Genomic DNA, 1153433 nt, shown 5'->3' on the forward strand with positions numbered 1-1153433 from the left:
CTATGTGGGTGCAGGAGCCCAAACACTTGGGCCATCATCCTCTGCTTTTCTCAGGTGCATTAGCAGGGAGCCAGATCAGATGGGGCAGCCAGGACTTGAACCAGCACCCATATGGGATGCTGGTATTGAAGGCAGGGGACTTACCTGATATGCAATGTGATTTTAGTGCACACACTTTTCTTTGGCTTTCAAGGTACTGGCTTTATTTTTGTCTGAAGGTTTCCATATATCCAATCCAACCCTTAGTACATGGTAAAACTTGATCTGACTTAAGCATGTGTTTAAACATGCCTGGAGAATGGTGAGAGTGACACAGGCATCACTGCCTCGTGATTTATTACTCTCTTAGTGTCGCTCCCCCTCTTCGTGGAGGAACGACACAGGACCCTGCGCTGTTCTTTTGTCTGCTCAGCCCTTCCTGGGTTAGCTGCTGGTTCTTCCCGGGTTGGCTACCGACCCTTCCACCTCCGTGGAAGGGCGGTTCCCCTTGCCACTTTCCCCACTTCCGCGGGGGAGCGGCACACCGCCGGCCGGCTCTCTCGGGGGCTGCTCAGGTGTTCCTTCAGATAGATGTTCCTGGTGCATGCTGTCTCTCTCCTCCTTTATAGTCCTCTTCCACCAATCCCAACTCTGCTACCCACACGCCAAGTACGCTGTTCTCCTCCAATCAGGAGCAGGTCCTACAGTTTATTGGTTGAACTGGAGGCAGCTGTGTAGAAGCTGTTTCCTCCTCTCCCAGCGCCATATTGTGGGAGAGCAGATGCATAGAATAAGTCTTAATTCCAGTAACAGTCTAGTCTGAGTTGCTCCCCACATCTTAGGGTTCCATCAGCAGGAACTTTTAAATATTTTATTTATTTACTTCACAGGTAGAGTTACAGAGAGAGGAAGAGAAAGAGAGAAAGTTCTTCCATATGCTGGTTCATTCCCCAGATGGCCACAACAGCTAGAGCTGCGCCGATCAGAAGCCAGGAGCCAGGAGCCTCCTCTGGGTCTCCTACTCGGGTGCAGGGGCCCAAGGACTTGGGCCATCCTCTACTGCTTTCCCGGGCCATAGCAGACAGCTGGATCAGAAAAGGAGAAGCTGGTACTTGAACCAGCACCCGTATGGGATTCTGGCGCCACAGGTGGAGGCTTAGCCCGCTACACCACAGAGCCGGCCCTGCCAAATATTTTTAAAGTTGTGTCCTGTTATCCTTTTTCTACATTTAAATGATCAGATACATAGCTAAGTACTTTTCATGTGCAACTTTCTGCAGGTGACACGGCGGCAGTAAGAAGCTACTAGCTTACCATCTAGTTCAGCTGTGTACTGGCCACAAGTATCAAAACTGAGATTTCTTATACAAAATATATTATATACTAGAGTTTAACAATTATGTTTATCAGGCTAAGATAGATGAATAGCAAGCTGGCAAGAACTCCAAGTCAGTAGCTTAACAGAAGGAAAAGTTTATTTCTCACTCACGAGGAGTTGGCTGTGCGCGAGGTCGATTCCCCAGGGCAGCTGTCTGAGGTGCACTGGCTCAGCATTCCCTTGGCTTTGACCACAAGGCACCTCCACATGGACATGCTGTTTCCCCCACCACCACTGGAGGGAAGGAGCAGGCTAGAGAGCAAGAGCCGGCCACCTACTGGCAACTGGACACTTGTACTCAGAAATGTGACTCCACTCACTTCTGCTCCCGTTTCATGGTCAAAACAAGTCATGTGACCGTGGGTAACTTCAAAGGGGCTGGGAAGAGCTGTCTTTCCACTACAGAGAGGCTCAGACATTGGCAAACAGTAATCTCAGACATTGGCAAACAGTAATCCTGCTCATCAACTGTGCAGTAAGGCAAACGCCACAGAAACACTACAAAGAGGGGCTAAGGGCATAGCAGGGCAGAAAGCAACCACACTTAGCGCGTCACAGAATAAAAGACAATTCTCCTGTGTTTCTCTTGGTAAGTGACACTTGCTCACTGCTGCTTCCAGTTTATTGGACTACCAGGAACTGGCTTGCTAGGGCCCCAAACGCAATCCTAGCTCTCAAGCTAGGAGATATGGGGGAGTTTTTTCCATCTCTTCTTTTTATATGGCACCTGGGGGGAAACGGTGTCTGTGTTAGAGTTTCTGGTAAGGTTCTAGAAGGAAGGCCTCAGTTTACCTTCCAATCACTTCTCACTGCTTCTTAAAAACATGTGCATGTTTTGCACAAAGGTCTTGAGAGTGGTTAAACCAAGAGACTTAATCAGTTAATAACGTCTATATCCCAGAGCTGAGATGCTAATTAGCAACAGAGCTATTGGAGTTGCTCCCAGAAACCCTGCACAGGAATAATGGCAGCTGATCATATTGATCTTACATGAATAGGAGGAAAACTGGCCTCAGCATTTGCAAAGTGAGAACACCACTGAACTAAGCAGCAGTGAGAACCCTGGGGTTTTTATTCAGCCTCTAGACTGGGAGAGTCAAAAACCTGTTTTCCTGTTTACTTTGTAGTTGTTTCTTCCTCAATTATTTAGTGAGTACAAAAGAGAGTCTAATTTACACAAATGTTATACTTCTGTACTTTTCTGGTTCATAATTAGAATACTCAGATTATCAAAATATTTTTTGAGTTCTTTGGAAGTATACATGTTCACATGTAAAAAGGCTTTGAACTAAGGGCATAGAACAAATATAATTTCTCCATATTTGCAGAAGTTGGCTGCATTAAGAACCAGGAAGATTCGTGTTGTCAATGCTATATTTTAAGTGAAAACAGGAATTTAGAATATTTCATAATACTGTGACTTAATACACGAGTATTTTTCGAGGTTATTAGAAGAGAGGATTCAGAAACGAATATTCAAGCTTTGGAAGGCATCGAAGCCAAGCAAATACCGTTAAAAAAAAAAAATCCAGAGCGAGCGGCCCTCTCTCCAGGGGGCGGTAGAGACTCCCAGAAGGGCGCCGAGAGAGGCCGCGCCGGTCCTGGCTGTGCCCGCGCCGGGCTCGGGGCTGCTCCCGCGCGGGAGCCGGAGGAAGAGGCGGAGAGGCGACTCCCCGCAGCTGGGCTTTTGCAGGCGGAGACGGAGGCGGGGTAGCAGCCCGATTCAAGCGGCAGCCTGCGAGGAAGGAAGCAGGGCGCGAGGGAGGGACGGGAGCCGTGGGAGGAGGAGCAGCAGCGAGCTGGGCTGCCGCGGCGGCGGGAGGCGGGAGGCGGAGCGGCCGCCGCGGGGCCACGTTTTGTTTTCGTTGTTTTCCAGCGGAATAGTTTTCGCAGGCCCTTCCCGACGACTGACGGCGCCGCAGCCCGGCGGCTCCGACCTTCCAGGTGACAGCCGGTCACCCTGGTAGGAGTCAGCTCCGCCCCGAGTCACCCTCTCCCGCCCACAGCCCCATTCCCCGCCCAGCCTCCCGGTGCCTGCCAGAGGCGAGCGGGGCGGCCGCAGCGGAGCTGCAGCGCCCGAGCGCGAAGCGGCGAGGGCGTTCGGCGTGGTCCGGTGGCCCAGCAGACCCCGGCGGGGCGAGGGGAAGCCCGGTCCGAGGCGCAGGCCCACGGGAGGACGATGCCCATGTAGCCCGTCCTCTCCGTCTTGTTCCGCCTCCCCGCGCTCGCCTGGTTGCCCACGGCCGGAGCTTCGGAGCCACGCACGGGGAAGTGCCGCATGGGGCAGGGCCGCTGAAGCGCGGACTAAGGGGTCGCACCGGGCCGAGGCGGGCTCAGGGCCCCGGAGAGGCTGAGGGGCTCAGGTTCGGCGGCGGCGGCAGCGCCTGGGTTGTGGGAGAGTTGGGGGCGCGCTGCGCCCGGCCGGCTTCCCCGGTGCCCTCGTGAGTTATGGAGACGCCCAGCTGCATTCAGGATGAGCCTTTCCCGCACCCCCTGGAGCCCGAGGCGGGCGCGCCAACGCAGCCGGGCCCCGGGAAGCCGGGAGACAAGCAGTTCCGGCTGTGGTACGTGGGAGGGTCGTGCCTGGACCGCAGGACCACGCTGCCCATGCTGCCCTGGCTCATGGCCGAGATCCGCCGGCGCAGCCAGAAGCCCGAGGCGGGCGGCTGCTGCGGGGCGCCCGCCGCGCGCGAAGTGCTCCTGGTGCTTGGCGCGCCCTTCCTGCGCTGCGTCCCCGCACCGGGCGCCGGGGCGGCTGGGGGTGCGGGCCCCAGCACCGTACAGCCCAACCCCGCGGTGTTCATCTTCGAGCACAGGGCGCAGCACATCGCGCGCTTCATCCACAACAGCCACGACCTCACCTACTTTGCCTACCTGATCAAGGCGCAGCCCGACGACCCCGAGTCGCAGATGGCTTGCCACGTTTTCCGAGCCACAGACCCCAACCAGGCAAGACCGGGGCTCCGAGGCGCGGGGGCGGACCGGACCCTGGGGGTTGGGGGAGCTGGGCGGTAGGGGCTGGGTCCCCACTTTGAGGACCGCCTGTGGTTTGGCTGCTGGCACGCGCGCTTCACGTGGCACGCTGGATCGCCCGGTCTCCCCCTTGCCGGGACCTGGGAGTGGGTCAGAATTGGTACGGGGCTGGGCGAGTGGCCCGAGCAGACGGCCTGTGCAGGCACAGGGGAGAGTGGGAGGAGAAGAGCGGTCCCGGGACGGAGGAGGAGCTGGCGCGCCTGGGGAGGACGCGGAGAGAAGCGCGCGTGCCAGCAGGACCGCGGTGTCTGGGCTGGGACTGGAGGTGCCAGTGTGTGCGTGTGTGCACATGTGTGTAAGAGGGCACGCGGAAGCGGGAAGGGTGCTGGCCACGGGCTCTCCAGCCCTGCACCTTGACGCGTTTGGCCGGTCGCTCATCGTCCCAGCAGCACCTGCAGGTTTTGTGTCCGAGGCTTAGGGAAAGTTACCAGACAGGATCAGATTTGACGCAAAGTACAATTTGGCACCAGTAGCAAGAAGACTTTCTTTGCAGTTTTTTACGCACTTCTTGGAGACAGAATCCATACTTACTTGGGTGATTTAAAAATCAGTATAGGTTTCTAGTATCATTTTAAAAGTGGACTTAAAAAATTTTTTTTTTCTAATAGCCTTCCCCCAGGGGTTTCTTAGTCAAAGTGTTCTGTTACCAAGCAGTAAACATTGACTTCCTTCAAAACAGGTACAATTCTTATCTAACAGCAGGAGGAATCGAACCAGAACTTGACCACAGTGATTATGGCCTTGCATCACAGGAGATTTCTTGTTTAATGTGTAAAGGGTGTTTTTATTTTTTTAATTTCCAACGTGTCCAAAGCTTTCAAGATACGTTTTAAAACGTGGTTGTTTAACACTTGCAAAGTACTTTGGGTTCTTTGGAAAAATAGTGTTGTCTAAATATAAATAAATAAAGTCTCAGATTGCACCATGTGGCGGTTCTTTTGGTAGCTGGGAAATTAATAGTCACAGCAGAAAAACATCCTATAAATAAGACTTTATTTTTTTAACATTACTTCCTAATTCTAGTGTCTGCCATCAAAAGACTGGTTTTTCTGCTAGTTTTCCATGAAAGGCTTGCCGCTGAGCTGAAGGAAACAAAAGTTCATTGTCTTAGATTTTTACTTTATAAAATAGCTTCATACCTCAATAGTCAGAAATCCCAATGTAAAGAGAACACTTCCACGTTTATTAGTTGTCACTTACTACAAATTATTTCAAAATCATAATTGTAATTACATGCATTTCATTAAAGCTTATTTGTCCAAAACTTACTTTTGACTTTCTCATATGTTAAAATTGGAAAGTTCCTGAAAGTTATCTCTGCCTTTGTTATTAAAAATTTCTGGCTTTTGGCTGTGAGGGAGCACTAATTGCGTTTTCCCTGGACTCTGAGGAATACTTCAGGACTCTTGGTGGTTTGTGTTAAAGTTATTTCTTCAGGTCTGACACCTGCCATGACTGCATCTCGTTGATTGTCATGGTGCCTTGAGTTCTCAACAGGGGCTGTTGAGATCCTTCTGGACTCGGTGGTAGGCCATCAGTTAAATGCATCCTTGTATTTACCTCTGTTATTTATGTATGTGTTCGGGGCGGAATGTGCTGCTACTTTACAGATATGTTTAGGCTCATTTTCCCCTTTCAGCCTGCTGGGAGCAGTGGAGGCCATATGGCTTTCTGATTCAGAAAGAAAAAAAAAAAAAGAAAACAATCCCAGCTTTCTTGTTTATTGCTGTTTTCCAACTGAAATCCTTGTCCTAAAGGTATGACTTGTATTTGCTATGAAATGAGAGAATCACAGGCAGAAGATGACTGATTTGAAGGGCAAGCTCGGGTCTCTCCAGGGGTTGCCTCCAGCACAAGTCAGGGATTGCCAGGTCGAATGCCCAGGAAGAGGGCTGAGTGAGACCCAGAAAGACTGCATGGTAGGCATTCTTGCTGAGTGCTGCTTGGCCTCTGTGGAGAGCTGCATGAATGCAATGCACATTCAGTGTTGCTGGGGCTTCTGGTTTTCTCAAAGTGGGTATCTGAATTTTTATGTATGACTCTTCATTTTAAAGCGTTGACAAATGTTTTAAATTTCTAAGAATCCTTTCTGGGCTGAAAAATGCACATTGGAGGGTTGGCTTCTGTGGTCCATAGGCTGCCAGTTTCCGTCTTTGGCCCAAGCATTTGTAGAGTGGATCAGTCCATTCATTGACGCGGTGTGCTGCTTCTACCCTCTCCTGCTGCACAAGGAGTTCCTCCCATGTGGGTCTCATAGCAGGTAGAGTTGGAACCATCAGTTTTGACGAATTTAGAAATCAAACTGCCCAAAGTGATGACTCTGCAGCAGCCGGACCTGTTAAGGGGGTGAACTGGGCACCATGCTGTCAGCCAAGAGGGTACTTCTTTTATTTATTTATTTATTTATTTATTTATTTATTTTTTGACAGGTAGAGTGGACAGTGAGAGAGAGAGACAGAGAGAAAGGTCTTCCTTTGCCGTTGGTTCACCCTCCAATGGCCGCCGCGGCCGGCATGCTGCGGCCGGTGCACCACGCTGATCCGATGGCAGGAGCCAGGAGCCAGGTGCTTTTCCTGGTCTCCCATGGGGTGCAGGGCCCAAGCACCTGGGCCATCCTCCACTGCACTCCCTGGCCACAGCAGAGAGCTGGCCTGGAAGAGGGGCAACTGGGACAGAATCCGGCGCCCCAACCGGGACTAGAACCCGGTGTGCCGGTGCTGCTAGGTGGAGGATTAGCCTAGTGAGCCGCGGCGCCGGCCGAGGGTACTTCTTACAGAGTAGGCTCTGGGTAGTTCTGGGTACCCTGGCAATCAGCAGGAAGAAGACCTGCTGTTTGCTTTGTCCTGAGTTCAGTTCCACATTTGAAGTGGAGAATTACTTTGTGGGACTTGAGATCATTGTGAAGAAAGCCGCTAAGTGTTTCCCAGGGTCACTGAACAAAGTATGGAAGGGCACCTGGAGGAGCTGGCCTGGCAAACTTCCCCAAATGAGCTTGCCTCTGTTTTGTCTCTCATGCCTGCCCCTTTCCTGCAGTAGGCCTATCTGTAGGATGACAATGTAATTACTTAACCTGGAACAGGTGTAACAGGTTATAAACCTGGACCATTCAAGGCAGACCAGGCCATGGGCTCCCCAGAACTGAATGGCTGAGTTGGAGGCCCGTGGCTTCTCATATAAAGTGATGCTATTGATGCAGGCTGTCTACTCACTTATCTTTTTTAAGAGGAGGTCTGTATGTGACCTCAAGAGCTGGGAGGACTGTGAGGCTAGCTGTGAGGGTCTCTTATGGGGAGTTGCCATGGTGATGGGCCCTGTGGCCTGTACCTCCTACGTGAGTCAAAGTCAACTTGAGGTGGTTTGTGAGGAGGAGCACTAGGCCAGAGTGACCTCCAGCACAACCAGTTTTCCCAGGTACACAGAGAGGTGGCGGTGGGGTCAAGTGTATGCGAACACAGGTGCATGCCCTTTAGTCAGGCCTGTGTGGTCTTTCACAGAAGGAATGTCACGCTGACGGCATTTGAACCAACTTAGTTAGGCCTAAACCTAAAGTCCTACTGGCATAAATTGGGTTGTAGACTTAAAATTGGTTGGGAAACCAAGAATATGAGAGATTCTCTTAAGAGCTGAGGTAGGTCACTCATATTCTGCAAATACTTGTCTTTATCTGGTCTCAGAAAGAGGCTGTATAACATTATTATTGCAATTTGTCTATTGAAATGAGTTGTTTTATGTTTATTGTACCATAATAAAAACAAATAAGGCAGTTATTGTTTCTAAGTATTAGAGATTAATGGTGTTAACATTTGCATGCTACTTTAACTGCATGATTGTATTTTGCATTTACAGAATGAACAGTCATTTAAAAGGCAAACATGATATAATTTTCTTTGGTTGTGTTTATTATATACTATTTCTTAAAGCTTGTAAGAATAAAGAAGGCTTGCAAGAATGACTTCTAAGAGACTTTACAAAGTGTTCTTAAAATTAAAAGAAAAATAAATTTAGCACAAATTCCTTCTAGCTTTTAGTTCTGTGCCTGCAATTTATTTTTCCTCTTAAAATATCTAGTGTTGTCTGAGCTTTATTAAGATAACCTGTTTTCAACTTAATTTTTGTTAATATATTTTAACAAGGCCATTTCTCAGTTCTTATTCCTAGTTGATGGTCAGTGGCTTTGGGGATATACTTGTCTGAAATTTGTCAGTCTCTCTGCTTTCATAGTTTGTCCTATGGACAGGTAGATCCGCCTCTTTTCTCATATGCTGTCGTTGTTTTTGGTTCTCTCCTTTCCCCGTAGTCTCAGGTGGAGGTTAATCTTCCTTAGTTCTACCAATTTTGTCAGCCGTGGTGCAGGGCAGGGTAAAAAGGTGTGCGGACAGCCTCCCAGCTGAGCACCTTGTGGGGGAAGCTTGATGCTGGATTGAGGCTGTTGAGGATCAGGGCTTGAGTACCACTGAATCACAGGTTCTCCAACTTGAGTGTTGTCCGTGCACTCACCTGGAGGAGGGGTTGCTGGGCCCTTCCCTCAATTTCTGATTCTGTGTGCTGGTGCTGCTCAGACTACTGCCCTGGGGTTATGGCTGCAGAACCACTACTCGAGATGATTGTGTTCATTTGCTTGATTTTGTGAACATTTCTGTTTTCCTGGTTATTTTTGCAGATGTTGTCAGATTTGAAAATTCAAAGTGAATGTGAGGAGTAAAAATATTTAACTACAGGAGATTTCTAAGACAATTTTTAGCTTAGTGCTTTCCCTGTGTAGCATTTATTTTGTCAGGTATTTTAAGCCCATGCATATGTTGAGGAAAACGTTGTCGTTCAGTCAAAAGTTTTAAGTTCTGCAGATGGAATAAATGGGAAATACAGCCTAATATCTGATTATGATGGCTTTTGTAAAACTTGAAGCCTTATTTATTTGCATTCAAATTTTCATTCTGCATACCCTATTCAAAATCTCTTGGTGTGGAATATGATAATTAATTGCTTGTGGAAAAATTCATAATTTTCATGAATTTTCTAGATTATCTGTTACATAATTTGCCTAGTATGCAGAAGATATGAGAAGTCAGGAAAATATTAATATGCCTGATACACTGGCTACCAAGAAAATCAGGTTATTTGGCAAATAAGATGGTGAGTGGCCAGCCTGAATCATTGTTTCAAATGATTCTATTTACCTAAAAAAAAAAAAAAAAAAAAACCAAACACCTCAAGGGCTGGACAGTTCACTTGGGCTGTATTGGTATATCTGAACCAAGCCAATCTATAATTTTGTACTTGCATGTACCTCTTGTAAAATGAGGCACAGATCAATTATGATTTAATTTAATAATATGTTCATAATTATTCGACCAAGAGAAAGATGTTTCTTCAAATGTGGCCTACATAAAGTATTAATACAAATAGGGTAACTCATCGAGGCATATCAAGTAAGGAGGTCATTGGCATGTCACTCTAAGGTTGTTATGTGGTGTCTGTATTACGTACATGTTGTCTATCTTTGTAGATATTTAATGCATTTCCCTAAAAGTGAACACTTACTGGGCTCTTGCTGGGTGATGGTACAGCTTGGGCTGCTTTTCTTAGGTCATTGCATTTGAGCTTCCTGGTAACCATGTAAAGAATGTATTCATACCTCCCTCATTTTACAGATGAGAAAACTGACACATAGAAAAGTTCGCTTATTTCTCCAAGATCACAAGATTTATAATGGTAGAAGCAGATTCCAGTCTGCGCAGATTCTAAAGCCTGGTCTCTTATTGTTATGTGAGAATGAGGTTCTTTTCTTCTTCTTCTTCTTTTTTTTTTTAGCTTTATTTATTTGAGAGGCAGAGTTACAGAGAGAGACAGAGAGGTTGGTCTTCCATCTGCTGGTTTACTCCTCTGGTGACCGCAATGGTCAGAGCTGAGCTGATTTGAAGCCAGGAGCCTTCTCTGGGTCTCCCACGTGGGTGTGGAGGCCCAAGGACTAGGGCCATTTTCTACTGCTTTCGCAGGCCATAAGCAGAGAGCTGGATTGGAAGTGGAGCAGCTGAGACATGAACCAGTGCCCATATGGGATGCTGGCACTGCAGGCAGAGGATTAGCTTGCTATGCCACAGCGCTGGCCCCAAGAATGAAGTTCTTGAAATTTATTTTTTCATTGTCAGTGTTGTAAGCTCCTATGTGATCACTTTTTACTGCTCATTTTAAAAACCTTCACAGTTAGGGGTGGGCATTTGGCACAGCAGTTAAGGTGCCACTTGGGATGCCGGTATCATTTCTGAGTTGCTGGGTTCAAGTCAGCTACTGATTTCATCTTCCCACTGATGTGCACTCTGGGAGGCAGCAAGTGATGGCTCAAATCCTTGGGTCCCTTTCGCCCAGAGAGGGTGACCCAGATGGAGTTCTGGGCTTCTGGCTTCTAGCTGGTCCAGTGCCTACTGTTGTTAGCATCTGGGTAGTAACCAGCAAATGGAAGTTTTCTCTGTCTCTCTGTCTGCCTTTCAAATAAAATGAAAAAAAAAATTTAAAAATTTTCATAGTCAAACATGCTTATTACATTTGCAAAATAATTATTAATCCTGAATTTGCTTAGATGTAGTTATGCCACCACATATATAGTTGTGATGAAAAGTAAAAATGTAAATGAATGTGTGATTTATTATGCTGATAAATCTCAACTCTGATGTAATTTTTATTTAGTGTCTTTTTAGAATGGCAGGGGAATAAATGATGAGTCTATTTGTAACTTTTATAACTTCAGCTTAGAATAAAAAATCAGTAGGATATGACTTAAGAACAGGTGCAACCATGTATTTGAATATATTATGCTGAGTTATAAAATACAGAAAAATTAAAAAGCATTATCAAGAATAAAGGATGCATAATTAAATAATATAAAGTATAACATTATAAAATATAAAAATAATGAACATTAGCTTCATTATAAACACATAATAAAACACAAAACATTGAAGTTGTGCTTTCTTTTTTCCATCTGTTAGTTCACTCCCCGAATGCCTGTTGGCAACAGGAGAGAGTTGAAACAGGGAGCCCAGGAACCCAATTACTTGAGCCATCACCACGGCTGCCTAGAGTTCACATTAGCAGGAAGCTAAAGTCAGGAGATGGAGTGAGCATTTGTAGCAAGGTACTCCGTTGTGGGACACAGTATGCTTACTAGGGTAAATGCCTGCTCCCTTGCCATCTTACTTTGGGTTAAAGGGAGCAGAGCAGCAGTGACTCTAATACTTAAATAGGTTAGATGAAGCCCAGTGTGATGGGCTGCTGTGTGCTTTTACAGGAGTTCACAAAGAGGAAAGTGGTTCAGAAACAATCAGAGGAGTGGACGGCGCCGCAGCTCACTAGGCTAATCCTCCACCCGTGGCGCCGGCACACTGGGTTCCATTCCGGTTGGGTCACTGGTTCTGTCCCAGTTGCTCCTCTTCCTGTCCAGCTCTCTGCTGTGGTCCGGGAAGGTAGTGGAGGATGGCCCAGGTCCTAGGGCCCTGCACCCGCATGGGAGACCAGGAGAAGCACCTGGCTCCTGCCTTCAGATCAGTGCGGTACGTCCGTCGGCAGCAGCAGTCATTGGAGGGTGAGCCAACGGCAAAAGAAGACCTTTCTCTCTCTCTCTCTCACTGTCCACTCTGCCTGTCAAAAAAAAAAAAAAAAAAAAAAAAAAGAACAAAAACATTCAGAGGTCCATAGTAGCATCAGTGTGTTGAACCTGTGGAGCTGCTACATAGTTTTTCAAATAACATCTTTCATCACTCTGAATTTAGGTTATTGATAAAAACGTTACTGCTTTTATACTTTCATTTGTAATTATTTTGTGAATTGGTTTTGGTGTGAAAGTTCTTTAAAAGCTAGTTACTAGCATATGAAAATTCTATCTAGATTTTTGTGGACATATTTAAATAAAATAGTAAAATAATTAATATCTAATTTACCTTTAAAGAGGTTCTAAATAACACATGTGGGAAGCTCTGAGTTTAAACTTTCAAGTATTTAGGATGTCTTTGATAGCTATGATAATATGTCAGAAAGGCCAAAAGATAGGATTGAAATCATGGATGGGTTGATTTCAGATAATCTTGGCATAGGTTTGTGCAGCCCCACCAAAGGGAAATGGGGTTTGTTACAGTTCTTTGAGTTACTGATCTCTTCCGGGTTTCGTTTGCTGCAAGTTGTTGGCTTTGGAAAGAGGATTTCCAACTAATAGAATCTTCCTGGCTGAAGCAGAAGCCTAAATTTACTACTCTAGTGATTTTATTTTATTTTATGGATACCTTAACCAGCTGCATAGTCTTCACTTTTAACTTTTGTGTAGTTTCAGATGAGTTTCTAAAATTCTCAAAGTTGGAACTGTGGAGCCTTTGTGTTGTTGATATTAAACACCATGTGAGTAGTAGTTGAATATCCATGTAAGACTCTAGGTCAAAAACAGTGTGCCTCTTGTGGAGTAAATCCAGTCATCTTTTGTTCCTCATAATTGTATCTTTAATTTTTTTTCGATTTTTTAATTTTTTTGACAGGCAGAGTGGACAGTGATAGAAAGACAGAGAGAAAGGTCTTCTTTTTCTGTTGGTTCACCCTGCAATGGCCGCTGCAGCCAGTGTGCTGCGGCTGGCACACCGCGCTGATCCGAAGGCAGGAGCCAGGTGCTTCTCCTGGTCTCCCATGTGGGTGCAGGGCCCAAGCACCTGGGCCATCCTCCACTGCACTCCCGGGCCACAGCAGAGAGCTGGACTGGAAGAGGAGCAACCGGGACAGAATCCGGCGCCCCGACCGGGACGAGAACCCAGTGTGCTGGCGCCACAGGCAGAGGATTAGCCTAGTGAGCCGCAGCGCCGACCTATAATTGTATCTTGACACGCTTTTTTTTTTTTTTTTAACTTTTATTTAACAAATATAAATTTCCAAAGTACAGCTTATGGATTACAGTGGCTCCCCCCCCCATAACTTCCCTCCCACCCGCAACCCTCCCGTCTCCCACTCCCTCTCCTATTCCATTCACATCAAGATTCAATTATCTTTATATACAGAAGATCAGTTTAGTATATATTAAGTAAAGATTTCAACAGTTTGCACCCACACGGAAACACAAAGTGTAAAGTACTGTTTGAGTATAGTTACAACATTAATTCACATAGTACAACACATTAAGGACAGAGATCCTTCATGGGGAGTAAGTGCACAGTGACTCCTGTTGTTGACTTAACAAATTGACACTCTTGTTTATGGTATCAGTAATCACCCTGGGCTCTTGTCATGAGTTGCTAAGGCTATGGAAGCCTTTTGAGTTTGCTGGCTCCGATCTTATTTAGACAAGGTCATAGTCAAAGTGGAAGTTCTCTCCTCCCTTCAGAGAAAGGCACCTCCTTCTTTGATGGCCCATTTTTTCCACTGGGATCTCACTTGCAGAGATCTTTCATTTAGGGTGGGTGGGTTTTTTTTTTTTTTTTTTCCCCACCAGAGTGGCTTTTTTTCCCGCCAGGAGTCACTGTGCACTTACTCCCTGTGAAGGATCTCTGTCCTTAATGTGTTGTACTATGTGAATTAATGCTGTAACTATACTCAAACAGAGATCTTTCATTTAGGGTGGGTGGGTTTTTTTTTTTTCCCCCCCGCCAGAGTGGCTTTAGGCTTTCCATGCCTAAAATACTCTCATGGGCTCTTCAGCCAGATCCGAATGCCTTAAGGGCTGATTCTGAGGCCAGATTGACATGCATTTTTTAACAATGGGTTATATAATCTGGATGAATACATTTATGTTTTAGAGCTTTTATAAACCAGTAAGCAGATGGGTTTCAGGCTCTAGATGGCTCCTGCTTTTTCAACCTACTTCTTCCCTTGGTTTAAGTTATTTAATCCCCTTGACTGGGCAGACTGAAACCTTTTATTGTTAATTAAGTTAGGGGTCAGCGCTGTGGCATAGCGGGTAAAGGTGCCACCTGCAGTGCCAGCATCCCATATGGATGCTGGTTCGAGTCCTGGCTGCTTCACTTACAATCCAGCTCTCTGCTATGGTCTGGGAAAGCAGTAGAAGTCCTTGGGCCCCTGCACCTGCATGGGAGACCCAGAAGGAGCTCTTGGCTCCTGGCTTTGGATCAGCTCAGCTCTGGCCATTGTAGCCATTTGGGGAGTGAACCAGCAGATGGAAGAGTCTCTCCCTCTCTCCGTCTCTCCCTCTCTCCCTCTCTCCCTCTCCCTCTCTCTCTCTCTGCCTTTGCCTCTGCCTCTGCCTCTCAATAACTCTGTGCCATTCAAATAAACAATCTTTTTAAAAAAGATTTATTTGTTTATTTTAAAGTCAAAGTTACACAGAAAGAAGGGGACATAGGAGAGAGAATCTTCCATCCGCTGGTTCACTCCCCAGTTGAATGCAATGGTTGGAGCTGCACCCATCTGACGCCAGGAGTCAGGAGCTTCTTCCAAGTCTCTCATTCGGGTGCAGGGGCCCAAGCACTTGGGCCATCTTCTGCTTTCCCAGGCCATAACAGAGAGCTGGATTCGAAGAGGAGCAGCCAAGACTAGAACAGGTGCCTGTATGGGATGCACTGCAGGTGGCAGCTTTAGCTACTACACCATAGTGCCAGCCCCAATAAATAAATCTTAAAAAAAAAAAAAAAAAACTTAATTGAGTTAAACTGATGAACTCCCTGCTTGGTTCTCCTGCTGTTTCTTGCCCCTAACTTTCCAGTAATGTTTCTGAAGTACCTCATTACCCTGTGTTGGACCTTCTTTTGAAGAGCACACAATGCCTGTTGCCTAACTCTGTAAATATTGTGCACTTCCCACCTGATTGGATTTCTTTCTAGAGATTGGCTTTCTTGAGAGAAGAACTAGTGACTTCCTTGATCCTGGCTGTTAGTTCCTCCCAAAGCTTTTAACCACTTGTGTACAGATTTTTGTTTCAAATAGAAATTTTTTAGAATGAAGAATCTCAACCTCTCTTTCCCTCTCTCCCTCTCTCCCTCCCTCCCTCTCTCCTTCCCTCTCTCCCTCCCTCTCTCCCTCCCTCTCTCCCTCCCTCTCTCCCTCTCTCTCCCTCTCTCCCTCTCTCCCTCTCTCTCCCTCTCTAAGACATTTTAGTTTTTTGAGTTACGGAGAGAGGTCTAGACAGAGAGAGAGGGGGAGAGGTCTTCCATCTGTTGGTTCACTCCCAAAATAACCACAATGGCTGGAGCTGCGCCGATCCGAAGCTGGGAGCCAGGAACTTCTTCCAGGTCTCTCACATGGGTGCAGGGGCCCAAGGGCTTGGGCCATCTTCTACTGCTTTCCTAGTGCCTTAGCAGGAACTAGATGGGAAGTGGAGCAGCCGGATCTTGAACCGGTGCCCATATGGGATGTAGGTGCCACAGGCGGAGGATTAACCTACTGTGCCATGGCACGGCTCCAAAAAGTGATCTTAATTCTTCAAGTATTTTTACCTAAGATCACTTTAAAAAAAAAATAGGGATTGTTAATCTCTTTGCTTCACTTTCCATTGCTACCCAGCATTTGATTTTCTTTTTTTAAGATTTATTTTATTTATTTGAAAGACAGAGTTACATAGAGTGGTAGAACCAGAGAGAGAGAGAGAGAGAGAGAGGTCTTCCATCCCCTGGTTCACTCCCCCAATGGCTGCAAAGGCCAGAGCTGAGCTGATCCGAAGCCAGGAGTCAGGAGCTTCTTCCAGGTCTCCCATGCAGGTGCAGGGGCTGAAGCTTCTACTGCTTTCCCAGGCCGTAGCGGAGAGCTGGAAGGGAAATGGAGCATCTGGGACTCGAACCAGCACCCATGTGGGAGGCTGGCACTGCAGGCTGGGGCTTTAACCTACTGTGCCACAATGCCGGCCTCTTGGTTTTTATCTTTAAGAACTATACCTAAAACTCCTGGGAGTCAGGAAAATAATACCACTAATAGATATGTGTTAATAATAATAACTAATCACTGATGTTTACTTTCTAGGCCAGAGATTCTTAAATTTTAGCATGTACTACCTGGAGTGTTTGTTACAGTACTGATTGTTGGACCCCCCCACACTGTCATAGCTTATGGCTTTGTAAGCGCAAGTAAGGTCCAGACTTTGCAGTTCTAACAAGTTCTTCTGTGATGTCGCTGCTGCTGGTCTGAGGACCAAACCGGGACAAACACTGCTGTACACTATGGATTGGCAAACTCTTGCCTTTGTTTTTGTCAATACAATTTGAACATAATCCAATTGTTTACATATTGTCTGTGGTTTCAAGCTACATTGGTGGTGTTGAGTATTTGTGACAGAGTTTCCAAAACCGTGAAGTCTAACATCTTTATTTACTAAAAAACCTTGCTGACCTTTTTAGTAAGACAGTCTTACTAAAAGTAGGTATGTTAACCGCATTCTGCAGATGAGAACCCGAGGGCTCAGCTTTCCCAAGGACCCACAATATAAGTGGCAAAGTTGAGGTTCCAAATCCCATGTGCTCTCTAAAACCCACTTTGTACATTTCTCAGATGATTCCCAGACTTACCACTTTAGCCCAGCCCTCCGCTCTGACTCCAGCTTTTTTCACTATCAGAATTCTTATTTGATACCGGCCCTTGAGTATGTATTTGCTGGTGTTGGTAACTCAGGAATTACATTTGAATCTCCAGTCCTCGAGGCAAGTCATGTTGATTTTGCCTTTAAGTTTAGCATGTCCTCATTTATCCATCACCACTCCACAACGTGGCTCTAACTGCTGACGCCTTTTGCTGGCACTGTTACATACCCCCATAGGATCCTCCCTACTCTAAGGGTGCCCTTTCATCGGTCTCTTCTTTCATGGACCAGTGGGAATGGTCTTTGTAAAAACCGAACCAAAATACGTTCCCTTTGCACTCAGAAGAATATGCAAATTCTTCATCCGGTGCTGCTGTGTGGCTCCTCCCCATGTGTCTCTCCAGTCTCATTGTGGTCTACTATTTACTCTCCTCCATGCTCTAGATTTTGGTCGTACAAGTCTTCCCCATCCTACAAAAGGTACAACTCTTAAATCACTTCAGATCTTTTGAATAAGTGGCTCCTAGCTTTGCTAACTTGATTTTTCCTCTGAGCTTCAGGTCTCTTTTTAAATTGCAAATATCACTTCCTCAGATGGACCTCCATAATTCTCTATCTGAAGTAAATAAGTATCCCAATTTAAAAAAAAAGATTTATTTATTTATTTGAGAAGTAGAGACAGACAGAGGGGGAGAGACAGAGAGAGACAGAGAGAGACACACAGAGAGAGAGAGAGAGAGAGAGAGAGGTTTTCCATCCATTGGCTCACTTCCCAGATGGCTGCAACAGCTGGAGCTGGGCTGATCCGAAGCCAGGAACCTCTTCTGGTTTCCCATGAGGGTGCAGGGCCCAAGTACTTGGGCCATCTTCTACTGCTTTCCCAGGCCATAGGAGAGAGCTAGATCAGAAGAGGAGCAGTCAGGATACGAATTGGTGCCCAAACGGGATGCCAGCGCCGTAGGCAGAGGCTTAGCACACTATGCTGCAGCGCTGCCCCCCTCCCAAATTTTTTTACTTACACCTCAGCTCTTTGTTTTCCTTTTGACACTTCAACATTTAAAATTAATTTTTAAAATACTTTTTGGGAATACTGTCAATCACCTCTGGAATGTAAACTCCATTCTGCGAGAGCTCTTGTATCTTCATGGTTCTATACTCAGGACCTGCTTCCATGGTAAGGGTTTACTGAAATTAAGGTAAGAGTTGGTCATTGCCCTCTAGGAACTGAAGTTCATGGGTGGAGATTATAGCTACTAGAAGGAAGAAAGGGGCACTTCAAAAAGTGCGGAAAACAGAATTCAAACATGTTTTTATTTTGGTGCAAATATGGAAATTCATGTATGGATTTTTTCATAATGTATGTTTTCACATGCATTTAAGACTGTTTTGTACTCAAAACCTTATCTTTTAATTCCACTTCCACACACTTTTTGAAGTATCTCTATTTTGTGGACTGATGAGAGAAGGACACAAAATCAGGACACAAAATGTTTTGTAAAGCTGCTGGCACAAGAGTGGGCATCTCCTTGGCCTTTGTGAGGTGAGCGCTGAGGGACTGGAAGATGATCAACCAGAGTGTTTCTGTGAATATATCCTCGCCATAATGGAATTATCTCCACTTTCCATTCACTTCAGTTATTTATGCTTCTCAGTGGAAACGTGACCTCATTTGCAAGACCCTTTAGTGTCATAGCACTTGAGAATGACCTCTGTGTTTTTCATCCCAAATCAAAAACACATTCATTTTCTTAGGCTTTGATTTTTTTTAAAGGTTGATTTATTTACTTATTTAAAAGGCACAGTGAAAGAAGGAAAGAGATACAGAGAAGGAGACCCTCCATCTGCTGGTTCACTCTGCAAATGGCTACAACAGCCAGGGCTGGGCCAGGCTGAAGCCAAGAACAGGATATCTATTTTGATCTCCTGCCTGGGTGGCAGGAGCTCAGGTACTTGGGCCATCATCCCATGCTTCCCAGGTGCATTAGCAAGGCGCTAGATCCAACAGCAAGGTGTTGACCTGGAGCTCTGATGTGGGACGCTGGGATCTCCTGCCATGGTTTAACTGTTGTGCCTCAGTGCACACTACAGGCCTTTATTTTTAAGACCTGTCTAACAAAGGGTTAGGTCAGGCAAGGCAGGCCCAACAGGTGTCACAAATCCTTTTAAAATCAGAAACATAAATGAATCAATGGAGATCTACCTGGATGAGGCCCAAGTTGGGGGAAATACCCGAAAAACTGACTGTTGTCTGGCAAACTATAGTAAGATGCAGAGTTTGTATTCCAGATTTCTTTCTTTGCCAGGACAGCATGCCCTTGTGACGGAATAGTCATTGCTCTTGTGTTTATTTTATACTTGTAATAAGTGCGTTTGATAGGTCAATTATAGTTTTCTGTGGTCTCTGGGGCATGAACCAAGCTACAAATAAGGGAATATTCACCGTCTGTAGTATTCTCAGGGACAGGGCTTCCTCTTAAAAAGATCCACACAACGAAAGAAGACTTTATTTTTCTAGGAAAACTAAAAAGTGCCATAGTCTGTTTCTTTATGAATACGGGCACCCTGCCAACAACTCCTTACCCCTGCCAGGACAGCATCTTCTCCTGTGTCCTATTCTGTCTACCTTTGAGCACTACCATCTACACCTTTCTTCAAAGTCGGGTCCTTGACACAGAGTGGGAGGCTTTCCTGTAGTAGTGGGTTCCGCACTGCATTCCCTTGGACTCCAGTGCTGAGGCACTACGTGTCGTTCCTTCTCTGTTTTGTCAGTGACTTTATCATGATAGAAATGATGTGAATACTTGCTTTCCATTAGGAAACTTGACCTGAATACAGAGAAATTGCTGATGGTGCACTGTTCAAAACAGCAAATATGGCTGCTTATTAAGGTGGAGAGCAAATATGTGAATAGAGAGTTTCATAACATGTTTGCCTTGAAGGTGGTTTTCTTTTGCTCCTGAACTGGTGGATAAGCTTACGAGTCACTCTGTAGAGGGACAAGCTGTTGTGTACACATTGAATGTGACAGTTAATATTTGTTAGCATTGGGGTTGAGACCTAATACATTACCTGTTTATTTAGGAACCAGTCAGATTAATAGTGTGTGTGTGTGTGTGTGTGTGTGTACGTGACTGCACTAGTTAATAGTTTATCTGGAAAGCAGAATTCATTCTAGACATTGAAAGTGGGTACACCTTCTAATTTTTTCCTTTGGCTCCTTACATTTTTTGTTTTATTTATTTTTGAAGCCATATGACCACCATAAAAGAGAATTATAAAGAAATGCTTTATCTATACTTAGATCTCCATAGTTCGAGTATAGACTTTAAGCTGGTGTTCATTAAAACATTATTGTTTTAAAAATATGCTTGTTAAATTTCTTTAGTACCCGATACTACACAGGGCTGTTTCCTGTGTGTGTTTTCAGGTGTTTGTTTTTGCTGTCAATGAACAGAATATTCATTTGTCAAGCAAAGACTGGATAATTTGTGGAGAAATCTCAGCCTTAGCTCATACCATTCTGTGCTTTGAGTATATTCACTCTGTTTTAAAAACAAATCACTGGGGACCGGCCCTGAGGAGCAGTGGATTAATGCTCTGGCCTGAAGCCCCTGCATCCCATATGGGTGCCAGTTCAAGACCTACTTGCTCCACTTCCTGTCCAGCTCTCTGCTATGGCCTAGGAAAACAGTAGAAGATGGCCCAAGTCCTTGGACCCCTGCACCCAAGTGGGAGACCTGGAAGAAGCTCCTGGCTCCTGGCTTCGGATCAGCCCAGCTCTGTCTGTTGTGGCCATTTGGGGAGTGAACCATTGAATGGAAGACCTCTCTCTCTCTCTCTCTGCCTCTCCTCCCTCTGTGTAACTCTTGCTTTCAAATAAATAAATCTTAAAAAAAAAGATTAAAAAAAAAACAAATGACTGATGGCTGCCTGAGATTTTTTTGGTTGTTTGCAAAGGAGAAAAGACTGCTTACTGTTGACTATGCAGGTGTGACCGTGTGGAGCAGAGATAACAGACTTACAGCTCAGAGAAGCCAATGGGACCCAGGAAACTGAAGCTGTGGAGCCTGCTCTTCCATACTTAGTTCTGTATCACGAACAATCAGTCCGCTGACCTGGCCCGTGATTTTCTAGTTGTTCTGTTTTTCTTCACTTATTCATTCTTTCACTCACCCCCTCAACCCATCTGTTCATTTGTTCACTTATAGGAAGACATAAAAGGCTTTGTATGTGCCTGGTACTGTGTTGGTTGTTGTATGAAGTTGAGACTAACACAAACACGTTGCCAGCTTTATATAGCATAATAATTATGTTGAGGAGTGAGATGATACTAAGGAAGAAACTGTGGTATAATAACCCAGTCCCTGGGCTCTGGGGTTTGACTGCTGGGACTCCACACCTGCCATTTCTGGCACTGGTCAAGTTCCTGTACCTCTTTGTACCTTAATGTTCTCATCTGTAATATCAGGCTGGTATAACATGGTGACTTCATAGGGTTTGTGTGAGGATTAAGTGGGATTCATTCTAATAATACACTTAGACAATGCCATATAGTAAGTACTCTGTAGATGTTACCTGCGTATCCACAAATATTAAGTATGAAATTAGGGTAGGGGCTATGTGGGGAAAAAATGGTGGTATGAGGGAACTAACTGTAGATTGGGTTGTGTAGTAGACATTTTTACCTTAGGGGAATATGTTCCAGAACTTCTAGCTAATTCCCAAAACCATGTATGGTACTAAATGCTGTTCAAATATAGCGCATTTTTAAAAATCTATTCTCATACACACCTAGAAAATTTAATTCCTTTCTTATTAAAATCTTAATTAAATATTTATCTTTCATACATTGTTGGCCATAAACATTGTATTTGGCGGTGCAATGGCAAAACTAATACAAGTTTGTTTTTTCTCCTTCACGATTTCACTAGTAGATTTATTCTTATCACAGATCTTAGCAGCCTTAGCTCATGAATTTTTTCTTCCCTATTAAGCTGAGAGTTTTCACTTTTTCAGTTAAAGAGAACACTTTGTGGCTTCTCTTTGGTATATTTGCTACCTTTGCATCCACTACTTCTGCACTTTGGGGTCATTATTAAGTAATATAAGGGATAATTGAACAAAGGCTTTGTGGTACCAGGACAGTCTAATGTCCCAGATAGCTACTATCTTACTAAGGGGTAGGTGGCATATCTATCGTGGATACACTGGACAAAGATTTCACCATGGTACTTTGTACAACACAGAATTAAGACTTATGAATTATTTATTTCTGGATTTTTCTAATATTTTTGGCATGTGATTGACCTGGGGTAACTGAAACCATGGAAAATGAAACCAGAGATAAGGGGAGACTACTGTACAATGATTTGTCCAGGAATCCAGACCCAAACCAGTTTGTGAGTTTGTGTCTAAGACCCACTAGTTCTTGGGAATGCATCTCTATTTGTGCTAATGGAAGTTGAAGTATATTTACTGGGGCCCCTGAGCAAGTTGAGATATATAGATTCAAAGCTTGGATCTGTTACTTCACTTCCAGACTGATGAAAAAGTTAATAATACACTGAGGATGATCTACTTGCGAAAATTGGATAAATTATACCTAAATTCCAGTGGATGCAAACCTGATTACCTCTTGCCTGCATACTTGCCCCCTTTACATGAATTGATAAGGCTTTCTGTTACTTGTAGCCAAAACCAAGAGGTAGAGCCATGGCCTCTTGTGGTGAAGATAATTAAGGATGACTTTCAGATTTGCTGAATTTTTTTTTTAACTAATGAGTAGATTTGGTTCCATTTACAGGCATGAGAAAGGTTGTTGAGGAAATGCAGGAGAAACAGACTTTAGGGGCAAAATCAAGAATTCTCATTTCTAACGTAAGAGAACTGGATGTTGGCAAATATTTGCAAAATTTGTCTTCTTACCTAAGATACCTAATAGATATGATATCTTTCCATCATGTGATTTCTGGAGAACCATTTTCACCAACACTAGGGTTGATGAAATTAAAATATTGAAGGGGATGGGAAGAGTATTATTCCAGTATTTTCTAACTGGGTCATACGTGAGAACCTCATGGACCCTCTGTAGAGAAGTAGAACTAGAATCTCCAGGTGGGCCCTGGGCCCTGGGAATTAAAAAGTAGGTAGTTGGGGTTGAGTCAGCTTAAACTTATATGTAGCCTGGACTTAGGGGACCGCTACGTTGTGGGATTGCAGGACTCTTCCTGCACAGGATTTTGAATTGCAACTTTGAGAAATACTTTCAGTTATGCCCAGGAAATAGCAAGAGCTATGGGATTTGCCACTGCACAGTCTTATTAAAGCTCTATGGGTGACATCATTTCTTGACAGCACTCTGGTCCAATTGCTGTGATTGCTTCTTTTTTTTTTTTTTAAGATTTATTTATTTTAATTGAAAGACAATTACAGAGGGAGAGAGAGAAAGAGAAATTTTTATCTTCCATTTGGTTGTTCACTCCTCAAATGGCTGTAATGGCTGGAGCTGGGCCAGGCCAAAGCCAGGAACCTGGAACTTCATCCGGGTCTGCCATGTGGGTGCAAGGGCACAAGCACTTGTCCATCTTCTGCTGCTTTCCCAGGCACATTAGCAGGGAGCTGGATTGGAAGTGGAGCAGTCAGGACTCAAACCGGTGTCCATATGGATCGCTGGCATTGCAGGAGGTGGCTTAACATGCTGTACCACAGCAGTCAGCCCCAGTGATGTTTTTTTTTTTTTTTTCTATAGCAATAGTCAAATCAATGTCTGTGGCTGTAGATATATTGGCATTATTAGGAGTGTATTAACAGTTTACAAATGTTTGGGTGTTTGATTGATGGTTATTAGAACATATGTGACTCAAACATCAGTTAAAATGTCACTTGACATATCAGTAGCTGGGAAGTTCCATAAGGAATCAGGTAGTGGATCAGCCTGTGATCAGAAGTTTGAATTCCGTAGTCAGTGTGTGACATTATCACCCGTGCTTTGCTGAAGCTGCATCATATCCACCGATGACATCAGTTGTCAGCTTGTGAGAAGGGATCTTGGACATTGGAAGCATAATTAGGAGCAGCACTCTAAGCAGTGGAGAGGTCAGACGGTGTCTGATGGGGATGAGCCAAGAGAATTCTGGCTCCAAGGCTGAGACGAAGCCTGCAAAGAATGAGATGATCTGCAGGAAGAAATTACTCTAATTAATATAATGAAGGGTCTATGTGTGGTCAGTCATTTGGGGCTGCGTTGGCAGCCAGCCAGCTTGCCTAAGGTGGTAGTTGCTCTCTCAGCTTTGGAAAAATGATGCTCCAGGCAGTTGGGTGTGTGTGTTTGTGGATATTTAGCTCTGCTTTGCTGTGTTTCCTTTTTCTTTTTGTCTCCAGTCTGATAGGTTTATGAGGGGTTGGGTGAGAAAACGTAATCCTGGAAAGAGGCAACATACTAACTTGTACCTTGTGAGAGAGAGAGTTTACATTTCTAGAATGAAAGCAAGAAGTGACTATAATAGTCTACTCTTTGCTTATCTATTTTTGATATATAATTTGTATAGTTATCATAGATGTCACATTAAGCAACATGGGACACATTTGCATCTGTTCTTTGCTTATTTGCTATAGAAAATTGAACTGGCTCTTTTATTTAAAAATTTTTTGATTTGGGGTGTGTATTTGGTGTAGCAGTTGGGACCCCTGCATCCCATATTGGAGTGACTGGGTTTGATATCCAGCTATGGCCTCTGAATCTGGCTTCCTGTTGGTGTGGCTCTTGGGAGACAGCATCGATGGCTCCAGTGGTTGGGTTTCTATGGCATATGTTGAAGACCTGATTGAGTTTCTAGCTCTTGACTTTAGCCTTGGCCCAGTCTCTGTCATTGTGGGCATTTAGAGAGTGAACCAGCAGATGGGAGCTCCCCTTGTCTGTTTTTTTTACTCTCATTGCTCTTCTGCTTCTCTAATAAATTTTTTAAAACCTTAGTTGATCTTGAAATAACAATAATTATGGTAGTGTCAGTGTAAGATTTTTAGAGGGTGATTTTTGGTTAAATATTAGAGCCATGAGTGTTTTAATTATCCTTGTCACCGTCATTGTCATCAGCTCCATCGTGGCTGTTAGCAAATATTGAGTGAGGCTAATTAAGTGTAAGCTTAGTGAGTTAGTCACTAGGACTAAGAGGTTCAAATGATTTCTACAGAAACAGGTGAACACTGGGAGCAGCAGAAGCTCATGCTAATTATGAGGGAAGCAGTTGAGAGATTGCACGTTTGTTGGGGAACTTCATATTCCCTGACGTGAGATCTTCAGTCGGCTTCAAGCAATGTGGAACTTTCAGGATCCGGGTAAAAGAGTTTAGGAAAAAGATAAATAAACAACAGTTAAGCTTTCTTTTTTTTTTTTTTTTTTTTTTTTGGACAGGCAGAGTGGACAGTGAGAGAGAGAGAGACAGAGAGAAAGGTCTTCCTTTGCCGTTGGTTCACCCTCCAATGGCCGCCGCGGCTGGCGCACCGCGCTGATCCGAAGGCAGGAGCCAGGTGCTTCTCCTGGTCTCCCATGGGGCGCAGGGCCCAAGCACTTGGGCCATCCTCCACTACCTTCCCGGGCCACAGCAGAGAGCTGGCCTGGAAGAGGGGCAACCGGGACAGAATCCGGCGCCCCGACTGGGACTAGAACCTGGTGTACCGGCGCCGCAAGGCGGAGGATTAGCCTAGTGAGCTGCGACGCCGGCCAACAGTTAAGCTTTCTACATGTACTCATCCTTTATTGAAATGTCCTCTTAATCTGATATTTTTTATTTCTTTTTTAAAGATCTTATTTTATTTATTTGAAAGAGTTACAGAGAGAGGACAGAGAGAGAGAGAGGTCTTCCATCCACTGGTTCACTCCCCAGATGGCCACAATGGCTGGAGCTGTGCTGATCTGAAGCCAGGAGCCAGGAGCTTCTTTCGGGTCTCCCATTCGGGTGCAGGGGCCCAAGGATCTGGGCCATCTTCCACTGCTTTCCCAGGCCATAGCAGAGAGCTGGATCGGAAGCGGAGCAGCTAGGACAAGAACTGGCGCCCACATGGGATGCCAGCATTTCAGACCAGGGCTTTAACCCGCTGAGCCACAGTGCCAACTCCAATCTGAGATTTTTTTTAAAAGTCAGTATAGCTGGGGCTGGAACTGTGGCTTAGTGGGTAAGGCCTCTACCTGCAGTACCAGCATCCCATATGGGTGCCAGTTCAAGACCTGGCTGCTCCACTTCCAATCCAGCTCTCTGCTGTGGCCTGGGAAGACAGTGCAGAATGGCTCAAGTCCTTGGGCTCCTACACCCATGTGGGAGACCTGGAAGAAGCTCCTGGCTCTTGGCTTCAGATCAGCTCAGCTCCATTGCAGACATCTGGGGAGTGAACCAGTGGATGGAATACCTCACACTCTCTGCCGCTTTGCCTTTCAAATAAATAATTTTTTTTTTAAAAAAGGTCAGTATAGCTAACTGTAATAGGTCATGAGCTCAATGATTAGGGAATTTTAACACTAGCATTTTTTCGGTCCTTAAATTTCTACAAAGAATATGCATTTATGGGTTTAATCGTGTTAAAAGTTTCTTTAAATGGCTTCATGGTGATTTTCAAGTTGTTCAGAAATGTAATAATTTTACTTCGAAAGAGCATTTTGGTAGAGCTAGACTGTTTATATCATTTAGTAAGTTTCTGAAGCTGTTGTGTTAAATTATTAGCTTCATTTTATATGGGAATGTGAGGCAGGGAGCATATGATCATTTAAATTCAGATAGTCCTTCGCTGGGAGTCCTTTCTAGAATGAGATGAGAAACAAAGAAACATAGATGGTCTTTAATTCTTTCTTCTTTGAAGATATACTTGAATTTTTTCATGCCATTATGTATTGTAAGTTCTAAGAGGTTTTTAAAAAACTGGCCAAGCTGAGTTTTGGGCTCTTGGGTTTTTTGCTGATGATGCTCAATGGCCCCAAACATACAGAGAGCAATTAGATGCACTTTTTTTGTAAGCCAGTGGCTGAAGTGATCATTAATATATTGAAGAAGAAGATGAAAATCATGTTGGCTATTCATGGAAACTCATTATAAATGAGTGTAGTTTAATCTCAGATAATGCTAGTGTCCACTCTATTAAGATTCTTTAGTCATTGATGGAGTAAATTTGTCATGGCCGTTTATTTTAAGCTTGTCTCTCTCCTTTCCTCTGCTCCTTCCATTGCTCAAAGAATGGCCAGTGCTTGGCAGTTCTTCTCCTTCTGTCTCCCTCCACCTCCACCCTCACCTCCACCTCCGCTCTCTCATCTCTCCCATCTCTCTCAACTTCTCTTCATTCTTGTTGTGTACCTGACCTGTCACGTGTATATCTGCACATGCTAGGCATTTTGTTGAGGTTTCCTTCCTGTTAGATTTTCATCACTACAACTAAAAGACCCGAGAGGAGCTTCATAGGAGGAAGAAGCTTCTTTTGGCTCACGGCATTGGAGGTTCATCGACCAGGATCAGGTGACCCCATTAGCCTGGTGTCTGATGAAAGTGGAAGGGTGTGCATCGCATGGTAAGTCAGGAGGCAGAGAGGGGCAGGTGAGCACTACGTAGCTGAAAGAACCAATGCTTTCTGGAGAACTGACTTCTCAGGGCAAGGGCCTGATGATCTAAAGACCTCCTACTGGGTCTGCCTCCTAGGTGCCATAGTTAGATCACGTCTTTACCCTTAAAGATTAATGTGAGACTTTGGGCTTTAGTGTCAGCATGTGTTTAGGGAGCTAAATGTTGTTCAGTTCCTGACATCCACCATCTTGATCTCCTGATCTTATCAAACTCCTCTCAAAAGTCACTTTCTGGGGCCCACGTTTTGGCTCAGCAGTATAAACCGCCACTTGCAACACCAGCATCCCATATGGTACTGGTTTGAGGTTTGAGTCCTGGCTGCTCTGCTTCTTATCCATTTCCCTGCTAATGGCCTTGAAAAGCAGTGGAAGGGCATCTGCCACCCATGTGGGAGACTTGGATGAAGCTCCTGCTCCTGAGTCAGGCCTGGTCTGGCACTTGCCATTGTGGCCATTGAGGGAGTGAATCAGTGGATGGAAGAGCTCTCTCTCTCTCTCTCACTCTCTTTTTCTCTCTCTCTGTCTCTCCCTCTCTGTAACTCTACCTTTCAAATAGACAAATCTTAAAACTGTTTGTTATATTCTTTGTTAAATGATTTTAATTATATATATATATTTAAGTTATTTATTTGAGGAAGAAATCTCATCTGCTGGTTCACTTCTCCAATGCCTGCCAACCTCAGCCAGGCATGGGGCTGAAGCCAGGAGCCAGAAACTCAATCCATGACTTCCATGTGGCTGGCAGGAACCCAGAAACTTGAGCCATCACCCACTGCCTCCCAGCATCTATCTTGCCAGGAAGCTGGCAAGTGGTAGCTGAGACTTAAACCCAGGTACTCTGATGAGATGTGGGAGTCCAAACCAAAAATGCCATGTCCCCCGACTCCTTGTTGTTTTTGATTTTTTCATTTCTGATTAGGCCTGCCCTGTGTATCCGAGAGTAAAAAGTGTAACATTTGACCTGAGCATTAAGGGGTTTATGTTGTATTTGGAAGAGAAATAGCACACAGGGAACAATGTTGACTAAGTAAAGACAGTGAATGGCCCTGCCACTATTATAAGAGAGAGAACATGAAGAAAGCACAGAGAACTGGGTGAAAGATGTCATCTTTATACAACATTGAAGTGGAATAGAAAGTATTGCATGCATTTTGGAAGAGGAAAAACAAGTGCCAGAGAACACAGGATAATTGAAAGAATTAGCAAATTACTTAATCTGTCTTCTCCCATCTATAGAGATGTTAGTACCCATCTCACAGAATTATGAAAAAGAAATGAAATAATTCTTGTAAAGCATTTAGCCCAGTGCCAGCAACAAAGGCAGTGCTCACATGATAGCAATTTATTGTTATTATGGTGGTTATTAAATTGCTGTGGCCAGGCATAAAACACATAAACCTTTATAAGGAAACCATAGAGAACAAGGCCAGAAAGTGAATCAGAAACACAGGGAAGATGAAGGTAAGGTAATAGGTGAGGAGTTGCAGTGGCCACCAGGAAAGGGGCATGAGCAGATACCAGATCATTGCAGGGGGAAGGGAAGGGCAAGGCAGTTTGAAGAGCAGTTGAGAAGGGAACACAAAGAACTAGTGAAGAGAAGATGACCTTGAAGCTAAGGCATTGCTTGCCCTAGGCTGCTAAAACAAATGATCAGCTTCCTGCTGGGACTGGAGCCAGATCACAGAGTGTGACCAACCAGGGCCTGCAGGTACAAGCAGGTGCACCAAATGTGTGAACTGGGAATTAGGTTAACTTGTGGAAATGGGGAATTGCAGTACAGTGCATATCGTGGCAGAGAGAGGAGAGAGAGTAGTGGAGGAGGGAAATAGGAGACTGTTGAGGCAAAAGCATGGCTGACAGCATAGTGCAAACAAGATCCTGGTGTAAATTTACCTCAGGCCTTCTCTAAGGTCCTAGGAGTGACATGAAATCCAAACAAGTGTCAGTTTCCCAGGCCACTTGGAGAGCAGCTTGTCTTTCTTACAGGATTAGATCACACCTATGTCCAGTATTGCAGTGGTAGTTGACTTTATTTAAACATGGGATGAAAAAAGCTTTAAAGTGCAGTTTTTCAGGATTTTTGTCATGCAGTGCGGTTGAGAGGTTTTCCATACAACACTGTACTACCTAAAGTGTGTGTGTGTGTGTGTTAAATAGCGCAGCCCTGGAGTACTGCCTTCAGAATTGCTCATTTATTAACATCATCAGGACAACAGAGATTTTGAGGTCTCACCCCAGACCTATTGAAACAGGATCTTTAGGACAAATACCTAGGAATTCATGTTTGTAACCACACTGGATACTTCTTATGATCAGGCAACATGGAATAAATACTGCTGTGTCAAAGAAGACTTTGAAGTCCTTGGTAAAGGTCAAGGATTTTTAAACCACTTTTTAAGATTTATTTATTTGAAAGGCAGAGTAACAGGTGAGGAGGGGGAGGGAGAGAGAAAGAGAGAGAACTGCTGGTTCAGTCCCCAGGTGGCCACAATGGCTGGAGTTGGGCTGATCTGACGCCAGGAGCCAGGAGCTTCTTCTAGGTCTCCCACATGGGTGCAGGGGCCCAAGGACTTAGACCATCTTCTACTGCTTTTGCAGGCCATAGCAGAAAGCTGGATCAGAAGTGGAGTAACCAGGACTCGAACTGGTGCCCACTCGAATAGGATGCTGGCACTGCAGGCAGCTGCTTTACCCGCTATGCCACAGCGCCAGCTCCTGTAGTCCTTAATTTCTAAGTCTTGGCTTGATTATACTCTGGTTCTTACTGTGAGAACTGATAAAGTTGACCATGTTCTCCTATTTGGATCAGCAGTCTAATCCAGGAGTTTTCAACCACAGGTGATTTTATCCGGCAAGGGACTTTGTCAATATCTGGAGACCCTTGTGGTTGTTACACTGGGGCTCTACTGAGTAAAGAGGCTGGGGGCGATGACAGTTGTTCTGCAGTGCACAGGGAAGCCTCCCATAGAGAAAGAGTTTTCTGGACTCAAACAGTAATAAAGCAGAAATTAAGAAACCCTGGTTAACCTCTAAGATGTCTCTTAATTAACTGATTAATTAACTCACAAGCTCTTACACTGGGTATAGTATATAGCATACGTGATCACCGTCCATGTTAAGTCGTGGAGCTGTTCCTGCGCTCAGGGTGTTTTCTTGTGCCCTTATCCAGTGGTTCCCACCCTCGGAAGTCGTGGTGATTTCTGTCCCTGTAGACGACTTTTGTCTTTTATGTAAATAGCATCATACATTAAGCACTTATTTGTGTCTGGCTTCTTTTGCCCAGTATTATGCCTGTGGAGATATATTCATGTTGTTGCGTATAGCAGAAGCTTGTACTTTTTTATTCCTGTGTTACATATACCTCAATTTGTTAACCCTTCTTACTGTGGATTGGCTGTGTAGGTTGTTCCCAGATGACTGATGATGTGCTAAACAGCTTTCCGTACCATGTGTTGGCCGTTTGGATATTCTCTTTAATGTGCCTGTTCAAGTCATTTGTCCGTTAAAAATAATTGGTATCTTTTTCTTATTGATTTGCAGGAATTCTTTATATATTCAAGATTTAAGCTTTTCACGTATATATAATAAATATATTCTAGTCTGTTGTTTGCCTTTTCACTCTTTTTTGTCTTTTGAGAAACTGAAGTTCCTAATTTTAATGAAATCCAACTTCCCAGTCTTTGTTATTGTCAGGCTTTTGTATTTTCTATAGGAAATTACTGTTTATCCCAAATATCTGAGATCTTTTACTGTTCAAGCCTACACGTTAGGCTGGCCCCTTTGTAGTAAGCCAGATTTACAATAACTTTTTTTTTCCTTCCTCTTTTGGTAAAATGCACAAGGTTAAATTAAGTACTCTTTGAAAAGAGAAAAGATATGAGTTGACATTTTATATACAGACATATATAATTTAGATAATTTATATAGGTATATATGTGTGTATGTTAGGAGACAAATCCTTTTCCTTGACAAGTTGGGGTATGTGGTTGGTTGGTTAAAGCAGGATATCAGAAGGAATGTGTTTCTTAAATATTTTAAGTCATTCATTTCCTACTCTTCTGAGGTGTAATCAGAATATGAAGAAATCTGTGAACTGATCTGAATGCAGTCATCCTAAATGTTTAGGGTTTTTCTCATTTTATTTTATGGATGTTTTGTCTATACTTCAATTGATAGTGTTTTGTTTTACTGACTCACCTTAGTCCTAAAGGTGTACTTTTTCATCTAGAACTCATATTTTATTAGTTACATTATATTTAATTACATGACTGTAATTATGGGATCTCTACACTGAGTACAGACAGGACTGAGAATGAACAGAGTAGACTTTGAAGCAATATGCAGTTCAGGGCACAGATATGCAGCCGGGTTTAGAAAGGGCCCCCAGCTGTCAGTGACCTGTTTGTGCACATTTTACAAAGGCGGTGGAGATCAGGGGTTGAATCATCCACTCACTTGTGGGAAGAAGATTAAAAAAGCCTCTTCTAGGGCACGCATCTGACCTAGCAGTTAAGGCACCTGTGCTTCACATCGGAGTGCTTGGGTTCGATACTTGGCCCTGGCTCCTGGCTCCAGCTTCCTAACAAAGCAGACCCTGGGAGGTGGTGTTGATCACTCAAGTGATTGATCGCTCAAGTGCCATCCATGTGGGAGATTTAGATTGAGTTCCTGGCTCCTGGCTTCTGTCTGTGCTGTTGCAAGCATTTGGGGAGTGACCAGCAGGCAGATGGGAGCTCACTCTCTATCTCTCAAATAAATAAACAGTTTTAAAAATGTTCCAGTAAAGCCTAACATTTTCAGTTCCCGTTAAACCATGTACTTTCAAAGATAGGCTGGGAGTGAAGGAAAACCAGATAGGAATATTTTGATCTTTTTGATCAGTTCCACAGAGGCAGTCTCTACCTCTGCTACCTGGAGACAAGGCATCAGAAGTAGATGAAATACTAACTGTGTAATTAACTAGGGAAAAATTGTGTATTCATGACTGCATTTTTCCTAGACAGTGCTTAATTTTCAAATTTCAAAATTCAAATAATAATTTGGGATTAGAGAAATGATGTTTGTAAAACGTTATACTTATTTTTCCATGGCAGTTATGTAAAGTATTTGACAGTTCATATTTTAAGAGGAAAATTTTAAAAACAATCAGATCAGGTCCTTTGAAAGCCTGGGAAAAAGGACTGTGGACTTGCAGCTTCTTGTTAGATCTTGCTTGTTTGTGTCTAGTCGTCCTTGTACTGACATGCCGGAATCCACCCCATAAATTCTGTTGGAAAGCAGTCTGCCAATTTGATGCTGCTCATGGCTTAATAAAGTCTAGCAGTTCCTATATGTTTCTGTGGAAACTGAATAAATATAGCAAGGTAAATTTGTATTTAATTTTGGGTGCAGTAGTACCCTTTACTTAAAAGTTGGAAGTGATTTTTGCATGCAGTTTGAATTCCATGTGAGCCACATTGCTACATACTATAGGAGAAGTTTTATAAGAATTTAAAATGGGACATCTATAACATTTGTGTCAAATCTTTTTACTAAAGTCTGGAATGTTGTGATGTAAGTGATGTGAGTCAGTATTTTAAATTGCATTTCAGAATGGTAAGCTACTACTTTTTTAAAGTTGTAATAAAGATTTATTATCAGGTGAATTGCTAGAAAAATTATAGTGTACATAATACAATTTTTATTTCATTTTTGCTTTATTAATGGCAGTACCAAGTACTCAGATCCACACATAATTTTTCTTATTTTAATATTATTAAAGAGGAATCATTTTAAAACAGAAAATGTTTTCTCTCCCTTACAGAATTATACATATTATTATTATTATAAGCAATAGTTTTAAGGAAATTGAATAATGATTTAAATATATCTGAGTGGAACTTAAGTATTTGGCAATATTGGAGGAGAAAATCAGCATTGGTTAAACACTTGGATTTAATGTATTACAAAATTTTTTTTAACTGGGGCCAGCACTGTGGTATAGCTGGTAAAGCCACCACTTGCAGTGCCAGCATCCTATATGCACACTGGTTGAGTCCTGGCTGCTCCACTTCTGATCCAACTCTCTGCTATCGCACCTGGGAAAGTAGCAGAGGATGGCCCAAGTCCTTGGACCCCTTCACCCACGTGTGAGACCCGGAGAGCTCTTGCCTCCTTTCTTTGGCCTGGCCTACCCTGGCCTTTGTGGCCATCTGGGGAGTGAACCGGTGGATGGGAAGACTTCTCTCTCTCTCTGCCTCTTTCTCTCTTTAATTCTACCTTTCAGATAAATTAAAAAACAGACAGAAAACAAGAGAGAGCAAGCTGTTATCTACTGGTTCACTTCCCAAAGGCCTGCAACTTTTGGGTCTGGTGTTGGCTGAAGCCAGGATCTGGGGACTCAACCCAGGTCTCCCATGTTGGTGACAGTAACCTAACTACTTAAACCATCACCTGCTGCCTCTCCAAGTCTGTATACAGGAACTGGAGTCAGAGAATCTGGGCTCAGAACCCAGGTGCTCCAGAATTGGATCTGGGTGTCTTAACCATTAGGCCCAAAGCCTGCCTTTGGGTTCACATTTTAACTGTATAATTTAATGATTGTATTGAAAATAAAGGCTGTGGTAAATGAAATGTAATGTTAGAAATTCCTGGAAATGGCCGGCGCTGCGGCTTACTAGGCTAATCTTCCGCCTGTGGTGCCAGCACGCTGGGTTCTAGTCCCGGTTGGGTGCCGGATTCTGTCCTGGTTGCTCCTCTTCCAGTCCAGCTCTCTGCTGTGGCCTGGGAGGGCAGTGGAGAATGGCCCAAGTGCTTGGGCCCTGCACCCACATGGGAGACCAGGAGGAAACACCTGGCTCCTGGCTTCGGATCAATGAAGCACACCGGCCATAGTGGCCATTTGGGGAGTGAACCAATGGAAGGAAGACCTTTCTCTCTGTCTCTCTCTCACTGTCTAACTCTGCTTGTCCAAAAAAAAAAAAAAAAAAAAAAAAAGAAATTCCTGGAAATCTAGCCATATATATGAGGGAAACCTTCAAAAAGTTCATGTAACAATGTATAGTATGATAAACTATGAATGGATTTCAGATTTTTTTGAAACAAAAATAAACATCTTTCAATTCCCATGAAATTTTTGATGTTCCTTTGTATGTTAAATGTAATCTATAAAAGAAAGTTTAGCTAAGAAACTGTTCATACAATCATTTTGACATAAGGCACTTTTTTTAAAGATTTATTTATTTATTTGACAGAATGACGAATGATGGGGGTGGGGTGGGTGATCAGTCTTCTCTCTGTTGATTTACTCCCCAGATGGCTGAAGGAGCTGGAGGCTAGGCCAGGTGCCAGGAGCCAAAGCACTCCATCCAGTTCCTCTACGTGGGTGACAGGGGCCCAAGCACTTGGGCCTTCTTCTTCTGCTTTCCCAAGCGCATTAGCAAGGAGCTTGATTGGAAGTGAAGAAGCTGGAATTCAAACCCTGGCACTTGGATAGGGAACACTGGCGTTGCGTGCAGTGATTTAATCTGCTGTATCACAGTACTGGTCCAAATATATGGCCATTTCTTGTCAAGCAAACCAAATAATGAGTATATTTTAAAATATTGTACTTGAATGAGTTTTATATTTTTGGATGACAGCTATAAATTGTTTCTTAAATACATGAAGTAGTTTTAAGTAAGTAAATCTCTTTTGGACTGAATTTTTACTAGGTTTGAATTTTTTTCATCACTTTACTCTTGACTGCTTTTATTACATGAGTTCCTTGAGGCTTGATTATATTTAGATAAGCTTTTTTTTGTCTCTCCTCCATGGAAGATAAAGATACAATATTGAAGTTTAATGACCCCAAATAGTCTTAGTCATTTATGAAAGCTCCCTGTGTATGTCTTTATAAAACTATAAGGGTGTCTTTCTAAAAACTGTCGCATGGGTTGACAAAGCTGAATTAAAACACCAATTAAAATTAGGCAGTGGAGTGAGTGCTTGGCATGGGGTTAAGGTGTCACTTGGGACACCCACATCCCGGATCAGAGTCCCTAGTTCTGCTTCCATTCCAGCGTCCTGTAATGGGCATCCTGGGAGGCAGCAGGGGACCAGCACCTGTTTGAGAGGTTCATGTCGGGCTCCTGGCTCCTGGCTTTGGCCTGGCTGTGGGTGTTTGTGCAGTAAACCAGCAGGTTGGAGTGGAATGGAGGAGGAAAGTAATGATGGATCACAGGAGATAGGAGCATTTTCGTGGTGGCTTTCTTGCAGTGTTAAATGAACACCTCTTTTTATCTTCATAAAGTGTCCATTTCTACTTTCTGTGTGGCCCATGGGTGTGCTACAAAGACCTGTGGAGGAACCCAGGGGAAGAGAGTGAGTTTCAAGGCCTGGGACACATCGCTCGATGTCTTTAACCAGAGCAGCTGGTTTTATGTGATTTATAGACTAGGATTCTGTGAAAGGTATCCTTTGACAAAAAGAATTCTCTGAGTCCAAATACCAGATTGGCCTAACAGAATGTCCTTTAAAAAAGACAATTGTGAGGGTTACTTTTACAAAAAAGAGAGACTTACTTATTTGATAGGCCATCTTATGCTGTACATTATGCACATCTTATGCACATTAGCAGGGAGCTGGATTGGAAGTAGAGAAGTAGCTGGGACTCAAACCATGCACTCCCATAGGGGTTGTGGGTGTCCCAAGTGGTGACTTAACCCACTGTATCACAGCATCTACCCTTAAGGATTTTTAGCATAAGCTGAGCAGTAGAAAATTTTACTAGAAGATAGAGGAGTGATTGCAAGGGAGAGGCCACATGAGTGGCAAGGGAGAGCTTAGTTTTCCTCCATACCACAGTGAAAAGGTGAAGACTCAGAAGATGTTTGGCTGCTGAACATATGTATTTGCTGTGATTCTGCTGCACTTTTTTTTTTTTAAAGTTGGGGTACATCTCATATAATATAAAATTAGCCATTATAAGTAACTATGCAATTCGGTAGCATTTAGCACATTCATGATGCTTGCAGCCATCCATTCTGCCTGGTTCCAAAACATTTTTATCACTATATTGCACTTCCAAATTTGTTTAATGAACTGGTTCATACTGTGCCTCTTTCTAAAGAGGTCTTGGGAGTGGCTTCTGATAACAGTAATCAATAAAATAGATGGAAGGCGAGAACCAAAGAAAGGAGAAGGAAGCTAATACCAAATCCACAAGTGGTAGCAGAGTTTTGATTCAACATCAAGTTTGACTCTTGAGCCTCCCAAGTAACAGAACGGAACCCGCGTCTGATAAGTTATCTGAGAGCAGAGCAGAATACAAGCTCCTCAAAGGAAATTGGTTTTCTTGACACTCAACTCTAATTTGTCACAGAGACTGGATGTAACATTAAGACACTGTGGATTCACAGTGTATGTGGAAGCATTTTTTAAAATGGCTCTTGCTGTAATGACCTTCAATAAAAGCAAAGGGCATGATACCCTGTGAGAAAATGATAGGAATTGTAGAGATAGCAGAACCATGAATATTTGACCTCTACTTGCTTGATCTCAAGTTAGTCCAAATAATTTTTTTTAACTCTAAACAGAAAGAACACGAGACTAAAAGGACATCTTTTTTTTTTTTTTAAAGATTTTTATTTATTTATTTGAGAGGTAGAGTTACAGACGGTGAGAGGGAAAGACAGAGAGAAAGGTCTTCTTTCCGTTGGTTCACTCCCCAAATGGCCTCAAAAGCCGGAGCTGTGCCAATCCAAAGCCAGGAGCCAGGAGCTTCTTCCTGGTCTCCCATGTGGGCCACTTGGGCCATCTTCTACTGCTTTCCCAGGCCACAGCAGAGAGCTGGATTGGAAGAGGAGCAGCCAAGGCTAGAACTGGCGCCCATATGGGATGCCAGCACCGCAGGCGGCAGATTAACCTACCGCACCATGGCGCCAGCCCCTACAAGGAAGTCTTAAGAAGGCCTCCATCAGGAGTCACGGCCAAGGCAGCAGCACCACCAGATCCTGTGGGCCTGGGAGCCAGGTTGAGCCAGGGATGCCTTTTGCAGTTAGCAGTGAAATATTACAGATCGGAGGCTAATCTACAATGAGGCACAGTTGTTACTAAGTATAAGCCTTAAGGGCACAAAGATAAACAACTGTTGCACTTGGTTACCAAAGTTACAAGTTATATCTTTTAGTCCATTGGACTTGGTAGGTGACAACTGTTGAAATAACTGGTGGAGACTTATAGACAAAAATTGCTTACTAGATTTTGTAAATCTATTACCAGTGATAGAAGTGTGGAAGAATTAAGGTAGATTTTATTGATTCTGTACACATGCTTTCAAGTTGCTTTTCATGAAGGTTTTGCTAATTTACAGTGCAACTAGCAGTTTATGAATATTCCTGTTTCACTGCATACATATAAGCATTGGTATAATAATTGCCACCTTTTTTCTACTGTAATGAAAAAACAAGTTGTTACTGTTACTTTTTTTAATAGATGAGGGTACTGAGAAAGAATGGTATGGTTGGTGGCATCAGATTATGCAAACTGATGGATCTGGTCTCTGTATGCTGGTGTTTAACAAAACTCCTGCTGATGGAGGCTTCTTAAGATTTCCTTGCAGCCTCATGTTCCACCTGTGTAGAGTGAAAAAATTTTCAAGTGCAAGGTGGAAAGCAGTACTATGGACACTATTCAGTTTGTGTAGGTTCACCCAATTGTTAACCTTTTGGGATATTTGCATTGTTGAGTTTATTAAATGCCAAAAAATTCAAAAGTCGTGGATGTCATATTTAAGCATGTATTTTAAAAAAAAAACAAGTATGTTTTCATTTATACCACAACCAGTGTATCTTTATTACAGTCGAGAAATTTTACATTGATAAAATAAAGTTATATGTAGTCAATATGCAGATTTTTTCCAGTTGTCCTAGAAATGTCCTTAGAAGTTGTTTTTCTTTTTTACCCCAATCTAGGATGCAAGCAAGGAACATGCTTTGCATTTTGCTGTCATGCTTCTTTAGTCTCCTTTAATCTAGAAAAGGCCCTGCCGCCTTTTATCTTATTGGGTTGATAGGTTTGAAGAGCACTGACTGGTTTTGTTAAATAGTGCCTCACTGGCTGATTTTTGTCCAATTTATGGTCTGTTAGCTTCACGTTAAACATTATGGCAAGATTGTTCCATGTGTGAGGTTGTATTCGTTACATTTCATCACCTAAGGGGCATGCATGTCCTTTGATCTGTTATTGGTGATGTTGTGTTTGGAAAGTAAATTAAGGTGACACTTCAGATTTTTCCATCAAAACGTAACTTTTCTCCTTTGTAACTGATAAAGAAGTTGTGGGATGATACTTTGAGAGTTTGTGAATACCCAGTACAGGGACTGCTTTAATCTTTGTTTTATTCCTTCTGTCTTGGGCCAGGCATTGAGAAAATGCATAATAAATGTTTATTAAATGCACTTTTGAAATGATGGAGTTGGGACAAAAGTCTCTTTCAAGTTGAATGCAGTGTTTCTTTGAACTTCTGTGAAAATTTATTTCTCATGTTTTAAAAAAAGCATTTTATGCTTCATAGTGAACATATTAATTAAAATAGGTATCTTATTTATGGTGCTTGGCTGAATATATGAGGTGCTAAAATCTAAACCATAAGGCATGTGGAATTAATGGGCTTTTTGCCAAGGAAATAAAGCATTTTGGTAATGAGAAAGTAAATTAATAGTAATGGAGAGGCTATTTCCTTCAGTGCATTTGAAACACTTCCTCAGGTCATGTTCAGTAGATCATAAACTTTAGCAAGCTCCCATTTAAAAATGAATTGAAGTCAGCCTTTGAAACTATAGCAGATTATGTGATGTTTTATACAAGTTGCTCTGGTTACTGACTCCTAAAATGTGAAAATGGCGCTTATAGCACAGTTTGTGAAATTCAGATACACATGAAAGGATTATGTACTATATTCATTCACACATTTGAACTGCATACCCTTAAGTGTATGATTATAATTATAGCATTTACATTTATATTATAGGGTTTGGACACATAATAACAGGTGCCTATGTGAGTATATGTATCATAAATAATTTATAGTTTTTTAAATTTTTATTTATTTTATTATTATTTTTTTATTCTTGACAGGCAGAGTGGACAGTGAGAGAGAGAAAGACAGAGAGAAAGGTCTTCCTTTACCGTTGGTTCACCCTCCAGTGGCTGCTGCGGCCAGCGCGCTGCAGCTGGTGCACCGTGCTGATCGAAGCCAGGAGCCAGGTGCTTCTCCTGGTCTCCCATGTGGGTGCAGGGCCCAAGCACTTGGGCCATCTTCCGCTGCACTCCCAGGCCACAGCAGAGAGCTGGACTGGAAGAGGAGCAACCGGGAGAGAATCCAGTGCCCCTACCGGGACTAGAACCAGGTGTGCCGGTGCTGCTAGGCAGAGGATTAGCCTATTGAGCCACAGTGCTGGCCAAATAATTTATAGTTTTAACATTACATAGTCCTTTAAGAGCACATGGCCAGTGGTACAGTGGTAAATTAACATTTTTCTGATATATTTTGTTTATACATTTAATGTTGCTATAGTTGGGAGTTATTGTAGGGAACAAGATACATCTCTCTCTCTCTCTCTCTCTCTTTTTTTTTTTTTTTGATCAGAAGAGATGTACTCAGGAAATTACAAAATTGTGATAAGAACTGGAAGAGTAGGAAAATCAGCACCCATTATAGTTGTTTGCATTTGTTTCAACCCTGAGATTGTGATCATGAGTTGGGGAAAATTCTATGTGGGAAGGAAAGTGAGGAGCATTTCTGTAGTCTAAGAGGAAAGGGCCACAGATGGCAGGGCAGGTAGTTTGAAAAGCAAGGGTTGATGCTACCCAGGCAGAGACTTAGCCCGGGATTGTACTAGGCACATGTGTTGGTTTTCCACATGTATGTTTATGTCCATGTCCATGTCCCTGTATGTATATCCTGGAGAAAGTTATTTAAGGTCTTTGTCCTCATGGAACTGATTGGAGATGTAAAGATTACATGTAAGAAGCAATGTCAGACTATGGACAATACAGATATTTTAAATCCGGTAAGAACTTCAGAAATAGTCTATCCCAGGGGTGGGTGTTTGGTATAGTGGTTAAGACACCATATGGGGCACTTGCTTCACATATCAGAGTGCCTAGTTTGAGTCCTGCCTCCTCCACTTCTGATCCATCTTCCTGCCAATGTACACCCCAGGAGGCAGCAGATAATGACTGTAGTACTTGGGTCCCTGCCACCCATATGGGAGGAAGTGATTAAGTTCTAGGTCCACCATTGACTGTTGTGGGCATCTGGGGTGTAACACAGTGGATGGGAAATCTGTCCCTCTATCTCTGTCTTTCTATGTCTCTCTGCTTTTCAAATATGTGAAATAAACAAATGAATAATTTAAAAAATAGACATAGTTTACTGCTATCCCTTCTCTTCTAAGACACAATAACCACAAGAGTGTGATGATTTTCTCAAAGTCATGTAGCAGAGTCCTGGGCTGAGGACAGTGTATTTGAGTTTAGAAAAATCTCACCAAGCCTGACCTAATGGCCCCAAGAAAGGAGCATTTATTTTGACAGCAATTAGGATCAATGTGTTGTAGTGAGTTTCTGCAAAAAATATTTACAGTAACCTGATTTGATTAACAAAATTTTATTTCTGATTTAAAACTATGGCATGTCTTGAGGCATAGAGGTTGCACAAGTACAAAGTAGGTACCCTCTGGGGGTCTGGGTTATCCTAAAATATGGGTGTGAGACTGTACTTACTTCATTCATTCTAAAGTACACATTTTCTTCTTACTGTAAACTGTCTAGACAGGCTGAATGTGTGTACTACATAGGACTTCCTTGACTTGGGGAAGGACAGTAATTATAGAAAAGAGAAGTAATTTCTGAAGCAATTGTAATTTGAAATTACCTGGAGTAACTTTAAAAGCAAAGATTTCTAGGCTGTGACGTAGGCCTATGGAATTCATCAAACCAGATTATGAATGTGATGAATAGTCAAGGATTTTACAGCAATATTTCATAACTTTTTCTGTTTACATTTTTTAAGGGAGTAATGAGTGGTGAATTCCATTTAGGCTTGAAACATTTTCTGTCATCCATCAATGTTTGTTGCATGATAGTAAATTATGAATTTATCAATTCAAAACTTTTCATACCCTTTATATCAATTACTGATAGCCAATAAGACAGAAAGAATATCACCACTGCTAAGTGTTACTCTGGGTAAGACTGATGATTTTAGCACTTCTAGGACCTTACATTTCTGGGTGATTACCACAGTTTATAAAGCGTCTTACATATATTATCTCTTAGATCCTGTCAGTGGTTTCTGAGAAAAATATAGCAAGAGTTATTATTATCCCTCTGGTACAAATGAGAAAATAATATACTTAAAGTTCATAGGTAATTTATACTTGCATTTCTACATCCAGTCCACAGATCCTGTAGACAAGGAAGTGTTTTTTTTTTATTTTAATTTTTTTTATTTTGACAGGTAGAGTTATAGACAGTGAGAGAGACAGAGAGAAAGCTCTTCCTTCCGTTGGTTCACCCCCCCCCCCCCCAAATAGCTGCCACAGCCGGCGCTGTGCTGGCTCTAAGCCAGGAGCCAGGTGCTTCTTCCCAGTCTACCATGTGGGTGCAGGAGCCCAAGAACTTGGGCCATCCTCCACTGCCCTCCCGGGCCACAGCAGAGATCTGAACTGGAAGAGGAGCAACCAGGACTAGAACGCGGCGCCCATATGGGATGCCGGTGTGCAGGTGGAGGATTAGCGAAGTGAGGCACAGCACCAGCCCCGGAAGTGTTTTTTCAGTTGTTGATTATTCACTTAAAAACTTGAGCATTTTTGAGAATAGTTCCATGCATTTTTCTATGATTTATGGTTAACAGAGATGTATAACATATACACCCATAGATAAGTTCAAATTCTGTAAAGCTGAAAAACAGAAATGGCAGTTACCTATGTGACAATCATACCTCTGCTGTCTGCATGATGTTAGAAAACTAGCTTCAGTGTAGTACGAGAGAAAACCAGAGGCTTTGGGGCTCACCCAGTCCTACAGTCAACATTAGCTCTGAAGGGTTAATGAAGTCTCTGTGACCTTGAGCAGTGACTTTTTGAAGTGTTGTATGAAAAGTAGAAATGATCGTATTTAGCCAGAGATTTTGTGAGTATTGAATGAAATTATGTGAATAAAATGCTTAGCAAATGGACTGGTCCACAGTAAACAATAAGTAAATGATGGCACTAATAGAATGTTCTTTCAATAGTGAAATAAAAAGTAGAGAAATTAAAACCAGTAATTCATGATTAACATTATAAATTAATATAGAAATGAAATGCCAGCAGAAATGCTGAAATACAGGATTATGAACAGCCATCTAGACAACAGAAATAAATGATCAACCCCAAAGCCAGAGCTATTGTATTTTATTTCTCTTTGAATTGGCTTGTGAGTCTTAAGGTAGTTTACAGAAAAATTTGGGAGTTTATCATCATTATTTTAAATCCAAGATTCCACATTTCATCAGCGTGTTCAATAAAATAAAGAAATGAAGCATGAACAAAAACTGATTTCTAACTTATCACATGAAGGTATTAATTGTTTTGATCTGCTTTTTCTCTTCTCTTGTGCTTTATTATTCCTTTATTTAAATTGATGACCACAGGTTTTTTTTTTTCTTTTACTAAAAGGTGTTGTTTGATTTGTCAGCCTTTTCTCACAACAAAGTGTGTTTTCTTGGGCTTTTCCAGTATCAGTGGTTACCTTACCTTTGCCCTGTGACCCTAGCTAGCAGCTGCTACTTTTTTCAGGTGTTGGTTTTTTCTGCTCTTTGCTTATTCAATACTTTAAGAAAATTGTGAAAGTTAACCTGTTGTCCTGTCTCCATATTCTTCTAATTCCCACTACTTGGGTGTCAAAGTTCTTGGTTATCCAAAGCACTTGGCAAGGTCGGTGGAAGAATATCAAACCTTTCCCCTCCATTTTTCCTGGTCTCTTCTGTTGCTTAGAGCTATGCTTCTGGTTAGGAATGCTGTCTCAGTGGCACATACCAGAGTTCTTGGGGAGGGGGTGTATATTGCCCTTAGGGGGAAGGAAAGCAACATTGGGTGTTGAAACTCTCTCTCGTGACTTCAGTTGACGTTCCTCCTTTTCCTCTCGTGGAGAATGACTGGTGTAGAGAAAGGAGCAGGTGGCTTGATTTCCCTACTGCTGCTTCAGTTACAACTTTGGCTTTAGAAAAGTGTCTGGGAGACAGCGTTTGGTAAGTGTTTTATTCTCTAATGGGGAAACCTAGCTCCCTGGTATTCTGCACTCATTCTAATGAGAATCTGTTTCACAATTTACCTGATCTTTCCTGTACTTGGCAGTGTGCTTTGATTTCTATATAATGACATCATTAGTGTAATTTTGACTACTTTTAGGTGACTATAACCAAAATAATGAAACACTTTACAAATTCCCATGGAAAGTTCATGTGTGAAGTACAGTATTTACCCACAGATTATTTGAAATGAACATTGTTTGGTTAGAAACCAGCTGTCTGGCAAATCTAGTCACTTCTGTGGCTCTGGTTCTTAGTTTTAGAATCTGTTTGTTAACTCTAGAGACTCTGTGACCAATCTGGCATTTTAATTGTTGATGGCTACCCTCAACAGGGAAAAACAGTTGTTTGTCAGTGACATACCCTAGCCACTGTCTGCATGCACTTTTCCATCTGTTTGGGTCTGACTAGGAGCCTGTAAGCTGAAAGAACTCATTATTCCCTGAGCCCTGAGGAGTCATGATAACTTCAGAGAGTAAACGTACCCCTGGTCCCTGGAGCAGGTTACCACAGTGGGGCTTTCATGGCTAAGTGGAATACTAATTTTAGCCTAGGAGCCAGAGCCTGGAGAGTTTTCAGCGCTGACAGGATAGGGAGCTTAGACTGTCTTCTGGTTTATTCTCTGTCACACTTCACATCTTGTCTTCATTTTGTTCCCCTTCCCTAATCAGTCACTCTTAAATTTAAAAATTAGTTTGAGATTGTGTCATTCCAGACCAAATTTCCGTGATTTTAGACTTGTCTTCTGTTTTGGCATATTCTTATCATTACTCTACTTTATTAATTATTAGGAGTTTAATAATATTTGTAATCATAACAACTGTGATGAATGTTTAATGAGCACTGATTATTTGATTCTCTACGGAATACTAAAAAAATTTTAGTTCTAAAATGATTCTGTGGGTATGATGTTAAATGTAAATTAGCATTTACCAACATCTAAATACCACTTCTTCTCTGAGTTCAAACATTTTTGTGTTGAGGTAACCTTCCATAACAGAGGAAGGAAAAAATATTTGCCATTGCAGCATTCATTATGATGTTTGTAAATTCCCCAGATATTTTCTGAAACCACTATTTGAGTAGCACTGACATAAGTATTATATCTAATTGTTGTTAATTAATTACATTTAGCCAAGTTCTCTTGAACGAGTTGACCGAACATAAACATTGAGTGTGATAGCACCAGGCTTTTAGGTACAAAGAAGTGCCAGAGAATTAAATTTGTCTTCTTACAGATGAAACAGATGTGTGCACGTCCAGTCCAGCTGTGATATAGAGTGGATTGTGGCGGCTCCTGTAATTCAAGAGGGAGAAGGGAGCAGAGAATGGGATGATTGATTTTTCCTGGTGGGATTAGGGAAGAGTTGTCATCCTGTTTCTGGATTTAACTGATCCTGAAAAATGCAAAGCTTGCAGTTTTAAATTGCTTCACATTGTTAGGACTACATATTTTTTTTCCTAACAAAGTAGTTGTTGTTGTAGTCTGTGTATGTGATGCATAAGATATTCCTAGGATACGGAAAATAGGAAATCATCTTTTTAACCTTTTATTGAAATATTCAAATAATAAATAAATAAATCTTTTAAAAAATAAATATAAAAAATAGTGCTTTTTAGAAACCTGTCAGAGGGGAAGCTTTTTGAGTCCTTTTAGGGGAGGAGCAAGAATGCAGAACAATTAGAAAGCATTTTTGAAAAGTATGCACCTAACTATTTTCCATTTTGATTTGTGATTCCTTATGGTGTGAATTTGGTGCTTATTGTAGAAAATATGATTTCTTTTTTTAAAAAAGATTTATTTATTTGAAAGGCAGGAATACAAATAGCAAGAAGGAGAGAGCGAGAGAGAGAGAGAGAGAAAGAGAAGAGAGAGAGAGAGAATGAATCTTCCATCTGCTGGTTCACTCCCCAAATGGCTGCAACAGCTGGGGCTGGGCCAGGCCAAAACCAGAAGCCAGAAGCTTCTTCCGGGTCTCTCACATGGGTGCAGGGGCCCAAGGACTTGGGTCATTTTCTAGTGCTTTCCCAGATGCATTAGCAGGGAGCCGGATTGGAAGTTGGGCAGCCAGAACTCAAACCAGCTCCCATATGGAATGCCGGTACTGCAGGTGGAGGCTTTCCCACTACGCCACAGCACCGGTCCCTGAAATCACCTAGCACTTGGCCTAGCACTCTTGGTGGGAGGTAAGTGATCACCGAATGCTTGTGAATGAACAGTGAAATATGGTGGAATAAGCCTAAGATGCCACAGTGGCCCATCCTTCTGTTCTCTGTTGCTTTCAAGCCCTTCTTCATGACCATCACATCCCAGGCAGAGGTTTTCTTTTAAAATTTAATTGTATCAGTCACTGCAGTTCTTAATGCCCCTTCTATGGTTTCCCATGGCTTGAGGGGGAAAGTCCAATTTTATGTATGGCTAATTGCTCCCTTCATGATATACCTGGTTTGGTTTAGCTTCAGGTCTCTCTGCACACCTCCTCCCTTTGGACTAGTTGGCCATTTCATTTGTGCAAGCTCTATCCCCAGTTGAAACACCTTTCTCTCTTTTTTTCTCCTCAATTTTAGCCCCTATCACAATATTCTAACTGTTTACTTGTGTATCTCTTCAGAATTACCTAAAAGTAGGGATTTCTGCCTTAATGTATTTAAACTATTCATCTTTTAATTATCAGTGTCTGCCACATAGTGGATCAAAAATATGCTTATCTAATGATTGTATACTGTCCTCAGAGTCCTGCATAATTAGTAAGCTCATTAAGTAAGTCTGATAGCAAAAGATACTGTTTCGAGTCAGATGTTAATTTTAGTATTTGGTGTATTTTTCCCAAGTAGTTTTGGATATTGTACACATACCACTTGATTTTCATCCTGATCAGTTTTTGCTTGTGACTAATAAAATTAACTTAGTTTCCTGTTAATGTAATAACTACTGCAAACTTTGTGTTTTAACCTAACACAGATTTATTACTCTACAGTTCTGCAGGTCAGATATCCATCCGTAGGTCTTAGAGGGCTGAAGGCTAAGTGTTGGCAGGGCTGATATCCTTCTGAACGCTCCAGGGAGAATATGTACCTTGCTTTTGCCAGTCTGCAGGCTGCATGCTTTCCTTGGCTTGTGGCCACCTTTTGGCAGTTGCATCCCTCTGACGTCTGTCTGGTTCCCAGGTCCTATCTCCTTGACTTAAATGATCACCAAATGCGTGTGATGTTTGAGGCTTCTTTGTAAGGACCTTGTGGTAATGCTCGGCTCAGAGTTAATCCAGGATAATCTCCCACCTCAAGATCTTTAATGGGCTCTGTCGTTTGCCATGGAACTTGTCAAAAAGGAAGATGGGCACATTTGAGGAAGCGTTGTTTGGCCTAGCATATTGACTGAACTCTCTTGAAAACTTGTTTTCTTCAACAATGAGTAAATAAAAAATAGTCGTTGAAAGATATGTGCACTGAAGGATATGCAAACCCAAATAACTTATTTATTTATACAAAGATTTGGACATAGTAGTTTAAAATTTTTGATACATACTCTCCGTATTGGGCAATCTTGTTGTTTTGTATTATTAATGTATTTGAGTGAGTAGTCTGATTTGCAATGGAGAACACAACTTTAAAAGAGTCATCATATTAGATTTGTTAGGTTATAAGTAGCATATTGAGGCTAATGACAAAGTGTTAAATTTGAACTGTGAAAAGTAAAATTATGAATGTAATCGTAGTGGTTGGCCTTATATGAAATAAAATCAACACAAACACCATAGGAATACAAATTTATATATAAAATGTAACAAAGATGTTTACGTGTGGCAAATTTTACTTAAAATCTGTCAAGAAACTAGACTTACCAATTGGATGAAAAACAAGTCCTTCTTTTTAGACTTTTCCTCTGGCATCGATAAGTAATTCTTTGAGATATTCTTGATGAACTTTTTTTTAATTAATTAGTTTATTTATTTGAAAGGCACAGTTACAGAGAAGCAGAGAGAGAGAGAGAGAGAGAGAGGTCTTACATCCACTGGTTCACTCCCCAGATGGCTGCAATGGCCAGAGCTGCGCCGATCTGTAGCCAGGAACCTAGAAGTTCTTTCAGGTCTCCCCAGCGAGTGCAAGAACCCAAGGACTTGGACCATCTTGTACTGCTTTCCCAGGCCATAGCAGAGAGCCGGATCGGAAGTGGAGCAGCTGGGACTTGCTGATCGTGTTTCCTAAAAGGACCACACTGCTTTGGAGACAGATTGGATTTGCCTCTTTTGGTGCATCTGGGGCAGAGCTCTTCTCTTTTCTCATTCTTTAGCATTTGCAAACCATCAGGCATATGTTGAGATGGCATTTCAGGAGCTGCTAATATTCAAAGGTATAGTTGATGCAGTGTTTCTGGAGAAAACTGAGCATAAGCATTGCTCAAATGAATGATTAGCAGTGTGTGTGTGTGTGTGTGTGTGTGTGTGAGAGAGAGAGAGAGAGAGAGAGAGTTTAGAGCATGGTGAGGTTAATAGAGATGCTTATTTCCATAGTTCTTTAGCAGTTTTAAGTTTCCAGGAAAATCTACCAAATTGAATATACGCATAAAGAAGGCTGTGCTTCAAGGGGAAAACTTGACTATAATGACTCAAAAAGTGGAAGTTGTCTCTTGAAAGAGCAGTTCACCATTGTTTACTTACTGGGTAGAGCAGAGTATGCCACTGGAAAATTGGAGAGTGATGAGAGGATTTGCAGATTTTGCTTTTGCTGTTTGTTTAGCTTTTGGACTGTCTTCTAGGCTAAGGACATTTTCCTCAATTGTAGTGATTACAGATAAGATTTTTCTGCAGGTTCTCAGAAGGGGCTTAAAAAAAAAACAGATTTTTTTTAGTATTACCGAGTACAACTCCGTTCTGAAGGCAGCCCCGTGCTGATGAACAGAAGGCGATAATGCATCTTCTTTTTTTTTTTTTTTTAATTAATTTATTTTTTTGACAGGCAGAGTAGACAGTGAGAGAGAGAGACAGAGAGAAAGGTCTTCCTTTTACCGTTGGTTCACCCTCCAGTGGCTGCTGTGGCAGGCGCACCACACTGATCAGAAGCCAGGAGCCAGGTACTTCTCCTGGTCTCCCATGCGGGTGCAGGGGCCCAAGGACTTGGGCCGTCCTCCACTGCCTTCCTGGGCCACAGCAGAGAGCTGGACTGGAAGAGGGGCAACCAGGACAGAATCCGGCACCCTGACCGGGATTAGAACCTGGTGTGCCAGTGCCGCAGGTGGAGGATTAGCCTAGTGAGCCATGGCGCCAGCCGATAATGCATCTTCAAAGATGCTCACAGTGACTAGCAGGGCCTTGTCACTGGGAAGGCGGTCACTTCACAGCCAGCTCAGTGTTTTGGAGGCATTAACTGTCACTGCTGAGTTGCTGATCTGACAGTCAGCTATCCACTGGAGAACTGACAAAGTGTCTCAGATCTACAAGGTTGTGGATGGGTGTTTAGCAGCGGGGCTAGAAATAACCCTGCATTTAAAGCACTGTTTATGATGAGACTATCACTTTCAAGGAATGAACTCAAAGGGAAGACTATTCCTACTGGACTCAGGCACTCTTTATATTGTGAACTGTAGAGGAGATTAAAAAATGACTTTAAAATAAGCATATAGACACATTGAAGGAATTATACAAAAACTTCTTACTCCCTTGGCTCAAATTTCACATTTGTTAATAATTTTTGCCAGATTTGTCTTACAATTCTCTTGTGATATATTTCTGCACATGTAATTTCGACATAAATGTTTGGAGCTATTTGAAAATCAGTTGCAGACATAAGGCCCCACTATTTCCTTAATGCTTACTCGGTTTTCTCCTAAAAGCAAGGGCACTGATAGATAGCATATTATAAAAATGAGGAAGTAAAAATCCACATATGCATTCAAGTTTTAACAATAATCTTACTAATACTCTTTTTAGGCCCAACATCCACTTCCAACTGATTTGTTATATCTTCGTCTCCCTCAGTCTGGAAATTTCTTAGTCTTTTATTACCTTGACATATTTGAAGAGTACCAGTTATTTTTGAATAGGCATTTTTAGAATGCCCCCAGACTCCTGATTTAATTTGTTACTACTTGTTTAATCAGTGAGAAACTTGTCTCCTGCTACCCTTGACATATTTACTTATTTGCTCAGTCTCCCTGGATATAATAAATTTGATTGAGTCAGCTGTGTCCTTGGCTCCCAATCACACATGATGCCTTCTTGGCTCCAAGCAGACTGGCCAAAGCTTCAGCGTCAGCCTCGGTAAGCATACCAGTCGTGCCAACCAAGTAGAGTTATCCTGGCAACTTCTCATAGATGTTCAAATGCAAAAGGAGTAGGATACTATAGGTGTTCTCTGTGGCATGTTCAAACTAGTTGCCTTGGAATATTTAATTTCACATTTTAAAACCAGAGAAACAACACGAGGTCATTGTGATAAAGATTACTTAAAACAACATGTCCTTATGATAAAGATGGTTGCTTGCCTTAACATTGTAATACGTGCCAAAAAAGTTGATTAAGTTTAAATTAACAACCTGTTACAGGCCAGCGCCGCGGCTCAATAGGCTAATCCTCTGCCTTGTGGCGCTGGCACCCCGGGGTTCTAGTCCCGGTCGGGGCGCTGGATTCTGTCCCGGTTGCCCCCCTTCCAGGCCAGCTCTCTGCTGTGGCCCAGGAGTGCAGTGGAGGATGGCCCAAGTCCTTGGGCCCTGCACCCGCATGGGAGACCAGGAGACCAGGAGAAGCACCTGGCTCCTGGCTTCGGATCAGTGCGGTGCACCGGCTGTGGCGGCCATTGGAGGGTGAACCAATGGCAAAGGAAGACCTTTCTCTCTGTCTCTCTCTCTCACTGTCCACTCTGCCTGTCAAAAAATAAATAAATAAATAAATATAACTTTTTTTTCCTCCTTTCTTTCTCTTAATGTTGTAAATACAATTAAAGCAAGGAAAACAAACATTTTAGATCTATGAAATTCTCAATATAATTTTGTTTTGCAGGTTTTAAAATATGCAATTAATATGTTTTATTAGGTTGTGTCTGTGTTAGTAAAACACTTAATAATCTCACATAGGAAATATTTTTCATTATTTGACGCTTTTCAAATTACAATTCAGTCTCTTCCTTTGGAGTATATAAATATAATTTGGTATATGTTATATGTAGCATAATGAATGAATCACAAATGATAGGAAATGTGTGCCTCTGCTACGGGCAGTTTATTTCATGAGTTAAAGAACATTTATTACCTTTATTTTTTTAACTCATAAACCTCATAAAGCATCTTGTATTTTAATTCCTTAATAAGAGAAAGTAGACATTTAAAAAAAATGTTATGGGGGCCAATGCTGTGCCGGTGCTTCGAGCTTCTCTGCCATGGCCTTGGGAGAGCAGTGCAGGGTGGCCCAGCTGCTGGGGCCCCTGCACCCGTTTGGGGGACTCGGAGGAAGCTCCTGGCTCCTGGCCACGGATTGGCCCAGCTTCAGCCTTTGCAGCCATTTGGGGAGTGAGCTGTTGGATGGAAGACCTCTCTCTCTCTCTCTCTCTCTGCCTCTCTCTAATTCTGCCTTTCAAATAAATAAATAAATCTTTTACAAAAATGTTATGACATTTGGTCTGTTTCTTGATGCTTTGGATGGATATTAAGGGCAGGAATGGGGACAGACTATGAAAAGAATATGAAAGTAAAATCCCCAGTTTGGCACATACCCAGAAAACATTGCTTAGTTGGTAGTGGGGTTCAGTTTTGGATAAGTGGACAGGAGTGGCATCCTGTGTTCCCCACAGTGTGTGAGAGAATGACAGGAATGGCAGTGACACCTAAGGCAGAGACAATGCATGGTTGTTGGTATATGGGGCACCATGGCATGATGGGCGAATGGCTCATGTGTGGTAGGTGCCCAGTATTTGCTGAATGGCATGGAGCAACAGTGGAGGGGAGGCAGTGCATGTAAGAGAAGATGACTTGTGTGCTTTATTATTTTTTTACAGTTCTGTGTTCTCATTGTCATGAGATCCAAAGAACATCAGCGCCATATAAGAAGGCGTGGTTTCTAGGGTTGACCTCACTTCTTGCCGGTTGGGTGTGCTTGGCAGGTTGTTTAAAAATTCAATCTCAGTTTACTCATCACCTAATGAAGATGAGAATACCTACCTTAAGGAAGGTTACGAGGATATAGAGAGTGTATTAAATACTCTAAAATATTCCCTCTTCTGCTTCTTTGCCTACAGATAGTTCTTCTGCTAACTTGGAGAGTTGCTTTCTCTGTGCCATTTCATTTTCTATCTAACAGTGGCTATCAGTTCCCACACCTCCCCAGCAGAGTGCAGGTCACTGTGTCCTCTCTCAAATCCTTAATGCCACTCCCTACGCCACCCCGGGTGTTTCATTTCTCTGTGTGGTTGTTGACTTTCCTGCTGATTGGTAGACATTATTGCTTTGTCTTCTCAGAGCCACAGTCTGCTTTAAGAAGCTGCTGTCTCAGAACGTGCAGTTTTAATGTAGAACTGTCAGTCTCAGCTGGCCCCTGGGGCCGTAGGTCTTCCTCTGGGCAGTTATTCCATTTACTCCTGTGCCAGAAATGGGCCAGTTCAGAGAGAGCACTGCCCTGATTATTTCACATGTGAGCTCATCCTCTTGGGTCACAGGGCTTAGAAGGGTGCTGTTCTCAGATTTATGTGAAAGGGAGAGTTACAGAAAGAGAGGGAGACCTTCCATCTACTGGTTCACTCCCCAAAGGGCTGCAATGGCCCTGGCTATGCCAGGCTGAGGCCAGGAGCCCAGATCTTCTGGGTCTCCTACATGGCTGGCAGAGGCCCAGGCACACGGGCCATCCTCTGCTGCTTTCCCAGGAACATTAGCAGGGAGCTAAATTGGAAGCTGAGCAGCCAGGACTTGAACCGGTGCCCCTGTGGGATACTGGTGCGGCAAGCCCGGGCTTTAACCCACTGTGCCACAGTGCCAGCCTCTCAATGGCTTTCAAGCAAACTCTGACTTGACTTTTTTATACACAAGGGAAAGAGGAGCTCTTGATTAGCTTACGCTAGTTGGAGGTGGGTGTCTGTTGCTTTTCACCTTTGTGTCTTTTGCCGGGAATCCTTGTTTCCATTCCAGTCAGCGATTTTCTGAGTTTCGGTCATGAGTTTCACGCAGCCCTCAAGACTCAGCTGAATCAAATTCAGTTCCTCTTAGAAGTCCATTGTTAGGGTAGACTGAGACTCTCAGCACTGTTTTCTTACTAGAGAACACATTAAATTTTTTTTTTAGGTGTACATGTCCATGTCCCCTGCTATATTCTATTCCTACAAAACAAACTGGCACATTGCAGATCTCAATAAATATTTGCTTGATTTACCAAATAACAGGGCAACAATGTGCCTCCTTCTGAACTACATGGAAATAGTTCCTTAAAGGAAGATCTTTGTTGACAAGAATACAACATAGAATTCCTTTTATTTACTTATTTATCATTAAGGTTTTTGCCTAACTCTGATAAATGGAATAATGAAGATTTTTAAGAAAATTTAGGAGATGAAAGAAAATATACAAACAAGTTTGCTATCTTTACCACCCATATACTTGAAGAGTTGAGACACCTGTTTCCTCAGAGGTCTTAAGTACTAATATGGCACAGAAACAAAGCCAAAACTCAGATTGCTCATAGTAATAATTTGTATATATTATTGCTAACTTCTCCATATCAACTAGCACATTACACTAGCAATTTCTAGTTAATCTTATTTACTTGCATGTTTAAAGGAATTTAGTAAAGCTGTGGAAAAGCCAATTGCCAGCATGGGTTCCCTTTTATTCTCTCTGGGACACCTCCAGCTCCAGCTCGCCCTGAGTGTTCGTTTGCCAGGCACCCTTCCAGAACTGAGTTGGAGTCCAGCTCCTTTTAAGCTCCAAAGCTTTGGTTTCCATTGCCTTTGACTAAGACTCAGCGAGGATGTTCTCAGGTGCAGTGGCAGGATTGTGAATGGGCTGAGCTGGGAAGGTGAGCGTGAGGACACACACTCAGGGCTGGAGCTGCATGGGACCTGTTACAGGCAGCAAGGAGGGTGAGGTGCTGTGCCAGAGGAGCCCTAATGACACACGGAAGAACCTTAAGGAAGCAACTGTTCGTATCTACACAAGTCAACTGGGAAATAAAAGAACGGCGATTTAAAACAGAAACAGCCATCTGCGCGCCTAATAAACATTTGGTAAGCTGCAGTTTCTCCATGTGTCCTCTGAGGAGCCTGGGGCATGGAGCTGATATAAAGCAAAAACAGGAGAAGCCCTTGCCATGTCCTCTTTCCTGTTGATGCTAGCTTCTTCTTCTGCTCTGTGATTTCAAGTCGTGACCTTTTGGCCATGTTCTCGGAAAGAGATAGGAATGTTAAGAGAGAAAAGAGATTTTTGGAGTGTGTGGGGGTGCGGTGGGGCAAGGGAGCGATATGGGATCTCTTGAAAGTGGTTGATTTGATTTAGAATTCACCGAGGTATCCGGTGTTTAATATTTTCAAGAAATGAGAGAAAGACAAGCTCCCTTTTCAGAGTAGAAAGTTGTTCACCTTTAAAGCTGTGCTTAACCTTTCTAATTCTCTGTGGACTGATTCTAGTTTTTCTCCTTTTCAGATGGGTATTTTTTGGAATATGTTATTATGTGAATTATAAAATTTATCCATTCTATTCAAGTGCTGCACGACTATATTCTGAAAGCCCCATGGGTTCTCAGACTGTGACTTATCAAAGTTCCTCTTTACATTTCAATGTTACAAGGTTTCTCTCTTTCTCTTTCTCTCTTTCTCTCTTTCTCTCTTTCTCTCTCTCTTTCCCTTCCTCCCTCCCTCCCTCCTTCCCTCCTTCCTTCCTTCCTTCCTTCCTTCCTTCCTTCCTTCCTTCCTTTTTCCTTTTTTGTCAATGAGTAATTTCAGATTGTTTTCAACTCTCTCTCTTCTTTTATGCTTCTAAAATTTCTTCCAGTGTGCTCCAGGCATTTTCTTCATCTTTCCTTTTTTTAAAATCAAAATATCCATTCCACATAAACAAATATGAAAAGCATTTTGGGATCATTTAAATTAATATCTTTTATTGTTTTACTGCGTGTTTTTTTAGAAGAAAAGTCATATGAACTTTTTTATCAGACAGAAATATCAATGAGCATGAAACTTTGAATGAAAAGCACCAGCCACCATTGTCAAGCCCCAGAACCTTATATGTTGCAAAGTTAGGCAAGGAAATCCAGAAAGCTATGGGTCAACCCTGGATCGTGCTGCTCTCATAAACACACCTCAGAAATTCACTTTATATTTGAAGTTCATTTCCATACTGGGACGTCAGGTTTATTGAACTGCACTGGAGTCTCCCTTGTTGTTAAAGGAATATAAGATTTAATTTCAGTGATGGAGATTGTGAAGAGGGGAGAGTTGGCCTTGCCTTCTTTACACGGTTGATTTCCCTATAGACTTACTCTGTAGATAAGGGTCAGACATCTATAGACACTTAACTTTCTTCTCTGTGTTACCTTAAAGGGGAAATTGCCAAGCCTGAGAAAGTCACGAATATGAATTATTAATGATAAAGAATTTGAAACATCCAATGTAAAAATGTAGAAAATTGTTATTTTTGATCATGATACTGTACTTCATGAGTCCTTCTGGGTAATAAGGTATTGTTGAATCTCTTTATTCTATATTTGCAGGATTTTCTTTAGAGATAGGCATGTGGTAACAATTTAGTACTTAACCAGTCATTATTAAAATTGGAGTATTTCTGTTTGACAGTCTCTCTTAATCTCTTCTCTTTCTAGAAGAAAATTAAAGTAGCAGCCAATATTTTTATATATGATTATTTATGTGCTTTCCTATAAATCATGTCATTTGAGTCTCATGACAACATGGTTAGTAGGCAGATGTCTTGATCTCAATTTTATAGAAGTGAAAATAGGATTTTGTGTGGTAGGTATCATGCTGTAAATGATACTAGCAACTTGAGTGACAAAATTGGGATTAAAACACAGGATGTTTGTTTTGATTGTTGTTTCCATTAAATGATGTTTCCACTACAGTGAGGACTATTGATTTCATAGAAGAAAAAGGAACTTTAAGGTAAATTATAACAGAAGTTTTCTTTAAATAATTGACATTCAGGGTAGATATTTGGCACAATGGTTAAGATTCTAATGTGTCCCACATTAGAGTATCTGGATTCAATGCCTGACTTTGGCTGCTGACCCCACCTTCCTGCTACTGCAGACTCTGGGAGGCAGCAAACGATGCCTCAAATCCTTGGATTCCTGTCATCCACCTGGGGCACTCAGATTGAGTTCCTGGATCCCAGCTTTGGCCCTCACCTAATCCTAGCTTTTGCAGGCATCTAGAGAGGGAATCAGTGGATGAGAGCTCTGTCTCTTCTCTCTCTCTGCCTCTCATGTAAATAAATAAAAATTTAAGAAAAAATGTCTTAAAGAAATAACAATGATTAACCAACATCCGTAAACATTGATAACCTGATTGAGTAAAAGGTGATATGATCAATTTTTACTTTGATGTTTAAGTGGGCAGTGTTGGTGGCATCATCACTCCTCTATCCCAAAGCATGGGATTTGTAGTGAGACTGTGTGCAGTTTCCTAGGTAGCACCTCCCTACTCAGTCTGGCTCTGTCCGAGCATTGCCTAATGAAAGCAGAGATGATGCAAGCCATGGGCAAGGCGGCAGAGTTCTGGTCTGGCATCTGAAACTATCCAAAGGCTTTAGGGTCGCATCGATCTTCCTTAAAAGAGCTTTTCTTGAATTTTCTTCCTTGACCTCTTGGCTTGCTTATTTGCTTTTTCATTTATTATATTCCCCCTTTCTCTCTCTCTTTTTTTAAATGTTATATTAATGCATAACTAGGTTTTCAGGGTAACAGCAAATGCATGCTCATCTCTACAACAGAATTCTCATATAATGTGACATTAATAAAAAGGACAGAATCAATGTAGTTCCTGGATACAATTTTGAGAATATAATGGTATTTCCCATCGTCCCTCCTTCTCTCCTTCCCTCCTCCTTCCATCCTTTCTTTCCTTTTTAAAAATTTTTGAGATAATATTTTAAATTTACATTATAGTCAATGGCTTAATACTCCACTAAATAAGGAGTTCAGTGTATAAGGAGCAAAAAGAACATAGTTCAGCAGGAATATAGGCAAGGGCTATAAATAGTAATCAAGTCAAAATATATTTATTTCACTGACATTCAGTAAATTTCAAAATTAACCCTTTTACAAAACGTTGTTTGGAAATCAAATTCCCTTCACTTTTTCTCTTAGGTTTGCTTGTAAAAGAATTTTCTTTGTTTCTTAGTTTGACGTGACAATCTTCTCTTCAGGTCAGCATTCTCAGATGCCATAGAGTCTCCCTCGAGGATATGCCAGAAATTTTGCTTTTAGATTGCTGAAAATATACTTAGCTTATTAGTAATTAAAATATATAGGAGCATAGCCCAGCACTGTGGCATAGAAGGGTGAACATCCGCTAGTAGTGCTGGCATCCCATATGGGTGCTGGTTCGAGTCCTGGCTGTTTCACTTCTGATCCAGCTCTCTGCTGATGCAACTGGGAAAGCAGTGGAAGATGGCCCAAGGACCCAGTGGAAGATGCACACATGTGGGAGACCGGGAAGAAGCTCCTGGCTCCCAGGCCTGGCCCAGTCCTGACTGTTTCACCTATTTGGGGAGTGAACCAGCAGAAGGAAGATTCTCTCTCTCTCTCTTTCTTTCAAATCAATAAATAAATCTTTAAAAAAATTTTTACAGGTGCAAGCATTTCTCCTAGTGTAATCCTGTATCCTGTATCAGAGATCCTGGGTTTGAGTCCCAACTCCCACTTCTGGTCTGGCTCAGGCCAGACCATTGTGGTCATTTGGAGTGTAAACCAATGAATGGGATATGTCTGTGTCTGAATGAATGAAGTGAAATTATCATGTACATGGTTAACAGTTCCATCTAGAAAGGTCACATAATACCTTAGTTTTGAGAATTGATATTTTTATCACCAGATAAGTTAAACAAAAATCCTACTTTAGAATGTATATAAAAATCTGATTGATACACATTCTCTCCAGTTTGCTTTATTGTTGTGGTGCTATAACTTCTTTTTTTAAAAGTAATTTATTTTTTGAAAGGCAGAGTTACAGGGAGGCAGAGTAGAGGCAGAGAGAGAGAGAGAGAGAGAGGGAGAGAGAGAGGGAGGTCTTCCATCCACTGGTTCACTTCCCAGATGGCTACAAAGGCCAGAGCTGCACTGATCCGAAGCCAGGAGCCAGGAGCCAGGAGCCAGGAGCCGGGAGCCTCCTCTGGGTCTCCAACGTGAGTGCAGGGGCCCAAGGACTTGGACCACCCTCCACTGCCTTCCCAGGCCACAGCAGAGAGCTGGATTGGAAATGGAGCAGCCGGGACTCAAACCGGTGCCCATATGGGCTGCCGGCACTGCAGGCGGCATCTTTACCTGCTATGTCACAAAGCCGGCCCCTATAACTTCTTATATATTCTTCTTGATAAACTTTTTATTAAAATGAAAAATCAGATTGGAAATTGATCATTGGACAATAAACAGAATTTTCTGTTTTGTGTACAATGTTTGTAGAGATTGTCCTAAAATCTTGAGTAGGGTAAAGTGGAACCAGTTATGGTATTTACTTATTTTGTTTATTCATTTGAAATGCAGAGATAGACACACACATATGGAGTGGGGGAGAGGAGAGGGAGAGAGAGGGAGAGAGGGAGAGGGAAGAGGGAGAGAGATCCCATCTGCCGGTTCCTCAAATGCCCACAGCAGCCAGGGCTGGGCCAGGCTGAAACCAGGAACTAGGAACTCAGTCACAGTCTCAGGCTCCTGTGTGCGTGGCAGTGAGCCAGGTACTTGAGTCATCACCTGCTGCCTCCCAGGGTGTGCACCTGCAGGAAGCTGGAATTGGAAGTGGAGCTGGGACTCAAACTCAGGCACTCCAATATGTGATGTGGGCTTTGCAAATGATGTCTTAACTGCTGCACCAAACAGCTGCCCCAGGAACTGATTCTTTATTGGTTATAAGGTAGAAAGAAAAAAAAGACTGGAAACTGATAGCAAAGAGCAAGAGGGAGCCTGTCACTGGAGAGCCTGGCCACAGAGGAGGAAGGGTCATTTTAGCAGTCTGGAATGTAGACATCCTGGTTATGAAAACATTTTTTATCCAGACTCAGGAACTGAATGGATCTGGATAGTCAGAGGTCTTTGTATTTCAGTTTGTGTGACTGTATGGTAGATGTTTCTCATCCATGACCATGAAATTGGCCTGACTTCTACTGTGAGTGAATTTTGGGTTCATGTTTACATTGTTTTTCTCTTTATTTATGAACATATTTATGTGAACAGGCCTGATGCACATACATAGTCATCAATGCTTAATTTGAGCTTGTTTCTACTGTAATACTTCTTGATACTCACAAACCATGAATAGTATCAGTTGTAGAATTCATTCTTTGCTGCACGTGCAGTTTTATGATATAAGACATAATTTGATGGTTTTAATTTCTCACTGAGACTTAAAAATGACTGCACAGAATTGGGATTTCACTACTTGTGACTCTGTAATGGTGATGGGAGTATGTAGTATGAAAAACTTGGCAGTGGGGGTTTCCACAGTTAATTCACTCCTGTGTCCACAGGATGCATGGTATTTATCCAGCGGGCAGGGGCCATCATTACTGTTCTAACAGTTGGCCCTGTTCCACCAAAGACCAAAGCTGTAATGGGTGGAATACGAGAGCACAGGAAATGGGTGGTCAAGGGGTTGCAGCAAGGAGTTGCATTCCCCTGTGTTCCACTGCAAGCCTCTGTTCGAAAAGGCAAAGACTCTGGCAGTGTTGGCTTATGTAAAGAGCAATTCCATTTCAAAATGAACAAGATGAGCTAATCCAGGGAACTGTGTTGCCAAAATCCATTTAGAAGATCGTTTCTCATTTGTCTGTTCTATTTTCATTTCTGTTGTCTTCAGTCCTCTGGTTCTATACACAGAGTGACTTATTTTCTAAAAGAGTATTGATTTCATTCAGAAGAGCTAAAGGAAATTATTACACATCAATTTCTGACTTGTTTGTTTCTCTAGAAAAATCTAGTATCGATTCCTCTCAGTAAACATCATACTGATTTTCTTTTTATATATGTATGGTCTTTAAAAGCAAAGGTGAAAAAATCTTCATAAAATATGAAAATTTCCTAGATGTATCTCCAGTTTTCTCTCCTTGAAAGTCTTATTTGGTAGTTCCTTAGCATGGAATGGTGGAAGAACAGATAGATGTTTAAGGTCTGTCTTGTTTGAAGAAGGGGGTTATACTGACATTCAGGCTTTTCTTCCTTCACCCTTTGTCCTTCCCCTGTCCCCCCAATCCTCCCAAGATGTAATAATCAGATAAACCCCACAGGACTGAAGTGCTCCAATAGTGATGGCTGCCTATTACATCCCCTGTAAGTTTTAATACAAGTCAAAGAGACCAGCTATTAAATGCTTGCTCTGTGGCATGATTTTTAAGACTCATACGCTCACATTCTATTCCTATTCTAGCCCTGACTCTTGTTAATCAGTTGTTAGAGGAGTCTTTCCCAAAGTACATGAGCAGTCAACAAATAGTTTACAAAATGAGCTGATGGGGAACGTAATGGAACATTTTCTTTTTGCCCTCCTAGGCAGCGTAGAACCAAAGAAGACAGAAAGGTAGCCTTTAAAGACTTACCACTTAGACAGTGGATAAAGCACTGTTGTAAATGCCGAGGGAGAGGCAGGAGGCGTGAGACCGGTGGTTTCTGTCCTTCCAAGGTCTTATAGGTCTAGGGAAAGAGAGCTATGCTTATGAATGATTTGTCTGTGAAAGAAAGAGGGAAGGGAAGTGCTTATGAGATCTAAACACAGAAAGTACTAGCCATGAGCTGTCAGTTGTAATTAATGTTACTGATATGAGGGTACTCCAGAGAGTTCATGGAAAATGGAATTGAAAGATGAGTTCATTTTGGTGTGAGACATTTTGAAATCCATAAATACATAGGCTCTTCAAAAAGTTCATGGAAATGTTCATATTATGACGAAAGTGCATGCATTTTAAAAACATTTGTACCACAATAAACTCATCTTTCAATTCAATTTTTTTCATGAACCTTATGGAGGACTCATGTAGATTTTTAAAAAAATTAGTGTTTTGAAATATTCACTCTCCCTACTTTAGCTTGAAGATCTTTGGTTTGAGGATGTTTTCTCCTTCATTTAGTTTCAGACATCATTCGCCTTTAGTGGTTATAACAGACATTGGATTGTACAAGAGTGCTTCCAAAGCTGTGTAGATGTTTGCTCCATCAGGTGGGTGGTTTGAGCCAGGGGCTGAGAAGTTCTGAAGGTTTCATGCCGGTGCTCCTAGGAAAGAAATTCAAATATGAGGTGAATATAAACAAGTATTATTTGACTTATATGTACTTGTTCTAATAGTACATATAATCCCAGGCTTAGTTATAGCCAGCCATAACAAAGGTTTAACCTTCCATTTATTAGCTGAATACATTTTTTTCCCAGTGGAAATCTAATAATTTCACTCACTGTTACTTTTAATAAATTCTAGGAACTTGACTTGTGACTTAGGCATCATCAAAAATAATTTTCCTCAGCATCCTCACCAACAGTAGTCTTTCATCTTTTTAAATAGCAGATATCCTAACAGATGTGAGGTGATAACTCATTGTGGTTTGGGTTTTGGTTTGCATTTCCTGAATGATTGGTGATGTTAAGCATCTTTTCATATACTTGTTGGTTATTTATGTGTCTTCTTTGAAGGAATGTCCATTCAAGTCCTTTGTCCATTTTTAAAAAGTTTTTAAATTAACAAGTACAAATTTTACTTACTTATGGTATTTTATATATGTATTTCTTGTGGCATGTCTAAATGAAGCTATTGACATAAGCATTACCTCACCTACCATTTTATTTATTTATTTTTGTGACAGGCAGAGTGGACAGTGAGAGAGAGAGAGACAGAGAGAAAGGTCTTCCTTTGCCGTTGGTTCACCCTCCAATGGCCGCCGCGGCCAGTGTGCTGCAGCCGGTGCACCGCGCTGATCTGAAGCCAGGAGCCAGGTGCTTCTCCTGGTCTCCCATGGGGTGCAGGGCCCAAGCACTTGGGTCATCCTCCACTGCACTCCCTGGCCACAGCAGAGAGCTGGCCTGGAAGAGGGGCAACCGGGACAGAATCCGGTGCCCCGACCGGGACTAGAACCCCGTGTGCCGGCGCCGCAAGGCGGAGGATTAGCCTAGTGAGCCGCGGCACCAGCCCTCACCTACCTTTTTAAAAAATAATTCTTTTATTTATTTGAAAGTCAGAGAGAGAGAGAGAGAGAGAGAGAAATAGAGAGAGAGAAATATCTTCCAGCCGTTGGTTCACTCCCAAATGGCTGCAACAGACAGGACTAGGGCAGGCTGAAGCCAGGAGCCAGGAGCCAGAAGCTTCTTCTGGGTCTCCCTCATGGGTACAGGGGCACAAGGACTTTGGCCATCTTCTACTGCTTTCCCAGGCACATTAGCAGGGAGCTTGAGCAGCCAGGACTCAAACTGGTGCCTGAATGGGATGCCAGTGCTGCAGTTGCCTGCTTACCCCATCACACTGCAGAGCTGGCCCCACATGGCATGTTTTTGTGGTAAGAACACTTAAAGTCTATGCTTTTAGCAATTGTCAAGTTACACTTTTTTGTTGTTAACTATAGTCACCTTAATGTACAATAGATCTCTTGGATCACTCCCATTTAACTGAAATTTTGTGTCTTTTTTCTAGCAACTCCCAAGTGCTACCTCCTTGGATGCTGGTGTTGCAGGTGGTGGCCCACACCACTGCACCACAATGCTGGCAGCTAAATTCCAGATTGAAGTGCGATCATGTGGCATTTGTATTTCTTTGTGTAGCTTATTTCACTTAACAGAGTCTTCCAAGTTCGTCTCTGTTGTCACAAATGACAAGATTTCCTTCCTTTTTTAAGCTGAAAAGATTGCATTGTATAAATAAGCCACACATTTTCTTTATACAGCCACTGGTGAACACTTCAGTTGATTCCATATCTTAGCTCTTGTGAATAAAGCTGCAGTGCAGATAGGAGTGTGGCTGTCTCTGTGATATGTTGATTTCATGTGTTTTAGGTACATACTCAATAATGAGATGGCTGGATCATATGGTAGTTTTAGGAATATTTTCAATGTTTTGAGGAACATCCACAATGTTTTCCATAATGGTTGTGCTAGTCGGCAATCCCACCAACAGTATGCAAATGTTCCCTGTTCTCCACATCCTCCCCAACACTTTATGTCTATGTTCTTTTTGATAGTAGCCATTTTTACAGGCATGAGACGACCCCTCATTGTGGTTTTAATTTGCATTTCTAAAATGATTAGCAGTATTGAACATTTTTATATATCTGTTGAGCATTTGTATGTCTTCTTTTGAAAAATGTTTATTCAAATCCTTTGCCTAATTTTAAAGCAGGTTGCTTGTTTTTGTTCTATTGAGTTTTTCCTTATATTTTTCAGATATAATCACTTACCTGACATTTGGTTTGTAAATATTTTCTCTTTAAGGTTGTCTCCTCACTCTGTTGGTTTTCTTTTCATGGGCTGAAGCTTTTTAGTTTCATATAATCTACTTGTCTGTTTTTGCTGGTTATTGTCTGTGGCTTTGGTCATATTGAAAAAAAATCATTGTCCAGACCAATGCCATGGATCGTTCCCCTGTTTCTTCTACTAGTCTGTAGTTTTAGGCCTTATGTTTAAATATTTGTTCCATTTTGAGTTGATTTTTTTTATAGGATGTGAGATGAATACCTGATTTTATTCTTCTGCATGTGTATTTCTAGTTTTCCTAGCACCATTTATTGATGAGATTGTTTTTTCGCTATTATGTGTTCTTGGCACCTTAGTTGAAAATCAACTGATCATGAAATTGTGGAATTATTTATGAACTCTCTTCTGTGCCATTGGTCTTTGTGTCTGTTTTTATGCTAGTACCATGCTGTTTTGCTTACTATAATTTTGTAGTAGATTTTGAAATCAGTGTGATGCCTTCAGTTTTGTTCTTTTTGGTTGCTTTTGGCTGTGCAGGCTCTTTTGTGCTTTCATATGAATTTTGATAATTTTTTTGATTTATATAAAAATGTCATTCAAATTTTAATATTGACTACTTTGAACCTATATATCACTTTGGGCTGTAGGTACACTTTAGCAATAGTAGTTATCAAAAATAAGTTTTTAAAGAAAGAAATTATTAAAGAGTTCATTTTTAAAAGGTTTAAAATTCATTAAATCTATTTTCTTAGAGAAGCCTCATCATTTTTTTTTTCAAATTTTGGAAAAATGAATGTAATATAAAATTTACCATGTTAATAATGTTTAAGTGTTCAGTAAAGTATGTTCACCTGGTTATGCGATCTCCAGAATTCTTTTCATCTTACAAAATTGAAATTGTGTGCTTACTTAATAACAACTCCCTATCCTCCCACCACCTCCTCCCCAATTTTTAAAAAATGTGTATTTATTTACTTGAAAGAGTTATGAAAAGAGAGAAGGAGAGACAGGGAGGTAGAGATCTTCAGTCCTCTGAGTCACTTCTGAGATGGCCACAGCCAGGACTGAGCCAGGTCAAATCCAGGAGCCAGGAGCTTTTTCTGGATCTCCCACATGGGTGCAGGGCCCCAAGCCCTTGGGCCATTGCTTTCCCAGGCACATTAGGAGGGAGCTGTATTGGAAGTGGAGTCGCCGGGACTCCAACCGGTGTCCATTTGGGATGCCGGCTATGCAGGCCAGGACACTAACCCGCTGAGCCACAGTGCTGGCCCCATATCCCTAATTTTTTAAAATTACTTTTTATTGTCACAGAAAAAAAAACCCTGTAGTATAAAAAAGTACAGCAAAGCCTGGAAAAGGAACTATACTAGGAACACCACCAAATGGAGACTGCACAGAAAAGTAGCTGTGGAAGTTGGTCCATCACGGAGGCTTTTGTTGTCAGCCCAGAGAAGCCTTCCTTCTCCTGGCTTCAATACTCAGAGGCAGTGGAGGCATTAAGAGATCTGGTATTGATTGACAGCCTCACCTGCTTTGGTTTGCTGTTTAATCTCCTTCAGTGTACTTTGTTATTTAATCTCTTTTTCCCCTTACTGTTTTACTGCCCCTTTCAGCCTCATTTTTAAGGGAAGACACTCTCTTCTTCTTTTAAAATAGATTTTAACTTCTTTAGTGAGGTGTTGGCCCTATCGGTTGTCTGAAACAGTGATTCCTGTATATTTACTGTTAAAAAAACTGGTACCAAAAAAAAAAAAAAAAGATAAATGTTATTCTGTTTTCGGTGGGAAATGAGTTATGTAGCAATTTGAGATATTTCCTGAGAACCTATCAATTTTAAACAGAGAAGAAACATTTAAACATATATATCTATAACTATATAAATGAAAAATTAATATAGATATATTACAGTAAGTCTGCAGCAGCTTTCTGTTTTCAGAGGGCCAATGGCAGCTCTCCATTTAGACCTTGTTTCTGATAACCTTGGGCTGGTGTTTACGGTTTCCAGTGTAGTGTGTGATTGCTTTCTGGAATTTTTCCCCCAAGATGAACTCTGTATGATGTTATAATGTGTTTTCACTGTCATCCAGTAGTGAATGCAGCTCTAAAAACTGGCCTCTTTACTCTAAGTTTAGTTTGAATAAAGCTATAAGTTAAACTAAAGGAGAACTGGTGTATAGATGGTGCCTACACATACAAACTAATGGAAAACTAAGGCAGAAATTCATTTGAAAAATCCAAAAGGGACTGAAAGCCTGCTTGAGTTCTTTGTTTTGCTTGTATGAACAAATGGTCACATTAAAGATAAGCCTAAATATCCGGTGACATGTAGAAGTGTTTTGAGGAGTTTTTTCCCCCTAAACTCTCACTTTGATTTGAAAAACCATCACAGTGATGTTACCTTTAACATAAATATCCAGAGAAGTTCCTTTTCAAAGTCATCCTGGCACAGTTAAGAAAAGTAATTCAGTCAACATAGAAAAAGTATAGTAGTTTTGAAGAATTTCAATTTAAATATTGTAAAGTATTGCATTAAAAATTAAAGAACAAAGAGGGATGATGGGAGGGAGGAAGGAAGTGAAGTATCATTATGTTCTTTTTTTTTTCTTAAAGATTTTATTTATTTATCTGAGAGAGAGAGAGAGAAGGTCTTCCATCCACTGATTCACTCTACAAATGCCCACAATGGCTGGAGCTGAGCAGATCCAAAGCCAGGAGCCAGGAGCCTCTTCCAGGTCTCCCACGCGGGTGCAGGGGCTCAAGGACTGGGGGACCATCTTCCGCTGCTTTCCCAGGCCATAGCAGAGAGCTGGATTGAAGAGGAGCAGGTGGGACTTGAACCAGCGCCCATATGGGATGCCAGTGCAATTATATGCTTAGAATTGTATCCATGATCTACACTGAATCTGTTTTCTTTGTATTAATATCACATTAATATGAGAATTGAGAAAATTATTTAATTTATATGAAAGACCAGGAAAGAGGGAGAGAGGCAGGAGGAAGGGGGAGGGGGGAGAGAGAGAGAGAGAGAGAGAGAGAGAGAGAGAGAGAGAGAGAGAAATATATATCTCATCTCAATCCAGTCTCCCAGTGTGTGGCAGGGACCCAAGTACTTGAGCCATTCCCTGCTGCCTCTCAGGGTGAGTGTCATCAGGAAGCTGGAATCAGGAAGGAAGTTGAGAATTGAACCTGGGCACTCCCATAGGGGATGTGGGGGTGCCATCTTCACCACTACACCAAGTGCCTGCCACAGAATGGAGTGTTCAAAAGGGTTTTCTTCAATAATGAAATATTTATAGTGAACATTCTCACTAATTTAAAATGAACTTCCATTTTTTCTATGATTTACACACTAATTACCTGTCCATTTGAATAGTTAATGGATTTTTGCCTGACACACAGCTAATGTGCTTTTCAGAGTTTTCTGTGATGGAGATGGAGGCAGTGGCATCTGTGCTGTGTTACAGCCTTTCCCATCACTTCTAAGGGTTATGAGGATGAAAGGGCTCTCTGATTTCATCCTCCAGCTGTCGCTGAGCCCTGGCTTCCTAAGCTTAAGCCTGGATTATTTTGATTTGTTTTTTCATTGCCAGTTTCTTAACACCATGCTTTTCAGTAAGCTTACAAGGAAACTGTGAAATTGGAAGACAGATGGATCCACGTTTGCTCCGTGTTTTACAGTGGGCATCAGCATATTAGCCTTTCAGAATGAGTCTGTGTGTTAGTAGCAGTGGCATTAAAGACACTATTTAGTACCATAAACACACATTGGAGTGAGCAATCTTTGTATGCTATGTGTGCAGCATGGAAAGTGTCTTTGTAGATCATTTGATGAAATGAACAAAGAATACAAGTGATGGATTCATCCAAATGTGGTACTTAAGTCTCAGTAATTAGCTTTAAGGCAAATACTTTTTATAGCTGTAGAATGTGGTTGTCTTCTGCTAAGAATGGTGTCACTTTTAAAGTACTTCCTTGTTTGTGATATTAAAGGAAATGAGGTACTTTTTTCAAAGCCTCAAATTGATTTACTGAAAATATAATTTATACGAGAAGTTCTCTTTGACTAGTCTGTAATCTGCTGATTCATATCATGGTTTTCTTCCAATGCTGTGTACACAGCCAATGGAGTACCATCAGTTCTCCTTTGAAGTATAATTGTTCTTAGAAAAAATAATTATTCTGGAGTTCTTGTTATAGAACATCTTGTAACAGGAAGGTGTGTATAAATATACTCCAAAGAAAAACTTCATGAGGTTTTCCAATCCAGAAAGGAATTCCTGAGGACTCTCACACAGGCCACTAGAGGTTGCAGAGATGATGTGCCTCACCTCCTGTCTTCAGAGACTTTTGCAACCTCAGTTTGGGATGAAATCATGCAGATAGCAAGACAGCAAATGGGATTAGAGAGACAAAAGCCAAGTTCAGTGATGTGGCTGAGGATGGAAAGAGTGCTTTGGCCCAAAGTATCAGAAAAGGCTTTGTGAAGAAGGTGGTGTGTTAGTTTTAATTTTTAAATTATTTGTTATTTTATTTTTATTATTTGAAAAGCAGAGAGACAGAGATAGATAACACACACACATGCATACACACACAAATCTCATCTAACTGATTCACTCCCCAAATGCCTGCAACAGCCAGGGTGCCAAAGCCAGAAGCTAGGAACTAATCTGGGTCTCCCGTGTGGGTGGTGACTCAACTACTAGAACCATCGCCTGCTTCCTCCTGAGGTGCACCTTAGCACAGGACTCAGAAGTGGGAAGGGGATTCGAAGCCAGGTGCTCTGATATATTAAAGGGATACGGGCATCCCAAGTGGCATCTTAACCATGCACCAGGTGCTAACCTGGTTTGTTAGTTGTATTGTCGTTGTCCTGAGACATCTGTACCATGGTGAGATTTGCAGAAGCATCTCAGATCCCTCTGCCGTGGTCTATTGCTCCCCAGTTTATCACTTCTCTGAAAGGAACTTGGAAGCAAATGTGGCCATGGGGATGTCAGTAGGCCTTTGCTGTGCATGTGTGAGTGGGGTTCCCCACTGGTAAGGAATCCCAGGGTGGTGTTTTTGTTTGTTGACTGGATGTTCAAGATCAGGCCCTGGATAGGCAGGTAGGTCTCCTGAACTCTAGGAACTGTTCCATGTTCATTCAAGATCTGTTTCCTAAAGGCCCCTTTGAGCTCTAACATATGCTGCATTTCTTCTCTAGAACTTGTTCATCCTTTCGTTGAGCTGTTTCCTGCTTGACTGTTTGCTCGGACTGTTTGTTCTCTCCTGTCCCCGTGGCATCTGCCTACTCGCTAATATTAAGCATAACTCCTTACAGTGCTGTTGGGAAGAAGTCTCCAGGATCTCAGGAGGCATAATTACATGGGGTTACTTGGAAATCTCTTATTTCTGATTATGTTCCAGGACGTTTCAGTTAATATCTAATTGTACATAGTAGAAGTATCTGCATCATTCAGGTTGCTCTAAGCGCCTTCCTTTTTGATTTGCCAAATCCCCACTTGGGGCCCATGTACTTCAGAATTATGGAAGCCAAGGTACTCATTTAGATTCTGTTGCTTAACCTCCATTGCTGCACTCTGCAAAGACATTCAGATCTTGTCAGCTCTAACAATTGGTGCTGACTCTGGACTGAAGAGTCACAAGCCAAACACTAGACTGTTTTTTTCACTTCTCCCCCTCTCTGAATTGCTCAGGCCATGTGGTTAGGGGGCTGGCTACAGATAGGGAGAAGTGATGGCTGCTAATTCTTCCCAGGGGCCACGTCTCTCTCAGCTACGAGAGCTTCTTCATTACTGTTGGCTGCCGAGCCTGGTGCCCATCCATGCTCCTTTGAGAAGCTCACTACATCTCACTTCCTAGTGTGCCGTGGAGGGACTTCTCAGATCTAACTCTGCTTCTCTGACTGATTCCCCCTCTGCCACAATGTGTCACCTGTCCTTCTTCAAGTGCTTTCTTCCATCTCCTCTTTCCTTTTTTTTTTTTAAATTTTTTATTTGACAGGTAGAGTTATAGACAGAGAGAGACAGAGAGAAAGGTCTTTCTTCCACTGGTTCACTCCCCAGATGGCCGCTACTGCTGGCATTGCACCAATCCGAAGCCAAGAGCCAGGTGCCTCTTCCTGGTCTCCCATGCAGGTGCAGGGCCCAAGCACTTGGGCCATCCTTCATTGCTCTCCCGGGCCACAGCAGAGAGCTGGACAGGAAGAGGAGCAACCGGGTCTAGAACCAGGCGCCTATATGGGAGGCTGGCGCCGCAGGCAGAGGATTAACCAAGTGAGCCATGGCACTGGCCCCCGTCTCCTTTTTCTTTATGTTCTTGCAATATTCTTCCCTTTTCTGTCCTGTGAATTGCGGCTCCTTTTCAAAATCTAGCTCATATGCTATTTCCTGCAGGAGGCCTAGCAATCTCCACTAGTAGCTTAGTGTTCTTTCAGTGCTTACATATTTGACATTCTACTTTGGTTATTTGGGTAGTTCTTATCACCCCTGAGGAGAGACACTGTATCATAGGATCTATTTTTATGGTCCCGTAGCATGGGGCCTGGTATCATGCACTTGGACAGTAAGCAATCAGTAAAGATTTTTAGATTTAGTGAAATTTGTGGGTCCCAAATGCACCCCTGTGTACAAACTGATGATGGCTTGGAGATCACAGTTAACATAAGATACCCACTCTGGCATCACTTTTCTGAAGCCTGTAAGTACCCAGGTACCACCATGTGGTTCTCAGTCATTTCCTATTGTAATTAAAGAAATACTTCCAGAAGAATTCTTATTTAATATTTATCTTTAAAAAGTCACTGATTTACTTTTATTTATTTGAAAGACTGATACATGCACACATAGGATGGAGAGGGATAGAGAGATCCCCTATGCTGGTTCACCCCCTAAATGGCTGCATCATCTAGGGGTAGGCCAGGCTAAAGCCAGGAGCCTGGAACTCATCCCAGGTCTCCCACGTGGGTGACAAGGACCCAGGTACTTGAGCCATCACCTGCTGCCTACCAGGGTGCACCTTAGCAAGAAGCTGGATTAGAATCCGATCTCGGACTCAAATGCAGAGGCTCTGACATGGGGATGCTGGCTTTCTAAGCAGTGTCTTAACTACTGTGCCAAATGCCTGACCCTAGTATTATTTTTGACAGTTGAAGAGTGTTGTTTTTGTTTGTTGACTGAATGTCCAAGATCAGGCCCTGAATAGGCAGGTATGTCTCCTTACGTTCTTCCCACTTCTAGGAACTGTTCTAAGAACTGACACTGTTTTCCATATTGAGGTATGCCTAATTAGAGTATAGATATTTTCCTTTTTAATAGGTCTGTATGTTTTTTTTTTTTTTTTGACAGGCAGAGTGGACAGTGAGAGAGAGAGACAGAGAGAAAGGTCTTCCTTTGCTGTTGGTTCACCCTCCAATGGCCACCACGGCCGGTGCGCTGCGGCCGGCGCACCGCGCTGATCCGATGGCAGGAGCCAGGTACTTCTCCTGGTCTCCCATGGGGTGCAGAGCCCAAGTACTCGGGCCATCCTCCACTGCACTGGAGTGCCTGGCCACAGCAGAGAGCTGGCCTGGAAGAGGGGCAACCGGGACAGAATCCAGCGCCCTGACCGGGACTAGAACCCGGTGTCCCTGCGCCGCAAGGCGGAGGATTAGCCTAGTGAGCCACGGCGCCGGCCTAGGTCTGTATGTTTTTTAAAGCTGCAAATAGATTGACTACCTAGACTAAAAAGTCGGTGAAGTCTGCAATCTTAATTAGGAACATACATGTTAGGAAGCAATGCCAGGGATCGGGTGAGAATATTGCATAACACTTCAACAGCATGAAATGGGAAGAGAGCAGAACTATAAAGAGCCAAGTGATTGCTTAAGAACACCTCTTAGATTGCAACAGACCTTGACCAGCAAAATAAGCTTGAGCAAAATATTCTTAAGTAGTTAGCTGAGGGAATTGTAAAACTTAGTTGCATATAGTAAAGGGCTCAATAAAGTCTTGCTCAGGTTTGAATTACTGTACTACAAAAAATATCTTGAATTATATAATCTCCATTTGTCCATTTGTATATGTATATCCTGCATGTGTATGTGAAAAAGAGAGAGAGGGGGAGAGTAATTACAGGAAACGAATCCTTAGACCAGTTACTCCCGATGCTCTTGGAGTTATGACACCCCGTGACCTTGCATGTGGGGCTTGGTCAGTTGCATAGTGGCTGCCCTGTCCTGTCTTAGTCTGTGATCCACTTTTAGCAACACCAGAACTGCTGCTGGGATGGAAACAGGATATATGTGTGTTTGTGGGTTTGTTTGGTTGTTGTATTTTCTGGAGGACGATGTGAGCAGGAGTCAGGGAGTGAGTGAAGAAAATCGTCCACACATGTCACTTGCAGTTTTTAGAACAGCTTTGAGTTCAAAACTGGTAAAAAGACCAAGTGTTGAAGTGTTTAGCAGAGCTGGCCTCCTGAGACAAATTCTTAGTGACTGTATTCATGTTGCCTGTAGTTTTCATTTCATTTTAGCATCGATTGAAATGCAATTATTAAATATTAAGATAGGTTTTTAAAATGAATTTTTTAAAAGATTTATTTTATTTATTTGAAAGACAGTTACAGAGAGAGAGAGAGACAGAGAGGTCTTCCATCTGCTGGTTCACTCCCCAGATGATCACAACGGCTGGAGCTGCACAGATCCGAAGCCAGGAGCCAGGAGCTTCTTCCAGGTCTCCCACATGTGTGCAGGGGCCCAAGGACTTGGGCCATCTTCTGCTGCTTTCCCAGACCATAGCAGAGAGCTGGATTGGGAGAGGAGCAGCCAGGATTAGGTACTAGAACCGGCACCCATATGGGATGCTGGTGCTTCAGGCCAGGGCTTTAAAACTGATGTGCCACAGCACCGGCCCATAAAATGAATTTTAAAAAACATTTATTTGAAAAGCTTAAGGGACCATTTCTTGGATTAATTAACAGGAAAATTGGCATAATAGCTCCATTTATGCCTTCTGTTGTCCAGGATCTTTCCTTGGCTAGAAAACCTGTGCTCCCCTGATTCATGTGTCAGATTCCTAATTCTTTAGGGCCCAGTGCACTAATGCCACATGCTCTGTGTGACCGTCCCAGATCTATCCCTTTCTTGCATGAGAGGTAATTGTACTTCCATCTGGATCCCCATTCAGACAGATAATTCATACTTAATATTATTATTATTATTATCATTATTATTATTATTATTTTAATCTACTGGCTTCCCAATGGTGGAAGGGTACATACTGTGGCATACTCATATGCTTTACTTCTGGGGCTTAGTCCTGATGGTGGCAAAAATCCAGCACTCCAACATTGATTGGATTAAAAACTTTTTGAAATTAAATTAGCTTCATTTCAAATGAATCCCATGAGGTGATTTTCGGGCCAATCCTTGCCAGTTCTATCATTTTATGATTGCTGTAGAAATGTCTACCATTCAGGTCTTCAACAGTTATGATGATGTAGGGAATCTGTTATATTCTACACACTGTGATTTGTACTCACTTCCTGTTAATGTTAACCTTAGCCCTGTGGTGGTATTGGTATTATTACTACATAGAAAGATGCGGAAGAAATTGTGTGACTTACTCAAGGTCCTGTAACTCATCGCTGGCAAGATTTGAGCTAACTCTATCTGATTTCTAATTCTAAGTGAACCTGTCAGTAGAGTTGGAACTAAGAGATGACAAGCAAGCAGCCATTGGGGATATTTGTTTATAACAGTTTCTAACACATAAATCATAGGAGTAAGAAAAAAAATACTAGCAGTTAAAATGAAAGGGTACATCAGAAAGTTCATGGAAAATTTTTACTCTGAAGAAAGCTAAGCTTAGATGTCAAATTATTTTTTGCACCCAAATGAACTTTTAATTCCATTTTTGCACTAACTTTCTGAAGCTTGCTCATTGGATTCCGTGTATTAATTACTGCCTCTCTGAGAAAAAAACGCACAGAACAAAACATAATGGAACCCCAGGAAGAGATCATATGTTTCCATACGTATGCCCCCCACTCAGGTCTCCATCTACCCCTGTTCTCCACGGGTGACAACCTTTGATTAAATCTATCCCATCCCCTAAGCTAGAAGAAGCATTCTTTTCTGAAACCATACCATTCTTTTCTTCTTATGGCTCTTCCTTTCTTTCTAGTGTGATTTTTCCCAACATATTGAGAAATTGAGATTCGATTTGAGCCACAGCCCTGTGTGCCACATGCTCTCAAAATACAAAGGGAGAAGGCCGGTGCCGCAGCTCAATAGGCTAATCCTCCACGTTGCAGCGCCAGCACACCAGGTTCTAGTCCTGGTCAGGGCGCTGGATTCTGTCCCGGTTGCCCCTCTTCCAGGCCAGCTCTCTGCTGTGGCCCGGGAGTGCAGTGGAGGATGGCCCAGGTGCTTGGGTCCTGCACCCGCATAGGGGACCAGGAGAAGCACCTGGCTCCTGCCTTCGGATCAGCGCGGTGCGCCGGCCGTGGAGGTCATTGGAGGGTGAACCAACGGCAAAGGAAGACCTTTCTCTCTGTCTCTCTCTCTCACTGTCCACTCTGCCTGTCAAACAACAACAACAACAACAACAACAACAACAAAGGGAGATTGGCCCTTCTAAAGGGTCTTATCCAAGCTAGGTGGTGCAGAATCCAGGTTTGGGGAGGTTAGCGTAACATTCACCTTTGGCCTGAATATGAGGCTGCTGAGGTTGGGAGGAGATTTGGAAGTTAGGGGGAGAGAATGTCTCTATGGCAAGTGGCTAGTGTGCTGCAAGCCCCAGAGTCTGACATGTGGGCTCTGGGGTTTGGGGGATGGAGGACACAGTGTATAAGTTATCTCAGTGGCTGAGAACAGAGAACAAGTAAGCAGGAAGTGACGTCTTTCTCCCTGACGATGGGCAAGAGATGCTGGGTGGAGTTATAGTGATCTTTCAGAACAACTGTATCCATGCTTGTCAAGAATGGGGCCGAGGACCCACCTGTAAGTGGAGCAGATAGCTTTGAGCTTCTGTACAGAAAATGCTTGTAGGTATTTTCCGGGAAGTTCTGACTTTCCCTCTGGATGAGAAATGTTGCTTTGTGACTTCTGTATGTTATCCTTTCAGTGTCCCAGTGTCAAGTCGTCTCCTGGACTTCATAAATTCCTTGACGATAGCATCTTGGAAGATATAGGAAGGTAGTGTCAGGGCATTGTCATCTTTGTCAGTTGTACCAGTTTGTTAATACACAAGTGTTGAAAAATGGTTTATGAATTTAAGCCAAATATAATCTTTCATTAAAGAACTAGGCTTTTTTTGGGAAAACTTTTAATTTCAAAGTGGTGATTTTAGATTTGCAGAAAAGCAACAAAGAAAATACAGAGTTCCTGCCTACTGCATGCCTGGTTCTTGTTAACCTTATACTTTAGTATGTCACGTTTTTCACCACCAGTGGATCAGTGATTACTCTTTACTCACACCAATTCTTCTTGTAGTATAACATAATAAATGAAAAAAAAAAAAAGCCCAGTATTTATTTCGAAGAGTGGCTATCTTCATGTCCAGGTCAAGATTATGTGCTATATGTTTAACTTTTTTATGAGTTTGCTTTCTATGAGTAATGTACTTCCTAATTTTAGGTATAAATCAGATATATTGCACAGTTCCTAGTGAGTCATGTCACTAAATCCTTTGACCCTTGAGTTTCATAAAACAGTAGTACTTTTCTTTAAAATGGCTAAGGAGGAATTTAATATTTATGGTGGCTGTCATCTTTAGTCTGATTTGCAGTACTTTCGGATGTTGCCAGAAATAGCATGAATTAACTATTAAAATTATTTTTGGTTTAAGTGGTTTTGCACAAAATGTTAGCAGATGATCAAGTTAAACTTGATTTCAAGAAAATTTCCTTTAAATGTAGCCCAGCATTTATATTCTTTACTCAAAGAAAATTGTGTGGCATCATCAAAGAATAATTACAGTGGAAAAGTCAGTTAGTGTAAGAAAACTCTTAGAAAAGCTAAAAGGCCCCAAATAAATTGAAGCAACTAAATCAGTTTTGTGTTAGTATGACATATACTTTATGATTGTTTGCTGGGGCCATGTTTGGTGGTCTATTATTTAATATTTATGTGTTTTCAAAGTACAGTTTAAATTATGAAAGTACAAAATGCTGAGATTAGAAGCACTCTCAAATGGGATGCCTTTGTGAAAATAGCTCAGTGAACTTGTTTTTGCATACAATTGATCATATAGAAATTCCATCAATCCAGTGTTTTTCTGGTGTTACTCATTCTTAGCAGTACTGCAATCATTGGGTGCTGGTCATTGGCTACAATTAGATGTATTTCGTTATTCCAGATTCAACATATCTAAAACTAGTTCATATTTTAAAGTCTTGAGTATTTTTCCTGACATCTCAAGTTTTAGTAATAATTCAGGGACCTCCTCAAGCCTCATATTTTAGCTTTGATTTTCCTTCTTTCCAATGTTAAATTCAAATTATTTACTGTGAGTGTTCCTTATATGCCAAACTGCCTAATACCTGAATTATTGACCTAGCATCCTAACTAGTCTACTTTCTTCTGTTTTCTCTTCCCCCAACATGTACATGTGCATACACACTCTGTATCCACAAAGACTACACACATATGCCAACATTTCCCCATACCCTCCCTCCATATCACACACACTTCTTTAATTGATCTAACCCATAGTTGGATTAATCACATGGGTGACAGGTACCCAACTACCTGGACCTGCACCTGCTGCCTCCCGAGGTGCACAAGAGCAGGAAGCTGAAATCGAGAGCAAAGGTGGGACCAGAATTTAGGCACTTGGATTTGAGATGCAGAATCCCAAGAGGTATCATAACCACTGCACCAGTTGACTACCCCTACAGATGTGATTTACGTTCCCTAAGCCAATAGCATCTATGCTCTTGACATTATTTCTCGTGAAAACCAAAGTATTTAGGTTCCATATTTACATGTAAAATACAGAACCTCTCCTGTTAGGAAGGAATTCCTTTTACCCAATGAACAATAACGGAGATTTTGGTTGTTCAGTGTTTTCGAGGCATCCCTGTTTGCTTCTCTGACCGCCCCCCCCCCGCTTCCTTTGTGCTCTGATAGCACCTTGAACCTCTGATTGTGACATTCACCACACCATACTCTAATGGTCTGTTTTTCTTGTCTGTATTCCCTACTGCACTATAAGCTGTTTAGTGTCAGGAGACTATTCCTGTCTTGTTCATCATTCTGCACCTATCACAGGAGCTCTCAGATTGTAGGTCACAGAATAAACACTTGGCGAGGGAATATGCTTGGTAAATATGTCTCTTCCTCAGTAATTGTGATGTTGCTCATATTTGGATTATGACAGCCAGGTCCTCTGGAGCAGCAGGCTGGAAATCGGAGTTATTCATAAGTTGGGAATTAATCCTGAGACACTTTCCTTATGTGTAAACTAAATTTCCCAAGTTGATATGTTTTCTGTTAATGATTTAAGAAGATAGTGACTTTATTCCTTTTCGGGGGGCTTTTTTTTGGGATTTGCTGAATCCATTTAGAGATAATTTTGTCATTTGACTTTATTTAGGGGTGACAGTAGAAGGGTATTTCTGGCTACTTGTGCATTCCAAAACCATAAGCAGATCACTTACCTAACCTGTACATTATTTTAAAAACATGCTGTTAAATGGGTTGGAAAAAAACTACGCCATTATTCAGGTGTGTGTTTTGTTTTAAGGGAAGCAAAAATCAGGGTGAATTGAGACAGTGGAGCTCAGACTTCTTTAGCCTGCATGAAATTTCAGAACCTCTTATTATAACTAATAAGCTTCTCTTCTCCTACACCTGCTACTATGTCTCTACCGTCTTCATGCCTCCTCCCAACCTATGTCTGGATTATCTGTTCACAGTAGGAATAGACTGCCATTTCACCAAGTGAATCTTGGTAAGGTGACTGAGTTAGTCTTAGCCTTATGAGAATACATGGTTATTATTGCAAATGGAGACAGTGCTCTTTTAGCAGAAGAGTCTTAAAAGTCAGTGCCCTGTAGTTGCTTGACTGAAAATGTAGGGGCTCTCACTGTACCTTCAAACAAGTTCAGGGCTGACGTTTGAAACCCTCAGCACATGGTCCCTACCACTGAAGAACTGGGGGAAAAGTTCTTTGCCCCAAGTGTTTGTGTGGGGTGGACACACCGATAATATTAATTGGGTTTTACATAAGACATCCTGTCTCGGACTTCCGTTTCGTTAATTACACTGATAAAGTCGAAAAGAGTGCTGTTACATGTTTCATTTTACTCTAATTATCTGCATTAGAATTTGAATTATTGCCATATCTCCCATGTGCTTCCCTGTTAGACCCAGTAAAGCGCTACAGCAGTCGTGGAGAAGAGCATTTGAACCATTGGTCGCAAAATATGTGGCACAGGGTTAGGATACTGTTGGCTCCTTTATCTCTGTGTCCTGATAAGGTCTCTGCCACTTGAATTTGTGGGCTGCGTAAGTGTCTGGCGTTCGAAATAGCCTGAAATATTTTATACCCTAGGCTTAAAATCTAGGTTATAATTCCCCCCCGCAGTATTTCTAAAGTAGTTATTTCATTTTTAATTTCCATGGGTCATCTCTGAATAAAAGACAGACAATTAATTTTTTTGGTAACCAAAAATAGTGCTGCACAGTGTGCTGTGACCCACCTTTCTTAAACCAGTATAGCTTGTGTGGAGTTTATTTATGGTTTTGACCTCTGGTCTTCATTGGCTTCCAGTTTATCTGGGGCATAACTCATTAGGATGATGGGTTGTGACATTGCAGGGGCAGCTAAGAAGGAGACAGAAGAAGCAGCACTGTCCTAACCTTTGCATAATCCTGAGGGGTGGCCCTCCCTGTTCTCCAGGTGCCTGTGGTGAATGTGGTGCAGGCACATCATAGTGGAGAGCAGACCAAAAGCACAGGAACTTTTAGTCTGGAAAGGGGAAATGGAAAATATATAGGAAAACTTTTAAGTAGGGCTTGATGAAAGTAAATAAAATATTACAAACTGTAGTTTCCATTTATTGAGTGATAATATGAGCATACATTGTGCTTATATATATTTTATTTAAACCCAACAATGTTCTAGAGTGCTGTTTTGCCCTTGGATGAAGTAGGAAGCTGAGTTATAAGGTGGCAAGTCAGAATCAGATAAAGCAACCTGATGAACAATTTAAAAAATTTTGGAGCTGGAAAAGTCCTTTAATGTTTGAGTCAAGTGGGTCAGAACATTTAAAAGAAATGTTGCATTCAAAGTATTTCCTCCAAAGTGCCATAGCAGGCATTCTGGACTAACACCAGTATTTTAACATCCTAAGATTAGATTGAACTATTACAGCTACCCAGAAAATGGTTTGCTAAGTTTATTAGTCGAAATGACATAAGTGTCTAAAGAGAAGCTGCAATTGCAGAGAATATCCATGGCCTCAAATGTCTTTTTGGCAGCAGAATATTAATTCATTAAGGATATTTATGTTTTTGTCCCATAAAATTATATTGAGTATTTTATAAGGGAAGTCTCACCAAGGATCAGTGTGACTCAGACTGTAGAATGAACTAAAATGATTAGCAAAACTTCAAGCCAACCCAGTTATTTATTAGCCACAGTATTTTGAAGGAAAAATAAAACCTTAATGAGTCATCATGAATAAATCTACACTGGAAAGGAAATAAATGCTTGACTCAAAATGGAACACTGAATAGGAAGAACAAAATAATCACGCTGTGCATTTGCCTAGGTGGTTAACACACTCACTGGGAGGCTTGCAACCCTCGTGGGAGTCCTTGGGTGCACAGTCCCAACTCCACTCCCAATTCCAACTTCCTGCTAACGCTAGCTGTGGGAGGGAGCACATAACGGCTCAGGTAGTTGGGCCTCTACTGTGCACATGGGAGACCTTGATTGGATTCATGGCTCCCAGTTTCAGCCTAGCCCAGTCTAGGCTATTGTGGGCATTTTGGGAGTAAACCAGCAGGTGGAATGATGGAAGATCTGCCTAGTTCTTGTTTCTCTCTCCCTTCCTCCTTCCCTCTCTCTTCCCTCCCTCCTTCCCTCCTTCCCTCTTTCCTTCTCCCCCTCCCTCCCTCCTTTTCCTTCTCCCCCTCTCCACCTCACCTCCTTCTCCCCCTCCTTCCTCCCCTCCCTCTCCCTCTCCCCCCTCCCACCCCATTTGCCTCTCAAAATAAATAAGTAATTAAAAATTGCCAACTCAACCATTATTTCCCCAATATTAAACTGAAGCACTTGACTAGAGAATGCTGTGTTTAAAATGAGTAAAAATTTTAAAGTAGAACAAAAGTTAACAAAGTGAGCAAAGAGGGAAAATCTGGCCATAAAGTCAGTCATCACTTATATGAACACTATTGAGTTTCTAGAACATACATTTCTAGCCTTAAAGATGCACATGATTTTATGAAATGAAATTTTATATATTCAGAGTATAACTCTTTTTAAAAGGTTGCTAATTCACTTGGAAGTTAGAATGAGAATCTCTCTGTTGGTTCACACATCCAAATGCCCACAAACAGCTGTGGCTCAATCAGGCTGAAGCCTGGAACCAGGAACTCCGTCCAGGTCACCTGCCATCTAGTACCTAGGCCATCATCTGCTGCCTTCAAGTTTAATTAGCAGGAAACTGGATCGGAAGCTGAAATAAGACTGAGTTCTAGGAATTCTGAAATGGGATGTAGGTGTCCCAAGTGGTGGCTAAATCAGTTGCCCCATAATGCCTACCCCTTTTTCTTTTCTTCTTCTTCTCCTCCTCTTTCCCTTCCTCTCCCCTCCTTCTCCTCCTCCTTCTCCCCACTCCCTGCATCCTTTTCCTCTTTTTTTTTTTAAATCATGTTTTTTTTTTTTTTTTTTTTTTTTTTTTTTTTTTTTTCATAGGCAGGGAGCTAGGGATAGACAGAGGGCTCCCAGCTACTGTTCACTCCTCAAATGCCTGTGACTGCCTGGGCTATGCCAAGGGTAAAGCCAGGAGATGGGAACCCAATCCAGAGCTCCCAAGTAGGTAGCAGGCACCCAGTTACCTGAGCCATCACCACTGCCTCCTAGGGTCTACATTAACAGGAACGTGGAGTCAGGAGCCACACTCAGGTTTTCAAATTTGGGATGCAAGGAATCTTAATAGGTTTTTTTTTTTAACCACTGGGCCAAACACCTGCCCCCCCCCCCAAGTGTAATTTTCAATAGAAATTTTCTTCAAGGCAGGATCAGTAACTATTAGCATTTTCTGAAAAACTGGATATATTTGCAAGTATTACACACATACACACACACACATACATACACATCTGTGTTTGAAAAATTACAAAATGTGAAATTATTAAAACCTGAAGTTTCCATTTAGCACTTAATCATTTTCAGTAGTCTTATCAGCCTGTACTTTATTCTTGTACATATTTTATTATACATCTATATTGGAAAGGGATAAGTCTGTCTTCATAGAAGACATAAACTTGTATGTACTATAAATCTAGAGCAATTAATAGAAAAATGGTTTCAATTAAAAAATGAGTTTGTAAGTTTGTGAAAAACAAGAACAACATACAAAATTGTTTCTATACACTAGCAATCAAAAGTCAAAATGATATCAGGGAACATTTTATTTGTAATCAAAAAGAAAAAGATACTTAGAAACAAATTTAACAAAAGAAGTACCATGTTGGTAGACTGAAAGCTCAAATTGTCACTGAAAACATTAAAGAACATGTAAATAAATGGATAGATACCTCATATTCATGGATTAGATTGTTAAAATGGCCTCCTCAGGTTGATCTACAGATTCAGTATAATCCCTATCAGAATTCCAGCTGACTTTTTATGGAAATGGACAAATTAGTTCTCAGATTCATTTGGAATGGCAAGGGATCCAGAACACCCTAAAAAATCTTCCAGGCACCTGTTCAGTCCTCAGGTGCATCAGCTGGAGCTGGAGTGGGAGCCAGGAATGCAGAGCATGTCTCCTGCATGGGTGATGAAGCCAGTTACTTGAGTCATCACCACTTCCATCCTGGTTCTGCGTTTGCAGAAAACAAGAGTCGGGAGCCAGAGCTTGGAGTAAGCCCCGGTACTCCAGTTTACAATGTGTCAAATTACCAGGCCAAGTGCTTGCTCTCTCAAGTGATCTTAAGATGTAAACAAAGAGGACGCACATTTCCATTTCACAGTCTACTCTAAAGCTAGAGTGATCAAGACAGTGTGGCACTCACGTAAGAATAGACATATAGAATGGAATTGACAGCCTGGAAATACACTCTTATATTTGCCGTTAATTGATTTTGAACAAAGGTGCCAAGGCGATTCAATAGGGAAATAATTATCTTTTCAATTCATAGTGCTGAGACAACTGTTTATGCACATGCAAAACAGTAATTTCATACCCTATTTAATAGCATATACAAAAATTAAAGCATAGTCAATCATAGATCCAAATGTAAGGCCTTAAACTGTAAAACTTTTAGAAGAAAACAGGGATAAATCTTCATGAGCTTGATTAGTTAATACACTTCTGGATATGACCCAGAAACACACAGAGAAGAGAAAATTGGTAAGTTGGACTTCACCAAAATTAAAAGTTTATTTTAGTTTTCATCAGCATCATGATAGTGAAAAAATTCACAAATGAGAGAAAATATTTGCAAATCATTTGTCTCATAGGACTTGTAGACAAAGTAAAGAATTCTTACAACTTAATAATAGAGACAAATGCTCCAATTAAAGAATGAGAAAGTGGACATTTTCCTGAAGTTATGAAAATGGTCAATACATACATTAAAAGATTCTCAATATAATTTATGATTAGGAAAGAGTAAATCAAAGCCACTGTGAGATGCCATCTCACACCTACTAGAGGAGCTATTGTCACAAAGTCTGACTTTAATCAATGCTGGAGAGAAAGTAGAGAAACTGGAATCCTCCTACACTGTTCCTGGTAATTAAATTGGTGCAGAGTATTTCTGAATCAGCCCTACAGTTCCTCAAACATTTAAACATGGAGTTATCATGTGACTCAGCAGTTCCATTCCCGAGAGAAATGAAACACAGCTCCGTACAAAATCTTGCTCATGAGTGCCCACTGAGGCCGTCTTCATGACAGACAGCTAAAAAGTAGAAACAGCCCAAATGTGCAATAGGTGGTGAGTGGATAAACAAAATTTGGCATATCCATATGATGGAATATTATTTGGCAATAAGAGGGGGGAAGTACTGATACATAGGACTACATGGATGAACCTCAAGTGTTTAACAAAGAATCCAGTCACAAAAGACCACATAGTGTGTGGAATCAGTATATAAAATGTTCAGAATACTTAAATCTGTGCATAGAGAAATTAGGTCAATGGTTGCCTAGGGAAAGGCGCAAGGTCAAAGTATAGAATTGTGCCTGGTAATGGGTACCAGTGCTCATTTTTGGGTGATAAGGATATTTTTAAATCAGATGATGGTGATGCTTGTACAACTGAAAATAAACTAAAATCAGTGAACTGTATGCTTTAAAAAGGTGAATTTATGATAAGTAAATTATATATTCATAAAATTTAAAAAATAAGATAAGTTACTTCCTGAGATTTCCTTGTTTGTCCCACTTTTTGTCTTTTAGCTAGACCTCCTCTTCCCTTTTCGTCTACTTTGTCCTGCCCACGTTTGATGCCGTCCCCAGCAGTTTCCTCTCAGGGTGGGCTCCTGTCTTAGAAGTGACTCACCAAGCATTGGTTTCTAGAATTATCCTCTTAGACTTTGCCCTGGGCCCTTCTCTAGCACCTGTTGATGGGAGTAGACAAACCCTCCAGTTGTACCTGCTGGGCTCAAGCTGGCCAGGCGAGTACCTGTTGGTCACTTTGGAGTTCTCCTGTTTTCAGACCCATCAGACACCCTGTGCCCTGGCTTCACTTTGCTGCCTTCCTCACAGACCCCAAGGTTCTGCAAGACGTGTATGTGGTTTGTACCCCGCCCATTTGTATTTTTGGATTCATAGGATACGTTCGCACCTAATTTAGTTGTGAATGTTGTTTATGGGTTCTACTTTTGAGATCAGTTGTTCTGTTTTTATGTGGAGGCTTGGGAAGATCCAAAAAGTGTACTTGCATTGCTGCTGTATTCTTTGTAGGATTCAGAGGTATAATCTTTCAGACCATGTGAAGAAGAGATTTGCAAGGAATTGGTTTCACAAAAACAGAGAATATACTCCTGGAGGTTTCTGTGTCCTTGAGGCAAGAACTTGGAGCTTATTAATTAATGCGACACCTAGCATGGCCCTGGCGTTAGCGCCTGGATAAACACTTGTTAAGTAAATGGATGTGCAGGGAGGTGAAGGACTGCTTGAAATGGGTGGGCTAGGTTGTATAGCTAGCACCCACTTACCAGTGTTGACATTCAGGGGCCTGGGTTAATAGTTTCCCCTCTCTACACTTCTGAAGCTGTTCTACTGAGCTTTCTTCTTTACATTTCCCAGTTTATATAGAACTTTTTGAAATGCTGCCTGACTGTCCCAGGATTACGGGGATATTGGTGATCTAATTGTTCAGATTCTACTTGCAGCGGAGCAAGTGTGCCAGACTCTTAATTGGTCCTTAGTTGATGCGCCTGTGCTCCAAACGTCCATGGTTTTAGATTCCTTTTTTTCTACCCTAAATCTTGGTTGTGTATAAAAGATCATACTGAATGTATACTTGTACAGGACCTTCCAATTTGATATGGAGGGAAAGTGCCTGATTTTTCTTGGGTTCTGAGAGAGAGAGAGAGAAGAGATGTTGGGGGTGGGGGGTTAAGTGTGTGTCTGTGTGAGAGAGAGCAATGCAAGGTCGGGGGTTCATCCTCTGTTTCACTCCCTAAATGCCTCCACAGCTAGGGCTGGGTCAGGTGAGGCCAGGAGTCAGAGCTCCATCCATGTCTCACATGTGGGCGGCAGGAACCCGAGTGCTCGAGCCATCACCACTGTCTTCCAGGTTGTGCGTTAGTAGGAAGCTGGAATTGGAAGCAGAGGTGAGACTTGAACCCAGGCACTCCAGTATGGGATGCAGTTATTCCAAGCAGCATCTTAACTGGGCTAAATGCCTAAATACCCAACTTCTTCCCTCTCTCTTTCTCAAATAAATTACTTTTGCTTTTTCTGTTGTCATGCATCATAAAAATGAAAGTAAGCAGAGCTGTATATGTCACAGAGATGCATACATCAAAGGCCCCGTGCTCGAAACTTTCTAGATTGCCTTGAAAGAGCTCCTGTGAGTGCTCGACCCTCCCTGATCTTACCTGTACCATCGTGTAACGCTCACAGGTTAATTTCCTTAGAGCTCTGTGTTTCTCTGCATTACCTCTGAGAATATTTTGCTGAGGTAGAACGAAGGACGAAGGCATCAAATGGCTCTCTGCCCCACACAGCATATATATTTGTGTTTTAACTAGGTCTGCAGGGCTTCAACTCAAGGAAGATGAATTGGGTGGAAATTTGAATACCATCCGTTTAAAAAATCTAGGTATTGCTCAGTAACCTGGGCCTTAAGTAAAGGGTGTAAACAATAAAATGATGAGGAACACAGTGTCTATGTTCTCAGAGGCTGTGAAGATGTGTAGGGAGTGTTGCATTTCTGGGTTGGAGTCTCCCATGTGTTTCTTCCCAAATTCCCTTGGAGATATGTGTATCAAATCAGCTTGTTGTAAAAAGCAGAGGAACAGGAGGGCATGGAGCCCTCACAGTTGGATGCGTTCAGACACTGCAGCTGTTGGAAAGGCCTGAGTGAACTCATTCAATTATGGCTGAGAAACCTCTCTCTCTCATGTTAGTGCTTGTCACGAACATCCTTCTTAAAGTAATGGTAGCCAAGGGAGGAGGGATGTGCAAGGAATACAGACAGCTACATTTATTTCAGTTAAAAACAGGAACAAAAAATATCACACATCCATAGAAGATAAATGAAGAATTACAATCTTAGTGTTCTCTGCTTGAAGCTTATTGAAATGCCCTATTTTTTTTTTTTTAGTTTTTTTTTTTAATTTTGGGAACTGTACCTTATTTTGTACATAGTGGTTAATTTAACTTTTTATATATATGAGCTAAATGATATTTTGGCTTAAAACTTTATTGTTTTTTGGTAATAATAAAGGGTGATAATGGTGAAGTTTGTACACTTTTGATAAAACAACAATGAAACTTTCAATTTTTTTCTTCCGTTAGGAAATGATAGACTGATGCATAGCCTATGTATAAGTAATACGTTTTTGTAAAAACTGTGCTATACTATTTTTATTATTCTGAGGCTTTTTTTCCTCCACACCATTAGGATGAGGTTTAATGAGCTGAATTCACCCTTTTTGTGACAAGAAATATATTAAATACATGATGGCCCATAGTGTAAGCTATTGGGGTTGGAGGGATCAAATGCTAATCCCAATAGTTTGCCCTTTGCAAGGCCTCACCTAGATACATGTGCCAGCAGCTAGAAGTCGCTGAACAGCTGTCAAGTCAATTGCACGGTTGCTCCTCACGGCGGGGAGAAGCAGCAGCTGGTGGACAAGAGTGCCAGCCCCGTTTCTGTGCATGGGAGGAGGGACTGCCAGTGGGTGTATTTCCACTGTTCAGTTGCTACTCTGCAGGCTTTCCCTGTAGGCGTTTACTTTTGAAGTCACAAAAGTTGATTTTTTAATGAACTATTTTAAAAAGGGATTTAGATAAGTGTAGAGAAGTAAAGGTATCCATAATCCCTCGTTACCCAGATAGGATTGATTATTGTTCACGTTTTTGAGGTGGCTTTTTTAAATTTTCTATTCAAATGTTTTGTTAGAAGTGGCAGTTTACCTCTGGAGTCTTCTCCCTTAAAATCCACTGCCCCAGTCTCATATCTGGAGTGGAACATCAGACAACTCCCATTTAAGGGACATTCCATAAACTACCTAACAGGGACCCCTCAGGACCATCAAGGTCATCAAAACCAGGAACATCCGAGGAACTGTCACAGCCAAAGAGGAACTCAAAGAGACACAGTGACTAACTCTAATATCCTGGGACAGAAAAGAGGCATTTGGGGAAAAAACTAAAGCCTCTGAGGGAAGCACGGGCTGTGGTTAATCATAATGTATCATCAGTATGGGTTCATGAATTGTGACCATGGATGTTAGCCATAGGAAAAACTGGATAAGGCTTATAAGGAAACTTTTTGTATTATCGTCACATCTTTTCTGTAAATCCAAAACCATTTTAAAATACAATGCAATGGATCTTTTTAGATGTGTGTAATAATACTACGTATATAATTTTCTGTTTTGTTTTTCCTTACTGTGTCATCTTTCTGAAAAATTCAGTGACAGTCTGTTTTTCCTCAGAATGCTGTACTTTAATTCATAGGACTGTTTCTTTCCTGTAGGAGAGATTTGTAGTGCAGATATGTATGTACACATGAATGTATGTGTATTTCACATGTATATATGCAGTGTATACCTATAAATGTAAATTGTTGCCAATAATGAGTAATACTTTGTTCAGCCTATCTTTCATTTATTTATGATAACTTTAAGAGGATTCTTAAAAATAAAACTTTTAAAGGTATTTTTGAGAAATTATTAATTTATAGAAATATGTTTTTATGTTTATGATTCTTTTGTAGGGGAATAGATTCCTAAAAGTGAAATTACCAGGGCCGGCGCCGTGGCTCAATAGGCTAATCCTCCGCCTAGCGGCGCCGGCACACCAGGTTCTAGTCCCGGTCGGGGCGCCGGATTCTGTCCCGGTTGCCCTTCTTCCAGGCCAGCCCTCTGCTGTGGCCAGGGAGTGCAGTGGAGGATGGCCCAGGTGCTTGGGCCCTGCACCCCATGGGAGACCAGGAAAAGCACCTGGCTCCTGGCTCCTGCCATCGGATCAGCGCGGTGCGCCGGCCGCAGCGCGCTGGCCGCGGCGGCCATTGGAGGGTGAACCAACGGCAAAGGAAGACCTTTCTCTCTGTCTCTCTCTCTCACTGTCCACTCTGCCTGTCAAAAATAAAAAAATAAATAAATAAATAAATAAATAAATAAAGTGAAATTACCAGGTCCAGTTGTACAGATATGAAGATACTAAACATTTTGTCTAGTCATTTTTACCAGAAGCCCACTCTAGCTCATCATCGTATCAGCAATGTGGGGAGGTGTCTTGTTTCACTGAATGCTCTCCAGCAGTGTGTATTTGTGTCATCATCCTTTTCTAACCTAGTGTGTTCCTGACTTAATCTGTGTTTCTTTAATCCCTTTTGACTTTAAACATGTTTCCCTTATGTTTCTTTTCCTACTTTTCTTAAAATGGTCTGTTCACATCCTTTGTTTCACCAAGTCTATTTTTCTTGTCAATGTGTTTGAACTCTTTACAAACACTGTAATAATAGCTCAAAAAGAGATGGGAGATTGGGCTTCCTAAGCAACTTGCTTATGGTGATGCTGTAGAATACAGCCGAGAAGACAGGAAGCTAATGTAATGGAATTTTGTACTGTAAGATATAATATAAAATGTCAGTAGTAAATGATTTTCTCTGTATATGCACTAATTAAGTTGTAGCATAATGTGAACGTTGACAGTGCTGGAATTGTTTAAGAAAATCACTTACAAAAATAATGCGTTTTGTAACCATAAGATAGTATACAATGGCCGGCGCCGCGGCTCACTAGGCTAATCCTCCGCCTTGCGGCGCTGGCACACCGGGTTCTAGTCCCGGTCGGGGCACCAGATTCTGTCCCGGTTGCTCCTCTTCCAGGCCAACTCTCTGCTGTGGCCAGGGAGTGCAGTGGAGGATGGCCCAAGTGCTTGGGCCCTGCACCCCATGGGAGACCAGGAGAAGCACCTGGCTCCTGCCTTCAGATCAGCGCGGTGCGCCGGCCGCAGCACGCCAGCCGCGGCGGCCATTGGAGGGTGAACCAACGGCAAAGGAAGACCTTTCTCTCTGTCTCTCTCACTGTCCACTCTGCCTGTCAAAAAAAAAAAAAAAAAAAAAAGATAGTATACAAGAAAACCCGAAGCATTTAGAATGTAGTTTATTGAAACAATATGGATAGAGCCTCTAATGACAGATATTGTGTATAGTAATAATGAGAAATTAGTTGTTAGCAATGATTGTTTTACTGGCTAGGACATAAAAACCAGTAATTACCTTAACCTTCCCTCTCCTGTCTAAAACCCTGCCAGCTTTCCCCATTGAAACTAAAGGAATGATGTTGTGAAGCTGAGGACCCTGGAAGACATACAGTGAAAGAGGCACAGACCTGGGTCCGCTGGGCCCTGGTACTGGGCAGTGTCCAGGATTAGATCGTCCTCCGTGGGTGACAGGCAGCTCAGCCCCCCGTCTGGTTTATTTTGGAACACGGCCTTAGGGAAGAGCCCTGGGGCTGGGGCTGCCTGTTCTCTCCTCGTGACTGCGGATGCCAGACATACTGAGAAATGGGTCTGCGGGGCTCATTAGCCCGGGTCGGGGGCCTGGCGGGCCTCCCAGCTCCCTCTGAGTCTCATAGGGAATGGAAGAGGCCCTTCACCTCTGTGTGCTCCGTTTCCCCTTTTGTGCTTCGGCAGTGTATAGTTCTCTAAAGCAAGTGTCTTCTGCATTTCTTTGACCTTTACCTTCTGTATGGATTTACCTTTGGTTGTGTGCCAACCTGAAATAATTTATTAGAAATCTTTCTTCAGAGATCATGGTACATCATGTGTAAATGTGTGTGTGTGTGTGTGTGTGTGTTAAATAAAGGTGGAAGGCCACATAGAAAAGCATGCATCTTTTAAAGTCAAAGTGTGTGTACCAAATAAAATATATGGAGTGAGGCAGGCAAACGCCCTTCTAAATAGGAACTGTGATCAGAATATTCAGCTTTAAATATGAGCATTTCATCCTTTTCTTTGAAGCTGTTACTCAAGAATGAAAGCATGTATTATGCTACAGTTATAGAAGTTATAGAAGTGGTTAGATCTTGTATTCAGAAGGTGGTAAAATGTTCTGTGAGATATTCTTTTCAGTGCCTTGCAGTTTTTCAGTCAATGGTGAAAGGCAGGGAAGAATGAAGGTGAATTCCAGGGAATCTGGTGACAAAACCCTTGCAGTCTGCCACTAGCGCTAAGCCACTTTGATACCTGGTTGTGTTTTGACAATTAATATAGATTTTAGTTTATTCTATATCTTCTTCATTTTAATATAAAAATGGCAATGAAAGCACAGTAGACATTCTTGTTCAAAATGGATGTGTGGGAGTGGGTTACAGTAGAGCCACAAACAGGCCCTGGCCCATAGCAATTCAGAAATCCAGCCAATTCCTCATCTTCTGAGAGCAAAGGATTTACCCTGTAGGGCCTACTTCTCCCAGGAGTGGTTTCCTGCAGGTTTCGACTCCATCCTTGCTGTCTTCCTCTCTAATAAGAGACGACAGAAGACATTGCCCCAGCAGCTTTCCCAGCTCGTTCCTGCCCATGGAAGTTAGAGGCCCCTTTTCACTTTGGAACGTTCTAGCTGATCCAGCTCCTGAGAGTATTAAGGGCTCCCTGGATGTCGAATCAGTCTTCTCTACTTGGCTCAAGTCATAGCAAAGTATCTTTGACCTGGATTGGTTCTTTGCTGTAGCCTGGGTGTCAGTTGCTTAAGAGTCTATGAAGCCCCTTTCTGTAGCTAAGAAGGTCTGGGAGGTAGGTCCTCAGATCTTCGAGCGTTCAAAAAACAGTCTCATTTCTTTGCTATTTACCCAAAGGCCATTTTGACTGGCGAGCTCTATTTTGGTCTCTCCATGAGACTGTAGATTGTCTTTTGCTGAGAGAGATTGCATGTGAAAAGCACTGTTACTTTTGGACCCACCAAGGCCTGACCCTTTTGGATTTCCTTTAATTTTTGCTTGAAAACCAAACAGTTCCTTCTTAGCTTATCTTGTTTATCCCAGACTCAATCACAGGCAGTTAAAAGAAGCCAGTTAGACTTTCAACTTTCTGCCTGGAAATCTCCTTAACCTGATCCACAAGTTCATTTGATGTGTTTCTATTGTGCACATTGCTGCAAACAGCAGTTTCACTTGTTGTTTTGCCAGGTACAAAACAGCTTGTGCCCCCTGTTCTGCAGCCGCATTGCCCTTCCTGCTCCCACTAGCAGACTCCTTGAGGCCCGTCAGACCTACACACAGTACCTACTCCGCAAGCCCACGCCACATGTTTTATGTTTTGCCAACACTCAGTGTCTAGATTTTTGTCCATCCATTGCATAACAAACCACCCCCAAACTTTGTGGCTTAGCGTGACATTTAGTTGCTCACCTCCCTACAATTTGGGTTCTCACTGATGAGGACAGCTTATGTCTACACCACATGGCATCTGCTGGGCTGAAACACCAAGGTGGCATGTTTACCCTCTTGTCTAGAGCCTTGGCTGGATGACTGAAACCCCAGAGGGCTGCCCACTCACCTTGTCTCCCTCTACATGGCCTCTTCAGGTAGCTGGCTTAGGCTTCCTTGTGGCATGGTGGCCTTATGGTAGTTTGACTTCTGACTTTTTTCAGGAAGTAGCCTGACCTTCTCAGTGCCTGGGCTTGGAGCTCCCAGAATGTAATTTTAACTGGATCTATTGAACAAAGCAGCCACAGGGCCAGCCTCATTCATGGGAGAGCCAATAGCCTCACCATTTGCTAGGGGCACCATAGGAGCATGTAGCCATATCTAATCCCTTAGATCAGAATAGTTCCTGAGCTTTTCTGGCGTAGGTGACCTTGGCAGATTTTCATCCTGTTCATTTGAACTGGATTTTCTGGGAAAGATCATGGTCCACTTATAATCACATATCAAATAAACCAACTCCAAACAAACAAACAAACAAAAACATGAAAAAGAGACCGAGTTCTGCCAGAGTTGTAGACTGACTTACCCTACTTCTCCTGTTGTCTTCTCACAAAATAGTTTCACTCCTCTTTCCATGTCTTCTTCCTGTTATCTTGTTTCCTCTTCCATGATATGCATATATCTTTGAAATTTCTAGGTCAGTTCTACCACCTTTCCTTTGTGTCTTGTCTTCTACTTATATGTTCTAGTTTCTGATATCTGCCTTTTATTTTTTTATGTTGTTAAAATTGATGTAACTTCCATGATACGTCTTGAATCATTTCATGCTTTGTAGGTTGATTGTAAGATTGATCATTAGTAATAGGTTCTACACTATTGTTTCTGTAATGTTCACCAAGGATCCAGTGTGTTTTGATTACACTTCTTTTATTGTGCAAGTTTTGTTTTTTCCTGGCCTCTTTGTTCACCATTTATTTCTTGCCTTCTCTGCTTTAAGCAGATCCTTAAATTCTACTGACATCTGAGGCATTCTTACTAGTCTGTGAAATCCCTTTGCTTCTAGATTCTCCCCAGGGAGGGCCCTCTGCTGTCTTGTTTCAGAGGGACCTATGGCACTGTGTTCTCCAGGTTGGAGTTCTCCAGGTCCAGTTCTCCAGGTTGGAGTCCCATCCCAGAACGCATGGCTTCCTGTTTCTTTACTCTTTTGTTTTGCTCCAGCATATTTTTAAATAACTTCTCCAAGATGCTTTTCTGGGTAAATTTTTTGAATCCTTTCTCATCTAAAAGTGCCCAGAATTTTTTTTTAATTGTTGCAGGAAAAAAAAAAAAACCAAAAACCAAAAAACGAAGTGCTCAGAATGGAGTTTCCCAAGGATGCTGCACATACATGTAAGGGGCTGTGAATACTTGTGTTTACTCTTTTCTCAAAATCTGCTTTTTTCAAGTTGGTTTATTTTCATTTAATTTGAGTGGATTAGATGCAGAAACAGAGACAGATCTCCCATCTGATGATTCACTCACTCCCCAAATGCCTGCAACAGCCAGAGTGGGACCAGGCTGAAGCTGGGAACCTGGAACTGTCCAGGTCCCCCAGGTTGGTGGCAGGGACCCAAGAACTTGTGTTGTAGAGTTGCTTGTTTTGGGTTCTTTGCTCTGCTGCAAAAAAGGAATTGAAGGACAAGATGCAAAGTCAACAGAGAAGCAAGATTTTTTTACATGCAAAGAGAAAGTACACACTCAGGGCTGAAGTGGGCAAACTCAATAAAGGGCTACACTCAGGTTCAGGGCTGTGGCTTTATAGGATCTGGAGGCATAGTGAGTGGTGTCTGGGTGGGTACTGACTGAATATTTGGAGAGCTGGAGTTTAGGCATGGACTTAGGGCTTTTCCTTTTCCTTACCTTTTTTTTTGAAATCTCAAATTTCCTAACATCAGGTATATTATGTGATTATGAGTGCTGACCATGGTCATTTTATTTTAATGACATCATAATGAACTAAAGGCCATCACAAAGATGCAGCTTGCAGCCATACTGGATATTTTTAGCTGGCAGAGGTTGTGAGTGGTGAAACCAGGGAAGTTGTGGTTTTCCATTACATGGAAGTGGGACATTGTTTTAGTACACAAAGGAAGTGGTTTGGGCAGTGCATGGAAAGGCAGTGTGTGGGGGCAGTGTAGGGAAGGCAGGTTTGGGTGGTGCTCGGAAGGGGAGGTTTGGGCAACACGAGCAGGACTGCACCATGAGCAGGGCTGTAGCAGACGTGGCTGAGGTGTTGGCAAACCCTAGTTCTTCCTTGTGAACTACCACTTTGCCTATACCATTTCAAACATTGCCACTGCTTCCCAGGGTGTGCAGTAGCAGGAAGCTGGATTAGAAGCAGAGCCAGGACTTAAGGTAGGCACTTGGATATGGGATACTGGTGTCCCAAGTAGCATCTTAACAGTACACTGAATGTGCCCCCTGCCATCTGTTTTTTGATCTTACGTTTGTCTGCTTCATCACTGTTGTTTAAGTCTTTCTTTTTGGTGTCCATATGTTTGAATTTTAGAATCACAATCAGACATTAGTTGTTGGGGTCTTAAAAATGAATGGGGTAACTAATTACATTAGATGACACATTTATGAAATGCCCCCTAAATGTCTTTCTTAGGAAATCATTTTTGTGAAGCAAAAATAGATAAACCTCTTTTGGAGAAAACCACAAATTGTCTGGAGTATCTCCATTTAGTCTTTCCTTAAGAATCTATTTGCTTTTTTCCGTGGTGAGTTAAGGCTGGATTGCCTAAAACTGTAGTTTCAGGAAGGTTTGTCTGTAAGTGAACTTGAGCTTTATCTTTTTAGAATGAGTTCAAGAAGATCTGGAAAGGTTTTTGGCCTTGGGCATTTGTGCTCTTTCAGTCAGTTCACTTACCCTTTCTTTGAAACAGCCAGTGAGATGATAAAGGTTGAGATATAAACTCAATTAACAGCATTCATGATTGGAAGAAAAACATGCTCTATTGTTTTAGTATAATGAATGGAACCCTCTGCAGCTGTGTTTTTTTTTTTTTTTAACATTTGTGGGGGTGTGAGTTTGCAGCTTGTGGTTGTTAATGAAGGAAAGTGGGTTAAACATTCACTCTTTATATAAATTATAAGCAGGTAAAATAAGCCTGTGGAAAACATTGCTTGAAAGTAAGAACTGCATTCATAGCAAGTCATGAGACAAACACAGGCTCTGTGGGGATGTCCAGAGCCAGCTAATTGCAAAAACAACCTGGTCCTGTATATAAATAAGGAATCTTAAACAAGCCAAGCAGTTAAAATGCAAGGAACTCAAACAGAGCTGTGATACATACCAAGGTATTACTTGTTTTCACTCGTGGATTGTGAACTTCATAAACTATGGGTTGGCTATTTCTAGTAATTCAGAGAATAATACAAGGAGTCCTTTTTTTTTTTTTTTAACACTTACTCGAGAGCCAGAGTTAAAGTTACAGAGAGAGGAAGAGACAGAGAGAGGTCTTCCATCTGCTGGTTCACTCCCCAAATGGCCATAACTGTAGGAGCTAGAGCTGGGTTGATCTGAAGGCCAAATGACCACTACAGCCGGCGCACTGCACCAATCCGAAGCCAGGAGCCAGGTGCTTCCTCCTGGTCTCCCATGCGGGTGCAGGGCCCAAGCACTTGGGCCATCCTCCACTGCCTTCTCAGGCCACAGCAGAGAGCTGGACTGGAAGAGGAGTAACCGGGACAGAATCGGCACCCCAACCGGGACTAGAACCCGGGGTGCCGGTGCCGCAGGTGGAGGATTAGCTTAGTAAGCCGCGGCGCTGCCCATTTTAGGGTACTTCTAACAGTGTCCCCAAACTTCTGTTATAGGACTGCTCTAACCCATAAAGGAATGGTCATCTTTTTAGGAGGTATTTTCAAATTTCACAAATTCTTTTTTTTTTCCCCCACACACTTCATGCAAATACACTTCTGTATTTAGTGCCTACACTGTCAATGGCTGTTTTTATATTTTGTGCCATCTCTACTGGATGCATTTTTGCTCCCTCAACCCCTCCACACTCGCTACTCTGCCAAATTCTAACAAGAGTTTTCCACATTGTCGCTCAATAAATGTTTGCGAAGTGAAATTACTTAAGCGTAGCTACAGTTCTGTTCCTGCTGTTTCCCTCTTACTCAAAGTCTGTGCTACGTTACCTTATTGAAAGCACAGTGACCCTGCTCTCAGTGCTCAGAATCATTGCCAAGGACACAACTTACACTGAGAAGGACAATGAACAAGTGATGCACATAACAAAACAGCTCGCCATGTTCTTAATTTTTTTAAGATTGGCTGGCAAATCTGTCTTTTATTGTATTTGAAATATGAAATGTAATTTTTTGTGCCATTTAATAATAAGGTGCATATTCTAACAAATATTAGGATGTAGGTTATTCTCTTTGAATACTGTCTTTCGCTTCTCTGAATTTTTCTGAATTTTTAAAAACTGCGCAGCTGAAATACCTGTCAAATTGACTAATGACACAGCCAAGATCACCAGTGTTCTATGAATGTCAATGCTTTTGATGACCTCTTGTGTTTCATTTTTTTTTTTGAATTTTCAAGGGTTACTGAAATATCTAAAATTTGTGGCATCAAAATTATGGTTATGCCAAATCTGTGTTGATATACAAGGAAGTAAAATGGTAATGTGAATTTGGACTCAGAATAAGTGAGCCTGTCATGATAGGAAACTTGCATTTAAAATATCAGAGTTTGCATATCAGCCCTGTGTTTTCCAGTTCATAATCTTTACTTCTCTGAGGAATTGTGCTTATCCTATCTTCCTCATAAGGTAATTCTCAGAGTCAACTTAAAATTAGTTGAAAAGCACCTTTTAAGCTATTAAGTTGTATATGTAAGACTATAATTACCAAGTCATATTATATAACCCTTGTTTCAAAGCAACTTGGTAGGCATTTTCAGAAACCAAGCCATTGTGATAGATTGATTCATATTTTTCCTCTAGGAAAGTAAAAACAGTGTTATTCAAGAAAGACTTTTGTTTTTACCATTTTGAAAACTTGATTGAAGAATGTGGAACCTACAAATTTTCTAGGTGTGGGTAACCCCAAACTGTTAGGTTGTTGCGTTGGAAAGCCTACCCTTTGTAGATTTGGTCTGGGCATTACAAGCCAAGTGACTATTAGTGGGTAGGATATTAGATAGTGTATTTATTGTGGGAAAGAAAATCCATGCATCCAGACTTGGAAAATGTGTGGAGTAGCAACTGGCAGAAAAATCTGTCCTAAGCAATTTTTATTTTAGAAGTATTAGAAATTAAGAAACTATTAATTATCCCATTAAAAAGGTGATTAACTATAGTGTTTGGTTTTCTGTTACTATGATGAAATACTTAAGGCTGGGTAATATCATAAAAGGAAAGAAGTTTATTTATCTCACAGTTGTCAAAGTTCAAGGTCACTGTGCTGCCTCAGCTTAGCTCTGGTGAGGACCTCTTGGCAGTTGGCATCACAATGGCGAGAGAGTGCGTGGGACCCAGAGATTATGTCACGAGGCAGGCAGCATGAGAGAAGGGAGAGATTCCTTTATAACAACTTGTTCTGGAAAGAACTAACTCAAGATCCCATGAGAGCTACTTTAAACTCTTCTGAGAGCAGTGAACCCAATGACCTAGGCACTCCCCCTGGGGTTCCACCTCTTAAAGGGCCCACCACCTCTCACATCACCACACTGAGGACCATGCATCCCACACAGAAACCCTTGGGGACAAGCCACAAACAAATCTCCACAGTGGTTAAAGGTGACATTCCAGAAAAGGGGTCAAAAGTGAGTACATTACGGTTTTAGCAGTGTTTAGTAAATGAATGTTTCATGAAGACAGAATGTGGCAGCAAAAGGAAGGAAAAATAAAAGTGCAGCAGTAAGAGCAAACAGAGGCTGTGTGTGTGTGCATGTGTGTGTGTGTGTGTGTGTGTGTAAATTTAAGACTTTTTAGATTACAAAAGGGATAACACCCACAGGAACGAGATAAATGGAGGTCTTAATGTAGAGGGAACATTGTAGGTGTGGAGTTTCAGTCAAGGATGGATTCAGGGCTCAGAGAAGATCAAAGGATTTGCTCCAAAGAAGGGAATAAAATGTCTTCAGTGGTTAGAGGAAGACACAGAAGGTACAGGGATAGCGAGCTACTGAGGTGGAAAGCAGCCTGTGAGCGAATTTATGAGAGGTGGTTTGCCTAGTGAGAGTGAATCGAAAGAATTGTCTATTGCCTTGCAAGCAAGGTGACTAGAGAATTGCATGGACATACAGAAATGATCAGCCGAGGGGGTGGCTGCAGGATGAGTGTTGGTGATGAAGTGGAAATAAAGTGAGGAGGAGGATGTTTGAAATGTACTGCTTGGATTTTTAAGCATGAATATTTTGGGGGCATTTTGTGTGAATTTTAAAATATAATCTTTTGCTCATTTTCTTTTTTGGTTAGGTATTTGTTGGAAGTCTTTGGCTTCGTAGGGCTTATATTTTAGTGTGGGAAAGCAGCCATTGGAAACATAACATATAATATGCTAAGTGGTGGTAAATGCTTAGCTGAAAAATTTGCAGGAAATAGAGGGGGCAGGAGAGAGAGAAGGTGAGAGGATAGTAAAGAATGAAGATAGTGTGAGAGAGAGTTGGTTTTAGGGAGTGGGGCCAGCAGCGTTCTCACTGAGAAAAGTCAGTTGAGAACCGTCAGCAGGAGATGAGACAGAACTTTCCTGGAGCCGAGGTGGAAGCTGATGGCTTTGTCAGAGCAGCAGGAAGGAGGCCATTTCACAGGGGCAGAGTGAGTGAGGGGAGGGGTGGGAGATGAGGTCGGAGAGGTGCAAGGGAATCAGATAGTGTAGGGTCTTCCAAACCATGAGACTGGATAATGACCAAGGGGAGTGAGTGTGCACAGAAAAGAGAGAGGATCAGTCACTTAGCTGTAGGTCACTGAGTCCTGAGGGGTGGAAAGGCATCAGTCCTGTGTGGTGCTCTGGGAGCCACGTGAAGAAAATATTTCAAAAGGAGGGAGTGATCCTGTCTGTCAAATGCTCCCTGTGGGTCTAGTATGGTAGAGACTAAGGATTAGCTCTCGGCTTTAGCAGTGTGGCAGTCATTCCAGCTGCCTTGCAGGATGATGTGAGCATTGCCTGAGACAGTGAGCCTAGGTAACTTGTCAGAGGGCTTGACCGTGACTGCGAGAAGAAAATTGGTCTGCTGGTTACAGAGGGAAGTGGAGTCGGGATAATCATTTTAGCATGGGAGGGAAAAAGCAGCATACCTGTAAACTGACGGGGAAGATAAAGTGGAGAGGAAACAAGAATGTCGTCCATTGAAGACTGCTGAAGGGGGCAGTGAAGGAGCTTCCTGGGGTCAGAAATCAGCAGCCTCTCAGAGCAGTGGCCATGGTGCGTGCGGCTTAGTGAGCAAAAGCCCTGCCTCATCTCTTTCCACATCCTGATCACTCTGGACCTTGATAGGTACCTAACCTCCCGGGTAGTGGACCTTTTGACCAGTGAGACTTGACTGTCCCTACTGTCTCTATTTTGACCTATTCGTGTTAAGATTTTGAGTTGATCATCTGTCTTTGGGATTCCTTCCTGAGACTTCTCAGGACCAAACTTTTGATTTCCTGATAATCTCCTACAATAATTTGTGCTTTATCTTTTTTATTTTTGACAGGCAGAGTGGACAGTGAGAGAGAGAGACAGAGAGAAAGGTCTTCCTTTTCTGTTGGTTCACCCTCCAATGGCCGCCGCGGCCGGCGCATTGTGCTGATCCGAAGCCAGGAGCCAGGTGCTTTTCCTGGTCTCCCATGTGGGTGCAGGGCCCAAGTACTTGGGCCAACCTCCACTGCACTCCCTGGCCATAGCAGACAGCTGGTCTGGAAGAGGGGCAACCGGGACAGAATCTGGCGCCCCGACCGGGACTAGAACCCGGTGTACCGGCGCCGCAAGGCGGAGGATTAACCTATTGAGCCACGGCGCCGGCCTTGTGCTTATCTTGACAATTTTCAGGCCTTTTGATTCTGCCTACATGGTGTCCTGGTCCTTGTCCCTTCGGTCTGACTAGCACAATTGTTTTGGTGCCAAGAATTCATGCACAGTGGCAAACCACCATAATGTAATCAATAGATGTTTCTCTTGGGTCTGGAATTGTCATAATGCCTGTGTGTGAATTTATGATTTCCTAAGATTGGGTTGATTTAATTAGTCTAAATATGATATTTTAATTCTGTTTAGTCCATTTAACTGTTTCTTATAATCCATATTATTAAAACAAAACCAACTCTGGAAATATAATAACGAGATAAAACCAAACTTTCCTACAAAAGTTTTTACATACATTGCTTTCTTGAAGAAACAAAAAGGAACACAGAAAAAAAACCTTAATAGTAGCTTCTGAAATTAAAAAAAAAAAAAAAGCACGTAAGAGCAGGCAGGTGCTGTGGTGCAGCAAAGACCCTGCTTGGGATGCCCACATCCCGTATTGGAGTGTGTGTTTGAATCCTGGCTTCACTTCTGATCCAGCTTCCTGCTGATGTGCACCCTGGGAGGCAGCACAAGTACGTGGCTCCCTGCCACCCATGTGGGAGATCCAAACAGAGTTCCTGCCTTGTGCTTCAGCCTGGTCCAACCACAACCATTGCGGAAATTTGGAGGATTAAACCAGTGGATGGAAGATCTCTTTGTCTCTGCCTCCTCTCTCTCTGTCACTCTACCTTTCAAAAACATAAGTTTTTAAAAGCACACAGAAGGAGATGTGGTTGTGATTTAACTTTACTCTGAAACATAATTAGCATGATGGATGCTTTTGTGTTTTTTCCAAATGTCCTCTCAAGGTTGTTCACTTGGCTGCAGAGTAGCTCACTGACAGAAGCAGAATCAGTCTGTAGAGCGAGTACTCCAGGAAACAGTACATGGTTCTAGCTGTCACAGACATTCCATAGTCCTGGCCTGTTTTTTTGTTTAAGATACATTTCATTAATTTATTGAAAGATAGAGTGACAGAGAGAGATCGATCTTCTGTCCACTGGTTTACTCTCCGAATGACCACAATAGCCAGTTCTGGGCCAAGCCGGAACTCTATCCAGATATCCCACATGGGTAGCAGGGGTTCAAGCACTTGGGTCTTCTGCTGCTGCCTTCCCAGGTGCATCAACAGAAAGCAGGATTGGAAATGGAGAAGCTGGGACTTGAACTCCAACATGGGATACTGAAGTCACATGTGGCGGCTTAACCTGCTATGCCACAACATTGGCCTCCTGGCCTGTTTTTAGTATAACAGATTAAGGTGCCAGCATTGTGGCATAATGGGAAAAACACCCACATGGGCACCGGTTTGTGTCTCGACTGTTCCTTTTCCAATCCAGCTCCCTGCTAATGAACTAGGAAAAGCAGCAAAAGATGGTCCAAGTGTTTGTACACCTGCCACACAGATGAAGCTCCTGGCTCCTGGCTTTGGCCTGGCCCAGCCCTGACAGTTGTGGCCATTTGGGGATTGAACCAGTGGATGGAAGACTCTCTCTTTCTCTGTACCTCTTTCAAGTAAATAATTTTTTTAAAAAAATGACAGATTGAGAAGTGTCTAGAATAGTCTAATAATTTTAAAAATCACATGTCAAAATATTTGAACATACAATAGATGGTGAGTAACAATGGCTACCATTTAGTGGGCATTAATTATGTACCAAACCTATATACTTCTTCACTTAACCTAAAAAATCTTTACAGCAATAATTTGAAGTAGGTATTAGTAAACCATTTTATGCATAAAGAAGATAAGTTAATAAGTTTTTAGAAGGCCATATTATCAGTAAATTGGGGAGCTGCCATCTAATCCTGTTTGAACAATTTTGGAAGGCATTAATTCTGATTTTAACCTGTATGTCCTAAGTTTAGCATATACTGGAAAGAAATGGGAATGACTTAGATCAGTGTTACAATACTTTATTGCTGGGGCTATGGAGGAAAATACTAGAACCATAGTTGTCCAGTGTGATTTGCAGAACTCTGGGCTTTCCTGAGATACTTCTAGGGACTGAGCCAGTCAAAGCTGGTTTCATCATAATATGAGGATCTTATGTATATTTTTTACTGTGTTGACATTTGCACTGCGGTTGCACCAGCAATGGCAGGTGAAACCAAGGGCATCTTAATGTGAATGAGTGTAGTGACACCAAACTCTATTAGTGATCAGTGTCATCTTCATTTTCCACTGTTGCAGTTGAGGGGCAAAAAGCCAAATCTATTTAAGAATGCCCTTGAAGATTCTGTAGAAATTATTCTGTTATTTAATGTTATTAAAATGTTTTTAATAACATTTGACCCTTGAGAACACATCTTTTTCATATATTTGACAAAATAGGAACTGCATGCTCAAGTATAATGGTGTCTAGAAGAAAAACATTTGTATAATGCTATGCACTGTGTGGTGGGCAGAGTACTGGCCCCTAAATATGTCCATGCCTGCTTCCCACGAACCTGTCTGTATTTTACGTCACACATCAAATGTCACTTGTAGGTGTGGTTAAAGTTAAGGACCTTCAGATGGGGAGATTGGCCTGCATTATCCTGAAGGGCATGAGTCCTTAAGAGGAGAAGAAATGGCCGAGACAGATGCAGTGAGAAGGACTTGACCCACTGTGGCTGGCTTTGAACATGAATGAAAACTAGAAGCTGGGAGCAGCCCTCAGTGGACAACCAGAGATCTCAGTCCCACAGGTTGTAAGGACTTAGGGCCTCCCCTAGACTTGCCAGTCAGGACAGGTGTCTAACACCAGGATCCTAGTCGGGTGACGTTCTGGAGGACTTCTGGCCTGCAGAACTGTGAGGTAATAACTGAAGTTTGTGGGACTTTATTAGAGCAACACCAGAAAACTGATACAAGTTTCCCACTGAGTGAGCTGCTTTTTCATGGAATACCATTTTTACTTGAAAGAATGACTCATAACAAAATATGGTTAGTCTGTCTCTGGCGTTTGGCAGACATTTTCTTGAAAATGAACAAAGTGATTTTGCCATTTCAAAGTAAACAATGTAAAGGATTCAGCATTTTGGGAAAACTTAAATTTGTCACTATGGGCTTCATAGTAGGCCAATTCTTAAGACTGATAAGATTGGTGGTGATGCTCACAAGTATGTTATCATGCTACTATTTAGTAAAATATGTCAACATCTGTGCAACTCAATGACCCAGTGTTTCCAAAAGATCAATACATGAGTTAGAGAGTCATGCATTCAATTTTAACATTGAACTGAATGTTAAAATATCCACTTGAAATACAGATAAAGAAATGGTTGTTCACTGATGTAATTCCAGATTCCAGTTTGCCGTAAACGTTTAAGAAACCATCACGTGTTGGGTTTGGGATAGTATCAAAAGATAATATTCACTGTTATCTGAAAAAGTGTTTGAAAAACTCCCCTTTTCCACTTATCTCTGCTTGGGAGAGGTTGGGTTTGCTTCATATCACGGCAGATTGAATGCAGACACAGACAAGAGAATCAGCAGCCTTTCAGTGAGAGATTTACAGAAATGTAAAACACTAGCAGGCTTCTCGGAACATTTCTTATTTTGAAAAATGAACTTATCTTTATAAAAATATGTTATAAAATATGTTTTAAATGAATAGTCTGGTTTTAAATTTCTCACTTATGATTTTTTTTAAAGATTTTATTTATTTATTTGAGAGGCAGAGTTACAGTCAGAGAGAGAGAGACAGAGAGAAAGGTCTTCTATCTTCTGGTTCACTCCCCAAATGGCTACAATGGCAGGATCTGAGCCGATCTGAAGCCACAAGCCAGGAGCTTCTTCTGGTTCTCTCATGTGGGTGCTGGGGCCCAACCACTTGAGCCGTCTTCCACTGCTTTGCCAGGCCATAGCAGAGAGCTGGATTGGAAGAGGAGCAGCCAAGATAAGAACTGGTGCCCATGTGGGATGCTGGCATTGCAGGTGGATGCTTAGCCTACTATGCCACAGCGCCAGCCCTGATTTTTTTTTTCAAGATTTATTTATTTGCAAGTCAGTGAGAGAGAGAGAGAGAGAGGAAGAGTGAGAGAGAGAGATATTTTTCTTCCATCTGCTGTTTCACTCCCTAGATGGGTGCAGAGGCCTGGGCTGGGGAGATCAAAGCCAGGAGCCAGGGTCTTCATCCAGGTTTCCCATGTGAGTGCAGGGGCCCAAGTCCTTGGGCCATCTTCTGCTACTTTTCCAGGTACATTAGCAGAAAGCTGGATCAGAAGTAGAGCAGCTAGGACTCGAACAGCGTCCATAGGGGATGCTGGCACTGCAGACTGTGGCTTAACCCACTGTGCCACAGCACTGGCCCCAGCTTACGATTTCTAAAATGTTAAATATTGATAATGTATCCACCCATATTAAAACTCTTAGGAGTCTGAAAAATTTTATAGAGATAGAATTGCTGTTTTAGAAAGTACTGGGGCCAGAGTTATGGCACAGTGGGTTAAGCCACTGCTTGCAAAGCAGGCCTCCCCATTGGAATGCTCTTCAGCTGCTTTGCTTATGATCTAGCTCCCTGCCAGAAAGGAAAATGGGAAAATGGCTCACGTGCTTGGGCCTGGGAAAGCAGGGGAAAATGGCTTACATGCTTGCGCTCCTGCCACGAATGTGGCAGGCCAGGATGGAATCCAAGCTTCTGGTTTCCACCTGGCCCAGAATCGGATACTGTGGCCATCTGGGGAGTGAAGCAACAGGTGGAAGCACTTTCTCTCTCTCTCTCTCTCTCTCTCTCTCTCTCTCTCTCTCTCTGCTTTTCAAATCAATCAATCAGACAATCTTAAAATGATGAAGATTTAAATTCTTGACATGCAAAAATGCTTAGGCCATGTTTTCAACCACAGAGGTGGTCACAAAACTCTATTGGAGGCTGGCACCGCGGCTCACTAGGCTAATCCTCTGCCTGCGGTGCCAGCACGCCGGGTTCTAGTCCCGGTCGGGGTGCCGGATTCTGTCCCGGTTGCTCCTCTTCCAGTCCAGCTCTCTGCTGTGGCACGGGAAGGTAGTGGAGGATGGCCCAAGTGCTTGGGCCCTGCACCTGCATGGGAGACCAGGATGAAGCACCTGGCTCCTGGCTTCAGATTGGCGCAGCGCACCGGCGATAGCGGCCATCTGGGGGGTGAACCAACAGAAAAGGAAGACCTTTCTCTCTGTCTCTCTCTCTCACTGTTGCTGTGGATTCGTTTCTGAGAGGAGAAGCATGGTGGGGGCAAGAGGCGCAGTCACCACACAGACCCCAGGAGTCGGGTGAAAGCAGGCCTGAGGCAAGCAGCCTGCAGATTCATTTATTTCAGTTGCTACAGCTGCTTATATAGGCAAGGCAGCCAATCCAGTCAAGGGGCGGTCTATGCCCTAACCAATCACAGCCTGTTGCCAGGCAGTTTCCAAAGCCATCCAATCACAGCCTGTTTCTAGTCAGGCTCTGTTGCCAGGCAGTTTCTGAAACCATCCAATCACAGCCTGTTGTCAGGCTCTGTTGTCATGTGGTTTCCTGAAACCATCCAATCACGGCCTGTTGTCAGTCAGGCTCCATTGTCTTGTGGTTTCCGAAGCCATCCAATCACGGCCTGTTGCCAGGCAGTTTCTATTGTCAGCAGCCATCTTAGCATGACCTTCTCACCTTCTCATTCCATCACACATTTGTCAGCGGCCATCTTGGCATGACCTTCTCACCTTCTCATTCCATCACACATTTGTCAGCGGCCATCTTGGCATGACCTTCTCACCTTCTCATTCCACCACATTTCCCCCATTTCGTTTATTTTTGAGCAACGGGAGACATATTCTTGGCCATACCATTGTTGACTCTGTTTTCATATGGTCTCAGTATGCAACTGTGCCTGTCTTAGGTTTTCCGCCAGGGGATCTTACCAATCATTGACTAACCAGTGCTCAAAACAGGAGACCACAGGAGTGCTTGTTCAGATGGGGATAGCAATGAGGAACAGTGGTAATCAGAAATGGCATGACCACACACAAACAAGAGAGAGGAGAGGCAGAGAGAGGTCTTCCATCTGTTGGTTCACTCCCCATATGGCCGCAACGACCAGAGCAACTCCGATCCAAAGCCAGGAGCCAGGAGCTTCTTCTGGGTCCCCCACGTGGTTGCAGGGGCCCAAGGACTTGGGCCATCTTCTACTGCTATCCCAGGCCATTGCAGAGAGCTGGATCGGAAGTGGAGCAGCCAGGACTAGAAACGGCGCCTACATGGGATGTTGGCTATTCAGGCCAGGGCATTAACCTACTGTGTCGGCCCCTGACCCAGTAAATCTTGATACAGTTATGTAATAACACAGCACTTCACTATCAACTTTACTAATCTTTTGAATAAACCTCATACTGTGGCAATAAGCTGATAATGTTAATAAAATACTGTACATTGTCCCAGGTCCAAAAAGCAGAATATGGGGACTTTTGGTGGGCACACAGTTAATCATAAGCTTACACTCAATCAAAACCCAGAGTTTGATGTCCAGTTTCTGGTCTGATCACAGTCTTTGATCTGATCCTTCTCCCAAGATTAGAAAATGTCATATTTACTTTCTTGGTTGAGTAAATGTGATTTTGTGATAGGGATAAGTAAATATGCAGACTGTAAGACCACTTCTTATCAGTAACGTGAAGACAGTAATGAGTTCCCCTTAAAGGATGGTAGTGAGGAAGAAAGGAGACAATATGAAGCTTTCAGGCGGTACGTAGCACACGGCAAGCTCTTGGCGAATGATCACTGTTATTCTCTAGAGAGTGCGTGGGGGAGACAATTGCAAATATTATTTATCAAGAGCTGACTTGCCCAGACACTCACGTACAAACTGTTAGTGTGTTCTCATCAGCAGTCGTCATGCACAGACTGTTTCTCAGTTTCTCTTTTTAGAGCAGTCATCTGTTTTTCTGGGGACATTCTTAGTTTAATACAGTTTTCCTAAGTGAAAACACCCTGGGTCAGTTGAGAACTGTTTGTTTAGAATTATGATCTCAGAGGGTGAGCAGCACTTTCTCCTTGATTCTTTGTTTGCACACTCATGTGTTCATTCGTTTTGCAAATATATATTGAGTGTCAACCATGTGCTGGGCCTTGTGCTAGGGGAGAGACATGTGCCACTGGGTGACTACATACTGTGCAGTAGGCTCTCTGAGAGGCAAGCACATGTGTGTAAGTGATTCAGCGGGGTGTGTACTCTAGGGCCCTGGGCTTGGCACCAGTTGAAAAGGGCTTGGAGAAAAGCTTCCCTGGGGTGGGAGTCCTGAGCAGAAAGGCCTCCGAAGCTGATAGCAGTGGAGGCTTTGTTCTCTGCGGTTCTGAGGATGCCTTATCATCTGCTCTTATAGCTTAGGAGCAGTTTACATGGAAGATTCATTAGTGGTGTTTTTCTCTTCTTCATATTCTGTTGGCTAAGCTCAAAGACTGTGTATGTGTTTGTCCAGTATTAACAGATCATTTATAATTTTTAGAAATATTTAGGCATGGAAGTTTCTTAAAGATTTTCCTCTAATTCTTTGAACAAAACATCATTGGAGGCTTTAAAAGTTGAATAGTGCTTCTTGTTTCTCAGAGATTTTGAAAGAATAATCTTTTCCAAATCCTTTTTTTCTTGAATCAGCCCATAAGCTTGTAGATTCTTCATACAAAAACCATTTCTAATTATCCAGTTTGATCAGTTTGTGCTGTATACATATGTTGAAATATTACACTGTACTCTATCAAATATTCGTTTAAGAAACTTACCTAGTGCCTGTGAAGAAAGTTGTTCTCATTGAATTTATAAAGTTGAGGGCTCGTATTTTTTGCAGTAGCATCTTTTTCTAAAAAGCTCTTTCTTCATCTTTTCCTGTTCCCAAATTATAGTCAAAGTCTTGGGAAACTAGAGCATTGATTCAGTGCTGTGTGGGGCTGTCCAGGAGTGTGCAGCTCACCGGAGATAAGTTTAGAAACGGTTTGAGGGCTGGAGAACAGTAGATGAGAAAGAATAGTTTCAGGAAGCTGACAGACAGTGTGGTCAGGAAATCTCCAAATGAGCCAAGAAGGAGTGTATGCCCCTGCACCCACGTGAGAGACCCAGAAGAAGCTCCTAGCTCCTGGCTTCAGCCTGGCTCAGTCCTGGTCCTTGCAGCCATTTGGGGAGTGAACCAGCATATGGAAGACCTCTTTCTATGTGTTTCCCTCTCTCTCTCTAACTCTTCCTTTCAAATAAATAAATAAATCTTAAAAAAAAAAGAGTTCTATGTGAGTAATCTAGAATCTTGTAGAAGACACAACATGAGAAGGTAAATTATGTGTAAGTCAAACTGTATTAAGTATCATGCATGAAGACAGAACCAAAACGGTTCAGTAGTTCATTTATTCAGCAAATGTTTATTGAGTTTCTACTCTATTAGTAGGATGGAGGTGAGATCATTTCTGGTTAAAAATTAAGATTAGGCTTTTAATAAAGTTTATCTCACATAACTTGACCTTTATGAGTGTAGAGATATACCCTGTCCAATTGAAATGCAGTGTGATACACATACACAATTTAACACTTTCTAGGAGCCCTATCAAAAGAAGTAGAAAGACATGAATGAAATTAATTTTATTTGTTTTTTTCTTTTAAAGTTTTTTAATTAATATAAGGAGAATAGATTTCATGTATTTCTTGATATAAACTTAGAAGATAATCATACTTCTTCCCTCCCTTTCTGTTTCCTTCTTCCTTTCTTTTTATTTTTCCTTTAACTTTTGAAGTAACATAATTTCAGTTTGCTTTATAATAACGGGCTTAATGTACTGATAGCCATAATGTTCAACAAGTAAAAATGTAGAACTTTAATAATATATTTTATTTACTCAAGCCTGTCCAGAATTTTATAATTTCAGCATATAATCAGTATAAAATTACTGAGATATTTTACATTTGTTCTACTCCTTGAAATCTGTTATGCATTTTATATATCCAGCACAACTCAAATCAGAAACTAAACTTTTTTTAAGATTTATTTTATTTATTTGAAAGACAGAGTGACAGAGAGAGGGAGAGACAGAGAGAGAGAGAGAGAGAGGTCTTCCATCTGCTGGTTCACTTCTCAGATGGCTGCAACGGCCAGAGCTGAGCTAATACTAGGTAGGAAGAGGTGAGAAAGCCTTGGCCACAAAAATGCTGAAGAGATCCCCATCCTGAAAAGATTATCTTTGTTTTATAGATGATGGTATTGGGGCTAAGAGCATCAAAACATGTGCCTAAAGTCACATAGCTAGTAAGTGGCTGAGCTGTGACTGGAATCCAGGTCTGTCTTACTGTACAGTTCTTGCTCCGATTGTAACTGCACAAAGGTGTACTTGAGAGTTTTTTTTTTTTAAGTAGTAAAAGAAAGGGGAAAGGTTAAGGATCTCTTTAGAACAGAAAGTCTCTTCTGTTCATTTGGATGATGAAAACTCTTCCAGTGGCATAATACCAGAAAATTGGGAGTCTCCATTAGGGGCTGCTTTATCAGGACTCCTGTAGGAGCGGTGTAGGGAAACAGAAATATAGATAAGAACACATGAGCTTACTTGCTTTTTTCCTTCTTCATAAAGAATATAATTAAAGTATAGGAGCATAAAAGCTGAGAAGTTGGAGTAAAGAAAATGGAGAGTTGATTATTTACAAGTTCAGAGTCACAGCCCTTGAAAAAGTTTTGAACATTTAATCTTATCTAGCTCATTATCATTTTAGAGACAGATATCTAGAAATAAAAAGTGAAGGGGCTGGCGCTGTGGCACAGCAGGTTAAAGCCCTGACCTGAAGCACTGGCATCCCATGTGGGCGCCGGTTCTGGTCCTGGCTGCTACTCTTCCCATCCAGCTCTCTGCTATGGCCTGGGAAAACAATGGAAGATGGCCCAAGTCCTTGGGCCCCTGCACCCACTTGGGAGACCCAGAGGAAGCTCCTGGCTCCTGGCTCCTGGCTTCAGATCGGCACAGCTCTGGCTGTTGCAGCCATCTGGGGAGTGAATCAGTGGATGGAAGACCTCTCTCTCTCTCTCCCTCTCCCTCTCCCTCTCCCTCTCTCTGTAACTCTGTCTTTCAAGTAAATAAAATAAATCTTTAAAAAAAAAGAAATAAAAAGTGTCTACATTTTAATAGAGGAGTTAGATGGACAAAACTGATATACTTAAGCCTTAGATTTAATTGAATATCTTAATTACATCAAACACCTATGTGTGTTTGTTTGGTTGGATCAACTAAACTAGGAGTTTTGGGATTACCCAGGAGTGGAAAACAGTACTCTTTGAAGCTGATGAGTCATTTTCTGAAATGAGGCTATTAGTCTCCAAGGATTTCTAGACATAAATTATCCATCACACATCTTTGCTCAACATCTCAGTCAGTTCTGTGTTTATAATAAACATAAGTCAAATAGACTATATGAGATTCCATATTACATAAGAGGTTGTTGAATTTCTAAAGCATTCAGTTCAATCATCAACTATTTTATTGAGTATTAAACTCTTGTTAGGCATTGTGGCAAACATGGATGTTCAGTGGTGAATACAAAAGACATCATCCTGCTGTTATATTCCTTGTAGGTTTGGCAGACTTTGAATAGGTACACAACTGAATACACTCTTGTACATTTTGATAACATTTGGCAATGAAGATGTTTATTATATTGAACATACATTTAATATTAATGTTCTGCTCTTCAATATATCACAGTAATGATAATTTATTGCTTTGAAACCATAGATTTTATATTTTTCCAAGGAAAATTAAGGCAATAAATAGGTTCTAGCAATTGGAGGTATATTTTGCCCTGAATTATTATATGACTTTATGATACTCATATGTATTCATTGTAGCAATAGAAGTCCCCATTGAACTCTATTTGGCCTGGTTTAGTTCACATATATAGCATGTATAAAGACCAGGGGTCTTCAAAATGTTCATGGAAAATGTGTATTATGTGGCTGGCGCCATGGCTCACTAGGCTAATCCCTGCCTACGGCGCCGGCACCCCGGGTTCTAGTCCCTGTTGGGGCGCTGGTTCTGTCCTGATTGCTCCTCTTCCAATCCAGCTCTCTGCTGTGGCCTGGGAGGGCAGTGGAGGATGGCCCAAGTGCTTGGGCCCTGCACCTGCATGGGAGACCAGGAGGAAGCACCTGGCTCCTGGCTTCAGATCGACGCAGCACACTGGCCATAGCGGCCATTTTGGGGGGTGAACCAATGGAAGGAAGACCTTTCTCTCTGTCTCTCTCTCTCTCTCACTAACTCTGCCTGTACAAAAAAAAAAAATGTGTATTATGTAAAAACTTTGCATGGATTTCAAAATTTTGGGTGGCAAAATAAAAGCTTACTTTTAATTCCATTTTTCCATGAACTTTTTGAAGTGATTTCATATGTATGTATGTTGTGTGTATGTATGTATGGTATAAAATAGAGTATCAGTGGAGAAGCCAACTGAGTTAAGATATTGCTTAGGATGCCTGCATTCCAAATCAGAGCACCTGTGTTTGAGTCCTGTCTGTCTTCCTAGTTCAGCTTTCTGCTCATGCATCCCCTTGGAGGCAGTGGTGATGGCTCAAATAGTTGGGTCCCTATCACTCACTTGGGAGCTTTGAATTAAGTTCCAGGTTCCTGGCTTTGGTTTGGCCCAGACCCTGTTGTTGTAGAACTTTGGGGGAGTAAACAAGTAGATAGGAACTTTCTCTCCTTCTGTCTCTCTTCTCTGTCTCTATGCATTTTAAATAAATAAAATAGTGCATAAGAATTTTAAAAAATAGATTAGCATTAAAATGTCTTTGCAATTCAAATTTTTACAAGTTCTGACTGGTCTTAGTTGATCAGCAAAATCATACTTAGATAGGAGAGTCAGGGATTGTCTTTGTGCTCATTTGTGTTTTAGGACACAGTTGTAGATCTATGGGACAGTACAGTGTTATTTACATCATGTAATGTTGCAACTGAGCCATTTTCTAAAAGGATTTATTTTATTTATTTGAAAGACAGAGTGACTCAGAGAGGCAGAGGCAGAGAGAGAGAGAGAGAGAGAGAGAGAGATCTCCCAGCTGCTGGTTCACTCCCCAAATGACTGCAGTGGCCAGAGCTGAGCTGATCCGAAGCTAGGAGCTTCTTCCGGGTCTCCCATGTGGGTGCAGGGACCCAAGGACATGGGCCATCTTCTACTGCTTTCCCAGGCTATAGCAGAGAGCTGGATTGGAAGTAGAGCAGCTGGGACTTGAACTGGTGTCCATATGGGATGATGGCACTGCAGGCTGTACCACAGTGCCAGCCCCTAGCCATTTGTTCTTATTGGACCTTTTTGTTCCCATTGGCTTTGAGGGCCATTTTGAAACTTGGATAAAATTGAATTGCTGAGACATTTTCTTCTGGGAACAAACAGGTATTGATGAATGAATCAGGAGGTCATTTGTAAGTCAGATAGCTCTTTTCCATAGCTTTCGAGAACAAAGTCTACAAACGTAGACAGATGACCACAATTGATATTCTTGTAGGACTCCAGCACTTTTTAAACAGTGTACTTTTTGGAGACCTTTTTTTTCAAGATTTGTTTATTTTATTTGAAAGGCAGGAGTTACAGAGAAAGAGAGAGAGAGAGAGAGGCCGAGACAGAGATCTTCCATCCATTGCTTTACTCCCCAAATGGCCACAGTGGTGGGAGCGGGGCTGCTCCCAAGGCAGGGGCCAGGAACTTCTTCCAGGTCTCCCATGTAAGTGCAGGGGCCCAAGCACTTGGGCCACCCTCCACTGCTTCCCCAGGCCATAGCAGAGAGCTGGATTGGAAGTGGAACAGCCTGGACTCAAACCCATGCTCATCCTGGCACCATAGGTGGCTTTATGCTCTATTCACAGTGCTGGCCCCACTGTGAGGTGTGTTTGACACTTAGCTACTTCACTGCTTGGGGCTTACAGTTCTTCACTGTACTACACAATTTTTGGTATTTATTTAGCAGCTGTATAGGAACTAGAGGATCCTATTATTTTACACTGAAGGAATGATATTCACACTTTGAGTCAGACACAGAAAATTGTATGACATGTAATCTCTACTATTTTTGAAGACAGAAGCATATATCATAGATACTTCAGAATAGTTTATTTTTTAAAGATTTATTTATTTATTTTGAAAGTCAGAGTTACACAGAGAAGGAGAGGCAGAGAGAGAAAGAGAGAGAGGTCTTCCATCCACTGGTTCACTCCCCAATTCGCCACAATGGCTGGAGTTGTGCTCTTGCGAAGCCAGGAGCCAGGAGCTTCCTCCAGGTCTACCATGTGGGTTCAGGGGCCCAAGGACTTGGGCCATCTTCTACTGCTTTCCCAGATCATAGCAGAGAGCTAGATTGGAAGTGGAGTAGGTGGGACTCAAACTGGCGCCCATACGGATGCCATCACTGCAGGTGGCGGCTTTACTCACTACGCCACATTGCTGGCCCAGTTAGATAGTTTAGTTATAGACCTCAGCTGCTCAGTAAGTCCTTTGTGACGGGATAAATACTGGTTAAAAACATGATGCTGTGTAGCCGGTGTTGTGGTGCAGTGGGTTAGGCCACCATCTAGAACACCAGCATCCCAGATCAGAGTGCTGTTATGAGCCCTCACTGTTCAGCTCCCTGCTAATGCTCCTGGCAACATTGGAGACATGGATGGAGTTCCTGGCTCCTAGCTTTGGTCTGGTCCAGCCCCAGCTGTTGTGGTCATTTGGGGAATAAACCAGCAGATGGAAGATCACTTGCTTGCTCTCTCTCTCTCTCTCTCTCTGCCACTTTGCCTTTCAAATAAATAAATCGCTTAAAAAAAAAAAAAAACAACATAATGCTGTTTCCTGTATTTGACCTGTTGGAATGATTGGCATTCTGTATTTCCCAAGCTGAACATAATTAAGAAATATGTTAATTATAATTACTATTTTCAGTGCCTTCAGAATGCACCTGAATAATACATGGGTTGAAATAACTTTTAGATGGTTGTTCATGGGGTGTTGCCCTATTGCAGTCTCTATGGAAGCATGATAGCTTACTTAAAGATCGTTAGATGAACATGGTTCTACTTGGAAAAAATATTTACAAATTTCGGTAACAGCTATAGATGTAGCTTTACTGGTATTACTATGAGAGGTATCTTGTTTTCCTTGGGTAGCAAGAAACAGTCTCATGACTTTCTTTGAGGAAAAGTTTCGAAACACCCTAGTGTAGTCTTTATTAACAACATATTTCTGCAAGCTTCAACTTGAGTCCTTACTTTTTGGAATCATTACATGATTTAAGTACTACGACTTACATCTGTTTCCAGCTTTTCTTTGCTGAAGAGTTCTGATTGATAGCCTTTCTCTAAGATGTCGTCGATAATTATGACACCAGTAGAAGTTGTCCCTGAAGCCTGTCCTTCCTTTGTCAGTAATAGAATTTTAAAGTAGGTGCATGGCCATCTGGCATCGGGACTACATTTCTAAGCTTCTCTTGTTGCTGGAGTTTCTCTAGTTCAGGCCAGTGGGGTGTAAATAGATTTGTTGTGTGGCAGCTTCCTTAAGAAAGAGGCTCTCCAGTGTGTGTTGGGGGAGAGATAATACCTCTTATTCTCTTTTGCACTTATTCATTCCTTCTTCATGTTTTGGACCATTGCGTCAAGGGTCCCCAGGGTAGAGAAACACAAGAGAAACCACGTGAGTCTTCGATATTTAGCGGCATGGTGGAATACACAAACAACTGTCACCCCTAACTGAACTTTTAATGTGGCAGAGCAATAAGCTTCTGTTTTGTATAACCAGTTGCTGTTTTGGATTTCAGTTATAGCGAGTGCATCCCCTCTCAGTGGCCGGTTGAACAGGTTATAGATAATGTGAAGTACCCTCTTAATGCATATTCTCACAGAGATAGTTAGGATTCCTAGAGGCAAGGGTGAAAACCACCATCCAGATAAAACAGGCAGCCCCCAGAACTGGAGAACAAGAGCTCATTAGGTATACCTCCAAGGATGTCTATAACCAGGGACTCTAACCCTGCAGGATCCTTTCTCTCCATATCGTGGTTCTAATTCACTTTTCCTCTGAGTTTCATGACTGGCTTTGTCCAGGAAAAGTCTGTGGTTACCTGTGGTACCAGACAGACCCCAGGTGGAAAATGGCTGTATCTCATCTTCTCTTGGAAAGATATTTGGGAGCAACTCAGGTTAACCTGGTTTGGGTCCCATGCCCACCTCTGTGCCTGTTACTAGGTCAGCTTGGACTCTGTGCCACCCTCCCCCCCTCTTTTAAAAGATTTATTTATATCCTTGAAAAGTCACAGTTACAGAGAGAAAAGGAGAAAGAGAGAGAGAGAGACTTCCATCCACTTACTGACTCTCCAAATGGCTACAATGACCAGAGCTGGGCCAATCCCAAGCCAGGAGCCAAGAGCTTCTTCCAGGTCTCTCACATGGGTGCAGGGGCCCAAGGACTTGGGCCATCTTCTGCTGCTTTCCCAGGCACATTAGCAAAGAGCTGGATTGGAAGTGGAGTAGCTGGGACTCGAACTGGCTCCCACATGGGATGCCAGTGCTGTAGACAATGGCTTTACCCACTGCGCCACAGCACAGGCCCCAGAGTCTGGGCCAGTAGTTGTGCCTCCTTTGTGAGGGGTCAGAAAATTGGACTGGGGGAGTGTGCAAGGATTGGCAGAGTCCATTGTAACAGTTTGTTCTAGATAAACCTGGGTGCTATTTAGAAAAAAAAAAAAAAACAAACCAGTATCTATTTCAGCTGATAATTCACTCCTAAATTATTTACAGTTACAATCATCTTGGTCTTTCTTGAAAGCAGCCCCTGTGTAAAAACAGTAAGGGCTGCTACTTTTGCTTTGATGGGTTTCTGATTTCGAAGTTGTGAAATTTGGACAGACTACAGCTCAGATGGATCCTTTGGGAATGTTGATGAAGAGGAATTCTGGCCACATTATCACACTCCTGCAGGCCAGTTAATAGAAACCACTGAACGGATTTCCTTAATCTCTTTTAACTTTGCTCACGTTGATCTTGATGCTGAATCGTTACTCTGATCTTTTCAATATAGAATAACGCAGTGTTTGGATATTAGAGAATGAAGCTGTAACGTCCTGAAAAACATTTCAGAGCCATACATTCTACTTAAAATTCTAAAATAAGAACTTCTTTAGGGAATTGTTGGGGGCCTTTAGTGTACTGAGTTACCAAAGTTTATTGGAAGTTTTAACAAATTACAAAAGAGCAGTTAGTTGAAAGTAATGCTGTCATGGCATTGAGTTCTGTTGATTGAGTTTGGCGATTTCTGCCTACTGGGTGTGTGCACAAAGAGTGAATAGGACCTGGTATGACTGGGAAAGACTGGTCATGACACAAGGCACTCCTCTATATGGCTTTTAGGCAATGCTGATGTATTTCAGTGACTTCAAGGGCAGAGGTTTATTGGTTGTAGAAATTCGTATTCAAGTCATTTGTGAGCTGCATAGAAGGAAAATGATCTTTTTCTAGAACCCTGAAGTGTTGAGCTTTTCATTGTTTTCTGCAATCAAAGATGTGTTGCTGTGTCACCTAAATTGTTCAGTACTTCCCCTTGATGTCCTTTTGCTGGATCACACAAACGATGGGGACCAGAAGTGGGTTTCGATATTTAATGAAGAAAGGAGAATACTTTTTGACAGCCAATTAATTATCAGCTCAGAAAATCATCGTGGTTTCTAGGTGACACTCGGCATAATTCCAACCAAAAAGAAGGAATGAGGGGTAGCAAGGCAGTCTTGCTGCAAGATGTTACAGTATTAATTTTTCATTCCACATAGCAGTATCAGGAATGCTTCATTATGACTCATGTTGTTCCATTGAGTTTAATTCTACTGTGAGGGCTGGAGCCAGTGCAGAGTTCTACTGTGAATCGTTTCTATGTAGAGACCAGTGCTTTTCCTTTACCCATGAAAAGTACAAGTGCTGATCAGAGATTGGGCATTGGGTTGCCTGTTAGTGCCCTGCTGGCCTAATTTTGGAGAGGCAAATGTGTAATCCTTGAGTGGCATGCAGTTAGGAGTTTTTCTTCTTGGATGAGGGGAGACACTTGGCACCCTCGGTGCTTGATGATAATGTTTACAAGTAACTGAAGTCTAAATAAAAGTTCAGGAATGTCGTGTTATTTTCATTTGCAATGTGAAAAATCTGTTGTGGTGGTATAAACATCTGAAGTAATGTGGCAGGCCAGGACAGAAATAGGTTTCTGAGAAATGTGTGGCGTTTTTGTTTCCTGATAATATTACAGCTTTATCTCCTGATCTCAGGGAGAACTGGCCCTGTCCGGGTCCCTCTGGGCTTAGCCCTAACTGCTTTGCCTCTTTTCCCAAGGCCCGTTTCATTTCACAACTGAGCTTGGCTCAAAAGTTTCTCTTCTCATGAGTTCAGACATTTCATAAATAAAAACTACTTAGTAAGTGTCCTGTTTTTAGCATTTTGTTTAGCTGACTTTATACTTTCATTTTGTTTAGCTGACTTTATACTTTCATTATATTGTGATAAAGGAACAAAGCACATTTCTCTTATTACATTTAGTATTTCTTGTTTAAAAATATCTAGCACATTAAATGTCATCAAGTTTGACTTGGCTACAATGTAATTTTTCAGTCTAAATTTATTAACTCATTAGTCTTATTGCCAAACTTACCTACTAAGTTAAAATTCCAGTTAATTTACTATCTAATTGTCAATTTTTTTTAAACTTAAAATGGGAGTGATAGTAATAATGTTCTATGAACCTTGACATTTTTTCAGTGTTTTAAGAAATTTTTGAATTTTTGTTTTTGCTCAATGTGGGGAATCTCCCTCTAGTGTTTACTGGAGTAACTACAAGAATACGGAACTGTACTAAGTGAACATCAAATAATAAGACTTCTTTGAGGAACAGAAAGCATTCTGTGGAATAAAGAGTAGTATGATCTCACATTGAAAGTGATTTATGTTTGGTAGAAGAATGCGCTGCATTGGAAACTATGAGTCTTGTAGTTCTAGCAAAATTCAATAAATCACATTGGGGTGGGGCGGTAGAGGGGAGAGCGTTCTTTGGTGTCCCTGTTCTGTTTTTACAATTAGAAAGTGGAAGATTAACTTCTTGATTATTTGTTTACAAGAAGTTTTGCCTTCTTGCTTTGATGACTTTTTTGCTTATTTCACCTTTTTGTTAATGAGCGTATACATATCCATATACAAGAAAAGAAATAAAGAATTATTTTTCACAAGTGACATACTTTATAATAAAGGTGTGCCATCCTTATTTTGTGAATAAAATAGTTTTTTTTTAATTTTTGGCCTAACTACATGCACACTTTCCCTAAAATTTATTCCATACTTAAATATTGCTTGTGTAGGATAGCTCCCCCTCTCATCTTAGATAGAGGCAGTAGTTTGCTGACATAGTTTCATTTTAGGGTGCAAATCCTCTCTTCTGAATCTGTGAATTCCTGAGTTTCACCTACGCTACTTAGGATCTCTGGTTGAATCTTAGGTTCACATACAAATGCTTCCATCTGGGGGTCCCATTTTGGGGTCATGGAGGCACAGTAGGGTATCCTGAGGGTTCTAAAGATGATGTGACCTGACAGTTATCCAACAGTCAGCCTTGAACTAAGTTTAATGCTGAATATTCAACACTCTTAGGTCTTCTTCCCCATCCTTGTCTTCGCAAGCTTCCTGTTTTACGGAGGAAAATTCTACAAACTACAAACTCCTTCCAACACATCTGCCTGCACCTTGGGTTTGTATGTCACTCTCCCTTCTACATGAAGTTTCTCTAGTTCAGTTAAAGCTCTTCCCTTGGGCAGAACTCTAGATGGTGACCCCTCCCCCAAACACCTATTGCAGTCCATTTCTCCAGCAATTCTTCCCTCTTTGTTTGGATCATCACTTTCCCATTCACTACAGGATAATGTCTGTTGGAAACTATCATTTTAGACATCTTGACTGGTTTCATCAGCTCCTCCTGCCCAAATAGAGTTCGTGTTGTTTTGGATTTTATTCCTGAAGTTCTCCTTTGAACCTGCTCCAATAAGATTTTCAGTCTCAGCCCCAACAACAACATTTCGTCAAATGACTTCACATTGATTACTCCCCTCTTCTTGGAAGCATTTCTTACTTGGTTTCAGGATACTGTCTTCCCCTGGCTTCCCTCCTGCCTCTTGCTGAATTTTCCTTTTTCTACATCCATCCAAACTATAGGCATTAAGTGCCTCAGGGCTTGGACTCTGAAGATAATTACCTCCACCTGGCTCTCTCTGTCTCTGTCTCTGTATCTGTATTTGCTCTGTTGATGAACTCATCTCATCTCATGGTTTTCTATATGCTGATAACTTCCGATTTTTTTTTTTTTTTGACAGGCAGAGTGTACAGTGAGAGAGAGAGACAGAGAGAAAGGTCTTCCTATTCTGTTAGTTCACCCTCCAATGGCCGCCGCGGCTGGCGCGCTGCGGCCGGCGCACCGCGCTGATCCGATGGCAGGAGCCAGGAGCCAGGTGCTTTTCCTGGTCTCCCATGGGGTGCAGGGCCCAAGCACCTGGGCCATCCTCCACTGCACTCCCTGGCCACAGCAGAGGGCTGGCCTGGAAGAGGGGCAACTGGGACAGAATCTGGCGCCCCGACCGGGACTAGAACCCGGTGTGCCGGCGCCGCTAGGCGGAGGATTAGCCTAGTGAGCCGCGGCGCTGGCCTAACTTCCGATTTTCTATCTCAGCCTTCATCTCTCCCCACAGCTCCAGACACATATATTCAGCTGCCTGCTCACACCTCCCTTTGGATGTCGGTAAGCTTCTCACAATTAGTGTGTCCCAAGCTCCTGATCTGCAAGCCACCTTCCTGTCTCAGCCTCCTTTGCTGGCAGATCATTTTTCTAATTCCTCTGGCCCTACACCGTGAAGTCATCCTGACTTCTTCTCCCCGCCACCCGTCCTCAGTTCCATCGACAGATCCTGTTGTCTGTACATTAGAACCACATCCAGCAGCTGGCTCCAGCTTCCTTACCATCATTTCCATATGAGCCACAGGCGGGCTCACCTTGTTCGGTGCAGTTGTCCATTCTCCACAATGCAGCCAAAGGGACCCTTTGAAAATATGACTTAGAGCCTATCTCATGTCCACTCCCACCCTCCCAGTGGCTCCCTGTTTCCCAAGAATATAATCCAAAGGTCCTGCAAGGCCTGCTGTGTCTGACACCCAACTCCCATGTTCCTGCTGCTGGCCTGGCCCTGCATCTCCTGCTGTCTTGCATCCAACCCCAGTGTCTCCCCACAGTTCCCTGAACATGTCAGGCCAGTTTGTGCTTCAAGGCCACTGGGTCTGATGTTCTGTCTGCATGGAATGTCCTCCCTCAGATAGTTGCAGGGCTCATGTCCTTGTTGACTTCCGGTTTTTCTCAGATATTATCTCACAAGGGAATTTTTTCTCCCAAATGGCAACTTTCCCCCTACAAATGTCCCTCTTCTCTGAATTATTTTTATCCTTGGAACCTTTCACTGTCTAAAACTTTACCCTTATATTTTTCTCGTCTTGTTAATTATTTTTCTCTCTCCCACTTAAATTTCACAATGGCAGGGAGTTTTATTTAGCTATAACTTCTCTCTTCTTTCACCTCCTGACACAGCACAGCCAGGATTCTTTTTTCAGATGAATTAAACACTGTTAGGTTCTTTCACTGTCCCAGCACTGAGTCAGGCACATTTGCACATTTTATTCTACTTTCCTAGCCTACTTTTGAAATAAGCATTGTGATTTTCCATTTTGCAGATGAAAATACTGAGCTCAAGAGGGGTATGAGAACATCTTTGTAGACAATAGGAAGGATGGGAGTGAGGCTCTACACCGGCCCTCTAACTGCATGCTATGTATACTTCTAACATGCCAGGTGACAGGCTGCTGCCTTTGTTAAATAGTGATTTGTAGGGGGCAGACATTTGGCACAGTGGCTAAGGCACCACTTGGGTTGCCCACATCCCATATTGATATTCCTGGGTTGAGTCCCAGCTTCCTCTGCTTCCAAAACACAGCTTCCTACTGTTGTAGACCCTAGGAGGCAGCAGATAGATGGCTCAAGTACCTGAGTCTCTGCCACCCATGGGAAACACTCAGTTGGAGTTCCAGTCTCCTGGTTTTGGCCTGGCCCAACCCTGGCTCTTGCAAGCATTTGGGGAGTAAACCAATGGCTGGAGTATCTCTCTCTCTGTATGTCTCTGCCTCCCTCTGTCTCGTTGCCTTTCAAATAAAATCAAAGCAAAGCAAATCACAGCTTTGCTTCTGAGAGGGAGTTTGAAGGTGCCTGCTTTTGCCTGCTCCTTCACATTGACCTTCTTAGCACCCACTGCATCCGCTGTCTTTTTGCCTTTCCATTTCCCTCTAGCACTGCACTGAGCCACTTCTCCGGGGAGATTCCATTCTCTTAAATCCTGCAATTCTCCAGGTTTCTTTCTGTGATTCCTGTGGCTTTTATATCTGATCACTTTTGGAAGTTTGTTGTGGTCACAGAGTGAAAAGGCAAGTCCTGTCCCCTACAGATGTATTCTGGCAGCATGATCAGCTAGACGGAATGAGCAGGGAGATCCTCCCGAGAGTTTTAAGGAGTTTCTCTCTCTGGTGTTTGTGTTCATGCAGAGGCTGCCCGGGAAGCGACAGTTAGAGAAGAGCTGGACCAGAAATGGGTTTGGAGCAAAGGGCGGAGGAGATTTGAGAGCTAAAGCCTGGGCTGAGAGGAAACTGTCTTGGCTCAGAGCCCAAGGATCAAAAGCAAAGCTACTTGTCTGGTTCTGGTTTAAGTCACAGAGGTACTGTGCTCTGCTTTCTTTGGCCTCCGATAGTCTAGTCCCTTGTAATCTCATCCTTTTCCTCTTCGCTGGTTTAACTTTTGAAGTGAACAGTTTGTTTCCACGTCTGTAAAAGCAGATAGTAGGGACTGCTGATCACTTAGGAGAGTCCTGGGCCACCTTTAGCTTTATAGTGCTATAATTTTAAATTTTTGTTTCTTTGAGAGAAACACACACACATGGAGACAGGGGAAAGAGAATCAGCAATCTCTCATCTATTGCTTCATTCTCCAAAGACCTACAACAACCCAGGGCTGGACCAGGCCAAATCCAGGGGCTCAATCCAGTCTCCAACATAACCTGGGGACCTCTCATGGGAGCCCACACAGGGGCTGCAGTGCTGGCGTCCCATATGGGCACCGGTTAGAGTCCCGGCTCTTCCACTTCTGATCCAGCTCTCTGCTCATGTGCTTGGGAAAGCAGTGGAAGATGGCCCAAGTGCTTGGGCCCCTGCACCCACATGGGAGTCCCAGAGGAAGCTGCTGGCTCCTGGCTTCGGCCTGGCCCCACCCCTGGCTGTTGCCGTCAGTTAGGGAGTAAATCAGCAGATAGCAGTTCTCCCGCTCTCTGTAACCCTGACTTTTAAATAAATAAATCTTAAAGAAATAACAGTCATTTTTTAAAATGCCAACCTTTATCAAGGCAGGAGACTCTCAACATTTCCCCCATGTTTCCTGAATTGTATATGAGCTAATGTTAATCATTTCTTAAGCCAAGCAGGATTGTAACTAATGTTAATCATTTCTTAAGCAAAGCAGGATTATAAAGGGACTCTCACCTTCCCCAGAGGCAAAGTCACTTCCAAAGCAGATCCATTTCTTTTCCACGTTGTCCTGAATTCTTATTCCTTCTCATCAGGCAGTTTTTTCAGTTTCGTGTTTCTCTTCTACTTTTATTTTTTCACACTTATTTAAATTTTTCTATCTACTGAAACTATTATAACAAAGATTAATCAGAAGTCAGATATTTCATATTATTATAAAAGAATGGACCTCACTATTCTTTCTTGTTTAAATAGGAAGATTATTCTTGTGTTCATATTTGAATCCATTTTTAAATGTTTACTGAAGTTCTTCTGTGTATCATTGAACCCTATGAGGAAGACCAATGCGCTCTGGGTTAATCTTAATTAGTCAGTGTTAGACACTCATGATCATTCAAACAGCACAAGAAGGACAGTTCTCTGCGAAATGGCTGTGTTTCTTTTTAAAGAAAACTGCAACTTTGGCTCCTGAGTCCCGAGCAAGCTGTGCATTTCCTGGTTGCAGGCCGAGTCAGGAAATACTTAACTCTGGAAGTACTAACGGCTGCTTGTGGGAAGTTTTATAATTGGCTGCCTGCTGATAACGCGCGCTTGAACAAATGCAATGTGATTGCTGCTGGCTTACTTGGAGGGAAGGAGAAAACTTCTGGAGTGCCATGCAGGGTTAGCGCGGCGGACGGCATCCACGTGGCGTGGTGAGAGCTCTTCGTGGACGACTCGTGCTTTCCACTGGCTTTCTCATCGAAGGTACCTTTCCTTCGTGCTCTTCTATCCAGATTTTTCTCCTGTGTTTGCGTAAGCCTTCAAACAGCAGTGCATAGTAGTAGTAGAATGTGTTGTGCTTGGAAGTCAGGTATTTTTAAAATACCAACGATTTCTTGTAGTGTGTAAGTAATTATGATAATTAGTTAATGACAGACAACAGCACAACATCAAGGAATGCAGTGGCAGTTCTGTTGTGTATTGAGTGAGGGATCTAAATTGTTTTACTGAGGTCACTGAAGGTGTAATAACAAAACACCAGCTGTAGGTGGCACTGTGAATTTTCTGAACATCATGGGATGCTTGTGCAAAGTCCCATTTGTTTTATTGTTTATTGGGTTGATTATTGTGTGTTAAGGAAAATGAATAATTATGGACAACTTTACCAATTTACATTATTTCTGGTAAATGATAAAGATGATTGTCCCTCTCCTGAAATACATTATCTTGTACCTATGTTGACATTCAACTTAAAATAAACTCCCAGAATTTGGATCTAGATGGGACCTTATAGACTGTCCAAATGGTTCCCCTTCATCTTGATCTGTAGTAGACTGTATCCTGCTGCACAGATTGGACATCTCCTTCCAAAGGAACTGTGCAAACTATTGGCAGAGCTGAGAATAGAATGTAAACCTCCTAGTCTTTGGTTGGGTAGAATCTTTTTCCATGGTGTCCCTTTGTGTACAAGCATAAATGTTCCCCAGAGTAAAAACTGTGCCCTTGAATTGGCTGTCAGTCCCCAGCAGGTGCTGTGGGTGATTGGCAGATGCTGAGCTGTGGAACTATTTGTACCTAGAATATCAATAATGGGCACTACAGTATGTGGCATGAGATGCCCCCTTGCATTGGAGGTATTCTGGTGACACAGACACTTCCTAGTGTGGGTGAGCCCTGGGAAGAGTGAGGAACCATGGCTTTCCATTTTGGAGAGGGCGGGGTTGGAGAGTGCCAGGTCTCTTGAGTCATCAGCTGGAATTTACTAAAGCTGTCTCCCTCTGGAGCACTTTTATCAGAGTCACTGCTACTTATGTGCTTCTGTTTTCTGACCGCATTCACTCCATGTCTTCAGAGCAGAGGCTATCTTTCCACATGGAAGAGCTCTAGTAAGAAACAAAATTTCACTCAGAAGCTCCCCAGATAAGTGGTGTGGGCCAAAGAGACATTGAAAAGATTCAAGACATACAAAAAGGGTCCAAAATCATTTCATAATATTTGTAAATATACAGATAATGTATATCAGTTAACTCTGTGCCACAGGTGAATGCTAACATTTCAAAATCTTGTATGTGCAAGTATGAGATAGAAATTTTATTTCTCTTGCATTGCTTCTGACAGGTCCCCTACACAAGTGATTCAGTGAGAGGTTTTCATGATTCTCTGATAACTCATTTTCCCACTATAGATATTTTACCATCCTTATATTATCTGTCCCTTCCAGAGCGGGCTGAGTGTGCGGTTAGTGTCTGTGCAATGCCAAGCTATGTATCTTGTATCTTTCACGTAAGGTAAGCCAGAACAAAGCCAAATATTGTAGGTATGTAGCCCAGGTCATCTAAAGTAGTAGTTAGTCATAACATGAACAGAAGGGAACTAGAATGTGTTACATGGTGTAAAGTTAACACTTAAAATTATTGGGAGATTAAATTACCCACTTGGGTCAGAAATCAAGATAACAAGCTTTACTTACGTAAATTGGGTCCTTTACTGAATTACACTTAGGTGTTGAGCCTTTACCTGTGGTCACAGGGATTAGAGAAATTCAAACGCTGATCTGTTTTTCCTTAAGAGGTCTCAATATGACAGTGGATAAAAATGGGCAAACCAATAAAACAGAGGACTTGACACAACTAAAGTTGAACTGACTTTATTTGCAATCTCCCATGCAGAATAAAATTAGGGCTATACTGAAAGCATTTAAATATTTGTAAGAGGATAAGAAATTTACAGATTTTTTTTGTTCAAATCCTACAAAAATATTTCTGTTTCTGCACTCCCTAGAGATATTTTTGGAAATAAGGAGTTCTTGGATTAAAAATCAGATGAAAAGTATTTAGTGGAATACAGCAAGAGAGAAGAAAGAACAGTTTCCTAGGGCTTTGCACAACCCACTAGAATTGATTATTTTATTTTTGCAGGACTGAATGTGAGTCCACCCTCCATAGCTTTGGCCTCTGTCAGGTTGAGTAAATCACATATTAAGGCAAGAAGAAAATGACAGAAGGCTAAGGGTACTAGACACATATTGGCACAACTGACTTCATCCCTGAGACGTGTCATGTTCAGTGTGAGTCATTGTAACTATAGCATGTGGATTTAACTTTGCATAGGAAATACTCAGAATGGCACACTGGAATTCTTGTGACTTTTACAACTATGCGTGCTGTAGAAGTAGATCCCCCCAAATTACACAGAAGTGGAGAAATTCTCATTTAAAGATTTAAAGACATACATTGCTGAATAGGAAGTAGCCTCAAAGTACACAATTTTTATGAGCAATTTTCACTTACACTTGGAAACTTTCATGAGAAGAATGAAACCCAAAAAACAGTTAGGGTTGTAAACTTACGTGTGAGGCTGGACAAAGTGTAGTAATGTGGAACCATGACAAGACAAAGGAGTAAATAGGAAAATGTGACAGGAGAAAGGAGTTTGGGCTAGGGCCATTAATGTTCTAGTACCATTGGTTGAACTCTGTAATTAACACACAATTATTCTTAGGTGTTTAAATTTTAACTGAAAAGTGATCCCTGTTAGGAATTTGGAAAACATTATGCTGAGTGAAATAAGCCAATCCCAAAGGGACAAATACCATTTGTTCTCCCTGATCGGTGACAACTAACTGAGCACCAAAAAGGAAACCTGTTAAAGTGAAATGAACACTATGAGAAACGGTGACTTGATCAGCCCTTGCCCTGACTGTTGATGAACAACTTAATATGTTATCCCTCTTAGTATTTTTTTTGTTTGTTCTACTTAATACTTTTGGTTGAATACTATAATCAATACACAATTCTTCTTAAGTGCTGAAACTTAACTGAAAAGTGATCGCTGTTAAATATAAGAGTGGGAATAAGAGAGGGAAGAGATGTGCAATTCGGGACATGCTCAAGCTGACTTACCTCAAACAGTAGAGTTAGAAACATACCAGGGGATTCGAATTCAGTCCCATCGAGGTGGCATGTACCAATGCCATCTCACTAGTCCCAGTGATCAATTTCAGTTCACAATTGATCGTAATGATAGGACTAAGAACCAAAGGGATCATATAAACAAGACTAGTGTCTGCAAATACTAGCTGATAGAATCAAAAAGGGAGAGAACGATCCAACATGGGAAGTGAGATACACAGTAGACCCATAGAATGGCAGGTGTCCTTAACAGCACTCTGGCCTCAGAATCAGCCCTTAAGGCATGCGGATCCGGCTGCAAAGCCCATGAGAGTATTTCAGGCATGGAAAGCCAAGACACTCTGGGGAAAAAAAAAAAAAAAAAAAAAAAAAACTAAATGAAAGATCTCTGTGAGTGAGATCCCAGTGGAAAGAACGGGTCATCAAAGAAGGAGGTACCTTTCTCTAAAGGGAGGAAAGAACTTCCACTTTGACCATGGCCTTGTCTAAATATGATCAGAGTCGGTGAACCCAGGGGGCTTCCATAGCCTTGGCAGCTCATGACAAGAGCCTAGGGTGATTACTGAGGCCATAAACAAGAGTGTCAAGTTGTTAAGTCAACAACAGGAGTCACTGTGCACTTACTTCTCATGTAGGATCTCTGTCCTTAGTGTGCTGTACATTGAGATTTAATGCTATAACTAGTACTCAAACAGTATTTTTCACTTTATGTTTCTGTGTGGGAGCAAACTGTTGAAATCTTTACTTAATGTATACTAACCTGATCTTCTGTATATAAAGAGAATCGAAAATGAATCTTGATGTGAATGGAAGGGGAGAGGGAGTGGGAAAGGGGAGGGTTGCAGGTGGGAGGGATGTTATGGGGGGGAAGCCATTGTAATCCATAAGCTGTACTTTGGAAATTTATATTCATTAAATAAAAGTTAAAAAAAAAAATGACCAAGGGGATAGGTTAGTTCAGAGGTAGGTTTCCTTTCATCTTGACTCCCATGACTGGTGATACACATGGAGGATACCTTTCTCTTGGGAGTTTACTTTTCATTTAAGAAGAAAAAGAAAAATCAAAGTACTCTTCTGGAATCTGTTGTTTCTCAAGTATCTTTAGCTCCAAGCAATCAATATGTGGCCTATAAGGATACTGTAGTAAACTAGGTGATAGATGATGGAGAATAAATATTCTGTTGTATGAATGTATCTCATTTTGTTTATTCACTTGTTGATGAACATTTGGGTTGTGTCTACTTTGGGGGGATGATGACCTAAGCTCTTCTGTGTTTTACATTTGTGTACAAGACTTAGTATGGACATGTTTTTCCACTTTTTAAGGTAAATCTCTAGGTTTCTGAAATGGCTGGGATATGAGTAGGTCAGTGCGTAACTCCTAAGAAAATTCCGGTTTTCTAAAGGGGTTGTGTCACTTTGTACTTCTGCGTGTGGTGCATGAGTTCCCATGGCTCTGCATCCTTGCCACACTTGGTCTTTCTTGTTGTTAGTCATCCTTGTAGGCGTGGGCATATGGCGATTTCAGTTCACATTTTCCCTGATGGCTAAGGCTGATGGCCGTGTCTGGGTTTTCATCTCTTCACCAGAAAGTTAATATTATCCTCATTGTTGGGACTTTGGTTTCTTTGAGCTGAGGCTTATGAACATTTCATTTATTTATTTATTTAAGGATTTATTAATTTTGAAAAAACTACAGAGGTAATGGGGAGACAGAGAGATAGATCTTCCATTTGCTGTTTCACTCCCCAAATGGCCCTACTTCCCAGCACTGTGCTAGGCTGGAGCTAGGAACCAGGAGCTTCTTCTGGGTCCCAAACACTTGGGTCATCTCCCGCCGCTCTTCCAAGTCCATTAGCAGAGAAGTGGATCAGAAGTAGAGCAGCTGGGACATGAACCCGCACCCATATGGGATACTGGCTTCACAGGTGGTGGCTTTACCCACCAGGCCACAATGCTGGCCCTATGAACACTTTTTTTTTTTTTTTTTTGGACAGTCAGAGTTAGACAGTGAGAGAGAGACAGAGAGAAAGGTCTTCCTTCTGTTGATTCACCCCCCCAAGTGATCCAAAGCCAGGAGCCAGGTGCTTCTTCCTGGTCTCCCATGCGGGTGTAGGGCCCAAGCACTTGGGCCATCCTCCACTGCCTTCCTGGGTCACAGCAGAGAGCCAGACTGGAAGAGGAGCAACTGGGACAGAATCTGGCGCCCCAACCGAGACTAGAACCTGGGTGCCGGTGCCGCAGGTGGAGGGTTATCCAAGTGAGCCACGGCGCCGGCCCCTGTGAACACTTTTAAAAGCAATCAAAAGATAGAACTTATTAAAGTTGGCAGTTGTCTGTTCACTCTCATGGTTTTGTTTCACAGAATGGTCAAGTGTGATACTGCTATTTAACTTCCATTTCAATTAATTTTAGCTGACTTTCCATTTGACCTTGAAGTTTTGTTAGCTAGTATGCATTTGTATAGGGCCCATTTCTTTTTTATTCTATGAATTAGGATGAAAATTTATTCCATGTGACGATACCAGGTCTAGGTAAATGTAAATTATCTCAAAATGATTCCACTAAAATGAGAGTTTTGACCTTTTTTCCAGGTCCCGGATGTTATCAGCAGCATCAGGCAGTTATCCAAAGCTGCCATGAAGGAGGATGCCAAACCCAGCAAGGACACGGAGGACGCCTTTTACAACTCGCAGAAGTTCGAAGTCTTATACTGTGGGAAGGTGACCGTGAGCCACAAGAAGGCGCCCTCCAGTCTCATTGATGACTGCATCGAAAAGTTCAGCCTGCACGAACAGCAGCGCCTGAGGCTCCAGTCGGACCCCAGTGAGGACTTGGTGACCCCGGAGGCCGAAGTGCCAGGGGCCCCAAGAGACACCTTGCAGGAGGAGATCGAGGCCGAGGGCGACGCCGACACCCACCCCGGGCTCCCTGCCGCCCCCAGCCAGCCTGCACCACCCACCTCTAGGCTTTGCTTCCCTGAGAGAATTTTGGAAGATTCAACCTTCGACGAACAGCAAGAGTTCCGGTCTCGGTGTAGCAGCGTCACTGGAGTCCTGCAGAAGAAAGTTCACGAGAGCGGCCAGATAGCGCAGCCGCGCCGGAGACATGCGAGCGCGCCCAGCCACGTGCAACCCTCGGATTCCCAGAAGAACAGAACGATGCTGTTCCAGGTACTGGCGGCCGGGCCAACGGGGTCCAAGTCATAATCGGCTGGGCAGCCGCTGGGCCAGGACCACAGCACCTGTCATCCCGCTGTGCTGTGGTCAGATGGAGAGAGGGCAATGGAGAGTAGGAAAGGGGCGAGGGGCAGACAGGGGATGTGGATCTTAAGGAATAAGGGAGTGGGGCAGAAGGAGGAGAAAGAAGCAATTAAAGGGGCATGGCTGGAAAGTCAGCGATGCACGGATGCCTCTTGATCCCTGTTACAGCATTGGGCTTTGGTTAATTGTCTCAATAAACACTTTATTATTATTATTATTTAAATTTTATTTAAAATATATAAATTTCATGCGTTTCCTATATACAGATTTAGGAACATAATGATACTTCCTACCCTACCCTCGCTCCTGCCCACGCTCCCATCCTTTCTCTTCCCTCTCCTATTCCCTGTCTTAATTTTTACAAAGATCTATTTTCAGTTTACTTTATACTCTTGAGATTAACTGTACACTAAGTAAAGAGTTCAAAAAAATAATATGAAGAAAAATACACTGTTCCTCAACAGTACAGACAAGGGCTGTATACAATCATGAGTCTCGAAATGCCAATTTCACGCCAACACATTACATTTTATATACTCTGTTAGTTGCCATTGATTAGGGAAAACATATGGTGTCTGTCTTTTTGGAACTGGCTTATTTCACTGAGTTTAATGGTTTACAGTTGCATCGATTGTGTTGCAAAAGACAGGATTTCATCTTTTTTTAACTGCTGAATAGTATTCCAAAATGTATATACCATAATTTCTTTATCTTATCATCACTTGATGGACATCAAGGTTGATTCCATATCTTAGCTGTTGTGAATTGACCTGCAATGAATATGGGGGTATAGGTAACTCTTTCATCTGCTGATTTTCAAATTCAATAAGTACTTTAAAAAAACTCCAGAGAGCCAGACTTTTTGCAGATTGAATGATGCGTGATTTGGCAATGAAAAAAGCGAAGATTTTTTTTAGAAAGAGAAACAAAAGTCTAGAGATTCACAGGTATATTTTCAGATGAGGACACAGCAAGTCACTCTGTCACACAACAGGGAAGGTTAAAGAAATTCGATTGACCTGATAATTTACTGGAATGGCTGTTAAAATACTTTGATGCAGGGGCAGGCACTATGGTGTAGTGGGTACAGCCACCGCCTGCAGTGCCGGCATCCCATATGGGTTGCTGGTTCAAGTCCTGGCTGCTCCATTTCCAATCCAGCTCCCTGCTAATATGCCTGGGAAAGCAGCAGAGGATGGCCCAAGTCCTTGTGCCTGTGCACCCACATGGGAAACCTGGAAGAAGCTCTTGGCTTCGAATTGGCTCAGCTCCAGCCGTTGCAGCCATTTGGGGAGTAAACCAGCAGATGGAAGACCTCTCTCTCTCTCTGTCTCTGTCTCTGCCTCTGCCTTTCTGTAATTCTGCCTTTCAAATAAATAAATAAATCTTTAAAAAAATTTTGTGCAAGCTATGTTATTGTTGTAACAGATAATTTTTTAAAAAGATTTATTTATTTATTTGAAAGTCAGTTACACAGAGAGAGGAGAGGCAGAGAGAGAGGTCTTCCATCTGATGGTTCACTCCCCAATTGGCCACAAGGGCTGGAGCTACGCCCACCTGAAGCCAGGAGCCAGGAGCTTCTTCCAAGTCTCCCACTTGGGTGCAGGGGCCTGAGGACTTGGGCCATCCTCTGCTGCTTTCCCAGGCCACAGCAGAGAGCTGGATTGGAAGAGGAGGAGCCAGGTCTCGAACCAGCGCCCATATGGGATGCCAGCGCTTCAGGCCAGTGCATTAACCTGCTGTGCCACAGCACTGGCTCCTGAGAATTCTTAATTTTTAAAATAATTTTTCAGTATTGCATAACATACATAGAATGTCAAGTTCCACTGAAAAGAACTTTGTAACAATGCCCTGTAGAGGATATCCTCAGATTGCAATATTTGAGTTTTTTTGAAATAAAAAAAGAGTAGCTATTTACCCTTAAAGAAGACCTGAGCAGGAAATTCTGCAGCATACCTTGACAAACAGTCCCAGTGTGTAATGTTCATTTTATTAGAATTCATGTTTTGTTTTTGTTAGCTCTAGGCTTGTAATCAAAGTGTCTCTAGTCTTTTCTTTGGTGATAGATACATTAACTGAATTTTCCCCTCCTCTCTGGGCCATCAGATTTTTTTTTTTTTTTTTTTTTTTTTTTTTTTTTAGCCAATCTCAGTCCTTGCCATTAATTTTTTTGAATGATTTTCTTTTAAAGATTTATTTTATTTATTTGAAATACAGAGTTACAGAGAGAGGTAGAGACAGAGAAAGAGAGGTCTTGGATCTGATGGTTCACTCCCCAGCTGGCCTCAATGGCCTGAGCCACACCAATCTGAAGGCAGGAGCTTCTTCCGGGTCTTCCATGTGGGTGCAGGGGCCCAAGGACTTGGGCCATCTTCTATCACTTTCCCAGGCCATAGCAGAGACCTAGATCAGAAGAGGAGCAGCCGGGACTAGAACTGGCGCCCATACGGGATGCTGGCGCTTCAGGCCAGGGCTTTAACCCTCTGTGCCGCAGCGCCAGCCCCAAATGGTTGTTTATTTTTTTAAAAAAATCTCATTTATCAGCTCAATTAAATATACCATTTTATAGACCTTTTGGGAAAAAGTATGGATATAAATAATTAATATCTTTAGAAATCAAGAAGTAAGTAAAGGTTACATAGTTTTTGAAGACAATCATTTCTAATCTGAAAAGATTATTTTTTGCATCTTATCATTTAAGAACAATTTAGTTACCATTATTTTTTGATAAAGAGAAGAAATGTTATGAGGCGACTGAAGTTTGGGGATAAAGTATTGATTGAGTAGATGTTGGAGAGAGTATGAATAGGTGTATCTGAGATGTTGTATTTGAATCTAAATTATTAATTAACTATTTAGTCATAGGGTGCATGTTGGGTCCTTGTAAATTGAAATTAATTAAGATGCTTTTATTTTTAAGGTTGGACGATTTGAGATTAACCTTATCAGTCCAGACACTAAATCAGTTGTTCTAGAAAAGAATTTTAAAGATATCTCCTCTTGTTCTCAGGTATGTATCAGATATCATACTATCTGAAGGAATCAATTAAATCTTGTTCCATGACTAACCATGAAATAACTAGACTTAAACCACTCACATTTTCATGTGTTTTTTTTCTTTTTTTACTTTTTAAAAGAGAACTAGTTTTAATCCAGTGCTCATGTTTTTATGTCTATGCCAGTTAACAAAATCCTGTTGAAGTCTCTCAGTGTCTGTCATATGAGTTTGTTCTCGTTTCAGTCAGCTTTCTCTCCTTGATATTCACTTCATCAAGACTCCTCCATGGAGTGGATTTTTGTGTGTTGAGTTGTTTTGGAAATACCTTCAGAGTTAATGTTCTTAGACTCTTGGGCTGGGGGACTTGTGGGTGTTACTGATTCACATTTGCTATTAGTAGGGAGTTAAAGGAGAACTAGTGTTTTCAGTTAATAGTAATGCAAATTTTGAAAAATACTTTAATGTTTTTGGTCTTTTAATTTGAAATATATGTATTTAGATATTTCTAAAAATAGTTGGTATAGCCAGAGGTGTACGAGATTGTAATATTAGGCATGAACTTGTATCCTAAATATGCTAGTGATTTAGAACATCTATTCAAGGGTTAGAGCTACTAAACTTTTGATAAAAATAGAAAGAATTTTTGAGGTCAGGAGGATGGAGGCATACCTGGATTTCAGTGTGGGAAGGCTGAAAATGTGAAGATGCCACTGAGGAGGACCCTGGAACAGAGAGCCCAGTTTCTAGTCCAGTGACTTGGTGACCTGCTAGGAGCTGCATCATGCCAGCTCCCTACCTGTATTTTAATATTGGAAAATCCTAACTGCCTATTTGATTTTCTTCCGTTCTTGTTTTTGGATTTTTGAGGTTAGCTTTGCTATAGGTATGATATTCAGAAATTCTTCCCTTTGAAGATGACAAAAGAGATTTTGTACAGCTTGTTAATCATTTGTCTCCATGTCAGGTAGTAGCTTTCACTTCTAATATTTTGTTTTCATGTATTTTCTCTTAAACAGAGATGTAAAATTAGGTCGCATAGATAAAACCTTTTCTGCTCTAGTAACTTTAAGAGTGCCAGCATTTGAGTATAGGCGAAATATATGTATTGAGAATTTCCTAATTTCTATTTAAGGGATACAGAAATTTTGCACAAAATTATTCACTTTAATGGGAAAAGATTTAGTAAGCATTGTGTTAATTATCTGTTTTCTGGGGGTTCCTGCAACATCATAAGTCCCTGAGGGCAGGTGTCTTAGTCTTTGGGGGTGCTCTAAGTTAGAGCTTAACCTTTAGTTGCCCAATAAATGTTGAATGATCATTTCTCCAACTCTTGAAGAAAAGCTGCCATAGAAACCCAGGGTAGTTCCTGCTCCCACAGGGCACCGAGAGGCTTTCTCAAAAGCTGTGCCTTCCTCCTGCAGCCTCCTAGTGAGGAAACTAGTAATGCGCTTTGAATAGTCACAAGAGAAAAAGAAAAGAAAAAAGTAGAGAGAAAAAGAGCAGCCAAGCCAAATATGTAAAACTCAAAGTTCAAACGTGAATTGGTTTTTCCTTTCTATTTTTTTAAGGCAAGCTTTTATTCTCTATTCTGATTCAGAAAGAGAAACAAAAGCACGAGAGAAACTTCTGAAAAGGCCTTTCTTCTGTATGATGGCCTGGGAGCCATGTGCTGTTTTCTGAATGGCACTGTCCTTGTGACTTCTGTCCACAGAAATGAGCTGGTAGCATGTGGCTGGATTCAGAAACAGGCCTGCTTTTTAAACTCTGCACACCTACAAAGTTATTATCTTCAAAATCTGTAGGGCTGTTTTCCCAGCAAGCATGAGGAATACAGGAGTGGTTTGCTTTACTGGGAACTTTGCCTTGGCCTGAAGACTCTGAGCTAAAGAGGGCCTGTGAATTTTACCCGTTTAGTTCTAAGCTGGTAAAAGATGTTTCTTAATCCCTAAAGAGTTGTGCCAGGTCGAGCTTACTTTCACCTTGTGAATTGCAACTTTACTGCTCTCTTTTTTTCTTTTTGTGTAGTTGATTTCCTTTTTCTGTATCTGTCGGATAGATTGAGCTTGTTATCACAAGAATAATGGTTACCACTTATCAAACATTCCAGGAACTATTACAGGTATTTCTTAGGTTTAATCTCAAATGTTTCTGACCATGGATGTTGTTACCACTATTTTAGAATGAGAAATGGAGCCTCAGAGATAATACCAGCAAGATAGCTCATAATTAGTAAATCAGTTGGACCAAGATTTAAGCACAAATCCATGTGACTCCAAAGCCTATTTTCTTCTCACTTGGATTTAGGGAATTTCAGGGACTGTTGTAGAATTTTTGCCTACCTGGTTTTCAAATAATAAGATATTGCTATTAAAATAGTAAGGTGTCAACTCCTTATTGATATGTATGTATTCAAACTGATGAGACTAAATTTTCTATTAAATATTGCTGAATTTATCTAGCCTGAGAAGCACAATGAATTGTGAATGTGGACTGGCACCTGCACTAATTTCTTCAACATATATCAGTTTTTACCAATGTGACTCTTTGTCTAAAAATAGACAAATATTCTGGTGTTTTCATGCATTCTTTAAGGGATTGTATGCCATTTAATTCTGGTGTTGTCAGTTGTCATTTTTCTTCGATTCTTAGCCCTCACATAAAGAAGAATAGGGTTTATGATTAATCTTCTGACCAAGAAGACAATAAATTGAAAACTCCATTCCTTGCCAACAGGGAGTAGTGGTTTTATTTCAAGGTGCAGTGGATCTTGCCATCCCTGTTTTTCCTCCCATGGACCTGAGTCACAGAGTGTTCATCAGAAACAAAACAATCTTTGCTTTCATTTTACATATCATCAGGCCATTCTGTAAGTTTGCTGTGACATCACAGGATGGGTTCATGGAACTGAGAAAGCGTAGAACTAGTGTTGGTTTCTGTACTGTTGTTTAAAGGACACATTCCCATAAACCCGTATTGCACCTCTTCCTCCCGTCTAGGGTATAAAGCACGTCGATCACTTCGGCTTTATCTGCCGGGAGGCTGCAGAGCCGGGGCTGAGCCAGTATATCTGTTACGTGTTCCAGTGTGCCAGCGAGTCTCTGGTGAGTGAACTACTGCTGTCCAGGTGGCTCTAGGTGAGGCCTTTGCCCTTCCAAGCAGCATGAATGGTGGAAAAACACAGATTGTCATAGTCATGGTGAACCCTGGATGCTTTCCTGGTTTTAACAAGCCCGGTCATATTACCATGAATATTTTTAGAAGGGAAAAGAAGATTAATATGAGAAAAGCTGTTACTTTCCCAGTGCTCAAATGAGAAGAGAGGGAGACTGTTGACTTCCTAGTTTCTTAATTACTGTAACATCTCATAATCGAGAATGCTTATAGCAACACAGCAGAGAACCATTTTTGTTTCATTAGCCCCGTCTTCATTTTTAAAGGCTGTGTTCTCTGCGGTCTTCTTTGACCTTTCATTTTCTTACCTTGAAATTTAAGAGTCAATTTTACTCTCATGTACTATGGGAATTTTGGTGTGTGAGTGAAGATACTTAAGGCAGGCTTGGAAATACACCTGAGTGACAAAGAAATGTTGATTTTTTTTCCCCCTCCAAGTGTTTTCTTACTGTCCCACATGTGCTATCTCTCTTTTTAACCAGTTTAACATAATCTTCAGATATAGCCATCCCCGTTCTTCAAGGGTTTACAGAAAACCGTTTCTTAGGCACATAATCCTTGTAGCAGCATTTCTCCCACAAGAACAAATGCAACCTGCACAGAAGCAAATAAGCCAGGCAGCACTGTCCAGTTTCCTTCATGCGTGTTATAATCGTCTTGACTCATTCTTGCCCTCTACATTCCCAGTGTGGCCAGCGAGTTAGGACTCACTGAAGAAGTAACAGCACTGCTCCACCTTTTTCTCTAGGGATCATAATGATATTTTGATTCCGGAACATTCCATTTGAATGTTGTTCTAGATAATTAGCCACACCCGTGAAGTATCCACTTGTCGGTATTCAGTTGGCCCTTGCTAAGTAGGTTCAGTTTAGGACTTGAGATCAACCTTTGAGGGTAGTCATTATATAAATGACAGTGGAAGGCATGGGAATGTGTGAACACCCAAGGGGAAGAAAGAGGAGAGCCAAAGAGAACCAGTGATACCACCCTGGGAAGTCCCAGCCTACTAAGAGTTCGGTAGAAAAGAATCATGTGGTATACTCTGCACCCATACCCTACTCTCCACTCACCCCTACTGCTCACACCTCCACCATTCCCCCCTCATCCCTGCTCCCAAGACTGATCTTTCTACCATAGTCTCCATCCTGTACTCTCCTGCCTTCCCCAAACCTACCACATATCCTTGTAGTTTTTATTTTGGTAGCACCCTTTACTCAACTTTCCACTTCTGAAAGCCTAGCACATTTTCTTTTGCCTTTTGTATCTTGTTTACCAAATCCTATCGACTTTCAAAGGAAATATCTCTCTGTCCATCTCCCTTCCTTTTCTTTCTGGCTGACTCTGGGTGTTGGCCTTCTTCACTTGCATTCTTGTATTAATGGCCCAATTCCTCTCCCTACTGTTGCTTTCGTCTATGATCTGTGCATTTTCTCCTTGCTGCTAGAGTTTGATTTCTCACTGAATTTCCTCCCCAGCACCCAGTTACTGGGTGTCATCCTCCAGGGACACAGTCCAGATGGTGTAGCAGGAAGTTGAGCCTGCTCCATTCTTCTCCAGCCTTGTGTGTTGTGACTCCTCTGCCTTTTTTGTGACAGTGTCTTCACAAGTGCTTTTGCAGCTCATGAGCTGCTCTCTGGGTTAAACCACAGATACCTGTCAGGCGATTGGTGCGATGGTGCTTTTACTTTGATTTGCTACCAGACACCGCAATTGATGAGGGCCTGGGACACACATGGGGTCGAGGATGTAAGGGAGTGGCTGCAGCTCTCTGCAGGATCCTTGTGGCACAGAGGTGGCACTTTACTGGGTGGAGTGAGGAGTCTGTCATGTCAGGGGAGGCCAAAACCAAGCTCTCTGCCTTATTTGCTGTCAGGCTGGGAAGGGGCTCTGCCAGCCACAAGGTTTCCTGCTGTTACTCAGCTGGGACTCCGGGCAGTGCTGTAGTTACCTGTTTCTGGGTCCCCCTTCTTGTTGCTGCATTGGCAGTAAAGCAGGCCTGGCCTCCACCTCCCCTGAGTACCGCTCCCCTTCTTTCTAACTGTGGGTTTTATGGGACCGAGCTTACTTGTCTCATCCTGCTGGAGCCATTCCTGACTCCTGTCAGCACTGCTCTGACACCCCCACCCCGTGCTCAGTCTCCAGCAGCTCCTGCCAAGCCCCGCCTTCATTCATCTGTTTCCATAAGCAGCTAATCCAGGAGCTGTGGATTTCACAGCGGTGGGACTGTCTCCTAGTTTGTTGGTATGCTCAGGGTTGCTGGGTTAGTAAGTGCCTGATAGCTTTGTTTTGTGAATGATTAAATGATTGTGTTAGTCTTCACTTTAGGCAATCATTTTCTGAGGCCTAATTGGCCTCTGATCACTGGATAACTTGCAATGAAACAGAAACAATCTAAAACCTTATTTCCAATCTCTTTCAACGTGTTTTTTTTTTTTTGTTTGTTTGTTTTTTTGTTTTTTTTTTTTTAGCATTTTCATTTTGCCTGCACGCATGCAGAGTGGGTTTGGTGGAAAGCCTGGGGGCATGCTACATTACCTCCAGACGTGCCCTGTGACTAAGGCAACAGACTGGACTGGCTGTGAATGCCTGCCTATTCCTGGAAGCCCTGTTGGGGTTTGAGTTTTGGCAGCATTGTTCTTAAGAACAGGCCCATGCTAGGATCTTTCAAACCCTGTTTACTCTGCTGTTATCTCAAGCAAGCATCTTAAGTGAGTGGTGAGGCATCAGAACTGCATGCTGGAAGGAAGATTAAATGTAAATTTGCTGCCTAATAAAGGATGGCTCAAGCAGCTGATATAGGAACAAAAGAAAATAGTCAATTAAATACCCTTGGTGTGAGCAGTGTTCTAATTGATGTGGCTTGGCACTTGTGTAGGTATTGCAAAATCAAGCATACTGACTTGTCTTCCCTGTATACCAAGAACACAAGGTAGCATTTTCTCTTGCTTTTTTGTAACAATTACTATGAATTTATGAACAATATAATGTTCTTATGTGTTGTACTGCGGGTAAGTTACATCGGAAGTGTAAATGCTTTTTCTTTCTTTCTTTGTTAAAATAGTTATTGTAGGTAGATAGCTTAGTCTGTTTAACCAACTATTGAGATTAAAAAATGTATTTATTTTCACTTTATTTGAAAGAAAGACAAAGATCTCCTATCCTCTGATTCACTTTCTAAATTGCCTCAACTGCTGGGACTGGGTCAGATTGGAGCCAGGAGCCTGGCACTCAATCTGGGGCTCCCACATGGGTGGCAAGAGCCCAAACACTTTAGCCATCACCTGTTGCCTCCCAGGGTACACGTTAGTAGGAAGCTAGCTTGGAAACAAGCTAGCACTAGGACAAGAACCAGGTACTCTGATTTGGGATGCAGCTATCCCAAGTGGCATCTTGACCACTGTTTAAAATGCCTACTCTGAGATTTTTAGAAAATCTCACTTATGTAACAGTGCTTTTTTTTTTTTAAGACTTTATTTATTTATTTGAGAGGTCGAGTTACAGTAAGAGAGAGACAGAGAAAGGTCTTCCTTCCGTTGGTTCACTCTCCAGATAGCCACAACAGCTGGAGCTATGCCGATCCGAAGCCAGGAGCCAAGTGCTTTTTCTGGGTATCCCATGTGGGTGCAGGGGCCCAAGCACTTGGGCCATCCTCCACTGCTTTTCCAGACCACAGCAGAGAGTTGGATTGGAAGAGGAGCAGCTGGGACTAGAACCAGTGCCCATGTGGGATGCCGACACCACAGTCAGAGAATTAACCTAGTGTACCACGGCATTGGCCCCACAGTGCTTTCTTCAAAATTGGTTTAGATAATGTGAAAAGAAATGCAAGTTAATGCTATTCATACACAAAGAAAAAGTAATTTCCACAGATACACAGAAAATAGGGAAAGTATAACCAAAAGGAAAAAATAAAAGACCCAAGCTACTGAAAATTCAGAGTTTGTACGTGGTTAGTAGTTAATTAAATAAGCATGCTATTCATTAGAAACTTTAACATATTGATAGGAGAGTGAGGATTGGCCAGGGAAAGAGACCATTGTCTTGTTCATAGTTGTTCACGGCAGATTTATGCCATTCTTCGTTGGAGAGTTTGAGAATTTAAATTATTCAGATAGTATAATCTTTTGATATCCTTAGACATTCTGTGAGCCTTGTTCTAAAATACCAGGTTTGGCATATAAATGTTCATGAGCATTAACTTCAATATGAGTTGTCCCCTCCTGTCATAAATTGGACTTCTTTGTTCTATTTCATGCTTCCCTCTGGGAATTTAATGTTGCTGGATGGCAATGCCAAGAATATTTACTTTCTTTTTGTTTGCATATGATTGATTTGTCTTTGCACATTTTTTGCTTTTAATGTTTTGATGTGACTTATTTTTTTTGGTTGTTGTATGTAGACTCAAATATTTAAATGACTCATAGTGTGCTAATTTCAACTTTTCGTTGTAGTGATCCCAAGATAGAATTTACAGGCTGTTTAGAAAAAGTGTTGGATTAAAAAAAATTATTTTTTAATTTAGAAGTCAAATAAAGTTTTTACTTGTGGCAGGGAAAATTGATGCCCACATTTTAAGAATAGCATCCTGTTTTCATCTTGAAATAGAGAAGAAAATGCCCAAAATGCCCAATATTTCCACTGGAGGCCTTTTACAAGGCAGTATTATTAAATAGCAGTAATATATACGAAAGCTGTTTCAATTACTAAGCAGTTTACTAACCTCTTCAGTGTCTGACATAAATGAGAATCAAGAAAATAGAAATAAATGAATGTCTGCATACATAATTAAAATTACTTTTGAATACATAACAAGGTAAATGAAATAAAAATGCAACAGCATTACATGTATATTTGTTTAGTTTCTAAGAATTCGAAATCTTTATTTTTAATTATAGGTTAAAATGACATATGTTATAAATAATTCATTTCTTTTTATGGGATGATGTAAAATTACTCAAGTCTTTGTAAAGCTGATAGTATAATAAAACTTAAGGCCGGCGCTGCGGCTCACTAGGCTAATCCTCCGCCTTGCGGCGCCGGCACACCGGGTTCTAGTCCTGGTCGGGGCGCCGGATTCTGTCCCGGTTTCCCCTCTTCCAGGCCAGCTCTCTGCTGTGGCCAGGGAGTGCAGTGGAGGATGGCCCAAGTGCTTGGGCCCTGCACCCCATGAGAGACCAGGAGAAGTACCTGGCTCCTGCCATCGGATCAGCGCGGTGCGCTGGCCGCAGTACGCCAGCCGCATTGGAGGGTGAACCAACGGCAAAAGGAAGACCTTTCTCTCTGTCTCTCTATCTCTCACTGTCCACTCTGCCTGTCAAAACAAAACAAAACAAAGAAAAAAACTTAAGAATAATAGCTGCCTGTTAAGTGTTTGTTCTGACCTTTCAGTCCTAGTAGAAGAGCTAAAAACATTTCTTTCTATTCCAGGTTCCTCATAAACTCAAATGCAGAAGTATATTAAATCATTTCAGTAAAAATGTGCTCTTAAACCAGTCCATCGTTGAAGGCAAAAAAGAAAATAAAAAAATGACATCCCAAGCATGATAAATGGCTTTGAAAATCAAAGCTAGTTCAGATGAGGCCCCAAGTACCCAACAGCTCTGCAATGTAGGCTTTAAAATTTGATGTAAAAAAAAAAATTAATGTAAGTTCTCCAAAGTGTGGGAAAATCACACCTTACATTGATGGTTGTGCAGCAGGAAAGGAGATGCAAGCTGAGGTGGTTTTAACATTGCATGAAGATGTATTCTGTGTAGGTTTGATCTGGAAAGCTAAATTCACAGGTCTTGATTGAGTCAGTAGAAGTGCAAGAAAGAAACTAGCTGGCCGTTTGCAAGCTGCTGACTGAGTGGAGCGACCTTGTGGTTAATCTCCATGATGTCAGGACTTGGTGTCACAATCAAAAGTAGAATAATCAGCCACAAACTGGAGAGCTAAGACAAGCAACACTCATAGACTTTCCCCCTCATTGTTTAAACTGAGACGATAGTTTCCTCAGAAAGTCACGTGAGCGTGTTTTATTTTTATACTAAAAGTGATCTAGCAGAATAAAGTAATTAGGACACCTGTTAACAGGAGTGAATGTTGACATTGTTTTCTCGCTTCCCATATATGACAGACAAAGCTTCCAAAGGGGTATTTGTCTGAAAAAACCATCCATTTAATTAAATAAAGACCTGATCAACTCATCCAACTGTGATACTATAACCCTCAATGGGAATTAAAAATAGCATTCTAGTAACAGATCAGTATCATATTATACACATACACATTGAAATGGACTTACTTCGCCCAGCTCTCAATTATGTATGCATAACTCCAGGACTTAATATTTCCTCCCTGCCAGCTCTGTCTCATCACAACCCTATTAACTGTGAACTCGTCAGCACCAACCGCGGCCCCCATTGCTGCTGGGTTTTCTGTGTCGCCATGAACGCAGCCTTTTGTAGACCTGAGTCTTGTTCCTTCTTGTAGGTCGATGAGGTCATGCTGACTCTGAAGCAGGCTTTCAGTACCGCCGCTGCCCTGCAGAGTGCCAAGACGCAGATTCAGCTGTGCGAGGCCTGCCCCATGCACTCTTTGCACAAGCTCTGTGAAAGGATTGAAGGTACAGTGTATCCTGGCCTTGGCAAGAGAGGAGTTTGCACTGGCCTCGGGGACGTGAGGAAGTCCCTCCTATCATTGAATAGGGCTTTGTGTAGGTGAAACAGGAACTCGGAGTCGTTTCGCGTGTCCAGTCAAGTCTGACTGTCCTCCAGGTGCTTGGCATTCTCTCTCCCTCTCTCTTTTTCTTTTTGCCTTTCTTTTGTTCTCTGTCTCTTCCTTGTTTTTTTTTCTTCATGCAGCAAACTCATAGAAGAGACTTGTGTTTCCCACAGTTCTTAAGACTCCGCTGTGTGTTCTGTGGGAACTGACCAAATATTTGTTGAATGAATGAAGAGAAGCAAAACCACTAGAGAATGTTAACTATTTCATTCTTTTTTCCCCTCCCACTGGATGATGTATTCTTTTCTCTAAAAGTCTAGAACTATAATGAAACTCGCTTGGCTTCTGAGGGACGTTTGTGAACGACAGAGGTGATAAAGGAGATATCTTAAAGCAGATTTGTGCTCTGACTTGGAAGGAGCAGCACGAGCAGGGGCTTGGGGGGGCTAAACACTGACTTCCCTACTTCTCATTTTTTTCTTTTTCTTTTTTTTAATTTTATTTTTTAATTTTTAATTTTTGACAGGCAGAGTGGACAGTGAGAGATAGAGAGACAGAGAGAAAGGTCTTCCTTTTGTCGTTGGTTCACCCTCCAATGGCTGCCGCGGATGGCGCGCTGTGGCCGGCGCACTGAGGCCGGTGCATCGCGCTGATCCCAAGGCAGGAGCCAGGTGCTTCTCCTGGTCTCCCATGGGGTGCAGGGCCCAAGCACTTGGACCATCCTCCACTGCACTCCCTGGCCACAGCAGAGAGCTGGCCTGGAAGAGGGGCAACCGGGACAGAATCCGGCGCCCCGACCGGGACTAGAACCCGGTGTGCCGGCGCCGCAAGGTGGAGACTTAGCCTATTGAGCCACGGCGCCGGCCCTTCTTTTGCTTTTTTAATAAGATTTATTTATTATTTATTTCAACGGTGGAGATAGATTGATAGAGAAGGAGAGAGAGAGAGAGAGAGAGAGCGAGAGCGAGAGCGAGAGCGAGAGGGAGGGAGGGAAAAAGAGATGTAGATCTTCTATTTACTGGTTTACTCCCCATATGGCAGCAATGGCCAGGGCTGGGCCAGGCTGAAGCCAAGAGTATCTTCTGGGTCTCCCACATGGGTTCAGGGGCCCAAGCACCTGGGCCGTCATCCGCTCGCTGCTTTCCCAGGCACATTAGCAGTGAGCTGGACTGGAAATGGAGCAGCTGGGACTTGAACTGGCACCCATATGGGATGCTGGCACTGCAGATGGTGGCTTATCTTCAGATGCCCTGCACTGGCCTCTCACTATTTCTTACTAACAAAAATTTTGAAAACGACTGCACAAGATAAGAAACAGTCAAATAAACACTTGTTCAGTGTCTGCTCTGTGCTAGGCAAAGTGCTAGCAACTATGAGTGCAGAGGTGGCGAGACATGTTCTGTGCCTCTAGAAAGCTCACTGCCTAGAGTGAAAGATAGGCACAAGAGGAAATACGTGCAGTTCAGTAAGATAGATGAGCAGAGTGTGCACTCCAGAAGAGAGCAGACAATGGCTAGAGCCTAGGCAGTGTAACTGCACATTGTGATTTCTGCTTAGTGGGCATGTGGTAAAATCAATGACAGTCAGACGTATTTATTTAATGTTCAAACAACCAAGTGATCAAGGACCATGTTGATGTAATATTCAGTTTTTTTAAATATATAATTCTTAAAAACATATATTATTTTGTGCATGTAAAGCATTTTTAAAAATGGAGCGTTCTTTGGTATATGGTAAAGGGAGCATACTGAATCTTTGGTGGCAGGGACGTGTTAAATTACTGGAGAGAGGGTGTTGGATCAATTATTTATTCAAAAGGAGAATTTCTTCTACTTATACAAGTTAAAATACAAGACCCAGATGTGTTAAATTCCTCAGGATACGAAAGTAAAATATTATAACCACTAAAAGAAAGCAAGAGGAATATTCTTAGTCCTTGAAGAGGAAGGCTTTATGAAGACAGAGAATGTGAAAACTATTAAGATACTGACAGATTTAGCTCAGTGAAACCTTAGAGCAGTTATGTAACAATAACTGATTGCAAACTAGAAGATAAGTGGCAGATAAGGAGATAGCAGATTGGTACACAGAATTTGTAAGAAGTCTATAAGAAGAGATAAAACTACCCATTAGGAAATTGCACAAAGCATATTTTAAACAACCCACACACTTAACAGAAGAGGGAATTAAAAGGCCTAATAATGCCAATGAGAAGATGATGAACCTCACTGGATGTCAGAGAAATAAAAACAAAAATAATGAGAAACTTATTTGGTTAACTGCTGGAGAAATTGTAGGTATATTGGTACATTTATGTAGTACTGATGGAAGTATAAATTGAGAGAGCCATTTTGTGGCACAATTATTATAAACTCTTTAGTCTAAAATTACACAAACCCTAGGAATCAGAAATTGATGAGAAACTCTTATTAGGCGCAGGAGGTGATATTGTCAAGGTAGTATTATTTGTGAATAGTAGAAAACTGGAACCCTTAATATTCATCAGTAACATAATTGAAGTATCTGATTAGTGGAAGTGCACTGGAGCAGAACATGAATGGATCTTAAAATTGTTGAGTGAAAAATAATCTTCTCAATAACATAAATAACACATGCTGTGTTTGGATATGTAGAATAATACCATATGCAAGGGTATTTCAGAAAGTTTGTAGAAAATGGAATTAAAAGATAGGTTTTTTTGTGTGTGTGAAAAATATGAAATCCAGGGCCAGCATTGTAGTATAGCAGGTAAAGCTATAAAATGATGGCCAGTATCCCATATGGGCATGCTGGTTCGAGTCTTGGCTGCTCCATTTCTGATCCAGCTCCCTGCTAATGTGCCTGGGTAAGAAGCAGAAGATGGCCCAGGTCACTGGGCCCTTGTACCCATGTGGGAGACCCAGAAGAAGCACTTGGCTCCTGGCTTGGGGCCGGCCCAGTTCTGGCCATTTGGGGACTGAACCAATGGATGGAAGATCTCTCTCTCCTTTTCCCTCCCCCGCCTTTCCTTCTCTCTCTGTAGACTCTGCCTTTCAAATAAATAAATGAATGAATCTTAAAAAAATGATAAGAAGTCCTTGCATACTTTTGTCTTAAGATGCATTTTCTAGGAACTTCTTGAAGTACCCTTATATATGTGTGTGTGTATGTGTGTGTATTACTTTTGTGATGGTTGAAGTTTTTATGGTTTTAGCTATCCTTTTAAATAAAAAAGTACAAAATTACGAATCCAGAATTATTAGTGCTCTTCCCAAAGTCTTGAATATACTGAGTTAAGCTTCACAAACTCCAAGGCATGCATTTATCTGAAGGCAGCAAAAAGAAGGGTCCAAGTTTACTATGAGTCTATGAGACTGATACGGGGTTGTGTTTTTTCTAAGGTCCTGGATAACACACTCATTTCCTCCTGCTTCTGACAGCAGCCAGACGAAGCATAAAGCAGTGTGGCAGCCTCACAGTAAGAGTAAAAAGACTAAAAATAAAGAAAATACCTCTGGAGCCTCACCATGTATTGGGCTCATTGTGTTTAGCATCTATTATGTCATTTCTTCCATATTTTAGAAAAACCAAAGGCAGACACTATTTCGATACACGTTTTACACAATGAGTATGGAGACACTGAGACACCAGGATCCATAGTGAGTAATAACTGCTGTAGGCAAGTTGCTTGGATGGGCTTGGACTTGGACTTGTAAAATCTATTTCCAAAGCAACCTGATACCTTTTCTTGGTATCTTTTTCTTGAAGCCTCTTGCCATTGTGTTTCCAAGAGAGTTCTTTTCATTAAGGAAGTCAACAGTGCGAATTTCATGCTTAGGCTCAAAGTGTAAAGTTGACAGAAGGATCATCTTTAGATAAGTTAATGAGAAAAATTTAAAAGTACTTAGGGGGCCAGCACGGTGGCACAGTAGGTTAGTTCTCCAACTGTGACACTGGCATCCCTTATGGGTGCCAGTTCTAGTCCTGGCTGCTCCTTTTCTGATCCAGCTCTCTGCTACCATCTGAGAAAACAGTAGAAGATGGCCCGAGTGCTTGGGCCCCTGCACCCATGTTGGAGACCCGGAAGAAGCTCCTGGCTTCTGAGTTTGGATTGGCTCAGCTCTGGCCGTTTTGGCCATTTGGGAAATGAACCAGCGGGTGCAAGACCTTTCTGTCTCTCCCTCTCTCTGCCTGTAATCTCTCAAAATAAATAAAATCTTAGTCGGCGCTGCGGCTCAATAGGCTAATCCTCCACCTGCGGCGCCGGCACACCGGGTTCTAGTTCCGGTTGCCCCTCTTCCAGGCCAGCTCTCTGCTGTGGCCAGGGAGTGCAGTGGAGGATGGCCCAAGTCCTTGGGCCCTGCACCCACATGGGAGACCAGGATAACCACCTGGCTCCTGGCTTCGGATCAGCGCTGTACGCCAGCCGCAGTGCGCAGGCTGCGGCGGCCATTGGAGGGTGAACCAACAGCAAAGGAAGACCTTTCTCTCTGTCTCTCTCTCTCACTGTCTGCTCTGCCTGTCAAAAAATAAATAAATAAATAAATAAATAAAATAAAATCTTTTTAAAAAAAGTGGTTAGGTGGTAGTATTTCAGTTTACTTTTTTGGACTCACCATTTTACTGTCAATATATTCCAAGTGGTAACCCAACCATTGTGCTACATGGTTGCCTTTGAGTTTTTTTTTTTTTTTTTTTGAGTTCTATTTCTAATTAAAAATAAAATAAAAACAGAGAAGTTATCTGATCACCTGCACCCTGGTTGGGTCTCAGCTTTTAGTCTGGGTCCATCAGTGTGGGCCACAGTCAGTCAAGGAATGGTGTCTAAGGGGAACTCCATCTCCTACGAGCGAAACCTCAGGATGTGGAACTGAAAGTGAGGCTGGCTGTCATGGAGCTGGAGCAATCGTCCTTCTTTTGTTTCCCTGCGCTAACATACATGCTACCTGATATTTATGTGCATGCTTTTCAGTACCTGCAATTCACTAGGTGGTGACTGCGAATTAGGGGACAGGAGGAAGTAAAATCAGATTTCTAGTGAAGGGAGCAGTATCATTTGAAGAAATCAACGGCAATTGTTTCCAGTTAATTCCTCTACTTACCAGGGAGCTAAGGAAACTTCCTGGGCTGCGACTTCAGTGACATTTCTCTCCTTATCTTTGTTTTCATCTTTTGAGTTTTCATCCTTCTAGGCGTGTTAATCAGTCACTGGATTAACATCAGAATAAAAAAATGACATCAGAAAACGAAACAAAAAAAGCCGTCATACTCGTTTCATAATGTGAGATTACTTCCAAAAGTTCATGTAAAATGGAATTAAGTTTTTATTTTTTGTGCAAAAAATTTAAAATCTGCACAAATCCAGGCACTCCCATGTGGAATTCAGGTGCCTGAACTGCTAAGCCAAACCACTCCCTCCTTCCCCCTTTTCTTTTATTAATATCAGGTTGTGAGCTCATTAATCCCAGATCCTAGGACAATGCTAGTTCATGTGTGAGTTTCTGTAGTGGCTGAGTTTGTTAGTATGAGTATGTTAAGTGATATCTGGTTGTACTTGGTATCATTTAGATATTTTTTGTTAGTGATTCTAGCTCTAGGATCACCGATAAGGAGCTTTAAAGAGGTTTTTCACTGACTTTTATTCATTGTCTCTTTGAAAAGGTGTAAGTTGGGAACCTGCTGGGAGAGGGCTGATGTGTGATGCGTGATGTACATTTAGGTCTCTGCTGCCCACCTCTGTTTCATGCTGTGTTCCTTTTCACTTCCCTTAGGTCTCTACCCTCCAAGAGCCAAGCTGGTGATCCAGAGACACCTGTCATCCCTGTCGGACAATGAACAAGCCGACATCTTTGAACGAGTTCAGGTACCCTCATTGGGGTTTCTCATAAATAAGACAGAAGGAGTGAGAATGGAATCCTGTTTTGGGGGTTCCTTTTGCTTTCCACTGTCTGAAGTCACCATTGTGCATCCCCTGACCCTGTGTGGCAGAACTTGAGCACCCTGGCTCCTTTCATGTCTGAGCATGGGGAAAACTCTGGACTGTGATTGTGTTTGTGTGCTGGATCAAACCACAGGAATAAAATAGGAGGGGGGAAGTTGTGTTGCCAAATTGCACTCTTGGCTTGTCTGTTCAACAGAAAATGAAGCCAGTCAGTGACCAGGAAGAAAATGAACTTGTGATTTTACACCTGAGGCAGCTGTGTGAAGCCAAGCAAAAGACACACACGCACATTGGGGAAGGCCCATCGGTAAGGAGCTATTTTCTCCTTGACCTACTTCTCTTTGTTTACACATTTACTTAAAATATTGTAGAAGCTGAGAAAGAAGGTTTTTTTTTTCTTGTGCTCTCATCTTCTTTAGGGTGAAAGTCCTATCTATATATATGTGTTGTATTTTTTAGCATTGTGGGCATTTTGTAGGAATTATTAGTATGCATTGACACACTGAGATGAAATAATAATGATGGTATGAAAATGTAAAAGAACTTTTTTGTTGTTGTTAAAATGGCAGTAGTGTGCATGAGGTAGAATTCACATTCATTTGTTAGTGATAGTAATCTGTTATTTAAAATTCACATGAATATTTTATTTCTTCAAAAGATTAGCTCAAATGGTGAAAAGCCAGGAGCAGAGCAGCAGGAGTATCGTGTAAGTGTCTCCCCCAGCTGCAGACCAAAGAATGGCATTTCTGTGCATGTGGCTTAGAATTTAATCCTAGCTGCATGTAAGTAAAGCAAGGTCATCGGCAGCAATCTCCAAGGGGATCTTGCTTTATTAATAACACTAATTCAGTGTGAGTCCTTTTATCACTGTATTCAAAACAAGTCACCTGTTACTTGGTTAGTATGTGTACTTTCATTTAATCAAGATTTATTTTATTTATTTGAAAAGCAAAGTGGCACAGAGAGAGACACATACACACAGACAGAGAACAAGTGTGTGTGTGGGGGGAGTGGGGACAGGAGGGAGAGAGAGAGAGAGAGAGAAAGAGAGAGAGAGAGTTCTTCTACCTGCTAATTTACTCCTAATGTGGCCGCAATGACCAGGGCTAGTTCAGGCCAAAGGAAGGAGCCTGGAACTCCGTCCAGGTCTCTAACATGTTTGGCAGTGCCTTAACCCCTTGGCCCATCTTCTGATGCTTTCCAGGTGCATTAGCAGGGAGCTGGATTGGAAGAAGAATAGCTGGGACTTGAACCAGCACTCCAGCGTGGGATGCTGGCATTACAAGTGGGAGCGTAAGCCAGTGCTTGACAATGCCGGCCCCATATTCTTTCATTTACTCATTGAACTAGCAGTTCAATAGCCATGAGGCATGCTATATGATAAGTGACAAAAAAGTGATGAATCAATTCTGTTTATTCCAGAAAAGGACTTAATAAGTTGAAAAGGGCATGAAAACAGATAAATAATGCATAGAACAGATCTGGGGGACTGTTGCTGTGGTGTAGTAGGCCAATCCTCTGCCTGCGGTGCCAGTTCTAGTCCTGGCTGCCTCTCTCAGAAAGCAGTCCAAGATGGCCCAAGTGCTTGGGGCCCTGTATTTGTGTGGGACCTGGAGGAAGCTCCTGGTTCTTGGCCCATCTCTGGCTGTTGTGGCCATTTTGGGAGTGAACCACTGAGTGGAAGACCTTTCTCTCTGTCTGTAACTCTACCTCTCAAAAAAAAAAAAGAATATGTCTGTAAGTGGCTTTTTAAAAGCACAAAAATAGCTCTATTTTCCTTTGGAGAATAAGAGGAAGGAGCAATTTAAAATGTTAAGCAGGGATGTATAGGGGGCTGGGGCTTCCGGGGAGATGAAGTTTGCTGTGGAAAAGTTGGCAAAGTATGTTTTATTAGAGACATTGAACACAGTGGTGAATAGTGGTATGGTCAAACTTAACTTCATGCAGGTACTATAAGTAAAAACTGTTCTTTGGGCATGCTTGGGGGTTGATGGGAAAACGAAGCTGTAGCTGGAGGAACAGACAGAGTTGAGATGAAGGAAGCCTTTCAGTGGTGGCCTGACTTTATTATGGAAGGATTTCAAGTGAGAGAGGGAGAAGATCAGATCTGTACAATAAAGAGAATGCTGCTGTCCCTCTTGTGACAGATTTGTGGGGAATATGGTAGGCGAGGGGTTTGAGATTGTTAAAACTGAAGTCACATTCTCCGATTTGGACAGTTTTGTCCTAAAATGTGTGAGGTGTGGCCACAGGCCTTTATCAAGTGCAATAGTGGAGCCCAACAGCATCCCTTCCCTGCCATCTGGCTGTTAGGAGGAGAGGCCAGTGTATCATTAAATCAAGTGAAATGTGCTGTGGTTGTCATATGCACAAGACAGCATTAGTACTACTATGCAAAAAGAATGGGTGATTGTGTCTTGAAAAAGGTGTCTGACTCAGGAGAGGGGCTGAAGTAGAGCACTGGACATGTGCAGACGGGGCTGAGGCAAGGAGTTGAGGAGGCATCATCATTTGGACTTAGTAGTTGGGTGAGTCGGAACAGGAGGGGAGAGGGGAATACTGCAGACAACTTCAAGGTTTCAGAGTTAGGGGAAGTTGGATGAAACTGAGCTCGAAAATAGAGAAATAAGACTGCGGTGGGGGGTAGGGGATGGAATAAACAGTGAGTTCAGTTTGGAAATGTCTTGGAGATTCAGCGAGAACATGGATTTGGTGCCCTTGGAGGACTTTGAGTTGAAGAATGATCATGGAAACTCCAAGCTTTGGCTTGGGTTTCAGGTCAAAGGAGAATGTGCTGGGTGTGCACTTCTTTGTGGTAGAGGGTACTGAAGATCATCGAGGAGGAGATCTGGACAAGTTGCTTCTGTTTGCTGACAGATGCTCCATCCTCCTCCTTCCGCCTTCCTTTCTTCCTTCCATTTATCCCACCTGTATTTCCTGAGCTGCCACTATGTGTCTGCCATTGTGCTAAGTGCCAAAGTAATTTCTCAACTTTGTCCTGTCGTTCATCTGGAAGTCTTAGAATGATGAGTAATCCCGGAGCTCTGTGCGCCTCCTAAGCTGAGTCCAGCCCATTCTGAATCCGTTGTGTTCTGTTATTTCTCTTGCATTGGTAGCTTCTTAAATGATCTGACAGAGCCAGTGCCTCCTTCGTGGACCATACTGAAGCCTCTACTCTAGTTTGTTCTCTCAGTCTCTGACATCCTTGTCCTTTAGATGTTTTTGAATTCTTTCAGATAAATCTCCCTAAAACGCTGCTTTCCCAGTGATGTCCCTGTGCTTATAAATTTGGATCAGTCGGTGATTCTTCTCATTTACCTGGCATGCCAGACCATTCAAGGTTTTGCATTTTTTTTTTCAGCATTATGTCTTTGTGTGACTTTCCTCTTCTCCCCTCTGCTGTCGCCAAACATATCGTGCTGATTGTGTCCCTTAAGCAATCCGGTCTTTATGATTTTGCCAGCAACCATCCCTAGTTCCGGGAAAGCCTTCATCCATGTCTTCATGCCTTTCTGAATTTCGTATGTCCTTTCTTTCCTGACCATGGACACCTGCAACCAATTTCCATGCTTTCCTGTTTGATGCTTCTATGTACATTGTGTTGCTCCCTCCCCAAGAAAATTATAAGCTGTCTTCTAAGTCGAGAGGTTCTGGGCTCTATGGACCATGCCATATGTGAGTACATAATAGCTGTATACCTCAATGGGATAAAGCATGGAGAAAATCTAATATAGTGGATACATTTTAGATTCTCATACAGTTTAATTTTATTAGACATGGGGGCAGGGGTGGAAAGGGATGTACATATATATATATATATATAGAGAGAGAGAGAGAGAGAGAGAACGTGTCCCCATCTTCTGGTTCATTCCCGCAAATCCCTGCAGTGGCCAGGACTGGGCTAAACTGAAGCTGAAGTCTCCCATATGGATGGCAGGGACCCAGTTACTTTAGCCATCACAGGTACCTTCCAGGACCTGCATTAGCAGGAAGCTGGAGTCAGGGGTGGAAGCTTGGAATTGAACCAGGTGCTGCAAAGCGGGATGCGGCATCCTCACCACCAGGCCAAATGCCTGCCCCTCATCCCGATGAGAACTATCAGAGAAGATTTACTTATTGATCTGAAAGATAAGTGGCCCACTCACAAATGAAAATGAAATTGTAACAGAGACATTAGCAGAATCCAGGTTTTTTTTTTTTTGGAAGATGCTTTGTTCCTTGAAACTTATTAACTTGTTTTCCTTAGTAGTTTGGAAATGAAATATGTACCTTGGAGAAGGATGGCTATAGTCATTAATCAAAGTAACATCAGTAAAAATTGACACCTCAAGATTAATTTTTGTTAAACACAGCAGGAATGTATTAGTGGAAAGGAAAGACATGAAGGAAAGATCTTATTTCGGTCTTTTTTATTACTTACTATGTTAAAATTAGACCTTTTTCCTTATAATCTTTGTGTTCACAGTGTGGAACCTTAATTATTACTTCTTAATAAAACTACTGGAGGATTCTTGTATTTAGTAATGACCTGGTCTTAAACCTGTATTTAAAGCCTCATTTAACTTTGAGTATTTCCAAACTGAAATTCATGTTTTTCTTTCTCTAGACTATTTCAAATAGTACAATCCCGGAAAATGCGACAAGCAGTGGAAGATTCAAACTTGACATTTTGAAAAACAAAGCTAAGAGATCCCTAACTAGCTCCCTGGAAAATATCTTCTCAAGGGTAAGATCAAACTGAGGGTCCTTTAGGTATCCACATCTATGCGTTTCTATTTCATATCCTTTTCAACTGGCTCATGGAAGATTGCCTTAAAAACAACCTTACTGAGATAACTTTAACTAACACTAAAAATAAGCTCTTAAAGCAAGGTTCCTACTCAGATCTAGATTTATTCTGTGAACTCTGAGAACTGGATTTGAGCAGTAGATGTTTCGCAGGAGAGATACCTATGTATGGAGAAGGGGAAATTAGATATTGATGCCCAATCCTGTAGGTGTGGGGGTGTGGTGCAGTGCCCTGTGTGGGAGCCCTGTGTGGTGAGGAGTGGGACAGCAGATGAGAGCAACCTGGTTCCCAAGCCTTAGTGGTTGAGGAGGACATCCCTACATAGGAAAGGCCCAGTGCAAAGTGTGTGAGCCATGGGAGAGGTGTTCGTGGAGAAGGCGCTCAGTATAAAGGGGTAGAATGTGGGCAGGGTGAGGATGTCCACGTGTGGCACGGCTACCCCAGTGTCAGGTGTCACCAGCTGCGTGGGATAAGGGGTGTTCACACAGTGGCCTTTGTTACACACAGGGGACTAAACAAATAAGTCAGCACGCTAAGGAGAAGGGCATCTAGGGAGAAGGGAATCACAAATATAAAAGGACAAGAAATTAAAATGAACCTTATGTGGTTGGATCAACTGGGAGGTATCCATGAGAAATCATGCTTGTGAATGTGTGTGTGTGGCAGGGCGGGCAGAAGGAAGGAATGCAAATGTCTGCCTGTAGCCCCTGATTGTGTCCAGGTACTTCAGACACCAGATAATGAGACTGGCTGGATGACACCCAGCCCCCAGGGTTTGTTTTCTATAGATCTTTCTCCACTAGAAGGAACTAGGATCTGGGGAAAACTAATTCCAGGACTACAGGGAAAGGGTAAGATAAATTTGGGCAAAATATCTTTTTGTTCTAGATGGTAAAGAAGTGCTCAAACATGGTGATGTGTACAGAGATCCAAACCTTGAAAAGGCTCCACCTCATGTCATCTGACAGAAAGTGAGCATCAAAATAAATGATAGCAACAGATTTTATAAACTGTTGTGTAAACAGGGAAGCCATGAGTCTATCATGAAATAAGACGTAAATGAACACATTGAAACCAGGTCATGAACAGGATACAAAACTTATGAAGAATGAAGAGAAAAATGATAACTTAAATGTGGAGAAGGCTGGGAGCAAACACCTATTTAATCAGAGATTTAAATGAGCATCATCAGTAAAGGGGCTGTCTCACATCGTATGCCACCTGATATAAAGAACAAACACAGTGCCTGGGTTTAATGCTTGACTCTGGCTCTAGTAGACCCGAGCATCCTGCTATTGTAGACCCTAGGATGCAGCAGGTGATGGCTCAAGTATTTGGGTCCCTTCCACTTATGTGGGAGACCTTGATTGAGTTGCTGGTTCCTGGTTTCATCCTGGCTAGCCATAGCTGTTGTGAGCAGTTGAGGGGTGAACCAGTGGATGAGAGAGCTATCTGTATCTCCTTCTCTAACTCTTTAAACAGAATTTGAAAAGACGCTCTTGATGACTTTTTTTTAAAGATTTTATTTATTTGAGAGGTGGAGTTACAGACAGTGAGAGGGAGAGACAAAGAGAAGGGTCTTCCTTCCATTGGTTCACTCCCCAAAAGGCCACAATAGCCAGAGCTGTGCCAATCCGAAGCCAGGAGCCAGGTGCTGCTTCCCAGTCTCCCATGCAGGTGCAGGGACCCAAGCACTTGGGCCATCATCAACTGCTTTCCCAGGCCACAGCAGAGAGCTGGATCAGAAGAGGAGCAGCCGGGACTTGAACCAGCACCCATATGGGATGCTGGCACTGCAGGTGGCAGCTTTACCCACTATGCCACAGCGCCGGCTCCTGTAAATGCTTTTTAAGAGACAGATAGTAATATAAGTTCTTAGACTTTGAGATACTTTTAAGTAACCTTGTAACTCGTTGCAAATATGTTGTTTTCAAGAAGGTATTTAGTTCTATTTAACACAAATAGCATTATGAGAATGAGTTTAGCCACATTTAGAAATTTTCTATGTTTATTCAATAGAGCATTAAGGACAGTAACTTCTGACATCTGATTTTCTTATTTTTGCGTCTTTGCTAGAGCTCAATGTATTTTTACAGGTATTTCTCCTAATAGCTGAAATTCTTCTAATTTCAACAAAAGCCCTGCAAAAAGCATGGTCAGCTGGAAATGTCATTATTTTATCAGCAAAAAGCAAACTTGTGGGAAAGGACATCTAGATTTGTCAGAAGTGTGTTAGTGGAAGTTTTCATAAAATCTTCATGCCTGGGTAGACTTCCAAGATGGTTGAATAGACATGCCCAGTGTTCAGTCCTCCTCCCCAGAGAGGAGCCAGAACTTGTATGACAAGGTGAATGCCCAGGGAGGAGCACCAGAATGCAGCAGGGGAAACTGGTAGAACACAGAGACCTAGGATGGTATCTTAGAGGAACAAAGCCAACCAGCAGCTGAGTATCTTGGGTATTGGCTAAGCCTTCTGTAGACATTAACAAAATTAACAGTCTTAATTCTGTAATTTAACTCATGCTCTACGATGGCCATTTTTTTTCTTAAAATATGGTTCCACATTTTTTCTTAAAATATGGTTCCACATGAGCAGCAGTGGCGTCACCTGGGAATTTGTTAAAAATGCAAGTGGGCGGCCGGTGCCGCGGCTCACTAGGCTAATCTTCCGCCTTGCGGCGCCGGAACACCGGGTTCTAGTCCCGGTCAGGGCGCCGGATTCTGTCCCGGTTGCCCCTCTTCCAGGCCAGCTCTCTGCTGTGGCCAGGGAGTGCAGTGGAGGATGGCCCAAGTACTTGGGCCCTGCATCCCATGGGAGACCAGGATAAGTACCTGGCTCCTGCCATCGGATCAGTGAGGTGCGCCGGTCGCAGCACGCCAGCTGTGGCGGCCATTGGAGGGTGAACCAAAGGCAAAAGGAAGACCTTTCTCTCTGTCTCTCTCTCTCACTGTCCTCTCTGCCTGTCAAAAAAAAAAAAAAAAAAATGCAAGTGGGCCTCATCACTGACCTACTTAACTGGAAACTCTGGGGTAGGGTCCAATAATTTGGGTTTTAACAAGCCCAAGAGTTGATGCTGGTGTTGAAGCTTGAGAACTACCTCTCTGGATAAGTGTATTCGTCCCTCCCCTGAGCTCTTTATTTATATTCATTTTATTTGAAGGCAGATGGGGAGACATACCTCCTGTGCACTCATTCACTCCTCAAATGCATGCACCAGCCAGGGCTATCCCGGTCCAAAGCTAGGAGCCTGGTAACCCATCTGAGTGTCCCATGGGAGTGGCAGGGGCTTGAGTACTTGAGCCATCCATCACCTGCTGCCTCCCAGGGTGCACTTCAGCAGAAAGCTGGATTGGAAACTGAGGAGGCAGGACTCAAACCGGGCACTCTGCTATGGAATGTGACATGTCAGTCCCAAGTGACATATACAGCTGCACCAAATGCCTGCCCATAAGTGTAATTCTTAAAGCACTAACATCATTAGTAGGGCATCAGTGTGCACTTGCAGCAGCTACTCAAATTGAATACAGCATTCAGTAAAAATTTGAGTAGACAGGTCATTTAAGCAGGGGACCTGAATGTAAGACCTCACCCTAGCAGATCTCATATTTATGCTCTTGACAAATTATTCACCTTTTCTAATTCATTCTTTCCTCATTTCAGATACAGACATTTTAATACTTGTCTGTGAGGATTGAATACCAGAATGTTAGGAAAATATCACCTTTTAGATATGAGGTGATGTATTCTGTAGTAAGCTTGAAATCTGTCACTGCAAAATGGCAAAGGGTATTTAGTGTGTTACTCTTTTTATCTTCATTTAGTACCATGACATTCTGTACATTGTATGCATGGCTGACTTTAGAGCGTCTTATCCACGTGCATTGAATTGCTGTAATGACTTTCAGGGAGGGTGCAGCTAATCTGTTTTGGGCAAAGTAGATACAGTAGCTTTTGTGTCCCAAAGTGATGCCAAGTACCATAAATTTTGTGACCTAACAAGGTCTTGCTTATGCCGTGTGCAGTAGAATGGACTTGTTGGAAGGTTGGCAGTGACCCATGTTGCATTAAAGTTTATGTGGCAAAAGGGGTTCTATTTACTTCTAAAATTGACAGTTTATTCTTTTCCCATGAGTTGTGTAGTAGAAAATTTACACTCAAGTCAGAATTGAGCTGATAATTGCTGCCATTTTTAAATGTAAAAATATTGTTTAGCTAACTTTAGTTATTGATGAAATCAAATCCATATATTTTAATGTGTAGAAGTTCATCTCATTAATAATTGAAAAGCAAGGCTAAAGGAAAGGGGTTGGCATGTGAATTACCACTTATAAAATAGTAAAACACAAAGAGCTGTCTGTTCAAAAGTGAAAAGGAAAAAATCTGATATACTGGCCATTTTTCTGTTGTATTTTCTTAAGTTGAAAATTTGCAAAATAGGAATATTTAATAATAATATAAAGTTCAAATCATTTTACAAGTTGTCCTTCTTTCCTGTTGACTTCACAGCAATATCCATTGTCTTTGCCTGCAACAGGCATGAATTAATAGTGGTCCAGTTTACATTTCCTTAAGTCTCTTTGTGCACCCAAACCCACGTGTGGATAAAACACCACTCTGAGTGATACTACTGAGTGATACTACTTCCAGCAATGGCGGCGGGGGCTAGAGCCTAGGATGGTGTCAGGGTATAGATTGCGCCACAGATAAGACTGTGCCATTTTCCTAACATTCCCCTCTTTTATTTTTTATAAAGCAGGAGTTGTATGGGATTACATTAGCCCCAAAAGTCCAGGAGGGGTAGAGGGATGATGATCTGTCTTTAGAGCTACTTCCTGCTGACATGGGGCAATGAGGTACTCTTTGCTGGCATGGGGTGATGTCTCAAGCCACTGTTTCCTGGGTGGAGAGCCGAGTATATCCCTGTAGCAGCATTTGGTTGACCACTGGACTGATGAAGACCTTGGTTTGTTCCATTATCACCTGCTGTAAATACTTAGACACTGTAGTATAAAAGAAGGGTGAGAATAGCAACCAGTGATCCTAAGAGTGCCATTAACCAGGTAATGAGAGGATTTCACAGAGGAGAGGAAATTGGGGGTGGTCTCTGAACCCTTGTGAGAACTGTTTGAGGGATGTGGTTTAAAGCTGATCCCAACCAAGACCAGGAGAAAGGCCACTCAGCTTTTGCAGGTTGAGGAGTTTGTCTGTAGAGAAATTCTGAACAGTCATACAACATTAAGTGGGGTAGAGGACCATCAATACACATAGGTTGGGAGTAGAGCCATTCATGATAGAGTAGAGGCTATGATGACAAAGTAATGAAGCCCCAGATGGGCTAGATACAAAGGACAGAGTCATCATTAGAGGACCTAAGAAAGGTGCTGTCTCAGCCAAATAGAATCTGACAGAAGGGGCCTTATAACAATCTGGTGGGCTTTAAGGCCTTGTCAGTTATGAGGCACAGACCTATGTATGGCTTCACATGGGGTACATCCTAAGGGAGGTGTGAACCTCTTGGGGAAGGCACCCTGTTGACTCCCATTACCTAGCTGGCCTGGGAGGAGAGCTGGCCAGGTAAAGGCAGGTGGCAACTCTAACAGGAAGTTTACAGTTCTTCCTGCAATGTTGCAGACCCTACGTGGCCATCCCCTCCACAACGGTGGTCACTTTGGAAGTTGGGCCGAGTGAAGGGCTTTTCAGCTTGGAGCCAGTAAGATCTGTGGCTCTGACCTGAAGTCCTTCGACTCCACGGCAGTTCCATTTCCAGTGACCCAACTCTTGGCTGACAGAGCTGCCAGGGCTCTTCATAAGCTATCTTCTGCTGAAGCCATAGATTTTCACGTCGAAAACCAATGCAGTGGACTGGCCTATTGGGTCTCCTTGAGGGCAGATCGCTGTACAGAACAGCCGTTGATAGGCCTGCCACCCATCTTCACATTGCTTCTGCTGCCTAGCTTTCTTTTCCTCCTGGTTTTTGTTAAAGCAGACCAGAGGATGCAAGTCAAGGGGGTGCTCAAGTCCCATCTCTAATCTTTAGTGGCCTAAACTAGAAGTCTATAGTCACAGGCATGTTCTGTAGTGGTTTTTCTGAGGTAGACAATGCTCATGAGGAAAACTATGTTCTCACTTAAAACTGTCTCTTCCTTTGTTTGGTCTGAAAGGGAGGTCTTGCCTGTTTACTGTGCCCATGGCGAAGTAAATCTAGCTGTGAAATTATAATTTAAGTTTCATTTTGGCTATGCTATTACAGAAAATATTATCCATCCCTTTTATAAGAATAAAGATCAAATTTTGCATCTTGAAGACTCCTTCAGAATAGAAATAGTTTCCTACCTTGAAGAGAATAGAGAAAAGAAGTAAAAAGTTGGGCTTAGAATAGAGAAATGAGGGAGCAAGTCCCAGATCGCTTACTGACAATAGCAATATCAAATGAAAACTTAGCAAGCGATTGCAACCACTAGATAACAACTTAGGAAAACATTTATCAGAAGGTCCAATGCCTTCTATAAATTTAAGAATACATGTATTTGGAAACATCTCTTAAATATCTAACATGGTATAGCTTGTTTAACCAGCAAACTCAAGCACAAACATATAAAACGTTTTTAGTTTCATTCTACCAAAAAGTTTAAAACATCTGATACAGGGATTCAGGTCACATGAATCACAATGTATCTTTGATTAACTGTAGCAGTTTAAGTTGATGAGCAATCTTTTATCTATAAGCCAATTAAAACAGAGCTCTTAATAAATTTTCCCATGTAGTCATACAATATGTGTACACATATAAAATAACATACAAGATAGAACAATAAAGCAGTTTCAGTAATAGCTTTTTTTAAAATCTTTAACTCTTTTTTGTAAATTACCAGTAGATTCAAATTACTTTCTGCTCTTAGTAACCTCATTTAACCATACTTTCTCTCAGTTGGTACCTGTAATACATTATTGGTTTCATCTGTTTACAGAGCAATCCCAAAGCACTGAATACAATAGATGTGGCTGGAAAAAGTCCATTGGAACCTATACAAAACTGGGGATGACAAAAGACTTTAAATAGCCATGTTTAAAATTACAAACTCATTAACCAACAAAAGGCACTTGCTTACTTCAGTAGGATTTTACAGACCATTTAACCCTTTTAGGCCTCTGGGGCTTTCTCATTAAAATAACCATCATGTCTAGTAACACAAGATCATTATACTTTTTAACTCTCAGACATTTATATCAATAGCATTTTATATTATAGAAATTTAAAATTTAACACCACTTCACATCTTGGCAGTATTTCTAATATAGTCCAAATAGCCTGAATAGTTGGTGTCTCTACAAGATGAGAGACATATATATGTCCTTTGATTTTTTTCCTGTTGGGCCCAAACTGGAAAAACCAAAGTCCAAATTTGCTGGAAATTTCAGAGTCCAAATTCTTTGGAACTTTGATTTTTTATTTTTTTGAATGCCTGTCAAGGATGCCAAGAAGGCTTAAAGTATCTGGTTGAAATAAGATCCTTTAACATCATGACATAATATAGACCAAATTTGATCATTGTTACAAGGTGATTATTCAAATGTTTGAAAATAAGCACATATTTAAGTAACCCATAACTCTTAATAAAAAAAACTCAGCTGCTTTTAAACCATTAGAATTTAATAGAAACATCAAGAGAACATAATAGATTACTTTACTAATTGCTTTAACAGATCAGATTCTAAAATCTATGCCATAGGGAAATAGATTAATATCTTTTGTATCCAAGATTTATTTCTCTACCAAGCACACATTTCTATACTTATGATGTTTTCCATCTGCCAATGTCCTTAATTTACATTTTGAAATAACCTGTTAAAAATCTCCAGATTAAGACATTTTAAATAAGGTAACACATAAAATTTTCACCTGAGTTATTTTAAGCAGTGTTGAACTATTTTTATGGATAGTTTATGAAAACGTATTTGTTAAACAAACCCAAATAATTTTTCTATAGAATATAACATACTGAGAGTACCAAAGTTTATATTTAGGCACATTTATCTCATTTGCCTTATCCCAATTTAAATTAGCAATTACACCTAAATGACTTAGATGCTGATATTATATCTCTGTCTGAATTCAATTAAAATGCAGGGGCTGGGGCTGTGATGCAGTGGGTTAAAGCCCTGGCCTTAAGCGCCGGCATCCCATATGGGCACCGGTTCTAGTCCCAGCTGCTCCTCTTCTGATCCAGCTCTCTGCTATGGCCTGGGATAGCAGTAGAAGATGGCACAAGTTCTTGGGCCCCTGTACCCACGTGGGAGACCTGGAAGAAGCTCCTGGCTCCTGGCTTCGGATCAGCACAGCTCTGGCTGTTGCGGCCATCTGGGGAGTGAACCAGCAGATGGAAGACTTCTCTCTCTCTGTCTCTACCTCTCTGTAACTCTGTCTTTCAGTGGAATGGGAGTGGGAGCGGGAGATGGGAGGGTTGTGGATGGGAGGGAAGTTATTGGGGGGGAAAAGCCATTGTAATCCATAAACTGTACTTTGGAAATTTATATTTACTAAATAAAAGTTTATAAAAATAAATCTTTAAAAAATTTTAAAATTGCATTCATCTAAAACAAGTGCTAATTACTCATTGCTGTTTCATTACGTACTGATTACCCTGAAACCTGTTAAAATAAATTAGAAAATAAGTTCAGCAAGTTACAAAGCAATATTTTTTTTTTTTGGACAGGCAGAGTGGACAGTGAGAGAGACAGAGAGAAAGGTCTTCCTTTGCCGTTGGTTCAACCTCCAATGGCCGCCGCGGCCAGCGCATGCAGCTGGCGCACCGCGCTGATCCGATGGCAGGAGCCAGGTACTTGTCCTGGTCTCCCATGGGGTGTAGGGCCCAAGCACTTGGGCCATTCTCCACTGCACTCCCTGGCCACAGCAGAGAGTTAGCCTGGAAGAGGGGCAACTGGGACAGAATCCAGCGCCCCGACCGGGACTAGAACCCGGTGTGCCAGTGCCGCAAGGCAGAGGATTAGCCTAGTGAGCTGTATTTTTAAAGGTAGTGATCTTCCTAGATTCAAAGAGAGATTTCTTCAAACTCAGTATCTAGTTACAGTTGGTTTTTTTACACTAAGAACACCTTAGGCCCATGAAGTCATAGTCAGCAATCAGCCATGTGGGGCTGCTTCTGAAACAAAAGTTTAGGCAGCTGCCAGACAGTTCCCAAAAGTGACTATGGGCCAGAGTTCAATGTACCAAGGACAAGAAGTGGAGGTCAGAAGACCTGATTTTCCTGCCTGGCTTGCTCTTGATAAAACAGAAGAGCCATCAGAAGGGTGGGATACCTAATTTGTTTCAATAGACTGGGAGCTCAGAAGGATGGGATTACCACTCCCTTGCTATTATGGTAATACTGGAGCAAGAGAGGGAGGGGCAAAAGGCCAGTTGGAGGGCAAGGGCTGGAGAGTGAAAGCATGGAGACAGCCATTCCCAAACTTGCTGGAGAATCATTGATAAGACGTGGAGAGTAGACTTTGGGCCAGGCCCGGTTCTAAGATAAGTTGCAATTTCTGGGTGGGAGAGGGAGATATAGTGAGCCGAGATAGTGAAGAGTTGGGGCCGAAAACGTGGGAGGCAGAGGTTTCGGCTCAGGCCCTTGACCTCTAGTGGAAACTTTGGAGGCCAATAAGACCTGGGCTGGAGAGCAGGAAGTACACATGGAAGGTTTAGATTGAAGATAGAAAACCTTGAGCATATGGGGTCTCCTTCCATTTTCCCAAACGCTCACAGAAGTGATAAAGATCTTGAATGACATCAGGGTCAAACCACTCCGACTTTGGGCTGATCCTTCTGGGCCAAATGCGCCGCCATGGAGAAGCCACTTTAAAGATGAGGCATCAACGTGTGTGGGCTAGAGCCAATTTGAGAGGGACCGTATTACGTAGGAGGCTAATAACAGGAGAATTGGATGGATTGTGGTTAGAAAAAATTCCTATGGCAACTCGATAGGTCAGATCGGTGGGCAGCAAATGTTCTTGAAGTCCTGGCCATTTGACCAACAAGAGGATGTGGGAGCAGAAGGCGGGGTTGTCACCCAAACGCCCACTGGAGCCTGTAGAAGGGAGACAGGAGGTTAAGGCGTCACTCACACTCACTGTTGTCTGGACACAGTGTCCTAGAGACTAAAAGTCTTTAGGAGTTAGTGCCTAGTACTATGCCTTTTACGAGAGTAGAAAAACCTCCGACAAGCAGATGAAAGTAAACCACAACTCAAAGTAGAAATCATGGTGAGAATTTCCCATTCTGCATCTTAGCTCGGAATTTGGAAGGTCAGTGTGTAGATGGAGATCGTGGAGCATTTGGTGGCGTGGAAGGAGTTCCGGGGGGTGTGTTTTGCAACTGGCAGAAGTCCAGGGCCCCAGAGCAGCTCAGAGATCCCCGAAGGGAGAGAAAATTTACTAGGGGAGCCTGGATCCGAGTCACGGGTTTTGGCACCAATGTAAGGTCACCACAAAACACAGCAGACACCAGAGTAAGGGAAAGAGTTTATCGGACAAAACCCAGCAGGCCAGAAGGAAGGGGTGAAGAAGGAAAAGAGGGAGAAGGGGAGAGGGAGAGAAGACGAGAGAGAGAGAGAGAGAGAGAGAGAGAGAGAGGGAGAGAAGAGCTTATCATAGTGTTTGGCTCATGAGAAGCCTTCAGTAGTATTAAATGCAGGTATTGCTTTGTAAAATTTTATTTATTTATATTTATGTGAAAGGCAGAGAGAGAGAGAGAGAGAGAGAGAGAGGAAAGAATATGATGAATCTACCATTTGGTTCATTCCCGAAGACCTGCAACAACCAGAGCTGGGTCAGGCAGCCTGGAATTCAGTCTGAATCTCTCATATGAGTGACAGGGACCCCAGGGACTTGATCCTTTACCTGATTGCTCCTGGGGGATGCATTAGCAGGAAGCTGGAATAGGAAGCAGAGCTAGGACTCAAACCCAGGCACACTGATATGGGATGTAGTGAACCCAAGCAGCATCTTAACTGCTGTACCAAATGCCCATCCCACATTTTATTATTGATTTAGTTGTTGCATTGGGAGCCAATGCATATAGAAAACTATGCATAATACATATGTATAAGAATAAATATATTGCTTTTATGAAACAAGATAGGATGCCATAAATATAAAACAATCAACTGAGAACAGCGAAGAATTCTTAAAACATTGTGATACTATACATAAAAGGGAAAATGTCATGGAAGAGTAGAATACTGTAGTCAAAAATCATTCAGATAATACAGAAAGATTACCAAGAAATATAAAATAGAAAAACAAGATAAAAAATTAAAAGCCAAATTGTAGGGAACAGCATTGTGGCACAGTGAGTTAAGCCACTGCCTGCAATGCTGGTATCCCATATGAGAGCTGGTTTGAGGCCTAGCTGCTCCACTTCTCATCCAGCTTCCTGTCAGTGTGCTTGGGAAAACAGTGGAAAATGGCCCAAGTGCTCAGGCCCCTGCCACCCACTTGGAAGACCCAATGAAGTTCCAGGCTCCTGTTCATTGTGGCTATTTGAGGAGTAAACCAATGGATGGAAAACTCTCTCTCTCTCTCTGACTATAATTCTACCTTTAAATAAATAAATCTTAAAAAAAGAAGTGAAATGGTAGGAACTCCAGAAAAAAAATGCAAGAAATTTTCAGAAATAATTTTACAACACTCTTAAATCTAATGTGCATGGGTTTCCAAATTTATTGCACTCAGAAAATACCACTTTCAATAAAGCTGAATAAAACCAGATGCCAGGGTACACTGTTGCAAAATTTTAGAATGCCCAAGGGTAAACTTAGTTTTTGTTCCAAAGAGAAATAGCAGGTCATATACACAGGCTAAAGAATCATAATGGTATTAGACTTCAGAAATAAAGGACACTTAAGTGATGCTAATATATTTTGAAGAAAAGTTTCCAACCAGAATTTTATATTCAGCTGAGCTATTAATAAAATATAAGCATTGAATAATAACATTTATAGATATGTAAATTTCAAGAAATGACTTCCCACTGTCCCTTTTTCAGAAAGCACCTGGACAGTGTACACCACCAAAATGAGGAAGTACATTAAAAAAGAGGAAGACTCAGGATCAAGGAAGCAGAAATTCCAGCAGAAGAGAGGGTCACAGGAAACTTCTGGGTTGATGATGAGGGAAAATGTGAGAGAACTGCAAAATGTTCATGGAAAAATGGAATTATAGGTTCATTTGGTGCAGAAATTTTTAGAAATTCATGTATACTATTTTCATACTAGGTGTAATAACCAATGAAGTTTTTGAATAACCCTTATATTCAAAGATTTCCAAAAATTTTTGCACAAAAATAAAATACTTTTAATTCCACTTTTCTATAAACTTTTTCAAGTACCCCCCTATTAGGAGGATCTGTAAAAAGCAAGTCTAAATTGCAACAAGTCCATGTTAGAGCAAGACAACAGAAATGTCCACTGTGGAAAGCTCAAAGAACAAGATAAAAAAAATACTGTCATGTGATACTTGATCGTATTGTGATCTGCTGGAGTGTTTTGCAATATGTAGTTGCAGAAGTAGTCATTAACTTTGTGGAAAATGAAATCCACAAGATGTGAGATGTAATCAGGTACAATCATAGCAAGAATATGGAGCTCTGTTGCAAACAGTGTTTACAAAGTTAGAATAATCCAAGCACAAAATACTGATTTAACTGAAATTTATGACATAGAAGAGAGAAGTGTTGGTATGAATGTTGGGAGGGGAAAATGAACTAAGAAGAGTGAAGTCTCAGTTTCTGGGGCAGGGGTAAGGCCACCACCTGTGATGCTGGCATCCCATATGGGTGTCAGTTCAAGTCTCAGCTACTCCACTTCTGATACAGCTCCCAGCTAATGCACCTGAGAAAACATTGACAGATGACCCATGTGCTTGGGACCCCCCACTCACATGGCAGACTCAGATGAAGCTCCTGGTTCCTGACTTCAGCCTGGCCCAGACTGGGCCATTGTGGCCATTTGGAGAGTGAACCAGAGGATGAAAGATCTTTCTCTGTTTCTCCCTCTGCCTTTCCAAAAAAACAGTCTCAACTTACAGAGTAGGAATAGACAGTATCTAAAGTGCGCAGATACAGGGATTGTATCTCTCTCTCTCTCTTTTTTTTTTTTTTTTTTTTCTTGACAGGCAGAGTGGACAGTGAGAGAGAGAGAGACAGAGAGAAAGGTCTTCCTTTTTCCATTGATTCACCCCCAAGTGGCCGCTGCGGCCTGCGTGCTGCAGCCAGCGCACCGTGCTGATCCAAAGCCAGGAGCCAGGTGCTTCTCCTGGTCTCCCATGCGGGTGCAGGGCCCAAGGACCTGGGCCATCCTCCACAGCCTTCCCGGGCCACAGCAGAGAGCTGGACTGGAAGAGGAGTGACCAGGATAGAATCCGGCGCCCCAACCGACCGGGACTAGAACCCCGGGGTGCTGGCGCCACAGGTGGAGGATTAGCCTATTGAGCCACAGCGCCGGCCAAGGGATTGTATCTCAGAAGCATCAAGATAAATCATTTCCTGGTTTGCTTTTTGGGAGTAGGATTCAGAAAGTTGTTTATAAGTTGATTGCACAGTTTGACTTTTGAAGATTTGTACAAGTATTAAAAAAAACATAATCTTCTTTCCCCTAAAAATTAAACCCGTGAACATATGGGGACAAATATTAAAACTGAAGTACTGGTGCCGGCTTGGCTTAAGCTGCCGCCTGCAGTGCTGGCGTTCCATATGGGTCTTGGTTCGAGTCCCAGATGCTCCAGTTCATTAGCTCCCTGCTAATTTGCCTGGGAAAGCAGCAGAGGATGGCTGAAGTGCTTGGGAAGAAGCTCCTGGCTACTGGCTTTGGCTTGGCCCAGCCTTGGACATTTGGAGAGTGAATCAGCAGATGGAAGACACCCTGCCCCGCGTCTCTCCCTCTCTCTCTCTATAACTCTGCCTTTCAAATAAATTTTTAAAAAACTGAAGTACTATGAGAATATTGTACCTTTTAAAAATTTTTTCAGACACTGTCACATCAAACTAATTTGTATGTCCATGTGTTTTAGACTTATACAGAACTTCTCAGACTGCATTTTGTCTACGAAAACCTAGGTGATGTGGTTCCCAGCCTGCCTTTGTAACCTCTTTTCTTCAGCAGTTTGCCTCAGTTTCTTCGGATACCTTGTGAGAGCATTGGATGAGATGATGTCTTAGGTCCTTCTTTCTTAGATCATCTATAAACTGCCCACCTTTGAACTATGTGAGCAGATAATCAATAACAAATTCACCAATATTGATGCACACTGACAGACCTCTGGTGTGAAATTGATTTTTTGAAGATAAGTGTATGTGTTTGTTTATTTACTTGAAAGAATGACAGAGGGATTCTCTCTCTCTCTCTCTCTCTCTCTCTCTCTCTCTCACACACACACACACACACACACACACACAGACTCACCTGAGAGAAAGAGTGAGAGATTCCATTTAGTGGTTCACTCCCAAGTTGGCTGCAGGAGCTAGGGCTGGACCAGGCTGAAGCTGGAAGCCAGAAATTCTCAGTTGCCTGTGGGGAGCAAACCGGACTAGACTGAGTTACTGGAATTAGGACTTATTCTATGCATCTGCTCTCCCACAATATGGCGCTGGGAGAGAAGTAAACAGCTTCCGCACAGCTGCCTCCAGTTCAACTAATAAACTGTAGGACTTGCTCCTGATTGGAGGAGAGCAGCGTACTCGGCGTGTGGGCAGCCGAGTTGGGATTGGCGGAGGAGGACTATAAAGGAGGAGAGAGACGGCATGCACCAGGAACATCTATGGGGAACATCTATGGGGAACATCTAGCTGAAGGAACACCCGTGCAGCCCCCGAGAAAGCCGGCCGGCGGTGTGCCGCTCCCCTGCGGAAGTGGGGAATGTGGCCAGGGGGAACTGCCCTTCCACGGAGGTGGAAGGGATAGTAGCCAACCCGGGAAGAACCAGCAGCAAACCCGGGGAGGGCCGAGCAGACGAAAGAACAGCGCAGGGTCCTGTGTTGCTCCTCCACGAAGAGGGGGAGCAACAGTTGCCCACATCAGCTGCTTCCTAGGCACATTACTGGGGAGCTGGACCTGAAGCAAAGTGGCTGGAACTTGAACTGGTGTTCTGATAGAGGATGCAGTGTCCCAAGCAGTGGCTTAACCTGCTGTGTCACAGTGTCTGCCTTGGGATAATGTATTGAGGGAGTTTTGCATTATGGAATAATGAATGACCTCTGCCCTCCTATCCATACATTTTAGCATACAGTTCCCTTTTTGGTTCGTTTGTGTTTAACCTATGTTTATTTATAATCCTGTTACATGAATTATGCTGTTTGTACTTGAGGTGTGTATTAAACTCCTTTATAACTCTCTTGGTTTGTTTTGCTGTACCTTCCACATTGGTATATAACTGAATGAGACACAGATTTAATGAGGTTTTCACTGAACTAATAGATGAATAATATTCAACTTTGTAACCAAAAGTAACTGCAAAAAGCTTGGTCTGAATATCTAGTTATCTAACAACTGATTTAGAAATAGTGGTGATGAACTGAGGGTAGTTCATGTTCTGTGCCTGTTACGGCTGTTAATACTGCCAACAAATTTGAGTAACCACAAAAGGATCTACTTAATGCTAACACCAAGATGTAATCTTCAACTGCCTTTTATAGTTTTGAAGCCACATTTCAAACCATCTGAAAGATTTAATTTCATTCCCTTCACCCAGGGAGCTAACAGAATGAGAGGCCGGCTTGGGAGCGTGGACAGCTTTGAACGGTCCAACAGTCTTGCTTCAGAAAAGGTATCTAATCACAAGTCCTTTGTTTACTACTGATAGCAACTCAGCCAAAACCCACACTGTTAATGGTAATAGGAGTGCCTATATTATTTTATTATGAGTCCTTTGTGAATTTTTGAAAATTAAGTATTTGAAGCTTTATTCTTTTATTCTGGATATTTATTATTTATCATTTATTTTTTATTATTTATGTTGCTTTTCATTTGGCTAAGCTTTCTCACACTGGGATAGAACATATCCCATACAGCCTAACTGTCACATCAAGCTGATCTGTATCTCCGTGTGTTCTAGATTTATACAGAACTCCTCAGACTGCACTTTGTCTGTGAAAACCTAGGTGATGTGGTTCTCAGCCTGGAGGTGGCATGTGTTGGAGGCAGTATTTGGGCACCTGTTGATACAGAGCTGTATAAAAATGAGCCATGTAGTTACTGTACTTGTACGGTGATCTGTTTGTAGCTCTCTTCCCATGTGCCTTCTCCCCCCCTCCCCCCACTTTTTATCATTTTAACTGCAGCATTAGGCTCTTTATCTCCTGAACAGTTGTCAGTGGGTTTGGTTTCCTGTTTCCTGTATCCTGCAACATGTCACCTGAGCATGTGCCACCTTTGTTTTCTTTAAATGGAAAATAGTAATTTTTTTTTAAAACTAAGCTTTATAAGTTGATGGGATTGCAGATTTAGGCCTGCCCTGAGTCTGTTATCCCTAACCCATGTTTATCAAGACAAGCATGCTCCAGTGGTGCCCCTTTGGAGAGCATCAACAGCATACCTGTCTAAATTGGGAGATTTATGACGTCCACTCGTGCAAAATGAGATGCATTCCAGCATTGCTCGCTTTTCATTCCTTTCCTGTTTTTCATGTCTTTGAAAAGAAATGTACCTCGGGCAGTATGTAGCTGGAGAGACGCATCCACAAAGAGGGAGGATACTTAACCGGCTCTGTTTGCCCTTCCTGAAGGCCGGGCCTCTTGGGCTTTGTGCTGTTGTTGAGACACTACAGGAAGCAGGCGTCAGAGATGTCACGGAAGCTGGAGATACGGACCCCCTGACTCCACCCTCTTTTGGTCATGATGTCTTTTCATCTTTGAGTTAGCAGTGAGGAAATGCTGCAACCTTTGACCACAAAGTGCCAGGGCAGAGAACACCTTTTGTCATCACTCCTTTCACTTTCTGGCCTGTCTCTACGGATGCCGCCTTACAGTTGCTGATCAGAAGACAGGGGTTGTGGGGAGACGGCGTAGAAGCGGCAATGTGGTTTGCGATGACTGCAGCAGGAGACGAGGCGCCGGGTCCCTCGTGAGCTCTGGGCGTCGGCAGGTCTGTCATGACCCCTGTTAGGAGAGAAGACCCTCACGTGTGCTTGCCTTTCAGGACTGCTCCCCGGGGGACTCTCCTCCGGGGACCCCGCCAGCCTCGCCCTTGTCTTCGGGCTGGCACACCTTCCCAGAGGAGGACTCCGACTCCCCGCAGTTCCGGAGACGGGCGCACACGTTCAGCCACCCGCCGTCCAGTACCAAGAGAAAGCTGAACTTGCAGGAAGGGAGGGCGCCCGGCGTGCGCTCGCCCCTGCTGAGACAGGGCTCCAGTGAGCAATGCAGGTGAGTTCGACCCCTGTCCTGGATGTGAGGGCAGTAGCGCGTGACACACTATGTGGGTCACTCTGGAGTCAAAACACTAGGTGTTAGCAAAACCATTAAAAGAAAACAAAGTCTGCACATGCTGTTGGCCTATAATAAAATACCAGTGTTAAAAAAATTCCCATCACATATACGTGAAAGCGTTTTTGGCTCTGTTTTACTACATAATGCATTAAGGCTAAATATGAAAATTGTTACAAATGTTATCTAGGAGAAAGTGATATTGCTACAGAAAGCTAGAATCCCATAACTGACACGTAATGTTCATTAGAAATTATCTTGGATGATTCTGAAAAGTTATTGAACAGAACTATTTGACATTTGGTAAGAAACAGTAAAGGTCGTAAATTTGGAATTGGAAAATGTGTAGCACAGGTGAAAGTTCGTATCTCAGAACTGATTTTGTGACTCTTGTTTACCTGTGAGTTTGATACAGAAAATAGGACTGGAAAGGGATGCTCATTGGAAATAAGCAGAACTTGAAGTAAAACAAGAAGGCTAAATTTGATACAAAGTCTGTCAGGTTTGCCAGAATGTCTTTTAAGGATACGGTTTTATTCTCATTGTTATTTTTTGCGTGGCTTGAAACTTAAAAATAACACATTCATTATATAAAAATAAACAATGTAATCATTCTCATCAGATTTTTGTGTGGGAAGAAAATTAAGTTTTCATGTGTATATCAAGATTTTTTATAGGATCAGTTCATATGTGTTCAGGCAAGGCAACAGATCTTTTTTCCTAGGAAAACATACTTTGATGAATTTCAGTTCTTCTCTATGTTTTCCACGTTTTATAATGTATCTGTTCAGACACTTCCTATCAATATAGAGAGTTATCTGTGTCATTGTAAAACCTTTCTATTTGGAGAATCTTCTTTGAAAAAAAAAAAAGCCATGTGAGAGGTCAAGACGTTGGATTAAACCATAGTGGTACCGTTCCACAGGCTTCAGGCTAGAGCGTGGGCATTAATGGTTTCTAGCCAAAGGTATTATGATGGCTTCCAACAACCAGATGTGTTGTTGTTAAATATTTAGAAGGGTTTTTATCTTTAAAATAGTCAGTCTTTGAACTACTAATAATCACTTTTCCCTTCTGGAACTTGTTTCCTGTAATTATTTGTGCTTTCCTACTTTTTTTTCCCTTGAAGTGTCTTTTGCATGTAAAAACAAACACTTTTTGTCCTGAAGTTGTTTAGAATTTTTTAGAGACAAACACAGATGGTTAGAAATGCCACGTAGATGAGGGGTTTGAATCCTCAGAGTGAACCTTGGTCAAAGTCATCAAAACAGACAACTGCATGCTCTTTTTTCGTGTAAGATACAGCCTTGAGTGTTTAAGGGGAAGCTTAAATGAATAGGAAGAACCTGTTTATATGCTTTTTCATAGTGAATGAAGGTTTTACTGAAATATAAATTAAGACAAATTTGCTGTGTTTTCTGTATTCAGCATTCTTTCATCAGTTCGACGCATACAAAAGGAGAGTAATTCTTCCTCCAGTCTTCCAAGTCTCCATACTTCCTTCTCTGCCCCTTCCTTCACTGCCCCCTCTTTCCTGAAAAGCTTTTACCAGAATTCAGGTAGACTGTCCCCACAGTATGAACATGAAATCAGGTGAGATCAGTGTCCTCGGTTTGCAAAGCAAAATTTTCTGCAGTGATGTACTGATATGTTACTAAAAAGTAGCTGATTAACTTTGGAGTGACGTTTATGCATCCTTATGCTGTGCGTGTTCTAATCTATTTCTAATATGTTGGTTTCAGTTCCAATTAATTTTTTTAAGCAAACTTTTTAAAACAGTAGCTTCAAAGTTTTTTTGATGGTGGGATTGTCTTTCTCAAATACACTTTTTTGAATAATTTGTTTCTTTCTTTGCCTCAGATGCCAGAGTCTAAGCTTGGTATTGTTTAGAGCAAGGCTTGGTACTAATATAAGTTAAGTAAACTTTCTGTATCACACAATGTTTTTTCTTAGCCTCTCTAGACCTGTTATATGGAATCCAAAGGCCACTGATTGAAAGAACTATAAGAAAGTGATAAATACAATGTCTTTGCTTTTAAGTAATTTTTTTAACTTTTTTAGAAATATTACTAATATTAATATTTCCTAGGCATGTCTTTGATTTTTCAGTTACAGAAAGACCTTTCTGAATCTCAGTGCAAATCATATAATGAGTACAGGACTACACTGAGAGCAGCTGTCTGATGACATGGGAGATGGCTTGAAGCTGGTAGACATTATGTTTCCTTTTTATTGATTTTCCCCAGCATGGGGAAATCTTGTTGCTTGCTCTTTTAGCTACAGAAAGCTAGATATTGTAGTGCTTAGAGAATTAGTTCATTTTAAAATTTAAAATTATACATGAAACTATTTTGATCACTCAGATCTTAGGTGGCAGCCTCTGGGAGGTGGTGAACTAAGTCCTCAAAAGGGACTGCTGCCAGCTTAAAGTTAGTGAATTCTTTCCTGTTTTCCTGTCTAGATTGACTCATCCTTTATTAGCGCTGTGTAGTATTCCATTTAATTCTGCACAGTGTCTGTCTTGCTGATGAACAGTTGGTTTTTAGCTGTTTGATAATTGGTGATGTTATAGTCAAGGAGAGTACTATGGGCTATCAACCAGCCTATGTGCCTTAACAGCTTCTTGGATATCGTTTTGCCTCCTTGTTTTAGACTTAGAAAATTCTGAATGTTAGCATGTAACTAGGTGACCCTAATGAGCTAGTTACAGTAAATCGGTCCTTGGTGATCTTTGAGTATCTTTTGTCCACGTGTGCCATTATTTTTTTTTTACTCCAAGGAAGATAGTTGATAATGATTGTTATAATTTTGAATTTTAGCTTTCCTCTGACTTAAATATAGTTGTTGTGTTTAACCACTGAATTTGATTTTTCTAGTGGAGGAAGTAGATGATGAAGTTATTTCAAAGGGTTTTCACGAGCGACCTTATGGGAGAAATTTTAAAGACAGTCACAAAAAAGTAGAACTGAGGGAAACAAGAAGGTAGATGTATGAAAATGTCAGTTTGCCTTTTCTGCCTAATACTTCGTCCTAAAAAGAATGCAACACTTTCAATGCAACCTATTGTTTCTCATTGTTATGCTAGTTAACAGGAACATTGGAGGATCACAGTTTCCTTCCTGAAACAGAATCATGCCTCAAAGTGACAATTGGCAGTATCTATGGAGAAGGTCAAAGGTTAGCTGTGACTAGGATGTAGAGAACAAAAGCAGTGACTTTGTTTTTTCATGATTATTTATGTTGTTTAACATGATTTCACTTATTTCTTTTTTTAATTAGATTGTACCATCCATTTGCTTTTTTAAAATATTTTATTTATTTGAGACATAGAGTTAGAGACAGTGAGAAGGAGAGACAGAGAGAAAGGTCTTCCATCCATTGGTTCATTCCTCCAAATGATCGTATGGAGGTGGGTGGATCCGAAGCCAGGAGTCAGGAGCTTCTTCTGGGTCTCCCAAGTGGCTGCAGGGGCCCAAGAACTTGGGCCATCTTCTACTGCTTTCCCAGGCCACAGCAGAGAGCTGGATCAGAAGAGGAGCAGTCGGGACTTGAGCTAGTGCCCCTGTGGGATGCCAGTGCTGCAAGTGGAGGCTTAACCCACTCACCACAGTGCCGGCCCCTGATATCGTTTATTTCTAGGACTTGCTGCTTAGTTGTAGGTATTCTTCTTGCCAATAACTTACCATGTTCCTGGAACCTCATTAGAATTAGAAAGACAATGGAAGTCAGCAGGGAAAAGCACATTATTTTTCTGTTGGAAAGTTTCACCTTTTTGTAATTGTGTTATTTAAAGGACTATATTTAAACATGTTGAGAACTTTAAGTTTTGTAGGATTATTAAAAGCCATTCTGTTTTCTTCATTTTTTAAAAGATTCATTTGAGAAAGAGGGGGGGAGAGAGAGAGAGAAGGAAGGATGGAAAGAGAGGCGATGAGAGAGAACTCTTCCATTATCTGGTTCAGTCTCGAAATGGCTGCAGTGGCCAGGGCTGGACCTGGATAAAACCAGGGGACCGAACTACATCTGGGTGTCCCACGTGGATAGCAAGGGTCCAAGTACTGTTGGCATCAACTGCTGCTTTCCCGGGCACATTAGCAGGAAGATGGATAGGAAGGAGAGCAGCTGAGACTCAGATCTGTGCTCTGATGCAGCGTACTGGCATTGCAGGCCGTGGCTTAGCTTGCTTTGCCATGTCACTGTCCCTAGCCATTGTATAAGAGAGTATTTTTATACACTTGTCTATACTTTTTAGGTGTGACAGCATAGATTAGAATAAGTAGGCCAAAAGTATACTTAAAAAACAAACAAACAAACAAACACTTTTCATTGAAAAGTAGCCCAACCCTAAGCATACAGCTCAGTGAATGAACCCAGAGTGAATACCACCATGTCATCCCACACCAGTTAAAAAATGGAATGTTACCAGCAGCTCTGCAGTGCCTCTCCTGTTCCCACCCAGCCACTGGCCCCATGCTGACCTCAAACTGCATATCAGTTTTGCCTGGTTTTGTGCTTTATCGCTATGGAATGCTACAGCTTATATTCTTTTATATCTGACTTCTCTCACTGACATTAGCCAGTGAAGTTCATTTCTGTTTTTACATGTGCTTCATTGATTTTTATTGCTAGATTATATTCTACATACTAGTTCACAATTTATCCATTCCCTTGTGAGTGGATGTGTATTTTGGTCTAGGTTTTTGGCTTTGAAAAGGCTACTGTCTTGACTCTTATGTTCGTGTCTTTAGTTGCATTGCATATGCATTATTGATGATATGTACACAGAAGTAAAATTGTTGGACAAAGTACACTTTTAATAGGCTTATTTCAGCTAGCAAATCACTTAGACATAAATGCGCTAGCTGCAATCTTTGAGAGAATGTTTGCTGATTTTTTAATTATTATTTTAGAAGATGCAACAATATTAGAGAGTCGTCTTGTTAATGCTTTACCCAGATTAACCAGTTTTTAACATTTTGCTACATTGTCTTTATCATTCTTTGTCCATTTAGGTACAATTATATATAAACATATGTCTATCCTCACATACATTTTTTTATTCTAAGCCATTTATTAGAGGTTGCATGCATCATATCATTTTAATATTTTAGAGTGTATTTCCTAAGAACAAGAATGTTTAAGAACACAATATTAATCAGTGGTTTCTTAGCAGAAAGAACATCATACACAATTATCATGAGAGCTGGAACTATTCAGAAAAATGAGGGACGAGATTCATAATTTTATCAATTATAATTTTCTTGTCACTTGAGTACCTACTATCCTATCGATTCCATACAATGGATCTCTAAAATAAGCATTTCAAATAAGGACTAGGATGGGGGGATGGAGCCAAATAGTATTGTTACTTTTTACAAAGCATATTAATTTAAAATTTTGAATTCAGGTTAGATGTCCTTCTCTAGGGCCACTCTGCTGAATTATTGAAGGCAGGTTGGGTTGCTGTTTTTACACAGGCTAAGGGAAAGGAGCAAAGATCTTTTTAATATCATGGTTTGTTGGTTACTAGATTGATTTGCACAGCATTGAAAATGTTAAAAGAAAGAAAGAAGTATTTTTTTGTTTTACCTTACTTCAGATTAATTTTTCAAAATTTAGTGTTATGCAGTAGTTTAGTAGTTACATAATAACTTTGTGATGATGTATTTTTATAATATCTGTTCACCATGTATATCTTCCCTGTCAACAGGCATCTCTGTTACTCTTTATAATTGATACTTATGTTATAAGCTTATATCTCAAAAATTATCTGCATTGAAATGCGTTCATTGGTCAAAAGTAAATAATAGTAAAAAAGGTGCAATAGTCCTTTCTTCTATTCACTTATAAAATTTTCAGTAAAAAATAAGATTTTTGCTGATGAAAAATCTCATAGTACAATGTTGCTTCTATAATTTTCTGATAAAAATAACATAACTATTCATTGTGGCTCATTACTGAAATACCTGTAATTGATTTACTGATTGCCTAATAGCATTGCCTTTTCATTTCAATCCTGATTTGGAGCCTGTACCTCTCTCTGTGTGCTAATACCATTCCTTGTTTTCCTGTTGTACTAGACAGGACACTGCTTCCGAATCAAGGTGATTAGAAGTCTAAATTAATTTCTATGTAAAACACTCTTACATTGTTCCAACTTAATACCACCTTTAGTTTAAGACAGTATTGGTTGTTGCCGCAATGCATGCCATCATTATGGTGCTCTGAATTCTGTGTAGTAGGGAAAATGTGAGCCACCCACTGTAATCAAAGATCATGAAAAATCTTATAAAAATATTAGCTGCAAAGAGAAATCCTGTTTCTACTCTATTCCATGTTGAAATTTCCTTAGTGCTGTGGTCTGTCTTCCCACCAAAGTCGAATTTTCAGCTAATGGAAGTGAATTTGCTGTTGGTAGGTAAGTATGGACGTCTGAAGAGTTCCTTCTGAATCCCAAGCAGGTCTAGAAATGAGCAGCCTAAAAGAAATATCCTCATTCAGTTGAACCTGGCTTTCTCTTGATGGGGATTGTTAATCCGTGTCTGTTCGTCTTGATTCCTGGCCCCCTGATTACTCTGAGACACAGACAAAACCTGTGGATGTCTGGCTGGTGTGGACGCAGGAAAACACCTGCTTCCTTATTATGGAAGTCTCACCACATCTGCCATGACATCACTTCCGCATGAGTCGCGTGTCCTTAGTAGAAAACATCCAGGATCGCTGCTCAACAACCTGAGTGCAGAGGACAGCTCTCTGCCTTGTGCAGTGTCTGCACTTGGCTCACGCATGCCCATCTTCCTATTTGGGGCCACTTCTCTGAAGCTGGAGTAAAAAAATATTAAAGATTAGGCTAGGAAGTGTTCAAGAGAAAAAAGCTCCCAGAAAATTATTTTGATTGTATGGATAAGATGAAAAATAACTATTTTGAAACTTGTAATTGGCCTATACTTTTGTGTGGTCTAGTGCAAGACCATTTAAAAAATACATTTACTTATTTTAAAGAGCCAGATGGAAATGATAGCTTTCTTTGCCTGTTCCCTTCTAAGTTCCAGTACAGGCATAGAATTAGCTCTCTTTATTAATTTACAAATTATCTGGCCTGCAGTTTCCTTATACACATGGTTATATTGAACCCTTGAGAAGTTTCGTGTTTTGCTTGTATCATTTTTTTAATCTTAGGTTATAAGGATGAGAATCAACATATGACCTACCCAGAGATATGTTAAATTTCTTAGTTCAGAACTTATTTAAAAGCTGCAGTGTGTAGAGTTTAGGAAATAAAACCCTTTGTTCTTCTCATTTGTTTTTCCTATACCTTGTTCCACTGACTCATCTATCTGTTTTGACTCATAGCGCAGATGCTACACATTGATTTCCATTAGAATAGCTCCATCTTTGTTTTATTTAATTAGTAAAGATTTTCCATAGGACAGTGATGTGTATCAGTTGAAAGTCTGGTAGAGTATAAACTATTATTGAGCCTGATACAATTATGAGTTAAATAGTAATGTGGATCCTGAGGCTAAAACTGAAGTTTTATCATTATGTTGTTCCATGTTGCCTCTCTCTAGGCATTTACAAAGAGAAAGCTTTTCCACTTTGTGTTGAATAATTCAGTTGCTATCAAATTAATCAAGTTGTGCTATCTCTCTTGAGTTGTAATACGTTGTGATTTAGATACAGATTTAGCCACTGTGTATAGAAGGCTATTTGATGCTATGATGCTGGTGGTTTTAGTTGGATGCTAGGGAACTGGAGCAGGGAGGCAGTTTGCTACTCTGTAAAACACCTTCATAGAACTGATCCCAACGGAAGAATTTCCCATTATTCAAAGTGTATTTGTGTTGCCCTGGGAAGAAGGTGGTCATCAGAACACCTCCATTCCATCCAATAGCCAATGAATTAATTTTTATTAAAGCAGGCAAGTATGTGTTAACATTTTTTGTTAACACAAGAAATGTGATGTTAATTGTTGTATCTGCTTGTTCAAGGATATACTCAAATATTATCTTGAAGCCTTGGTGGGTTCATTCTATATCCATAGCCTTTGAGTGATACTGTATAAAGGAGTTGGAAGTAGCCTTCCCAGCCTATGTGGTGATACTTATTAGAGGGATTGTTTTCTCCCCTTCTATGAGGATATTTGAAAAGGTTAACAGAAAAATAGAATTAAAAGATGTTTGCTTTGGTGCACAAAATTTGAAATCCATGCATAGTTTTTTTGTAACATTGCATTTCCCATGAACTTTTTGAAGATCCCTCATAAAGTCCTCATTTATGCTCACAAGTTGTTTTCTTGACTAATTGGTGAATGCTAGGGGGAAGTACATATAGAATGTACCAATACGAAAATCACTGAAAGTGTACCAAGTTATACTTTCTTCCTAGTCACTCCTTTATGCATATATTTTAAGATAGATTTATCTGTTTATTTATTTGAAAGAGTTACAGAAAGAGAAAAAGAGACAGATGGAGAGACAGAGAGACAAAGGGAGAGAATCTTCCATCTGCTCGTTCACTTCCCAAATAGCTGTAATGCCTGAAGCTGGCTGGGATCAAAGTCAGGAGCTTGGAACTCCATCCAGGTGGTCCACTTATGAGACAGGAGCTCAGTTACTGGGGCCATATTCCCATGACTTTCCTGGCACAGTAGCAGGGAGCTGAAACAAGCAGAGTTTCCAGGACTCAAACATGTGCTCTGATATGGGATGCTGGCATCTCAGGTGGCAGCTTATGCCAGCATCTTAACCTGCTGGGCCACAATGTCAGCGCCCCCCCCCCAGTTATTCCATTTTTAAAAAGGAGACATATTTATTTATTTGAAAGGCAGAGTTACAGATAAGAGGAGAGAGCGAGAGAGAGCGAGAGAGAGCGAGAGAGAGAAATCTTCCATTCACTGGTTCACTCGCAAATGGCTGTGATTGTTGGAGGTGGGCCAGACCAAAGCCCAGGATCTTGGAACTCCATCTGTGTCTCCCATGTGAGTAGCAGGGGCCCAAGCACTTGGACCATCTTCCACTGCCTTTTCTCAGTACATCAACAGGGAGCGGGATTAGAAGTGGAACTGGAGGGACTTGAACTGGCACTCATATGGGATGCCAGTGTCACAGGTGTTGTCTTAACACAATATTGACCTATAATTATTCCTTTTTACTTGGCCAATTTCTGATAGAGAAAATGCAGGCATAGAATACTTTTCCTGAACATGTCTCTTGAGAAACAGTTTTATATTGCAAATGTTTATATTCCAAAATACCAAAAAAAAAAAAAAAGGGAAAAAAGGCTTTGTGGAAAAATAAGGGAGTGGTTATAATTTGTTTCACTATTTTAAATATGTCAAGGTATTAAAATATAAATATATGTATATGCTACTTTATTCATGTATTTTTAATTTGTTCCTTTTATCTAAAATAAGATTATACACATTTTGGAGTGCAATTATTTCAAAGCAGAAAGTAAGGTATTTACAGAAGTGCAATGCCTACTAGTACTCTGAAGTTACTTGTCTGCAGAAATAAAGGAAATGATTCCATTAAAAATGGAAAAAGGAGTGCATACCTGATCAAAGGATGGATGCTGATTAGAGACTGAGTTTTGCCCCAGACGTGCAGAGGCTCCTGGGAGTCCTGACAGCCTTGTTTTTTGTGGTCTTGTACAGTTCTGTATGTTGGCAGCATCAACTACTGTGTCTATGTGAGCGCCTGGATTCTGGACTGCTGGGGTTTGAATCCTGGGTCCCTCACTTGTTATCTGTGTCTCTGTGGACAATTTACTCTTTCTACTTGAGTTTTCTCCCTGAAAGTGGGAGTAGTAATCAGTTGCTATGAGGATGAAGTGAATTCATGCTTGTAACATGTTGGGAACAGTGCCCAGCATCAACTATGTGCTTTCTGTGTGCCTGAGCTTTACTGTTCTTAGAGTAAACACTCCATGTGGTTGTGCTTTTATTCACTCAGAAAGGAGACCTTCTAGTTGGGTGCATGCTAATTTAAGTAAAGGAGAAGTTAAAGTTAAAACTAACATGGAAGCAAAGTGAAGAACAACAAAGAGAAATTGTAACCCCCTCTCCGCCCTCCGGCCTGTTGTTTTCATGTCAGGAGAGAGGGCTGTTGATGCACACTGTTTCCTGTGGTTTGGTTCCATTGGCACCTTCAGAATGTCAGATTGCTGACTGCAAGCAAATCAAGTGAACTGCTGTTAAGATGCACAAGGCACTCACTGGCTACATGCTTCTCTGGATCCAGACTCAATAAGTGAAGCAGAGCAGCCTTCGCCTTATCTCAGCAACCAAAATGCCTCAGTAGGATGCAGGTTTTTAGTAGAAGATAAAGGGTCAATGGTCTGTTATCTATGCTCTTTCTTTCTTATCTTCTTATCTTGTATTTTGACATCCTTTGTGACACCTGCTGGCCATTAGATTCCAGATGTAGGAAGAAAATGTGTCTTTGGGCAGTTTATTGGGATTATAGGACTTAACAATTTAGATGGCATAAAATTTTCAAGTGTATATTAGTCGGCTGGTGGAAGGATACTTTATGTGCCCGTTTTATTAGATAGTAATCCCCAAAGCCTGTATTTTTGGGGTAATAATGAGACTGATGGGAGTACTACTCTGTTTTCTTTTTAATACTTTCTGAACATATGATATATTATTACCAGTGAATTGGATATTTTTAAAAAATATTTTATTTATTTGTGAGTCAGAGTTACAGATAAGAGAGAGGGAGAGACAGAGAGAAAGGTATTCCATCCATTGGTTCACTCCCCAAATGGCCACTATGGCTGGAGCTGGGCCCTTCTGAAGCCAGGAGCCAGGAACTTCTTCTGAGTCTCCAACATGGGTGCAGGGGGTATCTTCCACTGCTTTCCCAGGCCATAAGCAGAGAGCTAGATTCGAAGTGGAGCAGCCGGGACATGGACAGGCACCCATATGGGATGCTGGCACCATAGGCGGAGGCTCAGCTCATTACCTCAAAGCGCCAGCCCCCGAAGGTGATTTTTTTAAAAGATGTTTTTTGCAATATACCCCATACTCTGCTTCTCCTATTGCTAGTATCTTACAGTAGGTATATTTTTCATGATATATAAACTGTACCCAGCTTCCTCTACTATAACATGGTAATATAATATGTATTTGTCTCTGTTAATGAACCATACCCAGATTCCCTGTTTTTCAATTCAAACTCCCTTTATCTTTCCTACCCCTCCTTGCCTCTAGTAATCAACATTGTGTTTTTTTTTTTAAAGCATGAATGAATCATGCAGTATTCTTTTTCCTGTGTCTAACTTATTTCACATGGCATAGTCCAGTCCTTTAGTTTTTCTGCCACACTTACTGAAAAAGCCAAAGTAAACTAATATTTGTTAAACATTTACCTTGTGGGGCATTGAAATAACTGTTTTTCCTAAGTATAAGAGTACTTCAAAAAGTTCATGGAGGATGATATGGAATTTAGAGATAAGCTTGTTTTGTTGCAGAAATTTTATTTTATTTTATTTTATTTATTTATTTATTTTTTTGACAGGCAGAGTGGACAGTGAGAGAGAGAGAGAGACAGAGAGAGAGAAAGGTCTTCCTTTGCCGTTGGTTCACCCTGCAATGGCCGCCGCGGCCGGCACGCTGCGGCCGGCGCACCGCGCTGATCCGATGGCAGGAGCCAGGAGCCAGGTGCTTTTCCTGGTCTCCCATGGGGTGCAGGGCCCAAGCACCTGGGCCATCCTCCACTGCACTCCCTGGCCACAGCAGAGAGCTGGCCTGGAAGAGGGGCAACCGGGACAGAATCCGGCGCCCCAACCAGGACTAGAACCCGGTGTGCTGGCGCCGCTAGGCGGAGGATTAGCCTAGTGAGCCGCGGCGCCGGCCATTGTTGCAGAAATTTTAGAAATCATACATTATAAATCTTCAAAAAGTTCATGAAAATGTACATTATAAAGCAACTATGGGTGGTAGGTTTCAGGTTTTTTTTTGCACCAAAATAAACTTGTCTTTTATTTCCATTATCTGTGAACTTTTTGTAGTTGTCTCATAATTTATTTTGCTTTCAAAGCATAAATTATAGATACAGTGCTCTTATGTAGGAAAGGAACAGTGCTGATTACTTTTTGTTGTTAGTTAACAGTGTTGTCAATGTCAGTACCAACCAGTGCCGTTGACAGCTTCATCCTTACTGGGGGTAGTACCAGAACTTTCTGCCAGAGGGACTTAGGATCAGGACCCATAAGAAGTGGCTTTAAGAAGGTAGTTCCTGGGGCTGGCGCTATGGCGCAGTGGGTTAAAGCCCTGGCCTGAAGTGCCAGCATCCCATATGGGTGCCGGTTCTAGTTCCGGCTGCTCCTCTTCTGATCTAGCTCTCTGCTATGGACTGGGAAAGTGATAGAAGATGGCCCAAGTCCTTGGGCCCCTGCACCCACGTGCAAGACCTGGAGGAAGCTCCTGGCTCCTGGCTTCAGATTGGCGCAGCTCCAGCCACTGCGGCCATCTAGGGAGTGAACCAGCAGATGGAAGACCTCTCTGTCTACCTCTCTCTGTAACTCTGTATTTCAAATAAATAAAATAAATCTTTTTTTAAAAAAGAAGGCAGTTCCTTATTTATTCCTGGCATGCTAGGTTAGTCACCCTTTTTCTTATCCATTTTACTTAGCCATCTGAGATATTATTTCTTATGGTTTTATGAAGTATTGGTTTATTCTATGCATATTTCTTGAGTGCACACCCTTAGCCCAATACTATGCAAGAAGCTAGATATGTGCTCATGAACAGGACATTTTGCAAATAACTGCTACAAAAATGAAGATGTAGCTTATGCCAAGTGTATTTATCAAGATAGAACTTTTATGCTACATAGAACACTGGATTCACAGATTCTAAAAGGGAAGTGATTGAATGAATGCTTTCAAAAGTGGAAGTAAAGATGAACATATTTATTCAGTATTGCAGGTAATTTTGAATAGTGGACATGTAATATATTTTATGGGTTACACTTTTATCCATAATATATATGTATATATATTTATACATAATAAAGAGGGTTTGGCTCTATTGAGATGGACGAATCAGCTACTTTCTAAGGTAGTATAACAAATCGTTCCACTTGCTATCTGTGAGGCAGCACTCAGTATGTCCTTTTCTTTTTTTTTTTTGTAAAAACCAAAATTTTATTATGTATTTTTTCTTTTTACAGTAGATTAATATTAGAAAGCAACAATAAAAATATTAGAAATCAAAAATAATAAACTAAAAATTATACAAATACATGAACATTGAGCAACATACTCCTCAATAAAGAAACTTTGATATATATATATATATATATGTCTGTATACATATATACTCATGCACATATATATGATGCAATACTATTCTGCTTTGAAAAAGAATGAAATCCTGACATTTGCAGTAAAATGGATAGAAATGGAGATGATTGTGTTAACGTAAACTAGCTAGACATATGAAGACAAATACAGCATGCTTTTTTTTTTTTTTTTTTTTTTTAATCGTCCCTAGCCTGAGGGCGGGCCCTTAGGGTTGCGCCGGGTTGGGGGAGTGAGAGGCGGGGCTTGGCCTCAGGCCTGAAACTTGGCCTTCCCGAGTATGTCCTTTTCTTAATTTAGTAGATCAAATCCTTAAGTACTATTTCTAGGAAGATAGATTCCTCTAAGTTTGCATAATGGAGTAAATAAAGATATGGCAGACAGGTATGGAATTGGTGTCCTCACTGTTAATTGCCTCCACACTGTTAAGTTCCTCCAAGTGTTTGTGAGGCCTGTGGCTTTTCTAGCTGAGTTTCATTTCTGACCTAAGTGCTGAACTTCTTGATTCTATCAAAAGTCTGATACCTTCGCTTGTGGTCCATGGGTGGGTGTCATCACTTGTGTATCTTCATCATTCTCTTAGGAAGGTCCAGAGATGATGAGCTTAAAAAAGTAAAATATTCCCACCACTAACAACAACAGTCATTGTGCTGTAAACACGGTGTCCTTAACAGTAACTCTGGGGCAGGTGCTGTGGTGCACCTTGGGCTGCCCACATTTCATATCTGAGTGCCAGCTGCTGCGTGCACACAATCCAGCTTCCTGCTAATGAATCTGGGGAGGCAGTGGATGATGGCACAAGAGCTTGGGCTCCCATCTGGAAAACCTGAATGGAGTTCTCTTTCTGGTGCTCTGAAAATAACTTTTCTAAGGTAAGAGTCATAATGAGTTTATTTACTTTTGTTTCTTTATTTGAAAGACAGAGAGACAGAAACAGAGACAGAGAGATCTCCCACCTACAGGTGCACTTCCAGAATGCCTGCAATGGATGGTTCTGGACCGGGAACTAGCTGGGAGCCAAGAATTCAGTCTGGGACCCAAGTACTTGAGCTACTTGATGCTACCCCTCAGGGCTATGCATCAGCAGGAAGCTGGAATTGGAAGTGGAACCAGGATTTGAACCGAGGCAAGCAGAGATGAGATGCAGGCATCCCAAACAGTGTCTTTTTTTTTTTTTTTTTTGACAGGCAGAGTGGACAGTGAGAGAGAGAGAGACAGAGAGAAAGGTCTTCCTTTTGCCATTGGTTCACCCTCCAATGGCCGCCGCAGCTGGCGAGCTGCAGCCGGCGCATCGCGCTGATCCGAAGGCAGGAGCCAGGTGCTTCTCCTGGTCTCCCATGCGGGTGCAGGGACCAAGCACTTGGGCCATCCTCCACTGCACTCCTGGGCCACAGCAGAGAGCTGGCCTGGAAGAGGAGCAACTGGGACAGAATCCAGCGCTCTGACCGGGACTAGAACCCAGTGTGCCGGCGCCGCTAGGTGGAGGATTAGCCTATTGAGCTACGGCGCCGGCCCCAAACAGTGTCTTAACAGATGTGCCAAACACCAGCCCCTCATAGTGAGCCTAGCAATGCATTTCTTAGAGCAGACCCATATTCCACAGGTGAATTTCACAAAGCATTGGTGAAGAACAATATGACACTCCCAAGGCCCCAGAAGTTGGGGGTGTGGATTCTAGGGCCAGTTAATTCAATTAAGTTGGGGAGTTTCTGTCTGCTCTTTCCTATTGTAGAGTCACAATGCACGTCAGCCTATCAACAGTCTGTAAGAAGGTCTGCTATGAAGAAATCTCATTAATACTCTTTAACTTGGCCCACCCAATCTTCTTTGACTCCAGCTGTTTTTCTTACTGTACCATCTAGCAGTAATCTTGGAGGTGACCATTCTGCCTGTATTCAGGTTGTTGTCTACCACTGTCCAGCTATTGAAAGCTATCCATTCTGAGTCAGATCTTAACAATCTCAAAAACTAGTAGGTCTCCTAAGAGCTTAGAGAAAAGTTAGTAGCCTGCTGTGTAAGAACTTTGAGGGAAGTTTGTAGTGAGCCTTTTATGTTATTTAGGGTAAACTATTCATGTTATTTCTTTAGCAACACATGAGTTTATTCCTTCAGCAATCTTTGCTCCTCCCAATAAGGCCTTCTAGTGCTCCAATTAGAGCTCAGACTAGCTGATGGCTAAGGAATGAGTAGAAACAGGTGAGCTTCTCCTGTCTGGGCTGTGGCCTGGATTGCATTTTCCCAGGATGTGGTGGCCTGGGTGACCAGCGGAGGAGGCCGTATTGCTCTGTGTTGCCTGTGGCTTGTGCTTGCCCGCGCCGCAGCAGAACTTGAGAATGGCTTGTGCTACCATCTCATTGTGAAGTGCCCTGTTTTGCAGTCTTCCCTACCAGTTCTATGTTTATTGGCTTCCCGCAGTGATGGAGAGGGGAGAAAAAGGACCTCGTCCACCTGCAGCAACGAGTCCCTGAATGCTGGAGGAACCCCCGTGACGCCTCGCCGGATCTCCTGGCGGCAGCGCATTTTCCTCAGGGTTGCTTCGCCCGTGAACAGATCCCCTTCGGCAATGCAGCAGCAAGGTCAGTGAGGGCCTGCTCAGGATTACCGCGTGGGAGAGGCGTGCCCAGGGAAGCGAATGCAAATGCTTTATGCATAAGGAGATTGCAAGGACTGCGGTGGTGGGGAAATCACTGCTCTTGCTGTGAATGTTGCAGTGTGGCCAGGTGACATGAGGATGCTTTGACCGTTCAGCACCTGCTTGTTGAGTGACTGAATGGATGAGTTTCCCACACCTGTTTGGGAGCCTCCTCCACTAGGATAGTGCTAGAAACAAGTCATAGATCTTTTTATTGTTGGAAAAGCAGCAGTTATTTTGATGAGTCACATATAAGCAAAGTGACATAGAAATGAGATCCATATACTAGGCAGATAGCAACCCACTGAAAACCCCAGCAGCTGTCTTTGAATATTAGACCTGTTAGACATTCATGCAGAAACATACGAACACAAAGTAAATGAACAGTCAATACAAAGATAGAACAGTAAGGACAGCACGTATTATTCCATAGCTTTAAAGGTAGACAATCACACGTAGAAGAATTTTGAGGAGAAATAAGTCCAAGCTCTTGTGGGAGATACTACCATAGTCCTCTCTGAAAAGTGAGTATAAAGGAATTAAATGTGAATAATATTTGAGTAACACAATTGAAAAAAAGTTGATCTCAGGTTTTGTAGAACTTTGTAGAGAAATTAATATGTTTTTAGCACACAGATATTTTCATAATTGCCAGACAGTTAATGATTTGTGCCATATTCTCTGGTCATAGTGCAGAAGAAAGAAAGGAAAGGAGGGAAGGAGTTGAGCGGAGAAGAAAAGAAGGAATGAAGGAAGGAAAGAAACAAGGAAGGGGGAGGAGGGAGAAGGCAGAGCAAACATTTTCCATGTGCTTGGAAATAGAAAAAAACTGCTCCTAGAAACTAAAAGGAAAAATATATGATGATCAGAGCCCTGTCAAAATTGAGTGTCCTTTAGGGGGCAATTTATAGCCATGAAGGCATTCATAATGCATTCATAAGTGTTCTTTAGGGGGCAATTTATAGCCATGAATGCATTCATTTAAAACTAAGAAAGCCAGATATCAAGTGTACTAGGGATCAACGTAAGAAATTAATAAAGAAGCCGTAGAATAAAATAAAACATTAACAACAGAAAACATAGGGAAGCAGCTAGGAATAAGGGAGATCAATGCATTAAGGAAAAGTAGACAACAACTGGCATCACCAATGATAAATTTACCCTTGCCTAACATGGTCAGCATCAAGGGAAAACTAGTTACGTAAACTCATTGCTCGGAGAGGCATGTGTGAGAAGGTGGGAGAGCCAAAGTTCTAGAGCTGTTTGAAGTTTGGAGGTCAGAGAATTGCAAGAAAGTCAAAACATGGGGTATGCAGAGGATGGAGGTTGAGCCACGAGGCTGGAGAGATGACGTGAGGCCAGAGCTGGAAGGGATGCGTGTGCTGCGCCCGGCAGCCTGAGCTGTGTTCACGAGGATATCAGCTAGCACTGAAGTGTTTCGAGAGGTAGGGCCGTGTTTGTCCCTAGGATGCGCACTGGCCTGGCACAGAGGCTGAGCTCCAGGAGGTCAGGAAGAGGGTGTTGCGGGAGGAAATGGCAGAGAGCACCGGCTGCTTGGCCACGGAAGGCCCAGTGTTGCGCAGCGGCCACTCCAGGTGGATCCTGAGAGTAGATGTAGCCCAGAGCAGATGCCTACTGCCTACCCACTGAATCCTCTTGTTTTGTGTAATCAGATAACATAGATAAATTGCAGAAGTAGTGAACTCTGGGGAAAGGCCAGTTTGTTCTGTAGTCCTTGTCGTATAGGTCTTCTGTGTAGAAAGAAGAAGTGGTGAAATGACAGGCTTTTGTTTCACTACAGGAGGGAAATCTGGAAGGGGAATTCAGCCTAGTGACTTGACTTAAATCATTAGTTCCAGAAACTAAGTTACTGGGAAAGCGGCTGTGTGAAAACCTTTAAATGTGGAAGGGAAGACGAGAATGTCAGTTCTAGAGAAAACTTCTGTAGCCCGGATTACTATCAAGGAATGCCTCTCACTGTTTTCTTCTCTGCAGATGGACTGGACAGGAACGAGCTGCTGCCACTGTCTCCTCTCACTCCCACCATGGAGGAGGAACCGCTGGTGATTTTCCTGTCTGGTGAGGATGATCCAGAAAAGGCTGAAGAGAGAAAGAAGTCAAAAGAACTAAAGAGCTTGTGGAAAAAAGCTATACACCAACAAATCTTGTTGCTCCGAATGGAAAAAGAAAACCAGAAACTTGAAGGTTAGCTATTCAAGCAAGGCTGAACGATAGAAGGCTGGTAACGTGGTAATTTAAGGGTGTCGGTTACATCTGCTCCCCCTATACACACACACACACACACACACACACTCATTCTTGGACTGTATACACACTTCGACTGGAGAATCTACTGATCAAAATTGTTTATTTTCATTGTATGTGGTGATTATGACCTGGGAAAAGTCAGTTTCAGATATTTGCATTTTTGTGGAATAGAGTTGAAGCGTCAGAAGCCTTCACAGGGTATCTGGGTAAGCTAGAATGTGGATAATATAGCCTTAAATATGGAAAAAGCAAATTTTCTTTTTAAAAATATAATTTTCAACTTTCAGATGAATTATATTCATAGTAGAAGAAATATGCGTATTTCAACAACTTCTGTTTGTATTACATCTAAGCCAATGATTTGATTATAAATATTATCAAATCACAGTTCCTAATTTTGGTAATGCCTTATAAATTTTATCTTGAAAAATCATATTTGAATTATGAAATGTAAATATTTAGCACAGCTATTGTGTTATTTGTGATATTTTATAGCTAAATTTATGAATACTGAATGCTTTAGAATTGTTTTTCAGCTTTTCAAAGAATGATACAGCTTACCCCAGTACTGACAGAACTGCAGCAGAGATACCTAGAGTATCAAAATCCAAAGAAATGTATAAAAACCATAATCTTGGGCAAATCTCTTAGCCTAAAAGGGCTTTAATTTTCTTTCTATAAAATGAAAGATTTAGCTTAAGTAGGCCCTTTGACTTTTAAGATTATTGGCAAATGTGCGATATAGATTTTTCTCTTACTTGTTTTTACTGTGTTGTTTTCTAAACAATTTTTAACAAAGACATTCAGATTCTTGAATCTATCATCTACCTTCAGATATTGTTGCTATATTTATTATTCAATTCAGTTTTTAATTTTGATGGTATGTATTTAGTTTGCAAGGACACAGTTTTTTTTTTTTTTTAATTTTCTTAGCAGAATGAAAAATACATCAAATGTTAGAAACCCTAGGGAAATAAATCTTTTATTCTGTAAAATAAATAAAATATCTCAGTTAATTGTTACTGACATAGCTTTTTTTTAATTTAATTTTTTTAATTTGACAGGCAGAGTTAGTGAGAGAGAGAGAGAGAGAGACAGAGAGAAAGGTCTTCCTTTTCCGTTGGTTCATCCCCCAAATGGATGCTATGGCTGGCGCGCTGCACCGATACAAAGCTGGGAGCCAGGTGCTTCCTCCTCGTCTCCCGTGCGGGTGCAGGGCCCAAGCACTTGGGCCATCCTCCACTGCACTCCCGGGCCACAACAGAGAGCTGGATTGGAAGAGAAGCAACCAGGACAGAATCTGGCGCCCCAACCGGGACTAGAACCCGGAGTTCCAGTGCCGCAGGCAGAGGATTAGCCAAGTGAGCCATGGCACCGGCCCTAACATAGTTTTTATAAGTTCTGTTTGATAAATAGTATACTCACTTGAGATTTCAAAGATTTCAGCAGGAATTGAATTCATATTTTTTAGGCCATTGGGGACCTCTTGAATAGCTCATAAACAGAAAAAGAAATTAAAATGGCTATCATTCTTTGAAAATTTAAAGTATGAAATTATATTTTAATTGGAAGCATATACATATAAAACATTAAATATGAAAGCATACTTTTAGAATCATGAGCTATTTGGATTGGAAATGGCCTTAGAGATTATTTGGCTAGGTTCTTGTTTCTGTAGCTGAGTTGGTGACTAGCTTGGGGAGGCAAAAAATTTAACCTAAGATCAGTGACGTCACAGCAGAACAAGTCATACAGCTCAGGTTTATTCATATTAGTTCTTGGGTTTTTCCCGGTAAGCCACAGTGTTTCTCAGCTGTATGTTTTCACGTAAGGGAATGAATTTTTTAGTATGAAGACTACTTGTATATTCTGAGATCAGTTATACCACATAATTTTACATGATAAGAAAGGAAGTAACATTTAGAATATAATTCCAGAAACTCCGTCAGGTCTCTTCTTATTTCTGTACTTAAGTAACAAAGACAAAAACAGTGGTAGCCAAAGGATGACCATTTCTTGATAGTTCCTCCTTATTATCTAGTTCATCAGTTTGAAGGCACGCAGTAACTAGCCTTCTCATTTTATATCAGGGCCCACTGATGGTGCTTATAAAATTATATGTATGAGCAATGATTTAGAGAACATGGGAGAAAAAAATTTGAGAAAATATGCTTTGTTTGTTGTGAAGCGAGTCATTAGTAAAGTTCTATGTAAGATTGCATTTATTATTAATGTTAATGAACCCCACTCCTTTAAAAAGAATTCTTTGGGTACTGTAGGAAAGTGATGAAGCGAATCTTGAGGCACAAAGGTGAACTGTGTTAGAAAGCCATCTAGTGGTATCCAAGAGGAAGGTTTTTTTTTTTTTTTTTTGACAGGCAGAGTGGACAGTGAGAGAGAGAGAGGTCTTCCTTTGCCGTTGGTTCACCCTCCAATGGCCGCCGCGGCCAGCGCGCTGCGGCCGGCGCACCGCGCTGATCCGATGGCAGGAGCCAGGAGCCAGGTGCTTTTCCTGGTCTCCCATGGGGTGCAGGGCCCAAGCACCTGGGCCATCCTCCACTGCACTCCCGGGCCACAGCAGAGAGCTGGCCTGGAAGAGGGGCAATCGGGACAGAATCCGGCGCCCAAACCGGGACTAGAACCCGGTGTGCCGACGCCGCTAGGCGGAGGATTAGCCTAGTGAGCCGCGGCACCGGCCCCCAAGAGGAAGGTTTTTGCCGCATGATTTATCTTTTGATTATATCCAGAGTATTAAGTAGGAATTGTTACTGCCTTGCTTGAACAGCAGTCTAAGATATTTTAATTCTTCTGAAATGATTTCACAAACACTGAGTAAGCATAATATTCATTCCGCTGTTGCTTTTGTGCTGTCGAGGACTTCGGCTGTATGACAGAGATTTGTGTTGCAGAAGGTAAGGAGGTTGGGTGAGCACTGTGAGCTGTCCAGCCTGACCCTGATGAGAGAAGTGGGCTCCCCAGCTTCTTCTGCCTTTCGTTTTCACAGTCAGTTATTTAAGATAAAGGCACGTCATGATTGTGATTGCTTTCATAGGCACTTCTTTCAATGAGCACTGTGCCTATGTTTTAGACCATTAAATGAACATAATTCTATATGATGTCAACAATGGTATTAGTGTTAACTGCGATGGATTTTTGTTTTTAAGATGATTAAAAATAAACATGGAACATATAGTGTGTTAAGGGCAATGGATGACTGAAATAGTTATGAAATGGCTGAGGTTATTGTCAAACATACTACAAATTAAGGCCCTCACAAGGCAGTGTCATTGTCATCTTCTTTTTTTGTAGGATTTATTTATTTATTTGAAGTCAGAGTTACAGAGAGAGAGAGAGAGAGAGAGAGAGAGAGGAGAAACACACAGAGAGAGGGATCTTTCATCCACTGGTTCACTCCCCAAATGGCCGCAACGGCTGGGGCTGGGCCAGGCCAAAGCCAGGAGCCAGGAGCTTCTTCAGGTCTCCCACATGGGAGCAGGAGCCCAAGTACTTGGGCCGTCTTCTGCTGCCTTCCCCGGCACATTAGCAGGGAGCTGGAATCAGAAGCAGAGCAGCTGGCCCTTGAACCAGCACCCATATGGGATGCCAGCACTGCTGACGGCGCCACAGCGCTGGTCCTGGCATTGTCTTCTTATATATGTCATATATGGAATAGTAACATTTTGGGAATAGTAACATTTTAGCCTACTGGTTGGTTGAGGCGGCAACATCCCATGTTGGAATCTCATGTTGGAATGCCTCGATTTAAGTCCCAGCTCTGCTCCCAATTCTAGATTTCTGCCAGTGCACCCAAGGAGAGATTGCAAATGATAGCTCTAGTACTTGTGTCCCTGATACCCATGTGGGAGACCTGGTACAGTTTTACAAACACAACAACATTAAAAATACTGAGTTTAAAAGCACATTGGTCTTATGTGACTCTTCATTCTGTTCCTGTCTCTGTCTGTTGCTTAGCACGAAGAGATGAGCTTCAGTCCAGAAAAGTTAAACTGGACTATGAAGAAGTTGGTGTATATCAGAAGGACGTCTTAATAACCTGGGATAAGAAGCTGTTAAACTGCAGAGCAAAAATCAGGAGTGATATGGAAGACATTCATACTTCTCTTAAAGAAGGTATGTGGGATCATTTCAGTGATTCGTTTAGAAGAAAAGCTTCAGACTTGTTTTGTTTTGTTTTTGCAGCTCAGACGTAATTTTATCTGTGTGCTTTGCTTGTTAAGTGTGGAGACTTGATTGACCAGACACTGGTGCTAATGGAGATACCCTTGAGGAGACCAGAGGCACCTAGAGGTTCTCCAGACCCATTCCACCTGCTGATTTCAGCTCCCTGTGGGTGGTTACTAAGGAGGAAATGAAGCCATTGGTATCAGTCTGATCATTGCCATATACATACTTCAGACCTAGAAACTTGACTCACTTCCATGGTTTGGTCAGAAGTGTTTATTTAAATATATATTTACATATTTGTATTTATGTATGTATATATATATATATATATAACCACAAGTATGTTTTTATATACACAGATTTATATTATGACTAATGAGCCAATTAATCAAATTTTCTTCCATCCATTCATTCTTTCATCTATTTAGGAGAAATTAGTTTTATTTAGCCATTGTATTGTGTTTATTATTTTCTTGTTGCTCTGCTATATTAGATGCCTGGTGTTTTAACTTTAAAATTAAAATGAATGTTTAAGTACTTTAGGAGCAGTTTTGTGACTCAGATTAAATTTACTAAAACAAGAGTCTCCAGGGCTTACATAAACTGAGCATAAAATAAAAATTCCAAAATACTCAAATCTGATAAGTCATGTTTTAAAAGCTTATGATAACATGTGACACTATTGCATCATTATGTTTAGATTAAGCTTTGTTTTGTTAAGATGCCACTTTCACAGTCCTTTTCTTTTTCCGTGGAGACTTTGAAATCCTAAAGGTTTTCAGTGAATTTTGGAGACAAAAGTGTGGTGAACAGGTTGTATGTGAGCTGCAGATCAAACCATTCTTTGGGATGACTTCTGAAGACGTTTCAGGTTAAACCTCACAGCTGCATGCCCCAGGCCCCCATAGCCTGTCCTTCTTCCCTGTCTCTGATCTCATTTTCTGCTGATTCCTCCCTCATATTATATACTCCAGACATGCTGAGCTGCATTGGCTGTCAGTTTGTCCCAGCTGTTTCCAGTGTGTGGAGTGTTCAGCCCTCCCCACACACCTTCCTCCCCTCTATATCTTCTCCCTATTTCCCATCTGCATTTCTTCCACCCTCTTCTTCCAGTTCCTCCTTTCTCCTCTATTCTTCTGCCCAATCTGGGTGTCTTGTGTTGCTGTGCCTGCCGTGGCTGCTGCACACACTCCCTGCCTGGAGAGTGCTGTGCGCTCTCAGGTGCTCCAGCGCCACTTCCTCAGAGCTCCAGGCTCAGTCCTCAGCCGAAATAAATTCATTATGCTTGATTATTCTTTCTCACACTTATTGTGCTTGGCATAATTTGTAATTTTACAATTAAGTGTAATTTTAAAATTAAGTGTATATTTATTTAATATTTTTCTCACCCCCACCACTACACACATAGCACCTAAGACAGTATTTTGCCTAAGTTGTTTATTGAAAGAATGAATGAATGAATGAATGAGACTAATTTTCCTGGGATGAATTTATTCACCTCTCAGTGAGGACATACCCTGAGTGCTGTGCTTTCTACCCCGTGACCTACTGGATGTTCAAGAAATGTTTGTTTAAGTGAAGTGAGCAGTGGAATTAGCTGTTTGTAGATGTGTTATTGGGTAGATAATAAAATAGACCTCTCATGTCATCAGTGTTTCATTTAATGCACTAATAAAAGTTACCTTCTCTAAAAATGACATTTTTACATGCTGTCACTCATTTATTCAACGGATGGCTAATTAGCAGGCTGTACTCTTGGGTTTTGTCTGACAGACATGAAAGTGTGCTTACTGTGCTACAATAGCTCACTGTCTGTGTGGAGGAAAACAGACAAACCGGTAGAGCCAGCTGTAATATGAGGTGCAGTGGTACAGTAAGAATCAAACCGCATGTGAAATGGGAGTGATTACTCCTTATGACGTTAGGGACAACTACAACAGGAAAAGTCAAAGATGATGTTCACGTTCATCTATCCACGATGAAGAGAAATGCACTATACAATCAAGTGTGAGAGCTTGTAATTCTATAGAGGCAACAGTAGGAACAAGAAACTGGAGGAGCGAAACTAAGCACAAACTCCAAGTGTATGACGGGGAATGGGAGGTCATGGGGCTAAAGGTAGTTTGGAGCTATAATGTGGAGGGCCCCATGCATCGTTTTAGCAGGTCTCACCTTTTAGACAATAATGCTTTCAGCTTGTGCAAACTGGCATTGCCGTTCAAAGAGATTACTGGCAGTAACCTTTCCTTAACCAGCTGGAGCCAATTCCAGATCCAGTATCTCTGTATGAACTTGGGCAGATTGTTCAAGGCCTTTCTCCCTTAGCTTTGCCATCTGTATAGCGGGCATAACAGTAATTACCTACCTCATACAGTTGTTCTTTGAGCACATGTAGAAAGCTCCCCCCATAGCTAGGTGCCCTCCATGAGTGTTTTATTTGATGCTCATCCAGTGTTAGCTGATGTTATTCTTTTTTTTTTTTTTTTTTTTTTTTTTTTTTTTTTTTTTTTTTTTTGACAGGCAGAGTTAGACAGTGAGAGAGAGAGAGAGAAAGGTCTTCCTTTTTCCATTGGTTCACACCATAAGTGGCTGTGTTGTGGCTGGCGCGTTGCACTGATCCAAAGCCAGGAGCCAAGTGCTTTCTCCTGGTCTCCCATGCAGGTGCAGGGCCCAAGGACCTGGGCCATCCTCCACTGCCTTCCTGGGCCACAGCAGAAAGCTGGACTGGAAGAGGAGCAACCGGGTCAGAATCCGGTGCCCCAACCGGGACTAGAACCCAGGGTGCCGGTGCCGCAGGCAAAGGATTAGCCTATTGAGCTGCGGCACCGGCCAGCTGATGTTATTCTTAATAGCGCCATTATTTTTATTGATATTTATGGTTTTCTTTCACAAGATGTTAGGATCTTTAGGATCAAACTTGTGGAAATGTGGTTTGGTCAATACGTTGTGATCCCAGGGTGATGTGCTGTGCAGTCCTGCTGCCTGTGTTCAAGAATTCTGTCATCAGCTGCAATTGAACAACTTCATTTCAGAGTTCAAGGCCATGCTTCTTTGTCTCTTTGGTTATAGGTGTTCCCAAGAGTCGCCGAGGAGAGATTTGGCAATTCCTAGCTTTGCAATACCGTCTCAGACATAGATTGCCCAACAAACAGCAGCCTCCAGACACATCCTATAAGGAACTCTTAAAGCAGCTCACTGCTCAACAGCACGCAATTCTTGTGGATTTAGGTATGTTTGTCCTACTAATTGTCATTGAGCAAGGGAAGCTCTAGGTCTTCTGGTTGCGTTTTTGGGGATTGATAAAGAGGAGCTGCTGGCGTATGTAGAGCTGTGGGCCTGCCATCCTTGTTCTTTGCTGAGGGCAAAGCTGGCTTTGTGTCTGATAGGATACCATGAATACCTGCGTGTAAAATGATGCTTTCTTTTGCCCCCAAACTTTGCCTCGCGAAAGGAAGTCACCATATATTGAAATCTTTAGAAAGGTCATATTCTGGGTTGCTCTCAGTTACTATATTTTGAAAAACTGACTTTTGTTTGGGATAGACAGTCACATCTTAAGCAGTTTAAAAATTGGTTTAAAAAGAGACCCAGCAGTTTAGCAAAGGTGTACTAAGCATTCCTGGGCATAGTACTGGAATCAGGCCTTTAGTGTCATTTTCAACACAATGCGCTAAGTGGTTATGTTGTAGAAATCCTGAATATCTACCTGAAAAATCAGCTTCCGAATGTAAGAGTGACACTTTGATTTTATTTATTTTAACTTTTTAAAACTTTTCTGAATTTATTTCTTTTTGTAATTTTTTAAAATTTTGACTAATTTTTTTTATTTGAGAGAGAGACAGAGATAGTGACACAGAGAGATACAGACAGACAGAGCTCCCATCCACTGGTTCATTCCCCCTAATGCCTGCAAAGGCCAAGACTGGACCAAGTTGAAACTGGGAGCCAACCAGGTCTTCCACGTAAGTGGAAGGAACCCGAGTACTCAGACCAACACTGCTGCCTCCCAGGGTCTACAAGCCAGGGTCTGGAAGCTGGGGTCAAGAGTGGGATCTGTGTGTGGAACCCAGGCACTGCAGTATGGGACACAGGTACCTTAAGTGCTAGGCCAAATGCCCAGCTCTAGTGACAGCTTTGAAATGATGAATATCAACTAACTGTGGAAGGTGAAAATGGTATGATTTAAAAAGCTGTATTTCTAGTTATTTGAATTAATATTAAAATATATTATGATTTTAAAATAAAAATAGGTTGAAATATTCATCTGAAAAATGCAGTTCAATGGAGAAATTGAACAAGGTGGTCCCTAGGGCCTCCTGCAGAGGTTGGGTTCTGGGACCATAAATCAGTGATGAGAGTTAGGACTGAGGTGGTACAAACAGGGTTAGTCAAAATGTCCTGATAAGTAGGGTGAGAGCTCACATATAGCAGAGGCTGGGCAGATGAAATGGAGTTAGAACCATTTATAGTTTTCTTTAGCAAAAACTTTGAAGTGAGAAAGCAAAATGATAAATTTAAAAATTGCTTATTTGACTCTACTTGTGGCCATCTGTGTTTCTTCAGCATGTGCTGGTTTTCTGCTATCTTCCCCTTACTCTGCAGACTTAATTGTATCAGTTCCTGGGGAAAAAGTCACTTTTAAGTGTATGTGGTGGAAAGCATTTTAAAATCTGGCATTCTTGTAAGTTCCAACTGCCTTGAGTAATCACTTCACAAAGAAGCTAACATCCCCCTTCATTTTTCTGACACAAGGAAAGTCCCAAACCAGCACTTACAGCTTTGGGGGTTACAATGGTTTTTATTTTGGTTTTCAGTCTTTAATACCAGCTTTTTAGTGATCCAGGAGCCAGAAACTCAGTCTGGGTCTCCCACATGGGAGGCACTTCTGATTCTAGCTTCTTGCTAAGGGGCATCCTGGAAAGCAGCTGGTAAGGACTCAAGCACTTGGGTCCTTGCCACCCATGTGGGACATCCGGATGGGATACCAAGCTTCTGGGTTTGGCCTAGCCCCGCCTTGGCTGCTGCAGATAGAATCTCTCTGTGTTTCTTTGTCTCTGTTGCTCTGCCGGTTTTATTTTTTAAGATTTTATTTATTTATTTATTTGAAAGGCAGAGTTACAAAGAGAGATAGAAGGAGAGAGAGAGAGAGGTCTTCCATTCACTAGTTCACTTCCCATATGGCCCCAACAGCCGGGATGGAACCAGGAGCTTCTTCTGTGTCTCTCATGTGCATGCAGGTACCCAGGGACTGGCACCATCCCCCACTGCTTTCCCAGGTGCATTAACAAGGAGCAACTTAGGAAGCGGAGCAGCCAGGACTTGAACTGGTACCCATATGGGATGCCAGCACTGCAGGTAGTGGCTTAACCTGCTGTGCCACAGGGCTGATCCCTGCTCTGCCTTTAAAGTAGCTAGCTACATGAGTTTTTAAAAAGGTTCTTCCAGTGTCATAATAACAGCAGGAATGAATCTGTTTATGGGCTACTGAGATTTCTTTTTAAATAATTATGGAATTCTGGTTTTAGCTAGAAACTGCACTTTACATGAATTTAGAATTTGCCTTGAGTCATAGTCTCCTGCTGTCTCTCATGGACATGCCACTAGTTTGGGAGTTCTTGTATTTGGTTTGTTTGTTTTAGTTTTGGCTAGGAAGAAGTGCTGGCCAGCATGAAATGTTTAGTCCCATAGCATATGAGGGCACTTCAAAAAATTGTGGGGAAATTGACATTTTGAGATTCATTGATTGTTTATAGCCCTTGTCTCTGCTATTGAGGAATAGTGGTTTTTTTCCCCTCATACAATTTGTTGTACTCTTTACATATTGTAGAGTTAATCTTATGAGTATAAAGGAAACTGAAAATAGATTTTTGTAAAAATCAAGAGTGGGAATAGGAGAGAAAGGAAGAAGGGTGGAGGATGTAGGCGGGAGGGAGAGTAGGGTGGCAAGAATCACCAGGTTCCTAAATTTGATGTATAAAATGCATAAAGTTTGTATACCTAATATAAAATTTAAAAAAACCATGGTGAGATGGAATAAAAAGATAAATGTATTTAGGGGCAAAAGCATTTTGAAACTCATGAATAGTTTTTTCTTGGTAACACGTTTCATGTACTTTTTGAAGACCCTTCACCTTGGAGTGTGTGGAAATGGGTTCTGGCAGCTAGGGCTAGGGACCTGCAGGAGGGACAGTCAGTAGCCCTTGCTGGTTTGGGAAAGAATGTGTTCATTCATTGCTGCAGGTCACTGATCTCACTCTGGCCTCCAAAGCATCTAAAAATCATCTCAAAGGTGTTCTTCTTCTCCTCTGTAGGTAGGACGTTTCCTACTCACCCTTACTTTTCAGTACAGCTCGGGGCAGGGCAGCTGTCACTCTTCAACCTCCTGAAAGCCTATTCTTTGCTGGACAAGGAAGTGGGCTACTGCCAGGGGATCAGCTTCGTGGCTGGAGTCCTGCTTCTGCACATGAGTGAGGAGCAAGCCTTTGAAATGCTCAAGTTCCTCATGTACGACCTTGGCTTCCGCAAGCAGTACAGACCCGACATGATGTCGCTGCAGGTAAGGCAGAGGTTCTACCTGAGCAGCACCAAGGCTGTTCTAGAACTCCTCTAAATGACAGTTGAGAGAGAAGGGAATTTGGACCCTTTGTCTCGGAATGTGGGCACGTGGTTTTAGTTGACTGTTTTAGTATGGCTGAACATTTGTCTACTTAGGAGATTTTATGGAGTTGTTCACCAGGATGTGTCTTTATAGTGATTTGATGTCTACTTGATAACTGCTCGGAGATCTGTTTAACAAGTCAAATAATGACTATGGAATATTTTATTTTTTTTTACATGATTTCTAAACAGTGCACTTACATCTTTTATAGTGTATAGAAAGCACTGGTACCTTTGTATGTTTTTAGTGGTAAGAAAATCGGAAAGTTTAATGAAGAGAAACACACCTGCTCTACCTGGCGGGCATCTTAGGAAACAGCTGAGCAATCAATTTACATTCAGACTGGAGTTTGTGTGGATGTGGGTATGGGCCCCTTGCGGGAATATTGCTGGGTAGAGGGACTTCCTGGGCGTGGAATTCCTGAAATTCCTCCCAGAACTTCATCAGTGCTAGGCAGGGAAGGTTTCTCTGAGCTGTCCCAGGGAGAGGGCTGGAACTCAACAAACAAGGTTATTGAACAAGAACAAAACTTCTGATGTGCACATGCTGGTCTGCTCTCAAGGCTGGCTTCTACATTTTTTTCTCATTCAACTACACCAAAATTCCCATTTTCTTCATCCCATCTTACACACACAGTCTACTGTCTACCTTGCTAGCAAACATTACCCCCTCTAGAGAAGTAACCCATAATCTTCTGGTGATAGAATGAGTGTATCTTCTTTAAGCTGGCATGTGGCATAGAGCTGGTTATGGGTATTCTCTCTTGCTGTCTGTCCTTTGGTGAGAAAGCACTGGTCCCTTTGTAAGGAATCAAATAGCTCTGATATTTTCAGAATGAACAGTTCAGTAACTACCATTAGAATTTCAAAGAAGTGAAAGTATCTGAGTTGTATGTTTGATTTTAGCCCATAGAGAGAAAGATACAGCTATCACTTTAAAAAATGCAATGAATTGTTTTCATTTAAAAGTTCCTCATCAATCTGACTTTATAAAAATTCATGTAAACTGGATGTGTTACCTTAATGTGGTCTGCAATTACCTAGGAATATTTTCTGTTTGTAATTTTGAAAGTGCAGGTATTTAAAAATCCCTGATGGCAATATTCTTGTAGGCCACATTATTGGGAGCCTTATCCTTCAGAGTAGACTTTTGTGTACTATACAATGAGATATAACACTTGTTCACTTTCCAGAGCAGGAAGTTAGTGTTTCTTATTTGATCAGTAAGACTTTTAAAAATATCCACAAATGCCTATTGCAGCCTGCTTGGACTACTTGGTAGGATTTCTGATTTCTTTTTTCTTATAAGGTTTATTTTATTTATTTGAAGGTCAGACTTACACACAGAGAGAAGGAGAGTCAGAGAGAGAGAGAGAGAAAGAGAGAGAGAGGGAGGGAGAGAGGGAGAGGTATTCCATCTGCTGGTTCACTCCCCAATTGGCCGTAACGGCCGGAGCTGCACCGATCCGCAGCCAGGAGCCAAGAGCTTGCTCCAGGTCTCTAACATGGGTGCAGGGGCCCAAGGGCTTGGGTCATCTTCTACTGCTTTCCCAGGCCATAGCAGAGAGTTTGATTGGAAGTGGAGCAGCTGGGACTTGAACCCACAGCCATATGGGATGCTGGCACTGCAGGTGGCGGCTTTACCCTCTATTCCACAGCGCCAGCCCCAGGATTTCTGACTTCTTGCTTCATTGTTGGTGAACTTGGCCACTCCTGGCTCTTGACTTTGGTTATCTGATCTGTGAAATGAGGGGGTTCAGGTTTCTTTGACCTTTAAACATCTATCTCATAGTGTCCATTGTTTTCTGTATTCTGAAAGCATTCTCTGTTTTTCTCCAAAGTCTCTGTTTCCACTTTTCTGTCTTCTCTCTCTCACCCTTCTCTTCTCTGTTTGCATTTGTCAACCTCCGGTTCTGCCTCTTCCGTCTGAGTGTTTGCCATGTTACCTGGAAGGCACATGAGGAAATAATTGTTCCTAACAAGTAGGATTTTGTTATTAGAACTTTCTGTGAAGGAATTCTGAATTGCATTTTTATTTGCCCAAATACACATTGCCAACCCCTAGTTTAGAATGTGTGTGTGTCTGTAGGGGAAGAAATGTAAGGTCCTTTTATAAAACATCACTATATTGATTCTTTGTCACCATTACAATGTTAATATAGAAGGAACAGAATGCTTTTGATGACACATTTTTTTATTCTGCTCATTTGACTTCTTTAACTTTTATGCTTACCAAAATACAAATTCTTCAGTGATGCCTGTTATGTTATTTCCGAAGTGTGGAAGGCCCAAGAGAAATGCATGATTTTTTTTTCACGTGACTTATTGAGATAATAATCCCATAAAAAAACCTATATGTATGACTCCAGTTAAACTTCTTTTTATAGCTATGACTTCTGTGGCTTTTTAATTCTTTTCTTTTACAGTTTGTATGGAAGCTTAGGTTCCAAAGATATGGATTGCAGATGAGGATCAAAGAGTTGGCTGTATTTGTAATTTTATATACTTTATGATTTTTTTTCCCAAAGGATTTGCTTGATTTCAATTCTGGGCTTTGGAAGCAACTGTTGAACTCATGATATAATGAATTATTTTAATGTACTTTCATAGAACTAACTATTTAAGGGTGATATTTTACCTAGACTTCTAATGAAAGTGGTTACACTAGGTTTAAAAAAAATGCTATTCATTTGATAGCACAGCATTAAGCTGATAACACTGATCAGGTCACCAGCAGTCATCTGTTAACTGTTAAGCGTATTCATTTTAAATTAAAGCACAGTTCTCAAATCACTTTATTATTTATTACTGTTTCACCTTTGCTGTCACAGACATAAGAGTTTAAAAGTATTTGCATGAGGTTTTTATAATATAAAGTAATGCCAATAATCAACTCAGTAGCCAAACAGAATGATTTCTTTTAATTCGTGAAACATTCAGAATTGACTGCCTGCTTTACTTTATTCCCCTTCATCATAAATATACTGCTGAAGGGGGCCGGCGCTGTGGCACAGTAGACTGATCCTCCACCTGCAGCGCTGGCATTCTGTATAGGCGCCAGTCCTCGTCCCAGCTGCTAGTCTTCCGATCCAGCTCTCTGCTATGGCCTGGGAAAGAAGTAGATGATGGCCCAAGTCCTTGGGACCCTGCACCTGCAAGGGAGACCCGGAAGAAGCTCCTGGCTCCTGGTTTCAGATTGGCTCAGCTCCAGCTGTTGTGGCCATTTGGGGAGTGAAGCAGCAGATGAAAGTCCTTTCTCTCTCTCTCTCCTTCCCACTGTCTGTAACTCTACCTCTCAAATAAATAATAAATACAATTTTTAAAAAATATATACTGCTGGAATAAATTGGAAACCAGAAGTGACGTCTCTGGCTTCTGGCCCCATTGCATTCTTGGCCTCCATTCTCTTAGAGCAGTGCACTTTGTCTGTGGGTCAAAGCCAAAACTTGGCTGTAAACCAATGCTGGACCCAGTAGAAGGAGACAGGCTTTGCTTCTGCACCAGACATAGTAGATTCTTTGGTAAGGAGATACTCTCCAGCATTGATCTGAGATTAGAAGGGACCTTCTATGGAAGTTGTAAGTCAGGGCAGTTCTGATTAGATTTCAAAGCCATGCTTTCCTACAAGAGAAAAAAGACCATGTCCATGTATGCATGACACACCCATATACATGTGATAGAAGAACTCAGTCATCTTAGATGGTCTTTCAGTGACTTGCTCTATCACTTCAGTTAAGTGAACTTGAATGTTAATGTCAGCTTTAAAATAATAATCAATATTGATTTTGTTAACTGAATGTTGTGAAATGTTATTAAATGTGAGAGTAATACAACTCATTAGTGTATTTTATGCATACTCAGATAAATGGGTAATATCTTATTTTTCTTCTCCAAATTAACTTCAGATTCAAATGTACCAGCTGTCCAGGCTCCTTCATGACTATCACAGAGATCTCTACAATCATCTGGAAGAGAACGAGATCAGCCCCAGTCTCTATGCTGCACCCTGGTTCCTCACACTGTTTGCCTCTCAGTTTCCTTTAGGATTTGTAGCCAGAGTCTTTGGTAAGAGATGCCTATGATCAAATAGAACTGAGCTGTTTATTCCAAGGAATATACGTCTGGCCATAGGGTACCCCATTATTTTTTCATATGTTACATAGAAGAGCAAATTGCTAGTGGAATTTAATAAATATCCCTGGTGCTATTCCAGTAGTAATTAAGTAAAATAGAAATGAAATGCAGAGAGTAATTGGTCTTCTGTATTTGAACAAGCTGTAATGGAACATTGATTTTTATTTATGCCTAAAGATCATAGTATACTTTTTAAAGAGAATCTCAAATAAGAACATAATTTGGGCTTGCGCTGTGGCTCACTTGGCTAATCCTTCGCCTGCGGCGCCGGCACCCTGGGTTCTAGTCCCGGTTGGGGCACTGGATTCTGTCCCGGTTGCTCCTCTTCCAGTCCAGCTCTCTGCTGTGGTCCGGGAGTGCAGTGGAGGATGGCCCAGGTCCTTGGGCCCTGCACCTGCATGGGAGACCAGGAGGAAGCACCTGGCTCCTGGCTTCAGATCAGCACAGTGTGCCAGCTGCAATGCGCCAACCGTAGCAGCCACTTGCGGGGTGAACCAACGGAAAAAGGAAGACCTTTCTCTCTGTCTCTCTCTCTCTCTCTCACCTTCTAACTCTACCTGTCAAAAAAAAAAAAAACATAATTTGTTTAGTTTTCCAAATTTTTATATACATCTTTCCTACCTCTAGGTTTTAGTTGGTTGGTTTTTTTTCCTATTGTCTTCTTCAACCTGGATTCAAAACATAGACAAACATATTATCTGACTAGGGCAATGGAAGTACTAATGTCACTGTTACTTCTTATGGCATGCCTTAATTTAAGTGTTTGTTGTTAACAGGGTAGCTATAATTCCTGTTTTGTTGCTTGAATAACTCTTCCCTCATTCCACTACTATGATGTAGCCAATCTGTAAGACTGAGTGACTAGGGGAAGCATACTAACTATGGGCGATAGAATCCAGAGCAGGTTTTGGGACACTTGTCTTGTTCCAATCATAGTATTGGACACTGGGAATAAAAGGAGCATGTGACATGGTTTTTAGCTCCATCTGGGGGCCTGTTTATCTGTTCATAAGTTCTAGGTTAGGTTTGTCTGTTATTTTAAAAGCAAAAAAAAGTAATTTGTTCTAAGAATGTTGCTTATGGCCTCTGTAACCTCAGAAAGGGTTGCCACATTTTCTCTGTTCTGTGTATCTCTCTGGTAGCCCTGGTCAGCTGTGCTTTTGATAAACTGGAGCTTTCTGTCTAATTGTGAGTATTGGCCCAATTATAGGTCATTACCACTGTTTGAAAAATTGGAATATAATAGGAATACGATGAAAATAGCAGGGAGTGGTACAAATAGTAAGGAAAAATGCTGTTTGGAGAAACCAATTTTGAAGATGTGTATATTATGTGTTTACACTCCAGTTTACCATGCTTTCCTATTGAGAGCAAAATCCCACCCATTGATCCTCATAGGAATCTGCAGAGCCAAGCAATTCTATCATTAATTTTAGAGGAGCAATGATATTTGGCTTCAAAACTCTAGAAACAATCTCTAACTGCTTAGCAGTCAAAAAGATATTGTGGAAGAATTAATAAACAAAGTAAATGTATAAATAAAAACTTTTCATCTTACAGAGCATTTTAACAAATAAAACTGCTTATAAATATTTACAGAATAATCTGCCTGTGATTTAGATTCCATGTAGGAAAGAGGAAGTTTTCTGTAATAGACACTGCATTAGCAGGAATACAGTCTGTAGACAAAGTGCAGTGAAGGTAAAATCAAGATGCCCTGAATCACATGTTCACCAGATTTCCCTTGTTTGGTGAATACACACAATTGCCTTTCCCCAGTGACATTTTCCCTGCATTGTAGGTTCCTCTTACTGGGTCTTCTATAAGACCCATATGTATGTATGTATGTGTATATATATCCCAATGATGCCTCAGGGGCATTTCTCTGGCTTGCCCTTGGAAACTTGATATCAGAGTTTATGAGATGAATGTTCCTAGTACTGTGTTTTTCCCATGAGAATATAAACGATGCTGTCCACTCTGTAGTAGCTACTCAATGCTTTTGTGGGGAGCAACTGGGAGCAACTCAGACTAGACTAAGTTACTGGAATTAAGACTTATTCTATGCATCTGCTCTCCCACAATATGGCGCTGGGAGAGGAGGAAACAGCTTCTACACAGCTGCCTCCAGTTCAACCAATAAACTGTAGGACCTGCTCCTGATTGGAGGAGAGCAGTGTACTCGGCGTGTGGGTAGCAGAGTTGGGATTGGTGGAAGAGGACTATAAAGGAGGAGAGAGACTACATGCACCAGGAACATCTAAGAGGAACACCTGTGCAGCCCCCGAGAGAGCCGGCCGGCGGTGTGCCGCTCCCCCGTGGAAGTGGGGAAAGTGGCAGGGGGCCCGCCCCTCCACGGAGGTGGAGGGACGGTAGCCAACCCGGGAAGAACCAGCAGCAAACCCGGGGAGGGCCGAGCAGACAAAAGAACAGCGCAGGGTTTAGTGTCGTTCCTCCGCGAAGAGGGGGAGCGACAGCTTTTGTTTGAATATAGTAAATAACAGATGCTGTGTGGCTGATGTGGCAGTGCAGCAGATTAAGCCACCTCCTATGCCACCAGCATCCCATCTGAGTCCTGGCTGCTCCACTTCCTGTCCGACTTCCTGCTAATGAGCCCAGCAAAGTGGCAGAAGATAGCCCAAGTACTTGGACCCCTACCACCCACTTGGGAGACTCAGATGGAGTTCTAGGCTCTTGATTTAGGCCTGGTCTAGCCCTGGCCATTGAGACCATTTGGAGAATGAACTCTCTCTTTGTCTTTGTCTCTGTCTCTCTCTTCCTCTCTAATTCTGCCTTTCAAATAAATAAAAATACATTTTATAAAAGAATAATAAATACAGCTAGGAAGATGAAAATGCCTGATTCAGAAGAACTACCATGTTGGAAACAATTCTTTTTATCTCTTTTTTTTTTTTCAAGATTTATGTATTTATTTCTTTGAAAGTCAGAGTTCAGGGAGCTTGATTGGAAGTGGAGCAGCTGGAACTTGAACCAGCATCCATATGGGGTGCTGGGCATTACAGGTGGCACATTTACCCACTATACTACAGAGCTAGCCCCAGAAACAATTCTCTTACAATTTCCTCTATTTCAAGACAGCTCTGCTGTATATTATTGACTAAGAGAAACTTTAATACACAGATTTTGATACTTTTCAAAACTATTGCATGCTTCCATTTGTGAGAAAGCAGAGTTCAGGGTTTAGGTTTATATATATATATATATATATATTTATATATATTTGTTATTTGATTTTATGTATATTTGTTATTTGACTTATCTTTTAGAGTCTTTTTTTAAAGTGTCCTACTCTCATATACATTTAGTTGCATATTAACTGATTTAGTGACTTTTTTATTTATTATGGTAGTGAGAGTTTGAATGGTTCAAATTGGTTATGTTGATTTGTTTTGTGTTCCTGTTGGGAAGAAAAGCTAAATATTAGCAGAATAAGTGTCTTTGAAGTTTACCTGGACTCCATTAAATTCACCATGAAAGGTCATAAGTAATCTACAGATAAACAAATATATAAATTTTCCTTTGTTTCCCTGATTGTATCTGAGGTTCTTAATAGGTAAGAGGAAATTCAAATACCTGTTTTTGTTTCAGTCATAAAGGTTTTTTTAAAAAGCTGAGTGGATTTGATCAATTTTCCTTTTGCAAATATTCTGTGATCCTGCAATAATTAAAAAACAACAAGCTTTAGCACAAAGAACATGCATTTTATCATGAATCCATAATTTTGATCATGAACATTTTATTTTTTCTTTTAGATATAATTTTTCTTCAGGGGACTGAAGTTATATTTAAAGTTGCACTCAGTCTGCTAAGCAGCCAGGAGTCACTTATAATGGAATGTGAAAACTTTGAGAATATTGTTGAGTTCCTTAAAAACACTCTCCCTGATATGAATACCTCTGAGATGGAAAAAATTATTACCCAGGTATGGTCTCAATGCTAAGAGTAAAATTTTATATATAGTGGCTTCTATAATGCTTGTACATTGAAAGCTTTAGCATAAAATGTTATTAATGCTTGACAGGCATTTTTTTTGTACTTTGATCAGGTACATTTTACTTAGAAATGAGACTTGTTGTGAAATTTGTATACTCTGATGTTGTCGACTTGGTTGCGCACAGAAAATGTGGTTGAGTGCCACATGATGAGGCTTTCAGGAATCCTTCCCTAATGGAGTCAGGAAGACCTGAGGATACAATGAGGTCCACTTACTTTTGTGATATTGTTAATTCTGTTGTGAACTGTACAAGGAGGTCAGGAGGCCAGAGCACAGGCTTTGCAGTGAGAAAGTACTGAGTTTGCCTCTTCTTTTATTAATCATTTTGCGTGCACACATCACCTCATTTTCTCAGCTCCAAAATGGGGAAATGGTGAGCTGAGTCTCTGCAGGAAGCCGAGCTCTCTCGAATGTTTCCATTGCAGGAGCCATTTACAGAGAGGTGGACACTCAATATGGACGTCCAGATGTTTATGAACTGCTGGCTATCCCTGGTGCTGCTGGGGAAGTGAGAGATACAATAGGCTTACCAGGCGGGAGGAGAGCCAGAACTACAGATGAGCGGCCTCTGGCAGTTGTGTTCTTAGGGAGCTTAGCAGGGAAAGGAAAGGGAACAAATGACTCTCCTGCACCCTTCCGATCTGCTGGCGCCTCCTGTTGGCCAAACCCGGCAGAGCCAGGCAGAAAGGGAGTGTGGGGGGCATGCAGCTCAAAGGGGACTGCCTCCCAGGGTGCAGAAGGGTGGATGAGGGCAGAGAATAGATGTGGTTAGCAATGGAAAATAATCTGCACACCATCTAACCAGTCCCTGGCTCATCACAGGCACTAGGTGAGTAGTAGCTGTATTTGATGATGTTCAGAAGAAATGAACACACTTAAGACCTGATTTGTAGATACAACGGCCATGCTTTATGAGCATTGGTAAAGTTTCCCACTTTCCTGGAGGCTCTTGGAATAGCCAAAGGGAGACAGAACTGAGAGAAGAGAAAAGGAGTTTGAAGTCTTGTTTGGGTGCCTGCCACCTACTACTGCCACCACACTACTGTGTGATTGTGGGCAGGTTACAACCTTGTTGAGTCTCAACTTCCTCTCCTACAAAATGGAAATAACAGTATGATCCCGTTATATTTTCATATTATTTTTATGAGTTAGTAGAACCAGTTAGTTAAGGTATTTGTACACTCTAATTCATACTATCCTAGGAACTCTTACAGTCACATAAAAAATTCCTCCTATGACATAGAATTTAAATCACAAGCAGATTGTTCCAGTGCTCCATAAGCTAAAAAAAACAATTTTTTCTCAAATGTTTACTTGTTCATTTATGAATTCTTCAGAAATATGTTTTGATTGAGAAGTGGTGAGAGATCGTGCTTTTACAGATTTGAAAATACATACTAGCACTTCTCTAAAATTCATGAGTAGTTACAGGTTATTATCGGGATTATTGGGTAAAACTTATAGGCAGAGAGATTTGGATTTGGTATTAGAATCTCATAAGAATTAGAGTTGATTAACTATGAGAAAATTGTAATATTTAAGGAGGGCTTGGCCAGTGCCGCGGCTCAATAGGCTAATCCTCCACCTAGTGGTGCCGGCACACCGGGTTCTAGTCCCAGTCGGGGCGCCGGATTCTGTCCTGGTCACTCCTCTTCCAGGCCAGCTCTCTGTTGTGGCCCGGGAAGGCAGTGGAGGATGGCCCAAGTCCTTGGGCCTTGCTCCCGCATGGGAGACCAGGAGAGGCACCTGGCTCCTGGCTTCAGATCAGTGCGGTGCGCCAGCTGCAGCGGCCATTGGAGAGTGTGAACCAATGGCAAAGGAAGACCTTTTTCTCTGTCTCTCTCTCTTGCTGTCCACTCTGCCTGTCCAAAAAAAAAAAAAAAAAGGAGGGCTCAACAAGCTTTATTTCTGTCATTTGAAAAAATGTAATACAAAAAAATACAAAGGAGAACATAAAAGTAACTGCATATCTCAGCATCTAGAGATGATAATCTTTGAACCTTCCTATTGCATGTCTCTGTACATATATCCATATCTAGGCAGTTTTACATAGGTGAAATCATATTGCTTATGCTATTGTCAACCTGATTTTAATGAAAATATTTGCAGAGTGTTGGACATTTTTCCAGGCCAGTAAAGGTAGATCCATATCATCATTTTCAGTGTTGTGTAATAGCCCATTGTGTCCATACCACAGTTAAGGAAAGATTAAGGAAATTTCTTTAAAATTACCTATTTATTTATGTAATTTGAAAGGCAGAAAGAGAGAGACAGAGGAAGATATTTTTTCTGCTGTTTCATTCTCCCAAATGCTCACAATAGGCAAGGCTAGGCCAGGCTGAAGCCAGGAACCCAGCATTCAAAGCAGATCTGCATTGTGGGTAACAGAGTTCACCTGTTGCCTCTTGTGGTGTGCATTAGCATGAAGGGGGAGTCGAGAATGGAGCCAGGACTTAAACTCAGGCACCCCAACATGAGATGTAGGCAGTACAAGCAGTGTCTTAACAATTGTACCAAATGCCAGCTCTCCCCTTATTAAAATTCTGGTATTAGAATGTCACTCTAGTAGTTGAATGAGTTAGATTTTTTGTAATTTCTTTTTGTTCACATTAGCATAGGTGTCATTGCTCAGAGGGCAGCTGCAGCCTCACTTTTAACAAGTTTTTCCTAAGAAGGGTACCTGTCCTCCAGTTTCTAATTGAGCTGTCTTTCCATTTGCTGGTGACATGGGAGGGTGGTGGTAGCCCTACGTAAACCTTACTGCTCTGCCAATGCTTGAGTGTGCGATTTTGATGATTCTCAGTGGAGTAGAATATAGACATGACTGCCAAGACACCTACATGAAATAACAAGTGGATAAAAATGTTAATTAAAACCTTTCTGCACCAATGACAAATAAATTAGAAAGACTGCTAGTCTTTTTTTTTTTTTTTTTTAGCAAAGCCATGTGCAATTTTATTTACTAATCAGCAAAGATTATCTCTACCATAGACAGTAATAGCTCAATAGCTACATTTTGGGAGACGGTAACTAGATTGTGAGTGCCTTGGTTGCAATGTACCCTTGACACAAATTTATTCCAGTGACTTGGTTTCATTATGAGAATATTTCAGTTGTGAAGAAAGAATCTGTTCTAATGTATATTTAAGTTGTTCTTATATTGACACTTTTTCTTTTTATACGCTTTAATAAAGTTCCTCAATGATAGTAAGTCTTTGGAAGTAAATATGAAGTGCAGCATCATGCACAGAGGTACCAGAGGCTGGACTAACCCGGGGTGTTTCCATGGCAGGTGTTTGAGATGGACATTTCCAAGCAGTTACACGCCTATGAGGTGGAATACCACGTGCTGCAGGACGAGCTGCAGGAATCGTATGCCTGTGAGGACAGTGAGCCTCTGGAGAAGCTGGAGAGGGCCAACAGCCAGCTGAAGAGACAGAACATGGACCTCCTAGAAAAACTGCAGGTACGGGCAGGAGAGATTTGACCAAAGGGCAGCAGGGCCCCCTGCCTGCACAGAGCTGGACCAGCAATGATAGGGGTGTGTGTGTGGATGGCGGCATTGCTGATGAAGCCCTTGGGTGTCAGACCCTGTCCACATGCTCCAGTGGGTTTTGAGGAGAGAAAGTGAACACTCAGAAAATAGTTAAGTGATCATTCAAAGCAAAATCTGGTTAAAGACCTATTGGGTGTTGTACATATTTGGTTATGTTCAAGGGTAGAAGAATTGAATATGGGAAATTGGTGGTAAAGTTGGGGAGTAGGGTATGAGCTAGACTCTCTAGGGTAGGTAAAAGCAAACAATGAGGAGGTCTTTAAGTTGGGATGGGCAGAGGGAGACATCAGTAAGGAAGATGTACCTAGGAGCATAGCTAGCTTGGCACCAATTTGAGATTTATGTTGGAGCAAGGTAGGATAAATATGATCCAAGCAGGAATTAATTGTAGGTGACTTCTCATGTCATGCAGAAGAGCATGGCTTTAAATCCTGTTGACAGTGAAATCTTGCAAAGTTTTTGAGCCATGATTTTGAGTCATCAATCTGGAAACAGATTAGGGTGGGGACAGAAGGTAGGGAGGCCTACTAGAAGACATTTGCAAAAATCTAACTGAAAATGATGAGAATTGTCTAGCGTGAAACAAATGGAATGAGAAGGAGACATTTCTGGAAGAACTGAATGAAAATATAGTCTAGCCGGCGCTGTGGCTCAATAGGCTAATCCTCCGCCTAGCAGCGCCGGCATACCAGGTTCTAGTCCCGGTCAGGGTGCCGGATTCTGTCCCAGTTGCCCCTCTTCCAGGCCAGCTCTTTGCTGTGGCCCGGGAGTGCAGTGGAGGATGGCCCAAGTGCTTGGGCCCTGCACCCCATGGGAGACCAGGATAAGTACCTGGCTCCTGCCATCAGATCAGCGCGGTGCGCCGGCCGCGGCGGCCATTGGAGGGTGAACCAACGGCAAAGGAAGACCTTTCTCTCTGTCTCTCTCTCTCACTGTCCACTCTGCCTGTCAAAAGTAAAAAAACAAACAAACAAAAAACAAACAAACAAAACTATCTATCTATCTATCTATATAGTCTAGTCCCTACCATCAAGGGGCTTACAATTACTTGGGAATCAGAAGCAATGTATGTTTATTTATAAACACATACTAACAAATGCAATACAGTGTTTATTATAAAGTATGATTCTACATCTCCAACTTGTGTGATGTGCAGTGTATACTCATGCCTTGCTGGGCAAGGCTTAAAAGCAGTCAGGAGATGGGATGTGAGCAGGTGTCTGCTTTCTGCTACTATAAGGAAACACCTAAGCTAAGTAACTTATAAATAGAAGAGGTTTATTTAGCTCACAGTTCTGGAGGCTAAAAGTGCAGCTATTCTGGTGCCACCTCTTGTAACGTCCTCCTTGAGTGCACTACTCAGCAGATGGTGAGAGAGAGAGATAACATAGAGACAGCAGGAAGCCAGAGAGTCAGGGAAAGGGCAAGTCTTACTCTTTCATAACAACCCCCTTGCAAGAATTAACCAGGTTCACATGAGAACTACCTTAATCCCATCTGAGGGCAATGCCCTCAGTGACCAAAGGCCTCCCACCTGGCCCCACCACTTAAAGGTCCCACCACCTCTCACATCACCACACTGAGAACAAAACTTCCAGCACATGAACCCTTGTGAACACACTTAGACCATATCCAAACCATAGCAGCAAGTGAGCCTTAGAGAGAGAGGTGAATTCTGAGCTGGCCCTTAAGTGTTTCAGGGCTCCTTGGTTTCTTCTTACTCTGCCCCCACCCCCATTCTCCCAATACTGCACCTGCCTCCACATTAGGAAACCCTGAGACTCTGCTTCTAAGTATTCAGTATTTTTGCAACTCAAGGTGAGCGAGAAATGGATTAGAAATGAGGGGTATCTAAAGTAGATGCTTCGCAATCATAGGAACATCTGACTTCCTTCACTTTATCTTAATTAGCTATGGCTCATAGAAAATTCTATCCCTTTTTCTATTTGAATAATAACAATGATGGTTTATTTTTGATAAGAAAAATTAAGAATGGATATATTGTCCTTTGTTACTTGGTTATTTCACTGATGATTAATTGAGCATTTCCTGACAAATGCCCTATTAGCACTTTGACCTCAGAATCAGCCCTTAAGACATTTGGATCTGGCTGAAAAGCCCATGAGAGCATTTCAGGAGTGGAAAGCCAAGATACTGTGGTAAAAAATGACCAACATGAAGGATCTCTGTGAGATCCCAGTGGAAAGAAGGAGGGGCTGGTGCTGTGGCTCAATAGGCTAATCCTCCGCCTAGTGGCGCCAGCACACCGGGTTCTAGTCCCGGTCGGGGTGCTGGATTCTGTCCCAGTTGCCCCTCTTCCAGGCCAGCTCTCTGTTGTGGCCCGGGAGTGCAGTGGAGGATGGCCCAAGTACTTGGGCCCTGCACCCCATGGGAGACCAGGAGAAGCACCTGGCTCCTGCCTTCAGATCAGCGCGGTGCGCTGGCCGCAGTGCGCTGGCTGCGGCGGCCATTGGAGAGTGAACCAACGGCAAAGGAAGACCTTTCTCTCTCTCTCTCTGTCTCTCTCTCTCTCACTGTCCACTCTGCCTGTTCAAAAAAAAAAAAAAAAAAAAAAAAAAGAAGGAGGAGGTACTTTTCTCTGAAGGGAGGAGAGAACTTCCACTTCGCTTATGACCCTATTTAGATACTGACAGAGTTTGTGGACTGAAAAGGCTTCCACAGCCTGGGCAGCTCCTGACAAGAGCCTCGGGTGATCACTGATGCCATAAATAAAAGTATAAATTGTTAAATCAACAACAGGAGTCACTGTGCACTTTCTCCCCATGTAGGACCTCTATCATTAATGAGGTGTGCTATGAGAATTAATGGTAAAACTAGCCTTCAAGCAGTACTTTATACTTTGTGTGTCTGTGTGGGTGCAAACCGTCATCCTCAAATTACTTTGGCATCACTGACACTCATAAAAATTGATGGAATCCCAAATGTATGTTTAGAGAAATCTGCTTTTCCAGTCAGACAGCAAAAGCCCACTCTTAGTGCCTCTGTCTCCTACAGCCAGGCCAGACTTCATTCCGTGGGGTGTAGACCCAGTGTGGGTAAAGTGGGGAGCCCCACCACTGTGGAGAAGTGATGTGATATTGTCCTGTGTTTTTGCATTGAGAGGAGATGAATCATGTATGAATACTTACATCATGTATGAATCATGTATGAATACTTATATCTTTGAGAAACCTACAAAACTCTCCATTTTCATGGAGGTTTTACAAAGTATTTGCTTCACATCATGTTTTATTAAGCTTAATATGTGCAAGCAGTGGCTGCTATAATGAAGAACCAAATTCTTCAAATTTTTATTTTGGAAAATTAATAAAAAAAACTTTCTTTCTTTCTTTCTTTCTTTTCTTTCTTTTCTTTCTTCCTTCCTTTCTTCCTTCCTTTCTTTCCTTTTCTTTCCTTTCCCTTTCCCTTTCCCTTTCCCTTTCCCTTTCCCTTTCCCTTTCCCTTTCCCTTTCCCTTTCCCTTTCCCTTCCCTTCCCTTCCCTTCCCTTCCCTTCCCTTCCCTTCCCTTCCCTTCCCTTCCCTTCCCTTCCCTTCCCTTTCCTTCCTTCTTTCCTTCCTTCCTTCCTTCCTTCCTTCCTTCCTTCCTTCCTTCCTTCCTTATTTATTTAATTATTTATTTATTTTCCCAAACAGGTGGCTCATGCTAAAATCCAGGCCTTGGAATCCAACCTGGAAAATCTTTTGACCAGGGAGACCAAAATGAAGACTTTAATCCGGACTCTGGAACAAGAGAAAATGGCTTATCAAAAGACAGTGGAGCACATCCGGAGGCTCGTGCCAGCAGATGCTCTACCCAACTGTGAAGTGCTGCTGAAAGACCTCAACTGCAACCCCAACAACAAAGCCAAGACAGGAAATAAGCCATAATTGCAGACGCGCTGACTCGGCAGAAAGTGCTCCTTAACCTACCACACAGAGGAAGAGCCTGCATGATACCAGCCCGCCCTGGACACCTCCGCTGAGGGAACCACCTCCTGCTGGGGCAGGGCCGCGAGGCAGCAGGTGCATCTGGCTCTCCTCGGAGCTTGCCAACCCTAAGCCATCGAACATTTGTAAACTGGGGTTTCCTTTGTTGCTGACTGTATACATATACATACATACATATATATATATATATAGTGGACATGAAGAGTTCACGCTTTCAGATCAAATGAGTGGATGTATATTTAGAGCAGCTCTTTCATTTCTTTCCTTTTTTTTTAAGTCACAATTTCATGGAATCCACACCAAAGGGAAGTTAAAATGAAATCCCCCTCAGACTCATGATGAACTCTTTTTGTCTTTATAGTGAAACAAAGCTCGATCCTCTTTGTATATTGAAGTATACTTGAAAAAATGAATGTATTTTTTTCTCCAAAGAACAGCATGTTTCCTTTAATGGTGGAAAGGTGGAAACATTTATTTGACTTTCTGTGCATCTATCTTAAAATCTGCTGACATTGTCTTGTCGAGGAGGATGACTGTTTGCTGGTCGTGTTCCTGTGGGTTTTGGGGGAAGGTGGGGAGCCTTTCCACCCTGCCTGCTTTGTGCCAACTAACATGTCACATCTCTGTGTATTCAAAGTCCTGTTAGATCTTACTTTAGAACTATGTAGGAAGAAGGCGGGATGTTGTGATCGAGTCTACCCAGGGTAGGGTAAAGGAGATCGTTGCTAATTTTCTAGCAAATTAGATCAACATTGTTACTCAGACTAAAAATATCAGGCCTCAAAAATATAATTTAGTACTTAAATTGTCTGAATTAGCTTTCTACTTTTTTTTATTTAAATGACTCCTACAGCCATGAACTGACTTCCCTTTACCTGGTTTCCACAGTCACCCAGTGACAGGGATTTGCCATTCCCCACCAAATGGTGAGAGCTCTTCATTTGGTTTTCTCTTCCTTAAATACAGGATCAACAAAAGCAATTGCAGTTGATTTTCCAAAGCTGATGCATGGTGTGGAAATACCTTTTGTTGTTGTTGCAAAATTTGTAGACTCTCACAAACTCTTAATTATATTCCCATTTCATGTGACAATCTGTGAGAATGGAAGTGTTTAGGACCGAGCTGTTGAAATCAGTGGGAAGGGGAAAGGAAGATGGTACAGCCCAGTGTATGCTACCGTTCTGCATTTGGACTCCCAGTGTCCTCAGCCCATCTCTAAAGGCATTCATCCTTGGTGGGTATTTGGCAGCCGCATGATTTTTTTTTTTTTTTTTTTTTTTTGACGGGCAGAGTTAGACAGTGAGAGAGAGACAGAAAGGTATTCCTTTTCATTGGTCCACCCCCCAAATGGCCACTACAGCCGGCGTGCTGCACCGATCCAAAGCCAGGAGCCAGGTGCCTCCTCCTGGTCTCCCATGTGGGTGCAGGGCCCAAGCACTTGGGCCATCCTCCACTGCCTTCCCAGGCCACAGCAGAGAGCTGGACTGGAAGAGGAGCACCCGGGACAGAATCTGGCGCCCCAACCAGGACTAGAACCTGAGGTGCCGGTGCCACAGGCGGAGGATTAGCCTAGAGAGCCGCAGCGCCGGCCATAGCCGCATGATTTTCAAAGCACACGTGTGCTTCTCCTTCTCAGAGGTGGTTCTGTGATAGCGCCTCTGAAAGTTGATGCATCAGTTTTGTCTTCCCAAGCTGTGTCTATCCTCTCTCTGTGCTTTTTGCACTACTTTTTTTTTTTTGCAGAGGGGTTACCTGGGGATAATTTTCTTAAAAGGGAGCTCATTCTATAGAAGCTGAAATTTATGACAAGGTAATAGAGTAAAGCTGTCAAGGACTCTGAGAACCTTGATAGAGCAGATGAGAAACTCCATCTACACTGTTACCCAGTATGAATGCAAAGTTCCCTCATCACAGAGCAGCGTGCCCTTGAATCCAAGCCATGTCTTAAAAGATAAGAACGTCTTATCAGTAAAGGTAATGTAACTGTTAGTTTCTAGAAAATGCTAATCCGAGGTGTTCCATTCAGTTGGGAACCTCTGACTGATTTATTGCTTGGATTTCCTAAACCTTTCCATATTGTAGGAAGGGCTTTCCCTAGAAGGATTATTGTATTTTCTTCATGTCTGGTGATAATAATTGCCTTTGGGGTGTGATACACAGGTGGTAGGTAGTCAAGGAAGCTTCAGGTTAAGGGAAGGGACTTCTTTCTGTTCAGTTTAAATTGAACTTTATTCTGGATGTTTAGAGTCAACATAAGTAGTTACATTATGTTGTTCAGAGATTAAGGTAACTTGGATACAATATTTGTTTTGAAAATTAATTTCCTTTTTCATTTGTGATTTTGTAAGTGCTACACCAGTTGTGCTTCATGCATTGTTACATCTTCATGAGGTTAATGTCAAGTCTAGGTCATTTCCAATAAATTCATTGCTGCAGTATCCCTGGCTTACTGGTTTTACTTGTGGTACTTTTTGGGAGAGAGGAAGCTCTTGGTTAGAGCCCATAGCAAGATCTGTATGGGTTGGATTGCTACCACTTAAGACTCACACATTGATAATTCTTCCTCATAGGAACTGATAACAGTGAAGATAAGTGAAGAGGCACTTATGAAGGTATGTTGTTACCAATTTTCAACTTCTTTCCCAATGAAGCCTTTTGCTGTTGATACAGAGAAAAAAGAAAGGTAGAGCCAATATTGTGCTGTAGGGGGTAAACCCCTACTGCCTGCATTGCCAGCATCCCATATGGGCTCCATTTCAAGTCCTGGCTGCTCCACTTCCCATCCAGCTCCCTGCTAATGTGCCTGGGAGAGCAACGGAGGATGGCCCAAGTGCTTGGGCCCCTGCACCCATGTGGGATACCTGGGTGAAGTTTCTTGTTTAGACCTGGCCCAGCCTTGGCTGTTGAGACCATCTGGGGAGTGAACCAGTGGATAGAAGATCTGCCTCTCTCTGTCTCTGTAACTCTGCCTTTCAAATAAATAACATAAATCTTATAAAAAAAAAAGAAAGAAAAAGGCAAACACATTGGCAGATTTGCATCGTATGCATTTTTATTATCTAGACCCCTCCCCACTAGGTAAAAAGGGAAAGAAAGTGTATAAGGAAATATACAATTTCTCAATTGGACTAGATTCCAAATAGCTAAGAGTTAAGGAAACCTACTGATGGATATGATATGAACATGTTGATTTGAACCAAATATTTCATTTTCCATGTGTGGGTAAGATCTATAAATGTTAACACCTGGACACCACAATGACATATCCCTTAAAATATCTCACATAAGAGAAATGAAATAACCAATCTTTGCTCTCCATCTGTCAGATCACTTTAAGCAGAATGCCTTCTGGATCTGTAAGTTTTGACTGTGGTAAGACTGAATATATTTGCAAAGCTCAAGAAAGATTAGGTTAATCAGAACAGGACTGGTTCATCCCAGAAAGACAGAAGAAGAAAGCCAGTCAGGAGAGCCAGCTGGAGAGAACCTTAGCCAAGACTCCTTCCTGGCAAGGCTGTCCTCATTGTTAAATGAATACAAGCAGTTAGGGCCTGTAGAATCCAAGTGTTTTGTTTCCTCTGCCAAGTGAGAGTGATGTGTCATCTGTGTTGGACAGGTGCCCTAAACTTGTCGCTAATGTACCCCACTTGTTTGAAGTCTGCTCTCAAAGCAGCAGTCTATTTCCAACTCAACTTTTCTCTGTTGTCAAGAGAGGCCAGGATAGAAAGCTACAAATATTCTGATCCCTGTGACAGCTCTAGATAAAAGTAAAACAGGAATTACAATTTTTGGCATTGTGGTAAGCTATACCCAACATAAAATTCCTCATCTTAATCACTTATAAGTAGACAGTTCAATGACACTAGCTATAGTTGCATTGCTGTGTAACCCACCACCACTATCTAGCTACCAAATTCTTTCCATCTTGTAAAGCTGAAACTATACTCGTTAAGCATTAATCCTCTGTTACCTTCTCTGAGCCCCTGATAATCACCATTCTACTTTCTCTATGAGTCTAACTGCCCTAGGTACTTTACATTAAGTAGAAACTTAATTCTATTTGTTCTTTGTGACTGATTCGTTTTACCTAGTGCAGTATCTTCAAGGTTTATCCATGCTCTAGCATATGTCAGCATTTCCTTCCTTTTTAAGGCTGAATAATACCCCATTGTATACACATACACCACATTTAGTTCTTTCATTCCTTTGGAAATGGTCGCTTGGGTTGCTTCCATCTTTTGGATAGTGTAAATGCTGCTGCAATGAACCTGGACATGAATGTATGAATACATCAGTCTCAGCAGCTTGGTTTTTGTGAGTCCATCCATGAAGAATGAATCTGTGGTTTATGTACTGATGCTATCAAATTGCTGAGCCTGTAAAGGCCCCAAACTGGAACAAACTCGCCAGGAGCAAGTGACGGTTTTCTGGGTGATTTATTATTATATGAGGGGAGGGAACACTAGAATGTACAGATTTGATGTTGGGAAAATGGATTTTCTTGATAATAATGCTGCTTTTGCAAACTGCATATTTTTCCAAGAGCTACTCAAATGTTGCTAATATTCATGTTCTTTCGCAAAATAAAATTCTCAAATAGCCTGATGTTTTGCTTCTCAAATTGAAATCATTTGCAAGTTCATAAATATTATTCTCCAGAGAACATATTACTCAGAAACAATCATTTCAGTTAAAATACCTCTTATACTCTGTGTTTAGGGACATCTCAGAAATAAAACATCTCCAAATGAAATGAGAGCATTTCCCATGTTGACTTTGACCAACTTGGGCGTATTTCAATTTTCTTTTTTTTAACGGTTTTATCTAGCAAGCAATTACTTTGTCCAGTCTGTTCTCCACTTCAGCCTTTCTACAGTAAATTGGATGCTTTTAGAGAGAAATCGCCACCATTCATTGTTTAGTAAATCTGTTACAGCTTATGTAATTAGAGCATTCATTAACACTTTAATAGTATTTAGATTTAAAGTCCCAGGCCAAAGCAGGGAGGGATGTATCAGTGACCTGAGTGAGTTAATATGCTTGCTTTTCCTTCTATTTTTCCTGAAGCTAAACTCATTATCAACTGTGTTTGCCGTTGGATCAACTATCTTACCAACTCAAAAAAAAAATGCATTTCATATGCTGTTTCAATACAAGGATTACCAGACATAATACCAGTGTAAATCAGGAAAATTTACTTGTACAGTTGTACATTTCCATTCCTCTGCTCTTTCAGAGCCTGCAAGAAGTGGGCAGAGAGGTATTAAGAGTACAGCCCTCTACCTTGAAGGCACTGTCACAATCAAAACACCACTTCGTGGGAGACAGTGCTAATTCTCTGTTTGAAGGAATGTGTGAAGAGGTGACAGCCATGCACTGTTTGTTGTGCAGGTTAACTTTTGCTGTGACAAGCAAAGTCAGGATGAAGAAACTCATGATTTTGTAGGCTTTTTATTGAGCTGATTCATCACCAAAGAAGCTTATTTCTGTACATGGCAAGGTACATGGAAGAACTGGTTCCATCCATTGCATTTTTGGATTGACAACCACATGAATTGTTAGCAGCATCTGTGAAAGCCATTTTCCATGGCTCTGTAGCTCTTGTATTATCTCAGGGTTTCCCAAAATTTATTTCTGGAGAATGCATATAGCTCCTACAAGGAAACTGAATCTATGGCCAAGCAAATTTGAGAATCAATGGATTGAGCTAAATCAGAGTTCTTCCCAGAAGCTTTAGCTTAGTGCTAACTCCTCAGGAGGAAGATGCACTGAGAAAGCCCTGAGTAGCCTGGTATAAGGAGCTGAGGATTTATGGACTCTCCACGCAGTGGGGAATCTGGCTCTTTCCCTTGCTACCTGTTGATTTAGTCAAGTCATCAAGCTTTCTAGAAGTTGAGATTCTTTATCTGTGAAATGATGGACTTCAGGTAGACCCTCAAGGCTCTATTCAATTGTATGAATTCAGTGGTAGTTGATTTTCCAAAGCTCCAGGTGAATTCTGTAAAGCCCATGGAAAAAGAATTCTGGCTTTGCTTCCAGTCTTCACTATGATATTCCGTCTTCATTGAATAGCTTGCCTTTGTTTTTCTAAAAAACACCATGCTACCAATGAGCCAGTAAATCATTTTTATCAGCCATTTTTTCCCTCTAAGTTTTACAAGTGAAGTTGAAACTGTATGGTTAAGCTTGTGTGAAAACAAGGAAGTAAAGAATCCCTCCACCCACTCTTCACTTTTGGTGTTGGCTCACAGCGACCACATTTTATTTAGTCTTGCTTTTCTTCATAGGAATAGTGAAGGCAGAAGAATATTTCATTATTTCTTCTAATTTGAGAAAAATATTTCACCTTATATTTTATTTCTTTTGGAAAAATTGAGTCAAAAAATATAGAAGGCCTTTGAATTATCACGTATTTCTATAAATGCTTTCTACTGAAATGCTGCTGCTAGCAATCTATGCTTAATTTCCATCTTCTGTCACATGAGTGACAGTGATTAGCTTTCTAGCTAATAAAGAAAGGCCTTGCATCTGTCTTCTTCTCATCATTAAGAAAGGCAGGTTTTTATTTGTATAGAAAATAATAAACAGGGGCTGGCACCATGGTACAGCAGGTTAATCCCCTGCCGGTGGTGCCAGCATCCCATACAGGCACCAGTTCTAGTCCCGGCTGCTCCTCTTCCAATCCAGCTCTTTGCTGTGGCCTGGGAAAGCAGTGGAAGATGGCCCAAGTGCTTGGGCCCCTGCACCCACATGGGAGACTGGGAAGAAGCACCTGGCTCCTGGCTTTGGATCGGCGTAGCTCTGGCCATTGCAGCCATTTGGGGAGTGATTCAGCCTTGTGTCTCATGTGGGTGGCAGAGATCCAATTACATGAGCCATTACCTACTGATTCCTAGTAGCCAGGATTCCACCTTAGGCACTCTGAGATGGGATACAGGTATCCCAAGTGCTGTCGTGTCCACTGTGCCAACTGTCTATCCCAGCACACTTTTTTTTTTTTTTTTTTTTTTTTTTTACAGGCAGAGTGGACAGCAAGAGAGAGAGACAGAGAGAAAGGTCTTCCTGGGCCGGTGCCGTGGCTCAATAGGCTAATCCTCCACCTTGCGGCGCCGGCACACCGGGTTCTAGTCCCGGTCAGGGCGCCGGATTCTGTCCCGGTTGCCCCTCTTCCAGGCCAGCTCTCTGCTATGGCCAGGGAGTGCAGTGGAGGGTGGCCCAAGTGCTTGGGCCCTGCACCCCATGGGAGACCAGGAAAAGCACCTGGATCCTGGCTCCTGCCATCGGATCAGCGCGGTGCGCCGGCTGCAGCGGCGGCCATTGGAGGGTGAACCAACGGCAAAGGAAGACCTTTCTCTCTGTCTCTCTCTCTCACTGTCCACTCTGCCTGTCAAAAATAAAAAAAATAAAAAAATTAAAAAAAATGCTTTAAAAAAAAAAAAAAAAGAAAGGTCTTCCTTTGCTGTTGGTTCACCCTCCAATGGCCGCTGAGGCCAGCGCATTGTGCTGATCTGAAGCCAGGAGCCAGGTGCTTCTCCTGGTCTCCCATGGGGTGCAGGGCCCAAGCACTTGGGCCATCCTCCACTGCACTCCCTGGCCTGGAAGAGGGGCAACTGGGACAGAATCCGGCGCCCCGACCGGAACTAGAACCTGGTGTGCTGGCGCCGCAAGGCGGAAGATTAGCCTAGTGAGCTGCAGCGCCGGCCCCCAGCACACTTTTTAAGTGGCCATTAAAATGAACCAAAATTTACTAACGTTTTTCATATTTACAGTTTCTTTCTTTATTTGACAGATAGAGTTAGACAGTGAGAGAGAGAGAGACAGGGAGAAAGGTCTTCCTTCTGTTGGTTCACCCCCAAAATGGCTGCTACAGCCGGCACTGCGCCGATCCAAAGCCAGGAGCCAGGTGCTTCTTCCTGGTCTCCCATGCGGGTGCAGGGCCCAAGCACTTGGGCCATCCTCCACTGCACTCCTGGCCCACAGCAGAGAGCTGGACTGGAAGAGGAGCAACCGGGACTAGAACTCATCACCCATATGGGATGCTGGCACCGCAGGCGGAGGATTAACCAAGTGAGCCATGGGGCCAGTCCCTCATATTTATAATTTCATACATTCTTCAAGTAGGATCATAAAATTTGAATCATTCAACTACTTACTGAAAAAAAAAATGAGTATAACATCATTTATTGCTATTCCCTAAAATCTGTACCCTAAAATATTGTATCCTATGTGGGATTTCTTTAGTGTCCCATTGGAGCAGTTGCTCACCATACAACTGTGAAAAGATACAAAGAATGCTCTAACCAATGAACAATAACACTGTAATTGAAGAATTAAAATATAAAAATAAAAATATTGATTAACCATGAAAACTGAGATTAACCATGAAAACTCCCTGCAAATCTTTCTGTTTTTGCCAGTCTGGATTCTTTTATATTTTTAAATATAAATATAAAAATATAAATATTTTAAATATAAATATATAATTTTAAATATAAACATAAATTAAAATTTTTAAATTACAATACAATATCCACACCATGAAATGCCCATAACCTACAGGTTTTTTTTTGTCACCTGATCACACTTAGAACAAACACCTAAATTTAGAAAAAAAATTACTAGTACCCCAAGGTTCTCACTATTACCTCTCCTATTTCTTTTTTTCACATGTGAAATAAGAGTATATTGCCAGTTACATATATGAATCAGTGAAGCACTATTTGTAACTGTATACCAAATGATATGACAGCCAAACAACTTTTATACTCTCTCAATGTATTAGCTACCACAAACAAGTGAAAAATGTTGTATTTTTGGGGGGATAAGCCTTATTTTCACTTAGCCTACTATTCTCCAGTTATATCCATTTTGTGGCAAATGTTGGGATTTCAGTCTTTTTTGTGGCTGAGTCACAGTCCATCATGTACGTATACCACATTTTCTTTATACAATTGTCAGTTGATGGACATCTAAGTTGATTTCATAACTTAGCTATTACAAATTGAGCTTCTGTGAACATGGGAGTGCAGGTGATTCTTTCATATGCTGATTTCATTTTCTTTGGATACATTCCACTTGTGGGATAACTGGGTCATACAGTAGATCTATTTTTAGCTATATGAAGAATCTGTATGCTGTCTTCCATAATGGTTGTACCATTTGCATTTTGCATTCCTACCGACAATATATGAGGGTACTTTTTCTCCACACCCTCACCAGCATTGCTTATTTTTGATTTTTGAATGATAGCCATCCTAACTGGGGTGAGGTTAGAGTGTGGTATTTATTTGCATTTCCCTGATGGCTAGTGATCCTGAACACATTTTCATGTGTTGGTTGGCCATTTGTATTGCGTTTTTTGAAAAATGCCTGTTCATATCCTTGGTCATTTCTTAACTAGATTGTTTTGTTACTGTTGAGTTTCTTGAGCTCCTTACATAGTCTGGATATTAATCCCATACAGGATGCATAGTTTGTAAATATTTTCTCCCACTTTGTCAGTTCCCTCATCACTTTGCTAATTGCTTCTTTTGATCTGCAGAAGCCTCTTACCTTGATGTAATCCCATTTGTCTTTTTTTGTTTGTTTTTATTGCCTATGCTTCTGGGGTTTTATCCAAAAAGTGTTTGCCTAGGCTAATGTATTGAAGCATTTCCTCTGTGTTCTCCCTGTTAATTTGATGCTTTCAGGACTGGTTTAGATCTTTGATCCTTGGTGAGTTGATTTTTATATAAGCTGTGAAGTAGGGGTCTTGATTCAAACTTCTGTGTATGGAAATCCAATTTTCCAACACCATTTCTTAGAGATTGTCCTTTCTCCCAGGTGTGATTTTAGCTAATTTGTCAAAGATTAATTGGTTGTAGCTGCATGGGTTAACTTCCGGAGTTTCTATTCTGTTCCATTGGTCTACATGTCTACTTTGGTGCTAGTACAAGGCCGTTTGCATTATAACTGTCCTGTAGTATTTCTTCAGATCTGCTATTGTGATGCCACCAGCTTTGTTTTTATTGTTTAAGATTACTTTGGCTATTTGGCATCTTTTGTATTTTCATACAAATTTTAGGATTTTTTTTCTAGATCTGTGAAGAATATTTTGATGGGGATAGCACTGAAACTGTGAATTGTTTTGGATAATATGGACATTTTGATGATATTAATTCTTCCAATCCACAATCATGGAAGATTTTTCCTTAGTGTGTGTGTGTGTGTGTGTGTGTGTGTGTGTGTCTGCTATTTCCTTAATGTTTTGTAATTTTCATCATAGAGATCTTTCACATCCTTGCTTAAATTTGTCCCAAGGTATTTAATTTCTTTGAGGATATTATGAATGAGTCTGATCTCATAAATTTTTTCTCATCCAGGACATTGTTGGTGTGCAAACATTTATTTTTGGGTGTTGATTCTATATTCTGCAAATTTGCCAATTCTCTTTTGAATTCTAATTTATTTTTTTGACAGGCAGAGTGGACAGTGAGAGAGAGAGAGAGACAGAGAGAAAGTTCTTCCTTTTGCCATTGGATCACCCTCCAATGGCTGCCGTGGCCAGCGTGCTGTGGCCTGCGCACTGCGCCGATCCAAAGGCAGGAGCTAGGTGCTTCTCCTGGTCTCCCATGGGGTACAGGGCCCAAGCACTTGGGCCATCCTCCACTGCACTCCCTGGCCACAGCAGAGAGCTGGCCTGGAAGAGGGGCAACCAGGACAGAATCTGGCGCCCTGACCGGGACTAGAATCCCGTGTGCCAGCACCACAAGGTGGAGGATTAGCCTATTGAGCCACTGTGCTGGCTGAATTCTAATCTTTTAGTGGAGTTTTGGTTCCTCTTTATAAAGGATCATGTTATCTGCAGGTGGGGTAATTTGACTTCTTTCTTTCCAATTTGTATTTTTTTGATTCCTTTTTCTTTTCTAATGGCTCTGGCCAAAACTTCCAGAACTATATTGAATAATAGTGGTGAGAGTGGTCATCCTTGTCTGTTTCTGGATCTTATTGGCAATGCTTCCAGCTTTTCCTCATTCAGTATGGTGCTGGCTGTTGATTGGTCTTATATTGCCTTGGTTATTCTGAGTAATGTTCTTTCTGTACACAATTTTTAAAGTTTTTTAATCATAAAAGGATGTTGTATTTTATCAAATGCTTCTTTAGCTATTGAGACAATCATACAATTTATATCATTTATTTTGTTGATGTATTATATCATGTTTATTGATTTGCATATGTTGAGCCATCTCTGCATCCCTGGGATAAATCCTACTTGGACTGATAATCTTTTTGATGTGTTGTTAGATTTGATTTTTAAGCATTTTGGTGAGATTTTTCCATGTATGTTCTTTGGGAAATTGGTCTGTAGTTTCTGTCACTCTCACTTTGTATCTTTCTTTGGTTTTAGAATTAAGGGAATGTTGGCCTCATTGAATGAGTTTGGAAGGGTTCCTTATCTTTCAATTATTTTGAAATGTTTAACAAGAATTGGCAATAGTTCTTCCTTTAAAAGTTTGGTAGGATTCAGCAGTGGGGACATCCAGTCCTGGGCTTTTCTGTGTTGGGAGGTTCTTTCTTACTGATTGAATCTAAGTCATGGTTTTTGGTCTATTCAGGTTTTCTATGTCTATGTGCCTCAATTTTGGTAAGTTATGTGTGTCCAGAAAGCTACCAATTTCTTGCAGGTTTTACAATTTGTTGGCATTTTTCCATATCTGGTTTTTTATTAATTTAGGCCTTCTTTTAATGCTACTTTATTTTTTCAAGTTAATATAATATCAATACAAAGAGAAAAGATTCAGCATAATTCATAGATATAATTCTAAGAATAGAATGATATCCTTCCTCCCTCTGAATCTCCCTCCCCCTTTCTTTGTTAGTTGGGCCAATAGTTTATTGGTTTTATTTTTTCAATGTCAACTTTTCATTTCACTGATATTATGTATAGGTTTTTTAAAAAGATTTATTTATTTATTTGGAAGGCAGAGTTACCAAGAGGCAGAGGCAGAGGCGGAGGCAGAAAGAGGGAGGGATGTTCCATCCACTGGTTCACTCCCCAAATAACTGCAATAGCTAGAGCTGGGCCGATCTGAATCTAGGAACCTAGAGCTTTATCCAGGTCTCCCATGTGGGTACAGGGGCCCAAGGACTTGTGCCATCCTCTACTGCTTTCGCTGGCACATTAGCAGGGAGCAGGATCATAAGTGGAGCAGCCAGGTCTTGAACCAGCATACATATGGGATGCCAGCACTGTAGAAGGTGGCTTTACCTGCCATGCCACAGCGCTAACCCCTGTATAGTTTTTTCAATCTGTATTTTGTTTATTTCTTCTCTAATTTTATTATTTATTTCCTATTAATAATTTTGGGCTTAGTTTGTCTTTGTTTTTTAAGGTTCTCCTGAGATGCATTTTTATATCACTTACCTTATATGTTTCCATTTTTTTGATGTAGGCATTTATTGTTGTAAACTTTCATCTAACACTGCTTTCCTGTATCTCCTATGTTTTTTTTTTTTTTTTTTTTTTTTTTGACAGGCAGAGTGGACAGTGAGAGAGAGACAGAGAGAAAGGTCTTCCTTTGCCGCTGGTTCACCCTCCAATGGCCGCCGCTGCAGCCGGCGCACCGCGCTGATCCTGGCAGGAGCCAGGAGCCAGGTGCTTTTCCTGGTCTCCCATGGGGTGCAGGGCCCAAGCACCTGGGCCATCCTCCACTGCACTCCCTGGCCATAGCAGAGAGCTGGCCTGGAAGAGGGGCAACCGGGACAGAATCCGGCGCCCCAACCGGGACTAGAACCCGGTGTGCCGGCGCCGCAAGGTGGAGGATTAGCCTATTGAGCCACGGCGCCGGCTTCCTATGTTTTTATATGTAGTTTTTGTTTTCATTCATTGCTAGGATTTTTAAAAATCTTTTAATTTCTTTTATGATGCACTGTTCATATAGGAGCATGTTGTTTAGTCTTCATGTATTTAATTTTTTCCAAGAGTTCTTTTGTTATTAATTTCATTGCATTTTGGTCAAAGAAAATACACAATATGATTTCCATTTTTTAAAATCTGTTGATGCTTGTTTTATGGCCTACTGTATGGTCTATTCTAGAGAGTGTTCCACATACTAATGAAAAGAATGTGTATTCTGCAGCCATGAGATAAAATGTTCCAAATGTATTTATTAAGTCTATTTTGTCTGTTCTGTTTCTCTTTTTATTTTTAAAATATTTATTTATTTATTTGAAAGGTAGAGTTAGACACAGAGAGAGGGGGACACACAGAAAAATATTTCATCCAGTGGTTCACTCCCCAAAAGGCTGCAATGTCCAAGATTAGGCCAGGCTGAAGCCAGGATCCAGGAGTTTCTTCTGTGTCTTTTCATATGGGTTCAGGTTTCAAGGACTTGGGCCTTTCTCCCCTGATTTCCCAGGCACATCAGCTGGGAGATGGATTGAAAGTGGAGCAGCTGGGACACAAACAGTCACCCGAATGGGATGCCAGCATAGTTGGCTGTTGCTTAACCTGCTGCACCACAATACTGGCTGTGGCACCTCTTTGTTGATTTTTTTTTGTCTGTCCATTGTTGAAAGTGGGGTGTTGAATTTCCCCATTATTATTGTAATGGAGCTTATGTCTCCCTTCAGATCCATTATTATTTCTTTTAAAAATCTGGGTGCACTGGACTCATATACATTCACTATAGTCACATCTTTTTGTTGAATGATTCCCTCAATCACTACATAATGACCATTGTTTCTCTCTCTCTCTCTTTTTTTAAATAGCATATATATAAAGCTCTATTTTGTCTGAAATGAATATAGCTACTCTTGCTCATTTTTATTTCTGTTTGCGTGAAATATCCTTTTCAATCCTTTCACTTTCAGTCTGTATTTATCTTTATTGGTGAAGTGTGTTTCACGTAGGCAGCATATAGATGGGTCCTGGTTTCCTTTATATCCAGTCAGCCAGTCTGTACCTTTTAATTGGAGAATTTAGGCCAGTTACATTCAAGGCTATTATTAATAAGTAATGACTTAGACTTGTAATTTTCCCATAAATTTTCCTAATTTTTAATCTCTTGTTTTTTACTAGAATGTTTTCTGCCTTCACATTATTTCATGATGCTGATTATTTTTCTCTATGTGTGTTACCTTTAAGTATCATTTGTAAGACTGATCAGATGGTGACAAATTATTTCAATTTTTGCTTGTCTTGAAAGGCCTTTTGTTCACCTTCATTTATGAATGACAGTTTTGCTGGGTAATATATTATGGGTTTGCATTCTTTCCTTTTAAATCTTAGTCTATATCTCTCTAATCTTTCATGGCCTGTAGGGTTTCTTTTGAGAAATCTGCTGTCAATCTTATGAGAGTTCTTTTAAAGGTTGTCTGGTGTTTCTTGCAGATTTTAGGATAATCGGTGTTTTACTTTTGAAAGTTTGACTATAATGTGTTGTGGTGAGGATCTTTCCTGATCATGTCCATTTGAGGTTCTATGCATTTCTTGTATTTGGATGTCCATATAGTTCCCCAAATTGGAAAATTTTCTGCTATTATTTCACTGAACAGGTTTTCTAAATCATTCTTTTTTTCCATGCCTTTGGGAACTCGTAAGATTCATATATTTGGTCCTTTGATGGCATCCCATAGATATCGCTGTTTTCAGTTTTTCTGATTTTTCCTCCTTTTTGTTTTTTGCCCAAAAAACAAAATTTTCCAAAGAATTGTCTTATACATTGGATATCTTTCTTCTGCCTCACAAAATCTGTTGTAAGGCTTTCTGCTGTATTTTTTATTTGACTTTCTGCATACTTACTTCATTTCTAATATTTCTATTTGGCTTTTCTTCAATATCTCAATCTCTTTGTAGAATTTGTGGATATGCCCGTTTCTGTTTTTAGGAGTAACATCACAGTCGATATTTTGAATTCCTTTTCAGGCATTTTGTCAATCTCCCCTTCTTCACAGTCCAGCATTAATTTAATTATTGTGTTGCTTTTGGGGAGTCATATTACTTTCCATGTTCATGTTTCTTCTCTTTCTATGTTGATTTTTACACATCTAGGGGATCATTTCTATCTGTTTTCTCTAGGGAACTTTTTTTAATTGAACACTTTCTTTGTCCTTGGAAATGTGCCTCTGTGGCTAAGTATAGTGCCTGAGGCTTATACTGGAGCTCCAAGTATTTGTGCTGGGTGGGACCAAGCACCTCTGACCACTGTTTGTGGGTATGGCAAGGGTTGAGTGTAAATCCATGTTGGGCATGGTGGAGAATCTCTGGCTAGAGTTAGTAGGGGCAGAGGATGTTGGAATCAGCTAGTGTTTTCATAGTCCCAGGTCTTTTGTGTGCCAGGGTACACTGAGTGCTTCATAGCCTATAGAGAGTTCATGATGATTTTGCACCCAGCCAGGTATGCACACGGTTCAGAGCACCCACCTGCTTTGTGGTGTGTTCGCTGACTTGTCCATGAGATCTGTCCCCAGTGTGCAGTGACCTCTGAGTCTCCAAAGTCAGACCAGGCTGTTATAACAGAATTCAGCCACTGCCCATGAACCTTTCAGCTCCACAGCCTATGCCAGAACTGCCACAGTCACAGGGTGCAAGGGGTCTGCTCTCCACTCTGCAAGCTACCCCATCTGGCCCCAATAGCCTGCAGCAGTAGGTGAACTATCTGCTATTCCCTGACTTACAACAGTCCTTCTTTTGTTGTTGTTGTTGTTTTTTTTTATGTTTGTTTGTTTTTGTGTGTGTGTGTGTGTGTCTTTCTGTGGCTGAGGTCAGGGCAGCTTGTCACTCTTCAGCCTTCTTGGGTCTCTCTCAATATAACTTCTTGAAAACAGCATAAATTCATCATTTCCAACTGATATAAGAGTGGAAAGAGTGAAGGAATGCTTCTGAAATAGTATTTACAATAATATCTAAGATGGTAATTATTACACATGGATAGCATTATGTTAATGCCTCATTGCATGCATCATCTTAGTTTTTATAATAATTCTAATAAACAGTATTTTAATCCTCTTTATATAAATGTTAAAAATTAAATGACACAGGGAAGAGCATTTGCATAGCAGTAAAACTTCCAGTTGAGATACCTGTATCCAATATCAGAGTGCCTCAGTCCAGGTTCTGGTCCTGCTCCTGATTTCAGCTTCCTGTTAGTGTGTATCCCAGGAGGCAGAAGGTGATGGCTCAAGTAGTTGGGTGCCACCCACATGGGAAACCTGTATGGCGTTCCTAGTTCCTGGTTTCAGCCTTGACCTGTCTAGGTGTTGCAGATATTTGGGGATTGAACTAGGAGATGGGAGATCTAGTCTGTCTGTCTGTCCACCTTTTGAGAAAATAATAAGAATAAAATGATTACTAGGTAGAAGAAGTTGAAACCAAAGAGCTATATCATATGACTGCAGAAGTGGCCCCCCCCTTTTTTTGAAGATTTATTTATTTGTTTGAAAGGTAGAGTTACAGTTAGAGGGAGAGAGAGAAGAAAAACAGAGAAGAGAGAGAGAGAGAGACAGGGAGAGAGAGAGACAGAGATATATCCACTGGCTCACTCCCCAAATGACCGTAATAGCTTGGGCCAGGCCAAAGCCAGCAGCATGGAACTCCATCTGGGTCTCCCATATGGGTAGCAGGACCCAAGTACTTGGGCCATCTTTGCTGCTTTCCTAGGTGCTTTAGCAGGGAGCTGGATTGGAAGTGGTGCAGCTGGAACTCAAACTGGTGCTCATATGGGATGCCCGCCATGCAGGTGGTGGCTTAACCTGCTATGCCACAATGCCAGCCCTGAAAGTAGTCTTTTCAACAACTTTGCCTTGTGGCTGTAGACTTACCTGAGGTAGCCAGCTCGTCCAAGGTTTATCCATAGCGCATCATCTCCAAGTTTCAGAAAGTCCTGCACTGTCATCTCTTTTGAATTTGTTCAAAGTGATCATGTTTTCCAGAGTGGATTCATGGAGATAAGCATTGAGAAAACAACCAGTGAGGGAAGAAAAAGATTTGTGGATCCAAGTAAAAGGATGAATGAGGAGAGAAGAAAAAAATAGCTGGAGTTCTTGTCTCTGATGACCTGTACCATCCAAAAGTTAGGATGAAGAGAGCCTTAAATAAAGCCAGCAAGGATCTGACTGATTTGTACTGGATTCCTACATCTCAACCAATTCACTGCATTCAGCAACTTATTTTTTTCCTTACAGGCTGAACACAGTGAATTAGGAAATGCCAATGTCTGCCCTAATGAATTTTTATTAAAGGCTAAGGAAATACCTGGATAACAACTCCCAATCTATGCCCCCCCCCCTCCGGTGCTATACCCATCCTCAAATCTACATGGTAGTCTAGTTTGGGGCCCTGGAGATGGGAAGGAGAGGAAATGTCTTCGTGTCCTCTAGGTGGGCTCCTCATCCCTTTCATGGTGTGGCAGATGGGACCTCCACCTGCAAAGGTGGCATCCCATATGGGTGTCAGTTCAAAACCCAGCTGCTCCTCTTCTAGTCCAGCTCCCTGCTGGTGTGCCTGAGAGGGCAGTGTAGGATGGCCCAGGTGCTTGGGCCCCTGAACTCTTGTGGGAGACCCAGAGGAAGCTCCTGGCTCCTGGCTTTGGCCTGTCCCACTCCCAGCTGTTGTGGAGGATCTCACTCTCTCCTCCTCTCCCTGTAAATCTGCATTTCAAATAAAATAATACATTTTAAAAATAAAAGACTCATTGTGAATGCAACTTCTGTGTTTTAATATCTAAATGAAAGCCATTTCAAATACTTCATTTAATAGATGTGCTTGGTTCTCTGACACTTATTTTCTCTTCATCTGAGAATTCCATCATCTCTTTTGATTTGGGGGAATTTACTTTATTAGGTTAATACATGCATTGTGTAATCTTAGTGTTTATAGAACTCAACTTGGGAGACAGTATCATCTTTTATATTATTTCATTTCAGAGCTTTGAATAAAAGCAATAACTACCCACGAGGTGTGATTTGAAGGGCTCCAAGATATTCTCTGAGATGTCTAAAATTTGCGTCATTTCATTCACATCAACTCATTTACTGATTTGTGCATTGCACTTGAAAAGAGAAACAGATAAATATCTACATCCTAGTTTCATGAATTCCTTAATAAGATATGCTTGAAGATTTATTTGTAAGTAAGGAAATAATTGGTTGTGTGGAAGAGGGCAGGCAGAAAAGCAATGGACAAGAAAAATATCTTTTGAGTGAAGTTAAAAGGGTCAACATAGGATCAACAGATAGCCAAGGTGTTTGTGTGTGCATGAGGTGGGTGAGGGGGAAGATGGGTAGAGAAAGGTACAAGACCAGAGCCTATTAGCCGGGCTTTACTATGCCTTGACGAGTGATTCCTCAAAACATTCTCCCCCTCTTGGAGTGAGTTATCTGCTTCCCAAATATCATGACACCAAGGAAGAAGGTTATCAGACAGAAGACACATGTACTCCACATGCTCTTCTAATAAAAACAACAGCTACCACCAATGGTGAATTGACCATGAAGACAGGGTTCCAGGGTCCCCCATATGCATGACATCATCCCAAGTTTCTGTGTTAAGAATCCCCTACCGTTCCTTTAGAAGGAGGACTCCACTTGATGTACTATTTATTTTCCACAAACTTGGATCCGTCTCCAGCTACCATCTCTACTATCATTTATCAATCAGGGTCCAACCAGGAGACATAAACCACATAGTGCTTTGAACAGGGAATACTTAATATAAAGATTTACTAATTGGAATAAAAAAAAAAACTGGAGCAGTGAGATTGGCTTATAAAGAGTAAAAAGCACTTCAAAGAGTATAGGAATAGCAGATAGAGGGGGCAGCTACTGAAGGCTGAGAGACACCAAGGAAGGGACAGAACTAGACAGGACTGTCCCCCAGTCTCCAACTCCTGCACCAAGGTTGAGAAGGCATGGCTATGGTCACCTGGTCATGGAGAAGTTTGCTGAGGCTGTGAAGCCCATAAAACAGGGACCAAGGAAGCCGTATATGAGATGTGGCGAGGATAGTGGCACTTAACTGAGAAGCTCTCTAAGGGAGAGTGGAGGAAAGCCACCCCTGGGAGGTGCTCCATGCTGCTGGTAAACTAAGATTCAGGGCCGTGGTGTTGGAGAGGACACATGTGCTTTGGGAAGCCCATCCTGCCCCTGGCCGCAGGAGCCTGCTCAGAGTGCCGGCTGTGGAACCAGAAGGCGAAATCTCATTCTTCTGCAGGGTCCCTTCAGCGCCCTCTGCTGGTGGGGCTCAGCTTTTATTATTGGGCAAACCGCAGACAGGAAATACAAGATCCCGCTTTCTCATCTCAGAGCGACAAAGGTAGACGTGGATCTCCAAGGCAAACTATTGACAACAGACACCCACAGTTTCTATATGTAAGTCACGTACATTCTTTCATTCAATTCCGACGAGAACCCTATCTGTCCCAAGTAAATTTTATTGACACGAGGCACCTGCCTGTGATTCTAAGTATCTCTGAATGTATTGACAAAGAGTGATTTTGGACTTCAGCGAAGAAGACCGCCTGTGGGGTGTTTTCCATAAAACTATCTGAGGGGACTCACTTAGAAGAGTCTAGAAGGAGGGCAGTTTGAAGGATCCATTAGTCACTTCAACTTTCTCATGATTACAATTGCCAGTCACCCTTTATTAACAACAAGGATCTGCACTTGGCTTTGTATCTGGAAGACTCAAGACACACATTACAAGTGTGACTGTTAAGGATTTTATTACAACATTTTAATTCTGCGGCGTTTAGCCTTTAAACTGTGACTGTCAAAGCACTTGTATTTAATGTGCCAGTTCCTTCCTAGAGGGTTCAACCCTTAGTCACTGTGATGACTTTGGCCTTGTTTTCCCCTTCAGTGTGTGTGGCTGAGGTGTGAATGGTAAAATGCAATCTTGCAACAAGTTTTCATCTAGCTTTTAAAAATTAATTTTCCTATTTGAAATATATAGGGATTTATTCAATTGTCCATCAGTAGGTTGAGTGTTATTACCAAGCGTTCCACTAGATGACACTGTTGTTTCAGTTTATTTGCATTGATCTTTGCTTTCTTGGGAATTAACTTGATGGGATAGTAGTCTTAAAGAAATTACATAGTTCACCATTCTGCTTCTAGGTAAAATATCTCCAATATAGGAAAATCTTGCTTATTTAAAAATGCCTCCAGGGAAACTACTTAAGTCTCCCTTCGTAACATCCCTAAAACTTAACTCTCTTTATTGTCAAGAAATTGTATTATATCAGATCCATATTTTCAATACTGCTATTTAAACACATTTCTTCTTCCTCTGCCCTCAATGGATATGAAGAAAAACAGATCATCTTCTTATATATAAAAGCCTTTCAAATACAGAAGGCCACTATAAAATTGCTTTTCATCTTTCCTTCCTTAAGGCAAAAATAATATAATTTCTTTTAAGTTTTCATCACATTTCTTTGCCCGTCATTCTGCCCAACATTTTATGATTTTTTATGAGATCTGGATCCCAAATGGACCCCCAGATACTCCAAGAACTTTAGAATTTGTTCATGGCCAATTCATTTGTTAGTTTCCCAAAGTTTCAGCGGTATGACCCAAGGAGAGTTTCTTGCCTTTCTTAGATCAACACAGAGAAAGAAGCTAATATTGTTTTAAGACACTACACTCACTACACTTCATTCTGACATTGATAATAGAGGTTGTGTGGACACAGCCTCACCAGCTGGGACTTGTCCCAGACAAACCATCTTTGAGTGCACCACACTCCTTGCCATGTCAGCACCTTTGTGCTTCTTATTCCCTCTACCTGGAATGCTCAGGACTTCCCAAGACCCTACCTAGCATCCACACATCTTGGACCTTAGGTAAGCTTCATTTTCTCAGGAGTTGTTCTCTGGGCCTACCACCATCTGTCCTGCACACCAGATCACGTCTGCCATGATGACCTTGCTTAGCACTTTGTACTCACCTTTTGTGGAACCTTGTACACATGCAGCGATTTATTTACTTGTGAGCATTGTTTTTCCCATTAGACTCTGTTAAAGTTCAGGATAAGGTTCTATTTGACTCACCCACAAAGTTGCAGCTCTTGGGAGAAATACGGTAGGCACATAGTACAAACTCAGCAGGTCTATTTTGACCAACTACTGATTTATTTTGCATATTTTTCTTTTCTGGAGAGAGAATGTTTCTTAGCAGGGCAATTCTTAGGAACTGGGAGGTAGACAGATGCATGGCTCATTTGAAGACAGAAAAAAAAGTCCATATATATGTGTGTGTGTGTGTATGTATGTGTGTGTGTGTGTATATATATATATATATATATATATATAGGCAAGGAGAGAGCCATACTCATATGTCTGGCAAAGAAGGTAAGGCCAGACTTTAGATTCTGTGCTGTGGGTAATTCAAACCATTCATAGATTTTTACAGAGGGGAATGATATAGTCAGGTGGCCACAATTTACCAAGAATGTTGAATGGGTCATGAGGACAAAAGAATTCGTGCTGATCATTATAGTAGTAATCTTGACCCTGAACCTGCTCTTCCTTTGTAATTTCATTTCCAGCTGTCATTATTGAGGTTATTTTTACCATGCTTTAGAAACCTTACACACAAATGGGTATGATAATTATGTGAGGAGTCACAAGCTAATGTCTATCATTCCTTGAGCACTTACTGTGTACCAGGCACTGGTGTAATCACTTTAGAAGCATTATATCATAGCAATCATCTTTGAGAACTTCCTGGTAGATGCTACTAAGCTCTACTCTCAGGATTTCTGCTTCAATGGATGTGAGTGGAGCCAGCTAATTTCTGTATTTCTGACCATCTCCTAAATGATGCAGGGCTGCTGGTTCAGGAATCCCACTGTATGAGCAGCTGCATTGTATTTTTTCATCATCAAGACAAGAGTAAAAGATAGGTACTAGTATTATCTCCTCCTTATAGATAAGGAAAATGAAGGGTAGAGAGGTTAGATAACTTGTTTAGAGTCACACAGCTGGTAAACAGCAGGACTCTTAAGTCCAGGTTCAGCTGTTGGTCTTAATCTCTAAAGCCCTGGTTCTCAAACTTTGTGTGCATCTGCATTCTACCCCACCTAGTAAATCAAATCTTCCAGGGAGGAAAGGCCACCTGTTATTTGCCAAGCTCCTCAGAGGTCTCTAATGCCTAGCAGTTATGAGAAATAGTGCATTTGGTGGCACACTGTAAGATCTTGGGAGTTAAAGAAAAAGGTATTGACATCTGGTTCCACCTCCAGATATCCTGATGTATTTGCACGAGGATGTGAATCGGGAATCAGGATTTCTATGCACTCTGCAGGTGACTTTAGTGGGCAGCTTGAGAAGTGTTAAGAAATATGTTTCTTGAATTTGAATGTTCTTCTTGTTTTTTTTTTTTTCCAAATTAATTAATTATTATTATTATTATTATTTTGGTGAGAGACAGAGAAAGTGAGAAAGGGAATATTTCCATCCAGTAGTTCACACCCCAAAGGCCCCAGCATCTGTCAGTGGGTTTGCCAGGAGCCAGGAGCATAATCCAGGTTTCCTATGTGTGTGCCCAGAGCCCACCTAATTGAGCCATTACTGCTGCCTCCCAGGGCCTGCACTAGTGGGAAGCTACAGTCTAGAGCTGGAGCCCGGAACTAAACCTGGGCACTCTGATATAGGACATGATCATTCAAACTTCCAGGCCCAACACCTGCCCCAACTGCATCTTTTTGAAACACTTGAAAATGAATTCATTGTACAAAAGAGATTAAACCAGAAAAGACTCCCTAGATGGCTTTAGGAGGAGGAGTTCTGAAAACAGAAGACCCAGTTGAAGTTCTGTCATTTGCCAACTCTGTTATAACCTTGAGTGGGTGCCCTAAAATTTTCTGTTATGCATTTTCTTATATGTAAAATGAGAACAAGACTAGCTACTCTGGAAGTGCAGGGCAGCATTGTGGAAATGAAATGAGATTATGTCCATTTAAGGCTTTATGAATGCTTTGAAGCCAAATTGTAAAGCACTATTTTGCCCATATTCAAGAGACACTTCTCATAAGGATCCATCCTTGCTGACTATCAGGGAAACTCATTGATTTTTTTTTCTACCTGCAGAAGCCATAAAGCCTAGCTTATATTCAGGTAATTATGCCAAATGTATTTCCTTGGATTTTTTTTTCTGGCAAGCATAAACAGAAACATTTTTTTTTTTTAAATAATTGGCATGCCTTCCTGAAAGCATCAAATTATGGGCAGGACTAATGTGTTGAGAATGCTTAACACCAGTTTATTGTGGCTTGCTTATGACATATCACCATCTGAAAAGCCATCACAGAGGGAAAAAAATCATCCACAGTCTCATTTAAATAATGGCCACATCTTTTGCAATGATGACAGACTGTGACAGTTTATAGGTTTTTAGATGGCAACTCCTGCACTTTGTGAAAACAGATCATCTGCCGCTGGACCTACAGTTATTGCCCTGTGCACATTTGTGAATTTTTAAAGGGAAATTGAGTGGGCAGCTGCCATTGCGAACAGGTATATTTAGATGAGTGGATGTATTTATCAAGTGACTTTTTAATATCTGTATCTATATATCAAGTGACTTACATATGTATCTACATATATATAAAGTTTCATCGGCTTGGAAAGCTCCAAGTCCTAAAGCAGTGTTTTCCATTTTTAAGTTCCTAGAATGCCTCCTTGCAAAAGAGGTACAAAATAATAGAGAAGAGACTGTGGGATTATCTTGTAGACAATGGAGTTGCAAGAATTGGAAATCAGCTTCCCTCTGCCACATCCTTGGTAGCTGAGCTCCATGTTAACTCTGGCTAGTTAGGGAGGCGCGGTCTGAGAGGTCAATGGACAGAAGAGTGGTTATGGGATGAATTGAAGAGAATTACCTTTGTCTTTTTTAAGGACAAACTCTCCTAACCCCTCGCCCCCATAGACAGAGATTTTTTTTCTCCTTTGCAAAATCCATAATCTAGGGAGGCGGGGATCTGGATGCATATCTTATCCAGCCGCCGGCACCAGGAGCAATGCGATCCTCTGTGGAGGGAAATTCAGCCTTTCCTTTGTCCTGTTGGTAAAAATTATTTCCAGAAGTAAAAGGCCATTTATTTGCTCTGGATCTGCAGCGAAGGTGACAGAGATCCTGAACTGAAATAGTAATCATCATTGTTGGTAGAGTACTCGAAAAATTAGGAAAAATTTTTATTAAATTCTACCAAACAGTACCTTCGTTTTGGGTCCTATCTCCTAAATGCAGATTGTCATGCTTTTGAAAATTTTTTTAATTTTTAAATTTTAATCTTTAACTAGTTTTGAACAGATTCAATGATTTGTAGATACAATTCTAGGAGCATGATGATAGGCCCTTCCTCCCCCCAACCCATCTCTCCCTTCCACCCTCTTGCCTTCTCCCTTTCACCAATGACTTTCTGACTCAATTCAATGATGTCATCAGTGTTCTTCTTCTTCTTCTTCTTTTTTTTTTTTTTTGACAGGCAGAGTGGACAGTGAGAGAGAGAGACAGAAAGAAACATCTTCCTTTGCCATTGGGTCACCCTCCAATGGCCGCTGCAGCCGGCGCACCGCGCTGATCCGATGGCAGGAGCCAGGAGCCAGGAGCTTTTCCTGGTCTCCCATGGGGTGTAGGGCCCAAGCACCTGGGCCATCCTCCACTGCACTCCCTGGCCACAGCAGAGAGCTGGCCTGGAAGAGGGGCAACCGGGACAGAATCAGGCGCCCCAACCGGGACTAGAACCTGGTGTGCCGGCGCCGCTAGGCGGAGGATTAGCCTAGTGAGCCACGGCGCCAGCCACATCAGTGTTCTTCTGATTTGACCACTTGACATTGGTGAACATCCTACTCAGCGTTCTCTCCTGTGGTAGCTTCCCTGCCTATGGTCAAAGCAGAAAAGAGGGAGCGTGAAGCAGGGTTAGATGGTGGTCGGAGAACAAGGAAGTAAAGCTCTTCTACGTACGATCTACCTGGCTTTCTAGAAAGCTTGTTCATCTCTCTGTGATACCACTTCCCAAGTTAGGCTGTAGCTTACTGTTCTCTCCTGCTAAATTAGGAAACTCTTGAGGTCTAATCAGTATATCCCTCCACTTATACTCACGGGGCTTATATGTGGGTGTTTGATAAATGTTTATTGAATGAGCAAATAATTATTTAAGTGAACATATGAAAACATAAGTGAAAATCAGCAACTTGGAAGAAGAATATATATTTCCTATGATGTGCTGTTTTAAAATGCATAGGTATTCATACATGCTCCTTTAGCAACTTGGGACTACAATCACATCCCTCTTACTTTCCAAATATTTTTAGATTCTGGAGTTCTATCTTAAGAGAAAGTTCAGGGGCTGGCGCTGTGGTGTAGAGGGTAAAGCCACTGCCTGCAGTGTTGGCATCCCATATGGGCACCAGTTCTAGTCCTGGCTGCTCCACTTCCGATCCAGCTCTCTGATATGGCCTGGGAAAGCAATAGAAGATGGCCCAAGTCCTTGGGCCCCTGCACCTGCTTGGGAGAACCAGAGGAAGTTCCTGGCTCCTGGCTTTGAGTTGACGCAGCTCTGGCCGTTGTGGCCAACTGGGGAGTGAACCAGCAAATGGAAGACCTCTCTCTCTCTCTCTCTCTCTCTCTCTCTCTCTCTCTGCTTTTCCTTCTCTCTCTGTGTAACTCTTTCAAGTAAACAAATAAATCTTAAAAAAAAAAAAAAAGAGAGAAAGTTCGATGCATTTCTTTGAGGAATATTCTACTATGAATTGTCCCAGAGTCCCAGAGGATTATTCAGTGTGTCAGCAACAATGGTGTGTCCCATTTTTAGTGGTCCTTGCTTTGGTTGACTGGGTCCACTGACTAAATTCAATGACATCATCAGTGTTCTTCTGACTTGACCACTTGACATTGGTGAGCATCCTACTCGGCGTTCTCTCCTGTGGTAGCTGTTTATTGTCCACATCTTCTCGCCTGCCTTCTTCCCTGAGCCCGGCTGCAAGTCTGCTCTGGCCACACACTGCTGTAGGTGTCCTACCTTGTGGGTCTGTGTCCCCTGCTGCACTAAGGCAGCCTTGGTGACAGCCTCTGCTGACTGCCTTAGTCTCTACCTAGGCCTCAGAGAGTTCTGTGCTCAGAATCTCAAGCTTATCTCTTCTGTATGGGCTTAATTTTAACTGGTTTACGACACAGGAGGCTGAATCTTGAGAATCTTCTAGACTTGTACTTGGACTAGGCCTTTCCCTAGACTTCAGGCCCTTACTTTGAAAGAATGGATTACCTTGAACGTCTGCCATCCTCCAGGACAGCTCCACTTTGGGCTCTTGTGGTCCTTTCCTACTATCAGGCCATTGTCAAGACCGTCCCAAATATTCTAATAATGCTGAACTTTAGAAAGGGAAAAGGTCAAACTCCCCTTCCTTTTTCTCCCAGAGGCTCTTTGACCCTTATATAAATTTGTCCACTTTCTCTGCAAATGTTAACTCTGATTATCCAGGGATGCAGGGAGCAGGAGACTGTCAGCTCTGATGTTTCTCTTTCCCAGGCATTAGGTGGTTGCTTGTATCTAAGAGGGCTCTGTCAAGGGACTCTTCTCTGAAAAAAAAAGCCTGCTTCTAGATACTGTGTTGTGTCCACTGACAGATAAAAGAGTTATTTGAATAAAAGATTCTAAAATCTCTTCTGAACACATGCATACACACTCTCAAAGTCCACAGAGAGTTTTACCAGTAGTCATCTTTGAATAATAATATTGCAAAGTATGATTTTGTTTTTTGCTTGTTTTCCTTGATAAATACATACTACCTGAAAAATACAATATTAAAAGTTAGTGAGATAAAGAAATATAAAATAAATAAATTCATAGCTTTAGATGAAAGTATATCAACTGCATATACCAGAGCTGGAATTTATCTTTGAAAATAAAGCATAATATTATCTATAGGTTTTATCCTCTATAATTTGAAGCCCACTTAGATGCATTTATAAAAATATCCAGTCACCTGTATTTTCCGAAATGCAGGTGCCAAAAACTGCATCACCACCACCTATTGCAATGAAGCCAAACTTGCTATCATCTGAAAGCAGTGCTGTAAGAGCCTCTGTACAGAACTTGTTACACAAACACAATGATGTGTTAATTGGTTTGAAAGGTTCAGAATCAATTTTGACTTTCTTTTCCTGTCCTCTTGTACAATCATTCCACAGTAAACAACCAGACCATTGGAGGTCCTTTGTCATACAGGTCAAGTCTTTATTGTACAGATGTAATGGCTCTGAGGACTAACAGGCGGTTTACTTGTGACTTGATGTTAGATGCAGTTCCAAACTCAGCTGCTAACGTTTTTGCCACTTGGGAAATCCGGTCTTGGGGAGGGATGACCGATGATATCATGCTGGTGCTACTGCCACAGGCCACCTCCAAGCTCGTGAGCTTTCTTCCGGATTTCAACCTTGCTGCCCGCAGCACTGGGGTCATCCGCCAGCCTCTCGTGCTCCTCCTCCGTAAGGGCCCAGTCCTGGGCTGCGGCGGCTGTGGCAGTGGCTAGGACAGTGGCTCCCTCTGTCCTCTCCAGGCACCTGCATGTGTTGCCATCAGCTCCCATGGAGCCTGTGAAATCGCTTCCTCCGCCAGGGGCAAAGTAGAAGGCCGCCAGCCAATCTAGAATATTCTAAGATGGGTAGCTTATGCATTGGCTTCTTTTCAAGAAGCCTGCCAAGAGCTTTTAGGCCATCTCTTTCATAGCTATTAAAATGTGAAACTAAAATTTTAGTGTTGATTTAATTTCAAAAGGTATCGATACATTCTTAGAACACTTCATTCTTTAAAAGTACAGTAGAGTGGAGGAACACTTTAAAATATTCATTCATTGAATTGCCCTTAACCAGTTAGTTACCCTGTCACTTAGGCTTAATGATGCCCAGAGACTTGAGAAAGAAAACATATGCAGAACGTGCGTGCTCTTGGTTAGCTAAACGATGAAATCCCTGACATCTGCTCAATACGGTGAGAGAGCAGCTCCTTCACTCCTCTGCCTCCCGTCGCACCGGAGTTAGAACAGTGAGGACCGCGCTAACCCACGTGCCTGGCAGCTGGAGGGATGAGAAAAATGATTTGATTAGGAAAGAAGATTCCAAATTGGTAGTGAGTCGCTTTTACAAATTTCATAATAAAAACTGATTTTTGTACTTTCCATGTGCTTATCCTGCAAATGTGTGGCACGTTTTCTGTCTGCGAGGTTTAATTTTCTAATTTGGTTCTGGGCTATATGTGAAACTGATTTGAATAAATTAAAGGGAGAGTGTGAAGGGTTTTTCTGGGGAGGAGGCAGGAGTGCTCAGTCACAGGAACCTCATTTTCCTCTGCAGCCTCTTTGTGGTCAAATGTCACGGATTTCAGTGGGCAAGAGATCCTCTGTATTATGTCAAATCTAGTTGATTGTTTCATGACTCAGTGAATCATAGAATCAGGATTGTTTGAATTGGAAAGGGCCGTGCTGATTTATCTGGTGCTTATGTGCTAAGCTGGCTGGGAGCTGTGGTGGAGGATGGGTAGACAAGGAGGGCAGTGCATGGGGCTCAGCCTGGGAGCTTCACAGAGCCACCATGAAAAACCTCCTTTTACTGATCACCCCCAGCTGTCCCCAGCCACAGTAGATAAGAATCCCCCAGATGGGGAAATTTATATTCACAGAAACATCGTAGGGGATTCTGATAGGATTCTCTGGCTGAGAACCATACATTTCCTATTCACATGTTAAAAAAAAAAAAAAAAGTGGGAATAGAAATGAAAGAAATTCCAGGGAGGTACCGCAAATACCCACTAGTGATAGATTTAAGGCCAGCTACAAATTCTCAGACCATTTCTCATTTAAGTCTTTTGAGGATATTAAATATATAACTGTACATCTCCAGTAATCTCTTTCACATGTTACTCTTTGGAGTTAGTAAGTACTAAGTGCTGGTGTGATCATGTTGGGTTCTTTCCTGATTTGTGAAGGGGTTAGGGCAAGCTGTAGCACATCCAGGAAGTAACAGACATCAAGCAGAACTCTTGAAGAGGGGCTGTTCGTTAGCTTTTCCCTACAATGGCATCGGCATCCATCCATCATAAGCTCAGTTCCCACAGTCCCCATGTCTTTCCATCAATGTCCCTATATATGTGATTTAGATGAGATGTTCATGAAACTGCTCATATTTTAAATCATAAATCTATAAACTCATATTATTGAATGAAATATATATACTTTACTTGGTAGATAATAACTGCATAAAATATGTACCAATTATGAATAGTTTACAGTGAGTTGTAACATTAACTTTGAATTCTTTCTTACTGAATCAGTGCTGACAACATGTAGTCAATGCATCTAACAGAAATGCCCAGGATTGTTTTTTTTTTCACTCCTAACCAGCCCCTTTGTCTTTCTGGCTTTATAGATTCCCTTCTGTAAATTCATCATTGTCCATGCTGGAGTGGCTGCTTCAGGACTCATGACAAAGTGTGGAAAGTTGATCTTTGCTCATACAGAAATCAAGGTATAACATCTATATATACTGAGTCCTGTTCAAGTATGTTGACTTCTTTATAAAATACTTTGAAAAAGACTTACTACCTGCTTCACTACAAAGTATTAGGGATATACTTTCTGTCTCTCTTCAATCTGAACGATGTCTATTTTCCTTGTCATCTACATCCTTTTTGCCAAATTTGTCAAGTTTAATGCCAGCAGAGTTTGATCTTTTGGGATTGGGAAGAACCACTTCTTGCTTAGGATTACAGCAGAAAATAAATGCCTAATTGGATGGAAACAAGCAAGCAAGCAAACACACATACTTTAGATGTATACCCAGGTTTGGAGATATTTCTATTTAAATATCCTCACATCCAGGATATATTAGCTACATAGCCACTTTCTTGCTGTTCCATCCAACCTCACATGTTATTTTAATTTTTTCTAGTGACTTTTTTTTGACAGGCAGAGTTAGATAGTGAGAGAGAGAGACAGACAGAAAGGTCTTCCTTCCGTTGGTTCATCCCTCAAATGGCTGCTACGGCCAGCACGCTGCGCCGATCTGAAGCCAGGAACCAGGTGCTTCCTCCTGGTCTCCCATGCGGGTGCAGGGCCCAAGGACATTTACCATCCTCCACTGCTTTCCCCGGGCCACAGCAGAGAGCTGTACTGGAAGAGGAGCAACCGGGACAGAATCTGGCGCCCCAACCGGGACTAGAACCTGGGATGCCGGCGCCGCAGGTGGAGGATTAGCCTAGTGAGCCATGGCGCTGACCTGTAGTGGCTTTTAAAAAGTCAAAAGAAACAGGTAAAGATAATTTTAATAATATATATATACATATTTTTTTGGTAGGCAGAGTGGACAGTGAGAGAGGGACAGAGAGAAAGGTCTTCCTTCTCCGTTGGTTCACCCGCAATGGTCGCTGCATCCGGCGCGCTGCGCTGATCCGAAGCCAGGAACCAGGTGCTTCTCCTGGTCTCCCATGGGGTGCAGGGCCCAAGCACTTGGGCCATCCTCCACTGCCCTCCCGAGCCACAGCAGAGAGCTGGACTGGAAGAGGAGCAAAGAATCCAGTGCCCTGACCGGGACTAGAACCTGGGGTGCCGGCGCTGCAGGCGGAGGATTAGCCTAGTGAGCTGCGGTGCTGGCCTTAATAATATATTTTAACCCAGCAAGCCAAAATCTAATAATTTCAACCTGTAATCAGTATAAAAGCATTGAAATATTTTACATTCTGTTTCTAAGTTTTTGAAATCTAGTATGTAGTTAAAACTACAGCACATCTCAGTTTAGATACTAAGTACAGAATTTTTGCTGACAGTACTTGATCTGTTTTCAGGTTTCATAATTTTTTTCTTTAAAAAGTAAACTCACATATGTAAGATCTTTCAAGCATACTTAATTTTTCTTAAATTAAATCGAGTATCAGAAATAATTTTTCTCTTGTATTCATTTACAACAATCGTTAATGTTTTCAAAAGGCACTAATTTGTCTTTGAAACCAAACATGAATTTGAAACAATACTTGTCCAAGTTAAATGAATTCACTAACTCTTGCACAAATACGGTATTGTTAGCATCAAATTCAAATGGGTATTGCATAAATTGTAAAGCAATTTTTAAACCTTTAACTGTTCATTTACCAACACCAGCAAAATGCTCTTCAAATTTTTCTTGCAATCTTACAGCCAGTTTATATATCATTCAATTATAATTAGAATATTCATATTGACTCATGTTAGGAAAATGTGTGAAATTATTATCACTTACATATATTATGAATCACTTCACTTTCAATATAAAGCATTGGACTTATCTCTGAGTCACAAATCAGCTCTCCTTTTCTTGGTAGTTCAAATCTGTCTCATTCATGTCCCATGTAATAGCTGGGAGAATCATAAATCACATTGCCCCTTTTGTCTTAGAATATTGAATATTTAGAAAATATTCTCTGGTTTCATGAAAATCCTAAACAGAAGTGTTCCCAAATAAACTCAGGCACATTAAAATATTAATGAGTTTATGGGATCAAAAGAGCAATTCACAAAATAGGCAGTTTCAAATCAGAGGGAATGATGGGGCTCCACCGGAGGTCGCTGAAGGGAAAAGTTACTATAGGGTGAACACAAAGTTATTATGGGTTGAATGTGGAAGCAGAGCAGAGTGTATTTGATTAATTTAAAAAGACCTGTGGCCTTAATAATATCATTACAGTAGAAAGTCCTAGTTAAAGGCTTGTTGATGATTTCTTATTGGTTAAGCTTAAGTTGCCATTTCCTGTTTACACTGAGTTGGCTTTTTAGTTTGCTTATGTCAGAAAGGGTAATAGAGTTGCCTTAGTCTGATGGTTTCCCAGTTATTTTCACTGGAGTTAACAGAATGAGAAACTTTAGTAAAACGCCTCCAGGAGCCAAACAGCATGGACAAAGAACATGAGATTATTTAACCCATTGCCTTCTATTGGTTGTAACTATTTTGCTAACTAGCAATGTTTAACAATCTGTACTGATTTTCTGAATGATTTTCACAACTATGTCTGTGACACTTTTCACAGAGTCTGCTTCAGAAAATTGAGCATAGATATTTTTAATGTGTATCAAACGGTGGAAGAGAGCAAAAAGAAGGGAAATGTCAGTCTCTCATTTTAAAACTTCAGTAAATCTGGATTTGTGACCTCACCTACTTGGAGCACTATCTATCATGACAGAAATAGGATTTTTTTTTTATCTTGCTGAAATACATTTGACAGATGTAAAAGATTAAAAGATATTCTAGGAGTTTTATTTTGCAGGATGTAAATTTACAACATTTCATCATAAATTTGAAAGTCCTTCGAGACAGAATATTCTTAAGGAACTCATAAAGGACATGGTTTTAAACAGCATTCATCTACTGATGACTTCTACACATGCAATATGCTCAATCCTAGCCTCTTTCCTGTATTTTAGAACAAAATATCCAGTATCTACTTACCATTTCCAAATTGTTGATTTTACTGCCAAGTTGGTGTTTTTTGAGGAATGCATCTTTTATAAATGATAACTGCAGGCCAAAAAATTGGGAAATTCAACCTTTCTTTCTTTCACACACTATTGTTCAATCCCTCTGCAAATCCTATTGAGACTATGTTTTGAACATATCCTGAATGTGGCCACTTTTCACCAACTCTGTTGTTACTACACTGGTCTAACATGATCTTTATGCTGGACTTTGCAAAACTAAGTAGCCTATCCATTTCCATTTGTGATGTTTGTAGTCTACTTTTAACACAGATGTAAGCCAGAACATTGCAATCATCTCTTTATCTCTCCAGTGAATTCTCTTCTCATCAGACTCAGATCCATAGACCTACAAAGCTCTATGCAATCTTACTCTTAGCTGCCTATGCATTCTTATCTGTTACCATCCTCTGCTTTTACTTACTTGTTTCTTCTCCAGTGATGTCCTTGATTTTCTTTAAATGCTGGCACCTCTGGGTTTTGGAACTGATGCCTCCATCCGGAACATTTTCTTCTTCATAGCCAACAACTCGTTCCCTTGCTTTACTCACGACTGTACTCGAAATCACTTAATCAGAGAAGCCTCCCCTGAACATTCAACCTAACGTATGCCACTCTCTGTGTCTCTGTACCTTGCTCTATTTTCCTTTATAGTAGTCATCGTATTATTTACTTACTGGTTTTGGGGGATTCTGTCCAATCCCCTAGAGCATAAGCACCAGCAGAGCAAGGTGTTAATCTACCTCTCACTGCTCTGTTCCCAGGAACCAGCAGATGTGATGTTCAATGAGCAGTTGTTGACTTAATAAATGATTTGCACTTCTGGTTGAAGCTTAACCAGTACATGGAAATATTGGGATATGTGTTTTCTGGATATCCCTAGCTTTTGAATGGAACTCATTTTCTTGTGATATCTAAAACAAGTGAAAAATAAATTATACTTGGAGAAGAACTAGCTGTTATTTAGATTTAATGTTTCAGCCTTTTGTGGTGGTTCACAACCAAGCAATGAACATTGGCCAATGTCTCTTATAGTTTTGGAAGATAGTTCAGTGAATAGAGAGGGTGCATTTTTTCATTGGTTATTGTTCATTCTCTTCAATTCAGTCTTACCTTTTTCAGTGCATGGTCCATGTCTATTTGTAGGGATATATCCAGTTTCTAGTTAATGAAGGACTTTGCTTTTCTATCCCTGAGCTGGTACAAATTGTATAGGAACAAACTTGAGTGTGCAAAATATTATTGTCTGTGAAATTTTGTTTGGGGACCCTGAATTCTTATTCTGAGTGTGACATAAAATAATCCACCAACTTCCTGGGAATTCTGGTCACACTGGTAATTTCGTAGTCTTCTCAAACTGGACCCAATCATAGACAGGACCATTTACTTTTTATTTACCATTTCCTGTGGACTTGAGGGTTCACCGTGGGGTGGGAATAGGGCGAGGATGGTGACAGTACAATAGGAGTTGCCCTTTCTTCTTTGCTGACCCTGTCCTCAGGCCAGTGGAGGACTGGTTCCTTTAGGTCCTCAGTGCAGGCATTGTGGGAGTACTTCCTTGAATGCAAACTGAGAGCTGGTGGGTCCTGCCTGGGGTCCTCACAGTTGCTGGAGCAGCCTGTTCCTGCAGGTCCCCCATAGAGCAATGCTCACACTCCATCCACTGTTTCAACTTCAGCTTCAGCTTTATGGTTGAGACTCTCTCATCAAAAACTATGTCCCATTTAGGTTTTGAATTCCTAAATCTTATAAAACTCAAGGGATTCTCTCCATCTGGCCTGTGCTTAGATATGTCCATTGCTGTTTCTAACCTGTACCACCTAGATGGGAAAATTCTCTCTGAGGTTTGCTTATCCCTGAATCGTATCTGGGAAGCACAACTCAGATTCTTTCTTCTATTGAATCCTCTTAGTCAAAGGAGATTCTTTTGTCTTTCGCATCCGTAATTCCTGACACTTAACTGAAAAGTGTAAAGTTTTAAAATACCTCGGATTGTCTCTAAAATCTCCATTTCCATCCATCATATTTGGTCTTTCCTAGTCTAGAGGGTGACTACTAGTGAGGTGGGGGATAAATGATTCCAACTTGCCAGCAAGTTGTCTAAGACTTGGAAATGGGGAAAAGAAAATACGAGGTATCCTTCCTTCCTCCCTCCCTTCCTTCCTTCCTTCCTTTTTTTTGATAGGCAGAGTTACACAGTGAGAGAGAGAGAGACAGACAGAGAGAAAGGTCTTCCTTCCGTTGGTTCACCCCCCAGATGGCCGCCATGGCCGGCGCGCTGTGCCGACCTGAAGCCAGGAGCCAGGTGCTTCCTCCTGGTCTCCCATGCGAGTGCAGGGCCCAAGGACTTGGGCCATCCTCCACTGCCTTCCCAGGCCACAGCAGAGAGCTGGACTGGAAGAGGAGCAACCGGGACAGAATCCGGTGCCCCAACTGGGACTAGAACCTGGAGTACCAGTGCCGCAGGCGGAGGATTAACCTAGTGAGCTGCGGTGCCGGCCTCTTTCTTTCTTTTTTCATTTATTTATGGGCAGAGTTACAGAGGCAGAGAGAGAGAGAGAGAGAGAGGCAGAGAGAAAGAGAAAGAGGGAGAGAGAGAGAGAGAGAGAGAGGTCTTCCATCCACTGTTTCAACCCTCAAATGGCCACAATGGTTCGAGCTAAGCTGATCTGAAGCCAGGTCACTACTGGCATCTAGTGGTGGATGCAAGGGATTCTGCTAAACATCCTAAACACAAAGGACAGCCTTCAGCAGTAAACATCAATGATGCCAAGGTTGAGAAACCTTGACCTTTTGGGGATTCCATCGTTACATAGGAGTGTGTACCTTTGATTGGCTTATTACTCATCACAATATTTTACATCACTGTAGGGGAAGAGGTTAACTTGTGAAAAACCACTAGTAATGCAAATGGTTCTTGTCCATAGCAGTAGAAGTGAATTTTGACCTTTTAGAGTAACAATGAAGTTCTACCTATGGAAAACATGACTCTAAATATTGTATGTATTTTATTACTCTATATTTATTTCAGCTTTTCTGAAATAAATATATATTTTATGTGCATTTTTATCTTTCCTTCACAGTCTCTTTTAAATTGATTTTTTTTTGACAGGCAGAGTGGATAGTGAGAGAGAGAGACAGAGAGAAAGGTCTTCCTTTGCCGTTGGTTCACCCTCCAATGGCCGCCACGGCTGGCGCGCTGAGGCCGGCGCACCGCACTGATCTGATGGCAGGAGCCAGGTGCTTCTCCTGGTCTCCCATGGGGTACAGGGCCCAAGCACTTGGGTCATCCTCCACTGTACTCCCTGGCCACAGCAGAGAGCTGGCCTGGAAGAGGGGCAACTGGGACAGAATCCGGCACCCTGACCGGGACTAGAACCTGGTGTGCCGGCGCCGCAAGGTGGAGGATTAGCCTAGTGAGCTGCGGCGCTGGCCTTAAATTGATTTTAACATCTTATTGGTTTCCTCAATAATAAATGAGTCAAATAAAACCTGACATATTTTAAATTTATGTTTGCTTGATTGTTATGTTTTCAATATTTTGAAAAATTTCCTTTAGCAAACTGCTCATGAATTCTTTCAAATATTTGCTTTCTTTCATTGGGATGATGCCTTTTGATCTCATATATAAAAAATACGTTACTACCTTCTTGACTTCTACAGTGATATAGCTAAACTGTGGGGTCTCACTGTTGGGATTGCAGTATTTATGATAGTGGAGAGTCACATGAGATCAGGCATAAGGCATAATGGTTATATGCAATACAATGAACAATAATTGCATAATATTAATAGATCCATTTAATAATGTTTTGTGTATCTTTTAAAGGATTTATTTATTTGGAAATCAGAGTTAGAGAGAGAGGGAGAGAGAAGAAAGATCTTCACCCACTGGTTCACTCCCCAAATGGCTGCAACAGCCAGGACTGAGCCAGGCCAAAGCCAAGAGCCAGGAGCTTCTTCCAGGTCTCCCATGTGGGTACAGGGGCTCAAGGATTTGGGCCATCTTCGACTGCTTTCCCAGGCCATTGCAGAGAGCTGGATCGGAAGTGGAGCAGCTGGGTCTCAAACCAGCACCCATATTGGATGCTGGCACTGCAGGGAACAGCTTTACCTGCTATACCACAGCATCAGCACCCCCAGAGATGTTTTTTAATTCTCTTTAAATAAAAACTCTCCCACTCCCCAACATCTTTTTTTATTTTCTTTGTGACTGCATTTTTTTTTTTTAACAGGCAGAGTGGACAGTGAGAGAGAGAGAGAGAGAAAGAGAGAAAGATCTTCCTTTTGCCATTAGTTCACCCTCCAATGGCCGCCACGGCCGGTGTGCTGCGGCCAGCGTGTTGTGCTGATCCAAAGGCAGGAGCCAGGTGCTTCTCCTGGTCTCCCATGCGGGTGCAGGGCCCAAGCACTTGGGCCATCCTCCACTGCACTCCCGGGCCACAGCAGAGAGCTGGCCTGGAAGAGGGGTAGCCGGGACAGAATCCGGCGCCCCGACCTGGACTAGAACCGGGTGTGCCGGCGCCGCAAGGTGGAGGATTAGCCTAGTGAGCCACGGTGCCGGCCTTGTGACTGCACTGTTAAAATGTTGTGATCATTCATTTCATAGAGTTTTCCATAACCTGGATTTTGTTGATAACGTCTTTGTGCTGCTGTTGCTTGTGCTACCTATGGAGGGGCAGTAGACTGAGATGCTTGATTGGACTCAGGCTTGGATTCATGGCAAAGGCACTTCATAGGTGGTGCTGAGGACTTCCACTCTGAGTCTCAAATGACCATTGTCTCTGTGATGTTAGCAGAGGCGCATTATCACTACCTAGATTGGTACATACAGAGTTTTTGTTAAAGATGAACCCTGTGCTTTAAGTGAAAATTATCAACCTCAGTTCTTCTTATGGTTCCTTGCCAGCTCTCCTTTTGTATGTTACATGGCTGTGGGTGGTCAACTTGCAGTCAGGTAGTAAAGAAATTTCCACCCAAGAAGTGCATGGTTCTTAAGGAGGAGCTGGTGTTGGGCAGGGGTGAAGGGAATCCCTGCAGAGGGAACAGGAAAAATGCAGGCAGGGGGTGTGAATGAACTGGCAACTCAAATATTTTCTCCCTGAGCAAATTATACACGTTCATGTGCTCAGAGGGAGGAGCCGAGAGATAACCTGGGGAAAAGGAAGAGTAGGGCCTACTGTTAAAGAGCCCGTTAAGGGGTTGGCGCTGTGACACAGTAGGTTATGCCTCTGCCTGTGGCATTGACATCCCCTATGGGTGCTGGTTAGTATTCCTGCTGCTCCTCTTCTGATCCAGCTCTCTGATACTGCCTAGGAAAGCAGTAGGTGGCCCAAGTGCTTGGGCCCCTGCACGCATATGGGAGACCCTGGAGAAGCTCCTGGCTCCTGGCTTTGGATTGGCCCAGCTCCAGCCTTTGCAGCCGTTTGGGGGAGTGAACTAGTGGCTTCAAGACATCTCTTTCTGTTTCTCCCTTTCTTGTCTGTAACTCTGCCTCTCAAATGAAAAATGTTGGGGTGGGGGGCAGCGCTGTGTCATAGTGGGTAAAGCAGCCGCCTGCAGTGCCAGCATCCCATATGGCACCGGTTTGAGACCGGGCTGCTCCAATTCTGATCCAGCTATCTGCTATGGCCTGGGAAAGCAGTAGAAGCTGGCCCAAGTCCTTGGGCCCCTGGATCCACGTGGGAGACCCGGAAGAAGCTCCTGGCTCCTGGTTCAGACCCATGCAGCTCCAGCCATTGTGGCCAACTGGGGAGTGAACCAGCAGATGGAAGATCTCTCTCTCTCTCTGCCTCTCCTCCTCTCTCTCCGTAACTCTTTCAAGTAAATAAATAAATCTTTAAAAATAAATTGTGCCCTAGGCCAGTGCCTCAGAGTGTGCTCCTTCCCTTGCCAGGAAAAGAATCATGAGTTTCAGTTCATGGAAAGAAACATCCAAGTAGAAATCAAATCCAAGTTCACTCTTTCCAAAGTCTTTGCTACTTCTATTGAGTGAATAATCAAGCGCCTTCAGACCCCTCACCCTTATTGTGTGATGAGAGAGGAGGAATCAGGCATGCATCCATTATATTATTTTTCTTGTCATTTTAAATTACTAGGTGGCAGTTTTGAAATACTGTACGTGGCTGAATATGGCCTGAAGTAAATACCATGTCTGATGCTGGCAGACAATAGTTTTCCACAAGACTGAAGCCCGCAATTTTTAAAGCTATCCTTTTCTCTTCCTCTTTCTTGAAGTGAGGGGTATTTTTTCACATAAAATGATAAGATTTAATAATCTAAGAACAAATAAGAATATGATTTTAAACTCTCATCTACATTTAGGGATTATTTTTAATCTTTCCTCTTTTTTCCTTCAACATCATTTTAATCATTCTCAGATTCTTCTGTCCTACTGCATGCCCTACTGTATACTGTTTTTTGTTTCAATGGTTGTTATTTCCTTATTTGTCTTATTTAAAATACAACTTATTTACTGTTTGAAAAGGGATGTCTCCCTTCCCCGTCATTTGTCTGTCTGATCATCAGGGCCTCTGCATGTAGATTTAGTGCAGGTGACATGCCAAACTAAGGTAACTTCACTTTGGTTAATCTTCAGCCTTCTTCAGACTCCATAGTATTCCTGGACAAAGAAGTCTGTATGCTTTCCCCCTTAAATATTTTACTTAAGTTTCCTGGTGAACTCCTGCACAATTCATTCAGTCACACTCATTGAGAACCTACCATGGGTCAAGAGCTGGGGAGATGTGGTAGAACAAGAAAAACAACTTGCCCTGTAACATGGAAATGAAATGTCCTATCTGAAATCAAATCCAGCGCCTTTGTCCTGATTTCTCTCAGCTTTGAAGTTATTCTTTTAAACAGAAAGAAGGTGCTACAATTAGCATTTTTCCTTTCCTGTGGCATCGTCTCATTTCAGCCAGTGAACAATTTCTGCCCACCCCTGCTAACAATTCCATTATTTTCCACTCCTGTTTCTCATTCTCACTGAAGTGTCCATGGTCTGGCTCTGAACACCTTCACCTTGGTTCTTGCCGAAACCTCTTTATTGAACTGTCTTCCCCCTCTCTTCAATAGATTCTGACCATCTGTTAGTTAGTTAGTCCCACTCTGGAACTTTTTCGGTACTAAGGCCCAGCTTCTAGCAGCGTTTTCCAAGTTAGGTTTCCATAAACTGTGGTCATTATCTTTGAGCAAAGTAAAGGTTTCAAAGATTTGGAGACACTGGGTTGAACCAAGTGAAGCAAATGAACTGCGAGGATGGTAGTTTTCATGATGGGACTTTGGAGAGCTTCAGCTGCTCTCCAGGGAATGTCAGATCTAGAGGTTCCTATGCACATCTGGCCATATAACACTTCCTCTCGAATTCTTCCTGCACATTGGGTCTCATGAGATTTGTTCTATGGAGCATCAGTCTGGGAACAACGGATTTGTGATGCAATTTCTAAACTGCTTGTACTGGCCTTTAAGTCCCTCTGTGAGCTGACTGCCATCTTCTTTCCTGGTTTCTCCTGACAATATGCCTTATGTGAGGCCTCATCAGCCTATGGGACAAACTCTGCACCTTCTTTGTGCACACGTTTGTTCATGCTGTTTGGCTCTCCTTGAATATCTACGCTGTCTCTATCTCCTGAGAGGTTACTCATCCTTAAAGGGAACCACACAAGCTCCAAAGAAAAGTAAGAAATAGAGTAGAACCTGGGGTTGGAGTCCTGTGGGGGAATGTGGCCAACAGGAAGGGGAATGGGGAAAGCTGGTTTCTGGAAAGGAGAGAGGCTTGTATTATGAATGACATGAGCCCTACCACCACCCCGTGTGCCAATGTCTTGAGGACAGTTTCGCTCTCTGGGAAAAAGCCTTGGCCAGGGACCCAGGAATGGAATCAGAGGCTATGGTAGGAGGGTGGACTAACTGTACATAAGGGTGTTATGAGTTTGTTCCTGCAACACAGAACAAAGCTGCAGAAATTGGGTAGGGATTATGAGTGTTAAATAGGACAGCAGTGCCTGCAGCAGCCTTGGATGCAGTAATGGAAGATGCGTGCTCCCAGCAGCCCACTCTGCTTTGGGAGCTCTTAGTAGGGAAGTTTGTGTGTCCTGCTGAGTGGTTAAAGCAAATACCGATGTGAGAAGTGGCGAAGAGATGCGGGAGTTTGATTCATTGAACTACTGGGTGTGCACTGAAGCTGATTCACTTCCTTCATGTACTCAGGGATTGGTGTGACCATGTAAAACATCTGACTCAATCTTCACAGTTTGCAAAGTAAAATCCATTTACATTACTTCCTTTCTTGTAGGGTTCCTGTTGGCAGACTCCGAGATGTATAGACTGGCAGTTTATTGGGGAAGTCAAATTAGAGCAGTAAAACAAGGGAGATTGAACACAGGGAGCAGCTGGGTTGCAAATGCAGTCAAAACACAGGACTTGTCTGTGAAAAGACATAATTTTACTTCTACCATTATAATCTGGATGCTGCTTTCTTCCTCTACCTAACTGCCCCTTTTAGAATCACCAGGACAATGCTCAGTAGAAATACTTCTTATCTTCCCAGGGGGAAAGTGTTCAGATTTTCACCAAAAAGTAGGATCTCAGCTGCAGGACTTTCATAGTCTTTTATGCAGTTAAGGCAGTTCATTTCTAGCCCTAGTTTATTGGATGTTTTTATAATGAAAGAGATTTTATGAAACATTTTTCTGCATCCATTGAGGTGATCATATGGTTTCTTCTTTTATCTTTTTATGGTATGTTGGTTATTGATTATCAGATGTTGAACCAACCTTGCATTCATGGAATACATCCCATGGTCATAATATATAATACCTTTAATATGTTTCCGGATTTGGTTTGCAAGTATTTGGATGATTACTAAATATTACCTGTTAAAGTGAAATGAACATTATGAGAAATGGTGACTTGATCCGCCCTTGCCCTGACTGTTGATGAGCAACTTGTTATGTTATCCCTCTTAGTATTTTTTTTTTGTTTGTTCTACTTAATACTTTTGGTTGAATACTGTAATCAATACACAATTCTTCTTAAGTGCTGAAACTTAACTGAAAAGTGATCACTGTTAAATATAAGAGTGGGAATAAGAGAGGGAAGAGATGTGCAATTTGGGACATGCTCAAGCTGACTTACCTCAAACGGTAGAGTTAGAAACATACCAGGGGATTTGAATTCACTCCCAGCAAGGTGGCATGTACCAATGCCATCTCACTAGTCCCAGTGATCAATTTCTGTTCACAATTGATCATAATGATAGAACTAAGAACCAAAGGGATCACATAAACAAGAATAGTGTCTGCAAATACTAGCTGATAGAATAAAAAAGGGAAAGAATGATCCAACATGGGAAGTGAGATACACAGCAGACCCATAGAATGGCAGGTGTCCTAAACAGCACTCTGGCCTCAGAATCAGCCCTTAAGGCATGCGGATCCGGCTGAAAAGCCCATGAGAGTATTTCAGGCATGGAAAGCCAAGACACTCTGGGGGAAAAAAAAAACCTAAATGAAAGATCTCTGTGAGTGAGATCCCAGTGGAAAGAACGGGTCATCAAAGAAGGAGGTACCTTTCTCTGAAGGGAGGAAAGAACTTCCACTTTGACCATGGCCTTGTCTAAATATGATCAGAGTCAGTGAACTCAGGGGGCTTCCATAGCCTTGGCAGCTCATGACAAGAGCCTAGGGTGATTACCGAGGCCATAAACAGGAGTGTCAATTTGTTACGTCAACCACAGGAGTGACTGTGCACTTACTCCTCATGTAGGATCTTTGTCCTTAGTGTGCTGTACATTGAGATTTAATGCTATAACTAGTACTCAAACAGTATTTTTCACTTTATGTTTCTGTGTGGGAGCAAACTGTTGAAATCTTTACTTAATATATGCTAAACTGATCTTCTGTATATAAAGAGAAATGAAAATGAATCTTGATGTGAATGGAAGGGGAGAGGGAGTGGGAAAGGGGAGGGTTGCGGGTGGGAGAGATGTTATGGGGGGGAAGCCATTGTAATCCATAAGCTGTACTTTGGAAATTTATATTCATTAAATAAAAGTTAAAAAAAAAGAAAAAAAGAAATCAAAGTCAAAGAAAAAAATTACTAAATATTGTTGCTACAGTTTTATTCAGGATTGTTAGGTCTTCTTGTATCAGTTTTGGTAGTTCATGTCTCTTAGAAAGTTGTGCTTGTCATCTAAGTTATCTAATTTGTTGCATACAATTTTTCATATAAACCCCTTATAAAGGAAAGAGGGGGCAGGCAAGTCAGAGTCAATTGAGACAATAGAAGCAAAGATGTGATGTGTGAGGTCATGAGTCAAGGGATGCAGGCCAACTCCAGAAGATGGAAAAGAAAAGAAAATGGACTTGGGGGCTGGCATTAAGGTGTAGTGGATGCCGCCAGTGGTGCTGGCATCCCATATGGGCACCGGATTGTGTCCTGACTGATCCAGTTCTCATTCACCTCCCTGCAAATGGTCTGGGAAAAGTAGAAGTTGACTTAAATGCTTGGGTCCCTGCACCCATATGAGAAACCTGGAAAAACTCCTGGCTCTTGGTTTCTTCCTGGCCCAGCCATGGCCATTGTGGCTCTCTGTCTCCGTTTCTGTCTCTCTCTTTCTTTCTCCCTTTTTCTTTGCAGCTCTTTCAAATAAATAAATGAAAAAAATCTAAAATGCAAACACTTTGACTTTAGCCCAGTGAAATCATTTCAGGTGTCTGACCTCAAGAAATATCACATAATAAAATTTCCCTGTGTTAAACAACTATTTATTATAATTTATTACAGCAGCAATAAATAACTAACTACAGCCAAGCCTTGAACACTCAGTACTCCCAATTCCGCGTTAGCCTTCACTTCTTGCTTGTGTAACTTCTTAAGATGTTTCTGGTAGGTACATACATCTTCAAGTGCAGGTAGATTTCTCGATCTTCAGAAATATATCTTAGTAATATAAAGCCCACCATGGATCTCTCGCTCCTCACATTTTTTTCTTTTAAATTGGCTAATTTCTTATTTGTGTTAACTGGTATCAGCACCTCAGGGAACTACATTTTTTTTTTTTTGACAGGCAGAGTGGATAGTGAGAGAGACAGAGAGAAAGGTCTTCCTTTGCCGTTGGTTCACCCTCCAATGGCCGCTGTGGCCGGAGCACTGCGGCTGGCACATCGTACTGATCTGATGGCAGGAGCCAGGTGCTTCTCCTGGTCTCCCATGGGGTGCAGGGCCCAAGCATTTGGCCCATCCTCCACTGCACTCCCGGGCCACAGCAAAGAGCTGGCCTGGAAGAGGGGCAACCGGGACAGAATCCAGCACCCTGATCAGGACTAGAACCCGGTGTGCTGGTGCCACAAGGTGGAGGATTAGCCTAGTGAGCCGTGGTGCCGGCCTGGGAACTGCAATTTTAAATAATACCCTAAGGATAGGGCTTCTTCCATGGGTGACTTCTAATTAGAAGTCTAGGCAAATAAATATAAGCTCCATGAATGACACTTCTCCAGGGAACTTCCAAATGGGTCAAAGAGGGACAGTTCTTTGGAGATGGGACTTTTGGGGAGCTCTGTGTCCATTTTGCCATTTTAGTGGCTGCTAGGTTGTTGATCTTCATAACTACCATGGTTATGAAATTGCTGGGATTCAGGGTGACTGCAGACCTGAGAAAGTGTGATGGAAATAGGGCAAATTGAAATGCCATAAAGCTTGCTGTTCTTGGAGAATTTTTATTTTATTTTATTAATTTTAATGTTTTTAACAGGTTCAATATGGTTTGCAGACACAATTTTTTTTAAAGATTTATTTATTTATTTGAAAGTCAGAGTTACACAGAGAGTGATGGAGAGGCAGAGAGAGAGAGAGAGAGGTCTTCCATCTGCTGGTTCACTTCCCAGTTTGCTGCAACAGCCAGAGCTGGGCTGATCCAAAGCCAGGAACCGGGAGCTACTTCTGGGTCTCCCATGTGGGTGTCGGGGCCCAAGGACTTGGGCCATCTTCTACTGCTTTCCCAGGCCATAGCAGAGAGCTGGATTGGAAGTGGAGCAGCCGGGACTAAAACCAGAGCCCGTATGGGATGCCGGCACTGCAGGTGCTACCCCACATTGCCAGCCCCTGCAGACACAATTCTAAGAACATCATACTCCCTTTTTCCCTCCCTCCCCCTCTTTCCCTTTTCTCTTCCCTTCTCCCTGTCCTTTTTTCTTTCTTTTTTTAGTGTTTGAGAGAACATATTTTAAATTTACATTATAGCAAAATGGTTTAATAATTCACGAATAAGAAGTTTACCAAATTAAAAGCAAAAGACTCTAGTTTGGTGGGATTTAGACAATGGCTATAAACAATAATTGAATGGAAAAATTTAACCCATATACAGTAAATTTTAAAGAAATCACAGATCATTGAAAATATAGTAGTATAACACTCTTTTTAAAACAATTTTTAAAATTTATATAAGGTGAGCCAACTTCATGTATTTCATGTATACAGATTTAGGAGCATAGTGATTCTTCTCACCATACCCTCCCTCCCACCCATGTTTCCATCCTCCTCCCTCCTTCTTTTCTTATTCTTTTAATTTTTTTTTTTTTTTTTGACAGGCAGAGTGGACAGTGAGAGAGAGAGACAGAGAGAAAGGTCTTCCTTTGCCGTTGGTTCACCCTCCAATGGCCGCCGCTGCAGCCGGCGCACCGCGCTGATCCGATGGCAGGAGCCAGGATCCAGGTGCTTTTCCTGGTCTCCCATGGGGTGCAGGGCCCAAGCACCTGGGCCATCCTCCACTGCACTCCCTGGCCATAGCAGAGAGCTGGCCTGGAAGAGGGGCAACCGGGACAGAATCCGGCGCCCTGACCGGGACTAGAACCCGGTGTGCCGGCGCCGCAAGGTGGAGGATTAGCCTAGTGAGCCACGGCGCCGGCCCTATTCTTTTAATTTTTACAATGACATACTCTAAGTTTATTTTACAATCATAAATATTAACCCTCCACTAAGTAAAGAATTCAACAAAAAGAAAAAAAAAAACAACGCTGTTCCACAACAGTAGAGACAAGGGCTATAACAATAATAAATTCTCAAAATGTCAACTTTGCTAAGATACATTATATTTTTGTACTCTTGTTACTCTACTAGTATAATAGTTGCTAATATACATTATATTTTGTATTTGATTATTCAGGGGAAGCCAGTAACAAGGCTTGCTGGTCACCCATAGAGCTTTAACAAAATATTATTCACTTGCCATGAATCTTCAAAGCTCAGGACTCCTGGGCTCAGAGCATGGTCTTCCCAGCCTTGTTAACCTTCCCCTCATTCTGGGATCATAGCTTTACATTCAGTGTTTAACTGGAGCCAGGTCATATTAGCTTGTGAGATCTGACTGTGAAGTTTTCAGGAATTTTGCAGGTCAGTTGGCATCACATTGACAGGTTGAAATCAACTATTGTGGATATTTATACCATGGAAATTGGCAAAAGTCACAAATCAGCAGTAGCCCACCATGATCACAGCCAGTTAAAATGTATGAGCACTTCACTGGCATAGATGGAAAGATAGTGTATCAGTCACTCAACCAGTCCTTCTACTCTTCATGTTTAATAAATTATAAAGTCTTTGTGGTTTAAGACCTTGCTACTCAAAAAGTTGTTTGTTGATTTAGCAGTGTTGGCATCACTGGGAAGCTTGTTAATATGCAAAAATGTCAGACCCGACCCTGGACCTCAGGAATCAAAATTAACATGTTAACAAAATCCTCAGCTGATGCTAAGAACATTAAAGTTTGAGAGCAAAGGGGTTAATTCAGTAGTTCTCAATTTTTAGTGGGTATCAGAAAAGCTGGTTTGCATGTTTAAACACAGGTTGTTGGGTACAATCTTTGAGTTTCTGATTCAGTAGCTCTAGAGAGTTTATATATATAGAAGAGAGTTTATATATATAAATAAATATATTTATATAAAAACATATATATATATTCACAAGGCACACAAACACACAGAGGAGAGAGAGAAAGGGAGGGAGAGGGACCGGGACGGGGAGGGGGAGAGGGAGAGGGAACATGCTCTCATGTATTGGTCCACTCCACAAGTGCCCTCAGTCCAGGTCCCCTACACGAGTGGCAGGAACCCAGTTACTTCAGGTTTCACAGCTGCTTGCATGAGCAGGAGATTGGAGTAAGGACCAAGAGCTGGGTATCATCCAGGTACTTGGTATGTCATACGACTGTTTTCACTGTTGGGCCAGAAGCCTATCCCAAAAGAATTTGCTTTTTAAACAAGTTTTAAGCTATTACTGCTTCTATTCCAAGACCACATTTGGAGAATTATTGGTTTATTTATCACCAGCTGCATTTTCTGTTTCTTGTAGCTAGATGTACTCATACCCTAACGGATGGAGGCAATTGTGTGCTGGTAAATGTTTAACAACAACCAGTTCGGTTAAACAGTGAAAGGGCTTGATTTGTAGGGTTTGCTGATTCCCATGGGGTCAGCGCTCCCACCTTGGCTAGGTTCATGCTACTGATATGGTGGTGCTGAATGCAGAGTGGAGGAGGTGCCTGTGCTCCTGCTCCTCCCGTCTGTGTGAACCAGCTCCAGGACAGCACTGAAACACACCACAGACAGTGCACATGTCCAAGCAAGGGATTGTCTAAAAGCTGTAGGCGAAGTGACTCAATCAGATTTGAGTTTCAGATGGATCTATGTCCCCAGGCTCACCTAGTAGATCTGATGAAGTACGCCTTAAAAGACTATGGCTAAATTTCAGCTATGAAGCTAAGCAGTGTGGCAGAAGGAGAGAAGCATATATGAAAATTAATATATTAGCTCTCTAGGGCAGCCATAACAAAATACTACAGATTGGGTGGCTTAAACAATAGAAATCCTACCCCTTTCCCCCCAGTTCTGGAGGCTAGAGAGCCTAGATAAAGGTGTTGGCAGCTTGGGTTTCTCCTGGGGCTTCTCACCTTGGCTTGCAGATGACGGCTTTCTTGTTGAATTCTAACATGGCATTTTGTCTGTGCTCATATCCTTGGTGCTGTCTCCTCTTCTTGTAGGAACACCTATGAGGTTAGGGCCCCCTGGTTATGAACTCATCTAACCTTAAGGTCTTCTTTAAAGGCCCTGTCTCCAAATATAGTCACACTGAGTATTAGAACTACAACAGGGGCTGGGTCAGTGGCATAGCAGTTCAAGTCTTCGCTGCTCCACTTCCTGTCCAGCTCTCTGCTATGGCCTGGGAAAGTAGAAGACGGCCCAAGTGCTTGGGCCCCTGCACCCACATGGGAGACCCGGAAGAAGCTCCTGACTCCTGCCATTGTGGCCATCTGGTGAGTGAACCAGCATATGGAAGACTCTCTCTTTCTCTCTCTCGACTGCTGCCTCGCTGTAACTCTGCCTTTTAAGCAAATAAATGAATCTTAAAAAAAAAAAACAAAACCTTCAACATAGGAGATTTTGGGGGGGACAGAGGGAGCCACAGTTCAGTTTGCAACAGCTAATTATGAAGCCAGTGTGTGGCCTAGTGACTGTAGGGCTGAGGACAAGGATGGAGTAGGGGTGCTTCTCAGAGTTGGTCAGATTGGGGCAGGGGTTTGAGTGAAGATGGATTCAGAGTTCTTTATAAAATTACATTTAAATTATATTTCTTTTTATTTATTTGAGAGGGAGCCAGAGAGAGAGCGAGCTGTTGGTTCACACCCCTAAATGCTTGCAAAGGCAGAGACTGGGCCACTGCAAGCATTGCTACTTTAGCCGGGAGCCAGGAACTCAGTCCAGGCTTCCCATGTGACTGGCAGAGACTCAACTACTTGAGCTATCACAGCTGCCTTCCAGGGACGGCATTACCAGGAAACTGGAGCAAGAAACAGAGCTGGGACCTGAACCCGGCCACTCTCATTTGGGATGTGGGGGTCTCCAGAGGTGTTTAAACTGCTGGGCTACACACCTGCTCCCCCCTACCCCATTTTGTTGATCAACAATTTATCTGTCTCCTCTCCTGTGCACAATGCAGGGGATTTTTTAAGCCCTCAGGCCACCAAAATCCAAACAATTTGGGTCCCTACATACTGTTGCTGGATAAAACACAGGATACTCAGTTAAGTCTGAACTTTACATTAATAACAAATAATTTTTTAGTGTATGTATGTGCACATATATTGCATGGGGCATACTTTGAAAAGCAGTTATTGTCTATTTAAAATTCAGATTTAATGGGGGGACCTATATTTTTGGGTGCTGGCAATCCTAGTTTCCAGAAACTCCTAGGCAGACCCTTTGGATCCACTGTACTGCGAAGACACCAGACACCGTGGGGGTGCCTGCGGATAGCATATTCAAAAGGCTTCAGGTCTTGGATCACAGGAACTGTAGGAATGGATTTCACCTGGGCTTTCTGGGAGGCTGGGATGGGAAAGCAGGAGAAAGGACGATGGGAGAAAAATGAATGTGGCTCACTGGCAAACTGGCTACACGAGTGCATAAGCTATTGCCAGGCAAGGGGTCTGGTAGTTTTTTTTTGCCACTGCCTGTGATGTCTCTTCTAGGGAGAGATGACGGGAACTGTCCCTCCCTAGTCTTGTTTGAATATTTCTGTGCTGCCACTGTCAGCCAACTACAGTCTTAGGGAAGTATCCTATGCATGTTTCTAACATTAGCGAAGCATCCCATGCATGGCTCTCATGTTAGATCTTGTGGTTCCTTCACTCCAGAAATGTCCTGCTTTAAATCACATTTTTGGTTTCAATCCAAAATCCCTCTGAGCAGGGCCCAGCTGGCTGGACCCCTCCTGGGTGAGGCTCAGACCGCGTCTGTGCCTGCCTTCCACACCTGGGGCCTGCCTGGCAGGCATTCCCTCTCCACAGCCCGGTCTCCTGGAAGCCTCCTGGGAAGATGAGTGGGAATCTGGAAGGCAGATGGGCCTCTGGCTCCAGGACTGCCCTGGCCAGAAGTATGGGCCCAGCTAGAGGGGGGATAACCGTGTCCACATGTGAGTTTGAAAATGTGCATAATATTGTGCATTCAATGATATATTTGGCTGATCCTGTGAATAGAACATAACCAAACTTTGGGTAAATGGAAATTCCTCTAGGCCTACGAGGTTTTCAAACCTGTATGCAATATTGTAAGTGTGCTTTTTGGGCAGAGCATGTATTAATTATCTTTGTATTTCTCAGCACACACAGAAATAATTCATCAGCTCCACTCCTTCTCTGTCCAAACGTGCTCCTTGCCTCTATTCCTAACCTATGTTGCAAGCACCACCATGCACCAGCAAACTGCACTAAGAAGACAAAAAATACCTCCTAGATTTTGGTTTCTTTCTGAACTCCCCACCACCAAGGCATCACATTCTGCCAATTCTGCTTTTTAAGGCACTGTCCAGTTTGCCTGTCCTCTGACTCCTACCACCTGCCTTACTCCTCAGCTAAAAGATGGCTTTAAGTTAACTGGTGTTTTGTTGGAGTCCCAGATAGATGAACAGACTGGGTAGCACCGGTTTTGTAGTTTTGTATTTGGAGTAAATTTCAGCTTGCAGCACATTACCCAGGTTTCTAGCACAGCCACAAGGATCATAGCACCTGCGTCTGTGTGCCCCGGGGACTACCAGCCCAGGTTCTTGGGCAGGCACTCAATGTCGTTGTTAAGATGCCTGTGTCCCTTTACAAGGGCTCTGGCTCCTCATGGATTCCAGCTTCTAGCAAACAGGCACCCGGGGAGGCAGTGGTGGTGGCTTATGTCCCTACCACTCAAGTGGGAGACCTGGATTAAGGTCTCAGCTCCCAGGATTTGGCCTGGTCCAGTCCTAGAAATTGTGACCATTTGGAGAGTGAACTAGCCGATGGGGGCTCCTTCTGTCTCTGGACTTATCCTATTTGCCACAGCGGGGGGCTCAGCAGTGGTGTGGCTGTCTTCATGACTGGACAGTACTTCTGAAAGACCCAGACTCCTCCCTACTGGATCGGGCCATGTTCTGGAGAAGTCTGGGGCATTGACGTATCTGTAGCTTTATGTCTGGTAGGGAAGACAGGTGCCAGGAGATGCTGTGCCAGGCACATAAGGTACCCACTGGGACACAATTGGTTCTGGAGAGCTGCAGACCCTCTGCACAAGAGGAGATACCAATGGGAATAATACTAGTGTCAGTCATTCAATTTATTCACTGTCCCCATATTTGTTATACACGTACCTCTCCTATGTATCAGACACTTGGAAATACAAATATGTGCAAAAAAAAAAAAAAAAGAAAGTCAAAATCAGAAAAATCATTTACACTAGGAGGGCTCAGGTGGCCAGAAGCCCGAGTCAGTCAGGAGTGTTCAGTGTTGAGCAGCCCAGACAAGCAGGTGCAGGTCATTACTGAAGATCAGCACTTAAGGATCCACTAGGGGTGCAGGAGGAATCTGTGCTCAGGAGTTAGGAAGATATAGGGCGCAATTTCCAGCTGGAATGTAGGCATAAGGACCACCCCAGGAGCCCGACCATGGCAGCGACAGCATAGAGGAGGGGGTGGGGGGAGAGGACTCAGGGACCACAGGAAAGTCTATCCTCTCCGACTATCTAGGTCTGCATTGGGAACAAGGTATGCAGTTGTTCCAGGCCTGCTCTTGAGATGCCCGACTCTGAGTCTGAGATGGCCTTGTAAGAGCCTCATGGAGTCGCTGAGTGGCTCTCCTGCTCCCCCTCCTCAGTATGGATTGACTGAGACATCGGCAGGCTGCGTTCGCAGGAGCAGGCCATTGGTGAGCACTCGCTGTCTGTGAAGCAGTGTCAGGAGCCCAAGCCACAGAGTGTGAGGAAAAGCCAAGCCTCTTCTCCAGGACGAGCAGAGGCTTTCACAGGAGAGGCATGGTCAACAACAGACGCACTCAGGGAGACGCACAGGTGCACACATTATGACAGGCCCCTGGACCTCCCTGGTGTACAAACATTGCTGCAACACATTAATATTTCGGTGTTGCTCCATGAAGTGAACCTTCTAGATGTTACTAAGAGAGGGACTGACATATGGTAGAGCTCACCAGAAGGGAAGCGACATGGTGCTATACAAAGAACAGCTGATTTTCAGGTACTTCATGCCTAGACATACTAGAAATTTCTGCAGTAACCAGCAATCTTGTATGCAACAAGACACACCCTTGCTTGATTCTTTCACACAGAAATTGTTCCCTAGTTATGAGTAATTTAAAACCCAAACCCAAAGCAATTTGATTATAGTGTGGTCCCCTCTGCTATGTTTTGCACGGCGGCAAAAACACATTAGCGGTGCGTTTCTTTGGTTCAATCCTTGGTATGATTTTAAGAGTAGTTGGCAAAATGGAGATAACCTGGGATCAATCCGTTGCAGTGTTCCCCGCCTCATTTTCAGCAAAGCGGTCATCCCTGCCTTTGAAAACATATGTTTTCAGTTCTCTTGAAAAAGATTCGTGTCTTGTGAAGAGGCCGCCCCAGGTCTGCAGCGGCAAGCAAGCGCCAAGCGTGCGCGTTGTACTCGTGGGGGTTTCTGTGGAGAGACGGAGGGCTGAAGGCCGCCTCGCTGGCGTCACCCTGGCTGACGCGATGCCACGGTACTTTCTGCAAACTTTGGGTAGTCTGCGCTTCGGAACCTCAGAGGGACGTAAGTGCCCTGTTGTGCCATTCTTCCCACATTCCCGCTAGGAAACGGGTCCACACTTGGGTCCCGCAGGGCTTTCTGGCGTCGCGGCCATGCCAACCCTTTGAAAGAGAGATTTCTGTGGTAGCGAGCAGCTTTTTTCACGGTCAGTGGGCGCCTGTCCCCGGGGGCGCCTGCCTGTGGGCGACGGGCCCCACCCACTCCAGAAATAGGCGCGGGCCCTGAAGACCAAACTGTGCTGCGGCCCGGGTTGCCCTTGGCGGAGGACAGGCCCCAGCATCCGGGCCGGAGCCAGGCCGTCCTAGAACCCCGCCGAAAGCTACGACGCGGAGTTCAGTTGCTCCGGTGCCGGGTTGCCCCCGGAGCCCTGCCCTTACCCAGTGACCCCGTTTTGCCGCCGAGCTGCGAGGTTGGAGCGGGCTCCCTGCGTGGGGCAAAGCTGTTTGTAAAGCTTGGCCTGCACAGGCAGGAAGCAGAGCATTCGCTTCCTTCCCCCAGAGCGACAACATGCCGCCCACCCCCTGCGAGGCCCAGGGGACGTTTCCATTTCTTTTTCTTCTCGAGGATCGAGAGGGGAGAGCCAGGGCGGTGGGGTTGGGGAGCGTGGGGGCCACGTTGGCATTTTTCTTTAGAACAGCCAACCTCCAAGAGCCCTCTGCACTCCGCCATCGCGATGTGTTTGCAGGCCCTGCTCGGGGACGTGGGCCCGGGGTTGCTGGCGCCTGTGGGCAGTAGATGGCGCTCCGCCTCCGCTCAGCTGTCCGGGGAGTCGCGACACCCGTGCAAGGGCTCTGCGGTGCAAACCGAAAAGGGGTGTCGCTCGCCCAGGCAAAAAGGCAAATATTAAACCTAGCATTTTTTTTTTTTTTTGCATTTTTGAGAAAGAAAGCCTTTCTATTTAGGTTCATGCCAGGTTCTCTGGAGATGCGGTTGGAAACTCCCTCTGCCACTGAACTCATCGCTGTGGCCTTTTATTCACTTAAAAAAATGCTTCCCCAGGATCCCAGCTCAATTACCTTTTGTCTCTCCTCTGTCCTAACACTCTGGTAGGATGCATGAAAAACAAAGCAAGGTTTGACATCCGCTTTCTCTGCCCAAACCAAATGGAAATGGTGGCCTTGTTACCTAAAGACTTATGCACAAATGTGTGTGTATGCACACAAACATGTATACATCAATATACCTAAATATATACAGATATAAATATATATAAAATCTCAAATTATATTCCACACATCTTTGTTTCTACCCAAGGGCAGAAATATAGAAATAAGTGTCTCTTTGGGTGAAAGTAAATATAGACAATGCTTTGCCTAGTCTCCTCCAAGTGATTATGTTTACACGTCATTTCAGGAGTCTAATGCCTGAAAAACTATCATGAATGTCTGATAGCTAATCAATTCAGCAACTAGTTACTGACTGCCAATGATGTGCAAAGCCCTTTATTCTGTGCTGTGGTGAATACAAAGTCCTTACCCTCCAAGAATTTACTCCCAGTCCTGGGGAAAGTCTTTGGACACCTGGTGCTAAAGAAGTGTTTTGTGTGTTTGAATACATGCATGTAGGCTGTGAATCTGTGTTCCACATTGGGTTACGATCAAGATCTTGGAGACTGCAATGGATTTCTAGTGCAATGCATCTGCGATGAACGTCAGGGTGGTTGGGTTGCCTCCAAGTGCCATGCTTGGTTTAAGCAGGTGCTGTGTCGCGTCAATAAGACTGTGATTAGGCACCTGCAAAGGGCCACTTCAGATTGGTAGAAGAATTGACTTTTCTCTAAGTCATTTCCGTGTGTGTCATTTTAGTATTGGCACTTTGCAAATACTTGACATTGTGGTTCTATTCAAGAATATGTAAGCATGAGAAGGATATACTAATATTAAACAGTAACTCATTGCTACCGGAACCTAGAATATTACCATAGCTTTATCTCTGTTGCTTCCTATTTCCATGTATAATTAGAAATAATTTTACCCAGAAAATACTTAGTACATTTGGATAGGAAGGAAGAAAAATTCCTCCGATGTGAAAGCCTTGTGGCTTTGTGTGTGTGTGTGTGTGTGTGTATGTATGTGTATACACGTACATGCTATTAAATGTCTTTCCAGAGGTCTTGGTCTGTTGCAATAGCCTTGCCAATCCTTCAATTACTGTTTTTCTTTCATGAGAAATTGTTACTAGAATGCACTCACCCTTTTAGGGAGCTGTGAATGTGGTTATAATTGCTTGTTTCTAAGATAATTGGCCTGACTGTGTAGCCCTGGAAAAGTTACTTGAACAAATGGAATGTGGAGGGGAGCCTGAGCTGCATTCAGACTTAATCTCAGCTGCCAGGCCTTGCTGCACCGTGGCCCCGGAGAAATACAGTGGATTCCAAGAGATGAAACCAGAGTGCTCTCTAAGTAAGGCCATCTCAGAGTGCAATGACCACTTGAATTTTGACATTTCCTTGAGGGAGGAATGTTCTTTGAATGGCAAAATGACCCCTTGTGGCTTTTGATGGGTTCAAGTTGAGTCAATGGGGCTGAATGGACTGCCTCTAGGATCCTGATTCTCTTTACAAGAGGCTCTGGAGTGTCCGGATCTGAATGTGTTCTGAGTCTGCAGGAGTATTAAGGGAAGGAGAATGGGGAAAGGTGGATTGATGGTGGGCATTAAATCAATGCAAAATTTTTGAACATCTATTATGTGTATTATCAGTAGCCTTTGATACCACTCATCAAAGAGTTGTGCTAATTCATTACAACTGATAGGAAATGACTGTTCATAGCCTCTAACGAGAAGCTAAAATAGACTTGCACTTAAAAATACAGGCTTCTAAGGATAAGGCACAGATGCTATGAATTTCCCCTCCTCCCAAAAGTCAGGCTTATTTTACTCTTAAAAAGAAAAAGATTGTAGGAAGCTCCTTGTCATGCATATCTGTGCAATAACTGGGACTTGGTAACCAAAAAGGTTAAAGAAACTTTAATTTGCTAAGAGCAAGAGAGCAATGATTCGCAGGGGAAAATGGAGACTAATGTTGTAATTAGGTGAGCAACTCGGTCAAGAACAACTCATTTAATCACAGAATGCCTGGCCATTCCTGAATTCATGGAGTGGTGGAAGCAGAGCCAGGAAAATCAACCTGAAAATTCAGTGTTCTATTTCTTCTAACTTTTTTCCCCTTAGCAACATTTTCTTTGTGATAAAGACATAGATAGGGTCATAGGGTAATATGGGTGTTGTAGAAAGCATCAGGTTTGGAAACTATTTGAATGTGATGTTTGTAAATTTATTTAAAAAGCAGAGCAACGGGGAGTGAGGAAGGGGAGAGAGAGCAAGGGAGGATGTGTGCTTCCATGCTAGTTCACTCTCCAAATGGCCACAATAACCAGGGCTGGGCCAGGCTGATGCCAGGAGTCAGGAACATCACCCTGGCCTCCTACATGGGTGGCAGGGGTATAAGTACTCAGACCATGTGTATTAGCAAGGGGCTGGATTGGGAGTAGAGCAGCTGGGACTTGAACCAACACTCAGATGTGGGATACCTGTGGCATTGTAAATGGCAGCTTAATTCTTAACTCTGGCCCTAGAGTGTGACCAGTTTTGAATAAGTGTTGTAAAGAGTTGCCACCCAAAGAACTTCTTCCCAGAAATTATTTTATAAGGCAGGGTCAAGGCCACGCTGTTTGCAAATGCAGTAAGCAATGGGGTTGGTGTAGCTAAGCATTTTTCAATGATGAGATATTTAGGCATGTCTTTGCAAGTTAGATACTTCCTAAAAAAGTTACAGAAAGCCAGGCAAGTAGTACACTTCATTTTCAGAGCTCATGTAGCTATGAAGTTTCAATAAAAAAATTCTCTATCAAAGCAGAAGTCTGCAACCAATGGCGCTGACTTGTATAACCTGATATGTAAAGACCTCAAGGATTAGAAAAGTAACGGACAGAAATTTACATTTAGGAAGAAATCATTTATGTAAATTCATAGCAAAATGGCCAGAAACATACACAAGATGTGAAAACTTTTGTAGAATATTGGATTTAAAAGATGAGGTTATTTTGATGCAAAAAACTTTATGTGTATGATGTAGTTTTCAAAACATGAATTTGCATGATCTCTTTGACAAGCATGAGTTTCAAAAATCTTTTACAGCAAAATAAGCTTAGTTATTTTTTTAAAGATCTATTTATTTGAAACTCAGTTACACAGAGAAGGAAAGGCAGAAAGAGAGGTCTTGCATCTGCTAGTTCACTCCCCAATTGGCCTCAATGGCTGGAGATGCACCGGTTAGGAGCGAGGAACTTCCTCTGGATCTCCAATGTGGGTGCAGAAACCCAAGCACTTGGGCCATCCTCTACTGCTTTCCCAGGCCATAGAAGAGAGCTGTATTGGAAGTGGAGCAGCTGGGATACAAACCAGCGCCCATATGGGATGCCAGCACTGCAGGCAGCAGCTTTACCCACTATGCCACAGCGCCAGCCCCAGCTTATTTTTAAAATTTATTTTCCACAAACTTTTTAAAATATTCATATAGGCTAAACTATAAACTTGGTTACCCTTTTTCCTCGGGAGGAAATCTGGTCATGTAGCAGCAGAAAAAAATGTGCTTGTACCTTGTACTCCACACTTAATGTTCAAATGTTTTATTGTTAAATTTATGGAATAAGTTTTTTTTTTTTTTTTGACAGGCAGAGTTAGACAGTGAGAGGGAGACAGAGAGAAAGGTCTTCCTTTTTCCGTTGGTTCACCTCCCAAATGGCCGCTATGGCTGGCGCTGCACTGATCCGAAGCCAGGAGCCAGTTGCTTCCTCCTGGTCTCCCATGTGGGTGCAGGGCCCAAGGCCTTGGGCCATCCTCCACTGCCTTCCCAGGCCACAGTAGAGAGCTGGACTGGAAGAGGAGCAACCGGAACAGAATCTGGCACCCCAACTGGGACTAGAACCTGGAGTGCCGGTGCCACAGGCGAAGGATTAGCCAAGTGAGCTGTGGCGCCGGCCTATGGAGTAAGTTTTTAAAGATTGATTACAAATGTCATCAAAGTGTTTCAAACACATAAGGAAAAACATGTATTTCATCTTGTGTTTTGTGTCTTGAGTATACTCGACATTTTTTGTTACATCATTTACTGTAGCACAGATGAGAAGGGGTTAAGCCATCTAGGACATTTTTAAATGCCTGGATTCTTGCAATCAAAGCAATCAAAATCCTCTTGCACCTTAGCCCTCTGCCACCATTCATCAAATAGGTCCCGGCTGCTGGGGAGACAACAGTGGTGCTTCCCAAGTAGAAAATAGCCAGCTGTTAAATGGTTTACATGAGGTGGGGGCTGCAAACACCTCCCAGCACCCTGGGAGAAATGGAGCAGCAGTGGCCACTCCTGTGTGGGTCCCACGTGTGCTTTGTTCTCCTAGAGTGGGACCTTCCCCACCAGTAGCTGGATGTCCTGGAGGGGACTGAAACAATATCCTCGTGCGCAGAGAAGAAGTTAGAGATGAGTGAACCTGTTTCTAACACGGAAGAAGTAAGCTTTGGGAGTTCTCTGCAGGAATGGGATCCAGAATTCCAGACTCCTGTCTGAGCTGTTTCTTGATTGCATATTTATTGTCACAAACTCTGTGGTCCCTCCTTGTAATGTCTCATGTTACCAAGGTGTCTGTCCCCAAGCCGCGTTTGTAGATGGGGAAAATTCTGTGCTGGTTCCTGTTGAGGGTGAGAAAAGGCCTTTGGTCTGTCGGTTGAGTCCTATCTTGAGCCAAGGCTTTGTGCATGGGCATGCAGTTACAGGACATACTTCATACAGAGTGAAGCTGTATTAACAGTATCTATTTGAGTCGTCTTTTTTTTTTTTTTTTTTTCCCCTCCTCTGATTCTCAGAATCTTAGTTGCAGCCAGGTCATTCTTGGGTTTGTTCACACAGGGATGAGAAATTACAAGGATTTTGGAAGGAGTTGGAGGGAATCGCTCCTTCACAAAACTGTCTTCTTGGGAAAGGAGAACTGGCCTGTTTGTGCTTTTGTGGAGTCCTGGGGGGAGGGCCAAGCATGCATCAGTGTAGAGAAATTATAAAAGGTGCACCTGCTTTTAGGAACTGGAGATGGGTGCAAACAATCACCAAGACATTATCCTTCAGATGTGTCCGCATGTGGATCTCTGCCTAAGTGCTTGTACAACGCTCAGCTCTACACCTGAAAGGAAATTCTAACTTTGAAGAAAGCACACATGAAAATTACAGCTCAAGTTGTTGGGATACACAAAACTCTATGGCAAGTTAAGCATGGTTATTTGAATCATTTAGAAATGTTTATCCTCAAGGCTAGTGAAAAAATAGCAGTCAGTTTCTTATGCTGGGCCTGCCCCTGCCTTCCTCACTTTGTGCTCTCCCTGGAGATCGCCAGAAGCCAGCCTTGCCTGCCTCTCTGCCTGCTATGGTGAGCCGTCCCTTAGAGTGGATGTTTGCCCTAGGGATTTCTATCCAGAGACTGGGTTAGGACAACAGGTCATTTTCTTTTTGAAATCCAACTTTGTGTTTTCTTCTTTCTTTTTTCTTTTTTCAGTAGTCCTGTTAGTTTTTCTGCAGTCCTCCTGCCTGTTTTGGCTCTAGGGAGGGTGTGTGGAGAGAGAAGCCTCTTAGCCTTTCTGGGCAGGTTCAATTCAGTGTCCAGGATCTGTGTCTGGGCCTGTAGTGAAGCTCCTTATGCACGACACCAGAGCCCACCGGCTCTGCTCCGGCAGTAGAGTAGAAATAACTGAGGAAGTAGTGGGGGCAGTGGGCCCAAGAAGGGTGCTACAAGCCCGCAGGAGGATTTTGTGAAAACTAGGGAGAGATTCTCTCAGGATTGAAGGATGAGAAAATGGCACCAGTCCTCCTCATGGAAGAAGGCTGGGAGGTGCAGCATGAGATACGGTAAGAATCAAACCCCCTACATGGTTGGTGCCGTGGCACAGTGGGTTAAGTTGCTGCTTACAGCACCAGCATCCCATGTTGGTATGCTGGTTTGAGTCCTCACTTTTCAACTCTGGCTGATACTCCTGGAGATATAGAAAATGACCCAAGTACTTGGTTCCTTTCCATCCACTTTGGAGACATAGATAGAGCTCTGGCCTCATGGCTTCAGCCTGGCTTGGACCTAGGTGTTGGGATCATTTGGGGAATGAACCAGCAATGGCAGATTTTTATGTCTGTCTGTCTCTGTAACTCTGCTTTTCAAATATATAACATGATTTCCTAGACTAAAAGAAGTCAAAAACCCTCTTTATCTAGACTGAAGCTGCCTGGTCACAGGCTACACCAGTTGGTGAGCATAACGCAGATTGGATTTTGGGCCCCACTCGCTCCTTTGGCCAGAGACGTCTGTGCTGTGTACTTGTGGCTCAATGGCATCTGGAACCCCCTCTGCCTGAGAATCAGTTCCTGGAGCCTCCCTGTTGCAGTGTGATGTTCAGAATGTGATTGAGAGTTGCCTGGCCATCGAAGTGGAAGCAAGGAATGCCAAGGGAACTTGTCAGTAGAACCAACCATTCTCGTACATGGCATAGGTGGACCCTACAGGGCGTAAGTCTTGGAGAACGGTCACAGGTGGCCAGGGCTCCATGAATATGTTTGAAAAGTGTTTGTTGTTGTCACTGGGTTATTGAATTTTCAGGATGTTTGGGGTTTGGAAATTTAATTGGAGCTCTAGTTTTCCAGACAAGTCAGGTTTTTCTCAATTGAAGTTATTCTTGGCCAACATAAATAATAGTGTTAATTCCCACAACTTGTTCTTCACTTAGGCACAGACTTCTCTGTAACAAGATTCCTTCTGATTTCATTCAGAGATTTCGTCATCAATATCTCTCTTATTCACACCAATGTGGTCAGAGTTCTTTGGATGTTTTGTCTCCACTGGTGGCATGGTCCAGACTTCGTGGAATCATCCACACTGATGAATATGGAGTTTTTAGATAAGGACTGACTCATATGAGGCTTCAGGATGAAAGTCATCCCATAGCCAAGTAAGTTTGGAAAAGAGTGTTGAATGTATTCTCGGTGTATTATCTTCTCTTTTATATAATGATTATCAGATTGGAGTTAATGGAATTACTCTAGCAACCTTTTAACCTTGTGTAGCGTGGTATTCCCTAGGCTAATCTGACCCTGAAAGTCTTTATTCATGCATAACAGTTTCATGAAAACATTTTTGGCAAACTTAGTTCTAGATTTAAGATTCTCAGAACTGAAGATAATCAAAGAACATCTTTCTCTGGATGTTTAAAAATGTAGAATCCTTCTGGATTGGCTTATTTTCCTATTTGGAAATTCTTTTCTGTTTTAAAATGATGATCTATGGGCTTCTGTTTCCTCAAGGGGCCCATGCTGGTCTGGCTTTTCTTTTTAATATTGCACTTCCTCTATTTGAATAAGTTATACTGGTTTACCATCAATTCCGTTCTTCTGACTTTCATCTAAAAATAAATTAAAAATTTTCATCTTTTCACTTATGCTTGGATAGTGCTTTGCCACGTATAAAGTATTTTCACATTCATTATCTTATTGATTCTTGCTAAGACATTCTAAACAACCTTGCAAATAGTATTTAAAAATCATTAGGGCTATTAATATTCTATTTAGTCTGCAAAAAAGGTGAAATAGCTGACTCTGGCATATCACTGAACTAAGAGAATATAAAATTTTGCCTGTAGCAAAAGTGCTTAGAGCTTTTACTAAAACAGATTGTCAGGTTCAAAGAGAAAATAAAAAGAAAAGCAAACCCTGGAAGAGTGGTTTTCTATTGTGATTGTTAGAAATACTGCCTTGTAAAAAAAAAAGGGGGGGGGCTCCTCCTGGTTTATCTTCAAGCGTGTTCTGAGGGTACTAAATACAACATAGCCTCAAATATTCTGTAACTTAAGTCATGATACTTTCTGGTAGGCCCCAGGAAATACATCATAGAATAAAAATACTCTGCTATCTTTAGTTTACCTATAAGTTTGAGGAAGAATGTTATCTTTATAGAGTTGTTCTTTAGTTACAGATTCTAGGGTTTTTAAAGTAGTTTTAACTTCCTGGTTTCTATTAGTTATTCAATAAATGTCTTATTTCTAAATATTGAAATAACAGCAAAGTCTTGGAATGCATGGTCCCCTTTGTTACCCATACCTTGTGGGGTTTTATCCATTAACACAAATTATAGTCAGTCTGAACCAAGTTGCCTTCAGATCTTAATTCCTATTGAATTTATATCACTTTTAACAATTTTATTGATATAATTGGTAAACAATAAATTTTCTAGGTTTAAAGGATACAATTGATTTTTGACATGTGTGCAGGTATGATGTAACTGGCATACTAAGATAATAACCACTTCTACTCATCAACTCCCAGGAGTATTTCCCTCTCTTCTGTCCCCAGGAAATCATTGCCCTGTTTTCTGTCATTATAATTTAGTTTGAACTTTCTAGAACTTTATACAAATGAACTCATGCACCATACACTGTTTTTGTGTCTGGCTTCTTTCACTCAGCATGGAGATTCTGAGGTTTGCTATATCACTGTGTGTATCAATAGTTCATTCCTTTTTAAAACTTCTTTTGAGCATAAATGATACTTAGGAACATGTCATCACTGAGTATTAATTTCTTACAGGAATATTTCAGATTTTGTTGATCTACTTGTTACTGTGCCATAGGGTGTTACCAGGATTTTAAAACTGCTATGAAAACCAGCAGTAGAATGTTTAGGTAGCATGGTAGGGATGTATTTACTTTTTTAAAACAATTTTTGACATGTCACCTGTGACAACATCGCAATGAATTGCAGATTACCAGTTAAAATTTTTAAAAATGTCTTCAGTGTACAGCTTATACCAGGTACTGTGCCAAGAGCTAGTGCAAACAAAAATAGACATATACCCTGTTTGTGTGTGGCTTATAGTCTGGTCACACGTTTCTAGCAATTTATGCATTGACAGGTGATTCTGTGAATGAACACAATGCAGCAAGTTGATTTCCAAACTTTTAGGTCAGGGGAGTCTTTCTAGGTAAGTGGTAATTATGGGTGAGTGGGGGTAAACTAAGTGGAGGGCTGGGAGGGTACAGATGTAGAAAGAGCAATTCAGAAGGAGGGAACAGTATATGCTTAGATCTTAAGGTGAGTGCAAACGGGTACAATTAAGGACTGCACAAATCTAGGAGGCTGGAGAAGTAGGCAACAATCAGATCATACAGAGCTTAGAAGGTCCATTAATGACCAGACCATTTTTTTTTAAAAGAGAATCTGGAAGCCATTGAAGAGTTTTAAGCAGGAGGATAACATACTCAGATTTAGACTTCAGAAAGATGACTCTGGCTGCAGCACACAGGATATGTTACAGGCTCCCAGGATGGATGTGGAAGACCAGTTAGGCTGTTGTAGTAGTTGTGAGCATAATCTAGAATGGTGAGGAAGGCAATGGGGCCAACCAGATGGATTTAAGAACTGTTTTGGGGGATAAAATTGGCAGATCTGAGATGTGTGGAGTAAGGTGTGCAGTGCAAAGCACATCAAGGGTGATGGCTTATAAAACTGTGCTGCTGGCTGACAGGCTAGTAGAACAGGGCCTCGTTTAGGGGAAGATGCCACCTTGGGCTGTGAGAAGTTGAGCTTGTAGTATATTTGAATAATCCAAGAGAGCATGAATGTGATGTTTGTGTAGATGTGTCTTGAGCTCAAAGGAAAGGTTTGGGTTAGGGATTTATACAAATATAAGGAGATAAGTGTCAAAATGGTGACATCAAATGAGGAGGACCTGGTGCCATGCATCAGAGGGAGCTAAATGCAGAATGATTGCCTTTGAGGATTCAAGGATCTAGGTGTAATGTTTTGCTTTTGATCAGCAAAATGTTATTTTAAATTGAGTCATAAATTGTCTTTTATTCACCTCCTCAAAGCAGTGTAAAATCCCAGCTAAACAGGAGGTTTAAAATACTCTAATTAGGTAGAAAAAGAACTCTAACTGCAACATTTTAAGTGCTTCTTTCTTGGAAAAGTTTAGTGATTATGTCTCCTAGATCAAGCTCTGGCCCTCGGTTTTGGTAAAAATTCAAAGAACAGATGTTTTGGCTCACGAGAGGCACATAGTCGTTTAATGGGCAAAGGGACCGTGTGTTAAAACTTGGATGGGCGGGGTGGGAGGCAGTTCTGTGGCTGAAATGAGAGGCCTTGGCCCCATGCATCCATTTTCTTTCTCCCTGTGCTCTTTACTGTTTCCTCATTCCTCGGCTAATTACCAGAAGCACTTCTACTACCACCTACTTTGAATGGCTTCATCGTCTTTCCATCCTTGATCCTGCTGTAAAGCTGAAATTCCAAATTTATGACACTAATAATTTTTTTCATGGCAACAGACTGTGGCATTGTAAATATGATTATGATGACATCAGTGCAGGATGGAGTAGAAGGAGAAAACGGGTTCCATTCAGGAAGAGCTTTTTCTTTTTCTTCCAGGCCTAATTAGCTTTGACACTGAGGGGAAAATACGGATACTTTGTACTGATGTAGGAAAGTAGCCCCAAACTGGTCATCAAGTGTTTCTATCAATGTGACCAAGTACCAAGTAGCAGACATATTTTAAGAAGTTGAATCAATCTTTTGGCATTTTTCAAAATGGATATCTGGCCATTAGAACTTTGGTTGATAATGGCAATTTTGATTTTTTTGAAAATAGATTTTTTTATGACTTACTGTTCTGCAAATGTTTGAAATTTGAGCAAAATGCTTTTCTCCTGTGCTGAAGTCTGCAAATTACAGTATATTTGGATGTTTCACAAGTTTTTGTTAAATTATAATTAAAGCTGATTTTTATTTCAGTGTTTCAGATGAGTTATGAAAGTGATGTAATCTACTTTGGATCAAATTGTGTACTGTGTTCTTGTGCTTACATCCTTCCTGTTAAACATCACTGCCATCCAGTTCTCCTAGTATTTGAGACAGTTTATATCCTTTTATGCTTAGAAATTTTTTCCTATTGAGAGAGCTCACATATCAACAGCATTAGGTGATGTAACTTTGTCTCTGTATGTACTGTGACTGAGTTTACCTTAACCTATTGACCATGGTCCGTGACCCAGGCATTGTATTGGTCCTTGGATGGATGTCTGATCTCATGTCTGTTGTATTATACAACAGTCCCCTGGAAGGGTATATCTATTTGCACTTAAGATTGAGGAAAGATACTCTTTCATTAGACAGACAGCTAAGGGGCTATTGCCACATGGTAGTTTCTAAGAAATTGTCAAAATAGATTTTGGGCCAAACTAGTACAAAAAATTACTAGTTGATGTTGACAACCTAATTATACATCAGCATCCAAATATCTGATGATCCTTTTAGATTCTGCCAAAATTTGTGGAATTATGTGGTACACATGGAAGAGCTATGGTCTTCTCTCATCTCTTTTGAGAAGTTGCTTATAAAGGAGCCTAAAGCCTAGTCATAAATCCAAAAAATATACTTGGCATTACAATAGATTTGATATGAGTCTTGGCTTTGGATTTTTTTTTTTGTATAACATGAGGTAAATATTTTTTAATGAACTTGGCTGTCTTTTCGTTCATATTTGCCTGTCTTATCTGTTTTTCAATTTTTCTATTGTATTTTAATTTGACTTTTATAGGCTATTGTACAGGTGACCAGCAGTTAGATTATTTTTCCATTTAGTTTGTGAGTCTCTTGTGGTTGGTGAATGTACCCACCAATGTTTGTTAATACTGTTAAGAGTTCACTTTTTTGAGTTTATTTTATATTTTCCATTCATCCATCTTTATTCCTTGATCCTTTCTCTGATTTTCTTCAGGAAGGTCAGATTACCCTTTTGTTGTTGTAAATGTATACATTTTATTTCAATGGTAGTTGCTCTTACTTAAAGCAACTTCTATATTTAATATCAACTACATTTTTATATTAGCTTCATTGATTTGTTTTAATATTAACTACAATGATTTCTTTAGGTAAAAACTTAATATTTATATTTTTTCTTTAACAAAAAGACAATTTTACATACTCATATATGTCTATTTCCCTGTTTTCCACACTTCTAAGGTTGATACTGTCTAGAATTGAACTTTGGGGTGGTAATTGGTATAATTTTCCTTTTTTTCAGTTCTTTAAAAATTTAAAGGTAATACTTACTTTTACTAAGGTATTTGGTCATCCATTATGCCCGTAATTTTTTTTTTTTTTTGGAATTTCTTGAACATTTTCTTCAATTGCTTGTCAGATTACTGATACTTTTTTCTAGAAAGTTAAAGAATTTTCTCTTCATGGTTGTTGTTATTAACTGTTACTATGCTGTGTCTGGATATTAAGTATCTGATTCTGATCTTCATGTTTGGAATTCTATAGATACTTCTGATTTGAAATGTTCAAATTTTAGGTTTTTATCTTTTTATTAAACTGTGTAGGTTCTTTCCCTTCTCCACCTTTTTGAAATGCTTCTAATCCAGGTACTGACACTTGAACTTCTGTTACCTGTATCTCTTACTTTAATCTGTTTTTTTTTTTTTTTTCTAAAAATGTTTTTTTTTTCCCTATTGCTCTCTGGGAATTTCTCAACTGAATATTTAAGCTCACAAATCAATATTCCAACTGTTTCTATCCTGTTGCCTGTCTCATTTTGCTATTAACATTTTCAAATACTACATTTTATACCGAGTTTTCAATGGCTTTTTTTGGTGTAACTTCCCTTATTTTCTTCAAGATACATCATGTTTACTTAAATATTGTCATTGCCAGGGTTTCTGCTTCATATATGGTTCCTTTGGTTTTCATGGTCCTTGGATGTCTGATTTTTACCTTGTAGGGTCACATCCCTCTATGGGTATGAGCTTCTCTGTACTGTATTTTGGAGAAGCATTAAAGTCTATGCCTAAACCTACATCCGATCTGGTAAGACTGTGTCTTAGTCTTTTTATTGCTATGACAAAAACTGCAGACTGGGTAACTTAAAAATTTATTCGGCACATAATTCTAGCTGCTGGGACATCCAGGGGCATGGTGCTGGCCTCTGATGGGGCTTTGTGCTGTGTCATCCCATGAGAGAAAGAGGGAGTACAAAAAATGGTGAGAGTGAGAGCAAGAAGGGGTGACCTTGCTTTGATAACAAGCTTACTCTAGGTAAAGAACCTGTAGTCATGACATGAATCATTTCACAAGAGCAGTACCCTCAAGACCTAGCTACCTACCTACCTCTATTAGGCCCCACTCCCAACACTGTTAGAAATATTCAAACCAGAGCATACCATCCGGCTTAGAATCTGCACAGGTACCGTTGATGACATTTTACTTGGGTTAAGCTTTTCCTGTTTAAACACTTAGAAGCAGCACTGAGCGAAGGCAGTTTGGAATCCTATATGGAGAAGAGATAGAATAGTGACTAGAGCAGCTAGCCAGACCTACTAATTTTCAATAACACCCTAGGCATGAAAGGCGTTTAAGCTGATGTTACCATGAGGCAAATGTTAGGGCCTGTTTCTGCAGTGAAGTGCTAGGCAAATCTTCTCCTAAGGCAAGGCTTGGGAGAGATAAAAGAAGAATTTAAGAGCTTCGCTTCAGCTTATCCTCTGGTCATTCGATCCTCTAGCATTTCAAGTCCATTTTCAGTTTCCCCAGTACTTGTCACAGTAGCTTAATTCTTTTCCCAAAAGAAACTAAAGTTTATTCACAGTTAATTGCAAGCAAGCATTATTTTGGTAACTTTGTTTTTTTGTCATGGTAGTCAAGTAAAATGGGAACTTCCAGATTCTGGAACTTGTATGCCAGCAGACTATGTACTTGTTGAGGTAGGGACTTTGCTTCCATGTCTCTTTTCCTTGGCCTGTTTCAACGTTATTCATTTATTCTTGACTTATAATTTTTTAGCTTTACTGTGACTCTAAAGGTGGAAGTTTATTTTCCTCTTAGGGAAAAGACTGGTAAGAAATCTAGGGCCAGTGAAGTGGCTGTGCTTGACCAGGTCCTCCTAGAGGTGAGATCCAGTCTCTTACCACTCACTTGTCTGTCCATGATGGAGTCCAGGATGGTGACATCACCTGCCACACAGCAGGATAAAGGCAGGTATGAAGAAGGGTAAGCAGAGGGATATAATCCAGATACTTCCCAGGGAAGGTACCAGGAAGCTGCCCCACAAAAGTTGTCTGTATATATAAGCAACGACTTAAATTCTTGGCTCTACCTTGTTGCAAGGAAACTAGAAAATTAGTCTGTAGTAAGTCCTACACAGCCAAAATTTATATAATTGTGGAACAGGGAAAGAATAGATAACAGGAACAACCAGTAATATCTGTTATATCTTCCTTCTCTCCTCGATTTATCTTGTCTTCTCTGGTATCATTGGTTCTTGACTCTCTTCATTGCTTCCACATGGATTATTTAATGTCTCATGTACCCGAGGGACTGTGTACTAAATGTTTTATAACCTCAGTATTTTAGCCTACATTGCCATCATTTATCTGTAGAACAAAGGACCTTCAGTGTATTATGAAGAAATCACAGGGAAGGTAAGGCATGGGTTGGATGCAGAAGTTAATTTTTTTGTGTGAAAATAGCTTGCTATTTTATCCATAAGGAAGTAGATAGAAGAAAATTGTGTCAGGTTTTAGGTTAAATTCTACTTCTGCAAGTTGCTAGCAGTTATAGATGTTCCACATTTATTCTTTGACCAAATAGATCAAGCTCTCTGTCAAAGAGTAGAAATTCAACAGGAAATAACGTAGATGAACTCTATGCCCACAACTACACTGGAGAGCTCAGTCTGACTGAACTGCCAGGCAATTTGACCAAGCAATTAGAGCATGGATTATCAAGTGTGGTAGGTTGGGAAGTTCATGCCTTTCTACTAGATGATAGTAGATATTAAGCAATGGAAAATTTGTCTTTGGTTTATATACAGCTTCTCAGTGTAGCAAATATTTTCTGTAGGTAACTATTAGAAAACCTCAGGGGCTTACAGGCAACGAAAAGTCATGAGTAGGTCACAGAGGTAGAGATAGTTTGGAAACAAAGATCAAGGTGATCCAAACCTCGACTGTGGGGAAAATGGGAGGAGAAAAATTTGGAGAGGAGAGACTCAAAATCTGAAGTGCCTTTGGGCAGATTACGGTGTTTGGTCTTAGGCAATGGGGAGTTTACACCTCGAAATGTGATGTGGGAACATGGTATTTTAGGAATCGGATAGGAAGGGAGACATAGAATTTTGAAGATCAGAATGGTGAAACTAGAAATGAAAGTGGTAACTGGGTAACCTAGATTCCTTTGTGAACCACCAAATTCAGAATCTTTCATTCTCGCCTCAGTATCCAGGAAGGGTACTATAAATCTAGATAACGTTCTTGAATTTGAGACAGTAAGAAGTAGGACACTAAGGGTCAGTGTCTGTTCATTATATATCCTGGGAGTGGCTGCAATGCTTATACTTGTATTTCATAGGCCAGAGCTCCACCACGTGACCTTACGTATCTGCAGGGTAAACTGAAGAATCCAGTATTTTGTTCTGGAAATTATTGTGCTCAGCTAGAAGAGTTAGCTTTGGGGGCCAGCACTGTGGCTTAGGGGGTTAAGCCTCAACCTGTGGTGCCAGCATCACATATGGGTGCTGGTTCTTGTCCTGGCTGCTCCACTTCTGAACCAGCTCCCTGCTAATGGCCTGGGAAAGCAGCAAAAGATGGCTCAAGTGTACAGGCCCTTGTACCTACATGGGAGACCCAGAAGGAGCTCCTGGCCTTGGGTTGTCCCAGCTCCAGCCATTGCAGCCATTTGAGAAATAAACCAGCAGATGGAAGATCTCTGTAACTCTACTTCTTAAGTAAGTAAATCTTTCCCAGCACCACTTGCTGAAGAGACTGTCCCTGTTCCAGGGATTGCTTTTAGCTCCTCTGGCAAATTTAAGTTGGTTGTAGATGTTTGGATTGATTTCCAGGGTTTCTATTGTGTTCCACTGGTCTATCCATCTGTTTGTACCACATGTAGAAGTATGAAGCAAGACCCCTACCTTACACCCTATGCAAAAATCCACTCAACATGGATTAAAGATCTAAATCTATGCCATGACACCATCAAATTAATCAAGAACATTAGGGAAACCCTTCAATACATTGGATCAGGCAAAGAATTTCTGGAAAAGACCCCAGAGATACAGGTAGTCAAAGCCAAAATGAACAACTGGGATTACTTCAAACTGAGAAGCTTTTGTACAGCAAAAGGAACAGTAAGAAAAGTGAAGAGGCAACTGACAGAATGAGAGAAATTATTTGCAAACTGCAGAACTGATAAAGGATTAATAACCAGAATCTACAAAGAGATCAAGAAAGTCCACAACAACAAAATAAACAACCCACTTAAGAGATGGACTAAGGACTTGAACAGGCATTTTTCAAAAGAGGAAATCCAAATGGCCAGCAGATGCATGAAAAAATGTTCAGGATCTCTAACCATCAGGAAAATGCAAATCAAAACCACAATGAGGTTCCACCTCACCCCAGTTAGAGTGGCCCTCCTACGGAAATCAACAACAAATGCTGGAGAGAATGTGGGGAAAAGGGTACCCTGAGGGCCAGTGCTGTGGCGCAGCAGGTTAAAGCCCTGGCCTGACCATATGGGTGCCAGTTTGAGACCCAGCTGCTCCTCTTCTGATCCAGTTCTCTGCTGTGGCCTGGGATAACAGTAGAAGATGGCCCAAGTTCTTGGGCCCCTGCACCCATGTGGGAAACCTAGAAGAAGCTCTTGGCTTTGGATGGGTGCAGCCCCAGCCATTGTGGCCATCTGGGGAATGAACCAGCAGGTGGAAGACCTCTCTGTCTTTACCTCTCTCTGTAACTCTGTCTTTCAAATAAAATAAATCTTATTTTAAAAAAGGGGGCACCCTAACTCACTGTCGGTGGGAATGTAAACTGGTAAAGCCACTATGGAAAACAGTATGGAAATAACTCAAATCTCAATATAGACCTACTATATGACCCAGCCATCCCACTCCTGGGAATTTACCCAAAGGAAATGAAATCAGTAAGCAAAAGAGCTGTCTGCACCTCCATGTTTATTGCAGCTCAGTTCACAATATCTAAGGCATGGAAGCAACCTAAATGCTCATCAACTGAAGACTAGATAGAGAAATTGTGGGATATGTACACTATGGAATACTACATGGCAGTAAAAATAATGAAATCTGGTCATTTGTAACAAAATGGAGCAAGGTGGAAAACCTCAACTTAGTGAAATAACCCAGTCCCAAAGAGACAAATACCATATGTTCTTCTGGATTTGGGAGAATTAGTAGTGCTCCTGAAATGAAAGTTATACAAGTGAAACTGGCACTTTTAGAATCAATGACAGGAATAGTCGTTGACCTGACTGTTGAGGGACAGTTAATTATTGTTTTTATTTTGTATATTTGTTTAGTTTTTTTTTTGTTCTTTTTCTTTTTCTCTACTTCATACTATATGCTGAACTCCTCATGTAATAGAGTGAACCATATGTATTTTAAGTCGATTGGAAAAAGATCCCAGTTAAAAATAAGAGTAAGAGATGGAGGAGGTAGTCTGTAACTGTAAAGCAGTAGTTCTGCATACAGTGCTACAGACTTTTTTTTTTTTTTTGACAGGCAGAGTGGACAGAGAGAAAGGTCTTCCTTTGCCTTTGGTTCACCCTCCAATGGCCGCCACAGCCGGTGTATTGTGGCCGGCGCACTGCACTGATCCGAAGCCAGGAGCCAGGTGCTTCTCCTGGTCTCCCATGTAGGTGCGGGCCCAAGGACTTGGGCCATCCTCCACTGCACTCCTGGGCCACAGCAGAGAGCTGGCCTGGAAGAGGGGCAACCGGGACAGAATCCGGAGCCCCGACCAGGACTAGAACACGATGTGCTGGCGCCGCAGGTGGAAGATTAGCCTATTGAGCCGCGGCGCCAGCCGACTGTCCTACAGACTTCTAAGGATACACCCTAAAAAGTTATCATGGGACTCCAAACCCATAAAATCAGTGGTATAAATGCCATCTTAACTGTTAAAATGATCATATTAAATGTTAAAGTTGATATATAAATTGGTTTAAGTATAAAAGTGATCATATAAATAACATCAAGTAACTGGTGGTAATAATAGAATTAAAAAGGAAGGAAAGTCCAATATGGGAAGCAGTCCACACAGAAGAATCCTAGAATGACATTTGCTGTAAATAGCACTATGACCTCAGAATAGACCCTTAAGGCTTCCTGGTCTGGCTGAAAGGCCTGTGAGAGCATTTCAGGCATGGAAAGCCAAGACTGTGGTTAAAAAAAAATGTCCTACATGGAAGATCTCTGTGAGACCTCTGGAAAGAAAGGGTCCTCAAAGAAGGAGACACCTTCTCTGAAGGGAGAGAACATCCACTTTGCTTAGGGCTGTGTCCAAATACCTACGGAGTATGTGGTCTCAAAAAGCTTCTGTAACCTTGGCAGTCCATGGCAAGAGCCGACATCCTAAATCACTGACATCATAAATAAGTGTTAATTGTTGAAGGAACGACAGAAGTCACTGTGCATTAATCCCCATGTAGAACCTCTGTCCCTCATGAGTTGTACTGTGAGAATTGACTGCAAATTTTGTTCCCAAACTGTGTTCTATATGTTGTGTGTGTGTGTGCAAACTGTTGAAATCTATGCTTAACATGGAGTTCTCTGTATATAAAATCAAACTAAAAGTGAACCATAATGAAGGAGATGGGAGAGAGAGGTGGGATGGGAGCTGGTGGGGGAGGGTGGGTATGGGGGAAAGAACCACTATATTCCCTACAGTTGTATCGATGAAAAAATGCATTCATTAAATAAAACTTAAAATAAGCAAATCTTAAAAAATTAAAGAAATAAAGTTCGCATTTAGTTAGCAATAATATGGAGCTCCAACCCTGTTAAGAAGGAAGGAAAAACTGAATATTAGAAGGCAACTGTTACTGGAGAATGGCAGGGTTCTTGTCTTTGAGCAAGAAAGAATTCAGGCATAAGACAGAGAGTAGTGGGAGGTAAAATAGCAAGGTTTATTAAGGAAGGGACATCCGTAAGGATGGATGGGCACCTCTCCAGACAGAGCCTGAGGGAGAGTGCCCAGTAACTCGGACTGGGGCAGGGGAGGAGTGAGGTTACATGGTTGAGTGGAGAGATTACACCTGGGCAGGCCAGGCGGGTGGCTCAGCAGAGAGCCAGGGGGCTGAGCGCGTGGTCCGGTTGAGGCTGGGCCTTTTTAAGGAGATGGGTCTTTGTCTTCACACATCTCCTCCTGAAACAAAGGATTTTATGGATGTAGATATTAAGAAGCTCCTATCTGAGTTTTCCCCTGAAGTTATCAGGCAGGAGGAAGCCTAGCTGGTGCCTTCCTGAATTTAGAGGAAGGGTGAGCAAGACCCCCTGGAGAATCGGGACCCAGAAAAGGGTATTTGAAATGCAGGTTCTGGGCTGCATCTGGAAGGTTATCAGGCAGAAGGGGCAGGGACCCCCACCTGGCAGGTTATCGGGTAGGAGGGGGGAGGGCAGGATGCAAATACTGGGCTGTCCCTGAAACTTTTATCAGGATGACTTTGAGATGCAGATGCATATGCTGGACATAGATGCCTTTTCTTTAGGCTTTTATGTCACACACACATAAGCTCATATCTGACTTCCTAACACAACCAATCGTTTCTGCCTATTTTGGACTGTCTTGATTAAGGGAAATACATTCAGAAACCCAATGGTTAGAGAAATGGGATACAGGTTAATGGATGTCGCGGTAGGTAAATGTTAGGAGATGAACATTTGTGGGGCAAGAAAAAGTAGATAGAAATCCCATAGGCTGAGGGTTGGAATGGTTACAAATGGACTATTCCGGGTAATTTCTTGTCTACAGTGTCAAGAACTGAGTATGGCAGTGTGACAGCTTTGTGCCAAGGGTGATCAGTAGGGCTATTTCTCTGCTGTGTACTTACAGGGAGCAACACCATTTCATTGAACACGAGTGGCATTCCTGAAATCATGCAATACCACAGGAGTCCTGGTTGGCATAGTTAGGCGTTTTCTGACATTGTGACCTGTCCTTACTCCTTAATTTAAGGGTCTTTGCAGAGGCAAGTGGCTTTAAGTGCTCTTAAGGCTCAGTTCATTGAATCACCTGTTTGTTCAGCAAGGACACTTCTAAGAGTAAGAAAGAGGGATGAGAGGAAGGGAAGTAAATGGGAGGTCAACTAAGCTTCTGTTTTAAGAGTCTCCACGGCTAGCACTCTGCATTTGATGAGCTTCGTACATCTTGGGGAAGTGCTTAGCAATCTTTGCTGGAAGCTTTACATTTTTATCAGCAACCTGGACTTCCTCTTGGAAACTCAGTATTACAGGCAATTTTAATCTTAAACTGAGGGGTTTTTAGGGGCTTAGAAGAAGAATAATGTGATGTGATAGGACAAAGCCCATTGAACTTAGAGTCATAAGATGTGGATTTTAATTCCAACTTTGTAACTTGCTAGCTGGGGGATCTTGGTCAAATTATATAGTATCTCCAAGTTTCAATTCTCTTATGTATGTGGAATATTTATAATGAATAATCAAATGGCTATTGTGAAGAAAAGAGAGAGTATAGCATACATAAAGTAGACAGCACAAAGGGAAACTAAAAGATGCTATATCAATCATCTTTCCTTTCTTGTTAATGGGAGAGGAGTCCTCATCTAAGGGACAACCACTGATTTATTTTGGGGCCAATCCTTGTTTTCTTTCTTGGGCTTTTTGCTTCATTGATTATCCAGTCTCTTCTGTATCATTAAGCTTTTCCTGCATACAAATCCTTTCTGATAAGTATTGAAATGTGCTTTTTTCCCCCCTCTTAATAAAATTGGGGAGTTGGAGCTGTGGCATAGTAGGTAAAGCCTCAACCTGCAGTGCTGGCATCCCCTATGCCACCCATCGGAGACCCGGCTGCTCCACTTCCAATCCAGCTCTCTGCTGTGGCCTGGGAAAGCAGTGGAAGACGGCCCAAGTCCTTAGGGTCACGCACTGTGTGGGAGACCCGGAAGAGGTTCCTGGCTTCGGATCAGCACAGCTCTGGCTGTTGTGGCCATTTGGGGAGTGACGCTGCTGATGGAAGACGCCTCTGCCTCTGTAACTCTGCCTTTCAAATCATCAAAAAAAAAAAAAAAAATCGGGGCTGGCATTGTGGAGTAGGAGGCTAAACCTCTGCCTGTGGTGCCAGCTTCCTGTATGGTTGCTGGTTCGTGTCCTGGCTGCTTCACTTCATATCCAGCTCTTTGTTCTGGTCTGGGAAAGTAGTGGAAGGATGGCCTAAGTCCTTAGGCCCCTGTGCCCACATGGGAGACCTGGAAGAAGCACCTGGCTTCCGATCGGCCCGACTCCAGATATTGGGGCCATTTGGAAAGTGAACCAGTGGATGGAAGACTTTCTCTCTGCTTTTAAAAAATAAATCTTAGAAATAAAAAAAAAATCTTCCCTGACCATATTTCCTATTCCTACTACTACCTTCATTGTCTACTGACATGCTCAAAGCCAGCCATGAGACTAGACTTGGTGTCAACAGGATGGAGCAACATTAATTTCCTACAAAGAAGCACCACAAGGTACGAGATAATAGGTAGAGACAGATAATTCTGTTATGGTAGGGGAAATGAATAACTACAATGCAAGTTGCAATATTCTCTTAATTGCCAGATCTTTTGAAAGCATTGTCTAGTGTCTTCTTTTTTTTAAAGTTAGGGCTGTGATTTTCTTTTCTTTTTATTTATTTTACTTCGAAAGTCAGTTACACAGAGGCAGAGAGAGGTCGAGAGATCTTCCATCTGATGGTTCACTCCCCAATTGGCCGAAATGGCCAGATCTGCACTGATCCGAAGCCAGGAGACAGGAGCTTCTTCTGGGTCTCCCACGTGGGTGCAGGAGCCCAAGGACTTGGGACATCTTCTATTACTATCCCAGTCATTATCAGAGAGCTGGATGGGAAGTGGAGCAGCCGGGACTAGAACCGGCACCCATATGGGGTGCTGGCGCTTCAGGCCAGGGCATTAACCCGCTGAGCCACAGTGCTGGCCCCTGTGAAAGAAATTTAACCAGTTATATTAACTCTTCATTTTCTGGTTCTGATATCTTTTTCCATGTAAATAGTAAATCAACTCAATCTTCCACTTAAACTCATTTCTTTGCTCTCTAGGGGCCTTCTTTTCCTCACTGTTGTTTGCCCCTCAAGGTGGAGTCTGAATATACAGGGTATGTGGAGGTATTTTGCTGTTGATGAAGCATGGATGTACAATGTGCTTATTCAATATGCTGGATTCAGTAGAGTAAAATCTGAAGGCAACCATATTTTTTTCTCATCACTTCAATCAAATTTCTCTCTTGCTATTCTCCACTTGCTGGAAAAATTTGCAGGTAGGATTCAAGTTTTATGATTGCTTCCCAATTGATTAGGGATTAAATTAATTGCCAGTTATTTCTCCCCGACCCTAATATTCCTGCCTAGAAGGTCTTCAGTAGGCAGCTGGTGCTTTGGTCAGCAGGTTAAGCCACCATCTACAGTGTCAGCATCCCATAAGGGTGCTGGTTTGGCTTTTGGCTGCTGTACTTCAAATCCAGCTTCCTGCTAATGGACCTGGGAAAAGCAGCAGAGCATGGCGCAAGTCTTGGGCCCCTGCACCCATGTGGGAGACCTGGAAGAAGCTTCTGGCTTCAGCCTGGCCTAGCCCTGGCCTTTGTGCCTATTGTGGGTGGGAGGTGAACCAGTGGATGGCAGGTCACTATTGCTTTCATTCTCGCCCTATCCTGATCAGTAATTCCCAATTTGAAATGAGTAAGATCTTTTATTTTTTTAAAGAAATACTTAGTGGGATAAAGCAAGTTCTCTTTCACTCACTGGCTAGCTATTTTGGAAGTCTCTAGAGAAAGACACAGCTAAGGGAAAAGGTAGACTTTGCCATTGGTTCTTTTTTAATCTTGTTTGGATGCTATCTGGCTCTTGTGAGAGATGAGCTATTAAAAGTTGACTTGTTTTTCTCATAAGACTTTGTTGTGTATTGTAGAGGTCCTCATATCTGGAAATTGCAAAGTTGTATTTCACTTGACTTGAGGCTTACCTTCTCCAGTAGCTGCATCTACTCATCACCCTCCCTTAGCTCTTACTGTGCTGGTTCTTGGGATCCATTGTGATTCTGGAACAACTGTGGTCCACCAGATCTGCTTTGGGAAAAAACCTTTATTAGAGATGTGCTTTTTAATTGGTGAATTGAGCTTCCCCTTTTTCTTTCTCCTTTTCCAACTAAGAGGAGGAGTAACTGGAAATCAACAGCAAATAGGGAAAAAAAAATCAGGCCATGAATAAATATGAGGCTAAAAAGATTATTACAGGCCATACTTGCATTATTTGCATGAAATCTATAATGCCATTAATAAAACTAGATAAAATAAGTACATGATATCAAAAGGTAACTGAGGAGAGAAGCTAATAAGTGACAGGAAGTAGCAGAAAATCAAATATATAGAGTAGTCAGCAATGTTTTGGTAAAAGTTAGAAAATGTCTTATAATAGTGACAGAGATTCTCTGCTTGATTAAATTTGAGGCTTAAAATCTAGTTTTTGCTAACAGCCCCAATAATTGATTTTAGCAACCCCTCTCCTCACCCCCTTCCAAGATAGGTTTTTCATCCTCCACCATGCCCAGGAGACAGCTGATCACTTGGCCTGTGTTTAGCAAGAATCCTGTTTAGGTCAATTTAGCCAGAATCCCCTTTGCAATTGATGTTTCTTGAGATTTTTCAATCCACTGATCATCCTGGTCGTTGGCTACAAATTCTTACTTGTCTGTTCTGTATTTGGGGTTGAGCCTAATCTCTCTGCCTCCTGGTAAGACCCTGTTCTGGTGGTCCCTTTACCAACCTGTTTCAGTGTCTCTCACGGTGCCTTCTGTGCTTTGACAAGTATCATTGAATGTTTCTTTTTGAAAGGACAGTCTGAATAAACGTTCAGAAGATTCAATGCTCTAATTTCTATTCCTTTTACTCAGATATATGAATCTGTTATCAGTGAACTTTGATGTTTTCACCTTTTCTTTGATGGAGTCGGGCAAAATATACTGCTCAGACTCATGCCCCAGGCTTTGATGAAAAGCAACTAAATGGTTAGGGATTTCTGTCTTTCTTATTTGGAGTCGTGGAGTTGCTCACAACTCGAGCAATGTACAAAGTTGAGTTAGGGCTGCATGAGGCATTTGTCTGTCATACTTGTAAAATAAGGGAGAAGGACTTTGCAATGGAAGGAATAATCCACAGAAGGAATTTAAGATAAAACATATGTAAGGAAGTTGAGAACCTAGAAATTAGTTTCTTCAAACCCTCTCCACCCATTTTTCCTTTTGGAAGCTGTGATCTTGAGCCAGGGCTACTTTTCTAAGGAGAGATCTCTCCTTTTAGCCTATGGTGGATTCCTGATGCCAATCATGTTTTCTTCCTCTTAAGGCTCTGCTGAAACTAAATTCTAAGCCACAGGGGGTGTGATGTTCACTTCTCACTTCACACATACCCATGTCTGTCATTAGCTTTATAGGATACATGTTGCTCCAGAGTTAAAATTACTTACAAGTTGACCTCCTTTTGAAATCCTGTTGTTAGGTATAGACTCTAGATTGGGTACTGTATGTAACATTTCTGCCTCATCTTGATTCTGTAGACCAAATGGCCTGCTTATAGCAAGATCTCCCCGTTACCACTGGGGACTCAGCTGCCATTCCACAGGGCATGCAGTGCAAATTAGTTATTCAGGCTCCATTGGCAAACAGCAAGAATGCCATGCAATCTGTTACCCTGTCTAAATATCTGTGGCACACACAATCACTTAAACATGATTATAGTAATTGAATGTTACAGCTTCATCATAAAACTATATATATGTGCATGCACATATACATATAATCTCTGCTGATTTTTATAAGATCGTGTCACACAAGGGACTGAGGTGGCTTGAAATCAGATTTCCTATTGATAATTTGCAGGATATACAGACCAAACATAAGATGTTTTTGTAGGAAGTTTAAAAAAAAACTGATCTATTTCATGTTCTTTAAAAAAATGCTGTAAAACAAGGAATGTTTAAGGAGTATGCTTCTGCTTGGGTGCAGAGGTAGTGGGAGAGAGGGGAGTACTTCTTTGAAAAATTCCTTAACCTCAATGGCTGAGACCTACACAGGTAAAGAGATGACACAAAGGAAGCAAGAAAAGTGCATCCTAATCTAATGGAACTAAGAGAACCACCAAGCTGTCAATTCACTGAGCTGTGGATGTAGAAACAGAATGGAGCCTTTCAATTCCACTGCCTTCTCCCTGGGGTTAGAGACTGGTTGCCATGGATATTCTGGATTCCTGCAGCTAATGGGAGGGAGTTCTGTAGCTTGGTATCCTGGGGACCCGCCCGGGTGAAACATGAAATGGAAGCTTGTGGGTGTGGTGGAGGAGAGCTGGGAAGCAGGAGGTCATAGGGTCAGTTTCCAGCAGAGTTAAAGCTGATTTTATTTCAAGTCACATTCATTTGGCAATCTATATTTTCCTGAAAAAATAGACCTTTTTGTCCCTCTCCTACTGAGCAAAGAGAATCTTCGTCTTAAAATGGTTGCGATCACAGCACTGAGTAGTATATGCTATAATTAGATGGTTCAGAGAAGGTTTTTTTTTTTTTTCTTGAATTGTTTGGAGGAGGGGAAGATGGGGAATAATTTACTTTTGCTCAAAGATTGAAAAATTTTCCATAAATACAGCAAATAGGGCGACTGAATAGGAAAGCTCCTAATGTATTGTTTTGTTTAAAAATGTATTTGGTACCTGGTCTCTTTCCCTGCTTCCAATAACTCATTGCAGTGTTAGCCTTTCACTCTGCCTTAGTTCTTAACCAGGTCACAGTGAACACATTCTTCCCTCTCCTATAATCTTCTGGAGATTTTCCCTCTCTGGCTGGATAATCAAGCACTTCAAAGTCAAGTTCTTGGACAGTAGTGGCTAATCCTCCTAAGTGGGAAGTATCTCTGCCCTGACCTCTACAACGTTCTTCTCAGTTGAGCGTGGACGTCATGATAGCGTCCTTGTTAGAAGATTCAGTGAGCAAACTATTCAGCAGTAGCTGTCAATGTCACCTTGATTTTCATATTTCTCCCATCCCCACTGAAGGAGTTGCTGCAATGCAAATTAAAGAAATCCTAATCACCAACGCTGGCAGTCAAAGTGGAGAAGTGTCAGGTAGAACTAGGAGTGTTTTTGGTGTTGAATGGATGTATCTTGCTTTTGACATGTCACATGGTCTTAGATCGGCACTTCTTGTGTAGCTGGTTGGCAAGGGCAACCGATGAAGGTTGACCTCTGCTGATTCTTGAATCCCAAAAATAGAACCACAGCTTAAATATCACCAGCCTCCTGGAAACAGACTTGGAAGTATTTCCTATTGGGTCAAACTTAAGAAAATTCAGTGGTTTGAAATCTGGAAGAAGTAGCTTGCCAGACATGAACCAGCATGTACTGGCCAAACACATAAGCATTTTGCCAGTCCCTAAGGTCTATTGATACTCTATTGTAAATATATTTCTCCCTGTTGAGCAATCTCTTCATTTTTCTGCTATTGAGGAAATCATGCAAAATGAAGGTAAATACTTGGTAATCATCTATGAATAAAGCTATCTTTTTTTCCTTTAAATCCAGGGAGCTACAGAGGTAATTTAAGAAAGTCTACATCCAGGCATTTGTCTAGGCACTGCTTAGGGGCCATCAAAAGACCCTATTTCTGTCAAAGGAATCTATATTGTACTAATGAATGGGACACCACCCAGAGATTTGAAAAGTATTGACTGAATTGGGATGGATCACACAGGAAATGAACACAGATGTTTAACCCCATTATTGATAGTCAATATCATTTTGTTGAATCTCAGATCTAAAATAAAAGCATCTCATTCTTTTATTTAGGAAGAAAGGAGTTTATTCGTCTGCTTAACTCCCCAGCAATTAGAGGAATCGAAAGATCCACATTTTGCTTCTGGCAGTAGTGAACATTATTGTGTGGCCAAAGGAAATCCAATTTTTTTTTGAGGTAACTATTTTGAATATAGGTTTTATTTGAAAGGCAGAGTTGCAGGGAGAGAGGAGTACAGAGAGAGAGGTAGATATTGTTCTTTCATCCTCTGGTTAACTTCACAAATAGCCAGAAAGTCTGGGGTTTGATTGGGCTGAAGCCAGGAGACAGAGCTTCATCCTGGGTGTGTGATGTGGGTACAGGGGCCCAAGCACTTGGGCCATCTTCTGCTTTCCCAGGGGCATTGGCTGGGAGCTGGATCAAAAGTGGAGTACCCTGGACTCGAACTGGCACACATATGGTATGTCAGCATTGCAGGTTGCAGCTTTACCCTGCTGCACCACAATACCAGCCCCATGCTTTTCATTTTTAACAGTAGCAGTTTCTTCTTATATTTAAGTGTTTCTAACTTGTGAGTACCCATTACTTACCCTTTAATAACCATATTCACATCTCTCCTGCCCTGTCCCTAACCTTCCCACCCCCTCATCTGTTTTCGATGTTTAAACTTTGACCATTTCAATGTTACATAAATGTTACATAAACTGGAATCATAACAGTATGTGAATTTTCAGGACTGAGTTGTTTTCCTTTAGCATAATTCTCTGAAGATTCATCCAAGTTGTTGTATACATCTCTAGTTGACTCATTTTTTGTTATTGTTGGGTAGTATACTATGGAATCTAGGTACCACTGTTTATATTCACCCTTTGAAGGAAATTTGGATTCTTTCCAGTTTTTGGCTATTTTGAAAAATTCTATGATCATTCATGCATAGGTTTTTGTGTGACATAGGTTTTCATACCTTTGGGATAAAAGTCCAAGTTAATTGTACGTAGAGATAAGAAATCATTCATCTGTTGTCAGAATGAGTGTATCATTTTGCATTCCCATGAGTGATCCAGTTTATTCACATTCTCAACAGCATTTGGTGTTACTATTTTTCATGTTAGCTGGTCTGGTAGTTAGACAGTGATTGCTTGATGTTTTAATTTGTAGTTCCCTAATGGCTAATAATGAAGAATTTTCATGTGCTTGTTTGTTATCTGCATGTCATCTTGAGTTAAATGTCTGTTCCTGATATTTACCTCTTTTCTAATTGGATTTTTAAAATTATTGAACCTCAGAGTTCTTTACACAATCCTTTGATGTATTTGTAGTCTGCAAGTGTAGTCTGTGTATTTACAGCTGTTGTTTTCATCCTCCTCACATGGGTCATCACGTATCAGAAGTTTTTTCTTCTTAAAAAGACTTTTCAAAGAGACAGCAAGGGAGAAAGATGTTCCAACTGCTGGTTCATTCCCCAAATAGCTGCCGTAGCTCATGCTGAGCCAGGCCAAAGTCAGGACACAGGAACAACATCCTGGTGTCCCATGTAGGTGGCAAGGGGGCCAAGATCTTGGGCCATTTTGCTCTACTTTGCCAAGCACATTAGCAGGGAGCTAGATTGAAAGTAGAGCAGCCAGTACTCCATTTGGCACTCATATAGGATGCCAGCATGGCAGATGGTGGGTTAACCCACTGTGCCAGGATGCTGGCCCCAGAAATTTTAACTTTTTGATACGATGATTTCATTTGTCCTTTTATGGATTGTGTGTTTGGTGTCAAGTCTGAAACTCTTTGCCTGGCCCTAAATCCTGAAAAGTTTATTTTTCTTTAAGCTTCATGATATTACATTTAAGTCCATATGCAATTCTGAGTTCATTTTTGTGCAAGTTGTGAGGTTTATGTCAAAGTTAAAATTTACCCCTTGTGAATGTTGGATTGTTCTAACACCACTTTTTGAAAAGGCTGCCCTCCCTGTTGAACCACTTTTTCACTCTTGTAAAACATTGAGCATATATGTATGTGGGCCCATTTCTGGGCTATCCATCATGTTCCATTGATCTGTGGCTTCTCCTGCCAATACTGCCACATTGTCTTGATTACTATAGTTATAACAAGTCTTAATGTTGTATGTGAATTTCCTATGGCTTCTACTAAAAATCAATACACACTTGATGACTTCAACAGAAATTTATTCTTACAGTTCTAGAGGGCAGGATACACTCCCTTTGGGAATTCTAGGGAAGAATCTTTTCTTCCCTCTTCAGCTTCTGGTGGCCATTTGCAATTCTTGGCCTTTTTGGACTATGGCTGCATCACTTCAATCTCTCTTCATGCCACTTCACCTTGGTGAATGTCTTCTTCACTACATACCTGCTCACCACACAGGTCAGGATAAGCTCTTCCTCTGAGGATCTCTAATCAAATCTTTTGTCATATAAGGTAATTCATAGGTTCTGAGGATTAGAATGAGGACATAAATTTTATTTTTTGAGGAGGGAGCCTACTATCTACTCACTGCAATTGGTAATTAATCTCAATTTATTCTTTATCAAGATTGAGCATTTCCAGGGCCTGAGCTCTGTCATGGAAATTCTAGAATAAACTTGTATATGTAGGTACATAAAATCTTGCTTGAATTAAAAAAAATCATTTGTTTTAAATACAGAGAAAGAGAGATTGAGATTGAGAGAGATTGATTGATCTTCTGATGGTTCATTCCTCAAATGACTGCAATAGCTACAGCTGGACCAGGCTGAAGCCAGAAACTCCATCCAGGTCTCTGACATGGGTGGTAGGGAACCAAGTATACTTAAACCATCACCTGCTGCCTCCCAGGGTGTGCATTAGTAGAAAGTTGGAATTGGAAGTGGAGGTAGAACTTAATGTCAGGTTCTCAAGTATGGTATGTACACATTCCAAGTCTGGGCTTACCTTGCTGTGCCCCAATGCTTGTCCAACCTTGCTGGAATTTTGATAGTGACTATTACAGCTATATATCAATTTTTAGAGAACTTACCTTAATTACTATGTTGAGTTTTCCTATCCATTTATATTATGTCTCTCCAAATCCTTGGTTTACTAAGTTGTAATTTTGCAAATTTGCAGAACACAAATTTTGTACAGGTGTAGTCAGTTGTGTATCAAAGTATTTCATCTTTGGAAAGATAGTAAATGGTGTTGTGCTTTCACTTTTTGTTTCCACATTGCATTGGTCATAGACAGAAATGCAATTGATATTTTTTTAAAAAAGACTTATTTGGAAAGCACTACAGAGAGGCAGAGGCAGAGAGAGAGAGGGAGGTCTTGGATCCACTGGTTCACTCCCCAAGTGGCTGCAACAGCTGGAGCTGGGCCAATGATTGAATCCAGGATCCAGGAGCTACTTCTGTGTCTCCCACAGATATAGGGGCCTAAGGACTTGAGCCATCTTCTATTGTCTTCTCAGGCCATAGCAGAGAGCTGGATCAGAAGTGGAGCAGCCATGACTTGAACTGGCACCCATATGGGGGATGGGGGTGCAGGCACTGCAGGTGGTGGCTTTGCCTGCTGTGCCACAGTGATGGCCCCTTGTAGTTGATTTTGTGTGTTGATCTTGTATGCTACGAAGTTGCTGAAATATAATTAGTTTTAAGAGTTTTTAATTTTTTAACTTTTTGTAGCTACTATGGGATTTTTATACATCAACAGCCATTGTCTCATTCTTTAATTGCACACCTTCTATTTTTCTTGTTACAATGGCTAGACTTTCTAATACTATGTTGAGTAAGAATAAGAGTGACATCCTTGCTTGGCTCCCAGTCTTACTAGGAAAGGATTCAGTGTTTTATCAGTAAGAATGATTTTACCATTAAGTCTTTGTAAATTTTTTTTTTATTTTGTTAAAGTAATATGTCTCTATTTCTAACTTAAAGTTTCATCACGTATTGGTATTAGAGTTTTGACAAATGTTTTTCCTACATCAGTATATTCACATGATTTTTGCTAGATTGCTGATATCAGTTACATTGATTTTTTAAGTGTTGAACAACTTTGTGTATCATTTTATACATGGTTAGATGGAGGCATTTTTATACATGGTTAGATTGAGGATTTTTGTACCTATGTACAATTGATGTGTATTTTCCTTTCTGTCTTTGATTTTGGCATCTATATCATAGTTTGATATCCTATCTCATACTGGTTGAGTTTTGGAAGTTTGTTTTCCAAGAAATTGATCCATTTCTTCTAACTTAGTGAATTTGTGAGTATAATTTGTCCATGATGATATCCCCTATGTAATAGTTTACTGATTACAGGCTCTCCAATATCTTTATTCGTTTGATGATATTGGTCGTTAGTATCATTTCTCTTCATGTTTGTCAGTTTTGCCAGAAGTTTATCAATTTTGTTCATGTTTTAAGAAGTAGTTTTTATTTAGTTGCTTTTCCTTATTTTTAAATTCTGCTTCATGTATTTTGTTTACTACAACTCACTTGTTTCAATTAAATTTTTAAGAAGATTTATTTTGAAAGGCAGAGTGACACAAGGGGTCTTTGATTTGCTGTTTCACTGCCCAAATGCTTGCAACAGTCTGGGCTGGGACAGGCTGAAGTGAGAGGCTTGGAACACCATTAGGTCTCCCATGTGGACAGTAGGGACCCAAGCCCTTGGGTCATCATCCACTGCCTTCACACGTACACCAGCAGGAAGCTGTTTTAGTGTCTGAATGACAAAAACTCAAACTGACACTCTGATATGGAGTATGGCATCCTAAACAGTAGCTTAACTTAAGGCACTACAACGCCTACCCCAGTAGGAACTTACTCGTAATTTTAGATCCTTTTTAACTTTTTTTTTTTTTTTAACAGGCAGAGTGGACAGTGAGAGAGAGAGAGACCGACCCTCCAATGGCCGCCGCGGCCGGCGCACCGTGCTGATCCGAAGGCAGGAGCCAGGAGCTTCTCCTGGTCTCCCATGGGGTGCAGGGCCCAAGCACTTGGGCCATCCTCCACTGCACTCCCGGGCCATAGCAGAGAGCTGGCCTGGAAGGGGGGCAACCAGGACAGAATCTGGCGCCCCAACCGGGACTAGAACCCGGTGTGCCGGCGCCGCTAGGCGGAGGATTAGTTCATTGAGCCGTGGCGCCGGCAATCCTTTCTAACTTCTAATGCTAATATTTATTGGTATAAATCTGATTTTTAGCATTAGAAAATCATTTTATCTATAGAGACTTCCTCTTTCATCCATGGCTTATTTGTTTTTAATGTCCACATATTTTATAGTTTTTATTTTTAAAGTTTTTAATTTCATCTTGGTCAATAAATATAATACATAATTTCATTCTTTTGAAGGCATTGAGTTTGCTTTGTGACCCAGAGTATGTTCTAAGTTTGTTTCACAGGTGCTTAAAAGATGTATTCTGTTGTTGGGTGGAGGGTTCTATCTTCGTATATAGGTGTGTGCGTGTGTGTGTGTGTGTGTTTGTAATCTCAAATTTTGTTGATTTTGTAATTCAGATTTCTTCTAGCTCTGCTGACATTTTGTATAGTAACTATCAGTTTCTGCTAGGATGCTGTTCAAATATCCAACTATGATTGTGAATTTGCTTTATTTCATTTAGCTCTGATCAGCTTTTGTTTCATTTAATTTGAGGCTCCATGATGTGACTACACATTTAGGACAGTTAGCTTCCTGATGCACTCTTACTTGTGCTGTTATGCAGTGATATTCCAGGTAGAAGTCAGGTGGCAGGAACCCAAGTATTTAGGTCATCATTTGCTGCCTCCTACGTGTATAAGCAGGACATGGATCAGAAGCGTGGAGCAGCCAGGACTCGAGCCATGCATTCCTACATGGAATGTGGGAGTTCCAACTGGTGGCTTAAACAGCTACACCACAATACCCACCCCAGGTCATTTTTTGTTTGTTTGTTTGTTTGTTTTGGTTTTTAACCACTCTGTCAATTATTCTTTAGATTGACAGATTCACATTATGTAATATCGATATGTTCTTAAGTCTACCAAAGAGACATTGATTGAGTGACTGATTTGATTTCCATGTGCTTGTTCACTCTCTAAAAGGCTACAGCAGTGAAGGCTGGCCCAGGCTGGAAACAGGAGATTGGAAATCCATCAGGACCTCACATCTTGATGGCAGGGGCCCAAGAAATCAAGCCTTCCTCAGCTGCTTTCTTAGGCATATTAGCAGGGAGTTGGATCAGAAGTGAAACATCCAGGACTTGAATTGGTGCTCATATGGGATGCCAGTGTTGCAGGTGGTGGCTTAAGCCACTGTACCACCATGCCATTCTGAAGTCTACATTTTTAATAGTTTTTTGCCTCTTGTTCTTTGGACTTTTTTTTGTCTTCTTGTGGGTTATTTGGATATTGAAAGATGTCATCTTGATTTGTTCTTGTGTTGTAAGGGTAACTGAATAGTTTCCTTAGTGGTTGCTTTGGGTGTTATACTATACAAATATGTCTTAACACAGTCTATTGGTGGAATATATATTGTCTCTCAGCATATTCCAAGATGTTCATGTCCTAAACGTTGAAACTGCTGAACATATCCACTTGTGTGACAAAAGCACTTGGCATTTCTGATGAAGTTAAGGGCCTTGAGATGAGATGATTGAGCTGGGTGTCCCAATGTAAACATAATGTTACATGTCGGTGATCCCGTGCCTGGCTGGGAGACTGCCTGCCTAGCCCATGCAGAAGGCTAAGAGGACGTGGCACACCATGCCTCCCAGGAAGGACTCTATGACCTGACTGCTGACAGGTGGCAGGGCCTTGTAATTGTCCATCTGGTAAACAGCTCCTGAGAGTGGCCCAGACTGATAAGGACCACCTGGAAGGCTATGGCGGTTACGTGACCTTCAAGCTGATTGGAGAAGCATGGAGGGGCCAGTATTAGCTTTATCCTGTAGAATTAGTGTTGCCCTGAAATAGTCTGCCCTTTAAAATCGTGTGATTGATTGTTAATAAATGGACTTGTCCACCGAAACTTGTCTCTGGGGCTTCTTGTTGATGAATACCGTTGCCCCAGTACCCTGACAGTGTGGGCTTTGCAGGATGAGCCCACACTTACAGAGGGAGGAAGAGCATCATAGAAAGAGATGTGATGATAACAGCCCAAGTGGGAGAGTCAGAGCAAGGTTAGAAAGTATTATTTGCCTGCTTTAAAGATAGAGGAAAGGGGACAAGAGCCACGGCATATAATTGTATCCTTGAAATTTTGTCTATTTTGATAGGAGTCTCCAGGTCATAATCAAATATTTTAACAGTCTGTCATCCTATGTAGAATGCATATTCTAAGACCTCCTTTTCAAGATTGTTGTTAAAATAATTGCTTAATTTTCAGAGATGTTGCTGTTCTGTTATGTTTTGCTTGATTTATCCTTTTTCTTTGGTGGTGGTGGGGCTCTCACAGCTGGTGTGGGCTGAGAGGCTGGAAGGAGTTTCCCCAGGATGGACTGCCAGGTGTCTGAGCGGAGGAGTTGCAGGTCTGCAGAGTGTGGGAGGGGGTACCTTTATTGTGCTTGGGTTTCTCCTTCAGCCCACCTAGATATCTCTGCATCTGTTGGTTGTGCAGGAGGGGTCATCTTAGGCCCAGTGGGAAGAGAACAGATTCCCTCTTTGAGGCAGTTAGTGTTAGTAGTTCTCCTCATGAGTCAGGTTCACCCTATGTTGTCAGAGAATCCTGTGCTCAGATGGGGGAAGTAGAAGTCTTCCTAGCAAGGATTTGTTGGTAGGTTGGGGATCTGCAAACACTGGCTCTGGCAGATTTTCAAGTTCTGTTGAGAAGGGAAGAGGCAGGCAACACAGCTGTTTGTTCCTGAAGGGTTTCCAAACAAGTTGACCTTCTTGCCACATTTCGGAGTTCTCCATTGCCTTACTCTCAGGGTTTATAGTGCCGAACAAGAAGGAACAGGGATAAATGGGGCTGTGCTCTTGTCCAATTTAGAAGTAAGTCACTGTGCAATGTTTGAGAACAGATTTGTTCTAAAGCCTTCAAAGAGTAGGGTACTTTGAGGTTCTGGAAGAAGGTACCTAAGGAGCTTGAAGTAAGGAGAATGAAGTGAGATGAGCTTGGAGCAGTAGGAGGAGTTAGGGCTTGTGAAACACTTTAGGGTATGTTTAAAGAGTTTAGGTTTTATTCTGGGTGCAGTGGGAGACCATGTAAAGTTTTAAGCAATGGAATGACTTGATTCAGTTTTCATTTCAGTTTCTATGGAGAGGAAAGATGTTACAGTTTAAGAGCTGAAAGAGTGAGACCTACAACAATTACTGAGATGAGGCAATTACTTGAATAAATGTGGAACTGGAGGGAAGTAGACAGATTAGAGAGATTTTGGACTACTTTGGACTAATAGACTGGCTGGGAAATGTAAGGGCAAGTGAAATGTCACAAATGTCTCTGAAAGCTCTGGCTTAAAGAATTCTATGGGTGAGGAAAGAGATGAAGAGGGACAGGTGTTTGAGGTCTGTTGAGTTGATTTTGAGAGATTTTACACATCCAAGTATGACAGACATCAAGTTGATTTTTGTAAACATCCTATCGAGTTCAGAAAAGAATGGACTAAACAAATATAGGTGATATTGGATCATAGGTAACACAGAAACTGTAAGAACGGATGAGTTTTCCTTAGAGAAAATGTTGAGTAAGAAGACTGGAGTGCTTGGAGTCCCGAGGCAAACCCACATGAGTTATTAGAGGAAGAGGAGTGTGCCAAAGAAAACAAGCAGCAGCAGCCAGGGAAAGATAGGAAGAAAGCCAAGGAATGTTTCCTTCCCTATAAAAATGTCTTTCTAGTTCTCATCACATTAGTCACCCCTAAGGATGATAAACAAAGCAGAAAGTCACAGAAACACTCCTCCACGTAGTGTAATGAAGTTCTGTAATTATTCCATTACTTCATTGCCAGTCCGGATTAAAATTAACTGTGAGAGATTTCTGAATGCACACAAACATATACAAAGGGCTGGAAGACAAGCTTATACAATATTAACACTGGTATCTGATGGCAAAATTAAGAATGAGTTTTACTTTGTTTTATTGCCATAATGTTTTCTGTAATAAGCAGAGATGATAGAAATAGTGTAAATTTATTTTCCTGGGGAGAGAAAATTGTGTTCTCTTATTTAGAACAAGATACCTAAAGTATCTCCACTGATTTCTTTGAGTTAGAAATATACACTGTATTTTCATCTGTGTTATCTTCAGGGCATGACTGTACAGATCTTTACAAATGATGACAGTGGTACATAGAGTAAAGCATAGGAGAACTAAAATCAAGTGATTTGTTTGATTTCTATCTGAACTGCTTTGTATCTCAGTTACGTGGGGTATGTTGGGAAATGTGTCTAATCCTATGTCTTGAAGAGTGATCTAAATCAGATAAAATAGATAAATGGCACACTTCGGGCCCTTGGTAGATGATTGACCGTAAGGTGATTAACAGTTCAGACTCTTGAGATAGAGTTTGAAGTTGACTCATCACCTACTAAATGGGTCATCTTCAGCAAATTACTTAACCTCTCGGTGCTGTGTGTTCCTTGCATGAGAAGCGAAGGTCTTAGTAGCACTGACCACAATAGTTACTATTAAAAATGTATAAGATTGGAATCAAAGAAGAGTCTATTCATAAAGGAATTTTGCATATTTCTTACTAAGGGTCTTTCAGTTCAGTGATTAGATTTTAAACTTCCCAAGGGGCAAGAACACAGATCTTCTGTACATGATGATTCTTCTGCTCAAAATGTTTATAATTTAGGATCATCATTCTAAATAATCTCGTGACATAAGAGCTGAGCCGTGTCTCTCAACAGATAATTACTTTGTGAATGGATGCTCTCATTCTCTTTTGGGACCCTGGACTAAGGGCCGGGTGATAGTGTGCATTCCCTGTATACTGTAGGCAATGACTTGCAGGTTTGTCAGCATATTTCTGCTCCTAGTATTTATTTTCTTATCAAGAGACTTGTGTTCATTTCCAAACTGCTTAATTTCAGGAGTACTTGCTAAAGCAACAAATTTAAACATTGAATAAATTGGTTAAACTTTGAGCATAAAAACTAAGTTGTGCTTCTTGTGAAGATGTAGTTGAGTGCTTTGGAAAGACTTGATCATAATTTCTAAAAAAAATTGCTGTCAAATTAGGTGTTGGCAATACAATAGAAATATAATTGGGAATCTGTTTATATTCATATTGCCTGACAAAAAAGTCTTTAGTTTCTCTTTCCTCTAAGAAATACAAACTAGGAATCATAGACAGTGGATAATAGGATGTATGTGTGTGATCTGGAAGGTGCAGTCCCCATCAATAGTCTTGTGCTGAAAGAAGAGATCTTGGTCCCGCATCTAAAGATGGGGTGTGTGTGTGTGTGTGTGTGTGTATGTATGTATTTAAAGTTGGGATACTTAAGGTTTATATGCATCAGCTTTTAAATGATCTCTGTTTTCATCAACAATTATTCATTGTGAATGTGAAAGAGAAAGAGAGCTTCTAAAGTAATGGTGTTAAGCAGGAATTAAACAGTGTGGATTTTGGATCCCAGTTTAATCACTTGATAACATTATGATTTTGAGCCAGTTAGCTTATCCTTCTCAACCAGTTTTTGTCATACATGAAAGTTATTTTTAAAGGAATTTATATTGAGAGACTACACATGTAAAGTACGTTGCAGCATTCCTGCAAGGTAATGAGAGCTTCCTACATATAGTTATCCTATATTCTGACAACTACTAAATTTTTTTTTCTTGTCGATCAAGGCCTCTCCAAAGCCGTGGGCCCACATCTCCTTAAGACACCTTCACTTTACTCCTAGATGAGTACCAAAGTAGTTACCATGGCTTGATTGTGCCTTTTGTTTTCTTACTCTCACAACAAGCTAGTCACAAATGATTTTTGCTGTTGAAATTTAGAAATGTCTTTTTTTTTACCTCCATGAATATTCCTCTATTTCTTCCTCTTTCTTTGCTAGTTGTTCCAGTTTGGTTTAACAAGAGCTATTTTATTTTTACTGCTTAAAAAAAGGCTTAAATAAAGTTGATTCCTATGTAGTTAAGTAACAGTTACTTGTTTGCAGATTTTGGAGCTTTTTATAATCCATTTCAATTTCTTCCCAATAAATCCACTAGCCGATGCTTTAATTCTAGGAAATGAACCTGGTCTGCCTACCTGCCTCCAACAAACATTCATACCTTGCTGTTACATCCAAGTTGGGATTTAGGCTCCTTAGCTTCCCATAGCAGCCCATCACAATCCTGCTGAGAAAACTGTGGATTTAGCTCTGGCCTCCTCCCAAACTGACTCACCTTGCTGCTGTTCTCAAACACACCTGATCTTCTTGCACTTCCAAGTTCCCTTCTGTTTACTCTTGCTTGTTAACTGCTCCATCAGTTGGAGTACCCATTTGGGTAGGTCAACTTTTCCTGCCTATGAATTCTCCTTGCTCCTAAATGTTTGGCTTTAAAGGTATCTGGGGGTATCTTAGGGACTAAAGCTGTCTTTGTCATTATCTACATACACACACATACTCCTAATTATTTGCATCTTTGTGGGCAGAATGTAACTACCAGTGTTCTCCTAGGATGACTTAGTGTCTTTTCCCTAATTACTCCATGTAGGGCCTCAAGTGACAATAACAGCTGGTTATGCAATTAAAATCTTTGGGCCGTAAGTGAAGAGCTCAGTTAGGATAACTGGAAGGGCACAGTGAATAACTTAGTCATTGGGTTAATAAGATGGAAACTATTTGGCTGCTCAGTTATGCAATTCATTTGAACTTGAATGGAGAAATCAAATTAACTGCAGGCAGGTATTATAAGAGCTGACAGTTCCGACATCCTCAGTGTTCCATGAAACTGGAGATTGTCCTTGTAACATCGCAGGTGTTCTTCTCCCTCTCTTAGAGCAGTTCTACAGGAAAAATGCTCACTAAACTCGTGTAGCCCTTAGTAGCTAAAAGGATATCTTGGCTTTGGCTGTATCTGCTGCAGAATTTGCAAAAAGAATTGAGAACTTGAATGGCTGAGGCTAAAAAACATAATCACCTGGACCATTATGCACTGATCAGTGTTCTAAATTGCTGGGTATCTTGGCACCAGAGAGCAGAGATAGATAGATGTGGTGTTTCCATCTCATTTAGACCTGGATAATTTTTGATTCATGTTTGACAGAAAAATAGACGGTCTCTGTTACCCAACATTACTCTGATAAAGACTGATGTGGTGAATTTGCTTTCAAATGGCTCATTCACTAAGGACAAAATAAAGAACAAATTTAAGTTTGTTCAAAATATTTTACCTTTTGGGTGATTTAGGATGTGTTTTGAAAGGATTCAACATGTGACATATAGAATATATAAAAATTAATAGCATAACTTAATAGCAGCACTTTAATATTCAAAGCCCGTTGAAAACATGAACTGTTCTTGATCTATTTTGTGTATAGTTTAAGGCAACAACTAAGTGGAAGCAGAAAAACAGTTATAGGAAAAGTAAACCATTTGGCACATCCATTCAAACTGTTGAAACATTTTATATTGGTATAAAGGCACTGAAATGTGTATGTTTCAATGGCTTATTAAATCTTTTGTGCAAAACATGTCTGTTAGGTGTATGTTTGTCTTCCCCCTCTTCCCCCTCAATGTGATGCAATTTTTGGCAGAAATCACATTTGTCTTTTCTGTTATCCCAAGAACTAATCAGAATTCTGCTCATAGTGGGTGAATTAGACCCTTAAAAAAGGGATTAATTTTATAAACAATTGGAAAATACTATAAGCCATGCGTTATTCTTTGCATTCTCCAGTGAGTTAAAACTACTAGCTAACTTTAGCTTCACAACAACTGCATTAGCTTTTGTTGCTGTGTAACAACTGACCCCATAACTTGGTGTCTTGAAGCAAAAATAGACGTTGATTTTCTCCTACAATAATTCCTGAAGGGCAGGAATTTGGGAGTTCAGCTGGGTGGTACTGGTTTCAGGGTCTCTCTTAAGGTTATAGTTCAGGGGCTGGTGTCGTGGTACAGCTGATGAAGCTGCCGTTTGGGATGCCATCATCCCACACGGGAATGTTGAGGAAGTTGTATCAGAAGCAGAGCAGCTGGAGCTCCAACAAGCACACCCACGTGGGAGTGTCTTTTGCTTCAAGACACCAAGTTAAGGAGTTATTTGTTGCACAGCAACAAAGGCAAATGCACTTGTTAGGAAGATAACATTAGCTAGTATTTTTAACTTACTAGAAATATGTGTAGAATAATGCATGGCTTGTAGTATATTTCAACTTATTTTGAGAGGTAGAGTTACAAAGGGAGAGACAGAAAGGCTTCCATCCACTGATTCTTTTGCCAAATGGCGACAACAGCCAGAGCTGGGCTGATCAAAAGCCAGGACCCAGGAGCTTCTTCTGGGTCTTCCCTATGAGTGCAGGACTCCAAGCACATGGCGTATCTTCCACTGCTTTCCCAGGCCATTAGAGAGCTAGATCCGAAGAGTTGGCAGCTGGAACAGGAACCAGTGCCCATATGGGATGCTGGCATGGGAGGTGGAAGCTTAGCTTACCATGCTGCAGTGCTGGCCCTTGTAGTCATTTTCTAACTTCAGTGGTCAAAATATCAAGTTGTGTGTTTGATTTCGTGGAAACCCATTCAGTTACTGAGAGGGACAGTAGCTGGCAGCTGATGTATGTTGGTTTCCTATGACTGCTGTGGCAAATCACTACAGATCCCATGGGTTACTACAACCCAAACCCAGTGTCTGGACATTTGGTAGGTCTGAGGATCGCCACAGGTCTTACTTGAACAGAAATCTAGTTGTTGGTAAGTGAGATTGATGCAGAAGGCTCTAAAAAGAATCTGTTTTGTTGCCTTTTTCAGTTTTTTGAGTTTGCCTGAATTCCTTGTCTCCTCCATATTCAAAACCAGTGGTGCAGCAGCTTCCAATGTCTTGCTTTCTCTGACCTCTGTCACCGGATCTAGTTTCCAACTTTTGTGACCACATGGCCTCTGCTTTTTCTGCTCTTCCCACCTCAATCCTATGGGGCCCTTGTGATTACATTGGGCCCACCTGCCTGATAACGGCTAATCTCACCATCTCAGGCATCATAACTTAATCACACCTGCCAAGTTCATTTTAGCCTATAAGGTTACATTCTCAGGTGCTGGGGATTTGGCCATAGATGTATCTGGGCAGCTATTATTCAGCTTATTCAATTGTAATTGCTTAGTTTTTATATGAATCCGGGCTTTTGTTACGGTTGCTGAACTCTCTGAGGTAAGAAAGGGGAAATGAGTCCATCTGCCTCTCTCTCCTGGGGGGTGATGTTATGGTCATTCTTTTTTTTTTTTTTTCTTCCTTTGGCCTTTTCCTGAGAGTGATCCAAGCCGCTTGGATCACTTGCAATGGACTGTGGGAGATGATCCCATCACAGAACCATAGTAGACGAAGTGCCAAAGCCTGCATTCTTGCGTGTGCTCATTCTCTTTCTACTGGAGGCGAATCGCCTAGTATTTTAAAACATCTGAATAATGTAGGAACCAAAACTACCTGCCTCACCTACTTCATAAATGGCTGAGTTCATCATCAAAGAGTATCCTTTATCGGATGTAAAAAGCCAAACAGATATAAGAGCTCATTAATGTCCTTGCATACTCTTTGAGAGGTTTACCCCAATGTGGATCACCTGGAAGCAGAGCAGACACACAGGGGCCAGTGAAATCTTTTTTAAAGAACTGTCCTCAGTGTGACCACTCAGCATCTTCTGTCGTCCTGGCTGCATGCCCTCATTACTGCCAGTGAGTTTCTTAGCCCCCCACAGATGGAACCAATAGAGCCACAACCATTGGACTCCTCAATTTCGACATCCTGGAGGACTTTGATAATAGGCAGGACTTTGAGGGGAGTGATTTTTATGCCATGCCTTTGGGAATAACATCACTTCCTCCCTCTGTGGTGTGAGATCAAAGGCTGAAGAGATCTTTTCAACCAAATTCATTTATATCCCAAACTATCTTCCATGCTGTAATAAAAATGAGGACTTTAATTTGTAGCATATTAATCAAGTGACAGTGTTATTAAGTAGCTTTTATGTCATTTGGGAGGTAGTTGGGAGTTGCCTGTGCCTCAGAACTTGTTTTTTTTCACTTACCCAGTAGATGTGTTGAAAATAGGGTTTTGGGAGCCCAGGGAGATAAACTGGAGAGCTGGGCAGTCATGGACACAGAGAGGGGAAGCCTCAGTTGTGATTACATAGCATTTGTGTCATTCCTTCTTTTGTAAAAATGTCTCTGGTGTGCTTTGTGTTTGACTGTGTCAGGGCTCTGGCAACCCCAAGGCCTTCATTTAGTAATGCTTTCAGAGCCAACAGATAATAATAGATAGTCTGGGTACACCCCTTTTACTTCACTTCCCTAAGCCATTGTTTATGTGGGGAAGGGCCCCCCCCCCCAACCCTGCCATCAGAGATAATGAGCTGATAAGGAGTTAGAGAATGGCCACACAGGATCCCAGAGAGCTTCTCTGGCCAAACACCCAAGAGGGCTTTTAGCAGGTAAGCCCCTCCATGGCCACTTAGAGCTTTAAAAGCTTTTCACCCTCTTTCAACTAGGGTTTAATTTTCTTAAGATCATTATTGATTTGTCTCAACCACCAGCCTGTTTTCTATAGCTGACAATGTTTTCTACCCATGGATCCATCAAGCGAACAGGCACTGCATGCTTTGGAGTGTGGGGCCCCTCCCCAGCCCTGTGCCTGTCTTCCTGCTGGTGGGGGCACAGACACCATGGTTACATCAATCACCCAACAGGAGGTGGCTACAGATGACTGCAGCCTCTACCCGATCAGTATGGTGTAACAAAAGGCAGAGAACACTGACTTTGCAGGGAACAACCTGGGTTTTGTGCTCCAGCCTCCTTGAAGTATTGCATAGAACTAAATTTCTTTCAAAGCTGGGAATGAGTACCTGCCCCAAATGGGGGTCATGGAGCCACCTTGTCCCTCTGTTCATTTGTCCCTCTGTATAAAAGAATGAAAAACTGGATTTTCATTATTTTGAGCAGTCATTTAAAGAAGGGAGGGGGGAAACAAAACCCAACTGATCTTTTAAAACCTGTGTTTCATATTGGATATCGGCTCTCAATTATTTAGGAAGCAAATCTTGATGACAATTACTCCTGTCGTGTTTGCTGTGTGACTCTGAGACATTTTAGTGCTCACAAACAGGTCTCTTTAATGCAGAAAAGAGCCAAGAAGAGATTTTACCTGAACTAGGCAAATTGTCTGTTTCGAGGCAGTTGATGTGTGTACAGACATAAAATGTTCTTTTAATTATTTGCAAAGAAATCATGAGAGGTAAACCAGGTATATTTATGAATTACTCATGTAATTAATTGGCATATATTATTTGTAGCAATTAAGATGAACCTGCTAAATAACTTACCTCTAATTGTGGCATTCAAAAGACTCTCACCCTTGACATGAAAACTTCAGTTCCTGGGAATAAAAACTCCACTTAGCTAAAAGTGTAAATCTTTTAATGGTAGAAGTGTTTGTCTTCTTGAAACATGATGGGTCACTTAAGGAATAGTCTCAATGGATATGGAGGATAAACTCAAGCAAAATGTAGTGTGAAGGAGAGACACATGCTATACAAATACGGTGAAAGGGGATTTTAAGTAAAATCGGGAGAATTGGCTTGGAAGTACCCATGTGGGAGTCTACCTACCTTGCTTTTTTTGCATTTCAATTCCTTTTTACTCATTTATCTCCTTTGATTTCCTAAAGCCAGTTTGAAGGTTGAGAATCAAAGTATCTAAGTCATTTGTCTGAGATGAAAGTGGGAAATAGTATGTGTGTGAGTGTGTGTAAATGCACTTGGCTGTGTAAGTAGAGTTGGGGCAGGGGCCAGATACGACCTGCAGAGGAGCAGCCGCTAACCTAGACCCTGAGGTGTCTGAGTCCCAGAGTAACTCCTTGAAGAACTGAAGCTCAAGGTAAGAAACATGAGAAGTATCAGCCAAGGTTTGGGGTAAGAGCACAGCATATTTCATGCATTTTATTTAGAATTCTACATTTCTTGTCAAGAACTTGAGTAGTTACCTAGATCTTTGAAACTATATTTGAAGGTGACGTGGGTGTTTAGTAAATGCTCCATTCATCTGGGATGGAGATGTGAATAAGCAATTATCAAAGAGATCGTTTACAAGAAAACAAAGACTCAGTTGGACACAGAGCGCCACTGTCTCCAAGTCTGGGCGCCCTCAGGAAGAGTATTTTTTCAAGGTAAATAATTTCCTGAAAATATTTGGGAGGGTAGTGTCTTCCTGCAGTTTTTACCTTGAGGATTAAGTTATGAGATGAACACAATTAACTTGTGTTTTTCCTCAATTTAGTATTTACTGTGCTCTACCGTACCAGCATATACTACTTTCACTAATTCCAGTAAAACTTCCCCACTTCCCTCAAGGAGTGAATGGATTCAATGAATGTAGAGATCCTCTCAAGTTGCTTGGTGTGTGGGAAGCTTAGAAATATTCCTTTGTTTTGTCAGTTTTTAGAATCTGGTGGATGTCTTTTTTTTAACTGTAGAGCTGTGAATTACCCTTAATGTATGAAAATGAAATTTTCTTTTCATCTGCTTCATAATCACTGAATGCCTATTGTGAAATACTAGTACCTATGCAAGATGAAAGATTTTTATTTGCAATTCAAAATGTGTCCACTGTGGATTTGGCACAACTGAGTGATTAAGAGGACACGAGAGTTACTTGAAATGGTCTCTGTCCTTCAGGTAACATGAAGTTTGTTGAGTGGTGGGCTCTCAGGAATTTTGTTGATTAAAAAAAACTCATGATCTCTTCCTTTGATCTTTGCTGTTGGCGCTCTTTCAGTTGTCCTGTCCCATTCTCTGGACTTACTGCCCTGTTGGGCTGGAAGTGGCTCCTGGTGAGGGGGCTGACCTGCTTTCCAGACTAGGAGAGCACTCAAGCACTCAGTAATCAAGAAAGCAACCAGAAGCAAATCCTGACTCTTGTGTGATGCTTGATGCGTTGCGTTATGAACACTGCATTAATGTGTGTCTTTCCGGTTTGCATATAAGCTGTAGTAAAGTTTGCTTGGATTGCTTCCATAACTACAGTTTCTGGCATCATTTTGCTGTCATCAAGGGCACGGCTAATAAAGGGGCTTTTAAAAACTTTATGGGAAAAATGATATCAAAAGAGTTAATTTGGGTGAAAAATTAGAAATCCATACTTTTTTGTACTATGCATTTTAAATGAGCTTTTTGAAGACCCCTGATACTTGCTGCATGGAGGGAGAGAATAAATGAACTCTGCCCATCTCATAAAATACACTTGGTTTTCAGGCAACTGCAGAATATGTAAGAAATGGAAGACATTTTTCCTAGCTTGTGGCACCCATGCTTACTGCCCCGAGGCTACCAAGTCCCTATGATGATTGATTGCGCCTTGGTGCATTCTGATAATTCATTTTTTTAGGAGCAAGTTACACAATTTATGGGTTGCAGTGTGGCTGAATTCAATTGAAATTCTATATCCTCTTAAGTATTGGAAATACTGGGTTAAATCATGTTAAAGTTATTGTTTTAACTGTAGGATTTCTCAGGGGCATTACCCCTTAATGTGCGTGGTGAATCTCTAAGGGAATGTGGTGTGCAGCCACTTCCCAAATTTACTTGGCTGTGCCCGACCCCCTCCTTTTTGTCTTGGAGCGTGTTTTACACACTTGGTCTGCCAGACAACCTTTGAGAAGTACTGTGTTCGGCTGTGCTAAGAAGAAATGCAGTTCTTCTGACAGTAAAGAGGGATAATTGAGCTCAATTCTGTTTTCTGCTAAGTCTTTGCTAAGGAGAACTCGATGGCTATTGTCCTCAAAGAATGAAAATCTGATCAAATGCTTAGCAGTGGAAAATGATAGGAAATGAGCTCCCAAGTGTTGAGAAAAGGCAGACAGCCTCCCAGCAGCATCCTCCCCACACAGCCGACCTCAGGGCCACCCTCAAGCTGCCAACCCAATGCCTGGGGAGATTCCCACGGAGCAGATGGTGCTGCCTGGAGACAGTTGTCCACACTTGGCATCTGGGCTTGTGAGTGCCGTCCAGCTGAGGAGTGTTCAGGCAGAATACGAAGTGATAGGCTTCCCACTGAAACCCATTAGCACTCGGCACAGCCATTCCTTAAACAGGAATTTGCATTCTCTGAAACCGTATCAGACACACCTGCCCATGAAAATGTGCAAGGCAAAATGTGACCTCTCACAGAACCCATTTAGAAGGGACAGAAACATATTAATAAAGATGAGGTCAGCCACTTAGTGCAGGTTGTTAGAGGACGTAGCCCCAGAGAACAGGGGAGCAGGGTTTCCTCCGTATTGCTTTTCCGCATTCATTCCTTCCTTAATGACACTGATTGTCTCTTGGGCCAGTGTTCAGTTACGCTCCTCTCAGCCCTCTTCTTCTTGACTGGGCTTTGGGGTTGGGCTTCTGGGTCCATCCTTGCCAAACCCGGTTTTCGCAAGAATCCTACTAAATCAGTTTAGAGAAAAATCTCACATTCTTGGTATCTGATCACTTTGCTCTCTGCAGAAATCCTGTTAAATTTGTGAGTTAGAAATCTCCATCCCCCAATGGCCCTGCTTAGTACCTGCCCACATACTGACCCCTATGCTTTGCTCCTTGGCTCCTTTACCTGGTTGTATGTATAGTCTAACCATTTTAATAAATGTCAGAATAATTTTTCATTGACATTATGTATACATTTTCTTCTGTGACGCTTTATGCATAGTCTTTTGTGCTTAGTTGAAATTACAAAGGTAAAAAAAAGTTGTCTTCTAAGGAATCCTGAACAGAGATGTTGGTTTTCTCTATGGCTGAAGGATTTGAAAGGCAGAGTGGCTGAGGGGAGGGGAAATTGATTTTCCATCTGCTAGTTCACTCTTCAAATAGCTGCCTTAGCCAGGTCTGAGACAGGCTGAAGCCAGGAGCCGGGAAGTCCATCCTGGTCTCCCATGTGGGTGGCAGGGGCCCAAGTTCTTGGTATCTTCTGCTGTCTCAGGTGCATTGGCAGGGAGCTGGATTGGGAGCAGAGCAGCTAGAACTCCAATCTGTGTTCCAGTAAGGGATCCTGGTGTCACAAGGGGCAGCTTAATTCACTGCAGCACAACATCAGCCTAGAACTGCATTCATTTATTTAAAATTTTGGAGAGGAAGAGAAGCGGAGGGAGAGAGAGAACAGTTTCTATCTGCTGGTTGACTCCACAGATACATGGAAGGGTGATGATGGGGCCAAAGCTGAGAGGTGGGAACTCCATACACCTACCACGTGGGTGATAGGAACCCAAATATGTAAGTCATTGCTGCTGTCTCCCAGGGGTTCAAATGATAAGGAAGCAGAGCTAGGAATTAAGCCAATGTTCTCTGTGGGAACCATGTCTTAACTCTTGGGCCAAATGCCTTCCCTGTGTATTTTTTTTTTTTTTTTGACAGGCAGAGTGGAAAGTGAGAGAGAGAGAGAGAAAGTGAAAGGTCTTCCTTTGCTGTTGGTTCACCCTCCAATGGCCAATGCGGCCGGTGCGCTGCAGCCGGCGCATCGCGCTGATCTGAAGTCAGGAGCCAGGTGCTTCTCCTGGTCTCCCATGCGGGTGCAGGGCCCAAGCACTTGGGCCATCCTCCACTGCCTTCCCGGGCCACAGCAGAGAGCTGGCCTGGAAGAGGGGCAACCAGGACAGAATCCGGCGCCCCGACCAGGACTAGAACCTGCTGTGCTGGCGCTGCAGGTGGAGGATTAGCCTATTGAGCCGCGGCGCCGGCCTTCCCTGTGTATTTTCATTGTAAGGCCCCAGCATAACAAATACAGATTAACATATTTCCATAATTATATCTAATGACTAAAAATTCAATGTTATAGGAAAATTCATCTTCTGCTTTTAAAAAATTCTCTCCTCTGCCTCTTTGAAACAGAAGTTTGACTTTTTGTGTCATTCTTTAAGCCAGACTTAAAGCTGTCACAGAGATTGAGCCGTGTCCAGCCTAGCATAGTTCCTAGAGGAAAATAACTATTTGAACTTCGAATTTTATTAATCCTCTTGTCCTACTTAATGTTGGATACTTCCAAGTATTTCAAGGCCTACACCTGTGTACACCACATGCCTTGTCATTTACTACATCAAATACTTCTTAGTCAGCTTGGGATTCTCCGGACTTAAGTTGTATTTTGAGCCTTGGGCCGCTTGTGTTATTTTGGCCACATCTGAAGTGTCTGACTTCACTTGAGCACAACCCAGTGGTCCCTGCTGTCATGGTTGCAGTATTTACCTCTGCCCTCCTTGTTCTGGGCTCTGCTTGTGCTAGAGGAGTCACACTGTGCAAGATTGCTGCCCCAGGCATCTGCAGTCTGCAGTATTGGGGAGTTTGTCTAACCACGTGGCCAATATTTGGCCTGTGGAAGACAGGAGAAAGCAAATGAATGGTTTTTCCTGTGAACACAGAGGGTCATGGGTTCAGAAGAAAACACAGGTAATTCATTGTCTCTGCTTTCCTGTCTCGTTGCACTTTCCCGTTTTTTAATGTCCTAGTCAAATGATGGTGTATAGGGTTTGGCCCTGGGCTCTGCTTTCTGAGGAACCCAGGGTAATGAATGTTCTCAAAATTGTTCGGCCCCACACCTATGTTTTCACTCTTTCTCATGATTCTGGGGCTGGGACTCTGCAAACTACATTTCCCAGATGCCTTTGCCAGTTTGCTTGCAAGTTTTGTCAATAGGAAGCCAGGAAGGGAAATTGGAAGTTGAAAGAGAAGCAGCAGGAGGAAGGGATTTATACAGTTTTTTCCCTGTGAACTCCATTGCTAAATTCCACCTTTGCTTGCTTTGACATTGCTCACATTGACCTCACATTGCTTGAGAAACGGCAGGGGTTGGGTGGTGGTCCCTTCTGAGCACAGACTTCAAGTGCTGCCGCTGAGTGTCTAGGGATCCTGTTCTGGTCACTGCATCCCTTCCTCTCGGTTTGCCGAGCCCTTGGGGAGGGAGCAGGGTGCGAATTGCCGCAGGTGTTTATCTCAGGGTTGTTTCCGGGGATTTGTGTCAGGATTGAAGGATTCAGTGCCATACTGTGGATTCTCACTATTCAAGGTATTCCATTCTGTAACAATGTATTCTGTAATGGTGCCTGGAACATGAAGTGAGCAAATACAGGAGCAGCTGCTGCTTGGGGAAATAAACACACACATATACACAAACATACACACACACACACACACACATTCACACCTGTGACATGGATTATACTCTTATGTCTTCAAATCAAGTCTTTCCAGTAGATTCTCTTCTCTTTATTTTACAAAAGAGAAAGTGACGTGCCTTGACCAAGCTGAGGCTGCTCCACTAACAGGTGCCCCAGTTGGATTCAAGCTCCATTGCACCTGCCCCAGAACCAGAGCTCCTGAACTACCCTGCACTGTTCGTTCCTAGCATCTCCATCCTGTGCTAACTTCAGTTTCTGTCTGAAAGTAGAAGGCAGGGCTGATGCTTCCATCTTGGTTAGGAACTGACTTTGTGTGCATCACGTTCTTGCTGCTCTGTGCATGTCCATGAATGACTCGAAAATCACCAGGAGTTAGGATGTTGGAGTTAAAAATAAATTATCAAATAGGAAGATTGCTGTGACATCCGTGAATAGTGATTGACTGGACTAAGTTTAGAACATCACTTGTACACAGCAAGTGTTTAACATTAACTGTTACCTGCTATTTCTAATTTAGAGTTGAGAAAATTTAGTTCACCTAATTATTTTTATTTTTATTTTTTTTAACTTTTATTTAATGAATATAAATTTCCAAAGTACAGCTTATGGATTACAATGGCTTCCCCCCCATACCGTCCCTCCCACCCACAACCCTCCCCTTTCCCACTCCCTCTCCCCTTCCATTCACATCAAGATTCATTTTCGATTATCTTAATATACAGAAGATCAGCTTAGTATACATTAAGTAAGGATTTCAACAGTTTGCTCCCACACAGAAACACAAAGTGAAAAATAATAGATGATTTTTTTTAAATGATGATGAAATCAGATCAGACCTATTGTCATGTTTAATCCCAGTGAGAGTCAAGTTGGGAGTTGATAATTTTTTTTTTTTTTTTACAGAGGATCAGTTTAGTATACATTAAGTAAAGATTTCAACAGTTTGCACCCCCATAGAAACACAAAGTGAAATATATTGTTTGAGTACTCGTTATAGCATTAAATCTCAATGCACAGCACATTAAGGACAGAGATCCTACATGAGGAGTAAGTGCACAGTGACTCCTGTTGTTGACTTTACCAATTGACACTCCTGTCTATGGCATCAGTAGTCTCCCTATGCTCCAGTCATGAGTTTCCAAGGCTATGGAAGCCCTCTGAGTTCTCCGATTCTTATCTTGTTTAGACAAGGTCATAGTCAAAGTGGAGGTTCTCTCCTCCCTTCAGAGAAAGGTACCTCCTTCTTTGATGACCTGTTCTTTCCACTGGGATCTCACTCACAGAGATGTTTTGCCAGAGTGTCTTGGCTTTCCATGCCTGAAATACTCTCATGGGCTTTTCAGCCAGATCCGAATGCCTTTAGGGCTGATTCTGAGGCCAGAGTGCTATTTAGGACATCTGCCATTCTATGAGTCTGCTGAGGATCTCACTTCCCATGTTGGATCACTCTCCCCTTTATTTATTCCATCGGTTAGTGTTAGCAGGTACTAGACTTGTTTATGTGCTCCCTTTGACTCTTAGTCCTTTCGTTATGATCAATTGTGAACTGAAATTGACCACTTGGAATAGTGAGATGGCATTGGTACATGCCACCTTGATGGGGTTGAATTGGAATCCCCTGGTATGTTTTTAACTCTACCATTTGGGGCAAGTCAGCTTGAGCATGTCCCAAATTATACATCTCTTCCCTCTCTTATTCCCACTCTTATGTTTAACAGGGATCACATTTCAGTTAATTTTTAACACTTAAGAATAACTGTGTATTAATTACAGAATTAAACCAGTCATATTAGTTCACCTAATTATATGTGGCAGAACCAAATTTCAATTCTTGACCTAGTTCGTTAAATCAAATCTTTTATATTGATCTTATGCTTTTGAATTTTCTATATATTGAAGAGAAACATGTTATATTTACTGCAAATATTTTGTCCATTACTGCTCTTTTAGAATTAGGTTGGCTGTTATTATAGAGGCGAGTTGTTCACAGAATGCATTAACTATTTAATCTTAGAGAGGCTACCTGAGAGGTCAGAATAAGGGTGGAAACAAACCAATAGCACAGTGGACCAGAGAGCTCACCAATGACAGGAGTGATAATGCTGTGATCTGCATTTTCAGTCTTGTCTTTTTAAGTCAGTTTCCTCATTTGCAAAATGAGTGATTTGAAAATGTCTCTAAGGCCTTTCTGCTACTAAAAGGCATTTGCTTATCAACGAATCAAGTAGGATTTCAGGTAAGTGTTTTGGGTGGGGGAAATCTTCCTTGTTTTTGTAAAGTCTGTTTTTGACATGGTAACTTACTGTGCCTGGGCTGCCATCTCAAGATACCATAGACCTGGTATGCAACAGCAATTTACTCACAGTTCTGGAGATTTGCAATTTAACACTGATACACCCATAGGGTCGGTTTCCAATGAGACCTATTTTTCCTGCATTGCAGACATATGCCTTTTGCTTTGTCTTTATGTAACATTTTTTTTTTTTTTTGACAGGCAGAGTGGACAGTGAGAGAGAGAGAGAGAGAGAGAGAGAGAGAGAGAGAAAGGTCTTCCTTTTGCCGTTGGTTCACCCTCCAATGGTCGCCGCGGCCGGCGCACGGCGCTGATCCAATGGCAGGAGCCAGGTACTTATCCTGGTCTCCCATGGGGTGCAGGGCCCAAGCACTTGGGCCATCCTCCACTGCACTCCCTGGCCACAGAAGAGAGCTGGCCTGGAAGAGGGGCAACCGGGACAGAATCTGGCACCCCGACAGGGACTAGAACCCACTGTGCTGGTGCTGCAGGTGGAGGATTAGCCTAGTGAGCCGCGGTGCCGGCCTATGTAACATTTTCTTTCTGTGCTTGGAGAGCGATGTCTTAGTCTGAAGACACGTATCTTATTGGATGAAAGTCTACCTTTATGACCTCATTTAACCTTACTTACCTCCTTAATGACCCCATCTCCAAACATTTACATGGAGGATTAGGACTTCATCCTCTGAATTTTGGGGGACACAATTCAGTTTGTACTCTGTCACTGTCTTCAGTGCCAAGCCAGCACAAGAGCATTGTTAGAATTCAGGTTTTGGTGGAGCTGTGGGTTGAAGATTGTGAAACCTGTAGACTTTTCCAATCTCTTCCCACCTGATTCTCCCTGGTTCCCGGCCCTCCCTTTCAGTGGACTGCTGTATTGCCACCTTCCAGCCATTGCACCTGCTCTATCCGTCTATGGGATACTTATCTTCCTGAACTCGGATCCTTCAGATTTTAGTTCCTCAGCTAGTCTAAAGCTTTCCTCTGAACCATCTCTGCAACGAAATTATTTTCGTTCCCTCTCTGTAGCACTGGCCACCTCCTGAAAACAGCTTTCCTGTGTATTTCTTAACTTGGTTGTCTATCCTTCCATCAGCAGAATATGAGCCTCATGGAAGCAGAGGCCTGCTCTGGTGTGGTTCCCCAGCTCTTACTGTAGTGTCTGTCATATACTCTCCAGATAATTTATTGAATAATGAAAGTAATTAAAAAATTTGAGGTTTTTCCAAACACAAATTAGAAAGCACTAACATTGCAACAAATACAGTAGATATTAAGGTGATCATTGACACCTAGACAAGACTTCTCATTGAAATGTAAGGTGGTTACAGGCTTAGGACATGAAATAAGGAAAACGTTGAGTCATCTCTTAGAAATTTCCCTTTACTTCCTAAAATGTCAAGGCCTTTACATCTCATTCATGCACTCCATGATTTAGTCTACTCTATTGTCTGAGACAATGAGGAGGAATTAACTTCCATAGTTAAGGTTTGAGAAGACGAAACTTTAGTAGAACACAAATGCTGTTATGCTGAAACTTCAGATGACTTGAACTACGTTTTAAACTGTACAATCCAAAAGATGAAATCTTCAGGTGCCTTTCACTATCAAGTTATTTTTTAACTTTTATTTAATAAATATAAATTTCCAAAATACAACTTTTGGATTATAGTGGCTTCCCCCCCCCATAACCTCCCCTCCCACCCTTAACCATCCCATCTCCCACTTCCTCTCCTATTCCATTCACATCAAGATCATTTTCAATTATCTTTATATATACAAGATCAATTTAGTATATACTAAGTAAAGATTTCAAGTTTGCAACCACACAGAAACACAAAGTATAAAGTACTGTTTGAGTACTAGTTATACCGTTAATTTACATAGTACAACACATTAAGGACAGAGATCCTACATGGGGAGTAAGTGCACAGTGACTCCTGTTGTTGATTTAGCAATTGACACTCTTACCTATGATGTCAGTAATCACCCAAGGCTCTTGTCATGAGCTGCCAAGGCTATGGAAGCCTATTGAGTTTGCCAACTCCAATCTTATTTAGACAAGGTCATAGTCAAAGTAGAAGTTCTTTTCTCCCTTTAGAGAAAGGTACCTTCCTCCTTCCTCTTTGATGGCCCATACTTTCCGCTGGAATCTCAGAGATCTTTCATTTAAGTCACTTTTTTTTTTTTCCAGAGTGTCTCGGCTTTCCATGCCTGAAATACTCTCATGGGCTTTTTAGCCAGATCCAAATGCCTTTAGGGCTGATTCTGAGGCCAGAGTGCTGTTTAGGACATCTGCTATTCTATGAGTCTGCTGTGTATCCCGCTTCCCATGTTGGATTGTTCTTAAAGAATTATCTTAAACTATGGAAATAATTAAATTGTTTATATACAAAACATAAAGACTTTGCCTTCTTTTAATGGCTGGTCCTTCCAGATAGGAAATATAATACAAGAAAGTGATAAAATACAGCACCTGAAAGAAGGAAAATATTTAAATGTGGACGATTTCTCAGTTGGCATTTTTCTTATTTGTACGAAACCACTCCACTGTTGATACTGTTTACTCTTTGGACTAAATAATTGAATCACTCTTTGGTTTTAAAATAAAGTTTGATTTATTTGTTTTGAAAGAGTAGAAGGAGAGATCCTCAGATATTTGCAATGAAGCCAGGAGCCAGGAACTCCATTTAGGTCTTGCATGTGGGTGCTAGGGCCCTAGGTACTTGGGTCATCTTCTGTTTTCCCTAGACTATTAGCAGGGGGGGGTGGATCAGAAGTAGAGCAGATTGGACATGAACCAGTGCTTATATGGGATGCCGGTGTTGCAGGAGGTTGCTTTATCTACCACACTACAACCCTATCCTGGGCCCCAGATGGCTCTTCTAATCCTTTCAATAGTTCAAAGGCTGACTTGGTTTCTATTTGCACATTGTTTGGGCATTTATAGCATGTTTTGAGGACTAAGCTATGTGTGTACATGCATGGAATTAACAAAACCTGTCACCAAATCTTTGATATACATTATAATCAATTTTGAGCATGCATTTGTATTTAGCCTTCATGGGCTAGAAGGTACAAAAAATACAGGAATATGTAATATGCAGATCTGTTTCAGGTAAGATACTTAATTTTATCCTTCTCTGTCTCTTATGTTGGTTTTAGTCCTTATTAGCTCAATTATGTTCATAAGCATGCTGAAATATATTAAAACATATAAATTAAAAGAAACATACACATTTTCCCTTGATAGGGTATTTAGGTAAAACAGGAACATAACAAATTGAATATATTTTTCTATCTTCAAGTGCATTTTATATTGAAAGGGAAAATGGAATAATCAATGTGTGAAAAATTTGAATGAACTGTTAACCTTTGAGTTGATTTAAACCAGGGCAGTTTCCTTGGATACAGGTTAGGAACGCTCCATCACTGACCTATTGGGAATTCAAGAGTAATCACCTTACTAATTTTTGTTTAAACTTATCTTGAAGGGCTGGCATTACAGCATAGTGGGTAAAGCCGCCACTTGCAATGCCAGCATTCTATATGGGTGCCAGTTTATGTCCAACTGCTCTACTTCTGATCCAGCTCCCTGCTGATGCCCTGGGAAAGCAGAAGATGGCCCAAGTGTTTGGGTCCCTGCTACTAATGTGCAAAATCTGGAAGAAGCTCCTGCCTTTGTCCTGGTCCAGCCCTGGCTGTTGTGGCTGTTAGGGAAGAGAACTGGTGGATGGAATACCTCTCTATCTCAGCCCCTGTCCCCCAACTTTGCCATTCAAATAAAATCTCAAAACTGTTCTCAAGTAATGAGAAAAGTGTGGTAGTGTAAAGAGTTAAAAAAAATTCCCAGGGGATGGGGAGAATCTCTGCAGAATTTTCAGGTCCCTCATATTTCATGAAGAACATCAAGCTTAAAGAGCATGCTTTTTTTTTTTTTTTTTTTTGGACAGGCAGAGTTAGAGACAGAAAGGTCTTCCTTCCATCGGTTCATCCCCCAAATGGCCACTACGCCGGCGTGCTGCACTGATCCGAAGCCAGGAGCCAGGTGCTTCTTCCTGGTCTCCCATGGGGTACAGGGCCCCAGGACTTGGGCCATCCTCCACTGCCTTCCGGGGCCACAGCAGAGAGCTGGACTGGAAGAGGAGCAACCGGGACAGAATCCGGCACCCCAACTGGGACTAGAACCCAGGGTGCCGGTGCCTTAGGCGGAGGACTAGCCTATTGAGCCACAGTGCCAGCCGAGCATGCTTTTTTAAAAGGTGTTTATTTAAGAGTCTTTGACAGAGGGGGACAGACGCATCTTCCATTTGCTGTTTTACTCTCCAAATGGATGCAATAGCCAAGTATGCCCCACTGAAGACATGGGCCATAAACTCCATCCTGCTCTCCCACATGGGTGCAGGGGCCCAAGCTCTTGGGCCATCATCTTCTGCCTCTTCCAGATGACTTAGCAGGAAGCTGAATCAGAAGCAGAGCAGTAGGGACTGGAACCAGCACTCTGCTATGGGATGCCAGTGTTGCAGGTGTGTGCTTAACCTACTGTGCCATGATGCCCACCCCCTCCATACGATTCTTGATCTTCACGGCCTGAATTGACACAAAATATCCATAGACCAGTTAACACCAGAAGTTAAGTGAATAACTGGTCAGTTTTAATAGTAAAAGTTTAAAGCATAGTTTAAATTAAATTGAATTGGGGCCAGTGGTGTGGTGTAGCGGGCACTCCACTTATAATACGGCTCCCTGCTTATGACCTGGAAGATGGCCCAAGTGCTTGGGCCCCTGCACTCACATGGAAGACCTGGGTGAAGCTCCTGGCTCCTGCCTGGCCCAACCCTGGCTGTTGTCTGTATTTTGGGAATGAACCAGCAGATGCAAGCTCTTTGTCGTCTTCTTTGTAACTGTACCTTTCAAATAAATCTTTTTAAAATTTTCTTTGAGAGGCAGAATTATAAAGAGAAGGATAGACAGAATAAGGCTTTCCGTCTGCTGGATCACTCCCCAAATAGCTCATCTGCTGGTGCTGGGCCGATCTGAAGCCAGGAGCCAGGATCTTCCCACAGGTCTCCCATGCAGGTGCAGGGGCCGAAGCAATTGGACCATCTTCCACTGATTTTCGAGGGCATAGCAGAGAGCTGGATTGGAATAGGAGCAGCATGGACTGAATGCGCATCCATATGGGATGCTGGTACTGCAGGTGAAAGCTTGGCCTACTATGTCACAGTGCTGGCCCTAAATAAATACATCTTAAAAAAAATTAAATTGAATTATCTGGTTAAATTAGAGCAGCAGGTAAATCATATATCTCACATGATTGCACCATAGTGACATGGCTCCAAGGTAACATGTCTTTCTCCTTGCTGTTGATTCTGAGGGGGACCAAAGCTGCTGCCATCAGTTTGGCTGTGTGTGTGCGCACACACATGTGTCTGGCAGAGGGCACTATCCTCTCAGAAAGTTCCATTCAAAACATAAGGTAAAGGCCTTTACCTTCTAAGGAGGCAGTTGATAAGGGGCTGCAACTTTGCACACGACTCCCCATGCCGCTGAGTTGTGAAGATAGAAGATTGGAACGTCTCGATGGAGAATATAACAATTACTTGGGTTTACAGCCCTCGTCTGGCTGCCCCTGTCTTGCTCTGCTTGGTGGGAGCCAGCATGCCACCATGCCCTTCCACTCCTTCACCACAAGTGTTACAGGTAGCCTCAGACCTTGGTGTTTTCCACAGATTCCCAGCTCAAAAAGGGGACAGAATTCCCCTACTCCAATCTAAGCCCCATTGAGTTCTCACTTCCCACCCTATGATGGACTCCCTCCCAGGGAGTGACAGCAGGGGCTTTTCTACCCATAGAAAGTCATGTCCCTCATCATGGCTTCCAACAAGACAATTATCCAAAGTCAGCATGAACCCATGTTGCATTGTCTGTTTTATTCATACTTGCACGTGGGAATACTAGTAATCTGAGTTATAGTTCAGTTTTTCAGAATAACTCATCAGGTTTTCAAAATACCTTGGTATGCTGTCTCACTCATCTAGTGGAGACTGCTTGAAATGTCAGTGTGTATTTTACTCATTAGCCTTATATTCCCACCCATGTTACTCATTTTCCAAGTTTCATTATGCTTTTCATCAGGAGATTCTCAAAGAATTTCATATGTTAATTAATATTTCTATTATGTTTCTCTTAAAATGTGTTACTCGACTTAATCAATGCATGATGCTTAAAAAAAAAAAAAAACCCTTAGTCTTTTGATTTAATATGTGAGGGCAAAGAAGATAATTATTGAAGTAATGGAAATCCCACGATGCTGATTTTAGCTTGTCTTCACCACTGAAATTACTTTTCACTTCAGAAAATGGATTAGGATGAGTCTTTTATGCCTAAATATGCTAACATTGTTTTATTAAATGATAAATGAGAGCTAGTTGTTAAAACACAAAAATATAATAATAGGACACAAACAGGGACAGAGCACCAGGAAATGTCACTTTGTATCCAGTCTGCAGATCATGTCCTACAGTAACCCGAAGCTGGCCATGAGTGCTCTTCTCAGCCTACTAAGTAGGTTTCTAAAATGAGAACCCCATGATGGTGATTGGTAAAGACAACACAACGGGGGCTGCATTTGCAATCAAGGAGGAGTAGTGAATGGATTTAGATTTCTTAACATAGAGTAAAAGATATTTACCAGGGCACATCCCTTACTGAGGAAAAACTCAATTGTAAATCTGAATGAAAACCAAGGAAGCAAATGCCTCTTCAAGTCCTTTGTCTCTGCTTTATTCACTGTTCAATGAGGATATTACTGACTTAAGAAATCGTGGCATGAAATATATTCTGTAGTTTAAAGATGTTTTCGACTATGCCAGATCTGTAAAGAGGACAGGGCTGGATCGATGCACATTTGCACTTCTTGCATCTGGTGCCATCGAATGGAAGCCACTTGGAAAGACAAGGAGCCTTGGTTGGAAGGGCAACCCCCAACATGCAGTCAGTTTAGTGAAGTCAAAAGGAGAGCTGAACCCTCTGGGATGGCATGAAGCAGCAAAGATGTGAGCGATTGGTTTAATAACAGTGATGCATGTTTAACTGGGGGTATATTGATTCTGAGCTTACAGAGAGAGTGAGGCCAGGTGGAATCTAGTGTGAAGCATAGTAATGCTTCTCTTGGAACTTTCTGTATCAATCCTAACCCTCTGCACTGGAAGAGCTTAGCTCCCAGCCTTACCCTGCAGCACAGCCCTGGAAGACAGTTGGGGGAGACTAATTGATGGGATGTGATTTGAACATGCTTCTTGGAAAAAGCTTAAACAGTAATGACACCTAACAGTTGTTGAGTGCTTACTGCTTTTTTAGGTGTTTCTTAGACATTATTTTATTTAACTTCCACAACAGCTCCATGAAGTTGGTTTGATGATTCCCATATTAAAGATGGAATCTTAGCTTACAGAGGTTAAATGGTGTTATAAGTTGTGGAGCTGAGCTTAAAATACAGGTCTGATTCCAAATGCCACATTCTTATCAACCATGATCTATTTCTTTGAACTGTGGCAGCTGGACAAGTGAATGGATGTGGCTACTTAGCTAATCACAGAATATACTTCCTCTCTCAGGGCCTTGAAGCAGCAACACAGGTTTCTGGGGGGGTCCATTGTTTCCTGCGTGTTACCTAACACATGGTTGGGAAATTGAGAGTGTATTGAATCAAAGGAAAGAAACTGTTATGCAGGCTTCCCAGGAAAAAATGAATTTCAAAATTAATTACAACCTTATGAACTTTTACTAATGCATTCATATAGTGTTTGACAAAGATTGATTTTAAGGCCATGATATTTCCCATAAACAAAGAACTGAATGACAAAACCAGAATGAAAGGTACTATTTATTGTTTTACAATTTAACAGGAAAGTTACAAGGCAGACAATATTTATAGATGGGTAATCTTTTTGATCCTAATTTGTTAGCCTTTTATCATAATCTCAAATCTATCTATGTTGCCCCTTCTACTGAATCCACATAAGCACATTTTTGTGACTAATTGTCTGCTGCCTTATATTTTATGGATATAAACTAACATACTCCTTTTTCCTTTGCTTTTAAGACTTCACTTTTATTCAGGTATCCAGCCCTTCCCTTAGTCACTACTATTATCCTAGTCTTGTTACTTAGAGTTTAATTTACGGTGTGTTACTTGATGGATTTGGTCATTGACATGCAAAAGGAAGTCTGTTGGGTGCTTCTGGAAAGGTTTTGCTTTTATAACAGACACAAGAGAAGAGAAGTGCTTTGCTTTTCTTGGATATTCTTGTGCCTTCATGCAGTTACTGGAACAGTGGTAGTCATCTTGCAGTCATGAGGGATCAAGTCTGAGAGGAGCGGAGATGAAAGTTGGGGAAACATTTGATTCCAATGACCTGCTGAAGTTTTCAATCTCAAAGTCAACAGACTTTTAAAAAAATATGAAGAGAACAGACTTTATACTTTCCATAGATAGAATTCCAAGAAGACAACCATACTTCCTTTACTCTTCAGCTCCCCTCCAGTCCCCTGCCTCCCTCCCCTCTCTTCATCAGTTTTTGCAAAGCCATAATTTTAATCCACTTTATAGCCTCAGACTTAATTTGCCTCTAATCATAAATTGAAGTAAAAAGTAGGAAGACCACAGTTCCACAGAAGTATAAACAAGGACTAAAAATAACAGTTGTATTCCAAAATGCCCATTTCATTCCTATACATTTTTTGGTGTTCTGTATTAACTACCACATATCAGAGAAAGCATATTGTCATTTTGAGACTGGCTTAGTTCACAAATTATACGGGTTTCTAGTTGGATCCATTTTGTTGCAAAAGACAGGACTTCCTTGTTTTTTTTTTTAATGGCTGAATAGTATTCCATAGTGTGTATATACCACATTCTCTTTATCTAGTCATTATTTGGTAGACATCTGGGTTGATTCCATATCTTAGCTATTGTGAATTGAACTGCAATAAACATGAGGGTACAAGGAACTCTTCCATATGCTGATTTTGTGTTTTACTTATTTATTTAGGTGAATTCCCAGGAGTGGAAGGGCTAGGTCATAGGGTAGCTCTGTTTTCATTTCTTTTTAGATTTCTGAGGATTCTCCATACTGTCTTCCATAATGATTGTACTGATTTACATTCCCACCAGCTGTGTATTAGGGTACCTTTACCCCCACATCCTTGCCAGCATTTATTGTTATTTGACTTTTGGATGACAGCCATTCTAACTGGGGTGAAGTGATACATCATTGTGGTTTTTATGTACATTTCCCTGTTGGCTGGTTATCCTGGTAATTGTTTCATGTGTAACATACTTCTTTAATATATGAAATAAACATTTCTGACTTTGAATCATGAGTTTCATTTTTAATTTGTAGCTTGAGTGCCCAGTATCCTAATTGTTGTCACTATAACACTGCTATTCCTTTCAGCATTTAAGAAGTTTTTATTATAGAAGGAACTTGCATTTGTTTGATATTGTCATTTAAAATCCAAACCTGCTGTTGGTCATTCTGTGACTTAGGCATTCCTTTAGTTAGGTAATGATGATATGAGCATGTTTCTACTTAGAACTTAAAGAAATGCAAATGAGTAGAAAATAGGCAAAAATCATAACACAAGTCTGGTTATAAATGGGAGAAACCTTATATATAATTCATCCATAGAGAGAAAGTTAACTGTCATTTACTTTGCTACATTTGGGGAAAATGGGTCAGCAAGGTAATTTAATGGTGCTGCCAATTAGCTTTTATTGTGTGTTTGCGTTAAAACTGGGCACTGGGCTTACATCTAGTCGTAGCATTTCAGAGTTTCTGTTTTGGGCAGATTATAGTTAAAAGGTAAGGCTAGGTAAGCACATTTTACTTATTTCTGTGCAAGACAATACTCCAAGTTTAGCAGCTTGAAAGCCATCTCAGTTGCTGAGTCAGGAAACCAGGTGTGGGTTAGCTGGGTCTTGCGCCTCAGGGTCTCTTCCAGTGCTGTAATTAAATGTTAAGCAAAGCTGTGGTCTCATCTGAAGGCTTAACATGGGAAGGATATAGTTCCAAGCTCACTCACATAGATGTTGGCAGCATCCTGTTCCTTTAGGGCTGTTGAGTAGAGGGCTTCAGCTCCCCCCACTTTGAGTGTAAGAGTACCCTAAGTTAACTTGCAGTCTGTTCATTATAGCATCTTACTTCAGCTAAGAAGGCAGTAGAGTGTGTATTAATTAGGTTACAGTCATAGCTTTTTATAATTGAGTCATGAAATGATAGCCCATCATGTTTGTTCTATGCTATTTACTAAAAGCAGTTACTCTGAGCTCACACTCGAGGGGAGGGGATGACACCAGCTCATGCACATCAATAAGTGGGAATCATTGAAGCTGATCTTCTAGGTCTATAATACAGATGAAGATGCTCTCCATATATGGTAATGGTTGAAGGGTTCCATGCGAGGAAAGTAAAATAAGGGAAGAAGCTGTTCTGGTTGGAGACATAGGGAGCAGACAGTGTGCAAGAGCGGAGTGATCTGGAATTCCATGTCTTAGGCTCCAGCTTGAATGGTACAATATGTCATGTTGGAAATTTGCTCATGTTGGCAAAATGTATCAAAGAATTACAAATGGGAAATTAACACCTCAAAGCAGAATTCATAGAAGATTTATACGGTATTCAGAATGCAGAATGGAAAGATCATGTAGAGGAAGACTACAGTACTGAGAATGGGAAATAATAATGAGACTGTCTTAAGGTTGTGGGAGTGCAATGGAAAGGGTGTGTGAAAGAGAACAGAAGAAAGAATGAACTGGTCTTAGTGGTAAATGGATTATGCAATAACTGGAAAGAACCTAGTCATTTTGACCCTGGTAGTCTGGCTCATGCTAGTTCCATTAATAGGGAAGCCAGCAAGTGTATTTTTGGAGGGAAGAGGAGACAATTGCAGTTTGAAGTGCTGGTAGAGTTCAAGTTCCTACTCAGCATGGGTTTATCTGTTGGCCAAGCTACTATTAGTAAAGGTCTTGTTGCAGGGAAGATGAGTGAAAGAGAAGTTGACTAATCCACTCTAATATCTGCTGTTCTAGATGACTGGAATATATTGCTGTTATCATTGCAGTACTGGGATTTTGTTTCTCGAATTCCCCAGGCTGAATTTCTGCCTAAATAAATAGCCATCAGATGACATTATGGGTCAATTTATCATACGGTATTATAGATAATCAATTTACAAAGCATTTGGGAAAATTTTCCTGTGGCTGTTTTATTGGCTACTATTAGTGTCACATGTCAACCATCTATTATTTTGGATTTGCAACGGCAGCTATTCTTTTACAAGAAATCTAATCAATTTGGTGCACAGAGGCGTATTATTGAGGGAAAATTCACACAACGAGGAAAGCTTCTTTGGTTCCAATGAGACTGTACCATGGTTTTTGGTTCCATTAGTGTAGCAATATAGAGTTTACAATTGTACATAAGTGAGCAGAGCAATTCTGATCGATAAACTATGATGGTTTAATTCAAGAATATGTTAGAAAATGAGAAAAATGAAGTTTTGGAAAACTGCATTTTGTCCTGACAGTTGTAATACTATACATGGAACCAATCATCACAGCTTTTCGTGAAAGGCTAAACTATGAGCCTAACTACACAAATTCCCTAGACTCTGTATGAATAGAAGTGATGCCAGTGCTAAAGTTGAGAGCAAATTTATTTCTGTTCCCAGGCTGGTAACGGAGTTCTTGTGTTTATTAGAATTTTGCCTGAGCCAAAGCCAGGAGTCTCTGGAATATATAATGAGCGGTTCATAAAAAGAAGCTTAACATAATGAAATGAAGCAAATAGGGTATCATTTAATTTATGTTTTTTGTCTTGTTTTTGGTTTTGTGAATTAATTGATGCATAAATAACGAAAGAAGGCCAAAATCCTGGAAACAGAAAATGCGTTGGATAGAACTGAAGGTTTGGCTGCAGACAGATTTTCTTGTGATCTCCTGGGTGGGCAGCCTGCACCGCAGCAGGCATGTGAAAGGCTGAGAGAAGCCAGCTGGGGAGCAGTTGGCAGGCATTGTGAGGAGATAAGATTTGAGGAGGTGGGCATATGGGGCTACTGACTGGGTGCTGTCGAGAGTACTGCTATGTAGAGCAGGGGACGGTAGTGCACACATGGGGACCAGGGTGGAAAGCCAGTGAGGAGGTTGCTGCAAGGTTGCCGGTGTTGCCTAAGGTCACACTCGCTTCTGTGCTTGGTTCTTACTTGGCCACCCTGGCTCCCTCTGCTTCTTGTGAAATTGTCTCTAAAGAGAGAAAGCTTAGTCTCAGTTTGTAAAATTTTTATTCTTAAGGAAATCTTTGAACAGAGTTTGACATCTGGATTCATATTTTCTTGAATTTTGCTATGAGACCAAAGTATCATCTTACCAATGGAGAGATCTCATCATATTTTCCCAAAATTTAATTAATGTACATTTAGATGTGGAAGCAAACATGTTCATTGGATTCACTGCAAATTTTGCTGTCTGAAGGGAGGCATGTGTTGTGGTGGCTGGGAGAACCTTGAAGTTGTGAAATTTCTCAGCTGTGAACTTTATACTTTGTTTTCCCAAGCTTCAAGCCTTTTCCATCATGTGTTAAAAAAGCATTGCTCCTAGAAATCAAAGACAGGTTAACTCTTGATCAGTGATTGAGATGAAATTCTTAATCCACTGAGAAATACTTAAACTAGAAAGAGGAAAAAAAACAGTTTTTCAAATATGACCTTTATTTTTTTTTCTTATGATGATTTTTAGTTCATTTTTAATGGCTTTATGGAAAATGTGGTGTTGCTGTATAATATTTGGAAAGATACAGTTAACTGAAAAGAAGATGAAGATTAAATTTCATCCTTCAAATTCCCCCTGGATGGGAGATATAAACTATTAATTCTTCTATATGTTTTCTTCCAGGTGTTTACATTAGATGAAGTTCTTGAATACTCAAAAGCAATCTTCGTATTTTATACACATTGTTGTGACTTCCTAGTTTTCACTTAACATGAATGCAAATCTGTATAATAACATAGTACAGATGTAATCCAGCTTATTTAAATATTCTTTTGTGTACTGATTTTCTACTTTATCACACTTGGCAATGGGAGAAAATAAGTAGCTTTATTTGCAGCACTCCTGATCATAAATTTAGAGAGTACATGATATCCTTTGGGATTCTTGGAAGTACGTTATTGTGTTAAAACTTAGAACCATTTTGAAGGCTGTAGTCGTTAGAGTCGTGGTTTTCTAGAGAAGTTTTCTGTATTTATTTTTTTGTAATGCATAAGAATTTTTTTTTACTAACTGATCACTTTGCACAATATAAAAATATTAGGGGAAAATATTTTTATATGTTTTAACATTCTTTTTGAAATGAGAAATATATTTTAAGTGAAGATTGATTTTTTTAACTTTTATTTAGTATAAATTTCCAAAGTACAGCTTATGAATTACAATGGCTTCTCCCCCCACAAATAACTTTCCTCCCACCTGCAACCCTCCCATCTCCCACGCCCTCTCCCATTCCATTTGCATCAAGATTCATTTTCAATTATCTTTATATAAGGAATATCAATTTAGTATATACTAAGTAAAGATTTCAACAGTTTGCACCCACACAGAAACACAAAGTGTAAAATACTGTTTGAGTACTAGTTATACTGTTAATTCACATAGTGCAACACATTAAGGACAGAGATCCTACATGAGGAGTCAGTGCACAGTAACTCCTGTTGTTGATTTAGCAATTGACACTCTTATCTATCATGTCAGTAATCACCCTAGGCTCTTGTCATGAGTTGCCAAGGCTATGGAAGCCTTTTGAGTTTACCAACTCTGTTCTTATTTAAATGAGGTCTTAGTCAAAGTAGAAGTTCTCTCCTCCCTTCAGAGAAAGGTACCTCCTTTGATGGCCCATTCTTTCTACTGGGATCTCACTCACAGAGATCTTTCATGTAGGTCTTTTTTTGTTTGTTTGTTTTGCCAAAGTGTCTTGGCTTTCCATGCCTGAAATACTCTCATGGGCTCTTCAGCCAGATCCGAATGCCTTAAGGGCTAATTCTGAGGCCAGAGTGGAAGCAGGATGCGCAGCAGACTCATAGAATGGCAGATTGACTTTTAATACCCATTTTGGTTCTTTAGCAGCTTGTTCATCTGGTGTATGGCATCCTTGAGAAGCCTCTTTCAACACCCCCTTTTATCCTTCCTGTGTTTAGAGTGGTTGGGGTGTTAAAAATTAGGATTTTCTTTATTCTCTGAGTGTAAATTGGGTTGTTCCAGGTCCATACACAAGCGGGGAATCTTAGATGTGGAAAGGGGCTGGTCCCATCTTTGTTTAGAGGGCCTTATGGATTAATGGCTTCAGCATGTGCAGATGTTGACAGTACCAGGGTTCTATATCCCACTGCCCAGCTACCAACCCCATGCTTGTGGGATGCTTGTTTTATCACCTGCATAATCCTCAGTAAAGTAAACCTTGGATCCCAGCTTCAGAGTGTAACCTCAAAGGTAAAAACTTAATTAACGAAGATCTGGTTGATACTTACTCAACTATTCAAAGATTTCAGAAGCACCTAAAGCACCTAATATTTTCTCTTGAATCCCTTCCTGCTGGAAATATCTGAAGCAGCTGTCTGCATTAAAAGCATGACTGATGCATTAGTTCTTCAAGTCCTCAGAATCCATGCTTTCTTCGTGTGGGACTATGAAGCATATTTAAATGACGAAAATGTGTTATTTTTCCATAGCAATTCAAAAAATTACTTAAGAACACTCTTAAGGAAGAATTTAGGCACATATGTGTTAGCACTGTTCAGTCATTACAAATTACTTTATTCCTACTCTCAAGGTTCTAACTCTTAGGCTTCTCACTAATTCCTTTAAAAAAAAAAAAAAAAAACTCCAAAAGCTACTTTAGCTTTTAATGCGTTTAGGAGACATAAGACAATAGTTTAGATTTTAAGTACTTTTATCATTAGTTGATTTACTTCCTATCAGTGAAGAACTTTCTTACATTTCTTCAACAGTCTCTTTTGGGATATTCATAGAATTATTTTTCAGATGAACTCGACAAATGTTAAAATCAAAAGCAATAACTAGTTTTTGAATCATTAAATTCTTTTATGTTGTTGAGTTTTTCCATTCATGAATATGATTCATGATTTATTCAAATATTTAAAAATATATCCCAAGAGAATATCATAATCACATCTTTAAATATTTACATTTTATTAAGCTGCAAAATCTTTTTTTTCCATTATGTTTCTTTTTTCCCCAGAAACCTTTTATTTAAGGTACTCATGCATTTTATAAATACAAGTTCAGGAACATAGAAATTCTTCCCACCCTCCCAACCTTCTTCTTACTTCTTCTCCTATTCCCATTATTTTTACTAAGATTGATTTTTTTTTTTTTGACAGGAAGAGTGGACAGTGAGAGAGAGAGAAAGGTCTTCCTTTTCCGTTGGTTCACCCTCCAATGGCCGCTGTGGCCGGCGTACCGCGCTGATCCAAAGCCAGGAGCCAGGTGCTTCTCCTGGTCTCCCATGGGGTTCAGGGCCCAAACACTTGGGCCATCCTCCACTGCACTCCTGGGCTAGAGCAGAGAGCTGGCCTGGAAGAGGGGCAACCAGGACAGAATCTGGCGCCCCAGCTGGGACTAGAACCCGGTGTGCCGACACCACAGGCAGAGGATTAGCCTATTGAGCCACTGCGCTGGCCAAGATTGATTTTCAAAAAAAAAAAAAAAAAAAGCTTTATACACATTTGATTAACTGTATGTTAAGAGTTCAAATAGTATGGAAAAACAACTGTTTGTCAACAGTGGAGATAAGGGCTATTCAAAGTTATCTCAAAGTGTGATTTCACTTCTAAACATGACTGTTACGGTACTCTGTTAGCACAGATCAGGGAGAACATAAGGTGACATGGAACTTGGGCATGGTAAATCTTACTTTTTTAATCAGGGGAGGGTTTGATCAGCTCTGTTGGCCTAGTATTATGTTCATCTCCTCTCTCTAAGGAGACCAGTGCCCAGGTGGTAGCCCCAGTGGGTGAAGAATTCATCTTCACTGCCACAAGAACCACACAAAGGATCTGTGCAGTCCTCAGTGTGGACATGGATCCTGCAGCAATGACCCTCACCAGGCCATCAGGGAATTTGTAGTGTGTGGAGGCGCCCACAATGATTGCCCAGAGACCAAGCCACATCCTGCTTACTGTAAAACCAGCCTCTTCTACTCATCTTTTGGAAACACTCTGTAAGATGCAGTGTTGTTTAATTCTAGAATTCTAAACAAAGTTGATTGGGATCTTACAAGAGCTTAGGACCATATTTTGTGTGTGTGGGTATGCATAGACACACACGCATATATATGAGTACTTGGGCCATTTTCCACTGCTTTCCAGACACATTAGTGGGGGAATTAGATTGGGAACAGAGAAGCTGAAACTCAAACCTATAGGTTGATATGGGATGCCAGCACCACAGGTTGGTGCTTAACTTCCTGTGCCACAACACCAGCCCTGGGTGCCATATTTTTGAAAGGCTTCAATGTCAGGCTAAAGAGTATAGATTTGAATCTCTGAGAGGGAGGTACAGCCAGGAAATAATGTAATCAAGGTGAAGTATAAGGTAATATTTTAAAATCAGTACAATAAGGCAATGGGAAAATCCTATCAAGGTATAAAGGAAAATGCCTGTCTACCATCCCCTTGCTATGGAATGACACTTGTGGAGTTAGGATAAAATACTTGGAGCAGGGACTGTTGGTACTCTGCCCTAGATTGCTATGGGTCACCTTTCCTTCTGTGGGTACCCCACCCCCCCAGCTCCTGTGTGCTTTGGCTTCCAAGTTTCTGCACCTTCAAGATTACCTTTCAATGACTGCCTGTGAGCCTTGGAGCGACTTCGCCTGCACATTCCCAGAGAGCCAGAAGAATTTGCAAGGTTTTGATCAGTCCTCTTTTCACTAGCCTTTCCTTAGTTACTGACCTCAGCATCTTCTCCTGGGAATATTTCTTGACTCTATCATACGTCCATGAATCTTTGCTTCAGGGTCTGCTTCGTGGGTTCCTGACCCAAGAAAATATCCCAATGACAACTTCTATAGGAATTTACCATTAAATTCTGGAAAATGTTCTCTGTCTCTCTGAACATGGAGTCTGAAATCTGCATGGGGTTCTTGGTCTGATAGTGATTTCTAAATATTCCCTCTCCTTCTATACCTCTGTTTTATTGGGATTCTGGAGGGGGAATTTCAGTCCTTAGGAGATAATCTCTGCTGTGATTTCAAGGGTGACTCCGATACTTCCACTCAATTTCTTAGGGGTCATTTCTTATACCTTCTGAAATGAGAACTGTAAATATGCCAGCAATTAAGAATACATTTGGGCTGGTGCCGTGGCTCACTAGGCTAATCCTCCACCTTGCGGTGCTGGCACATCGGATTCTAGTCCCGGTTGGGGCGCTGGATTCTGTCCTGGTTGCCCCTCTTCCAGGCCAGCTCTCTGCTCTGGCCAGGGAGTGCAGTGGAGGATGGCCCAAGTGCTTGGGCCCTGTACCCCATGGGAGACCAGGAGAAGTACCTGGCTCCTGCCATTGGATCAGCGCGGTGCGCCAGCCGCAGCGGCCATTGGGGGATGAACCAATGGCAAAGGAAGACCTTTCTCTGTTTCTCTCACTGTCCATTCTGCCTGTCAACAACAACAACAAAAATACATTTGGGGGCCGGTGCTACGGCTTAATAGGCTAATCCTCCGCCTGTGGCACCGGCACACCGGGTTCTAGTCCCGGTTGGGGCGCCGGGTTCTGTCCCGGTTGCTCCTCTTCTAGTCCAACTCTCTGCTCTGGCCCGGGAGTGCAGTGGAGGATGGCCCAAGTCCTTGGTCCCTGCACCTGCATGGGAGACCAGGATAAGTACCTGGCTCCTGCCATCGGATCAGCGCGGTGCGCCGGTCGGTCGCAGCGGCCATTGGGGGGTGAACCAATGGCAAAGGAAGACCTTTCTCTCTGTCTCTCTCTCTCACTGTCCCCTCTGCCTGTCAAAAATAAAAAAAATTAAAAAAAATTAAAAAAATACATTTGGAATTAAAGCTACTTGTGGTTAACCAGTGCAACTACTGTGGGTAAAATAAGATACATATGTATGTATACAAGTGCCTGGAAAATTGTCAAATGTGTTAAGAATAAGAATAAGGTGTTCTTGGTGAATATTCATCAAAAGATGAAGAAAACAACCCTGTTGGAGCAACGTAAGTGAAAGCTAGACTCAAAGACCAAAATGGAAGGGGAAGGCCACATTTAAGACTTACATCAGAAATGTTTAAAAGGGAAAAGGAGGGGGTTAGAAGCCAGTTTCAGTCAGCAAATGTAAACTAACTTACTGCAATTTGATTTTTTTTTTTCAAAAAAGGCATTACAAAGATGTTGAAGAATGTGGTTTATATCAGAACTTACTCTTTTTGGACCGTAAAAGTAGGACAGCCACTTTTAGAGAGAACAAATGAAAGGTTAAATATCTCAGAAGCAGAATTTTTCGTGGGCAAAAGTATACAGAATGCTTGAGGACCGGGGGTACTTTTCTACAATTTCTTTAAACACTTCTTGTTTGCAGTCCTTCACGGTGTCTGCTTCTCACGTGGTATGGGCAACATGACCCTCGCTCCATGTGACAGTTCCCTCCACATACTGTGATAACGCGTGCACGCACAAACTGAGGGCAATCCTTTGATTTGCCATCTCCGAAAGCATCTTTTTTTTTTTTTTAAACCCTGAACTCTACTCTCTGATGCTGTATTAATGGCTGGCAAATGCTTATTGATTACCTTAAGTAAACTTTATCAATGTGTTGGCTGGGTAACTGATCACCTTGTTGGATAGCAATGTTTTAATGCCTATAGATTAATTCTTAGCAGTTTAGTCAATTATTGGCTGGGCTAGCGAGAGGAATATTCTTGAATAAAAGTAGCATTTTTTTTTCCTGACCCCATTTCCTAGGAGGGGCAATGACACAAATCTGTTCAGATAAATTAATGTTGCTTTTTTGAAGACTGTCCCATATGGCAGGAAGAAGGTGACATGCCAACATGTGGGCTGACTTATGTGCTCCAACAATCCCTTCTTTGTATGTGTGCACTACAATAGGCATTAAAGAGAGCAAATTCATTTTTCTGCATTTTTAGGTGGTGTTCATTGACCTACATATCTGTTAATTTTTGTAATCTGTACAGGCAATTGTAATTTTAGCAAGGTCTTGCTTCACAAGAAGGGGAGAGTTTCAAAGGAGGTGATACTCAATTAAGCAAGATGGACAATGGATCCTGAGCACTTATGTGACATTAAGAAGAATGAGAAACTGGCTGCCAGTTTGCTCCTACAGCAGGGTTTTGATGAAGAGCGAAAGGGACTCGTGTATCTCACACTTCACACGAGTGCCAACTTTGTTGGCTGGATTGCTTGGGATGGCTTGGGCTCATGTCCACATTACTTGGTATACTGAGGTAGATTGTTGGGGGGTGGAGAGGGTTCTAGGATATAGGGCAGGAATAAATACAATGCATGTCTGCTTCAACTAGCAGATGGTGCATATCCACACAGTGTGTAAAACATAAACCAAAAATCAGCTTTTGCAGGTCATTATTTCTGTGATAACATACTAGGTCACTTTGCCCAGGCTTCACTCTTCAGTATACTAGACCCAGAAATTTAGTGTAGTGTCCTGTTTTGTATTTTTCTGATTTAGCATTGGTTTTGGAAAGCATCTTTGCTACCTAGACTTGTAGTTTGTTTTATAGCAACTCTGGACAGTGGCTTTGTGAAACTGAAAAAAAAATTTGGAGCAACTGTAGAAATGCCAAATTATTGATGGTTGTTGCTGCTTCATATAAGTATAAAATTAATATGTAAGTAAGCCCATTCTTCCTGTTAAACACTTGGAGTGGGGAAGGGGAGAAAGAAAATCTTTTCTGAAAATTACTGCTATTGTAGAACTTATTTATGATTAGATTGAATGTGAGAATTTAAACATGAATGGAGAAGATGTACAAGAATAGACAGTTATTTTCCTATTTACATTTTTTGTTAGGGGGGAATCGGTAGATGTCTAATTATGGTTTATTATATTGTAGTAAAACTTTTTAAAAGAAGTCCATTTCTTTTGAAGTTGTAGGAGCAAAAGCCTGATTACAGTAGGGTTAAGAGAAAACACAAAAATAGGAGACAAGGAGTTTGACAACATTTAATCGGAGATATTTTGTATATAGTATAATGATCCCCAAGTATATCCATTTTACTGCAAATGCCAAGATTTAATTCTTCATGTCTGATTAAGATTTCATCATGTATATTTACCATATCTTCTTTAGCCATTCATCCACTGATGGCCATCTAGGTTGATTCCATATATAGGCTATTGGGAATAGTTCCACAATAAATGTGGGAAAGCGGGTTTCTCTTTCATATGTTGATTTCATTTTCTTTGGATATAGTCCCAAAATGTGATAGCTGGTCCTATGGTAGATCTATTTTTAGTTTATTGAGGAATCTCCATATGGTTTTCCATAATGATTGTATGAATTTTCATTCCCACCAACAGTATATTAGAATTCCTTTTTTTCTATATCCTCACTAGAATTTTTTTTTCTTTTTGATAATAGCCATTACCACTGGAGTGATATGGTAACTCAGTGGTTTTGATTAGTGTTTCTTTGGCTGGTGATACTGATCATATTTTCACGTATTATTTCTTCAGATTCATTTGCCATTCCTTAATCGGACTTCATAATTTTGGAGTTTGTTAGATATTTTGGATATTAATCTTACTCAGATGAATAGTTTTGGAATATGTTGTCCCCTGCCTTAATTTGCTTCTTTGCTCTGTTGATAGTTTCCTTTGCTATGCAGAAGATTATTCATTTGAAGCAATCCAATTTATGTGCTTTTGCTTTTATTGCCTCCTCTTTTGGAGTCTTATCTTAAGATTCCTTGCAAATGACAATATTTTGAAGTGTTTCCCCTATGTTTTCTTCTAGTCATTTGTTGTCTTAGATCTTTGGTCTATTTTGATTTTTGTATAGGTTGAGGTGTGGTGATCTTGTTTCAAACTCTTCCATGTGGTCTCTTATTGAAGAGATTGTCCTTCCTCCATGGTGTGTTTTTGGGAGCTTTGTCAAATCTAGGTTTGCTCTAGATGCATGGGTTTATTTATGTGCTTTGTGTTCTGTTCCATTGGTGTGTCTGTTTATATACCAGTGCAGTTTTAGTTACAATAGCTCTGTATAGCTTGAAATTTGGTATCGGGATGCCTCCAGGTTTGTCATTTTTGATATCTTTGGCTTTCTGAATCTTTTGTGTTTCCATGTGAATTTTAAGATTGCTTTTCAAATTTGTGAAGAAAGTGGTGTTTTGGTGAGAATTTATTTGATTCTATAAGTCACACTGAGTAGTATGTACACTTGAATATTATTCCAAATCATGAACATGGGAGATCTTTGCCCTTTTTTGTCCTCTTCAATTTTTTTCTTATTTTATAATTTTCATTGTAGAGATCTTTCACATCCTTGGTTAAATTTATTCTAAGCTATTTATTTGGTGGCTGTTGTGAAGAGGACTGCTTTTATAAGTTCTTTCTCAATGAATTAGTTGTTCGTATATAAAAATGCTAATGAGTTTTCATGTAGATTTTGTATCCTGCAACTTTACTGGATTTGTTAATCCATTCTGTTGGTTGCTTATGGAGTCTGTTCCTCTGCTTATAGAATCATTTAATCTGCAAACAGATTACTTATTTGACATCTTTATCTTCCTTTCCTTTTACTTCTTCCTTTTTATTCCTCATTCTTGCCTACTTTTTTTAAAACTTCCAAGTTATAGTGAATAGGAGTGGTAACAGTGGAAATCATTGTGTGTTTCCAGATCATAGAAGAAATGTTGTCAGCTTATCCCCACTCAATGGATGTTGTCTGTAGGTTTCTCATACTTAGCCTTTAACGTGTTAAGGTTTATTCCTTCTATACCTAGTTGTTCAAGGACTTTTTTTTTTGTCATCAATAGATGTTGCTTTTATTGAATGCTTTTTATGTATGTATTGAGATTATCTTATAGTTCTTAGCCTTCATTCTTTCAATGTGATATGTTTATTGATTTGTATATATTGAATTAGCCCTGCATCTCTGGAATAAATTCCATATGGTCAGGAGAATTTTTTAAAAAATACATTACATTTGACTTGCTAGAATTTTTGAGAATTTTTACATTTGTGTTCATGAGGGATATTTTGGCATGTAAAATTTTGGTTATGTAATCAAGATAATTCTCATCTCATAAAATATGTTTGGAATTCCTTACATTTTGAATTTTTGAATATTTTGAAGAGAATTGGTGTTCTTTATTAAAAGTTTGGCATTAAGTGACACTTTCTGGGTGTGTGTGTTTTGGTTAGGGGGTTCTTTATTACTGACTCAATGTCATTACTCATTATTGATATGTTTAGGTTTTCTGTGTCTTTGTGACTCAATTTGTGTATCAAGAAATCTATTCATTTCCTCTAGCAGGTTTTTCAATTTGTTGGCATATAGTTCATAATTGCTAATGATCCTTTGTATTTCTGTGTCATTAGTGGTAATATCTTCTGTTTCATCCCTGATTTTTGAGTCATCTTTTTTTTCCCTGTAGACTAAAGGTTTGTAGCTTTCGTTTAATCTCTCAAAGAACCAATACTTAAGTAATCATCTGTATTTTACTCAATTTCTATTTATTTCTGCTCTAATTAATCTCTACCTATTGGGTTTGATTTGTACTTGTTTTTCTGAGTCCTTGAGGTGCATCATTAGATTTGTTTATTTTATGTATATTTTTTAAAATAGAACTTACTGCTGTGAAGTTTCCTTCTAGTTCTTTGGTTATACTCTATAAAATTTTATTGATTTCAAGGAATTTAAAAATTTCCTATTTGATTTCCTCAATGACCCATTGTTCACTCAGGATCATGTCTAGTCTCTATCTGTTTGTATAACTTCTGGTTCCTCTTGCTAAATTTCCAGTTTTGTTTCATTGTGATCAGAAAAGATACATGACATGATTTTGGTATATTAAAATTTGTTGAGACTTATTTTGTGTCTGTACCTGGTCTAGCCACAAAAATTTTCCATGTAATGATGAAAAGAGTTTGAACTATGAAGTTGTTGGGCCGAATATCTCCCTAATGTCTATTAGGAACATCTGATCTATAATGAAGCATAAACCTACAGTTTATTAATTTTTGTCTAGATGATGTATATGAATGAAATTGGGATGTTGAAGTTCCTAATATTACTATATTGGAGCCTATGTCTTCTTTTATATCTAATGTTTATTTTATAAAATTGGGTGCTCCAGGATTAGGTGCATATACATTTAAAATTATTGCCTATTCTTTATGATCTGATCCTTTGATCATTACATAGTGCCATTCTTTGTCTTTTTGTACAGGTTTTGTCTTAGCTATACTTATATCAGACAAAGTAGTAGACTGTCTTGTTTACTGTTTGTATGGAGTATCTTCTGATCATTTACTTTGAGTCTAATTGTGTCTATATTGGTGAAATGAGTTTGTTGTAGACAACATATAGTCAAATCTCATTTTTTTACTGTCAATCTGTTTAATTAGAAATTTAACCCATTTACAATCAGAATTATAAATGATCAATAATTTATTACTATTTTTATTTAAAAGTTTTTGTTTTGAATGACTTTTTTTCCTTTTTGCTAATGGATTTTAATTTTCACACATTATTATGATGGGTCTGGGAAAGCTAGGGCATGCATACCCTAGGCAGGGGCCATGTGCACAGCAGTACTCATGGGGATGGGATGGGTGGGACATGGAATCCCTGGCAGCTGTCCATGGGAAGGGCTGGAGCACTAATCATGTGCTGGGCTGGGCAATGTACAGCAGGCCCTCTGCGGGGGCCTGGAATCCTGAGCAGCATGCAAGAATAGGTGGGGCATGGAAACCCTGACTGTTGTCTGTGGGAGTGATTGGAATCCTAGGAGGCAGGCTGTGATGGATTTGTTCAGAATTCCCCAGCCACTTTGCCTGGAAGGGACTGAATTCCTGAGTGTGGTGAACCCTTGCTTATAGTCCCTTTGTTCTGCTACCATTGGGAGCAGGTTGGGTGCTTGCACAGTCCTGAAACCATGTACTGTCCAGGGTACACACTCAGTTCCTAGTACATGAGCAGTGCTAACTCACGGTGGGAGACCAGGCAGGGCCATAGGAATCCCGACTTGGAAGCTTGGTGTGCATGGTTTTCAGTGGCAGCTTGTCATGCCCCCTGGAGGTCAGAGGATTGTAGGGAGTTGAGGGAGGACAGTCAACATGTCTGAGGGGTCAGGCACCTCTACTTCTAGAGTCTTAGGCATTCGATCTCCCTGCTTTTCTGTAGCCCTTGTCCCCTGTAATGCAGAGCACTGTGTGCACTGGGTTTCTGGGATGACCCTTGTTTGGCTGGGCCCAGTGGACCTGTGAGACCGCAGGTTTCTTGCTGGAGTGCTGCAATAGCTGTGAAGAACTGTGATGAAGATACATAAGGCTTTCTGTCTCATAGAGCAGGATGGGTTCTAGCTGTGACAATTTTTTTCATGATGATGCCACACTGCTGCAATCTACAGTGTGATGACCTGGAGAGGAGACAGTATGACTTCATTCCCTGAAGCAAAGTGGCCATGAGGTCTCCAGGCGGCTCTTCTTACTGAGCACCTGGTCTGTGGAGGTGACTGGATTCCTCTCTAGCAAGGATTGTCTACATAAGGTATTCCTGTAGATACACCAGGCTGAGATTCTCTGCTTACCCTTTGCCCTGCAACATGGGTTCCTTCCAGCAATAGTACTGGGTCTTCTGGTCGTCTTTGTTCCTCTCTGTGGTACCATTCCTGGTATCCACGCCCTAGCGGGTTTCTGCTACTCCCTGGGTCTTGGTGCTCTTTCCTGGGTGCTCACCTTGAGATGCAGCCATTAATCTGTTGCTTTGGTCGTTCTCTGTGGAGGAGGAGGTGAACACTGGGCACCAACCATCTGGAACCTAAGCCAGTAATAATAGCATTTCATATATCAGTGGGAAAAAACAATAAGGGTGACAAATTGATGATGTAGGGATAAGAGGGGAGAATTGCTAGGGTGGTGGTCTTGGATAAATGAAAAAGGGATTGAGCACATATGTCCTAGAGGTGTCAACCTACTTTTGGAATGTGGAGAGAGGGCAGATACTTATGGAGTTTTCCTCAAATAGCTTCACTTCCCAGTGAAATCAGAAGCAAGATAGAGCTTGGAATGAGACAGGAAGACTGGGAAACTTGAGGAAATTACCAGGTAGGAAAGAGCTAACGATGGTTAGAGTATACAGATGAGGATGGCCTGAATGTTCTGGGTGTCTCACAAGGACTGACATGATGTTGATTGTCTTGATGCCCCCATGGAGTTCATGGTGGCCAGCATGCAAATGTGGGGCTGAGAATTTTCTCAGGGTATCCATCTTGATCTTTGATGTATGCTTGAAGCTCTGAGATGGATGGGTTATATCCAATGCAAAGACTTCCTCTTGATTTACAATGACATGTTACAATGTCACTTCCCAATTGACTGATACAGGCATGAAAGTGATTCTGTCCAGATGTTCTGTGACTCTTGGTATAAAGATGCACAAGCAGAGTTAAAATGAATTTTAAAGAAGTCCCTTTCTGCTATATCATTATAGCATTCTTGATTTCACAAAATGATTAATACAGATAATTAAAATAGTTAACAACAAAGATGAATTCTACCACCCCAATGGAAGCATATTGGTTGGTTCCATAAGCAGTTTTCCATGTGATATATCATATAGGTATTTGTCTTTAAACCATATCTTTGAAGAAAATCTTTCAGTGAGTCCTTGTCACATATTAACAATACCTTCAGGTGGATACTGGATTGTTTTTTGAAGCACGTTCTTGGGGGGTTAGAAGGGTGGTGTTGGGAATGTTTTGTGAGCATTTTTAGATCAACCTAATAGACAAATAAATGCAAATAACTTTAAGAGAATATTTTTATTTTTTGTTTTGTTTTTAAATCTTAAAACATTTAATTTCTTTGGTTGACTGAGGAATGTGTGTAGCCACTGATTTTGAAGACGTGAGGATATTGTTAGCTCTTGGCTAGAGCTGACCCTAAGAAAGCAGAAGAACAAATGCCTTTACAATTACTTTTTCAATCTGTGCAGAATTCCTCAAGTGAAGCTGATGTTATTAAACCATCTGCTATAGGTCATTTAACACATAATCCACCCACGAGAGTAAAGTAGTGGCTTTCTAACACCAAAATAGGGGTGAAAATATGTCTCCATAAGACCAATTCAATTTAATGCTGGCTGCTTGTGTCAGTTCTGAGTACAGGAGAGCATCTCAAATTAACAGACATGCTAATGCATCAGAGGGGTATTTCCCCCAGTGCTCCTGAAAGAAAGACTGAGAGAAAACAGTGGGGAAACATGTTAAAAAGAGTGATGTACATTCCCTTCTTTTGAAACACTTTGAACCTGTAGGTGTAGTAACTGTGGCAGTAGGCATGCATTGTATTTGCATTTACATCACATGGGCAGAGTGGCTGCTGTAAGTTGTGACTCTAAAAAAAATCTGTATTTTCATGGGAAACTTTTGCATTTTTATGGAGCTCCCAGCATTAGTTTTTGCCTTTCTGAACTTGTAGAAATAAGTGATTTCTACTGTCCAGATACTGAAGACAATTTTTGAGAACTCTTACTGAGAACATGCTGAGGAGCTGCGACTTAATTTGCAATTATGGTTTTTAGATATGAAGTGAAAAACTTATTTTAAAAATAACTACCCATCTAAATGTAACCTCAAATGACTAGATTTTCAGGTTGCTATAGAGCAAAGTGAGTATGTCTAAACTGGATACAGTTATCAGGGTATACTTAGCATGATAATTACGCTGGCATTTTACATATATATTTTATGTCATCTAAAAAGTGTTGGAACAATCAGCATTTGAGGGATGATGCTATTTCTGTTCCCTTAAATCAAATGATCATGGTGAAGTTAGAATTGGTTCAAGTACCCTGAACATCTATAATTGTGATCAGTCTAATTTCATAGTTTGACTCATTCAATAGTATGTACTTATGCCATTTTTTCAGGAAGTATGCAAAGCACTGGAGAATGCAATGGAAAATAAAGTGTGTGTGGTCCCTGTGCTCAAAGGCCATTCAGGAGTCAGTCATACTGGTATTAAACATAAATTCTAACAAAATGTGCTGTGTTCTCTGTTAAAGTGAGTAATTATTGGAACAAAAGGAGAGAAAGGTGTAGGAACGTGGAAGGGACAGTGTGGGAATGTGGTGGGTAGTCTGGGAAGTATGAGAGACTGGACCAAATACACAGGGAGGGACAATGGACCATACCCACACTCTCCTTTTATTTTGCAGGAGGTTTTTCCATTTAGGGACCATTAACAAGCAGTGACACATGGAGACTGACACTCTAACACCCAGAACTATAAGTCAATTTATAGCGCTTAACTACTACCTTTTAGCGGAGAGCGTTTTCCTGGTGTTTGTGCAGTGTGGAGCATGTGGTACTCAGAAGGCACACATCTTGAGCTCCGTGCTCTCTGTCCTGTCAAGTAGAGCAGTGGGTTGGGGTTGCTATGGCATCCACTTGAATTAATGGGTTTGGAGGAAAATGAACCATTAGACTGTGCACTGGGCATATGAACTCTGACACCAGGTCTTTTGCCTATCCATTTCTTTTTTTTTTTTTTTTGGACAGGCAGAGTGGACAGTGAGAGAGAGAGACAAAGGTCTTCCTTTGCTGTTGGTTCACCCTCCAATGGCTGCCGCAGCCAGCGTGCTGTGGCTGGCGCACCGTGCTGATCCCATGGGGTGCAGGGCCTAAGCACTTGGGCCATCCTCCACTGCACTCCCTGGCCACAGCAGAGAGCTGGCCTGGAAGAGGGGCAACTGGGACAGAATCCGGACCCCGACCAGGACTAGAACCCGGTGTGCTGGCGCCGCAAGGTGGAGGATTAGCCTAGTGAGCCGTGGCGCCGGCCTATCCATTTCTTTATAAACTGATTTTCAACAAGTTAATGGGAAATGGAATTAAAAATAGTTATTTTAGTGTAGAAGCTTTTGAAAGCCGTGCATATGAGTCTTCAAAAAGTCTCTTGAAAATGATTATTAGGAAAAAATGTTCATGCATTTCAAAAGGCTTTTTTTATACCAAAATTTACCTTTTAATTATATTTTCCATGAAATGTTTGATGTAGTCTACTATGTGAAATTGAGATCTGGTTATGACTTAAAGAACTGAACTGTATGTTAATTGCTGATGTTCTGTTCTGTGGGAGTACTACCTAGGAAAACCTGTGTGTCCAAATGCTATTGTCTACTATAGTAGCTTCCAAAGGAAAGATCTGATAGTCTGGGAGAGACCAGTTGGAATCCTTTATAACTGTACTGAAGTAGTTAGTTGGAAAACAATTGGGAGGTTTTTCTTTGCAGAAATAAGCAGAGCTTGGGGGGAATCAGGAAGAGCTTTTTCCTGAATGGCAGCATTTGAGCAGTCAGCCCATTAGAAAAAAAGCTTCCAAAGCAGGAGCAGATGTTTAGGGTTGCAGGGGAAAAGTCATGAAATATGGGGATTTGGCTATGAGCCTAGAATAGGAGAAGTTGAAGAATTTCATGGTGGGGGGTGGGGTGTGTGGGGTGTTGCACTTCGGGGATGGGAGTTGCTATAGGGGAATTTCAAATTGAAAATGTAGTGTGTATTGAGGCCTGAATGGCAAAGGACCTCCTGTCCCTGGATTAAAAATGGCTGCAAGAAATAGTTGTGTCTTTGAGAGTAGGAATTTAAGGGCGTTCACAAGTGAGTTTGAGTGACTTTCAGGAACCCAAATGTCACTGCTGTAGTAATGGAACTGTTTAACCAGCTGCAAGAGAAAGAGTAGCTGAGAGAGACTTACGGAATTCAACTGAGCTGAGCAATGATGTGAGATGAGAAATGCTGGGAATCTTTGCTGTATGAAGACGTTGTTCATGAAACTGGATGGCAACATCAAATTGTGACTCATATGAATAATGCTCTTCTGCCGTGTGGGACTGTGTTTCTTCTCTAGCACCAAGCCCAGCCACTGGCCCCAGCCGTTCCATTTAGCTCCGTGATAATTCCATGGAGTGTATGTTGTGTGAGGCGACTCGGTGATCTGCATGCTCCTCATGTCTTGGCCACTTATTCTGATAGATAACTGGAAAGGAGAAAACAGAATTTTAGGTACCAAGAGCACTTTTCAGGGAGGGATCAAGAATGAGGCACAGAAGTATCTGTTGATTATATTCTTTGGAATAGGAATACCTGAATCTTTGACAGAGAAACAGCAAGAAAACTCTGTGTTTAGTGGAGCTTAATCAGGAATAAATGACCTGGAAGACACTTTGAACATACCTTTTAATCCCTCCCCAAGCCCCCATCACATAGTAAATTGAGAAGCTCTTGCTCTTTGGGCTTCTGTTGACTTCTCTTTGGATACGTATGAGGTGTTGCCCCTAATGGTAGGAGACATTGCTCCCAAGCCAAATGAGGGTTTTCAAGAGGTGACTCTGCATACTTTGAAAGGAACAGCTTGTGTATGAAACACACGGGGAACAAATGGCAGTCATAGACCTGAGAATGTTCAAATAGATCTTAGCCTTTGGTAGATCTGATGGGAAAAGACAGTGATGGGGGAGAGTTGGAGGTGCTACCAAGGAAGTTACTAACCCAGGACTGAGGCATGGAGTCATCTTGTGTGTGTTTGGTAGGATCATCCAGAGGAGTGAGGAAACTCAGCAGCAAGTATTTTGCAGTATACCAACGAGAGGCCTCTTGGAATATTTATTTGACCCACGGGCACTATGATGTAGGCCAGAAATATAGCAAGGATTCCCTGAAGCCCGTGCAAACAACCCTAGAGGGAAAGTCACCTTTATTAATTTGCCAAGTAGCACAGTGGCATGTAACTTTCATCACCAAGATAGAGCTAGAGCAGGGAAGCTGCTCGACCAAGGAAGAGCTCATCCATTTCCAGTCCCTCCTACTTTCCCTCTGGCCAGGAGTGGAACTGCAGCTTGATGTGAGGCACTGGCAGAAGTCCCTTGCGTGAAATTACAGGAAGGAGAAAGGATATAACAGTGAGTCAAGAGAAGCTATTATAGTAGGCCAGCTGGTGTTTTGACATCTTGAAATAGCCAGTCTTATTACTTCGTTTGTTGCTGCTTGGGTGAAAATTAGCCAGAGTTTACCTATCACCCTTGAGTCTGCAATCATACCTTGCAACGGAGTTTAATTTTTATTTTTAGGATTTATTTATTCAAAGGCAGATTTTTCATCCTCTGCTTCACTCCCCAAATGCTGCAACAGCTAGGGTTAGGCTAGACCTAAGCCAGGAACCAGGACCTCCTTCCATGTTTTCCACATATGTGGCAGGGACTAAGGCACTTAGGCCATCATTTGCTCTTTTCCCCAGTGCATTAACAGGAAGCTGGATTGTAAGCAATGCAACCAGGATTCAAAGTGGCACTCCGATGTGGGAGGTAGGGCTCCTAAGTGAAGGCTTAACACACTGTGCAACAACCTGGGGCCCTAGACACATTTTTCAACTAAAAGCCAAGGAGGATTATGCCCACCAAATGCAGTTCAGTAGGATCTGGCAGACAAGAATAAAATCCTATAACATTTCTTAAGGCAGCTATAGAAATTACGCTACTGGTATTCTCATGAGAGAATGTGCACAAAAAATAATACACTACCAAGTCTATTCTGAGGCAGTAACTCTTAACCATGGTAGTGTTACTGTGTTCTGGACCTCCAGCTTGCTTTTGTCTTTGCTTTCTGTTTCCATTTTGGAAGAATCCAGAGTTGATAGCTGTGTGCCCTTCTGGTGGGGTGAATCTGGTATGTTCCTGGCTACCCTTCATCATGGTCCTTAGCTTGGGCTTTACCTTGATGTGGAAGCAAATAGGAGGCATCTGGAGGACCTACACTAGGAGGACAGCCTAAGATGTCTTCCTCTTTCCCAAATAGGAGGCCCAGACCATTTATCACAGCCAGAGGTAATGCATGAAATGACTGTAACATGCAAATGAATGAGTGCCCAATAAATCACAGTAGCTTGATTAATCAATAAAGATTGATTTTTTTAGTGATATTTTACATCCGCCTCCCACCCCCATGCCAAACTAAGGGATTCAAACAGGCCACTGAAAGATAAATTTATCTTCCACTCTTGGGGGCTTGTATCTGACCCAGTGTAATAGGAATTGATCATTACCTGAATGTTGTTTTGACTGGAATGTTGTAATTTGCTGTATTACCAGGTTTCCAGTTGCTTGTTCAGGTACCATCATCTTTTTATAATAAAGACTAATATTTCTTGTTGGTAATCTCCCTGGAGCTCTCATCTCCTGATGATATGCCAATGAGGAAAAATAAGTTAATCAATGGTACCTTTCCTAGCATAGAAGGGGCCATGTCAGCAAGGACTTGTTCACTTACGGTTGGCGCTCCCTATAAGAATCTGAAAGGAATAAGAAAGCCACTTGCTGTGTTCCAGCGCTCAGTGCATCATATTAACTCCTTCCTTTGGGAGGAAGGTTCCCAGCTCCATAGTGGGAAGTGTAGTTTTCTTCTAAGACCACTGGTACTGGAAGTCACCCTTAGGTAGAAGGTTTGAGTGATGCTCCTTGGGTAGAAGAAAAGCGGAGAGCTGTTGTGATGACTGGTGCCTTCCAGGCATAGTCCAGCTCCCTTTGGCTCTACCCTGGCCTCCCTGTGGAGGTGGTCATCCTACTATCTGGAGCTGGTCGACTTCCTCCTTCTCTGTTTGGCCCAACACAAGCTCTACATGATTCAGTACCAAATCATTAAAATTCCAAGTAGTCAGGTCTTATAGAGAAACAGAATTTGTGCTATTTTACTTTAGAAAGTGACATTGGGTATTAGCTAATAAGGACTGATCCCTTGTAATGCTGTTCATATTATTGAGCTTAAAACTCTTCAATTCAAAAACTTTTGTAGCCTATTAATTGGTGTTTTATTTTTGACAATACCTTTGGACTGTGGCACACATTTTTTGTTTTGTTTTAAAAAGCATTTTTAAAATTGCTCTTAATGTCTAATGCCTGCTCTTTCTTGAGGAGGTCCCTTGCCATCTCATTATTTAAAGACTTTATAAATGCTGGGCACTCCCAACTGTATATCAGTTGTTGAATCTGAACCTTAGGCTTAAATGCTAATGTTGTTTCTCCATCAAGGTATCCTGTATACTTGTAGAAATGTTTACGTCAACATGTACAAAATGAAACCCTTGATATTCATATACTCTAAAACCCATTCTTACTCAGGCTTCCCCAATGCACTGAGTGGAATTGCTTTGATTCAACTTTTCTAGCCTAAAATTACTCAGTGTAATCTTCAGAGTCAACAGTAGAGTTTCAAAAAGTTAATCTGATGGCATCATGGTTTAAGTCCTTCAACATCTTCCTCCTGGGAACTTAGGAAATAATTCAAAATGCATGTTGTGGGTTCAAAATTGAGCAAGGTCTGATTCCTGCCCTCCTCCTAGGTCCCTGTCTTGATATTCTGCTTAGTCCCTTTCACCGTTTTGCTTTTCTTGAACATACCAAGGTCTTTCCTGCCTCGCCATTTCCCTAGCTGTCACCTCTGCTGGGAACACATTTTACCTTGTATTTGCTATCTCATATCAACTGTCACTCCTTCAAAGATTCAACTTCTAACTCCCCCATTCAAAATAAGTCCACCTTTTGTTTGATTCCAAAGATCCTTCTTTCCTGCAGACCACTAGTCTCAATGTCTTACTTTATTCAGTTAATCACTTGTTAATTTAGTGACTTTTCCAGGTTTTTGAGGACCTAGACTACAAGTCTCTTCTTGGTCACCAAATCATCAGTGCCTAGCTCAGCTTCTGGTACCTACAGATGTTCAAAGAATTATTAACTGAATAAATACCCATTAAAAAAGGATAAGTAAACTTGCTAAGCAACTGGCTTCCTTTTCTCTCAAGTGGTTTTCTAAAATCAAATTACTGATAATACCTTGTACAGGTGAGGATATGGCACAAATACACTCTCAAACATAGTTTATAGAGCTATAAATCTGAATTACTTTTCTGGAAGGCCATTGATAATAGAAAAATATATAATGTGTGTGCTGTATGATTCAACAATCCTACTTAGAATATAATCACAAAGTGGGAAGAGATTGATGCCCAGGGATGATATAAAAGAATTATTTCATATAGTACCCACTGGAAACAACCCAGACATTGATTAAACTGATTTAATAAATTATAGTACATAAATATCAAGAATAATATATGATCATTACAAATACTGTTGATCTTTATTTATTGACATGGATGTCCAGGACATACTGTTTAATACAACTCTGATTACATGTATTATGTACATATGTTCCCTCAAAGTTACTTACATTTAATTATGTGTACATCATATCTGCAAAGAGAATGGAAGAACCTTTAAATAGTGGTCATATCTTGCTATTGAAAATTCAAGTGATTTGTTTTGTATTTTTGGAATTGTATATTTTTTTTTGAGGGTAAAGGTATATGTTTTCTACTAAAAATAAAACTCAATCAGTATATCTACCTTATAGCTGGACTGCACTTGGAGTTTCTTAATAACTTATTGGGGAATATGTAATGCTTTTTCATAAGCTTGTTCTGTAGTGTTGTTTTTATGATTGATTTGCTAATTATTGTTAGCAGATGTTTGGCAGGTTTAGCTGGTTAAATATAGGAATAACTAGAACCATCTGTTTAGTTTCTGTGCTTCATATCTGTTTAAATTCCACAACAATAATTAGCTTATTAATTATTAAATATTAAGGTACACAGAGGTAGGGAATATGGTATTTTTTGGACAACATTTTGAATGTCTTATGACTACGGGGTTATTTTGTATGTTATATTTTCTTTTTTTACTTTTATTTAATGAATATAAATTTCCAAAGTACAGCCTATGGATTACAATGGCTTCCTCCCCACCATAACTTCCCTCCTACCCGCAACCCTACCCTCTCCCGCTCCCACTCCCATTCCATTCACATGAAGATTCATTTTCAATTATCTTTATATACAGAAGATCAATTTAGCATATAATAAGTAAAGATTTCAACAGTTTGCACCCATACAGAAACACAAAGTGTAAAATAATGTTTGAGTACTAGTTATAGCATTAATTCACATTGAACAACACATTAAGGACAGAGATCCTACATGAGGACTAAGTACGCAATGACTCCTGTTGTTGACTTAACAATTTGACACTCTTGTTTATGGCATCAGTAATCACCCTAGGCTCTAGTCATGAGTTTCCAAGGCTATGGAGGCCTTTTGAGTTCATTGACTCTGATCATATTTAGACAAGGTCATAGTCAAAGTGGAAGTTCTCTCCTCCCTTCAGAGAAAGGCACCTCCTTCTTTGATGCCTTGTTCTTTCCACTGGGATCTCATGATCTCACTCACAGAGATCTTTCATATAGGTGTTTTTTTTTTTTTTTTTTGCCAGAGTGGCTTGGCTTTCCATGCCTAAAATACTCTCACCGGCTCTTCAGCCAGATCCGCGTGCCTTCAGGGCTGATTCTGAGGCCAGAGTACTGTTTAGGACATCTGCCATTCTATGAGTCTGCTGTGTATCTCACTTCCCATGTTGGATCGTTCTCTCCCTTTTTTATTCCATCAGTTAGTATTAGCAGACACTAGTCTTGTTTATGTGATCCCTTTGACTCTCTTCCCTTCAGAGAAAGGTATCTCCTTCTTTGATGGCCCGTTCTTTCCACTGGGATCTCACTCGCAGAGATCTTTCATTTAGGTCTTTTTTCTTTTTCTTTTTTTGCCAGAATGTCTTGACTTTACACTTACATATATTTCTTTTTCTGTTAGCATTACCAAAATTTTGTCTTTTATTTGTTTACTTCAAAGTAACAGCTCTTTGTACTGATATCTGATTTGTAATTATCTAGTTAATGTTTTATCTTTATTAAGATTCTAGTTTTCTTAAGTTTACTCTTTGCTTTTTCTAAGTTTTTGAAGTAAACATTTTATTTTCATTGTCATTTACTAACAGAAGGGCTGATGGATTAGTATTATTAAAAGTGAAAATAAATCTCATTTCACGTTTCATTTATATAGGCTCCTCCCTCTAGTAAGAATGATCAAATAGAGGAAAACTAACAGACAAAATGCCTGATTTGTTATTAAAAACATGATGTCTATAGGATAAAATTTAGAAAAAAATGTCAGATATAAATGAATTCAAAATTGGGATACTTCATTTTTGCAGTGGGCTTTAAGATGATATTGCCATCCTAAAACAATAGTTAGGACAGTCTAAGAACATGAGCAATTTCTTTGTGCTTGTCTTTTTAAAAGGGCAACAAGTGAATTTTAGATTTCATCCTATAAAAAAAAACAAATTGCTTCAATTGAAGGCAAATTCAAACATTTATATAAAATTCATGCAATAAGAATATGGAAATTTGGGAATAGAGATGCAAAGACTGCAAATCTGAGATATATGTGTGTGTGTATATATAATATATCTTTCATATGATTTCTATGTGATAATGGAGAAATGAAGAAAAAATGGAGACTTGAAGAAAATGCAAAATGAATAGTTTTGACCTATGTTTAGATAAATCTTGTTGACATTTTGAGATTTAAGGATTAATGTACAATCATTCCCTTAGTACTTAGGCAGAATAATTGGGTTGATGCTGAAAGTAGTCACAAAGGGAAAATTCCTGTGCTTGGTGACAGGATCTTCTCCATTCTCTTGAATGTAATTGGTTTTTCCTAATAGCAGATGTACCAATGCAAGGAATAGCAATGTCCCTTGCTTGCTCAGTTTCATTTTGTTCTTGCCAGGTACAAGCCAGGGACGCTCCAGCTAAATCTGTGTGGGTTCTGCTGTGCACTTTCTGAGACTTGAGTATGACCGTTATTACTGACTTCTATGAGCTAAAAGTCCATTCTGCTGTTGGGAGTTGGGTGGTGCTGGTGAAGGGGTCTAAGTTGTGTTGGAAAATTCTTTTGTGTACTCCCTTCACAGATATTGTCATCAACTCTAGTCACTGGAGTTGGGTAGGTCTTGGCTTTAGTACAGTTTAATCTGCATTTTACCTTATGAAATTCCTTTAAAACTCCTGGCACACTTGCCCAATTGCCCGTCATGGCTGTTGATTTATACACATCTTTAGTTGTTGAATGAGGATCTGCAGAGGAAGCGGAGTGTAGTGTAGAAACTCAGGTTGTTGTTTTGGACCAAAATTTGTTGGAGGTACTTTGTCTTGTTAGTTCTCATTGTGCTAATTGTAGTGGATTGAAGAAAGGGCATAGTTAGCCTTGGATTTGGGTCTGTGTCCTTGAGGCATTTTTTTTCCCCTCAGAAATTATTTAATTTTTACAACAAGTGCTGTGATGTATACTTTATGTATTAAAAATATGAAAATTAATGGTTTCTGAAACAGACCATTCATTGATGTTTGTATCTTATGAATTATTCTTAAGTCAGTGTTTCTACTTAATCCAAATTTGTCTCCAGTTTGTTTTGTTCCTGTTGTCTTTGCTACAAAATGACGTTTTTGTAGACTCCTTGGGTGACATTTATGTACTTCAGAATGTTGTGACAGGAAAGGTGTCCAGATTGCTTGAACCCCTGCGATTCATTACACAGCATATTAAAGAGCAGAAAAATACAGTGACAGCCTGTACAGTACAGCCATCACCTTTGCTTGTGTCTTTAGAACGTGAAGTGTAAAACAACAAAAACATCCCACAACTAGAGGCTAATTTGTGCTCTCGATATGGATCTGAAGCTATTCAGTGGAAGACACAGTTGTTCTTTCATGCGGTTCTAGGCATGAAATCTACCATCATGTTTGGTAAATACATACTGTGTTTTGGGAGAGACAGATCAGAAATGTCAATAAGGAAGAGACATGAGGTTTGGTATCCTAAAGGCACACTTCAAACAGTAGAACAATGATTCTGATGAGACCAGCCGCTTCCATCCATCACGCTCGTTGCTTATGGTGGTTTTACAAAAGCAAATTTGTGGCTCAGCAGAAGTGAATGTTATGCACTTTCAGAGGTGTTCTTACCATGGACTCTGGACAGTCCTGAATTGGTGGCAGGTGACTTCTGTGCTGAAATGGCCTCTCTGTGATGATTCCCTGTAACATAAACAATTACACAGTTAAGACTGGATTGTCCAAACCAACCATAGTTTCCTGTGTACCTGTTTTCTGGGAAAACTGGGTGAAGATAGTCTGATTCAAAGTTTTGTGAGGAATCAATTTATGTTAGCATCATTTTGGATTGATAAATCTATTTCCTGTGTAGGTGTCTAGTTCTTTAAAAATTCTAGGAGTAGGTAAAATCCAACAATAAGTAATAGCTTGAGACCAGCAGGTAACATAAGCTATAAAGATTTTTTCTTCATCTAATGCATTCTCTTTCATCAATTATAAATTTTTGATCAGTGATAACATCTTAGAAAGTTTGTTGTAAAATGGAATTATAAGACACTTTTGTGGTACAGATTTTCTTATATCCTTGCGTAGTTATTTCTTAACAGATTTTTCATGAAGTTCTTGAAGATTTTTCATGGGTAAGGATTAAAAAAGATTTTTGCACCAAAGTAAACTTTTAATTCTATTTTCCACAACCTTTTTTTTTTAAAGTTATTTATTTATTTGAAAGGCAGAGTTAGAGAGGCAGAGAGAGAGGTCTTCTATCCACTGGTTTACTCCTCAAATGGCTGCAGTGGCTGGAGCTGCGCCAGTCCGAAGCCAGGAACCAAGAGCTTCTTCTGGGTCTCCCACGTGGGTACAGGGGCCCAGTGACTTGGGCCATCTTCCACTGCTTTCCCCGGCCACAGCAGAAAGCTGGGTTGGAAGAGTACCAGCTGGGACTCGAACCGGCACCCATGTGGGATGCCCATACTGAAGATGGCGGCTTTACTTGCCATGCCACAGCACTGGTCCCATTTCCACAGCCTTTTTAAAGTTCGCTGGTATGGTGCCATTCAAGTCTTTGAAATCATACTCATGCTTAGAGGGTCATCCACTCATGGGTTTCAAGGAGGAATTTGGGAGACTTGGATTGCCTGTCTTGAGTGGTACCACAGTGCTTAGAGGAACAGCTAAGACTATTCCAGATGTAAAACTGGGGACGCTGAGGATAATGGAGTGAGGTATCTAGGGATTTAACAACAAAATTTTCTCTGCTGTGGTTGGAAAAGTCTGTCAGGAAGCCCACAGTGCTGGAGGTTTCAGGCTAATTGTACACGTCTTTACCCTTCTGCCAAAATTGTGTCTTTGTGTTCTTGTGCATCAGCTTCCTCATGTCAGCTTTTGAAACTTTGACTATATTTCTTTTCTTTTTTTTTTTTTTTTTTGACAGGCAGAGTGGATAGTGAGAGAGAGAGACAGAGAGAAAGGTCTTCCTTTGCCGTTGGTTCACCCTCCAATGACTGCCACGGCTGGCGTGCTGTGGCCGGCACACCGCGCTGATCTGATGGCAGGAGCCAGGTGCTTCTGCTGGTCTCCCGTGGGGTGCAGGGCCCAAGCACTTGGGCCATCCTCCACTGCCTTCCTGGGCCACAGCAGAGAGCTGGCCTGGAAGAGGGGCAACTGGGAAAGAATCCGGCACCCCGACCCCGACTAGAACCTGGTGTGCCGGCACCGCTAGGTGGAGGATTAGCCTAGTGAGCCGCAGCACCAGCCTTGACTATGTTTCATCTTTAAAATTTCAGTGCACTGGTAATGAACTTTTAGGCCACCCCTCACCCTCCCATCTGAACAGAGGGTTTGGGCAACATAATCAAGAACTGAAGAGGGTGAGGGAGGAGGCTTACTGGATGACCAGTTGAATGCCCAGTCCCCCCCAGCCCCGGGTTTGCCTGTGAGCTGTGTGTTGCAGTAGTGGTGTCACCCTTTATCTAGGCTCCAGTCATAAGGGCTCTACTCTCAGTATGATTTTCAGTATAAGAAACTATACTAGGTTCGACTTGGAAAAAAAAATCCAGATAATTTGAAACTGAGCTGATTAAAGAATGTGCCTTTTGTTATTTACAGATCGAGCCATTTGTTATAGCCACTTTGTTCTGGTGGATTTTTAAATTATAGTTGTTTTCTCTTTTCTATCCAAAAATAGTTTTTGATTAACTTCTAAAATGGGGTTGAGGAAAGGCAGTTTCCACAATTCCTGCTTCGTCTAACAAATTGCAGTGATTATGGTTAGCTGTTTCTGCAGTTTCTACATCCCCAAATTCAACCAGTTAGCGATTGAAATTTAAAAATTATGTACTGACCACGATTAGACTTTTATTCTTTTCATTATTCCCTAAACTAAATTGCATCGTATTAGGTTTTATAAATACCTACAGATTATTTAAAGTAGTTAGGAAGATGTGAGGGAGTCATACAAACACTTTACCATTTTGTATAATAAGTTTGAGCACCTACAAATGCTACTCTCTGTCGAGGTTCTAGAACTCTGAATACAAGGGGCAACTGCATTATTACTCAAATTTTAGATTATGCACCTTTGAACCATAGCTTTATTATTGGACTTTTCTCAATAGATTGGTACCTTTACCTGAAGGTATATCAGCAGTTGGCCTCATGAGAGTCCTTGTAAGTCTTTGTACATACGCCTTGACGATACTGAATAAAGTGCCTTGTGTCTCTTCCTTATCGACATTTCTGATATTGGGTCTTTCCCACAACACAACACACACACACACACACACACACACATTTGCTCAGTATGATGGCAGACTGCATGCCTGGAACTGTATGGAAAAATAATTGTGGCTTCCATTGAATAGCTTCAGAACCATGTTGGGAACACAGACTGATCTTTTCTTGTGCAGTGCTGGTGGTTGTTTTACAACTGATAGTCTATTTTTTTTAAAGATTTACTTATTTATTTGAAAGAGTTGGAGAGATAGATGTTCCCTCTGCTGGTTCATTCTCCCAAATGGTTGAAGTAGTCAGTTCTACACCAGGCGAAAACCAGGAGCTGGGAGCTTCTGAATTTACCGTGTGGTCACAGGGGCCCAAGCTTTTGGGCCATCTTCTGCTGCTTTCCCAGGTGCATTAGCAGGAGGCTGGATTGGAAGTGGAGTACTGAAACCAGTGCCCATGTGGATGCTGGCACCACGGGTGGCAACTTTACCTGCTACACCACAGAGCCAGCCCCTGCAATTGATATTCTGAAGGCACAAGCAGTTGTGGCTGCATTTTACTAGTATAAATAATTTTCTTTACTTAATGCATTGCCCCTTGGTCTCCCTTAATCTGTGCCCAGTTCTGTGAATTGGCTCGTGCGTTGCTACTCATGTCCTGCTAGGACCCTGACAGATATGCCCCTGTTTCCTCTGCCAAGAGTGAGAGAATTATGTTTGGAAGTTCTCATTTGACTTTGAGTTCTGTGGCGGTAATGAAAAATGGTTTTGGTTTTTGTGCCTATTTTAATAAATAGATTGGTCTAAGAACACTGTGAGTCTGTATCGCAAAGAGTACCACTAAAGAAAGAAGAAATGAACTTAAAAGGCTGTCATCTACATTTATGTGGATATACCATATGATTTAAGGTACACATGATCTCGAGTCTTACATAAATAGTCTTTATAGTGTCAAAGCAAGGATTTACTTTGCCAAGTGTAATATAAAAATAATTCACTGAAAATTCTTTCCTAAAACATTTCAAATATTATGTGTACTTCTGAGCACAGGCTTTCTAAAAAAATGTTTTCTGCTTCATTGCTGGCTTGTAAGTGACCAATCTGGAAGTTGAGGATCATCACATGCAGCTACACACACACACACACACACACACACATCTAACAGTTTGTCTTGTGAAATTTTAGTCTCACTAAAGAAATTAAGTCAGTTTGTGGCTTTGCAATTGGAAGACATAAATATATTAAATGACACTACACTGAGGTCCAGATTTAGTCCATAAACCAGAGAATGTCTACTCGTATGCTCTTATCGTATAACAAAATGCATTATCCTCTGTAGGACTGATTTAATAGCTTTTTATAGATCTGAACCAAGCAATTATTTTCAAACCCCTGCTATTCTGACCTTTCTCATCATTGTTGTTACTGCTATAAACAGTGTTTTGTACATAGAGCCGAACGTGGAGCTAGTATCTTCAGCACGTATACTATCCCTAAACTCGAACTCGCCTTTAATCTTTCCCTATAACTCTTCTGTTCTGAACAGAAAAAGGGTTACTGACACAAGCAGAAAAAGTAGCAGATACTGCTTTGGAAATATATGAAAGGGTATAAATGGGTTCAGTGAAATGCTTATTTATCATTTTTTACTCGTGGGACCCTTGACTGACTGATTTTTTCCACAGTCCTCCAAATAAGAAAGTATCCACTCCTTACCTTAGCATCTGAATTCCACCCAGCTATTTTCTTCAGCATATTTTATGTTTTAATAGCACTTATTACTTAAAAAAGATCTTGTTTCATACTTTGATTTTTAAGATTTTCTTTCTTCATAAGAATTTAGGGACACTATGAGAAACAGTGACTTGATCAGCCCTTGTCCTGACTGTTGATGTACAATTTAATACTTTATCCCTTTTAGTATTTTTTGTTGTTCTAGTTAATACTATTGGTTGAACTCTGTAATCAACACACATTTATTCTTAGGTGTTGAAATTTAACTGAAAAGTGATCCCTGTTAAATATAAGAGTGGGAATAAGAGAGGAAGGAGATGTACAATTTGGGACATGCTCAATCGGACTTGCCCCAAATGGTGTTGTTAGAAATGTGCCAGGGGATTCCAATACAATCCCATCAAGATTACATGTACCAATGCCATCTCACTAATCCAAGTGATCAATTTCAGTTCATAATTGATCACACTGATAGGTCTAATAGTCAAAGGGATCACACAAACAAGACTAGTGTCTGCGAATACTAACTGATAGAATAAAAAAGGGAGAGAATGATCCAACATGGGAAGCAGGATACACAGCAAGACTCATAGAATGGCAGATGTCCTAAACAGCACTCTGGCCTCAGAATCAGCCCTTAAGGCATTTGGATCTGGCTGAAGAGCCCATGAGAGTATTTTAGGCATGGAAAGCCAAGCCACTCTGGCAAAAAACAAACAAAACCTAAATGAAAGGTCTCTGCGAGTGAGATCCCAGTAGAGAGATCCCAGTAGAAAGAATGGGCCATCAAAGATGGAGGTACCTTTCTCTGAAGGGAGGAGAGAACTTCCACTTTGACTATGACCTTGTCTAAATAAGATCAAAGTCAGTGAATTCAAGAGACTTCCATAGCCTTGGAAACTCATGACTAGAGCCTAGGGAGATTTCTGACGCCATAAACAAGAGTGTCAAATTGTTAAGTCAACAACAGGAGTCACTGTGTACTCACTCCTTATGTGGGATCTCTGTCCTTAATGTGTTGTCCAGTGTGAATTGATGCTATAACTATTACTGAAACAGTATTTTACACTTTATGTTCTGTGTGGGTACAAACTGTTGAAATCTTAACTTAATATATACTAAATCGATCTTCTGTATATAAAGAGAATCGAAAATGAATCTTGAAGTGAATGGAATGGGAGAGGGAGCGGGAGATGGGAGGGGTACGGGTGGGAGGGATGTTATGGGGGGGAGTCAATGTAATCCATAAACTCTACTTTGAAAATTTATATTTACTAAATAAAAGTTTTTTTTTTTTTAAAAAAAAAAACAAGAACAAGAATTTAAGTCCCATTAGGAAGGGTACCTGCTATGTCCCCTAGATCAAAGTTTGCAGCTGTATATCTGTATTACTGCTAAGCACTTCCCAAAACATTTATTTGTTAAACGAATCATGAGATCAACTTTAGGGCACTTTAGGTAGTCGACTTGACTGAGTCACAAGTTATTTTGCTTCCAGATATGCTAATAAAAGTGCATATGAATGTACCCCAAAATGTTCATGAAAAAATAGAATTGAAAGATGGAGCTTGCATTATGGCATAGAGGGTAAAGCTGCCACCTTGGGATGCCAGCATCCCAAATGTATGCTGGTTCATGTCCTAGCTGGACCACTTCTGATTCAGCTCTCTGCTAATGGCCTGGGAAAAGCAGCTGAAGGGGGATCAAGTACTTGGGTCCCTGCATCCATGTGGCAGACCCACATGAAACTCTTGGCTTCAGCCTGGCCAAACCCTGGCTGTTGGAGCCAACTAGGGAGTGAGCCAGTGAATGACAGGCCTCTATCTTTGTCTCTACCTCTCTCTCTCTCTCTCTGTAACTCTGACTTTTAAATAAAATAAATCTTTTAAAAATTTGTTTTCATGGAAAAATTCATACATAGTTTATTTTTTTTTTCATAACATGAATCTTCCATAAATGTTTTGAAGAGCCCTTAAATTTTCCTCTGAAAAAATTCACTGGAAAAAAAATCCTACTATGTAGGGCCACTCAGCATATCCTGGACTTATTTGATCATCACAGTATATCTAGAGTCATAGAAACATATCCAAAGTTTCATTGTGCAGGAGCCTGGGATAAGCACTTGTTAGCGTTGATGCTTTAGTTTAAACAATTTAAAAGCACTATAGCTCCAACTCCTTGTACTCCCAGAATGAGATCAAGGATTAAAAAGCTCCAAGAGTTTCCAATCTCAGTGGAAAATTGGCTGTCACATGGAACGAGATATATACTAACTGATTTTGCCGTGCAATTGGGTTCTTAATGAAAGCAGCATAAAACCAAACTGCATCCCTCTGTATTTCATTTGTGCATCTTGTACCTGGAATAAAACGTTACTGTGGTAAATCTTTAAGTTGAGTTCAATAAGGCAATAATACTGTACTGTGCAAACTGACCATTTAGTTTAACGACTGATTTGTTACACCATTAGCTTGTCCCCTATTTTGTCCGAGGGCTCTTTGCTAACTGAGTGGTTGCTAACTACTGTAAAGAACAGATTCTTCCAGGGGGAAAAATGTCTTAAACTGGGAAGTTAGTGATATCACTGACAGATTTTAATGGTGGCTGTGGAATAACGCATAGATTTAAAAGCTATCAATGTTTAATCATGGAGCTACCGCAGGACCTCAAAAAACTGCTTTAGGAATGAAACCAGTGGGAAAACAAAGTCATGTAGAATATTGTTGAGGTTTTGCCATTTGCACATAACTTGTTGGATTTCTTAGCTACTAGTTAAAAATCTCTGTAGTCAAATTACATGGTTTGGATATTAGTACCATTGTGAGGAGTAGTAGCCATGGCATCTGCTTTCTCTTTTGAGCAGTGTACTCTCTGATGTGGAATCATCCCTCACAACTTCTGAGCTAGGTAGCTAAGGAGACAGCCCATATAGAATTAGAAGAGCTGTTGATCCTGTGATACCCAGCACACAGGAAAGACCACCTGGCTGGAACCAGGAGTCATTGTGTTAAGTGAAATAGACCAGGCACTAAAAAGGCAAGTACTGCATGTTCTCACTCAACTGTGGAATCTAAAAACATTGATCTCATAGAAGTTGAGTGGGTATTGCCAAAGGCTGGGAACAACATGGAGGAGAAGGGGGTGGGCAAAGGCTAATTAATGGATACTAAGTTATTGTTAGGTAGGTGTAAGATCTTTCAGTGTTCTATTGTACAGTAGAGTGATTATGTATTAACCATAATGTACTGTATAATTTTTTTAAAAAACAAAAACGAAAGGATTTGGAATGTTATCACCTAGGGATGCAGAATCTTTTTCCGCCGAGGACCATGTGGATATCTCTAATGTCATTCACGGGCCACATAAAATTACTACCTTAAAAATTAGTCTGTTACAGATCTGTTGCCTGCCTGCAGTTGCCATGGCAAGACCAGACCAAATGATTTCACAGGGCTTATATGGCCCCTGGGCTGATGTTGCCTACCCTGATATGTTTGAAGATCATATATATATATATAATTTCTCTGAGTTGAATGTTATACAGTGTATAGCCCTATTGAATCATCACATGGTCTTCTATAAGTATGTATGGGTTTTGTATATCAGTTAAAAATGAAATTAAAAAACCAAAACATACATAAGATGACTATTTACAGTATTAAACATATAGAATCAACTTAGATGTCCATCAATGGATGAGTGGATAAAGCAAATGTTGTATAAATATACATGATGGAATATTGCACAGCCATAAAAAATGAAATCCTGAGTTTAGATGGAATTGGAGATCATTATGCTGAATGAAATGAACCAGACACAGAAAGACAAATGTTTTCTCTCAAATATGGAAGAATGTGTGGATGCCATATTACTTGGTATGGAAGTATTTATAAATGTCTCCACGGAGTTGTATTGCTCATGTAATATACCTTTCTTCATTTTGTGGTCTTTGCCATGAATCCTGCATTATGTGATATTAATATACTCATCCCTGCTTTAAAAATAGCATGAATGTGTCTGCGACGCTTATATAGGGAATGTGGCAAAATGTTAAAAACTGTTAAATCTATGTGTTCATTGAACTTTTGTTTGTACTTTCTGTATTATTTGAAATAGTTTAAAAAGGAAACAAAAATACTAACACACAAACCAAAACAAGCACATTTAAAAAACTTAAAAAGGAGGGGGTGTGGGGGTAGAAAATGGATGGCTTGAAGCCAATCTTTGCAACTCGAGCACGAGATGGATAAAAGTTCCTTGGCTTGGATAGCAATACCAGAGATATTCCCAGGTGTTCATGTGGTACAATTGCATCAATTTCTAGAAAATGTTATCCAAACCCTTCATTTTACAGAAAAAGCTCAGGTATGTTCTATTTTGTGTTTTAGTAATATACTTTTTTGTCCTGCAAGCAGATACTTCTCAGTATTATTAGGCAATAAAATACCTGGCAGTTCTGGTTAAGTATTTTGGTAAGATTATATTAGCCTACTCCTTCACAAACAAATAAATGGAAAAGAAGACATAATCACATTGGAGGAAGTTGCCCACAAATTTTGACATAATTATGATGAAGTAGTGAGTATTGTTGGAAAACCTTCTTGGCATGGCACCGAAGGCAGAATTGACAACTTAAATGTTCATGTAACTTTTAAACAAAATGGGAAACAAGAGTGGAAAGCCACTATAAAGTGAAAAGGCATCCTAGAACTGGATAACCTTTTTATTACATAGAAATATTGTTAACATGCAAATTATGAGACAAATTCTTATAAACAAATGAGGAAAATTGAAAATCTGGATACATAATGATAGGGACTGATGATATAAATTATAAACATCCATAAAACAAAAAAAGGCTAGCAGGCATTAAAAAATAACTTCTACATGGGACATGGGTACATAATATTTCTATATGAGAGAAGCAGTTACACAGTCGACAAAACAATTTCATAAATCCATTTTTGTTTTAATAAAAGTTCAATGATGGACAACATTCTGGAAGGCTAAATAATAAAGTATATATAATATCTCTGCTGGTAATATTTTAGGTGATTTTAAGATGTTCCAGTTAATTTAAAATGAACATAAATACCTTAAATGAAAGAATATAAAAGTATATTAAGTGCGTATTAGGCTGCTGCTTTTTTAATCCACTTTTATTTTTGATGAGTTATTATTGAAAATATTTTCAAGTAGATCCTTTGGGAAGCCACCTTAAATCTTCCAGATTCCTGGGCCATAAGTTGATATTTAAAGTTTTTGTGGCAGGTTCCATGACAGTCTAAAACATGGAGTTCTGCCACCCTGGAATTGAGAGATGGAGGGGAAAGGGTACAGCTGCCACTAGTGTGTGTGTGCATCACAAATGATCACAGAAATGATGCTGGCCATGCACCATATTGCTCACCCTGGTAATAAAAAGTCTCTGGCTATAAACTCCCAGCTCCTGCCATGGCTGTGCTGATAGAGTTCAATGCCAGAGCAGTCAGGGAGATGATTAGCAGAAACAACTATAGAAAAAATGTGCTGCTGCTGCAGTTTGACTACTGTCTCTCTGCACTTCTTTGGGGTCTGCCACTGATGTTTTAAATAGACATCAAAAATGCCAAGTCTTGCATTTACTTGGTTTTCTTTTTTTTTTTCCTCATAGAGGAGTAGGGTGTTATGTGTATTTATAGTATTATTGTGGACTCTTGAAGCTGTGTTCAAATCCTAGCACTGGCACCAGCTAAAGCGTAGCCTTGAGCAACTCATTTTCAATTTTTTAGTTTGCATATCTGTAAAATGGAATTGATGATACTATCTACTTCATAGGGCTGAGAAGATTAAATGGAATGATATGATGGTACTTTAAAAAGGTTGTAGAGAAGTAGTTAAAAGATAAATTTATTTCAGTGCAAAAATGTGAAACTGATTTGTTAAAATATATTTCCATGAACATTTTGAAGGTCCAGTGTATACATGGACTTCAGAACATTTTGCATCAAAATAAACTTTTAATTGTACTTTTTCATGAATTTTTGAAGTTCTCTCAAATGCTCAAAGAAGTTAAGACAATGATTGGCCCATCAGAAATACTAAATGCATTTTGTTAACTAATACCCCATGTTCATAATGTATGCAAAGCTCTCAAGTTTAGACAATGTCTTTGATCCTTGTGAGGTTTGCATATGTAGCTGAAAGGGGTGATTCACTCACATCTTTGCAATTATAACTATGTGCTAGCCACTTGATATTCAATCTTTTCAACACCCCACTATGTTGATACTGTTTTCTAGTTTTCAGATGTAGATAATGAAGACAATCAAGACCTGTTTTTCTCCCCAATCCCCATACTCCTTTGCTCTACACACCTCTTCTGCCTCTGTTAAAGCAGTTTTCAGACTTCATATTCACCTAGCCACTTCTCTTCCACCAGACCTCATTCTCTTCAAGCAGGATTTGACAATCTGTCAGTATCAGTAAATAGCACATAATTGCTGTTGGGAACAGGTACTGTGACTCAGTGAGCTAAGCCACTTCTTGTATTGTCCATATGCCTATTGGTGGAGTATAAGTTGTAGTCTTGAATACTCCGCTTCTGCTCCAGCTCCTTGCTAATGTACCTGGGGAGCAGAAGGTAATGGTGCAACTACTTGGATCCCTGTCACACATGTGGTTGACGTGAGTCGAGTTCTTGGCTCCTGCCTTTAGTCTTGCCATTTGGGGTATGAACTAGCAGGTAGAAGATGATATCCCTCCCACCCCATTCTTTTACATTCATCCTTTGAGACAAGTTTGTTTGTTTTAAAGAAATGCTGCTGGTTCTTTTCTGGCCTTCTACTAAAGTTGTAGTAAGTAGATTTTGCTCAGTTTAGGTGAAAAAGCTCAGTATAGAACATTACTTCCTTTTGAATTTGGTTAATGTAATCTGTTTTTTCCTTTTTTTTTTTTTTTTTTTTAAGATTTATTTGAAAGAGTTACACAGAGAAGGAGAGGCAGAGAGAGGGGTCTTCTATCCACTGGTTCACTCCCTGATTGGCCGCAATGGCTGGAGCCGTGCCCATCCAAAGCCAGGAGCTTCTTCTGGGTCTCCAACAAGGACTTGGGCTATCTTATACTGCTTCCCCAGGTCCTAACAGATCTGGATCAGAAGTGGATCAGCCGGGACTCGAACCATTCCCATATGGGATGCCCACACTGCAGGCCGTGGCTTTACCTACTATGCCACAGTGCCCACCCCAGTGTATTGCGTTGAATCAGAAGACTTTGTGAGCCCTGTGCTTCCTGCTGCTATTCAGCATCCCTATGAGTACTTCTAAAAGTTTATGGGACAAAAATGAAATTAAATTGTGCAAAATAATTTGAAATCCATGCATAGTTTTTCTTTTTTTGATGATAATTCCCATAAACTCATGAAGTCCCCTCATGTGTATTTAACAATTTTTACCTCAAAAATAAATTCATCTTTAATTCCGTTTTCACAAATTCTTGGTAAGTACTTCAAAGACAGCCTACCTAAATTCCTACCTATTGTGTACCTACTGGCATCTTTTCCATGTCCTTACTCTGCTTTGTCTACTAGCAGGCCTTCAATTGACATAAACTCACCTGCTTATTTGAGTCCTGGCCTAATGGCTGTTGGCTCCTTCAGTGTGCCACTGGCCAAAGCAGATTTTTTCCCTGCTGGAATATCATTGGATTAACAGCATGCTCACTGTATTAGTTCTGTCAGACCTATGAGTCTTTCCAAATCTGTCCTTGCCAAAATTCAAAGATCCTTTTCTGGGATCAGTAATTGTTCATGTTAGAACCTTCTTAATTCCTTTATTGGCTATTAACACTAGCCAGGAAACATATTTCTCATCCCTGTTCTGTGATAGATGAGGGACCTGTGGCTTTCATCTTGACTTGGCTTAACATTACCAAAGGAAGGTTTTCACATTTGTCCATGTGGGGGCCTGCAGATTTATCTACATGGGAGATGCTTCTTGCTTCTAAATAGAGGAAGAGATTCAAATGATGATTCCAATGCATGGTCAAAAAGCCAAACTGAGCACATTTCATTTTCAAATGATAAAATTATATTAAAATTGTATTGACTTTTCAAAGCTTTGATGTTTCAATTTTTCATCAGCTGTCAATAGATAAAGATGCTCACAGGAAGCCAAATGAACCAAATAGAAAAGTCACTTCCCCGACAAGAGTGCAAAACTGCATTTTTTAAAAAAAAATTCTCTTGGCTGTTGCCTATAAAACTGAAAACATGCAAAAATAACCTCTTATTTGCATATAAAATAGCACATAAAATTGGACTACAGCTTATCTTATGCTGTAAACACAAGGAAAGGAGAAAATAACATTTGTATGTACAGCTTATGTTGAAAAGTCTTATTAAACTGAAATTATGCATTTCCATTCAGGAAAAACTTTTCGACTAATATAGAACTACAGCCATTTTGCTTGTGAAAACATTCCAAAAGTTCACTTGGTAGAAAGCATTTGCTATGTTTATACAAGCTGTTAGTTACATCGCAAAGCAAAGTGTTTGATTAAAATACCATCTCTTAGCATCTTGGGAAATGTGGCTACTCTACTGAGAAACTGTCCTCTTTTTTGAAGGTTGTAAATGGGAATCTGGGGCAAAGCCTTCAAAGCAGGAACTGATATATGCTGAATGATAATTTTAAAGAGCAATTAAATGATATTTCTTGTTTACCAACATGTACTTGAATTTTATAAAAATTAGCATTCAACTATCATACATATGGAAGATGGCACAAACTTGAGGGTTCTAGTATGAAGAATTTCACAATGCAAACAAAAAATTAACATTACCATCACTCTAGAAGTAGCCACTTTCTCACTTGTTTCCAGGAACATCTATCTTCTCAGTACCCATAATAATTTTGTCCTCTGTGAGTAAATTTTTCTTGCTTTTTATACAAATAGAAGCATATATAAAACAATGTACACTCTGGTTTCTGATTAAGCTTTTTTCTCAAAATTGTAATTCATTTTTAAAAATTTATTTTGAAAGTCCGAGTTACAGAAAGGGAGACGGAAAGTGCGATCCTCCATCTCCAGGCTCCCTCTCCAGATGCCCCAGATGGCTGCTGTGGGCAGTGCTGGAGCAGGCTGAAGCCAGGAGCCTAATCCAGGTCTCCCACGTGGGTAGCAGAGGCCCAAGTATTTACATCATGTTCTGCTTTTCCCAGGCCATTAGCAGGAAGTTGGATTGGAAATGGAGCAGGGGGACACAAATCATTGCCCATATGGGTTGCTGGCATTGCAGGCATTGGCTTTACCTGCTATGCCACAAGGCTGGCTCTCTGTTATTTTTAGCAGTAACTCATTTTTTTTGTTTGCTTTGATTTGTATTATTCCATGTTATGAATTTACCAGAACTGATTTTTCATTCTATTGTTGATGATATTTGAGGTATTTCTAACTTTTGCTATTTTCTTTTGGAATACATCTTTATGCATTTATTTTAGGTATTACACCCAAAGTGGAATTGTTGCATATAAGATCCACTTGTAGGTATGGTGAACTTTAATAAAATGCACAGATAGTTTTTAAAAGTGTTGGACAAGTTTAGGCTATGACAAGCAGTGCTATATTGCTCCAGATTCTTGCTCATAAGTTGTATTGCTGCATAAAATTTTAGCTATGGTGGTGGATATTTTGTTACTATAACAAATACTCAAGCTATTTATGAAGGAAGATGGCTTATTGTGGCTCTTGGTTTTGGAGGTTCACAGTGCACAATTGAATGTACCTTTATTGGTCGATCCATCTGGTGAGGATAGAGAATGACAGTGGTAGAGTGTGTGCAGAGCAGGATCACGTGGTGTTGGGTCGGGAAGCAGAGAGAGTAGCTGTACTGCCTCCAACTTTGGTAACCAAGTCTCTTGTAAACACTACCTGCCAAGAGCATGCCTTCAATGGGTGAAGGATATCTTACGAGGCCCTCTCCTGAATACTGTAATTGAATTGGCCTGCCATTTGCTACTTTACTATTAATCCATTACTTTGGAACTTGTTTGTTTGCATGAGCTCAGGAGCCATATGCTATCCGAACCATAACAACAGTGGTATATCTTTACTGATGATTAATGTGCACATTTTTCATGTGTTCTTTGGTCTTTTATAGTTTTGTGATGTACCTAAGCCCTTGCCCATTTTTTTCCAAAGATGTATTTTATTTATTTGGAGGAGTTACAGAGAGATGTAGAGCCAGAGAGAGAGAGAGAGAGAGAGAGAGAGAGAGAGGGAGGGAGGGAGGTTGGTTTTCCATTTCGCTGGTTTACTCCCCAAATGACAACAGCCAGAGCTGAGCTGATTCAAAGCCAGGAGCCAGGAGCTTCTTCAAGGTTTCCCACGCAGGTGCAGGGGCCAAGCACTTGGGCCATCATCTATTGCTTTCTCAGGCCATAGCAGAGAGCTGGATCAGGAGAGGAGCAGCCAGGACTTGAACCAGCACCCATATGGGATGCTGGCACTGCAGGCTGGGGCTTTACCCACTGCCCCACAGCTCCAGCCCTGAGTCCCTTGCCCATTTTTGTTGCTTTTTCTTTTCTTTCTTACTGGTTTTCAGAACTTCTGACTGTATGTCCTTTGTTGGATAGATCCAGTATAAGTAGAAGTCTGAATTTTGTGGGTTGTGTTTAATGTCTTAGTTTTAATGCTGCCTAATATAGCATTAATAACTTTTAATTTGTGATTAGTGTTTTTAGAACTCTGTTTAAGAAATTTTTACCTCCCTAAGGCCACTAAAGTATTCTGTTTTATTTTGAAAAATTTTTAATATAGTAGTTACCTTTATTAACTACAATGCAGTATTTTAACAAGCACATGATATAAACTGTTCAAATTAGGCAGTCAACATCTCTGCCTATCCATTCTTCCTCTGTGTTTGGTGTCTACTAGTTGCTCATTTCCAGTTCTTTGTGTAGTATGTAATACATCATTGTGAACCATAGTCACCTTTCAGGACTATAGAACAAAAGAACTTATTACCTCTAACTATATTTTTGCTATCCTTTCTCTATTCTCCCTTTCTACCTCCTCCCTCCACCCTTACAAGTCTCTAGTAATTACTCTTCTGAGTTCATGTGGGTTACTCTTTAATTTTCACATCTGAGAGACAACATCTGATATTTATCTTTCTGTGTCTGGCTTATTTCACTTAACATGTAATTTCTAGTTCTATTAATTTGCTGCAAATATTAGGGGTTCATTCTTTTTTTATGATTGGATAGCAGTCCACTGTGTATGTATACCACATTTTCTTTATCCACAGATGCAAAAAAAAAAAAAAAAAAGATGGCTGATGCCATATCTTGACTGTCATGAGTAGTACTTCATTGAACATGAAACTTCTCGTATCTCTTTTGTAACCTGATTTCATTTCTTTTGGATTTATAGCCTGAAGTGGGATAACTGGATCATGATAGACTAATTTTTAGATATTTGAGGAATTTCCAAGCTATTCTTAATAATGGTTATGCTAGTTTGCATTCCCATCAACAATGTATGAGGGTTCAATTTAAGCAGAATTTGTTATTTTTCGTCCTTTTGATAACAGTCATTCCAACTGCATTCAGGTGGTATCTCGTGAATTTAATTTTCATTCCCTGATTGCTAGTGATATTTCACACTTCTCATATATTTGGTAGCCATTTTCTGTTTCATCTTTGGAGAGGTATATTTATATCTTTTGCCTATTTCTTTTTTTTTAAGATTTATTTATCTGAAAGTTATCCACAGAGATAAGGAGAGGCAGAGAGAGACAGACAGGCAGACAGACTTCCATCTGCTGGTTCACTTCCCAGTTGGCTGCAATGGCCAGAGCTTTGCCGATCTGAAGCCAGGAGCCTCCTCTGGATCTCCCATATGAGTGCAGGGGCCCAACAGCTTGGGACATCTTCCACGGTTTTTCCAGGCCTTAGCAGAGAGTTGGATCAGAAATGGATCAACCAGGACTCCAAACGGTGCCCATAAGGGATCCTGTACTGCAGGCCGTGGCTTACCCATTATACTACAGCGCTTGCCCCTGGCCCATTTCTTAATTGGATTTTGTTGGTTTTTGAGTTCGTGTTCTGTGCGTATTCTGGATATTGATCGTTTGTCAAATGAATAGTTTTCAAATATTTTCTCCCCTCCTGTGGTGTTAACTGTTTTGTTTGCAGAAATGTCGATTTGATTTTAGCCCATTTGCCTATTTTGTTTTTGTCATCATATCTAAAATATTGCAGATTTTTAACTCAGTTCCCTCGAAATATTAATGGCATTTTTTGAAGAACTAGAAAAAAACTGTGAAATTTATCTGGAAGCATGAATGAATAGTCAAAGCTACCTTGAGCAAAAAGAACAAAGTTGGAGGCATCACAAAACCTAATTCTGAGACATTTTCAGAACCGTAGTTACCAAAACAGCATTGTACTGGTATAAAAACAGACACATAGATCAATACAACATAAGAGTTCCAAAAGTTAATCTGCACGTGTACAGCCAATTTTATTTTCAATAAATGCGTCCAAAAATAGACACTGGAGTGGTGGGCACTTAACCTAATGGCTAAGGCACTGGTTAAGATGACTACGTCGGCTGGCGCCGTGGCTCAATAGGCTAATCCTCCGCCTTGTGGCGCTGGCACACAGGGTTCTAGTCCCGTTCGGGGCGCCGGCTTCTGTCCCGGTTGCCCCTCTTTCAGGCCAGCTCTCTGCTGTGGCCAGGAGTGCAGTGGAGGATGGCCCAAGTGCTTGGGCCCTGCACCCGCATGGGAGACCAGGAGAAATACCTGGCTCCTGCCATTGGATCAGCGTGGTGTGCCGGCTGCAGCACGCTGGCCGCGGTGGCCATTGGAGGGTGAACCAATGGCAAAGGAAGACCTTTCTCTCTCTCTCTCTCTCTCTCCATTCTGCCTGTCAAAAAAATAAAAAAATAAATAAAAATAAAAAGAAATTCTTAAAAAAAAAAAGATGACTACATACTCTATCAGACTTTCTGGGTATGATACTTGACATTGGCACCTGGTTGCACAACTTTATTAAAGCTGATTTTGGCATGAAGGTTAAGTGGCTCATGTAACTGCTTCCTGCCTCGCGTGTGGGAGACTTGGTCCAGTCCAGCCATGCCAGGTATTTGGGGAGTGAAGCAGTGGATAAGAGCTCTCTGTCTCTGTCACTTTGCTTCTCAAATTAAAAAAAAAAAAGTAAACCCCAAATGTGTGCTATAGAATGAACAGTGTCTTCAATAAGTGGTGCTAAGAAGCCTGGATATTTATTTATAGAATACTGAAACTTGACCTTATTCCCCTCATTTCTCATGCTATACACCAATCATTTTGACATGGATCAAAAACCTAAACATCAGACTTGAAAATATAAAACTCATAAAAGAAAACAGAGGATGTAGAAAATGTACTTTTAAAAAAATCCATATGAACAGATGTGTAAATGACCACACTCTACCTCATAAATATGTCCAACTAAAATAATTAAAAAGATAAAATACAGAAATTGGTAGAAAATAATCCAGATCACTGAAACCAACTATTACAGAAGACATGAACACAACCTCAATGCTTTGCTTAACAACTTTAGAATAGTCAAATTTAAATCTATTTTAATAACATAGCTAAAGATACAGTGAAGCTGGTTTATTGCCTAAAAAGCAAATCATAGATTTCAGAAGATCAAATACTTTGTTATATCTTTCCAATGGACTGAGTTGACAGCTTTCAGAATTTACAAAGGAAAAGGCTGAAGGACAGAAGTTAAGCGATTTATTCCATCATAAAGCTAGTAGTTGGAAGTAAGGACAGAAATAGAATCGGGAGATGACTTCTGCGAAAGCCAAAACCTTTTCCACTAGTCTGCCACCATACATGTACAGTTCTACCCAGTACAGGGCAGGCTGTGCTTAACTGTTACACGTTCACTGTACTGGACTTCCATCTTCTGTAGACCTTAGGTTCTAAAGACATCCCATAATGTGAAAATCACATGTAGTCAAAATCACCTGTGGAATGTCTTTAGGTTGTTTAAAGGGTGGTATGCACGATCTTAGGTGTGCATCTCTTGTCAGTACATGTGTAACTGTACAGTGTATGGTGATGTATGTGATAATACACATGGACACAAAAGCTATGTGAAGGAAGTAGAGTTAAGATTAATTTTCTCTCCATGAGGATATCTGACCCAGTACTACTTATTATCATAGAAATCATTATTTCTCTAGTTGACTGCAGCATTACCCTTGTTACACATCAGGTCATTTGTATATGTGTGAATCTATTTACTGGTTCTCATAATCTCTCCCTTTATCTCTGTCAGCTTCTTAATTAAAAGTTGAAAAAAGCTAAAACATAGTGGAGAAAGGATAATTTCTTAAATGGTGCCGAGAAACCTGAGTATTTGTATACAGAATATTGAAATTTGACTAATGTCCTCCTATATCTCTCAACAATCTTTTTTTTTTTTTTCGTGAAAGTTGTGTTTATTTGAAAGGTGTGGGTAGAGGAGTAGAAGTCTTGGATCTGCTGGTTCATTCCCCAGATAGCTGCAATGGCTGGAACTGTGCCAATCAGGAGCCAGGAGCTTCCTCTGGGTCTCCCACATGGGTTAAGTGGCCCAAGGACTCGAGCCATCTTCTTCTGCCCTCCAAGGTCATAGCAGAGAGCTGGATCAGAAGTGGAGCAGCTGAGACTTGAACCGGTGCCTGTATGGGACGTCGGTACTGCAGGTGGCGGCTTTACCTGCTATGCCACGGCACCAGCCCCAACAATCAAATAGATCAAAACCTCAGTGTAAGACCTTAGGTTGCTGTATGAATTGTTACAATTGTATAAGTATAGGATGTAGTACGTCTACAACTTAGATCTTTTTGAGGAAAGCCTTCACTACATCTAGTGTTCTGTATTTCTGTACTAACTTTAGCATTTCAGCTTGGCTTTCTATGTGTCACCTCTTTCTCCCGATTTCTTTTCTTTTCTTTTTTTTTTTTGACAGAATTAGACAGAGAGAAAGTTCTTCTTCCTTCCATTGGTTCACTCCCCAAATGGCTGCTACAGCCGGAGCTATGCCAATCTGAAGCCAGGAGTCAGGTGCTTCATCCCGGTCTCCCATGCGGGTGCAGGGGCCCAAGCACTTGTGCCATCCTCCACTGCCCTTCCGGGTCACAGCATAGAGCTGGACTGGAAGAGGAGCAACCAGGACCAGAACTCGGCGTCCATATGGGATGCTGGTGCTGCAGGCTGAGGATTAACCAAGTGAGCCATGGCGCCAGCCCTCTCTCCCGATTTCTTAGAGCCACTGTATCAGAGAATTTGCCTCAGCTCCTGGGATTCTTGCTAGGGTGTTAATCCTCTATCCCAAGAAAGTGTCTACAACTTAAATAATTCTTTTTTTTTTTTGACAGGCAGAGTGGACAGTGAGAGAGAGAGACAGAGAGAAAGGTCTTCCTTTGCCGTTGGTTCACCCTCCAATGGCTGCCGCGGCTGGCGCGTTGCGGCCGGCGCACCGCGCTGATCCGATGGCAGGAGCCAGGAGCCAGGTGCTTCTCCTGGTCTCCCATGGGGTGCAGGGCCCAAGCACTTGGGCCATTCTCCACTGCACTCCCTGGCCACAGCAGAGAGCTGGCCTGGAAGAGGGGCAACCGGGACAGAAGCCGGCGCCCCGACCGGGACTAGAACCCGGTGTGCCGGAGCCGCTAGGCAGAGGATTAGCCTAGTGGGCCGCGGCGCCGGCCTTAAATAATTCTTTAACAAGTCTTATATTCTAGCCCCTTTGATAAAATACCTTCGCTGTCCAATCCAGGGATACCTGATGGCTCCTGCCAGTACCTGCTATCTGATTTTTCCAGCTTCCTAACTAATTTATTCTCTTTTTTCTCCATTATCAGGTGCACCATTATCTCATGCTAGGTGATGTAGGTATTTAATCCTAAATAGATATTGGATTCTGAAGGGCCTGTTTCTGCCTTGTGGACAAGAAGAAATCTCTAGTGTTTTTCCATATGGGGAGACTTTTTGGCACTTAAAGGTTAGTGGTTGACTAGCTCTACATTCTCTAAGGATTTTCCAGGTTTTCCCCAATAGTTTCTTAAACTTAGTGTATCAGACTTCTCTTGACTGAAACCGTAAACCGGTGTGGAGTACCTAGACCCTAAATGCAGGATTCTGAGTTTTGTTCTCAGTTGTTTGTACTGTGACTGTAGCCAACATCGACTCTATAAGCTATGACAATGACCTTGTCTAGCCTCAAACTTAGTCCTGTTTGTTCACTGTTAAACACTCAGAGTTCTTTATTATTTCTCTTTAGGTATTAATGCAGTTGAGTAAGAAGACAACTTCCCTTGTCCCCAGATGTCTCACATCTCTTAAATGCTGAAACCATTATCACTGGATCTTCTCTCTAGCTTCCCATGGGTGAATTCTTCAGCAGTTGGACTATCTTGTGTCTGAGGATCACATTTCACATAGGGTGGGCTCCTCCTGGCCATCTAGGTGGTGCGTGTGAAGTCCCATAACCACATTATACAATGAAGTTTATGCATTTGGCGTAGCACTATCAGTACACTGTGTCAGTTTCAGTCTTTAGGAAAAGTGACTGCCAGATAGAATTAGAACCACAAGCAATTCATCAACGAAATGCTTGTGAGAGATGGGGGGTGAGAGCAGGAATGGTTAGAGACTGGTATAGGTGTGATGGTTGTGGGAGAAGGGAAGGAAAGACAGGGTAGGATTGGGTAAGAGAAAGCTCAGACTGGTTAAACTCCAAGAGAGGTTCATTTAGGCTGATAAGGAGCTGCAGAGTAAAGAGCACTCATAAGAATTATTCCACACTGGACAGGAGCAAGTTGGTATATGGTCTCTGCATGAGCACTTTACTGCATTCTGAAGTACAGCATTTTGAGGCTAGTGGTTAATTGCAATCCTTGCAGATAGCACTCTTTTGACAGGAGATTGTCGAGCATATTTTCATGGCTATTCTTGCTGTCATGGTAGCTAAATGCTTATCCTTAAGCAGATGTTTTTATATTTTATCCAGTTTTTCTAGTTGGTCCTGTTGGGAAGATTATTGCACTATAACCTACCATAGTCATAAACAGACTCCTGAATTTTAGTTTAATAAAAATCTTAACAGTTTAGTATTAAAGATAAGTAGTCATGAACCAGTTCTGTTTGAAGTTCTTTGTAAGATGGCATGAACTTGGCCAAAGAAAAGGAATGAAGACAGTTTTTTTTTTTTTAATAATTTTTTTTCTTGTTGTGACAGATCTTCTTTGCAGTCTTCTGCTCCAAGATGTCCAAGCAGTCTGCCAGATAGGAAACTCCTCTACATGCCAGCTCATCAGGTCTTTGGTCTTCAAATATCTCTTCACTTAGTCTTTCCTAGTTCTGTTCTCTCCATCCCAGTTTCATTTCCTCATTTTTGAGGCCATAAATGCCTTTGTAATGACTTGTCAAGGAGGTGGGATATAGGAGAACATGGGGCATGGAAGTAATTTCTACCTGTAGTAGATCAAGTCATTTGAGGTCGAGATTATTTTTTAAAAATATATTTGCTTACAGGTTGAGATAAATAATATGTGCTCAATTTGTGAATGATTCAATGAAGAATGATGTGATTGATAGGAGCTGAGCACAGTTGACTTAAGATGAATCTGTACTGATCGAAGGAGCTTATAGTACTCCAGTAGTTCTCTGTCACTCATGAGCCTTCAAGCAAGCACATTTTATTACGGTAGATAGTTCCTATCTAAAATATGCAGGAAGCCTAATTTTAAATAATGGGGCAAGCTCTGAATATGGGAGAGCATAATTTTGAGGATTCAGTGGACATTGCGGAAGACAACGATACATTGAGTGATGAAGCAATGGTTAATGGGCAGGTTACATGGATCAATACTATATCAATAATATAGCAAGACTGGAACATTATGGTTGATTGAACAAATCTTATTAATTGCCTATTTATGTTAAAAAAAAACAAAAACTTTCATCGGTACAGTCATATGTATTTGATGCTACATGGTGCATGATTGTTTTTATGCCCCAACAACAGAGAACAATAGTTGTGAAACATGAGAACACTTCCTGTCAGGCTCTTGAAAAAAGAGAATGCAGCATCCCATAATGGGTGCCAGTTCAAGTCCTGGCTGCTCCACTTATGATCCACCTTCCTGCTAATGGCCTGGGTAAAGCACTAGAAGATGGCCCAAATGTTTGGGCTCTTGTCATTCATGTGGGAGACCCAGAGGAAACTCCTGGCTTTGGCCTGGCCTAGTATTGGCCATTGTGACATCTGGAGAGTGAACCAGCAGATGAAAGATCTTTCTCCTCCTTCCCTCCCCTCCTTCCCTCCCCCCTTCCATCCCCCCTTCCCTCTCCTCTTCGCCCTCCCCTCTCCCCTTTCCCCTTCCCTCTCCACTTCCCTTTTTTTCTCTCCCTCTTTCTCTCCCAGTAACTCTTTCAAGATAAATGAATAAGTAAATCATAAAAAAGTTGAGAATTTAAAAGACCCGAGTATCAGAAACTACAGTGGCCAATGACAGTGGAAAATGGATCTCGCCACTCAGAAGAGAGAGAGAGAGAGAGAGAGGGAGAGAGAGAGAGAGATCACCCTTTTTATACTTTTTTGTCTATTCAGGTGAGCTCTATACAGATTGTGTGATGGCTGCCCACCTTGGAGAAGGGAGATCTTTACTGGGTATACTGATTCAAATGCTAATCTCTATCAGAAACATTTTCACAGACAGGAATTCTGAAATGTTTCACCAACTAGTTGGGTATCCATCAGCTGAGTCACGCTGAGACACATGTGAAATAAGCCATCCTGTAAATTAACTCATTGTGAGTGCAAGGTGGTCTGTGCTGAGGTCTGAAGGAGTCATAGCAACATTTAACTTAGCTCTAGAGTGAGCTCTTGAATGTGAGTAGTCAGCGATCTTCTCTGAGAGGATTTTCGGTATTTATACAGATGGTGGTAGTAACACTGTTATTCTGAAGTTATCATGTGTATAAGGTGGGATAAAGCAAAGGATAACTATACTAATTCTGGGGTCCTTAAGAACCAAGGTTATTGGCAAGGCAGAAAGAGGTAAAGATGTTCTATAGATGAGATTAGGTAAAAACGTTACAGTCCTAAAATTGAATTGGAGGTGTAAGTATGAAATAATGAGACATCTATGCATGTATGTTCAGTTTTGCTAGAATATGACATGTATTCCTAAAAATTGCAGTACAAAATTGTACAATAATCACTAGACTTATGGTAAAAATAGGGGTAAGTCCATAACACCAACAAACTTCATCAGTGGCCAGTTCTGAAAAGCATGGGAGTCTAACAAAAATTGTAGTTCTCTACAAGTTAAATGGCTCTGAAATACATAAGCACTACAGCAGACATGTTACTTCACCTTGAAAGAGACAGGAAGTCAGCTTGTGGAAGTGGGCATGGCTTTTGTGTTGGTTATGGTGAAATGATGGTAGGAGGTGTGCCTGAAATTGGACACAGCATTGTCAAGGCAACTGTCGATGGTGTGGCTACTCATCCCCCTGGGCACTTATGCCAGAGTTCCTCAAACTTATGTAGCTGCCAGTTTGGATCATGTTTTCCTGCCCTGAGACGGAGGCCCTTTGAGGCAGGCATTTGTAACAGGTACTGGTCTCATTAAAATTGAAAACTCTGCCTCAAAAAATTTTCTAACTCCTGAGACACAAGACTTGGAGTGGACACAAAGAAGACAACTGTCACCAATGTCCAGTATCTCTTGGAGGCAGGACTTGTTTGGACTGGTTCTTTTGTCTTTCCCCCAAGTCCTAGATATCTTTCCTCTATGTAGTCTTTATTTTTTTCCTGCTACTTTTTTTCCTTTGTCATCTCCTCCTCCTATGTGCACTTTTTTCTTAGTGTCTTCTTTCTCTTTTGCTTGCCATCTGTTTCTTCTGTTTCTGAATTAAGAATCTGAATTACTGACATTTTCTGCTACATTGCTAATAACCGGAAACAGAATTACAGAACCAAACTACTTAACTTTTAATTTGTCTTCTTTCAAGGTTAAGATTTCCAGTGCCATGTGTCCCTAAGGCAGAACACACCTCTGCCTTTCCCTGCTTTCCCTGAAGCACAAAATGCCAGAGTGGGGTTCAAACTACATCGCCTCGCATCACTTGCTTTGGCTGTGTCTTGCTACACTAGTTTATGTTAGTGTCAGATGCCACCTGCAGTTTAAATAATCACCAGTTTCACTGGCTCAGCATAACTTCTGGCTTTCGTGTTGTATTTCTTCTTGGCCTCCTATAAGAAATGCCTATTTTTCCTCCCTCATGTTATTACAGATATAGTCACTATTAAAGAAGCACAATTTTATGGTTGCTTCAGTTGGTTTCTAGCTCTATTTTATTTACATTGCTTTATAAGTCATGTGTGGGCATTTTTGTTCATACAGGTGCCTGGGTGAAAGGACATTGTGCTCTTCATACTCAATGAGCATTTTCTGTTCTCATTTGAGATTCCTATTTTTAATTAAGTACTCAAGTACTTAAGTTTTTAATTAAGTACTTGGACTTAAGTATTAAGGGATTAATGTAAGACATTTTATTATTGCATGACCTCCACTATGATTACTATCCTTTGCTATGAGCAAACAAAATGAGGAGGATCTGATCTGTGGATAGTCAATTAAGTGAATCTAGATTCAGTCATACACGACTCTATTCCCTTATACCTTGGATCTGTAATCTACTCAGTATTTATCTATTTTCTTTTTAGAAGATTGCAAAGAAGTCATACAGTATCACAAAGAAATTTTTCTTGAATCATTTTTGGAAAAATTATGAATAAAGGAAAAAGATAGCAAAAACCAATAACAATTTTAACAAATAACATAGTTGTTATTTGTAGTATGTTCCTTTTGAAATTGCAGGACGGGCGCATTAAAATGCTACAGGGGATCTCAGCTACCTTGGTAACAGGTAAGATTTCTGAATGGTTCCGTTGGAATCTAATTTTGGAGATTTTTCTGGAAAGTTTTCACTGATTATGGCTCAAGGAAGTAAGAAGGAGGTATTAATTTGAAGTTGCTGCTATTGGAAGATTGAGCATTTTGTAAAGATTTCAGAGAAAATTTTCTGGTAAAAATTTGAAAAAAAAAAGTGATATTGCATCCACTTTTTGTAGTTCTTCCCCTATCATTCTTTTTTTTTTAAGATTTATTTATTTATTTGAAAATCATAGTTACACAGAGAGAGGAGAGGCAGAGAGAGGAGAGAGAGAGAGAAAGAGAGAAGTCTTCCATCCGATGGTACACTCCCCAATTGGCTGCAATGGCTGGAGCTGTGCTGAACTGAAGCCAGGAGCCAGGAACTTCTTCTAGGTCTCCCATGTAGGTGCAGGGGCCCAAGGACTTGGATCATCTTCCACTGCTTCCCCAGGCCACAGCAGAGAGCTGGATTGGAAGAGGAGCAACTGGGACTTGAACCGGTGCCCATATGGGATGTCAGGTCTTCAGGCCATGGCATTCACCTGCTGTGCCACAGCGCCGGCTACTCCCCTATCATTCTTATTTTCTTTGAGTTCATGTAGTACGCTGGCTTAGCAGGATGAATCATTTTATAAGCCAAGACAATAAAAAAGGGAAATAATGGATGAAATGTACACAAGGTAAAAACAAAAACCTATCTTTACCTATCTATCTCAATATGTATGAAGATACCTTCCGATTATATTTTTATATTATAAATATATTTTTTGAAAGAGTTGCATGGAGGGAGAGGACAGATAAAGAGATCATCCATCCTTTGATTCACCAACTGAATGACTGCTGGGGGTGCTAGGCTAGGTCACACCAAAGCCTGGAGTCTGGAATTCCATCTGAGTCTCACAATGGTAGCAGGGGCCCTGCAGTTGGGTCATCTTCCACTTGCTTCCCAGGCATTAGCAGGGAGCTGGATCAAAGATGGAGCATCTGGGACTCTAATGGTCATTCACATGGGATGTTAGCATCACAGGTGCATCTTAACCTGCTGTACCTCAACACCAGCCCCACCAACTATATTAAAAAATTATTTGAGGCATGTTTTTAGTTGGCTCTTGTATAAACAACATCATCATCATCATCTTGCATCAATTTTGTCAAACCTCATGTAAGTTCTTATTGGATAAAATATTTTAGCGTGATTGTATTTTGGAACTCACAGTTTGTTGCTGATTCCAGTGGTGGTAATAAATATTAGAAGTGTTAGGTTATACAATTTAATTCTTTAAACAATCCAATGAAGTTCAAACTGTTACTGATATCTTATTTTTTAATAAATTTTAAATGTGGAAATGGAGGCTGTGATAAGTTGAATGATTTGGTCAAGGTTGTCTACCTAATAAGAAACAGAACTGGGATATGGTCTGAATTTTGAACATAGAGCCTATATATTACCTCACTACCAACTGTCCCAAAGAGAAGATTTTGAAAAATGACAGACATAAGTGTAACATGGAAAACTTAAACTGGGTATGCACTTACACAGTAGATGCCTGGTGTTTAGGCAGATGTGAACATCCAATATAGCTATGCTAGTGGGATCAAAGTACTGATGATCTGTTACATATAGTAAGAGTCACCACCAGCGTACTGTTAAGTGGATCCAGTTTCAGTTTGGAATTCTCTGATTTTTCCTATCAGTTCTTCTTGTTTTATTTTTTCTGTTTTTCTGCATTTCTTTCCTCAGTAATATGCCCATTAGAAATCAAGAAACTCCACAACATCAAAACAAACAACCCACTTAAGAGATGGGCCAAGGACCTCAATAGACATTTTTCAAAAGAGGAAATCCAAATGGCCAACAGGCACATGAAAAAATGCTCAAGATCACTAGCAATCAGGAAAATGCAAATCAAAACCACAATGAGGTTTCACCTCACCCCAGTTAGAATGGCTCACATTCAGAAATCTACCAACAATAGATGCTGGAGAGGATGTAGGGAAAAAGGGACACTAACCCACTGTTGGTGGGAATGCAAATTGGTTAAGCCACTATGGAAGTCAGTCTGGAGATTCCTCAGAAACCTGAAGATAACCCTACCATTCAACCCAGCCATCCCACTCCTTGGAATTTACCCAAAGGAAATTAAATTGGCAAACAAACAAGCTGTCTGCACATTAATGTTTATTGCAGCTCAATTCACAATAGCTAAGATCTGGAACCAACCCAAATGCCCATCAACAGTAGACTGGATAAAGAAATTAGGGGACATGTACTCTATCGAATACTATACAGCGTCAAAAACAATGAAACCCGGTCATTTGCAACAAGATGGAGGAATTTGGAAAACATCATGCTGAGTGAATTAAGCCAGTCCCAAAGGGACAAATATCATATGTTCTCCCTGATCGGGGACAACTAACTGAGCACCAAAGGGGAAACTTGTTGAAATGAAATGGACACTATGAGAAACAGTGACTTGATCAGCTCTTGTCCTGATGGTTGATGTACAATGTAATACTTTATCCATTTTAGTATTTTTTTTTGTTCTAGTACCATTGGTTGAACTCTGTAATTAAGACACAATTATTCTTAGGTGTTTAAATTTTAACTGAAAAGTGATCCCTGTTAGGAATTTGGAAAACATTATGCTGAGTGAAATAAGCCAATCCCAAAGGGACAGATACCACATGTTCTCCTTGATCGGTGACAACTAACTGAGCACCAAAAAGGAAACCTGTTAAAGTGAAATGAACGCTATGAGAAATGGTAACTTGATCAGCCCTCACCCTGACTGTTGATGAGCAACTTGATATGTTATCCCTCTTAGTATTTTTTTTTGTTTGCTCTACTTAATACTTTTGGTTGAATACTGTAATCAATACACAATTATTCTTAAGTGCTGAAACTTAACTGAAAAGTGATCACTGTTAAATATAAGAGTGGGAATAAGAGAGGGAAGAGATGTGCAATTCGGGGCATGCTCAAGCTGACTTACCTCAAACGGTAGAGTTAGAAACATACCAGGGGATTCCAATTCAATCCCATCAAGGTGGCATGTACCAATGCCATCTCACTAGTCCCAGTGATCAATTTCAGTTCACAATTGATCATAATGATAGGACTAAGAACCAAAGGGATCACAGAAACAAGAATAGTGTCTGCAAATACTAGCTGATAGAATAAAAAAGGGAGAGAACAATGCAACATGGGAAGTGAGATACACAGCAGACCCACAGAATGGCAGATGTCCTAAACAGCACTCTGGCCTCAGAATCAGCCCTTAAGGCATGCGGATCCAGCTGAAAAACCCATGAGAGTATTTCAGGAATGGAAAGCCAAGACACTCTGAAAAAAAAAAAACAAAACCCTAAATGAAAGAACTCCGTGAGTGGGATCCCTGTTGCTCCCCCATTTGCGGAGGAACAACACAGAACCCTGTGTTGTTCTTTTGTCTGCTTGGCCCTTCCCGGGTTTGCTGCTGGTCCTTCCCGGGTTGGCTGCCGACCCCTCCACCTCCGTGGATGGGCGGCTCCCCCTGCCACTTTCCCCACTTCCGCGGGGGAGTGGCACACTGCCGGCCGGCTCTCTCGGGGGCTGCTCAGATGTTATCCGGATGTTCCTGGTGCGTGTTGTGTCTCTCCTCCTTTATAGTCCTCTTCCACCAATCCCAACTCTGCTACCCACATGCCGAGTATGCTGCTGTCCTCCAATCAGGAGCAGGATCAGCTCCTGCAGTTTATCAGTCAAATTGGCGAGAGGCAGCTGTGTAGAAGTTGTTTACTCCTCTCCCAGCGCCATATTGTGGGAGAGCAGATGCATAGAATAAGTCTTAATTCCAATAACTTAGTCTAGTCCGAGTTGCTCCCCACAATCGCAGTGGAAAGAAGGGGTCATCAAAGAAGGAGGTACCTTTATCTGAAGGGAGGAGAGAACTTCCACTTTGACCATGGCCTTGTCTAAATATGATCAGAGTCGGTGAACTCAGGGGGCTTCCATAGCCTTGGCAGCTCATGACAAGAGCCTAGGGTGATTACTGAGGCCATAAACAAGAGTGTCAATTTGTTAAGTCAACAACAGGAGTCACTGTGCACTTAATCCTCATGTAGGATCTCTGTCCTTAGTGTGCTGTACATTGAGATTTAATGCTATAACTAGTACTCAAACATTATTTTTCACTTTATGTTTCTGTGTGGGAGCAAACTGTTGAAATCTTTACTTAATGTATGCTAAACTGATCTTCTGTATATAAAGAGAATTGAAAATGAATCTTGATGTGAATGGAAGGGGAGAGGGAGTGGGAAAGGGGAGGGTTGTGGGTGGGAGGGACGTTATGGGGGGGAAGCCATTGTAATCCATAAGCTGTACATTGGAAATTTATATTCATTAAATAAAAGTTAAAAAAAGGCAACTACAAAGAAAAAAAAAGAATCCATATTTTTTTAAATTTCTAAAAATTTTTAAGGTAAACAATTTTATCTATTTCATTTATAACAGATTTAGGAGCATAGTGATACATCCCACCCATTCTGCTTCCCACCTACACTCTAACCTTCCCTCCTCTTTCCTTTCTTGGTCTTTCCTTTTTTATAATGATCTACCCTCAGTTTATTTTAACTCAAAAGATTTACCCTACCCTAAAGGAATCCTTAAATTGTAAGAAGAAAAATACACTGTCTTAAAGGCAAGAGTTATAAACAATCCAGTCTCAAAATGTGAGTTTCACTTATGTACATTAACCTTTTGTATTGTTACCACAGATCAGAGAAAGCATATGGTATTTATCCTTTTGGTACTGGCTTATTTCATTAAATATAATGGTTTCCAGTTGCATCCATTTTGTTGCAAAAAGCCGGATTTAATTTTTAATAGCTGAATAGTATTCCATTCTTGTATGTATGTATACCAAAATTTCTTTATCCAGCCATCAGTTGATATCTGGATTGATTGCTTATTTTAGCTATTGTAATTGAGCTGCAATAAACATGGGGGTAGGAAGAAGTCTGAGGTGCTGACTTCATTTTGTTTGGGTAATTTTCCAGAAGTGGGATGGCTGAGTTATACAATGAATCTATTTTCACATTTCTGAAGTTCTCTATATTGTCTTCCACAATAGCTGTACTAGTTTACATTCTCATCATCAATGGTTTAGGGTAACTTTTCCCCAACATCCTCACCAGCATTTGTTGATTTCTGTGTGAGAGTTACTCTAACTGGGGTGAGGTAAAACCTTACTTTGGTTAGTGTTTCCATTTCCCTGATGCCTAGGGATTGTGAGCATTTTTTCATGTGTCATCCATTTGAATTTCTTCTTTTGAAAAATGCCTGTACAAGTCCTTTCCCTGTTTCATAACTGGATTGTTTTGTTGTTGAGTTTGTTGAACTTGTTTTAGATTCTGGATATTAATCTTTTATCAGTTTCATAGTTGGAAAATAGTTTATCCCAATGTATTGGTTGCCTCTTCACTTTGCTGAGTGGTTCCTTTACAGTGCAGAACCTTCTTAGCTTTATGGAATCCTGTTTGTCCTTTTTGGCTTTGATTGCCTGTGCTTCTGTGGTGTTTTCTCAAAAGTCTTTGCCTATTCCAATATCTTGCAGAATTTCCCCAGTATTCTGCTGAAGTAATTTGTTGATATCAGGTCATAGAATCAGATACTTGATCTATTTTGAGTGAATTTTTGTATAAGGTATAAGGTAGGGGTATAGTTTCCTACTTATGCATGCAGAGATCCAGTTTTCACAGCAGCGTTTGTTGAAGAGACTATTGTTGCTCCAGATTGATTTTAGCTCCTTTGTCAAAGACAAATTGGTTGTAGATGCAGAGATTGATTTCTGAAGTTTATATTTTGTTCCATTGCTCTACATGTATATTTTTGTGCCAGTATCAAGCTGTTTTGATTATAACTTCCTTGTAGTATGTCTTGAAATATGGTATTATAATGCTTCTGTCTTTGTTTTTGTGGTATAAGATTGCTTTTGATTTTCAGGTTTTCTTGTGTTTTCATGAGGATTTTAGCATTCTTTTGATAAGAATTCTTTTGATAGAATTTGTTTGATAAGAATTGGAATTAGTTCTTCTTTAAATGTCTCATAGAATTAAACAGTGAATCCACCTAGTTCTGGGCTTTCTTTATTGGGAGGGTCTTCATTACTGATTGAATCACCACCTTGGTTATTGTCCTATTTAGATTTTCTATGTCTTCATGACTCCGTTTTGATAAACTGTATGTGTCTAGAAATCTATTAATTTCTTCTAAATATTCCAATTGTTGGCATATAGCTGTTTGTAGTAATTCCTAATGATTGTTTTTATTTCTGTGTTATCCATCATAACATCTCCTCTTTCATCTCTGATTTTATTTATTTGAGTCTTCTACCTTTTATCTTTTTTGGTTAGTTTTAACAGTAGTATATCAATTTTGCTTTTTTTTTTTTTAAAAAATCCAACTCTTCATTTCATTGATTTTTTTGTCTCATTTTTAATCTTAATTTTTATACAATTTTAATTATTTCCTTCATCCTAATTTTGGGTTTGGTGTGTTCTGTTTCTAGATTTTTGAGATGCATTGCTATAGCTTATTTGATACTTTTCCAATATTTGACATAAGAACTTACTGTTATAAGCTTTCCTTTTAACACTGGTTTTTTCTATACCCATAAGTTTTTATTTTCCAAAGAAACCTTTTATTTAATGAGTACAAATTTCATAAGTACAACTTTAGTAATATAGTGGTTCTTCCCCATGTACCCGACCTCTCACCTCACCTCATCCCACACCTCCTCCTTCCTCTGACATTCCCAGTCCCATTCTCCATTAAGATTCATTTTAATTAACTTTATGTACAGAAGACCAACTCTATACTGAGTAAAGATTTCAGAAACTTGTGCACACACACACAATATAAAAATCTCTTTGAGAACAAGTTTTAGAATTAATTCTCATAGTACAACTCATTAAAGACAGAGGTCCTGCATGAGGAATAAGTGCACAGTGACTCCTGTTCTCTGTAAGTTTTTTTTTAAATATTTATTTATTTGAAAGAGTTACACAGAGGAATAGAGGCAGAGAGAGAGAGAGAGAGTGTTAGATGTTCCATCTGCTGGTTCACTCCTCAGTTGGCTGCAATGGCCGTTGCCGTGCCAATCCTAAGCCAGGAGCCAGAAATTTCTTCCAGGTCTCCCATACGGATGCAGGGGCCCAAGGACTTGGGCCACCTTCTGTTGCTTTCCCAGGCCATAGCAGAGAGCTGGGTCAGAAGTGTGGAGCAGCAGGGACTCTAACTGGCGCTCATACAGGATGCTGGCACTGCAGGTGGCAGCTTTACCTGGTATTTCACAGCGCTATTCCCCCACCCCAGTTTTTATGTGTTGTGTTTTCATTTTTATTAATTTAAAGGAGTTTTTTATTTCCCCTTTTGATTTCTTCTAAGATCCACTGTTCTTTCAGGAGCATTTTGTTCAGTCTCCATGTGTTTTGCAGCAATTATATGGGTCTTTTTTTTAAAATCCATTAGCCAGTATGTTTTTAACTGTAGAATTTAGGTTATTTATATTCAAGGTTATTGTTAATAATTAATGACTTGGTTCTGCCATATTTCCAGAAATATTCCTGTTGCTTGCTTTGGATCTACTTTGTACTTTTACTAGAAGATTTCCTGCCTTCACTTGTTTCATAATGGTGACTATCTTTGTTTCTGTGAGTAGTATATCCTTAAGTATCACCTGTAGGCTGGACTACTGGTGAGAAATTGTTTGTTTCTGTTTCTTATGAAAGGTCTTTATTTAACATTCATTGGTAAATGAGAGCTTTTCTGGGTATAGTATTCTAGATTGGCAGTCTTTTTCTTTTAGAACTTGGAATATCTCTTCATTATCTGCTAGCCTATAGGGTGTCTGATGAGAAGTCAACTGTCAGTCTAATTGGGCATTCTCCAGAGGCAATCTGGTGTTTGTCTTGTGCACATTTTAGAATGTTTTCTTAATGTTTTACTTTTTAAAGTTTAACTATAATGTGTTGTGGTGAAGGTCTTTTCTGATCATATCTATTCTATATGCTTCCTGTACTCAGATGTCCCTTTGTCCTAATTATGGAAGTTTGTCTCTGTTATTTCACTGAATAGCCCTTCTAATCCATTCTCTCTCTTTTCATGCCTTTGGTGGGGGAGGGTTGGGGAAGAGGAGAAGAAGAAAGAACAGAGTAGAGTGGAGAGAACAGAGAAAAAGGGATAGGGAAAGGGTTTGGCCAAAGGCAGGAGGCAGGAACTCCATCATGATCTCCCATATAGTTGGTAGGAACAGAAGTGCTTAGTCTATGTTACTTTCCAAGCATTTTAGCAGGATGCTGGATCAGAAGTAGAATAGCTAAGACTTGAATAGGTACTCCAATATGAAATGCTAGCATCCCAAGTTGGGGTTTTACTTGCTGCACCACATTGTACTTTTAGGATAGCTTCTCAGAAATATTCTCCTTAAAACATTTTACAGTTATTTTATAACTAAACCTGTGATTCAGTTAAGCTAATTTTTTAATCAGCTGTGAGGTTTGGGTTGAGGTTAATAATTGGCTTATGGATTTCTAATTGCATCAGCACTATTTGTTGGAGAGACTCTCCTTCCTCCATTGGATTGACTTTGCATGTGTGTTGAGTCAGTTAGGCATATTTATATGAATTTATTTCATGAACTCTATAGGTTTCTCCATTTATTCAGTGCATTGACTTCATCAGTGTGTTGCAATTTTTAGCACAGGGCTTTGGTATATATTGTGCTTGAAATATCTGTGTGTTCTTTGTTTCTATTAAAGCAAGTCTGAAAAGGATGGTGATTTTAATTTTGGTTACTGAATGTTCATTGCTAATATGGAGAGATAGGATTGGTTCAGGGGTTTTGATGAAATATGCTTCAACTTGCTGAACTCATTTGCTAGTTCTAGGATAATTTTTGTAGATTTTTTTGAATATTATATGTAGATAACCATGTTATTTGCTGATAGAGACAGTTTTATTTCTTTGTTTTCAACTTGTATGAGATTTATTTTTAAAAGATTTCTTGACTTGAAAGGCCACCTTGGTGAAGGAGGGAGAGGAAGAGTGACTAGGAATCTTCCATCTACTGGTGCTTCTTAAATGCCCACAGTACACTCCCTAAATACCCACAATATCCAAAGCTGGATCAGGGCAAATCCAGGAGCCAGAAATTCCATTTGGCTCTCCAATTGGATCACTAGAATTTAAGTACTTGAGCCATCATTTGCTGCTTCCCACTTGCTGTAGTAGAGAACTGGATTGAATGCAGAGTAGCCCCAGCACTCCAACTTGAGATAAGCACATTCCAAGCAATGACTTAACCAAATGTACCAAAGGCTAACCTAAACTTTAATTTATTCTTTGCATTATTACAGAGGCTGGAAGTTTGAGTACTATCTTGAATAAGAGTAGTGAGATAAGACATTGGACATCCTTACCTTGTTCCTGATATGACAGGTAAAGCATTTGGTCTTATACCACTAAGTAGGATGTTAGCTGTAGCTTTCTTTTGTTTTGTAGGTGCTTTTTTTTTTCAAGTTGATATTACCACCTCTTTGTCCCTAGCTTGCTGAAAGTTTCTAATATGGACACTTCTGGATTTTGCGATGACCATATAATTTGAATAGATATTTTAATAAAATCTTTTAAACTTTTTTATTAATATAAAGAGGGTAGCTTTCATGCATTCCATAGTTACAGTTACAAAGTTTAGAATATTTTAATTAGGAAAGAAAGCGAGAACACATGAATACAAGTGAGTTCATACCTGCTCATTCACTTCAGAATGCTCACAATAGGTGGAGCACACTGCAGGTTTCTCACGTGGATGATGACTTCATTCACTGATCCTTCCAGGATCAGTATCCTCCCAGGTCTGTTCTTAGTAGGGAGGTGGAACTGGAGGCTGGAACTCAGGTATGGAATGTGGGCATGTTAATCACGAGACCACGTATCTTCCATAGCATTTTTTTTTGTTTTTGTCATAAGGGATTATTTGCAATTTTCAGGTCATAAGGATATTATGTTTTTCAAAAGTTAGAATTTTGACTTTTTTGTTTATTTATTCCATTGGGAATTGGTTTTATCTATGGTGTGAGAAAGTATCTAATGTAATTTTTAATAAGAATAGTTGTTCCAACTGTTTTTTGAATAGTTTATTTTTTGGCCTTGTCTCTTATATGCCTGGGTCTGTTTCTGTTCTATTGCACTGTCTGATTTCTTTCTGGCTTTAATTACCTTCATTCTAGAATGAGCCTTGAGATCATGTTGGGTAACTCTCTACTCTGTATTCTTTATCAGAAATTTCTTGTCTCTTCTTGGATATTAATTTTTCCATATAAATTTCAGAATAAGTTATCAAGTTTTTCAACAAGCTTGTAAGAGTTTCAGTTGAACTTGTAATCCAGTTTTTAGAGAATTGACATCTTTTTGATATCTTCTATGAAAACAGTTTCCATTTTGTTATTAAATATCCCTCATAAAATAAAAAAAAAACACTTTTCCATAAATGTCTTGTGTTTCTTGGTATCTTGGTATCTTAAAGGTCTTTTAAATTTTTTAAATACCTTTAGAAAATCGTATCCCATTACATATTATATTTTTATTTGTTGCTGATGTATAAAATTGTAATTATTTTTTACATATTAAATGTGCATCCAAGCATTTTGGTAAACACTTTGATTAGTTCTAATAATTTCTGTGGATTATTTTGGGTCTTTTATGTGGAAATCATGTCAAATTTGGCAACAGTTTTGTTACTTTGTTTCCAATCCTTTGCATCTCTTTTTGCTCTCATGTTTATTTCACTATCTAGAACCTCCTGTATAATGTTAAACAGAAGGCATGTTAATAGACAATCTTATTTTAATGGTTTGTTTTTAATGCTTCACCATTAAAGTTTATATTTACTATAAATTTTTGGTAGACAGATTTTTGTGAGGGTAAGATTTATTTAAAAACATAAATGGGTATTAAATTTATCAAAGGTTTTATATATTGGGAGATTAAAGTAACATTGCTTCTTTGATCTGATGGTAGTTCACATTTATAGATTTGTTAATGTAAGCCAACTTTGCTTTCTTTGAATTAATTTACCATGGTCATGATACCACATCTTCCAAATGCAGTGCTCTGAGTGTTTACCAGCTACCTATTGGAATTCTCATGTAAGTGAGAAAGGATTTACAAAAAATTCTTCATAAATTTTTATTTGTTATTTATTTGAAGGCAGAGAGAGAAAGGGAAAGAGCAAACACAGGCACAAGCTCTGTCAGCTGTTTTACTCCCCAAATGCTCACAACAACCGGGGCAGTCAGGCCAAAACCAAAAGCCAGCATCTCAATCCAGGTCTCCCCCATGGGTGACAGAAATTCAGTCACTTTAGCCATCACATACTGTCTCCAAGGGTACCATTATCAGGAAGCGAGAATCAGGAGTGGAGCTAGAACTTGAACTCAGGAACTCCTTCTGATATGGGATGTGAGTTTTCCAAGCAGCTCCTTAACTGCTGCACCAAACACCTGCCCTGTTAATAGATTTTTCAAGTCCCCAAAAAGTTACACATCATGAAATATGTTCTATCTATTTAAACACAGGTAAAGAAGAGATTTGCAGAAGAGGCTGGTTTCACTGGATCTCTCTCAAATCATTCTGTGTAGGTAACAGAGTGTTTGTCTTCAGATCTGCTCAGAAACATTCAGTCTGGTTAAAAGTTGAAGGGAGCCTTCTGTTTGTGACTAAGAGGACAGGGAAAGAAAATGTCCAGTAGAATAATACAATGGGTGGCTCTTTTAACACTACAAAGAGACCGGTAGACTGTTTGAGTTTCTAATGCGAGAGGATCTCATTCTTCTCTGTCTGGCATGGTGTAGAAAACTTTTTCTCTAATCCTGTCCTTGACTTACTGGGAGCAGGCTCTATCTTCTTGGCTTGCCCGATTCCCTGTCTCTGTGTTATTCTTCAAAAATCAGGGAAGGAAAGAGCAGTTGTAGGCTAAGGACCCAGGAGTCTTAAAGGTATACAACCAAACTCTAAGCCAGTGGTACCCTAGATCAATTAAATCAGAAACACTGAAGTTCACCCAATCCTTAATATTTTTAAAGCTCCCAAAATGCAGAAAAGGTTGTAAACCAGTTCTTTCAGCTACCAGAATCAACTGCCTATTACTACATATTCAAGAGTATAACAGAGCTCATAAATGTATACATTTGCTTAGTCTTGAGCATCTTTAAATGTGACTGGAAAGAGAATTGCTTTAATGGTCTGCTCTCTAATACTTTCACTGTCTGGTAACTTTTCCTTGTTCCCGGGTAGCAATAAGAAAGCCTTGGAGGTGGCAGGGACCAGACATAGTCATAAGATGTTAATAAACAGAGCCACAGACAAATGCCCTCTCAAATTTTGCAAGTAAAGGATGAGAGTTGGAGGATCCAAAATTGTCACTGAACTTTGGTGGAACATGGCCCAAAAAAGCTTTTTTTCTACTGAATGATTCTACAGTATGATTTTCTTTATGGCTTGATTATGATACTCAAAGTTCATTAGTTGGAGGTTTGAACAGTTTCACTAACAGTAACACTCTATTCCCACTCAGATGGGTAATGCCCTTGACCTAAGTGGCTGACCCTATAGAACACACCAACTCTAACCCCCTGCACCATTCCTGAAGGAGGAGACAGGAGGAGAAACAAGTTGCACATGCTGCTGGGATTTTCAGGTGACAATAGCAATAGTTTATCACAGTTTCTGAACACGTTAGAAAGCAAATCTCTATTGTAGATAGCCCTGGAAGTCTGAAACTGTAGGAGGTTTAGAAAAATATGGGTTTTAGCAGCAGGTGAAACAGTGATGACAGGACTATAAGTCTAATGTTGAATTTTTCTAAGTTTCTTAAACATGACATTGGCCATGGGTCAATCATATGTTTCAGTCTTCAAAGAGATGGAAAAAATTTTGCCCTCTGGTGTTATTCCATTCCTGTGTTGGTACCTTGGAATCACATAGTTGGTAGACTGAGTAGAAAATAATATAGACTTTTGTTGATATTATCCATCTATAATTTAAGTTCAAGTTCTTAGGATGAAACCATACAAAGTAAATGGTTAGCAAAAATTCTCTGCAGCCTGAAATAATAGATTGCTGGAGTCTCTCTCTGCTGGAACTAGACAGTGTACATCAAAGCAATGTCTTGCACATCAACATCAAGCCATGAATAAGTTATACACAAAGAGATTTATTTACACTTTCTCTATGCTATTTATTACCAGGCATTCAGATGGTATTGCTGGTCTGTGTTCTTGCCAGGCTTTGGGCCGGGAAATGGAGAAAATACAAAGAGAAATGTTCAACTTTCCCTAATATTAAGTAGGAAATGAGATTCAAATAGCCCTGAGGTTGTAGTTACAGTGCAGCTAAGACAAGGATGAAAAGTGACAAAAGCATTCAAATGCTTCATTTCTATGACAACACAAACCCATATGTTTGAAATAATCGGCGTGACAATCAGAGTCCTTCAGTTCCCATCTGGATATTTGTTGTATTGTCAGCACTGCCCATTTCTGAAGATAAAGTCTTCATTTGGTTTTGTAGCATGATAGGATCTTTCAAGTTCATTCAATTCTTTCCTGTAACATGTGTTGTTAGAGTTCAAATAACACACTTTGGATGACATTACATAGGATTCATCCTAAAGCCTTGTATCACTCAGCACACTGGGCTACACTGGCACTGATTCTTCCTGCATTTATGCTACCTAATTTGAAAACCACTGTCAAATACTTCAAGAAGAAGAAAGAAACCCATGGAGAATTAGGTGATAATATTATTCAGTGATATCTATTGAGAGCATTTATCTAATCAAAATAAAAGATGTAACACCTGGTATGTATCTATCACTCTCTCCAGCTGGTGCAGATGGAGGCAGCCTGTTTGAGCCCTGAAATATGTTCCATTGCTGAGTATTGTGCGGGGCGGTTTGAGCCAGGAGATGAGGGCAAAAGGAGGCCAGGCCAGCTCAGCTCAGCAAGATCTCAGGGCTTCCTGGCAGGCCACTTTGATGTACTGTGCCTTTGAAGTAAATCCTTTCCTGTTGGGCACTCTTCTTCACCAATCTCTCATCAGAGAGAGGCATCCTCTGATAATTACTTCTTTGGGGGAGTCTGAGGGAAGTGAGATCTGGAAGGAAGAAAACAAAGACGGGGAGAGAGTGAGAGAATGAGAACAGTAGAGTTGGGAACTGAATATTAAAGTCATCTGGCATTTTCAATCTACCTGCCCTATATTTTAGTTGAAATACATTCTGTTAAAACAATCAGGATTAGCTTCATAGAAGCTTATTTTTGGAGAGAAGAGGGCTTTCATACGCTTATCTCCAGGTTTTTGGGCCTGTTTGATACTGATAAGGATGTTGTGTGCTAGTTTGTGTTATAAATGTCATTTTCTAGAGAAATGTAGAATTGCTGAGTATCTTTATTTTGCTAATTTTAGGAACTCTTAGCTGTAGGCTCACCACTTCCAATATCTTCATCTCTAAAATGGGGTTTAATAATGATACCTATTTCATGAGGTGATTATGAGGAGAAAATGAACTAATCTTTATACAGTGCTTAAAAGTATGTCTTGGAAAATAAAGTCTCTGTGCTCATTAAATAGAACAATATAAGTGATAGAAAATGAAAATATAAAAACAAGAATAAAAAATACACCATAGCTGGGTGGTGTTGTGGTGTAGCAGGTACAGCTGCCCCCTGTGATACCTGCATCACTTATCTGCGCTGGTTTGAGTCGCGTCTGCTCCACTTCCAATCTAGGTCGCTGCTAATGTACCTGGGAAGGCAGTGGAAGATGGCCCAAGTGCTTGGTTCCCTGCCACCGACTTGGGAGATCCAGGAGAGACTCACTCAGCCTGGCCCAGCCCCGGCCAATGTGGCCATTTGGGGAGTGAACTGTGCATGGAAGGTCTCTCCCTTTCTCTCTTCCTCTCTCTGAGTAACTCTGACTTTCAGACAATTTTTTAAAAAACTACATCATCGTAAATTAGATTGTATAGGATTGTTTAGTCTTGTTGTTTGTAGAATTGTTTCTAAAATTAGGTTGGGCATTTTACAGAAGTGTTTTTGCTCCTCCCTCTTGGCATAGTTGGGTAATGATTAAATTGTGTGAGTGCCATCTCTTATAAATAACTCAGGAAACACTACTTTTACTTCTAACCTACAGGCTTTTGACTTCGATGCTGCTAAGGAGGACACTTTTCCTTAGCCACTTAGTTTTGACAGTAAGATTATTGCATTGTTTCAATATCATCCAGCAGCCAGATAGTGACAGCCCTATATTTCATTAAGATTCTCTGGTTTGAAATCTGATAAGCAGCATCATTTGGACCCTTTTTCCAGAATAAAGTTCAAAGCGTTTTCAGACTCCATGTATTTTTTTTCCATATTTCCTTTGAGTCTCCTGGCATGTATTTTGGAGGCAATGTCAGAACAAAACGCTTACCTTCTTTGACATACGTAAACGCACACACACACACACACAAAGTAATCTTTACTCTGTTGGCAGTACCTCTCTTAGAATGCCCAATGACAGATGTCTTGCTGCTGCATTTTGGAGCAGGCTCAGAATATTAAGGTGGGAATTCTATTGAGGGCTTGGGCTGTTGTTCACATCACTGTTGGTCGTAGGTTATTGACTCACATTTCAGTTTATTGCTTATCTTCAGGTATTTGGAATTGCTGTGCTAACTATTGGCTGTTATAGATGTACATTGGCTGGAAACCTGGCCTAGAGTTTGAGAATAATTACAGTTTCCTGGTTACTGACCCAGGAAATTATTGAAGCTTCCAAATAAAATATGTGCAGAATAAATTAGGGCCTCAATACAGACAAATCATGTGTATGTGAATTCAAAATCCTAAGAGTACATTCACTATATTGGGTAAAATAACTGTGGCCATTTACATTCTTCAGACTGGTACCTTAGAATCAAGGACAATACTTGTTCTTGTAATATTGGATGGTTAGCATAAACGGTAAATGTAATTGACAGACTTACATGCTCTTCTATGTATACATCTGTGTACATGTTAATAACATTTGATATAAATTATATTACACCTTTATGGTCTAGCTACTATTTCAGTGTCTGGATATTTGAAAATTACCATAAAATGGGATTCTAGGTTTCAGATTTGGCTTGATGGCTGACTCTCTACTCATTATTCTGCCTTCTAGGAACATTTATCATAGCAACTACAGTGCTCATTAACCCTCTCACTAACTCCCTGTGGTAGCTATATTTATTTTAGTGATGAAGAAATTATAACTCTGGTGGATGTGTCTGTCACACAGATGAAGAGATAAACATGAGATTTGATCTGGGCCTATATTAACACTGAGAACACACTTTGAATCATTAAGGCTAGGGGTCAGCGCTGTGGTATAGTGGGTAAAGCCTGCAGTGCTGGCATCCTGAATGGGTGCCAGTTTGAGTCCCAGCTGCTCCACTTACGGCCTAGCTCTCTGCTATGGCCTGGGAAAGCACTAGAAGATGGCCCAAGTCCTTGGGCCCCTGCACCCTCATGGGAAACCCGGAAGAAGCTCCTGGCTTCGGGTTGGCACAGCTCTGGCCACTGCAGCCACTTCAGAAGTTAACCAGAGGATGGAAGACCTCTGCCACTCCTTCTCTCTTTGTATCTCTGACTTTCAAATATATAAATATTTTAAAAAATCATTAAGGCTAAATTTGCTTCCTCAATGACAAAAATGTTTTCTGTATAGGAAATGTATCTATTTCTGTAATGACAAGTAGTATCGGCCATAAAGGTACAAAGGGATCTAAGTTCCATCAATCTCAAACTCTTTAATTTTATTTAAGGAATACAAACTTCATGCCTTCAGTATATACAAATTTGGGAACATGGTGATTCTTTCCCCCTACCTTCCTCCTACCTATACTACCACCTTCTTCCTTCACCCTCTCCCTTTCCCATGTTTACTTTTTAGAAAGGTCAGTTTTCAGTTAATTTTATACTATAAGATTAACCACACACTAAGCAGTTTACCAAATGGTATGAAGAAAAGAAGAACAGATAAAAAAAAAAACAAGAAAAACACTGTTCCTCAACAGTTAAGCCATGAGCTGTTCAAAATCATCGCATCTCAAGGGGTCAGTTATGCTCTCATAGATTATGTTTTAGGTACTATAATAGTTACCACAGATCAGGGAGATCATATGGTATTTGTCTTTTGGTGACTGGCTTATTTCACCAAGTATAATTGTTTCTAGTCACATTCATTTTGTTGCAAATGACAGGACTTCATCTTTTTTACTGATGTGTAGTGTTCCATAGTGTATACAAATCATAATTTCTTTATCTAGTCTTCAGTTGATGAGCATCTGGGTTTATCCATATCTTAGCTATTGTAAATTGAGCTGAAATGAACATAGGGGTACAGATCACTCTTCCATATGCTGATTTTACTTCCGTTGGATAAATTCCTAGATGTGTGATGGCTGGATCATATAGTAGGTCTATATTCAGCTTTCTGAGATATCTCCATACTGTACTCCACGGTGGCTGTACCAGTTTACATTCTCACCAATACTGAGTTAGTATACCCTTCTCCTCACATCCATGCAAATGTTTGTTGTTGATTTCTGTAGGAGAGCCATTCTAATGGGAGTGAGGTTAAACCTCATTGTGGTTTTGATTTGCATTTTCCTGGTAGCTAGCGATCCTGAGCTATTTTTCATGTATCTATTGGCCATTTTAATTTCCTCTCTTGAAAAATGTCTATTCAGGTCCTTTGCCCATTTCTTAACAAGGTTGTTTGTTTTGTAGCTGTTGAGTTTATTGTGCTCTTTTTAGTTTCTAAAAATTCTTTCTAAGTTGCATAGTTTGCAAATATTTTCTCCCATTCTGTCAGTTTCCTTTTCACTTTGCTGAATGTTTTTTTTTAACAGTGCAAAAGCTTCTCAGATTAATGTAATCCCATTTGTTAATTTTGGCTTTAATTGCCTGTACTTCTGGGGTCTTTTCCAAGAAGTGTTTGCCTCTGCCAATGCCTTGCAGAGTTTCCCCAATGTTCTATAGTAATTGGATGGTATCATGTCATAGATTCAGGGCTTGGATCTATTTTGAGTGAATTTTTGTGTAAGGTATAAGGTAGGGGTCTTGTTTCATATTTCTGCACATGAAGATCCAGTTTTCCCAACACCATTTGTTGAAGAGACTGCTTGGCTCTGGGGATTTATTTCTGCTCCTTTGTCAAAGATAAATTGGGTGTATAATTGTGGAATGATTTCTGGAGTTTCTATTCTGCTCCATTGGTCTTTGGGTCTGCTTTTGTGCCACTACCAGGCAGTTTTGATAATAACTGCCCTGTAATATATCTTAAGACTTGATACTGTGATGCCTCCAGCTTAGTTTTTGTTGTTTAATATGCTTTAGCTATTTGGGAGTCTCTTGTGTTTCTGTATGAATTTTCACATCATTTTCTCTGTATCTGATAATAATGTTAGTGATATTTTGATAGAGATCACGTTGAATCTATGAATTGCTTTCAGTAGTATGAACATTTTGATGATAATGATTCTTCTGATTCATGAACATGAAAGATTTTTCTACTTTTTTGTCTTCTGTTTCTTTCTTTAATGGTTGGTAATTCTTATCCTAGAGAGCTTTGACATCCTTGGTTAAATTTATTCCAAATTATGTAATTTTTTTCTAGCTATTGTTCATGGGATTGATCTTAGAAGTTCTTTCTTAGCTATGGCATTGTCTGTGTTTACAAAGTCTACTGGTTTTTGTGTGTTGATTTTATGTGTTACTTGACCAAACTCTTTCATGAGTTCCAATAGCCTCTTTGTGGAGTTTTTTGGGTCCCCTATATATAGAATCATGTTATCAGCAAATGGAGATATTTTGACTTTCTCTTTCACAATTTCTATCCCTTTAATTTCTCTTTTTTGCTTGATGTCTGTCTCAAACTTCCAGGACTATATTAAATAGCAAGGATGAGAATGGGTATACTTGTCTGGTTCTAGATCTTAATAGGAATTCCTCCAGTTTTTCCCATTCAGTAGGATGCTGGCTGTGGGTTTGTCATAAATTGTTTTGATTATGTTGAGGAAATTTCCTTCTATACCCAATTTGCTTAAGGTTTTCACCATAAAAGGATGTGGATTTTTTTTGTATTTGACTCATAGAGTTTGAGAGAGAGAAACAGAGAGAAAGGTCTTCCTTTTCTGTTGGTTCACCCCCAATGGCCGCTGCAGCCGGCGCACTGTGGCCGGTGCACCGCGCTGATCCGAAGCCAGGAGCCAGGTGCTTATCCTGATCTCCCATGTGGGTGCAGGGCCCAAGCACTTGGGCCATCCTACATGGCACTCCCAGGCAATAGCAGAGAGCTGGACTGGAAGGGGAGCAACTGGGACAGAATCCGGTGCCCTGACCAGGACTAGAACCCAGTGTGCTGGTGCCGCAGGCGGAGGATTAGCCTAGTGAGCCACGGTGCCGGCCGAAGCCAAAAATTTTCAATGTTTATGAGTAAGTTTCCAAGTGAAGAGAATTTATTCCAATGACATAATATGGATCCACAGCATTAAATTTAAACAAGATTGAGAACAAAGTCTATATGTGAACTCCTTGTGGTATTCTTCCATTAGCCAAGTCTTAGTCAAGCATCTTCTCCCACCTGCCTTCTGCAAAGACCCTCGTATTCCCCATCTTCTGTTCTCTAGAAGAGCAGCAGATTACCAGTCGTGAATGCATCATTGTAATGGACAAGGTAAACTTCATTAGGGGAATGAAGAATTAAGGAAAGCTGAGAAATTTTCTCTGTATAGACTATTTATGAATGTGTATGGGAGAGTCAATGATCATTTAGAGCAAGCAGGTCTATTAGAAAACATGGGAGAGGCTGGCACTGTGGCATAGCAGGTAAAGCTGCCACCTGCAGTGCCGGCATCCCATATGGGCACTGGTTTGAGTCCCAGCTGCTCCACTTCTGATCCAGCTCTCTGCTGTGGTCTGGGAAAGCAGTGGAAGATGGCCCAAGTCCTTGGGCCCCTGAGCCCATGTGGGAGATCTGGAAGAAGCTCATGGCTTCAGATCAGCCCAGCTCCAGCTGTTGTGGCCATTTGGGGAGTGAACCAGTAGATGGAAAACCTCTGTCTTTCTCTGTCTCAGACTCTACCTCTGCATCTTTGTAACTCTGCCTTTCAAATAAATAAATAAATCTTTAAAAATGGGAAGAGATTAATAATACTAATGCAACTATTAAATCTGTTTTTGCAGTGGAAGAAAATAATAGTAACTTTTCCCCTAGAAACCATTTATTTATGGATTGCAAACTTCTTCATAAATACAACTTTAAGAACATAGTGATTCTTCCCGCCATAACCACCCTACCATTCACACTGCCACCCCTTTCTCCTCCCTCTCCTATTCCCATTCTTCTTTTTTACTGAGATATATTTTCAATTAATTTTATAGACATACAAGACACACTTAGAGTTCAACAAATAGTATGAAAAAGAAACTGTTCCTCAATAGTCAAAACAAGTGCTGTTCAAAGTCAATAGTAATTATTTTAAATTAAAACTTTACATATACGTTTTTCCCCTACTGATATTTCATTTAATCTTAAAGATAACAGCTGGAGTAGAGCATTACTTTGGTCATTTTTCCAGGAGAGGAAATGGAAATTGAGAATTAAAAAAAATGTTTTATTGAAGGATTACAAATGATGCATTTCATATATACAAATTTAGGAACATAGTGATTCCACCCACCCTACTCTTCCTCCTGCCCTTCTTCCTTCTCTCTCTCATATAGGCATTTTACCCAATGTTACAGAGCAGAGCCAGGAATCTGGCCCTGGCAATCTCAAGCTTAGATTATTTCAGCTAAACTCCACTCAGTCATGTTTACTTGAATCTATTACTGTTGTGTTATAGGGTAACTCTTGGTTTTATACAAATCATCATGGTCAATCAATATGCAAAAATTTTGAAGAAAGAGCTTTTATCTGAATTTTAAGAATGATTAAGGTATTTAAATTTTTTCTCCATGAGGAACAAACATTTTGCAAGAGAGAGATGAAGAATGCTGTTAACTTTGATAAGAAATGAATTCTAAAAAATACCTTGCCCAAAAATATTTTTCAGGATGAAAGAACACAAACAAAATTCAATACGCAAGAGGAGAATGCGGTAGAGAGTGGAATTTAATAATCAATGAAATTAAGCTATAAACCCTTCAGTATGAGCATAGATTATTGTGTTAATAAGTACTTTAATGGATATTTCTTTATTCTACATAACCACAGTATAATTACTAAAACAAGCCAAAACCGGTAGAATATATAATGCTCAGACCTCATCCGTGTTTCTTGTCAATTGTGCCAATGATGTATTTATTGAAAAAAAATCCTGTTAGGAATTATATCCTACATATCTGGTTTCCTTAGTTGTGTCTTTTGGACTCTTTTATTTGGAATAATTTTTTCCATAATTTTTCTCTTTGCCTTTTGTGACCTTGACACTTTAGAGAATTATAGACCAGTTATTTTGTCAAATACCATTTACTTTTGGATTCTTGGATATTTCGTTCTAAGCAGATTCTATGCAGGCATCTTTTGGCTGTGATAGCACAGGATGATCCTGTGTTCTGCATACCTTGGTTACTTTAGTGAGATGCTGTCTCCCAAGCTGCTTTTTTCTCAAGTTACTTCCCAACCCCCCCCCCCCCGCCCCAACTTGTAATTAATCAGTATTTTGAAATAATGTAAGTATCCCATTGGTTAAACTTTCAGTTTTCTCATTTATGAATATATCTCTTTTCTCATGGATTCCTACTTTATTTAATGTTTACAATCCAGTACTACCATTATTTATTTTGATAATGAAGTATTTATAGATTATCCATTGGCTTCTGTATCCTTTAGACATATCTCCATCATTCTTTGGGCATTTACTTGCACTCTGGATCAGTTGTTGCTGATTCATCCTTAATATTTCTAGATCAGTTATCTGGTGGTATTCCGTGGATTCTCAGTTCCTTGCAGTGGAGAATAGTATTGAGAATAGTATTGAGAAGCCAAACTCTGGCTTCAGTTGGGCTCACTGATATTGGGTCTCACTGCTTCCAGGCCCTCTCAGTGGACATACACACTCACACATTTTCATTTCTAATTGTTTTAAAACTATATTGCAGACTAGCTAATTAATAAGCTATTGCAAACCATGACCTCACAGTGATACTACCAGGTTTGTGTGTGTGTGTGTGTGTGTGTGTGTGTGTTCAGGTGTGCACTTTTATTGAACTGGTCTCGTCAGTGTACAGGGAAGCCCTGCTGCCTCCACACCTCAACCCACTCCCAGGGAGACCAAAAGCCTTCATACATCTCAAGTTGGGGAACAAAAAATGGGGGCCATGATGGCTGACCATTCAAAATAAAAAGAAAATTAAAAAAAGTATTAAGGCGAAGATTTAAAAAATTTGCATTACATAACTTACACAAAAGCGATGCTGCCGCCTCCCCTGCACCGTTTCTCCTTGGCAGGAGTAGGGCGGGGGCTCCCTGTCACATGGCATCTCACGATATTTGGAATGACTATCAAAAGAAAAAAAAATGTACAATCAAAGTCCTCGGCCACATTGCAGAACTTTGGGGACTTTGGGGATGCTCGCTCCAATGACTGCTGTCACCTTCACCGTTCCAGTTTTATAATCCTGAGACAAAAGTGCCCAAACAAAAAACAAACAAACCAAAAAAAGAAAAAACAAAAACGAATAAAGCCATGCCAATTTTGTCTCTTTTTCTGCGCGTTAGGTTTCGTCGAGAGAGGGTGTCCCGCCACTGCGGCTAACAGTCCGCCTAGAAACACTTGCGGTGCACGATGGAGGGGCCCGACTCATCGTGCTCCTGCTTGCTGATCCACATCTGCTGGAACATGGACAGCGAGGCCAGGATGGAGCCGCCGATCCACACCGAGTACTTGCGCTGGGGGGGGAGCGATGATCTTTATCTTCATGGTGCTGGGCGCCAGGGCGGTGATCTCCTTCTGCATGCGGTCCGCGATGCCAGGGTACATGGTGGTGCCGCCCGACAGCACCGTGTTGGCGTACAGGTCCTTGCGGATGTCCACGTCGCACTTCATGATCGAATTGAAGGTGGTCTCGTGGATGCCGCACGACTCCATGCCCAGGAAGGAGGGCTGGAACAGCGCCTGGGGCAGCGGAAGCGCTCGTTGCAGATGGTGATTACCTGGCCGTTGGGCGGCTCGTAGCTCTTCTCCAGGGAGGAGGAGTTCGCGGCCGTGGCCATCTCTTGCTCGAAGTCCAGCGCCAAATAGCACAGCTTCTCCTTGATGTCCCGCACGATCTCGCGCTCGGCCATGGTGGTGAAGCTGTAGCCGCGCTCCGTGAGGATCTTCATGAGGTAGTCAGTCAGGTCCCGGCCGGCCAGGTCCAGACGCAGGATGGTGTGCGGCAGCGCGTAGCCCTCGTAGATGGGCACCGTGTGGGTGACCCTGTCGCCAGAGTCCATCACGATGCCCGTGGTGCGGCCAGAGGCGTACAGGGACAGCACAGCCTGGATGGCCACGTACATGGCCAGCGTGTTGAACGTCTCGAACATGATCTGGGTCATCTTCTCGCGGTTGGCCTTGGGGTTCAGGGGGGCCTCGGTCAGCAGCACCGGGTGCTCCTCGGGCGCCACGCGCAGCTCGTGGTAGAAGGTGTGGTGCCAGATCTTCTCCATGGCGTCCTAGTTGGTCACGATGCCGTGCTCGATGGGGTACTTGAGCGTCAGGATGCCACGCTTGCTCTGGGCCTCGTCGCCCACGTACGAGTCCTTATGGTCCATGCCCACCATCACGCCCTGGTGCCGCGGACGCCCCACTATGGAGAGGAAGACAGCCCGGGGGGCATCGTCGCCCGCGAAGCCGGCCTTGCACATGCCGGAGCCATTGTCGACCACAAGCGCGGTGATATCGTCATCCATGGTGAGCTGAGTGGGAGCGTGGAGCGGCGGCGGAGCGGCTGGGCGAGGTGCGGTGGTCGCGAGCTGGACGCGGTCTCGGCGATACTACCAGTTTTTAATTAGGCTCCCTGAGCTCGTTCTAGTTTTTCTCACATTTTGAATTTGTAACTCTTATCCAGTTGGTCCTTTGTGTCCACAGTTTCCATATTCATGGATTTAATCAGTGATGGATTAAAAATAATCAGAAAAATTTGTATAAGTACTGAGTACTTAGATTTTTTCTAACATTACTCTCTAGTGCTCCTATAACTATTCACACATCATTTGCATTGTTTTAGCTATTATAAATAATCTACAGATGATTTCAAGTATAAGTCACATATAATCAAGTATAATCAAGAATATACATATAGATTTTAAGGCATTTTACATAAGTGCCTTGAGCATCTGTAGATTCTGTGATTGGCCAAAGGTCCTGGAACTAGTTCCCCTTGGAGATGATTGGACATGGAGAGACAGCTGTACTCAAAAACTTGGCTCTTCTTATCTTAAATGTATTTATTTATTCTCTTGAATGTGTCATATTTCCAAATGAATGTGCCATGTCTCTCCTCTGTCTCCATGTCCTTTCTTTCCACCTGGGCTCTGACTCCATGTGCTTGGGTGTTGACTCCCGATGCCTGTCTGCCACTAACCCCATGTGGCTGCTGTCCTCTTGTCACCTGGACTCAGTCACAGTGTGCTGGACAGCCCTCCTGTCCCATGCTCTGCTCACTCAGCTCAGCGTCTGACTCGCCTCCCTGGGTCTCTCACTGGTGATCATCATTGTCTCTGCTCCCTGCTTGTGCCCTGCTGCCTGTTGATGGACATACTCTTCACCTTGCTTGGCTTCTGATGGTCCAGTCCTTCCCTTGGATAACATCCTGGTACCTGGACTCTGTGACCCCTTCCCTGGACGTAGAGGTCTGCTTTGACAAACCCCATTAAATGTCTTTGGGACTGATCTGTTCAGGAAGGCAAAAGGGAATGTAGAAGGGAAGAAGCAGATGAGAAAGGAAAACAAATGATACTTTTGAATGAATATCTCTAACTATGTGACCTTTTAGTTACGTTTTTCCCATGTGAGGTATTTTACTAGAGTGATAGAAGGTTTTTTTTTTTTTTTTTTTTTTTCTTTTTTCTGAGTTGGGTTTACTACTTGTAATTCTAAAGGATCAGAGAGGAACTTCTATAATAAACACAGGGAGAGTCACTCCAACTGTGAACTGTTAAAAGCCTTAGATTGACAGTAGAATTAAACAATGTATCATAGTTCTATTTCCTTATGTATATAATAATGTTGTTAAAGAGTTTAAGAGAAAGGGACCTTGTAATGAATATCATATCATTAAGCTGATTGGGGTTTTAACTGGAATCCTGTTAAATTCTAGGCAAGACCTACGGTGACAACTAAATTGGTTTTTAATTTTTGGATGCTTTTATTTGAAAAAAAAAAATCTTCAGAGGCTTAGAAAAATTTATCTCCCAGCTGCAAATGAATGAACTTACTCACTTTAAACACAAGGTTCTTCTTGCCCATTATAGACAGTGATTTTGTCTGTTTGTGAGGGATGATAAAGGTTGTCTCAGGTCAAATCCAGCTTTGAAATTGTAGTGCTTTTCACTCAGATGAGCATGTCCTTGGCTTTTCATTTCCATTTTCTCTTTAACGTGTTTTATGATAACTGAGAAACCAAACATAGAAATGCTTATTTAATTTTCTTCAGAAAAAATGTAAAAGCATATTTCCAAATATAGGACAGGCACACATGATGTGCATTGAAAAGAGTAAGAAAACTGTCATTTCAGTTATAAAATTACTTTTTTTTCACCTGCTTAGGGAGTTGTTCATCTCTGGCTTGTTGAACACACTCTTGACTGTAAAATTGGAGACTGCTAGATCAAAAATGCTGCTTTAAGCATGTTATTTCTGAGCTCTTATTTCACACTTGGAAGAAAAACATTGGAATACATGCTTAAGCATAATGGAATCATGTTGAAAAGTAGAAATGATTTTATGAAGAGATAAGTTGTAGAAATACCTTTGTCAATAAAGATTAATTTATGTAATGCTATTTAATGTCCAGATTTAGTGGAATTGAACAGTCTAAAACAAATTAAAATATTGAATCTTTTAGAATGCAGGTCACTAGAACCCTGAAAATATTTTTATATTTGAAAAGAAAGTCCTTCATTCAAATATTGTAGGTTATGCCATTTAATTTACCACCTGTTTGGGAAAAAAATCTTTGCTAAAAGGCAATTTGCCTTTGTCTCTAGACTTCTGGTTTATTTATTGTTACACTAAATTAATTGATCAAATAGTTGTTTTTTAAATTGACAAATTGTGTTCCATATCTATATAAAAAAGTGATTCTAAATTTTTAGAGGCTAAAATATTTCAAGAAGTGAAAATGATTGTCAAGTAAAGCAAGCTGTTGGTCTGTGTGCCTATCTTGTGTGTGTTTTCTCAAGTGAATTATCACCTCCACCGTAAGATGAAGAAATTATATCATCCCTATCTTTCAGATAAGGAAAGTGATGCCTGCAGAGGCTCCAGGGTTTACCAAAGGTTACACCATTGGTAATGATATGGTAGGGACTTGAACTCCACAGTCTGGATTCTATGGTCACCACTCTTAGCTTTTAGGCAGCAGCGGAATATGGGAACAAAAGAAAGTAGAACCGAGATTTGATCATTATGCAATATATACATGTATTGAAATATCACATCATACTCCATGAATTTGTACATTTTTATGCCTCAAATTAATATGGAAGTTAAACTAAGAATCTTTAGTTTTATTGCTTCTATGAAATTGATTATACTCTATTAGAGTAAAATGGTAAGTAAAGAAGGAGCGTTTTTCCAAGTTTACTGTTCTCTGGGGTTCTAGAGAGCAATTGAAGTTAAGGTAGCTGAGATTCGAGTCTAACCATTCCTAGAAATAGGGGAGCATTCCAGAGTTCGGAAGCCCTTGCTCCAATCCTGGCTCCACTGCTGCATTTCTAACCTGCCCTTTGGAGGCGGGCAGACTTAGAAGAAAGGGCACATTCTGGAGCCGGACACATCTCAGTTCCAATCCCAGGTGAATCATGTATCATTAGATTGTGGACAAACAACACCTCACCAAATCCCATTTTTTTTTTCATTTGTGAAAAAATAGGTACATAGTGAAACAATGCCTTATGTTGTTGATGTTAGGGTAAATGAGCTAATATTGGCACATAATGCCATCAGTCTTTATTTTGGCCTTCCAACTTGTGTTCTCATTACCCTGTTGCTGACCACTAGCTATCCAGAGCCCTAGTAAACACTGAACAGTGAGGTCTTGCTTGTTTCAAGATCCAGCCGCTTAAGGAAAAAAGTGACAAATGAACCGCCTGGGAGTGTTGACATCTAAAAAGCCAGTGTTGCCCAAATAAATCTAACTTGTGGACTACCAAGATGTGTTACAGTATGAATGGAATTTCATACTGGGCAGAACAGACATTTTTGATTGACTTCCTCAAGCTAAAGTATATTAGCAATGTTGTGTTCTGTTAGAGGTTGGTCTGGCCTCCCCTTTTTATTCCTCTGACTCACTTGTGGACCCTCCTGAAAGCCTGAACATTGCTTCTCCAAAGCTAGAACATGAGGGCCTGAAGATTGGCCGGAATGGTAACTGTTAAAAGTTAGTGTCCTCCACACAGAGATAAGCTAGGGGATTTTATAGTTTGCTAGAATGCACAGATGACTTGATTGAAATCAAGTGCTTTGCTTGTTGATTTAAGTAGAATGAAACAGATATGTGTAGAATGATCTATGTATGATCTATGCATGTACTGTATGCATAGACTACACATCAATACAAACACATATATGTGTGGGTAATGATCTTTGTATTTAGAGGAATCTATGTATGTTGGTCTACATAGAATGAAACAAAAGGAGCCAAATAGACAATGAATGGAGAAATATTTTTATGAGAAGATAGGCAGAGATTCTTTTCTCAAGATAAGAAAGGTCAAGAGAGGATAAGAGTCCTTAAAAATAAGAATCACTTAGCTCAAGTTGTGGAATTGACATGAGATGGAATAGATGCGGTAGTGTGTGTTGTTAGACTCTGATTGGTAGCCACACTCTGAAGTATATGATACTCACCCTTCCTGACAACTCAACTCTGGAGCACCGCTCAGAGACACACATTGTTTCCAGGGGCTGACGTCATTAACAGGTGGAAAGTAGAAGGAAAGAGAGGATCTGTCAGTTTCCCGCCCCCACCATCGTCCTTCATAAACAAAAGTTAGAGCTGAGGCAGGAACAGGCAGGAACATCCTTGATCATGGTTTTTGTTTGTTTGTTTGTTTGTTTGTTTGTTTTTTTTGCTTGGACTTTTTCTGTACAGCTTGCTTCCTTATATTGTTTCTCTCTTGTTCTGTAAGAAGTAATTTAAATGATTCTTTTCTTAGTGTTCAGACCAAAGAGAACTTCCTGAAAGCATTGTGTGATCTTTGACACTGCCCGTCTCATAAATTCCACGTGAGCCCTTTCGCAGGGGAGATTTCCTTGAGGTTTTGTAGTTGACTGGGGATGAGCAGCTCCTCCATAGGCCAGGGCTGTCAAGGTTGTGACTTGAACCAGAAGGAAGCAGCTGATTAGGTCCTGGAGGAGAAGGAGATTTTGGAAACCTAAATCCCTGGCAAGGAAAGTAGTGCTTCTTATCAGCATAACTGGTGTAGAATAGGGGAAGAAAAATGTATATACCAAAAAAAATTATGTGAAATTTTGCCCTTTTAAAAACATCTGAAGTCTGCAATTTTCTACTAATGGATGATGAAACTGAATCTAAGGCCATAGCTTCAGCAGCAAAAATAATCACTGAGAAGCAGAAATGAGGAAGAGCCTGTGCAGTGTTGATTGCCTTGAGAAAATATAGGTACCCATACCTGATGAGCTTGTCTGCTGGGAAAGACTGTTGTGAACATAAATTCTGAATTTCTTCCATCGGATCCTTCTTATTTTAAAGCCTTCATTACTTTACATGTGGTTTCAGATTCTGCTTCTCTTAATCCCAGTTTGGTCTCTGCATTCTGTGGTCAGCAATTTCATTGTTTAGGATAAGGTGTGTTGGTTGGTAGATTTATCTGTCTAATACCCACATCAATATACACTGCTTAGTATTCTTGGCCTTCCTTGCTGTGTTCTGTGAGTTGTTATCTGATTCTGTTTTTGACACCATCATCTGTACTTCGTGATTATATTTGTGACCTTGGTTATATCACTCTCTGTCTCAGTACTCTCTTTTGATAAAGAAGAATGACAGTTACTTTTAAGCTCTTTAGAGAAAGATGTATGCCTTAAGTTATTTGTGAAATATTTATCTGATTCCAAGGAACTGTATTACTGAGAAAGTACTTAAAAATATGGCATTGGAAATTCTACTTTTTTATTACTGTATATTTTTTCAAAGATGAGGCAATTAACCCATGTGTGACACAATGGAAACAGTTGCTATGTATTTTAACATGGTACTGTATATATTCTATATGCTGAAAATGATTTCTAATTCTTTCCCAGCTGAACACATGAGAATCATGTACCCAGGATATTTGAGATATATATTCAATATGAACAAACCAGATAAGGTGTTGATCACATCCTAATTGGTCCAGTTCAGGGAAATTAAAATACCATTGAATAAAACATATAGTTATTCCCCAGGATCCAAGCAACATTCAGACATGTCCAACCAATACATATCAGGTTTTTGGGGTACCAGGCTCTTTGATGTCTACCTCAGCTGTAAGGTATAAGACAAATACCCTATTTTATTTTTTTTTTATGAGCTTAGAATCTAAAGGGGGAAAGACAGACTTCATCCTGAAGGGAAAGTGGAACCATTGAATGTTTTAAAGCAGGGAATGCTGTTCATTAGTCTTGAATTTTGGAAATCTTACTTAGTTGCTTATGAAGAATATTTTGGGGGATGAGATCACAAGAAAAGACAATAGTTTGGACAGGCTATAGCAATATAAAATGCAATCCTCTGTTTAAGCACTGAAAGTTGTAGAATGATAAGTGAGGCAAGTTGACTCCAAGGTGATCAGAGATTCTTGCCGTACAACCACATGAGGGTGGATACCCTTAGAGGCATGAGGTATTTTTTATTTATGTTTGCATTTCCTATCTGGAACAGAATTGTTTCTCAGTAAATATTTAAAAGAATCTAGGGGCTTTCAAAGACTACATAATAAATAATATATAGATATGTTTAAAGGAATGATAGTTTCCCATAAGCAAATAATTGTGGCTTGCCATGACTTCAGAGACAAAATAGAGACAAGCAGCAAAGAAGAAATGATTTGCTCCCTTCATGTTAGAGTAGATGTCTCATCTGAAATAATGTTGGAGGCAAAATATTTGTTTTCCAGGTGGACACAAAGACTGATACTTTATAAACACTTGAGAAAATATTTGTAGTTCTTTCTGGCTATCCTGTGTGTTAGCATAGTTAAGGGGTACATAGGTAGGGGTTAGGGCAAAAGGAGGAGTTAGGTAAAGAGAGACCCCATCACCTTGAGGATCTTAAGAAGTCATTCATGAAGAAATTGAGATCATACCAGGTATTGCTCTAAGAGATTTTGAGCAGGGAAAGGAAATGTTCAGTTGTGCTGTTAGTCTCTCCTCCACCCCCAAGCAGTAACATTGAAGGTACAACATAGGATGAGACAAAACTAGGAAAGTAACTTAAATGGTTAGTGGAAAGTGGCTGTTGCAATGGAATTAAGATTATGCTTTTTCTTTCTCCTTCCAAAAGTTACCCAAAATAGCATATCACTGAGAATGTAGATTCCCTTATGGACAAAACCAAAATCCAATGAGAACTGCAACTGCCATTTTGAGGTTTTTGAGGGAGGATTGAAGAAGATAATAGGGAAGACATCAAGAATGGATCTGGTTGACTGAGTGTTTCAGAGGTCAGAGCAGAGTACTGGAAACACAGAGGAACATCCTGGGTCAAGGTTAGAAATCATTATGCTATAGAATGTAAGTGCCTAGGTAAGGAAGGGAGAGAGTGGAGGATTAGCCTATTGAGCCGCGGCACCGGCCCTCATTATGCTCTTAAATCTATGAAATGCATGAACTTTGTTCACCTTATATTAAAAAAACTTTAAGATTCCTGTTACAGAATTGTAAAAATCTCTATCATGAGGAACACTTACCACTTTTTAGTATGTTCACAAGCTTGTGCAATCATCACTGTCATTTAACTTCAAACCATTTTATTAACTCCAATAGAAATTCTGTACACAGTAGCAGTCATTCTTCATTTTCCTCCTTCTTCCAGCTCCTTGTTAACACTAGCCCAGTTTCTGTCTATATCGATTTGCCTTTTACAGATGTTTATAAAAATTGAATATATAACTCCAGGATTAGAACTACTACATCGTATGGTAACTCTATGTTTAATTTTTGAGAAACTTCAAAACTTTTTTCAAAGTAGCAATTACATTTTAAATATTTCATGAATGTATGATGAGGGTTCAATTTCACCAGATCCTCACAGATACTTGTTCTGTTTTTTTTCTTCATTATAGCTGTCATAGCGGGTATGAAGTGGTACCTCATTATGGTTTGGTTTTTATTTTCCTAATTGTTGAATATATGTTCATTATCTCATCGTCCATTGTATGTCTTACTTGGAGAAATGTTTATTCAGATTCCTTGGCCATTGTGTAATTGTGGTATTTGTCTTAGATCTTTATATATTCTGGATATTAGTTCTTTATCTGATACGTGATTTACAAATATTTTCTTCATTTCTGTGAATTGTCTTTTGATTTTCTTGACTTTATATTTTGGAGCATGAAAGTTTTTAGTTTTAGGAGTCTGTGTTGTTGCACAGCAAATTACATAGTCTCTGGTAATACAAACATCCTATGCTGAAGTGTGGTTTGAGTCCTTGCCACTCTGCTTCTGCTCCAGATTCCTGGTAATAGTTCCGGAAAGGCAGTAGGTGATGACCCAAGTGATGGGCCCTGCCATCCACAGGAAACCTGGGTGGAATTCATGATTCCTGCCTTTGGTCTGGCCCAACCCTGACTGTTGAGGGCATTTGAAAAGTGAACCAGTAGATAGAAGATCTCTCCATGCCTGTCTGTGTCTATCCCTCTCCCTCTAAAACAAAATTAGTAAATCTTTAAAAAAAAAAACCAAATTTTATTTTTAACATACTGTAATTTGTTATTTTGGTCCTTATATTTAGCTATTTGATCTATTTTAAGTTAGTTTTTGTTTATAGTAATAGGTAGAGGTCCAAGCTCATTACTTTGCACATGGAAATCTGTTGCCCCAGCCTAATTGTTGAGATCACTGTTCTTTCTGTTGAAATGTCTTGTCATACATGCAAGGTTTAATTCTGGAATTTGTAGTGTATTCTGTCCATCCACATTTTTGTCTTTATCCCTAGTATTCCATTGTCTCATTATTTTGACTTATAGTAGTTTTGATGTTAGAATGTGCAAAACATTCAATTGTTCTAAAAAACATTTTGATTAGGTTGTGTCCTTTGCACTTTCATATAAATTTTAAAATCAGCTTGCAAATTTCTGCAAAGATTCTAGCTTTGAATTTGATAGTGATGCTGTTGATTCTGTAGATTTTGGGGGATATTGCTATCTTAACTCTATTATATCTTCATATCCATGAACATGGGATATATTTTATTTTTAAAATATTTATTTATTTGAAAGTCAAAATTACAGAGAGGAGGAGAGGTAGAAAGAGAGAGAGGTCTTCCTTCCTCTGGTTCACTGCCCAGTTGGCCACAATGGCCAGAGCTGCACCAATGCAAAGCAAGGAGCCAAGAGCTTCCTCCGGGTCTCCCACATGCGTGCAGGGGCCCAAGAACTTGGACCATCTTCCAACTGCCTTTCCAGGACACAGCAGAGAGCTGGATCAAAAGTGGAGCAGCCGGGACTCGAATCAGCACCCATTTGGGATGCTGTCACTGCATATGGCAGCCTTACCTACTATGCCACAGCACTGACCCCCAGGGGTTTATTTTAAATTTATTTTGATCTTTAATTTCTTTTAACAATTTTTTGTATATTTTGGAGTGCAAGTTTTGTACTTTTGTTAAATTCTTTTTGATGCTATGTGAATGTAACTGATTTCTTAATTTTTAGTTTTTTCATTGCCTTTATGTACAAATACCATCAACCATTTTAATTTGAGAGGCTTAGAGACAGATAGAGGGAGAGACAGGAAGACAGGGAGAGCTTCCCTCCACCATTTCACACCCCAGATGTCCACAATGGCTATGATTGGGCCTGTCAAGAGCTCGGAGCTGGGAACTCAATGCAGACCTCCCGGATGGGAGACAAGAACCAATTTACTTGAACCATCACCTCCTGCCTTCTAGGATCTGCATTAACAAGAAGCTGCAACTGAGAGCCAGAATTGCAACTCTAACCCAAGTACTCCAGTATGGAACACATACATCTTTATTGGCATCTTAACTGTTAGGCTAAGCATCTTCTCCTGCAATTGACTTTTTCTATTGTTCTTTTATCTTAAAACAACTCAGGACTTATTGATTAGCTAATTGGTTGTGTGCTTCTGTTTTCCTTAGGAATTTATGTATGCAAAACCATGTCACCTACAAATAAAATTTTACTCTTTTCGAATTTGCATATTGTTTATTTCCTTTCCTTAACTAATTGCCTTAGACAGAAATAACTGTGCAATGTTGAATAGAGGAGGCCAAAGCAGATACCTTGTCTGTTCCTGATTTTAGGGGAACAACTGTCAGTTTTCATCATGTTTGCTGTATTTTTGTGGATTCTTTTTATTGGCACAAAATTAATTTCTATTTATTAAAAAAGCTTTGCAGCACTGCATTTCTGTGGGAAATCTCAGGTCATGGACAGGATGATTATATGTATCTGGGTTTGGCTTGCTAATATTTTATCAAAGACTTTGAGTAATGATTCATAAGGAACATTGGTTTGTAGTTTTCTTGTGATATCTTGGAATGATTTTGGTATCAGAACAATACTGGCCTTGTAGAAGGAATTAATGTTCTTTTCCATTTTTGGGAGAAATACTTTGAGAGGTTAGTGTGTGTGTTTGAAATATTTGGAATATTACACCAATGAATCCTTGGTTCCCAGGGTTTTTCATTTTTGAGACATTATTGATTATATATTTAATCTCCTTGCTAGTTCCAAGGCTTTTCAGATTTTCTAGTTCTTTATGATTTAGCCATAGTGGCTTTTGTGATTCCAGGAATTTATCTGTTCAATTTGGCGGGGTATAGTTTTCATGGTATTCTTTTCTAATACTTTCTTACTTGTGGAAAATCATTGTAATGTTCCCATTTTCATGTCTGATTTTAGTTATTTGAGTCTTTCTTTCTTCTTGGTTTGTCTCACTTAAGATGTATTTTCTTGAGCTTCCCCAAACTAACTTTTGGTTTCATTGATGTTCCTTATCTACTTCCTTCTAGCCTTGATTAGTTAATTTCCACTTTAATCTCTATTATTTCCTGACTTTTCCCTGCTTTGGGTTTAGTTTGCTCTTTTTTTCTATTATCTGAAAATGGGAGCTAAGGTTGTTGATTTGCAAACTTTGTTTTTCAAAAAATATATGTGGATATTTACAGCTATAAGTTGCAGTCAAAGCACTGATTTTCCTCATGCCATGTATTATTGAATGCTGTGTTTTTGGTTTTATCTGTCTCAGCATTTTACAATTTTCCATGTGACTTTTCTTAGACCCAGTCATCATTTTATCTAATTGTCATACATGTTGTGAATTTTCTTCTATTACTGACTTCTAGTTTTATTCCATTATGTAGAAATAAGGTATTTTGTTTGATTTTAATATTTTAAAATACACTGAGATTGTTTTAAGAGTGCCATTTTGAGTCCTGGCTGCTCAGCTTCCAAAAATAATTTCCTGCTAATCAACCTGGGAAAGCAGCAATTGGTTGCAAATAACAGCAAAAATGACCTTAGTTTAGTGGGAATATACCTAATGGCTATAAACAATAATTGAGTGGAAAAATGAGCATTTAACCTAGGTAGTGTTTGTTTCAATCACTCATAATTCCTTTCCAAGAAACAGAACCAATGACAATGTATTTTCTGTGTTGTTACAAGGTAATCAGTTTGTTTAGAGATGAAGTAGTTTCTTAACTATGCTCAGGAGTAATTTTATGCAGATTGCAATGCAAAATGCAAATTGCAAATACATTACATTTTTTGTACTCTATTAGTTACCATAGATCAGGGAAAACATGCTCTTGGTATTTTTGGGACTGGGTTATTTCACTAAGTATAGTGGTTTCCAGTTGCATTCATTTTGTTGCAGAAGAGAGGATTTCATTGTTTCTATGGCTGAGTAATATTCCATGTATAGATAATACATTTTCTTTATCCAGTCATTGGTTTATGGGCATCTGGGTTGATTCAATATCTAAGCTATTGTGAATTGAGCTGCAATAAACATGTGGTACAGATAACTCTTCTATAGCTGATTTCATTTTGTTTGGGTAAATTTCCAGGAGTTGGATAGCAGAGTTATATGGTAGATCTATTTTCAGATTTCTGAGGAATCTCCATACTGTTTTCCACAATGGCTGTACTAGTTTACATTCCCACCAACAGTGTCAATCTTTTTTTTTTTTTTAAAGGATTATTGAATGGCTGGACAAATGTAAGTTCAAGAAGAGATTTGGTTTTAGTTTGTTTCTTGGCTCAATATTAAACAACAGCTTGCATACCCATAATAAATTAAACACTGAAATGAAAATAACCAAAATTTGTGATATAACTATATAAGAAGACAGAGTGTAGAGAGCAATATAAAGTCTCACAATAGCTATTTAACAATAACTATCTGAAATTGATGAAGTGATAGTTATATTCACATTATTTAGAAGTAAATTCTGGAAGTGAAATATGAAGATGGTTTATAGAAGATGTAGGGGCAGAAGATACACATGTGTATAAAACATTTATAACACTATTTGAGTTTTCAATTATGTCTCTGTGTTACTGGATGAAAGTAAATATTGACCACAGTCAGCTGAGGTGTGGTGAACTGTTTAAAGTCTGAAGCCTTGTGTTACAGGGCTGGAAAATAAAGGAGAGTAAGTCAGTGTAGCCAGTTTTTCAAATAATTCAAAGGCTGATATTTTTACAAAGTTGCCTGGGAATAGGAGAAAGAGTGTGAGGGTAAAGGGTGGATTAATGATTGGATGAATTCATTTGTCCAATGTTTGTTTTACAGACTTTTAAAATGTGTGTAGACTGAGGAAAAATGGATGGTATGAAAATCTTAGAGATAAACTTGTAAATCTTTGAACAGATGCCTCTTTCTCTGAGACAGGGCGAGAAGACTGTAGAATAAATGTAGATAGATCTATTTGAAGAGAAATGAGAAGTTGAGGATATTTTTTTCTGGAAAACCTCTAGGCTAAAAATGAAACAGGGTCATTTACTATGAAGTGAGTTGATTGGCTCTTAAGGAGAAAGATGAGGATTTGAAATAGCTGCTTGGGGGACTTGAAATTACACTGACATGTATAAAATGAACAAGTGGTGCTGAGAAGCCAAATGATATTTAAGTCACTATGAATTCATTATCAATCAATATGCATGTAATTATGTCTACCACCCCTGTTTTGGAAAAACCCAGGATGCAAGATCTGACTTCCAAGGGAGAAAGGTACAGAGAGAATAAAGAAACAGAAAAATCCATGATTACACAAAGGATAATTGATTGGGTGGCCTCATGGACAGAAGAATGGTTTTGGGACGCCATAAGACGTGAATTTCTGTGCCTCAGTCATTTGTAAGAAGTTTTTATGTTAAGCTAGACAAAGATCGTCCCCAACCTAGCCTAAGTACCTGTGGACTTTAACAAATATTAACATGTTCCATGGTCTCCCCTTGTAAGGCAAGCCTGGCAGGTTATCTTTATGCATTTGTTTATGTTGTAAGTTTTGGATGATTGTTGGGGTTACATTATAGGCAGGATATTTGTTATGACAAAAATGGCTGCAGTCATGTCAAGCTAAATCCCCATAGCACGTCAGTCATTATTAGGTGATCTGAACAAAACAGTGGAGCTCAAAGGTATGACTGTGAGAGTGCAGAAGAAGAACTTGTGCATCAGGGTCAGAACTGAGGTGGTTAAACCTGACTTTGATGAAAGTACTCTATTGAAGGTGTTAGGGAAAAAAAAAGTAGGATGTGTGGTTAGTGTGGCCATGGAAATGAAGAGTTTAATAGACTATTACCATCCGTGAGGTCAAAGAAAAGTTTTAATGGGGAAAATGGATTTTGAAAATTTAGAAAAAAATGAAGCATTACTTTTTAGTTAACCAAATATCTTGCCTTATTCAATGCCTTGAGGTTATTGCTAAGCATATTTAAGTCCTATTTTGCATGATGCTCTTGTCTATAAAGACAAGATATATGCATATTTAGGAGGGGAAGATGGATTAAAAGTAGACTATTGTGAAAAATGACTTTTATGATTCAAAGTTGAGAGAAAATTAAGGACATGTTATTCCACAAAATTATAAAGGATAATAAAAGAAGAGTTTTGCAAAGGTAGAGTGAAGAGGGGTGTTTGATTATTGTACAGGGGGAAGCTGATTTAAAATTAGATGAAGAGAATTGTGAGTTTCAATTCTTAGCATCTAGCAGTGTATTTCCTCAGAAAAACATACAGTTGGGTATTCACCAGTTAGCCAGTATGTTCCTAATTTCCCCTTGGGTTAAATCTCTTCCGTGTCACCTCCCCAGTCACATCTTTATGGTTCGAAGTTCCAGCTAACAAGCTCTCCTTGAATGAGGACAGATTGAAGCAGCTCATCAGCTTCATTTCACTCTACCCCTTCTGGCTCAGCTTGCTCAGCTGCAGCTGCGGCTTTCTCTGGCCTCCATTCCCAAAGCAGGAGCTAGAGGTTGGGTTGGGGCAGGAAGCAGGAAGCGTAACAAGAAGAGAAGAACAGAAATGGATGGAAGGAAAAACTTTAAAATAAAGAGCTCAAAATGGAATGAAGGGATTTAGATAGAAGTGGAGTTTGTGAGAAGATAAAATCAGGGTTTGTGAAAGGAATAAAAATGACACCAGGAGAAGAAAAAAGAATGAAGAAAACAATCTAGAAGGGATAAGAATGCCAGACAGTGTCACAGTTAAGGATGTGGAGATTGCATTTTTTTTGCTGATTTATTACTAGAACTAGAAAATGTGGAGCTTTTATTAGACTCTCAACTCTTAACTTCATGTTGGAATGGATATCGCATGCAAGGCACACTCTTATGGTTGTATCTAGGGTTTATGGGCAATTTTCAGTCCACTTATTTCAATTTCTCTTTTAGTTAAAAACGCATATATCATAAGCAAATAGGTAAAAATAATCTTTTATAGAAATAGCTAATTTACATTAAAAATTATAAAACCTTTGCTGAGATAGTGGTTATTGTAAATTACTTGTCAGGACCCTCAGCACCAATTATAGCACATAAAGACAACTATGGTATGTTATTTGTGAAACTGTGAGTGCCAGTTTATTGTGCAATAGTTTCCATAAGTAAAAAGGGGAGTTGTAGCCAATTCACCAAATAATTTTTGAGCATCTCTAATATGCAAGGCATATTGATCTATATCATTTATCAGAAACTCTCTGAAAGCTATATCCATGTTGTCTCTGTCCACTCTTCTCTTCTGCTTTTTTGTATATCTGTTCTGATGTATACTGCATGTTCTACAAAGCAATGCATGGATAATGAGCATTTGGTGCTACAAGGAAGCAACTTAGGAAGAATATCTCTATAAGTAGCATTTTAAACTAAGGAGAAGAAAACATACACAGTTAATATTGCAATGGTTGTAATTTCTTGATATGTGAGTAGTACTACTTTCTCCCTTTCCTAGACTTGTATTATCCATGTCCATTTCCATCTAAAGAGAGTTCAACATTCTGTATGAGGAAGAAAAAGAGAAAGAGATAAACAAAACAAACACATTAAAAAACAAAAACTGTTGCCCAACAGTCCAGACAAGGGCTGTTCAAAGTGAAAGCATCCTGAAGGTAATTTCCCTTTTTTCAAAGAACCCAAGAATGATACAGCTTTTATGGGCACTTAGAGACAGAATTAAGAAACATAATACCCTCTACTTAATACACTAAAATGAAGTAATTCTTTGACAACAAGTTCTATTTTTTAACTTTTATTTAATAAATATAAATTTCCAAAGTACAGCTTATGGATTACAATGGCTCCCGCCCCAGAATAACTTCCCTCCCACCCGCAACCCTCCCATCTCCTGCTCCCTCTCCCATTCCATTCGCATCAAGATTCATTTTCAATTATCTTTATATAAGGAATATCAATTTAGTATATATTAAGTAAAGATTTCAACAGTTTGCACCCACACAGAAACATAAAATGTAAAATACTGTTGAGTACTAGTTATAGCATTAATTCACATTAAAGAACACATTAAGGGCAGAGATTCTACATGAGGAGTAAGTGCACAGTGATTCCTGTTGTTGACTTAACAAATTGACACTCTTGTTTATGGTGTCAGAAATCTCCCTAGGTTCTAGTCATGAGTTGCCAAGGCTATGGAAGCCTTTTGAGTTCGCTGACTTCGATCTTATTTAGACAAGGTCATAGTCAAAGTGGAAGTTCTCTCCTCCCTTCAGAGAAAGGGATGGCCCATTCTTTCTACTGGGATCTCACTTGCAGAGATCTTTCATTTATTAATTCTCATAATACAACTCTTTGAGGACAGAGGTCCTGCATGGGAAGTTAGCACACAGCGACACTTGTTTATTTAACAATTAACACTCTTATGTATGACATCAGTGGATGACTTGATCATCCTTCTTTGGTGGCTGTTTCTTTCCACTGGAGTCTCACCCACAGAGGTCCTTTATGTAGAAATTTTTTGCCACAGTATCTTGGCTTTCCATGTATGAAAAGTTCCCCTGGGCTTTTCAGCCAGACCAGATTGCCTTAAGGGCTGATTGTGAGGTCAGAGTGCTACTTAAGGAGATTGTCATTCTATGAATCTGCTGTATAGACTGCTTCCATGTTGAAGCATTCACTCTTTTTTTAATTCTATCTGTTGTTATTACCGAACACTTAGTCCTATTTATATGATCGCTTTAACTCTTGATCCTATCTATAGGATCACTTTAACACTTAATCCTATGCATTTGATCTGTGTAACACTTGAAATGCTGTTTTTACCACTAGCTTGTGGGGATTTACAGTCCCATGGCAAGTTTTTGAGCTGTACCTTTAGAAGAAAGTCCATAGGGATATATGCAGAACTATACTGCTTTACAGTTACAAACTTCATTTCACGGGCCAACGCCATGGCTCACTTGGCTAATCCTCTGCCTGCAACACCGGCACCCTGGGTTGTAGTCCCGGTTGGGGTGCTGGGTACTATTCCCGGTTGCTCCTCTTCCAGTCCAGCTCTCTGCTGTGGCCCGGGAAGCAGTGGAGGATGGCCCAAGTGCTTGTGCCCCTGCACCTGCATGGGAGACCAGAAGGCAGCACCTGGCTCCTGGCTTTGGATGGGCACAACTATGGCCATAGTGGCCATTAGGGGAGTGATCCAATGGAAGGAAGACCTTTCTCTCTGTCTCTGTCTCTCTCTCTCTCTTTCTACAACTCTCTCCTTGTCTCTCTCTCTCTCACTGTAACTCTGCCTGGCAAAAAGTAAAAAAAAAACAAAACAAAACTTCATTTCACAATTACAACTTTAGGATCATGGTGATTCTTCCCTCCATGCCCACTCTCCCACCTAAACTCTCATCCCCATTCCTCTTCTCTCTCTTATCCTCTTATTTTTAACTAAGATCTATTTTCAATTAACTTAATACACATAAAGTTAACTCTATGTTAAGTAAAGAGTTCAATGATTAGTATGAAAGAAAAAAGATAAAGGTAAAAAAAAAAAACCTGTTTCTCAACAGTCAAGGCAAGGGCTGTGTAGAGTCATTGCTTCTCAGAGTATCAATTTCATTTCTACAGGTTTCTTTTAGGTGCTCTATCAGTTATCACAGGTCAGGGAGGACATATGGTATTTGTCCCTTTGGGACTGGCTTATTTCACTAAGTATGATTGTTTTCCAGTTTCATCCATTTTGTTGCACATGACCAGATTTCTTTTCCTTCCTTCCTTCCTCCTTTCCTCCCTTCCTTCTCTCCTCTCCTCCTCCTCTTTTCCTTCCCTTCCTTTCCCTTCCCTCTTCTTTCCCTTCCCTCTTCTTTCCTTTTCTTTTCCCTTCCCTTCCTTTCCCTTCCCTTTTTCTTTTTCCCCTCTCCTCCCCTCCCCTTCCTTACCCTCCCCTCTCCTCCCTTCCCTGTCCCCCTCTTCTCCTCTCTCCTCTCCTCTCCTTTCTACTATGTAGTATTTATAGTGTACCTATCCCACAATCACTTTTTTTTAAAAGATTTATTTATGTGAAAGGCCAAGTTACAGTGAAGAAGAGGCAGAGAGACGTCTTCCATCTGCTGATTCACTCCCCAGATGGCTATAACAACTGGAGCTGTGCCAAAACAAAGCCAGGAGCTTCTTCCAGGTCTGCCATGTAGGTGCAGGGGAGCAAGGACTTGGGCTATCTTCTACTGCTTTCCCAGGCCATAGAAGAGAACTGTATTGGAAGTGGAGCAGCTGGGGCTCAAACCAGCAGCAATATGGGATGCCAGCACTGCATCTCAGGAGTGGGATGACTGGGTCAATTATAGATCTAAAGTCAGGTTTCTGAGGTAACTTCATACTTTCTTGCATATTGGCTTCACCAGTATACATTCTAAGCAAAAGTGGATAAAGGGTATCTTTTTCCTCACATCCGCACCAGCATTTGTTATTTGTTGATTTCTGTATGAAAACCATTTTAACAGGGGTGAGGTGAAATCTCATTGTGGATTTGATTTCTATTTTTCTGATGGCTAGTGATCCTGAACATTTTTTCATGTGTCTGTTGGCCATTTGGATTTCCTCTTTTGAAAAATGTCTGTTTAAGTCCTTTGCCCATTCCTTAACTGGGTTGGTTGTTTTGCTGTTGAGTTTCTTGATCTCTTTATAGATTCTGGTTATTAATCTTTTATCAGTTGTATAGTTTGCAAATATTTTCTCCCATTCTGTCAGTTTGTCTCTTCACTTTGTTGATTGTTTCTTTTGCAGTGTAGAAGCTTCTCAGATTGATGTAATCCCATTTGTGAATTTCAACTTTGATTGTCTGTGCCTCTGGGGTCCTTTCCAAGATCTCTTCTTGTATGCTGAAGTCTTGTAGGGTTTCCCCAATGTTTAATAATGTGATTGTATCAGGTCATAGATTCAGGTCTTTAGTCCATTTTGAGTGGATTTTAGTGAAAGGTGTAAGATAGGTTTCCAACCTCTGCATTTGGTGATCCAGTTTTCCCAGCACCATTTGTTGAAGGACTGCCCTTGCTCCAGGGATTGATTTTAGTTCATTTGTCAAAAATAAGTTCCTTAGTTTGATTTCTGGCGTTTCTATTTCTCTTCCATCAATCTGTTTTGATTATAACTTTGCTGTAGTATGCTTGAAATTTGGTATTGTGATGCCTACGGCTTTGTTTTTGTGTATAATTTTTGCTTTAGCTATTCAGGGTCTTCTGTGTTTCCATATGAATTTCAGCATAATTTTTTCTATATCTGAGAAGAGTGTCTTTGGTATTTTGATTGGTATCACATTGAATCTGTAAATTGCTTTTTGTAGTATGAACCTTTTAATGATACTGATCCTACAAATTCATGAACATAGAAGTTTTTTCCATTTGTAATTCTCATTGTAGAGATTTTGACTTCTTTGGTTAAATTTATTCCAAGGTATTTGATTTTTTTGGTAGCTATCATGAATTGGATTGATCTTAGAAACTCTTTCTCAGCTGCGGCATTGTCTGTGTATACAAAGGCTGTCGATATTTGTGTTGATTTTATATCCTGCTGCTTTTCCAAATTCTTCCATGAGTTCCAATAGTCTCTTAGTGGAGTCTTTTGGATACCCTGCATATGTAATCATGCCATCTGAAAATAAGGGTAACTTGACTTCTTCCTTCCCAGATTGTATCCCATTGGTTTTTTTTTTCTTGCCTAATGACTATGGCTAAAACTTTCAGGGCAATATTGATTAGCAATGGTGAGAGTGGGCATTCTTGTCTGGTTCTGGATCTCAGTGGGAATGCTTCCAACTATTCCCCATTCAATAGGACACTGGCTGTGGGTTTGTCATAGACTGCTTTGACTCTGTTGAGAATTATTCTTTCTGTTTCCAATTTGCTTACAGTTTTTAATCATGAAAGGGTATTGTATTTTGTCAAATGATTTTTCTGCATCTATTGAGATCATCATATGGTTTTTGTTCTTCAGTTTGTTAATTTGATATGTCATTGTTTGATTTTTGATTGTTGAACCATCCTTGCATACCAGGGATTAATACCACTTGGTCTGAGTTAATGACCTTTCTGATGTGTTGTTGGATTTGATTGGCTGGCATTTTATTGAGGATTTTTTGTGTCTATGTTCATCAGAGAAATTGGTCTGTAGTTCTCTTTCTCTCATGTAAATTTTTCATGTACAGGAATTAAGGTGATGCTGGCTTCATAGAAGTGATTTGGGAGGATTCCCACCCTTTCAATTTCAATCTTTCCATTTCTTCTAGGTGTCCTAGTTTGTTGCCATACAGCTCTTGGTAGTAATTCCTGATGATGCCTTTTGTTTCTGTTGTATCTGTTACATTTCCTTTTTCATTTATAATTTTATTAATTGAGGTCTTCTCCCTCCTTTTTTGTTTAGTTGATCCAATGGTATGTCAATTTTGTTTACTTTTTCAAAAAAAAGCTTCATCTGGCTGAACTTTTGTATCATCTTACTGGTTTAAATTTTGTATATTCTCTAATTTTAATGATTTCTTTTCTCCTAATTGTTTTGGGTTTGGTTTGCTGTTTTTCTAGGTCCTTGAGATGCATTGAACGTGTTTATTTGGTGCCTTTCTAATTTCTTGATGGAGATGCTAGTAGCTATAAACTTTCCACTTAACACTGCTTTTGCTGTATCTCATACATTTTGATATGTGGTATTGTTGTCTTCATTTGTTTCCAGACATGTTTTTGATTTCTCTTTTGTTTTCTTCAATGATCCACTGTTCATTCAAGAGCATGTTGTTCAGTCCTAATGCATTTGCATATGTTCTGGATATTCCTGAGTTGTTGATTACCAACTTCATTCCATTGTGGTTCAACAACATGCGTGGTATAATTTTGATTTTTTGAATTTGCTGAGACTTGCTTGGCCTATCAAGTGGTCAATCCTAGAGAAAGTACTATGCAATGGTGAGAACAGTATGTATTCTGTATTCTGTATGGTAGATGGCTTTATAGATATCTGTTGGGTCCATTTGGTCTATAGTGCTGATTACTTCTGTTGTTTCCTTACTGATTTTCTGTCTGGTTGATCTGTCCATTGCTGAAAGTGGGGTATTGAAGTTCCCCATTACTACTGTATTTGTGTATATGTCTTCTTTTAAAGCATTAACATTTCTTTTAAATAACTGATGCCTTGTAATTTGGTGCATATATGTTTAAAATAGTCACTTCTTCCTGTTGAATTGTTCCCTTAATCATTACATAGTACCCTTATTTGTCTCTTTTGATAGCTTTTTGTTGTTGTTGTTGACAGGCAGAGTGGACAGTGAGAGAGAGAGACAGAGAGAAAGGTCTTCCTTTGCAGTTGGTTCACCCTCCAATGGCTGCTGCGGCCGGCGCACTGCAGCCGGTGCACCACTCTGATCTGAAGGCAGGAGCCAGGTGCTTCTCCTGGTCTCCCAAGGGGTGCAGGGCCCAAGCACTTGGGCCATCCTCCACTGCACTCCCTGGCCACGGCCACAGCAGAGAGCTGGCCTGGAAGAAGGGCAACCGGGACAGAATCCAGTGCCCTGACTGGGACTAGAAGCTGGTGTGCTGGCACCGCAAGGCGGAGGATTAGCCTAGTGAGCCGTGGTGCTGGCAATAGCTTTTGTTTTAAAGTCTATTTTGTCCGATATTAGCATGACTACGGTCTCTCTTTTTTGGTTTCTGTTAACATGGATTATCTTTTTCCATCCTTTCCCTTTCAGTCTGAGAGTACCCTTGTTAGTGGGGTGTGTTCTTGTAGGCAGCAAATAGATGGTCTTTTTTAATCCATTTAGCCAGTTTTGTTTCTTTCAACTAGAGAGATGAGGCCATTTACATTTAAGGTGATTATTGATAAATAATAACTTGGCCTTGCCATTTTTCATTTAATATTCCTATTTTTTACTTTGGATTTCCTTTTTACTTGGAGTTTTTCTGCCTTCACCTTCTTTTGTAGTGATGACCCTGTTTCTTTGTGTAGCACATTTGTAAGCATCTTTTTAAAGGCTGGATGGATGGTGATAAATTCAATTTCTATTTGTTATGGAAGGTCTTTATTTCACATTAAATTATAAATGAGAGCTTTGCAGGGTACAGTATTCTGGGTTGACAGTTTTTTTTCTCTTAGGACTTGGAATGTATCTCGCCATTCTCTCCTAGTTTGTGGGGTTTCTTATGAGAAGTCCTATATGAGACTATTTGGAATTCTTAAAGTAACCTGGCATTTCTCTTGTGCACATTTTAGAATCTTTATGTTATACTGTGGAGAATTTTACTACAATTTGATGTGGTGAAGATGTTTTCTGGTCATGTCTGTTGGAAATTCTATGTGCTTCCTATACTTGGATGTTAGTTTTTTTCTCTAGATTAGGAAAGTTTTCTATTCTTATCTCACTGGAAAGGACTTCTAATCCTTTCTCTATTTCCAAATCTTCAGGGATTCCTAAGACCTACATATGTTGGGTCATTTGATAGTATCATGTAGATATCCAATAGTGTGTTTTAGTTTTCTAATTTCTTCTTCTTGTTTTTGGTCTGACTATAAAATTTCCAGAGATTTGCCTTTTAGATTGGATATTCTTTCTTCTGCCTTGTCAATTTCTACCATTTTTAAATGTTAATTTTGCCCTCTGTAAGTTGGACTGTCTTGTTGCTATTCTGCCATCTTGGAACTCCCCAATGGCTACCCAGAAGATAGTATTTTTATACATTTTGAAAGCTATGTCAATTCCGTCTTAGGAGAGAGTGCAAGACATTCCTTCAAGACAGTGTTTGAATCATCCAAGTTGTTTGAAAGCATAAAAGCTGTGTATTGGAACATGAATTTTATGACTATGTATTATAGGAAATGAAGTTGAAAAGATTTATAAAAATTTCTGCTTAATTAATGCCTGGTGACTGCTAGGCATTATACAAACATCTAAACTGTAGCAGTGAAATTGTAACTAAACTTATCCTTATAGTCAAAGATGAATAATTAGAGAACTGAGAAGAATCTGGTTGGATACTGAATCTAAAAGACTATGCATAGAAACAGAAGTAAAATACACATTCTCATGGGTGTTGGAGAGTCACCAACAATCAGTATTTCAAAGCAAAGGAGAAACACTTCAGGAAATTAGGTGTCGGCAATATTGCCAGATTGCAATGGTGCAAGAGCTGAGAAGGGAGTATAAAAGCTGACCTGTAGGAGGTCATTGTTGGCAGCTTGGGAAGAATATTTTCAGATGAATATTGGAAATAGAAATGCTAGCTTGGGAGTCTGCAGTGAATGTATGAGGTGGAGGCAGAATAAGCAGAGAGCCAGCTGCTCTTTGTGATTAATGGCCCCTAAAGGAAGGAAATGGGGGACTGACGCAAAGTGTCAACAAGAGCTGGGACTTTTACAGATGAAGGGGGAGGAAGAATAAAGACAACAGGACTGATCCATGAACAATAACAGATGACTGATGCAGACAGGTGGGTGGGGAGGGTTGGGATCTGTAAGCCAGGTAAAACACTTGGGGTTTGCAGAGAAGGAAACCACAAGGCGGAACTAGAGGGAGGTCTTAAATATTGATGTGTCTCTGATGTGGTTTTTAAAAACTGTTTCATAATCATGGCTCCTTTTGTCTGTAGGCCAAACCTGAGAACTGCATCATTGTTAGAATTTTAATGCACACCTGTAAGGTCCTGGGTGTGCTCCCTGTGTTTTGCTAGGATCAATAGATGACAGAGCTGCCAGACTTCTCCATAAAGTAGTGGTGACTTCCCTGCTTTCCCTGCCATCATCACCAAAATGTGGCCTGTGGATCGGGTCAGTTTATTTATGTCTAGGCCTTGCATGGACAAGATAGCGCATCAAACAAAACTCATGCTGTGTTAGGCCTTACATGTGTCTTAATACTCTGACCTACTCTCAGAGCAAAACTTCCACAGTGAGTCCCACAATTTTATCAGCAACCACCTCCAATAAGATATTTAGACATGGGTTGGTGCTGTGACACAGCGGGTAAAGCCACCGCCTGCAGTGCCGGCATCCCATTTGGGCACCAGTTCGAGTCCTGGCTGCTCCACTTCCTATCCAGCTCTCTTCTATGGCCTGGGAAAGCAGTAGAGATGGTCCAAGCCCTTGGGCCCCTGCACCCGCATAGGAGACCCAGAAGAAGCTCCCGGATTCAGATAAGATTGGTGCAGCTCAGGTCATTTGCGACCAATTGAGGATTGAACCAGCAGATGGAAGACCTCTCTCTCTTTCTCTCTACCTCTCCTTCTCTCTCTGCATAACTCTGACTTTGAAGTAAATTAAATAAATCTTTAAAAAAAGATACTTAGACATTTGACTATCCCATATTATTCCTGGGGTGTGAGGTGTTCAAAAGCATAGAGTTTTGTCAAATGCACTCATGTTAGTCAGTGATGACTTCATACAAGTTTTTTTTTAAAAGATTTGTTGGGGCTGGTGCGGTGGCTTACTTGGCTAATCCTTCACCTGCAGTGCCAGCATCCCATATGGGGACCGGGTTCTAGTCCCGGTTGCTGCTCTTCTAGTCCAGCTCTCTGCTGTGGCCCTGCAAGGCAGTAGAGGATGGCCCAGGTGTTTGGGCCCTGCACCTGCATGGGAGACCAGGAGGAAGCACCTGGCTCCTGGCTTCGGATGGGTGCAGCTCCAGCTGTAGCGGCCATTAGGGGAGTGAACCAGCAGAAGGAAGACCTTTCTCTCTGTTTCTCTCTCTCACTGTCTAACTCTATCCGTCAAAAAAAAAAAAAAAAAAAAAAAAAAAAAAGATTTGTTGATTTATTTGAAAGGCAGAGTTACACAGAGGCAGAGGCTTGGTGGGGGTTGGGGGAGTCTTCGTTCTGCTCATTAATTCCCCAGATGGCTGCAACAGCCAGAGCTGTGCCAATCCAAAGCTAGGAGCCAGGAGCTTCTTCCGAGTCTCGCCATGTGGGTGCAGATGCAGGGATCCAAGGCCTTGGGCTGCTTTCCACTGATTTCCCAGGCTGAAGCAGAGAGCTGGATTGGAAGTGGAGAAACTAGGACTAGAGCTGGTGCCATATGGGATGCTTGCACTGCAGGCGATGGCTTTACCTGCTGTGCCACAGCACAGGCCTCAACTTTATACAATTTTTGTTGGACCTCATTTTTTGGCGTGCTGTAGTTAATATTGTTTCATAGGTTTTTTTTTTTTTTTCCTTTTGGAATTGAAACCTAAGGCACAGAGAAATACCCACTAATTTTAGGAACACAGGAGCAGATGTTCAGTTAAGGCTGGCTTTGTGAATTGGAAACCAAATATAAATTACATGATGTTATTTGAATGCCTTGCCAAACAGTAAACTATCTTATCTCACCTGTGTGTAGTTCTGGAAGTAATTAAAAGAAAAAAAAAGTGAGATTGTCTTGGTGAAGGAGCCCTAATCAGTTGACACTAAAAAGGGATTTCTTTTACATGCAGCATTTATCAAAATGTTCTATTTTACTTAAACCCTCAGAAACTCCAAGGAGTTAGGAAAGCAGGATAACTCCTTTACATTTTGTGAATGAAGAAGCTGATTCAGAGGTTAAGTGACAAGCCTGTATTAGGAAAGTGGCTATGATAAAAGAAGCCAGGTTTTTTGCAGTTTATGGAGTCTTATTCAAACTACCTCCCCCCCCACCACCACACACATGCTTTAATTAGGTAAGGCATCAGGAGCCTAAGAACGTGTGCTTTGTGACATGGTTTGCACCCTTTTGTCGCTGCTATATGTTAAGAGTTGCCATTTATTGAGCACGTGCTATGTGTCACTATGCTGTTTGCTTTGCAAATGTTTTCACTTATCTAACATACACACTGATTCACTGACAGTGATGTCTACCTTTTAATAAATGCAAAGTTGTGGCTCAAAATGATTTTTTTTCTGGAGATGGGCCAGCTAACAAGTGTTAGATTCAGGATCTCAATCCTAGCCTGCCTGGTTTGTCACACGAGGGCCACAGCTCACACGCCAGGTGACTCTTGGAAATTCACTTCAGTTTCAGCTGCTTCCTCTCTTCAATGCATATGTTAGTACAGATCTTTGCAGATTTTTATGACAACTGAATCAGAATGTGAAAGAAGCATCTATTTTGTCTCTGGCTGCTTCCATAGCAGGGAAAGATCTGTTTGTAGCTCTGAGTGACTTGATTACTGTTGGTGCTGGAGCTATTCCCTAGGTTTTCTGATTCCCAGTCCCCCTTCTCGCTCCCATGTGAGGCTGAGAGAAGGGTCTTGGGAAGCAGACAAAGAAACACAAGGAAGAAGCACAAACAGAACAGAGTACGCTGTGGAGTTGGCAGTGACAGTCACAAATGGAATGATGGACGCGTGGCTAACCAAGAAGGCACCCTCGGGGAGGATTCAGTCATGTGTGCAGGGCAACGGCTGTGAAGCAGAAATAGCCCCAGTGGGAAGGGAGGCACTGATGGATGTGAAAACATGTAGAGCCATCTTTTGGCTTAATTTACCCTATATTTGCCTTGAGGTAAACTAGAAGAAAAGATCTACTGAAAATGGATTTCAAATTATGATATTAAAAAAGTTACAAATTACAGATGAGCTGACCATATCCAACAACAGAAAGATCAAGCAAATATGATTAAAGTGCGGTCGGAATTTAACGTGGGAATAGTGGTTTTAAGAAAGGATGGGGCCATTCTGGATGAGCTCTCATCCAATTACTGTTCATTAAGTACTACTCAGCCCTGGCTATGTGGGAGACACCATGATAGCAGTTAGCCATACAAAGCTGGGTAAAGAATGGCCCTTTCCGGGGCCGGCACTGTGGCTCACTTGGTTAATCCTCTGCCTGCAGCAACAGCATCCCATATGGGCGCCAGGTTCTAGTCCAGCTCCCTGCTGTGGCATGGGAAAGCAGTAGAAGAAGGCCCAAGTCCTTGGGCCCCTGCACCCGCATGGGAGACCAGGATTCTCCTGGCTCCTGGCTTCTGATCGACGTAGTGCCAGCCGTGGCAGCCATTTGGGGAGTGAACCAATGAAAGGAAGAGAGCCCTTCTAGAAAGAAGAAACAAATGCAGACACAGGAAAGCACTGTACTCCAGAATATGAGGGTGTTACGGTCTGGGTGTTGAGTCTACAAGGAGAAGCAATAGAAGGTAGCATTGAGAGTGTGTGTCAGGAAGTTTGGAATCCTACCAGTGGACCACAGACAATCATAGGAGGACTGGAAGCATTGCCAAGGGTTTTCTTGGGACGATGGGTAGATTCACAGTTCTCTGTACTCAGTGATGTACTTCAGGGATGAAGGCCTGAAATGAGGAGGCAGAGAGGAGAAAAAAGGCCAGCATGACAACATCTTCAGCTACTTCAACATTTTATTTCTTTTTTTTCAAAAGTTACTATACAATTCACTGTTTTAAAGTGTCTGTGTCCTATAACTTGTTATTTTTAAGTTCCCAAATAAGTGAACTTTACTGGATGGAATCTTATTTTTCAGTTTATGGATCAGCAGCTTCCTTTTTACTCTTCGACTTCGTGGTCTGGGGTTCGTCTGCTTTTCCCTCCCTGGCACACTGTCCTGGGCTTCCTCTCAGATTCAGCAACAACCCCCTGCAGTTTAACAACTTCTAAGTTAAAAGTGTTATATAATGGATTGAAATAAATTTGGAATAATGTCTCTAGTGGCATGCTGTAGGATCCCATCTGTGACAATGCTTTTTTCAAAAATGTTAACAATGTTGATGAGAAACAAAACAAGTTAATGATATTTGTGGGTAATAAACACTGATGAGGAATAGCTAACCTTTTAGAAGACAATCAGTGTTCAGAATGGTTTGATGGATGATCAAAAGTGAGAAAGATGAAATTTAGTAAGCTAAATATCAAGATGTACATTCAAGTTGAAATGGAACTTTAGAAGTACAGAGGGAAACTTTGCCTGACGATGAGTACATGATGTGAAAATGCTTTAGGTAACTGACTAAATTGCCAGAGTGCTGAGGTACTTCAGGCTGCATTGACAGAGCCCATTGTCCAAGGCAGACAAAGTCATTATTCCACTGGATTTGGTGTGGCTCAGCATCACTGGCAGGCGTGATTAAGTTCTAGCTGTTACATCTTAAAAAATTTCCAAAGTGAATATCCCTAGAAGAGTTATATACATTTTAATATATGTATAATAAGTGGAAAGATATTTAGGTTTCTTTAAATTTCTGGAAACTCCTCCTTTTGGGAATTGTCATCAGTTTCTGCCTTTTGAGAAGGAATTGGATACCATTGCTTTGTTCTTGTAGGAAACATTGGCTAACCACTTTTACTTATTTGAGACCTAATTTAGTTTCGGAAATACCTGATTGATAAATTAATTTAAATGAAAATATTTTAGACTGAGATTCTAAGCATATGGTTTAGGAAAGTACACATAAATACATAATAACTCTGCCCTATAAAAAGTGAATTTCGCCCAAACCTGGTTGTGACTTCCCCCTATTTCAAAAATGTCCCCACCCTTCCCCAGCCTTGGAAGCCACATTTGTGTGTATGTGTGTGCTTATGTGTATTCTTATCTATTGTGAATTGAGCTGCAGTAAACTTAGGGGTACAGATAACTCTTTGGTATGCTGATTTAATTGCCTTTAGGTAAATCCCCAGGAGTGGGATGGCTGGTTTATACAGCAGATCAGTTTTCAGTTTCTGGAGTTTCTATTCTGTTCCATAGGTCTAACCATCTGTTTTTCTGTCTTTAACAGGCTGTTTTGTTTATGACTGCCCTATATTATGTCTTGAAATCTGGCATTGTGATGCCTCTGGCTTTGATTTTGTTGTATAGGATTGGTTTAGCTATTTGGGCTCTCTTGTGTTTCCATAAGAATTTCAGCATCTTTTTTTCTAGGTCTGAGAAGACTGTTCTTAGTATTTTGATTGGAAAGCAATTTTCAGATTCAATGCAATCCAAAGTATGGACATTTTGATGATGATTCTTTCAATCCATGAACATGGAAGATTTTCCCATTTTTTTGTGTCTTCTATTTCTTTCTTCAATGTTTTGTAACGTTCATCGTAGAGATCTTTGACAACCTTGGTTAAATTTACTCCAAAGCATTAAATTTTTTGGTAATTACTGTTAATGGCATTAATATTAAAAGTAGTTTCTAAGCCATAGCATTGTCTGTGTATACAAAGGCTATTGGGTTTTGTGTGTTGATTTTATATCCAGCCACTTGAGTTAGAGGAGAGAGAGAAAGGTCTTCCTTTCTGTTGATTCACCCCCCAAATGGCCGCTATGGCCGGTGCGCCGTGCCAATCCGAAGCCAGGAGCCAGGTGCTTCTCCTGGTCTCCCATGCGGGTACAGGGCCTAAGCACTTGGACCATCATCCACTGCCCTCCCGGACCACAGCAGAGAGCTGGATTGGAAGAGGAGCAACCGGGGCAGAATCCGGTGCCCCGACCAGGACTAGAACCCGGGGTGCCAGTGCCACAGGCGGAGGATTAGTGGGGCACAGCGCTGGCCATCACCGAAGTCTTTTATGAGTTCAAATAGCCTTTTAGTGGAGTGTTTTGGACCCTTAAATATAGAACAATGTCATCTTCAAATAGGGATATTTTTACTTCTTCCTTCCCAATTTGTATCCCTTTGAATTCCTTTTCTTGTCTAATGGCCCTAGCTAAAACATTCAGAAATATATTGAATAGTAATGGACAGAGTGGGCATCCTTGTCTGGTTCTGGATCTTAGTGGGAATGTTTCCAACTTTTCCCCATTCTATAAGATTCTGGCTGTGGGTTTGTCATTAACTGCATAGATTTTGTTGAGGAATGTTCCTTTTATACCCAACTTGCTTAAAATTTTCATCATGAAAGGATGTTATATTTTATCACATGCTTTTTCTGCATCTATTTAGATAATCATATGATTTTTGTTCTCCAGTTTGTTAATGTGATGTGTCACATTTATTCATTTGTAAATTTTGAGCCATCCCTGCATACCAGGGCTAAATCTCACCTGGTCTGGGGGAGTGATCTTTCTGATGTTTTGTTGGATTTGATTAACGAGTATGTTGAGGATTTTTTGTCTGTGTTTTGGTCTATAATTCTCTGCTGTATCTTTTTATGGTTTTGAAATTAAGATGATGCTGGGTTCATAGAGGATTTTGGGAGGTTTCCTTCCCTTTTAATTGTTTTGAATAGCTTGAGAAGAATTAGTTAGTCCTCCTTTAAATGACTAGTAGGATTCAGCAGTTAAGGTGTCCAGTGTTGGGCATTTTTCTTGGGAATGTTTTTATTCCTGATTTGGTTTCTGTCTTGGTTATTTGTCTTTTAAGTTTTCTGTGTCTTTATGGCTGAATTTTTTTTAAAACTTTTAATTAGCAAATATAAATTTCCAAAGTACAGCTTATGGATTACAATGGATCCCCCCCCCCCCGCCATAACTTCCCTCCCGCCTGCAACCCTCCCATCTCCCTCTCCCTCTCCCATTCTATTCACATCAAGATTCATTTTCAATTCTCTTTATATACAGAAGATCAATTTACTATATATTAAGTAAAGATTTCAACAGTTTGCACACACATAGAAACACAATGGCAAAATGAAGACCTTTCTCTCTGTCTCTCTCTCTCTCACTATCCACTCTGCCTGTCAAAAAAAATACTGTTTGAGTACTAGCTATAGCATTAATTCACATTGAACAACACATTAAGGACAGAGATCCTACATGAGGAGTAAGTGCACAGTGACTCCTGTTGTTGGCTTAACAATTTGACACTCTTGTTTATGGCGTCAGAAATCTCCCTAGGCTCATGTCATGAGGTGCCAAGGCTATGGAAGCCTTTTGAGTTTGCCGACTTCGATCTTATTTAGACAAGGTCATAGTCAAAGTGGAAGTTCTCTCCTCCCTTTGGAGAAAGGTACCTCTTTCTTTGATGACCCGTTCTTTCTACTGGGATCTCACTCGCGGAGATCTTTCATTTAGTTGTGTTGTTTTTTTTTTTTTTTTTTTTTTTTTTTTTTTTTTTTTGCCAGAGTGTCTTGGCTTTCCATGCCTAAGATACTCTCATGGGCTCTTCAGCCAGATCCAAATGTCTTAAGGGCTGATTCTGAGGTCAGAGTGCTGTTTAGGTCATCTGCCATTCTATGAGTCTGCTGTGTATCCCGCTTCCCATATTGGATCATTCTCTCCCTTTTTTATTCTATCAGTTAGTATTAGCAGACACTAGTCTTGTTTATGTGATCCCTTTGACTCTTAGACCTATCATTATGATCAATTGTGAGCAGAAATTGATCACTTGGACTAGTGAGATGGCATTGGTACATGCCATCTTCATGGAATTGAATTGGAATCCCCTGGTATGTTTCTAACTCTACCATTTGGGGCAAGTCAGCTTGAGCATGTCCCAAATTGAACATCAATTTAGGTATGTTCTATGTGTCTAGGAATCAGTCTATTTCTTCTAGGTTTCCTGATTTGTTGACATACAGAATTTTGTAGTAATTCCTGATGATTCATTTTATTTCTGTGTTATCTGTTGTCAGATTCCTCCCCTTTTAAAAAAAGATTTATTGATTTATTTGAAAGTCAGAGTTACACAGAGAGAGAAGGAGAGGCAGGGAGAGGAAGAGAGAGGTCTTCCATTTGCTGGTTCACTCCCCACATGGCCGCAATAGCTGGAGCTGTGCAGATCCAAAGCCAGGAACATCTTTGAGGTCTCCCACGCAGGTGCAGGGGCCCAAGGGCTTGGACCATCCTCCACTGATTCCCCAGGCCATAGCAGAGAGCTGTATCAGAAGTGGAACAGCCAGGACTTGAACTGGTGCCCAGGCAGGCAATAGATTTACCTGCTATGCCACAGCGCCATACCCCTCAATTCTCTTTTTCATCTCTGATTTTACTGATTTTGGTCTTCTCCTTCCTTTTTTTTCTTTTGGTTAGTTGGGCCACTGGTGTATCAATTTTGTTTATTTTTTCAAAAAATCAGCTCTTCTTTAGTATTTTTTGGTTTTACTTTTTTTCTCTAATTTTTTTTTTTTTTTGACAGGCAGAGTGGACAGTGAGAGAGAGAGACAGAGAGAAAGGGCTTCCTTTGCCATTGGTTCACCCTCCAATGGCCACCGCGGCCAGCGTGCTGCAGCTGGCGCACTGCACTGATCTGATGGCAGGAGCCAGGTACTTATCCTGGTCTCCCATGGGGTGCAGGGCCCAAGCACCTGGGCCATCCTCTACTGCCTTCCCCGGGCCACAGCAGAGAGCTGGCCTGGAAGAGGGGTAACCGGGACAGAATCCGGCGCCCCGACCGGTACTAGAACCTGGTGTGCCGGCTCTGCAAGGCGGAAGATTAGCCTAGTGAGCCACAGTGCCGGCCTTTTTTCTCTAATTTTAATAATTTGTTTTCTCTGACTAATTTGCTAATGGTTTGTTGTTTTTCTAGGTCCTAGATATGCATTGACAGCTCATTTTGTGCCTTTACGGTTTCTTTATGTAGGCACCAGTTGCTATAAACTTTCCAATTCACACTGTTTTTGCTGTATCCCATAGGTTTTGACATGCTGTATTGTTTTTAATTCATTTCCAGAAATATTTTGATTTTCTTTGGATTTCTTCTATGACCCACCATTCATCATAACATGTTGTTCAGTCTCCATGTGTTTGCATGCATTCTAGAGATTCTTGAGTTGTTGATTTCCAGCTTCATTCCATTGTGGTCAGGGAAGATTTATGGTATGTTTCCTATTTTTTTGAAACTGCTGAGAGTTGCTTTATGGCCTAGCATATGGTTAATCCTAGAGAAAGCCCCATGTACTGGTGAGAAGAATGTGTATTCTGCAATTGTAAATGAAAAGTTCTGTAGATATCCGTTAGATACATTTGGTCTATAATGTTAGTTAACTCTGTTGTTTCTTTGCTGATTTTCTGTCTTGTTGATCTGTCCATTGCTGAAAGTGGAGTGTTGACATTCTCCATACAATACTCCTTGTATTGAAGTCTGTGTCTCCCTTTAAATCAGTTAACATTATTTTTATATAGCCAGGTTCTCTGTAATTGGGTACATATACATTTATTCTAGTCACATCTTCTTGTTGAATTCATCCCTTATTTATTATATAGTGTGCTTCTTAGTCTCTTCATTTAAGAGTTTTTATGTTAAAGTCTATTTTGTCTTATATTAGGGTGGCTACACTTGCTGTTTTGCTTTTCTGTAGCATGGGATATTTTTTTCCATCCATTTACTTTTAGTCTGTGGGCGCCTTTGTTGGTGAGATAAGTTTCTTGTAGGCAGCAAATACATGGATCTTATATTTTAATCCATTCAGCCAGTCTGTATCTTTTAACTGGAGATTTGAAGCCATTTACATTCAAGGTGACTATTGATAACGACTTGGTCATGCCATGTTTCCATAAATATTCCTGTTTACTTTGTCCTTTTACTGGGAGATTTTCTGCCTTCATGTTCTTTCATAGTGATGACTATTTTTTCTGTGTTTCCATGTATAGCAAATCTGTAAGCATCTTTTGTTTTTTAACTTTTATTTAATAAATATAAATTTCCAAAGTACAGCTTATGGCTGTTGTTGACTTAAGGTGAACAATTTTAAGGTGTATTTCATATATACAGATTTATGAACCTCATAATACTTTCCACTCTCCTTCCTCCTCCCTTTCCCATTCCTTCTTTTAATTTTTACAATGGTCTACACAGTGTATTACCTACAGCCACTCTTCTTAGAACCCCAGGACTTCTAGTACTTGTAATTAACCTTACCTCATCCTTCTCAACACCCTTTGCTCTTCAGTCTCAGTAACCCCTGTTATAATTTTAGAATTTTCTACATTTTATTTCCTTGAATATAAAAGTTATAGTGACTCTAATATCCCATTAGGATAATTCCATACTTGCATCAGTATACATCTATATGTCTATACATCACTATATGTCTATATGTTGGTATCTGTTTTTTCTTTTTTCATGTAAATATATTTCCAGTCATGGTCAACAATTATGGATTGAATGCTTGTTACTGTATCTAAAATGTAATTTCTTAGTTATACCATATTCCTACTAAAATTTCCTCTAGAAGACAGAATATGCCTAATCATCTTGATCCAGATGGTGATGAGGTGAATGAGGCTGATGTCCAGACTGATCTCTTTCTGGTTTTTTAATAATAATGTGACCTCTTGGGGTCTTATCTGAAAGCTAGGATCATTTTACCATAATGTCTCTGTCTTTGAGGCCCCAGAACTTCCAAACTCTCTGAGAAAGTGCTGTTCCACTTTCAAAGATCTTGGCAGTAGATATATATTGACTTTTTTCTACTGCTTGATTTTTTTCAGTTGGCTTATAATGGGTACAAACCTAACATAATTTTTGCTTACATTTCTGTGATTCTTTTTTTCTTCTGGATTTTGGCCCATCAATTCCTGGTTTTCTTAAGAATTCTCGTTCAGATTTTCGGGATTCAAGTTTTGAAATTTTGAGTTTATCAATTCAGTTTGTTTTCTATGCAATAGATGATGAATTGGCTAGAAATATTATGAGTTATCCAACAAAAAATGGTAGTAAATGTAGGACTTACCTTAAAGCATATCACTTCCCACATAGATATTAATCCCAAGTTATCTTTTATATATTTAATGGCTAACACAGCAGAAAGTTTGGATTTATGCAAATTGCTCCATTGTTAATAAAAGTAAAAAAATTATTTCTTAGAGATTGAAGGTGATGACAATTTTTAAAGTGCTTGAAAAATAGCTTCCTGAGTTCCATATCTGAAGATTTTGATTTTACCGAAGTTCTGAATAATTTTGAAATAGTCTTGCAATTATATCTTATATTTTGTAGACTATGTAATTCAAAAGGAATTTGGAAAACATTGTGCTGAGTGAAATAAGCCAATCCCAAAGGGACAAATACCACTTGTTCTCCCTGATAGGTGACAACTAACTGAGCACCAAAAAGGAAACCTGTTAAAGTGAAATGAACACTATGAGAAACGGTGACTTGATCAGCCCTCACCCTGACTGTTGATAGGCAGCTTAATATGTTATCCCTCTTAGTATTTTTTTTTTGTTTATTTGTTCTACTTAATACTTTTGGTTGAATACTGTAATCAATACACAATTCTTCTTAAGTGCTGAAACTTAATTGAAAAGTGTTTGCTGTTAAATATAAGAGTGGGAATAAGAGAGGGAAGAGATGTGCAATTTGGGACATGCTCAAGCTGACTTACCTCAAACGGTAGAGTTAGAAACATACCAGAGGACTCCAATTCAATCCCATCAAGGTGGCATGTACCAATGCCATCTCCCTAGGACCAGTGATCAATTTCTGTTCACAATTGATCATAATGATAGGACTAAGAACCAAAGGGATCACATAAACAAGAATAGTGTCTGCAAATACTAGCTGATAGAATCAAAAAGGGAGAGAATGATCCAACATGGGAAGTGAGATACACAGCAGACCCATAGAATGGCAGATGTCCTAAGCAGCACTCTGGCCTCAGAATCAGCCCTTAAGGTATGCGGATCCGGCTGAAAAGCCCATGAGAGTATTTCAGGCATGGAAAGCCAAGACACTCTGGGGGAAAAAAAAACCTAAATGAAAGATCTCCGTGAGTGAGATCCCAGTGGAAAGAATGGGTCATCAAAGAAGGAGGTACCTTTTTCTGAAGGGAGGAGAGAACTTCCACTTTGACCGTAGCCTTGTCTAAATATGATCAGAGTCGGTGAACTCAGGGGGCTTCCATAGCCTTGGCAGCTCATGACAAGAGCCTAGGGTGATTACTGATGCCATAAACAAGAGTGTCAATTTGTTAAGTCAACAACAGGAGTCACTGTGCACTTACTCCTCATGTAGGATTTCTGTCCTTAGTGTGCTGTACATTGAGATTTAATGCTATAACTAGTAGTCAAACAGTATTTTTCACTTTATGTTTCTGTGTGGGAGCAAACTGTTGAAATCTTTACTTAATGTATGCTAAACTGATCTTCTGTATATAAAGAGAATCAAAAATGAATCTTGATGTGAATGGAAGGGGAGAGGGAGTGGGAAAGGGGAGTGTTGTGGGTGGGAGGGACGTTATGGGGGGGGGAAGCCATTGTAATCCATAAGCTGTACTTTGGAAATTTATATTCATTAAATAAAAGTTAAAAAATTAAAAAAATCTATCCATTCCTTTGTGACAAAATAATTTTACCTTTTATTAACAGATTAAAAAGTGGTCCGCTAGCATCATCAGTCTTATAGATTGTTTTTTTTGTGTGTGATAAGTAGATATAAAAACCAAGGAAAAGAAACTAATCAAGCAAAGGAAATGAAGGGGGATTTTATTTGTTAGCAGTACAGAATTCCCTCAGTTTGAAATTGATAACCAATTAATCTTGAAATTTCTGATTGCATTTGTTAGTTTCATAGAGGATCCATATTCAGGCTAATGGATCCATACTATCCTAGGTTTCCTGAAATATTACCATCATTGAATTGAATCACTTTCTATAAAGATGTATTTTCATGTAAGTTATTTGGATGTGCATGTCTTAGAATTTTTTTCCTAATTATGATTTATGAGATTTTTTAAAAGATTGATTTATTTATTTGAAAGGCAGAGTTACAGAGAGGCGGAGAGGGAGAAGGAGAGGGAGAGAGAGATCTTCTGTTCGTTGGTTCACTCCCCAGATGCCCACAGCAGCCAGAGCTGTGCCAATCCAAAGCCAGGAGCCAAGACCCTCCCTCCACGTATCCCACACAGGTGCAGGGGCCCAAGAACATAGGTCAACTTCTGCTTTCCCAGGCCATAGCAAGGTGAGATTTCCTAAGGCTGGAATGATTCCCAATGCTGTGTGGGTAATTATGAATGTGTGTTTGATTTGATTTTGTTTTAAAATATAGTATCTATCTTTCCTAGTGTATTTCCTTTAGTGGCTGGTATCTCTGAGTCTCAGCTCATCTGTTAAATGGAAAGGAATCAGCTGAAACTATTACTATGAAAATGTTTTATAAATCATAAAGCAGGAAAATGCTTACTAGTAATGTAAAAGGCAGAGATAGTGTGGTAACAGCATAGATGGAAAGGAGGTCAACGTTTTCCAGAAGTCATTGGTCATTCAAAATGGCTGATGTGAGGGGAAAATAAAAATAGTGCAAAATGGTTTAGGGCTAGGTCATGGAGGATTTGATTCCTAGACCAGGTTTGAATCTTGACTCACTGGGGGATTCAAGTCATGTCTTATGAAGAGTGTTGGCAAAATGTGAAAATATATGACATTAAGTGTAAAATGTCCTAGAGTGGAATAGAGAAATTAAATACTTATTGAAATAACCCAGGAGAGGGGAAATGAGGTTGGAAACTGGGGATCTAAAACTGAAAATTATGAACAATTGAGAAAAAGATGTTGTGGAGAGAATCAGTCTCAGATATGAAAGGTGTATGGCCAGGAACATTTGCACTGTCTTCTTCCAAGTTTTGAAGATTGGGAGAATTCACAGAAATTAGGGAACAGAGAAATGGCCCCAAATCTCAAATTTAATCATTTTCAGTAATTACTTTTTTTAACCATTCAGTTGCAAAAGAGGCTTTTGTCTCTAGGTAGTTCTTTTTCTTTCTCAAATTAATGCTACATAGCTGCATTTATGGTCTAAAATGATAAATATTAGATAATCAGTACTATTTCCATGTCCTATATTTATGAACCAAGTTTTCCAACTTCCATGTGTTCATTTTTAAATAAAGCACATTTACAGCTTTTTTTCTCACACTACATTGTATTATATGTGTAAGGGTGAAATCTGGAAAAGTTTAACAGATAAAAATTCATTGTTGTAGTTATGCACATGGGAATAACATGAGAAACTCCCATTATTGTTAATCACCCAACTCCTTGGCCATTAAAGTTTCACCACATTCAGAGGAAGTGGTCACATATGAATAGGAAGAAGGTAGGCAACTAAATCATCTTCATACAGTATCCTGTATGGCAATTAAATTTTTTTTATAAAAGACATTTGTAAAATGAAGGGATTTTTTTTCTAGCATTAATAATAAAAGCAGTTCTTCAGTCTCTCAGATTTCCTTTGGCTAAGATGATCTTCCATCTGTGTTCTGATTTTTTAGGACTTCTGCTCTTGGTTTTTTCTCTTGTGGATGTTCAATGTCTTCCCCATCCTCTGCCATTTCACTGCACTGCTTTCCCTGTTGTGAGATGATACTAAAACTACCTGTTGAGTGCCCATTCTATGTTCATTGCTTTAGAACTCAGATTCTCAAACTGAGTCCTTTGACCCTTAGCTGCTTTATTACCTGGGAACTTGATTGAATGCAAATTCTTGGCCTTTACTCCAGATCCATTAAATCAGAACATCCAGGGAAGGGATACAACAACAGGTCTTTGAGAACTCATTGTGCTGGTCCTGTAAGTCTGAGAACCACTCTTTTAGACTTATTGCCAATCACAACCTGCCTGCTAGGAATTGCCCCATTTATGCATATCAAAAGTGAGGCTAAGACTGATTTCCATATTGATATGATAATTACCCTATGAAAATTCTACTCCATCCTAACAAGAAATAAAAAGCTGAAAAACTTAAAAATCTTAAAAAAAAGTGAAGCTTAGAGAGAGAAAGCAATTTGCCTGAAATTGTCCAGTTCCAGGATCACAAAAGCGGTTTCATAGCCTACTTTGTTACCAGTGCACAGTTCAGTATGCATTGACTGAAGACTAAATGCAGGTTTGCATCACAGAACAATTCTCAGTTCATCCTGATGTTGTGTTTTGAGGCTATAGGCAAATATTTTCCTTCTTTGTGTCTGTTTTTAATACATAAAAAGTATGCTGGAGGATCATTTACCACTCAGCGTGTGGGTGTTGGGGAGCAAGCGTGCATGTGATCAGACAACTGATGTGCTAGCATCCAGGGATATGACACAAAACAGTAAGCTGTGCGAGGTGACTAGAAAGAGAAATGACTAGACAATATATTTTCAAAAGTAGTCATGCAAATAATAAAATAATGTGTTTTGATAAATTGATTTGACTTCTCTTTAGACTCTGTAACATGTAAATCTTTAATGAATGGCATTAAGAGCTTTCCATGATCTTAAATTGAAAGATTTGGCTCTAGCAGTGAAAGCATCATGTACAGGTTGGATTTTCAGCCCTAGTCCCCAGACTTCTCCTCTCTTTCTCCTAGGAATGATATTTAATCTCTCTTCATATGAGATTCCAATGGCATGATCCCTTCCAGCTAAACCTTGTATATGTCATTAATCTCACCCCAAGGAAATTGGTTTCTTTTAGGTTTTATTCATTTTACAAATATTTATTGAAAACCTGTTATATTCCCAGTACTGTGCACTGGAAGGAATATGGGTGATAACAGGAGATAATTCACATTTTCTAGCTCATGGCCATGATCTGATAAAGTAATTCATATACAAGCAATAAATGGAAGACAAAGCAAACCCTATGAGAAATCTCACAGAGGTAGATCTTTATTAGAGTTGCTATAAATTCAGGGATTAGAGTGAGCTGTTTTAGTTAGGGTGATCTTGGAATAATTCATTCTGAAAGTTGGAAACCAAGGAAGGACCCAGAGAAAGGACAATGGAAGAAAGGGAAGATAGCTGATGCTTGGGTAGTGCCTGTAGTAGTAGCCACTACTCCATCGCTATCCCTGGTTCTCTGGTGCTACTCTGAGTGAAACATCCAAATGTCAGTGTACAGCTATGTGGCCCAGTTATCGAGGGCTAGTGCTCATGTATGTTTGGTTATATTTTCATTTTCAGTCCACCTGGATTGGGATCTGTATTCAGAAGTGAAGGAAACAGTTGTACATTTCTCCAGAAGCACTCTTGAGCTGTGTAAAATACTAGCCTGACTGTATATGAACGAAATGATGAGGGTGAGAAACATGCTAATTGGTGAGGAAGAGGGAGAGAGGGAATTCAGCTGGCATGGAGCTTCTCACTTTGGAAGTGCTGTGCAGCTGGGGGGCTCTCTGGGCGCTCTCCTCATCTGTATGCAGTGACAGTCTGTGTTCCTGACATAGATGGACTGAAGAACCTGGAGCTTGTGCCAAGAGCTCCTTCTGAAAGCAATTATCAGGATTCACCATATGATTTCAATTCTTTGTGGACTATAAAAGAGACGCTTCGCTATTTTTGAAAAGGGATATGAGCAGGAATGCTGGTAGCTTATGCATTATTTAGATCCTGCCATCCTGCCTTGGCCTCACAATGAGAATGACAGCATTGTCATGGTGATTTCAACATATGCAATGGTGGAAATAGAGATGTTGTGTTTTGTAGCTTCTCCGAATTACCTGTAATCTGGTGACCTATAATTAGCTTGCCTGAGGATATTAAACCTTCAATTTTTTTTCACCCACCACTGAAGACAGGTGTCTGGGATCTCATGCTATTAAAAATCATATCACACACACATTTGAGAAATGCAGCGTGATGATATTGAAACTAACTTCAGCTCATATTTGGCCACAGTTATTTATATGAAAGTTTAAAGGGCATTGCATAGACCCAGCTGATAGTTGAATTTGACTCACTTTTATTTCCAATGCTATCACACAGTTACTTTGCCTTGTTTTGAAACATTTCGTGTTAAGTACTAGGATATTTGGATAAGTTGGTTACATCAAGGCAAGGCATATTGCTAAACGTGTTTGGCAGAAGCACTTCTTACAGTTTAATACTAACTTCACCCTCGATTCCCTTGACCATAGTTCACGGAAGGAAGCCTAGGTTTCAAACCTTGGAGTGAACTCTGCTGATCCACACTGAGTAGTTAGTAGACCCTTGCATTTGCATATACTTCTGGAAACTTCTCCCATTGTTTATTATAATTCTTCAGAGAAACAGAACTAGTAGCAGACATATATGGAGATAGCAAAGAGGAGATTGATCATGGAAGTGATCACACAGTGATGGAGGCCAGGAACTTCCACAGTATGTGATCTGCATACTTGAGAACTGCAGGGCGGATGCTGTTATTTGGCCTGAAGCTGAGGGCCTGAGAATCCAGGCAGGAGGTATGAGGGTACCACTGGTGGTGCATTCCAGAGTCTGAAACTGAGAAACCGGGATGCCCATGTTTGAGAGCAGGAGAAGTTAGATTTTCCTGCTCAAAAAGAGAGGGATAATTGGCTCTTCCTCTGATTTCTCATATTATTTTGGCCCTCAGTGGATTGGCTGATGCTCACCCATGTTAGTGGGGGTGATCCATTTCAGTCAGTCTGCAGAATCAGGTTTCAACATCATCTGGAAATACTCTTACAAGTGCAACTAGAAATAATGTTTCACCAGCTACCTGGGCATCCTCTGACCCATGCAGGTTGATGTATAAGTTGAATCATCACAAATTTCATTCCACAGCCCTGCTCACTCATCATCTGCCTGTTTCTTTCCTCAGCTGCTCCAGATTTTGTGGGCTTCCTCCCTTGTCTAAAACTGCCTTTGCATTGCCAAAGTTACCTTGTAAGCACATCTTTGATCATATAAATGCCATTCAGAAATCTTAGATAACTTATTTGCTCCTCAAATAAGGCACTCAGTTCTCTGTGTAATACTTAAGGTTGTCCTGCAAAGTATTATTACTTTTAATATTTTCTAGGCAGCCTGGCTATAAATATTCCTTATTGATATGCCATGCATTTGTTTTTAAGAATTGTTTAATATATATTTACTGATATTACGCCAATGGACATGAAATTTTTTGTATATTCAAATATTTATTAATGGAAGATACATTTCATCTATTTCATAGGTACAATTCTAAGATGATAAACTTCCCTCCCTCCATTTCCATCATTCCTTTCCTCAATCCCTCTCCTTATTTCCTTTTTTATTTTCTCTAATATTTGTAGAAACAAAATTTCAATTCACTCTATAATCACAGGCCTAATGTACCAATAACCGCAATTTTCAACAAGTAAAAAGTAAAAGACCACAGTTCCAAGGAGTATAAACAAGGGCTAAAAACAATAATATTATAGGATGTCCATTTCACTTTTAGACTTTTTTTTTGTTTTCTGTGTTCACCATCACATATCAGAGAAGACATACCTGTCTTTTTGTAACTGGCTCATTTCACTAAGTAAAATGGTTTCCAGTTGCATCCATTTTGTTGGAAACACAGACACTCTTCTTAATGGTTGAGTGCTATTCCATGCTTTATGTAGTCATCAGTTGATGGACATCTGGATTGCTTCCATATCTTAGTTATTGTGAATTGAGCTACAGTGAAAATGGAGGTATAGATAACTCTTTCATATGCTGATTTTATTTCATTTGGTAAATTCCCAGGATTGCAATGGCTGGGTCAATATGTTAATTCAACAACAGGAGCCACTGTGCACTTACTCCCCATGTAGAATCTCTGTCCTTAATGTGTTGTACTATGAGAATTAATGGTAAAACTAGTACTCAAACAGTACTTGATACTTTGCGTATCTGTGTGGGTACAAACTGTTGAAATCTTTAATTAGTATATACCAAGCTGATCTTCTGTATATAAAGATCATTGAAAATGAATCTTGAAGAATGGGGTGAGAGAGGGAGCAGGAGATGGGAGGGTTGTGGGTGGGAGGGAGGTTATGGAGGGAAAAGCCACTATAATGCAGAAGTTGTACTTCTGAAATTTATATTTATTAAAGTTTTTTAAAAAGATAGTTATGTTTTCAGATTTCTGAGGAATCTTATTGCTGTCTTCCATAATGATTGTGCTAGTTTACATTCCCACCAACAGTGTGTTAGGCTACCTTTTTCTTCATCCTTGCCAGCATTTATTGTTTTCTGATTTTTGAGTGATAGCCATTCTATCCGGAAGTGAGGGGAAATGCCGTTTTGGTTTTTAATTGCATTTCCCTGATGGTTAGTGATCCTGATATTCACATATCACCCTTTAAAAATTCCATGTTCAGTGCCTTTGCCCATTTCTTAACTGGATTGTTTATTTTGTTGAGTTTCATGTGCTCTTTATAGATCTTGGATAATAAACCCCTATCAGTTGCATAATTTGCAAATATTTTCTATAAATCTCTTGGTTGCCTCTTCACTTTGTTTTATTTCCTTTGCAGTGCAAAAGCTTAGCTTGGTGTAATCCCATCTGTATTTTTGTGCTTTAATTGCCTGTGCTTCTGGGTTCTTCTCCAAGAGGTCTTTGCCTATTCCAATGTCTTGCAATGTTTCATTGATATTTTCTTCTAATAATTTGATGGTATCAGGTCAGACTTAGGTCCTTAATCCATTTTGAGTTGCTGTTGGTGTAAGGCATAAGGTGGGAATCTTGTTTCATTCTTCTGCATACAGAGATCTAATTTTCCTAACACCATTTGTTAAGGAGATTTTCTTTTTCCAGGGATTGATGTTAACTCTTCTATCAAAGTTAGTTGATGGTAGATATGTGGATTAATTTCTGTGGTTTCTGTTCTAGTGTTCTATGTGTCTATATTTTTCCAGTACCAGGCTATTCTGATTATATCTACCATGAAGCATGTCTAAAAATCTGATATTGTGATGTCTCTGGCTTTGTTTTTGTTGTTTAAGATTGGTTTAGCTATTTGGGGTCTCTTACATTTCCATATGAAACTTTGGCATTGTTTTCTCTAGATCTGAGAAGAATGTTCTTGAATCTGTAAGTTGTTTCAGGTAGTGTGGACATTTTGATATTATCCTTGAACATGGAATATTCTTTGCTTTTTTTGGTGTCTTCTATCTAATTTTCTATAATTTGCATTGTAGAGATCTTTCACATCCTTGGTTATATTTATCCCAAGTTATTTAAATTTTTTGTATCTATTGTGGATTGTACTGATATTATAAGTTCTTTATCAGGTATGGCATTACTTGTGTATATAAAGGCTATTGATTTTTGTGTGTTGATTTTACATTCTGCAACTTTACCAAACTCTATTATGAATACTAATAGTCTCTTAGTGGAGTTTTTTGCTTACCTGAAATATAGGATCATGTTATCTGTAAATAGGGATAGTTTGACTTTCTCCTTCCTAATTTGAATCTCTTTGATTTCTTTTTCTTGCCTAATGGCTCTGGCTAAATCTTCCAAGACTTACCCTGAAAGTGGGCATCCTTCTCTGGTTCTGGATTTTAGTGGAAATGCTTCCAAATTTTCCCCATTCAGTATGATACTGGCTTTGGCCTGTCATATATCGCCTTGCTTGAGTTGAGGAATGTTCCTTCTTAACTTTTTATTATATACAACTCTCTGAAATTAGCAAATAATTGTTATCTTCATCATTAGGAGTTCAAATCATAACCACTTTCTTAACATTCATAACATCCATATTAAGGCTACCTTGGTACTCAGTGAAAATTTTCCTATTGTTGATGATAAAATATTCTTTGCTTTTAAACTCTATATATTAGTTGTGTTTTACAAAACAAATTATTACAGATGGAGTAGCTTAAAATAAGACACATATTTTATTTTTATGGCAGGCATTCAAAAACAGCTTAACTGGGTCCTCTTTATAAGATTTTAGAAGTCTGTAATCAAAATGTTAGTGAGATTGGGATGGATTCTCATCTGAAGGCTCAACTGAGAATGTATCTGATTCCAAACTCCCTTAGGATTCATGGTAGATTACTTCGTCAAAGCCACTAACTTGTTCCATTAAGTCTATTAATGAACTCTAGTACAATGGGCTCTATGTGTGGGGAGCAAACCGGACTAGACTGTTACTGGAATTAAGACTTATTCTATGCATCTGCTCTCCCACAATATGGCGCTGGGAGAGAAGTAAACAGCTTCCGCACAGCTGCCTCCAGTTCAACCAATTAACTGTAGGACTTGCTCCTGATTGGAGAGCAGCGTACTCGGTGTGTGGGCAGCCGAGTTGGGATTGGCAGAGAAGGACTATAAAGGAGGAGAGAGACGGCATGCACCGGGAACATCTATGGGGAACATCTAAGGGAACCCGTGCAGCCCCCGAGAAGAGCCGGCCGGCGGTGTGCCGCTCCCCTGCGGAAGTGGGGAATGTGGCAGGGGGAACCGCCCTTCCATGGAGGTGGAAGGGACAGTAGCCAACCCGGGAAGAACCAGCAGCAAACCCGGGGAGGGCCGAGCAGACGAAAAGAACAGCGCAGGGTCCTGTGTCGTTCCTCCATGAAGACGGGGAGCGACACTATGGTCTTATGTAATCACCTATATGTTTTCACTCAGCTTTGTAATTTTCCTCTCATGAGAATTAATTCATTAACCTTGCCTGCATTCGAGGGAAAGGAATTATACAAGGACACCAATACTTTAATCATGGTATTAATCTGTGAGCCATACTTTGTATTATATTTTCTGCTTCTCTTATGATACACTATTATGTATCTCTTATCTTTTAATATGACTTTCTTTTTACTCAATATACTAGCTTTATAGATTGATTAATAGCCTATTTGTGCTTCATTGTGCTTGCCTTATTTGATACAAAGAATATGTGAATTAAAGTAAATTGAACAGTTGATGGTTTTATTCTTCTTTAGAGTACACATTTTTTTCCGCACCAGAGATTTTAAGTTTCTGGAAGATAAGAGAAGTTTGTAACTTAGTTTGCATACTACCTAATTAGTAACAAATCAGCACTCAATATACTTAACATTGTACTGTTGTCACTCTAAATGTTTGAGAGAACCTGAAATTATAAGCTGTTAAGTTTGAAAGAGGAATATTATCCTGCCTTCAAAAGTTGTAAGTACTGTGTCCTATACTGTGTGAGATGTGTTATGCAGGATGCTTTGATGTCCTTGGTTATCTAGGAATCTCATGACTTTGATATCCGGGCACCTCGTTTTTCTTAATTTTCTTTTCTTAGTTTTGCATAAAACATTTGCTGTTGTGGAAAGCTGCCAAACATCTTGAATAAGGGAACTAGATAAGAGGTGTATTTCTGGGTAAAAGAGGATTCTTGGCCATGTCCAGAATGTTGGGGAGGCTGGGAAAGAAGAGGAAGAAAATGAGACAATTTGGCCACAAGTGAAAGGAGTTCCCTAAGGGCTTCCATCATACTCTGGCTCTTTGATATCTTAAAGACATTGTAGTATAATTAAAAAATGCTGTTGTCCAAGGAGTTCAAGTGATATTAAACAGATTCTCTTTGGACTTATTAATATGTGAATGAACATCACAAATGTATCCAAGAGGAAGATTTAATATGTAACTTCTCTGAAATCTTTTTTTCTTGGAGACCTCCAGTATATTTACGTGTGTGTGTGTGAGAGAGAGAGAGAGTGTGAGAGAGCGAGCGAGCGCACTGGAGAATTTCCTGATTGGTTCAAAAAACAAATGAAGTTGAAAGGAACTATAGGAAATACAGTGATGTCTTTGAGAAGGCAAAGTTTTGTCCATAGCTGTGGAGATGCGTGAGTTGGGGTAAGGATATTGGTGTATGTTAAGGAGAGTTTAGAGACATTTTTCTTTTTTTTAATATTTATTTTATTTGAGAGTTAGAGTTACAGACAGTGAGAGAGAGAGAGAAAGGTCTTCCTTCTGTTCGTTCACTCCCCAAATGGCCACAATGGATGGAGCTATGCCTACCTGAAGCCAGGAGCCAGGTGCTTCTTCCTGGTCTCCTATGCATGTGCAGGGACCAAGCACTTGGACCATTCTCTGCTGCCTTCCTGGGCCACAGCAGAGAGCTGGACTGGAAGAGGAGCAACTGGAACTAGAGCCTGATGCCCATATGGGATGCCGGCACTGCAGGCAGAGGACTAACCTAGTGCGCCAGGATGCCGGCCGCATAGAGACATTTTTCAACATGTATATTTGCATCTTGAATTTAGATAGAACAAATATATATTTAGCAAATCTATGGGGGGAATATTCATGGTCATTGTAGCGAGTTGATTAAATTTGCACTAACTTTTGATTAAGAGGCAATTGAATAAGTAATAATGGCATCAAAATATACATTTTTAAACCAGTAACAGAATAGCCAATATTCCCATGTGCCTACATGGAGTTAAGAAGATATGCCATAAAAATTTAAGCTAGATCTACTTCTGTCTTGTCATCTGTGAGTTCATGTCAATCTGTGTAATGAAGGTATAGAGTTTTTCTTTTATAGTGAAAGGTTTGTTTTACTGGGTCTGAGGACTGATGTTTTAATAACTTGAGATGGAATGTTAAAAAAAATAGATTTTTTGGAGTGTTTACTCTACAAAATTCTATTTGCTCTCTTTCAAGAGAAAGCTGAGTTGGCCTTAAGAAACTGAATCTGTTCAACTATCTTTTGAAAATTGACCTGCTGGGGGCCGGCGCCGTGGCTCACTTTGTTAATCTTCCACCTGTGACACCGGCATCCCATATGGGTGCTGGGTTCTAGTCCCAGTTGCTCCTCTTCCAGTCCAGCTCTCTGCTGTGGCCTGAGAAGGCAGTGGAGGATGGCCCAAGTGCTTGGGCCCTGCACCCGCATGGGAGACCAGGAGAAGCACCTGGCTCCTGGCTTCGGATCAGCGCAGCACCGGCCATAGCGGCCATTTGGGGAGTGAACCAATGGAAGGAAGACCTTTCTGTCTTTCTCTCTGTCTATAACTCTACCTGTCAAATTAAAAAAAAAATTGACCTGCTGAGTATAATTTTATGGATCTTTTAACCAAGCAACTGATGTAGGAGACAGAAAAATTACTTTATTATTCGACTATTAGTTAAAAGCATTCCTCTAAACCTGCCTTTTAAAGTAAATATTAAATGTATTTTTTAATGGAATGATGTAAAAAAAATACCAAAAAACATTTTCCTCAAGGATGACATTGATGGTCTAAGTGAAAATAAAGCACATGATACTGATGCCCTTAGCAGAAATGGTCAATATGACATGAGTATTTGGTTTGGAGGGAAGATGTATCAATAAGTCCATATATTTAGTTTTAGGAACTTTGAATTTGAGGGTAAGCAGAACAGCAAGTCACAATTTTCTGATATCATAGCTCTGGAAACCAAAGTCTGAGGGTAAGAGAAAAAAAATGTATCCGGTGTCACCAATCCTGAGACCATATCAATGAGCACTGAGTTGAAGATTCAGAGAGAGGGGCCGCTGGCGCCATGGCACAGTAGGTTAATTCTTCACCTGTGGTGCCACCATCCCATATGGGCACCGGTTCAAGTCCTGGCTGCTTCTCTTCCAGTCCAGCTCTCTGCTATGGCCTGGGAAAGCAGTAGAAGATGGCCCAAGTCCTTGGGCCCCTGCACCGACACGGGAGACTCGGAAGAAGCTCCTGGCTTCAGATCGGCTCAGCTCCGACTGTTGCAGCCTTCTGGGGAGTGAACCATTGGAAGGAAGACCTTTCTGTCTCTCTCCCTCTCACTGTCTGTAACTCTAACTCTCAAATAAAATAAATAAAATCTTTAAAAATTCAGAATCTGGAATAAATAACTATATGACAGAAAGGCAGACCAATTTTGTAAAATATATGTTAAAGTTTGTATTAGTGTGGGTCCTCCAGAGAAACAGAATATTAATGGGAGAATCTCTGTCTCTCTCTCTCTCTTCCTCTCCCTCCCTCCCTCCCTCCTGGGGGTAGGGAGAGAAAGAGAGAAGATGGATGGATGAGTAGATGGATATATATGGGTGAGTACTTGGCTCACATTATGATGGAGGCTGAGAAGTCCCATGATCTGGTAGCAGCAAATTGGAGCCCCAGGAAAACCAGTGGCATTGTTTGAAGACAGGAGAGCCAGAAAGCTGTACATTTGAGCCTGAATCTGGAAACTAGAGAATCAGAAGTGTCAAAAAGGCATTAGAAGCTGAGTGTTCTAGCTGAGCAGCCAGGGAGAGTGAGCACAAGTCCAACATGCTGTTACTTAGACTCTAAGTGGATTGCATGATGCCCACTCACTTTGTGGAAGGTCATCGTCCTTACTTAGTCCACCAATTCAAATGCTAATCTCTTCTAAAAACATGCTCACAGACAGATCCAGACCTTACCACTACATCCAAAGGGCTGCTGTATAATAACAGGAGATTCCAGCTAAGAACATCTGTGAGATACAAATTCAATTTAAAGAAGATTCTCTGGGGAAAATCAGACACAAAGGAATGAAAAATGAAGATACTAGAGAGAATTTTAACCTCTAACACCTACAGATAGAACAAACTATAAATATAAGCAGATTTCTAGTCAGGTAAACAGAACACCTCATGCTATAGGCCTGCTTACTTCAATTCCTGTGATTGGACAGATCACACATAGCTTTTGACAAAAAATCACAAGGTATGCTAACAGATAAAACAGAGATAAAAATGAAGCAGAATCAGATTTATGTGTGTTAGATATTTTGGAATTATACTTTGAATTTAAAGTAACTATGATTAACGTGCAAAGGGATCGAACGTAAAATGTGGACAATGTGCAAAAACATATGGGTGACATAAATTAAAAGATGAAAACACTAAAAGCATCAAAAGAGAATGCTAGCAATAAAAATCACTATAACAGAAATGAAGAACGCCTTTGATAGGCTCATGAACAAACTAGACATTCTTATGGGAAAAAGTAAATGAGCTTGAAAATATGCCAATAGAAACTTATGAAATAAATACAAGGAGAAAAAATAAGGAATATATGGAATAGAATATCCAAGAACTGTGAGACAATTACAAAATATATGCTTGCAGTGGTATATCCCAGAAGAAAAAGAGCAGATGGACAGAAGAAAATAATTGAGAATTTTCCAAAATTATAGACTTCAAACCATGAATTCATGAATTTCAAACTCATGAAACTCAAATTATAAACATCAAGAAATTTAAAAACAAAATACACACTTAGCCCTATGTATTCAAAGTGCAGAGAGTCAAAAACTAAGAAAAATCTTGATAGAAGTCAGAGGAGGAAAAAAAAAAACATATGGAGGAACAAGGGGGTAAAGTGAAACTCCAAAGTTTTGCAAGAAAACAAAAAGTCAACCAAAATTCTGTGTCCACCAAAATTTTCTTGAAAGGTCTAGTTAAAACACTGATGTTCTCAAACCAGAAATTGAGGAATTTTCTACCAATAGATTTGCTTTACAAGAAATACTAGTTTCCCAGAAAGAAGGAAGATGGTATATGTCAAACTCATTTGCATAAAAAATGAAAAGGAGTTAGAAAAGAAATAAAACAGCATATTTTTTATTTTAATAGATCTAACAGGTAAAATTTGTTCAGAAAAACAATCATTTGGATGATTATGCTTATGAATATATAAAATGAATGACACTAATATTCTAGTAGGTGAAATGTAGCTGGAAATATTCTGTTATAAAACTTTCAAAGTGGGAAGTCCTAGTGTGTATTTGAAAATGGACATTGGTTTTGAAAAAAATCTGTGCAACATTGCTGATCTGTTGTAAAACAAAGGAAAATCAGGTGTTCCAAAATCTTCTCTTATCCAAAACTAACTCTTTTGATCACTTGTCAGTTCAGTCTCTAATTTGTGAAATACTGCAAAAGGTCCTTGGAAATGCAAATGATGAAAAAACTAGGTATGGACTTCAAAATTGTTCTGTATCAACATAAGCTTAGCTTTGGATTTCATTTTTCATGAACTTTTTGAGGTACTCTGATATGTAGTGTTGGCTCTGAGTCACCAAGAACATGGTGATAATATGTTTTAAAAGAAGTATTACAATTGAAAACCAGCGGTGTCTGTGTTTAACCTGTCTATACAATCATGCAGTTACTCTGTAGGAATTCTGGGATGCTGATAAATTTGTCTGATGTGCAACCTTCCACTTTTTCCCCCACAGTTGTTTGGTTCCTTGATACTAAAAGAGTCATATGTTTATTGTGTTTAGCCTTTTCCTCTATGATGATGAAATCTGTTCTGTAAGTTTTGGTGCATATGTTATTGATGTCTGTGTATACAAGTTCAATGACAATTGATACCAGCACTTGTAATATTTGTCTGTCTTATAGGTATTCAAATTTTAAAATAATATGTACCTGGAAATTGATGACATTTGGTAAATGAATTTGTGTCAGCCATGTGCTTAACACCCCCAGTGGATACCACTGTGGGCAATGTGATGTCTCACTCAGATCCTGTTTGAAGGAGACCTTGTTGCCCAGTTCATACAAGTGTTGTCAGAAGATAAACTTAAGCTTTTAGCCCACCCAGGGGGCCATAGTTGAAGAAAGTCCCCCCAGGTCAGGGACATTCCATTTTTAGGGTAGCTTAGACCTAATGACTGAGGGAGATGGGAGAATAAAGGCCTGGCTGCATCGAGACAATGTGGGCCACTCTTATGGCCATGTTGGCTTCAGAATTCCTTGTGCAGTTGGCTAAAGCTGTTGGATCTTGCTGTAGTTCAATTTCTTCCTTAGCTCATTTCTACTTCCTTTCTCTCCCTTTTTTTTTAGTTTTTTATTTTTTGACAGGCAGAGTGGACAGTGAGAGAGACAGAGAGAAAGGTCTTCCTTTGCCATTGGTTCACCCTCCAACAGCCGCCGCGGCCGGTGCACCGCGCTTATCCGAAGGCAGGAGCCAGGTGCTTCTCCTGGCCTCCCATGGGGTGCAGGGCCCAAGCACTTGGGCCATCCTCCACTGCACTCCCGGGCTACAGCAGAGAGCTGGACAGGAAAAGGAGCAACCCAGACAGAATCCGGCGCCCTGACCAGGACTAGAACCCGGTGTGCCGGTGCCACAGGCGGAGGATTAGCCTATTGAGCAGCGGCGCTGGCACCTTTCTCTTCCTTTCATAGGTACCGATCTCCAGGGCATTCCTGAATGCTCTAAATTTTATCTTAGAGTCTGCTATCTGGAAAGTTTACCACATGACAGCTTTTCATGGCACTTAGAAAAGAAAACAAAAACTGTCCCCTAAAACAGTTTCTTGATGTGCCTTCCTCCTACCCCTTTGCCTCATCTGCTTTTGCTTTCCATCTTGCTGCCCAGGCTCTGACCATTCTCACTGCTATGGACTGAGCTGTGATCCTCAAAACTCCTATTGAAACCCTAATTGCCAAGCCAATGTGATGGCTGTTGAGATGGGGCTGTAGGAGTTAATCCAACTTAGATGAGCTCCTGAGGGCAGAAACACTGATGATGGGATTAGTGCTCTAATAAGAAACACCAGAGAACACCCTTTCTCTTCCTCTACCACATAATTTCACAGCAAGAAGGTGGCCCTGGAGTAGCCTGTCCTGGGATGCAGGCATCCCATATGGGCACAGGTTCAAGTCCAGGCCGTTCGGCATCTGATTCAACTCCCTGCTAAATGCTCCTGGAAAAGCAGCAGAGGATGGCCTGAGTATTTGGGCCCCTGCACCCACATGGTAGACCTGGATAAAGCTCCTGGCTTTGACCTGGTCCAGCTCTGGCCATTGTGTCTGTCCAGCAGATGGAAGATCAATAACTATTTCTCTGCCTTCCAAATAAATCTTACAAAAATAAAAATGGGATGACCATGTATAAGCCAGAAAGAGGGACTTCGTTGGAAAACTGAAGTGACCCACCAGCACCTTGATCTTGAACTTCCCAGCCTCCAGAACTGTGAGAGATAAATTTCTATTGTTGAAGCCATGAAATTTTAAGGTATTTTGCTATGGCAGTCTGAGCTAATGTGCACACCTACCTTCTACTTGTTGACAAAGCCAGTCTCATTGCATCAGTCCATTTCTGTCCCCTTCCCGCACTGTGCCTTGCTATGTGTTGTTCCTTCTGCTCAAAATATTTTTCATCCAGATATTTCTACACTCTATTTGTGCTGGTCTCTTCTTAAGTGGTCCTTCCTTAGCAAGCTGTCTCATCATTACACTCAAATGAGCACCACTCTCATTCTCTTTATAACATGGGTTAAATGCTTCCTAGTATTTGTTAGGGGGTGAGTAAGACTTACCTCTTCAAAACTCATGCAGATGTTTAAACTCTGGTGTCATAATGTCAATTGTTGATGGGTTAAGGTTGGATTAAGAGATCTGGTGTAATTGTGTTGCCTTGGAGGTTGGTCTGTGGGGGGTATTTAAGTCACTGGGGAGTGCCCATGGAGGGTAACAGTTGATTATTATTTGACATCAAGTTAAGTCTATATGCTGACTCCCTCTCCCTCCCTTTTCCTTTCTCCCTCCCCTTTCTCCTTCAGCTTCCTGGCTCATCATGCGATTGTTCTTCTACTCCTGCCATGACCAGCCTCCACATCTACCTGGTTATTGGGCTGCCTGATCCTGAACTGTAACCTCCAAACTATAAGCTAAAATGAACCTGTTCTTTCCCAAGTAACTCCTCTTGGGTGTTTTAAAGAAAAAAAATGATTTACTAAATTTGCATTAATCCAATCTATGAAATTAACATATTTGGGTTTTTACTAATGTGTCACTTGTCTGTTTCCGTATCTACTTTAAAATATCAGCTCTGTTAAGGCACATAATGGCAGCCTAGTAAATATTTGTTCAGTGAATCAGCAGATCTCTGATTTAGAAGGATGAATACATAGATATTAATATCACCAAACAGTACCAGGTATCTGAGAGACCAGAGCAGATTGTTTTAAGCCATGTTCTAGCCTGGCTTAGGAGAGGCCTTATACAAAATCCTATATATTTTATTCTTCTCTGTGACTCTTGCTAAAGTGCTTCCCTAATTAAGTTTTGAACATAAATTGGAAGATGCCACAACAGCCATATTGTGAATTTCGCAGGGTAAGCTGAAAATTAACCCAGTATTTGTGGTGATAGGTGCTCTTGACGAAGGCAGTCTAGCCTATGTTTCTTTCAGACTGGGATGGGGCCAGACTTTCTTCTGAATGTCTGGGGTAGTCTTGACACTTGGCTTCTGGGAGTTATTTTACTGGGAAACATCTAATTGTAGCACTCAACTAATAATTCAGTGAAAAATGCCAGGCACATTTCTGTGTCTTACGTTTTTTTTTTTGTTTGTTTGTTTGTTTGTTTTTACAGAGTGGACAGTGAGTGTTTGTTTTTTTTACAGAGTGGACAGTGAGAGAGAGAGACAGAGAGAAAGGTCTTCCTTTGCCGTTGGTTCACCCTCCAATGGCCGCCGCTGCCAGCGCGCTGCAGCTGATGCACTGCACTGATCCGATGGCAGGAGCCAGGTGCTTCTCCTGGTCTCCCATGGGGTGCAGGGCCCAAGGACTTGGGCCATCCTCCACTGCACTAGAACCCGGTGTGCTGGCGCCGCGAGGTGGAGGATTAGCCTAGTGAGCCGCGGCGCCGGCCTATCTTACATTCTTGTAAACTGACTGGGTTCAATAGCAGCTTCTGGAAAGCATTTTAATAATCTACAAAGTGTTTAAGAAGCATTACTCACATTATCACAGAAACATGTCTTGCTCTAGATATGTATTTACTGTTCTTTTTAGAAACACAGATGCGATCTAGGTAAATAATACAAAACAGTTACTTTCTTGCCAAGGGAAAGTGCCATTTTTGTATTTATCTATTTAAAAACCAAATGAAAACATTCTTCCTGGAGGAAGATGTATGATACATGAAGATCTTAGGCTTGCTTGCTTATTAATCTGTATATTTATTCAAACTGTATTTTCAAGTTTATCTTTTTTTGGTTTACCTGTAGATGTACTGTCTTCTTTAGAAATTATAATACACAAAAATATATCATCTTAACTCTTTGATGGTTATATATGGCTTCTGTTAATTTACCATCTAACAGCATGCTATAAAAAAATTGGTTTGTGCAAATCTTGGAATGAGGAATTTAAAGTCTTGTCATTTAGAGAGTACCTTTTTCCTTATGAAGTTTGAACTTACTTGGAATATCAAACTGTAAATGATTACCCTTAGATGAGAAAGAATTTGAATGAATGATCAGTAGCACCTAAGAACAGTCTCTGTCTCACTCTCTTCCCTATACTTTATGGTGTAAGAGTTGTACCACTGAGAGATAGCAATTTTGGAATAGCAGCGTATTTAAGTGTGATGGCTTGTTCTTACTGTATCTCAACTATATGTGTATGATTTAACATAGACCATGTGGTTGAAGCAATAATAACCTTGAAGTCACTGGTATAAATCTATAAAATACTTAATATGAGCCAAGTGCTTGGCTTATGCTATGTACTCAATAAATGAATATTGAATGACTGTATCTTTGCTTCTTAAATTTCATTTCCCACACTGAAAAATCATTTCAACTCCACTGAGATGCGTTGCTCAAAAGACTGGGGTTGGGGGAAGAGTTTTCAATCTGGATCCCCACAGTATATTTGCCAAAGACCTCTTAGTGAAGTTGAAGCAGCTGGCTAAGGCAGAAACCTGACATATCGCTATTGGATTTGTCTTGGATATGAGAAGTGGGGAAAATTGCTCAATGTGGGAGTTTCACTGACTCTCATAGGAGCTTTTTTCTTCTGTGCTTAGGCCCAGAGCCTAGGAAGACCCAGGTGTTTGAACTGGTCGGAAATGTGTGTGCAGATTCCTGAGCCCCAGGCATTTCTTGTTCTGCTCTGTAGTCTGGTAGAAAAAAAAACCCAAGAGAGGCACTGGGAGGTTTTGAGGTTGATAGGAGCTGCATTTTGGGCTCAGCAGTATGGGAGTGGAGAACAGGATGAACTAACTGCTGGCCCAACGGATGTGGTGCCAGATCTGCCTGGCATATGTTATCTGACATCACAGTACTGGAACGCTGCTAATGGCTGCCCCCAAAATATAAAACCTAATGGAAAAGGAACCCACTGAACCAGAGTGACTCAGCTGTTCATTCTTCCTGTATTGGAATTTATCTTAAAAATTAAAATTAAGTCTGAATTCATGTAATTTAGAAACTTGAAGCCAAGAAATAGGAGGCTCGTAAAGGGTCATTAACCTGTCCCAGTTGCGTATCTACTCAGTGACATAGATTATGTGATGGCATTTGAAATGTAGATGAATCTCTAATTTTTTTTCTTGACAGGGGGTCTAGTCTCATCACAGTGGTTCAGTGTTTCATTGACGTTAGTTAGTTTCTGTTACAGCCTGTTAATTAGGTAAAGGGAAAATTCTTTTCCTTGCCTAACACAAATTCCAAATGATGAACTCTTGTAAGAATTTCCACATCTGCCTCAGTGGTCCCTCTGGGCTTAAAAGCTTAGATATCTTTCAGCTGGGTGCACTGCCTCCATCTTCCTTGCCCCCAGAACCATGGACAGTTCACATTTTATGAACACTGGTTTTGGCATGGGGTCATGTGGAGCATATTTCCATGGTCATTGCTGGCATAGAACATGGTGATTAGGAGAGCACACTCTGCATGTATCTCTTAGAAAAGCTAGGATAATGTAAAAAAGTAATAAGACTGATAGATTGAGATTTATAGAAAACATCAAAGTTCCTGGTGCACATGAAAGATTTTGTACAGATGATAATCAAAAGCTCTGATACTGTCCAGAGCATACTGTGATTTTTAAAGGTGTTAATTGGCTTTAAAATTGTAAATATTTATTAAAATTGTGGTATCTAGTTTGTGCCATTACAACAACATAGGCTGTATAGGTTAGACAACACATAACTTCCATGGTTCTGAAGCATGGGATGTCTAAGATTAAGGTGTTGAAAAGTCCGTTGTCTGGTGAGAACCCGTTTTCTGGGTAGTAGATGTCAGCTTTTTGTTGTTTTCTCATATGTAAGACAGTATACAGCCAAAGCAATCGGTTTTGTACCACTTTCTATAAGGGCATTTTTCCCATTCATGATAGGTTCACACTCATGGCCTACAAGGGATCTCCCAAAAGTTCAAGGAAACCATGTATTATGAAAAATCAGTGCATTATTTCAAAGACTTTTTGCACCGAAGTAAGCTTATCTTTTCATTTTGATTTCCCACAAACTTTATTTTTTATTATTATAAAGAACAGATTTCATGTGTTTCATATGTTCAGTTCTACAGACTATCTCCTAATATCACATTGAGAGTTAGGCTTTCAACATAAACACAACACAGCACAAACTCTAAAACACCTGGAAAGAAGAAACTTTTTCATATCGATATAATACACAGCAAACATTGTGGATATAATCTTACAGATGTATGCTATGGATACGATCATGATAGAGGATGAAGATTCTAATTGTTTGATATTATATTGTATGTTTGCCTATCCTGTTTCACCATTGTACATAATTGATAATTTGCTTCTTCCCCAAAATTGCAGTTGAATGAAATACATAGTGGTTTTGAGACTATAGGACAATTAAATATATAGCTGCCTGTATTCTATTGCTGCTTTGGGCAGAACTCAGAAAACTTTGAAGTGGTGGAGTGAGTGCCATTTGTGGAGTCATATGATCTGGCTCCCATCATAGCTCTGCTGTGTATTTTGGAATCAATCACCTATCAGGTTGAAATCTCAAACTCTTATTCTGTAAAGATGGAACAATAATAGTACTTCCTGTATAAACCTTATGAAGTTGCTATAGTATCTTAATGAGAAAACATGTGAAGATGTTTTGAAAATTGGAAAGCAGTAGACAAGATGGGAACTATACAGATCCTTTAAAAATTTTTTAACATAGTAGTTACACTTTTTGCAGAAGTACAGTGTATTATTTAAACATATCTATGTATATAGTGCTAACTGATCAAATCGGGCAATTCTCTTTTGTAGTTTTTATGTTTGGAACCCACTAGCTTATATCTTCCAGTTCTTTATACTGTATAAAATTGTAAATTATAGCTACCCCTCTTGTGCTGTGGAATGCTAGAATCTATTTTTTTAAAAGATTTACTTATTGATTTGAAATGCAGAGTTAAGGAGAGACAGGGAGAAGGAGATCTTCCATCCACAGTTTCACTTCCCAAATGGCTGCAATAGCCATGGCTAGACCAGGTTGAAACCAGGGGCCTTGAACTCCATTCAGGTCTCCCACATGGGTGACAGGGACCCAAGCACTTGGGACATCTTTCATTGCTTTCCCAGGAGCATGAGCAGGGAGCTGGGTTGGCAGTGGAGCAGCCTGGACTTTAACTAGTACGCAAATGGGATGCTGGCATAGTAGATGGCAGCTTAATCTGCTGTGCCACAACACCAGACCCCAGAACCAATTTCTTGATCTGACTGTGTTTTGGTACTCATCATCCAATCTCCTTCTTTCCCTTTTCTTCTCATCCCTCCTAGGATAGAGTAATCACTACTGTAAGTTCAGAGCAACTTTTAATTTAACTTCCACATAGGGGATGGAACGTGCTGTATTTGTCTTTCTGTGTCTGGCTTATTTTACTTAACATAATGGAGTCTAATTTCATCCATTTTATTGCAAATATCAGGTTTTCACTCCTTTATATGACCGAGTTATAATTCACATATATGTTTGAAATTATGTTTCACATTTATATGTTTTCTTTGTGTATATAATGTGTGTTTGTATGTGTGTGTGTGTGTATGTGTGTGTGTTTCTTGATCCATCCATCCTTGCTTCCCTATCTTGGTTACTGTGAATAGTACTGTAGTGACCATGGGTTCGCAGGCATCTCTTTGATGTGCTGATTTCATTTCCTTCAGAAGTATACCCAGAAGTAGGATAGCTGTGTCATATGGTAGATCTGTTTTTAGTTCTTTGAGGGCTCTCCAAACTGTTCTCCATAATGGCTGTACTCATTTGCATTCCTACCAACAGTGTATAAAGTTTCCCTTTTATCCTCTACAGAAGTTGTTACTGTTTTAAAATAATACACATTCTAGCTATAGTGCAATGAAGCCTCAATGTGGTTTTGATTTGCATTTCCCTGGTGGCTAGTGATATTGAGCATCTTTTCATATATTTGTTGGCCCTTGGTATTTCTTCTTTTAAGAAATGTCTATTCAAATCTGTCGCCTATTTCTTTACTTGTTTTTTGAGTTCCTTGTATATTCTGGATATGAATTTTTTGTGAGATGAATAACTTGCAAATATCTTCTCTCTTTTGTTGGTTATTTCTTCACTCTGTTGACATTTTCCTTGCTACACGGAAGCATCTTAGTTTGATATAAACCTATTTGTCTATTTTTACTTTTGTTGCCTGTGCTTTTGTGATTTTGTCCAAGAAATCATTTTATATGCCAGTGTCTTGTTTTCCCTATATTTTCTTTCAATATTTTCATAATTTCAAGACATACATTTAGGTATTTGATCCAATTTGAGTTGACTTTGCATAGAATGAGAGACACAGGTGGATGAGTTAAGGTTAAGTCTTCCACATACAGCTAACCCATTTTCCCAGAACCATTTATTGAAGAGACCATCCTGTCACCAGTATACATTTTTGGTGTCACGAGCAAAATTGATTGGCTGTTGATGAGTGGATTCATTTCTGGGATCTCTGTTTTGTTTCATTGATCTATGTGTCTTTTTATTCCAAAACCATGCTATTTTAGTTTCAAAACCTACACAGTATTTTCTAAAATCAAGTATCATAATACCTTCAGCTTTGTTCTTTTTGTTCAAAGTTGATTTGGTTATTTGGAGTCTTTTTGCTCTTCTTTTTGAAGGTAAAGACTGTTTTTTCCAGTTCTGTGAAGAACATAATTAGTCTTTTGATGAGGATTGCATTGAATATGTAAGTTCTTTGAGTAATAGTGTATATTTTTTAAAAGGTTTTTATTTATTTATTTGACAGGTAGAGTTACAGACAGTGAGAGAGAGAGACAGAAAGGTCTTCCTTCCATTGGTTCACTCCCCAATTGGCCACAACGAACGACTGGAGCTATGCTGATCCAAAGCCAGGAGTCAGGTGCTTCCTCCTGGTCTCCCATGCAGGTACAGGAGCCCAAGCACTTGGGCCATCCTTCACTGCCTTCCTGGGCCACAGCGGAGAGCTAGACTGATAGAGGAGCAACCAGGACTAGAACCGGCACCCATATGGGATGCTGGTGGTGCAGGAGGAGGATTAACCTAGTGTGCCATAGTGTCGGCCCCAATAGCGTATATTTTAACAATATTTGTTCTTCTAATTCATGAGCCTGGAACACCTTTCCATTTTTGTGTGTCTTCAATATCATTCATTGGTGTTTTTTTAAAAAAGATTTATTTATTTATTTGAAAGGCAGAGTTACACAGAGAAGGAGAGGCAGAGAGAGAGGCCTTGCATCCTCTGGTCTACTCCCCAGTTGGCTGCAATGGCCAGATCTGCGCTGATTTGAAGCTAGGAGTTTCTTGGATGTCTTTCACGCGGGTGCAGGGACCCAAGGACTTGGGCCATTTTCTACTGCTTTCCTATGCCATAGCAGAGAGTTGGATAGGAAGTGGAACAGCCAGGACTCAAACTGGTGCCCATATGGGTTGCTGGCACTGCAGGCTGTGGCTTTACCCTATATGCCACAGCGCCAGCCCCTCATTAGTGTTTTATAATTTTCATTAACGAGATTTTTCACATCCTTGCTTACAATTATTTTAAGACATTTTATTTTTTTTGTAGTTAGTGTGACTGGAGTTGTGGTTGTGACTTCTTCCCTCATTATTAGTGTATATATCAGCTTTGCATTACTTTAACCACAGTAGCTTACAGGAGGTAAGTTATAAAGGGAAACATTTATTTCATCTTATGGTTTTGAAGATATACAGTCCAAACTGGGTAACCTCATTGGTTCAGACATTTTGGTAGGGGGGGCGATCACATGGTGAGCGAGGAAGCAGAGAGACATAGGGAACCTACTTTCTTCATGTCTGACTTTATAAAGTTGTCATGATTCAATTGTTTCCATTTTCATTCATTTTTAGGAATTTTAAAAATTTTACTTTTGATTCCTTCAGTTGCTCATTGTTTATTCAGAAGTACATTCTCTGTCTATTTGCAAAATTCATAGGCTTCTGTTTTCAGTTTCTCGTTTTGATCCATTGTCAGAAAAGGCACATGATATATTTTCAATTTTTAAAATACTTGTTGTGATTTGCTTTGTGACCTGGTCATCTGTCCTAGAGAATGTTCCCTTCTGCTGATGAAGAGAATAGATATTGTGCAGCTATTGTGTGAGATACTCTATAAATGTCAGATCCATTTGGTCTACAGTTGTTCGATATTTCTTGGTTCATTTTTTGTGTGGAAGATCCATCCACTGATGATTGAAGTCCCCTACTCTTACTGTACTAGAACCTGTCTATTTACATCTGCTAATGTTTGTTTTTAGAAATTTGGGTGCTCTGGCATTAAGTGTATATACATTTACAATTGCCATATCTTGTTGAATTGATCACTTGATCATTATGCTCTGATCATTTTTGTCTCATAGTTTTTGTCTTAAAGACTTTTTACAGGAAATGAATTTATGTTTTTAATTTAATATTTATTTTTGAAATAACATTTAAATTTACATTATACCCAAAGGCTTAATGGCTCTACTAAATAAAGAGTTCAGCAAACAAAAAAGACTGTAATTCAGCTGGAGAAAAAGCTATAAGCAGTAACTAAATGAAAAGTTGTTCAATTTCAGTCACATAAAGTACATTTTAAAATAGTCAAAAAATTGTTATGTCTGATACTAATATAGCTACTCCTGCTCAGTTTTGGTTTCTGTCTGCATGGAATACTTTACCATTCTTTCATTTTTAGTCAATGAGTTTCTTTACTCAGCGCACCATTGGGTTTATTTATATTTTTAGTTAATTCAGTCAGTCTGTATTTTTTAATTAGGAAGTTTATCCATCTACATTCAAGGTATTATTGATAAATGATGGCCTAGTCTTGTCATTTTCCACATTTCTTCTGCTGTTTTGGAATACGTTTTGTTCTATCAGGTTTTATACCTCCATATGTTTTCATGATGGCAGTTTTTATTTTTATTTTTATTTTTTTGCAGCTGTATTTAGGACTCCTTTAACTATACTTTGCAAGGCTGGCTTGTGGTAATAAATTTCTTTAGTTTTTGCTTTTCTTAGAAAGTCTCATTTTGTCTTTCATTTATAAAGGCCAGCCATGATGCTTTTCATATTCTTGCTTAGCAGATTTTTCTCCTTCAGAATGTAGAAGATTTCATTCCATTCCCTTCTCATCCATGAAATTTCTTCTGAAAATTATGCTCTTAATCTAATGGGGTTACCTTATAGTTTTTTTTTTAAAGATTTATTTTATTTATTTGAAAGACAGAGTTACAGAGAGAGGGAGGGAGAGAGAGAGGTCTTCCATCTACTTTTTCACTCCCTAGAGGGCCGCATTGGCCGGAGCTGCGCAGATCCGAAGATAGGAGCCAGGAGCTTCTTCCAGGTCTCCCACATTGGTGCAATGGCCCAAGGAGTTGGGCCATCTACTGCAGCTATCCCAGGCCATAGCAGAGAGCTGGATCGGAAGAGGAGCAGCCGGGACTAGAACCTGCGCTCATAGGGGATACCGGTGTTTCAGGCCAGGGGGTTAACCCACTGCTCCACAGCACCAGCCCCTTTTTTGTGCTTTTCCCTTGCAGATTGTAGAATTCTCTCTTATTTTGTAACTTTGATAGTTTGAGTATAATATTTCATGGTTATTATCTTTTATGGTCATGTTTATTTGGTGTTCTTTGAGCCTTCTATACATACATGTCATATCTTTCCAATTATTGGAGAAATTTTTATCAGTTCTTGTATTAAATGTGTTTTCTATGCATTTAGTCCTCTCTTCCTCTTCAGGAATTCCAAGAATCTGAATGTTTGCTCATTAAATGGTGTCTCAGTGGTCTTGGGGAGGGCTGTCTTTTTTCATCATTCTTTATTTTTGGTGGTGGCAGGAGGGTCTGAATGGGGTATTTAAAAAGACGTGTTAAAGTTCATATATTCTTTCTTATGCTTGATCTACTCTGTTGAGACTTGCATTTGTTTATTTGACTTATTGAATTCTTTATTTCTAAGATTTGTTGCGTTCTTTTTCAAGATCTTAATTTTTTTGTTTTTTCATTCAAAATGTACTAATTTTGTTAAACTGTGTTGTCTTTTTAAATATTCTTATAATTCTTTTGAGACATTTCAGCAGTATCCTTTTCTTAGCATGATAGTAGAGCATGATTGTGTTTCTTTGAAAGCATCATATTGCCTTGCTTTTTCATACTTTTTTGTGTCCTGACATTGAAAATTGCATATGTAGCAAATAGGTTATAACTACTAAAGATGTCATTTGCAGATTAAATCTTTTTCTTCAAGGTTTGTCTTCATGTGCCAGTGTGGTAGGCTACCTTGTCTTTAGTTTCGGTTGACTGCCGTAGCATACTCTCCCTGCATCTTCTGTAATTGATGGCAGTGATGGTACAGGCAGCCAGGCTTCTGTCACTTCCAGCAAGGAGTATGGATCCTGGTCATGGAGTTCACGGTCATGGTAGTGCCGCCTTTGAAGCCCAGTGAGTGTGCACAACTATCTTACCAACCAGAAGTGGAGATGGGGTGAGTTGCAGGGGTGCCAGCCCAATCTCCGCCTGGCAGACATGCATGGCTGTCTGTGTTAAACCGAGTGGAAGCAGGAGCAGGAACAGCAGAGCTATCCCAGTGTGCAGGAGCATATGGCCGTCTGCAGGGGTGTGTGTTGCCCTGGGTAGAAGGAGGCAGTATGGAGAGAGGGGCCTCATTATTCAAGGGCAGTGTCCCTGCTTCTAAGGTCCTGGGGGTAAGACTCACCCTCCTGTATCAAACTGTCTCTTGTAATGCCGAGGCACTGCTTGGGTCAGAGTAGTTGTGTTACTGGGTCTAGTTGGGTCATAAAGCTGTAGTCCTTTTTGGTAGTGTGATGAAATAAATGTGGACCCCAGGGATTGGGATATGCAGGGCCTTCTGTACCTTAGGGCATTATGAATTCTAACAGTGACTCCTGTCTTATGATAGCATCACACTAGTATAGCCTGTGCGCTGGAGGGCTGGGGCAAGACAACATGAGTTCCTTTTCTGAAGCTAAGGTATCACATGTCCAGGAGGGAGCTCCCTGTAGTAGATTCCGAAGTTGTGATGACTTTGGATCTGTCCTGTAATTAAGATTTCTGACAGCCAGCATCCCCCTGCGTGGAGTCTGCTGGGATTTGACATTGACCTTTTCCCGTGCAGTGGGAGGATTCCTCTAATTTGGCGTTTTGGCATGGTAGCTGCTGGTGTAATTTGTATCTCTCATTATATTATCGTCCTAGATCTCTGTTCCTAAGAGGCTGCTACATCTCCTTGAGTTTCAGTGTCCTCTCTTGGGCATTCACAATGACATGCTGGTATGTAATTGGATTTTGATTCTTCTTTGTGGAGGAAGAGGCAAATACTGGGAATCTCTGCTTGGTCATCTTGGAGAGTTCCAGATGTTCTTGGCGATTTCAAAGCTCAAATAATCTCTGTGAAAGGAGACCTCATATGTAGATTCTTCCCCAAAGAAATAGTTGAAAGTGAAAATTTTGGAGAGTTGTCCACATATGATTACAATTTTCAGCACTCTCATTTGAAATTTTAAGGACAAGTTAATAGTTTCTTGATATATTTGCTATTTTAATCCCTTTGGTTTTTTCCAAAATGTAGTCCTTTGTAAAATCAGAAATTTGTCTTATTACTCTGGGGAAAAGGAGAAACCTAGTACATGGACTAAAACAATTTTTATCATAGATAAATATGGAAGGAGAAGATATAGAACAGATGCGAGCTTAAGTTTCTCAATATCTGCCAGCAGGGGTAAGGAACATCTGGCACGTGGGAGGTAAAAGGCCCACAAAATCATTTGGCCTCGCCGGGGCAACTGCTGGCAGAACTTGATATTCAATAAGTCTATAGAAGGCTAATTTTTAAGCTGATAATTTTGTATGGCCCATGAATGCTGTTAGAAATTCAACAAATCTATAGCAGGCTAATTTTTAAGCTGATGATTTTGTATGGCCTATGAATACTATTAGAAATATCTAAGTAGGCGGCGCCGTGGCTCACTAGGCTAATCCTCTGCCTGTGGTGCCGGCACTCTGGGTTCTAGTCCCGGATGGGGCACCAGTTCTGTCCCGGTTGCTCCTCTTCCAGTCCAGCTCTCTACTGTGGCCCAGGAGGGCAGTGGAGTATGGCCCAGGTGCTTGGGCCCTGCACCTGCATGGGAGACCAGGAGGAAGCACCTGGCTCCTGGCTTCAGATCTGCGTGGTACACCGGCCGTAGCGGCCATTTGGGGAGTGAACCAATGGAAGGAAGACCTTTTTCTCTCCCTCTCACTGTCTAACTCTGCCTGTCAAAAAAAAAAAAAAATATATCTGAGTAACCCTTGGCAGAAAAAATATTTTCTCCACCAAAGTAAATGTTTGCTTTAAACCATAATCATAGACAGTACATCAACAAAGAAATAAGGCTGATTCTGTGACAAAAGAATATATAACAATGTTAGATCTCACCAATGACAGCATTAGCATTAATCACATTGAATTATCAGACTATAAAACAATGTGCTTTGATTTTTGAGAGAGAGAAGGAGTAATGGAGGTAAGAACAGGGTGGGGGTGGGGAGGGAGGAAGAGAGAGAGAGAGATAGACAGACAGACAGACAAGAATACCAAGTAGAGGTGCATTATTTTCTTGACCTAGCTATAAAAGTCATATAGCATCAATTCTTTTGCTAGAGGAAGGCATGAGGCTCTGCCCAAACTTAAAGGGAAAGAAGATAGACAACACATTTTACTGGGGTGGTAGTAAGGATGTCAATTACATTGTAAGACAAGCATGTAGGAATGGACATGTTGGTATATGGGTGTGGACATTTTTGTAAAATTTATCACATAGTCCTTATGGTCTAGATATTTTTGCTTGTGAGCACCGCATACCCTAGGGCTATAACTCTACCTTTTATAAAGTGGAAAAATTGTGGTGAACCTGAGCACTACCTTATGCACTCTTTGTGAGTCTAAGGAAATAAAAGACAGACATGAACTCCTTTTTCTTGTCCCTCTGAGAACATGCAAGGGGTTCTCAGCGATTATTTCTTTGGATCTAAGCTCTCCCCCTTTTGTTTCTATTGGCTTCATAATTACAATTTGTTAGAGGAACCTAGCAGCCCAAACTAGTTCTTCATTGGTCAACAAGCAGAATTTCCCCATTACTGTATATGCTGAATAATCTTTAATTACAGCTTTGATTTTTTTTCTTCTTCATCCTAGGAATTATTTAGAACAGTTTGACTTTGTTTTCTAAATTTGCTTCTTGACTGGGTTTTTAAATACTTTGCTAGCATCGTGATTAAAGTGGTCTATACCATTTCTGCTTTTTGGAATTCAAAGTTATTTTTATTGCTTAATTACACAGTTCACTTTTGTTACTAGTCAAAGGAATCATTAATAAATTTTTTTTTCTTTCATTAGGGAAACTAATGGCTCTTGGATTCCTTTTAAAATTCTCTACTTGAAATTCAGAAAATGTTAAAGTAATTTCATGATGATGACCTCTTTTGGCTACTATGCATACAAGAATTATAAAGACAATCATTTTATCTTACAAGTTCTGATCTTTACCTTAGGACCTTTCCTATAGTTCAAATGTAATTATGCCTTTTATTTCTGTGTCATGTCTTCATTAAGATATGTTTCCATCTTTCTTGTATCACAATCGTGCAGTTAGATCTTTAATTTTAACTGAAAATTTTCCCTATTTATGTGAAGAAAGTGGCTAATCAGTATTTCTTATCTTCCTATATTTATAATGGGTATTCCAATACTATTAACATGGCACATTTTATAATTCCCAAGTAAATTTAAATATATTGTAAATTGACTTGTGTAAATATATACTAAATCACTAATGTACTTGTGCACTGATCTAATTTTTTAAAGATTTATTTTATTTTCATTTGAAAGTCAGAGTTACACAGAGAGAGGAGAGGCAGAGAGAGAGGGGTCTTCCATCTGATGGTTCACTCCCCAATTGGCCACAACTGCGAGAGCTGCGCCAATCTGAAGCCAGGAGTCAGGAGCTTCTTCCAGGTCTCCCATGTGGGCGCAGGGGCCCAAGGAGTTGGGCCATTCTCCACTGCTTTCCCAGGTCATAGCAGAGAGCTGGATTGGAAGTGGAGCAGTCAGGACTCGAACTGGTGCCCACATGGGATGCCGGCACTACAGGTGGCAGCTTTACCTCTTATGCCATAGGGCCAGCCCCAGTGCAGTTTTAATTGTAGCAAACTGACATGCATTGTAATACTACCCCACGGTAAATTTCCTTGCCTTTAAAAAAAGGTTAAAGTGTGATTGTATATTTCTTTTCTTTTCTTTTCTTTTCTTTTCTTTTCTTTTCTTTTCTTTTCTTTTCTTTTCTTTTCTTTTCTTTTCTTTTCTTTTCTTTTCTTCTCTTCTCTTCTCTTCTCTTCTCTTCTCTTCTCTTTTCTTCTCTTTCTCTTTCTCTTTCTCTTTCTTTTTCTTTTTCTTTTTCTTTTTCTTTTTAACTTTTATTTAATGAATATACGTTTCCAAAGTACGAATAATGGATTACTATGGCTTCCCCCCCATACCGTCCCTCCCACCCACAACCCTCCCCTTTCCCACTCCCTCTCCCCTTCCATTCACATCAAGATTCATTTTCGATTATCTTAATATACAGAAGATCAGCTTAGTATACATTAAGTAAGGATTTCAACAGTTTGCTCCCACACAGAAACATAAAGTGAAAAATAATAGATGATTTTTTTTAATGATGATGAAATCAGATCAGACCTATTGTCATGTTTAATCCCAGTGAGAGTCAAGTTGGGAGTTGATAGTTTCTTTTCTTTTCTTTTCTTTTCTTTTTTTTTTTTTTTTTTTTTTTTTTTTACAGAGGATCAGTTTAGTATGCATTAAGTAAAGATTTCAACAGTTTGCACCCCCATAGAAACACAAAGTGAAATATATTATTTGAGTACTCGTTATAGCATTAAATCTCAATGCACAGCACATTAAGGACAGAGATCCTACATGAGGAGTAAGTGCACAGTGACTCCTGTTGTTGACTTTACCAATTGACACTCCTGTCTATGGCATCAGTAATCTCCCTATGCTCCAGTCATGAGTTTCCAAGGCTATGGAAGCCCCTTGAGTTCTCCGACTCTTATCTTGTTTAGACAAGGTCATTGTCAAAGTGGAGGTTCTCTCCTCCCTTCAGAGAAAGGTACCTCCTTCTTTGAAGACCTGTTCTTTCCACTGAGATCTCACTCACAGAGATCTTTTGCCAGAGTGTCTTGGCTTTCCATGCCTGAAATACTCTCATGGGCTTTTCAGCCAGATCTGAATGCCTTTAGGGCTGATTCTGAGGCCAGAGTGCTATTTAGGGCATCTGCCATTCTATGAGTCTGCTGAGTATCTCACTTCCCATGTTGGATCACTCTCCCCTTTATTTATTCTATCGGTTAGTGTTAGCAGGTACTAGACTTGCTTATGTGCTCCCTTTGACTCTTAGTCCTTTCATTATGATCAATTGCGAACTGAAATTGATCACTTGGACTAGTGAGATGGCATTGGTACATGCCACCTTGATGGGATTAAATTGGAGTCCCCTGGTATGTTTCTAACTCTACCATTTGGGGCAAGTCAGCTTGAGCATGTCCCAAATTATATATCTCTTCCCTCTCTTATTCCTACTCTTATGTTTAACAGGGATCACATTTCAGTTAAATTTCAACACATAAGAATAACTGTGTATTAATTACAGAATTAAATCAGTCATATTAAGTAGAACAGACAAAAAAACTACTAAGAGGGATAATGTATTAAGTTGTTCGTTAACAGTCAGGGCTATGCTGATCAAGTCACCGTTTCCCATAGTGTCCCTTTCACTTCAACAAGTTTCCTTTATGGGATATGTACTCTTTAGAATACTATACTGCAGTAAGAAACAACGAAATCCAGTCATTTGCAACAAAATGGAGGAATCTGGAACACATCATGCTGAGTGAAATAAGCCAGTCCCAAAGGGACAAATACCATATGTTCTCCCTGATCGGTGACAACTGACTGAACACCAAAAAGGAAACTTCTTTTTCTTTTTCTTTTTCTTTTTTGATAGGCAGAGTTAGACAGAGAGAGAGAGACAGAGAGAAAGGTCTTCCTTTCGTTGATTCACCCCCTAAATGGCTGCTACAGGCGTGTGCTGCGCTGATCCGATGGCAGGAGCCAGGTACTTATCCTGGTCTCCCATGGGGTGCAGGGCCCAAGCATTTGGGCCATCCTCCACTGCACTCCCGGGCCACAGCAGAGAGCTGGACTGGAAGAGGGGCAACCGGGACAGAATCCAGCGCCCAGACCAGGACTAGAACCTGGTGTGCCGTTGCCGCAGGCGGACGATTAACGATTAGCCTAGTGAGCCGTGGCACCGGCCATGATTATGTATTTCTTTATGCGACCTTCAGTCTAGGTTCATGTCCAGGGACATGGTGTGACTGTATCTGGCATTCTTTCTGGGGATACTAGCCCCTGTATCAGGAAGGAAACCCACTATTTTAGTAATCCTTTTTCTTTAATTTGTCTTAAATTAGCATCTATATTAGTAGAAATAGAGGAGCCCTCAACTTTTCTTCTACCTGCTTTCATCCTCTTGAATTGTGAGAAGTTAATGAGATATTATTCGAAATTCTTGTTTTACTTAACCAATTCAATTTTTATTTAAAAGGTGGAGTGATGGTGAGGGGGGAAAACAAAGGGGAGAGAGAGGGAGAGAGATGGAGTGGAGAGGAGAGGAATCTCTTTCATAGACTAGGGCTTCACTCCCCAAATTGTCACAATGGGCAACTTTGGGCCTGCCCAGAGCCATGAACTCCTTCCTCATCTCCCAGGTGGGTGGCAGGGGCCCATGTACTTGAACCATCTTCCGGTGCCTTTGCAGGCTCATTAGCAGGGTTCTGGATCAGAAGTGGAGCAGCTAGAACTGGAACTAGTGCTTCAATAAGAGATGCTGCCATCACAGGCAGCGGCTTAAGCCACTGTGCTACAATGCTGGCTGCACCATCTCAGTTTAAGTTGCAAAATGTTATTTTTGGTTTCTTCATTTTGATCCAGAATTTCTATCATTCCACTTCAAGAATCCATGACTACTTATGTCTTGTTGGTCATATTGCATTATGTAACCCAATCATGTGAATATCTATCAGCCAGTACCACATTATTTATTCTGGCTGTCTAGAAAATAATTTTATATCATATCACCTTGGTCCCATTCCCATGGCTAGCTGGACCAGAAATGTCTGAAATTGACTCATAAATTCATGGATTAGCAATCTATGTGGCGGCATAAAATGAGTAGAGCCAATTTATTTCTTTTTCAGGTTTGAACTAGGAAATTTTAAGTAAATGAATTTAGGTAACCTCATGACAGTGGGGTTAAGATTTCTAAGAAAGTGTCAAAGCCAGATTGATGTTGATCTGATGCCTTATAGACTTTGTAATGAGGGAACAGAAACTAAGGCAGGAAGTTGTTGCTACTCAAAAAAAGAATTTTGAATTCTGGAACCCAATTTTTGGATATGAGATTAAAAGGTGAAGAAATACAATTTAATAAATAATGTAGTGTATGGCCATGAAGAAGAATAAAAGCATGGGTGTGAATACATGTCAGTGACATAAACATGACACTCATGGAGATGTTGCATTGCGTCGTGAGAAAACCTTTGTATCTGAAAGCAAAAGGAATGATTTGGAGAGCCAAAGATAACCTATGAGATAGAAATATAGGGGGAGGTTAGAATGGCTTACATACAGAAATCAACTAACAACAGTTGCTGGTGAGGATGTGGGGGAAAAGGACACTAATCCAATGTTAGTGGTAATGCAAACTGGTAAAACCACTATGGAAATCAGTTAGGAGATTGCTCAGAAACCTGAATATAACCCTACCATACAACTCAGCCATCCCACTCCTTGGAATTTACCCAAAGGAAATTAAATTGGCAAATAAAAGAGCTGTCCACACCTCGATGTTCATTGCAGCTCAATTTACAAGAGCTAACACCTGGAATCAACCTAAATGCCCATCAACAGAAGACTGGATAAAGAAATTATGGGACATGTAATCTATAGAGTACTTACAGCATTAAAACATGAAATCCAGTCATTTGCATCAAAATGGAGGAATCTGGAAAACATCATGCTGAGTGAATTAAGCCAGTTCCAAAGGGACAAATATCATATGTTCTCCCTGATCAGTGACAACTGAGCACCTAAAAGGAAACCTGTTGAAGTGAAATGGACACTATGAGAAACAATGTCTTGATCAGCCCTTGTCCTGACTGTCGAGGAACAACTTACTATTTTATTCCTTTTAGTATTTTTTTATTCTACTTAATACTATTGGTTTAACTCTTTAATTAACACACACTTAATTTTAGGTGTTTAAATTTAACTGAAAAGTGATCCCTGTTAAATATAAGAGAGGGAGGAGATGCACCGTTTGGCACATAATCACTCAGACTTACCCCTAATGGTAGATTTAGAAATGTGCCTGGGGATTCCAATTCAAACCCATCAAGGTGGCATGTACCAATGCCATCTCACTAGTCAAAGTGGTCAGTTCCAGTTCACAACTGATCATAATGATAGGATAAGTGTCAAAGGGATCACATAAACAGGACTAGTGTTTGCTAATACTAACTGATAGAATTAAAAAGAAGAGAACAATCCAAAGTGGGAAGCAGGATACACAGCAGACTAATAGAATGGCAGATGCCCTAAACAGCACTCTGGCCTCAGAATCAGCCCTTAAGGCATTCGGATCTGGCTAAAAAGCCCATGAGAGTTTCACAGGCATGGAAAGCAAAGACTCTGTGGGAAAAAAACAAAAAACAAAAAACGAAGACCTAAATGAAAGATCTCTGTGAGTGAGATCCCAGGAGAAAGAACAGGCCATCAAAGAAGGAGGTACCTTTCTCTTAAGGGAGGAGAGAACTTCCACTTTGACTATGGCCTTGTCTAAATAATATCGGAGTTTGTGAACTCAAGAGGTTCCTATAGCCTTGGCAACTCATGACAAGGGCCTTGGTGATTACTGATGCCATAAACAAGAGTTCAATTTGTTAACAACAGGAGTCACTGTGCACTTACTCCCCTGTAGGATCTCTGTCCTTAATGTGTTGAACTATGTGAATTAATGGTAAAACTACTAAAACAGTACTCTCTATTTTTTGTGTCTGTGTGGGTAATCTTCTGTATATGAAAATAATTGAAAATGAATCTTGACAAAGAATGGGATGGGAGTGGGAGATGGGATGGTTGCAGGTGGGAGTGTGGTTATGGGAGGAAAAAGCCGCTATAATCCAAAAGTTGTACTTTGGTAATTTATATTTATAAAATAAAAGTTAAAAAGAAATATAGGGAGAAGAGTGGAGGCAGAGGGAGATAGAAAGGGGAAGGAAAACAGATTTAGGAGAATCATTTTAAAAGTAGGATAGAACAAAATGGAAGGCTTAGTTATTTCAGAGCAAGAGAATGGAAGGGGTAAAAAAAATGCATCTTGCAGCAATATTATTTGGAAAGTCAGCAAAGGAGCTGCCAAATATTTTCTTAGAGATTTGAGCACAAAAGGAGATGAGACTCTAGAGAACTTAATGAATTATATGGAAGTGGGATGTCAGGCATTCATCCTCAAAGTATAGTCCCCATACCAGCATTGTCTTCATCACTTGTTTGGACCTTTGCTAGATATGTAAGTTGTGTTGAACTCTTGCAGATCTACCGAATCAGAAACTTTGGGAAATAGAGCCCAGAAGTCTGTGTTTTAGTAAGGTCTGCAGATGATGTTGAGTCATGCAAATCTGAGAATTAACTATTTTAGGATATAATGTGTTCAATACTATTTGAAGACAAACAGCTGGGATAATGAGTTGATGATACAGAAAAATTGAAGGATATCTATGTCAATAACTACAAAAAGAATGCATTCTTGAGAGGTGATTCAAAGGAAAATAATGAAATATTGTCTTTCAACCTCTATGGTGTAGAAAGCATTCTAAAACAGAATTGTTAAAACCCTATGTGAGAGAGTTTAAACCAATTCGTTATAATGTAATTAAAGAATTTGTGAGTGGTATAAACCAGGGGATGCATAAAAATTTCTCTTCCAGGGACCGTGTTTTTAGTGAAGTGTGATAATTAATAGAGCACCTAAAAGGCAATATGTAGAAGTGAAATTACACTATGAGAAGCAATGATTTGAACAGCCCTTGTCTTGACTGTTGAGGAACAGTTTTGTTTTTTATACTATTTGTTGAACTCTTTAATTAACATAGAGTTAAGCATATGTGTGTAAAGTCAATTGAAAACAGATCTCAGTAAAAAATAAGATTGGAAATAAGAAATGGAGGAGGAGGAAAAGGGGTTGGGAGTATGGGTGGGAGGGTGGACATGGTGAGAACAATCACCATGTTTCTAAAGTTGTAATTATGAAGCGTATAAAGTTTGTAACTCTAAAGCTGTATAGTTCTGCAAAGATTCCTAAGGACTTACTTTAAGGGTACAGTTTAAAAACTTGCCACGGGACCCCCAAATCCCTTAAACTGGGTGGTAAAAATATCATCTTAAGTATTAAAGTGATCATAAGGATAGGATTAAGGGTCTAGTAATAATAATAGAATTAAAAAGGAATGAATGCTCCAACATTGGAAGCAGTCCATGCAGCAGACAGTTGCTTTAAATAGCACTCTGACCTCAAAATCAGCCCTTAAGGCATTCCGATCCAGCTGAAAAGCCCAAGAGAGCATTTCAGGCATGGAAAGCCAAGACGTTAAAGCAAAAAATGTCCTCCATGAAGGATCTCGGTGGGTGAGACCACAGTGGAAAGAAGTGGTCATCAAAGAAGGAAGTATTTTTCTCTGAAGGGAGAACTTCCACTTTGATTATGGCCTTGTCTAAATACTGACAGAGTTTGTGGATTCAAAAGGCTTCCTTAGCCTAGGCAGCTCATGTCAAGAGCCTGGGTTATCACTGACATCATACATAAGAGTGTTAATTGTTAAAGTAACAAGAGTCACTGTGCACTAACTTCCCATACAGGACCTCTGTCCTTAAAGAGTTGTATTATAATTATGCCTAAATGCTTCCAAAAGATGTATCATTCTTTAAAGTTATCATTCATTAAAGTTAATTAACTTTCAAAAAAAATGAAATGAACTTCAAGCTGCAGTGACTTTGAACAGCCCTTGTCTCAACAGTTGAGGAACAGTTTTTTTGGTTTTGATTTTTGGTTTGTTATACTGTGGAAATTGTTTGAACTCTAGTATACAGTTGGTTTTCTGTGTATAAAGTTAATTGAAAATAGGTCTTAGTGGAGACTGGAAATGGGAGAGGATAGAAGAGGAGACGTGGGAGGGCAGGTATGGTGGGAAGAACCACTAAATTCCTAAGGTTATACTTATGAAATGCATGAAGTCTGTATTCCTTAAGTAAAAGGTTTCTTTGGGGTGGGGGGGATGAATTAAAGAATTTCTCTTCTTCCTCTTCCTTTATCAAAAATTTTCTCAGCTATGCGAGGCAAAAGATTTGTTTGCTTGCTTTGTTTTCATAGGTTCCTTTTGTAAATCTTAAGAGAATAGTGCTTTCTATTCCTGATGCAGCTTTTGCCTCCTTAAAGCTTTCCTAAGATTAGAAGGTAACAGTAATCAGTGTGTTAAGCCTTTGCAAAGGCCAGATGTGAAATTAGAAAACATTTTGGGCATGGAGATTTGATTGAACATCAGTCAAAATTTGCGTTTTCAAAAATGCTAAATGACCACGAGTTTATGAGTAGTAAAGTCAATATATTTAGGAATAACTGTGGCTGACATTCTGTTTGAAAATCTGCGAGAATAAGTCAGAGCACACTGCAATGGGTTGAAAACATGTTCACAGAGTCTTTGGTGATACCTAAGACAAAATCAGCTTGAAGAAAATAACTCTTTGAGGGTTGTTAAGTGTTCTACAGTACCTAATTTTTACCTAAAACTTTAAAATAGAATTTGTTTAAAAACAACATGGAAACCTTAAAAAGCACTAAAATTAAGTGCAGAGCTTAATGAATTCACATAAAGTGGATGCAGTTGAGTAGCTATAAACTAGAGAAGGAAATACAGGAAGTAGAATAGAGTTAGCAACCACAAGTTCTCTTTGTTGTAGCTTTGGCATGCTGTTCCCCATGACTATAATCTGCCTTGGTTTATAACATTGAAGATTAGCCTTCTTTGCTTTGAAAATGTATATGAATCTGTCATATAGTGCATATTGATTTGTTCTACTTTTTAAAAATAGAATTTATTTTCATATTTTTGAATGGCAGAAAGTGGAGGAGGGTCAGTGAGGGGAGAGAAGAATGAGTGAAATTCTCTGTCCACTTGTTCACTGTCCAAATGCCCATAACAGATGGTGCTGGGCCAGGCTAAAGCCAGGAACCTGGAATTCAATCCAGGTCTCTGATATGGGTAGCTAGGACCCAACCACTTGAACTAACTTGTTACCTCCCAGAGTACACATTAGCAGGAAGCTGAAATAGAGAGCTGAGCTGGGACTTGAACCCAGGCCCTCCAAAATGGGATATGGACTTCCTTAGTGGCATCATAACCACTGTGGCAAACGCATGCTCTATTCTCCTTTCTTTTGCTCATCATCCATATTGTAGAATATAATAGTTCATGTTCAAGTCTGTGCAACATTGTTTTTATACTTTGAGTAAAATTGCCACATTAATAAAAATTGGGAATATAGACATAAAGTCCCTAATAATTAAGTATCAGTATAGTATTTTTATAAGCATAACTTTTCTCAAAGTTGAAGCCTTAGACTCAGATGTGAAGCAGGCAAATTTATTTACGATATAATCCCAGGGAACACCACCAGGATGGGGTGGAAATGAGACCAGGAAGGGATTTTGGGGTGATTAATGAGCTGGTTACAGCTTTTAGCAACTGGGTCTTAATTCCCCTGGAGACCACTGGTAGTGCTGTAGAAACTTCCCAGAATTGTCCCACACAAGGCACAAGGAATGTGGGATATTTATTCACCTCCATCTGCATTAGTTGGAGGTTGCTACTCAAGATGTGAATTCCCTTTCAACTCAGGCACAAAAGTAGAACATATTTCCATGGATGAAGAAAATTCTTAGCTCCAGAGATGGCAGGCACTGTGATTACCATTGGATTCTGCTACAGGAAGTCCGAGTGCTAAGAGATTTTTGGTGGGGTCCCAGCAGCCAGTACTCTCAGTATATTCTCAACCATCGAGAAAGCACTGTAAATGTAAAACACAGCAATGAAATACTGCTTGGCAAGTAGCTATTTCTAAACTCACAACTAAGGAATAACACAAGGGTTTGAGTAACTATGTCTTGGGGAACATGCTATTTCTAATAAGAACATTGAAATTTTCTCAGGTTCCAGATTGCCTCTTTGTTTTGACTCAATGGGTAAGTGTTAGCCCTGAGCAACAAGGAGTAGGGGCTATTTAATCACAGCAGTAGTTCTCTATTGAGAGCCTTTGATAATTACTTACTTGCAATTGACCTCTTAACAAGCACTGGATTAAAATCAAGTTAATGAAAAAATGGAATTGAAAAGTCTATAATGGTTCATCAATTTGACTTTTTAAAACTTGATTTTTTTTATAAAAATGGGATTAAAACTGACATTCAATTTTTGATGACAAGCTATTGCTATGTTTGCATGAATTTTAAATTTAGAAGTGACGACTCACTTATGTTATTTGGAGAGCTTAGGATAAACCTTTTTAGTTTGTAAAAGTAGAGTATATTAAGATATATCAAACTCTTCATGTACTTTCAATTTCCTTTTTATTGTCTGCAAAGCATTTGGAGATTATGCCCGAGAACACTGCATATTCATGACTATCCATAAAGGATATGATTCAGAATTTGGTTTTAAACTATTGCCCCTATTTTACATACTCTCCTGGATCTCACTTTATTCATCAAAACTAGTGAGAGATGAATATAGTTCTAAGGAAGCCTAGAAGCTTCTTTAGCTCATTAAAAAAATCAGTTTCTTTCAAGGTAGCCTATTGTGTTTTGAGAAAGGTATAATCACTACAAAGTTGTCTTTTGTTTAGCAGAAATTCAACTTCTAATAGTGCTCTTCCATCTTCATGTGCTATGGTAATCCAAACATGTTCATTCCTTCCTGAACAACAGATATGAATGCATTTCTGCCCACCCATCTTTCCTATTATTAGCTTTTTGAGTTGTTCATAAGGGCATGTGTTACTTTCCTATTTCCTGCTTTCTTTTGGTTAAACTTAACATATCACCAAAATTTCATCCCCAATCTATCTACAACTGAAATTAATAATCCAGGTGTGCTACCTATATAGAATTTGGCAGGACTCTTGATTTCCATAGTGTTGGAAGCTTCTCTCTCACTATGGTGAAAATTCAGTCAGGAAATCTTTGGTTGAAGACAAATGGAAATGCTTTCAAAATGTATGCATGCAATTGTCATCAGGAGAGGATTAATAGGATACTCTAAATTCAGTTTCAACTTTTAGAACAATAATTTTGGTAACAGTAAAATCTATCAATTCCATGGAAAAATAACACTTTTGAACTGAATTCATACTATTTTATATCATCTATAGATTTGATCAATAGGTAATCAATCTGTATATCTGTGACTTACTGTAATTCATATGCTGAGGAGGAAGAAAAATACTGTCCTGCAGGTCACCCAACTTCTCGCTTTTAGCTTATTGAAGGCTTCTTTAGTTTAACCATTCAACATTCTCATTTCACCTAACACATCTTTATTTTGAACACAGAGCTGTTAAATAAGAATGATAAGTGATTAAACATCTCAAATGGTACAGTGTTCTAAGCACTCTATCACCATTATCTTATTTAACCTTCCCCATTCCTTGAGGTAGTATTTTCATCGTTTTATAATGAGGAGATGCAGGGACAGAGAATTTAGGCAGTGTGTCCAGTGTCCCTCAGCTGGCAAGGGGCAGAGCTGCACTGCAGCTTGGAGGTTTGACTTCAGCCTGTCCACGGTGAACCTCTTCATTGTGCCACCTCAGTAGGGCTAGAACAATGTGGCATGAGTGCCTCCTAACGTGACCACATAGAAAGTCACCCCTATTGCATGGTCTCTTTCATAAATGCTGAGAATACTTGCAGACAACCTCAATTAGTGAAACAAGAACTGAAAGATAGGAATAGCCAAGCTGGGTGATTGCTGCCATGTTGAGAGCTAGTATGTTTTAGTTGAGAAATACATTAAATAGGTAAAGAAAGTCCCTCTTTGACCAAACAAAAGTGAGACTTTGTGTTTGTGCAGAATATATTCTTAATAGTTCAACTGGTTTTAGAAATCCAACTTACATTGGGTGTACTGTCATCACAGTTCCTAGCTCAACAGTATTTAAAATCTGAAACTATCCACTTTATGCTTACTATTCAATTTTACTGTCCATTGTAGCAGATTCTCTTTATTTAAGGAAGGTCTGTAAAGTCACCATCAATGCAGAATTTGTGAATATGAAACCCTTACTCCTAGGGGAAATACAAGGTTAGGTTCCTGTAAGCCTCTCAGGAAAACACTTTTGTCAAACAATGAATATGTAACTTTTCTATGTGTTTCTGCTTAAACTCATGTGTTGTCTACCATGTATTGTTGATTCAATGACACTGAATCTTGGTCCCTAGCATGATAGCTCACATCAGAATGAAGCTCATCTGACACGTTATTTTCCCCCCGTGAGGCACATCCTGGCTTTCTTGTGTTAAGGAACACTAACCAGCACCTACACACTATATTGAGCTCAAGTTTAAGTGCTACAGCCACCAACAAAATGCACAAAAAAGCAAAAACCTGACTTGAAATTATGAAAAAGATCATTGTTTACGTTATGAGAAGCAGAAGAGTCTACCTTGTTTGACCTCAACTGGAGATGGGTTTGGCAGGTAAATCAAATCATTTACCATTTATGTGTACCTACAAATGACCTTGCAAGATCCTTGAATACTGATTTGGAGGTCATAAATAAATTTTAGAAAGGAAATTTAACGAACACAGTTCTGTAAATAATAGGGATAAACCACATACATTTGCTTTTGTATTTGGCTAAAATATAAATTTGCTGATTTTGTGAGGGTGTGAATTGAGGATGGATGTTAAGATAAATCGATATCTGAAAGGATTCAGTGATTCTAGTATTTCTTTCACAGGGATTATTTCTCCAAATGTCCCAATATTTTTAGATCCTATTTTAAAAAATAAGACACAGTATTATTGTTAATCTCTTTCTGGGAAATGTTAATGATATTAACTGCATTTTAAGTCTAAAATTTTTCCTTTCTTTACCTCTTAGGAACAGTTAGGATTACAGGTATTATAATTATATAAACCTTTATTTCAAAGGTTTAAAATATCTTTATTTAAAAAAACTGCAAAATTAGTCAAACTGCTTAAGGCCAAAAGCAAATCTTCAAGTTAGGAAATAAAAAATGTATTACATAAAAACTAGCAATGATAAACTTGGTGGCCAGTGTTTAAACAACGTTATAAAATTAGAAAACAATGGGTTGTTGGCCGGCGCTGCGGCTCAATAAGGCTAATCCTTCACCTAGTGGCGCCGGCACACAGGGTTCTAGTCCCGGTCAGGGCGCCGGATTCTTTCCCGGTTGCCCCTCTTCCGGGCCAGCTCTCTGCTGTGGCCCGGGAAGGCAGTGGAGGATGGCCCAAGTGCTTGGGCCCTGCACCCCATGAGAGACCAGGAGAAGCACCTGGCTCCTGGCTTTGGATTAGCGCGGTGCACTGGCCACAGCGCGCCAGCCTTGGCAGCCATTGGAGGGTGAACCAACGGCAAAGGAAGACCTTTCTCTCTGTCTCTCTCTCACTATCCACTCTGCCTGTCAAAACAAACAAACAAACAAAAAACAATGGGTTGTTATTGTTAAGGAGTTGAAAAGACAGAAATGTCAATTTAAATAGATTGAAAATACTCTTCAAAACTAAAGTCTAAATAAAGGTTCTTGCAGACAAAGAAAATATTACACAATTTCTTTAAAGATTTATTTATTTATTTGAAAGGCAGACTTAGAGAGGCAGAGGCAGAGAGAGAGAGTGAGAGAGCGAGAGCAAGCTTCCATCCGCTGGCTCACTTCCCAAATAACTTCGATAATCAGAGCTGTGCCGATCCAAAGCCAGGAGCTTCTTCCATGTCTCCCACGCGGATGCAGGGGCCCAAGGACTTGGGCCGTCCTCTGCTGCTTTCCTAGCCGTAGCAGAGAGCTGGATCAGAAGTGGAGCAGCTAGGACTCAAACCTACACCCATATGGGATGCCAGAACTGCAGGAGGCAGCTTTACCCACTGTGCCACAGAGTGGCCCCAATATTAGACAGTTTGATACCAGCAGCACACACTTGTAGTATAAAAAATATTAGCAGAAGTTCATCAGGCTGAAGAAAAGTGAATCTTGACACACTGCAAAAAGGAGTAAAGAAATAAATAATTAATAAAGAAATACTTAAGAAATGAGTACTGTAGGTTAATCCTCTGCCTGTGGCGCTGGCATCCCATATGTGCGCTGCTTCTGGTCCCAGCGGCTCCTCTTGTGATCCAGTTCTCTGCTATGGCCTGGAAAAGCAGTGGAAGATGGCCCAAGCACTTGGGCCCTTGCAAGCATGTGGGAGACCTGGAAGAAGCTCCTGACTTTGGATCAGCTCAGCTCCAGCTGTTGCAGCCATCTGGGGAGTGAACGAGCAAATGGAAGATCTTTTTCTCTCTCTCCCTCTCACTATCTATAACTCTACCTCTCAAATAAATAAAATCTTTAAAGAAGTAATAAAAAACATGGAAAGATACTTGTATGGGTAAATACTATATAATACTCTTTAAAACAACAGTGGTATTTTTGCCAAAATTGTAACAAATGTTAAAAGGAAGGTATATGGAAACAATAAAGGAAATGGTAGAATTGTGTGAATTAAATGCTTATAATTTTATCTTGTTATTTGGGAAGTAGTAGAAGTACCTAAAATATAATGTACTGAAGTGAAATGGACATTTTGAGATTCAAAGCTTGTTTATATCCCTTGTGCCTGCCGTTGAGAAACAGTTTTTTCTCCCGTCATACTGTTTTTTGAACTCTGTTACTTAGGATAGGGTTAACTTCATGATCATTAAGTAAACTGAAGGTAGATCTTTGTAAAAATTAAAAGAGGGAATGGGCGAGGGAAGAGGAAGAAGGGTTGGAGCTTGGGTGGGAGGGAGGTTAGGGTGGGAAGTATCACTGTGTTCCTAAATCTGTATATATGAGATACATAAAAATTCACTTACCTTAAATAAAGTTTGACAAAAGAAAACAGTTAAGGTAAAATGTAGTACGTGAAGGGTGTGCATCGAAGTCTCTAGGATAACAGCTAATTAATATGTGAATACGCAGGAGAATAAAAAATAATTGTTTCATCAAAACATGAAAGAAAACAAAAATAAAGGAATAAAAAACAAAAGAAATAGAAAATAAATCACCAAATACTAAGCATAACCCCAATGATTTTCTTATTTGAACAAAATGTAAATAGTCAATTCAATTAAAAGATAAGATTATCAGCCTGAATGAAAAAGGAATACATCAAAGCCCAAATGTATGTGTTTTATAAGAAACATACTGAAAATAGATTGACAACAAAGACAGGTTAAAAGTAAAGAATAGAAAATACGTAAAATATCACTATGCTCCTAAATCTGAACATATGAAATCCATGAAATTTTTGTACCTTATATAAATAAAAACACTCAAATAATAGCCACAAAAATTATCTTTTTTTTTTTTTGACAGGCAGAGTTAGACAGTGAGAGAGAGACAGAGAGAAAGGTCTTCCTTCCGTTGATTCACTCCCCAAATGACCTCTGCGGCCAGTGCGCTGTGCCGATCTGAAGCCAGGAGCCAGATGCTTCCTCCTGGTCTCCAATGCGGGTACAGGGCCCAGGGACCTGGGCCATCCTCTACTGCCTTCCCGGGCCACAGCAGAGAGCTGGACTGGAAGAGGAGCAACCGGGACAGAATCCGGTGCCCCAAACAGGACTAGAACCTGAGTGCCAGCGCTGCAGGTGGAGGATTAGCCTAGTGAACCATAGAGCACGTCAACAAAAATTACCTTTATTAAGATAGAATACCCTTTGAAGTAATAAGGAGACTTTATAACACGTTTTTTTATTTTCATTTATTTTTTTTTATTTTTACTTATTTATTTTTGACAGGCAGAGTGGACAGTGAGAGAGAGAGACAGAGAGAAAGGTCTTCCTTTGTCGTTGGTTCACCCTCCAATGGCCGCCATGGCCAGCGCGCTGCAGCCAGCGCACCACTCTGATCCGATGGCAGGAGCCAGGTGCTTCTCCTGGTCTCCCATGGGGTGTAGGGCCCAAGCACTTGGGCCATCCTCCACTGCACTCCCTGGCCACAGCAGAGAGCTGGCCTGGAAGAGGGGCAACCGGGACAGAATCCGGCACCCCAACCGGGACTAGAACCCTGTGTGCCGTCGCTGCAAGGTGGAGGATTAACCTAGTGAGCTGCAGCGCCGGCCTTTTTTATTTTTTTATTTTTTATTTTTTTTATTTTTTGACAGGCAGAGTGGACAGTGAGAGAAAGAGACAGAGAGTAAGGTTTATAATACTTTATAACACTTAAAGACTTAATAACACTTAATGTCAAACAGAAGATATGAAACCTCTAAATTTGTATGCAACTAGTAACAAAATTTGAAAATATATAAAGCATGAGTTGAAAAAACTAGCAAGATAAACAAACATACTGACACTGAAAGATGGAGATTTAACATCTGTTCTCCCAGGTACAGACAAAAAAAGACCAAAAAATTTGTTCAGGGCATGGAAAGTTTACATATTAAGAAATTTAACAAAATTGAAATATATGTAATTTTTAAAACAGTCAATTCAGAGTTCACATTGTTTTCAAATGGCTACTTGTGGACTTTACAAAAACATACCCTGTACTGAACCATAAATTAAGATAAGGTTTCAAAGGTTTGAAATAATAGAGATGTATTTTCTAATTATCGTTAGAATAAAATTAGAAATATATCAGTTTAAAACTCTGAACTTAGAAATTAGTTATGGATTAAAGCAGAAATCATAATGGAAATGAGAAAGCAATTTGAGCATGAAAATAAAACACCTAGGATTACACGTTGTTTTATCTTTTGTCAATTTAGTAAAGTTGTATTTTTCAAGGACTTTGTTAAATTTCATTTTAATTGTTGAATTTGTTAGTGTAAAGTCCTTAGTAGTATCTTCTTGTGATCATTGTAATAGATGTAGAATCTATAGGGATTCATCTTTAATTCCTCATGTTGTTGACTTGAATTCCTTTTCATGATCAGGGTAATAAGGTCTTATTTTTCTTAAATATTACAGATGCCTTTATTATACCAAATATCATAGCAAGGAAGTATAAAGCATCAAGTACTTCAAAGAATGGATTATTTTAAAAATTGTTTTTGTTGATCTTTTCAAAGAATCAGCTGTTTGGTTTCTAAATTTTCTTTCATCATTTGTCAATTGTCTTTCATTGATTGATTTTTTTATTATATCCTTTCTTTTAACTTTAATTCTGAGGTTTCACAGTTTTTATTTTCTGGTACAAACATAAGGCTATACATTTTATTTTGATATACACACATTTTGAGCCTTATTGTACTTTCATTATTGTTAGCCTAAAAATGAAAAATCCATGGTATTCTCAGTTTGTGTAGAAAAGTATTTGATAACACAATATTTGTGACATTAAAAATACAGGAATAATAAACATATCCTAAATCTGATATGTGTACATATGTGAAATATTCAGTTTATGGTAAAATATTTGTTTTATCATTTGTTTCTATTTTTAGTGTTCTTTGTTTTTCCTCAGAAACCTGTTTTTGAAGGCATACAAGCTTCATGCATTTCATAAATAGAAATTTAGGAGCATTGTAATTCTTTCCATCCTGCCTGCCTTCCAATCCTCACTGTTCTTCTTTCTCCCTCTCCACTCCCATTCTTATTTTTTTTTACTAAAATTTGTTTTCAATTAACTTAATACACATAAGAGTAACAATATATTCAGTAAAGTATTCAACAAATAGTATGAAAAAAAACTTCTTCAATAGCAGAGACCAGGGCTGTTCAAAGTCCTCTCATCTCAAAGTGTCAATTTCAGTTCTATAGATTACCTTTTAGATGCTCTATTTGTTACTACAGATCAGGGAAAGCATATTGTATTCCTCCTTTTGGGACTGGCTTATTTTACTAATTATGATGTTTTCGAGTTTTGTCTACTTTGTTGCAAATGACAGGATTTCTTTTTTTTTTAACCACTATGCAGTACTCCATGGTGTACATATCCCACAATTTCTTTATCCAGTATTCAGTTGACAGATATTTGGGTTGATTCAGTGTCGTAGCTATTGTGAATTGAGCTGCAATAAACATAGGAGTAGAGATAATTCTTTCATATGTTGATTTCATTTCCCTTGGGTAAATTCCCCAGTGTAGGATGGCTAGGTCATATGAAATGTCTATATTCAGATTTCTGAGGTATCTCCATACTGTCTTCCACAGTAGCTGTGCCAGTTTACATTCCCACCAACATCTTCACATCCTCTGCACATCCTTCCCAGCATTTGTTGTTTGTTGATTGCTGTATGAAAGCCATTAAAATGGGGATGAGGTGAAATCTCATTGTGGTTTTGATTTGCATTTTGGTGATGGCTAGAGATCCTGAGCATTTTCTCAAGTGTCTGTTGGCCATTTGGATTTCCTGTTTTGACAAATGCCTATTTAAGCCCTTTGCCTATTTCTTAACTGGGTTGTTTGTTTTCTTGTTGTTTGATTTCTTGTGCTCTTTATAGATTCTGGATATTAAACCTTTATCAATTGCATAGTTTGCAAATAATTTCTCCCATTCTTTCCATTGTCTATTTAGTTGCTTCTCAATTTGATGTAATCCTGTTTGTCAATTTTGGCTTTGATTGCCTGTGCCTCTGGGGTCTTTTCCAAGAGGTCTCTGCCTATGCTAATATCTTGCAGGACTTCCTCAGTGTTTTCTAATAATTTGATGATATTGGGTCATAGACTTAGGTCTTAGATTCATTTTGAGTGATTTTTATGTAAGGTATATGGTCCTGGTCTTGCTTCATACTTCTGCATGCAGAAATACAGTTTTCAGAGCACCATATTTTGAAGAGACTGTCCTTGTTCTAGGGATTCATTTCAGTTCCTTTGTCAAAGATAAGTTGGTTATAGATGCATAGGTTGATTTCTTGTGTTTCTATTCTGTTCCAATGGGCTATCCATCTGTTTCTGTGCCTGTTACATTCTATTTTGATTAACTGCCTTGCAGTATGTCTTGAAATTTGGTATTGTGATGCCTCTGGCTTTGTTTTTGTTGTATAAAATTGCTTTAGCTATTTGATGTCTCCTATTTTTCCATATGAATTTCAGAATTTTTTGTATATATGAGTAGAATGTCCTTGGTATTTTGATTGGTATCATATTGAATACATAAATTGATTTCACTAGTATGGACATTTTGATTATATTTATTCTTCTAATTCACAAACGTGGAAGGCTTTCCATTGTTTCTATAGTGTTTGGTAATTATAGAGATCTTTGATGTCCTTGGTTAAATTTATTCCTGGGTATTTAATTTTTTGTAGCTGTTGCATATGGGATTGATCTTTGAAATTCTTTCTTTGCAGAGGCATTTTCTGTGAATTCAAAGGCTCTTGATTTTTTGTGTGTTGCTTTTGTATCCTGCCACTTTATCAAACTCTTCTATGAGTTCCAGTAGCCTCTTAGTGGAGTGTTTTGGATCCCCTATATATGGAATCATGCCATCTGCAAATAGGGATAATTTGACTTCCTCTTTCCCAATTTATATCCCATGATTTATTTTCTTGCCTAATGACTCTGGCTAAATCTTCCAGGACTATATTGAATAGCAATGGTGACAGTGGGCATTGTTGTCTGGTTGTGGATCTTAGCGGGGATGCTTCCAACTTTTTCCCATTTTATAGGATGCTGGCCATGGGATGGTCATAAATTGCCTTGATTGTGCTGAGGAGTGTACCTTCTATACGCAGTTGCTTAAGGTTTTCGTCATGAAAGGATGTTGTGTTTTATCAAATGCTTTCCCTGCATCTATTGAGATAATCATATGGTTTTTGTTTTTAGTTTGTTAATGTGAAGTGTCACATTTATTCATTTGTGAATGTTGAACCATCCCTGCATACCAGGGATAAATCCTACTTGGTTTGCTGGATGATCTTTCTGATGTGTTGTTGGATTTGATTGGCTAGAATTTCATTGAGGATTTTTGCATCTACGTTCATCAGGGAAATTTCTTTGTTGTTCTCTTCCTCTGTTGTATCATTTTCAAGTTTAGGAATTAAGGTGATGCTGGCTTCATTTGGGAGCATTCCTTCCCTTTCAGTTGTTTTGGATAGATTGAGAAGAATTGTAGTTAGTTATTTAAATGTCTGGTAGAATACAGAAATGAAACCATTTGGTCCTGGGCTTTGTTGGAAGGGTCTTTATTAATGATCAATCTCCATCTTAGTCACTGGTCTATTTAGATTTTCTGTGTCTTAATGGCTCAATTTTGGTAGGTTGTATGTGTCCAGGAATCTATTCATTTCTTCTGGTTTCCCAAATTTTTGGCATACAGCTCTTGTAGTTACATCTGATGATTCCTTTTTATTTCTGTAGTATCCATTGTTACCTTTCATTTTTTCATCTCTAACTTTATTATGTGAGTCTTCTCTCTTTTTTTTTTTTTTTTGGTTAGTTGGTCCAGTGATGTGTCAGTTTTGTTTATTTTTTCAAAAAAATGGCTCTTCATTTTGCTGATGTTTTGTATTTTGGGGGGGGGGTTCAGTTTTGCTCTCTAATTTACTTATTTTTCTCCTAATTTTGGGTTTGGGTTGCTGTTGTTTTTCCAGGTCTTTAAGATGCATTGAGATTGCATTATTTTAATACCTTTCCAATTTCTTGATGTAGGCAATAATTGTTATGAACTTTCCTCTTAACACTGCTTTTGTTGTATATCATAAGTCTTGACATGTTGTATTGTTGTCTTCATTCGTCTCCAGAAATGTTTTGATTTCTCATTGATTTCTTCTATGACCCACTGTTCCTTCCAAGTGATGTTCTGTCTCCATGTGTTTGCATATGTTTTAGAGATTCCCGAGTTGCTGATTTCCAGCATCATTCAGTTGTATTCAGAGAATATTTGGGGTATGGTTTTGATTTTTTTGAATTTGCTGAGACTTGCTTTGTGGCCCATTATGTATTCTATCCTAGAGAAAGTTCTGTGCACTGGTGAGACAAATGTATATTCTGCAACTGTAGGATGAAAAGTTCTGTAGATATCTGTTAGGTCCATTTGGTCTGTAGTGTCAATTAACTCTGTTGTTTCCTTGCTGGTTTTCTCTCTGGTTGATCTGTCTGTTGTTGACGGCAGGGTATTGCAGTTCCCCATTACTATTATATTGGAGTCTATGTCTGCCTTTAGATCCCTTAACATTTCTTTTAAATAGCCAGGTGCTCTGTAATTAGGTGTATATATGTTTATTATAGTCACTTCTTCCTGTTGAATGAATTCCTTAATCATTGCATAGTGCCCTTCATTATCTCTTAACAGTTTTTGTGTCAAAGTCTATTTTTTTCTGATATTAGGATGGCTACAACACTTTTTTTTGGTTTCTGTTAGCAGGGAGTATCTTTTTCCATCCTTTCAGACTGTGGGTATCATTGATGGTGAGCTGTGTTTCTTGTAGGCAGCAAATAAATGGGTTTTGTTTTTTAATCTGTTCAGTCAGTCTGTATCTTTTTACTGCAGAGTTGAGGCCATTTACATTCAACATGAATATTGATAAGTAACAACTTACCCTGCCATTTTTCCATAAATGTTCCTATTGTTTACTTTGGATTTCCTTTGTACTTCTCCTTAGAGATTTTCTGTACTCACCTTTTTTCATAGTGATGACCATGTTTCTATGTTTCTGTTTGTAGCACTTCTGTATGCATCTTTGGTAAAGCTGGATGAGTAGTGACAAATTTTTTCAATTTTTGTTTGTTATGTAATATCTTTCTTTCACTTTCATTCATAAATGAGAACTTTGCAGGATACAATATTCTTCATTAACAGTTTTTTTTTCTCTTAAGATTTGGGATATATATTGACATTCTTGCCTAGCCTGTTGTTACCCTAGAGTTTAGGAGCCAAATATATCCATTGTCACTTATTCTGCCCAACATTGTACTGAAGACAGTGCAACAGGCAACAGAGAGATAAAAATATGTAAAGGTGGTACAGAATAGCACTGTAATTATTAGCAAATGATATTATATGTAAAACATGAGTGACCATACAAATTCTATGTATTGCTAGAAGTAACAGGTTAACTCAGCAGGTTTGCTGAGTACAGCATCAATTTACAAAAACCAATCTTATTTCCATTAACTAGTATCAACTTCTTAGGAATTGAGATTAAAACTGCAGTAGGAAAAAGTCTAACAAAATGCCAAAAATCTATAATACTTAGGAATCAATTTAATGTAAAAGGTATAAGACCTCTGTACCTCCAACTACATTATTAAGAGGAATTAAAGATGAACTGATATAAAGGAAGTACATTTACTGTGTTAAGAAGACTCAATATTCCTAAGATGTCGAGTCTCCCTAAACTGACCTATTGGTTCAATATTATCCCATTAAAAATTTCTTGAATTTTTTTGTGTGTATGGTATGATACTGACAAATACTAAAATATAGATGAATATTCAAATATGTAGAATAGCCATGACAAACTTGAAGAATAATAAAACTGGAGAACTTAAAACTAGCCAGTATCAAGGTTGATTTATCAGGGTTGGCATTTGGCCTGGCAGTTAGGATGCCAACTGTGATTCCTGTATCCCATATCAGTGTGCTGGGGATTTAATTCCTAGATCATTTTTGGATTCCAGCTTCTTGCTAATGCACACCCCATAGAGAAAGTAGATAACAGTTCAAATGGTTGGGTCCCTGATAGCTACTTGACAGACATGGATTGGGTTCCTGGGTACCCTGCTTCAGCCTCAGCTAAGACACACTGTAGACATTTAGAAAGTGGATCAGCAATGGGAACGCTGTCTGTGTCTCAAACAAAAGGTTTGTTTATTATAAAGCCACAGAATGAGGGGCTTATTGTGGGACAATGACATTTAAATAAAACAATGGAAGAAAATAAGGACAAAAACAATACACATACACGAATACACATACACAGAATCACCTCATTTTATGATAGGAACCACTGAAGTTTGTAGGAAGAAGCTCTTTCCAATAAATGATGTTCAATCAAATGGATAATAATGTGAAGGAAAAATTAGCATTGGCCCTTCTCATACTACATGCAAAAATTGAGGTGAGATGTGTTATAGACCTAAATGTGTAGGGTATAACAATAAAGTGTCTAGAATAAGATGGAAGAGAATATTCTTTTGAAATTAAGGTAGAATTGCTTTTATAAACTGTATACTAAAAATTGATAATCATAAAAGGAGACAGTAAATTGTACTCACTAATCCTGAACATTATGGTTAATCAAAACACAACAATGTGCACCTCACAAATATGTGCAGATAATTGTCAGTCAACAAAATAAAATTAATAAAGTGACAAGGCAAGTCATATATAAGAAGACAGTTAGTGATCTATATTAGATGTATTATTTCTCAGGATTCCTCTATCTAGGTATCAGGGATTTTCAAAAATTTGTGGAAAAATCAAAGATAATTTTGTGCAAAACATTTTTGAAATGCATGAGCATTTTTCATATGTGTTTCGATGACCTTTTTGAAGACTACTGTATGTATGTTTCAAAATCTTTTGCATGAAAATTTATAATAATTCTATTTCCAACAAACTTTTGGAAGCACCTTGTACATATGAATGTATGTATAACTGTATTTCTGTAATACAAAAATCAATACCAAAAAATGAGGAAAATATTTAAAGAGCGGCTTTGCAAAGAGGATACTGAAATTAAACATCATCAAAAGGTTCTCAATAAGCTCTCAGACTGCTGCTATTGGGCCCATTTTCCTGACTATTGTTTGATCTAGAGGAACTCTTGGGCCATACAGGTCACCACAGGAGTGTATGACAGCTTGTCTCTCTAAGCTCCAAATTTGTCTAATCCCAACTGTCGATACATCTGACTCCAGCTACTTCTTGCCAGTTGCCCTAGCTCTAATGCTCACCATAATGACCAAGCTAAGGTGACCCTAGTGATCATGACCCATAATATCAGTTGTCCAGCACTATATCAGCATTGCTACATTTCAATGTGGGGAGAATTTTCTTCTGTTTTTAGGACACAATTTGGCAGAAGATGGAATGATTCACCCTAATTCCTCAGTCCACAGATGTGTTTAGTGTCCTCTGAGTTCCAGGGATGAGAATTCGTCTTTGATTTGTGTTCCCAGAGGGCTCATCTTGATAACTTGGCCAAAACAGAGGAAATTATTCCAACCTACAGATTGTTTTTTCTTTTCTTTCTTTTTCTCTTTTTTTCTTTTTCTTTTTCTTTTTTTTTTTTTTTTTTTTTTTTTTTTTTTGAACAGGCAGAGTTAGACAGTGAGAGAGAGAGAGAGACAGAGAGAAAGGTCTTCCTTCATTGGTTCACCCCGAAGTGGCCGCTACTGCTGGCGTGTTGTGCCAATCTGAAGCCAGGAGCCAGGTGCTTCCTCCTGGTCTCCCACCCAGGTACAGGGCCCAAACACCTGGGCCATCCTCCACGGCACTCCCGGGCCACAGCAGAGAGCTGGACTGGAAGAGGAGCAACCGGGACAGAATCCGGCGCCCCAACCAGGACTAGAGCCCAGAGTGCCGGCACCGCAGGTGGAGGATTAGCCTAGTGAGCTGCAGTGCCAGCCCAGATTTTTTTTTTTTAGCTAATATCTAAATAAGAAAGGATGAAAGAAAAGTAAGAATGAAATAAGGAAAAATTGAGCATGGAAGAATAGAAGAACAAAAATCAAGGTCCTTTCCTTGGGGTCTCACCTTTAGCTATCTTCCTTCATTTCTCATTTTGCTGATTATGTAAACACTGAGCTGGATTCTTTTCCTTTCAAATAAAAATACTCATAGATTTTGGAATGTCATAAGAGCAAACACCTGCAAACCAGCAAGGTGTCTATTTTAAACCAAGAGAAGCAAAACACATAGGAAACAGAAAAGTCAGTTTGAAACCCCAAAATATCACAGACAGCACTCCAGCAGTGTCATGTCATCCACAGGGGAAGGTTTTTTCCGCAGGTGAAAGTCATTCTGCTTTAGAGAAAGGGAAAACTTGTGACCACAGTAGAATTTCATGACTTCTCCGTTGTCCATGTATGTAAGTGAATGACACTTGGATATTATCGTGAACCCCTGAGGACAGGAGCTACACCTCCTCGCCACACAGGACACTGCCACCTCTTCTCCATGACTCCTCTTTTAATCTAGCTCACAGTCCACTGCCCTCTGGGGCACATCAGGAGGATTTGCAGAGACTCTAAGATCAAAGAGGGCTGGTGCTTATCTTCAGAGACCAGGCATTGCTCACTGATGTCCTCAGTGAAGGCATCAAGCACATCTTTTGCCCTCCAAGATCTGGCTGAACTTGGCATTTCCATTTGCTGGTGTGATAAAGGTTGTCCGCTGCACTTGAATGTCTCTCTCAGGACAAATGAGAGAACGTAATGGAGGGACAGCAAGGAGGATGCTCAAGGACAAGGCCAGATTCCTCATGTATATGGGGACTGTCAAAAATGAAAACAAACCCTCCTCTGTCTCTGCTGATGAACTTCCCTCAGCTCTGGCCAGAGCGAAATATCTACAGCCTTTGAGCTGGGCCTTTCTCATAGCTGCTTCTTTTATACCCAGAAAATACCAAGGGAATCTGTTCTTACAGCTCCTCTAACCCTTTGTCCCAGGTGCAGCTTAGGCTACACGTTGCTCACTTTGCTCACTGACCCCTCAAGCGCTGGCTCCTGCTTCTTTCCCTGGACCGCCTGCTTTGTTTCAGTGATCCTGTGTGTCAGCTTCCCAGCTCAGACTGTCTGGGAGATTTGAGAAGGAAGCCCTCCTACTGCCCTTCTGCCCTACTGGGTGTGGTGCAGATATTTCTGTATCTTTGAAGCAGTAGTCTTGGTGGTGAGGTTCAAATCACAGTATCAAGGAAGGAACCAGGTTTCAAAAACGATGGTTGGTGAACATGTTATCCAGGTAGTTTGGTGGGTGTTCAAGTTTGTATCTGAATACCTGACTCCTCTCTACCTATTGACACAAAATGGAAGGCAAGCATTGGGAAACCAGGGCGATATGACTGTTTACAGTGTTACCTAATTCCGTCTGAGAGTGAGAGTTCTGATTGTCAAAAATCTGGGGATGGAGCTGGCGCCGCGGCTCAATAGGCTAATCCTCCGCCTCGCAGCCCCAGCACACCCGGGGCGCCAGATTCTGTCCCGGTTGCCCCTCTTCCAGTCCAGCTCTCTGCTGTGGCCAGGGAGTGCAGTGGAGGATGGCCCAAGTGCTTGGGCCCTGTACCCCATGGGAGACCAGGAGAAGCACCTGGTTCCCGGCTTCGGATCAACGCCGTGCGCCGACCGCAGTGACCATTGAAGGGTGAACCAACGGTAAAGGAAGACCTTTCTCTCTGTCTCTCTGTCCACTCTGCCTGTCAAAAAAAAATTGGGGGTTGGAAGGGTATAGGTCAGCCAGGACTCATGGCTGGAATGTGATGATTTGGGGAATTCCAGAGCTAGCATAGATATAGGTTGAGTCGGGCAATTGTTCAGCGTGGCCTGAGAGAATGAATCCCTGTGTAGGAACTTATATGAACAAAGCTGTATTTTAATTACTCACTAAGAATGGCCTATTTTTGTAGAAAAAGGTTTGCTATATTTCCCCCAAGCCTCTGGAGAAATAGTTTTTACTCTAATCAGAATATCTGGCCTGAAAATAGTTAGCTATTTGTGGCTACACTGTATAGTGGAGTGTAGGTATAAAGATCCTAAATCTGATTCCAGGAAGACTCAATTTGTAATAGTCTGGCCCTTACAAATGAAACACGTATTTATCATAGCGCATTCTTTAAATTTGTACATGAGAATATGTGACACACGCACACATGCTTGTATGGAAATACAGTGATAATGTTTCCCAAACCACATTCCTACAAAAGCTCCAAGACTGTGAGTGGCACCTGGAAAGCTTGGTCAAAAAGCTGCTGGTGTGGACTTGTGTCACGTGTGCACAGTGCGTGTAGTCAGGCCATGTCCCTGCTGGCCCAAGGCCTCATATTGTGTAGCAGCAGAATGGATCAGCAGGCCAAGAGAAACTCTTAGCAGATGTAACTCTGATTTTAGATGAAGAAGACAAGTTAGCCCTGTTTCTGGCATACCCACAGATGCTATGACTGGAAATGAAATAGCAAGTGGTACCGGTGAAATGTTGTAAAACAAAAATGCATAGATTTTTATTGAAGACAAATGTTAAGATCCTTAAAGTCACTGTTTCTTATTGGTGAAAGCATAGCCTTTGGAATTCTAATGCCTGAACTCATCTCAGTTCTGTCACTTTGTGACCCTGAGCAAGCTGTTTATCTGTATATATGATTTTTGTGATTATACCTATAAAACAATTAGAGTGGTTAGTGTGTAAGAGATTTTCATCTAGTTATTTATGAGCAAGATTAAATTTGGGGAAATTCATTATTAGCCTCATCTCTGAATTATTAACTTTTTGACACCTTATTTTCTTGTGCATTTATTGTAAAAGGAGATGATTCAAGTTTTTGGTTTCATTGAAGGTGTTTTGGTGGTAGCCAACATTTCAGTACACATATGTAATCGTGTGTGTGTCTGAGTATGGATGCATGAGATTATACCCAGGAATTATAGGTGTGTATGTGTGTGTACAGTAGACAAGGGTATAAATATGTGAATATATGCATACATTTATGTATAGATGTTGATGTGTGTTCCATGAGCTTCACAAAGCTTCTGTAACTAATTACTACAAACTTAGTAGCTTAAACAACAAATTTCTTCTTCACAGTTCTGGAGGCCAGAAGTCTGACATCAGAATCACTGTGCTTAAAATCAGCCAGGTGTTTGGAAGGGCTGCCCTCCCTGGAGAGGCTCTGAGAAAAAATTAATCCTTGTCTCTTCCTCTGCTAACTGTTGACTTTCCTTGAGTTGTGGCCACATCGCTCAAGTCTCTGTCTTCACGTGACCTTTTGTTTTCTCTGTGTGTGTAGGCTCTCCCTGCCTCTGTTATAAAGATGCTTGTGATGGCATTTAGGGTCCATCTGGACAACTCGGGGTAATTTCCCCATCACAAGAGGGTAGCATTAGTGAGGACCTTTTTTCCAAATAAGGTAACAGGTCCCAGGGATTAGGACCTGATATCTTTGAGGAACTATATATATATAAATATAAATAATTTATTTATACACACACATACACATATACACACATATATATACATATATATAACATATACTATTATATATGCATGCGTGTATATGCATGTGTATATATGTATGTATACAGAGAGAGATCACATCATGTGAGTGTGTATATATATGTGTGTGTGTATGTAGGAAAACATATCTATGTGTGAATTTATGAGTATGTATGTGTGTCCAGTCTAAGTGTATGTGCATATGTGTGTTGAATATATGTGTATATATATGTGTATACATGTTTGTAATAATGGACAGTAGGTTATCCATCTGACCTCCTGAAATATTAAAATTCTGAAATGTGAATCATTTGAAAGTCTGTTCTAATGAATCAGTACTCTCTTAACAGATGGTCAAATAAATACCATGTTTCTACCTTCCCAGAAATCATCTTAAGCACAGAATTGTTATGGTTTGTGAGAAAAGAGCAATCCTGTTTAAATGCTAGTAAACAAGCAAGCACATGCCTCTCTTACCTCTGTCTGAACCTCAGAAAGAGGACCCAAGTGGGAGTTCAACTTAATGAAAAATGCATTAGAAGCCATCCTGATGGCACGGAGGATCCATTACTCATTTTAATCTTAGCCAACCAGGTAAATAGGTGCTGGTCCGTGAACCCTGGCTCTGAAAAAGAGCAGGGGAGGCTTAATGACAGACAGTGGCCCTAAATGAAAGTCTTCAAGCTTTCCTTTTACTGCATTTAAAATCTATCTGTAGAAATCACATTTAGGTACTATGAGGACTGCAAAGTGTTAGTCTGCACTGGTTTTTGGTATAAGGAAGACACTAGGAAAGATAGAACTATGGAGAATTAACTGCATTAGGACAACTTTTTAAAGCCTTAATATGTATTTTATGTATATATATATAGTATATATCATTTGTACATATTTTAAATAAATTTAAATATCCAGCTATAAAAATAAAACTCACTAGTGGAGGGTTCCTATGTTAGCTACCACAAAGGAATGCTATCTTCCTTCTTCAATTTATCATCTATTTCTGGACAGAGAAGTGCGTACAGAGTAGTTTGGAGGAGAGACAAAGCCTGTGATAAGAGGAGCTAGAATGCGTTCAGAAAGCAGGTAGTATATCATCAGGGCCTTGATGCATGTCTAAGAAGTCAATTAACAGAGTTGGGATTAATAAGGGATGATAAGAAGTAATTGCAACATTGCCAATGAAGGTAATAAAATTGAGGGCATATTGGAATATCATATAAATTCAGGTTTCTGGAAGCTATTTCTCAATCAGGAATCCTCCCCCTTGGAAGTATTGGTATTTTTGATTAGATTAATCTTGGACATACAGGGCTATTCTGTGAATTGTGGGATATTTAGCAGTATCCTTACCTTCTACCCGCTATACCCTAGTAGCATTCTCTGTCTTCCCAATCCCGATGCCACATGTTGTGACAAATTGCTGCAGACATTTTCAGATGGTTCCTAAGGGAGGGGGGAGGATGGGCAAAATCATCCTATGTGAGAAGCACTGCTCTGGACACCTGCTATTTTGGGGAGCAGTAGCGTCAGCGTCACCTGGGAGCTTGCTAGAAACGCAGAAGCTCTAGTGCCATCCCAGATCTACTGAATGGGAGTTTACACCTCAAGAAGATTCCCCCAGCACCTCATATGCACATTAAAATCTGAGCACAGCTACTCTGAAGAATAATAGAGAAAAAGGGCTGGTAAAAATTGGCTGGGGCTGGATCATGAAAACACTGGAACATTCTGCTACAAATCTAGCTTTACCTTGGTCAGCAATGAGACTAGAGTAAATGTACTTCTTTTCACCATACACTTAATCTTGAAATACTAGACTGGAAGTTTGATACTGCCTTCTTAACATTCTGCTAAACTTTCAAACTATCTGATTGTCAATTTTAAAGGAATGATAGATACCAACTAAAAAACTGTATCTGTCTCCCTTGTGGTTGAAGGTGCCATCAGATTATAACACGAGTTAATCTGAGGCTTCTAGGGAAGTTCCTTAAGGGGACTGACTGTGCCCTTTTTCCTTGTATGTTCTTGTTCATTGTTGGAAATTAATATTATAGTTTGCGTGCCAATAGTCAGCTTTTGTAAAGTTTGAGAAGAGTCACTGTTAAATATGGTAGTGTACATAGCAGGAAGAAAACTGAAGCAAGAGAGAAATAAATAAACCCCGGTCTTCCTATGCCACTAGTTTTCAGAGGTCTCTTATTTACTGCTGCATGCAAATCCTAAGTGATTAAGGTTTTTGTTATTGATGTAGCAGATGAATTGGAGGAAAGGAAAACAGTGCAGGAACTATGGTCATATTCTGGAAGGGAGATTGAGAGAATCTAGATAGTAATGAAGAGGCATGTAGAGTCTGACTCTGGAGCTATGATAAATTTTATGTTTGTGAAAAAATGAGGACAGTGTTTATAAACATTTAAAAGAAAAGGCATGGGATTGTGATAACGCAGAGAGGTTCATTTTGGACATACTGATCAATATGACATCAGCTAAAGGTGCACATCCATCACGAAGGCAGGGCCTGTGAAGATGGAAGGATACTGGCAAGGAGAACAAGATTGAGGGTTGACGCAATGAAGGAATAAAGAGAGAAGGGGTGGTTGTATGTCTGCCATTGAACTGGAGAGTGAAATTTAAAGAGGGTCACTCCTGAACAGATTCCACAGTGGGATGAGCTATTTTATGAGAAAGTCTACTTGTTCAAGGAGTACTTCCTTCCTCTACAATGCCCTCCTGACCCCCTTAATTACTGCGATCAGGTCTTAGTTCTCTGTCAGCAGAGAGGCTGAGTAACTGAATCACATGGCATGTTTATCGCACTTCAGAGTCTGTCACGATGCTTCAGACATCCCCTTTAGTTAACATAGCCATGGGAATAACCAATGCATGCTGCATGTGACATAGCCATGTTTATTGCCTTCTAGCAAATATTTTCTTTTCCTATACTCATCTTTTGCATTTACAAAGGAGTTTCACGAAAATGGTTGTACTGAACAGCTGTAAATAGAGGTCATATGCTGGAGATTTTCAGGGACGCAAAGATGCTAAGTCCATGATACAGCTCTGCTGACCTAGTCCTTATGATAAGACTTGATGTAGCATCGGCCCTGTGTGGATGCCAGGTGGCTGTGATAAGTGCTATGATATGGTGTATTTCAGCTGTCTTCTCTTAAAGGCTTAGGAGCGCATTTGTACAGAATGTATGGGCCCTGGGGTTTATGAACTCCCTCTTTGGGGAGTTCTGCCTTAGTCTTCCTTTCTCTCTAGTCCATACAACTTCATAATCCTTAAACATTTCCCTTTATATACAAACATTCTCAAGTCTTAACCATTTTTTCCCATTCTAGTAACTATATCTTATTTTGTATTCCCATATCCTTATCTGCAATTATGAAATCCCAAAGCTTTGAAAATTGCAATTTTTTTTATAACTAATTTGACAACACAGCCTGCCCTGAACTGGCATGAGGTGCTGTATAGCTTTTAGTCATCTGTAGAGCATGTATTTTTATTTTATTTTTTGCATTTTGTTTTGCCTTTTAATTAAAAAATATTTCAGACAATACAGAAAAGCATAAAGAGTTCCATGAATACACTTAGGTTTGACTTTCATATACACAAATATATACATATGCATACTATCTTTTCTTGAAAGCAAGCAGGAATGGTATATTAATATTGCATAAATGGGATTCATGACAATGATCATAAAATGAGGTAAGATATTACTGTGTAAGGGATATGATTCAATGAAGATAGTATTTACAAATGTCTATATAGGAAATGTAACATCTGCACATTTTTATTCTCTGTGTGTGTTTCCACATATGAGAAAAATATCTAGAATTTATCTTTTTGTTTTATTTCACTTAGTTCAGTGAAATCCATTAATTTTATTGCAGATTTAAGAGTCTCTTTTATGCTTGAGTAATGTTCTATCATTTATATATACCACATTGTTCTTTATGTAGTCATCAAGTGATGGACTTCTGAGTTGTTTACATATCTTGGATATTGTAGATTGGACTGAAATCAACATGGGAATGCAGGTATCCCTTTTTGTATGCTGACTTCAGTTCCTTTGGATATATTTCCAGAAGTGGGATCGCTGGGTCATATGGGAGATCAATTTTTAGTTTTTGAGGAATCTCTAGCTTTTCCATAAAGACTGTGCTGATTTAAATTACTACCAACCAAGAAGAGAGTTCCCTTTTCTTCACAGCCTCACTAGAATTTGTCACTTTTTGCTTTTGAGTAATAACTATTCTAACAGTAGTAAGTTAATACCTTATGATAGTTTTTGTTTGCATTTCTCTGGTGGCTACTGATTCTGAGCACTGTTTCATTGTTTGTTGGCCATTTGTATTTCTTTGAAAAATATCTATTCAGATCCTTTGCCCATTTCTTGAATGGACTGTTTGTTGTTGAATTTCTTAAACTCCTTATATATAATGGATATTAATCCATTAATCTCATTTGTCCATTTTTGCTTTTACTCTCTGTGCATTTCAGGTCTTATCCAAAACTGTATTATTGCCTATGCCAAGGTACTAGAGTGTTGCGCTTATGTTGTCTTCTAGAGTAGTTTCATGGCTTCAGGTCTTACATTTAGATCCGTGATCTGTTTTGAGTTAGATTTGTATAGGGTATGACGTGTTGTTTTTGTTTCCAACTTCTGCAGTATAGATCCAATTGTCCCAATATCATTTATTGAAGAGACTTACACATTGAATTTTTTAGTACATTTGTCAAAGATAAGTTGTTTGTAGACATATGGATTTATCTCTGTGGTTTGTTCCATTTACCTACATGGGAAGGAAGGAAAAATTGGAAAAGAAATACAATAGACATTTTTTAAATACAAAAGATTAATGAAATAGCTAGATTTTTTTAAAAGATAAACAGAATTGATAAAATATGATCGGACTAACCAAGATAAAGAGAGATGACTCAAATCAATAAAATCTGATATGAAAGATGAGACATTATAAGAAGATACCACAGAAATACAAAGAATCATGAACAAATGCTAGAACTGAGTATGTGCCAGCAACTGGAAAACCTGGAAGAAATGGACAGATTTCTGGAAATATAACATATCTATATAGGATCATGAAGATACAGGAAACCTGAACAGATCAGTAATCAAAGATGAGACTGAGTTACTAATAATGAGTCTACCAATAAAGAAATGTCTAGGACCAGATGGTTTCACGGGTGAATCTTACTGCACTTTTAAAGAAAAACTAACACCAATTTTCTCAAACTATTCCAAACAATTGAAAAGGAGAGAACCCTTCCAAATTCATTTGGTAAGGCTGATAGTACTTTGTTTCCACAGAATACAAGGATAGGGGCAGGTGTTGTGGCTTAGTGGGTAATGCCTCTGCCTGTGATGCTGGCATCCTTTATGTGTGCCGGTTCGAGATCCAGATGCTCCACTTCTGATCCATCTCCCTGCTAATATACCTAGGAAGCCATTGGAAGACAGCCCAAGTGCTTAGATCCCTGCACCCACATGGGAGACCCAGAAGCCCCAGGCTCCTGGCTTGGGCCTGGCCCAGCCATTTGGGGAGTGAACAGGCAGATGGAAGATTGATTCTCATTCTCTCATATTCTTTCTCTCCCTCATACTTTCTCCTCCCTCCTTCCCTCTGTCTCTGTCTCCCTCCAGCTCTCTTTCTTCTCCCTCCCTTCCTCTCTCCCTCCCTCCCCAACTCTGGCTTTTGAATAAGTTGCTGTTTTTTTTTTTTTTTTAAAGATACATGGCAAAGAAAACTATGACAAGTATCTCTGATGGACATGGATGTAAACCTCCTTAACCAAATATTAACAACTCAAATTGCACAGTGCATCAAAAGGATCATTCACCCCAGTCAAGTGAAATTTATCCCAGGGATGCCAGAGTGGGTGCTCCAACACATGCAAATCAAGAAACGTGATACTGCAAATATGATATCCTATCATGAGAAACCTTAAATTTTGTATAAAAGGGACATAACTCCATTGAATAAAGGTTCTATATTATAAGGCCACATCAGTATCATACCGAATGGGAAAAAGAAGCATTCCCACCAGAGTTCAACCAATAGAATTAAGTAGAACAAAAAATAGTAAAAGGGATAAATTATTAAGTTGTACATCAACAGTCAGGACAAGGGCCAAATTAAAAAGGGAGAGAACGATCCAACATGGGAAGTGGGATACACAGCAGACTCATAGAATGGCAGATGTTCTAAATAGCACTCTGGCCTCAGAATCAGCCCTTAAGGCATTCAGATCTGGCTGAAGAGCCCGTGAGAGTATTTCAGGCATGGAAAGACAAGACACTTGGGCAAAAAAAACCCAAACAAAAGATCTCTTTGAGTGAGATCCCAGTAGAAAGAACGGGCCATCAAAGGAGGAGGTGCCTTTCTCTGAAGGGAGGAGAGAACTTCCACTTTGACTATGACCTTGTCTAAATAAGATCAGAGTCGACAAACTCAAAAGGCTTCCATCGCCTTGGCAACTCATGACTAGAGCCTGGGGTGATTACTGAGGCCATAAACATGAATTTCAATTTGTTAAGTCAACAACAGGAGTCACTGTGCACTTATTCCCCATGTAGGATCTCTGTCCTTAATGTGTTGTTCAATGTGAATTAATGCTATAACTAGTACTCTAACAGAACTTTACACTTTGTGTTTCTGTGTGGGTGCAAACTGATGAAATCTTTACTTAATATATACTAAATTGATCACCTGTGTATAAAGAAAATTGAAAATGAATCTTGATGTGAATGGAGATGTAGTGGGAGATGGAAGGGTTGCGGGTGAGAAGGAAGTTATGGGGGTGAAAAAGCCATTTTAATCCATAAGCTGTACTTTGGAAAATTATATTTACTAAATAAAAGTTAAAGTAGAAGACACAAGTAAATGCAAAGACTCATGGATTGGAAGAATTATTAAAAAAGTGTCCATATTACCCAGAACCATGTATAGATTCAGTGCAATCCCAGATAAAGATACCAATGGCATTCTTCACAGGATTAGAAAATGTCATCCTAAAATGCATTATGGAAGTAGAAAAGACCTTAAATAGTTAAAGCAATCTTGAACAATAAAAACAAAGACAGAAGCATTATAATACTGGATTTCAAGACCTACCACAGGGCTGTTATAACCACAACCGCTACTGTCATTTTGTTTTTATTGAACATTTTTTATTTTATTGAACAAATGTTAATGTGTTAGGTTAGACTGCCATCTTTTACTTTCCCATGGAAAATAGAATTGTTGTCTATTCATTTGCTTTTATTTGAGAGGCAGACAGAGACAGACAGAGGGAGAGAGCTCCCATCAGCTTGTTCACTCCCCAAACGCTGTATTGGCCATCACAGGTCGGGCTGAAGCTGAGAGGTGGGACCCTTGCGGGTGGCAGGTACCCAACTACCCAGTCCATCACCTGCTGCACTCTAGGCTACGTATTAACAAGAAGCTGGAATTGGGAGGAGCCAGGACTGAACCTAGGGGATCTGATATGGGTAGTATCTTAGCCTGTAGGTCAAGTGCTTATCATACTTTAATTTTGGAAAGTATTCTGAAATTCCAAATGTATCTGGCCTCAAGGGTTTTAGATGAGCGGAAATGGGCCTACACTGTTCTTACAGTTCTATACAAAGCAAAGTAGATGAGAATAGGATGCTACAGTGAGTGGGAAAGTAGAGACAGCATGATCATCATTTGCAAATGACACCATATGCTAAGTGGTCAAGCAATGAGCATCAATTAAAAAGCAAGTAGATATAAATAAGGTAACTAAACCCAAAGTAAGCATACACATAAAAAAGCCAGCCTTACACTAGGACCTGGGCATAATCATGCAATTAGAATTATTTAAGGAACCCTGCCTAGTTTATTAGTTTAAATAGCTGAGGTCAAATGGAGTTTATGGACTCCTTTGGTCTGATAGTGTACTCCAAAATTAGTAGCAGGGATTTTCCTGCACTTGCATTGCTTCCGAATTTGTCTTCCACTTGCTCCCTGATTATCGTGGGTGACAGCTCTGACAGCAACTCCATGAGTAGGATATCACAGCCTGTGCAGTAAAGTTCTTAGTCCAGCTGTCTGTGTCATCCCTTCTCACATGTCCCCTTGACGTACCAGGACCCCAGCTTCCACCCGGCTGGAGTCTTCTATCTGGCTGTCCTTTCTCTCTTGCTTCCAGAACTTGTCTGCTTTTCTTCAGAGTGTTAGCCCTTCTATCATTAGAGCTGCCAACTTTGGTCTTTATTAGAAATGTCATTCAGACAGCTTTGTGGGAACTTTACCTACTGTAAAGTGATTGTGCAGCATGTCATATAAACAACTTCAAAAGTCACAGACACGGAATGACACAGCTTTGCCTACACACCCAGAGAAGCTGTTGAATTTTGGTGACATTTTAAATTGGAACAGTGACTAATGATGCAAGTGGGATGTAAACTCTGAATCATACAAGATCATTAATTGTCTTTGTATCATGCAAAGCTGAAGCAGTGGGATCTATTATTTATGGTACACTTTGGGCTTCACAGATGAACAGTCACAGAAAGAATCTCTTCAGAGAAGACAACTTCCATATTCTGATTTATTCTTTTCTTCCTCCTTAACTCATTCCTCTTCCTTCTGTTCCATTCTTCTTCATTTCTTTCTCTTGTTAATTTTATTCTCAGAAAAGTGATAATAACAACAGTATCTTCCTTAAAGGATTGTTGTGAGGATTAGACAAGTTGATAGTGCCTGGTCCAAAGTGAATATTTTTTAAAATGTCTATAATGATTGTTGATATCATCATATATCACTCAGGCCCTGTTCTATCAGCCAGGGACACAAATGTGAAAAGCAAGGTCCTGTTCTTTTATATCCTCAATATATAGGCTATTGCAGGATGTGTCACTCCCAACCATGGCCTTTCCTATGAGTGGTCTAGATTTGAGAGCCAGTTACATCCCTTCACTCATTAACTGTGACCTTGGGCAAGTTACTTAATCCCTCTAAATCTTGGTTTCCTCCAGTGAGAATAGCAGTAGCTTCTATCTTACAGGTTTGTTATGAGCATAAGACCAGTAAAAGTTATGAGAATATTCAGATGCTAGGTTCCTTTTCCTGTAGGTGCTGCAGATTGCATATCCCAAGACAGTCTTCTGCAGGTCATAACATCAGGATCCTCACCCTTTTGGTGGGGTGGGAAGAGTGCGTGGTTTTTATGTTGGTCTGCATCTGGCATTTGGGAGAATTACTCAAGTTGGTACAGTCCAGACATCTGAGAAAGCACATGGAAGAGAGAGGTTCTAGAAGCAGGTTGCTTGATTTCAAATCTCGGCTCATGCAATACCTTTTCCATTGATTTGGGTATTTATCTCTCATCATCTGTTTTTCCTTCTGTAACATGGATATAATAGTTTGAGTCACACATATGGTAAAGATCAATTAAGATAACCTAGAGAAGGAATGGAGTACAACAAACATGGCTGATACGTAGTTGATGTTCTATTAAGTTAGGGGCTATTATTATTGTTGCTGTTGTTTTGGGTAAGTATTTGATTCTGTTCTTGGTAAAGAGCTTATGCAGCTGGGACTCTGAGCCTTTCTCAATTCTAACTTTATTTTGAATATTATTTAATTTTAACATCTGTATTCTTTTATTCAAGAGCAATATATTTATCATTGGACAAAAATCTCAGGAAGTTGTGTTTTATGTTTGCTAATCCATGCCCCTGAGCATAGTGGGAATCATGTGGGTGCGATGGTACATGGTTGCTCTACACTCTTGCTTACCATTTAATTTTTGTGACCTCATCATTTATTATCTCCAAAGTGTCATAAGCAAGGGTAACTAAGTTTCTCTTCTCTCTTGAGACTGTATTTTTTTTAAATTTTAGGGCATGTCAGATTCAGTGATACAATACTGTAACCCTTGAGAATGAATCTGTACCATTTACCTTTGCCCTTGGTTATTTCTAGCATAATTCCACACATAGCAAAAGGTGATTCTGCCAACAGTTACCATTTATTAAGCATCAGACACATTCCAAGTATCCGCTCATTTATTACAAATGGTAACACTGTAAACTATGAGGTTCCCCGTTTAGCCATGAAAAGAATGCAGACCCAACTTGAAAACTTGCCCAAGATAACATAGTTAGGATTCAAACCAAAGTCAACAACATAGCTTCAAGGTTGTGTAAGTACTGTCCTCCAAAAAGTCATGGTGGATTTAAACAGATAAGTAACAAATTTTTACTGAAGAGAAATATTCTAGGAGTGCAAAATGATAAAAACATAAACCCCAATATTAAACCATAGCCTAAGCATAGTTGTCACAACTACCCAGTCCCTTCCCAACATATACACCTAGCCTTGATGTTTTATTTTTTTTAAAAGATTTAAAAGATTTATTTATTTTGGAAGAGTTATACAGAGAGAGGGAGGTCATACATCTGCTGGTTCACTCCCCAGTTGGCCGCAATGGCTGGAGCTGCACCGATCGGAAGCCAGGAGACAGGAGCCTCCTCCAGGTATCCCATGCGAGTACAGGGGCCCAAAGACTTGGGCCATCTTCAGCTGCTTTCCCAGGCCATAGCAGAGAGCTGGATTGGAAGTGGAGCAGCTGAGACATGAACTGGCACCCATTTGGGATGATGGCGCTGCAAGAGGAGGCTTTACCCTCTACGCCACAGCGCCAGCCCCTAGCCCTGATATTTTAGAAACTAATCCTGTCAGCCAGCAGGGTTTATAGAATTTGGCCTCGTTTAAATTTTCAGGTAGAAGAATCGTATAATAAGCAAGTAGACAAGAGCAACAAAAATATCACATATATAGAGAATTAGAAACATCTGAATACAAATCACTTTTGATTGTTGCTTTTATCATTGATTGTATAGGAAATGCAACCTTAGACCTTCCTAGCATTGTAATAATAATGAAGTAAAGCCCTTATACTCTAAATGATTAAAACATTTAGCACACAAAATAAGCACTGTGGAAAATGTCTTGTCTTCATTATATGGTGTTATGACACACAATGAATATAATATCCCTTAGGTTTTACTAAACATCCAAGCTCTTTTTTATGTTATTTTTATTCATTTGAATTCATCTTGGACTTACTATAGGAAAAAAAAAAACTCAGGATGAATGAGAAGGTGTAGGTAACAGGTTATTTTATTTGCATCTTCATAAAGTACGTCTGGGAATAAAGTGAACAACTTACCCTGAGGTCATGTTGGTTGGTGGCCAAGTATTTTATGGGGTGAAAGTAAGTGTCTTCATCTTTAGAGATAATTAAAATTACTGCCTGACCATGCCCTTCAGTTCAAGCTATGATCATGTAGTATCTCACAATTTTGGCTTCATGTTGAGATCATTTTATAGAAAGAAAAAAATAATCATCTTATAAAGTAAACTGAAGTATTGGACATGATCTTTTGCATACAAACGTTCAATCAAGGAGGCTGACTGAAGGAAAATGAACACTTTAATCACATTCTACCTTAGATGTTGTCAGTTATCTTGGCCCATTTAACATTTACAGTTTTGACATTCTCAAATGATACTGATGGTACCAGAATTGAGTCATGAAGACGCAGAAAACTTGAATAGACCAATAACCCAGATGGAGATTGAATCAGTAATAAAGACCCTCCCAACAAAGAAAAATCAAGAACAGGATGGCTTCACTGCTGAATTCCACCAACTTTTTTAAAGAAATAACATCAAGTCTCCTAAAACTATTTCAAACAGTTGAAAGTGATGGAATTCTCCAAAATGCTGTATATGAGACCAGCATAAATAAAAAACATATGATTAACTCAATACATGTAGAGATAACATTCTTTCATGATAAAAACCTTAAGCAAATCGGGTATAGAACAAACATTGTTCAACATAATCAAGGCAATATATGACAAATCCACAAAGTTGGAACCATTTCCATAAGATACAGAACCAGATAATGATGCCTACTTTCACCATTACTCTTCAATGTAGTTCTGGAAGGTTTAGCCAGAGCCATTGGAAAATAGAAAGAATTACAAGGAATGCAAATGAGAAAGGAGGAAGTCAAAAATACCCCAGTTTGCATAAGATATCCTGTACATAGGGGAACCAAAAGAGTCCATTAAGATATTATTGGAACTTGTAAAGAGAGCTTGGCAAAGTTGCGGGATATAAAATCAACAAAAAAAAAATCAATAACATTTGTAAGCAAAAGAATACATTGGCTGTGGAAGAACTTGTAAGATCAGTCCCATTTATAAAAGCTACAAAAATTTTTAAAACCTTGGGATGAATTTAACCAAGGATTTTAAAGATCTCTACAATGAAAACTATAAAACATTAATGAAAGAAATAGAAGATACAAAAAAAAATGGAAAGTTTCTCTGTGTTCGTTGGTTGGAAGAATTGATATCATCAAAATGTCCTTACTACCAAAGCAGTTGACACATTCAATGTGATCCCAGTTAAAATACCAAAGATATTCTCAGATCTGGAAGAAATGACCCTAAAATTCATATGAAATATCAAGAGAATCCAGAAACCTGAAGCATTCCTAAACAAACAAAATAAACATGAAAGAATCACAATACCAATTTTTCAAGATGTATTACAGGGCAGCTGTAATCAAAACAGTCTTGTACTGCCACAAGAATAGAAATGTGGACCAATGGAACTAATTGGAGACCCACAGATCTACAACCAATTAATATTTGACAAATGAGCTAAAAAGTGCTCCCTGAAGAAAGGGTAGTCTCTTTAACAAATAGTATTGAGAAAGTTGGATCTCTGCATGCAGAAGTATGAAACAAGGTCCCTACCTTATACCCTGTACCAAAATCAACTCACAGTGGACAAGCAATCTAAATCTATACCTGAAACCATGAAATTAATACAGGAAAACATAGGGGAAACACTGTAAGACATTGACGTGGGCAAAGATTTCTTGAATAAGACCTCAGGAGCAAAGGCAATGAAGGCAAAAATAGATGAATGGAAGTACATCAAGCTAAGAAGGTTCTGCGCTGCAAAGGAAATGCTCAACAAAATATAGAGGAAACTGACAGAATGGGGAAAAATATTTGCAGACTATATATCTGATCAAAGATTAATGTCCAGGATCTATACAGAGTTCAAGAAACTCAACAACAAAACAGTGTAGTTAAGAAATGGGCTAAGGATATGAAGAGACATTTTTTCAAATGATAAAATACAAATGGCCAATCTACTCGTGGAAAGATGCTCAGTATCATTAGCAATCAGGGAAATGAAAATAAAAACCACAATGAAGTTCTACCTCACCCCAGTTAGAGTGGCTCTCATCCAAAAATCAAAAAATAATACATGCTGGTTGAGGATATGGAGGGAAAAATACTCTAATACACTGTTCTTGGGAATGTAAATTAGTGTAACCATTATGGAAGACAATTATGGAGATTGCTCAGAAATCTGAAAATAGATCTACCATATGACTCAGCCATCCCTCTCCTGGAAATTTACTCAAAGGAAATGAAATCAGCACATGAAAGATTTATCTGTACCCTCGTGTTCATAGCAGCTCAACTCACAATAGCTAAGATATGTGATCAATTCAGATGTCCATCAACTGCTGACTGGAAAAAGAAATTGTGGTATATATAGATGATGGAATATTATTCAGCTATAAAACATGAAGCACTGTCTTTTGCAACACAGTAGATGCAGTTGGAGACCATTATGCTTATTGAAATAAGCCAGTTCAAAAATAAAAATGTTTTCCCTGAGTTTTGGTAGCAAATACATAGAGTACAAAGCAGTGGTATATGAGTGAAATTGACATTTGTAGATTTGATTACTGTTTATAGCCCCAGTCTATACTCTTGAGGAATAGCCATTTTTCTACTTATTGTTGATTTCTTTACTTAGCAGAGAGTTAAGCTTCTGAGTATCAAATACATTGAAAGCATGTCATCACAAAAATAAGAAAGGAAGGAGGTAGGGTGGAAGGAACGGAGGGTAGAATGGAAATACCATTATGTTCTTAAATCTGCATATATGAAATACATGATATTTGTTTCCCTGACATAAATAAAATTATATTAAAAATTTAACGTTTTGATGAAAATATTTAAAATTGGTTTCCTGTTAATAAAATAAATGATTACTATAGGCAGATGTAGCAAAAGGAAGAAAATTAAAGTTTTTCAAGCTCAGTTATCAAAGAAACAGACAGCATATTTAATGTTTTTATGTGTGGTGAAAAGATAAAATTACAAAAAAAATCATTGGCTATCATTTTTGATTCATAAATTGGAACCACTTCCATCCTACAAAATAGAATGAGAGCCCAAAATGGCATTGACAGAATGGGGAATTTTGTACGGTGGGAACAAGTAAACAGAGAAATAGAAAAATATAATTGGGTAATATCATTTACTTCTGATTTTTTTGGGCGGTAAGGATTAAAGCAGGGGAGACTTCTTGGCTACACTGAATGAGGTACACTGGATTCTCCCATTTTAAGGAGAAACTTGTGTTTGAGGTTTACCTGTTTCCTCAAAGTTTCAGCTTATTGATGTGACATTTAGCATGAGTTATTCCTTTAGGTACCTGGTTTGTTGGAGGAGCTCAGTGCAATGGAATACACACACACACACACACACACACACTCACATTTACACACACTCACACATATGTAAACCAAAATTGAATTTTACCAGCATATACCATTTTTTCTGTATTTTTTATCCTGAAAGTCAGAGACCATGTCTGTCTTTGTCATTACAGAGAACTGAGGACCTAGTACAATGTCTAGAATATACTATGGACTCAATAAACCTTTGCTATTAAAAAACAAATTTCCGAAACATTATTACTCTGTAGTTCTTAAAAATACTTTCATAGTATTCCATTCCATGAGTATATTGGGCTTTAATCAGCAAAATTTTCTTTTCCTGGCTAGGTTGTTACAGATTTTTGTCACTGTTAAAAGTAAAAAGTGGGCCGGCGCCACAGCTCAATAGGCTAATCCTCTGCCTGCGGCGCCAGCACACCAGGTTCTAGTCCCAGTCGGGGCGCTGGATTCTGTCCCGGTTGCCCCTCTTCCAGGCCAGCTCTCTGCTGTGGCCAGGGAGTGCAGTGGAGGATGGCCCAAGTGCTTGGGCCCTGCACCCATGGGAGACCAGGAGAAGCACCTGGCTCCTGCCTTCAGATCAGAGCGATGTGCTGGCTGCAGCGCGCTGGCCGCGGCAGCCATTGGAGGGTGAACCAACGGCAAAAAGGAAGACCTTTCTCTCTCTCTCTCTCTGTCCACTCTGCCTGTCAAAAAAAAAAAAAATAAAAAGTGGGAGTAGATATTCTTATTGCAAAGTCTTTTCTTAAGGTCTACTTTGACTTTTTTGAGATTGTTGCAAAGAATAAGCAGAAATATATAATTTTGATGCCATAAATAAACTCAGCATACATTTCACTATTTACATTGGTACCTAAAAATATGTAAAAGTGACTAATCCCCACATTGTTTGACTTGTAGGCCATTAAAGCCAAATACAGACAGAAATATAGCTAGCTAGTGAGTAAGTCTAACTGATTAAATGACATTTTATTTCAAGCATAGATTTTATGAAATAGATCCCCAAATGTATAAATTATGAAAGTTATTGGAAAGATCTTTTGAATGACAGTAGTCAAAATATCTAGTTCATTTAAAGACAGTCTGTAGGAAATGAAAGCCCAACTCTTTTCTTGGTTAGAATAAACAAAATTTCAGTGATAAGACATTCCCTTGGATGGTGAAGATGAGTAACTCATCCCAGATCTCATTTAAGAAAGTAAATATGGATGAAGCAATAATATATGTCCCAGTGATGTCAGGTTAGAAAGGATTTAACACCACATAATAAACTATAAATAAACAGGGCCATTTTGAAGAACTACTGCACATTAATTAGTGTTGAATAAGGAATTTGGAAATAAGATAGCCATCAACAAGCAAGCATGGTGTTACTAACATTTCAGAATTCTTCATTTGCTGAGAAAGAGAAAATTCATGATCAAAAAATGGAAATGCAGATTTTTCTAATCATCTTTTGATGCAATGAGAGGCCATAATTCACCCTGTCTTGAATATGACTTTTTAATATATGAAAAGAGTACTCCTTGTACAGTCCAGCATTTCAAAAAATCTATAGAGTCCTTGAAAATAATTAAGTTGAATTTTCAAGTTGGATGTAAAATGGTAGTAAATAATTTATGGAGAATGAAAGAGACAAAGCCAGAAACATTTAATAAAAGTCATGTGATAGTAAATTTAGCTAGTGGCAAATATATTTTTTGAGATACTGAGAAGGTAAACCATATGAGTATGCTCAAAAACAATAAGAACAAAGACTGATTGTAGAGGTCAAGATCACAACCCCCTGAGAGAGATGCCCAAGTATCAGAACAAACCTAGAGGAAAATTTGGATGAATTTTCAGAATGCCTGATGAAATAATTTACTACTGATATGTGGATATGAACATAAAACCTTTCTTTTTATAGTGTGTGTCTCAAGGAGCAAAGAAAAAGAATAGCAGTGTTTGTAAAACTGTTATTTTTTATGTTTCTGCCTCAGTTATTCTACATGCTAACTTATTATTTGTGTATTTTGAGTCAGCTCTTAGCAAATGGATGGATACACTTGATTCTGTGAAGTAGACTCTTAATTGAATAGATCAAACCATGGGTTACCTTGCAAGTTTATGAAGGAACCAGAATATTGTTGTTGTGGAAAGTAGTCCAGATTCTTTTTCTCTCTGCCTATCTCCCACTTCTTTTGATTTCAGAGCATTATCTTGGAGAATTGAAGTATTTATTGCTTTTATTCTGTCATGTCTGTGAGGAAATGGCTCACGTTGAGAGTTGCAAAGGGGACTATGAAAGGACTTCTCTTTCTCAAAAAGCTATGAGCAGCTCAAAAGTCAAATAATTTCAAGAATCATTCATTCAACAGGTGTTTGCTGAGTGCCCTGTGCTATATGTTGTGCACAGAAGATACATATCTTACATTCAGGGAGTTTCCATTTTAATCCAAAAGCTAAAAGTGAATAAACAAGAAAAAATATTTACAAATAATAAGTCACGTGAATAGTAGCCTGATATTAAGATAAGGTGAAGGCCAGCGCCAAGGGTGGCTCACTAGGCTAATCCTCCACTTGCAGTGCTGGCATCCCGGGTTCTAATCCCGGTCAGGGTGCTGGATTCTGTCTGGGTTGCTCCTCTTCCAGTCCAGCTCTCTGCTGTGGCCCGGGAGTGCAGTGGAGGATGGCCCAAGTACTTGGGCCCTGCACCCGCATGGGAGACCAGGAAGGGCACCTGGCTCCTGGCTTCAGATCAGCGCAGTGCACTGGCAGCAGCGTGCCGGCTACAGCACGCTGGCTGCAGCGACCATTGCGGGGTGAACCAACAGAAAAGGAAGACTTCTCTCTCTCTCTCTCTCTCGCTGTCTCACTGTCTCGCTGTCTCGCTGTCTCGCTGTCTCGCTGTCTCTCTGTCTAACTCTGCCTGTCAAAAAAAAAAAAAAGTGACAATTCTTCTAATTATGGGTTGAGAATAATTATTTTTCATAGGTTGGCTAAGGAAGTCAGTCTCAAGTAAGTGAAGTATAAGATGAGAACAGTGTTTTTTTTTTCTTTCTATTTATTGAACTCTTAGTGTGAGGTTAATCTTATGAGTGCAAAGTAAAAAAGAAAATAGATCATTGTTAAAAGAGGGGGATAGGAAAGAAAGGATGAGGAAGTGAGGGGGGTAGGATAGGGAGAATCACTGTTTTCCAAAATCTATGTATATGATAGGCATGAAATTTGTATACTTTGAATAGAATTTAAAAATGTAAAAGCTGAGAGATGAGCAGGGCATTGTCATTCAAGAGTGGATAAAGATTCTTACATGCGGAGAAAGAAGAGTCTGTATAAACCCTGTGTGGAAGGCAAGATCCTATTGTATTTTTAAACCAAGAAAAGTCAGTGTGGATAGGACAGTGTATGTGTAAGAAAAGGGGCTTAAAGGAAGCTGGTGAGATAGGCAAGGTCAGAACTAGCATGAGGAAATTTTATCCTAAGTACGATTCCTGAAAAGTTTCCATCAGACTGTGATATGAGTTTGACAAAGTAAGATTTGTGTTTTAAGAAAAGTACTCTGGACATTGAAGGTGACGTTGTGAAGAGTTGTAGAAATTTTGGCTAGGGGGTTATAGTGGAGTTATCAGAGGAGGTAGAGAGTAATTTGAGATGCAGTTCAGTGACAGAATCAAAGATATGTTTAACAAACTATACAGGAGTCATGGAGCATGCAGAGAGAACTTCTAAGACCTCCCTTATGCATCAGGATAAATGGTGACACCAGTTTGTTGAAATGTAGATGACTGTAGGGGCAGAGTGGAATCTCTGGATATGACAGCAAAGCAAGGTTTTCCCCAACCACTCTGGGGTATTTTAAGAAATACCTGGGCCCTGTTCCTGAAGTACTGAAGCTGGGTCTTTCAGCGAGTGTCCTAAGACTTCTTACGTTTAATAAAAACTGTGGATGAATTTTTAATCATTGCAAAGTTGGTAATCATAGCAGAGAACAGCTCCTCCCTGGAAGAGGGTTCCCGTATGCTACAGTGCCACACTGGAAGATGGGGAAGCAGGAGGCTTGATTGCAAGGAAGAGGAAATTAAGAGGCAGTTGGACTTCCATTTGTTAAACCTAGGGCCGTAATCAATGTACCTACCATAATATCTGGCACAGCATAATTGCTCATCACTGTCCATGCAGAGGAAGCCAAATTTTTCATATTATATCCAGATGTGCAAAACACACCTTCTTTATTTGTCATAACTTGTCTAGTATTCCTTGTGGAGCCAGTAGTGGAGTAATAAAGAAAAGGTATTGGGTCAAATGCTGTATGCTCAATGGGATTTTTAATTTGTAACATCACAACTTCTTCTCTTGTTCTCTTTTTAAATAAGACCCTACTTATTAGAGTCATTTTCTGTCACCTTCTGCATCTTTTCCAGGGAATATCTGACTGGGAAAGAATGGCATGAGAGACTTGCAGGTGAGAGAGACAATATTTTCTGGCTTTTCAGGCCCATGCAGCAATGGCCTTTCGTACCAGAAACTCCCTGGGAGTCTACGTGACTGGCAGGGGACTGAATCTCTTGAGCCACCATCTACTTCCTTCCAGGGTACTCATTAGCAGGAAACTGGATCTGAAGCAGAGGTAGGACTCCAACTTAGGCATTTTTTTTTTTTTTTTGACAGGCAGAGTGGACAGTGAGAGAGACAGAGAGAAAGGTCTTCCTTTGCCGTTGGTTCACCCTCCAATGGCCGCCACGGCCGGCACGCCGTGGCTGGCGTACCGTGCTGATCCGATGGCAGGAGCCAGGTGCTTCTCCTGGTCTCCCATGGGGTGCAGGGCCCTATCACTTGGGCCATCCTCCACTGCACTCCCGGGCCACAGCAGAGAGCTGGCCTGGAAGAGGGGCAACCGGGACAGAATCCGGCGCCCCAACCGGGACTAGAACTCGGTGTGCCGGTGCCGCTAGGTGGAGGATTAGCCTAGTGAACTGCGGCGCCGGCCAACTTAGGCACTTTAAAGTGGGATGTGAACATCCCAAGTGGCAGCCCAACCTGCTGTGCCACAGTGCCTGCCTGGTGAATTCATTTTCTGTTCTTCAGATACCAAGGCTAGGATTCCACGTGCACAGGCCGAGCCCCGCCTCAGCTGTGAGGCTGCCATCAGCGCCTCTCAGCAGCCAAAGGTTACTTGCCAGAGAAGTATTTGCAAAGCTGGTTCTGTAAACGACTTTCTGCCTTGCATGAGAGGCAACACAGAAATATTGGATCCTTTCCAGGATGCTTGAGCACCCAAGTAGGCTCTGGGATCTTTCCCTACCCGTGAACGCTGCGTCTCCAGTATCCCTCCATGATGCCACCCTGCTGTTTATGTTCATTTATACTGCATTCTTTTTTTTTTGACAGGCAGAGTGGACAGTGAGAGAGAGAGAGAGAGAGAGGAAGGTCTTCCTTTGTCGTTGGTTCACCCTCCAATGGCCGCTGCAGCCAGCACAGTGCGGCCGGCGCACAACGCTGAACTGATGGCAGGAGCCAGGTACTTATCCTGGTCTCCCATGCAGGTGCAGGACCCAAGCACTTGGGCCATCCTCCACTGTATTCCCTGGCCACAGCAGAGAGCTGGCCTGGAAGAGGAGCAACTGGGACAGAATCCGGTGCCCCGACCGGGACTAGAACCAGGTGTGCCAGCGCCGCAAGGTTGAGGATTAGCCTAGTGAGCCGCGGTGCCGGTCATTTGTACTGCATTCTGTTTTTAGTGCCCCTTAAATAAAGTAGAGCAAAATATTCTGCGACTTCTATTATGCCCCTTTGCCTGTCGGGTATGCTTATCAAAACACAATTCTCACCTGTGCTCCCTTCGCCTGACTTGGCTCACTTGGATTTCCTTCCTCTGATTACTTTGCTTCCAGGGCTTAACCACATTATATTTTGCCTTTCCCAAATGTGGGATCTACATTTTTTACTTTTCCCTTCCTGTGGCTGAAGTGAGAATTGACTACCAGGGAATAGGAATTATAACAGAGTAATGAAAACTGTATTGTTCTATAATTTCTCATATAGTTTCTGAGAATTTTGGAAGAAGATTGTAATGGTATCTTTATTACTCCTGGATATCCATGATCTGAATTCTAATGTTATTAGTAATAAAATTCTCAAAATTCATCCTTATTTTCCTGGATCACATATAATGAAGTAAGCAGCGCCGGCCTCCATGCTGTCTTCCATAGTGGCTTTAGCAACTTAAATTCCCACCAACAGTAGATTAAGAACAGTGTTTTCTCCACATCCTCACCAGCATTTATTATTTTATGATTTCTTTATGATAGCCATTCTAACTGGGGTGAGGTGAAACCTCATTGTGGTTTTGATTTGCATTTCTCTGATGGCTAGTGATCCTGAACATTTTTTCATGTGCCCGTTGCCCATTTGAATTTCCTCTCTTCCAAAATATCTGTTCAAGTCCTTTGCCCAATTCTTAACTGGATTGTTTAGTTGTTGTTGAGTTTTTTAAGTTCTTTATAGATTCTTGATATGAATCCTTTGTCAATTTTATAGTTCGCAAATATTTTCTCCTATTCTGGAGGTCGCCTCTTCATTTTGCTGAGTAAAGTGATTCTTGTAAATCACTGAGAAGGAATAAGTGAGAGCAAGATTGGGAAATAGTCGTATGAGGATCTGTTTTAGTAAGAAGCAGGTGGAACTTAGGTGTGTACACTGTTACACCTGGAAAAGACACTAGCGATTGATTAATGAGCTTATTTTTTCAGATACTTAAATCAATGCCCATTAGTTGCAAGGGTTCTGTGGATCACACAGCTAGTGAAAAACAGGTCTGGGACTTGGTCACATCCTTAGAGAGTCTATCTTCCAATCCAGAGCTGATTCATGTCATTAATCACAGCTTCATCACAAGGGTTGCATTTAAATGGGATTTCAATTTATTGTATTTAAATCAGCATACTAGCTAAGGCAGTGTTAGCTGCTTTAACAGATAAATTCAGAAACGGGCCAATATGGATGTTACACAGGTTCCTTTTGCTTATACCTCTGCTATTCTGCAAGGGAAGCTTCCCAAACATTCATAGTTTTGTAATTTCTTTTTATCATGTTTCTAAGCCAAAATAGATACCTACAAATTCAGTTAAGTAATTTGTTCCAAACTTTGTGTGTGTGTACCCTAATAATTGAGTAACTGTTTAAAAAAAACACAAAAATTCTTTCTTATAAATACCACAATTACATGTCAGTTTGGATATGTGTGCCCATTGAGTCCTCCACAGCTTCTCACACCTTGGGATTCGACTGGATGCTTCCAGCTTCATTTTCTGTTCTGTATTGACTTTTATGCAACACTTGCTTTCATTAAACAGCAATCACAGTGACAAATTCTGGAGAGGAATGTAATATAATCTAAAGTTGAAACTAGTGTACCCCTAGTTTTTTGTAGCTAGTAGTTTGTACAACATAGTTTAACATGAATAACTAATGACTCTATGATGATGCAGGGATGATGCACATTCAGTTGAAACTGTGCTTTGGATTTTAATCTTTTCCTGGGATAGGAGTATGTGGTAGGATCATGTCTTGGAATGTTGGGCAGTGGCAGCAAACTGCAGTTCCCAGTCATGCAATCAGAAGAGGGAACACTTGATGCTCTTCAGTGTACTTTATTGCTAAGCTGTGAGCTTTGCAGTTCATGTGTTTTGCATTTATTTTTGAGGTAGGATATTTTCAATTTATAATGTGCTTATTGGGATGCTACCCCAGCATAACGTGAGAAGCATCTGTGTTATTGATAGTTGTCTCTCTTTGGAACAACTTACAACATCCCAGGATAACCTTTGAGTTTACTGCAGCTTCTTGGGATCCCCAACACACTGTTCTGGAAATTCAGTTTTTCCATCTGAGGTTATCACCATTCAGGTGAAAGATGGAATGAGAATGGAGGATCCTCTATGGTCTTTGTGTGGAAGCAATACAAATCACTTTTGTTTTTCATTCTGTAACTTTGAAATGATTCCAAACAAGGACATTAATTGCTATGTGAGTGACATTTTGCTGTAATAAGAATGTGGAATATACTCCCCCTATCATTGAAAATGTGATGTCATACCTTATTAGGCTCCATTGGTGAGCTTCTGGCCTCGGCTCCTAGACTCCACAATACACACAAACCCAAGAATGTGACATATCCTTTGACAGTTCAGGCCATGGCAAGGCCACTTACCACTAGTGGCCTCTCTGAAGACAGAGTATGTGAAGTGACCAAGTTGAACTCTTGTCAGAAGACAGAGTTCAGGCTGCTACAGAGCCACAACCTGCTAGCCTCCAAAGATTGGGTTGCCAATATCAACACTACCCAGTAGTGTCAATCTTTTAGCATCTTTTTTTTTAAGATTTAATTTTATTTACTTGAAAGACAGACTTACAGAGAGAGGTAGAGACAAAGAGAGAGGTCTTCCATCTGCTAGTTCACTCCCCCGATGACTGCAATGGCTGGGGCTTCTTCCAGGTCTCCCACATGGGTGTAGGGGCCCATGGGCCATCTTCTACTGCCACTCCAGGTCATAGCAGAGAGCTGAATCGAAAGTGGAGCAGCCAGGACTTGAACTGGTGCCCATATGGGATGCTGGCGCTTCAGGCCAGGGCATTAACCCTCTGCGTCACAGCTCTGGCCCCTCTTTTTTGCATCTCTACTGTGTGGTTCACACCAATCTCTCCAGAGAACCACCCTTAAGCAGACACATCTCAAACTTTAGGCTTTACTTTCCACGTAGATGTGCTTCCCTCCTAGTAGAGCAACTAGACTTGAGTCATTTAGGAACTCACAATGTAATTAATGTGCCTTGACCAGCAAGTGTATTCTCTGTGAGGTTTGGTCTTTTATTCTCCCTCTCTTTATGGGCATTGTGAACCAAAAGGAAAATAAAGTCTCTCTGGATGGCAATAAATTTGTTTGATTTATGAGATCATTCTTTGATGATTTTGTATGTTTTATATATATTCTTTGATTAGAACTCAGTCATTTGACCAGCCTAATTGCAGAAACTGGACTATATGATTAACATTCCTGCCCAAGAGAAAGAGAAAAAAAGTTTTAGAAGGGTAGTCTCAGTCTCATCTTAAACCCTTGGCCATGAGCCTTTTTGAACACAATTGTGTCATATAGTCAGAATGGAATAGGAGAAGCATGGCTTTGCAGCCAACAAGTTGAATAAGACATAAATATTTCCTATATACAACTACTAACCAAAGAGTTAGTTTAGTGCAACGTCTCTCAGTTTTGCCTGCTATTGATGCTTTGCTCCAAATGTTGTGTTGTGATTGTTGTCATGTGTGTTGTAGAATGTCTTTCTGTATTTCGGACTCTACCTATTAGATGTCAGGAACAATACCCTCTTGTAGTGACCCAATCAAAAGTGTTCTTTGACATTTGCAAATAGTCCCTAGGGGAAAGGGGAAAGATAAATTGCTCCAGGTTAGAAGTGATTGAAAAAAGTCAACTAGAATTGCTCCCCAAATAAATATTCCTCAGGAATGTGTTTATATATGTCATTTTAGTTTCTCCCTATACATTTCCTTGGGTTCATTTGGCTTGTATCTAAGTGATCTTAAATAGTCTTCATTTATGCATTGATGGTCTCTGCTTTGATATCAAGGTACTCATTTTCCTACCTTCAGTAAAGGAAACTGCTGATAGGTCACAGCGAACTTCATTTCTGGCATTGGACCTCAATCCAGAGGACTTTTCCTCACAGAAAAACACTCATCCAAGGACTGGTGCGTGTTGTGGTTGAGTGTGTGTGATATCTATACCCCACTCATTTAGGACCACCCTGAAATGCATGGCAACTGCAATGAATTTGTTTGTTCCTTTGCATAGTACAGCTGACCCCTCATTTCTTTACAGGTGTTGGTCTGTAAAACAATCTCTGAAAAAGTCGCTGCATGAACCTCTTTCATATTCTATTTCCCCCTACAACACATACCTTAGATATTTTTATGTTAGCTCAATACAAAATAAAGCTTTGTTTCTCAGTGTTTTGATGTTGGAAACAGATCTTTTTTCACTTTTTATTTTCTTATTGTGGAATGTCACTTTTTTCTATTTATATAAAGAAAACAGATTTCATGTGTTTCATATTTACAGTTTTAAGACTATAATGATACTTCCTATCCTCCTTTGCTACCTCCTTTGTTTCCATCTTCCCTCCTCCTCTCTTTTATCTTTATGATGATATACTTTGTTGACTTTATAATCACAAGTTTAACTCTCCACTAAAGAATTCAACAAGTAGTAAGTGGAAAAATGACTTTTCCTCAAGAGTATAGATGGGTTATAAACAATAATCAAATCTAAAAATGTTGATTTTTCTCATATATATTTTTATACTCTGTATTACTGCAAATTAGGGAAAATGTTTTTGTAAGCTGGCTTGTTTCACTAAGTGCAATGGTCTCCAACTGTATCCATTTTGTTGCAAAAGACAAGAGTTAATTCTTTTATGGCTGAGTAGTATGACCCTCTCATATGCTGATTTCATTTCTTCTGGGTAAATTTCCAGAAGTGGAGTGGCTGAGTAAATATGGGAGATCTATTTTCAGGTTTCTGAGGAATCTCCATACCATCCTTCAGTATGTGCTAGTTTACATTCCCGCCAACAGTGGATTAGGGTACATTTTATTCCTCACATTGTTACCAGCATTTGTTACTTTATGATTTTGGAAGAGTAATTCTAACATTTCCCTGATGGCTAGTAATTTTGTTGAGTGTTTCCTTTGCTGTGTAGAAGCTCCTTAGCTTGATATGATCCCATATATCTGTTTTTACTTTCACTGTCTATGATTCTGGGTCTTATCCAAGAAGTCTTTGCCGATGCCATTGTCTTATGGAGTTTGCCCTAGTAGTTTGATGGTTTCAAGTCTTAAGTTTAGATCCTTGATGCATTGTGAGTTGATTCTTGTGTAGGATGTAAAGTAGGGGTGTTACTTCATACTTCTGCATGCAGATATCCAAGTTTCCCAACACCATTTGTTAGAGAATGACCTTTCTTCCTGGAGTGATTTTATCTTGTTTGCCAAATATTGGTTGTAGATGCATCAATTAATTTCTGGGTTTCTAATCTATTCCATTGATCAACATATCTATTTTTATGCCAGTACCATGCTGTTTTGCTTATAACTGCCCTGTGATATGTCTTGAAATCTGGTATTGTGATGTCTCTGGCCTTTTTTTTTTTTTTTTTTTTTGACAGGCAGAGTGGACAGTGAGAGAGAGAGACAGAGAGAAAGGTCTTTCTTTACAGTTGGTTCACCCTCCAATGGCCACTGCGGCCGGCATGCTCAGGCCGGCGCACTGCGCTTATCTGAAGGCAGGAGCCAGGTGTTTCCTCCTGGTCTCCCATGCGGGTGCAGGGCCCAAGGACTTGGGCCATACTCCACTGCATTCCTGGGCCACAGCAGAGAGCTGGCCTGGAAGAGGGGCAACCGGGACAGAATCCAGCACCCTGACTGGGACTAGAACCTGGTGTGCCAGTGCCGCAGGCGGAGGATTAGCCTATTGAGCCACGGCGCTGGCCTCTGGCCTTTTTTTGTTTAATTAAGATTGCTTTGATTGAGATTCCATTGAGTTTGTAAATTGCTATTTGTAGTGTGGACATTTTGATATGAATTCTTTAAACCATGAATGTTTTTCCCTCTTTTTTGAATTCTATTTCTTTTCTTAATGTTTTGTGGAGATCTTTTACACCTTTGGTTAAATTTATTCCATGGCATTTAAATTTTCTGTAGCTGTTGTTAATGGGACTGATCCTACATGTTCTTTCTCAACCATAATGTTTAGCAGTGTTCCACAATTTTTACATATTGTGCATAACCTAATGTATCATTTACAAGTTCATGTTTCAGTTTCTTTAACTGGTTTTAAAGATATAATGCAATATGCAAGGCTGAGTCCAGAATCCTTTGAGATTTTTAAAAGTTATTTATAGTACTCTTACCACTTCTAATTCAGGAGTAATTTAAATAGACACTTATTTTTACCAATTCACCCCAGAACCTTCAACTTAGTCACAGAAACAATTACTTTCTTTATACTCTCATATTATTTGTTAGCATATTATTAAATTACATAATTGAATCACATAAATCTGTTCATAAATAGATGTAAGAACGAGCACAACTAAGTGTAAATCCCTCTGAACAGAAGTCAGCAAGTGTGCAGTACTCTACAAGGGATGTTGTTCGGCATTTATATACGTCGCTGTGTTTCATAGCACAAAATGTTAATCCCCTGGCTTAAGCGAGAAGAGATCTCAGAACTACTAGATCTACCCAGTTGAAACAATCTAGGAAACTCAGGACTTGATCCTTATCCGAGCAATTCTGAATTGATCATAAACATTAAACAGCAGTATAAGTATACAGAGCAGGAGAAAGATTATCTTGGCTAAAGTCAGTATTGGGAATCAGTTTTCTAACTCTTAGATCAATTCTGTTTTTGCTGTGCCACAGACCCAGAATAGAGATCAATTAGGAATTATACTTTATTCACAAATCTTAGATTTTTGGATACCTGAAAGCATTAACTTTTAATGTCTAATGCTCTGAATTACATGGAAAATAATAATCAGTATTCAGAACTGTAAATCATCTTCCCTGAAACTCCAATCAAGCTAAAATTAACCAACTGTGAGGTAATGAGGATATAGGTAAACTAGCCCACATAGGTAATTATGAAAGCAGCTCTTAGCAGTAAATAGCAAGTATTTTGGTTTGGACTACATTATCATGCCGTAATGAATGCCTGTTCTATTGAAGAGATTACAGAGTAAAAATAAACTGTTCTTTTCATTTTTTTCAAATGGAAATTATAGGAAACATATTCTTTATCTTAGTGGCATTGACAAGGAAAGGAATGGCCTAAAACTGTTTTTTTAAGCTTTACATAGTAACTGTAATCATTCTAACCTGGAATAACTAGTGCTTCATTTTGTTTTATTTAAAAAATTCATTTAAATGTATTTGAAAGGAGAGTGATGTGTGTGGGGGAGGGTGGGGGAAGGGAGGGAAAGAGGAAGAAAGAGAGGGAGGGAGCGAGAATGAATGAGAATATTTCTCTGCTGATTCACTCCCAAATGATGAAACAGCCAAGGCTGGGCCAGGTCGAAAGCAGGAGCCCCAGAGCTAGTATAGCTCTCTCACATGGGTAGCAGGGGCCTAGGTATTTGAGTCATCATCTACTGCCTCCCATGGTGTGAATGAGCAAGAAACAGGATTGGAAGTGGAGGAGCCAGAACTCCAACCAGGCACTCTGATGTGGGATATGGACATCTCACACAGAGCCAAATGATTACCCTTTATTCCTTTATTTTAAAAGCTTCAAGTTAGTAGTGCCTTAGTTTAAAAATAAACGCTGTGATTTATTTATATAAAGTTATTTTATAAAATATGACTTTTTAAATTTTTAAAATCTTGCATACATCTGAAATGTTTTCTCTCATTCCTTGAACTTTGTATGTATAGACATATGTATGTTTGATTTCATATATAAAAACTAAGCAAACCTCCATTTTATGGAAGTGAAATTTATATCATTTGTGAATAAATTGGGGTAAGATCCATTATTCATCATAATTCAACTAAAGAAATGTTCTAGTTAATATATACGTTGGTCATGGGAAGTGAGATACTCAGCAGACTCATAGAATGGCAGATGTCCTAAATAGCACTCTGGCCTCAGAATCAGCCCTAAAGGCATTCGGAGCTGGCTGCAAAGCTCATGAGAGTATTTCAGGCATGGAAAGCCAAGACACTCTGGCAAAAGATCTCTGCGAGTGAGATCCCAGTGGAAAGAACAGGTCATCAAAGAAGGAGGTACCTTTCTCTGAAGGGAGGAGAGAACCTCCACTTTGACTATGACCTTGTCTAAACAAGATAAGAGTCGGAGAACTCAGAGGGCTTCCATAGCCTTGGAAACTCATGACTGGAGCATAGGGAGATTACTGATGCCATAGACAGGAGTGTCAATTGGTAAAGTCAACAACAGGAGTCACTGTGCACTTACTCCTCATGTAGGATCTCTATCCTTAATGTGCTGTACATTGAGATTTAATGCTATAACGAGTACTCAAACAATATATTTCACTTTGTGTTTCTATGGGGGTGCAAACTGTTGAAATCCTTACTTAATGCATACTAAACTGATCCTCTGTAAAAAAAAAAAAAAAAAAAAAAAAAAAAAGAAATTATCAATTCCCAACTTGACTCTCACTGGGATTAAACATGACAATAGGTCTGCTCTGATTTCATCATCATTTAAAAAAATCATCTATTATTTTTCACTTTATGTTTCTGTGTGGGAGCAAACTGTTGAAATCCATGCTTAATGTATACTAAGCTGATCTTCTGTATATTAAGATAATTGAAAATGAATCATGATGTGAATGGAAGGGGAGAGGGAGTGGGAAAGGGGAGGGTTGTGGGTGGGAGGGACGGTATGGGGGGGAAGCCATTGTAATCCATAAGTCGTACTTTGGAAAATTATATGCATTAAATAAAAGTTTAAAAAAATATATATATATGTTGGTAATGTTAGTAACTTAAACTGAGTGTTTCAATAGACTAAGCTTTCTTGGTAATTTTAAAATTTGGGCTATTACAAAAGTTGCTGAATGACTACACTTGAATGGGTCTTTTGGTATGCATATGCACAGATTTCTCTATTTTATATCCACTTTTGATAGCTATTTCCAAATGATTTTCCACCATGTTTGCACCATTTTAAGCTCCACCAATGGTGCCATATACTTCTGTATACCCTCATCAATTTTGTCTTTTTTTTTTACTAATCACTCTGGTTCATGTGTAAATGATACTTAATCATAGTTTCAGTTTACCTATATGATTAGTAGCCATTGGAATATTCTCTTTCGCGAAGTATCTGTCCAAATATTTCATCTACTTCTCTTATTGTTTGTCATTTTTCTTATCGATTTGTAGAAATTCTCTGTATAATCTCCACATTAATCTTTCACTGGATATGTTGGCTGCAAATATTGTCTTTTTGTATCAACCTTGGTGCTATTGAGTTGTTCCATGGTCTATCACTTCTGAGAGAAAGGAAAGAATACTGGCTTTCTTAACAGTAGCCTTGAGTTGAATGCCTGAACTATTAGTGTGTGGTTTGGGGGCAATTTTCCTAACCTTGAGGAAATCTCTTTGCTTATCTTGTATAATTAATAATTCAACTCACATGATATTATAGGGTTAAATGAGCCATTTTATGTAACATAACTTAAATGATTGCCTGCTACAGATGACATGCCTAATAAATTTTGTAGGATGGAGGGAAAACAGTATTCTTTAATTTCATTTTGCATATCTGTTACTGGTCATAGACTTTTAAAACTTCTCAGGAGCAAATGCAGTTATTGCAGTACCCCTTCTGTGTCATGTCTTCCTTATCCCTTCTTAAAAACACATGGAAGTAAAGAAGGCTAAAACCACCACCCTCTGAGATTGTCTCCTGAGATGAAGGGGTGGTCAGAATGTACCTTTTTCTGCAGAAGATGACAAATTAGATGTTACGGGAGAATAACTACACTGGAAATGAGCAGATTTTAAAAAACAAAAGTAATAAACAGGAATACCTATTTTTTCTTTTTTCTTCTTCTTTTTTTTTTTTTTTTTGAGATTATTTATTTGAAAAGCAGAGCTACAGAAAGAGAAAGACAGAGAATTCTTCCATCTGCTAATTCACTCCCCAAATGGCCATAACAGCCAGAGCTGGGCCAATCTGAAGCCAGCAGCCAGGAGCCTCCCCTGTGTCTCCCACATGGGTACAGGGGCCTACAGACTCGGGCCATCTTCTGTTGCCTTCCCAGGCCATCAGCAGGGAGCTGGATCAGAAGTGGAGCAGCCGAGACCCAAACTGGTGCCTGTATAGGATGCCGGTGTCTGATGCAGCGACTTAACCCACTACGCTACAGTATTCCCCAGAAATACCTATGTTTAAGATAAATAATTAAAGTGTTTTCAAGGAATTAATTATCTTCCAAATCTTTTTCTCAGTGGCAGTTTTTTTTTTTGATATTAGACTAAATATACATGTATACTGCTGCATTTATATGTAATATAATTTAAATGTAATTTATATTACATATAAATTATATTTAATATAAATCTGTTTTACTCAACTGCTGATGACATTTATTTCTGTTAGAAAGAGGTACTTTCGCCGGCGCCGCGGCTCACTAGGCTAATCCTCCACCTTGCGGCGCTGGCACACCGGGTTCTAGTCCTGGTCGGGGCGCCGGATTCTGTCCCGGTTGCCCCTCTTCCAGGCCAGCTCTCTGCTGTGGCCAGGGAGTGCAGTGGAGGATGGTCCAAGTGCTTGGGCCCTGCACCCCAGGGAGACCAGGAGATGTACCTGGCTCCTGCCATCGGATCAGTGTGGTGCGCCGGCCGCAGTGCGCCAGCCGCGGCAGCCATTGGAGGGTGAACCAATGGCAAAAGGAAGACCTTTCTGTCTCTCTCTCTCACTGTCCACTCTGCCTGTCAAAAAAAAAAAAAATTAAGAAAGAGGTTTTTTGATCTGACTGGCATGACATGACTAACCCAGGAGCAGCCACATGGCATGCTTGTTAGTCCTGTTAGTAATGAAACATCATGACCTCAGCCAAACACCCAAGTATAGACTTTAAAAACTATTGATAAGAATGCCATTTCTGGATATGAGAGTTTTTCATCAGAGTAGCAGATGGATCTTGAATATTACTTTATGCTGTTTTAAATTAACCACTCATCTTTCTGTGGTAGCTGTTGATGTCACTCGTTTCTACCCAAGGTACTCACTGTTCAATACCTTGAACTTACAGGCAGAGGGCACTCACTTAATTAGAGGTAAAGCTCAAAAAGCAGAATTGAGGAAAATGCAATTTATTTTTCTTCTTATCAGAGGAGCTCCATTAATTACATATTCTAAAAAAGGTGGATTTACCCAGGAGAAAAGAGAGGAAATCTGCCCTTTGCCCTCTGCTACAGTGGTCAACCACAATTGAATACTCGAGGGATTATTGGAGTTGGTATTCCCTCAGGTAATATAATGGTTTTAAAAAGCCCCTACTTACATTCCATTTACAGATCTTTGCATTCCCTCCTCCTAGGAATTCATGTGGAAGGAATGGCAAAGTGCTGGGAGTAGAGCACTTACTTTTACAACCTGTTACTATGTAATTAAACTAGTTCCCTGTGGCCTATTGACTTCCAAGGTTTAATGGGGGTAGTGTGGTTGGTAAAAACTCTAGAGGGAATCCTGTAAAAACCCAATTTGGGACCACATCCTGTTGTTTAATGATGTTGTGCTTTGAGGAATTGTCATTGCATTAGCCCTAGATTTCCATTTTTTGAAGGGCAAAGAGTCCTGTTCATTGACCAGTGCCTAGGTGTACTGTTAACAGTCAGTCATTTGAAATAAGTTGTTAGCTTTGCTAACTCCTTCTCCATCTGCTCCAGGTGTTTGTTGGACATTGTTCAAGTGTACACTATTTCTAATTTAGACGACAACTGTTGGCTTAAAACTTAGAATTACTTTTTAGACACTTGAAAGTGAAAAATTAAGTTTAGGTTCTTTAAATCAGTTTAACAAATGAAACTGGACAGAATTGAAGGGTTTGGGGGTGTGGTAAAGATGCAGCTGTGTGAGATGGAGTTTGATCACTGTAATGTGTACTTTGAAAAATTCCTTGAAGGGATTGCCTCAAGGAGAAACAGCCTGAGAAGGTGCTCTTGTTAGATCTGCAGGTCTGAAGTGGTGCAAAGAAAGATGAAGACAAATGTTCCTCCAGGCCTCCCAGGAACATGAGATCTGCACGATACCTATTCTGGAAGTTTGGGATGAGAAGGAAAGGGCAGATTTTGTGAGTTCTGTTCTTCAGCATGGAAGCTGCAGGCAGAACTGCAGCGATGACCTTGTTCACCATCTCAGTAATCCGTCCACGGCTGGCGAATGATTCCTATTTCCTAAGGTTTGTACATTATCTTGGTTATGCTTGTCATCTTGTCTGTTTCCTGGGGGTGATTAGCAGTAAAATCATTGAAATGTAATGGTGTGAGTGTATTAGTCTTTGGGAGTAGTGATGAAAGAAATTACTTTTCTTTCAGAGTCCCTGTTAGGTTCTGAAGAAACAAGGCCTGAGAACTGACCTGGGACTTCAGCATTGAAATGACCTTGACCTTTGTCAGATTTCATTTTGGGTTGAAGTTTCTGGTTATACAAAGTCTTTAGAAATGTCCACAGAATTTGTATTTGAAAAGCACTCATCTTGTCATGATAATGGTGGAATATGTAAGATTGAAGTCATTTCCGAATTTAGTCAATTTTAGAAACAGACTGAAAGAAGACAACAAAGCTGTTATGCCAAAACACAATAACACAGGGCCAGTGCCATGGCGCAGTAGGTTAAGCCTCCACCTGCAGTACCAGCATGTCACATGGGCGCCAGTTCGTGTCCTCGATGCTCGACTTCTGAATCAGCTCTCTGCTATGGCCTGGGAAAGCAATGGAAGGTGGCCCAAGTGCTTGGGCCCCTGCACCCGCATGGGAGACCCAGAAGAAGCTCCTGGCTTCGAATTTACCCAGCTCCAGCCATTGAGGCCTTCTGGGAAGTGAATCAGCAGATGAAAAACCTTTCTCTCTGTTTCTTCCTCTCTGTGATTCTAACTCTGGCTATTGAATAAATAAATAAAATCTTAACCCAATAACATACAAAAGGCCAAATTAGGTACCTCAGGGATGTACATTTCACTTACCACTGTGTCATTTATTCTCTTTCTAGAGAAATTAACATTTTTACTATGAAAATTTCTTAAAAATATGAAAGTACAAAAATAGTATAATGTATCCCGATATACCCATCACCTGGATAATCAAGATTTTCTCTACTTGCTTTATCTATCTCTTGTGCTGTGTTTTTTTTTTTTTTTTAAGATGTATTTACTTGAAAGTGAGTTACAGAGAGAGAGAAGGAGAGGCAGAGAGAGAGAGAGAGGTCTGCCATCCAATGATTCACTCCCCAGTTGGCTGCAATGGTGGTAACTGTGCCACTCTGAAGCCAGGAGCTTCTTCTGGGTCTCCCATGTGGGTGCAGGTACTCAAACACTTGGGCCATCTTCTACTGCTTTCCCAGGCTATGTGCTATTATTTTAAAGCATACCTAAGTCTTCATTATGAGGAATTTTTAAGTTTCCATTGTTTTCATTTCATTTATCTTTTTATCTTACTGATCTCACTAGGATACAGCAAATATTATCACTTGATAGGGAATGAATCTGAGGCCCAGATTTTTAATGAGGATTTATTATTTATTTGAAAGGCAGAGTGACACACAGTGAGAGATATCTTCCATCTGCTGGTTTACTTCTCAAATGGCCACAAATAGCCAGGGCTGAGCCAGAACAAATCCCAGAGCCGGGAACTCCTTCCATGTGTCTCACATGGGTGGTGATAGGAACCAAGATACTTAGGCCATGACCCACTGTCTTCCCAGGCACATTAGCAGGAAGCTGAATCAGAAGCAGAGTAGCTAGGGCTCAAATGGGACTCTGATATGGGATGGGAACATCTCAAGTCGGGGCCTAACTCTTTGTGTCACAATGCCTGTCTCTCATTCATGCTTTTAAAAAATCAAATGTACAGATGCTTGGTGCAGCAGTTGACAGTTTACAAGAGTGCTTGGGTTCCGTTGCCTGGGTTCCAGTCCTGGCTGCACTCATGGTTCCAGTCTCCTGCTAATGGAGGCCCAGGAAGGTAGCCGATGATGGCTTCGGCAACTGGGCCTGTACCACCCACATGGGTGACTTGGACTGAGTTTCTAGCTCTCTGCTTTGGCCTGGCCCACCTCTGGCTGATGTGAGCATTTGTGGTGTGAACCAGTAGATGGAAGCTGTCTACCTACCTGTCTAGATCTATGTGTCCCTCTGCTTCTCAAATAACATGAATATATAAAATATAAAAAGAAAAAGAAAACATCTGACACACAAGGGAAAGCAAAGCAAATCAATAATTTTTGTCAAAATATGATGAAAATTTATTTTATAAGCAATCTAGTGAACTTTAAGTGTCCTATTGAAAATACTTATGTGCAGGCCGGCGCTGCGGCTCACTAGGCTAATCCTCCACCTTGCGGCGCCGGCACACCGGGTTCTAGTCCCAGTCTGGGCGCTGGATTCTGTCCCAGTTGCCCCTCTTCCAGGCCAGCTCTCTGCTGTGGCCAGGGAGTGCAGTGGAGGATGGCCCAAGTCCTTAGGCCCTGCACCCCATGGGAGACCAGGAGAAGTACCTGGCTCCTGTCATCGGATCAGCATGGTGCGCCGGCCGCAGCGTGCTGGCAGCGGCGGCCATTGGAGGGTGAACCAACGGCAAAGGAAGACCTTTCTCTCTGTCTCTCTCTCTCTCTCACTGTCCACTCTGCCTGTCAAAAAAATAAAAAAGAAAAAAAAAAAAGAAAATACTTATGTGCAAATATCCCATAGAAGCTGTGTTTTTTGTCATGCTGTTATAAAAAACATGAACTTTAAGAAAATTTCTGAAAATAAGTCTAAATATGTCTTTAGATATGGCTTAAGGCAATAGTTTAAGTAGGTCAAATATGTTTTCTATTATTTCCCTTTTTGTCCTTTTCTTTACTCAGGTGATTCTTAGCATCTTGATAACTTCCCGTAGATTTAATCCAGCAAATATTTATTGAGCTCAGAATTATTTATTAGACAGATATGTGATCAGCCAAAACAGTGTGTGTCACACGTGTAATTAGTGCAGAGAGATTTATGACTTATTCGTGATTCTAGGAAAAAACTATCCAAAAACTTCATTGAGAATATCAATGATAGGACATGGATATTTCAAGCAGACACAAGGAGAAAATTGTTCTAAGTGGAACAGCATGAGCAAGGGCTATGAGATTGTTAAGACACAGTTTAGTTAGCAGTATGTAAGGCACATGTTAGAGAGCACTTTAGACCAGGGAGTCACCAGGGAAATTTAAGTGGAATCAGAAGAGAAGCAATTAAACACTTACGGAACACTTAACTTAGTATGTATTAAGTCAGGCACTTCACTGATTATGTCATTTTGTCTCTGTCTAAATTTGTGAGATGTTAGAGACATGCCTATACTCCAGACTGTTCATGAACTCAAACTCTATGGAGAAAGTATATCCAGAGAGGAATTAGCTCCAAGTTTTCATCTCTAATTATAGTATGGAAGATTTGGGCTTAACTTAAAGGAATTTAAGGAAAGTATTTTTAGGAATAGAGAGTTTAAGGCTGATTTAATTTAGTAGCAAATATCACAATTAGAATTACAACCTATACAATACAGTCTTGCCATCTAATTTCCAGAGCCGTTCTTCCTAGCACTCTGTGGAATTTGTTCTATGATAAAAGGCTAGATTAAAAGGTGCCATTCCAGTCCCGAATTGCCAGAAAGAACAGTGTGACCTCAGATCAGCAAATCTTCATGGTGGTTTGTTAATGGGCCTGTTTCCTCATTTGTCAGGTAGAACATACTGCTAATCCCACCTGCTTCAAAGGATGAGTACTACAAACAATAAAACAAACCTTTAAAAGTTTAGTTAAAATTTTTGATTGACATCACATTGTACATCTTCATGTGGTACTATGTGATGCTTTGTTGTATGTATGTGTTCTATGGTGTCCAATTAGGGTACAGTTACTTTAAAGTTATTTTAAATGCTCTTCAAGCATTTAAAGTTCCTTTATAATGGAATCATATACAATACATTAACATTACTTATGGTTACCCTACTATGCATTGGAAACCCTGAACTTCTTAATCCTATCAAGCTATGACCTAGCACCCATCAGTCAACCTTTCGCTATCCCTTCTTCCCAGCTTCCCTCCCAAGCCTCTGGTACACATTAACTTTTTAACTTCTATGAGATCACCTATTTTTAGATCCAGGAATATTACTTGTCTGTTTGTGCTTTGCTGATTTAATTTAACATCATGACTTGCTGTTTCCTCTGCGTTGTCACACCTGACAAGTTTCTATCCTGTTAATTGTTAAGTAATAGTCCATTGTGTGTATCTAGCATTTCTTCATCAGTAGATGGACACTAGGTTTGCTTCCGTCTGTTGGCTATTGTGAATAGTGCTACAATAAACTTGGAAGAGCAGATGTGTCTTAGAGGGATTTCACTTCCCTTGGATATATACCCAGGAGTGGGACTGTTAGATCATATGGCAGTTCTATTTTCAGTTTTATGAGGATCTCGCATACTGTTTTCCACAATGACTGTATTAATTTACATTCTCACCAACAGTATATAAGTGTACTGTTTTTTCTAAATCATCATCAATTTGTTTTGGTCTTCTTGTTAATAACTCATCTAACCAGAGCGAGGTGATACCTCATTGTGGTTTGAATTAAATTCCCTGATAATTAGAGATATTCATCATTTTTCATGTGCCTATCAGTCACTTGTAGGTATTCCTTTGAGAAATGCCTGTTTATATCTACTGCCTGTTTTTAAATTAGATTAGTTTTTGCCATTGAGTTCTTTAAGTTTCTTATTATTCTGGGTATGAACCCCTTATTAATACCTGGCAAATATTTCCACAGATTGTCTTTTCATTCAGTTGCTTCTTTTGCTGTGCAGAAGCTCTTTAGTTTAATGATATTGCATTTGTCATCTTTTTGCTTTCATTTCCATGTTTTGGGTGTCAACAACTATTTTTCCTACAATGAAGCTTTACTTTTTGTTCTGAAAAACTCCACTTAATTTTAATATAACTTAAACATTTTAGGGGCTGGCGCCGTGGCACAGTAGGTTAATCCTCTGCCTGTGGTGCCAGCATTCCTTATGGGCGCCAGTTTTAGTTCCGGCTGTCCCTCTTCCAGTCCAGCTCTCTGCTGTGGCCTGGGAAAGCAGTAGAAGATGGCCCTTGGGCCCTGCACCTGCAAGGGAGACCAGGAAGAAGCTCTTGGCTTTGGATCGGCACAGCTCCAAGCTGTTGCAGCCATTTGGGGTGTGAGCCAACGGAAGAAAGACCTTTCTCTCTGACACTCCCTCTCACTATCTGTAACTCTATCTATCAAATAAATAAATAAAATCTTTAAGAAAATTTTAATTACTTTTCAGGGGGTGGAAAGTGGGTAAGGAAAAGTTATAATTTTTTTAACTGTGATGACAAGAGTAGAAAGAAAACTAAATTTCTAGCCGAAACACCTCCAAATGTGGCATCCTGGGTTGGCCATCTACATGGTCAAGGATCTGGAGTGAGCATCATCAATCTTTGGAACCTCAATTACTTGTAATTAACTCATTATATACCTCACAGGGTTGTCACAAGAATTTGATATTTCAATAAAGAATAAAGTATTTTGCGAACCTAGAAAATATCCCTTGATGCTTGGTAGGATATATATAGAGAGCCATTTCTGTGGGACTACGAGTTGGAATCATCTATCTTATTTTCAAGAGGTTTTGTCATCTCATGTGACTCATTTAGTAGGGGCAAGATGTACATAAGTCAGTACATAGGCTTAGCATAAATCATACTCTGGCCTTCTTTGAAAAGCATCCATTGTATCTTCATGTGTTTACCCTAAGACAACACTGATTAGCACTGAATAATTCTTCATCCATTTACTTTACAGTATTTCCATTTATGGAGTTCTTGGTCATTTTGTAGAATATAGCAGTCCTTCCTTGTCTATAATTTCACTTTTGTAGTTACCTGTGATGTTACCCTTGGTCTGAAAATGTTGAATGAAAACCTCCAGAAATAAACAATTGGTAAGTTTTAAGTAATTCACTGTCATGAATAATGTGAAGAAATTTTTCCATTTCTGTACCATCCTGCTTGGAACATGAGCCATCTCTTTGTCCAGTACGTCCATGCTTTGAACTTTAGCTGACTGTTAGTCACTTAGTAGCTGTCTTGGTTATCAGATAAAATGTCTTATGGCAGTGCTGGTGTTTAACCCATACATAGTAGCCTAATGCTATGTTATAGTGCCTATGCCATTCATTGCACTTAATGTCATAGCACAGGCATTGAAGAAGTGTGAGTACAGCACAGTAAGAAATTTTGCTAGATGGAGGCAGGAAGGGAGAGAAGGAGCAGGGAAAGAGAGAGAGCTCATTCATAAAACTTACATTATAATATAGTTATAATTGTTCTTTTTGTTTTTTAAAGATTTATTTATGTATTTGAAAGGCAGAGTGACAGAGTCAGAGAGAGAGAGTGGTCTTCCATCCACTGCTTCACTCCCTAAAGGGCTGCAGTGCCGGAGCTGAGCTGATATGAAGCCAGGAGCTTCTTCCAGGTCTCCTGCGTGGGTGCAAGGGCCCAAGGAATTGGCCATCTCCTACTGTTTTCCCAGGCCATAGCAGAGAGCTAGATAGGAAGTGGAGCAACCAGAACTCGAACGAGCACCCATGTGGGATGCCAGCACTGAAGGTGGCAGCTTTACCCACTGTGCCGTAGTGCTGGCCCCATAATTATTCCTTTTAAATGTGGTTATTTTTTCATCTCTTTCTGTGCCTAATTTAGAAATTAAAATTTATCATATGTATGTAAGTATAGAATAAGCACATATACATATAGGATTTAGTACCACCCAGATTCACTCATCGGCCAGGCATTTTGGAACACAGCCTCCTTGGGTAGTAGTACACTACTGAACTTCCTAACAGTTGGAGGTGTTAGAGAAATAGTTGAGGTTTTATCACTATTTGAATATTGAGGAATGAAGTGGTTAAGTCACTGTTTGTGATGCCAACATACAATATCGGAGTGCCTGGTGTTAGTCCCAGGTCCTCCATTTCCCATCCATTTTCCTATTAATGTGCATCCTAAGAGACATTAGTGATAGCTCAAGAACTTGGGTCCCTGACACCCATGTGGGAGCCCGGATCATCTTTTAGCCTTGACATTGGCCAGGCCCAGCCCTGGCTATTGTGGGTATTTGAGGAGTGAACCAGCAGATGCAAGAGCTCTGTCTGTCTCTGTCATTCAGAAATCAAAGTAAATAAATAGAACTTTTTAAAGATTTGAATATTGAAATCGTACTGAAATATGAAAAAAATGCACATATTCCTTTACCAAAAGAGATCTAGGTAGAAGGTATAATGTGGCCTCTATTTTCCTTGTACATAATTTTTCTGTGTACTTAAATGTAGCTGTTGTGTTAGCTTTGAGAATTTTATAATGAAAACTTCCCTAGTTAACCACAGTTCCATGTCTATTTAGTCCATGGAATAAGACATAAAACAATTACTGTTGAAGAGCACGGGTGAGCACAAGGACAAACTTTAGTGCTGGTGGGCATTTTTTCTTGTGATCCATGTGTGTTGTTTTGCTGTCTTTGGAACTGAAGTTGATCCTGGGAGAAGACCTTTTAGAAAGAGGAGACAGTTTTGTTTTCCAGGACATTGTATCAAGTAGAGAAGCTTGTAGGCAGATTTTATTCTTTTTCTGTCTTTACCTGTAGCATTTATATAAAGAATTTCATGGAGTAAATGCTACTTGGAAAAGGGATTTTCATTTTAATATACATAAATGACTTGTCATCCAGAATTTAAAGTCATCTTACTTCATGGAGTCCAAAGCACAACAGAATCATTATTTTATCAACTAATCACATGCTGCTGAATTTGATTTAAGCCTGCTCTACTGCCCCCATAACATTTTACAAATCACTGTCTGCACTTCAATAGGCTCCACGCAATGTGCTAGTGGAATCCATTTCTGTCAGTAAAGACCTTCCTATCTCAGGAGTGACATTAATGATTATCTCCCCCTTTCACATGGGCGCCCACCAGCTGAATTGCCGAGGTGACTTCCTGCCCACTCCAGTGATTAGAGTTCTGCTGCCCCCACTGAATGCAGGATCAAATTCCCCACCTCCATCTGCGGCTTCCCTGCTCTGGTCTCTTGGACCCTTACCTGCCTTTTTCTCAGTGTTAGAATTTCTCAGTGAATGCATTGAAGGCAGCAGGGTATTGCTTCAATTTTGGTGAATATTAATAATAAATAATGGATCTCCCTGGGAGTGGCCTGACGCTGCTTAAATGTTAAGCTGCTTCATTAAGACTGAAACTGAATAAAAAATAAAAAGCAAATTAAACCTGGAAGAGGGACTGAAGGAATAAAGCAGCAGATTTTTAAACACTTGCCAAAAGCATGCATTTAGAAAGATTAGGGAGAACATTTATTGTCTGAAAAAGATGGTGATTTTCCATTGCTCCATATAATGAAGTCTTTTATAATATTGAATGTAAGTTAGAAATATGCGATCTCACTCAGATGTTAGCATTGTATATTAAAATGACAAATGCATTATTCATGTTTTGATGGTTTATATTAGGGGATTTTAGATGTTTTTGTTGCCTCAATTTTCCACACCCTGTCTACACCTTTTTGCAATGAATTTGTGAATCCTCCCATCAAGAGATGGCATCAATTTCTCCACTCCTTGAGTAAGGATTGGCCTTATGATGTGGTTTGGCCAGTAGAACATGGTGGCATTGATGATGCACGATTCTAAGCCTAAGACTTGAGTAGGCTTCTGGAGCCTGGCCACAGCTATGTGAATAGTCTTCTGGGGCATGAGATAGTATGTGTTTGAGCTTAGTTGTTTCCAATGAGACCATTTAAAAAAAAAACTGAACAAATACCCGCAACTGGTTCACCAAAGTATGAGAGCCCAGTTCACTTGTCATGATAAACTGTTATTGTCCTAAGATTCTGAGTTTGGTGCTGGTGCTGGTGGGGATTTCTACATGGTGATAGCTAACTGATGCAGTGGCAAAGAATATGTGTCATGTTATTTACTTTTGATTTTATATACTCTTTTTAAAAGGCACTGTTTTAAATCTTTAAACAAATGAAGCAACAGGATACAGTGAATTAGGGAATATTGGCCCACTTACAACTGAATTGACAGAGGACGCTGGAGATGTGATCCAAGTGCAGATCCTTTAAAGCTTTTAGAGTCATGTAAGGGGACGAGAGCTGGTTTTTCTTGAGGGCAATAGTACCTTTTGTAATTTTTTATTGGACTTCTATTTAGAAATAACTATTGGAGTTGAAGCAACAGTACATTGAGGCTCATGAAGCCTTCACCCAGCTTCCTCCAATGGTGACGTCTCAAATAACTTGGTCACAATATCATTGCTACAATACCATTAGCTAGACTATGGACCTTATTCCATTTTCTCCAGTTTTTTATGTGCACTGATGGTGTGTATATGTGTGTGTGTGGTTTAAGAAAATCTGATCCTATGTGTAGATTCATTTATGCGCTGAAAAAAATCAAGATGCATCATCATAAAAGAAAATTTCTTGTCACCCCTTCATCATTATACCCACCCCACCACTAAGTCTATTCTCATTCACTTTAGTTTGGTGCTTTCGAGAATGTTACAGAAATAGAATCATATTGCAGGTAACCTTTGAAATGTGTGAAGCAGTTCTGCAATGCAATTGATTTCCACATTCGTAAGAGCAACCTGACTGTGCTGAGAAGACCATTTCAGGAAAAGGGCAGACTTGCAGAGGGCCTGAAACTGTAAAGAAGGAGACATAATCAACCCATCACACGGTGGTGAGCTAGTTGTTGTGGTAGAGCATGAACAGAAGGCTTTGTGAGCAGAAGCAGGAATCTGAACAATCATCTGAGAGGCATAGACAGTGGAACCATTTCTTGAATCGCATTTGCACACTCCATCAACTACTTCTCTGCATTCATCCGGGCAAGACAGCCACAGAGGACACTACTACTTACCTAAAGGAATTGTTGGGAGTTTTGGTTGGATACAGGAATGAATAAGAGGAATTGTTCTCTACCAAAATTAATTTGGCGTGCTGTCAGATCAACCATGTGTAGTATTCTCAGGATAGCTTGAAATTCTGAGTTTGGGGCTCAAGAGAAAAACAGAGACACAGGTGTAAACATGGAAGCCATAACATAAAAACAGTATTTGATGCTTTGGGAAAAAGTACAATCACCCATGTGAAGAATAAGAGGGGAAAGAGCAGAGGGAAACCTTTGGAAATATGTGATGTCCATTTACAATCATCAAGTTCCAAAGTGACATCCAGCCTTCTGTACAGGAGTAGTTTATCTGCAGAAATGTCAAAGGCCCCTCTTGGTCTGAGTTGTCACATGACATAATAGCACTTCTCCAATGAGAATGCATATGGGGCCATAACATAACAGTGAGGGGGACAAGGCCAGAGTATATTATTGTCAAAGGACATGTAGTCCTTTAAAAATGAATGTGATATGTTGTCTGGATTTTCAGAAGCAAGATTTGTAACCAAATATCTGTCTTTAGTACATGATGGTATTATTCCTGCAAATGCATGTAAAATTCCATACAAACAAGACTGGTGTTTCTTGCATTTTAATTGACTCTCTCTCTCCCTCTCAAACCCCTGTGATAGCAAAATGTTGTTTTTTATGAGGTTTTTCTAGAGTACTAAATCTTGACATAATCAATACTATATATGTTAACTATCTTCGGGCTGTCTGTAGTAAGTTTGAATTATTAGATTCCTCTGAGGTCTAGACTATTTTTCTTTCAGCTATCACTTACCATTTATCTATCCATCTATAGTACATAGAGGTTTTACAGGAATATTTCTAGGTACATAAATAAATTATGTGGCTGGTGGCAAAGACTGGTTGTTATAGGAAGGCTCTAGTGTATTCTATTTAATAACTCAAACTGCAATGAGAGAGAGAGAAAGAGACTGACTGTGCCCTTCTCAGTCCTTGCTGGTGCCTTCATGAAAATGCCAAAACAGACTTATTTAAAAAAAGATTTTAAGTTGCACATGTTTCATATATTTCATATATTCAGATTTAGGAATGTAGTGATACTTCACATCCTACCCTCTCTTCTGATCTTGCTTCAACCCTTCCTCCTCCTCCCTTCCCCACTCTCAATCTTAATTTTTACAGAGATTTACTTTCAGTTTACTTAATAATCATAAGGTTAACCCTACACTAAGTAAAAGAGTTCAACAGATAGTATTAAGAAAAAAACCAAAGCACTGTTTTTCAACAGTAGAGACAAGGGCTATAAACAATCATCAAATCTCGGCTGGCACCATGGCTCACTTGGCTAATCCTCTGCCTGCAGTGGCAGCACCCTAGTCCCAGTTGCTCCTCTTCCAGTCCAGCTCTCTGCTGTGGCCCAAGTGCTTGGGCCCCTGCACCCACATGGGAGACCAGGAGGAAGCATCTGGCTCCTGGTTTCAGATCAGCACATCGCTGGCCGTAGCGGCCATTATGGGAGTGAACCAATGGAAGGAAGACCTTTCTCTCTATCCCTCTCCCTCTGTCTATAGCTCTCTGTCTGTCTCTCTCACTGTCTAACTCTGCCTGGCCAAAAAAAAAAATCATCAAATCTCAAAATGTCCATTTCAATACAGTACATTTTAGGAACTCTATTAGTTACCCCTGAACAGGGAAAATATATAATATCTCTGTTTTTGAGACTTGCTTATTTCACCAAGTTAATGGTTTCCAGTTGCGTCCATTTCTTTCTTTCTTTCTTTCTTTCTTTCTTTCTTTTTTTTTTTTTTTTTAACAAACCCTCTCTTGTTGAAGGCACTGTGTTGCCTGTGACACACTAACAGCATGGCCAGAGCCGTTTGGGAAACCTATGGTGCACTGCACAAAGTAGTACTAATTAAATAAGGAATGTAGTAGTGCTACATAATCCTTATCATTTAACAAAGGAAGTATAGCAGTTTCTCAAAGGAAACCAAATTATCCTAGCAGTGATTTTTGAAGTCTCTATGGAAATACTGGACATTTAAATTTATGATTTCTCCATCACAGCAAGATAAGCATAATTTTAGGTAGTTCACCATTGAAGAAATGTGAAATGTGAAACAGTTTACCCAAAGTCAAACACAGGTGCTAAATGGTGCTGTCAGGATTCAGTTCATCGATTTTTATTCTAGTTCTAGAATGTTTGCCTCTTTGAGAAACTCTAACCCATCTGGCTTTCTTTCACAGAAGCATTCTTCATGAAATAAATGTAGCAAATGTATGTAGTGCGTGTAGAATAAACATACAGCAAATACATAGATGTCACACACACACACACACACACATATATATATACATCTTGAACTGTATGATTCCAGAGATTTTATCTCATACTTGATATTCAGTTGTAAGGGGCTCTGAACTTTTATTTCTATCTTTGTAAATTGCAAGCAGAAGTTGTTAACATTTTCACTAGCCACAGAACCTCTTTTCAATGGAAATGATCCACAGGACCCCATGTACTAGAGTGGATTGAAGCCGAGTTTTTCTGCAGGAGGCCTGGGTATGCTGGAGGGAGCCCTGTAACCTCACAGACCCCATGGGCAACTCCATGAAACACAGTTTGAAATAAATTCCTTTCTTTCTTTCTTTTTTTATTTGACAGGTAAAGTTATAGACAGTGAGAGAAAGAGACAGAGAGAAAGATCTTCCTTCCATTGGTTCACCCCTCAAATGGTCCGAAGCCAGGAGCCAGGTGCTTCCTCCTGGTCTCCCATGCGGGTGCAGGGCCCAAGCACTTGGGCCATCCTCCACTGCCCTCCCGGGCCACAGCAGAGAGCTGGACTGGAAGAGAAGCAACCGGGACTAGAACTCTGCATCCATATAGGATGCTGGCACCACAAGGCAGACGATTAACCAAGTGAGCCACGGCTCTGGCCCCCTGAAACAAATTCCTTTCAGATTTGCAAACAGCTGCCTTATGCATGGTCTCCTTTAATTGTTTAGTTTGTAGTTTAAAATAGTCATGTCAAGCAAATCCATCTGGACCATTCCTCATTGTGGAGTTGAAGGAGTTGAGGCTCAGAGTAAGTGACCTGGGGCCTCTGGTGTTTGTGTTCTTTATTGCTACAATTGACCACGTCTTGCAAACAGGAAAGACAGCGGTGTGGAGAAGCTGATACCAGAGACTGCGTTCTTCATAGATGCGAATCCCATCTCATTTGTCAAGTGGTCCTAAAGGAGAGAAGGAGGGCCCAAGGGATTTATAGTGACATATGCTAAGTTCAATCAAGATTTAACATTTGCTTTACTATTCTAAAATCATTTTTCATAACCTCCTTGAGTGAATGAAAAGTCAGGGAGGGGAGTTTTCTAGATAAAAGAATCGAAGAGATACTGTGGTTATGTAGAAGTATGCAGTAGAACTGTATATCTACTTCTCTATTTTATCTGGGCTGCTTTCCCTTTGAAATAACCAGTGAAGTATCATTCTCTCCATTTAAAAAAGAAGTTTAACCATAAGCTTGCGCTCATCACTCAGTTTTCATGATTATATGTTGATGACCACTTTTGTTTCCTTCATAGGCACTACCTACCCTGGAGTAGTCTGACACAAATCTTGGCCATCATTTCTTTCATCTGTAAACGTGCAGTGAAGCCGAGTAAAAGCAGTGCTACTTCCAAAGGGGCATTTCTCAAGGAGTGTCATTTACCATCTCCACCGAGAGTGGAGTGGCTTCAGGGACTCTCATGAGCAATGATTCTGTAACTGTTCATGAGAGTCACACTAAACCAATTTGTTTCTGTTCTTTTGTATTTGAGAAGAGAAACTGGAGACTCCACTTTCCTGGAATAAATAATGTCTAAACATTCACCATTCAGGAAGTCAGAACTTAGTGATTGTGACTTCAGGGTACTCTGGGCTTCTGCTGTGAACACACTTTGTCTAGGATTATATTAGTTTAATAATACAGTAGAAGATAATAATCTAGAGTAGTATCTTACAAACGGGCTCCACTAACTTAGAAGTCTGTAGAAATTATGTACAAAATTCCGTGTGAATCTGTGATATATATTATTAGACAATCTAGTTTTTGTAGGCTTGTCAGAGGTTTGTGACTCTACTGAAATATTAGGATTATTGCACTAATCTTTGCACCTGAACAGAGAGGGCCACAGTTGCTATCGAAGTGAACCATACATGGGTTACAGTGAACAATATCCATGGGTATGACTCAAGCATAGTGGCATGCAACCAAGGTCCTGAAAATGTAAGAAAAGTGGTGGGATTTTGGTTAATATCTAGAAGTTAAAACTATCAGATATACTACCAGTTTGACATTCAACCTCATAGGACATAAGTTTCCAATGGGAGATTTGATGCTTTAATGAAGTAGTTATTGCTTCCATGGACCAAGGTACTCACTGGGCCCCCAACCACAAGTTTGTCTGTTTACCTGTAAGAACTTGAAGTCATGGGATGAGGCACTGTAAAACCACAGTTAATGGTGTTGAGTTTTTATCCAGAGATACTCAAGGTGCGTTTAGTCTGAATATCTTATTAAATGATGCAGATTGCAAAAATAGCCCCAGTTCTTCACTGCTTTCTGGTCTGTAGCCTTTGTAACATGAATTTGTAGCATCTCATCTAAAGGTAGACATGTTTTACTGTCCTCTTTGGATTGGACTGACCACATGGCATTCTTCAGATGAAAGATACAGTGCAAATAGCAGAATCTTCAATTCTAGCCTCCACACGGCTGTGCACACCACACTTGGGTTCTTTTTGGCCCCTCTGCATTCATTCTGTTCTCTTTGTGACTGTGCCAGTGCTAGCTTGCTAGGAGGTGACAGAGTGTATGCTTCAGGGCTATGTCACCATGCTGTAGCTGAGGTCACATTTCCAAGGAGCCAGCCAACATCAGCAAGGCCACTTACCCCAGCTTTCCCCACTCTAGCAGTAGATAATCCCAGCCTGCATTTTTGGGCTACATAAATGGTTATTATTGTAAACTATTTTTAGGGTGGGAGATAGCTTATTATACAGAAATTGTTAATTCGTATGTTTGGAATGACTTATTTGTAAAATAGAATCACATTTTTATAATCTGAAGAGATTTTAGGGTCCTTGAATATGTGATTTTTCCATAAAATTTTTAAAAGATTTGTTTATTTATTTGAAAGTCTGAGTTACACAGAGAGGCAGAGAGAGAGGCCTTCCATCCCCTGGTTCACTCCTCAGTTGGCCACAATGGCCCACACTGTGCCATCGGAAGCCAGGAACCAGGAGCTTCTTCCTGGTCTCCTGGGTAGTTGCAGGGACCCAACAACTTGGGCCATCTTCTGCTGCTTTCCCAGACCTTAGCAGGGAGCTGGAACAGAATTGGGGGAGCTGGATCGGAATTTGAACAGCTGGGACTCAAACCAGTGCCCATATGGGATGCCAGCACTGCAGGCAGCGGCTTTACCTGCTACGCCACAATGCTGGCCCCTCCATAAATGTCTGTTTCTTCCTATATTGTTTAGTTGCATGTGTGCAACTTACTTTTTTATTATTGTGCTTCCCATGTCCATGTTCGCAAAACATACTGGGCTGTCCAATTCGGTTTACCCCTCTCTGCACTAGGAATTTTTATTTGCTGAAAGTTGAAAGAAGCTTGGATAAGCAGGTATTCTTCCAAATGTCTTGCTTAAGAACTCAGCTTTGAAAAACCGAACACTATATATACATACATATTCTTATTAGATTACTTATTAATTTGTTTGGCTGTTTTCTCTAGCTGAGGTAGAAATGTCAAATCATTTTATTTATAGAAATAAAAAATATGAAGCTACTCTCAGCATGAAAAGAAGTTCACTAGTATAGTAAAATATGATCTTAGTGTGCATTCATGATTACTAGAAAAAACTTGATTACTACAAAAGGATGGTAGTAGAAAAATACCTTAGGTCTTCATTCTGATAGCAATAGTACCGTTTTAGGAATTGAGTTCATAGCTTTTGCATCATAGAAGGATTTGAGGCACCAGAAAAAAGAAGACTAAGAGCCACTGATTTAGTATAATCATCTCTCATAATTTATTACTAGCTGTTTGAATAAATTTGTCCTTTCTTGTATTGACACAGCTTCAGTTACAATCTAGGTAAAAAAAAAAAAAAAAAAAAAAAAAAAAAAAAAAAAAAAAAAAAAAAAAGCTAAGTTCTGTCTCTGTCTCTCTGCCCTCTACAGTTAAATAGTGAAGGCAACTCAAATTGCCTCCACTCACCCTCAGAGGTTGTGCTGCCTTTTTGAATAACAACAAGATGAAGAGTGACTTGAATATTAGCCCTGGAGTCTGAAGCCTTCAGGAAAACATACAATGGAGGAAAATGAAGATAGAAACCATGAAGTTCAAATGGCAGTAGTGACAGTAACATTGAGGGTAAAGAATGGAGTATCTCAGCAAGTGGGAGACGAAATGATCACTCTCTCTGCCTGAGATCAGATCAATGGGAGAAGAGCGCTGTTATTTTTTTTCAGTTCTTTTTTATTTTTGTTTATTTTGGAGGTAGCCCCCAGCTTGACTGAATGCTTAATTTCCCATTGCAAAGAGGAAAACATCATTTTAGTGTTTTCCTGTTCTTGTGCTATTCTGATCCTCTAGACAGGAGGCATGGAGATGAAATTGGAAGTACTCAGGGTGTGACTGTGGGAGATGAGAGTGGAAGCATACAGGATTGTGAAGAAGAGCCTAACGCCATGATGCACATCAAAACACAGTCCAGCTAACTCAGTAGGTGCTCTGAAGACTTCCCATTAGAGGGGCCCTAATGAGACAAATAGCTGACCCTTAGTTCTCTGGCGCTGGAGGTTGCCCGACACCACCCTGGCCTTGAATTGAAAGCTGAGACGGATCTGGACACTGTGCTCTTTGCAGATGATGAGCGTTTTCCTTCTTAAGGGGAAAGCCATTGAGTAGCACTCAGTCTCCCCTTGCCACAGCCCCCTTTCATTTACGTGGCGGATGGAAGCTTTGCCATTTCTGTCAAGGGTGAAATAATCCAACAAGAAAGTTAACAAATTAATTGCTTTGACTAGTGGTTATTTAAAATAACAAAGATTATGTCTGTCTTTGTTTTTAACTATGTAACAGAGAGGCTGGTAAAGGTACATTTTATAAGATACAAATAAGACATTGGGGGAAGAATAGGGTTAGATGTATTTGCATGTTATGACCTCCTTAGATTCTTAACACTCAGCAAATTTTGTTTGTTAAAGCTTAACTGAATCCTGGAAACCTCACTTGGAAACAGAAATACTGATGTGACTCTGGCCTCAGAATCAGCCCTTAAGGCATGCTAATCCAGCTGAAAAGCCCCTGGGAGTATTTCAGGCATGGAAAGCCAAGACACTCTGGCAAAAAAAAAAAAAAAAAAAAAAATCTACATGAAAGATCTCTGCGAGTGAGATCCCAGTGGAAAGAACAGGTCATCAGAGAAGGAGGTACCCTTCTGTGAAGGGAGAAGAGAAGAGAACTTCCACTCTGACTATGACCTTGCCTAAATATGATCAGAGTTGGCGAACTCAAAAGGCTTCCATAGCCTTGGCAGCTCATGACAAGAACCTAGGGTGATTACTGATGCCATAAACAAGAGTGTCAATTTGTTAAGTCAACAACAGGAATCACTGTGCACTTACTCCTCATGTAGGATCTCTGCCCTTAATGTGCTGTATATTGTGATTTAATGCTATAACTAGTACTCAAACAGTATTTTTCACTTTGTGTTTCTATGTGGGTGCAAACTATTGAAATCTTTACTTAATATATGTTAAACTGATCTTCTGTATATAAAGAGAATTGAAAATGAATCTTGATGTGAATGGAAGGGGAGAGGGAGTGGGAAAGGGGAGGGTTGTGGGTGGGAGGGACGTTATGGGGGGGAAGCTATTGTAATCCATAAGCTGTACTTTGGAAATTTATATTCATTAAATAAAAGTTAAAAAAAGAGACTGATGTGAAAAACATCATCCCCACAATAAAATTTCACAGTCTAATTGCAGTGACTCAAGAATCAGTAGTTACTTGTGGTGCAGTAGCTCAGCCAGTTAAGCCCCTGCCTCTGAATCTGCACCCCTTAAGGGCCTGGGTTAAAGATCTGGCTGCTCCACTTCTGATCCAGCTCCTTGCTGATGGGCCTGGGAAAGCAGCAGAAGATGGCCCAGGTGCTTGGGACTCTGAATCCACATGGGAGACCTGGAAGAAACTGGGCTCCTGACTTTCACCTGGCCTAGCTCTGGCCATCGTGGCCATTTGGGGAGTGAACCAGTGGATGACTGGTTCATCACCAGAGAGTCAGAGAGATGTCAGTGGATGACTCTCTCTCTCTGTCTTCCTCTTTTTCCCTGTCTTTCCTCCTCTTTTTGTAACTCTGCCTTTCAAATAAATTAAAATAAAATCTTTTAAAAAAATCAGTAGTTATAAAACAAAGTGTTAGATACTGTAATTGTCATATATAACCTCATAATATTATCATTATTAGCATCATCATCAAACTTTCGTCTATTAAGCCCTTTAAATTTGTGATCTCATTTAAATCTCATAAAAATCCTATCAGGGAGCTAAAAAACATGTGTTGAATGAATACAGTGATAATAAAATAATAATGAATAGAGGAAGGAAGAAGAATTAGGCTAAGAGGAAGAGAAACCTTCTCAGGAAGGGGGTAAAAGTGGAAATACATCAGAACGTGAGACCCTGGCACTTTCAAAATTTAATCTAGCTATGATTCCTTGTGCCCGAAGCAGAAATTCTATAATGAGCAAAAGTAAAGAAAAACTGGCAAAAATAGGAGAATGAGGCAGATCTTACAGAAATTTGTGGTCTAAACTATGACATTTACCTTTTGTTCTACAAATGATGAGCAATCACTGTAAAAGTCTGAATTCTTAGCTTCCTGAGTCTCTCCCTGAGCCAAAATTTTATCTTCATGCGGCTCTTGGGAATTTTATGATTTAGTAGCACTGGCTGTCCATGCAGAGAACGCCAGACTGGTGTCATAGGAAAGGTCTTCAAAAAGGTCACGAAAAATGCATATGGTGAGAAAAACTAGTCATGGATTTCACATGCTTTTCCACCAAGATAAAAATCTCTGAATTTATTTTTCTAGGAATCTTTTGAAATACTCTAGCAGTCCATCAAGCCTTCTGTAGCACTGCTGCTCCAGTATTGGCAATGCCTTTGAGTGTTTCAGAAAACCAAATGCGACCTGCCTATCCCAGGCCAACTGAGTCAGAATTTCTGAGGGTCTGGCTCAGGGATTTGCATTTAACAAGCTCTCCAGGGGATCGTGATGCTCTGTAAGCCGGCTGTAAGCCAGACCTGCTTAACCAGTGGAGATCTCCTGTCTGATGCTGTAGGTCAGCTGTGTCTGGCTCTTGAGGAGGTGTGTGTAGACACTGAGGGTGACTTTCAAAATTGAGCACTTAATCAGCAAAATTTTATTTCCGTTGACTTGAATACATAAAATTGGGGTATGTATTTTATATATCTACTTCATTTTCTGAATAGCTTATATTTTTAAATATTTTTTACAAGGTGGTAATATGATGAATTGGTCACACACACACGCACACACATACACACACACACACACCCTAGTGTCTCATCACAGAAGCATGGGAACCTTGGGCCTTGATGCTTCTGTGGACTCCTTTGCAGTCTGGGGACATGCTTTTCACAGGGGACATTAAATATTCTGCTTTGGAAAGGTAAATGTTAACTCCTGTTTCACACCTTGAATATGTCATTATCATTCCCCAGGGCCGCCTGACTTCCTGCTTTGGGGCCACTTGACAAATGAGTCTATTTTTCCTGACTGCTGTTGCTAGGAAGCAACTGGCTTCACTACCGGCGTGTCACACTTCCCACCGACCTCACTGTTTTCCAGATGTGCTCAGACGCAGCGATTAAACAATAGACGAAAGAGGCAGGAGGAAGGCATTTTACTGCAGTACATTTTGGTGGTGTTACCATAAACAATGTTTGAGTTGGCCTATCGAAACAGAGAAAAATATTGGATAATTCTCACGTTGTAAAATTACCAGAAGTATTTAATTTTCATGGAAACAAAATATCCTTTAAAATATCATTGGGAGCCTGTGAAGGTGCAGTATAATACTTCCATGCTGCCTTTAGGGAGCCCTTGTGCTTTATAGTTTTGAGAGGGAGTTTATAGCACTTTTCTGCTCCTCCTTAATACAATAGACAATAAGCTATTTTCAAAAAGAATTCCCTCAATTGAAAATAACCAAATGAAATAAATGAATCCCTCAGTATTACACACACAAAAAAATCCATAAGCATGATCAAAAGATGATTTAATGATGGAAGCAGACTCAAGTTGTTATGGCAACCAGAATCTGAAAGTACCTGGTGTGTGTGTGTGTGTGTGTGTGTGTGTGTGATTTCCTCCTGCCTCCCCCCCCACCACGATCTTTTTTTATTTTCACTGCAAAAAAATTTTTCTTCCACCTGGTTTAATCACAGTGTTAAAATATCAATGTCAAAGAAAAGTAATAAGTATAATTTTACATCTGTTGGAAGATGAGTGATAGTTCACCTTAATAAGTAGTAAATACAATCGGGCAAAAAAGTCTTTCAGGAGAAAAGAACATGATTGTACATTGTCATAAGTTGCTAAGAAATCCTTCTAATGATTTTGGGCTATTATCCTGTAACTGAATTATTTATCTTTTGTTTTCTTTTTCCCTCCTGAAGGGGAGAACGTAGGGTTGTGATGACTGCAGAGAGAGTTGGAGGTATGTTCAGCTATTCAGCACTCACCTTAGTAGCCTCTGTCAGTTGCCTTACAGCTTCTCTTTATTTTGTGTTCTTCTAATGCTAAAAAAAATGAGATTCCTTTCTTTGGAACTGAAACTAAAAATACGTGTCTTTGGAAAGTAACGACTGTGTGAAAGGATTTATTTTGCTCCATATGCTGTGGTTGTTCACTATTTATACCCAGTGTTCTCCAGTGTTTCAAAGGTGAAATTATTAAGAAATCTGCGCTGGGAGCCAGTCAGTGAGGAGGGCTGTAACCACAATAGCTCCTTGGGAAGCCATCTCTAAGCTAAGAGAAACATTTAGTTAATAGGAAAGCATTGTTTTCGTTCCCTTCAGAAAACAAGTTATAGATTTTTTTAGGAATATCTTGTGTTGGATCATAGGGAAGAGCAAGCCACTGAGCTGATTCCTGCTGCCTTGTTGTTCCAAAGAGTAATCAAATGAGATGTGTTAGTACCTTCTTTTCCATTCTTTGTGGAAGAGGTTATTGATCGAACTTAAGCATCTAATAGATTCATTTCATAGGTACTCTATATTTTGTAGAATCTTTTATTTGCAAAGAGATTGAACTACAGAACAGTGTCTTTGTGGCTATTTGTAGATAGACTCAGAGGGGAGGAGAATGCTACCAGCTTGATAAAATAACATCAGGTTTTCTGTGTGCTCCTGCAATCTCTGTATATTACTGTATAAATGGCAAAATAGGGTTTCATGTTGTTTGTGAAAATGGTGATGCTGATCTATAAACAGTGTGCCCTTTCATCCAAACCTATCTTATTTTTTTAAAAAAAGTTTTATTATTAATTTGAAAGAGTAGTGGGGTGGAGAGTGAAAGAGAGACGGAGAGAGAGCCTCCATCTTCTCGTTCACTCCCTAAAGGCCTGCAACAGCCCGGGTCAGGCCAGGCTGAAGCCAGGATCCAGAAACTCCATCTGAGTTGCCCGTATGTGTATCAGGGACCCAACTTCTTGGGTCCTCATCTGCTCATTCCCCAGGCATGTTAATTAAGAAGATGGATCATAAGCTGAGGAGCCCGAACTTGATCCCAGCCTCTCTGAAAATGGGATGTGCATGTTCCATGTGGAGCTTAAGCCATTGTACCACAGACCCTTCCTTATTTTTTCTGACACTGTAATGCAAAGAGGCTCTTTAAACAAAAAGCTGAATGTACAGAAACCAGGTAGTGACAGATCATAAGGGTTTCCTTTAAATATCTTGTCCCTAGGTAAGCAGCCATATCAATTAATATTACTTAGTACTCATAATTAAAAAGTAAATACAAATATCAATTTTGATATCGCATATCAAATAAATAAGTGTATTGTAGCAGATTAAATAAATCAGCTGCTCTAGGTATGGGTAACTCTGTAAATCTGTATTAAAATTTGGTTTCTCAGCTTCCTTGGAACAGAAAGAAAAACACAGGGAAAAGAACTAAAGCTGGGGCTGCGGCAAAGCGAGGCCAGGAGCCTAGAACTCCATCAGGTCTCCCACATGGGTGGCATATAGTCAAGTATTTGATCCATCAACTTCTGCCTCTCGGGGTAAACAGTAGCAGGAGCTGGAGTCAGAACCCAGGCACTCCTATATGGGATGTGGGCTTCCTAGTTAGCATCTCAAACAGTGTCAAATACCTGCCTCCATATAATCGTACAGTTTTTATAAGCTGGATATTCTTGGGCTTGCAGTTGCTGTCATCCAAGTGTTTCCTGAAGTGGGAGAGCCATTACAGAGATGGTGCTCACTCCTGGGACTGCTGGTGGAGGCAGAAAGCTCTAGTTCCTTGCCCCCTGGGCTTCTCTCCACAATGCTGCCTGAGCTTTATCATGACAGGGTGACTGGCTTGCCCCAAAGCATATAATCCATGAGAACGACAACACAGAGAAAGCAATCATGCCTTCTATTTAATTAAAAAATTATTATATTCATTTCTCTTGTAAGTGGCACTTTATACATATTTTTGGGGTACCATGTGATGATGTTTCAGAGCATGTATACATCGTGTCATGTCCAATCTTGGAAAACGTATCTACTCAAACATTTAACATTTATTTATTTATTTATTTATTTATTTTTGACAGCTAGAGTTAGAGTTAGAGAGAGAGAGAGAGAGAGAAAGGTCTTCCTTTCATTGGTTCCCCCCCCCCGAATGACAGTTATGGCCATCTGGGGAGGTGAACCAAGGAAAGGAAGACCTTTCTCTCTCTCTCTCTCTCACTGTCTATAACTCTACCTGTCCAAAAAAAAAAACCTTCTTAAAAAATCCTTTCTTCTAGAATTTTCTTTTTGACAAATGTATAGAACCTTATCAATATCTATATTCTCCCTACTGTGCAATGGCACTTCTCGCTCCTACCCAAATGTAACAACACTCAGTCATCAACCCCTTGCCATCCAGTCTCAACATCAAGCGTTATCACATGTGCCACGCTCAACTTTGTATGGACAAGTTACCAGGTACAGGTCACGTTGCAAGGCAGTCATCAGTCTCTGTCTCTTGATTTATTGCTTAATGTGCATTGGGATTTTTATGTTTGTGGATTTATACTTTTTGACCAAATTTGGGTATCGTTTGACCATTGTTCACATATTTTTGCTGACTATCCCTCTCCTCCCCTGCAGCCCAAACTTTTCCTTTTTTTCTATTTCTAAACTTTTCTGTATTTCCACTCATATTGTGTAGTAGATATTTGATGTTGTCCCACAAACTCACTGATACTTTTTTCTTTATTTCTCTTTATTTTAATTTTGAATAGTTTCCATGACCATATGAACAAACCATGTATTCTGTATTGTCTAATGTGCTGCTAATCCCATCCTGATTATTTTGTTTTCATTTCAGATACTGTATTTTTCACTCTGAAAGTAATGTTTGGGTATTTCTTTACATTTTACATTTCTCACTATGCTCATGGTTTGTTTACTCTATATTCTTGAACCTATAGAACATATTGATAGTAGGAGTTTTAATTTCCTTTTCTTGTAATCTCTTTAATTTCTATATCTTTCATTGATTTGTTCTTATTACAGATCACATTTTCCTGTTTCTTTAAGTGCCTCGTTGTATTTTGGCAATAAAACTTAATACTGTTATCTATGCTCAATTTTTTATACATTGTCAGATTTCATTATGGTATGCAGTTCAGTTAGCTGGATTTAGTTAAATCAACTAAACATTGTTAGTGAAGGTAGAAAGCTTCCTTGAAACTAGTGATCATTTATTAGCATTATTAACCCAATACCTTTTGATGACTACCCAGTGCCCCATGCATTTCCACTGTGGCATAAAATTTCTCATTTTGTGTGAGGTTTGGCAATTGTTCTGGCTGTTCCTTTCCAGTAGATACTGCCCTGGTTCTGGAGGTTTCTTTTCACACTGTTACACACCAGCAGTGAGCAAAAGACTTGGTGGATTCTTCCGTGGATCCTGAGGCCTCTGTATTGCAGCTGCTGTTTTCTGGTACTCCGACCCACAAATCCTTGCCATCCTGTCTCCTCCAGACTCTAGAACTTTTCTGTTTAACACAGCACAGTTGTGACATTCTTTTGAGTTCCACTTTGTTGCACAATAGCCTGAAGATTGCTTCTAGACACTTAAAATGGAGCGGCTGTTGGATTCACCAAATCTGTTTCCATATTTTCAGGAGTCACAATTATCTAAAAAGTATTTTTTGCACGTGTATTTTATTTAGTTTCATAGCGTTTAAAACAGGGAGATAAAGTAATTATTTTTCTGTCTTGGCCAATGGTAGTGGTTCTATCCTAATTATCCTAATTATTATATTTAAAAAGCCCATGGTTATAAATGGCATGATTTTTATTTTGTTAGAAATGTTTCAAATTTCTCAAAAATCTTTTTCTGATTTTTTAAAAGTAGACATAATTCTTTGAGTTATTGTTTTGCTTGGATAGTTTTCCTAGAATAAAAATTACTGGAGTAAGACATTTTAAGTACTTTTTATATTCTTGTTACATATGGAGGAGATTGGTTTTCAGAAAAGTGTATGCCAACTTAATAGTAATCTCTACTTCTATCAGTAACTAAAATTTATTGAGCTATTATTATGTCCCTGGCAGTGTTATAAGTATGTTTTCAAATATTGATTTGTTCAATCATCCTCACAAACTTATGAGGTAGAAAGTATTTTAGATCCATTTAAGACAAGAAAACATAAGCACAAGGTTTAAAGACTTAAAACCAAGATTTTAACTAGGAGCTGCTAAGTGTGGGATCTAGAATTCAAACACAGGCTGTGAGTTTCTACAGTCTCCATTGTAACCACGACACATGCTAACTCCCTCCAAACAGGTTATCATTTAATTTCTTTGCAAATTATGTATTAGTAAAATGGTATTGCATTTTTCTAAGTTCATCACTGGTAGAAGTGAAATGTTTTGGTATTTCTCACCATTTTCTTGCTGGTTGTGTGTGTAACAGTTTTTTTCTCTGAACTAGCTATCATAAAGCAGAAGTGGGTTAGACTTTATTTAGCCAGGTGCTTCCAGAAATTCACTGGGCCAGTCCTGTAAAAATGGCCAAACTTGAGACTCCAGGGTGACTCAGCAGGTAGCAAGTGAAATGCCAGGCTTGGACACTAAAGCCATAAAAAGACCTGTTCTAACAACTTCTCTGGGTGGCCTCTGTAAATTTGTGGAGAGGCAAGTGAAGAAGAAAATGAAAGGTTTTCTAATGCCTTTAGAGTTAGTGGCTTAAAAGAGAACTTGAAATAGTATCAAGGGTAGCCAACATCTCTCTATTTTGAACCAGGAAAACATTTAATTTGAAGAATCATTCAGTCAGTAGGTAACCAACAACATTCTAAAATTAGTTTTTAAGGCTATATTTATAGTGCTTTTTGGCAATTCTGATTATAAGCAATTAGGTTTGGTTTAAAGATGGTCTCAAAGACAACATCAGAGTATATCACGTTTCTTTCAGTATTTTTTTTAGTATAGATGACACTGGGAAAGTAAATATTGTAAATGCTTTTACATTGTAAGGGACTGGTAAAAGATATTTAGATATACTTATTGAATATATTTTAATTGTTCCATGTATATAATAACTTATTTCATTAACCAAATAAACTTGATGTTTTCATCTAATATGTAAATATACAAAGACAGTGACCTTATGTAATATAAACTTATTATATAATACTAGAAAAGCAAGTCTGTCCTCATTTTATTCTGTTTTATTTATCTTATGGTTGATAATTAAGATTGTTGGCTTGCCTGGAAATAAGTATCATATCAGCAATCTAACCCAGCATTTACTGTATGTATGAACCTACTCTATGCAAACAGGAATTGTGCTGGATGACAAGTATTCAGCCATGAATAGGAATACGAATTTCTGGAGCCAGACTACTTGTTCTCAATCATAACTCTGCCATTAGCTACATGACCCATGGAAAGTAATTTCTCTATGCCTCTGTTTCTATTGGTAAAATAGTCATGTCTACTCCTGGGGTTCTCTCAGCATATTTTAACATAGGCTTTCTAATACTTTTTTTTTAAACTTTTATTTAATGAATATAAATTTCCAATGTACAGCTTATGGATTACAATGGCTTCCCCCCCCATAACGTCCCTCCCACCCGCAACCCTCCCCTTTCCCACTCCCTCTCCCCTTCCATTCACATCAAGATTCATTTTCGATTCTCTTAATATACAGAAGATCAGTTTAGCATACATTAAGTAAAGATTTCAACAGTTTGCAACCACACAGAAACATAAAGTGAAAAATACCGTTTGAGTACTAGTTATAGCGTTAAATCTCAATGTACAGCACACTAAGAACAAAGATCCTACATGAGGAGTAAGTGCACAGTGACTCCTGTTGTTGACTTAACAAATTGACACTCTTGTTTATGGCCTCAGTAATCACCCTAGGCTCTTGTCATGAGTTGCCAAGGCTATGGAAGCCCCCTGAGTTCACTGACTCTGATCTTATTTAGACAAGGCCATGGTCAAAGTGGAAGTTCTCTCCTCCCTTCAGAGAAAGGTACCTCCTTCTTTGATGACCCACTCTTTCCACTGGGATCTCACTCGCAGAGATCTTTCATTTAGGTTTTTTTTTTCCCCCAGAGTGTCTTGGCTTTCCATGCCTGAAATACTCTCATGGGCTTTTCAGCCGGATCTGCATGCCTTAAGGGCTGATTCTGAGGCCAGAGTGCTGTTTAGGACATCTGCCATTCTATGGGTCTGCTGTGTATCTCACTTCCCATGTTGGATCATTCTCTCCCTTTTTGATTCTATCAGCTAGTATTTGCAGACACTAGTCTTGTTTATGTGATCCCTTTGGTTCTTAGTCCTATCATTACGATCAATTGTGAACAGAAATTGCTCACTGGGACTAGTGAGATGGCATTGGTACATGCCACCTTGATGGGATTGAATTGGAATCCCCTGGTATGTTTCTAACTCTACCGTTTGAGGTAAGTCAGCTCGAGCATGTCCCGAATTGCACATCTCTTCCCTCTCTTATTCCCACTCTTATATTTAACAGTGATCACTTTTCAGTTAAGTTTCAGCACTTAAGAAGAATTGTGTATTGATTACAGTATTCAACCAAAAGTATTAAGTAGAACAAACAAAAAAATACTAAGAGGGATAACATATCAAGTTGCTCATCAACAGTCAGGGTGAGGGCTGATCAAGTCACCATTTCTCATAGTGTTCATTTCACTTTAACAGGTTTCCTTTTTGGTGCTCAGTTAGTTGTCACCTATCAAGGAGAACAAGTGGTATTTGTCCCTTTGGGATTGGCTTATTTCACTCAGCATAATGTTTTCCAAATTCCTAACAGGGATCACTTTTCAGTTAAAATTTAAACACCTAAGAATAATTGTGTGTTAATTACAGAGTTCAACCAATGGTACTAGAACAAAAAAAAAATACTAAAATGGATAAAGTATTACATTGTACATCAACTGTCAGGACAAGAGGTGATCAAGTCACTGTTTCTCATAGTGTCCATTTCATTTCAACAAGTTTCCCCTTTGGTGCTCAGATAGTTGTCGCCGATCAGGGGGAACATATGATATTTGTCCCTTTGGGACTGGCTTAATTCACTCAGCATGATATTTTCCAAATTCCTCCGTCTTGTTGCAAATGACTGGGTTTCGTTGTTTTTGACTGCTGTATAGTATTCTATAGAGTACATGTCCCATAATTTCTTTATCCAGTCTACTGTTGATGGGCATTTGGGTTTGTTCCAGGTCTTAGCTATTGTGAATTGAGCTGCAATAAACATTAATGTGCAGACAGCTTGTTTGTTTGCCAATTTAATTTCCTTTGGGTAAATTCCAAGGAATGGGATGGCTGGGTCAAACGGTAGGGTTATATTCAGGTTTCTGAGGAATCTCCAGACTGACTTCCATAGTGGCTTCACCAGTTTGCATTCCCACCAACAGTGGGAATGTGTCCCTTTTTCCCCACATCCTCTCCAGCATCTATTATTGGTAGATTTCTGAATGTGAGCCATTCTAACCAGGGTGAGGTGAAACCTCATTGTGGTTTTGATTTGCATTTCCCTGATTGCTTGTGACCTTGAACATTTTTTCATATGCCTGTTGGCCATTTGGATTTCCTCTTTTGAAAAATGTCTATTGAGGTCCTTGGCCCATCTCTTAAGTGGGTTGTTTGTTTTGATGTTGTGGAGTTTCTTGATTTCTTTGTTGATTCTGGTTATCAACCCTTTATCTATTGCATAGTTTGCAAATATATTTTCCCATTCTGTCAGTTGTCTCTTCACTTTCCTAACTGTTTCTTTTGCAGTACAGAAACTTCTCAATTTGATGCAATCCCAAATGTTAATTTTGGCTTTGACTGCCTGTGCTTCTGGGGTGTTTTGCAAGAAGTCATTGCCAGTACCTATATCTTGCAGGGTTTTTCCAATGCTCTCTAATAATTTGATGGTGTCAGGTCGTAGATACTTTTTCAAATTCATGAGAAATAAGGATATTTCTAAGTGGAATCAGTATTAAGATTATACCAGTTTCATGGAATAATAGGGAAATGCTTTCATTTGATTTCCCTGGAAGAGATGTATACGGGGATGGATCTGTAGCTTTCTTGAATGTTGTTGAGATTATTCTTTAAAAAAATTTTATTTGCATAAAGCGAACAAATTTCATGTGTTTCCTATATGCAGATGTAGTATAGCGATGATTCCCACCCTACCCTCCCTCCTGCCCATGCTTCCACCCTCTTCTTCCTTCCTTTCTTATTCTTTCTTCTAATTTTTACAATGACGTATTTTCAGTTTATTTTATAATCATAAGCTTAACCCTATAGTAAAGTAAAGAATTCAACAGATAGTAAAAAATCCTCAAGTCTTAATGTTTATTTCGGTGAAAATCTTCCAACTAGTGTTTGAATGTCTCTTGAGAACATTTGCATCTGTAAACTGTCCTAATAATTCCTTACATTTAGCACTTACTGAAAAATCTTATTCTCCACAGTCATAGACTACCAGCAACATGGCTGTTTGAATTTGTATCAGTAAGAATTATACTTTTCACTCTAACTCCCACCAAAATCGAGCTATAAATCATCTCCATTGCTCCTAAATGGCCCCTTGCAATAAACTCTTCTTATACTCCCAGCCCTCATCTGATGTGCCTTCTGTCACTATTGATTAATCATATCTTTTTAGAATTGCAAATAAATGAAATCTCATAATTATGACATTGATCCATAATGTTGTATGGATTGGCAATTTCTATTGGTGAGTTATACTCCATTTTTGAGATAACCACATTTTGTCTATTCATGTCTCAGTTAAGGGACCTTAGGTGGTTTCATTGCCTTCACTCCTGTTCACATCAATGTGTGGACATGGGTTAGGTAAATACGGTGAAGTGCAACTGTTGAGTTGTAAGTGGATGTTTCACTTCTCAAAAACTGTCTCACAATTTCCCTGAGGTTGTGCCATTTTTGACTTCCATCAGCAATGTGTGAGAGTTCCCATTTCGCCACGTTCTTACCAACAGCTGTTTTTATTTGTCATTTTGATTATAGCCATTCTAATCTACATGGTGGGATTTCAGTTCTTTTAAAATTTTCAAGATGTAGTATATGACCTAGCATATTTTCTATTCTGGAGAATCTTCCACGTGTACTTGAGAAGAGTATAAACTGCTGCTGTTGGATGAGATGTATTGTACATGTGAGTTAGGTGTGGCTGGCTTTACTATTGCTTAAGTCTTCAGCATCCTTGCAGATTTTCTGTTATCTATTTTACCCGTTATTAGATTGGCCATTAAGCTTTTCATTTCTTAATGTTGAAATATGTGTGTCTCGCTTTAATTTTAACTACGTCCTTTTCCATGTATTTTAGGATCATGCTTTTAGGTGCATGCATGTTTATGAATAAATCTGGCCAGCGCCGTGGCTCACTAGGCTAATCGTCCGCCTTGCGGCACCGGCACACTGGGTTCTAGTCCCGGTCGGGGCGCCAGATTCTGTCCCAGTTGCCCCTCTTTCAGGCCAGCTCTCTGCTGTGGTCAGGGAGTGCAGTGGAGGATGGCCCAAGTCCTTGGGCCCTGCACTCCATGGGAGATCAGGATAAGTACCTGGCTCCTGCCATCAGATCAGCGTGGTGCGCCGGCCTCAGCGGCCATTGGAGGGTGAACCAACAGCAAAGGAAGACCTTTCTCTGTCTCTCTCTCTCACTGTCTACTCTGCCTTTCAAAAAATAAAAAAAAAATAAATATAAATAAATCTTATTGAGAACTTGATCCTTTTATTCTTGTAAAATGTCCTCCTTTGCTTTAGGAATTGTTGTGTCTTAACTTTGATTTTTCTTGATGTTAACATACTTCAGCTCTCTCAAGATTGCTGTGTCCAATAATGTAATTTTTCACATCCTTTTAAATCTTCCTATTCAGTTTAATTTTTGTTTCTTAAAAACAAAATTCAACTGTATGTTTTTTATATAAGCCCGTTACAAAACCCAGTTTTAAATCTTTTTTTAAAATATTTGTTTTATTTTTTGAAAGGCGGAGTTAGAGACAGAGAGACCTTCTGTCCTCTGGTTCATTCTCCAAGAGAACAGAATGGCCCAGGCTGGGCCAGACCAAAACCAGAAACCTCAAGCTCCTTGCAGGTCTCCGTGTGGATGCAGGGGTCCAAGCACTTGGGCCATCTTCTGCTGCTTTTTCATGTCATTAGCAGGGATCTGGATCAGAAGTGGAGCAATTAGCCACAAGCTGTTTACCTATATGGGATGCCAGCACTGCAGATAACAGCTTTACCCTCTATGCCACAGTACCAGCTCCCTGTTGTGTTTTTTTCAGATCCATTCATACTGAATGCTCATACACTGGTATTTTCTTCTCTCATTTTACTCTTTTGTCTGTCTTGTGTTTTTTTTTCTTCTGTTCCTATTTTACTGCCCTCATTTTATTAAATGACTACTTTACAATGAACTATTTTACTATCTTTTGATATTTCACCTTATCATTTTGATTGCTGTGCAAATTACAATATACATACATGTTCTCTTACCATGATTTATTTCAGAAACACAGAAACTGAATTCTAACAAGCTCTATTCTTTCCCCTTTTGTCCTAGTGTTAGTGTCATAAAATGATTTTACAATACTAATAGTTTACATAAAAATTATAGAAACAGCACAATGCTTATCTAAAATATTATCTTGTATTTTCTGAAGAAGTTAAGAAAACAAAGGAAAAATATCAAGTTTTTATATGAACTTTTTCATTTCCAAGACATTCTCTACTTGCTGTAATTTTGAATTAGTCTTAAGTCACTTCCTTGATCTATTTTACCTGCTTTTTCTTTTTAAAAATTTTATTTCAGAACAGTTTAAATTTATAAAACAAAGAGGTCTTATATATACCTCATCTGATTTTTCCCTATTAATACCACATATTAGTATCTTCATCACAATTAGCGAACCACACCTAGCTTCTGCTATATTTTATCTTTTTTTCTCTATTAATGTAAACTATATACATAATAAATGCAATGAATCACTTTTAGGTATTTTCTGTAATTGTTTTATAAATTAAGGATAGGCAGGTGAAAAAAATATTTGCTCTCTGTTTCGGCAAACCACAGAAACAGGATGGGCACCCCACTGACAATTGGGTTCAGATGCTGAGACTAAGGATTTCACCTACATAACATGAGGGTGTGAAAAGATTTGTTACTCACATAATGAGACTCTGGAGAGATCAGGGTGATAGTGAAGATCTGCCAGAAATCTACCATTTTCTCCACCAGGCTGGAGGGAAAATGGAAAGGAGGCCGACATGACGTTTTCACAAGGGTTTGGGTGGGGTCAAGGTTAGGGTCTGGTAAATGGTTTTCTTATGCCAACATAGGGAGCACACCTAGGCTGTCATGATCAGCTTTCATGATCAGACTATTGGTTGTAATTGGTACTACATCGTGACCTGTACTGATGGTCTTTGCTTTTTCAAGTAAATAGGAATGAGGAATCACACTCTGATGTTATTTACTTTCAGCCTGAAGAGCCTGTCTTAGTATGTTTGACAGGTTAGCTCTATTACTAACATTTTTTCAGTCTTTGTTTAGATGAGAATGTTTTCTCTTCACCTTCATTTCTGGAAAATCATTTTCCTGACTATGAATGTCTTTGTTAATTTTTCTCTTCCTTAGCCCTGGGACTATACCATCCCACGGTTCTGGCCTCCATTCTTGCTCATGAGAAGTCAGATTTTTCTTTCATTGCATGTGGTGATCCCTCTTTGTCTTGCTGCTTTCAAGATTCTTCTGCTGTCTTTGGATTTCTACATTTTAAAAATTGTTTATATAAGGGAACAGATTTCACGTGTTTCATATATACAGTTTTGAGAATGTAATGATATTTCCCACCCTCTCTCTCCCCTCTTCTCCTCCCTTATTTTTTTTAATTTTTGCAATGACATACTTTCAATTTACTTTAAAATCACAATCTTAACCCTCCACTAAACAAGGAATTCAACAAGTAAGCAGAAAAATCAGTGTTCAAGAGATATAAATAATAAGCAAACCTCAAAATATCAATTTCACTCATGTACATTATATTTTGGCTACTGTTTGAATTTGACTCTATATGCCCATATTTGACTTGTAAGTCATTGATCTTAGACACATAGATTGATGTTTTTCACACTTGGGGACTTTTCAATCTGCCCCGTTTTTCTCTCCTGATATTCCCATTTCTACAATTGCTGCCCTTAATGCTGTCTGAAAGCTTTCTGAGAATCTCTTTTTTTTTTCATTCTGTTCTTCATATTATTATAATCTGTTCATTTCTATTCAAATTTTGTGATTAACTTTTTATTGTTCCCAGTCAATCCAGTGACATTTTTTCTTATCCAGTGGTCTTTCATTCCCCCAATTCAATTATTATATATTTCAAATCTGCGATTTCTATTTGATTATTTTATAAATTGTTTCTATATACTAATGAACAGTTCTATATTTGATGAATCCTATTTTCCTTTAAATATCATAGGCTAGGTTTTCTTTAGTTCTCTGCATATATTTACAGAAGCTTCTTCTTTTTCTTTTTCTTTTTCTTTTTTTTTCTTTTTCTTTTTTTTTTTTTTTTTTTTTTTTTTTTTGCACAGGAAGAGTGGACAGTGAGAGAGACAGAGAGAAAGGTCTTCCTTTTCCATTGGTTCACCCCACAATGGCCACTGCGGCTGGCGCACCATGCTGATCCGAAGCCAGGAGCCAGGTGCTTATCCTGGTCTCCCATGGGGTGCAGGGCCCAAGCACTTGGGCCATCCTCCACTGCACTCCCTGGCCACAGCAGAGAGCTGGACTGGAAGAGGAGCAACCAGGACAGAATCCAGCGCCCCGACCGGGACTAGAACCTGGTGTGCCGGTGCCGCAGGCAGAGGATTAGCCTATTGAAACATGGCACCAGGCCAAGAAGCTTCTTTGAATCTTTGTCTGCAAAAATCAATATATGAAGCCCCTTGAAGGTATTGCCTGATTATCTGTCCTTGTGTCTAGGTCACACTATCCTGTTATTTGCATGTCTTAAATATTTTTTGTAAAATGTATTATAGTACTATGGTCTTTCACCTTCACCCTGGGCTCTATAATTATCAGTTGGGTTGTTTGTTGTAGATTGCTTGGGCTAAGTCTTTACAGTTTATTGTCCCTACAATGCATATCTCTAAGATCAGTGGACAGAAATTTTTTGTACTTTTATAAAAGATTTTAAGCACAGAACCTTAATAGTTATTTCTGAGTCAGCATAGATTAGTTTCAAGGTCGTGATTGGCCAGAAATTGCAATGAAAACCTCCTGAGCCACTAAGACTGCTACCCATTTCAGGAAGATTTCAAATCTATACTGCTTTGAACCAGGGGTTGACTGTGCTCCAGTTGCTCCAGGGTTTGTGTGCACAGCCTTTCAGATGATGGGAGATGAGTGTGTTTTATCAAGCTCCTTTTGAGTTGTCTGTTTCATAAGCCTGTTAAGTTTCTGGTGGTTTGTGCCTGTTATTTCATTTGCTGCCACTAGTAGGCAGTCACTTCCTTAAACTTACCATTATGCTCTCTATTGTATTTTCTCCAAAGGAGGAGGCCTGTAGGCAGGGTCTATACTGTGTGTCATTAAGTTAGCTCCCTCAAGCTGTGCTTTGGAGTTTCTGGTCTTCAAGTCTTCTCCTTGAGCAAAAGCTTTGTTTACTTTGCTGGGGTTGAGTTGGGGAGAGGGGAAGAGATATGGTCCTCTCCCTGGGTAGCTCTTTTGCCCCAAGAGGGAGCTGGGTAGGGGTATGGTAGGCCCTGCTCTGTCGAGTTACCCCAATGAGAATGGAACTTATATCCTAGGAACAGAAGCTGAGAGTGCATTAGGGGAGAGAAGGGCAATAGAAGCCCCATTTTCTTGGCCTGAATCTCATGGATTACAGTATGTGACCGGGAAAGAAACTTAACACTTTGAGTAGAAGCTGAGCAGAGAGCTAACTTCCTGGAATAGATCTCTTGGAACATATGAGAGAACATAAACAAGTTCATGGGAAACAAAGTTCAAGCTAAGTTTATTTTCATATAAGACTTTTATTTTTTCAAGGTTTCTTTATTTGAAAGGCAGAATCAGAGAGAGAAGGAAAAGCAGAGAGAGAGATAAGAGATCTTCCATCTGCTGGTTCGTGCCCCAAATGGCAGCAAAGGCCTGAGGTTGGGCCAGACAGAAGTCAGGAGCCCAGAGCTTCTTTCAGGCCTCCCACATGGGTACAGGGGCCCAATGACTTGGGTTGTCATCTGCTGCTTTCCCAGGCACATTATCAGGGAGCTGCATCAGAAGTGGAGCAGTCACAGTTGGAACTGGGGCCCACATGGGATGCTGTCCTCACAGATGGCAGCTTTACCACTACCCCACAATGCTGGCCTCTGTTCAAAACTTTCAAACATTAATTCAGATGAGGGATCTGCAAAAAGTTCATGGAGAATGTGTATTATGAAAACACTGAATAAATTTCAAAAAATGTGTGCATCCATACAAACTTCTTTTGATTCTACTTGCCCATATTTGTAAGCACTATTGTAGATCCTGGGGCAGGCTGTCAGCTCATCCTCCCAGAGAGAAGAGCATTGCCCTCCAGCTGAGACATAGTAAAGGGGTAGGGAGAAGCAGTCTTCCTCTTGGTGGCCTTGCCCACCCAGAACCAACCTGCAACACTGAGTAGGAGTTAAAGGGAGGGGTGGGAAGGGGTGCAGTTTCTAGTTCAAATCTCACTGATTACCGCTGTCCTTCCTAAAATTCTATCGATTTTGTTGGATAAATGCTTGTTTGTTTATTGCCTGTCAGTAGGTTAATTTTCGAAGACTTTAAATATGTTTGCTTCCAGTAGCCTTTACCAGTTTAGTGGCTTCTTTTCAAGAGAGAAGCTCTGAACTCACACAGCCCAAGTCCTGTCTTCTCTACACGTGTAACTCAGTGTTTGACTCCCAGGCTGGAAATCTGAACATTCACTTCGGACCTCCTTTCTTGAACTGCTTGTCTTTTCCTTAGTTCTTCCCTTAAACCTAGAAGTGTTGATCTGGCATCTTCCAGTGGTGTGAGATTCCCCTTATAATAATAAATATTTTTATCTATGCATAGAGAGTTTTTACAGTTAAAAACACCTGCCACCTCAAACCAAAAGTAATTTTTAAAATATCTTCTTTCAGTGAACTTGTGTTTCAGAATGACTACTCTGCCATGAATTAAAAAGAAAGTACAGTTTTTCTTTTAAAGCTGAACAATGATGCTATTGCTCTAGTCCAGTATACAACTTTCTCAGAAAGCACTAAAAGATGTTCAATAAATGAGGAATCACGAGACATCATGATTTAAGGAGAGCTAAGAATTTAAGTACTGAATGCAGCATAATAACAATGACGCTGGGTTAGATAAAATAATGGGCAGATTAATTTTAGCTGAGAGGAGGTGGAAGATAATTTTGAAATGAACTGTGCCCCAAATGAGAAGGTGATTCACTTTTTCTGCTCCAGATCTATAAAAAGCTCAGCTCCTGACTCAGTGTGCTGGTCATCAACAGCTTAGTGAGTAAGGAGAAGTAATCATTAGGGGAGGAACAATGGGACAGATTGACCAGCAGTACAGCTGACCCATGTCGAGAAATGACAGGTCATCTGCATTTAATGCCACTGTTTTTATTACTGACATTATCATTTTCCCAGTCATGTGAAATTGAAAGGCAAATCAATTAATGCGTGAAGCATAAAAGAGCATAGCATAGTTATAAAACTAACACATGTGCACCAATTAATTTTTTTTTTTGACAGGCAGAGTTAGACAGTGAGAGAGAGAGACAGAGAGAAAGGTCTTCCTTCCATTGGTTCACCCCCCAAGTGGCCGCTACAGCCGGCACGCTGCACTGATCTGAAGCCAGGAGCCAGGTGCTTCCTCCTGGTCTCCCATGCGGGTGCAGGGCTCAAGCTATTGGGCCACCCTCCACTGCACTTCCGGGCCACAGCAGAGAGCTGGACTGGAAGAGGAGCAACCGGGACAGAACCGGAGCCCCAACTGGGACTAGAACCCAGTGTGCCAGTGCCGCAGGCGGAGAATTAGCCTAGTGAGCCGCGGCACTGGCCACCAATTAAATTTAATAATAAAGATTACCATTACCTTTACATATATCTTTGGGCATCCCCCTGCAAATAAAGAGATTGCTGAGTCTTATTTTCATTCTATATTTGCCTTTTAGATTTCGTCATGTTTAAGTTTAGCAAAAAGGGAAATATTATATAGTTCTTGGCAACTTAAAATTTTTCTAGCTCAATATTATTTTGTTTAAGATTTATTACATTGAAACATACTGTGACACACACATGAGAGAGAAAGAGAGAGAGAGAGAGAGAGAGAGATATCTATCTTCCATTCACTGTTTCACTCCCCAAATGGTTGCAATGACTGCAGCTGTTTCAGAAAAAAGCCGGAAACCTAGAACTGGCCCCTGGTCTCCTATATGGGTGACAGAGGCCCAAGCACTTGGGCCACCTTCCACTGATTTCCCAGGCACGTGAGCAGGGAGCTGCATCAGAAGCAGAGAAGCTGGAACTCAAACTAGCGCTCTGATATGGGGTGCTGGCATCACAGGCTGATGCTTTACCTCTGGTCTCACAGTGGTGGCTTGAACATCTTGTTTGTAAGTTTCATCTACATTGTTGGCAGCCATAGTTCATGTATTTTAAACATTTATTTGAAATTTTTTGGATGTAATTCACACACTATATAAATCATCTGTATGAAGTATACAATTCACTGGATTTTTAGTAAATTACAAGATTTTACAACTCTTGCACTATTTAACTCTAGAATATCTTCATCACCATGGAAAAAAAAAAACTATACCATTAGCACTCCCAGTGTCCTCCCCTACCCTGTCCCTGGCAACTACTTTGTTTCCTATTTTGACATTTCATATTACATCTGTCTTGTTTTACTGACCAGGATGTTGTCAGGGTTCCCAGATAGTATAGCATGGATCACTACTTCATTTCTTTTTATGCCTAAGTAACATTCCATTGTATGGATATATCACATTTGTGTATCTGTTCATCAGTTGATGAACATTTGAGTTTTCACTGTTTAGCTACTATGTGTAATACTTATATAAAATTCTTTAAAAGTTCTCGAGTGGACATGTTTTTAATTAGTTTATATGTACTCTTAACAATGGAATTGCTGGACCGTTTGGTAACTCTGTATTTAACATTTAGAGGAACTGCAAAACATTATCTTACAAGGTAGTGCACAAATTTCTGTCTATCCCATGAGCATATATAATGTTTCCAATTTCTCAATATCCTTGCCAATATTTCCTTTTTTTGTAAGATTTTTATTTATTTGACAGGTAGAATTATAAATAGAGACAGAAAGGTATTCAGTCTGCTGGTTCACTTCCCAAATGGCTGCAATGGCCGGGGCTGGGACAAACTGAAGCCAGGAGCCAGGAGCTTCTTGCTGGTCTCCCATGTAGCTGCAGGGGCCCAAGCACTTGGGCCATCTTCTACTGTTTTCCCAGGCTATAGCAGAGAGCTGGATGGAAAGAGGAGCAGCCAGGACTTGAACTGGCTAGATTGATTTATTTATATAAAATCATAGCAACAGATTGAGAAGGAGGGAGAAGTCTCCATTTTCTGGTTCTCTTACCAAATAGTCCCAACAGTCAGGGCTGGGCCAAATCAAGCCAGGAGCCAAGAACACCATCTGGGTATTCCACATGGACAGCAGGAACCCAAGCACTTGTGCAATATTTTGCTGCTTTCAACGGCACATTAGCAGAGAGAGGGATTGGAAGCAGAGCAGCCAGGACTCTAACAAACACTCCGATGTGAGATGCTGGTGTCATAATTGGCACTGTAACCCACTATACCACAAACCAGCCCCAATATTTGTTCTCCATTTAAAATAACTATAGACAACTTAGAGGATATGAAGCAATTTATCATTGTGGCTTTGGTTTGGGCTTCCCTAATGTTGTTGAACATCTGTTCATATGCTTTCGGTCATTTGTGTATTTTCTTTTTAAAATTGGATTATTTATCTTTTAAATGCGGGATTGTAAGTGCTCACTATATGTATTGAATATTATCCCTTTATCAGATACATAATTGGCAAATATTTTATCCTGTTCTGTGAGTTGTCTTTCCACTTTCTTGTTGGTATTCTGCAACGTTCACAGGTTTTTAACTTTGTATGAGAAAACTTAAAAACAAATATGCTTTAGTAGGACCAGGAAAAAAGATCCAAGATGGCTGAATGGAGAGAAGACACACTAGTCTCAGCCACAGAAAGATTCCAGAAAAACAGAGGAAGAACCTTGTTCCAAGGGGACTGCTTAAATGAAGTTTTCAGTGGAGAAGAAACACAACAGAACAAAGACTCCATGGAGGACTGGGAAGACAGGTCATATTGCCAGTGGTCACTCCTGCATCTACATGGCCTGACCCTGGCTGGGCAGCACCATCTTCCCAGAAGGTGAGAGGAGACTGCCACAGCCCCTGTCACTGAAGGCTTTGACTAAGTGACTAAGGGAGAATTCTGTGGTCTCTACTGGCTTTTTTTTTTTTTTTTTAGACAGGCAGAGTGGACAGTGAGAGAGAGAGACAGAAAGGTCTTCCTTTTGCCGTTGGTTCACCCTCCAATGGCCGCCGAGGCCAGCGCGCTGCGGCCTGCGCATGGCGCTGATCCGAAGGCAGGAGCCAGGTGTTCTCCTGGTCTCCCATGGGGTGCAGGGCCCAAGGACTTGGGTCATCCTCCACTGCACTCCCAGGCCATAGCAGAGAGCTGGCCTGGAAGAAGGGCAACTGGGACTAGAACCCGGTGTGCCGGTGCCACAGGTGGTGGATTAGCCTATTGAGCCGTGGTGCCTGCCTCTACTGGCTTTGAGTCTGGCCTGGGAAGCTGGCAGGGTCTGGGCAACTTCTTTGTGAAGGGAGGTCATACTGCTTCCCTCTCCTCCCCCCAGGAGAGTACCATACTCTGGTGAGGTGGAGCTGCAGCTGAAATCTGTTTTGACTCGTGCAAAAGCAGGCATTTCTTCTGCCAGAAGCCTGTGGGGCCAGGACCAAGGAAACTTGCAGGATGGACAGTAAACCCCCTATACCCAGTGACTGTGGGAGTTCTGGGCATAGGCCACAGAGTGAAGAGGGTGATGGGTTGAGGCTGGATTCTAGTCCACCTACTCAGTCTGAATGCAGATACTCAGAGCTCCCTGCAAGTGAGGGACAAAGGGCACACTGCAGAGTGGGTGGTGCTCTGTAGGATGCATATGTCTGGGTGGGTGGGGTTTGCTAGTGTTGGGAGATCACTCTAAACTGTTAATCAACTGTTTCACCCTGGCACAGAGAAGGGCTGGGACTGTGAACACAGTAGTCAGCTCAAACGCCCTCTCCCTGCGCTATTGCCTGAGCATCATTCCACTCCTAACTTGGGTGACACTCTAAACTCTTTCCAAACCTACAGATAGTGGCCAGAGCTTCCTGGTCCCACCCAGTACATACCCCTGGAACTCAAGTGTAGGCCTTAGGCACTCCATCAAGCCCTAGAGGCACATTTTCAGGGAATAAAGCCCTTAATAATAATAACAACACCAACAACACCTATCCTCTAGAGGAGGTAGTAACAAGGGATCTCCCACATGTGTAAAACTCAACATATAAGCACAGAAAAACAAGAAGGAGGGCAATACGTCTCCCTAGAGGAACAAAAAAACTCATTGATATTGGACTATGGTGAAGGGAGATTGGTGAAATGTCTGAAAAAAAATTCAAAAGAATGATTATAAGGTTACTCAAAAGCACAGAGAAGTTACATGAGATAAGGAAATCTGTACATGACATGGATGAGAAGTTCTGCAAAGAGAGATACTAAAAATAGAAGTACTAGAAATGAAATAGGCAGTAAATCAAATAAAAAATACAATGGAGATCTTTAAGAACAGACTTGATGAGGCAGAGGAAAGAATACATACTCTAGAATATAAGTCTTTGAAATATTATAGACCAAAAAAATAAAATTAGAAAGGCAAAACAGTGTTTGGGATCCGTGAGATACCATCAAACAGCCAAATATACAAATCTTTAGAGTTGCTGAAGGTATGGAAAAAGGAATGACTTAGAAAACCTATTCAGTCAAATAATGGAAACTTGCCCCAATTTAGAGAAAGGTATGACATCACACACAGGAAAAACAAATCCCAAATAGATGCTAAGAGAAAAATTCTGACCATGAGATGTTATAGTAAAACTTTCAAAAGTAAAATAAAGAGCCGGCGCCGTGGCTCAATAGGCTAATCCTCCACCTTGCGGCGCCGGCACACCGGGTTCTAGTCCCGGTTGGGGCGCCGGATTCTGTCCCGGTTGCCCCTCTTCCAGGCCAGCTCTCTGCTATGGCCAGGGAGTGCAGTGGAGGATGGCCCAGGTGCTTGGGCCCTGCACCCCATGGGAGACCAGGAAAAGCACCTGGCTCCTGGCTCCTGCCAGGATCAGCGCGGTGCGCCGGCTGCAGCGGCGGCCATTGGAGGGTGAACCAGCGGCAAAAGGAAGACCTTTCTCTCTCTGTCACTCTCACTGTCCACTCTGCCTGTCAAAAAAAAAAAAAAAAAAAAAAAAAAAAAAAAATAAAGAGAATATTGTAGAATTTGCAAGACAGAAATTCCAGATATCTTTAAAAGAATTCCAATCAGATTGACAGCAGATTTTTCATCAGAAACCCTGCAAACCAACAGAGAATGGAGAGTGTAGTCTTATTCTAAAAGAAAAAACTTGTAAGCCCAGAATACTTTACTCAGTGAAGTTCTCATTCATAACTAACGGTGAAATAAAGACTTTGCAAGCTAAGCAAAATTTGAAAAATAATGTCACCACTTGCCCAGTCTTATAAATGGTAGTTAAAGAGATACTACATACAGAAACAGAGATAATTATCATAAAGGTATTTGAAGGCAGAAAACCTCCTAGTAAAAGAAAAAGGAGATTAAAAAATATTAGAAATATTTGTGGAAAAATGTGATACAGACTGGCTGAATAGTTTAAATAAAGACCCACCTATATGCTGCCAACAAGAAACATACCTCACAAATAAAGATAGACACAGACTGAGAGTGAAAACATGGCAAAAGATGTCCCAAACAAATAGAAATAAAAAGCAAACATGGATTGTTATATTGAGAGGTCAACCAGGAAAAGATCAGCAGGGAAACAATAGACATTATCAATACTGTAGACCAAATGGACCTAATAGATATCTACAGAGCATTATATTCCACGACTTCAGAATACACATTCTTTTTCATCAGTGCATGAAACATTCTATAGGATAGATCATATATTAGGCCATGAAACAAGTATTGTATATGTACTTAAATTTTACATGTGGAATATATAAAATCTGTTATTAAAAGAAAAAAGTCTCAGCAAAATCAAAAACATTGAAATCATATCACGTATCTTTATAACCACAATGAAATGAAGCTAGAAATCAACAAAAAGAAAACTCTAGAAAATATACAAACAGGTAGAGTCTGAGCAACATGTTTCTGAATGAACAGTGGATCATAGAATACTTCAAAATGAAAACAAAAAATTTTTCAATGAATGAAAGCATACCATATCAAAATTTATGGGAAACAACAAAGCAGTTTGAAGAGAAAAAGTTAAAGCAGTAAATGCCTAAATCCAGAAATTGGAAAACTACCAATTAAGTGATCTAACAATGTATCTCAAGGATTTAGAAAAATAAGATATCAATCTAAAATTAGCAGAAGGAAAGAAATAATTTTAAAACTAGAATAAATCAATAAAATGGAAATAAAAAGGTATACAAAAGTTAGTGAAATGAAGAGCAGATTTTTGAGCAAATAAAATTTAGTCATTGATCTAACCAAAAAAGGAAGACCCAAATTACTAAAATCAGAGATGAAAAAGGAAATGTAACAACAGATATCACAGAAATACAAAGAACTATTAGGATTATTAGAAAAAAAGCTATATGCCAAGAATTTGGAAAATCTAGAAGAAATAGATTTCTGGATACAAGTAGTTTACTAAAATTAAGGTACAAAAACATAGAGAAACTGAATAAACCAATAACCAAGACTGAGATTGAATAAGTATTAGTGAGGTTCCTGATAAAGGAAAACCCAGGACCAGATGGCTTCACCGCTAAACTCTATCGAACTTTTCGAAACTACCACAAGTACTTCTTAAACTATTCAAAATAATTGAAAGGGAGGGAACACTTTCCAACTCATTCTATGAGTCCAGAATTACCTTAATTCCAGATCAGACATATATACAAAAAAAAAAAAAAAAACAAAAAACTGTAGACAAAATGTCTTGTGAACATAGATGTGAAAATCTTCAATAAAATACTAGATAATCAAATCCAACAACACATGAAAAAGATCATCTCCCTAAACCAAGCAATTTATCCCAGGAGTTCAGGGATGGTTCAACATATACAAACCAATAAATGTGATAAGTCATATCTACAAAGTGAAGTATAAATGTCATACGATTATCTCCACAGATGCAAAGAATTTGATAAAGTGCAACATCCTTTCATGATAAAAATACCTTAAAAATTTTAGTAATTTGGTGTAGAGACTGACTTTGCGCTGTAGTGGGTACATCCTCTGCCTGCAATGCCAACATCCCATATGGGTGCCAATTCAAGTCTCAGCTGCTTCACTTTCAGTCCAGCTCCCTGCTAACCTGGGAAAGTAGCAGAAGATGGTCCAAGTGCTTGGGCCCCAGCAATCATGTGGGAGGGCTTGGGAGATGCTCTGGACCACCCAATGGGAGACCCAAACCGAGTTCCAGCCTCCTGGCTTTGACCTGTTCTAGCCAAGCCATTTGTTGATTTGGGAAGTGAACCAGTAGATGGAAGATCTCTGTGCGTTTCTCTATCTCTCTCTGCCTCTTACCCTCTTCTGTTGCTCTGTCTTTCAAACAAATATAGTAAATTTTTAAAAAATACATGGCAGGGGGCAGCGCTGTGAAGTAGGTTGATCCTCTGCCAGTGGTGCTGGCATCCCATATAGGTGCCAATTCGAGTCCCAGCTGCTCCACTTCCAATCCAGCTTTGTGCTATGGCCAATAGTAGAAGATGGCGTAAGTACTTGGGCCCCTGCACTCAATGTGGGAGAAAGCTCCTGGCTTTGGATCAGCCCAGCTCTGGCCAATGGGGCCATTTGGGGACTCAGCCGATGGAAGACCTTTCTCTCTGTCTTTCCCTCTCACTGTCTATACGTCTGCTTCTAAAATAAACAACAAAACCTTTAGAAAAATAAATGAAAGATAGTTGAGAATATGCATGTCTATGTTATTTGTGCTTCTGAATGTATATATGTATGCTTAATATGCTTACATAATCACACCCATTGAAAAAAAAAAGATTATAGTACAACAACAAAGATGTTTTTACCTTTGAAGGAATCCAACTTATCTGCTTTCTTTAGTTGCTGGTATTTTTCATATTTCTAAGAAATCATTGTGTAATCTGATGTCAGAGATTTATGTCTATATCATCTATGACATAGTTTTAACCCATTTTTGGTTAGCCGTTGTGTGTGATGTGAAATAAGGTTTGAAATTCATTAGTTTACATATGTGAATCCAGTTTTCCCAACACCATTTGCTGAAATGACTACTCTTTTCTCCACTGAGTATTGTAGTGGGCTACTGGCTGTAATAGTGAATCCCAAAATGATATGCTTATGCCCAGAATTTGTGAATACTATCTTATTAGAACACACACACACACACATACATGATGTTGACTGTGGTATATTATCTTCACACCAGGATCTTGTCTTGCACTCACACAAGCATTCTACATGCAGACATGTATGAGGTGCAAAAGTGGTAACAAATTTTATTCAAAAGATGAGAAGATAAACACACATACATGCATGTGCATGGGTTGCCCCAGAGAGAAATACCCATCATGAATGGGTATTGGCCCCAAAGATTACTTGAATAGAGGAGGAGTGGGCGAGAGAAGAGAGATAGATTATCTGTACAGCACCTCTAGCCTTGGTATCCAGTGAAGGAAGCTGGAAAAGAGTCCCTCCCATTTGTTGGCCTCCTTTATGAGATGGATGTGTGTGTGTGTGTGTGTGTGTGGTAACTTTCCAGGTGTGAAGCCACCTGGGGATTACATGGCACCTCTACAGTTTCCACATGGAGCTAGATATTCATATTGTCATGGCATCCCCACTTAGGACCCAGATGAAGCTGATGCATTATAGGAAAAGAGCATTTTTTTTTAAACTTTTATTTAATGCATATAAATTTCCAAAGTACGACTTATGGATTACAATGGCTTCCCCCCATACCGTCCCTCCCACCCACAACCCTCCCCTTTCCCACTCCCTCTCCCCTTCCATTCACATCAAGATTCATTTTCGATTATCTTAATATACAGAAGATCAGCTTAGCATACATTAAGTAAGGATTTCAACAGTTTGCTCCCACACAGAAACATAAAGTGAAAAATAATAGATGATTTTTTTAAATGATGATGAAATCAGAGCAGACCTATTGTCATGTTTAATCCCAGTGAGAGTCAAGTTGGGAATTGATAATTTCTTTTTTTTTTTTTTTTTACAGAGGATCAGTTTAGTATGCATTAAGTAAGGATTTCAACAGTTTGCACCCCCATAGAAACACAAAGTGAAATATATTGTTTGAGTACTCGTTATAGCATTAAATCTCAATGTACAGAAAAGAGCATTTTGATTGACAAGTAGGACGATTGAATTATATTTGGGTGCTTGCCGTGTCTTTAAGCTCAGCAGATGTAGCACATGTATACCAACTATCTGCTATCTCTCTCTCTCTCTCTCTCTCTCTGGCCAAAACACTGCTATGTGGCACATGACTCTACGTGTATGTATATGAATATTATATATTTATGTCAGACCCTTCATACTCCTTTTTGACTGAACAGTTTTCTTCAGGCAGAGTGTTTTTCTTGAGTCAAGATGGCAAAGTAACGGACTAGAATGCTCCTTTTAGGCAGTATAGTTAGAATTCTAAACAGTGATAAAAGAAGTTTGTAAAAAAGAAATATGATGAAAAAGTATTTTCTCAATTATTTCACTGCCAGAATAATCAATTACAATGTCCATTTCCTAAGGGCTTACTTGGCAATAAATAAATTCTGATATTTTTGTTCCTCCAGAAAGATCATGTGGGTGTCATTCGTTGCTGAGTAACTATGAAGCAAGGGAACAGTTTACTTAATTATAGGAAAGATATATTGCACATTTGTGTATCACGCCTGGATAAAAAGATTTACAGAGAAAGTTATCTTCCTGAAAAATCCCTTGACAATCGCCTTACAGTCTCATTTGAAAACTTGAAGTGTGGAAAAGTAGATGGTGCTAAACTTGTTCATATTCTCTTAGTGACAAGCGAATGCTTTTTATAGCTTGTAGTTGCTGTGCGCTCCATTTGGAGCTTGGACTGTTCTGATAACCAATTTTGAATAACAATGGAAACATCAAGCCAGATTGTGCCTGTCCTTCAGGGTCTGTGTGGAGAGCTTCTCTTTCCTGACTGAGATGGTTGGATGTGGTGTCTACCCTATTTTATGTTAATTCACATGTCATTATACTTTAAGTGTATTTACATAGCATCATTTTGCTTTTATGCATTTAATCAATTAGAGGCATGATTTCATTTAAATACCTGAATGCCTCATAAATTCAGTTTGCTCCAACCCAAGCAAAACCTTGGAGATTGTGATAGTGTTCTTACTGGAGCCAATTAACATTTAAAACTGTTTTTATTTTGAAGCAAACACTTGGTGGCTGCTTGAGATACATGGATATCATTCTAATTCTGTCGATATTGCCTGATCATGTATAATGGTATGTATAGGGGTATGTATATGTAAATGTGAATAAACTGCCACTCCCAACCTATTTCTTCACTAGCCAATGGATCACTTCTGTGTGGGCTGATTGCTCTAGTGCCCTTAGATCTCCCCGCTGAGTTACTTGGGGTTTTCTGCAACCCTATAGCCAGATGGAGCCTGCTTCTTTCTAACTGGCTAGGCCTCCACCTCCACCTCGTTGCTTCTTTCCATGCTTGCTGCTCTCTGGGCTGCTGCTTTAAATGGGAACCCATCTCATCATCCTCTCAGATCTTCCAAGGCTTCCATTTCCTATGGGATCTACTAAGTCACTGATTTCTTTTACCTAAGTTAGTAGAGACAGCTGGAAAGCTGGAATAGAGGCTCTCTGTCTCTCCCTCTCTCCTTTCTCTCTCTCTCTCTCTCTCTATATATATATATATATATGTAATGTATATAAAATATATAATATATATAAATGTATATATATGTAAAGAATTTTAGATATGAGATAGAGACTAGCAGTAAGAAAGCTGGGAAAGTTTGATAAGGTGGTACACCCAGCAGACTGGATGGGCAGCTCCTTCCCCTTCCTGCCCTTTCTCCTTCCTCATCTGTCTCCTGGGATGTTGCTGGATAAAAAGGGCTTTCCAAGTGTGAAATTCCTTTCAAAATTATATTATTCCATGCTATCAGACTTGGTATCCCCAAAATAGCCCCCTTGCTGCTGAACCAGGAAGATTCTCCTGGATTATCTCCAGGGGAGATGCCTGGGGGCATTTACAGAATTACCTTGATCTGTGAGGATTTTGATCTGCAATCGCTGGGTCCCTTCCAAGGAGTGCTTCTCCTTCCCAAGGCTGCCATGTCCCTTCCCAGGTGAATTTCTTGGCTTTTCCCTTTAGCCTCCCTCACAGACATAGGCTAATGTCTACCTCCCTGCTAAAAACCTCTAGGAGGACATTGGTTAATTCAATAAAGTGTTTACAGAAAACTTTAGAGGTAGGAGGAACCTTAGAGCTAATTTTGAAAAAATACTCCATTTGTGGGTCAAGGGAATCAGGCATAGGAAGTGGAAAGAGCCACTGGGTAGGCTTATGGCGAACACTGTTTAACACAGACTTATTTTTAACAGAAATGTTTTTTATTTCCCCATTTGGATTCTTGTCTCCCAGTTACAATTCTATTACCACATGGTGACCCTGAGAGCAGTTAAAGGTGGTAGAATGGAAAAACGAAAGAGATCTAGGTCATCAGTTACCATGTGGTCCCATCCGAACTGCCTACCTTTGTACTTAGTAGTTTGTGTGAGTTAAAAAGTCTACCTTGTATAAGCCTGTGGCTTCAGTTGTTGGATGTGAGCAGCTTAATACAATTTCTGACTGGTACAATCATATTTGAGTGACATACTTGCTTGTCCCTCATTCTTTTGGTTTCTCCAGCCCCCATGTCCTTCTATCATAATAATTCTCATTCTAGAAATCTCCTGATATTTCATAGCACCCCAGAACCACTTTCCTTAAAACAGTAATATATAATAGTATATGAAATTCTGAGACTTCTGCATATCCTGTTTTTTTTTTAGGAAAAATTCCCCATCATTTCAGTCAGTAAACTATAAAATAAAGCTCTTGAAAATGATAGTTAACACATGCCTTTGGTGTAAAATTAAAAAGTGAAAAAGTGGCCTCTCATTGGCATCTCCCTACCTAGTTTCGTTTCATTGATGCAACTAGGTTACCAGATGGGTGACAGGAATGCAACAATTTGAGCACAACCTGCTACCTCCAGGTGTACATAATAGCAGGAATGTGGAATCAGAAGTGGAGCTGGAACACAATCCCAGGCACTCTGAAAGGGGATGTGAGCCACACAACCAACATCTTAACTGATTCAAATGCCTGACCCTCAATTTATATTTTAACAACTATAGAACATGCTATTATCTGAGGCTATCAGAATATAATAAATAATAAATGGGCATTTAGATTATTTCAAATCTCTTTATTATTAACAAAAGAAATTATTTTCCTAACAACTTAAGAAATATCTGTAAATTCCAAAGAATAGGAATTCAGGGTCAAAGGTTAGTTTTTATTTTGAATACAGTTGCTTAAATGTCCTTCACAGATGTTTCATGCAAGGATGGAATGAAAGTTTATGTAATACCCTAAATCCCCATTTCTATAATAGTTATCTATTGGTGTTCTGTTTTCAGAAATGACAGTATTTTTATTTTTTCCTCCTCAGTTCCATCAACTAATTGCTTTTAGTTTTATTTATATTTCTTAATTTTATACTGTTAAATATACTTCTGTCTTCATTATTTCGTTTCTAAACTCTTAATGATATATATGTGAGAACCCAATTATCAAAGAGGAGGAAATCTGCATACTTTTACTCTTATTTTTCCAAACTTTGCTGGATTTACCATTTAATTGGTTTAATTTACCAATTAAAACCTGTTTGTAATCATAACCCCAAAATTTATTCTAATCTTAATCTAATTTTGTCAAGACTTACCACCAGTTCTTTTTTTTTTTTTTTGACAGGCAGAGTGGACAGTGAGAGAGAGAGAGAGAGGGAAAGGTCTTCCTTTGCCGTTGGTTCACCCTCCAATGGCCGCTGTGGCCAGCGCACTGCGCTGAACCGATGGCAGGAGCCAGGTACTTATCCTGGTCTCCCATGGGGTGCAGGGCCCAAGGACTTGGGCCATCCTCCACTGCACTCCTGGGCCACAGCAGAGAGCTGGCCTGGAAGAGGGGCAACCGGGACAGAATCCGGCGCCCCGACCGGGACTAGAACCCGGTGTGCCGGCGCCGCTAGGCGGAGGATTAGCCTAGTGAGCCGCGGCACCAGCTTCCACCAGTTCTTTTGCTATAGGTTTCTATCCTATGCTTAAATAAAAGTTGTCATTTAGTTTTTTCCAAAGGGAATTGAAGTATTTAGTATTGGGTCATTTTTCCCCTTGAACTCTGGATCGTTTCCCACTGATTTCTGGCAGTGAATTTTCTTTGAAGTCTAAGGTTAACCTGATTTCTTTAGCTTTTCCTTCTATGGAACTTGATATTCTTACCTGAATACTTACTCTCTTATCTTCTAATTCCAGTAAATTTTCTAGAATATCTCTTGGCCTAATAGCTTCTGTGTCAGTGTCCTTGGGAAAAATAAATCCTTTTATATCTACAAATTTAAATACTTTTTTCCTGATAAGTTCTCTTAGAGGATACCAGTAAATATATTTGTAGTCTATCTATTCTTTTGGGATAAACATTATGCATCTTTGGGAAATCAATTTATGTCTTCTTTTTCTATATACTTAACTGTTTATTTCCTTTTGTTTTACTTGCCTTTTCTTGCCTTATACTTTGTGGTTTTCACAGGTTCATTTTCTTGGTCTGCCATCAATATTCTAATTTTTCTGTGATCATGACTGTGATTTCTGTCTGTGAGCTAATGTTGTATTTCCTCTGTCACAACTTCCTTGAGCTTTCACCTTCCCACTTTGAACTGTTGCCTCTAATTCTTTATCTTAAAATGGGGACAATAGCAATTGTACTTGATGGGGATGTAGGGAGGATTAAATTAATTAATTTATTAAAAGTACTTAGAATAGTGCCTTATACATGATATGCAACTTATATGTGCTTCCTATTAGGGCTTTGTGTTTTTTTTTTTTTTTTTTTTTTTGACAGGCAGAGTGGACAGTGAGAGAGAGAGAGACAGAGAGAAAGGTCTTCCTTTGCCATTGGTTCACCCTCCAATGGCCGCTGTGGCTGGCACGCTGCGGCCAGCGCACCGCGCTGATCCGATGGCAGGAGCCAGGAGCCAGGTGCTTTTCTTGGTCTCCCATGGGGTGCAGGGCCCAAGCACCTGGGCCATCCTCCACTGCACTCCCGGGCCACAGCAGAGGGCTGGCCTGGAAGAGGGGCAACCGGGACAGAATCCGGCGCCCCGACCGGGACTAGAACCCGGTGTGCCGGCGCCGCTAGGCGGAGGATTAGCCTAGTGAGCCACGGCGCCGGCCGGTTTTGTGTTTTTGTAGAGGCAACTCATTTTCTAAAAAAGTTTTGAAATTTGAATTCAAGGAAAACTTGTCTAAATTTGTATTTTCTTTGGCAATGTTTTTCTGATATCAATTTGCAATGGAGGCTGGGGTAATTTTTTGTTTTCTGTTGTAGCATCTGATTCTTTGTAAACATACTCATCTGTACTAACATAGATAATGAGGGAGAAATGTGGATGTTAAAATGAAATATTAGAAAATAACGAGAGATATAAAAGAGTTTGCAGAGTCATGGACGTGTACTCGGAAAAATCTATTAAAAATTTGAAGGAAAATATAGAGTAAGAATTATCTGTAAAAGCATATATATTTTTTTCATACAGATGAGGACAGGAAGAAAAAAAATTATAATCATGGAACAATTGGTAAAACGAGGTCTCAAAGGATCCCACAGGTAAATATTTTTAAACCTCAGGGAGCTGGTTGCTATCCCATTGTTTGTTCACATTTTAAATGGCATAGAGAAGAAAGTAAATGTTCATGTTAGGGATAGTATAGTCTTGATGTAAACCTGAAATAACACGAACTTTAATTTGCATAAAATCACCTATACTGCTGCCACCACAAAATGTTTAAAACTGTAGGATAGTTTTAAGTAGACAATTCATCATTCACTAAAAACTGATGTGGCACCAGAAGATGGAGTTTATCTATAGAATACAGTGGTATTTTAATATTAGAAGTTATGTTAGGGGCTGGTGTTGTGCTGGAACAGGTAAAACCTCCACCTGAGACATCAGCATTCTATATGGGAACAGGTTTGTGTCCCTGTTGCTCCACTTCTGATCCATCTGCCTGTTGATGGCCTAGGAAACAGCAGAACAAGGCCCGAACGTCGTGGTCCTTACACCCACATGGGACGCCTAGATTAATCTTCTGGCTTCTGCCTGGCCTGGTGCTGGCTGTTGGGGCCATCTGGGGAGTGAACCAGTGGTTAGAAGATCTCCTCTCTCTATTTTTCTCTCTCTCTGCAACACTTTCAAAATAAATAAATGAATAAGTGTTTTAAATTGTGCTAATATAATACATCATAATAATCAGATAACAGTCATATCATTACCTCAGTAGGCTCCCTTAATTTGGTGGCAAGACTTTTTTCCTTCTAAAACTTATAAGATTAGTTAGATATTCCTCCCTGGTATTTATGTCTGTGTATGTGCATGATAGATTTAGTGATAGTTAATGATAGTTTTATGATATATCCATATAAGTATCATAATATATATAATGGTTATATACATACACATATGTGTTCAGAATATTCTCTCTGTGTGTGTGCTTGTGTGTATGTCTCTTGAGTCATAAACCATTACACTGGATGGTGAGTGACCAATGCCAAGTAAATTATGTTTTCATCCTTCTTATGCTTTTATATTTTTCTGGAATTATAAGGTGATGCAATTGAATAAAAGAGCAATAAAAAGTAAAAATGTTAGTAAGGAAGGTCAAAGCATCATGTACAGTAATGTGTTGCAATAGTTGAAGAGCCTCAATTGAAAATCTATGAGAAACAAGAAAATGCAAAATAGCTCTTTGTACAAATATACACACAATAGACACCCACATATATGAGTGGATACTTAAATATATATATATATACTCACACACACTCTACATATTATGTATAAAATGACATCTAAGAATATATTGAACAGGAAGTATGTAAGTTCTAAACAGAACCTTAAACATCTGTCTATTTATGAAATAATTATAAGGATATACTTTGTTCTCATAAGAGAAACCTGAATAGTATCTAAATTCTAAAAAAGGCATCTCAATTTTATTTATAAATTAAATGAGACTTCAGTTAAAATATCCTGAGTATTAAAGAAAAACAGAAAATTATATGAATTTTATTTGGAAAAATGAAATTTGATACCATATGTAAGCCCCACAAGGAAAATAATGAGAGTCTAACAGAAAAAATTACAATTCAAAAATAATTCTGTTTTTTGTACTACAGGAGAAATAGATATATAAATAGACTAGAGTTATTAATCCAGACTAGCAAATGTAATTTGTGATAAAGTCAGTATCTCTAGCCAGTGAGAAGAGAGGGATTTCTCCTCACCCCTACTCCTCCCATTTATTCTGTGCTTTTCCATATTCGGTTTTATTTTATTAATTTTTCCTGTTTCCCACTTTGTCACGTGCAGTGTCCATTGTTTTAAAAAGTAAAGCTCCCTCTAATGCTGATTTAAATTCCCTTGGCAAAAAATTTAGTGCATATCTTATTTCACCATGTCCTTACAGCATTAACGGTTCCTACTACACAGAGGCTGAGTTCAGTAGGTGAGAGAGACCTGGACTAATTGGAAGGTAGGGAAGGCAGCCTCACTATTGTTTGGGCAAATACTTCACGTTGTATGTGGCTTCGTACATGGTTTCTTCTCTTTGACCAAGGTGCACTAGAACCTCTCCTTGTATTCATGAGTGGGGAGGGAGTGGCAGAAAAGAGCCTGTCATGGCATAAAAATGAACTCCCACAGATGTATATACTCGTTTCACTTCCACAATTTCAGGGCAAGTTATTTGAAGTATCCTTGTTGTTTTTTGGTATTAATTTCCAGAAATAAAGGAACACTGACTCTGAAACATTCTTCTTTTTGTTTTGAGGATGATTAGAGTCATTAAATTATTCTACTCATATGCACATACTAAATTTTATATGAAATCTCATCATGCAATCTCATGTTAACTCATCCACTAATTATATAATAAAATTTCTGGAATAATTATCCACCTCATATTTTATTAATGCTTAATTAAAGATATAGCTTAAGTAATTGTGGCATATGGCAGTACTAGTGAACCAGAAAGTGATAATAAACAATACAATGACAGAAAACTACTAGATAGAGTACTTTAGTTTTATGTATCTTTTAGGTGAATTCATAAATACTGACATCACTTTTGGACGTTTGTTGATTCCATATTAACCTTTCTAAATGAATTTCTGCCATGGGTGTTGTATATTCACAGAAGCGGCTTTCATTGACAGCTTTAAAACAGGTATCAACATGCCCTTTGGGTTTATTAAAAAATCCAATTTGTAGATCTGATGTCAATAGTGATTTAGAAATAAATTTAGAGAAAGACTGGCAAAAAGTCATAAATTGAATAACCACAGGGAGATAGGTTTAGGGGCCTTAGAAGGCGTTGAGACTTACTGAATTATAACCTTAATCAGAATTAAACAATGCCTTCCTTTGTACTTTCCTGCCAGTCAGAAGCATGACTCTAGTTCACACTACAGGCCAGAATGAAGTGGTCGTCTTTGGTTGCAATGTGATTCTTTCTTTATTTTAAAACCATCATTAGGACTGTGCATTGTGTGACACCAAAAAGTAAACTATTAAGCTAATTGTATAAACAACTGTGAAAAGGTTTATTGGCTTAGGTTTCTTTAGGTGGTTGCTTCATTTTTTCACTTCAACTTGTGTAAGCCAGAAAATAAGTATGAAAATAAGTAGATAAAAAATAAGCAAAACAGAAAACTAACATTTTAGCTAGAAAATTACAAACTAAGAGTGATTACATAATTTTTCATTGAGAAAACAATGAGGTCATTGTCACTGGATGTCAGAGCCAAATTGCTTTCTTTCTCTGCACTTCAGTATATGAACTTCAGGATCAGGACCAAATCATATTTGCTTAATTCCTCCCTGATATAGGAGGACTGCCTCCCCTTGAAAGCTTCCAGAACTCAGGGAGAAATGAACAGTAAAGGTAGCTCACTCTGAGCTCATCCAAGTATGTTCCTCTCCATTCTGCTCTACCTGGAAAGATGAGGAAAGCATATCAAAGGAATAAGAAAAAGTCTCCAAATGGAAGCTATTTAGAAAGGTAAGGTGGGGCTCAGGCTGTAACTCCATGCATTGGTGATTAACACTACTGGTTTTGATTTACATGAAGCATGATTTATGTGCCTGCAAACCAAAGATGACGGATGTTTGACAGAATTGGTAGGCATTGCACAAGCTGCATGTGGCTTGCTCAGGATCCATGTGTATCACTGTAAGGACTTTGTAGCAACTTCACCTAATTAGTGCAACACTTCACAGTTTTATTCGCAGCTGTAATGTTCACTGTAAACTCTCTTAATTATTCCTTTATTCCCTGGCTTATTTTTCCTAAAGGAATAAGCTATGTCTCTTGATATACTTAGGGTTTGATAGAATATGATGAGCAATGAAATAGAGCCTTGCCACTCTCCGAAAGCAAAATGGGTTTGTGTTGAAAGCAAAAGACTAAATATGTGTGGACCTGTTAAGAACATTTTGTTGACACAGCAGGTTCTTCAGTTGAACTAGGTGTTTCCAGACTTTTTAAAGTGACATTACTTGATGGATTTTTTCCTGAAGTTAACTTGGCCTAAAGAGGTCTAGTATGTCCTCATTTTTCGAGGATGACTCTAGCCATACAGAGATTCCTAAAGTCGGGGTTGCGAACTGAAGAGGAATGTTGCAGGTTTACCCTCATGTATTTATTTACTAATGAAACTTTTTATTGAGATTGTTATAGACATATGTGAAGTTATAAGAAATAATATAGGCAGATCCAGCATATCGTTTATCCCAAGGGTGACAGCTTAAAACAAAACATTAGATAAACCTCACAGCTGGGATACCAGATTGATGCATTCTACTGATCTTATTCAGATTTTTCCAGCTTGGCCCATACTCGTGTGTGTGTGTGTGTGTGTGTGTGTGTAGCTCTACACAATTTTGTTTCATGTATAGGTACATGTATCCATCACCATCATCAAGATGCTGAGTTGTACTATCACCTCAAGAATGTCTGCAAAATTATAGCCACCTTGCCTGTACTTGTTGCCTCTATTCCTGTCAACCACTGATTTGTTCAACCTTCCAAAGGTTGTGTTGTAAAAATACTGCAAATGGAATCACGCATTATGTAACTTTGGGGGAATGGCTGTTTCTTTTCAGTCATGATATTCACTGGAGATGTATTCCAGTTGTTGCCCTGGTTGCTGGTTATAAGGGCTCCTGATGGATGCTTGTTGTGGATGGTAGTGGCTTGCGTTGTGTTTTCCCCGAAATTCTCAACGGCTGCTTTCTGTCTCGATGCTGAAGATTGGAAATGCCAGGTGTGGATGGCCTTAATTTGGGAACAGGAAAATAACCCGTCTGACTGTCTGACTGCTGTGTTGTTCCACTATTCCTAGTATCCCAGACCAGTTTCCCTTCTTACCAGCTTTCAGCCATTTCCTTCAGTTGCATTAGATAGGGGTTGTGATTGTTCTGAGTGCAGAGGAGCAGGGGACAACTCCTCTGCACCATCTTCTCCAGAGTAGAAGTCTTTGTAGTGGTTTATATTTTCCTATTTTTTTCCTTCTGTGCCTTCCTACCCTTATTAAAACACCTTCTACTTGTTTATTATGAGTTCATACATTTATCTTATAGGTGTCCAGAAATTTTGAAGGAAACTTGGACCCATCCTGATTTACTCTCAGGCCTATGTTGGAGGTTGCATGTATGGGTTAGAATGCTTTTAGCTATATAGTATTCTCAACTATAATTGACTTACACAATGAAGAAAATGTAAGAAGATGGAGGTGTAGGTTATAGCTTTGTCTAATTTGGTGACTTCATCCAGTTCCTCAGAAATTCTGTTGGATTTGTTGATGATGGCAAGATGATTATTGGACCCTCAAGCATTATATCATTATGACTATTTCTAGAGTTAGAGAGGCATAAGTCCCTGTGTCTTGTCTGAGAAAGGATACTTTGTATGAAGTCCTCTAATAGATTGTCCTTTATGTCTCTCTTTTTTTTTAAACAAAATGTGTTTGTTTGAATGTCAGAGTTACAGAGAGAAGGAGAGACAGAGACCTTCCAACTGCTGTTTCATTCCCCAGATACCCACAATGACCAAGTGGAAGCCAGGAGCTTTTTCCAGATCTACATGGATAGCAGGAGTCCAAACACTCAGGCCATCTTCTATTGCTTTCTCAAGTCATTAATAGAGAGTTGGATTTGAAGTGGGGCAGCTGGGACAGGAGCTGATGCCCATGTGGATGCCAGTGTAGCATGTGGTAGCTATCCTGCTATGCCACAGTGTCATAGCTATCCTGCCATGCCCTTTATGTCTCATTGACTAAGCTTGTGTTACACGAACACTTGCTACCACTGGAAATGGAATACTCTGATTGTTTTGGAATAATGAACATTCACTTCCTCTGTAGTTTAGGAAATGTCCCATAAAGCATATGGGTAATTTCTGAAAAAAAAATTATAATTTCATTTAAAAGGAAGTATATATTTATAGATGTACATAAAACATGCATATATATACATATATACATAAATACTCATGTACTGTTTTAGTTTCATCACAAAGCATGATCAGACAATTGAAAAATAAACTTATAGAAATTAGGATGCAAATTAGGACCAAACAGGATATGAGGCTGGAACAATCTGATTCAGTTGCGGATTTGGTTGCTAAGGTGCAAAATTTATAAGAAAGGAAGGGCTTCAGGCCAGGTATCAATGTTTTGAATCAATGTTTCAGTCGCAGTTGATCACTGCACTACCATAGTAATAGGATAAGATGGTAAAGTGGAAACAGTGGGCTGGTGGTTGAATAGGAAACTAGATTTTATCCAAGTAATATTGGGACATAGATAGTTAGGAAAGACTTGTGGTAGGTTGTTGTAGTCCAAAGTAAATTAGGTAAAAACAGTATGCCTGAGCCTCTAGACATAGGACATTAGTGATGCATGTTGGAAGGAAAAAGTAGGGCTCACATTGAAAATGTGGTCTGTGGGGAGCAAACCGGACTAGACTGAGTTACTGGAATTAAGACTTATTCTGTGCATCTGCTCTCCCACAGTATGGCGCTGGGAGAGAAGTAAACAGCTTCCGCACAGCTGCCTCCAGTTCAACCAATAAACTGTAGGACTTGCTACTGATTGGAGGAGAGCAGCGTACTCGGCGTGTGGGCAGCCGAGTTGGGATTGGCAGAGGAGGACTATAAAGGAGGAGAGAGACGGCATGCACCAGGAACATCTAAGAGGAACATCTAAGGGGAACATCTGAGGGAACACCTGTGCAGCCCCCGAGAAAGCCGGCCGGCGGTGTGCCGCTCCCCCGCGGAAGTGGGGAATGTGGCCAGGGGGAACTGCCCTTCCACGGAGGTGGAAGGGATAGTAGCCAACCCGGGAAGAACCAGCAGCAAACCCGGGGAGGGCCGAGCAGACAAAAGAACAGCGCAGGGTCCTGTGTCGTTCCTCCACGAAGAGGGGGAGCGACAGTGGTCAGCAAGGAATACTTGCTTTCCTTGACTTAATCTTCTCTGCAATATCTTTTTCAATCCTGGAATAAGTATGTCATTCAGAAATAGTACAGATCTTTATTTTAATTTCCTTAGGCACTGATACATTTCAGTGGATGAGAATTATTGAAAACTTGGTATATTTTACAAAGTACTATTTGATACTGTTTAGAAAATATTTCAGGATATGGATTAGGGTACTTACATTGTGGTGAATACTAAAACTGATAAATTAGTAGTTATTAAATAAATGTGTATTAATGACCGCAAAATTAAAAACAATACTAATTACTAGAATCCATTCTAAGTACTAATGGTACAACTCTCAGTTTTTGTGAGAGCAAACATTTGATAGAAATTTTGCTAATTAAATTCTAAGCTCTAATCCAACCTTTGAATCCTTATCCAAAGATGAGTAAGATGTGTTCTGTAGCCTGTAGTTGCTTAATCTAGAAGGCAAAATAGGACAGACACTGTAAATATATTGCTCATAACTGAATTCTAAGGAATCAGCAGAGAATTTAGGATATTAGTAATGTATAAAACCTTTGTTTACATAAATGAATATGTAAAATCTAAGTAAAATATTACATGGAACTGCTATACTAAAAGTATAAAGGGAATTTTAGGATAGCAAGGATATATGAAAGGTTAGTTATGTTCTCTGTGGAAACAGAACAGGTAAGGAAAGCCTCAGAGGAAATAATATTAGAATTGGATCTTGAAGGATGAGCTGGATTTAGCTAGAGTGGAGGAACAGTGAACATACACTGGGGGCATAGACATACATAAAAACTTTGGAAAATGATGAGAAATGTACATTAACAAGAACTTAGAGTGGATAATGAGTCATAGAGATGATCTTGGAAAGATAGGGTGGAGCAAATAAAGAAAGACCTGAAGTATTTTTCTGAAGATTTTATAATTTATCTTTTAGTGAATGAGTGAATAGCAACTGTGCTGAAGTGTGAAGACTGTGTGATCTGATGTGACTCTTAGATAGGACGCTTGGATAACAATATGGAGAATAGGTTGGGATTCTGGTCATTATCAAGGCACTGTCCTTGATAATGAAAAGTTATTTTATTGGTTTGAGAGAGATTTTAGAAGGAAAATTAGTGGGACTTGTGTAGTCACAATGATAAAGGAGATGAAAAATTGATTTTTACTCTGCGATTTTGAGTTTGGGGAATTGACTGGGTGATATAGTGGTTGGCTAATTAAGGGAAATGGGTTTTCAAGGAGAAGACTGAACTAAATTCTCCCTTATTGGAAGTGCTATGGTACAGGCAGAACTACACAGACACATAAGAAAACCTTAATGGTGCATTAATCTCTGGAGAAAATTATCTCTCAAAAAACAAAAAAGAACACACAGTGAAATAGAGTATTCTAAAGTCAGAAGAACTCAGGTCACCGCACTCACAAGTACACACTTATATAAAACGTCATCCAGGTTAAGAAATTGAGCGTGATAAGCACCTGCATATCTATCATATAGCAGTCTGGCCATCTGCGTACTTATCCGTATTCAGACAAAAAGGGACAAATCTTTTTTTTTTTTTTTTTTTTTTTTTTTTTTTTTTTGACAGGCAGAGCGGACAGAGAGAGAGACAGAGAGAAAGGTCTTCCTTTACCATTGGTTCACCCTCCAATGGCCGCTGCAGCCGGCGCACCGCACTGATCTGAAGCCAGGAGCCAGGTGCTTCTCCTGGTGTCCCATGCGGGTGCAGGGCCCAAGCACTTGGGCCATCCTCCACTGCACTCCCAGGCCACAGCAGAGAGCTGGCCTGGAAGAGGGGCAACCGGGACAGAATCCGGCGCCCTGACCGGGACTAGAACCCAGAGTGCTGGTGCCCCAGGCGGAGGATTAGCCTAGTGAGCTGCGGCGCCGGGACAAATCATAACAACAAAATCAACAACAGAAAAACAAATTTAGTTTGTTACCTCATCATTTGATCAATTAAATAGTTAAATTTCTGTAAATATTTGTGATCTATATTTAACCTCATTTTTACTTAAAATATGAACTTCATGGTAACACGTCATGGGTGACAACTCAAAGAGGTAGGCAGTTAGTATCCAGGGTAGCTAAATATGAGATAAAACAAAAGGCCTCATGACTATTGACAGGAAAGATATACCATGTACAACAAGGAGTTGAGGACATGGAGAACAAATAGGGTACTAAGATAAATTAAATAATGTTTTCTAAATAAATTGATATTAAGGCAAAGTTCTGACTTACAGGTATTGATTTTATGCATGTTGAGCAATAAGTACAGCTAATATTTATTGGCCACTTACTATGTGCTGGTATGGTTCTGTGTTGTTTATAGGGTTTAAATAGTTTAAGCCTTAGTATTATTATTATCAGATGAGTCACAGGAGCAAAGAGCTGATTTGTTTGTAATTTGCCTGAAGTCACAGCTAGGATCCTGTGGAGCTGGGCTTTGACCCTGGGCTCTTGGCTACAGAGCATGGTGTTTCCTAGGCTGATTCTAAATTCTGTGGACCAAGACATGGGCAAAAAGCACAGCAATGTGTATAATTAGTGATGAATAATAATACCCCCCAAGCAGTGATTCATTCTGGCATAAACTGCAAAGGTGCTGAAGAAGTAATTTAATCAAGAGGTGGTACAATGTTATATAAACAGATGAAGAATATTCAACTTCTACTTATATATATTTCATGTTAATTTATGGAAATCTTACTAAAATCAGATAATGTGTTTGCTCAGAATTTTGCCTTTTGAGAGCCTTAGAAAAGCAAGCACTTCAGGAAATTATTACAGTGTAATGTAGAATCTTCTAATACTGTTGAAGGCAGCTTGGAGCAGGAAGTGATTCTTCCTGCCTGGAAGTTCAGCAGCTTTCTATGGAGCCAGCATTTGCCAGACAAGATAGGAGAAGGCTTTTCCAGAGCACCAAAGGCTGGGGGAGGAAAATCCTGGCTAGAGGGTGTGGGGAGCAACTCGGACTAGACTAAGTTACTGAAATTAAGACTTATTCTATGCATCTGCTCTCCCACAATATGGCGCTGGGAGCGGAGGAAACAGCTTCTACACAGCTGCCTCCAGTTCAACCAATAACCTACAGGAGCTGATCCTGCTCCTGATTGGAGGAGAGCAGCGTACTCGGCGTGTGGGTAGCAGAGTTGGGATTGGTGGAAGAGGACTATAAAGGAGGAGAGAGACAACATGCACCAGGAACATCTAAGGGGAACATCTGGATAACATCTGAGCAGCCCCCGAGAGAGCCGGCCAGCGGTGTGCCGCTCCCCCGCAGAAGTGGGGAAAGTGGCAGGGGGAGCCGCCCTTCCACGGAGGTGGAAGGGTCCGCAGCCAACCCGGGAAGGACCAGCAGCAAACCCGGGAAGGGCCAAGCAGACAAAAGAACAGTGCAGGGTCCAGTGTCGTTCCTCCACGAAGAGGGGGAGTGACAAGAGGGACTAAAGAAAAGTCTGGACAGACAGAAGCCGGATGACATGTTTTATTAATAGGACCAAAACTTAATTTTACCTGTCTCCTAGTAGCTATCAAGCACTTTTTTTTCATTTTTTATTTTGATTTTAACATTCAATATGATTTGTAGATACAAGTCTAAGACATAATCATACTCCCCTCCTCTCTCCTTCCTTGCCTCCCACTCTTCTTTCTGTATTTTTTTAGTTTTTGAGATAACGTATTTTAAATTTACATTTTACAGTAAAAAGGCTTAATACTTCACTGATTAAGAGGTTTTTTAAAAATTTTTTACTTATTTGACAGAGAGTTAGACAGTGAGTGAGAGACAGAGAGAAAGGTCTTCCTTCCATTAGTTCACCCCCGCAAATGGCCACTACAGCTGGCGCTGTGCCAATCTGAAGCCAGGAGCCAGGTGCTTCCTCCTGGTCTCCCATGTGGGTACAGGGCCCAAGGACTTGGGCCATCCTCCACTGCCTTCCTGGGCCACAGCAGAGAGCTGGACTGGAAGAGGAGCAACTGGAACTAGAACCCGGTGCCCATATGGGATGCCAGTGCCACAGGCAGAGAATTAACCGAGTGAGCCACAGCGCCGGCCCTGATTAAGAGGTTTAACAGGTGAAAAACCAAAGAGCCCTAGTTGAGTGGGAATAGAGACAAAGCTATAAACAATAATGGAATGTACAAAGGACCATTTCACCCATATACAGTTTTTGGTCATTTAGTCATTCATAAATTCTTTCAATGAAATACAGCCAATGACATTGTAACATCTAAGTATTTCCTCTGTGGTTAGAAGATAATTAATATCTTCATTTAGACTTTAAACCATTTAATCTCAACAGTTTGTACACAGGAATAATTTTATGCAGTTAGCAATGCAAATAATTATACATTATTTTTTTTGTACTCTGTTAGTTACCATAGATCAGGGAAAACATAGGATATTTTTCTTTTTGGGACTTGATTATTTCACTGAGTGTAATGGTTTCCAGTTGCAGAAGACATTTTGTTGTGAAAGACAGGATTTCACTTTTTCTACAGCTGAGAAATATTCCATACTGTTTATGTACCACATTTTCTTTTTTTAAAGAATTATTTATTTTTGTTTCAAAGGCAGAGTTAATGAGAGAGAAACAGTTTTTCATCCACTCATTGAATCCCCAAATGTCGCTCCCCCTCTTCATGGAGGAACGACACAGGACCCTGCGCTGTTCTTTTGTCTGCTCGGCCCTCCCCGGGTTTGCTGCTGGTTCTTCCCGGGTTGGCTACCGTCCCTTCCACCTCCATGGAAGGGCGGTTCCCCCTGCCACTTTCCCCACTTCCGCGGGGGAGCAGCACACCGCCGGCCGGCTCTCTCAGGGGCTGCACAGGTGTTCCTTCAGATAGATGTTCCCGGTGCATGTTGTCTCTCTCCTCCTTTATAGTCCTCTTCCACCAATCCCAACTCTGCTACCCACACGCCGAGTACGCTGCTCTTCTCCAATCAGGAGCAGGTCCTGCTGCTTATTGGTTGAACTGGAGGCAGCTGTGTAGAAGCTGTTTCCTCCTCTCCCAGCGCCATATTGTGGGAGAGCAGATGCATAGAATAAGTCTTAATTCCAGTAACTTAGTCTAGTCCGAGTTGCTCCCAGTTGCTCCCCACACCAAATGGCTGCATCAGATGGAATCGGGTCAAGCTGAAGCCAGGAGCTACTTCTTGGTTTCCCAGGTTGATACGAGAGCCCAAGAAATTGGAACATCTTCTACTGGTTTCCCAGGTACATGGGTAGGGAGCTGGATCTGAAGTAGAACATCCAGGACTTGAAACTGTACCCCTATGGGATGTTGGCGCCAGAGGTAGTGGCTTTACCACTATGCCACAGTGCCAGCCCCTATACCACATTTTATTAATCCAGTCATCAGTTTATGGGAACCTGGGTTGACTCCATATCTTAGTCATTGTAATTGAGCTGCATTTAACATAGGGGTACAAGTAACTCTTCTATATGCTGATTTCATTTCCTTTGGGTAAATTCCCAGGAGTGCAATGGCTGGGTCATATGGTAGATCTATTTTCAATTTTCTGAGGAATCCACATACTATCTTCCAGAATGGCTGTACAAGCTTGAATTCCCACTGATGGTGGATTAGGGAACCTCTTCCCCCACATCCTCACAACATTTATTATTTGTTGGTTTTTTATGAGACCCATTCTAACTAGTATGAGGCAAAACCTCACTGTGATTTTTATTTGAATTTACCTAATTGCTAATGATCCTGAGTGTTTTCTTAAGTGTCTGTAGGCCATTGGAATTACTCTTTTGAGAAATGTCTGTTTAAATCCTTTGCCCATTTTGTAACTGAATTGTTCTGTTGTTGAGTTTCTTGAGCTCTTTATAAATTGTGGATATTAATCCTTTATCATACTTTGCATACTTTGCAAATGTTTTTACCCATGTTGTCAGTTGCCTCTTGAATTTGTTAAGTGTATTCTTTGCAGTGCAGAAGCTTGTTAGCTTGATGTAATACAATTTGTCAATTTTGGCTTTGATTGCTTGTGCTTCAGGTCTTTTGCAAGAAGGTCTTTGTATATGCAATGTTCTTCTCTAGTAATTTAATGTTATCAGGTCATAGATTTAGATCCCAGATCTATTTTGAGTTGAATTTTGTGTAAGGGTAAGGGATGGGTTTGTTTCATAATTATGCATTGGAGATCCAATTTTCCCAGCATCACTTATTGAAGAAACTATCCTTTTTCCAGGGATTGTTTTTACCTCCTTTGTCAAAAATTGGTTGTAGATGTGTGGATTGATTTCTTAGGATTGTGTTCTGTTCCATTGGTCTATGTGCCTATTTCTGTGACAGTCCAAGTCTGTTTATTGTAACTGCTCTGTAGAATATCTTGAAATCTGATAGTGTGATGCCTCCAGCTTTGTTTTTGTTGCTTAGGATTACATTAAGTATTCAGGAACTCTTGTGTTTCCATTTGAATTTTAGCATTTTTTTCTAGATCTGAGAAGAATGCCCTTGGTATTTTGATTGGGATCTTACTGAATCTGTAAGTTGTTTTTAATATTGTGGACTTTTTGATAATATTATTTCTTCTAATCCCTGAACTTGAAAAATTTTTTCATTTATTTGTGTCATCTTCTGTATCTTTAATCTATTGTGATATGCATCATAGAGATCTTTCACCTCCTTAGTTAACAGGTATTTATAACAGGTATTTAGGTTTTTTTGTAGCTATTGTGAATGGGATTGTTTCTAGAAGTTCTTTCTCAGCCATGACATTGTATATACAAAGGCTATTGATTTTTATGTGGTAATATTATATCCTGAAACTTTAACAGAGTCTCTTATGAGTTCCAATAGTCTCTTAGTGGACTCTTTTGATTCCCTTATATTCAGAATCATGTCATCTGCAAACAGGGATAATTTCACTACCTTGTTTCCCAATTGTTTCTCTTTGATTTCTTTATCTTGCCTAATAGCTCTGGCTAAAAGTCCCAGGACTGTATTGAATGGTAATGGTGGCAGTGGGCATTCTTTTCTCTTTCTGGATCTTAGAAATACTTCCAGCATTTTGTCATTCAATATGATGCTGGCTTTGGGTTTGTCGTAAATTGCCTTGATGGTGTTTAAGAGTGCTCCTTCTATATCCAATTTGCTGAAGGTTTTCATTATGAAAGGATGTTGTAGTTTATCAACATCTATTGGGATGATGATAAGATTTTTATTCCTCAATTTGTTAACGTGATGTATGTTGAACCATCCCTGCATACCAGGGATAAATCCAGCTTGGTCTGGGTGAATGATCTTTCTAATGTTTTGTTGGATTCAGTTGGCTAAAATTTTCTTGTATCTATCTCATTTTTGAATTAAGGTGATGTTGGTCTCAGAAGAAATTTGGGAGGATTCCATCTCTTTCAATTGTTTTAAATAGTTTTAAGAACAATGGGTTTAGTTCTTCTTTTAAGTCTGGTATAATTCTGTAGTGAAGCCATCCAGTCTTGGGCTTTTCTTTGTTGGGAAGGCCTTTATTAGTGATTCAATCTGCACCTTGATTACTTGTCTGTTTATGTTTTCCATGTCTTTGTGTATCAATTTTGGTAGATGTTATACATCTAGGAATCTATCCATTTCCTCTAAATTTTCCAGTTTGTTGGCATAGAATTGTAGTAATTCCTGATGATTCTTTTTATTTCTGTGGCATCCATTGTCACATCTCCTTTTTCATCTCTGATTTTATAGTTCTGGGATTTCTTCCTCTTTTTTTGTTTACTTGGGTCAGTGTTATAAAAATACTATTCAATTTTTTTCAAAAAGGTAGCTCTTCATCTCACTGATCTTTTGTATTTTGGTTTCAATTTTCTTTATTATGTCATTAAGTTCTTTTTTTCTACTAACTTTGTGTTTCATTTGTTGTTTTTCTATGACTTTGATATGCATTGATAGTTCATTTATTTGATGCCTTTCCAATTTCTTGATGTATGCTCTAATTGCCATAAATTTCCCTCATAGCACTGTTTTTCTGTAACCTGTATGTTTTGATATGTTCTATTGTCATCTTCATTTATTTGCAGCATTTTTAATTTCCATTTTGATTCTTTTATGAACGAGTGTTCATTGAGGAGTGTGTGGTTCAGTCTCCACATGTTGCATATTTCCTAGAGAATCTTGAATTGTTATTCTCCAGCTTCTTTCCATTATGATCAGAAAATGTACATGATATGATTTCACTTTTTAAAATTTGCTGATACTTTCTATATGGCCTAGCTATGGCCTATCCTAGATAAGTTTCCATGCAGTGATGAAAACAATGTGTATTCTTCAATGGTGAGATTAGATGTTCTGTAGATATCAGTTATTATGTATATATATATATGTATATCATTACATATCAGTTATTATATATATCAGATATCAGGTCATTTTGGTCTATTGTGTAGATTATCTCTGTTTTTTCTTTGTTGATTCTCTGTCTAGTTAAACTGAGATCAATGAAAGTATTTTATTGAAGTCTATGTCTCCCTTTAGATCCATTAACATTTGTTTCAAATAGCCAGGTGCACTGGCATTGGGTGCATATACAGTTATTATAGTCACATCTTCTAGTTGAATTGATCCCTTAATCATTCCATAATGCCATTCTTTCACAGTTTTTGTGTTAAATTCTACTTTGTCTGACATTAGGGTAGCTATACCTGCTCATTTTTGCTTTCTGTTAGCATGGGATATCTTTTTCTATCCTTTCATTTTCAGTCTGTGTGTATCCTTTACTTGTATGTCTTTTTCTTTCTCCAAATTAGTGAAGTTTTCTACTACTATTTCAATGACTAGGTTTCTAATCCATTTTGTCTTACACACCTTCAGGAGCTCCCAAAAATCTGCAACATTGTTTATATTTTTTCTAATTTCTTCTTTTGGTCTAACTGAGGTATTTCCAAAGATTTGTCTTCTAGCTAGGATATTCTTTATTCTGCTTTACCTGCTTTACCAATTCTGTTGTTAAGGATTTCCACTGTATTTTTTATTTGACATATTGAATTCTTCATTTCTAGTATTTCAGTTTGATTTCTCCTTAAAACCTTAATCTCACAGAAACAGTTTTTATCTATGTCATGTATGGGTTTCTTCAACTCATTAATTTGCTTCTCATTGCTCTGAGTAATCCTGTGATCATTGTTTTGAATTTCTTTTCAGGCATTACGTCAGTCACTTCATCTACACATTCTACTATTGAAGTGTTGTTGTGTTCCCTTTGGGGAGTCATGTTGCCTTCCTTGTTTTTGTTTCTTTTATTTTTCATTTAAGACATTGTGGAAATACTTATTTTTTGTCCCCATCCCTGCACACTGATGGGTTTTATCTTTTATTTATCCCTCTATGGCTTAGTGGAGTGTCTGCTACTTCAGTGAATACCTAGAGGCTTGTGCTAGGTAGGGCCAGGATACTCTGCTCAGGGTTCAAGGATGGGGCTAGAATCCAGGGTAACAGGCAGATTAGTTGTCACAGATCTCCTCTTTCATATTTGGGGGGGTATGATCACATCTGTTGGTGTAATGACAACCTCACCTCCTCTTTTACAAGGTGATCAATTGCCTAGCTTAGCCTACAGAGGGCATAATCCTCACCTACTCTGGCACATGAACCACACAAAGGATCTGTGCAGCCCTCAGTGTGAGCATGGAACCCTCAGCAATGACCCACCCCAAGCAGTCAGGGAGCTTTAAGTCTCTGACATCAGATGCAGTGATTACCCAGAGATCTAGATATACCACAAGCCTATTGTGCAGTCATAGAATTTCCACAGCCAGAGCTGACAAGGCTTACATAGTCATGGGTTGCAGAGGATCTCTTCTCTCTCCCTGCAAGCCTACCCCATCCCTGGAGAGAGCATGGTTGTTTCCAGAGCCAACTGCCTTGGCAGTTTGAGCCCTGGAGCCTGTGACAGGTTGACAGGATGGGGGCACCTCACAATCCTAAGTGTGTACCCAGCTCTCTGTCAGCCCTCCCAGACAGACTCAAAGGCAGTGGGAAATGTGGATTTTTTTTTCTCTCTGCTAAAATCCCCTAGTTGGACTTGTGAGAGCCATGCAGACTCTACTTGTATCAAGATGGTACCTTCTCTCCTCTAGTTGCTGGGCATCCTTGTGTGGTAATGGGGAGAAAGAAATGTGCTTTTCCTTCAATAGGTTTCGGGTACTCTGCCAACTGCCAGGGCTCCAGGCAGGACTCAAAGGCAGTGCAGTGTGCAAGGCTCTCTCTCAAGCAGTATCACCAGTGGTGCAGGCTGCTATAGTCTGCTCTCACCTTGCTCACAGAACCTGGCGTCTCCTCCATCCTCCAGCTGTGGGACTTGTGGGTGCGGTGTCTGCTCACATATGCTAAATTCCCCTTTCAACACTGCTCCACAGCTTCCCTCTTCCTTCTGTAGGATTTCTACTGTAAACCTCTCTCCAACTCTCCCCTGGAAACACCTCCTCTGCTTTTTCCCCCCTGTTAGCTTCTCCTGATTAGAATCAGTGTATCTTTTCCCTATTCAGCCATCTTGGGATCTTTTATTGCTTTGAGAGTCAGAGAGAGGAAGAGGGAGACAGAGAGGGAGGAAAAGGGGGAAGGGACGGAGGTGGAAGAGGGAGACATGGAGAGCTCCCATCCACTGGCTTACCCCCATAAATGCACACAGTGGCAAGGGTTGGGCCAGACTGAGGCTGGGAGCTAGAAAGCCAAACCTAGGTCTCCCATGTGGCTGGAAGAACCACAACCACTTGATCCATCGCCACTGCCTCCCATGGTCTGCATAAGCAGGAGGCTGGAGTCAGCAACCCAGAGCATTTTAACTGATAGGCCAGATTCCCGCGACAGCTTTCGAACATTTTAGAACCCTCCTAGCAATAAGTAATTCTCAATGAATTGTAATTAAGCACTCATTTAATTATAACTTTGTTTCCTGAAGCAAGAAATCCCCGATTATAAAATATTTTTAAAATTTCTTTCTCTTCCTTTTTCTTTCTTCCCTTTGCTTTTTACATCTTCTAGTCTTTTCTGTATTTCACTGAAAAAAGTTTCATTCAAAACCCATTAAATTGTTTTAAAGAACCAACAAGAAATTCACTTTTCACATATAGCAAAAGAGAATACAGGAAATCACCTATACATCTAGCTTTACATCATAGAAAAACTGCTTGAATTCGGAACAAGGCCTAGAGCAAAATGATCCTAGGGGTGTAGAGAAAACTAGGAATGATTCTAAAAGCCTGGAAGTCAGTGTGGTAGACTCAGCTTAAGGGAATGAACTAAAAGAGAAGGACAGAATCGGAATGTGAGTGTGACAGTAGAAATGGCTTCAGACCCAGGGACATGTAGACATGAAGAAGGCATCCAGAGCCAGACATGAAAAACTTGGTAACATATCTACTTAAATATTGAAATTTGTGAAAATTTTATAAATTCCTTTTTAACTTCAAAGTGTGCCTTTCTGTAAAATATCAAATGATCTGTCCTTTATGTGTCAAATTTCCTTCTCTCTTGGTTCCTGATTAAATGATCCCGTTCAAAGAAAAGTTATCTTCTCATTTTATGAACTAATGATAGGCTTTTATTTTTTTTCTTCAAACACGAAAAATTTCTATTAAGGATGTAGTACACAAAATCTTATTAGGGAATTATTTGAACAGGATAAAATTATTTGAACAGAATAAAATTTTACATGGAAAGAGACATAAGAGAAAAAATGACTTTGACATTAAAGTTGAAAAAAGAAACATTTGAATGACTTAAGTAAGAAGTGATTTGATTTTTAATGAGAATAAGTTACTGCTTGGAAGCAGTGACTGTTGGCTGATTTTGCACTACTATGGTGAATCTGATGGTTTAATCTCCCAAAATTGAGCTAGAATTCCCAATTTAACTACTAAAATTCACTGGTTTTCAATATATTCGTAGTTTTATGCAAACATCACCACTTATTCCGGTATATTTTCATCACCTCTGAGAGAAACCATATACCTATTTAGCCATCTTTGCTCATTTCCCTCTGCTCTGACCCTGGCAACCAGTGACTTCCTATCTATCTGGGGTTAACTACTTCAGACATTTCTTACACATTGAATAATGCAATGGTGTGGATTTTGTACTGTCTCCTTTCACTTAGCCTTGAGTTTTCAAGGTTCATCCATATTGCAGCATGTATCAGCACTTCACTCTGTTTCATAGCTGTGTGATACTCCATTGTTTGGATATACCACATTTTGTTTTTCCTTTCATCTGCTGTTGAATAATTGGGTTGTTTCTACTTTCTGACTATTATGAATATGGCTGCTATGATCATTACTGTGAAAGTATTTGTGTGAATATGTATTGTCAACATATGATTTTATTTTTATTTTTTGACATTAATATGTTTTTAAATTTCATTTTAAAGATAGTTAGAGGGGCAGGGAGAGAGAGATTATTTCCATCCACTAGTTCATTCTGTAAATGCCTGTAACAGTCAGGGCTACTGCAGGGTGAAGAACTTCATCTGAGTCTTTCATCTTGGTGTCAGGGACCCCAGTACTTGAGCCACCAACTGCCGCCTCCCAGGGTGTGCATTAGCAGAAAGTAGGAAAGGAAGCACAGTAGCTGGGACTTGAATCAGGCTCTCTGATTCGGGATACAGGCTTCCCAAGCAGCATCTTATCCATGGCACAACATTGCTGTATTTTTAGTTGTCCTGGATTTACACCGAGGAGAAGAATCACTGTAATCAAGTAGAAATTGTACATTTGGCTTTTCCCAAACTACTTTTCTCAATCTGTACTATCAAAGTATGTAGTTCTTTAGTTTCTCTGCATCTTTTCCAACACATTTTAAAAATTGTAGATACCTTATTGATTTTCAAAATATATTATTATTAACCCTATGTTGACGTTTCAGTCTCCTGTATCATGGTTTCACTTTTCTCTGTTTTCTATTCCTATGTTACCAGATTGATGAGGTTGTGTTCACAGCTACTTAAACCATTCTTTTAACAACTGGGAATAATGATCACAATCTTGTTCCAGTACGTTTCACATGCCCTTGGAAGTGCAAATGCATTATTTATCAATATACAAATTACCCACATTCTTAACAGTTTAAAACTATAAACTATGTACAATTTCTGTTGCCAAGAATGCATACCGAGCTTAGACTTGCTTCAATGGCAGAAGTTCTCTCAAAACTTATCCAGGTGTGGCCTGCAACCTTTGGTTTCCACTCAGTCTTCACTGGGGGAACATGATGCCAGGCTTGCTCATGTTGGCTGTCCCCACAAGTGTGCTCCACACAGTTGGACTCAGGGCCTGGGGTTCTCACTGGTGGTGGTTAGCGTTTCCCATGAGTCTCTCCATAGGACAGTTTTCCAGATGTCAGGTGCTTTATCAGAGTGAGTAAGAGAAAGCCAGCGAGATGTGATAATTTCTTCATAATCTAATTTTGGAAGTAACATTTCATCATGTTTCTTATCTTACTCTCTGAAAGTGAGTTACTTGATTCAACCAACCTGCAGTGGAGAAAGGATTATACAAAAGCATGGATCCAAAGGGTAGAGAAGAGACCCTTGGGAACCATCTCTGTGGTTGCTTGCCACCATATTGTTAGGGAAAAGGGCAAACTTTGCTGATCATCAAATTTTCTCATACTTTTGCAAATGCAAGTACATAGATATAAATGTTGTCATTTATTAAATATCAGTAGGATAATTAAAGAAGGTAAAAATGTTTTCAAGATTTTTGGATCACTTAGAAGTGCGGGAAAGTTTGACAAGAACAGAAAAATAAATTTGGGTGAGTCTGAAGATCTGAGGGCTACCCTGAGGCCGAATATTAACAAAAATCATGATCTCCTTGTGCAGAGCCTGTGAAGTCTTCATGCTTGTTTCATTATTTGTGAAATCAAATGACACTTTCTGTCTGGAGCTTTTGCAACCAGGAGTGTGGGGTTTAGGTAGGAAGAGAGCACAAGAACAGAGGCAGTTGATTTTCTTGAGCTTAGTTTTCAGAGGGGAGTAGAGAAAAGCTTACCTTGCAAGAGTGCACTCAGCTGGGCCCAGACCAACCAAGGAAAGCAGAAAGAAACCAGTCTAGAGCAGATTTTAAAACATACTGTCTATGGAGATGTGTGTTGCTTGAACAGGAAGGGCCCTCTTGCTCCCCGTTTTCTACATTTTAGTTACTCCTCTAACCCCTGCTCTAAAAGCCCTGGCAAACTGCTCCTCAGAGAAGCAGATTCTTTAGGGAACTCTGTCTTCCCTCCGTCCCCTTATTTGTCACAAGTGAGCAATGCTTTCCTTTGAACAGTTCCGACTGCAGATTGATTATTCAACAACTCCCTAAGCAAAGTAATGGTGTGTGTGTTCACTAACAATTTTAGGCTTTTCTTACTGTACCCCACCATACAAAATTCACTTTACATGGGGATCAGGGAGTTAATCACATAGGAGTATACTTCAAGTAGTTCATGAAAAAAGAATTAATAGGTATGTTTATCTTGGTGTAAAATTTGTTGAAATCCATGCATTTAAGCAGTCTTCAAAAAATTCAAGGGAATTGCATATTATGAAGAAGCTATGCATAGATTTAAATTTTTTTCACCACATAAATTATCTTTTAATTCCATTTTTCCAGGTACTTTTGTTTATGAAATTAACTCATATTAACTAAACCAAAACTTTCTAAAAAAATAATATTTAGCCTCCTAAAAAACAAAGAACCCCAATATTTTCCTTGACATTTGATTCTATTATATGAAAATATTTTATTCAATTTATTTAATTTTTGAAATAGTTTCATTTTATTTACATTTGTTTAATTTAACATAGTAATCTTTATCCCATAACATAAATTAATATACAAGTCTGATTTTCTAGCTACATGTATTTGATGATAAAATACAATGGAGTAGGCCAGCTCTCTGCTGTGGCCAGGGAGTGCAGTGGAGGATGGCCCAAATACTTGGGCCCTGCACCCCATGGGAGACCAGGAGAAGTACGTGTCTCCTGCAATCGGATCAGCGCGAACGAACGGCAAAGGAAGACCTTTCTCTCTGTCTCTCTCTCTCACTGTCCACTCTGCCTGTCCAAAAAAAAAAAAAAAAAAATACAATGGAGTTTATGTTTAAAACAGGTAACAAATTGCTTTCTAACCAAGAATATTATTGACTACTGTACCTGATTTGCTTGGCCTACCTAAACTTTTTCTTTACCTTCTAATGAATTCCAAATTGCCATGGGGTGCTAGGGACCAGGTTCCTTTCTCTGATGCCAAAAGGAATTTGAGGATGAGCCCAGGCACATTCAGCAGAGAAGCTAAATTTGCTTGCAAAGTGAAAATACGTACTCGTACTGAAGAAGGAATTTAGGCATGCATAAGAGAGGCGCACTCAATGAAGTTTGGGCCCATCCCATCACATGAACCGGAGACCTAGAGGGTGGTGTCTCAGGCTGGGTTAATTGAATATTTATAAGAGACAGAGTTTGGGGCAAGGCTTGAGTACTGTCGATTTCCTTTTCTATTTTTGGAGACCTTGAAACTGTCATGGCCTCAAGTGCATGATGGGAGTAAGCATGATGGTCATGGTAATTAAAGTGACATTACCGGGAGCTATAAGTTTTGAGTTGCAGTTTTGTAAAAGTTACAGTTTTTCCATTTGCAAGGAAAAGTGGGGAAGGAAGGTTGGACAACACAGACGGAACTGTAAGGAGGGGCTGCTACCTTCTTACCGACCCACATCCAACTGTAGTTTCAAAGCATTGTGATTTCTACAGCTACTTCTCAACTGCAAGACTCATCTGGAGTTGTTTGCTATATCTGTAAGATGGATGGAGAGAGAACGAACGGTGTTCATTTCTCTTTTGCCTTAAGCACTAAGTTGGCCAGTTAAGAGTATATTAGCAAGCTATTTGTCTCTCTGCTATTAACAGCATGGACGTACATCACTTGGGTAAAGGGATCTTGGGTAGCTATTTCAGGAGGCTAATGACTGCCTGGGACAGATAGCCTCAGGCCTTGCCTCAGGGTATCAACTCTGCCCCACGTTCCTAATCTCCCCAGATGACCTTTCTTTCCTAGTGTACTAAGTTTCAGGGGTTATTGATTCTGTCACATGTATATTGTGCCTTGTTCTCTGTTTCATTATCAGTTATTCACTCATCCCTGCAGATGTACTGTAGTTAGTGTACTATGCAGTGCTAAGTTCACGAGTAATAGCCACTGAAAAGAAATTTTATCTTTATGAGGACATTTTTATTTATTGCTATTGAGCACATGTTAAATATTTGATGGACAAGGCACACATAATTTCCTCTAAATTTTTCTTTCCCTAAGGCATACCTACTGCAAGAGCCATATAGAATCTGCGGCAACTTACTGAAGGATTCAAATTTCTTGAAAGGTTTCTGTTTTAGCTTAGATGTTTATGCAAATTTTGAACTCTATAAGCGCTGGCTTTAATAGCTCATCAATGGTTTATATTATTTATGAGTTATATTACTTTAGCTGCCTTCACTGCCCAATCTTAGCCTAAAATTCAGTGTTCCAGGAGGCAGTACCATGATTTCCCCTGACAGAAAGTCCCTCTTTTCCAAACATCTCTTCCAGAGGATCTCCCTGCTTCTTCCTCTTCTGTGGTCTTCAGTGCATGATGCTTCTCTTTGTGGTGGTAAGGTGTTTGCTGCGCTGTCAGGCACCAGCTAAAACAGATTCGGTTTCAATGCCTTTTTCATCCTTTGGCCTTGTAGATTTTTTTTAAAGATTTATTTATTTGAAAGTCAGAGTTACACAGAGAGAGAAGGAGAGGCAGAGAGAAAGAGAGAGAAAGGTCTTCCATCCGCTGGTTCACCCCCTAATTGACCACAATGGCGGGAGCTGTGCTGATCTGAGGCCAGGAGCCAGGAGCTTCTTCTGGGTCTCCCACGCGGCTGCAGGACTTGGGCCATCTTCAACTGCTTTCCCGGGCCATAGCAGAGAGCTGGATGGGAAGTGGAGCAGCCAGGACTCGAAGTGGCGCCCATATGGGATGCTGGCACTGCAGGCGGCCTTACCAGCTACACCACAGAGCCATGTGGATTGTGGACATGATGCCCGGCAGTGAAGCAGCTATCATGAAGACAAAAACAATGAGCAGAGGACAGTGGAGCAGGGAAACAACAGACCTTGTCCTTGATGACATCTTAGGGCCACTGCAGCAGCCCAGATCGCTTAACTCAAGATTTCCTACTGCATATGATACACCACCATTAGTTATATTTTCTGTCACAGATGAATAAGATTCCTAACTGACATAAGTAGTTTTTGTTGAAGATTTATTTATGTATTTGAAAGCCAGTGTTACAGAGAGGCAAAGGCAGAGAGAGAGAGAGAGCTCTTCCATCTGCCAGCTTACTCCCCAAATGGCTGCAATGGCTAGAGCTGGACCAATCCTAAGTCAGGAGCTAGGAGCTTCTTCCGGGTCTCCCACGTGAGTCCTGTGGTCCAAGGACTTTGGCCATCATCTGCTTTCCCAGGCCGTATCAGAGAGCTGGATGGGAGGTGGAGCAGCTGAGATTTGAACTGGTGCCATTATGGGATGCCAGCACTGCAGGCTGTAGCTTTACCTGCTACACCACAGCACCAGCCCCAATATTAGTAGTTTTAAAATATCTTTCAAATGTTACCATTACTTAGAAAACCTTTACATGCATTCTCATTTAAGTTTGTTTTGGTAATCATATATAATAATAAATATAAAGGTGAATATTGTGATTACTTAGATTTAAATCATATATTTAGCATATCAGTATCTAATTTTTGACTTAAAAACCACCTTGTGAGGTCTTCTCTAGTCACATTTCTCTCCCTTCCATGTTGAGGTAACATTATCTTGATGTGATACCCATTCACTTATTTTGTAGCTTTAAACTCCATGTATATATCAAATATTTTTCTATTTTTTCTGTTAGAGAACTGCCTAACTACAATATTCATTCCTCTATGACTACATTTTTCCTCCCTTTTATGCTTTTTAAATTGAGTCATTTGAACAAATGAAGCATGTAGCTGGAGTTTATTTTTACTAGTGTGTAGTAGTCTATGTAGATTTTCTTTATTTCCATTTCTATACCATGTTTGCTGTAGTATGTAGAAGAAAGCACTGATTCTGTTGCTGTACAGCATTCCGTGTAACTATAGTTTGTTTATTTTCATTGCCATACAATATTTCAATAAGCACATAGGTGTCCTTTGCTTATTTTCATTGCTATATAGGTTTCCATCTATGAGCATTCAACAACTCAGCTTTCAGTGAATGGTGGTGCTAAGATAGGGTATATCTACTAGTGTTCAGTATTCAAGTGTTTTTCTGGGCTATAGACCTAAAAGTACAATTATTGGATTGCTTGGATTATGATGGTCTTTAAAAAGCCTGTAGAAATTTGAATTAAAAGATCATTCACATTTGACAGGAAAATTTAGAAGCTACCTTATAGATTTCTAATTTTATTGGAAAGCACCACACTAATTTCCCAAGTGACCATTGATTATATTTTTCCCCATGTTAACTGAAAAATCACAATATTTCACAATATTTTATTCTATTCTTCTAGTATTTATTAATTGAAAAATTATTTTATTAATTTTCAAAAACTATCATTTCAGAGAGAATAAACATTTTCTTGTCCTTTAAGTATGTAGATAGCATACATTTATTTATTTGACAGGTAGAGTTACAGACAGAGAAAGAGAGAAAGAACACACATTTTTAATCCATTGAAAATTATGTAGTTGATCTTGCTGATGATTAACTCTGATGTGAAAATATATTTATGACTATTAACAAGCCACACAGAAATCAATCACCTCATTCCCAAGTTAAATGATTGCCTTGTGTACCTGAAATGGTGCTTGCTTGAGCGACAGAATATTTACCGGGGAGTCCCAGATAAATAACATAGAAAAGAAGGAAATGTGAATTCCATGATGTGTTTTGGGAATAGTAGAGAAATTCAACCCCCCACCTTCTTTTGTTTGCTTGTTTTTCTGTAATAAAACTGTCATGTGGCAACTGTGGAGGATTCTTGAATTATAAAGTAAATGGCAGTGACTTTTATGGAGTGCTGGTATTTAAACAGAAGCATAAACTACCACAAGGATTGAGAAAACAAAGTTCTTGTTTTCTCTGGAGATCCCCATCTCCTTTCGGAAAGTTATCTATTTCTGAATTGTGTGTTGCTTCCCCTCATGCTGGCTGAGCTCTTAGCCCCAGTGAGTTAGAAATGATTTCCTCCAAACTGGCACAGCACAATTAAGAAGAGTAATCTTTTTCAGGGATAATATCTTCCTATCTTGTGATTTAATCCTCCTAACAACTACATTGATTTATGTGTGCTTATGTATATTATGAAAAAGAACATTGCTTTAAATGTTCTCCTGACACATTCAAAGATTTTCAGGCTTGTTTTATATACATGTATCCCACAGATCAGTAGACTAAATTTTTTTAAATCACAAACACTATCTGTTAATTTTTCAAAAAATGGTTTTATTTATTTGAAAGGCAGATCAACAGAGAAAGAGGGAGGAAGGGTGACACAGAGAGAGAGACAGACAGACAGACAAGGTAAGCTATTCCATCCACTGGTTTACTCCCTATGTGACCACAACAGCCAGGGGTGGTTCAGGCTGAAGCCAGGATCCTGAAACTCCATTCTGGTTTCCTACATGGCTGGCAGGGGCACAGTTGAGCCATCTTCTGCTGCTTTCCCAGGCACATTCACAGGGAGCTGGATTGGCAGCAAAGTAGCCAGGATGTGAACCAGCACAGTGATGTGGGCTGCTGGCATCGCAAGTGGTGGCTTAACTCGCTGGGCCATAATGCCAGCCTTTGAGTTAAATTTTTATAATAAATCCTCAAGAAGTAATAAATATAGTTTTTAATTTTATTTCTTTGAAAGAGAGACGGAGACAGAGATCTCGTGTCCATGGGTTCACTTCCCAAATGACTACAACATCTAGGGCTAAGTGAGGCCGAACCTGGGAGCTCAGAACTCCATCCAGATCTTTCCCATGGGTGGCAGAGACTCCAGTACTTGAGCCATCACCTGCAACTTTCAATGTACATATTACCAGGAGGTTATAATGGGGACTGGGGCCAGAACTTGAACCCAGGCATTGTGATACAGAATGTGGACATCACAAGTAGCATATTAGTCATTGTGTCAAATGCTTGCTCCAATGAGTAAATAAATACATATACACGTATATATGAATATGTGCATGTGTATATATATATATATGTTCATGTTACTTATGAACACTGTTGAATTAATATAATTGAATAGTATGAAACATAGATGAAATAGAAACTTCAGAGTACCTTAAAAAGTTGAAATATACATTAGTTTTGAAATGTTCATTACTATAAAATATTTTTATATTCATAAAACATGTTGAACTAGAGCAATGTAGTTGAACATGATTTTTTCTTTGAAAACATGAACTCTGGCACTCCATGATAGAACAATTTAAGACCTGATTCTAGGTGTTATTTATTTTGTAGTAGGCACTGAAGTTGAAAAGTTGATTTTACAAACATGTGTAGATGTATGTAGTTTTGTCTACCAAATAATAAAACACATTCTTAAGTCTTATCCTTACTTTTACAAATCATTTGTTGAAAATAAGTCCATAACTGTCCATTTTGCCTAAAATTAAACCCAGTATGTACTGTATTCTAATTTTCCCTCCTCTAGTCTCAGAGATAGATTCTATCATAGGTTACATTTAAATTGTGAAATCATCTCTAGTGACTCATAAAAGGGAGTGTATATTCCATTATTGAAACAGCATATAGCAAATACCATAATCCATAGTTTTATTCAAAAGAACAAATCTCCTGACATGTGTGGTTTGTTTCCTTTTAGTCTCTGGCAGTATTACCTATCTTCCAACAGTATTTTCAAAAAAACAAAAACAAAAAACACTGATTTCAGAGTCTGCCTTGTTTTCTGGGCACTGTCACAGTCCATTTTACTCCTGCCAGAAGGAGACTTTCTTCACTGATCCCTGGCCCTTGGCTGTCACAACGGAGCAGAAGAATCTTAACTGAGACTTTAAAACACATACCATCAGGTTAATATGAAAATTTGATAGAACACTGCAGTGAGTGTGACAGATAGTCATGTTCTATCATTATGTCTAGGTGTTCATTGTTTTATGTCTTCTAATGTGATGGCTTTCTGCTGTCATTACCATCTTAAGAAACAGTAGGATTAATTTATTATCATATAAGTGTGTGTACTCACACATATTCCAAATAGTCAGTTTGATGGTTTTGAGTTATCACATGGTTATTGCTTCGAAGATGTGATGTGTTTAATGGAGATCTTATAAAAGGTGTAGGAGATGTCAGCTCTGTCGTTTTATTACTTGCTTGAGCCTGGATAATTAGTATAAGCTGCTATCTGTGTTCCTTTGCCGGAATCTTTTAAAGGCACCTGTCCATTTTGTGATGGTGAACTGCCTTTAGTTTCATTAAAATTAAATGATATAAACCCACTTAATTAAGCCCCAAAACATCTGAAAATAGTTGTCATACAATGAAAATATATAGCGAAAATATTACTTTTAACTCTTTAGATTTAAAATATCTCTACCTTTTCTTTATTTAGGTGTTAACCACTATGTGTCTCTACATTGTAATTCATCTTCAGTAGAAAGTGAGTTATTCATTTACCTGATCTGTAGATTATTTTCAGAAACTTGAAAGTGTAAAACTTCAGGGATGTTTTTTGCATAGCATTTCTTTTTAAGGACATAGCCGTTCTAATCTTAGAAATTTTATGGCTAATTGTGCATTCATTTCCCTATTTTAAACATAATTTTCCTGATTATATGGTTAATATAAATTCATTATAGAAAATCTTAAAGGCAGAGAAAATTTTAAAGAATAAACTTGAAAAGACTCATAATATGACACCATCAAGAGAATCTGTGATGACTTTCATGAATATACTTTAAGATCTAAAGCTAAGCTCAAAACACCACATACATACACACCCATGTGCCAATATATTTTGTATGTGTATATATATATATATTTAGTGATATATATATATATATGTATAAATCTGCCCCCACTTATATAACTTCAGGGGACTTTTTTTCAGTCATTTATCTAGTATGATTACAAATGTAATGAGATTCAGAGACTAGTTTAATTTTGTGATATACCATAACTACAGAATTAATTCAAAGGACATGTAATGACAGCAAATATTTTAATTATCTTTCTACATTTTTATAATATGGGGCTCCCATTGAATGACTATGAAAGGTCTTGAGACTCGGTGAAATACACAGGTGAAATCTGGTTGATGTTTTAGGGCAAGCAGGCTGTCTTTTCTTCCTTACTCAACTGCAACACAAAAGTTCTGGAGTTATTTCCTGTAATCGTGGCAAAAATCAGTATTGGAATGACATTAGACAGAGTTGTGCATGCCTCTTCAAGTGACAAAAACCAGTAGATATCTGAAGGAAAAGTATTTACTGACATGCGTAATGACAAGAAATGAGCTAATTGTCATAGCACTGGAGAAGTTATAGTGACTGATAAATTGATGTCTTGCTGTTCCCAGGATTTGTATTTATGATTGAAAATGTACCTTTGTTATGCATGCAAAATGTATCTCTATTTCCAAACTTGACTTGTTTGTAAGAAGACTAGAGACATATGGTAAGATAAGGAAAGTTCTTACTATGAGAGTTGAGTTAAATGATCGTAGAGTTAGGAAACAGCAGTTGAAGGGTAATTCTTTCTTGGTGACTAATGACATTTTTTCCATCACCCTGTAAAACTATGCTTTTTTACCTGCAAAATGGAAGTCCTAATATTTTACAATTGCAGACATAAATAATAATTAAAATTTAATTAATGACCTTAAAAGTATCATTTAATTGCCAGTGTTATACTTTATATTTTCAATATATAACTGAAAATATAAATGTTTGAGAGGCAGAAAAACAAAAAGCTCCCATCCACTGATCCCCTCCCCCCCCCCGCCCCCCGCCCACCCAGATTCACAGTGTTTCCCTTCCCTGAGAAACCAGAAGCCAGGAACTCAATCCAGATCTCTCGGAAGGTGACAGGAACCCAGTTACTTGAACAATCCCATCTGCTTCTCAAAGTCTAAGTTCAGAAAAAGCTTTAGTCAGAACTCAGACACTGGCATCAAACCCAGACAGTGATATGGGACATGAGTTCCTTAATCACTAGGCTATACTCCATCTCTAGAATATATGATTTTTTGATGGGAGAGCATGAAACACTGTTACTACAGCCTGGAAATTTGAGAGTGGAAGTAAGAAAAAAATGAATTACCCCATTACATGTTGGAGAATTTGGTCTGAGTGGGTTCATATTACATCATACTGTGACTCCGTATGCAAAGGAACCCAAAACAATTTGAGGGAACCAAATTTTTACCAATTCTATTTGACCTTTCCTGAAGTTATAATGTAGTCATTTTTTAACTTATTTAGCAAATATAAATTTCTCTGTTAAATATAAGAGTGTGACTAAGAGAGGGAGGAGATGTACAAGTTGGGACTTGCTCAAGCTGACTTGCCCCAAACAGTAGAGTTAGAAACGTGCCAGGGGGTTGCAGTTCACTAATGAAGTCGTTTAAAACTGTGTGCTCTGAAAGCTTACCTGCCTAACATTGAGGTGCTGCTGCAGACAGGTCATGAAACGGTTACTTTATGCATTTGTAATCCGGATTAATTTCCCTACTCTCATAAAACATACCTATGAAGGGTATTCTCTTTTTCCTTCTTTTTAAAAAAGATTTGTTTTTATTTATGTGGAGGGCAGCGTTACAGAGAGATGGAGGGGAGGGAGACAGAAGGAGGTCTTCCATCCACTGGTTCACTCCCCACATAGCCACAATGGCCAAGGTTGGGCCAGACCACAGTCTGGGGCCAGGAATTTCTTTCTAGTTTTTCACACAAGTACAGGGGCCCAAGCACTTGGACCATCTTCCATTGCTTTCCCAGTGGAAAGCCAGGAGTGGAACAGCCAGGACTTGAACCAGTGCCCATCGTGGATGCTTGTACTGCAGGTGGCAGCTTAACCTGCTATGCCATAACACTGGTCATGAAAAATTTCTTTATACCAAAATAAACTTTTAATTACATGTTACGAACTTTTTGAAGTACCCACATAGTCAAAGACCTCTCGTGGAGATAACTGCCTTTGCTTTATTAACATAGAAAAAATGTTAATAACAACTGGGAAATGAAGATGTATGAATGGAAGTGAAATGTAATAGGACAGTGGACAAGAAATGCTGTTTTCCTCCTTGAATTGGATTTCCAAAGAAAATATAGTTTTTTGACTTCTTTCATTTATTTTTTAACTTTTATTTAATAAATATAAATTTCCAAAGTACAGCTTATGGATTACAGTGGCTTTTCCCCCCCATAGCTTCCCTCCCACCCGCACCCCTCCAATCCCCTGCTCCCTCTCCCATCCCATTCACATCAAGATTCATTTTCAATTCTCTTTATATACAGAAGATCAGTTTAGTATATACTAAGTAAAGATTTCAACAGTTTGCACCCACACAGAAACACAAAGTATAAAGTACTGTTTGAGTACTAGTTATAGCATTAATTCACATTGTACAACACATTAAGGACAGAGATCCTACATGAAGAGTAAGTGCACAGTGACTCCTGTTGTTAACAATTTAACAATCTTGTTTATGGAGTCAGGAATCACCCTAGGTTCTTGTCATGAGTTGCCAAGGCTATGGAAGCCTTTTGAGTTTGCCAACTCCGATCTTATTGAGACAAGGCCATAATCAAAGTGGAAGTTCTCTCCTCCCTTCAGAGAAAGGCACCTCCTTCTTTGATGGCCCAATGTTTCTACTGGGATCTCACTCGCAGAGATCTTTCATTTAGTTAGAGTACATAATGCTTGATAATGTTAATAGAGGACTAGGTTACTGGGTTATTTAGTAACCATACTCCTCGCACATCTTATCGTTTTACACTGTAATCCTATTTATTTAAAGGATTTACTGTAAAACAGTGTGTCATGTTACACTGGCAGCAGCCTGATCCATCACACATTTTCTGCAGGCCTTGATTGCATCAGAGGCCACAGCCCATGACTGACGTACGCCATCTAGGTTTGTGTCGGTACACCCAGATGTTTGCACAATGATGAATTTCTCAGAACAGGTTCCTGTCACCTACAGGCACATGACTACGTTACAGAAAAGACTTGAGAATCAGGTGTTGAGGGTGAAGGAACCTGGGGCAGACAATATTCAGAGTAAACTTCTGGCTTCTTTTCCCTGAACCTTTGCATACTCTTCTACGTCTTTTCAGTTTCTCCATCTGCTGACCTTGTGGAAAGCAAAGCCAAAAGCAGTATATCCCGTCAGCAGCTCTGGGAAGAAGGTTATTTCAAACTAAAATTGATTTTTTAATCTTTAATCAAGTAAGAATGGCATTTTTGAATATTTGTAAGGAATAAATTTACTCATGCTTGAATATTAGCCAACCTAGGTATTTTGTTGAGGTTTGATTTCGTTTTGATTCTTGGTCAAAACAAAACAGCGCTGTATGCCATTTACAACCAAAATGAAACAGCGAACAGAGCAGACATTCATCATGCATTACTTTTTTAAAATTCCTAATACTTAGTCTAGATCTACAGTCAAATCCTACATGTAGAGTTTGCCGTTACATTATGGAGGAGAAAGTAAAAGATTTTAAAAACCAACAACAAGAAGCCAAGAAGAAAGGGGAGATGTTGTGCTGTTTCCATCTATGAAGAAGCGGTAGTGTTGTGTGTAGTGTCGTGTATAACGGATTTCAGGTGCATTCCAAGGGAAAGTGTTTCTTGGGTGGCTGCATGTTTGTCGTTTCCATTCCCTGACTTTCCCCTTTCCTGCAGAGCTGGGTGTTCCACCAGCCTCCTCTGCCCTTCCTCCATCACCAGGGGTCACTCTCCAGGGACATTTCCTGGCACTTAATGACTGGCTAGTTTAAGGGCCTTGGGCTTTGCCTCAGGCTCTCAACCAGCATCTCATTAACTGGCAGGAAGTGTTTCCTTTCTGTTACTTACTTTTATATATTCTTAATAGAACAGAAGGTACCTTGGCTGAGGCAGACAATGTTACCTTTTCAGCATCTCATTTGTAAATAACCCTGTTATGAGTAATAGGAAGTGATCCAGCTGGCTGTAAAAAGACATACGTTTAATGGGCAACTCCTGGTGGACTAATGGTTGTGCTGGAAAGAAAACATCGCACCTGCAGGACACATTGCTCTGGTGTTTGTTCTGAACGTAATGAGCCTGCGTTTGGGCAGAGATGTGCACACACCTCGCTGGGAGTTATAAACCTTGAAATATACAAAAGGAAAAGAATTTTAAAAAACAAATCTAGCTCATTGCTCTCCCTAGAGGCAAGCATAACTGTCTGAGCATCATTCTTTCCTAAGGTTCAGTAATTTCCAGGTGCAAGGTGGAGCCATTTTTATACACAATGTGAAACCCCTTTAAAACTCTGCTGTTCCATACAGCTTATGAATATACATTATGGGAAGGTGACCACTGTTGCCTTCTGTGGGCCTCACGCTCTGCTTCCTGCTGAAGCTTGAATAGTGTGTCTAATACAGCAGTTCATGCTGTTTGCATCATCAAAATCTTGTTCCTGTTTAATTTGATATTTGATGTTTTATGCTGACTTATTACAATTGAAAAGTCTTGGTTGGAGTGCTCACCAGCTTGTTATGTTTATTCTAAATACATATAACACCCACTGAAGCTGGCACCATGTCTGCTTCACCAGTTTTTCCCTCCTAGACATGGCTTCATGCCTCATGTTGGCTTCTGTGGTGCAGTAGCTAAGGTAACCAAGAGTGTGGGATTTGGACAGGAGGAAGACACAGGGACAGGTGCAGGGAGATCTTACTTATCACAGCTTGTTTTTCTGAGGATGTTCCAGGAAGGCTTAACTTGCCACTGAGAGGGCTCCAGGCCACCAATTGAGCAATGAAAACAGCAAGAAAGAGTCTGAGTTGGAAGTTGAAACCTGACAAGGTATGAAGATGTGTGTTGCTTGACCTGGGCGGACTCTCTTGCTCCCTGTTTACTACATCTTGCATGCATGTTGCAAGAAGGAAGGACATTTCTGTTCTCCCTTTTTTCTGTTTCCTGGACTCTTCCCTAAACCCTTGCTATAGTGAGCTCTGGAAACCTGTGTCTCCGGGAGGCAGTTTCTTTAGGGAACTCTGCTTCACTGTCTGTTTTATTTGCCTCAGGTAAATTAAATTTTCTTTTGAGCCACTCTCACCTGAGGCTGATAGTGACACTGGAAGAGGACAACCCCCTTGCATTTGCTAATGCAAAGGGTGCATGTTCTGTTGTTTGAATGGCAAAATATCTAAATCAGAGATTTGGGCAAGTTGCCCAACATATTTTAGCTCATATATTTCGTAAATTTTGGAAAATTTCAGTATTTCAAGATTGATTGAGTTTCAGTTGAAATATTCCACGTTAAGGGTCTGATGTATTTTCTGGCTTGATGGCATCAAAAATGTTAAGTTTATTATTATTTATAGTAGGCACTTCACATGTTAAAATTCTCCACAGAAATGGAACCAGCACGATGTGTTAAGATGTATTTTGTATGTTTGTGTGTGTGTGTGTTTGTAGAGAGAGAGAAATTTTAAATAATTGGTTTACAAAATTGTGGAAGCTTGGTGAGTTCAAAATCTGAGTGGGTAGGCCAGCAGGCTGGAAACTTGGGAAAGAGTTACAGTTCAAATCCAAGGGCAGAGTGCTGGCAGTTCTTGATCCCGGAGGGAGGTCAGTCTTGGCCCTGTTGAGAGTTTGAATTGATTGCACAAGGCTCACTCACATGTTGGAGGGTACCATTATCATAGGAGGTAGATTTGTTGCCTGTCGCTCCCCCATTCGTGGAGGAACGACACAGGACCCTGCGCTGTTCTTTTGTCTGCTCGGCCCTTCCCGGGTTTGCTGCTGGTTCTTCCCGGGTTGGCTGCCGATCCTTCCACCTCCATGGAGGGGTGGGCCCCCCTGCCACTTTCCCCACTTCCGTGGGGGAGCGGCACACCGCCGGCCGGCTCTCTCGGGGGCTGCTCAGATGTTATCCGGATGTTCCCCTTAGATGTTCCTGGTGCATGTTGTCTCTCTCCTCCTTTATAGTCCTCTTCCACCAATCCCAACTCTGCTACCCACACGCCGAGTACGCTGCTCTCCTCCAATCAGGAGCAGGATCAGCTCCTGCAGCTCAATCAAATTGGCGAGAGGCAGCTGTATAGAAGTTGTTTACTCCTCTCCCAGCGCCATATTGTGGGAGAGCAGATGCATAGAATAAGTCTTAATTCCAGTAACTTAGTCTAGTCCGAGTTGCTCCCCACAGTTGCCCAAGGCACATAATCTCTGATTTAAGTATTTTGTGGAAAGAAAGGTTGTATTGGCCTGGTTTGCCAGCCAGCAGGCAAGCAGGAGTAAAACCCAAGTCAAAGGCCCCCACTGGGGGTCTTTGGTAAATTTTATGGATTAGGTAGAAGAGGTTGGCCTGTGTAAGCATTGACTAGACAGGGTCTGCTGGGAGGGGCTTAGAATGAAGGCATTTATGGTGAGGATTAGAAATAAGAACCCCGGCAGCGCACCTCTGGTGAAATGGACCCCTTGCTTTTGAAAGTCCCGGCATTTCAGGTTCTGGCCATGGTCTGGTCTCTTTTGGTTCCAAAGGTTTAATTTTTCTTCTAGACATACAGGTTGAAACACTAGGAATTTTGGCTCCCTCTGCACCTGTACAACCAAGGCTGGAGCAGTTCTACAAAAGCCGGAACTGAAAAATTATGGTTAGTTCTGTTGTTAAAGCATAAGGTGTTGTACAGTTCAGGAAAGAAATGGTAAAATATAACAGGCTTTTGAGTTGAGGTTTTTTGGGGTGTTGAGAAGAAATCTGGTAAACAGGGTGCTCTGATACCAGCACTATAGTCTGCTTAATTCCTACTGTTCTAGAGTTTTGAAGTCCAAAATGAAAGTGTCAGCAGTGTTGATTCCTGTGAGTCTATGAGAGAAGGGTCTGTTCCAGGCCTTTATCCTCAGCTTGTGATGAGCATCCCTGTTTTTTATGTCTCTTCACATCTCTCCCCTCTATGTATGTGTCTCCAAATTTCCCCTTTTCATCATGATACCAGTACTGTTGGGTTAGGGCTACTCTAAAAGACCTCATTTAAACTTGATTGCTTCTGTAAAGGTTCTATCTGCATATAAGGTTACATTTAGAAGGGGGTTAGGCCCTATGATATGAATTTGTGGGGAGAGGACACAATTCAATCCATGCCATAGCCAAAAATGCATATTTATCTGCTTAAAAAATCTTTATTCCCTTACTTTTAAACTTGGCTTGTATCAGGTTTCTTACAGATACTACGTGGCTAGAATAACTTGGTATCCTACACTTGAATAAATATGCAATGCAAATAATTCCTTTAAATACAGTAAAAGTGAAAAAGGTGAAAGGTAACAATAATACAGAGTAAGTGTATCTGACAGCAGTTAAGTTGAAAAGTAGAGAGGCTACGTACACTAAACTATAAACTACATTCGACTTTAAAGGAGTTTATAGACATGCTTCTATTTTGAATAGTGCTAAAAGATCTAACCACATTCTCTTTCTAATTCAGTGTGCTGTTTTTAAATGAAATGATAATCTATAAAATAATTCACATGGCATGCATTCTATGATTTTTAGGAGACTTTAAAGAGCGTTTATACCTGAGAAAAAGTCACTGATAGGAAAGGTTGCCTGGAGCCTCACATCATGGAACAGGTTGGAACCAAGCCAAGGAGTATCCTGCCAAGACAGGGTTTTGGCTGCTCAATGTGATGCACAGAACAAAAAAGGGCATGGGAGGGAGGCTGGAAGAGGACTAATCAGTGCTTACATGAGGCAAGAAATGGATTTCATGACCCCCTGGAGATCCCTTGAAAATCAAGTTAGAGCCTAAAGAGTGAGTGGCCTTATCACACACAGTACAGTTTTCTGTGGTGGCCTCACACTGTTTCTATGAGCGCATTGCTTCATTGATTTATAAGACCATGCTTAGATGATGATAACACTGGGAGAATATCAAATATCCCACTCACTTTGATTTAGCCCTGTGTTAATGGTCTTTTTAAGAAAATAAAAAGAATGTTATGGGACTTGGGGGAGTCTTTGTCTTGTGCATTTTTGAGGTGTTCCTATTGGTTTACTTTGTTGTCATTCAAGGGTACATTTTTACTGTAGAGTCCATCCTCACCCTTCTGCCAAAAAAATTGCTTTTCTCTATTTCTTTAAAGTGTCACTCAGTTTCAAAGGCTTAGAATGACAGATACAAACAGCACCTTGAAGCACCACAGAGCTGTAACTCACATCCACCTGCAGCTATGCCTAAGTATTTTCAAAATAAATGTATGAACGATGGAGTAGCATGCAAATTCCATCACATTTCATACGTGTATCTAATAACCTGCTGGTGCACAGTTATCCTTCCATGGAGTGTCTGTGTGCTTCCCAAATTGACCCTGTCTGATCCCGCTGAGATCCCACTACAGCCTTTGGGAGACTGGCCGGGGTTGCCTGTGAAAGAGATGCTGTAGCACAGAAGCTCCACTAAGACCTTCAGAGCTTCCTCCTTCCATGCTGGGCCTTGTTCTTCCCTAGTTTTCCTGCTGGTTGATTATTCTATATCTGTGTGCTCTGCCTTTCTCTTGCTTGAAATATTGACAAGTTATCCATCTGATTTGCTATTATTGGATATTCTCTGAAGTATAATCTTATCCCTTCTACAGCAGGGAATCCTTTTGGGATCATAGAACAATACACCCTCTTCAGGTCAGCTCTGGGGTCCGTGACATTTGTGTGTTGTTCTCATGATGCAAGTTCCTGTGAGACTTCATGTGGTACAAAGTATGAGTAGTCCTATCCAAACACCGTAAATAACTGCTCCATTCTTCCCTGGGACCCAAGAAGTCTCATAAACATAGACTCCATCATAGCATACACATTAATGTGAAAATGCACACTTACGGCTAAAAGATAGTGTTCTTTATCAAAAGCTACCCTGGAATGTTAAGTTTAACTCCTTGAAGATTGCATATGCACCTTGAAGGCAACTGACTGTGCTAGGGTAATCAACAAGCGCTGTATGATTAATTGCCCATCCAGATTACCTAACATTGCTCCTGTAGAATCTTTCTAAATTTGAGGGATAATCTGGCTTCCTGAGGGCCTAATCCAAACTTGTTCTGTTGACTAGCAAAATTTTTGCAGAAAAAAGGAATTTCCATTGCTTGTAAAACAGATCTCTCATTAAAAATCCGAATTTTAAGCTGCTTTTGAAAAATCAATAACAATAGCAGCACTGGGCTATTGTTTTTCATGACTCAGTTGGCTGGCCTTGACCAGCAGCTGAGCTGTGTAAGAACCCCATGGCTTGTCACAGGTGCGCTTTCATTCTAGGTTTCCTTCTGGCTATTGCTGCTGTGGGATGATTCTCCCAACAGAGGGAACACCTAGCCATGTTGACTGAAATATATCACTTGGATTTGGCTATAATCATACATTTTTACGTCCAAAGACATTAAGTAAATATATATTTTATATTTTCTCATATTCCGTTAGTTAAATCAACTCAGTGTTAAATTAATCCCCAAACTTCTCTTTCTGGTCTATCATAAAACTTTTTAGATATACTTCTCTGGTTGTAAAATGTCTATTGTGTAATATTATTGGAAATACTTTAAATTTTTAAAAAGATCCCTGTCTTTTAGTAAAATGAAAATGTCAGATTTCTACCTTTTCATAGGAAAATGTAAAAATATATAAAATATTAAAACATCTGTTTCAAGATAATACTTTCAATAGTTTCATAATTTCAGAGTCAGAGGCAGGCATTTGGTGTAGTGATTAAGCTTATTCTTGGGACAGCTGTGTCCCATATCAGAGTGTCTGGGTTCAAGTCCCAGCTGTCTTCCCAATTCCAGTTTCCTGCTAATGCTGACCCTGGGAGGCAGAGGTCATGGCTCAAATACTTGCTTCCATACCACCCATGTGGGAGACCTTGGTTGATTTCCTGGCTCTTGCCCTCAGCCTGGCACAGCCCAGCTGTTGTAGGCATTTGGAGAGTGAATTGGCAATTAGCGCTTCCCCTTTTTCTCTGCTTCTCAAAGAAAAATAAAACAAAATTAAAAAAAAAATTCAGATTCTTAACTATAAGGTACTGGGTATTTCAAAGTTTGCAATTATAATTTTAAACCACATGATTGAAGAACCTTAAAAATCAAACCAAGATGGAGTGACTTAAGCTAGCACTATTAAAAACAAGAAGTCACCTTTGCCCCAAATAAAATTAAAGTTTAAAAATTATAGCCCTAAACTTTTTCCCCCAAAGCTAAAATCAGGTGCAGCTATAAAAATAAGGGACCCTATGCTTAGCTAGCTGCGACACTTGTGCCTGGCTGTGCTAAGACCTAACCCAGTTTGTATGCCTCCTAATACTCAAATAACGGTGTGGGAAGCGGGACACCGCTCTCCCTCCAGGGGAACGAAGGGAGCGAGACGTCGTCCCCCTCAGGGTGAACAAGATGACGCTGACAGGGAAAGGAACTGCTAAAGAAGTAAACAACAAAATGGCAACGAGGTGCATGCCTCCCATGTGATCCTGTAGCTGATTGGATAGAAGACGCATGCCCTTCACATGATCAGCTCATGGATTGGACTGCTGTGTGCATGCCTCCCATGTGATCCCGTAGCTGATTGGATAGAAGACACATGCCTTTCACATGATCAGCTCACGGATTGGACTGCTGTGTGCATGGACACTATAGTGCTTTTGATTGGTCGCTGCGGGTATATAAACCGTGTGGCTTTGTGCTGGGGGCACTCTGGACTCCCGAGTTCAGGAGGCCAGTCTGCGCAGACGCCAAATAAATCCTCTTGCTTTTGCATCAGCTGGTCTGGACTCTGAGTCTTTGGGGTGTGCCTCTCGACGTGTTAGCATCCTCACTCAGAGGGTCTAACAATGATGTGTCTTTACATCAAAATAAAATGTTATTTTCACTTAAATCATAATCTGAAATGTTGCAAGATAAACCTGTCATATTTGTATAGTAATTAAAAACAGTGAAGGATCAGTAGAGAAATGATTGATCTTTGATAAATTTACGTAGGAATATGAAAAGAACTGTAACCTCTGCACCTGCATTTGTTCCTGTTCAATTTGATTTAGCAATAGAAGAACATAGACAAAAGGCATCCTCACCATCTTTGCCTGGCATATGACCTGATCATGAAATTACTGTTGGCTAACGTATTTGACCAAGTCACTTTCAGATGACCCCGTGTCACATCAATATTTGCAAACAACCGTAATCAGATGTCCTCTTTACCTTTCTAAAGATCCCTTTGAAATGGGGCAGAGAGGCATGGTCCCAGTAGAGACGGTGCCCCTGTGAGTTCACTGTTACCTGAGTGCAGGGGAGCCCAGTAATTGGCCCAGAGCCATGTGTGCCTGACACTGACACTGCTACCTTCACTCCTGGCTTCTCCAAATAATATTCTTCCTCCTGCTCACTGCAACAAACAGGAATTTCAAACAGCGGTGAACAAGACTTCTTTCATCCCTGAGGCAAAGAGCCAGTGCTTCCTGCCATGAGTGAGCTCTCTCCTGCGATGTCTCCTAGCTGCTGGAAGAAACTGCTTTGAACCAACTGCAAAGAGAGGAGCAAGAAGTCTGAGTGCTGCAAATGTCAGAAGTTGGAGTCTCTTTATTCTCCCCTCTCCACGTCGAATACCTGCACACTTGTGGAAGAGAGAACAATGGTGTGTGCACTTTGCCTTTCCCACAGGCATACTGGTCAGACGCCGCCTTACATGTTGCCCTGCCTGGCAACACTGCACCTGGGTAACAAACAAAGAAACAGAGGCTTTCATTTTACATAGTTCGTTGTGTTAATTGGGGATCAGGTGGTATGTTTCCTGAAGTAAGCAAAGAGAACGAGGTATTTAGAGAAGCTGTCAGTGCACAACATGTACATGTCAGCTTTGACCCTGCGTAAAAATAGCAGAGAGCCTATTTCAAGACCTGGTAGAAAATGAAGCTCTTCTGGGGCTGGTAGCTTGTCAAATCTGATGACTTCAAATACAAAGAAGAAAGGTAGACAGAAATCCTTACTGATGAACTCCACTAAACCCCACACTCAAACATATGTTCTTCCAACTACATTGCAAACTTAGTGTAAGGTTCTAGAATGTTCATCATAGTTAATTTATTTCAATTCCAATCATAATATGAGTATAATGCCGGTCTCTGTATAGTTTTGTCTCCTTGATTGGAATAAATAGCAGTTGAACCTGTTAAAAGTTATCTTAATGAATACATTTAACTCAATATCTTTTCTATATGGAACCAAGCCCAGTATTTAAATAGGTAGCTTAGATGTCCAAGAGCTGAGCATGAGTGCTTTGGTCTTGGTAATTATTGTCTACACTGTCTGAATTTGTTATGTAATTACTTGATATTCTGCTTCATTTTGACTGTTTAGACTTGGCCTTTGAGCACTTGGCATTTTGCTCACAGGAAGGAATTTACAAACTCATCCCTTGGCTGATAAATGGAATAGGACATGGTGGTGTGAATTCTAATTAGACAGTCTCACATCTCGAGTACACTGGGGTCAATAGCTTTCAAGTATTAGAATAGTGTGTTTATCTCATTAGTATATGCATCTTTGGAATTGATTATTGTAATAATAACATTTAATAAAAGTGAGTAAAACTTGCAATGTTTCCTTTTTATGTTTGGTAAACATTTTTTAAAATTTTAAGTTGGTTTATAAAGTAATCTTTAGGGTTTGATTTTCTTAAATTTGTTGCTTTTTTTGTAAATAGGTAGTTTTATGGGAAAGGCCACAGTGTCACAGATGTGACATTGTAGATGAGAGAAGTCAAGGCTTATGCTAAGTGGGAAATAAGCTCTTAGATAAATGCTCTTTACCCCTGAGGATCGTCTTGAAAACACCTTTCTTTTTCCTTAAGTGTGTTTAGATTGCCCTTCCTTTCTCACACACCTTTTGTTTTCCTTTGATGTTTGAAGATTAGGGAAAGAAATTATCCAGCTGAAGCAGCTTTTCATACAGTTTACCCTGTCCTGTGATAAACAGACACACCTGTCTATATAGCTATAGACCTTACTCTACATATTAATCATCTATCAATATGTATTTAACAAACACTTATCATATTCAATGGCTTATGCTGGATACTATGGAGGAAAACAATGGAATTTGGTATAACCTGAGCTTGGTAAAAGCATGGCAACTTTGGACAACAAAATAAATAACAAGAATTTCATTATAATCCAAGTAATAAAATAAAATTCCATGAGATCATACATATATAGAGAAGTAATTGGATAAATTTATGGGAGAGAAGAGACAAATCTTTATAGAAGAGTTCCAAATACTATATGTAAATAAACATCCTCCAGGAGGGTTACCTGAGACATTGAATCCTCTTTCAGGAGCGAAGGCTGATTTTAGCAGCTGGCCTGTAAAGAATAGAGAATGGAAGGGAAAAACAATGCCTTAAGATCGGATAAACCTGGGAAACAGCATTTTATCCAAGTCAAGATTTGTGTCCCTTGGGACAGATGATATCATATGTTCCTTTGTTTTTGTTTTTGTTTTTAACTTTCATTTAGTAAATATAATTTTCCAAAGTACAGTTTATGGATTACAATGGAATTTTCCCCCCATAACTTCCCTCCTACCCGCACACCTCCCATCTCCCGCTCCCTCTCCCATTCCATTCACATCAAGATTCATTTTCAATTCTCTTTATATACAGAAGATTGATTGAGTATATATTAAGTAAAGATTTCATCAGTTTGCACCCACACAGAAACACAAAGTGTAAAAATACTGTTTCAGTCCTAGTTATAGCATTACTTCACATTGGACAACACATTAAGGACAGAGATTCCACATGAGGAGTTAAGTACACAGTGACTCCTGTTGTTGACTTAACAATTTGACACTCTTGTTTATGGTGTCAGTAATCTCTCTAGGCTCTAGTCATGAGTTTCCAAGGCTATGGAAGCCTCTTGTGTTCGCTGACTTCGATCTTACTTAGACAAGGTCATAGTCAAAGTGGAAGTTCTCTCGTCCCTTCAGAGAAAGGTACCTCCTCCTTTGATGGCCCATTCTTTCTACTGGGATCTCTCTCGCAGAGATCTTTCATTTAGGTCCTTTTTTTAAAAAAAAAATGGGACATGTACTCTATAGAATACTATACAGCAGTCAAAAACAACGGAACCCAGTCATTTGCAACAAAATGGAGGAATCTGGAACACATCATGCTGAGTGAATTAAGCCAGTCCCAAAGGGACAAATATCATATGTTCTCCCTGATCGGTGACAACTAACCAACCACAAAAAAGGAAGCCTGTTGAAGTGAAAGGGACACTATGAGAAACAGTGACTTGATCAGCCCTTGTCCTGACTGTTGATGTACAATTTAATACTTTATCCCTTTTAGTATTTTTTTGTTCTAGTTAATACTATTGGTTGAACTCTGTAATTAACACACAATTATTCTTAGGTGTTGAAATTTAACTGAAAAGTGATCCCTGTTAAATATAAGAGTAGGAACAAGAGAGGGAGGAGATGTACAATTTGGTACATGCTCAAGCTGACTTGCCCCAAATGGTAGAGTTAGAAATGTGCCAGGGGATTCCAATACAATCCCATCAAGATTGCAGGTACCAATGCCATCTCACTAGTCCCAGTGATCAATTTCTGTTCACAATTGATCATAATGATAGGACTAAGAACCAAAGGGATCACATAAACAAGAATAGTGTCTGCAAATACTAACTGATAGAATAAAAAAGAGAAAGAACGATCCAACATGGGAATTGGGATACCCAGCAGACTCATAGAATGGCAGATGTCCTAAATAGCACTCTGGCCTCAGAATCAGCCCTTAAGGCTTTCGGATCTGGCTGAAGAGCCCATGAGAGTATTATTTATTTTTTTTGACAGGCAGAGTTAGACAGTGAGAGAGACAGAGAGAAAAGTCTTCTTCCATTGGTTCATCCCCGAAATGGCCGCTGCGGCCGGCGTGCCATGCTGATCTGAAGCCAGGAGCCAGGTGCTTCCTCATGATCTCCCATGCAGGTGCAGGAGCCAAGCACTTGGGCCACCCTCCACTGCCCTCCTGGGCTACAGCAGAGGGCTGGACTGGAAGAGGAGCAACCAGGACTGAATCCAGCACCCCAACCGGGACTAGAACCAAGGGTGCTGGCACCGCAGGTGAAGTATTAGCCAAGTGAGCCACGGTGCTGGCCATCATATGTTCTTTGAACTCTTGAGACCAGCACCTTGCCTTTGGTGTATTGTCATCATCATTTTATTCTAATCATGAGAAAGTACCAGACAAAACCAAATTGGAAGGGTATTCCATAAATACCTGACCATTTCTTGTTAAGAGTCTCAAGAAAAAGGTGGAGAAATTTCTGAAGACTACAGAAGGCTGAAGAAGAATGACAAGGAAGTGCAATAGGGTAACCTAGATTGCATCCTGGGACAGAGGAAGAATATTAGTGGAAGAACTGCGGAAAGCCAGATAAAATCTGTAGTTCAATTAATAGTATATCATCAACTGTATATTCTTGGTCTGGACAAACATCTTCCTAAATAGTGTGATCTGGGAGGACGTGTATTTGCACTTTCTGAAGTATCTTTGCAACTTCTCCCCAAATTGAAAATGAATCCAAAATAAAGCTTTTTTTTTTAAAATGAGGATGTTGTTATTACCTAATGTGTGTTACTGCTGTGTGATGCAGGCTCGGGTGTTTGTCTCTGATGTAGGAAGCAGTTCAAGGATAAGACATAAACAAGGTCCAGTGTAGGGATAGGATTTATTTTCCAAATGGACATGCTCAAGAATAGACTACACCAATTGAGGTTCAAGGTTATCCTTTTTATATAGTCTTGAAAGAAGGGAGGAATTGAATATTTATAAGAGATGGTACGTGAGGTGGTGTTTGAATACCAACGATTTTCTTTTTAGGAAGTCCTCATTGTGGTATCAAGTGTATTATGGGAGTAGAGGTGTCAACCATGGTAATTTTATTATAATCTTATTATAATTAGCTGCAGATCACCACAAGGACATGGTCAACTGAGTAATTTCAGTCAGCACAAGTGCTGGTGGAGGTTTTGTAGAAATAGCAGCTTTGAATTACTTCAGCCACAGCGTGGAAGGGGGTAGGGGAAATTGGCTGGAGTAGGTGGGGTCATAGGGAGGAGTTGGTGACCTCTGCTCTCTTCTTGCCTATATTATTACTAAGAGTTTCCAGTCTTATGAGGAAGACAAGATAAACATAATAGGTGTCGCTCCCTTGCCTGCAAAGGAACGACACTGCTTCCAGCTGCTCGGTCTTCAGTAGACTTTTATTTAAACAGGATAGAAAGAGAAACCCTTGAGCAAGGGGAGCTCCGAAAGAAAGGGGAAGCTCCCGTACCATATCACAAACAGCTTATATAATATAACATTGTTGAAGCATGTAAGCAAGCTTAGTCCATGCTACAGTCCATGCAGCGGTGCTCCAATCAGGTGCCTGATCACGCACAGTCCATGCGCTCCTTGTCCAACCATAAAGGTGATCACGTGTCTTCATCCAATCAAGCTCCTGGTCACGTAGCAGGCAACTCGGGTGCCAACAACAAGCTTCTACCTGGTGTTTTCTCAGCCTTGGTCAGTGGGAAAAGAAGTACGGGAAGCCCCAAGGCCATAGTTGTTTTGACTCTAGCCTGGGGTTATGAAACGGTCCGATATCACAGCTCAACAGAAACCATAAACATCCACACAGCAGTAACTAATGCCAATGGTCAGCAAGCTAAGCCTTAGCATGTGGGCCCATGGCCGGCTCATGGGTCCCCACAATAGGCAATCATGGCTTTTTGGGAGAAATGGGCATATCACAGTCCCCCAAAGATGACAAAGATTTGACAATCAGTTACTGCCTTTGAAAGAAAAAGATTTATCTATTATTTCTTTGAAAGTCAGGGAGGGCAGAGAGAGGAGGAGATCTTCTATTTGCTGGTTCACTCCCTAGAAGGCCACAACAGAATGGCCCCAGGCCAAAGTCAGAAGCCTGGATTTCTGATTGGGTCTCCTATGTGGGTAGAAGGGCTCAAACACTCGGGCCATCTTCCTTTGCTCTCCAATTTGTGTTTGCTGGGAGCTGGATCAGAAGTGGAGCGGCTAGAACTTGAACTGGTACCCAAATGGAATGTTGGTGTTGCAGGGGGCAGCTTTACCTGCTATGCCACAGTACCACCCCCACTGCTTCTCCTAAAGTATGATGTTTAGTCCCAGATCTCTTTCTTTCTTCTGATCTACTAAGTAAACCAGAATTCTCATAAACACTTCCTCAAATAATTTAAATACTAAAAGTAATTTTCAATTACATCTAGGATTCTTCAGTTTAGCTAACTCACCCATGCCTTCTTTTATCCAGAATCCCTGGGGATTGTCCAAATTGAAGGTCACTTTGGCCGGCGCCGTGGCTCACTAGGCTAATCCTCCACCTTGCGGTGCCGTCACACCGGGTTCTAGTCCCAGCTGGGGCGCCGGATTCTGTCCCGGTTGCCCCTCTTCCAGGCCAGCTCTCTGCTGTGGCCCAGGACTGCAGTGGAGGATGGCCCAAGTACTTGGGCCCTTCACCCCATGGGAGACCAGGAGAAGCACCTGGCTCCTGCCTTCAGATCAGCATGGTGCGCCAGCTGCAGCGGCCATTGGAGGGTGAACCAACGGCAACAGGAAGACTTAAAAAAATAAATAAATAAAATAAAATAAAAAGAAGGTCACTTCTTCCCCTCTCTTTCTGAGGCTCCATGTCCCATTGTTCCTTTGTCCATTTATCCCACTGTGATTTCTGCAAGCAAACTGCCTGTGTTATATTAGTTGTCTCAGAATGTTCCCTTCACTTAGAAGCGTTTGCAAATTAGACTTTTTCCAAAATCAAAATTTCTCGTTCACCTTTTTTTCCATGTGTACTTTTTGTTCCCTGTCACTATAGAAAATGAAAAGGCAATTAAAAGGGATCAGAAACACTGAGACCCATGTGGTTTTCTAAGGCCAGTTCTTTCGTGATTTTAGAGAAAAATATAATTCATATATAGTGTATTGAAGCACAGAATCATGGGAAAGTGGTCAAAGGTTTCTTTCTCTTTCAACGAGATTAGATTAACACTGACACCAAAACCTAGTAACATTAATGGCAGCAAAAACCTTTTACAATAATGCTAATGTGTTAGATTCAAAAATGGAAAACAAAATATTAGCAAGTGGAGGTATCAGTTTATTAAAAGAATCATGGTGTTACCGTAAATGCAGAAAAGATTCCTGTTTAAAACCCACTGCCTTTGCAATGTCCATGGAGCCCAGTATATTTAGTGTACTTTCTATTTGTAGTTATATGGATATTTTCTTCATTTTGACTATCACAATCACTCAGTAGTAAACATTTTTGTGCATTTATCTCTATTGCAAATATTTCTGTAGAAATTCTATTGAAAAGTGGAACTAGTAGCCAAAAGATAGGTGAATAAAAATATGAAATCTATTTTATAAAAATAGTAAGTTAGGAATGGATGAAAAATGTCTGTTTGATAAGATGTATGATAAATAAGCAGCATTGCTTAAGCTTATGTAAACCAGCAACTTGTAAGACTGAAAGTTATATGACATGAAAATGGCCCTTGTGTATTGTAAAAATTCAACTAATAAGAAATGTTTAGCCATATAGAATGTACTCTTCTGTATTGCTTACACATTAAAGCATGAATATATAGATAGATGTGTAGACAAACAGATGGATGTAAATACATCTTTTAAAAATAGTGTTATAAGGTGATTACTTTTAACATTTTTATCAACATATTAAGCTCCTTCTGTATCAGTATGTATAGTTCCATCTCATTCATTTTTAATAGTTGCCTACTTTATAGTACCAATGCAACATTTGTTTAATTTGCTTTCTATTTGGAATGCACTGGGCTTTCTTCAAATTTTAATATTACAATAATGTTGTTTTGAACATTTTTGTACATCTGTACTGGTATTCCTATTTCTGCAGGGTTGATATCGAGATGGAATTAACCTAAATGGTATGTGCATATTGAATTTTAATAGATACACTCAAACGCACTTCATAATGAAAGTGTCCATGCATAGTATACCAATACTGGATGAGAGTACCTGCTGTGTCAAATCCTGGGGAGTGCCTTTCAGCGTATGACAATCTGAAAGGTGAAAATGGCATTGAGTTGACAGCCTTACTAGGCAATTATGTATCCTTCTCTTTAGAGGACAGACGCCAGGGTGATCCCTGTGGTTCCACACCTGGTGTTCCTACAGGTATAGCCTCCTACCTCTCATGTGTAGGTAGGATTTAGGATTTGCTTTTAATTAACAAAGATGAAGTAATTTTGAAGACCTAATTACAGAGCCACGTCAGTTGATTTTTGGGTTAATCAAAAGGGAGATCATCCATGGTGGACCTGCCTGGCCAATGAAAGCCTTCTTGAGAGAGACCAGGCCTTCCCTCAGGTGAGAGTCTGTCCTTTTAGGGTCTATGAACTAAGTGGAATGGAAGACATCCCTCTATGAAGTTCAGACAGGTCTTTGGACTTGAGCAGTATTCTTTAGTTGATAGACAGCAAAAAGCAGGAGCTATCAATCCTACGACCAGAGGAAAATTAATTTTTCCAATAATCTGATTGAGCTTGGAGGTGAAATCTTAACCAGTCAAACTTCCAGAGAACACTGACCAGCCTGTGATTGTAGCCTGAGACTGAACGGAGGACCCAGTGAGTCTGAAAATTTGAACTTCTGACCCCCCGGGTACAGAGAGATCATAAATGAATCTTGTTTGGAATCACTCTGTTAGAAATTTGTTGTGAAACAGTAGAAAGTTTAGTGTGTGTTCTATGAATTGTTTGTTCATAATCATGGCCCATCATGTCTTTGAGGATCTATAGTTTTTAGAGCTTTTAATAAATAGGTAAAAGATTCAATGCTTTCTCATTATTTCCCCCCATTATTGTGAGATTTTTCAACTTGATTTATAATTAAATTCATTATTATATTCTAGTATATGACCCAAAGCTTATAGCTTGCTTGTGAAATACTTTTGATCTTGAAAGCATAAAAATACATTTTCTTCTATAACTTTTTTTTTTTGACAGGCAGAGTGGATAGTGAGAGAGAGAGAGACAGAGATAAGTGTCTTCCTTTTGCCATTGGTTCACCCTCTAATGGCCGCCACGGCCGGCACGCTGCGGCCAGCACACCACGCTGATCCGAAGGCAGGAGCCAAGTACTTCTCCTGGTCTCCTATGGGGTACAGGGCCCAAGCACTTGGGCCATCCTCCACTGCAGTCCTGGGCCACAGCAGAGAGCTGGCCTGGAAGAGGAGCAACCGGAACAGAATCCAGTGCCCTGACCGGGACTAGAACCCGGTGTGCCGGCGCCGCTAGGTGGAGGATTAGCCTATTGAGCCGCGGCGCCGGCCTCTTCTATAACTTTTAATAACTTAATTAGTTTAAAAATCTATCCTAAATTTTTGTACATGAGATAGGGAAATGTAGCTTTATTTCTCATTAGAAGATAATTTAATAAGAACTTATATACCATTTTATGAATATTGGGTCATTTGACTATATAGCTATCTTTTGAGATAGGATTTATTTATTTCATGTTACAGACCAGGAAGCCAGGGCACAGCAATTTTAAATGACTTTCCCTAGGCCACACACCAGTGAGCAGTGGATCCAGAAGAAAATGAAAACAGTGGGTTTAGGTAAAATTGTCTGGTGTTTCCTAAGAGTAATATGGAAGAGATTATTACAACATGTTTTCCTGCTGGTAGGAATGGGCATATTCCAGCCTAGAGGAAAAATAAAGTTTTGGAAAGAATAGAAAATAAAAGGTATCTTTGAGTGTTTTGGTAGGTAGGAAAGGTTGGGACCCAGTGCATAAGTAGAAAGAGGTCTGTGAGAGACGAGTACAGAAATGTCATCCATTCCCCTGGGGAGAGAGAGAGAACTTGTGGGTCCAGATGTAAGTTGGTTTATAGACTGATGCTGGAAGACATCTGGATTGCTTCCTGATTGTATCTTTGTCACTACAGTGAGAAACACCAATACCAGTTGAGATTACATGAACAAAGTGGCATTAGAGTTTTGTGCAGAGGATGCATGGTGTAAAATATTCATTTAGTAAACTGACTAGGAAAATGTGGTAGAGTTCACTTGGAGCCAGATGTTGTGAATTTAATGTGAGACCAGTTAACATTTTGATTCTTTCCAGTCCTTTAACCCACATGAGGACAGTCAAGAAGTACACAAAACATGGGATTTTCCTAATTAAAAATCCCGACTAGAGAGAACAAGGCAGGATAGAAAAGTTGAATTGCATTGCCCAAAAGATACTTCAAATCCTATCCCAATACCTGTAAATATGGCCTTTTACATAGGCATTTTAAAATAAGAATATTTGACATATGGAGGTAGAAGAAGAGATTAAAGGGTTACATCTGAAAATCAAGAAGCCAGGGATTCAAAGTGGCCACCAGAAAGTAGTAAGAAGCAAGGTAGGGGTCCTCCAAAATCGGAGAGTCTGACTGTGACAATGCTCAGATCTCAGACTTCTAGAATAGCAGTGCCAACTACTGCTATTTTTAAGCCACCTAGTGTGTGATACCTTGTTATGGGAGTCCCAGGGAAATAAGACAGGGACCAGGAGGTTTGAAAGTATCTTCAAGGGAGTGAATTAAAGAAAGTATGGATCATAACTTTTAGGTGCTTGGTGAAAGCCAGTTGTGGAGAGAGAGAGAATGAATTCATGTAGTGAGGTGAGTGGATCAATGACGCAATGATATTAGAGTATTCTTGGAGCTGAAGTAATGGAAGAAATGAGCAGGAACGTTAGGAGGTGGTGGTGGCAAGGCGGGTGGGTTGGCAGAAATTCAAATTGTAAATAGCATGCGCCTCACGCCTCCAGATCCACTCTGAAAAACTCTTTTCACTCTACTCTGAGTCCCAGGAAGCACACTTTCATGTCTGGTGTCAGCCAAGGTCCCTTGACCTCTGACTTCTAGTTAGTTCAGACAGTAGAGGTTAGCAAGAAATCATAAATCAGCACCTATCCTATGTTCTCTTTCTTTCCACATAGGTTGTAACAGTGTTCCACTCTTTCTAGTAGAAACAAGAAAGGAAATAGACAAAGGTAAACAGGAGCTTAGGAAGCAGAGATGAGCTAGTCCATGACTTTGAGGAGCCTGACTGAGAAGAGAAGGAGCAAAACAGGGCATTATCTAGAAGTGTTGAAAGTAGTATTCTATATTTAAAAAATAAGAACAGTGTGCACGCGATAACATAAAAGTTATTGAAGAACTAACAGTGAGTAACCACAGCCTTCTGCACTCCTTGTCAACCGACTTGAACAAGGATTCAGGCCTTTTGTTCCCTACAAACTGTTGTGGCCGTGTTCTCCAAGGGTCCTTTCTTTATTCCACTGGACAGTTTTCTCCTTGACATGTGGTTTTGCTTACTACCTTCTTTGTCTTGAAGCTTAACTAACATAGATCCCATGCAATCATTTTTCCTACAGCAGCTCCCAGCCCTCTGGCCCCCTGCTCTCCAATTGCATTTTAGGACCCCCCTCCCATATTATAATTAGTGCAGATCCCCTGGACTTGTCTTTACCCTCTTCTCACTTCATCTGCTATTCCTGTGTGGTCTTAAAAGTACTCTTGGCTTTAAGTAGCACCTAAATGCCAAGGACTCCAAAATGTCCAGCTCTAGTGTAAATCTTTCTCCTCAGATCTAGAACTATTTGGCCAGCGCCGTGGCTCACTAGGCTAATCCTCCGCCTAGCGGCGCCGGCACACCGGGTTCTAGTCCCGGTCGGGGCGCCGGATTCTGTCCCGGTTGCCCCTCTTCCAGGCCAGCTCTCTGCTGTGGCCAGGGAGTGCAGTGGAGGATGGCCCAGGTGCTTGGGCCCTGCACCCCATGGGAGACCAGGAAAAGCTCCTGGCTCCTGCCATCGGATCAGCGCGGTGCGCCGGCCGCAGCGCACCTGCCACTGCGGCCATTGGAGGGTGAACCAACGGCAAAGGAAGACCTTTCTCTCTGTCTCTCTCTCTCGCTGTCCACTCTGCCTGTCAAAAAATTAAAAAAAAAAAAAAAGATCTAGAACTATGTACATCCTTTTGTTAGACAAATGGAAATCCATGAAAGCCTCAAATTCAGCAAGTCCAAAACTAAATCAAAAGCCTTATTCCCATTCCCAACTATTTCTCTCATCTTCAGTTATTATGTATTGCTATTAGTGAGTCTATAATCAATTAAAAATAACACTTTCATCAAGCACCTCAAATATTAGACACTCAGAATTGGGAATTTTAATCAAGATACAATTTACTGTATACATGAAGTTATGTTTCTACTAGAAAATCATTTTGTAATTCTGGTATGTATGATTTATGTTCATTGATCTGATTACTTACAGAAAAACTATCCTTCGTATTTTATAAAAGTTATATCAAAGTAGACTTGATACTTAATTCCAGCCATGTACTATGTAATGTTTTGGTCAATAGCAGTCTGCATAAACAACAGGGGTCCCGTAAGACTATAATGGAGCTGAAAAATTTCTGTCCCCTGGTTATGTTAAATCCATCTTGGCAGAATGCATTACTCAAGTATTCATGGTGATGCTGGTGTAAATAAACATACTGGGCAACCAGTCATATAAAAGCAAAGCACACAAACTTCTACACATACTGCTTGATAATAAATCACTGTGTCACTAGTTTATGTACTTAATATACTATGCTTTTATTACTATATTAGAGTGTACTCCTTCTATTTATATTTTTAAAATTACTGTAAAACATTATGCCCTTAAAACCAATAGCAGTCTCATACATCTCATGTTTGCTTTCTCTTGAATGTGCCATTTTCTCTTGTGAGTGATTTAATCATGTGTTTGATCACATGATTGGTCTTAGGAGCAATCTGCTAAACTGTATAGCCAAAGTGTATAATCGGCCATGCCATCCAGTTGTAGGGACACCCAGTGACAAACACACCACAACAAAATCACCAAAAGGGTTCATTTCCTGGAAGGTGTCCCTATCATTAAGTAGTAGATGACTGTATTTGAAGCAGAGCCAAGGATTTGATTTTATTTTTATTTTTTGTTTATTATGTATTACATTTTTATAGACAAAGGGCAATTTTTCAAACACTGGATATTAGTTTTTAGCTCCTTTTTCTGTATTAGCTGTAGTTATGGCAGTTTTTCTTAAATACTGGAGAAAAGGAATAGTCACAGATGAGGTCAGATAGATAATAAGAAAATATAAACCCTCAGTTCCTTAGGAATCTTGTTTGTTTGCATAATAATAGATGACCCCATTCATAAGGACCACTTCCATTAATTTTTGATTCACCTTGGGCTTGGGGTAGTGATGAATTTTTAAAAATGGAAATATGTTCTAAATTACAAAGGTCCACATATTCTTATAAAATGTAAAATATCATGGAATCATAAAGCTTTAGTCCAAGTTAAAATAAATGGAAAGTTAGTTGTGATAATTTACATAAAATACCAGGGCATAGTATTGAACACAGTCCTAAACTGCAAAAACCTTGTTATTGGAAGAGACCCCAGAAATAACAGTTAAAAGGTCAGGCACTTGGGCCTATTGATGGAGTGTGGTCTACAACTGTGTGTACCAAGTAGTCTGCGTGCTTTGAGAGTGAATGTGAGTGCCCTGAGCTGGGAGTCGTGTTGGGGAGGCAGGGCATCCCTCTCCAGCACACATTTTCTCCATCTCTCCACTTTCTTATCAGTCTCATTTCATATACCTGCCTACCTGCCTGGGCCTTTAGACATTTGAGTTTGTAACTTGATCGAACAGCGCGTTCCAATCACCTTTGAGTTAAGCACATATACCAGAGCCGTGGTTAAAGAAGCTCAGGGATGGGGAAAGGGGCGGCTTCTTATTTCAGGCAGCCTTCTTTGTAAGAAAGTTCGCTGAAATCAAGTGACATCCTGATTCCCACTAATTGCCTCCTAATGGTTAGCCACATGGAACCAGATGAATTCCTGTTCCATACAACAATACGGCAGGTAATTTATGGAATCTATCATGTCTCCCCACATCATTCCAGAACTTTTCTTCTCAAGGTTAAACACCCTCAATTTCTCTAATGTCCCTCATTTGGCATTCTCCATCCTGACAATCTTCCTTTGAATGGATGTAATACCATTTGTCAATGACCCTTATAAAATGTGTTTCTGAAAGGGAACACGGTGATCTACACATGGTCTTCCCAGCCCAGGGCAGAGAGGGCTTATTAACACTGGCGTTCTGGGCATTATATTCCCATTAATGAAACTGAGGGTTGCATTAGCTGTTTTTAAGCAGTTAGTAGCAGGAATGAAGATGATGGGTATAGCATGAAATGCGGCTTGACTGGGTTCAAAGAAGGGAGTATGCAGTTGAGATGTTAGTGAATAAGAGGTGCATTTTAACACTGAGGACAATACTACTCTATTTTAAAGGACACAGGAGCTTATATAAGCCAGGGTGTACTATTAAAAATCTGAGAGAATAAACAAAAACTATAGTGGATATATTCAGGTTGAGAATGATTGTTCCTTCTATAATGTAGTTAATGCATATAATTTTAAGGCACTGCCAACATATGCATACTATTTGATATAATTTTACTTACATAAATGAATAAATACAAAAGTTCTTCTTAAAATACAAGGAAAATGGGATCAGCAACAAGTTTAATTTGGTGCAAAAATATTTGTAAAACCTGTACATACTCATATATTCATATAGCTTAGTTTTCTGAAAGTCATCTTTTTAAACTTATTTGACAAGTGGGCAGAGAGCTTCCACTTGCTAGTTCACTCCTCAAATGCCAACAAAGGCCAGGACTGGTCTGGGGATGGGCCAGAGCAAGAGCTGGGAACTCAATCCAGGCATCCCGCATGGGCAGAGGAGCACCAGTCCTTGAGCCATTACTGCTGTTTTCCAGGATTGCCTTAGCAGGAAGCTGGAGTTGGGAGCAGAGCTAGGAATCAAACTCAGGAGTTATAATGTGTGGCACAAGTTTCTTAAATTGTGGGGCAAACATTGGCTCCCTAAACTCATCTTTTCAAATTTTGCAAGAAAAAAAGTTTCATCTCATTTTTGCAAATAATTTCTTACATCAGTTCCTTGCTTTACTTTCCTCAATTACATCTTTTTTATGTACCCACAGCCAATCTCTATGTTAACAGATTGAAGGTGAGACTGACTCTAATTCCCAGCCTGTTCAGATGTGGCAGAATAGATGTAAGTGTTTAGCATAAATACTTAAGTCTAGAAACTAGGAAGCAGCAGAGTTTTCACATTATCCTTTTCAAGTGCCCTCTCACCTGTCCGCAGAGGTGAATTTACTGTAAAGCTAATGGATTTCGAGCTATGGAATCATACTTACATGGACACTATTCAAGTTCCTGGGAGGAATTTTAATATTTTAAGTTCCATAATTTTGCCTAAAGAGGCCCTGAGAGATGTATGTGCTATTTGCCCGACAACACTTAGATTCACATATTGCCCGTTTTTCCATTTTTTTTTTCATACTTGACAGCTTTTTCATTTACCAATGTGTTGGCTTAATTTGGATTGTGGCATTTTGCCTTGGTCCTTGATCCTAAGTCCCAGCCCATCATTCAACATGGAATAGTGTTTCTCTGTTTCCTGTCACTGCCTGGGGATGTACCTTATTCTTGCAAGTCTCCTTGCCAGGAGTCTTGCCCCTTGGGCCTAGCCTGATTGGCATCTGAGAATCAGACGCCCAGGGCTAGAAAGTGCCTGCCTGCCAGTCCTCAGCCTAGAAGCTTCACTCACTGCTCCTCAATTCTCAGAAGCAGCTTTGGTCATTGTCTCTCTTGAGCACTGGTCCTGACCCTTTTTCTGTACTTAGGCAGCACATCATACGACCTAAGTTGTTTTGCCCAGCCAAGTTTAGGCCCAGTATATGAGGGTACTTTCAAAGTTTATGGAAAAACAGAATTAAAGGATGAGTTTATTTTGGTTCAAAAATATTTTGAAATCCATGCTTAGTTTTTTTGTGACACTCATTTTTCACGAGCTTTTGGAAGGCCTCTGAAATGCATGTATTTCAAATTTTATTATACGGAAGTAAATTTTTCTAACAATTCCTTTTTCTGTGAACTAATTGAAGTACCTTCATACATTTGAATAAAGCACTGGCTCATTCTACTTTGCCTCCTAGCTCACCATAAATAAATCTTAAAAGCCTTATACCAAAGAAATTAATATTTTTCTTTATGTTAGGAATGAAGGTATAGTTTCAATGAGAAATGGTAAAACAAAAATGAAGATGAGGCCATTGTAAATTGCTGGCTTTTCCTGAGATTTGAACATCTGACTCCAATTTTTGTTCCCTTCTCTTTTTAAAATTTTATGTATGTATTTGAGAAGCAGAGAGTGAAAGAGAATGCACACTTCCATTTGCTGATTCACTTTGCAAATGCCCACATGGAGTCAAAGCTGGGAACAGGCATCTCAGTACAGGTCTCCCAATTACTTGAAACATCACTGTTGCTTCCCAGGATCTCTGTTGGCAGGAAACTAGAGTTAGGAGTCAGAGCCAGGTATTGAAACCCACTGACAAAATGCCTACTCCCCAAATTCTTTTCAGCTAAGCCCTAGCACATTCCCAGTGTCTTTGGTATCATCATTTATAAGTCTGGCTTCCTTGGTTTATAACATCAACTGCAATGATATGAACTTTCTACTTTTGGATCCCATGCACAGGCACTGTGTGCTTGACCTTTGCCAGCAGGAATAAAGGATGCCATAGTCATCTTTTCCCTCCAACCATGACCAGCACAGTGCTTTAAATACATATTAGGAGCACAATAAATGTTTGTTGATTAAGTGAATCAATAAATTTTTGGACAGTGTAGCTATAAAATCAAGAATGATGGATGAAGCTTGAGTGAGGTAGTATCCTGGGAATAATAATGGGAAGTTATGATCAGGAAGACATTTTACCAAATTATTATTCAAGTTCAAATAGTATTCTCCCTTTTGATGTATTCTAAGTATAGGTAACAAAAATAAGGATTGTGAATTATAATTTTTCTCTCTAAATGCAAGACATGTTTGTTTCCATTGATATTATACTCAGTGTTAAACTACACAATACTATTTAACATTTGAGTAATACCTCATCCCTCATCCCATGAAATGCTGATGAGTTCCACAAAGCAACTCAGGTCATCTAAAATTTTATTTTGATAACTGGGAAATGGAGTTAGATAATGGTAATTTATGTTGTTAGCTAAACTGCAGTTCTTAAAAGCTGTTTCAGTAGACCTGATACAGTATATAAATAACACGAGAGAGACACATGACACAGGGCTATCCTGGAGTTTTGGTGCGTACTTGACGCAGAATGATTTGAGAGTGTCCACATTGTTTCTGAAGGATACTAACAAGCTTGTATTATGTCCTGTTCTTTCCTTTGAGAGTCGTGAGTGCACATATTGTCAGAGATATCACTGGGTGTTTTGTCTATAAAAATAACTCTGATGTGGCTTGAAGCACAGCTTTTATGAGAATCTTTGATTTGTTTCCCTCAGGTCAAGTTCAATCCTTGTGGCTTGCTGCAGTAATGTTTTAATTTTTATTTAGTAATCCCTACTTCCTCTAACTGCCTTGCACATCCCATCACGCAGCAAATAAAAAGCCAAGCAGTAAAGTGTGTTAGCTAGGCATACTCTGTAAAGCATGATGATTTATTTTTTTCAGTGACCTTAATGATAGTTTTAGTGTAGTAAATTTTTTATTACAGTAAATTATACATTGCAAGAGGCATGTGAGTCAACAAGGAATGCAAAAATAATAGTGGAGAAATTTATGTTGTTTTTTCTGAAGAGTTTGTTTCTGCTCATTCCTCCTTCATGCTGCAAACAAAAATCTTCTATTGAATGAAGTAAATGCTTGAACTGATACGGGTTAGATTGGGTTTGCAAAGAGCTCTCCTGAGAGGAGTTCCTGGCTGATTCAAACTTTTTTTGTTTCTAATTAACTTACTACCTTAATTCCAGAGACAGTTTTCAATTTTTCTATCCCGTAAGGATCAGAATTCTAGCATTTTTTAGATTATTTGTATTCTTACAAGGGACATAAAGCCCTTCAGTGAATTATCAAGAAAGAGTCTAACCCTGAGGGTTTGGGTGTAATGAGTTAAGCTGCTGCTTGCTAAACTAGCATCCCATGTCATTTCTGGTTCAAGTACCTGCTGCTCTGCTTCAGAGCCTGCTCCCTGCTAATATGGCTGCAAAGGCAGCGGTTGCTCCTGGCTTCAGCCTGGCCCCTCCTTGACTATTGCAGTTGTTTGGGGAGTGAACCAATGTATGGAAGACCTTTCCCTCTCCCTCCCCCTCCCTTCCTCACTCACCCCCCAACCCTGTCTATTGCTTTGCCTTTTAAACATGTAAATAAATACTAAAAAATTAAAAAAGTGTGTAACATGGGGCAGTGGAAAAAAGAAGGTTAAATAATCCTTCCTTTCACTCCCTGCCTGATCATTGGGAGAACATTCTGTGACAAGAAAATCAAAATTTAATGTCTTCATGGAATAAATTACCAATTATTTAGAATTGTAGAAATAGGTATTGTTGACATCTATTGCACACTCAAAATGTATTCTTTTAGTAAAAACCCTGAGCTACACCACAATCTTGAGGTCCTCCATGAATCACTTTTAAAATTATATTTATCTTATTTTTTTTTTTTGAGAGACAGAGACAGATGGACAGACAATTCCCATCCATGTGCTCATTCCTGAAATGCCTGAAATGGCTGAGGCTGAGCCAAGCCAAAGGCAGAATTCAGGAATCCCATGTGGTTGGTAGACGTCCAACTTCTTGAGCCATTTCCTTCTGCCTTTCTGGGAATGCATTAGAAGAAAACAGGAATCTGAAGAGGAGCTGGGACTTGAAACCAGCCACTTTGATATCATGAGTCTTTTAACCGGTGACATAAACACTAAGTGAAACTCTGCTCCTTCTGTGAATCTTAGAATGAAGTTGAAAGATCAAGTTGGCAGGTATCAATGCCATCTTACTTCTTAAAGTGATTGATCAGTTTAAGTTCAAATTGATCAAAAAGACAGGATTAAATGTCAAAGGAATTACATAAATAAGACAAGGGTCTGCAAATAATAATTGATAGAATTAAAAAGGAGAAAATGATCCTACATGGGAAGCAGGATACAAAGCAGACTCATAGAATGGCAAATGCCCTAAATAGCACTCTGGTCTCAGAATCAGCCCTTAAAGCATTCGGATCTGGCTAAAAGGCCAATGAGAGTTTCTCAGGCATGGAAAGCCAAGACGCTGGCAAAAAAAAGACCTAAATGAAAGATCTCTGTGAGTGAGATCCCAGCAGAAAGAACAGGCCATCAAAGAAGGAGGCACCTTTCTCTGAAGGGAGGAGAGAACTTCCACTTTGACTATGGCCTTGTCTCAATAAGATCAGAGTTTGTGAACTCAAGTGGCTTCCATAGCCTTGGCATTTTGTGACAAGAGCCTCGGGTGATTACTGATGTCATTCATAAATAAGAGTGTCAATTGTTAAATCAACAACAGGTGTCCCTGTGCACCTGCTCCTCATGTGGAACCTTTGCCCTATGAGAATTAACAGTAAAACTACTGCTCAGACAGTACTCTGTACTTTGTGTGTCTTTGTGGGTACAGTCTGTTGAGATCTTTACTTAGTATATACTAAGTTAATCTTCTGTATATAAAGATAATTGAAAATGAATCTTGATGAAGATGGAATGGGAGAGGGAGTTGGAGTTGGGATGGTTGCGGGTGGGAGGGAGGTTATGGGGGGAAAGGCCGCTATAATTCAAAAGTTGAACTTTGGAAATTTATATTTATTAAATAAAATTTAAAAAGAAAGATTAATTTACTATCAAACTATTTCATTTACTTATTTACTCATTTATTTAGAAATTGGTTACTCCTGTTTAAGTAGTAGACTATCAAGTTTATGCTGAATATGGTACTGGATTAGTCAGGGTTGTTAGTGACTTTCCCAAATAAAACCATTAATTGTAAAATATTTAATGATAGCTAAATTTCTATCCTTTAAGTAATATGCATTATTTAATATTTCAAGAAAGTAAAAGTGACTTGCATTGTGGTAGAGCCTGATAAGCCCCTGTTTGTGATGTAGGTGTCTATAGAGGAGTGCCAATTCAAATCTAGACTGTTCTGCTTCTGATCCAATTTCCTACTCATATGCTAATATGCGTAGGAGATTGGGTATGATGGCCTGAGTACTTGGGCCCATGCCACCTATGTGGGAGACTTCTGGCTTAGCCTGGTCCAGTCTTGGCTTTTGTGGCCATTTCCGGATGAACCACTGGATGGAAGATTGATTCTCTCTGTGTCTCTGCCTGCCTTGCTCGCTCGCTCTATTCCTTCCATCCCCTACCTCAGAATTTTAAATGAATAAATGGATAAATCACTTTTAAAAAAAATCTGCATGTAATGATACATTTAAAGGGCCCAGCCATTATTTTTTATTTTACTTTGATTCCTTTTGTGGCTTTGTATGGGTAAAAGGAAGTGATACTTTTTCTCTTTTTGACTGGAACTCTGAACACATTGCCCGGTTTATGATAACTACTCAATAAATAAATGAATAGACGACTAAATGAATTAATTCCTTGATTTAGTAGGTATGTTCTCATGTTTTTCACAATGAGTATATAATTTACCAAGTTTTGTACAAATTCTCATCTGCAAACATTTTTGTTGTTTTCAGAAGTGAAAGCTAAATAAAAATATACCATGGGTGTTTTCCTTCAATGTTTTGGACAGTCACATTCATTGTTATTTTATATGGTAGATCTTTATTCTCAGCCAGATCTCTTCTGTGGTTTCTTTCCTGCTCCAATTCTTCTCTGATCATCTCATTTTATATATTGAGAATCAAGCAGTTTTATGAAAAAAAAATTCTTCTATTTTTATAATGAATTTTTTTAGCATTTATTTATTTATTTGAAAGAGTTATTGGCCGGCGCCGCAGCTCACTAGGCTAATCCTCCGCCTTGCGGCACCAGCACACTGGGTTCTAGTCCTGGTCGGGGCGCCGGATTCTGTCCCGGTTGCCCCTCTTCCAGGCCAGCTCTCTGCTGTGGCCCGGGAGTGCAGTGGAGGATGGCCCAAGTGCTTGGGCCCTGCACCCATGGGAGACCAGGAGAAGCACCTGGCTCCTGCCTTCAGATCAGCGCAGTACGCTGGCCGCAGTGCGGCAGCTGCGGCGGCCATTGGAGGGTGAATCAAAGGCAAAAGGAAGACCTTTCTCTCTCTTGCTGTCCACTCTGCCTGTCAAAAAAAAAAAAAAAAAGTTACACATAGAGAGAAGGAGAGGCAAAGAGAAAAAGGTCTTCCATCCGATGGTTCATGGTTCACTCCCCAGTTGGCCACAACAGCCGGAGCTGTGCAGATCCGAAGCCAGGAGCCAGGAGCTTCTTCTGGGTCTCCCATGTGGTTATAGGGGCCCAAGGACTTGGGCCATCTTCTACTGCTTTCCCAGGCCATAGCAGAGAGCTGTATTGGAAGTGGAGCAGCCAGGTCTTGAACTAGTGCCCATATGGGATGCTGGCTCTGCAGGCAGTGGCTTAACCCTCTCTGCTACAGTGCCAGGTCCATGAATTATTTTTAAAGAACATTTTCACTTTGAAATTTTACAGCAAAATTCCCCTCCCCATCTACAGTGTCACACTGTTTTTATTCATTGTTACAATCTTGATTGAGGGGAGACCCACACATTCTCACATTCCCATAAGAGGAGTTCTACTGATCTCACAGTCTCCAACCATTTGTGTGTTGAGATCACAGCCTTTGACACTCCAGGGTTCAAGGGTGCTCCACATCATTAGTCACTAGAGAAATGCAATTTAAAACCCTAATGAGATACTAGTGCATACTTGTAAAAATGGCTAAAATGAAAAATCTGATTCCACGAAGTGATGCTAAGAATGCAGATGAAGTGGAATTCTCATACAATGCTTAGGGGACTGTGGGATGATACAAACACTTGGTGAAAAAACAGGTTTCTTTAAAAACTCTCTGTATGTTTATTGTATGATCTAGCCATTCCACTCCTAAATATTTACCCATGAAAACCAGCAGATATCCATTCAAAGATTTCCATATAAAATACTCATAATAGCTATATTTTTACCATTATATTTTACTAGGTCCCAAGCTGGAAATGACTCAAATGTCCGTCAACAAGTGAGTGGATAAACAATTTGGTACCACATTCAGTTGAACTCTACTAATCAACAAAGCAAAAAAAAAAAAATGTTTAAACATACTGTGGTCTTGGTGAATTTCAAATAATTTCATTGCATGAAAGGAGCTGGACAAAATAGGACAAATAATGTATGGTTTACATAAAATTCGGTAAAAAGTGACCTAAAGCATCGTGACAGCAGATGAAGTGGGTGTCTGCAAGTCTTTGAGGCATATGCGGAGATATGGGAGAAAAACATAAAAAAGCATGAAAGAATTCTGGGGTTGAAGAATGACTCATCATCTTGAATTGTGACTATGGTTTTCATGGGCACACTCCTATGAAAGGTCTTGAAAAAGTTCATGGGAAATACATGTTATGAAAAACCAATGAATGGATTACATTTTCCCCATTTTTCCAAAAATTAATATGTATAAAGAGCATTCAAAAAAGTTTCTCTTCAACAGGATGAGCCTGTTCATGGGAGCTCATTCTTTAAACATAGATGTAGTAGCTAAAGGCCATATTATACATTCAATGATAGCCAAAATGTTTGAGTCTCAAACTGTGTGTTGCTACCACCCTCTACTCAAGATTTTGTCATTCATTGACATTGTTTACATTTTATTGAAGAGTTGACTTTCTTGACACAGCTTCTCCATCCTAATGGCTGTCTTCATTCGGAACATTTCACTGTCCACATAATTTGTACATTCAATATTTTATATTCATAGGTCCTTGATTTCCTTATGAATAAAATTTTTTTTATTTGACAAATAGCGTTAGACAATGAGAGAGAGACAGAGAGAAACGTCTTCCTTCTGTTGGTTCACTCCCCAAATGGCTGCTATGGCCAGAGCTGCGCCGATCTGAAGCCAGGAGCTTCTTCCTGGTCTCCCATGTGGGTGCAGGGGCTGAAGCACTTGGACCACCCTCCACTGCCTTCCCGGGCCTCAGCAGAGAGCTGGACTGGAAGAGGAGCAGCCAGGACTAGAACCAGGCTCCCATATGGGATGCCGGCACTGCAGGCGGAAGAGTAACCAAGTAAGTCAGGGCGCCTGACCCTCCTTATGAATATATTTATCATCAGCCATTAAATCAACTGAAATAATTAGGTAAATGATGTAATATAAACTGATGGATTTCAACTTAAATCAACCTATAACATACTATAGATCTTCTTTTCTGTTTCCATTTTTCAACTCTTATTCCCATTCCCCAAAGTACAAATTCCAAACTCGAAGCACTTATAAAACCTTTCAACTCATCTGCTTACCCCTTAGTCTCATTATTTTGTCTTACATTTTTATAAAAGCCAGCAACTTCCAGCTTTACTTTTTTCCTCATTAGCTTTTCTATTATAAAAACAGTATCCCCTCTCTGTCATGCCTCTCCTTAATTCTCAGCTATTTCTATTTCTATATTTTTGTGATCCACTTTGAAAATCAGTGACTTAAAGTATTGCTATTTCTCAAGGTTTTGTTTCTTGCTTGGATTCACCTGGATGGTTGTTTCATGTTGGTACAGTTGTATGACAGCAAGTACTGAGACCATTTGAAGGTTTGACTGGGTTAGATGTCAAGAATAGCTTCTTTGTCACACATGGCTGGTGGTTCATCTGAAATGGATGGGCTAGGCATTTGGCTCTCCCCATATCCTGCTGTATTTGGCCAGATTCTTGTCAGCATGTGGTTACCTGGTAGTTGGCTTTCTTATATGGTAGCTGAATTCCTCTAGAGAACATTTGAAGAAACCCCATAGGATGTGACAAGACTTCTAATGATGTATAATCTTTAGAATTTATGGGGGCTGGTGCTGTGGCGCAGAAGGTTAATGCCCTGGCCAGAAGTGCTGGCATACCATATGAGTGCCGTTTCCAGACCTGGCTGTTCCACTTCTGATCCAGCTCTCTGCTATGGCCTGGGAAAGCAGTAGAAGATGGCCCAAGTCCTTGAGCCCCTGCACCCGCATGGGAGACCCAGAAGAAGCTCCTGGCTTCAGATCAGCACAGCTCTGGCCGGAGCTGCCAATTGGGGAGTGAACAATTTGATGGAAGACTTCTCTCTCTTTCTCTGCCTCTCCTCTCTCTGTGTAACTCTGACTTTCAAATAAATAAATAAATCTTTAAAAAAAAGAGTTTATGAAATCATGCAGGCTCAACTCTGCCTCCTTCTATTGTGAGGTTCTAGGGTAGGGAACTAAACCAGGGTGTTTGGATGTGTGATCTTTGGGAAATCATCTTTGGAATCCAGTCAGCACACCTGCCTTCATAAATCCTAAGAATTTTAGAAGCTTGTACAATTACTATCTATACCCTTCCTTCTGCCTGCGATTTGCCTACCTACTGATCGTGTTCCCAAATTTACTTCCCCCTTTTAAAAATGTATTTATTTGAAAGGCAGCATGAATAGAGAGGGAAAGTGAAAGAGAGAGAGAGAGAGAGAGAGAGAGAGAGATATCTTCCATCCACTGAATCACTTGCCAGAATGGCTGCAACAGCCAAGACTAGGTCAGGCCAAAGCCAGAAGCCTGAAACTCAATCCAGGTCTCCCCACATGGGAGGGGCTTAAATATTGGAACCATTTTCTGCATTCTCGGGCACATTAGCAGGAGCTGGGTGGGAAGCAGAGCAGCCAGAACTGGAACTGGCTCTCAGATGGCATGTTGGGATCAGAGGTGGCAATTTAACCCACTGTACCATAACAGTGGCCCTTCCCATCTACATTCCTATCTAATTAAGGTAATATTTCTTTTTATTTTAGTTTTAACATTTTGATAGGAATTTCACTGCATTTGTAGAAAATTTGTGAAAATTCATTAATTCTGATGAACTTTACCTCTGTCTACATTTAGCCACAAATTAAAATGTATTGAAACATAAAACATATGAATTATTAAATTTTCAGTTCATCTTGCTCTCTTTAGATATAACAACCCATTCTTCTAACTCTGTAACATTATTGTGCTGGTACTTTGTTCTTAGGAAAAACTCAGGCCCTGGGCTATTCTATTTCATTGTACTCTGTGCGTTTCTGGATTCATTTTCTACTTTTTCTAATCTATTTTCCAAAGGTTTTCATTTCAATTACTCTGTCAGCCTTACTCTGGCTCTTCTGTTGAAACTCCTTGTAAAACTTTAATTTTGGATTGACTCACAGTTATAATTTCTTACAAATTAAGATGAGTGGGAAAAAATTATATAGCAAAGCTTCTGCCATCACATCCACTTTGAATTATATTCCAGTTCTTGTGAAAATCAAGTTACTTTATAGAGGAATAAACATTTGCAGCTACCCCTTCACTAAAAATTCGTTACTTATTTTTTCTAGGTTAATAATAACCTCTAAAATGGGCGATTTTTATCATTACTTACTTGTTGTCATTGACCATTTTCACCTTTAAGCAAGAAACACTTCCCTAAATAAATGTGTGTGATTTTCTATTCTCCTGAATTCCATCTTCTCTAGTCTTCCCTTCTCAGTTTCCTCTGTGAACTCATGTTTTTTTTTTTTTCCCCTGTCTGTTCTTTAAATATTCACGTTCTCCAAGTCTCTTCATCAGCTCTGTTCTATTTACTATTCGCACTCATGAGGTTACTTCAACTGCGTTTATGGTTTCAATTACCGCTTATATGTTATATTTTTAGCCCTTGAATTCTTCCTTAAACTCAACACCCATAAATCCAGCTGGTTTCTGGAAATGTCACTTACATGTTTTACTGGAATTTTGAGCTCTACATGTTCTAAAAATGCCCCAGTGATTTTCACCACACATCTGGCTCTCAACTGTATTCTCTCTCTTTAAATGACATGAAAATTCTCTCATTCATGGAAATGAAAGCATAAAAGTCATCTTTGACTACTGCATCTTACTGAATCTCTATATTGTCATTCCCAGAGAATCTTGCTAAATTAGATTTTTTGCCTTTGTCACATACATTTCTATTGACGTTACTCAATTGCAATGCTATTAAATGGTAGTTGAAGTTATCATGCTTTACACAAATATTTGCAGATAAATGGACCTGCAGAAAGACCAAGTGGTGACCAGAACTCTAAATAGTAAACAAAAGCTTATGCTATGCAACTTAAATGCATACAGTTTTCTGTCCTAGTCTATTTGGTTGACTGTAACAAAACACCGTGAGCTGTGTTGTTTATAGACAGCAGATACTAATTTCACAAAGTTCTGCAGAGTGGGAAGATTAAGGTGCCTACAAGTTTGGTGCATGGTTTAGTTTCACTTTCCGATTCATAGACAGTGTTTGCTTGCTGTTTCCCTATACAGTGCAAGGAACAAGGTGTTTCTCTGGGGCCTCTTACAAAAGGGCGCTAATCCCATTGATGAAAGTTCTACCCCCACAACCTAACAACTTCCTACCATCACCTATGGGATGAGCACACATAAACCAGGGAGAGGGAGAACAAAGATTCAACCCATAAAAAATTTCAAATGAAATTTTATTTAAAAAAAAAAAACTGTTTTGTTCCTCTCTACACTGATGCTAAAATGGCAACTTTGAAATTAGCCTCTCCTACAATGCAGTATATAATTAAATACTGTTATAATGTTTCAGAAAAGAGACTGTGCATATTGATTTTTATTTTCAATGGATATTGTGTTCAACCAACATGACACTGAGTGAGAAGAGCTTGATCTTCGGACTCAAGGTGAGACCTTGAAAATTCACTAAGCATCCTTTTCCTCTCACTTAAATGGTAGGTAATATAAGGTACCTTCAAAACTAGAAACATACCAGGGGACTCCAATTTAATCCCATCAAGGTGGCATGTACCAATGCCATCTCACTAGTCCAAGTGATCAATTTCAGTTCACAATTGATCATAATTAAAGGACTAAGAGTCAAAGGGAGCACATAAACAAGTCTAGTACCTGCTAATACTAACCGATAGAATAAATAAAGGGGAGAGTGATCCAACATGGGAAGCGAGATACTCAGCAGACTCATAGAATGGCGGATGTCCTAAACAGCACTCTGGCCTCAGAATCAGCCCTAAAGGCATTTGGATCTGGCTGAAAAGCCCATGAGAGTATTTCAGGCATGGAAAGCCAAGACACTTTGGCAAAAAAAAAAAAAAAAAAAAAAAAAAAAAAAAAAAAAACTAAAGATCTCTGTGAGTGAGATCCCAGTGGAAAGAACAGGTCTTCAAAGAAGGAGGTACCTTTCTCTGAAGGGAGGAGAGAACCTCCACTTTGACTATGACCTTGTCTAAACAAGATAAGAGTCGGAGAACTCAAAAGGCTTCCATAGCCTTGGAAGCTCATGACTGGTGCATAGGGAGATTACTGATGCCATAAACAGGAGTGTCAATTTGTAAAGTCAACAACAGGAGTCACTGTGCACTTACTCCTCATGTAGGATCTCTGTCCTTAATGTGCTGTACATTGAGGCTTAATGCTATAACGAGTACTCAAACAGTATATTTCACTTTGTGTTTCTATGGGGGTGCAAACTGTTGAAATCTTTACTTAATGTATACTAAACTGATCTTCTGTTAAAAAAAAAAAAAAAAGAAGAAATTAGCAATTCCCAACTTGACTCTCGCTGGGATTAAACATGACAATAGGTCTGATCTGATTTCATCATCATTTAAAAAATCATCTATTATTTTTCACTTTATGTTTCTGTGTGGGAGCAAACTGTTGAAATCTTTCCTTAATGTATGCTAAACTGATCTTCTGTATATAAAGAGAATTGAAAATGAATCCTCATGTGAATGGAAGGGGAGAGGGAATGGGAAAGGGGAGGGTTGCGGGTGGGAGGGATGTTATGGGGGGGAAGCCATTGTAATCCATAAGCCGTACTTTGGAAATTTATATTCATTAAATAAAAGTTAAAAAAATGTATATTATGAAAAATTATGTATGAATTTCAAAATTAAAATATTTTTGTTATTTTCCATTTGAAAGGCAGAGGTGGATGGACAGAGATATTCTATCTGCTGGTTCACTGCCAAATGGCATGCAACAGCCAGGGCTACGCAGACCTAAGCCATGATTCTGGAGCTCCATCTGGGTCTCCAAGTTGGATCACAGGAACCCAAATATCTGAGCCATCACCAATGGCCTTCAAAGGTGTCTTAGCAGGATGCTGGAGTTAGTAGTGATATTAGGCAGAAAATCCCCAAGAACAAAAGAAATCCAAAGTAAGCAATGGAAATATTTATGGAAAAATGGCAGGGCCAGGTTGTTATTATCAATAGTCACATGAATGTAAATGGCCTCAAGTCTCCAGTTAAAAGATACAGAATGAACGAATGGATTAAAAACAAGACCCAGCTATTTGCTGCCTACAAGAAACACACCTCACCAACAAAGATGCCTGCAGACTGAAAGTAAAAGGATGGAAAAAACATATTCCCTGCTAACAGAAACCAAAAAGAGCTGATATTACCATTCTAATATCAGACAAAATAGACTTTAACATAAAAGCTGTTAAAAGAGATGAAGTAGGGTATAATGCAAAGATTAATGGATCAATTCAACAGAAAGATGTGACTATTATAAATGTATATGCACCCAAGTACAGGGTAGCAGGGCATTTAAAAGAATTGTTAATGGATCTAAAGGGAGACATAGACTCCAATACAGTAGTAACAGGGGATTTCAATACTCCTGACAGACAAACAGCAAGGAAACAACAGTTAATCAACACTATAGACCAGATGGACCTAAAGGATATCTATAAAACTTTTCACCTCACAGTGGCAGAATACACATTCTTCAAAGCAGTGAATGGAACTTTCTCTAGAATAAACCTATGCTACGCCATAAAACAAGTCTCTGCAAATTCAAAAAAAAAAATCATATCATGCATCTTCTCTGACCACAATGGAATAAAGCTGGAAATCAACAACTGAAAAATCTCTAGATCATATGCAAATACTAAAGAACATGGTCCGGATTGAACAGTGGGTCATAGAAGGGATCAAAAGAGAAATCAAAAAAATTTCTGGAAACAAATGAAGATGACAGTACTTCAAATCAAAACTTATGGTATACAGCAACAGCAGTGTTAAGAGTGAAGTTGATAACGATCAGTGCTTACACAGGAAATTGGAAAGATACCAAGTAAATGAGTTCTCAATGCATCTCTCAAGGACCTAGAAAAACAACAATAAACCAAACCCAAAATTAGGAGGAGGAAAGAAATAAGTAAAATTAGATAATAAAGTAAAATTTTAAAAATTATAAAACATCAGTGAAATGAATAGCTGGTTTTTTGAAAAAAATAAAATTGATACACCATTGATACAACTAACCAAAAAAAAGAGGAAGAAGACCTAAATCAGTAAAATCTGAATGAAAAAGGAAAGGCAACAGCAGATACCACAGAAATATAGTATCACCAGGAATTACTATAAATAGCTGTATGCCAACAAACTGGAAAACCTAGAAAAAGTGGATAGATTCCTAGCCACATACGATCTACAAGAATTGAATCACAAAGACAAAGAAAACCTAAATAGACCAATAACAAAGATGGAAATTGTTTCAGTAATAAAGACAATCCCAGCAACAACAACAAAAAAGCCCAGGACTGGACAGCTTCTTTGCTGAATTCTTCCAGAAATTTAAAGAACTAATTTCAAATTTTATCAAACTATTCAAAACAATTGAATGGAAAGAAATTCTCAAACTCCTTCTATGAAGCCTGCATTATCTTAATTTCTAAGCCAGAAAAAGATGCAACAGAGTAAGAGAACTAAAGACTAACATCCCTGATGACCATAGATGCAAAGATTCTCAACAAAATATTAGCTGATTGAATCCAACAAAACATCAGAAAGATCATTCACCCAGACCAGTGGGATTTATCCTTGGTATGCAGGGATGGTTCAACATTTGCAAATAAATATATGGGGTATAATAAATTAACAAGCTGAATAACAAAAACCATATGGTTATCTCAATAGTTTCAGGGAAACCATATGATAAAATAAAACATCCTTTCATGATGAAAATATTAAGCAAATTGGGCATAGAAGGAACATTCCTCAACACAATTAAGGCAATTTATGAGAAACCCACAGTCAGCATCCTATTGAATAGGAAAACTGGAAGCATCCCCCCAAGACCTGGAACCAGACAAGGATGCCCACCCTCACTGTTGCTGTTTAATATAGTCCTGGAAGAGTTATCCAGAGCTATTAGACAGGAGAAAGAAATCAAAGGGATACAAATTGGATAGGAGGAAATAAAACTATCCCTACTTGCAGATGTCATGATCCTACGTATAGGGGATCCAAAAGACTCCACTGAGAGACTATTGGAACTCATAAAGACTTTAATAAAAAGGCAGGATATAAAATCAACAAGAAAAAACCAATAGCCTTTGTTTACATGGACAGCATCATGGCTGAGAAAGAACTTTTTAAAATTTTTTATTTATGTAATTTTAATTTGTATGTATCTCATAAATACAACATTTATATACATAGTAATTCTTCCCACCATACTCACCCTCCCACCCATTCTCTCCTCATCCTGCTCTCTCTCCTCTTTTTCCAGATCACATTCACAGTAGCTCCAAAAAGAATCCAATATCTTGGAATAATTTAACCAAGGATGTCTAAGATATATACAATGAAAATTACAAAACACTAAAGAAAGAAATAAAAGAAGGCATTAAAAAAATGGGAAAACCTTCCATGTTCATGGATTAGAAGAATAAACATCATCAAAATGTCTGTACTATCAAAGGCAATTTACAGATTCAATGGGATACCAATCAAAATACCAAGAACGTTCTTTGCAGATCTAGAAATAAACGATGCTAAAATTAATATGGAAACACAAGATCCCCCGAATAGCTAAAACTATCTTATACAACAAAAACAAAGCCAGAGGAATCACAATACCTGATTTAAAGACACACAACAGGGCAGTTATAATCAAAACTGGCACAAAAACAGACATGTAGACCAATGGAACAGAATAGAAACTCTAGAAATCAATCCATGCATCTATAACCAACTTATCTTTGACAAAGGAGCTAAAATCAATCCCTGAGGTGAGCACAGTCTCTAACAATTGGTGCTGGGGAAACTGGATCTCCGTGTGCAGAAGTATGAAAACCCTATCTTACACCTTACACAAAAACCTACTCAAAATGGTTGAAGGATATAAATCTTTGATCTGATACCATCAAATTAGAAGAGAACATTGGGGAAATTCCCCCAAGACCTTGGTATAGGCAAAGACTTCTTTGGAAAAGATCCCAGAACCAAAATTTAAAATGGGATTACATCAAGCTGACGAGCTTCTGTGATGCAAAAGAAATACTCAGCAAAGTGAAGAGGCAACCAACAAAACGTGAGGAAATATTTGCAAACTATGCAACTGATAAATGGTTAACATCCAGAATCTATAAAGTGCTTAAAAAATTCAACAAAATATACAAATGGTCTTGAACAGGCATTTTCATTTTTTCTTTTTTTTTTATTTAGTAAATATAAATTTCCAAAGTACAGTTTATGGATTACATTGGTTCCCCCCCCTATAATTTCCCTCCCACTCACACCCCTCCCATCTCCCACTCCCTCTCCCATTCCATTCACATCAAGATTCATTTTCAATTATCTTTATATACAGAAGATCAATTCAGTATCTATTAAGTAAAGATTTCATCAGTTTGCACTCACACAGAAACACAAAGTGTAAAAATACTGTTTCAGTACTAGTTATAGCATTACTTCACATTGGACAACACATTAAGGACAGATCCCACATGAGAAGTAAGTACACAGTGACTCCTGTTGTTGACTTAACAATTGGACACTCTTGTTTATGGCGTCAGTAATCTCCCTAGGCTCTAGTCCTGAGTTGCCAAGGCTATGGAAGCCTTTTGGGTTCGCCGACTTCAATCTTATTCCGACAGGGTCATCGTCAAAGTGGAAGTTCTCTCCTCCCTTCAGAGAAAGGTACCTCCTTCTTTGATGGCCCGTTCTTTCCACTGGGATCTCACTTGCAGAGATCTTTCATTTAGGTTTTTTTTTTTTTTTTTTTTTTTTTGCCAGAGTGTCTTGGCTTTCCATGCCTGAAATACTCTCACGGGCTCTTCAGCCAGATCTGAATGGAACAGGCATTTTTTTCATGAGAGGAAATCCAAATCAACACACTTGAGAAAATGCTGAACAGAAGAGATCAGGGAAATGCAAATCAAAACCACAGTGAGATTTCACCTCATTCTAGTTAAAATGGCTGTCATATAGAAATCAACAAATGACAAATTCTGGTGAAGATGTGGGGGAAAAGGTATCCTGGTCCACTGTTGATGGGAATGTAAACTGGTGCAGCCACTGTGGAAGACAGTTTGGAGATATCTCAGAAATTTTAATATTAGAACTACCATATGATTCAGCCATCCCAGTCCTGGTAATTTACCCAAACAAAAAGAAATCAGTATAAGATAGAGTTATCTCTACCCCCATGTTCATTGCAGCACAATTCACAATAGCTGAGATATGGAATCAACGCAGATATTCATCATCAGTAGACTGCATAAAGAAATTATAGTATATCTTTTGTAACAAGATGGATGCAACTGGAAACCATTATACTTATGAAATAAGCCAGTCCCAAAAGACAGATATCATATGTTTTCCCTGATCTGAGGTAACAGAGAACCTGAAATGTAATGTATTGAAATGAAAAAGACATTTTGAGATTTTATGATTGTTTATAGCCCTTGTCTTCTGTTGAGGAGCAGTGCTTTTTTTTTCTTCATAGTATTTGTTGAAGCCTTTTACTTAGTGTTTACTATATAATCATTAAGTATACTGAAAATATCTTTTTAAAAATTAAGAGTGAGAATGCTAGAGGAAGGGGAAGAAAGGGTTGGCATGTGGGCAGGAACAAGGTTAAGGGAAGGAAGTGCCACTATGTTTCTAAATCTGTACATATGAAATATATAAAACTTGTATAACTTAAATAAAATTTTAAAAATTTAAAAACTTTTTTGAAAAAGAAGCTGTTCCAGGACTTGGATCTCAAGTGCTCAGGTTTGAAACAAGGGAATCTCAAGTGGTTTCTAAACCACTAATGCCCCCTGAATCTCAGAGATTTTCTTTATCAAAAAACTTATCTGGTAATTATACTTTCCTTGAAAATTTTGAAGTATACTCATACCTATTATATGATTATGTGACGATTACCCAGCTAGTGAATGTGGAGATGCGTTAAGTCCTAAAGTTTAATTTTTCTGATACTTTTTAATTATGTAGACTTGCTTGAATATTTTCTGCATGTCAGTCCTGGTCTGACCACTTAGTACTATTTGAAGTGGAGACAGCTGCTAAGCATTATTAACTGTGTGCATCCACAGAGCTACCATGTTAATGTCATGTACATTCTCACTAGTGAGGTACTACCGATAGCTAGAAACATGACCATATTTAGACATCTCTGTAAAAATATTCTCAAAGAAACCATTAATAGTTACTACTTCTTAGTAGAGTGAAAAATAAATTCAGTATATTGAAACAAACATATTTCATCAAATCACAAAAGCCCAACTCTTCTTGGAATTACAACAGGGAGCATTAGTGAGAGGATTGGTAATGACAGCTACACAAGGAAAGAATGACATTAATAAAGAAATAATTGAAGGGATTCGTTGCTTGTCATCCATAAAAAAGCATTACTTCTAACACAGTTAAAAACGTAATCAATCAGCATAAGCCAGGACATTCTCGTGGGAGAGATGGGGAAGTTATTGTGAGCAATATGGTAACTGACCTAGAGAGAAGCAAGCCATTGCTAAGCTTCAACACACAATTCAAAGAAGCGTTTTCTTTGTCCATTGATAATGAAATTTTCCTTCTGAGAAGGCCACACTCATAGATGACCAATATCATATGTCTTTGTAAAAGTTATGTAGCCTCCTCAAATGGTCTGTTCTTTTTTTTTAAACTTTTATTTAATGAATATAAATTTCCAAAGTACAGCTTATGGATTACAATGGCTTCCCCCCCCCCATAATTTCCCTCCCACCCACAACCCTCCCCTTTCCCGCTCCCTCTCCCCTTCCATTCACATCAAGATTCATTTTCGATTCTCTTTATATACAAAAGATCAGTTTAGCATACATTAAGTAAAGATTTCAACAGTTTGCTCCCACACAGAAACATAAACTGAAAAATACTGTTTGAGTACTAGTTATAGCATTAAATCTCAATGTACAGCACACTAAGGACAAAGATCCTACATGAGGAGTAAGTTCACAGTGACTCCTGTTGTTGACTTAACAAATTGACACTTGTTTATGGCATCAGTAATCACCCTAGGCTCTTGTCATGAGCTGCCAAGGCTATGGAAGCCCCCTGAGTTCACTGACTCTGATAATTTTTAGACAAGGCCATGGTCAAAGTGGAAGTTCTTTCCTCCCTTCAGAGAAAGGTATCTCCTTCTTTGATGACCCGTTCTTTCCACTGGGATCTCACTCACGGAGATCTTTCATTTAGTTTTTTTTTTTTTTTTTTCCAGAGTCTCTTGGTCTGTTCTATCTTACCACAAAAGCTTGAATTTTAAGGAAAAGAAAAAATTTGGTTCACTCTTACATAAATAAATATTAAGTTAAATATATAAGAGGGCATAGGATAGAAATTATTTTCATAATCTAAAAATTCATTTAAATTTAGAGTATCATTGAAGAGTTCATGAGTATGTCCTAATGTAACACGATAAAAATTTTCCTTGAGAAAATTTTCCTTGAGGAGTAGGGTTATCTGAAACATCAGAATTGTTAGAAAGTTATGTGATCACCTTTCTTTAAAGCATAGTTTAAAACCAAAATCATAAAGATCTGTTTCATATTTACTATTTTCTAATGAGATAACATATATTAAAGGCATCATATCAATAGATTTGCTAAATTGCACAGCTGTTTAATATACTCTGTGTCTTCTGTTGTGTCATTTGTGGAAATCTTATGATGGATATGAGGTATAAGTGGTAAATGTGCCTTCAGAGAAAAGGAAATGCTCTAGAATAAAAACACCAATAAATTTGTTCTATGTGTTATAGTACAAGAGGGAAAGTACAAGTACATCACACCTTAGTAAACTATAATTTTTAAAAGTTTCTTGCTTAGATAATTGTGGTTAATATTAAGATTCTAGAAGGTCAAATGTTTCTGGTAATGTTTGGATTGTAGTGGTATAAGTAACCCTTTTGGACTAAAGCTTTTCCTTTTGATTATACAATAAAACTTTTAATTCTTAGTAGTTGTCCAGAAAAGAGGGGGTTTCCAATACTCCTACAGAATTTTTAAGGTGATTTTTTATTTTATTAGCTCTTAGTCTCAGGACATCCTTGCTGGACCTTTAGAATCTACCCATGGTAGCATATGCTTTGTGGGACTTCATTACTCTTATGGACACATTGAAAAAGAGTTCTATACACACTAACATTATTTGAGGGAGGTAAGATTCTCATAGGGCCATAGGGCACTTACTTTAGATTGTAAATTAAACTTGTCCATAGATAATCTTTTGCACTCTAGTTTTTGGTCCTTGGAGGAGTATTTCCATTGTGACTGTATCTGGATATAACCACTTGTTCCAGAATTATTATTTTTTTCTGTAGTCCTGATATTTTCAATTTCAAAATTACAATATAGGTAATTCTCAATATGCTCATTTTATATCTAATTAACAAGTAGTCTGAGTTGTCTAATAATAGTAGACAATGCAGTTTTTCACCAAAAATTAGAACAAATATGCTCTTCCAAGAAGCTATCTTAAAATCTGCCTCATTCTTTGACTTAAATATATTTTGGGATATGGGGGGGGGGACATTAGTTGGGACTCATCATTTCTCAACCATATTTATATGTTTATATCTGATATATATATATAATCTTATATTTATTAGAATTCATAGGGTAGTTAGAAGAGTCTCTCATGAACTGCATGAATATATGCTTCTTGCATCCCTTATCAAATAACAATTTTTAAGAATTTTTTTGTATTCTATATTTACTTAAATATGAATCCATATTCATATTTATAGAATTGAACACCCAAATCTTAAAGTGATTGAAGCTAGTAAATGTGATTTGGGAGGTCATAAACAGTTTCTAAATTTTAGAGCTAAAGAAGGAATTTTGTCTGGGCATTAAACTCTTTTGTGTGGGAGGGATAAGTTTTAACAACTAGTTATAAAGTACATATTGAATTTATGGTTCTTGGGAAACCCAGGGTCAGCGAAGAAATTCAAATATGGATGCCTCAGACTTCAGTGTTAAGTTGGGCTTATACTAATAAAGGGACTTCCTCATGAGAATTAAGTATACTTTCCCCTAAATGTGACTTTCATCTAGATTCCTCATGAAAAGTAGTATCTGTCATTGTCAGATAGACAGTCTCTCTCTCTTTCCCTCCTGCTTTCTTTCCTCTACATGTTTGTTCATTGAATATTGAAAGACTTACAAGAAATTCAAGTGTAAACTTCTCCTTAAAATATAGACAAGATTGTGAAGAGGAACTTGTTTTTGACTTTCATGTGGTGCTTTTTAAACTTTGGGCAAAATAGCCTTGATTATTACAATAGTTTTCTGTGGATGTCTCCACCATAGACTATCATTTCAGTAGAGAGGAGATAGATTTGTCTGGGATTGAAGTGTTTGATTGAGGACACGGACAGGATATGGTCCAGAGGAACTTCATTTGGGAAGAGATATTTCAATATCCATAATATGTTGGCAAGTGAAGGATTAAAGAGAACTTGTGTGGGGCTAAGGAGATCAAGGGGTCACACAAGGGTGTGAAGGGACTGAGGGAGTTACATTTTCTTCCCCTGCATTATAGTGATCTTCCATTTTCCTAAGGCTTCCTCTTGAGTTTGGCTGTATTTTGGTTGTCTAAAGGTAGGCTACATACATACTTGAGTGGAAACAACCCAGAGAGTATAATGGTATCACATGCACATGTCTGTGAGTCTACAGTGGTGGGAGAACCTGTGAAACAGAGAATGGGGACTAAAACCCCATTATTTGTGAAAAAAAAAAGAGTGACTCCCAACGACTGGTGAAATGCAAAGTAGGTAGATTACATATGACCACTATCATTATCACCATCATCATCAGTAATGCTTGGAATTTCTTGAGCGGTCTATTTTTAAAAGCAATTTGGCAAAAAGGGGCAGCTGTTTTGCCACAGGAGTTAAGACATCCCTTGCAGTGCCCACATTCCATATCTTAGTCCCTGAGTTTGAGTCCAGGGCCTGATCTCCATTCTTATTTCTTACTAGAAATCAATTGGGAGCAAGTAATGGCTCAAGAACTTGGGCCTCTGCCACCAACATGGGAGACCCACCTGGAATTCTTGGCTCTTGGCTTCAGCCTGGCCCAGCCCTGGCTGGTGTGGACATTTGGAGAATAAACCAGCAGAGGGAAAATTTCTCTGTCTTTGTCTCTCTTTCTACATTTCAAATAAATAAAAATGAATAAATAATTTAAATGATAGCCACACTTCAAAGGTATCCTCAGATTTGCGTTTTATCTGAAACTTTGACTATAGACTAAAGAAGTGAAATACATGTTTCTTCAGAAACCAGTTCAGCAACAAAATCAAACACCCTAATTTAAACACCTTTGGGAAATTTCGATAGTCAACAGTCATACTTAATACAAATAATAACAATAAATAACCATAATGCATATAAAAGGATTTTTTAAAGTTTCATGTATTTTTTTATTTGAATGGCAGAGAGAGAGAGAGACGACATTCTTCTGTCTGCTGGTTCAATGCCGTAGTGCCTGAAACATCGAGATTGTGCCAGGTTGAAGTCAGGAGTGAGAAACTCCATCCCAGTTTCCCATGTGGATTGCAGAGACCCAAGAACTCAAGCTATCACTACTACCTTCCAGGATATACATTAGCGAAACTGGATCAGGAGCAGAGGCAGGACTTGATTCCAGACACTAACGTATGAAATGTAAGTGTCCCAAGCGGCAGCTTAATTTGCTGTGCCACCGTATTCTCCCGGCAAGGATTATATTTTACATTTTCTTTGCAGTTATTTTTGAAAACAAAGGTGTACAAAATATACAGATATCCATGCATAAAATACACATGTGCATACAAAATAGCCACATACAAGATACATAACTTAATTATTTCATCAAAGCCTTTCAAACACCCTGTGAGATAGAAACTGATAACCATCATTGCACAGGTATGGGCACAGACACGTGCACAGGTTAAATAGCTGACTCTATGAGGAGGAGAGAGACTTGAATGCAGACCATTGGCTCACAGGGAAGTCTTCCCATCTGCTCTACAAGAGTGCAGTTCACTTGCTTTGTTTTGGCAGTTTCAGGAAGATTTCCCAAGAATTAAAGTTGGCTGAAAAATCTTGGGATCATCTCTGATTTAAGCTGTATTGCAAGGGAAAACACTTCCCAGTTGTTTTATATTCATCATATTTATAGTCACTAGTATTTATAATATTTGTAAGTGATGATACATTTAAATGCAGTATCATATACTTTGAAAGTGCAATATATTTTTGTTATTTAGTTTAAAGTTCATCACAGAAGTCATTTTTCTCCTGAGAAATGTATGAGTACATTAGCTTAAAGATGATATTGGTGAGCTGATGGAATGCATATTTTACATAGAATGTTCAACTGCACCTAATGTACATTTGTGAGAAATAGCTTTATATTTGTGGTGTCTATGAAGACCTAAGCTAGCTTATCAGTCTCTTCCTAATCAGTGGACTATTCCTTGTTTGCAAACATCAGTCACCTAATATCAAGAAGAAAAGGAGACTATTTTATAAATGAAAGGTTTTTTTTTCAAATGTAAATGCTATCCCATAAATTAAAACAGAATTTGCCTTTAGCCGGCGCCGTGGCTCAATAGGCTAATCCTCCACCTTGCGGCGCCGGCACACCGGGTTCTAGTCCCGGTCGGGGCGCCGGATTCTGTCCCGGTTGCCCCTCTTCCAGGCCAGCTCTCTGCTATGGCCAGGGAGTGCAGTGGAGGATGGCCCAGGTGCTTGGGCCCTGCACCCCATGGGAGACCAGGAAAAGCACCTGGATCCTGGCTCCTGCCATCGGATCAGCGCGGTGCGCCGGCTGCAGCGGCGGCCATTGGAGGGTGAACCAACGGCAAAGGAAGACCTTTCTCTCTCTGTCTCTCTCTCTCTCACTGTCCACTCTGTCTGTCAAAAAAAAAAAAAAAAAAAAAAAAAAAAGAATTTGCCTTTATTGGATACGGAACCATTGGAGGAAATGAAATATTTGAGTGACACAGGGAAAAATTATGGCAATTTTTTGTACAATCTGCTTTGATTATATAGTGGAAACACAAGTCGTGATTGAAAAGATCCTGGATGTTAAGGGATATCCTGTTATTCTTTAGGTGTTAACAGTAAGCAAGCTTTGTATAGAAGTTAGGCTGACTTGGAAAGGGTTTGTAAATGTACCTGCAGTTTATACAGGTTTGGATAATTAAGAAAATAGTAAAAATTACAAAATACAGCGAAAAGAGGCAGAAGAAGGGGAAGCTGAGTGTGTTGCATTCCATGAGCCAGGCATTAAAGTTAAACAAAGCAGAGGTGCCTTGATTTAAATTTATTCAGGAAATCAGAAATAACTGCTAGTTATCTGACATAATTGACCATGAAAATGTAGATATTGAAAGCTGCTTACCCATTAAGAATGCAATAAATGATGTTTGTGACCCAGGTGTCACAAGAAGAGGTGATAAGACTGCTTGCTACAGCAAGGAAGGAGAAGTTGTGGGTTTTGGCAAGTATTCTGTTAAGTAGTAAGTTACCTAGGAAGGAGTATTTTCGTTTTCCTTCTGTTAATACTCAGAAATTATCAAATGGAAAGTCCCCGCCCCCCAATTTAACAAAGCAATCACCAGCAATGCTGAGAAGGAGAACTTGAAGCAGGCTATTTGCAGATATAGAATCTGTTAGACGCTGGCGCTGTGGCTCACTAGGCTAATCCTCCACCTTGCGGCGCTGGCACACCAGGTTCTAGTCCCGGTCGGGGCGCCGGATTCTGTCCTGGTTGCCCCTCTTCCAGGCCAGCTCTCTGCTGTGGCCAGGGAGTGCAGTGGAGGATGGCCCAAGTACTTGGGCCCTGCACCCCATGGGAGACCAGGAGAAGTACCTGGCTCCTGCCATCAGATCAGCGAGGTGCGCCGGCCGCAGTGTGCCGGCCGCGGCGGCCATTGGAGGGTGAACCAACAGCAAAAGAAGACCTTTCTCTCTGTCTCTCTCTTTCTCACTGTCCACTCTGCCTGTCCAAAAAAAAAAAAAAAAAAAAAAAAAAATCTGTTAGACAAGGTGAAGGTGCTCAATTGTTCTAGGTTCTGGTGTCTTAGAAAAGTGAAAGTTGTGCTTTGCACTATGTCCCTGGAGAGCACCCACATAAGCAGCAGCTACAGTGCTTATTTAAAGTGCTGATCCCCTGTTCCCAAACAGATTTAATGAAACAGTTTACAGGAGATGGTCCCAGGAAACTACATTCATGTAAAAGTATCCTTTCAAGTTATTTCATGTCCATTTAATTAACTATCATCTTAATAAAACATTTTTGCATGCCTTGCTTGTATGGTTAAAATTGTTAATGGGATTTTGATAAATATATTTACTGAGGGCTATTCATTTCTGCTGAAGCAAGTATGAATGAATTATTTGTTCAACTTGAATTCTCCAGTGTTGTAAAAGAAGATGCAAGTACTGGCAGATTGTGGGTGATAGAGAACTTACCAGTGGTGATTTCAGTTCTTCTGGTCAGTGGTTAAGGTACTCGAAGAGAATAAAGCCATGAGAAATAAACAGCAGGGTATGTGAATGGTAATGAAATAAAATGAGTTCCTGGCAAGGGCTTAGCCTGTACTTGGTGGTAACCATGGAAGAAGAATTGCCAGACCCCAACTCTTTCTTTAAATCTGAATTTCATAGTTGGAAGAAACAACATTAATACTCATAAAATTGCCATACAAATCTGCAAACAGAGGACAAAAAATGAGAGCCAAATCAAGAAAGAAGCAAAGGCAGAAATTTTTCCATAATTTTTAGATTATGTAAGAGAATAATATTTGTAGTCATAAGTTTCTGTGTATTAAAATCATCCAATATAAATGGTTGCTACATAACCTGAAAATTTTTATACATGAGTAGAAAATGTTATGACAGTTATTGCTAAGACTTCAGTTGAGAAACCAGTAATATAATATGGCATTAGAAGGGAATAATTTCTTTAAATATACTAAATTTAATCAAAACAAAGAGCAAATAGTTTTGTAGGATATGAATAAGTAACTTCTGAATAGATCACAAAACTTGCATGGATTGAAGGGATATACAGGCAGCTGAGTTAACTTAACAAATCCTGAAATATTATTCTCTCAAAGTAAAATTAAAAAAAAATTCGGTGTATATCTATTGTTACTATTTTATTGCATTTTATTCTAGCATTTTGTTACATTTTTAATATTACGGTTTAGCTATAAGTAGGAATTTTAGATAGCATATTTCACTAGCATTATATAATAAGCATCTTTAGGGGCTGGTGTTATGGCATGGTGGGTGAAAAGCCGCTACCTGGAAATGCTGCATCCCATATGAGTGCTAGTTCAAGATCTAGCTGCTCCACTTCTGAGACAAGTCTCTGTAAATGGCCTGGGAAAAGCAGCAGAGGGTTGATCCAAGTGTTCAGGACCCTGCCACCCACATGGGAGACTCTGATGAAGCTCTTGGTTCCTAGCTTTTTCCTGGCCTGGTGCAGCCCTGGCTGTTGTGACCACCTGGGGAATAAATTAGCAGATGGAAGATCTCTCTCTCACTGTCACTGAGCTCTCCCCCTTCCCGTAACTCTACCTTTCAAATAAATAAATAAATCTTTTTTTTAAAAAATCTTTAAGTATCATTAAAATTTTTAACAACACACATAAAAGATTTATTTTATTTGAAAGAATGACAGAGCAATAGAGGAACAAAGATCTTCCATCTACTGGTTCATTCCCCAAATGTCTACAATGGCCAGGGCTGGGCAAGATCAAAACCAAGAGCCTAGAAATCAATCCCGGGCTCCAACATGGGCAGCAGGGGCCCAAGCACTTGGGCCATCATCCACTGCTTTCTCAGGCTCATTAGCAGGTAGCTAGGTCAGAAGTGGTGTGGCAAGGACTCAAACCAGGGCTCCAATATAGGATGCTGTTGTAACAAGCAGCAACACAACACTGCACCATGCCAGGCCACAAAAAATCATATTTAAATGGTTGCATAATAGTATAAGTGACCCTTAAATGTACTTAATCATATGTCATGGGACATTTATGTGCTTTCATATCCTATTGTAACCCTGTGGTGAAGAGGTTTATTAAAATAGAATCCTGGAGAAGTAGTTAGGAAGTCAAAACATAAACACTTCTAGTTTCTGGAAACAGTTTGCACAGTTATTTTCTTGAAATGTCATTCCACTTAAGTCTCAGCAGCAGTTCGTGGATGTGGTCATCTTTTTAAGTTTTTTTTATTTATATAAGGTGACCAAATTTCGTGTATTTCATATGTACAGATTTAAGAACATAGTGATACTACCCTCCCACCCATGCTCCTACCTTCTCTCCACCTTCCTTCCTTATTTTTTCTTTTAATTTTTACAATGACATGCTTTCAGTTTATTTTATAATCCCAAGCTTAACCCTCCTCCAAATAAAGAATTCAACAAATAGTAAGTAGAAAAACCACTGTTCCTCAGGAGTATAGATGGGCTGTAAACAATAATCAAACTACAAAATGTCAATTTCACTCATATATATTAAATTTTTTGTTCTCTGTTTGTTAATTACTACCAGAGAACCATTATTTTTAGTGAAATAAGCCAGTCCACAAAAGACAAATGTTTCCCTGATTTATGCATATGTTCATTTTAATTTACATTCTTGTGCACCAAGTCTTACAAAAAATAAAGTTTTTATATTAATAAACGTTTACTTTAGAGGGTCTAAATAGCTTATAATTGCAGTTTTGTTTGTTTTTGCTACTTGGACAGCACGCAGAGAGATGAAGATACATACAGAGATAAACATGGAAAGAGCAAGGGAGCACACCCCAATCCACTAATTTGTAACCCAAATCCATGAAATGGCCAGGGCTGGTCCCCAATCCACTAATTTGTAACCCAAATCCATGAAATGGCCAGGGCTGGTCCAGACTGAAATTGAAAACCAGGATTCAACACAGGTCTCTCCCTTGACAGGGAAATTGCAATCACGAGCTGGGGCTGGGAATCAAACCTGGGCTCTCCAGTGTTGGACACGAGAACTTTAACCAGCATCTTAACTGCTGGGTCAAACAATTGCCCCTGACTATAGTCTTAAATGCATAGTCTTTGATTTATGCTGAGGTTAAATTTTTTATGTTAATCATTTAATCTCTTTGTGTGTGTGTGTGTGTGAGAGAGAGAGAGAGAGACAGAGAGAGAGATATAAATTAATACTTGCGCCTGTTGATCCATAGTGGACTTAGTTCTTTTATTCTCCCTTTATATGTACTCCTTACACGCCTAAATCTCAGCCTATGATTTGTTAGGCATCTTAGTGTCTGGAAACGCTTGAGTTTTGGCATTTCTGAGAAAGGGCTACTCAACCTGTTCTTTGTTGATTTTGCATTCTTTCTATTGTGGTAGACAGAAATCTAAGATGACCCCCAAATTCTCTCCCTCTGAGTATTACATGCCTATGATAATGCACTTGTCCTAAACGTGGAAGCCTGTTAATACATTGGAATAGTTATCCCTTTGATTAGATTGTTATTTGAGAAGAGGCTCCTATGATTATTCTTCTGATAGCCTTGAAGAAATAAATAGCCATGTTAGAAGAGGGCCATGTGGCAAAGAGCTGAGAGGACTCCCAGTACACAACCAACCACAAAACAAGGATCTTAGTCTATTCAGCTGAATGGAATTCAATTCTGATAACAACCCAAATGAGCTGCGAAATGGACCCTGGGTTTCAGATATGATCACATTCCTGGCCGACATCTTGACTTCAGTTTGTGAGATGCTCAGTGGAGAATCCAGCTAAGCTCTGCCCAGACACTTAGGAGATAAGAAATCAATTTTAAGCTCTTGTGTCGTGATTTGTTATGCAGCAAAAGAAAATGAATGCCCCTTTCCCTAACTTAGGTGGATTGTGTATCTTTTTTTCTTATTAGCTTCTTATTGATGGAACCCATTAGAGGGGCTGTGAGTTTTCTTTGTCCCTGGATCCCTAGTCTGTTATAGTGGCTTGGAAAGGGAGGAGATGACTGTAGCAGGCAGGTTTCCACCTAAAATATGTTCTGTTTCTCAAGATCATCTCTGTCTTCTTAAAAGTCATTAATTTTATTGTTGACGTTATCATAAAGAACACACTGTGCTTATTATCTGGTTAAAGGGATTTCATTCTGTGTACTGTTGTTGTGAGTTACAATCTTTAATTTTTCTTGAATTTTTATTAACATAAAGAGCATAATTTTCATGTATTTCACAGGCACAATTCCAAGAAGATAGTCACACTTTTCTCTCTCTGCTTCTCTCTCCTTCAATCCCCCTCCTTCCTTTCCTTTTTACTTTAATTTTTGCAACAACATAATTTCAATCCATTTTATAATCCCAGGCTTAATTCACCATTAACCATAATATTCAACAAGTAAAAAGTAGGAAGACCATAGTTCCACTGGTGTATGAATGAGGGCTAACCACAACAATCATAACAAAAGATGTCTGTTTCATTCCTGTACATTTTTGTGTGTTCTGTATTAACTGCCATATATATTTATCTCACATTTTTCCATCCTTTGGATAGAGAGGACTAAACTCAAGTTGTCTAACTTCTAGGCCTTCTGGGGTCTGGAAGAGTAGTCAGATATCCATAGGGCTGGTGTGCAGTGCTTCCTAGAGAAGCTTCGGTTCTCTAAAGTCCAACATGTTTCCAAATCAAAGCATTCTCATGGTCTCCCTAGATGTTTGATTCCGGTGTCTAGATTCTCATCAGCTCATAGAAGAGAAAGCTATCTACTACTTGTCTCTCACAAAGACCAAGACCTTGGTGCATCCATTTCTTCTCATCTCTAGAAACTCTTGGCCTAGGAGAGGCAGGCAGATAAAGCTTTGTAGAAGCCTGTTGCTCTTTTATCAGATTGCTTTGCCAAGCATCTCTTCTCTACAGTCTTGTAGGGGGAAAAAACTCAGCAGCTGTCTATGTATCTAAGTTCGCCTCTGACTCCCTATAATAAAAGACAGATGGACAAGAGGAAACCAACTGAAGTTTATTAATACATATATGGAGAGAACACGGAGGAAAAAGCAACTCTGAAAGAGGTGGCTTAGCACTCCTGCTTATACAGCACCTTCAACAAAGATTAATACAGTTTTAGAGAAGTGACAAGACAAAGGAAAAGGATTTTCGGTCTCTAGGCAAATTGTGGGAAGACAAATATTTGGGAAAGCAATGATAGATAAAGGCTAATGAGCAAAGTTTGTTATGTGGACTCCGCAGGTGCTGTCTTCGGACTGATAAGGGTCTAAAGTCTGGTGATTAAAATTGTCTGTCCTGGTAAAGAGGAGCAGAGGGACAGCTTTGTAAATTTATTTGCTGCTTTTAGGCTAATAGGAGGAGAGTAGAAAGCTTTTCTACTATCTGCTTCTTTTGAATTGCCTCCAGCTCAAAATAATCCATATGTGAAAGTGATGTGTTTTGTGGAAGCATATTCTGTACCTTGAATCTAAAACATTGAGCTGAATTATTTTTAGATAAACTACTGATATTAGTTTTTTTTAAAGGTGGCACTATAATGTGTATATTTGCATATGTGTACCTTAGCTTAAGCGTATGAACTCTGAACTGTGATTGGACAAATATTTCTACCTGCAGAATATATAACCCCCAGTAAATGCTGCAGTTTGTGTTGCCTCTAAAATTCAAGTGTTGCTAATGTGATAGTATTAATATTTGGGCCTTTAAGAGATTATTAGGTCATGAGGGCTTCTTCCTCATTAATAAGATTAAGGTCCTTATGCAAGAGGCTTCACACAGTGTTTAGTCAGTTTGCTAGGATAGCTTGCTCTTCTTGTCTGCCATGGGAGAATTCAGTAGAACATCTCTCCCTGCCAGCACCTTCACCTTGGGACTTCCCAGCCTGCAGAACAGTGAGAAATAAACTCTGGTCATTATAAATTACACAATTTCAGATAGTCTGTGGTAGCAGCACAAATAGACTAACACAATAGTAAGTTACGTGATCTTTTAGTGCCTCTGTTTACATACTGATTCAATGATAATATCGATTTACAAGTTGTCATATGGATTATATGAGTTAACATATGTAAAGTATTCAGAACACGAACTAGGAAATGTATGAGCTCAATAATGTCATTACCATAAAACATTCACCAAAAGATTTTAGAAAAATATGTTTACCTTTCAGTCACTGGTTAATCGTATTTTATTTACTAATGTGCAAAAGCACATTCTGTTCAATGACAGAATATTAACTTTTAGAGAGAGTAATGTATTGGATATGTTAGAACATCTCTTCATAAGGTGACTGATAAAGAGCTAGTCCTTACAACAAAATAAATGTCAGTTTCTCTACTGATGTTTGCCTATGGTTGCTTCTTTTTTTTATTTTTGACAGGCAGAGTGGACAGTGAGAGAGTGAGAGACAGAGAGAAAGGTCTTCCTTTTCCATTGGTTCACAACCCAATGGCCGCTGCAGCCGGTGAGCTGCGGCCGGTGCACCACGATGATCCAAAGCGCTTCCTCTTGGTCTCCCATGCAGGTGCAGGGCCCAAGGACTTGGGCCATCCTCCACTGCACTCCTGGGCCACGGCAGAGAGCTGGCCTGGAAGAGGGGCAACCAGGACAGAATCCGGCGCCCTGACCGGGACTAGAACCCCGTGTGCCGGTGCCGCAAGTGGAGGATTAGCCTAGTGAGCCGCGGCACCGGCCGGTTGCTTCTTTTTTTTTTTTTTTTTAATATTTATTTGTGTTTGAAACTCAAAGTTACAGAGAGAAAGGGAATGACAAGGAGAGAGCCCGTCCATCTGCTGGTTCACTCCCCAGATGCCTGCAATGGCTGTGGCTGGGCCAGGCGAAAGCCAGGAGCCAGGACCTTCCTCTGGGTCTCCCACGTGGGGACAGGGCCCCACACACTTAGTCCATCCTCCCCTGCTTCTTCTAGGTCATTAGCAGGGCACACTGGATCAGAAGTGGAATGGCCAGGTGGCCAGGACAGGACCTGGCAGCACATGCGATGCTGGAGTCACGGGTCCAGGCTTCACTGACTAAACTACAACGTGGACTCCTCTACATTTTTTTTTTTAGGGCAGTGTTTCTTTTTTTTTATCTTTTATTTAATGAATATAAATTTCCAAAGTACAGCTTATGGATTACAATGGCTTCCCCCCCATAATGTCCCTCCAACCCGCAACCCTCCCCTTTCCCACTCCCTCTCCCCTTCCATTCACATCAAGATTCATTTTCAATTCTCTTTATATACAGAAGATCAGTTGAGCATACATTAAGTAAAGATTTCAACAGTTTGCTCCCACACAGAAACATAAAGTGAAAAATACTGTTTGAGTACTACTTATAGCATTAAATCTCAATGTACAGCACACTAAGGACAAAGATCCTACATGAGGAGTAAGTGCACAGTGACTCCTGTTGTTGACTTAACAAATTGACACTCTTGTTTATGGCCTCGGTAATCACCCTAGGCTCTTGTCATGAGCTGCCAAGGCTATGGAAGCCCCCTGAGTTCACCAACTCTGATCACATTTAGACAAGGCCATGGTCAAAGTGGAAGTTCTCTCCTCCCTTCAGAGAAAGGTACCTCCTTCTTTGATGACCCGTTCTTTCCACTGGGATCTCACTCGCAGAGATCTTTCATTTAGGTTTGTTTTTTTTTTTTTTTTCCCCAGAGTGTCTTGGCTTTCCATGCCTGAAATACTCTCATGGGCATTTCAGCCGGATCCGCATGCCTTAAGGGCTGATTATGAAGCCAGAGTGCTGTTAGGACATTTGCCATTCTATGGGTCTGCTGTGTATCTCACTTCCCATGTTGGATCATTCTCTCCCTTTTTTATTCTATCAGCTAGTATTTGCAGACACTAGTCTTGTTTATGTGATCCCTTTGGTTCTTAGTCCTTTCATTATGATCAACTGTGAACAGAAATTGATCACTGGGACTAGTGAGATGGCATTGGTACATGCCACCTCGATGGGATTGAATTGGAATCCCCTGGTATGTTTCTAACTACCGTTTGAGGTAAGTCAGCTTGAGCATGTCCCGAATTGCACATCTCTTCCCTCTCTTATTCCCACTCTTATATTTTACAGCGATCACTTTTCAGTTAAGTTTCAGCACTTAAGAAGAATTGTGTATTGATTACAGTATTCAACCAAAAGTATTAAGTAGAACAAACAAAAAAAATACTAAGATGGATAACATATTAAGCTGCTCATCAACAGTCAGGGTGAGGGCTGATCAAGTCACCGTTTCTCCTAGTGTTCATTTCACTTTAACAGGTTTCCTTTTTGGTGCTCAGTTAGTTGTCACCTATCAAGGAGAACAAGTGGTATTTGTCTCTTTGGGATTGGCTTATTTCACTCAGCATAATGTTTTCCAAATTCCTAACAGGGATCACTTTTCAGTTCAAATTTAAACAGCTAAGAACAATTGTGTGTTAATTACAGAGTTCAACCAATGGTACTAGAACAAAAAAAAAAATACTAAAATGGATAAAGTATTACATTGTACATCAACCATCAGGACAAGAGCTGATCAAGTCACTGTTTCTCAAAGGGCAGTGTTTCTTAAGGAGCAGTCCAATGATCATTGCTGGAAGATAAAAACATCCAGTTCCAAGAACCCACACTGTACTTCATACATCAGCATTTTGGGAGGCCAGGGAAGCTATCTGTTCAACAAACTTCCCTGGTGTTTCTAGGCATAAGATATTTTAAGATTATACTGTGGTTTTTTGTTGTTGTTGTTGTTGTTGTGTGTGTGTGTGTGTGTGATTTTTTTCAAAGGGAAAAATGCTCCATTAGTGCCTTTCATCGATTACATAAGGGAAAATAATAATGGCGGGGTAGACGGGAGGAGCACTTCGATGCTCCATTTAGATAATTGGAAGCGCTGTTGTCGCCGTTGTTGTCTCAGCTACCTTGATGCTAACATAGGAATTGGACTCCTGGAGAGGAGATTAATTCCCAATGCTCCCAGGAGACCATTGGGAGGTTTGGGATAGACCCTGGATGTTACTGAGGTGGAGGCGCCAAGGCCGCGCTGGAAGTGCTGGCGCATCACTTCCCAGCTCCGCAAACTCCCGCGCTCTGCGGTGTGCAGGTGCAAGGGGCCCCCAGCAGCCTCCTTTTCCTCCTGAAGTTACTGCTAACAACAAGGATCTCCCAAAGTTCTCTTGGCCCAAAAAGGCGGGACTTCTAGCTCAGGATTGAGTGCGCATGCGGTGGCAGGGAGCTACGAAAAATTTCCTGTGGCGGGATCCTCTAGCTAGTGAATAGGTCCAGGTTGTGAGAAACGGCAGGGAGCACACTCAATTTTTATGATCAGGGAATTGCTCTTCAGGGATGCTGGAACTTAGTTGTGCGAACTCAAAAAAGACTAAAATGAAGGCAGACTCTTGGCTGCATGGACTCATGACAAATTGCCAACCTGTTGATGGCGGCTGCTAAGTCCCAAGAGGGGCTGTCTGCAAGCTGGGAAGCCAGGAGAGATCCTTAGGATCCAGGACCCAGGAAGCCGCCGGCATCCTTCTCCGTGGGAGGCTGCAGGCTGTGGTGCGAATTCCGGGATCCAAAGGACAAAGAACTTGGGTTTTTGACCCCTAAGGTGGGAGAGCTGAGACCTGCAGGCACTTGAGAGAGCCTACTGTCTATACTTTGATTATTAGTGTCCCCTCAATACTTAGTGCGTTTGTAGAAATCTTTCTAGTTCGTGGTCTATTTTGTGAGGACTAGTTTGGTTCAAACTAAATAATTTAATCCGTAGGCACATGTAAACTGCAGTGCCTTGCAGACCTCTGAAAGCAACCGCACTCTTAAGGGCAGTGCTGTCAAACTCTCCACATTGCCAGGTTCCCCAGTCTTCTCTCACAGACAAAGGCTGAGTACCACAGACTGCTTTAAATACTTTTTAAAAATATTTTACTGATTTGAAAGGGAGGGGGAGAGGGAGGAAGGAAGGGAGAAAGAGATACATACGCACAGGAAGATAGGGAGAGATGGAGAACAAAGGAACACAAGTGAAAGTTCTGATGTGGTGGTTGTTCTCCAAGTGCCTGCAGCAGCCCAAGTCTGGGGACAGAAGTTGGGAGCCAGAAACTCAATCCAGATCTGTGTGAGTGGCAGGAATGCAATTACTTGACTCTACTGCCTTCTAGGGTCTGCATTAGCAGGAAGGTGGAGTCAGGGGTGGAGCCAGGGATCCAACCTAGGCGCTATAATATTTGGACATGTGTGTCTTAACTGTTAGACCAAACACCTGCCACCATAATGTATATCTTTCTGTATTATATGGTTTGTTTCTTGGATTATAGATAAAAGCATATATTAATCCATACTCCGCCATTACCTTATTATCACCCATGGAGTTTATGTACCCTATTTTTTATATCTTTATTTGTTTATGGAGTAAAAACTAAAAGTAGAATATCCTTGGGCTCTCCTCCCCTCCGCCCCCGTCACTCCCTTCCATTCCCACTCCATTCTGACAAAGTCCCATGTAGCCTTCTCTAAAAATCACTGGCTGCATCCTGTCTCTATTTCCCAAGTTTCTTTTCGTTTATTGATCTGTGTTAGGATGTTTCATAGGACAGAGCCCAAACAGAATTAAGTTAAAGGACCTAGCATGCATGGTTTCCTTTGATACCTTCTAAATATCTAGAGTGACTTAAAGTTACTTCTGACTTAAGTTCATTTTTTGAGACTACTGATCTAACCAACTTCATAGATAATTATCAAATATTTTATTTATCACTGAAATGTACTCACATAATAACTATCATCTCACAAATTAAGATATTGAAATATATTAAGTAATTTGTATTCATTTTCAATGAAAAATGACATAGTTGACCTTAGTTTAGTATTTTAACAGCATGTTTAGTCACTGTTTTGGATAATAATACAGATAATTCTACTCTATAGACCTTTTGTATTAAAAGCACATAGTGGATACGTCAAATGTTACCTCATTTAATTCTTTTGGGAGTTTTAGTTGTTTTGATAGTTGTTTTGGTTTGTTTCTAAAGCAGATTCACTTCCCTGGTTGCCACATCAGCCCACTGCCTCTTGGATATCTACTGCTTGTGTGAATCTGGTGGGACAGAACACATATACACACTGCATGTCACAGAAGTGAGCTTATTATTTACCGATAGGCATTAAGGGAGATTAGATGTCTAGGAATGAGAGTGAGTTGGTATCCCAAGGCTCAGGAAAGCTACGCGGTGTGAATCAAATATCTTAGGTATGTGCCTTACTTGCACCACAACTGAGGAACCCACAACCATTCAGCCTACTGTGGGCTTTATAGCCTAGGATCACCATGAACTTCTGGGTTACAGTTTTGAAGGTTATTCCATTTCCATTCTGGCCAGCTCCTCTTTATCTTAGGATGTTGCAGTCCCAGAACATTTTACAATTTTTCTTGAGAACTACAGATGAGGAGGAGAACTGGTCAATCCAAGGCCACTTCTATAGGTATTTTTAAATTCATTTTTAAGATAAGAAAACTGAAGCTCAGAGATAGGATATGCGCAGAAATTCACAGATCTAGTAAGTAGCTGAGGTGACATTCAAAGTCATGCTTTTTTGGATACAGATTCTTTCTTCTTTTGTTCTACATTAGCTCATGTATTTTCTATAGTATCAGTAGCAAGTCAAAATAGATAGAACAGGTAATAATTATCTTCCTGCCTTTAACAGTTATTGTCTCATAGTCATTTGTAAAATTAAACTAGGCATAAAAAATGAAGAAGGCTAATGATTAAACATGGAGGTGGTATTGGATGGAAAGCTACCAAGAATATTGAGAGAGAATAAAAATTAGCTGATAGTAGAATGGATAACAGTCAGCCTTCATCTGAAATACCTAAGATTGCCATCTATGTAATTTAAACTTGAGGCCATTCTTTTCCTTTATGATGATTTGGCTTTTCAATCCTTTCCTAAGGTACCTTAAATCATTTATGTTAGTAGTCCATAAAATTATTATTATATTTTTTTATTTCCAAAGGCTTTAAATGTTTCAAAGAATGTCAACTTAATTAAAAAAAAAAAACATTTCTTATTAGTTTATCCAGATAACTTCAAGGAGTAGTTGACATAAGGCATGAGGCAGAAATATACATTTCCACATTAGAACTTGGATGGGGGAGCACCCAGGGGTCTAGGAATCCTTTATTTATTCAAGTAACAATTAATAAACTACTACTGTGTGTCAGATACCTTACTTGGTAGAAGAAATTTTTGCAGAGCCTCTATTCAGGAAACCTGCAATCTCTAGGGGCTACCGTTATTGAAAAATGGAATTGGAAGTGTTTGGGATGTACACATTTGCCAGGAGGGTCATAGAAAAACCCTGAATATGTGAGAGAAGAATATACCCCAAGAGAAGCAAAAGCATGTGAGGTGGTGAAAAGGAAAAGAAAAATCAGATGATCCAGGTCAAAGAAGGTCAAATGTAAAGAGCAAGTAGAAGACTTTCAAGAAGTGATGTACAATAGTCTTGGGAAAGCTTATGGTCCAGCTTAAACAGTCTGCTAAGGGAATGCACTTTGTCCCAAGAGAAATGAAAAAAAAAAAAAAAACATTGAAGAACTGACTTGAAATTGAGGAATGATATGATCAGACTTCCATCTCTGAAATATAGAAAATTTCTGGGGATAGTAATGGAAAGCAGAGGACAACTAGAAAATTCTTGCCACACATCAGGCAAGAGATAAAAGTAACATGAGTTGGCATGAGGAAGAGAGATGGACATAAATGAATGGTTTCAGCAGGTCATCAAGAGATAGAGACAATTTTTGGGATCTTGTAAAGCAGGAGAAAGAGCAATCAAGGACAATGCCCCATTTTTTAGTGGCTAGAAACAAGTATAGAGGGAAAACATGAGGTTAGGTTGGAGTGTGTTGACTTGAACTGCCTCTAAAATGTCCAAATGGAGAGGTAATGTGGATAATTAGAAACCCAGGTGTAGAGTTCACGTTGAGATTTAACACGACACAGGTACACTTGAAGGTATGAGGATAAACTGGGAAGAGTATGAATTGAGAAAAAAGCAGAATATATGGGGAGAACTCTGACTAGGTAGAAAATGAGCCGGGAAAGGTCATTAAAAATGGAAAGTGTTCAGAGGAGGACCATACTGGAAATAAGCATCAGAAATTTCTAAGACAGGCATAGAATATGGAAATTGAAAATTTTCTACTGGATTTAATAACATGGAAGTCAGTTGTCTTAGAAGAAGTTGAGCATGGGAGTGGGTACTGGAGCTGGGCAGAAGCAGGCTCATGCTTGAGTGGAACAGAAAGTGACGAGGAGAATTAAAGTGAAAATTTGACTATGAGGAAGAGGTGGTGGGTTATCACTGGAGAGGATTGGGGAGTTAGAGGACGCTTTTAGTTATGCTTTATTTCTAAATTGCAAAGGACTTAAGCACATGTAAGTACTGATAAGGAGAAATAGAGAGGAAGGTATTGTTACCTTTAAAATCACACAATTAAATTTATAGGGGGAGCTGGGATTAGCTGTTCCAATCTGGGAATTTTAGTTATTTTACCCTTTTGTCCTGTGTTTAAATGATGACCTTGAATTAATTGAGGAAAAATAACATTGTAGAGCATCCAATTGTCTTTTCACTCACATTGGTTTATTAAAGAGGGAGAAATTACAGCAGTAGCTACCTAGTTAACACTGCGCTTGGTAAAGTTATGATAAAATTATGAGGGTACTTCTGTGTGTCAGCTTGTCCAAGGGGTAAAACTACAAGTATATTCTGTTTCTACTTTGTAAGGAGGGGTGGATGAAGCTGATGATAGGCACTGGGCACCTCCACTGGTCTGGCAGAGATTTTGGCAGGAGACCTAGCTTCAAATGATTTCTTGTTATTGTTATTTTTTGTTGTATCCAACTTTTGCATGGAGTTCTGGGATTGACGAAGTGGAGGCATGCGCATTCTGACTACCCCTTTTCCTGACATTCTGAAAGGGAAATAATTGCCAGTCTTAATGGTCGGAGACCCAACATATTCTCTAGTGTGTAAAACTTTCTATGTTAAAGACACAGTGTCAGTCTCCTTTCCATAACTTTTTTTTTTCATAAAACTTCAGTATGGAGAGGTTAGTGGGCTGCACACTCTGGTTCTTGAAAGTGGCCTTTCTTTACCAAGCTGGCTACTTACTGATTGCTAGGCCTCACCACTGGCTCTTGTAATCATTCTTTGAAGTCTTATGGTATGTAGCAGAAAAGGAATTTATAGGGCAGAATTTTGGTTTTCTTCAGTTTTTGGTTGTCTGTATGGTCCTTCAGTAAGTCTTAGTAACAATAGAGATGGTCTACTCTTTAAATATGTTCATTCAAAATATCAACTTTAGTAAGTTACACCTGTGGGAGATTGTTTGCACAGATGGCTGCAATTCTCTACCCATATCTATGTTACCTGTATCTGTTCCCTTGGTTGTCTGGAATAATAGCTCCTCCCATCATGTGTCAGAGTCATTTTCCCTACCTTAATATCAAGGATTGCATAGATAATAGAATCCAGTGAAAATGATGGTATGGCATCTTTGTGCCCAGACCTCATAAAGCCTTAAGAGCTTTTGGTTGCTTTCTTAGGACCTCAACCATGGCGATGTGACCAGTTCAGGCTAGTCTACTTCACGATGACAGATTGATCATTAGAGCAGTGTACATCTAGGTGTCCCAGGTCAGGTACCACACATGTAGAGTGCCCAACCAAGGTCACAAGTCTAACTTAGAGCTGATCCACAACACATGAAGTTGTCCTGCCGTGACTACATGAACAGCTCAACTGAGCACGGTAGAAATTGCCATCACTCGGAATTATGAGCCAAATGGTTGACTGCCTTTCTTTTGATGAGCAAGGTTTGTTATGATTTCTCCAGTCAGAACTAGTTGATCTGCCACTCTATTGTAGCCCTCTCTGCTAATCATGTCCATTGTCTCCTAAGAGATGTCATTGTTAAGGACAGAGGGTATTTATTAAGTGACTGTACTCTCATAAGGCTGCACTGGACACTTTACAGCACAATTTATTGAGAGACATTTTTAAGAGCTCAGATTTAGTTGGCATTTCAGAGATTCTAATTCAAGTGAGCAACTGTCCTTATTTGAAATCATGTTACTTTTCATGCCAGTTGTTTGCATACAATATGTGTCTGGGCATAACACAGATTCCCTTTACTATAAACCACAGGGTATGACCTACAGGAAATAGCTCATTTTTCCTTGTCTTATTTTACATGATAATCAGTACATTTAAATCACAGAGTGAATCCAGAATATCAATCTGTTTAGCATGCTTCTATTTAATTTGCTAACAACAACAACAAAAATATGTGCATTTGGCAGTTGAAATGAAAAATAATGAGGTACTTTTAGAAATTAGACTACTACATTATAATATAATAAGAATTTAATGATACAAGTAGAATATACTCCTCATACATTTTGGTATATCGGAAGCTACACAATTATTAACAGTGTGCAGTTTTTCCTTTTGGTTGCCAGAAAGGATTTGTGTGATTTACAATTAAATGTAATAATGTTGTTCTACTGGAATAAAATCTATTATGACATTATATATAACTTTTATTAATTCTGTTCTTCTGGATAATTGGAGACCTCCTATGTTTTTTAGAATGACAGAGTAGAGACCTCGGCTCATTTTACACTTTTTAATTTCATGCTTGTCTTCGACTAAATCTTTTCCATAAATTTCAATTCAACAAAACATAGATGCAGCACCAAGTTAAAGCTTAATGAATTGGTTAGAATTAATGCAGATTTCAAAGAAACTGGATTTTCTTTTTTTTTCTCCTCTCCTCTGTCCTTTCTTTTCTTTTTCTTTTCTTTTTTCCTTAACTATTTCCCCTGCATTGATGTGATGTTTAGTTGCTGAGAGCCATGCCTGGACTCATTCATCTGTAATAACATGGAATTTGTATGGCCTCTCTGCTAGGACATCAGAGCGAATAGATATAGCTTAGGAGTAATGGGCAGTGTTATAATCATATCTGCTGAGAACTTTCGGGGCCTTTGGCATGTGGTCTCCAGCAAATAACTGGCAGAGTGTTCCAATGCCACGGGTGAGTGGCTTTTGGTTATGGCATATAGCAATGTCATCTCTTTCCAGAGTGATAGCGACACACACCTATTTCAGTAAATTGGCTTTGCCATGCTGTGTATGACTTATTTGGAAAGCTCAGCTCAACACACAGACAAAAAGGACAAGGTAGGATACCAACACGAGAGATATTGGCATAGCATTTCATAATTTATCAAGATAAGATTAAAAATATCTCATTATTCTCCAATAAAAGCAAATTCCAATATGAATGGTGTCTTGGCACTATGAAATGGTGCTATCTGACCAAACACATAGTCAACAGAAAAAAATATTGAGCTTTCCTGAGCTCAAATGATTTCATGTTAATTTTTTGGAAACCTTTTGTTTAGTTGTGCTTACACTTTAGACTGACATTTAATTTAGAACCATTTTTCTTTATTTTCTAAAGATTTTTGTTTATTTATTTGACAGAGTTACAGACAGTGAGAGAAAGAGACAGAGAGGAAGGTCATCCTTCCATTGGTTCACTCCCCAAACGGCTGCAACGGCCGGAGCTGTGCCGATGTGAAGCCAGGAGCCGGGAGCTTCTTCCTGATCTCCCATACAGGTGCAGGGGCCCAAGCACTTGGGCCATCCTCCACTGCCCTCCCAGGCCACAGCAGAGAGCTGGACTGGAAGAGGAGCAACCAGGACTAGAACCCAGCACCCATAAAGGATGCCGGTGCTGCGGGCAGAGGATTAACCTAGTGTACCACTGCACCAGCCCCAGAACCATTTTTATTAGGTATCATCAAAATGTATTTTTCCTAACTTCTTTTGAGAAATTTTTTGCATTGAAACAGCACAAATTAAGAGAAATCAACTATCAGAAGAAGAGGATGCACTGGCAATGATGTTCAACTTACACAATAATGGAATTACCATTTATCCTGCCATTATCTGCATGTTTATGTACCTCCAAACCTGACAGCCCCCAAGGTGAGGGTTAGGAGATAGAATATTTGGGAGGTGATTAAGTCATGAGGGCACAGACCTCATGCTTGAGGTTAATATTATATGTGTAAAGAAACTTGTTCCCATCTTGGGTGATATGGTGAGAAGATGCCACCTATGAGAAAGAGGGCCTGTACCAGGCACCAGATCTGTTGGTCCCTTAATCCTGGACTTTCAAGATTCCAGAACTGTAAGAAATAAATTTCTCTTGATTCTAAGCTTCCAGGTTTATAGTATTTTGATATAGCAGCCTGAATGGACAAGAAAACCCCTGCTTAACAGCTTGTCATATAAGATCTAAATGCAAGCATGAGACTTAAGTAGCTCTGCCTCAAATTGGAATAATCTTATTTAGTCATATTAATATTGGGGGAGGGGGTGCTTCTTATTTAAAGTATAGGAAGTAGACTACAGAGATAGAAGTAGAGATCCCAGATGAGTCAGACACCAGGAGTTTTGTCCTAGAAACTCTTTCAGGTACAGTGTAAGGGCCTGAGACTAGCTGTGCTTCCAGTGGCAGAACATATGGAGGCCTGGTCCTCAGTCAGACCTGTAACTTCAGGTCCCAGGATAAAGTTACCAAAGAGTGATGCAAAGGAAATGGGTAAACCAGGTAGGTGGGTGGGACACATGAGAAGAAAAGTCCTAAAGAAAGCTTTCAGAGATTAAGTCACTTTGTGTGGCATATAGTCTAATACCATTGTACCCAATTTACTGATGTAGAAAGAGAATCCAAGATTGTTAGTGACATATTCATGGCGACCCTGCTACTTAGGGCAAGGAGTGAAACTAGACTCCAAGGTTTGTAATAGCTGGATTTGCCTTCTGCTCTCTATTGCAGATGTCAGCATGCTGTTACTGTAAAGAGTCATTGTTACAGGCTGAATTGTACACATACAAAGTCAGATGTTGAATTCCCAACCCCCAGTATCTCAGAATGTCTCCTGTTTTGGATATAGGGACATTACAGAAGTAATCAAGTGAAAAATGAAGTCCATGAGATGGTCCCTAATCCAGTATCTCTGGTGTTGTAATAAGATATTCAGATGTAGACAGGTACATAGGGAAGAGGATGTGAAGAAACAGGGCCATCAGGCAGTGAGGCCTGGAAGACATTCCTTCCTTCATAGCCCTCAGAAACAATAAACTCTGCTAACACCTTAATCTTGGACTTCTTTTTATTTTTTATTTTTTATTTGACAGATAGATTTAGACAGAGAGAGAGACAGGAAGGTCTTCCTTTCATTGGTTCACTCCCCAAATGGCCGCTATGGCTGGTGCAGCGCTGATCCAAAGCCAGGAGCCAGGTGCTTTCTCCTGGTCTCCCATGCAGGTGCAGGGGCCCCAGCATTTGGGCCATCCTCCACTGCCCTCCCAGGCCACAGCAGAGAGCTGAACTGGAAGAGAAGCAACCGGGACTAGAACCTGGTGCCCATATGGGATGCTGGCACCGCAGGTGGAGGATTAACCAAGTGAGCCATGGCACCAGCCCCAATCTTGGACTTCTAACTTCCAGAACTGTGAGATAACAAATTTTCTGTTATTTTCAGCACCTGGCCTATGGTACTCTGTTAAAGTCACCCTAGCAATCTAGTCAGACCATGAAGTACACATACTGACATTGTTGGCCATACCATCTTTGTTACTACTAATATTTGCTGTTACATCACATCAGTGAGCATAACCAATATGCAGATGGCTAGGTGGAGATATATTTCAACAGAACTTTATAATAACAGCCACATAGACTGTTGTTAGTCATCGCTGTTCTACATTTTATTGCTCTGAAAACAGGTGCCAAAGAGGTACTGAATGGGTACATTTTAAGTGTTGGGCCAGAGACATGTGTGGATAAGTGAACTTGGTTAGAAGTCTGCAAAAGTGATGACAGAAACAAAAGCAGCAGCAATTGTCTCCTGAATATTTTTTAATCCTCCATTGGAACTACATCCTTTATGGTTTGGAGTGACTGCCCAAGTGTGTAGGAATATTGTTCATGAAACTTGCCCATCTTTTTTTTTTCCTGCTACTTTTCTTAGCAGGATGTGGAGTCTGTTTACCCTCCTGTTGAATTGAGGCTGACCCTGTGAGCCATTGCCAGTCCTAATCTTTAAGAAGCCTGGATTTTTCTACTTTCATGCTCTTGGAGCTCATGCAAAGAGATTCAGCTACCCTACTGGAAACACTATGGAGACAGAGATAGACAGTTTGACAGATGTCAAGCATGCCCCTATATATTTCAGCTTTGCCAGCTGAGCCTGCTGAGTGTGATGCCATCCTGGATATTCTCCCACTGAGTCGACCTCTTAAGTGAGCCCAGTGATGCTGCATAGAGTCAAGTCAGTTCTACCTACATGTCCATACTGCAGAATTGTGAGCAAGGAAATGATTTTGTTCACCTAAGGCAGTGAGTTTGGAATGGTGTGTTAGTAGTGATGTAAGGCTCTGATACAGACAGTTAGTTGCCTTCTCTGCTCAGGATTGCCACTCTGGGCTCATCATGAGCTTCCAGATTAGGTAACATTTAGTGCTCCTAATGCCTTCTTGGCCCCATCAAGACTGACCTGTCTTGAGGAAATTTCAGACATTGTAGTACATGGCTGGGATTGAAACAAAGGACATTGTGGATTAAAGACTAATAGTATGTTTTATGCCTTCCTTATGCTATACCAAGATTTGAGATGATTTTGTAGAAGATGTAGTAAGGAGAAATATTGCCTTCTAAAACACAGTATCAATTATTTTTCCCATTATCTTAGTGATAAAATCTGCAAAGACACACCATGATTGTGAAGCTATTTAGTCCATTCTAATTTCTCTTTTTACTTTTCTGTACCCTCATATTCTATTTCAATTAGCTTTCCCTATTTTGCCTGTCTCAGACATGTCCTAATGGTTATTTTGTGGTTGAATATCACTCAGGCATCCTAACTTGTAGACTTAGTTTATGTGCCATATATTTAAGAAGGAAAATGGTTGCCTTACCTCAACTAGGAGGAGCTTTAGACCTGAAGCATTTGAAGCATTTTCTAGAGTTAATATTTTTGAGTCATCTTTTTAGACTGTAGTCATAGAAACCTCTTGAGTAAGGAGCTGTTGAACACTCCTTAGCATTTATAGGTGACCTTTGTGGTGAACAGCTCCTCCTTCACCCTTTTTCTCTTTCTCCCCAGAAACAAATGAAAGCTCTTTTGTCGTGGCCATAGAACTATCTGCATATACATACAAGGTTGGTCTTTAAAAAGTTCATGGAAAATGCATGTTAGAAGAAAACTGCATGGATTTCAATTCATGCACCAAAATAAATTTATCTCTTAAGTATATTTTTGCTAAGTTTTTCACGTACCCCTCAAGATGCAAATATGAATACATATGTAAAATATACATGTATGCATGTATATATGAAATATACCCATCTACTTCTTTAAAAATCTTTATAAAATTATGTAAACTTCAAAATTATTTATTTTTAACATATATATGAAAATAATACCCATATTATAAGAATTAATTTTAGAGAAGGAAATATGAAAGAAAAAATATGAGAGAAAAAAAAACGAGAAATGGACTGAATTTCTGGGGCCCTGACATTGGTAGTCTGTGTAGAGTTTGCTGCCTGGATGATCCACCCTTTTGCATGAAATTTTCTGCTTCCAAATTGCCAATTCTTTTTTATCTCTGTTTTCAACATTGCCTGAAATTTTGCCAATTACCAATTAATTAGGGTTACTCATTCTCTGATTGCTAAAACATACAATTTTTAAGGTATCATTAGGCTATGAATCCTTTACCCATTTGTATGAAATTCTGTAATAGCACTGAGAATGTTTCTTGCAATTTAGTTGACACCATTCATTCATATACTCTGTATTTTAAGTTTTATTTCTCACTGCTATCATTTGATTTACACAAAGGTTTATTACCTTTTCTAAAAAAGGTAATACTTCACCAGAGGGAAGGGTGACACAGACTTTAAATAACTCTTTTCTTCCCGATTCCAATGCAGGCACAACAGTACACAAAGAGAATCTGAAATGTGGTTTTTGGAAAATGAAATAAATGCTTTCTGGCAGTGTGTCTGGGTGGGGATTTGGGGATGCAGTCAATTAGCTGAGAACACCAAGACCCTGGGCTTGTGGCCATCAGTGGTGAGAGGTACCATGTACCAAGGGCCAAGTAGGAAAAGTTTCGGGAAACAAACCCCAAAACCCAATTTGTCTATTTCAAAACTCTATGAAGTAAATCCTGTCATTAACTATGAGGAAGAGACATTTTACTCTGTGACCCTTCCCCCTTCTTCTCTGCATGGTTGACTCTGGTCTCCAAACATACATCTTGGACTACATTTCAACTATTTTAATGGTGAGTCAATTTTGTGTGATATTTCAGCAACATGATTGCTATGTATACAGTGGTTTGTAGGGAAAAGCAGTCATCTGGATCAACTTCTTTTTAGATTTTTGAAATAAAGCCTGTTTTTAAACTGAGAATTCCCTATCTATATTTCAGGGTTGGTTTCTTATTTTTCCATCTCCAAAAAGACTGGACCACATCTTAAAAATAACTCACTTGAGAAAGAGCATCTTTTGTCAGTTCCATAAAGTAGGGATAGATTGAGGAAGATTCCATCATAAACTCTTGTAACACTTGTTTTAAAAGGGAATAAAAGTGCTACTCCTTTGACAGATGAGTTTGCAATTCATAGGTTTCCTGACTCTGCTGTCTAAAACAACTACACTGTACATGTCCATAAACATCTGTAGATATAACAACTTCAATGTATTCCCAGTAGACTGGAGAAATGCAATTAATACATGTTCACACACATGTTCACATGTATAATTTAAATGGAAATTAAAAATAGGAGTTCACAAGATAAAAACATCTTAGGGCATCTTTTATCCAAGGAAATAAGAGAACAGAGTCCATCTCTTGGTAGCAAATGTGTGTGTGTGTGTGTGTGTGTACATGTGCACCTTCAGGGCTTTTTTCCCACCTAGACTCAATTGAGAATAATGCTTAACGACCTGACTTTCCTTCTTATTATGTGCATAGTTTAAATAATCATTATTTAACTTTATGCTACTGGCAGGAGTTTTCCTTGATCCTAATTTTTGACATTTGAATGTTCTTTGGGAAGTGTTCAAAAGCATGTTTTTCATTACAGATATTGGCATCACTTCTGTTCCATCCTCAGGTTGAAGCTGCAGTTTCCTTAGATAAAAAGATTTTTCAAATTCTAATCTCTGATTAGGTCACTTCAGGATCTAAGGGCATGTATTATGTCATCTTCCTTTACAACTAAACAAGTTAGATGGTTAGTATCTTAGTTTGGGCCGCTGTAACAACACATGTTACAGTGGGTGGATTATAAACAAGAGAAATTTATTTCTCAGGGTCCTAGAGGCTGAAAGTCCAACATCAGGGTGCCAGCAGGGTCAGGTATTTATGAGAGAATTGCAGACTGCCAGTTTTGTCAATTTTTCATTGTAGCCTCACATGAGGGAAATAAAATGAGCTTGCTTTCTGTCTCTTCTTAGGGGTCATGGGTCCCTTGATGGGGTACAACACCTAATTACCTCTTCAGTGCCTTACCTCATAATACTATTGCATTGGGGGTTGAGTGTGAGCACTCAGGTTTGGGGGACAAAAACATACAGTCCATTACAATGAGTAGGGGAGTAACTGTGGAGTAACTCTCCTCTTATGTTAACATGTAACTGGGTTGTGAGTCCTTCTATGTGAAATAGCTTGTTGTAGGTAATCACAGAAAGAATTGGTAGCATGTGAGTCACAGGGAGGTAGGAAGCACATAAAGTTTGTGTTAAGATAGACATGAGTTCATTTCCTCACTCAGCTAAGTAGGGCAAAAGATTATTGAATGTTCTGAGCTCTGGTATAGGAAGTCTCCTCCTAAACAGCTTACCCAGTTACATCTTTATCTACACCATATATATATATATATATATATATACATATATATATATATATCTGTATATAAAGTTGTCTCCTTCCATACATTGTTAGGAGTTTTTACCTCTATCATCAGCTGCTTCTAGATAACTGATACAAAAATTACTTCTTTTATTCTGAAATTGAAATTTTATTTTTATTGTATAGATATCATTATTTTGCCTTCAAATTTCATAGTGATTTCCATGATTTTCACTAAGTTAAAATGTGTTCTCTTCTAGCACTATACCTTGAATCCACCTTAATAAAACATGATAGGTTATCTTTTCATATTTCCCTACTCCTGCTTAACAATAGCCTTCAACATCTATATTTTCCTGTACCTGCTTGTGACGTCTGGAGGTATGCTAAAGTATAGGAAACATCCCATCTTCTGGACTTTTTGTTCTCTTTCTGACTCCATCCACATCAAACTATCAATATGTAAGTTTTTTGTGTGTGACAGTTTTTGAGTTATTCTGTATCTGCATTTTGACAGCAGGAGTAATGGTCTTAATAATAGATACTCATCTTCCCAGTAAGTAAGAAAACATGTGAATGTAATGTTTTCCTTTACTTTCTAAGAGTGAATTGTTATTTGTCACTATTAATGTTATTTTGACTATTCTTATCATCAATCATCTTTGATGACCGGACTTGGCAATGCATCTCTCATTTCCCATTGAGAAATTCCCTCTGGGAGGCATCAGTTCAGCTACTAAAGGGGCATTCTGTTTTCTCTCACAGACAATGCCTCCTGCATAGCCTGCATGAGGCTTATTGCTGTCAATGCAAGTAGTAATGATAATGAATCGCCCACTTGATTGTAGTGTACATGTTTTTAAAGGTTTACCTTTTCAAATAGATGATGAATAGAAGGCAACAAATTCAGCCACAACAGGACTTTGAACAAGTGTGAACTCAGAATGAAGGCATCTTGTCCATTAATAGCCACAGGTGTTCTGAGTTCATGCCTTCCAGGCCAGAAACTCGGATTGTACAGGACACTTCACACAATGTTATTTCATACCTTATGCCTTTCCCATGATGGATTAAAACAACAAAGGAATCAGAGAAAAATGAGAGTGGAGAGCTGGTGGGAGGCAAACCGATTGAGACATTGCGTTGCTTTTCCTGTCATCTTTGACTCCCAGGGACAGCAACATCCTGGTGGTCGCCTATGGAGATGGGGGCTTGTTGGCTGAATCTCTCTGTATGGTTGACTGGCTCACAAAGAACAGGTGTGTGCCATTCTGGTGATCCAGGTCATCTGTTTTGCATGTCTCCCTGAGATGCCAAAAAAAAAAAAAAAAAAAAGGAACGTGAAATACACTCAAGGAACTTAGAATGACTGATGAGTTTGTGGGATATCACTGGGTTTGAATGTTAAAAGATTTCTCTCTGTTGTGTTTCCTACTCATCTTAAAAGGAAGATAAAGTCAAGCAGGTCAGCTTGTTAGTTGAAAGCAAAAATGTGTATATTACAGGTTAAATCTGATTTTTACTTTGGGAAAGAGAAACTAAGAATATGAAAATAAGAACTTACAACTCAGCCTCCCCTTAGCAGGACTGATTTTTGGATAGTAATAGAGTTGGAAAAAGAATATCCTGTACTTTGGTACTTTGAGTCTGTATTATGTTTTCAATATTACAATATTGTTAATGTATAATGCCTATGTGACATTTAGTGGTTCCTATGTTCCATGAATTAACTTATTATTCAGCAACACTATCAATCATTTTTACCCAGTTTATAAATGAAATAGATTTTGAGGGAAAAGAGAAAAGTGACAAGCTTATTTGAAAATATGAAGTTGGGATGGTACCAAACTGTAAATGGGTCTGACTGTGCTCTGAACACTGGGCATTTTCTGAGGATTGATGACCACCTAGGAGGAGTTGATGGTCCTTGGCTGAAGCTTGGGCCATTAACTCCAGCCAGTCATTAATTGCCTGGAAATGTCCTGGGCTGAGGTCATTATTGCTATTATAAACTGAATTAATGCCCTGTGCTTTAGCCAATAAGATTATTTGAATTCTTTATTCTCCATTCAATTTATAATTATAAAAATGTACCACAGGCAATCAGACCAGATGATAGATTAATCACATGCAAAATTACATTTTAAATGAATTGTTTTTGATTCTTACAGCTACTCAGAGCATTTGGAGAAGTTGATTTCTTGGTGTTGGCATTTATTGAAGTGGATTTGCTATGACCTCTCAACCCTGTGTCTCAACACTGGTTGGAATTCAAGTAAGTAGAATAGGCTCTACGATTTACATTAAAGATTAAATTTCCTGGAAGCTGTAATATTTAATATTTTGGGCATGGGAAATTAGGATATGTGGTACATAGAGTTTGTAGATGTGGTGATACTATAAATCCACAAAGATATTTAAAACATAATATATATGCACAGCTACAATCATTTGAATTCGTGTAGTTTTTTATACTCTTTAAATTTCACATTCACTATTTAATTTTACTTGAATATTTTCTTGTAATCAGGCCAGATATTATTATTCCATTTTATACATAAGAAAACGAAAGACTGAAAGTTTAAGCAAATGGCATGCATGGCTTTGTTCTGGAATGCACAGCTGTCCTCCGTGCAAGGTGCTGAGGAGAAGCCAGCTTACTGCTATGGCTTCTCAGAGTCTGCTTGAGTAGGTGCTTCCTTTGAAAGCCATGAATATTTATGCTGATCTATAACCTAACTAGATGTGTTTGGTATCTATGTGATGTTTCTCTATTTCTGTATTGTGTGCTATGTATGGAAAGTCTCATGCTCAAATCAAGAGACTTGCTATGGCATCACCAGAGTTTCATTGACATCCTACAGCTAGGGAAAACCTAAGAAAAATTCTGCAAAATTCTTTGCATCTTACTTTACAAAAAAAGCATGAGTTTCTGTTGTTTATGGGTTGGCCCCTGAAGTTCTTAAAGTGTGATATCAGAAGCAGAGAGAGCCTTTGGTTGGACCAATTTATTAAGGGGAAGATAGGTGCAAACTAGATGATATCATGCAGTGAGAACTTTTATGCAAGTCATACAAGGCTGCTTCAAAAGTTCGTGGGAAAAGATGGAGTTGAAAGATAAGTTTGGAGAGCAGTGTCGTGGCACAGCAGGTTAAGATGCCATCTCCAATCCTGGAAGGGTTTGAGTTCCAGAGGCTCTGCTTCTGATCCAGTTTCATGCTTATGTGCCTGGGAAGGCAGCAGAAAATGGCCCAAGTTCTTGAGTCCCTGTCAACCACATGGGAGACCAAGATGGAGGTCCATGCTCCTGGTTTCAGCCTGACCCCAACTCAAGCCATTGCAGCCAGTTAGGGGGTAAACCAGTGGTGGAAGATCTCAGATCTCTCTCTCTCAAATCTGCCTTTCAAAAAATAAACCAATCTTTGTAAATGACAATTTTATTTTAATGCAAATAATTCTAAAGACAAGACATATATAAATTTTCCATAATATACATATTCCATAGACTTATTTTTTTTTCCAAATTTAATTGAGATGGAAGAAGGGAGTTTTCCAGTTCACTCCCCAAATGCTCACAACTAGCTCTGGGCCAGACTAATGGGAGCTGGGAGCTCAGTCTAGATTCCCCACAAGTGTGACAGGAACCCAGCTACTTGAGTCATCACTACTGCCTCCCAGGATCTGCACTGGCAGGAAGCTGGAGTCAGGAGTTATGAGCCAGAACAAGGAATCAAACAAGTCACTCCAATGTGAAACTTGGGCTTCTTAACTGCGAGGCTAGATGTCTAATCCTCCATGAACTTTCTTAAAAATTTTTTTAATTTAATTTTTTTGACAGGCAGAGTTACATAGTGAGAGAGAGAGAGAGAATGAGAGAGAGAGAGAGAAAGGTTTTTCTTCTTTTGGTTCACCCCCCCAAATGGCTGCAACGGCCAATGTGCTGCGCGGATCCAAAGCCAGGAGCCAGGTGCTTCCTCCTGGTCTCCCATGCGGGTGCAGGGCCCAAACACTTGGACCATCCTCCCCTGCCTTCCCAGGCCACAGCAGAGAGCTGGACTGGAAGAGGGGCAACCAGGACAGAATCCGGTGCCCCAACCGGGACTAGAAACCAGAGTGCTGGTGCTGCAGGCGGAGGATTAGCCTAGTGAGCCACAGCCGGCCCCTGCATGAACCTTTTGAAAGCCCCTTGTATGGCATTTGGTGGTCATAATCATAAAACTAATAAAAGTGATCATTCACAGTCTTGCATACCTAATAAGGGTGATTGTTCCTATTCGTACTCCTGAATCCTCTCCATCTCTTTCTAGCTGGGCTAGAAAGGCAGCCAGAGAATTCAGTAATTCCAGATCCCCATTACTGTCGTAATCTCTAGATGACACATGATCCCCAAAATACCAAACAATAGCTGAACCTGACAAGGAACACCCCAACCCTGCCCACATTACATAAGGAATTATTGAATCATGTGATATGATCGTGACTAGGCACAAATATTTAACATTCTAGATGGAGTCCACACTTGACTATTATGGTGCTTACAAAGTCTAAGAGTAGAAAAATGTTTTGAGTCCAGTCCAGGGAGTCCATTTTGGTCAACATTGAAGAGTCAGATGAATATCTTAGAGATGAATTTCTCTGTTTGGCCAGTAGTGTTTGTGAAACTACAACGGAAGTTTTACCAATGACATACATAGCACATGTAGAAAACCTGAATCTTTTGGTTTATTACTACATGAACCAAATATTAAGATTGATCCAGTGAGCTTTAAGAGCTATGGATATTCTCATTTATAATATCAATTACGATTTAATTTCCTGCCACCCTTCCTAGCTGTAACATTTCTTATCACCTTTCCCAATTGTAGAAACCCCATTTACGAGCAAAAGAAAATTAGTGATTCTACTTAATAATTCTCAGAGTGGCGTGTGCATGTTCATTTTCTAAGTTCCTGGACATATGCAGTAAGTACTCTTATTTCATAAGAGAGAAACAGAAAATTCTCTAATAGTTACCTGATAGATGCTGTTAGTGTTTTTTTTTTTTTTTGGTGTGTGTGTGAGATAAGCAAAGCATTGGTTGCATAGTCAAATAGTATCATAAAAAGCACAGATTATGTGGTAGAAAAAGAATCATTGAACATGATAGGTGCTTCAGGTATCTTTGTTGGAAGGGTAGATTCCCTGCTATAAAGAGTCTGTGAAGAGAAAAAAATGAGCTATGCAGCATAAACAGCCCCAATATTTATTTGTTGCCCTGTTGCATCCCTGGCATCTATGGATGACAAAATAATGCTTTTTGCATGAGCACTTTTTTTCTGTGGGATCAGAGTCCACTCTGATTTTTCATTGTAGGAAGTTAGAGTTAAACATGTGAGGATACTTGAGGGACCAGAAGGGGCCACTGCAGAGAAAAATTGCTCTCTGACTAGTTTAGGGTGACACTACTAGAGTTTTATCCAGAGCATCAGGCAGTATTGGGAAGTAGGGATTAATTGTTTTAGTGGTAGCCCTAACATCTTGAACTCTTGTTTAAGTCAGGTAAGGAATACTGTATTACAAGGGATATGCAAGGCGTAATAAATCTTATATCTACTAGTGCTTATACTATGGGCCTTAGTCCTGCCCTTGGTTCTGGTTTCAAAAGATATTATATGATATCTTTTGAATAAAGTAAAATTCGGTTACATCAGTCTGAACCTTGATGGGTCGATCCTCATACCTTGCAACGTCTTCAAGTTATAACTGTTTTATAAATATACTTCTCTGTAAGACAGTGTCCAATTAGCTAAGATGTGGTTTTGGAAAAGGAAATTCTCTAGAATTTCAAGAACTATTCTTCTAAGGAGTATTCAAGCTTTTAGTAGCAATTACATATTACATCTCTTTATGCAGCAAAAATAATTTCCAAAAATGGAGATTAAAGATAGCTGACCTATTCTAAGTGAAATACTAAAGAGGGATTTTTTTCAAGCAAAGGAAAATTATTTCAAAAGGAAAATCAAAGATGTAGAAAGACATTTACAGCAAGAGAAAGAGCAGACATAGGGGAAAATCTAAATGGTTGTCAAGTTCATATCATAATGATAATGGTGTATTGTGGGATCTAAAAATATCTCTAGCCTTTCCAGTTAGCCTGGAGTCCCAGCTCTGGCAAGCTTCAGGTTGTCACTGTTTCACAACTGAACCATTTACCTCCTGAACTGTGAGAGAGCTCAGCTCATTCTCTCTCTGCTTTATATTCTGTTTGCCAGCCTGTGGGGGTGGTTGGGGACTTCTCCTGTCTTGTATTATCACCTGCTTGCAATGCCTTGAGTGATCAGCATTCCTGGTGCAGCACGCTCCCATCCCTGGAGGGCGGATGTAGCTGGTGGGTGTTCTGTAATGCAGGGACTATCCTTGAGAGTTTTCTTTCCATTCCCTGCCCTTTGCTCATTGTCAGTTAACTGTAAGTCTGGAGTTAGTTTTGGAGGGTAGAGAGGTGGGTTCTTCATCTTCCTTCTCCACCCCAATTTTAGGGTACCACCCTAAAGATGGGAGGGCAAGTGTTGGAGGGTAGCATAGTCATTTTTTGTACCTTGGGCTCCAAAAGATACTAATCCATGCAAACAGCCCTAAAAGGTTGGCTACAGTTAGCCCAGTGACTCATTATGTTTGTCAGTGGCCAGTAGCACCCCTCTCTCTATTTCACTTGGATGTGACAGTAGCCCGGGATCTTTCCTCACTTTGAGGCTTGTCACTTTCTATGGTTTGGTTCATTTAGGTTTCTTTTAGCCTTCAAAATCAGCCACACTTATATAGCTCATCTGGATTATTTTAGTACTAGCAAATATTGCTTGTTTTTTTTTTTTTTTACTCTGATTTACCGATGGCGAGATAAGCTTTGTTCTTGTAGGAACCCTTGAAAAGACATGACTTCTTTGAATATGGCAGTAATACTAAACCAAATGGGGGTAATTATAATGGAAGTGACTTCAGAGAAATGAAGAAAAATAGGTTTCATACTAGTTTTACTCTGATGTTAAATTAAAAAAAAATTCTCTACTATGTGATTATATAGAGTGTGGGGAGCAGCCTGGACTGGACTGAGTTACTGGAATTAAGACTTATTCTATGCATCTGCTCTCCCACAATATGGCGCTGGGAGAGGAGAAAACAGCTTTTACACAGCTGCCTCCAGTTCAACCAATAAACTGTAGGACTTGCTACTGATTGGAGGAGAGCAGCGTACTCGGCGTGTGGGCAGCCGAGTTGGGATTGGCAGAGGAGGACTATAAAGGAGGAGAGAGACGGCATGCACCAGGAACATCTAAGGGGAACATCTATCTGAAGGAACATCTGTGCAGCCCCCCAGAGAGCTGGCCGGCAGTGTGCCGCTCCCCTGCGGAAGTGGGGAATGTGGCCAGGGGGAACTGCCCTTCCTCGGAGGTGGAAGGGACAGTAGCCAACCCGGGAAGAACCAGCAGCAAACCCGGGGAGGGCCGAGCAGACGAAAGAACAGCGCAGGGTTCAGTGTCGTTCCTCCACGAAGAGGGGGAGCGACATAATGGTGCCGTGACTCGGATATGAAGCCTAGGCAGGGCCCTGTGTCGTTCCTCCGTGAAGAGAGGGAGCGACAATAGAGACTAGTCAAAGATAATTATTATTAACTACTTAGGTATGACTCTTATTTATAGTAAAATTCTGTCAACAAGTATATTTCTGAATAATGAGGAAATAATTTGGTCCTAGATGTTTAAAGATGAAAATTGGACACTAGACTTGCTTATGTGCATCACATTTTTGGAATTATCATATTATTGTATACATACAATAAAGGAATGAAACCAGTTCTTTAATGGCTGATAAGACTTAAGGGTAAAACAAGTTAGAAGCTGAGGAGAAAGAGCTTTTATAGATTATCAATGAATCACCTGATGATTTAAAACATTTTTTGCTTTCCTATTGGGAGGCAGCAATATACATGTGTATGTGTGTGTGTTTGTGTTTGCGTGATATATATGTATATGGAGAGAGAGAGAGAGAAAGAGAGAGATATCCCTCATCCTCTCATTCACTTCTTTAATTCACACAATAACAGCAAGCCTTCCAAAACAAGAAGATTCTGCATAGGAAATTAATTCCTTTGATAAAATTATGTATAACTATAACATTATTGAATAAATATCAGAACTGATAAACTATGAAAGATAAATAAGAGTTTTGAAAATATTGTTTGATTTTTTATGAAGTTAAAAACAATTTTTAAACTATAGTTATTAAAATTATGTTGAAAATTTTGAAAAATCTTCTCTTCCCATTTGTTAAACTGATTTCTTTACAGTGTTTTTCCAGTGTAAAGGGAAACTGTTTAGATAGATACCTCTTGCAAATAGTACTGCTGCCAATACAGCCTGTATTAAATAAATTAATACTCAAGAACAAAAGTCACATTAAAAATAAATATTAAAAATTATAAATGTTGATACTTGGACTGTTCACTAGAACTTGCACAAAGCTGTTTCATATAGGATACATATTCCAATCATAACTTTTTCCTTTAGTTATGATTACAGGATGACAAAAATGTATTAATCTGATATCATTTCTGTGTATTAGTTACCTGTCTATACATTTCAGTGAGCAACTTATATAATTTTTGTAATTTTTTTCCTTTATGATTGTTCTAATTGTGTAAAATTTAATTTTGCTGTCCATGTAAGCAAATAACAAAAGTATGTAAATTATGTGTATTTCTGATCTATTTCATTTTTCAGTTAACTTCTTTTTTAAGCTTTTTTACTTATTTGAAAGGCAGAGTGAGTGAGATTCAGAGAGCTCTAGCATCTGCTGGTTCTCTCCCCAAGTGGCCGTATCAACCAGGTCTAGGTGAGTCCAAAGCCAGGAGACAGGGATTCTATCCTGATCTCCCACGTGGGTGGCAGAAACAAGCACTTGATCCATCTACTTTTACCTTAGCAGGAAGCTGGATCAGAAGCAGAGAGATGGAACTTGAACCAGCACTCTGATATGGGATGCTGGCATCAAAAGTAGAGGCTTAACCTGCTACGCCACAACAGTAGTCACTTAACTTATTTTTATTGTAATTTTCAAAAGAACCATTTTGTGGAGGATTAAAAATTGTAGAAACCTAATTATCTACCATAGACAGCACTATTCTGAAGCACAATGATAGAATTTCAGAATGTTATACCTTATACCATTTGAACACTCATTTAATTTTTTAAGTTCTTCTCTGCTATTAAGTAGTATGTTTTTTAAAGGATTTTTTAAAAGATTTTCTTTTATTTATTTGAAATACAGAGTTACAGAGAGAGGTAGAGACAGAGGTCTTCCATCTGCTGGTTCACTCCCCAGATGGCTGCAAAGGCTGGAGTTGTGCCACTCCAAAGCCAGGAGTCAGGAGCCTCTTCCGGGTCTCCCATGAAGGTGCAGGGGCCCAAGGACTTGGGCCATCTTCTACTGCTTTCCCAGACCACAGCAGAGAGCTGGATCAGAAGAGGAGCAGCCGGGACTACAACCGGCACCTGTATAAGATGCCGATGCTTCAGGCCAGGGCTTTGCCCCACTGTGCCACAGGGCCGGCCCCTAAGTAATATGCTTTAATAGCTTTCTCTTCAAGAGCTTTGTTTTTAGTAACGGGGAATTCACTGAAAGCTGCAAAAGCTGAAGTATCTTAGCCTCTCATTCATTGAGAACTTGATTAAAATTTTCAAGTGATTTTGAACAAAATACTGCTAAAATCTAGATGAATGATTTGCAAAACATTCAATAGGACACCTAATTAAAATGTGGCTCTTCATAGTCTAAAATCAAATTGACATTGAACAAAAAGAATATAATACCATGATGAGACATTTATTTTTTATTAAAAACTGTATGGAAATATTGGAGGTGATTTTAAATTATGTTTGTTGACCAGTTCCAAATACATTTTGCCCTATATAGTTCCTCATTTAATGTTATGGCCACCAAGTATGAGAAAATGTTTGATGTTATATTGGCCCGCATTTTCTTCAATAATTTGTTTATCTGAAAACCCAGAAGAGTTATTTGTATATTCTAGAGAAACAATGTTTTTTGATAAATATTTTTTTCATAATTACTAGCTTATATTTTTATTTTCTTAGTGGTGTCTTGATTAACAGAAATTTTAAAGTTCGATAAAGTAGAATTTATAATTTTTTTCCATGAGTGCTTTCTGAGTCCTGTCTTAAGAAAATTTTCTTATCTCAAGATCAAGGAGATAATTTGTGTTTTCTTCTGGAAACTGTATCATTTTAGCTTTTAAAATGTTCTGTTGTTTTGAGAGGCAGAGGGAGATGATATGATCAAGGAGACAGTTAATTAGCAGGGAGGGGCTGAGCTTTGCCAGTGCTGCCCTGTGCCCTGCCCACATTGCCCAAACCCCCCATTCCATACACTGCCTGAACCACCTCCGTCAGTGCACTACCATTGTCTACCAACTGCCTCACCTACTCTCCCTGCCTCATAGCAGTGGACTTAAAAGTACATGTTTTGGGCAGTCATTCTAGAGCAATGGGTTGAGCCATCACTAGGAATGTCCACGTCCTGTACTGGAATGCTGGTTCAAGTCATGGCACCTCCATTTTGGATCCAGCTTCCTGATCATTCATCCTGAGAGGCAGCATTTGATTACTCAAGTACTTGGGCCTCTGCTACCCACATGGAAGCCCTGGATAGAGTTCTAGGTTCCTGGCTTTGGCCTGCTCCAGCACTGGCCCAGCACTGGCCCAGCACTGGATTTTGTGGGCATTTGAACCATTGGATTGAAAATTCATTCCTTCATTCTCATTCTTGTTCTCTCTCGTTCACTCACTCTCTTTCCCACCACCCTTCAAGTAGTAAAAAAAAAAAAATTTTAAACTAAATTGAAAATTATGTGGCTATTTCATAGGACAGTTGAAGAAAAACAAATGATCTGTGTGCCTATATCTTCCATCCAATATGGGGACAATTGGAATGGAAGGTTTAAAAATACAAATCCGTTAAAGAACTACTAGCATCTACTTAAAAAGTTCGAGTTTTGTTGACCATCTAATGAATCCATCTGGAGAATATGACTTCACGCTCTCTCCAAGGAGTACTTGCCTTTCACTTTGTGAAGAATAGCTTTCAGTTAGATCAAACCACTGTAATAAATTAATTTTTAGTTCCTGATTTTTATGCATTTACAAATAAAGTATTGCTAATATTGATTCAATTAACTGAAATTTAACTTTAAACTTGGTGAGGAAGAAAAAAATTATAAATTATATTTTATAAAAATTTATGATTTCTGTTCAGCAAGACACCATTAAGAAAATGAAAAAAAAGCCAGAGAGTGGGAGAAAATATTAAAATATTTGCAATATAAACATCAAAAAAAATTTTCTCCAGAGTACAAATAACTTACAGACTCAAATATGTTTCCAGACAGTCAATCAATTGAGAATCTACTAAGTGGACCTCCTAATTCTAAATGTGTATCCACCAAAATAGAGCTGGAAAATGTACAGAGTAAAACTTAACTAGCGTGCAAGGAGAACTCGACAAATTCTCAATACACAGTGTGCAACTTTGTGTCTCTTAGTTTCCTCTTCTACAAAAATGATATTCATAATAGATACTCTATATATAAGTAATTCAGTGACTTTAAAAGCCTTGGAATGTAAAAAAAAAAGCCTTGGAATGTCTGGTACATAATATGCTTGGTACAATAGTAATGCATGCACATTATTACTGGGTGACTATATACCTATGCTGAAATAGTTAATGAATCAACAATACAGTATACCCATAAAAAAGAAGATGAATTTTATCAACTTGTACATGAGGCTTCTCTGGAAACTGTTCAAGTAACACCTGATTAAGTGCATGATTAAGTTATGGAAAAGTGGTTGAATATGTGGATTCATGAGGTGATAACTAATAAAAAAAAAAAAAAAGGTGTGGAAGGGAAATCTGTTCCTTTCTCTCAGTTGTGCTGTGAACCTCAAACTCCTGTAGAAATATAGCCAAAAAAAAAAAAAAAAAAAAAAAAAGAATAGTGGGCAGCGTTGTTGTGGAGCAAAAAGTCAAAGAAATTTACTGTCATATTACATGGATTCAGGGAAAGTTAAACCCTCTTGGTCAGTGCTGGCTGGCTTTCACATTTCAAAATGTCATACAGTGTGAAAAACGTTGAAAAGAAATATTGCAAATAATAAACTATTTGTTAGAAATATATTAAATAAGGTGACTTTTAACAGAAACATTCATAAAACAAGGTTATATATTGATCAGTTGACAAAAATATTGTGACCAAAGTCTTGCAAGAATTTAGCATGTACAGTGGTTCAGAATTTGGCAATTCAGTGTTTGTAGCAACTTTATAGAATATAATTCCATGAAAACCACAAAATGACTGTATTCCACTGAATCTCCATTTTCTGTATTTCATATCTTCTACATATCTTTCTTTTTCTCCTTTTTGCATTCAGGAAAAGCATCAGATTTTCCCTACCACTTCATTGATACAATCTACGTTTCTGCCCTTGAACACCCTACAATTTTTATTCTAATTCTTTTGCAGTTTTTACGTGCCTTTATCTTGTATGATGATACAGTGTGTATAAAGAGGGAGGAGGGGCCATTATTCATAGACTGTGCTGTTACCAGAGACCGTCTCATCCCTGCCCCCACCATCCCTCTCTTATCTTGTGAGAACTCAGGGGTCTAGAGTGCCTGGATCATTTCCTTCCCCTGACCACATGTTCAGTAGTTCCCTGAGAATGGCTGCCACTGAATGGAAACAGGATGGAAGTCTTTAATAGGATAGCAGGTGGGTAGGGGACCACCACTCCTATCTCTCAAACATCATGGCTCATGTAGGAAAGAAGCTGCTCTGAATTCACCTTGATACTTTTCATTTCAGAGCCGGGGTGGACAGTGAAATCGTGACCACCTGCTCTGCTCATTTCTTTCACAGGAGTTTCACTTTCCTTCTGATTGTGTAGTCTTAGGACTTCGCTCTTCCTCTGCCTTTCAGTACAGATCCACTTGCTTTCCGGTTGGTAGAATTCCTTTAAGATGCTCTAACAGGTTGGTAGTTGTTCCAATTTCCATGTGTTTATGTAGTTATTTCTCCTTAGAGTGCTTTATTATTCTTTTTAGAGAGGGGAAAGAAACTAGAGATAATGAGCCAAAACTTCATTAGAGGTCATCAACTCAGTGTCTTCTTGAACCAGACAGATACACTAAGTGAGGAAAGCAGGTAGACCCAAAGCAGCCATCATGAAGTTGGAAGGCACACACTGTTCCAGGGGGTGCTCACTGCCCATTTGCACATGGCCATTGCTGTATATGATGGTATAATCAAGTATGACACATCTTTATGATTTTGCAGGATAACCAGGAGACTTCTAAACATAAATTTTTCTCTTTTATTTCACTGTTATTTGTTAAACCAAAACACACTAGCAAACTGATTCTGGCCTATCAATTGCCAGTTGGGAAATTCTGTCCTGTGTCCTGGCCAATTTTCAGAACACTTTTGTTCCTGACAGGACAAAAAAAAAAATTTAAAATTTTACTCTTTCTACTTTACAGCCTAACAGGAATCTCTAAGAAAAAATAAATTTCCATGAATACCGTTAAAGAACATGCTTGTGCAGTATCTTATCAGTCAAGAAAACACAAGCATTTTGTCCATCCATCCATCCATCCATTGTCTATTTATTTCAGAGCATTTTACCAGATCTTGCTACAATCCATACACTAAAGATAGAACAGAAATTAAGAGATTCCTGATCTTCATGGATCTTACTCGCTAAATTTTGTGCATTTGTGTTTGTGTGTGTGTGTGAGCAGGTAAATGCAAAAAGTAATTTCATTTCTGATAATTTTAAGTATGTCCCATACTGACAAATATTCATATGAAATAAGGAAGTTTTCATTTTAGAGATGAGAAGACAGTAAAATAAGTGATTATGTGTCTGCCATAAAAGTATATATTCCAAAGCAATTAATTCTTCTCCAAGTAAACAACCTTGCTTTGCAGCCTTTTCAGTATTCCCCATGCAATATTTGGGATATACTCATATGCAAATTATTTGTGGTTTATTCAGTTTTAGCTGGTGTACTGTATTTTTATTTGTTAAACCTTATAATCTATTTATATTATCAAGCTATCACATTATTCCTATAAATTTTATCTCTAGTTATATATCATTTTAATTCCTGCCACTACTTAAATATTTCAATTAGATAAAAAGTATGTGGTGATTCAATGGGACTTTTCTAATATCTGAAGACACTAAAATTTAGTTCTTGATAGTTTAATGTTACCTGAAACCTTCTTCCTTTCCTGCTATAAATGTTCCCCAGCCACTATGTTTTTGTTTAAACACACACACTCACACACACACAGACATACGTGCACACACATACATGCACACAGAATATTTGGTGACTTTTCCAATTAAACTCTTGCAGAATTTTATGTGTTAAATTGAACCATATGTTTGAAAATTAGTAAAAAAAAGAGTAACTGGATGTTACTAACAAATTTTATCCTACTTGATCTATTAAAACTTATTTTAAGGAATCTATTACAAACTAAAATATTTTCAGTTTTGCATTATTTTTGCTGTATTTTTGTTTTTGTTTTTGTTTTTTTGCCATAATCACAGTAACTTTTCACTACATGGCCATTGCCATGAATTTCAAGTAATCAAGCCCAAACCATTCCCAGTAGAAATAAAGAAAAGCACAGTTGTCTCTCCTTTCTCTTCAAGAAAGGTAGGTATACCCAGCCAAACAAAGAGAATCCTTGTCCATTAGCAACTGAGGCAGGAAGCTTAAAACATGAAGGAGAAATACCAGAAAGATTAAACAAAGGTTCCTTATATGTTTGCTTGGAACAAGAAACAATAATAGCCTTCTTGACAGCTGGAATTTGTACTCACATGGCAGAAACACAATGACCTATTTTCTTGACTGTTCTTGTTCATCTCTAAAACGAAAACTCCCTCCTTATGCATCATTGTCTATCAGTGTTTCTTTTTAGTCAAACTTCATTTTCATTTTATGCTACAGTACTTAGCTATGCTCATGGAAGTCTGTTTTGAATAAATTAGGCACTTAAACAACAATATTAGCAATGAACTTAACATCAGTATTTTTATTCTCGTGTAAGCCCTGTTAGGGTTTGAACAGGATTTTCTCCCCAAACACATGCAGGGGTTTTCAACCCCAATGTCTTACGTTGATGGTTAATGGATTGATTTTGCATGGATTAAGGATGGTGAATTGATCCCATCATTGTATCTGAAGGTGAGACCTTTAAGAAATGATTGAATTGGATTTGATTGCTAGAGTGGAGCCTCATGACTCAATTGCAATGGCCCTGTTAGAGAGCACACAGAGCATAGATGAACAGCATGCTCCCTGTCTTGCTATGTTATCCTCTCCCTACATGTGTTCCGCCTCTGCTGAGCGCAGTCTAATAGAAGTCCCCAATCTAGGACTGTGAACCTCTAAAATTTTAAGCCAAAAAAACAAATCTTCCCTCCCAAGTGGTTCCTGTTAGGTGTTTTAGTTAAAATGATGACAGGCTGACTAAGTCTCAAAGTGATAGGTGTGTGTGTGTGTGTGTGTGTGTGTGTATGTATGTATGTTTCCCTCCAATCTTCTCCATCTGAAACACATACAAAGAAATCTTAGGATTTGGACGAGAGAGAAACAGTATTTCTGGAGTTTCTCCCATTTGAAGAAGGCTGCTTGCTTTCCTCATTTTGGATCCCCAGCCACTGATCCTCTGCTGTTCTACAGGGGATGAGACTGGCATAGCAGACAAAGTACAATGACTGGGAAGAAGTCTGATTCCTTTAGGGATGAGGCACAGCTACCTATCCAGTTTCTGGGTAAATTTCCTGAGAGTATTCAGCTCCTGATTCCTGCAAATCCATTCTCCTTTTTCCTTGAAAAATTTGTGTGGGATAAAAAATTGCCCAAATCTGCATATTGATCAAGAAGCTTCAATTTTGTATTTTTTTTTCTTTTCGAGCCATTAAAATTAGAATTTGGCTTATTTTCAGTTGGTATTCATTTTAATGTTAGTTATATAAATAATTAAAATGTGAATGTATACTTGGGTGACTCCTATATCACAAAGAACAAATCATTTGATTATTTTCAGTAGGGTCATTCCTTAGTATCACAATTATAGTCACTGTAATAGCTATTGAAAATAAACTTAGAATGCACTCAGCAGTAGGAAAGTTCAGAATTATATGCTTATGTATTTTTTATCATAACATTTAATTGTATATTAAAAATGCATTACCTTTGACAGGAACAAAGTGAACTCTGGGGAACAAACACATCAGTTTATTTCAGTTCTCTTAAGCCAAATGGAATTTGTGATTTGAAATTTGTTCCTCATAAGATCGAAGAACGGAAGGTTGCCTGGTTTTTGGATGATTGGCTACTTTATTGGGACTCAAGGTTAATTTTTCATGCACAAAAGTAGTCAGCTAGTAGGATGCAGAAGATATTAACATATAGTAATTTTAATAGCTACAAGAGTAGTCACTGGTAGCCAACTGTTAGCTAAACGAACAGCTTGTATAAATTGCTAAGGCCACATAGTTAAGTAAAATCTCCTTGTGAGGTCTGAGAAGCTAAAACCCTAAGAATCAGAGTACAGAAAAATACAATGTCTTTGGAAATGATTGGCCATGACTTTGACCTTTGGTCTAGGGAGAACATGGCAGAGCCTCTGCTTGAGTTGTGAATGTGCTGTTTCACTGGTGTGAACTTCATTGGGCCCATTGATAACCTCTACATTTTTGCAGGTGGGTGGGAAACATCTTCACAAAGGAGGCGAATTTTATTTCTAATTAATAGAATTCTAAAGCCATCTATATACATTTTAATTTATAATTAAATAATTGTTGTAGTAGTTAATTACCTACATGACAAACAAAACTTTCTTTTTAAAAATACTTATTTGAGAGGCAGAAACAGAGGGCCAGACATACTAGTTTGCTTTCTAAATGCCTGTCTCCCATCTACTGGTTTGTGCTCTAAATGCCTGGTTGCTCTACTTCTGATCCAGCTCCTTGCTGATGTGCCTGGGAAAGCAGTGTAGGATGGCCTGAGTGCTTGGGCCCTTGCACCCAAGTGAGAGACCTGGAGGAAGCTTCTGGCTTCAGCCTGACCCAGTCCTGGCCATTGCAACCATTTGAGGGAGTGAATCAGAGGATGGTAGAAGGATCTCTCTCTTCCTCCTGGTCTTTGTAACTCTGCCTTCCAACAAATAATAGTTCTTAAAGGAAAAGAAAAGGAAGCTTATTTGTATGTGGTGAATTCTATGCATTTCTTTGTAGAATTATAGTTGCTATACAGTGGGCCATCAGTGTTGTGGTGGAGGACAAGACAGATCCCTGAATTGTGTGTTAGTCGCTCAGAGTTCAGTAGGAATAAAAATCTGGGTTGCTAGCATAGTTTCAATGTGGTCTCAAAGTGAATAGATTGTCTAGGAAGGATCTTTATAAACTTTCTACAAATTGAGAGAGAAATAAAGGACACATCCAGGTAATGTCATTTATGCAAACTTGGAAAGAAAATCACTTTGTTGATGTAACCCAAGCTTATGATTATGGTGTAACTTTTCTCTAAGGAACAGCATCATGAAGTAAACCACCTTTTCTCATTCATCAGAATTTGCAGGTAGAAAAAAATGCCTAAAATGAAATGTTACTAATATTGATGAGGTTAGCTGAGTATTCTTCCAGCAAGATTTCTTTCTTTCTTTTCTTTTCTTTTTTCTTTCGTTCTTTCTTTCGTTTTGTTTTGTTTTTTTTTTTTTTTTTTTTTTTTTGACAGGCGGAGTTAAACAGTGAGAGAGAGATACAGAAGAGATACAGAGAAAGGTCTTCCTTCCGTTGGTTCACCCCCCAAATGGCCTCTATGGCCAGTGTGCTGTGCTGATCTGAAGCCAGGAGCCAGATGCTTCCTCCTGGTCTCCCATGTGGGTGCAGGGCACAAGCAATTGGGCCATCTTCCATTTCCTTCCCAGGTCACAGCAGAGAGCTGGACTGGAAGAGAAGCAACCAGGACAGAATCCGGCACCCCAACCGGGACTAGACCCCGGGGTGCTGGCTCCGCAGGTGGAGGATTAGCCTAGTGAGCCGCGGTGCTGGCCCAGCAAGATTTCTAAAGTATAATACTAACCAGCTACAGATCAGCCTTGTTCAGTTGTCATAATTTCCAGTAAGCTTTGAGACTCGAATGAGACTTTCATTTAGAGTAAGTATTTATGACTTTCCTAGTAAATAAATATTATAAGAGACTGTATACAGAACTCCTGAGGAATGGCATTTACCTTCAGTGATAATAATAAAAAAGTATAATGCAGAACTGTTGAGTTATAGTGGGGAAGGATTTTACAATTTCTTTTACATTAAGCCTAGAAGTAAAGGGAGGACACTTTCAGCAAATACAAACAGTAATGATGATTGCTTTCTCAGACATCAGAATTTTGTTCAGCAGTAACCTCGTAGTCCTTTATTCCCTAAGTAATGACATTTCTCCTTTTAGGAGTTGGATTTACCATGTTGGCCACATAACTTTCTCCTATTTGGGCCTCAGGGCCTCCTGCATTTCCCCAGATTAGAAGTGATGAGTTTAAGTTAACTAAAAATCCCAGCAGTAAAGGGATTTGTTAAGGGCTATGATCAAACCCAGCCATCTCATTCTCTACTTGTTCTATATTCAGTGTCAGACCCTTGCTGCAAATCTTAGTTACTTTTATGATTGGATAGTTTTCTCAAGGGAGATTGGCTTCCATGGAAAGAATTAAAAGTGCATTAGCAAGTCTGACCCTTTAGGGTATGTTTACACTAACACTATTAGTTCTTGGATAAAATCTGTAAGTCTCAGAGCAGGAATTAAGACCTCATATATAGACCTCCCTCTCTCAGGGCAAAAGAAATTGTTAAAAACAGTCCTGGCGGCATGCTTAGGAGCTATGGGATTCCAGCAAGCACTTTTTATGGGTGTGGATTCAATGGAGGTTCTTAATAAATGAGCTGTGATGTTTTAAGCTAGTTGAAGTGCTTTAGCACATGTCTAAGAATGACTTTGTAAAAATTCAGCAGACAGTATATTTGGGCTCATATTTCTGTAATATACATTTGAATTTCTTCACTTGAACAAAATCTAAAAGCTAGGCTCTTATTCTAAAATAAAATTTAATATAGATATATTCATTCATGAAATGTTTTTCCAGAAGATATTTTTTAAAATATTTAATTCAGGAAAATCATTTCTCCTCCCTCTGGGGATCTCATCCAGAAGCTGATGAAAAGTATTTAGTATTTTTCTTTGAAATACACTAAGATGTATTTCCCTTCTGTTGGGAGAGATGAGATCTGTGCAGAAAAACTGTATGCTCATCCTGTTCTCAAATATTTTTATTAAATTTAGATCAAATTAAGATACCCTTGAAGGGAGAACCCAAACTTCGGCAGATTTCAGACTTGATAGATGGTTTAGCCAGGATATATCAATCCAGTTTATTGTTAAAAAAAAAAAGAGAGAGAAATTTAATACCCTCCATCATACATTGCAAGTTTTATAGTATTGTTGATGAAATTATGTTCATTTTCTCTACTTGTTAGTATTTTGAGCTTCCTCTACCCTACCCCCATCTCGAAAGGTGGCCTACACAGAGTCATCTGTCAAACCTGGAGGTTAAATCTGTGTTAATAAGGAGTAGCTTAGGAAGGTCCACACATGTTCATTACCCACTGTGCCCTGCTATTGCTATTATTTGCATTTGAGAATAGGATATTTTGTGACACTCACTTGGATCTCCAGCATCAGTATAAAGGTAATTTTAAAGTGAAAACCTTTGAGCTAAGTAACAAAAAAATCATAACTGAACTTCTCTTAACTGATTAAAGCAAAACCTCCAGAAAATATGGCTGCCATGAGCTCCCCTCCAGGGGAATTTCTGGAGATTTCCACTGCCATCAAGAGCGAATGCCATTTCCAACAGCATCAAGAGCTCAGGAGAATCTACCATACCTTCCAACTGAAGCCGTCAAATCGTGCACACACCCCCAGCGCGTGCGCACACACACACACACACACACACACACACGCTTTGTTAAATTTAGCATATAAACCTATCTCCGGTTATTGAATGAGTTACTCATCATTGGGTACTGCATAAATAAACCTTGTCTTTGCTTTTATGTTTTCAGTCTGTCTACTGTGGGTTAATTTGCAGGACCCCAAATATAGGACCCAAATTGGAAGAAGAAAAATTTTCCTCTAGACAGTTTCCTCATATAAAGCAATGGGCCATAGTACAGGGGATTTGCATGAGATGGCTCTCCTTATTGGAATATCAGTGTGCATTGCTTTTTTGGTAGAGTTAACAGTGATACTGTCTTTCTTAATCTGTTTTTTTGTTGTTGTTCCATATCTGTGGCACAATTAAAAAGCAAAGAACGGCTCATTATTTACACTATAAATGTAGGGGGAATTTGTTCAGAATTTCAGTGTATAATATCTGTCTCCTGCTTATGAAGCATTGATCATCCCTGAATATGGGAGACGTTGGTTTTATGATAATAAGGTTAACACTGACCTGTTTTGGAGCATCGTTGTGATGCATACTAGGTAACTGCAAGGGGATTACTGAACTAAGGCAAAAAATGTTTGGCCCAGTCTTCCTTGCAGCTGAGCGAAAACACAATGGAAAGGGCCAGTTTGTGGCCAAGGTGGTCAAATCAGCTATGGAGTGGCATCTTGTAGAGATTAGATGAAAAGGAACAAAGAGCATAGGACCTCAAAATAGAGCCCTAAATGTGATTAACAGTACACCAAATGCATTGGTGGTAACAAGACCTGCTTTTCAGTACAGGCAGATACTAAAAAGTGAGTCCAGAAAGAAATAGGGATCAAAGGTTCATGATCAAGGAGAATGCAGGGGACCAAGTGTGGTGGAATGAGAAGGCCATGCCAAGATGGCCACTGGCAAGCCAGCATCAGTTACTCAGGAATGGCTTCGAAACCTACATGGCAACAGGGCCTGCCTGGCAACAGCCTGTGATTGGATGGCTTTGGAATCAGCATGGCAACAGAGCCTGCCTGGCCACAGGCTGTGATTGGATGGCTTTGGATACTTCCTGGCAACAGGCTGTGATTGGTTAGGGCATAAACCACCCCTTGACTGGATTGGCTGTCTTGGCTATTTAAACTGCTATACCAACTGAAATAAACGAGTCTGCAGGCTGCTCACCTCTGGCCCACTTTTACCCGACTCCCGTGATCTGTGTGGTGACTCTGCACCTCTTGTTTCCACCACACTCCTCCTCTCAGAACAAATCCACTTCAAGAAGAACCAAGAACATGGGCAACCCAGAAAGGGGAACCTGGCCATCTGCTTTAACCTGCAGAATTCCTCCTGGAGTACCTCCTAGTTTTGTCTACACTTGCCCTCCATAAAATTTTTCTACTGCAGCTTTGTAAGATGGATTACATGGTCTTTAGCAGATACAGGGATAAATTTGGAATTCCCATATTTATGCATATAAAGTAAATATATACATACGTGTGTGTGTGTGTGTGTGTGTGTGAGTGAGTGAGTGTATAGAGATCAAGAGAGAGAACACCAGGGAGTGGTGAGAAGCGAGGGAAGGAAGAACTCAGTCTTACAGCTAAATTTATTCGTATCCTTTTCAGAATTTCTTCTTTGTATCCCAGCCTTGTTTGATGACATCACTATTCATCCAGTGATCTAAATTAGAAACTCACAAGTCTCTCATAAGCATTCTCTCTTATTCGACATCAAATCAAATTTTGACCATGTTACCTCTGAGATAATTTCAGCCACCCATTCTCCTTATCTGAAACATTCTAATTTGAGGTTTCACTACAAAACTATTTCCATATCTTCGTGAGTGATCTTGAGAGACCCAACATGACATTGATCCCTAAGAAGTATTGTCTGTTTTATAAAATTAAATTATGAATATACCTCTGTCCTTTAAGAAACTATTCACAGCATTGGCATTTGTAGTGCAGTGGGTTAAGCCTCAGCTTGGGATGCCTACATCCATTATTAAAGTGCAGGTTTGAGTCCCAACTACTCTGCTTGTGATCCAGCTTCCTGCTGCTGCACCTGGAAAAGCAGCAGATGATAGCACAAATATGCGGATCCCTGCCATCCATATGGGAGTCCTGGATGGAGTTCCAGATTCATGGTTTAAACCTGGCCTTGTCCTGACCATTGCAGGCATTTAGCAGGTGAAACAGTGGATGGAAAATCTCTCCCTGTCCCCTCTCCTCCTCCTCTCTCCCTATAAAGAAATAGTAAGTACATCTTTTGAAAAAATTACTCACAGTATCCATATAGACTTACAGGGTAAAATCTGAATTGGCATATTTAGAGAAATCAGATATATATGTCTAGAATTCATGAAGAATCTTCAGAACCAGACCTATAATCTTGGGAATTACCAGCATGGAGATGGAGTTAGATTCACTTGTCTGAGAATTTTAAAAGACCTCTCATAGAGCAGTAAACCGAAGAGCAAAATCCAGAACCCTGAAGATATGGAACATTTAAGTGATGGCCAAAAAGAAATTTAAAGCACAATGAGAAAGGAATATTCTTAGGAGTGAAAGGGGGATGGAGCTTTAAAAGATAGAGGGACAAGGGGCAGGTGTTTGGCCTAGCAGTTGAAATATCCAATAAGACATCTGTATTCTATATTGAAGTATCAGGACTTGAGTTCTGGCTGAGGCTTCTGATTCCAGTTTCCTGCTAGTCCACACCCTGGAATTTAGCAAGTGATGGCTCAAGTGCTTCTGTCAATGTCACCCACATGGAAGACCCATATTGAGCTCTGGGCTCCCAGCTTCCAACTGGCAAAGCCCTGGCTGTTATAAGCATTTGGAGAAAGAATTAGCAGATGGGAAATTTCTCTTTCTTCCTTTCAAATAAATGAAAATAAAGAAAGGGTTTCTTTTTTTGGAAAAAATCCATGAATAGTTGTATACCATACATCTTAATAGCACAGGAAGAGCTGTGTGGATTGGATGTGGACAGGTGCATCAATGACACATGAGCAAGAGGTTGATGAAAGTAATGAAGCAGGTTAGTCCGATATGTTCCTTTTATGCATTCTGTTACAGAAATGGTTTTGAATAACGGAATTCTAGATTCTTCTAGGTGGTTTTTATAACTATTTTCTTAATTCAAATCCTGTTGGCATGGACTTTGGATTGTTTTCCTGTCTTCCAATAGTGATCTAACGTATCCAAGATATTATGAGCATTCTAACATTATCTTTTCCTTCTCAGAAGGTGAGAATGATGGGAGGAAAAGGAAAATTGGAATATTAGTCTGTGCACCTTCTTTCTTGCTGCCTTCAAGGTGTTGCTTTCCTGACTACCAGCTGCATTAGTTTTCCTGCCAGCATTGTCAGAATTGCAGCATCTGCTCCGATTCTGAATAACTGCGACTAAGAAAGTTGACCTCCAAGTTACATAAAAGAAGAGTCAAAAGGTGTTACTTTTATCAAGCCAACAAAAACGAACTGTCATGATTAAGTATCAGTCTATGTGATAGTGGGACTGTAAGAAGCCAGGTGCAGTTGTGAAAAAATTGTGTTGTACTGTAATCAGAAGATCTAAGTTTGCATCCACTCTTTTTCTTACTAATTTGTATCCTCTGTCAAATCTTTAATGCTCAGGGCCTCAATTTCCTTTCATGTAAGTACGGAGGACTGGACTCTGTACTTGTAGATTGCTGAATTTTAGTATAAACTGCCTATATTTCTAATCCAAAATTTTCATTAGCCATCAAAGAGAGTTGGGTTGGTGTATGGTAAAGACATTGTAGAACAGGAAATCGTACAAAATAATTTCTCAACAATTTCTGATATTGTCATTACCGATGGCAGAAAAGCACAATTCTCCTTAGTGGAGTCCTTGTTTCATGAGGTCAAAGCAATAATGGGAATTTCTCCAAAATCTATCCATCAAAACTTTGCCTGTCCCACCCTGAATTATTATGACTGAGTGTATTTTTAGTGTTGCAGTAATTACAGTTGGGAAAATCATGGGATGATGGAGCAGGAGTAATTTTCTTTGCCTTGCAAAATTCAAAAAATAAAGGAAGTTAAGGCAAGTTAAGGATACCTAAGGTTTAGAATGGTATTCCTGTGAGTAAAATCATGAGAAGGCCAGTTACAAACATTGTGCTATGTGTCTATATGAGGTTATACTGAGTGGACCTAAAGCTAAATAAGTACTCACACTCCATATTGTGACAGAGGTTAAGAGATAGTCTTATCTCTGCCAAGCATCCCAGTTACTTTTCATACCTGGGTGAGCTTTGATTTTTGAAGTGGAACAAATCTTTCATTTGCTTCTTTTCTTTTTTTTCTGTAATGCATTGACATCAAACTTACAAATGGAAAGCCAATCAATTTTTTTTTTTTTTTTTTTTACAGGCAGAGTAGACAGTGAGAAAGAGAGAGACAGAGAGAAAGGTCTTCCTTTGCCTTTGGTTCATACTCCAATGGCCGCTGCGGCCGGTGCACCACGGCTGGCGCACCGCGCTGATCCGAAGGCAGAAGCCAGGTGCTTCTCCTGGTTTCTCGTGCGGGTGCAGGGCCCAAGGACTTGGGCCATCCTCCACTGCACTCCCGGGCCACAGCAGAGAGCTGGCCTGGAAGAGGGGCAACCGGGACAGAATCTGGCACCCTGACCGGGACTAGAACCGGGTGTGCCGGCGCCGCAAGGTGGAGGATTAGCCTATTGAGCCGGCGCACCGGCCCAAAATGTTTTATACTGTATATTGAATGTGAAAGGAATTCAGTTTTATTAGTCTGTTCTGGGTCGGGTTGGAGTCAGTAGCCTGGAACTCCATCTGTGTGGGGTAGGTGGATAGCTAGATAGGTCTGCTGAGCTGGAAGTCATTGCAACCCTGCCACTTATTATCCTATCCTTCTGTTTGTCAATCAAAATGCCCTTTTTGACTGGATGCATCTGCTTCATCCAGGACCTAAAGGGGACTCCATGAAAATGTGGATATTGGCTCCACATGTTACTTGTGGAGGTGCCATATAATTCCCAGGTGGCTTCATGCCATGCCTGGAGAGATACCACTCCCTACCTCACAAAAGAAACCAGCAACTGGAGGGATTCTCTTTTCCGCTGGGGATGCCACATGGGTGCTCTCTCTCTGTCTCTCTTCTGTCACCCCACCTCCTTTTTGGCAATCTTCTGAACCATTTTGCGACACAGCAATCTGTGTGTGTATGTGTGTGTGTGTGTGTGCGTGCACTCACTTTCTTAACTTTTGAATAAAATTTGTTATCACTCTGTGTACCTCGCATGTGTCTGCACTTAGCATGTTAGGCACAAGAGATGAGCCTGGAGAGAAATTAACATACCACCTTGCCCAGATCGTATCCAGATCTCCAATATGGGTGTCAGGGGCTCAAGTACTTGAGCCATCACCTGTTCCTCCCAGTGTACACATTAGCAGGAGGATTGAAAGTGGAATGAGGACTCAAATCCAGGTCTGCCAGTATGGATGTGGGTGTCCCAAGCAGCATCTTAACTACAATGTCAAAGACCTGCCCCTAGAACATCTTGTCACCTGTAATTTAAGACAGACTTTAATACTCTTGAAAATAAGTGTTTTACAGATATTTAAGCCACAGTGTCTTTCCTACCAGATTTATCCTAAGGCTCCCAGCTCTTAACTACAGATGGAGTAACACTTAGTAAATTTAATAGTATTTGGAAAAGATGTTATTCACACTTCAGTATAGATGTATATGTAATATTTATCATCTTTCACTGTTTATCTGCTGTTTTAAAAAAAATCAGCCAAATTTAACTTGTTGAATGGACACAGTACAACATTGTGATAATTCCTATTAGGTTATTATTTCTGATATGGTATATATACTCATGCCTGGAAAAATCAGTGGTGTGTAAGTTTTTTTCATCTCCTTAAATCAAATATCATGTTATCACCTTCAGAAAAAGTAATAAAATCTGGAAAATTAAATAGGATAAATGAGAACTGGTGCTTCAGAAATAACTGTTTAAGGATAAACTTGAACTTTATTTTTTCACTTTGGTTTCTATATGTAATACATTATTCTCTTAAACAAATATTAACTTATCCTAACACTAAAAACTTAAGTATTTTGTTAACATCAATACACTGTAGAAAAAAAGCATTTTCTGATATAAATTACACCATCTTGTAGATAATCACCATGATCTTGTACAACAGCTTATTAGCTGTAAAGGATTAAGTGACAGTTCAAAAATATTGCTTGGGACCATCTAAACTCATCCTATTAGAAGATAAAAGCAGTATACCTTTAACACTGAAGCTGAAGGGTTTTTAATCAGGTGATTATATCTTTGGCTGTGTGACCTTCTTAAATAAATGCAATGTGTGAAATTCGATTTTAAAATGGTAGAGAATATTAAGCTATCCAGGGAGAATCTGGTATAAGGTCAAAGAGCAGTAGAACTGAGAAAACTCTAATGATTATAGAATAATTAAGCTCAATTTTTTTCTACCTTAAGACAGAGAGGGCAAAATCATAAAAATATTCATTGGCTATATCTTTATAACTTTTCTCTTGTGGTTATTCTTGAAAATTAGGAACCATTCTGTTTAAAACTGTCTTTTAAACAGTTTATTTTATTTTAAACAGTATTATTTTCAGGGGTATATCTTAATTTTACTAATATTTTATTTGTATAGTATGAAGTGAAGATATTTTAATTTACCCAAGTTCCAGAGCTTCAACTTTTCCATTAACCCATCTGTGTGTCTTTAGAATTGAAGAATCCTTTTGTGTGTCTTTAGAATTGAAGAATAACCACTTACTCACTTACGTATTTCATGTTTACACACACAGTGTTTCTTCGTGTCTGTTTTGTGTTTACTTGTAGTGAGCTGGAAGTCCTCCATGCTGAGAGTTTCAGGTTGCTCCTCCTCCGCTGGCCCTGACCAGGCATTACTGACTTTCCTCCGGGTTATTTTGGGGACTGTGCATTCCACCTCATGTGCATTTTGCTGTCTTACTTTGTGCAGGAAAGCACTGCACATAGGCAGAGTCCCTCGTGGGAGCAGCATTGATTAACCTCAGGCTGCATGTTGCCACTAGTTTAAAATTTCTTACTAGTACTCCATTGCTCAAATATTTCCAATAGATTTTTCACCGTCTATATAAAAAAGTAAAATCTCTCTACTGGAGGGCAAATGTTCTCCAAATTGGTCCTGTTGATATTGCCTCTGTCCTCAGCTTTACCCTCCACCCAAGGGCATCTAAATCTACATTCTCTAGGTCGGTTCTCTGTCTGAAATCTGTTTCCAGGTGAAAAAAGAGGACTCTATGAGATTAAGTCCTGATGTGGGATTAAGCCAGACTCAGCTTGGTCCTAGTCATGGCCTTAAGCCTCACTTCATTTGGCTGAGTATTGCTCCTAAGCATTACAGATTCACCTGTCCCTGGGCACCATTACATCTCTAATTTCCTGGGAGTGGGTGGGTCTGTGACTAATTATGGCCAATAACATGTAAACTGGATAGACTGTGAGCTTCTCAGGAATGTTCACCCGCAGCTTTCCCATCCTGCCCCTGTGATGAAAAGACAGGTTCACGGGCTTGAGCCATTCTCCATTCTTTCACTTTCACGTCATATGTGAGCTAGTGTGGCTAGGATGTTTCTCTTGAAGCTTAAACAGCCAATTTGAAGACCACAGGAAACAAATCATAGGCCCCGAGATAATACAAGAAAGGATGTCTAGGGGTAAAGGTGGTAATGGTGGAGAAATACTAGCGTTTTGACCAAAGATCAAGCCATCTTCAGGACTGCCTGACTCCAGACTTCTTGTCAAGTAAACCCTAAATGCCAAAATCTTAAGAGCAAATTTGGGAACTTTGTGATTGTTCCCAATCCAGGTTAACTGAAGCAGCAAGTGTTTTATGTACTCACCAGAACCATGTCTGCATTCCTGTCCTGCTTCTTTGTTAAATTCTTCCAACACAAGAGATTTCTTATGCCTCTCCATGTGCTCAAAGCTCACTGATGGACTTCTCAGACATTCGCCCAAAGTTCCCTTGTCCAGGTCTTTATGTGTTACTTGTGTAATAGCAACAAGACACCACCATCACACAGACTCTCCTCAGCTCTGTGTTGCTCAGAAAGGGGTGTTTTTTTATCCCCCACTCAACTTAGGTTCCTCACCTTCAGGAGCTCCCAGATGTCCAAACTTTTGGGCAATGGTAGATCACAGGGAATGACTTTTCTGTGTATTTTCATCCTAGCATTTCTGGTCCATTTACTCCACATTACTTTCCTTCATATTTCATGATGCCCTCTGCTACATATTTGACTGTGTGTTTATTGACTCTCTCCTTTTAATAAGTCCCAAGAAAGCAAGGAACTACTTTGTCTCTTTTTATCAATGGTAGAACCCAGTGATGTTAGGTGGTCATCATATATTTGTTGAGCAAATAATATCATAAGTGATTAAAATGAATGTGTGCTCAGCATATTGGAGAGCAGTTTCAGAAAAAAAAAATGAAAAGATGAGATCATTCCTTGCCCCAAAGAATGACACCAGGCATGCGATGCTACAGTCAACAACATATATAAGTTGATATAACGATAACAAAAACCTGAAGAAATTGGAATTTAACCAAAAATTAAGAATTTAAAAAATGAATCATTTTTATTCCATAAGTGAAATAAGAGGAAAATAGATCTTTAAACTCATGAACCTTCTTTTGTATGTTGTTAAATAAAGGTCAACCTCTAAGGAAGAATATCCTTTCATGATTGATTGAACTTAAAAGAATTAATAAAGATGCAACTCTATTATTTAAAAAATACACTTATTTATTTGAATGGCAGAGAAACAGAGCACAAGAGAAATAGAAGTTGAGGGAGATCTTCCATCTGCTGGTTCACTCCCCAAATGGTCAGGCTGAAACCGAGAGCCTGGAATTCTTTTTGGGTCTCATCCTTGGTAGCAGGAAGTCAAGTACTTGGACCATCAACTGCTGCTTCCCAGCTGTATTAGCAGTGAGCTGGATCAGAAACAGAATAACTGGGGCTGGTACCAGTACTCTGAAGGCAAACATCCTATGTGGTAGCTTAACTCACTGAGCCACCGTACTTGAAACCCTATTACTTTTATTATATTGTGATGGCAACAGCAGTTTCAATTTCTATAAATAAATGCCATGAGGTGCATGATAAAGGATCCCAAGATACAAATCTGCCCTGGCATAAACTGAGGGAAGACAGAATTAAAAATAAGTCTGTTAACTTTGAATTGTAGTAAAAGATAGTATTAGACCAGTGTTTGAAGGTATATGCTGAGTTTCATCAATGTGAGTTTATAGTCATTGCAAATCTAGAATTTTCACCAATAAGATTTTCACATCCACCTTTTCTCATACTCTAATAATAATTTCCTTGATCTTTTTTCCAAAGAAGTCTTATTTTCTACATAGCTTATCATTTTGTGTGTGAATAAGTAATCAGAAATAAAGACTCAAAAAGCCAACACAGTGGTATCGTGGGCTAAGCTTTTGTGTCTGGTGCTGGCATCTCTGTTCCAGATGTTCCTCTTCTGATCCAGCTCTCTGCTTATGGCCTAGGAAAACAGAAGAAGATGGCCTAACTGCTTGGGCCGCTGTACCCGTGTGGGAGTCTCAGAGGAAGCTCAACATTCCTGGCTCCTAGCTTTGGATCAGCTCAGCTCTGGCCATTGTGACAATTTGGGGAGTGAACCAGTGGTTGGAGACCTCTCTGTCTCTCCTTCTCTCTGTCTGTAACTCTGCCTCTCAAATAAATATATAAAACATTTAAAAAAGAAATAAATACTCAAGATAGTTGTCTAAATTTAAGGTAGAGCATTGGGATACATATTTGCAAAGTAGCATTTTTGTTAGCCTTAAAAATCTTTTATTCAAAAGCAGAGAGAGAAGGGGGGAGGGAGGGAGGGAGGGAGGGAGAGGGAGAGAGAGAGAGAAAGATAAAGGGAAAGAGAAAGAGAAAGTCTTCAACCCACTGGTTTGCCCCCCAAATGCTGAAAACAGCCAGTCCTGGACCAGGATGAAGCCATGACTTTGAGACTCAATCCAGTTCTCCCATGTAGGTGGTAGGGACCATACTGCTTGGACTACAACTTGCTGTCTCTCCGGGTGTGCATTAGCAGGAAGCTGAAATCAGCCGTGGAGCTGGGACTTGAACTCAGGCACTCCAGGATGAAATGTGGGCATCCCAGGAAGCAGTTTAACTACTGCACCACAAGCCCAACCTAGAAAGCAGTGTTCTACATTCCCAAAGGCACGGCACATCTGGTGCTGGAGGAAGGATGGTAGGGCAGAGGAATTCTTCATCCTGTAGTGTGGGAGGAGATACAGCACGGTTCCTGACAATGAGAACAAAGGGGGGATTTTTTTTTTCTTGCATAGATCAAGGAGCAGAGTGGAAAGGACTCAAGAGCAAAACAAATTGAAGATTGAGTCAAATAGTTAGACCTTTCAAGTTCATACTTGGATGACAGTGTGTCACAAGGACTAGAGAGATTTCCATTACAGTGCTGACCTGCCCAAAACTTTTCTTCTAAGAACTGTGAGGATTCAGCAAATATTCATCAAGCACCTAGAAGGTTCATGAACCACCATGATAGAGTAGAGACTGAGACAAGGGTGAGGCCCAGCTCCTGACCTTGAGGAATCCTAGGTTGTTAAATTTGTTTTAATAATAACAATTGCATCACAGAAGTTAAAGTTAGAGGCATAATCGCAAAGGAAAAATTCACTTAGCTTATAAACTAATTAACATCTTAAAATTAAAAGCATTGTCCACATAATATTTATTTCTATTATTCTTCCTGCTTCTGATAATCTGACCTATAAAACTATAGCTTAGTGGTAGCTAAGGTCATCCTCTATTAGTAAACACTGTAATTTTTCTGGATACAGTGTAATGGATATGGACAAGACTGAAGACATCCTTTAAGGGCATAAGGTACATATATTTAATAGAAGGCAATATCAAGCTTTGTTGAAGACCAGATTTCCCAAGAAACAGTACTAAAAATACACACACACACACACACACACACACACACTAACTGAATTTCTTATGGAATGAAATATGATGAGCAAAAAAAGCAGCCTGTCTTAAAAATAGGTAAGGACAAGGGAGAAACACAGGCTTATGCTTGGAACAGTATGTAATGACATCACACTATTCCAAAAACTTTATCTTTCCACTCAGAACTTACATTGAACTCTGATGACATTTATGAAGTTCTTGCAATGATGTCATACACTGTGGGAACTGTAGACTCAACCAAAGTTCCAATGACGATATTCAAGAAACTTCTTCTCTGTCATTTATTGATGATACAGCCAAGAGTTGAAAGTCTTACACTCTAAAATTATTAGGGTAATAAAGAGAAAAATAGTACTTCTATCAAATATTTTTAAAAGTTTAGTAATAAGAGTTTGATTTGACATAGTGCTTTACCTTTTAAATGCATCTAAATTTTTTTTTTTTGCTTTCAAACTTTTATTTAATGAATATAAATTTCCAAAGTACAGCTTATGGATTACAATGGCTTCCCCCCCATAACCTCCCTCCCACCCGCAACCTTCCCCTTTCCCATTCCCTCTCCCCTTCCATTCACATCAAGATTCATTTTCGATTCTCTTTATATACAGAAGATCAGTTTAGCATATATTAAGTAAAGATTTCAACAGTTTGCTCCCACACAGAAACATAAAGTGAAAAATACTGTTTGAGTACTAGTTATAGCATTAAATCTCAATGTACAGCACACTAAGGACAAAGATCCTACATGAGGAGTAAGTGCACAGTGACTCCTGTTGTTGACTTAACAAATTGACACTCTTGTTTATGGCATCAGTAATCACCCTAGGCTCTTGTCATGAGCTGCCAAGGCTATGGAAGCCCCCTGAGTTCACTGACTCTGATCATATTTAGACAAGGCTATGGTCAAAGTGGAAGTTCTCTCCTCCCTTCAGAGAAAGACACCTCCTTCTTTGATGACCCATTCTTTCCACTGGGATCTCACTCGCGGAGATCTTTCATTTAGGGTTTTTTTTTTTTTTTCCCCCAGAGTGTCTTGGCTTTCCATGCATGAAATACTCATGGGCTTTTCAGCCGGATCTGCATGCCTTAAGGGCTGATTCTGAGGCCAGAGTGCTGTTTAGGACATCTGCCATTCTATGGGCCTGCTGTGTATCTCACTTCCCATGTTGGATCATTCTCTCCCTTTTTTATTCTATCAGCTAGTATTTGCAGACACTAGTCTTGTTTCTCTGATCCCTTTGGTTCTTAGTCCTATCATTATGATCAATTGTGAACAGAAATTGATCACTGGGACTAGTGAGATGGCATTGGTACATGCCACCTTGATGGGATTGAATTGGAATCCCCTGGATGTTTCTAACTCTACCATTTGAGTTAAGTCAGCTTGAGCATGTCCCGAATTGCACATCTCTTCCCTCTCTTATTCCCACTCTTATATTTAACAGTGATCACTTTTCAGTTAAGTTTCAGCACTTAAGAAGAATTGTGTATTGATTACAGTATTCAACCAAAGGTATTAAGTCGAACAAACAAACAAAAAAAATACTAAGAGGGATAACATATCAAGTTGCTCATCAACAGTCAGGGTGAGGGCTGATCAAGTCACCGTTTCTCATAGTGTTCATTTCACTTTAACATGTTTCCTTTTTGGTGCTCAGTTAGTTGTCACCTATCAAGGAGAACAAGTGGTATTTGTCCCTTTGGGATTGGCTTATCACACTCAGCATAATGTTTAGGGAACAGAGTACTGTATTAGAAATAAGTAGAGGTTTTGAATTACAGATTGGTGGGCCATGGTAAAATTATTTAAAATTTTCTGACCATCATTTGCTTATGTAACTTTGAAGTATAACCTTGATTATAGTATTATAGAATGATTTATGTTAAGTTACACTGGATACAGTGTAATGGATATGGACAAGACTGAAGACATCCTTTAAGGGCATAAGGTACATATATTTAATAGAAGGCAATATCAAGCTTTGTTGAAGACCAGATTTCCCAAGAAACAGTACTAAAAATACATACACACGCACACACACATATACACACTGAGTATCCTATAGTCTTCAATTAATGCCAGGTCTCATCCTTGTCATCATCATCCTCATCATCTTTAGGCTATAAGTATTATAATAGATAAAAAATAATATCCCTAACATCCTGTGTTGCTTCAAAAATGATAACAGTTCTGGATATAATATACATATCTTTATATCTGATCATTAAGGCATAATAGACAATTTATATGTATAACACTTAGAAAATCAAATGACTTGTCAACTGCCAGAGGCAAATAATAGTGACTTTATGCAAAGAACTACTGTCATGGTTAGGGCTATGAACTGTAGAGACATATTGCTTAAGTTTAATTCCTGGTAAATCACTTTGTGACTTTGGGAAAGTTACTTATCCTTCTCTGCTTTAATTTTCATCATCTCCAAATGAGATTAATATTAATGGCTACCTCATAGCATTATTACACATCAGTAGCCAATCCTTTAGGTCACTGTGGCAGAAATATTTACTGTTCTAAGTAGCCATGTGCTCGCCCACATTTCACAGACCCTTTGCTGTAAGGCCATGTGGTTAGTTCTGGTCTATGGGTGGTATGGTCATTTTCTGCTCTTAATCCAAGCATCTAAAACTGTGGGTGACTTTCCTCCTCACTCATCCCTATCTGCCATGATATAGAAATCGTATTTTGAAATTGCACAAATGAAAACAATCTAGAGCTCTGCGTCACTGGATGAATGCCAGCTTTCTTGGAGTATGACGTCACAGGTATTGGAAATTCCCTGGTCAAGAAATAAACATTGTGCAAAGTCACTGAGATTTTTTTGTTCATTTTTTTATGGCATCATAATCAAGTCTGTCCTGAATGTAAAGTCATGACAATAGATCCAGATCTAAAGCTCAACTACACTACGTGCCCTGGGAGAGCAGAGTAATGAAAGGAATATGTTTGAATGTAATGCAGTCCTAAGGCTATTGAAAGGATTAGGGAAGATTTTATTTCCTTTCTCAGTTCTTTATAATTGACACTGAGCCAAAATTTCTCCCAGTAGTGGCCCACTGAAATTGCTGGCTATAGTTTCAAATATAGTGGGTATTGAGGCATCTGTGGGGTTTTTACGTTTTGCTCTTGTATCCAGAAAGCAAGAATTAAAGACTCCCTTAGATCTTGCAGTAACCAGAAGTAAGTGGGTTAGCTTTGGAAAAGGTAAGGATATCTACCTACAGATTAGAAATGGGTACTCAGTTCTGGAAAACAGTCCCTGAATAGTTCTAGAACTAAGGAATTTGGGTGCCTTGCACAAGAGTGCTCAGTAAATGTTTGATAGTGACAGCTATGACATTGGGGGAACATTAAGATGTAAATCACCTAGGAATCTGAAAATATCCGAGCTGCTTAGAAAATAAGAATAAAAACAATTTATTTGTTTGACATTAGAGCATCCATTGTATTATTCATTAAAGTTTAGAATAGTTATGCTGATTTTAGTCTAGGTTGTGAGACATGACAAGACATTTCCTGCTTAGCAAGGTGCCAACATAAAAACTAAGAATATGACCCAGAGAATCCAGAAGTTATTACATTATAATTTGTAGAGAATTCAGAATATAAATTTTTGTCTGCCTTTCTGGATTCTGTCAAAATTACTCAATCTGACAGTCTTCAAAACACACAAACTATTGAACAATATCCCAAAGGTTCTGGAATCTAGTACAAGTGCAAGAAATTGCATAATATAGTTTACAAGTACAAAGCTTCCTTTTTATAGCAGGGAATAGCTTATTATGTGAAAATACAACTCTTTAAAAAAGGAAGCAGAGCTCACTGTTATGAAGTTCAGGGTGATTCCTTGATGCCTCCCTGGGACTCCAGTGCCTTCTAACTTACTGTCTAAATATGAGAACTACAAGGTTACAAAATGAAAAAGGAATAAGGAATTTTAAAAGCTGTCTCAGCTAGATCATGAAAATTGGTGCACACAACAGGAATGAGCAGCTGTTGTTTTCCGATGAGCGTTCTCCATTCTGCAATTGATGGAGAAACCCCTCCCTGAGGAAAAAAAAAAAAAAAGAAAAAAAAAACAGAAAACTACGTGGGTTAAGAAGATTCCCTTATCTACCCCCAGAACACATTCTCAAACTGTGGGTAGGCTTCATTTGATACAATTTCCTAAATCTCTTCTGGATGACACAGTTTCATTATGCAAACATTCCTGTTGAAGTATTTATTTTATGAAGCAGCCAGAGGCTAAAATTCTCTACTGAGTCTTATTCTTTAGCTTCCCAGAGAGACTGTATTTCCAATGAAGGGCCAGCCCATGAAACACTGTTCTGGCTGTGATTTGCATGATATGTAGAATGAATAAGGTATAAATATTCAATAGGGGGTGTAGAGGGAACCAACATAACTCCAGACATGTATCTGATCTTCTAGAGGACTCATCGTTGTCCAACTGAGTATCGAACTGGTTACCTGAGTGAAGAGTCTGTTCTTTAAATGACAAGTGAATGGCTTTGGGAAATGGTCACAGCGACCATTGCTTTGAATGTGTCGCAGCTACCCCTACCAGGAACCTATTAAGTTCACATAGAGTATACTTTTCAAAGACCATATGGTAAAGGACATTACTCAGCTAACAGATGTGGTTTTATGGTTTCAACAACTGTCTCTGCTCATAGATGGGACAGGGAAAGAAAGACATGTGGGAAGAGGCTGATGTCTATAGATGGGTTTTGGTTGTTGCTCTTGTTATGTGTATCAGCTTACCAGTGGATTAGGAAATTCTCAACTATATATCTGACATGCATCACATTTTATGTTAAGTACTACAAATCAGCTGTGAAGAGTTCCTGATTTATTACCCTTTTATGCATCCTTTGCAAGCTAGCACAATGCGTACCTTGGCGTTCCCTTTCATTAATATCCCATAATAGAGTATTTATGATGCTACCGTTGACTCATTGAGATATATTTTATGTCTGTGCATAGTAAGTAACAATGCAAGATAGGCTTAAGGTTCATGATGGGAATAATAATTTAAAAAAATGTTAAGCAATGGTTGCAACACCATGATCACTGCGTACAAGAAGTCAGCTATGAGCAAACTAGAGGGTTCTTAGGCCTATAGAAAAAATCAAGATGGTGGTAGAATGTTTCCTCAACCTCAATGAAATAAGACATAGTCTGTGACACCAGAAACAAGGTTAGGGAGGACTCTGTCTCAGAAGTCAGAATAAAGAGAATTCTTAAATCTTTTTCAAGTTATTGATTGTTTTTCTTTTAGGGAAGATGCCTTTGTAAATTTATGATTTCACAGAAATTACGCCATCTTTTTTGTTTTCTGTAATACTTAATGTTTCTTGAAAAATGTCATTTAGAATGAGTCTTGCAAAGTTTGGGACTTGTTTTAAAATCTGTTGTGTCTGAGATAACTTGCCAGGTTTGGTTTGCTTTATTAGTCTGGTTCTACAGCATCACACATGAATACATTCCATTTGGTTGAAATGGAACCCTCTACCTCACTTATAATACAACATTTAAGTGGCCACTTATGATAGAACTGTTAGTTTGGCATATGACCTTCTAAGTATATTAGAATTGCACAGTAATGCTTAAAGGAAGATATGCTACAGCTGCAGTTAAAAATAAACATCCATAAATAGGTCTAAGGCACAACCTGGGATATTATTGTTCTATTATTTCTGTGGCTCTTAACGCTAATCTTTACAAGCTGGAGAATAACTACTGTGTTCTCCTGTAACAATAGAGAAACTAGGATCTAAAAATGTTTGGGACTTGTGAGAGCTGATGACCAGATTGGACAGTGGATGAGGTAAATTTCTTAGAATCAAGTCTTTTGCTAGTTCTACTGGCAAGACTACATTGGATTATCTCACGACTTCCTTACTCTACTTTCCATTGTTTTATAGCTGATATTAACTACACGATATCATTTGAGAATTTTCAGATGCTATTACTAATCATTATATCTCATAGTCTCATACTTATGAATGTATTCTATATTCTCAAGCCACACTAAAAATATAACCATATTCTCCTCCTTGGGGAGACTGCTCATTCCCAATTCTCGCTCTCTCATATCTCAGGGGTCTTCCTAGGGTGAGGAAGTTGGTACCACTCTCAATGATTTTGTGATTTCTTTGACTTTACTTTCCTCCTCCTCCAGCTCCCATTGTTGCTATATGAGGAATCCTCAGACTCCCCCAGCATCTCCCATCCTTCCACAGTGTTGCTTTTGCCACTGACCTAACATGATGGCCCTTGAAGTCAAGTGTTCTCTGGTCCTTAGTTGAAAGCAACTGTACCAAAGCCCACATAGGGTACAAAACTGCAAATGGTGCTGCTGATGATAATGCCCCAGGGCCTTGAAAGACACCTCATAAAAGAAGAACTCTTTCCTCTACTGCTTTTAAATTGCACTGTGGTTAATAGCATGGATTTTGGAGGCTGAGAAACAGGGTTGCAATCTCTGCTTTCCTACATACTTGCTGTATGACCTAGCAAAAGTTTCTTGACTTCTCTATTTTACCATTAACTTTAAATGTGATGTAAACATGATACCTATTTCACAAGATTGTTTTGAAGATCCAGTGATTTAAAATATGCTTAGAACACTGCACGGCATAGATAAACACTCTGAATGTTGGTGTTCTCAACTATTAAGCGCTAAATAAATGTCACTGTGTGTTCCTAAAGCCTCAAGAAGGTATTTGTTTTCATACATACCTTCTTGAAGCTTTATAAATTTTTGTAAAAGTTAAGAGTGGATATAGGAGAGGGATGAGGAAGAAGGGTTGGAGCATTAGTGAGAAGTATCACTATGTTCCTAAATCTGTATATATGAAATGCATGAAACTTGTATACCTTAAATAAAATTTTTTTAAAAAGATTCTTCACAAATTTCCTTTCAGAAATCCATCTTCTCTGTAATATCAGTTTCCAACTGGAGTCCATGAGGTCTGTACTGAAAGGCTATGTCAGTAGGAAGTCTCCTTCTACTTTGCTGTTAGACGGTAGACTGTGACATTGGTGTTGAATAGTACTGGAGTACCTCCTTCAGACTCATTCTTTCCCAAAAGCAATCCCTTTAGCTGCTTTAAGGCATCCAAGATGACTGAATCCCAACAGACTTATGGTGAGAACTTTGCTCCACCAGGAAAGTTTCAGAAGAATGAATCCTGTTAATTACAATATTTCTGCAGGACAGAGTATCTAAATGAACGTTTACTCTGGTTAAGGTAAGTCCTCTTGTACATTCAGGTACTTCTATATATTGTAACTTTGAAGAATCACATGTTTGAACTAGGTAGGGAGAATGGCAAATAAATATTCTCAGAAAGCCCATTTCTTGCTGCTTTCTTCTTCCTTGCTCTCCTTCTGTAGTATTTATTTCATAATGTGGGTAAGCCAGGGTAGCATCAATCAACTCAGAAGAGCTTATCTCATAAAAACTGCATAAACTTTTAGCAGAACTCCTTCCTGCTAGCTAGTATAATCTATAATACTGTCCATTAAGTAAGAAAAATTCACTCATACACTTTAAATCAACATGTTCGAAACCCACTATGTCTAACACTTTGTACTGTTTATTTCCTTTTCAATAAACTCTGCAGGTCTTGTTATGTATGAGTACAGACCTCTAACTGCTCTCAATCTGAAGACCCAGTCAATGAATGTGATACAGTTCCACTCATAAGTTAGAACAGTTCCCTGATTACTATACTTGGTACTCTCCAAATGTACCCTCGTTCACCTGTCCGCTTTAGAGTATCTTCTTTTGTGAGTTGAACAATATCATTTGTGGACTTTTCCCAACATCTAAATTCATGTGTGACTATTTGTGTCCCTTGGCACTTGAGCTTTCCTCTTCAGGCTTCCTGTCGCTTGAGTTTGTGCCCTGTGCTTGTGCCAGCCTTAACAACTTGCAAGTTAATGGAGAGTGTCCTGCATTTTAATGGAGCTGCACCTTTGCACACACAACTCTCTCGTTCAGCAATGCCCTCTGCCTCTCCTTCACCTTCTTTTGCCTAATTTACTTCCATTCATCCATTTAATCTCATTTTCAATATCAGCTTTTCAAAGTCAGCCAGGCTGTGTTTAGTATTTACTGGCCCAATGTACTTATCAGACCCCGTCATCCCATATGAAATCCCATGTTATAAACAGTTGCTTTCCTTTCTTCCACACTAGCAGGTGAACTTCTTGAGGACAGAAACTGGATACCTTAGATCACTCCAGTGGCTGATATTGGTTTAGCACACCAGTGGCTGCTCAATTAATATGTATGGGGAAGGGAGAAACTTGCTTCCTCTACTCTTCTAGGTTCTTTACTGGCCTGCAGATTAAACTGATCTCAGAAAGACTGACAAGAATACAAACATTTTAATTTCTTACATCCCCAAAAATATGGGAATCAAAGAAGTGACCCAGTGGCTGAGTCTTTTATATCATCCTGATCTATAGAGAGAAGGATTTGGGGACTGTTGGGGTGGTGGTGGCAAATTATGGGAGGATGAAGAGAGGAAATGTATGATAAATAAATGTTGCCTTGGTATGCAGAGAAAAGTCTCCCTGGCGATAATAGTCAAGTTTTGCTAATTAACAAAAATTGAATTATATTTGAGAGAAATGAGAATGAAGGTATGTGGAGAATTATATATATCATAATACATGGGAAGATCTTACATTATTTATGGAAAACATCTGGGATATCTTATATTACTATTTGTTATGCTGGTTTGTGTATGATTGTCCTTAAGTTTTTAAGAGTATTAAGTATTACTTTCTAAGTGATTTAGTTTTTCTTACTGAATTTTAAACCAAACAATCAACCTTTAGGTAGGACAGGCATGTTTATTATATTCAGTTTTCAGAACAAGAAATTTAATGTCCTATAAACTAAAGGTCTTGCCTGGGGTCAAAAAGTCATTAAGTGGTGGAGTCAAAATTTAAATCCAGGACTTCTGGATCCAAACATCAGGTCATGTGACCTCTTCTGTATGAAAACTGTAGCAAGAATATTTAAGACCCAAAATCACTCTATCAGAGAGAAGGATATAAACCTGTAAAATGATGCAAAATAAACAGGCCTGCCCTAAGAAACAAGAGCTCGTATGTTTCAATGCCCAAAGCACAAATCTGGGAGCGAACGTCTGCTGGCTGCTTCTCCTTGAGGAAGTCAGTTAGCTTGCCCTACCATTGCTTTTTCTCATCATTAAACTACAGATGTTGGTACCTGTCCTGAGCAATGTTTTTATGAGGATTAGAGATAATGTATACAGGGGCCAGCGTTGTGGCGTAATGGGTAAAGCCACCACCTGTGATGCCTGCATTCCATATGGATGCCAGATCCTGCCCTGGCTGCTCCACTCTGATCCAGCTCTGTGATAATGACCTGAGAAATGCAGCAGGGGATGGCCCAAGTGTTTGGAATGAAACTCCTTGTTTTTGACATCAGCTTGGCATAGCTGAGGGCATTGTAGCCTTCCAGGGAGTGAACCAGCAGATGGAAGCTTGCTCATGCATTGTGTGTGTGTCCCTTTATAAATGTAACTTTCAAATAAATCAGTGAATCATAAAATGAAATAAAGTGTATAGTTATCCTGCACACAGTAGGTACCATCAAATCGGTTACTCTGCCTCCTATAGTTGATGCCTTCAGAAGTTGGCTATTGAGCTTTGCACTGCCTGAGGGTAGAAACATTGAGGTGGAAGACCACTAATGTTCAATTTTTCATAGAAGGGCATGGCAAATATTCACGCAAATTAAGAATACCAGTTTCCTTTTTTTGATGCAGTTTTTCTTGAGCAAAGTATATTTTACATTTGGAGCTCACTAGTTTGTACAACTATTAAAAAATACTTTCAAGTATGTGAATGCTTAATGACATAACAAAGAGAACTTCCAGAGCTAATTTATTACTGTGGATTTGCAGGTAATGTAAGCAAAGATAATTATTTTTCATCCTTTGAACGTGCTAACGCAGATGAAAACACATTGTAATTTGCACAGCTATTGGAAATATCTTCAGCATAGAACTGTGTGTGCTTGATGTTGGCAGCCTCCTAGGGCGGATACAATACCCAGTTATGTTTGAAAAGTTGGCAAGTGTAGGGCAGCAAATTCCTGCATGGTTGAGGCTGCCTCATTGATTTCCTTTTAACTCCAACCCAAGTCAGGCCATGCTCCTCCACAGCAGAACAACAATGTGGCAACCAGGAATGAATTCTTCCCCACCCTGCATCTTCCAATCCCTCCCTTCAGACAAATCATCCTGCCCAGATTTCAAAGAAATCCCAGAGAGGCATTCTTGCTGTTATATCTCCAGGACTCCAGCCAGCACAAATCAAGAAAATGGTTTCCAGGTGCAGACTGCCTCCCCTCTCTGCCCCTCACTTTAAAATCTGGTGATTGTTCCAGACTTTAATCTAGAGATGGCCAATAGGGGGAACAGGAGGGTAACCTTAGGATTCAAAAACCCACAGAAAATTATTTTTGCTGCTTTCATTTTAGAAGAGTCATGCCCATTCTCCAAAACACATCACACAGCCAGGCATGGTTAATTCCGTCTCTTTTGATAAGCCTCAGACCCCAAATAGCTGGGATACATTATCTGAACTATAGAAGGAGCCCTACAGTGTGAGGTTTTCACAAAGGTAGTTCTAATCCTATGCTGTTACTATCTGCCCGTCACTAGCTCCGTTTTCACACAAAGCAGTAATTGGTGGGAAAATTGCTTACTTTTTGCAACAGTTCTGAATTTGCAAAATTCCGATAATAGTAGATAATTGTTGATAAACTAAGACCCTGAAAGGAAATGTATTTGGGAACTTTTCTGGGCAGATTGATGTTCATATTAGTATCCCACAGTGGGGAGTGGCAATGTTTAGAGGACATGCCAACGACCTGTTCTGTTTAGTTGTAACTGTTGTAATTTCTCCTGTGCCCAAATATCTGGTTCAACATTTTTTTTTAATTTTTTTTGACAGGCAGAGTGGACAGTGAGAGAGAGAGAGACAGAGAGAAAGGTCTTCCTTTTCCGTTGGTTCACCCTCCAATGGCCGCTGCAGCTGGCGCGCTACGGCCGGCGCACCGCGCTGATCCGAAGCTGGGAGCCAGGTGCTTCTCCTGGTCTCCTGTGTGGGTGCAGGGCCCAAGCACTTGGGTCATCCTCTACTGCACTCCCGGGCCACAGCAGAGAGCTGGCCTGGAAGAGGGACAACTGGGACAGAATCCGGTGCCTCTCAACATTTTGGAATTCTGGATTCTTGTTCACAAGAATTTGGAATCTTGTTCACAAGATTTTCTATATTCAGACACAGGCTATCTTTACCTTGTCAAAATACAAAAACTTGTAAAAATCTTTAGACGCCATTCTAATTAAATCGTATGCATTTTTCCTACAGATCAGATTTAAACATTTTAAAGGCAATAAATTTTATCAGATCATTAGCATATATTATTTGCTGTGTGGTAAGGCTTAGAACTGACATTGAAGGAGTATGTATCCCTGCATCTCTCCACCTGGTCCACAGGAAGGGCATGCTTCACATATCAAGTTGAAGGTTTTCTTTTTTATTCACCCCATCAACTCCTAAAAACCCTATTGACTGGGGCCGGCGCTGTGGCATAGCAGGTTAACGCCCTGGCTTGAAGCGCTGGCATCCCATATGGGTGCTTGTTCTAGTCCTGGCTGCTCCACTTCTGATCCTGCTCTCTGCTATGGCCTGGGAAAACAGTAGAAGATGGCCCAAGTCCTTGGGCCCCTGCACCCAAGTGGGAGACCTAGAAAAAGCTCCTGGCTCCTGTCTTCAGATCGTCACAGCTCTGGCCACTGCTGCCTTCTGGGGAGTGAACCGGTGGATAGAAGACCTCTCTCTCTGTCTCTACCTCTCTCTGTAACTCTGTCTTTCAAACAAACAAACAAAAAAAGGATATTGATTATAATTGTTTTGGGAACATGATTTATACAGTCTTTTTTTCCTCTTGATGTTCTTTATTGTATTGTTAACTCCTTTTCTTTATGTCTTTTTGCCCCTGCATTACTATTACATGATTTTTTTTCTTGTTAGGAAAAGAAATATACTTTAAAGTCTACATTTGTAAAACTTTGATTCCCAATCTCAACACTGATTGCGTTACCATTCATTTATATCTTCAGTGTATTCACATTCCTCATGGAGGCTTCGGAATTTCTGTTTTTCTTTAGACAGAGTGTTAGCCACTCTGGTGATTGCCAGTATTCATGTTCTTCATCTGTTTGCCATAAAACTAATGCTTCTCCAGGCTCCTTATAGTTAGAAGAACATCCTGTATAATGGTGGCTGATAGAACTGACGGATGCGATGTTCACACTTCCAGGCTGGGTATGTAAAACTCTCCTAAGTGTAATCTCTCTTTCTCTGTCCACTAACTGAATGATGAGGACTGGACTATGCTGAAGACCTGAAGGTGAGCAAAGCCAGAGGACTGAAGAGTGCTGGGTACCTGAAAGGCAGAGTGGGACACGTATCCCATGTACACCAACCCACACTAGAAATTTGAGAAATAAATGTATATTCTTGGCAACAGGTATGGCTGAGCCACTGAAATTTGAGGATTTGAGGGGTGTTTGTTAGAGCACATAGACTAGTATAGAAATTATAACCCTGAAGTGGGCTACAGTAGAAATGCAAAAATCTAAACTATGTGACATAGTGGTAGGGTGGAAGTAGGCAATAAATCATCTTGAAGGTTCAAAGCCCATGAAGACGTGTTATACAATGGAGGCACTTATGGCAAAATTATGAATGACCACTCTGAAGGAGACCATATTCCAGCTGAGCCTGAATCTCACAGGAAGAGGTAAAAAACAGTCCTAATCAGCGCACATTGAGTACCATTGGCTAAGGTATTATAAGAATGAGAGAGATAAGTTTGGTTAAGAATTGGCTGGTTTGCAAGCAAAAAAGTAAATAAATAGACTCCAGAAATTATATGTGATGAAGGGATGGGAAACTTAATTGTTTTCTGGACTATGACCTGCAGGAAACAAGAGGGAGTCTTGGATCCTCTGTGGCATGTTAGGATTCTTTCCACTCATGCTTGATGGCCTCAAGTTAGCCAGGAAATTGAGCTTGAATGTAATGTTTATGAATCAACTTGGGTGTGGCTAGTGACATATGTAAATGACTGGTAATAAATAGATCAATAATATACATGTTTTTGAAAGAATTTTTACTTCCAAAGAATTCAAAATCCTCATGTCAAAGGCTGTTAAGCTCCTGAAGCAACAGGCTTCAACCAGGGGGACTTTTGCCTCCCATGGGATATATGGAAATGTTGGAAGACAATTTTGGCTGCTGTGACTTGGGAGATTCTACTGGCTTCCAGTAAGTAAAGGCCAGGGATGATGCTAAATATCCTACAATGCACAAAACAGATCCTCACAAAAAATTATTTAGCCCAAAACTACGTAGTACAGGTTGAGAAACCCTGGTCTTGAGCAAAACTCAGGTCCTCAAACTTGCATGAGGAGGAAGAGGTGAATTTCCAAAGGTGAGAGCCCTACAAGTGACTAGACCCATACCCATGTAAACCCCATACCTGTGGCAGAGGGGACTGGGGAGGGCAGTTGACAAAACCATACTTCCCACAAGACAGAACTGAAAGTATGTGATTCTTGATTTTGATTAACCCCTGCCAATGTCCATGGACCTTGTTTATGGTGATATACTGGCAGGCTATAGGCAGCGCATCTGTCACATTTAAGAGTGTCTTAGTTTTCTTTCAGTTTACACTTAATTGGTTTGATTGGCATAGAATTAGCAGTTCAAAATAATATTCGAGAAGCTGGCATATTGCTTTGCTCTTTTCTGACATTCAGTATTGCTGATTAAATGCCAGAGTCCATCTGGTTCTAATTTCTCTATAGGTGGCTGGATTCTTTAAGGAGTTCTCTAGGGTCTTTGCTTTGTCCCAAAGTTTATGATATTTTAGGAGTTCCTGTCTGTGTTGGTTCTTTTCCCTACTTTTGTCTCTGTACTCTGGAAGGGCTCTGTTTACACGGTTGTATGATTCTCTTCTGCTCTGGGAAATCACTCTCCATTATTCCTTTAATTATATCTCCATTCTCTTTTATAGTAACTTTTATTTTGTGAGGACTAAAACTTGTAAACTGATCTTCCTACCTTTGAACTTGTCTCTCATATGTCCTCTTTGGTATTTTTTTTTTATTTGACATGTAGAGTTATAGACAGTGAGAGAGAGAGACAGAGAGAAAGGTCCTTCATCCGTTGGTTCACTCCCTAAATGGCCGCCACAGCTGGCGCTGTGCCAATCTGAAGCCAGGAGCCAGATGCTTCCTCCTGGTCTCCCATGCAGGTGCAGGAGCCCAAGCACTTGGGCCATCCTCCACTGCCCTCCCGGGCCACAGCAGAGAGCTGGACTGGAAGAGGAATAGCCAGGAACAGAACCTGGTGCTCATATGGGATGCTGGCGCCACAGGCAGAGGATTAACCAAATGAGCCACAGCGCAGGGCACCCCTCTTTGGTGTTTTTGATATTTATTTTGGAAAGACCTACAGGACATCATAGATTTCAAATTCCTTCTGCTGTTACATTTTTCTTGGTATGGGGCCTGAATTGGCGGGCTTTCCCTCAGTAGTCCTGCCCCAGCCACAGATTTCTACTGGTCTTGCACACTGTGCAGCAAAGGTTTCTCTCTGTGTATTCCTGACACCCCAGGTACGCTGCCTGGGCTTGGTGTAAGTGATTCTCAGTTTCCTACTCCAACCTCAGGCCTAGGTAAGTCCTATGAGCCTCATCATCAGGGCTGGGGCTCTGTCAGAATTTCCGATTTTCCCTAGTAACTCTCCTGCTACCACCCCACTCCCACTTGCTTTAGAGCATAGTCATCAGGAGGGAGTTTCCAAATTCTCAGGGTCAGAGGGCATCTGCCTGATGTCAGCGCAGGGCTGAGCAAGCAGGCGAGTTTCTTGACCACTGCCCCATACTCATGTCGTTTGGAGTGCAGATAGAAATGAATGTGTTTGGTTTACCTGCTCTGGCCTGACACTTGGGCAGACTCTGAACCACTGCACCAGGTAGGAGGTCTCCTTCCCGTCTCTCAGCCAAACCACAGTCCCTCTGTTCAGACTGTAGTAGAAGGCCATGGATGAGAGCACACGGTCAGCCCTCCTTTTGTGTCTGGAACTCCCGGGCTTCTGAACTGTCATACTAGCTCACAATCAGCCTCACAGAATTCATTAACATTGTCAGTGGTTTTGCTTACCTACTTCTGGTGGCCAGCTCTTTCCTAGTCCAAGGGAAGCAGTTTGTGTGTTTCTGGCATACAAGTCCTTGTAGTAATTTCTGATGATTCTTTTTATTTCTGTGGTGTCTGTTGTTACATTTCCTTTTTCATCTCTGATTTTATTGATTTGGGTCTTTTCTCTTCTTTTTTTAGTTAGTTGGGCCAATGGGGTGTCAATTTTGTTTATTTTTTCAAAAAACCAGCTCCTCGTTTGGCTGATTTTTTGTAATGTTTTTCTTGATTCAATCCTGTTGATTTCTTCTCTGATTTTAATTATTTCTCTTCTCCTACTAGATTTGGGTCTGGTTTGCTGTAGGTTTTCTAGATCCTTGAGGTGAATAGAAAGCTCATCTATTTGGTGCCTTTCCAATTTCTTGATGTAGGCACCTATTGATATAAACTTTCCTCTTAACACTGCTTTTGCTGCGTCCCATAAGTTTTGGTATGTTGTGCTGTTATCCTCATTTACTTCCAGAAAGTTTTTGATTTCTCTTTTGATTTCTTCTATGACCCATTGTTCATTCAGGAGCATGTTGTTCAATCTCCATGTGTTTGCGTATGCTCTAGGGATTCCTGAGTTGTTCATTTCCAACTTCATTCCTTTATGGTCTGAGAAGCTGCATGGTATGATTCTAATTCTTTTGAATTTGCTGAGACTTGCTTTATGGCCTAGTATGTGGTCAATCCTAGAGAAGGTTCCATGTACTGCTGAGAAGAATGTATAATCTTTAGCTGTAGGATTGAAAGTTCTGTATATATCTGTTAGATCCATTTGGGCTATAGTGTCGTTTAAATCTACTGTATCCTTGTTGATCTTCTGTCCTATTGATCTGTCTATTTCTGAGAGTGGAGTATTGAAGTCCCCCAGTACTATTGTATTGGGGTCTAAGTCTCCCTTTAAGTCCGTTAACAAATCTTTTAGATAAACCGGTGCCCTGTAGTTAGGTGCATATACATTGATAATTGTTATATCTTCCTGTTGAATTGATCCCTTAATCATTATGTAGTGTCCCTCTTTGTCTCTCTTAATGGTTTTTGTGGTAAAGTTTATGGTGTCTGATATTAAGATGGCTACGCCTGCTCTTTTTTCATTTCTGTTGGCATGGTATATCTTTTTCCAGCCTTTCACTTTCAGTCTGTATGGATCTTTGTTGGAAAGATGTGTTTCTTGTAAGCAGCAAATAGATGGGTTTTGTTTTTTAACCCAATCAGCCAAACGGTGTCTTTTAACTGGACAGTTCAGGCCATTCACGTTCAATGTGACTAATGATAAGTGGTAACTTTGCCCTGCCATTTGCCAAAGATAAGTTCTAATATATGCTTTGAATTCCCTGTGATCTTTAGCTGTGAGCTTTCCTTCCTTGGTTTCCTTCCTTTACCTTCTTTCATATTGATGACCGTGTTTCTGTGTTTCTGTGTGTAACACATCTTTAAGCATCTTTTGCAGGGCTGGACGAGTGGCAACAAATTCTTTCAATTTCTGTTTGTTATGAAAAGTCTTTATTTCACCTTCATTCACAAATGAGAGCTTGGCAGGATATAATATTCTGGGCTGGCAGTTGTTCTCTCTTAGTACCTGGGCTATATCTTGCCATTCCCTCCTAGCTTGTAGAGTTTCTGATGAGAAGTCAGCTGTGAGTCTGATTGGAGATCCTCTGAGAGTAATCTGACGTTTCTCTCTTGCACATTTTAGGATCTTTTCTTTATGTTTCACTGTGGAGAGTTTAATTACAACGTGCCGTGGTGAGGGTCTCTTTTGGTCGTGTTTATTAGGGGTTCTGTGAGCTTCCTGTACTAGGATTTCTCTGTCCTTCTCCAAACCTGGGAAATTTTCTGCTAATATCTCACTGAAAAGGCCTTCTAATCCTTTCTCCCTCTCCATGCCTTCAGGAACTCCTAGAACCCGAATGTTGGGTTTTTTAATAGTATCCTGAAGATTCCCGACAATATGTTTTAGATTCCTAATTTCCTCTTCTTTTCTTTGGTCTGACTGTATCCTTTCCTGTTCTCTGTCTTCTAAGTCCGATATTCTCTCTTCTGCTTCTCCCATTCTGTTTGTAAGGCTCTCTATTGTGTTTTTCATTTGATCTATTGAATTCTTCACTTCAGTCACTATCCCAGTTTCCTGTTGTACTAGTTGTTTCGTTTCATTTTGATTCCTCCTTAATATTTCATTTTCACGAGAGAGATTTTCTATCTTGTCCATTAAGGATTTCTGTAGTTCAAGAATTTGTTTTTGAGAACTTCTTAATGTTCTTATCAATTTTTTGAGATCTGCTTCTTGCATTTCTTCTATGTCATCATCCTCATAATCTTGAATTGGGGTGTCTTTTTCATTTGAGGGCTTCATGGTGACTTCCTTGTTTTTATTACCTTGGTTTTTGCGTTTGTTATTTGGCATATTGGAGATATTTGGTTTCTTCACTGTGGTGCTTTTTCTTGTTATACTACGACTCTAGATTAAGTGGACTATCTGTTTTTGAGGGAGCCTTAGGGCTTGAGATGGGTGTGGCCTGAGAGCTCTGTTTGGTGTGCCTAAGGTGACACTCCCAGGTTAGGCGTGGTAAACCTCTCTCTCTCTCTCTCTCTTTTTTTTTTTGATTCAACAGGGAAGTTATTCTGCACAGCTGAACAAAGTTGGAGGTAGTTAGCAGGCGAATGATATACCCGCAGGAGCCAGAGATCAGAAGCTCTTTCCCAAGGACCACACAGGGAATCTGTTCGGCCCTTAGAGTGGGCTCAAATTCTCCTTCAGTCTCCCACTGGGTTGCCAAAGTTACGGAATTGTAGCGTCTCTGGAGAGTGCTCACGTGAATTCCGTGAGTTCTCTCCCCCACCGTCTCTTTTTTCACAGTCTCAGTTCAGTAGCACCATAAATTTACTAAGTCCTAATCTCCTGTTAATTCGCCCCACCCAGAGTCAGGTTTTTCTGCTAGGCTCAGGGCCGGTGCAGACCTGAGGTCGCTCTGCTTATGACGTATGTCCAAGATGGCGCCTGCTCTTTGTCTTGCTCGCCCTTGAGAGGTGAGCGGAGAGAGAGAAACCCGTGTCCATACCAGTCACCTTTTTTTTTTCCCCCTCTCTCTCTTCCAGTTAGCTTGGTGAAGTCCCCCCCGCCCCGGGGGTCGTTCCCTCTAGTCTCCTCTCTCCGCTTGCCTGCCGGTGTCTCGGGTTATTGAGGTTCGGCTCACCTCGCGTTCCAGCGCTGGTGTGTTGAGTCTGCCGCTGATGTCCCGAACTGTGGGCTCCCACGCTCTCCACGCAGGTCTGCTCCCCTTCCAGCGCCCATGTGTGGACTCGGAGCCCTGGACTTCCCAAGTCTCCCCGCTGTTGCACTCCCCTTCGAGCACTTGCGGGCAGACCCTCAGTTTGTGTGTTTCATCTCTCCTTGGAGGGCCTTGCTGACATGGGGATTCAGTTCATGTGCTGCCTGTGATTGTAGCACTTTGATGGACTAGCAAAAATACACATACTTGCATAGACTACCAGGCATGTTCTTCTAGTTAGAGTGAAAGCAACACTCTTGCTCCTTTCTGCAACCTAAGTAAGAGCAGAAAACTCCAATGTTTCTGTTTCAATTTTTAAGAAGTTATTTCTGGATATTTCTTTTTCTGTAGCAACCTAGAATATTTTTGAGGTATAATATGCCCTTGGGTCTCAGTGAATTTATCGAGAATTTTTTGTTAAAAGCTTTTGATCTTTTAATTATTTCTGTAGTGAATTGTTCATTTGTCCTTCTTGGTCCTCCTCTGTGGTGTTATTGTCCTGAACTATCTGGAAATTCTTTGTTTTCTTCCTGGAATAATAAACCACAGGCTAAAATGATTATTTATGGAGCTGGAATATGTTTTCTGACCCAATGGCTGCGTTTCTAAATGAAAGGGATGAGGGAACGGGACAGGCCAATTCAGGTTTCTCTTTAGATTGTTGGGTGAGGCCAAACTCTACTCATCCTCCAGCAAATTAATTGTCTTAGAAATTCTCCTAAATAGAATAACGTGAGAAATTCCTATTTACCTACTCCATCGAATGGAGCTAATAAATCCACTTCAGTGGTTGTTGGGAATATGAAATGAGATAATCTGTATCTAGAGCTTAAATCACTCATAGCAGGTATTTGGCTAACCTAGCAAATATTGATCCCTGACACCTTTGTATTGGTTTTCTGTGCTATGATCATAAACGTGGCAGATCAGTACAGCACACCTTTATTATCTTGCTGTTTCTGTTATGTACTCCGGGTATAACATAGTTGGTCTTGTGCATAGGGCTTACCAAGCTGAAATAAGGCCTTCAGCCAAATTATGCTTCATTTGGAACACAGGGTCCTCTCTGAGCACATCTGGTCATTGGAAAAAGTTGAACTCTTGCATTTGTAGGCACAAGTTCCCTAATTGCTGGCTGACTGGCAATGAAAAGTTACTCTGAACTCCCAGAGGCCACCCCCCAGGGCTTAGCCTCCACTCACAGCAGGTTCAGCATAAACATGAATGTTCTTTGAAACCATCAGGAGATTCCCTGTATTTTCTGCTAGACTAATTATTCCATCATCCCCATCGGTCCTCTCCATATTTACAGGAGGAAATTATACAAAACATATCCACAAGATGCTGGAATCTTGGAGACCACCTTAGAATTCAGTGTTAACTACCACAAACCTTGAGGCTAAAAAGTCATAATAGAGGAGTAATTTGAAGATGAAGGAGCACTAGGAAATAAGCAATGAGAAGCAGGGAGGTAATTCAGAGCCTAGGTGGAGAAATGGATGTGGACAGAAGGAACATATATTCTGTAAGACAGTTGGGGAGAGTGTAAGAGTATGTCAGCTTCAGAAATGTTTGTAGCTGAGGGGGTGGTAATGGAAAGAGTTATGCAAGAATATTTTAATTCATCCTTAATAGTGCTATTTTTGAGTGAAGGAATAAATTCTGCACAAAATGCACAGGCATGTTAAATAATTGTCTTTTCCATTATATAAAATTTGTGTTTGGGGAAATCACATCTACTCATTTTCCTACATAAACGATTATAGTACTGGGTCATGATACCTAACCAAAATAAGTGGTAAGAATCATACTGCAAATATACAGTGCATTTCCAATTCTATCCAAATAAAGTGCTGCTTGAATCATTCAAATTTAAGCTAGTTCAAATTTTCATTATGATTTTTATAAAGAACCACAAAATTATAGTTAGCTGCTGGAAATTTTGGTGTGCTATATTATTAACCTCATTCTCAGTAAACTCCAGAAATTTATTGATGTGATAAAATGTATACTATAATTTTCTATTCACTAACAACCCTACTTTGATATTAATGAGTTTATTGCTGCTTTTTAAATGCAAACAAATACTTGTTGCAAAACAATTGTGTTCACAGCAATGTGTTAATAAGTTTGAGCTTTATATAGAAAAGACATGGTTTATCCAAGTAAGTAGTTTTACATTCTAGTGGAAGGGACAAACATAAGTATTTAATTATAATCAAAGGCAAACATTGCTCAGTCTTGAAAACAAAAATGCACAGATGAAGACTAGGACAGCCAGCATGAGTTAAGAGAGGTTAATTCTACGTGGAAAACCTGGGTATGTTTTTGAGATGTAGACTTTAACTGGGCCTTGAAGTATATTTATATGTAGCAGGTACATGTGGATGAAAATGGCAATCTAAGATATAATAGTTTTTTGAAAGGCAGGAATGAGAATGTTTAGGAAATTACTAAATGTAACTTCTAATGTGTGTTGTTAGAAGAGAAAGGAAAGATTAAATGAAAATATAAAGGAGCACTGTTGCTGTGGATTCGTTCTGAGAGGAGGGGCGTGGTGGGGGCAGGAGGCGTGGAGTCACCACACAGACCCTGGGAGTCGGGTGAAAGCAGGCCTGAGGTGACCAGCCCGCAGACTCGTTTATTTCAGTTGGTACAGCAGCTTAAATAGCCAAGACAGCCAATCTGGTCAAGGAGCAGTTTATGCCCTAACCAATCACAGCCTGTTGCCAGGCAGTATCTGAAGCCATCCAGTCACAGCCTGTTGCCAGGCAGACTCCGTTGCCAGGTAGGTTTCAAAGCCATTCCTGAGTAACTGACACTCGTTTGCCAGCGGTCATCTTGGCATGGCCTTCTCATTCTACCACAGAGCACGTATATAGATAAAAGGAAAATCATGGTTCCTGAGGGTACCAGAATGAAGAGTTTAGTAGCTATTCTGTTTATGATAGAACTCCATTGAACATTTATTATTAAGGAAGTGACTAATAGTCTTCAGAATAGGACATTAGTGGTGGAGAAAGAAAGGCTGAATGTAGGAAGATAACTTTGGATAATGGTGTAAATCTCATTTAATAACTACATGCTGGTTGTGTATAACCTACCTAAGGAAGCAGTATCAGTAGAAATCCAAAAGAAGTAATACACAAAGTCTACCCTCAAGATGACACAAATATGCTACTTCAGGCTTCTATGCAAATATTTGGCAGTAACACCAAGGGCATGATTAAACATGCTGAGAAGTCAGACTAAAATGATGATAACAAATCAGGGATGGCACTGTGACATAGCTGGTAAAGCTGCCTTCTGTAGTCCCAGCATCCCACATGGATGTTGGTTCAAGTCCTGACTGTTCCATTTCCGATCCAGTTCTCTGCTTTTTTTTCTTTTTTAAAAGATTTTATTTATTTATTTGATAGAGTTATAGACAGCGAGACAGAGACAGAGAGGAGAGTCTTCCATCTGTTGGTTCACTCCCCAGGTAGCCACAATGGCCAGAGCTTTGCCAATCCGAAGCCAGGAGCCAAGTGCTTCTTCCTGGTCTCCAATGTGGGTACAGGAGCCCAAGCACCTGGGCCATCTTCCACTGCTTTCCCAGGCCACAGCAGAGAGCTGGCTTGGAAGAGGAGCAGCCGGGTCTAGAACTGGTGCTCATATGGGATGCCAGCGCCGCAGGCAGAGGATTAACCTACTGCGCCATGGTGCTGCCACCCCTCCCCCCAGCTCTCTTCTGTGTCCTGGGAAAGCAATAGAAGATGACCCAAGTCCTTGGGCCCCTACACCTGCATGGGAGACCTGGAAGAAGCTCCTGGCTTTGGTTCAGTGGAACTCTGGCCATTGCAGCCAATTGGGGAGTGAATCAATGGATGCAAGCAAGACCCCCCCACCCCACCCCATGTCTCTCTTTCTTCCTCTCTCTCTCTCCCTCTTGGTGGGAGACTAGTTTGGAGGCTATTACATGTTCATATGGGAACTGATCAAGGCTAAAAAGATGGAAGAAATAGAATATTGAAGGTGCAGTCCTGAGAATGGGGAAAATGGGATAACATTGAAATGCAGGTCTTAATTTTGGTAATGATGAGGCTTTTCCTCAAGGTTGAAATGTAGATTACTAAAAATGGGAGAGCTGGAAACTGGGAGAGCTCAGATCTGCTCAACACTCTTAGGACAGTGACAAAGGATGAGTAGAAATAATATAAGAAATAATAAAAGACAAAGAATACATAAAAGTACCCACTATGGCTAAAAGCTCTATGTTTGTGACAATTTCATTTGCCATGTTGTGAAAACTTTTTCCATTTGAACCCTGGTGTATTGAACTTTAATCATCTTGCTTATCAAATGCATTATCCCTCAAATACAGGTATATGCCCCCTCAAGTCCTGCCATGTAAACATTTCTGGTGATGCAGGCTTTACACTCTCCAGTACCAAAGTCGCTGTTTCCATAGACCACAATGTAACTTATTTTTCTTGAAATTGAATGATTTTCTGATTCTCAGTGCAGCTAATGATATAGTTATAGAAGCTAATTTAAGATGACTGCTAACTCAGATGATGAAGTTCTCTTCCTCAGCTCTTGCTCTTTTAATTTTTTGGTTGTTATTAAAGATTTATTTTATTTATTTTATTCTCCACCAAGAGGGAGAGAAAGAAAGAGAAATAGAGAAATCTTCCATCCACTGTTTCATTCCCCAGATAGCCACAATGGCCAGGGCTGGGTCAGGCTGAGGCCAGAAGGCAGGGACTTTTTCCAGGTCTCCACATGGGTGCCAGGGCCCAAGCACTTGGGCTTCCTGCTGCTGTTTTCCCAGTCACATTAGCAGGGAGCTGGATGGTAAGTGGGGCAGCAGGGAATCAAACTGGTGCACATATGCGTTGCTGATGCTATGGGTGGTGGCTTAACCCATTTCAATACAATGCCAGTCCTTTCCATTCTTACTATATTTTAAAAAATTATTAATATAAAGAGAATACATTTTTATGCATTCCATAGGCTCAGCTCCAAGAAGACAACCACACTTCCCTGATCCCTCCAGCAACTTCCTTCCCGTCTCTCTCTCCATCACTTTTGCAGACATAATTTTAATTCACTCTATATTTACAGACTTAACTTTCCACTTATCAAAATAGTCAGCAAATAAAAAGGAAGAACACAGTTCTACAGGAGAATAAATAAGAGCTAATACTGATAACCGTATTTCAAAATGACCTATTTATTCCTATAAATATTTTGTATTCTTTATTAACTTTCACATGTCAGAGAAAACATACAATGTGTGCCTTTTGGGAACTGGTTTATTTCACTAAGCATGATCATTTTCAGTTGCATCCATTTTTTTGTGAAATACAGTATCTCATTCTTTCTTATGGCCAAGTAATATCCCATAGTTTTTATATACCACATTTTCTTTAGGTAGTCTTCAGTTGATGGATATCTGATTTGATTCTCTATTTTAGTTATTTTGAATTGAGCTGCAGTGAACATGGAAATATGAACAAATCTTTTGTATCCTGATTTAAGGAGTGGGATGGCTGGGTCACATATTATCTTTATTTTCAGATCTCTGAGGAATCTCCATACTGTCTTTCAAAATGGTTGCACCGGTTTACTTTCACACCAGCCGTGGATTATAATATGCTTTGCCACATCCTCGTCAGCATTTTTTGTTTTCAATTTTTGGATAACTGCCAATCTAACTGGAGTGAGGTGATACCTCATTGTGGTTTTTATATATATTTCCCTGATGGCTAGTGATCCTGAGCAGTTTTTTCATGTGTCTGTTGGCCTTTGAAAATTTTCTGTTCATGTGCTTTACCCATTTCTTAACTGGATTGTTTGTTTTGTTTTTGTTGAGTTTTTGAGCTCTTTATAAATTTTGGATATAAATTCTTTAACAGTTGCATCACTTGCACATATTTTCTCCTATTGGTTGCTGCTCCACTTTGTTGAGTGTTTCCTTTGCAGTACAGAAACTTCTTAGCTTGATATAATCCCATTTGTCTATATTTGTCTTTGTTCCCTGTGCTTCTGGTGTTTTTTACAAGAAGTTTTTGCCTATGCCAATGTTTTACAGATATTCCCCAGTGTTCTCCTCTATAATTTGATGGTACCATGTCAGAGATTTAAGTCCTTGATCTAATGTGATTTGAGCTTTGTGGAGGGTATAAGATAGGTGTCTTGTTTCATACTTAATGCATGTGTAGTTCCAATTTTCCCATCACCATTTTTCGAAGACACGGTGCTTTCTCCAGGGATTGATTTCAAATTGTTTGTCAGTGATTAGTTGGGTGCAGATGCAGTGATTATTTTCTGTTTTTCTATTCTGTTGTATTTGTTTTCATGTCTATTGATTACCAATGCCCTCTGGTATGTTTTCAAGTATGGTGTTGTGATGCCTGTGGGTTGGTTTTTGTTGTTTAAAATTTTTTTTTATTTATTTGACAGGTAAAGTTGTAGACAGTGAAAGAGAGAGACAGAGAGAAAGGTCTTCCTTCCATTGGTTCACTCCCCAAATGGCCACTACGGCTGGCGCTGCACCTTTCCGAAGCCAGGAGCCAGGTACTTCTTCCTGGTCTCCCACGAGGGTACAGGGGCCCAAACACTTGGGCCATCCTCCACTGCCCGCCCTGGCCACAGCAGAGAGCTGGACTGGAAGAGGAGCCGCCAGGACTAGAACCCGGCAGTCAGATGGGATTCCTGCACCACAGGCGGAGGATTAACCAACTGAGCCACAGCTCCTGCCCTAAAATTATTTTAGCTATTGGGAGTCTCCTGTGTTTCCATATGAATTTTGCAGCAGTTTTTTTCTGGATGTGAAAAGATTGTTGCTGGTATTTTGATTCGGATTACATTAAATCTGTTAATTTCTTTCCAAAGTCTGAACATTTTGTTGATATTAATCCTTCCAATCCACAAACATGGAAGATACTTCCATTTTTTTCTGTCTTTTTCTATCTCTTTGTTTAATGTTTATAATTTCCATTGTGGAGATATTTCACTTCCTTTGTATCCCATAAATTTTGATGTGTTGTGTTATCATCTTCATTTGTTTCCAGGAATTTTTTATTTCCCTTTTCATTTCTTCTGTGACCCACTGTTCATTCACAAATGTGTTGTTCATTCTCCATGTGTTTGCATTTTTTCTAAAGTTTCTTAGGTTATTAGTTTCCAGCTTCATTCCATCGTGGTTAGAAAAGTTACCTGATATTATTTCAGCTACTTTGAATTTGCTTTATGGCCTAGCATATGGTCTATCCTAGAGAAAATTATATGTACTGATGAAACAAATGTGTATTCTGTAACTGTGGGATGAAATGTGGTTTAGATATCAATTAGGTTCATTTGGTCCAAAGTATAGATTAGCTCTTTTGTTTGCTTGTTGATTTTCTGCTTAACTCTTCTATCAATGATGAAAGTAGGGTGTAGAAGTCCCCAATTATTATTGTGTTGGAGTCTATGTCTCCATTTAGATCCATTAACATTTATTTTAAACAGGCATCTTCCTGTTGAATTGATATTCGCACCTTCCTATTGAACTGATCCCTTAAACATTACAGAATGTCCTTGCAACAGTTTTTGTGTTCAAGTCTATTTTGTCTGATGTTAGGATGGCTACTCCTGCTCATTTCTGCTTTCTGTTAGCATTGAATATCTTCTTTTATCCTTTCGAGTTCAATCTGTGTGTATCATTGTTGGTGAGGTGTGTCACTTGTAGGCCACAAATAGATGGGTCTTCTTTTTAAATCCATTCAGCTAATCTATATCTTTTAATTGGAGAATTTAGGCCATTTATATTCAAGGGTATTATTGGTAATTAGCAAATTGGTCCTACCATTTTTCCATAAATATTTTTATTGTTTACTTTGGATTTCCTTTGTGCTATTACTCAGAGTTTTGTGGCCTTCACATTCTTTCATAATGATTGCTATCATTCTCTGTTTCTGTGTGTAGCATATCCTTTAGGATCATTTGTAAGGCTGTGCTGGACAAATATTGACAAATTATTTTGATTTCTATTGGTTCTGGAAAGTAAGTATAAGAGGATCCTCTCTACTCCTCCTACAGTATTAAGTTTCCTTGCCAGAAAACAGAAAGATCTCTTTCAGCTTGTGGTGGCTGGTGTACTGAATCCTGGGAATAGAAAATGGCATATTTTTCTTGACTTCTCTGTTGCTAGCTCACCATTGGTCTATGAAGAAGACAAACATTCAAAAATATTTTTCTTCTTTTAGAATTTTATTGAAATACAATCTACATGCCAAGAAATACACATAAATATGCAATTAAATTATTTTTTGTCCTCTGAGCACACTCATAACCTACACCAGAATTAGCAACAAAACATTACTAGTACCCCTAGAGTCCTCACTATTCTAACCCTCTCCATTTTTTTAAACATGGGTAAAAAGAGTATATTCTCAATTACATGATGTGATTGAGTGAAGGAATATTTATAACCATATACCAAATTATGTGAGTTGCACACAATTTTTATATCCTCTGTATATGTTAGCCTCTTCAAATCAGAGAAAATGTGCTATTTGTCTTTCTGGGTCTGACTTATTTCACTTACCAAAATGATCTCCAGTTGCATTCATTTTGTTGCAACTGTCAGGATTTCATTATTTTTTATAGCTCAGAAATATTCTCTGTGGGTATTTATCACATTTTCATTGGCTGATGAACATCTAGGTTGATTCCACAGCTTATATATTGTGATTTGAGCTGCTGTAAACTTTGTGGGGAGCAATCCGGACTAGACTGAGTTACTGGAATTAAGACTTATTCTATGCATCTGCTCTCCCACAATATGGCGCTGGGAGAGAAGTAAACAGCTTCCGCACAGCTGCCTCCAGTTCAACCAATAAACTGTAGGACTTGCTACTGATTGGAGGAGAGCAGCGTACTCGGCGTGTGGGCAGCCGAGTTGGGATTGGCAGAGGAGGACTATAAAGGAGGAGAGAGACGGCATGCACCGGGAACATCTAAGGGGAACATGTAGCTGAAGGAACACCTGTGCAGCCCCCGAGAGAGTCGGCCGGCGGTGTGCCGCTCCCCTGCGGAAGTGGGGAATGTGGCCAGGGGGAACTGCCCTTCCACGGAGGTGGAAGGGACAGTAGCCAACCCGGGAAGAACCAGCAGCAAACCCGGGGAGGGCCGAGCAGACAAAAGAACAGCGCAGGGTCCTGTGTCGTTCCTCCACGAAGAGGGGGAGCGACAAACTTGGGTGTGAGACATCTCTTTCTTATGCTGATTTCTTTTGGATAAATTCCCAGAAATAGGAGAGCTAGGTGATGTGATACATTTATTGCTAATTTTCTAAGAAATCTCCATTATATTGTCCATGGTGATTGTACACATTTGAATTTTCACCAACAGTGTACTAGGGTACATTTTTCTTTTCCTTTTTTTTTAAAGATTTATTTATTTGTTTTACAGGGGCAGGGGAGAGGGAGGGAGAGATAGAGAAGGAGGGAGAGAAAAAGCAATCTTTAGTCTATGGGTTCACTCCCCAAATGGCCAGGAAGGCCAGGGCTGGGTAAATTTGGAACCCAGAGCCAAGAGTTTCATCCAGATCTGCCATGTGGCTGACAGGACCCCAACAGTGACTCCAGCACAGAAAACAGAGTCTGGTGCTGTATTTGTGGAGAGGGAAAGGAGGCAATGCAGCCTCCCTTCATAGAGCAAAATAATCATCCAGACCCGTTAACTCCCCATGCTAGACTTGAAGCCAGTGGGGACCATGGAGTCCTCTGTCAAAGCTGCCAGTGGCAGGGGCCGTAGCAACTCCTCCCTACATTCTCTTGACAAGGTAGCATTTCCAAGCCAGGAGACAGTCATTTAGATACAGTGGTGGCTCAATATATTTTTTTTTAATTTATTTGTTTGAAAGAGAGAGGGAGAGAGAGACATCATCTATCCACTGGTTCACCCCCCAGATGGCAGCTATAGCAGAAGCTGGGTGGTCCAAAGTGAGGATCTAGCAGATTCCTCCAGTCTTCCCATGTTTGTGCAGGAGTTGGCAATCTTCCATTATACTCCTAGGCACATTAGCAGGGAGCTGGATGGGAAGTAGAGCAGGCGGGACTCAAACCTGCACCCATATAGGATACCAGTACTGCAAGTGGTGACTTGACCCACTACACCATGGCAACAGCCCCAGTATTTTTCTTTAAGCAGAAGAAGGATCATCCAATTATACAAAAAAAAATATATATATATACACACATATACATATATATATATATATATATATGCAGCTCAAGCAACCTCAATGTCTTTCTTACTGCTAATTGTTCCTTAACAAAAGGTTATCTGTATCTGCTACATTTTCCATGACCCCTGGTCCACTAATTGCAGTGGTCCTGCCAAAATTACATTTAATTTAATCCAGCTGGCTCAGAAAATGGCAAAGCATAGAAGAAAATAAAGGGATATTTGGTAAAAAAAAAAAATCCTAATCCTATTACTTACTAGTTGTGTATCTTTCTAAAGCTTTATTTTTTCAACTGTAAATTGGGTTAATTTTATTTGCTTCATGAGTTCAGTGTGAGGAATAAATGAGATTGCCTGTGCACAATGTGTATTGGTTACAGATTTAAAAACAGATGTTAACTCCAGTCCCACATGTATTTAGCTATTCTTTGTATTGGTCAAGAAAAACCTTGGCACAATAAAAATGAAGCCAACATTGTGATGCAGTAGGTTAAGCCGCTGCCTGCAATGCCAGCATACCATATAGTGCCAGTTCAAGTCTCAGCTCATCACTTCCAATCTAGGTCCCTGCTAACACACCTGGTAAAGAAATCAAAGATGGCCCAAGTGTTTGGAACCCTGCACCATGAAGCTTCTGACTCCTGGCTTTGGTCTAGCCATTGGGACTATTTGGGAAGTGAACCAGCGGATGGAAGATTTCTATATGTCTCTGTCTCTCTTTCTCTCTCTCCAACTCTGCCTTTCAAATAAATAAAATAAAACTTTAAAAACAATAAAAATGATAGACTATCACCTACATTTTAACTTGGATTTATCTGGATATGTTGTCAGAGGAAGAACAAATGTAAGGAATCACCTTTTTCTACTTTAGCCTATAATCTGGGAACAGTTTTAATGCAGCTCTAAACACTTTTTTTTTTCTTAAGGCAGAGTTATAGAGAGGGAGAGACAGAAAAAAAGAGATCTTCCTTTCTATATTTGTTTACTCCCCTGAATGACCACACCAGACAGGGCTGAGCCAGGCAAAATCCAGAATCCTGGAACAGTATCCAGATCTCCCTCATGGGTGGTAAGAGCCCAAGTACTTGAGCCATTTTCTGCTGCTTTCCCAGGAGCATTGGCAGTGACCTGGATCAGAAGCAGAGCCCTGAGACTTGAACCAGAGCTACCAAATGAGGTGCCAGTGCAATAGGCAGCGGCTTAACCCATGGCATCGCCATGCTAGTCCCTCAAGTCTGTACTCTTGAATTCCTTAAAGTAATCCAAACCTACTAGAGCAATTCCTAGGTTATTTAGTAGAATTTCCTGTTTTTCCTCATTTACTACTTTCATTTTCAGTATAGCTAAAACTTCCTTTTCAAGGTAACAGTACTTGAAAGAAATCATACAGGTGATTTATTTAAAATTTTATAAAATCTTCCACCTAGGGGGTGTCTTACACTGGTAAATAAGTACCAACGGGAACAGTGACAGAGATAGCTGAATCTACTCTTTATTGAGGTCCAATTTCTGTTCAGTAGAATTGCATGAATTTTGGATACTGCTTTTCGAGTATGATCCCTGAGGTGGTGAAGAAATGAATTGAAATTTGTGGGCAGAATCTAGAAAATATCTTGGAGCTTTTTAGAAGAAAGCTTCATTGAAAACAAAGTTGTAATTGCATATTCAAATTTAGAATAATCCTTTATGCATTGTTACAATACTCCTTTATGCAGGGATATTATCATTTGATTCTTGGTAAGCTGTAACTTTTTTTCTAACTATCCAAAGCAATGTTTTCATGACCAACTCAAAATATGGTGAAAGATGCTGAGAAATTTAACCCATTTTGTTCTGTTATAATGGTTGTGGCATTTGCACCTTTAATAACAATAACCCTCTATTTTACATTTGAGTGTTAATAGGGAGGACTATGGATGGTATCTATTTGTATATTAATACAAAGACTTTGAGGAAATATCATTGACTGTTTCACTAACAGGTCCTTATAAAACATTATGTCCATTGTCTAATGGATGATTCTATGATCTGAAAAACATCTATTCTAGTGGGTAAAAGTGCTACTAGCTCTACACTCATTCTACAGTGTCATAACCCACTTTTAGGTGTGTGGTAATAAAGTCAAATCAAACTGGAAATAGAATTTGAAGTCAACTAGAGGATTGTGCAGTTTCAAGCCTACAATAAATACCAAGATCAATTTCACGTGTGAGATTTATTTTTCCCTGCCTTGTTATCTTATGTCATTTCATTGTGGTATAATCATAACTTTAGAAATATAGCAAGTGTTCAAAAAACAGTGGTTAGCCTGTGTTTACAGACAAATCTAAAAATTGCATTTGGCTTAAGTTCTTTAAATCAAACTAATTCCCTTTCTCAGGTTAAGTACCCGGGGATAACAGTATATGGGACTTACAAGACAACATTAATGTATTTAAGAGGAATGGTTTATTCCAATTCAAACAGCAACATACATAGTAAAAAAAAATTAGCTATGTGAAACTGAAATTTAATTCAGTATAATGGAAATATACCATGATCAATATAACAATTTTATCAAACTTTGAAATTTTCCTTTTTTAAAAAATAATTATCCTTAAGTGAAAAAAATTCAGAAAGACAGCTGTTAATATTTGTTCATCCTATAAAGTAAATAGTTGCCTCTTTTTCTCTACCAGCCAAATTCAATAAAGCAAATTGAAAAGTCAACTAAACCATAAATTCACACTTGGAAAAATTTAGACACATAAAAAGTATACCAATTGATAGATGTGGTTTTCTAAAAACTTATTCTCAATGCTTCTCCTTTACCTATATTTAATATGTAGCAGTAAAAGCCTTCTTTCCAGAAATAAGAAAATGTGACAATAATCAGAATTATTCCTAAGCATTTTGCTCACCAATAACAGAAAATCCACATTGATAAATCTTCCTGGTGTCACTTTCTTTACCACTTATTCTGTAGGAGCTTGACCCTGTCTGGCAATACAACAAATCTTCTGCTTCAAGAACCGGAATTGCCAACAACAGCAAACATCTCTAAAGGGGAAATTAGAACATCTGCAAAGGTGAGTGATGGCTCCAGAAAGGAAATGCTGAGCTGCAGCCTGTGTCTTAGGTCAGGGTAAAGTAATTCAGTTTCAGCCACTGTTCACAGAAAGGCTCAGATGCTGGGATCTGATTTGAACTGTTTGTGTATGTGAGATCTACCACTGATACATGGATTCTAGAATTTTTAATGTGTGTCTAACATGGCATCTGAATGCAATACAGAACCAAAACTGTCCCCCTAAGCTGTAAGCACCCGAGACTGACTGTTGGAATATCTCTTTGTGCAAGCTCTAGGGATTCTCATCTTACTGTTTAATTTCAATAGTATACAGTGCTGCATTTAAAACAGGATTATTCTCAAGAAAAGCAAGAAGAAGCATGTAGAAGTATGTGATCAGTGCAAGCCATTGGAGCCACAGACAGGGTTTTATTGGAAGCATTACACCAGGAAAAGAATTCAGGGTGTGACTTAATGTTTTTAATGTGTGGGAGCTTGGTACTAAGGTTTTAACCTGTGTATACAAGATGGGCGTGCCTTTTCCCTCAGTGTGCATGACTGGGTAAAATTCAGAGCCTTCCCTGGAAGTTAGGGGGAAACAGGAGTCTAAAAGTCTCTCCTTGGAATAGCAGAAATGAGCCCTCAGAAGACTTGTAGCAGAGGGCTTCATTGGCATTTTAAATTTATGATGAGAAGAAATGCCCGTTAGTCTACCGGCCACAGTTTTAGGTCCTCAGTCTGAGTCTTGGTCATAGAAGACAGCCCTTTTTCCAGGAACAAAAGTTGGTACAGGAGTAGGGGGAGTCATGGTCTGATGCACGAGGCCCAGGATTCAAGTTCTATGTTGAAGTTCTCCACTGGGCACTTGAGTTCACTCTAAATTGAAGGGACATATTTAACCATAAGGACTAAGTGAACTATCTGGAGTGTAAAAACTATCCTATGCTTGTTAGAGAACAAGTTCATGGCAATAGATTTAACTCGAAAGCTTAATTAATTTGATCAGATTCCTGTTACCCTAAACACAATGGTGCATACTGAGCCATAATTTTTATGTGCAAAACTGAGCCTGGTATTTGAAGATCCTATAAAAGAATCATTTGTGGTGAAATTGATGAAATCCAGACATGGATCAATGAATATTAAAATGCTATGTTATGATTATTTAAGAGAAGTTATCTTTGTATGTTTTGCATACCATTCTCAACATAGGTACAAGGCATAGGCAGTTCTATTTGTCTTGCTTTAAAACTGGGCAGGGAAAATGAAGACAACAGGTTATTGAGCTCAAGAAACATTGCTCTCATTAGTGGTTCTTTGGCTTTCTAATACAGAGACTTCTCCTAACCTAAATGGGGCAGGAGAAACTAGTAGGCAGTAACTTCTGAAAAGCATTGCTGGCATCTTCTTTTGCCCCAGTACGACGTCCCACTCTAATCAATGTGACTTCATGCTGGGTAGGGCCCAGATAAAGGATTCTACTCTGGATTTCTCCTCTGGATTATTCCTCTCTCTTCTCCTATCCAAATTTTTTGTGTCATTCAAAGCCCAGATGACAAATCCTATAGGATGATTCCTACAGTTCTAATAGTGTGATTTTTAAGAATTATCACATATTAGGCCGGCGCCGCGGCTCACTAGGCTAATCCTCCGCCTTGCGGCACCGGCACACCAGGTTCTAGTCCCGGACGGGGCGCCAGATTCTGTCCCGGTTGCCCCCTCTTCCAGGCCAGCTCTCTGCTGTGGCCAGGGAGTGCAGTGGAGGATGGCCCAAGTGCTTGGGCCCTGCATCCCATGGGAGACCAGGATAAGTACCTGGCTCCTGCCATCAAATCAGCGCAGTGCGCCGGCCGCAGCGGCCATTGGAGGGTGAACCAACGGCAAAGGAAGACCTTTCTCTCTGTCTCTCTCTCTCACTGTCCACTCTGCCTGTCAAAAAAATAAAAAAAAAAGAATTATCACATATTGTTTTCAGGCACTCAACATCATTTTTTATCCCAGTAGTGCTTGATAATTTTATCTTACTCCTTTTGAGTTCTCATAGCTCATAGAATGTGATCAGAACTCAGTAAATCTCAATTTGATTGATAAGTTGCTCTGCAGCCCTTCAATATTTGCTAATACAACCTAAGCATTTTAATTGCAACACTGCAGTCTAAAGTAGGAGCTACTAGGTTTGGGAGATATGGAAGATCAAAAATATTACCTATGAATTCCTTGACTATACAGCAGTCAAAAACAACAAAACCCGGTCATTTGCAACAAGATGGAGGAATTTGGAAAACATCATGCTGAGTGAATTAAGCCAGTCCCAGAGGGACAAATATCATATGTTCTCCCTGATCGGCGACTACTAACTGAGCACCAAAGGGGAAAGTTGTTGAAATGAAATGGACACTATGAGAAACAGTTACTTGATCAGCTCTTGTCCTGACGGTTGATGTACAAAGTAATACTTTATCCATTTTAGTATTTTTTTTTGTTCTAGTACCGTTGGTTGAACTCTGTAATTAACACACAATTATTCTTAGGGGTTTAAATTTTAACTGAAAAGTGATCCCTGTTAGGAATTTGGAAAACATTATGCTGAGTGAAATAAGCCAATCCCAAAGGGACAAATACCACTTGCTCCCTTGATAGGTGACAACTAACTGAGCACCAAAAAGGAAACCTGTTAAAGTGAAATGAACACTAGGAGAAACGGTGACTTGATCAGCCCTCACCCTGACTGTTGATGAGCAACTTGATATGTTATCCGTGTTAGTATTTTTTTTGTTTGTTCTACTTAATACTTTTGGTTGAATACTGTAATCAATACACAATTCTTCTTAAGTGCTGAAACTTAACTGAAAAGTGATCACTGTTAAATATAGAGTGGGAATAAGAGAGGGAAGAGATGTGCAATTCGGGACATGCTCAAGCTGACTTACCTCAAACGGTAGAGTTAGAAACATACCAGGGGATTCTAATTCAATCCCATCAAGGTGGCATGTACCAATGCCATCTCACTAGTCCCAGTGATCAATTTCTATTCACAATTGATCATAATGATAGTACTAAGAACCAAAGGGATCACGTAAACAAGAATAGTGTCTGCAAATACTAGCTGATAGAATAAAAAAGGGAGAGAATGATCCAACATGGGAAGTGAGATACACAGCAGACCCATAGAATGGCAGGTGTCCTAAACAGCACTCTGGCCTCAGAATCAGCCCTTAAGGCATTTGGATCTGGCTGAAATGCCCATGAGAGTATTTCAGGCATGGAAAGCCAAGACACTCTGGAAAAAAAAAAAAAAAAAAAAAAAAAAAAAAAAAAAAAAAACTAAATGAAAGATCTCGCCAGTGAGATCCCAGCGGAAAGAATGGGTCATCAAAGAAGGAGGTGTCTTTCTCTGAAGCGAGGAGAGAACTTCCACTTTGACCATGGCCTTGTCTAAAAATTATCAGAGTCAGTGAACTCAGGGGGCTTCCATAGCCTTGGCAGCTCATGCCAAGAGCCTAGGGTGATTACTGAGGCCATAAACAAGAGTGTCAATTTGTAAAGTCAACAACAGGAGTCACTGTGCACTTACTCCTCATGTAGGATCTTTGTCCTTAGTGTGTTGTACATTGTGATTTAATGCTATAACTAGTACTCAAACAGTATTTTTCACTTTATGTTTCAGTGTGGGAGCAAACTGTTGAAATCTTTACTTAATGTATGCTAAACTGATCTTCTGTATAAAAAGAGAATCGAAAATGAATCTTGATGTGAATGGAAGGGGAGAGGGAGTGGGAAAGGGGAGGGTTGCGGGTTGCAGGGACGTTATGGGGGGAAGCCATTGTAATCCATATGCTGTACTTTGGAAATTTATATTCATTAAATAAAAGTTAAAAAAAATTATAAAACAAGATACATGACATTAGATTGTTTATCTTTGTTACTATGAGATTTGGAATACAGGATCCTTTCTATATCTGTGAGGACGTCTAATCACAAGAAGGTCAGGACAGCAAGTGTTTGGAGACAGTAAGAAGCTCAGTGTGGGTGGTCACATAACTCTGGAAGGAGAAGGGAGGCTGTTCCGTCTGTGATATGGAAGGCCTGTGTGGAAGGTAGGCTATAAAACTCCGTTGCACTTGGGAAGTGGAACAAATGATGGGAGAGAACCGTGAAGAACGACCCTGAAAGAAGCTAGCCCGGGGAAAGGACAGGAGTCAAAGGTTGGCAGTGGGTGGAGATCTGGCAGGTGTGTAACTCAGGTCATTAATGGTCAGGTAGTAGGAAACCAGTTCCTGCAAAATGAAACTGGAGTTCAGGGGTTCTGACTTTGAGGAAAAGGGAAAGTTTGGGAACATCAAGTGAAACAGGAACAACATAGAAACACATTGTGATTCCTCAGTTCTTTATTTGGCTGTATGGTCAGAGGTAGACCTTTAGTGGTTCTTAACAGCAGCAGAGACAGAGGGCTGTTAGTGTTCAGCTCCTTATAAGTCCTGGGAGACTAGCTTTGACTGAGAAAATGATCAAGGCTAAATTTTGAGGTTTTACGTGACCTCATTTTGAAGGTTATGCGGAGGCAGGGGATAGGGAACCATGCAGATAGTGATAATCTATTACCTGCCTAGAAAAGCAAAAGACGTGAATTTAGTACTTGCGTGTTTCTTTGAAGATGAGTTAATATTTATACAAGACAGACATTGATGGAACCACTGCTGATTGCACAAGAGATGGGATGTGCTCTGAGAGAGGTGGGCAGGTCAGATTATAAAAAGAAATTATTATAATGCAAGCTTCTTTATAAATCACAGATTTTTCTTCCAAGGCATATTTTATCAGCTGATTCTGTCATAACCTGCAGTCATCTTTCTGCTCTATTTCTTTAGAAAACACACACATGCATACACACACAGTGTGTTACTCAGTGGATTTCTTCTGTAACCTTTATACTCTAAAATTGTTTTGCCTCTTTCTATGATGAAAACATTTTTTCTGACTCTAAAATAAAGAGATGTTATAGCTTCTTATCGCTGAAGCTCATAGAAAATAAAATCATGTGTTTCAAATCCCTTTACATTCCAGTTTCCCTGTCTTTTGTGCTACAAACTATTTTCCTTTCTAGTCTTTCCTTCATCTCAAAAATTTTTATTAAAAATTCTTCCCAGATAAAATTAGTGCACAGTGCTAAGTAGGGGTAGTCATGTGAGCTGCGCATCATTATTTATTTTTCATGTCATGTAATTACATATACCTGAATATACTAACTTATTATAGAATTAACAAAGTGCATCAGAGCCATAGAGAAGATTGTATGTAAATATACCCTGTATCATTTATATACAAGTTGTATGTATGTTAGTGAGAAAGGATGAGGAACATTTTTACAAGAGTTTAAGGAAGATACAACAGATCAGCTTGACTTAAGAAAGGCAGGAACTGGAGGGCATCCAACTGAAAAATTGAACGAGATTAGTGAAATATGGATTGCGTGAAGGTCTTGAACCAAAAAGGACAGAGCAGTGGCCCAAAGAACTGCCCAGAAGAAAGTTCTGTTCAAGACGAGAGATGAGCTTGAGAACCAATCAGGCCTCTATTTCTTTAAAGACCAGGGATTATGGGGGAATGATGAGGGAGGGGAGCACAAAAACAAATCTTTGGAGACAAGCAGAATATTTCTTTTCTTTATTATTTATCTGCTTGGCGGGGCAGAGAGAAAGCACTTCCAACTGCTGGTTCCCTCCCCAAATGCCTGTAATGGCCTGGGCCAAGCCAGGGCCACAGCTGGAAGCTGGTAACTCCATCCACGTCTTCCATGTGAGTGTCAGGAAACCAGTCACTTTGAGCCATCACTGTTACCTCCCAAGCTGCACATTAGCACGAAGCTAGAATCAGGAGCGAGAGCCAGGAACTGAACCTAGATACTTCAGTGTGTGACACACTTCTTAAATCACCAGGCTGAACACCCAGTCCGTAATAAATATTTTATTTATTTATTTTTTCAAAGATTTATTTTATTTATTTGAAAGACAGTGTTGCAGAGAAAGAGAGAGAGAGAGACAGAGGGAGAGATCTTCCATTCACTGGTTCACTCCCTAAATGGCCCCAACACCTTGGGCTGAGCCAGGCCAAATCCAGGAGTCAGGAGCTTCATCTGTGTCTCCCATGTAGGTGCAGGGCAAGCAATTCAGCCATTTTCCACTGCTTTCTCAGGTGCATTAGCAGAGAGCTGGATGGAAAGTGGAGCAGCCAGGCCTTTAACCAGCAACCATATAGGATTCTGGCACTGCAGACAATGGCTTTACCCACTATGCCACAATGCTGGCCCCCAGAATAAGTATTTTAAAAAGACCTAGACATAGCTTATAAACTGGAATTTGATGATTCTGTGATTATAACTGATAGCTTTAATTTGCTGCCATCTCCCAAAAAAGGGTCCAGTCATGATCTTTAGAGTTTGGGATATTTTTTGGATCCCCTTTACAACAAAAATCTCAGGTGCAATTATAGTGGAACTTCCTATCCCAGTGTTGCACACTGGATTTTTTTCAGGCTAATTTAAGTCCCTTGAGGGAGGATGTAGATTTCTAACCACTGCATGCTCAGAACAAAGCACAGCAATTGGAGTATGGGAAACTTTCAAAAAAATATTGGTTGTTTTCCTCTGGAAAAGTGGCATTTATTATAAGCAGGAAGAACCATACAGCTGTTTACTATCTGAAGTCATTTTTATGAATTGAATATCACAAACTACTGTTTTATTTTGTGTGCATTCACAAGCTTGTAACACATCATCAATGGATCAGTTCTTCTTCAGCTACTTGAATGGGAAGTATGGAGTACTTTGAAATTTCTGTACACTTGCAGACCCAGGAAAAAGATACCCGTCTTCCTGTGGAATTGAATGTTCCATATGGGACCACATTGAAGGTTTTGTACAAATATTTGTTTTTAATAGCTGAAACAACCCAACATTATCATGGCATGCAAAACTATTTTGCTTGCTTTCCTAGCAGAATTTTGAAGCTCAAGTTACATTTGTGCAATTGCTGAGATAAACCTCATGATTTTCTTTTTGTTACTTGAGTGGTTCAACCATAAGAGCCTTTCTCAGCAAATATATTGTTCTTTAAATCTTAATGGTTGATGACAAAGTTACTTCTCTCATTCCAGGAACATCAGGTATAGGAAGACATAATAGATTGATAGATAACCCAGAAATGTGTGTTTAAAATTTAAAATAGCTCATATTTGAAAGAGACTGTCTAATGAGCTAAGTACTGTGAGGTCATAATTGTTCTGTCATTCACAGCTCTGTACTCTTTTATAAAATCACCATTGGGAAAAAGGGGGAAAACAGAACAATTATTTACTCAAAGTTTATTTTACATTGTATAAAACCATATTTAAATAGTAACATAGACTTTGATTTTCAAGTTCTCTTGTAGAAAGACCTGTGTGAAAATTTTTTCATTTAAGTTTAGTCTAGGTTAAAAATAAAATATCTATAGAGCATATGCCATACATTTGCTCTCCTCAACCCTTTTCGTCTGCTCAGAATCCTTTGAAAGGGATTCCAAATCTGGATAGAAAACAGGTTTTTTTCTTAAGGATTTCTTTATTTATTTGAAAGGTATAGTTACAGAGAGAAAGAAGGAGAGACTGAAAGAGAGACAAGACACCTTCCATATGCTGGTTCACTCCCCAAATGACCACAGTCATCAAGGTTGGGATTGGTTGAAGCCAGGAGCTTCTTCTGGGTCTCCCCCTTGGGTGCAGGGACCAAGGACTTGGGGCCGTCTTCCAGTGTTTTCCCTGGTACATTATCAGGGTGCTGGATTGGAAGTGGAACAGCTGGGACTTGAACTGGCACCTGTATGTAATATCGGCCTTGCAGATGGTGGCTTAAGCTGCTGTGCCACAGAGCTGGCCCCATAAAGCCTTTCTCTCAGGAAATCAGCAACAACAATTTTCCTTCAATTTTTATGTGCTCTGTATTGTATTATGTCTTCAAATTGCCATATTTAGTGCTATATCCACTCATAGATGTCATAAATCCTTTCAGAAATAGCTGGCAAACAACATGAAGTCAAAACTGTTATTTCCTGATTCCCTAACACAGCACCTAGGACAGAGAGGGGCTCTATAAATATTTACTGAAACGTTAATAAAAGAAATCAACATATATATCACATCAGTCTGTAGGCAGATTTTTCACACTGTGTTGGAAGTTTTGGATGCTGAAGTTTGTTGAGGATAGTGAATGTTGTAGATGATTCTTTATGGAAGAGGAATCTTGGCAAGTGGCATGGAATCGTGGTGAAAGGGCGCTTTTGAATTTGCCACACTGGTATCTTTGAAAGAGACCCCCTCGTTTTTATGTTCCATAAAGAATGGCAATGGACAGGCTACTGTGTGGTTGTGAGGAGAGAGAGGCAGGGCTTCATTTGCAAATAAAGTTTCATTTTATCCCAAGTAATTTGCCTCTTTACAGAGCACTGAACACTTTGACCCCTGGATAAATGAATGGCTCAACTACAGGAAGTGAGAGAAGTTAGGGCAGGCTGTGTTGCACTCACCACTGCCATGGCTCAAATCTTTGTTTCAGAACCTGCTTTTATTATACTTTAATACACACATAGATCTAAGTTTCTACAGATCATCAATTGTACTTTCATTTCGGTTTCTTTAATCTTTTCTTTTTCACTTAAAAAAAGAACACGTAGTCACTAGTGGCCTAATTTCTAGAAATTGCTTCTCCTTCAAAAGTGTCCCCCAGCTCTTGTGGCGCGGCCTCACGTATGTTTGTCACCAGGTCTCTCTGGTTCTTTCTCCTGAATTCATCTTGTTGCCTCAGCTGCGGTTTACCCTTGTGACTTTGTTGCTTTGCTGAGCCAAGCCACAGTCTGATGCTTCCCACTTCTGCCTAAACTCCCACCTGTCTCCATCCTTCCCAAAACTAATCATAATCATACCCAACATCCTGGTTGGAGAAGAGAAACCACTTCATATTCTGAGGCAGTCTCTCTGCAATTTCTCACAGGAAAACTCACTTTACTCAAGGCTTAAATATAATGGAAACACTGTAGATGGCCACTTAAAATCACTAGGATGTGTGGCTACTCCTAGCATCTAACGCCAGTGTCGTAATTCTTTATCAGGACAGCTCTTTGATCAGCTGCTGGTGAGTTTCCATGGGGCGGAGTAAGGTCACCCCTAGCGCCATGATTACTGCAAACCATGTGTTGCCTTGATCTCCAAGAGTTTATGTTAACTCTCATACCAGAGCTAAGTTAAAGATGACTTTCTTTCCAAAGCCAGGCTTACCTCATTATTATGCCTTCCCCAGGACATTTTACAATGTGAAAATCTATGCAGGTGAAATCCCATGTCTGAGATGCATGTGCCTAATCTTGCTCCATGACCTTGACAAAAAAAGCCTCAATAGTGGTAGACTTACTACATTCTAACTGGTTTATTCCATCTGTCCCATGACAGCTGTGCTGTAACAGGTCTAGTCCAGCTCCTGTCACTGTCTTTTCCTCTAACATGAAGAATACGACGTAGATCAGGGTACCTCTCCCAAGCTCTTATCATTAGATGCCTCACTGTACATGTACCTACCAGCCAAGAAGGACCATAGCCTTTAGGCATAGATGACAGACATACAGATTAAGAATAGAAAATTCTTCTAACTCTTAGAGACATGTATTTACTTTACCAAATGTAAGATTTTCTATCTCAGCCTAAAGCATCTGCTTGGGGTAAATTCTTGGAGTTCATGGTATTCCCAGGAATGCAGGGAATTTGCTTTTAGATAAACTTAACAAAATGTTCTTCGAGGGGCCCATGCTGTGGCATAGCAGGTAAAGCCGCTGCCTGCAGTGCCAGCATCCCATATGGGCACTGGTTCCAGTCCTGGCTGCTCCACTTCCAATCCAGCTCTCTGCTATGGCCTGGGAAAGCAGTAGAGGATGGCCCAAGTCCTTGGTCCCCTGCACCCACGTGGGAGACCCAGAAGTAGCTCCTGGTGATATCGGGAATGACCCCCTAAAATTCATACAAAAATGTGGCCCTTAAAAGGAACCTTTGAGGTTCCTCAGAAGGGCCATCTGGGGTGCTACATATGCTACCAGAATTTGGGGTGCCATACGATATCACCATATGCTTATTAATAAATCCCCAATATTAATAAGCCTGAGAGGGTTCTTGCCTAATATTTAGAGAAGAATTCTAAATACCGACATAAACAAATGAGGCAGCATGGTATATTTTAAGCTTTATTTAGTGTGAAAGATGCATAGGAGAGTGAGAGCTTTATCTAGGAGAGAGAGGTAAATCTGGGTTCATACTGAGTACCAGGAACCAGCCACGTGGCGGAGCATCTAGACCAGGAAGCCTAGGGCAGGTGGCCCGAAGGCCAAGCGTCCTGGAAGCACAGGGCTACAGCAAGCCCCCAGGCTTTTAACCCACTTCCAAAGGGGAGTGGTTAATTAATCTGATTGGCTGGTGGGCACCCAGGTGTGGCAGGTAGGGGCATGAGGTCACACAGGGGCATGGTGAAGGTGTGGTCTTCCAGATCACAAACATAATCAGTTTTAACCTGTGTGCCTGCCTACTTCACTGGCTCTTGGCTTTGGGTTGGCGCAACTCCGGACATTGCAGCCATCTGGGAAGTGAACCAGGGTATGGAAGATCTCTCTCTCTCTCTCTTTTTCTTTCTGTCTTTCTATATAACTCTGACTATCAAATAAATAAATAAATCTTTAAAAAAATGTCCTTTGAAATAAGTTATTTAGTTCCTAACAAAAGGAAGTTATAATCCATTCTCTACCTAAGGAGGACAAAATGCTTTTTACTTTGAAATAACATTTTTTTTAAAAAAATTATTTTTTGAAAGAATTACAGAGAGAGAGAGAGAGTGAGAGAGATCAGTCTTCCATCTGCTGAGTCCCCCCTCCCCCATGGCATCAACAACTGGGACTGGGCCAGGCGGAATCCAGGAGTTTTATCCAAGTCTCCCCTGGGAGTCGCAGGGACCCACATTCTTTGCTTTTTCCCAGGTTAATAGCAGGGAGCTGGATCAGGAGTATAGCAGCCAAGACACAAATCAGCACCCTGAAAATAATAGTTTTTTAAGCTGCAAAATTGTTGAGGTCAAAACATTGTGTTCTAATATTATGAAAATATAAAATTTTACCTAAATATTGTCAACTCAGAAATCCCCTTTATTCCTAGGTAATTTTTTGAAGACTTAGATGGGTTAATACATAATCACAGTGGTTCCAGTGGAACATGGGGTATAAAATATTTGCTTCCTTCCCCAAAAAATATTATTACTAGCAAAAAAGGAACAGGCCAACCCTCCTTCCTTCAGAATCTCCAAATTTACCATGAGAATAGCAAGGGAGCTCTTCTTGATCTCACAGCTTATTGTGAAAACAAGTTACCAAGTTACTTATTTCACACCCTTCTGGATGGTCTTTTGTTTTATCCTGAGCAGGCCAGACAGGAGGGAGAATTGTAAATCAGGTCTCTTGATAAGTTTTTGACACCTTCCCCCCCAGCCCTAGCCTGGTACCTGAATGCCAATCTGATTGTCAAGTTTTTTTTCCTTCGAAATTGTACTTTAAAAACCCCAGTGCTACCAGGTTCTTTGGGTTCTTTCCTCTCTTGGAAGCCCCTCCCCCGCCATGCCACTCTGGCTGGAGGTCTTTGACTCTAATAAATCTTTTTAAATCTCTCTGTTGTCAGCTTGGATATTTTTCTTCCATGGGAGACAAAGAACTAAGGTAACAATAATTTCTCTGCCACCATTTCCCTGTAATAATTTTATTTTAGTTTTTTTTTCCTGAAATTCACAGATACCTCTTATGTAACAGAGAAAACATGGAGTCAACCATAAGGGTTACCTGTAGTAATGTATAAGGTGGAAAATTGGGAAATAGTAAAATAGTAAAACACAGATTATAATAGAATTGTGCTCATAAAATTTTGGAGAAGTATGTGAGATGATTCTTGTTAACTGGTTAGCTCAATGCTCATATAATTATTATTTTTAATTTCTGTATTCATTTAGAGACAGAGAAAGAAAGCTACAATCAGCTGGTCCGCTTCTCAAATGCCTGCAATGGCTACAGCGTGGCTGAGACCAACCCAGTAGCCAAGAATCAATCCTGACCTTGAAATCAGACAAGACTCCCTAAAATTCACACTGAAATGTGGCCCCTTAAAATTCCCTAGAAATGCTATCTGGGGTGCCACATGTGCTACTGGAATTTGGGGTGCCTTACGATTTCACCACAGGCTTATTCCTAAATCCCCAATATTAATAAGCCCAAGAGGGTTCTTGCCTAATATTTAGAGAAGAATTCTCAATACCAGCACAGATAAATGAGGCAACATGGTACATTTTAAGCTTTTATTTAGTGAGAAAGATGCATAGGAAAGTGAGAGCTTTATTAAAGATAAAGGTGAATAGGGGTTCATACCGAGCACCAGGAACCAGCCACGTGGAAGAGCATCTAGGCCAGGAAGCCTAGAGCACATGGCCTAAAGGCCATGCACCCTGGAGGCGCAGGTCTACAGCAAGCCCCTTCCTAGCATGAGGCCAGGGAAAAAGAGCCTGCTGGGCCACACCATGGCCCGGCTTTTAACCCACTTCCAAAGGGGAGTGGTTAATTAACCTGATTGGCTGGTGGGCACCCAGGTATGGCCAGGTAGGGGAATGAGGCCACACAGGGGCGTGGCAAAGGCATCAGGTACATGAGACCACACAGGGGTGTGGCGAAGGCGTGGTCTTCCAGTTCACAAATCTGATCAATTTTAACCTGTATGCCTGCCTACTTCACCCTGATATGCGGGTGGCAGGGATCCATGCACTTGAGCCATCACATGATGCTTTTCAGGGTATGCATTAGCAGAAAGAGCAGAGCTGGGATTTGAACCCAGCATTCCAGTGTGAGAAACAGGCATCCCAACCAAATAACCCATGGGGTTAGATGGTTGGGATGGGGTATTTGGGATTCCTGCTTCTCACACTGGAGTGGACCAGCAATCACCTGTCCCTATTGTTTTTAATGGTTTCATGTTAACTTCTAATATTCGAAACCGTAAGAAATCCTGTCTTTGCACTCTTAATATTTCCATAAGAAATCTTGCAACAATTTCTGTCATAGTCTTCTAATTTTTTAAAAAAATTTTATTTACATAAAGGGGACAAATTTCATGCATTTTATATGCACAGTTTTAAGAGAATAATGATACTTCCCACCCTACCCTTCTATCTCCCTCCCACTATTTTCCTTCTTTTCTTATTTTAACTTTTATTATGATGTATTTTCAGTTTGCTTTATAATCACACACTTAACCTTGTGCTAAATAAAGAATTCAACAAGCAGTAAGTAGAAAAATCACTGTTATTCAAGGTTATAAACAAGGGATATAAATGATAATTCTAAAAATGCCAGTTTTGCTCATATACATTACTTTGTTTTACTCTGTATATTAATTACCACAAGTCGTGGAAAACATGCTTGTCTTTTTGGGACTGGCCTATTTCATTGAGCATAATGGTCTCCAGTTGCATTTATTTCATTTTTTAGGGGTGAGTAGTATCCCGTTGCATACACACACACACACACACACACACACACCACAATTTCTTTATACAGGCATCAGTTGATGGACATCTAGGTTGATTCCATATCTTAGCTATCATTAGTTTAGCTGCTATAAACATGAGTAAATTTGGGCAAATTCCCAGGAGTAGAATGGCTAGGTCATATGGAATATCTGTTTTCATATTTCTGAAGAATCTCCATACTGTCTTCCATAATGGTTGTACTGGTTTACATTCTCACCAGCAGTGGATTAAGGAGCCTTTTTCCTCACATCTGCTCCAGAGTTTATTGTTTGTTGATTTCTGTATGATAGCATTTCTAACTGGGTGAGGTAAAACTTCATTGTGGTTTTGATTTGCATTTGCCTGATGGCTAGTGATCATGAGTGTTTTTTTTTTTTTTCATGTGTGTCTTGGCCATTTGTATTTCATCCTTTGAAAAATGTCTCTTTTTATCCTTAGCCCACTTCTTAACTGGATTGCTTATTTTGTTGTTGAGTTTCTTGAGCTCCTTATATATCCTAGATGTTAATCCTTTATCAGTTGAATAGTTTGCAGATATTTTTGCCCATTCTGTCAGTTGCGTCTTTACTTTGAGTATTTCCTTGCTGAGCAGAAGTATCTTAACTTGATGTAATCCCATTTGTCTATTTTTGCTTTTATTGCCTCTGCATCTGGCAACTTATCCGAGAAGTCTTTGCTTATGCCAATGTCTTGCAGTGTTTCCCCTATGTTTTCCTCTAGTAATTTCATGGTCTCAGATGTTATACTTAGATCCCTGATCCACTGTGAGTTAAATTTTGTGTAGAGATGCATGCATAGATCTGGTTTTTCCCACAATATTTGTTGAGGAGACTGTCCTTTCCCCAGGGAGTGATTTTAATTCACTTGTCAAATATTGGTGGTAGATGCGTGGACTACTTTCTAGGGTCTCTAGTCTGTTCTATGGTCCACATGTCTATTATTGTTCCAGTGCCAGGCTCTTTTGATTCTAACACCCTGTAAGATGTCTTGAAATCTGGAATTGTGATGCCCTTAGCTTTATTTTTATTGTTTAGGATTGATTTAGCTGCTCAGATTGTGATTCCATATGAATTTTTGGGTCAATTTTTCAAATCTGAGTAGACTGATTACATTTGAAAGTAACCTGGCATTTCTCTCATGCACATTTTAGGATATTTTATTAAGTTTTACTTTTGAAAGTTTGACTGTAATGTGTCATGGTGAAAATCTTTTCTGGTCATGTCTATCAGCAGTTTGTGTGCTTTCCATATGTGGATGGCCTTATCTTTCTCCAAATCATAAAGGTTTGCTCCTCTTGTTTTTTCAAGTATGTTTTCTAATCCATTTTCTCTTTCCACAGCTTTTGGAATCCTAAGACACATATATTTGCTAATTTGATAGGATTCCATACATCGCTAACACTGTTTTCAAGTTTTCCAATTTTTTCTTCTCTTTTTTTTGTCTGACATGTTTCCAAAGATTCATCTTCTTGCTTGAATATTCTTTTTTCTGCCTCACTGAGTCTTTACTTAAGGCTTCCCACTGTATTTTTATTTGACATTTGAATTCTTCATTACTGATATTTGAGTTTGATTTTTCTTCAGTATCTCTATTTCCCAGAAAAATTTTTCATCCATGTAATGTATGGATTTTTTTTATCTCATGTATTTGCTTCTCATTGTTTTTTGAGTACTCTTTTGATTATTCTTTTGAATTCCTTCTCAGGCATTTCATCAACCTGTTCGTCTTCACATTCTAATATTGAAGTGTTGCATTTCTTTTGGGGAGTCATATTGTCTTCCTTATTCATGTTTCTTTTATTTCTATGTTTAATTTTAGGCATTAGTGGAGACACTTGTTGGTTTTCTCCTCTGAGGACTTTTGTTTTTGGAAATACAGCTCCATGGCATAGTGGAGTGTCTACTCCTTCAGTGGATAGCAGAGGTGTGTGCTGGGTGGGTCCAGGGAGCTCTGGTCAGTGCTTGAGGGTGTTGCAAGAATCTAAGGTGACACCCAAGTTGGTCATGGTAGATCTCTACTGTCAGCAAGGTGGAGGGTATGGTTTTGTTAGTTGTCATGATTATAGCCTCAGCACCTCTCTGCTAAGGTGAACAAACTGCCTAGGATCAGCCCACAGTGACTGCACACCCCACTCACACCGTTGCATCAACCACACAAAGGATCTGTGTGCTTCTCAGTGTGAGCACAGAACATCTGTGATGACCCACCCCAGGCACTCATGGAGGTTTTTTTTTTTTTTTTTTTGACAGGCAGAGTGGACAGAGAGAGAGACAGAGAGAGAAAGGTCTTCCTTTTGCCGTTGGTTCACCCTCCAATGGCCGCCGCTGCAGCCGGCGCACCGCGCTGATCCAATGGCAGGAGCCAGGATCCAGGTGCTTTTCCTGGTCTCCCATGGGGTGCAGGGCCCAAGCACCTGGGCCATCCTCCACTGCACTCCCTGGCCATAGCAGAGAGCTGGCCTGGAAGAGGGGCAACCGGGACAGAATCCGGCGCCCCGACCAGGACTAGAACCCGGTGTGCCGGCGCCGCAAGGTGGAGGATTAGCCTATTGAGCCACGGCGCCGGCCACTCATGGAGTTTTGAGCTTTAGAAGCCAGGCACAATGATTACCCAAAGACCCAGTCACATGCCACACCCTATCTCACAATCACAGAACTCCTATAGTCATAGCACACAGGGCTCCCATAGTCACAGGGACCAAGTAATACACTCTCAGCCCCAAGAGCCTTCCCCATCCATTGAGAGAGCCGGAGTGTCCCAAGAGCCAGCCGCCTTCTTGATAGAAGTTACCTTAGCAAGTTGAGTCTGGGAACCTTGACAGGGTGAAGGGAAGGGAGTGCTTCAGAAGCCTAAGTGGGTGTTCTGGTCCTACCAATCCCCCAGGTCACAGTCAGAGTCACAGAAGCTGTCTATTTGTCTCATTGATAAAAAGCCCTGTGTTGCAAGCAGGTTTCAGTTACTTCTACTTATTGTGATGCCTTATTTAGATAGTACTTCCTCCTTGCTAGTCGCCAGCACAGCACCTGACTCCAAGAATATGGTGTATTCAGTGCCTAGCAGATGAGTGCAGAAGACTGAAGACTAAGTGCAGATGCTAAACCTCCCTCTCAGAAGACTTGGGAAACAACCACTTCCCCAGCCCATGGTTTGATGAGGAGACACTGATGACAAAGGACAGCCATGAAAAGAGACCAGTGGAGAGCAAGAGGCCCTGACTTTCTAAGTGGCCTCATGGGTATTATGAAAGAATGGTAAGCTATAGGCCCCAAAATTGAATCCAGTTGGAAGCCTTGTGATGCTGAATTAGTCTTTTGTATCTAAGAAACTCAATACAGGCAGGTGAATAATGCATTTGTCAGATTTGATTGGGACATTCAGGGTCTGGGTGTACAGCCATAATTTGTGCTTAATTCCCTCTGGTTGTCTGCTCAAAATTTGGAGAGCTGATGATACTTGTTTAGAAGTCAGGTATATTTTAAGTGAGTATTTTGACATGTGGTGTTTTATTAATTTTCATGCCCAAGCTAAGTAAAATAAAGGGAACGAACACTATAAAAAGAGCATGTGTTGGTATTGAAACAAAAAGTGTAATATTAGAATTTTTAAATAGGATCCTGTCAATTTTATCAGAGCCAATCCTTACTCAAACTATTGTCTTTGATTTTTTTTAAAAAAAAGATTTATTTATTTTATTTGAAAGGCAGAATTACAGACAGAAAGAGATACAGAGAGATCTTCTGTCTGCTGGTTCACTCCCCAATTGGCTACAATGGCAGGGGCTGGACCAGGCTGAAGACAGGATCTCTGTCCATCGGATTGCAGGGGACCAATGCCTTGGGCCATCTTCTCTGCTTTCCCAGGAGCATTTTCAGGGACCTGGATTAGAAGTAGAACAGCCAGGACACAAAATAACACCCATATGGGATGCCAGTATTGCAGACATCAGCTCAACCTGCTATACCACACACTGACCCCTCAAACTGTCATACTTAAAGAGAGCAAAAGTGGGCATGTATTTGGTGTAGCAGCATAAGTCAGTGCTTGGGATGCTTATATCTCTTATCAGTGGAGTGCCTAGCTTGGAGTTCTGGCTATCCACTTACTTCCTATCCAGCTTCCAGCTAAACTGCATCCTTGGAAGCAGTAGGTGATGGTTCAAGTACTTGGATCCTTACTGCCCCTGGAAGATAACAGAATGTAGTTCTGGCCTATTGGCTTCAGACTGGCCCAGCCCAGGCTGTTGTGGGCATTTGGGGAGAGGACCAAAGAATGGAGGATCTCCCTGTCTCTGCCTTTCAAATAAAATGAAAATAAGCCAATAAATAATAAAAAATAAAGAGAGCAAAAGTACTCATATATCTTTGACCATGTTGATTCAGAGTTTAATCATGCTCAGGTTTTGGGATCCTAAAACCACTCTCACCAGTAGATGCACAACTCCAGGACCTGAGAATGTTAGCAGGTGCTTTATTTCAGCATTAAGCAAATCTTCCAAAAGCAGATTTTGATGAATTATATTTGGCTAAGTCATACACACGCAAATTGAATTTACTTGAAACCATAGTATTTGAAAATTAAGAGGATAAATGGCTCAATGGCGTGTTTCAGATCCTGTCAATGTCACAAAACTCAGTGTTGAAACATTGGAGTATGGGTGGGTTCTGTGTTGAATACAAGGACATTCTAGAAGTTCTCAGCCCTGAAATGGGAACAGGTTAGCAAACATTTTGTGTATAGAGCCAGAGAGTAAATATTTACTCTATATCACATAGTCTCTGCTGTTGTGATGCAAAAATAGCCCCAGACAGTATATAACTAAGTGCATATCGTGATGCTACCATATAGCTTCAGTTACGAATACAGACTACAGGCCAATTCTGGCCCACAGGCAGCAGTTTGAGGATCCCTGCTGTAGACAAAGAGAATCCCTGACAAGAACTAGGAGTACCTAGGGTATATGCTTAGCATCAGTGCCAGCTCTCCTTCGTGGCTGAGCCCCTAGGCATCTCAGAGTGACCAGAAAAAGGCCTCCGTTAGCCAGAAGCATGTCCTGTATGCTGTTTCTCTCTTCTCATTCACTGTTATTGTTTTAGTTTCACAAGTAACAAAACATCCAGGAAAATCAGAATGTAAAAATCATTTGAACACAAAGAAGAATCCAGGACATCCTCAGTCGCACTCCTCAGGAAAACTATTTTGTTTTTATCATTTCACATATTTTCCTATGTAAATAAAAATATGCAATTATAAATACATAATTTTATTTACAAAAAAGTGGATTATACTATGGATATGTTTATGAATGTGTATAGATATATGCATTACACAAACATGAGCATACTTCAAGTTTCAAAGAAAAAATTGAATTAAAAGATGTTTATTTTAGTACAAAATTTTGAAATCCATGCATAGTTTTTTTCACAATTCACATTTTCCATAATATCATGAGGTTCTGTTACATGCATGGATTTCAAAAAATTTGCACCAAGATAAATCTAACTTTTTATTCCATTTTTCCATGAACTTTTAAAGTACGCTCATGTATATACAAACATTTTGTAACCCATTTAGTGGACTCATAATGAATTTCATTAGCCTCTAAGAACCCATAACTTGATGAATTCTATGGCAGTGGATTTTCCTGCACATTGTATTCTTGGCACGTATAAGCAAAATAGCATATCCTTCATTTGTTACATTGGAATATAGGGATAAAAAATCAGTTTCATATACCCTCTTGTGATCTGAGACTGTAAATAAAATCAAAGGTACCTTTTAGTCTTTGTGATATGTTTTGCTCTTAGATAATTTTCAAGTGCACAAGTATATACTTTTAAAAATTATATTTTAGATTTGCAATCTACAAAATCATTTCTGGGTGTTACATTTGTATTTTGAAAACACTGACTTGGGCAGGTGAAGTGGCCTAGTGGGTTTAGCCTCTGCCTGCAACACCAGCTCCAATATCAGAGCACTGGCTCCACTTCTTATTCAATTCCCTGCTAAACAGCTTGGCAGAAACCAGAAGGCTAATGCAAATTCAAATGCATCTGGCTGCAGAAGCTGGCCCAAGTACTTGGACCCCTGCCACCCATGTAGAAAACCTGATGAAGTTCCTGTCCCCTCAGTCTGCCTGGCATAGCCTTGACTGTCCCAACTATTTTGGGAAGTAAACCAGAAGATGGAAGGTCTTTTTCTACCACCCCCCCTCTCTGTGTAACACTGTTTTTCAAATAAATTAAATAAATACTTAAAAAGAAAAGAAAGCATTGACTTCAGTTGTTAATCCCCTCACTGAACATCCCAAATTTGGGAACAATTTCAAGGAGCCTACTGAAGATCTTGACAGTATTGGCTGTTTGTTTACAAATCTAAATCTTGGTTTTTTATTTTTTAAAAAGATCCTTGTTTGAGGGAGGAGGATGAAGATCCAATTTTAGAACTTGCCTATTAAGAGGACTTCTTAAATCTGCTCCCAGCATCTAAATTCAGAGCATGCCCTTAATGATATCTGCTTAAAAATCAAGGGAATGGAGATGTCTCAGCTGGGAGGATATGGGCAGAAAGAGCCTCCAGCGGTCTCTTTCATTTAATCACAGTCAGCTTTCCTTCTAGGGGTTCCACATTAGCAGGGGGACAACTTTTTATTTTTTATTTTCTAGTTTGAACAAGCAGGTGTTTCTTTCATGAGGCCCATATGTTCCTTCACAAGCTTTATCCAAAGCACCTACGGTATAGCCTATGGCAATGTGGCACACTGCCAGTTTTCTTACAAGATTTTCCTTTTTGTTCCAAGGAGAATATGTGGAAAGTGAATATAAGTGTGTATGTGCAGGTGTGTGTATGTGTGTGTGTGTGTTTGTTGAAGACACAATCACATCATTCACTCATGATGCCAGCAAACCACACTGAAGATGACTGTCAGCAAGGCCTTAGGTCCAAACTGACCCCACGCCAAATGCCTGCTTGTCTTGAGTATTTCCCAGCAACCTGTATTATGGCTGGCTGCCACAGACCCTTGACAGCAGCTGTCTCTACATAGCAAACAGGAAAAAGTCTGACCAGGTGTATCTCTCAGTTAAAAAATCACAGGCATTATGAAGAAAGCAGAGTACCCCTCAAAGTTGACTTCTGCTTGTTCCGTCAGGGTCACCAAGAAGAACCCACAGGAGTGGGGCAAGATGAATGGGAGAGGTCTGTGGAAGCTGGAAAACGTGTTTTTCTGTTGTAACCATGGGGAAATAGAAAACACTTAGGAGCCCAAGGAAAACTGGCAGAAATGTGTGCTAAAAATGATTCCTGGTTCGGAAACATAGCTTTGTGATCATCATTAAAGTTTGGGTTGCTGGGGAGAAAGCTGTAAGTGGCTATGCTTACCCTTCAGAACAAGTGATGCTGCCATTTCTAACAGGGATAGTAAATAATCTTAAATGAAAGGATTGTGAGCTATTTTACAAGTTTGAAAATGAACCTACCAACTCTACTAATCCTTGGTGCACTTTCTTTCTATGTTAATATGGAAGTGAAAAGCATGAGTCCTGTTATTCTATAAGCACCAGAAATAAAGGGAATATGGTATCATCAGAATATATTACTCTAAAAATTCTCAAAGTTGGGTACCTCATAAATACAAATTGAGGCACACCAACCAATACAGAAATTTCAATCAATCTGTATGCATAAAATCAGTGGTTCTGTTCTGCCTGGGTATAATGAGTTTCTTTAAAATAAATTTTTATTTTTAAAAAAGAGGATGAGCTAGGGTGAATAGTCACCTATAAATTATTTCTCATTTTATCTTTGTATTAGTCTGTTTTTCGTTACTATAATGAAATACCTGAGGCAAAGCTATGCTATAAAGAAAAGAGATGTATGTAGTTCACAGTTCTGGAGATTTAAGGGCATGGCACAGCATCAGCTTGGCTGTGGTGAGGACCTCTTGGTTGATGGTGTCATAATGAAGAGAGTGTGTGTGGGAGTCAAAGATTACATCTTGCAACTGGAAGCCCGGAGATGATTCAGGAGTCATGCCCACTCTTTTAAAAATTCACTCTCATGAGAGTTTGAGAGTCTGTGGTCCCACTAAATTATCTTAATCCCTTCCAAGGGCAGCTCTCCCAATGACTGAGAGCCTCCCACGAGGCTCCACCTCTAAAGTTAACTCCTCCCAATACCTCTACAGGGAGGACTAAGTTTCCAATGCATGAACCCGTCGAGGACTCATGGAAACCACATCCAAACCATACGGTTTTCTTTCTTTCCCAGTAAGAAGCTCTTGAGTGACGCACTGCCTACAGTGTGGTTTATGAATTAGCAGCATAGGTATTTCCTTGGAAGTTGTTAGAAATGTAGAATGCCTAGCTCCACCCAGGACTGACTCAATCAGAGTCTACATTTTAACAAAATCTTCAGATGATTTAAATGCCCATGCACATTAAAATTTGAAAAACTGTCCTGGTTCCATTAGGACCACTTAATTTCTATAGTTATTCCTATTCTTTTTTAAAAAAAATATTTATTTTATTTATTTGAAAGAGTTGCAGAGAGAGGTAGAGACAGAGAGAGAGGTCTTCCATCTGCTGATTCACTCCCCAGATGTCTGCAACTGCCGGAGCTGTGCTGATCTGAAGCCAGGAGCCAGGAGCTTCTTCTGGGTCTCCCAAGTGGGTGCAGGGGCCCAAGGACTTGGGCCATCTACTACTGCTTTCCCAGGCCATAACAGAGACTTGGACTGGAAGAGGAGCAGCCTGGACTAGAACCGGTGCCCATATGGGATGCCTGTGCTTCAGGCCAGGGCTTTAACCTGCTGTGCCACAACGCCCCACCTAGTCTTTATATTAAGCAATACTGGTTGTAATTGATACCCAGGGTACTGGATAATAAAATCATCAGTGGCTATTACAACCTGCAAAAGTTAAAAACTTTCATCAGTCTTTTAGTTGTAAGAATTCAATATACAGAAGTAATAAATGCAAAATAATGTTTCTACACATTTTGAACCTTTGTAGTGTATTGTGCTTGCTTTAATCACATTAGACATTTCTGTATTACTCAAGGACATTTATTTCTAAGTATGATGGCATCACAGAGCTTCCCATTGAAAGTATTGACTAGCTGTCATAAAGGCAGCTCAGAAGGGCATTCGCTACCAATGAAATTGAAACCAAATGTCTCAGATAGCAGTGTATTAGCTAATCTTAAATTTAGTCCATTAGATAGAGTATTGGATAACTTAGTCTATTAGATAAAATTGAACATAAAAAGGTACAGTAGTCTCCCTTGGCAACAGTCTCTTCAAATAACGGTGCAATAACTCAAATTTTAGTCTTGTGTTAAGTTGACAATCAGATTATAGACAGCCTTGATACAAGGAAGTCACCAACACAGACATAACAAAGCATGATGCATGGAAGAACCTAGTGGTGGGAGAGGCACTATGATCTCTGCCTCTGTAATCGGATGCTGCATCCTGCTATTGACCTCTCCTCTGAACCTCACCGATCACCACTGGAATCCCTGTATGGGAAACAATGACAGGATATCTCTGGAAAAATTATAAAATGCAAGACTCTGGAGAGAACTTCTCAAAACCCATTGTTCACAAACACTTGGGGTCTTCACATACTGCCCACCAAGTAATAATTTTAAAATATCTGAGGAAATTCTTTGCTTATCAACTTCAATAGGCTTCTACTGTAAAAGAAAAAAAAAAGAAGTTGCAGTTTCAGCTTCTCTAAATATAAATTTTAAATCCAGCCATTCTTAGGAATAATTTAAAAGAAATAATGAGATGGTTCTCATACTTCAGTGTACATCAGAATCATCTGAAAGGTTTATTAAAACACAGGGTGTCTTGGCCCTATTTAACACTCAGCAGGTATGCAGTAGGGCCTGGGATTTGTGTTTCTAACAAGTTCTCATATCATGGTCCAGGGATTGCACTTTGAAAAACATGGAAATAAATTAAGTCATATTACTGGTTATTTATGTTGCTAATTTCATATTAATTTATTACATAAAAAAGATGAAGCTTTTTTTTTTTCCTGTGTGCCCAGAACAGTGCTTGTTGAAGATGCAAAGTTGAATGAGTCAGCTTTGCTGTCCAAGGGGTCATAGTCTAGCAGGGTCATTCAATTCCATGAAGAGGTACATATTCTCTCCTTAGACATTACATTAGAGGAAGAAACCCTCCTCTGTCCTCAGTCCTGGAGGAGAAATTCGTGTTCATCAGGCCCTCAGGAGGTCTCTGAATCATACAGAGAGGGCATAAACACTAACTCAACAATCTCAATTCCTTCCTTGCCCCATTAGATGCCATTCAGCATTCACAGATCATTGGAATCCACATCATCAAGTGTAGCTACCATTCTCACATTGTTCCGAGTCTTTTTATTTGTTGTCACTTATAATATTGGTGATTTGCTGTTTTCTTACAAGTTGGAGCTTCAGTTAGCCTCATGCGTCATGTTGATCAGATCTAGGTTTCCACTTTGGTTCTTTCTGTTTTGATTTACTTTTGCATATCCCTGCCTCACAGACCGTATCCCTGTTCTGGTGAACTCAAGAAATAGATGTGGTCCTGCTGCCTGCAAAGTAGTGCCTCTGCCCATTTGTCCAACTAAGCTTTCCTAGTTTACACCTTCATGATTGGGACTTCACTATATGCTCAAGGATGCCTTAGAGTTGACTATAACTCTTGTCCTATCTGATTTGCAAGAGTCCTTTTGCTAAAGCTTTTCTCAAACATTGGAGCTTCAAGCCCCAACAGTTCTTCACATAGCCTCCTTCACTAAGCTAACTTCCCAGTGTCTAGGTATCAATTTGGAGGTCATTATTCCTAGAAATCATCTCTAAGTCTTTGTTTGGTATCTTTGCTATATATTACTCTGTGGAATGGTACACTGCTCTATAATGCTATCATTATTTTAACATCGACCAAACTTACCATAATTCTTTGTTTCTTTACCCCACTGGATTGAAACATCTTCAGACTTGCTTCCTGTTTTATGTGCAGCAGATGGCATAATGACTTGCACATATATAACATTATGCATGAGGTGTCTTTAAAACATTTGTGGAAAAAGTACATCTTATGAAAAACTATGCATGAATTTCTGAATGTTTTGTACCATAGTAAACTTATCCTCGTATTCTGTTTTACCACAAACTTGTGAAGTATCTCATACATATGTACACATATGCATACTTATAAATAAAGTCAATCCTTGAACTACTATTCACTGAGAAGATTTTTCTCAGCATCCTCTCTTTCAAGAAAAGGGGGATTTCACCTGAAAATGGGCAAAATGAAAAATTTACTGGAGAACACACACTAGGAGAAGACAGGGAGAGAGCTGAAACTTGGGTAAAGGTGGACTTGGGAGACCCCTCTCCAAGGCTGAGTCATTCCTGAAAGCAAAGAGGGACTGTCTGGCATCAACCAACCCAACCCTACAACAAGAAAAAAAATGGTCTCTGGGTAAAGTTCACTGAGTATGTCACCAGACACTAGGCAGGAAAAGCTAAATTGGCCTGCAAGATTAATTGGTTAATCATGACCAACCAATTATGAATCACAACTATTTATTTTATAGAAAAAATGCTGCTGCCAAACATAGCTAGTCATTGAGGCCTTTCATTTGGCGCAAAGTGCTTAATCTTCTAATATGTTCCATGTGGGTCTAATTTTGTCTGGTCGGTCTAGTTGTCCTTAATTCACCCTAATGGAGCGTGGGATTAGTGTTTAAGGAAATATGGAGCATGTAAAATATTATTTCTAATTTAAGTTAGCCATAGGTTTTCAGTGATTTTATTTATTCAATTAAAATAATTTTATATTGAAATCACATTTCAAATATTTAAAAGTTTTTATCCAAAAAATCAGTGTGTATTCTAAAATTCTCTGAAAAAAATCTTTATAAGAAGTATTGCATATATTTGACCATGCAAGATTATTTGGGATATAAATGATTGGATGTATTGAGGAATTGTATATGACCTTCAAGTTCAATAATTGTAGGCTGTCTCAGAAGCTAACAATGAGCGGGAGATATGAACTTGTGATAAACCTGGCTGAAAAATCTCCTATGTGTGACCAAGTGGGAAATTAGCTATGGTGTGCCCTATATGATGTGACCCACAAGAGGTTAAAGGGACAGATACTGATTGCCTAAGCTGAAGTCATATACTCAGGAAAGATAGTTTTAGTTCTTAGGTTAGAGATTCAAATTTGTTTTAAGTTGACACTTTCTTGACCTAATTTCCAATTGTAAAAGACATATACTCCCGAGCATTGCCCCCCTTAGTCCAAATATATGACTGTGTCGGTAATTCCAGTTGAGATATGTAAGTCTTTGCACGGACAGGATATAAAAACATGTTACCTGTTACCTGTATGGTTCTCATTTGTCTGAGACCAGGTAGGGATAGATGGAGCCACTGGAAGGTAAAAATGTGAAAGAAGTACTATTACTGTATACTGCATCTGAACAAACTTCTTCATTCTTCTCCTAGTGGCATCCCATTTCCACCATGCAAATGTATGGGGTTTCTTTCCCATCCCTATTTGTACTGCAAACTGAGTAGATCATCCTAATTCCCTTGATCAGTGCTGGCTTCAGGACCCACAGTCGAAGGAGCAGAATCTAGACATCTTGGGTATTGATTGATCTACAGTTAACTTATGTCTTTGTTCTTTCTAAATAACTAGGTCCCTCCTTCCCCAGTGCACTGAGTTTCTGCTTTGCTTTCTTACTGATGGTACCTTAACTATTTCAATAATAATTGTAAATTAATTCACTGCTCTTTTGATTTGCTTTATTTCATCACTTCTAATGTATTTTCCCTTTATTTAACATCTCTCACCTTTTTTTTTGTTTGTTTTTGTTTTTTTGACAGGCAGAGTGGACAGTGAGAGAGAGAGAGACAGAGAGAAAGGTCTTCCTTTGCCATTGGTTCACCCTCCAATGGCCGCCGCGGCCAGCGCGCTGCGGCCGGTGCACCGCGCTGATCCGATGGCAGGAGCCAGGTACTTCTCCTGGTCTCCCGTGGGGTGCAGGGCCCAAGCACTTGGGCCATCCTCTACTGCACTCCCTGGCCACAGCAGAGAGCTGGCCTGGAAGAGGGGCAACCGGGACAGAATCCGGCGCCCCGACCGGGACTAGAACCCGGTGTGCCGGCGCCGCAAAGCGGAGGATTAGCCTAGTGAGCTACGGCACCGGCCCCATCTCTCACCTTTTTACATCTTTCTAAATGTGTCTTGGAAGCAATGGCTTCTTTAGGTCAGGTGGCATTTGTGACATGGTAATCACTTTCATATTTGGTTGTTATTCCTAGTGTCATGACAGGACAATCACAAGACCTTCCTTGATGTTTCCATCACAAAAAAAAGATGGCATTTTAAAAACCAAATTATGAGTCCTAACTCTTGTCCAAACATTGGTACTTCCTATAAGATCATGAATGCACCAACAGCAAAATTTGTAGGAAGAGTGGCAGCAAATTAGACGAAAATGCCAGAGATTAGAGTGACATATTTAAGTCATGTTTCACCCCTCTATACCCTCCATAGAATAGAGCAGAGGTTCCCATATGTGAGCATGTATCAGAATAATGCACAGGATTTGATAAACACAGATTTCTAGATTCTAATTCCACTTCTGTTTCAGTAAAGATCGGTGTTGGGCCCAAGAATGTGCATTTCTAACAAGATTCCAGATGGTACCAGTGCAGCCAGTCCAGGGATCATATTTTCAGAACCAGTGTCATAGAGATGATGATTAACAGTAAAAGTGTCTCTCCAGCTGCTGGCTCTTAGGGCAGCATGAGGACAAGTTGGCCCTGAATCAGCTTCTAAGTTTGCTGTTTCCCAGGCCATATAGATAGGTTTCCACTGCCCTCTATGGGGTTTCTTCTTTATCTTCCCCCGACCTGTCCCCATTTCTCAAATCTCTCTTAGAGGTAACCCTGGCTCTGCAGGTAGCTTTCCAATTCTGGGCATGATTTGCCCCTTTTATTTCTCTTTGCACAGTAGTTATTCATACTGCTTAGTGTGAACAGGTTGTAGAAGCGTGGGGCATCTGGAAGGGCGGGAGAAACGACCCTTGGGATGCATTCAAGAGAATTCAGTGAGCTGGAAAGAGGATTTAGCATGGAAGCCCACAACAGAAAACGATATTTTATATTTTTGTACTGCTGCACATTGTTCCATAGTTAATCTTAACTTTTATCTTGGGTATTCCTCCCCTGGAATTGAGGAACTGGAACACTATCCATATCTGTCTTCCAAATAGCTAATTCCCACATGCTTCAAAAGTGAAGCCATGAATATTCCTCCAGTATATAACAAGGATATATTTCACATTCACAAAAATGAGATTTTTGCAAATAAGAATTTTGCTTTATTTTGCACCTGAAATACTTCCTTTGACTTTTGAGTCACCTATCTTCTTGGGAGTGAGCATCTCATGCTCTTCCATTTCAGTATACTCAGTGTAATGCCAAAGTATGCCAGTTGAAACTGGGAATAATAGTTATGATGGTAGGAACTCTCAGTTACAAAGCTGCCCGCCCCAGGGTGCACGGTGCGTACATCTACAGGAAACAGCATTCAGAGGAAGGGCAAGGCCAAAACCCTGTACTGTCCAAGGATTCTGAAATTCCTTACTGCTAAGGCCATGACGGTTGCCTCTCTTGGTATGGATGAAGCTTATTATGGCCTCTCTTCAGGCATATTTGGTACTCTCAGGACCTACTGGGCCTGCATGGTAAATAATTTGAGGCAGGAACCCTAGTAAAGTATGTCTAGACTTTTCCCAACTCTCTCAACCTGTAACCTAGTGAGCCTTCTACTCATCGTGACTCTGTTAATCATATCATCTCATTTCCTGGGAAGCACTTTGGTTTACAAGAAACAAATGCATGCTCCCAAATAATACCTTCCCCCTTCTCTAGCCAGGGCCATAGGATACGTGGGACTTCTTCCTTTCTACCCCTGTCTCTTACTCTGTCTTCTTTCTAGTGCCTCACTATTGCTCAGCTGCTCTGGATGTATCTGGGGGTTGGCTAAATAGCAAAAACAGGAGAGAAGAGTCATATTTTCAAAGTCACTGCCTTGCTTGAGAGAACATCCATCCACTGCTTCCATTGTCAAGATTGCTCAGGGGGAGGCCATCTATGCCATTCTTTATCTTCTTATGGTCCCAACTCCCACTTCCTCCAACTCTCCAAACTAGTGGATATAGGTCATAGAGTAGGGAAAAGTTGAGTGAATTTTATTGAAAATTAAAGTTATTTGTTTATCCTCTGCTGGTAGGTGTCTGGTAGCCATGAAAATGTACTTCATCAAACATCAGAAGTTAAATGTAAACATATTCTCCTCTGTAATTCCTCTCTACATATGGTTAGAAGGAGGCAGAAGGAACCTTGAAGAAGTAAGAATGAGTCATTCATTAATAGTATATATCATTTTGTTATATACTTTATTGTGAACATGAATGTAGGACACACAGTTCTCAACTAAGGGTTCTACTCAGTTTACAACCTGTTTGGGAACCTGCTCTCTGAACAAAAATGAGTCAATTAATATAGTTTACTAGACCACTGAGGGCTCTCAAAATCCTAAATATATGTAAAATCTTACTAGATAATAATTACTTAGATGCACGTGGAAGGTAGGAGCACTAGTGTTTGACAAAGGTTCAAGAAATGTATTTTAGAGGACTGTGATTGTCAAAATGTGGAGACTGGTTGAGAGGCCACCTGGACAGGTACCTTTGTATCACAAAATATTGTGCATGATAAATATCCTTCTGCATTCAGTTGTAAGATCTCATAGTGCCTAACACCTCATCTGGCACACATCAGTTACACTGTAAGATTTAGTAACTTGTTGGAGTATTATTAAAAGAATGCTATGTAACATTTCAAAATAATTAAGCCTTGAGAACTATTTGACAGAAACAAAATATAATTATTCTTTAACTACTGGTATAAAAATTGCACTCATATCAACCACTCACACCTGAAATTAAAATGGACTCTCTCATAACAATATTAGAAGAAAATTAATGATTTTGAATTAACGAGCTGCCTGGTTTGCCTGGTTTATTAGTTAATAAATTATTATTAGAAGAAATATTTTAGAAGATTTTAACTATTTTATACATTTATTTTGTTCATATTGGTGTCATGTGAAATTATTTTGGTTCCTTTTTACAAAAGATTAATTGAAAATAAATTAAAGATTTAAATTTAAGGTTGCAAAATTCTGGCTATGCTGACCTGATATTTTTAATGATTATGTCGTATACATACAAATAAATCATGGCCATTGTATTGTTGCTTCTTGTTAAATTGTATGAAGATTTAATTTAAGGCCAATGTTGATGACATTGTAGATAAATGAACCATGTTCTTTGCATGGATGGTTTTATAGCAGAGACCCATGGTGGTTGGTAAGTTAAAACTCTGTTAGAATTTCCATTATAAATTTCCAAAGACATCTTGCTCTCTGGATTGAAATTTATTAGCTAATACTAAGACTACAGCTGTCTTATTATTTAAAAGAAATTATTCTATGATGCAAAGTTAGAAAGAAGTTAATGCATCTAAATTTTCCAGTATTATTAAAAGATTATGACTACCTATATAAGATGGTGAATCAGCCAAAGCAACACTAAATATTACAAATGTAAGAAATTCTGAAGTAAATCCTGGGGAGAGCCAGCAATTTGACTCTTCTGAGTCTCTCTTCTTATTTGCTAGTTAAATAAAGGGTTTAGATAGGAATATGTCCAAAATCTATATATATATATATATATATATATATATGTATACACACACACACACACACATATATATGTGTGTGTGTATCTTACTACATACCTGCCTGCCTGCCTACCTACTCCTATCATCTACCTATGGTCTGTCACTTCTATGGTGTCACTTATTCATGTCCAGAAAATGAAGTATTAGTAATAATATCTGGCTAAACACAGAACTGAAACAAAATAACAGGCTAAACACAGAATGCCCAACCAAGCTGTTGCATTCTCATGCTCCCCAATATGGCCACAATGGTTGGCCAGAGCTGGGTGACTCCAAAGCCAGGAGTCAGGAGCCCCTTTCTGGTCCTCCCACATAGAGAGGGACTTGGACCATCCTCCACTGCTTTCCCAGGTGCACCAGCAGGGAGCTGGATTGGGAGTAGAATAGTCGGGACTCAAACCAGTGCCCGGATGAGATGTCAGTGCTGAAGATGATGGCTTTACTCACTATACCACAGCACCAGCCTCAAACACTTTTTTTTTCTGAATTTTCATTTTAATGATTTATTCATTTGACAGGCAGAAACAAGACAGAAAACAGACAGAGCTACATCTGCTGTTTTACTTCCCAAGTGTCTATTACGGGCTAGAGCTGAGCCAGGCCACACTACCTGGAGCCAGGCACTCAATCTATGACTCCCACAAAGGTGGAAGGGCTGCCTTCCAGAGTGTGCATTCACAGGAAATTGGAATCAGGATGCAGCCTGAGCTTTAACCCACGCACTCCAGTATGGAATGTGGGCGTCCTGAGTGGCATCTTAACCACCAGGCGAAATGCCTGCCCCATAAAGAAACACATCTTCAAAATGCATTTAAATTGACCAAATATATAACTTTGTAAATTAGTTTCATTAGATACATAACAAATAACAATTAATGTCTTTACTACACACAAGGATGTTAGACTTGATGTAATTTTATTGTGAAAGATTAATTTGGATAATAGACCATTTTTTAAAAATGACAGTAATGCCTAGCCCAAAATGTTTTATCATAAAAGCAGATACAATCACATGGGAGCTAATTTTCTATTTGGCTTCTTTCTGTAAATCAATATCCAAGGAAGCCCAAGTTTCTAAAGTGAAAGACAGAATATATTGTTTCAGGGAATGAGATTCCACACCTGACCAATGTTCACCTGCTACAAGACAGGAAAATCTTTATTGTTTATCACCACATCCTAAGAGCATATTAAGTGCTTAATTGTAAGTAGTGTTGTGTTAAATACTAACATGACAGGACTTGGACTTAAAAAAAAAAAGGACTTGAATGATACGACCCAGGAATTCATTTAGCATGTATATTACGTGTCCATCACAAAGAAGTAATTGCACTTCATGATTAAGGAGTGAAATTTTCAAGCTTAGAGAGTAAATTTTTCAAGTTTGGCTGAGTAGGAAGGTAATTATAAATCTCTCTCAGGTCAATATAGTTTAAGCCAATTTTCTTTGACTTTGTCAACTATGGGGCAAAAGATTTGCTTATCTTCATTCTCCGACAGCCCTTTTTCTATTGAATGACTCTTCAATTTCCCCTTAGTTTTATTTTTTCCAACAGATTAAAACTTGCACTTTCAACATCTCCTTCAGGTGTAATACTTAATTAAAGAATTTTTGCAACTCTTCCCTGAACCCTTTCTGTATCCTCAACAGCCCTCATTAGTTTGGTAAGTCTATGCCAGTATTGTTCTGGATGATTTTCCCGCTAGATCATGGCTAGACTATATCTAATATCGTTTGATACCTCTAATATGATGCTTGGTTTTTATACTGTAGACAGGACTTCAATACAAGCTCCATGAAGTGTGTCACTCATGATGTTCTACTTTCTTATCAAACCATATTTTGTTAAACCTTTACCTGTTTAACTGGTGCAAAGACTCTGTCCTTGTGTGTATTATGTAGCAATTATCCTCTGCAAACTTCTATTAATTTTTCACTTTGTTAAGTTACTTTATTCCACATTTGTCTTCTGAGAAGCAGAGTGTGTTCATCAGACTAGCACACTTTGCAAAATTACCCAACTACCAGACCACTCCCTGATTAAATAAGATAGAACAGTGAGAAAAGAATCGAGCACTTTAGAAAGCACATTTTCTTGCTTTGCCCTCCAATTTACTCATTGAAGGGACACCAAGAAATAGATTTCCCTATAGACATTAGACTGGGATCCTGAATCTAGTTATATATCCAACAATTGATGGTGTTATTTCTATGGCATAGACACTCATGCCATGTGAGACTAAATTAAAATCTTTGCAGTTGTAAAGGTAGATTGGATCATTGTTTGCACACAAGTCTCTCCAGGCTGTTGTAAGATTAGTTTTTTTTTTTTTTATAACTGAAAAAATACTTATTGATAAGAAAAGCTCCTACTCACAGCTTCCCTGGAAGGAGGGGATTGCTATTGAACCTTATTCCAAGCAGGTTGGTTTCACCATTCTGATTTTAGCTTGCTCCTAAGGAAGGATGAGCTGTTCCTCTAACCCTGGTCTGTTTCCTGAACCAGTGACAATGAAGACTAGGCTTTGGTCACAGGGTAGATTATTCTACCTGCAAAGTAGAACTCAGCCCCACCCTCCTCCTTGGTGCCCCTTGTTTCCATATGGAAGCAGACTCAGCAAGCCAGCCTCCAGGCAATGCCAACTCCTTTTCTGGTTTGCTCTCTTTTTCTTCAGCCTTCAAATTTCTTCTTTCAGAGGTGGACTCCAGAGCCATTTTTCCCACTCTGAACGTAAAAGCACACCTGAGCTTGCTGGTATTAGGTTTATATTAAAAGAAAAATACGATGTCTCCATTTAGATTCAAGCCAAGGTTTTATGCTCCCAGATACCTTATGTCTGAGGTGCTGTGTTGGGACATTAGATGCTGGCTTAGCTAATAATAAAATGATGGCATGATTCCTTTTTTTTTATTATTTCTTGTGTCTAGTGTCCAAGAGACTATCCATGAAGAAGAGAGGTTAGGCTGATCACAAACACTCAAGGTGGCCAATTGTAAAATCATAAAATAAACCAATTCTATTTTAATGTTTAACACCCAAATAGGAGCTCAGTGGATATTGACATTGGAAAGTAATGTATCAGATAAGGAGGTGTGCTAGATTTTCTCTGCTATACTTAACTTAGCCTCCTTTAACAAGAAAACAATGATTTGTGATGAAATTAAAGAAGATTTTCTTAGAGGTTAAGGTGTCCAATACCAGAGTGAACAAAGATCTAATTCTGGCTGTATGTAGAAATTACTTCTTGAGGAAAAAGATTTTGTGATGTTGATTGCTTCCAAAGCATTATTTTTTATTGTGTTATGGAGCATCGGTAGTCTCAGCATGTCCAGAACGCTTCATCAGACATGATTCTGTATAGGCCTGGCTATGAAGCCCAGCAGAAAATAAGAACAAATGGTATGGCTAGGTGTATGTGGGGAGATGGCATTGCCTCTCTGTTCCATTCCAAGTCTGACCTTTCCCACCGTCCCGCTTCCCTCCCTCCTCTTAATCTCATGATGTGTCACCCTTGTGGTTCATTGACTCCTTTTCTGCACTAATCCTATTCCCGAGACTTGGCACTAGCCTTCTCACCCTGCATTCTCTTCCCCGGAGACCTCAGGCACTAGCATCCGGCATTCCAAGTTACATAGACATAAAGCTTATGCAATGAGGGGGAACCTCAGCTGGGTCCCCACATTTCTGTGTTTTGAAAATTATACAGCAACTATCAGCTATGGAGAGTGTAGTTGCTGTTCAATGATTACTTCTCAACTTCAAACCCACCCTTGTATACTGTGTCTCTTGGTACTGATGTTGGCACAGTGAAAACCACAAATGTCACTCTTTAGCTCCACACCATTGTTTCCTAGTAGTTGACTCATTACTGCCTAAAACCCAATGTGTTATAAACTAAGCTGACTCTTTCCAAATTTTTATTCTACTCTTAATCATAATTTTACTTTATTTCTATTTTATTTGAAAGACAGAAAGACAGAAAGATTGAGAGAGAATCTCTCATTCACTGGTTCATTCCCAAATGCCCTTGACAGCCAGGGCTGGGCCAGGTCAAATTCAGGAGCAGACTCCAATTAGGTCTTCCACATGGATGGCAGGAACCCATATAGCTGAGCTATTATCTAGTGCTTTCCCAGGGTACTTATCAATTAGGAAGCTGAACTGGAGGTAGAGCCATGTCTCGAACCAGTCCTTCCATTATGGCATGCTGGATTTCCAAGCAGTGATTCTCCTCTTCGGTTTCCTGTCTGTAATGGCAACAGCATCCTGTAAGGGCTCTAATTTACAAGGTTATCACTGAATGACCCATTTCATTCATGTACTCTGTTTAATTTCAAAGTTCTACTTGGCTCAACTCTTTAATGTTTCTCAGTACCCCGTATGTGTGTGTGTGTTTGTATGTGTGGGGGGAGGACTGAGAGAGGAGAAATAGAATGTGCGTGAGAGATTGTGGGAGAGAAAGATCCTTTGAAAGCTTCATTCTATTTGTAAACAAATGTATTCTGAGAAAGAGATACAAGCCTGTTAGCAGCTATCCTGACCTTTAAGATAATTCAATTATAAGAAAGAAACAATTACATTTAGGTAAAAAAATTAACTACATTTTATTTATTGGCCTAATTTTTCAGGTAATTTAGAGATAATGCTTAGCCAAGATAAAATTTTCTTTTATGATACTTTTAGATGTTATGAAAATAAACTTGAAAAAGGTGAATTTTCATAATAGAGAAAAATATCTAGTTTCTAATAAATATTAAATATATATTATATTTTATATTTTAATATCAAAGAAACCAATATATCAGATATAGGATTTTAAAATTTTCTTCTTAATATCTAATATTTATTAACTTTAGGAACAAACTTAATAAATGTTCCCTTAATTAAAGAATAACTTTAATTGTGCAATACTTTCAAACATTTAAAAACTGTACAAGAATATTACAGTGCATTTGCAGGTATCCTTTACCTGGATTCATAATTTTCAAAATACTTTCATATTTGCTTTTTCTCTCCCCACTAATGTCTCTGAGTTATGCATATTATAATTGTCATTATTAGCATGATTTGAATCATTTGAGAGATAAAACTACTTAAGTCATGACCTACCACTCTAAAATATTTCATAATACATCTCCTAAGCAGAAAGACATTATGTTATATATATATATTTATATATATATTCATAGTACACTTACAAGTGCAGGATTTTAGCATGAGATATAAATAAGTATCTAATATAATATCCAAATGTATTTCTTTCTGATTGCCCCAATGTTATCTTTAACATATTTGTTCTGATCCAAGATCAGACATCACATTGAGTTGTTCTTTTATCTGAAACAGTTTTATAGACCCTCATTGTTTTTCATGATAATGACGTTTCTGAACAATATAATTCAGGAGTTTTGTCATATATGTCTCTATTTGAGTTCTCGGTTGTTTTCTCTTGAATAAGATTCAGTTGCTGGCTGTTTAGGAGAAATATGACATGTGTGATGCTTTTTCTTTCTGAAGGCATCACATCAGTCCCCAGCTTTTCCAGTTGCTGGTAATAATAATTTTGATCACATGGTAAAAATGGTGTTCAACCAACTTCTAGGCTATGGAGTGACTTTTTACCCTTCTTTGAGATTTATCAGTAATCTGGGGGGAGATACACTGAGACTGTACATTCTCTATTCTCTAATAACATCTAGAACTGAAAACCACTTCCCACAAACAATAGCTGACTCTAGACCTGGAGCAGAGAAGATAAAAGCAGAGCCTGAGAAATCTTGCCATACTAGAGTATAAAGAACTTCAAAAATGATAGGGTTGTTTCAAATGAAATAAGGATTTAAGTTCAAGGGGACCCCACTAGCTGCTTAAAGGAGACTTTTTATAACATTGAAATTAATCATTTCTGAGATTTATGAATTTACCAGACTATTAGAAAATCAAAATCAAATTTACATAAGACAGTTAAGGATCATTTGTTCTCTACAAAACAGTTTGTGCTTTTTTTTTTTTTTTTTAAAGTAAGAGTTCATTTTACATATCAAAAGTAACCCACTCTCAGCTTCCAGATACAAAAGCCTTTTGAAAGGTTGTGACCCAGGCTGGTTAAGGCCTGGTTACCAACCTTAACATGGTGCCATACCCATCCTTCCAGCTAATCTATGATGTGGCAGTAACCAATCTGTCAATGATTCTTCGGTGGGAGCTGTTTCTTTTAAGTTCTGTTTCTGCGTTCTTGCTTTCTCCAGTCTACCACCTTCTTCCCCTAATTTGATTACTCACTGGATAACCAGCTGGAAAACAGCTATCACCATTCTACCAGCTCTGCTCCAGCAGTCATGACTGCCTCTTGCACGTGTCTCTATAACTGTGCCCATAGCTCTGCTCCTTTTACACCATGTCTATTCATTTCTAGTGCTATCCTCAAATAACTTCTAAATAGCCTAAGGGTAAGACAATGCTTTATTCATATTTCTCACAACAAACTACTCTCCACTCCTTCCATTCTGTGCAGCAGCTAGTTCATAGCTTTTTGGACAGTAAATATACAAATAGATACTGCTGATTTAACATATCTTGGAGATTATGAATTGTTACTAGTTTGTAAACACCTGAACCAAACCCAAGCTGAAATTTGGTGATTTTAATATGGATAAATATGCAACCCTGGAAGAAAAAAAAAAAGGTGAAAGACTACTTTATGCCAAGAAGCTTCATAATAATTTCCTTAACAGATCAGAGATGCTGGAACAGACTAAATAATCACTAACTCAACATACTCCAAGTGACATCACTGGCACCTGAGTTCAGATTGGTGAGCTCAGAGCCCAGGGTCTTTCATGCTGCTAGGCTGTCTCCACTGTAGCTCATCTACAAAAGATCTTAGGATTGCAGGGGCCAGCACGGTGGCACCCTGGGTTAATCCTCCGCCTGCAGTGCCAGCATCCCCTATGGGCGCCAGTTCCAGTCCCGGTTGCTCCTCTTCCAGTCCAGTTCTCTGCTGTGGAGGATGGGCCAAGTCCTTGGGCCCCTGCACCCACATGCGAGACCACGAAGAAGCTCCTGATTCCTGGCTTCGGATTGGTGTAGCTCCGGCCGTTGAAGCCATCTGGGGAGTGAACCATCAGAAGGAAGACCTTTGTCTCTGTCTCTCTCACTCGCTGTCTGTAACTCTGTCAAATAACTAAATGAAAAAAAAAAGAAAAGATCTTAGGATTGCAGTACACTGAAGCTTAATAGTAAGAATTATTATAGGAATTAACTTAAGCCTCTGAATAACAGAATAGTAAAATCTGAATCACAAGAAGAACGATTCTCATACTTTTAAGCTGCCTGGTACTGGTTGGATCATATTTTGAGCACTGGATTCATGCCCAGTGAACCATCTTCTACCAATATCTTACCAAAAAATTGTGTCTGATGGATAGATTAGGAAAGGGACAGATCTCAAAGTGATAATATGTGGGCGGGCGCTATGCTGTAGTGAGCTAGCCACTGCCTATGGCGCTGGAATCCCATATGGGGGCCAGTTCTAGTCCCATCTGCTCCTCCTCTGATCCAGCTCTCTGCTATGGCCTGGGAAGGCAGTAGAAGGTGGTCCGAGTGCTTGGGCCCCTGTATCCATGTGGGAGACCCAGAAGAAGCTCCTGGCTCCTGGCTTCAGATCGGCTCAGCTCCAGCCGTTGTGGCCATCTTGGGAGTGAACTAGTGGATGGAAGACCTTTCTCTCTGTCTCTTCCTATCTGTCTGTAACTCTGCCTCTCAAATAAATAAATAGTATGCAAGGAACAGTTAAAAGTGTGGAAACATTTAGTCCATGGAGGAATAGAATAAGACAACTATAGAGCTTCATTCACCATATGGAAACAAAGACCAGCAATGGAACCAAAGAAGAATTACTGAGGGGCTCAACATTTACACCTCTTCTACATATAGCAACTTAGAATATTTTCTAATGGAATCTTCAAACTAGTTTTCAAATTTAAGTACAGGAAGGAGGATAATCTATAAAGGACATAGAAAGAGAAACTCATAAATCAGGAAGGAATTGAATACATGGCCACAAATGATAAATGATCATATTGTTAAACATAGAAAATTAGCTATATATATTATATACAATATGTATTATATATAAAATTAGCTGCTTATATATATTCTTCATGTATACATTCTATGTATATTTTCATTTATTTAAAGTACCCAGCACAAAGCTTATATGTAAGACAAATATTTAAAGATAGTAACATACAATTTCCCCATGTATCTCCGTGCAAGCTCATATCACGTGACCATTCTGCAGCTCAGGCCTCTAAAGCACCATTTCACAACAGAACACAGATGACACAGGATTAAAATTCCTGCCTTTGGAATATCTAAAAACCTAAGATGCCAGGCAAAAAGAAAGTGTTTGGAAGAATATATGATATATTCAGTATCTATTTCAAACTTTGCTGAAACCAGATGAAAGGTATTTGGGCTAAGGAAGGGATAGAGACAATATTCAAGGGGTAAAAGAGGACTGAGAAATGGACAGGCATCTTCTACTAACCAACTGTTTTCAGTCAAGACCTGTGCAGAAGGCAATGGAACTCCCAGAAGAGTGTGACAATCTAGAAGTAGAGAAGTACTCCATGGAACCATCAGTCCCTGTATTCTGTCTGTGCGGTGAGCCAAGGCCTTAGTTAGGCTTGCGAAGTCTCTCAATACCTTGTAGAATGTTCCTTGCATAACTGAGAGCAATAGCAAACATTTACAAAGAGGAGACCTCAAGTGGGCATAACCTTTCAACAGTGCTCCAGCTGGAAGGTGGATGATGAATGACACTTAGGGCCAGACACACACAGTGTCACTGGGCACTGGTTCACACTGACCTGTGGGAGCCAAGTGTGAGCGTCTCTTCCCTGCTCTGTGCCTTTAGTGTTGTGAAAGTTAATCTCAATTGGCCTCAATGGAAGTATTTATGCTGTGGAAATTGTCAAGCACTGGTAATTAGTATGCTTTTTGTTTCTTTCTGAGTCAGTTTACCAGCCCATCAGTGCTTTTATCCCTAGCCCCTGTTGCCTCACACTTTTGAAAACCTGAAGAAATTCATGGGATTTTCTGTATTTCAGTGACATGATGGCTCACAGCAGAAATTAAATCACTACATTAAAATTGTGATATCCCATTTCATGCAGACCTGAGAGTGGGGACTGCGATTCCTACTGTATCTAGCAAGCTAGTGATCACAAAAATTACTTTTTTAGAAATGTAATAAAATGATGACTGAACACTTCTGGTGAGGCATAATACTTGTGCTGGTTATAACTTTCTTTGAAAAAGGAATTACCCAGCATTTGGGATGCACCAGAGATACATATGTTTAATGCCTAGTATTTTCATATGGTTATATACTACACCAGAAAACATACTTATCACCTGCTCTGTGGCTTCGGAAATTGCTTAATTAAAATTTTCATTTCCTTATCTTCTTGTCGAAATTCCTCCTTTTTCTTTTTGTTTCTGTCGCCGTTGTAACTTGTCTCTATTTCCTGATGTGTGAAGACAAACATTGTTGGGTCCTGCCTACAAGAAAACTGTAGGTTGGCTATGAAATCTAATCATTCAGGGGACCAGTTAGCCATTGTGAGGTCTTAATGCATCTAGTATTTTGAGTCATCATTGGAACATTTCCTTTTCAGGGTCATACAGTCTGTATTAAATTCTAAGTGCTATGATACTACATGTTGGATAGGTAGATCCGAACATCATTCCACGTTGGTGTTGCGCTCCCTGTTTTGGTCTGTTTTCTTTTGCTATAACAAAATGTCTGAAGATGTGAACTTTATAAAGGAAAGAGATTGATTGGGCTCATGATTCTGCTAAGACAGTTCAAACACCATGGCTCCAATGCCCTGTTGAGGGCCACCAGCTGCATCACAACATGGCAGAGAAACAGAAAGGCAAATACCTGTATGCAGAAGGTATCAATTATCTGAACTGGCCTCACTGTGGGAAGTATCACTATGTTCCTGAATCTGTATCTACGCATTACATAAAATTTGTATACCTTAAATATTGGAAAAAATCCCATTCTCTTGAGAGCTAACTCAGAGAAACCAGGGTCAATCCCCAAAGGAGGGTGGGACACATATGACCTAATTGATTTCTTTCTGGAGGTCCTACTTAAAGTTTCCATCACTTCTACACGATCACATGGCTAACTAGGCTTCCAGCACGTGAATTTGTGGCAGACACACTCAGCCCATACATGAATCATGACAAGCCCTTTTGTAGACATTGAAGCTTGTTGACATACCTGAGTTTGCATTTTATGTAAGTTTTCATATTACTTTATTATATTACTTAGCCAATTGATATAGAACTGAGGCTTCCATTACCCCAAGATATGTAATGACAGTTGAAATATTATTATAATCCTTAAACTAAAGGCTTATTTAGATTAATAACTTTTTTCAACAGAGAGAGAGAAAGAAAGAGAGCTATTGTAAGAATTTTTTCATAATTGCAAAGTTTATACAGAGAAATAACCATTTTTCTAAAGTTTTTAATGAGTATTATCTGTGGTGAAACAAATGTGTTTGCTTGGCATTTTACGAAGAAAAAAGTAGAAGCAAGAAGAAAGCTTTAGTGAATTACTCATTGCAACCAGAGAGACTTAACTACAGGAGAATCAGTCACTCATTTAATCAAAACCTCTGGCGAGAAGTGATTATTACTAGGAAGACACTGTGTTAATCACAGAGGGTCGGGTACAAGTTGAGGCATACACAACCTGAATCCAGGGTTAGAATATTTATCCTTCTCTTGCTTAAAGCAGCTCAGCTATATAAGGGACAAGCCAGCATGAATAAATAATTATAGATTTTTAAAACATACAAAATGAAATGTTTCAAGGAATATCTGTTTTAGGTCCCTGGAGCTTAGGGTGTGGGTGGGAAAATGTTAAGTTGCAGTGTAAATTCTGAGATATCTTTTTAAATCTTAGAAAACTATTAAAGCATTTGCAAACTTGTCTAATAAACCCTTCTATGACCACAAAGAAAAAAAGTATATGCATTTACTTTCTGCTACAGGAAGCATAAATAGGTTGCATAGGTTATGTCCAATGGGCTTTATTCATTAGGCATTTAAAAAAATTGTAGGAGAATCTCAGTGCTAATATGTTCAAAGCTATTCAATTTCTTTTCCTCCATGAAATGCTACTCAATATTATTTAAGATTTTATTTTATCGCTGTAAGCACTACAGTCAGCAGGTAGAATTGAGCGTCTTATCCTTAGTGTTACCTTATCCTGTTAGCATGAAAGCAAGCTTGCCGTAAGCTATGGCATTTCATCTTTTTGTCTTTTACAAGCTTGTCTTTTCCACTCATTCTGAATGTCAAGAGTTTAAGAAGACATTTTGTTTAGTGTTATATGACTAATACCAACACCTAGCATATACCAGGCATTCAATAAAGAAATGTGTATAATTGATTTAATTTGAATATTTAATTCTTACCTTTTATTTCAAGTTTTCATGTCCTATTGCTATGAAGAGGTTCTTCCATACACTTTTGACACTTGAATGTAATTAAAGAAAACTTTTTTTTCTTTCTATACCTATGAAGATATTCTTGCATAATATCTCTGAGTTTTCATTCTCAATAATAAGTTTGCATAAAATGAAGAAATTGTTGTCTTATCCCTGCCCCATCCCCCCCTTGAGGCAGTATTACTAGAATATCTGCAGTATACCTCAGGAATTTTAACAGAATTTCTGAGCAGAAAATTAAAAATTTGGAAAGGAAACATAGCAAACACCACTCCCAATTTCACATGGGAACTGCATATTCTTAATTGTTGCCATCAGCATCATTACTTGCCTCTCTTTTCTGCTGTGTGAGTGCAAACACTGGAGGATGCAGTCTTCACATACTCTTCACTCTACCTGCAGGGCCGAGCAGCGGGCAGGGGAGGGGAACTGTATCATCTTTGCCAAAGCTCGGTGGAGGGCTTTTCCCCAGATCTTTGGAGAGGTGAGGATGTCCTCATATCTGTGACATGTGTCTCTATGTATTTTGGTTCATTTTTCAATCTTCTCTGTATGTCAGACACCTATTAAATGGCAAAAAGAAAATATAGATTTACTTTGTTTTTTAACTCTTTGATACTATTTTTACATTTTTGCCCCAATGCAACCAGGCATCAAATTTATGGTTCTGATCTCACTTCTGCTAACAAAACTTTTCTCAGGCTCCTTTTGCAAACATCTTCAATAAGTAAAGTGCAGTAGAAGCCAAACCAAAGCCAACTGCTTTGCTCAACAGTCCTGATTCTAAAATTACATTTATACCCAATATCATACCTAAATTCCTTCCCTTTCTTCATATTCTATTTTTATCTCCTCCTCTTTTGTAAAATTTGTCCTGACTCATTAGAAATCATATGACACATTCCATAAGGAATCCCACAAGGAATGTGGAAGATGCGTGAGTAGTAATTCCAAGGCTCACTCTCAGCATCTACCATTGAACCTTGTGGTTGTATTTGAGAAGAGGCCACTGCTGCTCACTGTGCTGTAGAAGTTTGCTAAAGCCACTGCAGTCAGTGGTTTGGGGCCAGCTGCCAGAGCCAGGGAGCTAGCTGCGCCTCCATTACCAACGTTGTCAAAAGAGCAGCCAGCCTTCAAGAACCCTCAATTTGGGATAAACCCACAGTGCCCATAATGGTGGTGGCTGATGTGGCCCCAAACCCAACTGTGGCAGCTTCCCAGGCTCCATTTGTGAGGAAACAGCTGGATTCTGCCACTGTGCCTGCTTTATCACATTGGCTCTCTGATATCTCTCTCCTCTCCCCATTCCCCACAAAGGCTCCCTGGAGACAGGCCCCAGTCTCTCCAGATCCCCCTAGGATGATCTTTCCAAGTCAGAGGTGTAGGCTGTACTCCCAAGCCCTTCTGTCTCATTTTATCATCAGGAAAATAGAAAATCAGACAAAGAGAAAAAATGCCAACCTTTAAGCTATTTGATTCATTTAATGGCCTAAGAATTTGCGTTATTTTTAAGTTTAGACATTTTTCCTAATTATAAGAATAATACTTCTTAAAGGTAAAAAAATTTCAAAAAACACTGAAAATTTAAACCAATAAATTTCTTGAGATGTTCTCATCCTGTATCAGAGTGCTTGGTCTGAGTCTTGGCTACAGTGCCTCTGACACAGCTGCCTGCTAATGCACATCTTGGAAGTCAGCAGATGAGGTCCCAAGTGCTTAAATCTCTACCACTCATGTAGTGGACCAGGATGGAGTTTCCAGCTACCAGCTTTGGGCTGGCCCAGTCCTGGCTGTTTCCAGCATTTGTAGAATGAACAAGCAGATAGAAGATTGAGCTTAATCACTCTGTCTCTTACCCTCTCTCTGTCTCTCTGCCTTTCGAATGAATAAGTAAATCATAACAAAAAATAAATAAACCTTAAATAGGATTTCATTACACTCTAAGTTATATAGCATGTAACAAAATACATAATATTATATCATTTAGTGTTTAAATGGACAATTTGCCACATAAATATATTGTTACTAAAATGTAATGTCCGCCGGCGCTGCAGCTCAATAGGCTAATCCTCCGCCTGTGGTGCCTGCACACCGGGTTCTAGTCCTGGTCAGGAGTCAGATTCTGTCCCAGTTGTTCCTCTTCCAGGCCAGCTCTCTGCTGTGGCCAGGGAGTGCAGTGGAGGATGGCCCAAGTGCTTGGGCCCTGCACCCACATGGGAGACCAGGAGAAGCACCTGGCTCCTGGCTTTGGATCAGCGCGGTGCGCCGGTTGCAGCGACCATTGGGGGTTGAACCAATGGAAAAGGAAGACCTTTCTCTCTGACTCTCTCTCCCTCACTGTCTAACTCTGCCTGTCAAAAAAAAAATGTAATGTCTAGCATTCAACATAAAAACATCCAACAGTTGCCAGATACTACATTGATTCTAATTTGTACATTAACCTCATTTAGTATTTTCTTGAATTGGAATATTTCTTCTGATCAATATATAGAATTATGTGATGATGTGATTAGATAACAGAAAATATGAGCTCTGTGGGTTATTAGAGTTTTTACAAATTAATGGGTCACTGAATCAACAGTTTTTGTCATTTTAACAATCTGTCAGTAATCATTTTCCATGTCAATACATATTATTGTAACTCATGAATTTTTATAGCTGCATTGTAATCCATTATATGGATTTACTATGGTTTACCTAACCTGTCTCTGCTTAAGGATAGTCTAAGTTTTATCAGGCCATATGGCTTTAGGCCTGCAGGGAGATGCAGGAACAGAACCAATCTGTTTACCTTCTCAGCTTTGGGAATTTGCACTGGGCCCTTGGAGACATGAGCTTTGAAAAGATGTACTTGTGCATGAGCAGTTTTCAATGCTAACAGATGCAAGGAGAAGGATGGGCCACCAACTCACTCCCATTTTAATTTTTTCAGGAAATATATGTGACTACATCCGTTGTGGGGGAGAAAAAGATGCAGCTTTTTTTTTTTTTTTTTGACAGGCAGAGTGGACAGTGAGAGAGAGAGAGACAGAGAGAAAGGTCTTCCTTTGCCATTGGTTCACCCTCCAATGGCCGCCGCGGCTGGCGCGCTGTAGCCGGCGCACCGCGCTGATCCGAAGCCAGGAGCCAGGTGCTTCTCTTGGTCTCCCATGTGGGTGCAGGGCCCAAGGACTTGGGCCATCCTCCACTGCACTCCCTGGCCACAGCAGAGAGCTGGCCTGGAAGAGGGGCAACCGGGAAAGAATCCGGCACCCCGACCAGGACTAGAACCCGGTGTACCGGTGCCACAAGGCGGAGGATTAGCCTAGTGAGCCACGGCGCCGGCCTAAAGATACAGCTTTGTTAGCCAGTTAGTCCTTCCCGTCCCTTTGTATAAACGTTGGAGGATTCTTATACCATTTGATTGACAGATTTTTCCTTGTGGTTCTCAGAAACATATGCTTGGTTTGCTTGAGGTGGCCAAGGGTCTTAATAGATTCAAACTGATGGAACAAGGACATAAGCCTCAGCCATTCTTGCTAATTGCCCAAAAAGAAAAACATTGGAATGTATTCCTTGCCCTTGAATCCCACACCCTCTTGCCTTCATAGCCTACCCACACAACCACTTGAAAGACCAGTTGAAAGAACCCTTGAAAGACCAGTTTTAGAAATTCCCCTCTGCCTGCTGCCCCCTACCCCCATCCCTAGCCCTAGCCCTCCTAAAATATACAAAGGCCTGGCCCCCGGGGGTCGAGCCTTCTGCCACGTGTTCCATCATGTACAGGTGTCAGTTGGTCACCCACCTCTACGAATTTATTTTCTCTGAATAACTTCAATCTGGCTGTAAATTGATACACTGCCTCCTCTCTAGTCTGTGCCTCTTTTCCTAACATTTTGGTGCCCCATGTGAGGAGCACCACAGCATCTGTAACTGTTTTCCTAACGCAAACAACTGAGACTACAGAGTTGCCTAAATAACCAAGGGGAATGAGAGGGAGGAGAGAGGAAAAAAAGAAAACCATGGCAGAGTTATCTATGCAAGTTGGGTAAATCAGAGAAAAGAACTTTGATCAGGGTTGAGGGTTATGTTCTGTTTTATTGGAGGATGTATCTTTTAAAACACCAGTTGTTACATTTAACTCATTATCCAACACCTGCTAATTGTAGTACCCCCTCCTTTTCCAAATTGTTACCTTTTCCAAATTGAGGGTTAAAGACAGGATTTACATCTCTAGCTTCTAGCTGAGTGTGACAGTTAAGTGACTTCTCCCACCTGCAACATGAATTTGCTACATTATTGGCTTTTCTTGAGAGAAGAGATAGCAAAATGTTCTGACTTTTTTCACCCTTGACAAGATGATTAATATTTTTACAAAATTATTAATTTTTACAAAATTGGTCAATAAGAACTATGTGTGATAACTTTTTTACCCTTTTTGAAAAGTGGGACTTGGCTAATCCTGGCAGCAGAATGAAAAAAAAAAAACACACTTCACTTGTTCAAAAGCAGTTAATCTCAAAGGAAAAGAGTAGTATGATTTAATAATTCTCCACTAGATCAGAAGTGAATAGTTTTTTCCAAGGTCAAGGTCATGAAAAACTCCAATGCTAATGCCTTTAAACGTAAGATTTCAGGTGCTGCAGCTTGAGATAAGCAGATAACTGACATGAGTTTCTGTAATGTTGTATGCACCCTGTCCAATGCCTTTTCCACCAAAGTTAGCTAAGTATTTTATTTACTCATACTTCCATTTGATCAGTATTAATGACAGTCTAATTCATTTGGATCATTGTTAACTATGGCTACTAAATGTTATCAAAATATTAAAATTAAGAAATCAATCAGTGGTCAATAAGTACAATTTATAAGTATTGAATAGAGTCACCATAATTAGTAAAAAGATCATTCAGCCACTGTCAATCTATTAGAAATGGTTAAGGGGAGGGTTGCGGGTTGGAGGGACGTTTTGGGGGGGAAGCCATTGTAATCCATATTCTGTACTTTGGAAATTTATATTCATATTCCGTCTTTGCTACTTGCAAATAAAGATGTCAAAAAATCTCAAAAAAAAAGAGAAATGATTCATGACTGACTATATTATAAAATAACCTTATCAATAATATATTAAATTGGGATGTGTTGCCATTTATGCTTCTTATTAAGGAATGTAAATATGACCTCTTTCCCTTTATAGTTTAGCTGTTGACAATTATGTTACAATGAGGAGCAAAGCATAAACAGATATCATTAATGGAGATAATCACAGTGCAATTGTATTCTCATACTGTACTAGGGCACAGAATATTCTGGCTCTGAAAAACCTTGCCTTCAAACAAAGTAGCATTGTTAGGTAACATCCAAATATGCATTATCCAATCACAACTACTATTGCAACTTGGTTAATAAATCATCCTCAAATGAGTCTTTCCTTTTGATTCGTTCCATCTCTCTCTGATTTCCTCTGTCTCTCCCTACTGCTTCTGATGGCCCTTCTCAATTTCCTAAGTATTATGAGATTTGGATGTCAAAAAGGACTCAAATATGTTCTCTAGCCCAACTCTCTCAATGAAGACATAGTGGGGGCCATAATGGGCACAGAAGTTAGGATGCTCCTGAGGATACCCACATCCCGTAAAGGAGTGCCTGGGTTTGAGTCAAGCTCCACTCCTGATTCCAGCTTCCTGTTATGTACACCCTGGAAGGCAGCAGGTGATAGATCATGTACTTGGGTTACTTCGATCTGACTCCTGATTCTGCTTTGTCCAGTCCCAGCTGTTTTGGGCATTTGGGCAATGAGCTATCAGATGAGAACATGTGCTTGCTCTCTCTCTCTCTCTCTCTCTTCCTCCCCTCCCTTCCCCTCTCCTCCTCTCCCCTTCCCTTCCCTCCTCTCCTCCCTCTATCTCACTCTCGGTTTCAAATAAGTGATTTCTTTTAAATGAGGAAATTGAGGCTGGGCGCTTGAAAGGTCTTGGCTAGAGTCACGTGGCTGATGATGAAATTTGGACCAGGATCCATGTTATTTCAGCTTCAATGTTCATTCCATATTCATTTTTTATCCCAATTTGTAAAGTGTAAATATTACTTTCAGTCTTACATAATGCATATGAACATCTAATTTATATTTCATGGATATTTACTTTTTAATATGGTACAAAAGAAAGTTTACTCCATTCTTTTAAATTATTTCTTCTTTAATCTCCAGGTCACTGAACAATATATTCTAACATCTGTATCACAGTCACATGTATGTGACTGGGTTTAGGCACCAATTCATTAGTGAATGAGGAAGGATCTGTGTATTTAGAATGATGACCTCATGAAACACCACATCTCCGTGGGTACCCATGTGTGATGACTAAGTGCAGGTCTAGACCCCTCAAACCAAGACCAAGAAGAGGGAGGGCAATCCTGGTCTTCTTGAATAAACACTGAGTTAATAGGAAACCCAGAGTTAATTTGCTGCCAGGAATTAATGAAATCTTTTTGTGGATTAAAATGGGATTCAAGACATGAATTAGGGGCAAACATTGTGGCATAGCAGATAAAGCTGCCATCTGTAATGCTGGCATCCCATATGGGCACAAGTTTAGGTCCCTGATGCTCCACTTCTGATCCAGCTCCCTGCAAGTGGCCTATGAAAAGCAGTGGAAGATGCCCAAGTACTTGGGATTCTTCCACCAATATAAGAGAATGACAGGAAGCTCCTGGCTTCAGCATGGCCCCAGTTCTGGCCATCGCATCCCTCTGGGGAGAAAACAAGGAGATGAAAAGTTCTCTCTCTCCTTCCCTCCCTCCGTCCCTCCTTCTCTTTCCCCCTCCCTCTCTCCCTCTCTCATTCTCCCTCTCTCCTCACTCCTTCTCCCTCTCTTCCTCTCCCTCTCTCCTTCTCTCTGTGTAACTCTTTCAAATAAATCTTTTTTAAAAAGACAGAAATTAAATGTGCTCATAGAAAAATTAAGAAAATTACCCTCTCTACCTTGCAAATAAATAAACTTTAAAAAAAAGATTCTTATACTCTTTTGTTTTTTTTTTGGACAGGCAGAGTGGACAGTGAGAGAGAGACAGAGAGAAAGGTCTTCCTTTTGCCGTTGGTTCATCCTCCAATGGCTTTGTACATCAAGGTCTTCACTGTTGTGCCTACCCTCCTTGTATTGCTGTGTATTACAGAGATCATCTTGCAAGTCTGCTTCTTTTTATTTATTAACATATAGAGAATAGTTCTCATGAATTTCATAGATATGATTCCAAGTATACAGTGATACTATGCTCTCTCCTTCACTCCTCCTCTTTGCTTTTTTTTTCCCTTTTAATTTTTTGCTATAACAAATGTTCAGTTTACTTTATAATCACAGGCTCACCACTCCTCTAAATAAAGAGCACTGCAAGTAAAAGGTAGATAGACTCTGTTCTGCAGGAGCATGGGCAAGGGTTACAGACAATAATCTAATCACCAGTGTCAGTTTAGAGTTTAGCTCGACATACATTAAGTTTTTTTTTTTTTTTTTTTTTTTTTTTTTTTTTGGAACTCTATATATTAGCTACAACCAATCAGAGAAAACATAGGATGTTTGTCTTTTGGGGTCTGGCTTATTTCACTAAGCAAATTGATCTCCAGTTGCATGCATTTTCTTGCAAGACAGGATTGCATATTTTTTAAGGCTGAGTATTATTTCATCATGTATATGTACCACATTTTCTTTATACAGTCATCAGTTTCTTAACAAGGCTGTGAACTCCTAGAACACTTTAGTCATCTTTGTACTCCCCAAACACTTGGCACATTGGGATGATAAGTTAGTGTTTTGGTGTCAGCCTGATTGCAAATGTGACCCCAATAACTCCCTACCCTGTAGCCACACTTCCTGCTGTGCAGCTGTACAGTTTTTCCCATTAAGAGATGCGGTCTGTTTTTCCACTCTTTGAAACTGGAGTGGCTGTTCCATCGGCTGTTCCATCTGCTTTTCCCAATAAGTTGCAATGAAGGAAACAGCTGTAATCCTGACCTTGGCCTAAAGAGCTCTTCCACATTTCTGCTCATTCTAAGGAACCCTACCACTGCTCCATTACCAAGACTGACATCTTTGTGGCTTACAGGATAAGAAAGTGGCTAACATGCATTATCCACAGGTCAAGGCTTCTGGGTTTCTATGATCCTCTTCCTTTCTTTCCCTAATGCCTCACTGAACATCAGTGTATTCCAAAGAAAATGATTGAAAAAGCAGCATTTCCCTTGCTGTTGCTTCTTTCTGAATGTGTGACCTTAGACAAGTCCCTCAAGCATGACTTTAGTTTCCCAGTTTCCTCTTCAATGGGACAGAGACAATGACCCAACCTTGTCAGTCTTGTGAGATTAATTTTATTTTGGAAAATGGGAAAGCGGCTTGACAGCTACTGTTTGAGCCTCCACACTCTGAATAGAGAAGCAAAGCTGCTGGGTAAAAAGGTGGCTGAGGGACTGAAGAAGCCGGAGAAATACAGGGTGACTGATAATCCTGGGGACTCCTAGGGTCAAATGGCAGCTGTGAATCTGTACATACAGGCATTGCTCTCCACCAGCGTTATCTAGTTTAGTGATGGATTTCTTTTCGTGACAAATTGCCATTCCAGGTTGCTTCCTAGATGATATTTCCACAAATGGAAAATCATTCTCCACTGCCTGAATGGCACTAAAGAAAGTTATTATTTTCCAACCGATTCCATAGAGCTTGCATTCAGATTTTCCAGCAAGAGGTTTAATAAAAACAGAACCGCAGCCAATAGCAATTGAAAAATGTTACATCTCTATCTGGCTACAATGTGTCACCTTTTATGTTGCATCCTCTGAATGATAAAACATAATTTATTGCATCTAAAAGTAAGCCTGAAACTCATTGCTAGATTCTCCCTAACATGAAGCCTGTTTAAGTAGATTTTCTATTGGCTTTGAAATAAAAAGAATAGTGGTGAGGGAGAGAGGATAAAAAATGAACATATATTTAAAGATAACCCTTTAATATTTATGTAACAAGAACTGGGAATTTGGCTATAATAGCCTTGTCTCTTGATTTATAAAGTACTTACATGTAAAAATATTTAACTTCATTTCAATGTATTTGAGGAAACTATTGGGTTATTAATCTATGACCTTAGGTTCCCTTTACTGGTATGTCACTGGATGCTTTTAGTCTCTGATTCTTCAGTGAGAAAAAAAAAGTTTAATAGCAGCTATTTCTTCACTAAAATGTTTGATGCAAATAAAAATCTGCTCAAAACAGAGTTGGGATTCTCTGTTTAATCATTTTTTAGAAATGCACACATTTGATGTGACAGTATTAATTTTAAAAATTATGAGAATCTCAATGATCATATTTAATTTTTACCATAGATGGCCAAAGGTACTAATGAGAGGCCTGCAACATATCACTTGTGTTGGTCACAGGACAGTTATAAAACCTGGATCTATATTGATAACTACAAAGACTTTCATGTCTTTTCATTCATTCATTCGTCCACCATTGCATGAATATATATTTTAAATGTTTATTCATATTAAATGTTGGTGCTAATTACAAGTATACTTCAGAGTTCATGAAGAATGAATTATACATTCATCTCAGTTTTTTTACACTAAAAGAGTCCTATCTTTTTTTTTTTTTTTGACAGGCAGAGTGGACAGTGAGAGAGAGAGACAGAGAGAAAGGTCTTCTTTTTTGCCGTTGGTTCACCCTCCAATGGCCGCCGCGGCCAGCGCGCTGCGGCCGGCGCACCGCGCTGATCTGATGGCAGGAGCCAGGAACTTATCCTGGTCTCCCATGGGGTGCAGGGTCCAAGGACCTGGGCCATCCTCCACTGCACTCCCTGGCCATAGCAGAGAGCTGGCCTGGAAGAGGGGCAACCGGGACAGAATCCGGCGCCCGGACCGGGACTAGAACCCCGTGTGCCGGCACTGCCAGGCGGAGGATTAGCCTAGTGAGCCGCGACACCGGCCAATAGTCCTATCTTTTAATTCTATTTTTCTTGAACTACTTTAAGTACTCCCAGACCTTTATTAAGACATGAAACACTCTCCTTCTGCCATCATAGCATATGCCTATCTCCCGTTATTGCTATTTCATCTCATAACACTATCAGGATCAAGAGATTCCTGGCCAAAACAGCAAAATGAAACAAAACAAAAATGAAAATAGCCGCATTCCCAATGCCTGTGGGTGAAAACTGGTAATAAAATGAGGTACAATGTTCTCTAATAATTTGATGGTGTCGGGTCATAGATTTAAGTCTTTAATCCATGCTGAGTGGATTTTTGTGTAAGGTGTAAGGTAGGGGTCTTACTTCATGCTTCTGCAAGTGGAGATCCAATTTTCCCAGCCCAATTTATTGAATAGACTGTCCTTGCTCCAGGAATTGATTTTAGATCCTTGATCAAATATAAATTGACTGTAGATGCTTGGGTTTCTGGTGTTTCTATTCTGTTCCATTGGTCTATCCATCTGTTTCTGTACCAGTAGCATGCTGTTTTGATTACAACTGCCCTGAAGTATGTCCTGAAATCTGGTATTGTGATGCCTCCAGCTTTGTTTCTGTTGTACAAGATTGCTTTAGCTATTCGAGGTTTCCTGTGTCTCCATATGAATTTCAACATCATTTTTTCTAGATCTGAGAAGAATGTCTTTGGTATCTTGATTGGTATCACATTGAATCTATAAATTGCTTTTGGGAGAATGGACATTTTGATGATATTGATTCTTCCAATCCATGAGCATGGAAGATTTTTCCATTTTTTGGTATCCTCTTCTATTTCTTTCTTTAAGATTTTGTAATTTTCCTCGTAGAGATCTTTAACGTCCTTGGTTATGTTTATTCCAAGGTATTTGATTGTTTTTGTGGCTATTGTGAATGGGATTGATCTTAGCAGTTATTTCTCAGCCGTGGCATTGCCTGTGTATACAAAGGCTGTTGATTTTTGTGCATTGATTTTATATCCTGCTACTCTGCCAAACTCTTCTATGAGTTCCAATAGTCTTTTTGTAGAGTTCTTTGGATCCTCTAAATAAAGAATCATATCGTCTGTAAAGAGGGATAGTTTGACTTCTTCCTTCCCAATTTGTATCCTTTTAATTTCTTTTTCTTGCCTGATGGCTCTGGCTAAGACTTCCAGAACTATGTTGAATAGCAGTGGTGAGAGTGGGCATCCCTGCCTGGTGCCAGATTTTAGTGGAAATGCTTCCAACTTTTCCCCATTCAATAGGATGCTGGCCGTGGCTGACACCATCAAACCATTAGAGAACATTGGAGAAACCCTGCAAGATATTGGCACCAGCAAAGACTTCCTGAAAAGACCCTGGAGGCGCAGGCAGTCAAAGCCAAAATTAACTATTGGGATTGCATCAAATTTGAAGTTTCTGTACTGCAAAAGAAACAGTCAGACGAGTGAAGAGGCAACCGACAGAATGGGAAAAAATATTTGTAAACTATGCTACAGATAAAGGGTTGATAACAAGAATCTACAAAGAGAGCAAGAAATTCCACAACAACAAAACAACCCACTTAAGAGATGGGCCAAGGACCTCAATAGACATTTTTCAAAAGAAGAAATCCAAATGGCCAACAGGCACATGAAAAAAAAATGTTCAAGATCACTAGCAATCAGGAAAATGAAAATCAAAACCACAATGGGGTTTCACCTCACCCTGGTTAGGATGGCTCACATTCAGAAATCTACCAACAACAGATGCTGGCGAGGATGTGGGGAAAAAGGGACACTAACCCACTGTTGGTGGGAATGCAAACTGGTCAAGCCACTATGGAAGTCAGTCTGGAGATTTCTCAGAAACCTGAAGATAACCCTACCGTTCGACCCAGCCATCCCACTCCTTGGAATTTACCCAAAGGAAATTAAATTGGGAAACACAAAAGCTGGTTGCACCTTAATTGTTATTGCAGCAAAATTCACGATAGATAAGACCTGGAATTAACCTAAATGCCCATCAACGGTAGATTGGATAAAGAAATTATGGGCTATGTCCTCTACAGAATACTATACAGCAGTCAAAAACAATGAAACCTGGTCATTTGCAACAAAATGGAGGAATCTAGAAAACATCATGCTGAGTGAAATAACCGGACAAATATCATATCTTCTCCCTGATCGGTGACAACTAACTGTGCACCAAAAAGGAAACCTGTTGAAGTGAAATGGACACTATGAGAAACGGAGACTTGATCAGCCCTTGCCCTGACTGTTGATGAACAACTTAATACTTTATCCCTCTTAGTATTTTTTTGAATTGTTCTACTTAATAGTATTGGTTGAATTCTGTAATTAATACACAGTTATTCTTAAGTGTTGATACTTAACTGAAAAAATGATCTCTGTTAATGTAAGAGTGGGAATAAAAGAGAGAAGAGGTGTACAATTTGGGACATGCTCAATCGGACTTGCCCAAAATGGTAGAGTTAGAAACATACCAGGGGATTCCAATTCAATCCCATGAAGGTGGCATGTACCATTGCCATCTCACTAGTCCAAGTGATCAATTTCTGTTCACAATTGATCATAATGATAGGACTAAGAGTCAAAGGGATCACATAAACAAGACTAGTGTCTGCAAATACTGATAGAATAAAAAAGGGAGAGAATGATCCAACATGGGAAGCGGGATACACAGCAGACCCATAGAATGTCAGATGCGCTAAACAGCACACTCTGGACTCAAAATCAGCCCTTAAGGCATTTGGATCTGGCTGAAAAGCCCATGAGAGTATTTTAGGCATGGAAAGCCAAGACACTCTGGCAAAAAACAAACAAACAAACAAACAAAACAAAACCTAAATGAGAGATCTCCGCGAGTGAGATCCCAGTGGAAAGAACAGGTCATCAAAGAAGGAGGTACCTTTCTCTGAAGGGAGGAGAGAACTTCCACTTTGACTATGACCTTGTCTAAATATGATCAGAGTCAGTGAACTCAAAAGGCTTCGACAGCCCTGGCAACTCATGACTAGAGCCTAGGGTGATTACTGATGCCATAAACAAGAGTGTCAATTTGTAAAGTCAACAACAGGAGTCACTGTGCACTTACTCCTCATGTAGGATCTCTGTCCTTAATGTGCTGTACATTGTGATTTAATGCTATAACTAGTACTCAAACAGTATTTTTCACTTTGTGTTTCTATGTGGGTGCAAACTGTTGAAATCTTTACTTAATATATGCTAAACTGATCTTCTGTATATAAAGAGAATTGAAAATGAATCTTGATGTGAATGGAAGTGGGGGGGAGAGGGAAAGGGGAGTGTTGCGGGTGGGAGGGAAGTTATGGGGGGGGGAGCCATTGTAATCCATAAGCTGTACTTTGGAAATTTATATTCATTAAATAAAAGTTAAAAACAAATTAAAAAAAATGAGGTACAAGACCGGCACCGTGGCTAAATAGGCTAATCCTCCGCCTGCGGCACTGGCACACCGGGTTCTAGTCCCAGTCGGGGCACCGGATTCTGTCCCGGTTGCCCCTCTTCCAGGCCAGCTCTCTGCTGTTGCCAGGGAGTGCAGTGGAGGATGGCCCAAGTGCTTGGGCCCTGCACCCCATGGGAGACCAGGAGAAGCACCCAGTTCCTGGCTTCGGATCAGCGTGGTGCACCGGCCGCTGTGGCCATTGTGGGGTGAACCAATGGTAAAGGAAGACCTTTCTCCTTGTTTCTCTCTCTCACTGTCTACTCTGCCTGTCAATAAATAAATAAATAAATAAAATGAGGTACAAGTCTAAGAAGAGAACCTGGAGAACAGATAAGCTGGGTCTGTAAGACATTGCACATATGAGGGCACGTGTGTATTTTCTGACTCATAATCACTGTCATTCTGAAAATATCACCACTGTCTGGACAGTTGGACATGTTTAACTGGGAGTGTGGTTTCTCTTTGTTTCTATGATCTGAAATGAGTAGGTTGATTCATTGACAAATTGATGAAATCTTTTAAGAAAGAAAGACATAATATATTCTGCTTTGTTTTATGTTTATATAAGTTGGCCGGCCCACTAAATTAAAAGTCTCTTTCCTCTTTCTCCTGTTCTGCTTCATCATCACCTCCATCACCACCATTGTATCTTTTTATAAATCTTTCTGTCCTATCAGTGCCTGGCACACAGTAGGAAGTCTATAAAAGTGTGTTCAATTAATATTAACTTAGAAACAACATTACTTTGGGGTTGCCATTTATCCTAACTCTTGGGACACCCACATCCCACATCAGAGTGCCTGGGTTCTGTTGCCAGCTTCCACTCCTGACTCTTAACGTTCCACTAAGCAAAATCCTGGGAGGCAGTGGTGATGGCTCAAGTACTTGGGTTCCTGCTAACCACAGGAGAGTACCTTGACTGAGTTCCAGGTTCCTGGCTTCAGCCTTAGACTAACCTTGTCCATTGAAGAAGCTATGGGAGTAAATCAGCAAATGGGAGCTCTCTCTGCGTGTCTGTCTCTGCTTGTTTACCTCTCAAATCAATAAGAAGTTATTTAAAATATTTTTAAAGATTTATTTATTTATTTATTTGAAAGACAGAGTTACAGAGAGGCAGAGGGATAGAGGGAGGGAGGCCTTCCATCTGCTGGTTCACTCCCCAAATGGCTGCAAGGGATGGAACTGGGCTGATCTGAGCCAAGAGTCAAGAACTTCTTCCAGGTCTCCCACGCAGGTGCAGGATCCCAAGGGCTTGGGCCATCAATTACTGCTTTTCCAGGCCATAGCAGAGAGCTGAATCAGAACAGGAGCATTCGGGACTAGAACCGACAGCCGTGCAGGATGCCAGTACTGCTGGCGGCAGCTTTACCCACTATGCCACAGCACTGGCCCCTAAAGTGATTTTTAAAAGTTATCTACTCATTGAAAAAAATTTTAAAGTTGAATTCCATTAAATATGGCACAATTCTTCGGTGGCCCTAAGTCCCACAGATCTTAGTTTCATACTTCAATTTATTCTCGTGGCTTTACCTACTTAATTGTTATAAGAAACTGAGATTCAGGATTTAGATGTTTACTTTCTTTTGTCTTTTCACTTCAGTTGCCTCAATAATTGATTTTAAAATAATGATATTACCCATCCTCTCTCTAATAATCTAAATCAACAGATGAGACCAGTCACAAAGACCAGTTTACCCCAGTTAGGTTGTTTCATCTTAGTCTGTGATATTACCAAGTCATCACTGAAAAATAAAAGCTATTGCATGATATAGATAACTTACTGCTTGTCTGGCACTGTGCTATACCTTCTGTATGCTGTAATTATTCATCCACAAAACGATCTCATGACATATATGTTACTAGTTGAGTTTTCAAGAGGTAAATTATCTTGTCCAATATTACAGTTACATGGCGGAAACAGAAATTAAGTCAGATATGTGAATTCCAAAATGTGTTTTATCACTGATCTTATGTGCATGGCTGGGAATTTTATTCTGATATAATGGAGAAGGTATTTCTAATCTCACACAAAAAGTGAAATTTGTTCTTCTATGGCTACTTCCTGAGTACTGAGTCTCATTACCCTTTCACAAGGGCAGTCAAAATAGATTCCCATCAGTGTCCAACTTTGCTTCTACTCCAGCCTACATATACATGAATGTAACACTTCCTAGACAATGGCCATGGCTTTCCCTTACCTGTATCACTTGTGGTAAGTAGAAAAACAGCCGGTGAAGTTCCAAATCATGACCACCACCACCACCATCATAACCACCATAGCTGACCATTAAAGCTGACCTTTGTATCTTCTCAGTATCTGGCACATAGCGAGTAGTCAATAAAATTTTATTCAGTTAAAATTGGTTTTAAAATATCTACATGGTTATTGTTGTAATCAAAAGCCCAGCTAGAAACCCCCAGTCACTTTCCCTGCCTTGCGGGTGGTCTGCGCTGCTTCCCTACCTGGTACTTGCTTGTGCTGGCTTTGCATGGAGTCATATTCAGTGCTTTTAAATGAATTGAAATGCAAATTAATATATAGATTGCATGAGGCTTTTCAGCATAATTAATAAGCCATACATTAGAGAACTGAGAATGCAAGATATGGTGGTTCCTAAAACTAAATGGGGTAGCAGTAACTGAATGGAAGTTTAGGTTATCTTATCTCCATTTTAAATGAAAAGCTTTATCTCAAGAAGGGTCATGCTTTCTTTTGGCAGCAGCTTTAATTCCCTTCTGAAACTCACAAAAGTCCTAATTCTTAAAAGGCAATACGAAAGCAATGTGGTTTCCCCAAACAATAGCCAGCACTCTGTATGACTCCTCTGAAAACTTTCCTTAAGCACTTGTCCTTTCTACATAACAGGTTTTTCTCATTAGCAATATGTGTTGAATTTCAAGGTCTGGTCTCTGTGGACTTAGGTAAGCAACATTTAGCTAGAGGGCAATAGTGCCAAAGTCTGGAACTTCTCAAAGGTTCATAGTAAACAGCCATCTAGAATCATAAATCGGGAGTGGAGTGGTAAAAGAATTTTTAAAAAGGGGAAAAATGCAGAATATCATGTTAAGAACTTGCAAGGGGTCAAAGACAAAACATAAAAATTCTTTCAAAGGAAATCCAGTCCCTTGAGTTGCCTTTATTGAGGAAACCTGTATAATAGGTGATTCCTTGGGGACAAAATGGGACATCGGTTGATCTGAGTGTGGGTACAATTAGAATCAACAGCAGCAAACCTTCTCACCATTTTTTTTTTTTTTAAAAGAAAATGTTACTTTCCCTTTTAATTTCACAGAAACATTAGAATGTGGAATTGGGTCATTTTGTTAATTCCTTTGATATCAATAAGGAAAATAAATGCCATGTGAATCCAAGTCATCACTTTGCTGTCCTACCTTTCCCGGGGTGAATTGCAAACACACTTAGGCACGTAAGCACTGTAAGTGATGTTGAACATAAAGCTAATTGACCTTAATGAACAGAACAGACAAAACAATCCTTCTGGAATTCCACTGCGGGGAAGCACTCTTCAGAAGCCTCGTCAGAGAAAGCAGCGGGGTTTTGGAGTATTTTTATTTGCTGCTACCTAGGCAGGTTGTTCGACAGAAATGTGGGCAATAAAACACAGAGTGACGTCTTTGGGATTTGCGTAGATGCTAGGAGGTGATTAGACAGGCGAGTAGGATAATCCGTTGTGGGGACAGGGCATATTTGGGAGGTAAATTGAATGAAAGCAAAGGATTTCTGTGGGATCATAGGTACATTTTACATTTGGTTTACACTTTTCCAGCTGTGAAAGGCTCAGCCCTGGTAGCCCAAAGCCAGTGCTGTCACTTTGTGATGTGTGAATGTACCCCGGCTCCAGCTGGTTGCTATCAGGGCTAATATCAGAGGCAGTGTGGTGCCTTTACCTGGCTGAAGACATTTCAGAAGTGTGAAATGTCACTACCTCTTGTTGGAAGGCTGCTTATTCCTCTACTTTCATCGCTATCTGAGTTGTATTGCACCAGGGACTTTTTATTCCTATCCACCATGCAAGTCAGCTTTCTGTAAATTAACTGAGTGGGTGGGCAGCGTTGGACACCACTGGAGAGGAGAGTTATGGGAAAGGGGAGACATTTTTCTTCTGCCTCCCTCTGTTCTCCCAGCTGCTGGAGCCCATCCAGGCCCTGAAACCTTGTTTATTAGCTGGGGGTTTAGAGATCTGCAACTGTGCTGGTGGGTGTTTTATTTGATGTCTGCTGACTCACTTGTGTACTGAAGTACAGTCTGTGTCAATTCTCCAGTGTGGTTTTTCAGAAGGAGAGGGAATTACATTTTTAAAGCTAAAACTTGATATTTCCAAGAGTTTGATTCACCCCCGCTACCTGGCTGCTGTGTTAGTCAGTGTTTAAATGTCAAGGAGAAGCAATTAACAAAACTGTTTCTCCACTCTTTTTTTTTTTTTTCAGGTTTATTTTTCTACCACAGAAGTGGTTTTTAGTATAAAATGATAGGGCCATCAAAAGCTCTTTGGGTTTGTTATGGCTGCTTGTGTTATTAACTTCAAAGTAATTCTTACCTGTGCTTAACACAGTTTAATCCTGTGTGGTTTAGGATGAAAACGTGAAGAATGTCTTTTGCCACAATTAATTTTTGGGAGTCTACTCTCCATCAAACATTTTGCTAGTGTAGAAAAGATTGATTTCATAGAGGTTATAGTTAGTGAACATCTGTATCAACAAATAGTAATACACAGTGCTGCCCATATACAGTCAAAGAAGTATGAGGCCAGCATTGTGGTTCAACAAGCGAAGCTGCCACCTGTGATGTCAGCATTCCATGTTAGAGTGCTGATTCAAGTCCTAGCTGCTCCACTTCCAATCTAGTTCCCTGCTATTGTGCATAGGAAAGAAGCATGAAAATGGTGCAAGTACTTGGGCTCCTGCCACCCACAGGGAAGACCCAGCTGGAGTTCCTGGATCCTGGCTTTAGCCTGGCCCAGTCCCAAGCATTGTGGTCATTTGAGGAATGAATCAGTGGATTTAAGATTTCTTTTTCTCTGTCCCTCTCTGTGTCTTTCAAACAAAATATTTTTTTTAAAAAAAAAGAAAGATTACTGTGCCAGTCCAACCAACTCCAAGCTAGTACTAACTGCTGTATACAATGCATATCCCACACCTGCTCCATTCACATATTACATACTGACAGACTTCCAAAAATAGGGAAGAAATAGTCCTAAGAATTCAGGTTTAGTTCAACCATCAATAAAATGTTGTTGAAGTAAGTACAGGTTAAACATAAAAAGCGTAGTCACACTCAATCAAAAATGAAACAGAATGACAGCCTGGAGATGATTTCCTGAATGAATTATAACTGGCCATTTAAAGAAGCCTCCAAAGACAGAGTAGTATTTGAGTATCATTCAACTTGATGTGGCTTTAGGGAAAAGGAAATAGGGATAAATTTGCTGGTTTGATCTAATCTGTTTCTGCCCCACTCAGAACACAGGGAGCAGAAAGTCAGGAACTCTAAGTAGGTACTGAAAAACATTTATGAAAACCATGTAATTGGTAATAGACTGGTTGATTTTCAAACTAGTGGTTTTTAATTATCTATGACAATACCTCTCCAACTTTAGCTAGCCTACAAGTGATATCCTCAAAATGGATGAGAGGGCTAGGGTCTGACAACTGGCATTTCTTTTCATTTTTATTTATTTTTTCTTTTTAAAAATTTTATTTAAGGTCTACAGATTTCATGTATTTCATATATACAGATTTAGGAACATAGTGATACTTCCCACCCTACCCTCCCTCACTGATACTGACCCTTCCTCCTCATCTCCTGTTCCAATTCTTAATTTTCACAAAGATATACTTTCAGTTTATTTTATACTCAAAAGATTAACCTTTCATTAAGTAAAGAGTTCAACAATTAATATGAAGAAAACAGTAGGGCTGTAAACAATTATCAAATCTCAAAATGTAAATTTCACTCCAATGTATTACATTTTAGGTACTCTGTTTTTTACCACAGATCAGGGAAAACATGTGTCTGTTTTGGGGGGACTGACTTATTTCACTAAGTATAATTGTTTAGAGTTGCATCCATTTTGTTGCAAAAGACAGGATTTATTTTTTTAATCACTGAGTAGTATTCTTTAGTAGATATTATTCCATAGTTTCATTATCCAGTCATCAGTTGATGGAAATCTGTTTCTTGGCTATTGTGAATTGAGCTGCAGTAATCATGGAGGGGGGAGGTACAGATAATTCTTTCATGTGCTGATTTCATTTCCTTTGGGTAAATTCCCAGGAGTGGGATGGCTGGGTCATATGGTATATCTATTTTCAGCTTTCTAAGTAATCTCCAATAGTATCTTCCCCAATGGCTGCACTAGTTTTCATTTCCAGCAATGGATTAGGGTACCTTTTCCCCACATCCTCACCAGCATTTATTGTTTATTGATTTCTATATGAAAGCCATTCTAACTAGGGTGAGGTGAAACCTCATTGTGGTTTTGATTTCCCTTTGCCTGATGGCAAGTGTTCCTGAGCATTTTTTATGTCTCTGGTTGAAACAAAAATAAACTTTACAATAGCAAGGGAAATTCTTAGAAAAGAGGACATTGAATGAATTTTGACATACCTTTGCTGAGAATATATATCAGAGACATTCTCATATGTTACAAAAGTGGTTTTACAAGGGTGGATGATATTTTTTGCAAGTTTAGGATGATATTTTAAACCACAAATAAAACAACTTTTTCTCAATAGCAATTGTAAGAGCAGATGTCTAGATAAATTTATTAAACCATTTCTCTCCAGTAAGCATATCAGAAAATGTAAATTAATAAGCATGTACTTAATATCTCACTAGATATAAAATAAAACATAACTACTATCCTTATGTAGCATTATCAAGTACACAGAGCTCATCTTTTACAATTCTTTGGATTTATAGTTAGCTTTCCAGGAATCTGGGATTGTGTTCTTTACTTATTTCATGTGCTAATGATTCTAGAGTTGTACTCATCACATCATTTACCATGTAGTCTGTGTTATATGGTGTTCTGTCTTCTTAGTTTGATACCTTTCTTGAATGCATTGAATAGTTGTAAGTTTTCGATGTTTCTCACTAGATCCTTAAGTGACAAGAATTGTTCTGAATATTCTGTATATATTTCAGATAATAATGTAATCAATACACAATTCTTCTTAAGTGCTGAAACTTAACTGAAAAGTGATCGCTGTTAAATATAAGAGTGGGAATAAGAGAGGGTGGAGATGTGCAATTCGGGACATGCTCAAGCTGACTTACCTCAAACAGTAGAGTTAGAAACATACCAGGGGATTCCAATTCAATCCCATCAAGGTGGCATGTACCAATGCCATCTCACTAGTCCCAGTGATCAATTTCTGTTCACAATTGATCATAATGATAGGACTAAGAACCAAAGGGATCACACAAACAAGACTAGTGTCTGCAAATACTAGCTGATAGAATGAAAAAGGGAGAGAATGATCCAACATGGGAAGTGAGATACACAGCAGACCCATAGAATGGCAGATGTCCTAAACAGCACTCTGGCCTCAGAATCAGCCTTTAAGGCATGTGGATCTGGCTGAAAAGCCCATTGAGAGTATTTCAGGCATGGAAAGCCAAGACACTCTGGGGAAAAAAAAATAACTAAATGAAAGATCTCCGCGAGTGAGATCCCAGTGGAAAGAACGGGTCATCAAAGAAGGAAGTACCTTTCTCTGAAGGGAGGAGAGAACTTCCACTTTGACTATGACCTTGTCTAAATATGATCAGAGTCAGTGAACTCAGGGGGCTTCCATAGCCTTGGCAGCTCATGACAAGAGCCTAGGGTGATTACTGAGGCCATAAACAAGAGTGTCAATTTGTTAAGTCAACAACAGGAGTCACTGTGCACTTACTCCTCATGTAGGATCTCTGTCCTTAATGTGCTGTAACTAGTACTCCAACAGTATTTTTCACTTTATGTTTCTGTGTGGGAGCAAACTGTTGAAATCTTTACTTAATGTATGCTAAACTGATCTTCTGTATATAAAGAGAATCGAAAATGAATCTTGATGTGAATGGAAGGGGAGAGGGAGTGGGAAAGAGGAGGGTTGCAGGTGGGAGGGACGTTATGGTGGGGAAGCCATTGTTTTCCATAAGCTGTACTTTAGAAATTTATATTCATTAAATAAGTTAAAAAAAGATATTTAATATTGATACTTATTACTTATGAAAGTGCTTAAAAGTATGGTGCATTATGCCTAATGGGAACAAATTTTTCCTTATATTACTTAAAATAGGAAAGATGATGAAATGCAAACAATTGGAATTATGCTGAGAAAATCGAGAAAGTCATGAGCTAGTACATGAGTTTATATAGTGTAATTTGAATAACCCAAAATAATGAGTAATTGAGAACTTAGATAATTATAATCTGAGCATAACTTTCCGAACTGAAGAGAAGCATGCTTTGAATCCAAAGTTGGGGTGAGTGCTTTGTCTTGAGAGGAAAGAGTCTGAAAGGTCTAGAGATGCACCTGTTTACAGGGAAAGCAATGGTGGAGGTAGGGCCTTCTCACAGGGCTTGGCTATTAGAAAACTCGATGGCTGTGGCTGGTATTTGGTTCAGTGGAAAGATGCCACTTTGAGTACCCACATCCCATACTGGAATACCTGGGTTCAAGCACTGGCTCTACTTCAAATTCTAACTTATTAACAGAAATCCAAGGAGGTAATAAATGATGTTTCAGGTTCTTGGGTCTCTGTCACCCATGTGGGAGACCTGGATTGGGTTCTGGGCTCAACTTTGGCCTGGCCTTCAGCCCCAGCTATTGTGGGTATTGGGAGAGTAGATCAACAGATGGAAGATACCTCTCTCTCCCTCTATCTCATTCCTCTAGCAGCACTGGAAAAAATATACATAGCGCTATTGAAATATATATATGTGTGTGTGTATATATATATATACACATATATATTTAATATGGCTGTCTTCAAAGAGCAAGTTAAGCAACCAAGAACATGGGGCAGTGGACCTGAGACCAGATTGTCTCTTTTGAAGTCAATAATCATGTGTTTCTTGTTTATTTCCTGGTCACATGAGTGCCAGGAGATCTGCCTCAGGAAAGAGAAGAGAAAAAGATTCTGTGGACAACACATTTTGGTTGTTGCTGTTATGATTTCCAGTCTTGTTGCAGTTTCATGAGCCTCAGTCTGTATTAAAGGCTCAGGGAAGACTGTAGTTAAGCAAACAAATGTTGATTCATACAATGTATCCCAAAATGACTTGACTATCTATAACCACCTCTCATCCTATAAAATTATCTGGAACTTGTTCTGGTGACTAAACTTTGTTAGTCTAGCCTGATCAACCTGGGAAAATTTTCCTAAGAATAAGGTCAATAGAAAAACAATAGAATGTATATATGAAAGTGTGTGAGTGTGTATGTTTGTATGTATAAAAGAGAAAGAGAGGGAGACAGAAGGGGGGGAAGGGAGAGAGAGATGGAGGAGTAAAGAAAGAGGTGGAGATGGGGACAGAGAGACTCAGAGCTGTGATAATCTCACACTTGAGTACAATTAATCCAGCCTTTCCTGACTTCTCATTGCTTTCCAACAATCATATCTATTTTGACTTAACTTTGAGATTGACCAGTGAAAATATAACTAGAAAAAAAAATTAGCAATATTGTTCAAGCAAAAGAAGATAGTGTTTCTGTGACAAAGAAACAAAGCTTTTAAAATTATTTTCTGTGAATTTTTACTTAATGAAACATATTATATAGTTCAATCATGACTAATATTGCCCCTAGTTATTTATGTCTAAATCATGACATTTCATTTGAAATGGAACCCAGAGATAAATTTAATTTTGCTGAATATATCCTTTAAAATCATTGAAATTTTTTGCATAATAGTTGCATTTAGGTACTAGTAAGCTGGCACATTAATGAATGCACTGGAATTCTTTTTCTTTTTTTCAAGAAATGAAACATAATTATGATGAATTCAATGCTTATGGTAATTTTAAGTTCCCTAATAGCACAGCACGACCATTTAATGCACTTAATTCATAGGAACCTATATTTTTGAATTTTTTAGGAAAGTAGAAATTACTGTTCATTTTTGTATCATATTATGACATATTTATAGGGGTCGTGTGTGTGTACATGAGTGTGTGTGAGAGAGAGAGAGTGAGAGAGAGAGGGAGGGAAAGAGTTGATGTTTGAGTACTTAATGAAATGCTATTTGAGTCCCTGAGTCTCTCCCCTGGGGGAGCTCATGAAGTGGTCAGGAGTATCTCTCAGTAAATAACAACATATTTGACCCACAGTCATCTCTTAATTAATGTTATCTTGTATCATCGCTTTTTAATTTTCACTTTAAGACAGTTAGTTCTCCAAATGGTAGCAACAAATAGTTCTTTTTAAGAACCAATCTAATAAAATTAGTTGTTGCTCTTCTCATATTGATGATCCAATTCTTAGACATGATTCTAATCTTGTAAAGAAACAAAACACTAAAACATTTTTTTAAAACCTAGCTATGTGGTGACTGAAGACATTCCAGTTCTCCAGTTGCCAAGCCCTATTATCTCTTTTCTCAGCAGCCCTATTTTGTATGTCTGTTTTCAAGACAGAACAGTGTACTTCACAAGGTACATGACTTGCTCATACCAAGAAAGTAACGTCCTGTTAAAAATATTTTAAAAGACTTGAGTTGTTCTGCATGACAGAGTTTAGAATGCTATACCTGGTTTCATCTCCCATCTAAACGCCAGGGCTAAGAGGAGCTTAGTGACAAACCTTTAGCCTTCTCAAAGGGTTGCTTCTCAAATCTTGGCAGAAATCATTGCAGGTTCCTATTATACTCAATGAGGACATGTGTCTTTGGGATTCACCCTATCAAGCCGTCCAAAATAAGGTTAGTGTTTACAAGTCCCTGGAATGTCATGATCGATGGATTAGAATATTACAGCTCTGAGATTCTTTGTTTCCTTTGTTAAATGTGAGTTTCATCCTACAATACTCTGTTTCTTCTGACACCCTTTTCCTAATAAGACTGTCTGTTGACAACAAAGCTTACAGCATCTTTCAATTAATTCCTAAAGAATAATATTTATGTAAATTCAGTAACTTAACTACTTTAAGATATTTGTGCTGTACCAACATGGTGGCCTCTATTTATGATGAAATTTTGTCTTTTTTTTTTAAATCAGAAATGACATTGGGTGGTCGACTCTCAAGCTTCAGTTAAAGAAAGAAAATCATTGGCTTTTTATGTTTCCTACTGATAAACATGTAGTCTTAAAAAGCCACAGTTTTAGTTATGTTCTCATAAAACACATATTTCATTGCATCCAACACTATAATTTATTATTATGTACCATTCAGGTCTTTGCACTCTAGGCTGTTAAGTAGAATATCCTAGTTACATTTTGCAAGCTGGTATATTTGCATGTTATCTGCATCAGAAAGTGGTTGTGTTGGCTCTGTATCCTTGGGTTGTGCCCACAAAATCAAGCTGGAGACAGGCATGCTGAGAACTCTTCGTGACAGCCTGAGGTGTGTGAGGAGAAGAGTAATGGGCTTAAAGTACACAGTTCAAAGCATGCAATTGTTGGTTTCAAGCACCACTGAACATAAATTTTCCAAACAACCAAGAGCAACATAATGAGGATTAGGAGAAAATATTAGTAAGTAGTGAGATATTCACAGCCATTGGTCCATTATTGGTGCATTTATGATTACTGTAAAGATTTTTTAAAAACTGTATGAATTTGATTTTCGCTCTCTCAATGTTGGTAGGGAGTGGGTTAATATGAACCTAGATCTAGGAAATAAATATAAAGAAAAGTATAGTATGAATGTTCCTCTATCTTTGTTAGATGTGTCATTGGTTGGACACTTACATGCTTTAATGGAGAAAAATGGCATTGTCAATTTTTATCTGCTAATTTGAAATTCAACTAAATAGTACAATAGGCAAAAAGCTCAAAAATTATTACCAGGATAAATATTACATCTGGCAAAGCAAAATGCAATAACCATACATACTTCATTGTCTGTGATATTAATGTATCAGCTAATAATATCATAGGCAAAATTGCTCTTCCAAGTTCTGTTTAGGGTTTGTTATATCTGTGTACAAAGAGATTGGCTTATAGGCCATGTTTCTAAATAAGATGTAGAGAGCGAAATTCAGAATTGAATGTCCTTAACTCTAAAACTTGCTTCTGACTCCCTTTCAAGAATCAATACGTAAAAGGTGTTTGGTGGACCAAGGTCATGAACTCCCCAGGAAGCTTCTGAAGGATGTGAAAGAGGATAAATTGCTTCCCTTTCCTGCTGGCTCCAAAGCACTCTTGTGTCTCAGCTCTGGAAATGCATATGGAAACAATTGCTCCTGGATCATTTCCTCTCTGCTCCAGGCTTGCTTTGGCCTCTTCACAGCCTCAGTGTGAGCCATACACCTCATCACAGAGGTCAAGGGTTAGCTCAGCCAGCCCTGAATGGACAATGCCTGACCCTCACCCTTGCTAGTCAAAGGAAAGGTGCAAGCCTATAACATTTTTGAGTTGTATTAGTTTAATACATCATTTTCTTTCTGACACCTCATTTTTCCAAAAAGCAACTAGCAAGATTAAAAATGAGAGTGCTTGCTGAAGGTAAAACTGCTAGTAAAGTAATGAAAGGGGTAGGAATAAACCTGTATGTGCACACTCCAGTCTGGACTGCTGGTCCTACAACTTTCCACTTCTGCCTAGAAAATGGCCTTGCTCTCCCCCAGTAACATAGACCCACACATTTGTAGGATTGAATCATGAAAGGTTCCCATATAACCTATTCCACCAGGTCTTTTTTGAAAGAAGGCAGATCTGTTCTTCTATGTGAATTGAAAACTGATGACACTGTTGCCTCCTACACCCATGTGCCTTGATTATGGTTTCTCAATGTAGGACAGAATTTTATGGAGCTGAAAGTGATATTCCTTTCATTGTGATATTAGTTTAAAATATATGAGTTATATATTATTTATAAAGTCTTCTTCCTTTTACTCCTACCTTGTACGCTTTCAAAAGAAAAGTAGAATTATAAAGAAGGCAATATATTATTCACTTAAATGTAGTAGCATTGTTTCCTCCTTAACCTATGGTATAAATCACTATCCAAATCTCAAAAAGTGTATTCATTAGAAATAGTTAAAATTGATACTTTACCCATTGAAGAAGCCTTTAAGCACTTACCAAATTATGTGGGATGTGACAGAATCAACCCATTGGCATGCCTATTGATTTTGATTATGTATTTTGCTTGTTTATAGAACAGTTTGGAAAGGCTAGTGCAATATAATTTTATCCATTTATCACAATTTGCAGGAGAAACTATGAAGGTCCAGAGATATTAAAGGCTTATTTTATTATCATACCTGTAGTTAGCCAGGGCAAACTAGAACTTGATTCTGGATCAATGTTCTCCTTCACCATAATGTGCTATCTGCTGGTAATTATTAATCTGGTTTTGCATGTGAGGTTTGACACTTTACAAGTTATTAGTAACCTCTTCTCAAAGAAGTAACAATACTTTCTAATTTTTCTATGTTTTAAGTTTACAGAAAACATGTGACGATAGTCCAGAGGGTTTGAACATACCTACAAACAGTTTCCCAAGCAACTTCTCAAATCAGTATAATACATTTGTAGGAATTCATGAGCCACTGTTGATACATTATTAAACTAAAACCTATGCCTTACTCAAATTTCTTGTTTGCACATAATGTCCTTTTCTGAATGCCAACCAGATATTATATTCTACTTAATTGTATTTCCTTAGACATCTTGGGGCTATGGTAATTCTTAGTAATTCCTTTTCTTTGATTACCTTGATAATTTTGAAAAATTATAGACAGACGTTTGGTAGAATGTCATTCATTTAAGGTTGGTCTTATGTTTTTCTCTTGATTAGACATGACTTATGGATTTATGGGTGAAGACTGCAAAAGAAAGATTCCATTCTCATCACTACAGTTCAGTGCTCTACCGACCTCTCACTACTCCTCTAGTAATCTGGAGGAAGTGTTTGTCAGGTTTCTACACTTTAATATTACTTTGTTCTCTCCTTTTCCATACTGTATTTTTTTTTTTTTTTTGGACAGGCAGAGTGGACAGGGAGAGAGAGAGACAGAGAGAAAGGTCTTCCTTTGCCATTGGTTCACCCCACAATGGCCGCCGCGGCCAGCATGCTGCGGTCGGCGCACCACGCTGATCCGATGGCAGGAGCCAGGTACTTCTCCTGGTCTCCCGTGGGGTGCAGGGCCCAAGGACTTGGGCCATCCTTCACTGCACTCCCTGGCCACAGCAGAGAGCTGGCCTGGAAGAGGGGCAACCGGGACAGAACTGGCGCCCCAACCTGGACTAGAACCCGGTGTGCCGGCGCCGCAAGGCGGAGGATTAGCCTAGTGAGCCGCGGCGCTGGCTCCATACTGTATTTTTTAAAGGAAGCTATTATGTACAGCCCACTCTTTAGGGGCTATGTCCTATCTCCTGAAAGTAAGAGTGTATACATAATCAATTGAAATTCTGCACTGAAGATTTATCTATTCCTCTGCATTTATTTATTGCATCAATCACCTATTTATAGTGGTGTGGATTCAGACATTTATTTTATTCTTTGAGTTTAACCCTGTGTTCCTTATTTGGATGCTAAATTGTGCCAGCTTTGGCCATTGAAAACTCTTTAAGTTGTTTCCTGTGTCTCTTTGCCACACCCTACAATTGGAGTTATTCATGTTCTTGAGTACTCCCTTCTCTCTGGAATTATAAATGGTCCCGACCCATCTAACGTCTTGTGCCAGCCACATAAGCATCAATTTCTCTAAGAAGACCTGGTTCTTTTGCTGGAAAATGGAGTTAAAAACCACAGTCTGGGCACCGGATGTGTGTGATTACTAGAGTGTTGTTGTTTCTGGGCCCTCAGTTGGACAGGTAAGGGAAATGCATGTGCTTACACTAACCTGTGTATGTATACATGCCTTCACTTCTGTGTATCCATCTGTACCTGTATCAAAGTAAATGCAAGTTCCTCTAATATGGTTCAGAACATGCTATCCTGAAATACGGTTCCTTGACATTTGAGAAAACAGCAGAAGCAGGCTGTTGTGGGCATTTGGGGAAGGATTCAGCAGATGGAGTCTCTCTCTCTCTCTCTTTCTCTCTCTCTCTCTGTGTGTGTGTGGGTGTGTGTGTGCGTCCCTCTGTGTCACTCTCTGTCTTTCAAAAAATAAATCTTTTTAAAAATACTATATTTAGAATTGCCAAGCTGTCTCCAAAGTGGCCTTACCATCTTATTTACATTGGCAAAATTAGAGTCTCTATTGTTCAACATTCCCCCCAGCTGTTGGTCTTACAGTGTTTGGATTTGAGTCATTGTAATAGATGTGTGCTAATATCTCATTGTTTTAACTTCATGAAAAATAATATTAAGCACCTTTTCATGTGCTTACATGAAATTCCTATATATTTTGTTGAATTGACCATTTAGAACTTTGCCCATGTTAAGTTAGTTGTTTGTTTTCTTATTGTTGAGTTTTCAAAGTACTTTTATCAGATATAAAGATATTAGATAAAAAGCCTTTTATCAGATATGTGCTTTGCGAATATTTTCTCTAAGACTGTGCTTACAACAATATAATAAATTGTATTTCTTCATTAATTAACATCCTAAATTTGCTCTAAAAATGAAGCACATAGGGGCCTGTGTTGTGGCACGGCATGTTAGGCTGCTGCTGCAATACTGGTGTTCCAAGTAGGAGTGGCAATTCAAGTCCTGGCTGCTCTGTTTCCCATCCAGCTCCCTGATAATGCATATTAAAGCAGCAGAAGATGGCTCAAGTAAATGGGCCCCTGCCACCCACATGGGAGACCCTGATGGAGTTCCAAGCTCCTGACTTCATCCTGACTCAGCCCCAGCCATTTCAGTCATTTAGGAACTGAACCAGCGAATGAAAATGTCTCTTTCTCTCTCCCTCTCCCTCCTACTTTTAACCTGCCTTTCAAATAAATAAATAAAATGCATCTTTTTAAAAAAGAATTGAAGCAGAGGGAAATTAAGGGCTTGAGAAAGGGCAGTTGGACTTGAGAATCTACATATTCTCTGTTACTTGCAATTGGCTTTAACTGTGGAAATTATAAAGGCTATTATTACTTTCCTTTTGTTTAATCTCTTAGAAGCAGATACATTTGTTTCTTACCTAATGCTCATTCTGTCTTTCTTCCTGACCACATACCTGTTTTATTCTACTCACGTGGCAGCATGCCCACATCCCTGATCATCCATGCCTTTCATAGTAATCCTATTCCCCTTGGCAATGTCCATATGAAAGTAGATATATCATTAATAAGATGTAAAAGGAAGTATAGTTGATCAGTGTAGGTAAGGATTTTCCTCCTTTATAAAAAAAAAAGTGCTACATGAAAGCAGATTGTTTTGAATCCATTTTTTAAAAAGATTTATTTATTTATTTATTTGAAAGGCAGAATTACAGAGAGGCAGAGGCAGAAAGAGAGAGAGAGATCTTCCATGCATTGGCTCACTCCCCAGATGGCCACAACAGCTGGAGCTGGGCCAATCCAAAGCCAGGAGCCAGGATCTTTTTCCAGGTCTCCCACATGAGTGCAAGGGCCCAAGGACTTGGACCATATTCCACTGCTTTCCCAGGCCATAGCAGAGAGCTGGATTGGAAGTGGAGCAACCAGGACCTGAACTGGTGCCAACATGAGATGCAGGCACTGCAAGCAGCGGCTTCACCTGCCACACAACAGTGCCAGTTCTGAACCCCTGTTTTTGGTCCTTCTGCTACGGATGCTCTTCTCTGAGAACTATGAAGCTTAGAATTTCACCAAACCATCATGTAACCATGAGGTGACAAACCTGAAGGCAAATGTCAACATGCTGAGACTGGGGAAATAGAAGAATAAAATGAGATTGGCTCTTTTATGACATTGTTGAGTCACGGAGCTATTTCTGGAAAAGGTACCCCAGATGTCTTGCTTTTGTGAAAATTAAACATCCGCTCCTGAGCCAGCACTTTGCACCCCCTCTTCACATAGCTGGAAGCATGAAATCGTATTTGTATGGTATACTGGAGTAAACAAGTTAGAGTCATCAGACAGAGACAAGTTACTCAGGGACTAGAATTTTCCCAGGAAGCCTTTCCTGACCATTGTAGAGGCACCTCATTGACCTGCCATCTGGTCTCAATGCAATTCAGCAGCACACTGATATAGAACTTCTGGTTTCAGACACATTCTGTAACTAGAGAAACATCTTTGTTAAGGTATATTCAAATTGCAGACTTAAAGCTATGCAAAATAATCCTTGTCGTGGAGACCAACTAACCTACAAAATAACGTGTGGTAATTCGCTTATATTGACAGTACTCTGATGACTCACACCTGCGTAGGGTTTGGAAATCTCAGTCTTCTGGACTCTACCTGGGAGAAATGTCTCATAGGAAAGAAGATGTCTGTGTACTTAACACAAAGTTTTATTTCTTTGGTATGGTATAGTACAATAGAGTAACATATCTAAAGGATACACCTACATAATAAAAAAGCATATTTCTAAGTAACTATTTGAATGGCTAGATTCAATTCATAATATAGAAATCAAACTGACTCTTGAAAAATAAAAAAAAAAACAACTAAAAGCAGGTCCAGTAAACAACACCTTCGAGAACTCAAGGCAGCTTCAATATATTCTCATGACCCTCTTTCCAATATGGTAAGGAACCCTGGGGTTAATCCAGAGCCATGTTTTCCAATGATGGACTGGATGACAGTGTTGTACTTATCATGGGTAATTTTTAAAGGTTTACAAGATCTTATGTTCCAGATAAGGACTATGATCCCCAAAGAGGCAGCATTTCTAAGCATTCCTTATTCATAATTAAATGGATTTTCTGGCAGCAGACAGTGAAATTCACAGGATTTATATTCATTCCTTCTGTTTGGGAATAAATTGTAGACACTGAATATCTCTGAATCACATTCTATGCCTCAGATTTTTATTTATTATTACAATGGCTGCTGAAGCATAAATTTGTCTGGAAACCAGCTACTTTCTTGGGGAAAAAGGAAGCAGACACCAGGGTTTTATCACCATAATAGTTTCAATTTATTTAAAGTATATTATTTATATATATGTATACCAAATATAAATATGAGTATTCTTATATATATTTTAATGCATACTTCTTTTTATATTTCACTTTATATTAAATTTAATGTTATTTGTATGTAATCACTTATTTACATATTTAGTGAAATCATTTAACTTGGGCCACCATCATGTGCTAGAACATCTGTCTTCCTATGTGATTACTAAGATTAACTAAGACTAGCATGAAAAAAACTTTTTTGCAAATATGGGATCCTCAGTGGACTATATTTGCAAAGCTTGAAAGTTTACACTGGCACGTTTCTTGGTGTTAGTGATTTTTGGTACAGTGTGTCCCATTGTTAATATATGGAGTGAGTAAAGGCCTATGGAAACAAGTGAGCCAGCCTGTGCCACAGCTCACCAGGCTAATCCTCCGCCTTGCGGCGCCGGCACACAGGGTTCTAGTCCAGGTTGGGGCGCCGGATTCTGTCCCGGTTGCTTCTCTTCCAGCCCAGCTCTCTGCTGTGGCCCGGGAGTGCAGTGGAGGATGGCCCAGGTGCTTGGGCCCTGTACCTGCATGGCAGACCAGGAGAAGCACTTGCCTCCTGGCTTCGGATCGGCGCAGCGCCGGCTGCAGTTCACCGGCCACAGTGGCCATTGTGGGGTGAATCAACGGCAAAGGAAGACCTTTCTGTCTCTCTCTCTCACTGTCCACTGTGCCTGTCCAAAAAAAAAAAAATGTTTTCCTAGGAAATAGAGCTCATTTCAAATTTCAGTGGGAAAAATAGGAGATGAAAATCAACGATGTTAAAAGATAATGTGACGATTGCTGGTTCAGAGCATCAAGGTCCACATGCAGTTGACAGCTGCCCAATTCCTGTTGAAATGGATCTCTCTCAGGTGACTTTACTCAGGAGCGAGTAAGTCTAATTGTTTTAAAGAAAGATCTGATTATACCTGAAGTTTTTCCCAGCCCCCTAAAGGATCTAATTTCCACATGTTATAAAATGACATTCAGTCTTTCATAGAAAACCTAGCAGTTCCCACATGAGTTTGGAACACTGTTTTCTTAAATCCTGCCTTGCTGAGGCAAGGATTGAAGGAGCCTGAAAAGAAACTGTCAGAATTATAACAGAAGAACACATGGCACAAACAAAAAGTAAAATGTTTTAGGAGGGCACTCAAATACAGAATGTAAGCTAATATGGAAAAAGGAGTGAAAGTGTCTACTGGACTGGGTAATTAGGAGACATTTTTAAGAGCAGGAAGCTATACAATGGAATTTGACAATTAAAAAGTGAAGTTCAAAGAGTAAGTAGACTCCTTTTTTGAGAATTTGGATGAGAAGATGAGGAAATGTTGTAAGGCACTAATATTGATAGAATATCAATATTATATATTTTATATGTTATATATAAATATAAATATATAAGATAGGAGGGCTTTGAGCCCTTTATAAGCACAAAGATCGATGCAGGGCACAGGGGTTAAGATGCTACTCGGGATGCCTGAATCCCACATCAGAGTGCCTTCATTCAAGTACTCTCTCTTCTCCTGATTCCAGCTTCCTGCTAATGTATAGTCTGGGAGGTCACAAGTGATAGGCTCAGGTAATTGGGTAGTTGTTGGCCAGTCTTAGCCATTGCATGCATTTGAATCAGTGGACAGGAGATTGTCCGCCTTTCTGCCTTTCAATATAAAATGAAATACTTATTTTTTTAAAAAAAGGTAAAAATAAAGTTAGAAAGAGAGAAATTTGGAAATAAGAGTAGACACTTTGTGGATTAAGATTCCTAATTCAATGGGAATAAAGGCAAAGATGGAAAGATTTGCTTTGGTAACCAGAAGGGTTTCCCCTAATCTGGAGGAAGTAGTCCGGGTTGACAGAGGCAGCACATGGGGTCACTGGAATTAAGACAAGGGATGGAAAGTGGGTAGAAGTCATACCTTATGTTTAATTGTCCTCATATTAAAGATATCTTGTGATATGGAGAAAGATGATATACGTCCTCCTCTTCCCCAAAGAATTGAAATGAACTCTAGTTCTTGTGCTTTGAATGATTTAGAATGTGGTAATCAAGACAAGGTGATAGTCAGAGGGAATGTATGCAATATCTGGATGATCAAACTCATCAGCCTAAGGAAAATTTAAATGCCAAAAAATTACATGCAGACTTGTAATAGGGGTATTGTGGAGATACCATTTTGAAATCCAGCTTGTACAGCTCACCAATTTGTTCTCTGAGTCCAGGAACCACTATTTCAGCACAACACTTCAACTCATTCACTGTGAGCTTACCATGGTGCTCAGCCTCAGTGCATGGTGGTTGTCACAGCATGGCCTGTCTTTGTTAGAAGTTCACTTTAGCATATCAAGAAATTTATTCCACAGTCAAGAAACATTTGAAGACTTTTTTTTTACCCTTTGTATTTTTCTTGTACCTATTGTCTTATTGCCTTTGACCTATCTTCTTTCATCAAGAATGTTATAAATATATAATTTTCTTGTAAGTCTGTAAGTGGCTTCTGAATTATAGGCTTATCAATCCTCTTTTATATGTCTCAGGGAAAAAATAGAATGCAGTCTGAAAACATTGCCCTTGGATGCTTTAGTACAATTATGACCTTGGGAAAAATACAGTCGCTTTCCTTGGAAATGGTATCTGACTGTCACTGATATCTTACAGATATTTTATATGAAAAGAAATGAAGGGTCACTTCAAGCTTCATAAAGTATCTCCTAATCGTCACTTAAATGCAAGACTAGAGGATGACAGGGTTAGTAACACACTTAGTTTGAGTGATAATAGATTTTCAAAACTGAAAATGGAGAAAATATCAGGCAAGAAATATTGGTCAGGGCATACCGGGCATAGAGAACAATATAACCATGTTGGTTTTATGATCAGGATCATTTACAATGAAAATAATGGAAAGATTTAATGTGTCTTTTATATAGAAAAAAGGTACAAGAAAATAAATGGGATCGTCTCATTTAATGCAAACTATTTTTAATTGGGCCTCTATAGAAATATTATGACAGGTATCAATTTTATTCACAGACAGAATATATAGCAGAGGGAGGACAAGAGATTAGCAGTCATTATTAGGTAGATCACATAACAAACGTGGAAGAGCTGGAATCATTTCATCAAGAAGAGAATCCTATCAGCCTAAAATCTGTTGAATTTTTCCCTTGGACCATGATATTAATATATGTACACTTTTCACATTAGGATTTATTCTCTAAATTTTTAAACATTAAAGAAAAATTAAGCTATCATTATTTCCAAAGAACCTTTTTCATTTTGTCCAGTTACTTTGTAAGCTAATTCTTTCCTATTGTAATCTATTGTCTTAACAAATTTTGTTATTGGTTATCAATCTACTGCCTTCTCTATAAATGTGGAAGTGAACATTAGCAGACAGAAAACTGAAAGAAAGACATTTTTCACTTACCTATGGGAAATGCATATTCTTCTGCTCTTGATATTTGTAGAGAATGTGTGCTCTATTTTCATTCTATTGCCCTATGTTTGTACTTTCTTTGGTAGTGTAAAAGAACTAAATGCTTTATAAAATATAACCTTCAAAATCTCTAAAATTAGTGTTCAGATTTTAAGTTTAAAATGTTTAGTTTCAAATGTAAAATTTAGTTTTAAGGTTTCCACAGGAATAACCACAATTTTTGTCAAATTTTAGAACTGTTTCTATCATTGTCGCTTTTTTTCATTATGTAAAGCAGAATATATTTGTTGATTCCAGATGCTATTTTTAATTATGGAAAATATTTCTTCATAAATCAAGAAAAGAGTTTTTGGAGATAAGAAAGGATATAATAATTATCTATTTTTTGAACATGTTCTTTCGCAGCAATGATGCAAGTACCTTTATCAATTAAATTGGAATGAAACCCACAACCTGTTCATGGTTCTCTGAAAGTCCCTATAAAGACATTCTGATCAACCAAAAAGCAGAGTATGTTACATCACAGAGTTTCATATTCCACTGTTTAGGATTTCTGTCATATACAACTCTGTGATACAGTGCTGCACACACTGCCATGGGATGCAGAAGACATTCTATCAATTCATGTTGGATGGTAGGATGTTTTGAGATAGAAACCCTTTATGATCTTTCCCTCAAATGCCCAGATTCCCTGGACATGAAATGTTAGCTGGAATACTTCAGTTTTTTCTAGGTCTCAGTCATTCCACAAAAAGAAAAAAAGAGAGAGAGAGAGCCATGGGGTTGATTTGTCAGTTGATTTCTTCCAGATGTTGTGGTCTTTGTGTTTTGTTGACTGATGAGTTAATTGCTGTTTTCATAAAATCTCTCCACTTCCTTGGCCACAGTAGTCATATCTATCTTTCAGTCAGTATTACAAAAAAAATACCAAGGAATGAAAATATAGCAAGAGCCTTTTCGTTATATAAAAAAGAAAATGCATTTTACTTTGAAATGAAGCATACATAAATACATAAAATAAAGATTTATCACTCATTGAATTATTATAAAGCAAACAGGCTGACAAATTGAATGCAGAATTACATTTTACCTTTGTGCTCCATTCCCATCTAAATGTCTTTCTCAAAGATAAATGCTTTTTTTATTTACAAATTTTTATTTATATAAGGTGAATGAATTTCATGTATTTCATATATACAGATTTAGGAGTGATACTTCTCCCCCTACCCACTTTCCTACCCATGCTCCCACCACCCTGCCTTCTCCTTCTTTTCTTATTCTTTCTTTTAATTTTTACAGTGATCTACTTTCAGTGTATGTTATAATCATAAGCTTAACCCTGCACTAAGTAACACATTAAACAAATAGCATTAAAAACACGGTAGCTCAAAAGTAGGGATTTAATAATCATCAAATCTCAAAATGTTAATTTTACTCAAATACATTGCATTATTTTGTACTTTATTAGTTACCACAGATCAGAGAAAATGTATGGTATTTGTCTTTTTGAGACTGTCTTATTTCATTAAGAATATTGGTTTCCAGTTTCATCTATTTTTTGCAAGAGACAGGATTTCATCCCTTTTTATGGCTGAGTAATATTCCATAGTGTATATATATCACTTTTTTTTTTTTTTTTTTTTTTTTACAGGCAGAGTGGACAGTGAGAGAGAGAGACAGAGAGAAAGCTCTTCCTTTGCCATTGGTTCACCCTCCAATGGCTGCCGCGGCCGGCACACCACGCTGATCCAATGGCAGGAGCCAGGTACTTCTCCTGGTCTCCCATGGGGTGCAGGGCCCAAGCACTTGGGCCATCCTCCACTGCACTCCCTGGCCACAGCAGAGAGCTGGCCTGGAAGAGGAGCACCCCGACCGGGACTAGAACCCGGTGTGCTGGCGCCTCAAGGCGGAGGATTAGCCTAGTGAGCCGCGGCGCCGGCCCACATTTTCTTTATCCAATCATAGGTTAATGGACAACTTGGTTGATTCCATATCTTATCTATTGTGAATTAAGCTGCAATGAACATGGGAATACATATCACTCTTTCATATTCTGATTTCATTACCTTTGTAGAAATTCCCAGAAGTGGGATGGCTGAATCATATGATAAATCTGTTTTCAGATTTCTGAGGTTTATCCATACCATCTTCTACAAGGGCTATACTAGTTTGAATTCTTACCTACAGTGGATTTGGATACTTTTTTCCTCATATCCTCCCCAGCATTTATTGTTTTATGTCTATATGAGAGCCATTCTAACTGGAGTGTGGTGAAATGTCATTGACTTGCATTTCCCTGATGGTTAGTGATCCTGAGTATTTTTTCATTTGTATATTGGCAATTTGAATTTCTGCTTTTGAAAAATGCTTCTTCAAGTCCTTTGCCCGTTTCTTAACTGGATTGTTTATTTTGTTGTTGTTGAATTTCTTCAGTTTTTTTATAGATTCTGGATATTACTCTTTTATCAATTGATAGTTTGAAAATATTTTCTCATGTTTTGTCACTTGCCTCTTTACTTTGCTGAGTGTTTGTTTTGCAGTGCAGAAGCTTCTCAGCTTGATGTAATCCCATTTGTCAATTCTGGCTTTGATTGCCTGTGCATCTGGGTTCTTTTCTAAGTCTTTGCTTATACCAATTTCTTTCAGAATTTCCCAAGCTGTCTCCTCTAATTTGATGGAATCAGGTCATAGATTTAGATCCTTCATCCACTTTGAGTTGATTTTTGCATAAGGTGTAAGGGAGGGATCTTCTTTCATACTTTTACATGTAGAGACCCAATTTCTAAGCACCATATGTTGAAGACACTGTCCTTTCTCCAGGGATTGATTTTAGTTCCATTGTCAAAGATTAATTGGCTATAGATGCTTTTATTGATTTCTAGGGATTCTATTCTGTTAAATTGATCTACCTATCTGTTTTTGTGCCAATACTAGGCAGTTTTGATTGTAACTTTTCTGTAGTATGTCTCAAAGTTAGGTGTTGTGATGTCTCCAGCTTTTTGTTGTTGTTGTATAAGATTGCTTTAGATATTTGGGGCTTCTTGTGTTTTCATATGAATTTTAGCATCACTTTTGTTCTAGATCTGAAAAGAATGTCATTGATACTTGATTTGGATCACGTTGAATCTCCAAATTTCTTTTAGTTGTACGGCTGATTTGGTGATACCATTTCTTTGAACCCATGAATATGGAAGATGTTTTCTTTTTTTGTGTCTTATTCTATTTCTTTTTTTTAATGTATTGTCATATTCATTATAGAGATCTTTCACATTGTTGGTTAAATTTATTATAAGATATTTAAATATTTTGCAGCTATTATGAGTGTGACCAACTTTATAAGTACTTTGACCAACTTTATAAGTTCTTTCTCAGCCATGGCACTGTCTATATATACAAAGGCTTTTGATTTTTATGTTTTTATTTTATATTCTGTAACTTTACCAAGCTCTATTATGAGTTCCCATAGTCTTTTTTAGTAGTCTTTTGGTTCCATGTATGTAGAATCATGTCATCTGAAAACAGGGATAATTTGACTAAATGTTCTCTTGACTTTAGTAGTAAATTTTTCCTTACTTTTCTTCATTCTTATCTTTACACTTTTATAGGACCTCTTAATCACTATAGTTAGTCTGCTGTTGTGAAAAGACTCACACAGAACATGTTTAATTTCTGACTTCTTTTGACTGATTACAGTGACGGAAAGTTGCTTCTGTGTTGTTTGTCACTGTTTGCTTCACTTCCATTCGTATCTAGTATACCATCATACAAAATTTATTAAGTCCCCTGTTGATGGGCATGTAGTTTGATTCCAGTTTTGGTTATTATTAATAGTATTCTATGGATATCCTTAACTTGTTCTAAATATTCTCATGTCAGGATTGGTTTTGTGGGGTCATAGTAAAAGTGTAGTTCAACTTCAGAACTTTAAGTGATTGTGAAATTCCTTTGGACTGTAGTTCTTTATCAAGTCTTAGAATTTCCAGTCCTTTTATTTTGATAATATTAATAGAATTCTCATTGTCAATGTAGTTTGCATAATTTATTAATTTATTTAAGAATTTATTTATTTATTTGAGAGGTAGAGTTATAGAAGAGAGAAGGTGAAACAGAGAGAAAGGTCTTCCTTCCATTGGTTCACTCCCCAGTTGGCCACAATGGCTGGAGTTGTGCCAATCCGAATCCAGGAGCCAGGAGCCAAGAGCTTCTTCGTGGTCTCATACACGGGTTCAGGGCCCCGAGGTCTTGGGCCATCTTCTACTGCTTTCCCAGGCCACAGCAGAGGGCTGGATTTTAAAACCTACAACTCTTTTTTTTTTCTATTTTTTAATGTTTATTTAATAAATATAAATTTCCAAAGTACAGCTTTTGGATTATAATGGCTTTTTCTCCCCCATAACTTCCCTCCCACCTGCAACCATACAATCTCCCGCTCCCTCTCCCATTCCATTCTCATGAAAATTCACTTTTAATTATCTTTATATACAGAAGATCAATTGGTATAAATTAAGTAAAGATTTCAACAGTTTGTACCCCCACCAAAACACAAAGTGTGAAATACTGTTTGAGTACTAGTTATGGGATTAATTCACATTGTACAACACATTAAGGACAGAGATCCTACATGAGGAGTAACTGCACAGTGACTCCTGTTGTTGACTTAACAAATTGACACTCTTATTTATGGCGTCAGTAATCACCCTAGGCTCTTGTCATGAGTTGCCAAGGCTATGGAAGCCTTTTGAGTTCGTCGACTCCGATCTTATTTAGACGAGGTCATGTCAAAGTGGAAGTTCTCTCCTCCCTTCAGAGAAAGTACCTCCTTCCTTGATGGCCCTGTTTTTTCCACTGGGATCTCACTCACAGAGATCTTTCATTTAGGTCTTTTTTTTTTTTTTTCCAGAGTGTCTTGGCTTTCCATGCCTAAAATACTCTCATGGGCTCTTCTGTCAGATGCAAATGCCTTAAGGGCTAATTCTGAGGCCAGAGTACTGTTTAGGACATCTGCCATTCTATGAGTCTGCTGTGTATCCCACTTCCCATGTTGGATCGTTCTCTCCTTTTTTAATTCTATCAGTTAGTATTGGCAGATACTAGTCTTGTTTATGTGATCTCTTTGACTCTTAGACCTATCAGTGTGATGAGTTGTGAACTGAAATTGCTCAATTGGACTAGTGAGATGGCATTGGTACATGCAACCTTGATGGGATTGAATTGGAAACCCCTGGCATGTTTCTAACTCTACCAATTGGGACAAGTCAGATTGAGCATATCCCAAATTGTACATCTCCTCTCTTTTTACCACTCTTATATTTAACAGGGATCACTTTTCAGTTAAATTTCAACACCTAAGAATAATTGTTTTTTAATTAGAGAGTTCAACCAATAATATTAAGTAGGACAAAAAAATACTAAAAGAATTCAATCCAAATAAGCATTACAAAAGATCAGCCAAATGAGGAGCTGGTTTCTTGAAAAAAATAAACAAAATTGACATGCCATTGGCCCAATTAACTACAAAAAGGAAGAGAAAAACCCAAATCAATACAATCAGAGATGAAAGAGTAAATGTAACGACACCACAGAAATATAAGGAATCATCAGAAATTACTACACGGAGTTGTATGCCTGCAAACAGGGAAATCTATCAGAAATGGATAGATTCCTGGACACATGCAACCTACCTAAATTGAACTATGAAGACATAGAAAACCTAAGCAGACGTAAAACGGAGACAGAAATTGAAACAGTAATACAAGCCCTCTCAACAACAAAAAAAAAAAAAAACCAGGACCAGATGAATTCACTGCTGAATTCTACCAGACATTTAAAGAAGAACTAACTCCAATTCTTCTCAAACTATTCAGAACAATCGAAGAAGAAGGAATCCTCCCAAATTCTTTCTATGAAGCCAGCATCACCTTAATCCCTAAGCCGGAGAAAGATGCAGCATTGAAAGAGAATTACAGACCAATATCCCTGATGAACATAGATGCAAAAAACCTCAATAAAATTCTGGCCAGTAGAATGCAACAACACATCAGAAAGATCATCCACTCAGACCAAGTGGGATTTATCCCTGGTATGCAGGGATGGTTCAATGTTTGCAAATCAATCAATGTGATACACAACGTTAACAAACTGCAGAAGAAAAACCATATGATTATCTCAATAGATGCAGAGAAAGCATTTGATAAAATTCAACACCCTTTCATGATGAAAACTCTAAGCAAATTGGGTTTGGAAGGAACATTCCTCAATACAATCAAAGCAATTTATGAAAAACCCATGGCCAGCCTCCTATTGATTGGGGAAAAGTTGGAAGCATTTCCTCTGAGATCTGGTACCAGACAGGGATGCCCACTGTCATCACTGCTATTCAATATAGTTCTGGAAATTTTGGCCAGAGCCATTAGGCAAGAAAGAGAAATTAAAGGGATACAAATTGGGAAGGAAGAACTCAAACTATCTCTCTTTGCAGACAATATGATTCTTTATTTAGAGGATCCAAAGAACTCTACTAAGAGACTATTGGAACTCAGAGAAGAGTTTGGCAGAGTAGCAGGATATAAAATCAATGCACAAAAATAAACAGCCTTTGTATACACAGGTGATGCCACGGCTGAGAAAGAACTCCTAAGATCAATTCCATTCACAATAGCCACAAAAACAATCAAATATTTAGGATAAACTTAACCAAGGATGTTAAGGATCTCTATGATGAAAATTACAAAATCTTAAAGAAAGAAATAGAAGAGGATACCAAAAAATGGAAAAATCTTCCATACTCATGGATTGGAAGAATCAATATCATCAAAATGTCCATTCTCCCAAAAACAATTTATACATTCAATGTGATACCAATCAAAATACCAAAGGTATTCGTCTCAGATCTAGAAAAAATGATGCTGAAATTCATATGGAGACACAGGAGACCTCAAATAGCTAAAGCAATCTTGTACAACAGAAACAAAGCTGGAGGCATCACAATACCAGATTTCAGGACATACCACAGGGCAGTTGTAATCAAAACAGCATGGTACTGGTACAGACACAGATGGATAGACCAATGGAACAGAATAGAAACACCAGAAATCAACCCAAACATCTATAGCCAACTTATATTTGATCAAGGATCTAAAACCAATTCCTGGAGCAAGGACAGTCTATTGAAACATACAACTCTTCATTGAGTAGCTTTCATATCTACCTAATGGAGCTTCATGTTTATTTTTATTAAATATTATTATAATTTGATGTGTTAATAATATGATGTAGTAATAGGGAATTTTCTTGAAATTGAAGAAATAAAGTACACATTTTTCCTAGATTCCAGTGGTTTGACCTAGTAATTTTTGACTTTACGGAATGTGTAAAAATGATATACATGTAGCAGAAATCATACCTTGAATTTTGCATTTTAATCTTTGGCCAGGATGGCAGTATGCAAATGATGCTTATTACAATGTTGGGTAGTGTTGGTCACCAGCAGTTCCCAGTCAGTAATGTGATCTCGAGGGTAAACAGATACTCAAGAGTATACCATGTTGCTTAGCTATATTGTTTGCTGGCTTGGGTATATTAAGTACATTTTTAATTTATGGTATTTTCATCTTGTGATCGTTTTATTAGGACATAGCCCTGTTGTAACTCAAGCAGCATATGTAAAAATGCTATGTCAGTAACATCATAGTGGTATCTATAACTGTAACTCTTATAGGCATTTTTTAAGTTACTAGACAATTACTACCAGTTAATCATCTACATGGTACAGTATTATATTAGCCTGTAATTAATGAATCAAATACAATTTCAAATTAGTGAGTTTTTACTTGGACAATAATTTAAAAACAGTATATTTTAATTTCTGTCATTTAAAGAAATATCTTATATAATAGTATCACTTGTTAATTATAGTTACCACTTTGCTCCTTTAATCAACACAAAACCACTCTTATCTATAATTATGTGACTTTCAGAGTCCAAGGAGTTGTACTTAAACTGTGTATGACCACACCATTTATAAGAAAACGGAACCATTATAGTTATAAAATGTAAATACATGCTTTTTATACTATTGTGTTATGCTAAGAACTGTTTTATATCAAATGGAAACACTATTACCAAATACAATGTGAAAGAAAAAAGTACTCTAAGGACCCTCTGAAGTCCAATATTAATCAACATATAAATAGTTGTAAAATGCTAGGGAAAAGCAAAAATATAGCGTGGCAGAGTCTCATAACATGCAATACTAATACCATCCAGATGCAAAACCAATTAGAAAAGGCCAGGGATCTAAAAGCAATGTGGTGGGCATCGTTTGTTGAGTGATAAAAGCACAAAATGTATTTGTCATTGTCTCTAATGATTTCTAAATGGGTAGCATTATTATAGATTATGTGCAGGTGTTTATGTGTTTCTTTAAAGTACTATCATGTATGTGAATAATGAATGTTATGCAGTCAGATATGTTCTAAGAAAACCTGATTCATGAAAATCTGATATTTCAACAAATGAAATAAAGAATGGTGATGCACATTATAACAATATTCATGCTGGGAGATGAGTCTGCAGGATTCCTTTGAAATGCAAGTTCTTCATATGCATTTAGAAAACAATTCCATCTATAATAGATTTGTGCAGAATTTCTCTGAAATAAATTTATGCTACCCAAAGTACCCTGAGCTACATTGTGTACAAGTATACTTGAATAAACAAACTATTTAGAGATAAAGAATAAATGACTGAATAATATAATCATATCCACATCCCAACCTATCCGAATATTAGACCTATTTCCATTATTTACAATGCAGAATAGGACACATATATTCTTAAAGTCAAGATTTATGAGCTGAACTGCATACTCAGCAATCTAAAGTTGCAGTTCTGGCTCATTCTGACACAAAAATTCATGTCAGAATTGGTTTATAAAGTAAATATGCTCACCATTGTAAGGAATCTGTGTCAAAAACATCAGCTTAAGGACATAACCTAATTGAATGAGTTAAAACTGTATTTTCATATTAGAATCGTATTGCTTGAGCATTATGAATATATCAGAGTGACTTCAACAAAAAAAAAAACATTTTAGCAATCCTCATAACTAGGAATGTGATGATTCATACTCTTTGATGAGCTGAGACACCACCAGGTGCATGTATTAACGTGGTATTAACAAACTTTCACAGATGGCTAAATTTACACAGTACACAGTAAGAAAATGAGTTAAGCACATTTTTATTCACAAGACAACAGCAACTGTATAAAGGAAAGTACTATGGTAAAAACAATGATAACAGCAATGATCTAGAGAAATACTTTTTCATTTAAGGAAATTAAGTACATTTCACAGAAATTTAAGGACGTGTCTCATCACTGAATAGGACATAATCTCTCATTGTTCTTGTACATAGGCACTTATGAACCAGGTTCATTATTCAATATTTCATGCCCAATCCCTTCCTATAAGAAGAGCTTGATGTTCGTGGAACGGATGGCTCCTTGTCTTGATAGCATCTCAAAATGCCACCACTCAGAGCAGTCATCTGTAGTTCTCTTTCTAAAAAGTAGCCTTTTCTTCCCACTAATCCTAGTCACAACCTATCATATCAAGAACTTTTATTGTACATAGCAGTCCTCATTACCTGGAATTGTTTTCTTGATATATTAATTCACTTGCTTCACTTTTTATCTCTCTCCCCCCTAAAAGGAACTTTCAAGAGACAAAGAACCTTATACATGAAGCCCTCAGCCTCTGCAAGAGCTGCTAGCATACATCAGAGGTGCTCAGTGCACTCGTGTTGATCGAATGGATGAATAAACAAAGAGGATTTGGTTGCCAATTTATTTTTTAATTTTATTTATTTTAGAGGCAAGGAGGGGAAAGAGGGAGAAAGAGAGAGGGAAAGGGAAGAGGGAGAGAGAAAAATGCCAATACACTCCCGTCCAGGCACCAAGCAGAGATCCCTGAACTCATCCCACGTCTCTCCGGTGGGCAGCAGGGACCTAGGTATTTCAGCCATAACCACTGCCTCCTAGGGATTGCTTAGCAGGATGCTTGATAGCTAGATTCAGGAGCCAGAATGGGAAGTCAAACACGGTTGCTCCCATGTGAGATGTGGACATCCCAGTCAGCATCTTAATCAAGAAGATAGTGTAGCCCAGCGCCGCGGCTTACTAGGCTAATCCTCTGCCTGCGGCACTGGCACCCTGGGTTCTAGTCCCGATAGGGGCGCCGGATTCTGTCCTGGTTGCTCCTCTTCCAGGCCAGCTCTCTGCTGTGGCCAGGGAGTGCAGTGGAGGATGGCCCAAGTGCTTGGGCCCTGCACCTGCATGGGAGACCGGGGGAAGCACCCGGCTCCTGGCTTCGGATCGGCGCAGCGCGCTGTCTGCATCGCGCTGGCCATAGCGGCCACTTTGGGGGTGAACCAACGGCAAAGGAAGACCTTTCTCTCTGTCTCTCTCTCCCTCACTGTCTAACTCTGCCCATCAATATAAAGAAGATAGCGTGAAAGGGAATAAGAGGGAGTATTAATTGATTCTGGAGTATGTTCAAGGGAAAAAAGTCTTGAGAAAAATGCTTTTTAAGATCAAGGTGACCTATAAATTATTGTCCAAATTGAGACACATTTGTGAGTAAAAAGTGGAAATGAATTAATGAAAAAATGTATTTGACCAATGATTTTATTATGTAGGTAGATTTGTAAATTACTTCTCTGAAATACTTTCTGTATTAAAATAGACAAAAAAAAAAAAAAATCATGGCAAGTGTAGTAGCCAGCTTTCAAGAGGACTTGCAGTGCTCTGTCCATACTTTATCTCCTGGTATCTACAGCCCTTTGAGGTACCTCCGCATTGACTCAGAGTCCATCCGTGTGAATCCAGAACATAGCAAAAGTGGCAGTGTGTGAGATTTTTCAATACTAGATGTAACAGGCACTGCTGCTCTGTCTTGCTGCCTTGGATTTCATACTCTAGGGAAAGATGGTAGCCAACTCTGCCTGAGGAGAGGCCTGTGTGGCGAGGAACTGAGGCCTTCTGCCAACACCCAAAGCCAACCTGCCCATCATTTGAGGGAGTCACTTTGAAAGTCTATACTGCAGCCCTGGGTAAGCCACTGGATGATTATAGATCTAGCCACTCATTGGCTGGAACCTCATGAGAGATGCATTCAAGCTGATTACAGATTCCTAGCACATAGAAAGTATTTTTAAGCCACCCAGTTTTGAGGTAACTTGTTATGCAGCAATAGATAATTAATACAACAAATAATGCAATATCTGAGCTTGCCATGGAAAGAAAAATGCTATTAAAGATATTGTTAATTCAGTTGACAGAATGATTATATGGAGGTTACATTAGACAAAGATATCATATGCATATTAAATTTACTGATAGTTATAAATATACTGTGATTCCATGGAAGGATATTCTTAGGAAATACATGCTGAAGAAATAAGAAATAAAGGCAAAAATACAGGATGCATGCAACTTACTTAGAAGTTTCAGAGAAAGAGAAATGGCAAAGGAATAAAGCAAATTCATTAAAATAATAATAGTCAGTGTGATAGAAGGGTTTATGGCTGCTTCATTTTTCTGCATCAAAATAGGCATCTTTTAATTCCATTTTTCATGAATTTTTTCAAGCACTATTTTACTTTTATAGAGAATACATTTTTGCTATTATCTGTTCTTATTTTTAACAAGGTAGCTGGCTATATTTAAAAATTAAATTTTATTGGTAATAAATTTGAGATTATTAATGCATTCAGTGGACTCATCACTTTAGAACATAATGTTTTAATTGAGAAAGTGCTGCTTCTATCATTGAAGATCCTGGTAAACTCAGAACTTCTTTTACTAAATAAAATATATCCTTAAATCTAATTTAATTTGTATTAAATAATATAAATATGCAGCACTAGTAATTTTAAAAAATTCTATGAGAGGTAGTTTGGGAGAGGGAGAAAAGACAGAGTTTCCATCTATTGGTTCACTCCTCAAATACCCTGGAGCCAGGAAATCAATCCAGGTCTTCTAGCTATAAATATCATTGAACCTCAAAATGCATCAAATTCTACCCTTGCAATCACATTATACATTTCACTGTGTTTGCATTATATCTGTAAATACAATCAAATCTAGATGTCATCGAGCCCTCATTATTTAATCTGTTCAGTTCTATTCTTTTGTGAGATTAAATGTCAATGTTTCCTGATTGTAAGCTTTGTAATTATTGCAATTTTTATAGCTTCAAAACTTATCTGTCCCTGGAATTCCCTCATTTTAAAATTTAAAACAAACTAAACTTATTTTGAATAAATACAATCAAAAATTACAGGATTGGTTTAATTTGCAAAAAGATTCATTACTATTAGATGACAATTAGGTTTATTCAAAGTAGTTATTCAAAGGCTAAAAGATGTCTGACATCCAAACTATACTGAATAGCACAGTGAGTCTATGAAGCTCTGCTAAAGCTTTTTCTGTTTAATTTGACATTGGCTTCATCACAGCCATTGTAGCGTTCAGTGAGCTTATCTGTGAATATATATGAGAATATTGTAAAACTCAGCATCTTCATGTTCTATCTGGATTGATTAGTTGATATTGCTATTTGTTTGGATATAATTATTAGTTATCTATACACCATGGAATCTAGAGAGAAATTTCTGCACCACAAGTTCCATAATTTAGTAAGAATACTGTTTTCATCCAAATTCTGTACTATATCACATGGATTATGTTCCTGTTATCACCACAAAACAAATAAATATTTGTTCAATTTTGAACTTAATCAAGTTTACAGTAGCATTCACAATAATAACAGATGCTTTACTTTTAGCTGAACAAATTTCTAAATCTAAATATAGACCTACCATATGATATAGCCATCCTACTCCTGGGAATTTACTCAAACCAATTGAAATCAGCATATTAAAGAGTTACAGTACCCCTATGTTCACTGCAGCACAATTCACAATAGTTAATATATGGAATCAACCCAGTTTCCCATCAATTGAAGACTGGATAAAGAAATTATGGCATATGTACACTGTGGGGTACCACACAGTGGTTTAAAAAAATGAAATACTCTCATCTGCAACAAAATGGATGCAACTTCAACCCATTATACTTAGTGAAATAAGCCAGTCCCAAAGAGACAGATACCACATGTTCTCCCTGATTTGTGGTAACTAATAGAGTACTTAAAAGATAATCTGTAGAGAGGAAATTGACAGTTTGAGATGGAATCATTTTGAACAGCCCTTTTCTCAACTGTCGAGGAACTGTTTGTTTTTTTTCATAACATTTGTTGAACTCTTTTTACTTAATGTATGGTTAACTTTATGATATTAAGTAAGCCAAAAAGATCTTTGTAAAAATTAAGAGTGGGATTGGGAGAGGGAGGAGGAAGAAGGATTGGAGCACGGGTGGGAGAGAGGGTTGAGTGGGAAGTATCACTATGTTCCTAAATCTGTATATATGAAATACTGGAAATTTATATAACTTAAATAAAATTTTTAAAAAGTGGAGGAAGAGAGTACTCTCTCTCTCTTACGTATATGAGAATGTAGCCATTTATAAAGCCAAGAAGAGAGCTCACATGAGATCTTGACCATTCTGGCATCTTGATGTCAGACTTCCAGACTCCAAAATTTTAAGTAAATACATTTCCAATGATTAAGTTATGTAATTTATGTATTTTGCTATGGCAGCATAGGAAGAATAAGATATGAAGGAAACAGAGGATGGATAATTACATGGAAAAAATCTTGACGTTCTTGCTAGAGTAATATTGTCCTTTATTTCTATAAACAGGAAATTAATCATTACTGTTCATTCTTTATTAGACTTTTCTGAGAAACCTTTTATTTAAGAATCATATGGTAGGTCTACATTCAAATTTCTGAGCAATCTCCATATTGTCTTCCACAATAGCTGCACCCATTTACATCCCCACCAACAGTGGATTAGTGTACCTTTCTCCCCACATCCTCACCAGCATTTGTTGTTTGTTGATTTCCATATGAGATCCATTCTAACTGTAGTGAGGTGAAACCTCATTGTGGTTTTGATTTGCATTTCCCTGATGGCTAGTGATCCTGAGCATTTTTTTTCAAGTGTCTGTTGGTCATTGGAATTTCCTCTCTTGAAAAATGCTAGTTCAAGTCCTTTGCCCATTTCTTAACTGGATTTTTTGTTGTTGAATTTCTTGAGCTCTTTATAGATTCTAAATATTAACCCTTTATCAATTGCATAGTTTGCAGTTTTTGCCTGTATTCTGTCCCTTGCATCTTCAGTTTACTGAGTGTTTCTTTTGTAATGCAGAAGCTTCTCAGCTTGATGGAATCCCATTTGTCAATTTTGGTTTTGATTGCCTGTGCTTCTGGAGTCTTTCCCAAGAAGTCTTGGCCTATGCTGGTGTCTTGCAGATCTTCCTCAATGTTCTCTAGTAATTTGATGGTACTAGGTTGTGGGTTTAGATCTTTAATTCATTTTGAGTGGATTTTTGTTTAAAGAGTAAGGTAGAGGTCTTCTTTCATAATTCAGCATGTGGAAATCCTGTTTTCCCAGCATCATTTGTTGAAGAAACTGTCCTTGTTCCAGGGATTGATTTTAGTTCCTTTGTCAAAGAGAAGTTGGTTGTAGATGTGTGGAACGAGTTCTACAGTTTATTCTGTTCCATTGCTGAACACATTTGTTTTTGTGCACGTACCAGGCTCTTTCTATTATAACTGCCCTCTACTATGTCTTGAAATCAGTTACTGTGATGCCTCTAGCTTTGTTTTTGTTGTATAAGATTGCTTTAGTTATTTGGGGTCTCTTGTGCTTCCATGTGAATTTTAGTATTATTTTTATTAGTATAAAGAGAACAGATTTCATAAGCACTATTCTAAGAAAATAAGTATATGTCCCTTTACCCTTTCTCAACCTTCATCCTTCCTCCCTTTTTTTTTCCTTTAATTTCAGTACACTGTGTGATCACAGGCTTAATGCACCACTAACCATAATAGTCAACAAGTATGAAGTAGAAATACCACAGTTCCACAGGTGTGTACACAAAGACTGCAACTAACAATCAAATCACAAAATGTCCATTTCATTCCTATACATTTTTGCATTATATATTAACTCTGATATATCAGAGAAAATGCATGATAATTGCCTTTTGAGGGTTGGCTTATTTTACTCATCATAATAGTTTCAACAAAATATATGCATCTATTAGAATTTTTTAAATGCTTAATTTTTGCTTTTCTATTTTTTAAGATTTATTTATTATTTGAGATGCAGAGTTACAGAGAGGCAGAGTCAGAGAGAGAAAGAGAAAAGTCTTCCATCCACTGGTTCACACCCCAAATGGTTACAATGGTTACAGTGGAGATAGTTTGAAAGCAGGCATCAGGAGCCTCTTCCAGGTTTCTCATGCAGTTGCAGGGGCCCAAGGACGTGGGCCATCTTCTACTGCTTTCCCAGGCTGGACTGGAAGTAGAGCAGCCAGGACTTGAACTGGTGTCCACCATATGGGAGGCCAGCAGTGTAGGCAGCAGCTTTACCTGCTATGCCATAGCATTGGTCCTGTCATCTTAGATTTTAAAACTTGGGAACTTTCGCTCTGTGGTTTAACACTCTGTCTTCCAGGCCCCCATGGCTTTACAAGGTTGCCCCATACCTTTGTGGCTCAGTGAGGGCCTCATCCACACACAACTCTACAAGGTCCTCATCTCTCTACCCTCCATTCCATGCTCCCTCAGAAAGCCTCACTAGGTTTCCAAGAGCAGCCCCAGGCCTGAAAAAAGCAGGCACAGTCATCCTGGCCTGCTGAAACCAGAGGGATTTCCCTAACCTCTGAAACTGAGGAGGACACACCCTTGTTCTCTGTAATTTGATGGTATTGGCATCCTTTCTGACAACTGAATCATATTCATCCTTCCCTTCCTCAAGGGGTGGCATATATTGGTCATGAATAGCTCTATTTCTGGTTCTATAGAATCCAAAAAAATCTGCTGGCCTACATTCATTCACTCTGCTTTCTCTGTTCCCTTTAGTTAAAGCTGGAAGTGCATTTGCTGTCTTAATCCCCTCTCTAGTCCTGGCTTCTCCTGAAATGGCTGATTAAATCCATGAATAGCACGTATGATCTCTTTACCAAATGGTTGTTCAACTACATACAGCCTTAGCATTCTTTACATAACATGCTCTCTCATTTTTTAAAAATATGGATAGGCCAAGAATGTTCCAAATCTTCAAATTCTAGTTATTTTTGCCTAATAATTTCTTCTTCAGTTCGTCTGTCTCCTTTTGTATTTTTCTTTCAGCAGTCATGAGGAAACAAGCCTCTTCTTTAATACTTTGCTTTGAAATATCCTCAAAGTATCCTTGGAAATATTCAGTTTTAGCACATTCACAAAAGATGACAACATCATTGGCCAAGTTATTTGACACTTTTTAACAAGGAATACCTTTTCTCTGGTTTCCAATAAGATATTCCTTGTTTGCATATGAAACCATGTCAGAATTTCCCTTAACATCTATATTTCTTGCATGCACCTGAAAATTTTCCAGCCTCTATTTATTGCCTCATTCCGAAGCCACCTCCACATGTTTAGGCAGTACTCCATTTCTATGTACCAAAGTTCTATCAATCAAGGTTTCCAAAGAAATAAAACCAACAGGATATTATATATCATACTGTATGAATATATGAGATAGAAATTCATATTATATATATATGAAAGAGAAATACTTGTTATAAGGAATTGGTCACATGCATATGAAGACTTAAAAGTGCCAATATCTGAAGTTGACAGACCCAGGAAAGCCAGTGATGTAGTTCTAGTCCAAGTATGAAATCCAGAGACCCTGCAGAGCCTATGGGGTAAATGCCAGTATGAAAACTTGAGACCCAAGAACAATTGAAATTTCCATTCAAGTTCAATGTCAGGAAAAGATCAATGGCCCAGTGCAGGCCGTCAGGGAGAAGAGATTCTATTATTCAGCCTTTTTGTTCTATTTGGGTCTTTGTTTGGATGAGGCCCACCAACATTAGGGAGGGCAACCTGCTTTACTCAGTGGACTAACTCAAATGTTAATGTCATGCAGAAACATCCTCACAGACATAGCTGGAATGTTTGGCCAAATGTCTTGGTACCTTATGGTCCAATCAAGTTGACACATACAGTTAACCATTGCACTGCATATATTTTATAACTATCTAGTTTATAATTTCCCATGATCCTAACATTTGGTGGCTTGCAACTTCATATGTCCACCAGCTTTCGTGTGGGTCTAGGCTTATCTATCAAATATTTTACAAGGCCAGCACTTAAAAACCAATATTTAACTATCAGTTCCTCTTTGTGGTTGTTCTCTTACCGCAAGGGTTTTACACATGATGTCCTTTCTATCTGAAAACATAATTTTCCTGTACATTATTCTTTTCAATCTTGTATATTAAACAAGTACACATAAAATACCAACATTGTGAGAAGAAACCACCACATCCCAGAATATGTGATGTCACGTTAGGGATTTGGGAATTCTTAAAAAATCAGAGCATCAAGGAAAGACTTTAGGAATGAAGGTAACATCTTCAGTTTGACATTTTAGGGTTCAGTCTAGTTATATTGTGAAGAATGAACTAGAAGGAGTAAAAGCTGACATAGAGGCGCTGTGACAAAGCCCACATATCCCAGGTGGGAGAATTCATGAGCTTCTATTGAAGTGATAGAAATGGGAAAGCAGACAAAGAGACAGATTTGAAAGATATTTAAGATGTGGAACGATGGAACTTATTGGCCCTTCCAGATGGAAGTGTGAGCTGTGTTTATAAATAAATTTGGATAAAGAGGTGTCAGCCTAGAGACTATGAAGTAGTAGATAATGGTAAGGTAAAACTGTGAGAATGTAGTATTCTACAGGGCAGAGGATGTAAGGATTTCAAACAGATGTGGAGGCTCAAATGGGGCTTAAACCACTAGCAGTCATGCAAGTAGAGAGCAAAGAATGAAACATAATCATTTGTGTGACTGCGACTTTTAAAGGTGTGATAGAAGCAAAAGCCATAAGGGAGTGGATTCAGTGTGGCAAGGGAGATAAAAGTAACAAATAGAGAAAAAAGTTGATGAATTTTTTGTAAAAGTAGTTAAACAGTACAGTAAGTGAAAAAAGATATGGGAGTAGGGATATTATTTTACTTGAAATTTATGCAAACACATAGTCTGACATTTTTCTACCAGCCTCCCTCAAATTATGTGCAGCAATTCCAATGTAGAAAGGAAAACACAAATTAAGAAGTCCTCTTAGAGTTACTTATTTGAATGATATCATTAATATATGTATTCCAGAGGATTTCAAGACAAGAGAAACACTATACCGATTCCTTAGATTGGAAAAGTAAGGAGATTAACACTCAATATAACTTTTAAAAACTTAAAAAATATACATGAACACTGGCTGAGTATAGCCATGTGATATACACTTTTGGATAAGAGAACCTAGTTGAGAGGTCTTTAGGATTTCCTTACTCTCACAGGCCAACAGCTCAAGCCCAGTCATCTTCACAGGTAGGGATCTGGCATAGATTTCAAATTTTCAGTGTCCTGTTGTTTGCTAATTCATAGCACAATGTTCTCTTGCATCAATTCTCCTTGATACCAAATTTTTCTTAAGGCCTGACATCATTTCTGTTGTTTATCTATTTTTGTCCTTACTGTTCTATCTGGAAAATGTTACAACATGATGTGCCATATAAATGTCGGGCATCATATAAGTGGTTTATTCATAAGTACAAGTTAAGACTAAATTGTAGAGAGGGTGCCCAAAGGTTTACCTGAAAAGATAGGCAACTATACTAAATAAAATGTACTAAATTACATCAGTTAAATGATGAAGAGAGATTATCATATTAAGTTTGGTTATAATAACTCAAGTTATCCATTGAAGTAGTGTTTCCATTTGAACAAGCATTGTTCCATTAGCAACAATTAAAATAAATTATGGATTTAAATATACACAGCATTTTTCCCATTATAACTAATATTGATTATGCTTAGCTAAGTATTAAAGTAATTCAGCCTTAAATTTTTATTGTCAAAAAAAAATCACCTTATAGGCAAGGAAAAACTCTTCTAAGTTATTGGTTAAATGAAATAACAGTTTCTGTCAGGTTCTGGTGTTTTAAAAAATGAAGTATCCTTTTTATTATATAATGCATGGAAGCCAATGAATAATGTGTTCTAGTGAAGAAACAAGAACAAACTGCTTCTTGTAAGAAATTATCATGTTATAGTGAAGAGCATTTCTTATTTTTACATTTCGTACATGTACATATTCTTATATGTACTTTCATTGATTGGAATATACCCTCTCAAGAGCATTAAATGTTCTTCAGAAAAATGAACGCAGTCACTCAGAAAATGTTTCAGAAATATTTCAAAAGTCATTTAATATCTTAATATTTCGTATTTTACTCATCCTAGATTTAGTGGAACTCAGGGATAGTTGATATTTGGAACCAGATAATCAAAATCTCTAATTTTTGTTTGATACCGAATAGTATAAGACTAGAGAACAATTATGTAATATAGCTGTTTGGGATTTTTTTAAGCTTTTTCTGGTAATATTCGTCAGTCACAATATTTAAATTCTAGCCCAAACCCACTTAAGTATTCATTAACAAGTAGTCAACAAAACCCTTCCTACCAAATTGTGCGGAATAGGAAATTGTTACAGATGCATATATTCTTCAGTGTGATCCTTTTCAGTATTCTAGAGATATACTTCGGAGATCAAAACTCTATTTACATTTTTCAATAGCCAGAGAATTAAGTTAATAATATCATTAGTTTGTAGGTAAAATCACCATCTTCTACTTAGAAAGAGTTTGCTTCAGGTTTTATAATGATTTCTAATATTCTCACTCAGTAATGAAAGAGACCAAAAAGAGACATGCTCAGTTAATTACCTGATTTTTAAAAAGATTTAATTCTTCCATATTTTCCATTTCAAAGGCAGGCTCTAATGTACTTCAGTGGTAAAATGAATATGTGTGTGCGTGTGTGTGTATTCAAAATGTGTAAAATGGTTTAAAAATAAGAAATTTTGCTACAAAAAACATTGAAATCCATGCATAGATATTTTCATAATAATTTTTCATAAATTTTTGAAGTCTCTCATATATATAACTTTTGTTTCCACAAACCTTAAAGCATCTTAAAAAATCTCATGTTAAGGGCTGTTCCTTATTTCAAAAGACAACTTGGGTTATTTTTGCTAACTTGTATTAACTTCTTGCAAAGCTAATTTAACAGGTGGTATGTTGTAGCAGGACTGGACATCTCATAAATGATTTTCTTTGTAGATACCCTTCCTTTCTCAGACTCTGCATTCTTAACTTCGTCATTTCTTCAAGTAAATCCAAATAGTCCTTTCCTAAATTTCAGTTATTCTGTGGCATCCAGTAGGTGTAAATCAAGCAAGGAGATCATCAGGGGTCGGTGCCACTGAGAGGAAAAAATGAGTCTTCCTGAAGAGGGAAGCAGTTTTACAGATCACAGTCTCTGAGAATACTCTCAGTACCTCTGATTAACATTTCCCCTGTATGTTAAGCAGGGAATTAATTTCACTTCACTTTGATATAGGGATGCTGCTTTTCAGAATATAGGAGAAAATATTCAGAAACAGAGGGAGTGGGATTCTCATTGCCTGCAAGTTATTGTAATTGCTTGAACTCAACCCTCAAGTTACCATAATGTGTCTTTTGAGTAGAAAGTCCTGTTCACTATTGCATCTCAGTGTCCAGCAGACATTGCTGAACCAAGAGACCACAGAGTGGCAGACTGAAGAAAAAAGAACTTCACAGCCAGAAAATGGTTTCTAATCTCACTTCTGTGTTTTATTAACTATGTTACCTTGAACAAAAACTGCTAAAACGTGTGGACCTCGGGGTTCTCAGCTCTACAGTAAGTTTAATAGTCACTGCTTCACAGTTTCATAAGGATTTAATCAGGTAACATGGAAAACAGAGCATCTAGTAAGAAGAGTGCCATTTAGTGAACATGTAATGGTAGCACTATTCGTGATGGAGTTTCCAACATGTCAACTTTGGAGGGCATCTAAGCCACAGCAGGGCCTCTCCAGGCCAGAATCCAGTTGGCAGCATGGGTGAGTTCTTGCCTGAAGGTTCTGGGGAAGGCCCTTCAGTGACTGACACAACTCAGTTTTTTTTTTTTCAAGATTTATTTTATTTATTTGAAAGACAGAGTTACAGAGGGAGGTAGAGACGGAGAGAGAGGTCTTCCATCCGCTGGTTTGCTCCCCAGATGGCTGCAACAGCTGGAGCTGCACCTATCCAAAGCCAGGAGCCAGGAGCGTCTTCCAGGTCTCCCATGCAGGTGCAGGGACCCAAGGACTTGGGCCGTCTTCTACTGCTTTCCCAGGCAGGGAGCTGGTTGGGAAGTGGAGCAGTCAGGTCTTGAACCGGCACCCATATGGGATGCCGGCACTTCAGGTCAGGGCGTTAACCTGCTGTGCCACAGCACCAGCCCCACAACTCAGTTTATTGCAGCTGTAGGGTTAAGGCCTCCTTTCCTTTCAGGCTGTCATCCCAGTGTCACTCTCAGATAGTGCAGGGCACTTTCCAGGCCTGGCACCTTCTCCCTCCATCTTCACAGTCAGCAGTAGCTCTCTGCAACCTCTTCAAGCTTCGAGTCTCTCTTCCGTTGTCTTCTGAAGAAATCTCTTACTTAAAAGGCTCTTGTAATTAGCATGGACCCACCTAGATAATGTTGAATTTTGTTATCTCACAGTCAACACACTAGTAACTCTAATTCCATCTTCAGCATCCCTGTCACCATGAGAGGTCATGTATCAGGAGTAACACTGGGCCAGAGGTCATGGAGCCATTATAAACATCCAGGACAACAGAGATATGATGACAGATGTGAAACCTCAGACCTAAGAGAAATCAGGAGTTTTACACGCATGCGGAAGAGAAAAGATCATGAAGACATAAACCCCAAGCAGACCTGGCAAAGGGGATTGGTTGACGTCTGCCTTATGTAGCCCTTCTTCTCTCTGTTTCAAGGCACCAGGCCCCCTGATGCTAAATACGTTTCACAGCCAAATCCATCAGCTTGAAGAGGGAAATCCAAAGAACTTCTTAATAGCAGGTGTCTCTTACTGAGTGTTTCACATGCCCGTTTGCAAGTGTTGTTTTCATCAGGATGCAATGCCCTGGACATAAACGTGTGGTTAATAAAATGGCAAAAATATGTTGCTGGAAACACAAAATTGAGAAACTTACTGGGAATGGAGGGAAATAAACCTTAAGTTGCTACTTTCAAGATATTGTAAAAATGTTGCAACCCTTGAGTGTGACTTTTATACAGCATAAGAGGATACCTATCTAAAGCTGTCACAAAGAACTCCTGAAAAATCACTGAATCCAGGGCATGACTAATGCATGGCAATAAAATCTCAGTGACAGAATTCAGAACTGAGACCCAGAGAAGTCTCATTCTTTATCCACCACCCCGGAGGGCTACTTGTCCCTCCTTGGGATCAAAGAGTGGGGGAAAATGTGGTAATTTAAATAAATGGCCTTTATTAATGAAGTACAACTTACACGGAGAAAAATACACGGATAATAACTATTCAACTACATCAATTATTGCAAAATGCACATACCTATGTAGCCACCTCTCGAATCAATAAATGAGTCATTACCTACCCCACAGAGCTTCCCTAAGCCTGTGCCACCTCGAAGTGTCTGCCTGCCTCTCCTGGGCGACCCGTACCCTGGCTTCTATTGTCATAAATGAGTTTTACTTGACTTTCAGTGCCATATAAAATTAAATATAATTATGTTGCTTAATATAATCTTGTATTATACAGCATAGATGTGTTTCCTTCTCAAGTTTTATAGTGTTTGGATGAATTCATCACTAATCACTATCTATTCTATTGTGGTACACTTGGGTTGTTTCTAGTATTATTAAGAGTGGTTATTAAAAGTGGCATTACTGGGGCCAGTGCTGTGGCACAGTGAGTTAAAGCCCTGACCTACAGCACCGGCATCCCATATGGGCACTGGTTTGTTTCCTGACTGCTCCACTTTTTTTTTTCTTTAAGATTTATTTATTTTACTTGAAAGTCACAGTTATACACAGAGAGAAGGAGAGGCAGAGAGAGAGAGAGAGAGAGGTCTTCCATCTGCTGGTTCACTTCCCAGATGGCTGCAATAGCTGGAGCTACACTGATCCAAAGCCAGGAGCCAGGAGCTTCTTCCAGGTCTTCCATGTGGGTGCAGGGGCCCAAGGACTTGGGCCATCTTCAACTACTTTCCCAGGCGATAGTAGAGAGTTGGATCGGAAATGGAGCAGCCAGGTCTCGAACCAGCACTCATATGGGATGCCAGCACTGCAGGTGGCGGCTTTATCTGCTACGCCACAGTGCCCGCTGCAACTCTTCCATTATCAGTCTGGCTCCCTGCTGATATGCCTGGAAGGGCAGTAGAAGATGGCCCAAGTCCTCTAAACCCTGCACCCATGTTTGTGGCCTAAAAGAAGGTTCTGGCTCCTGGCTTTGATTCTGCTCAGCTCCATCTATTGCAACCGTTTGGAGAGTAGGCCAAAGGATGGAAGACCTCTCTCTGTCTCTCTGTCTCTCTCTCTCTCTCTCTGTTTCTATCTCTCTTTGTAACTCTGTCTTTCAAATAAACTCAATCTTAAAAAATTGGCATTACTATAAAAATCACACACCATCTCCCCATACTCACTCTCTCTCTCCCCATACTCACTCTCTCTCTCCCCATACTCACTCTCTCTCTCCCCCTCTCCCTCCCTCAAATGCAATTGTTTGTTACATGCCTAGAAGAGGAATTGTTGGCTGACAGTGCATACATGTGTTCAGCATTAGCAGATGATGTCAAACTCTCTTCCAAAGTGGTTACGGCAGTACCCATCCCCATCAGCTATACATGGATTATGTTCAGCAGTTGGTATTGTCAGTCATTTTTCTTTTACTTTTTAAAATTATTGTTTAGTAATTTTTTATTTGAAAACAAGGGATACAAAAGGACAGACTTACAGAGACAGATTGAAAGATATCTTTAAGATCTTCCCCATGCAGGTTCACTCTCCCAAATGCCCACAACAGCCAGGGCTGGACCAGTCTGAATTCAGGAATTAAATCCAAGTCTCCTCTGTGGGTAGCAAGGACACAAATACATAAGCCGTCAGCAGCCGTCTCTCACTTCCTGCACGTTAGCACAAAGCTAGAATCAGAAACCTAGCTTAGACTTGCTGCCAGTCACTCTTATATGAGATGTAGGTGTCCCAAGCAATGTCTTAACTCCTGTGCCAAATGACTGTCTCATCAGTCTCCTTAGATTTAGCAATTCTTCACATACTGGCATCTCTAGTTTCTCTTTCATTTCCCTGACGACAAATAAGGTTATGTATCTTTAATATGTTTTGTAGCTATTTGCATAACTTCATTTGTGAAGTCTACTTTTTTTTTCTCTGTTGGCCGTACTTCTTGGGTTTTTTGATTTTTTGTTATTAATTTGTAGGAATCCCCTTTGTTGATTATAGGTGATGTGGGACATATCATTTCCCACACTTTGGCTTGCTTTTTCATGCTGTTTATGCTACTTGTCAACAAATGAACATTTTAAATTACAAAGTCCAATTTATCGTATTTTTCTTTCTGGTTAATATTATTCATGAACTGATTACAATGCTTTCTGAAGGCATTCCACCTCCACTTAGGAGCTAGAAAGCTAGAAGACTGTCAGCATCCTGAAAGAAAAGGCTGAATACTTTGTAAAAGAAGAACTTTCTTTGAATGTACTAAACACCTGATGTTGCGAGGCACCTCAGTGAACTGAATGCCCAAGCGACTACAGCATCTTTGAGAAAATTCCAGAAACCCAGGCAGTTTCAGGCTTGGCACAACATGGAAGGAGAGGGAGAAACATCTTAAATTTGAGCCCATCCTTACGGGTTGAGAGGCAGCTCATATATCTCCTTAGGAGCCCAGACACAAGGGGAGTTTACACTCACAGATGGGCAAATGTATCCAGTAGGGGCTTACAGAAAACATGGGAGACAAGCCAACAGGCTCAATGCAGACCTCACTGGTACAAGCAAACAGGAGGAGATCTCCTGGTACTCGGGGACCAGTACAAAACATTACCATTTTCCTGGATCATTTACCCACAGGTAACAAGTGCCATAAACTACCAGATTATGGACACCAAGCCTGCTTGTACCCAAGTCTACCAACAAAACCTGAAATCGGCTCAACTATGGAACAGAGCAGGGCTTGGCAAATTACAGCCCATGAGCCGAATCTAGCCTGCCACCTACTTTTTATATTTAGGTTAGATTTACTTTGATTATCTGGTTTCATTCTTTTAATTTCAATTTTTATTATATCCTTGTTATTTATTTTATTATATCCTTGTTAAATCTGATTTTAAAAGGAAGATGTGGGTGGTGGGCATTTGCCACAGTAGTTAAGCCCCAACCTGGGGCACCTGCATCCTGTATTGGAGTGCCTGAGTTTGATTTCTGACCCTGCTTCCAACTCCGTTCTCTTGCTAATGATCATCCCAGGAGGCAAAAGGTGATGGTTCAAGTACTTGGGTCCCAACTACCCACATAGGAAATCTGGATTAGGTTCCCAGTTCCCAAACATTTAGAGAGTGAACGGTGGATGGGAGCTCACCCTCTCTCACTCTCACTAATTTGATAATTAAAAAATATTTCCATTTAAGATCTCCATTTGCAGATCAGAAAATGAGAAAATGTAATTATGTAATGCTCTGAAATATAAATAAATAAAAAGAAAGAAAGAAAGAAAACTAAATCTCCCCAGCTCCCTCACCCCAAAAATTGAGTCTGGATTAAAACTAGATAGCTTTTTTCTTCTCTAAAAATTAATTTATTTGAGAGGCAGAGAAGCTCTCGAAAAAGAAAGAAGCTATCCAGTTTTAATTCAATCTCAATCTTTTTTGGGGGGGTGAGGGAATTTAGTCAATTTTATTTACAACTTTTTTTTTTTACATTTCAGAGCATTACACAATTATATTTTTTCATTTTCTGATCTGCAAATGGATGCATTAAATATAAATTGTTTTAATTATAAAATTAGTTACATCCAAAATGTAACTATTACACATAATGACAATTCACAAAGCATAATTCACTAGGATGTATCCTAAGAATTTACAGTCAGGAGAAATCTGACAAAATTTTGCAATCAACCATTTACATATACAAAAATCAAACCTATCTGAACTCCCACACTAAAAACTTGAAAGTTTTTGTCAAATTCCCATTGGACAAAAAGGTGACAATTCAAACCTATAGCCTACTATTTGTAATCAAAACTGGAAAAAATGGATACATTTCCATCTCAATCTTTATATATTACCAACTTACTATTTGCATTTCTATTCATTCCACTTTTAATTTTTCTTTATCTCTTTATGCCTTCTTTTAGATTAATTAACTCTAATTTATTATCATATTTTCCCCATTTTTACTTTGCTAATCATATATTCTTTTTGGATTCTTTTACTCATTACCATAGAAAATTCAACCTGAATACATGTCATATCAAAATATAATACTAACTATTCCTTTTTTATATTTTAATTAAATTTTATTTAAAACCACTTCTGATTTATATTTGATTGTCATAAATTTTAATACCAACTATATTTTAAATTTTGAATACTTTATGTTCAAAATTGCAATATATTATAAGTTTTGGTACTTAAATTTTTATGTCTCTTGAGCTTCTATGTGGAATCCTTTTTATTCTACCTGAAAAATACTCTTTGTAATTTCCTTAAGATTAGCACTATTGGTGACAAAATTTTTCCATATTTATTTGTCTGACATTATCATGATTTTCTCTTTAGTCCTGAAGGATATGTCAATGGATATAGAATACTAGGTTGGCATTTAGAAGCACTGGATCTATAAAAAGGTAAAAACCATAAAACTAAAGGACTTCAATAAGATCAGGGATCAAATCAGTCATATTCTTATATACCATCAATAAACATGTGAGTGCAGAAAGAAATTAAATACTTAAGTATAAATCTAACAAATCAACATATACAGTACTTGTATATACTGAATAATACAAAATGCTGATAAAAGATAATGCATCTAAATAAGTGGTCAGATATGCCATGTTCATGTTTTGAAAGACTCAATGTATTAAAGATGTAGGGATCACAGAGGAGCTAGAATAGCTAAAAAAGATTAAATTAGTAGAAATCTGTCTCCCCCATTGTATTATTTATTATATAACTATTGTTGTCAAGACTGTGTGGTTTTGGCAAGAGTATAGACACAAAGGTCAATGGAACAGAACCAAAAACCCAGAAATAGATCCACGCAAATATGCCCAATTGATTTTCAACAAAAATGCAAATTAAATTCTGTGAAGGAAAAAGTCTTCAACAAATGATTATGAAGTAAATATCCATAGGTCTCTAATTACATATCCTAAAATATTTTAAGCTCAATCTAAACCTTACACACATATTTAAAACAGAAAACATTACAACTTTTAGGAAAAAAAAGAAAAAAAATTAGGGAGTTATGGCTAGGCTAGGAGTTATTAAACTTGACAGAAAATACTATCCATAAAATTAAAAAAGACACATTATACTTGATCAAAATTAAAAACATGTTTTTTTTCTGTGAGAGCTCCTGTTAAAAGGATGAACAGACAAGCCACAGACTGGTGGAAAGTATTTGTAAACCATGTATTTCATAATGACTAATAACTAAAAGATGTTAAAATACTCAACAAGAAAAACGAAGGGGCCGGCGCTGTGGCACAGCAGGTTAACACCCTGGCCTGAAGCACTGGCATCCCACATGGGCGCCAGTTCAAGACCCGACTGCTCCACTTCTGATCCAGCTCCCTGCTATGGCCTGGGAAAGCAGTAGAAGATGGCCCAAGTCCTTGGGCCCCTGCACCCACATGGGAGACCCGGAAGAAGCTCAAGGGTCCTGGCTTCGGATAAGCACAGCGCCCGTCATTGCAGCCAACTGGGGAGTGAACCAGTGGTTGGAAGACCTCTCTCTCTCTTTCTCTCTCTCTCTCTCCTCTCTTTGTAACTCTGACTTTCAAATAAATAAATAAATCTTTAAAAAAAAAGAAAAATGAAGAGTCCAATTAACAAGTGGGTGGAAGGTATGAGAAGACATTCATCTGTGCAAACACAAGAAAAGATGATGACATCATCCACCAGTAGGGGAAAATGGAAGAAAGCCAAGAGAAATCACCACAGATATATTAGAAAAGCTGAAATAAAAAAAAATAGTGACACTACCTAAAACTAGTGAGGATGCAGAGAATCTGAGGCGCTCTGCCTTGCTGGTGGGGATATGAAATGGTATCACCACTGTGAAAAAAGACACAGAGCATGCAGCCACTCTACAATCAGCAGTTAGACTTATGTTTGCACAGAAACCTGTGCACCAGTGTTTATGACAATTTTATATATAACTGCCCAAACTAAAGAACAAACAGGTGTCCTTCAGTGGATGACATGGTTAAATCAGCTGTGGTACATCAGTATCATGAAGTACTACTTAGCTACCTAAAGGAATGATCTATTGAGTCGTGCAATAACCTGGATGAATTATGGGAAATTATACTAAATGTAAAAAGCCCATCCCAAAATATTGCATACTATTTAATTCTATCTATATAACATTCTTGAAATCCCAGTGTTACAACAAAGTGAGGTACAGTTTAGTGGGTTATCAGGGACTGAAGAGGGATTGTGGATAGGAGGGAAGCAGAGGTGGCTGTCAAAGGGCGACCTGAAGGATCCCCATAGTGATGGGAATGCCCTGGATTCTCCTTGTGTTAAGGCCAATTTCCTGGTCACCACAAATTGTTAAAAATTAATGCCATTGGAAGAAATGGTATGTAGAATGCACATGATCTCAATATTCAAGGGCACTTTAAAATGTTCATAAAAAGTTAATGGGAAGATAACTTTATTCTGGTGCATAAAGATTTAAAATCCATGCAAACAAGAGGGCTCTACAAAGTTCATGGGAAATGCATATTATGAGAAACTATGCATGATAAAATTTTTTTGCACCAAAATAAACATCTTTTAATTTCATTTCCACAAACACTTTGAAATACCCTTGTATTGTCTCTTGCATGTGAATCTACAAATCTATCTGTATTATTTCTTCACAGTGCATGTGAACCACAACTACTCCAAAAAGTTTAATTAAGGAAATGTATATGGGGAAAGAGCAAGACACGACTTTGCAACAGCAGTTAAAAACAGATTGCAAGTGACGTTTTACATTATATCATCATATATGGTATCATGTTACTAAAAATATTAAAGAAATAAAACACATATAATTTTAGGCTTCATTCAATGACTGAAATACAGAAGCTTGTGGTTTCTATTTGGGGGTGGCCATTTTAAGTGATATGAAGATAACTTCTGTATACTGAACTTTTTTCTTTTTTTTTTTTTTTTTTTTTGACAGGCAGAGTAGACAGTGAGAGAGAGAGAGAGAGAGAGAGAAAGGTCTTCCTTTGCCGTTGCTTCACCCTCCAATGGCCGCCACGGCTGGTGCGCTGCGGCCGGTGCACCGCGCTGATCCGATCTCAGGAGCCAGGTACTTCTCCTGGTCTCTCATGGGGTGCAGGGCCCAAGCACCTGGGCCATCCTCCACTGCACTCCCTGGCCACAGCAGAGGGCTGGCCTGGAAGAGGGGCAACCGGGACAGAATCCGGCGCCCCGATCGGGACTAGAACCCGGTGTGCCGGTGCTGCAAGGCGGAGGATTAGCCCAGTGAGCCACGGCGCCGGCCTGTATACTGAACTTTAAGAGGAATTTAAAGGAAATTTAAAACCAAGATAGAGGAGAAAATAATTGCAGAGTATGACAGTGTCTATCCAGAAGATACAAGTTGGTGAACACAGCATTATGGTCTTTCTTTTTTTAAGATTTATTTTATTTATCTGAAAGTCAGAGTTACACAGAAGGAGGAGAGGGAGAGGGAGAGGGAGAGGGAGAGAGAGAGAGGTCTTCCCTCGAAAGTTCACTCCCCAACGGCCACCGGAGCTGTGCCATTCCGAAGCCAGGAGCCACTAGCTTCTTCCAGGTCTTCCCATGTGGGTGCAGGGGCCCAAGGAATTGGGCCATCTTCTACTGCTTTCCCAGGCCACAGTAGAGAGCTGGATGGGAAGTGGAGCAGCTGGGTCTCGAATCAGCGCCCATGTGGGATGCCAGCACTTCAGGCCAGGGTGTTAACCCACTGTGCCACAGTGCCGGCCCCCTAGCATTATGGTCTTTCATTAACTGAAGACTCACCATATAGAAGAATTAGACATTCTCATTAAATCTCTAGGGAATTAAAATGAAACAAACAGTATATGGTATAAAAGCAGAGATTAGCAAGGAAGCATGGTCCATATCTGTTGTGGGTGGGAATCCTGCCACTGTAAAATAGGCTCATTTGGTAGTTCTATGACTGTGAATAGGCAAACGTGAGTTGGGATATTGCAACGGAAGTGTGAGATCTGCCTTCAACTCCTCAAACACATTGACTTTACCTGGGATAGGGTTATCTTCACAGTCTTTTTCAGAGTGTTTATTTAGTGGGCTGGTCAGCTTGGCAAAGAATCCAGTTCTTCAACTTGAGACCAGGTCACTCAAAATACAGAATGACAGAAAAACTTTGGTGCAGCTTGAATAGAGATGGGTTAGCAGTTTTAAATTTTTTTTATTAATTTAAAGAGAACAGATTTTATGCATTCCATAGGTACAGTTCAAAGAAGGCAACCACACTTCCCTCACTCCCCTCCCCCCCACCCAGTCTCTCTCTCTCCCTCCCTCTCTTTATTTTGCAAAGACATAATTTTAATCCAACTATATTCACAGGCCTAATTCACCATTAATCACAGTATTCAACAGGTAAAACAGGAAGACCATAGTTCCACAGGAGTAGAAACATGAGCTGAAAATGACAATCATATTTCAAAATGACCATTCCTTTACTATACATGTTTTGTATTCTATATTAGTTTGCACATATCAGAGATAACATACTATATGTGCCTTTTGGGGACTGGCTTATTTCACTAAGCATAATGGTCTCCAGGTACAACCATTATGCCACAAAATAGGAGATTTCATTCTTTTTTATGTCTGAGTAATATCCCATAGTGTATATATACCACATTTTATTTAACCAGTCATCAGTTGATGGACATCTGGATTGATTCCTTTTTTTTTTTTTTTTTTTTTTTTTTGATAGGCAGAGTTAGACGGTGAGAGAGAGAGAGACAGAGAGAAAGGTCTTCCTTCCGTTGGCTCACCCCCAAAATGGCCACTACGGCTGTGCTGATCCGAAGCCATGAGCCAGGTGCGTCCTCCTGGTCTCCCATGAGGGTGCAGGGCCCAAGCATTTGGGCCATCCTCTACTGCACTCCTGGGCCACAGCAGAGAGCTGGACTGAAAGAGGAGCAACCAGGACAGAACCGGCATCCCCACTGGGACTAGAACCCGGGGTGCTGGCGCTGCAGGCGGAGGATTAGCCTAGTGAGCCACTGCGCCACCTGGATTGACACTATATCTTAGCTATTGTGAATTGCACAGCAGTGAACTTGGGGGCACAAATAACTCTTTCCTATGCTGATTTCACTTCCTTTAGGTGTGTTCCCAAAAAGGGGATGGCAGAGTCTTATGGTAGATCTATTTTCAGACGTCTGAGGAATGCACACACTGTCTTCCATTATGGTTGTACTAGTTTACATTCCCACGAACAGTGGATTAGGGTGTCTCACACGTGATCACATAGCTGTGAGAAAAAGTGGTCTTCTATCTCTCATTGGACTTAGAACTGGCCAAAAGAAGGAACTGACCTGTTCCACGGATACGACTTCCATCCAAACATCATGTCTACACCATCATGGTGAAAGTGCAGAGATTGTGGACTTAGGGCCATTCTACCCTTGAACTCAAGTTCTAGCCTCATCAGTCACATGACCACCCTTGGAATGAACATTTTTAATTTATCAATCAGAATGACAGTAATACTGCCTCAAAGGATTCTCATGATGGCCTAGAGAATGTGTGCAATGAAAATAGCAGAATGTCTGTAATCATAGCAGGTATGCAAGAGATGGTATTATTTTTCTTCTTCTTGGTTGATAAAGTGTTAGGTGTGTTACGAATGGGATTTGGCCTATCTGATAAACTTAAAGAGGAGCCTCTTAGATCTTTCTGTCCCTGTGTAATTCTTGAGCAGGAAAATTTATAACAGGGATGGTGGTGGTGGAAGAGAAATAGAAAGCTTAAGCTTTTTCTGGGAAAATTTAAAAATGTTCATAAGATCTGTCATCAGCTCACATTATTTGAGTGATGAACAATCTTGTAACTTAAAATTTCCTACTATTCCAAGTGGTAAGATGTTCTCTGCATGGACTGGAGAGGATCCTTACCCCAAAACCTGTGCCATACCATAAACCATGACCTAGAAAAAGCCCTACTTTTGCACTAAAAGTCTCTTTAAAAAACCCTTAGCTTGTCTTCCTTCTCCATGTTTGGTAGATGCCATTGCAACTCTTAATCACTCTTGCTTCCTTTTTGACTTTTCCTTCCATCTAGCCTTTCTCTTCTTCCAGAGTGTTTATGGAAATGATTGAAGACAAATAGATGTTGTTATATACAGGATTACATGTCTAACAGCAGTGTCAGATGGCATCAGACAATCAGGATAATGCAAACAGCATAAACACTGGAAGAAAGTACTGGAGCTCCACTTCCATGAGATATTAGCTGTTGCTAGAACATGGAGCAGCATTACAAGGAAACGGATGACACATGGGGCTCAGAGAAGAAATTATGTATCAACCATTAGTGATTAATAATATCTTTTTGGCCATTCTGGTGCATACATGCTGAATGTCAGCCTTAGTCTAAGGGAGAGGGTAGGTGAATAGGTAGTAGGGTTATATGGTAGAAAGGAGAAGTGAAAGCAGAAGGTATTCAACAGAACCCTTACAAAAACAGTGTGGTACTAATAGGAGGATACTTCAAAAAGCTTATGGAAAAATGGAAAACATAAAGTTATTTTGGTACAAAAAGCTTTCCATCTCCATGCACAGTTTTTCACACTATGTTTTTCGATGAACCTGTCATATATACTCTTATATTTGCCTGTAGCTGACTTGTAGCAAATCTTTAATCTTTATTTACTTTAAATGATTTTGTTTATAAAGTTAACAAATGTCATTTATTTCATTTATACAGATGTAAGAGATAATGAAACTTCTCACCCTACCTCCCTCTTGTTGGGAGGCCTTTCTTCAAAATTTCTGTGGACTTCAGATGAGAATCTTTCCTTATCTTTGCCTTCCTTTATTCATATACGCCCACCTAATACTTATGTACTTTAAGAATGCAAACTTATTCAAGTTTTACCCAACAAAATACAAGTAGGAAGCTCCTTTGCAAATCTGGAGAGGAAAAAAGAGTTACAAAAATTCAGCTGCAAATGAATTAAAATGTATTAAATTTGACTCTGTTGTAGTGAATGGTAAATGAACAGAACCAGCTTCTGTTTCTCACTGTCCTCTAGACATTTATGGTTTTTAACTTTGCAGTGCAGGAGTGAAAGCTAGAACTATAAATTAATAGGTGTTTTAAAAATGCAAAGAGAGATAAAAGTAGGAAGACAAATGATATATTAAATTGCAGATAATATTACAGTGAAGAAAAATATTGTTGCATGTAGGCTATGTCTTAGTTTTGTAAGTTTTCAGAAATCTTATCTTGATTTATGCTTATATTTGTTAGACTGAATACATGCCATGGCTGAAGTCCATCATTATTCATTGTAATAGTAGGTTGAAACTACCTTAACTCTTATAGCTAAATGGTTTTTTTTTTCTACTGATGTTTGGTATTCTCATTAGAAACAATTAACATGCAAAGGTCAGATTAAGTTTTAGAAAAGTAAGTAATTCTTAGGATAAATGAATGTCAAAACACAATCTATCAGTTACAACCTTCAAATAGAATTTTGCAGCTTAGAAAAATTAACTACAATCTTCATTAACATTAGTCTTTTTTGATCCTAAGTTTAAGTACATTTTTCCTCTTTATTCTCTTTGAACTTTTCCTGTAAGGAGTATGCATTAATTTTATGAACAACACAATAAAAATTTTACTGAAAATAATTATAAAACCATTAAGACACAAGAATAATCTAGTAATCTGAGTATCTTTAATAAATATTAGCCAAGCAATGGGTCTTAAATCTTTGTTGGAAGATAATACATTGAATTTATTTAATATAGAATGGAAGGAATCAAAGTGATTCAAACTTTCAGTATGAATGTATATATGTTATAATAAACTGTAACATGGTATATTTTAATATAAATGAAAAATCAGGCTCTGGATAGGTTATATTATTTTTTCACATTCACTCTCTACTTAGTATCAGTAGGAATCATTTTTCAGCTATGCATTAGACTGTAAACCAAACTTGATCTTAAAAAACTGATTAGGCTCACCACAGAGATATACAAGGTTCTTGTATAGATTAGATTGTCTTGGTTTGGAAAGATTTCCTTTGGGTTACAGGGAACTAGTGAAACACTTCTATTTCACTCCTTTTGACATAATGGAAATCAAAAAGCAGTCCAGATGAAGTGACTGTAAGAAATATGTCTCCAGGAAACAAGCCAAATAAAAGTCTTTTAAAAAACCTAAAAGTCCTAAATGAGTGGAAATTAACAATTTATTGCATTAGTCTCTCAAGAAATGAGCAAATTGGGACTAAAAGTAAAACAAGTTACAAAAAAAATAAGTTAATTTTAATTTAGTTAATTGAACAGAGTTTCAACAACAATTAGGATTTTCCTTCTGTGGCTTCTATTGACATTTCCAACAGGTTTATTTCCAGCTTTCTTTGCAAACATCTCCTGTTTTTGCTAGTGTTTTGCTGGTTTGTTTAAATTTCTCCCCATAATGTTATCATTCAAATCATCTCTGACGGAGAACTCAGGACGAATTCAGTGCAGCTTGGAGATTACACATCCCACTGGAGTGAGAAACACAAAGGGTCCTTCCGTTTGACACAATATGATGCCATTTAGGGGGTCAAGAGCAAACTAGCATGTTGATGTCCAGGCAGAAGCAGGGGGTTCTAGGTAGGATTTCTCAACAGCTGATAGTTAACAACCCTGCTTCAGTGCCGAATTCCCATTTTTGTATAAGAGAAATTTTAAAAAGCTAGAAAGATTAGGATGGAGTTGAAAAAAAAGGCTTAGTAAGAAATCAGACTGGATACAATAAGACAAGTGATGGCATCTGACGTAAAGGCAGATCACTACCTTTAGGATAATTAACATTTTCTCAAGGGTCCCTAGACCCTGTCTAGACCCTAGACAGTAATCCAGAGGGCAACGAGGAGGTTATGTTTGTACTTAAATCGCAGTTAAATTTTGATATGTATGAAATAACAGCCAAACTGCATATACTGAAATTTATATTTTGAATGCAGATTACTGCCTTCAAAAAAATTCCAAAACTAATAGACAAAAATTACATTAAAGATTAAAAGCACATTTCTTGGCTGCTTTTTAAGCTTCTGGTACTCCATATTAATCTGTTTTTTAAAGAAATAAGATTCAGGAGCTCGTGCTGTGGCATAGCAGGTAAAGCCTCCCCTGGCAGTGTCTGTATCTCATATGGGTGCTGATTTGAGTCCAACTGTTCCACCTCTGATCCAGCTCTCTGCTATATCCTGGGAAAATAGTAGAAGATGGCCCACGTCCTTGGGCTCCCTAAATCACATGGGAGACCCAGAAGAAGCTCCTGGCTCCTGGCTTCAGGTGAAACCTCATTGATAACCAGAATCTACAAAGAAATCAAGAAACTCCACAACAACAAAACAAACAACTCACTTAAGAGATGGGCCAAGGACCTCAATAGACATTTTTCAAAAGAGGAAATCCAAATGGCCAACAAGCACATGAAAAAATGTTCAAGATCACTAGCAATCAGGGAAATGCAAATCAAAACAACAGTGAGGTTTCACCTCACCCCAGTTACAATGGCTCACATTCAGAAATCTACCAACAATAGATGCTGGCGAGGATGTGGGGAAAAAGGGACACGATCCCACTGTTGGTGGGAATGCAAATTGGTTAAGCCACTATGGAAGTCAGTCTGGAGATTCCTCAGAAACCTGAAGATAACCCTACCATTCAACCCAGCCGAATTTACCTTCGAATTTACCCAAAGGAATTTAAATTGGCAAACAAAAAAGCTGTTTGCACATTAATATTTATTACAGCTCAATTCACAATAGCTAAGACCTGGAACCAACCCAAATGCCCATCAACGGTAAACTGGATAAAGAAATTATGGACATGTACTCTATAGAATACTATACAGCAGTCAAAAACAATGAAACCCGGCCATTTGCAACAAGATGGAGGAATTTAGAAAACATCATGCTGAGTGAATTAAGCCAGTCCCAAAGGGACAAATATCATATTTTCTCCCTGATCGGTGACAACGAACTGAGCAGCAAAGGGGAAACCTGTTGAAGTGAAATGGACACTATGAGAAACAGTGACTTGATCAGCTCTTGTCCTGACTGTTGATGTACAATGTAATACTTTATCCATTTTAGTATTTTTTTTTGCTCTAGTATTATTGGTTGAACTCTGTAATTAACACACAATTGTTCTTAGCTGTTTAAATTTTAACTGAAAAGTGATCTCTGTTAGGAATTTGGAAAACATTATGCTGAGTGAAATAAGCCAGTCCCAAAGAAACAAATATCATATGTTCTCCCTGATTGGTGACAACTAACTGAGCACCAAAAAGGAAACCTGTTAAAGTGAAATGAACACTATGAGAAACGGTGACTTGATCAGCCCTCACCCTGACTGTTGATGAGCAACTTAATGTTATCCCTCTTAGTATTTTTTTTGTTTGTTCTGCTTAATACTTTTGGTTGAATACTGTAATAAATACACAGTTATTCTTAAGTGTTGAAACTTAACTGAAAAGTGATTGCTGTTAAATGTAAGAGTGGGAATAAGAGAGGGAAGAGATGTGCAATTCGGGACATGCTCAAGCTGACTTACCTCAAACGGTAGAGTTAGAAACATACCAGGGGATTCCAATTCAATCCCATAAAGGTGGCATGTACCAATGCCATCTCACTAGTCCCAGTGATCAATTTCTGTTCACAGTTGATCATAATGATAGGACTAAGAGCCAAAGGGATCACATAAACAAGACTAGTGTCTGCAAATACTAGCTGATAGAATAAAAAAGGGAGAGAACGATCCAACATGGGAAGTGAGATATACAGCAGACCCATAGAATGGCAGATGTCCTAAACAGCACTCTGGCCTCAGAGTCAGCCCTTAAGGCACGCAGATCTGGCTGAAAAGCCCATGAGAGTATTTCAGGCATGGAAGGGAGGAGAGAACTTCCACTTTAACTATGACCTTGTCTAAATATGATCAGAGTTGGTGAACTCAAAAGGCTTCCATAGCCTTGGCAACTCATGACAAGAGCCTAGGGTGATTACTGAGGCCATAAACAAGAGTGTCAATTTGTTAAGTCAACAACAGGAGTCACTGTGCACTTACTCCTCATGTAGGATCTTTGTCCTTGGTGTGCTGTACATTGAGATTTAATGCTATAACTAGTACTCAAACAGTATTTTTCACTTTATGTTTCTGTGTGGGAGCAAACTGTTGAAATCTTTACTTAATGTATGCTAAACTGATCTTCTGTATATAAAGAGAATTGATATTGATGTGGATGGAAGGGGGGAGGGAGAGGGAAAGGGTAGGGTTGTGGGTGAGAGGGAAGTTATGGGGGGGGAAGCCATTGTAATCCATAAGCTGTACTTTGGAAATTTATATTCATTAAATAAAAGTTAAAAAAATAATACATAAATCTTTTAAAAAAAAAAAACTATGAGTCAGCATTCTGACAAATTCAGTCATTCAGAATTCATTATAATATATCAAGCTTAGTATCTCATTAAATTCTCATTGGAGCTGTGCAAATCTTCACATAACTTGTCAATCATTGAGAAACATGAAGGACGAGTGACAAGCATGAACTGTCCATAGGAGATCTGTACCATTCTTCAGAGTTCAGAAACATTTTTATTTTTAGATGCCTTCATCATTAATGTCTTGGCTTTTGTATTTCATTTTGTTTACAATGGAAGTTCCAGGAAAAATAAGTGCTTTTTTTCTTTTTTAAAATTTTATTTAATGTATACAGATTTCATGCATTTCATATATACAGATTTAGAAACATAGTGATTCTTGCCACCATTCCCTCTCTCCCACTCAAGCTCCAATGCTTCTTTGTCCTCTCTCTCCTAATTCCACTCTTAACTTTTACAGAAGTCTATTTTCAGTTTACATTATACTGATAGGATTAACCCTACATTATATAAAATGTTCAACAAATAGTATAAGGGGAAAAAAGCACTGTTCCTCAACAGGAGAGACAAGAGCTATAAAAAATCATTGAATCTCAAAATGCCAATTTCACTCCTGTATATTACATATTAAATACTTTGTAAGTTACCACAGATCAGAGAAAACATATGGTATTGTCTTTTTGGGATTTGCTGATTTCACTAAGCATAATGGTTTCCAGTTTCATCCATTTTGTTGCAGAAGACAGGAATTCGTTTTTTTATGACTAATACTCCATAGTGCATATATGCCATAGCATCTTTATCCAAATCAAAATGTGATGGACATCTGGGTTGATTCTGTCTTAGCTATTGTGAATTGAGCAGAAATGAACATGGGCATGAATATAACTCTCTCCTGTGCTGATTTCTTTAGGTTTGAGTAAATTCCCAGGAGTGGGAGGCTTGGTCTTCTGGTAGATCTATTTTCAGATCTGAGGTCTCTCCATACTGTCTCCTACAATGACTGCACCTGTTTACATTGCCACTAGCAGTAGATTAGGGTATCTTTTTCTCTACATCCTTGGCAGCATTTGTCATTTGTTGATTTCTATATGAGAGCCATTCTTACTGGGGGAGTTGAAACCTCATTGTGGTTTTGACTTGCATTTGCCTGATGGCTAGTGATCATGAACACTTTTTCATGTATGTGTTGGCCATTTGAATTTCCTTTTCTAAAAAATTTCTCTTCAAGTCCTTCGCCCATTTCTTAACTAGATTGTTTGTTTTGTTGTTGTCAAGTTTCTTATGTTCTAAATATATTCTGGATATTAATCCTTTATCAGTTGCATAATTCTCAAATATTTTCTCCCATTCTGTCAGTTGCCTCATCACGTTGCTGAGTGTTTCTTTTGCAGTGTAGAAGTTTCTTAGCTTAATGTAATTCCACTTGTCAGTTTTGGCTTTGATTGCCTGTGCTTCTGGATTATTTTCCAAGAAGTGTTTCCTTATGTCAGTGTCTTGCAGGATTTATTTGGAGATTCCAATTCTCTGTATTTATCTCCATGACCACTTTGCATGTGCTTTATACTCTTACCATCTTGTCCCTTTCTACCGTTGTGCTGAGAATTTTGTTTTTCTTAAGTTTCTTGCCACCTTTAGTCATCTTAGCAAAAATGCACACACAGTTGCACATAGACATGTGCATGCAACTGCATATAACTGCATATACTTCTCTTTACCACAAAGAACTCACTTTTAGATTAACTCCTCTTCATCCATCACTTATGAAAGAGCTAGTGTCATACTTTCCTATTCCTGCATTACAAAAATAAACATAAGGGTCAGGCATTTAGTGCAGTGGTTAAGAAGCTGTTTGGGATGCCCATATTTCATATTGGAGCCTATAAATTCTAATGCCAGCTCTGCTTCCAATCACAGCTTCCTGCTAATGCAAACCCTAGGAAGCAGCAGGTGATGGCTCAAGTACCGGGTTCCTTGCCACTCACATGAGAGACCAGGACTGAGTCCCAGGCTCCTGGCTCCTGTCTCACTTATCCCTAGCTGCTCTTTCCCTTCCTGCCTCCCTCCCTCCCTCAATCCCTCTCTCCTCCCCCATCATTAAAATAAGAGGAGAATAAATAATTTTTTGGTGGTTAGAAATGTATATACTACAGAGTCGACCTGCAGATACGCTGAAACAAATCATTTCAATCTTGATAATTTCTATTGTGGAACTCCCTAATATATAAGAAGGAATCCAATCATTTTGTAATAATAAATATACACGTGCCTTTTTCTAATTTAGCATGAAAAATTGCATGCATACTCCATTTTGGAATTACTGATGCTGACACTGGAATTAATTTAGTACAATTTGGAAAAGTTCCGTTTAATTCTCTTTTAATATGACCATATTGTAGATAAATAGATAACCACTTTTATAGGGTTTTCTTGCAATTTTGGATGACTACAGTGATATATTTGTTGCATAATAACAACCTGAGCTTCATCTTCATGCAAACTGATGAAGCAACCTTTTATTGCCTCTCATCAGGTTCTCTGTATTATAACTGGTACTGAGAGTTAAAAAAGACTGCGATTCTCATCACTATAGCCAAATAGATTTTTAAAAATTGATTTATCCCACATATAAGTGATTCATAATCTTATCCACGATGAGCTGTTTTTTTGGCCATTCTCATCATGAGAAATAAATATAAATCCCCATTTTATGGATTAGTAAGCAGACCACCCTTTAAATTAGTAATGTAGGCCGACGCTGCGGCTCACTAGGCTAATTCTCTGCCTGTGGCACTGGCACTCCAGGTCCTAGTCCTGGTTGGGGCACCAGTTCTGTCCAGGTTGCCCCTTTTCCAGTCCAGCTCTCTGCTGTGGCCCGGGAGAGCAGTGGAGGATGGCCCAAGTGCTTGGGCCCTGCACCCGCATGGGAGACCAGGAGGGAGCACCTGATTCCTGGCTTTGGATCAGCACAGCACACAGGCCGTAGAGGCCATTTGGGGGGTGAACAAATGGAAGGAAGACCTTTCTCTGTCTCTCTCTCTCACTAACTCTGCCTATCCAAAAAAAAAAAAAAAAAAAAGTAATGTAAATGCCAAAACGAGCTCTCCATTCTGAGCAATTATCATTATCTCTTAAGCTTTAGAAATAATTTTAATTGACTTGACAACCTAACAGTACATGGGAAGTTGATTTCATCTGCAAATTGATAAGGAAAACAATAAGCTACATGTTTTGCTTACTGTATTGTCTCTGTCACTAGTACCTGTTGCTGACATAAAGTAGGCACTATCTTTCATTCTCTCTCTGGCTCGCTTTAAGGAATATATATATATATGTGTGTGTATATATATGTATGTATATATATGTATATGCGTGTATGTATGTATACACATATATATAGTGCATATATATATTTAAAGTAACATAATTTAACATGATTTTGTCTAAAATAGTAGAAATATTACTAACAGAAATAAATAATTTCTAAACATTTTATTCTAAAGCAAAGCCTTACCACTTCTCTGCCCTAAGACATAGATACAAAACTGAGCTTAAAGTTTAATAACTCAAACATCAAGAGTGTATCAGTCAGATACAGTTTTTTGTTTGTTTGTTTGTTTGTTTTTGACAGGCAGAGTGGACAGTGAGAGAGAGAGAGACAGGCAGAAAGGTCTTCCTTTGCCGTTGGTTCACCCTCCAATGGCCGCTGTGGCCGGCGCACTGTGGCCAGCACATTGCGCTGATCTGAAGCCAGGAGCCAGGTGCTTCTCCTGGTCTCCCATGGGGTGCAGGGCCCAAGCACCTGGGCCATCCTACACTGCACTCCCGGGCCACAGCAGAGAGCTGGCCTGGAAGAGGGGCAACCGGGACAGAATCTGGCGCCCCGACCAGGACTAGAACCCCATGTGCCAGTGCCGCTAGGCAGAGGATTAGCCTATTGAGCCACAGTGCCGGCCTCAGATACAGTTTTGTAGCTTAGATTCACTTGCAGAAAACTGAAATCACTCTATCAGAATTAAGCAGAAGGCATCCCTAATAATGCTGAAATAGCAAAAGGGTTACTAAACTGAGGGAAAAGAATTTAGACTGAGCTTCCAGAAAGGATGCTGACAAATGGGGTTGCCATGAAAATACTGCATTGATTGGGAAAATGTATAATCTGACAGTTGCCAAAGAGATTGAGAAATTGGCCATATGCCTGTTGTCGTAGTCTGCATAAACAAAATCAACATCTCTGCTGGCGCCGTGGCTCAATAGGCTAATCCTCTGCCTGAGGCGTCGGCACCCCAGGTTCTAGTCCCGGTTGGGGCGCTGGATTCTGTCCCGGTTGCCCCTCTTCCAATCCAGCTCTCTGCTGTGGCCCGGGAGTGCAGTGGAGGATGGCCCAAGTCCTGGGCCCTGTGCTTGCATGGGAGACCAGGAGAAGCACCTGGCTCCTGGCTTCGGATCAGCGTGGTGCGCTGGCCGCAGCACGCTGGCCATGGTGGCCATTGCGGGGTGATCCAACGGAAAAAGGAAGACCTTTCTCTCTGTCTCTCTCTCTCACTGTCTACTCTGCCTGTCAAAAAAAATTTTTTTTCAACATCTCTAACCCTGACTCTTTCCCAGAATTGCTTGATTCTATTGTCTATTCACTCAGATGTACATCTGATTAAAGGAATACAAAAAACTCAAAAATGCTAGCTTCAAGGGATTCTGCAAAATGTGATTGTATCATTCTGGCCTCAGCATTCTATAAAGCTGCACAATCCACTGTGAGCAGCACAGAACTTCCATCTCCCCAGACCTGTGGTGTGTCGCTGAATTAAGTTTTTTATGCCTTCTTAGAAAATTGCAGGCTTAAACAATATGATGCCATTCATTAAAACAACCCAAGGTTCTTGAATATGTGAAGGTTGACCAGATTTCTCATTACCTGCCAGTCACATGAAATCATGATTCTATCTCCCCCAAAGAAAATGCCACAGTGTATTACGAAAGCCATATTTAATGTGGATGTCGGAGTTGTGGTGCAGTAAAGCACTAGTATCCCAAATGTCAGTGCTGGTTCATGTCCTGGCTGCTCTGCTTCTGATACAGCTCCCTGCTAATCCGCCTGGGAAAGCAGCAAAGTTGGCCCAAGTGCTTGGACTCCTGCCACCTATTCTAAGACCCAAATGGAGTTCTGGGCTTCTGGCTTTGGCCTGGCCCCATCCCAGCCACTGCTGCTGATTAGAGTAAACCAGCGGATGGAAGATTGTTTTCTCTGTGTCTCTCCTTTTCTCTGTCATCTACCTTTCAAATAAGTCTTTAAAAAAAAAGTATTTTCAGCAGTGGAGTTTTATTTCACTAAAAACTATAGCAGCTGGCACCTTGTATTTACTATATGACCTTCAGTTTCTTCTTTTTCAAAAACTTTTTGAAGACCCCTTTACAAATGAATTTCAAACATTTTTGCACCAAAAAAAATCTTATCTTTTAATTCCATTTTCACAAGTTTTGTGGTCTCTTCATATACTGCTCTTATTCAGCATGTATGTGGGAAAACAGTGAAAACAAAAATATATCAAAGGAAGTGGCTTCCAAAAGAATTCCCCAGTAGGCTGCCTACATGGTATAGCAGTGAAGAGGGCGATGAAATGTTATCCAATGTACAGTCCAAGATCTATAGCTATGGCAACTCAAATCTGGAAAAAAAGTTCAATTTATGTGGAATTTCATATTTCTCTAAAAGTGTTAAAGGAATACTCATTTTACTGTGATCATTGTGAAGTATCTTCTGAAATAGATATATAAAACATTCCTTCCCAAATCCTTTGAGAATAAATGAATTTACTTGTTATATAGTGAGGAGCTTCACAGAAAGGAGCACATTATGACTGTATGACTGTATAACATTTTTTTTTTTTGACAGGAAGAGTGGACAGTGAGAAAGAGAGAGAGAGAAAGGTCTTCCTTTGCCGTCGGTTCACCCTCCAATGGCCGCTGAGGCCGGCGGTCTGCGGCTGGCGCACCGCGCTGATCCAAAGCCAGGAGCCAGGTGCTTCTCCTGGTCTCCCATGGGGTGCAGGGCCCAAGCACTTGGGCCATCCTCCACTGCACTCCCGGGCCACAGCAGAGAGCTGGCCTGGAAGGGGGCCAACCGGGACAGAATTTGGTGCCCCAATCGGGACTAGAACCCAGTGTGCCGGCACCGCAAGGTGGAGGATTAGCCTAGTGAGCCGCGGCGCCGGCCCAACTGTGTAACATTCTTAAAAAAGTTCTGGAATTGCAATAAGTGCAATATTCCCAAAATTCCAGGGAAACACTACATACATACAGCATGCATTTACTGAGTTGGCAATGCAAAGCTTGACAGTTACCAGGCACTACAGGAATACAAAGTTTAAGACAAGTGCCCTGCTTTCAGAGGTTGTCAGTCTAAATTTGTGGGCTGAACTATACATGGATAAAAAAGTAAATAGTCAAAGTTCAATAAAGAAGACAAAGTTGCAAGGCATACTATAAGTTATTGCATTAGTAAACACATATACAAGGTTTACACATTAAATGTTACTGTCAGAGACTTGAGAGTAATAAGGCCTAGGATGAACCAAAGCAAAAAGAATTTTGAAAGATTAAGAGGGTGATAGAAGTTCAACAGAAGTAGTAGAGAGGAAGCGGGCTGGGGTAATTCCAGGTTTGGGAAAGAGAATGATCAAGTGTAAAGCCCCTAATGCTCGTGTGGAGAACATTCAGAGAAGACCAGTGGAAGTAAGAAAGAAAACTTGGTTTGGGGACAGATTGTAGAGGTCTTTGAAGGCCAGTATAAGGAACTAGTGAACACGGGAGTGGTACTGCTACATGTTCAGAAGGAAAGTGAGAAGATGAAATCAGTCTGGCAGCATGAGTGGGATACTGTGGATGGAGGGAGACGAGCCAGATGAGAGTTTTCAGAAAGTCGTGTTTGATGTGCTGAGGATCGAAATTAGAGTGACAGCTGTAAGGAGAAAGAGAGGAGTATAGGGGGAAGGCATTTTGATAAAAAAAAAAAAAAGAAGGCTCAGTGCTTATCAGGAAATAATTGGAATCATTGTAAAAGTGATAAAGATATGAAAGACGAAGAGAAAGAGGCAGCAATCTGACCTCTTTGCAGATTGAGTTCCAACAAGGGGAAACACTAAAGACTGTGGGCAGGAATTTTGCACTTTACTTTCCTAACAGAATAAATTATTATATCATAATGAATCAGGATAAAATTAGTGGGACAAAGATTATTCCTAGATTTTAACAAAAATGTCAGATTTATGGGAAGAAGAAAAAATAAGGTACAAAGTAAGAGAAAGGATTTTCAAAAATGAATGCTTTTTCAGTTAATGTCACCCGTGCCATGTAAAAATAGTGAAATTTCTTTTAACAAGTCAGTGTAAAAATGTTTTCATTTTCAGAATGGAAACAAACAGAGGATCTCTTTGCCATTATTAACTCTGCCATTATGGTTCTTGGAATAATGCTCTGCAGAGGTTCACTAACGCTGATTGCAGTAAAAGAATTCGTTGAAAAGGAGTAACTAACTGCTACATGATGGTCATCAAAAGTATGTTCACCCATGACTGACTCAAGTGGTAATGGGGTTGGTAATCACAGCATCAATGGCTTTATCAACTACTTGCTGGAATTACTTTTATTTCTATTATTCTTTCAGAGCACTTAAAATCAAGTATCAATTTACTGCCAAAGTCTCAGTAAATCAGCCCAAAATTAACAATAAGGAAAAAATAGAATGTTTGCATTGAAGTGATTTTCCAAGTGAGAAGAATATGTGCATTATTAGAAACAAGGAGTTGTTAGGAAAGCATGTATTTCATTTTCCTGGATCTTAGTCCTTTCAGGCCAGTATTTTGTGAGCAATAATAAAAACATCACACATTAAAATATCTGTATAAGGTCATTGTTGCATCACAGTGAGTTCCTGCAGTACTAAAGTCCCATATCAAAGCATTGGTTAAAGTCCTGGTGTTCTGCTTCTGATCCAGCTCCTCTCCATGCCTGGGAAGGCAGCAGAAAATGGTCCATGTACCTGATGGAGCTCTGGGCTCCTGGATTAGACCTGGGCTAGCACTGGCTGTTTCAGCCATTGAGGGAATGCATTCATGAGTGGAAGCTCTCTCTCTCTCTCTCCCTCCCCCTGTCTCTCTCTCTCTCTCTCTCTCTCTCTCTGCCTTTCTGACAAATAAATCTTTTTTTTCTGGAAAACGTATTTATGTGGGGGTGACCATTTGGTGCACTGATTAAGACATTGTTTGAAATGCTTGCATCCCATATTGGACTGGCTGGTTATGAGACCCAGCTCCATTTCCAATCTAACTTCCTGCTAGTGCACAATCTAGGAGGCAGCCAGTGATGACTTATATAGCTGGGTCCTTGCCAACCACATGGGATACTCACTGAGTTCCATGCTTCTGGTTTCACATGCTCCAGCCCCTGCTGTTATGGGAATTTTGGGAATAAACCAGTAATAGATGGAAGATCTCTCTTACTTTCTGTCTTTCCCATAGATAAAATAAGAATATCTATGTATTCATTGTTTGAAAATGGCTTAATATATCATAGGTTTTCACGTATGTAAAGGACATCATTCTCTCAATTATTTGGAAGGCATAGTTCCAGAGTTAAATGTTCACCAGTGACTGTGATTTCTATGAAAACTAACAGATGCATATCTGCAAAGTCATCTGAAATATTAAAAAGGAGGCACCAACATGGGTGGGTCTAATTTTGGCTTCCTGGTTAGAAGTTGTTCACTGAAATCTATTCTAAGAATTAAATGTTAGAAGAAAGATCTACTCAGAAAAAAAAAGAAGATGAATTAATGAATAAATTCTCCTTGATGTAAATTCCCTACACTGGAATCTGTGCAGTTTTACATTGCATTGTCACTTGGTTCCGTGAGCTCACTCTTGAAGCCTTGCCCTTTCAGTTCTGATACAAATCACTGTAAAGCAAAATGCAGTGCCCAGCTGGGAAAGCAGGTGTAAAATGGCCCAACTAATTACAGCCTTGTCAACTAATGGCTGTGAGGCAACCAGTGACTGCCCTGCTAGTGAATTTTGGATGATTCCAACCAATTGGATCAAGAAATAACACATAAGGGGAAAAGTACATAAGTCATAGAGAGACACAAGGCCAAGATTGTAATGTTCTTTGATCTCAAGAGTTAATGGGCAGAAAGTTTTAGGAAATATCCCATTAAGCCAAACATGGAAAAGAGGATATGGATAGCTTGTTTCATGGCAACTCTGAGGTTGCTCACTCTAGTTTATATTCTGAAGCTGCTGAGTTAAACTTAATCTAAAAAGGAGCTCCCAGATGGACAACCCAGCTTTCCCATTCGTGATGTGCCCTGGTATATTTAGCAGGCTTCCCAAACATCTTTTATGAAGCTATGTCCATGAAGACTCTGGATTGCAACCAGAAAATCAAAAATCTCTAATATCCTTTAACACTCAACAGCAAACAAAGCTTGAACGTCTGGGATAGCAGCCATATTTTTCAATTCCCATATCATGGTCCTTTTCTTAAAAATCTTCACAAAATGCAAACAGGATCCAAATCCCAAAGGGAAAGGAAAGTTATTACCAGAATCTATAAGGCTGGTTACTCCCCCCACGATTCTTTGCCTGGAGGCCAGGAATACAGCGTTTTATCTGAAGCCCTGCTCAGTGAAGTGGAGGACACATGTCCAGATGGCAGAATCACCTGCTTCTAGGCAATGCATAGAAGCAATTATTGTTGTTTGGCTTCTGTCCAGCACAGAAATAAAGAGTTTAATATGTTAGGTCCAATAACTATATTCTAGTTGATTTAGAAAGTTTTGTATAAATAATATTTTCACGAAGAAGTTTTATTTTGAACTGTGATGGTTAACAAATACTATAACTGTATTGTTATGTAGAAGTCATATCATGCTTTTAGAAAATTTCCTAGTAATACTGCAGAATTTTTCTTTCTTCATGTCAGCAAAGATGCCAGCAACGCTTACGACAAGAGTCTGACCTATAAGGCAATAAGCTGTTGCAAACTTGAGTGATCACACTTGGAAAATAGGTAGTCAACATTACATGAGCAGTTTCAACATCTGTGTAACTGTAATTGCTGTCATACTAAGTTAATTAATAATATGTGATTTAAAGATTTCTCAACAGAAATTTATTTCTATTAGGCTCATGAGCACAAATTCCTTATTTCCTATATGATATAAAATCCTCTAACATAATTAGGTTCATATATAAAGAAGAAAATGAATCTCCTGCCAATGTTGTTCCAAAATGTATATAGAAATATGTGCGAATTTAAAAATAAACAGATGAGGACACTGAGAAGGATGACAATAGAAATATCCAGGTTGTGTTTCAGACTGGTGACTCATAGGTGGGTATTTCAGCATCATTTATGGGAAATGATATTTCAAAAGGAAGTTTATTCTCATGGAAAGAATTTTGGAAGTCCATTCATAGATTTTTTCATGTTATGCATTTTCTGTGAACACTGTATAAACCACTCATACTTTTTTTTGTTCTTCAATTCTGTCTTCTCTCTCTGTTCCTGACATGCCCACTCCAAAAAAGTTTATGGAAACATATCTGTACCCACATCCACAGAAATGTCTGGAAATTTTGCATCTGTGTGATACCTACAATTTGTCTCTATGAACTTTAACCAAGTGCATTCCAGTACTCTTAAATGCATGAAAGACTCTTTAGGTCCAATTGCCAACACTGAGAATGAAATAATACTTAACAGCAAGTTGTTGGTAAGGTCTTAATAAATTAAGTATCTTTCTATTTTCAGGTGTATTCAAAGACAGTGGGTTGAAGTCATATAAGACCAGCTGCAAATATTTTAGTAAAATCCTGTCTTTCTTTTTTCTCATTCATTAAATTAAAATTCCTTATTGACTACAACATATCCAAAAGTTAAGCACATATTTCATTTTTCAACAAATGACTATTGAGGTTTGGGATGTGCCAGATACTATGCAAGCAAGTTTCACCACTGTTCTCTGATGTGGGGAAGCAACCTCTTCCGTCATATCCACTGACTCAGTCCATTCTTGTGCTCTTTCTTCACGATGATTATCACAGAAGCTGAGACGAGGAGAGCTGGTAGTAAATGAGAGGCGACAGCAATGGAAAGTAGAGAGAAAACTGAGGGTGCTGAGATGGGAGAAGTCAGCCTGTCTCGTTGACTGGAGAGGCTCAGAAAGAGAACTGTCAAGATTCATTTACAGCTTTCTAACTGGTGTAACTCAGAGCATGACAACAACATGCACTGAGCAGGAAACTGGAGGAGCAATGGGGAACAGGATGACAGATGTAAGCTCAGTTTCCCTTTAATTGTCACATTTAACCTGTGCTAGAACATTTACATAGAAATTTCTGATGGAGGAAGGGACGCACATTGCACGAGAGAAGAGTGAAGTGGACAGGAGGAAGAGATTGGGACTTTTCATCAATTAGACCATGGGGAAACAGTGAGAGTATATGAAATGAAGCTTTAAAGTGAAAAGAAAAGAAGCCAAGGTGATAACCATGTGGCATATCCAAAGTTAAATTGCAGGCAATGGAAGAGGAAGCTGAGAATAAAAGATAAAGGAGAGCCCTCTTAGCCTAGCTCCCCAAAACCAAAGCCTGAGATAATATCTCAGTGCACATGATTTATTTCAGTAAGTGATTCCAAAACATGGGATGTAGAGCTAGGATAAGTAGAAAAAGGAAGGAGGGAAAGCCAACTCAGGGTGCCCTGTGGAGCTCACCACAGGGACTTAGACCTGCAAGGAGCCATGAAGAATGTGCCTCAAAATTGTCCATTCCTTGTAACAGAAAAGGGAAGTATTTATCCATAGGTTCCTGTCCCCTGTGATCCAGATGTGCCCCATAAGTTGTTAACTTTCTTGTACTTCCAGAGTTATGCTTGTGCCCCAGTGACTAAAGAGATCCCATAATATACCTCATGCAGTGGTAGGCAGAAAGCCCTGGGATAGAAACATAGCTGAAGGGCCATGCTTTCAGCTTACCAGTGTATGCAGTCGGATGATCCAGTAATAACTGCGGTGAAAAGGAGGGCCAAAAAGATAAGATGGGGCATCAAAAGGTTTCATAGGGTCTAGTCCATGCCCCGTCCATCACACATGCTTCGAATTAGCAGCTGTCTTCAATCTGCCATCCAAGTACTAACTACGCCCAACCCTGCTTAGCTTCCAAGAGCAGGTGAGATGGGCACGTTCAGGGTGGTATGGCCGTAGACAGCTGTCTTCAATCTCTAAAAAGGTATTTAATATGCAAGTGGAAGTGGAACAAGCTTCATCTTCTTGTTTGCATTAATATTCATATCCTTTCGCTACCACCACTTCTGGAGTTCTCTCATCCTCTGTCATCATTTCCATGCGTTTATCTGGCTTGTTCGCTATGGGTTGAGCTCATCCATGGGATGGCCTTCACAGTCATTTAACTCTCGTTGCATCGTGATCGCAGCCATTGCTCATTTCTCTTCATCCCTGAGCAGCAGCTTAGCTGTACCCCTTAGGGTTGATGGAAATCAACTCACCACTAAGTGGCTCTTTGAAATCCTCCTGTGTTGGAGCCAGAACTGTATCTCAGTTTTGGTTTTTGAAAATTCGGTTCTCAGCAATGCTAGTAGCAATCTCAACCTTAGTAAAAAGGAGTCCATCCAACTGAGCCCATGCATGACTCCTTTCCTGCCAACATGGTGTATTAGTCTGAGATCAATGAGTAAAGAGACGGCACAGTGTAGTTTGAACAAAGAAAGTTTGATGTCAGTAATTATTAGAACAGTCACCTAGCCTACCAGTTAAGATTCCTGAGTCTCACATCAGAGTTGTTGGGCTAAATTCCTGATCCAAGCTTCTGACTCCAACTTCCTGCCAGGGCAGACCCTGGGAAGCAGCAATGGTGGCTCAAGTAATTAGGTTTCTGGTACTCATGTGGAAGAAGTGAACTGCATTGCTGCCTCCCAACACTGCCCAGCCCAGCCCCCTTCTGCTGTGGGTATGTGGGAAGTGTTTGCCTTTCTCTTTCTCTCTCACTCCCTCTCCCTGTTCCTCTCCATCTCCCCACCGCCCGACAGTGTGTCTGTGTGTGTCTCTCTCTGTCTCTCAAATAAGCAAATAAATTTACAAATAAAGAATTATTAACCATAAGTGAGTACTGGAGTAATAAGGAACTGTCGTTTAAGAAATAAAGAGAACCCTAAATAATACAGGAATAGCCACCATAGGAGTAGCCACCACTCCTAGACCTAAGATAGAGAATCCACGAATAAGCCCCCCACCTTCAGATCTGAGATCAGGACATGAGAGGACACACCTGTGGCTGAGTGGATGACATTAATGACACTCGGGTATCACTTTGTCCCTTGCTGGAAATCTGCCCTCTGGAACTAGTTGGAAATCTGTTCTCTACGGTCCTATGGAAGGTTGTTAATGGAGAAGTACCCATCAGTACAGGGCTACAAAAACCACAAGAAGAAGGGGTAGCTGCTTGCTGGCACCCCTGCTTTGCCAGGGACAGACCTGGAGAAGCCATAAGCTACAGGGGTCTCCTAGCAAGTACAGTAGAACCAAGAAGGAACACTGTTGCCTCTGGTCATGTCTCTTCCACTCCCTCTACTAAGACAGTATAACGTTTACCATCTGACAAAGGAAAATACTAGAAGACACCGTGTGTATTTTCACAAAGTAAACAGAGAATGCAAAATTGGAGCTGAGAGGCAGTACATAGATAACTGGCACATGGGACCACGCTACTCATGGGCCCATTGCACAGCACTGATTCTCAAAGTAGAGAGGCACACTGCCATTTACAGAATAAGTCTGCCTGCTTTTTGGGCCATTGTTTGTAGAGTTACTCTGATAAATAATAACACAAAACATAAATATCAGCACATTTTGGGCCCATTCCAAATATCCATTCCTGTGACTTTTCCTCAAGTTTTCTTGACCCCCATCTTCCAATATTGCTCCCTCCTGTTCCAAGATCAACAAGCTAAGCAATTATTCCCTGAACAGGAGACTTTATATATCTACATCTCAGGCCATATCTATTTCTACACTAGGTGACCATCTCACAGCTTGCAGCTCTGCCCACCTCAGGGATTTCCCTTCACCACTGTCCTTCAGGCTCAACTCAAAGTCAGGTTATAGTGTGTTAACAGGACCCAGATATCAGGAATGACCCATCTGTGAACCAGACTCATGTTTTCCCTTCTCTATTAGTTGGTCATAGAGTCCCATCTCATGAAGCCACAGGTGCAAAAGGAGCAAACAAAATCAATGGAACTAGAGTAGTTATCTTTGGAAGCTGGGACACATGCCTTTATCTTGTTTGGCCCCATTTGCAGATGATTCATCTGCATCATAAAACATACTGCCTATGGCTGCTGTAGTGGCCCAAACTTATGTGTAGCCAGGCCTCATAACATCTAGCCTGGGATGATATCTCTGATCTTAGAGTCACAGAGTTTACCATAGTGAGGCACGAAGTCTTTACTGAGTCCAGTGTCATGCCACAAGCTGCTCGTCCACAGAGGAGTAGTGCCCTGCAGTGGAGGGCAGGGACTGCTTCCGAACCTGCGTCTGTACTACAAATCTCCTACTGGGAATGAACAAAAACTGTGTACAGATGTTTTTCATCCTCAGGGCCTCAGGCATCGTAGAAGGTTTTGAGTCATATGGTATGAGTCTGAAACTGATCGCTACAGCAGTTTCTGGAGTAAAAGTGATCCAAGACAATGTAAAGTGGAGCACAAAATATATCCATACAAAACAGAAAAGATAAGTGAAGAATGAGATTGCAGAAAGAAATGGACAGGACACAAGACTTCACATGAAGGAATGACAATAGTGTGAAATGTTACTTTAAACCAATTCTTATTTTACAAAAAATAAAGATGGTAGATGCATATATTATGTTGAATAGCAAAAAAATCAATTTCTTGTTAATTTTTATTAATATAAAGAGATCACATTTCCTTTATTTCATGGATGAAGTTCTAAGAAGGTAACCGTACTTCCTTCCTTCTCTATCTCCCTACCTCAATACCCCACTTCTCTCATTTCTTTTTTTCTTTAGTTTTTGCAAAAACGTAATTTCAATCCACTTTGTAATCACAGGCTTAATGCACCACTAACTAGAATATTCAATAAGTAAAAACGTAGAAAGACCACATTTCCACAGGAGTATCAACAAGGACTAAAAGCAACAATCAAATTATAAGATATCCATTGTATCACAACACTTTTTTTGTAGTATATATTAGCAACCACATATTAGGGAAAAATGTGCTATTTGTCTATTTGGGACTGGCTTATTTCACTAAGCATAATGGTGTGCAGTTGTAGATGTTTTGTTGCAATAGACAGGATTTCTTTTTTTAGGACACAGTAGCATTCCATCTCAAATATATATACCACATTTTTCTTCAGTCATCAGTTGATGGACATCTGGGTTAATTCCATATCTTAGCTACTGTGAATTGAGCTAAAGTAAACATTGGGGTACAAACAACTCCTTTCTATTCTGATTTCATTTCATTTGGGTAAATTCCCAAAGATTAGATGGCTGGGTTATACAGCCATCTCTGAGGAATCACCATACTGTCTTCCATAATGTTTGCACTAGTTTACATTTTCACACTAGGATTCCTTTTCCCTAACATGCTCTAACTGAGGTGAGGGAAAACCTCCTTGTGGTTTTCATTTGCATTTCCCTGATGGATAGTGATCCAGAGCACTTTTTCTTTTTTAAATGTTATTAAAGTTAAACAAGAGTCGAATGTTTCATATATACAGATTTGGGAGCATAGTGATACTTGACTTGCTACCCTCACTCCTGCCCACACTCCAATCCTTCCTCCTCCCTACTCTCACATTCTCACTCTTAATTTTTTTTATTTCTTGACAGGCAGAGTGGACAGTGAGAGAGAGAGAGACAGAGAGAAAGGTCTTCCTTTGCCGTTGGTTCACTCTCCAATGGCCGCCGTGGCCGGCGCACTGCGGCCGGCTCAGCGTGCTGATCCAATGGCAGGAGCCAGGTACTTATCCTGGTCTCCCATGGGGTGCAGGGCCCAAGCACTTGGGCCATCCTCCACTGCACTCCCTGGCCACAGCAGAGAGCTGGCCTGGAAGAGGGGCAACCGGGACAGAATATGGCGCCCCGACCGGGACTAGAACCCGGTGTGCCGGCGCTGCAAGGCGGAGGATTAGCCTAGTGAGCCGTGGCGCCGGCTCTCACTCTTAATTTTTACAAAGATCTATTTTCAGTTTACTTAATGATTATAAAGTTAACCCTACACTAAGTAAAAGATGTCAACAAACAGTATAAGAGAAAATAAATGTTCCTCAACAAAAGATACAGGGCTGTAAATAATCATCAAATCTCAAAATGTCCATTTAACTCCAATATATTATATTTCAGGTACTCTATTAATTATCTCAGACCAGGGAAAACATATGATATCTGTCTTTTTGGGACTGGCTTATCTCACTAAGTATAATGATTTCCAGTTATTTCCATCTTGTTGCAAAAGATAGGATTTCATCTTTTCTTACATAGCTGATTAGTACTATATAGTGTATATATACTAAAACAACATAATTTATGCAGTCAACAGTTGATGGGCAGCAAGTTTGATTCCATATCTTAGCTATTGTGAATTGTGCTGCAATGAACTTGGGGTACAGATAACTCTTTCATATGCTGATTTCTTTTGGTTTGGGTAAATTCCCAGGAGGGGAATGGCTAGATCATATGGTATGTCTATATTCATATTTCTGAGGTATCTGCATACTGTCTTCCACAGTAGCTGTACCAGTTTACATTCCCACCAACAGTGGAGCAGGGTACCTTTTCCCCAACATCTTAACTAGCATTTGTCGTTTGTTGATTTCTGTATGAGAGCTATTCCAACTGAAGTAAGGTGAAACCTCATTGAGGTTTTAATTTGCATTTCCATGATGGCCAGTGATGCTGAGCATTTTTTTTTATGTGTTTGTTGGCCTTTTGTATTGAAAAATGCCTGTTCAAGACCTTCGTCCATTTCTTGACTGGATTGTGTGTTTTGTTGTTGAATTTCTTGAGCTCTTTATAGGTTCTTGATGTTAACCTTTTATCAGTTTTGTAGTTTGCAAATGTTTTCTTCCATTCTGTCAGTTGCCTCTTTTCTCTTTGTTGAGTGTTTGTTTTTGCCATGCAGAAGCTTCTCAGTTTGATGTAATCCCGTTTGTTGATTTTGGATTTGATTGCTTGTGCTTCTGGAGTATTTCCTGAGAAGTCTTTGCCTACCCAACGTTCCCTAGCAATTTGATGGTATCATATTGTAGATTTATGTCTTTGATCCAGTTTGAGTGGATTTGGTGTATTCTGTAAGGTTATGTGTCTAGTTTCTTAATTCTTCATGTGGAGATCTAGTTTCCCCAGCACCATTTGTTAAAGAGACTGTCTTTGCTCCAGGGATCGATTTTAGCTCCTTTGTCAAAGATAAGTTGGTTGTAGATATGTGGATTGATTTCTTGAGTTTCTATTCTGTTCTGTTGGCCTACCTATCTGTTTTTGTGCCAGTACCAGTCTGTTTTGATTATAACTGCCCTATAGTATGTCTTGAAGTCAGGTATTGTGAAGCCTCTGGATTTTTTGTTGTTGTTGTATAAGATTGCCTTAGTTATTCCAGGTCACTTGTGTTTCCATATGAATTTTAGCATCATTTTTTCTAGATCTGCAAAGGATTCTTTGGTGCTTTGATTGAGATCAGATTGAATCTGTAAATTGCTTTTGGTATGGACGTTTTAATAATGTTGGTTTTTCCAATCCATGAACATGGAAGATTTTTCTACTTTTTAATGTCTTCTTCTATTCTTTTATTTCTTTCTTCAGTGTTTTGTAATTTTCATCATAGAGATCTTTGACATCCTTGGTTAAATTTATTCCAAGGTATTTAATTCTTTTGAGCTGTTATGAATGGGATTGATCTTGAAAGATTTTTCTCAGCCATGACATTGTCTTTGCATACAAAAGCTATTGATTTTTTTCCTGTTGATTTTATATCCTGCCACTTTACTTTATGCTCCTCTTGGGCATTTTTTCATGTGTCTGTTGGTTATTGGTATTTCATCCTTTGAAAAATGCCTTTTATATTCAGTGAACTAAATCCACTCTTCTTTATTCCAAGTATTGCTGGCTAATGAAACTGAATGCATATGTAACTGATTATGGCAATACAACAAGATAATTACATGTTTGAAAATTTCAAATATGCCAGACAGTTACAGAAATGAAACACAACAAAACACATAACTAAATAAAATAAGTCACTGTTTGGTAAGTGCTTCTTGTATGGCTTTAAATGGTAGCACTGGATGTACTGCTCTTTGTTCCAATTTTATTCAAATAAGAAGTTGGACATGATCTCAAAGAATAAAATTCTGGTTCACGGCCTTTTCCCGTTTTTTAACTGGATTGTTTTGTTTTGTTGTTAAGTTTCTTGAGCTCTTTATAGTTTCTGGATCTTAATTCTTTATCAGTTGCTTAGTTTGCAAACATTTTCTCCCATTCTTTCAGTCGCCTCTTCACTTAGTTGAGTGTGCAAAGAAATTTAAAGTGGCTTTGAGTAGAAATATGTTAGGTTCATGTTGTAAGCAGAATGAAGAGTGATAGGAGTTGAGTTAGGTAGAGCTTCCCTCTATAGTACCTCAGCACAGAGGGGAGCACTTCTGATCACAAGCACACCATATTGATGCTCTCAAACCTCAGAATAACCAGTAGTGGCCCCAGCAGCTGGATTCTCTGGGAATTTCCCTATGGTCATGGATAGCAAGAGCCAATTGTCATCATGCATGTGTGACAAGACATAGAAAGAAATGTGAAATGCTGGGAGAAATAAAGCAAATAATATATAACTGGATAATTTGTACAACAGGTTAACAGAGTGGAAATCAAATATAGCCAGTAGAAATTCAAAATGTACATTTTTTTTAAATATAGAGACTTTTTAATCATATCCATGTGCTTGCCAAAAAATAAGTAAAGGAAAACAAATCATCACCAGGGAAATAGGGGTGAAAAATACATAAGCAAAGTTGGATATGGAAAATCTACTTGGAAATCCATCCAGTACTGTTAGATGGATTATCCTTACATGCAATGCAAGATTCTGTTACAAAGTGGAAGTTTTTCAAACAAGATTTCAGAACACACTTTTTGAAATTGAATTGCATTCTTCATGTAGCATCCAAAGGAAGCATCAATCTACAGTGATTTTCGAACATGACTTGATGGGTTAAAGAAGATGCTCTCCTATAAAAACTGTGCCTGGATATTAATTGTTATTTTAAGGGAGTAGTGTGTAAGATGCATACTGCTACTGTACCATTCAACTAAATAAAGGCTGAAGCAATTAATACAAACCCCAACAATATCTGGAACGGACAAAAGTCTTAAAAAGAAGTAACAAAATATTGTTGAGGTAAAGTCATGTTGACCCCATAAATATTGGCCAAACCAGAAAAGCTGTTGTAACTGACCTCAACTGGCAGTCTATTGTGATTGAAAGGTTATATATGCATTACCTGAAATTTTGTTTGCTGTTCCAGTCATCATGTCAGCTTTACTTGACTTGATTTTCTGAATTGATTGCTACAATGGGGAGTTATAGACCAACCTGTTATTATAGTAGATATTTTTCCCTTTCTTTTATTGAGGCTATGTTTTCTTATAAAGCAGCCATTACTTATGAGTGTTTTAAAAACCTATCAACTAATAGGCCGGCGCCACGGCTCACTAGGCTAATCCTCTGCCTTGTGGAACCAGCACACCGGGTTCTAGTCCCGGTCGGGGCACCGGATTCTGTCCCGGTTGCCCCTCTTCCAGGCAAGCTCTCTGCTGTGGCCAGGGAGTGCAGTGGAGGATGGCCCAAGTCCTTGGGCCCTGCACCCCATGGGAGACCAGGATAAGTACCTGGCTCCTGCCATTGGATCAGCGCGGTGCGCCAGCCGCAGTGCACCGGCCGCGGCGGCCATTGGAGGGTGAACCAATGGCAAAGGAAGACCTTTCTCTCTGTCTCTCTCTCTCTTTCACTGTCCACTCTGCCTGTCAAAAAAAAAAAAAAGCCTATCAACTAATAGCTCTATATATGTCTTCTAAATGCCTTATTTGCAAAAATTTTAACATATGTATAATTTTATAAAACAAAATACATGTATATATAATATAATGGTATTAATATATTTCATTAATGTATAATACATACTAATATTGTGGTGTTAAAATTTAAATTATTATCAGAACAGAATATTTATATGTTTGTGCTCTTATATATTATATAATTATATTTTACATATATATGCATGTGCACACTGTTGAAAGCTTTTTTTTTTACTTTTTTTTTTGGTTTTTTTTTTTTAACATTTATTTAATGAATAAAAGTACAGCGTATGGATTACATTGGCTTCCCCCCCACCATGACTTCCCTCCCACCCGCAACCCTCCCCTTTCCCGCTCTCTCTCCCCTTCCATTCTTATCAAGATTCATTTTCAACTTTCTTAATATACAGAAGATCAATTTAGTATACATTAAGTAAAGATTTCAACAGTTTGCACCCACATAGAAACACAAAGTGAAAAATACTGTTTGAGTACTCGTTATAGCATTAAATCTCAATGTATAGCACATTAAGGACAGAGATCCTACATGAGGAGTAAGTACACAGTGACTCCTGTTGTTGACTTTACAAGAAAGCTTTTATTTTAATAAGTAGAGCTTATAAAAATGAGATAGGACAATTTCCCATTTGTCATTTTAGTCAGATTCTGCTTTTATTATCTCTGTTGATTGTCTCTGCTTTTAATCTCAATCAGTTGATTTTGTTTTTTCAATTTTGCATGTATACTTTATTTGATTCTGGAAAATGTATCTTTTGTTGTTTGTATGTCTTGGTCACAGTATCCGTATATGCATGAGAATGTCTCACTGTTTGGTGGATTACAGAGGCAGTCACAAGCCTCTATTCCCATGCAACTCAACTAGAGAGAACAGGGTTACAATAATATAATACATACAGTGTATAAGTAAATATGCAAAACAGTGTAAGACACATGACAACCATGGTGAGATCCAAGTATAAAAGCCATTTACAAAAAAAAGAAAATTAAGTTACTTTAGAAGCAACGATAGGCATTAAAGGAAGGCAAAGTTGAAAATGAAAGGAGGTGAAAGGATAGAGAGTTGACAGGTGAACAACTACAAGCTCACATGCACAGAAGAAATACTTGGGAACTATAGAAGATTAGAATTGAAAGAAACTTATAGACTATTTCATCTGTCCCCATCAATGCACAGAATAGAAGAGTTAAGAGAGGCTACTCATGTCATTGCTAATATCAGTCAGCAAAGCTGATTTTGGTAGCATTGTTTTTTAAAGCTGTCAAAGAATCTATACTGTTGTTACATGAAAATAACTACTTAATATGAGCATTCAATTTTTTTCTTGGTGAAACATTCAGTTTTGATTTTATATATTTAATTTTTATTTTTAAATTGTAAATTGACAAATTATAGCTGAACATACTTACGGGGTACGAAGTTATGCATAGAATAAAATGATCAATGTATATTACCTCAAGTACTAAGTTTTTGATGAGAACATTTCAATTTACTTTTAATGATCTTAATATGTACAATAACATTATTAACTGTAACAACTACACTGTACAATATATGTTAAAGCAAAAAAGCATTTTTCTTGTGTCACTGGGGTTTTATACCCTTTGACTGCCATCCATTGGCTACACTCCTAGCTGGCAACCACCATTCTATTTTCTGCTTATTTTAGTTCAATGTCTGAGAGTCTATATATAAGTAAGAACAAGCAGTAGTTGTCTTTCTGTGCCTGGCATATTGTCACTTTACATGTTCTCTAGTTGCATCCATATTGTCACAAATGACAATTCTTTCTTTTTAAAGGCTGAATCATTTTCCACTGTGTAGATTTACCATATTCTCATTATCCATTTATCATCTGATGCACTTCCATGGGAGCATCATAATATTACCATGTTGAGTCACAGATGCAGCATTCCTATAGCCTCAGAAAGTTGTTTGTACCCATTCTACACAGCTATGAAGCTGAGCAAGGATTATTTAATATGTATAAACCAATACTCTTGCTATTTTATTACCTATGAAGCATGAAGTGCTTATGCTTTTGCTTTGTTGATATACTTCTCCCTTTCATAAAGTTCTTTTTTCTACTTGCAGTGATATGTGAACTTATTCCCTCACTCATACACATAAGCCATGCAAGAGCAATCAAAACTTTGAACCTAGGGAAAAACATTTCTTCAAACCCCAGCACTTCCACCCACTTTCTACGCCAACTTCCTGTATAAATGGCATCTCAGTTTCAGAGACATATTTCTACCTCAGCCACGCTTGGAGCAGTTTATTTTTTCAAAGTATAATATTTGCATTTGTTTGCATTGAGATTAATGGTGATTTTATAGTTGGCTTCACAAATTTATGCTTTGCTTTGATAACTTCAGAGCTCATTCTGGGATTTTCCTTAAGAACACCTATCCTCTGCCTCCAGAGACTAAATAATATTGATAAATTTAAGCAAATTATTTTTTCTTATTTCACTCAAACTTAATATATTTTCAAAAGTAGAAAAGCAAGTTAAAGAGATTAAATTCCTAGAATGATTTTGATGAAAATATAGTACTAATAGTATACTCTCTCTTTCCTCTGTCTTTAACTAATGGTATAGAAAACAGACCTGTAACCCAACTGATTGCTTAGGGATACAACTTTAGGCAAGTTACTTTATATGCTCAAGCTTCAGTTTTATCTTCTATAAAATAATAACAATAATGGCAAAAATAGTAGATCTTAGCTCAGAAAGTTTGGGGTAAGATTATATATGGTGATTCATATTGAGTCTTTTGCATGATAAATATTTGACAGATGATAACTATTTCTCACTGTAGAGATACTATACAGGTGTGTACATGTATACTAATATATATTCATATATTATTAATAGAAAATAATACATAATACTTATTAATCTTTTTGAGCAAAAGCTCAGCTATATATTTCCATGTATTATGAATATAGGATAGCTTTTGTGAATAAAAAATAATATTCATGTAAAGTGTTCACTGTATTAATACCAAATTTTTGAATAATATTAATGAATAGACTCTGTATGGCACAACTACTGATAATTTATTGATCATAAATATAAAATATTAGTCTTTAAATTTTATCTGTCATTTTAAACTGTGTCAGCCAAGGTCTGTGTGCTATTAAATCCATAACACTTAAAAATATTTCCTCATTAGTGACACTGCTGTAATTATTTCTTTCATTCATGATCCTCGTGTATATTAATAAATGTTATATAAAGTTCAATATCTATTGCTGCTCATTATTTTTAGTCATGTAGAGGTGAGCAAGATGATTTATTGAAATACAAGGACCAGAGCTATGATAAGAAAAAGCTATGTGTGCCTTGAGGCATTTGAAAATAAGGACAGTTCCTCAGTAAGTTTATTTTATAAAAGATCTCCATGAATTAAGTACACATACATACATATGCCTTGTTTTATTATTAATAGGTATAAGGGGGATTGTTGAGAATATCATATTCTGCAGTTATAATACATAGGTTGTGCTCTCCAGTCATCACTGTCTGAAGATGGGGAGAATACTCTTGTAAGACAAAGGGTTTCTACCATCACATTCCCTCATTATCCCTTGAATGTTATTATAGCAGTTTTTACTAAATCATGAAGCTGGAAATCTATAAGGTTTGATTCTGTTAAATTTCCCATTACAAATAATAATAATAATAATAATGTCAGTTTCTTCGAGAGCCTGAAATTGGTCTAATGTTTCCTTCTCTAATACCCAATAAATACCCCTACATGAAATTAGCATACATGTTGGGATAGTCTTACCATTATTATTGTGTTTTAATCAAATCACTCTTTCATTTCAAAACCTCAAATCATTCATAGTTATATAAGGTTCTCATGGATTTTTACTTTAAAATAAGGATATACAGATATTTAGAAATTATATTTGACATATTGTTGATTTCTGCTTTGTTTACAGTATTTCTATAACAGTTCATATTGTTATAAAAGTTGGCAACTGTTCATGCAAAGACATTTTGGATTTAGTAGAAACATAGTGGCCTTACTATGAAGCTTATGGGGCGTTCTTATATCTATCCAATTTTGTAACTCTCATCCATGAAAAATACACTTTTTTATTTTTAGAAAACTTTCATTTAATAAATATAAATTTAGAAAGTACAACTTTTGGATTATAGTGGTTTTCCCCCCCATAACCACCCTCCCACCCGCAAACCATCCCATCTCCTACTCCTTCTCCCATCACATTCTACATTTAGATTCATTTTCAATTACCTTTATACAGAAGATCAACTTAGTATATACTAAGTAAAGACTTCAACAGACTGCATCCACACAGACACACAAAGTATATAGTACTGTTTGAGTACTAGTTATACCGTTAATTCACATAGTACAACACATAAAAGACAGAGATCCTACATAGGGAGTAAATGCACAGTGACTCCTGTTGTTGATTTAACAATTGACACTCGTATTTATGACATCAGTTATCACCCGAGGCTCTTGTCACAAAATGTCAAGGCTATGGAAGCCTCTTAAGTTCACAAACTCCGAACTTATTTATACAAAGCCATAATCAAAGTGAAAGTTCTCTCCTCCCTTCAGAGAAAAGTACCTCCCTCTTTGGTGGCCCCTTCTTTCCACTGGGATCTCACTCACAGAGATCTTTCATTTAGGTCATTTTTTGCCAGAGTGTCTTGCCTTTCCATGCCTAAGATACTCTCATGGGCTTTTTAGCCAGATCCAAATGCCTTAAAGGTTGATTCTGAGGCCAGAGTGCTGTTTAGGGCATTCTGCTGTGTAACCCGCTTCCCATGTTGGATTGTTCTCTCCTTTTTAATTCTATCAATCATTATTAGCAAACACTGGTCTTATTTATGTGATCCTTTGACACTTAATCCTATCTTATGATCAATTATGAACTTAAACTGATCATTTTAACAAGTAAGATGGCGTTGGTACCTGCCAACTTAATGGGGTTTGGAGTCCCATGGCACTCTTCTAGCTTTACTCTTAGGGGTAAGTCCGAGTGAGTGTTTGCCGAACTGTACATTTCAAAATGAGAGGCAGTGATGCCCCTGCTAGTGTTCTCTGCCGTAAGAGTATGAGAACCAACTGAAACGTGCTCAGTGAAAAGGAAGCCATCTCCAAATTGGGGTAATTTTGTTTGGGTGGGTGGGTGTTAATATCAAGGCTTTCATGCTTATAAAACAAATATCAGCTCCAGAGTACCAGCATTGTCCAGAAACTTTTCATATATTTTAAAACTGCTTCCTCTACAATTTGAACAACGGCTAGAGAATTTTCTTTATAGTTTCCCATATATTTTCTATCATATTAATTTTTGTATTGTATAGAAGTAAAACTATGCTATTCTCACCCAGTACTTGATCATTGAAGTCTGACAGAAAGGGCATATGTCTATCAGAAAAATACTTGCACATGGTTCTCACATTAAATTCTGAAAACAAATGAAGATCTAAGAGGGGAAAATTGACAATCAAATAAGAGAAAGTTTAATACAAGACTTGTGGTAGAAATTGTTTGGTCTACATTCAACTGACTGAACGCCAAAAAGGAAACCTCCTGAAGTGAAATGGACACTATGAGAAATGGTGACTTGATCAGCATTGCCCTGACTGCTAATGGACAACTTAATACATTATCCCCCTTAGTATTTTTTTTTGTCTGTTCTACTTAATATGACTGGTTTAATTCTGTAATTATCACACAGTTATTCTTAAGTGTTGAAAATTAACTGAAATGTGATCCCTGTTAAACATAAGAGTGGGAATAAGAGAGGGAAGAGATGTATAATTTGGGGCATGCTCGGGCTGACTTGCCCCAATTGGTAGAGTTAAAAACATACCAGGGGATTCCAATTCAATCCCATCAAGGTGGCATGTGCCAATGCCATCTCACTAGTCCAAGTGATCAATTTCAGTTCACAATTGATCATAATGAAAGGACTAAGAGTCAAAGGGAGCACATAAACAAGTCTAGTACCTGCTAACACTAACCGATAGAATAAATAAAGGGGAGAGTGATTCAACATGGGAAGTGAGATACTCAGCAGACTCATAGAATGGCAGATGTCCTAAATAGCACTCTGGCCTCAGAATCAGCCCTAAAGGCACTCGGATCTGGCTGAAAAGCCCATGAGAGTATTTCAGGCATGGAAAGCCAAGACACTCTGGCAAAAGATCTCTGAGAGTGAGATCCCAGTGGAAAGAACAGGTCTTCAAAGAGGGAGGTGCCTTTCTCTGAAGGGAGGAGAGAACCTCCACTTTGACTATGACCGTGTCTAAACAAGATAAGAGTCGGAGAACTCAAGGGGCTTCCATAGCCTTGGAAACTCATGACTGGTGCATAGGGAGATTACTGATGCCATAAACAGGAGTGTCAATTTGTAAAGTCAACAACAGGAGTCACTGTGCACCTCATGTAGGATCCTCCTCATGTAGGATCTCTGTCCTTAATGTGCTGTACATTGAGGCTTAATGCTATAACGAGTACTCAAACAGTATATTTCACTTTGTGTTTCTATGGGGGTGCAAACAATTGAAATCTTTACTTAATGTACACTAAACTGATCTTCTGTAAAAAAAAAAAAAAGAAGAAGAAGAAATTGTCAATTCCCAACTTGACTCTCACTGGGATTAAACATGACAATAGGTCTGATCTGATTTCATTATCATTTAAAAAAAATCATCTATTATTTTTCACTTTATGTTTCTGTGTGGGAGCAAACTGTTGAAATCCTTACTTAAGGTATACTAAGCTGATCTTCTGTATATTAAGATAATCGAAAATGAATCTTGATGTGAATGGAAGGGGAGAGGGAGTGGGAAAGGGGAGGGTTGTGGGTGGGAGGGACGGTATGGGGGGGAAGCCATTGTAACCCATGAGTTGTACTTTGGAAATTTATATTCATTAAATAAAAGATAAAAAAAAAAGAAATTGTTTGGTCTACATTAAGCATTAAATTAGCATTTTGATAAACTACTTTGAATTAAACTTTTAAACAATACAAAAGGGCTGTTTTTGATGATGGAATTAACCTTCATTAAAGCAATGCAATTTCACCTTTTCATAAACACCATTGATGATTTTGAATTAAGTATTGTGAGTAGATTTTACAGCAGCACTGTTCTTTCATGTTTGTATGTCTTACTACAAACTACTACTTCTGGACTCAAATCTGGAAATATTTGTAGATTGCAGATTATGTGCATTCTTTGTTTTTTGATTCTCCACATTTAAACAGTACATTTAAAAATGCAAACCAAAGTACATAAGTATATTTGGAAAGCCTGGGTCATGTCTTGTATATTTGTATCTCAGCTTACTTTTCTTTCCTTTACTATGTAATCATCAGATTATTTCTGTTCTCAGAGACTGTGGTTAAAAGAAATAAATATTTCTTTTTTTGAAAAACAGATTTATTTATTTATTTTAAAGGCAGAGTTACAGAGAAAGACAGAGAGAGGTCTTCCAGCCTCTAGTTCACTCCCCAGTGGCCGGAACTGGATCAATCCAAAGCCAGAAACCAGAAGCTTCTTCAGGGTGTTCCATGTGGGTGCAGGGATTCAAGTACTTGAGCCATCTTCTGCTGCTGTTTCAGGTGCTTTAGCAAGGACCTGGATCTGAAGTGGAGCAGCTTGGACTCAAACTAGCGTCCATATGGGATGCCAGTGCCAAAGGTAGAGGTGCCAACCCCAATAATAATTTTTTTAATTCATGCTTGTAGATCTAAACTATAATTTTTTTAAAGAACTACAAAATTAAGTGACTAGCAATAATTGGACTACTCATGAATAGAAAACCTCAGTGTTTTTCTTTTGCTTGTTTGTTTTGGCTTTGTTGTTTTCTTATGAGGCATGAAAATGTTTATTTCAAGAAATATATTTTTTAAAAGCCATGATTAAATTTTAGTCCATGGACTGTCAATCATTAAAATTCATGTTATTATAGTTATTTCTAAATTCACAAAAAGATCCCTTTGTTTGCAATGGCCTGGAGAAGTATGTAATGTAATATATAATTATGGTCCTTCTGAAAGCTCTTATTACAAGACGAAGCTAAATATCCTCTTAGCCATGACTGGAATAGCCACATGATTTCCCACTATCTCACATTTAATCTGAGACACCTACTTTTGGCTTTAGCTTTGAACCCCAAGCCAATCAACTGATTTAAATAACTTGATATGGATTTAAACATATGCTGGATATGACAACTCAATTATATATTTTCAACTTCTCATATGTACTTCCCAAAAACTACGTTCTCAAGGGAAATAAAAGTAATGTATGATTAAAAAAAATGTAAAACAGACTCCTTAGAACAAGGATCAAAACATGACTAATGAAGGAAGGGGTATGTTTGAAAATGTAGGCTAAAATTCTTCATTTGATCATCAAATTCACTTCCAAAGCCCAGGAAAATTAACAAAGGAGAAGCCACTTTTTCTCAACATTATGCTGCCTAAGGCAACATTTTCTGTATTTGAACTGATGAATACATTTATAGGACTTATAATTGCTATAGAATCTGATAAATTACGATTATGCAAACATTATTTACTAAAACAGTCATTAGTTTCAGGTGAATATGCACAACAGCAGATTTTGACTATTATCCTTGGCAAGATGCTAATCAAATAATAGCAGCTTTGTTCATGAAAGAGTGTAAGGTTTATCCTAGAATCACATGCTTCGTGGCCCGACTAGAAGTCATGATTTTCAAGTTCATGCTTTGGTTTCTGTAACACTAACTTCTTAATTTCTGATCATCTGGAATTTGAAAAAAAAAAAAAAGTGGGAGAAGACTTTAGGACAAAATTCAATCTTGTGTTTCCTATTCTTGAAGCCACTCTATGATCAACATCAGACAAATTCAACATAAAATGAATGAGTGACCTCATGAATCATCTAATCCACTGAGCATCTGAATAAAGCACAAGGTGGAGGAAGGAGAAATCACCACTCCCTTTTTTCTTCCTCACACTCTGAGTGTGCAGATGTTAAGAGTTAGGTTTTGAACTGAGTAGAAGCCAAGTTTTTGCCTTATCCTTGTCCATTTACATTCTACCTCTATTTTAAAGCTCTTAGTGGAGAGACCACAATTTAGCCAATTAAGCCAAGGTTGTAGAGCTCCGGAAAGAACACTCAGAGTGGTGTAGGCTTCTCACTCTTAATCATGATGTATTAGAAAGGAATCTGCCCTGTAACTCTCTTCTGTGGAGCATATCACTGCACCATTCAGGGACCTGGTGTTTTTAACCCATGAATTGAGATTATACCTAGTGAGAATAATAAGAGCCATGGATGTCCTAGCTCTGTTGTATGCTAAGGACATCATATATACACATAGTCTCTTTTTACTTAATTATTTTTTAGCCTGGTGGGGACATAAACCAGTGAATATGCTTTTATTAGCCATTCAACTTATCAAGAAACTGTTCAATTTCCTAAGTCTTCAAGTTAAAACTTATCTGTGTACTTTTTTTTAAAAGATTTATTTATTTATATATTTGAAAGTCAGAATTACACAGAGAGAAAGGGAGAGGCAGAGAGAGAGAGAAAGAGAGTGGGGGGGAATTCCATCAGATGGTTTAGTCCCCCCAGTTGGCCACAATGGCTGGAGCTGCACCAATCTGAAGCCAGGAGCCAGGAGCTTCATCTGGTTCTCCCACGTGGGTGTAGGGGCCCAAGGACCTGGGCCGTCTTGTACTGCTTTCCTAGGCCATAGGCAGAGAGCCGGATCAGAAGTGGAGCAGCCAGGTCTCAAACCAGCGCCCATATGGGATGCTGGCAGCACAGGCAGCAGCTTTACCTGCTACGCCACAGCGCCGGCTCCTCTGTGTACTTTCAAGAATCTGTACATCTTCTTTGCATGCATTCTAACAGTTGCTCAAAGTTTAATTCAGTATTCTCACTTTTATGTAGTCTTCCTTTTTTGATATTCTCTAGCCCTCCTAATGCCACTCCTTTGTGAAGTCTCAGCATGCCCTGCGAGGATGGAATGATGAACCTTACCTGAGGCTCACAAGAGCAAGATAGAGGCAGTTAGAGCGAGCCTATTCAGACAACCCAGGACTAGACACTTCCCTACTTGTGTGCTGTGGCACCACATGTGCCTTCAAGGACAGAGATTTGACTTTCAGGAAAAAATAGAAGTTTGCGGCTTTTATTAAGTTTAGTTTTGGAAAAGTAAATAGTTCCTTTTTTATGTTTTGTTTCATTTTTACAAATTTGGAAGTTTTTTGACTGGAAAATTCATACCCACTAGCCTTGTTAACTCCTCCTCTACTCAGCTACTGGAACCCTCTCCACTAATGTTACATCATACATCATTTTCTCCTTCTCTACATAATCTTTCTCTTTTCCGCTACACAATCCTTGCAGCTCTGTGAAGATAAATGCAGACTCTTGACTTTTACCCTCTGTGTTTTCCCTGAATTCTAAACTGAATTTCCAGAGGTTTATCTGTATGACTACCTCAAGTTTTCTCATGGAATGTAAACTTGGTTTTTCCTTTTTAGGTCCTAGAAGCCCTATTCAGCCTGGCCAACGGGGACACAATAGCAGTGTTTTTCTCAGAACCTCTTCCTTTTGATCTTGGCTCCCATATGTTTCCCTCTCCCTTGACCCGTATTTCTGACTTCATACTCTGGATGTGGCACAGTCCCCTGGCATTTGCGATCTTTGCATGTCAGTTTTACACCTTGACTTCCTGCATAATATCTCAGTTTTGTCTTGCATCATTGCCTCAAGTGGCACTTTTTCTTCCTTCTCAATTCTCAATTTCCACAGAAGAGGTGGTGAATTCTGACAATCATGGTTTCTACATTTTAAACTATCTTAAGCCCCATCTTGGAATGCTCTGAAGAATCTCCTCAAAAAGATTTAATATCCTCATATCATACCAAATTGGTAGCTAAGTGTTGTTAATTTAGATTTCACAATGTCTTTAACATTTAGTTCTTCCTTTGAATTTTAATTACCATCATTCCGAGATTCTTACTTAGATAACTGAAATGGTATCCTACCTAGTTGCCATAGTTCTAAACGCTCCAATATTCAAATATGAGATGCAATGTTTTCAAAATTCATCTTAAAACTGCTGTATTCATCCTTGATCTTACTCTGTAATGGATTTCCCTTCCACCAGTTTTCAGTGACTTCTCACTGTCTGCAGAGAAAAATCTAAACTCTAATCTTTTTATAACAATGCCTTCACCATTTCTCCATGAATCAGATTTTCCAAACTCACCATATACCTTGCCGTGTGCAGTTCAAAAAGTAATCTTCTGTTCTAAGCATTTGCCCCTGCTTTTCCTCCTGCTAAGTAGCCTGTTCTTCCCAACACTGCCTGTCAAACTTGTCCCACAATACAAGGCAAAAATACAAGTGTCTTGTCCTTAAGGTTGTTATCTGAGTACTTCTCTCATCCACTCCAAATGTTTTAAATAGTTCTGCTGAGCATGAGTTACACTTCAATGTTAGAGGACTTATTGTCTACATCTCTTTCAGTAGATGACTGCTGCCTGTAATGATAATTCCTGTGTTTCCACTTCTCATCAGAGATAGCATCTTATATATAACATGTGCTCAATATATGTAAGTTGAATTGACTATGTTAGAATCTCAGAAAAAGTACTTGTAGGAAACTCCGTCCAGATTTAAATGAGCTGCACACCATTTTTATTTTTCCTTACTACATTCTGATTTCATAAATTCATAGAGCTAGAGAAAAACACAGATATGTTTGGGGCTCTTGACAGTGAGACATAGCCCAGATGGCACCCCACAACTATCAGCTAGTTAAAATGACTGTGTTAGTTGCCATCACTAACATAGGAGCCATCCAAGTGACATCTGATCCTCAAAGAACCACATAGTAGAACTTAAGAAGATATAAACTTTAATGATTTACTTTTAAAGAAGGAGTTTATTTATAGCCATAACTTTTTGAATGAAGCCATCTCACTATGATGTGCATTCCAAAGATAACTCAGGAGAATTTGTGCACTGGAAATGATGCATCCTCTATGTGTGATACCATGACTGTAGTTCAAACCTAGTAAAAATCATTCTTTTACCTGGGTTTATTTTGTTGCAAAAACTTTAAAGAAGCAGGAAAGTATTTGAAATGAGTTACTTGTTTGTAATTATTTTGACTTAGAAATTGATAAATGCATATTTATTTTTGCTTAGTGGTTTGGAATGCATCTTTTTAGCTATCATGTCAGGGTACTTCAGAAATTTCATTGAAAATGGATATTTTAAAAAGGCATATATTTAAAATTTTTGTTTATACCTAAATTGTTTTAATGCCATTTTTCCAAAATTTTTTTGGATTGCCTTTGTGTGTGTGTGTGTGTGTGACTTTTCAGGCAACAGGATGAAATAAGGGTGCAATGAGCATGAGTAGTTTCTAGAACTTAAAAAGATAATGGATAACTTATTTCTGAGATTTTTTAATTCTGAAAATATAGTTGCTTTAGCCATTCATTAAATATTCACAATGCATTTATTAGAGAATTCCATTTCTCCAGAACTCAGTCAAATGTATCACTGTGACCACAGTTTACTCAGCCTTCACCAACCTTTAAATAAGTGTATCAAGCACGTGATATGCTTAACACATTTTTCATATGTGGCTCAAGGAAGAGATTACTGAAGTGGATCTTTTCTATTTCCCATAGTCTAATGATAGAAGGAAGTACATTAGATCAGAGAATAATAGAAGGGATATTCACAGCTGAATCTTAAAGAGTTTGTTCAAACAAAAGAAGGAATTTAGAAGTCCAAGCCACTTGTTCTACTGACACTTTTTTTATTCCTCCTTCACACAACCCTTGAAGAGATACATACCAAAAGAGCCTGTTTCTACTAATAAACTTTCTGTGACCATTCTCTTCTGAACTTCATACCAAGTGAAATTATGAGCCAGCCTGGCTTTGGAAAGGATTAGTTTCTACCCATTTGTACCATGAAATCCTGTAAAGATTCAATTAGTTTTGATTAGGTGAGAATCCATGATGACCACTGTTCTCTGTGTAGGTGGAATGATTTGAAAAAGAAATGAAAAGCTGCAGCTACAGCTGGGGAAATTGAGGCTTGGATTTTCTGACAGTCTGGAAAAGCCCAAATGAAGAACAGGATATAAATTCTGTTGATGTTTTCTATCTGTTCTCCAGAAGGAATTGAACTTGTAGCCTAGAATTATATAACACATTCTTCTTATCTGAAAAGAGAGTACAGGAGTATGTCCAAAGGTTCATGGAAAATAAAATTAAAAGGAGTAATCAATTTTGGTGCAAAAATACTTTAATAATACATGGAAAATGTGTATTGTAAAGAAAAAATGCATAGATTTTCCCCCAAAAAAATTCAGCAAATTAAACACCCACATTGAATTCCATTTTTTTTCTATGAACTTTTTGAACTAGCCTCATATATATCATTATTCCCCAATGTGAGATATGAAAATTCAGACTAAATTGTTAGTTTATAAAGTATTAGGGACAGTTTTCTCTTTTCAAGTTACAGTGAACTTTGCAGTAGGAAGTGCAAGCTGTCGACACATTGTCACTAATAAGAGTCACACTTGTGTCCATGGTGTACTTGGATTCTAAGATAGCATAGGCCTTCTTTGTTCCAACCAGACAAAGATGCAAAGTGAAAAAGCCTGTTGCAGTCACTGAATATCTGGAATATGAAATTTTTGATAGGAAGCAAATAAGCCAAAGCATGTGTACTTTCCAGCTGTGAGTATGTTGAATCAGCCTGACTCTTAGTTTTCTGATTTGTATATAAGACTTTTAATGTAAGTTCATACATCTATTACCATACACTGGAAACATAAGTCCTCCTAATCATGTTGCAGCATCTTTTATATATTGGAAAACTCAAAAGCTTAGGAAAATGCAGGTACAGGAGATTCTCATAATTTATTTTAGATTGCTTAGAATATCACTGTGTCAGACCTAAATATAACCACCTTTATGACCAAGTCTTAGAATTTGCATATGTAGCAAATTCCTTAAAATCTTTCTTTTGAAGGAATCAGTATGTTTCAAAATTTTCAGACAATCATGTGAATAGCAAAATAAAACAAAAAGTAGATAATGTTACTGTATATTTAAAAAGGAAGAAAGATGCTGACAGACATTGGAGTACTTTCATAAATGTCTGAGCCACTGACATCAACATTAATATACTAAAGAACTTTTCAGGTCTAGCTTACCATCTCCCTGCCCAAATACAGACTGTAAATAGCATGCTACAGTAGTTCTGTTACGAGGTGATTCTCTGGAAGTTACTATGGCACAGTCACCCCTCCCATAAAGCAGCAGAGTTAAGATGAGGAATTATTCAACCTGGTTTTTTGTCATGGAACTGGACCAGTTCTGAAACCCTGTGCTATGATCTTTATGTGTTCCCCCAAAATTCAAATGTAGAAACTTAATCACCAAGGTCATATCATCAAGACATAGGCCTCTTAAATGATAATGACGTAATCTAAGTCGTGTGGCTAGTGACTTTATAACATGTGCAAGGCAGCTGTCTGTCCTTTCTGCTTCATGAGGACACAATGTCCACCCCTTTGGCCAGGTGAGGAGCAAGGGAATGCCATCTGTGAAGCAGAGTGAGCTCTCCCCAGACACTCACTCAACCTGCTGGTGCCCTGATCTTGTACTTTAGTTTCAAAGACTTTGGGAAATAAGTGTCTGTTATCTATAATTTGGCCAATCTAAGGTGTTTTGTTATACAACCCAAACCTAAACAAGCTAAGATACTCTCTCAGAGTCAGTTTACTCTGGCAGAGATATAAATAACAATCAAAAGAAAAAATAAGTATTGTGTTGTTCTAATGCTTAACCCCTAGTAGGGATTTCTGAAATGTTGGGTTTTTTCCACTCTTCAATGGTAAAGCTGCAAATGGGGAGGGTTAGGCTGGTCCTAAAAGAGCATCTGGCTCTGGATGTGAGACACTGGATAGGGAATTAGCCCGGCACACAATTACAGCTTGTAAAAAATAGAGTTGCTCTGGGCCAATTTCCCAGCCTGCACAACTCAATCTACAACATATTTTTCAAGCAACCTTAGGTTTAAACATAAATACCTCCTCATTATCCATGAATGACACACTTGCTGATTCAGTACATTGCTTTATGGAAATATATGGAGTGAATTTACTGATATTTCATATCCAAAGTATTTTGCCGTTGTAGCCTTCCCCTCTTCCCAAGTGTTTCTATTCCCTTTGATAGGACATCAGGAGCCTTCCTTGTTTGGAATTTGCACATCCTTTTTACATGGTATCATTGAATTATAAATGGTTAAATTTGAAACTATGTATGGAGAACAGAAATTCCGGATAGGTTGTTTCATTTTTTTATTATTATTAACAGAGGTCTCTCCAACATCTGTTATATCTTATTGAAATTCATCAAGCTAAACACAGCTGCTGTTCCATAGGAAAACAGGAATAGAGGGTGGAGAAACTGAGAAAGGAATTTTTTTTCCAAGGGGAGGAGGGTTTGGGGAAACAGAAAATGAATGTTTTTCGTACTGCTGTTTAACTTAGGTAAATCAAGATTTTCTCAGAATTCCTAAGAACTGTGTAACAAACAGATGTAATAAGTATAAATTCAAAACACTATTTAGAAAAATACATTTCAGTCATCTTGTAAACCATAGAAAAATGTACTGAAGTCTATTTCTGTTTCTCAAAGAAATGTTTATGTCTTTGTGGAATAATTTACAGTTTCTCCTCCCCATAAAAGCATGAAAATTGGCCATATCACACATCATTTTCTCAAAAACTGGCATGAACATGTACAAAATGAAATGGTAAACAAGGATGTCAGGCCACAAGATGGACAATGATATCATGGGAGAAAAGTGAGAACTTATTTGCAGCAACTAAATCATTGTTTCTTAATCTTTGCTCTCCTGTTTGTCTCACTCAGTAGCCTATATCAATCTGTGTTAGAAACTCAAACATATTTTAAAAAGCCATTTCCTTTACTGAATAAGAGTTTTAAAATAATCTGCAAAAATGAAAAAGTCTCCCACTTATATTTTAACTCCTTCCAAATGTGATTCCTAGACATTTCAATTCATCGGCCTCCCAATCTTCCTTCCCCCTGTTGTTTTTTTTTTTTTTTTTTTTTTTTAGAAAGGCAAAGGCAAGGCAACACCCATTATCTGTTGTACTAAAGCATAACAAATGAATGGGAAGCCATAGCCATTCGTCTCCATACCCCCTAACCACTTAGTGTGAGGTATCTGCGGATGGCAACACTGAATTCAGTAGCAACATTTATCATGTTTTTCCCCTGAAACCTGGACGGAAAATAAAAGGGGAATGTGATGTCTATAATGTACTTAAAAAACATGTCAAAAGTGAATAAAATCTTGCTCAAGGGAAGAATCCATTCTATACAGCTTAAGATCCACTGGATTTGGTACTGAACTTGAAATAATTCAAATGAAGATTTAGCACTAACTTTCAGAGACTCGAATGATCTCGATTGTTGCTAAAAACCAAACAATACATAATAGTTTAGTGCTCTTGACAAGTATTTTTCTATTTTCCTCCCTTCCACTGCAATCGTGTTTACTCTGTGAACGCTAACACATATGAGATGCTGAGAAAGAAAATGGTCACAAATTTTTACCATTCAAGCACTCCTGTTCATATTTCTAAGTGAGGAAAAATATTCTAAAGGGCCGAAAAGGCAATGTATGTAGTAAAACAGATTGGAGCGAAGCTTCCACTTGTAATGCTAAAGGCTCTTCTTAACTTGATGACATATTTCTCTGACACCCTTGGGCACACCTGCTATTACATTCCGTTTCCCTAATCTCACTAGGATCATTAGGGGATTCTCTGAACTATCAGGCAGGCAATTACTGTAATGCAGTCTCAACACTAACTGGTCAACCTGGCATCAACAGCCAGTGTACTTAACTCGAATAACACAATTGCCAGCAAAAAGTTTTAAGGTTGCAGAGGGTGATAATATGCAGAGAAATGATGTTCAAAAGAGCTTTGCAAGAGTCCTCCTATGCTTATTTCCATGGAAGGTTTGGCTCTGGTGAATATTTAGGGAAACAATATTAATTCTGCTGCTTCAGAGGATCCATGGGGAAATCCAATAAATATCTGATTAAATTAGTCTCCAGCATAATTACATTAAAGTCAAATTTGTTTAACTTTTTTTATGCTTGGTTATCTCTGCACAGCCAAAAAGATGTTAATTGGCAACCTAGCTTCTAATGCATTTATACCACTCGTGGCTTATGAAGTTCAAGTTTTATAATACAAATGAAATCAGACTGAAGATGTTTTATAAAAACTTTGAGGTCGTTGTTTTTAATGGAGCCTTGAATTCTTTAGTTTACATCGATTTTTTTACAGTGAATCTTTTAAAGAATGCCTATCCTTATAAGATACCATATGTACATAGAAGTATTATTTATACTTGTAAACATTAGAAAATAGATCTAGGGGAAATTGACAATGTGAGAGAGGCTCTGTCCTACCCGTATGGCCAGCATTAGAGAAACATCTTTCTTTGAGAATTTACCACACTTTAATTACCTCCCCAACCCTTTCACTTGGTTATATTTCTTGAGCATGCCTCCAAAGAACAAATAATTTAACATAAAGTACAAGAAGTGTACAAGATAATGTCTTTAAAAATAGAAACTCAGTGCATTAAATTGCTATATATGCAAAGAACATAACTGCTATCTATAATCCTAAATTTTACTGAGAACCTTGATAGATTTCTATATGCAAATATTACAAAATGTTACAAATGTTACAAAATGATATTACAATGAGAAGTATCCTCTTGTGGTAGCTTTGGATACCAAATCCAAACTGATACTTCATAGGCCAGTGCCACCTCTAGGACAGATAGAAAAGGATGTGACTGGTGATGATGTATTGGAGAAGAGAATTTCTTTTTTTTTTTTTTTTTTTTTTTTTTTGACAGGCAGAGTGGACAGTGAGAGAGAGAGATAGAGAGAGAAAGGTCTTCCTTTGCCGTTGGTTCACCCTCCAATGGCCGCCGCTGCAGCCGGCGCACCGCGCTGATCCTGGCAGGAGCCAGGATCCAGGTGCTTTTCCTGGTCTCCCATGGGGTGCAGGGCCCAAGCACCTGGGCCATCCTCCACTGCACTCCCGGGCCACAGCAGAGAGCTGGCCTGGAAGAGGGGCAACCGGGACAGAATCCGGCGCCCCAACCGGGACTAGAACCCGGTGTGCCGGCGCCGCAAGGTGGAGGATTAGCCTATTGAGCCACGGCGCCGGCTAGAGAAGAGAATTTCTTTAGAGAGACTCTTGTTAACATGTTGTAACGTCTCTCTCACCTAAGCACTGGGAGGAGGTGACACTTGTCTACAAGTTGCCGGCTGGAAGAGTCTGTTACCGCAGAGCTCAGGTCAGTCCTCACTGGAGGCTTATGTTTCCTTTGTGTCATATCTGAACCCAGGAGAACATTTGGGACTTTGGGTCACTTTCAAAGGACTTCGCCCTTGAGAACTGCTCAGAGGAATGAGGAGAACCTTCCAGGATGGACGTAAGGGACACAGAACCATGTGGAGAGTCGTAAGCAGGCAGTGAATGAGACATCAGCCTATCACAAAACCTCAGGGACAAGATTTCCATTAGGGATTACCGAGGTCTCCTCAGATTTCTGGACACACAGAGCATCCAACACACCTATGATTAAATACTAATAAAATAGCAAACTGTAAAATACCTGAAATCCCTAGGTTGTGGGAGTAGCCTAGGCTTCTGTCCAAGGCTAGGTAAGAGAATGTCTGAAAAGCAGTATGAAATATCCTGTCCTGAAAAACTGAATTTTTTTAAGCTCAGGTTAAAATGTCTGTTATACAAGTTTTAGGAAGCATAGTCATGTAAAACTGAATGACAGTATAACAGTGAGAAAGGAATTTGAAGTTTATGAATGGAATCTTGAAGGAGTAAGAGAAAAGGCAGGGGAATAGGAATGTTAGGCAATAAGACAGCAAAACTGTGTGGACAGTGCTGCTAAGATAGATCCGGATAGAGCAGAAATGTCTAAAAAGAAATTTCATACTGTTTTCCACAGCGCATATAATGCTAGCCTCTCTTTCCTACTACAAACCTTCCATAAATTAATGTTTTAGAATATTATCAAACAAGCTGGAGAAATGAAATTTCTCATCTCTAGGTCACTATATGGCACAAGCATCACAAAAGAGGGAATCAGGGGAAGGTAAGCCATCAGTGTCAGCAAAGTTTCACCCATGCATCTTGAAGAAGGTGGTGTTTGATCAGGTTCTCTAGCAAAGAGGAAGCTTCTCTGTGGACTCCACAATTAGTCTTTTTATCTTACCTGGCTTCCTTTATCTTCATAAGCTCAATATTGTTCATCGATGTGCATTTGATTGTAGTGATGATGAGAATGAGGATGATGGGAGTGTTGTGATGAGGATGAGGTCGGTGGTGGTAACAACGGTGATGGGGATGGTGATGAAGACATCTCCTGCCATTTTCTAATGCCTCCTGTGCTAAGCATTCATCTACTTTGTAATCTAGAAGCTTATGATTGCTTGCAGATATCTCTTTTGTTCTGATATCAGCACTCAGTACTATACATTTTCCTCTAAATTCTGTTTTGGCTGCATTAACCACATATTGATTGTTAGACTGTATTTTTATGACCTGGAATTTGGTCTGTTTTGGTGAATGTTTTACATGAGCATGAGAGGGATGTGTATTTTAGCTGTTGTTAGATGTTAATTAGATTCAGATCATTGCTGGTAGCATTGTTACATCCACTGTGTCCTTACTGAGTGTCTGTCAGCTGCATCTGAACCTTACATCTCCTCCTTCACCACCTCTCCAACAAAGAACAGTAAGATCTGTACTGGGAGAATAGTTAAGTGGTAAAAATCATCTCAGTAGTCAGCTACTCACAGAGGGATGTTAAAATCTCCAGTTACAATACTGAAGTCAGGGGCCGGTGCTGTGGCGTAGCACGTAGAGCCGCTACCTGCAGTGCCAGCATCCCATGTGGGCACTTGTTTGAGTCCCAGCTGCTCCACTTCCAATCCAGCTCTCTCCTATGGCCTGGCAAAGCAGTGGAAGATGGCTCAAGTCCTTGGGCCTCTGCACCCACATGGGAGACCCAGAGGAAGCTCCTGGCTCCTAGCTTCAGATTGGCCAAGCTCCGGCCGTTGCGGCCAATTAGGGAGTGAACCAATAGGTGGAAGACCTCTCTCTCGTTCTCTCTGTGCCTCTCCTCTCTCTGTGTAACTCTGACTTTCGAGTAAAATAAATAAATATTTTAAAAAATAATAATTCATGTTTCTCTCCTTATAGTTCTATCAGTATTTGGCTCACTGTTAAAAAATATCTGTTTTTAGACACACATACATTAAAGATTGTTATATCTTCTTGAACAATGGCCATTGAACAGTTGGCCATATTATCAAATGCCCTTCTTAATCCTTGATAATTTCCCATCCTCTGATGTTGGCTATCTTAAATTAATATTGCTACTACAAATTTCTTTGGATGAGTGTTGGCAAAATATCTTTTTCTCAGTTGCATTACTTTTTATCTATCTGTAGCTTTATATTTAAAATAGATTTCTCATAGAATGTAGCTAGATCTTCATTTTTATCTACTTTGATAGTCTGTGTTTAATATATTTAGAGCATTGTTGTTCGAGCTATTGTTTATATGTATGGATTAATACCTGTAGTATATTTCACCATTCACTACTTACTGCCTGCCCTTCCTTCCCTCCTTCATTTTGTATTCCTCCCTTCCATCCTTTCACTTATCCTTCTTTCCCTCTGTCTTCTTTTCTTTCATATTCTACTCTTTTCTGTCTTTTAAGGTTTTAATTGAATATTTTATACAATTTTGTTGTATCTTCTTTCCATATAAATCATTCTTTACATGTTTTTAGTGGTTTCCATTGAGTTTACAGTATCTACTTAAAGCTAATGGAAGCACTCATTCAAATAGCACCATATCATTTCACGGGTCACATTGTAACAGAGCAAAGCTGGTCCGCAACTTGTGATGATTTGGTTTATTTCTTACTTTGCAATGGTGCAAGAGTGATACACATTCATTAGAAACTCAATTTTGAATTTTTAATCTTGTGTTTCCCCAGGCAGCTGATATATGATACAAAACCCTCTCATGATGCTCTACAGCACCTGGAGCCACAGTTCCTATTCAGTGACTCGATCACAAGGGCAAATCCCCAGCACTCTCCAGTGTACTGTGTTGCTAAGACATGCTGTTCTGTAGCTTAGGTGTAGCAAGGTATTAACTGGGGACATTTTCAACTTATGATGGGCTTATGAGATGTATCCCTAATGCAAGTAAAGGCGCATCTGTATTCCCAGTTTCTCCCTCTCATTGTTTGCGACACTGATGTCATTCATTTCACTTATTCCTAAGTCAAGACCACTTAATGCATTATTGCTATTATTCTTTTGAACAAACTATTATCTGTGAGAACAACTGCAAATAAGAAAAACAGAGGTCTTTATTTTACCTGCTTTCTTTACGTAAACCTGAATTCAGATCTATATCATTTTCCCTTATCCTGAAGAATTTTTGAAACATTTCTTTTAAGGCAGTCTGCCAGTGACAAATTCACTCAATTTTATTGTATGAAAAGGTCTTTATTTCTCTTTTGTTTTAGAAGAATAATTCTACTAGATAATACTCTAGGTTGTTAGATTTTTTTTTAATCTCCCAACACTTCAACTGTTTCACTCTATTCTCTTCTTTCATGCCTGATTTCTGAGAAGCTTAATGTGATTCTTTTTTTTTTTTTTTTTTTTTTTGACAGGCAGAGTGGACAGTGAGAGAGAGAGACAGAGAGAAAGGTCTTCCTTTGCCATTGGTTCACCCTCCAATGGCCGCCGCGGCTGGCGCATTGCGCTCATCCGAAGGCAGGAGCCAGGTGCTTCTCCTGGTCTCCCATGGGGTGCAGGGCCAAAGGACTTGGGCCATCCTCCACTGCACTCCCTGGCCACAGCAGAGAGCTGGCCTGGAAGAGGGGAAACCGGGACAGAATCCGGCACCCCGACCAGGACTAGAACCCGGAGTGCTGGCGCCGCTAGGCAGAGGATTAGCCTATTGAGCCGCAGCGCCGGCCCTTAATGTGATTCTTACCCTATTCCTCTTTAGGTTTTTCTTTTTTTTATTTAAAGATTTTATTTTTTTATTTGACAGGTAGAGTTACAGACAGTGAGAGAGAGAGACAGAGAGAAAAGTCTTCTTTCCGTTGGTTGACTCTCCAAATGGGCGCAACGGCTGGAGCTGCACCAATCCAAAACCAGGAGCCAGGTGCTTCCTCTGGGTCTCCCACGCAGGTGCAGGAGCCCAAGGACTTGGGCCATCCTCCACTGTTATCCCAGGCCACAGCAGAGAGTTGGACTGGAAGAGGAGCAACCAGGACTAGAAACGGTGCCCATATGGGATGCTGGGGCCACAGGCAGAGGATTAATCAAGTGAGCCGTGGCACCGGCCCCTTCTCTTTAGCTTTTATCCTCTGATAGAGTTCAGTATTTTTTTCTGTGTCTTTGATTTTCTGCAGTTTGAATATAATATGACTAGAAGTAGATTTTCTGATAAATATCCTGCTGGTGCTCTCTGAGTTTTCTGGATTTGTCATGAATGCTGGAAAATTCTTAGTCATTATCACCCTAATATTTTTCAGTCTCTGTCTTCTCTTTTTGATATTCCTGTTATGCATTTGTGGTGCCTTTTGTAATTGTTTCACAATGCTTAGATAATGCTTTTCCTTTTTTATCATTTTTCCTTCTACATTTCAGTTTTGAATTTCCTATTGCCATACATTCAAGCTCTCTGTTTCTTTCTTCAGTCATGCTCAATGTCCATGATCCTGTCCACTGATGAGGCCATCAAAGGTATTCTCCGTTTCTCTTACACTGATTTTGAATTCTAGAATTTCCATTTGATTCTTTTTTGAAGTTTTGGTCTATTTACATCACCCATCTGTTTTTATATGTTGTCTAATTTTCTATTGGAATCCTTAGCACATTAATCATACTTATTTTAAATTTTTGGTCTGCTAACTACCAGATCTCTGCCATATCTGAATTTAGGTCTTATGCTGTGGTTGTCTTTCCAGGATTTTTTTTTTTTTTATTTTTTTATATTAGTATGTCATAATTTTTTTGCTGGAAGTACAGCACATTCTATCAGGTAGAAGAAACTGAGGTATATAAGCTTTTAGTGTGCTCTATATTTTTCTAGCTAGGAGAGAAATTGTGTTTCTTATTTGCTTTCTCTGTGTTGTCAGAGTCTAAAATTTCCTCTGGTATACTTGTTTTTTTCTCCAATGTTGTGTCTTATGTTTTCCTAGATACTGCTTAAGGAAGGCCTAGGACTTGCCATTATTTTAGCTTTAATGTCCTGTTATTATATAGGAGCTCTAACAATATGGTGGTAAGGTGCAAAGGGCAAGGAACCATGGTCAATTTTTCAATGATGCTGAATTGGATATTTCCCTCGCCCTACATTAGTTAGACCTTGGCAAAACTGGTTGATCTCACCCTGGTAAAGTAGTTTTCTTAATGATAGGCCTTGTTGAAGATAACAGAGAACTGTAGGCATATTTTAGAATGGTTAAATTTTCTCACCTCTTGCTGGAAACAAGAGGATATTTTTCTCAGATCTTCACAGAGAGGATCTGATAAGGCATTTGCAGGTTAAAACACTCAAAAGTATGAGGGTTTCTTAAAACTGGATGCCCTGGAAGTTTTTTCTCTTGAACTATTCCGCATGATGTTTTATAAATTACATTTTAAGTGTTCCTACTCATATGGACCTTAGCTATGGACTTTTATTCCAGGCATCTGCTAAAAGTAAGCTGTGACTCTCACCTCAGTGTATCTCCAGTTTTGAGACAGGGCTCTGCTTCATGACCTCAATTCTCTGGTGGATCTAAGAGGATCTATTGATTTTCAGTGTTTTCACCTATTTTCTTATGATGAGGACAAGAGCAACAGCTTCTAATCATTTTACACATTGGGCCAGAAACACAAAGATATTTTTTTCATTCTTCTTTAACACACTAAATTTATTCTATTTGCCAGAAACACAAGTCAGTTAAGAATGATACAAAGGCAGTGAACATACAGTATGAGAGTCCTGCATTATTTATTTCTAGGTCTTTGAGCTTCTTCCCTACATTTATTTTAGCTTTAGTTCCTGAAACATCTAAGTCTCTATTTTTGTGCTTCTCTGACTTTTCTGTTTAACAATGCAGACTTCTGTTCTCTACTCAGTACTCATTCATTCACATCTCATTCGTGTCTTGGTTGAGTACTTTCCATATAATCTGTATCTCAATGGCCTCCTCTCATTAGTGCTTGCCTTCAGTTTACATTGAGACCCACAGGCAGTGAACAACTAGTATATTAAGGCATAGCCTTAATTCTCAGAGCTGGAATTGCAAGTAGCTCCTGAACACCCAGGCTCTCAGCAAACTAGACAATAAAAAACAATTTTTGAGGTAGTGGATGTTGCCTAATAGCTAAGACCCACATTCTGGTATTTTTTTAAAATGTATTTATTTAAAAGGTAGAGTTATAGAGGCAGAGTCAGAGAGAGAGAGAGAGAGAGAGGTCTTCCATCTGCTGGTTCATTTCCCATATGGCCGCAACAGCTGGAGCTGGGCTGATCCGAAGCCAGGAATCTGTAACTTCTTCTGGGTCTCCCATGTGGGTGCAGGGAACCAAAGACTTGGGCCTTCTTCCACTGCTTTTCCAGGCACACTAGCGGGGGGCTGGATCTGAAGCGGAGCAGCCAGAACTAGAAACGGGCCTATATGGGATGTTGGCACTGCAGGCAGTGGCTTTATCTGCTATGCCACAACACCGGTCCTACCTCCTATTTTTGAGTTGCTAAATAGACAAGCCTTATGGTGCCACACTTTACTGATACAAAAATGGCATTTAATATCATTATTGGCAAATGAAATGCCAACCATAGTAAATAAACATGATTTTATTCCTATTTCAGATTCCTAGATGTTCTAATTAAATTAGGTAATGGATTTTACGAATCCATTTGCTTATCAAATATTTTATTTTGAAAAGGATGTCACTTTCCCTCTCCTTACCAAAATTTTTCCACATGTTCATTTCTTGAGATGCAAAATATGAGTACATTTTTTAAACTGTTGATGTGATATTGTGGCATAACAGGTAAAGCCATCAACTGTGATACTGGCATCCCATATAGGTGCAGATTCAAGTTCCAGCTGTTCCACTTCTGATCCAGCTGCCTGCTCATGCACCTGGGAAAGCAGCAGAAATGTCCCAAGTGCCTGGGACCCAGTACCTACATGGGATACCCAGGAGCTTCTTGCTCCTGGCTTCCATCTGCTCCAGTTCTGGCCATTGAAGCCATTTGGGGAGTAAACCAGCAGATGGGAGATATCTTTCTCTCTCTCTGTCTCTCCCTCTCTCTAATTCTGCCTTTCAAATAAATAAATAAATTCTTTAAAAATAATATAAAAATCCATACATTAAATAGTAGAGAAAGAAATTTAAAAAATAAAAATTGCTCAGACCTGAAAAAACATGCTGAAATTATAGAACAAGAAAGATGGTGGGTGTGTACCACACATAACAGCTTTTAACTGAAATGATAAGTTTAAACCTGTTACAGTTTGGATGTCATTTAAGTGGCTCTCCATGGTTTCAAGTGTAGTATGCTTGGTCCCCAATATGGCTATACTGGGAGGTGGAGAAACTTTTATGAGGTAGAGATTTGTGCAAGGAAATTAATTCATTGGGGTTGCTGTCCTCGGAAGGGATTAATGTACTTCTATTTGGAACTCATAAAGGAGCAAGATATAAGTTAGTTCCAATGAGAAAGTATTGCTATAAAAGAGCAAAAGAGACCCCTCCCACTCTCTGGCTTTCTGTCTCACCATGTGATCTTTCCTTCTCACACATATTCCTGCCATGTTATCATTCAGCATGATGCCATTTTTCATGATTCTATAGCCCAGTGGGCCCTCACCAGAGCCAAGGAGATGTTATATGATGCCCTTGTACCTCCAAACTGTGAGCTAAATAAAACTGTTTCATTTATAAGTATACAACTTCAGGTGTTTTATTATAGCACCTGAAAATAAGACTAATGCAAAAACCAAATACACTAGTTACTTACAGCAATTGTTAAAGGACTAAATGCTCCAAGAAAATGTGAAAACATTTATCTTATTAACAACAACAAAAGGAAGCTTGTGTGTCCAAATTTTGAGAACAATCAGTACCAATTTTGTGAGTATTACAAATTGAAGTGTCTCTCTGGCAAAAAGATCTCTGTGAGTGAGATCCCAGTGGAAAGAACAGGTCTTCAAAGAAGGAGGTACCTTTCTCTGAAGGGAGGAGAGAACCTCCACTTTGACTATGACCTTGTCTAAACAAGATAAGAGTCGGAGAACTCAAGGGGCTTCCATAGCCTTGGAAACTCATGACTGGTGCATAGGGAGATTACTGATGCCATAAACAGGAGTGTCAATTTGTAAAGTCAACAACAGGAGTCACGGTGCACTTACTCCTCATGTAGGATCTCTGTCCTTAATGTGCTGTACATTGAGGCTTAATGCTATAACGAGTACTCAAATAGTATATTTCACTTTGTGTTTCTATGGGGGTGCAAACGGTTGAAATCTTTACTTAATGCATACTAAACTGATCTTCTGTAAAAAAAAAAAAAAGAAAGAAATTATCAATTCCCAACTTGACTCTCACTGGGATTAAACATGACAATAGGTCTGATCTGATTTCATCATCATTTAAAAAAAATCATCTATTATTTTTCACTTTATGTTTCTGTGTGGGAGCAAACTGTTGAAATCCTTACTTAATGTATACTAAGCTGATCTTCTGTATATTAAGATAATCGAAAATGAATCTTGATGTGAATGGAAGGGGAGAGGGAGTGGGAAAGGGGAGGGTTGTGGGTGGGAGGGACGGTATGGGGGGGAAGCCATTGTAATCCATAAGTCGTACTTTGGAAATTTATATTCATTAAATAAAAGATAAAAAAAAAAATTGAAGTGTCTATACCTCAAGGATAGACAAGACTGACAAGTCTACAAGTCTAACAAAGAGGGAAGTCCCAAATTGATTTATCCAGCGTTCTTTCAAACCTATTTCTAAACCACAGACAAGAAGTAAAGAATTCAGTAGTAGATTTAAAGGATTTGGTGAGTGTTTGTATTATGTTTCTCCAACTTCCCTCACATGCCCATGAAGTTGGTACAGTTTATTCTACTTTCATCCAAGCCAAATCATTAGAGTTGGTGTGGAAGGAGGTCAATAGCACCTCTTAATGAACTTGATTTGGTGTGTTCTAGCATTTATGGGACATCAGTACCTGATATCTGACTTATACCTGAAATATCCAAAAGCAAGAGCTCTTCTGATAGCACAACTTGGTGGGACAATTGAAAGTACAAGTTTTATGTACACCAACTGCAGACCCAGTGTATGGAAACCAGACTGGTCATTGTGAAAAAAAAATCCAATTAAAAGGAATGCCAGTAAAAAAAGGTGATTCCTACAGCAGGTGGACCATGGGAAAACAGAGACTGAGAATGTAATTATGAGTATCCAGCTACAGAAATCATCACTTGCATTAAGATGTATGCAGGTAAAGGATCACCAAGAGGAATGCATAAAACAACCAATAAGAACAAGCCTGGCCACTTGCAATCCTGCATATGCTGAGGACACCAGGCTTGATAATAATTTTCTCAGTCAAGTAAACGATTCTGCATTGTGTTACATTTGTTTCCCACTTCAGACTCTAGAGTGTCTAGATGCAGTAGAAGAGTTAGTTGGGAAAATATGGAAATTTCAATATGCCCTTTGATCCCAAACACAACTGACGGAAGAAAGAAGATTTAAGGGGAACATGCTTAATTATCATGTGATTATTAGACTGGTTAAATGATTCATCATCTAATGCTGACAAGGGAAGCTACAGAAATTGGCAGAGACTTCATCTAGAGTGTTAGAGAAAGGGAATGTGATATGAGTTGGGGGAGAAAAGGAGTCATGTTGGGAAATAATGGAGTTAATTTTCTACTTGCATTCTGTGAAGTGCAGTTAATTCATTAAGCCAAGTACATTTACAATCAGTCCGCAAAAAGTCCAACATGAAGAGTTGAGTTAAGCTTAACTATGTTACAGAAGGATGTGTGCATACAGAAGACCTGACAGTGTATAGATCCCTTTTAATGTGTGGGATAAAGTCACAATACTTCTGAGTCCACTGTGCATTGCTGGGATAAGTTTTTGGCACAGGAAATAAGAGCTCCCTTTATTGGATGGGACTGCCAAGCCCACTTTAAACAGATGGCTGTTATTTCATTATTCAACACACTTTCCCTTGACACTTCTCTCTCTCTGCCAAGTAGTGCTGCAGATATAGTCTTGTGTTTTGGAGAAATTAGTGAGATAGTTTTTGAGAAACCATGCAAAGGTGTGAAGGGTGTTTATTTCTTTATCCACCTACTTTCCAATCTGGACTAAAAATTAGGTTGGAGATAAGCTGGACTGATTTCAATTACTGCTAAGCCACAAAGAACTTTTATGAACCATTTCTGTGATTAATTTTGGAAACTTAGTACTAGTACTGAGTTTTTCAAACCCTCTTTGGTGTGGAGTAAGGGATTCCTACTTTAGTTACCAACTGATTGGCTAGCTAGTTAGACATTGCAATCAAAGCCTAGGCTTTCACAATTGAAAGGAATTGTTAAAGTCATCTGACTTCTATTTAATAAAGAAATCCAAAACAAAATATTTCATGTGAGTGGTGTGGAAATTTTGTGAGAATAGAATAAGAGACTGCTGGCATCAGGACACTACAATTTTTTCTATCTCCTAAGTTTGTTTCTGGATACTTATTTTTCTTTTACAACAATTTCCCATGCAATGGAATAGAAGCCAATGCTAACTATAAGGCTTGGATCATCCTGCAGCAAGCCATCTAGAGTAAGAGTGTACTTTCACAATGACTCCAGAAGAAATCCTGGAGAGGATTCTGGTTGTGCCATGTCTCTGCCTGGAGTCAGAAATGGTGGTAGTTTCATCCAAACTAAAGGAACTGATGATGAGAACAGGATGATGATTCAAAGAAGTTCTTTAAAAAAGATTTATGTACTTATTTATTGTACTTATTTATTTGAAAGGCAGAAGTATTGAGAGAGAGAAGGAAAGAGAAAGATCTTCCAAAGTGCCAAGGGAACCCTTATTCCTTATTCCTTAAAGCTGTTTCTGAGAATAGTTCAAGAATATCAGCTCATGATTTTTCCACAGTCACAATGCTAGATAAATACATAGAAATTTTCTAGACACTGAAATTTCAGTCATCTAGAAGTGAGAAAGTGTTTCTAGACTGCAGAGTCTGGTTGTACTTGATGGTAACTATCCAAATTTTCCATCCTAGAACATGGCATCTTCATTGTGAGAAACACATTTGCCATAACTTCCCTGACTTAGGGGAAAAGTGATGAAAAAAGATCCTGATTGCAGAGTATACAGGTGAATTTAATCTTGGTAGGAAAGAAGGAAGGCATAAAGTGAAATTATCAAGATAGTTCATATTCGAATGATCTGAGAGCTTTTGAATACTATTGAATTATTCATCTTCATTTCCACCCCAGACTAATTCAACAGGAAACTTCAGGGTACATACCTGAGAAGCTTCCCAGGTAATTCTGATGTTCATCCAGGTTAGATAAGACTTGAGAAATGTACAAGCAAATAAAATGTACAAGCAGATAAAATAGTGTTAAATTACTTAAAACAGAGGTTAATAATTGAGGAAGAGAAGAAATTTAGTGAGCTTTTTGCAACTGTTTATTAAACATGTAATGTGTACACTATACTATAGACTCTCAAATATACTGGTTGGGTAGAATTAATCATCCTCTATTTGATGAATGAAAAAACTAATGGCTGGCCAACGTAAATGGCTCAGACAAGAGCACATGAAAGTGGCAGATCTGGGATGTGACTCCCTTCTGATTGATGCTGTGGACCCCATTCAAGACAAGTACTGTGTGTTGTTCATCTTTCAATCTCCTCCACTTCCTATTGTACCAATCCCCAGCCTAGAAGACATCTACTCTACCAAAGTAGCTTTGTAAAAGTTCACTTAATTGAACAAAATGGACTGTGGCTGTCATACCACACGTGACACATATGGGACAGTACTTTCTTTTATCATCTACTTCAAATACTTTTCAGAATAGTCAGCCAAAGAAGCCTATGACGCTGACTGACACCTGGTAAAGATAGAGTCTTTGGTAACTGCAGTGGAGACTGGATTAGGTGTTCTGTCAGGATGGGGACCAGGAAGAAGTTTTTTCAGACCAGGGTAAGTAGAGGACTTGGCCACTGGTAGAGATAAAAGTACAGTCAGGAACAGTTATCCAAGAAACAGTTTGTGCAGAAATGCGCTTTCAGTAACAAGGTTCAAGGCTAAAACTGATTCAAGTGCATGCTATAACTTAGATAAAAGTCAAAGTAGGATTACTACCTCACCAGGAAGGTGAAAAAGAAGCAAGTGCTCTCCTAAATTACCAATCTCAGGTAATCAAAATTTGGATACTATAGTACTCATTTCAGGATCCAAAGAACCTAGAATCATGAGCCAGGTATTGGGAGCCTGAATACATTGCAATGATCCAACAGCTGGAATACAGGATGCTGGACACTGGGAGATCGAGTACAACGTCTTGCAGATATTTGTCAATAAGCGTCATGTACAATCCACAAGATACTGTAATACAAATGCACAGATGAACAAGACAGAAATTTATGTCAAAAGAGGAAATAATCTGAGGGATGTGAGTGTTATTGGATACCTCTGAAAGAGATAACACTTAAGTCTTGAGGATCTTAAAAGTAGTTATTACAAAATTTTCTTGGTATATGTGAAATTAGAAATGTTCCATGTTGGGGCTAGCGCCATGGCACAGTAGGTTAATCCTCCTCCTGCAGCGCCAGCATCCCATATGGGCACCAGTTTTAGTCCCGGCTGCTCCTCTTCTAATCCAGCTTTCTGATGTGGCCTGGGAAAGCAGTGGAGGATGGCCCAAGTGCTTGGGCCCCTGCAGTCACATGGGAGACCAGGAAGAAGCACCTGGCTCCTGGCTTCAGATCGGCACAGCTCCGGCCGTTGTGGTCATCTGGGGAGTGAACCAGCGGATGGAAGACCTTTCTCTCTGTCTCTCCCTCTCACTGTCTATAACTCTACCTTTCAAATAAATAAAATCTTACAAAAAAAAAAGAAGTGTCCCATGTCTTGGCTATTATGAATAGTTATATAAAGTACAGATATCTTTTTAGCGTGTACTGATTTCATTTCTTCTTTGTGTATATAGCTGGTAGTGAGATTGCTAGAGCATGTTGTATTCTATTTTTAATTTTTTGAGGAATCATCATACTGTTTTTCAGTACTAATTTATATTCATTCCACCAATATCTAGGAGTTCCCTTTTCTGTACATCCTCACATTTCTCTACATCCTGGTTATCTTTTTGTTAGTAGCCATTTTAGTGGCAGTAGATTGTTATCTCATTACCTTGATTAGTGACGTTAAGCATCATTTCATGCATCTGCTGGTCATTTGTATGTCTTTGAGAAATATCTGCATGATTCTATTGCTCATTTGAAATTCTACTATTTACTTTTTTGCCATTGAGTTGCTTGAATTCCTTATATATTCTGATTATTAACTCTTTGTCAGATATTTTCCCAGTTGTTATTTGTCTGTTAATTTGTTTGATTGTTTCCTTTGCTCTACACAGGCTTTCTTGTTTGATTAAATCTCGATTGCCTATTTTTGCAGCTATTGGATGGAATGTTCTTTTAGGTCCAATTGATGTAAAATGCAATTTAACTGACTTTTTTCTTGATTTTTATCTCTGGATGATATATTCAATTCTGAGAGCAAGTTGTTAAAGTCCCCTGATATTGTATTGGAGTTTATATTTTTCTTAAGGTATACTAATATTTGTTTTATGTATTTGTATACTGAGAAATTAGATCGATGCATATTTACAAGATTTTCTTTTCCCCTCTTGATGGATTGAACTCTTTATCATTATACAGTAATCTTCCTATCACCTTTCACTGCTTTTGATTTAAAATCTGTTTTATCTAAGTGTGACTACTCCTGTTTTCTTTTGGTTTTCATTTGCATGGAATAGCTTATTCTTTCTTTTCACTTTCAAGTCTATGTGTGTCCTAGAGGTGAAGTAAATTTCTTATAAGCAGCATATAATCAAGGCTTTCTTTTTTACACATTTGATTACTATGTCTTTTAATTAGATAATTTAATACACATTTAATGTAATTATTGATAGGTAAGGTCTTCCTACCACTATTTCCATAATTATTTCCTAGTTTCATTGTAATTCCTTTCTCACTCCATTATGATCTTCCTTTATGGGTAAGTAGTTTTTCCTGGTACTGTGCTATGATTATTTCCCTCTTATTTTTAGTGAGCTTATTAAAGATTTTTGCTTTTTGGCTACCATGAGACTTACAAAAAATATTTTTATTATACTGTGCATACTATTTTGTGACAATAGCAGGGTGACCGATTATAAAGGTGGAAAAAGAAATGAAAAGAGTAAGAAATGCAAGTAAAGAGCTCTACATTTGTCCTCAGTTCCTCTCCACATTTTTAAACTGTTGGTGCCCCATTTGACGTTTTTCTATAACTCTTTTCTCTTAACATATTGATGTAGTTATTTTTACATTTTTATTAAAATTTATTTAGAATTTTATTTTTAAATTATTCTACTTTTAAATCTTCAGTCTGATGATATGAATGGTTTCTATACCATGTTTGATATATTAGAGCATTCTGAATTTTTCTATCTGGCTGCTCTTGCTGGTGAGTTTTCTACCTTCTGATATTTTCTTCTTACTTGTTCATCTATTTCAGTTTAAAGAACTACCTTTAGCATTTCTTCTAAGACAACCCTGGTGGTGAAAACTTCTCTCCGTTTTTGTTTAGGAATGTCTTTATCTCTTCCTCGTATCTGAAGGATAGCTTTGCTGTGTACAGTGTTCTTGGCTGGAAGTCTCTCCTTTCAGGATTGTGAAAGTCTCATCCTAATCCCTCCTGGGCTGTGGTGCTTATGCTGAGAAGTCTGCAGGCAGGCGAACTGGAACCCCTTTATGTGTTACTGATGTTTTTCCTCTTGCAGCTTTGAGAATATTCTGTTTACCTTAACCATGGAGAACTTGGTTATACAGTATGTCTTGGGATAGATTTGGTTAAGTTGAATCTAACTGGTGACCTTTCAGTACCTGGACAGTTGTAACTTTCTCTAGATTTGACTAATTTTCTATTATCTCTTTGAATGTACTTTCTATCCCTTTGGGATTCTCAAGTCCCCCTCAAATCACAATTAGCTACACGTTTGTTCTTTGCACACTGTACCAAAATTCCCATAAGCTTTCTTCATTCCTCTATATCATTTTTTTTTCTGTTCCAAATGTGTATTTCCAAATAGTCTGTCCCTAAGATCACTGACTCTTCTGTTGGAACCATATTTTGCTACTGATACCTTCTGTTTTGCTTTTACTTTCACTTAGTGTACTTCTCAGTTGAAGGATTTGTTTGATTTTTAAAGTTACTTACATCTGTCTGTCTAGTCTTTCTGTATTCATCTGAAGTCCACTGAATTTTCTTAAAAGATATTTTTAATTGTTTCATCTGAATATTTAACAGTGTCAGGTCTGAGGTGGTTCTTTCTGAAACCTTATTTTGTTGACTAGTGAGGTCATGGTTCCCTGTGAGTTCTTGATATTTGTGGATGCAGGATGTGACCCATGCATTGAAAGATGAGGTTCTTTTTTCCAGCCATCATAATCTGGCTTTGTTCGTAGCTATACTTCCGGAAATTCTAAGCAGTCCCCTTATTCTGTTGGAACTTGTGGCCTCCTTGGCCATATCAGCACTAGGTGGTGCTCTAAGCTGAGGTTTGCCACAGTCCACTGCTTGTGAGCTGTTACTGCCTCAGTGATACCCTGAGCTCAGATTTGTTCCAAATCTGCAGGTAGCATGGTCTTCAGAACGGACCAGAGAGGGATAATCTGTCCCTACAGGCCTCCCCTGGTGTCACGGCAGCCCCAGGCAGCCAATCCTTTGGCCACCAATGCCACAATGTTAGATCATAACTGGAGTCCAAAGACCCCCAAGATCAGCTCAGCATGGAGACTGCATGAAAGCCAAATCTGTTATATTGTCTGTCTGCTGCTGAGATGGACGCACAGCCTGAGGCTTCTGCAACCAGCCACAAGTGGTGCTGTAATGTAAGTCTGTCGAATGAAGCCAAGTGACGCTGCTTGTCACTGGGACGGTTTTTGAGGTTCATCATGGCTACCGATTTGGGGGCAGTGATGCTTATGATCTGTCCCACGCTGGGTTTTCAGATTCAGCACTGAGTCTCAGGACTCTTGCGGTTCCTTGCTGTCTGCTCAAGGATGAAGGAAAGGTGATAAAGTCAGCACTTGGTCCACCTAGCAGGGTACCAAGATTTGTCATAGCTACATATCACAGTCTCAAGGGTACACACCAGGGCTGTGAGGTTGGCATTGATAAATACTGAAATGAAACTGCCCCACTAAGGAATAGGTCTCCACCTGTGCCAGGCAGGTCTAGAGACTATCAGTGAGCACGCTCCTGGGAGTAAAGGACTTGATTTTATCAGGTACTGGTTCTCACAGCAGCCCCCTACTATGAGTTAGGAGGTAGAGTCCCAAATTCCCTTTCCTACCATGCTATCCAATGACTGGAGTGCTGCTCTGCGTCCTTTCTGGGGGAGAGCAGACAGTCCTCCGATCACTTAGCTCTAGAGTAAAAACACTGTCTCTGGGTCAGGCCTGTGGGAGGGACCTTGGGGGCCCATCTGGCGCTGGTTTTTATGATAGTAGAACTGGTACTAAATTTCAGTCTAAGCTCTGGACCACATTCAGTCTTCCTCCTCCCAATGGGAGGCAAATCGTCTTTCTCCAGGCTGTCCTGCTTGGGGGAGGGATGAAACAGGGAGCTGTCTCCTTTGCTTTCTTTGATGCCTCTTTTCTTCTTTTTATACTAAATCCAGCTACTTTGTGCTCTAACCTGGTTTCCTGAGCTCTTGTGGAGGTGACTGGTTACACGAGTTCTAACTGGTGTCTCTGTGGGGATGCCCAAGGTTCTTACTCAACTTCCATCTTCCTCTCTTGGCCAGTTGTAAGATTCAGTTATTTGGTATTAAAAACCCTGGTCAGTGACGTGCCGCAGTTATTCTCTGGCTACAGTGATTCTAATCCTCAGTGGAAAGTCATTTTGAGTTTAAGTCAGTGACTGCCTCAAGGAGTCTGTGGTAAAATTATTCCTTTAAGTATATATCACTCAGATAGGAAACAAATAGAAATGTGCCACGAAGAGTAAGATTTTGATAGGCACGATTAAGGGTTAAATGACGATTTTTAAGAGGTGGATGGAAATCATAGACTCTTGCCAAACTAAATTTCAAAGACAGAATTCAGATTTAAGGAAACTGATATTGCCCATTTTAAAACATGTTTAGGGAATGGTGAGAGGCCAAGGCAAACGCCAAGATTTCTTGCTTTAAAGGGAGATCAGATCCTCTGAGGACACTCAAAATACAACGCTACACACAACCTTTTGTCTTTTCAGCCACTCAAAATAGTCGCACCAAAGCATCTTTGGGAGAAGCTGTGTATTTTAGAGAAACATCCCTTCCACGTGGGGAAGAGAATGCATTCCTTTTCCTACTGCTTTAACTTTTGGATGTGTTTAGTGTCTAGAATAACTCAGAGAATTGCTTAGCTTAAATGTTTGGAACTAAGAATTTTTTACATCTGTGACTTTCAGCTGGAAGTCAAATTGATATACTGTAACAGTTAAATGTGTGGTTTCAGTCTTAGTATGATTAAATCTTTTTTTTTTTTTTTTTTTTTTTTTTTTGGCAGGCAGAGTGGACAGTGAGAGAGAGAGACAGAGAGAAAGGTCTTCCTTTTGCCGTTGGTTCACCCTCCAATGGCCGCCGCGGCCGGCGCACTGCTGCCGGCGCACCGCGCTGATCCAAAGGCAGGAGCCAGGTGCTTCTCCTGGTCTCCCATGGGGTGCAGGACCCAAGCACTTGGGCCATCCTCCACTGCACTCCCTGGCCACAACAGAGAGCTGGCCTGGAAGAGGGGCAACCGGGACAGAATCCGGCACCCCGACCGGGACTAGAAACCAGTGTGCTGGCGCCACAGGCGGAGGATTAGCCTAGTGAACCACGGCGCCGGCCATGATTAAATCTTTATTTGCAGAAATGTTAATTTTTAAAATACAAGTGACGTTTTAATGACCATGAATTGCCTATTTCAGGGATGTTTTCTATTCAAATCATTATTTCTGAATGTTCAAGATACCATCATTGTGAGTTCTCAGTCTCTGTAAATTAGCTTTATGTCAAAAGACTCTGACCCTTGTGCTGTAAACATGGACATTTAGGGCACCAATATTCACTCAGACACTGAAATTATTTTTTTATGTTTTATCAAGTCTCAAGCAATCTCAAAATTGTTAGCAAGTACCTCATGTGTTAACCTTTAAAAAAGCAGCAGGAATCTCAGTTTGATGCCAAATTGTAGCCACTCATTTTCTTGCCATTTGGCAAAGGATTTCATCCATTGTGATTGTACCCTAGCAACAGTACTGATTACCTTTCAATTTCCTAATTTTAAACACCTAGGAAACCTGGATTACCATAGAAATCACTTTTCCTCTTACGTACAATTTAACTCAGCCATGTTGTTTTTACGAAGAGATCCCAAATTTGACCATTCTTAAGCTACAACGATATTTCCTTGATGAAGTCTCATTTCTAGACTTCTACTCCTAGTAAAGTTGCAATTTCTATGATTACATTTTCCAGTGGTCTTATCAAAGGCCATCATAGAGGTGCTTCTAAGTCTTTGCTGTACATTCTAATCCCTGGTGACCCTGGTTCACATGCAGATTCTGATGGATTCTGCCTTCCTAAAAGCTCCCATATAATGCCGATTCAGTAATCCTCAGATCTCATGTGAGAAGCAAGGAGATGTGGAATCTATTTTGTTGTTCTTTAGAAATTTTAAATGATTTAAATTATTTCAATAACAATTTCTATTTAAGGTTTGAAAATATCTGACAGTTTTACTGTTTTCTTCTTTGAATTTGTCACAAAATAAGCTTATAGAGCAAAAACATCTACCCACTTGGAGAATCAGAACGATGCAGGCTAAGATATAAAATAGAAAACACCATTTGGTTCCATCTCTGTTGCATTAGCATGTAAAGAAAAAGTCGATGAGACCTTCCTCTTTTCTCAATACAGTAATCTTTAGACATGCAGATGTCTGTTTCATAATTCAAAAAACCCAATTTATTCAAATTACTTTTTTGGCTCCAAATTTAAATATAGAATACTAGTTTTCATAGAATTAATATTAATTTTGGCATTTTTCTCTAAAAGCATTCTGCTAGTGCTAAACTGATAAAGTGTTATTGCTACAAGACTAACATTATTTTGTAATACCACCTGTGCAAAGTAATCAGAAATGGACAGGCATGATTTTAGTTTTTTGGAGACTGACTAGCTCTTCTCCCAGGAAACATTCGTGGAGTTTAACTCAAGGCCCTGTCTCAGTTTAGCTGTAGAAACCTATGCGAAGGCTCTAAAATCAACGAACTGTTGAGGGTCTTTCAGTCTGTAGTTCTTTTGCTGTGACTGTTGAGACTATAGAATCTAATTAAATTCTTGTTTTCTGTAATCAGGTCTTCAGGAGCTCATTTTGAAAATGTAAGCAAGACACTCAAACAGCTCAGCCTTCGCATCTCCCAACTGGAACAACACTAATGAAACAGGTACTGCTTGTTTGATAGCTGAATACCAGACATGCCAACTGCTGCTTGAATTTCTGTTCTTGCGGAGTAGATACTGTAAAGTACAGCAAGTCACAGCACCATGGATCTAAGTGTGAATACTATGGATTATTCTTCAGGGCAATGACGTCAAAGACAGACAAGCCATACAGAGAGAATCTTAGCTTTAGGTTCAGTTTGCTTTAAGTTTTGCCTTTGACAAATCTTCTGTCATAACCCAATCTATCCAAAGGAATATTCAAAGATGCTAATACCGCAGTGGAAAGAGGAAAAAGTCTATCTATCCCTATCTACGTCATGTACTCAATTTTAAAAGAATCAAAATTTTGATGAAACTAGTTTTTCTTTTCCAAATGATCAACTTTGCCTTCATTTTCTGTTCTTATGTGTGATCTCTTGAAAAAGTTTACATTTGCCTCTTTTCTTCCCTCACCTATAATAACCAAACGACGTGACTATTTTGTCAGTGCCTGTTTACAATCTTTTGGTGGTTCTCCACTACTTAATTAGAATTCAAAATACCAAAGAATGGCATGCAAGTCTTATAAATATTTAGTTACCATTTTTAGTCACCTCAATTTATCTCATTTTCACTATCTCCTCTTACTCACTGTTATGGATTTGATATGTCCTTTCAAATTATGACTCCTAAAACTTAACAAGGGGCTGGCACTGTGGTGTAGCTGGTAAAAGCTGCCACCTGCAGCACCAGCATCCCATTTGGGTGCTGATTCAAGTCCTAGCTGCTCCACATCCCATTCAGTTCTCTGCTATGCCTGGGAAAGCAGTAGAAGATGGCCCAAGTCATTGGGCCCCTGAACCCAAGTGAGAGAACCGGAAGAAGCTCCTGGCTCCTGGCTTCAGATTGGCACAACTCGGGCCTTTGCAGCCATCTGCAGAGTAAACCAGCAGATGGAAGACCTCTCTCTCTCTGTCCTTGCCTCTCTGTAATTCTTCCTTTCAAATAAATAAATAAATTTTAAAAATAAAAAAAAAAAACCTTAACAGCCATTGTGATGGTGTTAAGAGGTGGGCCTATAAGGGTGATTTGGCCAGGAGGGCTTCTCCTTTGGGAATAGGAATAAGGCCCTTGTAAAAAAGACCATATACAGGATGGTTCAGTTGCTCTTTCACCTTCTGTGATGTGAAGACCTGGCGTTCTTCATCTTCAAAGGATGCAGTAACGTGGCGCCATTTTGGAAACAAAGAACAGCTCTCACCAGACAATGGGACCTGTTAGCTGCTTATCTTGGAATTATCAGCCTCCAGAATTATGAGAAAATAAATAAATTCCTGCTCTTTACAAACTACTGAGGCTCAGGTATTTTGTTGTGACAGCACAAAGCAAAGACACCCATACTATTGGAAGAGACTTTGGCCCTTACCTCAGGGCAGCAGGGAAGTGGGAGGCAGGGGCCACACTTGCACTCCTATCCATGATGTCGTCTCCTTCAATACCTTTGATCCTTGAAAAACAACCCAACCAACTTTTTTTAAAAGATTTATTTATTTTACTTGAAAGTCAGAGTTACCCAGAGAGAGAAGGAGAGGCAGAGAGAGAAAGAGAGAGAGAGAGAGAGAGAGAGAAAGAGAGAGAGAGGGGTCTTCCATCTGCTGGTTCACTCCCTAATTGGCCTCAATGGCCAGAGCTGCACTGATCTGGAGCCAGGAGCCAGGAGCTTCTTCCGGGTCTCCCACTTGGGTGCAGGGGCCCAAGGACTTGGGCCATCTTCTACTGCTTTCCCAGGCCATAGCAGAGAGCTGTATAGGAAGTGAAGCAGCCAGGACTCGAACCGGCGTCCATATGGGATGCTGGCACAGCAGGCGGCGTCTTTACCCGCTACACCTCAGCTGCCAGCCCCCTCAACCAACTTTTAAAAATTTCAATATGGCCTCTTATTTTTAGGAAATTATTTGGTGAAGGGAGTTCTGTAATGGTTAAACATTACTGAGAATTTAAAGGAATAGATCACTATTGTCCTTGTGAAACTAGCTCGCCTATCAGCATTTGATTTACATCCCGTTCTGTCCATCAGTACCTTGTGCTTCTTATGATAAGGTGTGCATCATATTCATGTGAATTACGAAAAAAAACTGGCACTGGAAACATGTATTATGTTTATTTAAGAATATTTAATGCGGGGCTGGTGTTGTGGTATGGTGGGTAAGCCACCGCCTGCGATGCCAACATCCCGTATGGGCACCAGTTTGAGTTTTGGCTCCTCCACTTCCAATCCCACTCCTTGCTAATGGCCTTGGAAAAGCAGCAGAAGATAGCTCAAGTACTAGGGACCCTGTACCCACATGGGAAATCTGCAAGAAGCTCCTGGCTCCTAGCTTCAGCCTGGCACAGCCCTGGCCATTACAGCTACCTTGGGGGGACCTCTGTCTCTGTCTCTCTCTCTCAATCTCTCTCTCTATTCCTCTCCCTCTCCCACTCCCTCTTCCTTCCTTAATCTGTCTCTCCCTCTCTCCCACTCACTTTCAAATAAATAAATATTTTTAAAATAATAAAATAAGGGGCCAGTGCTGCGGTGTGGTAGGCTAAGCTTTCACCTGCAATGCCAGCATCTCATATAGGTGCCAGTTAATGTCCTCATGGCTACTCTTCTAATCCAGCTTTCTGCTTTGGCCTGGGAAAGCAATAGAAGATGGCCCAAGTGCTTGGGCCCCTGAACCCCTGTGGGAGACCAGGAAGAAGCACCTGGGTCGTGGCTTTGGATCGTCCCAGTTCTGGCCATTACAGCCATTTGGGGAGTGAACCAGCAGTTGGAAGACCTTTCCTTCTGTCTCTCCATCTTTCCGTCTGTAACTCTGCCTCCCAAATAGATAAATCAAATCTTTAAAAATAATAAGATAAAATATTTAATTCATAAATGAGTATAGTTGTTTCTCTCAGTCATTTTTGTGGATGAGAGCCAATAATTGGTCATCATGGGTAGGTTTTGTGGTGCAATGGGTCAGGCCACTGCCTGGGAGGCCAACGTCCTATATCAGAGTGCTAGTTTGAGTCCTGGCTCCTCTCCTTTCAATCCAGCCTTCCTGTTAATATCCCTGGGATGGCAGCAGTTAATGACTCAAGTATATGAGTCCCGGCAACCTACCTGTGTGCGAGACCAAGATGGATTTCCTAGTTTTGGCCTGGCCTAGCCCTGAATGTTATACGCATTTGGGAGTGAATCAGCTGATGAGAGAACTGATTTCTCTCTCTCTCTCTCTCTCTCTCTCTCTCTCTGGCTCCCTTTCTCTCTCTCTCTCTGCCTTTCAAATAAATAAATTAATTTTTTTAAAAATTCATTTATTTGAAAGGCAGAGTTACAGAAGAGGCAGAGTCAGAGAGAGAGAGAAGTCTTTGATGCACTGGTTCACTCCCCAAATGGCTGCAATGGCTAGAGCTGCGCCGATCCCGAGCCAGGAGCCAGGAGCTTCTTCCGGGTCTCCCACAAGAGTGCAGGGGCCCAAGGACTTAACCCATCTTTTACTGCTTTCCCAGACCATAGCAGAGAGCTGGATCAGAAGTAGAGTCACCAAGTTTTGAACTGGTACCCATTTGGGATGCCAGTACTGCAGGTGGCAGCTTTACCTGCCATGCCCCAGAATCACCCTCAATAAATCTTTTTAACAAAAGAAGAACTAATCATTTTCACTGAAGATTTTTCAACAATATGTAGATCTCCTTAAAAGGTGTTATCTTTAAACACAGGTGATTTTATGTATATAATGCTTGAAGTATGAGGCATATTTTTAAAATTATGAAATATACCCCTACATTAGAAGAGTATATAAATACTATATATATGTGTGTGTGTATATATGTATATACATATATATATGTGTGTTATTTTTTTAACTTTTATTTAGCAAGTATAAATTTCCAAAGTACAGCTTATGGATTACAATGGCTTCCCCCCCCCATAACTTCCCTCCACCCCGCAACCCTCCCAACTCCCGCTCCCTCTCCCCTTCCATTCACATCAAGATTCATTTTCAATTCTCTTTATACACAGAAGATCAATTTACTATATATTAAGTAAAGATTTCAAGAGTTTGCACCCACACAGAACATAAAGTGTAAAATACTGTTTGAGTATTAGTTATAGCATTACTTCATATTGAACAACACATTAAGGACAGAGAACCTACATGATGAGTAAGTGCACAGTGACTCCTGTTGTTGACTTAACAATTGACACTCTTGCTTATGGTATCAGTAATCTCCCTAGGCTTTTGTCATGAGTTTCCAAGGCTGTGGAAGCCTTTTGAGTTCACCGACTTCGATCTTATTTAGACAAGGTCATAGTCAAACATAGTCAAAGTGGAAGTTCTCTCCTCCCTTCAGAGAAAGGTACCTCCTTCTTTGATGGACCATTCTTTCTACTAGGATCTCACTCGCAGAGATCTTTCATTTAGGGTGTTTGTTTGTTTTTTGTCAGAGTGTCTTGGCTTTCCATGCCTAAGATACTCTCATGGGCTTTTTAACTAGATCCAAATGCCTTTAGGGCTGATTCTGAGGCCAGAGTGCTGTTTAGGAGATCTGCCATTCTATGAGTCTGCTGTGTGTCCCGCTTCCCATGTTGGATCATTCTCTCCCTTTTTTATTCTATCAGTTAGTATCAGCAGACACTAGTCTTGTTTGTGTGATCCCTTTGACTCTTAGACCTATCAGTATGATCAATTGTGAACTGAAATTGATCACTTGGACTGGTGAAATGGCATTGGTACATGCCACCTAGATGGGATTGAATTAGAATCCCCTGGCACATTTCTAACTCTACCATTTGGGGCAAGTCAGCTTGAGCATGTCCCAAATTGTACACCTCCTCCCTCTTTTATTCCCACTCTTATATTTAACAAGGATCACTTTTCAGTTAAATTTGAACACTTAAGAATAATTGTGTGTTAATTAAGAGTTCAACCAATAGCATTAAGTAGAACAAAAAAATATTAAAAGGGATAAAGTATTAAGTTGTACATCAGGACAAGGGCCGATCAAGTCACTCTTTCTCATAGTGTTCATTTCACTTCAGCTGGTTTCCTTTTTGGTGCTCAGTTAGTTGTCACTGATCAGGGAGAACATATGATATTTGTCCCTTTGGGACTGGCTTAATTCACTCAGCATGATGTGTTCCAGATTCCTCCATTTTGTTGCAAATTACTGGATTTCATTTTTTTTACTGCTGTATAGTATTCTATAATGTACATGTCCCATAATTTCTTTATCCAGTCTACTGTTGATGGGCATTTGGTTTGCCACCTGGTAAAGCCACTATGGAAGTCAGTCTGGAGATTCCTCAGAAACCTGAATATAACCCTACCATTCAACCCAGCCATCCCACTCCTTGGAATTTATCCAAAGGAAATTAAATTGGAAACAAAAAAGCGGTCTGCACCTTAATGTTTATTGCAGCTCAATTCACAATAGCTAAGACCTGGAATCAACTCATCTATATATTTTTTAAAAATAGCAAACATAACATCAAAATATCCAACACTCTTGCTTATAAATAAACATTACCAATAGCTTGGAAGCTCCTGATCTGGTTGATTGTATATCCCTCCCTTTCCTTTCTTGAGAATAATTCCTGTCCTCACTGATGAGAAATAATTATCTTTTTTAAGAAAAATATTTATTTATTTATTTATTTAAAAGATGGAAATACAGAGAAGGAGATATACACAGGCAGAGCAAGAGAAGTCTTCCATCTGCTTGTCTACTCCCCAAATGGTTGCAATGGCCAGAGCTGGAAGACTGAAGCCAGAAGCCAAGAGCTTCATCTCTGGTATCCCACCTATGTGCAGGGGCTCAGTCACTTGGTCCATCCTCTGCTTTCCTCCCAGGTACATTAGCAGGAAGCTTGTTCAGAAGTGGAGCATACAGTCCACAAACCAGTGTCCATAAGGAATGCTGGCACTGCAGGCGCCAGCTTTTCCTGCTATGTCATAGATCTGGCCCCAAGGATAATTTTCGTCCTTTTATTTACTATTTTATCATCTTATGTACATGTCTCTAACACCATGTTGTTTATGTATGTTTGCTTTTGAATTTTATGCAAATTTATGCCATATGAATATTTTGAATTGTGTTATCTTTCACTCACTATTATTTTGGGGAAATTTATCTCTGGGAATACATATATTTGTAGTTCATTCAGATTATTGCAGTACTATGCCTTTGAATGATAATTCACTTCATATATCCTATCTACTCTCATAGATCAGTGTTACTATGGATTTCCTTACATACATCTTCTGTTATTCATGATGAAGCGTGTATCTAATTTAGTCAAGCCTAATGATAGAATTGGCAGGTCACAGGGCACATGAGTTTCACATTCAGGTAAGATCAAGCTGTTTTCTAAAGAAGTTTTCCAATGTTTGATTCATCTGGTAACATGAAAGTTTCTGTTGATTTATATCCTTCCTTTAATTGGTACCATACAGACTTAACATTTTTCCTCATCTGGTGCATATGGCATAGTATTTCCTTCTAGTTTTTGTTTGCATTTCCCGATTATTACTGAATCTGAATATATTTTCATATGTTGATGATTAATTTATGTTTCCAGTTCTTTGAAATATTTATTCAAAATTTTTACCCAATTTTCTATTGGACTGCTTGAAATTCTCTTCTGGATGTTAGTCTTTTCTATAATTTAAGATATAAGTGTATTAGAGTTCACAGCTTTTCCCTTTTCTTAGGGTGTCTACATAAGCGGAAGATGGCATTTTTAAAATAACCATGTTTATTATGCTACTTATTACTTTCCACATTTAGTTTTTTAATCCATAAAGATTTGATTTTTTTTCTTGGTTTGGTAAGAGTTTGAAGCATAATTTTTCAATTCTTTATCATGTATTAGCATCATTCATTACATTGTCCATTGTACTTTTCCCACCTAATTTCCAGTATCAAACCTACCAAGTAATAGGTGTACACATTGTGCACGAGTCTTTTTCTGAGCTAATTCAGCTTCATTGGTCATTTCACAGACTAATGGGGGGGTACTATAAGGAAGCACATCAATAGGACCAGCAACATAAATTGGAAAGCCCAGTACAAAAGGATAGTGTGGGTCTCTTGTTTGAGAAGATATTAAGAATTTTAAGATGACAACAACAGAGCATTGGAAACCCAGCCTAAGGCCCTTCTGAGTGTGGGGCCTTAGGCAATGGCAAACATTTTGTCTCTGAAGTCTACTCTACAGATAACAAACATTGAGATAGTTTCATTTTTATGTGAGAAGCATAAAATGACACAAGAATTAGCCCCACCTTCTCACAGAAAGCAGATTGATATCAGAAAGAAAAGATCTTCATAAAAGAAATTAAACACCAAACATGTGAATAGAATTTGTAATATTAAATTGCATTTAATATTGGCAAATATGCCTGTAATGACAAAAGTTACCAATAATAAGAAGAAAAGTTCATTTTAGTTAGTAAGCTTTAATTCCTCAATCTCTAACGACAAGTTTGATGTCTGACCTTTGTAGTTGCACTTGTTTTACCTTCACCGTGGGGCCACATGACATCTAAGAGTCTCGCTGGCTCCAGTACATTAAGACCTCAAATTGAGTATGCTCCTTATACAATGCACTGTCGTGTTTACTTTATGATTTTTTTAAGTAAATGTTAAAAAGTTCTATATAGTCCCCCGCTACTCATATGTATGCTATAAGTGGTTAGCTGAAGCATGATTTGAATCGGTACCAGTAGATCGGTTCTCTTGCAACCTTTTATTACATGTTTTTCTATACTTCCTGAAAGAAATATACTATTTGTATTATAAAATTGGCTTACTTTTGCATAGAATATAGTAAATAATGTCTCTATTATTCAGCATCATCAAGGACTCTAGTCTTCCATGTAACTGAATTTTAATGAATCCCCCAAATTATAATTTAATATTAAAGCTTCAACTTTTTACTATTGGCATGTTTTATATTTTAAAGAATCTTCACACCTTTATGAGTTACTACCTTGCCTTACTAAGCACTGCTTCAAACATTACCTGTTCTTTTCTTGATTATTTATAAGCGCTATTTTGGACATTAACTGGTGAGCTAAATTGTAGCCAATACGGCTAAATTATCAATAGCTAAATCTACTGTGTATTTAATTGTTGTGCCTACTTTCATTATTTTTCCTACCCCTTTCCTCTTGATTATATTGTCAGCTGCTACTTGAGTGTATCCAGTGTGCCTTAGGATTGTACTCTATGCTTAATTTGCTTTTCTTAACTTGATATATGCTCAGAAACCACTTATTAATTTATTAGAATTCCAAGTCAAATTAGAATCAGTAGCTTCAAAGAAGAAACCAATATAGACAGAAATGCATAAATTATAGTAATAGGCTTTTGACTGCTCTTTGATCACTAACAGACCTTCTATACTTAGAGTTACTGCTTCAGCTCAGCCTATGCCTAAAAGTGAGCTCTGTTGATAAATGTAACACTGTAATGAGTACTTAATTCTCAGTATTTGACTTACTCTCATTTTGCAGACTTATAATTCCTTTATTGTTTATTATATTTCCCTTCTGCTGAATTGTTGTAGTTCCAGTACCCAAATGGGTGTCAAATAATTCAAAATAATTTGGTCATGTGTATGTACAATTATAAGGAAAATAACAGTTATTATGTATCTGTCGTCTACCCAGGAATAAACTGATTATTTATCCACCACAACAAACATAAAAGCAGGAGAAAGTATCACTATCAGATAGATCATAAAGTAAAGCTAAGAAAAGTTAGAAATCATGCATGCTTGTATAGCCAGCAGAAGCAAACAAAGCATGTGTCAATAGGAAATAGTTCACACACATTTCTTAAATAAGTGAGTGTTGCTTTATGGACTCTGACTTCAAAACACAGGATATTTTTCACAACATAAATAAAGTGAGCAAAGTTGAAGAATTAGTTAAAGTAAGCTTTGAGATTATCATTGCTTTTTGCTTAAAAATTATAACCTTTTTATGCCATAGATATTAGCAAGAATGGATCTAGTCAATAGTAAAATCTTAAAGGACACTCAAAATCTGTGTCAGAGCAGAGTTTACAACATTCCACAACAATAAAAAGAAAATCTAAGATATGCACTTATAATGCCTGATATTACATGCAAATAAATAATCCACAACTATATGCAGTTTTTTTAAAAAGCAGAACATGTTAAATTCAGAAATGTCAGGTTTCTCATGCTAACTGTTGAATAGGATTAAGTAGGCCCTGTTAAGATCAACTGATACTTAGAAAACATAATTTATACAGAAATGTTTCAAAGGAAGGTATAACAACTTCTTTGTTGACTGACAATAGCTTCTAAAAATTGTTTGCTAATACATGTTGTTGCTCCCAGGGGCAGCAGCCTAAGAATACAGTTCTGGATAAAACCTCCTGGCACAGAAATGAAGAATGGGCTCTTCCAGTTCACCTCTCAGGTAAACATAATGAATAACCCTCTCCAACTTCCATTTCATCTGCTGATTGTTACTTTGTGTGGAATAGAAACCCACAAAAGTTAAATTAACGTTAGTAAGAACAAATAGTCAGAATCCATTTAAAAGAAACTTAACAGAAGGTGCCATCTGTGTGTTTATGTATGTGAGAGAGAGAGAGAGAGAGAGAGAGAGAGGGAGGGAGGGAGGGAGGGAGGACATGCATGTGTGTAACTTGCAACTTTGAGTTGGCTTGGCCATGGTTCATGCTTATCACCCTATAAACTATCTTGTCTTCTTATTGTTCTGAGATATACATCCCATGATGGTTGCCTATTAGACCCTGATCTATATAATATTACTCTGATATCACCACAGTTAAATGGCTCCATCAATGTATGCCAAATCTAAATTTCTCAAAGGATCTAAGTGGCTCACCTAGATTCAGGCGCCCACTTCCGTGCGCTGAAAGATTGTTTTTTGTGATACATAAGATTGTGTCTCCAGGCTGTGAATACTACTCGTATTTAACTCATTAGGCCCAAGTAATAATGGAGAAATTTTGCATGGATATTAGTATAGCCTACTAGTTATGAAATGATCTCAGATGGTTAGATAAGCAAAAATATCATAAAAGAGTATTTTCAAGTTTATCTGACTCTGATTTTTCATATACATTTTTCTGAGCCACATAGAAAAACAAAGAATCTTATCTGTACTCAATTCTAAAATTTAAAAAACAAAACTCCATAATTTTATTTCAAGTATTTGAAGCATACCTTCCTTGCTAGGTATAAAATCTCACCTAAGAAAGGAAAGGTACATTAATTATTACTGCACTACAAATTGCTACCAAATTTAGCAGCTTCAAACAACAAACATTTATTATTTCACAGTGTCTGTGGGTCAGGAATCCAGGAATAGCTTAGCCAGATATCACACAGAATGTTTCATGAGGCTCTGGGCTAGGGCTGCAGCTACCTCAAGGCTGAAGTAGCAGAGAATGTGTGTCTAAACTCATCCATGTGGCTATTGACAGATCTCTGGTCCTCACTAGCTGCTCACCAGTGACATCATTTCCTCTCTACATGAGCCTCTCTAGAATTATTTTATCACAAATACTGAATGAATAATCACCTTACATTTTAGGATAACAAATATTTTTTCAAAACTGAGTCATCAGCATACTGTTACAATTTATGATTTCTGTTCTTCCCTTTTGTTTTAGTTTTCTCTGAAATTTTCAATACTTTTTTCCAAAATTGCTTATTTGAGAGACAGAAAGCAAGACAGATAGACAGAGCTCCCATCTGCTAGTTCACTTCTCAAATGCCTGGCTCAGTGGGAAGTCCAAAGCAAGGAGCCAGAATGTAATCAGATCTGTATCACCCATGTGGGTAGCAAGAACCTAATTACTTCAGCTATCATCACTAGGAGTTCCATTAGCAGGAAACTGGAGTCAGGAGCAAGGCTGCATATAGAATGCAAGCACTTAGATATGGGACTCAGCTGTTCTAACCACTGGCTTTGCAACTAGGCCAAATGTCTGTCCCCACTTTTATTTTCAAATGCTCAACAGAGCTCTCATACTGTTATGGACATTTTTCCAAGTGTCCAAACACATAAAATAGATTTCAAGATTTTTTTGTTTGTTTTTGGACACTTTCTTTTCATCATGCTTTTACCTGATTTCAAGATGTTTTGTTGGTTACTAAACCTGGCACTTCCTTTGACATTTCTGCTGTATTTGTTGATCATTCATTTCCTGAATCTCAAGTGTTCTTCCTTGAATAGCTCCTTATTTCTTTGAAGAATATTCTCCAATAATTTCCGAAGAAACACCATAATAGCTCCAAAGTTCTTATCTTTATACCTGATTCCTATTTCTGCTGGATATAAAATTCTAGGTTGAAAATGCTTTCATTCAGAAGGACTTTTAAAGGCAATTTTCCATGCACTTCCAGTTTTCAGTATTTCTGTTGAAAAGTCTGAAGTTATTCTCATTCTCATTCCTGTGACTTATATTCTTCCCTGATTCTTTCAGGATCTTATTCCTGGTTTTCTTAAATTCATATGTTTTAGGGCATATGTCTCATGGTTCTAGGCAGTCACTGAAACTCTAAAATCAGGAAAAATGTCAGTTCTTAAAAAAATGTGCTATTTCTTAGATAATATCTATATTTCTGTTTTTTTTTCTAGTTTCTAAATTCTATAATAACTACTATTTAAATATTAGGCTTCCTGGTTTAATTTGTAATATTTTCTCTCAAATTTTCCATTTACTGTAGATTTATTTTATCTGAGATTTCATAAATGCCATCACCTAAGTCTTGTATTTGATTATTAATTTTCTGTCTTCTTTTCTGTTTTTTTTTTATGTTTTATGTTTCCTTAAATTATTGGAAATTTTTCCCCAAAGAAACCTTTTTATTTAATGAGTACGAATTTCATAAGTGTGACTTTAGGAATATAGTGATTCTTCCCACCATACCTGCCCTACCACCCCAAATTCCACCCCACCTCCTCCTCCCTCTCCCATTCCCAGCCCCATTCTCCATTAAGCTTCATTTTCAATTAGCTATATACACAGAACACCAACTGTATGCTAAGTAAAGATTTCAACAATTTGCACACACACACACACACACAAAAAAACTATTGGAGAGCAAGTTTTACAGTTAATTCTCATAATACAACTTATTGAGGACAGAAGTCCTGCATGGGAAGTAAATGCACAGTGACTCCTGTTGTTAATTTAACAATTAACATCCTTAAGTATGATGTCAGTGATTACCTGAGGCTCTTGACATGTGCTGCCAAGGCTGTGGAAGCCTTTTAAATCCACAATCTCTGTCAGTATTTAGACAAGGCCATAAGCGAAGTGCAAGTTCTCTCCTCCCTTCAGAGAAAAGTACTTCCTTCTTTGATGGCCGTTGCTTTCCAATGGGGTCTCTCTCAAGAGATTCTTCATGTAGGACATTTTTTTTTTGCCACAGTGTCTTTCCTTCCCATGTCTGAAATACTCTAATGGGTTTTTCAGCCAGACAGAATGCCTTAAGGGCTGATTCTGAGGTCAGGATGCTATTTAAGACAGTTGTTATTCTATGGGCCTGCATGTGGACTGCTTCCCATGTTGGAACACTCTCTCTCTTTTTAATTCTATCTATTTTTATTACCAGACAATTGATCTTATTTATATGATCCCTTTGACACTTAATCCTATCTGTATGATCACTTTAACACTTAATATGGTCACTTTAACACTTAAGATGGCATTTTTGATAGGATTTGGGGTCCCAAGGCACGTTTTTAAACTGTACCCTTAGACATAAGTCTGTAGGAATGTATGTAGAACTATCCTGCTTCACAGTTACAAACTTCCTTCTCCCTCTCTTATTCCCACCCTTATTTTCTTAATACAATTCTCCTTTCTTATTTAAGAATGAGTCACTAAATTCTGACTGGTGGAAAATGATGTAGTTGGAATGAGGGATCATCCAACTTTTATACTGGAGAAATGTACTCATTTCATAAATTAGGGCTATTAGCATTATGCTCTTGAATTTCACAAAGTAGGGAATAATGAGCAATTTAGAGATAGTTCCTGTTTGGTTAGTGACATTTTGAGACTTACCTAGGGGAAGGGTGAGGAAGGTTCCAGAGTAGAGTATTTAGATTTCTATTTTATCTGTCTTTTGCAACCCACAACTCACCCTATATCTCAGTTGCAGTTTACCTAAGTAGGAAGACATTTCTCCAAAATATTCACCCCCAGAAGCCCATGGTTGGGGGTAGTTTGGTGGGGGTTGATTGTTGGTAGGTGAGGGGAGGAAAGCTGGTCTCTTGACTATGTTAGATTGGCCCTCCCTTTAGACATATCCGATCAGCTCTTTATTTGCCCAATTTCATACTTGTGCTTCCAAGTTCACCACAAGACTCAAACCTAAGGCATCAGAATTCTTAGAAATTCCCAAATCACATCAATATGTATTATTCATAAGATTCATTTGCATATTTTAGATAATAATGAGCATAATAATAAGCAGTAAATAATTATTCTGTGATGGGTTGAACTAAATTTCCTGAGGCTTTGTTGAAAATATGTAATCAATATATGGTTTATGATTATTATAATCTAACATTGTTTTGACAAGGTTAGCATTTTAAAGATTTTTTTTTTATTTGAAAGGCAGAGTTATAGAGATAGAGAGGGAGAGACAGAGAAAGCGAGAAGGATCTTTTATCTGCTGATTCATTCCCAAAATGGCTGCAATGGCAGGAATTGGGCTGGTTTGAAGCCAGGAGCCAGGAGCTTCTTCTGCATCTCCCATGTGGGTACAGGGCCCAAACACATGCACCATCTTCCACTGCTTTCCCAGGGAGCTGGATCAGAAGTGGAGCAGCTGGGACTCTAACCTGTGCCCATCAGGGATGCTGGGGTCGCAGCTTTACTCAATGTGCCATAGCTCAAGTCCCATGGGTTAATATTTTACTAACATGTAGGGGCCAGTGCTGCGGCATGGGAGGTTAAACTGCCACCTGCAGCACACATAGGTGCTGGTTTGAATCCTGGCCACTCCACTTCCAATCCATCTCCCTACTGATGTGCCTGAGAAAGCAGTGGAAGATGGCCCAGGTCCTTCAGCTCCTGCACCCATGTGGGTGACCCAGAGGAAGCTCCTGGCTCCTGGCTTCAGACTCACCCAGCTTCAGCCGTCACAGCCATTTGGAAAAGTAAGCAGTGGATGGAAGATCTTTCTCTCTGTCTGCATCTGCCTCTCCTGTTCTGTAACTCTGCCTTTCATGTAAAATAAATAAATAATTTTTAAAAATGTAAAAACAATCCCTGACATAGAAATTTGATGATAGAAAACATTTGATAATTAAAAGAAAGTGAAACAAAATAAATGCTCAATAAACATCAGTGTTGGAAAATTATACTCTAAGTATGTATAAGTATGAAGTATATTTAAACTTATAAGAAATTTGAATTTGAAAAATATATAATATATTTTATGTTCACAAATATAATATATGTAAAATATAATATATTTTATGTTTACATGTTACTAATTTTTGATATTTATGTTTATATGTTACTAACTCTGTGCTTTAATATTTGGCAACATATTTCATATTTTACCCTTGCATTTTTTATGCCAAAGTATGTACAAACAAGTATAGCTTAAGAAGTATTTTAAATAGTGAACATGCCAGGTAATGTTATTGAGTAGTTTTATAGTAACATTCTGATATTCTAACATAGTTAACAGTACTACACAGAATCACATATCAAAATTGCACACTTAATAATTTATTTGCTTCCAGACGTCGTTGTTTGTTAAAACAACAATCAAAGGATTTAGGAGAAGCATAGTGTGTACATGAATGTATTAATATCATTTTATTTGTGGAAAAGATTTACCATTAGAAGCAAATGGGGCCACAAAGAGACACTGGTGACATGACAACCACTGATTAAGATTGTGACTGTCCCACCTGCTCAGGTCTTGGCTTTGGACGGGCCAGTTTTATCCTTCTACCCTGACTATCAGTGTTGCCTATTATTACTTTAAACTTCACCAGTCTATCTTTCCAAACTAGTAACATCCCTATGGTGATCAATGTGTTGTAATTCTGGCAAAGAAATTGCAATTCTTTTTCTGTTTTCCCAACTTATTTCTCTCTGGATTCAAAACAAACAAATAACGAAACACACGAACCACATCCCAAACCCTAGAAAGATGCCAAAAAAGAATCCCTGCAAGGAAACACTATGCTAAGCTTAACCTTCCTTTCTGTGTGTGGGGTGCTGCCAAGCATTGAAGCTCTCAGAATACCATGGAGTAAACTGGTAATCCCTCCTCTGCAGATAATTAGGTTTGAACTCCCTCTACTGAACTAAATTGATGATTTTCCTTCTGCTTTTTATCTCCCCAAATTTCAGCGAATCTCTCACCTGCTGTTTTTCTCTTTCCTCTAGCTCCTTTTAATCTTGTGGATTAATATCTTTACACTCATTCAGAGAGACTTAGAGATTTGAAAGGAGATAAATGAGAGACATGAATCTATCACTTTTACTCACATCCCTCCTCACCATTGGTAGTTAACTTGTCTACCCACAGCTGATAAGAGGAAATCTTTTCAAAAAATAAATAACAATATTAATAAAGGAGGTGGAAGGAATCTTTGGGCAATGATAAGTACATTTTTGCTCTTGATGGTAGTGATAGTTTCACTTACTCTTAAGCTCTTCAAGTTGTGTGCATTAAGTGTATATAGCTTTTTACATGTCCAACATGCTTCACACAACTCAACTACACCTCCCACCAATCAAACTTAGAGGACAAGTAATGGACTCTAGATCCAAGCTGTGTCTGTCAGATTCTCTCATGAAGACAGTAAAATTTGCTATTAAGCTTAAAATATTGGGAAAAGGCTATCTGCAGCATAGAAATAACTCACCCTTCCTCTTTGATTGATTTGTGTTTCCCATTTCCCCTTACTTATTCATTTAGCAACCAATTAATTGAGCATGTATTCAATATTTAGCTTTGTGCTAAGCAGTATAATTATGAAATGAATGATGCATAGTCTTTGTCATCCGAGAATCCAAATCTAGCCCGAATGGGAAAGACAGGCCAACAAATAACTAGCCCGATTCACACCTAACAAGAACATTTCCATAAAAATGTTTTTAATGCAGGGAAAGAAATGCTTATCTGCGAAGCAGGACCAGGAAAACTTCACAAATGATCAGAACACTGAGCTGTGATAAGATAGAGGTGGCCAATTCAAGGACAAAAAATATTCAAGTAGAAAAAAATAATGTGTGCAGCATCCAAGAGGTGAAAGAGAAAAGTCACGTTGAGGATGAACAAGAAATTCCTCCAGACTAGAGAATGAGGTATTTGGATAGACAGTACCAGTAGAGACTGGAAAACATAATAGAAGTTTGAAATTTATCTTGTAGGTAGCAGAAATTTTAGGCATGAGAATGATGTGATCATGGTTGCATTTTTAGAAGATGGTAGTGTATTGTTTTGGTTTTGGTGAGGAAATGAGATGGTTAGTAGAAGATTCTAAGGAAGCACTCACACTCTTTGAAAGGGTAAAGATACCACCTCAAAAGTTACTTCTTCATAAAAGTAGAAAAGTCATGTTTTCTAAGAATATTTTCCTAATCACCCCACATGTCTGTGCAGTATCCCTTTATTTTGTCTTGTAGCATCTTCTCAGTCATCACACATTTGATCAGAATTCCTTACTTAGCTTTGAGACATTTTTAGCACAGTGATGACCTAAGTCTTATTCACACGTGTATGAAGATAATTCAAAAGGTTTGTAGATGAGCCAGTATTGTGGCATAGTAGGTAAAGCTGCCACCTGCCATGCTAGAATCCCATATGGGCACTGGTCTGAGTCCCTGGATGCTCCCCTTCTAGTCCAGCTACCTGCCAATGTGCCTTGGAAGGCAGCAGCAGATGACCCAAGTCCTTGGACCCCTGCACATACATGGGTGACCCTGGAGGAGGCTCTTGGCTCCTGGCTCCTGACCGTTGTGGCCATCTGGGGAGTGAACCAGTGGATGGAAGATGGATCTCTCTGTCTCTGTCTCTGCCTCTCTGTAACTCTGACTTTCAAACAAAAAAATGAATCTTAAGAAGAAAAGGTTTGTAGAAACTGGAATTAAAACAGGTTGATTTTTTGGCAAAAAAAAATTGAAATCCGTGCATACAAGAGGTCTTCAAAAAGTTTATGAAAATACATATTTTGGGAGAGCTATACATAGATGTCAAAAAGTATTTATACCAAAATGAACTTTTTAATTCTAGTTTCTGCAAACTTTTTAATTACTCTTGCATAAGACTGAATAAGCAACCTGTAAGAAATTTTGGAATAAATGAAAACTATCTAAAACTTTTAAGTAGATTCTTACACTTTCCCAGCAGTTATGAAATAGGGAAAAAAGATCTACTGATATCTACAACGTCTCCATGTACCAGAGGATCTCTGGGAACTAATGGAAAAAACAAACTCATGGGACTCATCCCAAACCTACTGAGCCAAAAACTTGAGTTGGAAGTTCAGTGATTGGTGTTTTAGGAAACTTACCACATCATTGTAATGCAAGTTAAAATTTGAGAAACACTGACATATACTATTCCTATTATAAGTTAGGCCTTCCTAAGATATACTGTGTCCTAAATTCTTTCCTTGGACTTTCAATCTTGTGTTTAGTAACACCCATTTCATAAGCAAGGGTTTTAACTGGGCTGCTATAACAAAGTAGCATAGAATAGATGGCTTACAAAGAAGAGAAATTTCTCAGATTCTGGAGGCTGACCATCCAAGATCCTGGTAGCAGCATCGTCAGGACTCTTGTTTCTGGGTTGCAGAGTGCTGATTTTTCATGATCCCCTCACATCTAAAAGGGACTTTAGGGCCCCTTTTATATAAGTTTTTATCACATTTCTGAGAGACTGATCACCTCTCGAAGGCCCCATGTCCTAATCCCGCCCTATTAGGTATTAGAACTTCAGCAAAAGTGTTTTCTGTGGACACAGTCAGTCCATTGAAGCAGGACTGTAGAAAATGAGAATATTATTAAGTAAGGATTGCCGTTGTTGTTCTGATTAGTGAAATAAGCAAGACCCAAAAAGACAAACATCATATGTTTTCTCTGATGTGTGGTAGCTAATAAAGTACAAAAAATACTTAAGGTGTATGAGTGAAATTTACAACATGTGATTTGATTACTGTTTGTAGACCTTGTCTACATTCTTGCACCACAGTGGTCTTTCTAATTTTACATGTTGAATTATTTTTTTTATGATCTGCACACACATTTTATTAACTGTGTCTTTCTTTAAGGGCAAAGTTTGTGGTGCCTCAACATAATTATAATGTCATGTAAGATCCTTCATCACAAATCATAACAGATATTCTAATAATGAAACATTTTGAAATGTTTCAATGATTACCAAAATGTGACGGAGACACGAATGAACACATGCTGATGGAAAAATGGAATTGATTGACTCGTACATGCAGTGTGGCCGCAAACTTCCAATTTGCAAAACACACGGTATCTGTGAAGCATTGGAAAATAAAGTATTCCTGTACATTTTTTTCTCTTTAACCTAGTATTCCTACACTGTGTGAAGTGTGACTCTCTGAGGTTAAATTTGCAAATAGGAAAGAGACTCTTCTGTTCAATGCTAATTGACCCAACTGGGACCTTCCTGTGAGTTTATCATCTTTTTTTATTCATATAAGGTGAACAAATATCACATATTTCATAATACAGATTTAGGAGCATAGTGATACTTTTTATTTAGTGGACTATTAGGCCTATGATTATAAAGTAAATTGTAAGCATGTTATTGCAAATACTAAAAGCAAAAAAAAATGAAAGAAAAAGGAGAGGTAGGAGGAGGGAAGTATCATAGTATTCTCAGAATTGTATCATGGAATACATAAATCTGTTTATGTTAATAATAAAAACTCAGTATTCCATACTTATTTAGGTATAGAAAATCCACATGTTTGTTTACTTCATTCCATGAACAAGTACTTGTTTAGCAGGACTAACTCAATGACACTCCTGGGAAGTATCATTGATCACTGGCACTCCTTAAGGATAGACTTCTGAGTTGCATTCACTTGGAGAAGTGGCTATCAGATAACTGCATTGTCATTCTGTCGGCTTCTTGGGTTCCATTCCCTAATACATGAAAATATTACAGTTGTCATGTTAGAGTCAGTAATATTTTATCAAAATATATCATTGATTGATTTTACTTTCATTTTTTCTGATAACTGCCAAAATTTGTACTCAAGTCCAACAGTTGGCTCTGTCTCTGCCAGTCAAGACAACATGGTGTCCTCTTGTCAGTGTGAGTTACAGTGTTAAATGAAAATGGTCATCAGGTTTTTATTAAGTCAAATAAAAATGATAATGCAGGTGATGACACTGTATCCCCACCCAGGCAAAGAATGACAGTAAAAGGCACTCTAGGGAGGCTTAAACACACATAACAGGAATTTAGTTTGCTCGCCTTTTTGGTTCCTTAGCACTATAATCATTTCTGGTTCTACTATGTCCCACCTACACACTGAATATACATTATACAGCTCAAGCATACTGATTTTCACTTCGTGAATCTCTAAACCCTATAATTCTTACCCCAGACCTGGCAGTTTAACCTGTCTTTGGAGGAATGATTTAATAACAGAGACTTGTAATGAGAGCTCTTATCACTAAAATGTCACTGTATTTACAAAATATACTACAGGGCACTTACTAATATACTACAAAGTACTGTCTTAAATCATTTAGCTTAGGCTACATTTTTAAGAATCTGTTAATATAATAGAAATAGTCCAGTATTCCTGACTTGCAAACACTTTTTATCTGAAATATTTTATGTGTTCTCAGTTACTATTATTTTGTTTGCTATCAATATCTGACAATCTATTTTAATAGTTCATTTAATAGTTCATTTGGAAATAGCCTACCATCCACACTTTACTCTGTTTATAGATAGTAATAGAATATGTAGGGAGTTAAGGACATAAAGAAAAGTAGAAAACAACTAGTCATTGAATAAATACTAATACTATGAATAATTACAACACTTATATTTTTCATCATCTATTTGTGACAGGAAATACCTTACATGCCTTCTATACACAGGATAATAAGCAGTTTTCAAATATTCGCAGGAGACTTGATACAGGTGCTGCGATCAACCTTTACAGGAAAAGAAAGTAAGGCACAAATAAGGGAAATGCCCCACCCATGGGAAGAGCTCACTGGTTACTGAGAGAGGATCTAAACTCTATTCTGTTTTGATTCTAAAATTCACATGCATTCCACTAAGCTGCTATAGACAGTGAGGATTTCCGTTTGCCCTTTGGATGAATGGCAGAATGATTAAATGACCTCTTGAGTCAGTGGCGAGAAGCTCTCCTTGCAGCTTCGTTTCTGGAAAGAACTGGGGAACTCCAGATATATAATCTCAGAACACCAGAAAGAGTGTTATGAAAAGGGATCAGAATTCTGAATAATTTTCCAAAGAGACAAGGGGAAAGTGTTTCTTTTTCTACAATATCTTTGAAAATAGAGACCAGCCAATCACAAGCATTGACATTGTGAGCCCAGGAATTCAAACCTATGCTGCTTTACCAAGCATTCCCTTCCAGTATCCACAGTTTGATTTCTTTCACTAAGAACATAGAGTATTCCAGGATTAGATGAATAACAAATCAGGAAATGTTTGAATAAATCACACTTTCCCCACCATTTTCTTATTGTGATCCTTCTCAACAATTATACGGACTCAGGTCACCTTAGGCCTTTGATTTTAAAAACTATTGCAATCAGGGCTAATGCAATTTTAATCATAAATCTGCTTACCTCAAAACCTGAACACTCAGATATTAAACACTTCCTGATACAAAGATAAAACCTCTGAAACATTATTGCCAAAAATCCTCTATGATTCTGACCAAAGCTTTGTATCTGCCTACCAATATTAAGAAATAGAGGTACATGTGAGATAGTAAGTAGTCTGAGGATGGGAACTGAGTCCTGGATAGTATATGAGGGACTATGTCCTACCAGTTCAGATACTTGTGTCTCCCATAAGACAAGGATTCCTTTCCACACTGTCTCCTGACTCTAACTTCCTGCTCATGCAGACCCTGGGAGGCAGTGAGTGCATACCTGCCACTTATAAGGGAGACCTGAATTGTGTTCCCAACTTCCTGCTTTGATCCCAGCCCAGACCAGGGCCACTGTGGGTATCTAGAGAGTGAGCTAGCAGATGGGAGCACTCTGTCTCTCTGTTTATCTCTGCCTTTCAAATAAACAAATTATTTAAAATTTAAAAATAGATAGGATAGGCTGGCGCTGCAGCTCACTTGGCTAATCCTCTGCCTACAGCGCCAGCACCCCGGGGTTCTGGTCCCTGTTGGGGAGCCAGATTCTGTCCCGGTTGCTCCTCTTCCAGTCCAACTCTCTGCTGTGGCCCGGGAGTGCAGTGGAGGATGGCCCAAGTACTTGGGCCCTGCACCCGCATGGGAGACCAGGAGGAAGCACGTGGCTCCTGGCTTTGGATTGGCGCAGCACACCGGCTGTAGCGGCCATTTTGGGGGTGAACCAGTGGAAGGAAGACCTTTCTCTCTGTTTCTCTCTCTCACTGTCTAACTCTGCCTGTCCAAAAAAAAAAAAAAAATAGGGTAGAATGAGCAAAATGTAATATATATCACCTTTTCTTTATCTGTTCATCTGATGTTGGACAGTTTGGTTGGGTCCAGATATTGGCTATTGTGAACAATGCTGCTATACACAATGGAATACTATTCAGCTATAAAAAAGAATAAATTCTACCACTTGCAGCAACATGGACACAACTGGGGTATATCATATTGAATGAAATAAGCTGAACTTAGAAAGAGAAATATTCTATGTTCTCCTATATATATATAGGAGCTAAAATTTTAAAAAACAAACAAGAAAGAAAAAAAATTGTGTGTATCATTACTGCTGCGAATATAGTTTTATACCTTTGTTAAACCAATGATTAAGAATGTTATACTACTATAGTTTTAATGATCTGTATTTACTTTAAAATTTACATATATGGGTGAGATGTACGTTTTTCCATTTGAATGTTTTATAGCCATTGTCTATATTCTCACTATACTAGAATCTTTTTGCTTTATATTTGTTAAACTTCTTATTCAGTGAAGTATTAAGTCCTTTTACTATAATGTAATTTTGAAATATATTATCTAAAAATCAAAAGAAAGAAAGAAAGGGAGAAAAAAGAGGGTGGGAAGGAAGATGGAGTGGTTGGGAGAGAGGGAGGAATGGCATATCATTATGTTCTTAGAAGTATATCACACTGAATCTGTTAACTAACTAAAAATTTAAAAATTATAACAAAAAAGCAAAATGTAGACTGTGTGACACTCTATAGAACAAAAAGATCAGTTTCTTTGACAAATATATCATGAAGAGGTATGGATGTTGTGGTGCAGTAAGTTAAAGCCACCACTTGGGACACCTACATCCCATATCAGAGTGCTAGTTTGAGTCCTGGTTACTCTGCTTCCTACCCAACTTCCTGTTAGTGCATCCTGGGAAATAGCACATGATGGCTCAAATGTTTGGGCCCTGTCACCTAAGTGGACGTTTGGGGAGTAAATCAGCGAACAGAAGCTCCCCACTCCCAATCCTCTGTTGCTCTGCCTTTCAAGTAGATGAAAATAAATGATCATTTAAAGAAAAAGAGAGAGAGAGTAAATAGTTGGGATATATAAAGCTCCTTTAGATAATAATTGACATTTTAAAAGAAATCATGAGAATATTGACAAAACATTTGATAGCATTATGGATCTATAGCTGGTTCTTTCAGTTATGATTATGGAATACCAGGAATGTTTTTTAAAAGAATCATCTTTTAGACGTATCTACTGAAGAGTAAGTTTATAGATGAAGTGATATGATTTCTGATACTTCCTTCAAATAATCCATTTATTTTCTGGGGAAACAGATGGAAATATAGGTGAAATATTATGGGTTATACAATAATGATTGATGCAACTGAGTCCTGGATAGTATATGAGGGATTTATTATTATTATTTATTATATTCTTTATTATATTTATATGTTATATATTGTATATAATATATGTATATTTTTATTATATTTTATTCTTTAATATGTTATTGTATTATTTATTATATTCTTCTTTCCCTTCATATATATTTGAAATTCTCCATAGATTTTTTAACATTATTTTATCCAATATAAAATCAACTCACTACATGAATTACCAAAATCACTGTTTCATTTCAACTAGATAGAAAGAAAAGATGTTAAAACTTCATTGGAGATAGGACATATAAATATATGTAATCATTCACAACTTGGTTTTCTGAGTGAATTCTATTGCACTATATATAATATCTTAAGAAGGCTAATAAACATCATTCCAAAGCTACACAGCCTCTTTGCCATTCCAAGCAATTTCTTGTTTTAAATGAAGTAGTATCAGCTTTATGTGACTAACCTGATTATCACATTTAATAATTATATCAGTTCATATTTGATAAAGAAAATCTTTCAAAATATGTTGTGTTCCATATGAGACTAGCACCCTTAAAAATTGGTTCTCCTTATTATAAAATCTTAAGAGTTATGGATTCAGTGTCTACCACAAAATTAATGCTAATACCGTAGCCCCCATGGGACTGTATTTGTAGTAAGGAAGTAATCAAGAATAAATGAATATAGAATTAATTTAATTAATTAAATGAAGATAGAATGGATTAATGCCCTTATAAAACGAGACACAGATGGTCTTGTGAGCTCTCTTTCCACCTGTTCAGACTCAGGGATAAGGGGAACATCTGCAAGCCAGGGATAGAGCCCTCACCAGAAACTATAACTGCTGACCCTCTCTGGACTTTCCTGCCTCCAAAGGTGTCATTTACACCACCCAGTCTACTAATATTTGTTAGGGCATTCTGAGATGGCAAAGACTCTTGGTCTATATAAGAATTGGCCCTATGGATAGTTAAAAGCAGTAATGATGAAACTAAACATTTAGATTGTGGATTCAGACACCCAGTGTCTGGTCAGGACCTGGCCAGGCATCTGGAGTTGTAGAAGGCTCACACATGATGGTGTATCCACCAGAAATGGGCTTCATATATTGTGTATGTGTGAGAGCGGCTGCAGCAGAGGGAAAAACTCCAGTGTCCATGCTGTCTCCCCAACCTGTTTCACAGTGTAGTCCCCAAGAAGTGGCTAGCAGGCACTCCTGGCTCTTTGCAAATCAGATGATCTATTTAATAAGTGTAAACAACTTTGCTATCCAGTGAGACTGTAGAGCCCAAAATGTTCTCACAAAGTAGACAAAGCTGTGAATGTCCACGTAGCGCTTTATGTATCACTGTCTATAGCAGCCATACCCTCAAAAGAACAGAACAGCATTCTTAGCTCATGTGCAATTAAATAATGTGATTGATTTATCAGAATCTGAATAAAACCAGCAAGCTTTTCAGACACTAAAGGGTTGCATCTGATTTCCTTTAAATAATTCTCACTAATACTCCAGATTAGTTTCCTTATTGAATCAGTGGTTCATAAAAGAAGCCAGATTCATACAGAGCAAAAATCACATTTTCCCCCATATTTTTAAATTACGAAATGTTTCAACCATATAAAATAAAAACAGTTCAAAGTTCAATATAGCAGGGGTGCATATACTGATTTTTAAAAACATGATAAAATTTAGCATATATAATTAAAATTGATACTTAAATGCTATAATCAAGGCATAATTTATATGTAAAGATAAATCAATCAATTTAAGTATCACTAGCTAAATTTTGACAAATGTATTATACTTTAATGTAAAGATGACAATAATCATGATATGTAATATATCTGTGATCCCTCAAAAATCCCTATTTTCTCTTTTTACAACTTTTTAAAAATATTAAATTGTCAACTTTATTTATTTTTATTTATTTGAAAGAGAGAAGAAAAGGATGGTAAATAGAGATCCCCGATCCATTGGTTCACTCCCCAAATACCAATAACAGCTGTGGTTGGGCAGGCCCAAACCAGGAGACAGGAACTGAAGCTGGTCTTCCAAGTTGGTGGCAGGGACCCATGTACCGAGAACCATCACTTGCTGCATCCTAGGATGCACATAGAAGAGATCCAGAATCAGGACCAGAGTTGGGAGTTGAACCCAGGCACTCTGATATGGCAGTTTCCCCTCTGGTGCTCAGTTAGTTGTCGCCAATCAGGGAGAACATATGGTATTTGTCCCTTTGGGACTGGCTTAATTCACTCAGCATCATGTTTTCCAAATTCCTCCATCTTGTTGCAAATGACCGGGTTTCATTGTTTTTGACTGCTGTATTCTATAGAGTACATGTCCCATAATTTCTTTATCCAGTCTACTGTTGATGGGCATTTGGGTTGGTTCCAGGTCTTAGCTATTGTGAATTGAGCTGCAATAAACATTAAGGTGCAGACAGTTTTTTTGTTTGCCAATTTCATTTCCTTTGGGTAAATTCCAAGGAGTGGGATGGCTGGGTTGAATGGTAGGGTTATCTTCAGGTTTCTGAGGATCTCCAGACACTTCCCTTTCTCTTCACAGTCAGTTCCATCCTATTTCTCCAATTCCAAGCAATTTCTGATCTGCTTTAAATGAAAAAGCAAGTCATTAAGTAAAAGAAAACTTTTCATATATATGTATATAACTTATAACTATAACATATGAAGAACTTTTACATTTCAATAAAATAACTCACAAAAACTTGATAAAATATTCTAATAAATATTTCCCAAAGAATATCCACAAATGCAAATGAAGGCAATTCCCTATAGAATTCTCTCTCCATTCTCTTTCCAGAGGAAACCATTATCCTGAAGTTGATGTGTTCACATCTTACGTGAAAGTTTAAGCATATTTTCATAAAAAAGTTAATTTTTTTCTGAAATGTGTCTGTATCAAGTATTTTTGGAAGTAGCCTTTTACAACATGTTCTTTTCATTCAGCAGCATTATTTTAGATTTATTTATGTTTTCAATGTGACTCTCATTCATGCACATTATAGTGAATATATAGTAATCTGTGGTATAAATACATATTATGCTAACATCTACCAAATGTTCTATTAATGGGCATTTAAGATGTTGCAACATTATTTGCTATTACACACAATTCTTCAGTGCACATGAATACTAATGTTTTCTTGTTCAAGTATGTAAGGCTCTTGAGTATATGCCTAGAAATGGTACAGAATACATGCTTACAAAGATACTCTAAGAAGTTTGTGGAAAAACATAAAGACTAAGCTATTTGGCACAAAATTTTAAAACTTTATATATGAAAAATTTTTTAAAGTTTGTGGAAAATGTAATAAAGGAAACTATGCATGTGTTTCAAAAATTTTTTGCATCCAAGTAAACTTTTGAATTATATTTATTTTCATTCGTGTGAAAGGCAGAGCAACAGAGAGACAGAGATAAAGAAATCTTCCATTTGCTGGTTCACTCCCCAGATGCTCCCAACAGCTGGGGCTGGGTCAGACCAAAACTCCATCCAGGTCTTCCAGGTGGATGTCAGGAAGCCATCATACGCTGCCTCCCAGGGTGCACGTTACCGGGAAGCTAGGTCTGAAGCCCTGTGGGGACTTGAACCTGGGCATTCCGACATGGAAAGCAGGTATCCCAAATGATGTTCTAACTGCTGTGCCAAAGCCTAAACATGTTTTAATTCTATTTTCCAAGAGATTTTTGAAATTCTTTCATATTCACAAATATGACCACACTTCTATCCAATGTGGTGGATATTTTCTATATTCCCTTCCTGACACTGTCTTTTTCCCCACTGCTGTCTGAGCTAGGATAATCACCTTTATGATCTATACCAATGTGGTTGGTCCCTGTGATCTGAGATTTCTGCTTGGTTTGGCCAATCAGAAATACCAGCCGGGCAGACACGGAGAAGAAGCATCCCTACTTGGTGCGGTGTGGGGTTTTCAGTCTCTAAATTCCTCTATTAGAGTCACAGTTTCAGCTGCATGCCTATTTCCAAAAAATAGCTGTCTCTGTCATCATTAGTCAGGCCTAAATTTAGTAACAGCTTCCTACTGTTACTAACCCTGTGGTGCTTCAGCAACCCTAGTCAGTTTCTCTTACTTACTCTCAGCTTTGTAAATAGTCCATTCATTACATTCTATTCAATTACTTCTTTTGTTTGATGCTGGGACCCTGACCAACACTGTGGTTCCCCAATATACATATTCACTCATGCGATTTCCTGTTTCATGCTTGCCAGTGTTTTATATTAACAGGTTTGCTCATTTTTGCCCATTGGATGAGTGTGAAATGAAAATTCGTGATTACCTTAATTTCAATTACTAACAATAAAAGTAGAGCATCTTTTCACATTTACATTGACTACTTACATTTCTTCCTCACAGAATTTTCTGCTCATCTTCATTGCTCATATCATATTGAATGGTTTATCTCTTTCTATTTGATTATGAGGGATTTTGCATATGGCCTAAAAATAAATACTGTATCAGCTATTGATTTGCCAATATCTTCCTATAGTTTTTGGATTTTTAATAAAGCATGTATTATGGTGCATTTTGTAGTATAGATGTTTTAAATGAAGTCTAATTTAACAATATTTATGTTTTTATGTTTTTTCCTTGCTTAAGCCATATTTCCATGCTTCATATCATTAAAGCATTCTCCTCCAGTTTTGTAAATTTAAAAGAATTTCCTTTTGTGTGTTTTATACATCTAGAGTTTACTTTTGCTTACATATATTGAGATAATGTTGCTATCTTTCATATTGATCATAATTATTACATCTTGCTATGAATATATTCCTCATCGAATAGCAATACAGCTTTGGTCATTTCATAAGTTCCTTTATATGCATTAATCTGTTTCTATGTTCCATATTTTTTTATTCCTTTCTACTTTTTAATTTATCTGATATTGCCCCATTGTCATAGAATAAGAATGATTCTGTGTATAAATGTTTTTCTAGTATTCCTTCTATTATATTCTTCCTTAAATAATTTTGTATTTTTGGCCATTTGCTTTTCTATGTGAATTTGAAAATTAGCTGGGTAAATTCTTCAAAAATAAAACTCTATAGAATTTGTATTGCAAGTATATTAAATATTTAGCTTAAATCCAGTGGAACTGACTTCTATATAATGACTTTTCCCATCTATTAATTAATGTTGTATATGTGCATGTCTGTATACAAAAATATAAGGGAGTACTTCAACAAGTTCATGGAAAATAAAATTAAAACGAATTTATTTTGATGCAGAACATATTAAATCCACACATTTTCTTTCATAATATACATTTTATACATATTACTAAAAACTGTCTTGTAACAAAATATATTCTTTTTAAAACTGTATTTAAGGTATACAAATATTATGTATTTCATGTATACAGATTTAGGACATAGTGATACTTCACACACTACCATTGTTCCGACACATACTCCCAAACTTCCTCCTCCTTCCTCTCCTAATTGTTCTCTTAATTTTTACAATGATCTATAATCAGCTTACTTTATACTCACAAGATTAACCCTAAAGTAAGAAAAGAGCTTAAAACAATCATCAATGCTCAAAATGTCAATTTCATCCTATACATTACATTTTTGGTACTCCATTAGTTACCAGAGATCAGGGAAAGAATAAGGTATGTGTCTTTGTGGGACTGGCTTATTTCACTTAGTATAACCATTTCTAGTTGCATCCATTTTGTCGCAAAAGACAGGATTTCATTCTTTTTAATGGCTGAGTAGTTTTCCATCATTAATATATATTATAATTTATCAAGTCTTTATTTATTAACTTCTAGTTAATTTTTGAGGTCTGTATTCCAATTTGCTAATTTTCCATGCAGCTGTGTCAAATATGCTATTTAACATGTGCCTCAAGACCATTTCAGTATAATTTGTTCATAAACATTCCATTTTTCTAGATTCATTTCTCATAGTTATCTATTCCCTATTTATCATTTGTATTCTATTTGTTGCCTTCTTAAAGTTTTTCAAATGCCATAATTTTCATAATGTTTTTCAGATTCCTCTATATCTCCTAGTATCCTTTGTTTACTTTGTTTTCTGACATGTCCTTGGTAGATTCTCATTTCATACAGTTGTATTTTTCAAGAAAAATCCTTGTCATAGCACCCCTACAGATTAATGTTATACTTTGTACCACATTAAGGGTATTACCAATTAGGAATCTTTCATGTATCTTAATTTTTCTTTTAAATATTTATTCATTTAATTGAAAGAGCTATAGAGAGAAGTGGAGACAAAGAGAGAGGGATAGAGAGAAATCTTTCATCTACTGGTTCACTCCCCAAATGGCTCCAATAGCCAGGGCTGGGCCAGGCCAAAGTCAGGAGCCAGCAGCTTCATCCAGATCTCCCACATGGGTAGTGGGGCCCAAGCACTTGAACCATCTGCTGCTTTTCCCAGGCCATTAGCAGGGAGCCGGAGCAGAAGTGGTACAGCAGGAACACAAACCAGTGTCCATGTGGAATGCCAGCATTGCAGGTGGAAGCTTTTCCTGCCACTCCACAATGGTGTCCCCAAGTGCATCTTAATACCTAAATCTAGAGTCATGCATCATTTGTGTTGGGAGCACTTGTGTTGAGCAGCCTTATTGTTCCAGCATCTCACAACTCTATATTTCTTCCTTGGTCCAGAGGGTTTCTCTAAGATGCTTTCCCGAAGAAGGCAGGTATTGCAAAGGGACTTGATTTCCATCTCCTTTCCCTGCACAGGTTCAGTGCCTGCCTTTGACCCTGCATGGACAGTGAAGCCTCAGGTCTTGAAATTAGGTTCTGTGACTGACCCTGCTGTCTCCCAAATGTTAACCAATACAGGCTCACATGCTTCCTTCTTGGGCTTTGAGTTTTCTCTTTGCTTCCAATGTCTGAAACAATTCCATTATTCCTTTCAATATGTGACAAATAGACTATGATACAGAAAATCTATGTGTTAGAGGCAGAGCAGTCCACTTCATCCCATCTTGTCACTGTGCTGGAACTAGATGTCTCTAGTGCTCTGTCCTCTGCTGTCTTTCCTAGCTCTTTTCATTCCCTACTTCTGTCAGCTAAGCCTGGGCATTTGTGACATTACATAGCCAATATGGTGAATGTCCTGGTTAATGATAGTGACTGTAAAAAATGCTTGCATCTTTTTTTTCCCCACAAGCTTAAGATTGGACTGAATCACAACGAGGACCAACACAACTTCACTACTCATTGAGTTCTTTGGCACGTCCCGTCTTCTCTACTGCATTTAGCAAGACCAGCAGTTTGCACGTCAAGTAGCTTTGGCTCAGTCCTAATGTAACCAGAAGCAGGAAACCCCAGAGTACTCCTAAGATGGTCTGTAAAATTATCAGCTGTGTTTCCAGTACTCATTGGATTAAGGTTGTTTGGCTGGATTTCAGATTGTGAAGTATGTTTTTATAAGAAAATCAACAGTTCAATGATATTTCAAACCTTGATTTATTTTTATCGAGTATCCTCTGCTCATCCTAAGCTTGTTCTGTTTTTGCTAATTTGTATTAGCAGCCCCACACACCACAAACTGGCTTTGCTTCAGATGTCTTTGTTTGTCAGTGGGAAAACAATCATCAGGATATTCAAAGAGCATCAGAATTTTCAGAAGCACCAGAGGGGACCTTTGTTGTGATTTTAAATTTTCTGTAGATTTCCCCTCCATGGCTGTAAATATTCTTGAAAAGCCATGTGAATTGTATCACTGTAGTTCAGGGGGAATATTTGCTTATTTCTCAGCTGAGAGCTTTCTGTAAACAATAAGCCCCCATGAGAAGCCTAGATTCCCAATGTGGTTGATAATAGTTTGCTGTATTTGCCAAATTGGAGAGTTTGGCAGTGTTATATTTCTCTCTGTGACAGGATCTATTTCTTCTCTCTAAAACAATAAAATTATTTCAGAGTCACATGTAAAATCAACAAGATGCTCACTTTGGTTCTCATGGGTTAAGAGAGTCCTTTGGGTCCTCTGTCTTTATGATGCCTTCAGGTCCTGTATTTAATACCTACTGAGCTGAAGGTCTGCAGCTAAAGTTGGCCTGATAAGAACAAATCACAGATGAAAACAGGAGAAAGCAAGACTTCTGCTGTGAATCTTTTGTGTATACATGACACCATTGATTTTCTTGGCTCCAGTGAAATATAAATAGCTCTATATTTTCACTTGAGGGATGTCTGAACATATTCAGTTCATAAGCATATAGGATAGACTTCGCTATGCAATCTTTTCAAGACTCTAGTTTAGGCACATTCAGACACAGTGTGTTAGTTCACTTGAATGTATTCCTTCTGCAGGAGTGCGAAGGAAACATCAATCTGAACTGTTACTTTTTATTGCCAATTCCATTAACTCTTCTCCTATAATTTGTCTGCATTTCTTCTTTTTCCCATCCCTTAGCGCTAAAGTTCTCATTCATACCTTAGCTGGAAGACACACATCAAGTGGCTTTGACACTCAGGTGCAATTACCAATGATGCATTTGCCTCCATGCAAATGTCAGGGTGTAGCAGCAGAAAGGTTACCTCCCCGCACTGCAGGGATAATCACTCTGGAAGTGCCAAAGCTCTGTTCACTCCACGTCTTTTCAGATCCAATAGGAGCCTTCTCACATAAGTCACAGAAACTGATCCCTAAATCTGCATCTCCAGGGACAGCCACACTAATTGGCAATCCCAGGTTGCTCGCTCGCTCGCTCGCTCTCTCTCTCTCTCTCTCTCCTTAGGAAGGAACATACGCCTATGGAAATAGTACATGGGGGATTGCCATATATTCTTGCAGAGTTTCACTTCCTGTCTGGTGGAGAGCTTCAGCCTTCATCTAGGCAGTATCCGGGGGTTTGGAAGTCAAGAGCAAGTGCTCTCAGGGTTCATTACCAAGCCTCTGCATATCCCCTCTCTCATCCTATCTTTAATCATCGCATGAAGAAGAAAGTGAAGCAAGAGGCACTTCCGGGGCTGGGGAGAGGGGGGCACAGCAAAAACAAAGAGACGGGGAGCGGAGCGCTGCTGCTAGCTGTTTGGCGCCTCGCACCAGCTTGGAGGAGGGGTGGGGACACACACAGCGCAGCTGAGACCTGTATGAAATCACTGCACCGGCAGGGGCGGCAAGCACTATTTTTATCTCTAAATTGATTCAGCTGCAGCCGCCGCTGTGCCTCTGACTTCATTCCTCCCCGGCTCTCCCCCTCGCTGTCCCCCCTCCCAGTCGCAGCCTGATTTGGAGACTTATCTTCAGCTTCCGGCGCAGCCCGCTGCCCCCTCCCCTCTGCTCTCTTTTTGTCCCTGCCTGGGCTGGGCAGGGCAGGGCAGGGCAGGGCAGGACGCGGGCAGGTTCCTAGCAAATGCTGATAGCTACAGCCACAGATGGTGACGCGGGCTCGGGCGTCCAGCAGAGGCGCGAGGCCAGGAAGAAGCCAGCCTCTCCCGGCCCAGCCAGCATTTAATTGTTCACCCTCCAGTTTGCCCTGCTCCTGGGAACAGGAGTCCACAAAGAAATTTCATCAACTGAGATGCTGCACGGGGAACACGTGCCAAATGTGTCCCACCTGACCAAGGGCTGTGCTTTCACACGATGTTGCTAGGGAGAGAGGACGTTGGCAAGCCAGGCTTTGCAGCCTCTCCTCCTTCCTAGGCTGATGCGGCTGCAGACAGAAGCTCCTGGACAGGAGGTTTGCCTCAAGGGACTAAGAGAGATTTCCTTGTTCCGGGAGGTAACCAGAGTGTGACAATGCCACCCACCCTTGCTCTCAGCATGCCCTGTTTCGAACTGCATCTCTGTTCCTTCTCCTTGTACAGTTTTCTATTGGTGCCCGCATCACTGTGTTCGCATGGTCTTCAGAAATGCTTGCTACTTGGAGATCAACAAGGAAATGCCTATTTTAGGTAATATAAGATTAGTAAAACTAAAGAATGCACTCATAGAGTGAGCTTCAGGTTGTCTCAGCACCTCCTTTGAGAACTGTTGGAACCCTGATTTAGGAATCCCAGGGTCTGGCTGGTTCAATGAGTGAGGAACAATTCTCACTTTGGACAGGCAGCTCTAGTCTCTCAGCAAATGTCTTCTGGATGCAGAAATCAATATTCTAGGGATGCTTGTCTAGATTGGGTCCTACGTGCTGTGGTATGTATGGCCTGGAAAAGTCACATTGCAACTTAATGACCAGTGTGATAATATTCAGAGGTGGCGCATTGGGAGGTGATTACATCATGAGGCAAGCCCTCATGCGTGGGTTTAGTGACCTTCCAAAGTGCTTGAGGGGTAAGGCCACCCCTTGTAGCTTTTGTGCAAATGAAGACACAGCATTCATTCTATCTGGAGGACACAGCAACAAGACACTGTCTTGGAAACAGAGAGCAACTCTCAACATCCAATGAACCTGCTGATGTCTTGATCTTGAACTTCCCAGACTCTAGAACAATGAGAAATAAGTTTCAGTTACTTAGAAATTACCCCGTCTATGGTATTTGGTTTGGTTATAGTAGAACAAATGGACTAAGACACAAGAAGAAAAACCTTTCACTTAATAGAGAATGTAAGATAGTAATGAATCAAAAAATGCATCTTAGAAAAGTCTAGGTAGTTAGAAGGTGAAGAGGAAGAGTTACAAGTAAGGGCACACACTGGGGCTTTAAGGATGAGGTGACTTATGACCTGGGTGGGTATTACTTGGACATAAAATTATATGGGTGAACAAATTTCTGGGCCTATGCTATGCAACACAGTAGCTACTCAACACATGTGGCTATTGAAGCTTCAACTTGAATCAGTTAAAATAAGGTGAAAAATTCAGCTTTTCGGTCATACCAGTGAGCAATCAAGTACTGCATAGCCACATGTGGCTCATGGCTATCACACTGGATAGTGCATACCATTTTTATCACTGCAGAAACTTCTTTTAGATGGGGCTGTTCTAGAGTAAGAAAACAGCATGAACAAAGACACTGAGATAGAAACACTCAGGATAAGTAAAAGGAATACATTCCATAGTTGGAGGTGACTAGAACAGTGGATGAATAAAAGGAAGCCACCAGAATAAGGAGACCAGAGGCTTCTAAGTATGAACCTGAGACACTAAATGTATTTTGTAGGTAATAGGTCTTCTTCAAAACCCCACAAGCAGGAAGCGACATGATCAGAATTATGCTTCTGAAAGATAAATGTAAGTGTGGTTTGTAAGATACTTTTGTTGCATGTTTTTGTAGTTTTCAGAATCCCAGCACATCTATTATCTTGTATAACTCTCAAACAAGCCTGAGAGTCAGCAGAGCAGGTAAGGAAAGAAAAAATTTTGCAAAGGCTTTAAGTGAGTTGACCAACATCAGTGGAAAACAGGGGAACATGGAAGGAGCCCCAAGAAGCCAAAAATACTCCTCTGTGGTTGAAAAACAGCTTCTGTTCTCCATTGCTCCATTGGCGAGTTCCCCTTCTGCCAGCAGGAGCTACTACTGATAAGTGACATTCCCTCCCAGGAGTTGAATTACGGTATTAAATACTGATAACCCAGAAGAGGAGGCAAAGGCCATGTGACAAAGTGGCTCAAATTTGACATAGGAAAGACGAAGTCACAATAACAAATTAGAGCCATTTGAAAGAAAAGCCAAGGGAGGATTTACTGTCACCATCTGAGCCACCAGAGGCTGTGCAAATGGCACCCCCTGCAGTTGGCCACGCACAGCAGCCTGCATTACCACCCTCTGGGAGGGAGCTGTATGCCGGGTAAAGACAGAATTCAGGGCCTCTCATCTGTAACAGGGCAGCCCGGGCCTGCCTGAAAATGCTACTGAAACTCAAGCATGATGCAGATATTGCTGAAGAGAAAAACATCTTGGAGACCCTCAGATCTTACCCCCGGGGTGACTTCAAGCTCGGTGTTGAGGAAGAAGAGCATGGATTTGGACATCCAGTGCTTTGGAATTTTTGTTAAAGTTCTAGCCGAGTGCCCTGGATGAGGTAGTGAACTTCTTACACTCCAAATGTCCTCATCTGTGACCCTCTGAAATATAAATATTTATCAGGATGGTTAAGAGGATTCAGTGAGCTTTGTAAAGGCCATGATAGTATGCATGGTTGAATTTCTCTAAAGATAGATAATTTTTTTTTAGTGTTTTAAAAAAGGCAAGTGGAATTATTCTGGTTCCAGATCAAGAAAGTGCAGAACATTGATCAGAATTCAGTAAAGTCTCCATTCCAGATCCCCAAGAATTATCATCCCTCTCTTGGGGTGAAAAAAAAAAACAGAATTTTTTTCTGGCTCCCTAGTGAGAAGCAGTACATTCACAGACACAATATTGTCCATTTCTCCGCCATCAGTCTAGCCAGGGCTGTGAAATACAAAGTGAGTTCGGGCTTCTGAGAGAAGGCTTATATGGATTTAGTAGGGTGGAAATCCCAGCGCAAAGGCAGAGGTTGATTTTTGTCACTGATATAAAAGCAACGCTTCAGGCCTGAGCGCCTATCCCCACCTGCTTTTAATCTTTCTTTCTTTCTGGACCCAAAAAAATGGAGAAAATTTTACTGGTGGCCTCATTCCTAAGAAGTTATTGCCTCTGTTGTACAGTTTTGTGGTATTCTAGGTTTAAATAAATGGCAATTACGTATAGGGCAGTTTCTTCTTCTGGCGGTACCATGAACAATGACAACATGGAATTCTAAGGGGTCCTTTTCTTGTGGCATCTTCTATTTTGGGAAAAGGTGTCTAATCATCAAAACCCCAAACCACTGCCTCTCCCAATCTCTTAAGTAACAAAGTAAGTGGAGAAAGAATAGTCTCAAACATACCAAGTCAAGACAACTGTTATAAACGGTTTTACACACACACACACACAAAAAGGAAGAACAAGAAGATGCTGTTTGAAGCTAGAGAAACAAATGCCTCCTAAAGCTTAAACCAGATCCTTTGAGAGCTGGGATGAGCAGCGGCCATTCCTTCACCCAGAGAACCTCCAATGACACTGAGAATCACCCCGTCTTCATCTCGATCTGGCCCACATTGACTGAGAAGTAACAAAGCCAGAGTTTAACACTGCATTTATCTTCAAGAGGCACCTGAGAGCTTTGAATGCGTGTTGTCTCCTTGTTCCTTTTTCTTGCAGCCCCGATTATTCCAGGTACTTCTGAGTTTCTGGCCATTGAAGATTCTTTTAAATAGAGGTTGAATGGGTGTACACTTCCAACTGAACCCAGGTACTGTGCCCATAAAGCAAATGCTTCTTTCGCATACTATGCTTTGGAAGAGTGATAGCATTTGTGGACTTTCTGGGGTCCAAATGCAACTTTTGATTGCATTGCCAGTGAGAAGAAAACAGGGTGGGGAGTGGGAGGGAGCGGTGTAATCTAACTTCCACAGTTATGCTTTTGGTATTTTCCTGCTTGGTGGATCCTGAATCTGATGCGCACTGATGAAGGGAAGGCACCTTGCCTGGGGCAAAAGAAATCTGACTCCATTGAGCTGAAAGTTAGGGTAAGGTGATTCATCACAGGCTGGATCTTTTGGCTCCTCTTAAGTTTCCTGCAGAGAATGCCAGGTAGAGCCCTGCTTTGCATATCGTCTAATGACAGGACCCTTGGCTGTATACCCTCATAGGAAGGCAGGGTGCGACTGGGAAGAGGGCTGCTAATTTTTGACAAAGCAGTATGGTCAGTGAGGGCTTGAATTTTGTGGGAATGACTGAGCAGGAGGGGTTGATCAGAGAAAAACAAAAATATTTTCTTTGCCTGAGTGACTTGAAATAATGACTTGAAATGTGAAAATTTGCGGAAGCTTAGTTTTAAACCTATTTTTATTTAAATAAGTTGATTTTGAGTAGTTAAAATTTTTGACCAAATTATGTGAATATAGGATAAATTACCAAGCTTTCCTCTTGTTTCCTAAGGATATTTTTCATTGTGCATATGAAAGAAGGATTCAAAACAGTGAAGATTAGCAACAGCTTCCTTGTCTTTCATAGGAAGGAGCCAACAGTCCTTTCTGAACTGGAATACTCTAGCCTAACTGAAGTTGTGTTTTCAGTATTGGTGGCTCCCAGTGATAAGACCTGTGTGGAAGGTGATACGTACACTCTCTCTAAGTCAATTGTAAAACTGAAAAACTCATGTTATGTACACATCATGACCTTCAAGTGAACTCATTGGAGAGACAGCAATGTGGGTTATAGGCATGCAATATTTTTCTTTACAAGGGCATAAAATATGTTACATACTAAGATTTCATAATTATACTTTCTATGATATAAGTATATTTTCTAATTATTTGGCCATCAAAGTTCTTTTCATTCACTTCTGTTTAAACATAATAGACACGCTGTGGTCATGAAAGAGTAGAAAGGAGTTGAGGAGGGCAGACATGAACCAGATGGTTGAGACGTCCTGTTATGAAGTAAACATCCCAAATCAGAGTGCCTTGGTTCATTCCTGGCTCCCTCCTAACTCCAACTTCCCTCAAATACAGACAGAGGCAGAGGTTCTGACTCAAATGATTGGGCTTCTGCCACCCACATGGGGGACCTTGTTTGAGTTCCCTGTTCCCACTCTTTGTTAGCACTTGAGATTTGAGCCAGCAGATGAGAATGCTCTATGTACCAATCTATCTCACAAATAAATAAAATAAAATTTTTAAAGTAGTTTCCTTTTCCCTCTCTGTGGAATGCAACCCCTAAATACCTTTCCCACTGGATTTCTACAAGAATGAACTAAATTAAGTGATATAGTGTAAGTGAAAATGTCTACCAATGGCAGGTACATTGTAGATGCTTGATTATTATGATTTTTGCAGCCTTTTAATCAGATTAGACATAGTTCACCTGATTGGCAAGATCATTTAAGAGATATTTCCATAAAGAAGGGTTTTAAATAATGGCTAAGAATCTTCCATGAAGCTGTCCAGTCTTAGGACATATCCTAATTTGGGAAGAGCATAATGTCCATTAGCCTTGGGAAGAGTTGCATAAAACAATTATGCAGAGGTAAATGAGGGTACTTGAAAAGTTGTTGGAAAAACTAGATTGGATCATAACTGTATTTTGGCACTAAGAGTTGTAAATCTACGTCCAGTGTTTTTCATAACACACACTGTTCATGAACACTTTGGGTCTCCCTGAAACAGCTCTGTCTGCTAAGACCTCTGGAGCAGCATGATGGACCCAGTTGTACGCTGCCTATGTAGCCCTTTGGAAGGCATTTCTCTTTCTCTCCTACCACAGATAATTAGGATAATTGAGTTCATCCATATCTGAGACCTGTGAATTTTCTTAGAATAAATAATCTCAAATGAGAATTTGGTAAATCATGTAATTAAGTGAAGTATTTCAAAGTTGTCCACAATCAGTTTCATCTATTGCAGTTTATTCAAAATAATTACAAGAAGCCACAACTTTAATTTTTATGGGTATTCCGCCTACTTAGACATAAAGAGCTGTTGTTATGAGGTATTGGGACCTCTGCCATCTGTTGTGTATGTTGTAAACACCCGCCACTGAGCTCAGTGTTGAAGAAACAAAGAAATCTGAGACAGACCCTTCCTTTAACCGCTGATGGTTTCTTAGAGACTGAAAATCTAAAGCTGATTTAGTATATTACTGTGTGGCAATTTCTAAAATGAAAAATTCTATGGAAGCATGAAAAGAGCAAACTGAGGGAATCTTAGCCCCACATCTAGGCAGTATACAAATATTTTCAACTTGAAAAAATTACAATGGTTTGAGCTAACAATTCAGAGGTGGCATAGTTTTCTTGTCTTTTCTTTTATTGCTAATTTAACCACCAAGCAATTACTAATGCCTCACTGTGACCTCCGCTGCATATCCTCTTGAATTTATAACTATTCTTAGCTGCTAAGCAGGAGTGGTTGTACAGTAGTTCTGTATCTCTCACCTTCTGTGCAGTCATTTCTATTTGTGTGTGTGTGTGTGTGCGTGTTTAAGATTTATTTATATATTTGCAAGTGAGATACATTTATTTCTACATTTGAAAGAGAAAGAGGGAGAGCCACAGAGAAAGATCTTCAGCTGCTGAGTCACTCCATAGATAACTACAATAGCCAGGGCTAGGCCAAGCTGAAGCCAGGAGCCAGGAGGTTCTTCAGGTCTCCCACATGGATAGCAAGGGCCCAAGCACTTGGGTCATCTTCTTCTGCTCTTCTCAGGCCATTAGCAAGATGCTGGATCAGAAGCAGAGCAGCTGGGACACAAACCAGAGCCCGTATGAGATGTAAACATTAGAGGCAGTGGCTTTACCAGTAACACAACAAAGCTGGCCCAATCCAGTGTTTTTTTGAACATGGGCAGTTATTCTCTATCTAACCATCTGAGCAGGATTGGCCTCCTTCACAGAAAGTGTTCAGCACATACATCCAAGAATGGCTTTGAGAGCAGACATTTGGTGTAGCGGATAAGATGCCATGGAAGACATTTGCATCCCGTATCAGAGAGCCTCCGCTTCATTGATGATTCTAGCTACCCGCTAATGATTGGGGGGCAGCACAACTGCTTGAGCCCCTGCCACCTACATGAGAGAACTGCACTGAGTTCCCATCTCCTGGCTTCAGCCTGGAGCAACCCTGACCGTGAAGAGCATCTGGGGAAATGAACCATTAACAGGAGCCGTCTGCCTATCTGTCTATGTCTCTCTCTCTCCTTCCCACCGTCACCCCCACTTTGTTTCTCTAAAAAGAATGTTGGCCGGTGCTTCGGCTCACTTGGCTAATCCTCCACCTGCAGCGCCGGCACACCGGGTTCTAGTCCCAGTTGGGGCGCCGGATTCTGTCCCGGTTGCTCCTCTTCCAGTCCAGCTCTCTGCTGTGGCCCAGGAAGGCAGTGGAGGATGGCCCAGGTGCTTGGGCCCTGCACCTGCATGGGAGACCAGGAGGAAGCACTTGGCTCCTGCCTTTGGATTGGCACAGTGCTCCAGCCATAGCGGCCATTTGGGGGGTGAACCAACAGAAGGAAGACCTTTCTCTGTCTCTCTCTCTCACTAACTCTGCCTGTCCAAAAAAAAAAAAATGTTTATGAAGTAAGATATAGCTTAAATCATACCTGGCAAAAGTATGCTGTGTGTTCCTCAGATTAAAATCACTCATTATATTTGAACATTAAATATTTTCTTCATTCAAACAGTTCATTTCATCAATGTATTTAGTTAACTCTTTTGTCCTGCAAACCAAGTCTGCTACACTGAACCCAAAGTAATTTAGTTGGTAGTTCTTAATAAGAACCAGGCAGTATATTTTGTATGAACAGTACTTTCTTTCCTAATGTTTTCATAAGGTTCTTGCCATTCATGATTTGTTTCTTTTGTGTTATAGAAAGAAAAGAGTAAGACATATGATCATCATATCCCATGTAACACACATATCATAATGCTTAACCATTTTTGCATTGATCTTTTAGTCTACAGTTGAATCACACTATAGATGCCTTTACCATACACAGCATGGGTCTGATTCCAATGCGTACAGTGCCACAGTCACCAGAAGTCTTATACCTGTTATTTAAAAAGTTCCACCTCAAATGTGTCACTGGCTCTGAATTTTCATATTAACATTTTATTCTACTTTGCACGCATGTGGCCTTCACTCAGAAATTCAGATCTTCTAATCCACAAAAATATGTGTAAATTCTCACCATGTCAGCAGATTTAAGCCCAAGGTTGTAATTGCCATTGCAAAACTCTCAGTGCTGAGCTTCTGGTAAATGACAGGTGAGTTTCAGAATTCACCACCATAGTTCTGCGCTCACAGAGAGACTTCTCTGTTTATTAAGAAAGAAGAAATAATACCCTCTCACCTTCATCTTTCAGTTCAAAGTACATTCAGAATTCCACTATGCCCAGTAGATAGGGTTTCACAGTCTGTATGGTCTCTGGTAGCCACTCCATGCCAAGAGCCACACAAAAAGCACCTCCCTTCTGTTTAACTAGACGCTTACACCACTTATCTCAGCAAGAGCTCGAGCTGTGCCATTGGAAATGGGACTGTACTTAAAGACAGATTCCAAGCTCACATTACTCGTAGTCTATTGTAAAATGGTCACCTTCAAGTCATAACTTTTTCACCAATATATTGCTATTTCAAAACATTTCTAGTCATCAGGTATGGAATTTCAGTATAATTTCAGGCAAGACCTGATATTATTCAAAAGAATAATTCTGGGACATTTCCCAGATAAGCATCTGGCTTTTTCATGGTTCCCCCAGGAGAGGACTTCCAAGGGGAAGCAGTGGAATAATTACATTTATTAGCAGTTTGTTTTATATGTGATTTTTTTTTTCCACACATCTGTACACAACCCACACTTTCTCAGGTAGGAACTGGTTCTGTTTTCTTTCATTTGTCTTTGAGTACCGGAATGAAATGATAATGCCTAGCAAGGTACCCCTCCCCCCATCTGTAGACACAACTCACTCACACTTCAGTGAGGATTCAATAAGATGCAGTTTCATAAAATGCCTCTGTAGTTTGTTGGGTGGAACACATTTTTTCCAATACATAAATCTTGTGCAATGGAATTATTTTCAGGAACTATCACCAGTCATACTGATTTCAACTGGAGGAACAATTAAATAGACGGATTATGGGGAAGAGATAAACAGCTCAGACATGGAAATAGAAATTACAAGGGGAACAGTTCTCCAGCTCATTGAGGCAACAAAAGGAAACAAGGAAGACCAGGCAATTGATTGCAAAATGAAATTTGGAAATTATACTCTTTTTCAGTGGAGAAGATCTGTAAGCTTCAATGGTTTATCAAAAAATTTTGCTCTTATTTTTTGTATTTTTCTTTTTTTCAGATTTTTAATAATTTTTATTTATATACATTGAAAAGGTTTCATGTATTTTATATAAAGAGATTTAGCATTTTTAAAAATTTTTCTTTACCTAGGGTCATTATTAAATTTAAAAACACATAAAAAGAATACAGATAATACTGTACTCTTTAAATCTAGGTAATAGTAAATTGTAGTCTATTTCAAAATACAATTATTAAGTTGCTGGATAGCCTTAATGTGAATAAAATAAGCACTCCCCTTGGGCAAAATGCATCCTAATAAGGAAGACATATGTGGATGTAGACAAATAAAATTACAGGCGTAATGACAGAAATGACAAAAGTGGGGCATGGTAAACTCTTGGATTTTTGAGAGTACTAGATTGAACTTAGAACACAAAAAGAATATTCATGAAGAAAATGACACATCAGCAGAAATTTCAATGATGAGCGAGATTTCAAATGGTAGAAATGTTGGGAAAATGCAACCCAGTTAGAGATGTTTTAATATTGTACAAGAAAAAGCAAAGAAAGAATTGAATTTTATCACACTGGAGTATAAGTTAATCTTGGAATAAAACATGAGTCAGGCATTTTGGGACACATTTTGTTATTAAAAAGAAAAAAGGAGACACATTGCTATCTTAGCTACTAGTTATATAAAATACAGATAAACTGTTGAAGGATGTGTGAAAACAAACAGGTGTATTTAAAATATAAAATGTGGCTACTACATTGTAAGGATAGTAAGTTCTGTTGGGAGGCCCCATTGTTCAGCTAAAAATCCTGGTCGTTTTGCAGAAATGAGTGTACAGGGAGATATTTAATTATTCTACACAGGAAACAGATAAAAATGTAAAATATAATCCAAGAAAAAAATTCAAAGGCATTAGTGAAATTAGTATACTTAGAAAGAGGGTCAAAGGAAAAAACTATATTGGTTGAAGAGAAGCCAACAAGAGACTAAAGGAATAAGAGAGAGAGAGCGCGAGAGAAATCTAATGAGATACTTTTAAGATACATCTTGAAGGCCTGTGGTATTGGTCCCCTGACTGTCTTTCTCAGAGACAGGACATTCTCTCATGCATTCCCAGGGGGGCTGAACTGTGCATCAGCAGGGGCAGTGCTCCTAACAGGAATTCTGGAGCTGGAGGCTGGAAGGACTTACGCTACTGCCTGGCCTGTGAAGGACCTTAGACTGCAGGGAAAGGAGTCTGGGTTTCATTGCGCAAATAATGAGGAGTCACTGAAGATTGGCTTGTTTGATGTAATCAAGTCTGTGTTTTAGAAGTGTGCCTCCAGTGGAAATGTAACAACATTTTTGGAAGGGGCAGTTGAAATCAAGAGAGACAGATTATGAAACTATTCAAATAATTTGGCTCAGAAGAATTGATAAACTGAATTAGGGCAATGACAATAGGTACAGAAATAAAAACACAGTTTTAACAGCATTCACAAATAGTCAGAAGGAATTGGCACATCAATTTGAGTGATGTTGAAAATGTGATATTGAAGGTGACTCCTGGCAAAGAACTATATGCCGGCTGCTTTCACTAGTCTTAGGTTACAAGAAATATTGTAGTTATTTCAACATTATTTTGCAAATAAATAATTTCATTAATTAAATATAAAATGAATATTTTCAGCATAAGAAAATAAATGTAAGCATTCAACCAAAGAAATGAAGAAAAAACATGTTAAATTTAATAGTAAATAGGCTATAAAGTAGGATTCTTTATCTTATAGATTTATGCATATTTACCTCTCTTCTCTAAAAATGCCTAGAAGCAAAGACACAGCTAACTGGGATTCTCTAGCTCTTTGAATTTTGACTCTCAAAACCAAAAAATCAGGATCCAACCTGAAGCAGTTTCCACTGGCCTGAAATAGAATCATTCAAGAACAAGCCATCGAAGTCAAAATTGGAGTATTCAGCAAGACAAATGACACATTTTCCCAACAAACTGGTAGCCTACCAAAAAAAAAATACAGGGATCAGGGTGCTATTATAGGATAAAAGAGATTGAAGAAACATAATAACTAAATGCAGTATATGGTCCTTGATTAGATCAAATTAGAAAAACGCAACTGTTCAAACATCTTTAATACCATTACCTGCTGGGTGTTTAATTACTTCAGAGAAGGGAAAGTGTCCTTATATGTTTAAGATGTATTCTGAAGTTTGCTTCTGGTGAAGTGATATGATGCCTCAAGTTTGCCTGAAAATACTCCAGAAGCAAAGTAAAGCGTAATAAATGTGCAGGTGACTTAGGGTAGGGAGATGGGGATGGAATCAGTTCAGCAAAATGTTAAAAACGATGAAGTGGAATGATAAATACACGGTAATGCATTAGACTAACTTGTGAATGTTTAGAAATGTCCACAGAAGTATGCTCAAAGAGAAGATAATTCCTAGGGTTTAAACCAGAAGGGAGATTATTTTTAACAACCACATAGCTGGTCTTCTCAACTTCTAGCACCATTCAATTCATGCCCAAAATCACCACCAGGTTCTTTGTTTTCTGTTGATGTGATTTCTTGGTTTGCATAGACTCCAAAGGTCTCACTTTGGTGGTTAGATTAAGCAAGACCTCACTTAGGATCTGTCATTTAAGGTCTGTTTTCTTCTTTTTGTAAAAATTTTATTTAAGGTATACAAACTTCATGTGTTTCATATATACAAATTTAGGAACATAGTGATTCTTCCCACCCTAACCTCCCTCCCTCACCCGCTCACACCCTTCTTCCTCCTCACTCTCCTATTCAAGTTCTTATTTTTTACAAGGATCTAAATTCAGTTAACTTTATGTTCATAAGATTAATACTACACTAAGCAAAGAGTTCAACAAATAGTATGAAGAAAAAAAAAAACACACAGTTCCTAAACAGTCTTTTCTTCCTTTACTAACTTGAGGTAAAATTTACAAATCATAAAATTAACCGTTGTCAGATAAACAGTTCAGTGCCATTTATACCTTTCACAGTGTTGTACAAATAGCACCTCTATCTAATTCTAAAGCATTGTAATTACCCTCAAAAAATCCATTAAGCAGTCTCTTTAAGGTCCTTTCTGATCTCCCATCTGGAGAGCTAGACAGAACATGGCCAGTGCCTTTCTCTTTTCACTTTTGCTCACATTGGTCCTGTTCCAGTAATGGCTTCCTCCATTGCTGCCTTTAAATAGCAAATTGAGCTAAGATCCAAACCAGGCTGGATCCACCTCATTCATAAAGTCAACCACAATGTCATAAACGGAGTTCAGTCATCTACCTCCTCGGAATTCCAGCATGGACACGTGTTACAATGATGAGAGGCTGTGATCTTTTAAAGCATTATATTAAACAGAAAATTTTAGTTTACAGTTTATTATTGTAGTGATAACAGAGCAGTAGAACTTTAGGAAAAAGAATAGTCTAATCCCAGTCTCTTTGGGGGTCTTATGTCTACGAGGAGGTAAATAGGGTTTGGAATAAGAGAAAAACTGAGCTCACACATCTGTGATAGGTAAATGCTCTGAGAATAGGCTGATTCCGTACAAAACCACCATGTGGGAGATGTACCGTGATTGCCAACACTGTCAAAGTTTCGAGTAACAGAAAGTGTTCCAAAGCAATTTTAAAAACAAAATGAAACAAAATGTGCAGTGAGGCTGAAAATAATAATGAGAAAAATCTGTGGGTATAAATGTTCAGCATTTGAAAATTCTCTACAAGGTCATTGCTGGCAAATGCATTTGTGTTGGTTGGGCCTGGCACTTGAATTAAGCAGGAGAGCCAGAGACTCCCGTCACCACCTGGGCCCTCTCCATGCCTCCATCAGTTTCATGACCCCCAATGCTGCTGGAAGCAGAGCCTGGCGCAGGTGATACTGAAGCACAGAAATCACAGGAATACTGGAATTGTAAAGGCCTGTCTGCTTCAGAGGTAACCCCGGCCAAATCTGCTAACCTACCAAGAAGAAATGGGGCTCTGACAAAAAGAGATTGACTTTTGAAATTTACCTCACCAGTTACAGCAAATCCAGTCCTGGAATTCAAAAATTCTGGTTCTGATTTCAAGGCTTATTCTGACCTAGGGCCTAGATTACTCATTTAGTTATAGGGGAGGCCCTCAAAAATTTCATGGAAAATACGGAGTATGAAAAATATGCATGATTCTCAAATTTTTTGCTCCAGAATAGACATATTTTAATTCCATTTTTCTGGTACCTTTGTATATTTATTTATTTGTGTAAGTTTTAATTAACTTAATTTTTCTGCACATAGGAGTTTTTTTTAAAGCAGTTTGGATTATCTCTTCTCAAGGATTGGGAAAAGTACTTATGAGCATCAAACAGTTTTTTTAAAGTAGAAGATTTACTTGGGGAAATCTTCCATAATTGCTAATTACCATTATTTTATATGCCATATTGCTAAGGGAATAAGGCAAAGAAAATGAGCAGTAAGATGGAAGCCCCCTATTTGACAAGGTGGGGGGAAGTGTTCCAAGAACCCAACAAAGTGTGGGCCATGACAGACATGCACTCTGTCCTCAGGAATAAATGCAAAGGTCTGACTCAGTTTCTGTCTCAGCTCAGGCGGGCTGTAAACCACAGAGCATCCTAAGGTTCAGCTTACTAGCATGACCTCTCAGTCACGTGCTGCAGCAATGTTAGGGCTGCTACAGCAAGTACCACAAACTGGGTGACTTAACAGAACTGTTGTTTCTCATAGTTCTAGACACAAGTCCAAAGTCATGGTACTTGTGAGGTTAATTCCTTCTGGGGACTGTGAGCGACCTCTATGTCATGTCTCTCCCATGGCTTCTGGTTGTCTTCTGGTAATCTTTGACATTTCTTAGCTGATAGATGCATCACCTTTGTATTAGTCATCTCTGGCTTCCCTAACAAAATACTACAGACTGGGTGGTTAAACAATAGACATTTATTTCTGACAGTGCTGGAGGCTGGAAGCCCAAGGAGTAGAGAGATTCAGTTTCTGGTGAGGGCTCACTTCCGAGCTTCTAGATGGCTGCCTTCTAATTGGATTCTTCAATGATGAGAGAGACAGAATCAGAGACAGAGAAAGGGAGAAAGAGACAGAGACAGGAGAGGGAGATGGATATGAATACAACAAGAGAAAAGGAACACTAGAGAACTCCCTTATAGCAACACTGATAATAACTCTTATAATAACACTAATCCTATTGGCTTAAGGCTCCACCCTTATGACTTCATTTAACCCTAATTACCTCCTCATAGGACTAATGTACAGTCACATTGAGGCTGAAGACTTCACCATATGCATTTGGTGGGAAAACACAATTGAGGCCATAACAATGATCTCTGCTTCCATATTCACATGGTGCTCACCATCAGTGCTTGTTTGTATCTATATCCAAGTAAGGTACCAAGAAATTGGATTTCTTTTTTTAAAAACATTTATTTAATAAATATAAATTTACAGAAATTGATCAAATGGACTAGTGGGATGGCATTGGTACATGCAACCTTGATGGGATTGAATTGGAATCCCCTGGTATGTTTCTAACTCTACCGTTTGGGGCAAGTCACCTTGAGCATGTCCCAAATTATACATCTCTTCCCTCTCTTATTCCCACTCTTATATTTAACAGGGATCACTTTTCAGATAAGTTCCAACACTTAAGAATAACTGTGTATTAATTACAGAATTAAACCAATAGTATTAAGTAGAACAGCCAAAAAAAATTACTAAGAGGGATAACGTATTAAGTTGTTCATCAACAGTCAGGGCAAGGGCTGATCAATTTATATTCATTAAATAAAAGTTTAAAAAAATAAATATAAATTTCCAAAGTACAGCTTATGGATTATGATGGCTTTTCCCCCATATAATGTCCCTCCCACCAGCAACCCTCTCCTTTCCCGCTCCCTCTCCCCTCCATTCACATCAAGATTCATTTTCAATTATCTTTATACACAGAAGATCAATTTAGCATATATTAAGTAAAGATTTCAACAGTTTGCACCCACACAAAAACACAAAGTGTAAAGTACTGTTTGAGTACTAGTTATAACATTAATTCACAATGTACAGCACATTAAGGACAGAGATCCTACATGAGGAGTAAGTGCACAGTGAATTCTGTTGTTGACTTAACAAATTGACACTCTTGTTTATGACATCAGTAATCTCCCTAGGCTCTTGGCATGAGTTGCCAGGGCTATCGAAGCCTTTTGCGTTTGTGGACATTGATCTTATTTAGACAAGGTCATATTCAAAGTGGAAGTTCTCTCCTCCCTTCAGAGAAAGGTACCTCCTTCTTTGATGACCCGTTCTTTCCACTAGGATCTCACTCGCAGATATCTTCCATTTAGGTCATTTTTTTTTTTTTTGCCAGAGTACCTTGGCTTTCCATGCCTAAAATACTCTCATGGGCTCTTCAGCCAGATCCAAATGCCTTAAGGACTGATTCTGAGGCCAGAGTGCTATTTAGGACATCTGTCATTCAATGAGTCTGCTGTGTATCCCGCTTCCCATGTTGGATCGTTCTCTCCCTTTTTTATTCTATCAGTTAGTATTAGCAGACACTAGTCTTGTTTATGTGATCCCGTTGACTCTTAGTCCTTTCATTATGATCAATTGTGAACAGAAATTGATCACTTGGACTAGTGAGATGGCATTGGTACATGCCACCTAAATGGGATTGAATTGAAATCCCCTGACATGTTAAGAAATTGGATTTCAACATTTGACTTTTGAAGGGATACAATAAAACCCACACTATGTATGTACCTTTTATTGGACCAGGACATCCAACAATTTGAGTGTTGTCTTGGTGTCCATTAAAAGGCTCTGAGACAAGACTGTGAGTGCAAATAGTATAAGGACAGGAGAAGGAGGTAGAGAAGTAATATAGGTCAGAGTGCAAGAGGGGAGGGCATTTGGCTCAGAGATTTGACACCTCTTGGGTCTCCCACATCCCTATTTTGAGTCCTGGTTCAGCTTCTAACCCAGCTTCCTGCTAATGCACGGCTTGGGAGGCAATAGATGATGGCTTAAGTGATTGCGTCCTGGCCACTTTCATGGGAGAATTGAATTGAGTTCATGACTCCTGGCTTCAGCCTGGCCTAGCCAGGTTATTACAGACATTAGGCGGAGTGAACAAACACATAGAAGATCTTTCTCTCTCTCTCTGGTTCTCATTATTCACATTAGCCAAGACCAGCTATCCCTTGGAAGAAAAGGATATTCCTGAGAAAACACAGAAATCAGGGTCATGTCTCACTTCCGGACCTGCTCTCTCTGAGCACTAATCCCAATCCCTGCTAGTCTTCATTTGTCATATCAGGACAATACCTGGGAATTTTCATTTTAAAAAAGATTCTCTCCTGAGTGTCACATCTGGAATCACAAAATGATCCAAAGCTCAGCTCTACTCTGGAAACTCAGCTTTGTGTTCCCAGCTTAGATGCTTATGCTTGGAACAAAACACAGAATCCATCTACATTCTTTATCTGCCACTAAGAAAAACAAACAAGCATAACACATGTGGGGAAAAAAAATACAGTCTGCTTCCTTCTTGCATTTGACAATGTTAGCTTGTACTTCCGTCTTCTCAGCAAACCCTGCTAATAGAGTTTCCATTTTTGCTTAAATTATTTTGCCCATAGATTGTGACTTTTTATGCTACCTATACATGCCCTTTGGTTCTTAGAACATTTGACCTAGTTGCATGAGTGTAATAAGTAAAACAAAATAATCAACTCCAAATTTTCTACCAAACCTTAAAAAGACACAGCCAAAAGCATAAAGAAAAAGCATAATTAGTAGCTACTCACAAATGTCATTCCCCAATTATTTCAACCTGTCAGGGTAATGATAATGGGTAAAATTTACAGATGCCTGAAGCAGGAAGTGGTAGATAGAAGGGAGTAGAAAAATGTGTCAACTGCTGCAAGTTTGGATAAAATGAAAAACAGAATCAGTTATTGGGTTTGGTAAAATGAAGGCCTTGGAGACCTTGACAGGACGTTTTTTAGTGGAGTGGTGGAAAGAAAACTAAAGTAAATTGAGCAGGCAAGAGGGAGTAAGAAAATGAAAACAGTGACTACTGACAGCTCTTTTGAGGGGGTGTAAGTATAGAGGTAGCAGAGAAAATAAATAATATTTGGAGAGGGCCATGCTGTCAAGGGGGAAATGTGTATGTACAAACACATATGTAAACAAACATACACCTTTAGGGCAGACAATATTAAAGCATGCTTTCGAGCCTATGGAAATAGTCTAGTAGATACTGGTGATAGTACAGGACAGGAAAGAGGATACATGAACATATACACGAATAAGAAACAGTAGTGGATGAGCGGCCCCTGACTGTGAGAGAGACACCAGTGGCTACAAGAAGAGAAGGTGATGACCTGACCAGACACAAATGGGTTTATGGACTCGATTGAAAGGTGTCGCCATCTGATTGCATCTGTTTTATTAATCAAGTACAACATGAAGTCATGCATGTTAGAAAGGAGAGGATTGGGTGGAAGGAGAGGGATCAGAATTTTGAGATTAAAATATTGTCTTACTTTCCCACTGCCATAATAAATTATCACAAACCAGGAGGCCCAAATCACAAAAATATATTCTCTCACTATCCTGGAAGTTGGAAATCCCAACTCAAGGAGTTGGCAGGTCCATGTTTACCCTGAAGACTCCGGGGAGACTCCTTCCTTGCCTTTTCTGGTCTTTGGTGTCTCCTGGTGGACCTTGGTCTCTAGCAGTGTAACTCTAATCTGCCTCTATCTACACATGGCATTGTTCCTTGGGCCTTTGTATCAAATTACCTTTCATATCTCTTCAAAGGACACTCAACCATTGCATATGGGGGCCCACCATTCATCTAGGATCATTACAGCTTGGGATTCTTAATTATACTTGCAAAAGGACCCTACTTCCAAAAAAAGGTTGCATACACAGGTATTGGGCAGTAGGACATGGACATATGTTTTGGGGGGACACAGAATTCAGCATACTACAGAGGCAATTATATAATAATCCACTAGAACAATGGGCAAAGTAAAGTATCTAGGAAAATGTGAAGGGTCCATATGAACATTTTTATTTTAATGAAGATTTATTTATATTGAAAGAGTTACAGAGATAAGGGAAATACAGAGCTCTTCCCTCTGCTGGTTGACCCCCCAGATGGCCACAACAGCCCAGGCTGAGCCAGGCCAAATACAGGAGCTTCTTCTAGGTCTCCAACATGGGTGGCAGGGGCCTACACATGTTGACCATGTTCTGCTGTTTTCCCAGGTCATTAGCAGGGAGATGGATCAGAAGTGGAGCAGCTAGAACCTGAGCTGGTGCCCAAAGGGGATGCTGGTATCCCAGTCAGTGACTTTACCCACTACACCACACTGCTAGCCCCTGAACTTTTGATAATAAGTTGAAGTCAGACCTGTCCACGCAGTTCTTTAGTTTTTCGAATCAATGTTCTGCTGTGTGGATGCCAATATGAACTAAATGAAAGTTTTAACAAAGGTTGGGATTTTGCCAAGAAGCTATGATGAATAGAGAGAAGGACAAGTATCGTATGAGCTTTGAATGGAAGTGGCTCTGTAGTGTTGAACTATAGTGTAGTACATAAAAGGTGAGGACAAGAGGAAAAATAGATTGTCAGAAAGTATCCGTGGATTAGAGGTCAGTATGAGGTTAAAAAGTTGTTACAACAGAGAGTTTATGGCTAGTGAGATGCTTAAAATTAAGATTCTCAACCCTCACTACCCAGTCATATCAACAGAGATTCTGAATTAAAGGGTTGGATTCTGGAATTGATATTATCCCTGGTTGAAAATCACTCATTTAGGGGATCTCTAAGCCCATGAGCATGAATGGAGGTAAAGTGAAGAAAATAGAAATCTGGAGTGTTACAAGGATCTCCCTAGCAGCAGGAGGGAATGTGGAAACCTCAAGGTTTTCATGGAGGCAAGAGATAACATAGAGAACACAGCACAGTGGATCACTTTCTAGGTTTGTGGCTTTATGGTAAGCAGGACTACAAAGCCGTGTGGAAACATTGAAGACACTGGTGATTCCCAAGCCTGAAACAATTATAGTAGCCAAGGCACTGTCAAATAAATATTGTACAAAATACTACTATAAAATTGTATGAAAACCTCTTATACCCAAGGGTTCATGCTCCTGAAAGTGATCGTTAGGAGTCCGGCACTTGGTGTAGACACTTGGTAAAGCCAACTGTCTGCGATGCCAGCATCCTATATGGGTTCCTGTTCATGTACCAGCTGCTCCAGATCTAATCCAGCTCCTTGCTAATGGTCTGGGAAAAGCAGTAGAAGGTGGTTCAAGGGTTTGGGCCCCTGCCACCCACGTGGAAGACCCAGAAGAAACACCTGGCTCCCGGCTCCTGGCTTCTGCCTGTCCTAGCCCAGCTGTTGCAGCTATCTGTGGGAGGGAAGCAGCAGATGGAAGATATCTCATCTCGTCTCTCTCTCTCTCTCTCTCTCTCTCATACACACACACACACATTTCCCCTTTTCTCTAACTCTGACTTTCAAATAAATAAACACTTTTTTTTAAAAGAAAGTAATCATTAGGTCTAAGAAAACCAAATCTCATGTCATCATTTACTGTTTTTAATGATATGTATAAAATGATTTCTTCCTAGGGAATAATTTGATAAAAGAGCAACCTGGCTAGTGTCGGGGATTGTGCTAGGAATTACCAATCAATTCAAGAGACTCTGTCTTGTACTTCCTCCTCCTCCCACAAGTTGCCTGAAAGGTAGGACCACTGCCATCCCCTCCTCCTGTCAGCCAGGAAGAAAGGACACGGCTCATTCTGGACTGTTCACTTTTGTTACCACCACCTAGCACTCTTATTGTTGATACTGCATGATCCTAAGAACCACGGGTTTATGAGTTTATGGGTTTCACATCTTAACCTCAAGCCTCTCCAGTTATGTTGCTCCCTCTTCCTTGAATACCCCCAGACTCTCCAGAGACATCTTGTGCTGGCTTCAGAGATAGTCCACAAGTTCTGTTATTCATTCTCTTGAGGTGGACTGGACTTGGTGGTTTCTATTGAATATCAAAAGGCAGAAGTGTTGAGATATCCCTTTTAGATATGATTATAGAAAGACTTCTGGTGAGGTCTTGACATATTGCCAACTCTATTTTGCCTGTAAGCTTGTTCAGTTTTAGGTACTCTTTTGCAGACTACAAGATTTTTCTGGGGACACTTAAATAGTGTTAGGACAATCATGTTTCTATTTTCTAATCTGAATTATTATCTTCCCCTTCAACAGCTTAATTCACCATCTCATCCCTGTCTCAGTGCTCTCACTTTAATGATCTGTTTGTAATAATATATTAGTTTGATTCCCCCTAACAAGATCTTTTTACAGAGTAAGAATGTATGCCATAAACCACTCAAGGTCAAGGACTGTGTTGTGAATTTTTCTTTTACCATTTGTTGTCCAGGTAGTTGAGAAGTCACCTGGGAATGCATCCTCACAGAAGAACAGGGCATAAAAACTATTCTACCCATGAAGTGCTACTGAAGGCAGCAAATATTTTATATAGCACATAATCATATTGTGCCTATTATGAATACATTTTTGACAGCAGTGAATTCAATAGACTGCACTGATAAAATATCCCCATACATAATATTTTGCTCTTTTTCAAAAATGCTTGAACTTCCTTTCATATATCTCCACATCATGCTTGATTAAATGAAGCAGAAATAAATGCATATATAAAATCAAAGTTCCTCATTCTTGTTTGGAGGAAGTGATTATTTAATTTGGTCTTGGTCAAGTGGCCTTAAGAGTCCACTATTCATTAAGAAGTTCTTTGATTTTAGGGATTTAAATTGTTGCCCAGTTTTTCCCTTTTAAATTTTTACTAATTTATTTGAGAGGTATGGAGGTGGAGAGAGAGATGGACAAATAATTCCCATCTGTGAGATCACTCACCAAATCCCAGCAATGGCCTGCACTAGGCCTGGCTGAACTCATTCTGGGTCTTCCACGTGGATGGCAGGAACCAAATGACTTGAGCCATCACCTGCTGCCTCAAGAATCTGGAATCGCTCTCTGCTGTGGCCCGGGAGGGCAGAGAGGATGGCCCAGGTCCTTGGGCCCTGCACCCGCATGGGAGACCAGGAGAAAGCACCTGGCTCCTGGCTTTGGATCAGCGCAGTGTGCCGTCCGCAACACGCCAGCCATAGTGGCCGCTTGGGGGGGGTGAACCAACAGAAAAAGGAAGACCTTTCTCTCTGTCTCTCTCTCTCTCTAACTCTGCCTGTCCAAAAAAAAAAAAAAAAAAAAAAAGAATCTGGAATCAATACAAGGTTAGGACTCGAATCCACATATTCTGATACGGGATGGGATGCTGGTGTCTCAAGTGGCAATGCCAAATGCCTGTCCCACCCAATTAATGTAAAACTATGTCTGCTCAAAAGATGATATGTTTGATCATTAATTGAACACTAATTAATCTGAATCATTAATAATGTGTAATATTCCTATGGTGTTTCATATTTACAAAACATTTTCATAAAGACTATACTTTCAGGGATTATTTCTATAGTTCGCTACAAAACATCTTTTCATATCCTTTCATCCTTGACCTCTTCTACAGATATGGGATGTAAATATGCAGCAAGCTTGTTGATTTCTGTTTTTCTAATGAGGAAATGAAATTGCAGTGAAGTTAAATGCCTTGCCCCAATCCTGCATTGAGTAAGTTATGGCACCAGGAATTGAACAAGGACTTCTGAGGCCGTGATGTGACTGATTGATACCCTCATGCATTAAATCATCACGGGGAAAGAGTATCTTTTACACATGAGCAAACTCAGGTCTGATCGTTTTTGTTACATATGCCTGAACCTTCTGAGGGCCAGAGCTCAAGCTTCATTTTCTACAAAAAGCCAAGAAAGCCCGTGCTCCAACTATAACAATCTGTCTTTCATCACACTCATTTATGTTTCACATGACTGAATTTGCTGTTTAGGGACTCATCAGAGTATTATTCCAAATGGGGAAAAATCAGATAAAACCCCGTGTTCCTGGCTGCAGCCTGTGTGATTAAGAACACAATACTGTACTTACAGTAAGATGCCGGAGTGAATAGACACTGCCGCCTTTGAAAGGATGAGCATTCGTTCTGACCTAATAACTGTCTAACACTGGGTACAATTATCTTTCTCCAAGTGGCACATTATTATTTGACACATTAATTGTTGTGTCATTTCTTTCTGAAAGGCATGTTCGGTGTCTAATACAAACCAGAGGCTTCATGAATTATCCATGTCAGAGTGCTGTAGCACCGATCTACCTTTCCAAAATAAAAGCAACCCAATCTCATCACCTGTTTTCAATTACCACACGCAGCCCTTAGCTGCCCTGTGACCTCAAACACTTTCTTCCAGGGCCTTGGCATTTCTGATAAACATCAGCAATGGTGCACTTACTCAGCACAGATGGGAAAGCTTCCCCCTTCTTAGGCAAACCACAGAGACGTAGTTTTGCAGAGTGGAACATTTGTATGACATCGTTTCTGCCTAGGAGGTATTGCACAAGTTTGATAGAGCAGTCTCCTTTCTCTGTGTCCACTCCACCTTGGTTCCTTTTCAATCTTTTCTAAGAAGGCATATCTGAACAGAGGACTGCTTCCAGGGCACAAAGACTCGTTGGCCCTAGCAAGGTCCAAACGTCCAAGTCTGAATGATCTTCCTCCATCGCTGCAGCTGCTCTTTGGCAGTCTGCACAGGCTGATGGGCTGGCGGCCCTGGATTTGCCTCTGGGCCTGTCATCTGTCGCATTGTTAGACCGCTGATGGGCTGTCGCTGCTTGCCCTTTAAGGCTGCTCTTCCCTCTCTTCCCACTTTGGCTGCCTATAGATGAAGAAAATCAAGCAGTCGTCCATCCTCTTCCCATCCTGAGGTTGAATCAGTCTCGCAGCAGAAATGAGACCCTTTCCATTGTCTTCCCAAATGCATTGGGTGTTCATATTCCATGGCAAATTACTGTTTAAAAACATCAGAATTAGAATGTGTTTGCTATTCCATACTTGCTGCTGGTTAATGCCATGCCGCCCTGAAGACTCTGCTCTCTTTTTGGTTTTAATTGGGTGCTTTTCTGCTGCCTTCATTTCAGTTTACATCCAACTCTGACATATACTGCTGCTGATTACCAAGTGAGTTGTTCGGTGAGCTAGAGGTATGATAAATTAAATATGATATGTATCACTGAATCTGTCTTTGGCTGCTTCGTGCTACATTATAATTTGGGAAGGGACTATTACAATAAAATATTAAAGAATAAGCAAAAACAGCCCACTGTTAACATGTCCAATGGCAAGAGAAAATTACAGGTTTCATTGTATATGCGGCACCATCTGCTTCTGAGCGGAGGCTGAGCCTTCGGCTCTCCCAGGGGAAATAGCTGTGGATAAGTTATTCAATTAGAACAGCATTATTGGCCAGCTACCTTGGAGAATTGGGTTGATGATGTTGTGATTATCCTACTCCACATTCCTTCATGTCTCCAGCAGGCTGCAGCGCATGGCAACTTCCTTAAGTGTTTACTGAGCCTTACAGTGGAGGTGAACAATTGGAATGAAGAATATCAAGGATTCCTGAAAGAAAATCAATTTTGAATGAACTTTTCTTGCTTAGCCACTGCTGCAATACTTTGAGTCATACTGTATTTTTGTGGACTTTCATTGAATTAAGTGACAGAAATGGCAGGAGGGAGGAAAGTGAGTTTCATGATATGCATTTAACCTGTGGCACTGCACAAAATAATTCCTCATGTACGATTACAAGGTAGAAAAAGACCCAGGCCTCTTCAAATATGATATTAATCTTAGAGATGGGAAAATCTCAGAGGAGCATAATGCTTTTTTCATGAAGGCTTTAGCTGTTCTTCAAAAACATTTGTATCATAAAAGGTAATAATTATTTATGAGTCACGCTGCCAGGAAGCTAGATCCCTTTGTAGAGGATACCATTTAACCAACAGCTTCCTAAATGGGAGGTGTTGGGGCTGGTCATTGTTTTTAGAATCGTGATATTTATGAATAGAAGGTCAAAAAATACTCCCCTTGCCTCATCCAAATACATGTGTGTGTGTGTATAAATAAAATATAATAGAGATATATGATTTATTTGTTTGAAAGGCAGAACTACAGAGAGAGGAGAGAGAAATATCTTCCATCCACTAGTTCACTCCCCAAATGACCTAAATAGCCAGGGCAGGACCAAGCTGCAGCCAGAAGCGCAGAATTCCATCGAGATCTCCCACATGGGTGTACTTGGGCCATCATCCACTGCTTTCCCAGGTGCGTTAGCAGGGAGCTGGATCAGAAATGCAGCAGCTGGGACTCAAATTAGCACTCTTCTATGAGATACTGGTATCACAAGCAATGGCTTAACCCATAGTGCCACAATGCTAGCCCCAGCACTTTTATATTTTTTTAAATCATAAATGCTTATTGAAAAAAGACAGAAAACTGCTACAGATTAAAACTCTATAGTGATTGATTTTCATACTTCTCACATATGTACAAGAGTACCTAAAACACTTAAGGTACTTATTTTGGTGCAAAAATATTCTATAATTTTTTTCAAAAACTATTTTGAAATAATTATTTTCAAAATATGCAGTGCCCATGAACTTTTCAAACACCTCTCATATACATACTACACACTCTTGTATCAGATGTATCTAGGGTGCTTATTTGTACCCCAGTGTCAGTTCTGGTGATCTTCTATGATTGTTGATTGAGCAAGAACTCAAATGCACTCCTAGTCACTCGTTTAGATGCTGCTGGGTGTGGAAGGAGGCCATCTGCTTTTCAGACGTTCAGAATGTGGAAGAATTATGCGATCCTACTTTTTGTCTTCTCTCTGCGTGTATCTGTGTGTGTCATGACAGTGTTTCATGTGATTCATTTTTAAGAGCGTCTTATATGTTATCACATTCATCTTTTATTGTAATGTTTTTCTCAACATCTCACTAATTTCCATTTAGTCTATGATGTTGCTTATGGTAAGAACTTTCATTTACAGTTTGATCTATTTTTTCACTTATTTTTTTTCACTACATTATATTTAGGAAGTCCTCCTGTCTTCAAGATTAGTTAAATACTTATATTTTCTAGTTTTAAAAGGTAGAACATACTTTCTCTTAAGCACCGAAGCCATCAGATATGTGTGTAGGTATATATTTAATACTATCTATGGTAAGTGTTTTCATGAGATCAAACTATGTTATCAAAATCCTTAACATTTCAGTAGGTGTCTTATTCCATTTTCTCAGTCCATATGCTGTAACCTGGTAATTTATAAAAACCAGATGCTTCTTTAGCTCATGGTTCAGGAGGCTGTGGCGTGTAAGAGCAGGGCACCTGTACTGTGTGAAGGCCTAGTTGTTGCATCATAGCATGATGGAGGGCAATTATATTGCAAGACAGAGAAAGCAGGATAGCTTTTATAGACAGAGGAATGAATAAAAAAAAAAACAGAATGGATTGGTCATTCCTAATTTACTTTCCTGGCAAAGAGGGGACTGGGAGGTAGAACAATCGGAAAGTAACTGATTAACATCAGGTTACTTTTTGTAAGCATTAAAAATAAAGGATGTAAGGATGAATACAGATTAAAGCAGAGGGACCTTTGTTGTCACGCCAGTTGAAATCAGCCTGCTTGGGAATTCTCCCTGTTACCTATTTTCCGTCTTGCTGTCTTGGAAGATCAGATAACAGCAGTTTCAGTTTGCTGACTTGGAACTATAGCATGGTGGATCGTGATATGGGATTGACTAGGTAGTGAACAAAGGAATTGAAAGACTTCCAGCAGTCTTCTTGCTGCAGCCCTGCACCACTAGAACTCCACCGCCTTTTGTTCCTATTCAGAATATCTACTTTCCCACAGTGCACCTGAGCCTCACTTCTCGTGCACAAGACCTCATGATGACCACATACATGCTGAGCTCCATGTTGAGACACCATGAAACATGCCAGGGATCTCTGCATGCGCTGAAGCCCCAAATAAACTCTACCTCATTTGGATATTCAATTAGGGCACTGCCCCTTATCCAATTAGGTGGCAACTGAACTTGAGTGGGGGCAATTCTAGCTCGGGTTGTTGCCCACGCACTTATGTGTGAGTATGTACTATATCTCTAATCTCAACAAATCCTGCTCATGGTTTTGAACTTTATCACACCTCTGCTTTGAATTTGTCTCTCATGCTAAGACAAGAACTTTGAAAAAATCCAGCTAGGGACATGCGATCACAACTCCAGTTAGATTTTTAGCGTGGTCTGTTGTAGTCCAATGCAGAAAGTTAGTCCAAAACAGTGACCCTCTATAATTGCTATTTAACATTGCTCAAAGTCCAAGAGGTTTTTTGTTGTTGTTTTGTTTTTGTTTTTTTTGTTTGTTTGTTTGTTTTTAGGTCTTTACGATCTCAATTTTTTTAGTCCAGATTCATAATTTCAATAGTAATATAATTGTCTGAAAATTTTGTCAGTTTCTAACATATTTCATTGCAATTAATTTTGTGCTTCAGTAATTGTAGCTACAATTCTTTACCCAGCATAGCTCTTAGATGAACTGTATTTCTTTGCCTTCTTGTGCCTATGCCTCTCTCAGCTGACAGAGATGGTGGATACCTTGTGGCTATCTAGATTTGAAAGCACTGAACTCTTAAACTGTTTAATCTGAACCATTTTTTCCAATTGAAAAGATTACTAGGCCGCGGATTCTGAGTTTGATCCCCTAAGCCAAGGCATTTTAAAGGTTTTTAACAAGTAAATGAGCTTTCCTAATCCTTCAGTTGTGTTTTGTTGTTGTTATTGGTTGGTTGGTCTATTTTTGTTGTTGCTGTAATGTTTTATATCTTAACACCCAGGGCTGTGAAGCAATTACTGTTTCCACTCTCTCAAGATCCCAAACATTTGAACTATTTGCTTTTGTTGTTGCAAACAGGTAACTCATTTCAGAACTGTTTTGCTTCTATTTCTTTACCCAAAACAACCCATAGCAACCAGGACACACTGCCTACTTTCTGTTTCGCACTCTCACACTAGAGTCCCATTCATCAGGTATACGTTCTGCCTCTTACTGTATCAGAAGTTGACAGTCTTACCCAATCTGTTTCCACAACAAAACTTAGAGCTCCATCTTTCTAAACACAGGTGTCTACGACAAGGGAAAGGATATGGACAATCATTCAGCCGGCTCCTAATTGATTTATCAAAGCCTCTTGGTCAGAAATAGACATGTGCCTTTGCAGAACCTAATATGTCCACAAAAAGGAAGCATGCTGGAAATACTGAGAATATCTAAAATCCTTTATTCCAATAAAGCTAATTTGTATAGTTTCCAAAGGAAGACATTTTCCAAATAATTTGTGGAAACATATCTTCATTCTCCCATTTGTCCTTTTTAAAATGAATCATACTCAGATTTACAAAATATGTCAACAAATGCTTATAGATACCTACTGTTCAGTGAAAGAAATAAAGTTCACCAGTAGCTTATCCAGTTACAGATACTTCCCTACCTATGCCCCTTATGTTATCTATTAACTATTTGTTTATAATTAATCCCATATCGTTCACACTTGTACTAGATGTATTGTGGAATTTTAAAATGTTATAAATTTTCAAATACAGAGAAAATAATCACTGAAACTACATGCTTATAAACCATCTCAAAAAATGGTCAGATTTGCCTATTTTGTTTGTCCTGTTCATTCCACAACTTTTTGCTGGGTACATTGTGTTGATTTTTTGCATATTACTAAATATTATCTAAAAGATTATATTTAGACATTCTTCTGCAACACAATACTTTTTTGCTCAGTATTGTAAGATTCGCCTTTATGTCTAGGAGCAAATTTAAGTAATTTGCTCTATCACATTGTATTCATATGCTATAACATTTACTCATTTTCCTGTTGATTAACATTTAAATGCTTTCAATTTCTTTCTTTCTTTCTTTCTTTTTTTTTTTTTTTTTTTGACAGGCAGAGTTAGACAGTGAGAGAGACAGATGGAAAGAAAGGTCTTCCTTTCATTGGTTCACCCCCCAAATGGCCGCTATGGCTGGAGCACTGCGTCAATCTGAAGCCAGGAGCCAGGTGCTTCCTCCTGGTCTCCCATGTGAGTGCAGGGCCCAAGAGAGCTAGACTGGAAGACGAGCAACTGGGACAGAATCTGGTGCCCCGACCGGGACTAGAACCTGGGGTGCCGGTGCCGCAGGCGGAGGATTAGCCTAGTGATCTGCGGCGCCAGCCAAATGCTTTCAATTTCATGTACCTACAAACATTTTTATTATTTATTAATATAAAATAACAGATTTCATGTGGTTCATAGATGCAATTCTAAGAAGATAGCCATGCTTGCCTTCCTCTCCCTCCCTCCAACCATCCTCCTTCTTTCCTTTCTTTAATTTTTTGCAGTAACGTTTTTGGTATTTCATATATATAGTTTTAAGAGCATAATGACACTTTCCACCATGCCCTCCTCCCCTCCCTCACTCCCACCCTCCTTTAACATATTTTCTTATGCTCCTATTTGAGAATATCTCTGTGCTGTTAATCCAGAAGGAAGTAATTCTATCATAGGCTATGCTGTCTATAACGATTCAAAATATTGATGGTTTCTTCTGAAAAATGGTTCTGTGAATCTATACTCTTACTGTTAGAGAACACCCACGAAACTGGTTGGAGGAGTTGCTATAGAATCTCCAACACTGGTCTGCTAGCCCACACAGCAAGCCAATTACTGGCACTGAGGAGAGAAAAGCAAGGAGGTGTTTATTGCAAAGTACAGAGCAAGGAGTGGGCAGCTTTCAGTGAATTCTCAGGTCGCCTGAGGAGTTAGAGATAAAGGTTCTTATGGATTGAAGTTGGGGCCGAGAGCTATGTGTTTGATTTCTGTCGAAGTTTCTAGTTGGCCTGCTGTGCTCATGGCCCTCTTCTGATTGGTTAGGAAATTTTGATGATGGCAAAGTGGTTCCAGTCTATGGGCTACCGAGCAGGTGGTAGTTACTTAGTGGTTGGGGTCTGGAGTTCCTGGAAGAGAAACTCCTCAAGATAAGATGGAGCACCGAGATGTTATCTGTAGGGGAAAGAAATGGCCTTTTGAGTCCAGTGATTAGGGACCTTGTAGGGCCAGTTGTACCAGTTCCTCGACTCAGTGAGTTCATTTTAGTGAAAGCTGGGCAAGGGTAACTTTACCTAAGGGAGGTAGGTTGTGAGACTGTAGATTAGTGGGCCCCGATGGTATCTAGCATCTGGATTCAAGATGATGTGTTAGGGGCTTGGTTTCATACTGCCTTGAATGAGAAGACCATTTGCTCAGCATCTTGCCAACAACCTAACTTGTTATATAGGTCATTTTTAACATCTGGTAAGCATGATATTGTTTCTCATGGGATTTTTTTTGTGTGTGTTTTCCTGATTGTTAGCAAGAATTGGAATCATTTATGTATTTACTGGATACTAGGATATCTTTTTTGGTAACTTCTCTCTTCAGGTTCTTTTGCAATTAAAAATCTTTAATTTACACAAATGAAATTTTTATGTATTTGGGGTTATACTCTTTTATTACTCTTACCAATTACCAATATCTTTCCAAAGTTTATAGATTATCATTTCACACTATTTAGGGCTGGGTTTGATTGACAGAAGTGATTTTCTTGTAATTGGGTTTATGCTTTATGGTTTGTACTTTGTGTGTTTTACTTTTGTTTCATGATTTTGAGGAAGACCCTCTTTTTAATTATTTGTGAGATTCTGATAGTGATTTGTTCATTCTATTTAAAGGACCCTTTTTCATTCCACTCACTTCACTCTCAATAAAGCTAATCCCTAGTCTGTCTTGTACATTAGTAATTGCATGGAACTTGTGCCATCGTTTTCTGTACTAGTCAATTTTTGTTAGTGTAACCAAACACATGAGGCAGGCTACTTATAATGAAGAGAGGTCTGTTTGGTCACAGTTCTGGAGGTGCATGGTCTAGGATCTCCAAGCAGTGATAGCCTTGCTGGCAGATCTGAGGCAATGCAGGGCATCATCACATAGCAAGAGACAAGGAGTGTGTGTGTGTGTGTGTGTGTGTGTGTGTGGTGTGATTTCTCTCCTTTTACATATAAGGTCACTGGGATTCATCATGAAGTCTTCACCCAAAGGACCATATCTAACCCTAATCACTTCCCAAATACCCCTCCACCCGCTCTGAACACCAAAGCTAGATTAAGTTTCCATCCTCTTAATGCCTCACAATGGTGATTAAATTCCAGTGCAGGAAGCCTTGTAAGACACTCAAACTATATACAAACCATAGCACCAGTTTTTGACAGAAAGAATAACTGCTGTTCTTGTAGCAGTTATAAGCTGAAATTATAAGTCCCAATTCCCTGAAACATAGATTCTTCGACATTTCCTGAGCAAAAGTATGGGAAATGCAGGCAGAGAATGTTACTGTTTGGCCATTTCACAAATTCTGTCACGAGCACAACAGATCTCAGAGAATATATATGTATAATCTGTTATACTTATAGACTACTACAGAGATCATTTATTTGCTCTAGCAATTTTTCATATGGAAAATGAACACAAGACAGAATTATGGCTAAAGATTTTGATGAACAGATTTGAGCTGTGATAAAGACATATGACTTACTAGTCAATAGATAACTACATATTTCAAAGACAACTAAAGCATTAGGAAATATTTAATTCATTATTTTATTTTTTAAATGTATATTTTAGCCCCATTTTGAGTGAATATTAATTACTTAGCAATACTTCTGAATTTGTTGGTTGTCATTTGCAAGATAAACAGAAAAACTTCTCTATGAGTTTAGAAACAGTACAGTAAAAATATTCTACTTTTGTTTAGCCCTAAGTAGAAAGTTGCCAATACTTCTGACTTTACACACATTAGCTAATGTACTCATCACAGAAACACTGTGGATTATAGCATTATCCTTATTGTAAAACTTTAAAAATTAAGTTCACAGAGCTTGTCAGTGTTGGAGTTGATTTCCAAATCTAGCTGACCTAGTTGATCTTTCTCTCATTGGAGGATTAACCTTGAACTTTCCTACCCACCTTCTCTGATGCTGAAGTGTGAGATCTCCTTTTAACAAAACCTAATACCAAGTGGAATTGCATCTAAGAGAAATCATAGCTTTGGCCCTGTAATGTGGTAGCAGGCCAACAGGATGCAGTTGTTACAGGCTGGAAAGCTGGTGACAAGACTATTCTATGGAAAAATATTTGTAGACCTGTTATTAGTAGGTTATTGTTAACAAATTATAATTTACCAAAGGGTGTGGCATTAGGGAAATCAATAGGAAATTTTACAATATTAACATGTATTGGCTGCTCTTGTAGCTTTCAGCAACATCTGACATGAGAGAGATGTATTTGGGCCACGTTCATCCAATTAGCCCTGGTAAGGGAAGTTATCTCTGCTTGAGGCCAGAAATTATGTTGACTGAGGTTCTGAGAATACGACAACTCATGGGGTTGGAAAAATTACATGGGTAATGCTGAGTGTACAGTGACAATACAGTTTTTCATCTCTCTAAATTTGTATTCCCCTTAAAAATAGAGTATTAATAAGATTTAAAAAAAAAAAAAAACACACAGTCACCAGCTACACCAAATTTAGGTAACATGATATCACCATGAATCCCCACCCCCAAAGATGTGTGGAGATAAATCAGCTAACAGAACTATTTTGTATCAGCAACAATGCAGAAAGAAATAAAGAGAATGAAACAGAATGCCTGATAGATCCTAACAGAAACTCAAAATTGTGAAGAGTCACTCTGGAAATTGTAATGAACAAATCTGAAAATCAAGGCTAAATCACTGTTTTCAAAGAACTCAGTTTATGATTGAGTACAGTATTCACCATATATATATTTATATGTATACATATAAATATATATATGGTGAATTTATGCATATAAATATATACATATAAATATATTTATAAATATATATAAATACATATATAAATATGTATAAATATATATAAATATATAAAACAATCTGGATTTTCCTTTTATTTATTGAGTTTATATAAGGTATATATGAGATACATTTATATGTGTCTATATCTTATTTTTAAGGACATTTTTATATTTATTGACAAAAATCACATACCTTTAAGAAAGTGACACAGAAGAATTTTGTGTTTTTGTTTTAAAGATTGAGAAAAACATACCAGATAAATGAGAATAAGAGAGCAGAGTATAATCTAGATACCTGATAAAACATAATTCTGAAGAAAATAAATGCACTAAAAGGAACATTGAAGACCATCTATGATATCAGACTATAATTCAAATAATTTTTATGAATGTGTAAGCACCCAATACCACAGCAATATCTTTCATAAAGCAGAAATTATAGAAAATACATGGAGAAATACAAACTTAGTAAAAAAGAAGAATGTAGAGAGACTACTCCTAAAATATACTAAAACATATGATGAAGTGTATATTTTTAAAATATGGTATTAATGAAGAAATCAAATGGTACAGAAGAGTAAATTTAGAATGAGGCATACACACACACACACACACACCCCTCAAATTAGCAGGGAAAAATATGATTTTTAAAACATTGTAGAAAATAATATTTCCAGAGAAATCTCTAGTGAATCAGAGATTTAAATGTAGGAAAAAAGCTGTACAATAAAAGAAGAAAATCTGGGTGGATTTAATATCAAGCTATTAAACTTGTGCTTGTACCATGCATATACATATATTCAGAGATAGTAAGGAAAATGCATTTGATGACATAAAACTGTAAAATAAATGACAAAGGAAAACATAAGCAAATTTTTAAACATTTTAGGAAAATAATATAAAATTATTTTACATACAAAATGTTAATGTTGCTAATACACAAATAACTTTTAAATATATAAAGAAAAATACCAATAACACTATAAAAAACTGAGCTGGAGAAATGACCAAACAGCTCAAAGTGAAAGAAATATAACTGGCCCTGAACTTTATAAAAATGTGCTCAATCTTGCTCATAAAAAGAAAAATGTATGTTAAAAATACACTGAGATACCATTTTTCATATAGTATACCCAAAACTTTAACAATGCATTCTTTTAGAAGAGTTGTGGGGAATTTGGCACTCTAATATAAAAGTTAACTCAAAATGTTCACTAAAAAATGGAACTATAAGTTAACATTATTTTGGTGCAAAAATTTTTAAATCAATGCATATTTTTCCTAATACACATTTTCTGCTAGCATTTTGAAGATCCCCTGTATATGATGATTGGGACTCAAAAAGATACAAAATATAGGCCAGCATTGTGGCACAGTAGGATAACCACCATTGGCAATACCAACAGTGCTAGTTCCTGAACCATCTAATCCACTTCCTGTCTAGTTTCTTGCTAATTAACCTGGGAAGGCAATGGATGATAGCCCAAGTACTTGGGCCTCTGCCACCCATATGTGAGACTAGGATGGAGTTCCTGGCTCCTGACTTTAGCCTGGGCCATCTCTGGATGTTATGGCCATTCTCTCTCTCTCTCTTTCTCTCATTTGTGTTTCTCTCTCTCATATGTGTTTTCCTCTCTCATATGTGTTTTCTCTGTCATTCTGCTTTTCAAATAAATAAATCTTTTTTTAAAAGATACACAATACATTGGTGGAAATCAGACAATATGTATAAAAATTTTACCCTTGACTGAGAAATTTTACTTCTAAGAATTTATCTCAAAATTACACTGAAAATTTTCATAAAGATATATGTACAGGTATGTATGCAGTTTATGAGTATATATATATATATACATATATATATATAATATATATGAATTAAGTTTTCCAAAACTAAGGAAGTTATGTGTAAATCTGAAGATATGGTATGGAGTGAAATGAATGACACTCTAACTTTGTCTGCCAGATTTCATTCAGAACATTTCTAATTGATTTTATCTTTTGTAATTCAATGCAATATTTCCTATCTATAAAGGTATCTGAAAATCATAAAATAGTTTGAAAATTTTTAATTATCAAAGAAATAAAATTCATAATTAGAATTATTTAAGCTATTATTACATAAATGTAGTTTGCATTTTGTTGATTGGTTACTGATTTTAGTTGATCTTTTAGTGAATCCCTGTCATGTTTTTTATTATATTTACTTCTAATGTGTTATTCCCTTCAGACTTTCTTGTAAGGTTAGTTTGGTGGTTATGAATTTTCTCACAGTTTTTGCTTATCTGGGAAATACTTTCTTTCTTCTACATTTCTAAAGGATAGCTTTGCTTAATATAACATTCTTCATTGGAAATTTTTTACTTTTAAGACCTGCAGTCTGTCATCCTACTCTCTTCTGGCCTGAATGGTTTCTATTTTAAAAAAGTCTACTGTTAATCTAACTGGTTTTCTTTTATTCATAACAATTTTTTTAAGTGTCTTTAAAATTTTCTCTTTGTCCTTAAATTTTTTTTTAACTTTTATTTAATGAATATAAATTTCCAAAGTACAGCTTATGGATTACAATGGCTTCCCCCCCCATAACGTCCCTCCCACCCGCAACCCTCCCCTTTCCCACTCCCTCTCCCCTTCCATTCACATGAGGATTCATTTTCGATTCTCTTTATATACAGAAGATCAGTTTAGCATACATTCAGTAAAGATTTCAACAGTTTGCTCCCACACAGAAACATAAAGTGAAAAATAATAGATGATTTTTTAAATGATGATGAAATCAGATCAGACCTATTGTCATGTTTAATCCCAGTGAGAGTCAAGTTGGGAATTGCTAATTTCTTCTTCTTCTTTTTTTTTTTTAACAGAAGATCAGTTTAGTATACATTAAGTAAAGATTTCAACAGTTTGCACCCCCATAGAAACACAAAGTGAAATATACTGTTTGAGTACTCGTTATAGCATTAAGTCTCAATGTACAGCACATTAAGGACAGAGATCCTACATGAGGAGTAAGTGCATAGTGACTCCTGTTGTTGACTTTACAAATTGACACTCCTGTTTATGGCATCAGTAATCTCCCTGTGCACCAGTCATGAGTTTCCAAGGCTATGGAAGCCCTTGAGTTCTCCAACTCCTATCTTGTTTAGACAAGGTCATAGTCAAAGTGGAAGTTCTCTCCTCCCTTCAGAGAAAGGTACCTCCTTCTTTGAAGACCTGTTCTTTCCACTGGGATCTCACTCACAGAGATCTTTCATTTAAGTTTTGTTTTTTGTTTTTGTTTTTTTTTGTTTTTGTTTTTGTTTTTTGCCAGAGTGTCTTGGCTTTCCATGCCTGAAATACTCTCATGGGCTTTTCAGCCAGATCAGAATGCCTTTAGGGCTGATTCTGAGGCCAGAGTGCTGTTTAGGACATCCACCATTCTATGAGTCTGCTGAGTATCTCACTTCCCATGTTGGATCACTCTCCCCCTTATTTAGTCTATTGGTTAGTATTAGCAGGTACTAGACTTGTTTATGTGCTCCCTTTGACTCTTAGTCCTTTCATTATGATCAATTGTGAACTGAAATTGATCACTTGGACTAGTGAGATGGCATTGGTACAAAAATCCTTAAATTTTGACATTTTTACTATAAGATGTCTTGGAGAAAATCTATTTGGATTGAGTCTACTTGGGGTCCTTTGAGCTTCCTGTATGTGGACGTCTATGTCTCCTTCAAGACTTCAGAAGTTTCCAGCTATTATTTAATTTAGTATGTTCTCAACACCCTTTTCTTTCTTTTCTCCTTCAGTAATCCCTACAATATGAATATTTGGTTACTTAATTATATCCCATATTTCACATGGGCTTTCTTCATTCTTTTTCAATATTTTTCTCTTTATTTTTGTATGTGTTATTTCTAAAGTTTTGTCCTCCGGATCAGAAATTCTTTCCTCTACTTGGTCTATTCTTATGTGGAAAGTGTCAATTTTATTTTTTATTTCATTGATTGAAATTTTCAGCTTCAAAATCGGTTTGGTTCTTTGTAGTGATTTCTATCTCCATAGTGAACTTCTCGTTCATATCACTTATTGCTTTCCTCATTTCTTTAAGCTGTCTCTCTATATTCTATTATATCACATTGAGTTTTCTTACTATCATTGATTGAATTCTATTTCAAGCATTCCATAGATTTCCTTCAGATCAGGATCTCTGGAAAATTGTATTATTTTGGTGGTGTCATGCTACCTTGCTTCTCTGTGTTTCCTGTGTCTCTACAGTGTCATCTGCAGATCTGAGGTAATAGTCCCTTCTTCATGGAGTAGGTTTTACTGGAAAAGAGATTATTGTTTTGATGGAATGCAGAAAATCACTTGGCTTGTTGCTTTGGCATTGATTCTAGGTGAACTCAAAAGTGTAACCTCTGAGTGATTTCTTTCACTTTTAATCAACATCAGTTGTGTCTGTAAGTGACTCTGTGGTATAGTCTGCAGCTATTTGTAAGGGTGGACCAGTGACTTTGAGGTGTAGTGAAGTTTCCCAGGGTGAGAGCCAGGCATGCCAACATCTGAGCAATGCAGATAGAACTCTCCTGATACCCTGATTGTATGCAAATTACTTCATGGATTGTAACACCAATATCAGCATTCCAAGTGCTGCAAGACACGGGCAGAACATCCCCCAGTTCCCAAGCAGAATGCAAGGGTGATGCTGGGGCTTTGTACCTAGGGTACAAACAGGACACAAATGTCATCTGTCTGGTAATAGTAAGGAAAAAATTGAAGAATTCCAAAATGAAGAATCAAAGGAAAGAATATGCTTATACCAAATGTCAACATAGTTGTCACTCACATACGACTTTTATTTTTCCCAGAAGTTAAAATAAACCAGTTAAATTGCACAACTGTTATTTTTGGAAAGGAGAAAAAACAATTTAGCAATGGATTCGAAATATTTCATGGGACTATACTCAGGAAGAAATATATTGAAAATTATTTGTGAAATAGGCAATGAATTTATTAGTAAGAATCCCTTGAAGCCAGCATTGTGGTATAGCAGGTAAGGCTGCCACCTGTGACACCACTTCAAGTACTGGCTGCTCCACTTCCCATACAGCTCCCTGATGGTGGCTTGAGAAAAGTAGAGGAAGATAGCCTAAGTACTTGGGACCCTGTCACCCATGTGAGAGACCTGGATTGAGAGTCTGGCTCCTGGTTTTGGCCAGGCCCAGCTCAGTCTCTTGCAGCCATCTGGGGCATCTAGGGAGTGAAACAGTAGATAGAAGATCTCTCTCTCTCTCTCTCTCTCTGTGTGTGTGCGTGCACACATACGCACACATGCACATGTACACATGCATGCAGATCCCTTTCCATACCTCTCTGTATCTGTGACTTTCAAATAAATATTTCTTTAAAAAAGAATTACAGGGTGTGAGTAAATGGATAGCCAATGTAAACTAGCTTAAATAATACATCTAACCTTGAAAAAAATATGTCCATTTCTGGAAGCCTAGAAAACATATCTCTTCATGTCTCAGATGAAATTGGTATGTTTGGGTTATTTTCTGCTTAGACCAGTAATTCCCTGGTAAAGAAGATAGTTACCCAAGTATTTATATACTCCGTGGAGTAAGGCTAAATGTAACAAAACTGGCTTCTGTTAGAAAAAAGGAAGGAGCATTGAATACTGTCAAAGGTTAACCACAATAACTATTTTGATGACTTATTGGAAAATATCCTTATCAGCATCTTTACTGCAAGCACCAAGATGGAGTTTATGTGACCAATTCCTTGTTTAACTGTTTTAGAACTCAAGGGCTCATAGGAAAATATGCCTCAGCCAAGGTTAATGAAATGCAAATATGTAGTCCTGTTATTTAACTTTATTCTAGTGAAATTGAACTCAGAATTCCCAAATGAATGAATTAAAAGCACTTTCCTTTGACAAAAGTTTTCTAACCCATGCATAGTTTATTTCTGAAATTTAATTTACTTCAGACCAGTAACTGTTGGAATTCTATTATATAAATTCAAGAAGTTAAGATGGAAAAGATGAGAGAGGCAGCAGGAGCCACTATGCTGCAAAACCCATTTAAAAGGGTAACACAGAAGAGGACAGGCTCTCCATATCAATGTAGGAAAAAATCCTACCTAAAGAGCATTTTCTAATTGCACAAGGATCTTCAAAATTTCATTAAGAACACATGTTAAAAATAAAAACCTATGGGGATGAGCATGTGACTTAGCAGTTGAGACACTGCTTCGAATGCCCACATCCTGTATTGGAGTGCCTAGCTTTGAGTCCCATCTCCACTCTCAATTCCAGCTTCTGGCTAACGGGCACCTTGGGAGGCAGCAAGTGATGGATCAAATATTTGGTTCTTGTTACCCAAGTGAGATCTGGGTGGAGTTCCTAGCTCTCAGCTTTGGCCTGAGTCAGCCCAACTGTTGCAAACATGTGGTGAGTAAACCAGCAGACTGGAAATATTTCTCTCTCTCCCTCCCACCATCCCTCCCTCTTTCTCTCCCTCCCTCCCTCCCTCTCTCTGCCTTCTTCTCTTCCCTCTCTCCCTATCTCCCTCTCCCCCTCTCTCCCTCTCTGAAATAAATTTTGTTTAAAATTTGAAACTGCACGGTTTTCAAAACTGTTCATACCAAAGCAAAGTTATCTTTTAATTCCATCTTGCCACAAATTTTTGAAGTGTGCTTGTATTTGTAAGCACTTACTCTAGGTACTAGATAGCAATTTATTTTAGGTTGCTTCTCTAATAAGGATCTTGGATACTAGTGTTCTGTAAAGGGAGATCCATAAGCATACAAAACAGGAAAAAGATGATAGGGTTGTCAGTCAGTTATGATGTTTTCTCACCCAGGGGAAGACCACATTAGTTCATTATAGAGGGAGGCTGTTGGAATTTTTACTGGGAAAAATAGTTTTTGCCTAAAAATGTATTTTTGAATAGGCCCTTGGGTAAACTGCTTGACAGAATCCATAAACTTCCACACTAGGGAGCAAGACAGTGTGTTTTTTCTTGGATCATTTTCAGAGGATGTGTTACGATAGTAGTGTCATATCCTTGGGGCAATGCCAACAACATTCATGTAGAGAATTAAAGCTAAATATCATAACCAGTAAAGTACAGGCCAGGAGTGCTTACTGGCCCACTAGCTCTACCATCTAAGTAACAAAACCAAATTTTAAAATATTCGGAGTGATTTATGAGTCACACTTCCAACAGAAGGAAATGTCCGGCACAGACTATGCCTTTAGTTTGCTTGTAGATTCTTGTAGTAAGTATTACTTACTAGAGAAGCCTACACAAAAAGTTTATCTTAAATCATATCATTAAGGTGTAATTTTTAAAAGAAGAGAGAACAACTGAATCAACACTTGAAATTATTTTAGAGTAACTGGAAATCAGTGTTAACCTCTTGCGTCTTGGCCCAAAGCCATTTTCCTGTCCCTAGAATCAATGACAGGTGAAAAGTTAATGAATGCTATGAATAGACAGTGTTGAATTGTTCAGGATTGTACTCAGCTGCATATTACAGAAATCTGGCTTAGACAAGTATGGAAATTCCTTTTAAATTTACAAACAAGCAATAAAGTGGTAATTCATTTGTGATTGATGCACAAGGAACCAGCTACTTCTACAGCTTTACTTTGAGTCATCACATATATATTTAATGATAGAAGAAGGAGGAAAACAGAGTGGCAGAACTTTACATGAATTCATTGTGTAATGCACAACACTTGAAACTAAGTTACCAGTTACCAGGAAGACCCATTTTTCTTTGAGGATCTCTACTTACATAACATTGGTTAGAAGTGGAAAACATGGCCTTATTTCAAGGGAATCTAATAAGGAAGTATTTAAAAGTAATACATTGCTACCCTCCTAAAATTAGAATTCTATTCATAAGAATTATGTGGGAAATGGATATTGGGTAGGCAATTAGGAGAATTTGCTACAATTACTTCTAGAATATTTACAATATTAAGAAAGGCGTAGCTATGTATTCACGGAAATCTGGACCTAAAACCTACTTGCTCTTTACTTAATACTTTGGCTGAAAAAATATTTGTTCATGCAAGGTTCATTATTCAAATTCTGATTGAGTACTCTAGTAGATGTTAAGGATACAAATGAGATACAAAGCTTCTCTCAAGGAGTTTATGATCTGGTAGTGAGACTTAAAAAAATGGCAAGTGAGACTATGTATAGTGCCCAGTAGCAATAACAGAAAAAGTGATGGGTTGTACTGGGGAGAATTAAAGAGGAGTAACTTCCTGCCAGAGTGAGTCTTTGAACAACATCTTTAGACGGAAGTAGGTGTCTGATAGATTGCCGGAGGTGCTATAAAAGAAACAGAGCATTTCCACAAGTTTTGGCCAAACACCTCGGGAATCAAATAGCTTTCCTCTATGTATTGTAGTACTACAGAATTCAACCAATTTTCCTTTTGAATAAAGCTACGAGGAAATATAAAAATGCAACTCCCAAGAGAAAAGGCAAACACTAAGATGGTTAATCATCAAAAGAAACTTTCTTCAGAGAAAAATCATAATAATTCTCAAACTTGCTGCTTAGAGAGGAAGCCTCAATAAATCTTAACTGAGTTCTGAGAGTTTAAGTAAAAATGGCAACCTGATTTCCCCCAAGCACAGCAATACAATAGTATTGCATTAGCATCTACTAGGTGGTTTCCTCTGCTGATTGCCCAGGGGTAATGTATGGTCTGTCATTCTATAGTTCATCTCTTCTGGCTCTCTTGCTAGATCCATCACCACCTCTGGTTTACAGGGCAAGAGTGATTCTACCGAGTATCTCACAATATCTTTATTATGCAACATTTCCATTTTTTTTTAAAGAAAGCAGGATCTGTTTTGTGTTTGGGGTTTTTCTGTTTGGATTTTAAAATTTATTTATTTGAAAGCCAGAGAGAGAGAAAGAAATGGAGAGAATATGAATCTTCTGTCTCTTGGTTCACTCGAAAAAGCAACAGCTGGGGCATGCCAGACTGAAGCCAGGAGCCAAGGAGTCAGTCCAAGCCTCCTATGTGGGTGGCAGGAACCTGCATATTTGAACCACCAGCTGTTGACTTTCAGTGTGCTCATTAGCAGGAAGCTGGATCAGAAGCAGAGGAGGAACTCAAACCCAGGCGCTTTGATATCAGATACTGGTATTCCAAGTGTTAGCTTAACCCACTTTACCACAGTGCCTGCTCCATCATTTCCATTTTCTTTGTCTCTGATGGTTTTAGTCCCAGTAAAAATTTTTATGAACCCCTCTGTGCAACATGGATATCGTTGCTATTAGGTGACTCCTTGAAACAAATACCTGGCTAAATGTTTCTCTTTTGTTCTTTCTGCAATCCAGATACTTCTTGACCTTTATAAAAATGTCCTTCTTCATGATCTCTCTTACCAGAAAATGTAATCTATTGATCAATCTAGTTTACCATTAAAAGCCAGTTATAGGGCCTGCACTGTGGCGTATCAGGTAAAGCAGCCGCCTGCAGTGCCAGCATCCCATATGGGTGTTGGTTCAAGTCCCAGCAGCTCCACTTCTGATCCAGCTCTCTGCTATGGCCTGGAAAAGTAGTGAATGATGGCCCAAGTCCTTGGGCCCCTGCACCCACATGGGAGACCCAGAAGAAGCTCTTGGCTCCTGACTTCAGATCAGCTCAGCTCCAGCCCTTGCAAATTGGGGAGTGAACCAGCAGATGGAAGATCGATCTCTCTCTCTTCCTCTCCTTCTCTCTCTGTGTAACTCTGCCTTTCAAATAAATAAATTAATTAAAAAACAATTAATTAAAACCTTAGTAGCAAACAGAACTCATCCTTGAAGTTCCCAGTGAAGACTACATGCAGAAGGGTTAAGCAGGAATAAAAGGATAATAAAGGGTGCTGAGGTTTCCACAAACCAGCAACAGTGGGAATCCACTTACATACCTAAGACTAACAGGACAAAGGGGAATAAATGAATTTCCAGAGATCCATTAGAAGTGCAGCTTGAAGAAGGAACCCCCAGAGCAAAAGCTCTGGGAATCATAAATGTGGAAGGACACATTTACTGCCATTTGCCGTGCTTGTGGCACTAAAGAATAGAAGGACGCAGGGCAAAGAAATGCTGTGATTTCTTCCTGTACCTCCGCCTTCTTCTACAGATTCTTTCTACTGGCCAACCTCAAGGACAAAGCAGGTGGGCACCTTCCAGCCACAGAGCAGGGGAGAAAGTAGAAAAGCTCTGTTGGGAGAGAAGCAAATTTAGAATAACCGCAGAATTACTCTCTTATCTTTTCAGTTGACCTTATTGTTTTTTTTTTTTCATCTTCTAGAAAACTCCAAGTACCAGATAGCAAACTACACAGTAGCTTCTGGTTAGGATTGGATCAACTTGGCACGGTGGACTCCAATATTATTTACTATATATTTTTTTAAAAAACTCATTTTTTCCTGGGTTTAGTTTTAGCTACTTTTTAGCTGGGTCATCTTACACTATTTCTATAAATAGTATTCCATTTTAACAAATGTGACAAATTCATGGAATTCTTAAGGAAAAAAGAAACTAGTAATAATTAAAATTAAGCGACAATCATAGTGATAAACACATTGTAAATACTTTGTATTATTACTGAAAGTTCTAAACTTGGGGTAGATGTGTGGCACAGCAGGTGAAGCTGCCACTTGAGACATGTCAGACTGTCTGGGATGGAGTTCCGCCTCTGCTTCACATCTAGCTTCATGCTAAGGCACACTCTGGGAGGAAACAGGTGTCTCAGGTACTTAGTCGCACACATAGGAGACCAGATGGATTTCTTGGCTCCTGGCTTCTGCCTGGCTCAGCCCTGACTGTTTTGTGTATTTATGGAGTCACCCAATGGATAGAAGATTCATTCTCTCTCTCTCCTTCTCTCTCTCTCTCTCTCTAAGTAAAAAGAGAAATGAATAAAACTTGAGAAGAAAGTTATAAGCTTGGCTATTTTAACCATGAAATTTTGGATGTAGTAATAACACCTGCATCATAAATTATGAAAATAAAATACATAGATAAAAGTTAAAGGACTTCAAAAAAGACTCAAAGGCATTATTGTTTTTATGAGTATTTAAAATAAACCTTTAAAAATATTTTCTTTGCATTTTTTTAAAAGTTTACAATACATTGTTACATTTTTAAAAGTAGAAATAAAAGAGCACATGAATAATCATCTCATTTTTGTAAAAACTTTATGTACTGTGGTGCCCAGTGAAGAATCTTAAATTATTTTAGCAAAATTGATGCATTTAAAAGTTGCCAGCTGCTTATAGCAGAAACAGCACATCACTACCATAAAACACGACTCTGCTTTGGAAAGGACAACAGAGTGGCCGTTTAATTTTACTCATTATGGGAAATGACCCTCATCCTTGGCTCGCCCACACATCTTGAGAAGCCACCCCTAGGGCATTCTCTGCTATAGACTGTGGTTACTGACCTTAGGAGCAATGATGTCTGATGCTCATTTAATTATCTGCTTTGGCATCATAATTCTCTTATGATATAAAATCTGTCTTAAGCCTTAGGCTGTGAAAAGATGCATTCTGTCTGGTTTTTGAGGTGCGGCAAACTAGAGAAAGATGCTGTAAGACTGAGAGCTATTATGAGAACCGTGTGACTACAAGAACTGTCAGGAGCTCTACAATGGAAAAAGGAAGCACTCCCTAAACTTGAAACAATTCAGGCCCCTGCCTATTTAAAAAATTTATGTTGTATGATGAGTTCATATATCAAGAAGACAAAAATTGTGGATTCAATGTAAATAGTTTATCACCATGTTAATGTGATATACAAAGGTTTTGGTAAGATAAAGATTGACATGCAGACAATAACAAAAGAACATCTAGATTAAACATCAACATTCTGAAATGCTGAAGACACTGATTCAATTTTACAGAACAAAATGAAGTTGGAAAAATCATGAAAAATGATGCAAATGAATGTTTTATGCTAGAAACTGTGTTTGTCAATTGTATTTTAAGTTCCTGCCCTTTTTCCATCTTCATGTAACTATCCTATTTTGGACTTAATGCTGCCTTGCCAGGACCTCCTAAAACCTTTCAGTGGCTTTCATATGCACTTTGAGTGAGATGGAAACTTCATGCCCTAATGTTGAAAGCCCTACCAGAACCTTCTCCACATAACACAAAATCTAATCTACACAGCTCCCAGTTACTGACCGATCCCCAACTACCTTTGACAATGAGACATGCCTCTCCTGTGCGATGATCTTGCCTTTTGTTCTCCCCTCAGCTTGGAACACCTTTCCAACCTTTCCCTTCACCTTCACACTGCTGTATTTCCCTTTTGCTCTCAACTCAGTGTGATGGGGAGCTTGCAGGACTGGAAGTTGCTCTGGGCATGTCAGGAGGTGGGTGGGGAGTGGCTGGAAAAGTCTGGGACATTCTGTCCACTACTGTAGACTTTACTTACTTTTTAGGTCTTATTTATTTGAAAGTCAGAATGACAGAGACACAGAGACACAGAGAGAGATCTTGCATCCACTAGTTCACTCCCCAAATGCTCACAGCGGCTCAGGCTGCACCAGGCAAAAGCCAGGAGCCTGGAATTCTTTCTGGGTCTCCCATGTGGGTGGCAGGGACTCAATACTTGAGCCACCATCTTCTTCCTTCCAGGCTGAAAGTTTCCAGAAGACTGGATCAGAAGCAGAGCAGGGACTCAAACACTAGCCCTCCAATATCAGATGCGGGCATCCCAAACTGCACCAAACACCTGCACCCACTAACACAGATTTTATGAAGAGGTTTTATTAAATGCATATAAAAGGTTTACTTTAGGGGCCAGTTCTGTTGTGTAGCAGATTAAGCTGCTGTTTTCAGCACTGGCATCCCATATGGGCATCCATTTGAGTCCTGGCCTCTCCACTTCTGAACTACCTCCCTGTTAATATGCCTGGGAAAGCAGTGGAAGATGGCCCAAGTGCTTGGGTCCCTGCTCCCATGTGGGAGATACGGATGAAGCTCCTGGCTCCTGGATTTGGCCTGGCCCAGCCCTGGTCATTGTGGCCATTTGGGGAGTGAACAGGCGGATGGAGGATCTCTCTCCTCTTTCATTATCTCGCGGTAATTCTGCCTTTCAAACAAATAAATAAAACCTTTAAAAAAAAAGGTTTACTTTATTAAATAATAGCTTAACCTTAGCTTACTAGAACTTGTTTACTTCATAAACTTCTCATTTTCATTACATTTTTGAGTCTTTGTGAGAACACTTAAAATATAATCATATTGAACAGCTGTACAAAATATTTACTTATTCTGTAAGGTATTTCCTATTTAAAATTTTTAAGTTTTTTTTTAATTTAAAAGAATTTGTTGTTATACACACATTAGTATAGGCCTTCACAGGGTCCAGATCATCAGTGTCACTGTCTTCCACCTCCACAACTTGTCCACTGGAAAGTCTTCAGGGGTAATGACGCGCAAGGAGCTGTCATGTCCTATACCAATGCCTTCTCCCGGCCTCCTCCTGAAGTTACTGCCCGAGGCTCCTAATGAAGGGATGCCACTCTTTTCAGAAACATGTCCTAGTCATTTGGCTTGGTTTGTTTCTTTTCTTTTTTTGTTTTCATCAAAGATTTGCTTGCAACCAGATAATTCAGCGTGGACATTGTTTTCTAGTAATGAAAGTCTTTCAGTGCGAGAGTCCATGTTCTCAAGCTTTTTAAGGAGCTTGTAAAGACTGCCAAAAGCTCCTGATAAATCCTTCGTACTCATTTTCATGGGAGTTCTTTTTCTTCTGCTGCAGCTTCCTTTTCTCCTGCCTCTTCTTTAGCTATGTGCTCACAGGTAATGGGGATTTTTTTTAGTTCCATTATAATCTTAAAGGACCACTGCGTATACGTGGTATATCATTAACCAAAAAGCCATGATGCGGGCTGCGACTGTACTGCAGAGTGGTAAATACACTTAAAGGATAATTCATGTGAAGCATAAAACAGGAAAAGCAAGCTATGCTTTTAAAACATCAAACCAGGTGGTAATATTGAATGTGGGATACAAAATAACAATACCACAATGGTAGAATAAATATAGGGGTGGGTGTTTGGCACAGCTTGGGATGCACATATGGACTCAAGTCTTGGCTCCTGTCCCAATTTCAGCTCCTGCTGATGTGCGCCCTGGGACTCGGGCATGTGATGTCTCAAATACTTGGGTCCCTGCCACCCACCCACCTGGGAGACCTGGGTTGAGTTCTTGACTCCTGGCTTCAGCTTCAGCCCAGCCCCAGCTGGTTGCTGTGGACAGTTTGGCAGTGAACCAGTGGATGAAAATGTGTTTGCTCTCTTGTTTTATTTGCCTTTTAAATAAATAAAAGAGTAGGATGAATCTACAAGGAGAACAAATTATTGAGAGCTGGAACATCATATTGAGAAACTTTCCATAACGGCAGCAGGAAAGGAAAAAGAGGTTTAAAAGTAAAAAGGGACATGGAAAACAACAATAAAATTGCCAGGGGCAGGTGTTGTGGCACAGTGGGTTAAGCTGCTGGTTGGGAGACCTGCATTCTAGGCATCTGGGAAGCAAACCAGTGGATGGAAAAATATAAACAAGCATTTTAAGATATATGAGATGTATATAAAAATAGAGAATAAATTTCTTTTATGCATGCATGGAAAATAAAAGTCCATGTATTAAGCTACAGATTTATTCCCAATCTTCATTTCATTCTAAGGGATCATTGTCATGCAAACTGTATTCACTAAACTTAATTCAATAATATTGAGAACAGAAGGGCTATATGAAAACCATATGATTGAAAACTAGGTAACATTTTACTTAATCACCATTTGGCTATAACAGGAAATTATGAAGGAAACAAACAAACAAAAAAGTTTAGAACTTAATACCAGAGAAAACACTGAAAGTCAGGAGCTGTGAGACAAAGATTGTGCTAAAGCAGTAATTTGGACATGAGTTCAACTCCTATCAATAAGCAAGAAAAAGCAGAAATCTCTCCAACCAACAAAAACTCAAAGAGCCAAAGAGAAAGGAACTAATAAAAGATGAGAAAAAAACGTTAATGAAATAGGGAGAAAATAACAAATGAATATTAATAATATCAATAATTGGTCTTGGAAGGTTTAATAATTCAAACTTTTGAGAGAAGTGATTTTTAAAAATGAAAGAATAAGCAAGTATAGATAAAAAATGAAAAAGTGTGACATAACTGCTAACAGAAGGTTAGCAAAATAATAATATAAACAATTATGTTTTTAAATTCAGATCAAATGGATAACTTACTATAAAAAAATCCAAAGTTGAAGTAAGAAGAAATAGAAAAACTGGATAAATCAATAAGCATTAAATAAATCAAATGAAAGGCAAAGATATTTGTCCCCTGTAAGCTTCAAATCATCATTTTGCAAGCAATCCCTATCAATATTTTAAGAAATTCTTTGATCATGCACAAGCTATTCCATAAAAAGATAATAAAGAATAAGAGTGAGAGTGGCCTTGCTAATGGTATGCCAAGGGAATTCTCTATTGCAAAATCAGGTAAAGAGAATCAATGAAAATAAAATTATAACCCAAGTTTACTTACAAATGTAAATGTGGAAAGTAAAACAACAAAATTAACGTATGTCATGATCCAGATTAATTACTTCAAAATGCAAGGATAGTTCAACAACAGAATTTTTTTTATCAATTTCAATTACCATAACAACCAAAAAGGAAAAAACATATTAATTTTTATTAATGTATAAAATGCATATAATAAAGTTCAATACTTTTTATGGAACAACTTGTAATTTTAAAAAACATAGAAAATTTACAATAAAATGAAGTTTCCCTAACTTAATAGATGCACACACAAAAAATTTTTAAATCTTATTTTAATACACAAACACTAATACAGAAAAAAGGCAAAAATATCTTTATCAGTCATACTATTTATGATAGTTTTAGAGGCCCCAGACAGCACTAAAAGGCAATGAAAATAAATGAGATATAAGAAGTGACATAAACTAGAAAGCATTCTTAGAGGAAAATATATAAATAAATCAAGAAACGATTAGAAATAACTATAGCTCAGCCATGTAACAGAATATAACATCAACTAGCAAAATCCAGCAGCATTTGTACTAGACATAATGAAGTAGAAAATAGCTTTTAAAATACATTATTTGCAATAGCAGCAAAACTATAAAACATCCATAAGTAACAATAAAAAATGCACAAATTCTTGCCTACATTAAATTCCTGATAAATTACAATATGCATGCCTTATGATCATGTTTCTAAACAACCACACTACTAAGGAATTTACATGATATCTCCCAAAGATGGCAGAATAGAGAGGAGGCTTAGTGTTCTAGTTTAGGGTAAGATGGTTAAAAAAAAAAAAAAAAAGTGGAGAGAATGCAATTTCAGGGAAGAGTTAGGTAGAAATATTCAGAGGAAACTCCATGAAAATTAGAGGGACACTGTAGATCTACATGGAGGATATGGACTTGCACAACTCAGGACTCCAGCAGCCGAGAGTCTCAGCAGAGTGGGGTGAGATCAGACTACAGCAGCCCAACTCACTGGCAATAAAGCTGCAGGAAGAGCCTGGCATGAGTCTGGCTTGGAGTCCTGTGGGGGACAGTATATCTGCCAACCTACAAGAAAAAAAGGGGGGGGCACGTTTCCCTCTCCCTGACCACCCGACACCACCCAGCACCAGCATCCTGTAACTAGCTGAGTGAGGGCAGGCACCATTTTGAACATACACAGCAGCTGCACCAGCTTGTGTCCATGTGCCCAGCAACCAACCAAGAAAGAACACGTGAGCCTGGCTTGCTGAATTGACAGGGGGCTGGGTGCTTGTGATTCGTGGGAGCCTTGTGTGCTGGGACTTTGAAAACACTGTGGCTGTTTGGGAGCTGTCACCTGTGGTTTTCCAGGGTGTGTCTTAGCAGGAAGCTAGAATTAGAAGTGATGCCAGGCAGAAAATTCCGAAGTACAAAAGAAATCCATAGTAAATAATAGGAATATTTATGGAAAAATGGCAGGGCAAAGTTGTTACTTATCAATACTCACTTTGAATGCAAAAGGCCTTGCTCTCCAGTTGAAAGATACAGACTGGCTGAATGGATTAAAAAACAAAACCTATCTTTACGGGTTTTACCTTTAAGAAATATATCTCACCAACAAAAATACATGCAGACTGGAAGTGAAAGGATGGGAAAAGATATCCCTGCTAACAGAAACAAACAAAAAAAGCTGGTGTAGCCATCCTCATATTAGACAAAATAAACCTGAACACAAAAATTGTTAAAAGAGACAAAGAAGGGCACTAGGTAATGACCAAGGGATCAATTCAACAAGAAGATCTGACTATAATAAATGGATATTTACCTAATTACAGGCCACCCGGCTATTAAAAAATGTTAATGGATCTAAAGGGAGACACAGACACCAATGCAGTAGTAATGGGGGATTTCAATACCCCACTCTTATCAATGGACAGATCAGCCAGACAGAAAATAAGCAAGGAAACAACAGAGTTAATCAACACTATAGACTAAATGGACCTAACAAATATCTACAGAGCTTTTGACCCCACGTTTGCAGAATATACATTCTTCTAATCAGTGCATGGAACTTTCTCTAGGATAGACCATATGCTAGGCCATAAAGCAAGTTTCAGCAAATCTAAGAAACTGAAATCATACCCTGCATCTTCTCTGACCACTATAGAATGAACCTGGAAATCAATAATTCAAGGATCATGAGAACATATGCTCGCACATAGAGACTGAACAACATGGCCCTGAATGAACAGTGGGTCATAGAAGTAATCAAAAATCTTTGGAAATGTATGAAGAAAACAATACAACATACCAAAATTTATGAGATACAGCAAAAGCAGTGTTAAGAGGGAAGTTTTTAACAGTTGATGCCTACATCAAGAATTGGAAAGACACCAAATAAATGAGCTATCAATGCATCTCAAGGACCTAGAAAAACAACAACAAACCAAGCCCAAAATTAGTAGGAAAAAAGAAATAATTAAAATTAAAGAAGAAATAAACAAAATTGAAAAAATATACAAAAGATCAGCAAGATGAAGAGCTGTTTTTTTTGAAAAATAAAAGTAATTGACCCATCATTGGCCCAACTAACCAAGAAATAAAAAGATGGAGAAGACCCAAATCAATAAAATTAGATATGAAAAAGGAAAGGTAACAACAGATATAACAGAAATAAAATGAATCATCAGAAATCACTATGAAGAGCTGTATGCCAACAAATCAGGAAACCTAGAAAAAATAGATAGATTCCTGCACACATACAGCCCACCTAAATTGAACCATGAAGACATAGAAAACCTAAACAGACCAATAACAAGATGGAAATTGAATCATTAATAAAGACCCTCACAAAAAAGAAAGGCCCAGAACCAGATGGCTTCATTGCTGAGTTCTACCAGAAATTTAAAGAACTAACTCCCATTTCTTCTCAAGCTGTTCAAAACAATTGAAAGGGAGGGGATCCTACCAAACACCTTCAATGAAGCCAGTATCACCATAATTCCTAAACCTAAAAAACATACAACAGGAGAAGTGAACTCTGACTAATTTCCTTGATGAACATAGATGCAAAAATCCTCACCAAAATACTAGCCAATTGACCCAGCCATCCCACTCCTGGGAATTTACTCAAAGGAAATGAAATCAGTATATGAAAGAGTTATATGTTTCCCCATGTTTATTGAAGTTCAATTCACAATAACTAAGATATGGAATCATCCCAAATGTCCATCAACTGAAGACTGGATAAAGAAATTATGGGATATGTACACCATGGAATACTACACAGCGATAACAAAAAAATGAAATCCTGTCATTAGCAACAAAATGGATGTAACTGGAAGGCATCATATTTAGTGAAATCAGTCCCAAAAAGACAGAGGCCATATGTTCTTCCTGATCTGTGATAACTAATAGAGCACCTAAAAGGTAATCTATAGCAGTGACATTGACATTTCGAAATGCAGTGACTTTGAACAGCCCTTGCCTTGACTGTTGAGGAGCAGTTTTATTTTTTCATACTATACAACTTGTTGAACTGTTTACTTAGTATAGCATGAATCTTATGTGTATAAAGTTAATTAAAAATAGGTTTTAATGAAAAATAGGAATGGGAACAGGGGAGGGAGGAGGAAAAAGAGTGGAAGTATGGGTGGGAGAGTGGGTATGGTGGGAAGAATCATTGTGTTTCTAAAGTTGTATTAATGAGATGCGTGAACTTTGTATACCTTAAATAAAAGGTTTATGGGAAGAAATTTACATGATATCATATGTAGACAAAAAGTGGGAGTCAATTAAAGTATCCTTGAGTGGGGATTATATACCACTAGGACTACAAGAAGCATCGTTAGAAGAAACAGTGAATGTATATGGAAAGACCTTAAAAGCATAATGCTGAATGAAGAAAGAAGAAACAGATCTTTATTATGGTATCATCTGTTTTAGATTTCATGATCCACAGTAACATATTTTACAAGGACTTAGAAAAAGAGAAAGCTATATGACAAACATCTTACAATGGTTTTCTGTTGTTGTGTTTGGCGATGAGGAGGGGCAGGTGTGAAGAATGGAGCTAAAAGAAAATAAATAAATAAAAAATAAAGTCATAACAAGAAAGGAGCATGGCACGGACAAATAAAGGCAGACACGCATATACTCAAAACTGTAACTAATCCATCTTTGGTACCCTATGTCCAGAAAAATAAGGAAAATAAAGATGAACGCATTCTATCTCCTTCAACAGCTGCATTCCAAGCCCCTGTAACAAAGCAGCAAAGGGGAGGTGAAATGGTTAAGCCTGGGCTGCGCTGTGAACAAGTCCACAAGATTAATGAGGAAGGAAGGCAGCACCATTGGTCCTATGCTGTGTCCATCTTTCTTGCAGCTGAGCAAACAAGACAGCAGCACATTGATTTACAGTAAAAGGGCCTATCTTTGCAACCAGAAGTGTTGGAAACTTTATTTTTTTTTCGATGAGAGCAAATCACTCTTTTAAGAAAGTCACTGAGCATCTAAAGAGAAGCTTTGAAAAATAAGTTGATAAAATAGGTAGGTTCTTTACGTGTCTCCTCAAAGAGCATCATAATTTTCAGCATTCTGCGAGCCATATTTCCTACTTTACCTGGTCCAACTGCACCTCAGGTGAACATGGACTTTATTATGGATGATTCTGAAATGGAGAGAACTAATGATAGCTTGTGTTACCAGTCTGAATGTCCTTAAGGCATAATGAATAATACATAGCTTCATTATTGTGGCCTAGAAAAAGATGGTGGGTGGGGCTTGCCTGTGGAGAGATGAAAACAGACTTTAGCCTGAATCCCAGAGGTGACTGGAATTTAGAGAAACGAAGAATATTATTTCCTGTAAATGAGTCCTGTTTGCCAGTTTAGGATTCACATAATACAATAACCACTTTCCCACTTGAACTCCAAAAGGAAACAACTTCTTTGTCTGGGACATACGGTCTTCAACTACTTTCAGCTGGTTTGTTTTGGCTGACTATCTGAATTTTGTTTTGTTCCTAAAATCTATCTAGGGAAAAAAATTGTTTGCTTTTAGCTTCTTTAGCAAGAACTCAATTTTTAAGTTCACTGGGAAAAAGAAAGCATGATAGATTTTGGCAAGGTTTCTAAAGTCACTTCTTTGGAAATCTGAAATGGAATTATTAAACTTAGTGATAAAAATATTTATTCCATTAAGAAAAAGATGAATATTTTTCTATTTATCTAAAAACCTGCTGGGAATGGAAAGCATAAATTCAAGGAATACAAAATGTGCCAGTAATGTAGTCTCCAGAGCATTGAGTCAATATACTAGGGATAATAAAATGCAACTATATGACTTTTTGTATCTCCAACATATTTATTGTTTAATTCAGCTAATAGTCATTGAGGACCTAATATTTATAGGTACTATATGTGATACAAAATATTACACAGATATTATGAGATACCTATTCTCTTATTCTTGCCCTCATAGAGTTTAACTATCAGACTTTACAGGAGAAGGTAAATACACTACTAATTGTGATGAAAGGTATAATATGAAAAAACCATACAACTCAAAACTAGAAAAAGTAATATGGACAGAATAGAAGGGAGGGGAGTTCATCTGTGACAGGGAATTTGGAAATAGTCCATGGAGAAATCAGTTGCACACACACATGCACACGCCGACAGAGTGTGTGCAATTTCCATAGGCTCCTATGGTTGCCAGTGTCTTTCCAGACAACAATATGAACATGTACATGGAAATGAATATACATTAACCACTTGTAAAATAGTGAATAATCTCCTGTTGAATGGAGAGAGTGGGTAGATTTCTTAGGCCATCCTGCTCTGAGACCTGGCTGTAGAATGCTTGGCTTGATGCAAAGTAGACTGGGATTATTCAGTGGACATTGCTCAAGATTCCAAAGCTTCTTGAGCAAGACAGTAACAGAATATGACTATTCTAGGGGTGGGAGTGTGAAAATTGAATTTTTGAAAAGAGAATGGATCTATGGAACTAGTTAGAAATTTCACAGAAGTCCAAGAGAAGAGTGGAGGGAATGGAAAGAGTATCGATCATAGACACGGATAGTAACAAGGCTATGTGATGAGATAGATTAACATAGTTTCTTCTCTTAAATTTCCTTTCATATGATTTTCCCCTACTCAGGCAGAGGTGGACATTTGGTTTAGGAATAATTAGATGTGTAATAGGAGCAGAGAATAGGGAAATGCAAAAGGTAATGTTGAGTTTTGACCATAATAAGAGAATCTTAAGAGTATTCTTAAAGCTTGGCTCTGTTACACCATGACTACTTCCTATGGAAAATAAAGGGATTAAAACCCAGAAAGTGCAATCACTTAGCAGGACTTCTGTGAACTTGAAGGACCTGCTTTAAACAGGAAGAGATTAAATATATTTAATTGGTGATTTTTAAGTACTCCAAGTAACCCTCTCTTACCCAGTACTATCCCAGAATCAGTACGTTGTGAGCTTAAAAGTGATAGAACTTTATAGCAAATAAAGTCACATGTTCATTGCACGTTATCAATCTGCTATCTAATCAACAGCTTTTGTTGCTTAGATGGAGTGGGAGTAAAGGGTCATGAGCCAGAAGAATAAAACAGTAGCAGTCAGACTTTGGAGTATATATAAGAGGGAGTATATGTAAGAGGGAGTATATTGATGGCAGTAATAAAGTTAGGGAACAAGTCAGACAAGTAAGAGAGAATCTGTTGAGAGTGCACTTTTTGACTGTGAAATACCAACCTAATATCTAGGTGGGCCAGCAGGCAGCTGGAATGCAACATCTGGGCAGTGGTCTCTTTGGAGGAGTGTTCCTGTCAAATTGACAAAACTGGAAATAAACAAAATTGACCTCCCAGAGGACAAGTACAGGGGGAAGAGAAAAGAAGGATAAGAAAATGGCCATTAAAATAAACCTTTAGGATGCAGATGCAAGCGGGAGAGAGGGGTGAGAGGGGAAGAAGGCCTGAGAAAAATCAGCAAGTGAAGAAGGAGGCCAGCCAGGGGTGCAAAAGAGTATTGAGTAAGAGGACGGGCTCAGCAAGTCCAAATGCTACAGAATTAGGAGGACTCGGAAAGACCACAGCACACGGCTGCAGAGGTCACTAGTGATATTATTTGATATTCTTTAAACTTCAACACTGCAAGATGCTGGGTTGTTCCTCTTTTAAAAATAATATTATACAGGCCGGCGTGGCTCACTAGGCTAATCCTCCGCCTGCGGTGCCAGCACACTGGGTTCTATTCCCAGTCGGGGCACCGGATTCTGTCCCGGTTGCCCCTCTTCCAGGCAAGCTCTCTGCTGTGGCCAGGGAGTGCAGTGGAGGATGGCCCAAGTCCTTGGGCCCTGCACCCCATGGGAGACCAGGAGAAGCACCTGGCTCCTGCCATCGGATCAGCGCGGTGCACCAGCCGCAGCGTGCCAGCCGCGGCGGCCATTGGAGGGTGAACCAACAGCAAAGGAAGACCTTTCTCTCTGTCTCTCTCTCAATGTCCACTCTGCCTGTCCAAAAAAAAAAAAAAATTAAACAGACTATAAGAACACTTTGTCTAAATCAGCTTTGCTCCTGTCTCCCTATCAGAGGGATAAAACATAATGAAGTTTCAAGCTCATGTTAGAAGTTGAATTAACACATTCAAATAAGGGCTGCTCTATTGACCAACATTTTAGTCTTGAGACCTGTACTAATAACAGAGCCTCCCAAGTGCTTAATGAATGGACAGTGAGCAGCATTCGTAACAGGACATGTCCTACTGTAAGCTCCTCTTGGCAATGAGTTTTCTACAGAAGTATCAATTAGTGACCTGGAACCACTAAATGGGTTTCTCTTTCCATCTTTCACAAAATAACCCTTAAATTTACAATTGCTATAATCAGTCACTATACTGTGTACATAGTACTTAGAGCTGTCTTCAAATAGTTTTTGGAAATTTTTACATGCTTGCTAGCAATGTACATTTGTGCTCAGAATCTCTAGTTTAAATTTTTGAGAATGATTCTTTTATCTTCTTAAATTTAATTTAATTTAATTTTTAATAAGTTTTAATAGATTCAATGTGATTTATAAATACAATTCTAAGAACATGGTGATAGTCCCATCATGTTTGATTTCTGTATCTTTTTTATAAAGCCAAACAGGTCAATGGTAGAAGGCAACCCAACAAATGAGTGCTTACAGAGTAACCTATGCTTGTAGCCTCTCATATAAAGGCATTCATTATTTTAGCTCTCAACATGAACATGAAAAGATTAAACATAAACATGGTTATCAGTTAAAATAACAGGGAGGTTTCATAATTGATAAAAACATTATCTTCAGTTATTACTGAATTAAAATAACTATGAACTTGTCAATTTGTGATGAGTCTTAAAATGAGGTTCTTAAGAAATTTCACAAGGTGTCTAAACTGCTTGTAACAATCTTAGGTTCTTTTGATGTTTTTTTTAAAAAAAGAAATAGCTACTGAATGTTTGGGTACTGTTTTGTTCTTGTCAAAGAAGCCAATTCTGAGAGAGCATGGTTGACAAGAACTGACAAACCCAGGGAGCATTTATAGGGAGAAGAAAAAGAAAGGGGAAAGGAAGGAGAAGGCAGCAGAGAAAGAAGTAGACTATTTTTAGTATTATTATTATTATTACTATTATTATCATTATTATTATATTATCATTATTGCTTATAATGACTACATTTTTCATCACTTTGATGCAGGCTGTGCTGTGAAAAGGATAGATGTGGAAACAGATTAACCAGGAGGGAAGTTCAAAATGTATGAAAGGTCTTCAGAATCTTGTTGAAAATGTGTATTTTGAAAAGACTATGCATGGATTTCAAATTTTATCACACCAAAATAACCTGACATTTTAATTCTACCTTCCCATGAACTTTGTGAATTGCCCAGCTATCTCGCCTTCCTCACTACCCCAAATACAAACCACACTTTCATTATTGTTCACCTACTTTGCATCCCTCTACATTCACTTGTAGATCTCAGGCCCCAGTACCAAATCCTGTTGATATCCCTACTTTTAAACACGGAAGGAGAGAGCTTGTATCCTGAACATCAGATGGCAGTCGAGAATTTATAGTCAACTCTGGCTCAGCTGTGAAAAGGCTTCAGGTAATTGTACCTCACTCCTGATATTTTTCTATGAAATGAGGTGAGGGCAAGGAGAAATATGCTCTTAAGGATGTTTAAAAATAAAAAACTCAACATCACGACAGTGTCGTGAATTGGATTTGATAGTTCTTACATACAGTCTAGATAAGTCAAGGCACGTTAAATATTCAGGATGTTACAGCAATGCTGTCTAAACATTTCACTTGCCATTTTTTCAGGATGGATAATTTCATAATTGCGAGGCTACCAATCCCGCAATACTTACCTGGTTGTCATAGGAATCAGTTCAAATAATGCTTCCGAAGCCATTTTTTGAATGAAGAACATCATTAAAAAGGTCAGTTTTAATTATTATAAGTTGGTTGAGATAATCCATTAATAGTATTAATTCGCAGTTACAGGGGTATAGGTGAAGCATCCCGACACTACTGCTCTTTTAAGAAACAGACGTAGAAATCACAAGATGTTTTATAGCCCATTGAACCGTGATCTTAGAATCCATGCATCACTCTTGGAAGTTGCCTGCACCCGCCCCCCTTTTTCTCCCATACCTCTCCTTCTTCCCCTGCTCCTTCTCTGTCAGCAGCTGATTGATTGTTAAGGCTCCAGTGACTTTAATTAGTCTCTCCCTCTGGCATAGTCTCCAGCTCCAAAATCTAGAGGAGTAGTTAGGCAATTTATTTATTTATACTTGTTTTTTTTTCCACAAAAGGTTTAGGGTCTCTAAGAAGTTAAATTATTTGTACAAGCATGTTTCATTATTCAAATTGTATGTGTGAAGAGGAGCTCAGGAAGGCACCACTGCACAGGGACCAATTCCTGAATTAAATGAATTCAGTTGTTGTATCCCTGAGCACACAATGACTTAAGGTTTTAATAAAAAGAGTGTGTTACCAGTTATTGAGGCTTTTTTACATGTCAAACACCACACAAGTTTGTTTACTTAATTGCCTCAGAAGAAACACTCAATAACCCTGCAAAGGGAATTTTACTGTTGGCATAGCATAGAAGAGAAACTGAGGCTCAGTAAAACTGTGGTGATTTGCACCACATCATGAACAGGGCAAGATTCAAACTCAATTCCGGTTGACCCAAAACCCATGACATTACACTAAGGAAATTTGTTTATTTGCCTGTTATGAAATCATTCTTTAAATGAAAGCCCTGATGTCTTTATAAGCATAAAACAGTATTATAATCTTCTTAGTGCTGTACAGGGGACCATTTGGTGAGTTCTCTATCTAATCTGCTAATCTGCGTAATCGTTTCCAGCTTTCTCGGCTTTTCTTCCTCAGGTGTCATTTTAGTTCTATCACTCCCCTAGCACAGTCTGTTGTGCTCCACAGATCCTCACAATTCGCATTATCTGAGGACTCCTGCCATGCTCCTCCCATTCCAGCCCCTTGGGGTGGGTGTTCCACATCTACCAGAGTCCACGTGGGGCTTGCTTTTGAGGCTCACTCTTCCTAAAGGGCTCCTCGTACCAAGAATGATGTCCCGCATTCCTCTCCATGAAGCCTGTTTTATTTTAATGTTAGGCTTGCCCTAGTATGTACAGACTTAGAAATTTCTCCTTTCTTGCAAATGATCCTCTCAGTCTTGAATCTTTTCTCTTCCTCTGTTTTAGCTGCTTTAACAAAAGCCCAAAAGCTGGATAGTCTATAAACAATAGAGACCATTTTTTTATAGTTCTGGAGCCTGGGAAGTCCAAGTTCCAGGAACCAACAAATCCAGGAGCAGGTAAGAACCCATTCCTCATCAAAGACATCTCTCACTCTCGCGCTCACACTCTTTTTTAAATTATTAACTTGCTTATTTTTTAATTGTATAGAATTAAGAGGTACAGTGTGGCATTCAATAATGCATACTATGTGTAATCTTAAGATAAAGATAATCAGCATGTGCCTCACCTCAAACTCTTATGATTTCTTTATATTGGGAACATTCTGAATGCTGTTGCTCTTTTGAAATATTCAATTAGCTGTTGTCAACCATGGTTATCCCACTGTGCTATAAAACATTAGAAGCTATTCTTCCTTTCTAACTGCACTCATGTGTACACTTTAACCATCCTCTCTCCATCCCCCCTCCCTCATACCTTTGCCACACTCTGGTAACTTGTATTCTACTTTCTGCTTCTTTAAGATCAACTGTGGCCTCACGTATATGTGATAATATATGGTATTTGTCTTGTCTTTCTGTTCTTGACCTATTTCACTTAACATCACACAACCCAGTTCCATCGATAATGCTACAACTGACAAAATTTCATTCTTTTTATGACTGAATAATATCTCATTGTCTATATATGAATACATCACATTTTCTCTATCAGTTCATCTGTTGATGGGCACTTAGATTGATTCCATGTCTTGGCTACTGTGAACAATTGCAGCCTCTTTAATAAAGGTACCAACCCCATTCATGAGTTTGCACGTGTGACTTACTTACCCTGTAATGCTATCACTTTGGGATTGAGAAATTTACTGTATGAATTTGCATGGGGGGACATAAACTTTGCACACAGTCACACAAACTCTTCAAAGCTTTCTTTATAGAAGTATAATCATTAGTTGATAGTTCAAGATTTACAGCATTTTTTATCCTTTTATCTCTCTCCTCTTTCAACTATGAACTGTTCGAATAGCAAAAACTACTGCTTCAATTTTCCAAAATTCCCAAAACATTTATTTGCTCTTAACAAGTGTCAGTCAATGTTGATGATAAGAGAGCAATGCACAACACAAAAACTTTCATTTCTAATACAAGTAACATTCAGATCCACAAAATTTGTAGGTACATCAAGACTTTTCAAAAACAAGCAGAAAATATATGAAATCATAGAATCTATTTTTCATTAAAAATTTAGTGTGCATCCCATGTGACAGCAATGTCTGGCTTCGGGAAGAGAAGAATATTTGCCATTTTACAAATGACACAAGGAGATAAGCTTCTGTGCATCTACGTTTTCTTTTCTTTGCCACTATTTTGATGTCATAAGAGATAGTAAAATCTGACATGCCTTTCCAGGTGTTACAATAAATGCCGCATGAGGTTAATGTTTTCTTTTTGTCTAGGTGAAATGAGCTAGATCAGTTTTCCCATTTTGTAGTTTTGTAAGTTAGTTGCAGAGTGGAATAAAATTGTGGAAAATTGAGACCTCGTTAGCCACTTCTAAAAGCCACCTATGCAAAGTAGTAGGAAGGAGATGATTGCTAACATGGTGAGTTTCTTCATCTAAGCTTAAACTGGTAACGTGGTCATTTGCTGAGAACAGACTGCCTGCCAGCAAAATACAGCAGGCCCACAGCCTCAACACATCTTCCTGGAGGTACGCAATCTCTCTTCTATGGGTTATTTCATCACAATCACATATTTTTGGTTCCTTATACACGTTTTCCTCCCTTTTACACTACTTCATCAAGCCATGCCATTCACCAGAGTTAGCTATGGCTTCATTGAATGTCTCCTCAGTTTCACACAAGTCAATAGTTATCTCGGCAACAAACCCCCACTCCTGCCTTTTCCTCACAGATGGTTTTCCTGAGACCTCCTTCATAAGGCACAATGATTTCTTCTGGTGAAGGGCAGCTGGAAGCAAGATTCATTAAGGAAACCCCACTGAAAAGCTAAGAAAACACCAACTAGATATGGTGAGCTTTAAAAAAGTGTTTGTCTGCCTTAGAAAAAACTGGCTGTCTATTCAACGAGTTCATTTCCCTCTTCCTCCTGGTAACACAGGCAGAATGAATTTCCCACCTTCCCTTACCGTCCAATTTTACAAGACTCAGATTTAGACACAGGTATGTGATCAGTGCTTACCTCTTTGAGGTGTTGCCCACACAACTCTCCATGGCTTTGTCCCAACAAATGACGGGAATGGAGGTATTCAATACGACAGGTGCATGTGAAGGAAGGGGTGTGGATTCCTACTCATCAAATCAAGCAAGCCACCCCCACAGGAATATCCACAACGGACTGCTATATGAAGAAAAAGAAATTCAAGTTATGTTAAACCACCAAAGTAAGGGATTTATCTATCAGAGTTTGGTGTTATATTAATTAATATAGATAACTGAAATTGTAGGTAACTTGCACAAGTTTACAGCCTCTAAGGAGCAGCTCAAATTAGTATTTAAATTCATACTATCCAACACAAAAGCTCATTCTGTTACCCCTATGTTATTTTATTTTCAGAAGAGTTGAGGAAAACAGCCAAGCAGCCTTTTCTTTATATATTAGTTCAAGAGATTTTGCTTATTTTATAATTTTTAAAAATATAATTATTTATTTATTAATAATTATTATAACTCCATGCCTCTCTCCCATGAGAGAGCCCCCACCAATATCTTGGAACAATGGAAAAGGTGTGGTGCTCAGAACCTGGCAAACCAGGAAATGAATCTTTATATTATTATTTATTATTTGTAACTAGATCCATACCTCACAACATAAATTACATCATTTATGAAATAGTTTTACTAATACTTGCCTTAATTAATGGTTGTAAATAACATATCTGAATCATCTCAGATATTGCCTATCATGTCATACGGCTTGTAGATGGGTATTATGATAATTATCACTATTATGACTATAACTGTTATGCTATTAGTGTAATGATAAGCTTATGTAATGTAATAAAACATCTCTAAATTTAATTATACTTAAATAGCAGTATTTTTAAATGATTCTGTAGATATACTTGGCAGTTCTTCTGACCCAGGTCAGTTGGACTATGTTGTCCAAGAGAGCTTCAGTCACATGTCTGGCAATTGGCAATTTTTGGTCTAGGAGTTCCTCAACTTGGACAGCTCATTTCTGCTCCTTGTGCTCTTCAGCTCTAATATACTAGTTTAAGTTTCTTCCCAAAGTAGTCTTAGGGTTCCAAATAGCAGCAAGCGAGAAAGTCTCAGTGTGTAAACACTTTCCAAGCCTCTGCTCATCTCATATTTTCTAGAATCTCACTGACCAAAGTAAATCACAGTTATCTAACAAAAGTCATTAATCAGTATAGGAAGGCACTACCCAACATACAGATAGAGGATATGAAATAACTGGTGGACATTTCTATAATTAACTAAAATTTGTAGTTACTAACTTTCTTTGGAACCCATGGCACAAAACCAATTTGTAAGGCTGCTTCAAAATTTTTTAAAAATTTTATTTAAGGTATACAAATTTCATGTATTTCATATATAAAGTTTTAGGAACATAGTGATTCTTCCTACCCTACCCTCCCTCCCTCCCGTGCTCACCTCCTTCCTACTCCCTCTCCTATTCCCACTCTTAAATTTTTTAAAGATCTTTTTTTCATTGTACTTCATACTCGTAATTTAACACCAAGTTTATTTAATCAATTTTATGGGCATTAATATCTCATTTTCTCAATTCTAATTCTGTTTCACATCTACTAATGTCATCCTGGGATATTTATGTGTTTTTCTATATACCTACAACTCATTTCTCTTGAAAACAAAGGTGATACATTACTAATTTTTCTATTGAGATACAGAAATAGGCATAAGTGTAACATCCGACTTAAAGCTATGTCACACGGTTAACACTTAGAGCATTTCTCAAACACCTGTTACTTGTATGCTATGAGCCTTGTTGCTATGTGAAGAGTGGTTCTTTTGTGCTCTAGACAGTATTTTGCCTCAAACTAAGTTACTCACATACCAGCACATTCTCTCTGTTACAGTTGTTCCTCAGCTCTGCATTTTGATGTTACATTGCTTGGGGCTGTGAGTCAGCAAATACTTCAAATGCATCCTTGAGCACTCATGCTCAACCAACATCCTGTAGCTTAATCTAAGCTCCTTTGCAATGTACTTTATTCTTCCATCACTCAGAATCTCAACATGTGTGAACCTAGCAAGGGTGACTTTCCAATATTTGAGAACCTGCTTGCTGAAAGTTTTGCCAACCAAATGTTACAAGGAACAGCTGATGAGAGGCAAGAATAGAATTTATCTGAATAACTAAATGAGGCATTTTAAAAGAGCCTCAGTCAGAAAAGTAAGAATGGGTATTTCCACGTGATTGAGAAACTAGAAAGCACTTAGTACCAGACCAAAATTAACTATTCCATTTCCCTGGGGAGGTAGTGACATGAATTACATGGACAACTAAAAAAATAAGATTACCAGCTTTCTGGGTATGGTGTTGCTTTTCATAGCTCAACTAGCAAACATGATCTTAAGTGAAATCTATCTTCCTTCTGGAAGATTGCTGCATTATTTATAGTCCCTGAAACAGTGATGGCTTTCCCTTTCCTGTTGCCTTATTTCAAATTGGGAAGCACTTTACTCTGAGCACAAGCCAAGCTTTCTCTGTTACATGAGTTAATTTGACTACTGTTTTCTGTTGTTGTAAGCATTGCCTGGTCTGGGAATCCATACACTGCTTTGAATCACAAGAGTCAATCAAGAGGTCACGATAACAATAAAAGGGAAAAGAGCCTTAAGCCTGTACACTCATCAGGAAAACTACTAAGACAAGCCACACATGTTCTTACAGTGACCACAAAAGCTGTACCTCACCACATGTGGTCTAAACTGCTGTACCTGAACTATCATGATGGAAGATGTTTGACTTCATCTTCCCCCAGGACTGCTCTGCACTTTCACAATCCATGCTGTCTCCACTAAGAGTCAGCTTGCCACACACTTTCCCCAAGGGTGTTGTAACTCATTTGGGTTAACAGTCCTTTCCAGACTCCATCACTTTCCTGGATATGATATCACCAAAACTTTCCAAATCTCCCGTAGCATTTATAGATCAAAGATCTGCTGTATCTCCGAGTTGATAAGACCAAAGATGGCTTTTGTCATTTCCAATATTATGTTTTTCTTGTTTTTATTTATTTGAAAGCTGGAGTTACAGAGGCCAAGAGAGACACAGAGAGAGAGAGAGAGAGAGAGAGAGAGAGAGAGACTGACTTCTGGAGCCAAGATGGCGGAATAGTGAGTGCGCACACTGATTGTCCGGGAAAAGATAGTTTAATAAAAGTGGAGTTACTGTAGTCTCAGGAAAAGGCTCGGGAAAAAACTGCAGAGGAAACTCTTCCAGATCTAGTGGATGTGACACGGAGGACCTACGGGAGAGCAAGGATGCCCACAGCGCGGGAGCCTAGGCGGGAAGCCTAGGTGCGGAAGCCGAGGCACAGAAGCCGAGCCGCAGAGTCTGTGCGCCAGCACTGGAAGGGGAGGTGAGACAAAAACTTGGGTAACCCGAGTCATTGCGGAGAAAGGCAGAAAGAGCCTAGAGGGAATGAGGCTTGAAGCCCCGCTGGGGAAAGTTCACCAGGCTGACTGGAGGAGAGAAAAAAAAAAAAAAAGAATAAATAAGGGGAACCGGCATGGACACTAGCCTCTCTCTCCACTCACCTTACAAAGCCAAGCAAGACAAAGAGCAGGCACCATTTTGGACATACGTAAAGCGGCACCCGCCATCAGCCAAGCAGAGAGACTTCCATCCACTGGTTCACTCCCCAAATGGATTTAACAGCTGGAGCTAAGCCCATCCAAAACCAGGAGTCTGGAGCTTCCTCTAGGTCTCCCACACAGGTTCAGGGTCTCAAGCACTTGGGCCATCTTCCTCTGCTTTCCCAGGTCATAGCAGAGAGTTGGATCGGAAGTGGGGCAGCTAGGACTCGAACCAGCACCCATACGGGATGCTGGCAGTGCCAGCAGGCAGCAGCTTTACTCACTATACCACAGCACCGGCCCCTCCAATATTATCTCATAGTTAGTTTGTCATGACTTGAATTCTGTTGGATACATAAGGGCCAAGCCAAAATCTTACTTTTTTCAATCATTAATCTAAAACAGTCTTATAGATTAAAATTCCTTTTGCTTATATTATGTTGGGTAATATTTAAAATAGATTCATTGTTCTGTAGCAATACAAGGCACACTTAGACCTCATCTCTGGATTTTGCGCTTACCTGGCTCATCTACCCATCATTCTCTTTTTCCCATACATCCTATTCTTCTATCTCAACTTTTTCTGAACATTTTGTATTTTTTCTTTCCTCCTCAGTATCCATTTTGTTTCTTACTCCTCACCTCTCTCTACTAATTCTCTGCAGTCATCTCTGCATATGTTTTAACTTTCCGTGTGTGCAAAGATGTGTTGGTAGGGGCAGTCATTACTGAGGCAGAGAGCTGCCTCCTTACTTCAGGAGTGAGAGTATCTTAGTGTTCTTACCTAAAGTAACCCAGTACTCTAATGATAGCAGCCAGTAATGAAGATAAATCTCTGAATTTTAACTCACAGTCTTCAAACATTTAGTGCAATGTGTGTTTGTTCCTCTCAGGCTCTTAAATACAGACTATTTCAAATGATGTAAAATACATAATTTACTCACATACTCATTACTTAATGGTTTCAGTAAGGTAAATTTTTTACTATCTTGCTTTCAATGTCTACTTTCTCTTTCTTTGGGCACAGCATTACCTACCTGATCTGTCATGTGCATTTTCAATGAGGCTCCTGGAGGTTGTTATAGTGATGAATAAAGGAACCAGTACATTTGTACTACACAGGCCTCACTGATTTAATGAGAGCCGTGCTAGTGGTACTAAATCAAGCCTATCATTTCTAAAAGGCTTTGATTTTCAGGCATTAATACCAATTACCATGTTGTTGACAAGACAATGAAATATACAGGGTACCAAGAGTAACCTTGGTAAATATTATATTTATTGAAAGAGGAGGATTAATGTGGGCCCAAGTATTAGTATTAATTTTTTTCAAAGGGTAACATTTTTCTGGATTAAAAAGGTGAAGGAAAGAAACATTTTAGCTTCCAATGGAAATGGAATCTATCTAAACTTTGATTTTTTTTGTTTCATTCAAACTAGACTTGGTGGAACTCAGCAGGGTAGTGCTGGGGACATTCTCAAATTCCCTGGTCTTGTTCTACGGAAGCATATTAAGCTTTATGAAACATCAATCAGGAGACAGAGCATTGATTTTTCAGTGTTTGAGGTAAGAACAGAGGGTATCATATCGCCTTTTCTACTTCCTGTGTTTTTCCTCTCCCACCTACTACCTGCTGTTCTGCTCCTTCCGCCTTTGCCCTGTCGGATTCCACAAGCACCAGATAGACTCTGTTTCACTGCTACTCTTTTCTGCCATTCTAGCATTCAATATTGCAGTCCCTCTATGGTTGTCTGGCCGTTCATTCATTTATTCAGTCAGTTAGTTGTTCTTCAAATATATGAGCATATATTGTGTGAGGTGTTATTTTCACAGATATTAGTACTTATAGCATTGTATAATTTTATAAAATAAAAACACAGTGATTTCATAATGTGGTATGCGTATAGCAGATCTCACTACAAAACCCTTTCCAACCTGGGGAACTTGCCAAAGATAACAACAATGAAAGCTAGAATTTAGGAGAAATTCAGTAGAGTTTGAGAAATAAAAGAATGAGTATATTGTTTGCTGGGATCAGTTGTCTTTCTTCTGCTAAAAGCTGGCCTGCAGGTTTCCTTGAGGGAAATTCGGTGGGTCCAGATGTAGATCGGCTCCCCTTTGCCAGGCTCTCAGCTGGCCTGGGAAAGAGACAGCAAGCTGAGCAGTCTGGTATCTGAGCAGCAAGTTAAACCAAAAAACCAATAAGGAAAGACTTGAGCTTTGAATCACTGCATGTGATGCTAAAAACAAGAGTCTAAAACCAGACGAAGCACTAACTCTCCTGGTTCCATTTCCCTCCACGCAGCAATGCACCGATCCAGGGTTAGGTGGCTCAACACAGACATGGGGGTCATCTCACTGTAGAGGAAGCCTCAGACAAAAGGTCAGGCAGTTTTATGGACTCGAGGTTAGGGAAGAGGCCAAGAGCAGAGAGGTATGAGCAATAGATACTGAGTCAGAGTGGGAGAAAATGTCTTCGAGTTTCCCCTTTTTTCTAGAAGGAGGTATCAGCAGAAGCAATTGAACGTAGTACCCAAGTCTTCACATAAGGAGACCCAACAATGAAAGCAACAGGACTAGGAATGTTATAGGAATGAGCAAGATGGCCAGAGGGATGGGAGTCCCTGATAGCAGCTCCCTTTAGAGACTGCGATGTCCTGGCTGTGCCCCGGCTGTGGCACGGGTAGGGCATCTCCTCTGTGAGGTCGGCCAGGTAAAGCTTCTATAATTGCCTAAGGCCAGGCCTGAAAAATCACACACAGGTTTTGGAATCTGAACACATCACCATTTATTTTTCCACTTGTGGCCTAGGAAAAACAGGAAGAGCAACAGCAACATCAACAAAATCAGTGTGTAGATTTGAGAAGGTCCAGAACACAAAAAGAGAGAGGAAGAATAGTCCCAGTAAATCTGAAAGACTGAGGTATGGAATCCAAGCTCTAATTGTCACAATCAAAATAAAGATACAATTTAAAAACTAAATTTAGAGGTGCATTATTTCTTTCACCATAATCCATATATCTAAAGGGAAAAAAACATATGACAGGCACAGAGGTGAAGGATTCCACTCTCATTAGAAGCCAAGCTTCTTTTCTACCTGCTTTTCACTCCCTAGAATATTCTGTTCTCTTGAATTATCTCCAGTTATCTGTTTGATTCGAGCTATACAAAGATAGCTCATATGAATGGATGGAATTGTGTGCATTATGAGAGAATATGGATTATGGAATCAGTGCTGCAACCTTGAATAATTTGCTGACTCTTTATGCCAGTGTACCTGTGTATGATGGTCCAGTGTAATACAGAACTGATATAATGATGATGGACATACTGAGCTAATAGTTCTCCAGGGGGCCTTGGACTGACCCAGTTCTCACCTCTTACTTGCTTGCATTTCTCAAGAATAACTGTATAATGTACAATGGATGCAAGATTTTAAGTTAGGGAATTACTGCCTGAAGCAGCTTATGCTTTGTCCTTGTCCTCCTGTGGAATGTAGCATCTTGACTTTGGGAGGAACTACCTGAGATGGCTCAGGCTTTGTACCCCACTGCACCCTGAAGTACAATGTCAACCAAAGCTTAATCATGTTGAACCTGAGTAATGTCATCCAGGGCAGGCTGCCTTCGCTTGAGGTCCCTTAGCTGTGGTGCAAAGGAAGCACTTGAAGTTAAGTCGGTCTGACCCAGGCAGCTTTCAGTAGCCTTGGGGACCAGTTTACAATGGATCCTAGACTTCTTTTGTCTCTTGCTGCTTACCTAAAAGTAATAAATCTACTTCATGTGACTTGAGAATAGACAATATTTTCATATAACATGAAAATATTCTCTTTCCAAATTCAAACATGTTGGTAACCAGTGCTCAGTGAACTTCCTTCATATTATGTACCTTGTAATAAAGAGTAAAGGCGATAGAGTGTACTTTTCACATCATGCTTGATTCTTTAATAGTAGCTTTTACCCTTCCCCTTAATGATAACACCTTACTTTCCAAATTGTTATGTGGAAAATTCCTGGCCTTATATTATAAGGGTGTGTAGCAAAGAAGAGAAAGAAGAGGAGACAAAGTCATTTTTGATTTGAGCTTAAAGAGCTGTTTTCCAGAATTTAGGTTATGAGAGCTCTCTGGTGATCTTGAGACCATGTTTAGAGACAAGATTAACTGTGAGTCTTAAGAATATCACTAGTGAGCTGGCTTTAGAATCAGTAAACACAGAGTATAGCAGTATCCCTATGTGTTAATCAAAATAAAAACACAACCTGCAAAATAAACGTAGTGACATCCAATAATATTTTTGTATTTCTTTGATTTTTAAAAAAAATCAATTTTCTTTTCTGATGCATAGGAGATGGCTTAGTCTTTCTAATTGGAAATTCAACCAAGAAAGGGAACATATTCCTTCTCCTGACTGTGTTTTCTCCTCCCTCCCCTCTAGCTGCCATACTTTGGCATCCATTGTTCAAATTTCTTTTCTACAATCCTGGTTCCAGGTAGGATTGAATAAGACTCTATCCAATCTTATCACTGCATGCAAATATAAACATTTGACAGAATTCATGGAGCAGCCATATGAGGGCTCTGAAAAGTAAACAGCAGCAGGCAAATTGGAAAATGAGAGCAGAATTCAGAGTAGCTTCTAACAGGAGTATGTTTCCATTTTGACCGTTCTGCTGTCATCTGTGTTGGTATCAAAGGTGTCCAGGAGTAGCAGAATAGTTTAAGGAGATATCTTTACTTTCTGGTCTGAGGAGCAGGAAAGGAATCAAGGAGAGTGAAGAAAAGCCCCTGTTCTTTTTTTCTTTATTTTATTGTTCTCTTGTGCTTCTACCCTAGTCATTCAAGCTGCAACAGAGCATGTATCGAGGTTAGGTTAGGCTGTGTGAAACTTCAAGAGAGAATCTTTCATTCTCACAGGATTACTTGTGAGACAATGGGCAGAATGCCTATTCTCTCACTCTCGTTCTCTCTTTCTCTCTCTGTCTTAAACCACCTAACACTGGATCTGCAGACATAGTCTCAGGAAATATGTGGCAAAATAGAAGAAATGCAGCCTGAGACTTTGGGCCACAAAACATAAAATAGAGACCCCAGAGAACCAGAAGTATCAAGGGAATTTTGGAGAGGGAGGTGCTCAATAGTTATCCCATGAAGTGGTATATATTTCTGGATTTCACCTCTGCGTGGATCAGATTCTAAATAGAATCTCAAAGGCTTTAGAGTAGAAATTATGAACTCCAGCACTGCAAAATACCAACACAATGTCTGAAAAATGAACTGATATTTAACATAGAATATAGGGAACAATCACTAAAATAAGGAAATAAAGAGTTATAGCAAATAACCCAACAAAGGAGATAAATGGATAAAATTAAATTACTGAATTAACCAAAAACTAAATGGCAGACAGAGGAAAAGGGGAACAAAGAACATACAGGACAAATAGAAAACAAGTAACAAGCTGGTAGATCCAAACCTAACCATATTAGAAATCACATTAATTGTAAATGGACTAAACCCCCAACTAAAAAGAGCATTGATTATTAGATTAGGTTAAAAGCATAACACAGTTTCCTGCTTGTATGAAACCCAATTCAAATATGAAATACAAATGATCTAACAGTAAAAGAATTGAAAGGAATTGCAGTGCTAACACAAATTTAAAAAATGTTGGAGTAGCTATATTATTACCAAAATAGATCTCAGAGTGAGGAAAATTTCCAGTGATAAAGAGAGAGATTGTATAATGGTAAAAGAATTAATTGAACTGAAAGAAAAAAGTAAATAATTCTTAAATATGTCTGCATCTAACACAGAGCCTCAACATACAGTGAACAAAAACTAATGGAACAGAAAGGAGAATAAGTTAACTTACAATTATTGTTGGTAATTAAAAAAGAGAAAACCAGGAAGAACAAGGAGAAGCTTAACAACACTGTCAGCCAACTGACTATATGAGTATCTGACTTTTATAGAACACCCCGTTCAATACTAACTGCACATTATTTTCAACTGAACATGGAATATTCACTAATATAAACCATATCAAGGTCATGAACCAGATCTAATTAGTCTTTTATCCATTAGAGAAATCAAGTTCATTGTTAAAATAGTTTTAAAAATTCTAAATATACATGGTTGTTTCACTGGTTAATTCTACTTAACATTTACAGAACTATTGCCAATTCTGTACAATTACTTTCAGAAAGTAGAAGAGGAGTGAAAGCTTCCCTACTCATCTTATGAGGTCAGCATTGTTCTGACAATAAATCCTAAGAAATGCTCATGTAGGGGCTGGCATTGTGCCTTAGTCAGTTAAGCCGCTGCCTGCAGCACCAGCATCCCATACTGGCACTGATTCGAGTCTCAGCTACTCCACTTCTGAACCAACTCCCTGCTAATGTGCCTAGGAAAGCAGCAGAAGATGGCCTAAGTACTTGGACCCCTGCACCCACAGAGGAGACCTGGGCGAAGGTCCTGGTTCCTGGTTCTGGATCAGCCTAGCTCCAGCTATTGTGGGCGTTTTGGGAGTAAACAGGCAGATGGAAGTGTTTCTCTCTCTCTCTTTCTCTCTCTCACTTTCACTTTCTCTCTCTCTGTAATTTTGCCTCTCAAATAAATAAATAAATCTTATAAAAAGAAATGCTCATGTAAATAAATGCAAAATAAATTCAAGAAAACACTACCAATTGCTTCTTGACCTTTTGGCTAAGACCAAGTGAAAACACTATCAACTTTAATCCAGAAATATACCAAAAAATGCGTAATTAGGAGAGTCATTATTCCAGAAATACAAGATTGATTGAGTATATGAATTTAATCAATACAGTACAGCATATTGCAGACCAAAAGGCAAAAAAATTTCTGTCAATTTACAGAGAAAAATCATTTGACAGACTCCTATATCCATTCTTGATAAACAAACAAAAAAGCCACAACTCTAAGTGAACTGGGAATAGAAGAGAATATTAACCTGATAAAGGGTATTCCCCAACCCACAAGGGGAAAAAAACACAGGTAACAAATAACACCAGCTTTAGTGAAATAATCTGGATGCTACTGTGCTATGGAAAGAAATGTCTCCCAAAGATGTTCAGGACTTCATCCCTAGAAGTTGTGTTTATATTAGGTTATGTGATAGAGGAGAATTCACTTTGCAGATGCAATGCCCATTAGAAATTAGTTAACCATGACATAAGAAGAATATCCTGTGCAACTCCCTAGGCTCAAGATAATCACAAGGGTCTTTTTAAATGGAAAGGGGGGACAAGTAAATCCGAGTCGGAGGTGTGGCTGAGATGTGATGGTGTGAGCCTTGAAGAGGAAAAGGAACCGCAAGGCCAGAAATGTGGGCAGCCTTTAGAAACTGAAAATGGAGGGGCCGGCACTGTGGTACAGTGGGTTAATGCCCTGGCCTGAAGCGCTGGCATCCCATATGGGCACAGGTTCTAGTCCTGGCTGCTCCTCTTCCAATACAGCTTTCTGCTATGGCCTGGGAAAGCAGAAGATGGCCCAAGTGTTTGGGCCCCTGAACGTGCGTGAGGGACCTGTAGGAAGTTCCTGGCTCCCGGCTTCAGGTTGGCCATCTGGGGAGTGAACCAGAGGATGGAAGACCTCTTTCTCTGTCTCTACCTCTCTCTGTAACTCTATCTTTCAAATAAATAAAATAAATCTTTTTTAAAAAAAAAAAAAGAAACTGAAATGGAAAGAACTATTCTATTGTTAAGAAGTTACGGTAGATATTACTAGTCCTTAGCAGTATCTCATTCTCTCCTTTTGAGTATGAAGATAATATTTCCCTTTGAGTTAGTGTTATTTGGCCATTTGACCAAGGGTTGTGAGTGGAAATGACATGTTATTTCCAGGACAAAACATAAAAGATTTGTGGAGTGAGCTTCAGGTGTTCTGCTGCCTGAGAAAACTGGCATGTTCCAGATGGACTTATTTCAGTAGTGTGTAGCTTCCGTTTGCCTAGGTACCTGAGAGACTATGGACCAAAGACATTCCCCGGGCCCTCCAACCCAGTGTACTACTGAGATAAGAATAGAACAAACTTTTGTTGAGTTCAGCCACTGAGTCACCCTGCCTAATATAGAAATCCGCCATGCAAGGTGAGTGCTTCTGTTACAAAAACCTAAAACGTGTTATATTGAGTTGGCAGTCATGTGTCAGCATCAAAGAAAATAACGTTAGAGAATACAATGACAAAATATGAAGTTATAGTGATGAATAATAAGTATGTATTATCATCATCATCATCATCATTATAGAGTAGACAGCATACCAAATGTGTTTGTGTGGCAATGGTTATCAACAAAAATGATTTGTATCTCCTCAGGATCATGAGTAATGACTTTTTTAGCTGTCACAGCTCAGATTTTGATATTTGGTAGAAGCTAAGGAAGATGTTTAATTTCCTAAAATGTAAAGGACAACCCCCAAGGACAAAGAATTTTCCAGCCTGAATGTCAGTGATGATGTGGTTGAGTGAATCTGGTCGTAAGGAAGACTTCGGAAAAATGAGCAGTTGCTGCTGACTATATGATGATACTTCAACAAGTTCATAGAAATTGTAATTAAAAGTTAAGCTATTTTGGAGACGTAACCCTCAAATATATTAAGATATCGCAGAATAAAGAGGGAAACTTGACCAGAAGTGACCAAGAACAAAAATTCCAGCGATCAGGATTTTGCCATATTGGAAGACCAACTACATTGAAATCCCAGTTAGGAAGAAATAAAATTGAGAATATAAAAACTGAGATTTGTACCAAAGTTCAGCTACCTACTACCTACCAAAGTTCAATTACCTACCAACAGTAGGTCTTCACACACCTCCTGTTGAGACCTCTCAGTGCATAAATAAGTACAAGTAAGAAAATCAGACTGTAGAAACAGCAACCAGTCAAGCCTGACAGTGGGTAAAGAGGCTCAGGGAACAGATAAGGCTGAGGGCATAGCTTTTCCTGAGAAGGCCACCATCTGTAATTAAGAAGTGAAAAGCAAATATATATTACAAATTTGTAAAATACGAGTGTATCTAAAAAGTACTATGGTTACCATTCTGGAATTTGGAAATGACTAGAAAAAAATAGACTATGTAATAAATTTTGTGAGATTTGTAGTTCTAGAGAAGTTGAGGCCTGGATGTTGCTCTCTCCTCAGTAAAAAATCCTATGATCAATTTAATATTTAAAACAACCCTTGAGTTTCCAAAACTTGCTTGAGCAGGAAATAGACTGAAAAAGTTGTACAGTGTGTATATGACTCAATGACATCTTCCAAGGTGGCCAAGAAGAATAAGGCCAAAGTCAGGGGCCTTAGGGTCTGGTGAACAGAGGAGCACAGCCCTATTCCTGGATATATATTAGTGTGGTAATCAGTATTTCTTGCTACAGCAACTGAGATTTTGATTTTTCCTTTACATTCATCATTATAATAGCAAAAGCTGACATTTTCTCTCCAATATGATGTCTGTCCAATAGCATCCCAGAATTGTACAGAGCCATGATGTTTTCACTCTTCATTCTCAGGGAGAAGTGTTCACTCTGGTTAGTCTTTCCTTCTTTCCCTACTTTGTTTTTATTTTGGGTCTAAGGAAAGAGCATCTTGTGGGGAGCAACTCGGACTAGACTAAGTTACTGGAATTAAGACTTATTCTATGCATCTGCTCTCCCACAATATGGCGCTGAGAAGGGAGAAACAGCTTCTACACAGCTGCCTCCAGTTCAACCAATAAACTGTAGGACCTGCTCCTGATTGGAGGAGAGCAGCGTACTCGGCGTGTGGGTAGCAGAGTTGGGATTGGTGGAAGAGGACTATAAAGGAGGAGAGAGACAACATGCACCAGGAACATCTATCTGAAGGAACACCTGTGCAGCCCCCGAGAGAGCCGGCCTGCAGTGTGCCGCTCCCCCGCGGAAGTGGGGAATGTGGCCAGGGGGAACCGCCCTTCCACGGAGGTGGAAGGGACGGCAGCCAACCCGGGAAGAACCAGCAGCAAACCCGGGGAGGGCCGAGCAGACAAAAGAACAGCGCAGGGTCCTGTGTTGTTCCTCCGTGAAGAGGGGGAGCGACATAATGGTGCCATGACTCGGATAGGAAGCCTAGGCAGGGTTCAGTGTCGCTCCTCCATGAAGAGGGGGAGCGACACATCTAACATATATGTTTTTCAATTTTTTATTTATTATTATTTTTAGAGGGAGACAGACAGACAGACAGACAGAAAGAGACAGAGACAGAAATGGTTTCCATCTGCTGGTTCACTTCCCAAGCTCCAAGCTCGCAATGGCTCTGCTGGACTAGCCCAAAGCTGGGAGCCAGAAACTCATTCCAAGTCTCCCAGTGTGAGTGGCAGTGACTCAAACACTTGGTCCATCACCTTCTGCCTCCTAGGGTGCACATTAGCAGGAAGCTGGAAGTGGGAGCAGAGCTAGAACTTGAATTTGTTGTGGAAGACCCCCAAAACTGGTTGGAGGAATTGCTATAGAATACCCAAATCTTAATGTTCTCCCCTGATATGCCACGAAACACTTACTTACACCACCATGGTGAGAGAAAGTATTTATTGCAAAGCACAGAGCAAGCAGCTGGGCAACTATCACTTCATTCTTGGGCTTCTTGAGTGGGTAGGGGTAAATGTTCTTATAGACTGAAGTCAAAGTTGAAAGGTGTATATTCCACTCATGTCCAAGTTCCTGGTTGGTCTGGAGTGCTTGTGGACCTCCTTCAGTTGGTCAGTGATATTGTATTCTTCATGAAATTTTGTTGATGGCAAAGTAGGCTCCAGTCTGGGAGCTTCAAGCAGGTGGTAGTTACTTTTTTCATGGGGACTGAGATTCCTGGAGAAGAAATCCCTCAAGACTACACCAAACCTCAAGATGTTATGTATTGGTGTGGTTGGGGGTGGGTGGGAATAAAAGACCTCATGGGTCTTATGTGAAAGGGCACTGCAGGACCGGCTGCCCCACTCCCTCAATTCAGTGAGCTAATTTGAGTAAAAGATTAATTTGCAATTATCAATGCAGAAAGAGGAAAATTTAAGCTAACAGAAGGAGACCATGAGATTGTGGGAGACTAGGACCTGATGGTATCTAGCATCTGCAACCAAGGCACCGTTATAGAGGCTCAGTATGAAACCATATGGGATGAAGGTATCCCAAGTGGTATCCTAACTGCTGGGCCAAATGCTTTCTCCAGCAGTTAGTGTGTGTGTGTGTGTGTGTGTGTGTGTTTGTGTGTGTATATTTTATTTCAAAGTTTCTAGACCAAGACAAACCACATCCACTTGATGTCAGGGCTGTTTTCAGTCCCCAAGAATTCTGAGTGGTTCAGTTCAATGTTGTGACAGAATGGGCTTAAATCAGCACAGCAAGCCAATAAAAGGAGATGTATGCTTATAAAGCAAAAGCTCAGAGAAATGTGTTCATACATAGTAGCAAGAAGAGAATAATTCATGGTGCGTAACACCATTCACCAGTCCAATAATGTCCAGGTTAAATCCAATATTGACCAGCAAAGCTCTGCAGTTGAAGAGTTCGTACTTGTGCTCTTGCACTTGTGTTAATTCTTTTTCAAGTCCATAGACTGAGGTATGAGGAGAGACTGACAGCTCCCTTTCTGGTAGCTGTGAGTTTCTCCTGGGTTAGTGTGGGGAAATTTTTTTCCATTTTTCTACTGCTGCATCTTGGACTGTTTATTAGTTTTATTTTGATAGATGGAGAGGAGATGAACAAATCACCAGGTTTATTTTTCAGGGCGTATTTGATAGAGTCTGAGACCTTTTACCCTTCTATATACTGTCAGGAAAAGTCAAATCAGACTGTAATATGATTTGGTCCCCCCAGACTTTGTTAGAGAAGCTAACTTTGATAGATAAAACTGTATAAGGCTGCCTTTTTTTTTCTTTTATGAAACACGAGTCTAAGACAAATTCAGAGATCAAAGGCTACATGAAATACAACATATCTGGTTTTTCTTCATAAAACATTTACTGTAATGGTATAGAAAACTTATATAGCCAGCAGGAAATACATAAAGTCTAGACAAGTTAACTAAACAAAGCAGCATCCTCAAGAGATTTATCCAGTTTCTAAAATTTACTCAGGGGGAATAGCACTCCCACTGCTAAGAATCAAAAAGGCAAGTAAGAAAGGCATATTTGGAATGCGTATCTCAAAAAGACTCTTTTCTTGGTCTTAAATTGTGAACTCAGAAATTTGAGACAGAAGAACTGTAAATCTCTCCTGTTGGCCTGATAGGAGCATGTCACTTGAAAATCTGATAAAATTGTGGCTACCATTGTTAGGGAATACAATGAGTGGATAGCTTTTTCCATATTTATATTCTCAGAATTTTGAATCATATAACTATATTAACTAATCAAAAATTAACCTAAATATAGATTTTTTTAGATGAATGAAATGGAATTCAACCAACACTTATCTGATGGAATTCAGCAGGGTATTGAGCATTGCATACCATTACATACAACCATCGACACTTTTTAGTTCACTCTATACTTGCCAGTGTCTCCTTCACTGAGACATTCTATTCTAGATATTGTTCTAAAACCTTTGTCTTCAATAATTTAAATCTCAATACTAATAGCCCTAGGCGGCAGTACAGTTGTCCCTCATAATCCACAGGGAACTGGTTTCAGGATTCCCCCACAGATACCAAAATCCCAGGATACCCAACTCCCTTACATAAAATGGGTTAGATTTGCATATAAGCTGTTTATAACTTCCCCCATAGACTTAATTTTTTTTTACATTTTTTAACTTTTATTTAATGAATATAAATTTCCAAAGTACAGCTTGTGGATTACAGTGGCTTCCCCCCCGCCATAATTTCCCTCCCACCCGCAACCCTCTCCTTTCCCGCTCCCTCTCCCATTCCATTCACATCAAAATTCATTTTCAATTCTCTTTATATACAGAAGATCAGTTTAGCATATATTAAGTAAAGATTTCAACAGTTTGCACCCACATAGAAACATAAAGTGAAAAATACTGTTTGTGTACTAGTTATGGCATTAAATCATAATGTACAGCACATTAAGGACAGAGATCCTACATGAGGAGTAAGTGCACAGTGACTCCTATTGTTGACTTAACAATTTGACACTCTTGTTTATGGCATCAGTAATCACCCTAGGCTCTTGTCATGAGTTGCCAAGGCTATGGAAGCCTTTTGAGTTCACCGACTCTAATCATATTTAGACAATATCATAGTCAAAGTGGAAGTTCTCTCCTCCCTTCAGAGAAAGGTACCTCCTTCTTTGATGACCTGTTCTTTCCACTGGGATCTCACTCACAGAGATCTTTCATTTAGGTTTTTTTTTTTTTTTTTCCAGAGTGTCTTGGCTTTCCATGCCTGAAATACTCTCATGGGCTTTTTCAGCTGGATCCGCATGCCTTAAGGGCTGATTCTGAGGCCAGAGTGCTGTTTAGGGCATCCGCCATTCTATGAGTCTGCTGTGTATCCCGCTTCCCATGTTGGATCATTCTCTCCCTTCTTTATTCTAGCGGTTAGTATTTTCACAAACTAGTCTTGTTTCTGTGATCCCTTTGGTTCTTAGTCCTATCATTATGATCAATTGTGAACAGAAATTGATCACTGGGACTAGTAAGATGGCATTGGTACATGCCACCTTGATGAGATTGAATTGAAATTCCCTGGTATGTTTCTAACTCTACTGTTTGGGGCAAGTCAGCTTGAGCATGTCCAAAATTGTACATCTCTTCCCTCTCTTATTCCCACCCTTATATTTAACAGGGATCAGTTTTCAGATAAGTATCAACACTTAAGAATAACTGTGTATTAATTACAGAATTCAACCAATATTATCAAGTGAACAAACAAAAACTAGGAGGGATAAAGTATTAAGTTGTTCATCAACAGTCAGGGCAAGGGCTGATCAAGTCACTGTTTCTCATAGTGTCCATTTCACTTCAACAGGTTTCCTTTTTGGTGCACAGTTAGATGTCACTGATCGGGGAGAACATATGATATTTGTCCCTTTGGGACGGGCTTATTTCACTCAACATGATGTTTTCCAGATTCCTCCATTTTGTTACAAATGACCGGATTTCACTGTTTTTGACTGCTGTATAGTATTCTGTAGAGGACATAGCCCATAATTTCTTTATCCAGTCTACTGTTGATGGGCATTTGGGTTGGTTCCAGGTCTTAGCTATTGTGAACTGAGCTGCAATAAACATTAAGGTTCAGACCGCTTTTTTGTTTGCCAATTTCATTTCCTTTGGGTAAATTCCAAGGAGTGGGATGGCTGGGTTGAATGGTAGGGTTATATTCAGATTTCTGAGGAATCTCCAGACGGACTTCCATAGTGGCTTTACCAGTTTGCATTCCCACCAACAGTGGGTTAGTGTCCCTTTTTCCCCACATCCTCTCCAGCATCTGTTGTTGGTAGATTTCTGAATGTGAGCCATTGTAACTGGGGTGAGGAGAAACCTCGTTGTGGTTTTGATTTGCATTTCCCTGATTGCTAGTGATCTTGAACATTTTTTTTTCATGTGCCCGTTGGCCATTTGGATTTCCTCTTTTGAAAAATGTCTATTGAGGTCCTTGGCCCATCTCTTAAGTGGGTTGTTTGTTTTGTTGTTGTGGAGTTTCTTGATCTCTTTATAGATTCTAGTTATTAATCCTTTATCTGTAGCATAGTTTGCAAATATTTTTTCCCATTCTGTCAGTTGCCTCTTCACTTTCCTGACTGTTTCTTTTGCAGTACAGAAATTTCTCAATTTGATGCAATCCCAATTGTTAATTTTGGCTTTGACTGCCTGCGCCGCTAATGTCTTTTCCAGGAAGTCTTTGCCGGTACCTATATCTTGCAGAGTTTCTCCAATGTTCTCTAATAATTTGATGGTGTCAGGTCATAGATTTAGGTCTTTAATCCATGCTGAGTGGATTTTTGTGTATGGTGTAAGGTAGGGGTCTTGCTTCATGCTTCTGCATGTGGCAATCCAGTTTTCCCAGCACCATTTATTGAATAGGCTGTCCTTGTCCAGGAATTGATTTTAGATCCTTGATCAAATATAAGTTGGCTGTAGATGTTTGGGTTGATTTCTGGTGTTTCTAATCTGTTCCATTGCTCTATCCATCTGTTTCTGTACCAGTACCATACTGTTTTGATAACAACTGCCCTGTAGTATGTCCTGAAATCTGGTATTGTGATGCCTCCAGCTTTGTTTTTGTTGCACAAAATTGCTTTAGCTATTCGAGGTCTCCTGTGTCTCCATATGAATTTCAGCATCATTTTTTCTAGATCTGAGAAGAAGTTCTTCGGTATCTTGATTGGTATTGCATTGAATCTATAAATTGCTTTTGGGAGAATGGACATTTTGATGATGTTGATTCTTCCAATCCATGAGCATGGCAAATTTTTCCATTTCTTGCTATCCTCTTCTATTTCTTTCTTTGAGATTTTGTAATTCTCATTGTAGAGATCTTTAACGTCCTTGGTTAAGTTTATTCCAAGGTATCTGATTGTTTTTGTAGCTATTGTGAGTGGGATTGATCTTAGCAGTTCTTTCTCAGCCGTGGCACTGCCTGTGTATAGGCTTTAAATCACCTCTAGATTACTTATATCTGATATGATGTAAATGCCATGTACATAATTTTTAATGCTATATTGTTTAGGGTATAGGGACAAGAAACAAAGGTCTCTACATGTTGAATACGGACATACATTTTCTTTTTAAATACTTTTGATTCATTGTGGATTGAACCCACAGCTGTAGAGGACCAACTACAGTATTATGACTCTTCCTAAAGACTTCATGTGTAAGAAAGTTAAGTAAGTTGTACAAAGCCACTTCACTAGCAAGTGCCAAAACCAGGATTCGAAGCCATGCCCTCTGCTCAGAGTGTTCATACCTAACCATTACACTCGATGCTGCCTGTTACAACATGGTCTTATCAACTGCTTCTTTACAAAACATGAATGCAGTGGATAAAAATCCCCAGGCAAGAAGTAAATAGGCATATTTTCTTTAAGTAATGTTTATTCTACCAGTGTAAAAAAAATCTTCCAGAACAACCCATCCTTCCTTTTTCAAACTTCAAAAAGAAAGGAAGAAAATGTGAAAGGGAAGAGCTAACCGGAAGTGGGACAGAGGAAAGGATGGGTAGCAGCATTTGGAGAATGAGTCTTATTTAATTACTTGAATATACTGGCCCATAGCCTCAGAAGTAGACTGCCTTGGTGGGGTGATAATAGTTTACAATTCATTACAGGTTGCAGTTTACCTTATAAATATGAATAATTCTTGTTAAAAATGTAAAAATAATAACTAGAAGAGTGGTGTTTTAAGGTTCTGAACACACAAATAACAAATGTTTAAGGAGATAGAAATTCTAATTATCTTGCTTTGATCATTGCACATTATACATAGGCATCAAAATATGACACTGTACTCCAAAATGTGTAATTTTTATGTGTCAATCTTTTTTAATATTTATTTATTTGGAAGACAGAATTACATGGAGAGATGGAGAGACAGAGACAGAGCAAGACCTTCCATCTTCTGATTCACTCCCCCCAGATGGTCTCTGACTGGTGCTTTATGGGAAGCTGGCCTCGGACACAAAGGTTTAATCCACTGTATCATACTGACATCTCTAATTGAGTTGTCTCAAGGAACAGTGAGTCCTTTTTTTTTTTTTTTTTTTTTTTATTTGACAGAATTAGTGAGAGAGAGAGACAGAAAGGTCTTCCTTCCAATGGGTCACCCCCCAAATGGCTGCTATGGCCGAAGCTACACTGATCTGAAGCCAGGAGCCAAGTGCTTCCTCCTGGTCTCCTATGTGGGTGCAGGGCCCAAGCACCTGGGCAATCCTCCACTGCCTTCCCGGGCCACAGCAGAGAGCTGGACTGGAAGAGGAGCAACTGGGACTAGAACCGGCAGCCATATGGGATGCTGGCGCCGCAGGCGGAGGATTAACCAAGTGAGCCACGGCGCCAGTCCTGAGTCCTTTCTATTGAGGAATGTGAGCAGCAACTGAATAGATTGGCAGGAAAGTCATAAAGGCAACTAACAGCACAAACATTGGGAAAAGTGTCCCTATAACTGATTCCACTTTGAAATTTAAAAATAATTCCATAATTCTTATAATTATTTTATTCTTCTATTTTATCTTTTAGAATCTGTTTTCTCATTATAACCTGTAGTCCTGATCCAGTCTAAGCATATCTCTACTAAACTGAGTGATTAGATTAGTGCAGGAATCTCCAATATTGGCCCCATCCTTTGTAAATCGCAGACCATTATCATACTATTCAGAAGGTTCCACACTCTCCATATTTATTGTCATGTTAGCACTGGATTCAGTTGTCTTTGTGCTCCAAAGAGCCATGGCTTCACCATTTAAAACAGCATGTATGGGGTTAAAATAATTACTAGCTCACTTTATGGCCACCAAACACTTCACTTATGCAAAGCCAGATTTAAATCACAGTTCTTGCACAGAATCAGATAAAATTGGAAGGCAAATATTAGCTGATAGCTTCTAAAGTAATACATTAAGCTGTATAAAAAAGTAAATGTATTAACTGTTATTATAGAAATACACTATAAATCCTTAATTATTTTTCAAATGAATGAAGACTATAAAACTTATCAAGTAACTTCAACTATCTTCCAAATCATTTCTTACTGTAGTTGAATGAGAAAAACATAAGGAATTTCTTCCTTTCTCATGAAAAAGCAGATTTATACTTACAGTAGACCACCTATTTAGGTATTTTGTATATAGACTTTTTTATTTATTTCTTCTATATTTTTTGTTGTAAAGGATTGTCAGCACCTAATACATCTACTTGATGTCACATAAGAAAAATTATTTCAACTATATCTAAGAAATGATACCATATAAGTTAGTACAAATTAGTCTCTAAGTTATAGAGTACAATGGATGAACTAGATCTTTCATATTCAGTTTGCTGAAGAATTCCTTTAAATCAAGAAATTGTTAAAAATTAAAGTAGATTTCCAGACACTTTCCATTTACACCTACGTTTCCTAGGGCTCTCTATCATGTAAGATGAAGCATATTGATAGCTGTGGTGCTTAAAATATTATAATGATCTGATAGGGTTTCTTCACAATTTTTCTTTCCACATGGTATCCTTTCATTTTGTCAAAACTAATCCAACAGTGTACATCTTAATTTCAAATTTCCTTCCAAAGCTGAAATCAGTAGGGTGGTCTACCATATCAGAATTTGTTCCTTTGAAAGAATAAAACCACTTTTCCTTACTTCTTTCTTCTGTAACTGTAATAATTCATGTTATTTGAGATGGAGACACTCTGGGAATGATGTCACCATTATGTAAACCAGCTCCTCCGTGGATGCCTGATCTCTTTTAACTCCTATTGGAGGTGATGGAAAACTAACAGGAATCATATAAACACGAATCAGCTCCTGAAAACAGTGCATTGGCAGAGATAATACACAAACAACATGTTCTTTTAATGCATGACCATCACAAGAATTCTTCAGAATACAGACATTTTGACTATTTACTTTGCAGTCATCTGTTGCAATATTTTACATTTAAAAGCCTCAATATACATGTATTTTATGTCTTGATCCATCTTTCCTTTGGGTAAAAATGATGCAGGTTAACTTTTTCAAAACAAATGTTCAAACTGTTAGAAAGCATATGTTTCCATTAAACATGACTCAAAGTAGATTTTTACAGCTGTGAATTGAGTACCAGGGCCATTAAGCACTTTATGTTTCCTTGCTCATTATCATATAATTCATTGTTCTAGTTGTATCTACAAATTGCTAAATACTGGTTAAAATATTTACTTCTTTATCCATTGTTAATTTAATCCCCCTCAAATCTTCATAGGCATAAAGATATATATATATAATATGTAAATATATTGTTGAAGAACAAAATTTCAGCAGTAAAAATCTAATTGGCTTTTACTGGTGATTCTTGAATTGTATAACATCTCATCTATGAAACAGAAAGGTGCTCCAGTAGGCATGGCAAAACAGTTGGTATTTGTAGGGTAGCTTGAGCAGGAACAAGGAAACAGCACAGTGAAAAAAGCAGATTGGTTAACTTCAGGTGCATCTCCTTGTGGGGTTACAGCAGAGGGAGCTACCTTAGCATGCTTACTCAGGGCAGCTGGGCCCTTTGTGACTGGTTGCTGTGAATCTCCTATTTTTGTTTCGTTTTGTTTCTTCAGAAAACAAGCCCATTTCTAAGTTCAGTTTGATTATGTGACACCTAGCACAAGTGATTCTGCTGGGCCTAGTGCAGGCTCTCATTCCAACGACCTCCCATAAATTTTATTTAATAACAGCTATGTTTTTCTATTTATCCCTGTCTCTTTAGATATTATGCTTTTGAGAAAATGTATTTGCTTTTTATTTCAGTATTTATCTTACCCTGAGAGAAAAATGTTTCCTTTATAAAATAAGTATTTGTTTTCCCTTTTTCTGTATTATCCATGGAAAAAAATGCTATAAATATGCCAAAAAGGGAAGCAGCTTTTAGAAAACAACCTAAGTTAGATTTCCAGTATTCACATCTTCTGAGTGGAGGAGATATTAACATCTACTTTACCATTTACTCTTATTTTTAGCTATTATAACAGTAGAGTTAGGTGGTAAGAAATTTAAGTCCTCACAAATGCAACTCATGACACCATTATTTTAATACTCAGAGAGCTGGATATATTGGCATGAGGCATAAAAGGGAGGCAGAAGAGACCTAGTCTATAGATATCTGAAGAAATTTTGTTAAACTAATCTTATATTTGTTTGTTTGAGAGAAAAAGAGAATTCCCATCTGCTGGTTCACTCCCCAAATGCCAGCAACAGTCAGAATTGGGTCAAGACCCAAAATCGAAGCCAGGAACTCAATCTACGTCTTTCATGGGACCCAATTACTTGAGCCACAGCCACTGCTTTCCAGGGCCTGCATTGGCAGGAAACTGGAGTCAGGAGCCAGAGGCAGGAATCAAACCTCTTTTGGTAGATGTAGGAAACAGGCATTTTAGCTGCGTATTAACTGCTAGGATAAATGTCTGATCCTGCTGAGCTAATCTTGTAGGATAGATTTCCAGAAATCACTACATTCACCATTATTCTAGCTGGGTCACAGTTGTCTATTTGACTTGACACATTTCAAATAAAGTTGTGACTGAGAATCCACCAAAATGTTCAATCCGCCTTTGGCAGTAATTAGGAAACATCTTGAAGTAAGCGTAGGTTCACTGCGTTGCCTCTCACTTCTCAGTTTCTGAATTCCTAGTCCCTTCATAGCTACTCCTCTTTCATTCCATGACTGCTCCATCATTTAATAATTTGTTAGCTTATTTATTTATCTAATATATTTTTCTTGAGCATTTGCTCTGTGCTTAGTTAGCTTTGTGATGAATCTCTTTGGTGATCAAGCAGCTCAAAATGCTGACTTTATAAAAGACAAGACTTGGATATATGTAGCACCACCCAAATAATTGGCAACAAACTGACCCACAGCAAAATAACTACAGTATACGGAGGTAAGCTCTTACAAACTCTATAGCAATTTGACTTGGCTCTGATATCCAAATACATAATCAATGGATTCATGTTGTTGAAGAATGTATACACCAGTTTAGTGCCATAGCTTTCATATGGTTAGTTACTTGTGACACTAAGTGTGTGTTAGTTATGCATGGTAAGACCAAATGTAAGTCCTCAATGATTCTAAAGTAGGTAGTTTGAGAAACATTGTTCTATAAGAAATATTAAAAAGCTTCAAACTAGAAAATGCCTTCTATTTTCAGTTAGTTCATGATTTCTAATGACTTTCAACAATTGCTCTGAAGTTTATAGACCTGGAAACACAGAGAGACTACAGAGAAGGCAAGATACCATTTTTGCCAACAGTCAGATAACAATAAAAATTGACAATTTTAAGTATATTATCAGAGAATCCTTAAACAGTATAATCACAACTTCTTAGAAAACTGAACGAATGATAACAATAGAGAAAAAATCTATTTTGAATGCAATGCATCTTAGACACACTCATATTTTAAACTTTTCTCATCCGACGGACACTGAAAAAGGCAATTTTACATTATATGTGTTTGAAGCTAACAGGTTGGCTAAAACTCAGAATATTCCTTTGTTTAAAATGTATAAGCATATTACTATTTTTTATTTTCGTTTAAATCAAGTATACTGTGGGACAGATGAAAAGTTAGACAAAAATGTATGATCCACTGTCGCTCCCCCTCTTCGTGGAGGAACGACACAGGACCCTGCGCTGTTCTTTCGTCTGCTCGGCCCTCCCCGGGTTTGCTGCTGGTTCTTCCCGGGTTGGCTACTATCCCTTCCACCTCCGTGGAAGGGCAGTTCCCCCTGGCCGCATTCCCCACTTCCGCAGGGGAGCGGCACACCGCCGGCCGGCTTTCTGGGGGCTGCACGGGTTCCCTTAGATGTTCCCCATAGATGTTCCTGGTGCATGCCGTCTCTCTCCTCCTTTATAGTCCTCCTCCGCCAATCCCAACTCGGCTGCCCACACGCCGAGTACGCTGCTCTCCTCCAATCAGGAGCAAGTCCTACAGTTAATTGGTTGAACTGGAGGCAGCTGTGCGGAAGCTGTTTACTTCTCTCCCAGCGCCATATTGTGGGAGAGCAGATGCATAGAACAAGCCTTAATTCCAGTAACAGTCTAGTCCGAGCTGCTCCCCACAATCCACAGTTTACACATTAATACATTTCAGCACACAAAGTTAACAATATTCTCTGTTTTTCAAATCCACATATTTTTGTCTTAAATACAATAATTTATAGAATAAAACAGTTCCTGCAATGAAGCCAACAAATTAGGAGAGTTGTTTAAATTATTTTTTAAATGGTTGTAATACAGCCAATTTTCCTCAAGTACCTACCAGAATTCAACTTATATTCAACTACATGTATTTGCTTTTTATTTCAACATTTATCTTACCCTGAGAGAAAAATATTTCCATTATAAAATAAATATTTGTTTCCCCTTTTTCTGTATTGCCCATGGAAAAAAGTAATGCTATAAATATTTATATTTGATTACACTTGAATAAATATTATACTTGAATATAACCAAGAAAGTAAATATTATACTAAATATATAATAAATATATTTATATATATTTAATTTTATTTATGTATATTTAATTATATATAAATATATAAAGTGAATATATAATAAATATTATACTTGAATATAACCAAGAAAGTGATATTGCTAAGTAAACGTTGTATGTAAATTTAGCCAAACATTTAAGACTAAAGGAATGACTTTTGATTTAAACCTAAACCAGAAGTGTTTTTGAAAACATGCTTTAAAATATCTTCTGGGGCTGGTGCTGTGGTATAGCAGGTGAAGCTACTGTCTGCAGTGCCAGCAACCCATATGGGCACTGGTTTAAGTCTGGGCTGCTCCACTTCCCATCCAGCTCTCTGCGATGACCTAGGAAAGCAGTGGAAGATGGCTAAAGTCCTTGGGCCCCTGCACCCGTGTCGGAAGACCCAGAGGAAGCTCCTGGCTCCTGGCTCCTGATCAGCACAGCTCTGGCCGTTGCAGCCAATTGGAGAGTGAGCCAGCGGATGGAAGACCTCTCTCTCTCTCTCTCTCTCTCTCTCTCTCCATCTCCTTCTCTCTCTGTGTAACTCTTTCAAATAAATAAATAAATCTTTTAATAAAAAAACTTCTTTGTGAGGGGACTCAACTAACCTTTCACAGTGTATATTTGTCAACTTTTTGTTTGGGAGATGGAATATAAATGTCTTTGGTCTTAAAGGTAAAAATTAACACTTTTCTTTTTGAAGATTTATTTATTTACTTGAAAGGGCATAGTTACACATAAGAGAGAGAGACAGAGAGATGCCTTCCATCCGCTGGTTCACTCCTTAAATGGCCACAGGAGTAGGTCCGAAGCCAGGAGCCAGGAGCTGCTTCTGGGTCTTCACCTGGGTGCAGGGGCCCAAGCATTTTGGCCATCCTCTGCTGCTTTCCTAGGCGCATTAGCAGGGAGCTGGATCAGAACTGGAGCAGTTGGTTCTCATATCAGCATCCACATGGGATGCCAGTGCCATAGGCAGAAGCTATGCCACAGTGCGAGCCCCAAAATTACTTCTCACTGTTACCATGTAGTCCTCTTATTATTAAGTGGTCTGGGGTACAAGAATCCACAATCTTGAAATTGTATGTTGTTCAACATTCCTATGATTTCCTTATTTATTTATTTATTTATTTGACAGGTAGAGTTACAGACAGTGAGAAAGAGAGAGACAGAGAAAAAGGTCTTCCATCCGTTGGTTCACTCCCCAAATCAGTCGCTGGAGCTGCGCTGATCCGAAGCCAGGAGCCAGGTGCCTCTTCCTGGTCTCCCATGTGGGTGCAGGGGCCCAAGCACTGGGCCATCCTCCACTGCCCTCCCAGGCCACAGCAGAGAGCTGGAATGGGAGAAAAGCAACCAGGACTAGAACCGGCAGTCATATGGGATGCTGGTGCCACAAGCAGAGGATTAACCAAGTGAGCCATGGCGCTAGCCCCCTCTAATTTCCATACAGAATTCCCGAGATTAAATAGAATGTTAGAATTAATTCAATCAATAAAAATATTGTGGGCCTACTCTATTGAAGATCAACTGCTATAGCAGGTCTTAGGGGAAATATTGAGAAGATTTTGGACAGACACAAATAAATAATGACAATCCAACATGAAAGATGTTATGGTGAAAGTAGTTATACAATACAAGCAAGCCTTGCTTTGCACAGAGTGTATGATGATAAAAAATAACCATGCAAGCCGAAGTTGTGCAATGCCATCTTAATAATCAATAGGAAAATTCTGTGGCCTTTAAGAATTTCTCTCAAAGCATTAATACTGTGTACTCTTGGTTAAATAAATTATAGAAAAGTGAGAAAATGGTACAATCATTATGTGTTTAATCCACTGTAATTTTAAATATTAGAAACTGAGAATTGAAGTGTTTCACTTCACTATAAAAAAATCTTATGAAGAGTAGTCTTAACTCACTCTCCTTCTTCTTGTTGATACAGGGCAAGGGACTTGACCCTTCAGGCTTTCAACGTCAGGAAATATCTCCAAGATTCTTTTAATACGAAGTTTTTGCCAGTGTCACTTCTGAGACTTCTTTGTTCTTTCTTCATGGCCATTTTCCTCGTTTGTGTTGATAAATTCGCCTGTTTTCAGTTTTTTTGGCTGCAGATCTGGAGTCTATCAAACAATGACTATGTCAGTATTTCTAAGCTATTTCTCCTACAACTCTGTGCTCAGTTCAGATTTCTCTTCCAGGATGATCACTTTCCATCTCTGCTATGCTTTCATCATCACTGGCCAATTATCTCTTTCAAATGAGACAGCACCACTAAATGATCTGCTGTCTGGGCATAAACAGAATAATGTATGTAATAACCAATCCACATATTTTCAAAGTGGTGACATGATTATTTACTGCCCATGAGGTGCCTATGCTTTTTATGCAATAGTTTGTACACTAAAGAACTAGCAGAAACGTTTGAGTTTTATGCAATCACTCATCATGAACATATTCTGGTAACTGAAATTTTAATTGTGTTGTTGGCGTACAGGTATCATTTAACTAAGCCATTGTAACTGAATTCATGCATGGTGGAATGATGTAAGTCAGGGACTGCTTATGCATAAGACATGAGATCATTTAAAAATTAATAAAGAAAAGCATAGCACATCCAATGATGGCCAATCCAGCTGGAAACAACATTGTGGGAGGGAAATGGGGAGTCCATATAGAAGAGGATTGAGGAATAGTCTTAGACAACACAGGAAATTCTGTGAGGGGGCAGCTCTGTGGCTTAGTAGGTAAAGCCGCCACCTGCAGTGGCGGCAATCCTAGATGACTGCCAGTTCAGGACCCGACCACTCCACTTCCTATCCAGCTCTCTGCTATAACCTGGGAAAGTGGTAGAAGATGGCCCAAGTGCTTGAGCCCCTGAACCCATGTGGGAGACCCAGAAAAAGCTCCTGGATCCTGGCTTTAGATCAGCCCAGTTCTGGCCATTGCAGTCATTTGGGGAGTGAACTAGTGGATGGAAGACCTCTCTTCTCTCTCTCTCTCTCTCTCTCTCTCTCTCTCTCTGCCTCTCCCTCTCTGTAACTCTGCCATTCAAATAAATAATAAATAAATCTTGAAAAAAGAAAATTCTTTTAAATAAAATTCCCATGTAACCCCTGTCTTGCCTAGTTCTATCCCCATTCTCACCAAAAGTTACTCAGACATCAAAACTGCTATCCGTAAGTGACATACTTAACTTTATATGTCGACTTGACTGAGCCACAGGATCCCCAGATAACTGGTTAAGAATCATTTCTGGGTGTATCTGTAAGGATGTTTTTGGAAAAAAAAAATGAACATTTAAGGTGCTGTGGCATAGTGGGCTAAGCCTCTGCCTGTGGTGCTGGCATCCCATATGGGCACTTGTTCATGTCCCAGCTGCTCCTCTTCTAATCCAGCTCTCTGCTTATGGCCTGGGAAAGAAGTGGAAGATGGCCCAAAGTGCTTGGGCCCCTGTATCCATTTGGGAGACTCAGAGGAAGCTCTTGTTCCTGGCTTCAGATTGGTCCAGCTCCAGCCATTATGGCCATTCGGGAGTAAACCAGTGGATGGAAGGCCTTTCTGTCTCTGCCTCTCTCTGTAACTCTGCCTCTCAAATAAATTTCTTAAAAAATCTTCAATAAATATTGTTAAGTAAAGAAGAAGGCCTTCTGCTACGTGGGTTGTCATCATCCAATCTGTTGAGGGCCTGCATAGAACAAAAAGGCAAGAAAATGCTGAATTTGCTCTTTGACTAGTTGCTTGAGACAGGACATTGGTCTCCTGTTCTGGCACTCCTAGCTGGGCTGCCAGATCAGTCTGGGATCTATGGCTCTGGGATCAGTCTGGGATCAGTCTGGGATCATGGGCTCTCCGGCTTTCAAACCACACCACCAGCTCTATCCCCACATCATGGAATATTTCAGCCTCGATTGTCATGGAGCTGTGTAATATTTTACACACACATACACACAGTGGGACTTTAAAAATTTCATGGAAATGGATTTAAAAGTTTGCTTTGGTGAAAGAAAATGTCAAATCTATGCATACCAAAGTTCTCCAAGCAGTTCCTTTAAATGTATATGATGAAAAACTATGGAGGAATTTCAAAAATGTGTTTCGCCAAAGTAACCTTTTAACTGCATTTTTTCCCAGAACTTTTTGAAGTGCTCTCTGTGTGTGTGTTTCTGTGTCTGTATGTGTATCCTCTTTTTCTGCCTCTCTGAAGAACTGTGAGTAGGACAATAAATCACCCCTCCTATCATTTTTCATCTGATCACCTTGCTGGATCTGAGAATGCTGGCTAATATTTGTTTCCCGATGTCAGTTCATAGCTTCCTCTTTTCAGCCAGCCAGAAATGACAGCAGGAGCCAACTATTTCCTGTCCCAACATTTTTGTTACTGAAACTTCTTTGTTTCTTCCCCCAAGTAATGGAACGAGAATCACAGACAATGACAAAAGTGTGGTTGTCTCTAGCTGACTCGAGCCGTATATTAGAAAACTAAAACTCAGTGGACTTGGTGAAGTTTTGTGTTTCAGTTCCTGATCCACCAACTATTTGCCTTGAGCAATTTGTTGCATTTCTCTGGGCCTAAGTCTCCATACTGACAGTTCCAAATCCCTTAGATGTCTTACCTTTCTAGACTAAATGAGTACCTTTGGTTTATTATGTGCTTTCTTCAAGATTATGTCTCTCATTTATAGACATGCAACAAAGAAAAAGAAAGATCAGAACATCACTTGGAATACCTGCTCATGGGAATTGATTGCACTCATTTGCCATCTACTTTCAGAAACAATTTCTGATTCTCCAGAATAATCATGAACAGTTTTTGTCGTTTTCTTTTTCCCAGCAACGTCCCAGCAGCTGAGTATAACAATCTATGGAGTACTGAAGTTCCACCTTCGTTATGTGATTGCTAGCTCCCTTCAGTATCCCTTAGCAACAAAATACAAAAGCAATTTCCAGATAACAAACTCCACCTCAGTTAAAAAATTTCTGTTCTTTCCATAGAAGAGAATATGGTTTTTGGAAGAAAAAGAAAGATTTTTTCCGCTTAGTACTAAGTAGTTTGACTGTAACTTCATTCATACGCATAAAAATATATATGTAATCAGTCTCTGCTATGAAACAGAGAAAAAGAAACAGGAATAATTTTAACAAATAAGGTTTGATGTTTTAAGTTATGTACATAATAAAAATGAGCAGCAAAAATAAAGTTAACTTGGAGATCTTGTGAGGGAAAAGAAAATTGAAGGTGGAAATAGAGATGTGTTGTTTGAGCTCTGGAAAGAATATCTCAAAATGGTGCTTTGACATTCTGATTTAGAGAAATGGGCTTACAACTTAGGGTCTCTCTTATTTTATATTTTTTTAAATATTTATTTATTTGACTTGAAAGTCAGAGTTACACACACACACACACACACACATAGAGAGAGAGACATCCTCCATCCACTGGTTCACTCCCCAGTTGGCCACCACCGCCAGAGCTGTGCCAATTCGAAGCCAGGAGCCAGGAACTTCCTCCGGATCTACCACACGGGTACAGGGGCCCAAGGGCATGGGCCATCTTCTACTGCTTTTCCAGGTTATAGCAGAAAGCTGGATAGGAAGTGGAGCAGCAGGGTCTCGAACCAGCACCCATATAGGATGCCAGCACCGCAGGCAGCGGCCTTACCCGTTATGCCACAGCACCAGCCCTTAGGGTCTCTCTAATCTTCTTTCATCCCCTGTCTCTCTATCATCTTTAGTCTTCATTTTCACCTAAAGTGGAGGAAGATTCTTTCTCATAAGTTCCTTTATCTGAATAAGGGAAGTTCTTTTCCCAGAAGCAATAAAATTATTGTGAAATCTCATTAATGAGGAAGGACTAACCAATGGAGAAGAGACTGAAAATCAAATGTCACACACAGAGCCTGGAGGAACATTGTCCCAGGCCATGGGCTGTTGTTTGAACACATTCATTTCCCCAAAATTCATTTACTATATGTATTAGTTGGCTTTTTGTTACTATAATAAATTGTCTGAGAAAAGTCACTTATGAAGGAAAGAGAGGTTTATATAGCTCACAGTTTGAAGAATTTGGTGAAGTCAAATGGTGGATGGAAGAAAAATCATATGGCTAGCCAAGAAGCTGACAAAGTAGCTTCCCATCATGCATGAGACACCATGAACCTTCCTAGGTTTTAGCACATGGGCAACAAGCCTGTTTGTACCAAAGTCCAATGCACTTCCAAGATTCCCTAAAAGAACTCAGAAGTGAGCAGACTCATGTCCTGCCAAAACTGCTTCCTTTGAATACTCAATTAGGCCCTGCATGAGCTAACTCTACCCTACAAAAGCATGACCCCAGTTTCGTGGCGGGTAGCGGCCTCATTCCGTCAGAGTGTGTACTATCTGTTTCAATAAATCTTGCTTCCTTATGCACCTTTACATTTCCTTCTTGAATCCGTTTCACACATGAAGAAAAGACATTGACACAAGCGCAGCCATGGGTCAAATCCACTCTCACTTCTGAGGACACACCCCCAGTGACCTAAAGAACACCAATGACGCCTACCTCCCAAATATCATAACTGCATGGTTTCCACCCTTTTTAGTGTCTTGTGGGTTTAAACATTTGCATGAGTTCAGAATCAAGTAATATTCAAAGTATGGCAACATGCCACTAAAACTTCGCACAGCCCCCCCACTTTCTTCTCTCCTATAAGAAGGCATTTAAGCATCAGCTTAAATCAAAGTTTCCTACTTTGTATGGCTCTCATGCATGGGTACATATGAAATAAATTTGTATGATTTTTCTCCTGTTAATCTATTAGCTCATTTATTTCAGCAGGCTTAAGTACCAAACCTTCAGAAGCAAAGTTTAAAATCCTCAAGAGTTTACAGAAGGACTAGAGTAGAATAGATATTAGCAGAGCAATTAAGCTGCTAAGTCCAAGTCCCAGTTCCACCTCTGACCCATCGTCCTGCTAATGCATGCCCTTGGGAGGCAGCAGATGATTCAAATACCTGGTCCTTGTACCTCAAGTTCAGTCCCTTAGTTCTTGATTTTGGTCTGGCCCAGCCCTGGTTGTTGCTTGCATTTGGAAAGTGAACAAGTAGATGTAAGATATATCTCTCTCTCTCACCGCCTTTCAAATAATTAAATAAATACATAAATTTCTTTTCTATAAAAATGGCTAAAAGTATTCATTCAATAATCCTCTGTTTTTATACTCTAGGCAGGCCATTATATTATATATTTTATATATATACATATACATGTATATATTATATATATACAAAGGTTGGCTCCCAACAGGCAAAAGATACAGACAATATCCTTGATTGTGTCTACATATATGTGCAATGCACCTTGAAAATGCAAGGGAAAGAATGTGATTAAAATAAGCAACTTGGTTTGGATGGATTTTTTAATCACATATAAGGGGCTAATAATGACCATAGAACCAAAGAGACTTTTCCCTTAAAGAATGATGTTGATTTGAGAAATTTACCTGGAAAACAGCATTAAAGACAGAGTATAAAGTTAGCTCATTTCCTTTCACCATGTGGTTTCCAAACGTAAGTCTATATGCTGCTTTGTTCTGTCCTTCACCGTGAAGGTGTAGCACTTGAAGCTAGGATTGAGTGCTTGAGACAACAGGAAGTGAAAGTGCCACATCCCAGTATAATGTTTGTCCACTGCATTTTTAAAAACTCTTCTCTAAAGTCACTGTCATTTTTTTCTGTTTAAGTCTTAATTTTTTTCCTATACGATTTTAGTAATAGTGGCACCTGAATTTCAGTAGATCTTGCTAAAGATTGGTTAAATAAGATAGGAGCTTTACACTTAGAAGTCAATGCCATTTTTTACTTACCAACAAACTGGATAAACAAATCAGAAATAAATAAAGAGTCAGGCATTTGAAAGGTTTGGCCGATTCACAAATTGGCATGGATGTTTAGTTTGTTTTTATTCAGGATATTCTAAAATTGCTCCCATCTCAACAGCCTCTGGCTATTAGTATAGAAAAAAGAATAGGCAGTACTCTGGAAATCTATTAGAATTATAAAAATGCACTCATTGCAAAGCCTCTGGGCATATGTACAAAATAAACATGTAATCTTACTCCTGAGAAACTATTTTATGTATCCTCTCAACTTGTTAGAATCTCTCAAGAGGCCTGAACAAAACCTGCTAAGAAGATCATTATTGCCTCAGACCTCACAAAGGTAATTTTTTACAGGATGGGGTAAGAGCAGAATTTCAAAGCTTCATATCCCCAACGGAGGACACTTACCTTCTGTTCTGGGAAATAGATCTCTGTATTATAATGAGAAGTACCTATTTGGTCTCTCCTCCCAGTTTTCCTGACACAGAGCTCCTAAAACCCTTGCAATTTCCTGCACGACAGGAGTGCTAAGAGCGTCTTGGCTCTCTTCTGTAGTCTTTGACCCTGATTCCTCACACAGGAGCTACTAAGACCTTTGGAATCTCCAGGAGAAAGAGTGTCTTCCTGTATGCTAATGAGATGACTTATGGCTGGGTGAACAGATACCATCAAGATGGATTTGGTCCTTAGAAAGAGCAATACATGGTTAGAAGACTGGAGCTTTCAGCACCATCATAAAATTTCTGGGGATGAAAAATGGATTGGAGATTGAGCTCATCAGCAGTGGGTGATGATTTAATCAATCGTGCCTATCAAACAAAACTTTCTTAAAATCCCTAGATAATCTTGCTTAGAGAGCTTCCATGTTGGTGAACACATGGGTGCTAGAAGAAAAGCACACCTGGATTGGGCAGAAAAGCTTTATATTTTTTCCCTATACTTGGCCCAATTTACCTGTTCATCCAACTCCTCACTTGTGTCCTTTTACAATATCCATTATAACAAACTGATAAACCTAAGTAAAGTATTTTTCCTTAATTCTGTGAGCCATTAAAGTAAAGTGCCTAACGTGGGAAGGAGGTTTTGGGAACTCACAATTTGTAGCCAAGTGGGACATAAGGGATGGTAACCTGGGAAATCACTACTTGTGACTGGCATCTGAATTGGGGGGTGGGCAGTTGTGGAACTGAAACTTCAACCTGTGGGATCTGCACTAACTCCAGGTAGCATGAGAATTATATTGTAGGAAACCCAGTTGATGGCCACAGAAAATTGGAGAATTACTTGCTGTGGAAAACCTGCAGATTTGGCACGAGAAATATAGTGAATAGAGAAATAGTTTACCCTTTTATAAGTTACAAGCAATGCCTTGATTTAGGTGTGCATAAAACTTATGGTTGGTGTCTACATTTTGGTGCCCAGCTAAAATGTCAGATCATTCAGAAGTGCTACAATTTTTGTTGAAAGGGATGGTGTTATTTGCATTTTGAGATTGTTTCTCTCAAGGCTCTATTGAAAGCCTGACAATTATAAGAACTAATCAGTACTTGAGTTTGCAAAATCTTCATTTTAGTTCCTCATATACTGGTCCACTTGGGCTAAGGGAGGAAGGAAAAGAGAAGTAGTCTATTGGACAAAGTCACTAAAGAAGGATAATACCAACTCACAGGAGATCAGCAGTCATGGCAGTGTCAGGGAGTCATGGACTTTTCTTCTTTGTGAACCCTTCACTTGCTAGGTAAATATGCATTCTAGTTGAAATTGAAATTGAAATTGTTTGTTGATCAAAACCATTTCAAGTTTGCTTATCGGCCTTTTGGATAAGATCAAGGGTAAAACCATTTTGAGATTCCTACAGACTGTTTTATTTCTTTAGAGTTCTCTCATAAATTTTATTTGGCAAAGATTAAAGGTAAAATTAAATCCATATGTTTATATATATTTAATGTATACATATTATTTCTTAAATATTCCACTTCCAAACCTTGCATCCCAAACTTGACAAAATTGAAGTGCATATTTTCTTTAGGAATCCTTTTAATTCCACTTGCTTTTCCTTAAATTAGCCTCTTTATTTAAGTTTCCACTTGCTATTTTTCTTGTAATTATTGCTTCTGTGGCCCTCAATTCATATAATGGCATGAATTTCATTTTCTTCACTCAAATTTATGAAGTTCCTTAAAAGCTGAAACCGTGCCTTCTAATTATTTTGTATGGCATGTAACCCTAATATAATAGAATTGATGTTTTTAATTGTATTGAAGTATGACCTGTATGTAGAGATGTATACAAATCTTAAGTGTGCAGTGTTCTGAATTCCAGGAAATTAAACACATTTATGTGGCCAAATATAGCAAAAATTATTGGCATTCCAAGAAATTCTCTCTCTACTCCCTTCCAGACGCTTTCTCAGCTCAAGCAAGTACAACCACTCTCTTGACTTCCTATATGAGAGATCAATTTTGGCTCATTTTGAACATTATGTAAGTAATAGCACACATCATGAACTCCTTCTATCTGGCTTTGTTTGTTTGCTTTTTGTATCTCATCTTGTTTGTGAGATTTATCCATGTCATGGCATATAGTTTTTGTTCATTAATTCTCATCTCTGTGTGGCATTATAGTACAGAAACACTGTATACTAGAATGTATTTATCTCATCCCTGACTTATTTGAATTTGTTAAGTTCTAGCGTTTGACTATTACACAAATTGCTGTCTTAAACATCTTTATACATACCTTTTGGTAAAAATAGGTATTTATTTCAATTGGATAGATACTGAGGAGTAGGATTTCTGAGTCATGGGATATGTATATTTTCAACTTAATAGATACTGCCAAAAAGGTCTCAGAGTAGTTGTACCAGTATAAACCTTGATAGCAGTGTCTGAAAATTCAAGTTGCTCCACATCTTGTCAACACTTGAATTTGCCTGTCTTTTCTTTTTAACCGTTAATATGCATGTGTGATGGTATAGCACTGTGCTTTTAATTTTCCTTTCCCTCATGAGCTTCCCTCAAAATTCAGTAGCTTTGTATGTGTATATATATATATATATATATATATATACACATACATTGCCATTTCATGTTTATAATTATTTCACAAGTTTACTGGATATTTTAATATTCCCTTTTCTGATATAGCTTCATGACACTTGCCCATTTTTCTGTTGAGCTCTTTGCATCGTACTGATTAATACATATACTTTGTATATTCTAGATACAGTGATTTTTAGATATTTGAATAAGAAACATCATGTTCCATTCTGGGGCTTTTCTTCTCATTCTCTTAGCTATGTATCTAAATAAAATGTTAATATGATTAAATTTATTGATTTTATACTTTTGGAATTAGTCTTCTGTTTAAAAAAAATCTTTGTCTTGGGGCTGGTATTATAAAGCAGCAGGTTAAGCCACTGACTGTGACACCATTTCCCCCTCCCAATATGAGTGCTGCTGCAAGGCCTGGGTGCTATATTTCTCATTTAGCTCCCTGCTAATGCACCTGGAGAAGAAGCAGAAGGTGGGCTAAGTGCTTGGGCCTCTGCTACCCACATAAGAGTTCCAGACTCCTGATTTCAAACTGGCCCAGCCCTGGCGTTTGCAGCCATTTGGGGAGTAAAGCAGCAGATGGAAAATCTCTTTCTCTTTCCCTCTACCTGCCCCCATATAGATATTAGATATACATCTATTATATATATGTGTATGTGTGTATATATATATATATTTGTCATTTCTCTCAATAACTCTGCCTTTCAAGTATATAAAATAAGTCTAGTTATTTTTAATTTTTAAATATAATATGTAATACATCTGGAATTGATTTTTACATATAATTTGAGGTTAAGATTAATCTTTCCCAAGTGTATATCAATTGGCACATCATCATTTATTGTAAAGACCATCTACTATACTAAAATGTTACCTTTGACACAAATGTGGTGATGGTGTATGTGGGGATGGTTTGTTGAAGGAAGAGAGTAGATCTAATTATCTATTACTAGGTCAATTTCAACTCTAAATAAGCTTCTTTTAAAATATTCATTTATTTGAAAAGCAGAGTATCATAGAGAGACAGAGAGATCTTCCATCCACTGGTTTGCTCTCCAAATGGCCCTATCAGCCAGGACTAGAGCAGCTTGGAGCCAGCATCCATTAATTTCATTCTAGTCTCCTACATGGTTGGCAGGGGCTCAAGTACTCAGGCCATCATCTACTGCCTTCAGTTCCCTGAATCTAAATTGGAGCAATAGGGATCCCAACCATCCCAACCAGTACCCTACTATGTGATGCTGTCTTCATTGCAAGTGGTGGCTTAATGCACTTTACCACAATGCTGGTCCCTAAATTAGCTTTTAATGTGTCTTGATATCTGATAGAGTAAGTCCTCCTGCTTGAGACAATGGGGTCAAATGACCCAACAGAGATAGGAGTTTACTCTACAATACAGGATTTAAATGAAATAAAAAAAAAAGGAGATGGGCCCTGATAAATGGTTAGAGGGATGATATAAGGTGAATAGCATGTTTAAACTTACTTGAAAGCATGTAGTTTTACTCTAAATACTGTCCTAACTCAAAGAAGAAAAGACAAGTTGTGAAAAACATGCCTGTGACTGTAGATTTCTATCTCAAGCCACCCCTGATACTAGAAGAAAACTTCAAAAAGTAGGGATGGGATTGAGCACACCTTGGCTGACACCCTTAAGGCTGCCTCTATGGTCTATTTTAACTGAGACCAGGAGGAAGAGAAGTAAGCTATGCAAAATGAGCAACATAAAGATAGTCAGCAGGCCTAGCTGGTAGCTGCTGTACGTAGTGATCTGCTGTCAAAGAGATACAACAAGGCCAGTTCACCCCCAAATAATACCTGTTATTGATATGGAAATTCAGGGCATAGGACAACAACTGCTATGACAGAAGTTGGCCTTTACAACAGTCGTGCCTACTCTGCCAAAAGTCAGGCCACCAGAAATACAACTGCCCCAAGGGTTGAAGGGTTCCTGGGTCAGAACTATAGCCCCTTTTGGCCTTACGCCAAAAAGCTTATCTCTCTGCCTGACTCCCAAGCCAACCATCACTACTAAGAGATCAGAGCCTAGGGTCAATATTGGCATAGTAGGTAGGAGCATAAATTTTCTAATGGATCAGTATTCACCTACTCTGCTGGCTCCCTATTCAGGTCAGCTTTCTTCCCAGTGCAGTCAGGTAATGAGAGTCAATGGGTGGTTTCCTGAAGAAGTTCACTTCTGCCTTATATTGTCTCTTCCACTAACTCATGTGAAGAGATAGATTTATAGGTTAATTCAAATATCTGGGCCTCACACATGTATGGCCAGACCTTAAAAATATGCTTTATTGATATTAAGCCTATAAACCCCTCCTATTAGTTCATATTTGCCTTTAAACTGATTAACAAACAGGCTGGAAAGTATTGCCACAAGGATTTATAGACAACCCATTTGGACAGGCCTTACAGAGAACTTAAAGGACTAATGTCTTGAGGATGGCACAAAAATGATCTAAAATGTAGATGATTTGCTAGTCTGTTCCCCAACCTGAGACTCCAATTTGGGGCATTTGACTGGCACCCTTAACTTTCTAACAAAATGTGGTTATCAGTTGTCCAAGAGAAAAGCACAGCTGGTCTGTTGGTAGTAAACTGTTTATGGCTTATCCTCATCTCTGGAGAACAAAGTCTGACCCAAGAGAAGATTCAGGCCATGCTGCAAATTCCTACTCCTACAACCTTAAGACAGCTCTGGGACTTTCTTGGACTGACAGATAATAGATCCCTAGATACAGGGAAATAGTGAAGCTCCTATGTCAGACTTTCACTAGCCAGAACAGAGCCCTCTCCTTTGGGAAAGGGAACAGAACACACCAGTGTTCTTCACTCAATAAAAGCTGCCTTGACTATGGTCCCAGTGCTAACCTTACCAAGCCCAGTCTTCAAAACAGGCAGGCCTTAGACATGCCAAGTGCTGTGCGAGAGAACATCTGCCATGTCCAAAAGGAATGTTGTTTTGGGGTCAGTCAACCTAGATAGGTGAAAACCACATTCAGAATTTCTTGGATGGGGCCAGATAACACCAAGTCCAGGCCAAAGAGGATTGGGATTTATGGCCCAACATTGGGTTGTAGTAATCCTGGCTATTGTCTATCCTTGGCCCTATAGTTTACATATTCTTACTGCTTCTCTTTAGACCATGTGTCTATAATGCACTCATTCATTTTGCCTCTAACAGAAGACAGGCCATTCAGCTCCACATAGCCATGAGGTAGGACTTCCAGACTATCCCACTGTATGATGTAACCATCACTCTGGACAAGGCAAGATTATCATTTCCCAGGTCATATCCAAACACCATAGGACAGATAGCAAGATAAGAATACCTATAACCATCTCCACACCCATATGTGGACTTGAAGAAAATACAGAAGGCTAACCTACACTCCTGCTATCCCATAAAACTGGGTATCTTCTTATACCCATATCTTTTCTTCTCTTGAAAGGGAAATGCTAGGTAGCTTGGTGGACATTAGCCTATGTGTGTAAGAGGGACCAAAAAAATTGAATTTGTTTAGGAAAATGGTAAGAAAATGGGAATTTTGAAAGAAAATGAGTATCTTTTTAAGAGAATGAGAATTTCTGTGTAATAGAATGAGGAAAAATGTAGCAGCAAGCCTGATCAGCAATTACATACCTGAAAGAGCGTTGATGTTCAACAACCTTGTTAAGTGGATTCCAACCGTCTTCCTGGGAACAACTTGGGAGAATCTCCTCACCCTGAAATAAAGGAACCATTATATCCAATAACACTGTGCTATAACTCCCAGGAGGAGGTTTGGGAATTCCACACTCAGAAAGCCCTCCACCTCCACCTAACAGCTTTCCAGAAGAGGGAAGGAGAAATGGGAGGGCCCATACCCATACCCATAAGAACTGCAGTCTGAATACAGACATGTGTCTCAGTTTTGTGAGATATACTCTCTTCAACATCAGTCTAAATGCAGACTGGGTTCTCAGTTCTTTCCTGAGATGCCTCGCTGATCTATCAGGTGTATTGCTCTGCACTAAACTTTGCTACTTCACTTACCAATCATAAACAAATACTTTCTAAATTCAAATTGGATTAACTGTCCCTTCCATTTGTACTATATACATGCTTAAGAATGGATCGTTTTCTTTTTTTTTTTTAAGATTTATTTATTTATTTGAAAGTCAGAGTTATACAGAGAGAGAAGAGAGGCAGAGAGAGAGAGAGGTTTTCTGTCCACTGGTTCACTCCCCAAATGGCCGCTACGGCTGGAGCTGTGCTGATTCAAAGCCAGGAGCCAAGAGCTTCTTTCCAGTTTCTCACGTGGGTACAGGGGTCCAAGGACTTGGGCCATCTTCTACTGCTTTCCCAGGCCATAGCAGAGAGCTGGATTGGAAGAGGAGTAGCCAGGCCTCGAATCAGTGCCCATAAGGGATGCGGGCACTGCTGGCCAGGGCGTTAACCCGCTGCACCACAGTGCCAGCCCCAAGGATGGTCATTTTCAACTAATAACTTATGAAGATTTGAGATTTGTGGAATCTTTGGAACAGTTTGTGGAGGACTGACATCTAAATAATTTTGAGTCTTCCAGTCCACAAATATGATATATTTGTTTATTTCAATTCTTAATAACTATAACATTTTCAGTGAAAGGGTCTTGAATATCTTTTCTCAATTTATTACTAAATACTTGAATTTTTTGGTGCTAACATAGCCTATTTTTAAACTTCATTTTCTGTTTGTTATTGTAACATAAAAATAAAATTGATTTTTATGCTGACCTTTTATTCAGCAATGTTACCAAGGCCTAATAGTTTACATGTAAATTATTTTGGATTTTCCCCATCAATAAGTATGTTAGGGATTTTAAATAGACAGTCTTATAGTCCTGTTTCTCAACTATTTCAAGAAATAATTGGGGTGGTCGGGTATTTGGTTTTTGTTTGCTTGCCTTATACAGGCTGGAACCTCCAACACCATATAATAGTGCTTACTTTTGGCTATTCTCAAATCAAAATCTTTGGATGGTTCACCATAAAGAATTATGCTTTTAATAGTTTTTTTTTAACTTTTATTTAATGAATATAAATTTCCAAAGTACAGTTTATGGATTACAATGGCTTCCCCCCCAATAATTTCCCTCCCACTCGCACCCCTCCATCTCCCGCTCCCTCTCCCATTCCATTCACATCAAGATTCATTTTCAATTATCTTTATATACAGAAGATCAATTCAGTATATATTAAGTAAAGATTTCATCAGTTTGCACCCACACAGAAACACAAAGTGTAAAATACTGTTTCAGTACTAGTTATAGCATTATTTCACATTGGACAACACATTAAGGACAGATCCCACATGAGAAGTAAGTACACAGTGACTCCTGTTGTTGACTTAACAATTTGACACTCTTGTTTATGGTGTCAGTAATCTCCCTAGGCTCTAGTCATGAGTTGCCAAGGCTATGGAAGCCTTTTGAGTTTGCTGACTTCGATCTTATTCTGACAGGGTCATAGTCAAAGTGGAAGTTCTCTCCTTCCTTCAGAGAAAGGTACCTCCTTCTTTGATGGCCCCATTCTTTCCACTGGGATCTCACTTGCAGAGATCTTTCATTTAGGTCTTTTTTTTTTTTTTCCAGAGTATCTTGGTTTTCCATGCCTAAAATACTCTCATGGGTTCTTCAGCCAGATCCAAATGCCTTAAGGGCTGATTCTGAGGCCAGAGTGCTATTTAGGACATCTGCCATTGTATGAGTCTGCTGTGTATCCTGCTTCCTATGTTTGATCATTCTCTCCCTTTATGATTCTATCAGTTAGTATTAGCAGACACTAGTCTTGTTCGTGTGCTGCCTTTGACTTTTAGACCTATCAGTGTGATCAGTTCTGAACAGAAATTGATCACTTGGACTAGTGAGATGACATTGGTACATGCCACGTTGATGGGATTGTATTGGAATCCCCTGGCACGTTTCTAACTCCACCATTTGAGGCAAGTCTGATTGAGCATGTCCCAAATTGTACATCTCCTCCCTCTCTTATTCCCACTCTTATATTTAACAGGGATCACTTTTCAGTTAAAATTTAAACACCTAAGAATAATTGGGTATTAATTACAGAGTTCAACCAATAGTACTAGAACAAAAAAAATACTAAAAGGGATAAAGTATTACATTGTACATCAACAGTCAGGACAAGGGCTGATCAAGTCATTGTTTCTCATAGTGTCCGCTTGTAATAGTTTTTCTATCTACTTCACAACAGACTTTTAAACAAATACTAGATTATTTATAGATAACCAAATTTATTGGCTCCAGAATTCCAAAACTGTATATATAAATTCATATTATTCTTCAAAAAGTTCATAGAAAATAGAACTAAAACTTTTTATTTTGATGCTAAAAATTTCTTAAAGCCATGCATTGTACATCATACACATTTTGCAAGAATTTTTGAAGGCTCCCTCATGTGTGCCTGTGAGTACACATATATGTGTACACATACAAGCTTTATAACTGTAAACATAATATCTTGTTGAAATCTCCAAATAAAGGTGACTTAATTTGTTACTATGTTTTTTATACCTTATGCTTCCAGTAGTTTTTCTCTAAAATTCTTAAGTTGCTTGCCTCCCAGTAATTATTTTAATTATTACAAACAGAGTCTGAATCATCTTCCCTCCCCATTTTAAAAACCAATTGTTATGCTGCTTTAATGTAGTTTACAATAGTTACCTCTCATTTACCTTTTTTTTTTTTTTTTTTTTTGACAGGCAGAGTGGACAGTGAGAGAGAGAGACAGAGAGAAAGGTCTTCCTTTGCCGTTGGTTCACCCTCCAATGGCCGCCGCGGCCGGCGCGCTGCGGCCGGCGCACCGCGCTGATCCGATGGCAGGAGCCAGGAGCCAGGTGCTTTTCCTGGTCTCCCATGGGGTGCAGGGCCCAAGCACCTGGGCCATCCTCCACTGCACTCCCTGGCCACAGCAGAGGGCTGGCCTGGAAGAGGGGCAACCGGGACAGAATCCGGCGCCCCGACCGGGACTAGAACCCGGTGTGCCGGCGCCGCTAGGCGGAGGATTAGCCTAGTGAGCCGCGGCGCCGGCCTGGTCACCTCATACTTTAAAAATAAAAAAAATATATATTGGTTAAGCCCTTTGTCAAGCACACTTACAACCCCTACACACATACATTTTCAACTGTCATTCTGTCTTGATGTACTGTGGTTTCTGAGAATTCCTGGGGGCTTATCTTGGTTGATTATTAAAACAATTTCATATTCTCAGCAAACTCAGTCTCACTCATATTATTGATACTTTCAACCAGATCTACTAACTGTCCTCCAGTACCCATTTTTTCTCTTATTTGAATCTGAATTCCCTTCCTACCAGGTTTCAGGAATTTCTAGAGATTATTTTCATCATCGTGTTTTGCTCTTATCTGTGACTACTGGATTAATTCTTGGTTGGTGATATTTGAGAGGATGCATTGCTTAGAATTTCTCATTCAAGTCCTTCAAAAAGGAAGCTGTTTTCCCTTATACTTTTCATCACTTTCTGCTAGCTGGAAATGCTAACAAGGAAGTAGATTGGCTTGAAATGCTTTCTACCTTGGGTCCTCTGATGGCCATATGCAGAATTATCAGCCTTACCTGAGCTGGCATCCTATCTCTCTACTTACTTCAAGAGTAGAGAGAATAAAACTCTTGTTTCACTGAACCATTGCATTTGGGTTTTATTTGTTACAATGCTTAGCTTTTATTCTATTCAGTCTTTATTATTCAGGAGTAAGAGCTCTTCTCTCTTTGCATTTTAGTTAAGGTATGGAAACAAAGTTCCTTCACCTTGATTTTGTGAAAATGATACAATAGGAAGTAGTAGAAGTTTATTGAAGGTGTGGAAATAGTGCTAAGGATCTAGTAACATTAGATACAGACCAGCTCTGCAGAGAGCCTCATACAGAATATTGGACATCATTCTACATGTGACAGTATACAAATCATACCTGCTAAGAGGGTTTGAATAGAGTTTCCCAAAAGGATATGTTGACCTCCTAACCCCTGTAACTGTGTCTATAACTTTAAGTGGAAATAGTGTTTTTGTAGAAGTAATCAAGTTAAGATGAGGTCTTTAGGGTGAGGCCTAATCCAATATGACCGGTGTCTTTATAAGAGAAAGATACCATGTGAAGATACAGAGAATCTGGGAGAATACCATCTGACCACAGAGGAAGATTGCATTGGAAGAGCTATATGCCAAGGATCAGTGTCTTCCACCAGAAACTGGAAAGAAGCAGGGAAGGATTCCCTCCAACAGTTTTCACAGGGAGTGTGGCCCACCTTTAGCCTCTAGAATTGTGAGACAATAAATTTCTATTATTTTAAATCACTCAGTTTGAGATTTTTGCTACCATGGCTCTTGCAAACTAGTACACCTACCACATGAAGTTGCTCACTGGTGAGTCACTTCCTAAAGTCCTCTGGCCTTCCCCAAGATGCCACCCCTATTTCTGTTAAAAAATTCTATCCTCAACTACTCAATGTTCTTATATAGCAATAAAAAATAACAGATTTAAAACAGTCATTTCAGTTTGCATAATTCTGAGAAAAAAATTTCAAGTTTCATTTCTAGAAAGTCACTAACAACAGAATGCATCAATTGCAACCTGGCTGTAATTAAGAAAACATTTAGTTTTTGCAGAATATCCTCACACATATATTTGGTACTTTAATTTTTTTTTTGCTGGTTCCACTTTTGAATAAATTCTCTTCCCAAGTTTTCCAAATTTGAATATAATATGTGATCATATTACAATGATGTAGCTGTACATATTTGTCCTTGGGGTAAAAAATTCATTCTTATTAAAACTCAACATTTGGCATGACTTTTGACCTCATAAATAAATGTTTCTTGAGTTGAGTTGAATGGAGCTGTCTTGATTGAACTAAAACAAATTGAATCAAATTGAATTGTGAAATTATGCTTCACTTATTTAGTGAAAGTTAGCTGAAGAGTAGAGCAAATAATGTAACTTTAAAATTGTCTCGTGTGCACACTATTATTATTAAATGATCAATTCATTGCTGGCCTGTTACCTTATCATTGTTATCTATTAGAATCTCAGAGGCTAGAAATACATGTATAATTTTATTCCCTAATGATTCCTTAGGTGAGGTCGTAAAATCAAAGTGGTGCATATTACACAGCTTGCTCATGAGAATGAAGGTCAATGTCCTTCTTGGAAGTTTTGTGATCTCAATTTTTGTGCACGTGAGCTAAAGTTATATCCTATCTCTGTGCTTTAAGGTACTGACCATGCCAGAGTCCTATCATGTTTACAAAAGCAAAACTAAAACAGAGTAGACAATTGTGGTACTAGAAATGGATGCTCAAGTTATACAAAGAACAAATGATAGTTTTTCATCTCAAAATGAATTTTAGCTAAGCAGGCCACCAACTTAGCTCTAAGTATTTCAGCTCTATTTGATAGACTTTAAAAAATTAACTTTATTTTAGATTTATGTTAACTTATGCTTAAAATCATGTATGTGGGTTATCATGTAATGTTTCATGTATATACTTAATAAATTTTTAAATCAAGGGTAAACATATTTTCTCATATATTTAGCATTTTTCATTGTGAAAACATTCAAAATCCATTATTTTAGCTACTTTTTCTAGAAAAATATACAGTACATTATCATGGCTTATAATAATCCTACTCTGCAACAGAAAACCAGAATTTCTTCAGTTGAACTTTATCTAAGGGCACATTAATCACCCTTCCCCCTCCCTCCTATTCTCCTCAGCCTGTGGTGTTGAAAGATTTTGTACAGTAACTCTCTCTACTGTGTAAATATTTATAAATGTGTGTACTTATAAATTTAAGTGTTGGTTACAATGTTGATCTTTCTCTTTCCACCTCTGATTATTCATAATAGTGTTTTCTTTTTTATGGGTCTATGACTTCCTTACAGAAAAAAATCCATCACACTAATCCATGGCGTCATCATTCAATAGAATCTTCTCTTTATTCCAGGACCTCTTTCCTCCCATGGCTACTCATCACTGGCAGCCTGGGTCCGTAGCCGTGTTCCTCTATGTCATCTGGAGTACCTTCCTCATAACTGCACTGTTATTTATTCATGTGGGAGCCGTGCAGCATAGCAGTTAGGATGCTGCTTGGGATGCCCAATTCAAGTCTCAGTTCTTCTAGTTCCAACCCCTGCTAATGCACATCTTAAGAAGCAGCAGATAATGACTCAAGGTCCCTGGCATCCATGGGGAGACCCATTTGGAATTCCTGTTTCTTGATTCCTGGCTTCAATCTGGCTCAGTCACAGCTGTGCTTGGCATTTGGCAAGTGAACCAATAATTGAGCTATCTATCTCTCTCTCCTCTCATTATATTTTAATTACAAAGTTACTTATTCTCTACTCCATTTTCTTATAAACCTAATATTTTAACCTTCACAAAATTTTCAAAGGGCTTGCCTCTCTGTACTCATTTTCCCATCTCCTGCCTACTCTCTAACCAGTTTAACTTTCTTCCAAATAACTTTCTCAGAATAGTTTTCATTGCAAAGAAGGACACTTTTCAGTCCTTATTGTGCTGTCATCTCAGTCACATTTAGCAAAATTTATTGGTCCCTGCTTTAAACAACCTCTGCTCTTGGCTTGACACATCCTGGCCTGAAAGAAGTTCTTTGATGTTCTTTCCTTCTCATTATATACTATGTCTCCATGATCTACCCGTGTGTGTGCCATCTATCACGTCTAAAATTACACACTCCCATGATGAGATGCTGACTGAAGGAGGGGCCATGCTGCTGTCACACATTGACTGAACAGAGACAGTTAAGATTGTAAACTCAAAATCAGGAAATCAGGCTCTGGTATGATAAAAAACTAATAAAACTTCTAGGAAATGATGACAAATAGGAGGGCAATCCAAGGAAGATAGAGGGTAGGGAGCTAGAGAAAGAGGAAGAAGGACTGACAAAAAGAGATGGAACAGAAATGGTGAGAGAGAAGTTTATGTTGCCTATCACACATTTGACCACCAATGAGCTCTAAAATGAAATAATAATTAAAGACAGAGCCCAAACGGCAGGTAGGATAGAAAAGAATAGAACACTGATAAGAATTTAGGAAAGTGACAAAGATCCAGAATTTTCCCAAAAAGGTAGAAAATGAACAAAAATCAACAAGTGGCAGCAGCATCTAGGATGTAAAAGTGGAATCCCTGATGTAATAGTCAGTTAGATATGAGAGATTCATTATGTATTAAGGAAATGCTAGTAGATGAACCAAATAAATCAAACAATATACAATGTTTCATGCATGAACTAAACTCATTTTTTACTTACTTAAAGACCAAAATAAGTTTTCTTGATTAGTGAGTAGTCCACTCCCTCCAAATAAGAATCCCGAATTTCAATTCCATTTTTCACAGTTTGGCTTCTCCATCTGTATATCATGGCCTCCAGTACACCATGGCCATCAGCATCAACTCAGCAGAAAACATGAATATATGAAGGACCATACATGGGAAGCTTTCATGTGCCAGGTATGAAAGTGAATCATAGATGTCCCCCCTACATTTTAATTAACAAAAATCTGTTACATAGCCATACAAAACTACAAGGGACACTGGAAAATACAGTCTAGCTATTGGCCCAGGAAGGAGAGGAAATAAGCTGAATAGGTCTCTAACACACACTGTAAAATATGAATGCATATGCTTCCAGAAAGAGTGCATTTGAGTATAACATGTTCCTCTATGGCCAGCGATTTATCTGTAACCCAGTTTCCATTGAAGGACATGATGGGATGCCACTACACAAAGGAGCCCATTGAGTTCCTTTATCTCTTCTTAAAACTGAGGTACCCACATTGTTCCATCTTAAGCCTTGGTGCAAAACAGCATAGCAAGTCTGATATTTTTCCCATTACTATCACATAGTGTTATTCTGTACACAGGAATATTCAATAGGATGTTATTTTCTGGTTGTTTTTTTTTTTTTTTCCAATTTGAGGCAAAGAAAAGAAAGTCATTGGACTTTAAAAAAATAAAGAAAAAGCTTTCAATCCCCAAGGTTGTGAGACTTATTTGCACTACAGAGCCTCATCTGTCAATAGATTAATTGAGAAACAAAGAAAGCACCAGATATTCATTAGCTCCAGAAGAACATTACCCTACCTCTCCTGCAATTGCAAATGCTATCATTCTCTCATGGTGATAGAAGATCATTTGAAATCAACTCTTCACTGAATGAGATGACAATAAAAACAAGTTAGCCCTCCTGGCTAATTCTCTTCTGTGAATCTTTTGCCAAAAGATATTAACCTCTCCCAACAAACGTGACATTCACATCTTTTTGATAATATGGTGAAAGCAAAGATGGTGAAAGCATACCATTGTGGGTAAGTATTGATTGCAAGTGGTATTACATGTTTTCAGGGGAGCAATTGAGTAGCATGTTCTGCACAGAGACAGTGGTGAAGAGATACTGTTGAATGACTTAAGACATACAGTAGCATGGGCTGTATTTCATTGACTGCCAAATGAATTTGGGACATTAGCTTTTATGTGTCTCAAAATGTAGAGTGATTCTTGCACCAAGATCCTTGGTGCTTTTTGGACATAAAAGCTATATTTACTATAATGTGCTGATCTTTCTTAATATTGAAACATAGGAATAATAAAAGGAGAGACATTTCAGAGATGAGGAGTTCAAAGACAAAAGGAATAAATACTTACACATTCCACAAAAGAAATCCTTAGCTTTTAATTATTCATTCATTCCTTCATTCTATAAATCTTTGGGGATCCTGTAGAACCTTGTTAATCAAAGTGTAGTTTGCAAAGCAGCAACATGGGTATCACTTTAGCTTGTTAAAAATGCACCATCTTAGACTCCAGCTCAGATTTTCTGAATCAGAATGTTTTTAACAAGATCCCCAGATGACTTGTATGCACATTAAGGCTTAGGAAGCACAGCAGACAGCCCTCTACAAAATGTATACAGAGTTTCCCACATCAGCAATCATTGGTCAAACAGCACTACAAAATTAACATGGAACCTTTAGCTTCTTTATTGGAAGTGATTTTCCCACCAGAAAACATTTGGCAAAATTTGGAATGGTCAAAACTGAGGGGATGCTACTTCAGCTGGTGAGTAAATACCAGGGATGCGTTTAAACATGCTGCAATGCACAGAACAGCCAGCACAGCAAAGCATTCTCCTGCCCCTAAGTTCAGCAGTGCACTGGCAGAGACCAGGGAAGGACAGCTTTCATCACAATGATCTGCAGGGCTTGTTGAAATCGAGTTTGCTGGACCCCTCCCCAGAGCTTTTGGCTATGGATCTAAAGGGAGCCTGAGGATGTGTTTCTGGTCATTTCCTAGATAATTCCAACACTGCCCAAACAGGAAGCCACGTTCCAAGAAACCATGGTATAGAATGCCAGGATTTGCTACTTGGCCCATGATGATCTCTTGCAGAGTCTCTTGATCTGAAAATTTCTGTTGCCCAGACACCCTGATCTTGTTTCGACTTCCCAAGGTACTAGAGCCCAAGACACCTTGATACTTATGGTTGACAAGAAACTGGGCATGAGATCTTTTCAAGGGTTTCCTGAATTAAGGGTGGGGATGCTAGCAAGGCCTAGTCAACAGAGAAGATACAGTATTATTGTCATTTACAGATGATACCAGATGGTAGCTAAATTCAGAGTCCAGACTGCCTGAGGGGCTTGCTAATTACAAGAGACTTCAGCTGCAGGAAACACCCTAATCACCCCAGTGGCAGCTGGGCAGCCCCAGGGAAGGCCCAATTGCCAATAGAAATCTTTGTTTATTAGAAAGTAGGACTTGAAGGGTAAAAATGACAAGTTAAATTTTGAGTATTCTTAACAGAGAGGGGGAAGGGGAATATGTTTACGATGGGGGCAGGGAGTGATCCAGGGGCAGGTAGGTTCAGTTGAATGGGCATCTGGGAATCAGAATCTGGTCAGTGACCACCTTCCCTGTCCCAGGGGTCCTGCAGGAAGAGTAAAGGCTTTTTAAGATGGAATATGTGCTTTCTACTTACCACCTGCTGTATACTTTCTACTATTTGTTATTCTTCTCAAAAAAGGAAGCTATTGATTTAACACCTTTAGGAAGAAAAATGTCTTCTGCTTTGTTTAATCGGCTAACTGCCTTTCTCTGGTTGGCAACCAGCACTGAGATAATTTTGTTCTACGGGCAGCATTTAGCAAAACCCCAGGGCTGTGAAGGAGGAGACAGCAGGAGGGAGGAAGACAACTACCCTAGCAGCTGTTTCTGGGCTACACCCCAAGTTGCGGGGTTTGAGCCAAGTTCACACTCTTCTCCTCTGCTGGAAATTTTAACAAGATTTCCTGTAAACTGGGATTAAATTGGAGAAATGCTTCTAAAATAAATGTTTTACCATTTCCCATAAGAATATATTGCTTAGTGACATTGTCGTTAAAATACATTCCATGATATGTTCACACAATGATGAAATCAACTAATGGCCATGTTTCTCGGAACACGCACCCATGGTTAAATGATGCGTGACTATGGAACTGAGACTGCTATCAACATCAGGTTACCTTGGGAGATTTAATATTTTTGTTAACAAAAAGCATGAAGCTTACTGGTATCCAGGATGTTTAATTATAATGTATCAAGTATCAGCTTGATACTTGAACTGAGGTTTCTATTAATAGATGCAGTACATCTACAATTATGAGGAGAACAAAGGGTAACTTCTGTAAGTTGCCATGTGTCTAATATAGTAAAAGAAAAGTATTGGGCTAAGATGCAACCAATAAAACTTGACATGTAAGCTATGTCTATCTTCCAGTTAACTAACTGAGAAGTCAAATCTTGCTCATATCTCGAAAGTATGGATTTATTTTAAATTCTCTGCTCTCAGGGCAAGCGTTTGGCCTGCTGGTTAAAATATAGGTCAAGATACCCACATCTCATATTTAAGCTTCTGGATTCAAATCCTGGCTCCCCTCCTGATTCCAGTTTTCTGCTAATGAGCACCAAAGGAAACAGCAGTTGACATCTCAAGTAGCTGGATTCCTGCTACCAACATGGAAGACCTGAATTAAGTTTCTGGCTCCTACATTTGAGGAGGAAATCAGCAGTTGGTGTCTCCTCCCTCAACCCCTGCCTCAAGCCTCCAATAAAAATGATCATTCTCTGTTCTCTTTGCTAATGACGTTCACTTACCTGTGCAGGTTACATGAGTCCTTGTTCTAGAACTTACATGAAAAATATTATATTACAAATCAATCTCTTTTTTTAAAGATATATTTACCCACTTTTTATTTACTGCTTTACCCACTATACCACAGCAGTGGCCCCTTCCCATTTTCTCTCTTCTGATTATTTCAATCACTGTCTCTCTAGTGTGGAAGAAGAACATGGTGAGGTCTACTTAGTTCTAGAAAGAATAGAACTGACTCTGAAGAGGAAAAGAGAGTCCTCAGTGGTGCTAGCCTGGCTTAGAGTTTTGAGAATTCATGATTGTTAAATAAGGTTAAAGTATGTGGGAACAGTTTTTAGAATAAAACGTCTAAGTCATCATGTAGCAGCTTGAAAAGTTTTGTTCTAGTCGCTCCTACAAAATGGAAAAGTTGTGCCAGACTAATAGGCATAACATTTCTGTGAAAGAGAAGCTCGTTTTAGAAACTATGAGGAAAGATACAGGATTTATTGAAAGCGCTGATGTCTCCATTTTATCCAGTAACCACTGGAAAGTATTTAAGAATTCAAAATAGCACCATAAAAGATAACAGAAATGAAAAATACTTTCATGAGGCAAAGTAGATAAAACAGTGACTCAATATGCTGATTTTCCCTAGAGGCTTAATTTTCTTAACTCTTTTGAATTCAGATCTTTGTTGCAGCTCATACCCTGAGTGTATTTAGTGTTCCACTCTTTTTGCTTACAGATAATCAACCTTAAAAATGAAATAATTTTGACATCTTACACATATGCACAATCTCCTGATTCTGTAGCAAAAATAAGAAATGTTACGAGATGTCCCTATATTGCCCATTAAAATGTTAAGGAAAAAAGATAAGGGAAGTGAAGTATGTTTTAAATTCAAATCATCCAATAATGGTTTTCTTTGAGGATTTATTTATTTATTTGAAAGGCAGAGTTAAAGAGAGAAGGAGAGCAAGAGGAAAGATCTTCCATCTGCTAGTTCACTCCCCAGATGGCTGGAACAGCCAGAGCTGGGCAGATCTGAAGACAGGAGCCAGGAGCTTCTTCTAGATCTCCCACGTGGGTGCAGGGGCCCAAGGACTTGGTCCACCTTCTACTGCTTGCCCAGGCCATAGCAGAGAGCTGGATTGGAAGGAGACTCAAAACAGCAACCACATGCGATGCCAACACTGCAGGCAGCTGCCTTACCCGCTACACCACAGCGCTGGCCCCCATCATGATTCTAACTCCTTACTTCCTAAGACTTTTCCTGTGATCCTTTCAAGGTCTCTTTTAATTTTCTAATCCTTCCACCAAGGTAGCAACTCTACTTCTCACTTGCCTTTCTCCTCATTGCCTTCTTGCTGTGGGTCATTTGTAATCTTCCTTGACATAGGGAAAGAGCATCAAAGAGAAGAGAAAAGACAGAAAGGAAGTTTGGCCTGAAGCCAGGTGCGCACTTGGAGAGAGCTGGCCTCCTAAGCATCCAACCTCATCTGCACCCACCCCAGTGCCAAGCAGGCTTCAGGGTGCTTTATGTTAACTCACTCAGTTCTCAGAAACCCCTTGGAGGTGGGCACTATATTGCTTCCCTATTCTAGATGGGAGGCAGCTTGGGAAGAGGAAAAATTTCCCCTCCGCCTTCAAGGGTTCCTGGAATAAACTGACAAAGACTAAATAGAAGACAAGCCTACGCATTTTTAATGTGCAAAAGGAGAAAAGCCACAGTATGGAAAAAATCCCAGTAGTGTGATTACCCACTAGGTCAACGTCATTTAGAAACTTTCATCTTTTTCTACAGGGAGGGGCAGAATGGGGAATGATGACAATTTTAGACAGAACAGGGAATCATTTGTAGAGGCACTTAGTAGGTAGGAGAACATGCAAGTGCTTGGGACTAAGTCTGTTTGGTGTACAGAATAGATAGCAGTGTGAACATGATTCCCCTTGGGACCACAGGAGAGTCCATGTTCAACAAAACTCTGTCCAGGTGTTTTGACAACCTTCAGTCTTTCTTCCTGGCATAGGAGCTGAGTTAACAGAAGCTTAGAGAAGGGACTGAGAGTAATTGTTTCTTCTTTGGCAGGTCCAGGTTTTAGGCAAAAGGAACTGCAGAAGGTCTCCCCCTGCACTCACTGGGAGAGAGAGAAAATGAGGAAGGCCCAAAAGGCCTTGACTCTGAGGTGGATTCCAGGACCTCTCACAGCGCCAGACTGTAGGATGTCATTTTCTGAATCTCAATGAAACCAAGGCCTAGAAAGGTTGAATGATGCTTAGTAAGGTGCCATGGCAAGAGGTAACTGGAAGCCAGAGATTCCTGAAGCTGGGAAGCATACAATTTTGCTTTATTCATTTATTTATTTTTCTTTAGGAAAAGAAGGAAAAAGAATTGAGTATACAAAACCATAAATGACCAAAAAAAGAATTTAGCAAACTGAAACCCTTAAACCATGGCTAGAGGTTCCAAACTCACTGTAAGAACTTTTGCCAACTACAAACAACACAGGTGATAGTTTTCCACTCATTTTTCGTTAGGCTGTGGTTCAAATAAACCAATTATCCAGTTCCTGCAGAGTTATGAGCTAAGTTAACTTAGGCCAGTTTCCACATCTATAAAATAAGAATATTAATTAATTCCTGCATGGTCTACGTCCTGCAAGCTGCAGAGGAAATCAAATGAGATAATGTGTAGAAAGCTGTGCAATCACAGACAGTGTGGCCTAAGTTCCCTATCCCCATTATGTAACATTTCTCCAGAGGAAGTTTTGGATTCAGTATTTACAGGTCACCTTCTCGGATAAGATTATAAGATTTGTTAACTGTAATCGTGATAGCAGCCAATTGTTGAGCAATTTACTATGAGCCAAGTGAATCAAACTTAGTTCAATTAAGCACCCCAGTGATCCTATGAAGTAGGTACTATTATCATCCCCACTTTACACTTGGAGAACCCAAGGCACAAAGGATTCCTTCTTCCAGTGTTCCACTGCTAATGCTGAACATAGGAAATTCAAAAAATGTGATCTCCAAGGACATCAGCATAAAAACATGATCATCTCAACAGAAATGTATCTTCCTGTAGGAAGGAATTCTATTTCAAGCAAACCATCCACATTCACACATTGCGGTTAAGATCTTCCTGTGTGTTTACCTCTATTCCAGAGCCAATGATGTGCTTCTCATTCACTCTGGAAAATCAAACAAACATCAAAGGAGCACAGTCTACATTTCCCGTGGCAGAAACAATGAAATAGGGCACATTTCCTCCTCCAAGCGCTAGATTCTGTCTACTGGAGGTTTCGTAAAGCCCTGTACTGGCAAGTTTTTAAATATTGAATTTTTAAAAAGAGAGGGATAAAATGGGAATATGCTGAGTAAGAAAGGTTTCTAAGATTCTAGTACTATTTTATGGACACTTGTTGGGATACCTACTAAGTGATAGGAAGAAAATCATGTGTTTCAGTTCTTGAGGAGTGTAAAGTCAACTAAGGATGATAAAATGCTAAGCAAATTATGTCAACAATCTGTGGCAACAGTATATGTAAGTACTAAGGTGGAGTTTTATACAGTATGCTTAAGGAATAGATAGGAAGATGGAGCTTGTAAATTAATTCCTTAAAGAATTGGGGTGTGTGTGTTTGGTCTAGCAGTTAAGATACTGCTTGGGATGCCCCCATCCCTAATGGGAGTGAGTGAGATTCTCTTTTTTTTTTTTTTTTTTTTTGGACAGGCAAAGTTAGACAGTGAGAGAGAGAGAGAGAGAGAGAGACAGAGAGAAAGGTCTTCCTTTTTCCTTTGCTTCACCCTCCAATTGGCCACTATGGCCAGCACGTTGCGGCCGGCGTGCTACACTGATCCGAAGCTAGGAGCCAGTTGCCTCCTCCTGGTCTCCCATGCGGGTGCAGGGCCCAAGGACCTGGGCCATCCTCCACTGCCCTCCCGGGCCACAGCAGAGAGCTGGACTGGAAAAGGAGCAACCAGGACAGAATCCGGCGCCCCGACTGTGACTAGAACCCGGGGTGCTGGCACCGCAGGTGGAGGATTAGCCTAGTGAGTCGCGGCACCAGCCAGGAGTTCTTAGATTCTATCTTCCTGCTAATGCACACTCTGAGAGGCAACAAATGATGCCTCAAGTATTAGGTCCCTGCCAGCTTGACCTAACCGAAGCTATTGTAGCCATATGTATGTAATGGAACCATAGTAGGTGAGCCACCCCTGTGTTTGTCTCACCCTCCCTCCCTCAAATAATCTCTTTTAAAAGAATTATGAATATGTTTCTTTAGGAGAAAGTTTTAGGTGGAACTCCGCACAAAATCATATATTGTCTACTTTTGACTTTGCCATAGAGAGAGAGGAAGATGAGGAAGAAGCAGAGGAGGAGGAAGGAGGGGAGGCTAGGGTTGAAGAGGAAGGAAGGAAAAAGAGGAGGAAGGGAGATGAAAAGGTGGAAGAAATGGAAATGGAGAGACACAAATAAACCTTAAAATAGAAGTTTCTTTATTCAGGCCCCCTGAATCACAACCCCACTCAGCCACCAACTCTTTCTTTTAATTATTAATATTTTATGAATTTTACCAAACTTTTATTGAAGTTTAATGAAAAGAGATAATGAAGAGAGTACACTTGATAGACCAGGTGGGCATCTCAGTAAAGAACTCAGGGTCATGGGCCGGTGCTGTGGCACAGCTCTTCAGAAGCTGGCTTCTGTCACAATCGGTTTGCCCAATTCCCCCAGCTTCCTGCATTGACAACAGGTGCAATTTGGAAGTGGACTGGCCCTTTTGGGTCACTTTGACAGAAGAATGCCATGTAAAGCAACTACCAGGTGGGCCTGCCAGCTAGCCTTACCTTGTACCTTCTGCTTAACTTGTTGTTCTTCCTCCTGGTTGTACCAGGCAATGAGGCAGCAGTTAGGATCTCAGCCTAGTGGATGCTAAGTCCCATCCCTAATTTTTGGTGGTCTGTGATAGAAATCTATAGTCACGGGCATGCTCTTACACTGTTTCTTCTGTTTAACACCGTGCCAATGTGGAGAAATATGTCTTCCCAGGTAAGTCAAGCATGATCACCCTCTTAGGCAATCTGTCTGTCAATTCTGAGGTCATCAGTAAAACTTCCCCTCTCGCCCTTAATTTGGGGAGTTCTGCCCATTTACTTGTGCCTGTGGTAGAATCCACCTAGCTCTCATAATTCAAGCTCTTATTCTCTGGCTGTACTGTTTGATCTCCTATGTTGTAGCCAGACATTATTACAGGAAAAGGTTAGTCATTTCTTTATAAGTTCTGAGGTTCAAACTGTGCATCCTAGTGGAGAGTCCTGCAGAATAGAGACTCAGTTTCCCATCTAGAAGAGAATAGAGAAGTGAGGCAGCAAGTCAGGTCTCCCTGGTTGTTTTCCCTACCCAGGAAAAAGCTGGTAGCTTTCCCTGGGGTTTTTCAGGTGAAACTGGTGCTTACAGGAAAGCCATGCTTCCTGGGCTTTCAAAAATAATATCTACTGCATAACCCGCCATCTAGTATTCATATCTACCATGGAAACCATCTCCAATGATCTCTAAGTCTAAACTTTTCAAAACTTCCTTTTTTTCTAGCTGAGCCTCACTTTTTGATCCATATTTTGACCTGACACTGCCTGGTTATGTAATGTTTAGCTTACATGAGCCTTTGTCAGCTCCCATGTAAAGATCTGGCCTGCTTGCCAAGACTACCAGCTCGGGCTGGCCTGTTTACTTTTATTCACTGGCTGGGGCCAGGAAAACATGCACATAACTTAAAGTTTAGCATCATTTTGCATCTTGACAGTACTTTTAATACAATCCAGATAACTTAAAAGGTTATTATCTCTACAAGATGAGAGATACGTCCTTTGACATTTCCAGGGGCCCAGCTGAAAATATCAAAGTCCAAAAAATATAGAACTTTTATTTTTCAGAAATCCTTTCAAGGGTGCCAAAACAGCTTAAAGTCTGCTCAAAATAGGATCCCCTAACATCATGAAATAATACCCATCCGTTTAGTTTTGGGTGATTTAACTGTAGACCAGATTTACTAATAATTATAAAGTAATCAAATATTTTAAAGTAAATTCATATTTAAAAACAATTTTAAATCTTTTAAGACTCAACCCTTTCCAACAATCAGACTTCTTTCTTGTAGAATTTAAGATGCTAAAAGCACTTAAGTTGGTGTTTAGAGGTTTTTATCTCATTTACCATTATCCAATTTTATACTTAATAATTAAACCTAGATGATTTAAGATCCTGAGATATGAATGAATACCATACCTCTATCTTAATTATTCTTAAGGTCAAAATTGCAATTCTATAGTTTTAAATAACTTATAAGAGTAAGTATAATAACACACGGGCACAAATGTATGTTAACAACTTTGAAAATATCTTTATTCTTAAAAAGTAATTAAAGTAAATCAGACATCCATGTAAACCATGTGAACTGACTGGTATTGGATTGGAGTAATTTGCTGAATCAATCCATGTTGGCTTACTTTGGTGTAACAACATTGTGTTGTTATATCAACTCTTTATTTTAATAACTGCTTTGCTGAGATATAATTCACATATCCTAAAACTCATCCATTAGAGTATATCTCAGTGGTTTGTAGGGCACTAACAGATTTGCACAACCATCACCAAAATAAATTCTAGAACATTTTTATCATCCCCCTCTCACACGAATCCTGTGCTGATGAGCAGTTAATCCCCACTTCCCTTCAACCAATTCCTCATTTCTCAAAAAATGCTAATCCACTTTTGTCTCTATTTATTTTCTAATACTGGGTATTTTATATAAGAGACATCATACATCATTTAATATTTTGTCACTGACTTCTTTCAGTTGGCATGATATTTTCTAGGTTCATATATGTTGTATCATATGTTAGTACTTCATTCCCCTTTATTGTCAAAGAATATTTAATTATATGAATATGCTAGATTTTATAAATTCATATATTCATTGTTGGACAGATTGTTTTTACTTTTTGGCTACTAAGAATAATGTTGCTATGAACAATATTGTACACAATTTATGTTCTTGCATGTTTTAAAATACTGAGAATTACCCAGACATTTAGTAACTCAATGTTTAACATTTTTAGGAACTATCAAAATGCTTTCCAAAATGTCTGCACCACTACAAGTACAGCAATGTATGAGGCTGGTGATTTTTCTCTGCTTTCATCAGTGTGTTAGCCTTCCAAGTAGATATCAAGTGGCATCTCCCTATGGCTCTTTATTTGTATTTCCCTAGAGAATAATGGTGTCGAATATCTTTGCTTGTTCTTATTAGCCATTTGTATTTCTTTTTTGCAGAAGAACTGAGAAAAACAGCTTCTTTCAGGTATAGATTAATGTTTTTCATAATCTTAAGGGAATATTTGGCCATTTTGCTTTTGGCAATATTCTTTTTTTAAAGATTTATTTATTTGAAAATCAGAATTACAGAGAAGTAGAGTGGAGAGGGAGAGAGAGAAAAAGATTGAGACAGAAAGAGAGAGAGAGATTTTCCATCCACTGGTTGACTTCCCCAATGGCCACAACAGCAGGGGCTGGGCCAGGCCAAAGCCAGAACCAGGAGCTTCTTATGAGTCTCCCACATGAGTGCAAGGGTCCAAGCACATGAGCCATCTTCTGCCACTTTCCCAGGTGCATTAGCAGAGAGCTGGATCAAAAGTGGGGCAGCCAGGGCTCGAACCGGCGCCCATATGGATGCCAACACTGCAGGTGGAGGCCTAACCTTCTACGCCACAGCCCCGGACCCTGTCTGTATTCCTTCTGCTGTTTTCTGTGTCTTTCCTTCTGGGATTTCCATTATGTGTGTTTGGTTTTAATGGTTCCCCAGACATATCTAAAGTGTGCTCATTAATATTTTTTTACTTTTAGAGATGTTTTAGGTTTGCAGAAAAATTAAATGGAGAATATAAAGAGTTCCCATGTCCCACAATCACCCTGACACACACACAGTTTGCCCTGTGATGAACATCTTGCATTGGTATGGTACATTTGTTGTAATTGATAAGCATAATTATTAACTGAAGTATGTAGTTACAAAAGGGTTCACTCCTTCTATTCAACATTCTATAGTTTTAAAAATATATATATATATATATATATATAATGCCATGTATTTACCATCATGGTATCATGGTTATATACAGAGTAGTTTCACTACCCTGAACATACGTGGTGCTCTACCTATTCATCTCATTTTCCCTCCCCGAGATCTTTGACAACCCACTCGTTCTTTTGCTGTCTCCACAGTTTTTATTTTTCCTGAACATATTGTAGTTGAAATTGTATACTGTATAGCCTTCTTTTTAAAGAAGGCTTTTATTTAATGAATATAAATTTCAAAGATACAGCTTTAGGAATATTGTGGTTCTCCCCCCATACCCATCCTCCCACCCTCCCATGCCACCTCCTCTTCCCTCTTCCATCCCACTCTTCATTAAGACTCATTTTTAATAAACTTTATATACAGAAGACCAACTCTATACTAAGTAAAGATTTCAAGAATTTGTACTTACACACACACAAAGTATAATGTACTGTTTGAGAACAAGTTTTACAGTTAATTGTCATAGTACAACTCATTAAGGACAGAGGTTCTACATGGGGAGTGAGTGAACAGTTACTGCTATTGTTAATTTAGCAATTAACACTCTTATTTTTGATGTCAGTGATAACCCAAGTCTCTTGACATGAGCTGCCAAGGCTATGGAAGCCTTCTGAGTCCACAAACTCCATCTGTATTTAGACAGGACCATAAGCAAAGTGGAAGTTCTCTCCTCCCTTCAGAAAAAAGTACATCCTTCCTTGATAGTCCCTTCTTTCCACTGGGGTACTCTGGTTTCTCTTCAGATTGGCTTCCTTCAATAATAACAAGCTGAGCATATTTTCATAATCTTATTTATTTATCTATATATCTTCTTTGGTGAGGTAGTTATTCAGATCTTTTGCCGATTTTAAGATTGGGTTGTTTTCATAGCAAGCATCCTCCTGTATTTTGAATACTAATCCTTTGTCAAATAGGTGTTCTGTAAAGATTTCCTCCCAGTGTTGTGGTTTATCTTTTTGTTCTCTTAAGTGTTGTTCACATAGCATACAATCTTAATTTCAGTGAGGTCGAACATCAATTTCATTTTTCATTGATCATACTTAGAGTTGTATCTAAAAAGTCATCTACAAACCCAAGGCTGCCTAGATTTTCACCTATGTTTTATTGTAGTTTTGTAATTTTGTATTTTATATTGAAATTCATTTTGAGTTCATTTCTGTCTTGTTTTTAGGTGTAGATATTCCAAAACAATTTGTTAAAGGCACTGTCCTTTCTACAAGGAGTTATCTTTACTTCTTTGTCAAAAGTCAGTTGACCAGGTTTATGTGAGTCTATTTTCTGGCTCTCTGTTCTGTTCCTTTGATATGTTTGTCTATTCTGTTGCTAATATTACAGTGCCTTGGTTGTTACAACTTCATAGTGTACCTTGAAGTTGGGTAGTGTCAGTCCTCTCTTATTTTGCTCTTCTTCAAAATTGTATTAATTATTCTTGGTCATTTGCCTTTCTATATCAACTTCAGAATCAGTTTATCAATAGGTATAAAATAACTTGCTGCCATCTTGATTGGGACAACATTAAATCCATAGTAAACTTGGAAAGAACTAACATCTTCGTAATATTGAGACTTCTGCAAATATGTGGACTATTTTTGCATTCCATCTCAATTCTACTACTGGACTTCTTCAGAAAAATATACTTTATAACTACATAGTTTTTATATGGTTCTTTTTATAGGGCACATTGCTTTATTATAAATTCTCTGGTAAGACTTATTACATTCATGCCTCTAATTCTATTTTTAAAAAATATATATTTATTGATTTGAAAGTTAGAATGCCAGAGAGAGAGAAAGAAAGAAAGAAAGAAACAGAATCTTCCATTCACTGGTTTACTCCTCTAATGGCTGCAGTAGCCATGTCTGGGCCAGGCCAAAGCCTGGGGACAGGAACTCCATCTGGGTCTCCCATATTCATTGCAGGGTTTCCCAACCTTCTTTGCAGGGTTTCCCATATTCATTGCAGGGTCCAAGTACTTTAAGCATCTCTATTGCCTTCTCAGGCATATTAACAAGAAGCTGGATAGGAAGCAGAGCAGCATGACTCAACAGCACTGTTACATAGGATGCCAGTATTACAGCAGCAGCTTAAACCACTGTGCCATGTCAGCCCCCTTCCTTTAATTGTTTAGACATAATTTTCCTTAAACATATTCATCATAACTGATCCAAAAATATTTGTTTAGAGGTGGACATTAGGTACAGCATTAGGAAAACTACCTTCCAGATCTGAATGCTCTGGTTCAAGTCCTGGACCCACTCCAGATTCTAGCCTCCTGCTAACAAACACCCTGTGAGAAATGAGGTAATAGCTCAAGTCACTGGGTCCCTGACACCCATGTGGGAGACCAAGTTGAGTTTCTGGCTCCTAACTTTGAAATCTCCTGACCATGTCTCTCTACCCTTCCGATAGATAGATAGATAGATAGATAGATAGATAGATAGATAGATATAGAAGGAGGGAAGGAGGGAAGGAGGGAAGGAGGGAAGGAGGGAAGGAGGGAAGGAGGGAAGGAGGGAAGGAGGGAAGGAGGGAAGGAAGGAAGGAAGGAAGGAAGGAAGGAAGAAAGGAAGGAAGGAATTCCGTAAAGGGATTAAGACACTGCATGGGGCCGGCGCCACGGCTCACTAGGCTAATCCTTCGCCTAGCGGCGCCGGCACACCGGGTTCTAGTCCCGGTCGGGGTGCCGGATTCTGTCCCGGTTGCCCCTCTTCCAGGCCAGCTCTCTGCTGTGGCCCGGGAGTGCAGTGGAGGATGGCCCAGGTGCTTGGGCCCTGCACCCCATGGGAGACCAGGAAAAGCACCTGGCTCCTGGCTCCTGCCATCGGATCAGCGCGGTGCACCGGCCGCAGCGCGCCAGCCGCGGCAGCCATTGGAGGTTGAACCAACGGCAAAGGAAGACCTTTCTCTCTGTCTCTCTCTCTCACTGTCCACTCTGCCTGTCAAAAAAAAAAAAAAAAGACACTGCATGGGATACCTACATCACATCATTACATATTGGAGTACCTGGCTTGGAGTCCCAGCTCCACTCTCAATTCCAGCTTCCTGTTGCTGCACACTCAGAGAGGCAGAAGATGATGGCTCACATATTTTGTTCCCAGTCACTCATGTGGGAAAGCAGATTGAGTTCTAGGCCTCTGGTTTCATCCTTGTTCCACCTGGCCCTTGCAGACCACTGGGGAGAGAACCAGTAGATGGAATATCTCTCTGTGTCTGTGTCTGTCTCTCTTTCTGCCTTTCAAACAAAAATAAACATAAATAAATTTTTAAATTAGTTTAGATGTTGAAAATAAATTATTTAAATTAAATATGTGTTTTTAAGTCAAATATTTGAGCTTCTTCAAGGACTATTTTTGCTGATAGCCTTTTTTTTTTCTTTTGGACCATACTTTCCTATTTCTTTGCACATTTCATAATTTTCTGTTGAAACCTGGAAATTTTAATTAACATTATGTAGCAACTTTAGAAATGAGATTTCCTCTCTTTTCCAGGGTTTGTTACTTTTGTTCTTGCTGTTGTTTTTGTTGTTGCTTTTCTGTGTAGTGATTTTCCCAAACCAAATCTGAAAAATTTCTATTCTTTGACATGTGTGGTCATTGAGGATTCTGCTCCATTAACTTAGTTATCATTTAATATGTGGCCAGAGATTTCCATAAATGCATTGATTCAAAAGACTCCTAGCCTTGCCAAGGGCCTTTATGTGGGATTTAGGGCACGCATCCAAAGCTTGGACACTTTACAGTACAGCCTTCGTCTTTAATTCCTACTTGTGCTGAGGCTCAAAGTCAGCCAGAGGTGAGAGATGGTGAATTCTCAGGTTGGGTGAGCGCATGACCATGTTATGAGAGTATTTCAAAGCTCCTCTGGACATCTCATATCCAGCTTTTGTTTTTAAGCCTTTTGGTCTGCATCTTTATTTTCCCTAATGTTGACTCTCTCCTGTAGCTGCAATATGACCCAACCACCTTTAATGCTGTTCAGCAATTGTCCCAGGGAAAAAGCTATTCCCATTAAGTGAATTCTGACTTGGGTCAAATAAAGATTACCTAGACATGGAGCTTGGAGGGGTCGGGAGGAGTTTTCAGAAAGTTGATTTTCAGTTTTTTGCCAGTATACTCATTGTTTTTAACAAAGAGTGGTTTTTCAGAGGCCCATTCTGCACCATTCTCAAAGTTCTTTGGATTCCACTGATTCTTATAGTCAAATAACAGTGCTTCTATTGCCCCACACATATATGGGATGATAGAACACGTTCTGGGGAGAATATAGGAGGGGAAACGTAAAAGCCTAGGGAAACTATGGATTGAGGTCTAGGTACCTAATTATCCAATATTGCTTAAACCATAAGGACAGCATTTTCTAAAGACTGCTAATTAAATTTTCCCATTTCGGTTTTGTTTATTTACTCTCAGTTTACAATGAAAGTTCATGATTAAGAATTGTGGGAGTGCACATTTAGCATGGTGGTTGAGATTCATTTGGGACACCTACATTCCATGTCAGAATCCTGGGATTCCAGTTCCAGCTTCCTGCTAATGCACACTGTGGGAGGCAGCAAGTGATGACTCCTGTATTTGGCTCCCTACCACCTGCATGGGAGACCTGGATTGAATTCCCAGCTTTAAAAAAAAAAGATTTATTTATTTATTTATTTGAAAGTGAGAGTTACACAGAGAGAGGAGAGAAAGGTCTTCCATCTGCTAGCTCACTCCCCAGTTGGCCCCAATGGCTGAAGCTGGGTCAACCCAAAGCCAGGAGCCTCTTCCAGGTCTCCCACGCAGGTACACAGACCCAAGGACCTGGGCCATCTTCCTCTGCTTTCCCAGGCCATAGCAGAGAGCTGGACCAGAAGTGGAGCAGCCAGGACTCAAACTGGCGCCCATATGGGATGCCAACACTGCAGGTGGCAGCTTTACCTGTTATGCCGTGGCGCCGGCCCCTCTCTGTTTTTCAAGTAAATAAAAAAAAAAATAAAATTTTGAAAGGATTTTGATCTTATCTCTGCTGAATTAAGCTGTAAAGCTATTTCCCCATCCTAGCTGGGTGATCAGTAACCCACAGTTGATTAAGTTCCTTTGTGATACCCTGTGGAAAATTCCAGAACAACAGAGGAACTGATACGCTGTCAGCACCCTGGTAGGGCAGACAGGCAAGCTGGGGGTGGGGGTTAGTTTCTTCCTTTGTTGGTTTATCCTTCTTACTGATGTGAGAAAAATAATCTGTGACTTAAAAATATTTACTGGCATTTTTTCTCACTTTGATACTAACTTTAATTGTATAAAATTTTTGTTACAGAATCTGGAATAACAACATTAAAGGAGGAGTTCTGTTTTTAAATTTATTTTAAAGTTGTATATTCTACCTGCATACAAACACTTTGAATAATTCGTACAGGGGAAAAATAACACTGTTTATACATAAAATGTAGGAATACTACAAGGTCAGAGGTCAGAAAGAACCATTCAGATGAGGTTCCTGGCTCCTGGCTTTGGCCTGCTTCAGCCATCTGCTGTCTGGGGAGTGAACCATGGATGGAGGATTGCGCTCTCTCTCTCTAACTCTGACTTTCAAATAAATAAGTAAATCTTTAACATGCTGATTAAGCACTTAGGATGGAAAGCTACATGTTACAGAGTGTATTTAAGGAACTCACAGCATAGGGGGGAATGCATAAACAATTACAGTATGATCAGTGCTAACAGCTGAAGTGGGCCTCCAGGGCAGCACCATGGAGACTCTCTGGACAGGGAGCACTGCCAGGGACAAAGCCCCCTTCTCTGGTCAGAAGACAACTTCCCCACAAGGACATGACCCTGGCACCCAGTGCAGGATTTTGGCCACTTCTTAGAGGTCCTCTTTGGATCTCCTTATGTTGAGAGGTGTTTACAGCACTTCCCCACCTAAGGTAGAAATTGGTATCATAAGACTTCAATCCAAGTCACTTATTCATGTGCTAAGATACAGGGCATCTCTTCTGCCTGGCTTCTGAGCACCCCTCACCATGCCCACTCCAGAAACGCTAGTGTGGCTGGCCATGCACATGGGCTTGAGAGGCAGAGCAGACATCTCACTGCTCAAAGGAGATGTAGGCCCCTCTACGGGCCTTCCCCTAGAACAGCGATCAGAGTTTTCCAGAATAAAGCATTAGGACATTTGGGGACATGAATACTGTAGTACTTGTTTCTTTGCTTGGACATAATTTTCTTTGCCGACATAGCTTTCTCCCTTGGCCTTCAGAATCATGAAGTTTTCTCATTCATTTTAACATTTGTGCATGTAGATCTCTAATTTCTGTAAACTGCAGAAATTTGCATAGTGACAACCACAGATGTAAGCCTTTTTCTCTTGAACCTCATAATCTCCTTCAGCTATTTAGATGTTTACTGTCTTTATCACAGAGTGATGCTACTTCTTTATCCACTGAGAGGAAAGACTACAGAAGTCCCATATCCACAGTGTATATGTTCCAATACCTCCAGTGGATGCCCAAAACCAGATAGTACCAAACCCTATACATTTGTAAGAGGTCTTCAAAAACTTCATAGAAAATATTTACTATGGGGCCAGCATTGTAGCACAGTGGGTTAAGCCACTGCCTGCAAAGCCAGCATCCCATATGAGCATCAGTTCTGCATTCTGGCTGCACTGCTTCCTGGCCAGCTCCCTGCTAATGCATTTAGGAAAACAGAAGATGATGGTGCAAGTCCTTGTGCCCCTGCCACCCATGTGGGACACCTGGATGAAGTTCCTGGCATCTGGTTCGGCCTGGCCCAGACCCTGGCATTAAACCATTTAGAGGGTGAATTTTCAGATGGAAGATCTTTCTCTTTCGTTCTCTCTCTCTCCCTCGCTCTCTCTCTTCCAAGTAAATAAATGAATCTTTTAAAAAAGAAAGAAAGAAAAGAAAATATTTATTATGAAAAAACTATACCTGGGTTTCAAAATTTTTTCATAAAATAAACATCTTTTAATTCTATTTTCCATGAATTTTAAGAGAACCCTCATAGTGTTTTTCATATCAATCTATAGATAGATATTAAAGTTTGACTTATAAATTAGGCACAGTAAGAGGTTAACAACAATACCTAATAGTGGCAAATAATAATTATAACAATATAATGAAATAAAATTGCCAGCATCACTGTCCCTGTGCTTTCAGTCCCTCATTAAGTAAAATAAGGGTTACATGAATATAAGCAATACAGAGCCCACCCTATCAATGTGGTAACTGAGATGGCTACTAAGTGACTGACAGGCATGTGTCTTCTGGTATCCAGAGAACTGGGCAAAGGGATAATTCACTTCCCAGGCTGGATGGAGCAGGATGCCATGAGATTTCAGGATGGTATACAATTTATAAGATGTTCCTTTCTGGAATGTTCCGTGTAATATTTTTGAATCATAGTTGACCACAGATAACTACAGGTTACAGGGCAAAAATGCCGATGAGGGAGATTATTGTAGTTTCATTACAGGGAATTGTAAACTTTTCTAAGTGTAAGGTGCACTCTAGACCTGAGGGTGAGGGTCATGGGACATGCAGGGAGAACTGAGCCTTGTTTGCAACCTCCACGTTCCTTTACATAGTAAAGTGAGCACAGGCTCCTCCTGGAACTGCACAATGTGTTCAGAGTATCCTTCTGTTCGGGTAAGGACAAGTAAGAGTATGAGGCTGGCAGTTATGCTTTCTATTCCACTCTCAGTAGAGTGTAGGGTTACCATGTAGGGAATAGAGATCCCTTGGAAGTGATGTGGAGTTTCAAAGTGAGGAAAAACAGTGGAAATTTTTCTTTGATCAGATTGTGAAAGGCTAGGAGGGTCAAAGGCAAGCAAAGTTCATCAACCACACAGAGGAACATGAGAGCAACCAGAAAGAAAAGATGCAGAAACAAATCTAGCAGAGACACGCAGGTCTTTGGATACCTGAATCAGGTAAGTCCTCACTGGTTGTCTTCCTAAGTCTGCCATTTAGAGTCATTTAAATTCTTTGAGTCCCCCAGCTATCAACTAATACCCATGAGGAGAGGCCAGCTTCCCTACCTTGGTGTGAATCCAATTCTAAACAGTAGCAGGTGTGTCATATGCTCGAAGTCTTTAGCTTTCAGAAAACAGTAATATTTCCTAGTTTCTCTTGTAAGAGTGTGTTGATCTGTTGGTTTTTCTCCCTCCAAGCTACAGAAAAAAATGACTCTGGCTAAGGTACACAAGTGTATTTATTGGAAGAATTTAAACAAAAAAATCAAATCCAAAAGGGAAGTTGGAGAACTAGGTTCTGAAACAATAAAGCAAGGAATGTTCTGTTCAGTGCTGACCTGCCTCTCCATACTCAAAGTTCTTAGTCCCAGGAGAATATGGGATTCAGCTCCAATTGAATGGTGATCCCCATTCCTGGCTAGGAAAGAGTTGATGTTTTCAAATAATCCAACCAAGGCCACACAGTGGAAAGAGGTCACCCCCTATTGAAAACCATTACTGAAATAAGAAGTAATAGAATCTTGAAGATAAAATACACCACTACCACTCCTGTTATTTGGGTGCTAGCAACACTCTAGAGTGTGTTGACTTGAATCAGAATCTTCTGGTAGCATCAGCCTCTTGTAAGAGCAATGGACAGACAACAATATAGCACTGAAAACAAGGCCTTGAAAAGTGAATGAAAGATAAAAATTGAATGTCAGATTAAGTGAATTAGCCTGGATACGGAAGGCACTGGGTCAAGTCAATCAGTAAAGATGCAGCCTAAGAGAAAAGAAGCTGAGAGAATAGAATAACATATGGTCATGTTCCTGACCAACTCTGTGGGCTCCAGTGAAACAAGGAAGGAAGAGAGAGTTTAACTTGGAGATAAAAGCAAATCCATATAAATCAACAAATGGAAGAAAAAGGATACTTCTTGCTTACAGTATATTCTAGTTAACAAAAATAGATGAATGATAGAAATAGAAAAATCATTTGTCATGATAATTAGAGATAAGAATCACTTTTGAATGCTAAAATTAGATGGCAAAGTGTGATGAAGATCAGAATATTTGTGAGTCACACGTTGTCTTCCCACCAGGTACTTATTAGTCACAAGGAGAAAATTATAACTTCACAATGGAGAAATGTGGCAAGTGACACCTTAACCAAGTAGTCAGAGAAAACATCACCAGTAATAAGACACATCAAAATCATTCACTTTCCAATAGGACACACGACACCACTATTGCCAGATCTTTGCCAAGGATTCATAACTTCAGTTCTAATCAAATTCTACAGAATAACTAGCCAGTTCTGTGCAAGTGTATCAGATTCATGAAACACACACTCACATACACAAAGAACAAGACATAGAAGTCACCAGAGGGAAATCCCAGAGACACGCCACCCAAATGCAATATGAGAATCTTGGCTTGGACCAGAACCACAAAAAAGATACTAGAATAACAACCAGCAAAATTCACTCTAAGTTTTGTAGATTAGCTGATGGTATTGCATCAAAATTAACTTCCTGGTTTGGAGAAATGTACCTTGATTATAGATGTTAACTTTAAATGGGAAGTATATGAGAATTACAAATGATTTTTACAACTTTTCTGAGAGTCCAAATTATTTCAAAATAAAAAGTTAAAAAAATGAGAAAAGAAGAAAAAAAAGGAGGGAATCAGGGTAGAGGAAGGAAAGAATAAGACCAAAAGACAGAAGGGTAAGCGTGAGGGTGCAAGGGGTAGGACAAGAAAGAAACAAAAAAGGAAAGAAAATCCGGTCAGAGCCAGTGTTTGGCTCAGTGGCTAAGACTCCTCTGGGATGTTGCATCCCACAATGGAGTATCCAGTTCGAGTTCTGGCTACTTCACTTCTAATCCAGCTTCTTCTGGCTAACATTCACCTTGAAAGGCAGCAGGTGATGGCCCAAGAACTTGGGTCTCAGCCACCTGCATCCACTCAGATGGAGTTCCAAGCTCCTAGCTTCGGCCTGGCCCAGCCCAGGCTGTTGCAAATATTTGGGGAAATCTACCAACGGATGGAACATCTCTCTCTCTCTAGCTCTTGAGTGAGATGAAAATAATTTTTAAACTGTTTTATAATACAAAACCTGTCATACTGTCTTCTCAGGTTGTGCCTGCTTCTGTGTCTCTTTTCTCTTCCTCCAGGTAAATCATTGATCCAGGCTCTGGATTCTGAGTATATGTACCTATTGTGCTCCTCCTTGCTTTTGGCTTCCCTTCTTCCTCCCCTGGACCCCACAGCATGTGTCACTGTGACTGTATTATGACTACTAGAACCCCCTCTAATCTCAATAGCAGAGGGAGTTCTGTGACTTTGAGAACAATCATGTGGAGTACAGTCATGTGGAGTAATTGCTCTCTGTCTTTGGAGTGGTTCCTCTTGTTTCTTCCCAAGATGCCCACTGTTTTCCGAAGCTACTGCTGATGCTGCCACAACTGCACCAGAGTCCAATCCCAGTGCACATTGTCAGGACCCTTGTCCACACATCTCTGTCCTCCACCACTGGTGCTCCAACTGATATTCCTAATACCACGGCTCTCAATATCTGGGTTCTGTAACTGACACTACTATAAACCCCACTCACAGTCATTCCTTTAAGACAAGCAGCCATTCAGTTTATGTCTCAGTTTTTAATTGAAACAGTAATTAACCAAGGAAGTGTTATTTTCAAATTAACACAATCATCTTGTTTATTAATTTTTCATTTTTCCTATAAAAATAAATTCATTGTTTTCTAAGTTGAAAAGATATTTTAATTCTTATTTCATCTCATGATTTTACATGTTTCACTAATCTTCTATGTCCCTACCCCTATTTCCTGAACTGATATCTAATATGCAGAAAAATCATATATAAACACATGATATACAAAATGAATTTCTGTGTACAAAGCCTTGTTTAGCTGAGTTCTGTTTTACCTAAAGGATATGCATTTTGCAAAATAAAATGTAGGCATTAAACTACATACACAGTGGGAGATTTTGATCAAACACAGTGATTTGCTCTAGTTTCCAATACCTTTCCACTAGAGAAATAGGCATAATAAGCAAATTAGGTAGTAATGTCTATCTCAATCATTTCTACATATCCATGATCTCAGTACAAATTGAATATGTGTATTTCTTTATGAAATCCTTCCTAAATATCATTTTCAGAGTCACTATCAAAACATAATTATATAAAATCCCAAAGCCAAAAGGAATGACTTCTTTTTTAAATAAAATTAATTTGAAAGGTGGAGTGACAGAAAGAGAGATGGAAAGATTTTTCACCCACTGGTTAACTATTCAAATTGCCACAGTAGCCACGTCTGGGCCAGGCTGAAGCCAGGAAACAGGCACTTCATACAGATCTTCCAGCATGGGTAGCAGGGGCACAAGTACTTGAGCCATCATCTGCTGCTCCCTGGGCACATTTAGCAGAGCTGAGTCCGAAGTGGAGTACCTGGGACTCAGAGGAATGCTCTGATACGTGATGTCAGCTTCCCAAGCAGTAGCTTAACTCGCTGAGCCACAGCACCCACCCTAGGATGATTTCTTAAATGCCCAAGTACAAGGAAAGTCTTTTATTTAATATATATGACAAATTTAAATGGAATTATGTTTAAAGATATCTTGAATTTATTCTTGGACTTTGATGATTTCGTTGTTCCTCAGTGATTGAATAGTACCCCAAATTGGGGCCAAGGTTAATAACAATTATAAACTGGCAGAAATTTGATGAGAATCGGAGGCTTAAGAACAACGTCCCAAGGCAATAAATACTTTTGTTAATGCAAATAGTGTTTGCATGCCAGGACCTTTCAGGTAACAAGTACAAAGTCATCCTCAGATTACCTCAAGTGATAGAGTTTTCTTATAAAGGATGCACATGCAAGTGTGATTAGAAACAGCAGCATAACTGGGCATTCAAGAACCTAGAATAACTTCCAAACTGCTCCCACAATTGGAGGCCAGCATTGTAGCTAGCTCAGTGTGTTAAGTTGCTGCTTGTGATGCCAGCATCCCGTATTTGCACTGGTTCAAGTCCTGGTTTCTGCTCTGCTTCTATTTCTGCTTCATACTAATTCCCCTGGGAAGGCAGCAGACGATGACCAAAGTATTTGGTCCCTTGCCACCCATGTGGGATACTGGGATAGAGTTCCTGACTCCTGGCTTTGGCCTCACCCAGACCTGGCTGTTGTGGCTATTTAGGGAGTAAACCAGCAGATGCATAATTCTCTCTCTCTCTCTCTCTCTCTCCCCACCTTCCACTCTCTGTCTCTCTGCCTTTCAAATAAATAAATAAATAAATTTATAAAAAAAGAATTCTTCCATAATTATAAAGTTGGCCCTGTTGGAGAAGAATGATGGAGAAGAGTGATGCCATTGAGTTTGTAACACAGCTGTAAAGAACTACCTCTCCTATTCTGTCCCCATCAGCAGGCTTCCTCCATGTACTACTCAGTGTGATCATTCCACTCCCCCCACCATCCGTCCTTCCTGTGCCCTTTCTGCTCCTAATGGAATATTCTGTACTCTGCAATCTGCCACAAAACGCTTGCTTGTTCACATCTGCTCCGTGGTAGCTTCTATTGGATGCTCATTTCTCCTGGCTACCTTATGTCTGTGTAAAGTTCTGTTTCTGCATCTCTCATGTGTCTCTGTCCCTGTCTGTGTATTTTATATTTAAAACCCCCGACTGGAGAGAATCTCATCAGATTTGTTATTTAATTGCAAGAAGCAGCTCTCATGGTAGGCCCTTGACCATCCTGTAAATGGTTGGGATCTGGTTCACGTGCTTTGCAGGTGTATTTCAGGCATTCCAGTATTGCTGGGTCAAATGGACAAGACATAGAAATCCCTTAGGATACAACAGTAGGCATGACAATTCTCTGTTTTCAATATAAGGCTCTAAGTACGTTGGAGCATTTTTCTACTCAATTTTGCCTAGATTTTTGTACCTCCTTAAATCTATTAAGAAAAAGGCTATCTTTGTTTTTCAAATATAAAGTTGGTTCTATTGTTGGGGTCATCAACAGGAGGCATTTGGTGCAGTGGTTAAGATGCCACTTGATAAGTCCCCTCCCATATTGGAGTCCTTGTGTTCATGTCCCAGCTTTGCTTCTGCTACAGCTTCCTGCTAATGTGCACTCTGGGAGACAGTGTTGATTGTTCAAATACTTGGATCTCTGCTGTACATGAGGAAGAAATGGATTTTTCCCAAGCCCCTAGATTTGGGATGCCTCAGCCCCAGATGTTGTAGGTCTGTGTTTCTTTCTCCTTCTCTGCCTTACAAATAAAGTGAAAAAAAAATTAAAAATCTCTTATTATTGAGATCATTAGTGGACTATGAGGCCACCATCCAGCCTCTGAATCCCAATCAATCATCAGTAAACCAAGCAGAGTTAACTTGCTTACGGAGCCACAGAGCTCTTCCTGTTGTTCCCATTAGCTCTGTGTGCTAACCAGTTCAGCCACCCAGCCCAGTGGTTATCACACATAAACACACTGTCACACCTAAACACAGCCATCACTAGCAAAGTGCGTCTGTGATGAATGAGATTCAATCAGGCGTCTGGCCTTCCAAGCGCCAGATAACATTTCTGCTATTGATAGCATCAATTTATAATTTAATTTCAGGTCCTAGCTCTTAAGAGATAAGACTGTTGCAGAGCTAAAATCTAATCCAGTTGAAGCTATTGGACAGAGTTCCATAAATTCCGATGACCACAAGATAGCCTGATTTCCTTAAAACTCATCTGGAATACACTTGTGCATTTTATAAGCCTGAATTCCTTGTGTGGAGTAATGATGAAAATGGTGACACCAAATTTAAGATTTGCTTATCCATTTACACAGATGCATGGACTTGCTGAATGGCCTGAATCGACTCCTTTTTGACAAAAAAAAAAAAAAGAAAGAAAGAAAGAGAAAGAAATTCACTTGTGATCTGTACAAAAGTGCAGGCAAACCATGGCTTCCTCATAGGGTATTCAGTGTAAATCAATGCCATATCTTTATTAGTTTATGAATTGTTTATCTATTGAAGAAAGCGACATAGGCTGCTTGTGAATGCTGCAAACAATACAAAATGATACACCGAGGTCATTAGTCCTGTTCCCTCTCTGGTTTCCCTTTTGAGGGTCTGCCTTTTGTATCTCTCTTTAAGGAGATCTGCAGCTGTAAGCCCTGCCACCTTCAGCTCTCCTTGACGGCAGCGCCCTGCTGCTCCCTGATTGATGTAGGCGTAGACTAAGTTATCAGGCAGCTCCTGACCCATCCAAGGAGGATAATTTTATTGCGTGTCGGTTTAGCCTCTGTCTTGTGCTCTCTTGAAGGCATCAATTCTCTCAGGTGAAAAACACAAATAAAATTTAAGAAATTCTCCCTCAGGCTAAGAGGTTAGGAATCATGCCAAGCTTTCTCTGAATGAAGTCACTCCCTGCATAATCTCCCCCGCTCTAGCCATCTCTCACAACCGGGTGCTGCTCTTTGATTAGAAGAGAATTAAAAGCAATGTAGAGTCACTCAGGGGTTTGATTGTCAGTCGTTTTCTTCTGTGATTCACTTTCTGTTTTATAGGATAATCCCATGATGATCTCTTGCTCTCCCCTTTCTTTTGCCATTTCTCGTACGCGCATGTGTGTACTCGAGTACGTGCAGGAGACCTATGGATTGACAAGCAACCATGAACAATAGGCAGTCCCTCTGTCGTTCTTTTTACTGCACCATCCCCTCTTCCTCTCCTAACAAAGAACTTTGGAGAAAATGCCGTTCTCCCTCTGCTGTGGTACAAAATCATTCAGGAAAAATTATAGGTTGGTTTAGCCAGTTTCTCCACCATGCTGTGAATTCTTCAAACCTGTTATCCTGGGATGCTGCCTGCGTGCTTCTCCCTGTGCTAGCCTTCTTCCTCCAAAACCAAGAGCGAATCTGCTCCTCAAAACACTCATTGCGGTAGGATCAGTCCTCGACACTCAGTCTCCGTTCTCCCTTCTCAAGCCAACTTTAGCCTATTTTATCCTAAAGCATTGTGTTCTGAAATGATACCAGTATAATTTCCTTGCAAAGTAGATTTCTTCTTCTCTGAAAACTTGAATCAGAATACAAAAGAATTGATCACTTTTTAAATATAAATATTTTGACTGTAAATCATGAGTGTAAAAATAGGTGTTAAAAAGAGTGATGGGAAAGAAAACAAAAATTTTGCTAATCCAGATTTTGACTCTAATTTCAAATGTAGGTTGGCCATTAGCACCGAACACTCAACTCCCTCCTTTCCTGTTTCTGTAACAGAACTTCCAAAAAGGCCACTCCAGCCCTGTCCACATTTCTGCCAATTCATGAATTTAGAAGCCCTTTCCTGTAGAACATCAGCTTGACCCCAGGAAGTTCACACCCTCTCTCCCTCTGAGCTTTCGGTTTTCTAGGGCAGATCTCTGCTGGCAGAGCGTATGGTGTTCAACCTCAGGCTGTGGCTAGGGTAAAGTATGAGCACACCTCACGCCCCGCTCATCAGAGAGCTCTGTAAGGAACCAAGTGGGAAATTTCAGGCTTATTTGCCTGACTCTGGTAATTATCTCTCTATTGGTTCTGAACTTCAAGGAGTAGAAACAAATTATTATATATTAACCCCTCCCCTCACCCCGAAAAATCTCAATTACAGGAGCAAGGGCTTGATGGGAATCACCAGAATTGAGAAAGAAAGGAAGTAAGGGAAAGAGACAAAATGAAAAAAGTGTTGAAAAATACTTCTTGAATGGGTGGAGAAACTGATGGACAAGTAAATGAATGCTTGCTATTTGGTAACAGAACAATTTTATACAGCCGTTGATTTACATGAAGCAATCTAACATTTATGAGATTGTTTCGTGTCTGTGTGTATAAATGTATTTAGTTGTTTCATTGAGTTGATTCCATACTTAAAAGTACCTTAATGTTTATTTGGAATCTGTTTTATGCAGAGTAAACACTCAGTGATAGACTCCTATAAAGTGAGAAGGCTTTTCCTTTGGTTTTCTTGGGCCTCTGGTCTGGTTCAGCACTTACATCTATTTGCTAAAATCGAAAGATGATTTGGAGCAACATTCTCAGGCCCTTCGTGATCATTTGCTGACTGCACAACAGATTCTTCTGAACCCTGACTATTAAATGAAAGGGGGTTGTGATGCAACACTGAAGAAAGGAAGAAAACTAGTGTTCAACTATGTTTGTTTATGAATAGCAATCATTTACTTAGTGAACATCACAAATTGTATTTAAATAATTCAATATTAACTTTATTATAAAATTTAAATTCTTCATACCATGGATATTCTTTTATATATTGTTAGTAGGTGTATATAGTGATATAATCCTAGAATAATTTGTGTGATTTGTCAAAAACTTTGAAAATAATCAGTAGCTTTTATCTAGAATTAGCACTTTAGAAGTTGTCCTAGGGCTGGCACTGTAGGGCAGTGGGTTAAGTCTCCACCTTACAGCACTGGCATCCCATATAGGCACCTGTTCGAGGACTGGCTGCTCCACTTCCAATCCAGCTCCCTGCTAATGTACCTGGAAAAGCAACAGAGGATGGCCCGAGTCCTTGGGCCCCTGTCATCCATGTGGGAGACCCAGAAGATGTTCTCAGCTCCTGGCTTCCACCTGGCCCAGCCCTGGTCCATTGTAGCCATTAGGGGAGTGAAGCAGCAGATGCCAGTGCGGTCTCTCTCTCTCTCTCTCTCTCTCTCTCTCTCTCTCTCTTTCTCTCTTTCTCTCTCTCTCTCTCTCTCTCTCTCTCCCCCTCCATAACTATGCCTGTCAAATAAATAAAGTCCTTTAAAACATTGTCCTAAGGAAATCTTCATCCCTATGCATAGAAAATTATGTACAGAATGTTCTTAAATGGATGTTGCTTATAATTGCAGTAATTTAGGAAGATTTTCAATGATCAACTGTAGAAGTTTGCTTATTTTTTAATGGAAAAAAATTATAAAATTTAAATATAACATTAGGGAGTACAGCATACAATGTATACTTTATATATAATTAAGTGTAGGTCATAAAACATTATTATTGAATGGCTTAATTTTTTAATAAATGATATTTTTCCAAATGTGTTCATTGAGATGCCAATTTTTCTCCCTCTAGGCAGCTGATTTATGTATGCTGGAGACAATTTTCCATTAGTATCTTAAATTTCTTCCTATTTTACAAGTAGAAACACAGAGTTTCCTTTTTTTCTTTCTTGCAAACTATCTTTCCAAGAATGTTTTGAGAATAACCTTGGAAGTCAGAAATGTTGCACTGGTCTGAGGTTCTAATCCCTTGGATTTGTGTCTCATCCACAAGAAATGTTACACATTTTTCTTTCCTTCAAGTTTTTGAAATGTTGCAGCTCTTTAGATTACAATTCTTTTTCTCCCCTGGATTCTTTGTCTGGCATCAATAAAGAATGAGGAGGACAGACAAAGCAGAGTGAGCAAAGTGAAGGACATTTATCGAAGAAAGAGAGAAAGCTCCCAGCAGTTAAGAGGGGTCTCGGAAGGAGGGGGTCACTGAGAGCTAATTGTTTGGGGGTTGTTTAAGGCTATAAAAGGGGACAGTTTTGTGATTGGTCAGGAGAGCTACAAATGAAGCTTTCAGTATAAGCCAATCATGGAGTAGGCAGAGCCTGATTGGTTTGGGAGAGGTGCAAATGAGGCATTGAGAAGTCTCCAATCATGGAGCCCTTCACAGAAACTGGTTGATTGACTTCCCTCAGGTCCTCCAAGAGTCATCTCCAGATGGCGGGGAGGGGCTGCCCTGGGCCCCCCTATGTACCTGGCCAGGAATTGATCTCTCTATCTATAGTATCCCCCTCAGGGCCAGTGTTATAGCATAACAGTTAAATCTGCTGCCTATGATGCCAGCTTCCCATATGGGCACTGGTTTCTGTTCTGGCTGCTCCATTTCTGATCCAGCTTCCTGGTAATGCACCTGAGAAAGCAGTCGAAGAGGGTCCCAGTACCTGGCCCCTACACCCATGTCAGAGACCCAGATGAAGCTCTTGGCTCCTGGCTTCAGCCTGGCCCATCCCTTATCATTGGGTCCCTTTGGGGAGTGAACCAAAGCAATGGAAGTGCTTGCTCTCTCTCTCTCTCTGTGCCCCCTTCTCTCTCTGTAACTCTTCAACTAAATAAATTTTTAAAATAAATAGTTCTCCCGCTGAAGCATAGGGAAGGTTGGATGACAGTCTAGTTCAATACAGATAATGTCTCCCTCTGAAACAACGTTCACACAGGCTTTTGCCCATAAGAAAAAACTTGGGATCACTAACTTCTATGTTTCTATCCAATAAAACAACCCACTCTGTGTACAGATGCCATTGGGCCCTCCTTGTGTCATTCTGTGGGAACCAGTTCAAGATGTCCTGATGATATTCTACTGCTGTAATATAAACAGAGCTTTCTCTCTCATTTTGGAATCTTGTTTTTCCACCAGTGCCTGTAAAATTGTGGTGGACTACCTTTTCAGCCTGCAGTTCTTGACAAGGTATATTTTTTATTTGTGACTTTTTAACATATTTATAACTTTTATAATACATATGGTTAAATTTCATAACCAGATGTTCAATTCTGTAAAAGAATCTGAAAGTCAGTTGCAATGTCCAAATAATATACTAACAATAGTATCAAGATATGCTGGTTTCTCATGGAAGAATGACTGGGAGTGAAGTAACTAAAAGAACTTGTTTTTTGTTGTTGTTGTTGTTTTTTGTTTTGTTTTCAAACTTGGACTTGCTTGTGACTCCAAGGGTCTTGTAGGGCCCTGCTTTCAACATAGAGCTTGTTGAAATCTCATGCAACCACTAGTCTTTAAGAGTTTCATGGGACACACTATACCAACAAAATAACTAGGTCTCATAGAAAAATGTCAGCTGCATTATCTGACAGGGAACAGGTGTTTAGTACATAGGATTCGGAGTCAGGAGTCTGTTGCCTTTAAATATAACTGTCAAGTGATCAGCATTCTCTGGCAAATGGCACTGGGAACAGAGCCTTTCTTTATACAACAGATGAAAGTTTATAGTTGCTGGAGGTTATAAATGTTTGTGAATATGGCTGCATGTGCATATGTTCTCTCATCAGCATCCTTTGGAACAGAGAGGAAAAGTGTTTATGAAAATGTTTTTATCGTGTGGCAGTTCCGTTTCTATAATCTGAAGCGAGATAAAAAGAATGGACTATAATCATCCAAAGATTTCTTTGGCTAGTATCTCCACTGTTCCCTGGTAGAGATAGTGTTTTCAAATAAAGAAAACAATGGAAAAGAAGAGAGTTCTTCCCTTGCCTCTAAGCCATTGCATTGTATTTTGAGAAGCAGAAAAGGGAAGGCTGAGCTTTCTTTAATGGATTTTAGGAAAAGCAGATTTAGGGTAATTACATCAGGACTTACTGTCAATCATACACAAATTTTATTTTTTAAAGATTTATTTATTTGAAAGGCAGCATTAGAGGGAGAGACGGGGACGGGGGTTGGAGAGAAGATCTTCCGTCTGCTGGTTCACTCCACAAATGGACACAGTGTCCAGGTCTGGGCCAGTCCAAAGCCAGGAGCCTGGAACTCCACCCAGTTACCCCATGGGGGTGGCAGAGGCCCAAGCACTTGGGCCTGCTTTCCCAGGCATGTTAACATGGAGGTGGATCAGAAGCAGAGCAGCTGGGACTTGAAGAAGTACCCATAGGGGATGCTGGTATTACAGGCGGCAGCTTAACATACTGCTGCACAATGCCGGCCCCCCAGAAGCCTCATGGTACAATGGCAGAGCTGTTAATTCTTCCTACCAATATCCCTTCCCACCATCCACCTTAACAACACAGCTTGTTTTACTCAAGATAGCGATGTGTCCAGTGAAAAGACTAGATTTCTTAGCTTTTCTTTGCAGTTTGATGTGTTCACGTGACTGACTTTTGTTCACTGAGATGTGCTCTAGATCTCCTAGGAAATTTCTTTAAAAGGGAAGTTCTCTCTCTCTCTCTCTCTCTCTCTCACACACACACACACACACACACATACACACAGATAAAAGACCAACAAAAGAAGAAAAACAGAAACATCCTGAGTCTCTAAGGATTCTGTGTGTTTTTCTGACTTTCTCCTCTGAACTTTGTCGTTGTTGTTGCTTACGCGAAAGAATAAACCTTGTGTATATAAGCTACCTCAATAGACCCTCTAAGTAACCTGATTCTCACTGATAACAGGCTCACTCCAAGTAAATAGTTTTCACAAGCTTCTTTGGCTAATTTCTAAAATGAATTAGCAATTTTCAGGTTTTGAAAGAGAGATAAAGAAATGATGTGAAAGGCAAAAGAAAAAAACTCCAGGCACTCACTGTGCAGAGGAGATTAGGTTATTTTCCAACAATAAAATTAGAATTGTCCCATATTTGAAACGTGGATGTTATGTATAAAGACATTTTCTTCTATGCTTAGCTTCATTTTTACCCGCATCAAAGAAGCATTAAAGTGGCATGATCTGAAGTCAGATGGCCAGGGACTGAATTCTGGTTCCACGCCTTGTCAGCTGCGTGGTGCTGGCCAAGTTCCTCCCCACTTCACGCTTCCATTTCTTTATCTGAAAATAGCACCTGCTTCACAGATTGCTGTGAAGATTACGTGATTAAATAGATGTGTACCATCGACAGTGACTGCATATAGCTTATGTAGGTCACCTATAGTTACTGCTTTTTTATATCCTCTATACTTTTAAGTATAGTATATGTTTTAGTAGCAATCTTTATTTTATTTCTAGCAAAGTGATAAATCTGTCTCTCTGCAGGAAGAGACAAATGAGATCTGTGTATTTGTGCCTGCTTATGTGTATTCAAAGTTGAATGTAAAAATCAGAGATAATCAGACTGTCGTGAGCACTTTCGCTGTGAATCTCTCTCCCATTCATCAACAACGGTGCCACGAAGTATGATAAAGTTGTTCAAGCATTGTAAGAAGTAGGCTTCCTTAAGAGGCTCCTAAATTTTGTTTTTTTTCTGCATATAGAACTCAAAATAATAGAATCTGAGTTTCAGTAGTGCATGCAATCTCACTTATCTTGTGCTACATTGTTTTGGTTTGTGATCAAGTAAAGGCTTAAACTGGCACTCTAAAATCTTGAGGATCTATTAATATTATTCAATTTGTTTCAAAATACTCATTTTTTTAAATAAAGTCTTACTCCTTTCCAGAAATCTGTGGGTATAACATTTACATATTTTTAAAAAATGCTTCACAGTTATATTCTTGGATAATTTCTTCTCCACGGGAAATAAGATAGTTTCTAGTATCTCTCAGGGTTTATGCTGTCCTCATTACAGACCTTGTTCATATAGTTTGCACACAGTGGGAACACTTGATAGATTTTAAGTGCCTTTTTCATCTCTATAGCATTACTCATCCCTCTTGCCACTACCTGCATTGAGTCATAATTCTAGTGTTTTCCTGTTAATTTTCATGCTTGACTACTTGGTGTTTTTTGTTGTTTGCTATTCCTTGTTCACCTACACTATGATTATATGTCTTCAAAATCTGGCATTGGAATTCACCCACAGAAAGGAATTATCTCTTCCTCACCTAAGATTTTCCTTTTCCATTAAGTTCATAGTTAAGTATTACATAATAACTCTCCTCTGGTTCTCAGTCTTACAGTCAAGGCTAATCACACTAATTATTTACTTTTTCTTATTTCTTAACAAGCTAGAATACATTTATGTACTATTTCTAGATACAGTGAGCCATTTGGTAGATCAATTAAAACCATGTTTTAGTAAAATGACTCCTTAGAAAAATTACCTCTTACCTCTTCCATCTAATCTGCCTATCTGCAATACATTCCCGAGTACTTACTGCCAAATCTCTACCTACTGATGATTTTGCCTCATCATGTCACTGTTGGCCTTTAATCATTTCTGTTGATCACATTGCTGATATATCCAAAGATTCCAAGTCAAGTCTCTCAATTTCAATGGAAAATATTTTGGTAATGGGATATTTAAAATAGATATTTAGAGTCCAGCTTTTTATTCATTATTTCACATATCAAAGAAACCAGAATCATACTCACAAAATAAAGAACTATTCGGAGGAGAAATTTTAGATGAGTTCAGATGGTAGTCATCTTTTAGTAGCCTCAGTCTAAGTAGGCTAGACTGCAAAGAGGATTTTTAAACTTCTGGGGTTTCACTTGAATTTTTCAAAGAAGTACTTTTAACAGAATTACTTATTAAAGGAAGATCTGAATGTTTAAAGTGGTATGAAATTTTATTTTCTTTGCTTGTCTTAGTACTTTTCATAATTTATTATTATAATTGCTGCGTGTCTCTTCCTAGACTATGCTTATATCTCATTCACTGCTGTAACCAAAAGAGTTGACACATAATAGTATTTCAGTACATGCCTGTTTAAAGGAAAAAGTGAACGAATAAAGCAAAAACTCATGAAAAGCCTAGCATATTCTCCAGTAAGTAAGCAGAAAAGAAAGGTTATGACCTTGGATAATTACCTGTGTGTTTAGGGTTATTATGTAGATGCTGAAAGCTCTCTTTTAAAATAAAATAAAGTGGTGGCATTTGACTCAATAACTTTTAAGACATTCTGCCACTCCGGCTGTAAAGCTCTTCTCATGTCATGTTAATTTTTATTCCTGTCAAAGTAGTCATTGGAGGTAGGAATATTTGTTCACTGGGGTAAAAGTATGTAGATATCACTGCAAAGAAAAAAAGGCTATTCTATACAGAACTGCACAAAAGGACACAATTTATATCTCTCTAAACTTTTACCATTTGGGGCAATTATTAGAATAACAGGCTGCCAGAGTGTTTGTTTGTTTGTTTAGGGCTTTTAGAGGTCCAGGCACATTCTTAGTATATATTATTATACTTCATCTTCACAATGACAAGGAGAAAGAAATTGAAGAGAAGGGTTAAGAATGACATCAAAGGAGAATACAACAATATTTCAATTAGAAAATATTCTTCATTAGGAGTAAGTAGGCCTAAGAGCTGCTTCCAGTCCTGCCAAGAGCTACCTTCAGGAACTAACTCAAATCACTTGGCTCCTCTGGGATTTAATTTCTTCCTCTATAAAATGAAGGGGTTAGACTGTAAACTCTTGCTCTAAAATTCTGTGCATATTCAGTCAAAGAAAATGCATTCCAACTACTCACTTCAAAACCGTACTTCTTATTACAAGGCATAGAAATAACACAGGCAGCATAAGCATCATTCCGGAGGCTAAGCTACTTTCTTCTTACTCCTCAGAAGGAAACTCCCACTTTGACCAACTCCATGTTCAAAAAAGAAAAAAAAAAAAAAACCACATTGAGTCACCTACTCACACTTCATGTTGGAAATAGTCTCCTGCTGCCTCCCCATGCCCTCTCTCCTGCTGTGAATGGTCACTGTGTTAAGTTCTAAATAAGACATGGGAAAGGCAAAGTCATAGGAACAACCTACAGAAATGAAAATTTGGAGGAAGGTGGCAGAAATATATATCACTATGGAAACGAAGAAGAATGCCATCTGTATACCAGAAACATTGATGTGCACAGGACTCACGTGAAAGAATTGGCATTGACCACATAGCATGCCTGGAAAGTCAGGAAACAGGCACCGCAGAATGTGCCTGTGTGCTCTACATCAGCAGGGAGAAAGAGGATGACTGGGCCTGTGCAGGCGAAAGGTAAGCAGCAGAGGCCAGAGGCGCCTCTCTGAGATGACAGGGAGGGTGGAGTGCTGCAGGCAGGGGAGGAGAGTGGCTGAGAGGGGAGGGAGGCTTGCCTCCAGAGAGTGCTAAGGGGCTCCAGTAGCACCCCCAGCATATTTACAACTAGGAGCAGAGCACTTTTTAACACTCTTTTCTGTGCAAGCAAATCATTTTCAATAATAATCTCAAAATGAAGTAATTACAATAATGAGCAGAAAAGAATCAGACATTCAACATCTCCTGTTATTAAGCTTTGTCATATAATTGTGCCAGTAAAAAATAAACTAGTTAATTAAAAATAAATATTATAATACCAAAAGGGAAAATAAGTACTAGAGTAACACAAACAAAAATAAAACATAAACTGACATGTCGGTTTGTTATAGCAATATATAAGGGCATTGAAGTTTTAATTTTCAGGTGTTAACCTCTACAAATTAGTAAATAACATCTTCAAAACTCTTTGTTTTTCACAGATTCACACTCATAGAGTTGGCCAAAAACTATTTGCTTATATTGATTTTAATTTCCAAAAGTTCACCCAAATAGAGCAATAGATGTACAAATTAAAAAAAAATCTTGACCATATATATAAGTCTGGCAGATATTTATAAAAATTGCATTTCACAATAAATTACAAACTTGCAATGTCACCCATGTTTTGTTTTGTCAGTATCACTTTTAGTAACTTTTCAATTTCTTTGCAGTCAAAAGTTTCTACTAAAATAGCTTCACCAGAAAACTCATCATATTCAGTTTGTTCCGATTTACAATCACTGTGCTCTCTTGTTCACACTGTATCTGCTATTTGAATGCAAAGATAACTGTTTCCTCTAGAGTTGGAAAACTGCTCCCCAAGCAAACTCAAATGATCACAAAGCTTTATGAATGCATTCTTGCGGCAAACACATGTAGTTAATCTCTGTGTGTTAGAAACCAATTGTACAATTTGGCATTCTCTGAATTAAATTCTGTAGGGAATATAATGTTGATTCAATGATAAGTAATTTTAAAATGTATGAAGTTGAGCCATGCATGCGTTATTAAACTCAGTGGTAATCATGTCAATTTTTAGACTGTCGACTGACAAAGTAGTTTTTAGGAGAGGAGTATTTTACTACTAACATTGTTTAATCTTCCCAGTACATGGTGATATATAAAATGCTGAACAACGTTTACCAGGTTTTTGGTGTTTGCATATTCCCAGCAATCAATGCACACTCTATTGTCTGCACCCATGCTGACCACTGTCATGCTCTTTTTTTAAAAAAAGATTTATTTATTTATTTGAAAGTAGAGTTACACAGAGACAGAGGAGAAGCAGAGAGAGAGAGAGAGAGGTCTTCCATCCGCTGGTTCACTCCCTAGATGGCCACAACAGCTGGAGCTGTGCTGATCTGAAGCCAGGAGCCAAGAGCTTCTTCTGGGTCTCCCATGTGGGTGCAGGGGCCTAAGGACTTGGGCCATCTTCTACTGCATTCCCAGGCCACAGCAGAGAGCTGGATTGGAAGAGGAGCAGCCAGGTCTCGAACCGGCACACATATGGGATGCTGGCACTTCAGGCCAGAGCGTTAACCCGCTGCGCCACAGCGCCGGCCCCCACTGTCATGATCTTAACCTTTGAAGCCACTACCAAGAGCTGAAATGCTCCCCAGCATCAGGGTTTCTCCAAGAATAAGAAAATACCAGCTCACTGGTATTTTTTAAACAAAGAATGACATGTTAGAGAACTCAGTGTAAGTTAGTCTTTTTAATCAAAGTGGCTGCAAGAACCAGTAAATGTCTTCTTTAATTATCTTGCTTTCAACAAAATTAAAAAGGATATGATAGCTATGTGATAACCACAAAGATGAGAGACCAAGAAGATCACTTTATGGAAGAATGCAGAGCCCAAAACCCAACTCCAGTAGATCAAGAATTTGGTATAGGGCAAAAATGGCATTTCAAATTATCAAGAGAAAATTATACAATATATACTTTAGATATATTTTTTAGATTCTTTATATAAAAGAAAGAAGTGTGGTTCCTTCCTTATTTCACACACAGAAGTGAATTATAGTTATTATAAAAAGCTAAATGTGTAAAAATCAAACACAAAAAAAAGAAAATATAGATGGATTTTTATTAGCTTTTGGGTTGAGAGAATAATTTCAAGGCATAAAATCATAGAAACCATAAAGAAAAGGACTGACACGGTCAAGAGTGTAAAAAATTAAGTTTCTATACTTTATGACAGACCATAAACAACACTAAAAGGGAAATGACATCCTGGAAAAAACCATACATTGTTTCATATATGCATGATAAAGAGTTTTCACCCATCAGTAAGAAAAAATAACAATAATAAAAATCCCAAATGACAAATGGACAAAGAATATGAAAGGCAACTCATGAAAACACAAATGTGAATGTCCAAAGCGGGAAGCGGGGAGGCTGAAGATCATTCATGACAGGATTCACACTTGGTACTCCAAATGAGTTAAATCCCTATTACAGCTTGAATTGTGCTCCCTCAAAATCCCCATGTTGAGGTCCTAATTGACTGAAATTCAGAACGTGACTTTGTTTGGAAACAGGATGGTTTCAGTTGTGATTAATGAAGATGAGGTCATATGGCAGTCGGGTGAGCCCTAATCCACTATAATGGTGTGGTCTGACAATGGGGGAATTTGGACACAGAAACATTCAGAGGAAAGGCATGCAAAGCCACGTTGCACAGATACTATGTGAAGATGAAGGCAGAGATCAGGGTGATGCTTCTAGAAGCCAAGGAGTGCCAGAGATGGCCACAAACCACCAAAAGCCACGCGAAGAGGCATGGGCCTGGGAACCAACTGTGCCAACACCTTGATGTCTTGGATGTCATGAATTTTACTTAATATCTCCACAACACTGAGACAATCAATTTCTGTCCAGTACACCCAGTTTAGGGTACTTTGTTATAGCAGCCCTAGGAAACCGATACAAACCCAAGAATTTTTGTCACTTAGATCAGACAGACACCTAATCTCTAAATTAGGAAACGACGCTGAAGGGCAGTTATTATTTTGTTCAACAGTCAACAAAGATCCTTTTGCTTGGGCAAATGTAAAGTACAAATCTTACCTAACAATGAAAAGACCCAGGATCAAAAGGCTAAAGACTTCTGCAAAATATTGTTGAGTTGATCTTCCTTGGTGATTAAGTTGCATATCTGGATATTTTTCATGGACATATATGTTATCTTTGGTGTCTGCTCGGGGAATAACAATTAGAGGAGAATCACTTTGAGGGCAAAAAGACTTCTTCTGAACCTTGAGGTACTCAGGCTGTAGAGGACAGGTTGGGGAAAGGAGGTGTGAGTGACCTCTGTTGCTTGCTGCATTATGAGTTGCGGGTTGCAAATGGCTCTTTATACTTCCCAGCTTGATTCTCTAAATTGCAAACCCTTTATGTTCTCCTCAAGCCTTCAGAAAATCTTCTTCATGTTATAGACTCACTTATCACCACGTGGAATCTGAAGCTGGAGAATGTAATGTCATGGGGAGAACAGGAAAGGAGTTAGAACCTGTTGAGAGAAAAGTCTCAAGACCACACATGGTGACATGCACAAAAGTTGTGTTGTGGTCTAGAGCCCCCTGGTTGGTTAAACAGGTAGGTGCTGACCAAGCTGGACTTTGAAAACATGTCAGCTTTCTCTGGGGATGCGCAGAGAATACTAGGGGAATAAAATTAGCAAATGACACAATTTGCTGTACTCTGGCAGGATGGTACTTAAATTGTTGCTTTTTAGATACTTGACTGTTCTACAGCCGCAAATCTGAAAAAGTATAAGACTTACTCCCCTTGGACACTGCCACACCCCAACTTTTTGAAAAATTTTCTTTACAACTTCTTTCCATAGATCAGATTTGACTTTCATTGTTTATTATTGTTACTTATTAAATATTTCAAAAAAGTTACCTTGGCCAAGTGATGATAATTAGTATTTGTATGTGTAATACTTGGGCTTATTTATTTATTTATTTATTTGTGACATAGATACATCTCAAAGAGCTCCATATCGCTAGCTCCCCAGCTGTGGCTCCAGTACAGTTCACCCTAATCTCTGGTTTAGAACTGTGTTCCTTCGGTCCCCTCCGTCCATTTTCCTTCAAGCGCTTAAATTAACTAAAAATGCCAGTCGAAACTTGTAATAGCATTTATTTATTTTTTTTTTTTTTGACAGGCTGAGTGGACAGTGAGAGAGAGAGAGACAGAGAGAAAGGTCTTCCTTTGCCGTTGGTTCACCCTCCAATGGCCGCCGCGGCCGGCGCAGTGCGGCCGGCGCACCGCGCTGATCCGATGGCAGGAGCCAGGAGCCAGGTGCTTTTCCTGGTCTCCCATGGGGTGCAGGGCCCAAGCACCTGGGCCATCCTCCACTGCACTCCCTGGCCACAGCAGAGAGCTGGCCTGGAAGAGGGGCAACCGGGACAGAATCTGGCGCCCCAACCGGGACTAGAACCCGGTGTGCCGGCGCCGCTAGGCGGAGGATTAGCCTAGTGAGCCACGGCGCCGGCCTGTAATAGCATTTAAAATTCTTCAATATTTTCCCAAGGAAAAGGGATCCACTTTGCAAGCCCAAATGGTAAGGCTTGGTGATTCCATGCTACCAATAGCTCCAGCTTCACCCGCAGCTCTGTCTGGAAATTATTTTCCCCACCTAGTGTAATTCCTAATTTTCCTTCATATCTCACTGCTTGAATGCTTAATTATTCACTTTTATGTATTTGATAGGCATCCTGAAAGAGAAAGAAAGAAGTTTTCTCTCTGCTAGTTCAGTTCCCAAATGTCTGAAACAGTTAGGCCTGCACAAGGCTGAACACAGAAGAAAGAAATCCATACAGGTCTCCCACGTAGGTGGCAGGAACCCAAGTACTTGAACCATCAGCAGCAGCCTCCCAAGCACAGTAGAGGGAAGCTGGATTAAAAGCTGAGCAGCCAAGATTGGAACCCAGGTATTCCAACATGGGCATTCTAAGGGCAGCTTAATACTCACTGCAGATCTAAATTTAATTATCAGTTTTTCACTGATCCTGAATGTAACACAATGTAAACAATTATATTCTTTAATTTTCTTCCATTACAGCTATACTTTTTCATTATATGCTAATTTGATCATTTATTTGTGTAATATTGGTCTTCCCTACATTTAAGTACCATATAGGCATAGATTGCTTTTATTGAGATGTGTTCCATCCCAAGGTCTAGCACAATTTTTGGTATATTGTAGGTGTACTGTAAGTGCTCAATAAATACCTAAAGGATGAGAAGGTAAAAAAATTATTTTTCCCTTTTTTAATTTTTATTAGTGTAAAAAGATAGATTTCATGTATTTTATAGGTGCAATCCTAAGAACATAATCATACTTCTCTCCCTCCCTCTCTCCTCTTAATCCCACCCTTCCCTTCTTTCTTCTTCCTTAACTGTTGCACAGACATAATTGCAGTCCCCTCCGTAAATACAAGCTGAAGGCACCACTAACCAACATATTGAACAGGTAAAAACTATAAAGGCCACAGGAGTATAAACAAGGGCTAGGAACAATAATCAAATCACAAGATGTCCATTTTGTTCCTATACATTTTTTTGTATTCTCTATTAACTGCTACATATCAGAGGAAGCATATGATATTTTTTTTTGAAATTGGCTTATTTCATTAAGCATACTGGTTTCCAGTTGCATCCATTCTGTTGCCAAAGACAGGAGTTCATTCATTCTTTTTGTTTTTTTTTTTTTTTCTGATTAGCATTCCACTGTATATATTTGTCACATTTTCTTTAACCAGACATCAGTTGATGGAAATCAGGGTTGATTCCATTATCTTAGCTATTGCGAATTGAGCTGTGATAAACATGAGGGTACAAATAACTCTCTCATATGTTGATTTCATTTCATTTGAGTAAGTTCCCAGGAGTGGGATGGCTGGATCATATGGTAGATATATTTTCAGATTTCTGAGGAATCTCCATATTGTCTTCCATAATTGTTTACATTCCCACGAACAGGGGATTAGGGTACCTTTTTCCCACATCCTTGACAGTGTAAAGTTTTGTGTTTTTTTTTTTTTTTTTTTTTGGATGAGAGCCATTCTAACTTGGGTGAGGTGAAACATCATTGAGGTTTTTATTTGAATTTCCCTGATGGTTAATGATCCAGAGCATTTGATGTTTTGCTTTTTAGGCAGTACTAAAATCTGTCTATGTGTTTAAGGAAGACAAGCAGAGCATATCTTTAAAGCCTACACTTTTTTAAACTTGTTAGAAAGTAGCTCGGCAAAGTTTCTCAACCTATGAGAGTACTTCAGAAGGTTCATGGAAAATGTGAATTATGAAAAAGTTATGAATGTACTTCAAAAATAGTTCTACCAAAATAATTCACATTTTGATTCCATTTTTTCCCAAGATCCTTTGAAAGTACCCCAATCAGCACCATTTTGATAAAACAAGAATGTCTGGGAATCTATTATAATGATTCACTTGACTGAAAGATGCCCAGAATCATTTAATCTTCCACCTCTATATCTTGCTCATATCTGATTTTATAATTTGTTTTCTCAGCTTTAAATAAGCACCAGTTTCTCCATTACATTTCTTTTCTCACTGAAGGAAAATATTATCCCTTGGTCTGGCTCTAACACCAACCTAGTCTCCAGTTTGCTCATTTAAGAAATTGGAACAACACTCAAGTCCTGACCAACAGAGCTGTTTTGAGGATCATATGAATATTTATTGAAAATATGAAATGTTCTACAACCCAGAAAAATGTTAGGTACAAAACTATTCAATAAGCAGTTATTATCAAAATACATAGCCAAATGTTGTAATCCCAATGATTTTATCTAATGGGATGTCACTGGTGTTTATATTTCTATACATCTAAGTGTCAGCCTAGGACCAGTAATATAGGAGGTTGAAGAATAAGAGGACAAAAAAGAAAAAACCAAGTTTGATTAATAAAATAGAGCAATGCATTTTTGAAGGTAGAAATAAATTACCAACTCTACTTTTATGTATTTGATTTCTAAAGTTTAGGCAAGTTCCCTTATATATAGTCTTAGTTTTCGATTTTGACAACTTTATTAGTAATACTGAAAGATTTTAAACTATCATTACATTTAATCTTCTTCCTAAAGCTCCTTGTTTCTTTGGCAGTAAAGACATAAATTTTCTATGCCTATTCCTATTGAACTTTGAAGTGTGTAATTCTTTTTGCTTGGCTAACCTAAATCAGCCATGTAATGTGGCCCCTCTGGGTAATAATTATACCTGAAATATGCACCTGAGTAGAAGAAAGAAAAACATCTCAATTCTGGCTTCTTTTCATTTGGCTTTATGATAACTGATTTATGTATTTCTTGGTCTCCTATTCAACAGGCCTAAACCTCTTACCTCCCAAGGTATTAGCAAACATATGCCAGTGAATTATCTAGTGCCCCAAAACACACATACACGTGATCTTTATTTTAAATAAATTAGCAAAATGCACATTACATGTCATAATTCATCACTATGTTATTCTAACAAATGTATTACTAAATCAACTTGCAAATAGTAAGATTAAATTTTCATAAATAGCACTCTAAATGTTCTGCCAAGTGTTCTATATAAGCAGCTTCACTTCAACACTTATGTCAAAAGATTTCCTATACCCTCAAAATATTTTTATTCATTGTAACAATAAATTTTTTCACATCATCATCAATAACCTAGAAAATTAATATTGATAAAGACATTTTATGCTTATTAGGGAAACGGTTCTCCATTGGGCCATAAAAAAAGAAAGACTAGGTCAGCGTCAAGGTTCTTTCCATTTTTTAAGGAGAGTACTAAAGGTATAAATCTCCTGCGAAATAGTAAAATGAGATCTTGGTTTTGTTCACAGCTGCATTTGACACTGCAGAAGCAAGCAACGGGATGACCCTTCAGGGCAGTCTCCGTGGCTGATCAGAATGTCTCCATGACAGCTGTGATGCTAGCAGGACAGAACCTGCTGCCATTCCATCACCTGGACCACTATGTCCCCTCCAACAGTCTATTCTCTCCTCCCCTCTCTCATTCCCATTCCTTCTTGTTAATCCACCTGATGCCCTAACAATAGCAATAGCAAACACCCCTTTGTTTTACAACCCTCCCCTGGCTCCAGAGTGCTGGATTTTAACTAAACCTTCAGTGTTCCCCCGTGGTCCTGCTTGATTGAAAAAGATACTTCCTGGTCCCTTTTCCAGAATATACTTGCAATAGAGAGTGATATTCTAAGTATATGGTGCGCACTTTCTTCTCTTTAAAAGTCAACCCCCTAAAACTAAAAAAAAAAAAAAAAAAATTTTAAAGTCAGCCCAGTGCTTCAGGAATATATCAGCACTCATATTTATTAGAGGTAATACATATATCTTGCAAAAATTTATTATGTGTAATACAATATATACAGAAAAGAAAATCATCATAATCCTACTACCCCAAGGCAAAGAACTTTTCAAAATCCTCCTGTTAGTTATATAGAAATGATAAGTCCAGATATTCAGAATGAGATCTCAGCTATATATTTTTAATATTATTTCTCATCCCAAGAAAATAATTTTGCCTATGGACAGCCACTTAATCTTATTCAATTTAGCTTAAACTCATTCTAATCAGAAGTTTTAGAGTCCATGTAGCATTTTCTCAGACAGATTAGAATTTTGCAATCAAGTAGGTTCCCCACCCCTCCTTTATCTCTAGAATAATGTCCAAGTTTCAGGTCAGTTTAATCAGTACCACACTGGAGGTAGGTCCTTTATTCACACTACACTTTGCATTTGTTCTTGGTGGTCTTTAACATGCTACTCTATGTCATCTAGTCTTTTCTTTCTTAATCATGGCTTTTGCATCTCCCTCTTTCCAACAAAAAAAAAGACTTTAGATTATGTAACTCTCTTTCAGTTACATCTACATTCATTTGAAGGATAGGAAAAACAACTGGCACTCTTCTAAACTTCTGTGGTGCTGCTCTAAAGTCCCTCCTGCCCTGGTAATTTCTGTGCCCATTGCTAATCCATGTTTTAAGTATCAGGCAGGGATCTTGCCGGACACTAGACTTCTCTGTAAGGGTTGCCAACTCCCAGTCATTCTCTTCAAAACAGACACAGGTCTTTTCAGAAAACTGCATCCTCTGCCCCAAGTGTATTCGGAGGTGCTAGAACTCTATTCAATCACATCCCAGTTCCAGGTCATCTAAGGGAACACAAATTTCTGAAACAAAGTCGTCTTCTCCAATTTTCCTCCAGCAGCTTGGATAACCTTCCCTAATTTCCAGAAATAGGCTCCTATTATATCTCTGAACTGTTACTTATATAGTAGAAAATAGATGTCTTCTTAGCTCATCCTTTAAGAAGTACAATATTCTGACCCATATAGGTCAAAAGCCATGGCTTTTAAGAATCTGTCTCCGCTATGAGTCTCGAGAGGCTATTTTGAAACTCAGAAGCCAAGGTATTGACATTTTGTCCTGTATATTCTATGTAATCTCTCCCGTGGGACAGTGTGTGTTAATGAATTAATAGGGGAAAGGTCACAGACAAAAGAGAAAGAGAGTCAATTGTGGAGAGAAGAATTTCAGTTAACATAATAGAAATCTGTCCATCTAGCTATCTATTTTTTCAGGAAGACTTTTTTTTTTTCTAGAGAATCCAAGCATGTTCATTGCTCTTATTCCCCAGCATTCTATAAATATTTCTGACTTTGCTTGAAGCTCTACTTCAGCAAACATTTCAAACAATTCTTCTGTCCTCACTCTTTGGAATTATTCCATTTTCCCCTCCATTGGATTATCTGGATGCTTTGTTTATTCCCCAAATCATGGTTTCACATGAAAAATTAGCAATGATTTAAAGGTAGTATGTTATTATTCTATAACAAGTTAGAACATCAGAATTTGCATCTTGTTACTACTCTGAAAGTGCCTGAAGCTCACAAAACAATACATATGCTCACTGTAATATCTGAGAAGGATATAAAAAGCTTCTTGTGCATTTATCAGGTTCTTACAATAATCATTATTAGAAATAGATATATTGAGAATCCCCTCCCCTATAGTCATCAAATGGGCCATGAATCTGTAAACTTTCTTTATAATGGACCACATAGAAAAATGTTTTAGATTTGCATACTAAACTGCCACTGTTACAACCACTCAGTTCTTTGGTGGTGTTATAAAAGTTGCCATTGAAAATATGTAAACGAATGAGAGTGGCCATGTCCCAATTAAACTTTTTTCAAAAGCATGTGGTAGGTAAGATTTGGTCCACAATTCAGTTTCTGGCCCATGTTTTAGCCTATCTGATCCCTATCTAAAAATGTTCCTCCTTTTCAATTCATTTTACATAACGTCCCCTACTGACATGACACAACTTAAATATACCCCTAATTCTCGGCCACTTAAGAAACTGCACAGTATGACCATTAGAGAAAGAAAGGAAACGGAGATCAAGCAGAAGGAAATGTCGGGGAAACTAATTTAGCCATAGTGTTGCCTTGGATGAAAATTACAGACAGTCCAGGAGCATTTCAAAAGACTTAAAACTTCACACGTGAATCAGAGCAATGCCAGTGTCTGCTCGTCTTTCTAATGATATCAGATACCAGAAGGATGGACCAAGGGGCCTGTCAAACACTAGATGGCAAGGAGGCATCATTTACAGGTTTTTCTTTTTTTAATATCGAATGCCCTCAGTCAAAAGTCCAAGGGATGGGCAGGAATAATACAGAGTATGCAGCAGAGACTCAGCAGGGTTTCTGTCAATGTAATCAAGACAAAGCTTTATTTCATAGCATCTGGGTATCATCCAAATTGTGAGAATCATGGCAGAACAGGGAATGGCACAACAAGTCAAGGAACTAGGCCAACCAAAGAGTTGGGAAGAAAGAAGCCAAGGCCCATCTTGGAGAGAACTACATAGAAATTTATTCAGAAGCACAGTGTTGGTCCCATTGCCAAGGGCTGTCTTAATGCTGAGTGGGGTCTCCGGAGAATTAATTTAATTCAATCACTTCAGGGTTTCTTTACTCTTCAATGCATGAGTACTCTCCCATTCTTGATGGTTTTGAGACAAACAAGTAATGATAGTTAAGTACTCATAGCTAAAATGCATCCAAGACTACATACTGCATCCAAGAAGACACATAAATAATAACTTGAGAAATTTAATGAGAAGTATAACTGCTGTACTGAGTCAAACAGTGGCACTGGCAAATATTAAGCTATACCCTGACTTGAAGATAAATCAAATAATATTCAAAGGCCATTTTATTAAGCTGTCTTGAAAAATCACTGTCAAATACACCAATGATATTGACATATATGTGAGCAATACATATTTACCATAGAAAGAACTAAATGGAAAATCAAATCATAATTGTATGTTAACTTGCAAAGCATGGAATTTATAGTGGTGATTTGATGTATAAATTGTATAATGGCATTAGGCTAAGATGACCTGAAAGTCATCCACTGTATGTAGAAATATTCTCATGAGTGGATACCGAACTTGCTGTATACACGGCCTACAATTTTTGTGCATGCTTCTCTTCACAAAACGTAGACTTAAGAAGGGAAGAATTTGAGTTTCAATTGGGTATTTTAAGTGCATATTTTTGGATTATTACTGCCAACTTTTATCTTCCTACAACTTCCCTTCATCTATATTACCATGACTATCCAACCTTTACTTTGATAAATATTGTCTTTATTTATCTGATTTAATAGGACAATAAAGTTACAATCAAAGCTTGCTGGCATGGGAATTATTCTTTACCTTTCCCATAACTTTGCTTATCTCTGTTCTGATTTGTTAGCTAAAGTTTTAACTCTCAAGAAATAGTCTCTTTTTAGTTAATTTCCAAAGTAGTGAAAGCCCTCACCTGCTGCCAAAAGGGAATATTATGAAAGGGAAACTACAAAGGCACACAAGGCAAACACTAGATACATTGGCTTCTTTATATGATGGCAGAAATGGACAGTTAGGGACCCAGCAGTTGGATAACATATCAGTAGGTCTTCTTAAAGTAATTTAATTCCAAGACTCACTACACCAAGTCTGCTTCCTACCTCAATGAATATTGGCTTAGGAACAGACATGAAAGTAAATCTGTTGGATAATTGGTGGGGGGGTGGGGGGTAGATGAAGACATCTGAGTTGTATGTCGCAAGATTCAGCTTGCCGCTCTAAGTAAGAAAAGCAGGGAACCGAGGGCCGGCTGTGAGGCATAATAGCCGACCCCAATGGGAAGACAAGTATGAATACACTTTAGCCTGGTCAAGGAAAAGGAGGAGCCAGTCAGTACTCCGTAGAGCTAAGAATGTGGAATCTATGCTGTGTGAAGAATACGGCACCGTAGTTACCTGGGGTAGAAAACAAAAAAGGAAAAGGGGAATATAAAAGTAAGTACCTGTGAACAGACTACTTACTCTTTGAGATCGTCATTTACGGGTTGCTTTACCAAGGACAAGTCACTGAAGATCCTCGGCTCATTTGAGGAACGGGGAAAACAAAACTCTCCCACAAAGTTATTGTAAGGATAAAATAAAATAGCGAATGGGAGATGCTTATTATAACTGACACGTGGACTACACTAACAAAATACATAATTCCTTCTTCTCTGAGATAAGAGATTCTTAGCCTGAAATCTATGGCTCTGAGGAGAATCACAGTTGGTGTCCAGAGGTGTTTGAACCTTTTCAGATTGTGTGCAAAACTGTATGTGTCTGTGCAAGCATGCACTTTTCTAAGAAGAAGATTTATATGTTTGTTCCAATTTTTTTTCCTTTTTTTTTTTTTTTTTTTTTTGACAGGCAGAGTTAGACAGTGAGAGACAGAGGGAAAGGTCTTCCTTTCATTGGTTCACCCCTCAAATGGCTGCTACGGCTGGCATGCTGCGCCAATCCGAAGCCAGGAGCCAGGTGCTTCCTCCTGGTTTCCCATGCGGGTGCAGGGCCCAAGCACTTGGGCCATCCTCCACTGCCCTCCCAGGCCACAGCAGAGAGCTGGACTGGAAGAGGAGCAACTGGGACAGAATCCGGCGCCCCGACCGGGACTAGAACTCAGTGTGCCAGCACCACAGGTGGAGGATTAGCCTAGTGAGCTGCGGCGCCAGCCTGTTCCAATTTCAAAGATGCCTATGACTGGACTGAATGTTGAGGAGAGCTGTGCTAGTACACAGTAGCAAGAGATCATTCCTAAATGTCACCCATTGCATGTGGGAGGGTGGAAGATCCTAGTATACGAACAGGCTGGAATTCCATTGATCCAAACTGGTTGGGACTATACCTCGGGAAAAGGGCATTTAGTTCTGATGACCGGACCTCACAACAGTGCTTGGAATTGAACAGCAATTACACAGCAAAGACCACTTGGTTGACTCAGTCCCATACTTAGATCAGGATATGCAATGAAACTTTTCCTCCTTTCTATTTTTCTTTATAATATTAGCTAAACTGTCCTCCTGATTTGGACCTACCCTTTATTTTAGAACAACAAATGCTATCAGCTTATTCTGACTCTTCCTGATCAGAAACCAGACAGGTAGACATTGTAGCAGAAATGTAGAGATCCCAATATGCTCCTCCTACTACTCTGATGATCTCTCTTGTCAGTATTTATCAACCAAGAAATATTTAGCACCACAAAATTTATATAGACATATGCTAATAGGATGTTAATTTAAGATGAAAACAATTATGATAGAATATCTTTGATAGCTGTAGTTATGACAACTGGATCTACTGACGAGGTCCATTTAATATTTTAAACTTTTGAAAACGAGGTGTTTGCATTAGTATAAAATAATGAACAGGTCTGGAACTAATCCATCTGCCACTTTTTAACAAAATAGAATCATTATTATCTAGATACACTATGAGGATAGTAAATTAAGACATAAAATATGTTTTTGTGAATTTAATAAATAAGTGAAATCAATCTAAGCTCTTCCTCTATTAAAGTTAATATTTCAAGATAAATAGGAAAACATATGATTGATAAATATGCAAAGGATCATAACTCTATCTCCTTTAACATATTCATGAGCCAATTAAGAACATACGGTTGGTATTCCATTATTGGTTGTGGAAGGTTTGGTTGAAAAAAATAACTGGCCTGCTGGTTCGTGAGACTAGATGCTGAATTCTTGCTAATAAATTAGCTGCAGATAATTAACGTTTATGTTTTATCATTTAAAAATATTTTTGTTGACTATCTGTGAGGCAACAACAAAACTTTTACAAGGACAAAATGATGCTTTCTGTAGGTAATTCTCCATATCTGCGTTTTTAGTGGGTTGTATGTTTACTGAACTATGAATTTCCTTCTAAAGAAGCTGCCCTATTGTGGATTCATGCATTTGCATTTACATTGCTTGACTTGTCAGTCAGTTTTATTCATTGAGCTTTAATGAAACAAGTCCAGGAATGTGGACCAGAGGAAGGAAAATGATAAAACTTTCAGTGAATATGTTTTTGACTCAGACTAGTCTGTGTTTTACTTGAGGAATGTCCTACAGATAATCTATACCACTGCCAGCTCAAATTTCCGTCTTTGAAACTTTGTTTTGCAGATATGATGTAAACATTATTGGTCTAGAGATAAGTTAACTACAGAAGGCCTGGTTAAGATTGCAGAGGACAGTAGAAGGTGCATATGAAGAGAATATAAAAATCTAATAATGGAGAGAGGTAGAGTTTGATATAATATGAAGGGTTTTCAAACTGTTCATGAAAATTTTGCATTTACTTTCTTTTTATTTCTTCATGAAATTTTTTTAAGTCTCCTTACATTAAAAAAAATCTTTAAGTTCCACTTAGCTACAATTTGTATTTGTTTGGTTTACTGTGGTATATCCATTTCTTACAACCACATATGCCATATAGAGGTCGCTAAATTAAAATTCTTTCAAGAGAGGAGGGAACTTGTACATAGCACAAACTTTTGGAGAACAGGCGAACATGTCACTGGAATACTCCAGCAAAGACAGAATAACATGTTGGGGGTGTCATATAGGGACCCAAATTTCACTTAACTGTTTAGATTTACATGACCTTATTTAACGTTCAACTCAATTATGAATTTCTATGTCTTAATATAAGAAAAGTATGAAGAATAATCTGTCTCAAATAAAACTGCAAGTGTGATATGTTTGTCTTCAAAGGGTAAACTATTAGATTCCTTGCTGAGACCTAATTCAAAAGAGCCAGAACAAACTGGAAATGCTTCCAAGACCAACTAACAAATAATATGTTTGTTAAATAAAATTTTTTTAACTTTTATTTAATAAATAAAAATTTCCAAAGTACAGCTTATGGATTACAGTGGCTTCCCCCCCCCCATAACTTCCCTCCCACCCGCAACCCTCCCATCTCCCGCTCCCTCTTCCCTTCCATTCACATCAAGATTCCTTTTCAATTATTTTTATATACAGAAGATCAATTTAGTATATATTAAGTAAAGATTTCAACAGTTTGCACCCACACAGAAACACAAAGTGAAAAATACTATTTGAGTACTAGTTATACCATTGATTCACATAGTACAACACAGTACAACAGAGATCCTACATGGGGAATAAGTGCATAGTGACTCCTGTTGTTGACTTAGCAAATTGACACTCTTGTTTATGGCGTCAGTAATCACCCTAGGCTCTTGTCATGAGTTACCAAAGCTATGGAAGCCTTTTGAGTTTGCCGACTCCAGTCTAATTTAGAGAAGGTCATAGTCAAAGTGGAAGTTCTCTCCTCCCTTCAGAGAAAGGTACCTCCTTCTTTGATGGCCCATTCTTTCCACTGGGGTCTCACTCACAGAGATCTTTCATTTAGGTGTTTTTGTTTGTTTGTTTGTTCGTTTGTTTTGCCAGAGTGTCTTGGCTTTCCATGCCTAAGATACTCTCATGGGCTTTTTAACCAGATCCGAATGCCTTTAGAGCTGATTCTGAGGCCATAGTGCTGTTTAGGACATCCGCATTCTATGAGTCTGCTGTGTATCCCACTTCCCATGTTGGATCGTTCTCTCCTTCTTAATTCTATAGGTTAGTATTAGCAGACATTAGTCTTGTTTATGTGATCCCTTTGACTCTTAATCCTATCATTATGATCAGTTATGAACTGAAACTGATCACTTGGACTAGTGAGATGGCATTGGTACATGCCACCTTGATGGGATTGAATTGGAATCACCTGCCATGTTTCTAACTCTACTGTTCGGGGCAAGTCCGATTGAGCACGTGTCAAACTGTACCTCTCCTCCCTCTCTTATTCCCAGTCTTATATTTAACAGGGATCACTTTTCAGTTAAATTTAAACACCTAAGAATAATTGTGTGTTAATTAAAGAGTTCAACCAATAGTATTATGTAGAACAAAAAAAATACTAAAATAGATAAAGTATTAAGTTGTTCCTCGACAACTGATCAAGTCAAGGTTGATCAAGTCATTGTTTCTCATAGTTTCCATTTCACTTCAACAGGTTTCCTTTTCGGTGCTCAGTTAGTTGTCGCCAGTTAGGGAGAATATATGATATTTGTCCCTTAGGGACTGGCTTATTTCACTCAGCATGATGTTTTCCAGATTCCTCCATTGTGTTGCAAATGACTGGTTTCATTTTCTTTTACTGCTGTATAGTATTCTGTAGAGTACATATCCCATAATTTCTTTATCCAGTCTACTGTTGATAGGCCTTTGGGTTGATTTCAGGTCTTAGCTATTGTGAATTGAGCTGCAATAAACATAATTTTAAAATAGCAAATCCGAACACAAAATTTATTTTGGTTGAGAATTCAAATTAACAAGATCAAAGTTGTGAGTGTTTTTTCAAATTTTAGGTGAATTGGAGCACTTATCACAATTTCATAAAATGATGTCTTAATTAATGTTATGTGTCATTCATCAACAGTAGTCAAAAACTCTTGAATATACTGTAATGTTTCTCTATTTCAGACTTATATTTGGCTTCTTTTCTTTTGCTCTAGGAATTAAAACTTGGACTTTGAAAATTTATTGTCAAAACAGTTTCTAACATCATTATAAAAAATTATACTTTTTAGAGTGTTTGAGTGATTGGCTTAAAGTAAGATAGCAGAAAAAAAAAAAGAGAGGCCATTGCATGGTGCAATTGCTTAAGCTATCTCCTGCAATGCCAACATCCCTTATGGGTGCTGAGTCCTGGCTGCTCCACTTCCGATCCTAATGCTAATGTTCCTAGGAGAGCAATGGAAGACAGCCCAAATGCTTGGATCTCTGCTACCCACATGGGTGACACATAAGAAGCTCATGACTCTGGCTTCATAGTCATTTGGGGATTGCACCAGCAGATGGAAGATTCATTCTCTCTCTCTCTCTCTCTCTCCTTCCCTTTCTCTCCAACTCTACCTTTCAAATAATTAAATAACCTTTTTTTTTAAAAAAAAAAAAAAAAGGAGGGGCCACATTCCCAGGGGGCTTATTGAGAGGAATGTGTAATAGAGAAGTCACAGAGCAGAACAGAGACTCTGTGGAACAGCAAGGAGAAAGACCCAACAATATATATCACATGTTTTCTTTTATTTGTAGGAGCTAATAGGAAGACAGAGTATAAAAATTTTGTAGTTGTCATATATTCATATATTTAAAGAATTATTTTATTTATTTGAAAGTCAGAGATACACAGAGAAGAAGGGGAGGCAGATAAAGAGAGAGAGAGAGGCCTTCCAATCTGCTGGTTCACTCCCCAAATGACTGCAAAGGCCAGAGCTGAGTTGATCTGAAGCCAGGAGCCAGGAGCTTCTTCCAAGTCACCCACGCAGGTGCAGGCGCCCAAGAAGTTGGGCCATCTTCCACTGCTTTCCCAGGCCATAGCAGAGAGCTGGATCAGAAGAGGAGCAAGCCTAGACTCAAACCGGTGCCCATATGGGATGCCAACACTGCAGCCTGGGGCTTTACCACACTGCACCACAGCGCCAGCCGCATATTCAGGTATTAGTTATAAATATTGTTTCAGTGAATTATACCATGTGAATGATAATAAACTTCTCTTTCCCAACAGTGTGATCATTGGCATGAATCCCTCACTCTGTGATAATAATAACTATTCTCAAGAAAAGATAGCATATATATACACACATAGATATACATAATGTCTACATTTGAAGTGAATGCAGCAAGATGTTTTTAAAAATATAAAACCATAATGCCCTTTGCAAAAACAAAAGTACTGAAATCGTCTCAAAGACATTGTAATAAAATAGAAACTATCTCATTAATTTGTGTATTGACTGCATGTTTGGATAATTTTTTTTACCTGTTGGTTTAAATAAAAAGCATGGTATTAAAATTTAAAAAAGAAAGACTCCGAGTGATGAACTAAAAGTAGGAAGCGATGATCAACATCAGCGTCAACAGTTCAGTTATTATCATTGCTGAGCCCATCTGTTTTTTATGTCTGACATAATTTGTTTGAAACCCACACGTATCCCAGCAATCTGGCTTAGTTAAGACTTGCCGCTCTCTGTGGTTGTTTGTGATATACCCAGTTGTTTGTCATCCTATTGATTCCAATGTCAACATACCACAAAGCTGAAGACCACAATAAAACAAAATGGGCAACACCAAAATCACATTAATAAGGCACCCCTGTGCACAGGCTTTCTTTATACTAGCCAATCCACAATCCCCATGGGAAAATCTAAGCACTAATTTCACAGTTATCTTAATAGTGGTACAGTTCTACAAGTTCTCTTGCTCTCCGTCCCTCCCCCGTCCCTCCCTCTCTCTCTCCTTTTCTTCTGTGTCACCTTTTGATTCAATTTCTTCATAGTGTCCCACCAGAGCATGACTGTCTTGGCTGATGGTCACTCTCTCAGGAGACCTCAAGATGAAATTTAAAATGAATGGGGCCATTTAAATGGTTAAAGCCCTGGTGTGCAGCGCCAGCATCCCATATGGGCACTAGTTCCAGATCTGGCTGCTCCACTTCCAATCCAGCTCCCTGCTAATGCACCTAGGAAAGCAGCAGAGGATGGCCCAAGTACTTGGGCCCCTACTCCCATGAGGGAGACCTGAAAGATGCTCCTGGCTCCTGGCCCCTGGCCCAGCCCTGGTCACTGTGGCCATTTGGGTAGTGAACCAGCTAATAGAAGACCTCTCTTTCTCTCTCTCCTTGTAACTCTGCCTTTCAAATAATAAAAAAAATTAAAAAGGAACCCTAAAAATCGAAATCACATCCATTGCAGTCAGTAGTTTATTCTGCCAACACCAACACCTCCCAATTTAGTCATGAAATGCAGAGTTAAAAGCTTATATAAACAAGGCAGAAGGCAAGGAAAGTTTAATAGACATCTCCAGTTACAAATATTGTTCCAAAATTCTCTATTTTGTGAGAACTTTTTTTAATTCCCTGGAATTTTTTTAAGTTAAAAATTACTTTAACTCCCTGGGACATCTGAAAAATTAGATTTGCAGACAAAACGTACACATAGAAGAATGTTAATGATAGGCCAAGCTCTCTAATTAAGGCTTTAAATGTAGTTCTCATGGTCAAGCTTTAAGCTTGTCAGAGAGGATTTCCCACAAATGTTTTGACTTGTGTTTGTATGTAAGTCACTCGTATAAAGCAGAAAGCGATCTCCCAGAAATCACTGAAATGTGTAAATTCTCTTTCTAATGCATAATTTAAATGAGCAGAATCTTAGGTGTATAGTTAGGCAGCTAATCTTCCTTTTTTAACATACCAACAGAAGACACTATCAATATCAGCAACTTTAATAACTTTAAGAAAATGAAACTTTAATAAAACATTTATTGGCTTGAAAATATTAAATAAAATGAATAACCCATTCATTTATATTCTTTAACACTGGTTAGCCAAGTAAAATTCATATACATTAATAACTGTAAAATGCTGAAGGAATCAGGTGTGGAATATTGCTGTTAGTGATGACCACAGTCTGTATTACCTGCTTTGAAAATTAATGCCTTTGAAGTTTTTCCAACAATCTCAGGTAATGTTTAACCTCTGTGCTTACTCTCTCTTGTCAGATTCATGATGAGTTAGCTGGTACCTTAATTGGATCTCTTATTTCAGGAGCTCTGGATAAAAAGATTCCTACTTCATCATGAAAAAGACCCTGGAGGAAAAGTAGCAGTTCTGTTTACTGATCTCTGTGTTATCAAATGAGGTCTCCAATCTTTGTTCACTTTTACAGTATCTTTAAAATGTAATTCTATAAGTATAGTCCCAAATTATGTGTTTCAACTACTAATTTTTAAATGCTGAAAATATACCCACATAATTATGCACTATAAGCTATTATATTATCATTCCTTATATAGAAGCTTCAGTAAAAACAACAAAATTGTGATTATATTCCAATTCTTGAGTTTCTCCTTATTTTTACTGTACTAATAATCACATATCTTAAAATGCTTTAAATATACTAAAATGCAAATCCAACTATTGGTTAGGCATCCAGAGGAAATTAAATGAATCTGGTAATGAGATATCTGTGCTTCCAGCACTATTAATAATAGGCAAGATGTGGAGTCAACTTAAGTATCCTTTGACAAATTATGGATAAAGACAGTGTGATACATATACACAACGGGACACTGTTTGGCCATTCAAAGGATAAAATTCTTCATTTGCAGCAACATGGATAGAACTGAAGGACATTATGTTAAACAAAATGTGTCAGGTTCAGAAAGACAAGTACCACATATGCTCACTTGTAAGTAGAATCCAAAAAGTTATTCTAAAAGAGTAGGATAGCAACTGCCAAATCCTAGGAGGGGGCAGAGATGAGCTAGAGGAAGTGGAATAGTTACAGCAGTACAACTGAATAGGAGGAATATCTTCCATTTCTGTAGCACAATAGAGTAACTGTGGTTGACAATAATGAGTTGCATCTCTCAAAATAAGTAGAGACAATATGGAGAATTCCCAATACAAAAGATGATAAATATTCGAGGTGATGGGTATACCAACTACCCTAGTCCAATCAATATATATTATATACAAATATTGAAATGGCACCTAGAACCCTATAAATATGTACAGTTATGTGTCAATTAAAAAATTTAAATAGATATTCTTGCAAGTACTCTAGGGTTAGAAGAAATAAGGACAGAAAATGTTCATTGTGTGTGTAATGCTTGTACCAAATTCCGTGTGAGCATCACAGATATGAAATGTAATACTTCAAAAATCAAGACTTGAATTCTGGGACCAGCACTGCGGCATAGTAGGCTGGGCCTCGACCTGAGGCACTAGCATCCTATCTGGGCACCAGTTCATGTCCCAGCTGATCCTCTTCTCATCCAGATCTCTGCTAATGGGATAGGAAAGCAGCAGAAGATGGCCCAAGTGCTTGGGACCCTGCACCCATGTGGGAAACCCAGAGGAGCTCTGGATCCTGCCTTCAGACTTGCCCAGCCCTGGTTCTTGTGGCCATTTAGGGAATGAACCAGCAGATGGAAGACCTTTCTCTCTGTCTCTCCCTCTCTGTAACTCTACCTCTCAAATAAATAAATTAAAATCTTTAAAACAGGGGCTGGTGCCGTGGCTCACTTGGCTAATCATCCAACTGCAGCGCCGCCATCCCATATGGACGCCAGGTTCTAGTCCCGGTTGCTCCTTTTCCAGTCGAGCTCTCTGCTGTGGCCCAGGAAGGCAGTGGAGGATGGCCCAAGTGCTTGGGCCCTGCACCCACATGGGAGACTGGGAGGAAACACCTGGCTCCTGGCTTCCGATCGGTGTAGCTCTGGCCATGGTGGCCATTTGGGGGGGTGGGTGAACCAACAGAAGGAAGACCTTTCTCTCTGTCTCTCTCTCTCACTGTCTAAACTCTACCTGTCAAATAAAAAAAGTGAACTTTAAAAAAATAAAAAATATTTTAAAATCTTTAAAACAAATTTAAAAGATTTGAAATCAGATTTATTATGGAAGAAAATGAGGGATATTGGAGAAAAAGCAAAATGTTTAATAATGAAATTTCCAAAGTGGAGCATATTGAAAAGAAATTAATGATAGCATGTAACACACTGATCTAAAAAAATTCCTTGAGAAAAATTCTTTTATTTGTTAGATGTTACTTGGGTATTCTATAAAATAATAGAATGGCATAAAATAATAGTTATGGCATAAACTTTACCTTACGGCAGAAATATCATTAAGATGTTTCAGGAGAAAAATAGAATAACAAAGTTCACTATAAATTGACCTGTGAAAAAAAACAGCACTAAGATTATTTACTGGTACAAAATTGTTATCTTCCAAATACACCCAACTGCCTTTAAAGTAGCTGGGCCAGTAGCATATTTTCCATACTTATCCCCCAGTTCTACATCTTTATTCCCATTTAAATTTGAAAAACCCAAGTTCAGCAATTGCCAGGAACAGCTCCTGAAAACGTACATTTAAAACTAGTGGTATCTTTCTCTGCAGTCAGCTTAGACAGTTAATCATTCTTTTTGACCTCCAGAAAAAGATAAGCAAAGAAATTCAGTGAACGGATGGCCTTAAAAATCTTTAACTGGGGGCAGACTGGCAGACTTTCTGCCTAGTGATTAAGACATCTGTTAAGATGCCCACATCCCTAGATTCCTGCCAGTGTAGATCCTGGGAAGCAGTGGTGATGGCTGAAGTTGTCCGGTTCCTGCCATGAACATGAAAATCCTGAATTGAATTCCTAGAACCTGGCCCAGCCCCAGCTATTATAGGCATTGGGGGGGCGAAGGTGGGGGGCAACAGATGAACTTGCTCTGTCTCACCCTCTCTCTCTGACTCTCACTCTCTCCATCTTTCTCTCGCTGCTTCTCTCTCTCAAATTAGTATCTTAAAAAATTTTTTAAATGAAATCTTCAACTGTATAATGAGAGTTTTTGTTAATATATATGAAGTGTTAAAGTATGATATGCCTTTTAGAGTCATGTAAAAGAAGAGCCCACTTTTGCTACAGTGCCTTGGGGAAAAGGCAGTTAGTTTCATCAAGCGAGAAGATGGATGGAATAAAACCACAACCACGTGTCAAAATAATTGACATACTTTTTGTATACATCTTGGAGAATTTTATAACACCTGTGACCCTGGCTCTTCACCATCCACTCAGCCCCTGGGGAGTCTTCCTGCTCTCTCTCCTCCCTTGAACTTCAAAGGAAACCACCCTCTAATGATGATACCAGGAATCTGATCTCAAAAACACGTGGGCTGGACTGTTTTGCTTCCATTTTTGTCTTAATCACTTTCCATTCCACCCTGGTCCTGCCTTCTTCCTGTAATCCATGAAGTCTGTGGCCTGGCTCCTTTGTTCAATTCTCTGCACAAAGCCTCTCTACCTGCTTTCCTGCAGCCGTGTCCTCCTGTGTTCATTCAACAGTTCCAGGGTAGATCTCTTGTTCCTGTCCACACATTCACTTGTCCATAAACACCAACCATTCACTTTGCTCAGTGGATTCTTTTAATGTTCTTCTTACCTTAAAGATTAAAAAAAGAAAACAAAATACAATCTTCAGTTTGATTTGAAATATATAGGATTACGTAGGATAGCAGAAAACTAAAGAACATACAAATGCGAGTACCTGTGTTGATGATGATTTTCCTATTCTCTTGCATTATTTACATTTTTATTAAATAGTGTGTCTTATTTTTATAACAGAATGTTATTTTCAATAAAAAGAATTTATGCTAAAAGTCTTACATTTTGAAATTTCTTAAAAATACAAGAATGATTTTTAAATGGAAAAATTAAATGAAATAATCACAAATCAAAAAGCAAAACCACAAAATATATTTTATGACATATATCTTATGTCACTATTTCAATTAAAATATAAACTAACATGCATCATAAAAACAAAAATCCAAGGGAAGTGAAATCATTCTTTCAAAGAGAGAACAGCGCTCCCATCATGATTCACAAAAGCCAACATATGGGATCGCCTAGGAGTCCATCATTAGGTGTATGGATAAAGACTATGTGGTGCATATGCACAATAGAAAACCATTCAGCTATAAATAAAGAATGAAATCATATTATTTGGGGCCAAATGCATGAATCCAGAGGACAGGATGTTAAGTGAAATAAGCCAGACACAAAGACAAAGAAAGACAAATCCCACATGATCTCACTCGGATGTATGAAACCCAAAGAAGCTGATCGCACAGATGTAGAGAATAGGATAGTGGTCATCAGAGACTGGAAAGGGAACAGGAAGGTTGAAAGGAGGAGGTGGAGATCGGTACAAAATTACAATTACACAAGAGGTTTAAGTTCTCATGTTCTGCACAGAAAAGTAGTTGTGGTTAGCAATATTATATATTGAATAATTCAAAGTTGCTAGAAAAGATTTTGAATGTTCTTACCACAAAGACTTGATATGCTCAATACCTTGTTAAGATTACACAATTATATATGTATTGAAACATCACATGCTATCACATAAATGTGTAGAATCATCATGTGTCAAAAATAAAATTTTTTAAATTTTAAAAATTTTAAACAAGGAAAGAGGTCCATGATAGGCTTAATTTAAACTTTTTTTTCCATTTTAATTGTACACATTTATTGAATTCAGTGTGAAAAGAGCACCTCCATCTCCTAGCTTTTTAAGTTTTTAACAATTATACAAATTTTATGGTACAGTTTGACATTTCAATAAATGCATGCGTGTGTACTGATCAAATCAAGGTAATTAACATTTCCCTTTAAACTCTTAAGTTAAAACAATGCCATGAAGTCAATTTGCTTTAAAATGGAAAAAAGTCTTCCTCATTTTAAAAGACATCGATATTTAATGGCTATGAACACATTTGTTTCTTTATGGAAAAAGTAACAGAAAGGTTGTATTTTTATATATTCTAGTAGTTTTCTCTATCAATGCTTTATTTATTACTTGCTTTATAATATGCACAGTGTAATACATATGTTACCTAGCTCACTTTAGACATTCCATGATGTATGTGTATTTCAAAACATCAGGATGTGCATGATAAATATGTACTATTTTACTTAATAATTATACAAAAATATGCATGTTGACTTGATTTCTTCATTTTTCTAAATAATGAGCTTCATCCCTGAGCCACAGCTAAGCAGAGAAACATGAGCTCTGACATGTTAGATCATCCATCAGTTCAATCTGTCCCCACGTGAAAAGTGTATCTATCTGCCCAAGGAAATAGGGCTCTGGGGATGCCTAAAAGAAATTCCAAAAATGTAAATAAGTACACTTGGGAATTTGTGCACTTAGTCAGGAACCTGAACTTTTTAGCCAATTATTCACTGTGTGGGTACCTAATCTGAAAAAGCATTCACTAAGAAACTCACATCATTCCCCAGATGACTCTATTAGCTAGTGATACCTTTGAACACTGGTGTGTCATTGATTTGGGACATCTGATAATATCATGCAAATAACTTGCAAAGGGAAGTCAAAATCAGAAGATTTATTGTAACATACACAAAACCTTTGGAAAATTAATATATACTAATATTAGAAGGATGAATAGAGAAAATGGATAGAATGTTAAGAACCAAGAACGATGACTAACAGAAGATTAAGAGACATTTAGAACGATTAATCTTTAAAACAAATGATGTTATGATTACACAACACAATCAAACAGGAAACAAAGAAGATAATGTCTTTTATATTAAATTGTCTGAAAAATTACACCAACCAAAATAAATCCTTGGTTTATACTTAAGTATACCAAGATTTAGCATATAGATGGAATTATAATATATTGCATAATATATAGTTTCATTTTTAAAGGTGATATCATAATCAAATCTTTTTTCTTTGACTATTTACATGCTATTTTGGTCTGTTTTAAGTGTTTTTTTAAGATATCAATTTTTCATGCGATAGAAAGACCAAGAATACATTAATGACACTACAAATCTTACCAAAAGATAGATTCCTCTTTTGAGGAAGAGATTGTGTGCTAAAAGTTCAAATTTTTATTCAGAAGACCTTTTACAATCACAATCACTTATCAGCACTGTCCCCAATGGTTTTCACCTGTCCTCCTACAGATAAAATGAGCTCAAGAGCTTCTACAAAACCAAACCCATTAGCACACCTCAATAATGTCTATTGGAGCTAATAATAAAAGCTAAAAAGTGAGAGAGGCTAAAAAGAAGATAAGCAAGGTTCAAAGTGAAGAGGAATGGGATGACAGGAAGAAATAAGTGTATAAGAGTTACAAACTGCATAGAACATGAATTATGTAGAGTGCCATTGAAATTATTTTAGCAGAAGCAGGACTATCCTGGACATGGAAGCCAGTGAGAGAGAAAATACATATCACTCTCTCCTTGCTGTGCTAGTTTCCCATCACATCACACAAATATGAGTATTTTTCTTCCATGATGTTATTCAGTTTAATCTTTCTGCCAAGAATGACTTCTACTCTCCCTCCTCCACTTACACAAAGCCAACCCTTCGTGCAAAGTCCAAAATAAGCCTCATCTCCTCATAACATGCATGATATTTCCATTTGCAATTAGCTAAAGCACTTTTTTCTTTAACTATAAATTTGAAATGTTTCACTGCCAGCTGCATGTTATGTTTGTAGGTTTCTAAAATACCTGTAAGCTCCTTACTGACAGGGCTAGATTGCTTCAATTTGACCACACTGACCTGCATATTGCTTGATATATACAAGGCACTAAAGAAATGTTTTCTAGAATGAATAAATGGAATATATATAGTCCAGGAAAAAGAATACAGCAGTGTACTATTGAGGGAATGAGTGAACTAATTAACTGATGCAATTTGGGGCATATTCTTCTCTATTTAAAACCAGCTGAGGGGGTTGGGCAAGATGGCGGAATAGGAAGGGAGCACACTGATAGTCCGGGGAGAGACAGTTTAACAAAAGTGGAGATACTGCAGGTTCAAGGAAGAGTAGGGGAAGAAACAGCAGAAGAAACTCTTCCAGAACTAGTGATTCATAGTGGACCTGCGTGGAGAGCACGGGAGCCCACAGTTCGGGACACCAGCGGCAGACTCAACACACCAGTGCTGGAACGTGAGGTGAGCCGAACCTCAATAGCCTGAGACACCGGCAGGCAAGTAGAAAGAGGAGACTAGAGGGAACGACCCCCCGGGCGGGGGAACTTCACCAGGCTACCTGGAAGAGAGAGAGAGAAAAAAAAAAGTGACTGGTATGGACACGGGTTTCTCTCTCTCTGCTCACCTCTCAAAGGCGAGCAAAACAAAGAGCAGGCGCCATCTTGGACATACGTCATAAGCAGAGCGACCTCAGGTCTGCACCGGCCCTGAGCCTAGCAGAAAAACCTGACTCTGGGCAGGGCGAATTAACAGGAGATTAGGACCTAGTAAATTTGTGGTGCTACTGAACTGAGACTGTGAAAAAAGAGACGGTGGGGGAAGAGAACTCACAGAATTCACATGAGTACTCTCCAGAGACGCTACATTTCCGTAACTTTGGCAACCCAGTGGGAGACTGAAGGAGAATTTGAGCCCACTCTGAGGGCAGAACAGATTCCCTGTGTGGTCCTTGGGAAAGAGCTTCCAATCTCTGGCTCCTGTGGCTATATCATTTGCCTGCTAACTACCTCCAACTTCATTCAGCTGTGTGGAATTACTTCCCCTTTGAATCAAAAAAAGAAAGAGAGAGAGAGAGAGATCTACCACACCTAACCTGGGAGTGTCACCTTTGGCACACCAAACAGAGCTCTCAGGCCACACCCATCTCAAGCCTCTAAGGCTCCATCAAAAACAGTCCACTTAATCTAGAGTCATAGTATAACAAGAAAAAGCACCACAGTGAAGAAACCAAATATCTCCAATATGCCAAATAACAAACGCAAAAACCGAGGTAATAAAAACAAGGAAGTCACCATGACGCCCTCAAATGAAAGACACCCCAATTCAAGATTATGAAGATGATGACATAGAAGAAATGCAAGAAGCAGATCTCAAAAAATTGATAAGAACATTAAGAAGTTCTCAAACACAAATTCTTGAACTACAGAAATCCTTAATGGACAAGATAGAAAATCTCTCTTGTGAAAATGAAATATTAAGGAGGAATCAAAATGAAACGAAACAACTAGTACAACAGGAAACTGGGATAGTGACTGAAGTGAAGAATTCAATAGATCAAATGAAAAACACAATAGAGAGCCTTACAAACAGAATGGGTGAAGCAGAAGAGAGAATATCGGACTTAGAAGACAGAGAACAGGAAAGGATACAGTCAAACCAAAGAAAAGAAGAGGAAATTAGAAATCTAAAACATATTGTCGGGAATCTTCAGGATACTATTAAAAAACCCAACATTCAGGTTCTAGGAGTTCCTGAAGGCATGGAGAGGGAGAAAGGATTAGAAGGCCTTTTTAGTGAGATATTAGCAGAAAATTTCCCAGGTTTGGAGAAGGACAGAGAAATCCTAGTACAGGAAGCTCATAGAACCCCTAATAAACACGACTAAAAGAGATCCTCACCACGACACGTTGTAATTAAACTCTCCACAGTGAAACATAAAGAAAAGATCCTAAAATGTGCAAGAGAGAAACGTCAGATTACTCTCAGAGGATCTCCAATCAGACTCACAGCTGACTTCTCATCAGAAACCCTACAAGCTAGGAGGGAATGGCAAGATATAGCCCAGGTACTAAGAGAGAAAAACTGCCAGCCCAGAATATTATATCCTGCAAAGCTATCATTTGTGAATGAAGGTGAAATAAAGACTTTTCATAGCAAACAGAAATTGAAAGAATTTGTTGCCACTCGTCCAGCCCTGCAAAAGATGCTTAAAGATGTGTTACACACAGAAACACAGAAACACGGTCATCAATATGAAAGAAGGTAAAGGAAGGAAAGCTCACAGCAAAAGATCACAGGGAATTGAAAGCATATATTAGAACTTATCTTTGGCAAATGGCAGGGCAATGTTACCACTTATCATTAGTCACATTGAACATTAATGGCCTGAACTGTCCAGTTAAAAGACACCAATTGGCTGATTGACTTAAGGAACAAAACCCATCTATTTGCTGCTTACAAGAAACACATCGTTCCAACAAAGATCCATACAGACTGAAAGTGAAAGGCTGGAAAAAGATATACCATGCCAACAGAAATGAAAAAAGAGCGGGCGTAGCCATCTTAATATCGAACAACATAAACTTTACCACAAAAACTGTTAAGAGAGACAAAGAGGGACACTATATAATGATTAAGGGATCAATTCAACAGGAAGATATAACAATTATCAATGTACATGCACCTAACTACAGGGCACCAGTTTATCTAAAAGATTTATTAAGGGACTTAAAGGGAGACTTAGACCCCAATACAATAGTACTGGGGGACTTCAATACTCCACTCTCAGAAATAGACAGATCATCCGGTCAGAAGATCAACAAGGATACAGTAGATTTAAACGACACTATAGCCCAAATGGATCTAACAGATATATACAGAACTTTCAATCCTACAGCTAAAGATTTTACATTCTTCTCAGCAGTACATGGAACCTTCTCTAGGATTGACCACATACTAGGCCATAAAGCAAGTCTCAGCAAATTCAAAAGAATTAGAATCATACCATGCAGCTTCTCAGACCATAAAGGAATGAAGTTGGAAATTAGCAACTCAGGAATCCCTAGAGCATACGCAAACACATGGAGATTGAACAACATGCTCCCGAATGAACAATGGGTCATAGAAGAAATTAAAAGAGAAATCAAAATTTTTCTGGAAGTAAATGAGGATAACAGCACAACATACCAAAACTTATGGGATGCAGCAAAAGCGGTGTTAAGAGGAAAGTTTATATCAATAGGTGCCTACATCAAGAAATTGGAAAGGCACCAAATAGATGAGCTTTCAATTCACCTCAAGGATCTAGAAAACCTACAGCAAACCAAACCCAAATCTAGTAGGAGAAGAGAAATAATTAAAATCAGAGAAGAAATCAACAGGATTGAATCAAGAAAAACATTACAAAAAATCAGCCAAACGAGGAGCTGGTTTTTTGAAAAAATAAACAAAATTGACACCCCATTGGCCCAACTAACTAAAAAAAGAAGAGAAAAAACCCAAATCAATAAAATCAGAGATGAAAAAGGAAACGTAACAACAGACACCACAGAAATAAAAAGAATCATCAGAAATTACTACAAGGACTTGTATGCCAGCAAACAGGGAAACCTATCAGAAATGGATAGATTCCTGGACACATGCAACCTACCTAAATTGAACCAGGAAAACATCGAAAACCTAAACAGACCCATAACTGAGACAGAAATTGAAACAGTAATAAAGGCCCTCCCAACAAAGAAAAGCCCAGGACCAGATGGATTCACTGCTGAATTCTACCAGACATTTCAAGAAGAACTGACTCCAATTCTTCTCAAACTATTCAGAACAATCAAAAAAGAGGGAGTCCTCCCAAATTCTTTCTATGAAGCCAGCATCACCTTAATTCCTAAGCCGGAAAGAGATGCAGCACTGAAAGAGAATTACAGACCAATATCCCTGATGAACATAGATGCAAAAATCCTCAATAAAATTCTCGCCAATAGAATGCAACAACACATCAGAAAGATCATCCACCCAGACGAAGTGGGATTTATCCCTGGTATGCAGGGATGGTTTAATGTGCACAAAACAATCAATGTGATACACCACATTAACAGACTGCAGAAGAAAAACCATATGATTATCTCAATAGATGCCGAGAAAGCATTTGATAAAATACAACACCCTTTCATGATGAAAACTCTAAGCAAACTGGATATGGAAGGTACATTCCTCAATACAATCAAAGCAATCTATGAAAAAACTATGGCCAACATCCTATTGAATGGGGAAAAGTTAAAGCATTCCACTGAGATCTGGCACCAGGCAGGGATGCCCACTCTCACCACTGCTATTCAATATAGTTCTGGAGGTTCTAGCCAGAGCTATTAGGAAGAAAGAGAAATTAAAGGGATACAAATAGGGAAGGAAGAACTCAAACTATCCCTCTTTGCAGATGATATGATTCTTTACTTAGGGGACCCAAAGAACTCTACTAAGAGACTATTGGAACTCATAGAAGAGTTTGGCAAAGTAGCAGGGTATAAAATCAATGCACAAAAATCAACAGCCTTTGTATACACAGGCAATGCCACAGCTGAGGAAGAACTGCTATATCAATCCCATTCACAATAGCTACAAAAACAATCAAATACCTTGGAATAAATTTAACCAAGGACGTTAAGGATCTCTACGATGAAAATTCCAAAACCTTAAAGAAAGAAATAGAAGAGGATACCAAGAAATGGAAAAATCTTCCATGCTCATGGATTGGAAGAATCAACATCATCAAAATGTCCATTCTCCCAAAAGCAATTTACAGATTCAATGCAATACCAATTAAGATACCGAAGACCTTCTCAGATCTGGAAAAAAAATGATGCTGAAATTTATGTGGAGACACAGGAGACCTCGAATAGCTAAAGCAATCTTGTACAACAAGAACAAAGCTGGAGGCATCACAATACCAGATTTCAGGACATACTACAGGGCAGTTGTAATCAAAACAGTATGGTACTGGTACAGAAACAGATGGATAGACCAATGGAACAGAATTGAAACACCAGAAATCAATCCAAACATCTACAACCAACTCATATTTGATCAAGGATCCAAAACCAATCCCTGGAGTAAGGACAGTCTATTCAATAAATGGTGCTGGGAAAACTGGATTTCCATGTGCAGAATTATGAAGCAAGACCCCTACCTTTTACCTTACACAAAAATCCACTCAACATGGATTAAAGACTTAAATATATGACCTGACACCATCAAAATATTAGAGAGCATTGGAAAAACCCTGCAAGATACAGGTTCCGACAATGACTTCTTGGAAAACACCCCAGAAGCACAAGTAGTCTAAGCCAAAATTAACGTTTGGGATTGCATCAATTTGAGAAGTTTCTGTACTGCAAAAGAAACAGTCAGGAAAGTGAAGAGGCAACCAACAGAATTGGAAAATATATTTGCAAACTATGCAACTGATAAAGGGTTGATCACCAGAATCTACAAAGAAATCAAGAAACTCCACAACATCAAAACAAACAACCCACTTAAGAAATGGGCCAAGGACCTCAATAGACATTTTTCAAAAGAGGAAATCCAAATGGCCAACAGACACATGAAAAAATGTTCAAGATCACTAGCAATCAGGGAAAGGCAAATCAAAACCACAATGAGGTTTCACTTCACCCCAGTTAGAATGGCTCACATACACAAATCTACCAACAATAGATGCTGGCGAAGATGTGGGGAAAAGGGACACTAACCCACTGTTGGTGGGAATGCAAATTGGTTAAGCCACTATGGAAGTCAGTCTGGAGATTCTTCAGAAACCTGAATATAATCCTACCATACAACCCAGCCATCCCACTCCTTGGAATTTACCCAAAGGAAATGAAATTGGCAAACAAACAAGCTGTCTGCACATTAATGTTTATTGCAGCTCAATTCACAATAGCTAAGACCTGGAACCAACCCAAATGCCCATCAACAGTAGACTGGATAAAGAAATTATGGGACATGTACTCTATAGAATACTATACAGCAGTCAAAAACCACGAAACCCGGTCATTTGCAACAAGATGGAGGAATTTGGAAAACATCATGCTGAGTGAATTGAGCCAGTCCCAAAGGGACAAATATCATATGTTCTATGTTCTCCCTGATCGGCGACAACTAAATGAGCACCAAAGAGGAAACTTGTTGAAGTGAAATGGACACTATGAGAAACAGTGACTTGATCAGCTCTTGTCCTGATGGTTGATGTCCAATGTAATACTTAATCCATTTTAGTATTATTTTGTTCTAGTACCATTGGTTGAACTCTGTAATTAACACACAATTATTCTTACGTGTTTAAATTTTAACTGAAAATGATCCATGTTAGGAATTTGGAAAACATTATGCTGAGTGAAATAAGCCAATCCCAAAGGGACAAATATCACTTGTTCTCCCTGATAGGTGACAACTAACTGAGCACCAAAAAGGAAACCTGTTAAAGTGAAATGAACACTATGAGAAACAGTGACTTGATCAGCCCTCACCCTGACTGTTGATGAGCAACTTAATATGTAATCCCTCTTAGTATTTTTTTTTTGTTTGTTCTACTTAATACTTTTGGTTGAATACTGTAATAAATACACAATTCTTCTTAAGTGGTAAAACTTAACTGAAAAGTGATCACTGTTAAATATAAGAGTGGGAATAAGAGAGGGAAGAGATGTGCAATTCGGGACATGCTCAAGCTGACTTACCTCAAACAGTAGAGTTAGAAACATACCAGGGGATTCCAATTCAATCCCATCGAGGTGGCATCTCGATTCAATCCAATTCAATCCCATCTCACTAGTCCCAGTGATCAATTTCTGTTCACAATTGATCGTAATGATAGGACTAAGAACCAAAGGGATCATATAAACAAGAATAGTGTGTGCAAATACTAGCTGATAGAATCAAAAAGGGAGAGAATGATCCAACATGGGAAGTGAGATACACAGCAGACCCATAGAATGGAAGATGTCCTAAACAGCACTCTGGCCTCAGAATCAGCCCTTAAGGCATGCGGATCCGGCTGAAATGCCCATGAGAGTATTTCAGGCATGGAAAGCCAAGACACTCTGGGGAAAAAAAAAAAAACCTAAATGAAAGATCTCCACGAGTGAGATCCCAGTGAAAAGAATGGGCCATCAAAGAAGGAGGTACCACCTTTCTCTGAAGGGAGGAGAGAACTTCCACTTTGACCATGGCCTTGTCTAAATATCATCAGAGTCGGTGAACTCAGGGGGCTTCCATAGGCTTGGTAGCTCATGACAAGAGCCTAGGGTGATTACTGAGGCCATAAACAAGAGTGTCAATTTGTTAAGTCAACAACAGGAGTCACTGTGCACTTAATCCTCATGTAGGATCTCTGTCCTTAGTGTGCTGTACATTGAGATTTAATGCTATAACTAGTACTCCAACAGTATTTTTCACTTTATGTTTCTGTGTGGGAGAAAACTGTTGAAATCTTTACTTAATGTATGCTAAACTGATCTTCTGTATATAAAGAGAATCAAAAATGAATCTTGATGTGAATGGAAGGGGAGAGGGAGTGGGAAAGGGAAGGGTTGCGGGTGAGAGGGACGTTATGGGGGGGAAGCCACTGTAATCCATAAGCTGTACTTTGGAAATTTATATTCATTAAATAAAAGTTAAAAAAAAACTGAATTTTTCAGTAAAGATTTTTCTTATATTTTTATTTATAATAAATACTAAATATAATTCCCCCTTAACTTTTCTTTCTTTTGCCGCCTTTATCAATCACTGCACAAACAAAATATAAAGGAAAATCCCAGAACTTATCTACCAGAGTAAGATAAATGCAACTGATCAGCTTTGATGATTCAAATTTTATTGCTAAGCAATCAGACGAGTGTCAAGGGAATTTTGCACTGGGAAGTAGTTTTCCTCTTCTGTTCTCATCACAGTCCAGATTTCATTTTTATGTAAATAGTTTAAAGTTGTAAGAAATCCAATCCAGTAGTTAGCTAACTTAAATCTTACAAATTTTGAGGAAGGTTCTTAATACTGAACACTAACTGCCAAACCTCCACTACAATAGTTAGAGAATATCTTCTTCACTACATATGGTTATTTCTGCCAATGTTTCTCTCATAATTAAATAAAACGTTCTTCAAACCTATTACGGTAAACAAAGTATGTACATAAATAAGAATGGAATAATGCACCAAAACCTTTTTAGTGTAGAGAGTTAGAACTATACATCAACCAAACCCAGTCTCCTGGATTGAGTAGTGTTTGAAAATTAAAGTCAGGAAGAACCTTGCTAAGCAAATTTGATAGTATCTTAGGCCATCATCAAATGTGAAGAATGATAAGGTTCCATTGCATTTGAAAGAAAGCATTTATTGCATAATTTTTCTCAAATGTAATATACTTTCTCTTAATTCTGAAATGTGATGTTTTCCTTAGGCAATTAGTACATACAAACTAAGGTCATCTCTACAGCTGTGTCAAATAGAACTAGCAGTAGAATTCCCTCCTGTGTAAGCCATTAGGAGAGTCTCTGGAGAAATAAATGAGTAACTGCTTCAAGTCAATGTTCCGTTTTCCTCTGACTTGAACACTCAGTGCATCTTAAATCACAAAAAATAAGATTTTTTTACTCTGATACATTGTACACAGGGCCAAATCTCAGTCTTAGTTGTTCAAACACAAAATATTACAAATCCACTGATATGTATAAAATTTGACTCTAGGCAAAGATGGGTCAGAAATATTGTAGAGCTAGAAAGAAAGTATTGCTTTGAGTTTTTTTGGTGGGAATTAATTTAAATACAGTTTTTGACATATCTATGTAAACTTAATTTTTCTAATTTTCATCAAAATAAAAATTTAAGAAATAATTATATTGGCTGGCGCTGAGGCTCACTAGGCTAATCCTCTGCCTGCAGCGCCAGCACCCCAGGTTCTAGTCCCGGTTGGGGCGCCGGAATCTGTCCTCATTGCTCCTCTTCCAGTCCAGCTCTCTGCTGTGGCCCGGGAAGGCTGTGGAGGATGGCCCAAGTGCTTGGGCCCTGCACCCGCATGGGAGACCAGGAGGAAGCACCTGGCTCCTGGCTTCGGAACAGCACAGCGTGCCGGCTGTAGCGGCCATTTGGGGGGTGAACCAACGGAAGGAAGACCTTTCTCCCCATCTCTCTCTCTCACTGTCTAACTCTGCCTGTCAAAAAATAAATAAATAAAAATAAAAATAAATAGTTATATTTTGGCCTGTGGCTTATTTTGAACAATATGTGGAAAAGTTAGCCATGGAAATTATTAGTACAGAAAGAATTTTTAGATTCTTTTAATTAAAAATATTTTAAATTATCCATTCTGTTATATGTGTATTTACTCATTAAAAACACTTTTATGGCCGGCGCCGCGGCTCAACAGGCTAATCCTCCGCCTAGCGGCGCCTGCACACCGGGTTCTAGTCCCGGTCGGGGCGCCGGATTCTGTCCCGGTTGCCCCTCTTCCAGGCCAGCTCTCTGCTGTGGCCAGGGAGTGCAGTGGAGGATGGCCCATGTCCTTGGGCCCTGCACCCCTTGGGAGACCAGGAGAAGCACCTGGCTCCTGCCTTCGGATCAGCGCGGTGCGCCGGCCACGGCAGCCATTGGAGGGTGAACCAACGGCAAAGGAAGACCTTTCTCTCTGTCTCTCTCTCTATCCACTCTGCCTGTCAAAAAAAAAAAAAAAAAAAAAAAAAAAAAAAAAACACTTTTATTCACAAAATTCATTTTTTTAGAAGTCAACAGTGTGACTCTAAACCTGCCGTGCCTAGACCTTTGGTCTCTGGATCCATGTACACACAGCCGGGGAAGACAGAAACTGCTCCAGATCCTGCAATCAAAGGAGGACATTAGTGGAAAACCTGATCAGCTTTAAATAGAATCTATCATTTGGGAATGGTGGTAAGGCAATGTTGATTTCTTGATCTGATAAGTGTACCATGGTTAAGATGTTCACACTGCGGGAAGCTTGATGAGGAAGAGTTGAAAACTTTCCCTTTATGTAAATCTAAAAGAAGTTCAAAATAAGAAGCTTTTAAAAATTTTCAAAGGCACCAAACAGCTTTTGTTTTAATACATTATATCTACTGATATTACCATTTTAGAAATGTAAAACTTAAAAATGTCTATGATATACATTTATTAATTTATTTTAATGCAATAAGTATATGTTTATAAAAATAAAATTTTATGAAAACTGATTATTCTCTAAAATAAAAACATGTAATTACAACAGCAGTATTATTTTTATTTTTTATTTTTTATTTTTTGACAAGCAGAGTGGACAGTGAGAGAGAGAGACAGAGAGAAAGGTCTTCCTTTGCCGTTGGGTCACCCTCCAATGGGCGCCATGGGTGGCGTGCTGTGGCCGTTGCACCGCGCTGATCCGATGGCAGGAGCCATGCACTTCTCCTGGTCTCCCATGGGGTGCAGGGCCCAAGCACTTGGGCCATCCTCCACTGCACTCCCGGGCCACAGCAGAGAGCTGGCCTGGAAGAGGGGCAACTGAGATAGAATCCGGCGCCCCGACTGGGACTAGAACCCGCTGTGCTGGTGCCGCAGGCGGAGGATTAGCCCATTGAGCCATGGTGCCAGCCAGAACAGCAGTATTATTTTAAGAATTTTGCAAGTCTCTTCAAAATCTACATAATAGAAGGCAATTGGACTCATTTATTTCTACTTTCAATTTGTTATGTATGAGTTTTGCTTTGTTGCTGTTGAAGTAAATTTAAGAAAGAAAAAAAACCCATACAGTTTGAAAAGGGAGGAATATTTTATTACAATTTCTCTAAGTACGGTTATTCTTTGATACTAAATCAAATTTCAACAAATGGTTTCTAAACTGCATTGTGGGATCCAAAGTCATAAAAAACCTTTACACCCTGTTATATTAACATCTATTGGCTTACCTAGCACTTTCAATGTACCTTTTACCCATATGTGATTTTGTATTATCATGTATCAGTCAGTCATTTGAAAAATTTTATTCGCTAAGTTATATAGATTTTCTAAATGATAAAATTTCTAATTAGAGGACAGGAAAAGGAAGGCATTTGTTAACATCATTACTGATCTCATCAAACAAGTCTTCAAGTGTTGATAATATTTCAAGTTTATGGTGGCAAATTCAAGTCTTAAAACATTCTAATGTTTACTCGAAATGGTAGATTTTATTATTGGCAGCACATACTGCCATTGTGTTTCTGACAGGCATACTTGATTCATTTTTCAGAAAATATCAAACTAAATAACCAAGTCCAAAAAAAAGTTTGTCAGGCATTTTTTCAAGTAAAAACTGTTCCTTCACACTCTATATCACCACTCAAACAACTGCATGATATCGTCATTGAGGTCATCATTATATGTTGGTGCACACCAGGGGTGGGTTTATTCTCAAAGCATCTGAATAAAATGTGTGTTTAAGGCCAAAACGCAATAAAATTAGAGCAAGCTCTACTTCTAAGGTTCAACCAACTGCTTATAGAAAACAATCAGAAAAAAATTACATATTTACTGAATATGTAGACTTTGTCCTTGTCATTATTCCCAAAACAATAAAGTGTTCTATAAGGTAATGCTGGACAACAAGGGCACAGAAAGCGATTTCTTATGTTTTCTAACGAAGACAAACACAGAAAGCCTCTGAAGAGACATACCCTCCCTTAAATTTTATAACAGGTAGGTAGGAACCCTCAGCATTATCTGAGCCCATCAGAATCAGTAGGTGTATGTAAGTGCAAAATTGCATGTTCCTGAATAAAGCAGCAATGGGAAAGGACAGTGATAGAAAGAGGGAGAAATTAGGTGTGTGATCATTATTTTGTAAACAGAAAGAACATGGTCTTTGTTAAATTCTCTATTTTGCTTATGTGCTACATGATTTCTGAAAACAGGAAATATTTTTAAATTTAAGTTTTTAAGATCCAGGCCAAATAAAACAACTAATTCATAGGCAGGACTCAATAATAGCGCAAACACTATTTGATTCAAGATGATAAACATGAGAATTATTAAGCAACAAAGCAACAATGAACTCTGAAAAGGGACCAGACGAGAGGTCCAAGTAGGAAAAGTCAGAATACGTAGAATTTCATTTTTCCTTTGATTTCTCTTCGAATTTCTTCTCAGCCTATCCAATACTACAATTATTTTTTACCTAAAAATGTCTTTCTTAACAATTTTGTAATGGATTTAGTTTTTTAAAAATACTAGAGCAGTACATGCAGATGTCATTTAAGTACTGAGCTTTCCCACAAATTCAAACCTGTAATCATACAAGTCAATGGATTTCTGTTGTGAAGGTAAAAGGTAAAACTATCCAGTGAAAGATGTATTGAAGTCTCCATCCTGGGTTTAAGTCTTTTTCTGACATTTGCAAACTGTTGTGAACTTGGTGAACTATCCTCTCAGCTCAGTCATCTCCCAGGCATTTTGAATTAACAGTTGAAGGGAAAGATGTTTGGCCTGGCAATTAAGACACCCACACGTTCAGCATTGGAGTACCTGTGCTTGACTCCCAGCTCCACAACACTCAAACACCAGTTTGCAGTCTCACATTGGCAAATACAGCTCTGGTGATGCCAGAATACCCTAGCAAAGAGCAGGTAATGGTTCAAGTGGTTGAGTTCTTTCCATCCAGGTGGGAGACCTGGGTTGAGTTCCTGGATCTCAGTTTTGGCACCCGGCCCAGCCCTTGGCATTTTGGTCATTTCAGGTGTGAACCAGTAGGTGGGAGCCCTCTCTGTGTCTTCTGCCTCTCACACAAATATGTAAGTAAGTAAAGATAAATTAACAATATGAGTTCTGCTTATCTTTGAATTTTATGAAGAGAAAATTATAAAGATAATAGCTCAAAAAATATTAAGTAAACATTTTGATGTGTCACTCTTCCAAGTTGGCAGTGGAGAAAGTTTACTTCTATAGTCACCCTATAAGTGACAGAACATGAAATCTCTCTTCCCACGGATGCTAATTTTGAAAACTGAAGTCAATTAATCTTTCACAGGAAACAATAGATTTAGTTATTTCTAGGTTTAAATTAATATCTCGTTGCTAGAATTCATACTTCTTATGAAGGCAAAGAGTGTTCATATCTCTTGTCCTTAGAAAAGTAGCAGGGCGGCGAGGTAACCAGTCAAATCATTAAAAGCATTTAATGTCCAAGTGTGGGCAAGTGGGACAAATAAAAACATGAAGCAAGTACAGACACAGTACAGGACTGTGCCCATGGGAAGTTCCTTGCCAGAAGTTTCTAGGGAGAGTTCAGGAATTGTACATCAAAAACTGGGGATGGCTAGCGGAATAAGAGAGGAAGGACAGAAGACTTTTTGTCAGGAAAGGGGCAAACCAGGAGACAGCAGAATAACACAGAGTACTGGAAGAAAAGAGGTAGCAAGCTAAGTTTCCATATCTAGCAAAAAAATGAAAGCAAGAAAACACTTTTTTTGAAACAACAAAGGCCAAGAATATGTGCTGCCAGCAGACCCACACTAAGAAAAATGGTAAAGGAAGTGCTTCCACCCCAAGAAAATGAGAACACAGGGAAATCAGAATCCATAGAAAATAGATCACTAGAAATAATAAGTGCAAGTAAATATGGAAGACTTATTATTTATTAACCTCTGTAAAAGATGATTAAGGCCAGCGCCGTGGCTCAATAGGCTAATCCTCCGCCTGCGGTGCCGGCACACCGGGTTCTAGTCCCAGTCAGGGCGCCGGATTCTATCCCGGTTGCCCCTCTTCCAGGCCAGCTCTCTGCTGTGGCCTGGGAGTTCAGTGTAGGATTGCCCAAGTGCTTGGGCCCTGCACCCCATGGGAGACCAGGAGAAGCACCTGGTTCCTGCCTTTGGATCAGGGCAGTGCGCCGGCCCCAGCGCACCGGCCGCGGCGGCCATTGGAGGGTGAACCAACGGCAAAGGAAGACCTTTCTCTCTGTCTCTCTCTCTCACTGTCCACTCTGCCTGTCAGAAAAAAAAAAAAAAAAGATGATTAAGAGGTGAACAGAAAATTCACTTAAAAAATACTAAAATGACACAAAAATGAATAATACAGTTTCAATAAATTGGAGAAATTTCTATTTAAACAACACTCAAACACCAGTTTGCAGTCTCACATTGACAAAAGTTTTAATGTAAGCTAACACTTTCGGTTGACAAGCTTATGATGAAACAAACATATACTGCTTGTGGAAATGAAAGTTGCTTTAGGTCTTCTGGAAAGAAATTTGGCCATCTTTAACAAAACTACATGCACATTAACCTTCTCGCCCAGGAATTCCACTTCTAGGAATATAGTCTGAAGATCTCTTCCAATAATATGAAAATAAATATGCATAGTTATTTTATGCAGAATTGTTTACATTGGTAAAATCAAGGAAATAAACTGAATACACATGTATAGAATAGTGGTTGAATAAATTCTGATATATTTACACAGTGGAGGACTATCCAGCTATATAAAAAAAGATGACTTGGGGTTACTTCCAGGGTGTATTGTTAAGGAGAAAAAAGCAAAGTACAAAAGAGTATTTATAGGGTTCTCTACTTAGTGTAAGCAACAAGGGATCACTAGAATGGCTGTAATTTTTCAAATGATAGATAATAACAAGCTGGGAGAATGAAAAAACTAGAACTCTCATACACTGCTAATAAGAATGTGAAATGACGCAGTTACTTTGGAAAAAGAGTCTGGCAGTTCCTCAAAAAGAGAAACATAGAGTTGCCATATGAGCCAACAATGCCACTCCTAACCATGCCTCCAAGAGTAAAGGAAACCTATGTTCACTGATGTGGGGATGCTAATAGTAGCAGTATTTACAACAGACTCAAAATGGAAACAGCCAAAAAGTTCATCAGGCCATGAATGGGTAAATGAAATGTGGAATAAACAAACAAGGGAATGCTATTCAGCCATAAAAAGAAATGAAGTACCGATGGATGCTAAAACATTGGTGAGGGGGCTGGCGCTGTGGCGTGGTAGGCTAAGCCTCCGCCTGCAGTGTCAGCATCCCATATGGGTGCCGGTTCATGTCCCAGCTGCTCCTTTTTCTGATCCAGCTCTCTGCTACAGCCTGAGAAATCAGTAGAAGATGGCCCAACTGCTTGGGCCCCTGCAGCGGCATGGGAGACCTGGAAGAAGTTCTTGGCTTCTGGCTTCAGATCAGCTCAGCTCTGGCCATTACAGCCATTTGGAGAGTGAACCAGAGGATGGAAGACCTTTCTCTCTCTCTTCCTCTCTCTCTCTCTTAAAAAATAGTGAGCCTCAATATATTCTGCTGGATGTGAGAAGTCAGTCATTAAAGGCCATATAAATTAGACATTGGGAGGTGGGGGATGGGGAAAGGTGAGTAATGAGTGTTTCTTGGTGTTGCAATGAAACTATTTCAAAATTGATTATGGTAATGATTGAGCAACCTTTTGTGAAGATGCTAAAAATGTGTACATTTTGAATGAATATTATGGTGTCTGACTATTAATAAACTTGTTACATTAAAACAAGAAGGAAACAAGATGGGATGTATGAAAATATGTCATTTATGCAAAAAATCAATACAAGAGGGAAAAATCATCAACTAAAGAGATTCATTACAAATATGGGCTGGGGAGTGGGGAACAGTGGAGGGGGAGGGGAGATGAGGTGAAGTGGTGGGGATGAAGAGGGATCAACACTTTTCAGGAAGTTTTTACTATATTATGTATGTATGCTTAGTTATTTATTTACATTGTGCAGGAGGCAAACATGAGTTTTGGGGGCTCAAGGCAAATTAGTACTACTTATAGCAATCAGCCTCTCAGTTCCCCTTGCCCTAATATTCTAGGGGCAATGCACAGAAGACAAGTGTTACCAAATATATGTGGGATCTGAACTGATGAAAAAGATCCCCCAAATTATGACTCAGACAGGTTTTTTGAAGATTTAGTTTTATTTGAAAGAGTTACAAAGAGAAAGAGAGAGAGAATATTTCAATCAATTGGCTCATTTCCCAAATGGCTGCAAAGCCAGGAGTGGGCCAAGCCAAAGCCAGGAGCCTGAAACTCCATTTGAGTTTCACACATGGGTGGCAGGGTTCCAAGTGCTTGGGCCATCATCTGCTGCCTTCCCAGGGGCATTAGCAGGAAGCTGGATAAGATATGGAGTAGATGGAGTAGTTGTAATTTGAAGCAACACTCCCATAAGGGATGCTGGCACGGCAAGCAGCAACTTAACTCACTGTGCCACAATGCCAGGCCCCAGACAATTTAGGAGAAGCAAAAGAGATGCCAACCATCTCTTCCTGACCAAGAAAAGCAACATTTTCTCCCTACTTGTTTACAATACTGAGGAATGTAGTGGCCTCCTTCAGGACTCTAGATTTCATCTCCACTTAAATATAGGTGAATTCTTTCAGGAAGATAGAGAGGGCCATGCGTTTGGCACAGTGATTATGACACCATTTGTCATATGTCTACATCTTCATCAGAGTCCCTGAGTTTAACTCCTGACTCTGCTTCTGATGCCACCTTCCCACTAGTGCATATCCTGTAAGGAAGCATGTGACGGCTCAGATACTTAGTTCCCTGCCATCCATGTGGGAGACTCAAATGGAATTCCCGCTCCTGTCTTCAGTTTGGTCCAGCCTTAGCTATAGTGCATTTTCTTTTGTGCATAAAACTGATTATTTCAAACTCTAAATGTAGATTACTGAGTGCCTAAAACAATAAAAAAAAAGCCAAGTATATTGCATAAATGGAAGTTACGTACATAGAAGGACAAACAGCATCATATTTTCCAGGAAAGTTATGGCATGTTTCAGAGACTTGGTAATATTTGAGTCAAAATGTAAAGATTACATAAAAATGAATAAAAAGAGTCTCAGGAAGGTTATTCCAAGAGGTGTGAAGAGCAGGTGAAAGCACAGGTGTAAATGGACCTGTTGTTTGGTTTAATTTTAAAATAATAATAGCATGGCAATAGCATATATTTCAAGTGAATCTATGATTAAAGGAAAAATGGAGAGAGATAAGTATGAAGACTTGGGGGAAAAGGGCAGATAATTGAAGGCATCATAACCATGTAAGGAGTGAGATTTTGATCCTATACTTTGGGCAAAGGAAATCAACAGAAGTTTATTCAAAAAATGGTATGATCAGGTTTGTAAGAATTCTGCACCAGGGACAGCATTCGTTACATTAAAAAGAAGTCTAAAATAAGGCAATGGGAGTAAAGGGACAAAGCAGAACAAAATTCCACAGAAAATGTTCAGAGAAGAGAGGAGGCCGAGATGGTAGATTTATAGCTAAGCGGGTTGAATGAATTGTGTTACAAATAAATGGGTTATAGCTCTCAAGACAAAACTGGTTGGGAAGGTAAAATAATGAATTTATTGATTTTGACATCTATAGATGTTACTCTCTCAATGATAGTGTTAATAAGGACGGTGTTCATTAGGGCAGGATGTAGCATAACATAAGTAACTGAGTTTGCTCACTCCTGGACCAACCAAAAATTGGATGGATCATGTTCCATCAAAATCACCTGAACAATAGTACATATTTTCCAGAATAAGTCTAAGAGGTATCCTTACTTACCCTGTAACTCAATTTCTCTTCATTTCCATTGTATTTCTAATTTTTTATTTCAAGTAGTATAATGCTGTATCATTTTTATAAAGGATCATATTTTCTAGAACTACACTGAGAATTGTTCCATTGAACAATATAAAATAATGCCTTTTGTCTTACTCAGTGTTTATTGCTTCAAATGAAGATGGTTTGCTTGTCTTTTTTACTGGCCTTCTTGTAAACAATACTCGCTTATCCTTTCATAACAAACTTTTCTGTGTTATTTGGTATTAAATATCTCTTGTAAACAATAAACAGTTGGATTTTAAGTCTAGCTGAGAGTCTTTCCTTTTTCACAAAGAGTGTATGTTATTTGTATTTTCTTATTGCTGCCTTTTTTTTACTTTGATAAATGGATATTGTATTTGCTTCCTTCTGACCCAGTAATTTGAAACATTTCCTATTAATTCCCCCTAGTGATAATAGTTAATGAATGAGTCTTTCCACTTCCCTTACAAATAAGGAAAAAACACATCTAGGTTTTTAACCTTACATAACCCAGGCTTTAATTTCTATATTGGACCAGCACAGTACTTTTTATACCAGGACTTAGTAAAAATTATTTGACATATGGATAATCCCTGTATATAAAATTCATATGTATATAAGGAAAAAACTAAATACTGATTTATGTAAGGAGAACATATTTGGAAGAAGTGATACTTTATTGCTCAAAGTAAAATCTACTTAAATCTTTTGACTATAACCGCTCTGTTCCAGGAATTTGCCAAAATGACAAACACACAGGGAAGAGGAAAGGTGGCTGCTGTAAGTTCTCCAGGCCTCTTAGAAAACATAGAGTCATTCTTTGGGCCACATCCATGCAAATCTACAACAAAGGCAATGTTGTAGACATGGAGGAATGGACCTTGTTCAAAAACGAATGTTCCATAGATGTGAACCTGGCAAAACTGAAGAGTCTGTAGCATCACCCAGCATCCTTGTAAACAAACAAGTTAAGAACAAGAAAATGCACCTGTGTACTGAGCACACTGAAACTCCAAGAAGCGAGGTCACTGCCTGAACTATGTGAAGGCAAATGACTGGAAAAATAAGGAAGACAAAGGGGAAGACGTGCCTGGGTTCAGAGGCAGCTGCATTGTGCCCAGAGAAGCACATCTGTAAGACCCAAAGATAAAGATCTTGAGCCACTGCAGCCTGTTGTGTGTGGATTCAGGGCGTGACAGGTATACAATAAATAAACAAGGACTTCTGCACAGTTACAGATAAATGATACACAGTGTTGCTTTTAAATTTTTGTTATTTGTCATTTAATTTAAGGTTATAGGAGAGAGCATGTAATTTTTATTCTAAGCTGAATTGAGGGCACCAGTAGAGTGACTGCAGCTCAATATTTAAATATCTGGCTTTTCCTGAAAAAGAAAAAAAAAAAGCAAGGCTCAAGTTGACTTAACAAATTCCATTTATTGAAGGTGCATTCTAAACTTCATTTTCAGCTCAGACTGCAGAAACTGACTTAGTTAATTGGGACGATTAAGAATCACCAAGGGTATCATTGCCCCTTTCATTGTGCTTCAGGAAGGAAGAGAGTGATTTATCTCTGCAAACAAGGGCTTGGGGGCCTGCAAGAAAAGAGAAGGAGAAAAATTTCCTTGAAGAGGAAAACTGAGAAAGCTCTTTTTGTAATCAACTCAAGAAATGGTAAAAAGGCTTCACCATGTCTCCATGACAATAGAAATTATAGGAAAAAAAAAACCGGCGCCGCGGCTCACTAGGCTAATCCTCCACCTTGCAGCGCTGGCACGCCGGGTTCTAGTCCCTGTTGGGGCGCTGGATTCTGTCCCGGTTGCCCCTCTTCCAGGCCAGCCCTCTGCTGTAGCCAGGGAGTACAGTGGAGGATGGCCTAAGTCCTTGGGCCCTGCACCCCATGGGAGACCAGGAGAAGTACCTGGCTCCTGCCATCGGATCAGCACGGTGCGCAGGCCACAGCACACAGGCCACGGCGCCCATTGGAGGGTGAACCAATGGCAAAGGAAGACCTTTCTCTCTGTCTCTCTCTCTCACTGTCTACTCTGCCTGTCAAAAAAAAAAAAAAAGAAAGAAAGAAAAGAAAAGAAAGAAAGAAAAAGAAATTATAGAATGTCTGAAATCAGGTGCTTTAAAAAAATCCTACAACCTATGTTCTAAGTTGGTAAAGTAAAAGATTTTATCAGCCATTTATGCCAGCTGCTATCCTTAGCCAATACTTCTCACTCTCTCTCTTTCTCTCTCTCTCTCTCGTTCTCCCTCTTGCTTATCAGAATCAATGGAAAAACTGGTGCTGATTTTAGTGGATGACAACAATATTAGCATTTAAATCAATAATTTCTGAAAACCTTTATTTATGAGCTACTATTTGAGCATAATTTAATTAGTTTTATTCTCCAGGGTGGGCATTTGGCACAACAGTTAAGATGGCACGTGGGAGGCCTGCATCCCTTATCAGAGTGCTTTGGTTTAAGTCCTGGCTCCGCCCCTAATTCCAGCTTCCTGCTAATGCACACCATGGAAGGCAGCTGGTAACGGCTCATGTGCTTGGGTCCCTTCTGCCCATTTGGGAGACCTACACTGAGTTCCCAGCTCCTGGTTTTGTCCTGGCCCAGTCCTGACTCTTGCAAACTCATGGGGAGTGAATCAGTAGATGGGAGTTCTCTCTTCTGGCCTGCTTGTCTCACTGCGTTTCAAATAAATAAATAGATTTCAAATAAAGAAAATGAATTATAAAAATAGTTTTAACCTCGGAAATTTTCACAAGAGGGCTGGCTGACCATATTGCTCTGGAAAAGATGAAGAATCCATTGGAGAACCAGCCATCTCTACTTGTTTCTTGTGTCTACCAACACCCAAAGTACAAAATTTAGTCAGCTGTTCCACTATGTTGTCTACACAAGGCCACTTACCCTGCCATGGAGTCTGCTAGTATTTCATCGTTCTTCCTATAAGAAATACTTTGATAAGAACAAAAGAAGATATTTATCTTTTGTCTTCAAAACATTAGAACACCTTCTAGCCTTTTCTTCTGGGATCAAGGGCAGTTTTATTTTTAGAAAACCATGAACCACAGAAGAGATTGGATAACATTTGACTCTTTTAGACTAAAGTAAAATATTTTAAGTAACAAACAACAATCACTTCTCTTGTGAGCCCTGTCAATGTTCCAAACAAGCTGTAAACTTGCAAAATTGACACAAGCATTTAGCTCAGGATTCCTGTGCTTTGAACTGCCTAGTGGTGCCCTTGATCTGAGCAGAATATGGAAGATGCCCTGTGCCACCGCGTGAAAAGAGATGAGAGAAAGGAGTAAGAATCACATACAAGTCAGCTGTGAAGAGTGAGGAAAGGAAAGCGTGTAATTGGAAAAGCCAACTTTTCTGCAGCCCATTCCTCCTTCCAAGACATCTGTCCCGGTGGAAGGAGACCTTCAAGGGAACTCTCTGAAGGCCTCCAGGCAAATTTATTGAAAGTCAGAGAAATGGGGCAGTGAGGGGAGGCACAAAGAGAGAGGTCTTCCCTCTGCTGGTTCACTCCCCAGGTAGCTACAGCAGCCAATGCTGAATCAGGCCAAAGCCAGGAGCCAGGACCTTCACTGGGCTCTCCCACGTGGATGGCAGGGGCACAAACACTTGGGCCATCTTCTGCTGTTTTCTCAGGCCATTAGTAGGGAGCCGGATTGGAAGTAGAGCAGCTGGGACATGAACTGGCACACAAATGGGAAGCCGGCATCGCAGGTGGCAGCTTAATCTGCTATGCCACAATGCTGGCCCCTTCATTTATCTTTTAAGACCTCAGTTTCTCTTTAAGAAAATTCTCTCAATCCTTTGATGAGAAATTAAACTTTCCATGAAAAGTAGTGTTTTTCCTTCATGTACTCACATAAAATTTCAGAAATCTTTTGAGCAATAAACTCATTATATTATCTACTTAAAATTAGGGATGTAAGGAAAACTAGGGTTTGTTGCATTACATTATTTTCTAATTGTATTTGAAGAAGTGACTTTTGCAAACACTTTAGCAACTATAATTTCTGCACTGCAGGATAAAAATGATTTATTTCTAGTTGACATGTTTTATTAATTAGAATAATAAAAGGACAGTTGTCTGGAGTAGCAATTATTTAAGTGTTTCCCACAGAAGTTAAGTACTCTGGTTGAAAAGGATTGACAGTTTTGTGCATTTAATATGGGTGAAGCATTAAACTTGGCACGTGTAGCACTCATCTTAATTAATTCTCACATCAACCCTGTGAAATACCCATTTGTTTCCATTTTACAGGAAAAGAAACTGAGATTCAGAAAAGTTAAGTAGCTTTTTCAAGATTCTACACCTAGTGAATAATAACTGGTATTGTGAGTCAGGTCTTTCTGTTTCTATTCTTTACATTACATAAACTGATTAAATAAATGGCATTAGGCACGTAGGTTCGGATAAAAATAAATGATGGAATTTTTGAAGTGTGGAATCTGATAGGAGACAAATCTTGTCTAACATTTTAATTGATTCTCTTTTAGGGCTAGTTTAGAAATACTGCAATCACGTTGTTCAAGAAACAATTTATAGTATAAATCCATAATTTTATTTCTCTTAGGCTAAAAATCTTTGTTTCTAAAAAATAGAAATATTGAATGTTCTTTTAACTGTGGCAAAATACTGGCTGGCTACTGTGAAACATTTCCCCTTTCTTCTTGGGTATTTAACTAAAATATAATTTGAAGATACTGTTGGATTTAGATGTGGCCAAAGGACTGAGTTGTCCCCAATGGAATGCAAGTGAAAGTCATTGCCTCCTTTCCAGGAATGGCCCATATCCTCCCAGGGTGGCAACATGCAGTGTACTCTTGGAAGTCATTTATTGAAGATAAAAGGATCTCTGTGAGTCTGAAGCCACAAGTAATTGTTTGGGGCAAAGCTCAAAATGCCTGTCAGCACACTAGCACCTCTTCAGTAAAGATAGATATAGACTGTTGTTGAATGAATTCAAGTAATTCTGCATCCCACCAATCACAGAGCAGTCCTGGCTTACATCTCTTATCTTTTGTATTTATTAAGCACTCTCTGTTTCACTCTCACAAATGTTCCAGTTCAAATAAACAAAAGTATCAACAGTGTTAGCTCTGTTAGCCACAGAGATTTATATAGTAGGACAAATAGCATTACCTTAACTAAGACATTGGATTTTTATTTGTCTTATACTGTTTATTTATTTCAGCATGTCTTGGCTAAACAGGCTATTTTGATTATGAAAGTTTAAAAAGAAAAGCAGAGACACACATAAATTGTATACTTAAGATTCTGGTTCCATTTTTCTAAAGTCTATTTCAATATGCCCTCAGTAAACAATGCGTTTACATATAGATGGAAAAGAAACAATCTAGGCAAATAGACTAGATTTAGTGCATATCTGACATAGTTACACTCAAATGTTCACTGCTATTGCTATTATTATTTCTATTACTTTTCTATTTTTATTCTATATTCCTAGTGAATTGCAGAGAAAAATATGAATTGATACAATCTTTGCAAAAACTAACCTAGCAAAATTATTTCATCAGTGTTCATTATCTGTGTCTAAATAATCTAATTTCTTAAAATCTGTCCTTTTCAGTTGAAATGAAAGATCTATAACTCCAAATAATTTATGCACAAGAAAGGCAGTTATCAGTCTAAGTTATTGAGAAGTGCAGGGGTAAATTTGCTACAGGTAACACTGAGTAGGCAATCAATAAAGTTATACAGGGAGGCCTACCTTTATCTGCATCTGGAGCAAGTCGTTGGATGAGGTATGCAGAATCTGCTCTGGACTGCCCCCTGAGTCATGAGGATGGATTACTCTGATGGGATAACTTGAACTGATTTCCACTCTTGTGGTGGTGATGATTTAAGGGAATGTAGTAGGTAAAATAATCCCAACAGATTTGCAGGGAGTGGGGAGAGTCACTCCTGAGAAGAGGCAAACATGAGCATAGAGACAACTCTGCAATGCATCTGTACAAAAAAATATGTAAACACAAGTATTTATGATACATAAATAAGCAAAGATATTTATGCAGTTGTATTCACTAAGTGTTACCTATATTGGTAGAAATGCATAACAATTTTATGTTAAATTAGAATTAATAATGCATTAATAAGGTTTAAAATTATATAGGCAACAAATCAATGGCTTTGATAAGTATTTGATGATACAGAAAATGTTCATGATAGACTACTATGATGGCTAATTCTACATGGCAACTTGACTGTACTACAGGGTACCCGAATATTGGATTAGATATTTTTCTAATTTCTATGAAGGTGTTTTTAGATAAGATTTACATTCAAATCAGAAGACTAACTCAAGCAATGCAGGTGGATTTCATCCAATAAATTGGAGGCCTGAAAAGGATAAAATTGTAAGGTAAGGAAAAATTCACTCTTTGAATTACTGTCTTTAAGGTAGAGCATTGTTCTCCTGCCTTCAGATTCAGAGCGGGACTAGAATTATACACTAGTTGTCTGGGTCTCAGGACTTCACACTCAGTAGCTCTCCTGTGTCTCCAGCCTGCTGACTATGGATGATGTATAACCATGTGAGCCAATTCTTTTTACCAATTAAATAATTGCTTATTTAAGTTATCTCTTATTTTTCAAATGTAGCAAGCTTGTTTTTAAAAATGCTTTTTTTAAAGATTTATTTTATTTATCTGAAAGACAGTTACAGACAGAGATATAGCCAGAGAGGTCTTCCATCTACTGGTTCACTCCCCAGATGACTGCAACAGCCAGAGATGAGCTGATCCGAAGCCAGGAGCCAAAAGCTTCTTCCAGGTCTCCCACATGAGTGCAGGGGCCCAAGGACTTGGGCCTCTTCTACTGCTTTCCAAGGCCATAGCAGAGAGCTGGATTAGAAGTGGAGCAGCTGGGACCCAAACCAGCACCCATATGGGATGCTGATGCTGCAGGCCAGAGCTTTAACCCGCTGTGCCACAGTGCTGGTCCCTCAAAATGCTTTAAACAATTTTTATATATGTTAGTCAGGGTTCTTCAGAGAGATGGGTAGGGAGGTATATAGAGAAGTGGCATTAATCAGGGGAATTAGCTCACAGGTTATGGAGGCTTAGAAGCACCATCATAAGCCATCTACTAACTAGACACCCAGAGAAGCCAGTAGCACGGTTCAGTTCAAGTTCAAAAGCTCCTAAATCAGGGAAGCAAGTGATGTAGCTTTCAGTCAGAGACCAAACATCTGAGAACCCAGGGAACTGCCAGTATAAGATCCAGAGTCCAACAGCCAGAGAACCTGAGTCCCAATGTCCAAGGGCAAGAGAAGGGTGTCACAGCCCCAAGAGACAAAGAAATAGAGACAGAAATTCACCTTCCTTCTGCCCTTTTGTTCCATCTGGGCCTCAGCCATTTGGATGGTGCCCATCAACACTTTTAAGTCTTTACTTAAAGGCTTTTAAGTTTTTACTTAATCATTTGATTCAATGCCAGTCTCTTCTAAGAACGCTGAAGAACTCTGCACAGACATCCTCAGAAACGAAGCTTTCTCAGCTATCTAGGTATCTGTTAGTATGTCAAGTTGGTGCCTAAAATTAACCTTCCAATATACGTATATACTTTGGTGTCATCAACAGTAATATAACAGACTGCTATTTTACTTATATAAAACATGATTATTTAAACAGTGGATTAAACATCAAGTTTATGACATTTTTGAAAGATTAGTATTTACAAGGGTTGATTTTTAAATGATAATGGAGACATAGAGTAAGAAAGAATGGTGACAAGCAAAATTTATTTTAGATTGACTCCAAGATTTCTATATTGGTTGACATGAAATAAAAATTCATGGTCATAGAATTTGCTAGTTAACGGAGGAACAGGATTTGGTTTGAGGATTAGAGTGAGGGAAGATAAAGAGGTTAATTTCAGACATATAAACTTCAAAGCACATTAGGTTGCCAGGAGATGTGTCCAAAAAATATTTGATACATAGCTTGACATTCTGAGCAAAATTTGCTGGAGATACAAATTCGTGAACCATCAAGCTATAGATTTCAGTTGAAATTGCAAGAGTCCATGTAACAAAGGCAATATACAGTGGCAACAGTTGAGAGTTCTGGCACACAGTAGAGTGTGAAAGGAGAGAGTAGAAAGAAGGTGTCACACTGCCAGGAAAGTAGAAAGAATAGCTAAAGAGAGTAGAGGCCTTCAAGAAATAGGTAGTGGCAAAACAGCTCCCTTTCTATTGAACAATTTTCCCCTCTTCCTTAGAAAAATGTTATTCATTCAGCCCACCTATATTTCCCAGCTCACTTGAATTTTGTTTCCATCCATAGAATGTGGGTGCCAAGGCAATTGAAAAGGTGATATAGCATCTCTATCCTCGTATTTCACTTCTAAGAGCTGGCAGCAGAGGAATCATAGGCCCTAACTGATGGCCGTGCAAAAACAAGGAGGGAGCCAAGGTCCCCTGAGCCACCACACGGAGGACAGCCACACTGCACTATTAAGATGCCATCAGCTTAACCTGTTGACAAGAAAGAAATTATTCTGTTAAGGTTCTGAAACTTTCCAGGTTATTTATTATCACAACTAGTATTATCTTCAATACAGTAAAAACTGAAAATTATCAGTTGAATTTAGGAAGTGATTGCTAACATGGAAATGATTTGCTACACAGGAATGCAAAATCAAGGAAAGTTTGTGTTGTATTGAGGACCCAAAGGAGGTTTGATCATCTTTTACAGGCTGAGCAGAAGTCATAAGAGACTAGGAGGCAATGAGTCTACAGAAAATAGATGGACTCCCTCATGAAGCAAAAGGTCATAGAAGAGATGCTGAGGCAGAGGGGGTCGGAATGGCCTCGATGACGAGCATGAACAACTGCAACAGGATGAAGAGAGCAAAATGAGTGAACAGCTATATCTGAGGAACACTGAATTCTAGTGAATATTATAATCACGATAATTGTTGAACATCCAAGCTCTCTATATTTTGTCAATCCAGTGCTTCTTGTATTTTGACCCATAAAAACCAATAGGAAGGCACAGTGATATCTAGATGCTGTCATTTCCTATTAACCTTTATGAAAAAAGAAATATTCACATTTGATTTTCTTCAACTGGCTCATTCTTATTTCATTCCCTTTGAAAGTAATACACAAGATAAAGATCCCTTCCCAGAAAACAATGTTACCAAAGATTTAACATCAAATACCACCCCAAGAAGAGAACTGTATGCCAAGCATCATTCCCTCGTTGTAACACTACTTTCTCACTGAGAGCAACATGAAAAGGCAATGTGATTTTGAGTCTTGGCAGTTGATATTTCTGACTCGCAGATACGTTTATCTTCATATTGCCCTGCTGTGGGACTGAATCAAATAACCAAACTAAACTAAAAATGTCCCCACGTGCTGGAAATGATTGAGATCAAGGAGGGGATGCAGTGCAGGAGTGTTGGGGGAGAAGAGACATTAAAGCAGTGCTTGATGTCCTTGTTACATTCAGTTTATTAAAGGAATGGTCTGTGTGTCACATTCTAAATCCTCATTTGCATATATTATCACTTCCCACTATAGTACTTTTTGGCTAATTTATAATAAAGATGTGTTTGTGTTTCCATAATTGTTGTGAAACAATCGGTGTTAAATAACAAAGTTGTATAATCATAGGAGCAAC

At 39.5% G+C, this 1153433-nt stretch overlaps 2 protein-coding genes, 1 long non-coding RNA gene and 1 pseudogene across 25 annotated transcripts; 2 read left to right on the plus strand and 2 right to left on the minus strand.

The window, feature by feature from the left end:
* Positions 1-837: 837 nt before the first annotated feature.
* Positions 838-4623, minus strand: LOC103349082 (uncharacterized). Its single transcript, XR_016212824.1, has 2 exons — positions 4232-4623; positions 838-1162 (listed from the first exon to the last, which is right to left on the minus strand). It is a non-coding gene; the product is annotated as an uncharacterized LOC103349082 (long non-coding RNA).
* Positions 3433-216610, plus strand: TBC1D4 (TBC1 domain family member 4). Of its 14 annotated transcripts, none has more exons than XM_089303582.1 (22): positions 3433-4306; positions 127741-128319; positions 131330-131419; positions 134404-134508; positions 141053-141185; positions 147034-147125; positions 147400-147510; positions 147862-147909; positions 151810-151929; positions 167735-167809; positions 169180-169406; positions 170895-171059; positions 175547-175570; positions 185193-185353; positions 187405-187614; positions 191650-191808; positions 194932-195090; positions 198174-198418; positions 202425-202584; positions 206427-206596; positions 209961-210134; positions 213879-216610. In XM_089303582.1, the coding sequence occupies exons 1-22, from the start codon at positions 3806-3808 to the stop codon at positions 214110-214112; spliced, it is 3942 nt and encodes a 1313-aa protein (XP_089159708.1). In that variant the 5' UTR covers positions 3433-3805; the 3' UTR covers positions 214113-216610. The 14 variants fall into 14 exon arrangements, with proteins under 14 accessions (XP_089159708.1, XP_051706564.1, XP_089159709.1 ...); XM_089303587.1 differs by lacking the exon at positions 3433-4306 and adding an exon at positions 43714-43735; XM_089303584.1 differs by lacking the exon at positions 3433-4306 and adding an exon at positions 53648-53995.
* A 48422-nt stretch (positions 216611-265032) lies between these two features.
* On the plus strand, positions 265033-922459 carry LOC149124544 (uncharacterized). 10 transcript variants are annotated; one of them, XR_016212826.1, is made up of 4 exons: positions 265930-266245; positions 688342-688445; positions 749128-749230; positions 922389-922459. XR_016212826.1 is itself a non-coding variant. In XM_089303594.1 (3 exons), exons 1-3 carry the CDS (start codon positions 265945-265947, stop codon positions 457800-457802), a joined length of 459 nt encoding a protein of 152 aa, XP_089159720.1. In that variant the 5' UTR covers positions 265930-265944; the 3' UTR covers positions 457803-457858. The 10 variants fall into 10 exon arrangements, 3 of the variants coding, with proteins under 3 accessions (XP_089159720.1, XP_089159721.1, XP_089159722.1); XR_016212825.1 differs by lacking the exon at positions 922389-922459 and adding an exon at positions 765886-766323; XR_016212829.1 differs by lacking the exons at positions 265930-266245; positions 922389-922459 and adding exons at positions 593968-594625; positions 765886-766387.
* On the minus strand, positions 404016-405313 carry LOC100348739 (actin, cytoplasmic 1 pseudogene; annotated as a pseudogene).
* Positions 922460-1153433: the final 230974 nt, after the last annotated feature.

Source organism: Oryctolagus cuniculus, chromosome 9, assembly GCF_051225735.1.
Source record: "Oryctolagus cuniculus isolate XC-2025 breed Fujian yellow rabbit chromosome 9, ASM5122573v1, whole genome shotgun sequence".
Taxonomy (NCBI): domain Eukaryota; kingdom Metazoa; phylum Chordata; class Mammalia; order Lagomorpha; family Leporidae; genus Oryctolagus; species Oryctolagus cuniculus.

Coding starts and splice junctions, on each gene's coding strand:
- LOC149124544 (XM_089303594.1), top strand. CDS start 265,945: ATGGAGATAACCTGGGATCAATCCGTTGCAGTGTTCCCCGCCTCATTT. Junction 266,246..446,048: donor CTTCGGAACCTCAGAGGGAC/GTAAGTGCCCTG, acceptor TTCTTTCCTCAG/CTGCTCCAGATTTTGTGGGC. Junction 446,114..457,709: donor TGCATTGCCAAAGTTACCTT/GTAAGCACATCT, acceptor TTTCTCCTTCAG/CTTCCTGGCTCATCATGCGA.
- TBC1D4 (XM_089303582.1), top strand. CDS start 3,806: ATGGAGACGCCCAGCTGCATTCAGGATGAGCCTTTCCCGCACCCCCTG. Junction 141,186..147,033: donor GCTCTGTGAAAGGATTGAAG/GTACAGTGTATC, acceptor CACTTCCCTTAG/GTCTCTACCCTCCAAGAGCC. Junction 169,407..170,894: donor GGCTCCAGTGAGCAATGCAG/GTGAGTTCGACC, acceptor TTCTGTATTCAG/CATTCTTTCATCAGTTCGAC.